The 1,153,433-nt window shown below is 36.8% G+C and overlaps 76 protein-coding genes, 11 long non-coding RNA genes, 5 other non-coding genes and 1 pseudogene across 146 annotated transcripts in view; 38 read left to right on the plus strand and 55 right to left on the minus strand.

Moving 5' to 3' along the window:
• The first annotated feature begins 304 nt into the window (after positions 1 to 304).
• LOC149618702 (dynein axonemal heavy chain 3-like) lies at positions 305 to 75,411 on the plus strand. Its single transcript, XM_089855181.1, has 65 exons — positions 305 to 452; positions 1,273 to 1,462; positions 1,720 to 1,795; positions 36,285 to 36,404; positions 36,482 to 36,607; positions 37,685 to 37,889; positions 38,436 to 38,618; positions 42,336 to 42,475; positions 42,534 to 42,639; positions 43,278 to 43,456; positions 43,525 to 43,618; positions 44,099 to 44,189; positions 44,256 to 44,446; positions 44,509 to 44,740; positions 45,296 to 45,507; positions 45,568 to 45,659; positions 47,044 to 47,329; positions 48,005 to 48,130; positions 48,207 to 48,545; positions 48,612 to 48,815; positions 48,895 to 49,009; positions 49,532 to 50,130; positions 50,654 to 50,745; positions 50,810 to 51,011; positions 51,083 to 51,235; positions 51,984 to 52,215; positions 52,959 to 53,089; positions 53,148 to 53,279; positions 53,347 to 53,604; positions 53,659 to 53,922; positions 54,250 to 54,407; positions 54,478 to 54,558; positions 55,016 to 55,199; positions 55,262 to 55,447; positions 56,366 to 56,592; positions 56,661 to 56,774; positions 57,124 to 57,219; positions 57,290 to 57,417; positions 57,478 to 57,602; positions 57,978 to 58,163; positions 58,679 to 58,846; positions 59,573 to 59,706; positions 60,018 to 60,303; positions 60,811 to 60,978; positions 61,250 to 61,681; positions 62,039 to 62,299; positions 62,374 to 62,575; positions 62,697 to 63,190; positions 64,391 to 64,633; positions 65,018 to 65,178; positions 65,273 to 65,430; positions 65,874 to 66,028; positions 66,095 to 66,301; positions 66,642 to 66,758; positions 67,948 to 68,038; positions 68,687 to 68,793; positions 68,855 to 68,998; positions 69,055 to 69,218; positions 69,842 to 69,995; positions 70,236 to 70,364; positions 71,032 to 71,297; positions 71,402 to 71,490; positions 71,855 to 72,066; positions 72,142 to 72,362; positions 75,146 to 75,411. Exons 1-64 carry the CDS (start codon positions 351 to 353, stop codon positions 72,346 to 72,348), a joined length of 11,706 nt encoding a protein of 3,901 aa, XP_089711307.1. The 5' UTR covers positions 305 to 350; the 3' UTR covers positions 72,349 to 72,362; positions 75,146 to 75,411.
• Positions 3,037 to 5,305, plus strand: LOC149618703 (uncharacterized). Its single transcript, XM_089854876.1, has one exon. The coding sequence runs from the start codon at positions 3,079 to 3,081 to the stop codon at positions 4,849 to 4,851; it is 1,773 nt and encodes a 590-aa protein (XP_089711002.1). The 5' UTR covers positions 3,037 to 3,078; the 3' UTR covers positions 4,852 to 5,305.
• Positions 16,825 to 18,923, plus strand: LOC149618704 (uncharacterized). The gene is made up of 2 exons (XM_089854133.1): positions 16,825 to 16,883; positions 16,950 to 18,923. Exon 2 carries the CDS (start codon positions 17,028 to 17,030, stop codon positions 18,828 to 18,830), a length of 1,803 nt encoding a protein of 600 aa, XP_089710259.1. The 5' UTR covers positions 16,825 to 16,883; positions 16,950 to 17,027; the 3' UTR covers positions 18,831 to 18,923.
• On the minus strand, positions 73,192 to 79,044 carry LOC149618705 (uncharacterized). Its single transcript, XM_089854521.1, has 8 exons — positions 78,993 to 79,044; positions 78,628 to 78,860; positions 77,377 to 77,519; positions 76,366 to 76,541; positions 75,402 to 75,492; positions 75,140 to 75,317; positions 74,232 to 74,460; positions 73,192 to 73,913 (listed from the first exon to the last, which is right to left on the minus strand). The coding sequence occupies exons 1-8, from the start codon at positions 79,042 to 79,044 to the stop codon at positions 73,591 to 73,593; spliced, it is 1,425 nt and encodes a 474-aa protein (XP_089710647.1). The 3' UTR covers positions 73,192 to 73,590.
• A 5,350-nt stretch (positions 79,045 to 84,394) lies between these two features.
• Positions 84,395 to 87,317, minus strand: LOC149618706 (uncharacterized). The gene is made up of 8 exons (XM_089854522.1): positions 87,288 to 87,317; positions 87,126 to 87,202; positions 86,989 to 87,055; positions 86,261 to 86,425; positions 85,972 to 86,113; positions 85,690 to 85,910; positions 85,250 to 85,560; positions 84,395 to 85,128 (listed from the first exon to the last, which is right to left on the minus strand). The coding sequence occupies exons 1-8, from the start codon at positions 87,315 to 87,317 to the stop codon at positions 84,837 to 84,839; spliced, it is 1,305 nt and encodes a 434-aa protein (XP_089710648.1). The 3' UTR covers positions 84,395 to 84,836.
• A 6,598-nt stretch (positions 87,318 to 93,915) lies between these two features.
• On the plus strand, positions 93,916 to 96,476 carry LOC149618707 (uncharacterized). Its single transcript, XM_089855570.1, has 6 exons — positions 93,916 to 94,052; positions 94,140 to 94,216; positions 94,287 to 94,353; positions 95,470 to 95,634; positions 95,781 to 95,922; positions 95,984 to 96,476. Exons 1-6 carry the CDS (start codon positions 94,023 to 94,025, stop codon positions 96,346 to 96,348), a joined length of 846 nt encoding a protein of 281 aa, XP_089711696.1. The 5' UTR covers positions 93,916 to 94,022; the 3' UTR covers positions 96,349 to 96,476.
• A 950-nt stretch (positions 96,477 to 97,426) lies between these two features.
• LOC149618708 (uncharacterized) lies at positions 97,427 to 101,099 on the plus strand. Its single transcript, XM_089854790.1, has 2 exons — positions 97,427 to 97,767; positions 99,796 to 101,099. Exons 1-2 carry the CDS (start codon positions 97,460 to 97,462, stop codon positions 100,070 to 100,072), a joined length of 585 nt encoding a protein of 194 aa, XP_089710916.1. The 5' UTR covers positions 97,427 to 97,459; the 3' UTR covers positions 100,073 to 101,099.
• Positions 101,100 to 104,440: 3,341 nt separating this feature from the next.
• On the plus strand, positions 104,441 to 107,783 carry LOC149618709 (uncharacterized). The gene is made up of 7 exons (XM_089854918.1): positions 104,441 to 104,922; positions 104,986 to 105,221; positions 105,595 to 105,731; positions 105,797 to 105,969; positions 106,036 to 106,460; positions 106,518 to 106,698; positions 107,519 to 107,783. Exons 3-7 carry the CDS (start codon positions 105,607 to 105,609, stop codon positions 107,686 to 107,688), a joined length of 1,074 nt encoding a protein of 357 aa, XP_089711044.1. The 5' UTR covers positions 104,441 to 104,922; positions 104,986 to 105,221; positions 105,595 to 105,606; the 3' UTR covers positions 107,689 to 107,783.
• Positions 107,784 to 109,393: 1,610 nt separating this feature from the next.
• Positions 109,394 to 129,790, plus strand: LOC149618710 (chymotrypsinogen 2-like). 3 transcript variants are annotated; one of them, XM_089855592.1, is made up of 6 exons: positions 109,394 to 109,857; positions 127,973 to 128,354; positions 128,430 to 128,527; positions 128,992 to 129,275; positions 129,336 to 129,490; positions 129,545 to 129,790. In XM_089855592.1, the coding sequence occupies exons 2-6, from the start codon at positions 127,998 to 128,000 to the stop codon at positions 129,707 to 129,709; spliced, it is 1,059 nt and encodes a 352-aa protein (XP_089711718.1). In that variant the 5' UTR covers positions 109,394 to 109,857; positions 127,973 to 127,997; the 3' UTR covers positions 129,710 to 129,790. The 3 variants fall into 3 exon arrangements, with proteins under 3 accessions (XP_089711718.1, XP_089711720.1, XP_089711719.1); XM_089855594.1 differs by having other exon boundaries at positions 129,339 to 129,490; XM_089855593.1 differs by lacking the exon at positions 109,394 to 109,857 and adding an exon at positions 124,486 to 124,600.
• A 52-nt stretch (positions 129,791 to 129,842) lies between these two features.
• LOC149618711 (transmembrane protease serine 9-like) lies at positions 129,843 to 136,278 on the minus strand. Its single transcript, XM_089854523.1, has 11 exons — positions 136,116 to 136,278; positions 135,953 to 136,044; positions 135,237 to 135,454; positions 134,214 to 134,500; positions 133,510 to 133,784; positions 133,282 to 133,442; positions 132,449 to 132,636; positions 132,328 to 132,341; positions 130,326 to 131,006; positions 130,108 to 130,268; positions 129,843 to 130,046 (listed from the first exon to the last, which is right to left on the minus strand). The coding sequence occupies exons 1-11, from the start codon at positions 136,145 to 136,147 to the stop codon at positions 129,858 to 129,860; spliced, it is 2,298 nt and encodes a 765-aa protein (XP_089710649.1). The 5' UTR covers positions 136,148 to 136,278; the 3' UTR covers positions 129,843 to 129,857.
• LOC149618712 (uncharacterized) lies at positions 135,459 to 135,947 on the minus strand (the record flags this gene model as incomplete). The annotated part of the gene is made up of 1 exon (XM_089855757.1): positions 135,459 to 135,947. A coding segment is annotated over one exon (489 nt), but the record flags the coding sequence as incomplete, so codon positions are not given.
• Positions 136,279 to 146,796: 10,518 nt separating the features above from the next.
• LOC149618713 (uncharacterized) lies at positions 146,797 to 149,177 on the plus strand. 3 transcript variants are annotated; one of them, XR_016375325.1, is made up of 3 exons: positions 146,797 to 147,355; positions 147,445 to 147,550; positions 148,865 to 148,981. XR_016375325.1 is itself a non-coding variant. In XM_089854847.1 (2 exons), exons 1-2 carry the CDS (start codon positions 148,054 to 148,056, stop codon positions 149,119 to 149,121), a joined length of 1,002 nt encoding a protein of 333 aa, XP_089710973.1. In that variant the 3' UTR covers positions 149,122 to 149,177. The 3 variants fall into 3 exon arrangements, 1 of the variants encoding a protein (XP_089710973.1); XR_016375324.1 differs by lacking the exon at positions 148,865 to 148,981 and adding an exon at positions 148,717 to 148,836 and having other exon boundaries at positions 146,797 to 147,550; XM_089854847.1 differs by lacking the exons at positions 146,797 to 147,355; positions 147,445 to 147,550 and adding an exon at positions 148,054 to 148,650 and having other exon boundaries at positions 148,717 to 149,177.
• An 8,945-nt stretch (positions 149,178 to 158,122) lies between these two features.
• LOC149618714 (uncharacterized) lies at positions 158,123 to 158,818 on the plus strand. The gene is made up of 2 exons (XR_016375271.1): positions 158,123 to 158,542; positions 158,613 to 158,818. It is a non-coding gene; the product is annotated as an uncharacterized LOC149618714 (long non-coding RNA).
• Positions 158,819 to 159,184: 366 nt separating this feature from the next.
• Positions 159,185 to 162,672, plus strand: LOC149618715 (uncharacterized). The gene is made up of 5 exons (XR_016375187.1): positions 159,185 to 159,302; positions 159,366 to 159,624; positions 159,729 to 160,839; positions 161,745 to 161,907; positions 162,481 to 162,672. It is a non-coding gene; the product is annotated as an uncharacterized LOC149618715 (long non-coding RNA).
• A 5,111-nt stretch (positions 162,673 to 167,783) lies between these two features.
• Positions 167,784 to 170,922, plus strand: LOC149618716 (uncharacterized). 3 transcript variants are annotated; one of them, XM_089854100.1, is made up of 2 exons: positions 167,784 to 167,914; positions 169,114 to 170,922. In XM_089854100.1, exons 1-2 carry the CDS (start codon positions 167,902 to 167,904, stop codon positions 170,055 to 170,057), a joined length of 957 nt encoding a protein of 318 aa, XP_089710226.1. In that variant the 5' UTR covers positions 167,784 to 167,901; the 3' UTR covers positions 170,058 to 170,922. The 3 variants fall into 3 exon arrangements, with proteins under 3 accessions (XP_089710226.1, XP_089710227.1, XP_089710228.1); XM_089854101.1 differs by lacking the exon at positions 167,784 to 167,914 and adding an exon at positions 168,039 to 168,420; XM_089854102.1 differs by lacking the exon at positions 167,784 to 167,914 and adding an exon at positions 168,474 to 168,985.
• A 1,002-nt stretch (positions 170,923 to 171,924) lies between these two features.
• LOC149618717 (uncharacterized) lies at positions 171,925 to 175,977 on the plus strand. The gene is made up of 2 exons (XM_089853938.1): positions 171,925 to 172,000; positions 172,450 to 175,977. The coding sequence occupies exon 2, from the start codon at positions 173,094 to 173,096 to the stop codon at positions 174,126 to 174,128; it is 1,035 nt and encodes a 344-aa protein (XP_089710064.1). The 5' UTR covers positions 171,925 to 172,000; positions 172,450 to 173,093; the 3' UTR covers positions 174,129 to 175,977.
• Positions 175,978 to 177,522: 1,545 nt separating this feature from the next.
• Positions 177,523 to 181,442, plus strand: LOC149618718 (uncharacterized). Of its 2 annotated transcripts, XR_016375135.1 has the most exons (8): positions 177,523 to 177,751; positions 177,825 to 177,912; positions 177,991 to 178,143; positions 178,613 to 178,736; positions 178,798 to 179,015; positions 179,636 to 179,713; positions 179,791 to 179,934; positions 179,996 to 180,078. XR_016375135.1 is itself a non-coding variant. In XM_089853937.1 (7 exons), the coding sequence occupies exons 1-7, from the start codon at positions 177,708 to 177,710 to the stop codon at positions 180,222 to 180,224; spliced, it is 1,155 nt and encodes a 384-aa protein (XP_089710063.1). In that variant the 5' UTR covers positions 177,524 to 177,707; the 3' UTR covers positions 180,225 to 181,442. The 2 variants fall into 2 exon arrangements, 1 of the variants encoding a protein (XP_089710063.1); XM_089853937.1 differs by having other exon boundaries at positions 177,524 to 177,751; positions 179,636 to 179,934; positions 179,996 to 181,442.
• Positions 180,226 to 185,428, plus strand: LOC149618719 (uncharacterized). The gene is made up of 4 exons (XM_089853936.1): positions 180,226 to 180,260; positions 181,719 to 181,811; positions 181,875 to 182,823; positions 182,901 to 185,428. Exon 4 carries the CDS (start codon positions 182,975 to 182,977, stop codon positions 184,943 to 184,945), a length of 1,971 nt encoding a protein of 656 aa, XP_089710062.1. The 5' UTR covers positions 180,226 to 180,260; positions 181,719 to 181,811; positions 181,875 to 182,823; positions 182,901 to 182,974; the 3' UTR covers positions 184,946 to 185,428.
• Positions 185,429 to 190,768: 5,340 nt separating this feature from the next.
• On the plus strand, positions 190,769 to 196,063 carry LOC149618720 (uncharacterized). Of its 5 annotated transcripts, none has more exons than XR_016375195.1 (5): positions 190,769 to 191,370; positions 191,903 to 192,016; positions 192,291 to 192,481; positions 192,559 to 195,639; positions 195,711 to 196,063. XR_016375195.1 is itself a non-coding variant. In XM_089854179.1 (5 exons), the coding sequence occupies exon 5, from the start codon at positions 192,648 to 192,650 to the stop codon at positions 194,616 to 194,618; it is 1,971 nt and encodes a 656-aa protein (XP_089710305.1). In that variant the 5' UTR covers positions 190,769 to 191,050; positions 191,116 to 191,370; positions 191,903 to 192,016; positions 192,291 to 192,481; positions 192,559 to 192,647; the 3' UTR covers positions 194,619 to 196,063. The 5 variants fall into 5 exon arrangements, 4 of the variants coding, with proteins under 4 accessions (XP_089710305.1, XP_089710304.1, XP_089710303.1 ...); XM_089854179.1 differs by having other exon boundaries at positions 190,769 to 191,050; positions 191,116 to 191,370; positions 192,559 to 196,063; XM_089854178.1 differs by having other exon boundaries at positions 190,769 to 191,355; positions 192,559 to 196,063.
• A 16,630-nt stretch (positions 196,064 to 212,693) lies between these two features.
• Positions 212,694 to 219,406, plus strand: LOC149618721 (uncharacterized). The gene is made up of 6 exons (XM_089854025.1): positions 212,694 to 212,712; positions 215,729 to 215,825; positions 216,004 to 217,214; positions 217,303 to 218,285; positions 218,344 to 218,779; positions 218,909 to 219,406. Exons 2-6 carry the CDS (start codon positions 215,750 to 215,752, stop codon positions 219,071 to 219,073), a joined length of 2,871 nt encoding a protein of 956 aa, XP_089710151.1. The 5' UTR covers positions 212,694 to 212,712; positions 215,729 to 215,749; the 3' UTR covers positions 219,074 to 219,406.
• Positions 219,407 to 224,237: 4,831 nt separating this feature from the next.
• Positions 224,238 to 227,357, minus strand: LOC149618722 (uncharacterized). The gene is made up of 3 exons (XR_016375185.1): positions 227,011 to 227,357; positions 226,793 to 226,930; positions 224,238 to 224,685 (listed from the first exon to the last, which is right to left on the minus strand). It is a non-coding gene; the product is annotated as an uncharacterized LOC149618722 (long non-coding RNA).
• A 1,790-nt stretch (positions 227,358 to 229,147) lies between these two features.
• Positions 229,148 to 243,040, minus strand: LOC149618723 (DNA excision repair protein ERCC-6-like). The gene is made up of 12 exons (XM_089855606.1): positions 241,242 to 243,040; positions 239,739 to 240,023; positions 238,496 to 238,631; positions 238,248 to 238,418; positions 236,969 to 237,145; positions 235,966 to 236,178; positions 234,692 to 234,910; positions 234,507 to 234,617; positions 232,782 to 233,496; positions 231,644 to 231,769; positions 231,367 to 231,568; positions 229,148 to 229,715 (listed from the first exon to the last, which is right to left on the minus strand). Exons 1-12 carry the CDS (start codon positions 242,930 to 242,932, stop codon positions 229,187 to 229,189), a joined length of 4,575 nt encoding a protein of 1,524 aa, XP_089711732.1. The 5' UTR covers positions 242,933 to 243,040; the 3' UTR covers positions 229,148 to 229,186.
• A 3,875-nt stretch (positions 243,041 to 246,915) lies between these two features.
• On the minus strand, positions 246,916 to 248,919 carry LOC149618724 (uncharacterized). Its single transcript, XM_089855623.1, has 2 exons — positions 248,595 to 248,919; positions 246,916 to 247,454 (listed from the first exon to the last, which is right to left on the minus strand). Exons 1-2 carry the CDS (start codon positions 248,605 to 248,607, stop codon positions 246,952 to 246,954), a joined length of 516 nt encoding a protein of 171 aa, XP_089711749.1. The 5' UTR covers positions 248,608 to 248,919; the 3' UTR covers positions 246,916 to 246,951.
• Positions 248,920 to 248,966: 47 nt separating this feature from the next.
• Positions 248,967 to 253,455, plus strand: LOC149618725 (uncharacterized). Of its 2 annotated transcripts, none has more exons than XM_089855621.1 (3): positions 248,967 to 249,131; positions 251,402 to 251,970; positions 252,798 to 253,455. In XM_089855621.1, exons 2-3 carry the CDS (start codon positions 251,419 to 251,421, stop codon positions 253,371 to 253,373), a joined length of 1,128 nt encoding a protein of 375 aa, XP_089711747.1. In that variant the 5' UTR covers positions 248,967 to 249,131; positions 251,402 to 251,418; the 3' UTR covers positions 253,374 to 253,455. The 2 variants fall into 2 exon arrangements, with proteins under 2 accessions (XP_089711747.1, XP_089711746.1); XM_089855620.1 differs by having other exon boundaries at positions 248,968 to 249,131; positions 251,325 to 251,970.
• A 2,385-nt stretch (positions 253,456 to 255,840) lies between these two features.
• On the plus strand, positions 255,841 to 257,513 carry LOC149618726 (lactosylceramide 4-alpha-galactosyltransferase-like). Its single transcript, XM_089855758.1, has 3 exons — positions 255,841 to 255,934; positions 256,018 to 256,432; positions 256,961 to 257,513. The coding sequence occupies exons 1-3, from the start codon at positions 255,841 to 255,843 to the stop codon at positions 257,511 to 257,513; spliced, it is 1,062 nt and encodes a 353-aa protein (XP_089711884.1).
• A 9,957-nt stretch (positions 257,514 to 267,470) lies between these two features.
• On the plus strand, positions 267,471 to 411,545 carry LOC149618727 (multiple inositol polyphosphate phosphatase 1-like). Of its 3 annotated transcripts, none has more exons than XR_016375515.1 (9): positions 267,471 to 267,652; positions 267,783 to 268,063; positions 268,770 to 269,091; positions 269,162 to 269,272; positions 270,096 to 270,224; positions 270,299 to 270,396; positions 271,630 to 271,952; positions 273,346 to 274,369; positions 411,451 to 411,545. XR_016375515.1 is itself a non-coding variant. In XM_089855615.1 (8 exons), exons 2-8 carry the CDS (start codon positions 267,806 to 267,808, stop codon positions 273,707 to 273,709), a joined length of 1,605 nt encoding a protein of 534 aa, XP_089711741.1. In that variant the 5' UTR covers positions 267,471 to 267,652; positions 267,783 to 267,805; the 3' UTR covers positions 273,710 to 275,416. The 3 variants fall into 3 exon arrangements, 1 of the variants encoding a protein (XP_089711741.1); XR_016375516.1 differs by lacking the exon at positions 411,451 to 411,545 and adding an exon at positions 306,492 to 306,573 and having other exon boundaries at positions 273,346 to 274,362; XM_089855615.1 differs by lacking the exon at positions 411,451 to 411,545 and having other exon boundaries at positions 273,346 to 275,416.
• On the minus strand, positions 276,746 to 279,709 carry LOC149618728 (uncharacterized). 2 transcript variants are annotated; one of them, XM_089854077.1, is made up of 2 exons: positions 279,646 to 279,709; positions 276,746 to 279,545 (listed from the first exon to the last, which is right to left on the minus strand). In XM_089854077.1, exon 2 carries the CDS (start codon positions 279,358 to 279,360, stop codon positions 277,168 to 277,170), a length of 2,193 nt encoding a protein of 730 aa, XP_089710203.1. In that variant the 5' UTR covers positions 279,361 to 279,545; positions 279,646 to 279,709; the 3' UTR covers positions 276,746 to 277,167. The 2 variants fall into 2 exon arrangements, with proteins under 2 accessions (XP_089710203.1, XP_089710202.1); XM_089854076.1 differs by having other exon boundaries at positions 276,746 to 279,549; positions 279,646 to 279,705.
• On the minus strand, positions 284,992 to 288,992 carry LOC149618729 (uncharacterized). Of its 3 annotated transcripts, XM_089853995.1 has the most exons (3): positions 288,438 to 288,992; positions 288,078 to 288,331; positions 284,992 to 288,020 (listed from the first exon to the last, which is right to left on the minus strand). In XM_089853995.1, the coding sequence occupies exon 3, from the start codon at positions 286,656 to 286,658 to the stop codon at positions 285,135 to 285,137; it is 1,524 nt and encodes a 507-aa protein (XP_089710121.1). In that variant the 5' UTR covers positions 286,659 to 288,020; positions 288,078 to 288,331; positions 288,438 to 288,992; the 3' UTR covers positions 284,992 to 285,134. The 3 variants fall into 3 exon arrangements, with proteins under 3 accessions (XP_089710121.1, XP_089710120.1, XP_089710119.1); XM_089853994.1 differs by having other exon boundaries at positions 284,992 to 288,327; XM_089853993.1 differs by having other exon boundaries at positions 284,992 to 288,331.
• Positions 291,331 to 298,764, minus strand: LOC149618730 (uncharacterized). Its single transcript, XM_089854524.1, has 4 exons — positions 298,592 to 298,764; positions 293,519 to 293,627; positions 293,283 to 293,449; positions 291,331 to 293,197 (listed from the first exon to the last, which is right to left on the minus strand). The coding sequence occupies exon 4, from the start codon at positions 293,189 to 293,191 to the stop codon at positions 291,503 to 291,505; it is 1,689 nt and encodes a 562-aa protein (XP_089710650.1). The 5' UTR covers positions 293,192 to 293,197; positions 293,283 to 293,449; positions 293,519 to 293,627; positions 298,592 to 298,764; the 3' UTR covers positions 291,331 to 291,502.
• On the plus strand, positions 295,655 to 298,884 carry LOC149618731 (multiple inositol polyphosphate phosphatase 1-like). Its single transcript, XM_089854525.1, has 9 exons — positions 295,655 to 295,958; positions 296,029 to 296,057; positions 296,114 to 296,312; positions 296,406 to 296,516; positions 296,579 to 296,713; positions 296,774 to 296,844; positions 296,918 to 297,023; positions 297,344 to 297,548; positions 298,575 to 298,884. The coding sequence occupies exons 1-9, from the start codon at positions 295,655 to 295,657 to the stop codon at positions 298,882 to 298,884; spliced, it is 1,470 nt and encodes a 489-aa protein (XP_089710651.1).
• On the minus strand, positions 301,186 to 304,886 carry LOC149618732 (uncharacterized). Its single transcript, XM_089854308.1, has 2 exons — positions 304,289 to 304,886; positions 301,186 to 303,016 (listed from the first exon to the last, which is right to left on the minus strand). Exon 2 carries the CDS (start codon positions 302,816 to 302,818, stop codon positions 301,298 to 301,300), a length of 1,521 nt encoding a protein of 506 aa, XP_089710434.1. The 5' UTR covers positions 302,819 to 303,016; positions 304,289 to 304,886; the 3' UTR covers positions 301,186 to 301,297.
• Positions 305,808 to 310,098, minus strand: LOC149618733 (uncharacterized). 2 transcript variants are annotated; one of them, XM_089855614.1, is made up of 3 exons: positions 306,550 to 310,098; positions 306,006 to 306,463; positions 305,808 to 305,928 (listed from the first exon to the last, which is right to left on the minus strand). In XM_089855614.1, exon 1 carries the CDS (start codon positions 310,082 to 310,084, stop codon positions 308,324 to 308,326), a length of 1,761 nt encoding a protein of 586 aa, XP_089711740.1. In that variant the 5' UTR covers positions 310,085 to 310,098; the 3' UTR covers positions 305,808 to 305,928; positions 306,006 to 306,463; positions 306,550 to 308,323. The 2 variants fall into 2 exon arrangements, with proteins under 2 accessions (XP_089711740.1, XP_089711739.1); XM_089855613.1 differs by having other exon boundaries at positions 306,006 to 310,098.
• On the minus strand, positions 330,412 to 334,120 carry LOC149618734 (uncharacterized; annotated as a pseudogene).
• LOC149618735 (uncharacterized) lies at positions 335,923 to 342,495 on the minus strand. 5 transcript variants are annotated; one of them, XM_089855416.1, is made up of 3 exons: positions 342,444 to 342,495; positions 338,645 to 338,699; positions 335,923 to 338,566 (listed from the first exon to the last, which is right to left on the minus strand). In XM_089855416.1, the coding sequence occupies exon 3, from the start codon at positions 337,839 to 337,841 to the stop codon at positions 336,066 to 336,068; it is 1,776 nt and encodes a 591-aa protein (XP_089711542.1). In that variant the 5' UTR covers positions 337,842 to 338,566; positions 338,645 to 338,699; positions 342,444 to 342,495; the 3' UTR covers positions 335,923 to 336,065. The 5 variants fall into 5 exon arrangements, with proteins under 5 accessions (XP_089711542.1, XP_089711544.1, XP_089711541.1 ...); XM_089855418.1 differs by lacking the exon at positions 342,444 to 342,495 and having other exon boundaries at positions 335,923 to 338,420; positions 338,486 to 338,566; positions 338,633 to 338,699; XM_089855415.1 differs by lacking the exon at positions 342,444 to 342,495 and having other exon boundaries at positions 335,923 to 338,420; positions 338,486 to 338,699.
• On the minus strand, positions 340,385 to 342,937 carry LOC149618736 (uncharacterized). 6 transcript variants are annotated; one of them, XM_089855423.1, is made up of 2 exons: positions 342,570 to 342,937; positions 340,385 to 342,418 (listed from the first exon to the last, which is right to left on the minus strand). In XM_089855423.1, exon 2 carries the CDS (start codon positions 342,213 to 342,215, stop codon positions 340,527 to 340,529), a length of 1,689 nt encoding a protein of 562 aa, XP_089711549.1. In that variant the 5' UTR covers positions 342,216 to 342,418; positions 342,570 to 342,937; the 3' UTR covers positions 340,385 to 340,526. The 6 variants fall into 6 exon arrangements, with proteins under 6 accessions (XP_089711549.1, XP_089711547.1, XP_089711546.1 ...); XM_089855421.1 differs by having other exon boundaries at positions 340,385 to 342,495; XM_089855420.1 differs by having other exon boundaries at positions 340,385 to 342,414; positions 342,523 to 342,937.
• On the minus strand, positions 345,437 to 347,607 carry LOC149618737 (uncharacterized). 2 transcript variants are annotated; one of them, XM_089855616.1, is made up of 3 exons: positions 347,435 to 347,607; positions 347,201 to 347,357; positions 345,437 to 347,115 (listed from the first exon to the last, which is right to left on the minus strand). In XM_089855616.1, the coding sequence occupies exon 3, from the start codon at positions 347,107 to 347,109 to the stop codon at positions 345,580 to 345,582; it is 1,530 nt and encodes a 509-aa protein (XP_089711742.1). In that variant the 5' UTR covers positions 347,110 to 347,115; positions 347,201 to 347,357; positions 347,435 to 347,607; the 3' UTR covers positions 345,437 to 345,579. The 2 variants fall into 2 exon arrangements, with proteins under 2 accessions (XP_089711742.1, XP_089711743.1); XM_089855617.1 differs by having other exon boundaries at positions 345,437 to 347,112; positions 347,201 to 347,607.
• LOC149618738 (multiple inositol polyphosphate phosphatase 1-like) lies at positions 350,893 to 362,932 on the plus strand. Its single transcript, XM_089854196.1, has 6 exons — positions 350,893 to 351,208; positions 351,271 to 351,405; positions 351,466 to 351,536; positions 351,610 to 351,715; positions 359,353 to 359,557; positions 362,506 to 362,932. Exons 1-6 carry the CDS (start codon positions 351,124 to 351,126, stop codon positions 362,888 to 362,890), a joined length of 987 nt encoding a protein of 328 aa, XP_089710322.1. The 5' UTR covers positions 350,893 to 351,123; the 3' UTR covers positions 362,891 to 362,932.
• Positions 363,676 to 365,710, minus strand: LOC149618739 (uncharacterized). Its single transcript, XM_089854195.1, has 2 exons — positions 365,488 to 365,710; positions 363,676 to 365,402 (listed from the first exon to the last, which is right to left on the minus strand). Exon 2 carries the CDS (start codon positions 365,260 to 365,262, stop codon positions 363,826 to 363,828), a length of 1,437 nt encoding a protein of 478 aa, XP_089710321.1. The 5' UTR covers positions 365,263 to 365,402; positions 365,488 to 365,710; the 3' UTR covers positions 363,676 to 363,825.
• On the minus strand, positions 369,693 to 373,280 carry LOC149618740 (uncharacterized). 3 transcript variants are annotated; one of them, XM_089855611.1, is made up of 3 exons: positions 372,235 to 373,280; positions 372,034 to 372,123; positions 369,693 to 371,976 (listed from the first exon to the last, which is right to left on the minus strand). In XM_089855611.1, the coding sequence occupies exon 3, from the start codon at positions 371,903 to 371,905 to the stop codon at positions 369,797 to 369,799; it is 2,109 nt and encodes a 702-aa protein (XP_089711737.1). In that variant the 5' UTR covers positions 371,906 to 371,976; positions 372,034 to 372,123; positions 372,235 to 373,280; the 3' UTR covers positions 369,693 to 369,796. The 3 variants fall into 3 exon arrangements, with proteins under 3 accessions (XP_089711737.1, XP_089711736.1, XP_089711738.1); XM_089855610.1 differs by having other exon boundaries at positions 369,693 to 372,127; XM_089855612.1 differs by having other exon boundaries at positions 369,693 to 372,062; positions 372,153 to 373,280.
• Positions 375,560 to 378,231, plus strand: LOC149618741 (uncharacterized). 6 transcript variants are annotated; one of them, XR_016375398.1, is made up of 4 exons: positions 375,560 to 376,067; positions 376,141 to 376,461; positions 377,405 to 377,582; positions 377,657 to 378,231. It is a non-coding gene; the product is annotated as an uncharacterized LOC149618741 (long non-coding RNA). The 6 variants fall into 6 exon arrangements; XR_016375397.1 differs by having other exon boundaries at positions 375,563 to 376,296; positions 376,363 to 376,461; XR_016375395.1 differs by having other exon boundaries at positions 375,566 to 376,461.
• On the plus strand, positions 378,855 to 378,927 carry TRNAV-UAC (transfer RNA valine (anticodon UAC)). The gene has a single exon. It is a non-coding gene; the product is annotated as a tRNA-Val (tRNA).
• On the minus strand, positions 385,868 to 393,273 carry LOC149618743 (uncharacterized). The gene is made up of 4 exons (XM_089855618.1): positions 393,138 to 393,273; positions 388,189 to 388,297; positions 387,953 to 388,109; positions 385,868 to 387,867 (listed from the first exon to the last, which is right to left on the minus strand). Exon 4 carries the CDS (start codon positions 387,859 to 387,861, stop codon positions 386,341 to 386,343), a length of 1,521 nt encoding a protein of 506 aa, XP_089711744.1. The 5' UTR covers positions 387,862 to 387,867; positions 387,953 to 388,109; positions 388,189 to 388,297; positions 393,138 to 393,273; the 3' UTR covers positions 385,868 to 386,340.
• LOC149618744 (multiple inositol polyphosphate phosphatase 1-like) lies at positions 390,374 to 394,081 on the plus strand. The gene is made up of 8 exons (XM_089854526.1): positions 390,374 to 390,650; positions 390,714 to 390,848; positions 390,909 to 390,979; positions 391,053 to 391,158; positions 391,779 to 391,983; positions 393,121 to 393,388; positions 393,788 to 393,856; positions 393,929 to 394,081. Exons 1-8 carry the CDS (start codon positions 390,566 to 390,568, stop codon positions 394,079 to 394,081), a joined length of 1,092 nt encoding a protein of 363 aa, XP_089710652.1. The 5' UTR covers positions 390,374 to 390,565.
• On the minus strand, positions 394,485 to 397,401 carry LOC149618745 (uncharacterized). Its single transcript, XM_089855619.1, has 2 exons — positions 396,347 to 397,401; positions 394,485 to 396,261 (listed from the first exon to the last, which is right to left on the minus strand). The coding sequence occupies exon 2, from the start codon at positions 396,119 to 396,121 to the stop codon at positions 394,631 to 394,633; it is 1,491 nt and encodes a 496-aa protein (XP_089711745.1). The 5' UTR covers positions 396,122 to 396,261; positions 396,347 to 397,401; the 3' UTR covers positions 394,485 to 394,630.
• Positions 400,245 to 403,869, minus strand: LOC149618746 (uncharacterized). The gene is made up of 2 exons (XM_089855622.1): positions 400,440 to 403,869; positions 400,245 to 400,364 (listed from the first exon to the last, which is right to left on the minus strand). Exon 1 carries the CDS (start codon positions 403,749 to 403,751, stop codon positions 402,768 to 402,770), a length of 984 nt encoding a protein of 327 aa, XP_089711748.1. The 5' UTR covers positions 403,752 to 403,869; the 3' UTR covers positions 400,245 to 400,364; positions 400,440 to 402,767.
• On the minus strand, positions 404,085 to 410,804 carry LOC149618747 (uncharacterized). The gene is made up of 2 exons (XM_089854527.1): positions 409,884 to 410,804; positions 404,085 to 404,882 (listed from the first exon to the last, which is right to left on the minus strand). The coding sequence occupies exon 2, from the start codon at positions 404,646 to 404,648 to the stop codon at positions 404,085 to 404,087; it is 564 nt and encodes a 187-aa protein (XP_089710653.1). The 5' UTR covers positions 404,649 to 404,882; positions 409,884 to 410,804.
• On the minus strand, positions 404,878 to 409,885 carry LOC149618748 (uncharacterized). 2 transcript variants are annotated; one of them, XM_089855624.1, is made up of 2 exons: positions 405,329 to 409,885; positions 404,878 to 405,251 (listed from the first exon to the last, which is right to left on the minus strand). In XM_089855624.1, exons 1-2 carry the CDS (start codon positions 405,681 to 405,683, stop codon positions 405,187 to 405,189), a joined length of 420 nt encoding a protein of 139 aa, XP_089711750.1. In that variant the 5' UTR covers positions 405,684 to 409,885; the 3' UTR covers positions 404,878 to 405,186. The 2 variants fall into 2 exon arrangements, with proteins under 2 accessions (XP_089711750.1, XP_089711751.1); XM_089855625.1 differs by having other exon boundaries at positions 404,878 to 405,212; positions 405,299 to 409,885.
• A 1,842-nt stretch (positions 411,546 to 413,387) lies between the features above and the next one.
• Positions 413,388 to 416,734, minus strand: LOC149618749 (uncharacterized). 3 transcript variants are annotated; one of them, XM_089855607.1, is made up of 3 exons: positions 416,018 to 416,734; positions 415,816 to 415,906; positions 413,388 to 415,758 (listed from the first exon to the last, which is right to left on the minus strand). In XM_089855607.1, the coding sequence occupies exon 3, from the start codon at positions 415,685 to 415,687 to the stop codon at positions 413,492 to 413,494; it is 2,196 nt and encodes a 731-aa protein (XP_089711733.1). In that variant the 5' UTR covers positions 415,688 to 415,758; positions 415,816 to 415,906; positions 416,018 to 416,734; the 3' UTR covers positions 413,388 to 413,491. The 3 variants fall into 3 exon arrangements, with proteins under 3 accessions (XP_089711733.1, XP_089711735.1, XP_089711734.1); XM_089855609.1 differs by having other exon boundaries at positions 415,816 to 415,910; XM_089855608.1 differs by having other exon boundaries at positions 413,388 to 415,844; positions 415,936 to 416,734.
• A 2,190-nt stretch (positions 416,735 to 418,924) lies between these two features.
• On the minus strand, positions 418,925 to 420,895 carry LOC149618750 (uncharacterized). Its single transcript, XM_089854147.1, has 2 exons — positions 420,700 to 420,895; positions 418,925 to 420,635 (listed from the first exon to the last, which is right to left on the minus strand). Exon 2 carries the CDS (start codon positions 420,465 to 420,467, stop codon positions 419,076 to 419,078), a length of 1,392 nt encoding a protein of 463 aa, XP_089710273.1. The 5' UTR covers positions 420,468 to 420,635; positions 420,700 to 420,895; the 3' UTR covers positions 418,925 to 419,075.
• A 2,321-nt stretch (positions 420,896 to 423,216) lies between these two features.
• On the plus strand, positions 423,217 to 423,289 carry TRNAM-CAU (transfer RNA methionine (anticodon CAU)). Its single transcript has one exon. It is a non-coding gene; the product is annotated as a tRNA-Met (tRNA).
• A 213-nt stretch (positions 423,290 to 423,502) lies between these two features.
• On the minus strand, positions 423,503 to 426,961 carry Ttc26 (tetratricopeptide repeat domain 26). 2 transcript variants are annotated; one of them, XM_089854088.1, is made up of 14 exons: positions 426,843 to 426,961; positions 426,647 to 426,781; positions 426,502 to 426,594; positions 425,307 to 425,620; positions 425,183 to 425,252; positions 425,027 to 425,128; positions 424,652 to 424,939; positions 424,525 to 424,588; positions 424,366 to 424,454; positions 424,219 to 424,302; positions 424,090 to 424,159; positions 423,917 to 424,023; positions 423,724 to 423,857; positions 423,503 to 423,666 (listed from the first exon to the last, which is right to left on the minus strand). In XM_089854088.1, the coding sequence occupies exons 1-14, from the start codon at positions 426,843 to 426,845 to the stop codon at positions 423,567 to 423,569; spliced, it is 1,653 nt and encodes a 550-aa protein (XP_089710214.1). In that variant the 5' UTR covers positions 426,846 to 426,961; the 3' UTR covers positions 423,503 to 423,566. The 2 variants fall into 2 exon arrangements, with proteins under 2 accessions (XP_089710214.1, XP_089710213.1); XM_089854087.1 differs by having other exon boundaries at positions 424,219 to 424,320.
• Positions 426,962 to 427,428: 467 nt separating this feature from the next.
• Cox11 (Cytochrome c oxidase copper chaperone COX11) lies at positions 427,429 to 429,415 on the plus strand. Its single transcript, XM_089855780.1, has 4 exons — positions 427,429 to 427,692; positions 427,753 to 427,908; positions 427,970 to 428,095; positions 429,126 to 429,415. Exons 1-4 carry the CDS (start codon positions 427,483 to 427,485, stop codon positions 429,306 to 429,308), a joined length of 675 nt encoding a protein of 224 aa, XP_089711906.1. The 5' UTR covers positions 427,429 to 427,482; the 3' UTR covers positions 429,309 to 429,415.
• Positions 429,416 to 429,428: 13 nt separating this feature from the next.
• LOC149618754 (coiled-coil domain-containing protein 137) lies at positions 429,429 to 432,538 on the minus strand. The gene is made up of 5 exons (XM_089855779.1): positions 432,162 to 432,538; positions 431,263 to 431,652; positions 431,112 to 431,197; positions 429,887 to 429,972; positions 429,429 to 429,651 (listed from the first exon to the last, which is right to left on the minus strand). The coding sequence occupies exons 1-5, from the start codon at positions 432,245 to 432,247 to the stop codon at positions 429,430 to 429,432; spliced, it is 870 nt and encodes a 289-aa protein (XP_089711905.1). The 5' UTR covers positions 432,248 to 432,538; the 3' UTR covers position 429,429.
• A 38-nt stretch (positions 432,539 to 432,576) lies between these two features.
• On the plus strand, positions 432,577 to 437,376 carry LOC149618755 (U3 small nucleolar RNA-associated protein 6 homolog). Its single transcript, XM_089855778.1, has 15 exons — positions 432,577 to 432,777; positions 432,879 to 433,146; positions 433,717 to 433,780; positions 433,852 to 433,970; positions 434,060 to 434,210; positions 434,272 to 434,353; positions 434,434 to 434,510; positions 434,609 to 434,680; positions 435,589 to 435,665; positions 435,760 to 435,837; positions 435,944 to 436,129; positions 436,193 to 436,270; positions 436,343 to 436,449; positions 436,583 to 436,722; positions 437,157 to 437,376. The coding sequence occupies exons 1-15, from the start codon at positions 432,686 to 432,688 to the stop codon at positions 437,303 to 437,305; spliced, it is 1,740 nt and encodes a 579-aa protein (XP_089711904.1). The 5' UTR covers positions 432,577 to 432,685; the 3' UTR covers positions 437,306 to 437,376.
• Positions 437,377 to 439,018: 1,642 nt separating this feature from the next.
• Positions 439,019 to 439,107, plus strand: TRNAY-GUA (transfer RNA tyrosine (anticodon GUA)). Its single transcript is given in 2 exon segments — positions 439,019 to 439,055; positions 439,072 to 439,107. It is a non-coding gene; the product is annotated as a tRNA-Tyr (tRNA).
• Positions 439,108 to 439,307: 200 nt separating this feature from the next.
• On the plus strand, positions 439,308 to 961,899 carry LOC149618757 (glutamate receptor ionotropic, NMDA 2B-like). Its single transcript, XM_089853883.1, has 18 exons — positions 439,308 to 439,459; positions 514,950 to 515,125; positions 568,230 to 568,418; positions 593,281 to 593,803; positions 777,068 to 777,249; positions 854,797 to 855,050; positions 855,957 to 856,146; positions 857,211 to 857,361; positions 858,554 to 858,777; positions 858,873 to 859,020; positions 859,598 to 859,784; positions 940,200 to 940,325; positions 940,573 to 940,793; positions 944,957 to 945,117; positions 957,188 to 957,369; positions 958,098 to 958,333; positions 959,003 to 959,223; positions 960,343 to 961,899. The coding sequence occupies exons 4-18, from the start codon at positions 593,348 to 593,350 to the stop codon at positions 960,476 to 960,478; spliced, it is 3,075 nt and encodes a 1,024-aa protein (XP_089710009.1). The 5' UTR covers positions 439,308 to 439,459; positions 514,950 to 515,125; positions 568,230 to 568,418; positions 593,281 to 593,347; the 3' UTR covers positions 960,479 to 961,899.
• Positions 509,003 to 511,162, plus strand: LOC149618758 (uncharacterized). 2 transcript variants are annotated; one of them, XR_016375408.1, is made up of 3 exons: positions 509,003 to 509,102; positions 509,169 to 509,520; positions 509,592 to 511,162. It is a non-coding gene; the product is annotated as an uncharacterized LOC149618758 (long non-coding RNA). The 2 variants fall into 2 exon arrangements; XR_016375407.1 differs by having other exon boundaries at positions 509,049 to 509,520; positions 509,592 to 510,313; positions 510,388 to 511,162.
• LOC149618759 (speckle-type POZ protein B-like) lies at positions 534,186 to 535,888 on the minus strand. Its single transcript, XM_089855324.1, has 2 exons — positions 534,979 to 535,888; positions 534,186 to 534,392 (listed from the first exon to the last, which is right to left on the minus strand). Exons 1-2 carry the CDS (start codon positions 535,856 to 535,858, stop codon positions 534,379 to 534,381), a joined length of 894 nt encoding a protein of 297 aa, XP_089711450.1. The 5' UTR covers positions 535,859 to 535,888; the 3' UTR covers positions 534,186 to 534,378.
• Positions 539,990 to 542,944, minus strand: LOC149618760 (uncharacterized). The gene is made up of 2 exons (XR_016375539.1): positions 540,323 to 542,944; positions 539,990 to 540,232 (listed from the first exon to the last, which is right to left on the minus strand). It is a non-coding gene; the product is annotated as an uncharacterized LOC149618760 (long non-coding RNA).
• Positions 648,734 to 649,208, minus strand: LOC149618761 (uncharacterized). Its single transcript, XM_089853902.1, has 2 exons — positions 649,028 to 649,208; positions 648,734 to 648,964 (listed from the first exon to the last, which is right to left on the minus strand). The coding sequence occupies exons 1-2, from the start codon at positions 649,171 to 649,173 to the stop codon at positions 648,742 to 648,744; spliced, it is 369 nt and encodes a 122-aa protein (XP_089710028.1). The 5' UTR covers positions 649,174 to 649,208; the 3' UTR covers positions 648,734 to 648,741.
• Positions 656,113 to 657,367, minus strand: LOC149618762 (uncharacterized). Its single transcript, XM_089855777.1, has 6 exons — positions 657,238 to 657,367; positions 657,099 to 657,175; positions 656,954 to 657,020; positions 656,741 to 656,902; positions 656,487 to 656,658; positions 656,113 to 656,393 (listed from the first exon to the last, which is right to left on the minus strand). The coding sequence occupies exons 2-6, from the start codon at positions 657,131 to 657,133 to the stop codon at positions 656,113 to 656,115; spliced, it is 717 nt and encodes a 238-aa protein (XP_089711903.1). The 5' UTR covers positions 657,134 to 657,175; positions 657,238 to 657,367.
• LOC149618763 (uncharacterized) lies at positions 665,661 to 669,818 on the minus strand. The gene is made up of 9 exons (XM_089855781.1): positions 669,387 to 669,818; positions 668,901 to 669,307; positions 668,762 to 668,838; positions 668,599 to 668,665; positions 667,027 to 667,188; positions 666,753 to 666,924; positions 666,447 to 666,667; positions 666,086 to 666,384; positions 665,661 to 666,009 (listed from the first exon to the last, which is right to left on the minus strand). The coding sequence occupies exons 3-9, from the start codon at positions 668,794 to 668,796 to the stop codon at positions 665,778 to 665,780; spliced, it is 1,188 nt and encodes a 395-aa protein (XP_089711907.1). The 5' UTR covers positions 668,797 to 668,838; positions 668,901 to 669,307; positions 669,387 to 669,818; the 3' UTR covers positions 665,661 to 665,777.
• On the minus strand, positions 713,344 to 717,310 carry LOC149618764 (uncharacterized). Of its 2 annotated transcripts, XM_089853892.1 has the most exons (11): positions 717,177 to 717,310; positions 716,146 to 717,065; positions 715,789 to 716,078; positions 715,283 to 715,322; positions 715,141 to 715,217; positions 714,992 to 715,049; positions 714,762 to 714,923; positions 714,509 to 714,680; positions 714,195 to 714,415; positions 713,835 to 714,133; positions 713,344 to 713,759 (listed from the first exon to the last, which is right to left on the minus strand). In XM_089853892.1, exons 3-11 carry the CDS (start codon positions 715,860 to 715,862, stop codon positions 713,528 to 713,530), a joined length of 1,335 nt encoding a protein of 444 aa, XP_089710018.1. In that variant the 5' UTR covers positions 715,863 to 716,078; positions 716,146 to 717,065; positions 717,177 to 717,310; the 3' UTR covers positions 713,344 to 713,527. The 2 variants fall into 2 exon arrangements, with proteins under 2 accessions (XP_089710018.1, XP_089710019.1); XM_089853893.1 differs by having other exon boundaries at positions 715,520 to 717,065.
• LOC149618765 (speckle-type POZ protein-like) lies at positions 734,748 to 738,315 on the minus strand. Of its 2 annotated transcripts, none has more exons than XM_089853895.1 (2): positions 737,521 to 738,315; positions 734,748 to 734,887 (listed from the first exon to the last, which is right to left on the minus strand). In XM_089853895.1, exons 1-2 carry the CDS (start codon positions 738,245 to 738,247, stop codon positions 734,880 to 734,882), a joined length of 735 nt encoding a protein of 244 aa, XP_089710021.1. In that variant the 5' UTR covers positions 738,248 to 738,315; the 3' UTR covers positions 734,748 to 734,879. The 2 variants fall into 2 exon arrangements, with proteins under 2 accessions (XP_089710021.1, XP_089710020.1); XM_089853894.1 differs by lacking the exon at positions 734,748 to 734,887 and adding an exon at positions 736,526 to 737,436.
• Positions 784,497 to 786,977, minus strand: LOC149618766 (speckle-type POZ protein-like). Its single transcript, XM_089853900.1, has 5 exons — positions 786,756 to 786,977; positions 786,418 to 786,675; positions 786,280 to 786,336; positions 785,692 to 785,977; positions 784,497 to 784,917 (listed from the first exon to the last, which is right to left on the minus strand). Exons 4-5 carry the CDS (start codon positions 785,958 to 785,960, stop codon positions 784,716 to 784,718), a joined length of 471 nt encoding a protein of 156 aa, XP_089710026.1. The 5' UTR covers positions 785,961 to 785,977; positions 786,280 to 786,336; positions 786,418 to 786,675; positions 786,756 to 786,977; the 3' UTR covers positions 784,497 to 784,715.
• LOC149618767 (uncharacterized) lies at positions 787,023 to 792,079 on the plus strand. Of its 3 annotated transcripts, none has more exons than XM_089853885.1 (4): positions 787,023 to 787,261; positions 787,344 to 789,486; positions 789,551 to 789,686; positions 789,747 to 792,079. In XM_089853885.1, the coding sequence occupies exons 2-4, from the start codon at positions 787,363 to 787,365 to the stop codon at positions 789,974 to 789,976; spliced, it is 2,490 nt and encodes an 829-aa protein (XP_089710011.1). In that variant the 5' UTR covers positions 787,023 to 787,261; positions 787,344 to 787,362; the 3' UTR covers positions 789,977 to 792,079. The 3 variants fall into 3 exon arrangements, with proteins under 3 accessions (XP_089710011.1, XP_089710012.1, XP_089710010.1); XM_089853886.1 differs by having other exon boundaries at positions 787,361 to 789,486; XM_089853884.1 differs by having other exon boundaries at positions 787,023 to 789,486.
• LOC149618768 (uncharacterized) lies at positions 790,002 to 792,133 on the minus strand. Of its 5 annotated transcripts, none has more exons than XM_089853887.1 (3): positions 791,923 to 792,133; positions 791,775 to 791,851; positions 790,002 to 791,685 (listed from the first exon to the last, which is right to left on the minus strand). In XM_089853887.1, the coding sequence occupies exons 2-3, from the start codon at positions 791,818 to 791,820 to the stop codon at positions 790,040 to 790,042; spliced, it is 1,692 nt and encodes a 563-aa protein (XP_089710013.1). In that variant the 5' UTR covers positions 791,821 to 791,851; positions 791,923 to 792,133; the 3' UTR covers positions 790,002 to 790,039. The 5 variants fall into 5 exon arrangements, with proteins under 5 accessions (XP_089710013.1, XP_089710014.1, XP_089710017.1 ...); XM_089853888.1 differs by having other exon boundaries at positions 791,775 to 791,877; XM_089853891.1 differs by lacking the exon at positions 791,923 to 792,133 and having other exon boundaries at positions 790,002 to 790,961; positions 791,024 to 791,685; positions 791,775 to 791,912.
• LOC149618769 (speckle-type POZ protein-like) lies at positions 793,269 to 805,935 on the minus strand. Its single transcript, XM_089853899.1, has 2 exons — positions 805,663 to 805,935; positions 793,269 to 794,055 (listed from the first exon to the last, which is right to left on the minus strand). Exon 2 carries the CDS (start codon positions 793,909 to 793,911, stop codon positions 793,393 to 793,395), a length of 519 nt encoding a protein of 172 aa, XP_089710025.1. The 5' UTR covers positions 793,912 to 794,055; positions 805,663 to 805,935; the 3' UTR covers positions 793,269 to 793,392.
• Positions 800,005 to 802,565, minus strand: LOC149618770 (uncharacterized). The gene is made up of 3 exons (XM_089855782.1): positions 802,168 to 802,565; positions 801,874 to 802,107; positions 800,005 to 801,730 (listed from the first exon to the last, which is right to left on the minus strand). The coding sequence occupies exons 1-3, from the start codon at positions 802,563 to 802,565 to the stop codon at positions 800,005 to 800,007; spliced, it is 2,358 nt and encodes a 785-aa protein (XP_089711908.1).
• LOC149618771 (TD and POZ domain-containing protein 4-like) lies at positions 820,120 to 821,784 on the minus strand. Its single transcript, XM_089853897.1, has 2 exons — positions 821,558 to 821,784; positions 820,120 to 821,411 (listed from the first exon to the last, which is right to left on the minus strand). Exon 2 carries the CDS (start codon positions 821,393 to 821,395, stop codon positions 820,457 to 820,459), a length of 939 nt encoding a protein of 312 aa, XP_089710023.1. The 5' UTR covers positions 821,396 to 821,411; positions 821,558 to 821,784; the 3' UTR covers positions 820,120 to 820,456.
• LOC149618772 (kelch-like protein 7) lies at positions 832,725 to 837,225 on the minus strand. The gene is made up of 2 exons (XM_089853896.1): positions 837,046 to 837,225; positions 832,725 to 833,866 (listed from the first exon to the last, which is right to left on the minus strand). Exon 2 carries the CDS (start codon positions 833,846 to 833,848, stop codon positions 832,907 to 832,909), a length of 942 nt encoding a protein of 313 aa, XP_089710022.1. The 5' UTR covers positions 833,849 to 833,866; positions 837,046 to 837,225; the 3' UTR covers positions 832,725 to 832,906.
• LOC149618773 (putative glutamate receptor) lies at positions 843,731 to 848,944 on the minus strand. Its single transcript, XM_089855783.1, has 8 exons — positions 847,725 to 848,944; positions 847,537 to 847,640; positions 847,063 to 847,153; positions 846,442 to 846,603; positions 845,922 to 846,054; positions 845,614 to 845,843; positions 844,503 to 844,768; positions 843,731 to 843,947 (listed from the first exon to the last, which is right to left on the minus strand). Exons 1-8 carry the CDS (start codon positions 847,767 to 847,769, stop codon positions 843,731 to 843,733), a joined length of 1,248 nt encoding a protein of 415 aa, XP_089711909.1. The 5' UTR covers positions 847,770 to 848,944.
• On the minus strand, positions 849,168 to 850,426 carry LOC149618774 (uncharacterized). Its single transcript, XR_016375110.1, has 3 exons — positions 850,082 to 850,426; positions 849,802 to 849,943; positions 849,168 to 849,737 (listed from the first exon to the last, which is right to left on the minus strand). It is a non-coding gene; the product is annotated as an uncharacterized LOC149618774 (long non-coding RNA).
• Positions 861,739 to 864,590, minus strand: LOC149618775 (uncharacterized). Its single transcript, XM_089854062.1, has 3 exons — positions 864,258 to 864,590; positions 862,377 to 863,068; positions 861,739 to 862,238 (listed from the first exon to the last, which is right to left on the minus strand). The coding sequence occupies exons 1-3, from the start codon at positions 864,500 to 864,502 to the stop codon at positions 862,132 to 862,134; spliced, it is 1,044 nt and encodes a 347-aa protein (XP_089710188.1). The 5' UTR covers positions 864,503 to 864,590; the 3' UTR covers positions 861,739 to 862,131.
• Positions 865,687 to 867,787, minus strand: LOC149618776 (uncharacterized). The gene is made up of 2 exons (XM_089854262.1): positions 867,504 to 867,787; positions 865,687 to 866,968 (listed from the first exon to the last, which is right to left on the minus strand). Exons 1-2 carry the CDS (start codon positions 867,731 to 867,733, stop codon positions 866,239 to 866,241), a joined length of 960 nt encoding a protein of 319 aa, XP_089710388.1. The 5' UTR covers positions 867,734 to 867,787; the 3' UTR covers positions 865,687 to 866,238.
• LOC149618777 (uncharacterized) lies at positions 875,134 to 877,396 on the minus strand. Its single transcript, XM_089855933.1, has 2 exons — positions 876,461 to 877,396; positions 875,134 to 875,527 (listed from the first exon to the last, which is right to left on the minus strand). The coding sequence occupies exons 1-2, from the start codon at positions 877,185 to 877,187 to the stop codon at positions 875,451 to 875,453; spliced, it is 804 nt and encodes a 267-aa protein (XP_089712059.1). The 5' UTR covers positions 877,188 to 877,396; the 3' UTR covers positions 875,134 to 875,450.
• On the minus strand, positions 894,583 to 896,027 carry LOC149618778 (kelch repeat and BTB domain-containing protein 2-like). The gene has a single exon (XM_089854080.1). It carries the CDS (start codon positions 895,919 to 895,921, stop codon positions 894,959 to 894,961), a length of 963 nt encoding a protein of 320 aa, XP_089710206.1. The 5' UTR covers positions 895,922 to 896,027; the 3' UTR covers positions 894,583 to 894,958.
• On the minus strand, positions 902,634 to 902,706 carry TRNAV-CAC (transfer RNA valine (anticodon CAC)). Its single transcript has one exon. It is a non-coding gene; the product is annotated as a tRNA-Val (tRNA).
• Positions 902,772 to 902,844, minus strand: TRNAV-CAC (transfer RNA valine (anticodon CAC)). The gene has a single exon. It is a non-coding gene; the product is annotated as a tRNA-Val (tRNA).
• LOC149618781 (speckle-type POZ protein-like) lies at positions 905,827 to 908,576 on the plus strand. Its single transcript, XM_089853901.1, has 2 exons — positions 905,827 to 907,121; positions 907,829 to 908,576. The coding sequence occupies exon 2, from the start codon at positions 908,038 to 908,040 to the stop codon at positions 908,458 to 908,460; it is 423 nt and encodes a 140-aa protein (XP_089710027.1). The 5' UTR covers positions 905,827 to 907,121; positions 907,829 to 908,037; the 3' UTR covers positions 908,461 to 908,576.
• On the minus strand, positions 909,895 to 911,112 carry LOC149618782 (uncharacterized). The gene is made up of 2 exons (XM_089853898.1): positions 910,247 to 911,112; positions 909,895 to 910,153 (listed from the first exon to the last, which is right to left on the minus strand). The coding sequence occupies exons 1-2, from the start codon at positions 911,039 to 911,041 to the stop codon at positions 910,073 to 910,075; spliced, it is 876 nt and encodes a 291-aa protein (XP_089710024.1). The 5' UTR covers positions 911,042 to 911,112; the 3' UTR covers positions 909,895 to 910,072.
• Positions 918,784 to 920,301, minus strand: LOC149618783 (kelch-like protein 40). Its single transcript, XM_089855022.1, has 2 exons — positions 919,611 to 920,301; positions 918,784 to 919,538 (listed from the first exon to the last, which is right to left on the minus strand). Exons 1-2 carry the CDS (start codon positions 920,110 to 920,112, stop codon positions 919,252 to 919,254), a joined length of 789 nt encoding a protein of 262 aa, XP_089711148.1. The 5' UTR covers positions 920,113 to 920,301; the 3' UTR covers positions 918,784 to 919,251.
• Positions 928,841 to 929,792, plus strand: LOC149618784 (uncharacterized). Its single transcript, XM_089853986.1, has 3 exons — positions 928,841 to 928,982; positions 929,096 to 929,215; positions 929,278 to 929,792. Exons 1-3 carry the CDS (start codon positions 928,940 to 928,942, stop codon positions 929,463 to 929,465), a joined length of 351 nt encoding a protein of 116 aa, XP_089710112.1. The 5' UTR covers positions 928,841 to 928,939; the 3' UTR covers positions 929,466 to 929,792.
• Positions 961,900 to 1,000,069: 38,170 nt separating the features above from the next.
• LOC149618785 (glutamate receptor ionotropic, NMDA 2B-like) overlaps positions 1,000,070 to 1,153,433 on the minus strand; it is a 274,821-nt gene continuing 121,457 nt past the window's right edge. The window contains exons 4-15 of the mRNA XM_089853956.1: positions 1,097,156 to 1,097,406; positions 1,092,995 to 1,093,314; positions 1,091,839 to 1,092,059; positions 1,090,889 to 1,091,039; positions 1,090,636 to 1,090,819; positions 1,058,986 to 1,059,111; positions 1,058,684 to 1,058,904; positions 1,057,941 to 1,058,101; positions 1,041,109 to 1,041,290; positions 1,002,051 to 1,002,286; positions 1,001,798 to 1,001,979; positions 1,000,070 to 1,001,166 (exon numbers count right to left, since the gene is read on the minus strand). Of these exons, the coding sequence (XP_089710082.1) occupies positions 1,000,998 to 1,001,166; positions 1,001,798 to 1,001,979; positions 1,002,051 to 1,002,286; positions 1,041,109 to 1,041,290; positions 1,057,941 to 1,058,101; positions 1,058,684 to 1,058,904; positions 1,058,986 to 1,059,111; positions 1,090,636 to 1,090,819; positions 1,090,889 to 1,091,039; positions 1,091,839 to 1,092,059; positions 1,092,995 to 1,093,314; positions 1,097,156 to 1,097,406 (2,404 nt within the window). The 3' untranslated portion in view covers positions 1,000,070 to 1,000,997. The remainder of the gene's footprint in view (positions 1,001,167 to 1,001,797; positions 1,001,980 to 1,002,050; positions 1,002,287 to 1,041,108; positions 1,041,291 to 1,057,940; positions 1,058,102 to 1,058,683; positions 1,058,905 to 1,058,985; positions 1,059,112 to 1,090,635; positions 1,090,820 to 1,090,888; positions 1,091,040 to 1,091,838; positions 1,092,060 to 1,092,994; positions 1,093,315 to 1,097,155; positions 1,097,407 to 1,153,433) is intronic.
• On the minus strand, positions 1,007,574 to 1,011,418 carry LOC149618786 (uncharacterized). The gene is made up of 3 exons (XR_016375581.1): positions 1,010,545 to 1,011,418; positions 1,009,799 to 1,010,480; positions 1,007,574 to 1,008,783 (listed from the first exon to the last, which is right to left on the minus strand). It is a non-coding gene; the product is annotated as an uncharacterized LOC149618786 (long non-coding RNA).
• LOC149618787 (uncharacterized) lies at positions 1,023,612 to 1,026,236 on the minus strand. The gene is made up of 2 exons (XR_016375511.1): positions 1,025,481 to 1,026,236; positions 1,023,612 to 1,025,166 (listed from the first exon to the last, which is right to left on the minus strand). It is a non-coding gene; the product is annotated as an uncharacterized LOC149618787 (long non-coding RNA).
• Positions 1,071,299 to 1,074,312, plus strand: LOC149618788 (uncharacterized). 4 transcript variants are annotated; one of them, XM_089854487.1, is made up of 2 exons: positions 1,071,299 to 1,071,678; positions 1,072,415 to 1,074,312. In XM_089854487.1, exon 2 carries the CDS (start codon positions 1,072,485 to 1,072,487, stop codon positions 1,073,895 to 1,073,897), a length of 1,413 nt encoding a protein of 470 aa, XP_089710613.1. In that variant the 5' UTR covers positions 1,071,299 to 1,071,678; positions 1,072,415 to 1,072,484; the 3' UTR covers positions 1,073,898 to 1,074,312. The 4 variants fall into 4 exon arrangements, with proteins under 4 accessions (XP_089710613.1, XP_089710612.1, XP_089710610.1 ...); XM_089854486.1 differs by having other exon boundaries at positions 1,071,300 to 1,071,678; positions 1,072,305 to 1,074,312; XM_089854484.1 differs by having other exon boundaries at positions 1,071,300 to 1,071,678; positions 1,072,320 to 1,074,312.
• Positions 1,076,224 to 1,153,433, plus strand: part of LOC149618789 (ATP-binding cassette sub-family C member 1-like) — a 245,074-nt gene continuing 167,864 nt past the window's right edge. The window contains exons 1-2 of the mRNA XM_089853941.1: positions 1,076,224 to 1,076,609; positions 1,091,728 to 1,091,799. Of these exons, the coding sequence (XP_089710067.1) occupies positions 1,076,487 to 1,076,609; positions 1,091,728 to 1,091,799 (195 nt within the window). The 5' untranslated portion in view covers positions 1,076,224 to 1,076,486. The remainder of the gene's footprint in view (positions 1,076,610 to 1,091,727; positions 1,091,800 to 1,153,433) is intronic.
• Positions 1,113,839 to 1,114,824, minus strand: LOC149618790 (uncharacterized). Its single transcript, XR_016375140.1, has 2 exons — positions 1,114,407 to 1,114,824; positions 1,113,839 to 1,114,334 (listed from the first exon to the last, which is right to left on the minus strand). It is a non-coding gene; the product is annotated as an uncharacterized LOC149618790 (long non-coding RNA).
• On the plus strand, positions 1,115,970 to 1,117,196 carry LOC149618791 (uncharacterized). Of its 2 annotated transcripts, none has more exons than XR_016375137.1 (2): positions 1,115,970 to 1,116,718; positions 1,116,823 to 1,117,196. It is a non-coding gene; the product is annotated as an uncharacterized LOC149618791 (long non-coding RNA). The 2 variants fall into 2 exon arrangements; XR_016375136.1 differs by having other exon boundaries at positions 1,116,827 to 1,117,196.
• On the plus strand, positions 1,119,036 to 1,121,168 carry LOC149618792 (speckle-type POZ protein homolog). The gene is made up of 2 exons (XM_089853949.1): positions 1,119,036 to 1,119,655; positions 1,120,625 to 1,121,168. Exons 1-2 carry the CDS (start codon positions 1,119,045 to 1,119,047, stop codon positions 1,121,058 to 1,121,060), a joined length of 1,047 nt encoding a protein of 348 aa, XP_089710075.1. The 5' UTR covers positions 1,119,036 to 1,119,044; the 3' UTR covers positions 1,121,061 to 1,121,168.
• Positions 1,137,940 to 1,141,420, minus strand: LOC149618793 (uncharacterized). 2 transcript variants are annotated; one of them, XM_089853947.1, is made up of 7 exons: positions 1,141,052 to 1,141,420; positions 1,140,093 to 1,140,193; positions 1,139,820 to 1,139,885; positions 1,139,090 to 1,139,288; positions 1,138,923 to 1,139,017; positions 1,138,612 to 1,138,831; positions 1,137,940 to 1,138,195 (listed from the first exon to the last, which is right to left on the minus strand). In XM_089853947.1, exons 1-7 carry the CDS (start codon positions 1,141,263 to 1,141,265, stop codon positions 1,138,017 to 1,138,019), a joined length of 1,074 nt encoding a protein of 357 aa, XP_089710073.1. In that variant the 5' UTR covers positions 1,141,266 to 1,141,420; the 3' UTR covers positions 1,137,940 to 1,138,016. The 2 variants fall into 2 exon arrangements, with proteins under 2 accessions (XP_089710073.1, XP_089710074.1); XM_089853948.1 differs by lacking the exon at positions 1,141,052 to 1,141,420 and adding an exon at positions 1,140,344 to 1,140,987.
• Positions 1,141,556 to 1,145,528, plus strand: LOC149618794 (uncharacterized). Of its 2 annotated transcripts, XM_089853943.1 has the most exons (4): positions 1,141,556 to 1,142,180; positions 1,142,700 to 1,142,838; positions 1,143,137 to 1,144,712; positions 1,144,919 to 1,144,987. In XM_089853943.1, exons 1-4 carry the CDS (start codon positions 1,141,939 to 1,141,941, stop codon positions 1,144,927 to 1,144,929), a joined length of 1,968 nt encoding a protein of 655 aa, XP_089710069.1. In that variant the 5' UTR covers positions 1,141,556 to 1,141,938; the 3' UTR covers positions 1,144,930 to 1,144,987. The 2 variants fall into 2 exon arrangements, with proteins under 2 accessions (XP_089710069.1, XP_089710068.1); XM_089853942.1 differs by having other exon boundaries at positions 1,143,137 to 1,145,528.

Raw genomic sequence — 1,153,433 nt, forward strand, 5'->3', positions numbered from 1 at the left:
TCCCCTTCATCTTCCTTTTTAAAATTTAGAAATAATCACAAAGTTGTCTAATAGTACAAAATTCTTCTCTTAAAGTCTTAAAGCTAACTATTAAACTAAGCACTAGTTTTCGTCATGAAGCTGTTAAATAATTTGAACACTTAATTACTCCATAAAATTGATTAAATCTTGTCACCCAGAAAAATCTGTGACTCAAACGAAAGGCTTAAAGCGCACCAAAAATGACCTTTCATAAACCAGGTACACAACCTAATTTTGCAAAAAAAAAAAAAAAAATAACTAAGTACATACAACAAATAATTTCACATAATAAATAAATTTAAAGGAAAAAACTGGCAATAGATGCCAAAATGAGCCCACCATTGAGTCCAGTAACTCAAAAGAAAATTTCTTCCAACAAAAAACTACAAAAATCAATAAAGACATCGGCTGAAAATGACGAAATCCATGATGTATGTAGAATTATACAAGGAATTAATTTAGTTAAAATAAGCAGGAATGAATAAACGGTTTCACTGGGCTCGCGTCATAAGCCTCGTCGATGTAAGAAAGGTGGTAAGCAACCCTCAGTATCGGTACAAACAAGAACAAGGGGGTTGATCCATTGTCATCACTGCGGAATCTCACTATAAAAAGAGACTACAGCACAGGCGCCAAATAGCGAGGTGGAAGGCAAAGTTTCCCCCCCCCCCGTGTCTTAGTTACTTTGAAGAGGCTTACTGACCACCAGCCACTGAGTAGTAAAGAAGAATCATGTCTTATTTTGCAACTCGTTCTTTACAAATGAAGAGTATATAGGGGCGTCCCTTGGTGACGGATTTTTCCTGGTGGCGAGCAAATGTTTGAGGGTTCTAGCTAATTGAGAGCCGTGAAAAAGCGGGTTCTAGACGAACAATAGAGAATATTTCCTTCAGTATTTTTTAACCCCTCTGACAGAAATCCAATACTGTTTATCGTCAGTTCGCTAGACCCACATTGCACCCGCTTTCAGTTAGCTAGAACCCCTCATACTTTTGCCCCATTGTTCGTCTCGATTCTCGGTTTTCAGTTAGCCTTTAGCCATGTATGCAAACCACCACTATGGACTTATAAAGTATCTCTAGAATCTTAGCTCCTCCCCCAATCGAAAGCTCTTAATGGGCCATTACGGTAGCCCCTTACTTATCCATTATAGAATTATGGTCGCATTGAAATAAATTTAAACTATTATTCATTCTTGCTTGTTTTCACTCGTTTAAACTCACGCGTCTGATGATGATATTTTACATTCAGATTTATTGGCATTACGTTAAAAATGAAATTGATGAAACATTACTTCCACCTTTACCCGAAACATTTTACACCTCGGTTCTTTCACTTATAAGTGATAAACTGAAATCGGTCCCAGATTATTCCAAAATTCTCTCAATTGCCAATCGAGAAATTGATGAAGATTATTTGCTTAACCTTCGAAGATGTATTAGTATGTTTTTTTTAAAGAGATACTCGAACGTTTCAACAAGTATTTTTTATTATGATACTCAGAAGCACGAGTAACGTAACACCAAGAATTAGATATTCTCTACTCAGGTTTTTGGAAATTATAAGATTTGCTGATTTGTTAAAACATTTAATGAATTTGGTAGTTTTTAGTATAATGCGCAAAAATGAGAAATACTTGTTTAAACGGTTTGATTAAGCCTTTTTGACTATTAATATTGGATTAATTATACAATTTAGTTGAATACATAATTTTAAACAAGAATGAAAAGGAAAGATTAGGAGTTCAATGGCAACCTGAAATATTTGATATACAGTGAGTTTGTAGCATTTTTAATTTTCAACACCGATTCGGTCGATTTCATCGATTTTCATCGATATTTGGGTGATCGAACGCAGTCCGAATCGATCGAAATTTTCATTTATCGAACGAGTGTTGATCCAACATACGCTTTATCATTTTGTTTAAATGGGAGGAAATCGTTCACACGCATTTGAATTTTAAAAATCTCAAGATATACTTCACTTCTTTGCAAAATTATTCATGGGACGTTTTTAATTTTTACCATATAGTGACGTCACTATTACTAACCTTAATTTGACACTAGGGGTCGTACAAGTTGCTAGGCCCATTTTTTCCCTGTCTAGGTTACGTCCCCTTAAATAAAACATGCACTACCGCGCCATCCGCCATTGGTTTAGTGGTGTCTGCTAATTCGAATCTCTTACCACGCCAATCCCGTAGGGGTAAGGGGTTCTGGCTAGCAGACGCCACTAAACCAATGGCGGATGGCGCAGTGGTCCTCGTTTTTAAGACTAATTAAATGCTAATTATTTTGTAATTAGAAGTCGTTTATTTCTTTTTTAATATTTTTCCTTTAATATTTAGAAAAAGGCCCTTGTTTTAAGGTATGTGATTTTTTCCATTAACGAATCGTTTTTATAACTTCATACTGACTTTAACGTGCAAAGTTTACGGTTTTCATGACTTACTTTTGTTTGACGTTCAGATAAGAAACTAAAATTAAATATGTTTCGCGCATGTACTTTGTAGGAGAAACAATGCAACACAACGTGACTGATATGATAAGATGAATTGATCGGCATATTTCCCAGAAATTGATACGCTTGAAGCATTTCTATTTGCTTATTTAGTTCGGTCTACATTTTCAGTTTGAAAAAAAAACCTTCTTTGCCTCGGTTACATTTAAATTTACCACAGCTAGTAATAATAGATCTTTCAATAAATTTCTCTCTTCTGGTCTGTCTGTCGGTTCATAGCGCACCCGATCACGCGCTTCACTAAGAAAGCTGCTCGCACCACGGCCGGTTAAAAAATTAAGTCGCGCCAAGCCAAAAAACCAGTTTTTAACGGGTTCTTCGTTGGGAAACCGATGAAAACTTACATTTTTATTTGAAAATGTGTAACTATTGCATTCCGGAATGCAACAGATATTTCGCCTAACACGGTTGCTCGACTTAAGTCTTTGTGGTATGTAAAAATATACATTACTGTCTCTTTTTGGTTTTAATCGAACACTAATTTTAATAAATAAAGGTTGGTACTTCCGTGAATTCGTGCAACCTAGAATCGTTAAGATGGCTCAAGCGAAAGATAGACGACTGTATGACGCCGTTACTTATTATAACCTCGGTGAAGTTTTAAAGTTGCTCAACGAAGGAGTGGATTTAGAGGACACATTTGACTATGATGAAAGTACACCTTTAATCCAAGCTTGCTATATTAATGCAACGAAAATTGCTCTAGCTCTAATTGAAAAAGGCGCTAATGTAAATGCACGTGATAATAGAGATACTACCGCCTTAATGTACGCATCTGAATGTGGAAATACCTCACTGGCCACTTCGTTAATACGTAACAGAGCTGACATAAACGCGGTCAACGAAGATGGAGACACTGCTTTAACCATAGCGTGCGGAAACCGGGCTGCAAGAACGGCCCTTATTCTCATAGAAAATGGTGCCAATGTAAACGTAAGAAATAACCAGAATGAGTCACCATTACTTTTGGCGTGCGAGAACAATCTCACGGATGTTGTTGTATCTTTACTGCATAATGGAGCTGACATTAACGGAGTTGATAAGAATGGAAACACTGTTTTACACCTGGCCTGTCAAAATGAAAGAATAGTCGTGTCTCTCATTCTTATAGAAAATGGTGCCAATGTAAACATAAGAACTATCGAGAATTTCTCTCCCTTACGTTTGGCTTGCGTAAACAATCTCACAGATGTTATCGTATCTTTGATTCATAATGGAGCTGACGTTAACGAAGTTGATCTGGATGGAAACACTGCTTTACACCGGGCTTGTCAAGATAGAGAAGCAAATCTGGCGCTTATTCTCATACAAAATGGTGCCAATGTGACCCTTCGTAATAAGGCCGGCCGCTCTCCGTTAAGTTTTGCTTGCCAGAATGATCTCAGCGACGTCAGTGTGTCTTTAATACGTAACGGAGCCAAAGTTAACGAAATGTGCGGTTTAAATAACGAAACGGCGTTACATTATGCTGCGGTAAAAAATCGTAGTGACATCATCGGCATGCTGTTAAATAATGGCGCTGATATGAATGCTTTAAACAAAAATGGCAAGACACCATTACACTTGGCTTTCGAAAACAATAGTACTGACTCCGTTGAAGTAATACGAAGATACGCCGAGCGATCCGCTATCACACCAAAAATAAACCCAGGTCAGAGTTCAGCTTCGTATAATTCTGAAGACGTAGTCAAAACAATCAAAAATGTCGAAGAAGGATTAGAAAAGGTGAACCAGAAATTAGTTGAATTTGATAAAACTTTGCAAACAATGTTAACACGATTGGAACATTTGGAAACGAAAGCGAAATCGAATGATCAACAAAATTTTAAAAATGTTTTGGAAATAGCCGGAATTGAATCGAAAGAAAACGAGGATTTAGAATTCATTTTGTTAAGATTAGCTACAATTTTGGGTTTATCCCTGCAAGATAAAGACAACATCATCAGCGTACATCGACCAATTACAATTTCACCTGCCACTGACAGTGCCTGCGCTTCTACTAATTGTTCAAACGTGATTGAAGTAAAGTTTCGTACTTTGGAAACGACTCAGAATTGGTTGAAAGCATTCAAAGAAAAAGGATCTTTGGGAATTACAGCGTCGGCTTTGGATCCTTCCTTGAAATCGGAGAAGATTTTCGTCAATCACAAGTTAAGGCTTTACAACAAGAAACTTCTGCATCGCGCCAAAGAATTCGCTAAAGATAAGGGATATAAATTCGTTTGGGTTCAAGATGGGAAGATACTTCTGCGTAAAGACGAAAACAGTCGCGTCATTAGAATTAGACGTGACGCGGATTGCCCAACCTAACTATAGCATCAAGTACCTTTCATTATTTTTCAGATCAAATGGTTCAATAAAAATTGTAACGTAATGAAAATAATTAAAATCTGTATAAAATTATTTCTAAAATGCATATGAATTGATTTAGGGTGATTGAAAGTGACACAAAATAATCAAAAAGTCGCCTTATATTGATTAAATGACATTAAAATCATTGGAATTGAAAATTTAATAAAATTAATAAAACCTTTTAAAATTATTTCTTCTATGCGTATGAATATAATTTGTTTGAGAGAGAATTGAAATCAGAGACAATAATCTTAAAGTCGCTTTAGATTGATAAATGAGCATTAAAATCATTAGAATTGAAACGTTAATAAAATTAATAAAACCTTATAAAATTATTTCTTCTAGGCGTATGAATATAATTTGTTTGAGAGAGAATTGAAATCAGAGACAATAATCTTAAAGTCGCTTTAGATTGATAAATGGACATTAAATTCACCATAAATTACCATAAAACTTATGAAAAAAAGTTTAATTGTTAATAAAATAAATAAAATCTAAAAAAAATGTTTTTGTAACGTAGGTATTATTGAAGGGAAAATTAAAAAGCCAAACATTAATTTTGTTTTAATAGTTGTCGTAATTAGCCAAACTCTACTGTGATCTCGATTGACTGACCCACTAGTTCTATCAGGTTGAGCCTTTTACTGTAGAAGCACATCATTCGATAAATTCAAACAAAAATGTAAAAATTAATCGACCAAATGAATCGTTTTCGATCACTCTATTGTCTATCATTAAGTTCTGAAGGAGAGAGTACGGCGGAGTAGAAATGTTGATGCGACATGTGCTGCGGCATTGATCGTCTCCCAGAATGCCTCACGCTTTGGTAGGGGCGTGACATGTGCCGCCCCGTAGCGTCATTTTTGGAAACAAGGCACACTTTTACCTTTAAACGTACTCTTCTGCTGGATAAAGGCGATTGGAAGCTATTGAAATTGTCTGAACAAGATGGGCAGGCTAACTCGACATTTGTGCCAATTTCCGTGTTTTAATTAGGGGCCAATGTTTGGGGACCCGTACCTCCGAAACTAAATGTTTCTGACCCAATGTTCTTTGACAATCTTCACACAGTCTGACCCAAAAAACACACCATTTATTTTATGACATTCTTATCTGAAACATTAATAATATAACACCAAGAATTGGATATTCTCAAATCTCAACGTATGATTTTGGAAATTAAAAGATTTCCTATTTTTTTTTTTTTAAATTTTAGTATATTGTGCAAAAATTAGAAATACTTGTTAATAAAATTTGTTTGAGGCTTGAATTAATTAGTCAATTATGTAATTTAAGGCTCTTTCAGACAATCCAACTTTTTGATTCAGCTCGATGGGTCAAAAAGTTGTACCAACTTACCCAACTTTTGAAGGGAAAAGTATGGTAAATTCTTCCTTTTCACACGACTAAACTTTTACCGCCAAATGGAACTTTTTAAGCGCCACCTACCTTGGCACTTACGAAATAACCCGCGAGAAAGGCTATTTTTGTAATTCATTTTGATTGGGTGAAGAAATGAAATTAAAAAGTTGAGTCAGCAAAAATTGGATCACCTTTTCCAAAATATTCTCCTATTAATTGGTTGACACCTTTTCCTAAATATTCTCCTATTAATTAGCTGCCACGTTTTCCAAAACATTCTCCTATTAATTAGCTGCCACGTTTTCCAAAACATTCTCCTATTAATTAGCTGCCACGTTTTCCAAAACATTCTACTACTAATTAGCTGCCACCTATTCCAAAATATTTTCCTAATAGTTAGCTGCCACCTTTTCCTAAACATTCTCCTACTAATTAGCTGCCACCTTTTCCAAAATATTCTCCTAATAGTTAGCTGCCACCTTTTCCAAAACAATGCAATTCTCTCCATTATCAATCACTCTTAAAATTGAATTTTGCATTTCAAACATCAATATATATATACAACGAAAACTCTAGGGTAAAAAAAAAATTCCTTAAAAAAAGTGAAAACGTTTGCTTTTTAAATTTTGATATATATTTTCCCAAAACCGCACATTTGGGCTGTTTTCGGTTGAATGGGAAACGCGTTCGGTCGAATGGGATTCTGTCGAATGGGACACAAGGCTCTCAGCCTGTGATAACTCAACAATCTTGTAGCGGTAAGAGGTTCGGGCTAGCAGACGCCACTAAACTAATGGTGGATTGCACAATAATTCTCGATTTTAAGACTAATTAAATGGTAATTATTTTGAAATAAGAGATAATTTATTTTTAATATTTTTCATTTTATATTTATTAAAAGGCCGTTCTTTTAAGGTATAATGCTATGTTACCTGAACTTTTCCATTAAAGGGAGGGTGAAGTGGAAATTCAAGTGATTTTTTTAACTATTCTTCTTCTAATTATAATTCGAGTCTGCATAGTGAAACATTCAGGAAATACCTCCAAATGATTTTAAAAATCAAATTAGGTTCAGATTTAAAGGATAATTTGAAATAAGGTCATCCGACCAATCGAGTAACGCCCTGCCTTTTTATTAACAAAATTCTCGTGGCACGCTCCGTGTCGAATGAAATTTATCGCAAGATTTGATAAAAATTGCGCGCGATGTGACAAACCTTTCGCGAAACACGGAGCGTGCCACGAGAATTTTGTTAACATAAACGCTGGGCGTTATGCGATTGGTCGGAGGGGCTTATTTCATATTATCCTTAAAATCTGAACCTAATTTGAGTTTTAAAATTATTCGGAGGTATTTCCTGAATGTTTCACTATGCAGACTAGTCTTGTAATTAGAAGAAGAATCGATAAAAAAATCATTTGATTTTCCTCTTCACCCTCCCTTTAATAAAATCATTATTATGACTTCATTGTGACTTTAACGTATAAAGTTTACGTTTTATCTAGGGGTGTGCGAATACCACTTTTTGGGTATCGAACCGCTTACCGAATACCAAAACATTTTCCTTATCAAATACCGAATCAAATAGTTTATTCCAAATCGAATACCGAATAGTTGGGCCTTGGTGAATTTTTTACTAACCGATTAATCGCGAATAGCTAAGCCTAGTATTCGCGAATAGTTAACCCAAATACTCGCGAATACTAGGCTTAACTATTCGCGATTAATCGGGTAGAAACCCTAATATTCGCGAATAGTTAATACAAAGCAAGGGGAAAAACATTTAGTAGCTCCCAAATTTCAAAATACCTCTCCTCATAGGTGTTCTTAATATTTTTCTAGGCGCTGGTAGTTTTTGATGGGAGACAAATAAAATCGGGATGATATTTTTTAAAAGAAGGTGGGTCTCTCTAGTGCTAAGAACCTAAATTCATGGTAGTCGAACTTTAACCGAATAGTCACTTCGGTATTCGATATTCGTATCGAGTAGTGAAAATGGGCTTATTGAATACCGAATCGAATTATTCGGTTCGGTATTCGATTGAAACGGTTAACCGCACACCTCTAGCTTTATCTAACTTACTTTTGTTTGACGTTCAGATAAGAAACTAAAATAAAATATCTTTCGCGCATGTACTTTGGTGGGGAAAACAATGAAACACAATGTAACTGATATGATAACATAAATTGATCGGCATATTTCTCATAAATTGATATGCTTGAAGGATTTCTATTTGCTTATTTAGTTCGGTCTACATTTTTAGTTTGAAAAAAAAAGAAACCTTCATGGCCTCGGTTACATTTAAATTTAGGTTGGTGAATTCGTGCAACCTAGTCTACCTAGAATCGTTAAGCATATCTACTAAAGAAGATGGCTCAAGCGAAAGATAGACGACTGTATGACGCCGTTTGTAATGGTAACCTCGATGAAGTTTTAAAGTTGATCAATGAAGGAGTGGATTTAGAAGACGATTTTGGAGGAACGCCTTTAATCCAAGCTTGCGATATTAATGCAACGGATATTGCTCTAGCTCTAATTGAAAAAGGCGCTAATGTAAATGCACGTGATAAAAGAGGCAATACTGGTTTAATGTGCTCTTATTTCTGGAGAAATACCTCAGTGGCCAATTCGTTAATACGTAACGGAGCTGACATAAACGCAGTCAACGAAGATGGAAACACTGCTTTACACCTGGCCTGTCAGAATAGAAAAGCAGAATTGGCGCTTATTCTCATACAAAATGGTGCCAATGTGAACCTTCGTAATAAGAATGACCGCTCTCCTTTAAGTTTTGCTTGCGAGAATGATCTCAGTGACGTCATTGTGTCTTTAATACGTAACGGAGCTGAAGTTAACGAAACGTGCGGTTTCTATAAGGAAACGGCGTTACATTATGCTGCAACAAAAAATCATAAGGATATCATCAGCATGCTGTTACATAATGGCGCTGATATAATTGCTTTAAACAAAAATGACAAGACACCATTACAATTGGCCGTGGATAACCAAAGAACCAACGCCGTTGAAGCTATACGAAGTTACGCCAAGCGATCCGTTATCACACCAAAAATAAACCCAGGTCAGAGTTCGGCTTCGAATAAATCAGGTGATTTAGTCAAAACAAACAAAAATGTCGAAGAAGGATTAGAAAAGGTGAACACGAAATTAGTTCTTTTTGATAAAACTTTGCAAACAATATTAATGAGATTGGAACATTTGGAAATGAAAGTGAAATCAAATGATCAAGAAAATTTCAAAAATGTTTTGGAAATAGCCGGGATTGAATCGAAAGAAAACGAAGATTTAGAATTCATTTTGCTAAGATTAGCTTCAATTTTGGGTTTATCTCTGCACGATAAAGACAACATCATTAGCGTACATCGACCAATTACAATTTCACCTGCCACTGACAGTGCCAGCGCTTCTACCAATTGCTCAAACGTAATTGAAGTAAAGTTTCGTACTTTGGAAACGACTCAGAATTGGTTGAAAGCATTTCAAGAAAAAAGGTCTTTAGGAATTACGGCGTCGGCTTTGGATCCCTCCTTGAAATCGGAGAAGATTTTCGTCAATCAGAAGTTAACGCCTTACAACAAGAAACTTCTGCATCGCGCCAAAGAATTCGCTAAAGATAAGGGATATAAATTCGTTTGGGTTCAAGATGGAAAGATACTTTTGCGCAAAGACGAAAACAGTCGCGTCATTAGAATCAAACGTGACGCGGATTTCCCAACCTAACTATAGCATCAAGTACATTTCATTATTTCTCACATCAAAAGGTTCAATAAAAATTGTAACGCAATGAAAATAATTAAAATCTATATAAAATTATTTGTACAATGCATATGAATTGATTAGGGTGAATGAAAGTGACACAAAATAATCTAAAGGTCTCTTTATATCGATAAGAATTGTAACGTTAATAAAATTAATAAAACCTTATAAAATTAATACGATACAAAAAAAGTTATAACCAATCAAAAAACCATCCTTATACATTAAAGTCGGTATGAAGTCTTATCTAAGAGAGCTATCACTCTCATAGAATTATTTCTTCTATGCGTATGAATATAGTTTGTTTGAGAGAGAATTGAAATGACTGACAATAATCTTGAAATCGCTTTAGATTGATAAATGGGCATTAAATTCACCATGAAAACTTTCCTAAAAACTTATGAAAATATTTAATTGTTAATAAATTAAATATAATCTACTTAATAAAATTGAAAAGCCAAACAGTAATTTTCTTTTAATAGTTGTGGTAATAAGCCTTACGCAACGGTGATCTCCATTGACCCTCTAGTTCTATCAGGTTGAGCCTTTTTCTGGAGAAGCTGGATAAATTCAAGCAAAAATGTAAAAATTAATCGACCAAATGAAACGTCCTCGATCACTTTATTGTCGATCATTAAGTTCTGAAGGAGAGAGTACAGCGGAGTAGAAATGTTGATGCTGCGCCATTGATCGTCTCCCAGAATGCGTTTCGCTTTGGTAGGGGCGTGACAAATGCCGCCCCGTAGCGTCATTTTTGGAAACTGTTTTCCCTATTTTTTGAGTGTATATTTTTATGACACAGGGGGCGACTGACTCGTATGATCCAACCGAACCGTGGAGGATGCTGCTAGTAGTTGAAGGGGTACAGGGGCAGCGTTATATAGGGTGTATCTGTTACGTCTACTATAAATTAAAGAGTTTGGTATTTAGATCAGAATTTTATTCATACCAAGTTAACATCGCTATTTAAAGGTTTGTTCAAAATGTCCTCTCTTGTGCTATTACACTTTGAAGTACTTTTCATTACCATTTAAGGAACACTTCTGATAGATAAAGGCTCGTTAACGTTCTTAGATTGGATGATATTGAAATTGTCTAAGCAAGATGGGTAGGCTGATATGTGTTACTCGACATGTGTACCAATTTCCTTGTTTTAATTAGGGGCCAATGTTTGGGGACCCGTACCTCCGAAACTAAATGTTTCAGACCCCATGTTCTCTGACACTCTTCACACAGTCTGACCCAAAAGACACACCATTTATTTTATGACATACTTATCAGAAACACGAGTAATATAACATTAGGTAGATGAATTAGATATTCTCAACGTATGTTTTTGGAAATTAAAAGATTTCCTAATGTTTTTTTAAACATTTTAGTATAATGTGCAAAAATTAGAAATACTTGTTAAAACAATTGTTTAATTAATACAATTTAGTTGAATACATAATTTTAAACAAGAATAAAAAAGGAAAGATTGGGAATTCAATGGCAACCTGAAATATTTGATATACAGTTTGTAGCATATTTCATTTTTAACATCGATTCGGTCGATTTGATATTCGATATTTGGGTGATCGAACGTAATCCGAATCGATCGACTTTTCATTAATCGAACGCTTTCTGATCCAACAAGTGTTCTTCATTTTGATTAAACGGGTGGAAGTCGTACACACTTATTTGAATTTCAAGAATCCCATGATATACTTTACTTCTTCGCAAAGTTAATCATTGGTCATTTTCCATGTTTATCATGGTGACGTCACTATTACTAAACTTAATTTGACACGTGGGATCGTAGACCGGATGATTTGTTAGGCCCATTTTTATCGCTGTACCCTTAACGAATTCATTATAAGATACGACTTCAATTAGAAATACATAGATTTCTTCTACTTGGAACCCTTAACAGGACATTTTCTGGGCCTTTCTGCTTGAATTAAAGGGGAGGAAGTGTAGAAACTGTCACCCTTGACGTCATACGTAATGCACTTTAAATTTGAAACCACGTGATATTGACGTTGCTAGCGACCTGTGCCGAGACTCCCGCGACCATACGAGCATGTCAGATTAGCCGACGCGCTTAGCTGGGGGGGGGGGAATTGTCGCCCATCATATTCCCAATTCGTCGAACCCGAATGTAAGCAAGTTCTCTTTGCGTCGTGTGAGCAAGTAGATTTAGGGTCGTCGGTTGTCCACATAGATATATATACGGGTCTAGATACCCTACTGAATCGGGGAAAATACGGAGATGACAGCTAGCAGTCGACGCGATTTTCCCGGGGGAAGATACCTAGTGCGCCATCTATCGCTGAATTTTGAAAGCTAAAAAATTCGATAAATAACTTTTGCCAGCGGGCGTGCTGATGCTTTGCAATAACAGCTGATATTTAAAGAGATTAAAGCGAATGTTTGTTCAAAGTAAAACTATTTCCTAATCTGAAGGGGAGGTCCTCTTATTCTGTTCGTAAGCAAATCATTTTGTAAATAAGAACAACTGTTAACCATCTTTAATGCCTTATTTCACTAACATTTCATTAAAAACACTACTTCTTTTACATAAAAACTATTTATTTCACTTAAGAACATAATTACACGTATAAAGGAGATCAGAAATACGTAAAGCTATTTGAAAAGTTAAGCCTAATTTGAATTTCCCGCGCTTTCCATATTCGAATTTTTCGTTTTTTTGTTTCTTGAAACTCTCAATAGATGGCGTTTGGATCTAATTCCCCCGCCGTAAAGCGTCGACTGCTAGTTCTCACCTCCGCATTTTTTAAAGGGCCTAACAGAGGGGAAGTGTATCTAGACCCGTATATATATCTATGGTTGTCCCTCGTTTGCCCCAAATGTGTGAATAGCCAACGAAACGCTAGGAAGGAGGGGCGGGCGGTTTATTGTAGTTTTAAGCCCTTCCCCTTACGGCCTTACGTTCATTAAGATATAAGTATGGAGTCTATGGTCTTTTAAAGATTCCAAGTGGAAGAAATCTATATATTTCCTGCTTTAAAGTATAAAGTGTAAGTTTTGAGTTCCCCTTTATCTAACTTCCTTTTCGCGCATGTACTTTCTGGGGGAAGCAGTGAAACATAACGTGACTGAAAATATAAATAGATCGGCATACTTCCCAGCAATTCATATGCTTCAAGGATTTCTATTTGCTTTAGATTTAGTTCGGTCTAGATTTTCAGTTTGAAAAAAAACCTTCATGGCCTCGGTTACATTTAAATTTTCCTCAGCTAATAATTGAGGTATGTAAAAATATACATAAATGTCCCTTTTTAGGTTTTAATCGAACACTAATTTTAATCAATACAGGTTGGTTCTTGCGTGAAGGTATATTATTATTCTAACTGAATTCGTGCAACCTAAAAGCGTTAATCATATATACTAAAGATGGCTCAAGCGAAAGATAGACGACTGTATGACGCCGTTTGTAATGAAAACCTCGATGAAGTTTTAAAGTTGATCAACGAAGGAGTGAATTTAGAAGAAACATTTGACGATTATGGAAGAACGCCTTTAATCCAAGCTTGCTTTTGTAATTTTACGAATATTGCTCTAGCTCTAATTGAAAAAGGAGCTAATGTAAATGCACGTGATGCAGATGGATATACTGGATTAATATACGCATCTATTTTGGGAAATACCTCAGTGGCCGTTTCGTTAATACGTAACGGAGCTGAAATAAACGCAGTCGACATATATGGAGACACCGCTTTAAATAAAGCTGTTGAATACTGCGATGCAAAAACTGCCCTTTTTTTATAGAAAATGGTGCCGATGTAAACATAAGAAATTATGAAAATAGATCACCATTATTTTATGCGTGCGAAAACAATCTCGCAGATGTTGTCATATCTTTACTACACAATGGAGCTGACGTGAACGAAGTTGATAAGGATGGAAACCGTGCTTTACACCTGGCCTGTCAAAAGAGAAAAATAGAACTGCCGCTTATTCTCATACAAAATGGTGCCAATGTGACCCTTCGTAATAAGATCGGCCGCTCTCCGTTAAGTTATGCTAGCGAGAATGATCTCAGTGACGTTATTGTGTCTTTAGTACATAATGGAGCCGAAGTTAACGAAACGTTCGGTTTAAATAACGAAACGGCGTTACATTATGCTGCGGAAAAAAATCATAAGGATACCATCAGCATGCTGTTACATAATGGCGCTGATATAAATGCTTTAAACAAAAATGGCAAGACACCATTACAGTTGGCTTTGGGAAATCAAAGTACCGAGGCCGTTGAAGTTATACGAAGATACGCCGAGCGATGCGCTATCGCAGGAAAGTTAAACCCAGAACAGACTTTGGCTTGAAATAAATTAGATGATGTAGTCGAAACAATCAAAAATGTCGAAAAAGGATTAGAAAAGGTGAACCAGAAATTTGTTCAAATTGATGAAACTTTGCACACAATATTAACGCGATTGGAACATTTGGAATCGAAAGCGAAATCGAATGATCAAGAAAATTTTGAAAATGTTTTGGAAATTGCGGGAATTGAATCGAAAGAAAACGAAGATTTAGATTTAATTTTGTTAAGATTAGCTACAATTTTGGGTTTATCTCTGCACGACAAAGACAACATAATCAGCGTACATCGACCAATTACAATTTCACCTGCCACTGACAGTGCCAGCGCTGCTAATAATTGCTCAAACGTGATTGAAGTAAAGTTTCGTACTTTGGAAACGACTCAGAATTGGTTGAAAGCATTCCAAGAAAAAAGGTCTTTAGGAATCACGTCGTCGGCTTTGGATCCTTCCTTGAAATCGGAGAAAATTTTCGTCAATCAGAAGTTAACGCTTTACAACATGAAACTTCTGCATCGCGCCAAAGAATTCGCTAAAGATAAGGGATACAATTTCATTTGGTTTCAAGATGGCAAGATACTTTTGCGTAAAGACGAAAGCAGTCGCGTCATTAGAATTGAACGTGACGCGGATTTACCGACCTAAGTATAGCATCAAGTACATTTCATTATTTTTCAAATGAAATGGTTCAATAAAAATTGTAACGTAATGAAAATAATTAAAATCTATATGATTTTATTTGTATAGTTCATTTGAATTGATTTAGGGTGATTGAAAGTGACACAAAATAATCAAGATATACTTTACTTCTTTGCAAAATTAATCATTGGACATTTTCCATGTTTACCATGGTGACCTCACTATTACTAACCTTAATTATACACTTGGGATCGTAGACCGTATGACTTGTTAGGCCCATTTTTATCGCTGTACCCTTAACGAATTCATTGTTAGATTACGACTTTGATCAGAAATAAATAGATTTCTTCTACTTGGAGCCTTCAACAGGCCATTTTCTGGGCCTTCCTGGTTGAATTAAAGGGGAGGAAGTGTAGAAACTGTCACCCTTGACGTCATACGTAATGCACTTTAAATTTGAAACCTCGTGATATTGACGTTGCTACCGACCTGTGCCGAGACTCCCGCGACCATACGAGCATGTCAGATTAGGCGATGGGCTAAGCTGGGGGGGGGGGGAATTGTCGCCCATAATATTCCCAATTCGTCGAACCCGAATGTAAGCAAGTTCTCTTTGCGTCGTGTGAGCAAGTAGATTTACGGTCGTCGGTTGTCCCTCGTTTGTCCCAAATGTGTGAATAGCCAATGAAACGCTAGGAAGGAGGGGCGGGCGGTTTATTGAAGTTTTAAGCCCTTCCCCTTACGTTCATTCAGATATTAGTAGGGGGTCTATGGTCTTTTAAAGATTCCAAGTGAAAGAAATCTATATATTTCCTGCTTTAAAGGGATACTTTCTTTTAATTTCATTGCAATAAATCCCCATAAGGTTAATTTATTTCGATAAATAGACAAATAAGGATTCTGAAAATATATATGTTTTTATATTTTAGTTTAATTAATGATTTTTAAATTACGATTAAAAGATCCAAAATGCTATTGTTTTGCGATCATAAGGACACCTGGTGATACAGAGTCGAACCACCGAAAAACGTTACTAGTTTGTCTCTACCAATTTCGACTTCATAAGTCTCTTAGGTTCCGTAGTGTTTTTCCTACTGGTAGGGGGATTCATTCTGTGAGCGCAGTATGATACAGATTGACGGGAATTGGTATGGCTGCACACCAAATTCTTCAGAAGAACTACCCTCAGATTCGTTTATTATAAATTGTTCCGAATTTTCTGAATCCAAAGAATCAGAGTTCGAACTTTCATCCTCAGATTCAGGACCGGAATGATCAGAAATACTTTCTCGTCTGACATTCCTAAGCATATAAGCAGACGACGATTCACCAGGCAAGCTGACCTAGATTCTCGTTCCTACTACTTTTTACTCCTTAAACGACAGTTTTCATTCCAACTACTACCAACCAATCAGAGGCCGAATTTTACCTACGTAGGTAATGGGTTGAAAATGGTGGCCGATTTTAAATCTGGCGTTCAAAATTTTAATTTTTATTCACGTTTATTTTAATTAATAAATGTTTCTCGCGATTTCTACTGACTCCCATGTTTTTAGGGGTGGTTAATTTATAGAAAACCAATGTTAGTTTGACCAACTCAAATAAATCCGATTCTATCCCTTTAATGTATAAAGTGTAAGTTTTCAGTTCCCTTTATCTAACTTCCTTCTGTTTGACGTCAGATAAGAAAATCTTTCGCGCACGTACTTTGTGGGGGAAACTGTGAAACACAACGTATCTTATAAGATAAATTGATCGGCATATTTCCCAGAAATTGATAGGCTTGAAGGATTTCTATTTGCTTATTTAGTTCGGTCTACATTTTCAGTTTAAAAAAAAACCTTCATGGCCTCGGTTACATTTAAATTTACCACAGCTAATAATTGAGGTATGTAAAATATACATAAATGTCCCTTTTTAGGTTTCAATCGAACACTAATTTTAATCAATACAGGTTGGTACTTCCGTGAAGGTATATTATTATTCTAAGTGAATTCGTGCAACCTAAAAGCGTTAAGCGTATCTACTAAAGATGGCTCAAGCGAAAGATAGACGACTGTATGACGCCGTTTGTAATAAAAACCTCGATGAAGTTTTGAAGTTGATTAACGAAGGAGTGAATTTAGAAGACACATTTAGCGATTATGAAAGAACGCCTTTAATCCAAGCTTGCGATATAAATGCAACGAATATTGCTCTGGCTCTAATTGAAAAAGGCGCTAATGTAAATGCACGTGATATAAGTGACACTACCGTCTTAATGTACGCATCTGCATGGGGAAATAACTCAGTGGCCGATTCGTTAATACGTAAAAGAGCTGAAATAAACGCAGTCAACTTAAATGGAGAAACTGCTTTATACATAGCGTGCAGAAGCTGGGCTGAAGAAACGGCGCTTATTCTTATAGAAAATGGTGCCAATGTAAACATAAGAACTAACGAGAATTTGTCACCATTACGTTTGGCGTGCGAGTATAGTCTCACAGATGTTGTCGTATCTTTACTAAATAACGGAGCTGAGTCAGCTGACGTTAACAATCTTGATAAGGATGGAAACAATGCTTTACACCTGGCCTGTCAAGATAGAAACGCAGAACTGGCCCTTATTCTCATACAAAATGGTGCCAATGTGAACCTTCGTAATAAGACTGACCGCTCTCCTTTAAGTTTTGCTTGCGAGAAGGGTCTCAATGAAGTCATTGTGTCTTTAATACATAATGGAGCTGACGTTAACGAAGTTTATGAGGATGGAAACACTGCTTTACACCTGGCCTGTCAAAATGGAAAAGCAGGTCTGGCGCTTATTCTCATACAAAATGGTGCCAATGTGGCAGTTCGTAATAACACCGACCGCTCTCCTTTAAGTTTTGCTTGTGAGAATAATCTCAGTGACGTCATTGTGTCTTTAATACGTAACGGAGCCGAAGTAAACGAAACGTGCGGTTTAAATAACAAAACGGCGTTACATTATGCTGCGGTAAAAAATCATAAGGATATAATCGGCATGCTGTTAAATAATGGCGCTGATATAATTCCTTTAACCAAAAATGGCAAGACACCATTACACTTGGCCATGGAAAACCAAAGTACCGAAGCCGTTGAAGTAATACGAAGATACGCCGAGCGATCCGCTATCACACCAAAAATAAACCCAGGTCAGAGTTCAGCTTCGAATAATTCTGATGATGTAGTCAAAACAATCAAAAATGTCGAAGAAGGATTAGAAAAGGTGAACCAGAAATTAGTTGAATTAAAATTATTAACGGGTAGCTTCGATAAAACTTTGCAAACAGTATTAACGCGATTGGAACATTTGGAAACGAAAGTGAAATCAAATGATCAAGAAAATTTAAAAAATATTTTGGAGATTGCCGGGATTGAATCGAAAGAAAACGAAGATTTAGATTTCATTTTGTTAAGATTAGCCACAATTTTGGGTTTATCTCTGCACGATAAAGACAACATCATTAGCATACATCGACCAATTAAAATTGCACCTGCCACTGACAGTGTCAGCGCTGCTACCAGTTTCTCAAACGTAATTGAAGTAAAGTTTCGTACTTTGGAAACGACTCAGAATTGGTTGAAAGCATTCAAAGATAAAAGGTCTTCAGGAATCACAGCGTCGGCTTTGGATCCTTCCTTGAAATCGGAGAAGATTTTCGTCAATCAGAAGTTAACGCTTTACAACAAGAAACTTCTGCATCGCGCCAAAGAATTCGCAAAAGATAAGGAGTATAAGTTCGTTTGGGTTCAAGATGGAAAGATACTTTTGCGTAAAGACGAAAACAGTCGCGTCATTAGAATCAAACATGACGCGGATTTCCCAACCTAACTATAGCATCAATTACATTTCATTATTTTTCACATCAAAAGGTTCAATAAAAATTGTAACGTTATGAAAATAATTAAAATCTTTATACAATTATTTGTATTTGATTTAGGGTGAATGGAAGTGACACAAAATAATCTAAAATTCGCTCTAAAATGACATTAAAACCATTAGAATCGTAACGTTAAGAAAATTAATAAAATTATTTCTTCTATGCGTATGAACATAATTTGTTTGAGAGAGAATTGAAATGACTGACAATAATCTTGAAGTCGCTTTAGATTGATAAATGGGCATTAAATTCACTATGAAAACTTTCCAAAAAAACTTTGTTTTTGCAATGTAGGTATTATTTAGATCAGAATTTTATTCTTACCAAGTTAACATCGCTATTTAAAGGTTTGTTTAAAATGTCCACTCTTGTGCTATTACACTTTGATGTACTTTTCATTACCAGTTAAGGCACACTTTTACCTTTAAACGTACACTTCTGAAAGATAAAGGCTCATTAACGTTATAGATTGGATGATATTGAAATTGTCTAAACAAGATGGGCAGGCTGATATGTCTGGTTCACGGGTAGTTGATCGGTTTTCAAAAGAGCGTTTTGGAATAAAGCGGTTCCCAAAACCACGTACAAGCAAAACTGCGGTTGCTGTTTCCGCGTTTCTCAATACAGCGCTATTTCCCAAAACAGCGGTTGCTGTTTCCGCCCAAACTGTGATTGATAGGGAGGGAAATCTCTATTATATTAAGTATATTGGACAAAGAACAATATTATGCAAAAAGGAGTAATGTTATATCGGAAGTAAATATAAAATATAATTTTTTGGAAAAGGCATATTATTTTGGGAAGTTAATGAAGATAAACAACAATATTTTGGAAAAGGCGTACGAAACAACGCTCAAGATATAAACGCTGTAATCAAAATGCGCTAAAACGAGAAATGGCTATAATGGCAAACGCGTTTATGAAAAAGCCGTTTTGGACAATGCTGTTTTGATAACACGCCCAATCGATAGCATACCGTTATGGTCTTATTCGACATGTGTGCCAATTTCCTTGTTTTAATTAGGGGTCAAGGTTTGGGGACCCGTACCTCCTAAACTAAATGTTTCAGACCCCATGTTCTTTGACACTTTTCACACAGTCTGACCCATAAAACACAATATTTATTTTATGACATACTTATCAGAAACACGAGTAATATAACATTAGGTAGAAGAATTAGATATTCTCAACGTATGTTTTTGGAATTTAAAAGATTTCCTAATATTTTTTTTAAATATTTTAGTATAATGTGCAAAAATTAGAAATGCTTGTTAAAACAATTTGTTTAAGGCTTTAATTAATTGGTTAATTATGCAATTTAGTTGAATTCATAATTTTACACAAGAATGAAAAGGAAAGATTGGGAATTCAATGGCAACCTGAAATATTTGATATACAGTTTGTAGCATTTTTCGTTTTTAACATCGATTCGGTCGATTTGATCGATTTTCATCGTTATTTTGGGTGATCGAACGCAGTTCGAATCGATCGAATTTTTCATTTATCGAACTCTGATCCAACAATTGTTTTTCATTTTTTTTAAACGAGAGGAAATTGTACACACGTATTTGAATTTTAAATATCCCAAGGTATACTTTGCTTCTTCGCAAAATTAATCATTGGACATTTTCTATGTTTATCTTGTTTACCATGGTGACGCCACTTTTATTAACCTTAATTTGACACTATGTATTGTACATAGTATGATTTGCTAGGCCCATTTTTATCGCTGTCTAGATTGGGTACCCATAAAGGAAAAGTTCAGGTAATATAACATCATGCCTTAAAAGAAGGGCATTTTTCTGAATATAAAAGGAAAAATATTAAACAGAAAAAATAAGTGATATCTTATTACAAAATAATTAGGAGTTAATTAATGTTAAAATCGATGACAACTGCTCCACCATTGGTTTCTGCTAAATCGAACCTTTTACCCCTACCTTACCTTTACCTCTCTCAGCCTGTAATAACTCACCAATCACGTAGCGGTAAGAGGTTCGGGCTAGCAGACGCCACTAAACCAATGGCGGATGGTACAGTAGTTCTCGATTTTAAGACTAATTAAATGGTAATTATTTTGTAATAAGAGATAACTTATTTTTAATATTTTCTATTTTATATATTTATTAAAAGGTCGTTCTTTTAAGGTATAATGTTATGCTACCTGAACGTTTCCATTAAAGGGAGGGTGAGGTGAAGTGGAAATTCAAGTGATTTTTTTTATCGATTCTCCTTTTCGTTATAAGACCATTCTGCATAGTGAAAAATTCAGGAAATACCTCCAAATGATTTTAAAATTCAAATTATAGGTTCAGATTTTAAGGATAATTTTGAATAGGGACCTCCGACCAATCGCGTAACGCCCTGCCTTTTTATAAATAAAATTCTCTTGGCAGGCAGACTCCGTGTCGAATGAAATGTATAGCGAGATTTGATAAAAATTTGCGCGCGATGTGACAATCTTTTCGCGAGAATCATTATTATAACTTCATGCTGACTTTAACGTATAAAGTGTACGTTTCTTCTAACTTATTTTTGTTTGACGTTCAGATAAGAAACTTAAATATCTTTCGAGCATGTACTTTCTGAGGGAAACAATGCAACACAACGTGACTGATATGATAAGATTAATTGATCGCCACACTTCCCAGATATTGATATGCTTGAAGGATTTCTAGCTGCTTATTTAGTTCGGACTATATTATTCAGTTAGAAAAAAAACCTTCATAACCTCGGTTACATTTAAATTCACCATACACTGTTAAAAATAAAGGTATTTTGAAGGTACTATAAAATACCTCCACGACTTTTTTAGTACCCATGAACGTATTCTATTAGTTGCTTCACAGTGCGGGTATTAAATGATTGCGAAGGAGGTACTTTGGAAATATAAGGTATATAATGAAACCTTTTAGAGTTTCAGCGCTTCTGATGGTATGTTATCGTACCCTGGAAGTAGAAAAGGACTTAACAGACTCCTTTAGAGGGAGTTTTTAGTTCCGGCGTGCTGATTATAACTAACACTACTAAAGTAAAATACATGATATAATACTTCTAGCCCAAACTCTCTAACACTAACTGTTTACTTTACCAGTAGCACTAGTAATGGCAGCGTAGAAGAAATCTCTATTGGATTAATAACAATAAAGAATAGGTTCGGTAGGGTAGAATAGGGTAGTGGTTTTCAACCAGAGATTTAAATTTCAATCTCTAGTTTTCTAGCTAGTGGTTTTTCTTAAATATTTAATTACATATAATTATTATTAATTATTTTCTTTGACAGCTATGTGCACTAGCATACGTTACATCATTTAAAGGCAATACAATTATGATATAAGGCATACATATTTAATATGAAGGTTTGAATCCGAGCTTACGCCTTCAGTCGCCATTCAAAAAATATCCATGTATATGTGATTCTGAATTACCTTTACACTATAACAGTATCACACCTTCCTTAACAAGGGGGAGCTAAATTTAGGATCGGGAAGTCTTGGGTGGTTGATCCCTTGCTTACTATGCGAACTCTCACGACCCCGCAAGCCTACGGCGCAGACACTTAAAGGCGAGATGCAAGGCAAAATTTTACCCTCATCCCGAAAGCCCACAACACAGACACTAAAGGTTGAGATGGAAGGAAAATATTACTCTCGTGTCTTTCCGTCTCTTATACTTCGAAGTGGTGTATTGCTTACCTTGTCTGAAATATGATTCAAGCTCGGGGTAATTAAGGAAAAGTTTACCAGTTTCAAATGTGCCGCAAATATTTTAGACGGCGCGAAAGTAAAAATTTAGACCTTTTTGTGGGTTTTATTTGACACCTAATTCGGTAGCACAAAATACCTTTAAAAGTATATTTTCGAACCATTTTGGGTGTTAACAGGTACCCCTTTCGGTACTAAGGAGTACCTTTCACAATTTTAAAGTTTTATTCCGACCTTTGTTGAGGTTTAAATGATACCCATTACGGGTTCACAAAATACCTTGTAGTCCTCAAAAGTACCTTCTTCAAGAGGTATTTCAGAGTACCTTTACACAACGGTATTTTGTAGTACCTTTATAGGTACGTCTGGGGATGCATCGAAAAATACCTTTAAAGGTACTAGACAGTACGGTTATTTTTTACAGTGTAGCTAATAATTGAGGTATGTAAAAATATAAATAACTGTCTCTTTTTTGGTTTTAATCGAACACTAATTTTAATCAATACAGGTTGGTGCTTCCGTGAAGCTATATTATTATTTTAACTGAATTCGTGCAAGCTACATTTTTGTTCTTAGTGAATTCGTGCAACTTAAAAACGTTAAGCATATCTACTAAAGATGGATCAAGAGAACGATAGTCGACTGTTTGACGCCGTTCGTAATGAAAACCTCGATGAAGTTTTAAAGTTGATTAACGAAAGAGTGAATTTAGAATACAAATTTAATATAGGTGAAAAAACGCCTTTAATCCTAGCCTGCAATCTTAATGCAACGAATATCGCTCTAGCTCTAATTGAAAAAGGCGCTTATGTAAATGCACGTGATATGAGAGGCAATACCGCCTTAATGTACGCATCTGCATGGGGAAATATCTCAGTGGCCACTTCTTTAATACGTAAAGGAGCTGAAATAAACGCAGTCAACCACATCAGGCAGAGACCGAGCCTCAAAAAAAATGATAATCCCAAATATGATGTCATAACTTTACTACATAATGGAGCTGACGTTATCGAAGTTGTTCATGTTAGAAACACTGCTTTACACCTGGCATGTCAAAATAGAAAAGCAGAACTGGCGCTTATTCTCATACAAAATGGTGCCAATGTGACCCTTCGTAATAAGATCGGCCGCTCTCCGTTAAGTTTTGCTTGCGAGAATGATCTCAGTGACGTTATTGTGTCTTTAATACACAATGGAGCTGAAGTTAACGAAACGTTCGGTTTAAATAACGAAACGGCGTTACATTATGCTGCGGTAAAAAATCATAAGGATACCATCAGGATGCTGTTACATAATGGCGCTGATATAAATGCTTTAAACAAAAATGGCAAGACACCATTACAATTGGCTTTGGAAAATCAAAGTACCGAGGCCGTTGAAGTTATACGAAGATACGCAGAGCGATGCGCTATCACAGCAAAGTTAAACCCAGGTCAGACTTTGACTTCAAATAAATTAGATGATGTAGTCAAAACAATCAAAAATGTCGAAAAAGGATTAGAAAAGGTGAACCAGAAATTTGTTCAAATTGTTGAAACTTTGCAAACAATATTAACGCGATTGGAACATTTGGAATCGAAAGCTAAATCGAATGATCAAGAAAATTTTGAAAATGTTTTGGAAATTGCCGGGATTGAATCGAAAGAAAACGAAGATTTAGATTTAATTTTGTTAAGATTAGCTACAATTTTGGGTTTATCTCTGCACGATATTGCCAACATCATCAGCGTACATCGACAAATTAAAATTTCATCTGCCACCGACAGTGCTTGCGCTGCTACCTATTGTTCAAGCCTAATCGAAGTAAAGTTTCGCACGTTCGAAACGACTCAGAATTGGTTGAAAGCATTCAAAGAAAAAATGTCTTCGGGAATCACGTCGTCGGCTTTGGATCCTTCCTTGAAATCGGATAAGATTTTCGTCAATCAGAAGTTAACGCTTTACAACAAGAAACTTCTGCATCGCGCCAAAGAATTCGCTAAAGATAAGGGATATAATTTCATTTGGTTTCAAGATGGCAAGATACTTTTGCGTAAAGACGAAAGCAGTCGCGTCATTAGAATTGAACGTGACGCGGATTTACCGGCCTAACTATAGCATCAAGTACATTTCATTATTTTACAGTCCAAATGGTTCAATAAAAATTGTAACGTAATGAAAATAATTAAAATCTATATAAAATTATTTGTATAATGCATTTGAATTGATATAGGGTGAATCAAAGTGACACAAAATAATCAAAAAGTCGAGTTATATTGATTAAATGACATTAAAATCATTGGAATTGAAACTTTAAGAAAATTAATAAAACCTTTTAAAATTATTTCTTCTACGCTTATGAATATAATTTGTTTGAGAGAGAATTGAAATGACAGTCAATAATCTTAAAGTCGCTTTAGATTGATAAATGAGCATAAAATTCACCATGAAAAATTACCATAAAACATATGAAAAAAAATTTAATTGTTAATAAAATAAATAAAATCTACTTAAAAACGTTTTTGTAATGTAGGTATTATTGAAGGGAAAATTAAAAAGCCAAACAGTAATTTTGTTTTACTATAGTTGACGTAATTAGCCTTACGCAACGGTGATCTCCATTGATCCGCTAGTTATATCAAATTGAGCCTTTTACTGTAGAAGCACGTCTTTCGATAAATGCAAACAAAAAAGAAAAAATTAATCGACCAAATGAAACGTTTTCGATCACTCTATTGTCTATCATTAAGTTCTGCAGGAGAGAGTACGGTGGTGGAGTAGAATGTTGCTGCCACGTAGCGTCATTTTTGGAAACTGTTTTCTCTATTTTTTTAGTGTATTTTTATGACACAGGGGGGGGGGCGACTGACTCGTATGATCCAAACAAACCGCGGAGGATGCTGCTAGTAGTTGATGGGTTGCAGAGGCAGCGTTATACAGGGTGTATCTGATAGGTCTGCCATAAAATAACATCGCTATTTAAAGGTTTGTTCAAAATGTCCACTCTTGTGATATTACACTTTGAAGTACTTTTCATTACCAGTTAAGGCACACTTTTACCTTTAAACGTACACTTTTGCTGGATAAAGGCGATTGGAAGCTATTGAAATTGTCTAAACAAAGATGGGCAGGCTGATATGTCTTACTCGACATCTGTGCCAATTTCCTTGTTTTAATTTGGGGCCAATGTTTGGGGACCCGTACCACCGAAACTAAATGTTTCAGATCCCATGTTCTTGACACTTTTCACTCAGTCACCATTTATTTTATGACATACTTATCAGAAACACTAGTAATATAACACCAAGAATTAGATATTCTCAAATCTCAACGTATGTTTTTTGGAAATAAAAAGATTTCCTATTTTTTTTTAAACATTTAGTATATTGTGCAAAAATTAGAATTACTTGTTAAAACAATTTGTTTAAGGCTTGGTTAATTATGCAATTTAGTTGAATACATAATTTTAAACAAGAATGAAAAGAAAGATTGGGAATTCAATGGCAACCTTAAATATTTGAAATACAGTTTGTAGCGTTTTTCATTTTTAACACCGATTCGGTCGATTTGATCGATTTTCATCGATATTTGGGTGATCGAACGCAGTCGGAATCGATCGAATTTTTCATTTATCGAACGAGTGCTGATCCAACATATGTTTTTCATTTTTTTTAAACGGGAGGAAATTGTACACACGTATTTGAATTTTAAAAATTCCAAGGTATACTTTACTTCTTCGCAAAATTAATCATTCCACATTTTCCATGTTTACCATTTTGACGTCACTATTACTAACCTTAATTTGACACTATGGATCGTAAATAGTGTAATTTGCTAGGCCCATTTTTATCGCTGTCTAGATTGGGTACCCATAAAGGAAAAGTTCAGGTAATATAACATTATACCTTAAAAGAAGGGCATTTTTCTGAATATAAAAGGAAAAATATTAAACAGAAAAAATAAGTGATATCTTATTACAAAATAATTAGGAGGTAATTAATGTTAAAATCGAGGACAACTGCTCCACCATTGGTTTAGTGGTTTCTGCTAAATCGAACCTCTTACCTTACCTTTACCTCTCTTAGCCTGTGATAACTCCCCAATCACGTAGCGGTAAGAGGTTCGGGCTAGCAGACGCCACTAAACTAATAGCGGATTGCACAGTAGTTCTCGGTTTTAAGAATAATTAAATGGTGATTATTTTGAACTAAGATAATTTATTTTTATTAGTTTTCATTTTATATTATTAAAAGGCAGTTCTTTTAAGGTATAATGCTATGCTACCTGAACTTTTCCATTAAAGGGAGGGTGAAGTGGAAAATCAAGTGTTTTTTTTTATTGATTCTTCTTCTAATTATAATCCCAGTCTGCATAGTGAAACATTCAGGAAATACCTCCAAATGATTTTAAAATTCAAATTAGGTTCCGATTTTAAGGATAATTTGAAATAAGCCCCTCCGACCAATTGCGTATCGCCCAGCCTTTTAATTATCAAAATTCTCGTGACGAATGAATTTTGTCGCAAGATTTGATGAAATTTGCGCGCGATGTGACAATCGTTTCGCGAAACATGGAGCGTGCCACGAGAATTTTGTTAACATAAAGGCAGGACGTTACGCTATTGGTTGGAGGGGCTTATTTCTTATTATCCTTAAAATCTGAACCTAATTTGGATTTTAAAATCATTCGGAGGTATTTCCTGGGTGTTTCACTATGCAGACTGGTCTTATAATTAGAAGAAGAATCCTCCCTTTAATAAAATCATTATTATGACTTCATTGTGACTTTAACGTATAAAGTTTACGTTTTATCTAACTTACTTTTGTTTGACGTTCAAATAAGAAACTAAAATAAAATATCTTTCGCGCATGTACTTTCTACCAGAAACAATGCAACACAATTAACGTGACTGATATGATAAGATAATTTGATCGGCATATTTCCCAGAAATTGATACGCTTGAAGCATTTCTACTTGCTTATTAAGTTTACGTTTTTAGTTTGAAAAATACTTCTTTGCCTCGGTTACATTTAAATTTACCACAGCTAATAATTGAGGTATATAAATATATACATAAATGTCTCTTTTTGGTTTTAAACGAACACTAATTTTAATCAATAAAGGTTGGTACTTGGCTGCGTGAAGCTATATTATTACTCTAAGTGAATTCGCGCAAGCTAAAAGCGTTAAGCATATATACTAAAGATGGCTCAAGCGAAAGATAGACGACTGTATGACGCCGTTAGGAATAAAAACCTACGTGAAGTTTTAAAGTTGATCAGCGAAGGAGTGAATTTAGAAGACACATTTGACGATTATGAAAGAACGCCTTTAATCCAAGCTTGCGATATTAATGCAACGGATATTGCTCTAGCTCTAATTGAAAAAGGCGCTAATGTAAATGCACGTGATAAAAGAGGCAATACCGGATTAATGTACGCATCTGAATGGGAAAATATCTCAGTGGCCGATTCGTTAATACGTAACAGAGCTGAGATAAACGCTGTCAACATGTATGGAGACACTGCAATAACCATAGCGTGCAGAAACCGGGCTGTAAGAACGGTCCTTATTCTAATAACATGTGGTGCCAATGTAAACATAAGAAATATTGAAAATAGATCACCATTATTTTATGCGTGCGAAAAAGGTCTCACAGATGTTGTCGTATATTTTTTTCATAATGGAGCTGACGTTAACGAAGTTGATCTGGATGGAAACACTGCTTTACACCTGGCCTGTCAAAAGAGAAAAATAGAACTGCCGCATATTCTCATACAAAATCGTGCCAATGTGACCCTTCGTAATAAGGCCGGCCGCTCTCCGTTAAGTATTGCTTGCTACTGACGTTATTGTGTCTTTAGTACGTAACGGAGCTGAAGTTAACGAAAAGTGCGGTTTAAATAATGAAACGGCGTTACATTATGCTGCGTTAAAAAATCGCAGGAATATCATCAGCATGCTGTTACACAAAGGCGCTGATATGAATGTTTTAACCAAAAATGGCAAAACACCATTACAATTGGCTTTCGAAAATCAATGTAACGACGCCGTTGAAGTATTACGAAGATACGCCGAGCTATGCGCTATCACACCAAAAATAAACCCAGGTCAGAGTTCAGCTTCGAATAAATCAGATGATGTGGTCGAGTCAAACAAATGTGTCGAAAAAGAATTAGAAAAGGTGAACCAGAAATTTGTTCAAATTGATAAAACTTTGCGAACAATATTAACACGATTGGAACATTTGGAATCGAAAGCTAAATCGAATGATCAAGAAAATTTCAAAAATGTTTTGGAAATTGCCGGGATTGAATCGAAAGAAAACGAAGATTTAGATTTAATTTTGTTAAGATTAGCTACAATTTTGGGTTTATCTCTGCACGACAAAGACAACATAATCAGCGTACATCGACCAATTAGAACTTCACCTGCCACTGACAGTGCCTGCGTTGCTTGCTCAAACGTTATTGAAATAAAGTTTCGTACTTTCGAAACGACTCAGAATTGGTTGAAAGCATTCAAAGAAAAAAGGTCTTTAGGAATCACGGCGTCGGCTTTGGATCCTTCCTTGAAATCGGAAAAGATTTTCATCAATCAGAAGTTAACGCTTTACAACAAGAAACTTCGGCATCGCGCCAAATAATTCGCTAAAGATAAGAGATATAAATTCGTTTGGGTTCAAGATGGCAAGATATTTTTGAGTAAAAGACGAAAACAGTCGCGTTATCAGAATCAAACGTAACGCGGATTTACCAACCAAACTATAACATCAAGTACATTTCTTTATTTTTCAGATCATATGGTTCAATAAAAATTGTAAAGTAATGAAAATAATTGAAAGCTATATAAAATTATTTGAATAGTTCATTTGAATTGATTTAGGGTGAATGGAAGTGACACAAAATAATCTAAAAGTCGCTTTATTTTGATAAAATGACTTTAAAATCATTAGAATTGTAACTTTAAGAAAATTAATAAAACCTTATAAAATTATATAAAAAGGACTTGGTTTGTCCAAGCCTAAAAAACAAAACGATAAGAGTTTTTTCCAGTTGACTGAAGCGCGGATATTTTATTTTTCTATATAATTTTAAAGACAATCTGTATTTTACTACTCTTTAATTCAATCTCCAGATTTTACTGGTAATGGATTTATTTCCTATAAATTAATTGAAATAAAATATCTTATCTCAGATTTTTCAACAACAATTCCATTTCCAATTTTATCATGAAAAATCTGAGTTAAGTAATTTTTTATTTCAATTAATTTATAGGAAATAAATCCATTACCAGTAAAATCTGGAGATTGAATTAAAGAGTAGTAAAATACAGATTGTCTTTAAAATTATATAGAAAAATAAAATATCCGCGCTTCAGTCAACTGGAAAAAACTCTTATCGTTTTGTTTTTTAGGCTTGGACAAACCAAGTCCTTTTTATATAATATCTGTTCCTTCAGTCTTTATTTGTATTAATCTATTATAAAATAATATTTGCCTGAAATGCGAAATTTTTCACTTCTAGGACGAGGTTAAAAATGGTTCTACACTTCTACTAATTCTTATATGATACGGCTCACAATTCGTTTTAGAACCCGAGCTTTATAGTCAACTTCAAAACAAACCTGCCACGATTTTAAACTATCAAAGCCGTATCTTTTACAGTCCACTTTACGATTGCAATTATCCATGACATTGCGTGCACTGCCCTTGTACGTTTACAGTGATTGGCACCGTGGACAGTTATTTTAATTAAAATACCTAGGCCACAGGTCCAGTTTTAAAAATATCCTTATTTCCAACACTGATCCATCTATCCTTCCAGCTTTTACAATCACCCATTGCATAGACTCACTCAATAGTCTGCCTAAGCATGGATTTATAATAGAAGCTTACGCTTCCTGGATATTTCACTCACCTTAAAACGCGCACAACATTTATTCCTCGTCTGAAATAGTACCTGCCTGGCACGCGCGTTTGTGACGTAGAATTGAGGCAAATTCAGAGTTCTAATTTTGAATAGCGCGCGCGCACGCACGCCTAAAGAAAAACGTTTGCCTCAATTTCTACGTCATCAGCCCCCCAGTCCCCACCCGCGCGAATTTTTGTGACATAAATGTGTTTAAAATCAAAATGCCTTACTGAAGGCTACAGGGAAATATCCATGAAGCGTAAGCTTCTATTATAAATCCATGGCCTAAGTAAGGCAACTTAAGCCTTGGTCGAAACTAACATCTAAAATATAAATTAAAAAGGTATCTTAAGTATAGAATTTCAACCGAGACACATAATTAAACGAAAATTAGACCCGCCAGAGAAGTTTTTAATAAATATAGTGTTATATTTATTGAAAAATATCAAGTTAAAGTTTCAAGGCGGCGAAATGGCAAATTAGCGTCGTCTACTGTAGGGTAACGAACAATTAGCGTCGTCTGCTGTAGAATAATCTTTTGAGGTACTTACGTTTTTAATTAAATTAACATACTTAGACTTAATTAAATTTGATGAAACTTGAAAAAGGCACACCTTGAATAGTTACTTGTTAATTTAAATGTATTCCGAAAGCTAACTTGCATGTAGTTTTTAAATGATTCGATGTACAGGAGCACCAAAAACCCCATGTTATTCCTATGGGAAAATCGGCTAAAATCTGTGAATTTTCATTTAACATTACGGGAGGGTGTGGGATCTTATCTAGAAGGGCCTACCGGCCCTCTAGAATTATTTCTTCTATGCGTATGAATATAATTTGTTTGAGGGAGAATTGAAATGAGAGACAATAATCTGAAAGTCAATTTAGACTGATAAATGGGCATTAAATTCTTAAATTCACTATGAAAACTTTCCAAAAAACTTATGAAAATATTTAATTGTTAATAAATTAAGTATAATCTACTTAAAAATGTTTTTGCAATGTAGGTATTATTGAAGGGAAAATTAAAAAGCCAAACTGTAATTTTGTTTTAATTATAGTTGACGTGATAAGCCTAACTCTACTTTGATCTCCATTGATTGACCCACTAGTTCTATCAGATTGAGCCTTTTACTGTAGAAGCACGTCTTTCGATAAATTCATACAAAAATGTAAATTTTAATCGACCAAATGAAACGTTTTCGATCACTCTATATTCGATCATAAAGTTCTACAGGAGAGAGTACGGTGGAGTAGAAATGTTGATGCGCCATGTGCTGTGGCATTGAACGCCTCCCAGAATTCCTGGCGATTCGGTAGGGGCGTGGCAAGTGCTGCCCCGTAGCGTCATTTTTGAGTGTATATTTTTATTACACAGGGGGTGGGGCGACTCGTATGATCCAACCAAACCGTGGAGCATGCTGATAGTAGTTGATGGGTTACAGAGGCAGCGTTATACTGGGTGTATCTGATAAGTCTGCCACAAAGTAAAGAAATGAAATACTTTCACTTTACAAGCTTAGGAACACCTCAACCTTTAAACGTACACTTCTGCTAGATAAAGGCTCGTTAACGTTCTTAGATTCGAGTTTGTTGAAATTGTCTAACAAGATGGGCAGGCTTATATGTCTTCCTTGACTTGTGTACCAATTTCCTTGGTTTAATTAGGGGCCAATGTTTGGGGACCCGTACCTCTGAAACTAAATAATTCAGACCCCATGTTCTCTGACAATCTTCAAACAGTCTGACCCAAAAAACACGTAACCATTTGTTTTATGACATACTTATCAGAAACACTAGTAATATAACACCAAGAATATCTCAACGTATGTTTTTGGAAATTAAAATATTTTCAGATCTTTATTTAAACATTTTAGTATAATGTGCAAAAATTAGAAATTCTTGTTAAAACATTTGCTTAAGGCTTGAATTAATTAGTCAATTATGCAATTTAGTTGAATACATAATTTTAAACAAGAATGAAAAGGAAAGATTGGGAATTCAATGGCAACCTGAAATATTTGATATACAGTTTGTAGCATTTTTCATTTTCAACATCGATTAGGTCAATTTGATCGATTTTCATCGATATTTGGGTGATCGAACGCAGTTCGAATCGATCGTATTTTTCATTTATCGAACGCGTGCTGATCCAACATATGTTTTTCATTTTGATTAAACGGGAGGAAATCGTACACACTTATTTGAATTTTAAAAATCCCATGATATACTTCATTTCTTGGCAAAGTTAATCATTGGACATTTTCCATGTTTACCATGGTGACGTTACTATTACTAACCTTAATTTGACACTAGGGATAGTAGACCGTATGTTTTGTTATTCCCATTTTTATCACTGTACCCTTAAAGGGAGGGTGAAGTGGAAAATCGACTGATTTTTATCGACCAGTCGGCGTAGTGAAACATCCAGGAAATATCCCCGAATGATTTTAAAATTAAAATTAGGCTGAGATTTTATGGATAATTTGAAATAAGGACCTCTTATCGTGTAACGTTCTGCCTTCTTGCTAATAAAATTCTCTTGGCACGCTCCATGTCAAATGACACTTATCGCGAGATTTGATAAAATTTGCGCGCGATGTGATAAGCGTGGCACGAGATGTAGATCGTGCATCTGGAATTTTGAATTTTAAAATCATTCGGCGGTATTTTCTGGATGTTTCACTATGCAGACTGGTCTTTTAATTAGTAGAAAAATCGATAAAAAATCACTCGATTTTCCACTTCACCCTCCCTTTAACGAAATCATTATTAGATTCGACTATAATCAGAAATACATAGATTTCTTCTACTTGGAACCCTTAACAGGACATTTTCTGGGCCTTCCTGGTTGAATTAAAGGGGAGGAAGTGTAGCAACTGACACCCTTGACGTCATACGTAATGCACTTTAAATTTGAAACCACGTGATTTTGACGTTGCTAGCGACCTGTGCCGAGACTCCCGCGACCTATGAGCGTAGAAACAAGCAAGTTCTCTTAGCGTTATGTGAAAAAGTAGATTTAGGGTCGTTGGTTGTCCTAGCCAGTGAAACACTAGGAAGGAGGGGCGGGCGGTTTATCGAAGTTTTAAGCCCTTCCCCTTACCTTCAATCAGATATTAGTATGTGATCTATGACCTTTTAAAGATTCCAAGTAGAAGAATATATGTATTGCTGCTTTAATGTACAAAGTGTAAGTTTTAGTTCCCCTTAATCTAACTTCCTTTTGTTTGAAGTCAGATAAGAAAATCTTTCGCGCATGTACTTTCTGGCGGAAACAGTGAAACACAACGTAACTTAGAAGATAAATTAATCGGCATATTTCGCAGAGATTGATATGCTTGAAGGATTTCTATTTGCTTAATTAGTTCGGTCTACATTTCAGTTTGAAACAAAAAACAAACCTTCTTTGCCTCGGTTACATTTAAATTTACCACAGCTAATAATTGAGGTATGTTTTAATGGAACATTGCTTTTAATCAGTACAGGTGTCAGGTTGGTACTTGCGTGAAGCTATACTATTATTCTAAGTGAATTCGTGCAACCTAAAAGCTTTAAGCGTATCTACTAAAGATGGCTCAAGAGAAAGATAGACGACTGTTTGACGCCGTTAGGAATAAAAACATCAAAGAAGTTTTAAAGTTGATCAATGAAGGAGTGAATTTAGAAGACACATTTGATTATGATGAAAGTACGCCTTTAATCCAAGCTTGCTATAATAACGTTACGAATATTGCTCTGGCTCTAATTGAAAAAGGAGCTAATGTAAATGCGCGTGATGCAGATGGATATACTGGATTAATGTACGCATCTTTAAGGGGATATACCTCAGTGGCCTCTTTGTTAATACGTAACAGAGCTGACATAAACGCAGTCAACATATATGGAGACACTGCTTTAACCATAACGTGTGGAAAACGGGCTGCAAAAACGGCCCTTATTCTTATAGAAAATGGTGCCAATGTAAACGCAAGAAATAACCAGAATGAGTCACCATTAAGTTTGGCGTGCGAAAAAAATCTCACGGATGTTGTCGTATCTTTACTACATAATGGAACTGACGTTAACGAAGTTAACAAGGATGGAAACAGTGCTTTACACCTGGCTTGTCAAAATGGAAACGCGGAACTGGCGCTTATTCTCATACAAAATGGTGCCAATGTGGCAGTTCGTAATAAGACCAAGCGCTCTCCGCTAAGTTTTGCTTGCGAGAAGGGTCTCAGTGACGTCATTGTGTCTTTAATACGTAACGGAGTCGAAGTAAACGAAATGTGCGGTTTAAATAACGAAACAGCGTTACATTATGCTGCGGTAAATAATCATAAGGATATCATCGGCATGCTGTTAAATAATGGCGCTGATATAATTGCTTTAAACAAAAATGGCAAGACACCTTTAAAATTGGCTTGGGAAAACCAAAGTACCGAGGCCGTTGAAGCTATACGAAGTTACGCCGAACGTTCCGCTATCACACCAAAAATAAACCCAGGTACGAGTTCAGCTTCGAATAATTCTGATGATGTAGTCAAAACAATCAAAAATGTCGAAGAAGGATTAGAAAAGGTGAACCAGAAATTAGTTCTATTTGATAATACTTTGCAAACAATATTAACACGATTGGAACAATTGGAAACTAAAGCTAAATCAAATGATCAAGAAAATTTTAAAAGTGTTTTGGAAATTGCAGGAATTGAATCAAAAGAAAATGAAGATTTAATTTCTTTTTTTTAAGATTAGCTTCATTTTTGGGTTTATCTCTGCAAGATAAAGACAACATCATCAGCGTACATCGACCAATAAAATTTCACTTGACAGTGGCAGTGCCAGCGCTGCTACCAATTGCTCAAACGTAATTGAAGTAAAGTTTCGTACTTTGGAAACGACTCAGAATTGGTTGAAAGCTTTCAAAGAAAAAGGATCTTTGGGAATTACGGCGTCGGCTTTGGATCCTTCCTTGAAATCGGAGAAGATTTTCGTCAATCAGAAGTTAACGCATTACAACAAGAAACTTCTGCATTGCGCCAAAGAATTCGCTAAAGATAAGGGATATAAATTCGTTTGGATTCAAGATGGCAAGATACTTCTGCGTAAAGACGAAAACAGTCGCGTCATTAGAATCAAACGTGACGCGGATTTACCAAGTACATTTCATTATTTTTCATACAAAATGGTTCAATAAAAATTGTAACGTAAAGAAAATAATTAAAATCTGTGTAAAATGTTTTTGCAATGTAGGTATTATTGAAGGGAAAATTAAAAAGCCAAACAGTAATTTGGTTTTAATAGTTGACATGATAAGTCTAACGCTATTGTGATCTCCATTGATTGACCCACTAGTTCTATCAGATTGAGCCTTGAGAAGCACGTCTTTCGATAAATTCACACAAAAATGTAAAAATTAATAGACCAAATGAATCGTTTTCGATCACTCTATTGTCTATCATTAAGTTCTGAAGGAGAGAGTGCGGTGGAGTAGAAATGTTGATGCGCCATGTGCTGCGGCATTGAACGTCTCCCAGAGCACCTCGCGCTTTGGTAGGGGCGTGATAAGTGCTGCCACGTAGCGCCATTTTAGGAAACTGTTATTCCAGTTTATTTTTCTTTCTTAACGGGAAAATAGTGGCCTAGACGGCAAAATGTCATAGAACATTTTCCACTCAAAATTACCCTTAATTTATGGCAGACTTATCAGAAATACCCTGTATCAGAGATAGATTTCATCTCCATCTATTGCTCTCTCCGTCAATATTAAGTTATATCCCTCTACACCAAACCAATTTTGAAAATCGCAATTCTTCATTACTTCTAGCATAATTCGGGCGCCAGTTCCATGGCATTGTGAAGTATCACAAAGCAGGTTTGACTTGAAAAATAACTTATTTGTGTGTAGTCCAACGATTCCAGCTTTGCAAAGAGTATTTGATGAAGTGTACGTAATTACATGACTATTTTGATGATTTAGTAATGTGTTAATGATGCTTTACTGGCAATTATTGACGTTTTTAGATTTGTTGGCTTTACATTCCCAAATATCGAACAACTACAAAACTTAAATTTGCCAATAAGCTCTGAAGAATTTTTGGCCTTCATAAAGGAACAATGCAAAAAAGCCAGGGATGAAGTTGAAAAAAAGTAAATAATGTTAGCACGAGTTGTCGTTTAGAACTGTTAAATTGATAGTGAGCTACTGGGCGATGCGATTTTTAATTCATCGAAGGAGTAATTAAGTGGCAAGAATAGATGTGTCTGATGCGAATAATAGCCCCTTCCAAAACGTTTTGAAAAAATGTTCTTAGTCTGAGTCAGTTCAGTTCTTCCTACAAACAGGAAGTAGTTTCCCTGCATAGCCTTGTTCACAACCTAGATATGACGTTTTTTAGCTCCAAGTTAGCATGCGCGAAGAACTTAAACAACAAGATGCACAAGGCAGTCAAACTTTTTGGAAGGGGCTATTAGACGATATTAGTATTAAGTATTTTCCACCAGGGGCGCGCATGTAGTAATGGGAGGGACAAATGTCTTCTATCTCTGTTTTACCCTGCTCCCGCTTTAACAAATTGAGCAAGAAAACGGACTTTTTAATGTCGCATTTTTATACATTTCTTCAGCGACTGAATTCCGTTGCTAGTCCTGGAGTACTTCTTTTAGATTATAAAGAATTTTTCAATGTAAATTGAGATATTAGTAATTTTTTGGAAATACTATTTAATAAAATATCAGGGAAATTGGTACAAATCTCTTAGATGCAAAAAAGGGTGTAGGCAAGCCTCGGTATTGGGACTTACAAGGGGTTTGATCCATAGGCGTCTCTGCGCACTTTATGGACCCTAGAGCGCAGGCCCTGAAAATCGAGATGGAAGGCAATGTTTTACCCCAGTGTCTTTTCCTCTTAGTTACGTCGAAGAGGCTAATTGGAAATTTCGATTTAGTTGTGCGAAATTAACAAAATTAATTGTTATTATCCCGAGTGATAGAATTACACAATGCTATAATTTGGTATTAAATTTCCATCAGTATTTGGTTAATTATCGTTAATTTATGAACTGTATATTTATTATCCATGCGCATCTCTTGCCATATTACCTAAGAATCATTTATTTATTCTTATTTATTAATTTAACAGTTCTAATTGATTTAAATAACTTTTGATTGGAATTCACTATATGCATAAATAAACATCAATATTAATTTACCCATTTAAATTATTAGGTGGGTACCAAAATGTGCTCAGTTACTTATAGACCGCAAGGAAGATTGGGAAAAATTGGTTCCGATGATGGACCCAGCTCCTGAAGAATCACTCTATCGTGTAGAGAGGTATTATTCAACTGTTTCATGCGTCATGAGTCAACAATTACGATTTTTGGTGTTAAGGAGTTTAAAATCGTGGCTTTGTTTAATGGAGTCATTTTCTGTGAGTTCTGTATTTTAGTAACAAACATAACCCTGTAATACTCTCCATAAGTATGAGTCTAAAGGATATCATTATGCCCACGTATGCTGCGTCTCCTGGTGGCTGATTTTTCTGTAACATAAACCATCGCCTACTGTGATGTGATCTTATCTCTACCCCTAACCAGACTCAACCAAAGAAGTAAAATGACTTCTCTCCGGTTTGGAGGAAAACCTTTGATCGTAGATGGCGCTTTAATGTCATTAATTTTTTTCTGCTGAACAATTCCGATACTATGGAGAGCTACTAGGAAGGCTGTCGTTACGTCACACCCTCTTATCTCTTACCTCGGGACTGACTATTATATAGGAAGTCGGCAGTTTAGGCAATTCTATCTAGATGTCAAAGATTGACGTCACGTAAAGTGGTTTTTCTCCCTCACCGTAGCTTAATTTACTGTAGGCGTGTAAGAAGGATCCATACTAATAAAGAATGTTATAGGGTTATGTAACGATACATTTCTGCTAAGATTTCAACCCAAATTTTGTTATATTCACTTTTCTAAAGGGCGGAAATGATTTTGGTCAAAGTTACGCTGATTACCAGTTTTTGCAAAGACCAATTCTCCGCGTGAAAGCGGTTCAAAATGAGGATTGCACTTTATCCTTTGATCCCAATGCCTTAGAATTGAGTCAGATCGTACAAACGTGCCTGGAAAGTATTGTGGAAGTTGGACATTCTGTGCCAAGGGTAAGTTCACAAAATTATCACACCAACTGTCACACTTTTATACTTTTATGTAAAAGGGTGGTTGTTTGATTGTATAAGAAGTATAAAACACTTCTCTTCGAGAGAAGTGCACCATAAAGTGGGTGGGGTAATTGTAACTTGATTCTTGCCAACATCCCTAAACATTTGGAGCAGGATTACTAAACTGAATCACATACGTGATAAATAGTTCCCTCATCATTACTCTATTTGCGCTTAACTATTTGCCAAGGCGCAAGCACTTGTGTTTTTCGTCCCACGTCAAGATAATCAAGGTTTGTGGGTTGATTGCTGAGGATTTAGTACCAAACAATTATAGAGTTCACCCTAGCATGGTGCGATGCCCATATAAAAGTGAGATGAGTAGGAGAACCAACAGAAAGGGTACGTGAGCCCGGGAAGAATCATGTTACATAACTAAAGTACTAAGAGGATGCAGAGTGTCATCCTTCTTCAATTATTCCCTTCTGACTTTTGTAACTCTTTCAGTTTTATGTTTATATTATGAAACAAGTTGGGAAAACCAAAATATTACCTCTCCGAGTCTAGAAGAGGACTACTTACAAACTTATTTACCCAGATATGGAAATGTTTCTTTTTTTTATGAGCAAATAGTGCAGTTAAAATTTATGAAATATTAAAGCAGTATACAAAGCATAGCAAATATACTGTAAATCAGACGATATTTTACATCCAATAAGGATATACTTGTACACATTAAAATCATCCGATGGGGGAAAAACGGGAAATGAAGAGATAAAACTTTGGAGGGATATTACCTTTACGTGTTTGTAAAGGCCCAATTTTCTACTCCTCAACTGTATACCCTCTATGTTCAAAGCCATATTCACAACAGGGTTGCCATGTAAACACTATCCTCTCGTTTCACCTCAACGATTTTCTTAGTTTGTCAACATGACTGTTAACGTTACATAACACCAAAGCTAATTTGTGGCCACACACACTGAAGGTAAATGGGCACCATAAAAAGCATGAAAACACGAAGCTATAATCCGATTGCGATCAGACCTTTCTCTGATCTGGGCTGCGTTCAGCAGAGCTCACCAAAAAAGACAGCGGATTTGGAAAACGTTTACCTGTGAGCTCTGTCGTCATAGCTTTTCTCCGGTCATCGGTGTTTTAAAAATGACGCTAGCGCAATAAAGCGTGCAAGGTACCAAGGCTTAACAAAAATTGTATGATAACATATTTTAAGAGATAGATAACAACAACTTTTATAATTAAAATTAGAAACTAACATGTCTCTTAAACTTCTCGCGTGTTCAACTTGTTTCACGCTAATTAAATAGCTCTAGTCCCATCATAATCAGCAAGAGCTATTTGTATTAATTCCTCCATGCTTTTTTCGCCAAGCTGAGAACTACGCGTTTTACGTCACGTTATCCAAAAACCTGACTATTTTCCTTGAAGACCGTGCTGGCTCAGCGCTGAGCACCGTGACGTCAAAATTCAATAACAAAATCCCGTTCTGTAGGACACTGCTAACAGCGCTGAGCTCTTCTGAACGCGGCCCAGATTTCCACCATGATTATAAAGTCTAAGCCTAATTATTTAAAAGTGTATTTAACTTTCGGCTCACTCTGAACCGTTAATGTCTCTGTATTACAGAAACGAAAACCAAACCCAAGCGTTTACTTTTTGGTTCGATAGGCCTATTGACAAATAAAAGTTCATTTGACCAATATAGATGCGTTCGTCTTGAAACCCCTTTAGAAAAAATTATGCTATAAACAGATGTAGTATAGCTTAAGTAATATATAAACATCGATTTCAAATAATAATAATAAAAAATATTCTTGGGATATCAAAATGAAACAGAGCTTTATAGCTACAAAACCACTAAAGGCATCGAAATTACGAAAAATATTTCCATATATTAATTATGCATTATGAGAAAACCAAATATTAAGGTTCTGTAGGATTTTTTTCCACAAAACAAAGCGAACTGCTAACGCGGTGCACTAACGGACGGACACACACAGACTAAAACATAGGCTGCTTTTTAACTCTTTCCGTTTTAATTTTGAGTTGAGAAACTAGATTATCTTAAATATTAAAATAAATATAATTAATATTAAATATTTTCTTCGTTAGTTGTTCGCCTTATTGAGCGTTACATCGCGTTGATAAAGAACAATTAGACATTCTTGAGAGACTTGACTAATATTGGCGTTTGAAATGAAGCATACTCCGGTTGCTTTGCCTTACTCAAATAGGTAGTATATAAGGGTGTCGATCTACAGCTAAAAGCAAGAACAACCGCAATTGCGAAAACCTTTGGTGGTGATCCCACCCTAGGGAGGCTAGACGTTTCTCGTAACCCTAGCTGATCGCCGCGAATGTCTTAAACCCAACGATGACGATGGAGTAGAAGCCAGGTGTACAGACTGGTGTCCAAGTGGAATGGACGAAGACCAGAAGATGTTGGTGATTAGAAGCCAGGTGTACAGACTGGTGTCCAAGTGGAATGGACGAAGACCAGAAGATGGTGGTGATTAGAAGCCAGGTGTACAGACTGGTGTCCAAGTGGAATGGACAAAGAGAAGAAGATGGTGGTGATTAGAAGCCAGGTGTACAGACTGGTGTCCAAGTGGAATGGACGAAGACCAGAAGATGGTGGTGATTAGAAGCCAGTATGTACAGACTGGTGTCCAAGTGGAATGGACGAAGACCAGAAGATGGTGGTGATTAGAAGCCAGGTGTACAGACTGGTGTCCAAGTGGAATGGACGAAGAGAAGAAGATGGTGGTGATTAGAAGCCAGGTGTACAGACTGGTGTCCAAGTGGAATGGACGAAGACCAGAAGATGGTGGTGATTAGAAGCCAGTATGTACAGACTGTTGTCCATGTGGTATGGACGAAGACCAAAAGATGGTGGTGATTAGAAGCCAGTATGTACAGACTGGTGTCCATGTGGGATGGACGAAGATGAAAAGTTGGTGGTGAATAGAAGCCAGTATGTACAGACTGGTGTCCAAGTGGAATGGACGAAGACCAGAAGATGGTGGTGATTAGAAGCCAGTATGTACAGACTGGTGTCCATGTGGGATGGACGAAGACCAAAAGATCGTGGTGGTTAGAAGCCAGTAAGTACAGACTGGTGTCCGTGTGGGATGGACAAAGACCAGAAGATGCTGGTGTGAGAACTCAAGTAGAGGAGCCATTTCCGTGACTGTGAAAGCAGTTCGGAAATGGCGAACACGTTTGCTCCGATTTGGAAACTGCGAACGCGGTCACGTGGGTGTAACAACAGACACACACACACACACGTCGAAATTAGAACCTCTCCGTGACATACGTCACTCGGAGAGGTAAAAATTCCACTGAACTTAAATCCGGGACCATAATATTTTGGTGAAAATTTCAACGACATCGTTCCAATAGTTTATTTTAGGAAAAATAAAGTTGCTAATTAAGCGTGGTTTTCATTTCCATAAAGTTAATCGCAGAATTTGACGAAAAACTGAAAAATTTCCATAGAAATAACATGGGAATGTTTCCCAACTAACCCAGTTTGTAACTACGCCCTTAAAAAATAACTCTGCGTTTAAAGCCTTATATTTAGAGTTGACGCCTATTTTTTATATTTTATGAAGATGCCCAATTTAACAAAATATTGAAGTGTGACTTTTGTTCACAAAACATTATTTTTAACTGAACACGTAACGTGCATTTAAGGTTGAAAAATGCCTGTTTCCTGAAATGGCTGATGACCCAGCTATGTATTTACATACAACATCAATTGATGATTGGGAAGTGAAATATTTCACCAAAAGGGCAGCGGAAATTGTGGAAGTTAATGTTATCGGTCCACAAAAGTAATTTGTTTAAACATGTACATGGCCTTTTTGCATTTTCTAATTCAGAATTACGTAGGTATCTGATATCTTACGATCGCTACATTAATCTTCTCAACGGTACTGTGTGCAAAGAAATAGAACAACTACTTAAAGATAACCATGACGTCTCTGTGTTTAGCGAAGTATGTTTAAATTGCTTCAATATTTAATTTTTATTCAAAAACGCATATAAAATAATGAACAATTCGAATTTGAACAATGCGTTTGGTATAACTACAACCTTGAAACCATATCAAACGTCTTTGGACCTTCAATTTAGATATTAGTAAGAAAGGATGTCTAGTTTACTAGGGAGAAGGTATAAGATGCCTAAGTATTCGCGCGCCATAGTCCCAGTCCCCCTTTCAAAATTCAAGGGGGGGGGGCGTAAAAGGAGGCCGGGCTATTTCGCCTCTCCTCAGTCGGAAAATACGTAACTTTCGTCATTCGCGTCGCGCTGACGTGAGTTTTCAAGAACGAATGAGATGCTGGTTGTAATTTTGAGGCGGGGATTAACTCCGGACCCTATACCTTTGGACTGGAGATAAAACTAGAAATGTGGCGAATTTATATGTTCTCCCTAGTAAACTAGATATCCCTTCTTGATATTAGTATGGGGTCTATGGCCTCTTTGAGATTTCAATTCGAAGAAATCTACGTATTCCTATTATCAATAGACATTTATCTAAAACTTTCGTATTTTATATGCTCTTTTGAATATAAAGTAAAATTCTTGCAAGAACCATTAATTTAAATTACAAAACATATTGGCTACCTTAAGAAACTAGAGCATTTAATTGAGTTGAAAAAAGAAGTGACACTTCGAAAGACGACAATACCGTTAAGTCTGGTCAGTTTAGATTGCGAAAATTTAAAAGATTCATTGTGTACCATTATTGACGAACTTTATGAGCGTATTGTGGTTTGTAAAATGGAAGAAAACAGAACGCGTAACCGAGAGTAAGTACTTTCCTTATTTCATGTTGTCGCAGTTTGAATTTGTTTGCTTATTTCAAATATTATTCTAGAATATGCCAAGAATTTGAAGATATGTCCGAAAATTTAAGCAAAGTACCAGCTACGACTGAAGACTTAGTTGAACTTTCGGATTATTTGAAACACGTTAGTTCCAACACCCACAGTTTCTGTATTTGTACTTAATCGCAACGATAAAAACCCATTTAAAACCTGGGAACGTATGAAGTGCCATCTATGGTTTAAATGAACTCGCAGTTGCTCATTGGGTTAATGCTATAGGCCCTTTTCAAAGTCAGGAGGTAGAATAGAATATTGTGTTTGACCTCCTTGACCTTAAGACGGAAAATCCGATATGTTTACAAAACAAAGACGTTAGATATGGCTTCAAACAATAGACCATTTCAATGTAACTAAAACTAATCCGCCTTGCCTTCCACCTCGCTTTTTGGCGCATGCGCTTTACCATTCTCAGGTTTTTTATGGTTAAGTACTTTATAGACTCGTCCTGATTATTGTACTAGTAATTGAAAGTACTTATGAAGCGTTTAAGTCCAATAGGCCATCTGTGGCTTAGATTAAGTATTTGGAATAATCAGTAATCTTTTGTACAAAATTACACCTTAGTGTACTGACATTAAGATATTTGACCTCAAAGATGAAATTAAGCAAGCTGGTCGTAGGGTGTTATTTCTTGCTCAGTATGCAACCATCACAGGTATGAAGAAAAAGAAATATAATTTTTAGCCTACTTTCATCGAATCATAATTTTTGAATTTATTAGTCGAGGATGTGGCTTTGAATAAACGGGTTTTCAACTGGCCACAAGATATCAAAACTGTCTTCGAACTAGCTCGAATTCGAACGACAGCTAAACGCGATCAAGTCGAAGATGAACTTCAAGCCCGTATTGTTGTTTTTGAGAAACGGTTGCAGGATTTGAAAATTATTATCAATCTATTCAGAAAGAAAGAAGTAGGCCTATGATTGTACATGCTCGATTTGCGAAGTTCTGTTAAATTCGTGTTACAATTAAGGGAACGCTAAATGAAGAAATAAAGGCCAATGTGCATCAATTAGACTCGTTAACGGATGATTTAGTGTTGGCTAAGAAGGAGCTGGATGAGATAAACCATGAACAGAATTTGTTGGGTTGGGAACAGTCGCCGTTTCCGCTTCTGGCCGCATTGATACAACAGAAAGAACCTTACGATATTTTGTGGCACATGCAAAAGGATTTTAATGAGAAATATAATCGATGGTTTAAAGGTAGGTTGTTGAACTAATAATAAATTTTGATCATAGGTCAAGGCGAAAAACTTCGTAAACGATATTGATCGATCGTTCGTTTTGAAAATGCGAATGATCGATAGCTCTATAAGTGGATCGAAGCTTTTGACTTGCGAATGGTCGATTGCCATCTAAGAGGATCGAAGCGTTCGCCTTCCGAATGATCGATAGCTCTTTAAGATAATGGAAGCTTTCGACTCGCAATTGATCGATAGCTCTATAAGATAATCGAAGCGTTTGTCTTGCGAATGATCGATGCCTATAGCGTAAATGATTGGTTCATCTTAAAATTGCCATTTTATGGTGCATATGATAATTTTGGTGCATATAATCGATGTTTGTGGGCCATATGATCGTCACGCGTTTCAAAATAATCGAGTCGTTAAATTCTCGTTTTGCACCATCATTTAATGACATGCTGTTGATTGATTTGCAGGTTGAAATAATCATTTATTGGTTTATAAGGACTGAATTTCAACATTAATTCTCACACAGTAATTGTACTTTTTGCTAATATTTTGTTTTTCAATTCAGGTCCAATACAAGGCCTAAATGCCGATGAAATTCGGGAAGACATAGAATCAATGGGGCGTACGGCCTTTCGATTAACAAAATCATTTTCCGATCAACCTTCTCCACGAAAGGTTGCCGAAGCTCTGAAAGCATCCATAGATGAATTCAAGCAATATATTCCCGTGTTAACTATCGTTTGCAATCCCGGGTTGAGGGGCAGACATTGGGAAAATGTTAGTTGGCCTACTATTAATACCGTAGAAGATTAGGCTAACTATTAAATCCATGCGTAGATGAGTAATATCATGGGTTTGGAATCACCACCAAGCCTGGACTGTTCTCTAAGCGAAATGATTGGCTTAGGCGTAGCTGAATATTTGCCAAAGTCAGTAGTATAAAGGGCGTTTCTGATAAGTCTTCCATAAATGAAAGGGTGTGTTTTTTGGGTCAGCATTTAGTTACGAAGATATGGGTTCCCAAACAAGGAAATAGTCATACATGTGGAGTATTTGGCTTTGCTTTACCAGCGTAGACGAACTTCTACCTATTTAATAGCACACTTCTACCCATTCAAGAGTACACCTTTACCCATTCAAGAGTACACCTTTACCCTTTTAAGAGTACACTTTTACCCATTTAATAGTGCACTTCCACCCATTTAATAGTACACTTCTACCCATTTCATAGACCACTTCTACCCATTTAATAGACCACTTCTACCCATTTAATGGTACACTTCTACCCATTTAATAGACCACTTCTACCCATTTAATAGACCACTTCTACCCATTTAATAGACCACTTCTACCCATTTAATAGACCACTTCCATCCATTTAATAGACCACTTCTACCCATTTAATGGTACACTTCTACCCATTTAATAGACCACTTCTAGCCATTTAATGGTACACTTCTACCCATTTAATAGACCACTTCTACCCATTTAATAGACCACTTCTACCCATTTAATAGACCACTTCCATCCATTTAATAGACCACTTCTACCCATTTAATGGTACACTTCTACCCATTTAATAGACCACTTCTACCCATTTAATGGTACACTTCTACCCATTTAATAGACCACTTCTACCCATTTAATAGACCACTTCTACCCATTTAATAGACCACTTCCATCCGTTTAATAGACCACTTCTACCCATTTAATGGTACACTTCTACCCATTTAATAGACCACTTCTACCCATTTAATAGACCACTTCTACCCATTTAATAGACCACTTCCATCCATTTAATAGACCACTTCTACCCATTTAATGGTACACTTCTACCCATTTAATAGACCACTTCTACCCATTTAATAGACCACTTCTACCCATTTAATAGACCACTTCTACCCATTTAATAGACCACTTCTACCCATTTAAAGGTACACTTTTACCATTTAAAGGTACACTTTTACCATTTAAAGGTACACTTCTACCATTTAAAGGTACACTTCTACCATTTAATAGTACACTTCTACCATTTAATAGTACAGTCCTGCGAGATAAAGGTTCAATACCGTTCTTAGATTGAATACTGATCTGTCTTACCCCACATATGCGACTATTTCCTTGTTTAATGGGCCAATGTTTGGGAGCCCATATCTTTGTAACTAAATATTGTAGACCCCATGTTCTTTGACACTTTCCACCATCTCAGTCTGACCCAATGAACACACACTTTTATTCATGGTAGACTTATCAAAAACATCCTGTATATCCCTGTTTTAACCTTAACTGAATTTTACAACTTTGATATATCAGACTCGAGGACGTTGGTGCGACAGCTAGCAAAGAATATTCGCTTGAAAAATCACTGGAAAAGATGAAGAATGAGTGGAATGATGTTACTTTTGAGTTTATCAAATATCGGGAAACGGGGGTGTCGATCCTTTCGGCCGTTGAGGACGTTCAGGCCTTGCTTGACGAGCATACTTTGAAAGTTCAAACCATGAGGGCCTCGCCTTATATCAAACCGTTTGAAGACGAAGTTAGAGAGTGGGAAGAAAAGTTGATGGCGGTTCAGGATATTCTCGATGCTTGGTTGAAGGTGAATTGTCGTTTTTATGTCATCCCTGAGCACCGTGTAGGATCATTGCCACTTGCTTTTTCAGCTCTATTACTTATATTATGTTCATATAAAACTATTTTGCGCTACTTGATTGGAACGCCTCAAAATTTTGATAGAACGTGAAGTTCAACTTCGATATTGTTGCACATTTTTTTGTTCGATGCCCGGTTGTTGGTTCTCCTACAAGTATAGTGAAATCACTTGAACAATGCAACTAAAACCATGCAAATAGGGCTTTATTTTTGTTACCTCTTCAAGTGAACTAAGTCGGAGATTTTTGCACTAACTGTAACTATTAAGCAATGCGAATTAATGACGAAAATAATAATAATTTATTGTAATTATATTTCATTCAATATTTATAAAAACATTTGCTCTTCAAAGTTAATGTAGAACGATTAATAAATGCATTTTTACTAGTTCATTTAGTTGAACTCCGACAGATACAACAGTTTTCCTGCTCACATATTATGTTGCTCTTATTCGTGTATCTCGCTCACATGTGGTTTCACATTCAAAGAAAACTGAGAAACTCATTTCTTTCGTGCACATTTAATTGTATTGTCGCAATTCTTATTTTTCTGAGCACCCATGAAAGCTTTGAATTACGAATCACTTCGCAATAAAACACTTCGAAATATTCGCAACATTTAGTGCCAAGCGACATGGTTGTATTTGGAACCCATATTCAGTTCCGAAGATATCATGAAACAAATGCCGGAAGAAGGAACTAAATTTTTGAATGTTGATAATACATGGCGTCAAATTACGTCAACCGCTGTATGAAAATTAAATTTTTTATAATATATTAAATTAATTCATGATTTAAAAAGAAATCCACTTCCACTTTTAAAAGGTAAATGACCCACGGATACTCGTGGCAACAAGCCAACCAAATCTCTTAAAACTCCTGGAAGATTCGAACACATTATTGGAAGAAATTCAAAAAGGTCTCAATGAATACCTTGAAAAGAAACGTGTATTTTTCCCAAGATTTTTCTTTCTATCAAATGACGAATTACTTGAAATCTTATCCGAGACAAAAGACCCATTACGAGTACAACCGCATTTAAAAAAATGTTTCGAAGGTATTGCTCGTCTTAAATTCACTGACGATTTAAGAATAGTGGCAATGATTAGCGCCGAAGGTGAAGAAGTTCAGTTTAACGATGATATTCGACCTACAGAAGCTTCGGTGAGTTTGTTGAGCACTGATTTCAAAGTTATCTTGCAATCTAAGTTTGCGTATTTCGTGTCGTAGGGAATGGTTGAGAAATGGCTCTCTGATGTTGAGATGGAAATGGTTTCGTGTTTAAAATCAATCATTAAGGAATCTCTCATAGATTACAATGAAATTTCACGTGAAAAATGGGTTCAAAAATGGCCCGGTCAGATTGTTTTGTGTGTGAGTGCGATACAGTGGACTGCGCAAGTTATCGAAGCAATTGAGACGCAACAATTGCAGGTACCATTGTATCTTAACTAGCTTTGGTTATTGCATATGATATATAAATATAATTCATTATGAGCAATTTAATTAACAGAAATATATCGAAAAAAGCAACAAGCAAATTGACGACATTGTAAGACTGGTTAGAGGTCAACTGGACCAGGGTAGACGAATTACCCTTGAGGCTCTGATAGTTATGGACGTTCATGGTAAGATACGTAAAATACTTCTTCATGAACCTTCTAAGAAATAATTCGTGTACCGGGTTTTACATTGGTTACTGAGATCTAGTCGTGTAATGACGCGGTTGGAACGTCAAAGATTCTCGTAAAGCGACACCTAGTGAGATGATATAAAAGTCTTAGTAATTAAGGGTTAAATGGACAGCTGGACTTCAAAACCGAGCTTGGTCAATTTTCGCGTCGTTCTCGAATTAGCTTTCAGTAAAGTTGTACAATTAGAAACCATTGAAAGTGTCATATTTATGCAACATATTATAAACTTATGATAATAGACTATTCCATTAATAACTCTTAGAGTAACCAACATATAATAGGTGTGGACGCCATCTTAGGGTATTTCCCTCGCGCCCAAAGGCAACGCGGAAGGATATCCAACTCGCACTGCCTGCTTCTTTGAGCGCGGAAATCAACCTAAGATGGCGGCCTCCCTTCCTGTGTGTTTGCTTCTCTGCAGGAATTAATTTAATGGTCTTTACCTTATTTTAACAGCTAGGGACGTCGTTGTCGAACTAGCCAATCACAAAGTATCCAACATTGGTGATTTTCATTGGATAAGCCAAATGCGATACTATTGGGAAATGGAAAAAGTAATTGTCCGCATGATAACCACTGATGTCGACTACGGATTCGAGTATTTGGGAAACTCTAACCGTTTGGTCATAACGCCCTTAACTGACCGATGTTTTCGTACCCTAATGGGTGCTTTGAAACTAACGCTTGGTGGTGCGCCGGAAGGACCAGCTGGTACAGGAAAAACCGAAACCTGCAAAGATCTAGCCAAAGCCGTAGCGAAACAATGCGTCGTCTTTAATTGCTCCGAGGGTTTGGATTATAAATCCATGGGAAAATTCTTCAAAGGCTTAGCTCAAGCCGGTGCCTGGGCTTGTTTTGATGAGTTTAACCGTATTGAATTGGAAGTTTTGTCGGTTTTGGCGCAACAGATACATTGCATACAACAAGCGGTAGCGTCTTGCGTCAAGAGTTTCATGTTTGAAGGAACAGATATTAAACTAAATCCGACATGCGCAATTTTTATCACCATGAATCCTGGTTATGCTGGAAGACAGGAGTTACCTGACAATTTAAAGGTGAGCTTATTATTATTTATAATATAGTAGCATTTAGGAATGACCATCATGACTAAAATGTTTCATACGAAGAAACGCGAAACGGGCTGAGCCTATTCTCCATGTATTTGCCCCTCCCTTTATATTGTAAGCCAATCAGAAGCTTTTAGGTTATTGCGTGGGCCAATCAGGAGCTTTTAGATTATTGCGTGAGCCAATCAGGAGCTTTTAGATTATTGCGTGAGCCAATCAGGAGCTTTTAGGTTATTGCGTGAGCCAATCAGGAGCTTTTAGATTATTGCGTGAGCCAATCAGGAGCTTTTAGAATATTGCGTGAGCCAATCAGGAGCTTTTATATTATTGCGTGAGCCAATCAGGAGCTTTTAGATTTTTGCATGTGGCAAACTGACATGCCTGAATACCCTCCCAAAATGCGTCGCATCATATGCCTCCTAGAATCTATGACAAGACAGCCATTCATAAGTGCTGCATATAAAAATTCCGGCAATCACTGTACATCGTAATTATTTTCAAAATTACGCAGATATTGTTTCGAACTGTCGCAATGATGGTACCCGATTATGCATTGATTACCGAAATTTCTTTATATTCCATGGGTTTTGTCGATGCTAGAAGGTAGGACTTTTTATATTCTTTACAAATTTATCGTTTCTAACAATCCAACTAACTATTTATGAAGCTTGGCCGGCAAAATTGTAGCGACATACCGATTATGTTCGGAACAACTTAGCTCCCAACAACATTACGATTACGGCATGAGAGCCGTTAAATCTGTCTTAACAGCAGCCGGAAATCTCAAGTTGAAATTTCCCAACGAAAATGAGGAAGTATTAATACTCTGGGCCATAGAAGATGTTAATTTGCCCAAATTCTTAGCTCAGGTAATGATTCAAAACTATAAAGCGTGAATTTATCGTGTACTTTAAACTTAACTTTAATTTAAACGCGTTAGGATGTGCCGCTATTTGAAGGCATTGTCTCAGACCTTTTCCCGACAGTTTTAACTCGTAAACCAGAGTACACCAGCATTCAAACGCGTTTAATTGAAATAATGAACAAGAGAAATTTGCAGTGCATTGATTGGATGATTGACAAAATAATTCAGGTGCACGCCTTATTTTTGTATCATTATGTTCGGCAGAAATTAACCTTTGCCAAAAACGGTGTTTACCATCAACATAACCCTGTAATATTCTGCATAAGTATGGGTCGAAAGTATAAGCGACGAGAGAAAAGGAATTTGTCGGTTTGCCTGCACAATAGGTGCTGACTACCCTGTGTCCACAGGTGGTGACTTACTCCAACTCCACCTTGCGTCATCAGCTGTACAAACCTTAAATTCTACCCTAATACACACTTTTACAATTATGAACCATATCCTGGTCGCCGACTACGAACGAAATTTATCTTCAAACCGAAACAGAAATTATGTTCATCTTAACCCTAAACCCCATTCAACCTAGGAATGGAAATTACAGTGGGTCATGGTTCTACTGTTTTTTAAAACCAAGTTGACGTAACGGTCTCTTTAAAGCAAGTCCCGGCTGTTATTTGGTTCAAACAAACGCTACTAGATGCTCCCAGAGTCGAGGGGTGGAGTTAACTGAACCGTTAAGCCTAGCAAAGGCTAAATTTTAGCTCAGCTCTCGTTGGCGAACCCTGATTGGGTTCTGCCTTTGCCAAGGTAAAATTGGTGTGTAGAAGGTTAGCCAGCATGTTAAGGGAGCCACAGGAGCCGACATTTTCATTAATGGACAATCACGCTACTATAAGCCCATATTGTACACTCATACTTATGGAGCAAATTATAGGGCTATACTTTCAATCTACAACGGTGGTATGCCATATTTTAGATATATGAGACCATTCTGGTTCGTCACGGTCTAATGATTGTTGGTGAGCCAATGGGTGGTAAAACAACTGCTTACCAAGTACTTGCCGAAACGTTAACAACTTTAAGTGAAGCAACAGAAGATCATGATGCTGAAGAGTTTAAAGTGTTGTACCGGATTATGAATCCTAAGGCATTGACGATGGGTCAACTTTATGGTTGTTTTGACGCTGTTTCACACGAGTGGTCTGATGGTTCGAGTATTTCTTAATTATTTAGACAGGGTGTTTCTGATAAGTTTGTCATAAATTGAAGGAAGTTAGACTGAGTAAAAAGTGTCAAAGAACATGGGGTCTAAAACATTTAGTTACGAAGGTAGGGGCTTCCAAACATTGGCCCCTAAAACAAGGAATCTGGCACACATGTGGAGTGAGACATATCAGAGTGACCATCTTGTTTAGATAATTTCATTAGCCTCCACTCTAAGAACGTTAATAAGACTTTATCTAGCAGAAGTGTTAGTTTTAAGGCAGAAGTGTCAATAAGGTGGTTTTGTAAAGTAGCTCAAAGTGAAACAGCACTAGAGTGGACATTTTGAACAATACTTTTAAATAACGATGTTAACTTGATACGAATAAAATAAAAATTAACTTCAAACTGTTGTGATGAAACACTTTGAACTACTTTAAATTACCAGTTTAGGCAGCACTTACCTTTAAACGTACACTTCTGCTAGATAAAGTCTTCTTAACGTTCTTAGATCGGAGGGTATTGAAATTGTCTAAACAAGATGGGCACTCTGATATGTCTTACTCCACATGTGTGCCAATTTCCTCGTTTTAGGGACCAATGTTTGGGGGCCCCGTACCTCCGCACCTAAATGTATTAACCCCAAATTTTTAGACCTCTTCACTCAGTCTGACCCAATGAACATACCTTTTAATTTTAATTTATGACATACTTATCAGTTTTAAGTAAATATTTTTTGGCGTCGTAGGGGTTTTGGCAACCACATTCAGAGAATTTGCAAATAGTACAACCACTGATCGAAAATGGATAGTTTTTGATGGTCCCGTTGACGCTATTTGGGTTGAAAATTTGAATACTGTTTTAGATGATAACAGAAAGGTTATTTTGAATGAACATTTTGCTGTGAAAAATACTAAACAAATAGTAAAAATTCCAGCTTTGCCTTATGAGTGGAGAGATCATAAAAATGAACTCCAAAATGAACATAATATTTGAACCCGCTGATTTAGAACAAGTGTCACCGGCAACCGTTTCGCGTTGTGGCATGATTTACATGGAACCACATCAAGTAAATAAAATGGAATAAAGAAAATTTTTCTATCAATAACTATGACACTCAACATGACAACTTTTAGCTGGGATGGAACTCGTTAAAATTATCGTATTTGAACACACTACCAAAAGCCATCAAACCAGAACAATGCAAAATGATAGGAGATTTATTTGATTGGTTAATACCACCTTGCTTGGAGTTTCTCACGAATGGCTGCACTACTTTCATAAAGTTATCTGATTTGCATTTAACCAAATCACTCATGAAGTTATATTCGTGTTTGGTTGAAGATACAGTTGAAGAAAAAGGCACAGCGCTTGAAAAAATTCCACCATCCCAGGTTAACTTCTCATGGTACCATAAATGTACAGTTTTTAAGAGTACCTTATTACAGATTGCCGAAATGTTACAAGGTTTATTTCTATTCGGCATTGTGTGGTCATTCGGTGCAGTTATGGATTGGGAAAATCGTAAAAAGTTCGATAGTTTCTTTCGTAAACTAACACTTGGTTCATTTCCCGAATATACAAGGCCTAAGGTCTTTCGTTTGGGAAGGAATCAACTTTTCCCAGAATCGGGTTTGGTATTCGATTTTATGTACGGTCGGAACGGTGATTGGAAAAAATGGATGGAATTAATGTTGTATCCTGACTCAAGGGTAAGTAAGCTACGACCATAAGTTCATAAGATATGTTCCTTCCATAAGTATGACACTACATATACTTCGTAATGCTACTGAGAGACTTACTGAGAGCTAGTTCGAGAACGACGCGAAATTTGAGTAGACTCGGTTTTGCAGTTCATCTACCTATTTAGTCTGTACTAAGTCTTTAACAGCGCCTCACCTCACTCGCTTTATGAGAATCTATGACGTTTCACTTACGTCACTTACATGACAAGCTCTCAGTAGCCAGTGAACATATCTTATGATCCTACGCTACGTCGTATTGTAGGTTTTATGTTGCGTGGATATGTTTTATACCAGGTAAATGAACTTATAATACCAACCGATGAAACCGTGAGACAACGATACTTTTTGGACACTTTTGTTCGTCATGAATATCCGGTGTTGTTTGTGGGACCAACTGGAACTGGAAAATCCATAATTACCAATAACTTTATTAACAATTTGCCTAAAGAAAGGTAGGCCTATAAACATCCCGTTTTGTTAAACTATCCATTAATAGGCCTAATTTGTTTAAAACTATAACAGATATATATCAAATTGCGTCAACTTCTCAGCACGTACTACCGCGTCGCAAACTCAAGACATAATCATGTCCAAACTAGACCGGTAACTTGACTATAGTTTTGTAAATTATGCATTAAGGAAACTATGGCGTATGATTAAGCAATTTTTAATCTCATTTGCAAAAAAGGTTGTGTTTATCAATTGCACTTGAACTTTAGTATAACCAAAAGTTTATAAGATATGTTCCATAAGTATGACACTACCTATACTTCGCAATGCTAGAGACTTACAGCTCGAGCTAGTTCGAGGGGGAACGACAAGCGAAAATTGAAGTCCTACACTCGGTGTTAATTTTGCAGTCCATCTTCCAATTTAGTCTGTACTAAGCCTTTGACAGCGCCTCACTACGATCTATCTATGACCTACGTCACTTCATAACAAGCTCCGGTTTGTAACCAGTGAAACTTATGGAACATATCTTATGATAAAATGAAGAGATTACTGGCTTGTTTTATTTTTTAAAAAAAATATGAATGTCAAAGTGTTCGAAATTTGACAGGCGACGTAAGGGGGTATTTGGTCCCAGTATGGGTCGTAAAGGTGTGATATTTATCGACGATGTTAGTATGCCATCAAGAGAAATCTATGGTGCCCAACCTCCCATTGAACTCTTACGACAATGGCTAGATCATAGCCACTGGTATGATAAGAAAGACAATACCAGAATTGATATTGTCGATGTGGTGCGTTCATATTTTGAAAGTGTTGGGTCGCGTTAGCGGTATTATTAATTGATGGTGTTCAGATTTTGGTGGCGGCTATGGGACCACCAGGTGGAGGTCGAAATGATGTTACTGCTCGATTCACACGACATACAAATGTTTTGGCAATTGACGCGTTTGATGATCATACACTAACGAAAATATTTTCCTCAATTGTTGATTGGCATTTTGGACAAGGATTTGCTTCCAATATAGTACCACTTGGAAAGGTAGTCAACGCTATTTTGAAAAGATGACTTGCTAAGAGGACACAAACGATTGAAAGTTAGGCTTACGTTGGTTTTTTGGAAGGTACATGTTACTATTGTGTCGTACTATAGAGGCCTAGCAGGTTGTGATTTCCATAGTTAATTGAGGTGATTCATGATGAGTGATAGAGATCACAATAGACGATGGGTTCTGTTTACAGCAAATATCCTTTCAACACATGCTTTGAAAAAAATGGAATAAAAAGTTTATCGCGAAATTAGAAAATATTAATTTAAAACTACTTTTACGTGCACGCGAAAACAGCCACCAGCCAGCCATTCAGCCACAATACATTTGCGTATGAAAGTTGCGCAAAAAGTAAAAACAATTCTTTCGAGTTTTGAATTAAGCCATACTTGTTTATTCTCATGATGTTTACATGGATTTTGCCCCTTGTTTTTTTCCCTCTTAGCAAGACCACGAATGCATAGATTTCTTCTACTTGGAATCTTTAAGAGGCCAAAGACTCCAAACTAATATCTGATTGAAGGCAAGGGGAAGGGCTTAAAGCTTTGTTAAACCGCCCGCTTCTCTTACCTTACGTTTCATTTTCTATTCGCATATATAGAACAACAATCGACCTAAGTTTACCCGTTCAGAATATGTAAAGATAACTTGTTTACATTTGGGTTCGGCCCTCATAGGTCATGGGAGACTCGGCGCAGGTCACTAGCTACGTCAATATCACGTGCTTTCTAAGTTCAAATACATTGTGCATGACGTCAGGAGTGACGGTTTCTACGGCTCCTCCCCTTTAGTTCAAGCAGAATGACCCAGAAAATGACCTGTTAAAGGTTCCAAGTAGAAGAAATCTGAAAAGACTGTTTTCTGTATAATTACTGAACAGTAGTTACTAAAAAAATTTATGTTATATGTAGTCACTAATTGAAGCTACGAAAGACGTCTATAAAGGCGCGATTACAAATTTTCTACCGACGCCTGCCAAAAGCCACTATGTTTTTAACTTACGTGATTTTGCCAGAGTTATAAGTGGCTTACTTATGGTACCCAGCACTCATTTGAACACACCTGACAAACTTCTCAGGTTATGGGTGCATGAAATTTACCGCGTTTTTGGTGATCGTCTAGTTGATGACGAAGATAGGTCTGTGCAATCATCAAACATAGTGATGGTTTTGATTGGGAATAAATTAAGCATCATTTTTGATTCAGGGATATTTTTCACTCTATTGTTACAAAAACCGTCGAAACTAATTTTGAAGAGACAATGGAAGGTGTTTTAGGACATTTGTCTGAAGGTCAAAAATTTAGCTGTGAACATGTCAGGTAAGCCTCAGCCGGTTTGAAGAAAAGGTCATATTAGTTAACATTAAACTAATTAAATTTAAGGCCTGGTAGTTAAAACAGCTCCTTTTAAAAATATATTTATGATTATTAGTTGTGACAAGTAACGATCTGGTTAACAAAAATTGGTTGTTTTGAAGAAAAGGTCATGTTAGTTAAAATTAATTCAAATTTAAGGCCAAGTAATTAAAACAGCTCCTTTTAAAAAAATTTATTATCATTACTTGTGACAAGTAGAAAAATATTGTATTTTATTTAAATTGTAATCTTAATTAACTTGATCTTCAATTATGATTACCGTATTTCAAAACTGAGTTTGTTTCGGTTTTAGGAACCTATTTTTTGGTGATTACATGATCATGGACTCTGAGAAGAAAATTTATGATGAAATTAATGATTTGGATCAACTAAACATGGTCATGGAAAGGTGTTAAGAACATTTTCAACAATTATTAATGTTTAAACTCAACGCATTTTTTCCTGCTCCATCCATTTAGATACCTCAATGATTATAACCAAATAAGCAAAACACAAATGAATTTGGTCATGTTTCGATTTGCGATTGAGCATATTTCACGTATTTGCCGCGTGTTGAAACAAGATAGCGGACATTTATTGCTGATTGGTATGAAAATTTGAATTTCTTGAAGTCCCGAAGGTTTAATTTTATGAACTTTAAATAAAGGAATTGGAGGGAGTGGTCGACAAAGTGCAGCGAAACTTGCAACTTACATGAATAATTATGAATTGTTTCAAATTGAAATAACTAAAAGTTATACAGTCAATGAGTGGCGTGATGATTTGAAGAGGGTTCGAAAATTTCCTCACTTGTACTTTGTCCATAAAAATATTTGCATTTGTATATCACCCAAAAACATGTTCGTAATTGCACATCATTTCAAACCATGTTCGCAATCGTACATAACCCGAAAACATGTTCCCTATTGTACATCACCCAAAAACATGTTCCCAATTGTAAATCACTCCAAAGCATGTTCGCAACTGTACATCACCCAAACATCACCCCAAACACGTTCGCAATTGTACATAACCCAAAACATGTTCTCAATTACATTACCCCAAAAAAATATTCCCAATTGTATATCCCCAAAAACATGCTTCCAATAGTATAACGCTCAAAAACATTTTCGCAATTGAACAAAAAACGGTAAATTTTCGCACCAGGTGTTAATGAAAGCTGGTGCAGAAGGTCGCCAAACTGTGTTCCTCTTCACGGATAATCAAATTAAAGACGAATCATTTATCGAAAACATAAATATGATTCTCAACACCGGTGATGTCCCCAATCTGTACGCTGCAGAGGAAAGAGCGGATATTTTAGAGAAAATGCAAGTTGCTGCCAAAGATTCGGTTAGTTACTTTATTTTATTTTTATATTGTAACGTCATGCGCATTAATGTGAGGTCTAGTGTTTTCATTGGTTTTAGTTTTAATTGTTAGACCTATCTGCATAAAGGCCATTTCTCAGAATGGTTTTAAAAATCAGAAGAGATTCAGATTTCATCGACAAATGGAATTGTTAGATAAAGGCTCATTAACGTTCCTAGATTGGAGGCTATTGAAATTGTATCAACAAGATGATCAGGCTGATATGTCTTACTCCCAATGTTTGCGAATTTCCTTGTTTGGGGGCCCGTACCTCCGTAACTAAATGTTTTAGATACCATGTTCTTTGACACTTTTCACTGAGTCTGACCCAAAGAACTACCCTTTAATTTGTGATATACTTATCAGAAACACCCTGTATTTATATTTTCAAACTCATTCATTTCAGCGTGCAATAGGTCTTATAATTAGTAAAACAATTAAAAAGACCACTTCACTTTCCTTTTCACCCTAAGTTTAATAATTAATTGTTGAAATAGGGTCGAAAAATTGATACAACACCCGTTGCTTTATACAATTTCTTCATTGAACGTATCAAACAAAATCTACATTTAGTTTTAACCATGAGTCCAATTGGAGCCGCGTTTCGTAATAGACTTCGAATGTTTCCGTCCCTTATAAATTGCTGCACTATTGATTGGTTTCAGGTACCAGTGCATTTTTTATTCATGATTCCAAAAAGTTTTTAATAAACCTAAGAACATTCAAAGAGACTAGCAAAAATTTATTATGACTGATGTGGCAGACAGCACTCTTAGAGATGTGAGTCGGCAATTTACCAAATACCGCCGTAACTTACCGATTTGTATCATACCGTAATTTCACAATGGGTAGTTACCGGTAAATTACCGTTGTACATTACCAGACAGTTACTTTTTTAAGTAAAACTAAGTGCATTAGATTGCCAGAAACAATTCAAGTTAGCCCATTTTGCCTCAGTGTCCAGTTTTCCCTCAATTTTCTTTTAGTTCGCTCTGTTTAAAGCAGTAAAAATAGGTGTAAGTGCTCATAGTTCAACGTGGTTTAACATGAGAATATAAATTTTCCCAAAATTTGCCTCACTAATTTAAAATACACTGATTGGCTGGAAGACAGGGCTAAATTAGTTCACTCAATTTAAAAGCACCGACAGGTGACGAGCAGAACGATAGTAGGGACATTCAATTCGTGACTTACAAGGTTACCTGCACCTCTTTCTCGAGAATGGGTTGGGGTTACAATTTGCCTCTTACACCAAGGTTTTCCCTTTAAATTCTCCCTGAGAATTCTGAATAAGAAATACAGTATAATATTATTCTCTTAGTGTTCTTAGGTACATTAATAAGTTCTTGAATTTTAATTTTAAACTTATTTAAATGAACATGAATTTTAAGGCGTGGCCTGATGACGCATTAGAAATGGTTGCCAAAAAACTACTCTCAGACGTTGAATTAGAATATGAAAACAGATCGAAGTGTGTCATGGCTTGCAAATACTTTCACAAAAGCGTTTGTGAAATGTCCCTAAAGTATGATTTACACTCATAAAGAGAGAATGAAGTGTTCAAACAAGCTTATATAGTCTGCTACCAAGAACTTCCTCATGACGTCACACCCTCCTTTCTCTTACCTCGGTTTTGGCGACCGTGGTAACACAGTTTAGACTACCAGTAATGACGTCACGTCCCCGTATCTCCTCCCCTCTCAGTACCACTCTATTATTCATTTTAGATTGGTAATAAAACTTGCTATTGACTGATATTAGGCCTACTTGTTTGAACTCTTCACGCTCCCTTTAAAGCCTTCAACACTGAATTTTATTAAGTTAAACGTAACTAAGGTACTTCAACGAACTACGGCGACACAATTATGTCACTCCAACTTCATACTTGGAGTTAATATTAACATTCAAGGACATATTAGTTAAAAAACAACAAGAACTGTTAACCCTTCGAAGCAGATACGTTGTCGGTTTGGAGAAATTGGAATTCGCGTCGTCACAAGTTGTTGTCATGCAGGACGAGTTGACCGCGCTGCAACCCGAGTTGATTCGAACTTCGGCAGAAACTGAAAGACTCATGATAAAAATTGAACAAGAAACAGTGGAAGTTGAAGCCAGGAAAGAGGTATTCTGCGAAGTTTAATTTTTTTTTTGGAAGTTTAATTGGCTTGGAAGTGTTTAATTTGTTTGGAAAAGTTTAATTGGTTTGGAAGCGTTTAATAGGTTTGGAAGTGTTTAATAGGTTTGAAAGTGTTTAATTGGTTTGGAAGTTTGATTGGTTTGAAAGTTCAATTGGTTTCGAAGTTTGATTGGTTTAAAAGTTCAATTGGTTTCGAAGTTTATTTGGTGTGGATGTTTGATAGGTTGGGATGTGTTTAATAGGTTTGAAAGTGTTTAATTGGTTTGGAAGTTTGATTGGTTTGAAAGTTCAATTGGTTTCGAAGTTTATTTGGTGTGGAGGTTTGATTGGTTTAGTGGTTTAACTTGTTTGGAAGTTTAATGGGTTAGGGAATTAAATTTTTTGAAGTGTAATTTCTTCGGTAGTTTAATTTGTTTTGACGTTTAATTGGTTTGAAAGTTTAAGTTGTTTCGAACTTTGTGTTTTGAAATATTCCGTTAATTGTTTTAAAAGGTGGTTGCGGCAGATGAAGCTGTGGCTAATCGTGCTGCCGCAGCAGCTCAAGCCATAAAGGATGATTGTGCTAAAGATTTAGCCGAAGCAATACCAGCATTAGAGAGTGCCATTTCGGCACTTAATACCTTGAAGCAACAGGATATTACTGTTATAAAGTCCATGAAGGTAACCGTGCCAAATGTCATGTATCTTAGAAACATTACATAGGAAAATGGCGCTTTTTTACTAGAAAAACCGCGGTTAGAACAAAAAGAGATTAGAATCTAGTATATCAAGGTCACAGCACGGTTTAAGGCTAGTTGCGGAGGGGGAGGGGGATCAATAGAGAATCAATATTTTTCCTTGTGCTTAAACTTTAACTCCAAATTCATAGCAGTAAATCTAAACGCCTTGAAAAATTTATACCATTAAAAGATACGTTTAATCCAACCCACAGAATCCCCCTGGCGGTGTAAAATTGGTGTTGGAAGCCATATGCATCATGAAAGGCGTAAAACCAGACCGCAAATCAGAACCCGGCGTTGGAATCATGGGTAAAGTAACTGAAGACTATTGGGCACCTGCTCAAAAGATGCTGGGTGACATGAAGTTCTTGGACAGTCTTCGAACTTACGATAAAGATAACATTCAACAAGGCATCATGAAGAAAGTACGAGAGAAATACATCCAAAATCCGGAATTTGATCCGAATGTCATCAAGAACGTCTCGTTAGCGTGTGAAGGATTATGTCGATGGGTTAGAGCTATTGACGTTTATGACAGAGTGGCCAAAGTTGTCGCCCCAAAGAAAGCCAAATTGGCTGGAGCCGAACAAGAATTGGGAACTCAAATGAAGAGACTCGTGGAGAAAAAGAAGCAACTGCAAGAGGCGAGTTGATTTGTTTTACCTTTTAAACTTGAAACACTTAGCCCTAAAATGGAACAACCCCCTTCCTAACTTGAAAGGCGCAGCCCTAAAATAGAACACCTCTTCCTAACTTGGAACACTCAGCCCTAAAATGGAACAACCCCTTCCTAATTTGAAACACTTAGCCCTAAAATGGAACACCTCTTCCTAACTTGGAAGGCTCAACCCTAAAATGGAACACCGCATTCCTAATTTGGAACACCCAAATAGTAATGCGATAAATCCAACTTAGAGTATGCCCCTTGTAGTCAGAAAGTTTTCTTGAAAACACGGCACATTTTTAACGAAAACCTAAGTTGACCTGTTATAACTATTTAGGTCACTGACAAATTGCAAGCTCTGAACGATGAATTTGCCGCGATGACTCGCAAGAAGAAAGAACTTGAAGATAGTATAGACTTGTGTTCAAAAAAACTCGAAAGAGCCGAAAGATTAATTGGAGGGTTAGGAGGGGAAAAAGACCGATGGAGTGAAGCTGCTGCAACGTTGCAAGAACAATTCAATAACACCATGGGCGATGTTTTACTCTCTGCTGGTCACGCCGCTTACTTGGGACCCTTCACTATCGACTATAGACAAGTAATTTACATAATTCTCGAGTCATTACTTAGTGATTGAAAAATAGACTAAATAAATTTGTTTTGAATATGTAGGAGTGTCTAAATTTATGGATGACATATTGCAAAGAATACAAGGTGCCTTGCACTCATACGTTCACCCTAATATCAACTTTGGGTGAACCCGTCAAAATACGTGACTGGCAGATTTGTGGTTTACCGGTGGACTCATTCTCAGTTGATAATGCCATAATTGTTAATTTTGCCCGTAGATGGCCACTCATGATTGACCCTCAAGGTAGGATAGTGTCACACTCGCAATTAATTGTTGACCTTATGTCCGTTTATCAATTGTCGTGGTAATCCTGGTAACTAAGGCCGTAGTTACCATGTTACTTAAGCACTTCTAATTTACACAGGTCAAGCTAACAAATGGATTAAGAACGTTGAAAAGCCCAACAATTTGATTGTAATGAAATTAACGGATCATACATTTCTTCGTACACTGGAGAACGCATTGCAATTCGGTTTGCCTGTGCTTATTGAGAATGTCGGTGAAGAAGTTGATCCAGTATTGGAACCTTTACTCTTACGACAAACGTTCAAGAAAGGTGGTACCGATTATATACGATTGGGTGAAAATTCCGTGGAAATATCGGATAAATTCAGACTATACATGACAACCAGGCTACGAAATCCACATTACTTGCCAGAATTCTCAGTTAAAGTGACGTTGCTGAATTTTATGATCACCCCATTGGGTTTGGAAGATCAGTTACTCGGCATGGTTGCCGCTAAAGAAAAACCTGAATTGGAACAAAAGAAAAATGAACTCATTTTGGAAGGAGCTGATAACAAGAAACAGTTGAAGGAGTTGGAGGATAAAATACTTTACGTTCTATCGGCTTCGAGGGTAAGTTAATGCGAAATAGACCATTCCATTTATTAGGTGGTGCATTTGTTGACAAGTACTTGTTGCTTATGCATTTGTGGATAAGTACTTGTTGCTTATGCATTTGTGGACAATTACTTGTTGCTTATGCATTTGTGGACAAGTACTTGTTGCTTATGCATTTGTGGACAATTACTTGTTGCTTATGCATTTGTGGACAATTACTTGTTGCTTATGCATTTGTGGACAATTACTTGTTCTTTATGCATTTCTAGACAAGTACTTGTTCTTTATGCATTTCTAGACAAGTACTTGTTCTTTATGCATTTCTAGACAAGTACTTGTTCTTTATGCATTTCTAGACAAGTACTTGTTCTTTATGCATTTCTAGACAAGTACTTGTTCTTTATGCATTTCTAGACAAGTACTTGTTCTTTATGCATTTATAGACAAGTACTTGTTCTTTATGCATTTATAGACAAGTACTTGTTCTTTATGCATTTCTAGACAAGTACTTGTTCTTTATGGATTTCTAGACAAGTACTTGTTCTTTATGCATTTCTAGACAAGTACTTGTTCTTTATGCATTTCTAGACAAGTACTTGTTCTTTATGCATTTCTAGACAAGTACTTGTTCTTTATGCATTTCTAGACAAGTACTTGTTCTTTATGCATTTCTAGACAAGTACTTGTTCTTTATGCATTTCTAGACAAGTACTTGTTCTTTATGCATTTCTAGACAAGTACTTGTTCTTAATGCGTTTGCAGACAAATACTTATTGTAGGCAAGTACTTGTTGCTTATGCATTTGTAGACGAGTACTTGTTGCTTATGCATTTGTAGACAAGTTTTGATGCTTATGCATTTGTAGACGAGTACTTGATGCTTTTGCAATTGTAGACGAGTACTTGATGCTTATTCATTTGTAGACAAGTACTTGTTGCTTATTCATTTGTAGACAAGTACTTGTTTCTTATGCATTTGTAGACAAATGCCTGTTCTTTATGCAGACAAATACTTATTCGTTATGCATTTGTGGACAAATACTTATTCGTTATGCATTTGTGGACAAATACATGTTCTTTATGCATTTGTACACAAGTATTTCCTTCTTATGCATTTGTAGACAAGTACTTGTTGCTCAGGAATTTGTAGACAAGTACTTGTTGCGTTTAAGTATCCCTTTAATTTTTTCCATGTAACTAACCAATCATGTTACAGGGCAACATATTAGAGGACGAAACTGCGATCAAAGTTCTGTCGTCGTCTAAAGTTCTTTCTCAAGAAATTACGGCTAAACAGGAAATAGCCGCAGCCACCGAATTAGAAATTGACCAAACGCGTAATGGTTATCGTCCAGTGGCTTTTCACTCCTCAGTTTTATTTTTCTGCATATCTGATTTGGCTAATATTGACCCAATGTACCAATATTCTTTAAGTTGGTTTTTGAATCTTTATATTCAGGTTAGTGGACTCACTAATATCAGAGACAAATAGAACTAACAGAAAGTAAGGCAGTAAGGAGGGGAATCGGCGCTGCAATCTTTTGAAAAATAATTGCTAGGTGTTCAGTCCCACTGCATGTGGAGTCTTTGTATCTTGGCGTAACATGGTAACAGTGACGTTTTTCAAATATTTTCACCCACCCGCCAATTTACACTCCCTTTAAAGTAGAACGCTGTTTGGTCGATGAGAGGACTTGGTGTAAGTCGTCAATATCATGCTTGGCACAATGGAAGACTTCTGGTCTAAACATCGCCTTACTTTCATTCTATTTGCCTTTGAAAAAAACCATCTCGTGAAAATATGCCTTTACGGCAGCTGCGAATTTTCTATTCCTTTTAATAGGCCATTGACAAAAGCAAAAAATCCGACATTTTGGAACAACGAATCGAATTTCTTAACTTGCACTTTACCGAACTTATTTACCGAAACATTTGCCGATCTTTGTTTGAGAAGGATAAGCTTCTATTTTCGTTTTTGTTAAGCATCGGTATTTTACGTGGAAGGTACTATCTATCAAAGAAATAGATTATTTAAATTCGTTATATCGTGGTCTTTTCGTTTAACATTGAATTGACCTCGCTGAAACTATCATTTAAGATCTGAAATCAATGAAGATCTTTGGAAATTTTTTCTAACTGGTGGTATTGCCTTGGAAAATAAGTTACCCAACCCGGCGCCTGATTGGTTGCCGCAAAAGTCATGGGATGAAATTGTTAGAGCGTCTAACATCACAGAGATGAACGGCTTGAAAGAAGGTATCTTATCATTTTTTTCGAATTGTTCCTATACTAACCTATATTTTTGTCTTAGTCGAAGTTTTTGTAATAGTTTAGCATCAAATTTATCAAAATGTAACTCTTTAACTACTCAGGAATTCTTATATATATTATATTTTAATTAAGTTCCTCTTTTCAAAGTAAAATCAGGCATAGATATAATTTTAGAAGTAAAATTTAGTCTATCCCTGGTAAAATGCAATTTGTTACTTCTTTTTTGAGATTTCTCAACATAATTTTAAGCCAAAATTGTTTTTATATTTGAGAATTTTTGTCCTATAAAACCCTATAATTAAGGAAAAATTCCCATTTTTCCTGTAAAGAATTTTAAATTTTGGCTGGGCTCCCTGATCTAGTTTTTCCGTGTGGCTATGTAATAACCAATACGATGATACCCAGTTATTTTAAAACAAATATTACAGAGTTTGTAACCAACTCTAACGCATGGCGAAACATCTATGACGTACTTAATCCTCACGAAATCGAATACCCAGGAAAATGGAATAAATTAAAATTACTTTCCAAAATGGTTATATTAAGGTGTTTGAGACCTGATAAACTGATACCAGCCGTTCAGGTTTGTAAAGATTCACAAGCAGTTAGTACACAACGAAACAGTTCTTAAAAACATGAAACATTTCAGAACTTTGTGGTTAAAAATCTTGGCCCCATTTTCATCGAACCGCCAACCTTTGACCTTTCGGGTGCTTACTCCGATTCGAACTGTAACACTCCGTTAATTTTCATTCTATCACCTGGAGCCGATCCAATGGCGCAACTTATCAAATTTGGGAAAGATTTAGGATATTTTGGACATAGATTAGTGACTACTTCACTCGGACAAGGACAGGTATTAATTGCATAATAATATAAGTTCATAAGATATGTTCCATAAGTTTTTCACTGGTTACAAACTGGAGCTTGTCATGAAGTGATTGAAGTCGGTCATAGATTCTCGTAAAGCAACGCCTGGTGAGGTGCTGTCAAAGTCTAAATGGGAAGATGGATTGCAAAACCGAGTGTAGTCAATTCTCATTCTCGAACTAGCTCGAGCTGTAAGTCTGTATCATTACGAAGTGTCATACTTATGGAACGTATATTATATACTTATGATGCAGAGTGTAATAGCTTACTATGATATTGTAAAAAGTTATGTCCTAAATGACCATTTTATTGAATTTTCACAAAAGGGTCCAATAGCGGCAAAAATGATCGAAGAGGGGATGAAAACTGGTTCTTGGGTTGTTTTACAAAATTGTCATCTTGCTACCAGTTGGTTATCAACTTTGGAGAAAATTTGCGAAGAGGTTTGAAATTTTTATATTTTTATTCAATGGTTAACTGGCCCCACTCATTTCATTAATTTGAAGAGATAATGAAGTTATAAACGGCATAAATCAGTTTCATCATAAAACCAGAACACAAAGAGGGTTAATTTTAACATGATTCTTCCCAACATCAGAATTAACATTTATTATAGCAAGGTTACTAAACCGAATCACATACGCCATGTAAATAGTTCCCTCATCATTACTCTATTAGCGCTGCTTAACTATTTGCCAAGGCGCATGCATGCGCTTGTGCGTTTTTGTCCCACGTCAAGACAATCAAGGTTTGTTGGTTAATTGATTGCTGGGGACTTAGTAAATACCAAACAGTTATAGTTAATTCACCCTAGCACGGTGCGATAGTTATATACCCATCTGGAGTTTGATGAGCTGGAGAGCAAACAAAAAGGGGGTCCCTCGCCTGGGAAGAATCATGTTACATAACTAAAGTATTAAGAGCAGTAGCGTCGCTAGGGTTTGAAATTTGGGGGGGGGGGGCTAAATCTGGGCAAACTAGTTATTATAAGAATTTAATAAAAAAAATTGCATAATGGGTTCATTGGATAATGTGTAGACCTTTAAAACTACGTAATTTTGTGTCAACGTGAAATTATTCGTATTTTAAAGATATACAACCTTTTATTGATAAATATGGAACCGATTATGAAGGATTTTCACTCGTCTTAAGTTTATTTTTAGTTTTGGTTAGCTTTTAGACCACACTATTGGGACTCCTTTCGAAAGAACATGAAACATTTTACTTGTCTCCATCTGTTCTTTTCTTCAAAATTGTACTGTTTGATATTGAAATTCATCTCTGCAGACATGAAACTTAACGAATCTATCATAATTTTTTATATATTGCTACAGAATTTTAGGATGCTAACAGCAATTTTTGGTAGGGTTTACGGATATTTTTGGGGGGGGCTAAGTTTGGAATTTGGGGGGGCTATAGCCCCCCAAAAAAGGCCTAGCGACGCCACTGATTAAGAGGATACAGAGGGTCATCCTTCTTCTATTATCCCCTTCTGGTCGTACGAAAGTTATCCCGAGAAAATGTTTTGAAACCAGTGGTGGTTATTGCCTTCTGATAAAGCTCGAGCAAATAATGATAATGATAATTTGGATACAAAGTTAATTTTTCTAATTTAACTAACACTTTTCTAAGGTTATAATGGAGGGTACACCAGATGAAGATTTCAGACTGTGGCTTACCAGTTATCCTTGCGATGCTTTCCCCGTTTCTATACTCGAAAATGGTTTGCAAATTACTTAAATTACCATATACCTTTCATACTCTCCATAAGTTTGGGTCTACCTCCATTCCGGAATTGTATAATTTTATTTCCTAAGTCAGGTCGGGTTACAGGTAGATCTAGGTATCACAGTAGGCGATGGTTTCTGGAGAGTATTAAAGGCCTTATCTGGGAGGACATATTGTGAAGGAGATCATGACACATGTTTAGAAATGGGCGGCGCGTTTTCTGTTCGTTCAGGACTGCCTCACCACTCCCAAAACCACGGAAAACCGTCAGAGCTTTAAAATTTTATTGCGTTCTAAAGATAATATTTTTGTCCATTGTTAAAATGCGTAAAGTTTTTACTGTTATGCAGTTCTAGCTACCCTAATTTCCAAGAATTTATCAGCTAACAGGTGTACGGGTGCAAGTTCAATGGCGACTTCTAACCCCTGCCAAGGCTATGATCCCTGCGGCAGCTCGGTGTGCGGTCGAGCTGCGCAGTAGAGATCTTACTAGTACACCTCATACTTTTTCCAACCCCCCTAGGACTTGAAATTGTAAACCACCTCAGCATACTGATTTCAACTCCTTCTATACGTGCTCCCAGATCTTATCTAATAAAAATTATAACTTTGATGTTAATTAGCGTTTAAATGAAATGTGTAGGTGTGAAAATGACAAACGAACCCCCGAAAGGTTTGAGGGCGAACTTACTGCGTTCATATTTGAATGACCCTATATCGGACATGAACTTTTTCAATTCATGCTCTAAAGTTCGTACATATGTAAATTAAGCTGATCTAAATGGATTCTTAATAATTTATCATAATTTAGAAAGAAATATGGCAAAAGCTACTATTTAGTTTATGCTTCTTTCACGCTATGGTTCAAGAGCGTAAGAAATTTGGACCACTTGGTTGGAATATCCCTTACGAATTTACTGATTCTGACTTGAGAATTAGTATGACCCAATTACAGGTAAGCATTTGGTGTATTAGATTACATTAATGTATTTTAAATGATTTTATTGTTAGATGTTTCTGAATGAATATGAAACTGTTCCATTTGATGCCTTAATTTACTTAACGGGAGAGTGCAACTATGGTGGAAGGGTTACGGATGACAAGGACAGAATACTCTTAATGTCAATGCTGAAGATTTTCTACAATAACAATATCATAGAAGATAAATATTACAAGTAGGTGACAAATCGCTAGTTTTCAGGGTTATTTCACCTGGGATGAGACTAGTTTCAGTGTTATTTCACCTAAGATGAGACTAGTTTTCATGGTTATTTCACCTAGGATGAGACTAGTTTTTAGGGTTATTTCACCTGGGATGAGACTAGTTTCAGGGTTATTTCACCTGGAATTAGACTAGATTTCAGTGTTATTTCACCTAAGATGAGACTAGTTTTCATGGTTATTTCACTTTAGATGAGACTATTTTTCAGGGTTATTTCATCTAGGATGAGACTAGTTTTCAGGGTTTTTTCACGTTGAATGAGAGGGTTGAGACTAGTTTTCAGGGCTATTTCACCTAGGATGAGACTAGTTTTCAGGGTTATTTCACCTAGGATGAGACTAGTTTTCAGGGTTATTTCATCTAGGATGAGACTAGTTTTCAGGGCTATTTCAATTTGAATGATACGTTTGAGACTAGATTTCAGGGTTATTTCACTTTGAATGAGACAGTTGAGGCTAGTTTTCAGGGTTATATCACTTTGAATGAGACGGTTGAGACTAGTTTTCAGGGTTATTTTACTTGGGGTATGTTATTTCGTCGACGTTTGAATTGCATGGTATTTTCTTACTTCTTCAGATTCTCTAAAGATGAACTGTACACCCTACCAAAAGCAATTGATCACCAGGGTTACGTTGACTATATCCGAAAGCTACCGTTAAATCCAAGCCCCGAAGTATATGGATTTAATGAAAATGCCAATGTTACGAAGGATAACCAAGAAACGCAACAAGTATATATGCTTCTAAAAACATAACCAAATAAATATAGAAGCAACACCGACAATTACCAAAATTACTTACTATAAGTGAGGATACTAGTGACATTACCAATAAAGGGATATTATTCATGCTTCTCAAACATGTATAAGTATCATCGTGGCTCCATAACAATGCCCCTGTGTTGCTTTTGTTTCCTGATAATATTTCTGATTTTTGAGACTTACTTGGCTTACTAAACTAATTTCTCACAGTTATTAGAAGGAATTCTATTAACACAACCTCGGGCAGCCAGTGTTGGTTCCCAAACATCTTCGGAGGTTGTTGATTCTCTAGCGCAAGATCTACTAAATAAATTACCAACAGATTTTGACGAGAATAAGGTGATTCTAATTGCAATTTTATTTCTAAAACGATGGAGACAAAATACGGTTTTTGTTAAAAATAAAAGAAAAGAAAAATATTTCAATATTGAATATTTCAAATTTGAATTTTGTGCCTATCTTCAATTTTTACGAATCAGGCGCTGTAGCGTAAATTTGCGCTTGTGCAGAACTGTAGGATTAAGCCATTGCTCGGTACTGGTTTTGAAAGTAGGGGGGGAGAGACAGACGGTGAATTTTGGTCTCTCCGAGCCTCCTATTCGTGCTCACTGCTTTAACCTTGAAGGAGAAAGGGATGGAGTGGTCGTAAAGGAAGCCCCTTGTGTCTTAAAAATAGAAGCTACTTCTCAAGCTAAAACAATGACGTTACGCGGCAGCACTTAACAATCGACAACCGAAGGGTAGGGGCGTGCGCAATGCACACTGGGAGACTTTCATAACCTGAGGTGGCATATCATAATTACCACTCCATTTTACATCTTTTCTCCCTGCTTTAACGAAGGTCTAACACGTAGACTCTAGCGAGTTAACCTCATTGCCCTTATCCCCATTAATATTGCAGATAGACACTTAGTTCTAAATTGAAATATGCATTTTTCGATTTGATTAAAAAACTCTTAAGATGAAATAATTATTTTTTTATTTTGTTTGGTTGGATGTACTTAAGGTTGCAAAACTGTTTCCGATGTGCTATGAGGAATCAATGAACACTGTTATAAGACAAGAAATAGTGCGGTATAATAGTTTATTGAGGGTGATTAGGTCATCGTTGATAATATTACGTCGCGCGGTCAAAGGACTGGTTGTTATGTCGCCCGATTTGGAAGACTTGTTCGACAGTGCCCTAGTTGGAAGGATTCCATCAATATGGCAGGCTAAATCTTATCCGTCTTTGAAGCCACTCGGTTCCTATTTTGCTGATTTTCTAGCAAGGTATGTTTATTATGACAATCTGCATAATAGCCTATTGAGGCTAGTACAACGGGCTGAACATAAGCGTTTATTTGTTTTTCCTTACATGTAATTCTTCATATCAGACTACAGTTCTTTCAAAATTGGATTGACCATGGCATACCAAACGTCTTCTGGATATCTGGATTCTATTTTACTCAATCGTTTCTAACTGGTATGTTTTTATCCCTTTTACTTTTCAACATATTTTAACCATTTAAGCCTCGGTATTTTCTAAACTGAGATATCAAATTCACAATAACGTTACACGTTACATATATGCGCGCACAAGCACACCTTCCATAGAAATGCGACCCAGTTTCCCAAATTCAGATAGGTATCAGGCCCGATATAGAGTTGCCACTTGCTTTTAATGGCAAGAGTGTCCATGTGCACGTGTTTCTCTACTAAGCCTAACGTAAGCCTTGGCCAATATTAGTGCACTTCCAACGTTGTTCCAACTAACCTATTTTTCTGAACTTCACCGTTTCTACTCTTGCAATGTAGGGTCATTAAATTTTAGTTCAATTTATCCGTAGGCACACTTCAAAACTACGCGCGAAAGCACAAAGTCCCAATTGACGAATTAGAGTTCTCCTTTGAGTTAATGCCGGATGACTTCGAAATAACTGATAAACCCGATGATGGAGCTTACATTCAAGGGTTATATCTAGAAGGTGCACGTTGGGACCGACTAGAACGAAAACTATCCGAATCCCGCCCAAAGGTCCTGGTTGACCTGCTTCCCACTGTATCCTTATAATAAATTTAAAAGGTTGCTGAATTTTTTTTTGCAAATGTGACACTTGACAGAAGGTCTCCATAGATATGGCTGAAACCTAGGCTTAAAGGTCACCATGAAAATGTCATGTCGTATACCTGTCCGGTGTACAAGACTCGTGCCAGAAGAGGAACGCTGAGCACAACAGGACATTCAACTAATTTCATACTTTCTGTTGATTTACCCACGGACCTGCCATCAGATCATTGGATTCAGCGTGGAGTTGCCATAGTGTCTCAACTGGATAATTGAATATGAGGATTGAGGTAGGCCTTTTATTTTCGTTTTTGGACTCAGTGTTGCATGCGGTTTAAATATCATCAACGATTTGAATTCTTAGTACTTACATTTCTTTGCACACCGTTTTAATTTACGTCACGCATTTTGCTTCTTAAGTCAAATCACGTTCACGTTAAAAAATAAGCATAAGTATACATGTGTAATATTGCAATGTTTTGTGTTGCATTGCATTCGTTAGCCTAAATTGCTCCACCTCGGAAAGGCTATTGCTGCATGGTTTTCAAACGTTCTTGCTTTTACCCGAGTTATATTATGAAAGGGCATGTTCTTGTAAACGCTCTCATAGCTGTTAGCTTTGCAATTTACCTGGCCAGACTTCGAACCCGGAACTCATACTTGAGGATCGCCATTTATAAATCCCAGACCTTAAAACGCGCCACCACCCTATTAATCTCCCATACCACCCAACCCCGCTAATCGTACCACTTTCGTGGAACCGACCCTTTCATCGAACATCAACGTTACCGAGGTTGGGCCTCAAGCCCATAGTCATGGATGATTAAGCATTGAGAGGAAATAGAGCGTCATAAAATTGTAAAGCAAAGATAATTAAGAATAGTGTGGAAATGTAAGGTTGAAAACGAAGATATTTCTAATGACGGGCTAAGTTAAGGGTGAAGTCCAGTGTTTTGAAGTAATAAAGGCAAACCCCCTTCTCAAGAGACGATTTTCAGAGCCATGTATATTTTCGATTTGGCAAAACAAAAATGTTCAGTGCTGCCTCTAGTGGCTTATCTGCGTGCTTCAAATCGCTAGACTTCCCCCTTAATAGTATCAAAGTATTACAATGTAATGCTTGACAAACTCCACTTTTTATTCTTTCCAAAAATTCTGAAATTCACAATACGAAAAATGAGGTGGCACTTAAGGGTAAAATAAACAAAAATAATTAAATAGTAAAGTTACAATAATCGTTAAAGCTAGATACACACAATCTAGCTTGTACATTTACGTTAATATATTAATGAAGTTTAAGCTTTAACAATTGACCTTATGCGGAAAAAAACCTCAACACAAATAGGTGTTTAAATTGTAAATTATCGTAATTGGCTTAACAATTGAGCCTTCGAAATATTTATTCGAATTTAATCTTGGTATACATTTAGTATACTTTTTTTTCATTGTTCAAATATGAGTATTTACATAATGGAATATAGCTGCCCATTGGAATTACGTTAAACGAAACTTGATAACTTAAGACTTGGCGTTATTCTTATGTTTGAATGAGTTTTGATGAGTTAAAATTTCGCTACCACCATTGCTGCGTCGGTTGTAACTCGGTGGGCCAGTGTAAACCGAATTAACTACGGGTGGTGATGATCTATAGTTCGAGTACGTCGAAGACCCCGAATAAATACTTTCCACAGACGAGAACTTTGACCCTAAGATTCGGTTTATTCGCCTGGCTAACACTACAACAACCCCGGTTGAAAACAGCAACAATATTGCTAAAATGGCCGCTAGAGCCAAAAAACTAGTACAACCGTTGCGTAAAGCGTTGTTGTTTAAGGCTTCAACTGAAATTAAAATAAGTCAATGGTTAAGCCTTAGCAAACATTGCTAGTTGAAATTAAAATAATTCATATTTCAAATTGGAATCATGGATGTATGTAAAAGATACTAGCATTATGATTAATTAAAGAACCCTGTGCGATGAAGCCTTGTCACTTGCATCGCGAATACACTTTATTCCTGATGTAAGTGACAAGGCTTAACGCGGGATGTTTAACTGACAAATATGGGTCAAAATGATGCGTCGTCTGCTTCAGAGTCGAATGTTTCAAACTTTCAATATTTACAAAGTCTGAGATTATGGTTTTCAAAATTTGACTTACGTCCTGGGACGACAACGGTGATTCCAATGTTTTCACCAATATTGGCAGCATCCGCCCATGAGTCATGATCTGGTACTACTTCACGACTTTCAGAACTGATGGCTCTCAAATGGTGATTGTCGCGGTTGCCGGCAGGGTAACTATTGTAGCGGTAGGTAGTGTGGTTACCAGCCGCACGACGTTTTCGTTTACCGTAGCCTGATGGTTGAAATAGGTCCATACAGAATTCCTACGTAAGGTTTTTATTGTAAAAATATTTAGTTGGCATTGTCGCCAATAGCAAACGCTTGATTTGGTAACGGGAAGCATGGTTAATAGAACCAGAAGTTCACTGATATAAACAAAAGAATACTTCATTCACAGTTCCCAGCCTTTAGCTGTAGACTCCATGTAAATTTAGAAGCAAACGACCCTACTCTCAAAATGTACACTTACTAACCAATCAGAAAAGAGATTTATGGAGGTCAAAGCGTTATAGAAAGTAGTACCAAGTGCCAAGCCAAACGTTAATTCTTGGTACTAGAGTTAGCATCTACTACTACTATGCGAGCCTATTGACGCATGTGCTACGGTCGTGAAGATAATCACACGCAGAGGGGGTCGACACTATTCTGAGAGGTAAAGGGGCGTTTCTCATATTACACATCACTAGCAAGCTTCGATGGAGTACACTGTTTGTGTTTATCCATGAACTTTGGATAGAACGAAGTATTTTTTGCTGTTTGGTTATATTTATTCTGTTTTTTTGCACACGTTCACTGCACCACGAAGATTCTCTGTGTGTTCCTTATGTTCATTTGCTTAATTTTAACCAGCATGCACTATGGCTTTTTCGCTCAACACTTCTTTCACACTTGTCAGATATTTCATACCAAATTCTTAATAATAAAAAATAGGTGTGTTCTTACCGGCAGACAATCAACAGCTTCGATGCAAGCCTTGATTTGAGAGTGTAACCACATTTGTGAGGAACTGATCATGTTTTCCAACATAAATGCCTCGAAATTGAGCGTAACTTCGCCTGGTTTGTTTTCAACTCTCGTTGGTTGCTCGGGGACGATGCTTTCGTATTCTTTTAATCGGCATCTATTACGAGTATTCCAAAGAAAAATTCGAAGTTTTGTAGGCCACTGTTTTGTATTTTGTCTATAACTAAAATAAAACACTTACCCATCTTTCACCAAGGTTATGTGATCAGAAGAGTAGGGATCGCCTCTTTCAGTTGAAACGGTCACTTCCATCAATTTCAGGTATCTCCATGCTTGAAAGATACCAAAATAATGGTCAAGACGCGACAAGTAATATAATAAGTATGAAGTTTCCAATTGGTGTTTGTTGCCCCAGGTTATAGATAGCCGGGTTTTACGTGAAAATGGGATGGGTAAGACGACTTCCGGGGTGTTTCTGCCTAACCAGGTGTATTGTTAAGATACGTTTGAACAAATATCTAACTGGTTGGCGGAAATTATGTTTTGTTATGCTTTTTGTAGTAAACGGTTTACAGCTTTGTACAAATTTAAAATATTCCCCTAACATCTCGTTTATTTAATTTTGACCGTTTTCAAAGACTTTGTAATCGAAGTGGTTTGCTACAACGCCATTTCTGCGCAGTCTCATGACACAAAACGCCGACAGCGCAGGCCCCAAAACACCAAATGAAAGGCAGTTTTATACCCTCTTAGTTCCATCAAAATTATATATTGAGTCAGGAATGCATACAGCTACTAGTAACCATTATGCCCCATATCTTCCACGTTTATTTCTATGCGTGTTTTGTGGGCCTGGCTTAAGAACATACTATACGTCACGTCTCATAATTCTGACGTATTTCTAACTGTAATTTCATTGGTTGATAGCAACTCGATATCAAAGTGCAACTTGCAGCGATATAAATTATTCAGGGGGTTTAATGATTAGTCTAGTTTTCGCCCCAAAATCCGCCTAGATACGTTGAGAAAATGGCCACACAATGATTCCAATTATCTGTATATATTCTTAAGTTGTCTAGATTCAGATTAAGGATTCGATATTCGCGTGTTAGGTGCCAAGCTCAATTGAGGCATTTCAACTATCAATATAACCATTTTTACCCGCCGCCAGTTCCCATACCACACCCACTATTAAGTTCCATTACCTGAATGTGTATTAATGGCGGCTCTAAGTTGTAACAGAGTTCCAATAGCAACGGCTCCGTCCACTGGAAAATCAAAATTTCCACTTCTGGGTGTCGATTCCTGAAACAGGGCCAATTCGTATTCCAATTTTCCTGGCGTTTCTTCTACAATTCCTGAAACTCTCGTGCTAGATGACCTTAATTTTAATCAAAATTCATTATCATCGGTCTTATCAGGAATTTATGCATTTAAAACAAGCAGGAATGAATAAACAGTTAAACTTTACTTCAGTCCCATTCCTAGCTCAATGGAGAGTCCCACCTCTCAATAGGTAACGAAATTTAAAAAAAAAAAAATCTTTCAAATTATATTAAATCAAGAACCCATATAAAAATCCGAGAAAGTTCAAAGATACAAATAAGTGCATAAGCTTATAAGACATGTTCCATAAGTGTGCCACTCGTTAATGAGAGCTTGTCATGAAGTGACGTAGGTGAAACGTCATAGACTCTCGTAAAGCGACGCCTAGTGAGGCCCTGTCAAAGACTAAAGAGGTGGATGGACTGCAAAACCGAGTGTAGTCAATTCTCACATCGTTCTTGAACTAGCTCTCATTAAGCCTCTAATATTACGAAGTATGGGTAGTGACATACTTATGGAACATATCTTATAAACTTATGATAAGTGTAATGACGCCATTCTCATCGTACCAATTTCCTTAAATTAACCACTACATTAACTTCAAATGATTTGTGAAATTACCACCATATTAGTTTTAAACAGTGATTTCTGAAAATTGGGTAACACCCAATAAAATCCATGGTTTTTTTGATTAGAACCTTGCAAGGTATGCTATCATACTATCATCCTTATCTCTCCATGCTAGTGCCATTGTCTTTCTGGCGCCAAATTACTCTCCCATTTATCTACCACCCCTTATTCATTCCTGCTAGTTTTAAATAAATAAATTCCTGATCTTATATTGCTGAAAAAATATAAAATATATATATATATAAAAAAATCTTATGTACTCGTACAAACTTCCGGTAAAACCAGTGCTCTTATTCTTATGTACAATCGCTTCCGGTGGCTTGCATTTGATGACGACATCTTGATCGTTGAACATAACAACGCCGTCCAATCGTGGGAACCAAATTTTGACATGAACGAAACCCTTAAAAGAAAAAAAAATTAAGACCCAAATACCGTAAATCATATTTTAAACCAAATTAAAGCGATATTTCCGAATTCCAACTTCAGGTCAAAGTTCAGGAAGACATAGGTCAAATTTGGGAAAGATTTGGTCTTTTCAAGGATTAGCCTTAGAACTATAAACTCCTTCGTATCTTAAACTGTCATCTAGACATCTTTAAAACCACGTTTTGAAAACCTTTTAATCTGGCATGTAACAAAGTAACAGACAAGTTGAAATATTTTTTCCTTAGGGCTTATTTTTATTACATTCATTATTCAATGAATGATGTTAAAGAAATGCTTCTAAACAGACGCATTTAAGTTTAAAGTTGTAGTATTTAAAGGGATAATAGCATATTAATAAATCATTATATTTTGGTAATAAATATTTTCATCTGGAATATATGTTAAAGGGATGCCTTTTGTATAGGGGTGTGTCAAGAACTACATTTTGAAGTAGTAGTGTTACTATTTTCAGGAGTAGATTAGTGATTGGGCAAAGCCACGTGACTGTAAGCGTGGAGCTAAACTACTCGGCGGATAGATTCAACGGAAATGCCGAAGTCCATTCCCAATGCACTGACATAGATAAAACAATTCGCGCATGCTCAGTAGAGTTTGATTTAAGATAAGCTTGATATAGGCCCCGCCTCTACATAGCGCAATATACATAGATTTTATACAATAGCGTTTATAATTGGGTAGTTTAAGTACTCTTGCTAATTTGTTTCTCTAAACGTTGCTATTTGAATTACTATTCATTTTTAAAAGCTTTTTAAAGGGACTGTAAAGCGGGTATCGTCAGGTGGGTAAATTCTGTTTGAAATACGCCACAGACACCACGTGACTCCAATATACAAAGCCTCAGCAGGGATCGAGTGGGACTGAACGCCTAGTCCTTATTTTTCGCGAGATTGCAGTGCTAATTTCCTGACGTGGTAGTTTTCGAAAAAAAACGAGATAAGCTTCTTTGTTCAACGCCTTTCTTCAGTCACGTGATTAATACGTATTTCAAATAATTTTCACCCACAGATCGTTGCGACTTTACAGACCCTTTAAATTAAAACAAACTAAATGAAATTTCTTACGTTTGCTTTGAAAACGGGACATCTGGTAAAATCAGTTAGTTTGAGTCTGAAGACCGTTTTGGTATTGTCTTCCGGATCCAACCATATCCGGCAATGCTCGTCAGTACTGGGTTTAATCTTTCGGTTGTCAGCGAAGGCGGGGTGTCCTCGGAATCCCGGTGGTTTCTTCAGTCTGGCTGTTAAGATCTCGGCTCCTCCTTGCGACGAAGTTTCGTGGCAAACAATGTCCGATACTAATCGCGTTTTTACAATGGTAAACCGGGTATTAATATTATGTTTTCTAGGTTTTTGTTTGTGGATTTTCTTAATTCTATCATTTTTCAAGAAGTGGGTTGGTTAGTTTTTGCTTTGCGTGTTTAACATACCTTGGTAATCCTGGGAATTTATCCTTTGTACGAAGCTCTGTAAAAGTTTCATTGCTTGTTTTAATGTTTGTAGTTTTGTTAATAGGAAATGAATTTAGTAGTGATTGGCACAGAACGATATGATATCGGTATTGGTGAAACATATGGCACTTCAACCGATGTATCGGTTGGAGGATAATTTACGAATTTTCACCGATTAATCGATTAATAAATTAAAAATTGGTTAATCATCGGTAAACATTGGTTAATATTCGGGAAAAACTGGTTAAAAGTCGGTAAAAGTTTATTAATAATCGGTAAAAAATCGGTTATTATTGGTTTCTTAGCGTTAAATAATCGGTTATTTCACCGACTTTAAATAATCGATTAAATCGGTATCGGTTTCCGTAAAACTGCAATATCAGCCATCACTAGCAATTATTGAAGGTGATCATGAAAAATTCACATGGATGGCTATGGGAAATGTTCATAGGTGACGGTTGTTAGGAGGAAATAGTTTTATTTTGAAAATTATCATGGGTGTTAAGGGATCTTAGAATGATCACTGGTTCACTGGTAATAAGAGGGAATTATCCGGTTCTTAAATTGGCCACAGGTGTTAGGGGAAAGTAGTTGGGTTGGGAAAATGACCATAAGTGATAGTGGGGAATATTTTTGGTTGGGGAAATGATCATAAGTGTTAAGGGGAAAAAATCGTTCGGGAAAATGATCACGGGTCTTAAGGGGAAGAGGTTGGCAGGAAATAGCATCAAAGGTTTTAAGGGAAAATGCACGCTTGTTAATAGACTGTGAAAATGTTAAAAAAAACCAAGCTGTTTATTGAAAATTTTCACATATGTTCATTATAATTATCTGAGTTGTTAGGAAAAGCAATGACAGAAATTAAAGAAAAATTATGACAGAAACTTCTAAATAAGAGCCCATATGTGATTAAATAAAATGTACGCTAATGATCACAATAATTTGTAATTAAGTTTAAACAGTTCAAAACTAATTGAACTTGGCCAATTGTAAACTAGTATAGAGAATCTACAAGCGTCCAATTCAAAGCAGTACTTACCAATAAAGCAACGACGAAAACTAGCCTAATTTCCATAATTCCTTCTTTGAAAACAATCGAAAAGGCACAACAAAATCACCGTGATAAACTTAAAACTTCAAAACTAAATTACGTTTATAACTATTCTAGCAAAATTCACTTAGTCATTTTTTCATACAGAAAATCGGTATGCTAAACTAGATCCTCGTTGGGGAAAACTGACCATCAAAATGAGACCTAACAAGGTCTGACCCTGCCTTAAATACGTGAGACAGTAATGGGTGGGAGATACGTATCTCTAATATAAAAAGTTGCCCATTGTCCAAGATCCACCTAGCTTTCGTTTTGATACTTTCGCCAAGGCTTCGCCCTTTCTAAAAGCGATGTTCCGCTAAGTTTAACACCCTTTCAGTTGACTGTTGTCTCTTTTTTTCTAAGCGGGTCTCTTAGTGTCACCGGCCCCTGGGTTCCCCTAGGTCAGTTCTGGTGTAATTATCATAGCGGTTAAGTACGCTAGAGCGATCACGGAGTTTTTCTTCCGATATATGCTAAAATATTTCAGAATAACGGATTTCGAATAATACTGTATAATATATGGTAATGTAAAATTCTTGGATTGAATAGAGGCTGTTATTGTTGGATTTTGGTACAGTTTGCTTGGATAGTTTGAAGAAAAATACGTTGGGTGGTCTATTTTGAACGGTTTTTTAATGGCATATATATTTAGATTTTGTTGAGTTTTTAATTTGTGAAAGTTTTTGGGTTCTTTTGTGTTGATTTCAAAGTATATTTAAATTAATGAAAATGAAACTTGAATTTATACTGCATTGAATTTTTTAGATTGATTGTCTGTTGTGTTTTTTAATAATAAGCCACCTAAATACTTGAATGAAAGCGTTTTAGGAAACAATTCACTGTTTAAATCGCCTATGATGCACTTCAGGAAATAACCACTTTCATATGAAGCAAATAAGTAAATAGCCACATTTGTATGAAGTAAATAAGGAAATAGACACATTCGTTTGAAGCAAATAAGGAAATAGACTCATTCGTGTGGAAAAATAGCCACATTCGTGTGAAGCAAATAAGAAAAAAAAAACACATTCGTGTGAAGCAAATAAGGAAATAGCCACATTCGTGTGAAGCAAATAAGGAAATAGCCACATTCGTGTGAAGAAAATGAGGAAATAGCCACATTCGTGTGAAGAAAATGAGGAAATAGCCACATTCGTGTGAAGAAAATGAGGAAATAGCCACATTCGTGTGAAGAAAATGAGGAAATAGCCACATTCGTGTGAAGAAAATGAGGAAATAGCCACATTCGTGTGAAGAAAATGAGGAAATAGCCACATTCGTGTGAAGAAAATGAGGAAATAGCCACATTCGTGTGAAGAAAATGAGGAAATAGCCACATTCGTGTGAAGAAAATGAGGAAATAGCCACATTCGTGTGAAGAAAATGAGGAAATAGCCACATTCGTGTGAAGAAAATGAGGAAATAGCCACATTCGTGTGAAGAAAATGAGGAAATAGCCACATTCGTGTGAAGAAAATGAGGAAATAGCCACATTCGTGTGAAGAAAATGAGGAAATAGCCACATTCGTGTGAAGAAAATGAGGAAATAGCCACATTCGTGTGAAGAAAATGAGGAAATAGCCACATTCGTGTGAAGCAAATGAGGAAATAGCCACATTCGTGTGAAGCAAATAAGGAAATAGCCACATTCGTGTGAAGAAAATGAGGAAATAGCCACATTCGTGTGAAGAAAATGAGGAAATAGCCACATTCGTGTGAAGAAAATGAGGAAATAGCCACATTCGTGTGAAGAAAATGAGGAAATAGCCACATTCGTGTGAAGAAAATGAGGAAATAGCCACATTCGTGTGAAGAAAATGAGGAAATAGCCACATTCGTGTGAAGAAAATGAGGAAATAGCCACATTCGTGTGAAGAAAATGAGGAAATAGCCACATTCGTGTGAAGAAAATGAGGAAATAGCCACATTCGTGTGAAGAAAATGAGGAAATAGCCACATTCGTGTGAAGAAAATGAGGAAATAGCCACATTCGTGTGAAGAAAATGAGGAAATAGCCACATTCGTGTGAAGAAAATGAGGAAATAGCCACATTCGTGTGAAGAAAATGAGGAAATAGCCACATTCGTGTGAAGAAAATGAGGAAATAGCCACATTCGTGTGAAGCAAATAAGGAAATAGCCACATTCGTGTGAAGAAAATGAGGAAATAGCCACATTCGTGTGAAGAAAATGAGGAAATAGCCACATTCGTGTGAAGAAAATGAGGAAATAGCCACATTCGTGTGAAGAAAATGAGGAAATAGCCACATTCGTGTGAAGAAAATGAGGAAATAGCCACATTCGTGTGAAGAAAATGAGGAAATAGCCACATTCGTGTGAAGAAAATGAGGAAATAGCCACATTCGTGTGAAGAAAATGAGGAAATAGCCACATTCGTGTGAAGAAAATGAGGAAATAGCCACATTCGTGTGAAGAAAATGAGGAAATAGCCACATTCCTTTGAAGCAAATAAGGAAATAACCACCTGGGTATGTCATATTGAAGTTCCTCATGGGCAAACCATCAATCCTCCTAAACAAAACCATTACGCTAATTAATTTCATTAATCATTAATTAAATAACCACTCTATTTAAGGGGTCATTACACCATTTCAGTTATTAAAACAATCTACCCATTTTAAAATTTACAATCATTTAAAAGTCGGTACCCCTTGATGAAGATATAACTGAAAATTCCATTGTATTCGCCCAACAACAACAACTTAAAAAATCACCTCAACTTTTACTTCAATACAACTCTCTTGTGACAATCAAGATCTTAAAAATCACTTCCCCAAGATGCGGAAGCAAAACGCTGGGCCCCTTGGCGGACACCATAAGGTAGCACGCGCGTCGCTAACAATTAATGCAGGAAGATTTTGATATAAACTTGAACTAGCTTTCCCTTCAAAGCATTTCTATTTTATTTTTTAGTATAATGGGAGATTGTAAAATTTTGTTCGTTTTTAATTCGGTTGATGATTAGCCTTGATCCGAAACGAGATTACAAGGACAACGAGTATAAAATATTAGACGAAATATGAATCTTGTATCAAGTGTAATTTGTAGTAAGTCCAATCTGAATCAGTCTCTACCTTTTGAGGTTCTTTCTAATGTGAACGTAGATTGAAAGAAGGGCTACGATTTCGTGTTCAAACTGGGTAAAGGTACGAAATATGTATATTTTCTTTGACTGGTAATGGGAGCTCAACCGTTTTCAGCTCTTTAGAAATTGTTTTTGAACTTATTGGACCAATTGAAGTAAATAGTTTAACCAGAAGTAAATCAATCTAAGTTGGGTTTATTGTTTTAATTCTGAACAACCCTATCTAATTTTAACTTTAAACTTTTTTTTATTCTAAACAAACATTTCTAATTTTAACCTTAAACATTTTTTATTTTAATTCTAAACAAACCTTTCAAATTTTAATTCTAAACAAACCTTTGTAATTTTAATTCTAAACAAACCTTTGTAATTTTAATTCTAAACAAACCTTTGTAATTTTAATTCTAAACAAACCTTTGTAATTTTAATTCTAAACAAACCTTTGTAATTTTAATTCTAAACAAACCTTTGTAATTTTAATTCTAAAAAAACCTTTTCTAATTTTAATTCTAAAAAAACCTTTTCTAATTTTAATTCTAAACAAACCTTTCTAATTTTAACCTTAAACATTTTTTATTTTAATTCTAAACAAACCTTTCTAATTTTAACCTTAAACATTTTTTATTTTAATTCTAAACAAACCTTCTAATTTTAACCTTAAACATTTTTATTTCAATTCTAAACAAACCTTTCTAATTTTAACCTTAAACATTTTTTATTTTAATTCTAAACAAACCTTTCTAAATTTAACTTCAAAACATTTTTTATTTTAATTCTAAACAAACCTTTCTAAATTTAATTTCAAGACATTTTTTATTTCAATTCTAAACAAACCTTTCTAATTTTAACCTTAAACATTTTTATTTCAATTCTAAACAAACCTTTCTAATTTTAACCTTAAACATTTTTTATTTTAATTCTAAACAAACCTTTCTAAATTTAACTTCAAAACATTTTTTATTTTAATTCTAAACAAACCTTTCGAAATTTAACTTCAAAACATTTTTTATTTTAATTCTAAACAAACCTTTCGAAATTTAACTTCAAAACATTTTTTTATTTTAATTCTAAACAAAACTTTCGAAATTTAACTTCAAAACATTTTTTTTTATTTTAATTCTAAACAAACCTTTCGAAATTTAACTTTTAAACATTTTTATTTATTATACAGTGCAATTTCATGTTACATGTCCTTCCATATTGAGGAAGGATAGACAGTTTATTTGTCATTTTCGGGACTGAGAAAGCGGTGTTGATGTTACCATTAAATAATTGCCGAGAAGCCAACGCACTGGGGAAGGGCCGCCATATTAGGAGAGTTACCAAGCGCCAAGAGGCATCGCCAGATGGAGCTCGCGTTCGCTACACGTTGTAGGCTAGTCAACTTGGTCAACTCGCACTGCAGCTTGCTGTACTTCTTGGCGCGAGGGAACTACCCTAATATGGTGGTCCAACCCCTGTGCTGTTTGCTTTTAATATGGCATTACAGGAATGTTCTATAAGCGCTCGTGACGCAACATGTCACGGGGGAAAACAAGTTATAGGCTGACTTGCAGGGACAAAATCTGATTTTAGAACCGACGGTCTACCTGAGGTTCGGTCTCTAACGTAAAATTTACACGCAACTATTGTGTAATAAGAGTGTGAAGATTATTTTCACGTTTGTGTCTTCGTATAATTTTACTTTTCGTTTTTGACTTCTTCGAGGACATTAGAAACGATAGCACTTGTTCCAAAATCATAGTCAATAACGGGATTGCGATTCCCATGAAGTAGAGTGAAATCAGGCTCTCCATTTCCTTGACAGATATTGACGAGAAATTGTCCTGTGGCTTCTTCCATTCAATGACATCGAGGGAATAGCGAGGTTTGTTTGTTAAACAGAAAGCAAGGTCGTTTTCGGCAAACAACTGCACCCTAAAGCGAACAAATTAAAAGTTATATTCTTAGAACGGTCTTAACTTTTATCAAGCAAAGTGAAGTAAATTCTATTTTTGATCTAAGCCTCCTAGGTATTTTAAAAGTGTTAGTTTCTTACATTCTGTTAACGTTGTCCATGTTCTTAGATATCGAGAAATTGTAGGAAACCGCGAAAACCACTAAGTTGTTCTCTATGGATGGCGACAAGTAGTATTTGTCGGCGTATTCCATTTTGTCGCTCATTTTCGTGTTTTCGAAGAGCATAAATTGAAGGAGAAGTGTCGACAGGACCATAAACTTTCTATCACGTCCTTTGGCTTTCGCGATGTACGCAAACTCGTCTCCAAAAATCCCGCTTTCTACAGAAAGCATTGATGTCGAAGGAATTCCTTCCAGTAGTTTTCCGTATTGTATTACGTTCGACTTTGCCTGAGGATGAAAGCTATCATTGTTGATTTGCTCAATAATGTTCCTGTCAAACTTATATTTTAGATAGAAACTTGGAGCGAAACCTTGTCTAATAACATTATTATTAACATATTGTTCATCTTCACTTACCTTTCTGCGCAAAGAAGTGAATTCGTCCGAACCATCAAAGAACCAGACGTTGTGAAAATCCTGTTGGAGGAGTTGTTCGATGGTGTCCACAGTATCGTATTCCATCTCGGTGAAATCCGACTTCAATTTGCTTGATATTTCGAAGTAAATAAAAGTGGTCCCGATGAACCACGACATAGCAGCCACTCGCCACGACATCGCTTTCATAACGGACTCGAAAGCTGTAAAACCACTCGTGTATCGACAGGCAAATCTCGTTCCTTTCAAATGGAAATATCTCACGTTCGAAGAAAAATACAAGAAAGTTTCTCCATAACATATCAACGACAGTAGAGACGAACGTGCGTCTATTTTGTTTTCGAAGAGTGGCCAAAGCCATGATGATTGAGACTGCCAATAGACTCGTCATCCAAAGTATGACGAACTGTATTTTTGGATGAGGGCCGCGAGACAATATTAAACACAATCAAAACAATTTCTTATTGCGCATGGTTTATTTTCGCTTAAATTTGAACTCACAAAAACGTGGTGCTAAACGAAAAATATTCCAACTAATAAATTTCATAATTACCTGTCCTTCCATGCTGAGGAAAGCCAGTGATGGTTTCTTTGTCATTTCTGGGACTGAAGAGACGATGACGGTAGTCACCGAGTCATAGGCACCCGTCATTCTCGAATTCATTTGAGGAGAAATGAAATTCTCTGCTTGTATTGGAAACAAGAACACGTCCATTGGCTATAGCAAATAAAAAAAAAATAAATAGTTATTCATAAACGAGCTTTCTGTTCTTAACACGCTTATTTTTATGTCGAGACTAAGACGAATTTATAATTTTAATAGTAACTCAATGAGGTAAAAACGTTATTCAAAACATTGACTATTTGTCAATCCACATTTAGTCAAACTTTGAGTTCAACTCCACAATACCTCCAGTTAAATTGCGTTAAAAACCAGATATAAATTCGTGACATTGGAGGGACTCGCTTGCCTAATACTCTATTTTACAGAGCGAACAAGTTGGGTAAACCAAATTATTACCTCTCCGAGTCAAGGGCTCAAGTGAAATAGCTAACGTAGTGAAATTAAACTTTTGCAAATTTCTGTGACTGTGAATGCGGTCCGGAAATTGCGAACACGTTCGCTCAGATAGGTAAACTGTGAGCGCTGTTGTTACTCTGGATTAAACAACAGACGTACTCAGTATGCGTCACTCGAAGAGGTAAAAATCTGGTTTTCGTCTTCAGTTGCGTTAACAGAAAAACAGAGAGACATCTATTGTTATGAAGGCGTCTTTTTACCTCTGGTAAATCACCATCATCCCGAATCTGGCCAACATCGTCTTGCGGTAAAGGAATGTATTCAAGACTTCAAATGAAAAATGTTAGCCATTTTTAGTAAATAGTGGGGAAACTAATTAAGAGTTAAGACGGTTCACCTTAAATTGAACCTTTTCTTATAGCACTCTTTCTGCATATCGTAAAATTTATTGGCTGAGTCGATATACGTGGATTCCTGTCGAGGGAAATATATTCCATTTGTGTTTTATAAGTGTCTATTATTTCTTTATTATTAAAGATGAAAAATTTTTTATACATACTTCGATGATTCCGAACCTTAAATCGTACATGTCTGTGAAACCTTGTGTTCGTAGTTTTCCCAAAATGGATAAGTGTGTTTTCAGTGATGATAAAAATTACTAATCAAAATACTAGAAGCAAAGGGTTCGGTTTAGCCCATCAGTACATTTCGGCTACTTTTCTGACCAATATCTAAATGTTAGGCAAATCGATTGAATTGTACCTGAAGTAAGATAAGGGACTAGAAGTAAAGAGTTCTAGCATTGGTAGTAGATCCTGGCACTAGTGAACAAATTTGAGGATTTTATGCCGCACCTACACTAGAGAGAAAAAAATTGGTCAAGTTCCAAAATATTTCATACCCCCTTCCCCTCAACCTAAAGCCGCGGAATATGAACGCGGGTGCTTGAATCTAGTTCGGCCGTCTACCACGGCGAGCGTCTCACGTTTTGGAGGGAAAATTCAGAAACCGCTACCAGAGGGCCAACTGATGGTGTGTTATCAAGAATATTCACTTTCGCCAAGTGAAGAATTTGGTTACCTCGATACTTCTATATAGTCCCCTTTCTTACTTCTGATTGTGCGAATGTTATTCAGGTTTTTACACCTTTAGCCACAATTTTCCGTTTTAATTGCTGTGAAATTAATTTTACCTGAATTATTTCCATACAGTTATTGATCGAGTTGACTTTTTGTAAATTCGACTACCTCTTTTTTACTCGTTTCAAAATAATATTCAGTAAAACGGAAAAACGTGAGGTGATAGTTCGGACTTAGTTTCTATTTGGAAAGGACGAAAAAGCATTTTTCCCTAACTAAATATTTCTATAATGCCAAAGTCAATACGATTAAAGTATAGAATACACGCCATGTAATTCAATTAACGTTATAATTCAATTAAGAACGTTCTATAAACGAGCCCTAAAAACAGTCAATATATAATATCGTAAGTCCATAAGATATATGTTCTTTCCATAAGTTTGTCACTGGTTACTGTGAGCTTGTCATGAACTGACGTAGTTGAAACGTCATAGATTATCCTAAAGCGACGCCTGGTGAGGCACTGTAAAAGGCTTAGTCCAGACTAAATAGGAACTAGATGGACTGCAAAATTAAGCGAGTGTAGTTTACAATTCTCTCTTGTCGTTCTCGAACTAGCTCGAGCAAGGAAGATGGAGATAGGGAAGTTTCGTGTAACGCTATAACTCCGGTCGCCCAAAAATCCCGTTTTCGGCGTGGATGTGCATGTACGCACGCGCCGCACTTTTCTCGCGCATCGTGCTGAGGATAGGTGGCACTACCGGTTTCCTGCGCAGTTCAAAATAACGCCGAATACAAGTCATGTGACCTGCTACACTTCGTGAAGAGAGATTCCTATACTGACCAAACTTCCCTATCTCCATCTTCCTTGGCTCGAGCTGTAAGTCTCTAGCATAACGGAGTATAGGTAGTGTCATACTTATGGAAGGAACATATCTTATAAACTTACGATAAAATTTATCCACATAAAGCATTTATTCTTAGTTTAATATATGCTCTTGTTTAATTGTTCTTTAGGCAATAATGACTAGAGTTTTATGGTTTATAAGTATGAACAGAAGTAAGCTGAGACTAGAAGTAAAGATCTCTAGCATTGCTAGTAGATCCTGGCACTAGTGAACAAATTTGAGGAATTTATGCCGCCTACACTAGAGAGAAAAAAATTGGTCGAGTTCCAAAAACATTTCCTACCCCCTTCCCCTCAACCTAAAGCCGCGGAACACGGACGCGAGTGCTTGAATCTAGTTCGGCCGTCTACCGCCGCGAGCGTCTCAGGAGGGAAAATTCAGAAACTGTTACCAGAGGGCCAACCGTTGGTGTCTTATCAAGAATCTGGGAGCACGGCAGTGCTCCCAGCCAAGTCGAGCACTGACATCCTTTTCTCGAAGCAACTCGTGGCACTTTTAAGCCCACTGTAACTTCGTGATGGGTACATGTAATCTGGGAGCACGGCAGTGCTCCCAGCCAAGTCGAGCACTGACATCCTTTTCTCGAAGCAACTCGTGGCACTTTTAAGCCCACTGTAACTTCGTGATGGGTACATGTAAAAGCCTGAAATTTTGCTTGCCGCGAGGACCGTCAATCGTAGCTATAGTTTCCAAATTTCAAGTTCCTACAGTATATACTTTTCGAAATATCGCAGGTGAAATATACCTTATTTTGTCACTCACTCACTCACTCACCGATCATCAAAATTCTAAGGTACTTCTAGGGGAGATAGAAACTTAAAATTCAGGATTTAGTTTTCATTTATTTTATAAAGCACAGAAAAATTAAAACATCCCTAAATTTTTATAAAATTGTTCTTTAGTTCTTTATTTTCATACTAGATGGCGCTGCCGTCTTTTCAACTGAAATAGTGTGTGTTCTTGATGAAAGGACGTAATGGTCCAAAGTTAACCGAAAGTTAAATATATATTAAAGCTAATAGGAGTAGTAGTTTGAAAGAAATGTGTCGTAACTGATGCTACATTCTTTTATTAGGATATCGCGTACAATCTTTATTGCATATTCTCTGCGGGTCGAAGGGGTAATTCAACGTAAATATGGACAAACGTTAGCGATTATATTGGCAAACGAAGTACCACGAGAGGGTCCTGTTATAATATAACTACCGAAGTATAACGAGAGGGTCTACAAAAAGAAGTGAGATCCTATGAAAAACATTAACATGTACAAAAATGGGCCAAGCCTCGCCTCGTGCCCTTTCCGCCGTAAAACGTTCTGAGATCCCATGTAGAGCCAAGTCTGCCTTTTGTTCTCATTCAATCGCCAATTGAACAATTATGTTATAAATTAAGTCCTTTTCCTAATTAATAACCAATATTCTTTGACTCTATCATTATTATACATCTTTGTTCGTATCAAAAATATCGTGACTTGGCAAGCGCAGGTGTACATAAGGTTATGCATAACTCGCCTTATAAACTTGTAAATAGGGTTATGCATAACTCACCATATAATTTGTGCATAGGGTTGTGCATGACTCATCTTATAAACTTGTACATATCCCCTCGACCATAAACGATTTAGTGAATATCCCTTCGATTATTTTAAAATCGGCAACGATTTAGTGAATATCCCTTCGATTATTTTAAAATCGGCAACGATTTAGTGAATATCCCCTCGACTTCCTTTTAATATTACTTATCTGCGATTGCCAAGTCACGATATTTTTGATACGAACAAAGATGTATAATAATGATAGAGTCAAAGAATATTGGTTATTAATTAGGAAAAGGACTTAATTTATAACATAATTGTTCAATTGGCGATTGAATGAGAACAAAAGGCAGACTTGGCTCTACATGGGATCTCAGAACGTTTTACGGCGGAAAGGGCACGAGGCGAGGCTTGGCCCATTTTTGTACATGTTAATGTTTTTCATAGGATATTCACTTTCGCCAAGTGAAGAATTTGGTTAGCTCTATACTTCTAGTCTCATCTTAGGATTATGGACTGGGAGAAGAATTTAGCCGCTACTTGTGTGTATTATAATTAAGCTGAATGCTTTTTGCGTGCTGGTTAGTCCGCATTTCTTTGTTGATATCAATCTTATACGTAATGTAATTCCCTAAATTAACATATTCCTTTAGTACCATTTATACGGAATAAAGTAATTAAGGCATTTTTTGTGGTTTCACGTATTACCAAAGTACCGAGGCTCCTATAGCAATGACTCTCTACTGAATATAGATAAAACCCAATTATTGAGTGAGTGGTTGTCCTGATATCCCTGGGAAAATATGCATTGTGAACTGCGCTTAAGGCCGGCTTCCAGCGAAATGGGTTTTATCGAACTGAAAACCGAGCATCGAGACTAAAAATGGATCGACCGTGCCGATTTTTGAAGCCCCGCTGGGTCAGAAGTTGAAAGGGTTCTCGCTAACTGAAAGCCGTACAATGTGGTTCTAGCGAACTGAAGATGAACTGTAGAAATCCTTTTAAATTTATTTCCTCTCGAATTTTTGCTTTCCCCTGAAGGAAATTCTCTATTGTGTATCTTCAGTTCGCTAGAACCACATTGCACGGCTTTCAGTTAGCTAGAACCCTTCCATCTTTCACCCCAGCGGGGCTTCGAAAATCGGCACGGTCGCTCCATTGTTAGTCTCGATGCTCGGTTTTCAGTTCGCCAGAACTCTTTTCGATGGAAGTCGGCCTTTAAACCTTGGGTATGGGTCATTTGCTACGTGTATCAACGGACAAACAGAAAGACATATACGTCCAGTGTAGTACCACTCCGTGGCATACGTCACTCGAAGATGTTAAATCGATTTCGTATTTCTGGCTTTCATGACCACTGAAAAAAATTAATATCGACCCATACCCAACGCTTAAGCACAGCTGATAATCCATTTTTTCCAGGAGAAATTCCTCATCAAGTTATTGCTATCGATCATTGTACTTTTGTACTACGTGAAACCAAAAGAGGATAATAGAGGAAGGATGACACTCTGTATCCTCTAAATACTATAGTTATGCAAAATTATTCTACCCAGGCTCATGGTCTCTTTTTGTTCGCTCTCCCGCTCATCAAACTTCAAATGGGCATTGCACCGTGCTAGGATAAATTCTATAACTATTTGGTACTAAATCCTCAGCAATCAACCACAAACCTTGATTGTCTTGACGTGGGACAAAAATCCACAAGCGCATGCGCGTTAACAAATAGTAAGCAGCGCTAATAGAGTACTGATGAGGGAATTATTTACCGCGTATGTAATTCGGTTACTCGAAATGTTCGGATGTTGGGAAGAATCATGTTATAATTACTCCGCTTTGTGGTACACTTCTCTCGTTAGAGAAATATTTATACTTCTGGTGAATCATACTTTCCACAACAACAATGCCTTAATTACTTTTTCCGTTTCCACGATTCTAAAAGAAAATATTAATTTCGAGAGTTGCATTACTTATGCGATTGGTATCAACAAAGCAATACAAACATGCAATGATTGTACGAAAGAAGTAGTGGCTAAATTGGCCTCACAGTCAATATTACCAGAAGTATACAAAAGGTCTCTTCGAGAGAAGTATACCACAAAAAGGGGTAATTGTAACATGATTCAGAATTAACATTTGGAGCAAGGTTACTAAACCGAATCACATACGCGATAAATATAGTTCACTCATCATTATTCTATTAGCGCTAAAATATTTGGCAACGCGCATGCGCTTGTGGATTTTTGTCCCACGTCAAGACAATCAATGTTTGTGGGTTGATTCTATAAACAGTTATAGAATTCATCCTGCACGGTGCGATGCCCATCTGAAGTTTGATAAGCAGGAGAGCAAAAGAAAAGGGTGAGCCTTTTAAGAATCATGTTATATAACTGAACGATTAGAAGGATACAGAGTGTTATCCTTCTTCTATTATCAACTTCTAAAATTACCTTCATGAAACTTGAAACTCAAGTCATTATTGCATAAAAGAATAATTAAACGCGAGCCAATATTTAACTAAGAATGCAAGAAATATATCCCGCTCTAAATTACGTTGGATAATTATGAACTTTGACTCTGAGATACTTTTTGTCCCTCAAATAGAAATAAAGTCCCAACTATCACCCAACGGTTTTTTTCTGTTCTACTGAATAATGTTTTGAAATTTCGTAAAATTTGGTATTTGAATTTACAAAAAGTCAAATCGAACGATAACTGTATTCGGGTAAGAATATTTTGAACAGCAATTAATACAGTTTGAAAAAAAAAATAAATAAATAAAACCTCGCAACTGGATTATTGTTTGACTAAGGTACATCAAATTCACCAACGAATTTAGCGTATGTACATGTCTTAGTAACTTTATTTTATTTCTTCATTAAACTAAAAGTCTCTTTTAACTCGTAAAATTTTAAACACGCATTAAATATGTCTATTACTAGGTATAAATTCAGAAATAATTTCTTTTTGAAGAAAGTTTAAAATATTTATTGTTTGAACTTCAAAAATATTATTTATAAAATAGCATTTATTACTTTTTATGAAACATTTTTTTATTTTATTTAGCTGCGACTGTTAAATGACAATTAATAAAACCACTAAGTATAAAAACCCAATAAAACCTGGGTTTTTTCGAACCCTGAGTCGTTACCGGAAGTTTATATTACTTCCCTGTGACGTAGAAGGTGAAAAATATACAAGAAATAAGGCTTAATCTTATACACAATGTTATTGTTAAGCCTAGTTTGAAATTTTAATTTGAAGCGCGTGCATTCGTACATTTCAATTGATTTGCCAAACATTTAGAAATTGGTTGACGTTTAGATTGGCTTTATGATTTTAGGGTTTAAAATTTGGCGCTGTCAGAAAAGTAGTCGAATCGTACTAACGGGCTAAGCCGGACTCTTTGATTCTACCAGAAGTAAGATAAGGGACTAGAAGTATCGAGGTAACCAAATTCTTCACTTGGCGAAAGTGAATATTCTTGATAAAACATCAACGGTTGGCCCTCTGGTAGCGGTTTCTGAATTTTCCCTCCAACACGTGAGACGCTCGCCGTGGTAGACGGCCGAACTAGATTCAAGCACCCGCGTCTGTGTTCCGCCGCTGCATAAAATCCTCAAATTTGTTCACTAGTGCCAGGATCTATTACCCCATGCTAGAGCACTTTACTTCTAGTCCCTTATTTTACTTCTGGTTCTAGTATTTTGTGTTTTAATTTCTATTAGCACTTATCCATTTTGTGAAAGCTACGAACATAAGATTTCACAGACATGTACGATTTAATGTTTGGAATCATCGAAGTATGTATAAAGTTTGTTTTCATCTTTAATAATAAAGAAATAATAGACACTTTTAAAAGCACAAATTTAATATTTTTCCCTCGACAGGAATCCACGTATATAGACTCAGCCAATAAACTTTACGATATAATGAAAGAGTCCTACAGGAAAAGGTTTAATTTAAGGTGAACCGACTTAACTATAAATTAGTTTCCCCAGTATTTACTAAAAATGGCTGAAATTTTTCATCTGAAGTCTTGGATTCATTCTTTGGCCGCAAGAGGATATTGACAAAATTCGGGATGATATTGATTTACCAGAGGTAAATATACGCCTACATATCAGTAGATATCTTTCTCCGGAGTAACAACAGCGCTCGCACTTTGCCTACCGGAGCAAACGTGTTTGCAATTTCCGGACCGCATTCACAGATCATAGAAATTTGCAAAATTCTATTTCACTTCGTTAGCTTTCCCAATCCACACTTTTACAGGCCTAATCTGTCTTTTATTCCACATAGACACCAAACTGTACACATTGGCTTCTAACACCACCATCTTCCTAACTTTGTATATCCCACATAGACACAAATCTGTGCTTATAGACCCTTGGATGGAAATTAATGGAGTAGGCAACCTTCAGTATCGGGACACACATGGGGGTCCTGGTCTGTGGTTGATCCCCTAGGCGCAGGCGCTAAAAAATGGGATGGAAGGTAAAGTTTTACCCCCGTGTCTTTCACTCTTAGTTACATCGAAGTGGTCTATTGGCTTCTAACGCCACCCTCTTCTAGTCTTTGTCTGTCCCACATAGACACACGTCTGTTCATATTGGCTTCTAGCACCACCATCTTCTGGTTTTTGTCTTTGTATATCCCAAATTGACACCCCTCGGCAAATAAGCAATCTTACTGGGAAAATCGAAGCATTGTCTACATTGTGTAAATGTCAACCTAATTGTGAATAGACTTTTTACAACGCGTAAATAATTCGCAATTACAATTTCAACGGCAGTAGCTTATCATAAAATCGCGATAAAAGATATGTGTTCAGGGAAAATGAGTGGGGAGATGATATTCCAATTGACTCAGTGATAATTTGGTTTTCCCAACTTGTTCGCTCTATAGAATTTTCGTGTGTTTGTGCATTAGGCAAGCGAGTCCCTTCAGTGTCACAAATTGATATATGGTTAATAACGCAATTAATGTTTTACCCAATTTAACTGGAGGTATCGTGGAGTTGAACTCATAGTTCGATTAAATATGGACTGACGAAAAGTCCTTGTAGAAGGCTTATGTATAGCTCTTTTCCCCTCATTGAGTTTCCATTAAAATAGAAAATTCGCCTTAGTCTTGACATTAAAAAAGCGTATAAAGAACAGTGAAAGATAATACGACTGACAATTTACAAAATATTTATAAAATTTTTTTCTGGTGTAGCCAATGGACTTGTTCGCGTTTCCTATACAAGCAGAGACTTTATTTTCTCCTCAAAAGAAATCGAGAATTACGGGCGCCTATGACTCGATAGCTACCGTCATCGTCTCTTCAGTCCCAGAAATGACAAAGAAACCATCACTGTCTTTCCTCAGCATGGACGGACAGGTAATTATCAAATTTATTAGTTGGTACATTTTGCGTTTTTCACCACGTTTTTGTGAGTTAAATTTAAGCGAAAATAAATCTTGCGCAATAAAAAATTGTTTTGATAATGATTGATATTATGTCGTGGATCTTATCCTAAAATACAGTTTGCCATACTTTGGATGACGAGTCTATTGGCAGTCTCAATCATCATGGCTTTGGCCACTCTTCGAAAACAAAATGGTCGCACGTTCGTCTCTGCTGTCGTTGATATGCTATGGAGAAACTTTCTGCTATTTTTCTTCGAACGTGAGACATTTCCATTTGAAAGGAACCAGATTTGCCTGTTGATACACGAGTGGTTTTACAGCTTTCGAGTCCGTTATGAAAGCGATGTCGTGGCGAGTGGCTGCTATGTCGTGGTTCATCGGGATCACTTTCATTTACTTCGAAATATCAGGCAAATTGAAGTCGGATTTCACTGAGAAGGAATACGATACTGTGGACACCATCGAACAACTCCTCCAACAGGATTTTCACAACGTCTGGTTCTTTGAGGGTTCGGACGAATTCATATCTCTGCGCAGAAAGGTAAATGAAGCTGAACAATATGATAATAATAATGTTAGACAAGGTTTTGCAACGAGGTGCTATCCAAAATATCAGTTTGAACAGACGTATATAATAATTCTCTTCGAGAGAATTGTACTACAAAGCGGGATAATTGTATCATGATTCTTCCCAACATTTGGAGCAAGGTTACTAAACCAAATCTCATGCGCGATAAATAGTTCCCTCATCATTACTCGATTAGAGCTTAACTATTTGCCAAGGTGCATGCGCTTGTGGATTTTTGTCCCACGTCAAGGCAATCAAGGTTTGTGGTTTGATGGCTGAGGATTTAATGCCAGACAGTTATAGAATTCACCAAACGGTGCAATGCCCATCTGAAGTTTGATGAGCAGGAGAGCAATCAAAAAGGGTGCATGAACCTGGGAAGAATCATGTTACATAACTAAAGTATTAGAAGGATACAGAGTGTTATCCTTCTTCTATTATCCCCTTCTGATTTTACCTTCATGAAACATGAAACTCAGGTCATTATTGCATAAAAGAATAATTAAACGAGAGCCAATATTAAACTAAGAATGCAAGAAATATATCCAGCTCTAAATTACGTTGGATAAATATTTGGAGGATACAGATAGTGTCCTTTTTCTATTATCCCTTTTGGTTTGACGAGAAAATTATATAGCAAACTAGCTGTTACCCGCGGCGTCGCTCGCGTGTAATAAGAACTTCCATCAAAATGATATACGGAATGGGTAGATTTTACTGACGACTAATAATTTTGTAGCACCCTAGGAGCGAAGGCACTCGGCGTTTCCCGTCAGCCCGTCGGGACATATTTTTCTTACTTTTCACGCTGACATTATTCCATAAAGAAGGGTTTTTGAATTTCTGGCCGCCATTTAAAAAGATGGCAACAAATCGAACCCAAAAGACCATTCAGCCCGTCTATAGGTTAAAGGAAACCAGTGTACTAAATATTTGTGAAATCGGTTGAAACGCGCGGACTTTGTTGCATAGAGAAGATTTTTTACATTTCTGGGCGCCATTTTTTAAGATGGCGGCGGATTGGAAAAATCATTCTTAGTACGCGCCTACTACTCATGAGTAACGTTCCTGCAAATTTTCAGCCTTCTAGAGCAAGCGGTTTGGGCTGGGCGTTGATTATCAGTCAGTCTGTCAGTCAGTCAGTCAGTCAGGACTTTGATTTATATAGATATAGATTAACAATACATCAATACATTGTGTGTTTTATAAGAGCTTTCATACCTAGGCAATGTCGAACGTAAAAAAATACGGAAAACTACTGGAAGGAATTCCTTCCACTTCAATGCTTTCAGTAGGAAGCGGAGTTATGGGGACCGAGTTCGCGTACGTTGCGAAAGCCAAAGGACGTGATAGAAAGTTTATGGTCTTGTCGACAATCCTCCTTCAATTTATGCTCTCGGAAAATATGGAAATAAGCAACAAAATGGAATTCGCCGACAAATACTACGTGTCGCCGCCCGTTGAGAACAACTATGTGGTTTTCGCTGTTTCCTACAATTTCTCTCGATCTAAGTACATGGACAACGTTAACTTAATGTAAGAAACCAATACTTTGAATATACCTAGGCTACGTTCAATAAGATTCACGAAGTGAAAAAAATGTTTTGGAAAATTTTAACCAGTAATATAATAGGTTTTCACTGGGCGTTTTTCGGAAAATTTTGCGGAAAAGGAAAATGTTTTCCTCTTTTTTTGGCGAATTTCTCGATTTTGCGTTGCGGGTCCTTTTTCTATTTTGGCGAATTTTCCGGAGCCGCGTTTTTCCCGTAGGCACAAACCAATCATTGAGGGTATGCTAGTCACGTGCTTAACACTGAGCGCGTGTTTACTAGGGAGCCGCCATTTTGAAATTTGCGGTGTTTAACCAAGGCTTAACCCGTTTACGATCATTTGATTAGAGAACTGTGATGTTATTTAAATATTAAAATGAATAGATTCGAATATTTTGATGGAAGAGAAAGGAAGTATCCTTTATCTTTGAGATAAAAGAAATTTAAGTTACAAAGATGTTAATATGAAGGAGATCGAATGAGCTCAATCGCTCAGTTCGGACACGGGGATTATCAGATATTTATTTCCGCCACGGTTTCGTCCAGTGGAAACCGACCACGCAGGATGAAAATTTCCATGGCGGTTTTACCTTTTTTCAGTCATCGGTGTATTTTAAAAATGGCTGCAGTACAATAAAGCGTTCAAAGTTCCAAAGCTTAACAAAGATTGGATAAATATATATTCGTAGAGACTAATAAGAACCACTTTGATAATTAAAATTAAACAGACAAACATATATCTTTATTCTTTTAAAATTCTCGCATGATCAGCTGGCTTAATGGAAATTAAATAGAAATAGTCCCTTCAGAATCGGCAAGGTTCTATACATTGGTGACTTAGCGGACTCAGTGTTGAGCTCTGCTGAACGCAGCCCTAGTAAGCCCTGCCATAAGTGAATCATATTACAGCTCCCTATAAGTACTGGACGTAGGTTAAGCTTTTGTAAACAGCGTTTTCTTCCAAGACATCCAAGCCCGCCATCTATAGCTCAGTTTTACAAGTATAGTTTTCCCATTAACCCGGATCTTGAGTTAGGTTAACCTACGGAAGTTCCGGTTGATGGTATTGGCTGTCAGACCGCCGTCAGTGTCGTGATTAGTGTGAAGCTTGTTATCGCGTTATAATTTTAAATTAGAAGGACTTATGTTTCTTTGTTAATTAGGAAAAACGCCTAGGATCAATGTAACTAATTACAATCGTCGCGTGCCCAAATGAAAGATACATCTGAACACAATCTATGTGATATTAAAAGCACTTAACCGTAAGCAACTAAAACGTTTTGTAAAACTGATAAATATTGACCAGCATCTTTCGCAAACGGAAAACGTTAAAGCATTGAAAAAATACCTATAGACTGCCAATTATTTTTTAAAATCGGAAAAATAAAGTGGACTTCTACTATTATACTCACAAGCCAACACTATGTATGGAACAACTTCTTTCCTTCCACGCTCTTCTCTCTCAAACCTTTCCTCATTGGCTACCACTTCCGTTTGCTTGCCCCGCTTATCAAAAATTTCTTTCGCGCCGAAATCATTCCTCTGGTTTAGTTCACAAATTCGCCGCTACGTTTCGCATATACCCTTTTCCCTTCAGTGCTGGGAGACAATGCTGATGCACAGCGATGTTATATCGTCCAGTACTTCTAGGGAGCTGTAATATGATCTACTTCTGGCCCTGCTTAGATCAAAAACAGAATTCACTTAGTCAGGTGTGTGTGTGTAGCCAAGCTTCTGGGCGACAAAGTTTGAGGTGCCGACTGCCCCGTTTCAGCCTGAGGGAACTTAACCCGTTTCGTCATCTCCCAAGTAAACCTCATTCCTCCCCTGATTAATCAAGGCCATGAAACCTGACTAATCGCATCCTTGACGCGGACCCTGAAAGGACCCAACTCGCATAGAAACCCATGATACTAAAATGAAGAATAAGAGAATTCACTTACATTTAAATGAACTCTGCTAGGTAAAAATTAAGACCGATTTAAGGATATAACTTTTCAATTGTTTGCTTCAGGTTGCAGTTGTTAGTCGAAAACGACCTCGCATTCATTTTTCAATACAAACCCCGTTATTCCCTCGATGTCGTTCAATGGAAGAACTCGCAGGAAGATTTCTCATTGATATCTGTCAAGGAAATTGAAAGCCTGATTTTGGTCTACTTCGTGGGAATCGCGATCGCCATATTGGCTATGATATTGGAACTAGCCCTGTCATTTTTAATGTCCTTGAAGAAGTCAAGAACCCAAAGGAAACTTGGACGTGAAATTAATCTTCACGCCCTTTTTTATTAATAGTTAGGTCTACGTTTAATTTCTACGTTAGAGACTGACTGAACCTCGATTGCGTTTTACACAAAAAAGTTTTTTTGGAATGCGTAGATACAAACTTCAGGTAGACCATCGGTTTTAAGAATTGATTTTTGAAAGTTATGCAAGTCCCGTGCGAGCCCGTAATTTGTATTCTCCCGAGACTACAGCGCTTATGATTCGATCTCTTTAGTCCGGAAAATAACCAAGAAACCGTTTCTGTCTTTCCTCAATATGGAAGGACTAGTAACATGAAATTGCACTGTATATTTCTTAAAAATAACAATTAATTTCAATATAGGCTGTAGTTCACGGTATCTTGGACGGTGATTTTAGTGGCAGTGTCGATCTTCTTGGCTTTGGCCACGCCTAAAAATTAAAATTACCGTCCGTTCGTCCTAACTTTCGTCGAAATTATCCGAAATTATTTCCAATTTTTTTTTTGTACGATGATCGTGAAAGCTTTCCGTTCCAAGTGACGCAAATAGCCATACTCTATACTTGATGTTTTGGTCACAGCAAACAACCGTATTGAGAAAGCATTCTCTTTTATCGTGCCGGCGATGTCCTGGGTGATCACGATCACTTTCATTAGTTCGAAATATTATGAAGTATAAGGAATTCGGATTTCACCGACCAACTCGTGAAACTGGATTGTTTCAAGTAGTTAGACCAAATAAACAGATCGATCAGTAACTACATTCCTTCTGTTTATTTATAATAAATTGGGCGACTTGCTTAGATACAAATATTAAATAATGTATGAAAAGGAGTTTCTTTTATTAGAACGTCAAATGTGCATTACGTATAATAAGCTACTGTGAATAGTTATTCTTCTTCTCCCTTTCTATGATTATTCCTTCAGTCTCATTGGAATGTATATAATCTACATGTGCGGTTTTTCTACCTTCTGTCCCACTTAACTCAATCACATTGAACAGAATGTAACCCAACCTAACACTAACACTAACCCAACCCAACCTCGCCTAATCGGAAGCCTGAATTGGACCCACCATGCAACAAATATAAAGTGTTTTTGGAAATTGTGCTCCCGTCCCATTGGATCGAATATAACCAAAATGTGCGGTTTTTCTACCTTCTGTCCCACTGAACCGAATCTCGTTGGACAGAATTCCATTGGACCGAATCCCACTGAAACAAGTCCCATTGGACCGAAATCCTCTTTCTAGCCATTGGGCTGTAAATCTGAAATATTCTGTCGAATGGGATTTCGGTTCAATGGAACGATAACATGATGCTTAGATGTATATAATAACTATTTATCATTATTTATTGGCACTTATTAGCCAGGCAAGTGTCTCGAGTTCACGTAAACGTGTCATTTACCAATATCTATTTAATCGATTATGTACTTCAATTGATTGTAAAATATGAAAGTAATTTTTAATATATCTTTAAATATTTATGATAAAATTTTTAGTAAAGAAAATGGGAAAGCCATTTGTAAAAAAAAAGCATAATACATTGCAAAAGCATCAATCCACAGAACGGTCCACCATCGTATAATCCCAAGTGGGGTGGCGTAGCGGTTAGCGCTTTCGCCTCGCAGCAAGAGGATCCCGGGTTCGATCCCGGACTGTGGCACCGGGTGAAAATCTGGGAACAAGTCCTTCTGCTTAGAGTTTGCAAGTTCTCTCCCCGCTTGTTAAAGGAGTTTTCCTCCGCGGTCTAACCCGGTTTCTCCTTTCCATCTAAACTTGCAGAGGTTAACGGTAATAGTTAGTATAGGGCGCTGTCGGTTATCTGTGGCATAGGGGCTAGCCACCACCCCTCTATGCATTGTAAAGGGACCCACATGTAAGCAAGCCACAGGCTTAGTGTGGAAATCCCTTCATAGACCAAGCTTAGATTATTATTATTATAGTATATGTTTATTTACCCAGATTAAACACGAAAATGTACTCCGTTCTTTCTCAAAATTCTCTTGATGTACCGTGTGGGTGCTTGTAAGTTTTTCAAATAAAACTTTATAGCTTGAACGTTGGTATTCTAAATACTTTAAAGCATTAAGATACTTGGTTTTGGTTATAAGGAGCTCTTTTGTTAATCAAAAGGATTATAATCGCACGCGATGCTTGTTACGCTCTGGTGGTAAGAGCGTGCCAACTCTGTCAAAATCAAAGCTTGAAAAGGCGAAAGCTTGGCGAAAGTTTTGAATGGGAATATGTACTGTGGCCCCTGACTTAAGTAGTATAGCGTAGTCAAGTAGAATATTGTTTCTGGTGACAAAAAGTGTTTTCGTTTTTCGGAAGCGGTATTGTTATGAAGTTACTTTTTATGATGGATTGGGACGGTTATTGTTTTGTTAAGTTTTTGCGGAAGTACTGTAGCGATGGCGTTTCTTGATATTTTCGAAATTGTTGAGGATTTTTGTTGGAATTATTGAATATGACCAACAACTGTTTACTTCGAGGGCTAGGTATTTTGCGCTATAGCTCAAGGGGAAGTCAAGATTTGATAAGGAACCACTGATTAGTTCAACGGAAATGACTTACCAATAATTAATATTTGCTTCCGAAAAATTAATTAATATTTACTTCAGAAAAATTAATTAATATTTACTTCAGATAAATTAATTAATATTTGCTTCCGAAATATATTAATATTTACTTCCGAATAATTAATTCGGACTAATGACTTCAACACAAAACAAAATGATTTGAAACTGAATCCAAGATGTTATAGTTTGGTATTGGATCAAAAATACAGTGTGGAAAAGAACAGATCTCCACTTATTTAAACTGGAAATCGCCATACTGCCGAGTGCCGACGTAAGAAATTGGTATACTAAACTGCATTCCTATGAAACTGGGTGTTAAAATATTCAAGACCATTTTTGTTTCACTTTTAGTTATCAACTGTTATTTTATTGAATTATGAATAATTACAGAAAATACAAAAACAACATTTATGTGATAATGCTAAACTATGCATTCATAAAAACCAAGATCCGTCATCTGGTCATATGATATGACCACGAGCTAACTTAATTTAACGATTTTCGACAATCAAAAACTACTCTTAAATATTTTAAAAACCAATCCCTAAAATAAAATTACTTCGTACCCGTAACCCAAATACTAAAATGCTTAAAAAAACTTAACCCTGAGCTACATCTACACATATTATAAGCCAAAGATTCCTAAATTTTTGTTAAACAAAAACAATACCCTACCCATCCCAAGAAATAATCTTGATCCATATCTAAGACATCCATATATCTTCAATCATAGCCCTGTAATATTCCCCGTAAGTAAAGGATGAGTCTAATGGATATTTGCAAAAGGATAGATAGGTGCCTCCTGGCGGTGCATTTTAAAGCATGCTGGTATTTTTGAACAGCTAAAGCTAATCCAGAAACGGACTTTCCAGCTCCAAGCATGAAGCCATGAACCATGCCATTAATGTAGGCCATACGGCGGATACTTATAGAGAGTAATATAGTGTTATGCTTCCACAAAAATACATTTTTTCCCAGAAAAAAATTGTGGGGTATCCTATCGTCTCTCCCACAAAAAAAAAGTTAAATCGGATTAGTGTGGCATTATGGGTCGGAGATTTTGGTATAGGAAACAATGTCGTTTATGATTCTGACCCCCCAGAAAATCGAACTCCTGACCCAGAAGAACTCGAAAAAGCAAAGTTCGGACGGGGTGCTATCAATCATTACATACCCGATCTTATATAAAGACAATTTGAAAAAGATTCGTTCTTGTTATATCGGTAATATTTCTCTAAGATGAGTCCAAACGGTCGGACGTTTGGTACAAGTAGTTCTTTCGTAAAGTGAACTTAACATGTTTGAGAAACGGATATTAACCGTCGCGTTCGTTGTGACGGTTTGTTTAATTGGTGCCAGCTTGGCTGTTAACACCACAGAAAGAACAGAAGAAAAAATTCAACAAATTGCGGTGAGTTGTACAATTCTACTTTATTTGATATAAATGAAATACTTATTTATTAATTGTTGAAATCCACATGCAAGCTTTATTAAGTTTTTCATCATTTATAATATTAGTATATAAAGTAATACATATATCAAATTTGAACCTTATGCATCAATCTACATTAATTTAAATTTAATTTTGTCCATGGCACTGTTTAAATATTAGATTTAACAATCATGTAATAAATTTTCTGTAGTTTATATTGATGGTACCGCCATCTATCAGTAAGTTATTTGGTCCAGAAGTAAATAACCCCTTAACCCTCATGTGCGTAATGCACTCGTGATTCTTCACATCATTCCTAATATTGTACAATATATACATGTATCAAAATTGATTAATTAAATTACAACATAAGTCAATTTAATATTCCTACTATTTTAGTAGGATTTAAAAATCAGTTAATTTTTATTAATTTTAAGAGAAGCTTATGGACATTATGTCTCGTGCTATTCCCCAAAATTCTATTCAGAATGTGGATCATTTCAACTATGAATACTTTGGTTATTGGAATTATATAATCTAACCAGGCTCTTTTACAGGAAGCCAGAACAGATTATGACGACTGGCCATCTGAGGAAAGCTACTGGGTTAGTGGAGGTACTGGTCGTAGAGATAGCCTACGTTTAAAACCACCACCAGGTGGCATACGACCCTCGGGTGATCGCCCATTTCCTCCGAGAGGTGCTCGCCCACCAGCTCCACCTCCTTCTGGTTCAGCTCCCAGACCTCCCGCTCCCCCTCCATCTTTCCCTCAACCTCCGTCACCTCCCCCTGGTCCTCCGTCGCCTCCTCAACCACCTGGCCCTCCATCACCACCTCCACCACCCGACGTAACCCAAGGAACTGGTGCGCCGTACGCGAAAGGTATTGTCCTGAACCTCGTGTCTGGGTGGCTCACAGATTTTCTAAAAAAATCCCGTGTCTTAGAGATTCGATGTTTACAAACGGGCGATTCGCAGTTTTTTGTGGCTGAAGTTACGGTACCCAATGGGTTTTCAACTGCACCAATTTTTCACGATGCAATAGATGAATTTAAATATGGCCAAGGCCCTGAAGATACTTGTACAATTAGGAAGAAAGTCGCTGGTGTCAATACTTATTTGATAAGGGTGATTGATTTTGATCGGTGTGGAGTATTGGGACAGACCTCCCCAGATGGCCAGGTTTGTGAATTATTCATGGTGTTTCAAAATTGGTGGTAGGACTAAAATGCATTGAGTTCTATGGGCGATTTTGAGTCGAAAATGTTTTATGACTTTTTGCCACAAGGGACACAGGTTAGGATTGAATCATTTTACACATGAGCCCTAATTCAGTTAGCAGTTTCTTTCAGTTTGTTTCTTTGGTCATTTCTAAAACACTGTAATCCTAACTTGTTTAGGGTGTCAAATAGGGCATAGAACATTTTCGACCCAAAATAGCTTATAGAACCAATCCACTGTACTTCGGTCCTACCATCCTTTTGGAAAACACCCTGCATTTGCTCCTGTTAGCCTGGGATTCGAACCAGGCTCTAAAAATATAAAATCACTTCAGAATTGGTTGTCAATGACAATACGTTTTCCATTTATTGGTGGTTTGAGAATGGCGGAGGATGAGTACATAATGATCATGTGCAAACCACAGGATCGAAAAGTGGCCAAAAATCACATTGTTGATCTGCGTGGAAATACGTGAGACGCCATTTTTAAATTAAATAAAATCGTAAAATGGTGTTGTAAACAATTGTTAACTTTAGGCTTAGACAAACAAAGCTAATATTTCGAAGTGGCCCGCAAGATTTTGACTGCAAAATTAGTTTGTACACTCGACCACCAGGTGGTAATCAATTCTCTGCGGAATTATCTAGCGGTCAATCTGTTCAAGTTGGTCAGGAGCTTGAACTACAGGGTCTGGTGAAACCAGGCGATGGTAAATCAAAATATTTTAAACCAAGAGCTAATTTTAATAACAATAATTATAATTATGAAAAAACAGGGTGGAATTACGCATTTCTGAGTGACGTCACCATTCAAAAAATATCACGTGATGGCTCAACCGCCTTTTTATCCCCGCCAAATTATATTGATGGACCAGGTCACAAACACTATACAGGCTCGACCTACTTGTCCCCACGTGACTCTGATGATATTGACCGTCAGACCGCGGGTTACAGTGGTAATTCAGATGGCGCTGGTGTCAACAACCTAAGCCCTAGTACCGCCTTTTTGGTAATGGGTAATGGCTGCAGGAATCCAGTATACAGAGCCATTGCACCCAGTCAACCTTTCCGTGACCCGGGGTCAAATTTAAGGGTCATTTTCCATTTTCGTGCCTTTATGTTTCAAGAAATGAAAGATGGGGATTCGTTGAGACTGAGTGCCCGTGTTGTGGCCTGCGTTGAGGAATCTGATTGCAGGCCGGTAAGGTTATATATAAAATGAAAACTGAATTGAACTGATGGGAAATTATTTATTCAGAGTTCGTGCTTGGACGATGATCAAGCTGGTTTTGGAAAGCGCAAAAAGCGACATTCAAATAATTTTACTTCCGCTACGGATCAGGAAACTGATTATGAGAGTGAAAAATCAATTCACAATAAAACCAGTGATTTTGAACGCGATTTTAGAATTGTAGTTGTCAATTCTGGCTACTCGAAAAGTAAGTAGATTTGTTTTACAATTTTGCCTCCGAGGAAAATTTTACAGGTTTTCTTAGAAACCCTTTTTCATTGATCATTTTCCAATAATTCTTTAAACGCAAAAGTACCTTTGGTTTTCCTCATCTTGTTTTTAAAGGTAGAATGAAATACCCAGTCAACTATTTTTAATAGCTTCAAATTATTAGAATAACATCAAAATAATAAAAAACTTACCAAAACTATTCGTTAATTTCATGTACATTTTCAAATTTACTAAGTTTAGTAATGCTAATTTTTGATTAAAAAACCTTTAATTTTTGTGCTATGAACCTCGAACCAATTACAACACAAGGCTGTGGTCGCGGGCTCTAATTGGCTAAAGGTCCCTATGGTGATTAGAAAAAATATAGTGTTAGGCTTGTATTATTGTAAAACATTTAAAATTGACGGATATTTTTTTAAAAATTTAAAGATAATGGATAATTTTATGAAACATATAAAACTAAGAAATAATTTTTGAAACATTTAAAACTAAGAAATAATTTTTGAAACATTTAAAATTAACGGACATTTTTTGAAACATGAAAATTAACTAATACGTTTTGAAACATTAAAATTAACTAATAAGTTTTGAATTATTTTAAATTTATTATTAAGTTTTCAAACATTCAAAAATTAACGAACATTTTTAGTTAAGTTTTCTCAATAATTTAGATGCTCTTTCATTATTCTAAATCATTAAAAAAAATGGTTGTCAGATCATTTCATTCTCCCTTTAAGAAATTAATTAAATGTTAAATTAGAAGAATGTTTACAAACTGGCTCCTTTATCGTTTGCAGTTCGCATTGGCGATTCTTTTGACCATTCACGTCGCATTGACGTAACTCACTCATGCGTTACATACGTCATTGCTTCTGTGGCGACGTCTAGTTTTATTTGTTTCATCTCCGTCATCTCGGGAACTCTCATTTTCTTCTTCAGAAAGAAATCCACAGAAAATGAGAAATGAATTACGTTAACTCTTCTTCTTTTAAGCTTAATTTATGTATTTTCTTTACGTTTTTCCCATTTTATGTAAATAGCTTCGAATAAAGAATGTTTTTTAAACGAGCTCTCCGTGAAAGAGATGGGTTTTCCTTAAATTAGGGGTTTCCCTTCATTGCGTCAGCTAAGTATGTAATTTAATTTATGATTCGCTAGCAAAATACTCGTCTAGTAACAGTATTTGTTTGGCTCGGATCTTAGATCTTTAACCGATGTCTATTTATTATTAATTTTAAATTATCTGTATTTTTACTTTTGCACGACATCTATTTATGTTGCAAAAGTCCTATTAATCACTAAATGCTAATTGGTTACAAATGGTTAAATCAAATCACGTGCTTTTCACGCATTGAAGTTTTATAGGTCTGTTGTTTTGCATACCTATTTATTCCGTCGGCGGTACTGCAATTTGAGGACAAAATTAGAGATGGCGTTAACTTTAGGCTTTCCCGTGAACCACTAGGAAGTTACCCTATTGGACGAATCCGCCAGGTGATACTAGGCGTCCAATAGAGGTAATCCCCAGTGTTTAGCGGGAAAGCGTAACGCGTAGTGTCCATTACGGAAATAAACTTTATTTCATGTATCATCATTAATATTGTAGATAGAAACATGGTTCGTTCTTTCATTTAAAAATACAAAAAAATTGTAGCGCGACGTATCTCTTTAAGTGTGAAAATGTGTATGTACAGGGTTTGAAAGAACATATGAACGCTTTTTGAGTAAAATGTCGAAGTTCAACTCGTAAAATCAGGCCCGTTATACTTATTTCTAATTTTAAACGTTGTGTCTCTCATAAGCCTGACATTTGTCATACCAGGGATAGATTTAATTTTCGAACCAGGAATGGAGAACGGTTAGTATTTACTTCAGTCCGACTCATAGACCACCCAGTATAGAGCCCCTCCCTCCAACACATAACGAAAATTGTAAATTGTTATTATTGGCTCACTTAAAGGCCGGGAAACGGCGAAAAGGGTTCTTGTCAAACTGAAAACCGTGCATCGAACTAACAATGGGCGACCGTGCTTCAAACTTTTTAGGGGTTCTTGTCAAACTGAAAGCCGTGCAAAGCAGTTCTTGTCAAACTGAAGATAAACAATGGACAGTCTCTTAAATTTTGTTTCCCCGACTTTTTGCATCCCCCATTTAAGAGACTGTCCATTGTTTATCTTCAGTTTGACAAGAACCGCTTTGCACGGCTTTCAGTTTGACAAGAACCCCTAAAAAGTTTGAAGCACGGTCGCCCATTGTTAGTTCGATGCACGGTTTTCAGTTTGACAAGAACCCTTTTCGCCGTTTCCCGGCCTTTAAACTACGTTTTGACGACGTTGCTGACGGGTACGGCGAAAAGTACGTAATTCCTTTTTACTTTGTCGCTATGACCCGCCTCTTCTTTCATACCCCCCCCCGTCCCGTGGAAGGGGGTCCGGGACTATGACGCGTCCACATTACTCTGTTCTCCATTCCTACTTATAAAATTAAATCTATCCCTGGTCATACCCTTTATTTTTCCTTCGGTATTTCAGAAATACTGTACTCAAAATAAGTGTTCGTCTAATTTTTTCCAGCCTGTATATTGGTTTCAAATATAATGTTTCTAATTAATTATTCTGTCGTCTATTAGCTAGTCATAACAAATCAAAGGTGGGCCTAAAAAACTGCGATCACATCACTACAGCCTAATTTTCTATTTGAACGTTTTTGGATACCGAAGTATAAATTTGTAACATAAAATAGTAACGATTTTAACTGAGAAGGAGGGGGGGGAAGCGAAGATTCTTATCTTACCTGTGGCTATGGTGGTCGGTGTGTTTCTAAGTTCTGTGGGTGTTGTTTAAGTGTGCCGTTGACCTAGAAACGAACAGTTTCATCTCTGGCTTCCCATTTCCATCTTCTTACTCGGTGTTGGAAAACCGTTTTTGATAAAGCGGTATTTTTCGTTTCCCTCTCAGTCTGGATGGATATAGGTTTCACTCGGTTTAGTCTTGTTAATCTCAAATACAATTAAGTCCGTCGCTATGATAAAATCCCGTTCGCCTTAATTTCCTCCTAGTTTTTAGATCCAATTCAGTTTGGGTGGTTTTCGCGCGTGGTGGATATTGTTCTTCGTTGCTGTTGTTCATTTCTGAAGGTAGGATGAATGTTTATATATTTATTTTTGCTTTTATATTTATATATTTACTTATTTATTTATATATTTATTTTTGCTTTATATTTATATATTTACTTATTTATTTATATATTTATTTTTGCTTTATATTTATATATTTACTTATTTATTTATATATTTACTTATATATATTTATATATTTATTTATATATTTATATATTTATTTATATATTTATATATTTATTTATATATTTATATATTTATTTATAATTTATATATTTATATATATATTTATTTATTTATATATTTATATATATATTTATTTATTTATATATTTATATATATATTTATTTATTTATATATTTATAAATTTATTTATGTATTTATATATTTATATATCTATTTATGTATTTATATATTTATATATCTATTTATATATTTATATATCTATTTATATATTTATATATTTATATATCTATTTATATATTTATATATCTATTTATATATTTATATATTTATATATCTATATATCTATTTATATATTTATATATTTATATATCTATATATCTATTTATATATTTATATATCTATATATCTATTTATATATTTATATATCTAAACCAATCTAAATCAATGTTGCCCCAAAACAATTAGAGTTTGTTCTTCTAAATTCATTGCACAATTTTCTGAGAAATAATTTGCATTTCTTGCGAGTTTTGAAATTTAATCCCAATATTATATCAAAACTGATATTTTCAATTTTACTGGTTTTTTTTTGCATTTAATAACTAGAATTAATTAATAAATTTAGTAATTCGGCAGAATTAACTAAACGTGGAGAATCACAGGGTAATTTTGAAATTTATTTTGAACTTCTGAATTTTGAAATAAGTCATTGTTTGGAATTTAGAAACTTTCTCAAAATTTATAATTTAAATTAATTTGTCCATATTTGCAATATTAAATAAATTTAAAATAATTTATTTCTAAATTTGACCACAAGTTTCGAAATATCGCTATAAAAGCATTAATTTGAGATCAAGAAAACTAAAATAAAATAAAACAATGATGCTATGTTTATAATGAGTATTTTAAAAGACATCGCGACCATTCTAAATGTTCTATCTTAAATACGTTAGCATTTAGAAAACGAAATGAAATTTGGGAACCCAAGCGTAAAATTCAGATTTTTATTCCAAAGTTAGCAGTTTCAAAACGAGAATGTTTTCACTATATATTTATCTTAAAATTGAGGAAATATTTTGGAAGAAAAAGTTGAATATCTAATGAATTGGAAACCAAAATATTGGTTTGTAATTTATTATCACGTGGAAGTAATTTTATTTGGAGCATAAACACAGACTCGATTTTTAAAAGGCAAGTTTGCAGTCTGGCGTTTAGCCATGTTTGATCATATTTATAAACTTTTTTTTCGTGTAATTTTTTAAAAGTCTGTCTGAAAAACTGGTTTATAATAACCCAAGTTAGAAATCATTTATTACATCTGATTACGACATCTGCTTCTAAAGCTCTTAATAACTGAAGTTGAATTTAAATATATACACCTGATTAATGTTTTTCGAGCTGATATCGGTAGCTGGAGATGTTAGTCGGTAAATTCCTGACTTATACTACCCTGTTTTTCTTGAATATCTCTTCAAATGTTAAGTTCCTCGTCAATTTTCGTGGAAATCTCTTCAAGTGTTAAGTTCCTTGTCAATTTTCTTGAAAATCTCTTCAAATGTTAAGTTCCTTGTCGATTTTCTTGAAAATCTCTTCAAATGTTAAGTTCCTTGTCAATTTTCGTGGAAATCTCTTCAAATGTTAAGTTCTTTGTCAATTTTCTTGAAAATCTCTGCAAATCTTATGAAATATCTTGAAAATTTCTTCAAATCTTATGAAATTCCTTGAAAATTTCTTCAAATCTAATGAAATTCCTTGAAAATTTCTTCAAATCTTATGAAATTCCTTGAAAATGTCTTCAAATCTTATGAAAATTTTCGAAAATGTCTTCAAATCCTATGAAATTCCTCGAAAATCTCTTCAAATCCTATGAAATTCCTCGAAAATCTCTTCAAATCTTTTGAAATTCCTCTAAATTCTCTTGAAATCTTATCAAATTCCTTGACAATCTCTTCAAGCATACTTCAAGTCCTATAAAATCCCTTGAAACTCTTATGTACTGTGATATTAGTTAAATTACCAGTAATTTACCGACTCGCATCTCTAATAGTAATTAAACGTAATTAATAAAGTTCTATTTAAAGCGCAATAGATCTTAAGTATTTTTGAACTTAATTAATGTGCAATTCTGATCTGAATTGAACCAAATTAATCAAATATATTTGAATTATAAAATCATACTAATTTCAACAGCCCATAAACCTATATTTCCCTTTATTCATTCATCAATCATTGATTTACTTCACTCTTTTTGAAAAACGTAAAATTTTTTAAACTAAGCATTTTTGAAAGAAAAATCTTTCTGTTCTTAAACAAAAACCCATGCATTTTCTCACACAATTCTTGGTGAAAGTGTCCCACAGTTTCATAATGGTTAAACTGGGTTAAACCATTGTGAGAAATTCAACACATTAAACTTCCTAGAAGACCTTTAGCTGGAGTTTATAGGAATTCCTGACAATTAGGTGTGAAATTTTCTATACATCGAAATTCTAACAAATCTTCGTTATTTTTGCAATTTCACGATTGACCTGTTTTCAGGTGGTTCGTAGGTCATTTGATACTTTATTTGTCAACGTAAATGGGGTCAAAGTGTTGAATTGATACCAAGCCTTTGAAGGGTTGATTTGGATTTATGTGGTGTTTGTCTTTGAATACATTTTTATTATCATGAGAACATAATTGTTGTTTGTCTTTTGTAAGTATAAATAATGGTTGGTTTAGATGAAACCATAAGTGAATCATATTACAGCTCCCTATAAGTACTGGACGTAGGTTAAGCTTTTGTAAACAGCGTTTTCTTCCAAGACATCCAAGCCCGCCATCTATAGCTCAGTTTTACAAGTATAGTTTTCCCATTAACCCGGATCTTGAGTTAGGTTAACCTACGGAAGTTCCGGTTGATGGTATTGGCTGTCAGACCGCCGTCAGTGTCGTGATTAGTGTGAAGCTTGTTATCGCGTTATAATTTTAAATTAGAAGGACTTATGTTTCTTTGTTAATTAGGAAAAACGCCTAGGATCAATGTAACTAATTACAATCGTCGCGTGCCCAAATGAAAGATACATCTGAACACAATCTATGTGATATTAAAAGCACTTAACCGTAAGCAACTAAAACGTTTTGTAAAACTGATAAATATTGACCAGCATCTTTCGCAAACGGAAAACGTTAAAGCATTGAAAAAATACCTATAGACTGCCAATTATTTTTTAAAATCGGAAAAATAAAGTGGACTTCTACTATTATACTCACAAGCCAACACTATGTATGGAACAACTTCTTTCCTTCCACGCTCTTCTCTCTCAAACCTTTCCTCATTGGCTACCACTTCCGTTTGCTTGCCCCGCTTATCAAAAATTTCTTTCGCGCCGAAATCATTCCTCTGGTTTAGTTCACAAATTCGCCGCTACGTTTCGCATATACCCTTTTCCCTTCAGTGCTGGGAGACAATGCTGATGCACAGCGATGTTATATCGTCCAGTACTTCTAGGGAGCTGTAATATGATCTACTTCTGATGAAACTTCAATCTTTTGATTTAATGCCAGTCCTATATTGTATAATACTGTATGACAGAGATTTGTATGTTTTAGCAAAAGTTCATAGTTAAAAAACTAAAAGTATACTTCATTGAAGCTTGCTCGCGCCGCGCAATATGAGACACCCCCCGTTACCCTCAGAATAGTGTCGACCCCCCTCTTCACGACAGTAGCTCAGGGAACATACTTCAGTAGGCTCCTAAAGTTGCCGATGCTAGGGGAAAATTCAAGTATGATACTAGCGCTAGTACAAGGATGAGCTGAATGCATTTCCCATCAGGTTTAAAGTACTAAATCTAACATAATCTCCAAGAACCCAACCCAAAATATAGTTTCTAACGCTCTGAATGCCTAAAAAGCCGAAGTAGTTTTGCCACGAGTTTTGTTTTAACAAAATGATTACGAAATACTAAAGTAGAGAGCTGAATGGTCGACCAATGAAGCTAAGGAGAAAGCTAGACTTGACCTTTTAAAAATCATACTGAACTCTACCCACTCCAAGGCGTTCACTTTCAGTTTTTTTTACATTTGCCTTTGGTCATTGTAGGGATAAGTTCAGAATTATCAGTAGAATAAAAAGACCAAAGAAGCTAAGGAGAAAGCTAGACTTGATGTTGTAAAAATCACGCTCAACACAACGCACCGTAAAACGTGTACCTTTTTGTTATTTTCATTTGCCTTTGATAATATTCCTATTAGAGATAAGTACAGAATTATCAGAGAAATGAAAAGGCCAAATTAGCTAAGGAGAAAGCTGGACTTGATGTTGTAGAATCACAGTGAACAAAACCCTCCAAAAATCGTGCACTTTCTGTTATTAAGCATTTGCCTTTGGTGATAATAGGGATACGTTCGAAATGAAAAATTACCTTGCTAAGTGAACCTAAATTGATTTAGGTGCATCTTCTTAAATTAATACGCAATAGATTTTTAATTAATATGCAAATTAGTTCCAATGATTGAGCGCGGTTGAAAGCGAGTTTTAATTTTTTCCATACATGGCAGTAATTTTTGGCCATTGTAGATTTATTTTGATTGCCTTGCACCGAGGAGGTAATTAAGATTTGAACGAAAATGAGTAAACCGGTCAGTATTAATTGGTGCGGAAAGTAAGTTAACTTCTGACAAGGGAATTTTTCCACACAATTGACAATATTCTGGTATTTCACGTCTTCATTTTCCCAGCTTATTGTCGACTTTTGGTTCGTAATTGCATCACTTAGCCTTACCAAAAAAAAATAATAAATTTTGTTTCAAATTTAGTTTAATAAATTAAATTCGTTTAAACCGTCATTAAATCACCTTTTTATTCGTGAGAAAAAATTGAGATTAATCTTTATGATTACTCAGATAGTTTTAATGAAATAATTGAAAAGTGGACTTAACTATAGGTCTAACGCTTATTTTTGATACAAATATTCACGTCGTGTTACGGTCGCTTATGATTTTAAATTAAATACACACCTTTTTTATCAAAAGGAGCGTTAAACTTAGAACTTCTACTTCTAATAAAACTTTAAATAAAATCATAAGTTTATAAAGAAATGTTTCACAAGGATGATAATATTTATACATCGCAATGCTAGAGACTTACCTAGAGCTATTTCAAGAACGACAAGAGAGAATTGAGTCAATTGACTACAGTAGATTTTGCAGTCCATATTTCTATTTAGTCTGTACTAAGGCTTTGACAGCGCCTCACCAGGCGTCGCTTTACAAGAATCTATGACCTACGTCACTTCATGACAAGCTCCAGTTTTTAACCAGTGACAAACTTATGAAATATGTCTTATGAACATGTTATAATATTTATAAACGAACGAATTTGCTATCTTCTCATGCAATAATTATCTTGAAACTTCATTCTCCCTTTAAAATAATTAAAATTTCGACGAAATTCCTTAGTTTCAAGGTGTATAACTTAAAAATACACGAAAATTACTGATTTCAAATCACTTCACGTTAATAGACAAACATTAAACCAATCTTTTATTTAACTTACAAGCATTGCATAACGCAATATATCCTGCATTCCTTACTGAATAATTAAGAACCCCCATGAAGTTAAAAATAATATTAGGTTTGCAAATATTTCAACATTTAATAACGTTTAAAATTTAAAAAGGATATGTACCTCTTATGATAAAAAACCAGACGCTTTTAGTGTTTTTATAAAGATTATATTTAAAATTCCAGTTTCTTTAGGGAGAAGTATTTTTAAACCGAAAGCTGCGTGTCTTCTTTATTTTTTTAAATATATATTTAGACTATGGCAAGTGTTTGCGATGTAATAATTAATGAACGGGGCAACATGTAGATTTAATTCTGAAACACTTTAAAAGTAAAGGACGAACGATTCAGCCAGCCTTTGGTATTGTTAACTGGCTCAGCGCGGATATGATAAACATCTTTATAATTGTTTTCTTTAAATTCTTAGTCATTCAAGCAGTTCCTGTATTCTTCCTTGTTGGGTGCATGGTAAATGAATGGTCAAGATATTTTAACACAAATTAAATTTAGCTGTTGTGAAATTGTAATCATTTAATGCAGGGAATCTCAAGTGCCTATGAAGTTATAAAAAGAATTATTCCGATTATTGTGTCTTTCTGTCTGTAAGTAACGCTTCCTTGTCATATTAGAATCATTTAATGTGGGGAGTGACAAAAGCCTATAAAATTATAATAAGAAATATTCTGAATATTGTGCTTTTATGTCTGTAAATAACGCTTTCTTGTGATATTAGAATCACTAATGTGGGGAATCTCAAGTGCCTATAAATGTATATTAAAAATATATTCTGAATATTGTGCCTTTCTGTCTGTAAATAACGTTTTCTTGTGAAATTAGAATCACTAATAAGGGGAGTCTCAAGTGCCTATAAATTTATAGTAAAAATATTCTGAATATTGTGTCTTTCTGTCTGTAAATAACGTTTTCTTGTGATATAAGAATCACAAATGTAGGGAATCTCAAGTGCCTATAAAATTTATAGTAATAATATTCAGAATATTGTGTGTTTCTGTCTGTAAATAACCTTATTCTTTGGAAATTAGAACCACTAATGTTGGGGTTGGGATAGTCTCAAGTGCCTTTAAAATGATTATAAGAAATATTCATGTTTTGTCTCTGTCTGTCCCTCTGTTGGTAACGCTCTGATACTGTTTAGTTTGCAAAACGTTATTAGTATTTAGTTATGCAGTAACAAATGCAATAACAGAAAGTAAGACAGACGCATTGTGACAGTAGATAGAAACCTTCCATAGTTCCCGATTAGATGATTTGGTCGACCATTCAAGTTTGTACTTTTTAGTTCTTGATTGTCTAATGAAACAGTGAACACTTATTTTGAGTAAAATGTTGCTATAGTCTGTATGTACTTCCCACGGAGAAAAATTCGGTATGATAAACGTCAGACCTATGATATGCACCGAATATGACACTGCTTTTAAACCTAGAAATAAGAATGTCGCATCTGATTTCACGAATATTACGACACTTTACTCAAAATAAATGTTAGTTTAATCTGTTCCACCCTGTCTAGTTGCGAAATTTGACTTGATTGGTTTCCAAATATTTATCAAAATTGCATCGCAATTAAATAGCGCTTATAAAAAATAATTACGAAAAAGTCCAATTAACCAAAATACGAGAAACGCTAAAGTATCGCTTGCAATTTCATTCGAAAAAACATCTCCCATTTCTTAACAATTAAAAAAGAAAAAAAAATTAATAAGATACCATATACCTAGTTGGAATATAATTGTTCCAATTTGAAACAATTATCCCATACAATTATTAAGAATGAAAATATATTATAAGTGAAATAAAATACAGAAAAATAAAAAATTGGTTCATCTTCCTTTAAAAATTGAGGTCTCCTCAAAAGGGGACAGTCATTTTATCTTTGATATTGTGAAGATTCGATGTCGGCGTTTTGTCTAGTTATCGCAAAGTATAAGTAATATAACAATAATAAGTATGACAAACTTGATAAAATTGTGATTTTGAGTTCCAACATGAAGCAATTTGCTATTTGTTGAAAGTAAGCGTAGCTTTCGTTGAATCGACTCCTGGAGGGTTCAATAAGCAGAGCCAATTAATATAAACACCTTGGATCATAAGTTCATAATTTTCCATAATTTTGTCACTGGTTTCTGAGAGATTGTCATGAAGTGACGTAGGTCATAGAATCAGGGTAAATCGACGCCTGGTGAGGCGCTGTCAAAGGCTTAGTACAGACTTAATAGGAAGATGAAAGTCCTGCATGAGTTCATAAGATATGTTCCATAAGTTTGTCACTGGTTAGTGAGAGCTTGTCATGAAATGACATCTATGAAACGTCATAGATTCGAGGTAAAGCGACGCCTGGTGAGGCGCTGTCAAAGGCTTAATACAGACTAAATAGGAAGATGGAAGTACTGCAAAATTAACTACCGAGTGTAGGACTTCAATTCTCGCTTCTGTCGTTCTCCCTCGAACTAGTTATCTCGAGCTGTAAGTCTCTAGCATTATGAAGTATAGGTAGTATGATACTTATGGAACATATCTTATGAACTTGTGCTAGGAGTAATTTAAAGGGTTTTAGAGTTGCTACGGGCTTGCTATTGTTTCCTGGCTGTTAACAAGCAAACATTGGAACAAAGACAAACCTTAATTAAAAAATTTAGTGTTACTGCAAAGTCATACTTGTTGTTACTGTGTTTCTTGTGATAAAAGACATGAAGTTAGCTTCGCCCTTCGGGCGATTATAAAATGCTTGCTGAATATAGAATTGAAGATGAATATATTTAAACATACCCAAGAAAAATGCCAATTTGAGCGATTTTTTTGGTTTGTTTTTAAACAATTTCTTGGCATTCTGATCAGCGCGAGAAAATTGTCTCAGTTGCAATTTAGCTTGGAAATTATGTTGACCTTTAACCTTGAATATCTCAAGGCACATTTTTTTTAAATCGGACTTCGGCACAATCGAGTCAGATCTATAAAGTGTCTTTAATTAAAAAATCACAATCTAAATAAATTAATTCATAGGTGAGAAAAACATAAGCGACATTTATCATGTTGCATCCAGTGCCAAAAGTTCTTCGAGCTGAATAATTTTCCACCTGTTGTGTTATCACTTCAATATTCACGAGGGAAATTAATAAATGAATTCATGAAACATGAGGCCTTCATGAGTAAAAAATGCTTTTTCGTGAAATTTTGTCTAGAAGGCATGTATTTTCTTCATTTTTAAAAGGCAGTTCACTTGCGTCGACTGTGTGTCTGATTCAAACTTAAAGTGATTTGCCATGTGAAGTGGTGTTATTTAGGTCAGTTTATTTTTATTTTCATTGAAATTTATCTGCCGAGAGAGTATTTAGTGGGTGTGTTATTTTTCTGGATTAATTATTATTGTCATGTCCGAAAGCTAGCTACAAAACCCGAATTTTGTTTTTGTTGTCAGGTATGTCTTGAGGAATTGGAAAATACGATGTTTTGATTTTGGTGCTTAATTTGAGGGGAGGTTTCATTTTTAAATTATATGTACAATTATTTAAATATGTATTTCGTTTAGAATTTAAATTTTGATACATCCGCAATGTAAATACTTTAATGTAAATTAGATTTTTTTTAAATGTCTCGCTGCGCAGTTGGTATGGCAATAAGTTTATAAGATATGCTCCTTCCATAAGTATGACAATACCTATACTTCATAATGCTGGCTCTAGACTTACAGCTCGAGCTAGTTTGAGAAAGACAAGCGAGAATTGAAGTCAAACACTCGGTTAATTTTGCAGTCCATCTTATTATTTAGTCTGTACCAGGGATAGATTTAATTTTAGGAGTAGGAATGGAGAACAGAGTAATAGGTGGGTGCGCGTCATAGTCCCGGACCCCCTTCCACGGGACGGGGGGGGGGGTATGAAAGAAGAGGCGGGTCATAGCGACAGAGGTAAAAAGGAATTCCGTATTTTTCGCCGTCCCCGTCAGCAACGTCATCAAAACGTAATTTAAGTCAGCCAATAAGATAATTTAAACTTTTCGTTGCGTGTTGGAGGGAGGGGCTCTATACTGGGCTATGAGTCTGACTGAAGTAAATACTAACCGTTCTCCATTCCTACTTCTAAAGTTAAATCTATCCCTGCTATGACGTTTCACCTACAAGCTCTAAATAACCATTGACAAACTTATGGAACATACCTTATGAACTTATGGTATGACTAACAAAAAATTACGAGTAAGATGAATGAGCTGAGAAAAATAAGTAATTTATTAGGACATCTGACATGAAAAAGACGAAAAAAATAAATAACACCTTTAAAGAACTTAAAATAACTCCTACTAAGAATCATGGATGCTGGTACCAAACCTTTAAAAGATATTCCGCGTCCCACGCAACGTCTAGAAAATTTTTAAAATTACAATAAACTTAAATAAGAGGGTTCAAGGACAATGACGGATATACCAATATTTAAGTGATACTTAAACGAACCAGTTACACAGGTATATTTAATTCAGGTCCGAGAAATAATAACAAATTCGATATTCGTAAGTTTTTTGAAAAATCGAAAATTGAGCATACTGTGTGCCTTTTTAATGTTAGATTTCCAAATAACAAAACTGACAAATAACTTAGTTATAGTTAGTTTTGTTATTTGAAATTCTAACGTAAAATAGGCACCCAGCACGCTGTTCAATCATGGATATGTATAAATACTAAGGTATTATGGATTTCCAACTAGGCCCATAAGCCGGCCACCAAATAAGCGTTACACAAGTGGGTGTGAGACGGCTGAAAATAGAGGAGGAAATAGCTAGGTCTCGTGACGTGGTGAAAAGGAACTCTGTCTCTCCGGAGAATTCTGAGTGGTGGGTTTGAAATTTCGCTCATGCGCAGAGAGAAAATATACGAATTTCCCTCTCAAGGTTAGGAGGGGGGCTTGCAAGTCGTATTTAACGGGCGTCTAAGCAAAATGTCTTGTGAAAGGTTAAAGATGGGACTCCATAATACGTTAGTATTTATACATATCCATGGTTTAATAGGATGATGATTTTATTAATTTCCACTAACTCTTTTCGATACAGCGTTTAATCCTGAAATTCTGAAGAGGGCCAGCATCGCCTACGTTCAAACAGTACTCTGAAATTCTAAATGACCTTGATATTCTAGAATCCTTATGTCCCTTGCTCGTGCGCACCGTGTTTTTGTATCAACTAACGTATCATTCCCATTTTCATGTATAGATTTTAAGGATCTACGATTTAAGTGTACCTTTACACACCATAGTAAACATTCTTCGAAAATAGAGCAAGAAATGATGCCTATTCTTAAAGCATACCCTAAATTGAATGCGACGCAAATATCGTCAAAGAATAGCTATAACGTTCGTAGTTTTAGAATTTCGCAGCAGCCGACACCCGCTTTTTACTCTAAATTTAGATCAGAACTCGATTTTTCCAAACTTAAATATAATAACCCCAATTCCGACGGATAAACTTTACTACCCACATGTTCAAAGAAACACCGTGTATTGTTCAAAAAGGACGAGCTATATTTAATATATCGACATCCTGGTAACGATTTTAAACCACCGTTTAAAAAAGAATTTAAAATTTAAATAAATAAAACCTTTCAAACTTAAGGTATTTAAAAGCCAGACAGCCAGCATTTGTCTTTCGAGTTTTTAAAGTACTTTTTTAAATTTTAATTATAGATTTTAATAATAATTATTTTTCAATTCTCTTTTGATGCTAGTGTTTAAAAATTTGGATTTAATTTTAGATTGCGATTAAGACCTTAAGGGTGTTATTTAATTGCTATCATTTAAACGTTATTTAATATTTAAGGGTGATGATTAAAATATTTTTTATCCAAATTCATTAAATGGAAGTTCCGGGCTAAAATTTTTCTTAATTTATATGAAAGAGCATATTAAATAATTAATATTTCAATTTAAAACCGTGTTTCCATTTATAATATTAAAGTAGATCAGTTTTTGATTGAATCACGGCCTTTCTAATTAAATATTAGCTGTTACCCCCGGCGTCGCTAGTGTATAATTACAACCTCTATCAAAATGGGTAGATTTTACTGATGACTAACATTTTTGTACTTGCTACATTATTTTAGGAAGTAGTGCTAAAAATGGTTGTCGAGGTTATCATGAACAGTTGGTGAAATTGGTTGTTGAGGTTATTGCAGTTGGTGAAATTGATTGTTGAGGTTATTGGCAGTAGGTGAAAATAGTTGTTGAGGGTATGGTAGTTAAGAAAATAGTTGTTGAGGGTATGACTGTTGGTGAAATTGGTTTACGAGGTTATGGCAGTTGGTGAAATCGGTTGTTTAGGTAATGGTAGTTGGTGAAATCGGTTGTTGAAGGTATGTCAGTTGGTGAAATTGGTTTACGAGGTTATGGCAGTTGGTGAAATCGGTTGTTGTGGTTATGGCAGTTGGTGAAATCGGTTGTTGAAGGTATGTCAGTTGGTGAAAATAGTTGTTGAGGATATGGCAGTAGGTGAAAATAGTTGTTGAGGGTATGGTAGTTAAGAAAATAGTTGTTGAGGGTATGACGGTTGGTGAAATTGGTTTACGAGGTTATGGAAGTTGGTGAAAATAATCGATGAGGGTATGGCATCGAGGTTATGAGTGACCGCTGATGAAATTCCATGTCGAGCTTCAAAACGTTCTCTTTGCGTATTCTGAATGTGTAAACCCTGAGTCGACTGTTGACCTATACACGTGAATAGCCAATGAAACGCTAGGAAGGAGAAGCGTGCGGTTGAACTAAGTTTTAAGCCCTTCCCCTTGCCTTCAATCAGATATTAGTATGAGGTCTATGGGTTCTTAAAGATTCGAAGTAGATGATATCTATGTGTCTTTGGTTATGGTGAACAAAATTCTAACTGGAAATGAAAAATTTTAAAATATTTTGTAAAACAAACCTGAAGGAAAGGAAACTTTAAATACTATAATTTGATGACCATAAAAACTAAACATAATTTTAAATTTAAAAATACGGGGAAAACTGTCAAAAATAAATGATATATCCTAAAAATAAAGCATTACTCGTACAGTAAATCTCTATATATACATGTATTATGCCATTCTTAAATCAATTACAAACTTAAATTTCTCTTAAAACTTTCTAAAACCCTTTAAAGCACGTGGCCTTGCACGCGACGTGAAATTGGCGGGAAAAGAAAGGTTACCTTGACACTCGCGCGCCAAAAATCGTGAGGTCACGAAATATTTATTACATGAAGACGCAAATAAACTTTAATCGGCAAGAAAAACTTATGACATAAGTTTCTTTCAAGTTTTTTGTTAATAATGTTTCGCTTAAATGTGATGTAATAGTTGAACTTGAAAATATTATGCCTGTAATTTATGACAACTTTTCTTTTCAAACGAATATGTAAATACCTTTATAGTTATGACGTCACTAATTACTGTGAAGAAGCCGGCAAGGTCGTCTTGTTTTCTTACAATCGTGTGATCACGTTTCCGAGTTTTTCCCGCCCATAATTTGGCGCCAAATTTTGTGCGGTTTCTTAGTAAGCCGTAGATGCTTATTTCGTTAATTATTTCAATTTAATGGCAGCCCAACATGATAATATTAAAACTGGTTTAATTTAATTAATTTATAATAATTAAAACTATTTATATAAGCGACCGGTATTTAATTTTTAGAAAGGTATTTATTAATTTGTGTTGACGAAATTTCCCATGTATCATAAGTTTATAAGAAATGTTTCATAAGCATGACTCTATACTTCGTAATGGCAGAGACTTACAGCACGAGCTAGTTCGAGAACGTCGACAAGCTAGAATTGACTACATGCGGTTAATTTTGCAGTCCATCTTTCAATTTAGTCTGTACTAAGCCTTTGACAGTGCCTCACCAGGCGTCGCTTTACAAGAATGTATGATGTTTCACCTACGTCAGTCACTTCATGACAAGGTCTCATTAACCCGTGACTAACTTATGGATAACATCTTATGAACTTATGGTGTATTTGAGAAAGTGGTTTGTTTGTTGTACTTTGTGAACAGTCACCATTAGTTTATTTCCGAATTTAATTGACCAAACTTAATTGTTGATATTAATTTATAACGCTAGTGAAATTGAGGTTCATTAGAAGTTAATTTAGTAGTTGAGTTCTTCTCACGGTTGGGACGGAATCGAACCACTATTCATTAAGCCAGAAAAGAACGTCCTATTCTTGGTCAGTAACATTTATAATTAACCCCTAATTTTGCACCATTTATTGAATTTGAATGTTTTGAAAAATAATAGCTTCTTCAAATATTATTATGGCGCTATAGGCCCAAGACTTAGTGTTTAGTGTCTAGATAGACAGGAAACCTTTCCCGGCTTTCACACTCTTAAAACACCCGGACAACATCGGGTAGCTTAGCTAGTCTATACCAGGAATACATAAATTTCTTCTACTTGGAATCTTTAAGAGGCCATAGACCATATAGTAATATCTGATTGAAGGTAAGGGGAAGGGCTTAAAACTTTGTTCAACTACATGCTCCTCCTTCCTCGCGTTTCATTGGCTATTCACATACATAGAACAACCGTCATTCACACGACGCAAAGACAACTCATGGGTCGCGGCAGTCTCGACACAGTTCTCTATAGCTAAGTCAGTATCACATGGATTTCATGAGTTAAAACTCATTATGCATGACGTCAGGGGTGACGTTTTCTACACGTCCTCCCCTTTAATTCAAGCAGAAAGGCCCAGAAAATGGCCTGTCAAATATTCCAAGAAAAAGAAATCTGTGTATTCTAGTCTGAATAAAAACTTCTTCAAAAATGGATATCCATATCAAAGCCAAGCGACTTTTTAAAGATTAAAAAATATATTGAAACCGGAATAACAAAAGAGAATGAAATAAAAAAGAAATTAAACTTTTGAAAAGACTGGTTTATGTTTTTTCTTAGTGGTCGAAATGAGCCAGTTTGACTTCCCCCTCCCCTTCGCTTTAACGTTTGGAATAAATAACAGATCTTCCTTAATAGATAATAAATTGGTTTTGGATTCTATGGTAAGTGATCTTCTTAGAAACAGATATTCTCCAGTGTTCATTCTGTCCCTGTTAATACAGATGGAACGAATTTAATACTAAGTTTAGTTCGTGCTGTACGGTTTTCTCTATATTAATTTGGTCTTTGTGAACTGTTAGTTATAATGAAGTAGTGATGCAAGATAATTTGGTTTTCGCTAAAATATGCATAAAACGAATTAACAAGTTGTTTTTAATTGCTTTTGGGCTTCCGTTTAATTAAGAAGGCCCTAAATAGTAAATACATTTCTTCGAAGAAATTTCAGTAGAGATTTATAACATAGCGTAATTTAACCGGTATCATATTAAAAGTATAGTTTATTATTAATGTTTTGTTTATGATTTTAATATTTTTGAATAACAAAACCCCTTTATGAAATGTTAAATTATGGTAAATTTTCAAAAAATTTGCGTTTTAAAAAATTATGGTGACTTCACATTTCAAAATCTAAGCCTTTTTGATACTCAAAACATACTTTTGGAACGTGAAATTAGCGTAATATAGTTTTCTCCAAAACATTCAATCGATAATTAACAGGGAAAATTACACGAATTTTAAGAATTTCGGTGACTTCAAATGTCTCAATTTCAGGCTAAAAGAATCCTAAATTACAAATTGTAGTATTTTTAAAGAAAGCTTTGGGCCGATTTTCATAAAGATATTACGCGTAATTAAACAATTTTAATGTATTAAAAATAATTCTCATAGACCTTTTCGTTATAAAGAAAAGGAGGTAATCAACCCTCCTTCAGCGCAGGCGCCAAAAAGCGAAATGGACCGTGTCTTTCCCTCTTAGTTACATCAGAAGTAAGATAAGGGACTAGAAGTATCGAGGTAACCAAATTCTTCACTTGGCAAAAGTGAATATTCATGATAAGACACCAACGGTTGGCCCTCTGGTAGCGGTTTCTGAATTTTCCCTCCAAAACGTGAGACGCTCGTGGTGGTAGACGCCCGAACTAGATTCAAGCACCCGCGTCCGTGTTCCGCGGCTTTTGGTTGACGGGAAGGGGGTAGGAAATATTTTTGGAACTCGACCAATTTTTTTCTCTCTGGTGTAGGCGCGATGGAAGCGGCATAAAATCCTCAAATTTGTTCACTAGTGCCAGGATCTACTACCAATGCTAGAGCTCTTTACTTCTAGTCTCATCTTACTTCTGGTTACATCGAAATGGTCTATTACGTATCTACTTTAAATTTGTTGCACCCATCAGCGATCTCGAGAGGGAAATAAGCTGACCCCAAAAAGAAAAGATGAAGGAAGAAGAAAGCTTGAGGGCGATTTTATCTACTCGAATTCAAAGTATAACGAGCTCCCGATTCTCTGGGAATTGCCTCCGGGAAGGTCGACACCTTTATAAGCTTCAAACAAGATTGTAAAACCCGCCTCTTCCATTCTTTTAATTAATTCAAGGGATGATATCGCGGTGCGGTTTAATCACTTTTAAGACTATAACTCACGCTACCCACTCAAAAACACGCTCTACAAAATATATTTCAAACTGATTTATTTTTCCAAGTTGGCATTAATTTTGTAACTGATATAAAGATTATTCCACTGATATAAGATAAGCATTTTGTTTTCGTTAATACAGTTTATGGTAAAATAATTTTCATAAGGGTAATATCATAAGTTCATAAGTTATGTTCCATAAGTTGGTCACTGGTTACTGAGAGCTTATCATGAAATGACGTAAGCCATAGATCCTGGTAAAGCGAAGCCCGGTAAGGCGCTGTCAAAGGCTTAGTAATTCAGACTAAATAGGAAGATAGACTGCAAATCCTAGTGTAATCAATTCTCGCGTCGTTCTCAAACACTAGCTCGAGCTGTAAGTCTCTAGCATTACGAAGTATAAGTAGTGTCATACTTACGGAACTATCTTATAAACTTATAGTGATATTTATAAAATTTTGCGCTTAAATTCCCATTGACTGTGTTTTAGAAGAACTGGGAGGAGTGTGGGAGGTATTGCCTGAATAAACAGGAAGTATTGTTTATTGCTTGCCTTGGGGTAATAAACGTGATTTTTAAAATCCAAAAGTGGTCCCTTTGTAAGGATCTACTTTTTAAATTTGATTTACTGGGCATGATAGGAGAACAGTCACGACTCAATCTAAAGTCTAAACGTCACTTGGAAAATGCTCAATTATAAAAAGAATGTGGAATCACTCCGTTCAGACACATATCCACACTAATAGGTTGTTTAGACCGGTTAGTATGGCCAAGCCCTCTGAACCTAACACTGAAGATCCCTTTCTCTTTCATTTGACCCGACGTTCAGGGCGAGTCTAGTGCTATTCTTACTATACGATTCCATAGACCAGTTAGTATGGTCAATCTCTCTGCTTCCAACATTGATGTCCCCCTCTTTCCCTACTTAAGCCGACTTATCCTTGTTGACAGACAGGTCAATTACTCTTCAAGGTGTAGATAACGTCATTTTCTTTGCTGTTTGTTTAAAATGATCCACGGCATTGACATCACAATAACAAGAGCAATTCATAGTGTAACTTACAGGGATTCCCTGTCCCCTTTCCTTTCCTACTTAATCCGACTTCTCCTTGGGTTGACAGGTCAATTACAACGTCACTAATTACAGTTCAAGGTGTAGATAACGTCATTTTCTTTATTGTTTGTTTAAAATGATCCACGGCATTGACATCACAATAACAGATACGATTCATAGTGTAACTTTCAGGATCCCTTCACGAAGGATTGAAATCAAAACAAAGGTGTCACGGTCTGACCTCGCTGGCTTGAAAAGAAGCGAGTAAAACCTGTAACGCTATTAACCCGTGCCCGGTACTGCATTAAGAAGGGTTAACATAAACCGACGATAATTAGAGAGAGAGAGTCAGTGTCATTAGCGTTCCACTTTTCTTTTTCAAAATTAATGGACAAGTGGTGAAACGCTAGGGCCGAATTGGCAACCCATCCCGGATTGTGTTAAAATCCATAGAACAATGGATGGTTTATTTGTAATGGCTTATACGCCCATACCCATTGCGTGTCATTCTTTTTGAAATGAATATTGTTTCTGTATGTGTAGTTGAAGGACTTTCACTATTTAATTGTTTTTATTTAAATTTTTTGGTAATTGGTGTTAGTTGTTGTCGAAGAGCGTGTTGTTTTCGAGCTTTTAAGATGTTGTTGCGTTAGGATTATTTGTAGATATAATTTTTTGATTGGCTCAGAGGCAACGTGAATAACACGCCATCTGTGCTCTCCTTTCTACCTTACATTATCTTATTAATATTTTTCTTTGCCAACACTAAGAACAATTTTGAATTTGCAGAATTAAAATACCTTTGTAGTTTGAAATGTTTAATTATTCTTATATTTTTAATTCTAGGTGTCACTGTTGGACGTGGACTGCTATGGGGCAGCCCTCCCCTTACGCTCTCTACTACGCCCCCATCCTGATCATACTCATCTCGGGTAGGGCACTGGCCCAATCGCCACAGAGTATCTCCGTGTCCTCATCCAATAGCACGACGCAACACGAAGATCATCATACTAGTCATCAATGTAATTGCATGGAGTACTGGGATTGCATCAGTGCAGGCGGAAAACCATACACTTACTGCAACGTCAACAAAGTATGTTGCTTTATCGAAAAAGGAGCCAAAACCGTGGGAATTTTACCTCGGCAAGCCAAATCATCCAAATGTGGCGAAAAGGGATCCAATAATGGGAAAGACGGTGTCGCCGAACCAGGGGAGTGGTCTTGGCAGGTTAGGCACCAGATTAACTTTCAACTGAAATTATTCTTAATAAATGATACATGTATTTTGGTATGTGCATCTCAGGCCGCCATTTTAGAGAAAGCGAAGGAGATATACGTTTGTGGTGCGTCATTATTGGACGAGTATTGGGTCATGACAGCTGCGCATTGCGTAGATGACTAGTAAGTCTGGTTTTTGGCTTGGCTGCAATTTAAGTGATTGTAGGAAAATAAAAGTTGTTGTTTGCTTGGTATTTGGAAACAATTGACTAATTGAATGGAAATATTTAGTATAACGGGTAAGTACTGGTTGCTATAGCTATGTAGCTCATTTATTGAACATGCATAAGGGTAGCAATAAGGTTTAGAAGCGTGTCATAAACAAGGTACCACCTGTAACTTGTGGTCGAAAGAAAACTCCTTAATTTACTTGTTCACAATGTTATCAGTACGCTATGAAACAAATAAGAAAAGCTTCTTGCTAATAAAAGAATACCTTCTTGGTTCGATTCAATCATCAATATGTCTAGTTGAACACAAACGTTTTCTTATCTCTCACTCAATAACTGCTTCTTGCTAAGACATTGCAAAACCCATTTCCTTAATTCAAACAAGCATCCTAGTGTTAAGCAAACACACTTTTCCAGCGAATCAAATCCATCTGAACTGAAAGTCCGTTTGGGCGAGTATGACGTGTCATCCACCTCGGAATCATTGCACCATGAAGAGTTTGACGCATCTAAAATAGTCCTGCATCCGAATTTCAACAACGCCACTTTGCTGCACGATATCGCGTTGGTAAAATTGGCCAAACCAGCTCGGAAAAGACAAAATATCAACATAGTATGCATGCCGGATAAAGCCATTCCTGAAAAAGAACTGGTAGTTTCTAGGAAGTGCTACGTCACTGGATGGGGTAAAACTAATGAAAGTTAGTAGACTTGAGCTAAATTAGGCTTTAAGGCTAGGCCTAATTTTGATTCATTTTAAGCAGACAGTGGCCCATCCGTGGTGTTGAAAGAAATAAATGTGCCAATGTGGAAAAGTGCCGATTGCGAAATTGCTTTGAAGACATTATTTGGACCGGGTTTTAAACTACCAGCGACAACTCTCTGCGCAGGCGCCGAGGGAAGAGACGCTTGTGATGTAAGTGTCTGTAACTAGTCAGGCCATTCGTTGTTACATAGCAATTCATAACAGGGAGACGGTGGTGGACCTCTCGTTTGTGAGAAACATGGACACTGGTACCAAGTTGGCATTGTTTCATTTGGTGTTGGATGCGGACGTCCCAATGCCCCGGGCGTTTACACTAAAGTTGACAGCTACAAAACATGGATTCATAACATAGTATTGCATAGTACGTGATAATTTAGCAGTAGAAAGTATTTGTGTACAATGTAAATTAGTACGAATGTGTTTGAAGGGTAAAATACATTTTTATTTATATTTATATGAAACTTTTAAGTGATTGAACATTCATGAACTAATTTAAAAACATCTAAAAAAAACGTATTTAAGCCGATGGCCAGTAGCGATTTATAGGATATTTCGTCACGGATGTAATCCAATCAAGGAACTGCGTGACGCTGATGTAGACGCCAGGAATGCCTGGTTGTCCACAATCAATACCCCAAGAGACAAGGCCCATCAATCCGTAAGTACCATCTTTACGCATGCACACCAATGGTCCACCACCATCACCCTGAAAAGCAAGTCGTTAGTCATATGTCAAGTAGGTAAGTTGAAAGTCTACGCAAACATACCACGCAGGCGTCAAATCCTTGTTCACCACCGGCACACATGAAACTACTGTCCAACTCGAAATGTTGTCCAAGTCTAGTCTTTCTCAACGCATTTTGGCAATCAGAGAATGCAACAACTGGAAGGGGTACTTGTTTAAGTACTTCCGAGTGACGTCCAGCTTCTACAATCAAATTACATATTAGTTTCTTTAGTCACTACGACTTTCAATTTAAATTACCGAAAGCGTCCTTGCCCCAACCAGTGGTAATACATTGTTTTCCATCGTGCTTCTCATCTTGTACTGGTAGACAAATGGTGCCAATGTTGTGACCGAATTGCATCTTGGAGGTGAAAGTGACAACAGCGAGATCGTTTTTCAAAGTGACGTTGTTGTACTTCGGGTGCACGATAACGGCAGCCACTTTCAAATCTTGGAACTTGTCGGGTTGATCCTCCATGGTTAGATTCCAGGCTCCCAATCGTACAGTTAGTATTTCCAATGGGTATCCAACGATCTTATGGGCTACTGTGAGGATGTGAAGGTCGTCAATAAGGACTCCAGCTCCAGCGAAATATTTCTTGTTATCCTTGGTGCGAAGGATAGCAGCTTGCCACGGGTGTTCTCCAATCTTGCTTGCTCCTGTACGACCAGAATTCATGATACGAGCGTCAACAGGTTTAACTTCGACATGTTGATGACCGCATTGATGCGATAATTCAGGCATGCCGGATGGAGACGGTGGTAAAGTCTTGTCTTCGCCTGGAGGTAAACAGCAAACTTCGTTGTTGTTCTTGCAATTTTTGGGATCTCTAGCCTCCGCCTCGGGTTTGTTCGCCTTCCTGGGGTCAATTAATCCAGCGCCATCGGTAATGATGTGTCCCGATTCGTCGCATTGGTACCATGGCACACATTGGCAGACTGTAAACAACGGTTAACATCATAATTAAAAATTTTACCTAAAATAATAATTACCCTTTGGTGAATCTCCAACGCCGATTGAATTGCAATAGACTTGACTCACTGAGAGCAAGATTAAAAATTGAATAGTGAACGCCATCATGGTTCAACTTCTAAATTAATTTAAAACAATAGTGGAAAGTTGAAGAGTCGATGAATGATAATTTCACCAAAGATATTTTAACTATTTATACCATAGCACAGTTATATTTTAAGACGGCACACTCGTAAATTAATTTAATTGTTGTAGGCTTTTACTTTTTTATCACTCGTACATGTCTAATTTTTAATAGTCCATTTCCAATTTTCAAAAAAATAAATGTCTTGTAATACAGATTTTTCTTATTTTTTACGAAAATGCTAGCAATCAGATCTGCACAATGGAGCCATATATAAGTAAACTAAGCTACACTTTAATGGACTTTTAAACAAACTTTAATTCCCACTCCAATATGATTACTCCATTAAAACGGCATAAATGTATTGGCTGTGTGACGCAAAAGTTTTTTGAACTATCGGCGATGAAGATTCATAAATTTTGTTGAAATCCCACATGAAATATTTGTCTTCAAACCTGGGTTAAAAGACCTTGCCTAAACATAGGTTCGGAAGGTTTAACACCATAGGTTTGATAGGGTCTAAGCTGACGTTAGGGGCTTATAATAGGGAGCGTAGTGCACTCTTGTAAGCCAAGCTTCTGGGTGACAAAGTTGGAGATACGACATGTTGGCGATCCTACCCTGACTGCCCCCTGCCCACCGGAGGTGACTTGACCCCACCACTACTTTGGTCTCCTCCCAAGTAAACCTCATTCCGTTCCTGATTAATGACGTCATGAAACTTGATTAAACACATCCTTGCCAGGGACCCAACCTTAAAAAAAAATATTTCCGTCTCGGTTTGTATCAACTCTGATAGAAATTTCCGCGGCGCTGAAAATCGACACGTGGCAAGTTCGTTAGTAGTATTATGTCCCTCGTGACCGCAGGATTTTACCAAGTTTTCCATTAAAGTAATTAAGCTCAAATTACCGGTTAAATTAATGGACGCGTTGAAGATTGAGGACGTAATACCTACCAAAAACAGATGAATGAGCAGTTACCAGTAATCAAACAACCATCAAGTCAGTAACTAAAAATCGCTTTTATTGACCGTGAAGCGCTTAGCCCTTGGCTACTTATATTTCGCGTTTTACATGATATTTCGAATGTTCAAAATGGCGTTACATTGCTACCACTTTTGACTTTAAAACTAAAAGGTAGATAAGCTTCAAGTTAAGTACAATTTAATCCGAAGCTAACATTAAGATAAATAGTTCAGAAATGATTTCCGGTTTTTCAAAAATTCGTTGCGAGAGTGGGTAAAATAAATGATATGAGAGTTTATGGCACGACATTGATTACTAAGCCTTGGGCCAGAAATTTTCCAATGGTAGACCAGTGGCTTCCTTTATCCAATCCAAGTATTTAGTTATGTCGATGTAGACTCCTGGTACGTAAGGTTGTCCGCAATCGATTCCCCAACTGACAATTCCGGCTAAGGAATATGTTCCATCGGCACGGTAACATGTTAAGGGTCCACCTCCGTCACCCTGTTAGAGATTTAAATTAGTAAATATTCTCGTAAAGTAGTGAGAGCTTCGAAACGAGAATTGTAACGTGAAAATGGACCAAGAAATACCAAGGGAACTGACTTAAGTAACCCTTGGACAGCAACCTTTTCCAAAAGATTGACACTAAGTTGTTCAATTTATATGCTACACAAATTGGGTGGGGTCTGGTTGCCGGTTTCTAGCCTTCTAACTTCGGAATCATTAGTACTGCAGCCTCTTAATTAAACCCAACTAAAATCAATTATATCAAGCGTGGTACTTGTGTCCACTGTCAGTCCATATCAGCTTTGTTTCAGAGTGACTATTTTTTTAACTCAAAATATTTCAAAACTACATAAGCCGAAAGACAGTAGAAACAGATTGAAAGTATCGTCTGCTACTTGAAGCGTGTGTTCATGTGACATTTTATTTTTGAAGGTAACAAATTTAGCACTTGTAAGGGTATCGTGGTGGCAACTAGGGGCAATTTAGTGATCCACCAAAAATTAGGGTCTTAATTCAAGATCCAAAAGTTTGAGAGGACAAACAATTGCCAAAGGCTATGGCATTTTTTCTGAAATTTTCTTGGGCCGATTTCGGGTCGTTTGTCTCGATTTAAAGCTGACCAAATTTGTGGTAACCTACCTTGCAAGAGTCTTCATCAGCACTACCACCAGCACACATGAAACCATCGTGCAATCTGAAGTACTTTCCTAATCTAGTTTTTCGCAACAATTCCTGGCATTGTTGATTGGTTATCACAGGGACATGAACTTCTCTGAGGACATTGGAGTATGAACCTCCACCTTAATTTGATCATACATTAATTAGTAAGAATTTCCAGTTGATCCTTAAGTTAGCTTCAAAGCTTACGGTAAGCGTTTTTGCCCCAGCCTGTTACGACACATTCCTCTCCGACGTGAGATTCACCGTAATTAGGCAAACAGATAGTATCAATATGGGGGGCGAATTTGACTGGGTTGGTTAGTTTGAGAACTGCAACGTCATTCCATAAACTGTTGTTACGGAATGCAGGGTGAATTTTAATCGCATCAACAGCGTAGTCTTCGTGAGGCAAGAACTCTGATTTCTTTTGGGTATCCCATTCACCAAGACGAACTATTAGTTGAACTGGAGCTCCGTAGGCTCTGTAATAATTGTTAAAGCATATCCATAAAGGTCCTGACTTTATAACTGATCTACGTTTAGCCCATAATCTTTATCTAGGAAGCTGAAGGGACATTGCTCTTACCATAAGTTTATAAGACACTACATGTACTTCGTAATGCTTGAGACTTACTGAGAGCTAGTTCGAGAACGACGCGAGGATTTGACTACACTCGGCTCTGCAGTCCATGTTCCTATTTAGTCAGTACTAAGGCTTTGACAGCGCCTCACCAGGCGTCGCTTTACGAGAATCTACGAAGTTTCACCTACGTCACTCCATGACAAGCTCTCAGTAACCATTGACAAAGTTATGGAAGGTATCTTATGAACTTTTGCTATGTCCCATAGATGAGCTGTTTGGGTTTTGGTTTCAATATAGCCCCATGTTTAAAAGATGACTGGTAACTTACACAAATTTCTCTACGCAATGAGCAACGGTTATGACGTGGTAGTTGTCAATTAGTACAGCACCGCACTGAAAGTGATTAGCTTCTCCTTCCACTTTAAGTACAGCTCCTTGCCAAGGCCACTCTCCGAATTCGGATTCTCCCTTTTTCCCGTGGTTGAGGATTCTTGTGTTGACTCCACCAGGTTTGCGGATACCACAGTAATGCTCGTAAGGTTTCTCGGTTACTTTGCTGGAGCTTGAACAGCAAACGTGGAATTTTCCGCATTGGGGTGGAATAAATTTTTCTTCCTGTTATAGTGAGTTTCAAGTAAGTTACAAAATTCTTTTGGGACATACGAAAGCGATCCTTCAAAGAGAAGAAGAATTGGCTGGACAAGAATTTTTAATCGCTTTAACGTAACGTCATTAAAAAGACGATAAATATTTCGTATATTTTATATAAATTTCCAAAGTTTCAAAAGTTGATGTCTTAAAGCAAGTCTCCGCTGGGGTTAAGTTTAAAAAAATGCCACTAGATGCTCCCATAATCGAGGGTAGAAGTTGACTGGCTCTCTAAGCTTAGCAAAGACTAGATTTAACTCTGCCCTCATGGACGAGTTCTTATTGGCTCCGTAAAATTAATGTGTAGAAGATCAGCCAGAATGTAAGGGGTGCCACTGGAGCCGACAGTTGCTTTAAACCTAATGCTCTATCAACCGACATAACCAAGTAGCGACCGCAACGCCATCTGACGTTTCAAACGTCAGGGATATAATAGTCTGGTGTTCGACCACATTCTTTTCTTAAGACGGAACAAATGGTGGAATGTGGTCAACAAAGACGTTAGATGTGGCTTTAAAAGAAAGGACGTTCAAGCCCTAGCTGACGTCTCTGGATACACAAACCGGATGCTTATCAAGCAGACCATACTTTCCCCCCTCCCCCTTGAAAAGGGTCTATTGGTTTCAATGAAGATAAATCCTTCGTTAGGCTTAGCATTTACCTTTTGAAACTTTGAAATTTTACCGAAACAAAATGAACTTACCAATGGCATCTCTTTCTTCGGAGTGACCTTTTTGCGTGGATCAATAATACCGCTACCATCTGTAATAATGTCTCCATCTTTGCACTGATAATATGGTACGCAATCGCAATCGGAGGGGGGAGTGTACTCCCCACCACCGGCACCCGTATCGCTGTAGTCCTCTCCGGCACTAGGGTCATACTTGTCTGCCTCTTTGTCAATGGGTTTACCATCTATAACTGTATCGTCGTTAGGGTAATCTGGTCGAATCGGGTCTGGTTTACCAAAATCAGATGAACCACCGTCTGGTCTATAAGGGTCGGGTTTACCGAAGTCTGACGATCCACCGTCTGGTCTATAAGGGTCAGGTTTACCGAAGTCTGACGAACCACCGTCTGGTCTATAAGGGTCAGGTTTACCGAAGTCTGACGAACCACCGTCTGGTCTATAAGGGTCAGGTTTACCGAAATCCGATGACCCACCGTTATCAGGTCTTACTGGATCAGGGTTACCGAAGTCTGACGAACCACCGTCCGGTCTGTAAGGGTCAGGTTTACCGAAATCGGATGACCCACCGTTATCGGGTCTTACTGGGTCAGGGTTACCGAAATCGTACGAACCAGGATTCGCACCATCGTCTGGACAATTGCACGGCTTACCGTTGTTTGGGGGGTATAAATTAGCCGGGGGTCTGAAACTACCACCGTAACGACCGGCTATGCCTGCAGGGGGCTTACCTTGGTTGGAACTTGGGGTATTCTGACTGGATACACCCGCTGTTACTAGCAGGACACCTAAGGTTAAGGGCAGCAACATATTGGTGGAAAACCTGTAAAGAAAATTTTCAAGGATTCGTTAAACATTGAATAAAAATTCATTTAGGCCCGAATTAGGCTTAACCTTTCATATATATACGCTTGAGTTGTATGCATATATGTGTTGACTCCTAGAACGTTTGACGAAATAGATACAAGTTGGTAAATGACTTAAAACCAACTGATTTGAATGTTTGGTGATATTAGCGACTCTATTGTTTTTCTCAGATATGGATAGGGCTAAGTTTGGTTTCAGATAAAATTTTGTTTGGCATTATTTTGGCTCGTGTTTGAAGTTTCAAGTATGTCTAGTGATTTCATGTACTAAGACGTCAATTGGGACTTAAAACTGTTGGGTTTAACGCTTTTCAGTGAATGTTGTAATATAATATACGCTTTATAACGTGCATATGATTTATTTAATTGGTCTCTGGCATTCATCTACTGTGAGTTTTTCAATATAATGACTATAGACCTTTTCAACGTTAAAAAAGGGGCTAGGTAACCCTCGGCCGTCTCTGACACAAAAATACTACAGCGCAGGCGCCAAAAAATGAGATGGATGGCAAAGTCTTTCCCTGTGTCTTTCCCCCCCTTAGTTTCATCGAAATGGTCTATTCTGATAATTCCAGTAGGGAAACAAACACTACAGGGGCGTGGTCACCTTCTTAGGTTATTTCGATAACGCCAAGAAGCACCGCTAGAGGGATTGGGACTCGGCTACCCTGCCGCGTATAGTGAAATGGGGCTCCATCTAGCGTTGCCTCTTAGTGGCTAGAGAAACCTTTTTACCTCAATCAGTTTTAACTTCAGTGCAATGGTGACAAGCCCTCTATGGGCCATATTATGTCAAGGAATGATTTAAGCTGAACTGAAACCCTATCTCTACTGTTTTCACGCCCTTACAACAACCTTCTAGTGTACCTTGTGATATTTTCTAAATAATGAATTGTGGCACGGGTTAACTGATAGAACAATTGTAGATTAACAACTTGGTAATTTTTGAACGTTGAAGATAAAAGCGGAAATCTCGGTTATCTCTCCTTATCTTTTCAAACTTGAAATGGTTTAGCAGATTTTGAAATAGCGTTTTAAATAAATTTCTCTGAAATTGTTTTATTTTAATAAACATCCGTTTGCCGCGGGAAGTTTGAAACTTTGAATACAAAGTGTAGTACAGGTATTTTAAATTATTTATTATCTTTTTTAATGAGGAAAAAATGCTAATTTTGAGCAGTTATACACGTTTAGAAACCGATTTTTTTTTCATTGTTGGTAAGTTCTGTCAAACTTCGTTATAAAATTATTGGAAATTTAAATAATATTACTATAGCTCATTTGGCCCGCGGTTCTCTATTGCGGAAACGTTACAAGGTTGTTAAAAGGATGTACTAAGGGCAGGAAAATGTAATGGCACTTCAATACCATTGACTGCATTAAGATCTATGGGTAGTTAAGATGGAGTGCCATTACTCAATTACACCATGTTTTTGAGTACGTCTAGAGAGCTTGCAGTACACGTTTGTGTTTTATAAGTGATTTCTTAACCTTTCTAACCTTTAAATCAAGTTGCACCGGACTTAATTAACACTACTTTCTTTCTTATGATAGTTAACATTGCGTATTCATACGCATCAGCTTAGAAATTACTGTCTTTTATTGGTAATGTATGGTAAATATCTAGAGTAAATTTCCATGGAAAATTACGCTAAGGCCAAGGCCTAAATCTGTAATATTAAGCCCAGTTTTCGGCGGTATTTGGTTACTTAGAATTACCGACTCATATGATATATATATGAGTCATATCTCTAGCCAAACCCAGGAATATATACAGCCACTAGGAATAATTTTGCCCTCGTATATCACATGTTACTATCTATGCGGGGTTTATGGGCTGGGCTTGCGCACCTTACGTCACACGTCGTAATTCTGATGGCGTCTTTCTAACTCTGAGATTTCATCGGTTAGTATCAACGCGAGTTCCTAGGCTCGATAGGTTCAACGCGCAGAGAGATAGATTTTTTGCAAGGTAAAATTTGTCATGCATAGTGATTTGTCTAGCTCCTCCCACAAAATCCGCAGTCCTAGATACGTTGAGGAAATGGCTACAAAATTATTCTTATTAGCTGCATGTATTCCTGCCACAACCAATACATTTTATATTAAATATAATTTCCAAAAATAAAATCGGATTTTCTACACAATCCTTAAAAATATGCACAGAAATTAATAATAATAAAAAATACAGTCTCATCATCTCATAGAGATACAGAATTGAGAATTCATTGAAATATGCTGAACGCATTTAATTGTAAATTAAACCAATCAACTAATATTTCAGGTGAAGTTAGATCATTTCCAAATAATGCTATTTAAATTTTTTTTTAAATTAGAATCTAAATTTAATATTACAATTAATAAATCTGATGTATTACAAATCAAATTAACCGACTAATACCTTAAAATAATATTCGTCTAAAATTCGCCTATCTTAAAATTCCCTATTATCAAATGTTATGAAGACAGAAAAGCATGTGCACTCACCGATTGCGGGTATCCAATTGCATTTTCTACCAGACAACGTAACTTTTATATAAATTTTCAATAAGTTTCTTGATGGTTAAAAGGGGGGCTGGTATTAGCTAGCGCATATCCGGAACGTTGTCTCTGCATCTTCTTTTCCCCCTTAAATTTTTTAAACTTTTGGAGGATGCTTTAATTTCGTAACCAGAAAATCTCTATACGCAATGTTTCCTCGAAGCATACCGACGTCCGTAACCTTGGCACAACACCTTTTACATTAAGTAATAATACGCTATAAAATATTATTGAAAACAAGATGGAAGGAAGGTCTAATATTGCTTCGACCCTGTTTAAAGATTGAAGTTATTCATATTTTTAAAAGAGTTTCATCTTCAAATAAATTTATTTTAATTTTAAAGGGATAGTACCGAATTAAAAATAAATTTAAAGATAGGTTTAGACATGGTGTTTCTGAAAGATCTGTAAGAAATTAAGGGATATTTTGTTCTTTGGTCGATTTCCAGTCGAAAATGTAACTTTTATGACATTTTGCTCTAAGATAAGATTTGCTTCAAGATAAGATTGTAGCATTTTACGGATTCATAATTAATCAAGAATCTGAAAGACCATGCTAGTTTAAATAAGGGGTCTTTCCTAAAACATAACTTGAAAACGGTGTCCCTTAGGGCGAAATGTCATAGAACGTTTACGACTCAAAGAACATCGTCCTTAATTTATGGTAGACTTATCAGAAACACCCTGTATAGGGTACGTCATTTATGCTTTGAGAAATACAGATATTTTGAGTTGAAAAGGGCCACCCAAAAACAAATTATGATTAAAGTGTTTTACGGATGACCCCTTAATTCAAATAGCTTTATCTTTCAGTTTCTTCTAATCATAACATGCTTAGGCCAAAATGTCAAAGAACCCACTACACATCGGGTCCTACCATTATTTTTGGAACACATTGTATGAATAAAACCTTTGACAGATACTTATCATATGTGTTTTGATATATCTATCTTTAATTTACACTAAAGAAGGCTCTTCTTTAAATCTATTTTTTCAAATTTCAGGTATGTGAAAAATACAGATCTTCATCCATGTGTCTAGCTAGCTTTAAATATCTAATGACCGCGATATACTAAAATCTTGTTTGTGATTTGTTTTTATATTGACAAAATGCACAGTTTTTTCATCATCTATACGATTTATAAAACCCAAAATGTTTTTCAAAATACTTCAAAGTCACTACCACTACACCCACGTCTTAATCGCAGTAATTTCACACGAAATTACGGGTGGGACTAAATAATAAAAACAAGCACTAAGAAAACGACTTGTCAGTCATGAACTACGAAAAACTCTTTGACGGTATATCCTAACCCGTTTCTTATGTTAGTTCTGGGTATTTCTTGGCAGCGTTGCCAAGACACGATTCTAGTTAACATTTAGACTGGTTCTAGAGACTAGCGAAGGTCGCAGGGTTCATTACGTCTTCGTGGAAAACGGGTTTTACTCTCGAGATAATGATGGTTCGTTGCATGGTTGTGCTTCGTTAGTCCCATAATTTCTCTCGAATTCTGGACACGTGTGTTGATTCTCACTTGCGTCATTGTTCGGGGACTGCCTCAGCCTCTTGCCAGTGTTCAATCATGAATGGTTTGCTTCGAGAACGTATCTATATCTAAAAAAGTCAAAGTCCTGACTGACTGAGTGACTGATATTCAACGCTCAGCCCAAACCGCTTCACCAGGAAAGATGATATTTAGTTCACTTTATGTCATTGTTATTGGCTTTTGTTATTACCTACCAATAAATACTTCAGTATTTATTGTATTTAATCAAGGATAGATTTAATTTTAGAAGTAGGAATGGGGAACAGATTAATCTGGGCGCGTTCAAAGTCCCGGACCCCTTTCCACGGGACGGTATGAAAGAAGAGGCGGGTCATAGCGACAGAGGTAAAAAGGAATTACGTATTTTTCACCGTCCCCGTCAGCAATGTCATCAAAACGTAGATTAAGTGAGCCAATAATATAATTTAAACTTTTCGTTACGTGTTGGAGGGAGGGGCTCTATACTGGGCTATGAGTTGGACTGAAGTAAATACTAACCGTTCTCCATTCCTACTTCTAAAATTAAATCTATCCCTGATTTAATCAATCTAATCGTGCTAAAATCGGATTCAATCAGCTGAAACAAGAAAGTGATCAGTCCCTTTTTTTCCGTTTAGGACGCTTGATACTATAGAGTGGTACTGAGAGGGGAGGAGCTACGGGGACGTGACGTCAATATTGGTGGTCTGAATTGTATGGTCTGAGCTGACGACTTCCAATATGGTCGCCAATAAACCGAGGTAAGAGATAGGACGGTGTGACATCACTTGAAACTTCGTAACAGCAGACTCTTTACTGCACTTTGTCCGCCAAGTAGCCTGGCCTCCTGGTGTAAATGGTATCAATCCTCCTAGTCTGAAAACTATGTATTGGATCTTATTCAGAACTTAGACAAATAAGGAAAATAGAGGCAAATGTTTCAAACATTATTGTCATCGTCAATTTTCAAGTAAAATATTATAAAATAGCAAAACTAGATGGATTTAAGTTTAAAACGTCATGAAATCAAGAATATGTTTAATGATTAATTACTATTTTTAATTGTCATCGGCAATTATTCAGGTAAAATTTTACACAATTTCCAAAACTAGATGGATTTAAGTAAAAAGAAATTTAAGAAAATGTTTAATTTTTTGAATCAGTTGTTTACAGGGTTGTCTGATTTAAATCAGTTTGATTTAAATCACTGATTTAAATCATGATTTAAATCAAGCGATTTTTTTAAAAAAATCATTTGATTAAAATCAAGAATATATTTTTATTTTTAAAAAATGTTTTCTAAGATTCCAAGGAGTATTTTAAGTAACTCGAGAAGAAACTTAATTAGAAAAGACCTAAAATTAAAAATAATCGTGGTTTTGGTATATTTCAATCTATGTTTTTCCCAGAACTCCAGTTTGTCTTGCTGGAAAGGCTAGGAAATGAAATAGAGGTCAAGCTATCTTTTTATACAAGCATTTGAATAGTAATAATATCAAATAGCTGCTTAAATGTCATGATTATTTTGCTTTTGCTTAATTTTGACTCAAAAGTTTTCATGTTGGTAATTTACTATCTATTAGTTCAATAAAAATCAAAAAAATCAAATAAATCAATTAAAATCAAAAAAATCCGATTTAAATCAAAAAAAATCGATTTTTTGATTTTTTTGAAAAAATCAAAAAAATCGCCAACCCTGGTTGTTTATGTTTTAAAGGCATTCCTGGCTGTAGGATTCTCTAACCATCATTCAAGTAACAATGCTGAAAACAAATTATAAATTTACCTTTCTCTCCCCCCCCCCAAATTATTTTTATTTAATTTCCGTTGCGAGCTATGATTTGTTGGGAAGTTTTTTCAATAGAGCCTCTTTTGGAAATTACCCTTGATTGTTCAGATTTTATAAGTTTGGGAGTCCATTGGGTTGGGTTTTTTCCTATTGGTTGAATTAAGGTCATGGGGCGCTTTCTTGGAATTGTTTATTTGTGATTTTATCCTAAATTTAGTCAATTTATTTCATTGTGTGTGCCATTAGTCTTGCTCTAGTGCGCAAAATCCAACTTTTACTTCATTCTTTGACGTCAGCAGGAAAGACCTTGCGAGGTAGCGCGACATCATCCTAACTTGTTGTAGGAGCGTGTATGATGGAGTAGAACCATGAAAGGCAATGAATATCTCCCAGAGTACCTTGTGATTTGGTAGGGACATGGAAAGTGCCGCTATCTAGCGACGCAATTTATGGAAACTGTTTTACTATTTTATTTAAGTTAAAACTAGCTAACACGAAGCCGCTACTCTACGAAACGCCATGGATAAAAAGGGTCTCTATAACCGTGAGCAATAATCCTTCCAATGGGTCCCTTATGCGGCATTTATTCATCGGTTAGTATGGTCAATTTCACAGGACGAAGCTTCAGTTCTCGCTAAAATTGAGCTCTGTTAGCATTAGCATGGCGTTAGAACACTTCTCTGTCTCATCCCTGTTAACATATCTATGCAATATTTGTCAACAATTAAAGAACTTTTTATTTCTGAAATATTATGTACAACACCAGAAGTATATAATACCTCTCTTCGAGAGAAAAGTACCACAAAGCAGTGTAATTTTAACATGATTCTTCCCAACTTCATTAGAACATTTTGAGCAAAGTTATCAAACCGAGTCACAGACGCGATAAATAGTTTTAACTTTATTAGCGCTTAACTATTTGTGTCATCCTTCTTCTATTATCTCCTTCTGATAATATTTAATTTTACAAGTTGAGGCGAGTTTCGATCGTGTTTAAATTTGCATAGAAAACGAAATAAAATGATTTCTCAAGTAGTAGAACAATGGATGCAAAGCAGTAGGCTATTAGAAGCAAATGGAAAACTAAATCCAAATCGGACATGTCTATGAAAACAATGGAACCGCCGGTTACGTCTTCGCCCATATCTTTCTCTGCAACAAAATTATCGCGTGCATTCCATTTCGTAATGAAGCCGTGTGTCAAGACACGGTAAACCCTGGAACCGAAAGAAAAACAATTACCTTCAACATAAGTTCATAAGATATGTTCCATAAGTTTGACTTTGGTTCCTGAGATCTTGTCATGAAGTGACGTAGGTAATAGATTCTCGGAAAGCGACGCCTGGTGAGGCGCTGTCAAAGGCTTAATACAGACTAAATAGGAGGATGAACTGAAAAACAGAGTGTACAATTCTCGCTCGTCGTTCTCAAACTAACTCGAGCTGTAAGTCTCTAGCATTACAAAGTATAGGTAGTGTCATGCTTAGGGAACATATCTTATAAACTTATGCTTCAATTATTTATTTATGAAATGACATTGAGCAATGTTTTAAAAAACACGTGTGAAGTGTCAAGGACAGGATCGAATAATTGAGAAGAAAAAATTAAGAAGAAGAAATAACTAAATTTTGTTTTGCAAATAGTGTAGGCCTAATTGTCAGATATAACGAGAAGATTCCTAAAAGATCAGGGAAATTCGGCAAATTATTGAGAGAGTTCCCAAAGAATAGGGAAAATTCGGGAACTTGCTTTAAAGATTTCCCAAAGAAAAGGGAAAATTCGGGAACTTGCTTTAAAGATTTCCCAAAGAATAGGGAAAATTCGGGAACTTGCTTTAAAGATTTCCCAAAGAATAGGGAAAATTCGGGAACTTGCTTCAAAGATTTCCCAAAGAATAGGGAAAATTCGGGAACTTGCTTTAAAGATTTCCCAAAGAATAGGGAAAATTCGGGAACTTGCTTTAAAGATTTCCCAAAGAATAGGGAAAATTCGGGAACTTGCTCAAAAGGCTCTAAAAATGAGTGGAAAATCAGGAAATGGTTTGAAAAAGTTCAAAGTAATAAAGATCTGGCATAAGTCGGGTGACCGTTTAAATTGATGGTTAAAATAGACAAAATAATGAAAAGAAAGTAATTTTGTCTGCAGGGAAAATTATCAGGGAACTCATGGCTTGAAATGGTCTTTAAAATTTACATCATCAAGATTTTGAAATAATTGGAGTACAGGTATATAACCACGTAAATTAATTTAAGCTAATTACAAGATAGGTTCAGATAGTACTTGTACCAAAAGCTACTTACGTTTTATCAAATAAATGCTTATAAGGAAATGACCTTCTGAATGCAATGGCTCGATCGAAGCCCATTAGATGTTCGTTGGGGAGGTTTATGTCTTTAAGAGAATGTCCCCTCTCGTAGGTTATCAATTTATAATTGCCGAAACTCGTGATGAAGGCAAAGTTTGAATTCATTATTTCTTTATAAGCTTCGTTGTATTTCAATCTGCTTTTGCTTTTGGCGACTGTGTCTCCCAATAATCTCAGATCAGCGTGTATCGAAGTCTGTCAAAGAGCGGTGTTTAACAATATTGTCAGGTATTTTATCTGTGCATTTGCAATTCGCTGCAAAACTACGGGCAGAAATATAAACCCTGCATACTGAATAACGTTAAACATGTCTTCAATAGAATCTGTATTTAACGCTAGACATTTCTTCAATATGCTCTGTATGTAAAAGGTATATATATTTCTTCAATCTATTCTGTGTGTAAAAGGATTTCTTCAATCTATTCTGTGTGTAAAAGGATTTCTTCAATCTATTCTGTGTGTAAAAGGATTTCTTCAATCTATTCTGTGTGTAAAAGGATTTCTTCAATCTATTCTGTGTGTAAAAGGATTTCTTCAATCTATTCTGTGTGTAAAAGGATTTCTTCAATCTATTCTGTGTGTAAAAGGATTTCTTCAATCTATTCTGTGTGTAAAAGGATTGCTTCAATCTATTCTGTGTGTAAAAGGATTTCTTTAATCTATTCTGTGTGTAAAAGGATTTCTTCAATCTATTCTGTGTGTAAAAGGATTTCTTCAATCTATTCTGTGTGTAAAAGGATTTCTTCAATCTATTCTGTGTGTAAAAGGATTTCTTCAATCTATTCTGTGTGTAAAAGGATTTCTTCAATCTATTCTGTGTGTAAAAGGATTTCTTCAATCTATTCTGTGTGTAAAAGGATTTCTTCAATCTATTCTGTGTGTAAAAGGATTTCTTCAATCTATTCTGTGTGTAAAAGGATTTCTTCAATCTATTCTGTGTGTAAAAGGTAGATAGTTCTTCAATCTATTCTGTGTGTAAAAGGTAGATAGTTCTTCAATCTATTCTGTGTGTAAAAGGTAGATAGTTCTTCAATCTATTCTGTGTGTAAAAGGTAGATAGTTCTTCAATCTATTCTGTGTGTAAAAGTTAGATAGTTCTTCAATATACTCAGTGTGTAAAAGGTAGATATTTCTTCAATATACCCTGCATTTAACGGTAGTTATTTCTTCAACACACCCTTTTAAAAAATAGGGCACTAATGTGAAAATTGAAATTTGACGGCTCTCACCTGTAATAGGTGTTCCACAAGGTCTATTCCATGAGATAATCCCACCGTTAAATTTTTGTGTCTGAACGCTTTCATTAGATCCTTTATTGTATCGATTTGCGAAGTGCCCTGTTTAGTATTGACATCGGACGATATTATTGAACCGTAAATTTTCAGCGTACATCCGAGGAAAATTAATATCGACGCTATGAACAACGTGCTTAGTGCCAATTTAGTCTCCGTTTTTGACATATCTATGAAATTTGAACAACTTTTTTGGTTAACGTTAATTGTCAACAATAAATTAGGTATTATTATACCTAAATGTTTATTCCCCATAATTAGTGGAATTATTTTCCAAAATGAGAACCTTTTGATTGGTCGTTGACTCGTTTTAATTTTGATTTGCAATTACATATTTTCAAAAGTGGCGATAATGCGAGTGATATCGCAAATAATGTTCCAAAGATTAGCCAAACCTGAAATTTGACAGCTTTTCAAAACTAGAAAGGTATTTCTTTTGTGGTGATACCAGAAGTATATAATACTTGTCTTCGAGAGAAGTGTACCATAAATCGGGGTAATTGTAACATGATTCTTCTCAACATCATAATTAACGTTTGGAGCAAAGTTACTGAACCTAATCACATACGAGATAAATAGTTTCCTCATTAATACTACATTAACGCTTAACTATTTTGCGCTTGTGGATTTTTGTCCCACGTCAAGACAATCAAGGTTTGTGGGTTAATCGATTGCTGAAGATTTAGTACCTAACAGTTAGAGAATTCACCCCACTATGAGCAGGAGAGCAAACAAAAAGGGCTCCCTCGCTTGGGAAGAATCATGTTACACAACTAAAGTGTTAAGAGGACACAGAGTGTCATCCTTCTTCTATTATCCACTTCTGGTGATACACTCACCTTTCTCTGAAAAGGTGCGACGAAAAAATAACTCCGGACAAAATCAACCCTTTTCTTGGTAATGAAAGTAATGTAATCGACGTCGCAAATGGGTGAATAGTCAACGTACTCCTGTCGCTGAACTGTCACTGTTAACGTCGTACCCGAGAAGTCCGCTTCCTGTAACAGACGTAAGCTAATCGTATTGTTTACAAATATTGAACTTATTTTTACGAAACTTACACCCAAGTTTAACATTTTCATGACTCCGCTCCAAGATTTGTTTGATTTAACACCAAATTGATTGTCAATTGGTCTTACAAGGTGATATCTGCGAATGCGTTAAATATTGAAAATTAATTATCTATATCTATACAGGGTGTTTCTGAAAAGTCCATCACAAATTAAGGGGCGTATTTATGGGACCAAACTGAGCGGAAAGTACCAAAGAACATGGGGTGTACAACATTTTGTTACGGAGATATGGCCTTCCAAACATTCGCCCCTAAAACAAGGAAATATCCAAAAATGAGGAGTAACACTTAAGACCGACTAACCAGCTTGTTTAAAATTACTAGACAATTTCAATAGCCTTTAATCGAACAATTGATTTCTACCTTTACTAATCAGAAGCGTATAAATGAGTAGAAGTATGCCTACGGTGGTAATGTAAAATTAATCCCAAGTGACATGATGTTTCAAGATCTTCCCAGCACCAAGTAAAATGGTTCTGATTGAAGGGACTTTTATTAGCACAGCGTAAACAACGTTATTTTCAGGAATTAGTCCAAATGTCCACGGGCGGCATTACAAAAACGAGGCAGTCTTTCGAATGATACTTGGACATGTTGGAAGATCCCTGGCTTGTTCCTGTTATCTCAAACCGTAAAAAGCTACGCAAATCTTCATCATCACGGACAACACTCTTGTACGTTAGGTATGACCTTGAGAAAACCTAAAAGGACATCTCGAATGTATTTGAAAAACCCATCTCCAATTAAGGGGCGTGTTGTTTGTTTCCAACAGAGTAAACTCGCCCAGAGAACAATTACAATGCAGAGCCACGTTTCGGCGTTAATGGCCCACAAAGGTGGTCCCAAACAAAAGAACAAACTTTAATTTGTTTCGTTCAGTAAGTGTTTCATGTGTCATAGATAAAACGCCATGATTAATGCACAAAGAAAATGTTATTGACAAGTTTTCGGACCGCGATGCTGAAATGTGGTGGTGCACCATCGTGCATGAACCACACATTCTGTTTATTAAACCTAAGGGTACGTCTTCGAGTAGTTCTGGTAAATCGTCCCGTAAGAACTACAAGTAAGCCACACCGTTTAACCTGGGCTCTAGGAAATATGGCCCAATTAAATTGTCACCCACAATACTACACCACACGTTTAAGCTGAATTGTACTTTGTGAATTCTAACGCAAGTTGCGTGTGGTTTTTTCTTAATCAGCAAACCAATTGGCGGCTGCTTGTTTTTGGATCGTCCTCGAAAGTAGTGAGAACTTCGCCTATTCTTAAAAAACAGAGCACTAAAACAGAGCACTATGTTTTTTAAGAAAGGAATAAAAGAGGTTTCACGTACATGTGTTTGTTTTATTAAACTCATAATTCAACGAAGTCTGTTACAATGCCTTTCTTCACAAATGCCGAATATGCGGATATGCACCTAATGTATGGACTAGCCGAGGGGAATGCCGCTGCAGCTGTACGCTTGTATCAGGAAAGATTTCCGCAGAGGCGACTACCAAATCGACTGACGTTCGAGGCTGTGGACAGACGTTTGAGGCAAGATGGACGAATCCAACCGGCTGGACCTCAACCTAGAGCGAGAGCCATCCCAGAGGCCGTAGAAGACGAAGTTCTCACCATTTTCGAGGACGAGCCTGAATCAAGTACCCGCCAAGTTGGTCGCCGATTAGGCGTAAACCACACGCTCGTGTGGAAAATCCTCAGAAGCCACCGGTTTCATCCTTTCCATGTTCAAAAAGTTCAAGGTTTGAATCCAGCGGACTACCCACGACGCACGGCGTTTTGTCAGTGGTTTCTGGCTAAAGTAAACGATATCGATTTCCCACGGGATTTGTTGGTTACTGACGAAGCTAACTTTTCACGGGATGGTATTATTAACTTACATAATAAACATCAATGGTCCCAGCTAAACCCCCACGCAACTTGCGTTAGAAGTCACCAAGTACAATTCAGTTTAAACGTGTGGTGTGGTATTGTGGGTGACAATTTAATTGGGCCATATTTCCTAGAGCCCAGGTTAAACGGTGTGGCTTACTTGCAGTTCTTACGGGACGATTTACCGGAACTACTCGAAGACGTACCCTTAGGTTTGGTAAACAGAATGTGGTTCATGCACGATGGTGCACCACCACATTTCAGCATCGCGGTCCGAAATTATCTTAACGCGACCTTCCCTTTGCGGTGGTTAGGTCGAGGTGGACCTGTGGAGTGGCCTGCTCGATCACCCGATCTGAACCCTTGTGATTTCTTTCTTTGGGGCCACCTGAAAGACTTAGTTTATCAGACTGAAGTGCCCGATGTTGAAGAGCTACGTCGACGAATAATTCACGGCTGTCAAACAATTCGCGAAACTCCAGGCATTTTTCAACGTGTAAGGGAATCATTTGTAAGACGTGCTAATGTGTGCCTTAACGCGGGTGGTGAACACTTTGAACAATTTTTGTAACTAGTTGCAATTAAATGTTAAAACTTGTCAATAAATTCATTTTCTTCGTGCATTAATCATGGCGTTTTATCTATGACACATGAAACACTTACTGAACGAAACAAATTAAAGTTTGTTCTTGTTTTTGGGACCACCTTTGTGGGCCATTAACGCCGAAACGTGGCTCTGCATTGTAATTGTTCTCTGGGCGAGTTTACTCTGTTGGAAACAAACAACACGCCCCTTAATTGGAGATGGGTTTTTCAAATACATTCGAGATGTCCTTTTAGGTTTTCTCAAGGTCATACCTAACGTACAAGAGTGTTGTCCGTGATGATGAAGATTTGCGTAGCTTTTTACGGTTTGAGATAACAGGAACAAGCCAGGGATCTTCCAACATGTCCAAGTATCATTCGAAAGACTGCCTCGTTTTTGTAATGCCGCCCGTGGACATTTGGACTAATTCCTGAAAATAACGTTGTTTACGCTGTGCTAATAAAAGTCCCTTCAATCAGAACCATTTTACTTGGTGCTGGGAAGATCTTGAAACATCATGTCACTTGGGATTAATTTTACATTACCACCGTAGGCATACTTCTACTCATTTATACGCTTCTGATTAGTAAAGGTAGAAATCAATTGTTCGATTAAAGGCTATTGAAATTGTCTAGTAATTTTAAACAAGCTGGTTAGTCGGTCTTAAGTGTTACTCCTCATTTTTGGATATTTCCTTGTTTTAGGGGCGAATGTTTGGAAGGCCATATCTCCGTAACAAAATGTTGTACACCCCATGTTCTTTGGTACTTTCCGCTCAGTTTGGTCCCATAAACACGCCCCTTAATTTGTGATGGACTTTTCAGAAACACCCTGTATAAATCAAAGTCCTGACTGACTGACAGACTGATTGATAATCAACGCCCAGCCCAAACCGCTTGCCCATAGAAGGCTGAAAATTTGCAGGAACGTTTATCATAAGTAGTAGCCGCGTGCTAAGAAAGATTTTTCCAATCCGCCGCCATCTTTATAAATGGCGCACAGAAATGTAAAAAATCTTCTCTATGCAACAAAGTCCGCGCGTTTCAACCAATTTCACAAATAATTAGTACACTGGTTTCCTTTAACCTATAAACGGGTTGAATGGTCTTTTGGGTTCGATTTGTTGCCATCTTTTTAAATGGCGGCCAGAAATTTAAAAATCCTTCTTTATGGAATAATATCCGAATGAAAAGTAATAAAAAATGTCCCGAAGGGCTGACGGGTAACGCCGAGTGCCTTCGCTCCTAGGGTGCTACAAAAATATTAGTCATCAGTAAAATCTACCCATTCTTTATATAATTTTGATGGAAGTTCTTATTACACGCGAGCGACGCCGCGGGTAACAGCTAGCTAGAAATATACTAGCTAAGGTAGCCCTCGTTGCTTGAGTTTTTTTAAGACACTAAACATAAAATGGTTCTGAAATATCCGCATGACGATGTTTTTAAAAAAACCTGTGTTTTTTACAACTTGTAATTCAAAAAAGATTCATAATTGTGGGTTAATCGTAAAGCTAAACGTTATGGGTTTAGAAAAGGACGTTTTTAACCGGGTTCGCCTCTGTTCGTTGCAACCTTCACGAGAACTCAACCAAAGCACCACAGGGACGGGGGAGATCATCTTCTTGGGTTATAACAGAAGAAGAATGAGACTAGAAGTAAAGAGCTCTAGCATTGGTAATAGATCCTGGTACTAGTGAACAAATTTGAGGATTTTATGCCTCTTCCATCGCGCCTACACTAGAGAGAAAAAGGTCGAGTTTCCTGTCCCCTTCCCATCATCCTAAAGCCGCGGAACACGGACGCGGGTGCTTGAATCTAGTTCGGCCGTCTACCAGCGCGAGCGTCTCACGTTTTGAAGTGAAAACTCAGAAGTCAGAAACCGCTACCAGAGGGCCAACCGTTGGTGCATTATCAAGAATATTCACTTTCCCCAAGCGAAGAATTTGGTTACCTCAATACTTCTAGTCCAATATCCTACTTCTGGTTATAATAATCTACGATAGCGACCCCGTCCCAATGGTTTTTAGCCATATCGTAGTATACGATAGGCTCTTAGTTTGACCCGAGCCGTAGTAGTAACAGTAGTGGCCGGAGTTTTCGCTATCGTTATCGTTATATTTTAGCTTAAAAGGAACTTTATATTACCACAACCCACCCATAGGGGTAACTGGGCTCGGTTAGAGATTTAATTTTAATTAAAATTTTTTCAGGTCAGACCCGGGAATCGAACCCGGGTCGCCGGCGCAGCAGACAGAGATTCTACCACTGAACTATAGAGACTTGATAGAAACCCCGAGTTTTTTATTATTTATTTTTATCTCTAAAATGTCGGGGTGATGTGGGGTGGGGTCCAACAACCTTGGGGTGGGGTACCTCTTAATCTGTGGGGTCGGATACTTTTGAATTTTTATCTGTGGGGTCGGATACTTTTGAATTTTTATCTGTGGGTCGGATACTTTTGAATTTTTATCTGTGGGGTCGGATACTTTTGAATTTGTATGTTTGGGGTCGGATACTTATGAATTTGTATGTTTGGGGTTTTTATATATATTTTCTTTTTATGTATCTCTAATCTAATCTAAGCTTGGTCTAGGAAGGGATGTCCACACTAAGTCAACTCGCGACTTATTTACAGGTGGGTCCCTTTACATTGCATAGAGGGGTGGTGGCTATGTGTTAATTAAATAGATAACGATTTTCCCCGTTTCCTACCGCGCTTCTCATGTGTTTCGTTGTGGTTCGGTAGCTATCGTCATCTATGTTATGTTTGACTGGAACGTTTTGGCGGTTAATTCAAATGTGGGTTTAGATAGAGCTAACATAGTGTTAAATGAGCGTTATGCGTTTGATCATTTTAGCATTGCTAAAGGTAATTCGAGGGGACAATCACTAAAATGCGTAATCACTATAACTAAACTTTCTCTTTCAAAGGTTTCTGGGCATAAGTCCTTGTTAGAAATTTATAATATGCGATAAGTGTGAATCGGCATAAGTCTATGTTGTAAACTCATCGAGGGGATTATCACTAAAACTATCTGTTCTTCGATTCGCCGGAATATTAGAATTACAGCATAAGTAAATTTATACGGTTATAATTTTATCACTGTTTAGAGTAGGGAATCGAGGGGCTATTAACTCTAATTTTATGCACGGTACATCATTTAAGCATTGAAAAAGATAGCGCTATACACTCATTAGGGTAAGGTGGGTTATCCACTCATTAGGGTAGGGTATAGAGGGGCTATTCACTCGTACGATATGGCTACTATTACGAGCCCTTGGGCCGTCTTGTTTTAATGGTATTTAATAGAATGGTCAATATTGGCACACCCCTTGGTTACGAATTTTATAATATCCTCAAGTACTAACTTGAATCCTAATAAAAGTGCTAAAGTTTCGATCAAATGAAAATGAATTCCAGATTGTCCATATAATGTCCCATCTTCTCGTTGACCCATATAGAAATAACTGCCTGTGGTCTAAAACACAAAAAGGAAAAAAGGGAATATTGAAAATTGCCATTGCCCTTATTAAAAAATATAGTTTACTAACGTTAGGCACAGCCACGGTAAAGGTGTGGTTAACGAGAGCCATTTTGAAAATTTAGCTAAAAATTCAAATGCTGTAAACAACGAACTGCGTCGACGTTTCTGAAAGAATTTTGTGTGAATTTCGACACAAGTCGACGACGGAGGCGTTCTTGGGAATATCGGATTCAAATCAGAATAATTTTCGTGTTCATGCTTGAAGAAATACAATATTTAGAGATCTCTTTGCGTTTTGTTTTTCGCTGTGCATTTGGAAAAGAAAAACACCTTCTGAAACGCAATACTTATATTGATTTTTTGGTCCAGAACTTAATTTAGTTTCGTTTCGCATATTTGGTCAGTAATTAAATGAAAGCAACTAAAGTTCTTAGCAAGAAGTGATATCTAGTTTATTGGGGAAAAGGTATAAAATGCCTAAGTATTAGTGCGGCATAGTCCCAGTCCCTCTTTCAAAATACAAGGGGGGGATGTAAATGAAGGCCGGGCTATTTCGCCTCTCCTCAGTCGAAAAATACGAAACTTTCGTCACTCGCGTTGCACTGGCGTACGTTTTCAAGAACCAATGAGATGCTGGTTGAAATTTAGAGTCGGGGATTAACTCCGGACCTACGTTTGGACTGGAGATAAGCTGGAAATGTGGCGAATTAATACCTTCTCCCTAATAAACTAGATATCACTTCTTGTTCTTAGTCAAATTATACGCAGACTAAATGGTCAACGAAGAAATGTTTTTATGTGTGGACTGAGGTAGAGCCAGGGCAAAGGTTAAGGTCAGAGGGAGAGTGAACCATTACTAAGTACTGTAAGCAAAAGTATATTACTTTATCCCCCTATATTTGGAATAAAGTAACTTTGAAACGCTTAAGTATGGAGCATTGTTCATACGCTATAAAATTAACGAGCCTGCTGTGGGGCCATCTTCTTTTAAAGCTTTCTCTTCTGAAACAGGAGCAGAATAGAGGCATGTCTTGCTGTAAGATAGAGGTCACAGTAGGCTGCCATGGTTTGATTTTAAGGCAAAACAGTTGCAAGAAGACACCCTTCTACTATTTTCTAAGGTTCACGTCCTAGTTGTATTGTTCCTTCTACCCATACTTACGGAGAATACGATAGGCTTATGATGTTAATGATTGTTTTCGCATCTGCAGTGAAAGTAATCATACACAGACGAGGGTCGATACTGTTCGGAGAGGTAAAGGGGGTTTCTAATATTACCCGGTGCGAAAAACCATCAATGAAGTGTACGTTTTGTTTTCATATATGAAATTTTGATTTTACCAAATCGTTCCGCATTATAAAAACATAATATTGCATTTTGATGCATTTTTAATAGGTGGATAATTAAATAAATAGTTTAATTTTTACGATTAAATTCAATTTTATTCAATATTGGAGAAAAAGAATAACAGAGGTTCACACATTTTATACTAGCGTGTTTCTAATTTTAATTGTGTTTATTGTATCTTCAAAACATTGTAATATTGATTAATATTGCACTGTGTTTAGGTGCATAGATTATGGTGCCTATGTTTTAATAAAATAGTAAATTTTTAACCATATCACCATTAATTTCTGGCTCCTGTCAAAACTGCCATTACTTTTGGGTTAAATTGAATAAACACCACAGTGTACGTTAATGCTAAACCCATGAAAGACAGCAAAAAGTTCTTCGTTATAAGGAAACATGAACCAGCCTTAAAACCAATCTTTCTCGCGTTGTATTGACAGTAAAACAGCATAAGATCGCTCGTACAAAGAGGCGTCAAAGGTTCCTTGTTCAACCGAGGCAGAACATCCAAAATTCGATCAGCTTCTTCGGGCAACTTGGACGCCACAAAGGTCAGGGCCATCAACAAGAAAAAATCCTTTATGTAGAAAGGATGGAAAATTTTCAGACTGTCACTGTTCTCCAATGTTAAGTTTTCTATGATGACAGTGAAGTTATGACACGTCGTGAACACGGTACTTCCGAACCAAATCAGAACCACGTTCTTGAAGACATTGTTTGCATCGGCGACCAAGGTACAAACTTTAGAAAATTGTTCCAGGAATGGTTTAAAATTGGTCGAACGGCAATCTACTTCAAACGCAGAAATGGACGAGTTTAGTACGTTGGCAAGTGTCCAGGATAATGAACAGTACAGGGTAACTTGTAAGCAGCTCAGACAAACGATGGACGATGTGGTTAAGCTAAGGTATATCATTAAAAACGCCTTGAAATTATCCTTATCCCAAGATGAGATATTGCAGCCAAAACATATATGGGAGTATGATTCCGTCTTGTTTCTTGTTTCATGAAAGGTATCGGAAGTAAAGCGACACGTGACATAAACCAAGTACAGAATGTATCCGATGGTTAACAGAAACGCGAGTGAGGTTCCAATTCGAACTCGAATCAAGATTTTTGGGTCAGTGTCTTTCGCAAGTTGGACAAGTTCGGTTATAACGCGACGTAATTCTTTTCGACGAAGTACAAGGAAGTAATAGGTCAAGACAACGAAAGATTTTGCGACAAATATCCCCAAATATGAAGTATGACTTCGGTCAGAGAAGCCACTCTGAATGTAGAATAAAAGCGACGCAAAGACTGTGTAAGTTGAAAAAACGCAAGACACTAGGCTCCAGGCCATCGTGATTTTCAAAATGAAATTCCAGCATTGCTTGCCGTGGTATATCATATCGTACGATTCTGTTTAAAATACTTATTCGGTATTCTTCTTGAAAAACGATGATAGCACTGAATAAGGTCAAGCACTGAAGTTTTACATTTGTGTCAAATGGTTCAAACCGATTGTAATTTATTATTAATATAAATAATATTTATATTCGATTCAAATGTTTTCGTTTGTTTATCAGGGCGTGGTGGGAAGTTTTATTAATTCGATTTTATGTTTACTTTAACGTGTTTGGATTATTGATTTTAAACTGTTTCGTTAGGAGTCGAAAAACAATGTAACACCATGGATATGTATAAATACTAAGGTATTATGGATTCACAACAAGGCCCTAAAGCCGGCCACCAACTATGCGTTAAACCTGCGGATGAGAGACGGCTGTAATTTGAGGCGGAAATAGCTTTATGACGTGGTGAAAGAGAACTTCATATCTCCCGGAGAATTCCGAGTGATGGGTTTGAAATTTCGCCCATGCGCAGAGAGAGAACAAATAAGAATTTTTCTCTCACTCACAAGGTTAGGGGGGTTACAAGTCGTGCTGAACGGGCACCTAAGTGGAATACCCTGTGGAACGTAGAGATGGTAATCCATAATACGTTAATACAAATTACTAGACATAGAAATCTTCTGAACCATTTCAACTTTGACTGCTGCACTCTCTTCGTTTAATTGTATCTTCTGCAAGCCTGAACGTAATCTACTGTGGATTTCTTCTTTGGTCTAGTCAGATTGGTAGAGGTTGATAACAATGTAAGTGACGGATTGTGTTACCGGTTTTTTGTCACCAGGTGTCGTTCCTCTTCCGTTAAACTAGTTTGCACTTCTATTATGGCACATTTAAAGAAATTCGATATACTTCGGAACCATCTCAACTTTGACTATTGCCTTAGGTCAAAACTGACATTAATTTTGGATTAAATTGAATAAAGACCACAGTGTAAGTTAATGCTAAACCCAAGAAAGACAGCAAAAAGTTCTTCGTTATGATGAAACATGAACCAGCTTTGAACCCCATTTTTCTCGCATTATATTCACCGTAAAAGAGCATAAGCTCACTCGTACAATGAGGCGTTAAAGAGTCCTTGTTAATCCGTGACAGAACATCCAAAATTCGATCAGTTTCTTCAGGCAACTTGGACGCCACAAAAGTTAGGGCCATCAATAGGAAAAATTCCTTCATAAAATAAGCTTTGAAAGACATCAAAACAGCTCTGTTTGTGAAAGATGATTCTAATAAAACAGTAAAGTTTTGACACGTCATGAACGCGGTACTTCCAAACCAGATCAGAACCACGTTCTTGAAAACATTGTTCGCATCGGCGACCAAGGTACGAATACTCGAATATCGTTCGAGGAATGGTTTGAGATTCGTCGAACGGCAGTTCATTTCAAACTCGGAGATGCACGAGTTCAATACTTTAGCTAATGTCCAGGATACGGCACAGTACAGGGTAACTTGCATGCAACTCAGGCAAACGGAGGACGATGTGCCGAAACTCAGGTATGTCATTAAAAGCAGCTTGATGTTACTCATATCCCAAGACGAGGTATCGCAATCAAAACAAATATAGGCTATGGATATTGTCTGGTTTCCTATTAGATGAAAGGTATCGGAGGTAAAGCGACACGTGTCATAAACCAAGTACAGACTGCATCCAATGGTTAACAGAAACGCGAGTGAGGTTCCGAGTCGAAGATGAATCAAGATTTTTTTTTCAGTGTCTTTCGTAAGTTTGACAAGTTCGGTTATAACGTGACGTAATTCTTTTCGACGAAGTAGAAGAAAGTAATAGGTCAAGACAATTAAGGATTGTGCCACAAATATCGCCAAGGGAAATCTCTTTCGGTCAGAAGACCCACTCTTAATATAGGAGAAAGTAAACACTAACATTGCGTAAGTTGAAATAGCGCAAGACACTAGGCTCCAGGTTATCATGATTTTTAAAAGGATATTCCAGCATCGGTTGCCTATGAATTTCATTTTCCACTATTTTGTTATTCGGCCTTATTCTTAAACGACGATGATATTACTGAGTGGGATAAAGTTTTATATACGTTTGCGATCGACTGTAATTAGTTTCTAATAAACTATATGACATTTAAGATTGATTAAAATATTTTTGTTTGATTAACAGGGTGTGGAAATTTCTCTTCATTCGGTTTATCACAAGATCATAAGATATGTTATAGAAGTTTGTCAATGGTTACTGAGAGCTTGTCATGAAGTGACGTAGATGAAACGTCTTGGATTCTCGTAAAGTGTCGCCTTGTAATGCGTCGTCAAACGCTTAGTACAGAATAAATAGGAAGATGGACTGCAAAATTAACTGAGTGTAGTCAATTCTCGCTTGTCGTTCTCGAACTAGCTCTCAGGAAGTCTCTAGCATTCGAAGTGTAATGTCACACTTATGGAACATATCTTATAAACCTATGGTTTTATGTATATTTTAACTTTTTTGTGTTATTGGTTTTCGAAAATGTTTTGTTACTTAAAGTGAACAACGCCATAGTTACAATTAAAGGCTGAAGGGAGGAGCTATTAAGAGGTGAATGTAGAAGGTTTGGAAACATTTATTCTGAATTTATCGATACATAAACATAGATATAACAAACTCAATCGTTATTATTCTTTTTTTCTTCAAGGCGAGTAGGGCTCTTGCGTCAATGACAGGTTTGTGCTTAGATTATGACACATTTTTAGACATTTTTCTATCAATATTAATTTTGCGTACTGTCTCCTGTCATAACTAACATTAGTTTTGGACTGAATTGAATGAAAACCACAGTGTAAGTTATGACTAATCCCAAAAAAGACAGTAACAAGTTTTTCGTTATGAGGAAACACGAACCAGCTTTAAAACCCATCTTTCTCGCATTGTATTCGCCGTAGAACAGTAAAAGCTTGCTCGTGCATTGTGGCGTCAACGAATCATTGTTAATCCGTGTCATAACATCCAAAATTCGATCAGATTCTTCGGAAAATTTAGATGCCACAAGAGTTAGGGCCATCAACAAGAAAAAATCCTTCATAATATAAGCTTTGACAGACATCAATATAGCACCTTTTCTCAAAAATAAATCTTCTAATATGACAGTAAAGTTATGACACGTCATGAACGCGGTACTTCCGAACCAGATCAGAACCACGTTCTTGAAAACATTGTTCGCATCGGCGACCAAGGTACGAATACGCGAAAATCGTTCGAGGAATGGTTTGAGATTCGTCGAACGGCAGTTCATTTCAAACTCAGATATGCACGAGTTCAATATTTTGGCTAATGTCCAGGATACGGAACAGTACAGTGTAACTTGCAAGGAACTAAGGCAAACGGAGGACGATGTGCCTAAGCTCAGTAATGTCATGAAAAGCAGCTTGACGATATTCATATCCCAAGACGAGGTATCGCAACCAAAACATATGTCGGAAATGGATTCCGTCTGGTTTCCTATTAGATGAAAAGTATCGGAGGTATAGCGACACGTGTCATAAACCAAGTACAGACTGTATCCGATAGTCAACAGAAACGCTAGTGAAGTTCCAAGTCGAAGATGAATGAAGATTTTTTGGTCAGTGTCTTTCGCAAGTTGGACAAGTTCGGTTATAACGCGACGTAATTCTTTTCGACGAAGTAGAAGGTAGTAATAAGTCAAGATAATTAAAGATTGTGCCATAAATATCGCCAAGGGAAATCTCTCCTTTCGGCCAAAAGTGGCATTCTTAATGTAAGAGAAAATCTTCAATATCATTGTATAAGTTGAAACAACGCAAGACACAAGGCTCCAGGCCACCATGGTTTTCAAAATGAAGTTGCGGAATTGGTTGCTTATGGGTTTCATTTCGCACTATTTCGTTTGAAGGACTAACTGGGATAATATTCGACTTTCTTCTTAAATGAGGATGACAGCTCCTTTGCATTTGTGTGGGATGACTTAAACCGATTGTAGTTTATTATTAATATAAATAACATTTACGTTTTACTAAAATATTTTTGTTTGTTTATCAGGGCGTGTAAATTTTTCTTAATTCGAGTTTTGTGTATACTTTAACGTGTTTGAATTATTGGTTTTCAACTGTTTGGTTATTTAAGAGTCGAAAGAACTGCAACAACACTGTAAAGACAATTTAAGGCTGGAGGGAAACGCTATTGAAGCTTAAAGGAGGTTTGAAATCTATCGCGCCCTTTGTACATAAACAGAGATATACCAAAACCCAATCAATACTGCTTTTTTTCAAAGCGAATAGGGGTATTGCGTCAGCGACAGGTTTGTGTATATTTTTATTCATTCTTTTTAACGGTATTAATATTGACTATTGCGTCCTGTCAAAACTGCCACTAATTTTGGATTAAATTGAATGAACACAACAGTGTAAGTTATTGCTAAGCCCAAGAAAGACAATAACAAGTTCTTCGTTATGACAAAACATGAACCAGCTTTAAAACCCATCTTCCTCGCATTGTATTCGCCGTAGAACAGTAAAAGCTTGCTCGTACAATAAGGCGTCAACGAATCATTGTTAAGTCGTGGCAGAACGTCCAAAATCCGATCAGCTTCTTCTGGCAATTTGGATGCCACAAGAGTCAGAGCCATCAACAAGATAAAATCCTTCATATAAAGAGCTTTAGAAGACATCAAAATGCCACTGTTTCCCAAAGACAAATCTTCTAATATGACAGTAAAGTTTTGACAAGTCGTGAACGCTGTACTTCCAAACCATATCAAAACCATGTTCTTGAAGACATTGTTTGCACCGGCGACCAAGGTACGAATACGCGAAAATCGTTCGAGGAATGGTTTGAGATCCGTTGAACTGCAATCTATTTCAAACGCAGCGACGCTAGCGTTAAGTATCTTAGCTAATGTCCATGTTACGGAACAGTACAGTGTAACTTGCAAGCAACTCAGACAAACGGAGGACGATACCCTCGAGCTAAGATACAACATTAAAAACGCCTTGAAATTATTCATATTCCAAGACGAGAGCTCGCACCCAAAACATATATGAGTGAAGGTTTCTATCTCGTTTCTTATTTGATGAAAAGTATCGGAGGTATAGCGACACGTTACATAAACCAAGTACAAACTGTATCCGATGGTTAACAGAAATGCGAGTAAGGTTCCAATTCGAGCTCGAATCAAGATTTTTGGGTCAGTGTCTTTCGTAAGTTTGACAAGTTCGGTTATAATGCGACGTATTTCTTTCCGGCGAAGTAGAAGGAAGTAATAAGTCAAGACATTGAAAGATTGTGCCACAAATATTCCCAAGAACGATCTTCGTTTACGGTCAGTAAAGCTATCCTCATAGAAGAATACTAGCGATACCATGATGGCGTATGTTGAAATAGCGCAAGACACTAGACTCCAGGCTATCATTATTTTTAAAATGATATTCCAGCACCCGTTGCCTATGGACTTCATTTTGCTTAAAAGACTTATTCGACTATGATAACACTGAAAAGGGTCAAGTTTTACAATCGGGTAAGATGGTAGATATCGATTTTAATTTATTTATAATATAAATAACATTGATGATTGATTATTACATTTTCCTTTGTTTATAAGGGCGTGGGCTCTTTCTTATTCTTTCAGTTTTTTTAAATGCTTAACGGTCAATAAAAGGAACGAGTTTGTTTGGTTGATTTTCCTCTGTTTTGTTATTACGTGGTCGAAAGGATCTGCAATATTGTAGTTCTGTAGTTACATTTCATGGGTGAATGGATGGGCCATCGCAATATGGAAATAATGTATCCACAATCTATCACTCCCAGCATTGTACATACATAAACAGAGATATAGACCGGCTCGATGTAAAAAAGGGGCGAGCAAGCCTCAGTATCGGAACATAAAAGGGTGTTGTTGGTTGTTGCATAAGCCTCTAAAGCAAGTAGTCCACTAAGCCTTGCGAAACCGTATCGTTAACGTAACGTCACGTATCCAAATACGAACAGAACGCCATCTGATAACGTTTCTTAAACTATGCTTTCGGACTTATGTAATGGGCGCCCTCTTTCGGATTATTTACGAACTTAAAACGGTAACGAAACGGTTTCGCATGGCAAAGTGGACTACTTGCTTTAGGTGTAACTAAGTGGGAAAGACACGGGGGTAAAACTTTTCCTTCCATCTCTCTTTTCGTTGCCAGCACTGTAGTCTTTTGTAGCATGAGAGTGCGTAGAGACTGCAATGGGTAAACCCCCTTGTACGTCCCGATACTGAGGGTTGCCTACCCCCTTTCCTACATCGAAAAAAGGCTTATTGTCAAGTGCCTGCTCACTCTCATTAATTTTCGAGGCGAATTGAGCTCTGGCCAACATTTGATTAATTAGGGTTGATTAAGCAGTTGATGTTTGATTGGGTGGTAATGGACAGTGAATTTGGTTTAGGTCACCACTGGTGAACACAAAGTAGTCAGTATCAAAGGGGAAGGCCCACAGGTCAAGTATCTTATTTAAACCAATCTCAATAAGGAGACCGTTTTCTACATGGCCTCTGGTCTACTTTCTTCCTTGGTCTAATCAAATTATGGTTGGAGACAGATTACAGTAGGTAAGCGATGGTCGTGTTTCCGGCGAAACCGCCGCCTGGAGACGTTCATCTACCCTGTTATAAGAGATGTGAGCCCGTTCTTATGTCCTTTCTACTGGTACTTAGGCTGATATTGATTAGGGCTGTTAAAATACACAGACACAATCAACACTCCCCGAATATTTTGCGCAATTAATTACGAAAACCAAATATTGCAATTTTATACATATATTTGAAAGGGTGGATAAATTATTAAATGTTTACAAAAAATAATATTATACACTAGTGAAAACAGGGGAAGAGATTTACACAAGTAAGCACTTTCTAGGCAAATAGGTCAAGATTTATTAACAGACAAACAGTGATGTGCGTTTCTAATTGTAATGATGTTCATGTTAAACCAATGACATTTTTATTCACATTTTGTTATGTTTGGGTGCGATCATAACTATATAATGCATTTATTTGGATTATAAGTATGGGCTTGCAGTAACGGTATTGTTTATGCCAGACAAAATTAGATAGACTTCCGCGCCATCTCTCCTACAAACCGGAAAAACAATAAAAGTGTGCCCTACTATCATTTCCTTCCAGGGTCGACTTTGCTTACGAGTAGAAATTGCAATAGTGAATACAGTTGGCAACGGTTTATGTTTGAGTCATATCCGCCATCACTAGACGCGCGTCTAACAGAGGTTCCTCTATTCTTTCGTAAAGCAAACGTTCTCGTGGCAAATATCCTTTCAACTCATACTGAAGGCGAACATCTGAGGCTTATTATGGTGCTATGAGGTACTGGAATTTACTTAATTTTAGGTTATTTTAACAAAACGAAATCTTGTAAACCACATTAACATTGACTATTAATTCCAGTCAAAACTGCCATTGCTTTTGGATTGAATTGAATGAACACCACAGTGTACGTTAATGCTAATCCCAAAAAAGATAGTAACAAATTCTTCGTTATGAGGAAACATGAACCAGCTTTGAAACCCATCTTTTTCGCATTGTATTCGCTGTAAAAGAGCAAAAGCTCGCTCGTGTAATGTGGCGTCAAAGAATCCATCTTAATCCGTGGCAGAACATCCAAAATTCGATCAGCTTCTTCTGATAATTTAGATGCCACAAGAGTCAGAGCCATCAACAAGAAAAAATCCTTCATGTAGAAAGGATCCATATACTGCAAACTATTACTGTTTGTCAAAGTAAAATTTCCTATTATGACAGTAAAGTTATGACATGTTGTCACCAGTGTACTTCCGAGCCAAATAAATACCATTTTCTTGAAAACATTATTTGCATCTGCAACCAAGGTGCGAATACGCGAAAATCGTTCCAGGAATGGTTTGAGATTCGTCAAACGGCAATCGACTTCAAACGCAGAAATGCACGAGTTTAGTACGTTGGCTAGAGTCCAGGATAAGGAACAGTACAGGGTTACTTGCAAGCAACTAAGACAAACGGAGGACGAAGTGGTTAAGCTAAGGTAAATCTGGAAAAACACCATAATGTAACGCTTATCCCAAGACGAGGTGTCGCATCCAAAACACACGTGGGAGTAGGAATCGGACCGGTTGCTATTTCTTTGAAAATCATCGTAGGTGTAGCGACACACGATACAAACCAGGTACAGACTGTATCCGATGGTTAATAAAAACGCGAGTGAAGTTCCAAGTCGAAAACGTACCAAGATCTTTTGGTCAGTGTCTTCCGCGAGTTTGATAAGTTCGGTAATGATGCGACGTAGTTCTTTACGACGAAGTAGAAGCAAGCAGTAAGTGAAGACAAAGAAAGACTGTGCCACTATTATCCCCAAGTACGATCCGTGATTTCGTTCAGAAAAGCCACCATTAATGAAGTAAATAAGCAATATTATAATAGTGTATGTTGAAACGGCGCAAGACACTAGGCTCCAACTCATCATAATTTTTAAAATGATGTTCCAGCATCGATTGGCGACGGACTTCATTTCCAACGGTTTTGTTCAAAAGAAATCTTCGGATTTTATTCGACCTTATTCTTAAATGACAATGAAAGCACTGAATCAGGTCAAATTTTTCATTTTTGTAAGACGGTCGAAATCCATAATAATTGATTTTTGCTACAAATAATAGCATAAGTAGATTAACCTCCTAAGTACCCATCTTAGGCGTTTTGTAATATTCTAAGTAATATTTGACTTCCAAGAGATTGCACGCCAAAAATCCAGGAGATATTTTAATTTCTCAAGTGGTGCCGCTCATGGCTAAGAGAGAAGTTGACCTGGGCGTGTTCTGACTCTTTTGGGTGGAATATTAGTTGAGGCGTTGCCTACGTTATATCACGTGATATAACGTAGGCAACGATTGAAGGCCTCTCTTTTTATCGCGTTGGGGGCGAAAGGAAAACTGGTTTTTCACTATGGTTTTTTGGCGACGCGAAACGCGCTCGAGTACAACCAATTATTGGAGCGAAAATTACAGAATGAGCCCCTAGATGGCCCTAGGAGAGGGCTTTATACTCAATTCGTGCGCATCATACTAGTAGAGTACACTAAAAGGATGCGTATCATGGCGGTAGTGTCACATATAATTTAATACAAAGTTGGGATGAAACGGTTTTGAGAGGGAGTAGGCTGCAGGCTAACAGACTAGTCCTCTATAAGTAACATTCAGACATAGAGACTTAAGAGGTTAATGCGCTTATGATAATATTTATGATTGATTCGAATATTTCCGTTTGTAGGAGTTGACTTAATTCAATTTTATGTATACTTTAATGTTTTTGCATTATTGATTTTCAAATATTATGTTATTTAAAGTCGAAAAGAAGTGCAACAACACCATAGGTTGACAACTCAAGGCTGAAGGGAGGAACTATTGAAATGAAAAGGACTATAGGAGACTTTTATCCAGAATCTATCGCGCCCGTTATACAGAAGTCTATTAAATTAGCCAAGGAAGTAAACCAAGGACTCCCCTCTCTTGTGTAGCACTACCAAAGAAGTGCGACACATTCGCCACCTTGCGATAACTATTCTCAGACCTTCGGTTTAATTGCGACTAGTACGCCAAAATTTACCCTATAGCTGGTTAAATAAAAATCTCTTCATACTCTCGACTAGGAGTAAGAATCTAGCTTTGCATATTGGATAAACTACTGGCTATCTAATTTAGTCCTTGCTTTTTTAAATAACGTAGTCTGCTCTGCTTTCTGTGTGTTGCTGTCTTCTTGCAAATTGCAATCATGGTGACTAATAAAGTGAATAAAAAAGCTAAATGGATTAGGGGAAAACGTGTTGTCTATTATAAATATAGTAAATACACAATAATTACAATAAAACTACAAAAACATAGGTTACTATGGTGCCATTTGAACTGTGGCACCATAGGCAGGCCTTCTATCCCAGCAGCACTGCTAGCAGACGCTACCCCGCTTTGTCGCCAACTTAATGATAACGCGCATGCGCGACCGTTAAGCCGATCAAAAAAAAAGTATTCATACTTTCCTCTCATTCAGAAGACGGGGGGCAAAGCAAGGAGAGAGATATATATTTAACCAGCTATTGGGAGAGAACCAGATATTGGCTGAAGAAGTCACGCCCCGGTCACGTGAAGAAAGATTTCCAAGAGAGGAGTTCGAGGTTTAAAACAGTCTTAGGATAGGGGGAAAAACGAACCCCTCATCCATGGAGTTAAAAGGAGTTCTTACCTCAGCAGAGACGTGCGCTATACCTGCAGTTATTGTAATTGTTTACTTCCTAGGCTAGTTTAATGGACTTCTAACAGAGTTTATGTCTATCTCATTGGGAAGCCAATGTGACAATCTTGTTCAAACGAACCTCAACCAGCAATTTTACCCTTCAACACAAATTTCTTGGAGTTGGTCGTGGACTGACTCTAAGAGACTTCTGATTTCACCAGCACTTGAAGAAAATTTACTAAACAAGATGATGCTTCTGGGCTTTCGCTATTTCGTCAAATTAGGGCACTTTTACGAATGTTTTGCAGCAAATGACATGTTAATGGGTGGTAGTTATGTTTTACTCGAAAACCCACCACCATTAAAGTGCTAAATCTTAGTCACTAATTTATAAATATGGAATTTTCGAGAATAGATAGGAAAGGCTTCATCTTTTGACAACTTTCTAAGTGCCCAATAATTTTTCTTCCATTTGCATATGCCTATGTCAAGTGGTTGCTTAGCATAATTCAAATAACTTAATAATATATAGTTTTTAAAAGCAATTTAACAAACCATTTTTTCTTCAGTTCTAAAATAAAACTTATCTACAGTCCATCTCACAAAAGACTAAATAATTCTTGAGGAGTTATTTTTTATTAATATTTGGAAATTCTCTAAACAAAAAATATAGTTTTGAACTTTGAAATTTAAAATACACGAAGATATTTGTTTTAACAAAGCTAATATAGATCAAGTTGAGAAAAAAATTCAACCCTTGTCAAAGACGAAGAGTTAAATATTTGAATTTAAAAGTTCAAAGATGTGGTCTTCAGCAAATTATTTAACTCTCTCATAATTGTCCAAAATTCTAAAAAGTAAGGTAAATACAATTTGACACTTCACTAGTGAACTACAATTTGATGATTTACTAGTTAAATAGCCTATAACATGACACATTACGATTACTAGGTAAATACTATTTGATACATTACTTGGTAAATACAATTTGACACTTTACTAGGTAAATACAATTTGACACTTTACTAGGTAAATACAATTTGAAACTTTACTAGGTAAATTCAATTTGAAACTTTACTAGGTAAATGCAATTGGACACTTTACTGCGTAAATACAAATTGGACACTTTACTGGGTAAATACAAATTGGACACTTTACTGGGTAAATACAAATTGGACACTTTACTGGGTAATACAAATTGGACACTTTACTGGGTAAATACAAATTGGACACTTTACTGGGTAAATTCAAATTGGACACTTTACTGGGTAAATACAAATTGGACACTTTACTGGGTAAATACAAATTGGACACTTTACTGGGTAAATACAAATTGGACACTTTACTGGGTAAATACAAATTGGACACTTTACTGGGTAAACACAAATTAGACACTTTACTGGGTAAATACAAATTGGACACTTTACTGGGCAAATACAAATTAGACACTTTACTGGGTAAATACAAATTGGACACTTTACTGGGTAAATACAAATTGGACACTTTACTGGGTAAATACAAATTGGACACTTTACTGGGTAAATACAAATTGGACACTTTACTGGGTAAATACAAATTGGACACTTTACTAGGTAAATACAAATTGGACACTTTACTAGGTAAATACAATTTGACACTTTACTAGGTAAATACAATTTGACACTTTACTAGGTAAATGCTGACTTAACATTGATATTGCTGCTTGTTTGTGTCCAATCATGTGTTCACCTTTTTCTATGCATCTCTGTTATTTAAAGAAATTAAGAAGCATAACATAATTTATGTTATGCGAATTCTAGTAAAAAATTTGCCACATCGGGCATTTTGTTCCTATATAGAACCAAGAAGTGATATCTAGTTTATTAGGGAGAAGTTATAAATTCGCCATATTTCCAGCTTTATCTCCAGTCCAAACGTAGGGCCGGAGTTAATCCCCGCCTCTAAATTACAACCAGCATCTTTTTGGTTCTTGAAAACTCACGTCAGCACGACGCGAATGACGAAAATTACGTATTTTCTGACTGAGGAGAGGCGAAATAGCCGGCCTCCTTTTACGCCCCCCCCCCTTGTATTTTCAAAGGGGGACTGGGACTATGGAGCGCGAATACTTATCTTATACCTTCTCCCTAATAAACTAGATATCACTTCTTGATAGCACCCTGTTGATTTTATGACGTAGTGAAAGAGTTTCTTCAGTGTTCTTATCTTATTGATTCTAACCCTTAAGTATGATAGTTTTTTTTAAGAAAAAAACTTTAAAATTATTTCAGTTGAAAGCTTGACTCCTTCGCGTTCAGATTCTCTCCGCTGCGTGTTAATTTTAATTAATTCACAATGACGATTAAAGGTAAGAATTAATTACGCTACGCTTTAATGAACTGTTTTGTTAAACTTGGTTTTTAATGCGTCTTAGTCTACTTAAAGACAACATAGACCGTTATCCTTATCTTAAATGTCAAAAGTTTAAAACCATTTGTGTTATTGCTACGTTGTACAAGAAAAACAAGGGGATCCGTTTAGCGCTTCAGCTGATATGAGCAACGAATTAGTATTCTAGAACTTTCAGTTTCGCAAGTTGTAAACGTAGTTCACGTCATTTTAAATTATCAGTGTCCACTAAGTAATGTTTTTGGAGGGAAAATGAAGCTTTCCCTGAAAGTGCTAGTGCAGTACGGCAGTTAGATCTTCTCAGATATTGTACGTGTGCTAGCAGCCAATGAAAAACGGTTAGAGATTAAGATGGTGGTAGAGTAACCTATCTCCATTAAGCACTCGTGAGACCTTTCAACGTAGCTGGTCACTCGCAGATTTCATGTACAGCAATTACGGGTTACGTGTAATCACTGCCTAAGGGTAGGGCTTTTAAATATAGCATGTAAACTCATATAACACGGTTTATGTGCACTGACTCCTCGAAAGTACCTCTTACCTCAATCATAAGTTTATAAGATATCTTCCATAAGTTTGTCACTGGTTACTGAGATCTTCTAATGAAGTGACGTAGGTGAAACGTCAAAGATTCGAGGTAAAGGGACGCCTGGTGAGCCGCTGTTAAAGGCTTAGTACAGACTAAATAGGAAGATGGACTGCAAAACCGAGTGTAGTCAATTCACGCTCTCAGTAAGTCTTTGGCATTACGAAGTATAGGTAGTATCATACTTTTGGAACATATCTTATAAACTCGGTGTTTCCAAACTATGTCTGCCGACATTGGAATTATTAGAAAACTATTAAAAGAACCAATCGGCTGCCCTTCGAGTCAAATTAATACAAAATAAGAATGCGATGTTATGAAGAACTAAAATTCATTTCACCCTTCCTTGGGTTGTGGGTCGGACTGAAGTTACCATCTGCTTTCGAATATTTATTTGCAATGTCTTATTAGTTTGCTTTGCTCTATGGGTCATTGCTTTTACAGGTGAGGTTACTGATAAAAAATAAACATTCTGTGGCTTCCGCTTGAGTACAATTGCATGTAAAAATCGGCAACCCGCGCAACACATTTAACTATGGCCACCGTTACTTTTGACACATATAATTCAACAGAAAAACTCCTTAATATTCCGGAAGAATTCCGTTATGAACACATTTTGATGGACGCCCGTTCATTAAGGACTGAAGTGGCTACTCACATTTTGTCGCAACACATGGACATCCACGATAGAGACGAAGACCATATGACTCCTTTATTATGGGCCTGCAAGGTAAACCTACGGGAAATAGCTCTTGCTCTTATCGACAAAGGCTCTGATGTCAAAGCGTTCGACCTCACGCGTACCACCTCCCTTCACTGGGCTGCCCGTTACAACGAACTGAAACTAGCCGAGACCCTGATAGAAAGAGGGGCTGAAATCAACGCCATTAGCAAGGGCGGATGTACGCCGCTGATGACTGCGTCCGTAAACGGACACGAAGACATGGTAATCCTACTTTTGAAACACGGAGCCAACGTTCACAATATCGAAAGCTCGGGAAAAACCGCCTTGCAATGCGCCTGCGAAATGGGGCACTATTCCATTATAAAACTTTTGTTGATGCATGGTGCCAATGTTAATGTCAAGTGTTTCGAACTCAGGAGGACCCCCTTACATCGCGCGTGTATTTTAGGGGATATTGACGTTGTTCGGTTGTTACTCGATGCCGGAGCGGTTCCAAACGCACAAGATGAGTGCGATTGGACGCCGTTACATTATGCTTCCATTAAATTGGATGGCAAGGATTTTGTTCGACTTCTTTTGAAAAGAGGAGCCGATCACAGCATCAGAGATGATTCTAATAGGACCCCTTTGATGTTAGCGTCTGAATACAGAAATACAGCTATCATAAGCACGTTCTTTCAGCATAATATTTCGTATAGCACACCAGCACCTACGGATGGTGAGAGATACGATTTGACAGTGTCCGTGGTGCATACAAGGCATAAGGGTCTCTTTGACTATCTTAGACGTAAACTATTGACGTGTATCGCTGGAAGTCCCGTTTCGCCCTAATTTTTTAATTACTAAAATCATAATTATCGTGCAATATCATTAGGAGTTAAATTGACTTTATTGGGAATAGACCGAAACCACAAAATATGAACATATATTTTTTAATCGATTAGAACTCTTCAAAGTTATAATTAAGTTAGCAAACTTAACTAGATTTTATTAGAATTCCTCAATTTAGGAGTTACGGAATTACTGTAGTCAATCAGAACCTCTTAAAGGGATACTAAAAGTCACTAGAATATTTTTAGAATGAAAATTACAACCGAATCTACAGTCTTTACATTTTCATCTAATTGACCTTCGTTTGAACGTGGTCAATTTCAGTATCATCTGTAAAGAAATCTAAGTTAAATTTTGATGACCACGTCTATCATTTTAATAAATTAGTGAAGTATTGAACATAATAATAGTGACATATTGAACATAACAATCTAATTTCTGAGATGAAGATGCAACTTGAATAATTAGTGTTTTCTAATATATTGCGCATTTGGTGATCCTTTTAAAACATATCTGTGCTTGTATATTTGACTATAAGTTAGCTTTGACTGTTTGAAATTAAACTTAACAGATGTCGCAAGTGTCGCTATTCAATAGTGGTAATGTGGTATCGGTCTATTGCTAATAATAAGGGAGGATTTAGTCTCAAAGAAAATATTGAATTCAAGGACCGCCTGATTCCAAGGCTTTGAATATGTGTATTTTTATTAATTTTAATTCTTAAGTGACGAGTGACCTTCACAATCTTTTGCTTTAATATGTAACGAAATGTTTTATGACTTGATTTATTTTAAATGGTAATTGCGTACTAGATAGTTTTATTGCCTAATCATTAGTAATAAACATAAATGATTTATATAAATAATTATGTTTGTAGATTCATTACATGACAGGTTTTTTTCACTTTAGTTTCCGTTTCAAAACACTACAAATTATTATAGAATCTATATATATAAATACATATAAAACGATTTTAGTAACACTAGAGGAGTTACTCAAAGTTGGGTTCGGTTATAAATGAAAAAATATTTCTACCCGATATTTTTAAAAAAAATATCGGTTCATTTTTAACCGATACCGATATATCGGTTAAAGCCAAATATCGGTACCAATACCGATATGGGATCGGTATCGGCCCATCTCTACAACTTATATTATAGCATCTATTTTCTTATTTATTTTATTATTGATATCGGTTAATATATCGGTATCGGTTTAATATCGGTTTATTCGAAGGATGGGGTAAAATATCGGTATCGGTACGTATCGGTTTCCCAAGTATCGAATGATATCGGTATCGGTTAAAACTGGTATCGGCCCATCTCTAGACATCACAAAACCGCTCTGAAAAAGTACTTTTGTTTTTCATGGGGAGCAACAGGTCTTCCGAGCTAGAGTAGAGAGATGACTTGGATGACGTATCAACAAAATAAGGAGTGATCTAGGAGCGCTCCCAGGCGACCCCAATGGAAAATGCAATTAGAGAGTCAGTCAACTCCACCTCTCGATCAAGGGAGTATCTAGTGGCCTTCGTTTAAACTAAACCACAGACAAGACTTGCTTTAGTTAAAGCTATACACGTACGTTGGAACTTTGGTCATCGGGATAGAAACTCACACAAAAGTCGAATTTTAAATCTCCCAGAATACTGAAAATACACTTAATATTTGCACTAAATGAACCCTTGGTCATTTTTATCTAGCTTCCTTTTGATTGAAGTTCAGATAAGAAACTAAAAAATATATCTTTCGCACATGTACTTTCTTGGGGAAACAGTGAAACACAACGTGACTGATAAGATAAGTTGTTCGGCGTACTTCCCAGAAATTGATTTCTTTAAAGGATTTCTGCTATTAGGTTATTTAGTTCGGTCTACATTTTCAGTTTCAGAACACGCTCTTTGCCTCGGTTTAAGGCTTAATTTACCACAGCTAATAATTGAGGTATGTAAAAATATCAGAAGTACGTAGATTTCTTCTTCTTGGAATTTGTAGCAGGTTATTTTCTGGGCCTTTATGCTTGAATTAAAGGGAAGGTGGTTTTGAAACCGTCACCCTTGACCTAATGATTAATGTATTTCAACTTGGAAAGCAAGTGATATTGACGTATTAAGCGACCTGCGCCGCGACACCCTTGACCTATGAACTCTAGTAGACCAAACTAGGGTCTGCTGTTGTCCTATATATGTGAATAGCCAATAAAGGAAGGCGTAGCTGGGGGTTTTACAAAGTTTTAAGCCCTTTGCTTTACCTTCAAACAAATATTATTATGGGGTCTACGGTCTCGTAAAGATTCCAAGTAGAAGAAATTAAAGTACTCCTGAAGAATTATGCGTAACTGTCTGTTATGGTTTAAAATATTTAAAATCCAACATTAATTTTAATTAATGCAGGCTGGTACTAGAAGGTCCCATGCAATCTAAAGGTGTTAACCATACTAATAAAAATGGCGGAAACGAACGAGTCACGACTGTATAAGGCCGTCAGTAAGGGAAACATCAATGAGGTTTTAAAGTTACTCAACGAAAGAGTGAATATAGAAGATACAGTTGAGTATGATGAATGTACGCCTTTAATCCAAGCTTGCTATGTTAATGAAACGAATATTGCACTTGCCCTAATTGAAAAGGGCGCTAATGTAAACGCGCGTAATAAAAATGGCTACACCGCAATAATGCACGCGTCTAGACATGGAAACACCATATTAGCCACTTCACTAATACGTAAAAAAGCTGATTTAAACGCAGTCAAAATAGATAGAGACACTGCTTTGAATCTAGCGTGCAAAAATCGGAGGGCAGAAATGGCCTCTATTCTTATAGAAAATGGTGCCAATGTGACCCTTCGTAATAAGGACCACCGCTCTCCGTTAAGTTTGGCTTGAGAGAATGAACTCTTCCCGGTTGTCGTATCTTTATTGCACAATCGAGCTGAAGTTAACGAAATCAATGGTTTAAATAACGAAACGGCGTTACATTATGCTGCGGTAAAAAATCATAAGGATATCATCAGCGTGCTGTTACATAATGGCGCTGATATGAATGCTTTAACCAAAAATGGCAAGACACCATTACATTTGGCTTTCGAAAACCATAGAACCGACGCCGTTGAAGTAATACGAAGATACGCCGAGCTATGCGCTAACACACCAAAATTAAACCCAAGTCAGAGTTCGACTTCAAAGAAAGTGGAAGATGCAGTCAAATCAAACAAATATGTCGAAAAAGAATTCGAAAAGGTGAATCAGAAATTAGGCGAATTAAAATTATTAACGGGCAGCTTCGATAAAAACTTGCAAACAATATTAACGCGGTTGGAAACGAAAACGAAATCGAATGATCAAGAAGAAGACGCCGTTGAAGTAATACAAAGTTACGCCGAAAGATCCGCTAACACAATAAAATTAAACCCAGGTCAGAGTTCGGCTTCGAATAAATCAGATGATGTCGTCAAAACAAACAAAAGTGTCGAAGAAGGATTAGAAAAGGTGAACCAGAAATTATTACAATTTGATAAAACTTTGCAAACAATGTTAACACGATTGGAACATTTGGAAACGAAAGCTAAATCAAATGATCAAGAAAATTTTAAAAATGTTTTGGAAATTGCAGGAATTGAATCGAAAGAAAACGAGGATTTAAATCTAATTTTGACAAAATTAGCTGACATTTTGGGTTTATCTCTGCAAGATAAAGACAACATCATCAGCGTACATCGACCAATTAAAATTTCACCTGCCACTGGCAGTGCCTGCGCTGCTACTAATTGCTCAAACGTGATTGAAGTAAAGTTTCGTACTTTGGAAACAACTCAAAATTGGTTGAAAGCATTCCAAGAAAAAAGGTCTTCAGGAATCACGTCTTCGGCTTTGGATCCTTCCTTGAAATCGGTGAAGATTTTCGTCAATCAGAAGTTAACGCTTTACAACAAGAAACTTTTGCATCGCGCCAAAGAATTCGCTAAAGATAAGGGATATAAATTCGTTTGGGTTCAAGATGGCAAGATACTTTTGCGTAAAGACGAAAACAGTCGCGTCATTAGAATCAAACGTGACTCGGATTTACCGGCCTAACTATAGCATCAAGTACATAATTATTTTTCAGATCAAATGGTTCAATAAAAATTGTAACGTAATGAAAATAATTATAATCTATTTGATTTTATTTGTATAATGCATTTGAATTAATTTAGGGTGAATGAAAGTGACACAAAAAAATCTAAAAGTCGCTTTATATTGATTAAATGGCATTAAAATCATTAGAATTGCAACGTAAAGGAAAAAATTTAAAAATCTATATAAAATTATTTATATAATATACATGAATTGATTTTGTTAAAGGGAGAATGAAATTGACTCAAGATAATCTTAAAGCAGAAGTCCATAACCCCCCTCGAAGTACTGAGATGTAACGGTTTATACCCTGGCCGTCTTCAGTGTGGATATTTTGTTCCAACCCCCCCGTTTTCCGACTAGTTTTGGGGAAATATTTTCCCCCCCTTTCAAGCCGGGCTTGGCGCCAAAAATATTTCTGAGAGGGTGGTTTTTTCACGAACGGGGTGACGTTGGGTAGTATTGTCCAATCGAAACGTTCCCTTCTCTATCGTTTCCTCTTGCCACTAGTCCCTACCACAAAAAATGGTATACGGGGGGGGGGGGAAGGAGTAGAATAAGGCTTGGCGGGAGAGTTCCACAAGTGCTGTTTTTTTCATGTACGTAAAATCTTAAATTTTGGATTTTTTATCAGCTTTCGGCTATTTTACCTCTATATTTTTTAATATATTGCTCATATTCAGAAGACTAAATTAACTAAGTTATATAATATTCTTCATAAAATGTTTTGATCTTAACTTAAACGATAAAAAAAGGTTTTTTCGTATTTAAAAAAAAACTACCGGGTCCCTAACCCTAATATCCACGCGTTCTGGGGAATTTCCGTTGTCATTTTTTACATCCTCTCAGACACGCCCTCTGTTCTTATAGGCTCCCTTATGTTCGGGAAATTCAAAAGCCAAAAAGAAACACCCCTTTAGAGACACTTTTTCTCTCTTGGAACCGCCACTATCGCACGGCTCTCTCAGACACGAGAATTTGTGTGGTGGCGCTAGCGTCGCGTTGTTTGACTGAATTGAGCCCTGAAGAGGGTATGGGGGAAAGCTTGATTTTTGTACTCCAAGTGTGATGGACTCCTGCTTAAAGTCACTTTTTTGGGAATAGACCGAAACTACATATTATGAACAATTTTCAATCGATTAGAACTCTTAATAATAATTTATAATTAAGTTACAGAAAATCAAGTGATTTTTTTATCGATTCTTCTACTAATTATAAGACCAATGTGCATAGTGAAGCATTCAGGAAATACTTCCGAGTGATTTTAAAATTTATTTATTTACAAAATTATCGTTAACATAATTTTCTTTTCTAAACTGGCTTTTTAAGAACGCTGAGATTGGCCGCATGGTAGCAATTATTTTATCAACCATGCGGCGCAACTTACACAAAAATATGAAATTAGTTTAAATTTTTTTTAATTGACTGCTAATCGCAATCCTATGCATCCCTGGATAGATGTAATTTTAAAAGTAGGAATGGAGTACTGTTAGTGATTACTTCAGTCCGACTCATAGCCCATTATAGAGCCCCTCCCTCCAACACGTAACGAAAATTGAATTAAATTAAATTAAATTAAATTATTGGCTCACTTAAATTACGCTTCGATGACGTTGCCGACGGGGACGGCGAAAAATAAGCACGTTCTTTGTCTGGAAGGGGGTCCGGGACTATGAGGCGCGCCCACATTACTCTGTTCTCCATTCCTACTTCTAAAATTACGTCTATCCCTGGTAGAACTAATTAATGCTGTCAATCTACTGTAATTGTAGATTATTTAATAATAAAAGCCAGATACGACTTAATCTGATTTTTCAGGAAAATATCTCTCAAATTCTTATTAAAATCTTCAACGGAAGTTTTATAGGTACGGTATTGATTGGCCTCCATAGAGCGTCCGGTTGTAAGTTTAGATGAGAATGGTGTTTCCAAGGTTGTAACATTTCGATGCAATTTGATATACTTATTATTACTTTATACCTCTCCGAAGACGATGACGTCACGGTGAGGTATTACACTGGACTTGTCTGTGTGTGCGTCTGTCACCGCTTTCGAGTGTAAACATGTTCGCAGAAAGCAATTTTTGGCTTTATGATTAAGAAGTACGTGGCGATCGGGCTAGCGTTACGAAAAACGTCTAACCTCCCAATGGCAGGGCTTCCACGCCACGCAATTTCGGGGTTTCTTATCATTTAACGTGAATGAATCGCCTTAACTACCCTAAATTTCAAAAATATTGTTAAAGAGGCATACGCTTGAATTCAAACGTCAACAGTAGCTATGTTTAAAATGATTTTAGGAGTAAAGTTTCTAAAAACGATTTAACTAGAATTAAGGTAAATTAATGACGATTATATCAATTATATTTATTTAATTATTTAAGAAAAACCTCTTAATTGCGTCTCGACTCGGAGAGGTTTATTTTGGTTTTCCAACTTTCGTTCTTTCTGTCGTGGTACTCTCCTTTAAAGTACACCTACTTATATCAGAAAAACTATGCGTACATGTTAAAGCTCTTAAGAGAATGGTTGGAAACGTTAAAAGCAATAAACGATATAGAACTTAATGTATTGGACGCACGATTTCTTAAAAGGTCACACTCAGATATGAACCCAAAACAGAAAAATCGAACGTAAGGTGAAATAAAACCTAAATAAAGTTCCTTTCGCAATGCAATTGCAGCCGTCGCACCTAGAAAAGTAAAGTAGGTGTACATGAGTATACTAAATTAATCTAAAGAAGGCATGAAGACATGATGAACGGCGAAATTGCAAAATACTACACCACAGTCTTCCGTGAAGTGAGTTGCAAAACTTTAATTTCAAAATTCTTCCCACTCTCCAAACAGTGTTAATTTTTGAGTATGCCAATCCCATGATCTTTGAAATTATTAAAGGGTATGAGAAGCTTCGTTTGAAAAACCTCTGATTTATATAACAAAAGATAGAATTAATTTCTGTGAATTCAAAAATATCAAGCTTTTAATTCTTCGATTTCTGGTTATTTGGCAATATGCATTTGAAAATGCTTCATATGAAATTATTTGAAATCCACTTTTTATGAAAGGCTAAAGCGTTTCCCGTATAAATATATTTTTTCACGTGAGATGGTGCCACTCTCTCCGCTACCAGACCAAGAGTTTAGACTGCGAGAAGCTCGAGACGCGTATAGGATTCCCGCGCTTTTTTTTTCCTCACGTCATAGTGATGTCATCAAACGGGCGAACAAGCTCGACAAGACAAAATTATTGATATATAGAAACTGAGTTTCCGTGATTTTTTCAATGGATTTTAAAAATAGAAACGTTGGTTCAATTATATTTAAAACTTGATATTTTGAAAGTGGAGACTTGAAAGTGCACCATTATACCACTTTCGTGGTAAAATATGATATGAAATTCTAAATTCGCATACCCTTTAAGGTTATTTTTATGATCTGTTTTGACCATGCCCTGGTAGAAATTCACTCGCAGTACATTATATTTGTTACCAGAATTCACCATATGTTATTGTGAAAGATCAAGGAGAGATAGCTGGCTATATGATAAAATTCCTCCGTGTCCTAAAACGTTTTGACAATATCAAGTAATAAAATTTTGAGTCAGTTTTCACGTTCTTTTGCAATCCAATAACCACAATCCTGAAAATATTTTGACAGCGTTACTACCATCCCCAGTACAGAACCAATTTGGGGTATGAAAGTTGGTAATTCGTGGAACGGGGTTCTCGGTATGCTCCAGAGAAATGTGAGTCGTATAATAATTCTAAACACGCGACCAGCAAGTTCTTCCTATTGTAATACAATGAAAACTTTCCTAACACAGGAACAAGATTTTGCTTTAAACCCGCTGACCCTGTTAAAAGATCGGTTCAATACCTTTCCAACTTCACACCCGTTTTTGATTATGAAGACGCAAATATTATTCGGGACGAATCAATCGAACGAAAATGATATTTATTCTGTTATTGACAAATGGGTAAGTTAACAAAACTAATTTCTAAATAAAATTGTAAAAGAAGTTGTAAGAGCTGATAACCGCACGAACTGCTGCAGATAAGTTTAATATTTTGACTTCAAATTTGCGACCATACCAGGGATAGATTCAATTTTAGAAGTAGGAATGGAGAACAGAGTAGTCTGGGCGCACGTCAAAGTCCCGGACACCCTTCTCCGGGACGGGGGGTGTGAAAGAAGAGGCGGGTCATAGCGACAGAGGTAAAAAATGAACTACGTATTTTTCGCCGTCCCCGTCAGCAACGTCATCAAAACGTTTCTTAATTGTGCCAATAAGATAATTTACGTGTTGGAGGGAGGGGCTCTATACTGGGCTATGAGTAGAACTGAAGTAAATACAAAACTTTCTCCATTCCTACTTCTAAAGTTAAATCTATCCATGACCATATTAAAAAGTGTCGAAAATTATAGTTGATCTTTGGTTAATGTAGATAGTTTTGGTTCTTTGTGGTCTGGCTCTGCTGATTTACATGGTGGGGAAACTGAGCTCCAAATACTTAAAAGTGAAGTCGGATCTTCCTTCCTTGTTTTTGTTGCAATGCCTTCTGGGAACGAGTAAAACCGTTAAAAGAAACTCTCCGTCCGTTTTAAAATGATAACTGTGTCTTCTATTAAGGTCCCCAAAATTTGAAGTGCGAGGGAGTCACTCGGTTTCTTTCTATCGTGTGGAGTCTGGCTTCATTCGTAGTACTGGTGTTCGTATCTTCGGAAATGACATCGCAGTTTTCGAACAAATCGAAAGCCCTACCTTTCGATAAGATAGACGATATATTTAACTTTCCGCATGCAGATCCTTTTTTGATGAAAAGCGGTGCAGTTTATAGTTATATTCAGGTAATGTTAGAAAGCAATGCGGTTTATGAACATACACGGTTAGTGTCTTACAGGATGGAACCTTTTACTGAGGTGGCCTAGTTATATAGACGCTTCATTAAAGCATAGCGAGGGTCTAGTGAATCCCCTACAAGGGGACTTTCCTCCTGAACTCCGGGTTTGGCTTGGCAAAGGCTAGTGGGCGGGATTTATACATGCGCTTATAAATCCCGCCCACAAATGTCTCTAGCGTCGCCAAGCCAAAACTGGAGTTCGTAAGGAAAGTTAACATGTAGGGGATCCACTGCAGCCGTGCTATGCTTTAAATGAAAAATTAATGAACAACAACGCTTTTCCACAATCCTTTCTCTTGGGAAATTAATGGATTTTTGGATACACGGCAAAAGATACTTACTAAATTATCGATTTTGAAAGAAAATTTGGCGACGAGGTTAGCCACTAAGCGTGTACGATATTTACCATTAGGCTTAGAAATTAACAGCTTAGAGCTTACTTGTTCTTCAATTTGTTAGTGCTAAAATTGGAAAAATTGCTTTTGTGACGGCATGTCTCCTTCAACGCCCTTCAATTATTATGAGAAAGATAAAACAATATTGACTTTTTTTTAATTTTTTGTTTAGAAAAATGCATGGACTAGTCCCGCATTTGCGGAAGTGACAAAACGAGCTGACGCAAACCCACATACGTGTTACCAGAAAGTAAGCAACTTATTTAAAAATGCGAATATTCATGCGGGAATCGAAAATCGAGAGAAGTTCATCATCTCGTCTGACAGTATTCTGTGGAATGTAATCACGACGAGATACGCTAAATCAGGAATTTGTAAAATGAAATTAAGCAAACCTTTAATGACAGCCTATAAGGCGTTGTATTTCAGAAGAAACATTTCGCAAACCTTGATTGAGACAGTCAACAAAAGGTTAGTTTCTAATTTAAAGTTCCGAGTTAATTATGGTGGTGTTAAATTTTTCATTTGTTAGATTACGCCAGCTGACTGAGGGTGATTGCTACGAGGACCTGAACCCATCTCTCAAAAAGGAATTGCATCCTTGTCAGACAGTCGAAACACTGGATGCTTTCGTCGTAATTAACGTGGAAGCTTTTAAGGCCATTTTCCGTGTCTGTATTCTGGGCTTTTCCGCCTCCTTCATCATTCTCTTTTTCGAAATATACATCAATACGTTGAAAGTTAACATGTGTTCATCTTAATATATCTACTGCGTCTTTGAAAGAAAATCTGACAACGTGAGCATTTCACAAGTTAATTTATTTCAAAATTCTCCAGGAGAGTACTCGCTACATTTTTTATAATACTAATTTCACTCGGTTGAAATTTGCGCAAAAGTATAACTTCGCCGGGCTCATCTTGTTCTAAAAGTACAACATAGTATACATAGGATAGCATTAAAAATAGATATTGTAAGATAAAATTGAAATCACTTTTCCGAGGGGGAGTCACTTGAATAATCAGGTGTACAAAACCGCAGAAATCGATTACTTGATTTTTAGAATTCTTAGAAAATCATCGGTAATGATAATTATTTTTGTGGGTATAAACAACGGTAATCAAAAATTTCCTATAATTACTGGAAATCACGTGAAATCTTGAAAAAATCCGTAATAATCACATGGTTTATTAGTAATCTTTGGTAATCACCTCGGTAATCACACATTTCATGAAATAATCGCACATAATCAATCGAGGAATTCGAAAATACAAAATTAAAATCGTTATCAGTTGAAATGGAAATAGTCACTCTATAATCACTGCATTCATCGTAATTCAGGAAGAATACAGCGGTAATCAAGCAATTCACTAAAAAAAAAACACCGAAATTCATTGGAATACAAACAGAAATCACAAGTAATCTGCGGCAATAACGGGAAATCAGTCTAAAAATTCTGGAAATGTTGAAATCTCGTGGAGAAATTTCAACATTTGTCATTTCAAATCACAACTAAAATTTTAAATTCTGCACATACTTGAATGGACACTCGCGGTTGACGTAACAATTGGTTCATTTTGAAACGCGCTTGGATTTACAGTTTTACTGTTATTTTTGAATTGGAAAGCGATCATTTCCTGGAAAAAATGTTTTAAGAAAATATAGTAATTGGTTCGTATTTTTGGAAAAACAGTTTGTGACACGCCGCCATATTCACTAATGCCACAAATTAAATAAAAGTAAAACTCTTATGAGAAAACTCGTGAATTAGGTCCAAAAACGCATATAGTTTTCATCCCAATGGTTCTGTTTGCGTTCGTATGCGAGTATAAACAGGTCCCTTCAAAATAAATTCAACCCATATCAAATAAACATTAATTTTGTCTCGCAATATTTAGGAAGAGAATTAGAGGGTTACGTTTTCATATATTTTAACTGTAATTTACTAATGGTAAATATTATAATTTTCAAGTATTGTTATTCGAACATATCATATATATATATGTATAGTATAATTGATAAAGTCTTTTTTTAAATACTTGTATGTTTGTTCTTCATGCATAGTTGAAATTCATTAATTTTCCAATTTGATTAACCAAATTGCGTGCTTGTTATCAGGAACCTTAGCGGAATAAGGTTCATTAGATGTGTTTTAAGTTGAAATATCCTCAAGGTTGGGTCCGAGAACCCCCCGCCAGAGTCTTATATATATTTGAGAAAGTGTTTTGTTTGTGTGAATGTTTGGTTTTATTTACAGAAGCAACCCCATAGCAAATCTGACCAAACTACATGGCTAATACCAGTAGCACTAAGGCAAGGTTTCAACAGTCGTTTCATTGAGTTTTTCAAGGTTGGTACCGACAACTCCAACCGTTAAGCCCCGTTGCATTTTAGCATCATGATTTACTTTTAGCATCGTTATATTAAAATTAAAGTTGTAAATCAGGATCTAAAATCAAGGGGTCGGTCATTCATGAAATCCCGTATGCTACCCAGCGAAATCCAACTTAAGAAATCCAAAATCAATGCCGATTTCGAAATCCCATAAAAGATACGAAATCAGCAACGAAATCACAAAATCAGTAAAGAAATCACAAAATAAGTAAAAAAATCACAAGATCAGTAAAGAAATCACAAAATCAGTAAAGAAATCACAAAATAAGTGAAAAAATCACAAGATCAGTAAAGAAATCACAAAATAAACAAAGAAATCACAAAATCAGAAGCGAATCACAAATTGGTAAAGAAATCGCGAAATCCATTACAAAAGAAATCACAAAATCCGACGAAATCACGGGAAAAAATCGAAAAATCCGGCGAAATCACGGGAAAAAAATCGAAAAATCCGACGAAATCACGGGAAAAAAATCGAAAAATCCGACGAAATCACGGGGAAAAAATCGAAAAATCCGACAAAATCACGGGAAAAAAATCGAAAAATCCGACGAAATCACGGGGAAAAAATCGAAAAATCCGACGAAATCACGGGGAAAAAATCGAAAAATCCGACGAAATCACGGGAAAAAATCAAAAAATCCAACAAAATCACGGGAAAAAGTCGAAAAATCCGATGGATTTCATCAAATCCGACGAAATAAAATGAAATCCTGTACACTTTTTCAAAAACGTCCGACCCCTCGTCTAAAACAGAACATCATGCAGATATACAAACGGGTTTGAAGTCATATCTACAAAGACCTACGTTCTGATAAAAAAAAACTCAAAAGATGAGCTAATCGGTAAACGCCCCATAATTTGATAAGCTTAAAATAACCATATTTTTGTCTACATTAACATTTTGGAGAAACCGCGGTGCATTGGCTGCAACTTCATTTATCGCAGCATCGAAGCAAATAATTGAGGTATGTAAACATTTTCATAGTTGTCTGTTTTTGGTTCAATATTTTAAAAATCGAAGTCCAATTTTTAATCAATGCAGGGTGGTACTTGTATGAAGGTTTCAATACAGAATATAACGCCTGAAACCTAAAACGTTAAGCGTATCTACTAAAGATGGATCAAAAGAAAGATAGACGACTGTATAACGCGGTTTGTAGAAAAAACCTCGATGAAGTTTTAAAGTTGATCAACGAAGGAGTGAATTTAGAAGACAAATTCGACGATCATGAAAGAACGCCTTTAATCCTAGCTTGCTATATTGATGTTACGACTATTGCTCTAGCTCTAATTGAAAAAGGCGCTAATGTAAATGCGCGTAATAAATATGACAATACCGGATTAATGTTCGCGTCTTTCAGGGGAAATACCTTAGTGGCCACATCGTTAATACGTAACAGAGCTGACATAAACGCAGTTAACATATATGAAGACACTGCATTAACCATAGCGTGCGGAAACCAGGCTGCAAAAACGGCCCTTAATCTTATAGAAAATGGTGCCAATGTGAACGTAAGAAATAACAAGTATATGTCACCATTACGTTTGGCGTGCAAGAACAATCTCACGGACGTTGTTGTATCTTTACTACATAATGGAGCTGACGTTAACGAAGTTGATAAGGATGAAAACACTGCTTTACACCTGGCATGCAAAAATGGAAAAAGTGGCATGGCTCTCATTCTTATAGAAAATGATGCCAATGTTTATGCGCGTAATAAGGAGAATCGGTCGCCATTAAGCTTTGCTTGCGAAAATAATCTCATCAACGTTGTTGTTTCCTTAATACGTAATGGAGCTGACATTAACGAAGTTGATAAGGATGGAAACACTGCTTTACACCTTGCCTGCAGAAATGGAAAAAATGACATGCCACTCGTTCTTATAGAGAATCGTGCCAATGTGAATGTGCGTAATAACGAGAAACGGTCGCCATTAAGCTTTGCTTGCGAGAATGGTCTTACCAGTGTTGTTGTATCTTTACTACATAATAGAGCTGATGTTAACGAACTTGATGAAGAGGGAAACACTGTTTTAAACCTGGCCTGTCAAAAAGGGGAAAGAAGCATGGCACTTACACTTATACAAAATGGTGCCAATGTGTCGCTTCCTAATAAGGCCGACCGCTCCCCGTTAAGTTTTGCTTGCGAGAAGAATCTCGATGACGTTGTTGTGTCTTTAATACATAATGGAGCCGAAGTTAACCAAACCAATGGTTTAAGTAACGATACGGCGTTACATTATTCTGCGGCAAAAAATCATAAGAATGTCATCAGAAAGTTGTTACAAAATGGGGCTGATATAAATGTTTTAAACAAAAATGGCAAGACACCATTACACTTGGCTTTGGAAAATCAAAGTACCGACGCCGTTGAAGTAATACAAAGTTACGCCGAGCGATGCGCTAACACAATAAAATTAAACCCAGGTCAGAGTTCGGCTTCGAATAAATCAGATTATGTTGTCAAAACAAACAAAAATGTCGAAAAAGGATTAGAAAAGGTGAACCAGAAATTATTTCAATTTGATAAAACTTTGCAAACAATTTTAACACGATTGGAAAGTTTGGAAACGAAAGCTAAATCGTATGATCAAGAAAACTGTAAAAATATTTTGGAGATTACAGGAATTGAATCGACAGAAAACGAGGATTTAGATTTTATTTTGTTAAGATTAGCTACAATTTTGGGTTTATCCCTGCAAGATAAAGACAACATCATCAGCGTACATCGACCAATTAAAATTTCACCTGCCACTGACAGTGCTTGCGCTGCTACCAATTGCTCAAACGTAGTTGAAGTAAAGTTCCGTACTTTCGAAACGACTCAGAACTGGTTGAAAGCATTTCAAGAAAAAAGGTCTTCGGGAATCACGTCTTCGGCTTTGGATCCTTCCTTGAAATTGGAGAAGATTTTCGTCAATCAGAAGTTAACGGTTTACAACAAGAAGCTTCTGCATCGCGCCAAAGAATTGGCTAAAGATAAGGGATATAAATTCGTTTGGGTTAAAGATGGCAAGATACTTTTGCGTAAAGACGAAAACAGTCGCGTCATTAGAATCAAACGTGACGCGGATTTACCAACCTAACTATGGCATCAAGTACATATTATTATTTTTCAGTCCAAATGGTTCATTACAATTGTAATTTAAAGAAAATAATTAAAATCTATATAAAAATATTTATATAATGCATATGAATTGATTTTTGTTCAAAGGATAACGAAATTGACTAAAAATAATCCTAAGATAGATTAGATAGATTAAATACATTAAAATCATTCGAATTGTAACGTAAAGAAAATAAATAAAACATTTATTATATTATTTCTTCAATGCGTATGAATCGATTTTGTTTCAGTGAGAATTAAACTTACAGACAATTAACTTAAAGTCGCTATAGATTTAAAAAATAACATTAAAATCATTAAGAAAACTAACCAAAAAACATACAGTTTATTTTAATTACTGTAGATATGCTAAGCTTAAGGACATAGAGTATTTAAAAAAAATGGCCCAAGGAAACTCTAGCCATGGTTACCTCAAAAATAAAAGAGCGCGCTCTCAGCTGAAAGCGTCAGCGTCACGTGGTGTTAAGGTAGCTTATAAACCAGAAATTATCGTAATCTTCTTAGAAAACAAATGTTTTTTCGAACTGAAATTCGAATTAAACGATTCAAAATTCTTTAGAAAGTGGTATCAATTTATTCTAAAAGACTCTGTTATTAAATTAAGCCTTAATTTGAATTAACGCGAATGAAGCTAAATTGACCATTCAATTAATTACTTACAGAGAAATTAACACACAGGCTGAATGGCGGCCTGTTAGGTCATTTCCCTTGTGCCAAGAGGACACGCCAGACGGGGCCCGAGTTCACTACACGACTCGCGCTGCCTCTAGCGGTGCTTCATTCGCCTCTGGAATAAATGGAATGGTCTATTTATACCATTGTATTATCTCAGATAAGATATTATAGAAAAACGTCTCGATTTGGACTAAGTTCGAAAAACCGAACGATAAGACTGAGGATTATTAATTCATTGAAGTTCAGGTATTGTAAAATTTATTTTATGATGCAATATCAGCCCAAGACGAGAAAAATAAATAAAAAATAGATACACGTTGTCTTAAATAGTCCAAGCAAAGATGCTAGTGAATTACTCCCGAATAGTCTTCGAAATTATGAATATTTTAATCTAAAGAATTTTTAGAGACTTTACTCAGTCTTTATAGAGGTTCTCGAATTTATCTACCTGGTAAATCGGTTCTTATGGCAGAAACCGGCGGAAGGAGCCGCGTTACCGAATTTGTTTCCTCCGCGTATGATGAGGTTCTTTCCTAGGAGCTTAGAATATATCGTTTACCTCGCCCGGGCTCATGTTACGCAATTCATGTATGAAGCTTTGGGAGCTATTGATAACAGTGAAATATTGTACACATAAATCTGATGGGTCAAGAACTAAATTTCTGAAATCAAGATGCAACTTGGATAATTCGTATTTTTCAAAAGAAAGAAAGTTTGTTGTTACGAAAGTTTTTGGAATTTATTGATAAACCAAAATACATACTTGATATCAGAAACACAAGGTTCATAAGAAGTGTGGTTTAAGTTGAGTTCTTCTCAAGGTTGGGTCCGAGAATCTCCAGCCATTAAGTCTGTAAAGAACTTCATATTACAAAACTTGAATATTATAGTTTAATGACCTAATTGAGCGCTGTTTCATTGAATTTGTTCCTAAAATATCTATGCAGATGTCATACGCGTGGGATTTAGTGTCTACATAAACTGTTAACTCCTCCCTGTTTCCCCTCTCTTGAAATACCCGGGCATATCCGGGTAATATAACTAGTGTTATATATATTTGAGAAAGTGTTTTGTTTCTTGGTATGTTTTTTTTTATGTAGAGGCGCGAGTCGATAGCAAATTTGACCAAACTGCATGGCTAATACCAGAAGTAAGATAAGAGACTTCACTTGGCGAAAGTGAATATTCTTGATAACACACCAACGGTTGGCCCTCTGGTAGCGATTTCTGAATTTTCCCTCCAAAACGTGAGACGCTCGTGGCTGTAGACCGCCAAACTAGATTCAAACACCCGCGTCCGTGTTCCGCGGCTTTAGGTTGGGGGAAGGGGGTAGGAAATGTTTTTGGAACTCGACCAATTTTTTTCTCTCTAGTGTAGGCGCGATTGAAGCGGCATAAAATTCTCAAATTTGTTCACTAGTGCCAGAATCTACTACCAATACTAGAGCTCTTTACTTCTCGTCTTATCTTACTTCTGCTAATACCAGTATCACTAAGGCAAGGTTTCAGTAGTCGTTTGGTTGAGTTCCTCAAGGTTGTGTCCGAGTCAAGCCGCGTAACATTTTTGAACCATGTTTTATTTTTAGCATCGTTTATTGAAATTAAAGTTGTAAAAAAATTTGGATCTAAAACAGAACATCATACAGATATTTCATAGGGGTGTTGGGTAAATAATAACCGTTGTTAACTAAGTTTAACACGTGCGTCCGTCTTATGTGTTCAATTTTGTTTTGAGTACCCCTTTATCTAATTCCTTTTGTTTGACGTTCTGATAAAAAACTAAAAAGATAACTGATCGGTAAACACCCCATAATTTGATACATCCAAACAAAAAACCCTCCTTATACATTAAAAGCAGTATGAAGTCTTATCTAAGAGAGCTACCGCTCTCTCAGAATAAGCTTAAAATAATTATATTTTGGTCTACATTAACATTGGCTGCAACTTCATTTATCGCAGCATCGAAGCAAATAATTGAGGTATGTAAACATTTACATAGTTGTCTGTTTTTGGTTCAATATTTTTCAAATCGAAGTCTAATATTTAATCAATGCAGGGTGGTACTAGTTTTCAATAGAGAATACAAAACCGTAAACTGAGTTCGTGAAAGCTAATAGCGTTAAGCGTATCTAATAAAGATGGCTCAAGAGAAAGAAAGACGACTGTATGACGCCGTTTATAATGAAAACCTCGATGAAGTTTTAAAGTTGATCAACGTAGGAGTGAATTTAGAAGACACGTTTGATTCTTTTGAAAGAACGCCTTTAATCCACGCTTGCTATATCAATGTTACGAATATTGCTCTAGCTCTAATTGAAAAAGGGGCTAATGTAAGTGCGCGTAATAAAAATGGCAATACCGGATTAATGTTCGCATCTTTCAGGGGAAATACCTCAGTGGCCACATCGTTAATACGTAACGGAGCTGACATAAACGCGGTAAACAAAGATAGAAACACTGCTTTAATTTTGGCGTGCAAAAATGAAAGAGCAAAAACGGCGCTTACTCTTATAGAAAATGGTGCATATGTAAACACAAGAAATAACAATAATGAGTCACCATTACGTTTGGCGTGCAATAAAAATCTCACGGATGTTGTTGTATCTTTACTGCATAACGGAGCAGACAAAATCGAAGTTGATAACGATGGAAACACTGCTTTACACCTGGCCTGCAAAAATGAAAAAGGAAACCTGGCTCTCATTCTTATAGAAAATGATACCAATATCAACGTGCGTAATAAGGAGAACCGGACGCCATTAAGCTTTGCTTGCGAGAGTGGTCTTACCAAGGTTGTTGAATCTATAATGCATAATGGAGCTGACATTAACGAAGTTGATGAGGATGGAAACACAGCTTTACACCTGGCCTGCAGAAATGGAAAAAATGGCCTAGCACTCGTTCTTATAGAGAATCATGCCAATGTCAATGTGCGTAATAAGGCGAACCAGTCGCCATTAAGATTTGCTTGCGAGAATGGTCTTACGAAGCTTGTTGTATCTTTAATACTTAATGGAGCTGATGTTAACGAACTTGATTATTATGGAAACACTTTTCTAAACCTGGCCTGTCAAAATGGGGAAAGAAGCATGGCGCTTACTCTCATACAAAATGGTGCCAATGCGTCCCTCCCTAATAAAGCCGACTGCTTTCCGTTGAGTTTTGCTTGCGAGAATGATCTCAGCGACGTTATATTATCTTTAATACATAATGGAGCCGAAGTTAACGAAACCAATGGTTTAAATGACGATACGGCGTTACATTATGCTGCGGCAAAAAATCATAAGAATGTCATCAGAAAGTTGTTACAAAATGGGGCTGATATAAATGTTTTAAACAAAAATGGCAAGACACCATTACACTTGGCTTTGGAAAATCAAAGTACCGACGCCGTTGAAGTAATACAAAGTTACGCCGAGCGATCCGCTAACACACCAAAACTAAACCCAGGTCAGAGTTCGGCTTCGAATAAATCAGGTGATGTGGTCAAAACAGATAAAAATGTCGAAAAAGAAAAGGTGAATCAGAAATTATTACAATTTGATAAAACTTTGCGAACGATATTAACGCGATTGGAAAGTTTGGAAACGAAAGCTAAATCAAATGATCAAGTAAATTTTAAAAATGTTTTGGAAATTGCAGGAATTGAATCGAAAGAAAACCAGGATTTAGATTTAATTTTGTTAAGATTAGGTACAATTTTGGGTTTATCCCTGCAAGATAAAGACAACATCATCAGCGTACATCGACCAATTAAAATTTCACCTGCCACCGACAGTGCTTGTGCTGCTAACAATTGTTCAAACGTAATTGAAGTAAAGTTTCGCACGTTCGAAACGACTCAGAATTGGTTGAAAGCTTTCCAAGAAAGAAGGTCTTCGGGAATCGTGTCGTCGGCTTTGGATCCTTCCTTGAAATCGGAGAAGATTTTCGTCAATCAGAAGTTAACGCTTTACAACAAGAAACTTCTGCATCGCGCCAAAGAATTCGCGAAAGATAAGGGCTATAAATTCGTTTGGGTCCAAGATGGCAAGATACTTTTGCGTAAAGACGAAAACAGTCGCGTCATTAGAATTGAACGTGACGCGGATTTACCGGTCTAACTATAGCATCAAGTATATATTATTATTATTCAGATCAAATGGTTCATTAAAATTGTAACTTAATGAAAATAATCAAAATCTATATAAAATTATTCGTATAATTCTTATGAATTGATTTTATTCAAAGGATAATGAAATTGACTCAAAATAATTTGAAAGTCCCTTATGATTGATAAAATGGCATAAAAATCATTACAATTGTAACGTAAAGAAAATTAATAAAACATTTATAAAATTATTTGTACAATGCGTATGAATATATGTTGTTTGAGGGAGAATGACACACAATAATCTTAAAGGCGCTTTAGATTGATAAGTGGGCACTGAATTCATTATGAAAACTTACCAAAAACATTATGTTTATTTTATTTTAATTTATTAGTTGATATGCTAAGCTTAGCGATAGTTTTAAATAAAATAATAGTGTATTTAAATGAAACTAACCATGGCTACCTCAAAAATAAAGGAGCGCGGACACTCTCAGCTGAAAACGTCAGCGTCACGTGGTGTTAAGGTAGTTTATAAATCAGAAATTATCGTAATCTTCTTTGAAAACAAAATGTTTTTTTTTTCGAACTTAAATTCGAATTAAACGGCTCGAAATTCTTTAGAAAGTGGTATCAATTGATTCTAAAAGACCCTGTTATTAAATTAAGCCTTTATTTGAATTAACGCGAATGAAGCTAAATTGACCATTCAATTAATTACTTGCAGAGAAATTAACACACAGGCTGAATGGGGCCCTCTTAGGTTATTTCTCCTGGTGCCAAGAGGCAACGCCAGACGGGGCCCGAGTTCACTGCAGGCGGAGGGAGTCTAGCCGACTCGCGCTGCCTCTAGCGGTGCGTCCTTCCTCTCTGGAATTAATAGAATGTTCTAGTATTAATACCTCTCTATTATTTCACGTAAGATATTATAGAAAAACGTCTTGGTTTGAACAAAGGTGGAAAAAACGAACGATAAGACTGTGATGTTCATAACCTAGGATAGAGGGCGATAGCCTCTCCATATTTGGGAGAACTAGTTTTCCCTCTATCTTATCTATTTGTCGTAAACACAAGTCAGTAGCGCGCCCACCTCTATGCTAATAAGAACAATCACTGCTCCTAATCTCTAGTCTCCGGTAAATAAAAGATTATCATATAATAAATGGACTCTTTAATCAGTATTAGTCCCTCTTACGTTTAGACTATATGAGTTAGTTAGATTAGTGATATAGTAAGGAAATTAGAAATATATATATGAATATAACAAAGACTGCGGTTTATCAATTCATTGAAGTTCAGGTATAGTGTGTTACCACGAACTTTGTAGTGACGTCACATGCTCTTATCTCTTACCTTATTTTCAGGCGACCATATTGGCAGTCGCGAGACGTCGTCAGCTTGGGCAATACAAATTCGGGGCCCAATATTGACGTCACAATTTCCTCCCCCCCAGCTTCGCGGTAGCACACTATTGAAAAATTTATTTTATATTGTAATATCAGTCGAAGCCGTCGCATCCGCCGGACGAGAAAAATAAATTGTAAACAAGATGGCCCAAGGGTTGGGCTCATAACAGTAGGCACCTCGTACCGTACTTAACAGGCGTACAGAACATTTGCGTGAATAACCCCTCGATGCGTTATCTTTAAAGGGAGGGTGAAGGGGAAAATCAAGTGATTTTAATGGTTCTTCTACTAATTATAAGACCATTCTGCATAGTTAAAACATCCAGGAAATATCTCCGAATGATTTTAAAATTCGAATAAGGTTCAGGTTTTATTGATAATTTGAAATAAGGACCTCCGAGCAATCGCGTAACGCTCTGCCTTCTTGTTAACAAAATTCTCGTGGCACGCTCCATGTCAAATGAAATTTATCACGAGATTTGATATAATTTGCGCGCGATGTGTAGAGCGTGCAACTGAATTTTGTTATTAGGAAGGCAGGGCGTTACGCGATTGGTCGGAGGTCCTTATTTCAAATTGTCCATAAAATCTTAACCTAATTTGAATTTTAAAATTATTCAGAGGTATTACCTGGATGTTTCACAGAATGATCTTATAATTTGAAGAATAATCGATAAAAATCACTTGATTTTCCTCTTCACCCTCCCTTTAACTGTTATAAAATGATTACCCCTAATTACAATAGTGTGATTCGAGTGGAAAACGTGAGTGAGTAGCCACTCGATGCGAAGCCTTAACAGCGCTAAAATTATTACCCGTAACATATGCCTTGCCCTTAAAAGACATACAGAAAACTTGAGTGAGTAGCCCACGATGTGCATCCTTTCACACTGGTAAAACGAAATGTCTGTAAGAAGTATAGAAAATGAGAGTGTCTAGCCCCTCGATGCCCTGGTTCCTAAAGGATGGGGCATTTAAGCCTGTAAAGATCGTCCCCGAAACATTTTAGCATCATGATTAGTTTTTAGCATCGTTTTATTGAAATTAAAGTTGTAAACAACACAACTTACAGATATTTCATAGGGGTGTTGGGTGAATGCGTTTCATTTTGTTTTGAATACTCCTTTATCTAGTTCCTTTTGTTTGACGTTCTGATAAAAGTAACTTACAAAAAAAAGAAATAAAAAGATAAGCTGTTCGGTAAACGCCCACCTAATTTGACGAGCTTAAAAGAATTTTATTTTCGTCTACATTAACATTTTGGAAAAACCGCGCTGCATCGGCTGCATTTTCGTTTATCGCAGCATCGCAGTAAATAATTGAGGTATGTACACATTTTCATAGTTGTCTGATTTTGGTTCAATATTTTTCAAATCGAAGACTAATTTTTAATCAATGCAGGGTGGTACTTGCGTGAAGGTTTCAATACAGAATACAACACCGTAAACCGAATTCGTGCAGCCTAAAAGCGTTAAGAATATCTACTAAAGATGGCTCAAGGGAAAGATAGACGACTGTATGACGCCGTTACTAATAGAAACCTCGATGAAGTTTTAAAGTTGATCAACGAAGGAGTGAATTTAGAAGGCACATTTGATTATGGTGAAAGAACGCCTTTAATCCTAGCTTGCAATCTTAATGCAACGAATATTGCTCTAGCTCTAATTGAAAAAGGCGCTAATGTTAATGCGCGTAGTAAAGATGACAATACCGGATTAATGTACGCATCTTTTAGGGGAAATACCTCAGTGGCAACATCGTTAATAGGTAACAGGGCTGACATAAACGCAGTTAACATATTTGGAGACACTGCTTTAATTTTTGCGTGCAAAAATGGGAGAGCAAAAACGGCGCTTATTCTTATAGAAAATGGTGCCAATGTCAACATAAGAAATAACAATAATGTGTCACCATTTCGTTTGGCATGCAATAAAAATCTCACGGATGTTGTTGTATCTTTACTGCATAATGGAGCAGACATAAACGAAGTTGATAACGATGGAAACACAGCTTTACACCTGACCTGTCAAAATGGAAAAAGAAGCATGGCTCTCATTCTTATAGAAAATGGTGCCAATGTAAACATAAGAAATAACAATAATGTGTCACCGTTACGTTTGGCGTGCAATAAAAATCTCACGGATGTTGTTGTATCTTTACTGCATAATGGAGCTGACGTTAACGAAGTTGATAACGATGGAAACACTGCTTTACACCTGGCCTGCGAGAATGGAAAGGGAAACCTGGCTCTCATTCTTATAGAAAATGATGCCAATGTCAACGTGCGTAATAAGGAGAACCGGACGCCATTAAGTTTTGCTTGCGACAATGGTCTTACTAAGGTTGTTGTATCTTTAATGCATAATGGAGCTGACATTAACGAAGTTGATGAGGATGGAAACACAGCTTTACACCTGGCGTGCAAAAAAGGAAAAAATGGCATGGCACTCGTTCTTATAGAGAATCGTGCCAATGTGAATGTGCGTAATAAAGCCGACCGCTTTCCGTTGAGTTTTGCTTGTGAGAATGATCTCAGCGACGTTGTAGTTTCTTTAATACATAATGGAGCGGAAGTTAACGAAACCAATGGTTTAAATAACGATACGGCGTTACATTATGCTGCGGCAAAAAATCATAAGAATATTATCAGAAAGCTGTTACAAAATGGGGCTGATATAAATGTTTTAAACAAAAATGGCAAGACACCATTACACTTGGCTTTGGAAAATCGAAGTACCGACGCCGTTGAAGTAATACGAAGTTACGCCGAGAGATGTGCTATCACACCAAAATTAAACCCAGGTCAGAGTTCGGCTTCGAATAAGCCAGGTGATGTTGTCAAAACAAACAAAAATGTCGAAAAAGGATTTGAAAAGATGAACCAGAAATTATTACAATTTGATACAACTTTGCAAACAATGTTAAGACGATTGGAAAGTTTGGAAACGAAAGCTAAATCAAATGATCAAGAAAATTTTAAAAATGTTTTGGAAATTGCAGGAATTGAATCGAAAGAAAACGAGGATTTAGATTTAATTTTGTTAAGATTAGGTACAATTTTGGGTTTATCTTTGCAAGATAAAGACAACATCATCAGCGTACATCGACCAATTTCAATTTCACCTGCCACTGACAGTACCTGCGCTGCTACCAATTGTTCAAACGTAATTGAAGTAAAGTTTCGCACTTTGGAAACGGCTCACAATTGGTTGAAAGCATTTCAAGAAAAAAGGTCTTCAGGAATCACGTCTTCAGCTTTGGATCCTTCCTTGAAATCGGAGAAGATTTTCGTCAATCAGAAGTTAACGCTTTACAACAAGAAACTTCTGCATCGCGCCAAAGAATTCGCTAAAGATAAGGGATATAAGTTCGTTTGGGTTCAAGATGGCAAGATACTTTTGCGTAAAGACGAAAACAGTCCCGTTATTAGAATTAGACGTGACGCGGATTTACCGGCGTAACTGTAGCATCTAGAAGGATATAGGGGTGAAGGAGTCTTCGACTGCCCGTTCTTAGAGCTCAGGTTTCGGCCTCTCCGATGGGAGATTCGTTCAGGCGCACCTAGTTAAATTGGTTACGCGCATCACGTGACCACGCAAATCCAATTAAAAAAATAGCGGGTTTTTCATGCTAGCTTAGGCCTTTGAAGCAACGCCGCCTATATTACGTGTTCACTGCACATGTAGAGATATTTTTTAATTTTATCGGGCGTTAACTCGACCCTCCCACAGGCTTTAATCCACCTTAAACACTTATCTAGAGTTTTTGGTGTTGGGAAAGAGTAAAAGACCGTTACCTTTACTTCAGTTTTATCTAAGAACCATAATTTACTATTAATAAAAAATAAAATAATGATAAATGTTCCATTAAAGCACTAAAAATGCAGCGCCTTTAACAAAAATTAAAACAAACGAACAGACGACGCCCGATGACGATGAGCGCGGAACAAGGTGCGCGGCTAAGAATCTCCCAGAACGGACGATAATCTGTAAGCGCGTTTCAATGGGAAAACGGGCAGTCGAAGACTCCTTCACCCCTATATCCTCCTAGGTAGCATCAAGTACATTTCATTATTTTTCAAACAAAATGGTTCAATAAAAATTGTAACGTAAAGAAAATAATTAATTAATAGCGATTTCCACTGACTGCACTAGAGCACTCTAAGTGCACTCTCGGCGCGTTTTCGTCCGCCACTGGGAACACGAGTGCAACACGCGCCCAGAATCGCGTTTTCCACTGACCCCAAAAACTGCCCGAGAATTGCTCTTTCGTGCTCTGAAAAATTCGACGGAGCGACGGTGCTCGAGTATGACGTAATAAAATCAAAATGGCGGACCACGCGGTATCTCATAGAAGACAGGCTCTCGCTTATGCTTATTTCTGGAATCATCTTCTGAAAGTTCTGAAGATGAAGAATACGAGGTTTTATGATTACTTTAAAGATATTACGCCTCGTCCTAAAACAATAATTATGTCAGAGAGGTTGTCGATCATTACTCAAAATAGATTTTTTGTAAATTAATTGAAATGTTAATTCTATTAATTGGTTTCAGCCCATTTGCGTCAAGATATACACACTTAATTACAATTTCGTCTCAGGCGCCAATTTTGATTATTCAGAGCGCACTCGAACCTCTCGATCGTGTTCCACTGACGAAACTATTCTCTCCAAAACTCGCTGAGGGCAGTTACGTCATCCTAACCCTGAGAGCACTCTTTGGAGCAGTCAGTGGAAATCGCTATATAATTAGTTGTATAATTCTTATGAATTGATTTTATTCAAAGGAGAATGAAATTGACACAAGATAATCTTAAAGTCGCTTTAGACTGAAAACGACATTAAAATAATTAGAATTGTAACGTAAAGAAAATGAATAAAATCTCATAAAATTATTTGTACAATGAATTATGAATATATTTTGTTTGAGGGAGAACACACAATAATCTTGAAGTCGCTTTAGATTGATAAGTGGGCGTTGAATTCATTATGAAAACCTACAAAAAAATACTGTTTATTTTATTTTAATTTATTAGTTAATATGCTAAGCTTAACGATAGTTTTAAATAAAATAATAGTTTATTTTAAAGAAAAAACCACAAAAAATCTAACCATGGCTACCTCAAAATTAAAAGAGGGCGCTCTCAGCTGAAAGCGTCAGCGTCACGTGGTGTTAAGGTAGTTTATAAATCAAAAATTATCGTATTCTTCTTAGAATAAAATGTTTTTTTCGAACTGAAATTCGAATTAAACGTTACGAAATTCTTTTGAAAATGGTATCAATTTATTCTTAAAGACTCTGATATTAAATTAAGCCTTCATTTGAGTTAACGCGAATGAAGCTAAATTGACCATTCAATTAATTACTTACAGAGAAATTAACACACAGGCTGGATGGCGCCCTCTTAGGTTATTTCTCCTGGTGCCAAGAGGCAACGCCAGACGGGGCCCGAGTTCACTACATGACTCGCGCTGCCTCTAACTGTGCTTCCTTCCCCTCTGGAATTAATGGAATGGTCTATTTATACCTTTGTATTATCTCATATAAGATATTATAGAAACACTTCATGATTTGGTCTAAGGTCGAGAAAACGAACGATTAGACTGAGGTTTATCAATTCATTGAAGTTCAGGTATTGTAAAATTTATTTTATATTGCAATATCAGCCCAAAACGAGAAAAATAAATTGTAAAAAAATAGATACACGTCTTAAATAGTCCAAGCAAAGATATTAGTGAATTACTCCCGAATTGTCTTTGAAATTGTGAATATTTTCATCTAAAGAATTTTTAGAGATCCTACTCCGTCTTTATAGAGGTTCTCGAATTTATGTACCTGGTAAATCGGTTCTTATGGTAGAGACGGCGGAAGGAGCCGCGTTACCTAATTATTTTCCTCCGCGTATGGTGAGGTTCTTTCCTAGGAGCTTAGAATATATCGTGTACCTCGCCCGGGCTCATGTTACGCAATTCATGTATGAAGCCTTGGAAGCTATTGATAACAGTGACATATTAAACACATTAATCTGATTGGTCAAGAACTAAATTTCTGAGATCAAGATGCAACTTGGATAATTCGTATTTTTCTAAGGAAAGAAAAGTTTGTTGTTAGGAAAGATTTTGCCTATTTGGTGATGAACGAAACTGCATGCTTGATATCAGAAACACAAGGTTCATAAGAAAGGTGGTTTAAGTTGAGTTCTTCTAAAGGTTGGGTCCGAGAATCCCCAGCCATTAAGTCTGTAAATAACTTCATATTACAAAACTTGAATATTATAGTTTAATTACTAACTCCTAATCTTATATATATATTCACTTTACAGGCCTAGGCCTTCTGTGGTTGCCTGTAACGTCTGTTACTAAATAAAGTATTATTATATTTGAGAAAGTGTTTTGTTTCTTGGTATGGTTTTTTATGTACAGACGTAACTCGATAGCAAATTTGACCAAACTGCGTGGCGAATAACAGTACTACTAAGGCAAGGTTTCAGCAGTCGTTTGGTTGAGTTCCTCAAGGTTGGGTCCGAGTCAGTCAAGCCCTATAACATTTTAGAATCATGATTTATTTTTAGCATTGTTTTATCGAAATTAATGTTGTAAAAAAATTAGGATCTGAAACAGAACATCATGCAAATATTTCATAGGGGTATTGGGTAAAGAGTAACCGTTGTTAACGCAAGTTTAACACGTGCGTCCGTCATACGTGTTTAGTTTTGTTTTGAGTACCCCTTTATCTAGTTCCTTTTGCTTGACGTTCTGATAAAAAAATAAAAAGATAAGTTCATCGGTATACGCCACGTAAATTGATAAGCTTAAAAGAATTATATTTTCGTCTACATTAACATTTTGGAAAAATCGCGCTGCATCGGCTACAACTTCATTTATCGCATCATCGCGGAAAATAATTGAGGTATGTAAACATTTACATAGTTGTCTGTTTTTGGTTCAAAAGTTTTCAAATCGAAGACTAATTTTAAATTAATGCAGCGTGGTACTAGTGTGAAGATTTCAATACAGAATACAACGCCGTAAACTCAATTCGTGAAAGCTAATAGCGTTAAGCGTATCTACTAAAGATGGCTGAATGGAAAGATAGACAAATGTATGACGCCGTTTGTAATAAAAACCTCGATGAAGTTTTATATTTGATCAAAGAATGGGTGGATTTAGAAGGCACATTTGACGATTATGGAAGAACGCCTTTAATCCAGGCTTGCGAGATTAATGTTACGGATATTGCTATAGCTCTAATTGAAAACGGCGCTAATAAAAATGCACGTGATAAAAGAGGCAATACCGCATTAATGTGGGCGTCTGCACGAGGAAATAACTCCGTGACCAGTTCGTTAATACGTTACAAAGCTGACATAAACGCAGTCAACAAAGATGGAGACACTGCTTTGAATCTAGCATGCAAAAGTAGGCAAACAAAAACGGCACTTATTCTTATAGAAAATGGTGCCAATGTAAACGTAAAAAATAATCAGAATGAGTCACCATTACGTTTGGCGTTCAATAATAATCTCACGGATGTTGTTGTTTCTTTAATGCGTAATGGAGTTTATGAGGATGGAAACACTGCTTTACACCTGGCGTGCAAAAATGAAAAAGGAAACCTGGCCCTTATTCTCATACAAAATGATGCCAAAGTGAATGTGCGTAATAACGAGAACCGGTCGCCATTAAGCTTTGCTTGCGAAAATAATCTCATCAACGTTGTTGTATCTTTGATACATAATGGAGCTGACGTTAACGAAGTTGATGAGAATGGAAACACTGCTTTACACCTGGCCTGCAAAAATGGAAAAAATGGCATGGCACTCGTTCTTATAGAGAATCATGCCAATGTGAATGTGCGTAATAAGGCAAACCGGTCGCCATTAAGCTTTGCTTGCGAAAATGATCTTACCAAGATTGTTGTATCTTTACTACATAATGGAGCTGATGTTAACGAACTTGATAAGGAAGGAAACACTGTTTTACACCTGGCTTCTCAAAATGGTAAAAGAAGCATGGCCCTTACTCTCATACAAAATGGTGCCAATGTGACCATTCGAAATAAGGCCGACCGCTCTCCGTTAAGTTTTGCTTGCGAGAATGATCTCAGTGACGTCATTGTGTCTTTAATACATAATGGAGCCGACGTTGACGAAACGTTCGGTTTAAATAACGAAACGGCGTTACATTATGCTGCGGCTAAAAATCATAAGAATGTCATAAGAAAGCTTTTACAAAATGGTGCTGATATAAATGTTTTAAACAAAAATAGCAAGACACCATTACAATTGGCTTTGGAAAACCAGAGTACCGGGGCCGTTGAAGTAATACAAAGTTACGCCGAGCAATGCCCTAACACACCAAAATTAAGCCTAGGTCAGAGTTTGGCTTCGAATAAACCAGATGATGTTGTCAAAACAAATAAAAATGTCCAAACAGAATTAGAAAAGGTGAACCAGAAATTAGTTAAATTTGATAAAGCTTTGCGAACAATGTTAACGCGATTGGAAAGTTTGGAAACGAAAGCTAAATCGAATGATCAAGAAAATTTCAAAAATGTTTTGGAAATTGCCGGGATTGAATCGAAACAAAACGAGGATTTAGATTTAATTTTGATAAGATTAGGTACAATTTTGGGTTTATCTCTGCAAGATAAAGACAACATCATCAGCGTTCATCGACCAATTAAAACTTCACCTGCCACTGACAGTGCCTGCGCTGCTACCAATTGCACAAACACAATTGAAGTAAAGTTTGGTACTTTGGAAACGACTCAAAATTGGTTGAAAGCTTTCCAAGAAAAAAGGTCTTTAGGAATCACGTCTTCGGCTTTGGATCCTTCCTTGAAATCGGAGAAGATTTTCGTCAATCAGAAGTTAACGCTTTACAACAAGAAACTTCTACATCGCGCCAAAGAATTCGCGAAAGATAAGGGCTATAAATTTGTTTGGGTTCAAGATGGCAAAATACTTTTGCGTAAAGACGAAAACAGTCGCGTTATTAGAATCAAACGTGACGCGGATTTACCAACCTAACTATAGCATCAAGTACATTTCATTATTCTTCAGACCAAATGGTACATTAAAAATTCTAACGTAAAGAAAATAATTAAAATCTTTGTAAAATTATTGTATAATTCTTTCGAATTGATTTCAAAGGAGAATGAAATTGATTCAAGATAATCTTTAAGTTGCTTAAGATTGATAATACACATTAAAATCATTAGAATTGTAACTTAAAGAAAATTAATAAAATCTTATAAACTTATTTGTACTATGTGTATGAATTGATTTTGTATGAGCGAGAATTAAAATGACATACAGTAACCTTAAAGTCGCTTTAGAATGATAAAATGACATTAAAATCATTAAGAAATCTTACCAGAAAAAACATACAGTTTATTTTATTCAAATTTATAAGTTGATATTCTAAGCTTAAAGGTATTTTTTAATAAAATAATAGTGTATTTAAACGAAAAAAACTCATAGGAAAATTCAACTATGACTACCTCAAAAATTGAAAGTGTCAGCGTCACGTGGTTCTAAGGTCAAATTGGTCCACGTTTTTTGTTTCACAATGGTAGTATAGTCTGTCAAACGAAAGAAGAGCCCTGAGAAATTTGTCCAAATTGATGTCGCCACCATCGACCCCATAGTACTTTATCAACTTGTTTTGTTTTGTAATATAGTCTGCTATAAACAGATAGGCTTAATCGCAATAGAACCAATACATTTGCAATATATATTTAATATGTTTATGTTTCATGGTTTTTTACGATCATCGAGTATTAAAGAATATAAAACAAAATTAACGACAAGACACCAGTTTTATCTTTGTTGAACTAGCATTGCAATATATTTTAATGACATAATAGCAGACTACATTACAGAAGACAATTGACAAAACAAAACAAGTTGATAAAGAACTATGGGGTCGATGGTGGCGACACCAATTTGGACAAATTTCTCAGGGCTCTTCTTTCGTTTGACAGACTATAGTCAGAAATTATCGTTGAATATAACTCTCAAGAAGAATTGTTTTTGAAAACTGAAATTCGAATTAAACAGACCCAAATTCTCTTGAAAATGCCATCTACTTATTTTAAAAAAACATGTTATTAAACCTTTAATTGAATTACGCGTATGAAACTTATTCGACCATTCCATAAATCACTCAAGAGAAGTCGACACACAGGGCCGGGAGGCGGCCGTCTTATATTACTTCCCCTGGCGCCGTGAGTGAACACCAGACGGAGCTCGAGTTCACTACACGCGGGAGCCTAGCCGACTCGCACTCCCTCTAGCACGTGCTTCAAGGCGAGAGGGAAATAACCCAAAGAAGGAGGTATGGCCCCTGTGGTGTTTGCTTCTCTCCCTGAATTATTGGAATGGTCTATATATACCTTCGCCCTAACTCAGATAAGATACAACAATATCTTGCAAAACCCTATTTTCATTTTCCAAGAACACTTGAGAGGTTTTACTTACACAACGTGACAGTGTTGATAAGATAGTATAATTTGATAAATTTATATTTCTGCAAAGGATTTTCTTAATTACGGGAGACGCATTATTCCCAATTTCAGCAACACTCAAGTATTATTTCCAAAAGTTAAAGAAGAACGAGGTAAGTTTGTGCCATAATCCTTCTTTTAAACACCACAGTTTAAAGCAAAGGGCGGCTCCGTTGGTGCCCCTCAAAGATGGCTTTCCTACTACACAGTGGCTAAGCCTGCAGTAAAGGCTAGTTAAGCCAAAGGTTGGAACCACTCATGCCAAGAAGTGATATCTAGTTTATTAGGGGGAAGGTATAAATTCGCCACAGTTCCAGCTTTATATCCAGTCCAAACGTAGGTCCGGAGTTAATCCCCGTCTCATTGGTTCTTGAAAGCTCAAGTCAGCGCGACGCGAATGACGAAAATTGCGTATTTTCCAACTGAGGAGAGGCGAAATAGCCCGGTCTCCTTTTACGTCCCCCTTGTATTTTGAAAGGGGGACTGGGACTAAGGCGCGCGAATACTTAGGCATCTTATAACTTCTACCGAATAAACTTGATATCACTTCTTGATCATAACTAATGCATTAGGTCTGATTGGTTCCTGTCTTTGGCAAGATAAAATTCCTGTCCAGAAGACTACCCAGAATGCTACGGGTGGTAATGGAGCCGCCGGTTGCTTAAGCAACAATCAGTTGAAAGAAATTGGAAAATTTTACTATAACTGAAGAACTATATACTTTACAGGATTACCAAATTCTCAAAACTGTTTTTCGATAGTCATGGAAAATTCCAAAGAAAAGTCCTTCCTGGATGCAGTACGTTCTGGCGACGTTACGAAGACTGCAACCTTATTGGCACAAGGATGCAACATTGAAACCAAAATGGGGAACGACAACACCCCTTTAATCTTTGCCTGCACAACGGGACTTTCCCACTTGGCGCTTGCTTTAATTGAAAACGGTGCAAATGTGAACGCCAATAACATCTTCGGAATGACACCCCTAATGTACGCCTCTTCCAAAGGATTAACTGACGTGGTCACTACGCTAATTTACAACGGCGCTAATGTTAACGCTACCAACAGGGACGACTTGGAAAATAGCGTAGGAATCAATGGTGAAACGGCTTTACACATAGCAGCGATTTGGAATTGCCCTGAAGTCGTTAGTATTTTATTGTTAAACGGAGCTGATATGAATATAGCTAATAAACACGGTAAGACACCCTTGTACATGGCTTTCGATCACAAAAAATCTGAAACTGTTGAAGTTATTAGAAGTTACGCCGAGAGACAGCGAGCAAACGCTGTAAAAGCAGCCCCTGGTGCTAGTGCTTTGAGAAAACCCGAAAATTTAGCCACAATTAAATCTAATTTCGAAAAACAGTTGAAGGAAATGAAAGATGAATTCAACCTGAAGATTACCGACTTGCAAGGTCAATTGGAAGAAACTCGTAAATATGAAATCGAGTTGCAAAGAACCAATCTAAAGTTAGAAGAACATCAAATAAAAATTAACCAATTGGAAAATGAGCTAGACCAATACGAGAGAAAAGGAGCTGTAGCTTTAGGTTACCAAAGCTCGTTAAGCGCTCCTTCGCAATCGAATGGTGCCGAAACCCGGGACGATGAATTCGTTGAAGAACAACATGGAGCCAATAAGAAAGTACAGTTATTAGATACAAGAGTAAAACAACTAGAACAGGAACGTTTACTTGATACATTGGAAATTATCGGTTTACCGTATAGAGAAAATGAAGACTTGCATCAAATTGTAGCGTCGGTAGAGTCAGCTCTATCTGGATTAATTATTAGTACTAATCTAGGCTATAGCGTTCATCGACAAACCACTATTGATGGCAGAAAATCCGACGTTATAGAGTTGAAACTTCCTACTGTTGAAAAGGCAAAGCGTTTGCTAAAATGTTTTAGAAAACATCCTATTAAAAATAAACCATGCGAAATAATTGCATCAAGCATTAGACCACCGCTACGCTTATTGGACCCAGAAGCGCAACCGCATATTCCATACGGTGACAACAAAGTTATCATTAGACAAAAATTGACGTCTTACAACAAGAAATTACTACATCGAACGAAGGAATTCGCCAAGGAAAAAGGTTATAAGTTCGTTTGGATTCAAGATGGAAAGATTCTACTGCGCAAGAACGAAAACGGTTCAATTATTAGAACAAAATGTACGGCGGATTTACCAAATGAATAAATAACGTCGAGTAAGACTAATTTGGAATAAATTATGAAATTAACATACTGAGTTTGTATTAGATTTTAATCAAAAAATATTATAAATTTATAAAACAGAAAGGGTGGTAGGAGCGAAGTGCAGCGGCCTCTATGGGTGATTTTGAGTCGAAAATGTTAAATGACAATTATTTCTGCACATGCTCACCTCTCGAGAATTTGACCCCCTTTTTACCCTCGCTCTACCAGTGAAAAGGTCTATAAGGGCCACCATTAGAGTGTTTTAGGGATGACCCTTTAATTAAAGTAGTACTGTCATTCAGCTTTTCAAGGGGTCAACCTTAATGCACTTTAATCATAACTTGTTTACAGTATCCCTTAGTGCAAAATGTCATAGTTACAGATGGGAGCTGGTAATTTGCCGTCCGTAAATTACCGGTAATTCAAGAAATTCCGCGTAAATTACCGATTTATATCTTAGCTTAATTTTAAAATGCTAATTTACCGTTAATTTACGTAAATTACCGTGGTAATAAGCCTGTGAAAATATGAAATACCATAAATTACGGTAATTTTTGTTATTCCAAAATTTTAATCGGTAATTTACCCGGAAAATTACCATTTTTAAAATTACGGTAATTTCACATCTCTAGTCATAGTAGTTACGTTTTCGACTCAAAAATTCAAATAGAGCCCACGTACTTAGGTTCTACGAACCTTTTTGGAAATCGCTAATTTGGATCTTCACGAGAGTTTATTTCATTTATCAAAAATAAAAGTCATGTTTAAATTTTAACTTCGTTCAAATAAAGTTATTTGAGTTATAATAATCCCAAAATAAAACAAATCAAAGAAAGTTCTTATTTTTTTTTTAATTTGAAAACTGAAATGGACATTTTGACATACCCCTCACGGCAAAAGATATTACTAATCTAATGACGTCACTACGGCGGGTCATATTAAACAGCGCGAGCAAGCTTCAATGAAGTATACTTTTTGTATTTAACTATAAACTTTTTCTCCTTGTCTAAAATATATCTTAAACACCGGAATAGGACCTTTCCTTTCAAAATACCACTTCTCTAATTTCCACTGCTTATTTTTAAAGATTTAAAAGCAAAAGTTTTAAAAGAAAATTATCATATGGCGATGAAGAAGCCGCAAACACTTAATTTTTTGCAGTTCTCACCAAAACAGAAGAGCCATTGAATTCAGGTCAAATCCGCTTCTAAATTCTTCTTAATTTAGAATTATCCTCAAATTTCGTTTTATCCGTTGTCTCTGTCTGTCTTTAATTCGTAGGCAGGTTCTAATATTGTAAAAAAAACGTGAAATACGAATGATTTTCTGGGGACATTTTGTTTCTTGTTTAAAAATAGAGGAAAATTTATTAAGAATTACCGTAGTTAGTGTTACGGAGATCCGCCAGGTGGGCCTACGCTTCTTCAAAGTAATACAGTATCTCCGACCCAAATATTGTGGTTATACAGTCATATGTTTCTAATGGCGGTGGGTGTTGACCATATGATTTATATTATTAAGGATTTTAACGACTTAAAATTTGTATTAAAATCATTATAAATTTAGTGATGCTTAATTAGAGGTTAAGTATAAAGTTAAAATGTTAGTTTGTTGACGTTTCAACAGGCTTAATGGGTAGGGGTTCCCAACCTTGAGAAGAACTCAATCAAACTATACTTCTAATGAACCTTAATTTCTCTAGTGTTACTGATATCAAAAGTATATAGATATAAAAACCAAAAGTACACTTCATTAACGATTCCCTGCCTTTGGCTGTAGACAACATGTGAACTGAGAAACAAACTACACTCCTCTCCACCCTCTACATGAACTAACCAATAAGAGAAGAGCTTCATGACGTCATAGGTTTATAGAAATTAATACATGAAGCTGGCGATCCAAGCGTTAATTTTTGGTACAAGAGTTACTAGCATCTGCTACTTTATGAGAGCCTATTCATGGTTTGTTCCCTGTGCCATGGTCGGGAAGGTAATAATACGCAGAGGGGATAAAGTAGGGCTCCTGATATTACACGCCACGAGCAAGTTTCAATGAAGTGTACTTTCTGTTTTATATTTATATACTTTTGCTGATATCAGTCATGCAGTTTGGTCAAACTGAAATTTGACTGTTAATAAATAACAAACATGACACTATCTGAAATATATATATGATAGGGTGTTTGTAATAAGTCTGGCATAAATTAAGGGGGATGTTCTTGAGCGATTTTGAGTCGAAAATGTTGTATGGCATTTTGCCCTAAAGGCCACCGTTTACAACTTATGATTATAGTGTTTTATACATGACCCCTTATTAAATTAAATTAAAAATCATTGTCTTTCAGTTTCTGAATTAGATTTAGGCGGTAATCCCTAAAATACTCCAAACATAACTTGAAAACAGTGGCCCGGACGGCAAAGTGCCATTGAACATTTTCGACTCAAAATCTCCCAGAGAACAGCCCCTAAAAATCTGACAAACCTTTCAGAAGCACCCTGAGTGTATTCTACATCAATGTAAATCTGACTATCTATGTATCTGACTGATAATCAACGCCCAGCCCAAACCGCTTGCAATAGAAGGCTGAAAATTTGCAGGAATGTTACCCATAAGTAGTAGGCGCGTACTAAGAAAGGTTTTTTCAATCCGCCGCCATCTTAAAAAATGGCGCCCAGAAATGTAAAAAATCTTCTCTATGCAACAAAGTCCGCGCGTTTCAACTGATTTCGCAAATATTTAGTACACTGGTTTCCTTTAACCTATAGACGGGATGAATGGTCTTTCGGGCTCGATTTGTTGCCATCTTTTAAAATGGCGGCCAAAAACTTAAAACCCTTCTTTATAGAATAATGTCCGCGTGAAAAATAATAAAAAAATGTCCCGGCGGGCTGACGGGCAACGCCGAGTGCCTTCGCTCCTAGGGTGCTACAAAAATATTAGTCATCAGTAAAATCTACCCATTCTTTATATCATTTTGATGGTAGTTCTTATTACACGCGAGCGACGCCGCGGGTAACAGCTAGTCATGGTATAAGATGCATACTCTTGTGATTAAACTCCAGGCTCCCATTTGTGTAACGAATGGAATGGAGCCCAAAACCTTTTCAAATATTGGGTAGTGTTTATATATCCGTAAGAAAGTGTAATACCAATTTCAAACGAAAACAAATTTCCCTTGTAAAGTATTGACCTGGCCTATTTGAGCAACTTGTCCCTCGTTTTAACTTAAATAGAAAGCTGGGGAATTCCGTAGAAAATGAAAGTGGTTTATCGCATTAATTCAAATCTTCAAGAATACCTTATTATGTTATGATCAGTTAAAAAAAATTCATCGGAAATTTCACTTGTATCCGGCAACTTCTTAGGCATTGCGTAAAGAGGTCAGTGACAGCCCCAATGCGCGCGAAAGTACCGTTAGTCTTATTCCTCGTGAAGGGGAATTTCCCGCGCTTTTTTTTAGTGACGTCGTTGATAACTGACTTAGACATAAGCCTTTTATCAGTAAACTTTATAAGTGATACCACTTATTGAATATCGGTGTTTAAGTCAACCTAACTTTATACTAGCGATGAAGTCTAATTACAACGAAGCTATCTTTTTAAAGGGATTCTAAAAGCTCCAAGATATATTTTATATCGTCATATGTGTATCTGCGAAAAATCTTTGTTTGTATGTTTGTTTGTTAAATCGGTTGATAATAGGTAAAAATCGGTTGACAATAGGTAAAAATCGGTTCATAATGGGTAAAATCAGTTAATAATCGGTATAGATCGGTTAATAATCGGTAAAAATCGGTTGATAATCGGTATAGATCGGTTAATAATCGGTATAGATCGGTTAATAATCGGTAAAAATCTGTTGATAATCGGTTAGTAATCTGTTAATTATCGTCAATAATAGTTAAAAATGGGTTAATAATCTTTAAAAATCGGTCAATAATCTTTAAAAATCGGTTAATAATCTTTAAAAATCGGTTGATAATCGATTTCATTGGAGTAAATAATCCGTCGATATCGGTTTCATTGGAGTAAATAAAAGGTCGATATCGGTTTCATTGGACTAAATAATCGGTCGATATCGATTTCATAGAGTAAATAATCGATCGATATCGGTTTCATTGGAGTAAATAATCGGTCGATATCGGTTTCATTGGAGCAAATAATCGGTTGATATCGGTTTCATTGGACTAAATAATCGATTATAGCAAAACTTCGATATCGATATCGGTTCATTTACGATATCAACCATCAATAATAAAAATTTTGTTTCTCTGTATAGTTTTAAGTATCCATTTAAAACCACAGTATATACAGTTAAACCAACTTGATACCATTTAATGAAAGTACGCCGCTTGTCTTGTCTGTCTGCAACACTGGGTTTTCCACAAAATCAATGAAGGGAGAACAAATTATAATTTTCCTCAAATTATGGGAAACGTTTACTTTTTATTTTTTTCTAAGAGGAAAATTATCTTTGAAATTACAACTGCGTGTATTGTTATGATCCGTTTTGTCTTTTTCGGGGTGTCTAGTTTTATTTTTAGGTTGGGAAAAACCCTCTGTCATTATAAATAAATGAATTACGTCATTGCTTAAGAATTTATGGTTTGGGAACAAGGATTTGATTTAAGAAGCATTGTGTAATTGATTCAAAAAAATCGAAGATGGGTTACATTTCATAGTTATGTCATTGTAGCCTTCTATTTTAAATTTCTAATAATGTATCGATTATTATTCTAGTTTCAAAAGGAAATATATCCTAGGCTTACAACGTGTTTGTTATGTTGAAAATTGAACCTTGAATCTGTGTTTAGTTTATGCAGGGTGTTTTTGATAAGTCTGCCATAAATTAAAGTTTGTGTTCTTTTGGGGTGAAACTGAGTGGATAGTGTCAGGCATACCAAATTATTTTATAGGCCTTAGTTTCAAATACGTGTAAAATTGCCTACAGCCTACTACACGTATTTGAAACTAAGACCTAGAGGTCCGCGCACCCGAGCCAAAAAACTCGCGGATATTTTAAATCCTGAAGATCCTGAAGTTTTTTGTCTCTTGTCAGTACGCACAAAGCTAGGTTACATAGAGACCTAGCTTTCCGCGAGCTGACAACTGATGTTGTAACAGAGTATATACAGAATAAGCTGTCGTTCGAGATAGGGAGTTGCCTATCCTATAGCGTGAAAACAAATTTCCTAACGCGCATTATTTTTCCACGCAGTTTTGTACTACGAAATTTACGATCACCAAGCCCCTAATTGTTCTAAGGCTACGAAATTAATAACTCAAAATTTGAACTGTTTTGGTAGCAGAAAGGGAAAGATAACTTCACAAAATAAAGCGCTGATTGGTCGGCCAAAGAAGTTGGGGAGAAATCGAGACTTCACTTTGTCAATATCACACTCAGAACTACGCAAGGTTTCATCCACTTGAATGCCTCACGTTTTGTTATTTCTATTTGCCTTTGCTACTAGTATTTAAATAAAACTTTACAAACTTTTATCACACCCTTTTTGACGAGCAAACGCCATGACAGATAGTCATTAGAAGGTTCCGACTTCCACATAAATGTCGATAACCGTTAGCTGAAACTCCCTTTTCTCTTTAATAGGACCAAGCTATAGAATTTCCTTAAATGTCCATGATGTTAAAATATAATATGTATTTTGCAAAATTATTCAATACAACTTCAACTCGATATGAGTGACCCGGACAGCAGAATGTCATAGAAAATTTTCTATTCAAAGTAGTCCAAAGAACAACCCCCTTAATTTATGACAGACTTTTCGGAAACACCATGTAGTATTTGGATATCTTATAGACCATTAGATTAATTACGTACAGTGAAACCAACACACAGGCAGGAGTGAGGGAGGCCGCCCCCTTAGGTAAGGGTATATCCCTCACGCCAAGAAGTAACGCCAGATGGAGCCCGAGTTCACTACACGCAGTATAGGCTAGCCGACTCGCGCTGACTCTAGCGGTTCATGCTTCTTGGCACGAGGAAATTAACCCAAGATGGTGATCTCGCCTGCCCCTGTGCTATTTGCTTCTCTGCAATTAATGGTTTTTAGTTTGAACAAGACCCTATGTTTGTTGCCAAGAAGTAAAACCAAAGCTTCACCCAAGCATTCTAAAATTTACTGCGCATTACTAGATCATAAGTTCATAAGATATGTTCCATAAGCATTACCAGGGCCAGAAATAAGCACAGGGCACTGGACATTGTTCAATAAAATTTTAAAATGTCCCATAAGTTTTCTAAAAACTAAGGGGGTCACTGGACATTTTGACCAATAAATAAATCTTTCGTAGTTTTCATGGTTTGACTATGAAGAAGCGACGGTAATTTTGCACAATCCAGTGGACAATGTCCTATAATTTTTCCAGTCTAAGGGTTGGTCACTGGACACATGTCCTATAAGAATTTTTCCTTATTTACGGCCCTGAGCAATGACCCTAATAATGCTATAGACTTACAGACAGAATTGAAGTCCCACACTCGGTGGTTAATTTTGCAGTCCATCTAGATTCCTATTTAGTCTGCATTACTAAGCCTTTGACTGCGCCTCATCAGGTGTATGTCGCTTTACCTCGAATCTATGACCTACGTCACTTCATGACAAGCTACAGTTTGTAACCAGTGACAAACTTATGGAACACATCTTATGAACTTATGCTAGATGCATATCGAATTCCAAATATGATCTTATAAATAAAGTTTAAAATTGAATTTCACAAGAAATAAATAGAAAATTCAAAATAGTGTTAATAACATAACATAAGCGAGAGTCGTCAAAACTGGGAGAAGAAGTTTCAAATCTATTCATTTTCCTTTTTGGGGAGGACAAAGAAAATATATAGAAAAGATGTTTGCAACTTTCTCGTCCGTGACATAGACTAGGGTGAAAATTGTTGGGAGGGGGGATATAACGGGACTTTATTTTTGGCGAATCTGTGTTACCGGAGGTGAATTCTAATGGAGGATGGTTACGTAGGTATCGAAACAAACCGGGGGTTTTCCTAGCCAGATGAAGTTTGACCCGATTTTTGGACCAGGAGTATTTAGAGCGAAGTTTCGGCTTTTCTTCGTTCAAATAAAGATAAGACACCGTCAGTGAGAGACGCTAAAGGGGCTTCAACACTATGCTTTTTTAAACAGCTAGTGTTATAAGAAAATAAATAATAAAATAAGAACATCATAAATTAGACCTGAAAGTGAATTAAGGTCTGATTGGAGGGAGAAAGTCAACAAGCGGAATATAACAAATATTTGCGACAGAGGTACGTACATAATTTTTATTTACTTGAACAGGGAGTTATTTGCAAATACTGTTAATGTGGAATAGCATATTGGTTAGCTTATCCCGGTAGCGATTATGTCCTAAACCGTTGGACTAGGTGTCAACAGTGAACGTGTTGAGTATTTATGTGGTTTGTTATCTTAGAAAGCATTTAGATTCCCAAAGGAACCGGTGAATAAACGGGGTTTTAATAGTTGTAGTCTTCAGAATTACTGATTTTATTCGTCAGTGATACAGTTTCTAGTTTCCAAAACTATAGCACAATCAAACCGAAGGAGCAAATTAAAATTTTAAATAGGAATTAGCTCAGTATTTCAAATTCAATTTTAGTGGAAGGTCCAAAAACCGCTCGCGTTTCAGATAAATATCGTAGATTTCGTCTCAATATTAAAAGCACGGGCAACTAAGCTATCCCTTGTCAGATTCAACAACTCCAAACTCTTTTCAATATGTTGTGAAAATGGTGCATTATGACTTCCTGATCTAAAACAACCTTGATATAAAAGAATGGACTTGACCTTGGTTTAATATTTCCCTAATACGTTAGTAGAAGAGATGTGTTTTAACGAAGTGGCTATTGAAAGGTACAAAACATCAAAAATAACCGAACTAATTCAATTTAAAATCAAGTTAACTTTTTGATACCCAAGATAATATGCAAACCTTTTAATTGAAATTCTTCAAAAATAACAGTGTTAAAATTACAAAAATATAATTTTAATATAATTTAAACGTTGCGGTGATTAAACGGCCTTTCTTATTTAATCAAACATATAAAAAATAATCAACGCACAATGGAAACTAATTTAACTAGATTTAATCAGGGATAGATTTAATTTTAGAAGTAGGAATGGAGAACAGAGTAATCCCGGACCCCCTTCCATGGGACGGAGGGGTATGAAAGAAGAGACGGGTCATATTGACAGAGATAAAAAGGAATTAGTTATTTTTCGCCGTACCCGTCAGCAACGTCATCAAAACGTAGTTTAAGTCAGCCAATAAGATAATTTAAACTTTTAATTACGTGTTGGAGGGAGGGGCTCTTTACTGGGTGGTCTATGAGTAGGAATAACTGAAGTAAATACTAACCGTTCTCCATTCCTACTTCTAAAGTTAAATCCATCCCTGATTTAATAAACCAACATACATTTTTAATAATAGAGTTTGCTAAAATATCCAATATCGATATCTCCTTTTTATTTAAATTCGAGATAAGATAACTAAAATAACATTGAAGATCTAAATAAAGTTGCCACATGTAAAACAATCCACGAAAACCTTGAAACATTGAAGAGACACTCGAGCTAAAATTAGTATTTTTTGCCACTCCCCCGTTAGTAAGAAACAAAATCAGGTCAATTTAGATATTTAGAATTTAGAGTAGGAAGGAAAAATTTAAATTTGTATTGCCGGCGACGCCACCAGTGAGAGCGCAACGATGCGAGTAATAAATATAATAATAATAATAATAACGAGAAAAGTGTATTCCGTTCAAAAATAAAGAAGTCCGTGGCGAAATATAAAAATAACGAACTTAATACCGTAAGATAAAAGAGGGGGATGATGTTGAATTTGTTTAGTAGGTCGATGTCCTTCTGATCGTGAAAAATTAAGTCTTTCGGGGTCAAAACCTTGCCTACACTGAGCTGCCACTATCATGGCAGTCGATGATTTAAAGTACATACGCGAACAATTCTGATATTATCTTTGATGATAATTGAAGGTTTTGCGTTTAGGTTTTGAGATTCAATTACTAAAGTCATTACTAAAAATTATTGGTATCTATCGGTAATCTATTTAATAAAATACCGCTTTAAAATTATGGTACTGTACATTCAAAGAGATATTTGGTAATTAGCAGAAATTTCAAGATGTATTTCATAAATTACTGGTAATTTCAAGATAATTTTTATAAATTACCGGTAATTTCAAGCTGTTTTTGATAGATTACCGGTAATTTCAAGCTGTTTTTGATAAAGTACCGGTAATTTTAAGCTGTATTTCAGAAATTACCTGTAATTTCAAGCTGTATTTGAAAAATTCGTTTAAACCAAAGATGCCTATACCGCTAATTTATCAAGCTGTATTTGAAAAATTCGTTTAAACCAAAGATGCCTTTACCGCTAATTTATCAAGCTGTATTTGAATAATTCGTTTAAACCAAAGATGCCTTTACCGCTAATTTATCAAGCTGTATTTGAAAAATTACCAATAATACCAAGCTGTATTTGTTCAATTAGCGGTAATGTCAATCAGTATTTGTTCAATTAGCGGTAATGTCAATCAGTATTTGTTCAATTAACGGTAATTTCAAACTGTATTTGATAAATTACTTTCAATTTCAAGCTGTTTTTGATAAATTAACGGTAATTTAAAGCTGTATTTGATAAATGCGTGGAAACCAAAGACAATTTCAAGTTATTTATGAAGCCATCTTTGGTTTCCACGCACTGGTACATGCTTTTCAATATGGCACTACGACCCAATATTATCATCCAACATTCTCAGTTCTTATATGGGTTCTTAGTGTAACAACGCTTATCATATTTGGGCCCTTTAACCCTTTGAATTACATGGCGTATGTTCTTTAACTTCCATTCAAAGTTTCCTGGTTGTCAATCAAGGTATTATATTGTTTCGTCATCGCAAAAGTTGAAAGTTCTATATTTAGTTTTTGAACTTTTTTTAGTTCAAAAAGAAAGCTGTACTACTTTTATTTTTTATTTTCCAAAGAAAAGTGAAGATTACCTTTATTTTGAAGACCAGTTTTTAAGATGGGGTGTTTTTTCGTTAAATGAATTTTCTTTCTTTCTTTTAATTCTTTTTCTTTAAGAAGAGAAGTTGTAGGGAATTGATGTCGGTTTCTAAATAAAACTAGGCCGAAAACAGGATTTAGTCGCCCCATACAGCGTTAGATCATTGGGGGTAGGGCGCTAAGTGAGTGGGAATATTCGATCTTTCGCTAGTTTATTTATTACTTTTATGTGTTTAAAATCGCTCTTTGGGAGGAAAGTTTTGAGTTTAAAATTAGGTTTTAGGGTGAAAATTATTATTTATTTTTTCTATTTAAGTTTTGAACTCAAATGAGGTAATTTTAAAGGAAGATTCCATAGTTATACAAGAATATCAAAGGTTAAAAGCCTCGCCATTGATAGTTAGTTGTACAAAGTATAGAATAGATAAAGCTTTTGTTTCGTGAAGGAGATAATTTACACGGCCATATTGGTGGGTCTTATGCAAAAGGAAAGCTGAAATCCACCAATATGTCTGCTAGAACCGTGTGACGTACTACTAAGCCAACCGAAATCTCTCTATACTAGCTAAGCTACCCTGCGGTGTCCGCATGTTTTAACTTATAAGGACTGGAGACCGGGAATAGTTTCCTGTCTATGTAGACACTAAATACAAAATAGTCTATTGACATGACGTTATTTTTATTATTTTTTATTGTGCTTTTATTATTTTTATTATTTTATATAATTTTTTTATTATTTTAAATTATTTTTTATTATTTTATATATTTTTATATATTTTTTTATTATTCTATATAATTTTTTTATTATTTTATATAACTTTTTATTATTTTATATAACTTTTTTATTATTTTATATAATTTTTTTATTATTTTATATAACTTTTTTATTATTTTATATAATTTTTTTATTATTTTATATAACTTTTTTATTATTTTATATAATTTTTTTATTATTTTATATTATTTTTTTGTAATTATTTTATATTAACTTTAACAATTATTTTGTTATTTTCTAATTATTTTTTATTTAGTTATTTATTTATTACTTTCGATTCCAATTAAACAATGGTTAATTAGGGGTCATTAATAAAGCTAAAATATTACCGTTCTAGAATATGACGTTCTTAACAGGCTTAAGGACTCGGGGTTCACCTCCATCCCAACCTCGAGAAGAACTTAACCAAACAATCCCAACTATTTCTAAAACCTCCCCGTAGTGTTACTGATATCATCCATGCAGTTTGGTCCCAAAATTGTGAAATTAACGATTTGTGACTATGCATAAAGAACATACATATTTACAAACAACAAACAACTTTCAGAACCCCCGAAGGGTGGTTTATATTTCAAGATAAAACTCCTGGAAATATTTATAAGACATTAATTCAACTATCATGGTAGCGAAGGACTGAATATAAAACTACTGTATTGAGAGAGCTTGTCACCATCTCACGTACTATTCATTCTTAAAATAATATAATGATCTCACTGACGGAACTAAGTTTCCACCAGAATCCCACCCACGCCAGAGCACCAAAGCGTATCGGCCTAAAAATTGTAAAACAATACCCTCCTTGTCTAATCTTTCCATCTTCAAATATTGAGATAAATTTCAAATTTAAAAAATTCTTGATATGGTAGAATAACTTTCCTAAAATAGTTAAGTCTGAAACCTTAACTAGACCTTCTCCAATTAATTTTAACGATAAGACGGTTTAGATACATATATGGGCCAATGCCAGAATAAATGAACTACAATGGAATATCTTTATATCTTATTTTTGGTTTTTTTTTTTAATTTAGGTTGTCGTGGTCAAAATTATAATGGACCGACGCTACGGAAAGGCTATTCTTGTCACCGTACTTCTTCTGAAGATAATTGCGGCTGAACCGGAACTCGGTATGTCCTGTTTTGGTTTTAAAACTAATCAACAAATAAAGCACTTTGCGGCTAATACAAATCCTTGAAATATTCCTTAAGCCTATTTACGAATTTTGAATTTTCAAAGACGTTGCAAACTTTTATATAAACCATTAAGATGTAGGTCTATTTTAATATGTTCATTTTTAACATGCAGAAAAATCCTCCGGTTGGAAATGGAAAGATGGTGACAAGACTGACACGACTACAGTTACGCCAACGACCACAGAGGATCCAATCTCAACTACCGACATCACAACTCTATCGGATAATGTAACGGCCCTAGTCACAGACATAGTCGAATTATCCGATGTAGACAACAACGATACTGTACCAATTAACGGTACTGACGCCGATGCCTACGACTCAACTTCCGACATCACCGGAAGAAGCGCCGGAAGTTTCGGACTAACTCGTCAAGGTCGAATCGTTAACGACAGTGGGAAGAAACTGAACATCAAGGGTTTCATTCCAATTGTTACTTTGGACGATGATGACGACGATTACAGGGGAAACCGTAAACTAGAAGACCAAAGTCATAGTCAAAGTCACTCCGGACCCTATCCTCCGCAACCAATTCCTCAAAGACCGTCCTATGATTTGGTAGATGAAAGGCAACAATCATCTTCTTACCAACAATCATCGTCTTACCAACCTCAACCTGTTTACAAACCGTCGTCTCATGACACACCTACCGTTTCTTACCCCGCTCCGGCTCCATCCGTTGTTCAAAAACCAGTTGACGGATACCAAACTTTATCATCAGGTTCTTCGTCATTTAAACCAGTCAATAGTGGATCCAACTACCAGTCTGATCAGTCATACGGAACTAGAATTTCTACTTCTCAGGGACACTACAAACCTCAAACTTTGGATTCGAGCAATTACCCTACAAGAACCGTAGTTTCGTCTCAAAGCTCATCGGGATACCAAAGTTCTCAAGGTTCATACATCAAGGACGCAAAACAACCCGATTACCTCAACGGTGCCAGTTATCCGCCACAACGTGACGCCAAGTACGTCGGTGTACAGTCGAATGTACAATCAAATGTACAATCGGTGTCCTCATCAGTGTCCAGACCAGTTTATCAAGACCAGAGAGCTAAGGGTCCAGCACCATCAACCTCATCTGACGGGCGACAATACTTTCAAGGTCAAGATGGAATTTATGAAGTAGCCAATACCGGACACGTGCAACAACAGGAACTCTTCGACTCGAAGGAGCCTTGCATTTGTGTACCATTTTACTTGTGTAAGGATGGATATTTGAGCAATTCCGCCAGGGAAAGTGATGGTCCGGCTGTGGACATTGATGAACGGTCTGCTAGGAAGTCTAATATTACCAGAAGAAGTGTTCCAGCTAATGACGTAAGTTTAACGCCTAAATTTCTTTTTTTATGAAGTTTATTCAATACCTTGTACTTAGAGATGTTTATGATTCTTTGAACATACTTAGACTGAAATACCAGCCTACGCTAGAGATGTCATGTCCCGTTTCGTCGGAGGGTCCAACAGTTGTGGTCTTCTCCGAAGGTGCTGCAAGGTCCCACCGTCTGGTGGGTTTGAGAACCTACCTAATGGCTTCCAAGGAGGCGTTCCACAAGGATTTCCTCAAGGTTTTCAACAAGGCGGTTTCCAACAGCATCAAGGATCTGACATTCAGAGCGATTTCCAACACGAGTACGTCCCCGTTCAAGAGCACAACCAAAACCAACAACATGGCGGTCCCGTTTTCCAACGACCCTTACCCGATCACATTGTCGGCATTCAATCTGGTGGTCACCCACCACATCGACCCGGACAAGGCATCCAGATTAACAACTTCCCTCATCGACAACCTCAACATATCCAACACGTAGATCAATTTCAAGGAAGTTACAACCAACACCACCAACAAAATCAACACCAACAGAGCATCAACAGACCAGTTTACGAACCCGCAACTTCCATTCAGAGACCCATTCCTCAGTTCATTCAAGATGATAAAATTCATCGTCCACCCATATCCACTGCTGCCATTGGACCGGGAGCTCAACAAAGTCACGTTAAGCCTTACCCAGGTCCTAACCATTACCCAACCAGAGCACAATTTGGTGGTAGCATCCATGGAGGATATGGTTCGTCTCAAACAACATACGGCCGACCACAGCAAGTGCCTTACAGACCAGTTCAATCCCAATTTGGTGGTCATGGAGGGCATCATGGGTTATTGCAGAAACCAGTTAGGGCGAACTACGGATCATGCGGTTCCAGAAACAATTATGGCGTACATGGACGAGTAAATAACCTCGCCTACAGAGAAGACTCAACCGATTTTGGTGAATATCCATGGCACGTGGGTATATTGAAGAAGTTGGGACCAGGAGATAGTCTCTACGTTTGCGGAGGAACTTTGATCGCTAGTCAATGGGTACTCACAGCCGCTCATTGTTTAAAGAAGTAAGTCAATATCTATTTTCTTAGGCTTAATAGTTTCTAACGTACAATTTCATTAAAGATACAACATTCAAGACTTGAAAATCCGTCTTGGTGAATGGGATGTCCATCGTGAAGATGAATTCTACCCACACGTCGAAAAGCTTATTGGAGAAGTCTTTGTTCATCCCGATTTCTTCCCTGGAAACTTGAAGGACGACGTTGCTCTTCTGCGATTGGACACTCCCGTTGATCTTAACCAACCCCATATAGCAGCCGCTTGCCTACCAGAACTTCACGAGCACTTCACCGGACAGAAATGTTTCGTCACGGGATGGGGCAAAGACGCTTTTGGCAACAAGGGCGAATACCAGAACGTCTTGAAGGAGGTCGACGTACCAGTTATCGATCATAGGGACTGTGAGTACAGGCTGAAGCAGACAAGATTGGGACCCGGCTACAGGTTGGACAAGGGATTCATGTGTGCCGGTGGTGAACCTGGAAAAGATGCTTGCACGGTAAATATTTTTGTCTTTATTTAACGATTAGATGACCTATAGAGTATCAAAAGATCGACGCCATTTTGTGCAAGCCCACAAAAAAAAGTTTTACGTAAGAAGTAACCATTCATCCCTTTCGTTTAACAGGGAGATGGTGGAAGCCCATTGGTCTGCGAAGACCATGGAGTTTGGAAGCTAGCCGGTATCGTTTCATGGGGTATTGGTTGCGGTCAAGCTGGAGTTCCTGGTGTCTACGTCAACGTGGCCAAATACAGAGAATGGATTGATAGCATTGTCGGACACTATGGTTAAAACTATAATTTTCTCACCGTTAGTTTTTTTCAGTAAGGTTTAGTTGATTTCAATTCTCATGACACATTGCGTTCTAAAATTTACTCAAAGAAAATAACAACATGAACGTTATTTATTTTTATATTTTTTTTACAACGCCAATTTTATTCATGTATTTATTTTTAATTACTTAAATGTTTTCTAAATTTTTTAAAATTTAAGTTAAATGATCGTCTGGATTACGATTATTAAAGTAAGGCTTAGAGCCTATATTTTTACGCAATTTTGTATTTGTTATGTATTTATTTTTGAGTGTAATACCTTTTACTGTAATATAAAATAATTGACAGCTTAAATATGCGTTAACTTCATTTTGTCGAAATGATAGGACAAGCCTATGCCTATAGAAACGAACTCCCTTTACACCCTCCCTAAAACTAGCACCAAGTCACTGGCTCCTATATCAAACAAGGTAAGTTTTCATTGTGTTTTTATGCGGTTTTATGTTGTTTTATATAACTCAGCAGTCGAAGCGGCTAGGAAGAGTGCTCACTTCGCACAGGGATTCTAGATTTTAAGAGGGATGAGAATTTTTGAGAAAGGCGAGGCAAATGTGGAAACGTCAACGGCGTGTCATGCGATCGAACGTTTAAGTTTTTTGGTACTTTTCAAGGTCAAATAATAAAGACCAGATCATGCTGCGGTTCATGGTTCAACAGTTTATGGAAAGCAGAAAAAACTAACTCTCCAAGGGTCACGCTGTGGTTTTACAGCCCCTAGAATCTTCCAGGGTGAGGAAGAAGAAAACATTTATTCTTGAAAGGGGAAAATATGACTGCGCGCGTTTAGTGAAATAACCCACTGCCTCAGGCGCGAAAGAATGTACTTGAAAAGGCTTGCTCTACTCATCCCTCTCATAACATCTAATATCCTTGGTGGGTCTGAATTTTTATTTTAACGTATTTAAACTAATAAACTTTAAACTTAGAAAGTTTTATTAGGTTTATGAAGTAGCTGAATATAATAAGAAGGGGGGGGGAGCTGTACTACGTTCCAAAATGGAAACAAAATGTTATCATTTTTAAAAGAACCTATATTTAATTACAAAATTTATAAGTTTATAAGCTATGTTCCATAAGTATGACACTGGATCGTATGAACGGAAGTTGGACAAGTTGAACCACCAAATTATTTATTGATCACTGACCAATTTTTGCTGACTCAACTTTTTGACCCATCTAATTGAGTCAAACTTTTATCTTCTGAAAAGGCCTTTACACTCCTTTTCCCTAATCTTAATACTAGAAGGGTAAATTCACTTCTGATGTTACAATCTTCGGAACTCGAGTCTATTATCATTGTCTATTATTATCCTATAAACTGTTTCTCATCATTGCTGTTTCCAATACTAGAAGTCTGTAATAGTGATACAACTCCAGTTGGTGATGAATCTATAGCGAAAGCAATGAGCTGGTCCCTTGCAATTGTATTATCTTGTGGCATTATTAAATATCTTAGGCTGGGAACATCGTTTTCCAACGCAGTCCCCTTTAAATGCCAGTTCCAACTTTGGATTTTTATCATCAATTAGATGTGAATATTGAATAATTCTCTGTTTTATTGCAGAGATCGGCATTCAAAATCGGAACTTTGATACTTTGCGAAAGTAGACATAATGATGGATATAAACATAAGTGGATATCCACTTATAAATAAGTGAATATCCACTTATAAATAAGTGAACACCGCTATATATGTTATAAATGTACAATAAAATAAATAAAGTTGAACAATTATTGGTCGATTGAATGAATGAATCTCAATTTTTTATTGCTTTTCATGACAATAAAGGTACAGGCATATGTTTATGAAATAAGCTCTCAAACATAGAGAATAAAGTTAGAAGATTAAAATTCCCACGGTAGTACCCTTTTTCCAGATAATAAAAATATTCATCATGAAAATATCTTTATCACGTATATGAGTATTGAAATAATTGACAAACTATACATTAGTCAGACCTGAATCTACATAAATTCACACATAAATATTGAAAGATACTGTGTTTTTACGCTTTCATGAATACCAAATACCAGCAGTAGTAAGGCTCTCAAACAACCTCTATGCAAGTATATTATTATTTTAGCAGTTATGAACGGCTAATTAAGCAAGATATATTCACACATTTGCCACTAGGGGCGCTGTATACGTAGTTACGTATTTACTGACATCTTAAACCTGGTGAAATTCTGAGCTTTGCCTTAACGTTTCAGCAATGAAACAAGATATAGTTCACACATTTGCCACTAGGGGCGCTGTATACGTAGTTACGTATTTACTGACACCTTAAACCTGATGAAATTATGAGCTTTGCCGTAACGTTTCAGCAATAAAGCAAGATATAGTTCACATTTTGGACGCTAGGGGCGCTGTATACGTAGTTACGTATTTACTGACATCTTAAACCTGATGAAATTATGAGCTTTGCCGTAACGTTTCAGCAATAAAGCAAGATATAGTTCACATTTTGTACGCTAGGGGCGCTGTATACGTAGTTACGTATTTACTGACATCTAAAACCACACAAAATTTGCCGTTAGGGGCGCTGAAGTCATTAACATTGAGCAGTCACATAGGCCTAAGTGTGTTCTATTATTTGAATTAGAGTCCACGTGATAGTCCACGTGTCACTTCGGCATTCGAAGCGCCCCTAACGATGGAATTCGCTCTGGCAGTCGGAGAAAACTTGGCCAGTTCTTTCTCTCCGCACCGCTGACCAGACAACATCTTTCTTTGACCAGCTCGTTGGAATCGTAACTTTCGACGTGAATCTTGGAAGGAAAGCCACGTTTCACACTGATGCTGAGAAGTTTCGCCATTCATTAACTGAAAGCGCACCAAGCCACGATGTCTCCGCCATTTTTAAATCTACGTTTTACGGTAGGTACAAAGCCTTTCAATAATCCAAAGCCATCCAGCTAGCATTTTATTATTTTATTTAATCAGAAAGTTTAAATTATTTAGGAAGTGTTAATTGTTAGTTATTTATGTTTATTTATTGAAAATAAAGTACAATGAGAAGAAATAGCAATATTTTTAAGTTATTACGCGTAAAGACCTTTGAGATTCTAAAACTTTATTCATGGCGGCATATAATTAAATAAAAAAAAGAACCGTGGTTTATTATCTAAAATAAGTCTCATTTACGATTTAACAGGGCGAGATTAAATTGAATTAGGCGTAACCATAAAAAATATTTTATCCTGGCCTGGGACTAATCTCTAAGATTTTACTTAATTCCGTTATTATATTCTAAATTCAATTAAAATGGGTTATTTTAAAATGATTACGCGTAAATTAAAGATCTTGGCGGTATTTGACTATTTTAGATAATGAACCACGTTTTTTAAATAAAGTCTCATTTAACGGGGCGAGATTAGGTTGCACTAGGTTTAACCATTAAAATTATTTTATCAAGACCTGGGTCTAAATTAATTGAAAATAAAATAACGGCATTAATTAAAAACTTAAAGGGGCTATTTTAAAATTGTTACGCTCAAACGGGGCGATTTTAAGTATTTAATGGGACCTGGGTCTAATCTCTAAACTTTTACTTGATGCCGTTATTTAAATTTAAATTAAAGAGGGTATTTTTAAATAATTAAGCTCCTAATTTACGGCTCAATAAACATGGCGAGTTTAAGTTACACGAGGCTACAACGTTAAAAATATTTTATCGGGCGGTGGGTCAAACCTCTAAGCTCTTACTTTATCCCGTTTTTTATTTTAAATTAAATTAAAGAGGGTATTTAAAAATTATTAAGCTCCTTCCAAATTTAGGGCACAATAAACAAGGCAAGATTAAGTTGAAATAGGCTTAACCATTAAATATTTTATCGGGACCTGGGTCTAATCTCTAAGCTTTTACTTTATGCCATTATTTTAAATTAAATTTAAATGAGGGAAATTTAAAATTATTAAGCTAGAAGGTTTTCTGAAATTATTTTAAAGCACAATATTTAAATTAAAGAGGGTATTTTAAAATAATTAAGCTCCTAATTTAAGGGTCAATAAACATGGCGAATTTAGGTTATACGAGGCTACAACGTTAAAAATATTTTATCAGGCGGTGGGTCAAATCTCTAAGCTCTTACTTAATCCAGTTTTTTATTTTAAATTAAATTAAAGAGGGTACTTTAAAATTATTAAGCTCCTTCCAAAACAAGGCGAGATTAAGTTGAAATAGGCTTAACCATTAAATATTTTATCGGGACCTGGGTCTAATCTCTAAGCTTTTACTTTATGCCATTATTTTGAATTTAAATGACGGAAATTTAAAATTAAGTATCCCTTTAATTAGACAATTCTTTAAATCTAGGGGGTTGGCAACCTAACTTATTATTTTGTCTGTATCTTAAGTATCCCAATAATTAGGCAATGGCCCAATATGTGAACTAATATATTTTCGTTTATAGTTGCGGCTGATTTTCTTGATTTTCCTTGGCTGACACAGCTTGCTCAGAGAGGATGCTCGTAACTTGGGATTTCCTTGGCTGACACAGCTTGCTCAGAGATGATGCTCTCGTAACTTGGGATTTCCTCCGCTGTTAGAGACTATCATTCCTGATGACATCTTTCTTGGATTTGCAGTACAATATGCCATGAAGCTGAACCTGCTATGATTCTCTACGACGACTTCCAAAGATGCGGAGAACATTATCGAATCTAGAAAACAGAAGATATATTAAACGCGAAATACTCAATTTTTATTTACGGGAAGTTTTGTTAACTACTACTTATTTTCTATTTCCTTCAAATTTTACTTGTAACTACTTAATACTTTTTTTCACGTTCAAACTTTAATTTGCAACACTCCTCAATTTATTTTTTGTACCAAATTTTTGTAAACACTTAATTTTTTTCTTTTTATTGAATAAATTTTGCCTTAAACCTCGTTCTTTATTTTCTTTGAATTTTTACAATACTAGACTTGGTTTCAGTTTTTTTTATTGGGACTTAGGGGGATATTTTTAGGTCCCTTTTTTAAACTTTTTACTTAAAAAATAGAAAATAAAAACATTAAAAATAATTTTTATATAAAAAATTCATTATTTATTAAAAATTTATAAAAAGAATCAATTTTTTTTTAAAAATTTATAAAAAATATGCAGAAAAAGGTAAAAAAAACAAAAAAAACTACCCTAAGTGTTTTTCGACTGTTTTTGTTCCTTCCCCAATATCGAAACTTTAAATTTAAACTTAAGCTACCACCCCCAAAGTAAGCCTTGCGGGCCCAATTTAAATTTAACAGGCCCCTGTTTAACTCGGGAATTATTAAATTTAAACTAAGGCCCGCTGTGGAGCCCCCAAAACCAGGAAACTTCGTCCTTAGCATGGGATTTCCAATGAATGTCCACTCGAGGAATGTTGTCGCTCCATGTCCACAAGAATGTTGTCGCTCCATGTCCACAAGAATGTTGTCGCTCCATGTCCACAAGAATGTTGTCGCTCCATGTCCACAAGAATGTTGTCGCTCCATGTCCACAAGAATGTTGTCGCTCCATGTCCACAAGAATGTTGTCGCTCCATGTCCACAAGAATGTTGTCGCTCCATGTCCGCAAGAATAATGTTACTGCACAAGATAAATTGTTATTGTTTGGGCAAAATTGAACATGCATAACTTCAAATTATGAAAGTCGACTTCAATGTTCTCGCATGATGTAACAGCTTAACACAAAATCATATTATTTGGCAAAAATAGCACATGCGTAACTTAAATAACTTAATGGGGAAGAGATTTTAATTTGATAAAAGCCAACCCTTGTCTTGAACTCCCTAGAAAATACTGATTACTTTTAAAGGAGATGGCGTACGAGAGACCATCTAGCTATAACATAATTTATTTTGTTCCTGCAAAACTACCTCAATGAGCCACTCGACAAGCGCTGTCTCCTCTAAAAATAAATATAATTAAAACTCATAACTTGATACATTATTACTGGGAAGGAAATCTCATACATTAAAGCTAAGGCTTGGCTTAAAATCCTGATTAATTTCATTATTTTTAAATGAGAAAACGTATAATCAGCCTTCAACCTATTACATAATTAAATAATTTATTGAGATCCTGCAAAACTCCCTCAAAGGACCGATGCTTTCTCGTCTAAAAATAAATAAAGTAATCTAGAAATGCTTGAGGAAATATTTAAATTTCTTTCAACTAACGAAGCTTGAATTATTTCTACGCACTAAGGGAGTGCCTAAAATGTTACACACGTAGCATAAATAGTTTTAATAATGAGATTCCCTTTCAATAACTGGTTCTGAATTAAGGATGAAATTGTATAGGGATTAATGACCTGATTGATACTGCTTGAATTATTATTATTATTAGTTAGCTTAAATAAATAATAATGCCTAAAATATTTCACGTGTTGGGTAAATATATTTCCTGGTGATGTACTGAATTAAGAATGGAATTGCATAGGGGTTAATGATGTGTGCCATTTTGCCAAATGATAGTCGCAAATCTAATATATTTACGGCCAAAAGCTCCTCCAAATGTAAAAATTCTAAAGTAAATAAACAAATTGAATTGAAGTTCTTCCTAAAGCTATCTCTCTTATTTAGAAGCTACATATTCAAATGGCTCGTTTGGAATCAAATAATAGCTAAGCATAAATCTATTCAATTCAAAATTAAGTAGTTTTAGCATTGGCTAACTAGCCAATAGGATTTTCAACTAATCTCTCGTAATTGATCAGTTAGAAAAATAAATGCCTAGTTACTAATTGAATTTAATTAGCTTCTATATCTAATTGCTAATTAGCTAAATATTTATCCATTTGCTAATTCTAATTTAATAATTTACCAGCTAATTAGCACAGCTCTGCTTAAATGACACAAGTATTTAGAATAACGTTAATTTGACTGAAATAAATCATTAAGCATAACTAGAAAAATAAATATTATGTCGCTATTAATACGGCGGAGGATCAATCTTGAAAAATTTAGCAATTAAGGGCATAACTAATCACTTTGAATTACTTTTAAATCGACTAAAAAGATTAAGTAGTAATAATAATAAATTCATGGTAAAATTAACTAGAAAGTTAACTAAGACGATCCAAAAATTTAAGAAGATTAATTTCAAATAAACGTTATTCCCGAATACTGTGGCATTTTACGATAAAAGACTCAAGCTAAAAATTAACCATTCCAATAATTCGATACTTTAAAAGAACTAGTAACTACACAAATAGCGCTGTTACGGTGAAAACAAACTGGCTGACACCAGTACCAATAAATTATTTACAGGCGTCATCAAACCTTGCTAAGCAAATGAAGTCCTAAATTTAGCGTGGAATTATACTGGATGGCTAATAAAAGTCATCCATGGGTTTTCAACTTCTAAAAGTATCTCGATATGACTGTTAACTTTCCTAACTGCCACGAACCCCCAACCATTATCATCCATTAATTTATTAGCTAATAATAATCAATCAAACTTGGTTAAAAATTCCAAGGTAAAGAACTAAGCTATGCTAATTGCGTCAACGGTTCACTTGAAATTATAGTCAAATTTACACTCAAAATACCGCAACATCCAATTCTGCCTGGATAACTTCACGTTCACGGTTCACACCCCAAGGCAGTAATTTGTAGGACTTGACTAATAAACTCGTATCCCTTATACACTTTACATCGACAAATGTTCGAGTTTGAAAGTTAATACTTACTTTATTTAGTTAGCGAGTCTCACTCTTACCATGGTCTTACTTCCACATAAGCCTTGGCCTTCCTCGTAGCTAAGCCTAACCTCGTGGGGGCAATTTACGAACTCGTAGTTTAGCATGATTTTTGCAGATTTTCAATGCCTAATTTACATTAAAATCAATGAACATACATTTTCACTTGAAATACTTTTAAAAATTATAATAAAACATTAATAAATTACCAAATTCGGGGTATTTTAGCCAGCCTCGAGGAGAGTCCTGAAGGTCGGCCTTACCGTCCTTGAGCAGACGAATCATATTCGAACGACCTGTCATAGCCTAATTGATCACGCGCTCAACGAGGTCGATCGAGTATGCTATGATCTTGTCCATTTGGGCACGCAGCATAGAGCAATATTATATAAGGCGGCAATATATTTAAGACAATTTAATTAAACTTATAGTTTTACTCCATTAAAACTACTCCACGGAAATATTTCATGTCACCATGGAGCAGTATTTAATTAGACAAAAATACCTTTAAGGCAATTTTATAGGAACGTTCGTTGTCACTACAATAGATAATTTTCACACATGGAGGATTCATACCATTTACACCTGGAGGCCAGGCTACCTGGAGGACAAAAGCAGACGTGTTTTTGTCCTCCAGGTAGCTCGGTCTCCTGGTGTAAATGGTATGAATTCTTCATGTGTGAAAACTACCTATGTAACTTCGATTGGCCTACTGCGCATGCACTCCTACACTATTTCCCGATAAAAAATCACGCCCTAGTAAATAAAATTACTAAAATTAGATAAAGCAAACCCGTCAAACGTAATGCGAGTTCGTTTCTTGGATCATTATGCTGCCTCTTTACCGTGAACTCTTGTCGGCTTTGGAGTTTGGACTCTTATTCCCTCTCCTTTCTCAAATATTCTCATCCCTCTTAAAATATTTCCCTCTCCCTTCTTAAATATTCTCATCCCTCTTAAAATATTTCCCTCCCCTTTCTCAAATATTCTCATCCCTCTTATATTTCCCTCTCCTTTCTCAAATATTCTCATCCCTCTTAAAATATTCCCCTCTCCTTTCTCAAATATTCTCATCCCTCTTAAAATCGAATCCCTGTGCGAAGCGAACACTCTTCCGCTGAGCTATACTCCCTCGCTAATAGTACGCAGGGATTTATCTGAACATAGCCAACTAGATTAGTTGGCTATGATCTGAATATACAAATAGATCTGGACTAGAACTGCGAAATGCAAATATAACAGTATAAAAACCAAAAAAAAATAAGTCAAACTGCCATCTAGCGTGCAAAATTGCAACCAATATACAAATTTATTAACTAATATCAGAGGTATATAATACTTCTCTTCGAGAGAAGTATACCACAGAGCGGGGTAAGTGTAACGTCACTCTTCCCAACATCGGAACATTTAGAGCAAGGATACTAAAACGAATCACATACGCGATAAATAGTTCCCTCATCATTACTCTATTAGCTCTTAAATATTTGGCAAGACGCGCTTGTGCATTTAGTCCCACGTCCAGACGAGGTTTGTGGTTTCATTACTAAGGATTTAGTGCCAAACAACTATAGAATTCACCTTACGGTGCGATGCCCATTTGTAGTTTGATGAGCGGGAAAGCAAACTAAAAGGGTGAGCCTGGGAAGAATGACGTTACATAACTAAAGCCGGAGCCTCCGGGATGAACTAGGCCCATGCGTGTGGCGAAGCGAGAATATTTTTTTAACTAATTTAGTTCGCCGTGTTTTCCCGTTTGGGGGCGCTTATATTACCGAAAAATAAACAAAGTTCAACCCCGTAACCCTGTCGACTGCTTATGTATTTGGGCCAAGGTCGCGGATTGTAAGTATACGTTTTTATAACTCTTACTGAATTATTTAAATTGAAATAATTTATTTTGTTGTCATCAATACCATCTAACCGAAAGATTCAGTAAAAAGTGAATAGCCCCAAAAACATTTACGTTAATTTTAGGATGAAACTTTTCTCTATCATAAAAATTTTATGACTGACCCCTAAAATATCAACGATAATTTAAGGAAGACCCCTGTCAGAACGGAAAAATAAGCGCCATCTATGGTGAAAATATCTTTCCTAACAAACTAGATATTTCCCCACATAAAATTTGACATGCATGGGCCTAGTTCATCCCGGAGGCTCCGCTAAAGCACAGGGAGGATACAGAGTGTCATCCTTCTATTATCCCCTTCTGCTAATATTTAAAATCTCACCATTCTTTTCAGAAGGAAAATCAGCAACTTGGATAATCGAGGATTCCATTACTTTCACACAACTTTAAGACAACAACAATAAGACCCGTCAAAATTAAAATGGACTTAAATAATAAAAAAAAAACCTTTAATTTATTAAGTATTTTAAGGTACATTATCTAAACTTTGGTTTTAACCTCCAAACTCCATCACCGTTTGAAGAACGAACAAAATCGCATATTTTAGATAACAAGGCTTTAAAAACGGGAGCGTTCTGAGCCGGTATTTTATCTTTAAAAGCTTGTATCACCTCAACCGTGGTCCCTTGACCATTAACGTTTGATTGGAAGGCTAAAAAGTTACGAATATCGCAAAGCAGTTCATCGTATTCGTTAGTTTGTTTGACTCCGGATGTTCTTTCTAACGCTTCAGTCTCCGAATCGCTACTGCTACTATCGTTAGGGTGGTGAGCGTGTGGTTTGGGGTTTCTATCGCGTATTTTAGCCAGTAGTTCAGCTGAACTCATGACCGTACATTTGTCTTTGTTGAATGTTAGGGATTCGGGCTTCTTTTTACCAAATATGCTTGTAGTAGTTGCGGAAACACTTCCACTCGGTTTGCTTGTTGAGGCCTCTGAATTTTTTGATGGTAACGGTTTATTAGGATCCACTAGTTTGCTATTCTTCTTTTGACCAAAACGTTTTCTATTGGAAAGTTACAAAAAAAAAAAAAATTGCCTCCTTTGTTATATCCGTGCATCAAAAATAATGAACATGTTCGCAAAACAATCAAAATGCGTCTAGTGACTTTAAGCCTTAAACTCAATCGCCCTAATTGCGATTTCCAGACCCTCTTCTCAACCCATTTAACTGTCGCGCTCTCACTGCTGAGGTTCCATCTAACACGAAATATTTCTTTCAAATTCAAAGATTATCCCTTAAATATTCATGTGCTTAACAACGTAATCCAAGGTTCATACAACTTTTGGAAAACAAATTTCCCTGAGTTTTCCAGGTTTTTCCCCATATACTTCCTCGAGTTTTCCAGGTTTTTCCCGTATATGGAGTATCCTATGGTGAAAATGTTAACGAAGGAGGGGGGCAAATAGGACTATTACATAATCTAATAAAGGACATCCCCGTATCTCGAATATAACCAGAGTTACGAGCCTCCAAAGTTTAGTGTAATGTTAATCCTATGGAGGGGAGTATGTTTATGAACATTTTCCTCAATTTCTCGGCCCCTGTTTGTCGTAGCCCTACGTTTTTAGGATGGTTGGATGGGGGGAAAATAGGACTATAACATAGTCAAAGGACATCCCCGTATCTCTAATATAACCAGAGTTATGAGCCTCCAAAATTTAGTGTAATGTTAATCCTATGGAGGGTTTGTTTACGGACATTTTGCTCAATTACTCGGCCCCCGTTGGTCGTAGCCCTATGTTTTTAGTATGGTTGGATGGGGGATAAATTGGACTAAAACATACTCAAAGGACATCCCCGTATCTCTAATATAACCAGAGTTAGAAGCCTCCAAAGTTGAGTGTAATGTTAACATTTTGCTCAATTACTCGGCCCCTGTTTGACGCAAATTTCCCTGATTTCCCGGAATTTTACTAAAAATTCGAAATTTCCCTGAAGTTTTTGTCAACTATTTATTTCCCTGATTTTTCCAGGTTTTCCAGGTGTGTATGAACCCTGTAATCAATACACAGAAGAAAATTTCACACAAACCTCTTCTGGCCACATCTGTATTCATAACCATATTTCACAACAGTTAATGAACTACTAGACGAAACGGACTCTAACCATGGTAGATTGGTAAATTTTTATCAAACTAAAAACCCATGAATTTCAACAGGAGTTACTTGTTCGTGAATTCACGAAGTAACATTACATTACCACTAAGACACTTTCCCATCCTAACTTGCTTCATACTAAGCAGGGATATCAGGGTTCGTACGAAATTTTTACTTTCAAAATCCCTGACTTTTCCAGGTTATCCCTGACCAAAATTTGGCAATATCCCTGACCATTTTAAGGTGTTTAACCGAGCCCACTTCATAATTACACCTGACCCATATTTAGCATTGTTCGAAGCATGGTTTGATATACCAAACGAAATCCCTGACATATCCCTGATTTTTTAGGAATTTTTTTTAAATCCCTGACTTATCCCTGACTTTTGCTCCTATTTTGCATATCCCTGACTTATCCAGGTTTTCCAGCTTATCCAGGTTCCGTACGAACCCTGCACATGAACTTGGGGGCCAACATTCAATAGTGCAGATTTCGTTTCTTTTGACACATTCGATACACTAACAGTTATGAATTATGTGCAAACTTTTGCCCTTACCTCACAGCAGTGGGTGCTCCTGAGGACCCATTAACACCAGTCCAAGTGGGAATACCACTCAAGGCTCCTTCGCACTGTCTTCTCGATCTTTTGAGAGCTTGCACAGCTTCTCGAGCGACTCTCTCCGCTTCCCCTTCAACTAGCAGATAATCAGGGTCCGCAGCATCGATAATAGTATCGTGCTTCAGGGCAGTTTGAACGGCTGAAAATATTTCAAAAAGAAGTATAAAAAACTTCACAGTTGAATCCTGATCCTGAGTTATTGTTACTGAAATACCAGATTTTTTAAAGAGCTTGCTAAGCAGATATTCATCTTGTTTCATATCGTGAGTTTCGTCATCCTCGTTACTGCTTCGAAATATCTCTTTTTTCAATAAGTAGTCTATCTTTTGTCCTTCAAATTCTAAAAATATTGTATCGTGTTCTTGGTTTTTATAAAAACTCACACTTCATGCATATAACAGTTTACAAGAGAGGTCACACAGATTTGACACACAAAATTTTTGGAATGAAATTCCTAGCTGACTTTTCCAGGTTTTCCCTGACTAAATTCCACAAATTTCCTTGACCATTTGCAATAACGTACATGGCGAACGTATATATGAAAAACCAATCTATATTCACTCAAATAATTTTTGCACGAGTTATTTTTATAAAAATTAGCCAATTAATTCGTTTAAATTTAATTTAAAGTAAATCATAAATAACCTGAGCGAGCGAAGCGAGCTCCGCGAATTTGGGGCTTTGCTCAAATCTCAGACAAAAATTTTTATGATCACCATTATACTTTAAATTTCCCTCCAATATATTTTTCCCTGACATTTCCCTGACTTTTTAGGTCCATTTTAAATTTCCCTGACTTTTTAGGCCCATTTTCAATTTCCCTGACTTTCTAGGTCCATTTTCAATTTCCCTGACTTTCTAGGTCCATTTTAAATTTACCTGACATTTCCCTGACTTTTTAGGCCCATTTTCAATTTCCCTGACATTTCCCTGACTTTTTAGGCCCATTTTCAATTTCCCTGACATTTCCCTGACTTTTTAGGCCCATTTTCAATTTCCCTGACATTTCCCTGACTTTTTAGGCCCATTTTCAATTTCCCTGACTTTTTAGGCCCATTTTCAATTTCCCTGACTTTTTAGGCCCATTTTCAATTTCCCTGACTTTTTAGGCCCATTTTCAATTTCCCTGACATTTCCCTGACTTTTTAGGCCCATTTTCAATTTCCCTGACATTTCCCTGACTTTTTAGGTCCATTTTAAATTTCCCTGACTTTTTAGGCCCATTTTCAATTTCCCTGACATTTCTCTGACTTTTTAGGCCCATTTTCAATTTCCCTGACTTTTCCAGGTCGTGTACGAACCCTGACACACATCTCTTGTTGCAAAACACAGTGACATTTTATAAAACTCACCAATTCCATCCAAGGCATTCCGTTTCTTTTTCTTCTTCAATTTTTTGTCCTTATCAATTGACTTTTTATCACAATTTTTCTCGATTTTCTTCGCCTCGGAACTTTCACCGTTCACCGGAAGAACATCACTAGCCTGCGTATCTAACCCATCCTTCACAACCTCGACTTTACTATCACCACTTACACCGGAAGCGGAAGCAATCTTCTGACTCAATCTCTTAGCGATTTCCTTCATTCGATCCTGTTTCTCGCTACTAAACGTAAAATTCTCCGATAACTTTTTGGCTTTGTCATCGAGTGATTCCTCTTTTTTGGGTTTTTTAACTTTTTTGCTGAGTTTTACTTCCGATCCGGTACCAGCAAAGATGGCGCTAGTTTCCGTACCTTCCTCGGTGTCTTCGCCAAGAGTGAATAGTTCGTAGAGATCGTTGGTTTTAAAGAAACGTCGTTGACGCGGATCCTTTAATACGCGATTGGTCAAAAATTGCTTGAAGATTTGTCTATGGTAGATTTTTTCTTCAATTGTTCCCGAGGTCAGTAACCGATAAATGGTCACTTGTTTCTGTTGACCGATACGCCACGCTCTTTCGCGGGCTTGGACATCGGTACTGGGATTCCAGTCAGGGTCATAGATTATGATGCGATTGGCTCCCGTTAGGTTAACACCCAAGCCACCTACTTTCGTTGTTAGAAGGAATACGAATACGCTTTCATCCTGAACAAAAAGGATGAAAATGGGGGACAAGTACTGTAAGTTATGCTTATTTCACGGACTCTCCATGTAAAGACACAATTACTACATTGTACAAACATAAAATAGGCTACACATTATGAAATGTGTTCGGAAACAGGGCACAATGTGTGAAATGTATTCGGAAACAGGGTACTATGTGTGAAATGTGTTCGGAAACAGGGTACAATGTGTGAAATGTATTCGGAAACAGGGTACAATGTGTGAAATGTGTTCGGAAACAGAGTGCAATATGTGAAATGTGTTCGGAAACGGGGCACAATGTGTGAAATTTTTTCGGAAATATGGTAGAACGTGTGAAATGTGTTCGGAAATGGGGTAGAACGTGTGAAATGTGTTCGGAAATGGGGTAGAACGTGTGAAATGTGTTCGGAAATGGGGTAGAACGTGTGAAATGTTTTCGGAAATATGGTACAACGTGTGAAATGTGTTCAGAAACGGGGCACAATGTGTGAAATGTGTTCGGAAACGGGGTACAACGTGTGAAATGTTTTCGGAAACGGGACACAATGTGTGAAAAGTGTTCGGAAACGGAACAGAATGTGTGAAATGTGTTCGGAAATGGGACAGAATGTGAAATGTGTTCGGAAACGGGGCAAAATGTGTGAAATTCGTTCGGAAATGGGACAGAATGTGAAATGTGTTCGGAAACGGGGCACAATGTGTGAAATGTTTTCGGAAATGGGGCACAATGTGTGAAATGTTTTCGGAAATGGGGCACAATGTGTGAAATGTTTTCGGAAATGGGGCACAATGTGTGAAATGTTTTCGGAAATGGGGCACAATGTGTGAAATGTTTTCGGAAATGGGGCACAATATGTGAAATTTATGCACTTAAAACCTTTCTCAAACTACCTCAAAAAGTACTAACTACTTTATACAAACATTTTAAAATAAGGTTACACATTAGGAAACTTGTTTAGAAAAAAGCTATACATAAACAAATTAGTTAAAAAGAAAAAGTTATCACTTACGCTATTGAATTTATTAATTGCTGGTTGTCGAGCAGCTATATTAACGGTTCCATCTAACGACATGTACGTATAACCACGTTTCTCCATGAATATTTGAAATATCTTTAACATCTACAAGATTACACCAAATTTTTCAACTTAGCCTAGAACTAAATAACTGGATCAAGTTAAATCAATCAACACACCTGTCTACTTTGTGTAAAAAGCAACACCCGATGTCCCTGTTGCTTCCACAACCTGAGCAAGGAATCGACAACCACCATTTTCCCTGACCTTTTATAATACCCGAATTGTTCCTCCTCTCTTAATAAACTAACGTCAGTATGACGAAATATTTTTGGTCCCCCATCGAAAATATCAGGGTGGTTGCATATTTTACGTAGAGCAATTAAGCCCACAAATATCTGAAACGTGATGATGACCATTGATTGACCAATTTGTTAATTAATCAATACCGATAACGATATACATAAGTTTATAAGATATGTTCCAAAACTATGACACTTCATACACTTTGTAGTGCTAGTGACTTGCAGCTCGATCTAGTTCGAGAACGAATTAAGCGAGAATTGAAATCCTACACTGTGGTTAATTTTGCAGTCCATTAGTCTGAACTTACTAAGCCTTTGACAGCGCCCAGGGTTCATACAAATTTTGGAAAGCAAATTTCCCTGAGATTTCCAGGTTTTTCCCCATATTCTTCCCTGAGTTTTCCAGGTTTTTCCCCTATATGGAGTATCCCATGGAGCAAATGTTAACGAAGAAGAGGAAGGGCAAATAGGACTATTACATAATCAAAGGACATCCCCGTATCTCTTACATAACCAGAGTTATGAGCCTCCAAAGTATAGTGTAATGTTAATCCTATGGAGAGTATGTTGACGAACATTTTGCTTAATTACTCGGCCCCTGTTTGTCGTATCCGTACGTTTTTAGTATGATTGGATGGGGGATAAATTGGACTATAACATCCTCAAAGGACATCCCCGTATCTCTAATAGAACCAGAGTTATGAGCCTCCAAAGTATAGTGCAATGTTAATCCCATGGAGGGAATGTTCACGAACATTTTGCTTAATTACTCGGCCCCTGTTTGACGCAAATGTCCCTGATTTCCCTGAATTTTACTAAAAATTCGAAATTTCCCTGATTTTTCCCTGAGGTTTCTGTCAACTATTTATTTCCCTGATTTTTCCAGGTTTTCCCTGTTTTCCAGGTTTGTAAGAACCCTGAGCGCCTCATCAGGCGTCGTTTTACCCTGAATCTATGACCTACTTCAATCACTTCAAAATTACAAGCTCCAGTTTGCAACCAGTTACAAACTTATATTATGGAACATATCCCATGAACTTATCGATCGACATATCAGTAAAACCGCGATTTCGGTATCGGTAATCGATACCGATCCCGGAATTGGTTGTCACCCAACAATATGTGTCTATAAAACATTTTCAACATACCTGAAACTTTCCATCAACAATCTGTCCAATTTCAGGAGTTGCCAAGTAAGCTTTGTATATATCTCTCTGTTGCTGCGTAAGTTTGCAAAACAAAACCTGTTCATTTTTATCAGGTAACTGAAGTGCCATTTGAACGTCAGATTTCATACGACGTAGTAAGTAAGGTTTTATCGTGTTTCTTAGAACAACAGCGCATTTGTAAGCGGTTTGAACCTGCATTCAAAAGTTAAATTCCAACTTGCTTAAGGTCGAGCTAAAGCCAACTTGGGAAGGGGGGAGGGGTTGTTCATATGCCTTTAGTTTCTGCTCATTTCCAAGCAAGTGTTTCAAAAAAAAAATTTCAAGACTTTACAAACCGAAAGACAACATTTCAAAGATTACAACAAAATTGTGAAAAACTTTAATTTTTGAAATTACATTAAGTTAAATGACATTAAATTTAAAGTTACTAATTCCAATATATCTTAATTGTCTTTCCGTCGTTTAAATTGCATAAAAGTTTGCATACACGCGCATTTACGCCTACGCTAGTGGTTAATCGAGACAGTTTTGGAAAATGTCAATTATTTAACTAATTAAGTCACTAATTAAATTAATTTATTCGCTTAATTAGTTACATAATTGACATTTTGCAAAAGTGTCTCGATTAACCACTAGCGTAGGTGTAAATGCGCGTGTATGCAAAATTTTATGCAATTTAAACGACGGAAAGACAATTAAGATATATTGGAATTAGTAACTTTAAATTTAATGTCATTTAACTTAATGTAATTTCAAAAATTAAAGTTTTTCACAATTTTGTTGTAATCTTTGAAATGTTGTCTTTCGGTTTGTAAAGTCTTGAAATTGTTTATTTGAAACACTTGCTTGGAAATGAGCAGAAACTAAAGGCATATGAACAACCCCTCCCCCCCTTCCCAAGTTGGCTTTAGCTCGACCTTAACAACAACAACAACAATAGTTTGGATAATTTATTTTCTTTCGGCTTATGTTGGGCAAATACCTGAACTTCAGAGGCATTGGAATAACCCCCTTGAGTTATGGGAACGGAGAATTCTTGCATGAAAGTCGGTAATGTTCCCAATTTTCCAGGGAAAACAAAATCAAATAAAGACCACAGTTCTTTTAAGTTGTTTTGCATAGGAGATCCAGAAAGGATTATTCTATGTGGCGTACGAAACTGAAAATTGTGCAAAATTTTCACGGGTTTAAGCATCAATGGGGAAACAACGTACGAAAATTTTAATTGAATAGGTATTTTAACAAGGAGGGTTTCTTCAGGTTTCGGAGGAGATTTTTATATTGAAAATCCCTGACTTTTCAAGCTTGTCCCTGACCATTTTAAGGTATTTACCAGAGCCCACTTCATGGATTAACTAGCGCTAGGTATAGTTCGTTCCCCCAAAATATAAAGCATGCATGTTCCAAACGCCCTCTAGCAGCAGTTACTATCCCTAACAGGAAGTTATAAGAAAACTGGACCAAATATCATGTGTTCTATGACGTCAAAACTAAAATACGGCCTCAATTGGGCACCGCCATCTTTTCTATTTATTTTGTCTAGAGATGGCGCTATATCTGCATCCGTTTTGGTCCAATAAATTGGGGGAATGAAGAGGGGAATCAAGGAATGATTCGGAACATGGTAATTGGCAACAGTCTGGGAAATAAGGATATTTTTTAAACTAGTCCTTGGGACCAGTGACCCCCCTAGTCCCCGAAATAATAAACTGGTCTTTGGAGTGGTCCCAGCCTTTGTTGTCCTATAGATTTGTAATAAATAAACTGGTCCCGAGGACCAGTAACCCCCACTTTTTGAATTAAAAAACTAGTCCAAGCAATTAATAAACTGGTTTTGGACCAGTGGAAGTGTGCTATTTCCCAGTCTGGTTGGCAATAGCGTTCTATGGGAAACCCAGTTAGTGAACAATCCCTAGCGTTAGTTAATCCATGCCCATATTTACATTGCTCGAAGCATGGTTTGATATGCCAAACAAAATCCCTGATATATCTCTGACCTATTAGGGAAAATTTTAAATCCCTGACATATCCCCGACCTATTAGGGAAACTTTTAAATCCCTGACATATCCTGGTTCTATACGAACCCTGTTCTTGAAAAAAACGGTAAGTTTACTCCCATTATTAAAGTAAGTAAAGCGCGTGGAAACAAATTTCCATGGTCAAATCATCTGGAAAAACATTTGCACCCCCATGGTATTGCGTTAAAAATTCACCTTTACCTACATACCTATAACAGTGCTTAATCTTTAAAAATAATTACCTGTTTGCAGGCAAGCGTAACTTGAGCATCAGGGTTACGAATTTTGTGACCTTCATCCAAAACAATATAGTGCCAGTCAAAGGCAAGTACATCGTTTTGAAACCTCGTTAAACCTTGATAGGATGTTATTAACACTCCATTCGTGTTTGTTATGTATCTAATCAACGTGCTCTGACAAAGAAAAAAACACACGTAGACTTGCAACATTAGATCAGAACTTTTGAAAAAAAAAAATACAACAGTTGTACCCTTTTTCCGTTGTAAGAGCCACTTTCATGCAAAACCGCGACTCTAATTGGCGGATACCATTTGTGAAACTCTTTCACCCATTGGTGCATGACTGTGGCAGGGCAAACCAAAACAGTTGGTCCTAAACCCGTGAATCTGAAATTTTAAAATGTTCCTTAAACTAATTGTCAAAAACGTTAATTGGAGAACAAAATATTCGGTTTCAATAATTTATTCTTGGATACTTTTCTGAATATTGCAGAATATGACTTTATAAGGAAAAGTTCATGTAGTATAACATTATACATGTTATGTTACCTTACAGGGTTCATACAACTTTTGGAAAACAAATTTCCCTTAGATTTCCAGGTTTTCTCCCCATATACTTCCCTGAGGTTTCCAGGGTTTTCCCCATATATGGAGTATCCTATGGAGGAAATGTTAACGGAGGGGGGGGGGCAAATAGGACTATAACATACTCAAAGGACATCCCCGTATCTCTAATATAACCAGAGTTACGAGCCTCCAAAATTTAGTGTAATGTTAATCCTATGGAGGGTTTGTTTACGGACATTTTGCTTAATTACTCGGCCCCTGTTTGTCGTAGCCGTATGTTTTTAGTATGGTTGGATGGGGATAAATTGGACTATAACATAATCAAAGGGCATCCCCGTATCTCTAGTGGAACCAGAGTTATGAGCCTCCAAAATATAGTGTAATGTTAATCCTACGGAGGGAATGTTCACGAACATTTTCCTCAATTACTCGGCCCCTGTTTGTCGTAGCCCTAAGATTTTAGTATGGTTGGATGAGGGGCAAATAGGACTATAAGATACTCAAGGGACATCCCCGTATCTCAAATATAACCAGAGTTATAAGCCTCCAAATTTGGGTGTTATGTTAATCCTACGGAGGGGAGTTCACGAACATTTTCCTCAATTACTCGGCCCCTGTTTGTCGTAGCCCTACGTTTTTAGTATGGTTGGATGGGGGGCAAATAGGACTACAACATATTCAAGGGACATCCCCATATCTCTAGTAGAACCAGAGTTATGAGCCTCCAAAGTATAGTGTAATGTTAATCCTACGGAGGGGATGTTCACGAACATTTTGCTTAATTACTCGGCCCCTGTTTGACGCAAATTTCCCTGAATTTTACTAAAAATTCCTAAATTTCCCAGGTTTGTATTAACCCTGCCTGAGCTTTCCTTTGCTTTAATTATACTAAAACATTGCGATCAGGAAAGTAAAATTCGCACTTACTTATCTCCATCTGTACGAAGTTCGCTGGCTTTTAACGCGGCAAAAAACGCAATTATCTGAATGGTCTTTCCTAATCCCATTTCGTCTCCAATAATACCGCCGCAATTCTGTTGATGCAGTTCCCATAACCAACGAACACCTGTTTGTTGGTAACGAAACAGTTTATCCCATATTTCTTGGGGTACTTTTAAGCCACCGTCAAATTCAACGCAAGGTTCTTCGTCAGCTTCCAAACCTTGTTCCATACGTTTGTGTCTTTCGAGCATTTTTTGAGCATTGTAAGATCTATAATGATATCCAATAGGGTCGATGAATTCTGGATCGCAAAGCTACTCAAGACGTTGTAATTAAGATTCCTTTTAATGAAAAGTTCAGGTAACATAACATTATACCAGGGATAGATATCATTTTAGAAGTAGGAATGGAGAACAGAGTAATCTGGGCGCGCGTCAAAGTCCCGGACGGACCCCCTTCTACGGGACGGGGGGTATGAAAGAATAGGCGGGTCATAGCGACAGAGGTAAAAAGGAATAGGCGATTTTAAAAATGACGTTTTACAGGTGCGCGCCCAGAAATTAGGAAGGGAAAAATGCCTTCCATCTCTGGTTTTTCCCCCGGCTACATATTTTGTGTAGGGGACTTTTTGAAAAGGCATATTACGTATTTTTCGCCGTCCCCGTCAGCAACGTCGTCAAAACGTAGTTTAAGTGAGTTAACCAATAAGATAATTTAAACTTTTCGTTACGTGTTGGAGGGAGGGGCTCTATACTGGGTGGTCTATGAGTCGGAATAACTGAAGTAAATACTAACCGTTCTCCATTCCTACTTCTAAAATTAAATCTATCCCTGTTATACCTTAAAAGAACGGCTGCTTTTTCTAAATATAAACGGAAAAAATAAATGATATCCTACTGCAAAATAATTAGCATTTAATTAGTCTTAAAAATAATCAAGGACTACTGCGCCATCCGCCATTGGTTTAGCGACGTCTGCTAAATTGAACCCTTACCCTTACCTCTCTCAGCCAGTGAGAATTCAACCAATCACGTAGGGGTAAGTGGTTCGGGCTAGCAGACGCCACTAAACCAATGGAGATGGGCGACGTAGTAGTCCTTGATAGTCTTTAAGACTAATTAGCATTTAATTAGTCTTAAAAATAATCAAGAACTACTGTGCCGTGCGCCATTGGTTTAGTGGCGTCTGCTAAACCGAGCCTTACCCTTACCTCTCTTAGCCTGTGAGAATTGAACCAATCACGTAGGGGTAAGAGGTTCGGGCTAGCAGACGCCACTAAACCAATAGCGGGCGGCGCAGTAGTCCTTGATTATTTTGAAGACTAATTAAATGTACTAATTATCATATTGTAAAAAGATATCAGTTATTTTTTCTGTTTAATATTTAATTTCTTTTACATTTAGAAAAAGGCGCCGTTCTTTCAAGGTATAATGTTACGTTACCCGAACTTTCCCTTTAAACACAAACGAAACCGAACATTATACGTACTTCATCCTTTTAATAAACGATTTTTCATTTCCATCATCAATAACGCGATGTTGTGCGCTATTTTTTGTTTTGGTGCTACCCGATCCTTTATTCTTCTTAACAGAAACCCAAGCTTCATCATCTTCATCATCATCATCATCAGTCAATTCACATTTCTTGCGTTTCTTTCCAGATGTCGATAAACCATCATTATCACTGTCATCTGATACCATTTCGGGGACGTAATCATCATCATCATCACTAACTTTACCCGTATCCATATCATCATAATTAACGTCACCATTTTCATAGTCACTGAGTTCAGTGTCACTCTTGTAATTAACGTTAAGGCTTTCATCGGGTTTACGTTTTGGTCTGTGTCTCTTTGAAGTTTCAGTGGCGGACTGCGAACCCAATTGTACTTGTACTTGTACTTTCGTTGGTGTTTTATACTTTATAGATGATTTGACGACAGTTAATGGTGGGTAATTTTTGGACGTAGATGGTTGGCTAAAGTATGACGTTGATGTTGTCGGTGCTTCGCTACTTTTACATTTGGTCTTTTTTTTACTGATATCGAGTTTATTAACTTTATTCTTTGAATCATTGGGAGATTTCTTTGGAGATGGACGATGCTTAACGACTTTACTCGGAGTTTTTTGGTTAGTTGTCGATTGGTCAAGAAGAAATTTTTCAAAATCGGTTAATTCATTTGAGTTTGTTTTCAAGGCCGGTGCCTTTCTCGGAACGTTTGACATTACGGTACCGAACGGTGTCATTTCACCCGAACGTATTAAACTCTCCGAACTATCCTGGAAGACTTTTTGTAACTGAAATTTCGTTTCGTTATCTAATTCGTAATCTCGAGGTATATCATCGAGGGGATCATCAGGATCTAATTGTTGTCCAACTGAAGCTAAAAGAGATTTCTTTCTGACCTCTAACCTTTTAAGCTGTTTTAACTTATTTTCTTTCTCGCGTTTTATCGATTCAACTTTGCGTTTCGCTTCCTTGTTCATTTCTTTCGGTGCCATCGATAATGCTTTATCAATTTGGCATAATCTTATTCGAACAGCCTTCATTTCGCTATCTAACTCGGGTAAATCTTTCTCTACTTGCTTCTTTTTACGTTCGAGTTCTTGTTTTTGAAACGAACTTTCAACCTGGGCCATAACTCCTTCCTCCAACTCCGATTGATCGTATACGGTAATTCCCAAATTCCATAGTTCATCATTTTGGTTTTCTTTGGGAACTGTTGGAATGGAGGCCATATTAATAGCGAACGCCGCAGCCGCAGCCTTAGCAGGGTCCTCTTCAGTTTTAACATGGTTACTTTCTTCTTCGTCAGAATCCGATGTTATGTCTATGACTTCGTTTACAGTTTTTTTAACTGGTTGAATATGCTCACGTTTTATAACAAGTTTAGGGATTGGCGGGCGTTCCAGTACCGAAACGGACGTGAGAACAGATGCTGTATTGCTAATATTACCTGAAATATTCTTGTTTTCACTTTTTATCGGAATAGAAGGTACATTTACATTGGCTTCAACTTCATTAGTCTCATTGTTAACGAAGCCAAGGCTTACACTTTGACAGTTCTGTTTTTTATCGGACTCGTTTTTCTCTTTCACATCTTGTTCAGTTAATTTCGCGAAATTCGCGACCAAATTTTCTAAATTTGTTAATGAACTTAGGTCAACTTGATTACTCATGTAAATTTATTGCAAAACACAGAAAGTGTTACAATTATAAACAAACAAGTTTAGAAGAAGTGACATCAGAGCGTTACGCAACACAACACAATTTTTTTTTATCGTCTGATTTCCTTTTCTGGTGGGTGATCACTAGCATGCTGAGAAATAAGTATTTTTTTTAAACTGGACATATGGGAAATAGAGCTGGACTACTTAAAATGGTTAATCCTAGAGCATTTATAATTAATTTAATTTTAATTTTTAAACTGGCTCAGCTAGTTTTTAAAGTGGACATTTGTCCTGGGCCACTGCCACCTTATTTCTCACTCCGACCCATGCTCCGACCACTAGCAATCTGTCAGCATAGAGGAATAATAGAGGAGACTTACCGGAAATGTAATACACTACGTAAAACACAATTTCCACTCTAATAAAAGCACTCCATGGAATATCTCAATCAAAAACGGCATGAAAGCTATCGAGGTCGAGGAGGATGGCATTATCAAGGAAGACGGGAGAGTTGTTTGAATATATATAATTGAGGAAGTAGACCAGGCCTACTTGAAATTGTGGTAAAGGTTGGTGGATACCCACTACCCAGCACGGATGCACAGATTAACCATGAACGTAATCCATGGTTTAACCGCCGGCCAATATTCGGCTCATAAAAAAATATATAATAAATATAGTAATGGCGGCGCTGTCGGATAAAGAAAAGTTAAAGTTAGCACTTCTGATTTTAGAATCATCGTCTTCCGACAGCTCTGATGACGACCAGATATTAGAGTTACTTCAATGTCAACTAGCACAAAGGAATAAGCGGTTCAAAGTTGAACGTTTTATAGAAAATGTGGTTCACAACTATGATGATGATGAAGTATGTATGTGTGACAAAGGCTTAAGAAACCGGCTCTGAAAAAAAAAAAATAGAAGCAACACTGGGAATCTTTATTTTCACTTCTGGGCAAGATAAAAATGCTTCGGCGCACATTTCCCCTATCTGAAATATTTTTAAAAGTTTGACTAGCTGCACCAAATGCACTCTCCTGCACTATAAACCTTTAATAGAGTAATTTCTTTCCCATATATGGCAACGTCATATCATATCCCTTAATGATTGCTCCAATAAAAGCCTTTATTATCTCTTACCTTAGTGATATCCCCCTTCCGGGGGGGGGCAAAGAGTATTCTCTCTTACAAAGTTAACCCCAACTTTGGGGATATACAGTTCCATAGAGCATAGTTCACTCCCCCTCTACCAAAATTACTCTTTATCATGCAAGAAGTCAATAAAATGTATAATATTTAGGCCCTTAGTCTTGAAAGTGATAAGCTCACGAATCTTGGAACATGGTGACATCTATTAATACAAGCTCCTCCTACATTTCGAAGTATCTTGGAACTATTATAAGAAATTCCCATGTCACTTCTATGTAATCCTTTTAGTTTATTCACTTGTTTTTTGTTTGTTTTTTTTTTCTTTTTTTTTCAGTTTAGAAAACACTTTCGGGTAAAACGCGATGTTTGCTATAGATTAATAACAGATTTTGAAGCCTCGGATTATTATAGTAAAAAACGTAGACACTGTGGTAAAGCTCAAATCTCAGCAGAGAATCAAATTTTATCATTTTTGTGGTATGACAGTGTCCCACTGTACCTTTGCATCTGCAAATCTTAAGTGTTATTTATATAAAGGTTTGCCGGTAACAAATGTGGAATGAGAGATGTAGCAAATCGCTTTGGAATAGCGGAATCAACCCTCTTTAGACAAATTACGAGAGTTGTTGATTTCTTATTGTTCCTCGCTCCAAATTTAATTCAATTCCCCAAAACATTAAGAGAGAAAAAAAAATTGGAAACAGAGTTTAGAAAGGTACATTTTAACAGAAGTTTATAGGGGATGGGCGTAAACCTCGAGTAAGCTCATTAGTGGCTAGAAAAATAGAAATCTATGTCCAATCTGTTCTCGACGTATATTTCTCAAATTTTTATTGCCTAGCAAGTGACGGCTGTGGGTTAGTTGAAAAAAATGCCACTATAGTCGAGGGGTGGAGTTGACTGGCCCGCTAAGCTTAGCAAAGGCTAATTTAGCTCCGCCTCATGAACTAGTTCTGAACTTTTGATTGGTTCCGGCCTTTTTCAAGGTAAAGTTGGTGGGTTGATGATGAATTAGCATGCTAGGGGCTTCACAGGAGCCGCCATTTGCTTTATGCCAAAAGCAAGAGCGCTTAGGAGAGGTGGAAGGAGTGGTAACTCCCATGCTTATAACGTTGCCTCTGTACCCCCACCTACGGAACAGCACCAAAGTCCTCCCAGCATCCTCAGCGTTTAGGTAGGGTCGTACAGCACGAAATCGTAAAGAACGCCCCCTCTGTCTTAAAAATAGAAGCTAGTTCTCATAAAAGTGCAATGGCAGTACGCGGCAGCACTTAACAATCGCCTATCGAAGGTTAGGGGTGTGAGCGAGGCACTCTGGGAGAGTTTAGGGTGCCACGGGTTTCCCGTCATCATTTATCCTTGCTTACTCGAGGTTTACTTCCACCTCAAAATTTTCTGGTTTAAAGATAGTGTTATGAGGTTTTAACATAAAATATATGTAGATAGCGGGTTTTCCTGGCGTTATTGGTTGCATAGATGGATCATACATTAACATACGTACACCAGCTCGTCAGATAAAATCAACATACACCGATCGCTATGACAGAACATGCATTACCCTTCAAGGTATTTGTGACGCCAAAGGACGGTATTTAGACGTATTTACTGGCACACCAGGCAACATCCACGATGCGCGCATTTTGCAACTTTCATTCATAAACGAAGAACTGGAAAAAATATGTGGCAAAGATTTCCACATTATAGGAGATAACGCGTATCCATTACGCGAATGGATATTAACTCCGTTTAAAGACGATGAGACGCTTACGGAAGCTCAAAACCTGTACAATAACGCTCTCGCTGCAACCCGGGTAGTAATTGAGAATTCATTTTGCATTTTAAAGCAACGATTTCAGCAATTAACTAGATTGGATTCTCACGGAGTTGATACAATGTCGAAATTTATCGTTGCTTGTTGCGTAATACACAATTTGTGCATTGACATGGACGATGGATGGGATGATATCTTCATTCGTGATAATAATAACGTTGTCGACCCTGAAACCAACAACGATGAACTGATTCTGACAAGCGCCGATGCGTTACTTAAACGACTTGGCGAAGAAAAACGTGAAAGAATTGCGCAAACATTCCTTCAATAAGAAACTGTTCAAATATTACGTTTATTTTAATAAAAAAATATCAATCCGCACAAAAATCATTCGTTCTTTTATTTACAATTTGCAAGTGAAATCAGCGACTAATCCCCCTAATTGAAATATTTATGTTTATTTTAACTTTCATCGATAGAAAATTACATATGTGAATATAACACTCTTACAATTTTCATAACTTTTATGTATGGTAATCATTAAAGTGTTCCTTCAATACGAAAATGTTTAAATACTCAAGTTTTTTTTCATAAAAAATAGCAATCCGCACAAAAATCGTTCGTTCTTTTATTTACAAATTGCAAGTGAAATCAGCGACTAATCCCCCTAATTGAAATATTTATGTTTATTTTAACTTTCATCGATAGAAAATTACATATGTAAATATAACACTCTTACAATCTCATAACTTTCATGTATTGTAATCATTAAAGTGTTATTGAAGAAGTGAAATATTCTTTAACTTCAAATGTGTGTTAAAATCATGGAGACTACATTTTCGGCACAAAAATAGTTCGTTCTTTCATTTACAAATTGCAAGTGAAATCAGCGACTAATCCCCCCTAATTGAAATATTTATGTTTATTTTAACTTTCATCGATAGAAAATTACATATGTAAATATAACACTCTTACAATATCATAACTTTTATGTATTGTAATCATTAAAGCGTAATTGAAGAAGTGAAATATTCTTTAACTTCAAATGTGTGTTAAAATCATGGAGACTAAATTTTCAAGCACCAAACTTTATTGTTTCATCAATGTCTTAATCATTTTTGGAGGAGAAAAGTCTTTCGAGCAACTCCATTTTTTCTCGATGCCTTCTTTCTTTACCGGCTTCTTTAGCTTCGTGAATTTTAATCAGCGTTGCTGATAAAGGGTCACTTCTCTTTTTTCTTGGATTGCATTTCTGATTATTCTTGTTAATAATAGCCTTATTGATTCCCCTTAACACTTCCGCTTCGCAACTATCATCGTTGGAAGGATATATTTCGTTAATTGCTTCTTGAAGGTTTCGGGCTGAACGTGATGACGTTTTATTATTTCCATCAACATAACGTTTTCGTTTCTTAATAGTTTTGTATCTGGTTTCACATTGCGACCAGTTTTTTGTTTGACCCAGAATGGCTTCGATATCTTGGCTTATTTTTAACCACATTGCTTTTTTGTTTTTGAATTCTTTCATGGGGCCTACGTTCTTCATGTACGTTTCGTATTGGTCCATTAATAATCTCGATTCTGGTTCGCTCCATTGAGTCCATTCGTTTCCTATAAGTTATTGCAAAACAAATAGGGGAGAAATACTACTTTACACTAGATTTATATGTAAGGAGCGTAGTATTTATATAAAAAAGTGTATGTCATAGTGTAAAGTTAGGTAGAAATGAAGTTCACACCGATTGCACCTCGGAGGAACTGGCTTGACGACGCGAAAAGAGGGTGTGACATGCTCGGTAGGATAAGTTACCCACTATGTTTTAGTTTACTTGGGCCTAAGATTACAGCGCTATCTATCGCATTCCTCAGTTTTAGCACCATCGTGTGTGTGAACATTCAATAAAACTTCACTATAGAGCTATCTCAGAACCCTTATTGTGACGTCACCCATGTTATTTGCCCATAGAACCAAAGTGGTACCAAACATGGCCGCCCACTGCCAAAGCTAAGTCTATGACGTTTTAAATAGGCACTGCCGTCACAGCTGAGATAGCTCTATTGTGGCCACTAGATTTCACCTGAGGAGTAGGTCCACGCTAACGCGTCGCGAACTTATGCTGGGTGTTTTAAACTGCCAACCATGGGTGCAAGACCTCCGTGTCACATCCTCTTGTTTTGATACCCATATTGGTTTCATCTTTCCAATACATTTAACCTACCAATAGGGAGCTAACAACTGGCTAGGAGGAAGAGATAGTCTGACGTCACGCAGTCCCTCTCTGGTTGGAATTTTTGCGCGTAGAATACTGTTTCCAACAATTAGGGGGATGAAACTACAGTAAGAGATAGAAGGGTGTGACGTTTCAGGGTCAGAACTGTTTGCTCCCTATAGAGCTATCTCAGGTACCGCTCTGTACTGCTTGCCGCCACTTTGGAAGTAAGGGGAGGAGCTACTTTAAGCCACCCCTTGGGCCTCTCCCTATAGGGCAATGCTCCTAAAAATGGGTTGGCATCCCCTATGGCCCTCACCATTGGACATATTGCCTCTTAGTTCTTGGAAAAACTGCTTGAACAAAGAAGCTGGCCTGAGCTGTAGGCTATGCCCTTGCCAACTCTGCAGCATAGAAGAGTGGCGGTAGAGAAAGGATTGTGTCCCACTCTCTGGGTGTGCTTTAATGCAAGGGGTATTGCACTATGCACACCCTGTAGGGGATATTACACTAAAGAGATAAAGGCGGGTTGTTGACTTACGTAGGACTGCCATTACTCTACGTCAGTTGTTTGTTATCTTCTGGTGAATTACAATTATCACTGCTCTATCTTTTGGTGATCCGAAGCAGCACTATTATCTTACTTCATCACATCTGATGATCAACTCATCAGTGATAACACTACTATTTATGAAAACTTTAAATTTTATTACTTAGAATTAAATTGTATTTTTATCTATTAGTGTTATGCACAGGTGCAATCAATTCAAAACTAAATTTTGACACTATTTTCATTTGAAATAAAATTCATTAAAATAAACAACACCACACAAGTCAACCCGGGCGAGTGGCGACTGCTACAACGATTCAGTTCAGTTCAGCTTACATCCAAGATAATATAAGGCAAAGTTCCTGGAGGCTGAAGTCTGCTTACGTTTCTGGTACTATTTAAAGCTGATAAAAATTTACGTATTTATAAACAAAGAAATTTAAAGGAATTAAATGTTATGTTTTATAGTTTAGTACTTTCCCTTCATAAATAACATAAACTATTTAAATTAAAAACCAAAGGAGCCAGGTAACAAACTTTTTGTTAAAAAATTAATTGCATGCTGTATTCTTTATGTTGGGGTGGCTGAAGGCCAGTCTTGGAAATAGCACAGGTCCACAGGTCAAAAACCAGTTTATTAATTGCTCGGACCAGTTTTTTTATTCAAAATCCGGGGGTTACTGGTCCTTGGGACCAGTTTATTAATTGAGAATTTTTATGAAAATTCAGGAGGGACCAGTTTAAAAATTCTAGACATTATAAATTTCTACTCCATGGATATAGTCTCCTAGCCTTGATATTTTCTAATTCTTTCCTTCCTTGCTACAACCACTGCCCACTCGATCACGCTTTGGCTTCACACGCTTTGCTATAGATTATAGAAGCCCCTCCACACAATGTTTTTCCTATGTAAAAGCGCGTGTTGGTAATTTTGAGCTTTTTCGCTCGAAAAATCCAAGGAGCCAGCTTTTAACATGACCGGCTATGGGAGGAACACCGTTATTTTGCCCTAATTTTGAAACTATTGGCGCAAACCTCTTGAAATTTTAAAGAGATGTGAAAAAACAACGTTTGCTATGTTTTGGAAATTTTGAAAAGTTTCCCTTCTTTTTTTTTGTATAAATATTAGAACGAAAATTAGCCCTACTTAAAGGGCTTGGTCTTGGAACGGTTTAATAAGTTTTTCCGTTTCACTTGTTCGAATCTCTTGAAATTTTAGTGAGAGGCACATTGAACGGTTTTAAGTTATGATGCAAAGTTTCGAAGTTTTCAAAGAAACAATTCACTTCCAAAAAATTCATTAAAATTGTGCTTGTGCATAATCCTACAACCTATTTAGTCGCTTAGGGAAATTTTAGGAAAAGGACTATTCGTTTTAAAAGCTCGAAATTTTCCACAATAATTTAAAACCTTTAAATATGCCTTTCACTAAAATTTCAAGAGACTCGAACCAGTGAAGCTGAAAGAAACAAATTTAAACTGTTTGAGACTAAGCCATTAAATTATGGTTCATTTTCGTTTTAATGTTGTTACAAAAAGCTTTGTAAGAGAAAAACTTTGCACAAAAATACCAAACATTATTTTGCAAATCTCATTAAAATTTCAAAAGATTTCAACCAGTATTTTCAAAATTAGGACGGAAATGTTAAGAGTTAACTCTGATTTTTGACATAATTTTGCATCTATAGCCCGATCGAGTGGGCTGTGCGTCAACGAAATACTCCCTTAATTTTTCAATAGGATTAGTAAAAAATAAATTAGGGATAGGGTCACTGGTCCCAAGGACCAGTTTAATATTGTAGACGCTGGGGGTCACTGGTCCCGAGGACTAGTTTCAAAAAAATCCTTATTTCCAAGACTGCTGAAGGCCTTAGCCTATTGAAGAAATGGCGCTAAATTCAAAACTTATTAAAGAATATGGCAGTCTGTTGTTAAGCCTTTTCATTTAGTTATTTTTGATATTATTTTTATGTAGTATAGTGTAGCCTTGTTAATAGGAAAAACTTGTCGCCTGTTGTAGTCCCGTTTGCGAGGAAAATTATAGTGAATAGAGCTATCTCATTTGTGACGTCAGTGCCTAAGTAAAACATCAGGGCTTAGCTATGGCAGTGGGCGGCCATGTTTGGTACCACTTTGGTTCTATGGGCAAATATCATAGGTGAAGTCACACTAAGGCTACTGAGATAGCTCTATTAGTAATCTTAAGGGAAATTCTGGGAGCAGGAGTAACAGAGGGGAAACCAGGGGTTCATGCTGCGCGCTAGAGCTAACCCTAGATGAGAGCGATTCAAATAATTTACCAGCTATATATAGGCTGTATATCCCTTCCTCTGGGGGCGCTTTTCTAAGAGGGGATACTGGTGTACGCGCTCAGTAGGTGGATAACACCGAGGGGGCGGGGGGCAAGCCGGCAATATGTTTGGTTTGGTCAGGGAGCAATATTTTTGTGCTCACTGGTTTGGTTAGGCTTATATTTAGACTTCGTTAATCGGAATGGGGCGGGGTAAATTCCCACTTTCTAACATGGATAATAAACACCAGGATCAGAAGGTCGGGGGAGAGCTGGCCGCGCTTTGGTACTAACTTCGTGCCGCACATAAGCGGAAGTCAACCGCAGAAGTTTGGCATGCGCCCCCCCGCCGCCCACACATGCGCGGCAAAGAGCTATTCACTACGGAAGGCCTACCTTACGATCCTTCTCTTTATTATCTATGTTTCTAGCCACACGAGCTCAGAGATAGAAGGGCATGACGTTAGCATACTTAGAACTGCCATCGCTCTATTGTATAAATTCATAGGGCCCATTCATCAAATTATGGCGCTATGGCTTGAAGAACCACCATCTTTGCGTCAAGCAGCAATACACCAAATAAGCAAATCCTTATGGATATCATACCACCTAAAATACACTCCAAAGGAGTACTCGCGCTTTACTGACACTCGAACCTATTCGCAACTGGTGCACTTTGAAACCCAACTCCAAAATGTGCCCTATAAGATGAAAATGGACATTGTTTCCACGTTCCTATTTCTAAACTGGGAGCTAAAGTTTTGGTTGGATGAACATGACTTTTTGCGGCCAACCGTGTCATTGTTACCCTTACTTCGATGGACTGCCCATGGTCATATCGATGGCGAGAAAACGGCTCTAGCAATCGTTAGAAGCCAAGAGTTCGATAGTGGTCTTAGATTCCGTTTGGCTTGCCTTCATTGCTTAACCGACTACACAAGTCGACATTTTAATCCGTATCGTTCCAACGGATATGACGCGTTAGAATTAAAACGAGGATTTGGAGATCACGTTTTAACTCCGTATTGGAACGCTTTTCATGGAGCAAACAAATCTCAAAGATCCAAATTACGACAAGTAATTTCATAACTTTATAAGATATGTTCCCTAAGTATATATGACACTACCTATACTTCGTAATGTTAGTCATACTGAGAGCTAGTTCGAGAACTACGCGAGAATTGTGCGACTACACGCGGTTTTGCAGTACATCTTCATATTCAGTCTGTACTAAGCCTTTGACAGCACCAAAACCAGGCGTCGCTTACGAGAATCTATGACGTTTCACCATGGATAAAGAATGCGCGTGAGGAAATTTGTTTTCACGCTATAGGATAAGCAACTCCCTATCTCGAATGACAGCTTATTCTGAATATACTCTGTTACAACATCGGTTGTCAGCACGCGCAAAGCTAGGTCTCTATGTAACCTAGCTTTGTGCGTGCTGACAAGAGACGAAAAACTTACGGAATTTCAGGATTTAAAATATCCGCGAGTTTTTTAGCTAGAGTGCACGGGCCTCTAGGCCTTAGTTTTAAATACGTGTAGTAGGCTGTAGGCAATTTCACACGTTTTTGAAACTAAGGCCTAGAGGTCCGTGCACTCGAGCTAAAAAACTAGCGGATATTTTAAATCCTGAAAATCCTGAAGCTTTACGTCTCTTGTAAGCACACACAAAGCTAGGTTACATAGAGACCTAACTTTACGCGTGCTGACAACCGATGTTGTAACATAGTATATACAGAATAAGCTGTTGTTCGAGATAGGGAGTTGCCTATCCTATAGCGTGAAAACAAATTTCTTCACGCGCATTATTTATCCATGGATTCACCTTCACTTATGGAACATATCTTATGAACTTATGTTTTACTTATCCTTCCCCAAAAAAATCACGTACCTTTCAGGATGCGGCAAAATTCGGTGCATACGCCTCATTTTCGGCCCTGAAATATTTTTGGGTCGATTTGACAAAAGAACTAAAAGAAGAAATAGTTGTGCAACTAATTTATGGTCGCCCAGCAGAATACTACAAAGCCCTAATTTTCCTCATGAACAAAATAATCGAAGAACGACTGCAAATTGCTGACGAAAAGATATACGTCCAAATTTTGCTCAAGTTCACCGAATTACCGTATTGCCGATACTTTTGGAAACTTCACCAACAGTTGATGGACACTAATCATATCCTGACCAAACGGGATTACTACAAGATATTCCATAGTATCGGTCGTAATTACTTCCTGGCTTGTGACGTTGTCAACGTTCAAGAAAACGGACATTTGGAAGATTTAGTTAAAAACTATGGGAAAAATTTCCTGCACTATTTCTGGAACCATATTCCTCTGAGTTACAAAGTTGACTTATTGGGGAATGAGCGTTTAGTCGACATGATTGACTTATTGTTTCAAGATGAACATTATTTCCAAGCTTTGTTGGAGTGTAAGAAGAGGTCATTGTGGCAATTACCTATAAATGATTAAATGGTAAATTGTTAATCAGCATAAACTGTAACGACTATGTAAATATTATAATAAAAAGTGTCTTTGTGGACAAAGACTAAAACAGTGCAATAACTGATTCCATGTATCAGATATTGAAATGTTTCAGTTTAAAAATTATTTATCTTCGTTTTTTTTTTATCACAGGGCTCCCACAGAAATTTCTTAAAATAATAGTGAAAAAAGAGACCTTTCAAGGTAAAAATAGGGTAAAATAAGGACCAAATTCTTGGAAATAGGAACCAAATAGAGACCAATTCAAAATCAAAATTAGATCTTTATTTGTACGGAAGTATCACAAAAATAGTTGGGAAACCAAAATAAACCTCTCCGAGCCAAGACGAATTTACTTTCTAAACACAGTTCCACCAGCCAATGAGAAAAACCGGAAACACATAGTTCAAATTGGCGAGATATTGCCAAGGTCATTTGTAAAGGTTAAAGCGTTCAATAATTCCCTGTGGATGGAGTGAGAATAGTTTTACTGTTGCAAAAAATTTTAGATGGAATATTAAAAACCGGGAATTTTTGAAAATAGGGTGGTTTAGAGACCAAATGGCGATTTTAGGGTGGTTTAGAGACCTACCCAAAAAGTAGAGACTTTTAGGTATTTTAGAGACCAGATGGGAGCCCTGTTATCAACAAAATGTCTTTTTCCCAAAATATTTTATCAAAACAGCTTGTCAAAGCATTACTATATAACAAAACACAGCTACGGATGGACCCCTACTACAAAAGTTCATAAGATATATTCCATAAGTTTGTCACTGGTTACTGTACGTGAGCTTGTCATGAAGAGAAGTAGGTGAAACGTCATAGATTCTCGTAAAGCGACGCCTGGTGAGGCGCTGTCAAAGGCTTAGTACAGACAAAATAGGACGATGAACTGCGTAACCGAGTGTAGACAATTCTCGCTTATCGTTCTCGAACTAGTTCTCAGCCAGTCTCTGGCATTACGAAGTATATGTAGTGTCATACTTATGGAACATATCTTATAAACTTATGGTAATAGGTGTACAGGATATTTAGATACGTTTGAACCGAAGTGATGCGTGGCTAACTGTTTGTTACTATGAAAGGTAAATAAAAATAACATAAAAAGAGACAGTAACGTAAAGAACACGTCGCCTGGGCCTCTGAGTCTATATGTTGGGGAAATCTTGCTTATGAATTCAATGCCAACGCGAGTACTCGGAAAAACCGAAATGCATTTACCACCAGCTTTGCACAACGAAATCTATAATCACCAATAACTAAAAAATTTCAAATACGTCGAATGAATCGAAAGACGAGCTACTTTCATTGGATAGATAGGTAAGAGGCAACATTATAAAGTAGAGCGCTGATTGGTCGACTTTGTAAGCGACACTTCACGTTGTAAATATCATACTGTGCACTACGAAAGATTATCCAATCTATAGTGCCACACACACACTGTTGTTTCTATATGCCTTTGATTATTAAGAGTCAAAGCTCGAAATTATTTACATAGTGCAGTAACCTTAAAAAACAAACACCTGTTTTGTTTATCGTAAACACGACAAGTTGAGGATACCAAAATAATACTACTCCGAGTCGAGAGATTTAGTAAGCATGTGCTGAATTAAAACAAATTGGTAGGCTAGAAATTTCTCGTCACCCTATAGCCGATCGCCGCGTATATTCTAAAGCATAGCGCGGGTCCAGTGGATCCCCTACTAGGTGACTTTCCTCCTGAACTCCGGGTTTAGCTTGGCGTAGGCTAGTGAACGGGATTTATAAGTGCACGTATAATATCTCCAAACTGGAGTTTGTATGGAAAGTCACCTTGTAGGGAATCCACTGGGCCCGAGCTTTGCGTTAACCCTAACGATGATGAAGAAGTAGAGACCAATTATGGTGGTATTCAGATTGGCGTCTATGAGGGATAGAAAAAGACCAGAAGATGGTGGTGTTAGAAGCCAATAAGTACAGATTGGCGTCTATGTGGGATAGTCAAAGACCAGAAGATGGTGGTGTTAGAAGCCAATATGTACAGATTGGCGTCTATGTAGGATAGACCAAGACCAGAAGATGCTGGTGTTAGAATACTATGAGTACAGATTGGTGTCCATGTGGAATGGAATGCAAACTAGGCTGATGAAGAAATAATGGTCAATAGAAGTGTGGATTGAACTTAAGTTAGATAGCTGACTTAGATATTGATTTTCCAAATTTCTGTAAGCCGTGAATTCGGTACACTCCTTTGCTCCTATTTGCAAACTGTGAACACGGTCATGGACAGAGTCACGGCTTGATTCACACAGACACACATACATATAACAGACACACATACATACACATACACACACATACACGTCCGGTGTAATACCTCTCCGTGACGTCATCGTCACTCAGAGGGGTAAAAATAATTCGTATTGCCATCCGATAATCCTCAATTGGTTTGTATTAAAAAGATTCAGTTAGAACTATGAAAGTACGCCGATATTTCAAACCCAAAACGATATTTTTGTTAACAATCATTGTTTTTATCGTTATACTATACTTGATGACCGTTAATAATGGTATGTTTTCATGGTTTTTACTTTTCTAAAATCATTCACCACTTCTTAAATTTGAACTTTTATTCTCACGCGTGTATCTGAAGAAACCACCTTAAATCGAATCAAAATTGAGGTATCGTTAACAATACCAGAGAATCGAACGAGGATATACGCTTTAGAAACATCCAGCAAAAATGACCTTAACTACGTACAAGCGTGTTCATTAGAGTGCGCTGCTAAGTTGAATTCCAACATGGATGTTGTACTCCTTATGCGTGGTATGGATGAAACGACATTGCAATCTCGAACCGTTAAAGAATTATTGTCTTATAATAACTTCAAAATCGAGAAAATGAACGTATCTCAAATATTGTCTGACACAAAGTTAGAGAAATGGTACCTTAGCGCTGAACGAAGTAAAAGTCCTTATCAATTGGAACACTTGTCCGACGCATTGCGATACGCGGTCATTTATAAAAATGGTGGAATCTACATGGATCTCGATGTATATTTCTTGAAGTAAGTAATATCACAAGTTCATAAGATATGATCAGGGATCCATGTAATTTTAGAAGCAGGAATAGAGAACGTTTTTATGACGTTGCTGTCGGGAACGGCGAAAAATACTCAATTCCTTTTTAGCTCTGTCGCTATGACCCGCCTCTTCTTTCATACACCCGTCCCGCGGAAGGGGGTCGTGGACTTTGACGAGCGCCCAAATTACCCTGTTCTCTATTCCTGCTTCTCAAATTACATGGATCCCTGATAGTTTGTCACTGGTTGCTGAGAGCTTGTGATGAAAAGACGTCGGTGAAACGTCATTGAATCTCGTAAAGCGACGCCTGATGAGGCGCTGTCAATGGCTTAGTATACTGACTAAATAGGAAGATGGACTGCAAAATTAACCGAGTGTAGTCAATTCTCCCTTGTCGTTCTCGCACTAGCTCTCAGTAAGTGTCAAGCATTACGAAGTAAAGGTAGTATCATACTTATGGTAACATCATTTCCAATATGTGTTGTTGCACAAATAATAAAATTATTTTTTAGAGCACTTCAGTTTTCGAATAACTTTATTGCATTATCACGGACGTCAGATGGAGGTTACTTGCCTGAAAACCATTTTTTCGGATTTAAAAGTCCAGGACATCCTGTTCTCGACTTGATTATTTCGAGATTCGAGTCCGAATACGTACCCACCGATTATTTGAGAAATGGGCCGAAGCTCTTATGGACTGCGGCAGAAATTTATTGTTTGGGCAAAGAAGTAACCATTGAATCCTACGCGTTGACTATTCCTGATGTGCTAAAGAGCGATTGTGACGTCAAAGTGGAAGTTAGTAACAATACAAAAGTTAATTCGTTTCGATTTGTAATCCCGTATTTTGGTGATGTCAACTTTGGACGCCGTTACGGCGAAGGATTAGGAAACCATCATCACGCGAGAATGCACATGGTCGGAATGATGCCCGTAATCAAAGGTGTAAAATCACCTTTTGTTCACTTAATGTCGTTCAGTTGTCCTAAAATATACTCTATCATATCAAATTTTGAATTTATTGTTCCAATTAAAAACTCAACATTAAATTTTACCTTGAATTAAAATGGGTATCTAATGTCTCTCTCATCTACTTATCTAAGCTTTAGATGGGACCAGTGGGACCCATGAAAATGTACTTTGAGGGATAGATTTAATTTTAGAAGTAGGAATGGAGAACAGAGTAATCTGGGCGCGCGTCAAAGTCCCGGACCCCCTTCCCCGGGAAGAGGGGTATGAAAGAAGAGGCGGGTCATAGCGACAGAGGTAAAAAGGAATAACGTATATTTCGCCGTCCCCGTCAGCAACGTCATCAAAACGTAGTTTAAGTGAGCCAATAAGATAATTTGAACTTTTCGTTACGTGTTGGAGGGAGGGGCTCTATAGAGTAATGGCAGTACTACGTATGCAAACGGCATACCCTTCTATCTCTTAGCTCAGTGTCATGCCCCTACTGGGCGCGTACAGTATCCTCTCTTACAAGAGCGCGCCCAGAGGGAGGGATACACAGTTTACACCCCTCTCTACCGCCATTAGTCTATACTGGGCTATGAGTCGGACTGAAGTAAATACTAACCATCCTCCATTCCTACTTATAAATTAAATCTACCCTTGGTACTTCTTTATACATATGTGTGATATTCTGTACGTAAAATTATATTTTGTATACATGTTCAGCATATTCTGTAGGTGTTTTTCAAATCCGTTTACATTTTCGGATTGAGGTTATGTTGTTTTCATGTTTACCTATCTCGGTGAGATATTCTAACGGTACAGTGCACCGATAGTCCGATACGTGACTGACGCTAGAAAAATAGCAGTTCGCGCCACTTAAGCTAATGTTAACTATAAACTAATCAATATTGACCATCATTGATTACCAATAAGGAACTATATAATATTTTTTCTTACGCTATTACAAAAAAGGCCAATACACAACAGAGCTCTGTTACTCGAAGTTACGTATAAAGCTACAATGGAAGAACAAAAGGTAAGAAAAAATCGTTCCTTTACTAATAGATTTAGCTGCCATGTTCTATGGTTACGTAATAAAAAATCACTCATTGTTCGGTCTTAATCAAACGTGCACTCTTCTGTTATAACTTCAATTTCGTTAAGTCTAATTTCACAACACGATGTGCGTGCAAAGCCTTAAAGGGTAGTGGTTATTATGAAACAATCTATTTTTATCTAGATAGTACTTTAGTAGCATTGTGCCATGGATATGTATAGGCCAAAAGGCTGGTCATCTAATATGCGATACACTGGCGGATGTGAGGTGCCTCTAAATTGAGTCAGTAGTAGCTAGGTCCTGTGGAAAAAATAGGAACTAAAGCGCTATGGAGAGTTCCGAGTGGCGAGTTTGACCCAACCAACAAATCTTTTGAATTTTTATAACGGCTCAGATCTCGAGCTCGGGTTTTGAGGTGAGAAAGGGATAACCTGATTGGCTGGATTTCGCCCTACGCAGAACCCGTTTTACCCCAAGTGTCAGACTCTAAACCAATCAGAAAAATAAGAGATTTATTTTCGTCGCTCAACGACAGATGGTACTACAGTCAGCTTTGTTAGTCACGTGATTCTAGCCCTTAGATGGAGACTAGACCAAGCCAACTTGTTTATTTGTTGGTTGGGTCTAGGGCGCAAAGAATTTCCTTCACATAAGCCACAACGTTGGGGGGTGGGGTGTTGGAAGTCATTTTTACTTTTTTCGCTGCTGAACGGGAACCTAAGCGAAATGCCTTGTGGAAGGCAAGAGATGGGAATCCATAATATGAATACATATCCATGATGGTGCTGTATACGAAAAGTTCCATTGTAAGTTTATTTAAAATTTAATTGCAAATTGCGTCACTATTTTTAATAATATCTTCCCGTGTTTACCGAAGTGAAACTATAGTATGACTAATAGTAAAGGTATTTACGGATACACCTATGAAGGCTACAATATCCGTATACATTTTTCCCAACACTTACACTAACCTCCTTTAAAAAAATAGTAGGCAATATACAGTATTTTGTTTGCTTGTTAGCGCACCCACACCAATTAAAGCTAATTGTAAAATTTCAAATAGCCTGTTTGTGTCTGGGCGTATGAAAACTTAAATAGCATAAAAATTTGGAATTACATCTTGTTAAAAACAAACAGGAAAACGCGTAAAATTTTAATTTAACGTTAAATACTTCAATTAGATTTAAGTATGTTGGTTTTATATGTTCTTATTCTGGAATGGAACCTTTTCAAAAGTCGGGGGTTAAAATTGAGTCTGCTATGATCTTTCCGACCACATCAGTTTGGGAAAATACGTTCTTAGGACCAGTTAATCTCCTAGCGTCTAAAAATAATAAACTGGTCTTTAGGACTGCCCCCCCCCCTATAGATTTTCAATTACTAAACTGTCTCAAGGACCATTAACTCCCACTTCTTGAATTTAAAAACGTCCAAACAATTAATAAACTGGTGTTGGACCAGAGGAAGTGTGCTATTTTCCAGAATGGATAACAAGAAGAGGCTTTCTGCACCAACCTTTTTTGAAAAGCGTTTATTTTTACAACCCTGTGAATCATTTGCATTTTCCCTGCATCGGTGTGCAGGACTGTACAAAACGAATTAAAAGTAATATTTAAAATCCCTACCCTTGACAGTGCTGAAGTTGCATGTAAACTGTGTACAAGGACTATAAAAAGTGATTAACCCCTGGCATTTTTAAGATGGCGGCATTGTTCAACCCTAAGACCCATAAATACCCTTTACACCAGAAGACCAGGCTACTTGGTACCGCGCTTTTACCCGCCAAGTAGCCTTACCTCCTGGTGTAAATTGTGTCGATCCTCCTAGTTTTAAAACTATGCATAAGAAAAAAAATGGTTTAATAATTTCCTGTATTGTAAAGTAATAAATGAGGCAATATTTACATAGGCTATGACAAAATCTTGTAAAACCGAAAATGGCGTGACAGCCCGATGTTTTGCGGACAACACAGAGACTGGTCGATGAAACGGCTAGGGATAGCAACAAGAGTTGTTCCAATTTAACCTTATGTACATGTTGATAGTTAACATATTGTCGATCTAGAATTTGTATATATACTTATATCCAGAAGTATATAATACTTCTCTTCGAGAGAAGTGTACAGCACAAAGCAGGGTAATTGTAACATGATTCTTTCCAACATTTGGAGTGTACAAGGTTACTAAACCGAATCACATACGCCATGTAAATAGTTCCCTCATCATTACTCTATTAGCGCTGCTTAACTATTTGCCAAGGCGCATGCATGCGCTTGTGGATTTTTGTCCCAAGTCAAGACAATCAAGGTTTGTGGGTTAATTGATTGCTGAGGATTTAGTAAATACCAAACAGTTATAGAATTCACACCCTAGCACGGTGCGATAGTTACCCATATGAAGTTTGATGAACATGAGAGCAAACAAAAAGGGGACCATGAGGCTGAGAAGAATCATGTTACGTGACTAAAGTATTTAGAGGGTACAGAGTGTCATCCTTCTTCTATTATCCCCTTCTGATATATGGTACGCATATAGCATAGGAGAAACCAATTTAAAAATAACAGAAAACGTTATTGATCGTCGTGAGATTTGAAACACATGTTTTATTATATTTATATGACCCGCTTCTTAAAGGAAAGATCTACGCTATCATTTTTTTAATTCGTAAGAGCATATAAAATAATTAATATTTGAAATATGGGTTTATTAATGTAAAATTAAAAAAAAACATAATTGCAATTAAAGGGACAATAAAGTTAAGAATGCATCGGTGGGTGGATAAAAATTATTTGAAATACGTCAGAGGCACGTGTCGACCGAGGAGAAGCGTGTTTCAAAGAAACTTAGTTCGTTTTAGTTTCGAAAACTACCACTTCGGCTAATTGGCACCGCAAGCTAATCTCGCGAAAAACAAGGACTAGGTGTGCAGTCCCACTCCATGTTGTGTCTTTCTATCTTGGCGTCACGTGGTGCCTGTGACGTATTCCTAATAATTTTTACCCACACGCCGATGCCAAGTTTACAGGCCCTTTAACTAATTGAAGCCTATAGGTAGGCCAACGCGTAAAATAATCTAATCACAACATTGTTTAGAGGGTTTTCCTTGTGGTAAAATTTGTTCGAGTCCAAATTTCCCATAGAAGTTACTACAAGAATTTTTAGAACACCCAGGGTGTTTCTGAAAGGTCTATCAGAAATAAAGGCTGATGTTCTTTGAGCGATTTTCAGTTAAAATGTTCTATGACATTTTGCCGAAAGGGCCACTGTTTTCGAATTATGATTTGAGTGTTTTACGGACAACCCCTTAGGCCCTAAGGCTTAGTGTAAAACGTCATAGAATATTTTCGACTCAAGATCACCCTAAAACCCATTGAACGTCGGTCCTTCCACCCTTTATGGAACACCCTATATAATATAGTATCAGAAGGAGATAACAGAAGAAGGGTGACACTCTGTATCCTCTTAATACTTCAGTTATGTAACATGATTCTTCCCAGCCTCCCCCCTTTTGTTTTCTCTCCCTCTAAACAAACTTCAAATGGGCATCGCACCGTGCTAGGGTGAATTCTATAACTGTTTGGTATTTACTAAATCCTCAGCAATAAATTAACTCACAAACCCTGATTGTCTTGACGTGCTGTAACAAAAATTAATACACAAGCGCATGCACCATTGCACCTTGGCAAATAGTTAAGCAGCGCTAATAGAGTAATGATGAGGGAACTATTTACGGCGTATATGACTCTGTTTAGTAACCTTGCTCCAGATATTAAGGGATATTGGGAAGAATCATGTTACAATTACCCCGTCGCTTTGTAACTTTACTTTTCAATGGTTTTATATATAATCTTTGCGGACAAAAAGGTTTAGCGGAAACCCTTTCCTTTACGATGCAATATTTGAACTTGTACATACACTATGTAATAATCTAGGTCTAACAAATATTTCTTTGGCGTGTGTATTATGTCAGAGAAAGTCTTCTTATAAAGTCGCTCCATTCTTTAATTCGGACAAGCAAATAATTTGGGAATTAAAACCCATTGCGAAACGGCCCACTCGCTTCCTGTTTAGGAGTACGGGTATTTTGCTATCCCTTCAAAAAGTTTTTCTTTTTATATCCATCGCGCCAGTCTGTGCATGAACGCTGGATCTCTAAAAGGACTGGTAAACGGGATAGATTTAACTCTATACCACGTTTGCTTTGTAAAAAAAATAAAAAAACGAATCATAAAAGACCGTATGGCCTTCAGTGTTCCCAAATTCACAGCCCCCATCCCTTCCCCCGATGCTATGCTAGAGAGAACTCGGTTGTAGTCTACAGTGGAACTAAGACCATTAACAACCCCCGGGACTCGCAACCCAATAAGATCCTCGTATTGGAATTTCCGCCTCTAGGAGTTACGGCTGTTTTCGCGACAAGGGTGCCACCAAGCGGCAACGGATAGAAACTTATAGGGTGTACAGAACTTCTGGTTCCGGATATCGCTTAAAAAAAGAAATAAGATCGTCTTCTTCTAAATGAGAAGGCCGAGGACGCAACGGTTTAAAGGGTATGAGAAGCTTCGTTTGAAAAACCTCTGATTTATATAACAAAAGATAGAATTAATATCTGTGAATTCAAAAATATCAAGCTTTTAATTCTCCGATTTCTGGTTATTTGGCAATATGCATTTGAAAATGCTTCATATGAAATTATTTGAAATCCACTTTTTAAGAAAGGCTACAACGTTTTCCTGTTTTTGACGTCACACACGCGAGATGGTGCCTCTCTCTCCGCTATCAGACCCAGAGTTTAGACAGGGGAGAAGCATGGACAAAGCTCGAGACGCGTATACCTCGCGCGTATAGGATTCCCGCGCTTTTTTTTCCTCACGTCATAGTGATGTCATAAAACAGACGAACAAGCTCGACAAGACAACATTGTTGATATATTGAAACCGAGTTTTCGTTATTTTCCAATGGATTTTAAAAATAGAAACTTTGGTTCAATTATTTTAAAAACTTGATATTTTGAAAGTAGAGACTTGAAAGTGTAATATAATACCACTTTCGTGCTAAAATATGATATGAAATTGTAAATTCCCTTACCCTTTAATGTACAATTATGATAAAATAGCTAAATGATATATCGCTAAATTAGATTGATATCGTAGTTAACATTTTCATTCTCGTCTTCTTCGTCGTGATCCGCCATTTTTAAATAGCAAAGAGGAACCTGTAAACCGAAAATTCGGTACCCCCTAAAAGTTTCCTCAATATACCGCAAGGGTCGCTATGATCGCGCGTAACAGAAAACCACGAAAAGCAGAAAGCTTTCGTTGCGAGTCCCGGGGGTTGTTAATGGTCTTAGAGTGAAAGGCGTGTGTTTTCCGGTCCCGTTAGAGATACAGTGTTCATGGTCTGTATAAGTCCACCCCTACTATACTTTTGGTTGGCGAAACAGGTTTAGTTAGATATTATAAGATAGCTCTCCGATGTCATTTTGGGCTAGCCAGAAAGTATTTTTAATGATTTTTTAAATGTTGGGTCTTTAATTAGTACCTTCTCTCCCTTATGAGTCTACTGTTGGTGCCTGGCATTCCATAGCGGCTTAATTATTATATTTTATCCTTTTTTTCTTTCTTTAATACTGTCTGAATTATGTATTAGCGTCTTCTTTAATTCACAGACACTTGTTACGGATGACGGGCGCGTTCCCGCTTTTTTCTTCTGACGTTTCGTTTGTTCAAATTATTTTCGGTCTGATTTTATTTAAAAACATTTATTGAAATTGAGTATCAATCAATCGAAGAATTGCGTTACGTTAAAAGTTTCATTACGGTTTAAGATTTTATTCATAATTCAAAATGGCCCGGTGAGTTTTTTTATTATTATTATTTATTTATTTATTTGTATGTTTGTAATTATTGTTTACGCGTACGTGTAGATACGGTTCATGGTTAATTGATTGATATAATTTAGTAGCTATACGTACACGTACGCGTGAAGTCATGGGGCTTTCAAAATGGGTGTGAATAGTCAGGGATTTTGAAAAAGGGAGCGAAATGTGAGGAAAAAGTCTAAGAATTTTAAAATTGTCATAAAAGTCAGTGAATTGCCTTTAAAACTTTATTGGTACAGCTAATTTAGTTGATGGATTCCTGGAACAAGAAGGGTATAATAGAAGAAGGATGACACTTTGTATCCTGTTAATACTTTAGTTGTGTAACATGATTCTTCCAAAGCTCATGCACGTTTTTGTTTGCTCTAATACTCATCAAACTTCAGATGGGCATCGCACCGTGCTTGGGTGAATCCTATAACTGTTTGGTATTTACTAAATCCTCAGCAATAAACACACAAACCTTGATTGTCTTGACGTGGGACAAAAATCCACAAGGGCATGCATGCGCCTTGGCAAATAGTTAAGCAGTGCTAATAGATATAGTAATGATGAGGGGAACTATTTATTGCGTATGTGATTCTATTTAGTAACCTAACTCCAAATGTTAATTCTGATGTTGGGATTAAGAACCATGTTACAATTACCCCGCCGCTTTGAGGTGGTACACTTCTCTCGAAGAGAAGTAATACATTCTTCTGATCGAATGTATCGCAAACCTAAAATAATTTAACCTACCAAAAAACCCACCATTAATAGACCATTCAATTAATTCCCGAAGAGAATCAAACACCACAGGGGCGGGACCGTATTCTTGGGTTATTTTCCTTGCGCCAAGAAGCACCGCTAGAGAGGGTTTGAGTCGGCTTTACCTTTTGGCGCTATGGAGTTACCTAAGCCTAATAAATAAGCCTAACCCCTGTGTTGGTTTTCTGTGCATGTAATTAATGAAACGTCTATAGAGGGTAAAGTTGCCGTCTGAAATTGACACTCACCAAGCACGACAAAATCTAAATTATTTAACAATTATGTATCGTACGGGAATGCTTTACTTCAAAAAAGGACTTCTGTTTTAAGTAATAATTGTTTGATGTAAAATGCTAGATTTAGTGTATTATACGGATAGTAGTCGGTTAAAACGCTTCAGACGTTTTCGTGCCATTTTTGTAATTAAAATACGTGTAATTATTCTAATATGAGCCACGCCCTTTACAGTGAAGTTTATTTTAGAAATTTCCATAATATTGAAATTTTCAGGGCCTTCCCAGATTTAGGTGGGGCGAATGGAGGACGACCTAAATGAAGTCAAAATTTGATCTCACGTCATTTAGGCTTAAAATTTCGAAACTATGTGCATGACTATAAGACTATACTATTTAAAGGAAAATATCCCGTTTCTACACATCATACCTTAAAAGAACGGACTTTTTCTAAATATAAAACGAAAAATAAATGATCTCTTATTACAAAATAATTAGCATTTAATTAGTCCTAAAAACGAGGACTACTGTGCCGCCATTGCTTTAGTGGCGTCTGCTAGCCAGAACCTCTTACATTTCCTCTCTCAGCCTGTGAGAATTCAACCAATCCCGTGGTGGTAAGAGGTTCAATTTAGCAGACGCCACTAAACCAATGGCGGCACAGTAGTCCTCGTTTTTAGGACTAATTAAATGCTAATTATTTTGTAATAAGATATCATTTATTTAATTCCTTTTATATTTAGAAAATGCCGTTCTTTTAAGGTATAATGTCATGGTTCCTGAACCTTTCCTTTAAGGCCGTACTATACCCGAACCTTTCCTTTAAGGCCGTACTATACCCGAACCTTTCCTTTAAGGCCGTACTATACCCGAACCTTTCCTTTAAGGCCGTACTATAACTGAACCTTTCCTTTAAGGCCGTACTATAACTGAACCTTTCCTTTAAGGCCGTAATATACCTGAACCTTTCCTTTAAGGCCGTAATATACCTGAACCTTTCCTTTAAGGCCGTAATATACCTGAACCTTTCCTTTAAGGCCGTAATATACCCGAACCTTTCCTTTAAGGCCGTAATATACCCGAACCTTTCCTTTAAGGCCGTACTATAACTGAACCTTTCCTTTAAGGCCGTACTATACCTGAACCTTTCCTTTAAGGCCGAACTATACCTGAACCTTTCCTTTAAGGCCGTACTATACCCGAACCTTTCCTTTAAGGCCGTACTATATCCGAACCTTTCCTTTAAGGCCGTACTATACCCGAACCTTTCCTTTAAGGCCGTACTATACCCGAACCTTTCCTTTAAGGCCGTACTATAACTGAACCTTTCCTTTAAAGCCGTACTATACCTGAACCTTTCCTTTAAAGCCGTACTATACCCGAACCTTTCCTTTAAGGCCGTACTTTACCTGAACCTTTCCTTTAAGGCCGTACTATACCTGAACCTTTCCTTTAAGGCCGTACTATACCCGAACCTTTCCTTTAAGGCCGTACTATAACTGAACCTTTCCTTTAAGGCCGTACTATAACTGAACCTTTCCTTTAAGGCCGTACTATAACTGAACCTTTCCTTTAAGGCCGTACTATACCCGAACCTTTCCTTTAAGGCCGTACTATAACTGAACCTTTCCTTTAAGGCCGTACTATACCCGAACCTTTCCTTTAAGGCCGTACTGTACCCGAACCTTTCCATTAAGGCCGTACTATACCCGAACCTTTCCTTTAAGGCCGTACTATACCCGAACCTTTCCTTTAAGGCCGTACTATACCCGAACCTTTCCTTTAAGGCCGTACTATACCCGAACCTTTCCTTTAAGGCCGTACTATACCCGAACCTTTCCTTTAAGGCCGTACTATAACTGAACCTTTCCATTAAGGCCGTACTATACCCGAACCTTTCCTTTAAGGCCGTACTATACCCGAACCTTTCCTTTAAGGCCGTACTATACCCGAACCTTTCCTTTAAGGCCGTACTATTCCCGAAACTTTCCTTTAAGGCCGTTCTATACCCAAAAACGTCACACATTACTCAAGTCAAATCCTTGGAATATATCGCAAAATGCTTATTTCTACTCCTGTTATTTTAAAATCATAAAGCAGACGACTAAAATAAAACCGGCGAATCGATTTTTAGTATAAGCAGTCGACACAACATTGTCGATGAAGCCGTGTCGTTTGTTTTGATGCGATGATAAAAAGGAAGGGATTCATTTAAATTTTGTTTAATAAAAATTATTTATTTCAAATTAATATATTATATTATATATCATACATATTTAAATCATTATTTATATTACCGAATTTATCAGCTATATTTCCAAAGATTAAACCTGGTAAACGTAACTGCTATTCAACCACGTCCACAATCATAACATAAACTTAATTTCTCGCTAATCAGCAACTATTTGCTCCACTATCATCTAATCTTCATTGATAACCGAACAATATTTGCCTTATTTAAAGGTTTTATATAACTCTACGTGCCAATGATAATGGAGAACTCTATATTTCACCCGCTATCAAAACGAACGAAAGGTCATTCTGAATCTCTAAAGCAACGAAATAAAAGACGAAATATAATATTGGATCATAAAACTGACGACTCGTCACCAATAAACCGAAGAAGATCTGACAGAACTAGGTTACAAAAAGATAACAGTTCAATTAAGGATTCAGATTTAATAATGGCAGACTTGGTTCATACCGTTTGCCGAAAGAAAACTTTTTTCATTTGTCTAACTGCTGTAAGATTTAAAATCTCTTAAATAAAGCATAGCCCACTTGATCACGCACGCTGGCTGCACGCGCTCTAGAAGCCCGTCCAAACGATTTTTTTTACATGTTAACTCGCGAATGCGGCGCGTCACATAGGTTCGGTCTAAACTTTCAAACCCGTCTGGTTTTATTTTAACATGGGCGTCTATGGGAGGGGACCAGTTTTATCAACGTTTTTGACAATATTAGTGCATCCACTGGTTCAAATCTCTTGAATTTTTAATGAGACGTGTATTGAAAGGTTTGATATTATCCTGTAAAATTTAAAGTCTCCAGCTATAATAGTTTTTTTTATAAAAAATAAAAATCATCACGTAGTAGAGAAATTGAAGGATGATTTTTATTTTTTATAAAAAAAACTATTATAGCTGAAGACTTTAAATTTTACAGGATGATATCAAACCTTTCAATACACGTCTCATTAATAATTCAAGAGATTTGAACCAGTAGATGCACTAATATTGTCAAAAACGTTGATAAAACTGGTCCCCTCCCATAGACGCCCATGTTAAAATAAAACCAGACTGGTTTGAATTTTAGACCGAACCTATTATATGTTATTCTCATTCTTAGGGTCGATTGAGCGGGCTTCTATAGCGCGTGCAGCCAGCGTGATCAAGTGGGCTATGAATAAAGAAACTAAACCTAATTAATTATATATTAATTATTTAACAGATTTGTTTAGCACTTCTTGTAGCGGCTATCATTGTAGCGTCAATTTTAAACAAACCTTCCAAAGATAATTGTTTAAGCGAAGGCGTTGTTTCATGCAATCAATCAACGTTTTACCGATTTTACGGAACAAAAACGGATTATTTTGAAGGGAGGGGAGAGTTAGAGAGTGAAGGAAAGCCCAAAGAAAGAGATTCTTGTAAACCTACAGAGCTTTATTTAGTTAGTCGACACGCAACGCGTTATCCCGATGACGAGGATATTGTAGAAATGTTAATAGAATTACCAAAATTACGTTCAAATATTTTAAACAATTTTGAAAATTGTAAGAGCAAAATAAATTAATAAAATTCTAGGCCTAGAGCTTTATATTTAATTTATTTAAATATTTGAAGCAAAGCTTTGTAATACGACAAAAGAAGAATTTGAAAAATGGACACTTCAAATGGAAGAAGAAGATGATAATCATATAACAGAATCAGGCAAAAGTCAATCAAAAAAACTCGGTAAGTTTTGCCCCCAACAGTAGCCTTAGTGTGACGTCACCTATGCTATTTGTCCATAGAGTGCTGTCAGTTGTGACGTTAGATCCAAGGTTAAACGTCTCGAGTCTGCCTTTAGCAATGGGCGGCCATGACAGTTACCGTTTTTTCTTTATGGGAAAATAGCATGGGTGACGTCACACCGGCGCTTCTGACAGCACTCTATAGAACCAAAGTGGTACCAAACATGGCCGCCACTGCCATAGCCAGACTTAGAAATAAGGATAATTTTTAAACTAGTCCTTGGGACCAGTCTGGGAAATAGCACACTTCCTCTGGTCCAAAACAAGTTTATTAATTGCTTGGACTAGTTTTTTAATTCAAGAAGTGGGGGTTACTGGTCCTCGGGACCAGTTTATTAAGTGAAAATCTATAGGAGAACAAAGGCTGGGATTACTGCGGAGACCACTTTTTTATTTCGAACACTAGGGGGTCACTGGTCCCAAGGACTAGTTTAAAAAATATCCTTATTTCCCAGACTGCTTGGGACCAGTGACCCCCCTAGTGTCTTAAATAATAAACTGGTCTAAGGACTGGTCCCAGCCTTTGTTCTCCTATAGATTTGCAATTAATAAACTGGTCCTGAGGACCAGTAACCCCCACTTTTTGAATTAAAAAACTAGTCCAAGCAATTAATAAACTGGTTTTGGACCAGTGGACGTGTGCTATTTCTAAGTCTGGGGCCCATAGCTAAGCCCGTGACGTTTTACTTAGGCACTGACGTCACAAATGAGATCGCTCTATATTTAATGGTTTAGGTTTGACTAATAATTATTTCCTATTTTAGGTGAAAACTTTAGAAAAATGTATCCTACACTATTTTCTGCACCATATAATGGTAATTTATATAAATTTCGATATACAAGTCAAGATAGAACCAAAGAAACAGCGGTCGAATTTGCTGAAGGAGTTTTTGGTTAGTAGCAGTAGAAAAAGTAGGCTTAGGCTTAGGAATTAGGGTTAAGAATAATTTGAATTTTTACCTTTCAGGAAAGAGACTCGATGATAAGGAGTTTGATTCAACAAATTCGGCTGCTGATGATGAAATTCTACGGTTTCATAAGGATTGCGACTCAAAATTAAAGAAGGTATGAATAATTAACTAATTTAACAACATTAGACGCGGAATCGGGGCTTCCTTCAGTGTCTTAGCCAGAATGTAACTGTCAAAACTTAAAATTCGTCAACTTTTCGTCGTCTGCTTCTCGACAGAGTAGATATAGACAAAGTGCGGAAATTAGCTCCCGTCTTAGTATGAACAAAATGTACGTAACAAAAATTTGCTTATAAAAACCTCTGAATTATTTTCCTAAAACACGCAATGAGGTAAGTTATACTTTAGTTAATTTCGGTGACGAGTTTTCTTGGGTGAGTTTGGTGCCAATTTAAAAACTTTGACAGTTGTTTCCGTACTCGATTTATATCTACCATGTTTCTGAAATGAATGGTATGCCTGGAAGAGATATCGCGGGGACAATGACGACGAAAATTTTATAGCTTTTAGTAGAACTACCTATATAATAGTTTGATTATAAGTAAGGGAAATTTTGGAGTTTTCTTTTTAATGGTTAAAAATTCGTAGTTTATATTTAGGCCAACTTTTGCAAATTAGTACCTAAAGTAATGGTCACAAATAAAAGAGGGAATTAGCTCCCTTTGACGTATGTATAATGTAGGTAACAGAAACGCCTGAATTATTTTCCTAAAACACTTAACGAGGTAATTTATACTTTAGTTAATTTCGGTGACGCGTTTTCTTGGGTGCGTTTGGTCATATTTTAAAACTTGACCATCGTTTCCACACTGATCATTGGGGGGGGGGAGGATGCGTATTCAGAGAAATCGGCCTGCTAACTGTGGAACGGCTCAGGTCCAGTGGGATGCTAAAAAATCGGGGAGAAATGCGAGGGAAAATGGCGGGCGGTCTTCCTGATTCATCTGACGTAGATAGCCCGCCATTTTTCCGAGTATTCCTCCCCTATTTCTAGCGTCCTGCCAGACCTGAGTCGTTCCACAGTTAGCGCGCGGAATTCCCTCAGATTACGCATGCCCCCCCATCATCCTTGGTTTCCGTACTCGATGTATATTTACTAAACTATGTGTCTGAAATATATGGGATTGCTGGAAGAGATCTCGCGGGGACCATGACGACGAAATTTGGATCGCTTTTAGTAGATTAAACTAATGGTCACAATAAAAGAGTAATAAAAAACTAGGAGAACGCGGGAATTTTAAATAGATGTATAGTTAAATTAACAATATCACATATGACACATGACACATACATACTCGTTTCTTTACTTGCAAACTATATAATCCAGAATAAAAATTACAAGAAAACAAAGCCGGAGGAAGAGCTTAAGTTTTTGACATCAAATGCCATGAACACAACGTTAGATCAAATTACGGAAAGACTTGGTTTCAACGTTACTACTGATCAAGTCAAGATGATGCTCCGAACTTGTCAGTTTGAGTACGCCATTGATGGAAAATCTGTATGGTGCCACATCTTTTCCGAAAGCGACGTTAAAGTATTTGAATATTTGGAGGACCTAAATGATTATTACAGTGATGGCTATGGCGGCCCAGAGCGAAATTACCGACAAGCGTGTCCTCTTGTCAAGGATCTACTGAACCAATTCAGGTCTGGATATTTTTGCTTTGTAAAATTCAGCTATTTCCAATACATAAAAGTCCCAAACAGAAACAGGAATAGGGTAGCTTAGGTTTCATTATTTCATGTTTGATGGTCATCATTGGGGCCCCGGGCTATTCATGGAAATTGCCCAGCATTCAGCAAACCAAATTTATAAACAAACTAGCTATTCTGGCCTTTTCTGGGTGTTTTAAGCAGGGTTGCAATAGGTTAGGGAAAACCAGGAAAAGTCAGGGAATTTTAAGAATTTCCACAAATCAGGGATTTTGATTAAAGTTGCTAAAATATTTGCGGTTCAACCATCCAACTGGTTGGCATTTTAAAGCCGGTTTAGCGAGATTGCGTTTGACCAGACATAGAAATCGCTATGCTCGCTTTGCAGTGTTTTACCATGAAGAAAGAATGCGCGTGAAGAAATTTGTAGACAACTTCCTATCTCCGACGGTAAATTATTGGTATACGGACTAAATACCCCCAAGACAAAGACCCCCGGTCATAATCCCCCCATTTTTAAAAACGTACAAAATCCCCCCTCTCTCAAGACAAAATCCCCCGGTCATTTTCCCCCCATCCAAGTTAAGAGTACAAAATCCCCCCCCTATCAAGACAAAATCCCCCCACTCTGTAGACAAAATCCCCCTATTCTCTAGTCAAAATCCCCCTACGCTCTAGACAAAATTCCCCGGTCATAATCCCCGGTTAGGTTAGGTTAGGTTTAGGTTTAGGTTTAGGTTAGGTTGGGTTGGGTTGGTTCGGTTCGGTTCGGATCGTAATATTTTGGAAATATTGTAACAATGGTACGCCTTTTCCAAAATATTATTTTTTACATTTATTTTCTTCCGAAGAACACAGTTTGGGGGGAATTTGTCCCGGGGCTGGGGGGAATTTGTCCTGGGGCTGGGGAGAATTTGTCCTGGGGCTGGGGGTATTTTGTCTTCGGCGTCCATTCGGGGGGAAATTGTCCGGGGGATTTTGTCTCCTACCTGAGGGGATTATGTCCTTTTCTTCTCAAATGGGGGGATTATGTCCTACATTCGTGGCTTTGCGCGTGCTGACAAGAGACGAAAGAAATTCTGATTTCAGGATTTAAAATCTCGAGATTTTAGACACTGACAATCAGTATTTCTTTTTTCAGACAGAGTATGTATCGAATAATCTGCTGTCACTGTCAGAGATAAGCAGTTGTTTATCCTCTAGCCTGAAAAGAAATTTCCTCACGGGCATTCTACATCCATGGTTTTACGTTAAATATCCATAACGTAAATTGCTTACTGATATCAACGATACAGTTTGGTCAAAATTCAGATTGCGACTTTGTATATAGAACACAGTTCGCAAATATATATAATATTTTAACATATTGATTCGATTTTGTCCATAGACTTGCGAAACAAGGTGAACATCCCAATGCCTACATGATGTTTTCACACGCGGGAGCCATGAAAAAGATTTTAAGCGCCTTTGGACTTTTCAAAGACGACAAACCACTCCTGGCCGACAATTATTGCGCATCCAGCGATCGCAAATGGAAATCTAGTCTCATTTGCCCCTTCATGGCGAACATCGCCTTTACCTTGTATAAATGCGACGGTGATCAGAATTTCAAAATCGAAACCCTCGTCAACGAAAAACCAGTGAAAATTAAGGGATGCTCAAACGAACTATGTTCTTTCAAGGAATTCGAGGAAGCTTACCAAGACGCGGACACTTGCGATTTGAACAAAGTTTGCGTATTGGAGCATTAACTTAAAATAGTTGAGATTTACACGTAATAAGAGATTAGTTTTTATATATATGACTCGTTAAAGATTGAAAAGGTAGTTTTAATTTTATAACCAAACCGCTATCTTGCCGATGAATTTTAGTGCAATGGTGAAACGCCCACAGTTACTTGTAGTTATTATCAAATTTGGTATAATTATTACCAAAATGCCTTAGGGTACTATAATACTTTGTTATTTTTTAAGCAGTTTTAAAATTGTGATACGCTCATGCTTTCATATTTTCATGAACTAAAATTTTTTGTGAGATTAGGGCCTCATTCTACAGTACGGTATACGTGGTTTAGCAATTTTTCATAATAGAGTTCACGAGTATTTTCTCTGAATTTAATTAAAGAGGTACCACGTTTAATGACCACTTTTTAGTGTCCCACCAGTGAGTGCATTGGTGATGTCATAACAGCAACGCAATGATTACATTACAGTGTTGTTGACATTTAGTTTCGGGTTTGTAGAAAACACAATATTTTTAGAAAAATCAAGGGATTAAACTATCAAAACGTTACCTGAACCTTGTGTGGGGAAAGTTTGATTCTTGAGTACCAAACTCAGTAGCGATAACACGTACGAGAGGTCATTCCCGTGTATGGATCGAAAATTTAACCATAGTACCCTCGGTTTTAGGTGCAACAATTAGTAACTTCTATTTACACGTACCTTCGCTACTACAATGGTGGTTGCACTCAATGATGCACAACAATGAAAAGTGTTTTGATATTTTCAAACAGCTACGGATGGACCCCAACTACATAAGTTCAAAAGATATGTTCCATAGGTTTGTCACTGGTTACTGAAAGCAGTGAAACGTCTTGGATTCTCGTAAAGCGACGCCTGGTGAGACGCTGTCAAAGGCTTAGTACAGACTAAATAGGAAGATGGACTGCAGAACTGAGTGTAGTCAATTCTCGCGTCGTTCTCGAACTAGCTCTCAGTAAGTCTCAAGCATTACGAAGCGTCAAACTTATGGAACATATCTTATGAACCTATGCAACTATGGTATTCCAGAATCAAACTTCCCTCTCCCAAGCGTGAAAATTCGAGACATTACAATGCATTGGTGACGTCATAATACTTGTAATGCATTATCAAACGAAGTAGACGACGGGGTTGACGTCATTGAATATTGGTATCGATTTGTTAGAGTAAAAATATAACTGGATATGATCTGGCTTCGTTTTAGCATAAGTACAATAGCAATTATTGTATTTATTATTTTAGCGTAAGTGCAAATTTTTAGTCCAAATGCAGACTTACTAGTTTATGCGAGACAAAGAAGAAGAAAATCAAAATGGTATTGAACTATTTTTCATAACGGGGTCCAAAAATGTTTTGATACGGTGCTTTTGAAAACACTCATATTGTAACTTGAAAATTTGTCGCTAAAAATTAATTATGTTAAGTTTATTTTTGTTGCACATTATTTTGAATTTGTTTTTATATTTTGTTTTAATTCCGGTGATTTTACGGACTTGTATTAAGATAACTGTGCCGCGCACCACTGCGAAACAGTACAATTGTTCAATTGACAGCTGTTTTAGATTAGATTGTCATCGAAATTATTTCGGAACTTGATCCATTTTGGAAAATAAATCTAGATAAGGTTAATTAGTTGCAAGTTATGTTAGTTAATTTATGAACGTTTGGTGTACTATAAATATATTTTAACTTTGATTTGTTTAATTATTATACAGGTTTAATTTTTACTCGGGATCGGTAGATCTTTATTTGTTAGTAACTGTTGGCATATACAACACTATTTGTGGGCTTATGGGTGAGGTATTTTTTTAACATAACGTCATGCCTTAAAAGAACGGCCTTTTCCATAGAGATAGACCCGTCTATCCATTATTACTATACAGTTACGGAATTGGTTGAACTCTCACAGGCTGAGAGAGGCAAGGGTTCAGTTTAGCAGACGCCACTAAACCAATGGTGGCGCAGTGGTCCTCGTTTTTAAGACTAATTAAATGCTAATTATTTTGTAATAAGACATCGTGTATACTTTTGCTTAATATTTTTCCGTTTATATTTAGAAAAAGGACGTTCATTTAAGGGATAACGTTATGTTAGCTAACCCTTTGCTTTAAGTCTCGAATAAGTTCAAGATCACATGAAACGTGGATGACATTGAAAATTACATATTTTCAAAAACTTGTTACCTGGTTATAAGACTTTCCTTTCGTCAACTAACCTGTTCAATGCGGCTCTATAAACTTTGATCTGTTTAGGCAACAGAAACAATTTAGCATCATCCAAGACTACAATTTTTCATGACATGAGAAGTATTTTTATTTGATCATATGCATAGGCCTAGTATACAAAAACATCTATATCTATATAAATCAAAGTCCTGACTGACTGACTGACTGACTGACTGATAATCAACGCCCAGCCCAAACCGCTTGCCCTAGAAGGCTGAAAATTTGCAGGAACGTTACTCATAAGTAGTAGGCGCGTATTAAGAAAGATTTTTCCAATCCGCCGCCATCTTAAAAAATGGCGACCAGAAATGTAAAAAATCTACTCTATGCAACAGAGTCCGCGCGTTTCAAACGATTTCGCAAATATTTAGTACACTGGTTTCCATTGACCTATAGGCGGGTTGAATGGTCTTTCGGGTTCGATTTGTTGCCATCTTTTTTAAATGGCGGCCAAAAACTTAAAACCCTTCTTTATAGAATAATGTCCGCTTGAAAAATAATAAAAAATGTCCCGACGGGCTGACGGGCAACGCCGAGTGCCCTCGCTCCAAGGGTGCTACAAAAATATCAGTCATCAGTAAAATCTATCCATTCTTTATATCATTTTGATGGAAGTTCTTATTACACGCGAGCGACGCCGCGGGTAACAGCTAGTTACTCATAAGTTTTGAGATTTTGTAATAACATAGCTTGTGTTTATTCAGGTTCCTTTTTAATGACGAAGTCCTCGATCTGGATTCTCTATAAACTTTCATCTGTTTAGGTAACAGAAACAATTTGGCATCATCCAAGACTACAATTTTTCATGACATTAGAAGTACTATTTTTATTTGATCCAATGCATAGGCCTAGTATACAAAAACATTACTCATAAGTTTTGAGATTTAGTAATAACATAGCATGGACGAACCATATGAAGGACGGATGGCAGAGGGAGAAAGTTGAAAAATACTTGTTAATTCGCCTTCAAGCGGCAGATAGTAGCAAACCGGATAGTGGGGGAATCGACGTTCTAAAGAGGGAAGCATCTAACGTCCTATTTTGTCCAGATGGCGCTAGCTTTTTCCGGAATTTGACTCGGTATTTTTCATAACCCCCCTCCATTTTGGGGCTGAAAAGGGGGAAATAAGCTTAACATTCGTTGTTTAGTCGCTTATTATGGGGCTCTATGGACTGCCATCGGTCCTTCAGTATTGGTTCGTCCATGAACATAGCTTGTGTTTATTCTGGTTCCTTTTTAATGACGAAGTCCTCGATCTGGATTCTCAATCGTGGATATGAAAAAACACCATATTCGGCGAGTTGCTTCGGAGATAACCTTTCCAATGCAACATGGCAAGCTCGCAATTTGAAGTTCTGGAGGGAACATCTCATTCCTTTATGTTGAAACAAATCGTGTTCATTTGCAAACGCGGTTTTGCAAATGAAGCACTCGTGAATGACAGGTTTCACATCAGTGCTTGAACAGTTTTTATATCTTCGCGAAGTTTCGAAGTATTTGTCATACAAATGATTAGATGTCTCGTGTGCACGACGGGATGTTTCGGAAGGGAAACACAGACTACATTTAGAACACTCCAAAGGTTTAGCACGGCAGTCTAACAATTTATGTGTTTTCAGATGTGGGCCATATTTGAAGGCCGAATCGCATTCCGTGCATTTGAACGGTCTTTCATCAGTATGCACAATTTTGGAGTGTTTCTTTAACGTGTAAGGGGTTTTGAAGGTTTTGCCACACTGTTCACAAGAAAAGGGCCTTTCGTTCTGGTGAACATCAATTATGTGAAGATTTAAACTGGTTTTGTTTTTAAATTTAGCGTCACATAAGTCGCATTGATATGATTTAGTTGTCATATGAACTCCTCTCTTGTGTTTGTTTAACAAATATTTAGTTTGATAAGAACGCTTGCACTGTTGGCAATTGAATGGTTTATCCTCCAAGTGTGTAGCCTCGTGCATATTTAGACTCGATTTCAATTTGAAATATTTATCACACTTATCGCATTTAAATGGTCGCTCCGAAGAATGAAGAACCTTATGATTTTTTAGTTCCCGCAATCTTTTAAAGGTTTTATCGCATTCAGAACATTTGTGAAGTTTCAAGTCAAGGTCATATTGTGATTTGTAACTAGAGTTACACAAATCATACTTGGACATGTGTGTGAGTTGATGTTCCTTCAAATTAACTTTCCTTTTGAAGGCCATATGACACAATTGACATTTAAATGGGCGTTCGGACGAGTGTTTGACTTTATGCGATGTCAATTCAGAATTGCGTTTGAATGCCATATGACACAATTGACATTTAAATGGGCGTTTGGACGAATGTATGAGTTGATGCGCTGACAAACTATTTTTGCATTTGAAGGTCATACGACACACTTGACATTTAAATGGACGCTTGGATGAGTGTATGAGTTTATGTAGTGCTAAGTTCTTTTTCGCTTTGAAGGCCTTCTGACACACTTCACATACAAATGGGCGTTCGAACGAGTGTCTGAGTTGATGAACTGTCAAATTATTTTTCCTTTTGAAGGTCATCTGACACACTTGACATTTAAATGGCCTTTCGGTCGAGTGTGTGAGTTTATGAACGCTCAAATTTTTTTTCCATTTGAAGGTCTTTTGACACACTTGACATTTAAATTTACGTTTGGACGTGTGTAGGAGTTGATGTCGTGACAAGTCCTTTTTGCTTTTGAAGGCCTTCTGACACACTTGACATTTAAATGGCCTTTCGGTCGAGTGTGTGAGTTTATGAACGCTCAAATTTTTTTTCCATTTGAAGGTCATATGACACACTTGACATTTAAATTTACGTTTGGACGAGTGTAGGAGTTGATGACTTGTCAAATAACTTTTTGATTTGAAGGCTTTTTGACACACTTGGCATTTAAATTTACGTTTGGACGAGTGTAGGAGTTGATGTCGTGACAAGTACTTTTTGCCTTTGAAGGCCTTCTGACACACTTGGCATTTAAATGGGCGTTCGGACGAGTGTGTGAGTTGATGTTTTGTCAAATTACTTTTTGATTTGAAGGCCTTTTGACACACTTGGCATTTAAATGGGCGTTCGGATGAGTGTCTGAGTTTATGCTTTGTTAAAAGTTTCTTAATATTAAACGACAAGCCACAGACATCACATTTAAAGGGCTTCTTAACGTTGTGTGTTTGTCTGTCATTCAATGAAGGTGATAACTTCCTTTGTTCCTGATTCTCAGTAACTTCTTCCACATTGTCAGTGTTTTCCGCTGGGGGATGAACCGAATCCGCTTCTTCAGAAGTGCTAGTCTCGTCATCATCGTTCTTAATGATGATTGGCCATTTCACTAAAACTTTTGAAGGCGTTTCCAAATTTTCCACCTCATCCGTGTCGGGCTTCTCAGTTTTTATGAATTTAATTGGACGAAACATTCCAATAAATGATCGTAATTACTTTATGATCTTGTATATTTTTATGAAACTGGCATCCAACAAATTAGTCTCTCCTCGGTTTCAGATAAGATAACAACGTCAAGGTTTGAAGAACGGCCATAGTGATATATTTCACCATTGGTCTTGAGTCTGGATTCTTCTTTAAACACCATAGCACTTTTTGTCTGACTTAATGAAAAAGGCTTTACTTACTGAACTTGTCAAATCACACTAACTTTGATTTCATTCAATGATCTAAAATGTTTTTACAATATATTTACGTACAAATTCTAAGAAATTAGATTTCCAATCTAAGAGCAACGCTAAAGACTCTCCATTCTCCACGACCACCGTAATAAGACTGGGCCGGCTGGTACAGAGAGCCACGAGATAGTTATCTTGAACACTGAGCTTCAGGCAGCATGAGCGGTGCCATCGACCTCTCTTTTCTCAAAAACGCTGGTCTTTCGTGCTTTTAAAGAACAAGATGGTTCAGCCCATAATAACACCACATCGTTTACGTGGGGGGTTCCCATTCAACCGAATCTCAATGGACAGAATCGCATTCGACAGAAAATGTTTGGCTAGAATTTCAAAATCTAGCCCAATGGCAATATTCCCGATGGACCGAAATCCCAATCGTCCAAATATGCCCTAAAAAATACATCAATATAACTTAAAACACGATAGCCGTCAGCGATTCGGTGGTGTAGTTTTTTAATATTAAAATTAAATGTTTCGTGATACTAATTAAAACGCTCACTTTCATTCCTTTCAAGGCAAAAGGTATTTAGAATTAATAAACAAATTGTGCTTAAAATGAAGAATAATCTTAATGGTAGTTCCATCAATTTTTAAGTTTTAAATTAAAATTTTAATATTTTGGTTTCGGGTAGGTTTGGTTCGGTTAGGTTAGGTTAGGTTTGGTTTGGTTTGGTTTCAATTATTCGTTGACACCTTTTCCAAAATATGCTCCTTTTAATTAGCTTCCACCTTTTCCAAAACATTCTCCTACTAATTAGCTACCACCTTTTCCAAAATTTTCTCCTAATAGTTAGCTGCCACCTTTTCCAAAACAATGGTTCCAATTATTCGTTGCCACCTTTTCCAAAATATTCTGCTATTAATTAGCTGCCACCTTTTCCAAAATATTCTGCTATTAATTAGCTGCCACCTTTTCCAAAATACTCTCCTACTAATTAGCTGCCACCTTTTCCAAAATATAGCTGCCAACTTTTCCAAAATATTCTCCTATTAATTAGCTGCCACCTTTTCCAAAATATTATCCTATTAATTAGCTGCCACCTTTACCAAAATATTCTCCTAATAGTTATCTGCCACCTTTTCCAAAACATTCTCCTACTAATTAGCTACCACCTTTTCCAAAACATTCTCCTACTAATTTGCTACCACCTTTTCCAAAATATTCTCCTACGAATTAGCTGCCACCTTTTCCAAAATATTGTCCTACTAATTAGCTGCCACCTTTTCCAAAATATTCTCCTTATAGTTAGCTGTCACATTTTCCAAAATATTCTCCTATTAATTAGCTGCCACCTTTTTCAAAATATTCTCCTAATAGTTAGCTGCCACCTTTTCCAAAAGATTCTCCTATTAATTAGCTGATAACGTGATAAATATGACTCCTTTAAAATGTAAATTTTCGGGGATCTGAAAGTATTTGGTTCTTCTAAACTAAAATAGGTGCTTAATATTTTACAGAATGTTCGCGTATGGTGCTCAATTTCTTTGACCATTATTTTATTATAAAGATGCAATCTTTGCACTCCCGGGAATTAAATTCAATTTTGTTCCATCGGGCGTATATGCGCATGCATTCTTGTCCCAATGGACCGAATCCGAAACCCGGAGAAGTGCGGGTTTTCGCTCCAATGGGACTGTCCCATTGGACCGAATCCGCCAAAAGTGCGGGTTTTTCGGTTGATTGGGACTGGTTTCGGCCGAATGCGATTCGGTCCAATGGGGCAGAGCCCGTTTACGTACTCTCGCTAACCCAATTTCATTAAACTTTATCCTAGCGAAATATTCCCTAATATATGGCTACGTGGCAACGTGAATCACATGTCGCGAACTCCCTACTTACTTCCTCTCTTCAGTCATTAATATTAATACTTCTACTACTATTACTATTCGGGTAAAACTATTAGTCCCAACGATACCATGTAGCTGAGAAGAAACCAATAGACCTATGGGCAAAAAGAAATCATCGTCGCCCGCACCGACTGCTTCTATCTCTTTTTCCTCTCTTTTGAATAGCCAGTTGTAGAGGGTAGCGCGAATCCTCCCCAGTTTTTACAGTGGCGTCGCTAGGCCTTTTGTGAGTGATAGCCCCCCCAAATTTCAAACCTAGCCCCTTCAAAATAATCCGTAAACCATACGGTCTAAAGTGACCATACGTCCCGGTTTAGCCGGGACAGTCCCGGTTTGTTAAACTTTGTCCCGGTGTCCCCGAAAAATGCCTCGGGACACTAAAAAGTCCCGTTTTCTGGAAATTGTCCCAGTTTTGATTATCGCGCGGTATATGTAATTATGTATTCTGCTAAATATTTCTTCAAATCTGTGAACAATGTCAAGGTGACTTGTGTAGTTTTTCTAGTGACGAGTGAGTCTTCTTTTATTCAAAATGCCTAAACGCAAATGCGTATTTAACGACAACCTTCAAAAGAGTTAGTTAGGCGCCAAGTTTATCAAAATTTAGCTCTTTCATCGAGATCAAATTTATAGACAGCGAAATTGCGGAGCTCGCTTCGCTCGCTCTGAATTTTTAAACATAATATTTTCAATAGGCTTTGCTTTTCAAAGTAAAATCCGATTAGTTTTTTTGAGATTTTTCTACATAGTTTAAGCTAAAATAGGTTTACCTATGAGGGTTTTTAGTACTATATTTCCTATAAAAACACACTTTCTTTTCAATAATATCATAATTCATATTTTCTATTAGGAATTAAAATTTTTGGCTGAGCTCCCTGGTGTTGCCTTGGGCCCCAGCCCCCTGAGAAAAACAATGATCGGCGCCCCTGCTTAAAATCATCACCAGACCTCCATAAACAAATCTGTGTTTCAGAAAAATATAAGAAAGACAATATCAACCCTTAGAAAAATCTTAGTTGTGTTTACTTCAATCCGAATTTTAGTTTGTTTCTAGTGTTTACAAGCCGTCCCGGTTTGGGGTAAAAAATAAATGGTCACCCATACCAAAATATTGCTCGTAGCCCCCCAAAATTTTACAGAAATATATAAAAAATTATATTTATAGAATCGTTAAGTTTCATCTTTGTAGAGATGAATTTCAAAATCAAAAAGTATTAGTTTGAAGAAACAAAAAAACAAATAGAGAAGACCATTCAACAGATGGAGACATGTAAAATTTTTCACGTTCTTTCGAAGGGAGTCCCAGTAGTGGCGACTAAAAAGCAAACCAAAACTAAAACAAAACTTAAGACAAGTGAAATTCCTTCATTTACAAATGTTTCATAGTCAATAAATTCGGTTCCCTGAAAGTTTGTATATCTTTAATCGAGGGGGTAGACGCTTTGGATCTCTTGTACACCTGAGTTCAAAAGAGTTCAGCTTTGACAGTGCATTGAGTTCAAAGCCTTCGGAACTCTCAGTTCAGCTTTGACAGTACATTGAGTTCAAGACATATTGTACACCTGAGTTCTGAAGTGTCTACCCCTCGTCTTTAATATACGAATAATTTTACGTAGACACAAATTGTCGGATAGTTATAAAGGTCTACACATATTCCAATGAACTAATTGAGCAAAATTTAATTACTAATTTCTTATAATAACTTTCAAATATTTGGCCCAGATTAGCAACCCGCCCCTGCCCCCAATTTCAAACCCTAGCGACGTTACTGCGTTTTCATCCCCCGCTCGTATCTCGGGCATAATTTCTGGACCCTTCACCTTAGAACCGTTTTTCTAGCCTGCTTAACATCGGACTTTCAAGACAAAGGTCGATTAGATTCCATATGGCGGTGGAAAAGAAAAATAACAATTATAAATTTTAAAAAATCGGATATAAAACTTTGAATTACGCGTAATTTCAAAACTATATTTGACATTTTGACATCGGAAGTAAATTTTTATTCATAAATTACCCACTCTGAAACTTTGAACTATTTCGTTGGTCAGTCTCCTTTCCTGCCCTTGAGCATGGTTTTCACTTGACCGAAAAAAACTACTTTGCAGCTGGACGTCAAACGTCAGATTTGCTTCTTACGTTGTCGCCCAGCGTAATAGCGTTTTCACTTAGCGTAGTTCCCGCAAATATTGGAACCAAGGCTTAACAGATAACCTGAACACGGCACTAATTGCGGCCCATCTATTGTCTTTCTTTTTTTGCAATCTTTGTTTCTATTATCATACAGATTTGTATTGTTCCTAACCTCTTCAATAAACCTTTCAGCATTGAACTTCGGCATTTTCAGGGATTTGTATTAGTAACTGACTCGATTAGGGTCGAAATAAATAAAAAGATGGCGGACCGCGGACGGCCTCTTCCGAACACGCGTGGTCGAAAATGACGTCACGACTCTAGCTTATTGCTGATTGGCTCGCGCAGAGCGTTAATGTTGAACGCGGCCGAAAAAATAGAAAGCTAACATCGCCACACCCAACGTAATTTCTGTCCAGCGTAACTATGTTTTTTTTTCGGTTGTCGCTTGACGTCGGGCGAAAAGTCGTGATTTACGCTAAGTGAAAACCATGCTTTATCTCTAGCGCAATTGTACAATGGTGATTACCCGTGGTCGTATTGTGAATTCACGCTTACGGGTGGTATGATATGCTTATAACTATGATTATAGTCTTCCGACAAATCCGCAATCAGAAGACGCATTTTTAAGAGAAATTCATCGACACAAAATGTCCAACTACCATTTTATGTAGTAAATATCCTTTCGATGTACACCTATAAACAGTATATTAAGCTTTTGGTATTACATAAGTTTACAAGTAATGTTCCATAAGTATGACATTACCTAGACTTCACAATACTAGGGACAGACTGAGCTAGTTCGAGAACGACAAGCGAGAATTGAATACACTCGGTTTTGCAGAAATTGCAGTCGATTTTAAAATTTATAGCGTTTTCCTTTGTGTCCTCGCGGAGCGCTCCCATGGAGGAATAAAACTAGGAGATCCTATTCTTCAAAAACAGTCTTTAACGAAGCTGGAAACTACTACTACCATTTTTATTACTCCTTGGGAGCGCTCCGCGAGGACCCAAAGGAAAACGCTATTAGTCTGTACTAAGCCTTTGACAGCGCCTCACCAGGCGTCGCTTTACCCAGAATCTATGACGTTTCACCTACGTCACTTCATCACTAGCTCTTAGTAACCAGTGACAAACTTATGGAACATATCTTACGAACTTATCAGCTACAATTATTGAAAGCAAACAAAGAATGATATTGTTAATCACATTTTTCCAAATACTTGTTTTTTATCAATACCATTCATGTCATGACGACACTGCATGTTCTAATAATGCCAGCGTATTATAAAAAAAGAGTGGTTTATAACTGAGAAAAAAAACCCTAATAAAACCAGTTTTACATTAGGAATTTTTTTATCTTACAAGCTAATTAAAGACTATCATTCATGACGTGAAAAGAAGTTTTTATTTTGTTCAAATATAATGTTTACAAAAACAAAACCCTTAAATTCTTAAAGTAAACTGAATATCATATTAAGTGAGCTCATAAAATATTATTTTTTCCCGTTTTATAATAACACAGCTTGTGTTTATTCTGGTTCCTTTTTAATGACGAAGTCCTCGATCTGGATTCTCAATCGTGGATATGAAAAAACACCATATTCTGCGAGTTGCTTCGGAGATAACCTTTCCAATGCAACATGGCATGCTCGCAGTTTGAAGTTTTGTAGGGAACATCTCATACCTTTATGTTGAAACAAATCGTGTTCATTTGCAAACGCGGTTTTGCAAATGAAGCACTCGTGAATGACAGGTTTCACATCAGTGCTTGAACAGTTTTCATATCTTCGCGAAGTTTCGAAGTATTTGTCATATAAATGATTAGATGTCTCGTGTGCACGACGGGATGTTTCGGAAGGGAAACACAGACTACATTTAGAACACTTGAAAGGTTTAGCACGGCAGTGTAACAATTTATGTCTTTTCAGATGTGAGCCACATTTGAAGGCCGAACCGCATTCCGTACATTTGAAAGGTCTTTCATCAGTATGCACAATTTTGAAGTGGCGATTTAACTTGTAAGGAGTTTTGAAGGACTTGCCACACTCTTCACAAGAAAAGGGCCTTTCGTTCTGGTTAACATAAATCATATGACGATTTAAACTACTTTTGGTTTTAAATTTAGCGTCATATAAGTCACATTGAAATGGTTTAGTAGCGATAGTTTGGAAAGAATGTTCGCAATTGAATGGTTTATCCTCCAAGTGTCTAATATTGTGCAAATTTAGACTCGATCTCATTTTGAAAGATTTATCACACTTTTCGCGTTCCAACGTGTGTGTGAGTTGATGACTTGTCAAATTACTTTTTGATTTGAAGGCCTTCTGACACACTTGACATTTAAATGGACGTTCGGACGAGTGTGTGAGTTGATGCGCTGTCAATTTATCTTTCCGTTTGAAGGTCATATAACACACTTGACATTTAAATGGGCGTTCGTACGAGTGTGTGAGTTGATGAGCTGTCAAATTAACTTTCCGTTTGAAGGTCATCTGACACACTTGACATTTAAATTTACGTTTGGACGAGTGTAGGAGTTGATGACTTGTCAAACTATTTTTTGATTTGAAGGTCATATGACACACTTGACATTTAAATGGACGTTCGGACGAGTGTGTGAGTTGATGCGCTGACAAACTATTTTTCCACTGGAAGGTCATATGACACACTTGACATTTAAATTTACGTTTGGACGAGTGTAGCAGTTGATGAGTTGTCAAATTACTTTTTGATTTGAAGGTCTTCTGACACACTTCACATTTAAATGGGCGTTCGGACGAGTGTGTGAGTTGATGCGCTGACAAACTATTTTTCCACTGGAAGGTCATATGACACACTTGACATTTAAATTTACGTTTGGACGAGTGTAGCAGTTGATGTCTTGTCAAATGACTTTTTGATTTGAAGGTCTTCTGACACACTTCACAATGAAACGGGCGATGAGAAGAGTGACTAATCTTATGCGTTGTTAAATGTGAATTATGATTAAAAGACATGTCACAGACGTCATATTTAAACGGCTTCTTAGCATTGTGCGATTTCCATCCATTCATTAATGGGGATAACTTCCTTTGTTCCTGATTCTCCGTCAGTCTTGGAAATAGCACAGGTCCACAGGTCAAAAACCAGTTTATTAATTGCTCGGACCAGTTTTTTTATTCAAAATCCGGGGGTTACTGGTCCTTGGGACCAGTTTATTAATTGAGAATTTTTATGAAAATTCAGGAGGGACCAGTTTAAAAATTCTAGACATTATAAATTTCTACTCCATGGATATAGTCTCCTAGCCTTGACATTTTCTAATTCTTTCCTTCCTTGCTACAACCACTGCCCACTCGATCACGCTTTGGCTTCACACAATGTTTTTCCTATGTAAAAGCGCGTGTTGGTAATTTTGAGCTTTTTCGCTCGAAAAATCCAAGGAGCCAGCTTTTAACATGACCGGCTATGGGAGGAACACCGTTATTTTGCCCTAATTTTGAAACTATTGGTGCAAACCTCTTGAAATTTTAAAGAGATGTGAAAAAACAACGTTTGCTATGTTTTGGAAATTTTGAAAAGTTTCCCTTCTTTTTTTGTATAAATATTAGAACGAAAATTAGCCCTATTTAAAGGGCTTGGTCTTGGAACGGTTAAATAAGTTTTTCCGTTTCACTTGTTCGAATCTCTTGAAATTTTAGTGAGAGGCACATTGAACGGTTTTAAGTTATGATGCAAAGTTTCGAAGTTTTCAAAGAAACAATTCACTTCCAAAAAATTCATTAAAATTGTGCTTGTGCATAATCCTACAACCTATTTAGTCGCTTAGGGAAATTTTAGGAAAAGGACTATTCGTTTTAAAAGTTCGAAATTTTCCACAATAATTTAAAAACTTTAAATATGCCTTTCACTAAAATTTCAAGAGACTCGAACCAGTGAAGCTGAAAGAAACAAATTTAAACTGTTTGAGACTAAGCCATTAAATTATGGTTCATTTTCGTTTTAATGTTGTTACAAAAAGCTTTGTAAGAGAAAAACTTTGCACAAAAATACCAAACATTATTTTGCAAATCTCATTAAAATTTCAAAAGATTTCAACCAGTATTTTCAAAATTAGGACGGAAATGTTAAGAGTTAACTCTGATTTTTGACATAATTTTGCATCTATAGCCCGATCGAATGGGCTGTGCGTCAACGAAATACTCCCTTAATTTTTCAATAGGATTAGTAAAAAAAAATTAGGGATAGGGTCACTGGTCCCAAGGACCAGTTTAATATTGTAGACGCTGGGGGTCACTGGTCCCGAGGACTAGTTTCAAAAAAATCCTTATTTCCAAGACTGTAATCTCCGTAACTTCTTCCACATTGTCAGTGTTTTCCTCTGGGGGATGAACCGAATCCGCTTCTTTAGAAGTGGTAGTCTTTTCATCATCGTTCTTAATGATGATTGGCCATTTCAGTAAAAAGTTTGAAGGTGTATCCAAATTTCCCACCTCATCCGTATCCGGCTTCTCAGTTTTTATGAATTTAATTGGACGAAACATTCCAGTAAATGATCGTAATTACTGTATGCCCATATATTTTTATGAAGCTGGCATCTAAGAAATTAGTCTCTACTCGGTTACAGCTTACAACGTCAAGGTTTCAATAGGCTTGAAGAACGGCCATACTGATATATTTCAACGTTGATCTTGAGTCTGGATTCTTCCACGTTTTTACTTTAAACACCATAGCACTTTTTGTCTGTCTTAATGAAAAATGTTTTACTTACTGAACTTGTGGAATCGCATAAACTTTGATTTCATTCACGTTCATTCAATGATCTAAATTGTTTTTACAATATATTTACGTACTAATTCAGAGAAATTTGATTTCCAAGCTAAGAGCAACGCTAAAGACACAACATTCTCCAAGACCACCATATATGAGACTGGCTGGTACATAGCCACGAGATGGTTATCTTGAACACTGGGCTCCACGCAGCACGAGCAGTGCCATCGACCTCTCTTTCTCAAAAGCGCTGGTCTTTCGGGATTTTAAAGAACAAGATGTCCTAGCCCATAATAACACCACACCGTTTACGTACTCTTGCTATCCGTACTTCAATAAACTTTATCCAAGCGAAGTATTTTCTAATATATGGCTACGTGGCAACAACTTTATCCAAGCGAAGTATTTTCTAATATATGGCTACGTGGCAACAACTTTATCCAAGCGAAGTATTTTCTAATATATGGCTACGTGGCAACAACTTTATCCAAGCGAAGTATTTTCTAATATATGGCTACGTGGCAACGTGAATCACATGTTGCCAACTCCTTACTTTTTTCCTCACTCCCGTCATTAATACTTCTACTACTAATACTACTCGGGTAAAACTATTAGTCCCATCGATACCTGCAGGTAGCTAAGAAGAAACCAATAGACCTGGGGGCAAAATCGCCAAAAGCGCGCCTCTGCATGAAGAAATCATCATCGTCGCCCGCACCGACTGCTTCTATCTCCTTTTCCTCTCTTTTGAATAGCCAGAGTGTAGAGGGTAGCGCGAATCCTCCCCGTTTTATCAGTGGCGTCGCTAGGACTTTTTTGAGGGATAGCCCCCCAAATTGTGAACTTAGCCCACTCAAAATAATCCGTAAACCCTACCAAAATATTTCTCGTAGCCCCAGTGGCGTAGGAACGGGGGGGTACAAGGGTACATTGTACCCCACTAAAATTATACTAGGGCGCCTAAATAGGTCAGAAAGGGCGCCAAATTTATATTCTAAGGGCGCCAAAATGATACTGAATATTTTAGAAATTATCCTATTTTATCCCATAATTTCACTAATATTCTTATATTTTTGGGATTTTGGAGTAATTATTTATAATCTCAGCTGTATGACGCTTGAAACGTAGAATTAGGGACATCTCATTTGTTCAGATAAAAAATCGCGGAGCTCGCTTCGCTCGCTCAGGAGATTTTCGTATAATTAAATTTAAAGAATTATTGAAGATTTTATTTGAAATGATAGCAATTACTTTGAATTCTGAGCTGCACATCAATTTAATTTCGCCTGAGATCTGAAATGTCAAAGCTCACAGATTAAGTTCACAGACCTTTAAATATCTTTAATTATAAAAATCGGTTTTCACTGAAAAACCACTCTTCCTACCCGACCCTTTTAAATAACTTGATTTGGTAATTTTCAGTCACTTTTAAGCCTTTTTTGCTTATGGTGTTTTTTAATTTTTAGCCTTTTCGCCTTCTACGTGAGCCCTTCAGTATTTAATTAGATCAAGGTGCGATGTAACGCACTTTCATGAATCTTACATTCACACTAAAATAGAATTATCCACACTTCAGGTCTTATCATTTATGAGTCATATCAGGGGGGTTATTATGAAATCCTGGTCTTACAAAGGGAATCATATTTTTCATATTAAAAATTGTCTCAAGGGTTGGTGCCCTGACTTACGAACAACAATGACTTGAAAACAACTAAATCACATAGAAATTGTCTAAACATATACAGAGAGGATTCATAAGATTGATTAAAATTTCATCTGCAGAAATATTTCCACAACCAACACCTATCGGACACCGAATTTTGGAAAATCATAATAATTCACCATTTCACTGTAATTAAAGTACAATGTTTCAACGTTGTTCAATGTATTTTTCGACATTTTTCTTGTCTTTGGGGAGGGGGCGCCCAAATCCATGTTTAGACTGTACCCCCCTAAATTCGAAACGTTCCTACGCGCCTGCACGGTAGCCCCCAAAATTTTACAGCAATATATAAAAAATTATATTCATAGAATCGTTAAGTTTCATCTTTGTAGAGATGAATTTCAAAATCAAAAAGTATTAGTTTGAAGAAAAAAAGAACAAACAAATAAATAGAGAAGACCATTCAACAGATGGAGACATGTAAAAAATTTTCACATTCTTTCGAAGGGAATCCCAGTAGTGGCGACTAAAAGCAAACCAAAACTTAAGACAATAAGGCAATTGAAATTCCTTCATCCGAAATTGTTTCATCGTCAATAAATTCGGTTCCGTAAAAGTTTCTATAACTTTAAAATACGACTAATTTCACGTAGACACAAATTTTCGGATAGTTAAAAAGGCCTACACACATTCCAAAAAACTAATTAAGCAAAATCTAATTAATAATTTCTTGAAATAACTTTCAATAGTTGAGTCCAGATTAGCCGACACTGTACACAAAACCCCCAACTACCATTTTATGTAGTAATCATCCTTTCGATGCACACCTATAAATAAATAGTATAATAGGCCTTTGGTATTACATAAGTTTAAAAGATATGTCCCATAAGTATGACACAACCTATATATCGTAATGCTAGGGACTTACAGCTCGGGCTAGTTCCAGAACCACGCGAGAAATGACTACACTCGGTTTTGCAGAAATTGAAGTCGAATTTCCTATTTAATCATGACTAACCTTTGACATCACCTCACCAGGCGTCACTTTACGAGAATCTATGACGTTTAATCTACGTCACTTCAAGACAAGCTCTCACTAACCAGTGACAAACTTATGGGATAAATCTTATGAACTTATCAGCTACAATTATTGAATGCAAACCAAAAACGATATTGTTACTCACATTTTTCCAAATACTTGTTTTTTATCAATACCATTTACGTCATGACGACACTGCATGTTCTAATAATGCTGGCCATAACTGAGAAAAAACCCTAATAAAACCAGTTTTACGTAAAGAATTTCGTTATCTTCCAAGCCGCTTAAAGACTATAGTCTCTCATAACGTGAAAAGTATTTTTATTTTGCTGCAATGTAAGGTTTACAAAAACATGACACTTAAATTCTTGAAGTAAACTGAATATCATATTACATGAGCTCAGAAATGGCTATGTTTTCAAGTTTTATAATAACACATCTTGTGTTTATTCAGGTTCCTTTTTAATGACGAAGTCCTCGATCTGGATTCTCAATCGTGGATATGAAAAAACACCATATTCGGCGAGTTGCTTCGGAGATAACCTTTCCAATGCAACATGGGAAGCTCGCAGTTTGAAGTTTTGGAGGAAACATCTCATACCTTTATGTTCAAACAAATCGTATTCATTTGCAAACGCGGTTTTGCAAATGAAGCACTCGTAAATTACAGGTTTCACATCAGTGCTTGAACAGTTTTCATATCTTCGCGAAGTTTCGAAATATTTGTCATACAAATGATTAGATGTCTCGTGTTCACGACGGGATGTTTCGGAAGGGAAACACAGACTACATTTAGAACACTTGAAAGATTTAGCACGGCAGTGTAACAATTTATGTGTTTTCAGATGTGAGCCACATTTGAAGGCCGAACCGCATTCCGTACATTTGAACGGTCTATCATCAGTATGCACAATTTTGGAGTGTTGCTTTAACGTGTAAGGGGTTTTGAAGGATTTGCCACACTGTTCACAAGGAAAGGGCCTTTCGTGCTGGTGAACATCAATCTTGTGACGATTTAAATTGCTTTTGTTTTTAAATTTAGCGTCACATAAGTCGCATTGGAATGATTTAGTTGTCATATGAACTACTCTCTTGTGTTTGTTTAACAAATATTTTGTTTGGTAAGAACGCTCGCAATGTTCGCAATTGAATGGTTTATCCTCCAAGTGTGTGGCCTTGTGCAAATTTAGACTCCATCTCATTTTGAAATATTTATCACACTTATCGCATTTAAATGGTCGCTCCGAAGAATGAAGAACCTTATGAGTTTTTAGTTCCCGCACTCTTTTAAAGGTTTTATCGCATTCAGAACATTTGTGAAGTTTCAAGTCAAGGTCATATTGTGATTTGTAACTGGAGTTACACAAATCATACTTGGACATGTGAGTGAGTTGATGTTCCTTCAAAGTATCTTTCCTTTTGAAGGCCATCTGACACAATTGACATTTAAATGGACGTTCGGACGAGTGTTTGACTTTATGCGATGCCAAATCAGCATTGCGTTTGAATGCCATATGACAGACTTCACATTTAAATGGACGTTCTGACAAGTGTGTGAGTTTATGTTGTGCCAAACCTTTTTTGCCTTTGAATGCCATATGACAGACTTCACATTTAAATGGACGTTCTGACAAGTGTGTGAGTTTATGTTGTGCCAAACCTTTTTTGCCTTTGAATGCCATATGACACACTTCACATTTAAATGGACGTTCGGTAGAGTGTATGAGTTTATACCGTGCCAAGTTCTTTTTCCCTTTGAAGGCCTTCTGACACAGTTCACATTGAAACGGGCGATCAGATGATTGTTTAAGCTTATGCTTTGTTAAAAGTGAATTAATATGAAACGACAAGCCACAGACATCACATTTAAAAGGCTTCTCAGTATTGTGTGTTTGTCTTTCATTCATTAAAGGGGATAACTTCCTTTGTTCCTGACTCTCCGTAACTTCTTCCACATTGTCAGTGTTTTCCGCTGGGGGATGAACTGGAACTGCTTCTGTACAAGTGGTAAGATCGTCATCATCGTTCTTAATGATGATTGGCCATTTCACTAAAACGTTTGAAGGTGTTTCCAAATTTTCCACCTCATCCGAGTCCGGCTTCTCAGTCTTTATGAATTTAATTGGACGAAACATATTCTACTAAATGATAAGAATTACTTTATATTTCTTATTTCTATGAAGATGACACCGAAATAAAATTACGCTCCAGTCGGTTACAACTTACAAATTGTCGGTTTCAAAAGGCGTACACAGAGGCCATAGCGATATATTTAATCATTGGTCTTGAGATATTATTCTTCAATGTAAGCTTTCGCTCTCTTATTAAAATGCGATGTAAATTTTGGTTTGACGTAATTAGAGACGTTTTACTTATGGAACTTCTGAAAATACCTTAATTAAATTAGATTAAATAAGCATTCGTTCAATAATCTGAAAAGGGTCAACATTATAGATACGTACAAACACTGCATAAATCTATTGAAAGTTGTTGCCGCTAAGTAACGCTGACGTTACCCCATATTCTACCCAGAAAATTGTGTACCTCTCACTTGGGAAATGGGCCTTGGCACTAAGGTAAGAAAGAAAAAGGTAAGAGTTAGAATGTTTCATAAATTCCAAAAAAAAAAAAATTTGAATTGAAATTAACAAGGGAATTAACACGGGAGGTATGTGGGCCTCAACCCTCAATGATTCCTGGTTCAGTGCATGGAGTAAATTAACTTTTAAATAAATCATAAATACAGGAAGTAAATTAACTTAAATCATAAAAAAAGGAAGGATATTTTCAATTAAATGCGTGAGCAAGGCATTTATCACGTGTTTCCCTGTATTGCTCTAACCCCTGCGAGGTCAAAAATCGAAAGCTTCACGCATGCAGTTTCAACCAGGAAGAGAAAAGTATCTAGCGAGGGGTTTCCCTACATACGAGTACCTGCATTTACAGTACTATATACGTTTTTGACTTTATAGATGATGTTATAGGCGCGAATTTTTAAAATATAAATTTTATTTGTATAACACGAATTACATAACGTAAACGGAATATTCCAGGAACAGTCGACTATTATCATGAAACAATTCAGAAAATGTTTAATAATAATCCCTATTCTATTGATTATGGTATGTAAATTTACTGTGCTTAATTTTAGAGTACTCAGCTTGGCGGGTGCACTAGATTTAAGATGTTACACACATTTTTGAGTAAAATATCTACAGTCTGAAGTCCGAACCAGCGTGGGAAATAAGACGGTGTGGCACAGGGCAAATGACCAGTTTAAAAATTAAATCGGAGGGGGGTCAGTGGTCCACGAGACTACTAAGAAAATTCAAAGGCAACCAGAGTCCAGACATTAACTCAACTATTATAATTATTGGTCCCGTGGACCACTGACCCCCCTCCGGTTTAATTTTTAAATTGGTCCAGGCAATTTTTAAACTGGTCATTTGCCCTGTGCCACCGCCTCATTTCCCATGCTGATAGGGACTATGGAATTCGGGCTTACCTCCACCCCAGCTATATAGAGTTCGTACAAGGACCCAGGAATCCCGGACCTTTCCCCCGAACTTGGTACCTAAGATCTGAAATGTAGTCTGGTTTTATTCGGCGTTAGATACTAGGGAATAATTTTTTGTCCTCTTCTAAAAAAATCGTCAGATTCGTCTCAAATAAGTTCTCTTTATAACAAGGGCAAAAATCATTTCGCAATACTCCGTGTGGTTCCAAGGCCTGTGCTAAAGATTGTACAGCACCCAACAACGATCTAAGGTTATACAGTATTTCGCATGATACACTATAAAGTTAGGAACAGTGCCACATAAACTTCAGATATGCCTGCCCAATTCAATATTCGTTGGATACAGTGACCACGACACTATAAGGTGCCATTTCTAATATAGCTAAATTGTTTCACTTTCCGTAAATCGTAGAAAATAAAAACAATCATAAATAAACCCATGCAGTAAAAAATTTCGTTTACCACAAAAGCTAAATCCATCAGGTTACTGATCTATTGAAGGTGTTCCCGATGTCCATGGAATTTCGAAAGTAACATCACCGCGACTAACCGCCTCCTAGAGAGGGAAGGCTTTCTATACATGTAAATATTTACCGGTTCTGAAGTCGTAAAACTGAAGGAAGCCAGAGACAATATATACTCATACGTGAAAATCAAAAAGTGCGAAATTCAGCATTTATACCACGAGTTAATATTGATTCCACAATTCTACAAACACTCTTAAGATACGTTGCACAATCCCTTTTCGAACCCTAGCTTTATGCATAACTTGAACTTTGAAAACCGTCCTCTTGCCACGATTTTTGACCGATCAAAGCTGTCGCTTTTACCACTCCCCTTTACGATTGCATTATCCATGGTATCGCGTACACTGCCTATTCGTGTGCATCCCACTAAATAACTAACAAACTGAATAACTAGGTATGGTATTTCATAACCATAGTAAACAGATTAAAAATGTGCAATTTTTCTATGGGAGTCTTAATTACAGTTTAATTTCATCCTGATCGTTGACATAAACCTCTTTTATCTTTTAAGATTACTTCCACCTTGATGCTAATTCTCCAATACGTTTATTCAAATGACGAATTACTTCCTCAAGATTCAAGTATATACTTCGGAACTGTGTATAGATCTCGATATTCAAATTGAATGTGAGAAACGAGGAAAGGCAATTTACAAGAACTTCGCGACTGCTACAAGATACGACTTTTCAAGATCTCATGTACAAGAGCTAAAAGATACCGGAGATTGCGAATTGGTTCAAATTTACGCTTACAATCGCCATGGCGCTAATAATCCACCTCCAAGACTCGTTAAAAGCATGATTCAGACATTACCAGCCATCATTAAAAATATTTTGAACAGTCATGATTCAGGGAAAAGTATATGAAATTTTACAACAAAAAAATCTATTTTGCTTAGAAACAATTTTTATCAAAATCAACTTCCCAGGAATGTATCGATATTTATATAAGCACAAGGTAATAGTAAACTAACATTAATGATGTCATTATTACCTTGTGATTTGTGATATCAGGAATACATAGATTTCTTCCTCCCGCGACCCATGAGCGCCGAACCCAAATGTAAACAAGTTCTCTTTGCCTGTTGTGAACGAGTAAACTTGGGGTCGACGGTGGTCCTGTATATGTCAATAGCCAATGAAACGCGAGGAAGATGGAGCTGGCGGTTTTTCAAAGTTTTAAGCCCTTCCCCTTACCTTCAATCAGATGTTAGTAGGGGGTCTATGGCCTCTTAAAGATTCCAAGTGGAAAATAATCTATGTATTCCGGGTATCACTAATATTTTAACCTGACATTTCTTCACAGTTAAATTATGCGAAAAGGTTAAACTCATGTTGCAAGAATGGAAACCGAGAATAAGTAACGAAAATGCTAACACGCTCTCAGAAGCCGGCGTTCACGACGCCACTAAAATGGGTAAAAAACCTTTAAAAACTTATCTGTAATTAACTTATTTACTATTTTACGACATCGTTAAGGCAAGAGCTTCAAAGAGAGATATTCCACTCTTTTAAATGATATGTCCATTGGTGACTTAAAAATCGGATATACGGACGGAAATTGGACCGAAATAACAGCTCGCCATTTTGTAAAGGGCTTGCTAGGCCTTAGAAGTATGAAGTTTACGTTATCTTTGATGTAATTTTAATAATTTGAAACGCGTCGCATTTTAGGACCTCCAAAGTTAAGCCATCGAATCAATCCAATGTTGCGATTTTATAAACATTGCGACAGCAAACTCATGGTATGAACGTAACGTTATAATATAGTTTTTCATGACTTAGGCAATATTCTAATGTTAATTACTCACTAAATAGCTTAAGGAATACCGCCCAAAAGAGTATTTTCGATTTGCTAATGGACCCATTGTAAACTTGACACTCGAAAGCATTTCAAAACGCCTTGGATTTATCATTTCATTAAGTAATTATAAATCATTGTCAAGAATGTATACATAGTAGCAGTTAAGAATGCACATATTGCCATATAACCTGGCAAATAGTTAAGCGCTAATAGAGTAAAGATGAGGGAACTATTTACAACGTATGTGATACAGTTTAGTAACCTTGAGTACTCCAAATGTTAACTGTGATGTTGGGAAGAATGATGTTACAATTACCTCGCTTTGTGGTACACTTCTCTCGAAGAGAAGTATTAAATATTTCTGGTGCTACTATTTATGCATTCTCGTAATTACGACTTAATGAAAGATCTTAATTTATTTCGAGATGTTTGAATTGCAGCTGATGGCATGGACATGTTTACCATTTGCGCCCACGAGGTTGCTTTTTATGGTAAATCTGTATTTTGCAATTTTTTAAGCGAAAGCGACTTGAAGGTGTTTGAGTATTTGGATGACTTAATTCATTATCACAATGATGGTTACGCGAGGGAGAGAAATTATAAACAAGCTTGTCCCGTTGTACAAGACATCCTGCATACCTTCAGGTTCGTTGAAGTTATTATATATAATATATAATGGACCTTATTCAAAAGAGGGAGGGTGTCGCGGTATCGTCCGCTTGACCTTGGGTTACGACGGAACATCTGGCATGTGGATCCAAAGTTGTTAGATAGGGCTTCGAAGTTAGCTGTCCACCTAAAGTTCTTTGGGTTGAAGCCATATCTGACGTCCTTGGATCCACATATAGTATATTCCAAATTAAGGAAACCAGGTGGTCAAAACACCAGGCTCTTGAAAAGGTTCTATTGGCGCTCTACTATTACAGGCGGGTTGCATTGCCGCCATATTGGCTAAGGTATAACGACCCAAATGGCTTAGGTTTTATACGAGTTCTTGCATAATTCATAATATATGTTCCATAACTTTGGCAATTGTTACTGAGAGCTTGACATGAAGTGACGTAAGTGAAACGTCATAGATTCTCGAAAAAAGTAACGCCTGGTGAGACGCTGTCAAAGGCTTATTATCGCTTATTATAGACTAAATAGGAAGATGGACTGCAAATACGAGTGTACTCAATTCTCGCGTCGTTCTTGAACTATAGCTCTCGAGTCTCAAATCTCAAAAAGTCTCTAGCATTACGAAGTATAGGAATGTCATATTTATGAAACATATCTTATAAACTTATGATTGTTCCAATGACAATCGCTGCTTTTACTGTTCATAATTTTCGCACAAATATGTACTGAGGAATATACAGGATATACTCGAGAAATCAGATCAGTCATTCATATTTCTAGCTTTGTTATATTACTTCTGGCAGCCATATTGAAGGATTTCTGCTCTTCCCCCGCATTCAACCCACCAGTATGGCCGTGTAAATTATCTCAGGAATTTAACCACCTCCCCAACCCAAAACTCTCTGTAGGTCTGACATTTACCATACAAATTATTTTACCGTCAGTGATACAGCGGTATCATTTTGCTCAACACAACTATTAATTTGATCTGTTGTGCAATGTATAGCATCAAGCGTTCAAGTATAAAAGTATTGTAATTAACTCTAATAGAACAAAGATAACCTTACCGGTGAATCCTAAAGCAGTCCTGATGTTTAGTCACGGTCGTTCGTTCAAGAAAGTCTGTTCCATTTTCAACTTAATGAAGGATTCTGTAGCACCATTGGCTTCTAATTATTGCTCCAGTCAACGTGAGACGTACAAGTCCAGCAGCATTAGTCCATTTAACGCCAATTTAGTCCTGGCACTTTACTGCCACTCTTCCATTTGTGACTTCAATACTTTTCAAGAATCGTTTCGCGATGACAAAGTTAATTGTGACATGGATCTTATTTGTAAACGAACCGCGGGCGAACACTAAATGGCTATTTGATAAAACTTCATTTGTGTATACTTTTATAAATTGTCTCAATTTTATTCGTCACTCGCCCATGTGCGGCTCACCCTAAATTACCGCCAGCAAGTAGCAGACAGCTTCGTTAGAATCGTTACTAACAGCCATGGAAATAAGACAAGTTTACACTTTACAGGTCCAAAACCATTTTATTAATTACTCAGACTAGTTTTTTTATTCAAAAACAGAGGGTCACAAGTTCTGGGGACTTGTTTATTAATTGGAAACTTTCATAAATATTGAAAGAGGACCAGTTTATAAATTCATGGATTCCTTCGACTCCTTTCTCATTGCAAGGAGTCTTAATCTTATTTCCTAAATATCTCTACTCCCAGTCGTAGTGTCAGGTAGTACTAATAAGTACAGCTTTGCCAGACGTACGATAATTATGGTACAATGCGATAATTTTAAGAGTTTCTTCGAAGCGTACGATAATTATGACACTGCACTATATAGTACGCTAAATAAAATAATTCGGCTTCGGCGTGCGATATTTTAGCGAGAAATCTGGGCACAAAAAGCTGACTAGCGGAAGAAAAAGGTGAAATAGGATGAAATTATTCATGTTTTAAGTCCAAAGGCAGGATGTGAGAAACGTTTCGAGACGTTATTTGTCTATCTCATTTAGAACCCTTGTAAGTTGTACCGATTTTAGTATAAATACAAGGTGAATTAGAACACTTGCATATGTTTGAACGCTATTTTGGAGGCGCTCGGAGCGTACGATAATTTTGATTGAAAATCGAAAATATTTTGGCTTTAATACGATAGTGTAGTCAAAGATGGCAAAATAAAATTGTTAAAAATGATTTGGGACCATGTAATTTTATATTTATAAATAGTTTTGAAGTGGGACCAGTAGTAAAATAAATTGCACAGGGGTAACTGGTCTTGGGGACCAGTTTGAATATTGTTGATGTCGGGGTCACTGGTCCCGAGGACTAGTTGAAAAAAAAAACCTTATTTCCATGGCTGGTTACTAAGGAGTCACTGTCAGCCAGGGCCGGAAATAAGCACAGGACACTGGACATTGTCCAATAAAATTTTGAAATGTCCCATAATATTTTTAAAAACTAAGGGGGTCACTGGACAGTTTGACCAATAAATTTTCCGAAGTTTTGATAGCTTGACAATGGAGAAGCGACATTATTTTTGCACAATCCAGTGGACAAGGTCCTATAAATTTTCCAATCAAACAGGGGGTCTCTGGACACATGTCCTATAAGAAATTTTTCTTATTTCCGGCCCTGCTGTCAGCCTTCCTTCAGCCTCCTCACCCTTGAATCTACTCACGTACAGGACTAGAAATAAGACATCTCATCCATGAAAAATTTCTCTACAATTCAATTTCGCGCTAAATTTGAAAATTCAAGAGTGTCGCCTCTTTTTAAGGTAGAAAAAAATAAATAAAATATGAAAATCATGGAAATTTTACATTTTTAAACTTTTTCTGAAACGGGGCTCTTGAGGTTAATCACTTTAGAATGGAAACTGTTCGATCAGGGTGGCTGTTTTTAAGAAAATATATCACCTCTTTTAAGAGTGAAAATTATTATAAAATTAACCATAAGTTTATCATGCCTCTAAGTAGAGATATGGCTGCTACTCCTATGGCAATAGTGTTTGTCTGGCTCCCTTTAATGAAACCCTATACTCTCTCCGTATCATTTATCACCTCAACTTCAATAAAAAATTGTACCGCCTAGCCTAGCGTTTCTTTTATCCCTTTTAGAATGTTTCAGGACTGAAACCGCCTCTATCTCACGAGAGAGGGATTTGGGGTTGCTTAAGTAAAATTCGTCCCCCCCCCCAGTGCCTGCCTATACGAAACGTAAAACTCTCCTTTATTCCACTGGATGATTTTTTTTCGTCTCGACCGCTTGGTGGCTGCACCGCGACAGAAATTTCAAAATTTTCTCTCTTCGGATCTTAGCGCTATACGAGTTCTGACGTCACAGTAGCCTGCAGAAGATGCCCAGCTGTAACCCGTATTTGTGTACTTAGAGGCATTATGAACTTATGAATTAACATATTCCTTGGTCTGGGCATAGCCTCCTGGATCATGCTGCTCGCGCTATAGAAGCCCGTCCAAAGAATTATTTTCTTATGTTAAAAGCGCGTATCCGATGGAGGATTTTCACTAGAAAAATCAAAGCCGTCAGCTTTGAACATGGCGCTTGATAACTTAGAAAAAACCCTAATAAAACCAGTTTTAAGTTAATAATTTTGCTATATTTCAAGCCGCTTAAAGACTATAGTCTCTCATAACGTGAAAAGTATTTTTATTTTGTTGCAATATAACTTTTACAAAAACAACCCTTAAATTCTTAAAGCTCATAAATGGTTATGTTTTCAAGTTTTATAATAACAAGGCTTGTGTTTATTCAGGTTCCTTTTTAATGCCGAAGTCTTCGATCTGGATTCTCAATCGTGGATATGAAAAAACACCATATTCGGCGAGTTGCTTCGGAGATAACCTTTCCAATGCAACATGGGAAGCTCGCAGTTTGAAGTTCTGGAGGGAACATCTCGTACCTTTATGTTGAAACAAATCGCATTCATTGGCAAACGCGGTTTTGCAAATGAAGCACTCGTAAATAACAGGTTTCACATCAGTGCTTGAACAGTTTTCATATCTTCGCGAAGTTTCGAAATATTTGTCATACAAATGATTAGATGTCTCGTGTGCACGACGGGATGTTTCGGAAGGGAAACACAGATGACATTTAGAACACTTGAAAGATTTAGCACGGCAGTGTAACAATTTATGTTTCTTCAAATATTTGTCACATTTGAAGGCCGAACCGCATTCCGTACATTTGAACTGTCTTTCATCAGTATGCACAATTTTTAAGTGTTGCTTTAACGAGTAAGGGGTTTTGAAGGTTTTGCCACACTGTTCACAAGAAAAGGGCGTTTCGTTCTGGTGAACACAAATCTTGTGACGATTTAAATTGCTTTTGTATTTAAATTTCGCATCACATAAGTCGCATTGAAATGATTTAGTAGTCATATGAACTTTTCTTTGGTGAATGTTTAACAAACATTTAGTTTGATAAGAACGCTCGCACTGTTGGCAATTGAATGGTTTATCCTCCAAGTGTGTAGCCTCGTGCAAATTTAGTCCCGATCTCATTTTGAAAGATTTATCACACTTTTCGCATTTAAATGGTCGCTCCGAAGAGTGAAGAACCTTATGAGCATTTAGATTCCGCAATCTTTTAAAGGTTTTATCGCATTCAGAACATTTGTGGAGTTTCAAGTGACGGTCATGTTGTGATTTGTAACTAGAGTTACACAAATCATATTTGGACAAGTGAGTAAGTTTATGTTGTGCCAAGCCTTTTTTGCCTTTGAATGCCATATGACACACTTCACATTTAAATGGACGTTCGGACGAGTGTGTGAGTTGATGCGCTGTCAAACTTTCTTTCCATTTGAAGGTCATATGACACACTTGACATTTAAATTTACGCTTGGACGAGTGTATGAGTTTATGTTGTTCCAAGTCACTTTTGCGTTTGAAGGCCTTCTGACACAATTCACATTGAAACGAACGTTCGGATGAGTGTCTAACCTTATGCTTTGTTAAAAGTGAATTTCTATTAAACGATCTGTCACAGATGTCACATTTAAAAGGCTTCTTAGCATTGTGTGATTGTCTGTCACTCATCAAAGGGGATAACTTCCTTTGTTCCTGATTCTTCGTAACTTCTTCCGCATTTTCAGAGTTTTCCGCTGGGGGATGAACCGAATCCGCTTCTTTAGAAGTGCTAGTCTCGTCATCATCGTTCTTAATGATGATTGGCCATTTTAGTGAAAAGTTTGAAGGTGTTTCCAAATTTTCCACCTCATCCGAGTCCGGCTTCTCAGTTTTTATGAATTTGATTGGGCGAAACATTCCAATAAACGATCGTAACTACTTTATGTTCTTCTTGCATCCAAGAAATTAGTCTCTACTCGTTTACAGCTTAAAACATCAAGGTTTGAATTGGCTTGAAGAACGGCCATACTGATATATTTCATCGTTGGTCTTGAGACTGAATTCATCCATGTAGCTTGCTTTTTTAAACACCATAGGACTTTTGTCTCAAGGTTACTATAGAAAAATGCACTATTAGGTTGGAGCATTCCCGCTTCTCTAAAAGCAGCAAAATCTGATTTTACGAAGGGGGGATGGAGAGGCTTTATTTCCCGATTTATGACGTCAAACGTGGGCAAGCAACAAGAGTCGCGTTCTCTTTCCCTCTCTGCTTTCCCAGACTCGGCTCGGGAGTCGGGCTTGGAGCCGAAGCATTTTATTTCCGTTTAGATGGCGATGGCGATTTGAAAAGCGGCCCAAGTCAAACGGTTGCAAAAGGCGGAAGTTTGCGCACGACGCCCTGCCCTTGCCTGTACTAAATTGCGTTGCGTCCGACGTTTATGAATTCCAGCTTTAGTCAATGTTTTCGTACAGTTTAGCCTCAAATTTATAAAATTTTAGCTATTTTTTGGAGATCACATTTGACTAGACTACGAAATTGCGGAGTTTGCTCTGGATGTTTTTATATATTTTATTTTAAATAAGTTCCTCTTTTCAAAGTAAACAATTTATAATTTGTTATAAGATCTTTTACATGGTTTAAGCCAAAATAGTATTATATTTGACCATTTTTATTCCTATACTTTCCTATAAAAACACATTTTTTCTCCTATAAAATCCTTTAATTCCAGAAAAGAATCCTATTTTTCTATAAGGAATTTAAATTTTTGGCTGGGCTCTCCGTAAAAGATAATCTTCTACATTCTCTTGTTAGTTATACCGTAATTTTTAAAAATGGTAATTTACCTTGTAAATTACCGATAAAAATTTTGGAATAACAAAAACTGCCTTCATTTATGGTATTTTCTGTTTTCACAGGCTTATTGCCGCGGTAATTTACGTAATTTACTTGCTGGCAAATTACCATTCTAAAATTACGGTAAGATATAAATCGGTAATTTACGCAGTATTTGGTAAATTACAGACACATCTCTAATTATACAATAAAAATAATAATGTTCCTTAATCCATATATACCCATATATATATTTAAATCCCTATTAAATTTAAATAGTGCCATCATATTCTGAAGAATAGTGTGTATTTTAAACTATTTTTCTCGACTATGAAGAACTGAACCAGCATTTTCTTATTAAGCATCTGACAGACATGTTTTTGTAAAAATAAGCCTACCAAGAAATGCGAGTCCCTACGAATTCTGCCCACGTATGACGTCACTGCCATGGAAAAAATTTATCTCCAGGCGCGATCCGAAAAATCTCAAAAACTCGTTCTTAGCATGCGCCCCCCTTGCTTTTGTCTGTCTTAATGAAAAAAGATTTTACTTACGGAACTATGATTTCATTCACATTCATACGATGATGAAGTTAACTGTGATATGGCTGTTATTTGTAAACGAACCGCGGGCGAAGGCTAAATGGCTGTTTGATTAAAGTTAATTTGTGTACTTTAATAAATTGTCTTAACTGTATTAGTTACGTGCCCATATGGCTCAAAAAGTCTCACGCTAAAATTACCATTTACCAACAAAGGGCGCCAATACGCCGTATTGAATACGGATTCCACATACCGAAAATCCTAGCAGACAGCTTCGTTACTCAGAACATAGCTGACTCGATCACGCTTTTGGCTTCAAGCGCTATAGAAGCAACTTAAGCAAGTCCATCGTCTAATCGGCCTCAAAACGCGTATCACCAGGGGCGGAAATAATTTAAATTTCTTATTGGACATGGGTCTAGTGACACCCCTGTTTGACTGGAAAATTTATAGGACATTTGACTCATGTGTAGCAGTTTTGTAAATGTTAATGTTTTTGTTAGAATTTATTGTCGCCGATGTAAAAAATGCACAATAATGTAAAGCCAAATATTGGTCTCAGAAATAAGAAAAAAAATCCACAAGGAAAGGGTGTGCCATAGATTTATAATTAGCAAACCACCCTCGAAAACTTTGGGAACTACTAGCCTAAAAAAATTCTAAAAATTACTAAAAGATAAATGCAACAAATATAAATCTTTAAAAACTTTTTCTTATTTCACGGAATTAGGCCTAAATGAAAGTGATGCATTCGTTTTTGACCATGCATCTAGAAGCTTTTATTAATTGTGAATCGTATGTTTTTCAATGTCTTGCGAACGTCTCTTAATTTAAATATCAAATTAGTTTTGAATTTAAATTAATTCAAGGCTACATTGCATCTAAGCCTCCGTAATCATTACTCCACGGAAGGAGATTGTTTACATCCAAGGTGGCATGAGTCTGCGACACAGCTATTCGACATCAGCAACGTCATCAAAACGTAGTTTAAGTGAGCCAAAAAGATAATGTAAACTTTTCGTTACGTGTTGGCGGGAGTGGCTCTATACTGGGCTGAGTCAGGCTGAAGACTAATCGTTCTCCATTCCTACTTCTAAAATTAAAACCATCCCTGGTTATATGTAACGATATTAACTTTCTTCGTATTTGCATACCGTCTCATATTTTCATGAGATTCAGACATATCGTTTCGTTTAATTAAAATAACGCATCAGGCATTATCATTAAATGTAAAATAAATTAAAATTTTTTCTAACATACATAAAGTAATGAAATTTTTACATGGTGTAATACCAAAAGCACTATGTGATTTTGGTAATACCATTCTCTCGATTCATTTGAGAAATGACACCGTCGCAAGCACATTTCAATAAAATATCAAAAGTTTCCAGACTATAGAATCTTATCATTAGTTTTTATTAATTTAAATAAGTGTTGGGTAAGCTATTTTTGCATTAGTTGTAAAGATTATGAAACGTGTCGGTTAAAGGTTGTTGATTTTCGTTAAAAAGAAAATTAAGAACGAGATCGATTAACTTGTTAAATATTTTAATATTAATACATTGAATTATTGTCCATCGATAAGAGATGTTCAGCGTCAAGGTCTCGATTTACTACGTTCTTTTGGCGATGACGTTCATCGTCCAGGAGAGCTGTAAGTATAAATTTTAATTGAATTTTTTACTCCCTTACGATTTGACAGACCAATATCAAAAAACATAATTAATACCTTTTTTTCCAGTAAAAGAAATTGACATATTTTATGAATTTAAGAGAAATATTAGTCCATGTTTTTGGTTTTTCAGCTGGTCAATGTCCAGAGCACATTGTACATTGCGGAAACGTTTGTCTCGATTCTCCTTGCGACAATTGTCCCGAAGGTACCACTTGTTGCCAAACGGTGCCAAACAGTTGCAGTTGCGAAACTTTGGAATGTATTTGAAGTAAAGAATGTTCCAAAAGTCGTTAAATTTGTAGAATAACAATGTTAATTTTTCAATAAATTCAAAGTTACAAATATGAATTTTTACTTCCAACTGCAAATGGGAATTGTTTCTTTACTTTAAACTAATTCGGGATAAAAAATACAAGAAAAAAAGCCGGAGGAAGAGCTTAAGTTTTTGACATCAAATGGCATAAACGCAACGCTAGATCAAATTACGGAAAGGCTTGGTTTCAACGTTATTGCTATTGAAAATTTAACCATAGTACCCAGGTTTTAGGTTGGGCATAAGCCTTAGGTGCAACAATTAATAACTTCTATTTACACGTACCTTCGCTACTACAATATAATTAACTCAATGATGCACAACAGTGAAAAACATTCTGATATTTTCAGGTGGCTACGAATGGATGGACCCCAACTATAAAAGTCCATAAGATGTATTCCATAAGTTTGTCGCTTGTTACTGAGAGCTTGTTATGAAGTGACATAAAGCGCCGCCTGGTGAGGCATTGTCTCAAACTAAATAGGAAAATGGACTGCAAAATCGAGCGTAGTCAATTCTCTCTTGTCGTTCTCGAACTAGCTCTCAGTAAGTCTCTAGCATTACGAAGTATATTAAGTGTCATACTTATGGAACATATCTTATAAACTTATGCAACTATGGTACTCCAGAATCAAGCTTCCCTCCTACAAGCGTGAACATTTGAGTCATTAGTGACGTCATAATACTTGCAAATCATTGTAAAACTAAGTAGACGACGGGCTTGACGTCATTGAATATTGGTATCGATTTGTTAGAGTAAAAATATAACTGGATATAATCTGGCTTCGTTTTAGCAAAAGTACAATAGAAATTATTAGCGTAAGTGCAAAGTTTTAGTCCAAATGCAGACTTCCTAGTTTATGCGAGACAAAGAAGAAGAAAATAAAAATGGTATTGAACTATTTTTCATAACGGGGTCCAAAAATGTTTTGATACGGTGCTTTTGAAAACACTCATATTGTAACTTGAAAATTTGTCCTAAAAATTATTTATGTTAAGTTTATTTTTGTTGCACATTATTTTGAATTTATTTCTATATTTTATTTCCGGTGACTTTATTTTTTATTTTACGAACTTGTATTAAGATACCTGTGCTGCGCGCCATTGCGAAATAGTACAATGTTCAATTGACAGCTGTTTTAGATTAGATTGTTATCGAAATTGTTTCGGAACTTGATCCATTTTTGAAAATAAATCTAGATAAAGTTAAATAGCTGCAATTATGTTAGTTAATTTACGAACCTTTGATGTACTATAAATATATTTTAACTTGGATTCGTTTAATTTTTATACAGGTCAGTAGATCTTTATTTGTTAGTAATTGTTGGCATATACAACAGTATTTGTGGGCTTGTGTATGAGGTATTTTTTTTTGACATAACGTCATGCCTTAAAAGAACGGCCTTTTCCTAAATATAAAAGAAAAGATATTAAAAAAATAAATGATCTCTTATTACAGAATAAATAGCATTTAATTAGTCTAAAAAACAAGGGACTACTGCGCCATCCGCCATTGGTTTAGTGGCGTCTGTTAAACTGAACCACTTACCCTTACGGAATTGGTTGAATTCTAACAGGCTGAGAGAGACAAGGGTTCAGTTTAGCAGACGCCACTAAACCAATGGTGGCGCAGTGGTCCTCGTTTTTAAGACTAATTAAATGCTAATTATTTTGTAATAAGACATCGTGTATACTTTTGCTTAATATTTTTCCTTTTATATTTAGAAGAAGGACGTTCATTTAAGGGATAACGTTATGTTAGCTAATCCTTTCATTAAGTCTCGAATAAGTTCAAGATCACATGAAACGTGGATGACATTGAAAATTACACATTTTCAAAAACTTGTTACCTGGATATAAGACTTTCCTTTCGTCAACTAACCTGTTCAATGCGGCTATATAAACTTTTATCTGTTTAGGTAACAGAAACAATTAGGCATCATCCAAGACTACAATTTTTCATGACATGAGAAGTATTTTTATTTGATGCAATGTATAGGCCTAGTATACAAAAACATTACTCGTAAGTTTTGAGATTTTGTAATAACATAGCTTTTGTCTATTCAGGTTCCTTTTTAATGACGAAGTCCTCTATCTGGATTCTCAATCGTGGATATGAAAAAACACCATATTCGGCGAGTTGCTTCGGAGATAACCTTTCCAATGCAACATGGGAAGCTCGCAATTTGAAGTTTTGCAGGCAACATCTCATTCCTTTATGTTGAAACAAATCGTGTTCATTTGCAAACGCGGTTTTGCAAATGAAGCACTCGTAAATGGCAGGTTTCACATCAGTGCTTGAACAGTTTTCATATCTTCGGGAAGTTTCGAAATATTTGTCATACAAATGATTAGATGTCTCGTGTGCACGACGGGAGGTTTCGGAAGGAAAACACAGATGACATTTAGAACACTTGAAAGATTTAGCACGGCAGAATAGCAATTTATGTCTTTTGAGATTTGAGCCACATTTGAAGGCCGAACCGCAATCCGTACATTTGAACGGTCTTTCATCAGTATGCACCATTTTGAAGTGGCGATTTAAATTGTAAAGGGTTTTGAAGGATTTGCCACACTGTTCACAAGGAAAGGGCCTTTCAATCTCGTGAACATCAATTATGTGAAGATTTAAACTACGTTCGGTTTCAAATTTTGCGTCACATAGGTCACATTGAAATGATTTAGTAGTCATATGAGCTCTTCTCTTGTGAGTGTTTAAAAACGTTTTAGTTTTGAAAGATTTGTCACACTTTTCGCGTCTAAATTTTCGATCTGAAGAATGATGAGCCTTATGAGCATTTAGTGTCCGCAATCTTTTAAAAGTTTTATCGCATTCAGAACATTTGTGAAGTTTCAAGTCAAGGTCATATTGTGATTTGTGACTAGAGTTACACAACATGGGAGAGAGTTGATGTTCTGTCAAAACACATTTCCTTTTGAAGGTCATATGACACACTTGACATTTAAATGGGCGTTCCAACGTGTGTGTGAGTTGATGTCTTGTCAAATTACTTTTTGATTTGAAGGCCTTTTGACAAACTTGACATTTAAATGGGCGTTCGGACGAGTGTGTGAGCTGATGCGCTGTCAAACTAACTTTCCATTTGAAGGTCATATGACACACTTGACATTTAAATGGACGTTCGGACGAGTGTGTGAGTTGATGAGCTGTCAAACTAACTTTCCATTTGAAGGTCATATGACACACTTGACACTTAAATGGACGTTCGGACGAGTGTGTGAGTTGATGAGCTGTCAAAGCAGATTTCCATTTGAAGGTCATGTGACACACTCTACATTTAAATGGGCGTTCCAACGTGTGTGTGAGTTGATGACTTGTCAAATTACTTTTTGATTTGAAGGCCTTTTGACACACTTGGCATTTAAATTTACGTTTGGACGAGTGTAGGAGTTGATGTTGTACCAATTCCTTTTGGCGTTTGAAGGCCTTCTGACACAGTTCACAATGAAACGGGCAATCAGATGAGTGTCTAACCTTATGACTTGTTAAAAGTGAATTACTTTTAAACGACAAGCCACAGACATCACATTTAAAAGGCTTCTTAGCATTGTGTGTTTGTCTTCCATTCATTAATTTGGATAACTTCCTTTGTTCCTGATTCTCCGTAACTTCTTCCACATTGTCAGTGTTTTCGGCTGAGGGATGAACCGAACCTGCTTCTTCAGAAGTGCTAGTCTCGTCATCATCGTTCTTAATGATGATTGGCCATTTCACTAAAACGTTTGAAGGTGTTTCCAAATTTCCCACCTCATCCAAGTCCGGCTTCTCAGTTTTTATGAATTTAATTGGACGAAACATTCCAATAAATGATCGTAATTCTACAGGGCCGGTAGGCCCTTGTAGATATGACTTGATACTCTTTTGTAACGTTAAAGCAAAATTCACATGCTTTTACCATTTTTCCTATGGAGATTAACATGGGGTTTTTCGTGATATTTAGCCACCTCTAACTGAAAAACTAGAGCGAAGTTACTTTTCGGAATACTCTTAATTTAACAATTATGTATTCAAGGTGTGCTATCGGCTAGTTTAATTTAAATCAATTAACTCTAAGTATGTTAATTTTAGTTAATTCTGAAAGTACGTCAAAATTACTTTTGAGTCAGACTATCTAGCAGTAGACGCTGACAGATTACTTTACTATTTCATCCGAGCTTGAGCACCTTTATATGTATTTTCTAATTAACTGTAGCACCCTTAATAAGAAATAGGTCGTTATCAGGTCGAATTTTCGTCTAGAAAAGTAATTCAGGTAAATAATTACAGTTAACAGAGGTTTTTATATCATTTAAAGTAAGTTTTTGAACGTTCTTTACGGCCAAGGCTTAAGTTGTATTTTAGTTTGTCTATGAAATATAGTATTTATATAGTCTTTCCCCTTTCAAGATAAAAAAAGCTCATTTCCAGCTCTGTATTCCAAAAATACGCAGTCTGCTTCGTTTCCTGCTACAAACAAATATATGAGGACTGAGGTATACAGGGTTTCATTATTTGTTAATCTCACCAAAATGCTACTAATTGTGAAGGTGTGTGATATATTTCCTTAAACTAAACCAATGTAGAGGAATTTCCATGTTTACATCAGCACAGATTCTCTCAACGTAACCACGTTGGAAACGGAGAGTTACGTATGAGGTATACTGGGTTTCATTATTTGTTAATGGTTTAGAAATCAACGGTAGTGTTTTCACCCTGTGAAGAATTCAACTTCAAAATATTACAGGAAAGATCACAAAATGTTCAATGTGTTTTCCTACGGCAGTTAAAAGAGTGGTGTATAGGTTACTGGTTAGCGCAGTTCACTCAACATTCTCATTTGAGGACAGGTATACGCGGTTTCATTATTTGTTAATCTCACTAAAATGCTACTAATTGTGAAGGTGTGTGATATAATTCCTTAAAACTAAACCAATGTAGAGGACCAGATTATTCGTTAAAACAATTTTGGTCCTATTGAATCAGTTATACTGTGATGTTACGTTATCATTTTATAAACTATTTGTTACCAACAGTGGATTGTTTAATTCATAAGTAACAGTGGTGCTGGTTAATCCAGGAGGACAGTGTCGTTATATAATTTAATTAGTCAAATAATTTTCATGTTTACATCACAGATTCTCTCAACGTAACCACGTTAGAAACGGAGGGTTACGTTGTTTGCTATTTCCACAGTCCACGTTGCCGTTTGTTTATTGGTTTAAATTGCTATGAATTGTATAGGTATTTGATTTAATTACTGGTATTCAAGCTAAACTATAGAATAACATCATTCATTAACATATTGTATAGATAATCTTTACCACAAACCTAGCACAGGATATGATAAAAATTTAACGCAATGTGTTGGAAATAATAAAAAACTCCTCTAAACATTAGAGTTAAGGTGAATTATTTATTAAAAGTCATTTTATAAGCTTAATGAGCACTGACGACAAGTTAATTTCAACGTAATTAAGTGTAATTAACGTGAAATTAAACCCCGAATGTACATTTTTTTTGGATGAAAACTCAGATGTCCTTGATTAAGATTGTATCTAACCAAGCCGTTGGTAAAGCCCCATGTTTTCTCTTTCACACTTAAGCTAATTTAAATTATCTCGAAAGCACCTTAATAGGCGCGAAATTCAAAAGTTTAGGGTAAAATAAGAATCGAAAACTCCACTAAAAATTGCAATTAAGGTGAAGTATACATTTAAACTCATTTTATAGCCTAAATGTACACTGCCAAAACACAATCCTACGTTAATTTTAACTCAATTAAATATAATTAACGTGAAATTAAACCAAAATATACATTTTTGGATAAAAGCTCAAATAACTTTTAAATAAACTGTTTAAACTACCCAAAAGTTTAGGGTACCATAATGATGAATATATGGCAAAAATATTAAACTGCACTAAACATTGCAAATAGGGTAAAAAATTCAAATAAATTTTAAGCTTAATCCACTCTCACGAACCACGCTCAAATTAAGATTAAAACATCACAAGTTTTTCGTACAGCCACAGTAGTTTCCTATTTCACTTTCAAATTAATCTAAATGATCATTAAAATGTATGCGCATACATTAAAATTTTAGGGTAATTGCAATTTAAGTTAATATTTTATTGAAACTTTTATTATAAAATAAATCCACACAAGATAAACAAGATAAGCCGTTAAATTAAACTCAATCAAGTATAATTAACCTAAGAAAAACATTAACATGTACAAAAATGGGCCAAGCCTCGCTTCGTGCCCTCTCCGCCCTAAAAAGTTCTGAGATCCCATGTAGAGCCAAGTCTGCCTTTTGTTCTCATTCAATCGCCAATTGAACAATTATGTTATAAATTAAGTCCTTTTCCTAATTAATAACCAATCTTCTTTGACTCTATCATTATTATACATCTTTGTTCGTATCAAAAATATCGTGACTTGGCAATCGCAATTAAAAGGAAGTCGAAGGGATATTCACTAAATCGTTTATGGTCGAGGGGATATGTACAAGTTTATAAGATGAGTCATGCACAACCCTATGTACAAATTATATGGTGAGTTATGCATAACCCTATTTACAAGTTTATAAGGCGAGTTATGCATAACCTTATGTACACCTGCGCTTGCCAAGTCACGATATTTTTGATACGAACAAAGATGTATAATAATGATAGAGTCAAAGAATATTGGTTATTAATTAGGAAAAGTACTTAATTTATAACATAATTGTTCAATTGGCGATTGAATGAGACCAAAAGGCAGACTTGGCTCTACATGGGATTTCAGAACTTTTACGGCGGAGAGGGCACGAAGCGAGGCTTGGCCCATTTTTGTACATGTTAATGTTTTTCTTAGGATCTCACTTCTTTTTGTAGACCCTCTCGTTATACTTCGGTAGTTATATTAAAACAAGACCCTCTCGTGGTACTTCGTTTGCCAATATAATCGCTAACGTTTGTCCATATTTACGCTGAATTACCCCTTTCGACCCGCAGAGAATATGCAATAAAGATTGTACGCGATATCCTAATAAAAGAATGTAGCATCAGTTACGACACATTTCTATTAAACTACTACTCCTATTAGCTTTAATATATATTTAACTTTCGGTTAACTTTGGACCATTACGTCCTTTCATCAAGAACACACACTATTTCTGTTGAAAAGACGGCAGCGCCATCTAGTTTTAAAATAAAGAACTAAAGAACAATTTTATAAAAAATTCGGGATGTTTTAATTTTTCTGTGCTTTATAAAATAAATGAAAACTAAATCCTGAATTTTAAGTTTCTATCTCCTCTAGAAGTACCTTAGAATTTTGATGATCGGTGAGTGAGTGAGTGAGTGACAAAATAAGGTAAATTTCACCTGCGATATTTCGAAAAGCATATAGGGTAGGAACTTGAAATTTGGAAACAATAGCTAGGATTGACAGTCCTCGCGGCAAGCAAAATTTCAGACTTTCACCTATACCCATCACGAAGTTACAGTGGGCTTAAAAGTGCCACGAGTTGCTTCGAGAAAAGGATGTCAGTGCTCGACTTGGCTGGGAGCACGGCACCAGAATGTGAAAGATTCGTGTTTTGGGTAAATTCATGGATACCTTATAATTAAACTAACAAATCTTTCACCCAGCCTCCATTTTCCTGTTTAATTCTTACGATTAATTAAATTGTCATTTAAAAGCTTTTTTCCCCATTTTGAAAAGAGAGCCATTGAAAAGGCGTGATATTTAAAAGTTTTGGGGCAAAGTAGTGATTGTTCTGCAAGAGTCAAACAGTCACTCCTCTAAAGTTTGCAGAATTTCTTGTTCAAACTCGTATAATAAACTGAAATAACACTAGTAAAAGAAGATAAGCCGTTAATTTCAACTTAATGATCATATTTAATTAAAATTAATCGAAAACAACAGGTTTTTTTTGGGTAACTATAGATAACCCTTAACTGAAATAACAAAATAAGATTAAACTACGCCAGTTGTTCTTTCAGCCTAAATGTTTTCCTATTTAACACTAAAATTAATTACATTATCACTATAATGCATTAATAGGCTCCAAACACAAAATTTTAGGGTAAGGAATGTGTCAAAATGAAACTTTTCCATTTAAATTTTAATATATCATTAGCATAGTTCGCCAAATCACCAGCAACAATTTAATCTGGCAACATTCAATGTAATAATGTTGCCAATAAAACAAGGGCGTCTAGCCCATAACTAAGCCATATCACTAGCCATCTCTCGCTATCCCTAATTCAATAAATTTTCTTCTACTGAAATACCACCTAGCATACCAGTCAAGTGGGGGGAGCAACAGAAAATTTTAAAGCACAGTCTTACGATAAGTCTTGGAATTTGGGCCTCAAATTACAACCTCTAATCGAATCCGTTTGGTACACATCAACGTCAACGTAAATGTTCAATGTGATTACCATTGTGGTGCAGGCACTCTTCATCTGTCCATGTCTTTCAATTACTTTACAAGCAACGAACTCATGACGCAGGAAGTCCAAGTAAATGCCTTCAGAGATTTTCTTATCAAGAAAAAGGGTCCGATAATTTGGTTTCCAAGAATGCCCTCCCAAAAATGCACGTTATGAAGGTTTAAGGTACCATCCTTAAATAGCCTCGTCAGAGAACAGTACCTTTCTAAAAATAATGGATCGGCTTCAATTAGTTCACGCAAAGGTTTTGCCGTTTTAGGTAATCCTCGTAAACATCATGTTCAATTTTCCCTGGTTTGAATACACTGGCATTTTGCTAAAAGACGAGACTAACTAATTAAATTCGGTCCTAACTGCTACGTAACGACGATTAGTTTTCACTACGGCCTTTTTTCTCGGTTCCTCAGACAACTCGGACCTTCTGCTTCAAAGTCATTCCCAAAGAAACCTTTATGTTTTCTTTATTTTGTTCATAGTTTAAGGTTAGGGGGCCGACCTTTATTACAATGGTTTCTTTTTTCGGTATTTGTGCCTTTTTAACAGGCGTATTGTTAAAATTGTAACACTACAGAAATTGTATTTCAAATGGGACCGGCAATACCGCAACGCTGAGCCGAAAAACTGGATGGTAATTGTTTGGACCTATAGGGTCAGGACATTGGAGGACCAAACATACCGTGGTGTCACGTGTCGAATGTTAAAGCGACCTTCACCACTATACATACTATGACCTGCTGCTCAAGCTGACAATCTTTGAAAACTCAACTTTGAGGAACTTCCGGTCTTTTTAGATATAAAGGGGCTTTCAGTGTCGCTAAGTAGTAGAATTACAGTAGTTGGTCTCGTTTCCTAGCAAAATGCCAACTTATTCTAACCAGGAAAAATTGGGCAGCAAGTTTATTTTGGGTGAAGGTCGCGGTAACATTCAACCATAGAGAATTTTACACATGTGTAAAATTCTCTCTGGTTCAACTAAAGGTAGTGCTTTATGCCGAACGGTCTCCACACCGACATTTGGGTGCGAGGACTTTCGTCATTTCGATAGTGCAAGATCGTGAACGTAGAAGAGACTGTATAGTCTGTAATGAGGATACAGACTTTGACATCGTAGAAAGTTTTGAAGCCAATCTCATGCTTGTAGTAGAGCGGTGGAACAAGAAGTTGCACTAAGCCATTCTACTGTTCGTGCCAGTTTACAAGGGCATTACTACAGGCATAATCATATCCCCCTACATCAAGCCTTAACGGACGAGAAGTACCTAAGACGGCAATACCATTAGTCTTGCCATGCGTCATGAGTTTAGTGGTTGCAAATGTAATGCAAGACACGGACAGTCATCTGGAAGAGTGCCTCAACCACAATGGTAGACACTTCGAATATTTACGTTGAGTTGTTTACTAAACAGTTTAGAGGTTGCAATTTGAGGCCCAGGTTCTAAGACTAATCGTAGGACTGTGCTTTAAAATATTTTGTTGCATTCACGCATATTCTCCTGTATTCTTTGTGTATCTTGCCACTCGTTGTCACTTAAATACAATAAAACATGAATTCTAAACATTTATTTACACCCTGTATAATTTAGCACGACATCACCCGTTGGCAGTATTGGGGGTTGTACATAAAGGAAGCTGTTGGTCTGATCTCGACAACACTGTATATGTATACAGTGTACGAAACAAATATTTTTCTTCCATATTTCAAATACCGTCGTTTTTAAACTTTTCATAAATAAAGTACAACACAATATGCTTATATAGACATCGTCTTCAAGCTCTTCTACTCATGATGCATTTCCTCAAAAATTCTCATTGATATATGTTTAGAGTGTACACAACAAATAAAAAAATTTATTCTACATTTCAAATACTGTCATTTTTGAACTAACTTCATATATAAAGTACAACATTATATGCTTTTCGAAAACTATGTTATTGGATATGAGTTCATATAATTAACTATACTTAAGTACTTCTTTAAGCTATTAGAAATAGATCAACCCCAAATGTATGTCGGTACAAAAAACATGAAATTATTCAAATTTTAATTACATTAAGACTGAAGGGACAGATATTATAAAAAAACGTCTTGATTTGGACCAAGGCCGAAAAAACAAACGATATGTCTGAGGTTTATCAGTTGACTGAAGTTTCAGATATTGCAATTTCTTTTTAAATTACTTTTATTCCTTTAATCCTTAATCAATATTTAATTCAATCAACTTATTTTTACTGTTAATCGATCTATTCCCTCTAAATTAATTTCAAAAATTACATATCTACGCTTTTTCAAGAATAATTCCATTTTCCGAAAACATTTTATCATGAAATTAATTATTTTGAAGGGATTTCGTGTCGATGATTACTAAGTTGGAAGCACAGTTTTAATTCTTGTTGCCTTGACAAATTTTCAAGTTTGCACCAAAAAAGTTTAAATCTGTTGTAAGTTGCTGGGAAGACTGATGTCAAGAAATTATGATAAAGAATTTATTTTGCTCAAACTAATTTATAAACTTATGTTGTCTACTTAAGACAAAGCAACAACCTCGGTCCTGTCTTGTTTCTTTTAGTAGGTAGCTCTCCTTTTATGCACTGGAAAAATATGATATCGGTGTAAATATAACCAAAGGAAAGGGTAAAGTTTACATAAAAAGAAATACTTCTCAGTTCCGATGACTTGTTATTTCCTGAGGAAATAAAATGGTTGAACACATCATACCTTACCAGAACTGCCATGGACCGATCGTACACAAATTACATAAGGAGAAACTAAAACACTGGGGCGATGCCGCCATTGGGGTCTTCTCCCTCTCGCCTAGAAGCACCGCTAGAGGCAGTGCGAGTTGACTTTCCTCCCGCCTGTAGTGAACTTTGGCACCGTCTGACGATGGCCCTTGGTGCAAGGAAGAATACCCCAATGGTCTCCTCGCCCCTGTGTGTTTTCCGAAATGGTCTCTACGCCTGATAAAATCATTCCGCGTAATACGTAACCGGTGTACAATACAAGTAACGCCAACAATGTAGTAAGGGGTGATGACGTTCCAAATCTAGATTGAGTTATGGCCAAGAAGCTTTGAAGTTCGGAGAGGGAAACTGCAGTGCAACCTTTCCTTCATAGTCGCGACAAAAAAATGTAACATTTCGATATTCGAAGTTAAATGTATAAATTCGCGTCCCCAATATATGCATCCACTATCAAATATTTACATTTTCCTTTCGAGTTATATCAAAGATCGCTTGCTCTTTTTAGACACTTCGTATAATATTTCAAATATTCAATATTCGTCACCCAACACGTACTCCCTTCAAAATAATTAATTTCATGATAAAATGTTTTCGGAAAATGGAATTATTCTTGAAAAAGCGTAGATATGTAATTTTTGAAATTAATTTAGAGGGAATAGATCGATTAACAGTAAAAATAAGTTGATTGAATTAAATATTGATTAAGGATTAAAGGAATAAAAGTAATTTAAAAAGAAATTGCAATATCTGAAACTTCAGTCAACTGATAAACCTCAGACATATCGTTTGTTTTTTCGGCCTTGGTCCAAATCAAGACGTTTTTTTATAATACAAATAGCTCTTGCTGATTCTGATGGGACTATAGCTATTTAATTGGCGTGAAACAAGTTGATCACGCGAGAGCGGCGAGAAGTTTAAGAGACATGTTAGTTTCTATGTTTAATTATAAAAGTTGTTCTTATCTATCTCCATAAATATGTTATCATACAATTTTTGTTAAGCCTTTGTACCTTGCACGCTTTATTGCGCTAGCTTCATTTTTAAAAGACCGATGACCGGAGAAAAGCTATGACGACAGATCTCACCAGAAAACGTTTTCCAAAATCCGCTGTCTTTTTTGGTGAGCTCTTCTGAACGCAGCCCAGATCAGTGAAAGGTCTGATCGTAATCGGATTATAGCTTCGTGTGTTCATGCTTTTTATGGTGCGCATTTACCTTCAGTGTGTGTAGCCACAAATTAGCTTTGGTGTTATGTAACTTTAATCGTCATGTTGACAAACTAAGAAAATTGTTGAGGTGAAAGGAGAGGATAGTGTTTACATGGCAACCCTGTTGTGAATATGGCTTTGAACATAGAGGGTATACAGTTGAGGAGTAGCAAATTGGGCCTTTACAAATACGTAAAGGTAATATCCCTCCAAAGTTTTATCTCTTCATTTCCCGTTTTTCCCCCATCGGATGATTTTAATGTGTACAAGTATATCCTTATTGGATGTAAAATGTCGTCTGATTTACAGTATATTTGCTATGCTTTGTATACTGCTTTAATATTTCATAAATTTTAACTTCAGTATTTGTTCATAAAAAAAAGAAACATTTCCACAACTGGGTAAATAAGTTTGTAGGTAGTCCTTCTCTTGACTCGGAGAGGTAATATTTTGGTTTTCCCAACTTGTTCCAATTAAATGGTATTGATAAAAAACAAGTATGTTCTGACGACACTCTGCATTTTTTTTTCTTTTTTTAATGTTCCTGTGGGGGGAATGTCGAGCTAGGGTTTTTTTGAAAAGAAGGTAATAGAGGGGAAAACATAGGCTTGAAGCACAATTTTTATGTAGAATTGTAGACGGTTGGGGATCCCATCGGGTCCAGGCACTTTTTATATCTAATTTCCGTAGGATCACACGAATTTCATTAGGATGCGACCTGAATTCAGGCATCGAGGCTGAAAGATTATCTAGGAGGTTATCCAAATACGGGTCAGGGAACTGATTATCTAAGCTTCGAAATGGAAATTTCGATCGAAAACATTTCGATTTCGAAACCAAATTTCGAAAAGTGCCAAAATGGTATTCTATAAGGTCGTTTTCGAAAAATGTCTGTCGATTTGAAATCGAAATCCGAGATGGATATCGAAATCTATTTCGACAGGGTTGTAGCGGACGAAAACCTCTTCGTTATCATTTTCCTCCAATCACGATCGCGCATCGTGACACTGCACGAAAGACAACATTAAGGATAATAGAAATGCCGTGATAAACATTGCTGCTTGGAATTGATTAAGCTCGCGTTAGAAATAGATGGAAGGGGAGATTAGCGTTGACAGCGAGTAATTAGAGATTAATCCAATGCCTTTGAACTTTCGGAAGTAAATCGACGTTTATATCGTGTCGAAAAATTATTAAAAGCAGTTTTGCGAATTAAGTTTGCCTTTCAATTAGCTCTTCCATTAAGTTTACAGTTTAGGAGGATTCATACCTTTTACACAAGGAGGCCTGGCTTTATACTCTTCCAGTGAGTCAGGCCTCCTTGTGTAACACTTGAAGCCTGTCCTCCCTGTGTAAATGGTATGAATCCTCCTAGTCTGTAAACTTTGTATAGCAGCAAGTTTCAACATTTCTATTTTATTGCTTTCTTTTCCATTCCGGATACATTTTTTTTTTGCTGATGAACCATTTCCTTTAAGTGATTGTCTATATTTTTGTGTGGTTTTGACACATCTTCTGTTAGCCTCACAAACTGAGTTTGCGTAGTTTTGCTTGGACCCGTTCCCTCGCAGTTGAGCGTGCCCGCGAATTGTTGCCATAGGTTTTCAAAATCTTCGATTGCGAAGTTACCACTAAATTTTCGCGTCTTAAACCTCTCATGAGTTTTGGTTGCTTAGATCACCCATATGTTTTTTGACACACCCCAAAAATACCGGAAATACGTCATACGATCAAGTTGTGGCCACATATCGAAAATCGAAATCACCCATAGCAATTATCGAAATGTTTTGTTACAGAATTCGTATTTACGGATTCGATTGTAAGGGAATTTTATATATATAAGTTTAAGATGTGAGAGTGAAAGTGGTAGTGGTATGGTTAGGATTGCATTCTACCCATGGGATGAACTCGTTCCCTACAAAGGTTGTTTAATTTGGTCCGGGTAACCGCCAAGCCTTCACTATTGGGACTTGCGTGAGAAATAAAGAATTAGGTTCGTTGTCTAGGGGATTTGTTTTGAAATTTAGATATAAGATGAGAAATAACTAGATTGTTTAGGTTGCCAAATTAACAAAGTTTAATAAACCTACTAATAATTATTAAGAAATATAAACACCTTAAGGGTGTTGACCATGGTCGAAGCTAAATGATTTAACCAAAAACAAAAGATCAAGTTCAATCGAACCGACATGAACAAAATTCACATATTATACTTAAAACTTAATTAACAAAGGAAACCCTTTTAGCGGGCAAATACTCAAGTTCGAGTCCGAGGCGATCCATTGACGAGAGTTGCGTGGTCGACAATTATCCGGCTCTTGGGGCGTAATCCCTTTGTCGCGAGTTATTCCGCGCACAGATTTTTCATGGTTTTCGTGGGACACGTTAGTGATATTTTCGCGCACACGTTCTTATATTTTTCATAGCGGACATCGAAATTCTCGCGAACTCCTTTTCTTTTTAAAAACAGATCGAGCGCGTTCGCGTATATATTTAGCGGGTCTTTTCGTTCCTTTGCCGGTTGTGGCGGACCATCTCCGTGCGAAACCGAACAAAGCCCTAAGTCGTGGGGCCCAAAGGGGTCGAGGACTAGATGGGTTAATTATTTCGACCGCTCTCCTTCAAGTATCCGAAAGGACTCTGTCTTTTTCGAATCAAATCTTAGGGACCTCTCGACCTCTTGATCACGTTCGTCTCTTTTTGGAAAAACCTTTCCTTGCTATCTACGTCATTGGGACGTACCCGACCTTTTTAGTTCAATGGTAGTTTGCAGGTGTCCTTACTTCACGAAAACTTAACAATCACTATACACATATATTTTATTTGGCAAACTTGTTTTTCTAGTTATTTTTAAAAGGGGAAAATCTATTTACATGTGGGGAGAGGTTAGGAATTGACTGAATAAAGGGGTCATCCCTGCAAGTTCAACAGCTGACCTTAGCGGAACGAATGGACTGAATGGGGCGAACAACCTCTGCAGTAGGTGGAACTCCCATTTTGGGTAGCTACTAAAGGGTTTGATTTGTCAAGGTATCTTGAATGCCCGCATTCAAGAGTCCCCAGCTGACCAAACAAAACCCTTAGTTTCTTTGAATAAATATTTTATTTTTATTTGGCTCTTTTAAAATTAGGATCGAAAGGTAAAAATAGGTTTTTAAATTTTGAAATAATTTGGAATTTGGAAATAAATTTAATGTTTATATTTGACCGTTACACTCTCCCCCACCTTAATTCTCATGTCCTCATGAGAACACATGTTAAAATATGTATGTACAGGGCAAAAAAAAAGTTAAAAATTTTGACGTAAACAAAAAAAATTATGGTGGCATGCCACCGAGAGTATCTCATATGTACAGGTATACCATGAATAATAAAAAAAAGAATTACATATAAAGAGGCCTAAATTGAACTGGAGTGTCAAGGATCACGTACCTAGGGTACGCAACCATCCAGTTGGATAAAAAAAAATGTCTTCCCGGTTTTCTAAAACCTAGAAAGGGGTAAATAATGCTAAATAGATATTACTGGTGAATGGGCTCTTTAATGTTGAACTCTACCAGTGTGTGCGGCCCTTGGCCTCAAATTATAACCGCCAAAGGGTTGTTGGGGGTTGGAATTGGGTACATGAATATCAGGGGAACCTGTCCCATCAGCCAAATCAGAATCTTGCAAGACTAAGTCAGTCCTTGAAACATAGGGCTTCAGGTCTCTAATGTGGAAAGTGCCTTTTAAAGGACGTCCTTTCGTGGACTCTAGCCTATATGTTAGGGGAGATAGCTTTTTCGCAATGCGAAATGGACCGTCGTATTTAGGAGCAAGTTTACTTGAAAAATAATCTGACGCTTTCGAAAGATAATGGGTTCTTTTATAGACTAATGAACCTTCGTCGAATTCAACATTCCTATGGTGCTTGTCGTACTGCGCCTTCTGCGAGGCTTGCGCCTTACGAACATTGTCCAGAGCCACCTTAAGTGCATCTTGGACTTTGGTTTGGATTGTTAAACCATAAACTTTTGAAGTTAAGCCATTGTCGTAATAATCTGGGTTTTGAGAAACAAGGGGACTATATGCGGTTCTCATTTCCCTTCCGAACATAAGATATGATGGAGTAAACCCCGTGGAATCTTGTACCGCTGACCGTATGGCCATGGCGAACTGTTGGAGGCCGCGGTCCCATTCTTGTTGACTTCCTTCAATATAGGAAGTAATCATGGTCCCTATCGTTCTGTTATATCTCTCAGTAGGGTTGGATTGAGGGGCATAGACAGATGTGCATCTATGCTTAATTTGCAATTTTTCAAGAACGTTGTCAAATAATTTAGCAACAAATTGACTGCCATTGTCGCTGACAATCGTGTCGGGTAAACCATATCGTGTAAACACGTCGTCTACAAGATGACGTACAATAGGGGGAGTGGTTGCCTTCCGTAGGGGAAATATCTCGACCCATTTGGTGAGGTAATCCGAGACGACTAAAATATATTTGAAGCCACGTTTCGATCGGGGAAATGGCCCTTTAAGGTCAAGAGAAATGACAGACCAAGGCTTAGTTACTTCGCTCGGCTTCATGAGACCAGGCGGTGCTTGGTTGGGAGCTTTAGTGGTTTGGCACACCTTACATGAGCGGCAATAATTGGTGATGTCTAAAGTCATTTTCTCCCACGTGTACTGACTCTGAAGGCGTTTAATTGTCTTTTTGATACCGAAGTGGCCAGCGGAGGGAATATCGTGAGACACGTGTAGTAACCGTGCTCTAAGAGACTGAGGGACTAGAATCTTAAAGTTATCCCACCCATAGAGATCTATCTTTCCGGTGTCTTTGTATAGGATTTGATCTCTTATGTCACAATGGACTGCGATGTCTTCTACCCAGGCCCGTAAGTCTTTATCTTGGGGTAGTTTGTTCTCTTCTAAATAAGAAATTAGGGGGCCTAATTTTTCGTCTGAACGTTGGGATTTAATTAGTTCCTCGTTGTCAAAGCGAACTAATCGTCTTGGGGTTGTGGCCGAAGCCAGGGCTGAAACATGACCAACTTCCAGGGATTCGGGAATCCTTGAAAGAGTGTCGGCAACTACGTTATGAATGCCTGGGACGTGGGAAATGGTAAAGTCGAATGCCTGTAGGCGGGCGTTCCATCTGGCGAATTTGCCGGTTGGATCGGGCGCTTTATGAAGCCATTTAATGGCGCTATTGTCGGTAAATAACTCAAAATGAGTGCCTTCTACGTAAGGGCGGAAGGTTTCTACGGCAAATAAAACACCTAAAGCTTCACGCTCTACGGCCGAATAGTTTCTTTCCGCGGTACTAAGTGAAGTACTAGCGTACTGAACGACGCGTCGCTTCCCGTCTATGGTCTGGGTTAAAACGGCTCCTAGGCCTACGTTCGAGGCGTCACAATGGATTTGAAAAGGGTGGTTATAGTCAGGAGTGCATAATATTGGGGCAGATCCTAGCTTTTCTTTTAAGATCTTAAAAGAGGTTTCCTGCTCGGCGTTCCAGTGCCACCTTACATCTTTCTTCAATAAGTGATTTAGAGGGCTGGCGACCTTTGAAAAGTTTTCTACAAATCGACGGTAGTAGGAGGCCATGCCCAAAAACCTTCTTAGTTGTTTTATGTTTTTGGGTGCGGGGAAATCACGTATAGTGGATGTTTTATCTGGGTCGACTTGGATACCTGATTCTGACACTATGTGCCCTAAAATTTTGCATTCGGTTTGACAAAACTGTGTCTTAGAAGCCTTTATAGTGAGGCCGGCTCGCATGAGTCGGTCAAAGACCTCGGCTAAGGTACGTATATGGGACTCGAAATCCTGTGAGGCTATTATTAAATCGTCCAGGTATGCGCAAACGCCCCGGCCCGAGAGGTCTAAAAACAAGGAATTAACCATCCTCTGGAAGGTTGCCGGTGCGTTTGTCATACCAAACATTAAGACTTTGGGTCTAAAGAGTCCCCGGTGGGTGACAAAGGCACCTAGGTCGCGATGGGATTCATGGAGGGGTACCTGCCAGTATCCCGCCCGCATATCGAGTGTAGTGATAAACTTCGGATTATGTATCGACTCAAGTATATCGTCTATACGGGGGAGGGGGTAGGCATCACGACGGGTCACGGCATTTAATTTTCGGTAGTCGATACAAAGGCGGTTTCCGCCATCCTTTTTGGGGATGATTATGATTGGACTAGCCCAGGGGCCATTACAAGGTTCAATTATATCTTGTTCTAACATTTCATTGATGGTTTCATCAATGAGAACACGTTTGGGGGTAGAAACTCGATATGGAGGAACGGAAATGGGTCTAGGGTCAGTGAGATCGACATAATGTTCTATACAGGTCGTCCTTCCGGGTACGGTAGAGAAAATATTCTTGTATTTATAAACTAAATTCTCTAGTACTTGCGCCTGATCAACTGGTAAGGTAGCCGTGGCTAAGGCCTTAATTATACCCTCTTCATCAATTAAACTATGGGGATTATCTAATACCTTAGCTTCGTTAATAAGCTGATATACTGCGTTTAATCGGCAAACACTACCATGATTGGATGACGCAATACCCTTGAAGTAAAAACTATTGTCTAAGGCGTCTCGGTAACAAAAGCTATTAAGTCCATAGTCGACTAACATGCCGACCTGGCGTAAAATATCCTTACCTAATATACATTGGTAATTAATTCCAGATACATAGACTGCCTGAAAGGGGGTTTCTTTTCTGGGTAAACAAAATGGTACTGTAACAGCACCGTGGGTGGCTAATAGACTTCCATCCGGTTGATCAAGGGCTAATATAGAGGTGTTGGAGGTTGCATAACCCAAGCTTTCTAAAATGGGTTTTAAGTCTTTATGAAGTAGAGTATGGGTTGAACCCCCATCAACAAGAGCGGTGCAAGGTATGGTGCCTAAATAAATATCTAAAAAGTCTTGGGATTCAGTAGAAAAATCAGGTTGACATATAGGGTTTATAGGAAGGGGTTCGGGTTCGTGGGCCGCGGAGTCGTTAGAGCTGATTGCGGTACAGACTGGTTGCTGAACCCGTGGGCACCAGCCGGATTGGCGTTTCCCGAACTTTGGGGGTTTTGATGGTTTAAATTATTAGGGGGATAATTGGGACACGCAGGACTAATGTGACCCTTTTGCGAACATCTGTGACAGGTTGGGACCCATCTTTGTGTATTATTACTCTGAGCTATAACTTTAGGCTGAGTGTTGGGGTTAGGAGGATTTTGGTAATTATTTCCGCGAGGCGGATTAAGATGGTTAAATGAGGGTCTGGGAGGCCCTGAGTTCCAATTCTGACTGATACTATTATTATACCTCGGGTTTTGAGAATGCGGAGGATTTTGAACTGTGGAAGTAGAACTATTGGTTCCCACACCTCGTTTTTGCTTGTTTACAGATCTTTCTACTCCCGAGGCATCATCTAATAATTCTCTGAGAGAAGTGTAAGTTTTGGTAGCTAAATATGGTTTGATATCGTCACGCATATTACGAAAGACGTATTTTATCTGTTTTCTCTCATCTGGAGGGTTAACTAACTGATGACATAGTTTTAAAATTGCTTCCGCGTACTCATGCACGGATTCTTGCGCGCGTTGTATCCTATCGGTAATCTTCCCTTTAATGTTTTCATCGTGCTCTTTTCTTTCGAATCTGGTGCGCAAAGCGTTTTCGAAAGTGACTAAGTCGGAAAAAGGGGTAATTGCGTTTTGCGTATAGAACCATTCCAACGCTGGTCCGGTTAATAAGGTGGGCACCCATTGTTGGGTGAATATGGGTTCTGGGACGTTATAAGTCATACGCATTTGTTTAACCCTACACAAGAATAATTTTGGGCCTGCATCTGTGGGATTGCCGGCGTAGGTGGGTGCAGGTAATGGGTTTGAAAACATGAATGGGGTAGTTGGGGGACAATACATTGGTGGTGGCGCTGTAGCGGCATGGGTGTTTGACGTTAAAGAGTAATTAGCTACGCTGGGCGCTGGTGTATTAAACGGGTTTTGGGGCGCGCTATTTGGCATGGGTAATGGGGGCGTTCCCAAAGTGGGTGTCTGGCTTAATTGACTACCTGGGTTAGGTGGTAAAAACTGATTCGTCGGTTGATTTGCGCTACCAGGGCTATTAGCTGGTAAAAATTGATTAGGGGCTACATTAAGACTGCCTGGATTATTAGCAGGTGTACTAACTATAGTGGGAGGGGGTGGCGCAGGAACTACTGCTGCTTGAAGGTTTGCTATTTGGGTGGCAAATTGTTGATTTTGGACTGATAGAGCTGAGAGTTGGTTAAGAATTTGTGTTAAAACATCCCCGGGAATTGAAACGGGGGCCGAGCTATTGGCTACGGGCGCTGTAGGGGGTTGAATATTGGAGCTAGGTCCAGCTGCATTGGGTACGGTAGAGGTGTTTGTTCCCGTAGTTATAGAAGGGGTTAAAATTTGATTACCCCCAGCGAAAATGTTGTTATTTGGCGGGATAAAGGTGTTGCTCACGCTGTTTACTACAGCGGAGGGGGCGTTAATAGATAAGCCGGTGGCCATGCTTTGGCTTATGCTGGCATTTGGGTTATTGTTACCCGTAGAAAAAGGGGGGATTCCCCACTGGGATAAATTAGCAGAATTTCTATTTGGAGAGGTATTTCTGGAAGAATTATTGCTAGCCATATTGACTGGACTTTGTTTGGATTTTGATTTAGGCTGTTTTGTTTTAACAATTGGGAGAGATTGCCTACGGTCGTTACGACTTGCTAAACGTGCCGCTCTTAGACGGTCACAGTGTTCCTTATGGGCTTTATCTCCCGTTCTATACATAAAAAATAATTTAACACTAATAACTAATCAATAAACAAAGCACTCTAAACTAACCCTGGGAAGGTTCAACAAATAAAACAACATACAATTCACACTATAGCATCTATAGCATGGGGCAAAAAAAATTCTTATCAAAATATATAAAGCACAATCGTGCAAATTCATGGGTTACCAGGGCGATTAGAGATACTCCGAAATTTTGAAATTAATAAATCAGGGTTAATGCATTAAAAAAAATTTGTACGACATATATAACATGATTTCCCGGACGGAGACCCCCAATTTTGTAAGGGAATTTTATATATATAAGTTTAAGATGTGAGAGTGAAAGTGGTAGTGGTATGGTTAGGATTGCATTCTACCCATGGGATGAACTCGTTCCCTACAAAGGTTGTTTAATTTGGTCCGGGTAACCGCCAAGCCTTCACTATTGGGACTTGCGTGAGAAATAAAGAATTAGGTTCGTTGTCTAGGGGATTTGTTTTGAAATTTAGATATAAGATGAGAAATAACTAGATTGTTTAGGTTGCCAAATTAACAAAGTTTAATAAACCTACTAATAATTATTAAGAAATATAAACACCTTAAGGGTGTTGACCATGGTCGAAGCTAAATGATTTAACCAAAACAAAAGATCAAGTTCAATCGAACCGACATGAACAAAATTCACATATTATACTTAAAACTTAATTAACAAAGGAAACCCTTTTAGCGGGCAAATACTCAAGTTCGAGTCCGAGGCGATCCATTGACGAGAGTTGCGTGGTCGACAATTATCCGGCTCTTGGGGCGTAATCCCTTTGTCGCGAGTTATTCCGCGCACAGATTTTTCATGGTTTTCGTGGGACACGTTAGTGATATTTTCGCGCACACGTTCTTATATTTTTCATAGCGGACATCGAAATTCTCGCGAACTCCTTTTCTTTTTAAAAACAGATCGAGCGCGTTCGCGTATATATTTAGCGGGTCTTTTCGTTCCTTTGCCGGTTGTGGCGGACCATCTCCGTGCGAAACCGAACAAAGCCCTAAGTCGTGGGGCCCAAAGGGGTCGAGGACTAGATGGGTTAATTATTTCGACCGCTCTCCTTCAAGTATCCGAAAGGACTCTGTCTTTTTCGAATCAAATCTTAGGGACCTCTCGACCTCTTGATCACGTTCGTCTCTTTTTGGAAAAACCTTTCCTTGCTATCTACGTCATTGGGACGTACCCGACTTTTTTAGTTCAATGGTAGTTTGCAGGTGTCCTTACTTCACGAAAACTTAACAATCACTATACACATATATTTTATTTGGCAACCTTGTTTTTCTAGTTATTTTTAAAAGGGGAAAATCTATTTACATGTGGGGAGAGGTTAGGAATTGACTGAATAAAGGGGTCATCCCTGCAAGTTCAACAGCTGACCTTAGCGGAACGAATGGACTGAATGGGGCGAACAACCTCTGCAGTAGGTGGAACTCCCATTTTGGGTAGCTACTAAAGGGTTTGATTTGTCAAGGTATCTTGAATGCCCGCATTCAAGAGTCCCCAGCTGACCAAACAAAACCCTTAGTTTCTTTGAATAAATATTTTATTTTTATTTGGCTCTTTTAAAATTAGGATCGAAAGGTAAAAATAGGTTTTTAAATTTTGAAATAATTTGGAATTTGGAAATAAATTTAATGTTTATATTTGACCGTTACACGATTGTTACCAGCCAAGTGTTTGATTTAGGCAGTTTGCCATGGCTAAGAGTCTGTTTTTTGACCGTTTGCAAGTTTAATCAGAAGTTAATGACTTCTTATCCTGGGAAGTATTGGACACTAAGGCTTTATATAGTATCCATCCCTGCTAGTCAAAATTGCCTATGGCAATCGTAAAAGAGGGTCGAAAGTTTCCTCCCCACTAGGAAAACTATCTAATCTACTGAAAAAAATCCCACGCCGAGAGGCTGTGGCACTCAAACTGTGGGGCGTGTTCAAAACGTCTTCAGCGCCAATCGTTGAAAAGCCGTCTGGCTAGAACTCTATGAAAATCCATTAGTATCCGTGGGCCTAGGACCCCACACTAGTTTGACCGGAATTTCTAGCAAACTCTATTAACAGCTGTTCTTGTCACCGTTTCTGATCGTTAGCTCAAACCACAAGACACACCTTAAAGTTTCGTTACCTGCCCGCTGCTGGCGCGCAAATCAGCCTGCCAGCTCAAAATGAGGGAAACGCCGTAGGTGGCGCGGTGATCGGACCTAATAAGAAGTTGGCTAACAGAGATGGTTCCGGATATGGTTAGAGTCCAATACTTCCCAGGATAAGAAGTCATAAACTTCTGGTTTAATGTTTTGGCGAGATGGTAGAGCACGAAAGTTTTTCCGGACAAAACGATAAAAGGCGCGTGGGAACTTAGTTTTTAAATGGTTTAGTTTACGCTTGTAAGAGGCTGTTTTAGCTTTAAAAAGTAGTAATTTAACTTGTTTGACTTGGGTCTTGTAAAGAGGTTGAAGGTGGTTATGGCCTAACTGATTACCAGTTTTGTTAGCATGTTGAAGTTTTTTCCATAGTTTTTGTATGGCTCGTTTAGTCGAGGAAGTGGTCCATGGACGTTTGTTTTGGTCAGCGGAGTGGTCATATAGAGGAATAGCTTCTGATACATATTTGAATAGAGTGGATTTAAATTTTAAAATAATGCCAGGCTTGTTCAGTTGGAAGGTTTGCCACGGGTGACCAATCGACCTCAGAGAGGATTAGGTTTAATTTGGTATAATCACCGCGGGAATAGTTAAAGTCATATATAAACTTCGGTTTGGGTGGTGGTATTCCAGGCAGAGGAAACTCAACTTGAATTGTTAAAACTTAACTTAAATGATCACTGCCCCCTACACGTTCCAATAATGCTAGCGTATTTTAAACTGAGAAAAACCCTAATAAACCAGTTTTAGGTTGGGAATTTTGTTATCTTTAATGCCAATCAAAAACTCTTACATGACGTGAAAAGTATTTTTTATTTTGTTGCAATATAATGTTTACAAAATCATTACCCTAAAATTCTAAAAGTAAACTGAATATCATATTATATGAGCTCAGAAATGGTTAGGTTTTCAAGTTTTATAATAACAAGGCTTGTGTTTATTCAGGTTCCTTTTTAATGACGAAGTTCTCGATTTGTATCCTCAATCGTGGATAAGAAAAAACACCATATTCGGCGAGTTGCTTCGGAGATAACCTTTCCAATGCAACATGGGAAGCTCGCAGTTTGAAGTTTTGGAGGGAACATCTCATTCCTTTATGTTGAAACAAATCGTATTCATTCGCAAAAGCTGTTTTGCAAATGAAGCACTCGTAAATTACAGGTTTCACATCAGTGCTGGAACAGTTTTCATATCTTCGGGAAGTTTCGAAATATTTGTCATACAAATGATTAGATGTCTCGTGTGCACGACAGGATGTTTCGGAAGGGAAACACAGATGACATTTAGAACACTTGAAAGATTTAGCACGTAAGTGTAACAATTTATGTCTTTTCAGATTTGAGCCACATTTGAAGACCGAACCGCATTCCGTACATTTGAACGGTCTTTCATCAGTATGCACCATTTTGAAGTGGCGATTTAACTTGTAGGGGGTTTTAAAGGATTTGCCACACTGTTCACAAGGAAAGGGCCTTTCGTTCTCATGAACATCAATTATGTGAAGATTTAAACTATGTTCGGTTTCAAATTTTGCGTCACATAGGTCACATTGAAATGATTTAGTAGTCATATGAGCTCTTCTCTTGTGAATGTTTAAATCTTTTTTAGATTTGTAAGAACGCTCGCAATGTTCACAATTGAATGGTTTATCCGCCAAGTGTGTAGCCTTGTGCGAATTTAGACCCGATCTCAATTTGAAAGATTTATCACAATTTACGCATTTAAATGGTCGCTCCGAAGAATGAAGAACCTTATGATTTTTTAGATTCTGCAATCTTTTAAAGGTTTTATCGCATTCAGAACATTTGTGGAGTTTCAACCGAAGGCCATATTGTGATTTATAACTAGAGTTACACAAATCATATTTGGACATGTGAGTAAGTTGATGTTTTGTCAAAACAGATTTCCATTTGAAGGCCATATGACACATTTGACATTTAAATGGGCGTTCGGACGTGTGTGTGAGTTGATGACTTGTCAAATTATTTTTTGATTTGAAGGTCATCTGACACACTTGACAACTAAATGGGCGTTCGGACGAGTGTGTGAGTTGATGAGCTGTCAAACTAACTTTACATTTGAAGGCCTTCTGACACACTTGACATTTAAATGGGCGTTCGGACGAGTGTGTGAGTTGATGAGCTGTCAAACTAACTTTCCATTTGAAGGTCATCTGACACTCTTGACATTTAAATGGACGTTTGAACGAGTGCGTGATTTCATGAACTGTCAAACATTTTTTCAATTTGAAGGTCATGTGACACACTTCACATTTAAATGGACGTTTGGACGAGTGTATGAGTTTATGATGTGCCAAGTCACTTTTGCATTTGAAGGCCTTCTGACACTGTTCACATTCAAACGGACGATCAGATGAGTGTCTCACCTTATGCTTTGTTAAAAGTGAATTACTATTAAACGACAAGCCACAAACGTCACATTTAAAGGGCTTCTTAGCATTGTGTGATTGTCTGTCATTCATTAAAGGTAATAACATTCTTTGTTCCTGATTCTCCGTAATTTCTTCCGCATTGTCAGTGTTTTCCGTTCTTAATGATGATTGGCCATTTTAATAAAAAGTTTGAAGGCGTTTCCAAATTTCCCACCTCATCCGAGTCCGGCTTCTCAGTTTTTATGAATTTAATTGGACGAAACATTGCAATAAATGATCGTAACTACTTTATGTTCTTATATTTTTATGAAACTGGCATACAAGAACTTAGTCTCCCCTCGGTAACAGATAAGATAACAACGTCAAGGTTTCAATAGGTTTGAAGAACGGCCATAGTGATATATTTCATCATTGGTCTTGAGTCTGGATTCTTCTTTAAACACCATAGCACTTTTTGTCTGACTTAATGAAAAAGGCTTTACTTACTGAACTTGTCAAATCACACTAACTTTGATTTCATTCAATGATCTAAAATGTTTTTACAATATATTTACGTACAAATTCTAAGAAATTAGATATCCAATCTAAGAGCAACGCTAAATACACTCCATTCTCCAAGGCCACCGTAATAAGACTGGGCCGGCTGGTACAGAGAGCCACGAGATTGTTATCTTGAACACTGAGCTTCACGCAGCATGAGCAGTGCCATCGACCTCTCTTTCTCAAAAGCGCTGGTCTTTCGTGCTTTTAAAGAACAAGATGGTTTAGCCCATAATAACACCACATAGTTTACGTACTCTCGTTATCCCAATTTCATTAAACTTTATCCTAGCGAAATATTCCCTAATATATGGCTACGTGGGAACGTGAATCACATGTCGCGAACTCCCTACTTACTTCCTCTCTTCAGTCATTAATATTAATACTTCTACTACTATTACTATTACTATTCGGGTAAATCTATTAGTCCCAACGATACCATGTAGCTGAGAAGAAATCAATAGACCTATGGGCAAAAAGAAATCATCGTCGCCCGCACCGACTGCTTCTATCTCCTTTTCCTCTCTTTTGAATAGCCAGTGTGTAGAGGGTAGAGCGAATCCTCCCCCGTTTTCACAGTGGCGTCGCTATTCCTTTTGTGAGTGATAGCCCCCCAAATTTCAAAATTAACCCCTTCAAAATAATCCGTAAACCGTAGCAAAATATTGCTCGTAGCCCTACCAAAGTTTAACAGCAATATATAAAAAATTATATTCATAGAATCGTTAAGTTTCATCTTTGTAGAGATGAATTTCAAAATCAAAAAGTATTAGTTTGAAGAAACAAAAAGAAACAAATAAGTAGAGAAGACCATTCAACAGATGGAGACATGTAAAATTTTCCCGTTCTTTCGAAGGGAGTCACAGTAGGGGCGACTAAAAGCAAACCAAAACTAAAACAAAACTTAAGACAAGTGAAATTCCTTCATCCGCAATTGATTCATAGTCAATAAATTCGGTTCCCTGAAAGTTTGTATATCTTTAATATACGAATAATTTCACGAGAGGCAAAAAATTTTCGGATAGTTATAAACGTCTACACATATCCCAATGAGCTAATTGAGCAAAATTTAATTACTAATTTCTTATAATAACTTTCAAATAGTTGAGCCAGATTAGCCCCACGTCCCTCTCCCAAATTTCAAACCCTAGCGATGTTACAGCATTTTCAACCCCCGCTCGTATCTCAAGTATCATTTCTGGATCCTCACCTTACAACCCTTTGTATTCTAGCCAGCTTAACATCGGACTGTCAAACAATTCCCGATGGTGGTGCTGAAGAAAAATAACATTTATAAATTTAAAAAATCTGACATAAAATTTTGAACTACACACAAAACGCTTAATTTCGGTACTAAATTAGGCATTTTGAAGTCGGAAGTACATTTTTATTTTAAAAAAATTACCCACTCTGAAACTTTTGAACTTTTTCGTTGGTCAGTCTCACATCTTGTCCTTGTTAATTTTGAGTGAGTTAATTGGATACAGAATATGCTCTATCTGACACTACACCAACGATTTAGATTGTTTACCGTTTATTCACTTTCATTCTAAGACCTACAATACTAGGGGGGGGGGTGCTACTAGCGAAGTATCTTCTCTAGGCCTTTTGTGGGGGATAACCCCCCAAATTTATAACAACCCCGTCAAAATAATCCGTAAACCCTACCAAAATATTGCTCGTTACCACCCAAATTTTAAAGCAATATATAAAAAATTATGTACATTAATAGATTCCTTAATTTTTATCTTTGTAAAGATGAATTTCAAATCAAAGTTTATTAGTTTGAAGAAAAAAATGTAGTGAAAACCATTCAACAGATGGAGACATGTAAAATTTTTCACGTTCTATTGAAGGGAGTCCCAGTAGTGGCGTTTAAAAGCAAACCAAAACTTAAGACGAGTGAAATTCCTACATCCACAATTGTTTAATAGTCAATAAATTCGGTTCCGTAATAGTTTGTATATCCATGGTATATCGTTAGAATACGAATACTTTCACGAGAGACACAAATTTTCGGATAATTATAATATTCCAATTAACTAATTAAGCAAACTTTAATTGCTAATTTCTTATAATAACTTTCAAATAGTTGAGCCAGATTATCCCCACGTCCCTCTCCCAAATTTCAAACCCTAGCGATGTTAATGCATTTTCAACCCCCGCTCGTATCTCAAGTATCATTTCTGGATCCTCACCTTACAACCCTTTGTAGGCTAGCCAGCTTAACATCGGACTGTCAAACAATTCCCGATGGTGGTGCTGAAGAAAAATAACATTTATAAATTTAAAAAATCTGACATAAAATTTTGAATTATACACAAAACGCGTAATTTCGGTACTAAATTAGGCATTTTGAAGTCGGAAGTCCATTTTTATTTTAAAAAAATTACCCACTCTGAAACTTTTGAACTTTTTCGTTGGTCAGTCTCACATCTTGTCCTTGTTAATTTTGAGTGAGTTAATTGGATACAGAATCTGCTCTATCTGACACTACACCAACGATTAAGATTGTTTACCGTTAATTCACTTTCGTTCTAAGACCTACATTGTTTCTACAGTAAATCATAACCCTATAACGAAAACGTATGGGTGAAAAAATGAAAGAGAGTATAGCACCATCTTCCTCTAAAAGTTTCTCCTCCAAACAGGAACAGAATAGAGTCATGTCTTATTTTGATTTCATTCCTGTTCGAGTCGGGTTGCGGGAAGAGACAGAAATCGCAATAGAATATGATTTAAGTCTTCCGACAAATCCGCCATTAGAAGACGCTTTCTTGTGCGTAATTCATCGACACAAGATGCCGACACAAGACCCCAAACTACCATTTTATGTAGTAATCATCCTTTCGATGCACACCTATAAATAGTATAATCGGCCTTTGGTATTACATAAGTTTAAAAGGTATGTCCCATAAGTACGACACAACCTATTCTTCGTAATGCTAGAGACTTACAGCTCGAGCTAATTCGAGAACCACGCGAGAAATGACTACAATCGGTTTTGCAGAAATTGCAGTCGATTTTCCTATTTAATCACGACTAAGCCTTTGACAGCGCCTCACCAGGCGTCGCTTTACGAGAATCTATGACGCTAAACCTACGTCTCTTCATGATAAGCTCTCACTAACCAGTGACAAGCTTATGGAATAAATCTTACGAACTTATCAGCTACAATTATTGAATGCAAACCAAAAATTATCATGTTACTCACATTTTTCCAAATACTTGTTACTTATCAATACCATTTACGTCATGACGACACTGCATGTTCTAATAATGCTGGCCATAACTGAGAAAAAACCCTAATAAAACCAGTTTTACGTAAAGAATTTCGTTATCTTCCAAGCCGCTTAAAGATTATAGTCTCTCATAACGCGAAAAGTATTTTTTATTTTGTTGCAATATAAGGTTTACAAAAACATGACACTTAAATTCTTAAAGTAAACTGAATATCATATTACATGATCTCAGAAATGATTATGTTTTCAAGTTTTAAAATAACATAGCTCGTGTTTATTCAGGTTCCTTTTTAATGACGAAGTCTTCGATCTGGATTCTCAATCGTGGATAAGAAAAAACACCATATTCGGCGAGTTGCTTCGGAGATAACCTTTCCAATACAACATGGGAAGCTCGCAATTTGAAGTTTTGCAGGGAACATCTCATACCTTTATGTTCAAACAAATCGTATTCATTTGCAAAAGCGGTTTTGCAAATGTAGCACTCGTAAATGACAGGTTTCACATCAGTGCTTGAACGGTTTCCATATCTTCGGGAAGTTTCGAAATATTTGTCATACAAATGATTAGATGTCTCGTGTTCACGACGGGATGTTTCGGAAGGGAAACACAGACTACATTTAGAACACTTGAAAGGTTTAGCACGGCAGTGTACCATTTTATGTTTCTTCAAATATTTGTCACATTTGAAGGCCGAACCGCATTCCGTACATTTGAACGGTCTATCATCAGTATGCACAATTTTGAAGTGTTGCTTTAACGTGTAAGGGGTTTGGAAGGATTTGTCACACTGTTCACAAGAAAAGGGCCTTTCGTTCTGGTGAACATAAATCTTGTGACGATTTAAACTACTTTTGGTTTTAAATTTAGCGTCACATAAGTCGCATTGAAATGGTTTAGTAGCGAAATGAACTCTTCTCTTGTGAGTGTTTAAAAACGTTTTAGTTTGGAAAGAACGCTCGCAATGTTCGCAATTGAATGGTTTATCCTCCAAGTGTCTACTCTTGTGCATATTTAGTCCCGATCTCAATTTGAAAGATTTATCACACTTTTCGCATTTAAATGGTCGCTCCGAAGAATGTAAATGCGCCTTATGAACATTTAGTGTCCGCAATCTATTAAAAGTTTTATCGCATTCAGAACATTTGTGAAGTTTCAAGTCAAGGTCATATTGTGATTTGTAACTAGAGTTACACAAGTCATATTTGGACATGTGAGTAACTTGATGTCCTTTCAAAGCAGATTTCCATTTGAAGGCCATATGACACAATTGACATTTAAATGGGCGTTCCAACGTGTGTGTGAGTTGATGACTTGTCAAATTTCTTTTTGATTTGAAGGCCCATTGACACACTTGGCATTTAAATGGGCGTTCGGACGAGTGTGTGAGTTGATGCGCTGTCAAACTGTCTTTCCATTTGAAGGTCATATGACACACCTGACATTGAAATTTACGTTTGGACGAGTGTAGGAGTTGATGACTTGTCAAATTATTTTTTGATTTGAAGGCCTTTTGACACACTTGGCATTTAAATTTACGTTTGGACGAGTGTAGGAGTTGATGTTGTGACAAGCCCTTTTTGCCTTTGAAGGCCTTCTGACACACTTGGCATTTAAATGGACTTTCGGTCGAGTGTGTGAGTTTATGAGAGCTCAAATTTTTTTTCCATTTGAAGGTCTTCTGACACAGTTCACATTGAAACGGACGATCAGATGAGTGTCTATCCTTATGCTTTGTTAAAAGTTTCTTAATATTAAACGACAAGCCACAGACATCACATTTAAAAGGCTTCTTAGCATTGTGTGATTGTCTTCCATTCATTAACGGTGATAACATTCTTTGTTCCTGATTCTCAGTAACTTCATCCACGTTGTCAGCGTTTTCCGCTGGGGGATGAACCGAATCCGCTTCTTTAGAAGTGCTAGTCTCGTCATCATCGTCCTTAATGATGATTGGCCATTTTAATAAAAAGTTTGAAGGTGATTCCAAATTTTCCACCTCATCCGAATCCGGCTTCTCAGTTTTTATGAATTTAATTGGACGAAACATTCCAATAAATGATCGTAATTACTTTATGTTCATGTATATTTTTATGAAACTGGCATCCAAGAAATTAGTCTCTACTCGGTTACAGATAACAACGTCAAGGTTTCAATAAGCTTGAAGAACGGCCATAGTGATATATTTCATCGTTGGTCTTGAGTTTGGATTCTTCCGTGTTTTAATCTTAAACACCATAGGAGTTGTCTGTCTTAATGAAAAAATATTTTACTTACTGAACTTGTGGAATCGCACAAACTTTGATTTCATTCACGTTCATTCAATGATCTAAAATGTTTTTACAATATATTTACGTACTAATTCAGAGAAATTTGATTTCCGAGCTAAGAGCAACGCTAATGACACTCCGTTCTCCAAGGTAACCTATATAAGACTGGCTTGCACATAGCCACAAGCCACTAGATGGTTACCTTGAACGCTGGGCTTCATGGAGCACGAGCAGTGCCATCGACCTCTCTTTCTCAAGAGCACTGGTCTTTCGGGATTTTAAAGAACAAGATGACCTAGCCCATAATTACACCACATCGTTTACGCACTCTCGCTGTCCCAACTTCAATATACTTTATCCTAGCGAAGTATTTTCTTATATATGGCTACGTGGCAACGGGAATCACATGTCGCCAACTCCCTACCTACATCCTCTCTTCAGTTATTAATACTCCTACTACTTTTGCAATTCGGGTAAAACTATTAGTCCCATCGATACCAGGTAGCTAAGAAGAAACCAATAGACCTAAGGGCAAAATCGCCAAAAACGCTTGTCTGTATAAAGAAATCACCGTCGCCCGCACCGACTGCTTCTATCTCCTTTTCCTCCCTCCTTAGCCAGTGTGTAGCGAATCCTCTCTAAAGCAATATAGAAAAATTTATATATATTAATAGTTTCGTTAATTTTTATCTTTGTAGAGATGAATTTCAAAATCAAAATGTATTAGTTTGAAGAAAAAAATAGTGAAAACCATTCAACAGATAGAGACATGTAAAAGTTCTTTGGAAGGGAGTCCCAGTAGTGGCGATTAAAAGCAAAACAAAACTTAAGACAATAAGACAAGTGAAATTCCTTCATCCACAATTGTTTAATAGTCAATAAATTCGGTTCCGTAAAAGATTTTATATCTTTAGAATACGAATAATTTCACGAGAGACACAAATTTTCGGATAGTTATAAAGGTCTAAACATATTCCAATGAACTAATTAAGCAATTTACTAATTTCTTATAATAACTTTCAAATACTTGGCCCAGATTAGTCCCCCCCACGCCCCTCCCCCAAATTTCAAACCCTAGCGACGTTCGTGCGTTTTCATGACCCGCTCGTATCGCAGGTTTATCATTTCTGGAACCATCATCTTACAACCTTTTGTAGCCTAGCCAGCTTAACATCGGACTGTCAAGCCAAAGGTACCGGACTCGATTTCATATGACGGTGGAAAAAAAAATAAGAATTATAAATTTTAAAAAACCTGAATTTGAATTACAAACTAAACGCGTAGTTTCAGAACATAATTTGGCATTATGATTTTGACATTTTAATTTAAAAAATTACCCACTCTGAAACTTTGAACTTTTTCGTTGGTCAGTCTCCAATCCTGTCCTTGTTAATTTTGAGTGAGTTAATTGGATACAGAATCTGCTATATCTGACACTACACCAACGATTTAGATTGTTTACCGTTAATTCATTTTCATTCTAAGACCTACATTGTTTCTACAGTAAATCATAATTCTATAACGAAAACGTATGGGTGAAAAAATGAAAGAGAGTATAGCATCATCTTCCTCTAAAAGTTTCTCCTCCAAACAGGAACAGAATAGACAGAGTCATGTCTTATTTTGAATTCATTTCTGGTTCGAGTCGGGTTGCGGTTGCGGGAAGAGACAGAAATCGCAATAGAATATGATTTAAGTCTTCCGACAAATCCGCCATTAGAAGACGCTTTCTTACGCGAAATTCATCGGCACAAGATGCCGACACAAGACCCAAACTACCATTTTACGTAGTAATCATCCTTTCGATGCACACCTATAAATAGTACAATAGGCCTTTGGTATTACATAAGTTTAAAAGATATGTCCCATAAGTACGACACAACCTATTCTTCGTAATGCTAGAGACTTATAGCTCGAGCTAGTTACAGAACCACGCGAGAAATGACTACAATCGGTTTTGCAGAAATTGCAGTCGATCTTCCTATTTAATCATTACTAAGCCTTTGACAGCGCCTCACCAGGCGTCGCTTTACGAGAATCTATGACGCTAAACCTACGTCTCTTCATGACAAGCTCTCACTAACCAGTGACAAGCTGATGGAATAAATCTTATGAACCTATCAGCTACAATTATTGAAATCAAACCAAAAATGATATTGTTACTCACACAATGACAATATGTCATGACGACACTGCAGGTTCTAATAATGCTGGCCTATTATAAATATAGAGTGGTTTATAACTGAGAAAAAACCCTAATAAAACCAGTTTTACGTAAAGAATTTCGTTATCTTCCAAGCCGCTTAAAGACTATAGTCTCTCATAACGTGAAAAGTATTTTTATTTTGCTGCAATGTAAGGTTTACAAAAACATGACACTTAAATTCTTGAAGTAAACTGAATATCATATTACATGAGCTCAGAAATGGCTATGTTTTCAAGTTTTATAATAACAAGGCTTGTGTTTATAATGGTTCCTTTTTAATGACGAAGTCCTCGATCTGGATTCTCAATCGTGGATATGAAAAAACACCATATTCGGCGAGTTGCTTCGGAGATAACCTTTCCAATGCAACATGGGAAGCTCGCAGTTTGAAGTTTTGGAGGGAACATCTCATACCTTTATGTTGAAACAAATCGTATTCATTGGCAAAAGCGGTTTTGCAAATGTAGCACTCGTAAATGACAGGTTTCACATCAGTGCTTGAACAGTTTTCATATCTTCGCGAACTTTCGAAATATTTGTCATACAAATGATTAGATGTCTCGTGTGCACGACGGGATGTTTCGGAAGGGAAACACAGATGACACTTAGAACACTTGAAAGGTTTAGCACGGCAGTGAAACAATTTATGTGTTTTCAGATGTGAGCCACATTTGAAGGCCGAATCGCATTCCGTGCATTTGAACTGTCTTTCATCAGTATGCACAATTTTGAAGTGTTGCTTTAACGTGTAAGTGGTTTTGAAGGTTTTGCCACACTGTTCACAAGAAAAGGGCCTTTTGTTCTCGTGAACATAAATCTTGTGAAGATTTAAATGACTTTTGGTTTTAAATTTCGCATCACATAAGTCGCATTGAACTGATTTAGTAGTAGTATGTGCTTTTCTCTTGTGAGCGTTTAAAAACAATTTAGTTTGATAAGAACGCTCGCAATGTTCGCAATTGAATGGTTTATCCTCCAAGTGTGTAGCCTCGTGCATATTTAGACTCGATCTTAATTTGAAATATTTATCACACTTTTCGCATCTAAATGGTCGCTCCGAAGAATGAAGAACCTTATGATTTTTTAGTTCCCGCAATCTTTTAAAGGTTTTATGGCATTCAGAACATTTGTGGAGTTTCAACTGAAGGCCATATTGTGATTTGTAACTAGAGTTACTCAAATCATATTTGGACATGTGAGTGAGTTGATGTTCCTTCAAATTATCTTTCCTTTTGAAGGCCATATGACACAAATGACATTTAAATGGGCGTTCGGACGAGTGATTGACTTTATGCGATGCCAATTCGGAATTGCGTTTGAATGCCATATGACAGACTTGACATTTAAATGGACGTTCGGACAAGTGTATGAGTTTATGTTGTGCCAAGGTCTTTTTCTCTTTGAAGGTCTTCTGACACACTTGACATTTAAATGGGCGTTCGGACGAGTGTCTGAGTTTATGTTGTGCCAAGATCCTTTTCAATTTGAAGGTCTTCTGACACACTTGACATTTAAATGGGCGTTCGGTAGAGTGTATGATTTTATGTCGTGCCAAGTTATTTTTCAATTTGAAGCCCTTCTGACACAGTTCACATTGAAACGGGCGATCAGATGAGTGTCTAACCTTATGGCTTGTTAAAAGTGAATTAAAATTAAACGATCTGTCACAGATGTCACATTTAAAAGGCTTCTTAGCATTGTGTGATTGTCTGTCACTCATCAAAGGGGATAACTTCCTTTGTTCCTGATTCTCCGTAACTTCTTCCGCATTGTCAGTGTTTTCCTCTGGGGGATGAACCGAATCTGCTTCTTTAGAAAAGCTAGTCTCATCATCATCATTCTTAATGATGATTGGCCATTTCAGTAAAAAGTTTGAAGGTGTATCCAAATTTTCCACCTCATCCGTATCCGGCTTCTCAGTTTTTATGAATTTAATTGGACGAAACATTCCAATAAATGATCGTAATTACTGTATGCTCATATATTTTTATGAAGCTGGCATCTAAGAAATTAGTCTCTACTCGGTTACAGCTTACAACGTCAAGGTTTCAATAGGCTTGAAGAACGGCCATACTGATATATTTCAACGTTGGTCTTGAGTCTGGATTCTTCCATGTTTTTACTTTAAACACCATAGCACTTTTTGTCTGTCTTAATGAAAAAAGATTTTACTTACTTAACTAGTCAAATCACACTAACTTTGATTTCTTTCACGTTCATTCAATGATCTAAAAGGTTTTTACAAAGGTATTTACGTGCAAATTCAATTATTTCCAAGCTAAGAGCAAAGCTAAAGACACACCATTCTCCAAGGCCACCGTATATAAGACTGGCTGGTACATAGTTACGACATGGTTATCTTGAACAGTGAACACTGGGCTCCACGCAGCACGAGCAGTGGGGTACCCCGAGCAGTGCCATCGACCTCTCTTTCTCAAGAGCACTGGTCTTTCGGGATTTTAAAGAACAAGATGGCCTAGCCCATTATTACACCACATCGTTTACGTACTCTCGCTATCCCAACTTCAATAAACTTTATCCTAGAGAAGTATCTTCTAATATATCGCTACGTGGCAACGTGAATCACATGTCGCCATCTCCCTACTTACTTCCTCTCTTCAGTTATTAATACTTCTACTACTATTACAATTCGGGTGAAACTATTAGTCCCATCAATCCCAGGTAGCTAAGAAGAAACCAATAGACCTAAGGGCAAAATCGCCAAAAGCGCGGGTCTGTACAGAGAGAATTTAGAAGGGGAGTGGAAAGCCCCCCCTTTGACTCTATTAAACGTGATGACGCCCAAACAAGATGTCGCGTTGAGCTTTTTGGGGTAGGCGAGTTTCCGGTCACGTGTTCTAAAATCTCTCTGTTACAAACGCATCATACCGGAAATCGACCTGCCTAGATAACGTTTAGCAGACGACGTTGCGCTACATTCCCAACCACCCCTTCCACTCCCCTTCTAAATTCTCTCTGGTCTGTATAGAAATCACCGTCGCCCGCACCGACCGCTTCTATCTCCTTTTCCTCTCTCCTTAAAATAGCCAGAGGGTAGCACGAATCCTCCCCGTTTTCATGGTGGCGTCGCTAAGCTTTTTGTGGGGGATCCCCCCAAATTTCAAACAACCCCCTCAAAATAATCCGTAAACCCTAGTAAAATATTGCTCGTAGCCCTACCAAAGTTTAACAGCAATATATAAAAAATATGTTCATAGATTCGTTTAGTTTCATCTTTGTAGAGATAAATTTCAAAATAAAAAAATATTAGTTCGAAGAAAAACAAGCAAACAAATAAATAGAGAAGACCATTCAACAGATGGAGTCATGTAAAATTTTTCACGTTCTTTCGAAGGGAGTCGCAGTAGTGTCGAATAAAAGCAAACCAAAACTAAAACAAAACTTAAGACAAGTGAAATTCCTTCATCCACAATTGTTTAATAGTCAATAAATTCGGTTCCCTGAACAGTGGCGCCGCCAGGATTTTTTACAGGTAGGCTAAGGAAGATTTGGGGGCCCCTTATAAAATTTCAAGAGAAAAATTTACAACTATTTTTATCATATTATTCATATAGAGAAGTTTAATAGATTAAAGTTCAGTATTATCAGACAATAGACATATTATTATATGAACTATAGTTTGCGAAAATAATAAAGCACGAAGTTGGAGAGAGAGGGGGATTTTCAGTTAAGCCCCCAATGAGGTCACTGTGCACTGTCGATGTGGACCCTGAAAGTTTGTATATCTTTAGAATACGAATAATTTCACGTTGACACAACTTGTCGGATAATTAAAAAGGTCTACACATATTCCAATGAACTAATTAAGCAAACTTTAATTGCTAATTTCTTATAATAACTTTCAAATAGTTGAGCCAGATTCGCCCCACGTCCCTCTCCCAAATTTCAAACCCTAGTGATGTTACTGCATTTTCAACCCCCGCTAGTATCTCAAGTATCATTTCTGAATCTTTCTCATTACAACCCTTTGTAGACTAGCCAGCTTAACATCGGACTGTCAAACCAAAGGTCCCGGATTCAAATCCCGATGGTGGTTTTGAAGAAAAATAACATTCATAAATTTAAAAAATCTGACATAAAATTTGTAATTACACACAAAACGCGTAATTTGGGTAATAAATTAGGCATTTTGACATCGGAATTACATTTTTATTTAAAAAATTACCCATTCTGAAACTTTGAACTTTTTCGTTGGTCATTCTCACATCTTGTCCTTGTTAATTTTGAGTGAGTTAATTCGATACAGAATCTGCTCTATCTGACACTACACCAACGATTTAGATTGTCTACCGTTAATTCACTTTCATTCTAGGACCTACATTGTTTTTACAGTAAATCATAATTCTATAACGAAAACGTATGGGTGAAAAAATGAAAGAGAGTATAGCATCATCTTCCTCTAAAAGTTTCGCCTCCAAACAGGAACAGAATAGACAGAGTCATGTCTTATTTGGATTTTATTCCTGGTTCGAGTCGGGTTGCTTGAAGAGACAGAAATCGCAATAGAATATGATTTAAGTCTTCCGAAAAATCCGCCATTAGAAGACGCTTTCTCGGGCATAATTCATCGACACAAGACCCAAACTATCATTTTATGTAGTAATCATCCTTTCGATGCACACCTATAAATAATATAATAGGCCTTGGGTATTACATAAGTTTAAAAGATATGTCCCATAAGTACGACCTACCTATTCTTCGAAATGCTAGAGACTTACAGCTCGAGCTAGTTCCAGAACCACGCGAGAAATGACTACACTCGGTTTTGCAGAAATTGAAGTCGATCTTCCTATTTAATCATAACTAAGCCATTGACAGCGACTCACCAGGCGTCGCTTTACGAGAATCTATGACGTTAAACCTACGTCACTTCATGACAAGCTCTCACTAACCAGTGACAAGCTTATGGAATAAATCTTACGAACTTATCAGCTACAATTATTGAAATAAAACCAAAAATGATATTGTTACTCATATTTTCCAAATACTTTTTTTATCAATACCATTTATGTCATGACGACACTGCATGTTCTAATAATGCTGGCCTATTATAAATATAGAGTGGTTTATAACTGAGAAAAAAACCCTAATAAACCAGTTTTAGGTTGGGAGTTTTGTTATCTTTAAAGCCAATCAAAAACTCTTACATGACGTGAAAAGTATTTTTTATTTTGTTGCAATATAAGGTTTACAAAAACATGACACTTAAATTCTTGAAGTAAACTGAATATCATATTACATGAGCTCAGAAATGGCTATTTTTTCAAGTTTTATAATAACAAGGCTTGTGTTTATAATGGTTCCTTTTTAATGACGAAGTCCTCGATCTGGATTCTCAATCGAGGATATGAAAAAACACCATATTCGGCGAGTTGCTTCGGAGATAACCTTTCCAATGCAACATGGCAAGCTCGCAGTTTGAAGTTTTGTAGGGAACATCTCAAACCTTCATGTTGAAACAAATCGTGTTCATTTGCAAACGCGGTTTTGCAAATGTAGCACTCGTAAATGGCAGGTTTCACATCAGTGCTTGAACAGTTTTCATATCTTCGCGAAGTTTCGAAATATTTGTCATACAAATGATTAGATGCCTCGTGTGCACGACGGGATGTTTCGGAAGGGAAACACAGACTACATTTAGAACACTTGAAAGATTTAGCACGACAGTGTAACAATTTATGTCTTTTTAAATATGAGCCAGATTTGAAGGACGAATCGCATTCCGTACATTTGAACTGTCTTTCATCAGTATGCACAATTTTGGAGTGTTGCTTTAACGTGTAAGGGGTTTTGAAGGTTTTGCCACACTGTTCACAAGAAAAGGGCCTTTCGTTCTCGTGAACATAAATCTTGTGAAGATTTAAAAATGTTTTGTTTTTAAATTTAGCGTCACATAAGTCACATTGAAATGGTGTAGTTGTCATATGAACTCTTCTCTTGTGAGTGTTTAAAAACGCTTTAGTTTGGTAAGAACGCTTGCACTGTTGGCAATTGAATGGTTTATCCTCCAAGTGTCTAATCTTGTGCAAATTTAGACTCGATCTCATTTTGAAAGATTTATCACACTTTTCGCATTTAAATGGTCGCTCCGAAGAATGAAGAACCTTATGAGCATTTAGATTCCGCAATCTTTTAAAGGTTTTATCGCATTCAGAACATTTGTGGAGTTTCAAGTGACGGTCATGTTGTGATTTGTAACTAGAGTTACACAAATCATATTTGGACATGTGAGTAAGTTGATGTTCAGTCAAAATAAATTTCCTTTTGAAGGCCATATGACACACTTGACATTTAAATGGACGATCGGACAAGTGTGTGAGTTTATGTTGTGCCAAGCCTTTTTTGCCTTTGAATGCCATATGACACACTTCACATTTAAATGGACGTTCGGGACGTTCGGACAAGTGTATGAGTTTATGATGTGCCAAGCCTTTTTTGCCTTTGAAGGCCTTATGACACAGTTCACATTGAAACGGATGATCAGACGAGTGTCTCACCTTATGCTTTGTTAAAAGTTTATTAACATTAAATGACAAGCCACAGACGTCATATTTAAAAGGCTTCTTAGCATTGTGTGATTGTCTGTCATTCAATGAAGGTGATAACTTCCTTTGACCCTGATTCTCAGTAACTTCTTCCACATTGTCAGTGTTTTCCGCTGGGGGATGAACCGAATCTGCTTCTTTAGAAGTGCTAGTCTCGTCATCATCGTTCTTAATGATGATTGGCCATTTCACTAAAACGTTTGAAGGCGTTTCCGAATTTTCCAACTCATCCGAGTCCGGCTTCTCAGTCTTTATGAATTTAATTGGACGAAACATATTCTACTAAATGATATTAATTACTTTATATTTCTTATCTCTATGAAGCTGACACCGAAATAAAATTAAGCTCCAGTCGGTTACAACTTACAAATTGTCGGTTTCAAAAGGCGTACACAGATGCCATAGCGATATATATCATCATTGGTCTTGAGATATTATTCTTCAATGTAAGCTTTCGCTCGCTTATTAAAATGCGATGTAAATTTTTGTTTGACTTAATAAGAGACGATTTACTTATGGAACTTCTGAAAATATATTAATTAAATTAGATTAAATAAGCATTCATTCAATAATCTGAAGTGTCAACATTATAGGTACGTACAAACACTGCGTAAATCTTTTAAAAGTTGTTGCCGCAAAGTAACGGTGACGTTACCCATATTCTACCCAGAAAACTGTGTACCTCTCGCTTGGGAAATGGGCATTGGCACAAAGGTAAGAGTTAAAATGTTTCACAAATTCCGAAAAAAAAAGTTGAATTGAAATTAACACGGGAATTATCAAGGTATGTGTGCCTCAACCGTCAATGATTCCTGGTTCAGTGCATGGAGTAAATTAACTTTTAAATAAATCATAAATACAGGAAGAAGATGTAAATAAATCATAAACACAGGAAGGATATTTTCAAATAAATGCGTGAGCAAGGCATTTATCACGTGTTTCCCTGTATTGCTCTAACCCCTGCGAGGTCAAAAATCGAAAGCTTCACTCAGTTTCAACCAGGAAGAGAAAAGTATCTAGCGAGGGGTTTCGCTACATACGAGTACCTGCATTTACAGTACTATATACGCTTTTGACTTTATAGATGATGTTATAGGCGCGAATTTTTAAAATATAAATTTTATTTGTATAACACGAATTACATATAACGTAAACGGAATATTCTAGTAACAGTCGACAATTATCATGAAACAATTCAGAAAATGTTTAATAATAATCCCTATTCTATTGATTATGGTATGTAAATTTACTGTGCTTAAATGATAATAAATAAATGATGAGTACTCAGCTTGGCGGGTGCACTAGATTTAAGATGTTACCGACTTTTTCAACATAAACATGAAAAATGCCAGCCCAATTCAATGCAATGACCACGACACTATAAGGTTCCATTTCTAATATGGCTTAAATGGTTTCACTTTCCATAAATCGTAGAAAATCAATACAATCTTAAATAAACTCATGCAGTAACAATTTCGTTAGCCAAAAAAAAAAACTAAACCATCAAGTTACTGGTCAAGTGAAGGTGTCCCCGATGTCTATAGAATTTCGAAAGTAACATCACCGCGACTAATCGCCTCCTAGAGAGGGAAGGCTTTCTGTACAAGTAAATATTTACGAAAACTGGTTCTGAAGTCGTAAAACCTTGGATGAGACTGTAATGGATTGGAAAAGTTCGGTACCTAAGCTCGGGACACGTGATTGCGCAATATCGTTTTTATTTCGGTCGTCGTTTAGTGCTGCCATCATGGAGAAGAATTTTAAATTTGAGAAATTATTTCACCTTGTAAATGACGTAGGTTCGGCTAGTTTGAGCAGACTGCGTTCTTATCCCTCCGTAAATGGGATATTTCGTGAATGAAACTGTATAGTTTAATTTTGAAATGGATGAGGAAGCTTGTTCACAAATTTATGAAGAACATGGTTACAGTTGTGTTTCGAACAAAAGATGCCCAGGTAAATAGTTATTTCTTTTGCACATAATTTGGTCAAGATCAAATTTGTCTCTAAGCCTTGAACTAAAAATCCTAACTCAGACTTAAATGTTCATCTACATCAAATTCAATAATTTCTTAGTACATACTGAAATGAATTAATATTATATACCGTTATTAAGTTAATATCTCTTCAAACCTGACACTGAGACAGTCTCATCCAAGTTAAAACCGTTAACACTTCACTTTTAAAAAGGATATTGTGAAAAAAGCAGACGAGTTTTGAAAAAATTCTACAGTAGGTGTCTCTCAAGTCGTACGACCGAACTAAAAACCCCCAAAAAGCCCCCCCTTCTGTCCCGAGGTGAGGTACCCGCCGCCCGTGTTAGATGTATGCTATATTCCAATCCATTACAGTCTCATCCAAGGTAAAACTGAAGGAAGTCAGGGACAATATATACTCATACGCGAAATTCTCCACGAGTTTAATATTGATTCCACACTTCTACAAACACTTGTAAGATACGTTGCACAATTCCTTTTCGAACCCGAGATTTATGCTGAACTTGAAAACCGTCCTCTGCCACGATTTTTGACCGATCAAACCTGTCGCTTTTACCAGTCCACTTTACGATTGCAATATCCATGGAATCGCGTGCACTGCCTATTCGTGTGCATCCCACTAAATAACCTTGGATGAGACTGTAATGGATTGGAAAAGTTCGGTACCTAAGCTCGGGACACGTGATTGCGCAATATCGTTTTTATTTCGGTCGTCGTTTAGTGCTGCCATCATGGAGAAGAATTTTAAATTTGAGAAATTATTTCACCTTGTAAATGACGTAGGTTCGGCTAGTTTGAGCAGACTGCGTTCTTATCCCTCCGTAAATGGGATATTTCGTGAATGAAACTGTATAGTTTAATTTTGAAATGGATGAGGAAGCTTGTTCACAAATTTATGAAGAACATGGTTACAGTTGTGTTTCGAACAAAAGATGCCCAGGTAAATAGTTATTTCTTTTGCACATAATTTGGTCAAGATCAAATTTGTCTCTAAGCCTTGAACTAAAAATCCTAACTCAGACTTAAATGTTCATCTACATCAAATTCAATAATTTCTTAGTACATACTGAAATGAATTAATATTATATACCGTTATTAAGTTAATATCTCTTCAAACCTGACACTGAGACAGTCTCATCCAAGTTAAAACCGTTAACACTTCACTTTTAAAAAGGATATTGTGAAAAAAGCAGACGAGTTTTGAAAAAATTCTACAGTAGGTGTCTCTCAAGTCGTACGACCGAACTAAAAACCCCCAAAAAGCCCCCCCTTCTGTCCCGAGGTGAGGTACCCGCCGCCCGTGTTAGATGTATGCTATATTCCAATCCATTACAGTCTCATCCAAGAAATAACTAACAAACTAAATAACTAGGTATGATATTTCATAATCATGCGGAGTAAAAATGTGCAAATTTTTCTCTGGGGGTTTTAAATACAGTTTAATTTCATTCTAATCGTTGACATAAACCTCTTTTATCTTTAAAGATTACTTCCACCTTGATGCTAATTCTCCAATACGTTTATTCAAATGACGAATTACTTCCTCAAGATTCAAGTAATACTTCGGAACTGTGTATAGATCTCGATATTCAAATTGAATGTGAGAAACGAGGAAAGGCAATTTACAAGAACTTCGCGACTGCTACAAGATACGACTTTTAAGATCTCATGTACAAGAGCTAAAAGATACCGGAGATTGCGAATTGGTTCAAATTTACGCTTACAATTGCCATGGCGCTAATAATCCACCTCCAAGACTCGTTAAAAGCATGATTCAGACATTACCAGCCATCATTAAAAATATTTTGAACAGTCATGATTCAGGCAAAAGTATATGAAATTTACAACAAAAAAATATAATTTTGTCTTGAAACAATTTTTATCGAAATCAACTTAACAGGAATGTATCGATATTTATATAAGCACAAGGTAATAGTGCACTAACATTAATGATGTCATTATTACCTTGTGATTTGTGATATCAGGAATACATAGATTTCTTCCTCCCGCGACCCATGAGCACCGAACCCAAATGTAAACAAGTTATTTTTACGTGTTGTGAACGAGTAAACTTGGGGTCCTGCATATGTGAATAGCCAATGAAACGCGAGGAAGATCGAGCTGGCGGTTTTTCAAAGTTTTAAGCCCTTCCCCTTACCTTCAATCAGATATTAGTAGGGGGTATATGGCCTCTTAAAGATTCCTAGTGGAAAATAATCTATGCATTCCTGGTATCACTAATATTTAAACCTGACATTTCTTCACAGTTAAATTATGCGAAAAGGTTAAACTCATGTTGCAAGAATGGAAACCGAGAATAAGTAACGAAAATGCTAACACGCTCTCAGAAGCCGGCGTTCACGACGCCAATAAAATGGGTAAAAAACCTTTAAAAACTTATCTGTAATTAACTTATTTACTATTTTACGACATCGTTAAGGCAAGAGCTTCAAAGAGAGATATTCCGCTCTTGTAAATGATATGTCCATTGGTGACTTAAAAATCGGATATACGGACGGAAATTGGACCGAAATAACAGCTCGCCATTTTGTAAAGGGCTTGCTAGGCCTTAGAAGTATGAAGTTTACGTTATCTTTGATGTCATTTTAATAATTTGAAACGCGTCGCATTTTAGGACCTCCAAAGTTAAGCCATCGAATCAATCCAATGTTGCGATTTTATAAACATTGCGACAGCAGACTCATGGTATGAACGTAACGTTATAATATAGTTTTTCATAACTGTGGCAATATTTTAACGTTAATTACTCACTAAATAGCTTAAGGAATACCGCCCAAAAGAGTATTTTCGATTTGCTAATGGACCCGTTGTAAACTTGACTCTCGAAAGCATTTCAAAACGCCTTGGATTTATCATTTCATTAAGTAACTATAAATCATTGTCAAGAATGTATACATAGTAGCAGTTAAGAATGCGCATCTTGCCATAAAACCTAGATCAATGATGAAACGTTTTTTGGGTGTGGTATAACACGTACGACATTTTGCTTATGTGAAAACATGAAAGGTTCCTGATTGGCTATCACTTCTCGAAGAGAAGTATTATTCTAAGGGAGCGGTAGCTCCCTTAGATAAGGCCTGATGACGGCTTTAATGTATAAGGAAGGTTTTTGGATTGGTTTTAACTTTTTTCGTATTAAGTTTATTGTTTCGAAATTTTTCTACTGAACTAAAATCCAGGCCCTTAATATGTGGTAAAAATTTCAAGATGATCCACCTAATAGTTTATTTTATAAAGCATAAAGTTGCTAAGGGTGGTTTTCATTTCCATAAAATTAATCACAGATTTTGGCGAAAAACTAGAGAATCTCCATAGAAATAACATGGGAAATTTTCCAAACTTACCCATTTTGTAACTACCCTTACAAAAATAACTATACGTTTAATAGATTTGAAAACGGTCTTAAATGAAAGCCCCATTTTTAAAGTGGGCGCCAATTTTTGTTTCATTAAGAAAAGCAAAGTTTAAGTATTGTTTTTAATAGTTTTAAGTACCTGCTCCGAATTACGTGGTTTACCTTTAAACTGTGGAACTTAAGACTTTTTTGCTTGGGTTAAGTAATAAAGAAAGTCATTCTAGGACTTACGTCGTTTTACTGCGGATAATCAAATTGGTAGGGCAATTAGCTAGCTTAATTGTCATTATAACTATTGCGCATCCAACTAATTTAGTTGCGAAGTACAGATTAAACTTAATTAAACAAAATAAGCAATTAAAGATAATTAAACAAAATAAGCAATTAAAAATAATTAAACAAAATAAGCAATTAAAGATAATTACCAAATATAGGTAATTAAATTTTTACACGAGTCTGCTTGTGTACAAGTCTACGGAATCTGTTTAAGCGCAGACCTACAGAATATTTTTGTGCAAAGGAGTATAAAATCTCTTTGTGCAGAGGCCTATGCAATCATTTCGTGCACAGGCCTATGGAATATTGTTTTACACAGGCCTCTGGAATATTGTTTTACACAGGCCTATGGAATATTGTTTTACACAGGTCTACGGAATGTTTTTGTGCAAATCTGCATGGAATCCTTTTGAGTATAGGAGTATGTAATCTTCTGCGCACAGGTCTATGGTATTTTTGATCATGGGTCTATGGTATATTTATGTGCACAAGTTTAAAGAATCTTTATTTGCACAAGTTTGAAGAATCTTTATGTGCACACAAGTCCGAAGAATCTTTATGTGCACACAAGTCTGAAGAATCATTATGTGCACACAAGTCTGAAGAGTCTTTATGTGCACACAAGTCTGAAGAATCATTATGTGCACTCAAGTCTGAAAAATCTTTATGTGCACACAAGTGTGAAGAATCTATGTGCACACAAGTCTGAAGAATCTATGTGCACACAAGTCTGAAGAATCTATGTGCACACAAGTCTGAAGAATCTTTATGTGCACACAAGTCTGAAGAATCTTTATGTGCACACAAGTCTGAAGAATCTTTATGTGCACACAAGTCTGAAGAATCATTATGTGCACACACAAGTCTGAAGAATCTTTATGTGTCCAAGTGAAAAATCTTTATTTGCACAAACTTCTGTTTGTGCACAGGTCTACGACTTCTGTTTGTGCACAGGTCTACGACTTCTGTTTGTTCACAGGTCTACGACCTCTGTTTGTGCACAGGACTATGGAATCTGATTTGCTCAAGTCAATAACATTTGTTTATGCTCAAGTCTAAAACATCTGTTTGTACACAAGCCTAAAACATCTGTTTGTACACAAGCCTAAAACATCTGTTTGTACACAAGCCTAAAACATCTGTTTGTACACAAGCCTAAAACATCTGTTTGTACACAAGCCTAAAACATCTGTTTGTACACAAGACTAAAACATCTGTTTGTGCAGAAGTCTATTCCATCTGTTTGTGCACAAGTCTATTCCATCTGTTTGTGCACAAGTCTATTCCATCTGTTTGTGCACAAGTCTATTCCATCTGTTTGTGCACAAGTCTAAATCATCTGTTTGTGAACAAGTCTATAACACCTGTTTGTGATCAATTCTATAACACCTGCTTGTGAACAAGTCTATAACACCTGTGTGTGAACAAGTCTATAACATCTCTTTGTGCACAAGTCTATAACATCTGTTTATTCACAAGTCTATGACATCTGTTTGTGCACACGCGAGTGACTTCTGTCTGAGCAAAGGTCTACGGAATATTTTTGAGCACGGGATTACGTATTATTTTTGTGCAAATGGGTATGGAATCTTTTTGAGCATAAGGGTTTGAAATCTGTTTGAGCATAGGGGCATTGAAAATGTTTGTGCATAACTCTATGGAATCTGATGTGCACATGTCTATAACATCTCTTTTTGCGCGAGTCTGCGACATTTCTTTGTGCACAAGCCTGTGATTCTATTTGTGCACAAGTGTACGAAATATTTTTATGCATTGGTGTACGGAATATTTTTATGCACAATTGTACGGAATATTTTTGTGCACAGGTGTACGAACTGTTTTTGTTCACACGTGTACGGAATATTTTTGTGCATAGGTGTATGGAATATTATGGTGAAAATGGATTTGGAATATTTTTGTGCACAGGTGTACGGAATATTTTTGTGAAAATGGATACCGAATATTTTTGTGCACAGGTGTACGGAATATTTTTGTGAAAATGGATACCGAATATTTTTGTGAAAATGGATACCGAATATTTTTGTGCACAGGTGTACGTGAAAGTTTTGTGCACAGGTGAACGTGATATTTTTGTGCAAATGTGTAAGGAACATTTTTGAGCATAGGGATATGGAATGTTTTTGTGCAGAGGTCCATGGATTATTTTTGTGTACAGGTATATGGAATGTTTTTGTGCAGAAGTCCGTGGAATATTTCTGTGTACAGGTATATGACTCATGTTTGTGCACAAATCTATAGAATGTTTTGTACACCGGTCTAGGACATATGATTGTGCACAAATCTATAGAATGTTTTGTACACCGGTCTAGGACATATGATTGTGCAAAAGTCTAAGGTATGTGTTTTTGCACAAATATTTGACATCTATTTATGCACAAGTCTATGGTATCTGTGTGTACAGGTCTACAAAATATGTTTGTACACAAGTCTGAAGAATCTTTATGTGCACAAGTCTACGGAATCTCTTTTTGAGGAAGTCTATGAAATCAGTTTTTTACACAAGCATATGACATCTGTTTGTGCACAAGTCTATAACATCGGATTGTGCAAAACCGTGTGACTTCTGTTTGTGATAAAGTCTGTGGAATCTATTTGTGCACGAGTCTACGTAATATATTTGTGCGCAAATCTATGGAATCTGTTTATGCGCTAGTCTACGGCATCTGTGCACGGGTCTACGGAAAATGTTTGTGCAAATGGGTGTGGAATATTTTTGAGCATATAGGGGTATGGAATGTTTCTGAACAGGTCCAAGGCATGTTTTTGTGCACAGGTCCATGGAATATTTTTGTACACAGGTCTAAGTCACATGTTTATACAAAAGCCAATAGAATATTTTGTGCATAGGTCAATGGAATCTTTTTGTGCACAGCACAGTTTTATGAAATATTTTGTGCGCAGGTCTAGGGAATATTTCTGTGCAAATGGTTATGGAATAGTTTTGTGCTATGGGTATGAAATCTTTATGTACACAGGTCTATGGAATCTTTAGCTCGCAGGTCTAATGAATCTTTATGTGCACAAGCATATATAATGTTTTGTGCACAGTTCCATGAAATATTTTGTGCACATCTCCATGAAATCTTTTGTTCACAGGTCCATGGAAACTTGATGTGCACAAGTCTATAGAATGTTTTTTGTGCACATGTCTATGACTTCTGTTTGTGCACAAAACTATGGAATCTGGTTTGAAGATGTCTATGACATCTGTTGTGCACAAGCCTGTGACTTCCACTTGTGTACAAGTCTACGCAATTTTTTTGTGCACATGGTTACGGAATCTGTGCACAGATCTCCGGAATCTGTTTGTACACAGGCCTACGCAATTTTTTTGTGCACATGGTTACGGAATCTGTGCACAGATCTCCGGAATCTGTTTGTGCACAGGCCTACGGCATATTTTTTGAGCACAGGTCTAGGGAATCTTTTGTGCACAGTTTTATGGAATCTCTTTGGGCACAGGTCTATGGAATATTTTTGTGCACAGGTCTATGGAATCGTTTTGTGCAAATGGGTATGGAATCGTTTCGTGCAAATGGGTATGAAATTGTTTTGTGCAAATGGTTATGGAATCTTTATGGAAACAGGTCTATGACTTCTGTTTGTAAACAAGTCTAAGACTTCTGTTTGTGCACTAGTCCGTGGAATCTGATGTGCACATATCCTTGACACATTGCGCAAGTCTATGATGTATTTTTTGTGCAAGTCTATGACATCTGTTTGTGCACAACCCTGTGACTTCCGTTTGTCCAAGTATCCGGAATCTGTTTGTGCACAACCCTGTGACTTCCGTTTGTGTCCAAGTATCCGGAATCTGTTTGTGCACAACCCTGTGACTTCCGTTTGTGTCCAAGTATCCGGAATCTGTTTGTGCACACGTCTACGGTATCAGTTTGTGCACATGTCTACGGTATCTGTTTGTGCACAGGTCTACGGAATATTTTTGTGCACAGGTCTACGGAATATTTTTGTGCACAAGCCTACTGAATCGGTTTGTGCAGAGGTCTAAGGAATCTGTATTTGCAAAGGCCACTGCATCTGTTTGTGCACAGGTCTAAAGAACATTTTTCTGCAAATGGATACGGGATATTTTAGTGCAAATGGATATGCAGTATTTTTGTGCACTGGTGTACGAGATATTCTTGAGCATATTTTTGAGCATAGGGGTATGGAATATTTTTGTGCAGAGGTCCATGGAATCTTTTTGTGTACAGGTATATAACATCTCTTTTTGCACAAGTTTATGACATCTGTTTGTGCGTAAGTCTATGACATCATTTTTTGCGCAAATCTATGACATCAGTTTGTGCTCAATTCTAAGGGATCTGTTTGTGCACAATTCTAAGGGATCTGTTTGTGCACAATTCTAAGGGATCTGTTTGTGCACAAGTCTACGGGATCTGTTTGTACACAATTATATGACATGTGTTTTCACAAGTCTATGTTATCTACGAAATATGTTTGTGCACTCAGGGTGACCACGAATAACCTTGTAATAGTTATAGGAAAATAGGAAATTTACAATTGATTTACAGGAAATTATAGGAGACTAGCTGTTACCCGCGGCATCGCTTGAGTGTAGTAAGAACTTCCATCAAGTATGGGTACATTTTACTGATTCGACTAATATTTTTGTAGCATCCTAGGAGCGAAGGCACTCGGCGTCGCCCATCAGCTCGTCGAGACATTTTTTATTACTTTACACGCAGACCTTCTATAAAGAAAGGTTTTTAAATATCTGGCCGCCATTTAAAATATGGCAAAAAATCGATCCCGAAAGACCATATAGCCCGTCTATAGGTTAAAGGAATCCAGTGTACTAAATATTTGTGAATTCGGTTGAAACTCACGGACTTTCTTACAAAGAGAAGATTTGTTACATTTCTGGGCGCCATTTATGAAGATGGGGGCGGATTGGAAAAATCTTTCTTAGTACGCGCCTACTACTTACGAGTAACGTTCCTCCAAATTTTCAGCCTTCTGGGGCTAGCGGTTTGGGCTGGGCGATGATTATCAGTCAGGACTTTGATTTATATAGATATAGATGTATAATTAAAAAAACAGGAAAAGACAAGAGAACTACTCTTGAAAAAATAGCAAAATATAGGTTGCAAATGCTTTGAAAGTAATAAGACAAGATTTACAAAGGAGCTTTGGTTTAATTATAACCATAAGTTCGTAAGATATGTTACATAAATTTGTCACTGGAAACTGAGAGCTTGTCTCGAAGTGACGTAAATGAAACGTCATAGATTCTCGTAAAGCGACGCCTGATGAGGCCCTGTCAAAGGCTTAGTACAGACTAAATAGGAAGATGGAGTAGAAAATCGAGTGTAGTCAATTCTCGCGTCGTTCTCGAACTAGCTCTCATTAAGTCTCTAGCATTTCGAAATATAGGAAGTGTCATACTTATGGAACGTAATCTTAGAAACATATGCTATAACTTTAAAACCACAGACTTCCGTGACAAATATTTTTAGAGGCTTCCATAGCTTTGGTGATATATAACAAAACCAAAAGTGAGAGCCCACAAAATATCTACAATTTTAAAAAATAGGAAAATATAGGAAAATTATCGAAATTATAGGAACTAATAGGAAGACATCCGAAAATAGGAAAAATTATAAAATTTAGGAAATGTGGTCACCCAGCGCAGGTCTATGGAATATGTTTGTGCACAGGTGTATAGATTGTTTTTGTACACAGGTCTACGCAATAATTTTTTAGCCTAAGTCTTCGGAATCTATTTGTATTATTGCATCCTCTGTGCTTTGCACGTGAAAACGACGAGAAGGCAATTTGAGTTGGACTGGGCGTTGAAGCAATCAAGATTAATACTTCTATAATAGATGGTTAGGGCCTTGTTAGTTCAAACGTGGTAACTAATATACGCGCAACACCACAAGACTTAATGGAGCGCCTGCTTTTCAGTATACGTTTTAAAATACTAGTTTCTAAACAGTTTTAATTCATATTAAGTCTGAAGTGACAGATATTAATCAAAACTGTCTTTGTACACAAAGACGCGAAAAAGTAAGAGATAAGTGTAGAAAATTAATTGTTTGAAGTAACAGATATTCAAATTTTCATTTTTGAAGACGTGATTATAAAACATCAATTATTTGAAAAAATTTCTTATCTTAGTTTTTTCACAAAAATTTCAGAGAAACTACCTTGATACTACTGTTTATTTTCGAGAAACATTTGCTTCGAGGAAGTTCAAATACTCGGATATCTGAAAAATAGAGCTAGAAGTATTTATTTTTATATTTCAAAATTGAAAATATTGCGAACCGAAAATTGCATTCGCCCTTTGACTGTGATGTAGTTATTAGAGTCAAAAGGATCTGTAGCTTTGAGAGATATACAAAACGTCAATTTTTGAAACCTCGAAAACTTTAAAATAAACGAACACGTTTTGTTAAGTTTTCATGCTTCTTTTATTTTGTCTGCTATCAACAATTTTCTGCCCATTTTATTCTCCTTATAGGCCCGAATATTCAAACTAACTCTAAATTTTAAAAAGAAAATAAAATGCATACGTTTTCTATTTTTAAAATGATGCACATGTTTAAGGATAAAATATTTTACTTAAGGAATTTTGGTGAAAAAAACTAAGATAAGAAATTTTTTCAAATAATTGATGTTTTATAATCACGTCTTCAAAAATGAAAATTTGAATATCTGTTACTTCAAACAATTAATTTTCTACACTTATCTCTTACTTTTTCGCGTCTTTGTGTACAAAGACAGTTTTGATTAATATACTTCTGGTGCTACTATTTTTACATTCTCGTAATTACGACTTAATGAAAGGTCTTAATTTATTTGGAGATGTTTGAATTGCAGCTGATGGCATGGACATGTTTACCATTTGCGCCCACGAGGTTGCTTTTTATGGTAAATCTGTATTTTGCAATTTTTTAAACGAAAGCGACTTGAAAGTGTTTGAGTATTTGGACGACTTAATTCATTATCACAATGATGGTTCCGCGAGGGAGAGAAATTACAAACAAGCTTGTCCTGTTGTACAAGACATCCTGCATACCTTCAGGTTCGTTGAAGTTTTCATGTTATATATAATGGACCCTATTCAAAAGAGGGAGGGGGTCGCGGTATCGTCCGCTTGACTTTGGGTTGCGATGGAACATCTGGCATGTGGATCCAAAGTTGCTAGATAGGGTTTCGAAGTTAACTGTCCACCTAAAGTTCTTTGGTTTGAAGCCATATCTGACGTCATTGGATCCACATAAAGTATATTCCAAATTAAGGAAACCAGGTGGTCAAAACACCAGGCTCTTGAAAAGGTTCTATTGGTGCTCTACTATTACAGGTGGGTTGCATTGCCGCCATATTGGCTAAGGTATAACGACACAGATGGCTTAGGTTTTATACGAGTTCTTGCATAAGTTCATAAGATATGTTCCATAACTTTGTCAATTGTTACTGAGAGCTTGACATGAAGTGACGTAAGTGAAACGTCATAGATTCTCGAAAAAAGCGACGCATGGTGAGACGCTGTCAAAGCCTTAGAACAATCGCTGCTTTACTGTTCATAATTTTTCACAAATATTTACTGAGGAATATGCAGGATATACTCGAGAAAATAGATCAGTCATTCATATTTATAGCTTTGTTATATTACTTCTGGCAGCTATATTGAAGGATTTCTGTTCTTCCCCCGCATTCAATCCACCATTATGGCCGTGTACGTTCCATTAATGGGGGTAGGAAAACCGTAATAGTCGACAAAGACCAAATAAAAATATCTAAATAGACTAGTCAAGATTTCGCTATTTTGTGGATTTTACATTTTGTTAGTACGGCAGCCCTGTAACGTGCACCGCGTTTCGGGCCCAGGGCCGGAAATAAGCACAGGACACTGGACATTGTCCAATAAAATTTTAAAATGTCCCATAATTTTTTTAAAAACTAAGGGGGTCACTGGACATTTTGACCTACAAATTTTCCGAAGTTTTGATACCTTGACTATGGAGAAGCGACATCATTTTTGTACACTCCAGTGGACAATGTCCTATAAATTTTCCAGTCAAACAGGGGGTCACTGGACACATGTCCTATAACAAATTTTTCTTATTTCCGGCTATCGGCAGTAGCAGACGGTTTTGTTTGGAAAAATTTAGCCAAGGGTTAACCGCTTAAGTGAAGTTTCAGCTTGCCGTTTCGCAACTTTAAAAGCCAAGACTAAATAGAGCTCGGCATTTTCTATCCATTATCCACAAATTGGTGGATAACCGATTATTTATAAACAAAGTTGTGGATTATAATACGATTTAACATGTAAGATCTGTGGATAATTTTCGAGTATGGCTAAAGATAAAATAACGTGGAACATGGATAGATAATGGTATGGTCCCATTTCTCCCAATTCTGTGTTTCCCAAAATACATTTTTATCCCAAACTTTCCGATTCCCAGTTCTCCCAATCTTATATTTCCCAATCGGAATTTTTATCCCAAACTATTCAATTCTCATTTCTCCCAATCGAATGGTTTCGTCTAATATTTTATGCTGCAAAGGGTTGCTTTCAAAATGACTTTGATTATTTTTAATGCGAATAGGTTAGGTTAGGTTAGGTTAGGTTAAGTTTGGTTAGGTTAGGTTAGGTTAAATAATTTTCCTTCCAATTAATGTGAAGTTTTATTCTAAATGTATTATATTTTTCTGCTAGATCCACGAGAAAGTTCGTGTTTTATAAATCATTTAACTATGGTACGCCTTTTCCAAAATATTAATGTTTAACTTCATTGACTTCTCAAATAATATGCCTTTTCCAAAACATTACTGTTATGTTATGTAAGGTTAGGTTTGGTTAAAAATATTTTATAAATCATTTAGCTTTGGTACGCCTTTTCTAAAATATTGATGTTTAGCTTCATTGACTTCTCAAATAATATGCCTTTTCCAAAATATTACTGTTATGATAGGTGTTAGGTTTGGTTTGGTTAAGTTAGGTTAGTAATATTTTATAAATCGTTTAACAATGTTACGCTTTTTCCAAAATATTGACGTTTAGCTTCATTGACTTCTCAAATAATATGCCTTTTCCAAAACATTACTGTTATGTTATGTTAGGTTAGGTTTGGTTTGGTTAGGAGGACGTCTCTTCCTCTTTGGAGCGGTTATACATTTTAAGTAAGTGTACCCCTTATTAAATGAAAAAATAAATAAATAAAACCATCAAATTCTACTCTATTTGAGTCTTTTTGGGTATGCAATATTGGGTTAATTGGAATAGGAGAACTGGGAATTGGGTTGAATTATGTTTGGGTAAATGGGAATTGGGTGTTTTAAATTGGGTGAAATGGGGGGTAACCTGTTCGACCACCAATCAGAAAATACAAGATTCAGGAGGAAAGAATAAAACAACTAAAAAGGGAACTGGATGCGGGGAGAAAAACTCCATTTGAATATCTAGAAATCATAAAATGGAAATTCAAACTAAACTGAATATGTATAACATACCATTGTTAATAAAACAAAAAAATTCTCTTTTAATTTATTAACATATGTTTTATGCTGAATTGGGAGAAAAGAAATTGGGGGAAAAGGCATAGTGTTGGGTCAAATGGGATTGGGAGATATGGGAATTGGGAGAAACGGTTTGGGTTAAATGGGAGTAAATCTAGATAATGCCGAGCTCTAAGACTAAATGCGCTCAGTTCTTATAATCATAATAATCATATAGATCGGTTTCCTATCAGAAACCGCACTAAAGGCCTGGCAGCCTGGTTGTATGAAGGCCCTACTTTCCCGAATAGAGTGGGGGAAAGCAATTTACGGAATAAATGGAACGGAGGAATTTAACCACCTCCCCAACAAAAAGCTCTCTGTAGGTCTGACATTTACCATACAACAAATTATTTTACCGTCAGTGATACAGCGGTATCATTTTGCTCAACACAACTATTAATTTGATCTGTTGTGCAATGTATAGCATCAAGCGTTCAAGTATAAAAGTATTGTAATTAACTCTAATAGGACAAAAATAACCTTACCGGAGAATCCTAAAGCAATCCTGATGTTTAGTCACGGTCGTTCCTTCAAGAAAGTCTGTTCCATTTTCAACTTAATGAAGGATTCTGTAGCACCATTGGCTTCTATTTATTGCTCCAGTCAACGTGAGACGTACAAATCCAGCAGCATTAGTCCATTTAACGCCAATTTAGTCCTGGCACTTTACAAGTGTCGCGTAAACGATTCAGCTTCTTATAAAGTGGAAACCAAGTTGAATGGGCAACCTATTAGGGTTAAAGGCTGCCACTCCTCCATTTGTGACTTCAATACTTTTCAAGAATCGTTTCGCGATGACGAAGTTAATTGTGATATGGATGTTATTTGTAAACGAACCGCGGGCGAACACTAAATGGCTATTTGATTAAAATTCATTTGTGTATACTTATATAAATTGTCTCAACTTTATTCGTCACTCGCCCATGTGCGGCTCACCCTAAATTACCGCCAGAAAGTAGCAGACAGCTTCGTTAGAATCGTTACTCTGGAGCATAGCCCACTCGATCACGCGTGTCACTAGTTCATGACGCAAGCTGCTCGCGAGCAGCGCAGCGTCCGGGATCGCGGATCGAGTGGGCTATGTCAGGAGTCACTGTCAGCCTCATCCTCCTCCCCCTTCAATCTACTCACGTGCAGGACTAGAAATAAGACAACTCATCCATGAAAAGTTTCTCTACAATTCAATCTCGCGCCAAATTTGAAAATTCAAGAGTGGCGCCTCTTTTTAAGGCAGAAAAAAATAAATAAAATATGAAAAAAAATTGGAAATTTTACATTTTTAACTTTTTCTGAAACGGGGCTCTTGAAGTTAATCACTTTAGAATGGAAACTGTTCGATCAGGGTATATTGTTAATGGCTGTTTAAAGAAAATATATCATCTCTTTTAAAAGTGAAAACTATTATAAAATTAACATATTCCTTGGTCTGGGCATAGCCTCCTAGATCACGCTGCTCGCGCTATAGAAGCCCGTCCAAAGAATTATTTTCCTATGTTAAAAGCGCGTATCCGATCGTGGATTTTCACTAGAAAAATCAAAGCCGTCAGCTTTTAACATGGCGCTTGATAACTTAGAAAAAACCCTAATAAAACCAGTTTTAAGTTTATAATTTTGCTATATTCCGAGTCGCTTAAAGAATATATTGTCTTTCATAACGTGAAAAGTATTTTTATTTTGTTGAAATGAAAGGTTTACAAAAACATTACCCTTAAATTCTCAAAGTAATATCATATTATATGAGCTCATAAATTGTTATATTTTCATGTTTTATAATAACACAGATTGTGTTTATAATGGTTCCTTTTTAAAGACGAAGTCCTCGATCTGGATTCTCAATCGTGGATATGAAAAAACACCATATTCGGCGAGTTGCTTCGGAGATAACCTTTCCAATGCAACATGGCAAGCTCGCAGTTTGAAATTTTGGAGGGAACATCTCGTACCTTTATGTTGAAACAAATCGTATTCATTTGCAAACGCGGTTTTGCAAATGAAGCACTCGTAAATTACAGGTTTCACATCAGTGCTTGAACAGTTTTCATATCTTCGTGAAGTTTCGAAATATTTGTCATACAAATGATTAGATGTCTCGTGTGCACGACGGGATGTTTCGGAAGGGAAACACAGACTACATTTAGAACACTTGAAAGATTTATCACGGCAGTGAAACAATTTATGTGTTTTCAGATGTGAGCCACATTTGAAGGCGAAACCGCATTCCGTACATTTGAACGGTCTTTCATCAGTATGCACAATTTTGGAGTGTTGATTTAACGTGTAAGGTTTTTTGAAGGTTTTTCCACACTGTTCACAAGAAAAGGGCCTTTTGTTCTGGTGAACACAAATCTTGTGACGATTTAAATGGGTTTTGTTCTTAAATTTAGCGTCACATAAGTCGCATTGAAATGATTTAGTTGTCATATGAACTCTTCTCTTGTGGTTGTTTAACAAACATTTAGTTTGATAAGAACGCTCGCAATGTTCGCAATTGAATGGTTTATCCGCCAAGTGCGTAGTCTTGTGCAAATTTAGACTCGATCTGATTTTGAAAGCTTTATCACACTTTTCGCATTTAAATGGTCGCTCCGAAGAATGAAGAACCTTATGAGCATTAAGATTCCACAATCTTTTAAAGGTTTTATCGCATTCAGAACATTTGTGGAGTTTCAAGTCAAGGTCATGTTGTGATTTGTAACTAGAGTTACACAAATCATATTTGGACATGTGAGTGAGTTGATGTGTTGTCAAAGTATCTTTCCTTTTGAAGGCCATATGACACAATTGACATTTAAATCGACGTTCGGACGAGTGCGTGAGTTGATGAACTGTCAAATTTTTTTTCCATTTGAAGGTCATCTGGCACACATGGCATTTAAATGGACGATCAGATGAGTGTCTAACCTTATGCTTTGTTAGAAGTTTCTTAATATGAAACGACAAGCCACAGACATCACATTTAAAAGGCTTCTTAGCATCGTGTGTTTGTCTTTCATGCATTAATGGGGATAACTTCCTTTGTTCCTGATTCTCCGTAACTTCTTCTGCATTGTCAGTGTTTTCCTCTGAGGGATGAACCGAATCTGCTTCTTTAGAAAAGCTAGTCTCGTCATCATCGTTCATAATGATGATTGGCCATTTTAGTGAAAAGTTTGAAGTTGTTTCCAAATTTTCCACCTCATCCGAGTCCGGCTTCTCAGTTTTTATGAATTTAATTGGGCGAAACATTCCAATAAATGATCGTAACTACGTAATTTTTATGAAACTGGCATCCAAGTGTCTCTCCTCGGTAACAGCTTACAACGGCAAGGTTTCAATAGGCTTGAAGAACAGCCACACTGATATATTTTTCATCGTTGGTCTTGAGACTGAATTCAACCATGTAAGAAGTAGCTTTCTTTTTAAACACCGTAGGACTTTTTGTCTGTCTTAATGAAAAAAGATTTTACTTACTGAACTTGTGAAATTGCACTAACTTTGATTTCATTCACGTTCATTCGATGATGAAGTTAACTGTGATATGGCTGTTATTTTTAAACGAACCGCGGGCGAAGACTAAATGGCTGTTTGATTAAAGTTAATTTGTGTACTTTAATAAATTGTCTTAACTTTATTAGTTACGTGCCCATATGGCTCAAAAGTATCACACTAAAATTACCATTTACAAACAAAGGGCGCCAATACGCCGTATTGAATACGAATTTCTCTTACCGAAAATCCTAGCAGACAGCTTCATTACTCAGAACACAGCTGACTCGATCACGCTTTTGGCTTCAAGTGCTATAGAAGCAAGCAGTCTGGGAAATAAGGATATTTTTTAAACTAGTCCTTGGGACCAGTGACCCCCCTAGTCCCCGAAATAATTAACTGGTCTCCGTACTGGTCCCAGGCTTTGTTCTCCTATAGATTTGCAATTAATAAACTGGTCCTGAGCACCAGTAACCCCCATTTCTTGAATTAAAAAACTAGTCCAAGCAATTAATAAAATGGTTTTGGACCAGAGGAAGTGTGCTATTTCCCAGACTGGAAGCAAGTCCATCGTCTAATCGGCCTCAAAACGCGTATCACCAGGGGCGGAAATAATTTAAATTTCTTATTGGACATGGGTCTAGTGACACCCCTGTTTGACTGCAAAATTTATAGGACATTTGACTCATGTGTAGCAGTTTTTTAAATGTTAATGTTTTTGTTAGAATTTATTGTCGCCGATGTAAAAAATGCACAACTAATGTAAAGCCAAATATTGATCTCAGAAATAAGAAAAAAAAATCCACAAGAAAAGGTGTATAATAGATTTATAATTAGCAAACCATCCTCGAAAACTTTGGGAACCACTGGCCTAAAGAAATTCTAAAAATTACTAAAAGATAAACGCAACAAATATAAATCTTTAAAAACCTTTTCTTATTTCACGGAATTAGGCCTAAATGAAAGTGATGCATTCGTTTTTGACCATGCATCTAGAAGCTTTTATTAATTGTGAATCGTATGTTTTTCAATGTCTTGCGCACGTCTCTTAATTTAAAATATCAAATTGGTTTTGAATTTAAATTAATTGAAGGCTACATTGCATCTAAACCTCCGTAATCATTACTCCACGGAAGGAGATTGTTTACATCCAAGATGGCATGAGTCTGCGACACAGCTATTCGACGTCAGCAACGTCATCAAAACGTAGTTTAAGTGAGCCAATAAGATAATTTAAACTTTTCGTTACGTGTTGGCGGGAGGGGCTCTATACTGGGCTGAGTCAGACTGAAGACTAATCGTTCTCCATTCCTACTTCTAAAATTAAAACCATCCCTGGTTATATGTAACGATATTAACTTTCTTCGTATTTGCATACCGTCTCATATTCTCATGAGATTCAGACATATCGTTTCGTTTAATTAAAATAACGCATCAGGCATTATCATTAAATGTAAAATAAATTCAAATTTTTTCTAACATACATAAAGTAATGGAATTTTTACATGGTGTAATACCAAAAGCACTATGTGATTTTGGTAATACCATTCTCTCGATTCATTTGAGAAATGACACCGTCGCAAGCCGAGTCGCAAGCACATTTCAATAAAATATCAAAAGTTTCCAGACTATAGAATCTTATCATTAGTTTTAATTAATTTAAATAAGTATTGGGTAAGCTATTTTTGCATTAGTTGTAAAGATTATGAAACGTGTCGGTTAAAGGTTGTTGATTTTCGTAAACAAGAACATTAAGAACGAGATCGATTAACTTGTTAAATATTTTAATATTAATACATTGAATTATTGTCCATCGATAAGAGATGTTCAGCGTCAAGGTCTCGATTTTCTATGTTCTTTTGGCGATGACTTTCATCGTCCAGGAGAGCTGTAAGTATAAATTTTAATTGAATTTTTACTCCCTTACGATTTGACAGACCAATATAAAAAAAAAACATAATTAATACCTTTTTTCCAGTAAAAGAAATTGACATATTTTTTGAATTTAAGAGAAATATTAGTCCATGTTTTTGGTTTTTCAGCTGGTCAATGTCCAGACCATATTGTACATTGCGGAAACGTTTGTCTCGATTCTCCTTGCGACAATTGTCCCGAAGGTACCACTTGTTGCCAAACGGTGCCAAACAGTTGCAGTTGCGAAACTTTGGAATGTATTTGAAGTAAAGAATGTTCCAAAAGTCGTTAAATTTGTAGAATAACAATGTCAATTTTTCATTAAATTCAAAGTTACAAATATGAATTTTTACTTCCAACTGCAAATGGGAATTGTTTCTTTACTTTAAACTAATTCGGGATAAAAAATACAAGAAAAAAAGCCGGAGGAAGAGCTTAAGTTTTTGACATCAAATGCCATAAACGCAACGTTAGATCAAATTACGGAAAGGCTTGGTTTCAACGTTATTGCTATTGAAAATTTAACCATAGTACCCCGGTTTTAGGTTGGTCATAAGCCTTAGGTGCAACAATTAATAACTTCTATTTACACGTACCTTCGCTACTTCAATATAAATAACTCAATGATGCACAACAATGAAAAGCATTCTGATATTTTCAGGCGGCTACGAATGGACCCCAACTATAAAAGTCCATAAGATGTATTCCATAAGTTTGTCGCTGGTTACTGAGAGCTTGTTATGAAGTGACATAAAGCGCCGCCTGGTGAGGCATTGTCTCAAACTAAATAGGAAAATGGACTGCAAAATCGAGCGTAGTCAAATCTCTCCTGTCGTTCTCCAACTAGCTCTCAGTAAGTCTCTAGCATTACGAAGTATATTAAGTGTCATACTTATGGAACATATCTTATAGACTTATGCAACTATGGTACTACAGAATCAAACTTCCCTCCTACAAGCGTGAACATTTGAGACATTAGTGACGTCATAATACTTGCAAATCATAGTCAAACTAAGTAGACGACGGGCTTAACGTCATTGAATATTGGTACCGATTTTTAGAGTAAAAAATATAACTGGATATGATCTGGCTTCGTTTTAGCATAAGTACAATAGCAATTATTGTATTTATTATTTTAGCGTAAGTGCAAAGTTTTGGTCCAAATGCAGACTTACTAGTTTATGCGAGACAAAGAAGAAAAAAATCAAAATGGTATTGAACTATTTTTCATAACGGGGTCCAAAAATGTTTTGATACGGTGCTTTTGAAAACACTCATATTGTAACTTGAAAATTTGTCGCTAAAAATTAATTATGTTAAGTTTATTTTTGTTGCACAATACTTTGACTTTGTTTTTATATTTTGTTTTAATTCTGGAATTCCGGTGATTTTACGGACTTGTATTAAGATAACTGTGCTGCGCGCCATTGCGAAACAGTACAATTGTTCAATTGACAGCTGTTTTAGATTAGATTGTTATCGAAATTATTTCGGAACTTGATCCATTTTGGAAAATAAATCTAGATAAGGTTAAATAGCTGCAAATTATGTCAGTTAATTTATGATCGTTTGATGTACTATAAATATATTTTAACTTTGATTTGTTTAATTTTTATACAGGTCAGTAGATCTTTATTTGTTAGTAATTGTTGGCATATACAACAGTATTTGTCGGCTTGTGGCTGAGGTATTTTTTTAACATAACGTCATGCCTTAAAAGAACGGCCTTTTCCTAAATATAAAAGAAAAGATATTAAAAAATAAATGATCTCTTATTGCAGAATAAATAGCATTTAGTTAGTCTTAAAAACAAGGGACTACTGCGCCATCCGCCATTGGTTTAGTGGCGTCTGCTAAACCGAACCACTTACCCTTACGGAACTGGTTGAATTCTCACAGGCTGAGAGAGGCAAGGGTTCAGTTTAGCAGACGCCACTAAACCAATGGTGGCGCAGTGGTCCTCATTTTTAAGACTAATTAAATGCTAATTATTTTGTAATAAGACATCGTGTATACTTTTGCTTAATATTTTTCCTTTTATATTTAGAAAAGGACGTTCATTTAAGGGATAACGTTATGTTAGCTAACCCTTTCATTAAGTCTCGAATAAGTTCAAGATCACATGAAACGTGGATGACATTGAAAATTACATATTTTCAAAAACTTGTTACCTGGAAATAAAACTCTCCTTTCGTCAACTAACCTGTTCAATGCGGCTCTATAAACTTTGATCTGTTTAGGTAACAGAAACAATTTGGCATCATCCAAGACTACAATTTTTCATGACATGAGAAGTATTTTTATTTTATCCAATGTATAGGCCTAGTATACAAAAACATTACTCATAAGTTTTAAGATTTTGTAATAACATAGCTTGAGTTTATAATGGTTCCTTTTTAATGACGAAGTCCTCGATCTGGATTCTCAATCGTGGATATGAAAAAACACCATATTCGGCGAGTTGCTTCGGAGATAACCTTTCCAATGCAACATGGGAAGCTCGCAATTTGAAGTTTTGGAGGGAACATCTCATACCTTTATGTTGAAACAAATCGTATTCATTTGCAAAAGCTGTTTTGCAAATGAAGCACTCGTAAATGACAGGTTTCACATCAGTGCTTGAACAGTTTTCATATCTTCGGGAAGTTTCGAAATATTTGTCATACAAATGATTAGATGTCTCGTGTGCACGACGGGATGTTTCGGAAGGGAAACACATACTACATTTAGAACACTTGAAAGATTTAGCACGTAAGTGTAACAATTTATGTTTCTTCAAATATGAGTCACATTTGAAGGCCGAACCGCATTCCGTACATTTGAACGGTCTTTCATCAGTATGCACCATTTTGAAGTGGCGATTTAACTCGTAAGGGGTTTTGAAGGATTTGCCACACTGTTCACAAGGAAAGGGCCTTTCGTTCTCGTGAACATCAATTATGTGAAGATTTAAACTGCTTTTGTTTTTAAATTTAGCGTCACATAAGTCGCATTGAAATGGTTTAGTAGCGATATGGACTGTTCTCTTGTGAGTGTTTAACAAACATTTAGTTTGGTAAGAACGCTCGCAATGTTCGCAATTGAATGGTTTATCCTCCAAGTGTGTAGCCTCGTGCAAATTTAGACTCGACTTCTTTTTGAAAGATTTATCACACTTTTCGCATTTAAATGGTCGCTCCGAAGAATGAAGAACATTATGAGCATTTAGATTCCGCAATCTTTTAAAGGTTTTATCGCATTCAGAACATTTGTGGAGTTTCAAGTGACGGTCATGTTGTGATTTGTAACTAGAGTTACACAAATCATATTTGGACATGTGAGTGAGTTGATGTTCCTTCAAACCAACGTTCCATTTGAAGGCCATATGACACAATTGACATTTAAATGGGCGTTCGGACGAGTGTTTGACTTTATGCGATGCCAATTCAGAATTGCGTTTGAATGCCATATGACAGACTTCACATTTAAAGCGACGTTCGGACGAGTGTGTGAGTTTATGTTGTGCCAAGTCCATTTTGCCTTTGAAGGCCTTATGACACACTTCACATTTAAATGGACGTTCGGACGAGTGTGTGAGTTTATGTTGTGCCAAGTCCATTTTGCCTTTGAAGGCCTTATGACACACTTCACATTTAAATGGACGTTCGGATGAGTGTGTGAGTTTATGAACGCTCAAACTTTGTTTCCGTTTGAAGGCCATCTGACACACTTGACAGTTAAATGGACGTTCGGTAGAGTGTATGAGTTTATGTTGGTCCAAGTCTCTTTTGCCTTTGAAGGTCTTCTGACACCGTTCACATTGAAACGGACGATCAGACGAGTGTCTAACCTTATGCTTTGCTAAAAGTTTCTTAATATTAAACGACAAGCCACAGACATCACATTTAAAAGGCTTCTTAGCATCGTGTGTGAGTTTATGTTGTGCCAAGTTCCTTTTGCCTTTGAAGGCCTTATGACACACTTCACATTTAAATGGACGTTCGGACGAGTGTGTGAGTTTATGAACGCTCAAACTTTGTTTCCGTTTGAAGGCCATCTGACACACTTGACATTTAAATGGACGTTCGGTAGAGTGTATGAGTTTATGTTGGTCCAAGTCTCTTTTGCCTTTGAAGGTCTTCTGACACCGTTCACATTGAAACGGACGATCAGATGAGTGTCTCACCTTATGCCTTGTTAAAAGTGAATTTCTATTAAACGACAAGCCACAGACGTCACATTTAAAAGGCTTCTTAGCATTGTGTGATTGTCTTCTATTCATTAATGGGGATAACTTCCTTTGACCCTGATTCTCCGTAATTTCTTCCGCATCTTCGGTATTTTCCGCTGGGGGATGAACCGAATCCGCTTCTTTAGAAGTGCTAGTCTCGTCATCATCGTTCTTAATGATGATTGGCCATTTTAATAAAAAGTTTGAAGGTGATACCAAATTTTCCACCTCATCCGAGTCCGGCTTCTCAGTTTTTATGAATTTAATTGGACGAAACATTCCAATAAATTATCGTAACTACTTTATGTTCTTATATATTTTTATGAAGCTGGTATCCAAGAAATTAGTCTCTACTCCGTTACAGATAAAAACGTCAAGGCTTCAATAGGCTTGAAGAACGGCAATACTGATATATATTTCATCGTTGGTCTTGAGACTGAATTCATCCACGTAAGAAAGAAGTAGCTTGCATTTTTAAACACCGTAGGACTTTTTGTCTGTCTTAATGAAAAAAGATTTTACTTACTGAACTTGTGAAATCGCATAAAATTTGATTTCATTCACGTTCATTCTATGATCTTAAATGTTTTTACAATGTATTTACGCACCAATTCTGAGAAATTTGATTTCTAAGTGAAGAGCAACGCTAAAGACACTCCATTCTCCAAGGCCACCGTATATAAGACTGGCTGGTACATAGCCAGGAGATGGTTATCTTGACTACTGGGCTTAACGCAGCACGAGCAGTGCCATCGACCTCTCTTTCTCAAAAGCGCTGGTCTTTCGGGATTTTAAAGAACAAGATGGTCTAGCCCATAATTACACCACATCGTTTACGTTCTCTCGCTGTCCCAACTTCAATAGCTCTTTAAATAAATTTCTCTCTTCGTGGTTCCCCCCCCCCCGACACGAGAGATGAGGGGAAACTTTGATAGAAAATATCTGATCTGTCGGTTCATAGCGCACCCGATCACGCGCTTCACGACGCAAGCTGCTCGCGCCACGGTCGGTTTAAAAATCGGTCGCGCCAAGCCAAAAATTCAGTTTTTCTAACGGGTTTTTCTTTGGGAAACCGATGAAAACTTATATTTTCATTTCAAAATGTGTAACTATTGCATTCTGGAATGAAACAAGTATTTCCCTTAACACGGTTGCACGACTTGGTTCTTTGCTTGAAGTTTACATATTTCAAGTTTTTCGTCAATATCTCACTCCAGAGTGAGTAGCAGACGACGCGTTCTTCAAAACTACAAAGATAAATTAGTTGTCTATTCTGCCGCGAAGCTGCATCTCCTGCCCTCGCGTTAGATTTTTACTCCTACTCCAAACTTTGATAGAAAATTTATTGAAGCACCTATAAACTTTATCCTGGCGAAGTATCTTCTAATATATGGCTACGTGGCAACGTGAATCACATGTCGCCAACTCCCTACTTACTTCCTCTATTCAGTTTTTAATACTTCTACGACTATTACAATTCGGGCAAAACTATTAGTCCCATCGATACCATGTAGCTAAGAAGAAACCAATAGACCTAAGGGCAAAATCGCCAAAAGCGCGCGTCTGTATAAAGAACTCACCGTCGCCCGCACCGACTGCTTCTATCTCCTTTTCCTCTCTTTTGAATAGCCAGTGTGTAGCCAGAGGGTAGCGCGAATCCAACCCCCGTTTTCGCAGTGGTGTCGCTAGGCTTTTTGTGGGGGATAACCCCTAAATTTCAAACAACCCCTTCAAAATAATCCGTAAACCCTACCAAAATATTCTAAGGGAGCGGTAGCTCCCTTAGATAAGGCCTGATGACGGCTTTAATGTATAAGGAAGGTTTTAGGATTGGTTTTAACTTTTTTCGTATTAAGTTTATTGTTTCGAAATTTTTCTACTGAACTAAAATCCGGGCCCTTAATATGTGGTAAAAATTTCAAGATGATCCACCTAATAGTTTATTTTATAAAGCATAAAGTTGCTAAGGGTGGTTTTCATTTCCATAAAATTAATCACAGATTTTGGCGAAAAACTAGAGAATCTCCATAGAAATAACATGGGAAATTTTCCAAACTTACCCATTTTGTAACTACCCTTACAAAAATAACTATACGTTTGATAGATTTGAAAACGGTCTTAAATGAAAGCCCCATTTTTAAAGTGGGCGCCAATTTTTGTTTCATTAAGAAAAACAAAGTTTAAGTATTGTTTTTAATAGTTTTAAGTACCTGCTCCGAATTACGTGGTTTACCTTTAAACTGTGGAACTTAAGACTTTTTTGCTTGGGTTAAGTAATAAGGAAAGTCATTCTAGGACTTACGTCGTTTTACTGCGGATAATCAAATTTGTAGGGCAATTAGCTAGCTTAATTGTCATTATAACTATTGCGCGTCCAACTAATTTAGTTGCGAAGTACAGATTAAACTTAATTAAACAAAATAAGCAATTAAAGATAATTACCAATTATAGGTAATTAAATTTTTACACGAGTCTAAACTATAACATCTGTTTGTGTACAAGTCTACGGAATCTGTTTAAGCGCAGACTTACAGAATATTTTTGTGCAAAGGAGTATAAATTCTCTTTGTGCAGAGGCCTTTGCAATCATTTCGTGCACAGGCCTATGGAATATTGTTTTACACAGCCTCTGGAATATTGTTTTACACAGGTCTACGGAATATTTTTGTGCAAATCTGCATGGAATCCTTTTGAGTATAGGAGTATGGAATCTTCTGTGCACAGGTCTATGGAATTTTTTGTTCATGGGTCTATGGTATATTTATGTGTACAAGTTTGAAGAATCTTTATGTGCACACAAGTCTGAAGAATCTTTATGTGCACACAAGTCTGAAGAATCATTATGTGCACACAAGTCTGAAGAATCTATATGTGCACACAAGTCTGAAGAATCTTTATGTGCACACAAGTCTGAAGAATCTTTATGTGCACACAAGTCTGAAGAATCTTTATGTGCACACAAGTCTGAAGAATCTTTATGTGCACACAAGTCTGAAGAATCTTTATATGCACACAAGTCTGAAGAATCATTAAGTGCACACAAGTCTGAAGAATCTATATGTGCACACAAGTCTGAAGAATCTTTATGTGCACACAAGTCTGAAGAATCTTTATGTGCACACAAGTCTGAAGAATCTTTATGTGCACACAAGTCTGAAGAATCTTTATGTGCACACAAGTCTGAAGAATCTTTATGTGCACACAAGTCTGAAGAATCTTTATATGCACACAAGTCTGAAGAATCTTTATGTGCACACAAGTCTGAAGAATCTTTATGTGCACACAAGTCTGAAGAATCTTTATGTGCACACACAAGTCTGAAGAATCTTTGTGTCCAAGTGAAAAATCTTTATTTGCACAGGTCTACGACTTCTGTTTGTGCACAAGTCTACGACATCTGTTTGTTCACAGGTCTACGACCTCTGTTTGTGCACAGGTCTATGGAATCTGATTTGCTCATTTCTATGACATCTCTTTTTGCGCAAGTCAATAACATTTGTTTATGCTCAAGTCTAAAACATCTCTTTTTGCGCAAGTCAATAACATTTGTTTATGCTCAAGTCTAAAACATCTGTTTGTACACAAGCCTAAAACATCTGTTTGTGCACAAGTCTAAAACATCTGTTTGTACACAAGACTAAAACAATCTGTTTGTGCACAAGTCTATTCCATCTGTTTGTGCACAAGTCTAAAGCATCTGTTTGTGCACAAGTCTAAAGCATCTGTTTGTGCACAAGTCTAAATCATCTGTTTGTGAACAAGTCTATAACACATGTTTGTGATCAATTCTATAACACCTGCTTGTGAACAAGTCTATAACACCTGTGTGTGAACAAGTCTATAACATCTCTTTGTGCACAAGTCTATAACATCTGTTTATTCACAAGTCTATGACATCTGTTTGTGCACACGCGAGTGACTTCTGTTTGAGCAAAGGTCTACGGAATATTTTTGAGCACGGGTCTACGTATTATTTTTGTGCAAATGGGTATGGAATCTTTTTGAGCATAAGGGTTTGAAATCTGTTTGAGCATAGGGGCATTGAAAATGTTTGTGCATAACTCTATGGAATCTGATGTGCACATGTCTATAACATCTCTTTTTGCGCAAGTCTGCGACATTTCTTTGTACACAAGTCTGTGATTCTATTTGTGCACAAGTGTACGAATACGAAATATTTTTATGCATTGGTGTACGGAATATTTTTATGCACAATTGTACGGAAATTTTTGTGCACAGGTGTACGAACTGTTTTTGTTCACAGGTGTACGGAATATTTTTGTGCATAGGTGTATGGAATATTATGGTGAAAATGGATTTGGAGTATTTTTGTGCACAGGTGTACGGAATATTTTTGTGAAAATGGATACCGACTAATTTTGTGCACAGGTGTACGTGATAGTTTTGTGCACAGGTGAACGTGATATTTTTGTGCAAATGGGTAAGGAACATTTTTGAGCATAGGGATATGGAATGTTTTTGTGCAGAGGTCCATGGATTATTTTTGTGTACAGGTATATGGAATGTTTTTGTGCAGAAGTCCGTGGAATATTTTTGTGTACAGGTATATGACTCATGTTTGTGCACAAATCTATAGAATGTTTTGTACACCGGTCTAGGACATATGATTGTGCACAAGTCTATGGCATCAGTTTGTGCAAAAGTCTAAGGTATGTGTTTTTGCACAAATATTTGACATCTATTTTTGCACAAGTCTATGGTATCTGTGTGTACAGGTCTACAAAATATGTTTGTGCACAAGTCTGAAGAATCTTTATGTGCACAAGTCTACGGAATCTCTTGTGCAAATGTCGATGACATCTCTTTTTGAGGAAGTATGAAATCAGTTTTTTACACAAGCATATGACATCTGTTTGTGCACAAGTCTATAACATCGGATTGTGCAAAACCGTGTGACTACTGTTTGTGTACAAGTCTGTGGAATCTATTTGTGCACGAGTCTACGTAATATATTTGTGCGCAAATCTATGGAATCTGTTTATGCGCTAGTCTACGGCATCTGTTTATGCACGGGTCTACGGAAAATGTTTGTGCAAATGGGTGTGGAATATTTTTGAGCATATATGGGTATGGAATGTTTCTGAACAGGTCCAAGGCATGTTTTTGTGCACAGGTCCATGGAATATTTTTGTACACAGGTCTATGTCACATGTTTATACAAAAGCCAATAGAATATTTTGTGCATAGGTCAATGGAATCGTTTTGTGCACAGCACAGTTTTATGACATATTTTGTGCGCAGGTCTAGGGAATATTTCTGTGCAAATGGTTATTGAATAGTTTTGTGCTATGGGTATGAAATCTTTATGTACACAGGTCTATGGAATCTTTATGTACACAAGCATATATAGTGTTTTGTGCACAGTTCCATGAAATATTTTGTGCACATCTCCATGAAATCTTTTGTGCACAGGTCTATGGAAACTTGATGTGCACAAGTCTATAGAATGTTTTTTGTGCACAGTTCCATGAAATATTTTGTGCACATCTCCATGAAATCTTTTGTGCACAGGTCTATGGAAACTTGATGTGCACAAGTCTATAGAATGTTTTTTGTGCACATGTCTATGACTTCTGTTTGTGCACAAAACTATGGAATCTGGTTTGAACAAGCCTGTGACTTCCACTTGTGTACAAGTCTACGCAATTTGTTTGTGCACATGGCTACGGAATCTGTGCACCGATCTCCGGAATCTGTTTGTACACAGGCCTACGGCATCTGTTTGTGCACAGATTTACGGAATCTGTTTCTTTACAGGTGTACGGCATCTGTTTGTGCACAGGCCTACGGCATATTTTTTTGAGCACAGGTCTAGGGAATCTTTTGTGCACTGTTTTATGGAATCTCTTTGGGCACAGGTCTATGGAATCGTTTTGTTCAAATGGGTATGGAATCGTTTCGTGCAAATGGGTATGAAATTGTTTTGAGCAAATGGGTATGGAATCTTTATGGAAACAGGTCTATGACTTCTGTTTGTAAACAAGTCTAAGACTTCTGTTTTTGCACTAGTCCGTGGATTCTGATGTGCACATATCCTTGACATCTCTTACTGCGCAAGTCTATGATGTATTTTTTTGTGCAAGTCTATGACATCTGTTTGTGCACAACCCTGTGACTTCCGTTTGTGTCCAAGTATCCGGAATCTGTTTGTGCACATGTCTACGGTATCTGTTTGTGCGCATGTCTACGGTATCTGTTTGTGTACAGGTCTACGGAATATTTTTGTGCACAAGCCTACTGAATCGGTTTGTGCAGAGGGCCAAGGAATCTGTCTTTGCAAGGGCCACTGCATCTGTTTGTGCACAGGTCTAAAGAACATTTTTCTGCAAATGGATACGGGATATTTTTGTGCAAATGGATATGCAGTACTTTTGTGCACTGGTGTACGAGATATTCTTGAGCATATTTTTGAGCATAGGGGTATGGAATGTTTTTGTGCAGAGGTCCATGGAATCGTTTTGTGTACAGGTATATAACATCTCTTTTTGCACAAGTTTATGACATCTGTTTGTGCGTAAGTCTATGACATAATTTTGTGCGCAAGTCTATGACATCAGTTTGTGCTCAATTCTAAGGGATCTGTTTTTGCACAATTATATGACATGTGTTTTCACAAGTCTATTAGAGCTCGGCATTTTCGATCAATTATCCACTTTGTTTTATCTTTATCCATACCCGAAAATTATCCACAGAACTTACATGTTAAATCGTATTATAATCCACAAATTTGTTTATAAATAATCGGTTATCCACCAATTTGTGGATAATTGATCGAAAATGCCGAGCTCTAAAGTCTATGTTATCTACGAAATATGTTTGTGCACTCAGGGTGACCACAAATAACCTTGTAATAGTTATAGGAAAATAGGAAATTCTACAGGGCCGGTAGGCCCTTGTAGATATGACTTGATACTCTTTTGTAACGTTAAAGCAAAATTCACATGCTTTTACCAATTTTCCTATGGAGATTAACATGTGGTTTTTCGTGATATTTAACCACCTCTAACTGAAAAACTAGAGCGAAGTTACTTTTCGGAATACTCTTAATTTAACAATTAAGTATTCAGGGTGTGCGATCGGCTAGTCTAATCAGAAACAATTAAGTCTAAGTATGTTAATTTTAGTTAATTACAGAAGTACTTGTTTCGACCATCGTGATTGGACATAATAATAATGCTAGAACTCTTCGAAAACTCAAAATAACCAAGTATCTATGGTGTAGTGGTTATCACGTCCGCTTTACACTCGGAAGGTCCCAGGTTCGAGCCCTGGTAGATACATGACTTGACTATCGTTATTGGACACAATAATAAGCTAAATCTCCTCGAAAACTCAGAATAACCAAGTATTCGTTGTGTAGTGGTTATCACGTCCGCTTTACATGCGGAAGGTCCCGGGTTCGAGCCCTGGTAGATACATGTTTTGACCATCGTGATTGGACATAATAATAAGCTAGATCTCTTAGGAATCTCAGTATTACCAGGTATGTGTAGTGCAGTGGTTATCTCGTCCGCCTAACACGCGGAAGGTGCAACGTTCGGGCCCTGCTAGATGCATGTTTTGACCATCGTAATTGGGCATAATAATAAGCGGTAAAGAAAACATAATTACTCAAAATTTAATTACATTAAGACTGAAGCGACAGATATTATATAAAAACGTCTTGGTTTGGACCAAGGCCGAAAAAACAAACGATATGTGTGAGGTTTATCAATTGACTGAAGTATCAGATATTGAATTTTTTTCTAGTTGTTTTTATACACTCAATCCTTAATCAATATTTAATTCAATCAACTGATTTTACTGTTAATCGACCTAGTCCCTCTAAATTAATTGAAAAAATTACATATCTACGCTTTTTCAAGAACAATTACATTTTCCGAAAACATTTTATAATGAAATTAATTATTTTGAAGGGATTTCGGGTCAATGCTCACTAACTTGTGAGCATCTTGACCGACATAGTTTTAATTGTTGCTGGCTTGACAAATTTTCAAGTTTGCACCAAAAGAAGTTTAAATCTGTTTTAAGTTGTTGATAAGACTGTCGTTTAGAGTGAATGTCGTCTACTTAAGACAAAGCAACAAAGTTTATCCTGTGTGGTAAAGGGTAAAGATCACATAAACAGAAATACTTCTCAGACTTGTTATATTCATTTCCCGCGGAAATAATATGGTTAAACACATCATTCATTACTAGTTATGCCAAGAAGGTCACATTTAACTCCGACACCCCCTCCCTTCCTCTATTTTCAAAATATATGGCATTTTATAATCACCAGTGGTTTCAGTGTATGGGTCATCTGAGCCGTCGCAACACACTCAGCCAATATTACCATAGACTGAGTTATGACCAAGAAATTCTTAAGTACGGAAAAGGAAGTTCCAGTGCAACTTTACCATCAAAGAGGCGACAATAGAAATGTAGCATTTCGATATACGAAATTAAATGTATAAATTCGCGCAACACCCTTGTTTGGCATCCACGATCAAATATTTACATTTTCCATTCGAGTTATGCCAAAGTTCGCTTGCTTTTTTTAGACATCCAGTAGAACATTTCAAATATTCAATACTGTATCCTCAACATGATAAATAAATTTCACGATAAAATGTTTTCGGAAAATGTAATTGTTCTTGAAAAAGCGTAGATATGTAATTTTTTCAATTAATTTAGAGGGACTAGGTCGATTAACAGTAAAATCAGTTGATTGAATTAAATATTGATTAAGGATTGAGTGTATAAAAACAACTAGAAAAAAATTCAATATCTGATACTTCAGTCAATTGATAAACCTCACACATATCGTTTGTTTTTTCGGCCTTGGTCCAAACCAAGACGTTTTTATATAATTTACAATTGATTTACAGGAAATTATAGGAGACTAGCTGTTACCCGCGGCATCGCTTGAGTGTAGTAAGAACTTCCATCAAGTATGGGTACATTTTACTGATTCGACTAATATTTTTGTAGCATCCTAGGAGCGAAGGCACGCCGCACTCGGCGTCGCCCATCAGCTCGTCGGGACATTTTTTATTACTTTACACGCAGACATTCTATAAAGAAAGGTTTTTAAATATCTGGCCGCCATTTAAAATGATGGCAACAAATCGATCCCGAAAGACCAAGACCCGTCTATAGGTTAAAGGAATCCAGTGTACTAAATATTTGTGAAATCAGTTGAAACTCACGGACTTTCTTACAAAGAGAAGATTTGTTTCATTTCTGGACGCCATTTATGAAGATGGCGGCGGATTGGAAAAATCTTTCTTAGTACGCGCCTACTACTTACTAGTAACGTTCCTCCAAATTTTCAGCCTTCTGGGGCCAGCGGTTTGGGCTGGGCGATGATTATCAGTCACTCTGTCAGTCAGTCAGGACTTTGATTTATATAGATATAGGTGTATAATTAAAAAAACAGGAAAAGACAAGAGAACTACTCTTGAAAAAAATAGCAAAATATATGTTGCAAATGCTTTGATAGTAATAAGACAAGATTTACAAAGGAGCTTTGGTTTAATTATAACCATAATTTCGTAAGATATGTTACATAAATTTGTCACTGGAAACTGAGAGCTTGTCTCGAAGTGACGTAAATGAAACGTCATAGGTTCTCGTAAAGCGACGCCTGATGAGGCCCTGTCAAAGGCTTAGTACAGACTAAATAGGAAGATGGAGTAGAGAATCGTGTGTAGTCAATTCTCGCGTCGTTCTCGAACTAGCTCTCATTAAGTCTCTAGCATTTCGAAATATAGGAAGTGTCATACTTATGGAACGTAATCTTAGAAACATATGCTATAACTTTAAAACATCACAGACTTCCCTGACAAATATTTTTAGAGGCTTCCATAGCTTTGGTGATATATAACAAAACCAAAAGTGAGAGCGCACAAAATATCTACAATTTCAAAAAATAGGAAAATATAGGAAAATTATCGAAATTATAGGAACTAATAGGAAGACATCCGAAAATAGGAAAAATTATAAAATTTAGGAAATGTGGTCACCCAGCGCAGGTCTATGGAATATGTTTGTGCACAGGTGTATAGATTGTTTTTGTACACAGGTCTACGTAATAATTTTTTAGCCTGAGTCTTCGGAATCTATTTGTATTATTGCATCCACTGTGCTTTGCACGTGAAAACGACGGGAAGGCAATTTGAGTTGGACTAGGCGTTGAAGCAATCAAGATAAATACTTCTATAATAGATGGTTAGGGCCTTGTTAGTTCAAACGTGGTAACTAATATACGCGCAACACCACAAGACTTAAATGGAGCGCCTGCTTTTCAGTATACGTTTTAAAATACTAGTTTCTAAACAGTTTTAATTCATATTAAGACTGAAGTGACAGATATTAATAAAAACTGTCTTTGTACACAAAGACGCGAAAAAGTAAGAGATAAGTGTAGAAAATTAATTGTTTTAAGTAACAGATATTCAAATTTTCATTTTTGAAGACGTGATTATAAAACATCAATTATTTGAAAAAATTTCTTATCTTAGTTTTTTTCACAAAAATTTCAGAGAAACTACCTTGATACTACTGTTTATTTTCGAGAAACATTTGCTTCGAGGAAGTTCAAATACTCGGATATCTGAAAAATAGAGCTAGAAGTATTTATTTTTATATTTCAAAATTGAAAATATTGCGAACCGAAAATTACATTCGCCCTTTGACTGTGATGTAGTTATTAGAGTCAAAATATCTGTATAGCTTTGAGCGATATACAACACGTCAATTTTTGAAACCTCGAAAACTTTAAAATAAACGAACACGTTTTGTTAAGTTTTCATGCTTGTTTTATTTTGTCTGCTATCAACAATTTTCTGCCCATTTTATTCTCCTTATAGGCCCGAATACTCAAACTAGCTCTAAATTTTAAAAAGAAAATAAAATGCATACGTTTTCTATTTTTAAAATGATGCACATGTTTAAGGATAAAATATTTTACTTAAGGAATTTTGGTGAAAAAAACTAAGATAAGAAATTTTTTCAAATAATTGATGTTTTATAATCACGTCTTCAAAAATGAAAATTTGAATATCTGTTACTTAAAACAATTAATTTTCTACACTTATCTCTTACTTTTTCGCGTCTTTGTGTACAAAGACAGTTTTTATTAATTGCTCGTAGCCCCCAATTTCAAAGCAATATACAGGTATAAAAAATTATATATATTAATAGATTCGTTAATTTTTATCTTTGTATTGATGAATTTCAAAATCGAAGTGTATTAGTTTAATGAAAAAAAATATAGTAAAAACCATTCAACAGATAGAGACATGTAAAATTTTTCACGTTCTTTGGAAGGGAGTCCCAGTAGTGGCGATTAAAAGAAAACCAAAACTAAAACAAAACGACAAGTGAAATTCCTTCATCCACAATAGTCAATAAATTCGGTTCCGTAAAAGTTTGTATATCTTTAGAATACGAATACTTTCACGAGAGACACAAATTTTCGGAAAATTAAAAAGGTGTACACATATTCCAATGAACTAATTAAGCAAACTTTAATTGCTAATTTCTTATAATAACTTTCAAATAGTTGAGCCAGATTAGCCCCACGTCCCTCTCCCAAAATTTCAAACCCTAGCGTTGTTAATGCATTTTCAACCCCCGTTCGTATCTCAAGTATCATTTCTGGATCCTCACCTTACAACCCTTTGTAGGCTAGCCAGCTTAACATCGGACTATCAAACAATTCCCGATGGTGGTGCTGAAGAAAAATAACATTCATAAATTTTAAAAATCCGACATAAAATTTTTAATTACACACAAAACGCGTAATTTCGGTTCTAAATTAGGCATTTTGACATCGGAAGTACATTTTTATTTAAAAAATTATCCACTCTGAAACTTTGAACTTTTTCGTTGGTCAGTCTCACATCTTGTCCTTGTTAATTTTGAGTGAGTTAATTGGATACAGAATATGCTCTATCTGGCACTACACCAACGATTTAGATTGTTTATCGTTAATTCACTTTCATTCTAAGACCTACATTGTTTCTACAGTAAATCATAACCCTATAACGAAAACGTATGGGTGAAAAAATGAAAGAGAGTGTAGCATCATCTTCCTCTAAAAGTTTCTCCTCCAAACAGTAACAGAATAGAGTCATGTCTTATTTTGATTGTATTCATGGTTCGAGTCGGGTTGCGGGAAGAGACAGAAATCGCGATAGAATATGATTTAAGTCGAACGACAAATCCGCCATCAGAAGACGGTTTCTTACGCGAAATCCATCGACACAAGATGCCGACACAAGACCCCCAACTACCATTTTATGTAGTAATCATCCTTTCGATGCACACCTATAAATAGTATAATAGACCTTTGGTATTACATAAGTTTAAAAGATATGTCCCATAAGTACGACACAACCTATTCTTCGTAATGCTAGAGACTTACAGCTCGAGCTAATTCGAGAACCACGCGAGAAATGACAACACTCGGTTTTGCAGAAATTGCAGTCGATCTTCCTATTTAATCACAACTAAGCCTTTGACAGCGCCTCACCAGGCATCGCTTTACGAGAATCTATGACGCTAAATCTACGTCACTTTATGACAAGCTCTGACTAACCAGTGACAAGCTTATGGAATAAATCTTATGAACTTATCAGCTACAGTTATTGAATGCAAACCAAAAATGATACTGTTACTCACATCTTTCCAAATACTTGTTATTTATCAATACCATTTATGTCATGACGACACTGCATGTTCTAATAATGCAAGCCTATCATAAACATCGAGGGGTTTATAACTTAGAACAAGATGGTCAAAGCCCATATTCAAGCCACATCGTTTGTATACTCTCGCTTTTAAGAGGTATTTATTTAAATGTGAATATACAAAAAATGGGGAAGTTTAATTTAAAATTAACATTAAAAGTTTTGGATATTCGAAAATAGGAAGCCAGCTGTAATACAGCCGATATTACTAGTATAAACAATAATATATTTTTCACTGTATAATCATAGCTATCTAATGGACCGCATATGAATTTTTGACCAGGGATTAGGTTAGGGAAATCAAGGAGCGGGTAAAGACAGGTTTAGGAATTTTGTTTTCTCTCTTCTTGGCATTTATGCCTAGAATTTCTCAGCCAGCAGTAGCCGCCGCCGATGAGACTGGTCAAATTTCATTCAGGGTGTAACTGGTGTACATTCATGTATAATGGTGTACATTCATGTATAATGGTGTACATTCATGTATAATGGTGTACATTCATGTATAATGGTGTACATTCATGTATAATGGTGTACATTCATGTATAATGGTGTACATTCATGTATAATGGTGTACATTCATGTATAATGGTGTACATTCATGTATAATGGTGTACATTCATGTATAATGGTGTACATTCATGTATAATGGTGTACATTCATGTATAATGGTGTACATTCATGTATAATGGTGTACATTCATGTATAATGGTGTACATTCATGTATAATGGTGTACATTCATGTATAATGGTGTACATTCATGTATTCAGGATTCGTGTATTCAGGGTGTGATTGGTGTACATTCATGTATTCATAGTGTCAGGGCAACTGTACATTCATGTATTCAGGATTCGTGTATTCAGGGTCCATTTATGACATTCATGTATTCAGGATTCGTGTATTCAGGGTCCATTTATGACATTCATGTATTCAGGATTCGTGTATTCAGGGTCCATTTATGACATTCATGTATTCAGGATTCGTGTATTCAGGGTCCATTTATGACATTCATGTATTCAGGGTGTAATTGGTCGTAATTGGTGTACATTCATGTATAATGGTGTACATTCATGTATTCAGGATTCGTGTATTCAGGGTGTAATTGGTGTACATTCATGTATTCTATTCAGGATTCGTGTATTCAGGGTGTAATTGGTGTACATTCATCTATTCAGGGTGTAATAATGCTGTACATTCATGTATTCAGGATTCGTGTATTCAGGGTGTAATTGGTGTACATTCATGTATTCAGGATGTAATGTATTCATAGTGTCAGGGCAACTGTACATTCATGTATTCAGGATTCGTGTATTCAGGGTCCATTTATGACATTCATGTATTCAGGGTGTAATTGGTGTACATTCATGTATAATGGTGTACATTCATGTATAATGGTGTACATTCATGTATTCAGGATTCGTGTATTCAGGGTGTAATTGGTGTACATTCATGTATTCAGGGTGTAATGTATTCATAGTGTCAGGGCAACTTACACAGCGACATCTATTTAAACCAAGTTGAACTACAATATTAAAAATAAAACTACAGTGTTTAAATTTTTCTATTACATAATTAATTTTATGTTGTTCAATTAAATGCAAATCTAATATTTTTATTTGTTTTTTTTTTTATTAATTAACTATAATGTATTACGAGGGAGGACGAACACACCCACGGCCACCACAACAGACACGGCAACTCCCACTTCCATCCCCAGTGAAACTAATAGCTCACATCTTACGATGTGGCTAAAAAAACCCTAATAAAACCAGTTTTACGTTGGGAATTTTGCTATATTCGCTTAAAGACTATAGTCTCTCATAACGTGAAAAGTATTTTTATTTTGTTGCAATGTAAGGTTTACAAAAACATGACACTTAAATTCTTAAACTGAATATCATATTACATGAGCCCAGAAATGGCTATGTTTTCAAGTTTTTTAATAACAAGGCTTGTGTTTATTCAGGTTCCTTTTTAATGACGAAGTCCTCGATCTGGATTCTTAATCGTGGATATGAAAAAACACCATATTCGGCGAGTTGCTTCGGAGATAACCTTTCCAATACAACATGAGAAGCTCGCAGTTTGAAGTTTTGAAGGGAACATCTCGTACCTTTATGTTGAAACAAATCGTATTCATTTGCAAACGCGGTTTTGCAAATGTAGCACTCGTAAATGGCAGGTTTCACATCAGTGCTTGAACGGTTTTCATATCTTCGCGAAGTTTCGAAATATTTGTCATACAAATGATTAGATGTCTCGTGTGCACGACGGGATGTTTCGGAAGGGAAACACAGACTACATTTAGAACACTTGAAAGATTTAGCACGGCTGTGTAACAATTTATGTGTTTTCAGATGTGAGCCACATTTGAAGGCCGAACCGCATTCCGTGCATTTGAACGGTCTTTCACCAGTATGCACGATTTTGAAGTGTTGCTTTAACGTGTAAGGGGTTTGGAAGGATTTGCCACACTGTTCACAAGGAAAGGGCCTTTTGTTCTCGTGAACATAAATCTTGTGAAGATTTAAACGGGTTTTGTTTATAAATTTAGCGTCACATAAGTCGCATTGGAATGATTTAGTAGTAATATGTGCTCTTCTCTTGTGTTTGTTTAACAAATATTTAGTTTGGTAAGAACGCTCGCAATGTTCGCAATTGAATGGTTTATCCTCCAAGTGCTTAGTCTTGTGCGAATTTAGACTCGATCTCAATTTGAAAGATTTATCACACTTTTCGCATTTAAATGGTCGCTCCGAAGAATGAAGAACCTTATGATTTTTTAGTTCCCGCAATCTTTTAAAGGTTTTATCGCAATCAGAACATTTGTGAAGTCTCAAGTCAAGGTCATATTGTGATTTGTAACTAGAGTTACACAAATCATACTTGGACATGTGAGTGACTTGATGTTCCTTCAAATTAACTTTCCTTTTGAAGGCCATCTGACACAATTGACATTTAAATGGGCGTTCGGACGAGTGTTTGACTTTATGCGATGCCAATTCAGCATTGCGTTTGAATGCCATATGACAGACTTCACATTTAAATGGACGTTCGGACGAGTGTATGCGTTTATGTTGTGCCAAGTCCATTTTGCCTTTGAAGGTCTTCTGACACAGTTCACATTGAAACGGGCGATCAGATGAGTGTCTCACCTTATGCTTTGTTAAAAGTGAATTACTATTAAACGACAAGCCACAGACGTCACATTTAAAAGGCTTCTTAGCATTGTGTGATTGTCTGTCATTCAATAAAGGTGATAACTTCCTTTGACCCTGATTCTCCGTAACTTCTTCCACATTGTCAGTGTTTTCCGCTGGGGGATGAACTGGAACTGCTTCTGTACAAGTGGTAAGATCTTCATCATCGTTCTTAATTATGATTGGCCATTTCACCAAATCGTTTGAAGGCGTTTCCGAATTTTCCACCTCATCCAAGTCCGTCTTCTCAGTCTTTATGAATTTAATTGGACGAAACATATTCTACTAAATGATATTAATTACTTTATATTTCATATCTCTATGAAGATGACACCGAAATAAATTTAAGCTCCAGTCCGTTACAACTTACAAATTGTCGGTTTCAAAAGGCGTACACAGAGGCCATGGCGATGTATTCCATCATTGGTCTTGAGATATTATTCTTCAATGTAAGCTTTCGCTCTCTTATTAAAATGCGATGTAAATTTTGGTTTGACGTAATTAGAGACGTTTTACTTATGGAACTTCTGAAAATACCTTAATTAAATTAGATTAAATAAGCATTCGTTCAATAATCTGAAAAGGGTCAACATTATAGATACGTACAAACACTGCGTAAATCTTTTAAAAGTTGTTGCCGCAAAGTAACGCTGACGTTACCCCATATTCTACCCAGAAAATTGTGTACCTCTCACTTGGGAAATGGGCCTTGGCACTAAGGTAAGAAAGAAAAAGGTAAGAGTTAAAATGTTTCACAAATTCCGAAAAAAAAGTTGAATTGAAATTAACACGGGAGGTATGTGGGCCTCAACCCTCAATGATTCCTGGTTCAGTGCATGGAGTAAATTAACTTTTAAATAAATCATAAAAACCGTTAGATGTAAATAAATCATAAACACAGGAAGGATATTTTCAAATAAATGCGTGAGCAAGGCATTTATCACGTGTTTCCCTGTATTGCTCTAACCCCTGCGAGGTCAAAAATCGAAAGCTTCACACATGCAGTTTCAAACAGGAAGAGAAAAGTATCTAGCGAGGGGTTTCGCTACATACGAGTACCTGCATTTACAGTACTATTGTATACGTTTTTGACTTTATAGATGATGTTATAGACGCGAATTTTTAAAATATAAATTTTATTTGTATAACACGAATTACATAACGTAAACGGAATATTCCAGGAACAGTCGACAATTATAATGAAACAATTCAGAAAATGTTTAATAATAATCCCTATTCTATTGATTATGGTATGTAAATTTACTGTGCTTAAATGATAATAAATAAATGATGAGTACTCAGCTTGGCGGGTGCACTAGATTTAAGATGTTACGGACTTTTTAACATAAACTTGAAAAATGCCAGGCTAATTCAATGCAATGACCATGGCACTAATTTCTAATATAGCTTAAATGGTTTCACTTTCCATAAATCAATACAATCATAAACAAACTCATGCAGTAACAATTTCGTTTGCCAAAAAAAAAGCTAAATCCATCAGGTTATTGATCTATTGGAGGTGTTCCCGATGTCCATGGAATTTCGAAAGTAACATCACCGCGACAAACCGCCTCCTAGTGAGGGAAGGCTTTCTGTACATATAAATATTTACGAAAACCGGTTCTGAAGTCTTAAAACTGAAGGAAGTCAAGGACAATATATACTCATACGCGAAAATCAAACAATGCGAAATTCTGCATTTATACCACGAGTTTAATATTGATTCCACACTTCTACAAACACTACGTTGCACAATTCCTTTTCGAACCCTAGCTTTATGCTGAACATGAAAACCGTCCTCGTGCCACGAATTTTGACCGATCAAAGCTGTGGCTTTTACCAGTCCCCTTTACGATTGCATTATCCATGGAATCGCGTGCACTGCCTATTCGTGTGCTTCCCACTAAATAACTAAAAAACTAAATAACTAGGTATGGTATTTCATAATCATGCGGAGTAAAAATGTGCAAATTTTTCTATGGGAGTCTTAAATACAGTTTCATTCTATTCTAATCGTTGACATAAACCTCTTTTATCTTTTAAGATTACTTCCACCTTGATGCTAATTCTCCAATACGTTTATTCAAATGACGAATTGCTTTCTGAAGATTCAAGTAATACTTCGGAACTGTGTATAGATCTCGATATTCAAATTGAATGTGAGAAACGAGGAAAGGCAATTTACAAGAACTTCGCGACTGCTACAAGATACGACTTTTCAAGATCTCATGTACAAGAGCTAACAGATACCGCAGATTGCGAATTGGTTCAAATTTACGCATACAATCGCCATGGCGCTAATAATCCACCTCCAAGACTCGTTAAAAGCATGATTCAGACATTACCAGCCATCATTAAAAATATTTTGAACAGTCATGATTCAGGGAAAAGTATATAAATTTTACAAAAAATAAATTTTCAATTTTGCTTAGAAACAATTTTTATCAAAATCAACTTCCCAGGAATGTATCGATATTTATACAAGCACAAGGTAATAGTCAACTAACATTAATGATGTCATTATTACCTTGTGATTTTTGATATCAGGAATACATATAAGATTTCTTCTACTTGGTCATTTTCTACTCCTTTCTGCTTGAATTAAAGGGGAGGAGGTGTAGTAATCGTCACCCCTGATGTCATACGTATTATAATTGAACTTGGAAACCACGTGAAATTGACCCCTGCCATGACTCCCGCGACCCATGAGCGCCGAACCCAAATGTAAACAAGTTCTCTTTGCCTGTTGTGAACGAGTCAACTTGGGGTCCTGTCTATGTGAATAGCCAATGAAACGCGAGGAAGATCGAGCTGGCGGTTTTTCAAAGTTTTAAGCCCTTCCCCTTACCTTCAATCAGATATTAGTAGGGGGTCTATGGCCTCTTAAAGATTCCAAGTGGAAAATAATCTATGCATTCCTGGTATCACTAATATTTAAACCTGACATTTCTTCACAGTTAAATTATGCGAAAAGGTTAAACTCATGTTGCAAGAATGGAAACCGAGAATAAGTAACGAAAATGCTAACACGCTCTCAGAAGCCGGCGTTCACGACGCCAATAAAATGGGTAAAAAAACCCTTAAAAACTTATCTGTAATTAACTTGTTTACTATTTTACGACATCGTTAAGGCAAGAGCTTCAAAGAAAGATATTCCGCTCTTTTAAATGATACGTCCATTGGTGACTTAAAAATCGGATATACGGACGGAAATTGGACCGAAATAACAGCTCGCCATTTTGTAAAGGGCTTGCTAGGCCTTAGAAGTATGAAGTTTACGTTATCTTTGATGTCATTTTAATAATTTGAAACGCGTCGCATTTTAGGACCTCCAAAGTTAAGCCATCGAATCAATCCAATGTTGCGATTTTATAAACATTGCGACAGCAGACTCATGGTATGAACGTAACGTTATAATATAGTTTTTCATAACTGTGGCAATATTTTAATGTTAATTACTCACTAAATAGCTTAAGGAATACCGCCCAAAAGAGTATTTTCGATTTGCTAATGGACCCATTGTAAACTTGACACTCGAAAGCATTTCAAAACGACTTGGATTTATCATTTCATTAAGTAATTATAAATCATTGTCAAGAATGTATACATAGTAGCAGTTAAGAATGCGCATCTTGCCATAAAACCTAGCTCAATATGATGAAACGTTTTTTGGGTGGGGTATAACACGTACGACATTTTGCTTACGTCATAATATGAAAGGTTCCTGATTGGCTATCTCTTTAAATTGAAAGGTAGAAGCAAATACAAAGGAGATCCTCTTAATACTTTAGTTACGTAACATGATTCTTCCCAGGCTCACACCCCCATTTTGTTTGCTCTGCCGCTCATCAAACTTCAGATGGGTATTTAACTATCGCACCGTGCTAGGGTGAATACTATAACTGTTTGGTATTTACTAAATCCTCAGCAATCAACCCTCAAACCTTGATTGTCTTGACGTGGGACAAAAATCCACAAGCGCATGCATGCGACTTGGCAAATAGTTAAGCGCTAATAGAGTAAAGATGAGGGAACCTTGATTACTCCAAATGTTAATTCTGATGTTGGGAAGTATCGTGTTACAATTACCCCGCTTTGTGAGAAGTATTATATATTTCTGGTGCTACTATTTATACTTTCTCGTAATTACGACTTAATGAAAGATCTTAATTTATTTGGAGATGTTTGAATTGCAGCTGATGGCATTGACATGTTTACCATTTGCGCCCACGAGGTTGCTTTTTATGGTAAATCTGTATTTTGCAATTTTTTAAGCGAAAGCGACTTGAAGGTGTTTGAGTATTTGGATGACTTAAATCATTATCACAATGATGGTTACGCGAGGGAGAGAAATTACAAACAAGCTTGTCCTGTTGTACAAGACATCCTGCATACCTTCAGGTTCGTTGAAGTTTTCATATTATATATAATGGACCCTATTCAAAAGAGGGAGGGGGTCGCGGTATCGTCCGCTTGACTTTGGGTTACGATGGAACATCTGGCGTGTGGATCCAAAGTTGTTAGATAGGGCTTCGATGTTAGCTGTCCACCTAAAGTTCTTTGGTTTGAAGCCATATCTGACGTCTTTGGATCCACATATAGTACGTTCCGATTTAAGGAAACCAGGTGGTCAAAACACCAGGCTCTTGAAAAGGTTCTATTGGTGCTCTACTATTACAGGTGGGTTGCATTGCCGCCATATTGGCTAAGGTATAACGACACAGATGGCTTAGGTTTTATACGAGTTCTTGCATAAGTTCATAATATATGTTCCATAACTTTGTCAATGGTTACTGAGAGCTTGTCATGAAGTGACGTAAGTGAAACGTCATAGATTCTCGAAAAAAGCAACGCCTGGTGAGACGCTGTCAAAGCCTTAGAACAGCCTAGTTAGGAAGATGGAATGCAAAATTAACCGAGTGTAGTCAATAGAGTGCTGTCAGAAGCGCCGGTGTGACGTCACCCATGCTGTTTTCCCATAAAGAAAAAACGGTAACTGTCATGGCCGCCCATTGCTAAAGGCAGACTCGTGACGCTTAACCTTGGATCTGACGTCACAACTGACAGCACTCTATTCTCGCTTAAGTCGTTCTCAAACTAGCTGTCAGTAAGTCTCTAGCATTACAAAGTATAGGAATGTCATACTTATGAAACATATCTTATAAACTTATGATTGTTCCAATCACAATCGCTGCTTTTACTGTTCATAATTTTTGCACAAATATGTACTGAGGAATATGCAGGATATACTCGAGAAATCAGATCAGTCCATCATATTTCTAGTTCTGGCAGCCATATTGAAGGATTTCTGTCTTCCCCCGCATTCAACCCACCAGTATGGCCGTGTAAATTATCTCAGGAACTTAAACACCTTCCCAACCCAAAGCTCTCTGTAGGTCTGACATTTACCATACAAATTATTTTACCGTCAATGATAAAGCGGCAACATTTTGCTCAACACAACTATTAATTTGATCTGTTGTACATTGTAAAGCATCAAGCGTTCAAGTATAAAAGTATTGTAATTAACTCTAATAGGACAAAAATAACCTTACCGGAGAATCCTAAAGCAGTCCTGATGTTTAGTCACGGTCGTTCGTTCAAGAAAGTCTGTTCCATTTTCAACTTAATGAAGGATTCTGTTGCACCATTGGCTTCTAATTATTGCTCCAGTCAACGTGAGACGTACAAGTCCAGCAGCATTAGTCCATTTAACGCCAATTTAGTCCTGGCACTTTACAAGTGTCGCGTAAACGATTCAGCTTCTTATAAAGTGGAAACCAAGTTGAATGGGCAACCTATCAGGGTTTTTTTTTTTTTTTTCTTTTTTTTTTTTGCTCCATTTATTTGACGAGCTAGAGTGATTAGCGCGAGGATTAGCGTCGTTTTCAAAATCACTAATCTGCCGTGTTTTACAAGACCAAGGCTTAGCTCGCCTTAAATGTTTTTATTACTAATAAATGTATAAAAAAAGACTCTTACCTTCAGAAAACGGTGGTATTTCCTCGAAAGTAAGTAGAAATACAAGTTCCAAGTGTTTTTTAAAAGATTTTACAGGTGTAAAATTTATAAAATACGTTTTTCCGCTCTTAGCTCGTATAAAATGGAGTAATGGCATCTCCGAGGGTTTGACTTATTATGCCCTATAGGGAGTTAACATAGAGTGCCACTACTCCTTATTAATAACTCCTTCGCTCGTCGATAGGGGGCGCCACCAGTCATTCACCCTATCACACATGCGAAGGAGGAGAAGCGAAAAATCCCTCACAAAAACGTTCAAGGACCGCTTTCCCCCAATAGTTTGTCTAGGCTTTAATAGTGAACATTATAATGTCTATGTCACTAGTTCATGACGCAAGCTGCTCGCGAGCAGCGCAGCCGCCGCAGCGTCCGGGATCGCGGATCGAGTGGGCTATGTCAGGAGTCACTGTCAGCCTCATCCTCCTCCCCCTTCAATCTACTCACGTGCAGGACTAGAAATAAGACAACTCATCCATGAAAAATTTCTCTACAATTCAATCTCGCGCCAAATTTAATAATTCAACAGTGGCGCCTCTTTTTAAGGTAGAAAAAAAAAAAAATAAAATATGAAAATCATGGAAATTTTACATTTTCAACTTTTTCTGAAACGGGGCTCTTGAGGTTAATCAATTTAGAATGGAAACTGTTAGATCAGGGTATAGTTAATGGCTGTTTTAAGAAAATATATCATCTCTTTTAAAAGTGAAAATTATTATAAAATTAACATATTCCTTGGTCTGGGCATAGCCTCCTGGATCACGCAGTTTCACGCTGCTAGCGCTATAGAAGCCCGTCCAAAGAATTATTTTCTTATGTTAGAAGCGCGTATCCGATCGTGGATTTTCACTAGAAAAATCAAAGCCGTCAGCTTTTAACATGTCTTTCATAACGTGAAAAGTATTTTTATTTTGTTGTTTTATAATGTTTGGTTTACAAAAACATTACCCTTAAATCCTCCAAGTAATATCATACTATATGAGCTCATAAATTGTTATATTTTCATGTTTTATAATAACACAGCTTGTGTTTATTCAGGTTCCTTTTTAATGACCATAAAAAAAACACCATATTCGGCGAGTTGCTTCGGAGATAACCTTTCCAATGCAACATGGCAAGCTCGCAGTTTGAAGTTTTGGAGGGAACATCTCGTACCTTTATGTTGAAACAAATCGTGTTCATTTGCAAACGCGGTTTTGCAAATGTAGCACTCGTAAATGGCAGGTTTCACATCAGTGCTTGAACAGTTTTCATATCTTCGGGAAGTTTCGAAATATTTGTCATACAAATGATTAGATGTCTCGTGTTCACGACGGGATGTTTCGGAAGGGAAACACAGATGACATTTAGAACACTTGAAAGATTTAGCACGGCAGTGAAACAATTTATGTGTTTTCAGATGTGAGCCACATTTGAAGGCGAAACCGCATTCCGTGCATTTGAACGGTCTTTCATCAGTATGCACAATTTTGGAGTGTTGATTTAACGTGTAAGGTTTTTTGAAGGTTTTTCCACACTGTTCACAAGAAAAGGGCCTTTCGTTCTGGTGAACACAAATCTTGTGACGATTTAAATGGGTTTTGTTCTTAAATTTAGCGTCACATAAGTCGCATTGAAATGATTTAGTTGTCATATGAACTCTTCTCTGGTGAATGTTTAACAAACATTTGGTTTGATAAGAACGCTTGCACTGTTGGCAATTGAATGGTTTATCCTCCAAGTGTGTAGCCTCGTGCAAATTTAGACTCGATCTGATTTTGAAAGCTTTATCACACATTTCGCATTTAAATGGTCGCTCCGAAGAATGAAGAACCTTATGAGCATTAAGATTCCACAATCTTTTAAAGGATTTATCGCATTCAGAACATTTGTGAAGTTTCAAGTCAAGGTCATATTGTGATTTGTAACTAGAGTTACACAAATCATATTTGGACATGTGAGTGAGTTGATGTGTTGTCAAAGTATCTTTCCTTTTGAAGGCCATATGACACAATTGACATTTAAATGGGCGTTCGAACGAGTGTGTGAGTTTATGTTGTGCCAAGTCCCTTTTGCCTTTGAAGGCCTTTTGACACACTTGGCATTTAAATCGACGTTCGGACGAGTGCGTGAGTTGATGAACTGTCAAATTTTTTTTCCATTTGAAGGTCATCTGGCACACATGGCATTTAAATGGACGATCAGATGAGTGTCTAACCTTATGCTTTGTTAGAAGTTTCTTAATATGAAACGACAAGCCACAGACATCGCATTTAAAAGGCTTTTTAGCATTTTGTGTTTCTCTTTCATTCATTAAAGGGGATAACTTCCTTTGACCCTGATTCTCCGTAACTTCTTCTGCATTGTCAGTGTTTTCCTCTGAGGGATGAACCGAATCTGCTTCTTTAGAAAAGCTAGTCTCGTCATCATCGTTCTTAATGATGATTGGCCATTTTAGTGAAAAGTTTGAAGTTGTTTCCAAATTTTCCACCTCATCCGAGTCCGGCTTCTCAGTTTTTATGAATTTAATTGGGCGAAACATTCCAATAAATGATCGTAACTACTTAATTTTTATGAAGCTGGCATCCAAGTGTCTCTCCTCGGTAACAGCTTACAACGGCAAGGTTTCAATAGGCTTGAAGAACAGCCACACTGATATATTTTTCATCGTTGGTCTTGAGACTGAATTCAACCATGTAAGAAGTAGCTTGCTTTTTAAACACCGTATGACTTTTTGTCTGTCTTAATGAAAAAAGATTTTACTTACTGAACTTGTGAAATTGCACTAACTTTGATTTCATTCACGTTCATTCGATGATGAAGTTAACTGTGATATGGCTGTTATTTTTAAACGAACCGCGGGCGAAGACTAAATGGCTGTTTGATTAAAGTTAATTTGTGTACTTTAATAAATTGTCTTAACTTTATTAGTTACGTGCCCATATGGCTCAAAAGTCTCACACTAAAATTACCATTTACAAACAAAGGGCGCCAATACGCCGTATTGAATACGAATTTCTCATACCGAAAATCCTAGCAGACAGCTTCATTACTCAGAACACAGCTGACTCGATCAAGCTTTTGGCTTCAAGCGCTATAGAAGCAAGCAGTCTGGGAAATAAGGATATTTTTTAAACTAGTCCGTGGGACCAGTGACCCCCCTAGTCCCCGAAATAATTAACTGGTCTCCGTTCTGGTCCCAGGCTTTGTTCTCCTATAGATTTGCAATTAATAAACTGGACCAGTAACCCCCACTTCTTGAATTAAAAAACTAGTCCAAGCAATTAATAAACTGGTTTTGGACCAGAGGAAGTGTGCTATCTGGGTGCACGGCAGTGCACCCGCCAAGTTGTCGTGCACTACCAGCAATCCTTTACCCGAAACATTTCAGCCTCATTTTGACCCCCTCTTAACTCGGTACTGGGGAATAGTACACCACTCATATTTGCACCTCAAGGGCACAATGTTAATCCTAGGAAGTCCTCCAACTTCCAGCTTTCTAACTCATTTGGTTTCTGTGATAATCCTATGTGAAAATGACACATTATGAGACTGACTGACTGACACATCATCGAAACCTCTAGGGCATTTCCGGTGGTGCTAGAATGATGAAATTTGGCATACTTGTACCACTAAGCATACAAGCAAAGGGAAAAGTCCCAAAAGCGGGAGTTTCCCCCTTTTATCCCCTGAAATGGGGGTTTAAAATTAGAGTCATCATCTAAACCTCTAGGGTATTTCCGGTGGTGCTAGAATGATGAAATTTGGCATACTTGTACCACTAAGCATACAAGCAAAGGGAAAAGTCCCAAAAGCGGGAGTTTCCCCCTTTTAGCCCCTGAAATGCGGGTTTAAAATTAGAGTCATCATCTAAACCTCTAGGGTATTTCCGGTGGTGCTAGAATGATGAAATTTGGCATACTTGTACCACTAAGCATACAAGCAAAGGGAAAAGTCCCAAAAGCGGGAGTTTCCCCCTTTTAGCCCCTGAAATGGGGGTTTAAAATTAGAGTCATCATCTAAACCTCTAGGGCATTTCCGGTGGTGCTAGAATGATGAAATTTGGCATACTTGTACCACTAAGCATACAAGCAAAGGGAAAAGTCCCAAAAGCGGGAGTTTCCCCCTTTTAGCCCCTGAAATGGGGGTTTAAAATTAGAGTCATCATCTAGGGCACTTCCGGTGTTGCGGGAATGATAAAATTTGGCATACAAGTAGGACTTAGCATACAAGCAAAGGGAAAAGTCCCAAAAGCGGGAGTTTCCCCCTTTTAGCCCCTGAAATGGGGTTTAAAATTAGAGTCATCATCTAGGGCACTTCCGGTGTTGCGGGAATGATAAAATTTGGCATACAAGTAGGACTTAGCATACAAGCAAAGGGAAAAGTCCCAAAAGCGGGAGTTTCCCCCTTTTAGCCCCTGAAATGGGGGTTTAAAATTAGAGTCATCATCTAGGGCACTTCCGGTGTTGCGGGAATGATAAAATTTGGCATACAAGTAGGACTTAGCATACAAAGAAAGGAAAAAGTCCCAAAAGAGGGAATTTTCCCCTGTTAGCCCCTGAAATGGGGTTTTATAATTTATATCCCCTCGTAATAGGACATTATAATTTAATTTTTTCGTCTTTTAATATTAATATTTTTTACTAATATGATTCTTTCGTATTATTGCAAAATTTATGTTTTTTACATAATGTTTTAGTAATTAAATTTTTTACTCATTTCCTTTTCATTTCGTCTGAAATGGTTCTAAGCGTGTTTTGATTCATTTAGTTTTTCTTAAATCTATTCTGTTGATTGAAAGTGTTACTTGCCACAATATTGTGTTCTTCGAATAGAAATACGGTTAACAATTATCACAGCCTGAGAAAAAAAAAGAAAGTTGAATGCAAAAAAGTTGAAAAAGGCAAACCCAAGTAAAACTCTTGGAAAGAACAAATAAAAATCTAAAAGTACAAATGTTTATTTCACTTCATAATCCTACTTCTATAAATCTACAAGAACATGCACGTACAAAAAGGAGTGAAATCTCACCAAAAACATCTCTGTAAAAATATGCCAAGTTGTTTGGCCGTAAAAAGAAGTGAGATCTAAAATACGGCCAAGTTATTATTTCCAGGTGAACCAACATTTTATTCGACTTAAAACTTCTCAAGAATGTTTTTCTGACTTGGCCATTAGCATTCCAAACTTGCATCCTTCTTCTTTGCACCCGTGAAGGTTAATAACGGAAATTACAAGTTTAACCACAAAGGCTTATCAAGAATATTTAACCAATTTGATTTAATATTTTAATTTCGATCCATATCTGGAATTAAACGAATCCTTGATATGCAAATGGCCAAGTCAGAAAAACATTCTTGAGAAGTTTTAAGTCGAATAAAATGTTGGTTCACCTGGAGATAATAACTTGGCCGTATTTTAGATCTCACTTCTTTTTACGGCCAAACAACTTGGCATATTTTTACAGAGATGTTTTTGGTGAGATTTCCCAGACTGGAAGCAAGTCCATCGTCTAATCGGCCTCAAAACGCGTATCACCAGGGGCGGAAATAATTTAAATTTCTTATTGGACATGGGTCTAGTGACACCCCTGTTTGACTGGAAAATTTATAGGACATTTGACTCATGTGTAGCAGTTTTTTAAATGTTAATGTTTTTGTTAGGATTTCTTGTCGCCGATGTAAAAAATGCACACTAATGTAAAGCCAAATATTGATCTCAGAAATCCACAAGAAAAGGTGTGCCCATAGATTTATAATTAGCAAACCATCCTCAAAAACTTTGGGAACTACTGGCCTAAAGAAATTCTAAAAATTACTAAAAGATAAACGCAACAAATATAAATCTTTAAGAACTTTTTCTTATTTCACGGAATTAGGCCTAAATGAAAGTGATGCATTCGTTTTTGACCATGCATCTAGAAGCTTTTATTAATTGTGAATCGTATGTTTTTCAATGTCTTGCGCACGTCTCTTAATTTAAAATATCAAATTGGTTTTGAATTTAAATTAATTCAAGGCTACATTGCATCTAAGCCTCCGTAATCATTACTCCACGGAAGGAGATTGTTTACATCCAAGATGACATGAGTCTGCGACACAGCTATTCGACGTCAGCACAGTCATCAAAACGTAGTTTAAGAGAGCCTTTTGGCGGGAGGGGCTCTATACTGGGCTGAGTCGGACTGAAGACTAATCGTTCTCCATTCCTACTTCTAAAATTAAATCCATCCCTGGTTATATGTAACGATATTAACTTTTTTCGTATTTGCATACCGTCTCACATTTTCATGAGATCCAGACACATCGTTTCGTTTAATTAAAATAACGCATCAGGCATTGTCATTAAATGTAAAATAAATTCAAATTTTTGCTAACATACATAAAGTAATGAAATTTTTACATGGTGTAATACCCAAAGCACATAGATTACAACACTATGTGATTTTGGTAATACCATTCTCTCGATTCATTTGAGAAATGATACCGTCGCAAGCCGAGTCGCGAGTGCATTTCAATAAAAAGATCAAAAGTTTCCAGTTATTATTTTTGCAATTTAAATAAAACTTGGGTAAGCTATTTATGCATTAGTTGTAAAGATGATAAAATAGTGTTGGTTAAAGGTTGTTGATTTTCGTAAACAAGAACATTAAGAACGAGATCGATTAACTTGTTAAATATTTTAATATTAATACATTGAGTTATTGTCCATCAATAAGAAATGTTCAGCGTCAAGGTCTCGATTTTCTACGTTCTTTTGGCGATGACATTCATCCTCCAGGAAAGCTGTAAGTAGAAATTTTAAATGAATGTTTACTCCTTACGATATGACAGAGCAATTTCAAAAAACATAATTAATACCTTTTTTCCAGTAAAAGAAATTGACATATTTTATGAATTTAAGAGAAATATTAGTCCATGTTTTTTTTCAGCTGGTCAATGTCCAGAGCACATTGTACATTGCGGAAACGTTTGTCCCGATTCTCCTTGCAACAATTGTCCCGAAGGTACCACTTGTTGCCAAACGGTGCCAAACAGTTGCAGTTGCGAAACTTTTAATGTATTTGAAGTAAAGAATGTTCCAAAAGTCGTTAAATTTGTAGAATAACAATGTTAATTTTTCAATAAATTCAAAGTTACAAATATGAATTTTTACTTCCAACTGCAAATGGGAATTGTTTCTTTACTTTAAACTAATTCGGGATAAAAAATACAAGAAAAAAAGCCGGAGGAAGAGCTTAAGTTTTTGACATCAAATGGCATAAACGCAACGCTACGGAAAGGCTTGGTTTCAACGTTATTGCTATTGAAAATTTAACCATAGTACCCCGGTTTTAGGTTGGGCATAAGCCTTAGATGCAACAATTAATAACTTCTACTTACACGTACCTTCGCTACTACAATATAATTAACTCAATGATGCACAACAATGAAAAGCATTCTGATATTTTCAGGCGGCTACGAATGGACCCCAACTATAAAAGTCCATAAGATGTATTCCATAAGTTTGTCGCTGGTTACTGAGAGCTTGTTATGAAGTGACGTCTTATATTCTCGTAAAGCGCCACCTGGTGAGGCATTGTCTCAAACTAAATAGGAAAATGGACAGCAAAATCGAGCGTAGTCAATTCTCTCTTGTCGTTCTCGAACTAGCTCTCAGTAAGTCTTTAGCATTACGAAGTATATTAAGTGTCATACTTATGGAACATATCTTATAAACTTATGCAACTATGGTACACTAGAATGAAACTTCCCTCCTACAAGCGTGAACATTTGAGACATTAGTGACGTCATAATACTTGCAAATCATTGTCAAACTAAGTAGACGACGGGGTTGACGTCATTGAATATTGTTACCGATTTGTTAGAGTAAACATATAACTGGATATAATCTGGCTTCGTTTTAGCATAAGTACAATAGCAATTATTGTATTTATTATTTTAGCGTAAGTGCAAAGTTTTAGTCCAAATGCAGACTTACTAGTTTATGCGAGACAAAGAAGAAAATCAAAATGGTATTGAACTATTTTTCATAACGGGTCCAAAAATGTTTTGATACGGTGCTTTTGAAAACACTCATATTGTAACTTTAAAATTTGTCGCTAAAAATTAATTATGTTAACTTTATTTTTGTTGCACATTATTTTGACTTTGTTTTTATATTTTGTTTTAATTCTGGAATTCCGGTGATTTTACGGACTTGTATTAAGATACCTGTGCTGCGCACCACTGCGAAACAGTACAATTGTTCAATTGACAGCTGTTTTAGATTAGATTGTCATCGAAATTGTTTCGGAACTTGATCCATTTTGGAAAAAAAAAATGTAGCTAAGGATAATTAGCTGCAAATTATGTTAGTTAATTTATGAACGTTTGGTGTACTATAAATATATTTTAACTTGGATTCGTTTAATTTTTATACAGGTCAGTAGATCTTTATTTGTTAGTAATTGTTGGCATATACAACAGTATTTGTGGGCATGTGGCTGAGGTATTTTTTTAACATAACGTCATGCCTTAAAAGAACGGCCTTTTCCTAAATATAAAAGAAAAGATATTAAAAAAAGTAAATGATCTCTTATTACAGAATAAACAGCATTTAATTAGTCTTAAAAACAAGGGACTACTGCGACATCCGCCATTGGTTAAGTGGCGTCTGCTAAACCGAAACCAAATACCCTTACGGAATTGGTTGAATTCTCACAGGCTGAGAGAGGCAAGGGTTCAGTTTAGTAGACGCCACTAAACCAATGGTGGTTCAGTGGTCCTCGTTTTTAAGACAAATTAAATGCTAAATATTTTGCAATAAGACATCGTGAATACTTTTGCTTAATATTTTTCCTTTTATATTTAGAAAAAGGACGTTAATTTAAGGGATAACGTTATGTTAGCTAATCCTTTGCTTTAAGTCTCGAATAAGTTCAAGATCACAAGAAAGGTGGATGACATTGAAAATTACATATTTTCAAAAACTTGTTAACTGGATATAAGACTTTCCTTTCGTCAACTAACCTGTTCAATGCGGCTCTATAAACTTTGATCTGTTTAGGTAACAGAAACCATTTGGTATCATCCAAGACTACATTTTTTCATGACATGAGAAGTATTTTTATTTGATCCAATGAATAGGCCTAGTATGCAAAAACATTACTCATAAGTTTTGAGATTTTGCAATAACATATCTTGTGTTTATAATGGTTCCTTTTTAATGACGAAGTCCGCGATCTGGATTCTCAATCGTGGATATGAAAAAACACCATATTCGGCGAGTTGCTTCGGAGATAACCTTTCCAATGCAACATGAGAAGCTCGCAATTTGAAGTTTTGTAGGGAACATCTCATACCTTTATGTTGAAACAAATCGTATTCATTTGCAAAAGCTGTTTTGCAAATGTAGCACTCGTAAATGACAGGTTTCACATCAGTGCTTGAACAGTTTTCATATCTTCGCGAAGTTTCGAAATATTTGTCATACAAATGATTAGATGTCTCGTGTGCACGACGGGATGTTTCGCAAGGGAAACACAGACTACATTTAGAACACTTGAAAGGTTTAGCACGGCAGTGTAACAATTTATGTTTCTTCAAATGTGAGCCACATTTGAAGGCCGAACCGCATTCCGTATATTTGAAAGGTCTTTCATCAGTATGCACGCTTTTGATGTGTCGCTTTGACATGTAAGGGGTTTGGAAGGATTTGCCACACTGTTCACAAGAATAGGGCCTTTCGTTCTGGTGAACATAAATCTTATGACGATTTAAACTACTTTTGGTATTAAATTTAGCGTCACATAAGTCGCATTGAAATGGTTTAGTAGCGAAAAGAACTGTTCTCTTGTGAGTGTTTAAAAACGTTTTAGTTTGGTAAGAACGCTCGCAATGTTCGCAATTGAATGGTTTATCCTCCAAGTGTCTACTCTTGTGCAAATTTAGTCCCGATCTCAATTTGAAAGATTTATCACACTTTTCGCATTTAAATGGTCGCTCGGAAGAATGATGAGCCTTATGAACATTTAGTGTCCGCAATCTTTTAAAAGTTTTATCGCATTCAGAACATTTGTGAAGTTTCAAGTCAAGGCCATATTGTGATTTGTAACTAGAGTTACACAAGTCATATTTGGACATGTGAGTAAGTTGTTGTCCTGTCAAAGCAGATTTCCATTTGAAGGCCATATGACACAATTGACATTTAAATGGGCGTTCCAACGTGTGTGTGAGTTGATGACTTGTCAAATTACTTTTTGATTTGAAGGCCTTTTGACACACTTGGCATTTAAATTTACGTTTGGAAGAGTGTTTGGAGTTGATGACTTGTCAAATTACTTTTTGATTTGAAGGCCTTTTGACACACTTGGCATTTAAATTTACGTTTGGAAGAGTGTAGGAGTTGATGACTTGTCAAATTACTTTTTGATTTGAAGGCCTTTTGACACACTTGGCATTTAAATGGGCGTTCGGACGAGTGTGTGAGTTGATGCGCTGTCAAACTATCTTTCCATTTGAAGGTCATATGACACACTCTAGTTTAAATGGGCGTTCCAACGTGTGTGTGAGTTGATGACTTGTCAAATAACTTTTTGATTTGAAGGCCTTTTGACACACTTGGCATTTAAATGGGCGTTCGGACGAGTGTGTGAGTTGATGCGCTGACAAACTATCTTTCCATTTGAAGTTCATATGACACACTCTACATTTAAATTTACGTTTGGACGAGTGTAGGAGTTGATGACTTGTCAAATTACTTTTTGATTTGAAGGCCTTCTGAAACACTTCACATTTAAATGGGCGTTCAAACGAGTGTCTGAGTTGATGAACTGTCAAATTATTTTTCCATTTAAAGGTCATATGACATACTTGACATTTAAGTGGACGCTTGGATGAGTGTATGAGTTTATGACGTGCCAAGTTCTTTTTCGCTTTGAAGGTCTTCTGACACACTTGACATTCAAACGGACGATCAGATGAGTGTCTAACCTGATGCTTTGTTAAAAGTTTCTTAATATTAAACGACAAGCCACATACATCACATTTAAAAGGCTTCTTAGCATTGTGCGATTGTCTTCCATTCATTAATTTGGATAACTTCCTTTGTTCCTGATTCTCCGTAGCTTCATCCACGTTGTCAGTGTTTTCGGCTGAGGGATGAACCGAACCTGCTTCTTCAGAAGTGCTAGTCTCGTCATCATCGTTCTTAATGATGATTGGCCATTTCACTAAAACTTTTGAAGGCGTTTCCAAATTTTCCACCTCATCCGTGTCCGGCTTCTCGGTGTTAGATTAGATATAGATAAGCGTAAAACATATCTAATAAAAAGCAATATATGTTAGATTAAAAAACATTATGTAAAGTATATAACCGCGACGACAACAAAACTCTTATCACTTCTTGTTGGGATATTCTTATGACGAGTCAATAAACTATGATTTAAACGACCGGCTAGTTACTTATTACATGGTGTCAGAACATCGGAACCTGCGGACCTCCATCACGTACCCAACGGCGTCCTAGCCCCATCCACGATGACGTCAACCTCCTTCAAGAGTCCGGACCCATTCCATCCAGGGAGCAACAACCCTGCGGCCTTGTGGGCGGAATACCGGGACAGCTTTAAGATTTACGCACTGGCAGCCAAACTATCGGACGAAACACCAGCCGTTCAAATCGCCACATTTCTACATATCATTAGACCCGCCGCTAGAAGAATATACAACACATTCACCATCAACGTCCCTGCCGAAGATACGCTTACGCTTGATATGGTCTACAACGCTTTCGACCAATACTATGAGCCGCACAAAAACCTCGTTGCATTCCGTTACACCTTCTTCACAACGCACCAAGGCGCACACCAACCGTTCGACGAATTCATCACAGACTTGAAGACGAAAGCCCGTAATTGCGAATTTGGTCAACTCAACTCTTCGCTCATCTGCACACAAATAGTTTGCGGAACCCGGAAAGACTCGCTGCGAAAAGAACTTCTGTCCATCCGCAACCTCACCCTGGACAACGCCATTGCCAAATGTCAAGCCGATGAATCTTCCAGCAATCACGCAAACACTATTGCCACGCCAACGGATAAACAGGACGCAAACACAGTCCATTTAGACGCGATACGGAAGAGAGACCGCCGCTCGTCATATGAACACACGAGACAGCCGAGACAGAGACAACCGGTGCGGGCACCAGTTAGGTTCCCCAATCACCGGTATCAGAACGATGGCAGGGCACGAGATCCAGGTCAGCAGCCAAGATGCAGTAATTGCGGTACCCATCATAAAATCCAAGGCCAATGCCCCGCCAGAAATGATACATGCCATGGATGCCAGAGGTCCGGCCACTGGATAGCGTGTTGCCGATCAAGGCAAACGCACGCACTGACGTGGGAGCAGAGAAGCGACCAATGGCCTTCCCCACACCTCTCGGAGCAAAGAGGCCGGGATCCAAGTTATACGTACGAAGATAATGGACAAGCACACGATTACGGTTATCTTTACTGCAATCAAATAACCCTGCACTGCCACGATATGCGAGCGCCACTGACCAGGGAAGATGACGAATGGCTGGAAACAATTTACTTTGCCAACTTCCCGATTACAATGAAACTGGACACGGGATCACAAGTAAATATCATCTCGCAGGACATATTTGACATGCTACCAGCGAAGCCAATAATACACCGACCACCATTCACGGTCCGAGCATACTCCGGTCACCCCATTGACATTATTGGCACGGCTGAGAACGTCTGCGCTTCATTCGCCGCATCAACAGTGCAAAATTTCTACATCACACCACGGAACACAATGCCGATACTGGGAGCAAGGGCATCCGTCGAATTAGGCCTCATAACACGACACCTTCCAAGACAACTGATGAATAGACGACGAAATCGGGACATACACATGCTAAGCAGGGGCGGCCAGGAAGACACCGTAAGCCACACACAGCAAAGAGCGACAGATGCGAGACAACAGCCAGTTGCCCAGCAAGACCGACACCGGCCGACACTAGACGAGATCGATAGGATGACACCGGCAGACATCATCCACCGATATAATGATGTCTTCAACCGAATCGGCAAATTACCGGGAAAATACTCGATCAAACTCAAGCCAAACGCGACACCAACAATCTCAGCACCACGGCAAATACCTCAAGCTCTACAAGCAGGCGTCATCAAAGAATTGAAAAGGCTACAAGACCTGGGAATAATCACACCAGTAACAGAACCAACCGACTGGGTCCACCCAATGGTGGCCGTAGCGAAAGAAGACAACTCAGCAGAGGGCGGCACCAGAATATGCTTGGACCCAAGAAACCTAAACAAAGCGATTAAAAGGGAACCTTATCCGACACCGACGGCTCAGGAGATCTTTTCAAGCCTGCATGGAGCCGAAGTATTTACGGTACTCGACGCGCAGAGCGCATTTTGGCAGGTAGAGTTGGACGAACCAAGCTCATACCTCTGTACCTTTGCTGCCGTACGGGCGATTCAGATTCCTACGTCTGGCACTAGGAATCTGTACATCATCAGCGGTCTTCCAACGAGCGATGCATCAAATATACCCACCAGAGGAATTCCCGTATACGAAGATATCTACGGACGATTTTCTCATCTCGACCACCAAACAATCCCACAACAGGAGGCTTGTAGCAGTACTCGAGCGGGCACGACAAACGGGGCTCACATTCAGCACGAAAAAAATGCAACTTGCAGTCGAGAGAATCACGTACCTGGGAACAATCATTACACCAAGGGGAATAGAGATTGACCCAGCACGAGCAACGGCAATTCAAGCAATTTCAGCACCAAGGGATCGGGCAGCATTACAACGCTTCCTGGGTATGGTTAATTTTGTGGCGAAATTCCTCCCAAAACACTCCACAGAAGCCGCACCCATCCGAGCACTATTAAAAAAAGACGCCACATTCAGCTGGGACGCCAACACCGAGCGCACATTCCTCGACCTGAAACGATTGATAACGACAGCTCCAGTTCTCACATTCTTTGACCCGCAACGTGCCTCCACAATCTCAGTAGACAGCAGCGCCAATGGAGTGGGCGCAGTACTCATGCAAGAAGGTCACCCCGTCGAATATGCATCCACTTCATTTACACCAACCCAAAGGAACTACGCTCCAATAGAAAGAGAGCTACTGGGAATCGTATACGCCTGCGACCATTTCCAGTACTACGTGACAGGGACAACATTCACGGTAGAAACCGACCATCGACCACTAATCAGCATAGTCCGCAAACCACTCCACATGCTCTCACCCAGGCTCCAACGTTTGGTACTGAAACTGACCAGATATGACCTGAAGGTGGTCTACGTGCCAGGAGCGAAACTATACGTAGCCGATACCCTGTCAAGGGCACCGCAACAAGCACAGGACATCGACACAAGGGAACTGGAAGGCAAGTTCATGGTGATACATGCAACGACAGCACTACCAGCAGAAAAATACGATACCTTCAAGACTCATACACGGCAGGACGAAACAAGTCAAATGCTCCGACGCTATATAACAGAAGGATGGCCAACAGTTATCAACAAAGTACACGCGGCATTGAAACCCTTCTGGCCGATTCAAGAGGAACTCCATATGAAGGAAGACCTAATATACCGTGGAGAACGCCTTTACGTCCCGCCAACATTACGAAGAGAAATCCTTCAACAAATACACGTAGCGCATCAAGGGATCTCTGCATGCATTGCAAGGGCTAAAATTCACGTATATTGGCCACAAATGACCGGTGACATCACGGAGTACGTGAGGAAGTGCGATACATGCCAACAAAAGGCAAGAGCAAACACATCCCTGCCGCTGCATCCGCATCAGATACCACAACGGCCATGGGAAGTCGTTGGAACGGACATCTTCCACGTCGGCAATAAAACCATGATCATCCTTGTCGACTACTTTTCAAAATTCGTGGAAGTCGCGGAATTGCAGACAACCAATGCGGAAGCCGTTACAAGGTTCATGCACCCACACTTTGCCCGACATGGAGCCCCAACAAAGCTGGTATCGGACAACGGTCCACCTTACAATTCAACAGAGTTCAGGAAATTCTTGACTCAGTGGAGAACTAATCACGTAACGTCGAGCCCGTACCACCCCCAGTCGAATGGAATGGCTGAGCGCACGATTCAAACGATCAAAAACATGCTCATCAAGGCGCAGGCAGAAGGAGTGGACTTACAACGCGTATTGATGGAATACCGGACAACGCCGATCGGTGAACTACCCTCACCCACGGAGATGCTGATGGGTCGGCGGATACGAACACCACTAACAACATCCACAAAGACCCTGAACCCAACTTTCCCGACGCAAGAGATAAAAACATCGCTACAGAGAAGACAGGAAACGATGACACAAAGTCAGAGGCTTACCAGGATAATGAAGCAACCGATACTCGAGACCGGTACAGAAGTCTGGCATGAAAGGGGCCCTCGACAATGGGAGAGAGCCACGATAATAGCACTCGACCAAACACCACACTCTTACCACATAAGGACGGAACAAGGACAAGTACTACGACGGAACAGGCGACACCTCAGGATAAACTTCAATAAACAATCACGCGCCAAAACTCCGCCGGAACAAATCCACATGGAAAACCTCCCTAGCAACCGACACAAAGAAACCTCGCCGGCAGCGATAACACATCGGCATAAAACCAGAATCTTCAGAGGCAGGCAAGGCAGAGAAGCTAGCGGGAGTCGAAGAGCAGCAGATCGACAAGCAACAGAGGAGGTACAAGGCGGAAGGGAGGAAAACACGGCCGACGCAAACCCACCAAATGTACGTCCAACCAGCACATATTCAAACAGAGAAGACAGCGGAAGTCTAAGAGCAACCGAGGAGTCCCCAGACGGAATGGAACAAAGGACCCCCAGCGCAAACCCTCCCAAGTCACGTCCAGCCAATACCCATCCGAACGTGACAGTATACGGAATACCAACCCAAACGACACGCTCAAGAAGGAACATAAAACCACCGGCAAGATATCCGAACGAATGGTGAACAGTTCCAAAGGCCGGAAAAAGGAAGGTGTTAGATTAGATATAGATAAGCGTAAAACATATCTAATAAAAAGCAATATATGTTAGATTAAAAAACATTATGTAAAGTATATAACCGCGACGACAACAAAACTCTTATCACTTCTTGTTGGGATATTCTTATGACGAGTCAATAAACTATGATTTAAACGACCGGCTAGTTACTTATTACACTCAGATTTTATGAATTTAATTGGACGAAACATTCCAATAAATGATCGTAATTACTTTATGTTCTTGTATATTTTTATGAAACTGGCATCCAACAAATTAGTCTCTACTCGGTTACAGATAAGATAACAACGTCAAGGTTTCAATAGGTTTGAAGAACGGCCATAGTGATATATTTCATCATTGGTCTTGAGTGTGGATTCTTCTTTGAACACCATAGCACTTTTTGTCTGACTTAATGAAAAAGGCTTTACTTCCTGAACTTGTCAAATCACACTAACTTTGATTTCATTCAATGATCTAAAATGTTTTTACAATATATTTACGTACAAATTCTAAGAAATTAGATATCCAATCTAAGAGCAACGCTAAATACACTCCATTCTCCAAGGCCACCGTAATAAGACTGGGCCGGCTGGTACAGAGAGCCACGAGATTGTTATCTTGAACACTGAGCTTCACGCAGCATGAGCAGTGCCATCGACCTCTCTTTCTCAAAAGCGCTGGTCTTTCGTGCTTTTAAAGAACAAGATGGTTTAGCCCATAATAACACCACATAGTTTACGTACTCTCGTTATCCCAATTTCATTAAACTTTATCCTAGCGAAATATTCCCTAATATATGGCTACGTGGGAACGTGAATCACATGTCGCGAACTCCCTACTTACTTCCTCTCTTCAGTCATTAATATTAATACTTCTACTACTATTACTATTCGGGTAAAACTATTAGTCCCAACGATACCATGTAGCTGAGAAGAAATCAATAGACCTATGGGCAAAAAGAAATCATCGTCGCCCGCACCGACTGCTTCTATCTCCTTTTCCTCTCTTTTGAATAGCCAGTGTGTAGTAGAGGGTAGAGCGAATCCTCCCCCGTTTTCACAGTGGCGTCGCTATTCCTTTTGTGAGTGATAGCCCCCCAAATTTCAAAATTAGCCCCTTCAAAATAATCCGTAAACCGTTGCAAAATATTGCTCGTAGCCCTACCAAAGTTTAACAGCAATATATAAAAAATTATATTCATAATCTTTGTAGAGATGAATTTCAAAATCAAAAAGTATTAGTTTGAAGAAACAAAAACAAACAAATAAGTAGAGAAGACCATTCAACAGATGGAGACATGTAAAATTTTCCCGTTCTTTCGAGGGGAGTATTGGTATAATTATTACCAAAATGCCTTAGGGTACTATAATACTTTGTTATTTTTTAAGCAGTTTTAAAATTGTGATACGATCATGCTTTCATATTTTCATGAACTTAAAATTTTGTGAGATTAGGGCCTCATTCTACAGTATACGTGGTTTAGGAATTTTTCATGCTAGAGTTCACGAGTATTTTCTCTGAATTTAATTAAAGAGGTACCACGTTTAAAGACGACTTTTTTGTTGCCCACCAGTGAGTGCATTGGTGATTTCATAACAGCAACGCAATGATTACATTACAGAGTTGTTGACATTTAGTTTCGGGTTTGGTGAAAACACGTATATTTTTAGAAAAATCAAGGGAAACTATCAAAACGTTACCTGAACCTTGTGTGAGGAAAGTTTGATTCTTGAGTGCCAAACTCAGTAGCGACAACACTTATGGATCGAAAATTTAACCATAGTAGCCTCGGTTTTAGGTTGGGCATAAGCTTAAGGTGCAACAATTAATAACTTCTATTTACACGTACCTTCGCTACTACAATATAATTAACCCTCAGAGGTGGTTGCACTCAATGATGTACACCAATGAAACGTTTTCTGATATTTTCAAACAGCTACGGATGGACCCCAACTACATAAGTTCAAAAGATATGTTCCATAAGTTTGTCACTGGTTACTGAAAGCAGTGAAACGTCTTGAATTCTCGTAAAGCGACGTCTGGTAAGACGCTGTCAAAGGCTTAGTACAGACTAAATAGGAAGATCGACTGCAGAACTGAGTGTAGTCAATTCTCGCGTCGTTCTCGAACTAGCTCTCAGTAAGTCTCAAGCATTACGAAGCGACGAACTTATGGAACATATCTTATAAACCTATGCAACTATGGTATTCCAGAATCAAACTTCCCTCTCCCAAGCGTGAAAATTCCAGACATTACAATGCATTGGTGACGTCATAATACTTGTAATGCATTATCAAACGAAGTAGACGACGGGGTTGACGTCCTTGAACATTGGTACCGATTTGTTAGAGTAAAAATATAACTGGATATGATCTGGCTTCGTTTTAGCGTAAGTACAATAGCAATTATTGTATTTATTATTTTAGCGTAAGTGCAAAGTTTTAGTCCAAATGCAGACTTACTAGTTTACGTGAAACAAAGAAGAAGAAAATCAAAATGGTATTGAACTATTTTTCATAACGGGGTCCAAAGATGTTTTGATACGGTGCTTTTGAAAACACTCATATTGTAACTTTAAAATTTGTCGCTAAAAATTAATTATGTTAAGTTTATTTTTGTTGCACATTATTTTGACTTTGTTTTTGTATTTTGTTTTAATTCCGGTGATTTTACGAACTTGTATTAAGATACCTGTGCTGCGCGCCACTGCGAAATAGTACAGTTGTTCAATTGACAGCTGTTTTAGATTAGAATGTCATCGAAATTGTTTTGGAACTTGATCCATTTTGGAAAAAAAATGTAGATAAGGTTAATTAGCTGCAAATTATGTTAGTTAATTTATGAACGTTTGGTGTACTATAAATATATTTTAACTTTGATTCGTTTAATTTTCATACAGGTCAGTAGATCTTTATTTGTTAGTAATTGTTGGCATATACAAAAGTATTTGTGGGCTTGTGGCTGAGGTATTTTTTTTAACATAACGTCATGCCTTAAAAGAACGGCCTTTTCCTAAATATAAAAGAAAAGATATTAAAAAATTACATGATCTCTTATTACAGAATAAATAGCATTTAATTAGTCTTAAAAACAAGGGACTACTGCGCCATCCGCCATTGGTTTAGTGGCGTCTGTTAAACCTAACCACTTACCCTTACGGAATTGGTTGAATTCTAACAGGCTGAGAGAGGCAAGGGTTCAGTTTAGCAGACGCCACTAAACCAATGGTGGCGCAGTGGTCCTCGTTTTTAAGACTAATTAACAGGGCTCTACATAAGGCACTAGTCAAGGCATTAGACTACTAAAAAAATGCCTTGACCACCAAAATAAATCGAAAACTTGACTAGTAAAAAAAATGTCCCAAATATTCGTAAACCATGCGTCTCACTAGTCAGTGACTACTAAAAAAAATATCCTTATAAAGAGCCCTGCTAATTAAATGCTAATTATTTTGTAATAAGACATCGTGTATACTTTTGCTTAATATTTTTCCTTTTATATTTAGAAAAAGGACGTTCATTTAAGGGATAACGTTATGTTAGCTAACCCTTTCATTAAGTCTCGAATAAGTTCAAGATCACATGAAACGTGGATGACATTGAAAATTACATATTTTCAAAAACTTGTTACCTGGATGTAAGATTTTCCTTTCGTCAACTAACCTGTTCAATGCGGCTCTATAAACTTTGATCTGTTTGCGTAACAGAAACAATTTGGTATCATCCAAGACTACAATTTTTCATGACATGAGAAGTATTTTTATTTGATCCAATGTATAGGCCTAGCATACAAAAACATTACTCATAAGTTTTGAGATTTTGTAATAACATAGCTTGTGTTTATAATGGTTCCTTTTTAATGACGAAGTCCTCGATCTGGATTCTCAATCGTGGATATGATAAAACACCATATTCTGCGAGTTGCTTCGGAGATAACCTTTCCAATGCAACATGGCAAGCTCGCAATTTGAAGTTTTGGAGGGAACATCTCATACCTTTATGTTGAAACAAATCGTATTCATTTGCAAAAGCTGTTTTGCAAATGAAGCACTCGTAAATGACAGGTTTCACATCAGTGCTTGAACAGTTTTCATATCTTCGGGAAGTTTCGAAATATTTGTCATACAAATGATTAGATGTCTCGTGTGCACGACGGGATTTTTCGGAAGGGAAACACATACTACATTTAGAACACTTGAAAGATTTAGCACGTAAGTGTAACAATTTATGTTTCTTCAAATATGAGTCACATTTGAAGGCCGAACCGCATTCCGTACATTTGAACGGTCTTTCATCAGTATGCAACCTTTTGAAGTGGCGATTTAAGATGTAAGGGGTTTTAAAGGCCGAACCGCATTCCGTACATTTGAACGGTCTTTCATCAGTATGCACCATTTTGAAGTGGCGATTTAACTCGTAAGGGGTTTTGAAGGATTTGCCACACTGTTCACAAGGAAAGGGCCTTTCGTTCTCGTGAACATCAATTATGTGAAGATTTAAACTGCTTTTGTTTTTAAATTTAGCGTCACATAAGTCGCATTGAAATGGTTTAGTAGCGAAATGAACTGTTCTCTTGTGAGTGTTTAACAAACATTTAGTTTGGTAAGAACGCTCGCAATGTTCGCAATTGAATGGTTTATCCTCCAAGTGTGTAGCCTCGTGCAAATTTAGACTCGACTTCTTTTTGAAAGATTTATCACACTTTTCGCATTTAAATGGTCGCTCCGAAGAATGAAGAACCTTATGAGCATTTAGATTCCGCAATCTTTTAAAGGTTTTATCGCATTCAGAACATTTGTGGAGTTTCAAGTGACGGTCATGTTGTGATTTGTAACTAGAGTTACACAAATCATATTTGGACATGTGAGTGAGTTGATGTTCCTTCAAACCAACGTTCCATTTGAAGGCCATATGACACAATTGACATTTAAATGGGCGTTCGGACGAGTGTTTGACTTTATGCGATGCCAATTCAGAATTGCGTTTGAATGCCGTATGACAGACTTCACATTTAAAGCGACGTTCGGACGAGTGTGTGAGTTTATGTTGTGCCAAGTCCATTTTGCCTTTGAAGGCCTTATGACACACTTCACATTTAAATGGACGTTCGGACGAGTGTGTGAGTTTATGTTGTGCCAAGTCCATTTTGCCTTTGAAGGCCTTATGACACACTTCACATTTAAATGGACGTTCGGATGAGTGTGTGAGTTTATGAACGCTCAAACTTTGTTTCCGTTTGAAGGCCATCTGACACACTTGACATTTAAATGGACGTTCGGTAGAGTGTATGAGTTTATGTTGGTCCAAGTCTCTTTTGCCTTTGAAGGTCTTCTGACACCGTTCACATTGAAACGGACGATCAGACGAGTGTCTAACCTTATGCTTTGCTAAAAGTTTCTTAATATTAAACGACAAGCCACAGACATCACATTTAAAAGGCTTCTTAGCATCGTGTGTGAGTTTATGTTGTGCCAAGTTCCTTTTGCCTTTGAAGGCCTTATGACACACTTCACATTTAAATGGACGTTCGGACGAGTGTGTGAGTTTATGAACGCTCAAACTTTGTTTCCGTTTGAAGGCCATCTGACACACTTGACATTTAAATGGACGTTCGGTAGAGTGTATGAGTTTATGTTGGTCCAAGTCTCTTTTGCCTTTGAAGGTCTTCTGACACCGTTCACATTGAAACGGACGATCAGATGAGTGTCTCACCTTATGCCTTGTTAAAAGTGAATTTCTATTAAACGACAAGCCACAGACATCACATTTAAAAGGCCCTTTAGCATTGTGTGATTGCCTTCCATTCATTAATGGGGATAACTTCCTTTGACCCTGATTCTCCGTAATTTCTTCCGCATCTTCGGTATTTTCCGCTGGGGGATGAACCGAATCCGCTTCTTTAGAAGTGCTAGTCTCGTCATCATCGTTCTTAATGATGACTGGCCATTTTAATAAAAAGTTTGAAGGTGATTCCAAATTTTCCACCTCATCCGAGTCCGGCTTCTCAGTTTTTATGAATTTAATTGGACGAAACATTCCAATAAATGATCGTAACTACTTTATGTTCTTATATATTTTTATGAAGCTGGTATCCAAGAAATTAGTCTCTACTCCGTTACAGATAAAAACGTCAAGGCTTCAATAGGCTTGAAGAACGGCCATACTGATATATATTTCATCGTTGGTCTTGAGACTGAATTCATCCACGTAAGAAAGAAGTAGCTTGCATTTTAAAAACACCGTAGGACTTTTTGTCTGTCTTAATGAAAAAAGATTTTACTTACTGAACTTGTGAAATCGCATAAAATTTGATTTCATTCACGTTCATTCTATGATCTAAAATGTTTTTACAATGTATTTACGCACCAATTCTGAGAATTTTGATTTCCAAGTGAAGAGCAACGCTAAAGACACTCCATTCTCCAAGGCCACCGTATATAAGACTGGCTGGTACATAGCCAGGAGATGGTTATCTTGACTACTGGGCTTAACGCAATACGAGCAGTGCCATCGACCTCTCTTTCTCAAAAGCGCTGGTCTTTCGGGATTTTAAAGAACAAGATGGTCTAGCCCATAATTACACCACATCGTTTACGTTCTCTCGCTGTCCCAACTTCAATAGCTCTTTAAATAAATTTCTCTCTTCGTGGTTTCCCCTCCCCCCCCCGACACGAGAGATGAAGGGAAACTTTGATAGAAAATTTCTGATCTGTCGGTTCTTAGCGCACCCGATCACGCGCTTCACGAGGCAAGCTGCTCGCGCCACGGTCGGTTTAAAAATCGGTCGCGCCAAGCCAAAAATTCAGTTTTTCTAACGGGTTTTTCTTTGGGAAACCGATGAAAACTTATATTTTCATTTCAAAATGTGTAACTATTGCATTCTGGAATGAAACAAGTATTTCCCCTAACACGGTTGCACGACTTGGTTCTTTGCTTGAAGTTTACATATTTCAAGTTTTTCGTCAATATCTCACTCCAGAATGAGTAGCAGACGACGCGTTCTTCAAAACTACAAAGATAAATTAGTTGTCTATTCTGCCGCGAAGCTGCATCTCCTGCCCTCGCGTTAGATTTTTACTCCTATAGAAAATTTATTGAAGCACCTATAAACTTTATCCTGGCGAAGTATCTTCTAATATATGGCTACGTGGCAACGTGAATCACATGTCGCCAACTCCCTACTTACTTCCTCTATTCAGTTTTTAATACTTCTACGACTATTACAATTCGGGTAAAACTATAAGTCCCATCGATACCATGTAGCTAAGAAGAAACCAATAGACCTAAGGGCAAAATCGCCAAAAGCGCGCGTCTGTATAAAGAACTCACCGTCGCCCGCACCGACTGCTTCTATCTCCTTTTCCTCTCTTTTGAATAGCCAGTGTGTAGCCAGAGGGTAGCGCGAATCCAACCCCCGTTTTCGCAGTGGTGTCGCTAGGCTTTTTGTGGGGGATAACCCCTAAATTTCTAACAACCCCTTCAAAATAATCCGTAAACCCTACCAAAATATTGCTCGTAGCCCCCAATTTCAAAGCAATATACAGGTATAAAAAATTATATATATTAATAGATTCGTTAATTTTTATCTTTGTATAGATGAATTTCAAAATCGAAGTGTATTAGTTTAATGAAAAAAATATAGTAAAAACCATTCAACAGATAGAGACATGAAAAATTTTTCACGTTCTTTGGAAGGGAGTCCCAGTAGTGGCGATTAAAAGAAAACCAAAACTAAAACAAAACGACAAGTGAAATTCCTTCATCCACAATTGTTTCATAGTCAATAAATTCGGTTCCGTAAAAGTTTGTATATCTTTAGAATACGAATACTTTCACGAGAGACACAAATTTTCGGAAAATTAAAAAGGTGTACACATATTCCAATGAACTAATTAAGCAAACTTTAATTGCTAATTTCTTATAATAACTTTCAAATAGTTGAGCCAGATTAGCCCCACGTCCCTCTCCCAAATTTCAAACCCTAGCGATGTTAATGCATTTTCAACCCCCGCTCGTATCTCAAGTATCATTTCTGGATCCTCACCTTACAACCCTTTGTAGGCTAGCCAGCTTAACATCGGACTATCAAACAATTCCCGATGGTGGTGCTGAAGAAAAATAACATTCATAAATTTAAAAAATCTGACAAAATTTTGAATTACACACAAAACGCGTAATTTCGGTACTAAATTAGGCATTTTGACATCGGAAGTACATTTTTATTTAAAAAATTACCCATTCTGAAACTTTGAACTTTTTCGTTGGTCAGTCTCACGTCATCTTGTAATTGTTAATTTTGAGTGAGTTAATTGGATACAGAATCTGCTCTATCTGACACTACACCAACTATTTAGATTGTTTACCGTTAATTCACTTTCGTTCTAGGACCTACATTGTTTCTACAGTAAATCATAATTCTATAACGAGAACGTATGGGTGAAAAAATGGAAGAGAGTATAGCATCATCTTCCTCTAAACGTTTCTCCTCCAAACAGGAACAGAATAGAGTCATGTCTTATTTTGATTTTATTCATGATTTGAGTCGGGTTGCGGGAAGAGACAGAAGTCGCAATAGAATATGGTTTAAGTCTAACGACAAATCCGCCATTAGAAGACGTTTTTTACGTGAAATTCATCGACACAAGATGCCGACACAAGACCCCCAACTACCATTTTATGTAGTAATCATCCTTTCGATGCACACCTATAAATAGTATAATAGGCCTTCGGTATTGCATAAGTTTAAAAGATATGTCCCATAAGTACGACACTACCTATATTTCGTAATGGTAGAGACTTACAGCTCGAGCTAGTTCCAGAACCACGCGAAAAATGACTACACATCGGTTTTGCAGAAATTGAAGTCGATTTTCCTATTTAATCATGACTAAGCCTTTGACAGCGCCTCACCAGGCGTCGCTTTACGAGAATCTATGACGCTAAACCTACGTCTCTTCATGATAAGCTCTCACTAACCAGTGACAAGCTTATGGAATAAATCTTATGAACCTATCATCTACAATTATTGAAAGCAAACCAAAAATGATATTGTTACTCACATCTTTCCAAATACTTGTTTTTTATCAATACCATTTATGTCATGACGACACTGCATGTTCTAATAATGCTGGCCTATTATAAATATAGAGTGGTTTATAACTGAGAAAAAAAAACCCTAATAAAACCAGTTTTACGTAAAGAATTTCGTTATCTTCCAAGCCGCTTAAAGACTATAGTCTCTCATAACGTGAAAAGTATTTTAATTTTGTTGCAATGAAAGGTTTACAAAAGCATGACCCTTAAATTCTTAAACTGAATATCATATTATATGAGCTCAGAAATTGTATTGTTTTTAAGTTTTATAATAACACAGCTTGTGTTTATTCAGGTTCCTTTTTAATGACGAAGTCTTCGATCTGGATTCTCAATCGTGGATATGAAAAAACACCATATTCGGCGAGTTGCTTTGGAGATAACCTTTCCAATGCAACATGGCAAGCTCGCAGTTTGAAGTTTGGAGGGAACATCTCATTCCTTTATGTTGAAACAAATCGTATTCATTTGCAAACGCGGTTTTGCAAATGAAGCACTCGTAAATGACAGGTTTCACATCAGTGCTTGAACAGTTTTCATATCTTCGCGAAGTTTCGAAATATTTGTCATATAAATGATTAGATGCCTCGTGTTCACGACGGGATGTTTCGGAAGGGAAACAAAGTTGACATTTAGAACACTTGAAAGATTTAGCACGGCAGTGTAACCATTTATGTTTCTTCAAATATTTGTCACATTTGAAGGCCGAACCGCATTCCGTACATTTGAACGGTCTTTCATCAGTATGCACCCTTTTGATGTGTCGCTTTAACGTGTAAGGGGTTTGGAAGGATTTGCCACACTGTTCACAAGAAAAAGGCCTTTCGTTCTGGTGAACATAAATCCTGTGACGATTTAAACGGGTTTTGTTTTTAAATTTAGCGTCACATAACTCGCATTGAAATGGTGTAGTTGTCATATGAACTCCTCTCTTGTGTATGTTTAACAAATATTTAGTTTGGAAGGAACACTCGCAATGTTCGCAATTGAATGGTTTATCCTCCAAGTGTCTAATCTTGTGCAAATTTAGACTCGATCTCATTTTGAAAGCTTTATCACACTTTTCGCATTTAAATGGTCGCTCCGAAGAATGAAGAACCTTATGAGCATTTAGTTCCCGCAATCTTTTAAAGGTTTTATCGCATTCAGAACATTTGTGGAGTTTCAAGTCAAGGTCATATTGTGATTTGTAAATAGAGTTACACAAATCATATTTGGACATGTGAGTGAGTTGATGTTCAGTCAAAATACATTTCCTTTTGAAGGACTTCTGACACATTTGACATTTAAATGGACGTTCGGACGAGTGTGTGAGTTTATGTTGTGCCAAGCCTTTTTTGCCTTTGAATGCCATATGACACAGTTCACATTGAAACGGACGATCAGACGAGTGTCTAGCCTTATGCTTTGTTAAAAGTTTCTTAATATTAAACGACAAGCCACAGACATCACATTTAAAAGGCTTCTTAGCATTGTGTGATTGTCTTCCATTTATTAACGGTGATAACATTCTTTGTTTTTGATTCTCAGTAACTACCTCCACGTTGTCAGTGTTTTCCGCTGGGGGATGAAGCGAATCCGCTTCTTTAGAAGTGCTAGTCTCGTCATCATCGTTCTTAATGATGATTGGCCATTTCACTAAAACGTTTGAAGGTGTTTCCAAATTTTCCACCTCATCCGAGTCCGGCTTCTCAGTTTTTATGAATTTAATTGGACGAAACATTGCAATAAATGATTGTAACTACTTTATGTTCTTCTTGCATCCAAGAAATTAGTCTCTACTCGGTAACAGCTTACAACGTCAAGGTTTCAATAGGCTTGAAGAACGGCCATACCGATATATTTCATCGTTGGTCTTGAGACTGAATTCATCCATATAAGAAGTAGCCAGCTTTTTTAAACACCATTTTTTAAACACACCTTTTGTCTGTATTAATGAAAAATATTTTACTTACTGAACTTGTGTGGAATCCCACAAACTTTGATTTCATTCACATTCATTCAATGATCCAAAATGTTTTTACCATATATTTACGTACAAATTCTGAGAAATTTTATTTCTAAGCTAAGAGCAACCGCCGTCAACTTGCCAGAAAGTAGCAGACAGCTTCGTTACTCAGGAGTCAGAACCAGGGCCGGAAATAAGAAAAATGTCTTATAGCACATGTGTCCAGTGACCCCCCCCCCTATTTGTCTGGAACATTTATTGGACACATAGATATAGTAAAACTATAAAGGGTCTAGATCCACTTCGCTGGCTTAGGCTTAACGAAAAAACGCGGAAGGGGCAACGAGCAGACAGCCGCTATTTTCTGGGGGTAGCCGTATAAAACGCCATCTATCGGGGACAAATTAGCGGCCAAAATTTGAACTATCATAAGGATGAGTGGCACTCTATGTTAACTCCATATAGGGCATAATAAGTCAAACCCTCGGAGATGCCATTACTCCATTTTATACGAGCTAAGAGCGGAAAAACGTATTTTATAAATTTTACACCTGTAAAATCTTTTAAAAAACACTTGGAACTTGTATTTCTACTTACTTTCGAGGAAATACCACCGTTTTCTGAAGGTAAGAGTCTTTTTTTATACATTTATTAGTAATAAAAACATTTAAGGCGAGCTAAGCCTTGGTCATGGCCATAATGTAGAAGTAGATTTGGAAATGGAGTAATGACATCTCCGAGGGTTTGACTTATTATGCCCTATAGGGAGTTAACATAGAGTGCCACTCATTCTTATGATAGTTCCAATTTTGGCCGCTAATTTGTCCCCGATAGATGGCGTTTTATACGGCTACCCCCAGAAAATAGCGGCTGTCTGCTCGTTGCCCCTTCATTGCAACGTGTATCTACCCTTTTAATATATCTATGATTGGACATTGTCCACTGGCGTGTGCATAAATAGTGTCGCATCTTCATAGTCAAGCTATCAAAACTTCGGAAAATTTATTGGTCAAAATGTCCAGTGACCCCCTTAGTTTTTAAAAAGATTATGGGACATTTTAAAATTTTATTGGACAATGTCTAGTGTCCTGTGCTTATTTCCGGTCCTGGTCAGAACTTGTCAGAACTCGAGTCTCAGAAAGAACTTCTTTCATCTTGAAGGAGAGAGTAATGGAGTGGAAACCCCCATACCTTAAGCGTTGCCTTTGTACCCCCACCTACGGCACCATAGTCCTCCCATCATCCCCAGCGGTTAGGTAGGGTCGTGCCGGTCGAAATTGTAAAGGACGCTCCCTCTATCTCAAAAATAGAAGCTAGTTCTCATTCAAATAAAATGGCGCTACGCGGCAGCACTTAGCAATCGCCTACGGAAAGGTAGGGGCGTGCGCGAGGTACACTGGGAGAGATATGGTGCCGCAGGTCGCCCATCACCATTTCCAATCCATCTGACTCCCTTATCCCTGCTTTCATCCTTCTCCCCCTTCAATCGACTCACGTACAGGACTAGAAATAAGAAAACTCATCCATGAAAATTTGCTCTTCAATTCAATCTCGCGCCAAATTTGAAAATTCAAGAGTGGTGCCTCTTTTCAAGTAGAAAAAATTTTAATAAAATATGAAAATTATGGAAATTTTACATTTTTAACTTTTTCTGAAACGGGGCTCTTGAAGTTAATCACTTTAGAATGGAAAATGTTCGATCAGGGTATTGTTAATGGTTGTTTTAAGAACATATATCTATCCTAATTATTATCTAACATTACATTATTGTGCAGTGAATTCTAAATTATCTGAACTGTTTTTAATTGTTATAATTATTAGTATTTACTTGTTTAATTATTATTACTTATTGTTAAAATTATTATTTTTTTTTTCTAATATACATCATTATCCGTTTTTTTTGTTCTCATACTACTGTACTCTTTTAGTGTCTTTCCGTAACATGCCTATTGTATCGATTTACTATGTTCACACATACGTCACACTGTTGACTTTGTGAACAACACACATTCAATAAATAAATAAATAAGAAAATAATTTCTTTCCCATATACGGCAACGTCATAACCCTCTATCTCTTACCTTAGTGATATTCCCCCTCCCCTTCCCTTCCGGGGGCAAATAGTATTCTCTAGTACAAAGTTGCCCCTAACGTAGGGGATACACAGTTCACTCCCCCTCTCAACCGAAATTACTCTATTTCTTTAAAAAGTGAAAATTATTATAAAATTATCATCTTCCTTGGTCGTGAAAAACATATTACTATTTTTTAATGGTTTTTGTGGGTCTCAGAAGGAACCAAAACGTTCAAGCTACAAGGTAAAGCGTATAAAAATTAATCGCACAATTATGAATTAAATGTGTTTCAATTAATATAAAATAGTGTTTGAATTACAAGCTTTGGTTTTACTTTACTCGTATGCCATATCGAGCAACAAGTTCAGACAACTCAGATTTGAATTTTCCGCCTCTAAATCTATCGAGCGTATTATTTATGTAGCTTCTATTTCTCTCGTGCTGCAACCGCCTCGGTAGCGCAGTAGGCAGCGCGTCAGTCTCATAATCTGAAGGTCGTGAGTTCGAGCCTCACCCGGGGCACGTACATTTTTAACAATTAAATAAAATATTTAGTTTTGATTAAAGTAGGCTAGTCACGTATTTTGATATATTAAAACTTATAGTAGATTTTATTTAACAACTATATCGTATGTAATAAGTTAGAAATTACTTAAAATTACGCAAATTTCAATTTAACTTTAATTAATTTAATTATTGTACATATACAGAATGTTCGGACTTCACTGTTGTTTAAAATAAATTTATTCATTTTATGGTTCTCATAATTATACAGATTACTTTAAATTACATAAATTAATTAAGCTACTTTAGCCCAATTTCTCATGGTTCTTATGATTTGTTCAGCTTGGGGATTCGATGTATTTCGCAAAATTTGCAATACTTCGTGAATAGATTCCCTGTAATTTATTAATAATATAAAAATAGATTTTAATTACCTTAAATTACCAAATTACTTCGGTTCTTGGTTAGCCACTATAAGTTGAAATACTCCAACACAAGCCCCACGTTTGCCTTCCCAGTATTCTGGATTAGGATCCATTTTTTCCAATACATCAAAGGCCTTGGCAGCGTAAAAGAACTGACCCATCTTGAAGCAAATTACCGGCGGTAATTAAGGATATAATTGAAAAATTACGTTATGAATACCTTGTAGCAGTCATTAGCTATGAGTTGTAATAAACTAAACGATTCCGCTGAAGTATCCATTTTTAAATACAGCTCCCATGCCTGACGCGCTTTGCGATTCATGATGTCTAAAATATAAATTACCGCTTATAATTATAATATAGTGGTAACTTAATTTTTATTTGACTACTCACAGCACCGGGCTAGCCAACTTAAGTAAACATAATCATTCTTAATTTTTTCACTTTGAATTAAAAGAAATATCTAAAGAAAAATAAATTTAATTTAATTTAATTAAAATTATTAATAATTACTTAAATTACCTCTTCCGCGTCTTTGTAACTTCCAGTTGCGGCTTTGGCTTGTCCGTAATTAAAGTTAAAAGTATCGTCAGTGTAAAAATAACTCTGTAAATAATTAGCGCTCTAATTACGCTTTTTTTAATCGTGTTAATTAACTTAATTATTCACTTTAATCGAGTTTAAGTAGAGTAAGACGTCGTCGAATTGTTTAAGTAAAAAGAAGCACGAAGACATACACTGTCTTCCAGGGATGGTATCTGAAAGAAGTTACCGGTAATTAAGCGAAAGGGTTTAATTACCAAGGGTAATTTAGTGTTGGATACTAACCACATTCGCTCGCGGAACCCCCAACTAATTGAAAGAATTGCTGAGCAATTTTTAAATGATCTCTCTGTGGAATTTCATTGGTAATCTAATTAATCTTAGCCTTTTTCAGTAATTATTGTTTAATTACCGAGCCTTGTTCTTGACCAATGGCGGCGTTGACCACGCCTTTAAGTATATACTCGTGGGGAACAGCTGGTTCGAGATCCTTTATTAAGTTATAGGCTTCTCGAACGTCATCTTGTTTTAGATAATAGATTACTAAATTAAGTCTAGCTTCCGGAATAATGTCAACTAATGGCGGGAGAACTTGTAAAGCACCCTCTCCCCCGCGGAATACCACTAAGTTATGACGTATTAAATCACGTGCATAAGTGAAAGATGGTGAAGCCATTTCTTGAAGATTTTTGAGTTCGGCCTTTAGCGGTAATTAAGGTAATTAACATTTAAAAAGTTATAATTGTGGTGCTATTGTTATAATTGTGTTCCGCGGTAATCAATTCACCTCTGCAGCTTTACCATTGTACAGTTTGAAGTGATTACAGGCTTTGAGATTTATTGCAGTTGCACTATCGGGAAATGATTGCTGATAAACTGCTAAAACTTCCTAAAAGTATTTTTTAAATTACATCCAGTAATTCACCTTAATTACTATAATTACTTGTGACACGTCGTAATAGTCAAGTTTATAGTAACAAAGAGCGACGTAGACATTTAGCGCCAGAAAATCCCTGTAAATTTCATGATAGTAATGAAGTAATTAACATAATTACCGCTTAAATTACCGATTATCCAGCAATATTCTTTTGTAAATATCAATTGCTTCTTGGTAATGCGATCTCAAGTAATGAATCGAAGCTAGTGATAGCTGGTCTTCGATTACGTCTTGTAATTTCTGGTGAAAGGCCATTAGTTGCTTCTCGTCACCAAATTTATGGGCCAAGTGAAAAAGTAATCTATTTCGTAATTGGTGCTCTGAGGGTCCCTTGTGTACCGCGGCCTCTGCTTCTTTGTACATGCCCAAGTAGAAAAGGCAGCAAGCAAGAAATATGTGCGTTTCTTGCGGGGCATTGCTTGAATTTAAAATTCTTTCGTACTCCTGTAATTACCGTGTAAAATTTCAAAGTAACCATGGATAAAGGATGCGCTTGAGGAAATAGGTTTTCACGTTATAGGATAGGCAACTCCCTATCACCGACGGAAGATTATTCTGTATATACTCTGTTACAGCTTCGTTTGTCAGCACTCGCAAAACTAGGTCTCTATGTAAGGTAGCTTTGCACGTGCTGACAAGAGACGAACGAAATACTCATTTTCAGGATTTAAATCTCGTGATTTTAGATCCTGAAAATGGATATTTCTTTCGGGTCTTGTCAACGCGCACAAAGCTACATTACATGGAGACCTAGCTTTGCGCGTGCTGACAACCGAAGCTGGAACAGAGTATATATCGAATAATAAGGATAAGCTGCCGTCGGAGATAGGGAGTTGCCTATCCTGCAGCGTGAAAACAAATTTCCTCAAGCGCATTCTTTATCCATGCTAGTAACCATGGATAAAGAATGCGCGTGCGGAAATTTGTTTTCACGCTATAGAATCGGCAACTCCCTATCTCGAACGACAAGCTTATTCTGTATATACTCTGTTACAACATAGGTTGGCAGCACGCGCAAAGCTAGGTCTCTATGTAATCTAGCCTTGCGCGTGCTAACAAGAGACAAAAAACTTCAGGATCTTCAGGATTTAAAATCGTTTAAAATATCCTGAAGTTTTTTTTGTCTCTTGTCAGCACGCGCAAGGCTAGATTACATAGAGACCCAGCTTTGCACGTGCTGACAACCGATGTTGTAACAGAGTATATACAGAATAAGCTGTCGCTCGAGATAGGGAGTTGCCTATCCTGTAGAGTGAAAACAAATTTCCTCAAGCGCATTCTTTATCCATGCTAGTAACTATAGAAGTGGTAATTTAGGTATTTACCTCCATTGCTTTGCGATATTCTGACAAATGAAAGAGGCAATAAGCAATCCATAAATCAGTTTCCAAAGTTCCTTTTCCACTATTTCTTGTGAACTATTTTGTGGAAATTAGCATTTTTTAAAATATATTACCAAAATTAAATTACCTCCAAAACAGTTAGTGCTCCCGTGAAATCTCTGTCCTTGAGAAATTCTTGGTAACTTGGTACTTTAGATTTTGATTTTACATTTCCGGCACCAGAAATTACCGGTCCTGCTGCAGGTTTGGTTCTTGAAAGCAGCTACAAAAATAAGTTAGTTAAGTTATTCTGATTATGAGGTAATTTAAATTAAATTACTTACCATTTTAACTCAAAATATCATTTACCGAAGAAATGTACAGGCACGTGGAGTGTTTGTAAACAAACGGTATCCATGGTAACGTTTGAATTTAGCGCCCTCTATAACTTTCTTAAGCCTTGGCTAATCAATTGAGAAAGCAGACAGGGTTGCCATATTGCGCTGTAAAGCCGCCAATTGGGCTTCTTCTCCAAAATATTGGCTGGAAATTAAAGGGTTGGCTGGAAATTGGGCTTGTCGGGATTTTTCTTCGGCTTTCTGTAGTTAAAATACCTCGAAGATCATTAAAATGCCCAAAAAACTGAAAAATGGTACTGTCAAACCATTTGTGTAGCCTATAATTCGTCAATTTATGGTTAAAAGAAGTGGTTTCATTTTGTTTTGCGTTTTAAAAACGGTGTCAGTATGTTGGTAATATGCATTGAAATTTCTAAAAGAAAAACTAAATCCAAATTTTAACGATAAATTTTTGGCTTGTTTTTGGGCTGGACTGTTTAGATCTTGGGCAGTTTTTGAGCTTCTTTTCGAAATATATATTGGCGGTTTTTTGGGCTTGTTTACAATTTGATTTTGGCGGGTTGAAGCCAGGTTTTCAATCTGGCATCCCTGAAAGCAGACGACGTTTAAAACGAATAAAAACATTATGAAACAGTGGAAATTTATACCGCGATTATATAACAAATTTAGTTATAAATATTTAAATTTAAATAAAATTAATCAGACTAAAAGGTTTTACGTAAATGAAACCCAAAAATTTAAAAATAGAACTTTACTTTATTATGTTTCTGGTGTGACTTGTCTAGCTGCAGGAGCTAGTTATGCAGCAGTTCCATTATACAGAATGTTTTGTCAAGTAATTTGAATTAAGATCAGTTTAATTACGGTCTTAATCAATGTGTAATTAAAATAATAGGCCACAGGCAGGGGAGGGAGAGCCGAGATGGAAGATAATAGTGATAAAATTGAAAATATGAAGAAAGTTACGCATAGGGTCATAAAAGTCCATTTTAACGCTGATACTTCTTCAAGCATGCAATGGAATTTTAAACCTCAACAGAGCGATATTAAAGTACGATTTAATTGCAATTAAATAGGTTAATAATCACGTTAATAACCTGTCGTGGTATTAGGTCATGCCAGGGGAAACTGCATTAGCATTTTATACAGCAACAAACACATCCGACAAGCCAGTTATCGGAATTGCAACTTATAATGTGGTTCCTTTTGAAGCTGGCCAATATTTTAATAAAATACAGGTGTGCCGCTTTGATTTATGTGTTAGACAATGCAATGGAAACAGAAAATACTGCAAATGCTAATGCCAAGCCTTATCTTAAGGCTTGGCAATTGTTTAAGCCAAGGCCTAGCTTTAAGACTTGGCAAATATTTAAGCCAAGGCCTAGCTTAAGACTTGGCAAATATTTAAGCCAAGGCCTAGCTTAAGACTTGGCTGGCAAATATTTAAGCCAAGGCCTAGCTTAAGACTTGGCTGGCAAATATTTAAACCAAGGCCTAGCTTAAGACTTGGCTGGCAAATATTTAAACCAAGGCCTACCTTAAGACTTGGCAAATATTTAAATCAAGGCCTAGCAGTAGCTTAAGACTTGGCAAATATTTAAGCCAAGGCCTAGCAGTAGCTTAAGACTTGGCAAATATTTAAACCAAGGCCTAGCAGTAGCTTAAGACTTGGCAAATATTTAAGCCAAGGCCTAGCAGTAGCTTAAGACTTGGCAAATATTTAAGCCAAGGCCTAGCAGTAGCTTAAGACTTGGCAAATATTTAAACCAAGGCCAAGCTTAAGACTTGGCTGGCAAATATTTAAGCCAAGGCCTAGCTTAAGACTTGGCAAATATTTAAGCCAAGGCCTAGCTTAAGACTTGGTTGGCAAATATTTAAGCCAAGGCCTAGCTTAAGACTTGGCAAATATTTAAGCCAAGGCCTAGCTTAAGACTTGGCAAATATTTAAACCAAGGCCAAGCTTAAGACTTGGCAAATATTTAAACCAAGGCCTAGCTTCAGACTTGGCTGGCAAATATTTAAGCCAAGGCCTAGCTTAAGATTTGGCAAATATTTAAGCCAAGGCCTAGCTTAAGATTTGGCAAATATTTAAGCCAAGGCCTAGCTTAAGACTTGGCTGGCAAATATTTAATCCAAGACCTAAGCTTAAAACTTGGCAAATATATAAGCCAAGGCCTAGAATAATGCAATTTGGCAGTTTCTCTTATATTTCTAGTGAACGTTCATTGAAATTTACTTGTTTTGTAATGAAATTAATTCAATTTTCAGTGTTTTTGCTTCGAGGAGCAACTTTTAAACCCTCACGAACAAGTTGACATGCCTGTATTTTTCTACATTGACCCCGAATATAGCGAAGACCCTTTATTAGAGAATTTAGATGAAATAACATTATCATACACGTTCTTTCAAGCCAAAGAGGGCTTCAAACTACCAGTCACTGGTCTAAGATAATGAGCTTTTAGGAGACGAGTTTTAATCATCATGTACAAAATTGTAGCTTACACAAATGTTAATTAAGTTTACAGATAATTAAATAAATAAATGCTTCAATTAGTTAATTAACTTAATTCATTCATTTTGAAACTTTCTTTTTATTTCGTTTTGATTTCATCTGTCGATACATTTGTACAGCAGCCAATCTTTCATTTTCCAAGCGTGATCTTTGCGACAACGACAAGTCTTTACGTTTTTTAGTTAAATCTACGGTTCTATTATGTCCAGATAGATTTAGACTTTGCTTGACTTCAGTCGGAAGGTTTAAGTTTTGTTTCAGTAATAGTTTACGTTCACCAGGCTGAAAATTAATTAAATTTTAAATTTTTTATTTTTTAATATAGAAATACTACAATAGGGACTTGGCAGTACTACGTCATGCAACGTCAGGCTACCTTCCACTAGTTCTAAAAGACATACCAGGAGGAGGGGCTTATATAGCTTTCATTCTGTTAAAAAAACATACCATAATGGCGCTGGGGGCGGAGTTAAGCCCGAATTGCCAAGTCCCTATATCACAGTTTAAAATTGATTACCTTATTTTTGGGTTTAACTTTAACTATTTTCTTAACAGATTTCAAAGAAGGGGGTTCCATGGCCACTTCTCCAAATTTAACTTCATCTACAATGACATTCTATTCTTAAATATTGATTGCTAAATGTTCTGATGATTATTTGATGATTATGGCATTGTAGTTTATTAGCCACCAATTAGCATAACCCCAATGATTTTATACCATTTTTATTGATTTATTTATTATAAATCTACGGTTCTACCAAAAGGTCGGCTGGGTGTGGCTTAAGATGGTACCTCCCCTTTTTGTCAAAATGGTGGCAAACTTTAATTTAGTAGCCAAGGGTCATAACCCAATTGTTTTAGATTTACTATAAATCTAGCAATAGGGTCAGGAAACAGGGGCGTGGCTTAAGAAATGGCTCCTCCCCCTTTTGGTCAAAATGGTGGCAAACTTTAAATAATTTAGTAATCAAGGGTCATAACCCAATTGTTTTAGATTTACTATAAATCTAGCAATAGGGTCAGGAAAGAGGGGCGTGGCTTAAGAAATGGCTCCTCCCCTTTCCCTCATTAATTTTTTTATTATAATTATAAATCTATAGGTCAGCGGGCTGTGGCTTAAGATGGTACCTCCCCCTTTTTGTCAAAATGGTGGCAAACTTTAATTTAGTAGCCAAGGGTCATAACCCAATTGTTTTAGATTTACTATAAACCTAGCAATAGGGTCAGGAAAGAGAGGCGTGGCTTAAGAAATGGCTCCTCCCCTTTCCCTCATTAATTTTTTATCATAAATCTATAGGTTGGCGGGGCGTAGCTTAAGAAATGGCTCCTCCCCTTTCCCTCATTGATTTATTTTTATTATAAATCTATAGGTCGGCGGGGTGTGGCTTAAGATGGTTCCTCCCCTTTTTGTCAAAATGGTGGCAAACTTTAATTTAATAGCCAAGGGTCATAACCCAATTGTTTTAGATTTACTATAAACCTAGCAATAGGGTCAGGAAATAGGGGCGTGGCTTAAGAAATGGCTCCTCCCCTTTCTCTCAAAATGGCGAAGAACTTTGTACAGTGGAAAGTGGGGTAATGCACCTGATTGGCAGATGTAGTGAGATTGTTTCTAACCAAAAGGCCCACTCCCATTTGAGGGAGGATTGAGAAATGCAGCTTAAGACTGGCTCCTCCCCTTTCCCTCAAAATGGCGGAAACTTCATAATCAGATTTGGCATACTACTCTAGCTAATAGTTACCTTTTAACTGACTAAATTCATCAGTTTTCTTTTCTAAAAGCGCTTTTCTTTTATCCTTTTTCTTCTTAGCAAATAATTTGCCTTTTCTGAAATTAACGAAATTGCAAATTATTGCAAACCCTAAATGTGGGTTACTTCATAAGATAAGTACAATTTTCTTTTAGTTATCGTGTTAACTTCTTTGCCATCAGCTTCAGCCAATAACTGCTCGTCATTCATTTCTCCGATGCCAAATTTTTCCTCCATTTTTGATTCCGATAAGGCTTTCATGGCCACGTCTTGGATACGATGAATAAATCTGAAATCGCTTTCGTATTCTCCTTGTTTCATAACTTTCGGAATATCGGGCAAATCTTTCTTCATTCCAGGTTGCGTGTCTTCTAATTTGTCTTGTTTAACAGTGATCATTTGATGATCATTTTTACGTTTCTTTTTGGACCTAATACGGGTTTTATTTTTAACCAAGTCGCATTGTTTGAATAATTCAACCATTTTACGAGGAACCTCTTGGTCGTTTAGGTCTAAAGGTTGTCTATTGACGCTGCGAAAGTAATTCAAGAGTTGTAAGTACTTGCGGGTAGTACCAGAAGGGGATAAGAGAAGAAGGATGCCACTCTGTATCCTCTTAATGCTTTAGTTATGTAACGTCATTCTTCCCAGGCTCACCCTTTTAGTTTGCTTTCCCGCTAATCAAACTACAAATGGGCATCGCACCGTAAGGCGAATTCTATAACTGTTTGGCACTAAATCCCCAGCAATCATCCCTCAAACCTCGTCTTGACGTGGGACAAAAATGCACAAGCGCGTCTCGCCAAATACTTAAACGCTAATAGAGTAATGATGAGGGAACTATTTATCGCGTATGTGATTCGGTTTAGTAACCTTGCTCTAAATGTTCCGATGTTGGGAAGAGTGACGTTACACTTACCCCCCCCCCCCGCTTTGTGGTACACTTCTCTCGAAGAGAAGTATTATATACTTCTGGTACTACTTATTTTTACAGCAAGCTTAGGAGAAACTATGAACAAGTTAGGCTAAGGCTTAACTTACCCTGTATCTTTTTTAATTATTCCTGTATAATTTGGATCAACTGATTTCAATTTCTTATGTTTGTTAGTTCTAAATTTACGACCCATTATACTTTTTTAAATAAATCACAGTCAAAAACGTAAAATTTCTACTTAACCCTAAACACGTGCAGGCTGGGAAATAGCACACTTCCTCTGGTCCAAAACCAGTTTATTAATTGCTTGGACTAGTTTTTTAATTCAAGAAGTGGGGGTTACTGGTCCTCGGGACCAGTTTATTAATTGCAAATCTATTGGAGAGCAAAGGCTGGGACCAGTCCGGAGACCAGTAAATAATTTCAGACACTAGGGGGTCACTGGTCCAAAGGACTAGTTTAAAAAATATCCTTATTTCCCAGCCTGAACACGTGTACGACTTGAATCTGACAAATTATGTCGTGTCGTCTGCTATTGCTACAGCGAGAAACGTGGTGGTGCACGATAATGTTTATGTAGTTGACTTTAGAGTTAATTTCCAAGTTAAGTAATTAACATAAATTACTAAAAATGGCAGAATTAGTTCAGTTACACGCTGAAAGATCTCTTTCCGAGCTCGAACACTTAAAACAAGTGAAATTATTCTCCGATTCGGAAATAAAGTGAGTTTACGCTAAGCCTTTGATTTGATCTCTTCAAAATTTTTTAGATTAATCAAGGATTAAATTAATGTTAATTTTATTAAATGTGTTAATGTTAATAGAGCTGTGCGACGAATGAGAACGAAATTTGAATATAAAGTAGCAGGGGCAAATAAAACAAAGGAAAACTATTTAAAATACATCCAATACGAAATTTCTCTGTTAAATTTAGTTAAAGTTCGTAGACAAAAACAGGGACTTCCGTTCAAAAAGAAAGAAATTGATTCCCAAATTGGGAAAAAGATTAATAATCTCTTTAAATTGGTAATTAAAAGATTCCCAGAAGATACGCAATTATGGCTTTCGCATCGTGAATTTCTTAAAAAAATGGTAGTAATTATAGTTACTCGTTTATATTAGATTTAAAGGGAGGGTGAAGTAGAAAATCAAGAGATTTTTTTTTATCGATTCTTCTACTAATTATAAGACCAGTCTGCATAGTGAAACATTCGGAAAATACTTCCGAATGATTTTAAAATTCAAATTAGGTTCAGATTTAAGGATAATTTTAAAGAAGCCCCTCCGACCAATCGCGTAACGCCCTGCTCTCGTGGCATGTTCCGTGTTGAATGAAATTTATCACGAGATTTGATAAAATTAGGCGCGCGACGTGACAATCGTGGCGCGAGACACGGAGCGTGCCACGAGAATTTTGTTAACAAAAAGGCAGGGCGTTACGCGATTGGTCGGAGGGGCTTATTTAAAATTATCCTTAAAATCTGAACCTAATTTGAAATAATTTTAAAATCATTCGGAATTGGTATTTCCCGAATGTTTCGCTATGCAGACTGGTCTTATAATTAGTAGAAGAATCGATAAAAAAAATCACTTTATTTTCTACTTCACCCTCCCTTTAAGATTAAGAAATTTAATTTATCTATTAATTACCGCTAAATTTAGAATTGGCATGAAAATATGAGTGGTATGCTAATTAGAATGCTTCAAATTCATAACAAGAATCCAGGTATAATTATGAATTACTAATTAATAATTATATTAGCGGTTTTTGTAGTAACGCTAATTTTGCTGTCATAGATATGTGGGTAACTGTAGCTAAATGGGAATTAGAGGACAATAAAGCTTGCGATACCGCTCGTCAAGTTTTGCAAAGAGCGTTAAGGTTTCATCCTGAATCTCAACATATTTGGCGAGAAGTAATTAACGCTAATTTAATAATATTGCTTTTAATTGATGTTAATTAATGAAGTAATCGCTAATTGCATTGCGTTTAAAATCTCTGCAGTATTTTAGAATGGAATTGATCTACGCAGATCAAGTTCGTAAACGCAGGGAAATTTTAGGAATGGCTAAAATGGAAGACGACACTAATGATGAAATTCTGGAGGGGAAAATAGCTCTGGTAGCGATTAAAGAAGCGCTTAAAACAATTCAAGGTTGAATTAGCGGTAATTTTAATTTAATTTTTATTTATTCGCTAATTATTTCTTTCCTTAGATGTGAATTTTGCATTATCTTTGTTACCAATTTGTGAAGAATTTGATTTTGCACAAATGCATAAAGAATGGGTTTTGGCTTTGTGAGTATCGCTAAATTCAAAAAAAATAATTTATAAAAAAAAAATTGTTTGTGTTAATTTGATTTTTTTTTTTTTTTTAGCGTTAAGGAAAATTTTCAACATAAAGAAGAGACTTGGAATGCTTTAGCACGTTGTTGCGTTAATCAATCGCGAAATGGTTTGTTTAAAGTTTTAAATTAAAGAAACATTTTAGCGGTTGTAAAAAAGTTAAAAACAAATTTACAAACCAAAAGAATGTTTTTATTATATTTGCAGAAAAGGGATTCAAAGAGGCGATTTATCAAGCTTTTAGCGTTTTTGAGGAAGGAATAACGCTAATTAAAAGTGGTAATATAACTGAAATTAATTTACAAATGCTTAAAATTAATAAATAACTCATATTTTTAATGAAACCGCTATTTTTCTAATGAAACCGCTATTTTTTTTCTATTGAAACCGCTATTTTTTCTATTGAAACCGCTATTTTTTCTATTGAAACCGCTATTTTTTCCTATTGAAACCGCTATTTTTCTCTATTGAAACCGCTATTTTTTTCCTATTGAAACCGCTATTTTTTTCCTATTGAAACCGCTATTTTTTCTATTGAAACCGCTATTTTTTCTATTGAAACCGCTATTTTTCTCCTATTGAAACCGCTATTTTTCTCCTATTGAAACCGCTATTTTTCTCCTATTGAAACCGCTATTTTTCTCCTATTGAAACCGCTATTTTTCTCTATTGAAACCGCTATTTTTTTCCTATTGAAACCGCTATTTTTCTCCTATTGAAACCGCTATTTTTCTCCTATTGAAACCGCTATTTTTCTCCTATTGAAACCGCTATTTTTCTCCTATTGAAACCGCTATTTTTCTCCTATTGAAACCGCTATTTTTCTCCTATTGAAACCGCTATTTTTCTCTATTGAAACCGCTATTTTTTTCCTATTGAAACCGCTATTTTTTTCCTATTGAAACCGCTATTTTTCTCTATTGAAACCGCTATTTTTCTCTATTGAAACCGCTATTTTTTTCCATTGAAACCGCTATTTTTTTCTATTGAAACCGCTATTTTTTGCTATTGAAAACGCTATTTTTTGCTATTGAAACCGCTATTTTTTGCTATTGAAAACGCTATTTTTTGCTATTGAAACCGCTATTTTTCTCTATTGAAACCGCTTTTTTTTCTATTGAAACCGCTATTTTTTAATGAAACGCTATTTTTTTATTAAAACCGCTATTTTTTTATCAAAACCGCAGAAAAAAGTTGGACGTATTACCTTCAGTTTATTCTTGATGAAATTAAAGCAGCAAGATCAGTTAAAACCGCTGCTAAAGTTAGTAATTACTAATTAGTATAATTAAAGTTTTTCTTTTAATAACGCTTTTAATCGTTATTAAAACAAAGAATTTAATTTCATTTCATTATAGTTAACGAGAAAGATATTGGAGCTGTTTCAAAAAGCGTTTGATAACAAACTATTATCTCAAGATATGATTTTAGAATGGGTTAGAAATTAATTAAATTACCAATACCGCTTATTAATTTAAAACAAATAAAACAGCGCGTTAAATTAAAATTAAAATTAAATTAATATAATATATTAATCATTAGATTCGTCTGCTACATTCCTTGGGTGATAAAACAGCAGCTAGAAATTTAGCAGTTAAAGCAAAATTGCTTTTCCCAAATAACGCTAAAATATTGGAATGTTGCTTAACAATTCACGCTAATTCTGAAACAGATAAATCGTTTTTCTTAATGATGCTACGTAATGCGGTATCTAACGTTACTGATGAGGTAATTAAATACCAGTTTAATTAATTACTTATTAATTAAAAGTAATTAATTTAAATTAATTAGGAAGCGTTACCTCTATGGAAATTAGCGATTGATTTCATTTTAAGTGGTCGTAATAATATAATAACTGAATTATTTGAGGTAATTCAACTTTCAACTTAAATAATTAAGATTAATTATCGTTAATTACGCATTTAACTTAATTATTTTTAGTTTGGTTTAACGCAAGGCCCAATTGTTTGTAATTTCATTAAAGTTGAGTATTTAAAATATTCCGTTATGACAAAAAGCGAGGAAGATACTCAGTTATTATATCAGCGGTAATTTATTTCTTTAATTACCATAATTAGATTACTATTATTTAAATACCATAATTAGATTACTATTATTTAAATACCATAATTAGATTACCATTAATTATTTAATTCTTTATTTATTTTTAAAATAATTTAGTCTCTCTTTATCACAACCGCTAACCGAGAAACTCTTTTTAACAATGGCCGAACACGAAACTTTTCAAATGAACGTTGATTCTAATAAAGTTAGACGATGTTTCGAGAATTCTTTGATTCATTTTGGTTTGACGGGAATTGGTAATTATTTTTTAATTATTATTTTAATTTAATTATTATTTTAATTTTTTAATTATTATTTTAATTTTTTAATTATTATTTTAATTTTTTAATTATTATTTTAATTTTTTAATTATTATTTTAATTTTTTAATTATTATTTTAATTTTTTAATTATTATTTTGATTTTTTAATTATTATTTTGATTTTTTAATTATTATTTTAATTTTTTAATTATTTTAATTTTTTAATTATTTTAATTTTTTAATTATTTTAATTTTTTAATTATTTTAATTATTTTAATTTTTTAATTATTTTAATTTTTTAATTATTTTAATTTTTTAATTATTTTAATTTTTTAATTATTATTTTAATTTTTTAATTATTATTTTAATTTTTTAATTATTATTTTAATTTTTTAATTATTTTAATTTTTTAATTGTCTTTTAATTTAAGATACTTGGATTAATTATGCCAAGTTTGAGTTGGAAAATCCCAATGGTCAACCATCAAAAGTGGGAAATATTTACTCTCGAGCGATTAAAACGCTAAATTCCGAGCTTTGCGACAAATTTATTGAAAAATATACTTTGTTAAATAAATAACTAAAGATAATTGTTATTAATTAAGCTTTTTTTATGTAATGAAAATGAAAATAAAAGAAATTTCAATAATTTTTTCTTTTATCATGTTTTTAATGCACGTTAAACCAAATGTGGATGAGAGGGAAAGTATGACAATGGCCATAGAGCCCGTGTTAAAAAACGCGGACATCAAAGTTTCGCCAATAACTATTTAGTTTACTAGTGACTGATGGACTTGCAAACTCGCGATTGAAAATAGTTCAGACATTTATGCTCCTTGGTTTAACCATAGCCCACTCGATCACGCGCATCACGACGCAAGCTGCTCGCGCTATAGCTAAATTACCGAGATTTATCTAGCATACAAAATAGCACACGACGGTAACCATGTAACCGTGAATTAACACAAGACCTATTTTAAGGGAGTGAACAGGCCCAGTATAGCTACGCCAATAAAACGGTCAACTACGGCGAAACTCTGATGACTCGCGACCTCTGGCCATGGTTAAACCAAACTTCCCACGTTATTTGTCCATAGACTATATCCCACGTTATTTGTCCATAGACTAGTGAAATCCCACGTTATTTGTACATAGACTAGTTACATCCCACGTTATTTGTACATAGACTAGTTACATCCCGCGTTATTTGTACATAGACTAGTGTCATCAAACGATATTTGTCCATAGACTAGTGACATCCCGCGTTATTTGTCCATAGACTAGTGACATCCCGCGTTATTTGTCCATAGACTAGTGACAACCCACGTTATTTGTACATAGACTAGTGTCATCAAACGATATTTGTCCATAGACTAGTGACATCCCGCGTTATTTGTCCATAGACTAGTGACATCCCGCGTTATTTTTCCATAGACTAGTCAAGTGACATCCCACCTTATTTGTCCATAGACTAGTGACATCCCACGTTATTTGTCCATAAACTAGTGACATCCCACGTTATTTGTCAATAGATTAGTGATATCTCATGTTATTTGTTAATAGACTAGTGACATCAAACGGTATTTGTTAATAGACTAGTGACATCAAACGATATTTGTCCATAGACTAGTGAAATCCTACGTTATTGTCCATAGACTAGTCAAGTGACATCGCACGTTATTGTCCATAGACTAGTCAAGTGACATCCCACCTTATTTGTCCATAGACTAGTCAAGTGCCATCCCACCTTATTTGTCCATAGACTAGTGACATCCCGCGTTATTTGTCCATAGACTAGTGACATCCCGCGTTATTTGTCCATAGACTAGTGACATCCCACGTTATTTGTACATAGACTAGTGACATCAAACGATATTTGTCCATCGACTAGTGACATTCCACGTTATTTGCACATAGACTAGTGATATCCCATGTTATTTGTCAATAGACTAGTGATATCCGAAGTTATGTGTCCATAGACTAGTGGCATCCTATGCTAATCCCTCGTAGAGCTTAATACTGTGAAACGAGAGGGGCTGTCATTTCTCTTTGACGCTGTTGTCTCTATAAAGAAACTTATGTTTTACAGTTTAAGCATCCCTATAATTAAAACTGAGTGATTTTATAATAATTTCTGTTTTAAAATTGATCCAATTAGGTTTGAATACCTGTGTTTTTTATTTGATTCAAGTAGTGTTACAATTTAAATTTCCCGCTACGTTTTTAGAGATATTTTTCTACACCAGATGTCTTGTGCTATGTTTATATAAAATTTTAAGAGCAGTTTCCTCAACCGTCGATAGCTCAGTTGGTAGAGCGGAGGACTGTAGAGGCATAACTGTTGAGATCCTTAGGTCGCTGGTTCAAATCCGGCTCGACGGAAAATCTTTTTTTTTTAAATTTATTTTTCAAAATTTGGTTTTAGAAACAAATTAGGAAACGTCATAAAATTAATTGCGTTTTTCAAACAATTTTAAATCTATTTAATTGGCAACTATAAATGGTCCAGAAGCCAGGGAAATCGCAGTCTCCCATGATTTTAATAATTTCATTCCTCCCCCCCCGGCTTTGTATAATGGTATCGTCCATGTTCTCAAATGCTCAATTATCATTGTCCGTGGTTTTCTTGTTTATAGGCCTAATTAGAGTGAATTAAAACTTGAAATCCATTTACAAAACGTAGACCAAAACATTCCTCTTCAAGTTTCTTAGCTGGACCAATATCCAACAACAGGTAATTTGTTTTCAATTGATTTCTGACATCAAATTATAGAATTGACGCCTCTACAATATCAAGACAAGCTTGGCAGTACATTTACACTGCACTTATTGAATATTTTCTTGACAATGGGGCAAGAAAATGGTTGGTCAATTATTGAAGGTCACTTAGGTTTAAGTGCTGCCTCATTTATCCAAAAATGAAGCAACACTCTTTTCTGACAAATTAGTCCATGGGGAGTTAAAAATAGAAAAAAAAATGGTCAAAAATTAGAGGTCAGCCCCAAGTAAAATTCTTGTATATATTATTACGACAAAGCGTCAATCTTGAAGAAAGTATAGGCATGGATGAAGAATGCGCGTGAGGAAATTTGTTTTCACTCTACAGGATAGGCAACTCCCTATCTCGGACGACAGCTTATTCTGTATATACTCTGTTACAACAGCGTTAAAACAAATTTTCGCACGCGCATTCTTTATCCATGGTATAGGGAAGACTTTTATATCGTGACAGAGTCACGCAAGCCGCAATTATCGTGGCGCGAACTTTAAGTCAACAGGATGAAGTTTTAAAGTACTATTCTTATAGTAATTACTGTTCACCCTATTGAAAAAAGCGTGCAGAAGACGCGTTCAAATAATGATAAATGCATGATGAATTTCAAGTTTCGAATTTATTGTTGTGAAAGAAATGGATTCATTTGAGTTAAGTAAAACCGACGGATTTACTTAAGTAAATCAAGTAATAAACCCCCAAAAGACAGTGAATAAATGCCGTCACACATCGTTTTCTAATTACACAAACATCACCTGAATTTTCGAAGTGTTTTAACAATGGTAAAGTTATGGTTTTTCCCAAAGATTTTTTTTAAAAATTGTTTGTCATTTCTACCAGTCGTCACTCCTTTATGCGTACTTTTACCTACTTCAAGAAGTGATATCTAGTTTATTAGGGAGAAGGTATAATATGCCTAAGTATTCACGCGCCATAGTCCCAGTCCCCCCTTTCAAAATACAAGGGGGGACGTAAAAGGAGGCCGGGCTATTTCGCCTCTCTTCAGTCGGAAAATACGTAATTTTCGTCATTCGCGTCGCGCTGACGGGAGTTTTCAAGAACCAATGAGATGCCCGCTGTAATTTAGAGGCGGGGATTAACTCCGGACCTACGTTTGGACTGGAGATAAAGCTGGAAATCTGGCGAATTTATACCTTCTCTCTGAGATACTAGATATAACTTCTTGGTTAAACCTTTCCTTTAAAAAGCTAATAACGGAGGCTACTTGCGGCTGACTGAGTGAATATCATGGGAACTGATAATGAAGTCATTCTAAAAAATAATAGAATTTTCTATTGTACGGGCTTGCGGCTCAAATTCTACTCGTTTGTGGCGCGTAAAAGTTGATTCATTTAGTTTCGGTGGAGTAATTATTTAAGAACAGCGCCGGATTAAGGGGGGGGCAGGGGGGCACTGGCCCCCGGGCGCAGGGCTTGTTGGGGGCGCATTGAGTTTAACTATTCCCCCTTAGGGACATTTGCTGTTCCGTTTTTTCCGACTTTAGGGGGCGCACACTATCTCGGCCCCCGGGTGCAAAATTGCTTTAAAGGCCGACTTCCACCGAAAAGGGTTCTTACGAACTGAAGACCGTGCATCGATTCTTAACAATAGAGCGACCGTGACAATTTTCGAGTCCCCACTGGGGCAAAATTTGGAGGGATTCTTACGAACTGAAAACCTTGCTATGCGGGTTCTTACGAACTGAAGATAAACAATAGAAAGTCTCTTAAATATTTTATTCCCGATTTTTACGACCCTCTGAAGGAAAATATCTATTGTTTATCTTCAGTTCGTAAGAACCCTCGTATCAAGGTTTTCAGTTCGTAAGAACCCCTCAAAATTTTGTCCAGCGGGGATTCGAAAATCGGCACGGTCGCTCCATTGTTACTCTCGATGCACGGTTTTCAGTTCGTAAGAACCCTTTTCGATGGAAGTCGGCCTTTAATCCGGCCCTGTTTAAGAATGATTTCAATTCAACCTTCAGCCCCGTTTATTCTTGACTTCTTAAACAAGATCCAAGTTTCTTCTGAAGAATGCGTGGACAATTTTAATCGCTGTTTGTGGGAATTTGGAAAACAATTAACGTTCTACCATGGGTTATTTGTTTCCATAACCTACAAACCTATGACGTCACTTGTGCTGATTCCGGTACGTCACTAGTGCCGATTTCGGTACTATAGGGACTTGGTAGAACTACGTCATGCGCTAATTAAAAAACATACCTGGAGGAGAGGCTTAATAAATAGCTTTCATTCTGTAGAAAAAACATACCATAATGGCGCTAGTGGGGGGAGCTAAACCCGAATTGCCAAGCCCCTATTTTGTTACCAAGAAGGTTGGGCATTACGCGATTGGTCCGAGGTGCAAATTTCAAATTATCTATGAAATCTCAAACAAATCTGAATTTTAAAATCATTAGGAGATATTTCCCGAATTTTTCACTATGTAGATTGATCTTATAATTAGTAGAAAATCGATAAAAAAATCACTTTATTTCCTTTTCACCCTCTCTTTAACGTATTTGAGTTAGTGTCATACTTATTGTTGCTATGTTTTTTAGGCTGTTAACTCATTATGTCAGTAATGAATTTCGCAACTGAGACTGTGTTCCTTAATACTGAAATAATAGGTACTTTTTTTCTGTCACTAATTGTATCTCGGTATTGGATGGGTTTTTCTAATTAGTTTTTTATTTGTGGTTCAGACTAGTAATTGGATATCTATTTGCGAGGTTCTAGAGTGATTGTTATTGTTATTGTTGTTGATAATCTAATAGCGCCTGTTTCTGGAACTTTCTGCATGGATGCCTTAGTAAAATGCTTTTTCCTCTTCTCTGTCCAGTCTTCCATGGTCCAGCGTTTCTAGTTGAATGCAACACTTGTTTTCCAATAAGTTCTGAAACTTATTTACGTCTCAGCCTTTTTAGGATCCTTTTTTGTCTAAGTTGAAGATTTAACTTCATATTTCTATAGGGCCAGTCATAAGTTTATAATATATGTCCTAATGCCAGAGATTTATGAGAGTTAGTTCGAGAACGACGCGAGAATTGACTACACTCGGTGTTAATTTTGTAGTCCATCTTCCTATTTAGTCTATACTAAGCCTTTGACAGCGCCTCACCAGGCGTCGCTTTATGAGAAACTATAACCTACGTCACTTCATGAAAAGCTTAAGTTTGCAACCAGTGACAAACTTATGGAACATATCTTATGAACTTATGGACGGTCCAATGTTTTTTAGAAGTTAGACTCTGTCTTCAATTTTTCTAGCAGCGTGCAGAAGTTATGATGGGCGATGAAAGTTTCCCAGTGTACCTTGCGGCGCCCCTACGCTTTGGTAGGCGATTGTTAAGTGCTGCCGCGTATCGCCATTGTATTTGTATCAGAACTAGCTTCTATTTTTAAGACACAGGGGGCGTCCTCGACGTTTCCCTATCGTACAACCCTACCGAAACGCCGAGAATGCTGGTAGGACTTCGCTGCCATAGATGGAGTTACAGACTGTAACGTTATACCTTGAAGGAGAGAGGGATGGAGTGGTAACCCCCATACCTATAACGTTGCCTATGTACTGTACCCCAACCTACGACAATGAAGTCCTCCCAGCATCCTCGGCGTTTAGGTAAGGTCATGCACTGACAGTCCGGGAAATAGCACACTTCCTCTGGTCCAAAACCAGTTTATTAATTGCTTGGACTAGTTTTTTAATTCAAAAAGTGGGGGTTTATTAATTGCAAATCTATAGGAAAACAAAGGTGGGGACCAGTCCAGAGACCAGTTTATTATTTAGGGCACTAGGGAGTCACTGGTCCCAAGGACTAGATTAAAAAATATCCTTATTTCCCAGACTGTCGTGCAGTACAGAATAGTACAGGACGCCCCCTCTCTTTGAAAATTAGAAGCTAGTTCTGATAAAAATACAATGACACTACGCGGCTGCACTTAACAATCGCCTACCAAAGGGTAGGGGCGTGGCGAAGGTACACTGGAAGAGTTTCAGTGCCGCATGTCACCCATCAGCATTGCCACTCCATTTAACTTCATTTCTCCCTGTCTTAATTAATCTTGAAACTTTAAGTGTTTGGCTGCAAGACGCGAAAAAATATGAGCTCATTACTTTACATTTAAGAAAATTAAAGGAACGTTTTTTCTCACTTCTAGAAAATAAAATTAGCGGAATGGTTTTGAGTTTTTTGACACGAGGCATACGCAAGGTAATTTGGTATTCCAAGGACCAACCCTTTTAAGTTTTTGTCATATGCTAAAGTTAAAAGGATAAAAAAGAAATAAAATTTAACCCTCAAGAGGAATCTGAAATTGAAAATTCAAAAATGTTAATTTTTAAAGATTCTCAGAGCTTTTTTTTTAAACCCATCGGAAGTCCTTTTGGCCCTTAGCAACTTGACGTTGATGCATGATATTCTTTTCTTCATCAGAAACTCATAATGGTGTTCTTTAAAAAACCATCAATAATTTTTTCCCCCATATCATTCCATCGAAAATTTGCTTAACGGTAATCGAATTTTTAATAACGCTATTTTAAAAAATTTTGCTTTGGGACTTTTAGAAGCCTCTCAGCTGTTGCACACTAGTGTTGTAAGGGAAGCCATCCTTCAAGGAGCGATATCTAGTTTACTAGGGAGAAGGTATAAGATACCTAAGTATTCGCGCGCCATAGTCCCAGTCCCACTTTCAAAATACAAGGGGGATGTATAAGGAGGCCGGGCTATTTCGCCTCTACAGTCGGAAAATACGTAATTTTCGTCAATCGCGTCGCGCTGACAGGAGTTTTCAAGAACCAATGAGATGCTGGCTGGTTGTAATTTAGAGGCGGGGATTAACTCAGGACCTATACGTTTGGACTGGAGATAAAGCAGGATATGTGGCGAATCTATACCTTCTCCCTGACATCGCTTCTTGCTAATATATCGTTTCTCTTTTATAGAGAAGGGTACCGTAAAATCAGAAATACACAGATTTCTTCTATTTGTAATCTTGAACAGGTCATTTTCCGAGCAATGCTAATTAAGGACCAGGTGTAATTATGAAGTGAGCTTAAAATGGTAAGGGATATTGGCAAAATTTGATCAGGGATTTTGGTTAGGGATAATCAGGAAAACTGAAGGATTTTTTTAAATGAAAATTCGCCCGAACTCTGGCATTTGACCTAAGAAACCAGGTGATATTTACGTAGGTAGTTACCCTCCGGTGTCCTAAACATTAAACTGGTCCTTGAACTTGTCCCGGGTACCCCTTTAGATTCGTTATAGATTTGCAATTAATAAAATGGCCCCAAGGACCAGTAACCCTCGCTTCTAGAATTTAAGAACTGGTCCACTTAAGCAATTAATAAACTCGTTTTGAATTATGCTATTCCCCAGGCTAGAAGTAAGATAAGGGACTAGAAGTAAAGTGCTCTAGCATTGGTAATAGATCCTGGCACTAGTGAACAAATTTGAGGATTTTATGCCGCTTCCATCGCGCCTACACTAGACTGAGAAAAAATTGGTCGAGTTCCAAAAAAAAATTCCAACCCCCTTCCCCTTAACCTAAAGCCACGGAACACGGACGCGGGTGCTTGAATCTAGTTCGGCCGTCTACCACCGTGAGCGTCTCACGTTTTGGAGGGAAAATTAAGAAACCGCTACCAGAGGGCCAGCAGTTAGTGTGTTATCAAGAATATTCACTTTCGCCAAGTGAAGAATTTGGTTAACTTGATACTTCTAGTCCCTTATCTTACTTCTGCCCAGACTGCTATGAAATACCCTTCAAAGACATCGCCGCAGTCTCTTAAATTTTATCTGACCCTTAAGGTAGACTCATCCTTAGGTGGAGTATTATAGGGTTGCGATTTTAGATAAACGGTAAATCATGTATTAACCCAGTTTATCGGAAAAATCCGTCTTTGTTACACGGGCAGCTTAGACCCTATTCCAATCTCATAAAATTTCGCGAACGAAATGAGCCTTGTGATCATCAATGACGTCACAAAGTAATATAATTTTATTGGATAGGAGAGCGTGTGGGAGGGGGGTTCCCTAGATTGGCCCCATTTAGTAACGGGTCTTATAACTGGAAATATAAATCCTATATATACGACCGTATACAAAGTGTTATTTATGGTGGAGCGGTAATAGCAGACTTAACAACAACATTTTCACCAGCCTGTAATTTTTACACCCTTTTCTCAAAGAGATACTGAAACGAACCCCAAAACACTGAGAGTTATACAAGGTCTTCCGAATTATAGTGTGCTATGAGCGATTTTGAGTCTAAACTGCTCTGAGAGATTTTGAGTCTCAAATGTTCTATGAACGATTTTGAGTCTCAAATGTTCTTAGAGAGATTTTGAGTCTAAAATGTTCTTCGAGAGATTTTGAGTCTAAAATGTTCTTCGAGAGATTTTGAGTCTAAAATGTTCTTCGAGAGATCTTGAGTCTAAAATGTTCTTCGAGAGATCTTGAGTCTAAAATGTTCTTCGAGAGATTTTGAGTCTAAAATGTTCTATGAACGATTTTCAGGCTAAAATGTTCTATGACATATTTTCAGGCTAAAATGTTCTATGACATATTTTCAGGCTAAAATGTTCTATGACATATTTTCAGGCTAAAATGTTCTATGACATATTTTCAGGCTAAAATGTTCTATGACATATTTTCAGGCTAAAATGTTCTATGACATTTTGCCACAAGTTATGATTTGAGTGTTTTAGGGATGACCCCCTAAATTTAATTAAGAAACTGAAATACAATGCTAATTTAATTAAGGGGTCATCCCTAAAACTTTCAAATCATAACTGGAAAACAGTGGCCCTTGTGGCAAAATGTCATAGAAAATTTTCGACTCAAAATTGCCCAAAGAACATCCACCTGGGCCTTAATTTCTGGCAGACCCCTTAAATTCAAATAAGAAACAAATTCAATGCAAATATAATGAAGGGGTCATCCGTAAAATACTCAAATCATAACTGGAAAACAGTGGCCCTTATGGCAATATGTCAAAGAATATTTTCGACTCAAAATCTCCCAAAGAACATCCCCCTTAATTTATGGCAGACTTATCAGAAACACCCTGTATCTTTTCCTATAGAAAGGTTTTCTTTTGTGAAATTTAGTAGCGTTTGAGTAAAAGTTGGTAGTTCATGTCCACAGAGAAGCTGTATTGCGATGGAAGGCAAGGCTATGTATTTTTCTACCCATTTTTTTTTCGTTGCGCGTACTTCCTCTTAATTCGTTGGGTTAAGACGCACGGTCTGAAGGTATTTCTTGACTCAAAGGATGGCGATACTATCCGCGTCTTTTGGAATTTGAAACAGAATGTTCGGTCGTTTACCTTGTCATTCTTTTAGCACCGTTTAGTTGCTTTTATCGTTAGATTTAGTGACATAAAGTTGGTGTTTACGGTATCTTATTACGTCTATTTTGTACATAATGGTGACAGCCAGGGTTCTTATAATACTGGAAAGATGTGACAGAAAGATTTATTTTGTTGATAGTTTTTCTAAAAAATTGTTTAAAATTTTAAAACTTAAAGGCCGACTTCCAACGAAAAGGGTTCTAGCGAACTGAAAACCGAGCATCGAGACTAACAATGGGTCAAAAGTTGGAAGGGTTCTCGCTAACTGAAAGCCGTGCAATGTGGTTCTAGCAAACTGAAGATGAACAAATGAAATCGTTTTAAATTTATTTCCTCTCGAATTTTTGATTTCCCCTGAAGGAAATTCTCTATTGCGTATCTTCAGTTCGCTAGAACCACTGATTGCACGGCTTTCAGTTAGCTAGAACCCTTCCATCTATTACCCCAGCGGGGATTCGAAAATCGGCACGGTCGCTCCGTTGTTAGTCTCGATGCTCGGTTTTCAGTTCGCTAGAACTCTTTTCGGTGGAAGTCGGCCTTTAACCAAATAAACACTTGAGCGGATTGAATCTGAAAGACGCGAAAATTACCATAAAAACTGACACTTTTGGTCTCTCAAAGTGGTATAAAGGGTTATAATTTCGTCATAACAGGGTTGCTTATATTTAACAGGCCATTTTCTTGGCCTTTCTGCTGTAATTAAAGGGGAGGAGGTGTAGAAATCGTTACCCCTGACGTCACGCATAATGTATTTCAGCTTAGAAACCACGTGACATTGACATAACTAGCGAACTGTGCCGTGACTCCCGCAACCTATGACCGAGCACCGAACGAGTGTAAAAACGTTCTCATACTAGATTGAATAAAATAAACCATATGGTCTTGGCCATCTTGTTGGAATGCTGCTTCGTCTCTAAGTCACGTGACCTAGATGTATACATAGTTTTCAGACTAGGAGGACTGATACCATTTACACCAGGAGGCAAGGCTAGTTGGTGCTGCACTCTGTACGCCAAGTAGCCTGGAGATCACGTATAAAATGACGTCGTGGGCAATATTTCCTCTCTAAGCTCCTCCTCTTTTTATAAAATCAACTATTGTGTGTTCTTAACGAGTAAACTAGGGTTGATGCTTGTCCTAATTGTGTGAATAGCCAATGAAATGCAAGGAAGGAGGAACGGGCGGTAAAACAAAGTTTTAAACCCTTCCCCTTACCTTCAACCAGATATTACTATGGACAGAAATAAGATGAGACTATAGAAGCATGGATGAAGGATGCGCGTGAAAAACATTCGACGCTCAAGAGGATGTGCAACTCCCTATACTAAAAAGTAGACAAGTCGATACTAGCGCCGCCTGGCTACCAGCGCTGGAAACCCTCGCGGGAAAAATAAAAAATACTGTTTGGCTTCTAGCAGACGACGCTAAGGAAAAAAATTGGGAAAAACTTTACCTTAGCTCGCGCATTCAAAATACAGTTTTTCCAATAAATATCATTTCTTGGAGGTTAATTATATGATAATTAATTACATTTAAGTCGCGGAAACTATTTTAATAAATATTTTCACGAACCTAATCTAACCTAACCTAACCTAACCTAACCTAACCTGACCTAACCTGACCTAACCTAACCTAACCTGACCTGACCTAACCTGACCTAACCTAACCTAACCTAATATTGATTATAATAGTTTCCGCAAACCTAACATTTCTTGGAGTTGACAATATTTAGTAATATTTTGGAAAAGGTGATATTTATGCAGTTGATAAGCCTTGGCAATAACAAAAACAGGCGCACATTAGCCGCTCATTAGCCGCTCATGGAAGGGAATAAGAGGGAATAAATTACAAAAAACATGGAAAATATTGATGTAAGTTAGTTTCCGCACCTTAAATTTAACTAATTATCGTATAATTAACCTCCCAGAAAAGATATTTATTGAAAAAACTGTAATTTGAATGCGCGAGCTAAAGTAAAGTTTAGCCAAAATGGACGGTAGCGCGTGTTTTTTTCTTATGTCCAGTATTTTTTATTTTTCCCGCGAGGGTTTCCAGCGCTGGTAGCCAGGCGGCGCTAGTATCGACTTGTCTACTTTTTAGTATAGGGAGTTGCACATCCTGTAGAGCGTCGAATGTTTTTCACGCGCATCTTTCATCCATGATAGAAGTACTGAGCTAACCAAATTCTTCACGTGGCGAAAGAGAATATTCTTGATAACACACCAACCGTTGGCCCTCTGGTAGCGGTTTCTCAATTTTCCCTCCAAAACGTGAGACGCTCGCGGAGGTGGTAGACGGCCGAACTAGATTCAAGCACCAGCGTCCGTGTTCCGCGGCTTTAGGTTGAGGGGAACGGGGGTAAGAAATGTTTTTGGGACTCGACCAAATTTTTTCTCTCTAGTGTAGGCGCGATGAAAGCGGCATAAAATCCTCAAATTTGTTCACTAGTGCCAGGATCCCTTACCAATGCTAGAGCTCTTTACTTCTACTCTCATCTTACTTCATGTCTGGGGTATATCGCCTCTTAAAGATTCCAAGTTGAAGAAATCTATATATCCTGCTTCTGTCTTGCAAATTCCTGAACCTTCTGATTACTTGAAAGTTCAAAACAATCCTTTGCAATTTTAAATAACAGTAAACTTTTTCACTTTCCGGGAAAACAATTTATAGTCGTTTTAAACTTTGAGGCGCCCTTGCTAATGTTTAAATGACTCTTTAAAGAAGGTCACTCGGTAAATTTAAAATTATCTTTCCAAGCCTTTTACCCGAAATAGAATGCTTTAGTAACTCTTAATGGAAAATGTCGATCTAATGATCCCCAAGGCTTACTATAGTACTCCCGTTATCTTTGACCCCCGTGCACTGACGTATCTGGCAAGTCTGATGTGTCTCTGACCCGTTTTAACGTTTGGATCCCTTTTCAAGTCCAGAGAATTCGGACGACCCAACATCAAATGGAAATAGACTATGTGAAAAGAAATGAGAACGTATTTCAATCTTCGTTTTCTATTATACTTGCTAAACTACCCGGTCTTGCTTGGGGGCTGGACACCTAGTCCTTGTTTTTCCCCCCGAGACTGCAGCGCCAATTACCTGATGCGTTAATTTTTGAAATAAAACGAACTAAGTCTCTTTTAACCACGCCTCTCCGTAGTCACGTGCCTCTGACATATTTCCAATACTTTTTATCCACCCGCCCTTTAAAGAGACTGTGAATTTTTTGTCCTTAATAATTCTCTAGTTGTAAAAATTTCAGTTTTAGCCTAACCGCGTTTAATCGAGTACTCACACAGGCCTAAGAAATCTATGTATTCCTGCCTCCATATTTATAATAACAATAACTTCCATCAAATTGATATAAAGAATGGGTAGATTTTACTGATGACTAATACTTTTGTAGAACCCCAGGAGCGAAGGCACTCGGCGTTGCCCGTCAGCCCGTCGGAACCTTTTTTATTACTTTTCATAAAGAAGGGTTTTTAAATTTCTGGCCGCCATTTAAAAAGATGTCAACAAATCGAACCCAAAAGACCATTCAGCCGTCCGTCACTTAATATTTGTGAAATCGATTCTGGGTGCCATTTATTAAGATGGCGGTGGATTGGAAAAATCTTTCTTAGTACGCGTCTGAGTAACGTTCCTGCAAATTTTCAGCCATCTAGAGCAAGCGGTTTGGGCTGGGCGTTGATTATCAGTCAGTCAGTCGGGATTTCGATTTATATAGATATAGATTTCGTTTGATTTCATACTGAAAACCCAACATGAATACATTGAAACCTATTCCATAAAATCTTACTATCATATTCATTATAATTTTATTTAAACTTTAAGTTGGTTTTGCTGTCAAACTTTAAACGGAACAATATAACTTTCGAAATTCTTAAATCGCAGTTCAATGAACGACAAAAGAAACCGCACATTACTACTGATCGACGAATTCTTAGCTCCAAAAGACCAAATGAACCAGAAAAAGGAATCTCCCCCATCAATTTCATCGAAGGACGTATTCGCAAGACGAAAATCCGTTTTTAAACGATTTTCTCCGAAATATTTATTTCTTGTTTCCATTCTTCTCTATTTTCTATTCTTTCTTAACTTAATTTCATATAATTTTTTATTTCTTTTACAATTCTTTTTAATTTAATATATGAAATTCTTCAACGGCAAAGATTCCAGCAAAGAAGAATAAAGACTTAAAACCTTATGAGAATGGATAAGCGTTTTTTCCAAAGCGTCTCAAAACTTCTTATTCAATTTTTTTCCATCCCTGAGGAGTTTCTTGTTTCTTTTCTTTATCTTAAAATAGAGGGCATTTCTCTCTCAATGGCCGGCTTTGTTTAAACGCGAGGGGTCGCGCAATGCGTGTTGAAAACATGGACGACGATTTTGTTTGGAGTTATTGGATTTAGGCGAGACATTTACCTGTGCTTTGCCATTTGGTTATTGTTAGTGTCTGACGACATTCAATACCGTTACGTTGTTGATCCGTATCCGTTGCTTTTAGTTTTCGAAACAATTCTTTACAAAGGGGATGGGAACCTCGTAAGACCCGTGTAAAGTGCAATGATATGGACCATTTCGACAACAACAAGAGCATAAGTTTATGTAAGAAATTTTCCATAAGTATGACCAGCGATACATATAATTTTAAAAGTAGGAATGGAGATCAGTGTAATCTGGGCGCGCGTCTAAGTCAATGACCCCCTTCCCAGGGACGGGGGGCATGAAAGAAGCGACAAAGGTGAAATGAAACTACGTATTTTTCGCCGTCCCCGCCAGAAACGTCATAACAACGTAGTTTAAGTGAGCCAATAAGATAATTTAAACTTTTCGTTGCGTGTTGGAGGGAGGGGCTGGGCTATGAGTCGGACTGAAGTAAATACTAACCGTTCTCCATTCCTACTTCTAAAATTAAATCGATCCCTGCTATTTTTTAAATTCATTTTACCAGAAGTGAGATGAGACTAGAAGTGAAGGGCTCTAGCATTGATAGTAGATCCTGGCACTAGTGAACAAATTTGAGGATTTTATGCCGCTTCCATCGCGCCTACACTGCAGAAAAAAAAATTGGTGGAGTTCCAAAAACATTTCCTACCCCCTTCCCCTCAACCTAAAGCGGCCGAACACGGACGCGGTTGCTTGAATCTAGTTCGGCCGTCTACCACCGCGAGCGTCTCACGTTTTGGAGGGAAAATTCAGAAACCGCTACTAGAGGGCCAACCGTTCTTGTGTTATCAAGAATATTCACTTTCGCCGAGTGAAGAATTTGGTTAGCTCAGTACTTCTAGTCTCATCTCACTTCTGATTTTACTAGTCCACAATTAACATTCTGACTTCAATACAAATAACAGTGGGGAAAAATTTGGTAGATTTTATGAAGTTTGGGGCCCCTCGTCGCTGTTCCATGTGCGCGCTTTATAGTTGTTCTGTACGCTTGCATCTGAATTGTTCTTTCGCATTTGCGAGTCGAATGCCACGAAACTAAGAGAGTGGAATTGTACGCGAAAAACACGCTATAGCGACTATTTCTGGACACTTTCTTTTTGTTAGCATTCGAGAAATGGTTGCGATTCCAGCTGGGTTTGCTAATAGCGTGTCTTTGGATGTCTGCGATTATCCCATTGAAACCAATAAGTTGAAATCCATTTTTACAGTTAAAACATAACCTTATATTAATCTACATAAGTATTGGTCGATATGATATTTGGAGAGGCGCCTTCGAAGGAAAGAGGAACCATCGTCTATTGTGATCACCAGCTCTACCACGAACGAAGACATCGATTCTTCTACTTGTAATCTTTAACAGGTCATTTTCTGGGCGTTTCTGCTTGAGTTAAAGGGGAGGATGTGTAGAAAAATCACCCCTGACGTCATGCATGATGTGTTTGAACTTAGAAACCACCTAACATTGACGTGCGCCTCCACTCCAGCGATCTATGAGCGTCGAACCCTAACGTAAATAAGTTCTCTTCGCCTGTTCTGAACAAGTAGGCCCAGGGTCTATATAGCCAATGAAACGCGATTAAATTTTTAAGCCCTTCCCCTTACTTTCAATCAGACATTAGTATGGGGTCTATGGCCTCTTGATGATTCCAAGTAGAGGGGATCTATGTATTCCTGGCTCTACCCATAACTCATCTCGGCAAGGAAATTAAATCACTGTAGGTAAACCTTCAAATGAAGATGGCACTGCTTCAATTTTTAGAGAGGGGAAAAAACAAGTCAAGTATTTTCAAGTATCTATTGTAAAAAGCTTGATGATGAAGTTTGTATTTGTAGCTCTTGAACGTAGACATACACTAATCGCGCGACGTTGGTGTTTTAATGCTCGAAATAAGTTATTCTTCTCACGCAAAGCATTGTTCATGAAGTGTACGTTGCATTCTGTTGACCATCCCATTAATTACATGCGGAGAAACCAACACACAGCCGAAAGGCCGTCCTCTTTAAGTTCTCCCCGCGCCAAGTAGTAACTCCAGACGGAGGCCGTGTTCACTACACGTGGGAAGGAGGCTATTCGAATCGTACTGCCTCTATTGGTGCTTCTTGGCAAAATTTCACTATAAAGTGCAATTTTTTAAAATTATTGTTATTTTATAATCATGTCTTTACACTGAAAATTTTTAATATCTGGTACTTCAGTCATTCCATTTGTATTTGGACACATTTAATTCTTGTGACGCAATGTGAGAGTAGTTTTTACCATATTCAATAATAAACGTCACCATGACCCTAAGCGTCATAAGCTACCGTAGCCCCAGAGCTTTGCGCCATAAGGCCACCGTCTCATTGTGATTGCCATGGCGTTGGAGACAATAGAGAAGATGTTATATTTTATCCTGTTTTAACATATAAGAAAGAGCAGGATTTTCTGCTTCTCAAATTTGAAAGACACTCAAATCACGAAGCACTTATTAGTGGCAGAAGGGGATAATAGAAGAAGGATGACACTCTGGATCCTCGTAATACTTTGGTTCTTCTCGGGCTCACCCTTTTTGTTTGCTGTCCTCGTCATCAAACTTCAGATGGATGTGTAACTATCGCACCGTGTTAGGGTGAATTCTATAACTGTTTGGTATTTACTAAATCCTCAGTAATCAATTAACCCACAAACCTTGATTGTCCTGACGTGGGAAAAAAACGCACAAGCGCATGGATGCGCCTTGGCAAATATTTAAGCAGCGATAATAGAGTAATGATGAGGGAACTATTTACATGGCGTATCTGATTCGGTTTAGTAACCTTGCTATAATAAGTGTTAATTCTCATGTTGGTTGGGAAGAATCGTGTTACAATTACCCCTCTTTGTGGTAGGCTACACTTCTCTCGTAGAGAAGTATTATTTACGGTTGTTAGTGATTATTTAGGCTACGACTTGTTTTTATATCTTTATAGTCTTCCATAGGACACGCCTTGAGTCAAGCGCGGGCGTAGCTCTGAGTCGCGAACAAAAAAGAAGCTACTCCAAACCATTTCTTACATTAGAACAGTTCCGTTTCCCAACGTTTTTTTTTTCCCACCCAAAATGTTGGCGCAGGCAGAGCGCGTGTCGCTTCGTTTTCCCGCCAAACTGAGATCCTTCAGGCTTGTACCACCGAAACTTTTTTTTATTTTATCCTTCTTCTCTTTTCGACCGGGATACGCTCTCTAGCTCTCCTCTTCCACGCTCTCTAGCTCTCTTCTATGCCATATAATCCCACCATATACATCCCTACTTCTCCAAGAGGAGGATGACTGAACGGAGACTCGGAGTTAGTGTATGGTTTGCCATTGGCCACGAGGCCTTCGTATGAGTAAGACGCCGGTTTTCGTTAGCTCCTGGAGAAAAAATGTTATATTTCTAAGTCTTTTTTTTCTGATTAAATCTTATATTAAGAAATATTTCTAGCTTGTAACGCGGCGGCGGTCAAGGTTTTATTGTTTAGAGTTTTAGGGGTTAGTGGTCAAGATCTCGTATATTGAACACGATAAGAAAGATATGTTATCGGACCTCGGTTAGTGTGCGAAATTGGAATTGAGAGTTATTGAACTTTGCGCGAACGTTTTTCGTCACCGGTGAGTTTGAAAAAGTTTTAGTTTTATTGCGTGTTATTTGGGGGAGTGTAAAATAATCGAGGTGTTTGTTTTGTTAACTTTGTTTTCTATTGGTGTTTGAGAAATTTGATGGCGATGTTTTCAAAATTGTCAATAGTTTTAATTCAGACGAAAATTATTATGTCAAAAAGTGGTTAGTTATACTTAATTTGACTCGTCAAGCGATTGGAGTTTTAGTGTACTTATTTTATCAGAAGTATATTACTATTTCTCTTCGAGAGAAGTGTACACTGTACCACAAAGCGGGGTTATTGTAACATGATTCTTCCCAACATCATTTTACATTTGGAGCATGGTTACTAAACCGAATCACATACGCGATTAAAAGTTCCCTCATCATTACTCTATTAACGCTGCTTAACTATTTTCCAAGGCGTATGCATGCGCTTGTGGATTTTTGTCCCACGTCAAGACAATCAAGGTTTGTGGGTTAACTGATTGCTGGGGATTTAGTAGCAAATAGTTATAGAATTCACCCCTTGGTGCGATCGTTACCCATGATGAACATAAGAGCAAATAAAAAGGGCGCATGAGCCTGGGAAGAATCATGTTACATAACTAAAGTATTAAGAGGATGCAGAGTGTCATCCTTCTTCTATTATCCCCTTATGATTATATACAATTTTACTCATGAAGCGATCGGCGTTTGTTTTATCTAAATTAAATTTGAAATACTTGGTCCAGGGCGTTATCCTAATTATCTTCAAGAATTTCAATAGTTTTAATTCAACTTATTCAAATTATTTTTGGTAAATATTGGTTATTTACACCCGCCTTGAATCTTTTTTTAAAATTTCATAAATCGATATTAAAATTTTTTACTCATGTTGTTTACTATTGATTAAAGAGCTAGTAAAATCCTCGTTGATAGTTGTACAGGTTGCTGCAGTTCAGGAAAAGTGAGACAATTTTAAAATGTGTAGCAAAGAAGTAAGGAAACGTCAGGGGATTTTATAATGTGTAGCAAAGAAATGCCGGAAAGTAAAGCAATTTTAAAATGTGTGGCAAAAAAGTTCTGGAAATTCAGGGGATTTAAAATGTGTAGCAATAAAGCGCGGGAAAGTCAAGGAATTTTAAAATATGTGGAAAAGAAATGCTGCAAAGTCGGTAAATTTACCTTACGAAGATAATATTGAAAGTTAGAACGTACCATCGTTTCAATAAATGTGTTTTAATATTCTTGAAAATATTCTGTTAACATTGAAAACGTTTGGCCTAAAAAAGGTCAGGGCAAAATAACAGAGAAGACCAGGAAATGTCACGAAGTTTGAAATGTTCCACAAAGGTCCGCGAACGTCTGGAAATTTTAAGAATTTGTCACGAAGTCTGGTGAATTTGTTATAAGTGGGGAACATTTCTAGGGTTTATGAAAATGCCAACGAACTTTGAACGTTACATCGTAGTACGTTACAATAAATACGCTTTATAACGTTTCTTGAATAGCGGATTTATAAGTACAATATTCTTAAAAATACACGGTTTTTCTGATAAGTCTACCTTAAAATAATGGGGATGTTCTTTGGGAAATCAATGTAACTTCTATGACATTTTACCATCCCATTTACTATTTTCGAGTTATGATTTAAGTGTTTTAGGGATGACCCCTTAATTAATTAAATTAGCAATCATTGTCTTTCAGTTTCTTAATTAAATGTAAGGGGTCATCCGTAAAATACTATGCACAATCTTAACTCGAAAACAGTGTCCCTTAGGACAAAATGTCGTAGTCAACATTTCCGACTCAAAATCGCACAATGAACATTCCCCTTAATTTTTGGCAGACTTATACCAGAAACATCCTGTATTCTTATAAATTTATTACTATAGATTGACAACCCTGGGCCTAAAAAGATTAGGGATAAGTCAGGGATAATGTCAAGAAATTTGAATCTGAAAATGTTTATCTCCTACGGCGACTTCCTGCGCAGTTAAAACTATACGCGTTATATTCGATTTTTGTAAGTTCACGCATTCTGTGTGTGAGTTGGAAGAACCCGGCCTTTGACTCCTAGCTGTTTTGAGAGTCCATTAACGATCTGATCTAATTTAGACTGTTTTTGATAACAACTTTCACCTCACCCCCCCCCCAAATATCACGCCTCTCCCCTATTTGTTATAGGAAATAGATTAAATTTAAAGTTATCAAGGTCTGAAAGAACAAGAATGTGCGCCGGAAATTTCAAAGACAATAAAATTGTTGTTGAATAAAAAAAAAGTAAAAGACTTTTCAGTGATAGCAAGATGTGATATCTAGTTTATTAGGGAGAAGTTATATAGTCCCAGTCCCCGTTCAAAATGCAATAAGGGGGGGGACGTAAAAGGAGGCCGGGCTATTTCGCCTCTCCTCAGTCGGAAAATACACTGTAATTTTCGTCATTCGCGTCGCGCTGACGTGAGTTTTCAAGAACAAATGAGATGCTGGTTGGAATTTAGAGGCGGGGATTAACTCCGGACCCTATACGTTTGGAGATAAAGCTAGCAATGTGGCGAATTTATAACTTCTCCCTAGTAAACTAGATATCGCTTCTTGGTTTGACACGAAGAAAAAACCCTTTAATCTATGTCAGACTTATCATAAACACACTGTTAGTTGTCAGCAACTAACTGACAGCGCCCTCTATTAACTATTACCAGCATTAATTTCAGCAAGTTTCGATGAAATGAAAACTGCTTTTGATAGCTTTGTTTTTATTTTATTTTAGTCAACTTCGGAATCAAATTGGACGTCTGTTGTTAATATTCTCTTAGTTTTTATTCCATTTTCATTATATTAGACAAGCTGCCTCATTGTGTTTCGGCAATCCAATTTATTAATATTAAAAACCAAATTTTTATGGGAGTCGCGACCTAAGAGATGGACAAAATTTGAATTTTATGAAGCCAGATAGACATTTAATACATAAAAATATTCTTATTTTGACTACCTTCTAAGTTCATAAGATATGTTTCATAAGTTTGTCACTGGTTACAAACTGGAGCTTGTCATGAAGTGATTGAAGTAGGTCATAGATTCGAGGTAAAGCGACGCCTGGTGAGGCACTGTCAAAGGCTTAGAACAGACTAAATAGGAAGATGGACTGAAAAATTAACCACCGAGTGTAGGACTTCAATTCTCGCTTGTCGTTCTCGAACTAGCTCGAGCTTAAGTTTAGAGCCAGCATACTTATGGAACATATCTTATAAACTTGTGCTACTTGTATAGAATTTAAATTTGAATAATCTTTAACATAAATAATTCATGATTTAAGTATACATTCACGTGTTTGTAAATAAATAGATAACTTTGAAGGATATTACTGTATAATGTGATAGAAAAATGTACAGTACCAGTTCAGAGAGAATATCGCAGAAGGAGTAAGAGACTGTATTCTTCATGAGATAACACGTTTAAATCAATAGATAGGTCTTAAAATTCTTCAATGTGAATTTTGTATTTCTTGTACGTCTTGTACTAGACGGCGTTCAGCGAGGAAACCGATCACAACTATAGATTTACATTGTACAACGAACTGAAAATGCGGTTGAACAAGTTATGACGTAGCTATTTGCCAAAATAAACGTTGAGGGTTGTTGAACGGTGACGTTTAGGTCTGTAAAGAACATCCCATTCCAGATCCGCAATATAAGGAGCTGCCAGAGAGGTGTGGCTTAAAATGGCTATGGCTCCTCCCCTTTACACCAAAATGGCGGCAAACTTCACTGAGTGAAAGGCTAGTGTAGGAATGCTCCTGTTTGGCTGAGGGTCTGACGCTTAGTAGGGGAGATTTTCACCCATTTGCCCACTCCATATTGAATTGGAAAGTTGAGAAAACTGTTAGTTACTACAACCAAAACCCTGTGAAAAAAGTACACTTTTTATTTAAATCTATGTACTTTTGATGGCATCGGTGCAATTCGTGGTATCATAGATATTTGTAGGTGTTTAATTGAACCTTGTATAAGCTGCATCTAAAATCCGACTAAATCCTCTATAAGCATTTCCTAATGAGAAGTCGCTAATGATAGGCAATCTCTCTATGGAGCCATACTTGTTACAACTTGGTCACTGTATATAGGAATTGTCACAGCCTGTATTTCCTAGATTTCCTATAAATCCCCATAGGTTTGGAAAAGTCCGTCAAAGATATGATTCATTAGAGGTTACACACTTTCGGAAAAAATGGTCAAAACAACTTTGGCCCAGGGCTGCATTTTCCAATATTATTAACTTCCATTAGTTAACGGTAGAGGGAGCCTGTAGCAATTAATCAAGTTTTCATTGCTTTTGCTTCTATACGCTCGCTCCTACAACCAACATCCACTGCTCGTTTACTCAATTCCACTATAACTCCCCCACGCAGTCTTTCCCGCCTTTCTCAGCTTTCCCTCTTCGGTTTTAACGCAAATTTTCCCGCAAAATTCCTTGCCCTCGCAAGTTAGCGAAAACTAAAACGTATAAATGTATGAAAGGGTATTGTTTAGGCCCTGAGTATTTCAACGGCGATGGTGGGTACTTATTATCAGCGCTCCAAGTGAATAAGTGTCAATTGATGATCTTCTTGGCCTTGTATGGGGTGAACTTTGACCCCAATAATTGTAAAATTACTATAAACGTGCTGCAGGTTTCTCCATGGTTAAGAATAGTGTGGGGATACCATTTGTTGGGAAAGTATGGTTAAAATATTCATTCTTAAAAACAAAAATGAATATTATCTTCGATGAACTTCTCCGGGCTTATAACACCATATATTTCGTTCTATTTTCGGTAACGAGGTGGTCGGATATTTGCCAGTTTTTGCTTTTAAGACTATTGTATTTTCTTATTTTTCTCATATTCGCTGCTGTTAAAACTTTGAATATATAACTTATACCAGAAGTATATAATACTTCTCTTCGAGAGAAGTGTACCACCACAAAACGGGGTAATAGAGAGCTTTCAGTTGGAGGAGGAGCTGAGTCTTGTGACATAATTTACGCTGCCATTATGGTGGGTTTAAAGTAGGAGTGAAGCTGAGACCAATATGGCTACCAAAACAACGGTAAGACTTGGGAGGGTGTGACGTACTACTATCCCATCAGAAAGCTCTCTATTGTAACATGGTTCTTCCCAACATTCAGACTCAACATTTATTATAGCAAGGTTACTAAACCAAATCACATGCGCGATAAATAGTTCCCTCATCATTACTCTATTAGCGCTGCTTAACTATTTGCCAAGGCGCATGCATGCGCTTGTGTGTTTTGCCCCACGTCAAGACAATCAAGGTTTGTTGGTTAATTGATTGCTGAGGATTTAGTAAAAACCAAACTGTTATAGAATTCACTCTAGCACGGTGCAATACCCATCTGAAGTTTGATGAGCAGTATAGGAAACAAAAGGGGACCATGGGACTGGGAAGAATCATGTTACATAACTAAATACAGAGTGTCATCCTTCTTCTATTATCCCCTTCTACTTATACTTAAAAATGCCTTCATCGTGAACCCAGAGGCTAATAATTGGTAAAGTGTAAGACCCCTTGGATACCATAAATGTTTGCCACCCCCTTATCGTATTAACGTTGTTGATTTATTAAGCCTATTACATATCGTCTCACTCGGAATTTACACCAAAGTAGAAACTATAATAACGTAACCTTAATCGTGTTAGAGATTAATGAGATTGGCTTTGGGCTTAAGGCTCAACTTGGATGAATACGTTTTAGTGTACTCAGTACTTCGTTTTTTACTATTTCGTTATTAGGGTTGTAAGCCTAAGGATCTGGCATAGTTTGTTAAGAGCGGTCGAGACTTGAATTAATTGGTTTAATTGCACGGAGAATGTAATTTAGATGTAGATTAGACCCTTTCGTTTATTGGATAAGAAAACACACTGCAGACTTGGGGTGAAATTAATTTCGCAGGGAAAACACTTACTTTTATTTTCTTTTACTTTTGGTCTATTTTTAGTATTTTATATATAATAAGAAGTCGTTTGTCAAGGCAACATTCATTTCCTTATTGGTTAAGATGGCTATTCAATCATGTTCATTCTTTTTTATCTGCGGTTGTTGTTATACAGGATGGAAAAACACAATCTATACTCAGCGTTGCCCGGGTAGTTTTATATATAAAGTCAGTAAGTTACGGCGGTTTTTTGTAAATGACCGGTTTGTTACGGCGGTATTTGGGAAATTAGTGGTAATTTAAGTCGGTATTCGGTAAATTTTTGGTAATTTAGGCCGTATTCGGTAAAGTTTTGGTAATTTAGGCCGTATTCGGTAAAGTTTTGGTAATTTCCGGCAGTATTTGGCGAATTACCGGTTTGTTACGACGGTATTTGGTAAATTACCGGTATGTTTCAGCGGTATATGTTAAATTACCGGTTTGTTACGGCGGTGTTTGGTAAATTACCGGTACGTTACGACGGTATTTTGTAAATTACCGGTTTGTTACGGCGGTATTTTGTAAATTAACGGTAAATTACGGCGGTATTTTGTAAATTACCGGTAAGTTACGGCGATATTTCGAAAATACCGGTAAGTTACGGCGGTATTTGGAAATTACCGGTAATTTACTGCGGTATTGGGTAAATTACTGGCATGTTACGGTGGTATTTGTTAAATTACCGGCATGTTAGGGTGGTATTTGGTAAATTATCGGTACGTTTCCAACGGTAAAATCCCAACACACATTTCGAATTGTACGTAATCGTAATCACACGGTTGTTGAAAATTAAGCATAATTTCTCATCTCAATATTTTCATATTGTTGTAAAATTGACAATCAAAGCCAAAGCATCTAAAAATAGTTTTTGAATCCAATTAGTCTATTGTAAAATGGCATAAAGCCGATGATGGGGAATGGCAAGTTAATAAGCTTAGCTCATCAGTTTCGGTGAATATTTAACGTCTGGAAAACTCGAAATCTATCCTAAATATACAAGAATGAAAATTTTCCATACATTAAAGGTTTATCTTGAGAAACTAAATTGCTACTTTGCATTTTTGTCCTGTACCGACTTGAAAATGGATATACAAAGCTAGATTTACGGAGAAACGCGCGACACAAACCTTAAGAGACTTAAGTTTGTGTTTAAGATAGAGAGGTTAAGTCATCTCCAAGAAAATAGTTTTTGTAATTGTTTTGGCAATGTCACAAAATTCGAAAATGCATCTTTGACACATTTCTTTTTAAAGATTATTTAGCCAATAAATTAAAATATTGTGAGTGCAAAACTGCCAGATTTATTAATGGGGTTGTGGTGTATAAAACCTTAAGGACCATTCAGACGTCCCAGTCGGTCGCCCTGTTCAAAAAGCTGCTGATTGGCCAGTGTTCGAATTAAAAAACCCAGCCCAAGAAAACCCACTTAATAAAACCCATCACTAAATTCTTTAATTTTGATGAATGTGAATGCTAGAATAATTTCATTTTAAAGATAGTTTAAAATATTTGTTGTTTCAAAAGTACCTTCAGGGATCGATTTAATTTTAGGAATGGAGAACAGAGTAATACTGGGCGCGCGCCAAAGTCCCGGACCCCCTTCCACGGGACGGGGGTATGAAAGAAGAGGCGGGTCATAGCGACAGAGGTAAAAAGAAATTACGTATTTTTCGCTGCCCCGTCAGCAACGTCATCAAAACGTACTTTAAGTGAGCCAATAAGATAATTGAAACTTCTCGTTATGTGTTGGAGGGATGGGCTCTATACTGGGCTATGAGTCGGACTGAGTAAATACTAGCCGTTCTCCATTCCTATTTCTAAAATTAAATCTATCCTTGGTGCTATTTAATAATGAAACATTTTAAGACTTTTTTGTTAAGCAGTTACTTTTGAAAGACAATTTATACCATGCAAGTAACTGCTAAATTTAAAAAGACCCAAAAACCCTAAATACCCAATAAAATCGGTTGGGCTGGGTTTAAAATAAAACCGGATTTTTTTTAACCCTGTGATTGGCTGACACATAAACAAAGGAGGATCAAAACTAATGGGACTAGGCTTGTTTCGTTGTTCATTTCTTCGTATGGAGCCATAGACTACTTCATTAATTACTTACATAAAAACCAACATACCAGATGGAGCCAGAGTTCACTACACGCGAAGGGAGACTAGCCTACTCGCACTGCCTCTAGCGGGTTTTCTTGGCACCAGGGAAATAACCCAAGATGGTGATCTCTCCCGCCCCCGTGATGTTTCATTCTCTTGTGTGATTAATGCAATAGTCTATTTGCACAATCTATTTCTTAACATATCTATTAAATGGGTCCTTTTTCTTAATTTTTTATTTCTATGTAAAATATTGTGGGAACGAAGGCAACTTGAAACGTTTTTGAAATTTCCGAGAAGACGTTGAAAATTATTTTTTTTTTCCTTAATATTTTTAACCTTTCATTTTTCTTTCCATAAGATATTGCGAGCGTCCATCTTTAAAACGCTTAAAAGATTCTGGTGTATTTTGCATTTCTATACCGAGAAAACGGGAAGATTTTAAACCAAATCCTTTGGGTTTAGTTAGAATTTTTGGAAAAAGCCCGAAAAAGGCTTAAATATTATTTCCTTTTTAAAGTAATACAAGATTCTTTTATAGGCGATAGCTATTTTCACAGTTTGGGAACTTGGGTATTCCATATTTGTTTTTCATTAAATATAAAAAAGCTTTCACATTTAAATATGTATTAGTGCTTCAAAAGATTGGTAGATCTAAAGTAAAGTGTGTTATATGGGCATTTTTTAGTAGAAAAAGTTCCATGACTTTGTGCCCTAAAGGTCAGTGTTTTCAAGTTATGATTTGAGTGTTTTACGGACGGCTCCTTAATTAAATTATTATAGTTTTCTAGTTTCTCATTCAAATTTAAGGGGTCTTCCAATATGAAGAAACGTCCTCATTTAAATCTGCAATTATACCGAAGTACAGTGAGTTAGTTCTATGGTCAGTTTTGAGTTACTTGAGTAGAAAATGTTCCATGACATTTTGTTCTAAGAGATTAAAGGCCGACTTCCATCGAAAAGAGTTCTAACGAACTGAAAACTGAGCATCGAGACTAACAATGGAGTATAACCGTGCCGATTTTCGAATCCCCACTGGGTCAAAAGTTGGAAGGGTTCTGGCTAACTGAAAGCCGTGCAATGTGGTTCTAGCGAACTGAAGATACACAATAGACAATTTCCTTCAGGGGAAAGCAAAAATTCGAGAGGAAATAAATTTAAAAGGATTTCTATTGTTCATATTCAGTTCGCTTGAAGCACATTGCACAGCTTTCAGTTAGCGAGAACCCTTCCAACTTTTGACCCAGCGGGGATTCGAAAATCGGCACGGTCGCATCATTATTAGTCTCGATGCTCGGTTTTCAGTTCGCTAGAACCCTTTTCGCTTGAAGTCGGCCTTTAATCCCTTCTTTATACTCAAACTCATTATTTTTAAAAGCAAAATTATGAAGTTATTTGATGTCTGTGTAATTTTTCATAGTTTTGATAAAGAGGTTTGGCTCTTTGCCTGCATGTAGATAAGATTCAGTTGTCAGTAACGTCAGAGGCAAATTGAAATAACAGAATGAAAGCCTTAATTTCTTAGTGCCAAGTTTCTCTCAAGCTTCTTTAGTGGAGCAATCACCGCTCTACTTTCCGGCGAAAATAGTTAAGCCTTTGAATAATTCGGGGCGTTAGAAACTATATTTTTTGTTCTTGGAGATTATCATAGGTTTCTTCGTAGTGCAAACCTGGTGGTAAATGTAATTCGGTTTGCCCACGTACTCGCGCTAGTATTTATACGCGAGTTTTCCCTAGTATAACGTGGAGGCAGCAAATGTTTTGTTATGGAGCGTAGACTTTCTTCAAAAGTACATAGAAAACCAAAAGTTTACTTTTTTAATCTACCTCGCATCGTGTAATAAACCCCCCTTTACGCTCAGAATATTGTCAACCCCCTCTACCTTCACGACGTAGCACAGGGAACATGCGTAAATAGCCTCATATAGTAGCACATGCTAGCTCCAGTACCAAGAATTAACGTTTGGATCACCACCATAGGGTATTATTTTCAATAAATCTTTGGCTTTTAAAAAAGCTCTTCTCTAATTGGTTGATTCGTGTAAGGGTTGAGAGGAGGGTCGTTCGCTTCTCAGGCTGGAAATTGTGAACGAAGTGTACTTTAATTTTATCCATGAACCTCTGCTATTTTTTGGTTTTTGGGAATGATATATTAATTAGATTTATTAGTGAAGACCTGTTAAATGTAATTCGGTTTGCCTGTGTACAGTATTCATACGCCAATTTTCCCTTAATGTACCACGGAGGAGGGGGGGGGGCATCGGGGAAATGAATATTTTTTCAGTTGGCAACGCGAATCAACTCTTATGTGCTGTCTCACTTTGTTTTTCTTATTATCCTTTGTTATTGATAGTCTATGTTGTATTTGCCAAATCTGACAACTATCCATATGGTTGTCTGAAGCAAGGTTAAGAGATAGAATTGTTTCACGTTGCGACAAAGTGGCTCTTTACTTATCATCATAAGTCCCTACGATATGTTCCATAAGTTTGTCACTATTACTGAGAGCTTGTCGTGAAGGTAATAGATTCTCGTAAAGCAACGCCTGGTGAGGCGCTGTCAAAGGCTTAGTACAAACGAGTGTAGGACTTCAATTCTCGCTTGTCGTTCTCGAACAAGCTCGAGCTGTAAGTCTCTAACATTACGAAGTATAGGTAGTGTCATATTTATGGAGCATATCTTATAAACTTATGTTATCATTATAACAATGGGAACATTCATACTTGTCGTTGTTACCTTACTTATGACTTAATGTATAAAATGATATACGACTTCAAATGTAAACGTTTTTCAAATACTCGCAAGAACGAATTTCAAGACTAAAAGTTTCATGATATAAGTGAAGGAACGATTTGTGTTAAGCTATAACTGAAATTGTAACTTCGTACATTGGTAACGTACTACTACAATGTAGATGCGCCAACAAACTCGTAGAGCTTACCATAGCGTTACAAATAAGAAGTAGAATTTCGCAGCGGGAGAGTAATGATCTGAAACGAGAGTTTGAGAACCTTTTCAACTCGAGTGACTTCGCGCTCAGAAAATGTTTGGAATGGAAAAGCTGTTTGGTTCGGAGTAAAAGCTGTAAAATCGGCAGTCTCGGATGCGCGCGGGCGGCATGGCGCAGTCATTTAGCCAACCAGCCACCTTTTAACTAGGCTCTAAAAACGGCTTGACGCATTAAGAGATCACTTTACGCCGCGAAGTAGATAAACACGAAGATAAGACGCAGATAGGTTCCAGCAGGGATGCGTAAAACAGCTGATGGTGGCCCCTATTCCATGTTAATTTCCATGTGTTTTGGAACATACCTTGGAAGTAGTTACCACTCGATGGCAAGACTATTTTGTGGGAGCGATAGTTGGATGAATGCCACCATTCGGTATGACAGGCAGTTGGGCGAACCCGACCATTCGTTGTTTATCGACATGATCACCTGCTGTGAGCGACAGTTGAGTGAGTATCACTACTTGGTTCAGCTACAGTTCACTTAATGTCGCTACTCGGTATGAACAACGTTTGAGTGAATGTCGCTACTCGGTATGAACAACGTTTGAGTGAATGTCGCTACTCGGTATGAACAACGTTTGAGTGAATGTCGCTACTCGGTATGAACAACGTTTGAGTGAATGTCGCTACTCGGTATGAACAACGTTTGAGTGAATGTCGCTACTCGGTATGAACAACGTTTGAGTGAATGTCGCTACTCGGTATGAACAACGTTTGAGTGAATGTCGCTACTCGGTATGAACAACGTTTGAGTGAATGTCGCTACTCGGTATGAACAACGTTTGAGTGAATGTCGCTACTCGATTTGAACAACGTTTGAGTGAATGTCGCTACTCGATTTGAACAACCTTTGAGTGAATGTCGCTACTCGATTTGAACAACCTTTGAGTGAATGCCTGTACTCGATTTGAACAACCTTTGAGTGAATGCCTGTACTCGATTTGAACAACCTTTGAAAGAATGTCACTACTCGGTTTGAACAATGTTTGAGTGAATGTCGCTATCTTTTTGAGCAACCTTCGAGTAAATGTCGCTACTCTGTTTGAACAACCTTTGAGTGAATGTCACTACTCGGTTTGAACAACCTTCGAGTGAATGCCACTACTTGGTTTGAACAACCTTTCAGTGAATGTCACTATTGGGTTTGAACAACCTTCGAGTGAATGTCACTACTCGGTTTGAACAACCTTTGAGTGAATGTCACTACTTGGTTTGAACAACATTTGAGTGAATGTCACTACTCGGTTTGAACGCCATTTGAGTAAACGCGACCAATCTGGGAGCACGGCAGTGCTCCCAGCCAAGTCGAGCACTGACATCCTTTTCTCGAAGCAACTCGTGGCACTTTTAAGCCCACTGTAACTTCGTGATGGGTACAGATAAAAGTCTGAAATTTTGCTTGCCGCGAGGACTGTCAATCCTAGCTATAGTTTCCAAATTTCAAGTTCCTACCCTATATACTTTTCGAAATATAGAAGGTGAAATTTACCTTATTTTGTCACTCACTCACTCACTCACCGATCATCAAAATTCTAAGGTACTTCTAGGGTAGATAGAAACTTAAAATTCAGGATTTAGTTTTCATTTATTTTATAAAGCACAGAAAAATTAAAACATCCTGAAATTTTTATAAAATTGTTCTTTAGTTCTTTATTTTAAAACTAGATGGCGTTGCCGTCTTTTCAACAGAAATAGTGTGTGTTCTTGATGAAAGGACGTAATGGTCCAAAGTTAACCGAAAGTTAAATATATATTAAAGCTAATAAGAGTAGTAGTTTAAAAGAAATGTGTCGTAACTGATGCTACATTCTTATATTAGGATATCGCGTACAATCTTTATTACATATTCTCTGCGGGTCGAAAGGGGTAATTCAGCGTAAATAAGGACAAACGTTAGCGATTATATTGGCAAACGAAGTACCACGAGAGGGTCTTGTTTTAATATAACTACCGAAGTATAACGAGAGGGTCTACAAAAAGAAGTGAGATCCTATGAAAAACATTAACATGTACAAAAATGGGCCAAGCCTCGCCTCGTACCCTTTCCGCCGTAAAACGTTCTGAGATCCCATGTAGAGCCAAGTCTGCCTTTTGTTCTCATTCAATCGCCAATTGAACAATTATGTTATAAATTATGTCCTTTTCCTAATTAATAACCAATATTCTTTGACTCTATCATTATTTTACATCTTTGTTCGTATCAAAAATATCGTGACTTGGCAAGCGCAGGTCACCCCCTTCGATTATTTTAAAATCGGCAACGATTTAGTGAATATCCCTTCGATTATTTTAAAATCGGCAACGATTTAGTGAATATCCCATCGATTATTATAAAATCAGCAACGATTTAGTGAATATCCCCTCGACTTCCTTTTAATATTACTTACCTGCGATTGCCAAGTCACGATATTTTTGATACGAACAAAGATGTAAAATAATGATAGAGACAAAAATATTGGTTATTAATTAGGAAAAGGACATAATTTATAACATAATTGTTCAATTGGCGATTGAATGAGAACAAAAGGCAGACTTGGCTCTACATGGGATCTCAGAACGTTTTACGGCGGAAAGGGTACGAGGCGAGGCTTGGCCCATTTTTGTACATGTTAATGTTTTTCATAGGATTTCTTTGAGAAACAGTCAGTTTGCGATTGGGCAATCAGTTACTGCACAAAAAAATGAAAAAGATAAAAAGCAAATACAGTGTTGTTATTATTAGTTTTAATGTAGCACTCCTTTAAAAACAAACCAAGGACTCTGTACTTTATATCACAAAATATCATATCAGAGAACTCAAAAAAATAAAATTTCATCCTAAAGGCTATGATTCGGCTTGCCGGATTCAGTTTGTGTAAATCCATTTCCGTTGCGAAAGGCATATTTTAGGGACTGAAAAAAAAGATATTTTGTAGCATAATTCACTTCCTTGAAAACCGTGTTTTCGAAATCTGTAAAGCAGTCAATTTATTCGCATAAATATCCAGGCCCTCGATAAAAACAAAAAGTAAAGGCATGACTCCGTGAAAGTCCTTAACTCAATGATCATCCGCGTCATTAAAGAGAGAGGCTCCGCGTATATCCCGTGGCTCTTCAACCCTTCCGTTTTCTCTTCCCTCCCCCCAGTTTATTCAGTACAGCCAGAAGGAGATAATTGAAGAAGGATGACACTCTGTATCCTCTTAATTATTTAGTTATGTAACATTGTTCTTCCCAGGCTCACTCCCTGCGTTTGCTCTCCTGTTCATCAAACTTCAGATGGTGTTAGGGTGAGTTCTATAACTGTTTGTTATTTACTAAATCCTCATCAATCAATTAACCCACGAACCTTGATTGTCTTTAGAGATGTGAAATTACCATAATTTTTTAAAATGGTAATTTACCGGGTAAATTACCGAAAAATTACAGGTAAATTACCGATTAAAATTTTGGAATTACAAAAATTACCGTAATTTATTGTATTATATGCTTTCACAGGCTTATTACCGCGGTAATTTACGTAATTACGGTAAGATATAAATCGGTAATTTACGGACGGTAAATTACCGACTCAAATCTCTAGTCTTGACGTTGGACAAAAATCCGCAAACACATGCACCTTGGCAAATAGTTAAGCGTTATCTAATAGAGTAATGATGAGGGAACTATGTGATTCGGTTTAGTAAGTAACCTTGCTATAATAAATGTTAATTCTGATAATGGGAAGAATCACGTTTCAATTACCATTGCTTTGTGGTATGCACACTTCTCTCGAAGATAAAATATTATATACTTCTGGTACAGCCCATTGACAAATTTGTTAGCTCTTGTTTTTCACGCCTGTTCTTTCAGTTAAGAAAAGAGCTACTTCTTTTTTATTTCGCGAGGATTTTAGAAAATGCCCTTCTCCCCAGAGAAATTACTGTAAGGCAACTTTTTACCGCCAGTTTTTGCCTTACCACGCTCCTATTTTCTCTCTCTCTCGCTCTCACTCTCTGACTTTTAAGGTTTCGGCTTACAAGGACCACCTCGCTCTTATTTCGAGGAAACTAGGTTTTTCTCTTATATGAAGTAGAAATTCAACCCTAAAAATATTTTATTGGCAACAAATATATCTCCTTTTTTAATTGATAAACAGTTTTCCGAGTTTGTATATAGTTTAACTAGCCGTTACCCGCGGCGTCGCTCGCGTGTAATAAGAACTTCCATCTAAAATGATATAAGTAATGTGTAGATTTTACTGATGACTTATATTTTTGTAGCACCCTATAGGCACTCGGCACAGTCCGTCAGCCCGTCGGGATACTTTTTTTTACTTTTCACGCGGACATTATTCCATAAAGAAGGGTTTTTAAGTTTTTGGCCGCCATTTAAAAAGATGGCAACAAATTGAACCCAAAATACCATTCAGCCCGTCTATAGGTTAAAGGAAACCATTGTACTAAATATTTGTGAAATCGGTTGAAACGCGCGGACTTTATTGCATAGAGAATATTTTCTTACATTTCTGAGCGCCATTTTAAAAGATGGCGAAAAATCGAACCCGAAAGACCATTCAGCCCGTCTTAAGGTTAAAGCAAACCAATGTACTAAATATTTGTGAAATCGGTTGAAACGCGCGTACTTAATTGCATAGAGAATATTTTTTACATTTGTGGGCGCCATTTTTTAAGATGGCGGCGGATTGGAAAAATCTTTCTTAGTACACGCCTACTACTTATGAGTAACGTTCCTGCAAATTTTCAGCCTTCTAGGGCAAGCGGTTTGGGCTGGGCGTTGATTATCAGTCAGTCAGTCTGTCAGTCAGTCAGTCAGTCAGGACTTTGATTTATATAGATATAGATTAAAGATTAATGATGAGTATATAAATACTAGCATAAGTTCATAAGATATGTTCCATAAGTATGATACTTCCTATACTTCGTAATGCTAGAGACTTACAGCTCGAGCTAGTTCGAGAACGACGGGTCCTACACACTCGGTTTTGCAGGCCATCTTCCTATTTAGTCTGTTCTAAGCCTTTTATAGCGCCTCACCAGACGTCGCTTTACCCTGAATCTATGACCTACTTCAATCACTTCATGACAAGCTCCAGTTTGTAACCAGTGACACACTTATGAATTTATTCAAATAGATATAATAGAATGTTAGATATAATATAATGTTATTCCAATAGATATAATAGAATGTTATTCAAATAGATATAATAGAATGTTACTCAAATAGATATAATAGAATGTTACTCAAATAGATATAATAGAATGTTACTCAAATAGATATAATAGAATGTTATTCAAATAGATATAATAGAATGCTATTATAATAGATATAATAGAATGTTATTCAAATAGATATAATAGAATGTTACTCAAATAGATATAATAGAATGCTATTATAATAGATATAATAGAATGTTATTCAAATAGATATAATAGAATGTTACTCAAATAGATATAATAGAATGTTATTCAAATAGATATAATAGAATGCTATTATAATAGATATAATAGAATGTTATTCAAATAGATATAATAGAATGTTATTCAAATAGATGTAATAGAATGTTATTCAAATAGATATAATAGAATGTTATTCAAATAGATATAATAGAATGTTATTCAAATAGATGTAATAGAATGTTATTCAAATAGATGTAATAGAATGTTATTCAAATAGATATAATAGAATGTGGTTCACAGAGGTGGATGGAAGCCTTTCGGTAGTACCCGGTATGATGTTTACGACATGACGTCTCGCTATCTCTTTAACTTCTTCGGTCGACCAATCAGCGTTCTTCTTAATGATGTTTTGATGGAAATAATTCGGTTTCTAAGACATTCGAGTCGTTACAACATTTGTGGTTCTGGGTGATAATAAATCTTATAGTGCAAACCACGGTAATGTAATTCGGTTTTGCAACTTTGCCGTAGTTCTGACACTAGTAGGCCTAGTAGTACTAATGGAGTTTAGTCAAAAATAGAAAAATTACACATTGGTTAAAACTTTATTATAATAGTTAAAAATGATACACACAAGCTTTCCAGCTCGTGGCTCTTTTTCGTTAAAGTATCTTAATTTTTTAAACTTCGACAGGGCTCACTCCTAACGATATTTAGTAGTACACCGCGGGGCTCGGAGACAATGTTAATCTCTCCCTTCTGGTTCACTCTCTCTTTATTCTATTTGTCTTTGCTAGCTCTTGAAAACGTTAATATATATATGTTCTTTATAAAAGCCAAATAATATTCTAAAACGAATCGAACGCTGGAAAAGCGACAATTCATTAATTTGTTTATTATCGATCTGCTCTTTTACGGTGGATTAGAATTGTTTGAATTTATTCATTACGATAATGGCTATGCCGTTGTGACCTCAATATTGAAAGCGTTTGTATGTATGTATGTAGTGAGTTTTCAGATTCCTTTCCAAAATTATTTATAGTTCGTATCAAAGGCAAATGGAAATAACAGAACGTGAGACAGTAAAGGAGAGAGAGCGATTGGTCGACCAAAGAAGTTCTACTTTAAGCGAATCTCGCCGTCGTAAATGTGATTTATAACAAACAGGCTTTAGACTGCACTAATGACCAAAGAAGGTGTAATGAAAGCGATACTCGGTGTCGCAAACATAAATACAAACGAATATAAACAAATTGAATTTACTTAACTTAAAGTTAAGCCCTAGGGAGAGCGATTGGTCGACCAATGAAGTTAGAGAGAGAGCTAGACTCGGCGTCGTAAACATAAATACAAACAAATAGAAATAACAGACAGTGAGGCAGTAAGGAGAGTGATTGGTCGACCAAAGAAGCTATAGAGAAAGCAGACTCGGCGTCGTAAACATAGAAACAAATATATTCAATAGAAATAATAGAAACTGAGGCACTAAGGAGATTGATTGGTCGACCAAAGAGCTATAATGAATTCTGGACTCGGCATCGTAAACATAGAAATGAACAAATATAAACAAATACAATTAACATTAAGTGAGGAACTAAGGAGTGTGATTGGTAGACCAATGAAGCTGTAATGAAAGCGAGACTCGGCGTAACAAAGATAGAAACAAACAAATAGAAAGAACATAAAGTTAGGCACTAAGGAGAACGATTGGGCGACCAATGAAGCTATAATGAAAGCGGGACTCAAGATCGTAAACGTAGAAACAATGAAATATTAACAAATACAATTAACAGTAAGCGAGGACCTAAGAAGAGTGATTGGTCGACCAAAGAAGCTATTGAAAGCGAGATTCGTCGTTAACATCATACTGGAGACTACGGAAAGCTTTCATTCACCCCATTGCCTCACTTTCTATTCTTTTTATATTCTTTTGCTATTTCTAAAAATATATTTTTTGCTTCTTTTCCATTAAGCGTATTTAGTAAGTGTACATCGCATATTTGAATATTACTCGTAGTGGCTGTGGCAGTGTCAAGTTTTGCTAGTTTGCTCATTAACATATCTGCATAAATTAATGAATTTTTGGTATCGTTGACAGAATTAGGGCATCGTGAAATTATAATATCCCCAGTCTAGACTGGAACGCTAGCTGTTATTACCAGCAGTCCCCGTCTAGGGCTAACCGATATAATGTTTCAGGCTGTTGACTTTGGGTTCAGTTTGGTTATAATATTCCACCAGGGTAGCGTTAAATTTTTGTAAGAGTAAATAGACTTGGGAAGTTCCGAATTAGAATAAGACTGTATGATATCATAAGTATATAATACTGTTTATAAGTATGGTTCGAAAACATATTTGAGTCTATCATCCTTTTTGAAAGGGTAGAGGGATCATTGTCTCCTGGTGATGTATTTCTTGTAAAGAGACGTCTGCTGGTGGTGCATTAGTTTAAAAATTTCTCCACCAAACCCGGTAGAGGCATACGTTTTTCAAAATTATGTACAGTTCATTAGATATCTCTTTAAAATCTCTCCTCAGAATATAAAGATCCTAAAGTCTTTCCTCGAAATTTAAAGTTCCTAAAATATCTCCTCGAAATTTAAAGATCCTAAAATCTCTCCTCGAAATTTAAAGATCCTAAAATCTCTTTTAGAAATTTAAAGATCCTAAAATATCTCCTCGAAATCTAAAGATCCTAAAATCTCTCCTCGAACTCTAAAGATCCTAAAATCTCTCCTCGAACTCTAAAGATCCTAAAATCTCTCCTCGAACTCTAAAGATCCTAAAATCTCTCCTCGAACTCTAAAGATCCTAAAATCTCTCCTCGAACTCTAAAGATCCTAAAATCTCTCCTCGAACTCTAAAGATCCTAAAACCTCTCCTCGAACTCTAAAGATCCTAAAATCTCTCCTCGAACTCTAAAGATCCTAAAATCTCTCCTCGAACTCTAAAGATCCTAAAATCTCTCCTCGAACTCTAAAGATCCTAAAATCTCTCCTCGAACTCTAAAGATCCTAAAATCTCTCCTCGAACTCTAAAGATCCTAAAATCTCTCCTCGAACTCTAAAGATCCTAAAACCTCTCCTCGAACTCTAAAGATCCTAAAATCTCTCCTCGAACTCTAAAGATCCTAAAATCTCTCCTCGAACTCTAAAGATCCTAAAATCTCTCCTCGAACTCTAAAGATCCTAAAATCTCTCCTCGAACTCTAAAGATCCTAAAACCTCTCCTCGAACTCTAAAGATCCTAAAATCTCTCCTCGAACTCTAAAGATCCTAAAATCTCTCCTCGAATTCTAAAGATCCTAAAATCTCTCCTCGAATTCTAAAGATCCTAAAATCTCTCCTCGAACTATAAGATCCTAAAATCTCTCCTCGAAATCTAAAGACCCTAAAATCTCTCTTCAAAATCTAAAGATCTTAAAATCTCGCCTCAAAATCTAAAATTCCCAAAATCCCTCCTAAAAGTCTAAAGATCCTAAAATCTCGCCTCAAAATCTAAAGATCCTAAAATTTCGCCTCAAAATCTAAAGATCCTAAAATTTCGCCTCAAAATCTAAAGATCCTAAAATCTCGCCTCAAAATCTAAAGATCCTAAAATCTCGCCTCAAATTCTAAAGATCCTAAAATCTCTCCTCAAAATACTAAAATCACAGCTCGACCATGAAAACTAGCGTTTGCTAAGTTCAACTCCACCCCTCGGTTATGGGAGCATCTAGTGGCATTTGTTTAAACTAAACTTGTTCAACAATGCTAAAATTACAACGCGTTATCAGTAATCGATGTACAGGAAATTCGATGATGGTTTGTACGTGTACCTCAGTTTAACTTATTATAGTTAACTTATAACTGAATGAAAATACAATATCATTATTTTATTATCCTTTTAAAGTAATATTTTATTAAAAACTCGATATTTTTTTTGGGATCCACTGTAACAAAAATAAGGTTATGTTGATATATAAGATTAGATCCAGTGTTCCTGCTGTTGCCGAGGCTGACCTTTTTCAATTCCCATCATGCATAGCGCTTCAGTAACCCTATACTCCCTCCCCCGCTTTTTTGACGTTACCCGGAAGTTTCGTATTTTCTTTCTTTTTTAAATCCAATCTATCTTTTTTTTTCATCATTTTGTTATTAATTAAATATGAAAACTAGTGGCAAAGAAGATAAATCTAATACTGAAGAAAAATGAAAAGTATGGGCAGTTCCGGTTGCCTGGCGGACCAAGGCTTATTTTTTTTGCAGATAAAAGAGTTAGGCCTAGTTACGAATTTATGATCATAGATTTTAATCACTAAGCTGCTGAGATTTTCTTGGAACTGTTCATTTCTGGACGGTTGACTTAATAAATAATATCAGGGATGTTGCGTAAAGGGGTAATGAAATGGTCAGACAACCATTTTTAGAGATGCTGCAGCAAAACGTGGCAGAAAAAGGGAGGGGGGCTCCGTAATGTGACGTACTAGTAATTCAAAAACCAAGGGTATTGTCAGCACTCTATTCTTTATCTCTGAGATACAGGGTGTTTCTGATAAATCTGTAATAAGTTAAGGGGGATGTTCTTTGGGAAATCGATTTTGAGTCGAAAATGTTTTGTGACATTTTGCCACAAGGGACACTGTTTTCGAGTTATGATTTGAGTGATGAGTCCAGTGACCTATGAGAGCCAAACTCAAATGTAAACAAGTTGTCATTGCGTCTTGTCGCATATATATGTGAATAGCCAATGAAACGCTAGGAGGATGAACCAGGTGGTTTAACAAAGTTTTAAGCTCCTCCCCTTACCAGGGTCTAAGGCCTCTTATAGATTCCAAGCAGAAGAAATCTATGTATTTCTAGCTTAGTACATTCTGACTATCACCACTTTAGATGTTCTGAAATTTAATTTCGTTAAGTTAAAATTTCACAAGAGCTTGAAGGGCTTAAATCTATTTTGAAAATAAAAATCGAATAAATCTCGTGTGATTTATCTCGCGCCAAACTTGAAAGACTTGCGCTAAAGCGATGGACGTTTTCGGTCAATTTCTTGAAATCGTTATTGATCCACTATCAGTTTTTACGCGACTATGGACAACAAAGAAGAATGGAATTGAATTGATTTGGATAGAAATACACTTTAGTGGAACCCATAACCGAATTTGTGCTCTAAGAAAACAATTGTTTGTTCACCAGACAAACTGGGTAAATTCAGTTACAAGTCCCCTCAGCCCCAGTATTGCGGATTACAAAGACACTCGAAACTCGTGGAAATCGAAAATACTCTGAAACTCCAGGAAATTCATCAAAAAGACTATGAAACTCCTGAAAATTGATGAAAAATTATCTAAAACTCTTGGAAATTGATGTGAAACACTCTAAAACTTCTGGAAATTCATCAGAATTACTATGAAGCTCCTGGAAATTCATCAGTATTACTATGAAACTCCTGGAAATTCATCAGTATTACTATGAAACTCCTGGAAATTCATCAGTATTACTTTGAGACTCCTGGAAATTCAGAATTACTATGAAACTCCTGGAAATTGATAAAAAAATAATCTAAAACTCTTGGAAAATGATGAGAAACACTCTAAAACTTCTGGAAATTCATCATTAATACTCTGAAACTACTGGAAATTCCTTATAATTACTCTGAAACATTTGGAAATTCATCATAATTATTCTGAAACTCCTAGAAATTCATCAAAAGCACTGAAACTCCAGTAAATTCCTTAGAATTACACTAAAACTCCTGGAAATTCCTTAGAATTATACTGAAATTCCTGACAATATCAGGGAAATTGCTTTCGAAAATTTCTAAGGAACCTTGTCTATATTTCGTTGGCGTCACACAGCAACATGTAAACCAATCATAAATAGGTAACAACAACGAAAATATGATTTAGTGTGGTTCTCTGCTGATATTATTATTGTTATTTATTTTGCAAGCTCATCGCTGCTGAAATATATCCTTTTTATTTTATGCCAAAAAAACATCCAGACACGCTTGTTTTTGACATTTATAGACGGGATACTCTACTCCACGTAAACCATTTGGTTTTTTTTGTGTGTATCATGTCAGTTTGATTTAGTGTAAGGCTAAACGGAGGAGTCTTCCGGTCCGGGGCTCAGGGGTCCCTTGCTACGATGCTTGGAGCAATCAAATAGGGAGGATTGCTATAGTTTCTTTTGTAATCAAATACGTGGTCTTTCTCTACCTCTGGAGGTCACAAGATGATTGGGGTCAGTTTCAATCCATTGTTCTGAACAGGCTTAGATTACCGGTGGTGGCCCCGGACAAGTGTAAACTTTGAAAATTAGAAGGACCAGTATAAAATATAAGTGCTTGGGCCACTTAATTAATTAATTAGAAATGTTCCAAGATTAACAATTTTAAGTGGCTAGTGTGCAGTTTCATTTTTTAAAGTGCTTGGGCTGTACTGTTCACACGTCCAGTTTATTTATTTAAAGTACTTGGAATCCAAGGGTCACGTGTTCAGTTTATTTCATTTAAAGTACTTGGGCTCTACTGGCCACATGACCAGTTTATTTATTTATTTAAAGTACTTTGAATCTACTGGCTATATGTCCGTTTATTTATTTAAAGTACTTGTGCTCTACAGACCACATGTTCAGTTTGTTTATTTAAAGTACTGTGGATCTACTGGCCACGTGTCCAGTGTATTTATTTAAAGTACTTGGAATCCACGGGTCACATGTTCAGTTTATTTCATTTAAAGTGCTTGGGCTCTACTGGCCACATGTTCAGTTTATTTATTTATTTAAAGTACTTTGAATCTACTGGCTATATGTCCGTTTATTTATTTAAAGTGCTTGGGCTCTACTGGCCACATGTTCAGTTTATTTATTTATTTAAAGTACTTTGAATCTACTGGCTATATGTCCGTTTATTTATTTAAAGTACTTGGAATCCACGGGTCACATGTTCAGTTTATTTCATTTAAAGTGCTTGGAATCTACTGGCCACATGTCCAGTTTATTTATTTTAAAGTACTTGTGCTCTACTGGCCACATGTCTAGGTTATTTATATAAATGACTTGGGCTGTATTGGCCACACGTCCAGTTTGTTGGTTTAAAGTACTTGGGATCTACTGGCCACATGCCCAGTTTATTTATTTAAAGTACTTGTGCTTTACAGGCCACATGCCCAGTTTATTTATTTAAAGTACTTGAAAAAGTCAATGAAATTTCAGGGTATTTAAATTCCAGGAAAATTACTTAATTTAATTGGGAAAATTTCTTGAGTTTACGAAAATGTCAACGATAAAACATAATTATTTTTTTTTTCAAATTTTAATATGAAGAATTGGAAGCCACTTTAATACCGGTATATGTCCTAAAATAATACTTATTTTAATGTTAATTGACAGTTTTGTTTAGTAAAAATTCTAAAAATGTGTAAGCTTTTGCTAATTGACAGTTTTGTTTTAAAATCTAAAACCACGCTTTTTTCCATGTTTTACAACTTAATAGACCATTCCTGTAAATACTTGTAGAGAAACCAACGTGCAGGGGCGGAGAGGTGTCTTCCGACTCGCCAAGAGGCAACGCCAGATGGAGCCAGAGTTCATTAAACGCGGGAGGCTAGGCAACTCGCTCTGCCTCTAGCGGTGCTTCTCAACGCACCTCTAGCCCCTGTTAAGTTCTCTTCAGCCATGTCAATAATGGAATGGTCTATTAAGGAAAGCACCTTTCAGCAATTATAAAACATGAAAGGTATTAGCAGAGGTGAATAGAAATAATGTAAAGTGTGGCTGTAAGGGCATGGTAGACCACTTTAGATTTACTTTGACTCTCTACCAGAAATACACCGCCACAAGATGTCCCTCCATCCATTTTTAAAAGGATGGGTTCTCGGTTGCATCCCTCTGGAAATATTGAACATTTACATCTTTACTTATGAAGGACATAATAGACTTATGCTTTATGTAAGTGCATGGTAATAGAGATGGAATAATTAAGCCTACGAAGTGGAAATTATGCAAATATAATTAAGTTTACTGTGAGAATTAAGATAAGGTTAAAATATACGTCTAGAAATAACCCAAGAGCAGAAGTTCATGAGATATGTTCCATAAGTTTGTCACTGGTTACAAACTGGAGCATGTCATGAAGTAATTGAAGTAGGTCATAGATTCAGGGTAAAGCGACGCCTGGTGAGGCGCTGTCAAAGGCTTAGTAAGTTCAACACTAAATAGGACCTAGATGGAAATCCTGCAAAATTAACCACCGAGTGTAGTCAATCCACTTTATTCCCTATCGTTGGAAGTAAGGCTTAACTCCGTATTCGTGGAGGGGAATAATGGGAAGAAATTCGTCTGTCGTCTGCTACAATGGCCAAAAAATATATACTGTAGCAGACGACAGACGAATTTCTTCCCGTTACTGCCCTCCACGAATTCCGAGATAAGCCTAACTTCCGACGATAGGGAATAAGGAGGGTTCTCGAACTAGCTCGAACTGTAAGTCTCTAGCGTTACGAAGTATAGGTAGTGGAATATTCGTCTGTCGTCTGCTACAATGGCCAAAAATATGTACTGTAGCAGACGACCTGCGAATTTCTTCCCGTTATTCCCCTCCACGAATTCCGAGATAAGCCTAACTTCCGGCGATAGAGAACAAGGAGGGGTCTTACGTCGGTCTCGAACTAGTTATCTCGAACTGTAAGTCTCTAGCCTTACGAAGTATAGGTAGTGGACTCATACTTATGGAACATATCTTATAAACTTATGCCTTTCTGTAATTAACTAATGGAATTATATATTATTGTTTGTCTGTGTTTATTCAACCCTTTTGCTCAAAGACGACCTCCGTGTTTATTTTGTCCAATGGTCGGATCTCCGGAAATATATCGAGTTTGCGCCAAAATATTTTTATTCTTCTTGCGTGTTAGTTGGTTTGGGGATTTTGGGGCAATCCAATAGAGCCCCTCTACTTCTTTTTCGACAGTCAAAGTAATAGACCATTTCAAATGCCTTAGATAAGAACTTTATCTCCGGTATTTACATTAATCCCAAGTTAATTATAAACTCTAATTAAAAATAAGCTCTAAGAACTATTATCTTACTGGCTTGTTTGTTGTAACGAAATGAAAATGAAATCGATGACCTCACGTATGAAATTGCACCCGAGAATTGCCAGAAACGTCTGTTGGTTTACGTTGTAATCTCGTACATATTACAGAAACTTAACTGTTTCTATTGTTTTTTATGATATTCACAATCACAATTGGTTAATTTTCGAATTTGATTTACCAAACTGCGTGGTAACATTATGGGAGAGGCATATAATACTTCTCTTCGAGAGAAGTGTACCACACTAGCACAAAGCGTGGTAATTGTAACATGATTCTTCCTAACCAACACCAGAATTAACATTTATTATAGCAAGGTTACTAAACCGAATACGCCATGTAAATAGTTCCCTCATCATTACTCTATTAGCGCTGCTTAACTGTTTGCCAAGGCGCATGCATGTGCTTGTGGATTATTTTTTGTCCCACGTCAAGACAATCAAGGTTTTTTGGGCAAATTGATTGCTGAGGATTTAGTAAATAGAATTCACCCTTGCACAGTGCGATGCCCATCTGAAGTTTGATGAGCGGGACAGCAAACAAATAGGGTGCATGACTCCTGGGTAAAATCATGTTACACAACTAAAGCGTTAAGAGGATACAGAGTGTCATCCTTCTTCTATTATCCCCTTCTGGTAATATGGACAGGTCGATCGTATATTGCGCAAATCGAATTGCCGACACTTCATTCTCTGGATCGTTTCTCTATCTTAGTTGGTTACTAAATCTTTCACGCGCCGCTCAATCCCCATAACTCCCCCTATTTGCTGCTCTGCTTCATTAAGTGTCTTTGACTCAACAGAGAGTGAACTAGAACGGCGGGTTTAACCCCGGCGGACTATTAACAAACTTGACCGGGAAGACCTGGAAATTACAGGGAAATTGGTTTAGGGGAAAAATAATTGTAATATCTATCAGGAAAAGCTTAATTGTCGCAATTATCTTGAAGTATGGGGGATATCACAATTATCTTGAAATATCATTGAAAAATCGCAATTATCTTGAAATATCATTGAAAAATCGCAATCATCTTGAAATATCATTGAAAAATCACAATTATCTTTAAATATCATTGAAAAATCGCAATTATCTTGAAATATCATTGAAAAATCGCAATTATCTTGAAATATCATTGAAAAATCGCAATTATCTTGATATATCATTGAAAAATCACAATTAACTTGAAGTATCAGAGAAAATCTCGATTAACTTAAGGTGGAAAATCATATTTAACTTGCAGGATTAGAAAAAAATTGCAATTATTTTGCAAAATCTGGGAAATTTATTATTATCAGTAAAAGTACTAAAGAGACTCAAATATGCATTTGTGGTAAATTATTTTAAAATAGATGTTCGTTGTGCATACAAATGCATACATTTCTTTAGCCGTATAGATTTCAAGCAAGAATTAGCGTCCTAAATACCTACTGGGCACTGTACGTAAGGCTTTCATCTACCCAGTGCCCCACTCTCTGTTTTTACTCTCTGCCTTTGCTATGAATATTGCATTTGGCTAATATTTAGCGATATGAAATCACTTCGCGTAGGCGATAGAGGTCAGATTTATTTAACACACGAGTTCATACTGCCCTTGTAGCTGATATGCTAGAAACCGAGTCAGAAAGCATCGGGGACTGTGATCTCTATCTCTCTCTCCGTACCCGACTTCACCAAAGAAGGCAATCGCAGTAGGCCATGCCTCTATCCTCTGTTCATATTGCTCCAGCTATAATCTTCCATTGCTTTTGTCGTCTCTTAGTTCAGCGTAACACTCTGGGTGTGAACCGCAAGTTGGAACATATCATTTAGACTTCAAAATTATTGTTTCGTGGTTGAGTCCGTGAAGCTACTGGTCAAACGATTGAGCCATGTGGTTGAATGTATGTTATGGACACTTTAACCTGTTTTTTTCAAAAGGGTGCGAAGATCTATACGTGCCCATTTCCGACTGTCCGTGTAATTACCCTGTCTAGGCCATCTGACCATACGGTGGTCATTTTCCATCCCTTCTGCTTGAAAGGTCTCTCTTTTTAGCCACATCGTAGTATACGATAGGCTCTTAGTTTGACCCGAGCCGTAGTAGTAGTAGTTGTAGTGGCCGGGGTTGCCGCTTTCGTTATCGTTAGATTTTAGCTTGAAATTAATTTGATAGTACCTCAACCCACCATAGAGGTAACTGTGTTCGGTTAGCTATTATATTTTAATTAAAATTTTTCTTGGTTGCAGCCGAGATTCGAACCCGGGTCGCTCGCGCAGCAGTCAGACACTCTACCACTGTACCATCAGACCTTGACATGAATAGCGAGTTTTGTTCCCTTAATTTACCTCTGAAGGGTCGAGAATGAGGGAGTGCCCTATTTATTTGTGGGGTTGGATGCTTCTGAATTTGTGTCTTTTGGTCTTTATATTTCTTTTCTTTTTATGTGTTAACGGAGCCTCCGAAATGAACTAGGCCCATGCGTGTCGCGAAGTGGGAATATTTTTTAACCAATTTAGTTCGCCGTGGTTTTACGCTTGGGGGCGCTTATATTACCGTAAAATAAACAAAGTTCAACCCCGTGACCCTGTCGACTGCTTAAGTATTTGGGCCAAGGTCGCGGATTGTAAGTATACGTTTTTATTACTCTTACTGAAGTATTTTAATTGAAATAATTTATTTTGTTGTCATCAATACAATCTAACCGAAAGATTCAATAAAAAGTGAATAGCCCCAAAAACATTTACGTTAATTTTAGGATGAAACTTTTCTCTATCATAAAAATTTTATGACTGACCCCTAAAATATCAACGATAATTTAAGGAAGACCCCTTTCACAACGGTAATATAAGCGCCATCTCGTACACATATGTGGTGAAAATATTTTCCTTAACAAACTGGATATTTCCCCACATAAAATTTGACATGCATGGGCCTAGTTCATTTCGGAGGCTCCGGTGTTAATTAAATAGACAACGATGTGGCTACTATTAAGGCCCAGCCCTTGGGCCATCTTGTTCTTCTTCTTTTTGCCAGTTTGTTTTCTCTATGGGAATCCCCCTTTTGGACTGTGCTATAGCATCGACTGCGGTAGAAAGACTATTGGAGTGTTTGATGACTCAGCTTCCAGTTTTTTTTCACCCATTGTCCAGCCAGACCTGTCTCTAATGACCCAAGGAGAACTACATCCTATTGATTTATCGGTTACTGTCTGTCATCAAAAACCATTTGGGAGTTTAGTTTGAAACGTATTGTAGTAGTAAACAGCGTGATTTGATTGGCTGGGTATGGCTGTTATTGTGTTTATTTGCAGAGCTGTTTAACTAAAGTGGTTTTTGTACTGTCGAACATTTGTTTGGCTCCCCAATGCAGTGTTGTTCATTAAAGGAGGTGGGAAACCATAACATAATACCAAGCAGTGATATTTAGTTTACTAGGGAGAAGGTATAAATTCGTCACATTTTTTTGCTTTATCTCCAGTCCAAGGGTCAGGAGTTAACCCCGCCTTTAAATTACAACCAGCATCTCATTGGTTCGGGAAAACTCACGTCAGCGCGACGCGAATGACGAAAATTACGCATTTTCTGACTGAGGAGAGGCGAAATAGCCCGGCCTCCTTTTACGTCCCCCCTTTTATTTTGAAAGGGGGCTGAGACTATGGCCCGCGAATACTTAGGCATCTTATACCTTCTGCCTAGTAAACTAAATATCGCTTCTTAATTATACCTTAAAAGAACGGCTTTTTCTAAATATAAAAGGAAAAATATTAAAAATTATAAATGATCTCTTATTAAAAAATAATTAACATTTAATTAGTCTTAAAACGAGGACTTGGTCATCGAACCGAGAAGAATAATCCTTATAAATTAATTATAATACTAAATTGAACACTGATTTATATTCATTAATCTATCTTACTTAAATTTTAAAAATAATGCTAATAAACTTATCTAGCCCAGGCTTAACATTTTCGAACGATATTAATTTTACTAGCATCAGTTCTGAACCGGAAATAAGAAAAATAAAAACCAACTATTAGATATTCTAATGTATTGTTTGATCGCGGTTCCCGTTCCAAGAAACGTTGACATTAATACACCATAAAAATTTAACTTCCGATTAGATTCCGGGGCTTTCTAAAATAATATTTCCCATAGTCATTTACCCAGATTCGGAAGTAAACCTCAGCACTTCCTTTTTCATGATAGATTACTTCGGTTTTTATTCAAATAATACAGAAGATACCCCCAAATTCTTGGAATCGTTTAACGGTTTAAGAAACCCGTACGCAAAGTATTGAAGATAACACAGAATTTGAGTGCAATTTTGACTCTATCCGCAATTATGGCAATGTTCCGCAAGCCCATTATCTTACTTGGCCTCTATCTCCAAAGTTCCGAGAACATTACAAAAGACGTTGGTGGTATAAATCCTGATCCTCAGTCCCTATCGCGACGTCTTATTGTCCCTTTTCTTAAATCTCTTCTCTCTGTACACTCTCGCGCTCTCATTCCATCTCGGCTGAGCTCACTTCCTGAGGGTCCTCCTTCCCGTATTTGGCTCCCGTAACATAGCTCCATGGCTTTCCATCTTCCATGAAATCTTCGCCTACCCGAGCGTCTTTCCTATAAGGGTTGTTGTGGCTATCACGCTAAGACCCGCAATTTTCCTCCCAGACGAGCGTTACACTCAGAAGAGGTTTATGTTTTGAAGTAAAATAAGGTTGATATTGTACACACGTGTTCATATTTCGTATGGAATTGTGTAAGTTTTACTATTAAGTGCTGGAAACATTTCAGGGAATTTTGTTAGCGCTGGAAACATTTCAGGGAATATTGTTAGTGCTGGAAAAATGTTTGGGGAATTTTATTAGTGCTGGAAACATTTCAGGGAATATTGTTAGTGCTGGAAAAATGTTGGGGAATTTTATTAGTGCTGGAAAAATATCAGGGAATTTTGAAAGTACTGGAAAAAATGTTGGGAAATTTTGAAGTGCTGGAAAAATTTCAGGGAATTTGTAATGTTACTATTAAGTGGTGGAAAAATGTCTGGAATTAAAAGTTAAAAATATCGTAGAAGTTGAAGTGTTATAGTACAAAGAGTAGAATAAAGGTCCGTGAGTTTGTACGAAAAGATAGAAAAATATCCAGGAGTTTGTACAAGAGGTAGAAAAACGTCCGTGAGTTTGTACAAGCGGTAGAAAAACGTCCGTGAATTTGTACAAGAGGTATAGAAATATGTCCTTGAGTTTGTACAAGCGGTAGAAAACGTCCGTGAATTTGTACAAGAGGTATAGAAATATGTCCTTGAGTTTGTACAAGAGGTAGAAAAACGTCCGTGAGTTTGTAGAAGATGTAGAAAAATGTCCGTGAGTTTGTACAAGAGGTAGAAAAACGTCCGTGAGTTTGTACAAGATGTAGAAAAATGTCCGTGAGTTTGTACAAGAGGTAGAAAAATATCTGATAATTTATAGTTCTACTACAAACAGATTGAAAAATGTCAGATATTTTATAGTTAAAGAGGTAAAGCCAGAAATTGAAAAATGTCAGATATTTTATAGTTAAAGAGGTAAAGCCAGAAATTGAAAAATGTCATTGAATTTGAAGAGTTTATTCAAAAAGTCACATCTTAAAAGATGTGTGGGAATTTATGGAAAGAGACTTAAAAAAATTACCACTAGTACAACCTTTATAGTGTCTTGCAATTTACTTCATCTAACGAACACTTGACACAACTTTCCTTTATAACAAAGCTCCCTGCAGAACGGGCCTCCTGACCCTTATACGGGGCCTTTGAATCTTTTAAAAGGTGTTGAGACGTGAATGCGAGGCGTAATTGACCCAACTTCGCACCATAACTCCGTGTACCCCTTACTAGGAATGCATAGCCAGATATAGAAGCACTTAGGAATGCTCGTGCCAACCAAAGATCTTAGCTCCAAATGATGCAACGCATTTAGGATGTGTATAAACTTGGAAAGCACGTCATGATCATGTTAAAACTCCTGATTGGTCACACGCTAATGGCAGGGGCAAGTAGGATAGGGACTAGGCTTCATTCGATTTGTGGGGACCGTCCATAAATTGTCTCGCAAAAAGCGCAATTTTTTGACGAGTACCTTGATCACATTGTCTCAGATCTCGCACCCAAAAACTACGGCCCATTGTCTCAGATGTATTACCCAAAAGCTAGGTCACATTGTCTCAGATGTATTACCCAAAAGCTAGGTCACATAGTCTCAGATGTATCTTCCAAAAAATAGGTCACCTTTTCTCAGATTCCTTCGCCAAAAATTACTTCCCATAGTCTCTCACAAAAAACTACGTCACATTATTATTTCAGATCAGTCACCCAAAAACTGGTCACATCGTCTCACATCCCTACTCAAACCAACGTCACATTATCTCAAATCCCTCACCCAAAACGACGTCACATTGTCTCAGACCCCTCCCCCAAAACGACGTCGCATTGTCTTAGATCCCTCACCCAAAACTACGTCACATTGTCTCAGACCCCTCCCCCAAAACTACGTCACATTGACTCAGATCCCAGCCCCCAAAACCACGTCACATTGCCGACCTCTCACCCAAAAATTAGTTCACACTATCATATCAGATCTATACCTTAAAAAGTAGGTCCCATTGTCTCAGATCCGTGCCCCAAAGACTACGTCCCATTACTTTAACCGGGCCTTGGAAACAGTTGTAAATAAAATGTAAATGTGACGTCACGCATTGTAGAACCCTCCCTAATTTCAAACCCTTGCCAGACCGTCCTTGAATCTTTTGAGCGATGTTGGCCATTCCTAAGTGCTTCTATACATTCTAGGGTTTTTATCTTCTCAAATTGGCTTCGACTTCTTTTGAACAGCTCATAACGTGGAGCTAATGAGGTTAAAGTTATAGCATCGTTTCGTATTTAATAGTTTAGTGGGTCTCTCTCTTTCTCTCCCTCTAATATTGATCCGTCGTTGGTCATATTGGATACGTTTCTTTAGATGAAGTTGTAAACTTCAAGAAGCAATTCAAGGGAATTTCTTCGGGAGGAAAAAGTTCCAATATAATCTTATTTACGTTACGTGACAAGTACAAAGTTCAAACATCGATTTTTTTTCTGTATTTTGGTAGGATATACGGTACACCTTGGAGCAATAATAAATGGAGAGGCGTATAGAATTGAAGAGTGGGTTATCATCATGTCATTGGATTTAGTGCACTTTTTTAACTGCTATAAGAAGCATATAATACTTCTCTTCGAGAGGAGTGTACCACAAAGCTTGGTAATTGTAACATAATTCTTACCAACATCAGAATTAACATTTATTATAGCAAGGTTACTAAACCAAATCACATACGCCATGTAAATAGTTCCCTGATCATTACTCTATTAGCACTGCTTAACTATTTGCCAATGCGCTGCATGCGCTTGTGGATTTTTGTCCCACGTCAAGACAATCGAGGTTTGTGGGTTAATTGATTGCTGAGGATTTAGTAAATACCGAACAGTTATAGAATTCACCCTTGCACAGTGCGATGCCCATCTGAAAGTTGATGAATAGGAGAGCTAACAAAAAGGTGCATGAGCCTGGGAAGAATCATGTTACATAAACCAAAGAAACTTTCGGGGTTGACGGAGTTGAAGTACAGATTTTTGCGTTACTTTCTTAACTTTTCTATAGGGCTGTTCGAGCCTTGAATTTTTGATTTCGAGTCGAGCCTCGAGTATTGAAATTTTCCCTTATCGAGTATCGAGCCGAGTCTCGAGTACTCGAATCGAGTATCGAGTATTTGGAAAATTTGTTTCGAGTATTTAACGAGTAATTGGGAATTGATTTTCTAGTGTTTTCACATTTTCTGTTAATTTATCGCTCTCATAATAGACATTTGGTGTAATTTTGAGCATCGACAACTACTTCCATCAATTCCCAGACGGTATTAGTCTTCTTCCCTTTAAATTTAACTAACTTAATTCCTCATTAATATCTTCCTCGGAATCTCATTCCTCACCGAAGTCACTTGTAGCCATTTTTATACTTCGCGCAAAGTTCCAAACGAAAATTACTAACCTAAACTTATAAATAAATAAATTAATTAATTAATTAATTAATTAATAAAATAATAATAGTAAACGCGCCTTTAACTGTATTTCATTACTTTTACTTCCACTATTTTACCAGCTAGGAGCTACTACCCTACTACATTGCACTGGCATTATGATCTAAACTACCCAATGAGCACTAATGTGCGTCTGTTAACCAATAAGCGTTACTTTCCTGTAGATTTTCATAGCTACTACATCCTGTTTTCAGAGTTGAAGGCTTTCCAAAAGCAGATTCGAGTATTTATCGAGCCTTGGTTTAATACTCGAAACTTTTTCGAGTCTCAGAATCTCTCTTATCGAGTATCGAGCCGAGTACTCGAGTCTTATCGAGTACTCGCACAGCACTACTTTTCTACAGCGATAGAAATATATATTGCTCAAGCATATTGCACGTACTATTGTATAAAATCGCTACTCCTGATATTATTGCTCCATGGTTAGAGCGGATTTTTTTTCCTTCCCAAAATGTTGACGCAAACATTGGTTCAAGAAAAGAGTGATGGCGTGCAGGATCGTAAACCTTGATATGTGGACCCAAAGACGGTAGATGGGGCTTCAAAGTTACCAGTCCAATTGTTTAAAGCCATATTTTAAAGCATAAGCAAACACACTTAGACGTTTTGGCTGATTACAATTAAGATAATTTTAATCGTCGCCAGAGGATTAAAATTATCTTAGTTTTAATCAAAATGACCCAAAGAACATCCCCCTTTATTTATGGAAGACTTACCATAACCACTCTGTATTGTCTAGTGTGTGGAACTATTTTCTGAACATATCTAATAAATTTAAACAGTATCGGGCTCCTCATAACTTCGGGTTCATAACTCAAGCCTAATCAGATCTTTCAGAACCGAGTCCCTAAACTAAAGTTCCCTTCAGATGAAACAAATGAAGCTTGAAATTGGTGGCATTTTCCCTTTTGAATCCCCTAGACAATGAAATCCCTTTTCTGCTGTAGCTTTGTTGTCTGATCCTACAGAATAGGATATTTTTCAAAAATGACTAGAATAAAAAAATATACGTGTAACGCTATCCCGTTCTTCTAAAGACCCAAATCGGGTTATAAAAGTGCCTTGGACCGTTCCTATCTATTTTACACCCTTTCATGGGATCTTTTTGACATCTACGAGCATTAAAACCAACTCGAATCTTTTCCCAAGGATTGTAAGTATAATCAGAAGGGGATAATGGAAGAAGGAAGACACTATTACCGACGGAGAATTCCAAAGAACTAAAAAATATAGCCCCATAATATAACCATATAAGTCGGGGGTCTGTAGTCTATGCTAGACAAAGTGAAATAGACAGTGGCGCCATCTTTGTTTATAAGCTTTTCCTTCAATTCGGAACAGAACATTTGGGAAGTCGTGGCCTACTGTTCAGAACCTATCCAAATGTTCTCTGAATGTCCCTGGAACGTGTAGAAACGTTGATCACAGTAGGCTACCGTTTCCAAAAGTTTCCAAGTTGCTACGCGCCATCTTTTGGCCGTTTATGACAAATATTTCCATGATAGTTTTTCTTTTGAACTATAGATTTTGAACAAATTTCTTTGTTTGTCTATTGAGTCTTTAACCGGCCTTTCTTTTTGAATTAAAGGGGAGTTGGATTGGAAACCGTTACACCTTTCGTCACGCATAATATATTTGAAGTAGGAAAACTCGTGGCATTGACGTAGCTAGCGACCTGTGCCGTGACTCCCGTGACCTATGAGTGCTGCCGAAACCTAATGAAAACTAGTTCTGTTTACTATTCTGAGCGAGTAGACCTAGTGTCTGCGGTAGTCCTATATATGTTAATAGCCAATGAAACGCAAGTAAGGAGATGTGGGCGGTTTAACCAAATATTAAGCCCTTGCCTTCAATCAAATATTAGTATAGGGTCTATGGCCTCTTAAAGATTCAAAGTCGAAGAAATCTATGTAATCATGGTGTTACTTACAGACTGACTACATCGATTTCTAGTCTTTCAAATGTTTAGCTTAGCTAAACTGGTAAATTGATTTTTACTCCTTGCAAAATAAGGTTAGGTACAGTTGTGTTGCTCGTAGATAAAACGAAAGCCGCTATAGCGTGTACCGGACGTCGATATCTGTAGATGGGGATTCAGGAATATAATGGAAATTGAACCAACCCAAGCTTATAACAGTATAACTATGGGCTAAGTCCATTTTCTCTGGTCAAAACCGAGGGGCCTATCACTCGACGTAATCCTTAAAATGTTCTTCCCTTGACAGAACCCGTAATCGATCAGTTATTATAGTAACCCTTAATCGATATACTGGGAATCTGAGAGCTAGTAATTACCCCCTCGGTGAAATCTGATATTTTTCTTGAGGATTTATGAGTTTGGATGGTCAAAGGATGGTCATATCTGACCAAGTTTACAACTGTTATTATACAGAAGCTGGCAGTTTATTAAAGAATAATACAAAGTTTGTTTAGTGGAAGAAAGACAACGTTTTAAGTTTGTTTGGATAACTATTTTATTCTTGTTCTAAGCCCTGCCATTATATACGATATTTGAGACGAAGATTTCTTCTACTAGGAATATTTAACAGACCCTAGACCCCATACTGATACCTGATTGAAGGTAAGGGGAAGGACTTCCCGCTCCTCTTTCCTCGCTTTTCATTGGCTATTCACAAATATAGGACAACAGTCGATCCTGAGTTTAATCGTTCAGAAAACGCAAAGAGAACTTGTTTACAATCGGGTTTGGCGTTCAAAGGTGGCGGAAGTCGCGGCGCAGGTCACTTGCTACGTCAATGCCACGTGGTTTCTAAATTCAAATAAATTATCCATGACGTCAGGGGTGTCTGTTTCTACACCCCCTCCCCTTTAATTCAAGCAGAAAGGCCCAGAAAATGGTTGTGAAAGGAATCCATATTTTCTTAGTACAAGTAGTACGGTTTTTCAAACCCCTGCCCTATGCGTGATTTTTGAATAGCGACTATCTTAGTTTTCCATGAGAAGCGATGGCCTCTTCAAGATTCGGACGTCTTTCACACTGTAATATCATTGGTTGTTGCGTATTACGCAACGTTAGACGCGGCACACGGCTCAACGCATGGCGAGATACGTTTTACGTGACATCTATGGTGACATGAAGTTAGTCTTGCATAATGGTTAGGATACAGCTTCTGCTTTAAAATTCGAAGGATACAATGATTCCTGAATAAAGTTATATACCTAGCTTCAAGTATACGTCTTAAGTATTCGTCAATATGCAAGACAACCCTTAATTTAAAGTATACACTAAATTCTGCCAAAGTATATGTAATGTTGATAGAAGTTGTACAATATACAATCTCGGAAGTATAGCATATTTATGAAACCTACTGAAACAATCTATATCTATATAAATCAAAGTCCTGACTGACTGACTGACTGACTGACTGACAGACTGACTGATAATCAACACCCAGCCCAAACCGCTTGCCCTAGAAGGCTGAAAATTTGCAGGAACGTTACTCATAAGTAGTAGGCGCGTACTAAGAAAGATTTTTCCAATCCGCCGCCATCTTAAAAAATGGCGCCCAGAAATGTAAAAAACATTCTCTATGCAATTAAGTACGCGCGTTTCAACCGATTTCACAAATATTTAGTACACTGGTTTGCTTTAACCTTAAGACGGGCTGAATGGTATTTCGGGTTCGATTTTTCACCATCTTTTAAAATGGCGCCCAGAAATGTAAGAAAATATTCTCTATGCAACAAAGTCCGCGCGTTTCAACCGATTTCACAAATATTTAGTACAATGGTTTCCTTTAACCTATAGACGGGCTTAAAGGTCTTTTGGGTTCGATTTGTTGCCATCTTTTTAAATGGCGGCCAAAAACTTAAAAACCCTTCTTTATGGAATAATGTCCGCGTGAAAAGTAATAAAAAATATCCCGGCGGGCTGACGGACTGTGCCGAGTGCCTTCGCTCCTAGGGTGCTACAAAAATATTAGTCATCAGTAAAATCTACACATTCTTTATATCATTTTAGGTGGAAGTTCTTATAACACGCGTGCGACGCCGCGGGTAACGGCTAGTTTTAAAATAAATCCTATACTCATATTCTCCTTGTAAATCTAGCTCTTAAAACTTGTTTTTATTTCTCTAATTAGACCTTTCTAAAAAGTTGGGGACAATATAGAGTCTGATATTTGACCACCTTGTTGTCCAAAGGCGTTAGATGTGGCTTGAAACAATACGAACCAAATTAGGTGGACTGGTAACTTTAAAGTCCTTCCTAACGTCTTCGGATTCACACACCGGATGTTCCATCTTAACCCTCTATATAAGGCAGACCTTATAATAGTCTTTAGTTATAACTTCGCATCCAATGCTCTTAAACGACCTCCCGGGTTTCGGCATCATATAATAATCTGAATTTCAATGTTTAAGTTAAATGAGTTTTGCTTTATTAATGTTAGATATTCGAGATTATTGCTAGAGTGGGGGGCCAAGCATACGTATTAAACAATTAGGGTCAAACATAAATATTTTACACAATAAAAATTCAGGTTAATTTTTTGGTCGACTAGAATTATTGTTTGTACAAAAAATTATTCTACGCAGCTTTTGAGGTGGCTTGTTTTGAAAAGGGTGTACGGTTTAATGCCATTATCCATTGGAATTTGCTATGGATTAATATTTATGGGTTGAGATCGAAAGTCTCTTTAAAATTGCATTAAATGCATCTAAATCTAATTTAATATTAATCCATGGTGGCAGATTGCTAGCAGAAAATGGAAAACGGCTATGCCATTCCTGGGGCCATAATACAGTGATATAATTCAAAACTTTATTTAAACATTGTATAACCGTAATCTTTTCTTGTACTCGTTAACTCTTTGTAATAACGGGAAGTGCTTCATTTTAAACTGGTTGTTAAATGATAGAAGGCAGCTTTCTTGACAATGATACTGAGACAGATATCTTAAAACTTAATTTGGAAATTCTCGAGTCCACGCGTGCACCTTCTCATTTTTAAAAACTGTTCTGGAAGCAACTTAAGACTTTAAAAGGGGGTTGACATCAAAATATTTTAATTAAAATTTTCCGCGAGATATTTGGTGTAAAGTTCATACCAAGAAGCCTCGAGTTTTCCTTCGCCCGCCTTGACCTTTCAACGGGCAGTAAACATCACAGTGTACTTATTAAAATCCGTTTATAATATGGGGTATGAATTGAATGAAGTATATAATAACTATTTCACAAAAATGTAGTCCTCAACAAAGGAATAAGATTTTACTAAAATGGTACTATAGGCTTCCCCGCGAAGCACTGGGGTGTATTCCTATTGGACGAATCTGTCAGGTGGTACTTGTTGTCCAATAGGGGAAGACTGCAGTGCTTCACGGAGATTGGTGATTGGAGAAGCTTAACGCGTGGAGTCCACACGGCATTATGGAAACTTAAGTTCTTTGGATCTTCTTTAATATTGTAGATAATGATACACGGTTAAAATTGATTTATTCATTATTTTATGCGCGTGGTTCCAATTGATATATTCATTATTTTATGCATATGGTTCCAATTGATATATTCATTATTTTATGCGTATGGTTCCAATTTACATATTCATTATTTTATAGGCATTGTTCCAATTGATATATTCGTTATTTTATGCGTATGGTTCCAATTGATATATTCATCATTTTATACGCACCGTTCCAATTGATATATTCATTATTTTATACGCATCGTTCCAATTGATATATTCATTATTTTATACGCATGGTTTCAATTGATTTATTAATTATATTATGCCCATGGTTCCAAACTTCCAATTGATATATTCACTATTTTATACGCATGGTTCCAATTGATTTATTCATTATTTTATACCCATGGTTCCAATTTATATATTCATTATTTTATACCCATGGTTCCAATTGATATATTCATTATTATACGCATCGTTCCAATTGATATATTCATTATTTTATACGCATGGTTCCAGCTGATATATATTCATTATTTTATACGCTAAATTATAGAATTAGCAATTCCATTTGGAAATTTCTTTTCCAGAAAGTCACTTCTTCGTAAGAAATATTATATACGTCTGAGATAAGTCCTGGAATGTTTCGCCATGTTATCCGCCAAGTTTAATTGACAGTGAGTGAATTGGTAAACTAGGTTACTCCCTGGCCCCTCCTACTGCCACGTAATGTTGCCCTCCTCAGTTGCTTTTAAAAGTTAAAGTCAAAATTAGTGGTCCGTGAAACTGCGATATGCCTGCCGTGTCCGGGGAAATGAGCCAAGATTTTTACATTTTTCCTTTCTTAATTTTTGAAGGATGATTTTAGGAATATTTTAAGATTTATGGTTTACGGTTTCAACGCTTCGTTTTAACTATACAGTTCGTGAAGCGAACATTTTCACGCCACCGTATTATTTGCAAAATGTTTATTTTCATCTAAACTTGTTCTTTGCGTTCTTGGATGAATGGATTTTTTGCTTCAAATTATATTAAAGGCCGAGGTCCAACAAAAGGGGTTCAAGGTGAACTTAAAGGCCGGGAAACGGCGAAAAGGGTTCTTGTCAAACTGAAAACCGTGCATCGAACTAACAATGGGCGACCGTGCTTCAAACTTTTTAGGGGTTCTTGTCAAACTGAAAGCCGTGCAAAGCGGTTCTTGTCAAACTGAAGATAAACAATGGACAGTCTCTTAAATGGGGGATGCACAAAGTCGGGGAAACAAAATTTAAGAGACTGTCCATTGTTTATCTTCAGTTTGACAAGAACCGCTTTGCACGGCTTTCAGTTTGACAAGAACCCCTAAAAAGTTTGAAGCACGGTCGCCCATTGTTAGTTCGATGCACGGTTTTCAGTTTGACAAGAACCCTTTTCGCCGTTTCCCGGCCTTTAAAGGCCGAGTACCGGCGAAAAAGATTCTAGCGAACTGAAAACCGAGTATCAAGACTAACAATGGAGCTACCGCTCAGATTTTCGAATCCCCGCTAGGGCAAAAGTTGGAAGGGTTCTATAGCTAACAGAACGCCGTGCAGTGCGGTTTAAGTAAACTGAAGATAAACAATGGAAAATTTGCATCAGAGGAAAGTGAAACCTTGGGAGGATAAGTGTAAGTCTCCCTGATGTAATGGAAGCTCCGCTAAACTTTACTTCTTAAAACGGATTAATTCCACCCCTACCATAAACCTATAATATTCTCCATAAGTATCTCTCCAAAGGATTTTTTCTGCAAAGTTATTTCCCTACAGAGTCGCCTCCTGGTGGTTGATTTGCCAGATAAATAATTCATACCCTACTGTGTGAACTTCGTCTTTACCAATTCGACCAGGGAAAGAAAATCATAGTTGATCATTCAGGATTCTATTCTGTTTCGGTTTAGGGCTGAACCCTTCTAAGTTAGATGGCACTGCAATCTCTTTTCTTTTGTCTCGTATGGACAATGTCAATAGCATGGCAAGGAAGGGTGCAAAGGAAAATCAAGTGATTTTTTATCGTTCTTCTACTAATTATAGGACCAATCCGCGTAGTGAAACATCCAGGAAATACCTCCGTGCGATTTTAAAATTCAAATAAATTTGAGATTTCATAGATAATTTGGAATTTGCACCTCCAGCCAATCACGTAACGCCCTGGCTTCTTGTTAACGAAATTCCCTTGGCAAGCTCCATGTCGAATGAAATTTAGCACGAGATTTGATTAAAATTGCGCTCGATGTGACAATTATGGCGCGAGATATAGAACTTGCTAGAAAATGTTGTTAACAAGATGGTAGGGTGTTACGCTATTGGTCGAAGGTGCTTATTTTAAATTGTCAATGAAATCTAATAAAACTAATTTGAATTTTAATTTTACTCGGAGGTATTTCCTAGACATTTCACTACGCAGATTGGCTTTATATTTAGTAAAAGAATAGATAAAAAAATCAGGTGACTTAAATTTTCACCATCCTATGAAATCAAACCCATACTTACGAATTATAGGGTTATGCCCTTACTTTAATATATTAGCAAACTAAGACAAGAAAAATTCTATAATCTTATTAAATCCTTTAAGAATCTCAAAAATCTGATAAAATCTATTTACGTTATCGGGTTTTTTAAAATTTCATCAACAGCCTCTTGTAATCTCGTTTAGGGGGATCTTTTAAGTACAAAGAAAAACATGAATTTTTAGGACGAAAGGAGAACATTACAGTTTCATTATCGATTTTGGTTTCTAGCCAAGCTGGGAAGCTACTTATTTGCATAATTTAAGTCACCGCCTCTCAAGAGCTCGCTATGCTCAGGAATGTGTGGAACAGATTGGTGTTGAACCAAATATTTTATGACAATTTCAGACTATGCAAAACTTGAAAAGATACAGGGATATAAATGAAATGAATTTTCAGATTTTGAATTGATACCTTTTATCTTTCGAATTCAGAGTGTTTCCCAAAAGTATGCCAGCCATATATTAAAGGTAGTTTTGTCTGTGTCAAACTGTGTGGAAAATGTCAAAGATCATGGGGTCTACGGAGATATTGGCTCCCAAAGCATTCATTGGCCCCTAAAACAAGGAAATAGTCAGACATGAGGAGTAAGACTTATCAGCAAGCCCATCTTGTTTAGAGATTTAAGTCAATTTCAATAGCTTTCATTGTAAGAACGTTATTGAACCTTTATCTAGCAGAAGTGTACTGTTAAATGGTTAGAAGTGCTTGAGTTCGCTGATAAAATAAAGCTAATTATTTCGATGCGGAGTTTTCGTATTCCGGTATCAAAATAACTTCCTTTTGGTTGTCAAGTGCTCAACGCAATACGGTGAAGATCTTATTCACTTTTCTAGAGAGGGAATTTGCATAAATTCTTAATATCAACTCAACTATATGAGTTTATCGATTGGCCTTTGCCATAAGCGTATAAAGAAAGGGCCCTACAAGTCAGGTTTGCTCTTTCACCAGCATTATCTCCGTGGGTTTCACAGTCGAAACATTTCCAAGAGAGTAGAGAGGGATTGAGAGACAAAATAACTCTTTGTTTTTAACTTTTCACGAAGCTCTAAATGTTGGCACGCACCACATTTAATTTTAATGTGTTACACTTGTTTCATTTGTAATGGGTGTGATTAATTATGAAAACGTGGGGCTTTTTCAGTGTAACTTCAAATACCAAAACACTTAAGAAAGAGATTGCAAGAACTTACAATTCTTAATTCTTCTATGTTCTCAAAGGTCACGTTAAAAATAGTTTGGGCAACAATATTAATTTACAACGAATTTAGCTTATTATTTATAATATACTGTGTCTTTATAAAAGCAGGGATAGATTTAATTTTAGAAGTAGGAATGGAGAATGGGTTAGTATTTACTTCAGCAGTCCGACTCATAGACCACCCAGTATAGAGCCCCTCCCTTCAACACGTAACGAAAAGGTTAAATTATCTTATTGGCTGACGTAAAGTACGTTTTGATGACGTTGCTGACGGGGACGGCGAAAAATACGTTATTTCTTTTTACCTCTGTCGCTATGACCCGCCTCTTCTTTCATACCCCTCCGTCCCGTGGAAGGGGGTCCGGGACTTTGACGCGCGCCAAGATTACTCTGTTCTCCATTCCTACTTCTAAAATTAAATCTATCCCCGATAATATACAGTGTCTTTATGAAAGGTTTTGTCAGAATTTAAGAGAGGTGGGTGTTCTTTGGACGATTTTGAATGGAAAATTTAACTTCTTTACATCATGCCCTAAGGGACACCGTTTTCAAGTTATAATTGGAATATTTTTACCGATACACCCTTAATTAAATTAGAAATGTCTTTCAGTTTCTTAATCAAATTTAAGGGATCTTCCGCAAAACACTCCTCCAAACTTAACTTTAAAATGGTGTCATAGGAATCACATTTTCGACTCAACATCGCCTATAAAAGAACTTCCCCTTAATTTCTAATAGAGCTTTCAGGAACACCCTGTATAACCCTTGTTTGTGAACATGGCATTAAATTAATATTAAAAGAGGTTGGTTTACATAATTAATGCGAAGAAAAGCCGTTAAAATATTAGTCCGAAAACTTTCCCGCAATCCTCTTATGTTTTAGTTTTAATCCTAAAGTTTTGTTGTAGCGCGGACCAGAAAAGAATTAAGTAATTCTTGAAATTCGAGAACAGTGCATGAGCTTATGGGGAACATTATTCCTTCAAGAAGGCTCTTTACATTTCCGGTCGCCATTTTTCAAGATGGCCGCTTATTGGATAAAATTTTTCTTGAAGAATAATGAGTCTGGGAAGCCTTTAGCAAAACAATAGAATAGAGGGGCTAATTTAAATGGTTTCTAGATCCTATTGTCGGTGATTGGTTGAATCACGAAGCCAATAGCATTGAGTTAGAAATGTCGTCAGCTTTATCGTTAGGGCACGGAGCTTCTGCTTGTTTTAAAAATATTCAACTCGCGTAGGATTTACAAGTACTAACAATAAGGGACTAGAAGTATCGAGGTAACCAAATTCTTCACTTAGCGAATCCAACGGTTGGCCCTCTGGTAGCGGTTTCTGAACTTTCCCTCCAAACGTGAGACACTCGCGGCGGTAGACGGCGGAACTAGATTCGAGCACTCGCGTCCGTGTTCCGCCGCTTTAGGTTGAGGGGAAGGGGTAGGAAATTTTTTTTGGAACTCGATCAAATTTTTCCCTCTAGTGTATGATCCTCAAATTTGTTCACTAGTGCCAGCATCTTACCAATGCTTGAGCTCTTTACGCTTTACTTCTAGTCCCTTATCCTACTTCTAGTACTATTAACTTGTATTAAATGATTAGTCAATCTCAGAGCAGATAGCAATGATGATGTAAAACCGCAGGAAGTAGAAATGTAAAGATTATGGGCCCACTTTGAAACCTATACACTTCGACTTCTTGTAAAATTCTCTCTGATACGAAGCTACCGTTTTACGGTTTGATAGTTTTGAAGCTTTCAGTTTTCCTGTCCGCGATAGGGTTTACAAGATCCATGATTGAACTCGTAAGCCACCGCGTCATCAGGCTATATTCGTTATCGAATCTAATTAAACATTTAAATCAGTTAATTTAAATTCACCGATGGTTTCACGTTCGCCATCAATAAGTAACAAGTCGACAAGGTTTCGAGATAAATGAAATTGTATAAATTAATGTTTCTGACTTGGAAATTAATTTGACAATTCAATAATAATATTCTTAAATTAAATCCTATGGTTTCTGGTTAAATGGAAAAAACAAAACATCTTTTTGTTTATGCAAGAAGCGATATCTCTAGTTTATTGGGGAGAAGGTATAAATTTGCCACATTAATAATCTAGCTTTATCTCCAGTCCAAACGTATAGGTCCTGAGTTAATTCCCGTCTCTAATTTCAACCAGCATCTCATTGGTTTTTGAAAACTTAAGTCAGCGCGACGCGAATGACGAAAATTACGTATTTTCCGACTGAGGAGAGGCGAAATAGCCCGGCCTACTTTTACGTCCCCCCTTGTATTTTGAAAGGGGACTGGGACTATTACGCGCCAATACTTAGGCATCTTTAAGCGTCTCCCTAGTAAACTAGATATCGCTTCTTGGTTTATCCTTTAGACAAACTTCAGGGACTTAACTTTATTACACGTTTTGAACAATAATATATGATTACTTTAGAACCGTAATTCATCCCAACTTCAGTTGCCATCATCACTTAATCTTGAAAATTATTTAGATATACTAGAAGGCGATAATAGAAGAAGGGTGACACTCTGTATCCTCTTAATGGTTTAGTTATGTAACATGATTCTTCCCAGGCTCATGCACATTTTTGTTCACTCTCCCTCTCATCAAACTTCAGGTGGGTAACTATCGCACCGTGCTAGGGTGAATTCTATAACTGTTTGGTATTTACTAAATCCTCAGCAATGAACCCACAAACCTTGATTGTCTTGACGTGGAACAAAAGTCCCCAAGCGCATGCGCCTCGGCAAATAGTTAAGCTCAAATAAATTAATGACGAGGGAATTATTTATCGCGTATGTGAGTCGGTTTAGTAACCTTGTACACTCCAAATGCTAATTCTGATGTTGGGAAGAATCATGTTACAATTAATTACCCCGCTTTGGGGAACATACACTTCTCTCGAAGAGAAGTATTATATACTTCTGGTTATACGTAAAAGATATGTAGTTTTAGTTTCCATGCATTTTCAGTGAAATGAACTTGTACTAGTCAGAAAATCAATAGCTTGGAGGCGAAAATGCACTTTAATATTACGCCGCCGAACAGAAAGCTGCACTTCTGCAAAATGTATCATTCTAGGGTTTATAAATGTAGACAACTTAGAAGTAAATTGGTTCTTTGCAGAAGCGCTTAAAACTAAATGAATTCAACATTATTGTAATTTGTGTAAAATTTAATTGATAATATCTGAAAACAACATAGCGCATGCCTTAGAATCTTCGCCTCCCTTAACTTGACGCGTTTAGCGATTCAAAGTTTAAAACCAATTTTTAGTGACATCAGGGATAGACGTAATTTTAGAAGCAGGAATGCAGAACGGTTAGTATTTACTTCAGTCCGACTCATAGCTCAGTACGGAGCCCCTCCCTTCAATACATAACGAAAATTTTTAATTACCTTATTGGCTGGCTCACTTAAACTACGTTGTGATGACGTTGCTGACGGGAACGGCGAAAAATACGTAATTCTTTTTTATCTCTGTCGCTATGACCCGCCTCTTCTTTCATACAAGGCGAAGGGGGTCCGGGACTTTGACGCGCGCCCATTTTACTCTGTTCTCCATTCCTACTTCTAAAATTACATCTATCCCTGGTGACATTAATTGTTGGCTGCGTTCAGCGCGAAAAACCGGTCACACCTAGTTATATCTATCCTGATTTTTCTGTACATACGACTGAACGCACCTTCTTGACATCGATAAAACCAATTATTAGCCCTTTTCAGATAGCAAAAACACAATGTACATACCACGCAGGCTTGAGAATTTTAAACTGGACATGTGGCCAGTAGAGTGGGGTGGCGTAGCGATATGTGGGGTGGCGTAGCGGTTAGCGCTTTCGCCTCGCAGCAAGAGGATCCCGGGTTCGATCCCGGACTGTGGCACCGGGTGAAAATCTGGGAACAAATCCTTCTGCGTAGAGTTTGCAAGTTCTCTCCCCACTTGTTAAAAGGAGTTTTCCTCCGCGGTCTAACCCGGTTTCTCCTTTCCATCAAAACTTGCAGAGGTTAACGGTAATAGTTAGTATAGGGCGCTGTAGGTTAGCTGTGGCATAGGGGCTAGCCACCACCCCTCTATGCATTGTAAAGGGGCCCACCTGTAAATAAGTCGCGAGTTGACTTAGTGTGGACATCCCTTCCTAGACCAAGAAAAAAAAAAAAGAAAAAAGTTCACCTACTTTAATTTAAATACTGGACACTGGCCACTTAAAATGGGTAACATTAGAACGCGTTTAATTAATTAAATGGACACAAGAAATAAATTTTTAAACTGGTCCAGATAATTTTTAAAGTGAACATTTATTTCTCATACTGGTATTTACAGATGTCAGTACATAGTAAATTGTGAAGAAAACTGAACTGAACCAGCGACATTAACTATTTGATCGATAAAGGTATATTTAATCTGGCATCATTGGCTGAATCATAGTTTAGCGTTGAGCTGATAGGATAGTGTTTCAGTTTAACTATTTAGCTCTAAACACACTAAGGCTGTTGATTTAATGGACAGAAGGGGATAAATAGTTCAGAGTGTATTGTATGTATTAATTATTATAGTACCATTATGTAGCTTAGAGTTTATCGTTTAAAACGCTTCCGGAGATAGCGCGGGGCTTACATTAAATATTCAACAATTATTATCTGTTGCTAAAATAGCAATGTCAATTATCGGGCAAAGTTTAAACGAGTATAAACGTGGAAAATTATTTGTGTTTATTTTTAAAAGGTAGTTATTTTGAAAGGGGGGAAAGTTAGGAAATTAAGCAGAAAGGTATACGTTTGATTTAATACCTAACAATGCAGCATTGAATTGTATTCAGGTGAAAATTTGGATTTTAATTTTCCATTTTAAAGGGAAACAAAAGTTCATATTTAATCTGTTAATTGTTTCTAGCATAAATTGATAATCTACCATTAAGTTTATGTGTCTAAAGGGGAACTATAGAGGGCACGTCTGTCCCAGCGCTGCCTATAATCCGTATCATCTCAACCTGATATTAAATTACATGAGATACTAAACTTTCCCTCTAGTGTGCTCTTAGTATGATACGCGATAGGTGATAAAAATCCTTGTCGTTTGCATTTTTTTTTCCCACTACTGCGTGATTCTTGAAATAACATAGGTTGGAGCTAGTGGGAAAAATTGAGGAAAACCCACGGTAAAAAAGAGAGACCCTAGACTTAAAATTCCACCCAAGAGATGCGGCGCCACGAGCAGCGCTATCAGTGTAGAGAGAAAATAAGCTCTTGTATTTTTGGCGAACGATTTCTCTTAGACGCTGACGCAAAGAGGGCAGACCAAATAATAGACACTTAAAATTAATTATTCACTTATGCCACTTGTAAGCCCATCAAAGAAGGATCGTTGTTTTTACATTTTTCGATTATGTCTAAATTATTGGTTGTGTGTTGAGTTAAGTATGTCTAAAATTAACGGAGTATGTCTAAAATTAATGGAATATGTCTAAAATTAATGGAGTATGTCTAAAATTAATGGAGTATGTTTAAAATTAATGGAGTATGTCTAAATTTAATGGAGTATGTCTAAATTTAATGGAGTATGTCTAAAATTAATGGTGTATGTCTAAAATTAATGGAGTATGTCTAAAATTAATGGAGTATGTCTAACATCAATGGAGTATGTCTAAAATCAATGGAGTATGTCTAAAATCAATGGAGTATGTCTAAAATTAACGGACTATGTCTAAAATTAACGGAGTATGTCTAAAATTAATGGAATATGTCTAAAATTAATGGAGTATGTCTAAAATTAATGGAGTATGTCTAAAATTAATGGAGTATGTCTAAAATTAATGGAGTATGTCTAAAATTAATGGATTATGTCTAAAATTAATGGATTATGTCTAAAATTAATTCAGTGTGTCTAAAATTCATTATGTCTAGAATTAATTGCGTATGTCTAAAATTTATTGAGCATGTCTAAAATTTATGGGGCATGTCTAAAATTTATTGGGCATGTTTAGCATTTACGAGAGCATTTATTACACTCTTTTTTAATATTTTAAAACTTAGTGATAAATTCCAAAAAAGCCATTGAATAATCAACATTAATGACAGTTAAAACTGGGAAACTTGTAACAAAACTCATTTGGAAATGAAGAAGAAAAACCGGCAAAAATAAAATAAAAAAAAAATGCCAAGAAAAACCTCAGCCCCAGACACCAACTAGAAATCAAATGAGACGTGCAATATTATTTTTTTATTTTTCCCTTCATCATTTATTTCGTCTAAATTGCTCTTTTGACCTATTTCTTTGGCTTGATGTTACGCAAAAAACAAAATTAGATATTCTTTTCCCGACTTCTAAGTTCTTTTATCGTAAGCACGAAAACGCTTTATTCCATGGTTTGTCTTGTTAGCTAGAAGGACCAATAAGGTTTATTTTGGATTTTGCGTTATCTAGCTGCCACAAGCATATTTATAGATGCGTTAGTGTCAAGCAACAATAAGTATGGCACTCAATGTAGATGTGTTTCCGAGTAGATCGTGATTTCTCTCGAACAGCTTGTTATATTTTGTCGACTACTTGTTATTAGCTATTGTTCACTTAGAAAGTTCGATTTATAATTTAATTATAACGAGGCATAAAAGTCGACATGCGACTTAGCCTCTCTAATAAATTGTAACCACTAACAAAGGAGAACCGAATAAACAATTACTATTATTACTAAGCAAAGTTCATAGATAAAAGCAAAAAGTATACTTTGTTCTCAGTTTCCAGCATTTGGATGTAGACGCCATCTTGTAAAATGAGAAGTAAATGACCCTATTCTCAGCCCCTTCACGAACTAACCAATCAGAGAAGAGTGTTTTTTTTATTAGGTCAAATGGAAAATGGAGATACAAACGTTAATTCTTGGTACTAGAGGCTAGAGCTAGCGTTTTGCTACTACTACTCGAGCCTATTCTCGAATTTTCTCTGTGCTACGGTCGTGAAGGTAATCATACGCCTCAGAGGGGGTCGACACTATTCTGAAGGAAAAGAGGGGTTACTCATATTACACGGCACGAGCAAGCTTCAATGAAGGGTACTTTTGGTTTTTATCTAGAAGCAATCAACCAGTGGTGAATAAACACTAAGGAGTAATAGGAAAGTTGTTAATGTACCCGTTTTTATGCAAAATCTCAACCTATATTACAAGGGAATTTACATTTCTTAAGAAATTATACTTTCGACAAGGGAACTGTCATACTTTTTGATATAATGCTATTTATGACTTGAGTACGGCTATATAAATTACGATGGTTCCATATTTTCGGTAAAAAAATTAATTAATCATTTGATTAAGTCATAGCTGAAAGAAAAGAAGGAGATTCTTTTAAATTTTGGTTAGGGCAAGAATATATCTGTAAGAATATTTCTTCTACTTGGAATCTTCAACATGCCATTTTCTGGCCCATCTGCTTGAGGTGTAGAAACTGTCACTCCTGACGTCATGCATAATGTATTTGAACTTAGAAACCACGTGATATTGACGTAGCTACCCTTGTACAGCGTTCAGTGTTGGTGAATGTAACACCCCTTCCGCTATACAAGCGAGCTAAGTTTAGCATTGGCAGACCAAGGAAAATCAAACAAGGGAAATTTTATCTGTATAGAAGTCTCTCTTTTGCAAAATGTAGCAGGTCACGTGTTTAAGTTTCGGCGTTAGTTTTAACTGCGCATGATCGGAGAGCAACACGTCAGACGCCCGAGGCCGAATAGACCTTTTTGACGTAAAAGGTGGAAGGCAACCCTCAGTATCGGGACATATAAAATGGGGTTGGTACATTGCCATCCGTCTCTGGGCACGCTCATGATATAAAAAGACTATACAACGCAGGCGCCAAAAGCGAGATGGAAGGCAAAGTTTTACCCCAGTGTCTTTCCCTCTTAGTTACAACGAAATGGTTTATTGTCGTCTGCCTCAGTACGATGCGCAAGAAAATTGCGCAGCAGCACATAGGCACCGAATACGGGATAATTTAAGGCGACTTAAGGCTTAGTTATAACGTTACGCCAAACTTCCCTTGCTTGAACTTCCTAGAGCCGACTTCTCTACTGCTGAACGTTGGTTATTAACTTAATATTCCTAGACTGGTAGATCCTCGGGGAAAAGGCTAGCCATGATTATTTTTGTTTTATTTATTTTTTGTCGGAAATAGGTTTGCTTTTTTCTCTTACACGACCGGAAGGACTAAAATTTAATAATACCAGAAGCCAATTTAAGAAACTCCTTTGGGGGAAGTAACTAACCAATACGCCGTTCTCGAAACACCAGAGTTTTCAAAGAAATTGTTTAGTTTTATTTACGGTGAAAATAGAGCTACCGTGTATTCCCAAACGGTCGTGTTGTTTTCTGTCACATTTTAAATCGTCTGCTTCAGAGTTAGAGAGTGGAGTATTCCAACGCAATTATACATTTTTATTTATGGTAAAAAGTAGTCCATAAGGTGACTTGTTTATTCTTTGGCAGTTATATTTTTACATCGTCTGCTTCATCAACTGCTATCTTAAAAGCCAAACAGCGAAATTCGAGTTGAAAAGACAAAAGGCTTACCTTACCATGTTTGCGCTTGTTGTTATTTACGGTAGACAATTCTAAGGGAGCGGTAGCTCCCTTAGATAAGGCCTGATGACGGCTTTAATGTATAAGGAAGGATTTTGGATTGGTTTTAACTTTTTTCGTATTAAGTTTATTGTTTCGAAATTTTTCTACTGAACTAAAATCCGGGCCCTTAATATGTGATAAAAATTTCAAGATGATCCACCTAATAGTTTATTTTATAAAGCATAAAGTTGCTAAGGGTGGTTTTCATTTCCATAAAATTAATCACAGATTTTGGCGAAAAACTAGAGAATCTCCATAGAAATAACATGGGAAATTTTCCAAACTTACCCATTTTGTAACTACCCTTACAAAAATAACTATACGTTTGATAGATTTGAAAACGGTCTTAAATGAAAGCCCCATTTTTAAAGTGGGCGCCAATTTTTGTTTCATTAAGAAAAACAAAGTTAAAGTATTGTTTTTAATAGTTTTAAGTACCTGCTCCGAATTACGTGGTTTACCTTTAAACTGTGGAACTTAAGACTTTTTTGCTTGTGTTAAGTAATAAGGAAAGTCATTCTAGGACTTACGTCGTTTTACTGCGGATAATCAAATTTGTAGGGCAATTAGCTAGCTTAATTGTCATTATAACTATTGCGCGTCCAACTAATTTAGTTGCGAAGTACAGATTAAACTTAATTAAACAAAATAAGCAATTAAAGATAATTACCAATTATAGGTAATTAAATTTTTACACGAGTCTAAACTATAACATCTGTTTGTGTACAAGTCTACGGAATCTGTTTAAGCGCAGACCTACAGAATATTTTTGTGCAAAGGAGTATAAATTCTCTTTGTGCAGAGGCCTATGCAATCATTTCGTGCACAGGCCTATGGAATATTGTTTTACACAGCCTCTGGAATATTGTTTTACACAGGTCTACGGAATGTTTTTGTGCAAATCTGCATGGAATCCTTTTGAGTATAGGAGTATGGAATCTTCTGTGCACAGGTCTATGGAATTTTTTGTTCATGGGTCTATGGTATATTTATGTGTACAAGTTTGAAGAATCTTTATGTGCACACAAGTCTGAAGAATCTTTATGTGCACACAAGTCTGAAGAATCATTATGTGCACACAAGTCTGAAGAATCTATATGTGCACACAAGTCTGAAGAATCTTTATGTGCACACAAGTCTGAAGAATCTTTATGTGCACACAAGTCTGAAGAATCTTTATGTGCACACAAGTCCGAAGAATCTTTATGTGCACACAAGTCTGAAGAATCTTTATGTGCACACAATTCTGAAGAATCTTTATATGCACACAAGTCTGAAGAATCTTTATGTGCACACAAGTCTGAAGAATCTTTATGTGCACACAAGTCTGAAGAATCTTTATGTGCACACAATTCTGAAGAATCTTTATATGCACACAAGTCTGAAGAATCTTTATGTGCACACGAGTCTGAAGAATCTTTATGTGCACACAAGTCTGAAGAATCATTATGTGCACACACAAGTCTGAAGAATCTTTATGTGTCCAAGTGAAAAATCTTTATTTGCACAGGTCTACGACTTCTGTTTGTGCACAGGTCTACGACATCTGTTTGTTCACAGGTCTACGACCTCTGTTTGTGCACAGGTCTATGGAATCTGATTTGCTCATTTCTATGACATCTCTTTTTGCGCAAGTCAATAACATTTGTTTATGCTCAAGTCTAAAACATCTCTTTTTGCGCAAGTCAATAACATTTGTTTATGCTCAAGTCTAAAACATCTGTTTGTACACAAGCCTAAAACATCTGTTTGTGCACAAGTCTAAAACATCTGTTTGTACACAAGACTAAAACATCTGTTTGTGCACAAGTCTATTCCATCTGTTTGTGCACAAGTCTAAAGCATCTGTTTGTGCACAAGTCTAAATCATCTGTTTGTGAACAAGTATAACACCTGTTTGTGATCAATTCTATAACACCTGCTTGTGAACAAGTCTATAACACCTGTGTGTGAACAAGTCTATAACATCTCTTTGTGCACAAGTCTATAACATCTGTTTATTCACAAGTCTATGACATCTGTTTGTGCACACGCGAGTGACTTCTGTCTGAGCAAAGGTCTACGGAATATTTTTGAGCACGGGTCTACGTATTATTTTTGTGCAAATGGGTATGGAATCTTTTTGAGCATAAGGGTTTGAAATCTGTTTGAGCATAGGGGCATTGAAAATGTTTGTGCATAACTCTATGGAATCTGATGTGCACATGTCTATAACATCTCTTTTTGCGCAAGTCTGCGACATTTCTTTGTACACAAGTCTGTGATTCTATTTGTGCACAAGTGTACGAATACGAAATATTTTTATGCATTGGTGTACGGAATATTTTTATGCATTGGTGTACGGAATATTTTTATGCACAATTGTACGGAAATTTTTTGCACAGGTGTACGAACTGTTTTTGTTCACAGGTGTACGGAATATTTTTGTGCATAGGTGTATGGAATATTATGGTGAAAATGGATTTTGGAGTATTTTTGTGCACAGGTGTACGGAATATTTTTGTGAAAATGGATACCGACTAATTTTGTGCACAGGTGTACGTGATAGTTTTGTGCACAGGTGAACGTGATATTTTTGTGCAAATGGGTAAGGAACATTTTTGAGCATAGGGATATGGAATGTTTTTGTGCAGAGGTCCATGGATTATTTTTGTGTACAGGTATATGGAATGTTTTTGTGCAGAAGTCCGTGGAATATTTTTGTGTACAGGTATATGACTCATGTTTGTGCACAAATCTATAGAATATTTTGTACACCGGTCTAGGACATATGATTGTGCACAAGTCTATGGCATCAGTTTGTGCAAAAGTCTAAGGTATGTGTTTTTGCACAAATATTTGACATCTATTTTTGCACAAGTCTATGGTATCTGTGTGTACAGGTCTACAAAATATGTTTGTGCACAAGTCTGAAGAATCTTTATGTGCACAAGTCTACGGAATCTCTTGTGCAAATGTCGATGACATCTCTTTTTGAGGAAGTATGAAATCAGTTTTTTACACAAGCATATGACATCTGTTTGTGCACAAGTCTATAACATCGGATTGTGCAAAACCGTGTGACTTCTGTTTGTGTACAAGTCTGTGGAATCTATTTGTGCACGAGTCTACGTAATATATTTGTGCGCAAATCTATGGAATCTGTTTATGCGCTAGTCTACGGCATCTGTTTGTGCACGGGTCTACGGAAAATGTTTGTGCAAATGGGTGTGGAATATTTTTGAGCATATATGGGTATGGAATGTTTCTGAACAGGTCCAAGGCATGTTTTTGTGCACAGGTACATGGAATATTTTTGTACACAGGTCTATGTCACATGTTTATACAAAAGCCAATAGAATATTTTGTGCATAGGTCAATGGAATCGTTTTGTGCACAGCACAGTTTTATGAAATATTTTGTGCGCAGGTCTAGGGAATATTTCTGTGCAAATGGTTATGGAATAGTTTTGTGCTATGGGTATGAAATCTTTATGTACACAGGTCTATGGAATCTTTATGTACACAAGCATATATAATGTTTTGTGCACAGTTCCATGAAATATTTTGTGCACATCTCCATGAAATCTTTTGTGCACAGGTCTATGGAAACTTGATGTGCACAAGTCTATAGAATGTTTTTTGTGCACATGTCTATGACTTCTGTTTGTGCACAAAACTATGGAATCTGGTTTGAACATGTCTATGACATCTGTTGTGCACAAGCCTGTGACTTCCACTTGTGTACAAGTCTACGCAATTTGTTTGTGCACATGGCTACGGAATCTGTGCACAGATCTCCGGAATCTGTTTGTACACAGGCCTACGGCATCTGTTTGTGCACAGGTTTACGGAATCTGTTTCTTTACAGGTGTACGGCATCTGTTTGTGCACAGGCCTACGGCATATTTTTTTGAGCACAGGTCTAGGGAATCTTTTGTGCACTGTTTTATGGAATCACTTTGGGCACAGGTCTATGGAATCGTTTTGTTCAAATGGGTATGGAATCGTTTCGTGCAAATGGGTATGAAATTGTTTTGAGCAAATGGGTATGGAATCTTTATGGAAACAGGTCTATGACTTCTGTTTGTAAACAAGTCTAAGACTTCTGTTTTTGCACTAGTCCGTGGATTCTGATGTGCACATATCCTTGACATCTCTTATTGCGCAAGTCTATGATGTATTTTTTTGTGCAAGTCTATGACATCTGTTTGTGCACAACCCTGTGACTTCCGTTTGTGTCCAAGTATCCGGAATCTGTTTGTGCACATGTCTACGGTATCTGTTTGTGCACATGTCTACGGTATCTGTTTGTGCACATGTCTACGGTATCTGTTTGTGCACAGGTCTACGGAATATTTTTGTGCACAGGTCTACGGAATATTTTTGTGCACAAGCCTACTGAATCGGTTTGTGCAGAGGGCCAAGGAATCTGTCTTTGCAAGGGCCACTGCATCTGTTTGTGCACAGGTCTAAAGAACATTTTTCTGCAAATGGATACGGTTTATTTTTGTGCAAATGGATATGCAGTACTTTTGTGCACTGGTGTACGAGATATTCTTGAGCATATTTTTGAGCATAGGGGTATGGAATGTTTTTGTGCAGAGGTCCATGGAATCGTTTTGTGTACAGGTATATAACATCTCTTTTTGCACAAGTTTATGACATCTGTTTGTGCGTAAGTCTATGACATAATTTTGTGCGCAAGTCTATGACATCAGTTTGTGCTCAATTCTAAGGGATCTGTTTTTGCACAATTCTAAGGGATCTGTTTGTGCACAAGTCTACGGGATCTGTTTGTACACAATTATATGACATGTGTTTTCACAAGTCTATGTTATCTACGAAATATGTTTGTGCACTCAGGGTGACCACAAATAACCTTGTAATAGTTATAGGAAAATAGGAAATTTACAATTGATTTACAAGAAATTATAGGAGACTAGCTGTTACCCGCGGCATCGCTTGAGTGTAGTAGGAACTTCCATCAAGTATGGGTACATTTTACTGATTCGACTAATATTTTTGTAGCATCCTAGGAGCGAAGGCACTCGGCGTCGCCCATCAGCTCGTCGGGACATTTTTTATTACTTTACACGCAGACATTCTATAAAGAAAGGTTTTTAAATATCTGGCCGCCATTTAAAATGATGGCAACAAATCGATCCCGAAAGACCAAGACCCGTCTATAGGTTAAAGGAATCCAGTGTACTAAATATTTGTGAAATCGGTTGAAACTCACGGACTTTCTTGCAAAGAGAAGATTTGTTTCATTTCTGGGCGCCATTTATGAAGATGGCGGCGGATTGGAAAAATCTTTCTTAGTACGCGCCTACTACTTACGAGTAACGTTCCTCCAAATTTTCAGCCTTCTGGGGCCAGCGGTTTGGGCTGGGCGATGATTATCAGTCAGTCTGTCAGTCAGTCAGGACTTTGATTTATATAGATATAGGTGTATAATTAAAAAAACAGGAAAAGACAAGAGAACTACTCTTGAAAAAATAGCAAAATATATGTTGCAAATGCTTTGAAAGTAATAAGACAAGATTTACAAAGGAGCTTTGGTTTAATTATAACCATAATTTCGTAAGATATGTTACATAAATTTGTCACTGGAAACTGAGAGCTTGTCTCGAAGTGACGTAAATGAAACGTCATAGATTCTCGTAAAGCGACGCCTGATGAGGCCCTGTCAAAGGCTTAGTACAGACTAAATAGGAAGATGGAGTAGAGAATCGTGTGTAGTCAATTCTCGCGTCGTTCTCGAACTAGCTCTCATTAAGTCTCTAGCATTTCGAAATATAGGAAGTGTCATACTTATGGAACGTAATCTTAGAAACATATGCTATAACTTTAAAACATCACAGACTTCCCTGACAAATATTTTTAGAGGCTTCCATAGCTTTGGTGATATATAACAAAACCAAAAGTGAGAGCGCACAAAATATCTACAATTTCAAAAAATAGGAAAATATAGGAAAATTATCGAAATTATAGGAACTAATAGGAAGACATCCGAAAATAGGAAAAATTATAAAATTTAGGAAATGTGGTCACCCAGCGCAGGTCTATGGAATATGTTTGTGCACAGGTGTATAGATTGTTTTTGTACACAGGTCTACGTAATAATTTTTTAGCCTGAGTCTTCGGAATCTATTTGTATTATTGCATCCACTGTGCTTTGCACGTGAAAACGACGGGAAGGCAATTTGAGTTGGACTGGGCGTTGAAGCAATCAAGATAAATACTTCTATAATAGATGGTTAGGGCCTTGTTAGTTCAAACGTGGTAACTAATATACGCGCAACACCACAAGACTTAAATGGAGCGCCTGCTTTTCAGTATACGTTTTAAAATACTAGTTTCTAAACAGTTTTAATTCATATTAAGACTGAAGTGACAGATATTAATAAAAACTGTCTTTGTACACAAAGACGCGAAAAAGTAAGAGATAAGTGTAGAAAATTAATTGTTTGAAGTAACAGATATTCAAATTTTCATTTTTGAAGACGTGATTATAAAACATCAATTATTTGAAAAAATTTCTTATCTTAGTTTTTTTCACAAAAATTTCAGAGAAACTACCTTGATACTACTGTTTATTTTCGAGAAACATTTGCTTCGAGGAAGTTCAAATACTCGGATATCTGAAAAATAGAGCTAGAAGTATTTATTTTTATATTTCAAAATTGAAAATATTGCGAACCGAAAATTACATTCGCCCTTTGACTGTGATGTAGTTATTAGAGTCAAAATATCTGTATAGCTTTGAGCGATATACAACACGTCAATTTTTGAAACCTCGAAAACACGTTTTGTTAAGTTTTCATGCTTGTTTTATTTTGTCTGCTATCAACAATTTTCTGCCCATTTTATTCTCCTTATAGGCCCGAATACTCAAACTAGCTCTAAATTTTAAAAAGAAAATAAAATGCATACGTTTTCTATTTTTAAAATGATGCACATGTTTAAGGATAAAATATTTTACTTAAGGAATTTTGGTGAAAAAAACTAAGATAAGAAATTTTTTCAAATAATTGATGTTTTATAATCACGTCTTCAAAAATGAAAATTTGAATATCTGTTACTTCAAACAATTAATTTTCTACACTTATCTCTTACTTTTTCGCGTCTTTGTGTACAAAGACAGTTTTTATTAATAGTTCATGACGTGCTCTGTCTAAATTATTGGTGGTTCAGGTTGGCAGTCCGGAAATAAAAATATTTTTTAAACTAGTCCTTGGGACCAATGACCCCCAACCCCTAGTGTCCAAAATAATAAACTGGTCTCAGGACTGGTCCCCCTTAGTATTCTTATATATTTGCAATTAACTAGTCACTTATTATTATTGAATTAAAAAACTGGTCCAAGCAATTAATAAACGGATTTTGGACCAAAGGAAGTGTGATATTTCCCAGACTGGTGGCACTGGCCGGTCGCGTACGGTTACTTAATCCTGTTACATTTCTACCATCGTCTGATTCATCAACTGCTATCTTTCAATGCCGAAGAGTGAAACACCAGCTGATAAGATAAAAGACTTACGTTTTAGTTATCGGCCTTCAGTCTTGACCTTCTTTATCCATTGATATATGGAACAGAGAGGAAAGTGACGTTAAGCTTTTGAACTTCCGGAATTTAATGAGATAAAATTGATTGGCTGCCCAAATAATTTTAGCGTTCGTGACTTTGAAAATTAAACTTATTGCTGAAGGCAGCGTGAAGGGTTCAATCAATTAACTTCGAAACTGTAACCGTTATGGTAAAATCTCTTAGAATTAAGTTACATATTCAACTAGAAATCGTCCATAGACCTGTACTCTGGTCGTTCCTAAAGCCATTGTTGGAAAACTCTGTATTTACAATCTCTTGGGAGATAAACAACATCTATAATCATAAATTAACATTCTAATGAACAAATTTATTTTTACCGTCTCTACGTTTTAAATTTTTCTTTCCATAGAATCATAAGTTTATAAGATACTTTCCATAAGTATGACAATACCTATTCTTCGTAATACTGGAGACTTACAGTATCGAGCTAGTTCGAGAACGACCAGCGATAATTGAAGCCCTACACTCGGTGGTTAATTTTGCAGGACTTCCATCTTCCTATTAGTCTGTACAAGAAGTGATATCTAGTTTATTAGGGAGGAGGTATAAATTCGCCACATTTCCAAGCTTTATTTCTAGTCCAACCGTAGGTCCGGAGTTAAGCCCCACCTCTAAATTACACCCAGCATCTCATTGGTTCTTGAAAACTCACGTCAGCGCGACGCGAATGACGAAAATTACGTATTTTCCGACTGAGGAGAGTGTAGCGAAATAGCCCGGGGCCTCCTTTTACGTCCCCCCTTGTATTTTGAAAGGGGGGCTGGGACTATGGTGCGCGAATACTTAGGCATCTTATACCTTCTCCCTAATAAACTAGATATCACTTCTTGGTCTGTACTAAGCCTTTGACAGCACTTCACCAGGCGTACCTCGCTTTACCCTGAATCTATGACCTACTTCAATCACTTCATGACAAGCTCCAGTTTGTAACCAGTGATAAACTTATGGAAAATATATCTTACGAACTTATGATATAATTTACAATTCTTAATCAAGTTAAAATAATTACAACGGAAGCCATTATAATTAAAGCTAATTAACATTCAGTGTTTTTTTTATTTTATTTTCAGACTCATTCTCTCTACTGCTTGCAATTGGTATTGGATTCATTCCATAGTAGTGGAGGAATTAAGAGGAAACACCCAAAGGAATCGCTAACAGAGAAGACTGATAATCATGGTGGCTCAAGAAAACGTATCAGCAGCTTTGGGACTCGTGTATCCGAATAGGGGCTGCCTATAAGCCGGTGAGTACTCTATCTCCACCACCTTTTCTTTAATTTTGTTATTTCATTTCGAGGGCTTAATCTCATTAACGTTCAAGAAGAAAGAATTACCAAATGAGGATCAGGAAGGGAGGGGAGACGGATATCAATTTAACCTATCTTTTTATTTCCTTTATTCCTAATTTAAAAAACAGGGGCCGGTAGTTTGGTGAAATTACACTGGGTTTATTTAAGTCCGTATATTCTAGGTTCTCATTCGTTATACGTGGAAAATAGATGTGCCGTTTGAAGGGTTTCGGACTTCTTTGGTTTTTGTTGGAACAGACAATTGATTTTAATCGAAATTGTTGATTCATTTTGATTGGGACGGTAGCATTTCATTTGGAATTTATCGGAATTAGAAATTTTTTTGTTTTGTTTTGTTTTTGGCATTAAATGTAGAATAATCTCGAATGTTTTAAATTGAGGTGTAGTAGTATTTCGGCGGTACTGAAGAGTTTTGATCAAATATGTAGGAGGATTTTGATCGAATCTGTAGGAGGGTTTTGATCGAATCTGTAGGAAGGTTCTGGTCGACACCACGTGGTTTTGGTGGATATTGTTAGAGGATACTGTTCTGTTTGTAAATTTCTTAGGATTTTGTTTGAAATTAATTTAGGGAGATTTTGATCGAATCTGTAGGAAGAATTTATTCAAATATGTAGGAGGATTTTGGTCGAATATGTAGGAGGATTTTGATCGAATAGGGAATTTTGATCGAATCTGTAGGAGGGTTCTGGTTTGGAAATTTAAGAAGATTTTGATCGAAACTGTAGAAGGATTTTGATCGAAATTGTAGGAAAATTTTGATCGAATCTATAGGAGGGTTTTGATCGATAATGTAGGAGGATTTTGATCGAATCTATAGGAGGGTTTTGATCGATAATGTAGGAGGATTTTGATCGAAACTGTAGGAGAATTTTGTTCGAATATGTAGGAAGATTTTGACCAAATATGTAGGAGGATTTTGACCAAATATGTAGGAGGATTTTGATCGAATCTGTTGGAGGATTTTGATCGAAACTGTAGGAGGATTTTGATCGAATCTGTTGGAGGATTTTGATCGAATCTGTTGGAGGATTTTGATCGAAACTGTAGGAGGATTTTGATCGAAACTGTAGGAGAATTATGATCGAAATTGTAGGAGGATTTTCATCGATAATGTAGGAGGATTTTCATCGAAATAGTAGGAAGAGTTTGATCGAGTCTGTAGGAAGATTTTGATCGAAACGGCAGAAGGATTTGGGCTGTGACTCTGGGATGTTCTGATTGAAAATTTAGAAAGATTTTGGTTCAAACTGTATGAAGATTTTGGTTTAAAATTTAGGAGGATTTAAATGTCAGTACAATTTGGCATTTTAAGGAAATTTCAATTGAAACTTCAGAAGAAAATTCTACCAATAGAAACAGTAGGGAAATTTTCAATTTGATTAATTCACAAAACAAATGCACTCTTTTTTTTTCTGAAAAGAGTTTCTTTTTTTTCAAAGCATTAAAAATATACAAATATTTATGGGCCGAAAACAATCTCAATTTTATAGCGTAACGTCGTATCTCGCATCATTCCCCGTGCGTTTTGTTTCTAATGATTCGGCTTAGAATTTCCTTTTTTTGAACGAGATGAAATTCTCTCTCTTTTATTTTATTACACCTGCCAGAATATTTTATTTTTATTTACCCGGAAGAAGTTTTATAAAGGCTTTTTATTTGTTAAAAGATTTTTCAATTTACGGAATGGAGTTTTAAAGTTTATCTTGTTTATTTTTTTGGGGCCATTTTAGGTCACAAAATTTGAATCAAAAATCTCAAAGCTTTAACCTTTTCTGGGGTTTCTTTATAAAGTGAACAGTCAAAAGAAGGACCTTAACAAAGACAGACACGTGGGTTGGTTTGAATGGAGAATTAAATGTGTGGGCCTCTTCTGTAAGACAAGCTTCTGCGGGCGACAAAGTTTTAGGGAATATGTTTGGAGTGTTTTAGGGATGAACCCTTGAAATCAACACGAGAAAATTGAAGGCAATGCTAATTTAATTAAGGGGTCATTCCTAAAACACTCAAATCATAACTCGAAAAACAGTGGCTCGGACTGCAAAATGGAGATAGGACCTTTTCGCCTCAAAATCGTCTAAAGAACATCCCCTTAATTTATGGCAGACTTATCAGAAACACCCTGTATTTAAGATGATAATTGATAACTACTGTTGAGATCGTAGACTCGCTTCACACCCTGTTTCAAAGCTTTCCATTTGATTATACTGATTTATTACGTTAGGTTTGCAGATCTGGAATTTTGGGGCAAATTAATTGTTGATCTCTTCCGAGCGGCTAAAACATAATAATATTGGTAAATGAAAATATTTAGGACATTTTAGAAAGTTTTAATTATTTATAATATCTCTTTTTAATCTTTAAAAATTAATGACATTTTTTGATGATTTGTAGCCCGATTTTTCTTTTTCTACGTAATTTTTGAAAGATTGTTACGGGGCAAACACTGTTTCATTTTACAGCCATTAATTAACTAAGTCCACTCACTTCATTTTTCATTGCGATTTTGCTTCAAAGAAAGCCTAACTGAAACTTAATAGTCTTTCAACTTAATGACCTCGCAATCTGTTAGGCCATGAAACTGTATTTAAAACTAGAAACACACAGCTTTCCGTAAACGTTAATTAGAAATTTTAAACGTCATATCTAATGCAACTTCAAATACCATTCTAAGCCTAGTTTTTAACTTAAGTCTCTCGCACCTTGAGAAGCCACGAGCTACTTTGTTCTTTACAAGATGAAGAAGCAATATCTAGTTTACTAGGGAGAAGGTATAGATGCCTAAGTATTCGCGCGCCATAGTCCCTGCAGTCCCCCTTTCAAAATACAAGGGAGGACGTAAAGGGAGGTCGGGCTTTTTCGCCACTCCTCAGTCGGAAAATGCGTAATTTTTGTCATTCATGTCGCGCTGACGTGAGTTTTCAAGAACCAATGAGATGCTGGTTGTAATTTAGAGGCGGGCCTACGTTTGGACTGGAAATAAAGCTGGAAATGCATCGGGTTTATACCTTCTCCCTAGTAAACTAGATATCGCTTCTTGACAAGATTTTACAATATGGGATCTCCACTGTACCTTCGCGCCTGGAGATATTTGTCCCACGTCAAGACAATCAAGGTTTGTGGGTTGATTGCTGAGGATTTAGTACCACAATTCACCCTATCACGGTGCGATGCCCATTTAAAGTTTGATGAGCAATAGAGCAAAACAAAAAGGGTGCATGAGCCTGGGAAGAATCATGTTTCATGAATCATAACTAAAGTATTGAGAGGATACAGAGTGACATCCTTCTTCTATTATCCCTTTCTGATAACCCTTAGGCCAATTAAACTTCTTGTTATCGCATATTTTTACGTAGTACTTAGAAAACACTTAAAACAAGCCAAACAAATTTTATATTACTCCGAAATTAAGATAGTTTTAAAACCCTTCCTGGTGTATTTAAAAATATTTTTGTAGTAAAACTGCATTCGCCATGTTAGAACTCCCACGTCATATGAGTTGTGTGGGTGAATACACTCTTATTTGCGCTGACAAGAGACATTTGTCGTGGTTTATAGCTTCGCTAAAGCAATTTGTCCAGGACGTTGACGAGCAGACCTGACTTGGAAATTTTATACCCTCATTTAATTGCCCTCAGAACTTTGAGGTAAAAATAACTTTGCGGTCGCAACCTGATAGAACTTTATGCTACTGAGTTTAAAGGGTTTCGTTTTTCAGGTTCGCGTAATGAAGCCGCCAGATGGAGAACCTGTGTGCGGTTTGCACAAATTGGCTGTTTTGAACAGATACTTTGAGACGTATTTTGAAAGTATGTACGGAATGAATTAAGTTTAAAAGCTATACATACGAGACACTTTTAAGTATAAAAGTTATACTGCACTAAACGCTTCAAGTATAAAAGATCTACTGCACGAAACGCTTCAAGTATAAAAGATCTACTGCACGAAACGCTTCAAGTATAAAAGATCTACTGCACGAAACGCTTCAAGTATAAAAGATCTACTGCACGAAACGCTTCAAGTATAAAAGATCTACTGCACGAAACGCTTCAAGTATAAAAGATCTACTGCACGAAACGCTTCAAGTATAAAAGATCTACTGCACGAAACGCTTCAAGTATAAAAGATCTACTGCACGAAACGCTTCAAGTATAAAAGATCTACTGCACGAAACGCTTCAAGTATAAAAGATCTACTGCACGAAACGCTTCAAGTATAAAAGATCTACTGCACGAAACGCTTCAAGTATAAAAGATCTACTGCACGAAACGCTTCAAGTATAAAAGATCTACTGCACGAAACGCTTCAAGTATAAAAGATCTACTGCACGAAACGCTTCAAGTATAAAAGATCTACTGCACGAAACGCTTCAAGTATAAAAGATCTACTGCACGAAACGCTTCAAGTATAAAAGATCTACTGCACGAAACGCTTCAAGTATAAAAGATCTACTGCACGAAACGCTTCAAGTATAAAAGATCTACTGCACGAAACGCTTCAAGTATAAAAGATCTACTGCACGAAACGCTTCAAGTATAAAAGATCTACTGCACGAAACGCTTCAAGTATAAAAGATCTACTGTACGAAACGCTTCAAATATAAAAGATCTACTGTACGAAACGCTTCAAGTATAAAAGATCTACTGCACGAAATGCTTCAAGTATGAAAGCAATGAGCGTCTCCCACAATACCTTGCGATTCAGTAGGAACCTGGCAAGTGCTGCCATGTTGTAGAATTTTGGGAAACTGTGTCTGTTTTCTCAATTTATATATGTCTGCACTTGCTTCTATGACACATTTCGGCTGTATCGTACGATCCTACTGAAACTCTGAGGATGCTGGGAGAACTTCGTTACCGTTGATAAAGCATGGTTAATTATAGGTACAGAGATAGCCTCTCCATCCAACTCTTTCCTCCTAGATAAAACCATAAATTTATTATTAACGTACATAAATAGGGATTTATTATACTACATCCCTGATAACCTCAACTTTTATTTAGTTTTCCAAAAATTAATATTTCTCCCCGAGTTTTGAGTTTTTGTTACAACTTAAAAGATATAATTTGAGCTCTGTATCTTTTCATTACCGTGATCCCCTATAATTAATCATATTTAATGAAAAAAGGATGGGGGAGCCTTTGAAATAAGTGTATAGATGCGTTCACTATATTTGCGAAATTCATCGCGGTGGTTTGTATTTAGGGGCTTTTTAACACTAGATCCATTATTACAAAGATTAATGGAAAGAGCCCGAAAGACCTCGTTTTTAATTTTGGATTTTTTGACGCGGAAAGTTTAATAAATGGTTTTTTAAAATGCGCAGTGTCAAGATACATCATATTCACAAAATGAATTTGGGGTTTTTGTGGGTTACCTTATATTGCCAAATCGACCGTTGGTGAGCCAAGAGATTGCAGAGAGAAATTATAGGGCAGTAGTTCAGTTTGTGTCAGTACTTGATTTACACAGAGGGACTGACAACACTGCACTAAAGTAGACCCTTAAAGGGGTAGTAACACATGGTAAACTGCTTTTTCGTGAAACCTCTATTATGGGGTCCGCGACTTCGCTCATATGATAGCTTATAAACCAAGTTAAATGACTCAATGATTTAGGAATGCCATGAATCCTGGCTAATTTAGGATCTATGGCAAGACTGACATTCCTAAGTGCTACTATGTATATAATTTCTTATGTCTCGTGTCAGGTTCTAGACATGTCTAGTCTAGAAATTGACAAGATATATCATCACTTGAAAATCTATAAGTCAGCAGACATCAAATTTTCAAAGTAACCCAATATAGTACAAAGAAAACGTTAAAAATAAAGAAATTTCATTTTGCCAAAGAATTCTTTCTTTGTCGTTGAGGAAGACAAAGTCAACCGTTTTAAACTTTAGCAAGCTCCGCTCTCAAACCGAGGTCTCAAACTCAACTGAAAAATACGATACAGCTCCTGACAAGACTGCGAAATTGTTCCGCCTAAAAGTTAAGTTTTCTTAAAGGGGGAATGAAATGGATAGGCAACCATTTTCTAGAGACCTGTGAGTTGTCTTTGCGTCGTGTAAACGAGTAGCCCTACAGGTCGATGATTGTTCTTTATTAGAGAATAGCCAATGAAAATCGAGAAAAGAACAGCAGGTGGTTTAACAAAGTTTTAAGCCCTTCTCCTTACCTCGAGGTCTTACCTTCATTCAGTTATTAGTATATAGTTATGGCCTCTTTAAAATATCAAGTAGAAGAAATTCAAGTATTCTTGTTTTAATGTTATATTAACAATCTGGTCGGAAGTCCCGATCTAACGCGAAAATCATTTTTTTCCTGGCCATTTCAGTCTCTCTTTAAATAAAGTTAAGAGAAAACTACACCCTTCTATCATCTTTCCTTTATTAAGTTTTCTTTAGTGACATGGTTCCCAGATTAAAGCCTTGTACTTACTACCAAAGAATGAAGAAGTTTAGCTTGTACAAGTTCGCACTGTAAAGTTATTGCCTATTTCACTCTCAAAATGCAATGAAGAGCTAGGATTGAGAATTTTAAAGAACCGGTGAAATGATTATTTGCGTTTTTGGAGTGTTTCGTATATATTGAACAATTGAATTAAGTGGAGACAGGGATAGATTTAATTTTAGAAGTGGGAATGGAGAACGGTTAGAATTTACCTCAGTCCGACTCATAGCCCAGTATAAAGCCTCTCCCTCCAACACGTAACGAAAACTTTAAATTATCTTATTGGCTCACTTAAACGACGTTTCGATGACGTTGCTGACAGGGACGGCGAAAAATACGTAATTCCATTTTACCTCTGTCGCTATGACCTCTTCTTTCATACCCCCCCCCGTCCCTTGGAAGGAGGTTCGGAACTTTGACGCTCGTCCGCATTACTCTTTTCTCCATTCCTACTTCTAAAATTAAATCTATCCCTGGTGAAGTGTATGGTAGCTTTTTCCGTAGTCATTTTAATTCTGACTTCGAACGCCGAAGTAAACTTGTTTACATGTATTTCAAGTTCAAATACATTGTGGTGAAGGTTTCTACACCTGCTCAATCAGAAAGGCCCTGAAAATTACCTGTTAAAGCAAATGTCGACTCCTGTGGGACCCCTAACATCTACACACAAATCTTACCTTGCCAAAGGCTAAGCCAATTAGAACTAGTTAACGTCGAGGGCGGAGCTAAAACTAGCCTTTGCTAAGCTTTATAGAGAGGCTGTCAACTCCACCCCTCGATTATGGTAGCATCTAGCGGCATTTGTTTAAACTAAACCACAGCTGAGATTTGATTTAAAGATTACAAGTAGAAAAGGGCTATCACGTTTTGTTTCAATTTAAAGATCCCAGAGCAAAGTTCGAACCTCCCTTTAAAGTCGTATATAGATTACAATCTCTAAATTGCCTTGCTTAGTCTAAAACTCTTACGCTCTAGTTTAGAGAAGTTTTCAGTTGGAAAAGACTTGGAACGTTCGTAGACGTTAGTGGTGGGAAGAGTAAATGCCGTTAAGATTGGAGTTTCTCCAAGAAAGCAAACAGGCAAGACGTGTCAATGGAATAGGGAGCTTGAGGAGAGCTCAGCTGAGTTTCTGTAGGCCTATAAGAAGAGAAAATTTTCTAGCTCCTCTTCCATGCCATTTCGGAGGACTTTTCGACATTGTCGAGTTTCTAGTTCCGCTATTTCACTCGGCCGACGATAGGGGGCGATGAAGGGTTACGCTTGTCATCCTTTAATCTATTGGTAAAAGTCACTGGAATTCTTTCCTATACCTGTAAAGTTTTAGAACATAGAAGGTTAGAAACGGACGGCGGAATTGGCTAATAGGAGGGCTGGTTTGGAATTAACCTGGACAAGTCAGAGATTTGGAAATTTAGGGGAAAGTTTCAGGGTTAGGTCGGGGATTTGCTTATTGGGGAAAGAGGTGATTTGGGAAAAAATGGTTGAAAATGTTCAGGGTTAAGTGAGGGTCTTGGAAAGTGAGGGGAAAGCTTCAGGGTAAAATGTTCAAGGATTTGAAAGTGAGGGAAAAGTTCTAAGGTAAATTGTTCAGGGATTTGGAAAAGGAGGGGAAAGTTTCATGGTAAAATGTTCAGTGATTTGGAAAAGGAGGGGAAGTTTCATGGTAAAATTTTCAGGGATTTGGAAAATGAGGGGAAAGTTTCATGGTAAAATGTTCAGGGATTTTGAAAATGAGGGAAATGTTCAGGGGTTTGAAAAATTAGGGAAATGGTCAGGTATTTGGAAAAAGAGGGGAAAGGTTTGGAATATGTCAGTGATTTGTGAAATGTTGAAAAGATCAGACATAAATCAGGTATTTGGGAAAGTTGAAAAGAATAGAAATAAGTCTGGACTTGGAAAATGTTCAGGCATTTGGAAAATGAGGAATACGTTAGGCTTTAGGAGCTGCATGCTTTAAAATGTTTCGGAGGTATTTCCTGAATGTAGCACTATGCAGATTTGTCTTATAATTAGCAGAAGTATCGATAAATAATCACTTGATTTATCTTTCCACCCTCCCTTTAACCAAAACGATCTTTTTTCAGGTTGTATTTACGCACTTTGCCCCGAATCCGAAATTAAGCTAATCAACTTATTGTACAATTGGCTAATAACTCAAAAGATTACCAGCTCAGAAAAACAGTTATCCAATTTTGTGAAACCGCAATCTGAAGAAATATTAATACAGTGTAACCAACCATCTGCAAATTTTCTAATTATGGAGGATTTTTTTCATTCTATGGATTTCTTAATTCTCTTCGGAACCGAGGCTTAAGGTTTATGGGTCTTACGAGCCATTTCTTTCCATTTTCCTTTTTTAACATCTGGATTTCTTAGGATTGGTTCGTTTAGCAAATAATACTCTAATTAGAAAACGAGAATGGCAATAAATGCAAACCCACTTATTCCAGGATGCACTTTTAACAAATTATGTCATTTATTTTTTTCTCATTATTACATAAGTTGATAAGTATAAGTAAGTTTGTGATAGCAGAAGTATATAACACTTCTTCGAGAGAAGTGTACCTATCACAAAGCGGGGTAATTATAACATCATTCTTTCCAACATAAAACATTTGGAGCAAAGATAGCAAACCGAATCACATACGCCATAAACAGTTCCTTCATCATTACTCCATTAGCGTTTAACTATTTGCCAAACCGCCTGCGCTTGTGGATTTTTTCCCACGTCAAGACAATCAAGGTTTGTGGGTTAATTGCTGAGGATTTAGTATTAAACAGTTATAGAATTCATCCTAGCACGGTGCGATGCCCATCTGAAGTTTGATGAGCAGGAGACCAACCAAAAAGGGTGCATGAGCCTGGGAAGAATCATGTCACATAACTAAAGCATTAAGAGGATTACTAGTGTCATCCTTCTTCTATTATCCCCTTCTGCTACTAGATGAGAGTAACGTTCCTGCAAACCTTCTAAGTAAAGCGGTTTGGTCTGGACGGTCAGCCAGAACTTTGACTTATGCAGATATTTGCGTTTTATATGGAATGTATACTTATTGTGATAAGCTTATGATAATCTCATTGGAACAACTCGTAGAATCAAGAAGTGGGGATCGAGAACAAACTTTGTTTTAAATGTTTTCACTTCATTTGTTTATGCTGAACCCTTTTCCTTCCAATTTCTTGGGATAGAGCTAATGGGATTGGATTAAGTAGGTCCAACCTTTGGTAGCATTGACAAGTGACATTGGGAAATGGTATATTGAATGTATTGCTCTTTCAGGTTCACCCTTTTACGCGCGCTTTTTGGCAGATGTTCGCGGATTTTTTATTTTTACCAGAAATAATATTTTACTCATGACTACTACGCAAAAAGAAGCTAGTTGATTTATTTATTGCCTAGGCGAGTGAAACGAGCTAAGTTTACTAAACTAGGCTCTAAATATTTTTATGCTCGTCTTTAGTCTGATCAGAAGTGAGATGAGACCAGAAGTACTGAGCTAACCAAATTCTTCACTCGGCGAAAGTGAATATTCTTGATAACACAAGAACGGTAGGCCCTCTATTAGCGGTTTCTGAATTTTCCCTCCAAAACGTGAGACGCTCGCGGTGGTAGACGGCCGAACTAGATTCAAGGAGCCGCGTCCGTGTTCGGCCGCTTTAGGTTGAGGGGAAGGGGGTTGGAAATGTTTTTGGAACTCGACCAATTTTTTCTCTCTAGTGTAGGCGCGTGGGAAGCGGCATAAAATCCTCAAATTTGTTCACTAGTGCCAGAATCTACTATCAATGCTAGAGCCCTTCACTTATAGTCTCATCTCACTTCTGGTCTGATCAATCTTTACAGACGGAATGATTCGTGTATTTTTTGTTAAAAGTGATTTGGTTTAAATTCTTGGTGTTAACATTTATGGTATCCAAAGGGGTCTTACACTTTACCAAGGTTCACGATGAATTAATTTTTAGTATAAGCAGAAGGGGATAATAGAAGAAGGATGACACTCTGTACCCTCTTAATACTTTAGTTATGTAGCTTGATTCTTCCCTGGCTCATGCACCTTTTTGTTTGCTCTCCCGCTCATCAAACTTCAGATTGGTAACTATCGCACCTTGCTTGGGTGAATTCTATAACTGTTTGGTATTTACTAAATCCTCAGCAATCAATCAACCCACAAACCTTGATTGTCTTGACGTGGGACAAAAACACACAAGCGCACGCATGCGCCTTGGCAAATAGTTAAGCAGCGCTAATAGATATAGTAATGATGAGGGAAATATTTACATGGCGTATGTGATTCGGTTTAGTAACCGTTCTCCAAATGTAAGAGTAAAATGATGTTGGGAAGAATCATGATACAATAACCATGCGCACTCCAATCATAACTTGAACACCCCCAGTTTCAGAAACACTCATTCAATCTCAATGTGCATTCTTCTAAATCAAAGGACCATATTTGTATTTTATTATTAATTGTTCAAAAGAGCATAAAAACAAGTTGGAAAATGAAAATATTACCTCTCTGATGCGAGGGGAATACCATTCACACACTTATTTACCTAAAAGTGGAATTATTGCTCTTTATTGATAAGCAACTGCAGATGTAAAACATAAAGTAATGAATTATTCAAGCGTTATGACGAGATCCATATACACTTCGATTGGCGTGTATACACGAGTTTTTCTCTAGTATGATACCAGAAGTGAGATGAGACTAGAAGTGAAGGGCTCTAGCATTGGTAATAGATCCTGGCACTAGTGAACAAATTTGAGGATTTTATGCCGCTTCCCATGCACGCGCCTACTATACTGAGAATAAAATTGGTTGAGTTCCAAAAAAAAATGTTCCTACCCCCTTCCCCTCAACCTAAAGCCGCGGAACACGGACGCGGGTGCTTGAATCTAGTTCGGCCGTCTACCACCGCGAGCGTCTCACGTTTAGGAGGGAAAATTCAGAAACCACTACTAGAGGGTCAGCCGTTCTTGTGTTATCAAGAATATTCACTTTCGTGGAGTGAAGAATTTGGTTAGCTCAGTACTTCTGGTCTCATCTCACTTCTGATGATACCAATTGAAGGCGAAAACCCCATACCTTTAACGTTGCCTCTTTACCCCCACCTACGGAACGGCACCGAAGTCCTCCCAGCATCCTCAGCGTTTAGATAGGGTCGTACAGTAGGGAAACGTAAAGGACGCCCCCTGTGTTTTAAAAAGAGAAGGTAGTTGTAATACAAATATAATGGTGCTACGCGGCAGCACTTACCAATCGACTACAGAAAAGCGGTGCGTGCACAAGGTACACTGGGGGAGTTTCAGTGCCGCAAGTGGTAAAAAATCATCATTACCACACCATTTTACCCGAGTGGTCGGTCATTAATGAAACCCATACGCTACCGGTGAAATCCAACTTAAGAAATCCGAAATCAATGCTGATTTCGAAATCAAATAAAAAATCCGAAATCAGCAACAAAATCACAAAATCAGTAAAGAAATTATAAAATCAGTAAAAAAATCACAAAATCAACAAGGAAATCACGAAATCAACATAGAAATCACGAAATCAACATAGAAATCACGAAATCAGAAGCGAAATCACAAAATCAGTAAAGAATCGTGAAGTCCATTACAAAATTCACGAAATCCAAAATCCAAAGAAATCACAGAATCCGACGAAATCATGGTGAAAATCTCAAAATCACGCGAAAAACCTCAAAACCCAACGAAATCAAGGGAAATATAGCAAAATCCGACGGAATCACGGCGAAAATCTCAAAATTCGATGAAATCCATTGGATTTTATCGAATTCTGAAATCAAAAAAAATCCGACGAAATCAAACGAAATCAGATGAAATCAAATGAAATCCGACGAAATCCAATTGGATTTCGAAATCCCGTACACTTTTTCCAAACGGTGCGACCCCTCGATTTTATCTCATTTGTCCCTGCTCTGTAAATATGTTTTTTAGTAGCATTCCTTTCAGCCCCACTTTCTGTCATTTTTATTTACCTTTGTTACAACCAACTATTTATCATAGTAAACAGTTTTATTCATAGTTGGATGTTCAGATAAAGTCCATAGAAAGATTCCCGACTGAAGTCTTAAAATCAAAACGATGTTTATTTTCGTTTTAAAAGAGAAGGTGACAAGAAAAATTTAAATAACTTTATAGAAAATTAAAGTCAATTCATCAAACAGTTCTTTTTCTAATTTTAAGACCTGTCTGCGTAGTGAAGCAGAAATACCATAGAATGATTTTAAAAATCAATATAGTTTCAGATTTAAATGATAAATTATAGCGCGAGTTGTTTATCAATGATCGCGTCGACAGTTCGAGTACCAAGATAAATTTATCAACTGGAAGGCGCTACTTTGTGCGAGTGCTAAGTAGGTGCATATTTTAAATTATCTCTGAAATCTCTATTTTGAATTTTAAAATTATTCGAAGATCTTTCCTGTATGTTTCAATATGCAGTAGAATCGTTAAAAGTAAATATAATTTTGCTGTTCATCTTCACTTTGAAGAAACCAAAGTCAACACCTGCCGTCGATTTCGCAAAATCTTGTACCAAAGAAAATTCAGAGCAGGAGTGGAAAGATGATCAAAATTTGTTGCCTTTTTTAAACGCACATCTTCAACGCGCAGCTAGTACAGAGGAGTTTCCGTTTATGACGTGAAACAAGTTGATGGTGTACCGTAGGTGGCGCGACGGTAAACCAATAAAAATCGAGCAAGCCTGAAACTCTCTCTTACTTCTAGTTATACCGGGGAGCTTCCACTCCTCCACTTTATTCTCTTTGCTTCTACAAGCTTTTCAACTTTCGGAAGCTGAAGATGTAAAATGTTTTCACTAAATCTTTTCAATACTCTTTGCTTGCTTTAACGCGATAAAATCGTAACGATTAAATTACGCTATTCCGAAAATACATTTTACCCGTTTTGAGTTTAATTTAATCATTGACCCAGATAAATATGCAGCATCATAAATTGATAATGTACCATTAAGTTTACATGTCTAAATAGGACCTATAGTTAGTTAGGACCTATAGTTTGCCCGCTGCTGCCTATAATCCGTCTGACATCAACCAGGTTTTAAATTATACGAGACTCTACCGCCGTGAAAGCCTTCCCTTTAGTGCACTGTTAGTATGACACGCAAGAGGTGATAAGAAAACCTCTACTCGATTGCCAACAAGGTTTTCGTTACGGAATTTTTTCCCCCAAATGGTCTACACAAGAGAGTGATCGCTTAAAAAATTATGGTAAAAACTTGTTCGACTTTTGCCCTTTTTGTTAGAAATGTAAAAACATAGATAGTTTACACACATGGAGTATTCATACCATTTACACCAGCAGACGTGTTTTTGTCCTCCATGTAGCCCGGCCTCCTGGTATGAATCCTCCATGTGTGTAAACTATCTATTCAGTAGCGTAAGGGGCGGAAACGTAGTGCGTGATTCGGATAAAAAACATAGGTTGGACATAGAGGGCGAGAAAAAGTCCACGATAAAAAGAGACACCCGAAACTAAAAATTCCATCCAAGAGAGTGAGGCCACGCTCATATATACTTCTCTTAGCCACGAGTGGCGCTATAACAGAGAAAGAAAAATCTTTCTGTATATTTGGCGCGCCCGATTACTCAGGAGACGTTCCACTAAAATAGCTAATTATGGACACTTAATGAGGATTATTCGCTTATGTTAGCATTCAACATCTCTTCATCCTTCAATGCCTCACTTTTCGTTTTATTATACAGGGTGTTTCTGATAAGTCTGCCATAAATCAAGGGGCGTGTTCTTTGGGTCAAACTGAGTGGAAAGTGTTAAAGAACATGGGGTGTACAAGAATTTGCAACGAAGATATGGCCCCCCAAACATTGGCCCCTAAAACAAGAAAATATTCGAAAATGTAGACTAAAACAAATTCAGCCTTATCAACTTGTTTAGAAATAATGAGACAATTTCAATAGTTTCCCTCTAACATCGTTATTGAACTTTCACCTGGCAGAAGTGTATTAAATGAGTAGAAGTATGCCTACTCTAGTAAAGTAAATTCAAAGTATCATGGTACCTTTCGGTTGGTATTACTTTTATTCTTAACAAGTTAACATGGACGTTACAGGTATTGTTCAAAATGTCCACCAGCGGCGTTAAGACAAACATGAACCCGTCTTTCGAAAGATTCTTGGACATGTTGGAAGATTCCTGGCATGTTCCTGATTGTTTGACAACCTTCAATAATTCGTCTTCGCAAGTCTTCCTCATCACGGACTTCATTCTTGTACACGATGTCAAAAAAATCTTTGAGATGACCCCAAAGACTTTTTAGCAAACCACCGTTTATTGTTTCGTTTGTGAATAAAAAACAATGCTGACAGTCATGACGCAAACGTAAAAACTAAACGGTGGTTTGCTATAAAGTAACGCGATGTTGTTGATAACGTCACAGTATCACTTCGAACGAACGTGTGGTAGTACAGTATGGCGTATACCAATGCAGAATATGCAGACATGCATCTCATGTATGGACTGGCGCAGGGCAATTCAGTGGAAGCACAGCGGCGATACCAGGAACAATTTCCGCAACGACGCATACCAAATCGTCGTACGTTCGAGGCTGTTGACAGGCGCTTGAGGGACATCGGACAAGTACAACCCAACAACGTTCGAGAGCGAGACATTCCAGAAGACATGGAGGAAATCGAGGAAGACGTCCTTGCCATGTTCGATGAGGACCCCTCGACAAGTACCAGACAAGTTGGACGACAATTACATGTTAATCACGTTTTGGTCTGGCGAATTCTCCGCGGACATCAGTTTCACCCGTATCATATTCAAAAGGTGCAAGCTCTTAACCCGGCAGATTATCCAAGACGCATCGACTTTTGCGAGTGGGTTTTGGCCAGAGTAGAGGACAATCAATTTCCACGGGTCCTTTTAGTAACCGACGAGGCACATTTTTCCCGGGATGGAATTCTGAACTATCACAACCACCACGAATGGCGCCAATTAAACCCACACGCAACTAGTGTTAGAAGTCACCAACAGCAATTTTCTTTAAACGTATGGTGCGGCATTGTCGGTAATCATTTACTAGGTCCGCATTTTCTTCCACCCAGACTAAATGGTGAAGCATATCTCACGTTCTTAAGAGACACTTTACCTGAACTACTCGAGGACATACCGTTAGCATTACTTCGTGACATGTGGTTTATGCACGACGGGGCACCCCCACATTTCAGCCGTGCAGTTAGAGAACATCTTAATGCTACGTTTAATTTGAGGTGGATTGGGCGTGGAGGACCAGTTGCGTGGCCAGCCAGATCTCCGGATTTAAATCCGTGCGATTTCTATCTTTGGGGTCATCTCAAAGACATCGTGTACAAGAATGAAGTCCGTGATGAGGAAGACTTGCGAAGACGAATTATTGAAGGTTGTCAAACAATCAGGAACATGCCAGGAATCTTCCAACATGTCCAAGAATCTTTCGAAAGACGGGTTCATGTTTGTCTTAACGCCGCTGGTGGACATTTTGAACAATACCTGTAACGTCCATGTTAACTTGTTAAGAATAAAAGTAATACCAACCGAAAGGTACCATGATACTTTGAATTTACTTTACTAGAGTAGGCATACTTCTACTCATTTAATACACTTCTGCCAGGTGAAAGTTCAATAACGATGTTAGAGGGAAACTATTGAAATTGTCTCATATTTCTAAACAAGTTGATAAGGCTGAATTTGTTTTAGTCTACATTTTCGAATATTTTCTTGTTTGAGGGGCCAATGTTTGGGGGGCCATATCTTCGTTGCAAATTCTTGTACACCCCATGTTCTTTGACACTTTCCACTCAGTTTGACCCAAAGAACACGCCCCTTGATTTATGGCAGACTTATCAGAAACACCCTGTATTTACATTTGATAATACATAATTATTGAAATGAAAAATTATAAAATATAAGAAATGTGGTCACCCTGAAAGACGTCAGAATTATGAGGCGTGAAGGATAGTACCCAAGCCCGGCCCACAAAACCCGAATAGAAATTAACATGAGACGTATGGGGCGCGATGAGCCCTATTAGCTGCATGTATTCCTGGTAGAAAATTTGGGTAATTTAAATAGAAACAAATCATAGATATAACTTCTAAAGTGGGCTTCCAAAATTAATTATCTGGCCAGTATTTCTTGCAAAAGAATTATTGTATTGAAACCCGCCGCGTTGCTATTCTCTTTTTGACAAAATTACCTCAAAAGAGTGGAGAAACAACTGTTCGAAAGAAAATCTAATACCTAGTCTCGCCAGCAATTATAGAGAGAGCAGAGATTTACTTGTCAATAGGTGCTTATGTTCCTTCTAACCACAAAATACGATGTTCCACTATCCAAATTAGCACTTGTAAGTTGCAAAAAAATAAAAAATAATTTTCACCAGGTGGTAATTGTAATTAAAGAGAATCTGAAGGTTTCCAACAAGTTCAATCTCAGACCAATTACTAACCATGGACAGGGAACTAACTGACTAGGTAGCTAAGTTTGTTTGGAGAATTGCATGTCATTTGTTAATGCGGATTTAACACGGCTTTGCCTCTCTATGAGCTTCAGGGTTACCACTTCATAAAAGTCCTTCCTTGTGTTGAAGCCCTCTCTAGCGTCTTACCTTTGACCTAAAAAAAACAACTCTTCTCTGATTGGTTGGTTCGTGAAGGGGTCGTTTTCTTCTCATTTTACATGGCGTCTACAGCCCTTAAAGGTTGGGAACTGTAAACGAAGTACACTTTTTGTTTTGAACTATTAAACTTGGTTCCATAGACTCATCTTCCAATAAATAGTTATAAAATACTTGTTGAACATCGAAGTACCACTTTAAACTTATATAAAAAGCACCTAGCTCATCTTAAAGCAAGTGGTCTTAGTCAGAAATCCTGCATAAACACAAAAGGAAATTGAAAACGAGACGGACATCTGGTCCACCTGAATCTCATACCGTACACTAAGATCATTCAGCAGTACGCTTTTGGGAAAAACAGTTATTTACATAAAAATAGAATTATTCAACGCTCGAGCTTTTCGAGATACGAAAATAAACTCTAGACGTTCAGATAACGGGTTCCATCAGGGAGACTCTCATTTGGGGAAACGCCAAGCACAAAGCTCGTTCTATTACACGCAGTCTGTTGGAAGAAATAAAGTGTCACGTGACAAGGGAGACTCTTTGAAGCTTAGTGTGAAGCGTGAAATAGACCGAGAAAGAGCTACCGGTATAGTCTAAATTGTATGGTCTGAGCTGCCGACTTCCAATATGGTCGCCAAAACCGAGGTAAGAGATAAGACTAGGGTGTGACGTCAAGAGTCAATTCAAAGTAACAGACTATACCCCATTATTGGAACATGCAAGGCGGTTCATACATCGCCGTTCATAGAACGCCGTCTCTACGCACTCTCATGACGCATGTCTGCAGCTCATGCGCCAAAGCAAACTTTATCTAGGTTCCTTACGACGTAAAGAAGTAGGTAGGCAATAATCGGTATTTGAACATAGAAGACATGGCCGTTCTTATCCTTAATACGTGCTCTCATGATAAACAAAGACTACATCGCAGTCGCCGAAAAGCTAAATTTACCTCTGTGTCTTTCCTCCTAGCTACGTCGAAATGGTAAATGATATGGCCTTCCGGTAGCCATGGTAACCTTGGAATGAGAGAATACCGTTTTTTAAAAGGGGATTACATAACTTCGTCTCTCACCGAAATATCATCAGTGAGCATATATTGAAGGGGGTAGAAGAGAACAAATTCTCCGTTAGCGTCAACACCGCCCCTTTCAAAACCGTTACCGAGAATTGGTTCGGTCCTACAGTTCGACACATGAGCAAAAAGCGCAACAGAGAGAAATTTGTTTACAACTTAAGGCTGAGACTTAGCCCCGCTGCAGACTGCGATGGTTTATGCATAACGAAGGCAACTACAATTGAGATGAGCTAACCACGCTGATCTACGGTGTGAGCCTCTAATCAGCGTTTCTCATTTACCCTTTTGAATTTCCTACCCCTTCTTAACGGATCACATGACCAAGGAGGATGAGACTGTTTCTGGAAAGTGGAGAGGTAAAAACGAGGCAGACACGACGCGCATCACGTGATCGTTGTTGGAAACGAGGGATATTCAAAATCATAAACAAGTAAATGAGGCTAAAGTAAGGAGGCGTGAACGCATGCGCGAGTGCGTACGATCCCTTGTCGTGAGGGGGTAGCGGTAATCATGGTAACGGGGGACTACATGCAATTTGCCTGACTTCGAACCTCCCTTCTTACACATCTTTCTTAGGTACAGAAATGACTGTGGCGTTTTGATTCTCCTTTCTCTACTTCCTCCATGATATACCCTATAGAATCTCCATTGTGGTTCGTCTTTATATCTCAATCCCATTGAAAACGAATGCAAATTCCACAGAAAATAACACGTAACATCTAAAGAATACCGTTTATTTATTTTCCCGTAAAATAAACGCTTAAGACAAAATGAAATTTGGTTATTAAAAGAATTATTAATAAAGTAAGGCTTATTTAAGCCTCTTTCCAAATTATTTAATAAAACGATGGAGTAATATTGATTGTTGTATGAGAAAATACGAATTTTTTCATCCGCAATTTTGTTGAGTAGACAGTAATGGATATTTGAGTGATGAGAATTAATTGAAAGGGAAAAATATATTGGAAATGAATGATTCTCCCTCGGTTTGATTTAAATACGTTTACCTATATCAGGAAAAACAAAGCAATTTATAAAGGTATATATTTTCCATTACGCACTATGCGTATAATTCTCTGTTCTGAAACAGTTTTGCAAAAACACTTGTCCTTAAATTCGATATCCAGTTTTGAAGAATACGTAATATACCACCAGGGATGGATTTAATTTTAGAAGTAGGAATGCAGAATGGTTAGTATTCACTTCAGTTCGTTCGACTCATAACCCAGTATAGAGCCCCTCCCTCCAACACGTAACGAAAAGTTCAAACTATCTTATTATCTCACTTAAACTACGTTTTGATGACGTTGCTGACGGTGACGGCGAAAAATACGTAATTTCTTTTTACCTCTGTCGTTATGACCCGCCTCTTCTTTCATACCCCTCCGTCCCGGGGAAGGGGGTTCGGGACTTTGACGCGCGCCCACAATACTCTGTTATCCATTCGTGCTTCTAAAATTAAATATATCCCTGATACCACGAAATCTTGCAACTCACAAAGTAAAATTCTACCAAAACTATTACCAGTTATCCATACTTGATACCCATGTTTGGTGACGTAAAGTCACGTAAGAGTACTTCCTGTGTACTTACTAAATCTCCTACGGAGTTCCAGGTCCAACTTTATCCAGTCATCAGTAAAAACCACGTCGTGGTAATTGTCTCTAATGAAAATGGCCAACCAACTTTTCAAATCTCCCAAATCATATTTGTGGGCCTTGGTCATAAATTTAGTGACGTTATCGACGCTAACATTCTGGTCTATGGCGAAGACGCACATTGATTGTAAGTCATCTAACAAACACAAATGTGCCGCGTCCAACAGCGTGGAGCATGTCTTGTCAATATTAGATGGTATTGCGCCCGAATAGATGTGTTCCAACAAGTCCTTCACCGTATCGGAGTCGAAGACGTTGGTCCAGTTAATGACTCTGGTTTTACTTTCAATCATATCGACTTCGAACATGGTCCGGAAGTACTCGGAGGACGCGGCCAGTGGGAATTGATGACAGGGGAAGTCTTTGTCCTTTGTTTTGATGGTCATATCGGTTAATATCGCGTCGTCCAACATGGTCTCGTAGAGTTTATTCCGGTTTATTGTCACATCGTTCAAAGTTCCCATTGTGATCTTCAAAGTCAGCTCGTTGATACCTTGTTCCGAGGTTAGACGTTGGAAGACTTCGAAGCGGTTAAAGTTTTCACCAATTTTTGGAGTCAATAAGATTCTTTTAAATGGTTGCGTACGTTCTATTGACATTTTGCAGTAAATCTTTTCGTAAATGTTTGATGATTCTCTGTCTTCACCTTCGACAATGAATCTCCATCTTTCACGGTATTTAAAAAATTCAACAGAGAGCCTCCATACCTTGGGATTATTGTTTCTTACTGGAATTGTAATAGTCCTTCTTTCGCGTTTGTCTAGCGGACATATGTATTGAAATTCGCATCTCCGCATTAATAACTTTGGTGGCATTTCCGGTACTTCTTGTTTTTACCGCGGCAAAGCTTCTGTTATGAATTTTGCGATTAAAACTGAGAAATGGATAATTCTCGCTTCGTAAATTAAAACTTAAACTAAGGTGTTTGTCAGCGGAAAAGAACAATTTTTTGTCCCTAAACGATCACGTGTACAGATAAGCCAACAGTGCGCAAAAAAAATATAATTTTTATGGTAAATACTCGAGTCTATCTATAGACAAGTAGCGTTAATAGGCCAAAAATGACGTCAAGGTCCTATTTTTGGGGGAAAGAAATGTTTCCACTTACTGCCTATAGGTATTAGCATAAGTTTATAAGATATGTTCCATAAGTATGACACTACCTATACTATGTAATGCTAGAGACTAACTGAGATCTAGTTCAGAAGAACCTGAAACATTCTTCTTTAAGTTATTTTTAATGTAATTGAAAGTTTCAGTTCACAAGATCTATAAATACATAGAAATCTTCTACTTGGAATGTTTAACAAGCCATTTCCTGAGACTTTCTGCTTGAATTAAAGTCTCTGCTTGGGTAAACTTAGAAATCCACGTGATATTGACGTAGCTACCTGTGCCGCGGCTCCCACGACTTATGAGCTTGTAACCCGAATGTAAACAATTTCTCTTTGCGTCGTTTGAACAAGTAGACCTAGGGTTGACACTTCTCCTATATATGTGAACATCCAATGAAACGCTAGGAAGGGGAAGCGGGCGGTTTAACGAAGTTTTAAGCCCTTCCCCTTGTCTTCAATCAGATATTAGTATATGGTCTATGGCGTCTTAAAGATTCTAAGAAGAAGAAGAAATCTACTTATTCCTGGTTCTAGATATAAGATACTTCGATTCACATTTAAATGCTAGTCGTTTTCTGAAAATATATATTACAATATATGTAGCCAGTCTATAGGACATTCAACCGCAAAAATCAGTCAAAAATAGCGAGTTTAGGGTCTTGTCCTTCGGAATCGGCTCAATCTGTTTCCATTTGTGGAAAATATAGCAGACCATCGATTTTGATAGCCACAGCCAAGAGTAGAAAAGAAAGCAAAGGCGGAATGCGTTTTTGACACTCTAGCTCCGAAACACTATCCATAATCAATATTCTCAACAGGTTTTTCTTGCAAGGCCTATACCCTCCTACATCTTATATACCCTACCATCTAAGAGTAATATCGACATTTCTTCTATTCCAAGGAGTATAGACCTTGTTTTACTTGTCGAGAGATGGAACCCCTTTTTCAAAATGGGGGTCGCAATTTTGTCTGCTTGATTTAGGGTTAAAACGGACACACCGGATGGTTTGTGGATCTGAAGACGTTAGAAAAGGCATCAAAGTTACCAGTCTACCATAGTTCTTTTATTTGAAGCCATGTCTAATGTCTTTGGATCAACAAAACAAGGTATAAACACCAGACGCTAACCCTCACTTTGAAAAGGCTTTATCAGTGAGTATGTATAGAATGAGGCTCGAAGAGACCAAATTCTCCGTCAGCCCCACCCCTTTCACTGGCTATGTCCTACACTTCCACACATGCGCAATCAGGGTAAAAGAGAGAAAAAATCTGTTTACTTCCATAGAGGATTTGTTGACTACTTTAACAGTCTTTTCTTAGTTACCCTTTTGAACTTCCTTCACGTGACGACTGGCTACTCCGCTTTGCGCTGAAGTAGGTGCGCGTGAGATACTGACACGACGGTGCCGTTCAAGTTACCTTCCTCCTTCCGTCTTCGACTCTCCTTTCTCTTCTTCCACCGTGGGTCTATGGCCCTTTTGGATATAAATGGAATTTGTCTATGAACCATTTCGATAGAAAGGGGGTAGGCAACCCTCAGTATCGGTACATACATGGCGGTTGGTACATAGTCATCTCTGCGCACTTTCATGTTACAAAAAAAAAAGACTACAGCGCTTGCGTCAAAAGGCGAGATGGAAGGTTACGTTTTACCCCCGTGTCTTTCCCTTTTAGTTACATCGAAATGGTCTACAAACGGTATCTCAGATCTCTCTGACAGGTATATTGTAGATATGAATTTTCACTCCTTGCAATAGGCCTAGAACTTCACTTCTCGCAGTTATATCACAGTTTGTATAGATCTTTTTGCTCATAGAACTGCCGCTTTCAATTCCGCCTTTAGCATAAGCAATGACCACTGGGCTGAGACCACCATGGCTCGGTCGGCTCAAAAACGCATCCATCAACAACGGCGTTTTCTCTATTGAATACTAAAACCTAAATTCTATACATCATAAAAGATGAAACAAGGGAACGTTTTTTATAGCTTATACGTACAGTTACCATTCTGTCCATGGATGCACCCGAGGGGCCAGACACTTGATTTCCCAGTCACAGGTGTACATACATCTGATCCAATCAGACTTTTGGGATCTGATATATTTAACGGTGTATTCCATTTATTTAGCTGCTCTGAGATAGCTCACCATTTGCTATATTAAATTACAAAATTCAGTATACGTGGGCGTTTCTGTAAGTCTGTTATAAATTTAAGGATGTTAGACTAAGGGTCAAATTGAGTGGAAAGTATCAAAGAATTTGGGGTCTACACCATGCTTTTGTTAAGAAGATATGGGCTCCCAAACATTGATTAATCAAAAATGTCTTGATTAGAATCAAGTCCTAAAAAGTATCGATAAGACTGAGGTTATCACTTGACTGAAGGATCAGATATTAACTTTTCTTTTTAATTGAAACTTAAAGGCATGCTTAAGAAAAAACAACGTTCCATTACCGTTTTCCGTTGAAATAACTTATTTTACAGGTAATCAATTTCAAAAATTTACTTATCTCGGGTTTTCGGGCACAATTCCATTCCCCCAAAACATTTTATCATTACATTAATCACTTTTGAGAGAGTACGTGTATGACATTCCCTCATTTGTGCCCGGCATGCTTCGCAGTGGATACGTTTTAAAACAATGGCGGAAAATTAAGTAGGGACAGTTAGATTTTTACTCGTGGTTATGAAAAATGAAGTAATGTCTAGTGTACTTCAGTCAACAGTCATACTGTTCATTCTCATAGCTCAGGACATGATTAATGCTGCTCACTATTTCTCTCTCTAGTTTCAAACAATGGTTAGAGACCATTCAGTGCCGCGGGTCGCACATGAATATATTTCAACTACAGTTTACATCAATTCTCCGTGGTCGTACTATTAGCGGGTTAAGCACTAATTTGTTCAGAACATGTCTCGAAAGTGTGCTTGTTGTAAGTTTTTAAAGCAGTGTTGCAAATGTGTGGGTAATTTCCCACATCGTGGGAGATTTAGGTTTGGTTTTAGGCTCTGTGGGGAAAAAGTAATATTTTTCCGAAATCAATGAAATGTCGGAATTTTCCTGTTCAAGGGTTAATAGTGCGAAATTTTCAAAATTTTATCCGGTTTAATAATTTCAAGCGACATTTTGAAATAAATTCGGTGATTTTAAGTTTGGCACTGAAAAAAAAGAAAGCATATTTTGAGAATTTTAAAGCTTTATAGCATTTGTACATATTGTCAAAGCCATGCGGAGTGATATTCCATATTAAACTTAGTATGATAAAATAGTCCAGATAAATATGACTGTAAAAAAGGGGGTGTGGGAAATGCGGCAAATTTTTAAAATGGAAGTGGGAAAATCCACTTTCTAACATTAGCAACACTGATTTGAAGGTTTTGGTCATGGCTAAACAGACCGCTCATTCAGTTTTCTATTGTTTTAAAGCTTATTTTGACACGTTATCTCTCAAAAGTGATTAATGTAATGATAAAATGTTTTGGGGGAATGGAATTGTGCCCGAAAACCCGAGATAAGTAAATTTTTGAAATTGATTACCTGTAAAATAAGTTATTTCAACGGAAAACGGTAATGGAACGTTGTTTTTTCTTAAGCATGCCTTTAAGTTTCAATTAAAAAGAAAAGTTAATATCTGATCCTTCAGTCAAGTGATAACCTCAGTCTTATCGATACTTTTTAGGACTTGATTCTAATCAAGACATTTTTGATTAATATCTGCTCCTTCAGTCTTCATTTTAATTAAGATTGTTAAGAAACTGTTTTACATTTTCAAAATCTACACTAAGCAGAAACATATAAAAATGGGACCGTAACTTTTGCTCAATCAGTCATTTATTTATAATGATACTCCAAAAAATAAAAACGTAACTCATTGAAAGTTTGTATTCTTATTGTAATTAACATAATACAATTTTTTACAACCCTTTATTGAAACGCGAGGCGCTCCCCTAAAAATTCCACAAATAGGACCAAATTGACAGTTTTACACAATTTTTTAAAACGCTGATTTAGCCTATGTCTGTTTAACCTTTAGCTCAAACTTTTCATAAGCCCAATATGAAATTCGGATGTCCTTAAAACTTCTCAACGACGATCCGAGATTTTCAATTTCGAACTTTTTTGTAGCATTAACTAACGTCTGTTTGATATTAAGCTTATAAACCTTAAACACAATATAGTCAGGGCAATGCCGACTCAATTTTTAAGGGCTACCCTAAAAGTCCACAAAGGTGATCCAAGATTGTTAATAAATACGCCTAAAAAGTGCCCTCTTCAAAATATGTAGCCGGGGAAAAGAGAGCGTGATCGAGTGGGCTATGCTAGTGGGTATTTTGGTAGTAAGTAACGGGGGTTGGGACTCCAGGCATAGCCCGCTCCATCACGCACTCGACAACGCAAAGCAGCTCGTGCCAGCGTGGGAAATAAGGCGGTAACACAGGGCAAATGACGAGTTTAAAAATCGCCTGGTACAGTTCAAAAATTAAATCGGAGGGGGGGGGGGTCAGTGGTCCACGAGACTACTAAAAAATTCAAGGGTAACCAGAGTCCACACATTAAAATTCTAATATTTTAATTATCCACTTCCTTAGCTTAGCAGACGACGTGCTCTGGCCAATGGTCACGGACCAGTTTATTTATTCCAAGTCAGGAGGGTCTCTGGTCTAATGTCCAGTTTAAAAAAATCCTTATTTCCCACCCTGACTCGCGCTATAGGGCAAGCAGCTTGCGACGTGTTGCGCGTGATCGAGTAGGCTATGGTCCGGTCAAAAGAAATCTTCAGTTCAGCCAAGAAGTTATATCAGTATCTCAGAGAGAAGATATAAGATGCCTTTGTATTCGCGCGCCATAGTCCCAGTCCCCCTTTCAAAATACAAGGGGGGACGTAAAAGGAGGCGCCGGGCTATTTCGCTCTAGTCAGTCGGAAATTTTCCTCACTCGCGTCGTCGCGCTGACGTGAGTTTTCAAGAACCAATGAGATGCTGGTTGTAATTTAGAGACGGGCATTGACTGCGGACCTACGTTAGGACTGGAAATAAAGCTGGAAATCTGGCGAATTTATATCTTCTCTCTGAGATACTGATATAACTTCTTGGTTCAGCGTTGTAAATAAGGCGGTGGCACAGGGAAAATGACCAGTTTAAAAATTAAATCGGAGGGGGAGCAGTGGACCACAGGACCACTAAGGAAATTCTAGGGTAACCAGGGTCCAGACATTATCTCAACTATTTTAATTACCCACTTCTTTAGTTTAGCAGACGCCGCGCCCTGGTCAATGGTCATGGACCAGTTCATTTATTCCTGGGCAGGGGGTCGCTGGCCCAATGTCTAGTTTTAAAAAAATCCCTATTTCCCACCCTGCTTCAGTTGGGAGTCTGACTCCTGGAGCTCCTAAAGTCCAGAGATGCATATGACAAGGATTCATTTCTCATAAGCGAGAATGGCCAACTCTGTTGTGTTAGAGACAGCCTGGCAGCCTGGTATTTTTTTACTTCTAAACAGGCTGGGAAATAAGGATATTTTTTAAACTAGTCCTTTGGACCAGTGACCCCCTAGTGTCTGAAATTATTTACTGGTCTCCGGACTGGTCCCAGCCTTTGCTCTCCAATAGATTTGCAATTAATAAACTGGTCCCGAGGACCAGTAACCCCCACTTCTTGAATTAAAAAACTAGTCCAAGCAATTAATAAACTGGTTTTGGACCAGAGGAAGTGTGCTATTTCCCAGCCTGCTTCTAAAGTTCTAAGTCAGCTGGGTTTTCACCTTTAAAAGTTAATACATCCCTTTAAAAATGTTATTAAATGAATGAATCTATACGGTTGCAGTTATGTCGAAATGAGAGCAATTAAATATGTGTCTTTGATATTTAGCTCTGATAATTTCAGAAACTTAGTAAAAAGTAGTGTTATGTATTTAACCAGAATTTATTTTATTGAAATTTATTAATAATTATTTAATTAAAAAAATTGTAATACTATTTTATGTTTTAAATTTCACAAATAAAATTCAAAACAGTAAACATAGGGCAAAGGTTATATTGTATTATAAATAGCCAGTGGGATTGATTTTAGCTATATCGCAATTAGAGCTCGACATTTTCTATCCATTATCCACAAATTAGTAATTAATTTGAATGAAAATAAGTGGATATCTTTTATTAATTGGGAAATAATGCACACACTTTACATTTAAATTTTAGAAGTTGAATTTATTATTTACTTTTTGTATGTAATATTCAGCATTAATTTGACTAAGACAATTAACTAATTACCTACGAGGAATTAACTAGTATATATGTTTAAAATTATAATTTAATCGTTTCAAAACTAATATGGTTTTGAACCGGTTTTAATAATTTAGTTATTAAAATTTGTGATTATCGATTGGTCAATATTGAAAATCAACCAATGGTGGAACTAATTTTTTTTAAACTCAATGAAACTGAAATATCAATGAATCATCTACTGAAAGAGGTATCAACCTATTATTTTTTTTCAAAAGAAGGTAAATAAGGATTAGATGGCTTGCTGCTTCAAACAAGATTTTTAACCATGAATAGAATATTTTGTTAATTTTAGTCAAATTTAGATATTCGGTAATAGAGTTGATATGAATAAAGCCGTTTTTGCTCATGTCCATTTTAAACTTTAATCACAGATTTCGCTATCCATTTCACAAGCATAATAAACACTACTGAAGGGCGCAAATCTATCTGTGATCGGTAATGGTGACCAAAATAGCAATTTGCCCAATTAATCAGTTTGAACTTCATTTGCACATTTCTACTCGTTAAGCCCTGTTTTCATCAAAGCTAGAAGCGAGAAAAATTCGCGCTAGAGCGAGAAGAGTTTGCTAGAACTTTGTCTGGCTTCTAGCAAAGGTGTTTTCATTGCCGCGGGAGATGCGAGAAAACGCAAAACTAGAGCGAGAAAATGACGCTAGCTCCGATCTGTCAGAGACAGATATTTTCTAGCGTCCCGCTTAGCGAGAAGCGAGATGTAGCGGTCACGTGATATGGAACCACGAATCAGAAAGCAGTGGGGTTAAATTCCTTTTGAGAGAAAGGCGGCAGTTTCAACGGGTCAACATTTCGGTTTTTAAAAATGGATGGCAAAACCTCGAAGAAAGAACTTAAAGAAAAGTTAAAAACAAGAAAGGGAAAGAAATAAAAAGAATGAATTTGCTAAAAGGGAGCAAATTATTAACAGTATTAGAATTAGGGATGGGCTGTGGAACCGCGAATTAAAAGAATATAGAAATAGGGAAATTAATGAAACATTATGGGAAGAAGTAGCCACAGAAAACAACATGACAAGTAAGTTGAACAGTTTCGTAGTATCCTTCTAGCTTCCTGCGTTGCCATATGGGATCAGGGTGGGAAATAAGGATTTTTTTAAACTGGATATTAGGCCAGCCACCCCCCTGGTCTGGAATAAATAAACTGGTCCATGACCATTGACCAGGGCGTGTCGTCTGCTAAACTAAAGAAGTGGATAATTAAAATAGTTAAGATATTGTCTGGACTCTGGCTAGTGGCTACCCTTGAATTTTATTAATGGTCAAGTGGACCACTGACCCCCCTCCGATTTAATTTTTAAACTGGTCCAGGCAATTTTTAAACTGGTCATTTGCCCTGTGCCACCGCCTTATTTCCCACGCTGTATGGGATGAACCCACCACCGTTTCTTCGAATATTGAGTTGATTTAATAGCCGAGGTTTTTAAATAGAGCCAATTTAAAATGAATTTTTTCCTTAAAAGCAGCTTTCTTCTACTGACCGCCATTTTAATGCAATTATTATTTGGACATTTTTAGACAAAGCTTAGATTATTATTATTATTATTCGCGGAATCGCGGCAGATGACGCCACTTTCTCGCTTCGATGAAAACACCCCAGGGGGATACCACGCGCGAGAAAGCTTCTAGCATTTCTGGCGCGGGATTTGAAACTCGCGGAAACAACCCGCTCCAAGCTTCTCGCTTAGCGAGAAGTGATTTTCTAGCTTTGATGAAAACGGGGCTTTAATTAGAAATGTTGCGAGAAATTTGAATGGAATATAAGTAGATATCTCTTTTAGTAGATAATTTTTGATGATTCATTGAGTTAAAAAATTGGTATCAGTATTTCAATTAAGCTTTGATATCAACAGCGGTTAATTTACGATATGGGCTTATGATAATAGTCTGTTTATAAGATAAAATCGTTACATCAAGTGTCACAAGACAGTATCTACCTCCAAAATCGAGTGTTAGTAACTTTAAAACCATCTCCTCGTCACAGGATATCCGAGGGTGAATTTATTATATCATTGATAGATAGACAAGATAATCTGACAAGGCGCAATAGCTCAGTCAAGTTTTGGCAAGGCCTAATACCGTTTTGCTTGACTGCATGGCGCGGTCAAATTCCTTTTAAAGCATAGATCATGTAGTATCCACCCTTGATTTTCATTTCGCAACACACGTTGGATTCGTAAACCTCGACGCGCACCACGATTTTCTAGAAGCATTAAAATGCAAACACAACAACACACTGAGCGCATACATTTTTAATAAATAACATTTCTAAATTCTCACTACAGCTGTTTTCGGGCTGAAGCGACCGAAAGACGGCGATAAATAAAAATTCTTCGGGGGGCTAGTTTCGAGGGAACGAAATTCAAATGCAAGGCGCGTCCCATCAACAAACAAAATTGAATTCGTTTTATGCAATTATAATATTGAAATTTTATACAATTAAGTAATATTTAAGAAAACAAAGCACTACTTTCAAAGTCTAAACTTTAATTAAAAGTACGACGATACGAGAAGGCGAAGTAGTAAAGGGCAAAGAGAGGTAAACATTTTTTTAAACGGCAAAAATGAACGTTAAGCCAAGGCTTAGCGCAATTTCACCGCCTTAAAAAAAGTGCCTAGTTTAGAAATAGATTGTGGGACAATCAAAAGGTGGAAAATTATGAAATTAGGCTTATATTAAAGCTTGAAACCTACTTTAAATTATATTTAAAATCCATCCATGAGCAAATCCTCAAAAAATATGAAAATGGCAACGAAAAAGGACCCACTCTCAAATTTTTTTCCCCTTAAAAAAATGGCGGCCACAAACGGGGTAATTTGTCACGGCGGCAATATTAAAGCAGTCTTATCTCACTATCGATAGGCCATTTCAACCAAAAGGCATTAAGAAAAAACAATCGGATTATTAAGACGCAACTATACGTAAAAAAAGGCCAATATTGGTCTCGCTGATATTTACCAATAAAACAGCGTATCCATGCTAAAATATCGCAGATTGGGGTAGTTTTTAAAATTTAAAATTAAACATACTTAAAATTAATTTTTCTCAAAAACCTTAAAAATGGTCCTAGAAAAAGGTTTAAATTTTGATATAAAACCGTTCCCAAACGTAACAAACGAATATTTCATTTCAAAAGGGTTGCGACAAAATGGCTAAATTTGAAAAAACTCCATGTTATTTCTATGGGAAAATTTAACTTTTTCACCAAAAGGGCTGAATCATTTTATGCAAATGAAAACCACCCTTAGCAACTTTATTTTTTATAAAATAAACTAATGAGTGGATCTTTTTGAAATTTTAACCACATATTGAGGGCCCGAATTGTAGTTCTGTGGAATTTTTTCAAAGCAGTTAATACGATACAAAAAAAGTTATAACCAATCAAAGAACCATCCTTATACATTAAAGTCGGTATGAGGTCTTATCTAAGAGAGCTATCGCTCTCCTAGAATTGGCTTCTTAAACAAGGAAAGAGTCACACATGTGGAGTAAGGCATATCAGCCTTTAATCTAAGAATGTTTTTGAACCTTTACCTAGCAGTTAAGTGTACTATTAAATGGGTGTAACTGTGCGTACGCTGATAAATTAAATTGAATTACCCCAGATGTGTGAACGGGGCCAATCAATGTTTTGGATACTTTCAACCCATTTCGACCCCACGATGTTCTTTGACACTTTCAACACAGTTTGACCCCAAGATCTTTGACCATTTCAACTCAGTTTGACCCTAAGAACTTTGACACTTTCAACCCAGTTTGACCCCAAGATCTTTAACACTTTCAACCAGTTTGACCCCAAGATCTTTGACACTCTCAACCCAGTTTGACCCCAAGAACTTTGACACTTTCGTCTCAGTTTGACCAAAGAACACACCCTTTAAATTTTGGTAGACTTATCAGACACACCTTGCAGAGTGACAGACAGAAAGCTCCAGTGCTAACGTTACTTCTTCTTTCAATCTGAAACGACTCTGCGGGCGAGCGATCCATACATTTTATACAGATAGTTGCGACACACGACCGACCAATCGTACTCTATGATCACCTGGCATTATTCTATTTAAAGCACGGAATTCTCAAAATTCAGAAACAAAGGCTTGAGGATTGTTTCACATTTACTGGTCTATAAGTTAGTGTCTGCTCCCTCGAGAGGAAGTGAAAAATGGAAGAAAAAAGGAAATTTTTAGGCGTTTAGTATAGACGCGAAAAACTTCTTTGTCATTGATAAACGGCCTATTCCTTCTAAATCAGTAGATTCTTATCACGGGTGCTGTCAAGGGTGTCAACGCCTGTGTACCAGTGTCGGATCGGACGTACGCTTAGAGATTTGGGGTTTAAATACGGATGTATCATTGCTTTGCTTCATGGCTCATGACAATATGACTTGCAAATATTTTATAAAGCGGCATTGATTTTTTGGTAAAAATTTATAACATTTTGTATACATAATAGAATAGCCTTACTTTTGTTAGATAAATCCTTCCTATGCTTTAAGAATTGGAGCGTGTTACTACTAAAGAATTTAAAAAGTGCTCATGCCACAATTTTTATAGACTAAGACCCAACTATAGACAAGACTTTACCAGTTTCATAACTTGTTTGAAGTATTAATGAAATCCATGTATACGAACAAACAAACCCGCTACACACAGAGATCATCAGCCCATCAGCTAGGTTTCGTTTATTACCTAGTTAACAAGTATTAATACTGCTATGCAATGTTAATATCTACGTGAGTTAGCGTACGTAATTCTAGTAAATTCCTCATAGATATTTCTGATGAAATTTTGGATTGGATGTAAGAAGTAAGAACCGGTAGTCACAATAGCAAAAGGGACTTAGTCAGACTCAGATTTTCTCCCCATGGAGAACAAAATGGCACGCATTTTACTAGGGTTTAGTGTAAAACTTCCAACATCCGCCGCCACAGCGCTAGTGTCGGGCATTGCTCTAAGCAAACCTAGCTCCCTATTCAGTTGCCTGTCCATGGGTTAGGTGGTCTGAGCTATAATTGTCTTCCTTGGTCGAGTCGGATAAGGGTTACAGATGGAGATCACAGAAGGAAATGGTATCTATTACTGAAATCTTCCGACAGGTGACGCTCCTCTATGAGAAATAAACCGCAATACTCCATTGAGAGTACCAATGAAAAACGACATTAGGACTTCAAACATCGAATATTCAGTGTGTCTCGTCCTCAGTTACAACAAGACAGACAACAGAATGAAGTCACCGTGAAATTAATGCGCTTTGTACCGAAAAAACAGGCAGACTAATGATGGTTGTGTTTTTTTGTCAATTGACATGGAAAAGGCGTAATTCCAACAAAGGAACGAGCACCAAATATTAGTTTAATCCGGCTTGTATACACACGTAAAAGGTCAAAACCAACTGACCCATCCCGGCCCAGGGGTTGGAATAAAGGGTTAAAGACCTTAGACAGACTTCTTTCGGCTCAAGCTACGTATTTTACCGTCTGGGGAATGGCCTATAGGTCTAAACAAGAACATGTATAAGAAATAAGAACGTTCAAAGATCGAATACACCATTTCGATGAATCTAAGAGAGAAAGGCCCCGGAGTAAAACTCTGCATTCCATCTTGCTTTGGAGCATGCGCTGTGGGGGTTTTGGGTCCTGGGAGCGTGCATCGAGGGGTTAGTCACTTGATAATCAGGTTATCTAGAATTCTAAGAAAATCATCAACCTCCTTTTATGTCCTGATACTGAGGTTGGTCTACCACGTTTGTTTCGTCACGTCTATTGGATTGACTTTCATGAGGTCCGGTATTTTCCTCCACTATAGTCTGCTACCACGAACTTTCTCGATACGTCACATCCTCCTATCTCTTACCTCATTTTTGGCGACCATATTGGAAGTCGTCAGTTAAGGTCATGCAATTTAGACTACCAACATTGACCTCACGTCCCCGTAGCTCCTCCCTTCTCACAACCACTCTATTAACGGTGGATGGAAAAGTTTAAACTCACTGAAACCTAAAATGATTATATTCTCTCGTCTTATTTGGGTTCTTGGACTAAATGAAGTCAACTCTTATGGATGTACAAAGGAATAACATAAAATATATGAAGTACGGTAGGCTTTCAGTGTCACTTGTCACTGAGTAGAAAGACTAAAGTAAATTTCCACGTGAGCAGCTTTTCTGATGTCCCAAAAGACCTAAATAAAAACATTTATACTAAAAGTAGTCTAAAAGGTTTTTATAATAAAGAAAAACCTAAGTTATCTAATGAAACTTCATAAAATGAAAACATGTTTGAGCGTTCCTTGAATGCTATATCAAGTATATTTTATTTAGGTTGTACTCCAATCTTAACATGAAAACATTGGCCCGGTCTGCAAAATGTCATAAAACATTTTAGACTCAAAATTGACTAAAGAACATCCCCTTAATTTCTGACAGACCTTTCACAATCACCCGGTTTAATCAACTCGTGGTTTTATCGAGAAATTATGGTTTAGTATAAAGAATCTCTTTGAAATATGCAGGAATAAATAACACTTCTATTTAAAATTATATTTAAATGTTTGATTGATATTTTAAGTAACATATTGACGTTAAATATGACACTTCCCATTGTTGTGATGTTACATTTCTAAAAAATATGTTTCCCATGAAATGCAAAACATTAGCAAGTTGCGGCCTCTCTATTGGTGTTTAAACTCATTGGCACTGCCTCAACATTGGTCTATTATGAGTACGTTTTTCAAATAACAAATTGGTTGAAGAAAAATATATATTTTTCTTGGAAAAACACCGTGAAAAATAACTTAACTTATTCAACCTCATACTTATTGCTGCTACATTACTTTTGTTAATACTTTTACCTCTTGCGGATTTTCTTTCAATCTCATTCCCATTAACTTCATTCAAGTCTCTTTTTTTCGTTGCCTAAATGACATTGACATTGTTAGTATGTTAGTAACACCGTAGCAACGTTGCCTATACCAACGCAATGTCTCTAAAAGAAACGAATCTAATTTGCCTCAACTGTTTTACGCATATTGGTTCTGCCAACTTCTATCCCTCCAAACATTTTAAACTAATACAATTTGTCGTATCGCAACCATAGTTCTGTTGCCTTCCACCTCGATGAACTAACAGAAGTTTATAATACTTCTCTTCGAGAGAAGTGTACCACAAATCGGGGTAATTGTAATATGATTCTTCCTAACATCAAAATTAACATTTGGAGCAAGGTTTCTAAACCGAATCATGTACGTGAAAAAATAGTTCCCTCATCATTACTCTATTAGCGCTGAACTATTTGCCAAGGATTTTTTCCCACGTTACGACAATGAAGGTTTGTGGGTTGATTGCTGGTGATATACCACCAATCAGTTATAGAATTCACCCATGCACAGTGCGTTAGTTATCCATCTGAAGTTTGATGAGCAGGGGTGCAAACAAAAAGAACATAACTAATGTTACTGCCATCGCTTGACTTTGCTTCTGTTATTTGGAGTCCTCCCCAGATGGGCCATAAAAATTTGCTCGTCAAAGCCCATAACCGATTTACAAAGTTAACCCAAGGATGCGATCACTTGCCACCGATTCAACGAGACGCTAAACTTCGCGTCATTTCGCCCTTGCTGCGTCACCGCGTTAATGATCTTCTGTACCTTTATGACCTTCTCAAAGGCGCCATCGATATTCCGGTCACCGATTTCTTCGAGTCTAATCCTGAGACACGTACTCGCGGCCATCGCCAAAAACTTCGAAAGCCACGTGCGCGTACCCGGTATTCTTTGCAACACTTTACATACAGGGTATTGAATGACTGGAATGGGCTTCCTATCGCTACCCTTGCCCTTCCGGGGCGAAACTCATTTCGCACTGCCGTAACGGCGCTATTTGACTCTAATTCAGGCTATACCGAATTTGATCTGCCGTATTAACAATATTTTTCTTTATTTTTCTCTATATATAATTTCATATTTGTAGTTTTTTCATTTAATTTTTTTTTTTCTTGTTGTAATCCTTCACACTTTACCGACGAGGGAGGTTGTACATAAGCCCATGGCTTCACGACCCTTTACCTCATGTCTCTCTCAAATAAATAAATAAATAAATAATGTATTTGGAAGATAAAGAGTGTCATCCTTCCTCTATTATCCCCTTCTGTCACGACTAAGTCCATTAAAACTTCGGGCATCCAATACAATTTTCATTTAAAGTGATAGTCACACTTTACAAATGATGGATGCAAAGACGTTATATGATTTCAAGCAACAATGACTTTGGTTTAGGTCTGTTAACATTGCAGCCCTATCTAACGTCTGTAGATCCATAGATCTTAACCCTTTATCAAGCTAACGATATTTTAAAAAGAGTCTAGTGGGTTCCATTTCTTCAGTTAACCTTAACACATTCCAGTTGTCTAAAATACCGAAGAACTTCATTTTCATAGCGATCAAACTATTACCTCCATCGAGATAAAATTTGGCTAAAAGAGCGATTTTTTACGTCAAGAATTTTGGCTTCTAAAATTTAGTACAGTAGAAGTAAGATTTATAAATGTATAGTCTTGAAACATTGAAAATTAAATTGCCACCATAAACGTTTTATAAAACAAAAAACATTCATTTTTCCCCGTTTGGAGTTTTCAGTATACGTATCGGCATAACCCTGTAATTATCTTTGTAAGAATGTGTCGAAAGGCCATTTGTTAAACGGTAGTGGCGCGTCTCATGGTGGCATATTTTCCAGAAACAGGAATGTAAGGGAAGGGCTTAAGGTCGAGCTAAAGCCAACTTGGGAAGGGGGGAGGGGTTGTTCATATGCCTTTAGTTTCTGCTCATTTCCAAGCAAGTGTTTCAATTAAAAAATTTCAAGACTTTACAAACCGAAAGACAACATTTCAAAGATTACAACAAAATTGTGAAAAATTTTATTTTTGAAATTACATTAAGTTAAATGACATTAAATTTAAAGTTACTAATTCCAATATATCTTGTCTTTCCGTCGTTTAAATTGCATAAAATTTTGCATACACGCGCATTTACACCTACGCTAGTGGTTAATTGAGACAGTTTTGGAAAATGTCAATTATTTAACTTATTAAGTCACTAATTAAATTAATTTATTCGCTTAATTAGTTACATAATTGACATTTTGCAAAAGTGTCTCGATTAACCACTAGCGTAGGTGTAAATGCGCGTGTATGCAAAATTGTATGCAATTTAAACGACGGAAAGACAAGATATATTGGAATTAGTAACTTTAAATTCAATGTCATTTAACTTAATGTAATTTCAAAAATAAAAGTTTTTCACAATTTTGTTGTAATCTTTGAAATGTTGTCTTTCGGTTTGTAAAGTCTTGTAATTTTTTATTTGAAACACTTGCTTGGAAATGAGCAGAAACTAAAGGCATATGAAAAACCCCTCCCCCCCTTCCCAAGTTGGCTTTAGCTCGACCTTAAGACTTGGTTAACCGCAAGCTCCTCCTTCCTAGTGTTTCATTGGCTATTCATTTATATAGGACAACAGTCGATCCATTTACTCGTTCAGAACACGCAAAGAGAACTTGTTTACGTTCGGGTTCTTCGCTCATAGGTCGCGGGAGTCGCGGAACAGGTCAATCAATGTCAAGTGTTTTCTAAGTTTAAATTCATGATACATGACGTAAGGGGTAACGGTTTCCTACCCACCTCCTCTTTAACTCAAACAGCAAGGCCCCTTAAAGATTGCAACTGTAAGAAATCTATTTATTCCTGCATAGACTAAATAGAAATTTATTCATAATGTAGTAAAGAGGAACTATTCTCATGGAAAGATTTGTCATAAACGGTCTAAAGATGGCGCGTCACAATTTTGGAAACTTTTGGAACCCATAGCCTACTGTGATCAACGTCTCTACATGTTCCAGTGAAGCAAAATAACATTATAACAGTAGCCTCGACTTCCAAATAGTTCTGTTCCCATTTGAAGGTAAAGTTTTTAAACAAAGATGGCGTTGCAGTTAATTTCACTTTGTCTCGCATAGACAATGCTTATACTACAGGCCCTTACTTATATGGCTCTATTATGGGGCTATATTTTTAGTTCTTAGAAATTCTTTGTCGGTAATAGTCTACACTGCGCGTAATAAAATTGCCAAGGATCGTACAGCCGCTGCTGAGACTAGCGAATTCCAAAAGTTTAATGAAAATTTCTCATGGGGTCAGGAAATGTTTGAAATTCTTTACAGTGATATTCTTCAGGCATTTACGCTACGAAAAACTATATTGGTTAATTTTTAAGTTAGGTAGTACAAGCCCTGAAGTACTGGGATGTTTCAACTTTAAAAACCACGAGAGTTTGTTTAGATATAGACCTACTTCTTAATTAATTTTATTAAGAAATTAAAGTGATAATAATTATCTGTGTTTGATTCCCACTTAACGAATTTTGCGAAAACCCTTGGTAAAACGAAACCTAGCAATTCTAACCTAAAACAAGTTGGAAAACCAAAATAAAAAACCTCTTTGAGTCAAGGCAAGATCTATCTATCCAATTAAGAGGTTTTTCTTAAATAATTTAAAACATAATGGCTATTAATTATTCTAATCTTCATTAATTTACCTTAATTCTAGTTAAATCGTTTTAAGAAACTTTAGTCCTAAATTAATTTTAAACATAGCTATTTTTGTCGTTTGAATTCTAGCGTCTACCTCTTTAGTACGTTATTGAAATTTAGGGTATATAAGGCGATTGATTCATAATAAGTGATAAGAAAACGCGCCATTGCGTGTAGCTTTAGATGAAGCCCTGCCATTGGGAGGCTATACGTTTCTCATAACCCTAACCGATCGCCGCGTACCTCCTAATTTAAACGATGGGGCATGGGAGTAAAAGCCAAAAATTGCTTTGTGAGAACACGTTTGTTCCGATTTGCCAACGCGAACGCGGTGACAGACACACAGAATCGTCCAGTGTAATACCTCTCCGTGTTCATGGTACAACAGAACGTTCTTGCTATGAAACTTTTAAAAGCTTATAAATTCCCACTTTCGAAAGATTACTTGAAGATTTTAATGACGGAATTTTCTGATAATTTTAATTTCTAATTTGAAGATTATTATACTTCCGCGTCGACTAAGTCCTTTTATTGGTGTTAACGGCTCTAAGTGGTATGTAAATTTAACCAAGTTTGGAACCATAAGTTATAATTCAGGTGGAAAGCGAGAGAGATATCAATCAGGTAGCAGCTAGCTAGTAGGAAATGTAGAACTAGTATAGTCTACGATAGCTTTTAAATAATGAAGGGACTTTTAGAAGTTTCAGGCAATCAGAAAATGCAACCTCGTGGGAAATAAACATATTGCGATCGCCTAGCTTGCTTACAGAGTAGACTTCCGCTATTTACAACCTACCTACTTAAACTATAGCATTAGAGAACCTGTTTTCTCCATAATTAGTCATTTTATGTTCATGTAAATTCTAGATACCTGCAATTTAAGAGACTACGTTTTCCCAACTAATTAGCATATTGTATCCCTCCGCAGTAATTTTCTACCTGCTCAAGTGATATTTTAAATTAGTTCTAATATCTACCTATATCTATATAAGTCAGTCTTGACTGACTGACTGCCTGACTGATAACAGGGATAGATTTAATTTTAGAAGTAGGAATGGAGAACGGTTAGTATTTACTTCAGTCCGACTCATAGCCCTGTAAAGAGCCCCTCCCTCCAACACGTAACCAAAATTTTAAATTATCTTATTGGCTCACTGAAATTACGTTTTGATGACGTTGCTGACGGGGACGGCAAAAATACGTAATTCCTTTTTACCTCTGTCGCTATGAATCGCCTCTTCTTTCATTCCCCTTCGCCCTGTGGAAGGGGGTCCGGGACTTTGACGCGCGCCCAGATTACTCGATGTTCTCCATTTCTACTTCTAAAATTAAATTGCACTTACAAATAAGGTAAGTGTAATACCTCTCCGTGACGTCACCGTCACTCGAAGAGGTAAAAACAATTAAAGCCTTATGATTTATTACCTCTGCGAGTGACGATGACGTCATGGAGAGGTATTACACTGGAGTGTCTGTCACCGCGTTCGCAGTTGGCAAATCGGATCAAAGGTTATAAATACTGACGATAAAAATAATTAATATCAATTATATTTATCAATTATTTAAGAAAAACGTCTTAATTAAGTAGGTAGATAGCTCTCGTCTCGACTCGGAGAGGTTTATTATGGTTTCCCAACTTGTTTAAAATTATATCGTTTGAGTTTGCTTGGCAATAATCAATAAAAAATTCTCGCTGACAGACATATCGCTGCAACAGACTGATCTAAAAACTATGCCAATAATCTAATATAATCATATCGGATACTGAAGGATTCTGTATAGTTCATCCAAAGAATGATGAAATTTTCTTAGGCGAGATACCAGCATCGTACATAAAAACATCTGATATTGAAACTGTTCTTTTCTTGGACAGAGTTTAATAATGCTAGTGGGAAGGTATACCACCGTAAAGTTGATCGTAAGGGAAGGTTTTCCATCATAAAAGAACAAGGGAACGTACGCTATATGCTAAGGCGTCTGATGATAAAAAAAATTATATGGACATTCCCAATATTGATAAGGGAGGGACGGCAACTTCGACGGCTCAGAAACACTTGACGATTGTAGACAGGTTAAGCGATCTTTTTTTAGCCACATCGTTTATACGATGGGCTATTAGTTTGACCTGGTGTGTAGAAGAAGAAGTTGATGATGATGTAGAAGATGTTTGGTTTCTTTATTTTTAAAATAGTACTTCGTAAAACCACTTCTAGGTGGCGCTGACTGCATAATTTTTTATCAACGTTCTTTAAAGATGGCGGAAAATTTAACCTCTAAAGCCATAAGGCCCGTCTGTTGGATATAGGAAACCAGTGTACTTAATATTAGTGAAATCGGTTGATATGCGTGGACGTAATTTCATAAAGAAGGTTATTTACATATTTGGCCACCATTTTTCAAGATGGCGGTGGATTGGGAAACTCTTCCTTAGTGTTTCGCTACCATATATTTAAGAGTAACGTATCTACAAATTTTCAGACTTGATGTGGGCGTTGATTATCAATCAGTCAGGCAGTCTAGACTCAGGCAGGGATAGATTTAATTTTAGAAGTAGGAATGGAGAACAGAGTAATGTGGGCGCGCGTCAAAGTTCCGGACCCCCTTCCACGGGACGGAGGGATATGAAAGAAAAGGCGGGTCATAGCGACAGAGGTAAAAGTAATTACGTATTTTTCGCCGTCCCCGTCAACAACGTCATCAAAACGTAGTTTAGGTGAGCCAATAAGATAATTTAAACTTTTCGTTACGTGTTGGAGGGAGGGGCTCTATACTGGGCTATGAGTCGGACTGAAGTAAATACTAACTTTTCTCTATTTCTACTTTTAAAATTAAGGACTTTCTTAACCTGGCTATATCGAAGAGTCTGTTTAAAAAATGAACGATATTAAAATTTATGTTGGCATCTCCTTTCTTCTACTTTTTCTTCTTCTCGAGGCATATGATCCTTTTAAGGGTACTATGATGATGTAGTTTGTAAAGTACTATGGAAAATAAGTTTCTTTTATGTCAAGTCGCTCAGGTATCCAAACTTCCAAGGGGATTTTTTTTATAGTGTACCATTTTTTTAATAAAGAAAGTGAAGGATTATATTACTATCAAGTTCAGAGGATTTTCACAATTATATTGACGTTTTGGAGAAACAACGAAGTCCCCGCAGTTTTATCAAAATTGGATTGTGATAAAATTATAAGAATTTGACTTTTTAAAGCCAAAATATTCAAAGTGTATTTGTGCATGTAATATAATAAGTTTGAGTTCCAAATGTGTATTGAGTTATGAAATTTATGAAAAATAGTCCAGTATAGAGTGCATTTTAACAAAAACTGGGTCTACTGTCGTCCTAACCACCCTTTTAAAAATAAAAATACATATTAACATAACTTCATAAGATATGTTTGTCACTGGCTGCTATGTATCATAGAAACATGTATCTATATAACATAGAAACATGTATCTTTATATCATATGTAACTATATATTATAGAAACATGTAACTATATATCATAGAAACATGTAACTATATATCATATAAACATGTCTCTATATATCATATAAACATGTAACTATATATCATATAAACATGTATCTATATATCATATAAACATGTATCTATATATCATATAAACATGTATCTATATATCATATAAACATGTATCTATATATCATATAAACATGTATCTATATATCATATAAACATGTATCTATATATCATATAAACATGTTACTATATATCATACAAACAAGTATCTATCTACAATATCATAGAAACATGTATCTATCTACAATATCATAGAACCATGTATCTATGTACAATATCATAGAAACACGTATCCATCTACAATATCATCGAAACACGTATCCATCTACAATATCATCGAAACACGTATCCATCTACAATATCATCGAAACACGTATCCATCTACAAAATCATCGAAACATGTCTCTATTTACATAATAGAGAGGGGAATGATCTGTGTATCCCCCATAGTGGGGGGCAACTTTATAATAGGGAAAATTATTAATCCATTGGAAGGGGGCTATCACTAAGATAAGAGATAGAGGGTTATGCCGTTGACATATATCGGAAATAAATTACTCTATAACATTGTGTATAAACCTATGCCTTAACTCTTGTATACTATTCACCTTCTAAAGGTCACATGGAACTAACTACAGCTTCCGGTAGCACGAAATAGACTTAATTTCTTTAATTTCTCGGTTAACTTTGTATATTTTCTTTGGTTAGTATTAGCCAACTGAGTTGTCTCTCGACAAACTCCCTGTCCATATCCACGCAATAGCTCTTAAACCCTAAAGTCTACAAGTTTCGTAACTTGGATTTGTTTTTATAACCCAAACCTCGCAACTAGATCAACATTAACGTATCATCTCATGATATCATTCCAACCCCTAAAAGAGTAAAAAGAAATAAAAAAATTTGGCCAAATATAAATCCAATAAAAACTTTATTTCCCCAACTACCGACCTAAGTACTCAATAATTTAAAAAAAGAAAATCCGTCGCGAAAACACACATCGACAAGTTCCAGTACATCATGGTTAGGGTTCTAAATCGGTAAATTACCATGGTAATTTACACGGTAATTTACCAGGGTAACTGTAATTTACGATTTTCTCGGGTAAATTACGAAAACGGTAATTACCCTGGTAATTACCGTGGTAATTTACGCTGGTAAATTACCACGATGGTAATTTACCACCGAATTTTCATTTCTAACACTTGGAAAATGGTCTAAAAGCTCCATATTTTGCTCTACCCGTGCATACACACTTATTTCTTCCCATGATATATGAGTAAGGCATAAAAGGTTGAACGGCAAGCGTGGGAAAAATTTGATTAAGGAAATGAAATTTGATTTTCTCGTCTATTCTTGTTGTCGAGTTCGTTCGCTTTAGCTGGAAAACTGTAGTTGTTAGAATTTTCTAGAGATGGGCCCATACCGATACCAATATCGGCACCGAAATTTGACTAAACCGATATATCGGCACCGAAATTTGACTAAACCGATATATCGGCACCGAAATTTGACTAAACTGTTATCGGCCCTTCTCTATAATTTTGTTTTAAAAACGTGAAATAGCAAAAATTCGCAAAATTGGCAAGAAGAAGAAAGTGGATGTTGCTGTTCAAAAGTATTTTGAGCTGCAAACATCAAAACTCGGTGTTTAAATATTGTAAAACACTATGCTATAAAAAGAATAGCTGTGTTCAAGTGATATTTTCATTATTTAGCTTAAAACGATCAATATAATTTAATTTTTTAATTTTCGTAAATTACCATGAACGGTAATTTACGCGGTAAATTACGGCGTAATTTACCATTTTCCAAAATTACGGTAATTTTCGAACCCTAATCATGGTCAACCAGAGTTGTCCCTTCAATCGGTTGTACCAACGACACGTAACCCTTTCCCTAATTGTATTAATAATGCACCGTAGTCCGAAGTGTAAGTTTCAGTTCAATGCAAACTCAGATTGACTTGAGTCGTTTTTACGGTTAAGTTTTGTAGCAAGAAAACGAAGAAGCTAGCCAAAAGTTATTGCTATACTCGAAATAAGTTTTGCCGTTTGCATCTATGTGTCGTACTGCTTACTATCTGACAGACGTTACAGGGATGAAAACGTTCTCTAAAGGAAGTTACAGATAGGTCAGAAGTAACTTACTAACAAAACGTGCAACGCCAAAAATAGTAGTGGTTAGTCACAAAAAGATATTTTTTCAATCCGCCGCCATCTTAGAAATAAGGCAGCCAAAACTGTAGAAACACAAGACTGACTATCAACGCCCAGTTTCCTCGGAAGCCTAAACTGATTTTGCTGCTACGTTACTTTGAAGTAGTGGGTAGGCACATTTATTTTATCAATCCGCCGCCATCTTGTAAAATGTCAGCCAAAATTTTAAAAACACACACCATGTCCTGATCATCAACGCCCAGACCAAGCCCCTTTTCCTCGGAAGCCGGAACTGATTTTGCTGCGACGTTACTCTTAAGTAGTGGTTAGTCACACATATATTTTATCAATCCGCCACCATTTTATAAAATGGCAGCCAAATTTGTAAAAACACACACCATGTTCTGATCATCAACGCCCCGACCAAGCCACTTTTCTTCGGAAGCCTTAACTGATTTTGCTGCGACGTTACTCTTATGTAGTGGGTAGTCACACATCTATTTTATAAATCCGCCGCCATCTTGTAAAATGGCAGCCAAATTGTAAAAACACACACCATCATCAACGCCCAGACCCAGCCACTTTTCCTCGGAAGCCTAAACTGATTATGCTGCGACGTTACTCTTAAGCAGTGGTTAGCCATGCACTTAAACATAATTTTTTCAATCCTGAGCCATGTTGGAAAATGACAGCCAAAACTCCAGACCTGAATTCCCCTTTTCCTATATAGATGGGCCTTACGGGTTTGGGGTTTGATTTGCAACCATCTGTAAAAATGTCCCGACGAGCTGGACAAGATGGACCTTTAGTGGATTAGTTCAAGCACAGTTCGGTTTGCACCAGTGCCCAAGTTTTACAACAAAGTAACAAACCATACGTCTGAAAGTCAAACTTAAACATATCACTATATTTATATGCAGACATGTATTGGCTAAGTCCAGTCGAAAATACGTATAAACGTCGACTCGCTTTCAAATAATGCAATCTCACGTTGACACGAACTACATTATAAAGTTATATCTCTTCGGCCAGAAATTATTGAGAACCTTCTTTTCCCCATACACTCACTTTAAGAAAGCACAGACTATTTTTACTCTACGACCGATTTACATTAAGTATAAATGCACCTAACCTTTGCTTTAGGTACGTTTTACGGCTCTGATTTTCTATATAGTGAGTGTGTGGATATTCGAGAAGCTTAGTGTCCCCCTAGCGACCAGAGCAATGCGTACAGAGCAAATATTGGAACAGGCTTTCGATTGAAAAAAAAGAAGAGACTTTTTGAAACATTGAACAACTTTCGGTCACTTTTCTTTAGCTATAAGGAAAAAGTTTTTCTGGGTCGTAAAATTGCCTTACTACTAGATATAATATTCTATGACTGTTTTATGGCCAATGTTATTGTTTCCTTGGGAAATATGATAGTGCCCGATACGGCTCATCGTTTTTCGTTTGATTTGTGCGTCGAGCTAAGTTTAGTATGCGGCTCAAAATATCGCTTCTATTCGAGTCTGACGTGTGAGAAAACGTTATCAAAAAACAGAAGTACAAATTCTTCGTTGTAGTTTTGCAACATAAATAACAAGATGCGTATTCGAAGATTGGATTTTGGTGATAATCCGTGGTGCATTCGTGAAAGAATTGCACGATAAAGTTTTGCCTCGTAAATTCGAAGGGTCTGTAGGTAACGTCATAGGTTTATAAGGTATGTTCTCTAAGTTTGTCACTGGTTATTGAGAGCTTGTCTGAAAGGATGTAACTGAAACGTCACAGATTCTCGTAAAGCGATGCCTGGGAGCGCTGACAAAGGCTTAGTACAGACTAAATAGGAAGGTGGACTGCAAAACCGAGTGTAGTCAATTCTGGCGTTGCTCTCGAACTAGCTCGAGCTGTTAGTCTCTAGCATTAAGAACCTACTTATGGAACATATCTTATGAACTTATGGTAACGTCTAGTGGGACAAATGCGAAGTTTTTAGCTTTTCGTTTGGAGATTTCTTCAACTCTGTATATCTCTGTTTTTCCAATATGGCTATGCTTAATTCTTAGTTTAGTTGCCGATATTAGTATTCTAAATACAAGAGTGTCGTAACAGTCTTGCCTGCGGAAGTGACAAACCAATGGTGCACAAATGATTTTATTCTTTCAGGACTGCTCTTACTAAGGTTTCCCAAGTCTTTAGTATGGTTGGATGGAGAGGGGTGGGGGCAAATAGGACTATAACATACTCTAATAGAATCAGAGTTTGTATCTTGTGATGACACAAGATACAAAGACAATTTTGAAACTGAATTGAACTTATAACATTTCATGTCGTGATGAAGCCGAATTTTTAATTTTCTTTTTCTTATAAAAATATTATTAAATTAAGGACAGTCAGTCAAGTAGTCAGTCAAGTAGTCAAGGAATATAAATTTACCTATTTTCTGAAAAGGACTGGAAAATACCTTAATAATATTTAGCTTCCTTTATTATCCGTCTTTGCTGTTTTAAGAAACTATAAACATTTTGTGTTGAATTTATAGAAACCCCGAGCAGTATGAGATGGTCCTCCATCAAGATTGTTTTAATCCCGATTAAATAGGCTTGAATAATAAGCCCCCCAAACCTTTGTTTACCTATATTGTTTATCTAACACCCTTAGGTATACAAAAGGACATAAATCGCCGTATTATCAAGAACCCACACAAGGCCTGAGAACCAATTTATATCAATTTATTTTACCACTAGCTAGTACCATGCAGAAGCTAATAATCCCCTGCACGGAAGTTAACGGTAAAAACTTCTCTCCAGCTTGGCATTTGCGATGAATTTTTCTATGGCTACTACAGCAGCGCTTGTAGCGGAATTTTCGAGTATGGTCCACCGAGAAAACGAAATAAGTAAAAATGTACAGTAGGCCCAGTGGATTAAACCTTTATTGCTAAAGCTAATTTTCATTGTATATAGTTATATCAGATATAGATTAATTTTTAGAAGTAGGAATGGAGAACAGAGTAATATGGGCGCGCGTCAAAGTCCCGGTCCCCTTTCCACGTGACGAAGGGGTATGAAAGAAGAGGCGGGTCATTGCGACAGAAGTAAAAAGGAATCACGTATTTTTCGCCGTCCCCGTCAGCAACGTCATCAAAACGTAGTTTAAGTAAGCCAATAGGATAATATTAACTTTTCGTTACGTGTTGGAGGGAGGGGCTCTAAACTGGGCTATGAGTCGGACTGAAGTAATTACTAACCGATCTCCATTCCTACTTCTAAAATTAAATCTATCTCTGGTTATATATACTTAATACACTGCAGATCATAGTGCTCTAATTTATTTCACTCTCAGCGTGTACCTTTGAACAGTGATAGCTTTCAAAATTATTCCAGAAAAATGCAGATACCTAGCACCTATCTTTAAATAGTAATGAGAATAAATTTACAATGACCTTGAAACACTTGAATGTGCATATACCAGAGAATATTTATGTACCGAAAATGAAATCATTTGACAAGTTTCATGTTTAGATCCATGCTACAACCCAATTAAATTTTTGAATATTCTCAGCTCTAACATGGGTTCCACGTAATATGTGTTTAGTAAAAGCCTTTGCTTGTATGGCCTTTGCTCGCTCGCTATTTGGCTATTTCCAAAGTTTAAAACGTAAGTAACTGTATACTCGCCTCATTTCACGTGAGATTTGCTCTACGGATCGTTGAGCTAATTATAGCAGCATGGGTATATAAGAGTGTATATATATTAGGGAAACAAGGTACCTTGCATGCTAATTAATCAGGACCGTAATCAATCAGATGCCGTTCACCCCTTTCCCCTTCCCGCCCACCTAAATCCTTTCTCGAATTTATCTTCTTTGTAAATCCATTATTATTACGCCCGGAATAACTTTGGTCGTAGATCTTTTAAGCTCAATACAGGCTGTGTCTAATAAGTCTGACAGTCATAAATTAAGGGTGTGTTATTAGGACGAAACTGAGAGGAAAGTGACTAAAAAAACATGTTATTTACTGAGATATGGGTTCCCAAACATTGATTGGGCCCTAAAACATTGGTAATAGTCACAAATGTAGAGTAAGACATATCAGCCTGGCCATGGATCCTTTAAGATCTATAAAGGGTGTTTCTGATAAGTCTGACATAAATTTCAGGGTGTGTTACTAGGGTACAAAATGAGTGGAAAGTGACTCAAAGAACATGGTATTTACAGAGATATTCAAAGATTCAATAAAAAATAAATAGCCCCTAAAACAATGACGTTAATTTAAGGGTGAAACCTTTGTCTTTCATAAAATTTTTATAATTGGCCCCTAAAATATCAATGACAATTTATGGAAGACCCCCTTCGCAACTGTAATAAGAGCGCCATCTAGTACACATATTGGGTGAAAATATTTCCTCTATGAAACTGGATATTTCCCCCACATAGAAATCGACCCGCACGGGCCTAGATATCTCGGAGGCTCCGTTCCAACCGTAAAACGGGGATAAATCAGTCTGGGAAATAGCACACTTCCTCTGGTCCAAAACCAGTTTATTAATTGCTTGGACTAGTTTTTTAATTCAAGAAGTGGGGTTACTGGTCCTCAGGACCAGTTTATTAATTGCTTGGACTAGTTTTTTAATTCAAGAAGTGGGGTTACTGGTCCTCAGGACCAGTTTATTAATTGCAAATCTATAGGAGAACAAAGGCTGGGACCAGTCCGGAGACCAGTTAATTATTTCGGGGACTAGGGGGGGGGGGTCACTGGTCCCAAGGACTAGTTTAAAAAATATCCTTATTTCCCAGACTGGGATAAATCACGGAGGTAAAGTGTTTGTTCGAAACGCACCCTCGCGGCCGAAATTATTAGAACTGGAAATATTCAATTTACCGATTCACGAGGTCAAGTTGGTTGGGGTTTCGTCTGCTTTTTGTACCCACGTAATCGTAACCGCTTCGTAGCTTTGAAATGTTGAATGAAAATCACCATAAAAGTAAATAAAATGTTTTCCGAACATACCTTTGAAGCGTTGGGTATCCCGCGCCCCATCCCGCTAATGGAAAATTTGGAAAACCATATTTTAACAGGTATTACAAGAATATTAACTTTATAAATTCTTAAATTTGTAATTCGTGTGCCAAGGCTTAACTGATTTCATCTATTTACTTGAATTTGATAAAACTGTTGAAAACGTACTTTTGAATACTAAATGCCTGAGATTTAAATATCAATTAAGGAGGAACATATTAACTATCTTATAAACAATGTATGCAAGTTACCAACCCTACAAATCATACGAAAATTCTCTAACTATTAAAGTTAGTTAACGGAATCGACATTTTTATATTAAAGTTCCCGAGGTTACCACGAGATGGCAAAATTTCAATAAATCGGTAAATGAGCTTAAAAAATAAATTCGAAATCAAATCTGGAAACCTTGTTGGTAACAAACGTGTTTCCCTCTTAGTAACAGGGTCGGACATGTGTCCAGTGACCCCCTGTTTGACTGAAAATTTATAGGACATTGTTCACTGGAGTGTGCAAAAATAGTGTCCCATCTCCACAGTCAAGCTATCAAAACTTGGGAAAATTTATTGGTCAAACTGTCCAGTGACCCCCTTAGTGTTTAACAAAATTATGGGACATTTTAAAGTTTTATTGGCGAATGTCCAGCGTCCTTATCTTATTGGCTCACTTAAACTACGTTTTGATTACGTTGCTGACGGGGACGGCGAAAAATACTTAATTCCTTTTTACCTCTCTCGCTATGACCCGCCTCTTCTTTCAGAACCCCCTTCCCGTGGAAGGCGGTCTGGGACTTTGATGCGCGCCCACATTACTCTGTTCTCCATTCCTACTTCTAAAATTTAATCTATCCCTGGTATAATATTATGTTATCTAAACTTTTCCTTAATGAGGGAAAACACTAGATTCTGTATGCTATAGGCTGTATGAGTTACTTAATTTACTTCTGGATCTACGCTAAAATAAGGTTTGTATATACCGAGCTTAGTGTACCGGTTTAACGGCATTATAATATTTGCCTATAAGGCTAAATTAGCCATTAAGCTCTAGACTGATTATGTGTTAGTCTATGGGACTAATTATACGCCTTGGGGAATTAAGGACTATAGCTTTATTCTTTATATTTTGAATTTAGAGAGGGGCGGCTATCTCTGGCTCATTTCAGATTCGTAAATTTCGATCATTTATTCAACCTCATGATTGAACCAATCTCGATTGAATATTTAATGTATAGCGTGAATTCAAAGAAAAAAACTTTATTCATTATATTTTAAAGTGAATTTTTGAAAGTAAAAAATTTAATATGTACATTTTTCGACTGAATTAGTTATGTGTTCGTAAGTTTTGAATTGAATTTACGTAGATTTTACGTGAAATTTGTCAGTTTAAGTGAATTTAACGAATTAATCTTTGAATTTCTTGAAAATCAACTGGTTTAAATTAATTATATTTTTAGTTTCTATATAATTGAAACCACCTAATTAGCTACGAGCAAATATTTGGGAGCTTAGTTGAACTTTTGGGAATCTTTGTGAGTTCTTCGGGACTTCTTGTGTATAAAAGCAAATTTTTTTGGTAGTTCAGTTGAATTTATTCGAGTTTTTGGGAGTTCAGTTGAATTTATTCGAGTTTTTGGGAGTTCAGTTGAATTTATTCGAGTTTTTGGGAGTTCAGTTGAATTTATTCGAGTTTTTGGGAGTTCAGTTGAATTTATTCGAATTTTTGGGAGTTTAATTGAATTTATTCGAATTTTTGGGAGTTCAGGTGAATTTATTCGAATTTTTGGAAGTTCAGGTGAATTTATTCGAATTTTTGGAAGTTCAGGTGAATTCATTCGAATTTTTGAGAGTTCAGTTGACACCTTATTCGAGTTTTTGAGAGTTCAGTTGACACCTTATTCGAGTTTTTGAGAGTTCAGTTGACACCTTATTCGAGTTTTTAAGAGTTCAGTTGACATTACTCTGTTCTCCATTCCTACTTCTAAAATTTAATCTATCCCTGGTATAATATTATGTTATCTAAACTTTTCCTTAATGAGGGAAAACACTAGATTCTGTATGCTATAGGCTGTATGAGTTACTTAATTTACTTCTGGATCTACGCTAAAATAAGGTTTGTATATACCGAGCTTAGTGTACCGGTTTAACGGCATTATAATATTTGCCTATAAGGCTAAATTAGCCATTAAGCTCTAGACTGATTATGTGTTAGTCTATGGGACTAATTATACGCCTTGGGGAATTAAGGACTATAGCTTTATTCTTTATATTTTGAATTTAGAGAGGGGCGGCTATCTCTGGCTCATTTCAGATTCGTAAATTTCGATCATTTATTCAACCTCATGATTGAACCAATCTCGATTGAATATTTAATGTATAGCGTGAATTCAAAGAAAAAAACTTTATTCATTATATTTTAAAGTGAATTTTTGAAAGTAAAAAATTTAATATGTACATTTTTCGACTGAATTAGTTATGTGTTCGTAAGTTTTGAATTGAATTTACGTAGATTTTACGTGAAATTTGTCAGTTTAAGTGAATTTAACGAATTAATCTTTGAATTTCTTGAAAATCAACTGGTTTAAATTAATTATATTTTTAGTTTCTATATAATTGAAACCACCTAATTAGCTACGAGCAAATATTTGGGAGCTTAGTTGAACTTTTGGGAATCTTTGTGAGTTCTTCGGGACTTCTTGTGTATAAAAGCAAATTTTTTTGGTAGTTCAGTTGAATTTATTCGAGTTTTTGGGAGTTCAGTTGAATTTATTCGAGTTTTTGGGAGTTCAGTTGAATTTATTCGAGTTTTTGGGAGTTCAGTTGAATTTATTCGAGTTTTTGGGAGTTCAGTTGAATTTATTCGAATTTTTGGGAGTTTAATTGAATTTATTCGAATTTTTGGGAGTTCAGGTGAATTTATTCGAATTTTTGGAAGTTCAGGTGAATTTATTCGAATTTTTGGAAGTTCAGGTGAATTCATTCGAATTTTTGAGAGTTCAGTTGACACCTTATTCGAGTTTTTGAGAGTTCAGTTGACACCTTATTCGAGTTTTTGAGAGTTCAGTTGACACCTTATTCGAGTTTTTAAGAGTTCAGTTGACTCCTTATTCAAGTTTTTGGGAGATCAGTTGAATAAATAAAATTTTCGGGAATCCACTACAATTAGACCTATACGAATCCATGGAATTTGTGAAATAAATTTGCCGAATTCACTAAATTATCATAAGATTTATAGGATTCGTGAAATTTATAAGAAATTCAATTAAATATTTATGGCATTCATAAAAAGAAAACTTGTGAAATTTTAGGGATTTTTTTCCGGAGAAATTCACGTTGAATTCATTTAGGGACATAGATATAATTATCGAGTTAGCAACCCCTCGTAATTTGGCCTAATTTGGAGTAGCCTTCATTTGGAGCAGACCTTCCATTTATAATACTTAACGAAACCCCTAGGAATTTTTTAATCACCGGACTACCAGACTAACTGAAAGCTTATGGTAATTTTAAAGTTTCAGGCACTATTTTTTTCGTGCAAGCTTAATTATTTTAAATAAAACCGCATCGTTTCTGACTTTGCTCTGTTATGAAAGTTTTGGATAATATTTTAGTTTGTAAATCTAAAATTTAGAAAAAAAATTTGAAATTGTTCAAATTGCACTGAAATCTGAAAAACAGGAATGCATACAGCTAATTGGAATCATTCCGTAGCTATTTTCTCAACGTATCGAGGTTGCTTTTATGTATGACGAATTTTGGTCCCTCAGAAGTTCTATAATTCCTATAAAGTCCTATATTTTTAAAAATGTCCTATGAGTTCCTATGTTATTAAAAATGCCCTATAAATTCCTATGTTATTAAAAATATCCTATAAAATCCTATATTTTAATAAATGTCCTATAAAATCATATATTTTTCGAAAATGTCCAATAAAATCCTATTTACCTAAAAATGTCCTATAAAATCCTATATTTTTAAAAAGATCCTTTAAAATCCTTTATTTTTGAAAAGATCCTTTAAAATCCTATATTTTTAAAAATATCCCCTAAAGTCCTGTATTTTTAAGAATGTTCCATAAATTCCTATATTTTAAAAATGTTCTATATAAACCTATATTTTTAAAAATGTCCTATAAAATCCTATATTTTTAAAAACGTCCTCTAAAGTCCTATATTTTTAAGAATGTTCTATAAATTCCCATATTTTAAAAATGTTCTAATAAAACCATATTTTTAAAAATGTCCTATAAAATCCTATATTTTTAAAAACGTCCTATGAAATCGTATATTTTTAAAATTCTCCTATAAAATCCTATATTTTTAAAAATGTCCTATAAAATTTTATATTTTTAAAAACGTCCCATAAAATCCTATATTATTAAAAATGTCCTATAAAATCCTATCGGGATCTTGTACCCTTTGCAATATTGTGTCTTTGACTTGCTTTTTATAACTACCATAATTCATTAAATTCCAATATTCTTCTTTTGTTTTTCAGAACGTTCAAATCCGTCAGACAATCGCCAGTCGGGTGTGAAAATTCCTGAGTAAATATAAACTTTACCAAGTTTTGCTAACAACTTCTACCTATACTCTTGGCAACCTCGCACGTTCAAAGTTCAAAGATTCGAGAATAAATTCTGAAATAATGGACTCGACAAAGCCAATCACAAACTCCGCCATACGTGTAAGTAGGTCCAATCTTTCGTTTAAAACCATTAATTCAGACAAGCGGGAACTGTAAGTAAACACCCACATAAGCGAGCATTGAAGGAAACGCGCCAAAAGCAAATGCTTGCCAAAAGAGTCTCGTAACCTCTTCAAAGTGTTGATTTTTCAAAGCAACAAAAATAAGAGTACAATTAGAAGTTTATCAGGCTCTCAAAGTATGCATCGGAATTTGACAATTAGACGGGAAAGTATTAGATTACAAAAACAAATTACTTCTATATCTATATAAATCAAAGTCCTGACTAACTGACAGACTGATAATCAATGCCCAGCTCAAAACCGCTTGCCATAGAACTAGAAGGCTGAAAATTTGCAGGAACGTTACTCATAAGTAGTAGGCGCGTACTAAGAAAGATTTTTCCAATCCGCCGCCATCTTATTAAATGGCGCCCAGAAATATAAAAAATCTGTACCATGCAACAAAGTCCGCGCGTTTCCACCGATTTCACAAATATTTAGTACAATGGTTTCCTTTAACCTATGGACGGGATGAATGGTCTTTAGGGTTCGATTTGTTGCCATCTTTTTAAATGGCGGCCAAAAAATTAAAGACGCTTCTTTATGGAATGATGTCCGCATGAAAAGTAATAAAAAATGTCCCGACGGGCTGACTGGCAACGCCGATACCGAGTGCCTTCGCTACTAGGGTGCAACAAAAATATTAGTGATCAGTAAAATTTACCCATCTTTATAACATTTTGATTGGAGTTCTAACGGGTAACAGCTAGTTTGTTATTAATCCATGATGAATGTTTTATGGGTGGCTAGCCTACATACTTCGAGTGTCGCATAAATTTCTGCTTCTGTATTTTATGTCTCATCCCATTTGGCACGTTTTTTCCACCGAGAAGCCTGAAAAAGAGTAGGAGAGATTTTTCTTGAAATTCTTCATTTCTTGTTGTTTATTTATTTATTTTGTTTCGCGCGTGATTGGGCGTTTAGACGCTGGGTTTTGACAAGTTGGGTTCACTAATATGTCACCCAAAGTTTTAGAGGTTTTAACGAAAAAATACCAAAACTTTATAAGAAATAAGCCTTTAAGAAATTTTTATTTTGCGATGTCAACGTCCGATGGTTAAATTGCTTAGAAATAACTGATGAGCCCAAAAATAGCGTATAAAGGTCACGAAGTTTTAATAGCGTGTAGGTGCAGCCTAATTTACATATTCAAAGTAAAAGCAGAAGTGGGATGAGACTAGAAGTACTGAGCTAACCAAATTCTTCACTTGGCGTAAGTGAATATTCTTGATAACACACCAACGGTTGGCCCTCTGGTGGCGGTTTCAGAACTTTCCCTCCAAAACGTGAGACGCTCGTGGCGGTAGACGGCCGAACTTGATTCAAGCACCCGCGTCCGTGTTCCGCCGCTTTTGGTTGAGGAGAACGGGGGTAGGAAATGTTTTAGGAACTCGACCATTTTTTTCTCTCTAGTGTAGGCGCGGTGGAAGTGGCATAAAATCCTCAAATTTGTTCACTAGTACCAGGATCTATTACCAGTGCTAGAGCCCTTCACTTCTAGTCTCATCTCACTACTGGTAAAAGTAATGTCATATTTGAAGCATGCGTATAAGCAGAAATCGATGAAAAGAACTTTTCGTGGGAAGTTGATGACGCAATATGTTAAACATTGAAGGAAGCCCTGTCGTTAAATAAGGAATTTGTGTTTTCGAATTAATTAAGGAAATTTCGGTAGTAGATAAACAATATACGACACGAGAAGCCTTTGTTTTTGTAAGGAACCTCGGAAAGGATGAGATTAGTCTGGTTTCAGTTTGCGATGTATCAGGGTAGGTAATTAGGGTTACTTGAAAGGTGGGGTCAAGTCACCTATAGGGTTGGATCGCCCCCATGCGTCGTTCCTTCGAACTTTGTCACCCATTAGCTTGGCTTACAGGAGTGCGCCACACTCTTATTGTTTTCATTGTTGTCGTTCGAAGATAGCAGTTGATAGAGCAGACGACGTATAATGGTTGTATCTAGATTAGCCTTATCAACTAGACGCTGAAATATAGGCCTAAGTTCCCCAACATAAGGACAATTATGTAAAGAAGCTCGAATTATAGGTCAGGTGTTGATGGCATCTTGGAGAAGGGAAGTTTTATTCTACAGTTAGGCTGCCCTAAGTAGCTGTTTAAAGATCCCATCATGTTTTCATGGTAGGGCATCATTGACTGCTGCTATCTATCGTTGGAAATATTCACTTCAGACATAGCCCACTCGATCCGCGCTATAGCGCGAGCAGCTTGCGTCGTGATGCGCGTGATCTAGTGGGCTATGCTGCAGGGAACCCAGGGGTCCTATAATTCCTATAAAATCCAATATTTTTGAACCTGTCCTATTATATCCTATGTTTTTGTCATAAAATTGCATTGTAATATCGTTTCTCAAATTTATAAGAAATGCATTTAAAAGGGCCATTGTTTTCAAAAGATTCGAGGAGCTGAATAGTAAATTACAATTCTTTGACTTAAAACGTTTTTCAATTCAGCCCTTAACGCTAACTAAAAAGCCCACCAAATTAGCCCTATCTTCATCGCGACTTACGTCGCCTTCGCTCTAATTAATGCAACTTCGTATTTCTTCTCTCCCCCTTCTCTATCGCCCCCTACTTCCCGAAGCTTCAGACAGACAGCCCTTTGTCAGTTTGATTGACGCGAGCTAGTCGGTAATTTAGAGGAATTATTTTTAATTTTTTTAAGTCGAATTTTAATGTTTAAAATCAGGCCAAAAATAATTAATTTTGTGATCAAAACTGTGCCAAGATCGAGGAAAAGGATTCAAATCATTTAGGGATGAAACATTTAATGTAAGTTTTTATTTCTTAAGTGCATTTAGGGTTAGTGTAATGAGGGGAGGATTAGGTTTAACGCGAGATTGACTCGGGAATTCGTGGCAAAATGGTGGGTGTACGGTGAATCAAAATTATCGCTGCCGAAGATGTTGTATTCTTTCTGGGGTGAAATTAGATCGCGCCCCGTAAGTGACGGTAATGGTGGATCCGAATAAAATTCAAAATGGCGGTTATTTTTTAAAAGAAAATTCAATAATTTTTTTCTCCAATTTTTTTAAATACAGTTTCTTATCGAATTTTTTTAAATACATTTTTTTATCGAATTTTTTTAAAGCAACTTTTTTAAAACCTACCAACTTGTTAAAGCAATTTTTTTTAAACTAAACTTATTTAATTTAAATCTAATTTTTGCAAATCTTATTCATTTTTAAATCTAATTTTTGCAAATCTTATTTATTTTTAAATCTTAAGTTTTTAAATCTTAAGTTTTTAAATCTTAAGTTTTTAAATCTTAAGTTTTTAAATCTTAAGTTTTTAAATCTTAAGTTTTTAAATCTTAAGTTTTTAAATCTTAAGTTTTTAAATCTTAAGTTTTTAAATCTTAAGTTTTTAAATCTTAAGTTTTTAAATCTTAAGTTTTTAAATCTTAAGTTTTTAAATCTTAAGTTTTTAAATCTTAAGTTTTTAAATCTTAAGTTTTTAAATCTTAAGTTTTTAAATCTTAAGTTTTTAAATCTTAAGTTTTTAAATCTTAAGTTTTTAAATCTTAAATTTTTAAATCTTAAGTTTTTAAATCTTAAGTTTTTAAATCTTAAGTTTTTAAATCTTAAGTTTTTAAATCTTAAGTTTTTAAATCTTAAGTTTTTAAATCTTAAGTTTTTAAATCTTAAGTTTTTAAATCTTATTTATTTTTAAATCTTATTTATTTTTAAATCTTATTTATTTTTAAATGTTATTTATTTTTAAATCTTAAATTTTTAAATCTTATTTATTTTTAAATCTTAACTTTTTAAATCTTATTTATTTTTAAATCTTAACTTTTTAAAGCAAATTATTATAAAAAGCCTAATATTTTTTTAAATCCGAATATTCTTTTCAAAATCCCATTAATTTATTTTTTACTCCAAAATTTTTAAATCGAAATTGGAATTGTTTTTAAATGGAAACTGGGAACTAGTTTTTAAGATTTGGTAGATACTAGTATTTCAAGTATTTGGATAAACTTGTCTTATTTTTAAATAAGTCCAAAGTCCTATCTTAGAATACAATAATACAATCGTATAAACGTTTCACACAGACGGCAAACAAATTTTTAAAAAAGTGGCTTTTAAGTTTAACCTGTATTTTTCTACATAGTTTAATGGAACTATATATAAGCATTTTTAGTCCTATATTTTCCTATAAAGAAATTTTTCTCCTATAAAATCCTATAATTCCGAAAAAAAAAATTCCAATTTTTCCTATAAGGAATTTACATTTTTGGCTTGACCAAAAGCTTATTCCCAACCTAAAACTGGGGTACAATGGGTAAATTTTTTATCCAAATTTCGAATCAAGACTAAAGCTCTTTCAACTGTCTACCCTAATGTAAAATATCTGAACCATATCACAATTTTAACAATGCAGCTAGATTTGGTATAGCCGCTCCTTCCCTAGTATATATGTACAGTACCATCCCATGCAAATATCAGGAAATATCTTAAATCTAGAAACAAAAATCGTTTTGGAAGAAAGAAATGACCCTGCTGCATAAGTAGTATGGTTTAGCTATTTGAGTACTGGCAATAGCTTCAATAATTTAACATCGGTCGATATCGTTTTAATTTGGTTAAATAATAGGTAATTATTGGTCGATATCGGTTTAATTGGGTTAAATAATCGGTAATTATCGGTCGATATCGGTTTAATTGGGTTAAATAATTGGTAAACGCTGGGTCGATATCGGTTTAATTGGGTTAAATAATTGGTAAACGCTGGGTCGATATCGGTTTAATTGGGTTAAATAATTGGTTAGCATCGGTCGATATCGGTTAATTGGGTTAAATAATTGGTTAACATCGATCGATATAGGTTAATTGGGTTAAATAATCGGTTAGCGTCGGTCGATATCAGTTTAATTGGGTTAATTAATCGCTTAACGTCGGTCGATGCCATTTTAATTGGGTTAAATAATCGGTGAACATCGGTCGATATCGGTTTAATTGGGTTAAATAATAGGTAATTATTGGTCGGATATCGGTTTAATTGTGTTAAATTATAGGTAATTATTGGTCGATATCGGTTTAATTGGGCTAAATAATCGGTTAACATCGGTCGATATCAGTTTTATTGTGTTAAATAATCGGTTAACATCGGTCGATATCAGTTTTATTGTGTTAAATAATCGGTTAACATCGGTCGATATCAGTTTTATTGTGTTAAATAATCGGTTAACATCGGTCGATATCAGTTTTATTGGGTTAAATAATCGGTACACATCGTTTGATATCAGTTTTATTGGGTTAAATAATCGGTACACATCGGTCGATATCGGTTTAATTGGATTAAATAATCGGTACACATCGGTCGATATCGGTTTAATTGGGTTAAATAAACGATTATGTTGCCGAGTTTAATTAATTAAAATCGGTGTTGGTTCCAGTAAAACTTTAATATCGATCATACTAACCACTGTGGAAGGCTTTCATCCCCACCATTGTTTCCATATCCCTTTTGGTAGATTTACGAGTGATAATTCTTAGATAACTCAACCACCCTGTCTGTATAAGGTCATAAGAAGCTAATAACCTCTTGATGCATCCATCATTGATGATTGCCCTTTCCCATTTTGGGGCCCTCTTTCTCCGCCCCATTCCCCCTCCCCTCTCTTGGCCACAACGGACCAATGTAGAATATTGCGTGATTAATGAGGTGAAAAACAAGAAACGGGAACGGTTTTGGGCAGAAAGGAAAGGACCCATATAAGAAACTTGGGGAAAAAGTTTGCTTTATTTTTAGGGTGTCCCTTGTGCCTTTTGATTTATAGCGAGTTATGACTTAGATTTGACTAATTATTTATGAATGGAGATGAAAGTTCATGCCATGATGGAGTACAATAGTTCTAAGTTGACAAAAAACCCTAATTTCAAGTTACACAGGGAGCCCAGCGGTCCTACATAATTCCCATAAAATCCTATATTTTTGAACCTGTCCTATATTATCCTATAATTTCATGGAAACGATGTGGTTAAAAACTTACTTCAGTACAATCCCAGGTTCGGCTCCGTGGCGTCACTATTTCTGCCTTAGAGCTTACGGAATTAGAATAAATTACAAACACAATCCTTTTTGTGAAACTGACTTTTTAATTTCTCAACAATTAAGAAATTAAATGACTTCCTTCTTGGGGCAGACATAAGAAAGATAACAATAATAAAAAACGAGCAGACTTTTGATAAATATACCAAAGTCTGTTACGATATCTTAGGCAACTATCCTGTCTTTTCTTCGGTCGAGTTGTTTCAACAAAAAACTTAGGGAGGAAGTTTAAAGCAGAAGAAAGAAGTAGTCTTGGGTATTACAAAGAAGGTGAAAGGATGGGAAGCACGTTACGTTGGAGGAACCATAGCTTGATAGTTTCCATTAGCGTTGTATTATCGTGAATCTTCTCTATTGCATCCGCACCCCAGGAAAAGACAACGGCTATGGCGACTTTTAGTCGCGCAAGCCTTATTTGGCGCCCCGTGGCCTTTGAGGGCGATTTCGGGCCACCTCAGGCCGGACGTTTGTCAAATTCGTACTTCCGCGGGCACGAGTTGATTCGATGCAGTCCCATGACGTCGCAGAATGAGCAACGGTAAAGAGGGTGCAGTTTCGTCAACTTGAACGTCTGGTTCTCATTCGGGGTGGAGGGGATTTCCGGGTACTTGGATTCTGAAGAGGATGGTTGATAAAGAAGGATGTTCTCCTGGTCTTCCTTTGTTGAGGAGTGAACTTCTCGGCGTTTGGATTCCGAAGCGGATGGTTCATCAAAAAGGATGTCCTCCTTTATGGAGGAGGAAACTTTCAAGTGTTTTGAATCCGAAGTGGATGGTTGATCAAGTGTTATGCCATTCCCAATTACTTCTGGGGAGGAATTTACTTCCGGGTGAGCCTTGGTCGAAGAAGTGGAGGCTGGGGATTGATGTCGAACGTCTCGTGCACCATTGGTAACGAGAATATCATCATCGGGCAGCATCTGTGGCTCTAGTCGTGGGTCAGTAAATGCGGTGGCCAGAGGAAGATGGATGACTTTCTTTGTATATGGTGGACATAGCAAATACGTCTCAGGGACTGGCGGAGGTTGAGGACCCCTTCTCCTGGAGAATCTTTTCGGTGGACCTGGCCAAAAAACAAGTCCTCGTCCACTATTGGGGTCGATAGTATCGTCGCTTGGCTGTATCTCAGGCTTTGGTCGTGGGTCCGGAAAGTCGCTTGCCACAGGAAGGTGAACGACTTCCTCTGTCCATGGTGGGCAAAGCAAGAACGTCTCCGGGGCTGGCGGAAAAGGAGGGCCCTCTCCCATACAGAATCGCTTCGAACACCTCGGCCAATAGTTTTGACTCATGTTGGTTTGGAACTGAGGAAAATATCTACCTGTAATTGAGACACGTTCGTTTTGTTCACGCACCTTCTTACACCATGGTGTCCCTTTTGAACTCACGGGAAGACAGAGATAATCTCTGTTTCTTGCCTCTTTAACGCAGTACATTTGTACTTTTTAGTAGGCCTATATTTGCCAATTATTTTTTATATTAAAGTAAGTGTAGATAAAAAATATATCACTTCAATAACAAAATTCTAAAAAAAACGCAGAGCGAAACTCACTAAAACATTTTTTAATCACGTCTCGGTCACGTGTCATTAAAATCTTGTAACAGATCCAGTTTGTTACCTTTACATAACCCGAGAGATAATTATTCAATTAGAGGGTATGAACTCTCGTGAAAATTTAGCAAGTGCAATCTTTACTATATTTAAATATTACTGCAGATTACGTAGCCACTTTGCATATTTAATTAAAAATAAAATTTCAGCTTTACTTTAATATACAAGGATATTTTACGTGCATGCGAAATTAATTACAAACGCCACTTACCATTACATCTTCAACCAGGAATACATATCTCTAATAGGAATAATATTTCAGAAACGTATCTAGGGGGATATTATGGGAAGAGCTAGACTATCATTACGTGCCTCGTGAATAATTTATCTCGCTGCACCTTGCACCTTGCGATGCTAGCAACCAATTAAATCGCAGTTAGAAAGACTTCAGAATTATGTGGCGTAACGGATAGTAAGTTCTCAAGCCTGGCCCACAAAACCGGCGTAAAAATTAGCATGGGAGATATGGGGGAGCAATGATTCTTTTAAGCTGTATGTATTCCTGCTTCAACTATTTAACGCTTTCGCCTATTTAGGATACTCCTTGACTTGAACGGTTCCTAATTACTCAAGGGTCGAAATTCAAACCCTTTAGAAACTAGACCCTTGGATCAATTAAACGAGGAGTTTTGGTAATTCAAAACCATCGCTAAAATGGCAGAAAACCACTTCGTAAAATTGATAAAAATCGGAAAAACTGATAACCCTGCAAAAGTTTATAGCGTCACAGTCAGCGTATGACTAACGCTTGAAACGTACATGCGTTCTTTGGGTGTGGGACTGTGATAACTTTACTCTTAAGAGTCCAAGGCTTAGCCATTCAATATTTGAAAGTGTTTTTATTTTTTAGCGACGTTGTTGGCTGTAATCTGGTAGAAAAACCGATAATCATATTTAATTTGTCTGAACGCGTATTTATGACGTCGTCAAGTTGATTGGTGTCCGAATTATTTTATGAATCGCCTCTAAAGGTCCATTAAGAGTAGACTAATATCTTTCGTTAACGTCTTTGAGGTCGCTTTGCTAGCTTAATTAGACACGTGTCAAATTGTCAAAGACTCCGTAAAAGATTAGTTTGAAAATTTTCAGTTTCGTTGGTCAGTGTCGAGATGGCACCACCTCAATGGCGCCTTTTCTTTAACAATAGCTCACTAGATCATGCCTCAATGACGCAGGATCGAGTGAGCTATACTTTAGCAGACGATATATTAAAAGTTTTAGGATTCTTGGCGGCGTTTTCGATTCGGCTATTTTAGTATTACAAATTCTTGGTTCAAAAATGTCCATATTCGCTGCGACAAGTTTTAAGTTTTCTGCTCGTATGAACAGAGAAATGAACGTGCCGACGAGCCCTTAAGACCATGGTGGGAAATAAGGATTTTTTTACACTGGACATTAGGCCAGCCTGAAATAGATAAACTCGTCCATGGCCACTGACCAGGGCACGTCGTCTGCTAAACTAAAGAAGTGGATAATTGATATATTTGAGTTAATGTCTCGACACTGGTTACCTTTGAGTTTTCTTAGTGGTTCTGTGGACCACTGACCACCCCTTCTCCAATTAATTTTTTAAACTGGTCAATTTGCTTTGTGCCACCGCCATATTTCCCACGCTGCTTAAGACGCTTAAAAAATATACTGCTAGGCTTTTGTAGATTGGTTCTGAGTAATAGAAATTGGCCTCTTTACCGAAATTTCCATTTTATAATGGGTTTCTAGAACTGATATCGATAATTACACGGATTCTCCTTAATATAATTAGTTCCAAGCTCAACCCTAATTGAGGTATCTCTTACCAGTTGGCTCTAATATGGAATCGAAAGTCACTCAGATAGATGAGCAATTCGAAACCGGACTAAAAGATCGACTTCCGATATTATCGGAAATGAGGGGTGGAAGTGGTACGTAGACTTTAGAAGAAATCTCTCATTCGGGTAATGCAGTTCTTCTTAGCTACCTCTTCTTCCGTTTACATATGACCGCAAACTGTGTAAAAAAAAGTCAGAAAAGCTTCGTGTATTTAGGTCTCTTCATAAGCCTTTAATGGTCTCCATAAGTATGGGTCTTACATAGTTCATATTAGTAACACTTGAAGTATATAATACTATTCTTCGAGAGAAGTGTATGTACCACAAAGAGGAGTAATTGTAACATGATTCTTTCCAACATCAGAATTAATATTTGGAGCAAGTTTACTAAAACTAATCGCATATGCGATAAATAGTTCCCTCATCATTACTCTATTACCGCTTAACTATTAGTCAAGGTGCATGCGCTTGTGGATTTTTGTTCTACGTCAAGACAATCAAGGTTTATGGGTCAATATGGATTTAGTAAATACCAAACAGTTTTAGGATTCACCCTGCACGGTGCGATGCCCATCTGAAGTTTGATGAGCAGGTGAGCAAACTAAAAGGGCTCCCTCGCATACAGAGTGTCATCCTTCTTCTATTATCCCCTTGATTGCTTGAGTTTCCTCAAGGTTGGCTTCGCGAACCCATAACCTCTTCTAGACCCTTAACATTTTAGCTTTATTATTAACCTTTAATTAATCATCCTTTTAATTAGTTTCAAAGCTTTAAAATACTACTATATTTAAAAGGAACATCATGCAGACTATATTTCATAATAGAAGAGAGAGTATAATACTTCTGCTTACGCGATCTGAGCCTCGTTTGAGGAGTTGGATTTCTACCGTTCTAGCTTCGTCCCCCCCACACTCCCTCTCCCAGGATAGCCTCCTCACAGCTTTTAGAGAGAGAGAGAGAAAAATAGTTCCCACAAAACAGACTACGGGCTTGCTTAGAGGCGGCGGGCCCGGAGCGGCTCCCTTTCCCAGAATTCCATGAGTAGCGGTAGCTCTACTTTCCAAGGACACAATATCTAACCTCTAGCTTCCTGATTGGCTACTTGAAGTTTTCGGGGGGGGGGTGAAAATTGGCTTCCCTCAAACGTGGTAGGAAGCATGGCTAAAGTTAAATTTTAACCAATTATTTTCTCTCGGTACTAGTCGTCCGAACCGGGAAGCCTAAGGCGTAGTGTCCATATCGGGAACTTATTTTCTTTGTAAATTCTTTAATATTGCAGATAGAAACACGATCCCAATTGATTTACTCATTATTTTATACACTCTATTGAATTTGGTTTAAAAAAGAAAACATTCTAGTAAGAAGGGATATCTAGTTTATTAGGGAGAATGTATAAGATGCCTTAGTATTCACGCGCCACAGTCCCAGTCCCCCTTTCAAAATACAAGGGGGGACGTAAAAGGAGGCCGGGCTATTTCGCCTCTCCTCAGTCGGAAAATACGCAATTTTCGTCATTCGCGTCGCTCTGACGTGAGTTTTCAAGAACCAATGAGATGCTGGTTGTAATTTAGAGGCGGGGATTAACTCCGGACCCTATACGTTTGGACTGGAGATAAAGCTGTATGGAAATGTGCCGAATTAATACCTTCTCCCTAATAAACTAGATATCACTTCTTGATTCTAGCTCCCTCGGAGTTTCTCTTTCAGAATTTCAAAATTTCTTTAAAACTCTATTGAACATCTTTCATCATTGTTTTTAAAATTCTCACTGTTGAACGCTTCGAAACCTTAGAAAACCTTTCGAGAAATTTATTGAAAGCCCATCTTTTAGGAGATATTGAAATAGGCTATTCAAAAGAGTTTCTAGGTTGAAAAACCAAACTTTTCCATAAAAGTCTTTTAAAGTGATATTGCTCGTAGCGTTTTTGCATCGTTTATGGAATATAGGACAAAGCTTTATTTTTGCGGGTTTTTGGAACGTCTATAAATAGCGCGCGGTCTATCGGGCGTTGCCTTCTTAACATTAAGGAATCTCAATGGATCATTTATTAAAGACAAAACCATCTTCCAAACTTTCACCTCGAAAGAATATTATTTTCTTTTTCTTTCATAATGCATTACGCCATGGAGAACTGATTCAATTTAGTATACTGGAGGGGAAATACGTGTCATTCTTTGTTGGAAAAACTAGTATGATGTTGTACGATTAAGCCTAAATCTTCCAAGGTTAATTTTTTATTTTATTTCAAATGTTATTGGTTATTTAAATTTTGGAATTTAAACACTCAACGCTGTTTGTTTATTTCCCCTAATTAATTATAATTAAGTTAAATTGAGTTTTAACTACGGGAGCTATTATATACCATTGGGGCCCCAAAAATAAAAACCATCCTTGAATAAGGGGCCCCTAAAACGACGGGGGCCTTGGGTTAATACATTTGATTGGGGCTTCAAAATAAAATCATTCTTGAATATGTGGCCCCTAAAATATCTTGGGCCTCGGGCTAATTTATACCATTGGGGTCCCTAAAATATCTGGGGCCCTGAGTTAATACATATCATTGGGGCTCCTAAATGGGGCCTCTAAAAAAACTGAGGACTTGGGCTAATACATATCATTTGGACCCCCAAAATAAAAACATTCCTGAATATGGGGCCCTAAAATATCCGGAGCCTTAAAATGGGGCCCTGGACTAATACATGCTATTTTAACCCTAAAATAAATGTCATTCTTTAACATGGGGCCCCTAAAATAGGACGCTGGGCTAATACATGATTTGGGCCCCAAATAAAACCATTCTTGAATATGGGACCTCTAAAATATCTAGGGCCCCATGATTCCATTTTTGCATATAACAATTAAAATCTTCCTTTCTGTTTAGTTATTTCTCCTCCAGTTGGCCAAGTTTCAGCCCTTCTAGTTAGAGACTGAAGCGATCCTAACTTCTTACTCCAAGTCATTCAGTTGCTGGCTGCTCCCAACAGAATATCGAATTATAATATATCTTTTAGAGCGCACTAGCGATGGTAACACACTCGCTTATTCAAACCGCGGGAGTTCTTGGGCGGGAGTTGCGTGTAGCTCCTTACGGCCTTTCTCGGGGTTTTCTTATGGCGTTGAAAGGAAACCTCCTCTTAGCGCCACTCTATTGACGAATGGTTTCGGTAATACGCTGTAACAACCTTAGAAAGTATTGAACTACGCTATTTTCTGGTATATTTTAATATCTCTTTCGAAGGGTGTAATTGTATATATATATATATATGGTATTGTAGCCAGCTCGTCCGAGAAACTTTTTCTTTTGTAAGAGAATTATGAAGATCTTTTCTCTCTAGTTGCGAGTTAAGAGAGTAATGTGAGTTTCATCAGGGAGGTTCTATGGGAGAGTTTATTTAGGAAGAAACGCTAAGTATATAACAGGGAGCCCCAGAGGTCCTATAATTCCTATGAAATCCTACATTTTTAAACGTGTTCTATAATATCCTATAATTTCATGAAATGTCCCATAATATCCTATAATTTCATGAAATGTCCTATAATATCCTATAATTTTACGAAAGGTCCTATAATATCCTATAATTTTACGAAAGGTCCTATAATATCCTAAAATTTTACGAAAGGTCCTATAATATCCTAAAATTTTACGAAAGGTCCTGTAATATCCTAAAATTTTACGAAAGGTCCTGTAATATCCTAAAATTTTACGAAAGGTCCTGTAATATCCTAAAATTTCATGAAAGGTCCTACAATATCCTAAAATTTCACGAAAGGTCCTATATTATCCTATAATTTTACGAAAGGTCCTATATTATCCTATAATTTTACGAAAGGTCCTATATTATCCTATAATTTTACGAAAAGTCCTATATTATCCTATAATTTTACGAAAGGTCCTATATTATCCTATAATTTTACGAAAGGTCCTATATTATCCTATAATTTTACGAAAGGTCCTATATTATCCTATAATTTTACGAAAGGTCCTATATTATCCTATAATTTTACGAAAGGTCCTATATTATCCTATAATTTTACGAAAGGTCCTATATTATCCTATAATTTTACGAAAGGTCCTATAATATCCTATTGTTTCATGAAAAGTCCCATAATATCCAAGGAATAAACCCAAGGAATTAACAGAGTGTATTTTGAAACTCATTGAAACTCCCCAGCAGAGTCTCCCTGGTTCACTGATTTAAACCAATGCTGGTTTTAAGGCGGGAATTAGTTCTTAAAAGAAAAGTAAAATTCAATCGAAAAAATTTATTGGCTTAAAGCAAATTAGATCAATTGTTAACAACGTTACTTTTACGAATTTTATAAATTCGTAATTTTCTTTTCTTTTCGGATAAGCATGTGTTATTTCATTCTGTAGAAACCTTATGAGCGTTTCCATAGATATTTTTAGGCTCCAAAGATAATAATTAAACCATGAATCTCGCCTAAAACATTGTCAAACGTGAGCTAATAGTTCAGTGTAGACATGAGAAATGATGGGGTAGTAATTAAAAAAATAAACGTAAATACCCGAAATTTATTTCTAATGGACTTTCAATAACTTCGTATTATTATACTTCTTATTTAACCTCTACTTATAGCGATTTCCACTGACTGCTCCAAAGAGTGCTCTCAGTGTCAGGATGACGTAACTGCCCTCAGCGAGTTTTGGAGAGAATAGTTTCGTCAGTGGAACACGATCGAGAGGTCAGAGCGCGCTCTGAATAATCAAAATTGGCGCCGGAGACGAAATTGCAATAAAGTGTGTATATCTTGACGCAAATGGGCCGAAACCAATTAATAGAATTAACATTTCAATTAATTTTCAAAAAATCTATTTTGAATAATGATCGACAACGTCTCTGATATAATTATTGGTTTTAGGAAGAGGCGTAATATCTTTAAAGTAATGATAAAACCTCGTATTCTTCATCTTCAGAACAAGATGATTCCAGAAATAAATAAGCATAAGCGAGAGCCTGTCTTCTATGAGATACCCCATGGTCCGCCATTTTAATTTTATTACGTCATACTCGAGCACCGTCGCTCCGTCGAATTTTTCAGAGCACGAAAGAGCAATTCTCGGGCAGTTTTTGGGGTCAGTGGAAAACGCGATTCTGGGCGAGTGTTGCACTCGTGTTCCCAGTGGCGGACGAAAACGCGCCGAGAGTGCACTTAGAGTGCTCTAGTGCAGTCAGTGGAAATCGCTATTATACCGTTTTGAAACCTACATTTTGCTTCAAAACTTTATGAATTTATAAAAAAATAAAATTTGCGCCTGTAAGGTGTGTTCTCTGCGAGAACTTGTGTATTGCACGTATCAACACTTTTACAGGCGCTCGTTGAAAATACATTACTTTTAAATCCCCTAAGAAGTTACTTTCCCTCATAACAAATACTATATAAATCAAAGTCCTGACTGACTGACTGACAGACTGACTGATAATCAACGCCTAGCCCAAACCGCTTGCCCTAGAAGGCTGAAAATTTGCAGGAACGTTACTCATAAGTAGTAGGCGCGTACTAAGAAAGATTTTTCCAATCCGCCGCCATCTTAAAAAATGGCGCCCAGAAATGTAAAACATATTCTCTATGCAATTAAGTACGCGCGTTTCAACCGATTTCACAAATATTTAGTACACTGGTTTGCTTTAGCCTTAAGACGGGCTGAATGGTCTTTCGGGTTTGATTTTCCGCCATCTTTTAAAATGGCGCCCAGAAATGTAAAAAAATATTCTCTATGCAATAAAGTACGCGCGTTTCAACCGATTTCACAAATATTTAGTACAATGGTTTCCTTTAACCTATAGACGGGCTGAATGGTATTTTGGGTTCGATTTGTTGCCATCTTTTTAAATGGCGGCCAAAAACTTAAAAACCCTTCTTTAAGGAATAATGTCCGCATGAAAAGTAATAAAAAATATCCCGACGGGCTGACGGACTGTGCCGAGTGCCTTCGCTCCTAGGGTGCTACAAAAATATTAGTCATCAGTAAAATCTACACATTCTTTATATCATTTTAGATGGAAGTTCTTATTACACGCGAGCGACGCCGCGGGTAACGGCTAGTAACAAATATTGTTAAAATTTTTTTATTTGCAATATGTTTTCGTAGCCCATATCTCCGTAACTAAATGTTGTTGACCCCATGACCTTTGACACTTTCCACTCACTTTGACCCAATTAAGAACACACCCTTTAATTTATGAGAGTGTAGGAAAAATAAAAATTAAAAAAGATATCTTATTACAAAATAATTAGCATTTAATTAGTCTTAAAAACGTGGACTACTGCACCATCCGCCATTGGTTTAGTGGCGTCTGCTAAAACGAACCTCTTACCCCCTACCTTCTTACCTTTACCTCTCTCAGCCTGTGAGAATTCAGCTAATCTCTTAAAGGGTATGAGGTTCGGTTTAGCCAGGGATATATTTAATTTTAGAAGTAGGAATGGAGAACGGTTAGAAATTACTTCAGTCCGACTCATAGTCCAGTATAGAGCCCCTCCCTCCAAGACGTAACGAAAAGTTTAAATTATCTTATTGGCTCACTAAATCTACGTTTTGATGACGTTGCTGACGGGGACGGAGAAAAATACGTAGTTCCATTTTACCTCTGTCACTATGACCCGCCTCTTCTTTCATACCCCCCTCCCGTCCCGTGTAAGGGGGTCCGGGACTTTGACGCGCGCCCAGATTATTCTGTTCTCCATTCCTTCTTCTAAAATTAAATCTATCCCTGGTTTAGCAGACGCCACTTAACCAATAGTGGTGCAGTAGTCCTTGAATATTTTTAAGACTAATTAAATGATAATTATTTTGTAATAAGATATCATTAATTTTTTATATATTTTTAGTTTTATATTTAGAAAATGGCCGTTCTTTTAAGGTATAATATTTCGTTAGGTGACCCTTTCCTTTAAGCGTCTATAGGGTTCCCATTAAGTCATATTAACCGAATGACTTTACCGGGGCCCGCCAAAACTAGGAAAGAAAAAGGCCTCGTAAGCAGTCAATTTTGTTGGCATACACTGGCGCAGACATCGATTAATTGGATGAACGACCTGCGGGGTGTCATTCGCTTTATTAAGCCATCCTAAGCACCAAATAATGTCGAAGCCAGAGACCCCCGCTCTCGTGTCATTTATATTTGTCGCTTGCTCCAGATTCCCAGATTCCATAGAGGTGGGAAAAACTCTGGTGGCTTCCATAAATCCAAAAAAGAAGTAGATTATCACGAAGATTTACTTATTCTACAAAAAGTATTTTTTCAAGTTTTCATATTCTTATGGGAATTATATCGTATTTTAAAAATTTGTCTTGAAAATGATAATGTCTGTTTTATTCAACATCATCATCATTAAATTTTGGTTTAAAACGGTTTTTTACCATAAATATATATAAAATACATTAGATATATCATAAATTCATAAGATATGTTCCATAAGTTTGTCACTGGTTACTGAGAGCTTGTCATGAAGTGGTTTAAAGTAGGTGAAACGTCATAGATTCTCGTAAAGCGATGTCTGTTGAGGCGCTTTCAAAAGCTTAGTACAGACTAAATAGGAACATGGACTGCAAAATTAACCGAGTGTAGGACTTCAATTCTCGCTTGTCGTTCTCGAACTAGCTCGAGCTGTAAGTCTCTAGCATTACGAAGTATAGGAAGTGTTATACTTATGGAACATATCTTATAAACTTATAATATATGCTTACACATGGTCTGTGTTTTGTCGTTTGAATTGATAGTTTTCAGACTAGGACGATACGTACCATTTACACAAGGAGACCATGCTACTTGGAGGACAACGAGCATGTACTTTGTCCTCATAGTAGCATGCCCCCTTTTTTACATCAAAACCTGGGGAAAATCCCTAGCAAAGTTTTTTCCTCACTTGTTAAAGCTGTTTTGATTCGGGGTCTTACCCAGTTTCGCCTTTCTCTCAGAACTTGCCGAGGTCAACTATAATGCGCTTTCGGTTAGCTGTGGCATAAGGGCTAGCCATCACTCCTCTATGCTTTGTAAAGGGAACCAGCTGTAAGTAAGCCTCGGGCTTAGTGTGGACATCCCTTTGTCGATAAAGCCTAGATTATTATTATTAAATGGTCTTTAGGGGAAGTAATATGACATCAGAAGTAAATCGTAGGCTATGGCAACTGAATTTTGCGACAGCCTTCTGACAGTCGAAAGTATGATAGTTTTCAATCACGTTTTTGTTAATGTGTTATCAGGGATCCATGTAATTTTAGAAGCAGGATTGGAGAACGGTTAGCCTTTACTTCAGTCCGACTCATAGCCCAGTAAAGAGCCCATCCCTACAACACGTAATGATAAGTTTAAACTATCTTATTGGTTCACTTAAACTACGTTGTGATGACGTTTATGACGGGGACGGCGAAATATACATAATTCCTTTTCACCTTTGTCGCTATGACCCGCCTCTTCTTTCATATACCCCCCACCGTCACGTGGAAGGGGGTCCGGGACTTTGACGTGCGTCCAGATTACTCTGTTCTCCATTCCAACTACTAAAATTACATCTATCCCTGGTGTTATCTATTGAAATAAAACCACACAAAGAAGCGAACACTTGTGAAAGTGTCCAGCGTACGATAATCAGTACCCCAACTAAAAATCTCAAACATAGTTTTAACCATTTTTCGCCACTACCACTTTAAATGAATTGCCTTCCATTGAATCTGCTTTTGTCAGACGCTATCTACAGTTAGGAAAATGGTAGTTGGTACAGGAATCTAGCAGACGTCTATGACGCTTAACGGAAACGGACAGAATTGTCACTTCCGGTTGAGTAAAGGCCTTGAACTCTGAATGATTTTGCCGAGATTCCCCCCCCCCCTTGCTGAATGCACGATGAAGAGCGTCTGTTTATGTCAGTGCATGGCTAGGGCCGTCTGTTAAAATATTTTTTGCTTGATTGAGTGAATGATTGTGGATGGGAAGCGCGGTATTCGTTGGTTGGGTTTGGCTTAGGGTGTTTCTAGTTCATATTGACCAGAACAGAAGTTTCTTACATGTTGTAAGCATACTTCGGGGATATCTGTAGCGGTTTAATAATCCCAGAATGCTTTTTGTGGTTGTGCCTCGGTGAGTACAGCTATCTTTGGGTGTAAATATTTTAATTTTTACCTTGCGAAGTTAACTGTAAATGGAAGTTCTTGTTATAACCACCAGATGGCACCTGAGGCTTATGCCCAATCAAAAGCTTGGGTACTATGATAAATTTTATGTCAGTACATGGCAAGGTAACACGATAACTCGTTTTACCGGGGTAACGTACAGTTTTATATGATATTAGTGTTTGGAAAACGCCATCTGTTAAGCGACTTCTCAATGTATTTAAAAAATGGTTCGTTTCTAAGTACAAAATGTCAAGGTTTTGTCAGTTCAAAAATCTACTGTCTGCTTTTTCTTAAATCATTATCACTACTTTTTATCCCAAGAATGTAACATGAAATAAGTTGATTCTACACCCTTAATAATAATGAAATAGTTAAAGAAACTCAGCAAAACATTTGCGACTTTTTTTATCGATTTTAAAAAGTTGACCATATTAGATCTAATAGACCTTTTTCGACCTTTTTTTCTTTGTATCTTTGAAACATTGAAAAATAGAAACTAGATTTTGGTAAGGGCCTTGGTAAAAGTATATTTGAAGTTTACGCTTCGATTGGCTCCAACTTTGGCCAATGAGATCGATGGTCGGATTTTTAGGGAAATAGACATAAATGAAAATGTAAACTTCATCTTCTACCTTTAAGGAAACGCAAGATGTTTGCTTGAGGATTTAATGCGAACTAATGCCGTATACACATCTTTATGTACAAACTTAAGTCCATACAAATTTAAGTAACCACTTCCAACTATTTGCTAAGCTTTTAGTAGTGTTTAAGAATTCATCTATGGAAAGTCGAAATATGTAAGAACAAACTTTTATATATAAGATACAATCCCCAGTACAACCCTGCATATACCAAAGACATTGGTTATGTTTCTGCAAGAGTACGTGTGATGGGTTTTCCTCGCTAAACACCGTCAACAAGACGTCCTTCTATTTCCTAATACTATACTTAGTTGACTGTACAATTATAAATTTCCCGCGGTTTTCCCTGAATTTTACTAAAAATTATAAATTTCCCTGGATTTTCCCTGAATTTTACTAAAAATTATAAATTTCCCTGGATTTTCACTGAATTTTACTAAAAATTATAAATTTCCCTGGATTTTCCCTGAATTTTACTAAAAATTATAAATTTCCCTGGATTTTCACTGAATTTTATAAAAAATATAAATTTCTCAGAGTTTTCCCTGAATTTTACTAAAAAATATAAATTTCTCAGAGTTTTCCCTGAATTTTACTAAAAAATATAAATTTCTCAGAGTTTTCCCTGAATTTTACTAAAAAATATAAATTTCTCAGAGTTTTCCCTGAATTTTACAAAACTTTCCCCAATTTTTAGTCAATAATTAATTTCCCTGAGCTGTCCCTGGGTATTTTAGTCAATAATTAATTTCCCTCAGTTTTCCTTGCGTTTTTAGTCATAACTAATTTCCCTGAGTTCTCCCTGAATCTTTTGCCAAAAATTGGTTTCTTTGACATTTCCAGGTTTTGCAGGTTTGCATAAACCCTGTCAAAACAACACCTAGTAGTTTATATCCCATCTGGTCCATGTCTGTGTTGACCTCAGTGGTTTAGGCTAGGTATAACAGTCGCGCAAACCATTCCTCAAGAAACACTGACTGACACTACGTTTTATTTCTTCCTTCTATGCATATAAAATCAAAGAACAATTTTTACATTTCACACGTCTTTTACTTTGCTTTTGGATGTTTTCTCCTCTTGAATCCCATATTACACCACACTATACCAAAGTTTCAGTTGAAGAATTTCCATTTTATCATTGCGGGCGTCAAAATATTGCAGTTTTGAAAGGCAATTTGTCGGAAGTCTTGACTCTTCAAAGTATTTCAGATACCAAGTTTCCGCTTTTAAAGCGAAATTCCCGTTACTTTCTGTATTATTCCATTCATTGAATTCTTTTTTGGATTGGCCGCGTAAACTCGCCAAAGGGTACATCATTTTTTATGAAAATATTTTAGCGGAAGACACGAAAATATATGGGGTTTGAAGTGAATTTCTTTACCTCTCCGAGTGACGATGACGTCACGGAGAGGTATTACACTGGACGTGTCTGTGTCTGTGTCTGTGTGTGTGTGTGAACGTCTTTCACCGCGTTCTCAGTTGGAAAATTGGAGCAAACGCGTTCACAGAAAGCAATTTATGGCTTCAACTCCCATCGTTAGGATTAAGAAGTAGGTGGCGATCGGCTAGGGTTACGAGAAACGTCTAGCCTTCCAATGCCAGGGCTTCCACCAAAGGTTCACGCAATGTCGGGTTTTCTTATGATTTATTGTGAATCAATCGCCTTATAATATCCCCTTAATTTCCAAAAATTGTTAAAGAGGCATACGCTTGAATTCAAACTTCAACAATAGGTATGTTTAAAATTATTTTAGGAATAAAGTTTCTTAAAACGATTTAACTAGAAGTAAGGTAAATTAACGAAGATTAAAATTAATTAATATCAATTATATTTATTTAATTATTTAAGAAAAATTTCTTAATTGCGTCTCGACTTGGAGAGGTTTATTTTTGTTTCCCAACTTGTTACTACTTTTTGCTATAAGGAATAGTGGGCCACTGGTATTCCAAAGTTTTTAGAAAATGTCAAATATTTTTGAAGACGTTGTGGCTGTTTTTTCGCTTTAGGTTATGCGAGGAATTTCTTTTTAGATGGTATTATTTTATATTTTACATTTTTTCCAAGTCGGTCTTTTTCAGGTTTTATTTTTATTGTCAAGTTTCCGTTGCATTTCGGAGCAGTAATCGAGTTATTGAATGTATTTGATGATTAGTTGATCTAATTCATCGTTTAATCTAGGCACTGTTTAGCAGTTAGCTAAAAAGCTGCAGTGAGCTGAATATTTAATCGATATTAGATAAAACTAGGCTTTTTATGCTTCAAAAGTCGATGTTCGTTAATTTACAAGTTGGGAAACCAAAATAAACCTCTCCGAGTAGAGACCCAATTGAGAGGATTTTTTAAATAACTAAGTAAATATAATTGATATTAATTATTTTAAACGTCATTAATTTACCTTAATTCTAGTTAAATCGTTTTAAGAAACTTTATTCCTAAAGTCGTTTTAAACATAGCTATTGTTGACGTTTGAATTCAAGCGCATGCCTCTTTAACAATTTTTGGAAATTAATTTTATATAAAGCGATTGATTCACAATTAATGATAAGAAAACCCGTAATTGCGTGAACCTTGGGTGGAAGCCCTGCCATTGGGTGTTAAGACGTTTCTCGTAACCTTAGCCGATCGCCGCGTACTTCTTAATCCTAACGATGATAATGGCTTTCTGCGAACACGGCTGCTCCGATTTGCCAACTGCAAACGCGGTGACAGACACACAGAGATACATCCAGTGTAATACCTCTCCGCGACGTAATTGTCACTCGGAGAGTTAAAAATGTAGTTTCGGAATAACGTTCATACGTTTTATCAGGGATAGATTTAATTTTAAAAGTGGCAATGGAGAACGGATAGTATTTACTTCAGTCCAACTCATAGCCCAGTAAAGAGCCCCTCCCTCCAACAAGTAACGAAAATTTTAGATTATCTTATTGGCTAATTTAAACTCCGTTTTGATGACTTTGTTGACGGGGACGGCGAAAATGCGTAATTCCTTTTTATCTCTGTCGCTATGACCCGCTTCTTCTTTCAAACACCTCCGTCCCGGAGAAGGGGGTCCGGGACTTTGACGCGCGCCCAAATTATTCTTTTCTCCATTCCTACTTCTAAAATTAAATCTATCCCTGGTTTTATCCGCTTCTTGTTAGTTACGAACGGTAAATTACCACCGACTCGCAACTCTAGATAGACTATGCATGATTATGATATTATATGAATATGCCTTTCATCTTGGTTAGACTTCTTTTGAAAACAAACCAAACTGGGAAATAAAATACATGTTTGGGAATTTAATCATCGCTAGGCCTAGAAGTAAAGTTTAAACTATATTACCTTGGGAATATGCCCGAAATACTTTCATCTTTAGGATCGATCTAAGTAGATCTGGTCTTGCGTTTCACTCTGGCCAAATATTTGCTTCGGGTGCATTCAATTGTCAATTTACACAGATACTTGTTTTAACTCGTAGTAAAACACAATTTCATTCTCTCAGTCTAAAAGCAATCATCTCGTATACACAGAAAAAAATTATACGTTAAGGCATAACCCTATAACGCATAAATATTGGTCCACCGTAATAGCTTAGCATCGGCGTTATCCATGCAGTACAAAATTAAAGAGACTGGGGCGCCATAGAGGAGAAATTTTGATATGCCATGGGCGGCAATGAACGTACCCCTTAGTGCCTTTCGATTCGGTAGGCCATCTAGCGGCATTTTTGAATACTGCTTTCCCTATTTTATTTTTGTCAGTACTAGATTCCATTTTTAAGACAGAGTTGGCGGTTGAATTGTACGTCACTACCGAAAGGTCAAAAATATATCAGAAGTTCATATGTTCCATACGTTTGTCACTGGTTACTGAGAGCTTGTCATGAAGTGACGTAGGTCCTATATTCCCGTAAAGTGACGCCTGGGGAGGCGCTGTCAAAAGCTTAGCACAGACTAAATAGGAAGGTGGACTGTAAAACCGCGTGTAGTCAATTCTCGCTCGTTGTTCTAGAACTAGCACGAGCTGTAAGTCTCTAGCATTACGAACTTGTATAGGTAGTGACATACTTATGGAAAATATCTTATAAAAGTATTTTAGAACTAGAAATATAGATCAAAGTAGGCAATTGTTTCTTTTTCCGACCACCAGAAGAGGCCCATCTACGAGAAATTCATAGATAGCCACAATATGCTCCTCGAGTCGACCCATACTTATTGAGAGGTTGGTTAGGGTTTAGATATTTCAGACTTGTTTTGATATCTTTTTCCCAAAAAAAAAAAAAGATTTAGGTAGGCTTTGCTTTTGCTTAAGTGGAAGGACTTTAGAAAAGTGCCTCTCTTAAGCCTTTGTCGTTTTGCTTTTAAAGTCTGCCTTGAAGTGTTTTTTCCTATTTTTTTGTAGAAGAACGTCGATAGAAATGGTAGTAAAGGTGTAAGGAATTCAATGGTTTGAATTTGGGATAAGCTTGGATGAAACGTTTCTATTTTTGAGCCGTTTCACTACAGAATTGCTTCAAAAATAGATAGCTGATCCATACTCAAGATATATATAGAATTTTGAATTTTTTAGAATCGTAGTAAGGTTTGACTATAACAATGTCGAGGTTAAGATTGTTGTAACTTTCGCAGTTTGTTGTTTTGTGGCACGAAATAGACCCTTTTAAGACGGGACGTCCATTGTGAGATCCAAAGACGTTAGATAAGAGCTTGAAAGTTACTAGTCCACCAAGGTCCTTTTGCCTTACTTGAAGGTATATCTAACGTCTTTGTTGTTGAGAAGGAACCATTTTAATATTCACATATAAAAACGAAGACAGGTCATATGTTATAGCAGACGGGGATAATAGAAGAAGGATGACACTCTGTATCCTTTTAATACTTTAGTTATGTAACCAGGCTCACCCTTTTTGTTTGCTTTCCCGCTCATCAAACTTCAGATGGGCACCGCACCGTAAGGTGAATTCTATAATTATTTGGCACTAAATCCTCAGCAATCAACCCACAAACCTCGTCTTGGGGTGGGACAAAAATCCACAAGCGAGTCTTGCCAAATAGTTTAACGCTAATAGACTAATAATGAGGGAACTATTTATCGCGTATGTGATTCGGTTTAGTAACCTTGCTCCAAATGTTCCGATGTTGGGAAGAATGACGTTACAGTTATCCCGCTTTGTGGAACACTTCTCTCGAAGATAAGAATTATATACTTCTGGTTATAGTTACTCTACTAATATCTATTAGACCCAACCAACAATTAAACAAGTTGGCTGGGTCCGGTCTCCATCTAAGTGATAGGATCACGTGACTAACAAAGTTGACTGTAGTACCATCTGTCGTTGAGCGACGAAAATAAACCTCTTATTTTTCTGATTGGATTTTAGAGTCGGACTCTTGGGGTAAAACAGGTTCTGCGCATGGCAAAATCAAGCCAATCAGGCTATCCCTTTCTCGCCTCAAAACCCGAGAACAATTTAAGATCGGAGCCGTTATAAAAATTCAAAAGATTTGTTGGTTGGGTCTACATTATGTTTCTTTCTTCTTCTATTTTCAGATGCTTAACAATACTATCAGAAAAATTACGTAAAAACATAGAATTCTATTGTCAACAAGACATCACCATGAGAACCGTCACACCATGGTTTCTACTTGTCTTTCTGTCAGCCTTCATGACATCACTTCAGGTGGACGCCGACCGCCACGATCTTATAGACATCAACATCGGTGCCATTTTACCAGAAACATCTATGACAACAGTCAAACGCATTTACCAAAAGATCATAATAAACACCGTTAAAGAAATCTACAATAGGCGACGCTATCCGTTCAACTTCACATCGCATTACAATGTGAACAAGGCCAGTTTGGTCTATATGGATTTGGCCCCTTCTCCAAGCCATATATTGGATATTTTGTGCTCCAAGTTACTACCAAGGAATGTGGTGACCGTCTTGTATTTTACAAATTCTCCAGTCTATGGGAATAACGCCGCTTCGGCCCAATACGTCATGCAGTTGATTGGCTATTTGGGAATACCCATTATAGCGTGGAATGCAGATAATATTGGATTGGAACAGGTAAGGGAACCTCTCTATGTCCTTTTTCGTCTTGATTATTGGGTGATTTGTTGGGTTATATTGCCGCGTTACCAGGGGTGATGGAATGCTAGAGATGCTTCCGATACGGTTCAATTTGCAGCCGCACTATAAGTACTTGGGTGTTGATAATATTGTGTTTTGTGTAATGTAACTTGTAGAAATGGTTTAGGCAATGTCAGATTATTCAACAGGCACTGTAGGCAAGTGCCTAGTGCGAAAAAACCACATGGCTGTTTTATTTTTGGAAAATGGGGAGTTTTTGCAAACCATACCGCGTTTTTACTAGCGAAAACAATCTGTTAGGTAGTATTCTATGGATGAAATTTATGGTTTCTGGTTTTAAATATACGCCTATAGATGGCCTGAAAGGGGTTTGGGTTTCAATATACAACCGTTTTGGGTCAGTAATTAAACATCCTGACGTAATAACGTCAGTGAAACTTTCTCTGCCCCCTTTGCTAGTTTGGTATCTATTTACAGGGTGTTACTGATAAGTCTGCCATAAATTAAGGGGGATGTTCTATGGACGATTTTGAGTCGAAAATGTTCTATGACATTTTGCTGTCAGGGACACTGTTTTCAAGTTAAGATTGTCCAGAGTATTTTACGGATGACCATTTAAATTTAATTAAGAAACTGATTTGGACAATGATTTCTAATTTAATAAAAAGGGAGGGTGAAGTTGAAAATCAAGTTATTTTTTTATCGATTCTTCTACTAATTTTAAGACCAGTCTGCATAGTGAAACATTCAGGAAATACTTCCGAATGATTTTAAAATTCAAATTAGGTTCAGATTTTATGGATAATTTGAAATAATGACCTCCGACCAATCGCGTAACGCCTTGCCTTTTTATTAACAAAGTTCTCGTGGCACGCTTCATGTCTCCCGCCACGATTGTCACGTTTCGCGCAAATTTTATCAATTTTCATTCGATACGGAACGTGCCAGGAGAATTTTGTTAATAAAAAGGCAAGGCGTTACGCGATTGGTCAGAGGTCCTTATTTAAAATTATAATAAAAATCTGAACCCAATTTGAATTTTAAAATCATTCGAAAGTATTTCCTGAATGTTTCACTATGCACACTGGTCTTGTAATTAGTAGAAGAATCGATAAAAAATCATTTGATTTTCTAGTTCACCCTCCCTTTTAATTAATTTAGAAATCATTGTCTAAATCAGTTTCTTAATTAAATTTAAGGGGTCATCCGTAAAATACTCTGGACAATCTTAACTTGAAAACAGTGTCCCTGACGGTAAAATGTCATAGAACATTTTCGACTCAAAATCGCCCATAGAACATCCCCCTTAATTTATGCATGTAGACTTATCAGTAACACCCTGTAGGCCTATATACTTATCGGAGTCATCAAAATAGGGAAAAATTCATTTCTAAGAATCATTCAAGCAAATAAACGAAAAATACCAAAAACCGAAAAGTTAACATTCACCTAGAAATCCGATACTGGTCTAGAAAATATGAGACGCCTCTATACCGTGCACTTTCAATTTTGATATCTGAAAGTTGCGAGAAAACATTACATATCCCAAGTAAGCTATGGTTCTGGATCAATTTGAGGTCTTCCACTACGTCGGCTTCCAATTCGGAATCAGAAAGGAATGTTTTTGTCCAGAAATTGTTCTGGTTATCGGAAAGACGGGGAATAGCGGCAAAAATTGCTTATTTGCTGCATGGACTAATAAACTACGGGACATTTTAGACTCGTGGCATTTGCATCACACAGGCCTAAAATAAAAGCAATTCTGTTTAAGAGGTAGTTAAAATAGAATCGGAACTAGTTTTCAGTTCTTTGCCCATAAATACCTTATTTTTGAAATCCGCCATGCAATCAAAAAGTTTTTCTTACCAATTCCGCATTAGTTATTTTATACCAGTCACTGTATCTAAAGTCCCTGCAAAACAAGTCTAAAATCTTAAGTTCACGTCAGTGAAGACGTCGCTTTTGTAGCTTAATTAGACTGTTCTCACTTGTCAACCACTACGTAAAAGATTCGCTAGTTTATGTTTGAAAATTTTCAGTTTCGTCGTGCAGTGTTGAGATGGCACTATTCTTGAGCCATAGCTCACTCGATCGAGTGTGCTATGCTTTAGCAGACGATGTAAAAAAGGTTTAAGGATATATAAAGCTTTAGGACGGTATTTGTCATTCCGAATTTGACCAAACTGCGTGGTTGATATCAGTAGCACTATAATAGAAGGTTTTATAAGTGGTTTTGTGTTGACTTAAGCATAATTTTATTGAATTTTAAATCTATTATAAAACCTACATCGTGCGGATACTTCAAATAGGTGGCGCCAAAGTGTATCTAGTGTTCAGTATCTACATAGACAGGAAACTCATCCCTTAAAATACCACAGGCAATGCCGGGTATCTTAGCTAGTAGTACATATTTAAGTCACCAAAGTGTGAATATGCATTAAAATATGCCTACTGAAACATTAAATTCCACCGCGCCATCTAGAGTAGTCCTCACATACACTACATGCATAGGGTTAACACCAGTTAGTGCACATGAAATATTTACATAATTTAAATTGTATCAATCTTACTAAGAGATATTTCAATCAACATTTTATGCTGGTTTGCCGAACAAGATGGCACCGCATTCCGGAGAAACGTCAGGTGTTATTTAAAAAATTCTCGTGAACGATATGACCTAGCTTTGCATTTTAATTTCTTGCCGGTAGTGGCCTCTGCTAGTTGCGCGTTTCTGATAGTGTAGCTATAGTCATGTCCTGCTTTTATTTGTCCATGTTTAATGGTCGGCAAGACGGTGGAAGGCTATCCCCTAGTCTGGCTGGGCGAGAAGTTATTGGTCATAGCGGTTCATTGGGCTGAACAAAATGTGACATTCATTGATGGAGAAAAATAAATCTGTACCTTTTTTTTGTTGACGGACAAAGAATGGCTTTGAGAAAGAGTATTTGTTGTTAGGATATTTTTGGGAGGTATCTATATAAGGTTCAGAGGTCACATTGTTGCACGGGGTCCTGAGTTTCAATTTGTTGGATTAGCCTTAGCTCTTCATCCTCTCTTTGACGGAAAATGAAGTTTCGGACGGTCATTCAGGGTGTTAAAGGTTATGACACTCTGGAGTATTATAGATTTGGCCAAGGCTTGTCATAGTAATGTGAGGTTTTTTTTCTATTGAAGTGGACTTAGGGTCAAGATGTTAGAACTGAAGATTAGTTCAAGACATTGATTGCTGAAGAATACTATTTTACGTGATACGTTTCCAGACTTAAGAAGGTGACACTGGGTTTGATTCGTCATGGGTTAGTGGTCAAACTTCAGCTTGTCTATTCTGTTTTATGAAAGATATGTTTATATTTATACTTGCGTGTTTTTACTTTATATAAAGGTGTCTCATCCCCACATTATTCTTAATTATCCTTGCATTTAAATTATATGTCAGTCCGTCTATTTTTCCTTTCAAGGATTTTTATCCTACTTCCGGGTGAAGTCGAAGGTTTTCATTAGGCAAGGGGGTTTCCCCTAGGCCCCGACAGTGATCTGCAATATCTTAAGCCCTGATTTCTACTTTGGAAGAGTTTTGAATAGCTTCGAACCGGTTTCCGAAGTATCTGTGAATATGACCAGGAATAGATTTAATTTTAGAAGTAGGAATAGAGAACAGAGTAGTCTGGGCGCGCGTCAAACTCCCGGACCCCCTTCCACGGGACGGAGGGGGTGAAATAAAAGGCGGGTCGTAGCGACAGAGATAAAAAGGAATTACGTATTTTTTGCCGTCCCCGTCAGCAACGTCATCAAAACGTAGTTTAAGTGAGCCACTAAGATAATTTAAACTTTTCGTTACGTGTTAGAGGGATAGGCTCTATACCGGGCTATGAGTCGGACTGAAGTAAATACTATCCGTTCTCCCATCCTACTTCTAAAATTAAATATATCTTTGATATGACTTTGGTTTCATGTTTGTAAAATGTGTCTTGAAAGCAATTGCTTTAATTTCTAGAAGCAAAACTAATTCATGGTTTTTTATCATTGCAATTTATTTCAATTTAATGTGATTTAGTATTTTTATTCGGTACAACATTTAATACATACACCAGTTCTTAACCTCCGTGAAGTAAATTGTTAAACTCAACTAAATGTTGAAAACTTCACGGTAACCAATAAGCCCACTCATATCACAATCAGTTTCTTCGTGCATTGATAAAACCATCGCAAATACATTGAAAGAAAAATGTGCAAATGATATGCCAGCACAACAGTTTTAGGTAATCATATATGATTAGTATTTCTTTGTGAATATTGAATGCCCTTTTAAAAACGTGTTCCGTTGAAGTCAGACGTAAATTTGAAAATAAATTCAGCAATAAAGGTGGCTGTGGCAATTCCCAATCCGTAGAAAAATAAAACGAATGCTCCGTATGTTTCGTTGATTGTCAGTGCTGAAAGGCTTTTTGTTGGCTTTTTCCATGTAACTCTCGAAATGTAGAAATTGTTTTTGAAAACCAAGTAATCCGTGAATTTTGTCTCGGTGACTACCATCATTCTAAAAACAGAATTAACAGGACCAATTGTAATTGCTCATCGAATGAAAAAAAAAAACTGTTCCTTACCCAAGGTTCAATTGCTCAATAAACTCTGGACATCTTTTCAATTCGCTACTGACGGGAAAGACGAACAGCAGATTTTTGATTCGATCTGCGTTGAAGTAGAAAACTGATTTTCTAAAATCAGCGTCGCCTTCAAGAAGAATTGACATAAGATTGTCTAAGAAAAGTCGAGGTATAATAATTCCAGCTTTTCCAAAATGCATGTCCCAATACTTTTCAACGTCTAATGCATCTTCTATATACACATATTCTACTCGGGTAGCCAGGGACAATTCGGGTTGACTCTTCATTATGGACTTTTCCTAATATAACACCGCCATTAACATATATGGCTATTTTTAACAATGAAAACTTTGCTTAGGCCTACCCATTCCTCGAAGAAACCGGCGGCGATATCCTTAGGGTTAAATTGAATTTTTGCGTTGGTGTATTTGCTGAAACTTTCTAGACTGTCGATCAAGACGTGTTCGGTTGAGTACAATTCCGTTTTCAAGGCGGATCCCATGAATATTGATATGATTAAAATAGCAATCAGCCAAGAACCGATTGTGATCCTCCATGAAATGCACTTCGGAACCCGAATAAAAGCTGGAACATAATTTGAATTTATCTTTACAATTTTGAAAACATCCATAGGAGAAAGTCAATCGTTAAGTGCTTACGCTCGAAGAAAAATATGCAGACAAAATCCCATAAGAAATTTAAATAATTTTGAGCTTTCTGACGAATAGATGTTTGCACTTGACGTCTTCCCTGACCCCTGTTTGTTACAAATTCGGAAAGCTTCGCCAGCAGCGGTAGAACGACGAAGCACGAAACAAGCAGACATGAAACCTGAAAAATCCATTTTACTTTTAAAAGCTTAGAGTATTCGCCACAATTTTGGTGAAAAATACTTAGGTAAGTTATATCGTACCGTACTGTCGATGGTCAAGAAGGACATGGAATATTTTTCAACTTCAACCGGTGGCCCAGTCATTAAAACAATCTCTGACGTCAAGTACACCGGTGAATAGTACCAGAAATCTTCCTTCGCAATGTCCGAAAGCTCCACGGGTAATAGTACACCCAGCGTATTCTTAAGAAACCAAATAAATTCGCTTACTTGTAATCGCAACGGTAGCCAATTTGAGTAATTCCAGATTGATCTAGAAAAATCATCGAATTAAGCGTTCTTTTACCTGTATTTTTACGATGGATGTTCCATTTATACTCATTTCAACATAAGGACGACTGAGGTATTCTAGCCTACGTTTATTAGTGATAAAATCTTATTCTTTTTGTATTATCAGAAGCTCGTAAACCAAACATTAACACTTAACCTTACTTTACGTTAAAAAGTTTGAGGTAAAACTCATCCATTAACTTGAATAATTTCAAAAATGAATCCTGGGTTAGAAGTTCCTAATAAATATTTATTTTCAACCATTGATATTTCAATAGTTCAGATTGTGTTATTTTTATTACCTCGCATACTACAAAGGGAACACTGACGCATTCCGTCGCTCTGAAAAATAAAGCATTAATTTTGAAACAGCAATAATTGAACCGAGTAAGATTATTTACTTGTATTTGAAGAAGAGATTTTCGCTGTTATAAACTTTGGTCAAATTCATACCGAATAAATTCTCACAATTCATGGCTTCTCCGTTGTCAAGGGAAGATTTTTTGGAGGAATTCTTTCAAGGGATGTAAATTTCGTGTTTTGTTGGAGTTAAGCCTAACTTACTGATAATGAAAAGATTGTCGCTGTTATAAACTTTAGTCAAATTGATCCGAAATAAATTCTCGCAATTCGTGGCTTCCTAGTTATTCGTAAAGAATGGATTGTGTTTTGGAAATTCCACATTTGTGTTTCGTTGGGCTTATTTGTTGATAAGTTGTTCATGGTGATCAATACACGCGAATGAGTGAGAATATACGCAGATGTTTTTTCACAGGCCAGTAAATATTTGGTATAATTGTTTTGTGTAGTTAACTGCCTTAGTTCCATTATAAGGCTGGTTTTCACGAGGCAAAATTGAAATAAAACGAGCCTCCAGCGAACAAGGGAAATCTCTAGTTACCTCCTGCAGCCAATCATAGGCCTGGATTGATAACGTCATGAATGATGTTACTTCTAGACATAAGTAGAATAATGAATTGTTACTCCTCCTATTTTCTAGAGCAGACGATATTCATTTATACGTTGGATATTTCTTGAGTAAACAAAGCTGACAATAAAGCAGACACCAATTAGGGTCGTGTTAATGGTAAACAGGACATAACGTTTCTGCTTTGGTGTGCTGATTTCCAGTAGCGTGACAGTCACTTCACTCGCCGTAGCGAAAGGCATATTTTAATTGCGTGAAGGCGATATTTTGCTCCATAATTCTTTAACATGAAAACCATTCTTTAACGTTTAGTTTTCGATACGGTCGTTTCATGTTCTAATTCGCATTATCCACTTCACTGCGTTCCCCTATATTGATTATAAACGAGTGGGAAAGTATCATTTGCCCTTTTCCCAAGTAACTAAAAAAAGCCTAACTATAATATTCCGTTTTTAAAAGCTTTATTTGTACGAAACATGAGTTAAAATCGCTCGATTGCCGTCAAGGGTTTTGTTCAGTAATTTTCTCCCCCAAATCGTTTATATAAGAGCATGGAAACTTCAAAAACCATGGTAAGAAAAGCTGTTAGTCTTTTGTCCTGTTATTCTTCGAATAAGAAGGGGGGAACAGGCGTTCCACCAAGCAGACACAGTTGAATACTTAAAGAGGATGATTGGCTTATGATAAAAGTCCAAAATAACTGATTATCAACACCAGTTTAAACCGTTTAACCTAGGAAACTGAAATTTTGTGGGGACGTTTCTCTTAAGACGAAAGGTACATATTATGAAAGATTTTTCTAATCAGTTTCCATCATGAATAATATTTTGGTTTCTCAACGGTTTTTATTTCTCAAATGATTCATGGACGTAATTCCGACACAAAGAATCTCGAAATTTAGATTTAATCTTTTATAATATATTCTTAAAAAGTAAATGGTTTTTCGGTGACGGAATGTTTGGTGTCGAGATTCTTTGCGTCAGGATTCTGTCCAGACACCTCTCAAGTAACTTATAATTCAATATTAATCTTTATTGTGTTTCATCATAATGAGTACAAAGCTACATGGTGTTGTTTTTGCTATTACTGTTAAACATGTTGATAAATATTTTCATCGCGAAGTTGTTTCCGGAAATGAAGAAATATTAAACAATGCCGAAAGTTATTAAAAAGTGCTTCATTAAAAACATGTTCCGTCCAAGCTGGACGTAAATTTGAAAATAACTTCAGCAATAAAGGTGGCTGTGGCAATTCCCAAACCGTAGACGAATAAAATGAATGTCCCCCGTGTTTCGTTGATTGACATTGCTGAAAGGCCTTTCGTCGGTTTTTTCCAAACAATTCTCGAAATGTAGAAATTGTTTTTGAAAAACAAGTATTCCGAGAATTTTGTCTCGGTGGCTACCATCGTTCTAAAGTGAAAGATAAATTGAATAAAAGATAATTTGCAAATGCTCATCAATGAATGCCGTGCAATAGAAACAAAACCATTTATTCCTTACGCAAGAGTCATTTGCTCAATGTACTCAGGACACCTTCTCGTTTCGCTACTGACAGGAAAGACAAACAGCAGATTTTTGATTCGCTTTGCGTTGAAGTAGAAAACCAATTTTCTCAAATCAGCGTCGTTTTCAAGAAGAAGTGCCATAAGAATTTCGATGTAAAACTGTGGTACAAGGAATCCAGTTCTTCCCAAAAATACACTCTAAGAAATGGAAGTGTTAAAAAGGTGTAAAAACGGTGTAAACACCGTAAAAACACCCAAAAGAGTGTTTTATTACCTTGAGTTTTTAGAGGCCAATTTAAAGTGTAAATTCGGTGTAAAATAACACTATTAAAACACCGTTCGAAATTAAACATGAAAAATTATAATACTGCTGGTTTCTTAAATAAGGTCTTTCATTTATTTTTCATTAATGTTTTAGTATTAAAGTCAATACAAACAGTAAAAAATTATTGAAAAACGTACTTGTTAAACCTTTTTTTAAAGATGATATTCATGAAAGAAAACAGTTTTATCCTTTAAATATAATTAACAAAGAAATTGGTAATCTGGCGGTGTTGTACCTTCATAAAACTATGCTAAACGTGTTAGGCCGCTTAGGCGACACTCTTACAGGTGTTAAGCGATACTCTTAAAAAACGAGACTAGGTTAGATACTGGCCTCACAGTAATGCCAGTTTGAGAAGCCAAAGTGGGGCACTTGCTTTTGTGACATGTTTTATCATTATTTTGCGAAAAATTAGAGTACTAAATGGATTCAATACAAACAGTAGAAAATTATTGAAAAACGTACTTGTTAAACCTTTTTTTAAAGATGATATTCATGAAAGAAAACAGTTTTATCCTTTAAATATAATTAACAAAGAAATTGGTAATCTGGCGGTGTTGTACCTTCATAAAACTATGCTAAACGTGTTAGGCGACACTCTTACAGGTGTTAAGCGATACTCTTAAAAAACGAGACTAGGTTAGATACTGGCCTCACAGGGCCAGCTTGAGAAGCCAAAGTAGGGCACTTGCTTTTGTGACATGTTTTATCATTATTTTGAGAAAAATTAGAGTACTAAATGGATTTTTTTTTGTAAAATCTGTAGTGCAAATTAGATTAAACGCGTTTCTGGTGCTCGAAAAACTCTTAGTGAAAAGAGATTATTAAATTTAACAAGAACGTCTATATCTACTGCTTGAATATTATAGCCTCCAAAACTAATTTAATACCCTATGCATTTGTACGAATTGAAGACTTTCTGCCTTTTTCAGAAGTTTATAAACCCGTAAAATTGACTTTATACGCAACAACCCTCGCTTAAAGAGGTGTAGTTCTGCATGTGAGAACTTTCCTCCCTATAGGTGTGTAGAACGTCTATATCTACTGCTTGAATATTATAGCCTCCAAAACTAATTTAATACCCTATGCATTTGTACGAATTGAAAACTTTCTGCCTTTTTCAGAGGTTTATAAACCCGTAAAAATGACTTTATACGCAACAACCCTCGCTTAAAGAGGTATAGTTCTGCATGTGAGAACTTTCCTCCCTATAGGTGTGAAGCGACACTCTGAAAGGTGCTATGCCGCACCCTTTAAGGAGTTGCACAACACTAATATGAGAGTAAAAATTCACTTTCAGTGCGATTTAAGAGTTAAAAAGGTGTTAAACTGCACCTCTGTTGCACAATTTTATGCTTATCTTTGCCACCAATTGCTCAAATAAGTGTTATTAAACCCTTTCAGGGGTGTAAATGAACACCTGTAACGGTGTCAAATTTGGACCCATATAAACTACTTTTAAAGGTGTTAAAGCACACCCCATTTTTTTGAGTGTAAGTGTGATTAAATCCCTTCAGGGGTGTAAATGTACACCTGTAACGGTGTCAAATTTGGACCCATATAAAGTACTTATAAAGGTGTTAAATCACACTCCAATTTCTTAGAGTGTACGTCCTCGAATTTTTTAATGTCTAAGAGATCTTCTATTGCCGCGTATTCAACTCTCGAAGCCAGGGACAATTGGGGTTCATTTTCCGCGATGGACTTTTCCTGATAAAACACCGCAATTAACACACAAAATAAAGATTGCTTTAACCACAAAAAAAAACATAACTTACCCATTCCCTAAAAACGGCGGCGGCGCTGTCGGTAGGGCTATATCGAATTTTGGCTTTGGTGTATTTGCTGAAACTTTCTAGACTGTCGATCAAGATGTGTTCGGTTGAGTACAGTTGCGTTTTCAAGGCGGATCCCATGAATATTGAAATGATTAAAATTGCAATCAGCCACGAACCGATTGTGATCCTCCATGAAATGCATTTAGGAACTCGATTAAAGGCTGGAATATAATTTGAAATTATGCAATTGGGGAAATGCCCACAGGAGAAAGTCAAATGTCACTTTAGTTAAGTACTTACGCTCGAAGAAAAATATGCAAGCGAAATCCCATGAGAAATTGAAATGGTTTTGAACGCTTCGACGAATAGATGTTTGCTCTTGACGTCTTCCCTGACCCCTTTTTGTAACAAATTCGGAGAGCTTCGCTAGCAGTGGTAGAACGACGACGCAAGAAACAAGCAGATATGAAACCTGAAAAATTAATTTAAACTTACCAAGCTTTGGTGAAAAATGGATAGAAAAATCATTTCGTACCGTACTGTCGATGGTCAAGAAGGACATGGAATATTTTTCAACTTCAGCCGGTGGCCCAGTCATTAAATGGAGCTCTGACGTCAAGTACACCGGTGAATAGTACCAAAAATCGTCGTTTGCAATGTCCGAAAGCTCCACGGTAAATATTAAGGCCAAAATATCCTGAAATAGCCAATTAAAATCGTCTTACCAATGACCTTGCGGTAATTATGAAATTCGTCGTATCAATTGATCGGTATTTACCTTAATTCGTATTATCGAGCTTCCATTTGCCATTAAGTCTCCATAAGGAATAACAGTGTATTCAAATCTGTACAATTGAAACGTAAACAATATGTTATCTTCGCAATTAAGCTCAGCTTTTCTGGCATTTTCAGTTATTAGAAGTCCTTACTTTACGTTAAAGAGTTTGATGTACATCTCCTCCATTAAATTGAACAATTGCATAAATGCTTCTTGAGCTTGAATCTCCTAAAAGGCAGATTTTATATTTCAATATCTCGATCAGTAAATTTGAGTGTATTACATTACCTCGCATACTACAATGGGAACACTGACGCATTCCGCTGCTCTGAGAAATGAAATAACGAATTATGTAACAGGAATAATTGAAACGAGTTAGATTACTTACTTGTATTTGTAGAAAAGATTTTCGCTGTTATAAACTTTGGTGAGATTCATCCCAAATAAATTCTCGCAATTCATGGCTTTCAGATTTTGTTGAAGAATGGATTTTTTAATTGACGTTTCGTTTTGCTAATTTGTTAATAAGGTGTATGTAGCAATCATCAAAGCGCTAAACCTTCGGAAAGACTCGCCTAATTTTTATGCGGCGGCAACGCACTTGCTGAGTTTAAAAGAGTTAACGTTGGCTTAGTTTTTGCAATTGAGTAAAGTGGTTAATATTACGCAAAGCACGCGAGAAAATGAGACTAAGTGCGTTGTCTGTGAAAATATTAGCAGTCGTCTGTATATTGATCACGCCCTGTCATTAGATATTTGTCATAATTGTCTCCTGACCTACTTTCTGCTGCACGTTAGCCAACTGTTTATGATAATTTCGGAAGTGCCATTTCACGTTCTAATTCGTATCTCCTCACTGCGTTCCTTTCCATCAGGTGGAAAAGTTTCGTTTACGTCTTAAATTTACGTTGGTTAGGAATTTCACGCTTGCAAAGTTAATTAAATGTGAAATTATTAATGACCAGTCAACCACTTTTCAATAAAACTAGACCAACATAACAAACTTAACTGAAAAGAAAATTGAGTTAGTAATTCTATATCCGTATCTAGTTGTGTTGCCACCATTCTTAAGCAACCTAAATGCGAGACACTTTGGAAACCGTTTCCAACCAATTTGGAAAGGTCTAATCCTTTTTGAAAAATAATGATAGTATTTTCTCATAATATCTCTTTAATATTATTTTTACACCTATCAAAAACTATTGAAAACGATCTGGAAACGTGCTTTAGTGGGATGGGGTAGCGGTTAGAGCTTTCGCCTCGCTGCAAGAGGATCCCTGGTTCGATCCCGGACTGTGGCACCGGGTGAAAATCTGGTAACAAATCCTTCTGCGTAGAGTTTGCAAGTTCTCTCCCCGCTTGTTAAAAGGAGTTTTCCTCCGCGGTCTAACCCGGTTTCTCCTTTCCATCAAAACTTGTAGAGGTTAACGGTAATAGTTAGTATCGGGCGCTATAGGTTAGCTGTGGCATGGGGGCTAGCCACCACCCCTCTAAAGGGACCCACCTGTAAACAAGCCACAGGCTTAGTGTGGAAATCCCTTCATATACAAAGCATTGATTATTATTATTATTATTATATAAATAATGAACATATTTCTCCTGTCCAAAGAACAGTATAAGATGAAACTCTAAGCTAAAATCTTGAGTAAATTTTTATCAAATAACAAAAGAAAACGTAACTTATTAGGATTTGCACAGTTTTCTATCTCCAATAACCAAATAGTGACGAAAATACCAATTCTTAATACTGGACTGCATTCGCACATACGAAACTAACACGCTCTTCCCACCTCAACCACACCTAGCTAATACGTAAAATTTTTTATGTGACTTGTTATTGTATACAAACATTTTCATATCGAGCGTTCGTTCTTAAGAGCGTCCACCTATAACGCGAGTGTTATTTAAGGAGCTATCATTTTCCATTGCCATTTTGCACGGAATAGTTTTATCTGGGTGATAATCAATGTTTTATTTCAAGTGCTTTTGCACTGTAACAAGACCTCGTTAAATATATCTCCATGGTGGCAAACAAAGGGAAACGGCTTTGGTCGATACGAAATGTGAACAAAATAAAGGTTTTCTACGAATCGCGTGATATAAAATAATGACGCCGCTGTGCCTTAAACGTTTCCATGTTATATTATTAAAGGCCCATTTACACTAGACTAAAATATTACGTTCACGTCGGCGAAGTCGCTTTGTTCGCTTCATTAGACTGTTCACACTTGTCAACGACTACGTAAAATATTCGCGGGTTTAAGGTTGAAAAAATTAAATTTCGTCGGTCAGTGTCGAGATGGCAGCACCTCTTTTTAGCGCCTTTTCTTTAGCAGACGGCAGACGTGCTCTAGGGCTCTACTCAGTTTGGACCTTGTCCTTATTGGAATGCGATTCGGCTATCTTTTAGGATTTTAAATTGAATTTTTTCAACCTTAAACCCGCGAATATTTTACGTAGTCGTTGACAAGTGTGAACAGTCTAATGAAGCGAACAAAGCGACTCCGCCGACGTGAACGTAAGATTTTAGTCTAGTGTAAATGGGCCTTAAGGTTGAAAAAATTCAATTTAAAATCCTAAAAAATAGCCGAATCGCATTCCAATAAGGACAAGGTCCAAACTGAGTAGAGCCCTAGAGCACGTCTGCCGTCTGCTAAAGAAAAGGCGCTAAAAATAGGTGCTGCCATCTCGACACTGACCGACGAAATTGAATTTTTTCAACCTTAAACCCGCGAATATTTTAAGTAGTCGTTGACAAGTGTGAACAGTCTAATGAAGCGAACAAAGCGACTTCGCCGACGAGAACGTAGGATTTTAGTCTAGTGTAAATGGGCCTTTATAATTTAAGGCGATCGAGTTTCATACGACCAGAGCTGTGCTAATTAATTAGTTAGCTAATTGAATTTCTAATTAATTAGCAAAATTTACTAATTGAAAATGGTAATTGTATTTTAATTACCTTAGTGCTAATTGAGAAGTAATTCTAATTAATTAGTACGAATCGGAAAGGTAATTATCTTATTAAAATTTAATTAGATTTAGGATTAACTAATTAGCTAATTGAATTTTCAATTAATCTTTTACGCCAATTTGTTGTAAAAAATCGAGGAATTAACTCTTGATTCATCTATTTGAAAATGAAAAAGCCTTATTATATCGATGAGGAAACCTTAGTGCTACTCTAAATTTTTCAGCTCCTCAAACATGAGAGAATACTAGTACTAGTAGAAAATTTCGTAGTTCGCAACTGCCCCATTTCGAAATTTCGACTGTTTTACCTACTCGAATTAATAGCAGTGCGCATGTATTTACTACTCAGGGGTCCATTATAGGAACTGTGGCAAGAAAATGAAGAAATGAGACAAATTTTAACATGACGGAAGGCTCGAGGCTTGTCTCATTTTTCGAGAATAATTCATGGCTTCCGTACCCGTTTTTCAATGACATTAAAACATTAAACTTTGCATTACCAAAGTACTAAATCCATGGGCACTTTTAAACTTTTATGTTTACTTATGGTCTCTTTTTTACCTTAATTAGACAAGTAATTAATTAGAAATTGGTAATTCTAATTAATTAGTTTGATAAATAAATGCCTAATTTCTAATTGAATTGAATTAGTTTCTATGTCTAATTGCTAATTGGCTAATTAATTAGTTCATAAATATTTCCCTAATTGCTAATTTTAATTCAATTAGTTGTCAGCTAATTAGCACAGCTCTGCATACGACTATCGAATGAGAAAATTGAGCGTTTCACCTAGCTGGACTAAAATGGACAGTTGATAAGGACGGTGGATATACTGGGTGTTTCTGATAAGCTAAATTGATAGAAGTAGTTCAAAGAATTAATGTCTTAATCCCTTTTGTGTCTTCGTTTCGCAAAAAAAAACTCAAAATCGAATGTTAATTTTTATTGTGTTTAATCATAAAAAGTACAAAGCTATGGTGTTGTTTTTGCTATTTTTATTAAACATGTCGGAGTATTTTTTCATTTCGAAGTTATTTCCGGAAATCAAGAAATATTAAACGATACCGAAAGTTTATAAACAGAACTTCATTAAAAACTAGGGATGTACCGATACCATATCGGTATCGGCAACGATAGTATCGGATCAATTGGTTTAATATGATACTAAACAGATACTCGTTTAAAATGCGCGTTAGATGGCGCTACATGACATTTTCCTGTCTTTCAGTAATGTACTGATGGTGATAACTTATTTCTATGAATGTCAATCGTGATGATTTCTCATTGACATAAAAAGTACCTGAATTTAGGTTATCTAATAACTAAGTTTAATAGATCAAGTTTAAGGACAAAAGGGCCTCTCAGCATATACTAGTTAAAAAAGACAAGCCGTGATATTATTTTGAAAATACCTCTAAACATTGTACATAGTATATAATCCACGAAATTGCTCTTTAAATTTAAATTAATTCCTTGTATTTTTAATACATATGCAAATGGCACTGTCATACTAAAAATGTCGGTATCGGTTGAAGTATCGGGTTATCGGATCATAGTGAGTAAATATCAGCATTGATCGGTATCACTTCATGTTTGCATCAGCATCGATCGGTATTGCTTCATGTTTGCATCAGCATCGATCGGTATTGCTTCATGTTTGCATCGGTATCGGGTTAAGCCGGGTATCGGCCATCTCTAATAAAAACCCGTTCGGTTGAAGCTGGGCACTAATTTGATAATAATTTCAGCGATGAAGGTGGTTATGGCAATTCCCAAGCCGTAGACGAACAACACAAATGCCCCGCTGGTTTCGTTCATTGTCAATGCTGAAAGGCTTTTAGTCGGCTTTTTCCAAGAAACTCTTGAAAGATAGAATTTGTTTTTGAAAAACAAGTAATCCGTGAATTTGGTCTCTGTAACCACCATGGCTCTAAGAAAAGTGAAATGAACTGTACAAGTTCTAATTTCTCATCAAATCAAGGCTATTTATTCCTTACGCAAGAGTCAATTGCTCAATAAATTCAGGACACCTTTTCAATTCGCTACTGACAGGATAGACGAAGAGCACATTTTTGATTCGCTCTGTGTTGAAGTAGAAAACCAATTTTCTGAAATCAGCGTCGCCTTCAAGAAGAACTGATATAAGAATTTCGATATAAAACTGTGGTACAAGGAATCCAGTTCTTCCCAAGAAGATGTCCCTGTACATATCAATGTATAACGCGTCATCTATGTCCACATATTCGACTCTCGAAGCCAGAGACAATTGGGGTTCATTTTCGACAATGGTCTTTTCCTATAATATAACACCGAGATTACCAAGAGGACAATTTTGAACACAAAACACATAACGTACCCATTCCTTAAAAAAGCCGGCGGCGATACCGGTAGTACCAAATCGAATTTTTGCGATGGTGTATTTGCTGAAACTTTCCAGACTGTCGATGAGAACGTGTTCGGTTGAGTACAGTTCCGTTTTCAAAGCGGATCCCATGAATATTGATATGATTAAAATCGCAATCAGCCACGAACCGATTATGATCCTCCATGAAATGCATTTTGAAAACTGAATAAAGGCTGGAACATAATTTGAAATATATCTTTTGGAAATTATGTTATTTAGAAAAGGCAATCGTCACTAAGTACTTACGCTCGAAGAAAAATAAGCAAACGAAATCCCATGTGAAATTGAAGTGGTTTTTGACACTCCTAAGAATAGATGTTAGTTCTTGACGTCTTCCTTGACCCCTTTTTGTAACAAATTCGGAAAGCTTCGCCAGCAGTGGTAGAACGACGACGCAAGAAACAAGCAGATAAGAAACCTGAAAATATTATTTTACCTTTCAAAGCTTGGAGTATTCGTCACACCTTTGGTGAAAATTTGTTTGAAAAATTATTTCGTACCGTACTGTTGATTGTCAAAAAGGACATGGAATATTTCTCAACTTCAGCCGGTGGCCCAGTCATTAAGACAAGCTCTGATGACAAGAAAACTGGTGTATAGTACCAAAAATCGTTCTTCGCAATATCCGAAAGCTCCACGCCAAGTAATACGGTAAAAATGTCCTAAAAAAAGCAATTAAAATCCTCTTACCCATGATCTTCCTGTAATTGCGAAATTCGTCGTGTCAATTTATTGGTATTTACCTTAATTTGTACGATGGAGGTTCCATTTGCTGTTAATTCAGCATAAGGAATTATGTTGTACTCAAGTCTGAACATTTGAAACGTAAACAGTTATGTTATCTTCACATTGAAGCGCATCATTTGTGGTATTTTTAGCTATTAAAAGTCAGTATCAACTCCTTACTTTACGTTAAACATTTTGAGGTACATCTCATCCATTAACTTGAACAATTGAACAAGTGACTCTTGAGCTAGAATCTCCTAAAAGGCAGATTTTGAATTTCATTAACTTGATCGCTAAACTTCAGCGTCTTTTACATTACCTCGCATACTGCAATGGGAACACTTACGCATTCCGCTGCTCTAAAAAAGAATTCATTTTGAAACTGGAATAATTTAACAGAGTAAGTCAAATGACTTACTTGTATTTGAAGAAGAGATTTTCGCTGTTATAAACTTTGGTGAAATTCATCCCAAATAAATTCTCGCAATTCATGGCCTTTCGGTTGGGTGTCAAAGATTGGATTTTTTAGGTATACTTTATTAGTGTTTCGTTTTGCTAATTTGTTGATAAGGTGTATGTAGTAATCCTTAAAGCTGAAAATCCCAAGAAGAAACTCAACTATATTTTTAGCGGCGGCAACGTTACTTACTTAATTGAAAAAAAGTGGTTAACTAAGTGCATTGCAAAAGAGGAAAGCGGTTAATATTGGCAATACACGCGAGTGAATGAGAACACGTGCAGTGCCTGTGTATTGATTTCACCATAAGTCTATTATGTAAGGTCCCCCATAAGTCAGAAACAAAGTCAATTTAAGTCAAGAGCAAATGCCCCTAATGAAGGAAGCAGGTAAGGAAATTTCATCGCCCCCTGTCGGACTCTGGAGGTACCACAAAGCGGAGCTGACGTCATCGAATTTCGTATTGCGCATGTCTTAGTCTTAAAGATTGAATCGTAGGCAGGTTTAAAAATGGCGGCGGCCAGGAATGGAGCTGGGAGGTATTAGCCTAAACTTAAGTAGTATTTAAATGAAGAAGTGCATTTAATTAACACATAAAGAGGTAGAATGTATTCAAGGTTAGTAGAAAACATTTTGCACGAAAAGTATCTAGTGTAACTATTAGATTATCTTCTTAACACCGTTAAAGATGTTCAATCTGAAGTTAAGCCTTGCCATTTAAAGTCTTATCAAGAAAAACTGCCAGATCCATTACTTCGGTCTGCAGTTAACTGAAAGTGTAGCTTGTTTTTATCTTGTAACTTGACTTAATCCTCCACGTAAAGATGAAAATGACAGCTTTTATTTGTCTCCGCCATTATATTTAAAGTATGTGAAATGATTTTTCCAAATAAACAGCACTGCAAACGGTACCCGCCGCCGTGAAAAAGTTGAAAGTCCCATCCTAACTTCCGGAATAACCAAACAGCTTAGGAATTATAGATGGCGCTTTTATCGTACCCGCCAAATTTTCAAAATGTTAATACGAGTACAATGCCGGTAGTATAGGACCTAATTGGAGACTCATACTTATGGGGACCTTACATAATAGACTTATGATTTCACCATGCCAGTTAATATTTTTATGATTGTCTCCTAAACTACTTTCTGTTGCACGTTAGCCTACAGTTTTTGATAGTTTCAGTAAAGCCATTTTACGTTCTTATTCGCATTATCCCTTCTAACCTATGGAAATGTTTCGTTTACGTCTAAATTTTACTTCGTAAACAATTTCACGCTCGCAAAGTTTATCGAGTGTGGAATTATATGAACAGTCAACAACATTTTAATATAACTTGATCGACTTATTAAACTTACCGAAAAGAAAATTGAATTGCTAATCCTATATCTCGTATTTACTTGTATTGCCAACATTCTTAGGCCGCTTTGACACTACACACGTTGGAACCGATTTGAAAAGGTCCAATTCTTCTTGAAAAATTCTAATTGCAAGTCATTATCAGCCCCTTACTTTGCGTTAAATAGTTTGAGATGAAACCCTTCAATAATGGTGATCAATTCCAATAATGACTCTAGAAATTGAATTTCTTAATGGACAATTTTCCACACCTTATTTCTCGATTGTCGATTTTAAATAATTTTACATTACATCGCATACTACGATGGGAACATTCACGCACTGTGGAGCCCTCAATAAATAAAGATCTAATTTTCCGAAAGCTTTTGAAATTATTTTGTATTTATAGAAACGTTTTTCGCTGTTATTGTGTTTTCGTCAAATTCATCCCAAAAACATTTTCGCAATTCATGGCTTCTTCATGGTTGTCCAAGCTCGATTTTTTTGGAGGAATTCTTACAAGGGATATAAATTTCGTGTTTTGTTGGAGTTAAGACTAACTTAATGATAATTTCAAAAACTTAAGTCCTTCGAAAGAATTTCGAATATTACTTCAAAATGCCGGCAACCGTATACTTGAAACATTTTTTCCGTTTGTGAAATTCCTTTGAGTAGAGCTAACGATTGTGTAACGCGGGGAGTAACTAGTGAGAATATCTGCACATGTTTCTATATAGATCGGACCACAGTCGTAAATATTTAGTTTAACGGTCCTCGGACATGTTTTCTGTAGAACCTTAATTTGTATTTCTCGTCAACTAAAGCTATGTTCGGGAATCGGTAGAAACTATAAAATCAATGTTTTTTGTTTAGATTTTTCTTGAATAATTTGCACCATTAGTGTTAATTTAATTGTGTTTATTTTTAAATAGTACAAGCAATGAAATTTTTTACTGTGACTTTTATTATTAGACATGTTAAACCATTATTTTCGCAGTTCTTACGGATAAACGGTGGATGAAAGATAACCTTAATAGATTTAGCAACGTTAAGGAGGAATTTACTAAAAACGTGTACACTCGTAATTATAGGCCAATTTGATGATAATTTCAGCGACGAAGATTGCCGTGGAAATTCCCAAACCGTAGAGGAACAAAACGAATGCTCCGTATGTTTCGTTGATTGACATTGCTGAAAGGCTTTTTGTCGGTTTTTTCCAAACAACCCTCGAAATGTAGAAATTGTTTTTAATATACAAGTAGTCCGCTAATTTTGTCTCGGTGAACACCATTGTTCTAAAAAAAAAGAGAATTAATTGGAAAAATTAATCTAGAAACGAGTATATCCATGAATCTTGTTTCTAAGGAAACGACGGTTCTAAAACAGAGAAATTTACTGCATTGTTGTAATTGCTTAACGAACAGGTAACTAAAAGAGATCAATAAAAAAACAATTAATTCCTTACGCAAGACTCAATTGCTCAATAAACTCCGGACATCTTTTCAATTCGCTATTGAGTGGAAAGACTAAAAATAGATTTTTGATTCGCTCTGTGTTGAAATAGAAAACCAATTTTCTGATTTCAGACTCGCTTTCCAGAATAATTGACATAAGATTGTCCAAATAAAACTGTGGTGTAAAGAATCCAGCTCTTCCTAAAAATACGTCGTGGTAATTTTCAATGTCCAAGAGGTTCTCTATATCCCCGTATTCAACTCTTGAAGCGAGGGACAATTCGGGTTCATTTTCCACGATGGACTTTTCCTGATAATAAACCGAAATTAACAAATAAGGCAATTTTAAGCACAAAACACATAACTTACCCATTCCTTAAAAAAACCGGCGGCTTCTTCGTTAGGGCCAAATCGAATTTTTGCGTTGGTGTATTTGCTGAAACTTTCTAGACTGTCGATCAAAATGTGTTCGGTTGAGTAGAGTTCCGTTTTCAAGGCGGATCCCATGAATATTGAAATGATTAAAATAGCAATCAGCCACGAACCGATTGTGATTCTCCATGAAAGACATTTTGGAACCCGAATAAAGGCTGGAACAGAATTTGGAAATAAGACTTTGCAATTTATGCATTGTGGATCTGAAATATTTTGTACATACGTTCGAAGAAAAATATGCAGACGAAATCCCACAAGAAATTACAATAATTTCGAACTTTCCGACGAATAGATGTTTGCTCTTGCAGTCTTCCTTGACCCCTGTTTGTAACAAATTCTGAAAGCTTCGCCAGGAACGGTAGAACGATGACACACAAAACAAGCACGCACGAAACCTGGAAAACTCATCATATCTTTTGAAACTTGAAATATTCACGAATATAAACCAGGACCTTTGGCCCTTTGCAACCCTTCTTTTTTAAAAAACAACTTGTGAAAATAATATCGTACCGTACTGTCGATAGTCAAGAAGGACATGGAATATTTTTCAACTTCAACCGGTGGCCCAGTCATTAAGACAAGCTCTGACGTCAAGTACACCGGTGTATGATACCAAAAATCGTTCTTCGCAATGTCCGAAAGCTCCACGGGAAAAAGTACTCCGAATGTATTCTTAGGTAACCAATAAAATTATCTTACTCATGACAGAAGCCGATTAGGCTTTACACATGAAGTACGTAACATGCGACTGGGGGAGCTACACGATATTCTCTAAGCTCCTAGGAAAGAACCTCCCCTTACGCGGAGGGAAATAGTTCAGTAACGCGGCTCTTTCGGATCCATCCGATCCTTCCGCCTTAAGAACCGATTTACCAGGTACATAAATTGGGGAACTACTATAAAGACTGAGTAGGGTGTCTAAAATATTCTTTAGATAAAACTATTCACAATACCAAAGATTATTTGGGAGTAAGGCGTTAAAATGTTATCAATCTGGGTAGCTTTTGCTTGGACTATTTAAGACGCCATGCATCTGTTTTTTACGATGAATGTTTTCTGTTCTCGCGGTTACGGCGAGCTCAGCCGCCGGCGGCTCGGGAATCGGGATACCGGCACCATACCGCTGTTACCTAGACAAGGCCTAGTGTAGTTTTAGAGTCTATTATTATTCGCATAGCTATTTTTCTGTTGAAATTAGGGAACTAGTATAAATATTGAGTAGAGTGTCTGAAATATTCTTTAGTTAAAACTATTCCCAATACGATAGATTATTTGGGAGTAAAGCACGAAAATCTTTTAATCTGGGTAGCTTTTGCTTGGACTATTTAAGACGCCGTGTATCTGTTTTTTAACGAGGTATTTTTCTGTTCTCGCCGTTACGGCAAGTCCGGCCGCCGGCGGCTCGAGATGCGCCGCTCGGCCTCAGCCGCTGATATCTAGCCAAGGCTTAGTGTAGTTTTCGTGTTTAATTTTATTTGCAGAGCTATTTTTCAGTTGAAATTTAAAGAAAATCTTATAAATCTGGGTAGCTTTTGCTTGGACTATTTAAGACGCCGTGTATCTGTTTTTTAACGAGGTATTTTTCTGTTCTCGCCGTTACGGCAAGCCCGGCCGCCGCCGGCGGCTCGAGATGCGCCGCTCGGTCTCAGCCGCTGATATCTAGCCAAGGCTTAGTGTAGTTTTCGTGTCTAATTTTATTCGCAGATCTATTTTTCTGTTGAAATTTAATGAAAATCTTATAATATTTAGTTGAAGACTTATTAAATGTCTCGAAAAATTTCGAAACTTTAGCTTTAAAACGTTAAATATTTTATAACGACTACCGAAATTCGCCTTCCGGGCTTCCCGGTTATGTCGACGGCGAGGTCGAGTCGAGTTCCCATTCAAGAAAATAGTAATAGCCGTCGCCGATTGGTCTGGCATTAAAGAGGTTATCTATGATTAGGGGGCTCATGATTGGCTAAAAGCTTTTTTGTTCGTCTGCTTAGTTTTTACTTCGGGAATATCATGAAATCCATGGCCAAAGCTATGGAAAAATGGAACTTACGTACTTTATGTGTGAAGCATAATCCGCTTTTGCTCATGATTAACGAAATTCAACGTATAAACTGAATGTTTTTATTTGAATCTTTACCTGAATTTGTACAATGGTGGTTCCATTTGTATTCAGTTCAGCATAAGGAATAGCTAAATGTTTAATTCTGGCATTTTGAAACACAAAACGTGTTTTCAAATTTACACTGCTCATAAGTGGTTATTTCATTTATTCAAAGTAAGTATCAACCGCTTACTTTACGTTAAAAACTTTGAGATAAAACTCTTCCGTGACTTTGATTAGTTGCATTATTGAATCCAGAGCTACAAGTTCCTAAAAGACAAATTTTCCACACCTTATACCCTCGATTTTTTTTAAACTATCTTACATTACCTCGCATATTACTACGGGAACATCCACACACTTTGACGCCCTGAAAAAAAAAAGAGTTAATTCTCTAACAGCTGCACGCTTGGTTATATTATTTAATAATAATAATATATATATTTAATAATATAACCAAGAAACTTTTATTACTGGTATTTGAAGAAGCGATTTTTGCTGTTATTAACTTTGGTAAAATTCACACCGAACAAATTCTCGCAATTCATGACTTCTCAGTTATTAGATGTTTTGGAGGAATTCTTTCAAGCGATATAAATTTCGTGCTTGATTTTGGAGTTAAGACTATCTTACTTCTAATTTCCAAACTTAGTCATGCGTAAGAACCTCGACTTAAATTTCAAAATGCCGGAGACGTTATTCAAACATTTTCCGCTTGTGAATTTACATAAAGATATGAGCTAATGATTGAGTAACGCGGTTAAATAACTAGTGAGAATATCTCCAGATGTTTCAGTATCGATTGGAGCACAGCAGTAAATATTTGGTTTAATTGTTCGCTGACATGTTTTCTGTGTAATTAAAAATTAAGTTAATTACTTTTCTTGGATGTTTGTGATCATTTTCATGTTCAAAGTCGTATTATCCCCTATATTCCGTTAACATACAACAACTGAAATAAAAATCGTTGGCACAATACATATATAATTTGTATTTCACGTCTACTAAAGTCATGTTCACACGGTTCACACCTACACGGGAGGAATCGGTAGTAACAAAGTCATCCACATTTGGTAGTAATTATAAAATGAACGTTTTCAGTCAATGGTTTTGGTCTAGCAATTTCTTGAAGAACTTACGCCATTAGTTTTAATTTATTTGTGTTTAATTTTAAAGAGTACAAGCAACAATATTTTTACAGTGAATATGGTATTAGACATGTCAAACAATTATTAGTGCAGTTGTGATGGGAATGATCGTGGATTAAAGATAGTCTTAAGAGATTTAATAACATTAAGGAGTTTAACTAGAAATTTGTAAACTCGTAACTCGAGGCTAATTTGAAGATAATTTCAGCGATGAAGGTGGCTGTTGCAATTCCCAAACCGTAGCCGAATAAAATGAATGTCCCCCGTGTTTCGTTGATTGACATTGCTGAAAGGCCTTTCGTCGGTTTCTTCCACACAACTCTCGAAATGTAGAATTTGTTTTTGAAAAACAAATAATCCGTGAATTTTGTCTCGTCGGTTACCATCGCTCTAAAATGAAGGATATAAAGATAAATTGTAATTGCTTATCAATGAATGTCGTGCAATAGTCCTTTATTTCTTACCCAAGAGTCATTTGCTCGATAAACTCAGGGCACCTTTTCGCTTTGCTACTTATAGGAAAGACGAACAGCAGATTTTTGATTCGCTTTGCGTTGAAGTAGAAAAGCAATTTTCTGAAATCAGAGTCGCCTTCAAGAAGAATTGGCATAAGCATTTCGATGTAATACTGTGAAACAAAGAATGCAGATCTTCCCAAAAATACGTCTTTGTAATTCTCAATGTCTAAGAGGCCTTGTATATCCCCGTATTCAACTCTTGAAGCCAGGGACAATTGGGGTTCGTTTTCTACGATGGATTTTTCCTGATAAAACACCGCAATTAACATAAAAAATAAAGATTGATTTAAGCACAAACAAGATGGCCTCAGCGAGCCTATATTAAAATTTTACTCAGCTACACGGCTGGCAACTATTTTTCTGGCGAACCTTGAATGTTAATTCCATATGGTTTAATAATTGTTTGTCAAATTCCCATCAACTTTAGTTCAAAAAACCAAAAAAAAAACCCAAATATCAATTCTTTAATTTACCGCAGTTTAAAGAATGATTAAGGTTATAGTTGCAAAATTTTAAAGCGCGCACCCTGATTTCTATGCCAGTGTTCGCCAAGCAGAGTTACGGAGGTCTAGTGTGACGTCACACAAGGTAGTTTGTGGGAGTGAGATAAAATCCCGAATCGAGCACAAGCCCCCTTGCCTGTCTCGCAAGGTCGCACGCGTAAACACTAAACAATAAACACCAAACACTAAACACGAAAGATCCCGTATATATCTATCAATTTTGAGCGCCATCTATGATGGACGCTAAAATTAAAAACGTAACTTACCCATTCCCTAAAAACGCCGGCGGCGCTGTCGGTAGGGTTAAATATAATTTTAGCTTTGGTGTATTTGCTGAAACTTTCCAGACTGTCGATCAAGATGTGTTCGGTTGAGTACAGTTCCGTTTTCAAGGCGGATCCCATGAATATTGATATGATTAAAATAGCAAGCAGCCACGAACCGATTGTGATCCTCCATGAAATGCATTTCGGAACCTGATTAAAGGCTGGAAAGGAATTTGAAATTATCTTTTGGAAATTATGCAATTTTGAAAATGATTACAGGAGAAATTCAATCTTCACTAAATACTTACGCTCGAAGAAAAATATGCAAACGAAATCCCATGTGGAATTGAAGTGGTTTTTGACACTACTAAGAATTGATGTTTGCTCTTGACGTCTTCCCTGACCCCTTTTTGTAACGAATTCGGAAAGCTTCGCCAGCAGCGGTAGAACGACGATGCACGAAACAAGCAGATATGAAACCTGAAAAATTCATTTAACCTTTCAAAACTTAAGAGTATTCACCACACTTTTGTTGAAAATTTCTTTGAAAAATCACATCGTACCGTACTGTCGATGGTCAAGAAGGACATTGAATATTCATCAACTTCAGACGGTGGCCCAGTCATTAAGAAGAGCTCCGATGTCGAGAAAATTGGTGAATAGTACCAAAAATTGTCCTTTGCAATGTCTAAGAGCTCCACGGTAAATATTACGTCAATCGTATCCTGAAATAACCAAGTAAAATCCTATTACCCATGATCTGCGGTAATAGCGAAATTCTTCGTTTCAATTGAATATTATTTACCGGAATTTGTAATATAGAGGTTCCATTTCCTATTAATTCCCCATAAGGAATATGAATGTATTTAAATCTGTACAATTGAAACGTAAACAATATGTTATTTTCACAGTTAAGCACATCTCTTGTGGTATTTTCAGTAGTGTTCGTACGGGGTAAAAATTTAATCGGGGTCGGGGTCGGGGGCAGGTTATCCCCGAAAAAAACAAGTCGGGGTAAGACATCGCATGCTGAAAAATTTTGGAAAAATGATAAAAAAAATCGTTAAATTTCTGGGTCTTTGGAAAGAAGCTTTATTAATATACAAATTCGAACTCAGTCTCAGAGAGACTCATCACTCATATTATCAGTCTCCGCCGATCCACGAGAGGGAGGATGGTGAACTTTGGAATTTTGGTGACTGTTTTTACTCTATTTTGTTTGTTGTTAGTTACCCCCTTGCCCTTTTTTTCATAAAGGAGAAGTGGAGCACTTATTTGAGACGAATGAGATGATTGTTTTTGGCGCAGGACAAAAAATAATTTGCTAAAAATAACCTAAACAAAATCTAACCCCGAAAAAAACCCCGACTACATTTTACATGTTAGGTACCGGGGTCGGGGTCGGGGGAAAAAGTCGGTGATCCCCGGTTTTCGGGGTCGGGGTCGGGGTCCCCGTACGAACACTAATTTTCAGTTATTAAAAATCAACTCCTTACTTCAAGTTGAAGAGTTTGAGGTACATCTCCTCCATTACCTTGAACAATTGCACAATTGACTCTTGAGCTAGAACCTCCTAAAGACAGATTTTATCTTTCAATATCTCGATCGGTAAATTTGATTGTTTTTACATTACCTCGCATACTGCAATTTGAACAGTTACGCATTCCGCTGCTCTGATGAAAAAGAAAAAACATATTTTGAAACAAGAATAACTGAACAGAGTAAGATTAATTACTTATATTTGAAGAAGAGATTTTCGCTGTTATGAACTTTGGTCAAATTCATCCCAAATAAATTTTCGCAATTCATGACTTCTCAGGATGGATGTTTTTCTATTTTGAAATTCTCAATTAGCGTTTTTTTGCAAATTTAGTGATAGGGAGTTTGTAACAATCATCAATGCATAGAACTATCGGAAGAAACTCGCCTATTTTCCTAAGCGGTGGCAACGTTACTTCCGGAGTTGAAAATAATTGCTTCCTTGGTATTTTGCATTGGACGAAAGAGGTTAGCATTGAGCAATGCACGCGAGTAAGTGAAAATATGAGCAGTTGTCTATATTTTTGGTCACGTCGCAATTCATGGCTTCTCAGTTTGTTGTCGAAGAATGGATTTGTTCTTTTTCAGGAATTTTTAATTGACGTTTCGTTTTGCTAATTTGTTGATAAGGTGTTGATAGCAATTCTCAAAGCACAAAACCATCGGAAAAGACTCAACTTATTCTTACGCGGCGGCAACGCCCTTGCTGAGTATAAAAGAGTTAACGTTGGCTTAGTTTTTTGCAATTGACTAAAGTGGTTAATATTGAGCAATGCACGCTAGAAATTGAGACTACGTGCTTTGTCTGTGAAAATATTAGCAGCCTATATATTGATCACGCCCTGCCATTAAATACATTTGATTATTGCCCCCTGACCTACTTTCTTCTGCACGTTCGCCAACTGTTTATTATCATTTCAGAAGTGCAATTTCAAGTTCTAATTCGCATTATCTCCTCACTGCATTCCATTCTAGCAGGCGGAAAAGTTTAGTTTACTTTGGTAAGGAATATCACGTTTGCAAAGTTAATTAAATGTGGAATTATATGACCATGCAGTCAACCACTTTACAATGAGACTAGATCAACATAGCAAACTTAATTGAAAAGAAAATTGAGTGGGTAATCCTATATCCGTATCTACTTTTGTTGCCACCATTCTTAAGCAACCTAAATGCGAGACACTTTGGAAACCGTTTCCAACCAATTTGGAAAGGTCTAATCCTTTTTCAAAAATAATAGCTGCATTTTCTCGCGATAGATCTCTTTGTTTTAGACTAAAATATTCTATCGACAAGTTGGGAAAACCAAAATATTACCTCTCCGTGTCGAGAAGATTATATAACCTTAAGTATCCAATAAAAACGTCGACCTTTTTGCGCCTTGATAGATATAGGAGGTAATGAATGAAATATATCACAATGCACGGGCCTTGATAGATATAGGAGGCAATGAAGGAAATATATCGCATGCACGGGCCTTGGTAGATATAGGAGGCAATGATAATCTCTCGCTTTGCACGAGAGGTTTATCTTTAATATTTAAATAAATATAATTATTTTTAATTATTTTAATCCTCAATAATTAACATTAATAATAGTTAAATCGTTTAAAATAAAGTTATACCTATTATCATCTCAAACTTTGCTAATATTGACGTTTAAAGTGAAGGTTACCCCTCTTGCCGCTTTCTTCAAATTTTGGGCTATATATACGATTCGTTTCCTTTATAATAGTAAGGAAAAAGCGCAATTGCGAAACCTCTGGTGGTCGATCCCACCTTAGGAGGCTAGACGTTTCTCGTAACCCTAGCTGATCGCCGCGTATATCTAAAGTGACCATTTATTTTTTACCCCAAAACGGGACGGCTTGGAAACACTAGAAACAAACTAAAATTCGGATTGAAGTAAACACAACTAAGATTTTTCTAAGGGTTGATATTGTCTCTCTTATATTTTTCTGAAGCACAGATTTGTTTATGGAGGTCTGGTGATGATTTTAAGCAGGGGCGCCGATCATTGTTTTTCTCAGGGGGGCTGGGGCACAAGGCAACACCAGGGAGCTCAGCCAAAAATTTTAATTCCTAATAGAAAATATAAATTATGATATTATTGAAAAGAAGTGTGTTTTTATAGGAAATATAGTACTAAAAATCCTCATAGGTAAACCTATTTTAGCTTAAACTATGTAGAAAAATCTCAAAAAAACTAATCGGATTTTACTTTGAAAAGCAAAGCCTATTGAAAATATTATGTTTAAAAATTCAGAGCGAGCGAAGCGAGCTTCGCAATTTCGCTGCCTATAAATTTCATCTCGATGAAAGAGCTAAATTTTGATAAACTTGGCGCTTAACTAACTCTTTTGAAGGTTATCGTTAAATACGCATTTGCGTTTAGGCATTTTGAATAAAAGAAGACTCACTTGTCACTATAAAAACTACACAAGTCACCTTGACATTGTTCACAGATTTGAAGAAATATTTAGCAGACTACATAATTACATATACCGCGCGATACTCAAAACTGGGACAATTTCCAGAAAACGGGACTTTTTAGTGTCCCGAGGCATTCTTCGGGGACACCGGGACAAAGTTTAACAAAACGGGACTGTCCCGGCTAAACCGGGACGTATGGTCACTTTACGTATATCCTAAAACCAAACGATGATAATGGAGTAGAAGCCAATGATACAGATTGGTGTCTATCTGGAATAGACGGAAGACCAGTGGATGGTGGTGTTGGAAGCCAGAAGTGCAGACTGGTGTCAATGTGGGATTGACAAAGAAGAAAAGATGGTGGTGGTGGAAGCCAGAAAAGTACCAGACTGGTGTTCATATGGGATGGACGAAGACCAAACATGGTGGTGTGAGAACTCAAGTATAGAGTTGCCAACGGAGAGAAATACAATTTTCCAAATTTCTGTGAACTGTCAATGCAGTCCGGAAATTGGGAACACGTTTGCTCCGATACGCAAACTGCGAACGCGGTCACGTGGGTGTAACAACGGACAGACAGACAGACACACACACACACACACAGACACGGCCGTTACAGAACCTCTCCTGGACTACGTCACACGGAGAGGTAAAAACTCTTGATGTCCAAAGATCAGTGTTCGATGAAACCCCAAGCTGAACTGTCAACTCGTATTTAATCAAATAACAAAAGAAAACGTAACGTACAGCTTAATTCTCAATTAGCGTTTTTTGCAAATTTCGTGATAGGGAGTTTGTAGCAATCATCAATGCATAAAACTATCGGAAGAAACTCGCCTATTTTTCCAAGCTGTGGCAGCGTTCCTTCCGGAGTTGAAAATAATTGTTTCCTTAGTATTTTGCAATGCACGAAAGAGGTTAGCATTGAGCAATGCACGCGAGCTGACCTACTTTTATGCTGCACGTTAGCCAACTGTTTATAATAATTTCTTTAGTGCCCTTTCGCGTTCTAATTCGCAAAATCTCCCCACTGCGTTCCGTTCTAACAAGTGGAAAAGTTTCGTTTCTATCTAAAATTTACTTTCGTAAAGAAAATTACGCTTGCAAACTTAATTAAATGTGGAATTATATGACCAGTCAACCACTTTTTTATAAAACTAGATATACTTAACAAACTTAACTGAAAAGAAAATTGAATTGGTAATCCTATTTATCCGTATCTAGTTGTGTTGCCACCATTCTTGAGCAATAACAAAAGAAAACTTAACGTACAGCTTAATTCCTATCTGCAATAAAAAAGTAGTGACGAAAACCCCAATTCGTATTTTGAAGCTGCCATGCACTATATCATTTTCAATTTAACGTTGCGAATTTCAATCACCGTGTATTATCGATAGTTTTACTTCAAAATTAAGCCCACATCTAAGATGATAATTTATTAAAATAAGCTTAAACGTGCGGTTATTGAAATATTATCTTCCTTTTAAATGAATGTAGTTTCGTGTTGACTTTCAACGCGTTGTTTTGCGTGTGGGTAAGAAACATATTTAACGCGCTTTGCTTTTGAGCCTTAATTCCTGGCCAGACTTTGTGGGTTTTAAATGCCGAAATATAGAATTTTTATTATAAACAATCATTTTCATATCGAGCGTTCGTTGTTAAGGGCGACCTCATATAGCATGAGTGTTGTTTAAAGTTAATTTTCTCTCGTGAAGGGCTAACCGTTTCAGAGTGATAATCAATGCTTTATTTCAAGTGCTATTGCACTGTAACAAGACCTCGTCAAATATTAATCCATTATGGCACAGATCTGGCGGGCAAAGCGAAACGGCATTAGTCGATACAAAATGTGAAAAGTAAAAAAGGTACTCTATACTTCCGTGAATCGCGTGATATAATATATTAACGACGCCATGCCTTAAACGTTTCCATGTTATATTATTTATAATTTAAGGCGAGTTATATACGACTATCGAACGATAAAATTAAGCGTTTCACCTTGGTGGACTAAAATGAACTGTTGATAAGGACGATGTGTATACCGAGTATTTCTAATAAGTCTGCCATGAATTAAACGATTAAAAATTTGGTTTCGGAGTTACGGGCCCTTAAACATCGACCCCTCAAACAAGAAACTTTACACACTTACACACTTACACAGTAAGACAAACCGGGAGTGCCCATCTTGTTTAGACAATTTCAATATCCTCCAATCTAAGAGCGTGAACGAACCTTTATCTAGCAAAAGTGTACGTTTAAAGGTAAAAGTGTGCCTAAGCTCGTAATGTAATGTAATTCAAAGTGTAATAGCACAAGAGTGGACATTTTGAACAGCAAAATTAAATAACGTTGCTAACTTAGTACGAATAAAAGAAGCACTAACTTCAAATTCTTCAACAGTTATTTTACATTACCAGCTGATACACACTCCTATCTTTAAACGTACACTTCTGCTAAATAAAGGCTCAATAACGTTCTAAGAATGGGGGCTACTGAAATGGTCTAAACAAGATTGAAACTCTGATATGTCTTACTCCACATGCGTGCCAGTATGATGAATAATGGTCATTCATTCGGTGCAACCAATCAGGGCTGTATTTTATGACCTCATCTTTCTCCTCCTGACGAAGTTCATTCGTTTGTGGTGTCAGAATTTTTTTTGCGTCTTGTTTATTATAGATTTCGTAGTGCAAACCTAGTAAATATAATTCAATTGGCCCGCGTTGTCCATAACGCATGTTTTCGTTGGTGACTGCTTGACTTTCCTTTCTTTTTATTGGCATTGGAATAGAAAATTTATAGAAGCAGAAGTGAGATGAGACCAGAAGTAGTGAGCTAACCAAATTCTTCACTCGGCGAAAGTGAATATTCTTGATAACACACCAACGGTTGGCCCTCTGGTGGCGGTTTCAGAATTTTCCCTCCGATACGTGAAACGCTCGCGGTGGTAGACGGCCGAACTAGATTCAAGTACCCGCGTCCGTGTTGCGCGGCTTTAGGTTGAGGGGAAGGGGGTAGGAAATGTTTTTGGAACTCGACCAATTTTTTTCTCTCTAGTTCTAGCGCGTGGGAAGCGGCATAAAATCCTCAAATTTGTTCACTAGTGCCAGGATCTACTATCAATGCTAGAGCCCTTCACTTCTGGTTTCATCTCACTTCTGATAGAAGTAATTAAAAGAATCAAGGACTTTTGTGTTTTTGTTTCTCAAATAACTTATAATGTTAATTTTTATTGTATTTAATCATAAAGAGAATACAAAGCTATGGTGTTGCTGTTGCTATTACTATTAAACAATACCGAAAGTTATTAAAAAGGACTTCATTAAAATCTTGTTCCGTTGAAGCTGGACGCTAATTTGATAATAACTTCAGCGATGAAGGTGGCTGTGGCAATTCCCAAACCATAGACGAACAACACGAATATTCCCTTTGTTTCATTGATTGTCAGTGCTGAAAGGCTTTTCGTCGGCTTTTGCCAAACAACTCTCGAAATGTAGAAATTGTTTTTGAAATACAAGTAATCCGGGAATTTCGTCTCGGTAACCACCATGGTTCTAAAAAAAGTTGAAATGAACTGTACAAGTTCTAATTTCTCATCAAAACAAGTCCTTACCCAAGAGTCAATTGCTCAATAAATTCAGGGCACCTTTTCAATTCGCTACTGACGGGAAAAACGAACAGCAGGTTTTTGATTCGCTTTGCGTTGAAGTAGAAAACTAATTTTCTGAAATCAGCGTCGCTTTCAAGAAGAACTGACATAAGAATTTCGATGTAAAACTGTGGTACGAGGAATCCAGTTCTTCCCAAAAATAGGTCTCTGTACATTTTAATGTCTAACGAGTCATCTATATCCACATATTCGACTCTCGAAGCCAGAGACAATTGAGGTTCATTTTCCACCATGGTCTTTTCCTAGTATAACACCGAGATTACCAATTATGCAATTTTAACCACAAAACACATCACGTACCCATTCCTTAATAAAGCCGGCGGCGATACCGGTAGGACTAAATCGTATTTTTGCGTTGGTGTATTTGCTGAAACTTTCTAGACTGTCGATGAAGACGTGTTCGGTTGAGTACAGTTCTGTTTTCAAAGCGGATCCCATGAATATCGATATGATTAAAATAGCAATCAGCCATGAACCGATTGTGATCCTCCATGAAATGCATTTTGAAACCTGATTAAAGGCTGGAAACGAATTTGAAATTATCTTTTAGAAATTTTGCATTATGGAAAATATCCAGAGTAGAAAGTCAATTGTCACTAAAGTAAAGTACTTACGCTCGAAGAAAAATATGCAAACGAAATCCCATGTGAAATTGAAGTGGTTTTTAACACTCCCAAGAATAGATGTTTGCTCTTGCCTTCTTCCCTGACACCTGTTTGTAAAAAATTCGGAAAGCTTCGCTAGCAGCGGTAGAACGACGACGCATGAAAAAAGAAGAAATGAAACCTGAAAAATTAATTTAATTTTTCAAAATATGTTTTGTGAAATGTTTTTTGAAAAATCATTTCTTACTGTACTGTCGATGGTCAAGAAGGACATGGAATATTTCTCAACTTCAGCCGGTGGCCCAGTCATTAAGAGAAGCTCTGATGACAAGAAAACGGGTGTATAGTACCAAAATTCGTCCTTTGCAATGTCCGAAAGCTCCACAGCAAATAATACCATAAACATGTCCTGAAATATGCAATTAAAATACTCTTATGAAATTCCGAAATTTGGCAATTGATTGGTATTTACATGAATTTGTATAATCGATGTTCCATTTGCTGTTAGTTCCTCATAAGGTATAACTTTGTATTCAAATCTGTAGAGTTGAAACGTAAACAATATGGTATCTTCACATTTAAATGCATAATTTCTAGTATTTTCATTTATTAAAAGTCAGTATCAACTCCTTACTTTACGTTAAGGAGTTTGTGGAACATCTCCTCCATAACCTTGAACATTTGCTTAAGTGACTCTTGAGCCAGAACCTCCTAAAAGGCAGATTTTAAATTTCAATATCTTGATCGGTACATTTTTGAGTGTTTTTTACATTACCTCGCATACTAGAATTGGAACACTAACGCATTCAGCTGCTCTAAACGATAAAGAATTCATTTTGAAACAGGAATAATTTAACCGAGTAAGATTACTAAGTCCTTTCCGATGATACAACTTATGATTCAACTACAGGTGCGTCAAAATTGGTCAGTGATCAGTTTTTAACATGGTGATTCAACTGATCCAATTTCTGTCCACACGTCCCAACTAGTTTACTTAATTCAAATTCAACGCTCTTACTTGTATTTGAAGAAGAGATTTTTGCTGTTATAAACTTTGGTGAGATTCATCCCAAATAAATTCTCGCAATTCATGGCTTCGCAGTTTGTTGTCGATGAATGTATTTTTTAAGGAATTCTTAATTGGCGTTTCGTTTTGCTAATTTTTTTGGTAAGATGTTTGTAACAATCCTTAAAGCAGAAATTTATCGAAAGAAACTCGCCAAATTTTTTCTAAGCGGTGACAACGTTACTTCCATAGTGAAAAGAACTTTTTCCTTGGTATTTCGCATTAAGCAATGCACGCGACTAAGTGAAAATACAAGCATCTAATTATCTTTATATTGATTACTGCATGCCATTAAATGCTTTTAATAGTTGTCTCCTGACCTACTTTCTGTTGCACGTTAGCCAAACAGTTTATGATAGTTTCAGTAGAGCCATTTCACGTTCTAATTCTCACTATTTCTTCTAACATATGGAAATGTTTCTTTTACGTCTAAATTTTACTCTCGTAAACAAATTCAAGCGTGCAAATTTAATTAAACGTGGAATTATGTGATTAGTGAAGAACATTTTTAATACAAGTTGGGAAAACCAAAATATTACCTCTCCGTGTCGAGAAGATTATATAAACTTAAGTATCCAATGAAAACGTCGACCTTTTTGCCCTCATCCTTTCCCGCGCTTTGCGCTTCCTCATTTCATCCTTACTCTCAACATTATCTTCCTCCATTTTACATACAAAAATCAAATACTCACAAAAAGAAGCGGCAAAAACCTGCTGGCCCTATACAACCACTAAATTTGACTTAATGTCCAATTTCCAACAACAATAATATACCGGTAGTTTAATTGACAACCTACTAGCATCGAAATTCTCATTAAGAATGGCTCCCGCGGATAAAAAAGGGCAATTTTCAACTAGGTGGGTGTTATCTCATTAGATTTGAAAAATATCATTTGTCTTTTTTACCAATGCCTAACCGTTTGGATTTTTTAAAGCAATCTTAGCACCAAAAAATATTTTTTGATACAAAATAAATGTTTTATATTCTTATTAAGAATAAAACAAGAGGATAAAAAGGTCTGTCCTCTCGTAATTTTTTAAGCTTTTATCATGATTACTTTATACAACAGTAACAAGGAGTATAAACCCATTAGTGGAAGCAGTATTTTTTTTCCGAAACAATATCGCTTATGTTTATCTTCTCTAGACTTCGCTAAAAACGTATTACTCCTACGTAAAATATTAATAGACAGGCAAGGATTCATACCATTAAAGAAGGAGCGCAATATTATCCATATTTTCATTTCATATACAGAGAAAAGAAATTATTATGTTTCTGAGAGGAGCTTCCCATTTTTGTTGTTGTTTTGAAAAATATATCGCAATGCACGGGCCTTGATAGATATAGGAGGCAATGAATGAAATATATCACAATGCACGCGCCTTGATAGATATAGGAGGCAATGAATGAAATATATCACAATGCACGGGCCTTCATAGATATAGGAGGCAATGAAGGAAATATATCGCATGCACGGGCCTTGGTAGATATAGGAGGCAATGATAATCTCTCTCTTTGCACGAGAGGTTTATCTTTAATATTTAAATAAATATAATTATTTTTAATTATTTTAATCTTCAATAATTAACATTAATAATAGTTAAATCGTTTAAAATAAAGTTATACCTATTATCATCTCAAACTTTGCTAATATTGACGTTTAAAGTGAAGGGTACCCCTCTTGCCCGCTTTATTCAAATTTTGGGGTATATATACGATTCGTTTCCATTATAATAGTAAGGAAAAAGCGCAATTGCGAAAACCTTTGGTGGCGATCCCACCTTAGGGAGGCTAGACGTTTCTCGTAACCCTAGCTGATCGCCGCGTATATCCTAAAACCAAACGATGATAATGGAGTAGAAGCCAATGATACAGATTGGTGTCAATGTGGAATAGACGGAAGACCAGTGGATGGTGGTGTTAGAAGCCAGTGTAAGTGCAGACTGGTGTCAATGTGGGATTGACAAAGAACAGAAGATGGTGGTGATTGGAAGCCAGTATGTACAGACTGCTGTCCAAGTCGAATGGACGAAGACCAGAAGATGGTGGTGATTAGAAGCCAGTATGTACAGACTGGTGTCCGTGTGGGATGGACATAGACCAGAAGATGGTGGTGATTAGAAGCCAGTATGTACAGACTGGTGGCCGTGTGGGATGGACAAAGACCAGAAGATGGTGGTGTGAGAACTCAAGTAGAGGAGCCATTTCCGTGACTGTGAAAGCAGTTCGGAAATGGCGAACACGTTTGCTCCGATACGCAAACTGCGAACGCGGTCACGTGGGTGTAACAACGGACAGACAGACAGACAGACACACAGACAGACAGACAGACACACAGACACGGCCGTTACAGAACCTCTCCTGGACTACGTCACACGGAGAGGTAAAAAGTAGATCGACTTATTGAATTTGCCGAAAAAACAAAATGATTTTGTTAATCCTCTGTTTAATTTTTAGTTGAATATTGCCACTAATCTTAAGCCACGTCCACCACTGTATTTTCCCACGAAAGATGTCTATGTTTATGGTTGAAAAAGATTTAAAAACGTTGCTTCAGTCAATATAAATAATGAATATGTTGTACTGTACAGAGAGCAGTATACGATGAACCCAAAGCTAAACTGTTGAGTTCATTTTAATCAATTAACAATGAAAACGTAACGAATTGGGATTCGTACAGTATTCATTATGCAAAACACAAGTAGTGACGAAAGCTCCAATTCGTTTCAGAGTTGCCGTCAGCAAATTTTAATCACCGTGTATTATCGATAGTTTTATTTCTAAATTAAGTCCACGTCTAAGGTGATAATGATACAACGTAAAATAAGCTTAAACCTGCTGCTATTATTAAAATATGATCTTGCATTTAATTGATTATAGTTTGCATGTGGATAGAAAACTTATTTTACGCTCTATGCTTATAAGCCTTAATTCCAGCTCAGACCACCTAACCCATGGACAGGCAAAGCCAAGTTAAACCAACGGTTAAACCCGCGTCAACAAATGGCAATGCGTAGCACTCGCCCTCACGCGTCTGCCCACCGCAATTTATCGCCAAATGTCCCGTAAAGAAAAATTCGTCTCTAATGGTTTGGGATATTTTTTAACCAAGGCTTATTGTTAAACTGACTTTATATACGATACCAGAGTGATATTTACAAAAAACTAACTTGATAGATCGTTTATGAACCTTTAGAGAGAGGCTGAAATAAATAATAAACTTCAGTGACTGGAGACCTCTACTCTTCAAAAAACAAAATGGCGCGAATTTTTCTAGGGTTTGGTGAAAAACTTCCAGCATCCGCCGCCACAGCGCTAGTATCAGGCGTTGCTCTAAGCAAACCTAGCTCCCTATTCAGTTGACTGTCCATGAGTTGGGTGGTTTGAGAAAACAGGCTGGATTTCGGGGGTTTTAAATGCAAAAATAGAGCATTTTTATTTAAAAAAAAAAACATTTTCATATCGAGCGTTCGTTCATAAGAGAGACCACAAACAACGCTAGTGTTGTTTAAAGTTGCTTTTCTGTCATGGTAACCTTTTTCATTACAATTTTCCACGGAGTATTTTTATCTGAGTTACAATCAATGTTTTATTTCAAGTGCTTTTGCACTGTAACAAGACCTCATTAGATATTACTCCATGTTGGCAGACAAAGCGAATTGGCGTTGTCTATACGAAATGTGAACAGAAAAACAGTTCACTTAAAGCATGGTTTTCACTTGGCGTAAATCACGACTTTTCGCCCGACGTCAAGCGACAACCGAAAAAAAACCTAGTTACGCTGGACAGAAATTACGTTGAGTGTGGCGATATTAGCTTTCTATTTTTTCGGCCGCGTTCAACGTTAACGCTCTGCGCGAGCCAATCAGCAATAAGCTAGAGTCGTGACGTCATTTTCGACCACGCGTGTTCGGAAGAGGCCGTCCGCGGTCCGCCATCTTTTTATTTATTTCGTTCCTGATCGAGTCAATAACTACTCAAATCCCTGAGAATGCCGAAGTTAAACGCTGTAAGGTTTATTGAAGAGGTTAGGAACGATACAAATATGTATGATATTAGAAACAAAGATTGCAACGAAGAAAGACAATAGATGGGCCGCAATTATTGCAGTGTTCAGTTTATCTGTTAAGCCTTGGTTCCATTATTTGCATGAACTACGCTAAGTGAAAACGCTATAACGCTGGGCGACAACGTAAAAAACAAATCTGACGTTTGACGTCCAGCTGCAAAGTAGTGTTTTTCGGTCAAGTGAAAACCATACTTAACGAGATTAAACTAAACAGTTGATAAGGTCGATGGACATACAGGGTGTTTCTGATAAGTCTGCCATAAATTAACTGGAGTGCTCTTTGGATCAAATTGAGTGGAAAGTATCAAAGATCATGTGGTCTAAAACATTTAATTTCGAAGGTACGGGGCTCCAAATACTGGCCCCTAAAACAAGAAAATAGCCACACATGTGGAGAGTGGAGTAAGACATATGAATCGTCACCAACGCTCTCCTTATTGCCTCACTTTCCTTTCTTTTTACTTGAATTGGAACAGGAGAAGCTAAATTGATAGCAGTAGTTAAAAGAATCAAGGTCTTAAATCAATGACTTTTGTGTGTTTCGCAAAAAAACTTAAAATTGAATGTTAATTTTTATTGTATTTAATAATAAAGAGTACAAAGCTATGGTGTTTTTGTCTTAAGTCAAGGACTTTTGTGATATTGTTTCTCAAATAACGTGTAATTTAATGCTAATTTTTATTGTATTTAATCATTCAAAGCTATGGTGTTGTTTTTGCTATTACTATTAAACAATACCGAATGTTATTAAAAAGGACTTCATTAAAAACTTGTTCCGTTGAAGCTATAGGCTAATTTGATAACAACTTCAGCAATGAAGGTGGCTGTGGCAATTCCCAAACCGTAGACGAACAACACGAATATTCCTTTTGTTTCATTGATTGTCAGTGCTGAAAGGCTTTTCGTCGGTTTGTTCCATGTAACTCTCGAAATGTAGAATTTGTTCTTGAAATACAAGTAATCCGTGAATTTTGTCTCTGTGGCTACCATCGTTCTAAAATGAAAGATAAATAGAATAAAAGATAATTTGCAAATGCGCATCAATGAATTAATGCCGTGCAATAGAAACAAAGCCATTTATTCCTTACCCAAGAGTAATTTGCTCAATAAACTCAGGGCACCTTTTCAATTCGCTACTGACAGGAAAGACGAACAGCTGATTTTGGATTCGCTTTGCGTTGAAATAGAAAAACATTTTTCGGAAATCAGGGTCGTCTTCAAGAAGAACAAACATAATCATTTCGATGTAAAACTGCGGTGCAAGGATTCCAGTTCTTCCCAAAAATGCGTCCTCGTAACTTTTAATGTCTAAGAGGTCTTCTATTTCCCCGTATTCAACTCTCGAAGCCAGGGACAATTGGGGTTCGTTTTCCACGATGGACTTTTCCTGATAAAACAACTTAATTAACCAATAAGGTAACTTTATCCACAAAAGCATATCTTACCCATGCCCAAAAAATGCCGGCGGCGCTGTCGGTACGGCTAAATCGAATTTTGGCTTTGGTGTATTTGCTGAAGCTTTCTAGACTGTCGATCAAGACGTGTTCGGTTGAGTACAGTTCCGTTTTCAAGAAGGATCCCATGAATATTGAAATGATTAAAATAGCAATCAGCCACGAACCGATTGTGATCCTCCATGAAATGCATTTTGAAACCCGAATAAAGGCTGGAACAGAATTTGAAATTATCTTTTCGAAATTGTGGAATTTGGAAAATATCCGTAGGACAAAGTCAATCTTCACTATAGTTAACTACTTACGCTCGAAGAAAAATATGCAAACGAAATCCCATGAGAAATTGAAATGGTTTTGAATTTTCCGACGAATAGATGTTTGTTCTTGACGTCTTCCCTGACCCTTGTTCGTAACATACTCGGAGATCTTCGCCAAGAGCGGTAGAACGACGATGCACGAAACAAGCAGGCATGAAACCTGAGAAATAAATTTTTCTGTCGAAGCTTAGAGAGTAGAAGCCACCCATTTGGTGAAAAATATTTAAAAATGTCATCGTACCGTATTGTCGATGGTCAGGAATGACATGGAATATTTTTCAACTTTAGCCGGTGGCCCAGTCATTAAGAAGAGCTCTGATGTCAAGTACATCGGTGAATAATACCAAAAATCGTTCTTCGCAATGTCCGAAAGCTCCACGGCAAATATTACGGCAAAGATATTCTGAAATAACCAATTTAAGTCCTCTTTCCCTTGATCTCCGGTAATTATAAAACTCATCGCGTCAATTGTTTGGTATTTACCTCAATTTAAACGATGGAGGTTCCATTTGCTGTTAATTCCCTATAAGGAATGTGATTGTATTCAAAGCTGTAGAATTTAAACGTAAGCAATATGTTATCTCCACAATTAAACACATCTCTTTAGGTATTTTCAGTTATTAAAAGTCACTGAGCACTTACTTTACGTTAAAGAGTTTGAGGAACATCTCATCCATTACTTTAAAAATTTGCACAAGTGACTCTTGAGCTAGAACCTCCTAAAAGGCAGATTTAATATTTCAATATCTCGATCAGTACAGGGTGTTTCTGGAAAGTCTGGCACAAATCAACAGGCATGTTCCTTGGGTCAAAAGGAGTCCGAAAGGTCCTATGACGTTTTGGGGTAAAAGGCTCCGTTGCGACGTTATGGGCTCTCAAAAGTAGGCCGAAAAACAAGGAGATTTTGCAGAATTATAGCACTAATATTGTGGTTTTGACCCAATTGTTTTCGATTATTGAGCATAAGGCAATGATCGAAATAAGTTCAAACCAAGTGGAAGACCGTGAACGTGTTAAACGGCCAAAAGCGTTAATCCCTTTGTTTTAATTAATGATTGTAATTAAAGGTAAGGAAAGTAGCTCAGATATCGGTTACTTGTTTGTTCAGATGTACTGGTAACTAACCAATCTTTTATTCTTTATTTCGATTAGACAAATTACTTTTACAATAATTCGAATGAACCCCTTAAGTTTTACAATAATTCGAATGAACCCCTTAAGTTGTACAATAATTCGAATGAATCCGTTAAATTTTACAATAAATCGAATCGAACCCATTAATTTTACAATAATTTGAATCGAGCCCATTAATTTTACAATAATTCGAATCGAACCCATTACATTTACAATAAATCGAAAGAACCCCTTAAATTTTACAATAAATCGAATGAACCCCTTAAATTTTACAATAAATCGAATGAACCCCTTAAATTTTACAATAAATCGAATGAACCCCTTAAATTTTACAATAAATCGAATGAACCCCTTAAATTTTACAATAAATCGAATCGAACCCCATTACTTTTACAATAATTCGAATCGAACCCCATTACTTTTACAATAATTCGAATGAAACCCAATTACATTGTTCTACAAAAATTGTTCAAAATGGGCACCATCAACGTTTAAGCAAACTTGCGCGCGTCGTTTGAAAGATTCACGAACACGTTCGAAGATTCCTGGCGTTTTACGGATGCTATCACATCCATCAATTATCCTTTGTCGTAAGTCTTCGACATCGCGAACTTCACTTCGGTATACCAAGTCCTTGAGATGACCCCAAAGAAAAAAATCGCATGGGTTGAGATCGGGAGATTTTGCTGGCCTCGAAACAGTTCCGCCTCGACCTGTCCACCTCCGGGGAAACGCGACATCAAGATATGCTCTAACTTGAAGACTAAAATGGGGTGGTGCGCCATCGTGCATGAACCACATTATTTGTCTCAGTCGTAAGGGTACGTCTTCTAAAAGCTCCGGTAAATTGTCACGCAGAAAGGTCAAGTACGCCTCCCCATTTAGCCTCGGTTGCAAAAAGTAAGGTCCAATTAAATGATCTCCTACAATTCCGCACCAGACGTTCAAACTAAACTGAACTTGATGTTTCATGACAGTGGTCGCGTGCGGGTTTTGTTGCTTCCACTCGTGATAGTTATGTAAATTAAGTATTCCGTCACGCGAGAAATTGGCCTCGTCGGAAACTAGCAAAGTACGCGGAAAGTCTAAGTCATTTACCCGTGCCACAAACCCCTGGCAGAAATCGACCCGTCTCGGATAATCAGCTTCGTTTAAAGCTTGTACCTTTTGCAAATGGTATGGGTGGAACTGATGTCCTCGAAGGATTTTCCAGACGAGTACATGGTTAACGCCCAACGTTCCTGGTACTGGTTGTTGGATCATCTTCGAAAATTGTCAAAACGGTGTCCTCTACATCCTCGGGAACAATCGCCGCACGAGATTCAGGTGCCGACGGTTGAAGTTTCCCGGTTTCTCTCAAGCGTCTTTCGACTGCCGTAAATGTTTGTCGATTGGGAACTTGTCGTTGCGATTTTTTTCTTTGGGGCCATCTCAAGGACTTGGTATACCGAAGTGAAGTTCGCGATGTCGAAGACTTACGACAAAGGATAATTGATGGATGTGATAGCATCCATAACAGGCCAAGAATCTTCGAACGTGGTCGTGAATCTTTCAAACGACGCGCGCAAGTTTGCTTAAACGTTGATGGTGCCCATTTTGAACAAATTTTGTAAAACAATGTAATTGGGTTTCATTCGAAATATTGTAAAAGTAATGGGGTTCATTAGAATTATTGTAAAAGTAATGGGGTTGATTAGAATTATTGTAAAAGTAATGGAGTTCGCTTCGAATTATTGTAAATGTAATGGGTTCGATTCAAATTATTGTAAAATTAATGGAATCGATTCGATTTATTGTAAAATTTAAGGGGTTCATTCGATTTATTTTAAAATTTAAGGGGTTCTTTCGATTTATTGTAAATGTAATGGGTTCGATAAAAATTATTGTAAAATTAATGGGTTCGATTCGATTTATTGTAAAATTTAACGGATTCACTCGAATTATTGTAAAATTTAAGGGGTTCATTCGAATGATTGTAAAGGTTAAGGGGTTCATTCGAATTATTGTAAAACTTAAGGGGTTCATTCGAATTATTGTAAAACTCAAGGGGTTCATTCGAATTATTGTAAAGGTTAAGGGGTTCATTCGATTTATTGTAAAGGTTAAGGGGTTCATTCGAATTATTGTAAAACTTAAGGGGTTCATTCTGATTATTGTAAAGGTTAAGGGGTTCATTCGATTTATTGTAAAGGTTAAGGGGTTCATTCGAATTATTGTAAAAGTAATGGGGTTCATTCGAATTATTGTAAAAGTAATGTGTCTAATTGAAATAAAGAATAAAAGACTGGTCAGTTACCAGTACATCTGAACAAACAAGTAACCGATATCTGAGCTACTTTCCTTACCTTTAATTACAATCATTAATTAAAACAAAGGGATTAACGTTTTGGCCGTTTAACACGTTCACGGTCTTCCACTTGGTTTGAACTTATTTCGATCATTGCCTTATGCTCAATAATCGAAAACAATTGGGTCAAAACCACAATACTAGTGCTATAATTCTGCAAAATCTCCTTGTTTTTCGGCCTACTTTTGAGAGCCCATAACGTCGCAACGGAGCGTTTTACCCCAAAACGTCATAGGACCTTTCGGACTCCTTTTGACCAAAGGAACATGCCTGTTAATTTGTGCCAGACTTTCCAGAAACACCCTGTATATTTGAGTGTGTTTAACATTACCTCGCATACTACAATTGGAACACTTACGCATTCAGCTGCTCTGAAAAAAGAAATAAAGAATACATTTTGAAACCGGAATAATTGTACCGGCTACGGAGTAAGATTACTAACTTGTATTTGTAGAAGAGATTTTCGCTGTTATAAACTTTGGTGAAATTCATCCCAAATAAATTCTCGCAATTCATGGCCTCTCAGTTGTTTTTTAGGTATGCTTAATTAGCGTTTCGTTTTGCTAATTTGTTGATAAGGTGTATGTAGCAATCCTTACAGCTAAAAATCCTATATTTTTAAGCGGTGGCAACGTTACTTGCTTGATTGAAAAGAGTTGTTGACTAAGTGCATTGCAAAAGGGGAATGCGGTGAATATTGATCAATGCACGCGAGTAAGTGAAAATACGTGCAGTGCCTTGGTATTGATTACGCCATGCCACTTAATATTTTTAAAATTGTCTCCTATAGCCTACTTTCTGTAGCACGTTAGCCTACAGTTTATGATAGTTTCAGTTGAGCCATTTTACGTTCTTTTTCGCCTTATCCCTTCTAACCCAGGGAAATGTTTCGTTTACGCCTAAATTTTACTTCGTAAACAATATCACGCTTGCAAAGTTAATCAAATGTGGAATTATATGACCAATAAACAACATTTTAATAAAACTAGATCGACTTATTAAAATTACCGAAAGGAAAATTGAGTTGAGTCGTATTTACTTGTATTGCCAATATTCCTAAGCCGCCTTAACACGAGACACTTTGGAACTGCTTTAAACCGATTTGAAAAGGTCTAATTCTTCTTGAAACATTCTAATTGCAAGTTATTATCAGCTCGTTACTTTACGTTGAACAGTTTGATATGAAACTCTTCAATAAAGGTGATCAATTGCAATAATGACTCAAGAGATGGAAGTTTCTAATAGACAATTTTCCACACCTTATTTCTCGATTGTCGATTTTAAGCGCTTTTACATTACCTCGCATACTACGATGGGAATACTCACGCACTTTGGAGCTCTCAATATATAAAGATCTAATTTTCCAAAAGCTTTTGAATTTTTTTAGTATTTGAAGATTTTCGCCGTTGTTAAGTTTGGTCTAATTCGTCCCAAAAATATTCTCGCAATTTATGGCTTCTGAGTTGTTAAAGGAAGATTTCTTTGGAGGAATTCGTTCGAGGGGGATATAAATTTCGTGTTTTGTTGGAGTTAAGACTAACTTAATGATAATTTCAAGAAGTTAAGTCTATCGAAATAATTTCGCCTGTTACTTGAAAATACCGGCAACCTACTTGAAACAAATTTTTCCGTTTATGAATATTCTTTGAAATATGAGCTTAGCTTACGATTTTGTAAAGCGGGGAAAAGCTAGTGAGAATATTCGCACGTGTTTCTGTTATGATTGGGCCAGACGCGTAAATATTTGGCCTAATGGTTCTCTGACATATTTATGTGAAACCTTAACTTGTATTTCACGTCTACTAAAGCTATGTTCACACTTACACGGGAAGCGGTAGTAATTATAAAATAATCTTCAATCACGGATTTTTATTATGTTTCTTGAATTTACTTCACCATTCCTGTTAATTTATTTGTGCTAAATTTTAATGAGTACAAGCAATGATTTTTTCTGAAAGTCTCATTATTACACATGTTAAACCATTAACGCAGTTTTTAAGGTAATCGTCGTGGATTAAAGATAACCTTAAAAGATTTAGTAATATTAACGAGGGTTTTACTAAAAACGTGTACACTCGTAACTAAAGGCTAATTTGATAACAACTTCAGCAATAAGAGCTGCTGTGGCAATTCCCAAACCATAGAGGAACAACACGAATATTCCGTTTGTTTCATTGATTGTCAGTGCTGAAAGGCTTTTCGTCGGCTTTTGCCAAGCAACTCTTGAGAGATAGAAATTGTTTTTCATGTACAAGTACTCCATGAATTTGGTCTCGGTGACCACCATCGTTCTAAAAACAGAGAAATGAATTGTACAAGTACTAATGTCTCATCAAACCAAGGCTATTTAGTCCTTACCCAAGAGTCATTTGCTCAATATATTCAGGACACCGTTTCGCTTCGCTACCGACAGGAATGACGAACAGCAGATTTTTGATTCGCTTTGCGTTGAAGTAGAAAAGCAATTTTCTGAAATCAGCGTCGCCTTGAAGAAGAATTGACATTACATTGTCCAAGTAATACTGTGGCACAAATAATCCAGCTCTTCCCAAAAATACGTCCCAGTACGTTTTAATGTCTAAGAAGTCATCTATTACCGCATATTCGACTCTTGAAGCCAGAGACAATTGGGGTTCATTTTCCACGGTGGTCTTTTCCTAATACAACACCGAGATTAAAAATAAGGCAATATTAACCATTAAACACATAACCTACCCATTCCTTAAAATAGCCGGCCGCGTTGTCTGTGGAGCTAAATTGAATTTTAGCTTTGCTGTATTTGCTGAAACTTTCTAGACTGTCGATCAACACATGTTCGGTTGAGTACAGTTCTGTTTTCAAGGCGGATGCCATAAATATTGAAATGATTAAAATAGCAATCAGCCACGAACCGATTGTGATCCTCCATGAAATGCATTTAGAAACCCTAACAAAGGCTGGAACAGAATTTGAAATTATCTTTTGGAAATTGTGCAAATTGGAAAATATCCACAGGAGAAAGTCAATTGTCACTAAAGTTAAGTACTTACGCTCGAAGAAAAATATGGAAACGAAATCCCACGTGAAATTGAAATGGCTTTGAACACTCTGACGAATAGATTTTTCTTCTCGGCGTCTTCCATGACCTCTGTTTTCAACAAATTCAGAAAGCTTGGCCAGCAGCGGTAGAACGACGACGCACGAAAGAAGGAGATATGAAACCTGAACGATTCACTATCTTCAGAAGACACACTTTTGGTTAAATATATATAGAAAGTTCATATTGTACCGTGTAGTCGATGGTTAAGAAGGACATGGAATATTTATCAACTTCAGCCGGTGGCCCAGTCACTAAGACAAGCTCTGATGTCAAGTACACTGGTGAATAGTACCAAAAATCGTCTTTTGCAATGTCCGAAAGCTCCACGGGAAATACTACACCCGTTATATTCTGAAGTATCCGATTAAAATGATGTTACCAAAAGATTTGAACTAACATTATCTTTAGCAAAACCAATGTTCTAAGACGAAGCATTTTAAATTTCGCGCCAAAGGATAGATTTTTCCGCCATCTACGTGTTGCTGTTGGAAGTAAAACATCCAGTGGTAACCGCGCATGTCAATGGGCGTGGCTTTACCTTTCCCTACTCGGTAGATAACCCACTCTAATAGTCATGTGTACCAGGAACTATAACTTCAAGAGGTAGGGATAGAAAGGTACAAGTGATTCGCCGCCGCATTACTGTGGTTTTCCGCTAAAGCGGGGACGTTTAAGAGAGCGAGAGAAATAACACATTTCATAACAACGCGGAATTTCTACACTTTCTGTACGTACTAACCTATTCACTTTTGATGTTACTTATGTTTGGTAGATAATGAAATTCATCGTATCATTTTTACCTGAATTTGTACAATGGTGGTTCCGTTTGTCGTCAGTTCAGCATAAGGAATAGCTAAATAATTAAATCTGGTATTTTGAAAAACAAAACGTGGTTTCAAAATTACACGCATCATAAGTTTTTTCAATTTAATATTCGAAGTCAGTATCAACCCTTTACTTTACGTTAAACAGTTTGAGATAAAACTCTTCCACGACCTTGACCGATTCCAATATTGACTCTAGAGCTAGAAATTCCTAATAGACAATTTTCCACACCTTATAATCTCGATTATTAATGTTAAATTATTTTACATTACCTCGCATACTAGGACGGGTACTTTTACGCACTTTGCAGCCCTGAAAAAAATAAAGAACCAGCTTTCTAATAAATAGATTTAGAAATGATTTAATATTTGAACCAAATATTTTTTATTACTTGTATTTGAAGAAGAGATTTTCGCTGTTATAAACTCTGGTGAAATTCATCCCAAATAAATTCTCGCAATTCATGGCCTCTCAGTTGGTTGTCAAAGATTGGATTTTTTTAGGTATACTTAATAAGCGTTTCGTTTTGCTAATTTGTTGATAAGGTGTATGTAGCAATCCTTAAAGCTAAAAATCCTCAGAAGAAACTCACCTATATTTTTAAGCGGCGGCAACGTTACTTACTTAATTGGAAAAAAAGTTGTAAACTAAGTGCGTTGCAAAAGAGGAAAGCGGTTAGTATTGATCAACGCTGGCGAGTAAGTGAAAATACGTGCAGTGCCTGTTTATTGATTACCCCATGCCAGTTAATATTTTTAAAATTGTCTCCTAGCCTACTTTCTCTTGCACGTTAGCCTACAGTTTATGAAAGTTTCAGTAGAGCCATTTTACATTCTTATTCGCATTAACCTTCTAAACTATGGAAATGTTTCGTTTACGTCTAAATTTTACTCTCGTAAACAATTTCACGCTCCGAAAGTTAATCAAACGCGGAATTACATGATCAGTCAACAACATTTTTATAAAACTAGATCGACTTTTTAAACTTACCGAAATGAAAATTGAGTTGCTAAACCTATATCTCGTATTTAATTGTATTGCCAATATTCCACTTTGGAACTGCTTTAAACCGATTTGAAAAGGTCTAATTCTTCTTGAAAAATTCTAATTGCAAGTCATTTTCAACCCCTTACTTTACGTTAAACAGTTTGAGATGAAACTCTTCAATAACGGTGATCAATTGCAATAATGACTCTAGAGATTGAAGTTCCTAATGGACAATTTTCCACACCTTATTTCTCGATTGTCGATTTCAAGCGCTTTTACATTACCTCGCATACTACGATGGGAACACTCACGCACTTTGGAGCTCTCAGTAAATAAAGATACAATTTTCCGAAAGCTTTTGAAATTATTTAGTAATTGAAGAAAAGATTTTCGCTGTTATTATGTTTCGTTAAATTCATCCAAATATTTTCATAATTCAAAGGTCGTTTTTTTGGAGGAATTCTTTCAAGGGATATAAATTTCTTGTTTTGCAGGAGTTACGACTAGCTTAATGATAATTTCAAGTCCTTCGAAAGAATTTGGAATATTACTTCAAAATGCCGGCAACCGTACTTTTTAAACCAATTTTTCCGTTTGAGAAATTTGTTTGAGTAGAGCTAACGATTGAGTAACGCGGGGAATAACTAGTGTGAATATCTGCACATGTTTCTATATAGATCAGACCACAATAGTAAATATTTAGTCTAACAGTCCTCGGACATGTTTTCTGTGGAAACTTATTTTATATTTCTCGTCTACTAAAGCTATGTTCACATTTATTCGGGAATCGGTAGAAACTATAAATTGAGGATCTTTAATAAATTCTCGCAATTCATGGATTCTTGATGGTTGCCAAAAACAGTCAAATGTCGATTTCTTTGGAGGAATTCTTTCGATGGATATAAATTTCGTGTGTTGTTGGAGTTGTAAAGACTAACTAAATGATAATTTAAAACACTTAGGTTTTTCGAAAGAATTACGCCTGTTACTTGAAAATACCGGCAACCTACTTGAAACAAATTTTTCCGTTTATGAATTTTCTTTGAAATATGAGCTTATGTTACGATTTTGAAAAGCGGGGAATAGCTATTGAGAAAATCAACACGTGTTTCTGTGGAACCTCAACTTGTATTTCACATCTACTAAAGCTATGTTCACACTTACACGATAATCGGTAGTAATTGTAAAATAGTCTTCAATGAAGGTTTTTCTTTTATATGTTTCTGGAATAATTTTCATCATTAGTGTTAATTTATTGGTGTTAAATTTTAATGAGTATAACCAACGAAATGTTTTCTGAGAGTTTTATTATTACAAATGTTAAACCATTAACGCATTTGTTACGGTAATCGTCGTGGATTAAAGATAACCCTAAGTGATTAAGTAACATTAACGAGGGTTTTAATATAAACGTGTACACTCGTAACTAGAGGCTAATTTTATAATAACTTCAGCAATAAGAGCTACTGTGGCAATTCCCAGACCGTAGAAGAACAACAAGAATGCTCCGTATGTTTCATTGATTGACATTGCTGCAAGGCTTTTCGTCGGTTTTTTCCAAACAACTCTCGAAATGTAGAACTTGCTTTTGAAAAACAAGTAGTCCGCGAATTTTGTCTCGGTGAACACCATCGTTCTAAAAATGAGAATTAATTCGACAAATTAATTGAGAAACTATTAATCCACGAATCTCCTTTCAAAGGAAAAGCAGATTCTAAAAACAGAATTTTAGCGAATTTAATGCAACTGCTTATCGAACAGGTAACTAAAAGAGATCGATAAAAACATTTAATTACTTACGCAAGACTCAATTGCTCAATCAACTCTGGACATCTTTTCAATTCGCTACTAAGAGGAAAGACGAAAAATATATTATTGATTCGCTCTGCGTTGAAGTAAACAACTAATTTTCTGAATTCAGCGTCGCTTCCCAGAAGAATTGACAGAAGATTGTCCAAATAAAACTTTGGTACAAAGAATGCTTCTCTTCCCAAAAATGCGTGCCTGTAATTTCCAATGTCTAAAAGGTCTTCTATATCCCCGTATTCAACTCTTGAAGCGAGGGACAATTCGGGTTCATTTTCCACGATGGCCTTTTCCTGATAATAAACCGAAATTAACAAATAAGGCAATTTTAACCACAAAACACATAACTTACCCATTCCTTAAAAAAACCGGCAGCTTTTCCGTTAGGGCCAAATCGAATTTTTGCGTTGGTGTATTTGCTGAAACTTTCCAGACTGTCGATCAAGACGTGTTCGGTTGAGTAGAGTTCCGTTTTCAAGGCGGATCCCATGAATATTGAAATGATTGAAATAGCAATCAGCCACGAACCGATTGTGATCCTCCATGATATGCATTTCGGAACTCGAATAAAGGCTGGAACAGAATTATAAATATGTCAGTTGGAAATTATGCTTTTTAGAATAAATCTGCAGGAGAAAGTCAATGGATATTAAAGTTAAGTACTTACGCTCGAAGAAAAATATGCAAACAAAATCCCATGAGAAATTTAAATAATTTTGAACTTTCCCAAGAATAGATGTTTGCATTTGACGTCTTTCCTGACCCTTGTTTGTAACAAATTCAGAGAGCTTCGTCAGCAGCGGTAGAACAACGACGCACGAAAGCAGGAGATAACAAACCTGAAAAATTAATTTAACTTTTCGAAGCTTAGAGTATTCGCCGCACTTTTTAGTGAAAATTTGTAATAAATCATTTCGTACCCTATTATCAATAACCAAGAAGGACATTGAATATTTCTCAACTTCTTTCGGTGGCCCAGTCATTAAGACAAGCTCTGACGTCGAGTGCACTGGCGTATAGTACCAAAAATCATCCTTTGCAATGTCCGAAAGCTCCACGGCAAATAGAACGGCAAACGTATCCTAAAGTAATCATTACCAATTTACTTTTATTGGTAATGAAAATCGTCGTGTCAATTTATTGTTTTTTACCTTTAAATACCAATATAAATACGATCGTGCGGTAAATATGAAATTCATCGTGTCAATTGGGTGGGTTTAAATGAATTTTTTACCTGAATTTGTACAATGGAGGTTCCATTTCTTGTTAATTTACCATAAGGAAAAGGATTGTATTCTAATCTGGACATTTGCATTGTAAACAATTATTTTATCTTCACAACTTGTTGTGTTTTCAGTTATTAAATGTCAGTATCAACTCCTTACTTAACGTTAAAGAATTTGAGGTACATCTCATCCATTACCTTGAACATTTGCGTAAGAGACGCTTGAGCTACAAGCTCCTAAAAGGCAGATTTTAAAATTCAATAACTTGATCCGTAAATTCGAGTTTTTTTACAATACCTCACATACTACAATGGGAACACTGACGCATTTCGCCGCTCTGAAATAAAAATTTTGAAACAGTAATAACTGAACTAAATAACATTGATTACTTGTATTTGAAGAAGAGATTTTCGTTGTTATAAACTTTAGTAAAATTCATCCCAAATAGATTCTCGCAATTCATAGCTTCTCTGTTATTGTTGAATAATGGATTTTTTTAGGTATTAGCGTTTCGTTTTGCTAATTTTTGATAAGGCGTTTGTAGCAATCCTCAAAGCTCAAAATCCTTGGAAAAAACTGACATTTTATTTTTAAGCGGGGGTTACGTTACTTGCGGAGTTGAAAACAATTGCTTCCTTTTCATACTGCAATAGACGTTAGAGGTTAACATTGACCAATGCAAGCGAGTAAGTGAGAAAACGAGCAGTTGGCTGGGTATTGATTACACAGACAATTTTTGATAATTGTCTTGACCTACTTTCTGTTGCACGTTAGCCTCTAGTTTATGATAGTTTCAGTAGAGACGTATATTTTCTAAATCGCATTATCCCTTCACTGCGTTTGCCTTCTAAGTGAAAAAATTATTACGTCCAAATTTTACTTTCATAAACAATATCACGCGTGAAAAGTTAATGAAATGTGGAATTATATTGTCAGTCAACAACTTTTTTTAATAAAGGTTAAAATAATTTTGCAATACGCCTTATGGTTTTCAATGTGGTAAGGTTGTACAGCACCCAACATCGATCTAAGGCTATACAGTGTCTCGCACAAGAGTGCCACATGAAATTGAGAAATGCTTGCTAAATTCGATACTCGCGTGATACAGTGGCCACGACACTATAAGGTGCCATTTCCAGTTTAGCATATCTTTTCTTTTTCTCTTTCCATAACTCGTAGAAAATCAACACAATCATAAACAAAGCCTTGCAGTAACAAATTTCACAGTTTAGCTTTTACCAAAAAAAAACCTAAATCCATCAACATACTGGTTAATGAAAGTGTTACAGATGTCTATGGAAGTTCGAAAGCAGCCTCACCACGTCTAATCGCCTCGCAGTGAGGGAAGGCTTTCTATACATTTATAAATTTATACATATGTACAGGGCCGGATTAAGAAGATTTTCGCCCGGGGGCAGTGGCTCGATGGGTGCCCCCTCCCTTGGCCCCATAATTTATAAAAACCAGCTAGAAATTTTAACAATTTTGTTTTTATTAGAAATATAGGGAGCTAACAGTTCTTACCCTGAAACGTCACACCCTTCTATCTTTTACTGGAGTTTCATCCCCCCTAACGGTTGGAAACAGTATTCTACGCGCAAAAATGCCAACCAGAGGGCGGCTGCGTGACGTCAGACTATCTCTTCCCCCTAGCCAGCTGTTAGCTCTCTACTGTAATTTTGTTAAGTGAAAAGTATCCCTATGCATGGCTGATACTCACTCATACGCTCAATTTTAGTTGAATAAGTGACTAATAAATTTAAAAATAGTAAGCAAAAAGTGACTAAATAAGGGCAAATTAAGCTATAAAATAAGGGCACTTTAAATGAAATGTTTTCAGACATGATCGATTTTCATAATTATTTTCAGTAGTTAAAGATATTTTAAAGGTCGGTGCCGTAATTAAGCCCAATCTATGGGCTTAGATATTTCCAGTCAAAGGAAAGGTCCAATCATAAAATTTCTACGGCGAAATTGAATTAAACCATTTTGGAGCACAGCTCAGAATGCAAAGTAATTGATGTCGTTTTAAATCAAAACTAAAACATTCATTTGAATTGGATTGATTATAAATATTAAGTTAAATATTTGATGAGCGAGCACCACAATTTTTTGGGTTTGATCAACTGTAGTCTCGCGGTTTTTGCGTTTAAACCGTCATACAGTCAAATATATTACGTTTAACCTTGTGGTCGAGAAGATAAATAACACCGAAAGACTCAAAAATCCAAAAAAAGTGACAAATAGTAACTAATTTTTGGAAAAGTGACTTTTAGTAACCGAATTTGAAAAAAGTGACTTAGTATCAGCCCTGCCTATGTCTTTGAATAGGCCTTTCTAGACTTAGACTCGGAAAATCTATTTATCGTCCCCTCCCAACTAATTTGGTGTAATAAATTGGTCTCGATAGCTAATATACCTATTTAAAAACGAAAAACAGTCCCGTAATCATTCAAAACTAACGTCATGTTTTTGAGTTTTTCGAAAATTTAATAAAACAATCGCTCAGATTTGGGTATCACCAGACATCTTGGGCGCCCCTATTTTGCTGGCGCCCGGGGGCAGGTGCCCCCCCCCCTTAATCCGGCCCTGCATATGTATACGAAAACTGTTGGGTAAGAGACAATATATACTCATACGGGACTATCAAACAATGCGAAATTCTTTATTTCCAGGACGAGTTTAAAAATTATTCTATTATTCTACAAACTATTATAAGATATGTTACACAACATATTCTAGTACCTTTGGGTTATACTGAACTTGAAAACCGTCCTAGTGCCACGAACCAAAGTTGTCACTTCTACCAGTGACGACTTAAATATCTATGTAAACGCGTGCACTGCCTTTTTGCATCACAGGTTCACTAAATAACTAAATAAATAACCAACTGGGTATTAGTATTAAACATGTTGGTAAATGTTTTTCATTACGAAGTTGATTCCGGCAATGACGAAATATTAAACGTTGAAGCTGGACGCTAATTTGATAACAACTTCAGCCATGAAGGTGGCTGTGGCAATTCCCAACCCGTAGACGAACAACACGAATATTCCGTTTGTTTCATTGATTGTCAGTGCTGAAAGGCTTTTGGTCGGCTTTTGCCAAGCAACTCTCGAAAGATAGAAATTGTTTTTGAAATACAAGTAATCCGTGAATTTCGCCTCGGTAGCCACCATTGTTCTAAAAACAGAGAAAGGAATTGTACAATAATTTCTCATCAAAACAAGGCTATTTAGTCTTTACCCAAGAGTCACTTGCTCAATAAACTCAGGGCACATTTTCAATTCGCTACTGAGAGGAAAGACGAAGAGCAAATTTTTGATTCGCCTTGCGTTAAAGTAGAAAACCAATTTTCTGAAATCAGCGTCGCCTTCAAGAAGAATTGACATAAGATTGTCCAAGTAATATTGTGGTGCAAAGAGTCCAGTTCTTCCCAAAAATACGTCCCTGTACATATTAGTGTCTAAAGAGTCTTCTAATTCGGCATATTCGACTCTCGAAGCCAGAGATATTTGGGGTTCATTTTCCACTGTGGACTTCTCCTAACATAACACCAAGATTTCCAAATAAGGCTATATTAACCACTAAACACATAACCTACCCATTCCTTAAAATATCCGGCGGCGTTGTCTGTGGAGCTAAATTGAATTTTTGCGTTGGTGTATTTGCTGAAACTTTCTAGACTGTCGATGAGAACGTGTTCGGTTGAGTACAGTTCCGTTTTCAAGGCGGATCCCATGAATATTGAAATGATTAAAATCGCAATCAGCCACGAACCGATTGTGATCCTCCATGAAATGCATTTTGGAACCCGAATAAAGGCTGAAATAATTTGAAATTATCTTTTGGAAACTATGCAATTGGGGAAACATCGACAGGAAAAAGTCAATCATCACTATATATATAGCTAAGTACTTACGTTCGAAGAAAAATATGCAAACGAAATCCCACGAGAAATTGCAATAGTTTTGAACTTTCCGAAGAATAGATGTTTGTGGCTGACCTTTTGCCAGACCTCTGTTTGTAACAAATTCGGAAAGTTTCGCCAGCAGCGGTAGAACGACGATGCACGAAAGGAGGAGATAAGAAACCTGAAAAATTCATTTTACTTTTAGAAGCTTAGAGTATTCGCCACACGTTTGGTGAAAAATAGTTAATTCATGTCCTACCGTATTGTCGATGCTCAAGAAGGACATTGAATATTTTTCAACTTCATCCGGTGGCCCAGTCATTAAGACAAGCTCTGACGTCATGTACACTGGTGTATAATACCAAAAATTGTCCTTCGCAAGGTCCGAAAGCTCCACGGGAAACAGTACACCTGTCATATTCTGAAGCATCCGATTAAAATTATCTCTCGTATGTTCGGTATCAGCTGAATGGTTTTTCTTCTAATTTTTACCTGCATTTGAACAATGGTTGATTCGTTTGTAGTCAGTTCAGCATAAGGAATAGCTAAATAATTAAATCTGGTATTTTGAAGAACAAAACGTGGTTTCAAAATTACAAGCATCATAAATTTTTTCAATTATTCAAAGTCAGTATCAACTCCTTACTTCACGTTAAACAGTTTGAGATAAAACTCTTCCATGACCCTGAACAATTTCACTAATGAATCTAGAGATTGAAGTTCCTGAAAGAGAATTTTACACATCTTATAATCTCGTTTGTTTATTATAAAGTAAATTTGCATTACCTCGCATAGTACGACGGGTATACTTACGCACTTTGCAGCCCTGAAAAAAATGAAGAACCAGCTTTCCAATAGCTTTTAAATTTGAACCAAGATTTTTTATTACTTGTATTTGAAGAACAGATTTTCGCTGTTATAAACTTTGGTCAAATTCATCCCGAATAAATTCTCGCAATTCATGGCTTCTCAGTTTCCAAAGAACGGTTTTTAAAGCGATTTACTAAAGGAATGATAATTTCATAACTTCAATTTCAAAGTCCTTCTCCAGAACCTCAACTGTTACTTCAAAATGTTGACAACGTACTTGAAAGGAGTTTTTCTATTTGTGTATTTCAATCCAAAAAGGTACCTCTCGATTGGGTAACGCAGGGGAAAAACTAGTGAGAATATCTCCACATGTTTCTGTATTGATTGCACCTTGGTTTTAAGGTCCGTCCACACTAGAGGTAGTTTTTAGCTTCGCACGCCAGTTACGCGCCTCGTACACACACAAAATATTTGCTTCGCACTCGAGAAAGCTCTGTACGCAGCACCAAGAAAATTTGTTTGTAATTTCGAACATTTTCGCGTCGTACGCGCCCATGCAGCCAATCAGGAGAGGCAATGAATCACGTGATCTTTATAAGATGGCGCCTATCTGTGAAACACACCGCATGCAGTTTATATAAACAAATAATCTCGTGATATTTTCTCTTCTTTTAATAAATCGTAGAAATAGAATTAAAAATGAAAATAAAAGAAGAATATGGGTTTTGGGAAGTATTCGCTGACCGTGAGAAAGACGGAGATTTTCATAATTTAGTCCCAAAATTAAGAATAAAAGCTGAGAAAGGCAAAGTAGCAAACTAGACTTCGAAGTTCCGGCATTTCCTATTGGTTGAAACAGACAAGCGTGGCGCTTGCGCTCGTTACAATGAAAAATAAACTTCGTGTGTGTGGATGAGATGCGAGCGAAGCGCGCCAAGCTAGCGATCGGGCAACGCGTGCGAGGCGTGCGAAATATCTGTAGTGTGGATGGACCTTAATTCTAGTCTGACATGCTTTTTGTGGAATTACCAGTGAAGTTAATTACTTTTCTTCATTGTTTGCCTTCTGTTAATGATCATTTCAGGAAAATATCATGTTCTAAGTCGCATTATCCCCCTCACTGTGATCCCTTTCTTTGACAAAAACAACTGCAAAAACATCATGCGCACCTCCCCCTTATATATTTTTTTTTGTATTTAACGTCTACTAAAGCTATGTTCACACTTACACGATAGAAGTTATGAAATGAACGGTTTCAATCAAGGATTTTTGTTTAGCTGTTTCATTAAAAATGTACAATATTGGTGTTAATTTATTTGTGTTTAATTTTAAAAGAGTTTTTTACAGTGAGTTTTATTATTAGTAGAGGTGGCCGATACCCGGCTTAACCTGATACCGATCGATACCGGTGCTAACAAGAACCGATACCGATATTTTTAGGCGGACAGTGCCATTTACATGTGTGTTAGAAATGCTACGAAATAAATTAATTTAAAGAATAATTTCATTAAGTTCAATTTTTAGAGGTGTTTCCAAAATAATATCACTTTTATTTTGAACTAGTATATGCTGAGAGGAGCTTTAATCCTTATACTCGTAGTAACTGAAGCCAACAATTAAATTAATTAAAAAGTGAAAAATTATCTATGAACGCTTTTTAACAAACATTTTCGAAATTCACTTTTAGTTTTCAAGGAATTTTCAAATTATGGTGATATAAAATATTCCTGTTTAATTCTTCGTTTTAAAGCTATTATTGCTTATTAATTATTAAATAAACTAAATTCAGGTAATTTTTATATAAATGAGAAATTAACACGAGGTATACATTTATAATAATGATAAATTATTACCTTCATTACATTATTGAAAGAGCTATAAATGTCATGTAGTGCCATCTTACCTATTTGAAACTATTATCGGTTTAGTATCATAATAAACCAACCGATGCGATGGTGTTAGAGAAGGCAATGGTATCGGTTAACCCCGAGTATCAGTGCCAATACCGATATGGTATCAGTATCGGTTCATCCCTAATTATTAATCATATTAAATCATTATTTGGGTAGTTGTTATGGTAAAACTCGTGGATTAAAAATAACCTTAATACAATTAGTAGCTTAAACGAGGATTTTACTAAAAACGTGTACACTCGTAACTAGAGGCTAATTTGATAATAACTTCAGCAATGAAGGTTGCTGTGGCAATTCCCAAACCGTAGAGAAACAACACGAATGCTCCGTATGTTTCGCTGATTGACATTGCTGCAAGGCTTTTCAACGGTTTTTTCCAAACAACTCTCGAAGTGTAGAAATTGCTTTTGGAAAACAAGTAATCCGTAAATTTGGTCTCAGTGGCTACCATCGTTCTAAAATGAAAGAAAAAGTAAAATTTAAATTGCAATTGCTAATCAATGAATGCCGTGCAATGAAAACTAAGCCCTTTATTCCTTACCCAAGAGTAATTTGCTCAATATATTCAGGGCAGCTTTTCGCTTCCTTACTGACAGGAAAGACGAATAGTAGATTTTTGATTCGCTCTGCGTTAAAGTAGAAAACCAATTTTCTGAAATCAGCGTCGCCTTCAAGAAGAACTGACATAAGATTTTCGATGTAAAGCCTTGAAACAAAAATTCCAGTTTTTCCCAAAATCGTATCCAAATAAATTTCAACATCTAAGGCGTCTTCTACATCAATATATTCAACTCTCGAAGCCATAGACAATTCGGGCTCATTTTCCACAATTGACTTTTCCTGATAAAACACCTTAATTAAAAAATTAAGCAGTTTTAACCTTAGCTTACCCATTCTCTAAAAAAGCCGGCGGCGCTGTCAGTAGGGCTAAATCGAATTTTTGCGTCGGTGTATTTGCTGAAACTTTCTAGACTGTCGATCAAGACATGTTCGGTTGAGTACAGTTCCGTTTTCAAGGCGGATCCCATGAATATTGAAATGATTAAAATAGAAATCAGCCACGAACCGATTGTGACCCTCCATGAAATGAATTTTGGAACCCGATTAAAGGCTGGAACGTAATTTTAAATTATTTTCGAAAATTGTGCAATTATGAAAATATCTACCGGAGAAAGTCAATCGTCACTTGAGTTAAGTACTTACGCTCGAAGAAAAATATGCAAACGAAATCCCATGAGAAATTGAAATGGTTTAGAACTTTCCGACGAATAGATGTTTGCTCTTGCCTTCTTCCTTGGCCCCTGTTTGTTACAAATTCGGAAAGCTTCGCCAGCAACGGTAAAACGACGATGCACGAAACAAGCAGACATGAAACCTGAAAAATACATTTTATCATTCGTAGCTTAGAGTTTTCTCCACACTTTCGGTGCAAAATAGTTAGGAAAATCACATCTTACCGTACTGTCGATGTTCAAGAAGGACATGGAATATTTTTCAACTTCAGTCGGTGGTCCTGTGATTAAAAGGAGCTCCGACGTCAAGTACACCGGTGAATAGTACCAAAAATTGTCGTTTGCAATGTCCGAAAGTTCCACGGGAAATAATACACCCAACACATTCTGATGTAACCATTTAAACTGATCTTACTCATGATCGGTGGGAATCAAGAAATTAATCTTATAAACTGAATGATTTTTACCTGAATTTGTATAATGGCGGTTCCATTTGTAGTCAGATCAGCATAAGGAATAGGTAAAAGTTCAATTCTGGTAATTTAAAATGTAAAATTTGTTTTCAAAATTACATTACTCTTAAGTGGTATATTTTTAAAAGTTATTATCAACCCCTTACTTTATGTTAAACACTTTGACATAAAACTCTTTCATGACGTTGGTCAATTGCAATAATGACTCTATAGATAGAAGTTCCTAATAGACAAATATTCCATACCTTATAATCTCCATTGTCGATTTAAAGCGATTTTAAATTACCTCGCATACTATGACGGGAACACTCACCATCTCTGCCGCCCTGAAAAAATAAAGAACTAGTGTTCAAATAGCCGTTGAAATTTTTGAAGTATTTTTTATTACTTGTATTTGAAGAAGAGATTTTCGCTGGTATAAACTTTGGTTAAATTCATCCCAAAAAAATTCTCGCAATTCATGGCTTCTGAGTTGCAATAGAACGGTTTTTAGTCTTAGAGTTCTTTCAAGGGAATTAAATTTTATGTATTAATGATAATTTCAAACCGTAAGTCTTTCGTAAGAACCTCAACTGTTATCTCAAAATGCTGAACACACGTACATAAAGAAATTTTTCTGTATGGTAATTTCCTTAGAAATATGATCTTACGATTGAGTAACGCAAGGCAATAACTAGTGAGAATATGCCCAGATGTTTCTGCATTGATTGAACCTTGGCTATAAAAAATTGGTCTAATTACCTCTGACATGTTTTCTGTGCAATTACAATGGAGTTAATTACGTTTCCTACATATGGTAGCCTTCTCTTAATGATCATTTCAGGAAAGTTCCATGTTCAAAGTCGCATTATCCTCCTTATTGGGTTTTCTATGTATATATAAGTTGTATTTCGTTTCATACTTAAGCTATATTCACACTTAAACGGGAATCAGTCTTGTATATAAGTAATGAATGTCTTCAATCAATGATTTTATGTCTAGCTTTTTCTTAAATAATTTACACGATTATAGTGTTGATTTTTTGTGTTTAATTTTAAAGAGTACAAGAAATGAATAATTTTTACAGCGAGTATTATTATTAGACATGTTTAAACGTTATTTGCGATAACTGCATCGCTAGACTGATATGGACAAAGCTTAAGACATTTAGAAACATTAACGAGAATTTACTAAAAACATGCACAACCGTATTTAGAGGCTAGCTTTTCTTGAATAATTTACAACATTAGTTTCAATTTATTTGTGTTTATTTTTAAAGAGTACAAGCATTGACATTTTTTACAATATAGTAATAGGCATGTTAAACAATTAATAATTGCAGTTGTTATGGTAATAGTCGGGGATTAAAGACAACCTTAAGATATTTTGTGGAATTAACTAGTATTTTACTAAAACCGTGTACGCCCGTAACTAGACGCTAATTTGATAATAACTTCTGCAATGAAGGTGGCTGTGGATATTCCCAAACCATAGAGGAACAACACGAATGCTCCGTATGTTTCGTTGATTGACATTGCTGCAAGGCTTTTCATCGGTTTTTTCCAAGCAACTTTTAAAATGTAGAAATTGTTTTTGGAATACAAGTAATCCGTGAATTTGGTTTCAGTGACCACCATCGTTCTAAAAACAGAGAAATGAACTATACAACTTCCAATTACTCAACATAACAAGGCTATATATTAATTCCTTACCCAAGAGTCATTTGCTCAATGAACTCGGGGCACCTTTTCGCTTCGCTACTTATAGGAAAGACGAACAACAGATTTTTGATTCGCTTTGCGTTGAAGTAGAAAAGCAATTTCCTGAAATCAGCGTCGCCTTCAAGAAGAATTGACATTAGATTGTCCAAGTAATACTGTGGTGCAAAGAGTCCAGCTCTTCCCGAAAATACGTCCTGGTACATATTAGTGTCTAAGAGGTCTTCTACATTGAAATGTTCAACTCTCGAAGCCAGCGACAATTGGGGTTCATTTTCCACGATGGACTTTTCCTAATATAACACCGGGTTACCAAATAAGGTAGCTTTAACTATACGAAACACATAGCGTACCCATTCCTTAAAAAAGACGCCGGCGTTATCTCTGGGGCTAAATCGAAATTTTGCTTTGGTGTATTTGCTGAAACTTTCCAGACTGTCGATCAAAACGTGTTCGGTTGAGTACAGTTCCGTTTTCAAGGCGGATCCCATGAATATTGAAATGATTAAAATAGCAATCAGCCACGAACCGATTGTGATCCTCCACGAAATGCATTTTGGAACCCGAATGAAGGCTGAAACGAAGTTTGAAATTATCTTTTGGAAACTACGCAGTTTGGAAAATAAGTAAAGGAGAAACTCTATTGTCATTTTAGCTAAGTACTTACGTTCGAAGAAAAATATGCAAACTAAATCCCATGTGAAATTGAGATGGCTTTGAACACTCCGACAAACAGATGTTTGTTGCTGACCTTTTGCCTGGCCCCTGTTTGTAACAAATTTGGAAAGCTTCGCCATCAACGGTAAAAAGACGATGCACGAAACAAGTAAAAATGAAACCTGAAAAATTAATTGTATATCTCGAAGCTGAGAGTATTCGCCACATTTTTGTTGGAAAATAGCTAGATAATTCAAATCTTACCGTATTGTCGATGGTCAAGAAGGACATGGAATATTTTTCAACTGCAGCCGGTGGCCCTGTCATTAAGGCAAGCTCTGACGTCAAGTACACTGGTGTATAATACCAAAAATTGTCCTTCGCAAGGTCCGAAAGCTCCACGGGGAATAGTACACCCGCCACATCCTGAAGTATACGATTAAGATTATCTAACATATGATTTTTCCCAAATTTTACCTGAATTTGAACAATGGCGGTTCCATTTGTAGTAAGTTCAGTATAAGGAATAGGTAAATAATTTAATCTGATAATTTGAAAAACAAATCATGGTTTCAAAATAACACTCATCATATATATATATATTGTTCATAGCCACACTTACTTTACGTTAAACAGTTTGATGTAAAACTCATCCATGAGTTTGAACAATTCCACTAATGACTCTAGATTTAGAAGTTCCTAATAGACAATTTTCCACACGTTATAGTCTCAATTGTTCCTTAAAAGCGATTTTGCATTACCTCGCATACTACGATGGGAATACTCACTCTTTCTGCCGCCCTGGAAAAATGGAGAACTAGTTTTCTAATAGCCTTTGATATTTTTTATTACTTGTATTTGAAGTAGAGATTTTCGCTGTTATCAACTTGAGTCAAATTCACCCCGAATAAATTCTCACAATTCATGACCTCTCAGATGGCAAAGAACGGTTTTAGAGGAATTCATTAAAGGGATGTAAATTTTGCGTTTTAATGTTAATTTCAAAACGTAAATCTTTTGAGAAAAGCCCACCTGTTATTTCAAAATGCCAGCATCTTACTTGATAGGAATTTTTCCGTTAGTGAATTTCCTTTAAAATGTGAGCTTATGATCGAGTAATAGCTACTGGGAATTTCTCCAGATGTTTCTGTATCGATAGGACCACAACAGTAAATATTTGGTCTAATTGTCCTTTGGCATGTTTTCTGCGCAATTAACAATGAAGTTAATTACTTTTCTTTCTCGTTAGCCTTCCATTTATGATTATTTCGCGAAAGTTTCATGTTCTAAGTTGCATTAGCTCCCTTATTGCGTTCCATTTATTGGGAAGAGGAAATGTTTTGCTGGCAACTTTCCTCAAATAAAACTTTTACTTCACGTCGACAAAAACTGTTTCGAGACAGGATTAATTTTCTGGTGAGTCCTTTATTGAACGCCGAAGATTAATAAAATTTCGCAAACATTATAAGCCGTGTACTTACCTTAATATAATAACCCTTTATTTTTATATTTTATATTTTATTTTTATTTTGAAGGCTCAAAATTTGAAGTGCAAAAAAAATTATTAAAAAAAAAAGTAATTCATGAAACTAGTTTCGAATGAAACGAAAATTCTAAAAACAGAGAATATATTACACGCAGCATGCAAAGTCAATTCTTGGTCAATTATTCAAAATTAGTATTTACCCTACTTTATGTTACATACTTTAAGGTAAACCGCCTTCATTAGTGAATCTTGAGATAGAAGTTCCTATTTGATATTTTTTCATACTTTAATATTTCGAGTGCTGAATTCTAGTGATTTTAAATTACCTCGCAGTTTGCAATCCAGGGAAATGAGAACTTTTAAACCAACTTCAGGAATAAACAACTCTGTCGGATTTATTGCATTATGGAATTACTTGTATTTGCAGAAGTGACTTTTAATGTTGTGAAGAGAATTGTTGCCTTGTTTTATTTGCAATAGACGAAATAGGTTATTATTGAGTAATGAACGCGAATAAGTGAGAGTATGTCCAAATGTTTCTCTATTGATTGAGCCACGCCTATAAATATTTGGTACAATTGCCGTTTAAAGTGTTTTCTGCGGAATTAAGTTACTTTACTCTGTTATATGTTGTCCTATTTTTATGAGACTACGTTCCCTTTTATTGACTTAATACAAACGCTTAAGTTATATTCACTGCCCCTGCCACGTATAAAATAAAAGTTAAGTTAGTTTACTTTGCTATATTTATTTTTCCTATTATTATGATAGTTCGTGCAGTTTCTGTGGTCTATGTCGCTCTATCCCCTTACCGCGTTTCCTTTTATTGACTTAATACTAGCGGTAAAGATATGTTCAATGCCCCTCCTGTGTAACTTATAATATTCAAAATGATTTCACGTTAAAATGTTTTCTTAATCATGATTAATTTTCTAATCCACAATTTATTGATCGAAATATTAATAAATGCACTGTACGTAAAAATAATAAGTACATTACTTACCTAGAATAATCCGTTAATTTTATAATATTCAACAGTTGAGTTACGTTACTCGCATTTAGTTGTATAGCCACAATTCAATAGACATTGAAATTTGACTTCGAGTCTTATACTAACGCGTTTTTTTTTTAGTTTGACCTGCCCTGTTGTTGTTGTTGTTGTTGTTGGCGTAGTGAAAGAGAACCGCCTTTGGCAGAGGCCTGACTCACTGGTGGAGTCTAAAGCCAGGCCTCCTTGGGTAAATGGTATGCATCCTCCCAGTCTGTATAAAATGATTTTACGTCTAGCTGTTTCTTGAATAATCTACAACATTAGTGTTGATTTATTTGTGTTTAATTTTAAAGAGTAGAAGCAATGAATTTTGATTTTTTACTGTATGGTATTAGACATGTTAAACAATTATTAACGCAGTTGTTATGGTAATAGTCGTGGATTAAAGATAACCTTAAGAGATTTAGCAACATTAACGAGGGTATTAACTAAAATCGTGTACACCCGTAACTTGTGGCAAATTTGATAATAACTTCAGCGATGAAGGTTGCTGTGGCAATTCCCAAACCGTAGACGAGCAACACGAATGTTCCGTACGTTTCGTTGATTGACATTGCTGAAAGACTTTTCAGTGATTTTTTCCAAACAATTCTCGAAATGTAGAAATGGTTTTTCATAAACAAGTAGTCCGTGAATTTGGTCTCGGTGGCCACCATCGTTCTAAAATTAAAGATTTAAAGGACAAGTTGTAATTGCTCATCAATGAATGCCGTGCAATCAAGACAAAGTCTTTCTTTTATTCCTTACCCAAGTGTAAGTTGCTCAATATATTCAGGGCACCTTTTCGCTTCGCTACTGATGGGAAATACGAACAGAAGATTTTTGATTCGCTTTGCGTTGAAGTAAAAGACTAATTTTCTGAAATCAGCGTCGCCTTCATGAAGAACTGACATTAGATTTTCGATGTAAAACTGGGGGATAAAAACTCCAGTTCTTCCCAAATACGCATCCAAATAATTTTTAGGGTCAAAGGTGTCTTCTAAATCGGCATATTCAACTCTCGAAGCCAGGGACAATTGGGGTTCATTTTCCACAATGGACTTTTCCTGATGAAACACCATAATTATACCACAAGAGGCCATTTTACTCACAAAAAACTCACACATAACTTACCCATTCCCTAAAAAAGCTACCGGCGTTGTTGGTATGGCTAAATCGTATTTTTGCGTTGGTGTATTTGCTGAAACTCTCTAGACTGTCGATAAAGACGTGATCGGTTGAGTACATTTCCATTTTCAAGACGGATCCCATGAAAATTGAAATGATTAGAATAGCAATCAGCCACGAACCGATTGTGATCCTCCATGATATGGATTTCGGAACCCGAATAAAGGCTGAAAAATAATTTGAAATTATCTTTTGGAAATTTTGCAATTAGGAAAAAATAATATGAATACAGTCAATCGTCACTTACGCTCGAAGAAAAATATGGAAACGAAATCCCATGTGATATTGAAATGGTTTTGAATTTTCCGACGAATAGGTGTTGGTTCTTGACACCTTTCCTGACCCCTATTTGTAACAAATTCGGAAAGTTTCGCCAGCAGCGGTAGAACGACGACGCACGAAAGAAGGAGATATGAAACCTGAAATATTTATTTTATCTTTTGAAAGTATTCGTGAACTTCAAGGAGGATTTTTGCCACTCTAAAATAAAATATAAAACAAAAGTGTAACTATTTTTGTACCGTATTGTCGATGTTCAAGAATGACATGGAATATTTTTCAACTTCAGCCGGTGGCCCAGTCATCAACAAGAGCTCTGATGTCAAGAACACTGGTGTATAGTACCAAAAATTGTCCTTCGCAATGTCTGAAATCTCCACGGGTAATAGTACAAACAGCGTGTTCTGAAGTAACGAATTAAAATCCTCTTACCGATCCTTAGAGATTCCCCCCCCCACACACACATACAATACAACAGCGCAAGAACTAGGTCTGGTTATATAACTACACCTAGCTAAAAACGGTAATTACCCAGTCAATTATCATTGTAAATCGGTAATTTAAGCGTTAGTTTAGGTGGTATTTTGGTAAATAGCAATCTTCAGCTCTACCCATGATCAGGCTATAATTATGAAATTTATCGTGCCAATGAGTGGTTTTAATTGAAGTTTTTACCTGAATTTTTGCGATGGAGTTTCCATTTGTTGTTAATTCCTCATAAGGAATAGGATTGTATTCCAATCTGAACATATGAAACGTAAACCATTATTTGAACTTCACAATTAAGCACATTATTTGTGGTATTTTCAGCTATTAAAAGTTAGTATCATTTACTTACTTTACGTTAAATAATTTGAGGTAAAACTCATCCATTAACTTGAACAATTGCTCAAGTGACTCTAGAGATAGAAGCTCCTAAAAGACAGATATTATATTTCAATAACTTGATCAGCAAATTTAATTAATTTTTGCATTACCTGGCATACAGCAACGGGAACACTTACGCATTCCGCTGCTCTGAAGAAAAAAAATACTTTGAAACAAGAATAACTGTACCGAGTAAGATTAGTTACTTATATTTGAAGAAGAGATTGTCGCCGTTATGAACTTTGGTCAAATTCATCCTAAAAACATTCTCACAATTCATGGCTTCTAAGTTGTGGAAAAAAAAACTATTCTTCTAAAGAAATATTTCAGGGGAATTATTTTCGCGTTAAAAATTAGTTTTTTGAAAATCTGTAAGCGTTAAGTCCGATTGCAAAGTGCCGGCAGTGTCGAAGGAATGAGTTGACGGCTGAGTATTGCGCACGAACTTTTTCAAACATGGCGGTACAGTTTCAATTCGGTCGTTACGTGTTGCTAGTAGCATTATCCCCCTCACTGCGTTCCTTTTTAATTGATTTAATACAGGTGGCAAAGTGTCGCTTGCATGCTGTTTCACGTATTTGGTTTGCACGCTTTTATTTACTTCGACTTCTCTGTCTTGGTCAAAACATGTAACCTATTTTTCACCGACGTCTACCGAAACGATTTCTCTAAATTTTAGTGTGCACGGTTTCAATTGTTATTCGGGTAAAAATGAAAGTAAATTTAAACCAACTTCAGGAATTAACAACTTTGTCTAAATTTTCAATTATTGAAAACTTGTATTAGTAGAGGCGACTTTCGATGTTGTAAGGAGAATTGTTGCCTTGTTTTATTTGCAATAGACGAAATAGGTTATTATTGAGCAATGCACGCGAATAAATAAGAGTATGTCCAAATGTTTCTCTATTGATTGAGCCACGCCTGTTAATGTTTGGTACAATTGCCGTTTGACGTGTTTTAAGTGGAATTAATAATGAAGTTACTTTACTCTGTTATATGTTGGCCTATTTTTATGATAGTTCGTGCAGTTTCTGTGGTCTATGTCGCTCTATCCCCTTACCACGTTTCCTTTTATTGACTTAAAACTAGCTGTAAAGATATGTTCAATGCCTCTCCCATGTGTAACTTATAATATTCAAAATGATTTCACGATAAAATGTTTTCTTAATTATGATTAATTTTCCAATCCACAATTTATTGATTGTAATATTAATAAGTTTGCGTAAAAATAACAAGTCGGGAAAACCAAAATATTACCTCTCCGTGTCGAGAAGATTATATAACCTTAAGTATCCAATGAAAACGTCGACCTTTTGCCCTCATCCTTTCCCGCGCTTTGCGCTTCCGCATTTCATCCTTACTCTCAACATTATCTTCCTCCATTTTACATATAAAAATCAAATACTCGCAAAAAGAAGTGGCAAAAACCTGCTGGCTCTTTACAACCACTTAATTTGACTTAATATCCAATTTCCAACAACAATAATATACCGGTAGTTTAATTGACAACCTACTAGCATCGAAATTCTCATAAGGAATGGCTCCCGCGGATAAAAAACGGCAGTTTTCAACTAGGTGGGCGTTATCTCATAAGATTTGAAAAATATCATTTGTCTTTTTTACCAATGCCTAACCGTTTGGATTTTTTAAAGCAGTCTTAGCACCAAAAAATATTTTTGAATGAGGATAAAAAAGGTCTGTCCTCTCGTAATTTTTTAAGCTTTTATCATGATTACTCTATACAACAGTAACAAGGAGTATAAACCCATTAGTGGAAGCAGTATTTTTTTCCCAAAACAATCTCGCTTATGTTTATGCAATGAATGAAATATATCACAATGCACGGGCCTTGATAGATATAGGAGGCAATGAAGGAAATATATCGCATGCACGGGCCTTGGTAGATATAGGAGGCAATGATAATCTCTCTCTTTGCACGAGAGGTTTATCTTTAATATTTAAATAAATATAATTATTTTTAATTATTTTAATCTTCAATAATTAACATTAATAATAGTTAAATCGTTTAAAATAAAGTTATACTTATTATCTTCTCAAACTTTGCTAATATTGACGTTTAAAGTGAAGGGTACCCCTCTTCCCGCTTTCTACAAATTTTGGGGTATATATACGATTCGTTTCCATTATAATAGTAAGGAAAAACCGCAAATGCGAAAACCTTTGGTAGCGATCCTACCTTAGGGAGGCTAGACGTTTCTCGTAACCCTAGCTGATCGCCGCGTATATCCTAAAACCAAACGATGATAATGGAGTAGAAGCCAATGATACAGATTGGTGTCTATGTGGAATAGACGGAAGACCAGTGGATGGTGGTGTTAGAAGGCAGTGTAAGTGCAGACGGGTGTCAATGTGGTCTTGACAAAGAACAGAAGATGGTGGTGATTAGAAGCCAGTATGTACAGACTGGTGTCCACGTGGAATGGACGAAGACTAGAAGATGGTGGTGATTAGCAGCCAGTAAGAACAGACTAGTGTCCGTGTGGTATGGACAAAGACCAGAAGATTGGTGGTGTGAGAACTCAAGTAGAGGAGCCATTTCCGTGACTGTGAAAGCAGTTCGGAAATGGCGAACACGTTTGCTCCGATACGCAAACTGCGAACGCGGTCACGTGGGTGTAACAACGGACAGACAGACACACACACAGACAGACAGACACACACACAGACAGACAGACAGACACGGCCGTTACAGAACCTCTCCTGGACTACGTCACACGGAGAGGTAATTAGTACATTACTTACCTAGAATAGTCCGTTAATTTTACAATTTTCAGCAGATGAGTTACTTATCGTGGAACTCACATTTAGTTGTATAGCCACAATTCAATAGACATTGAAATTTGACTTCGAGTCTTATACTAACGCGTTTTTTTTTTAGTTTGACCTGCCCTGTTGTTGTTGTTGGCATTGGCGTAGTGAAAGAGAACCGCCTTTGGCAGTATAAAATTTTTCGTTCGTCATTGAAGGGTCGAAAGTGAAAGGGGGAGAATTGTGGTGAGGTGATATTCTTCGTTCGTCTGCTTAAAAGGAAGGGAATTATGATAGCAAGGTTAAGATATATACTTTCCCTTTAAAATTCCTCTCACCCGTCGTCAAATACGATTTCACGCTTTCAATACCGCTCCCCTATTTCAATATTCAAAGAAATCGAGGGAAATTTTGAAAGCAAAAGCAAGTATTTACTGACGTTATTTTTAGAATGGTCTTAAGGCACCTTTTTCAGCTGCCTCTCTTTCTATCCGTAGCATTTGTTTTACTCTTTTTGTTGCCATTTTCAATAATAGCATAATTGTTGCTAGTTATTCAGTCTAAAATATAACACTAAAAATCTTCGAGTCGAATGGTCGACACACACTCAGAGGCATGAAAAATGGAAAATTTCTATTGGACACTAAACTTTGACGTCAAGAGATTATATACCTCCATCACGCTTGAAATCAAAAAGTTAACGCAAATATCTATGGAGGATAGATATCTGCAAAGGCTTAAAGCTTAAAGCTTCAGCCTAATCGCGATTGAAAACTGCTAATTATTTTGCTTTTGCGTTTTGCTGTGAGTTTTCAAGTAAAAGCTTGCGTTTTTCATCAAAAAAGCTTGATTGAAAACGGGGCTTTAATGATAAGAAAATCCGCAACTGCGTGAACCTTTGGCGGAAGCCTTGCCATTGGGAGGCTAGACGTTTCTCGTAACCATAGCCTATCGCCGCTATTTCTTAATACTAATAATGCTGGGAGTAGAAGCCAAAAATTGCTTCCTGCGAACATGTTTGGGACACACAGACACACCCACATATAGGTCCAGTGTAATTCTTCTCCGTGAAGTCATCTTTACTCGGAGAGGTAAAAAGCTATACAGAAACATTCCCTACTACATAGGGGTAAAATTACTGTGCACACATGTATTTTTAAATACACTTATATACGTGATAGTGATTGGTACAAAAATTAGGGTTCTATAAGTCGTATTCTCCACCTTGTTGCGGTTTCTTCAATCGACTTATAACAACTGGAAAATAAAGATTTCACCCCTCCCCTATATAAATGTCTACACATTTACACCGGAATCAGTAGAAAATATACATAGTTTACTGACTAGGAGGATTCATACCATTTACGCATGGAGGTCAGGCTTCGGGTGTTACGCGAGGAGGCCTGACTCACCGGTGGAGTCTAAAGCCAGGCCTCCTTTGGTAAATGGTATGCATCCTCCCAGTCTGTATAAAATGATTTTACGTCTAGCTGTTTCTTGAATAATCTACAACATTAGTGTTGATTTATTTGTGTTTAATTTTAAAGAGTAGAAGCAATGAATTTTGATTTTTTACTGTATGGTATTAGACATGTTAAACAATTATTAACGCAGTTGTTATGGTAATAGTCGTGGAGTAAAGATAACCTTAAGAGATTTAGCAACATTAACGAGGGTATTAACTAAAAACGTGTACACCCGTAACTTGAGGCAAATTTGATAATAACTTCAGTGATGAAGGTTACTGTGGCAATTCCCAAACCGTAGACGAGCAACACGAATGTTCCGTACGTTTCGTTGATTGACATTGCTGAAAGACTTTTCAGTGGTTTTTTCCAAACAATTCTCGAAATGTAGAAATGGTTTTTCATAAACAAGTAATCCGTGAATTTAGTCTCGGTGGCCACCAGCGTTCTAAAATGAAAGATTAAAGGACAAGTTGTAAATGCTCATCAATGAATGTCGTGCAAGACTTTCTTGTATTCCTTACCCAAGTGTAAGTTGCTCAATATATTCAGGGCAACTTTTCGCTTCGCTACTGATTGGAAAGACGAATAACAGATTTTTGATTGGCTTTGCGTTGAAGTAAAAGACTAATTTTCTGAGATCAGCGTCGTTTTCAAGAAGAACTGACATAAGATTTTCGATGTAAAACTGTGGAATAAAAACTCCAGTTCTTCCCAAATACGCATCCAAATAATTTTTAGCGTCAAAGGTGTCTTCTAAATAGGAATATTCAACTCTTGAAGCCAGGGACAATTGGGGCTCATTTTCCACGACGGACTTTTCCTGATAAAACACCATAATTATACGAAAAGAGACCGTTTTAACCACAAAAAAACATAACTTACCCATTCTCTAAAAAAGCTACCGGCGTTGTTGGTATGGCTAAATCGAATTTTTGCTTTGGTGTATTTGCTGAAACTTTCTAGACTGTCGATCAAGACGTGATCGGTTGAGTACATTTCCGTTTTCAATTCGGATCCCATGAATATTGATATGATTAAAATAGCAATTAGCCACGAGCCGATTGTGATCCTCCATGATATGGATTTCGGAACCCTAATAAAGGCTGGAATATAATTTGAGATTATCTTTTGGAAATTTTGCAATTAGGAAAAGATAATGTGGAGAAAGTCATAAGGTTAAGTACTTACGCTCGAAGAAAAATATGGAAACAAAATCCCATGTTATATTGAAATGGCTTAGAACACTCCGACGAATCGATGTTTGCACTTGACGGCTTTCCTGACCCCTGTTTGTAACAAATTCGGAAAGCTTCGCCAGCATCGGTAGAACGACGACGCACGAAAGAAGGAGATATGAAACCTGAAATATTTATTTTATCTTTTGAAAGTATTCGCGAACTTCAAGGAGGATTTTTGCTACCCTGAAATAAAATATAAAACAAAAGTGTAAATAATGTTGTACCGTATTGTCGATGTTCAAGAATGACATGGAATATTTTTCAACTTCAGCCGGTGGCCCAGTCATTAACAAGAGCTCTGATGTCAAGAACACTGGCGTATAGTACCAAAAATTGTCCTTCGCAATGTCCGAAAGCTCCACGGGTAATAGTACAAACAGCGTGTTCTGAAGTAACCAATTAAAATCCTCTTACCGATCCTTAGAGATGGGAAATTTCCGTGGCTTTTAACAAGTCACGTAAAAATAATTTACATATCAGCTAGGTGTGGTTGGGGTGGGGAGGGCGTATTAGTTTCGTATGTGCTAATTTAGTACAGTATTCATGTTTTCTAACTCGCAAAGGTTATGTTCGAGATCATAATCGTAAAAGCCAGTTTGTCTTTCACACTAGTAGATAAAAACCTATAAATCTAGATATATCAAGAAGAAATATACCATAAGAAGGCATAAAAAAGAGTTTGGTGCTCGCGTGTTAGTTTTTGGAACTCAATAAATCATAAATATAGTACAATTGATTCAATTTGGCAATAATTATAGAACGATTTTTACGTAGAGACATATTCAAAATCTGTAACTAACTTGTTAATGGCAATTGAAAACAAAGCGTTCCGTTTCAGCACCGCGGGCAGCCTCCATTTTCTGTTTATTTTCCTCGAGGTTTTTTATCTCTAGTCGGATTACGTCATTCGCGTCTGTATGACCTATCCCCACGGGATCTAATGGGAAATCGCAAAGCAATATGGACACAAAAGGGGTGGGGCTTTCTTGTCCACTAACACCGGCGCAAGAGCGGAAGCCTAAAATCTCGTGGTTTTATGCCTTCTTGTGGTATATTTATTCTTGATATTCAATTACACATTGAAGGGCAGGAGATGTTTTCAAGACAACTAACTATAAAAAAATAACAGCAACCCAGACTTTACACATAGTGCCCTTTCCGCCTGCAAATGAATATCTCATTCTAGATACCGTGCCCGCATTCCCCATTCCGCCCGCATACCCACCGAACAAACCGATCTATAAAGAAAATATTTCGAATATTCGATACAGCTGTCCATCAAATTAAAAATAAACTTGAGGGTTGTCGCAATCTAACCGGGTGAATTCTTTGACAATGCCAATATGGTTTCTTTCCTAATGCTTCGTTGAGACCGAAGAGGATCTTTTCTTAAGAAGTGTTCCGACAAAGTTGTTTTACGTCCATCCGAAGTCGGAAAACTGCTGTTAACACTTACCATATAGCGCTGATGTACTTCGTTTCGCAGTTCCTTCACATTACGAGCTCCAAGGTGGTAGTGGATATTTTCTTAATCGGTTTTTAACCACTCTTGTTTTTTGCGTACCCGGGGTAAACTCACAAAAACCCCCCACACACACGTACAATACATCAGCGCAAGAACTAGGTCTGGTTATATAACTACACCTAGCTAAAAACGGTAATTATCCGGTCAATTACCAATTTAAGCGTTAGTTTAGGTGGTATTTCGGTAAATAACAATCTACATCTCTACCCATGATCAAGCTATAATTATGAAATTTATCGTGCTAATGAGTGGTTTTAATTGAAGTTTTTACCTGAATTTTTGCGATGGAGGTTCCATTTGTTGTTAAATCCTCATAAGGAATAGGATTGTATTCCAATCTGAACATTTGAAACGTAAAACATTATTTTAACTGCACAATTTAACACATCATTTGTGGTATTTTCAGCTATTAAAAGTTAGTATCAACTCCTTACTTAACGTTAAAGATTTTGAGATAAAACTCATCCATTAACTTGAACAATTGCTCAAGGGACTCTAGAGACAGAAGCTCCTAAAAGACAGGCATTATATTTCAATATGTTGATCAGTAAATTTGAGTGATTTTTGCATTACCTGGCATACAGCAACGGGAACACTTAAGCATTCCGCTGCTCTGAAAAAAAAATTTTGAAACAAGAATAACTGTACCGAGTAAGATTAATTACTTATATTTGAAGAAGAGATTGTCGCTGTTGTGAACTTTGGTCAAATTCATCCTAAAAACATTCTCACAATTCATGGCTTCTCAGTTGTGAAAAAAATACTATTCTTCTTAAGAATTATTTCAGGGCAATTTTTTTTAGCGTTAAAAATTAGTGTTTTGAAAATTTGTAAGTGTAAGTCCGATCGGAAAGTGCCAGCAGTGTCAGAGGAATGAGTTGACGACTGCGTATCGCGCACGAACTTTTTCAAACATTGTGGTACAGTTTCAATTCGGTCGTTACGTGTTGCTAGTAGCGTTATCCCCCTCACTGCGTTCCCTTTTAATTGATTTAATACAGGTGGCAAAGTGTCGTTTGCACGCTCTCTCGCGTATTTGGTGTGCACGCTTTTATTTACCTTTGCTTCTCTGTCTTGGTCAAAACGTGTAACCTATTTTTCACCGACGTCTACCGAAACGATTTCTCTAAATTTTAGTGTGCGAGGTTTCAAATGTGATTGGGCTAAAAATGAAAGTAAATTTAAACCAACTTCAGGAATTAACAACTTTGTCTTAATTATTCAATTATTGAAAACTTGTATTAGTGGAGGCGACTTTCGATGTTGTAAGGAGAATTTGTGCCTTGTTTTATTTGCAACAGACGAAAGAGGTTATTATTGAGCAATGCACGCGAATAAATGAGAGTTTGTCCAAATGTTTCTCTATTGATTGAGCCACGCCTGTAACTATTTGGTACAATTGCCGTTTGACGTGTTTTCTATGGAATTAATAATAAAGTTACTTTGCTCTGTTATATGTTGGCCTATTTTTATGATAGTTCGTGCAGTTTCTGTGGTCTATGTCGCTCTATCACCCGTACTACGTTCCCTTTTATTGACTTCATAGAACCGCTAAAGTTATATTCACTGCCCCTCCCACGGATAAAATAAAAATTAAGTTATTTTACTTTGCTATATATTGATTAACCTTTTAACTCGTGCGGGGGAGAATCCCCCCCTCGCACGAGGTATTGGTCCCGGTTTTTCAAGGTCTCTCTAGCATAGCTTTGGCAATGCATGGCGACAGGAAAACCGTGTGTTTGGGGCTTTTCATCCCTATCATTCCGATTTCGAGTTTTTTAAGTAAACACTTATTTGGTGACTCCACCAGAACGAACTCTAGTTGAAGAGACAAAAAAGGATAAATAGACTCCGCCTCCTCCCAAGCCAGCGATGGTGCAAGAGGATAAAGACTCCGGCTCCGAGGCGCGCGGTTGTTTGGGCATGGTGCTAGTAGCTAGAGAATAACTTTCCTTCTAAAGAGTTACGCTGTCTGCTGCGAGTTCTACTGTTAAGATAATATTTATTTCGCTCAGAACTGAAGGTATGGCGTCTAGTAAAGAAATTGTCACCTCATGCTCGCTTTTTTAGCCCCTATTTTTTCACTTTTTAATTATCTTACATATCCCGCACGAGTGTCCTTTCTGCTGGGGCAGCTTGTTTATGTTAGTTCGTGCAGTTTCTATTTTCAATGTCACTCTATCCCCCTTGCTGCGTTTCCTTTTATTGACTTAATACTAGCGGTAAAGTTATGTTCAATGCCCCTCCCACCGTCCCACGTATAACTTATAATATTCAAAATAATTTCACGTTAAAATGTTTTCTTGATCATGATTAATTTATCAGTCAACAATTTTTTGATCGTAATATTAAGAAAAAGTGCATAAAATAATAAGTACATTACTTACCTAAAATAATAGGTTAATTTTATAATTTTCAACATCAAGCTACTTATCGTGGAAGTGGAACTCACATTTAGTTGTATAGCCACAATCAGAAGTGAGATGAGACCAGAAGTACTGAGCTAACCAAATTCTTCACTCGGCGAAAGTGAATATTCTTGATAACACACCAACGGTTGGCCCTCTGGTGGCGGTTTCTGAATTTTTCCTCCAAAACGTGAGATGCTCGTAGCTGTAGACGGCCGAACTAGATTCAAGGAGCCGGGTCCATGTTCCGCCGCTTTAGGTTGAGGGGAAGGGGGTAGGAAATGTTTTTGGAACTCGACCAATTTTTTTCTCTCTAGTTTTAGCGCGTGGGAAGCGGCATAAAATCCTCAAATTTGTTCACTAGTGCCAGGATCTACTATCAATGCTAGAGCCCTTCACTTCTAGTCTCATCTCACTTCTGCCACAATGCAATAGACATTGAAATTTGACTTCGCGTTTTTTTTTTAGCCACATCGTATGATGACATCTACGATGAGGCTCTTAGTTTGACCTGCCCTGTTGTTGTTGTTGTTGGCATTGGCGTAGTGAAAGAGAACCGCCTTTGGCAGTATAAAATTTTTCGTTCGTTATTGAAGGGAAAGTGAAAGGGAGAGAATTGTGGTGAGGTGATATTTTTCGTTCGTTAAAAGAAAGGGAATTATGATAGAAAGGTTAAGATATATGTATACTCTCCCTTTAAAATTCCTCTCACCCGTCGTCAATACGATTTAATGCTTTCAATACCGCTCCCCTTTATCAACATTCAAAGAAATCGAGGTGAATTTTGAAAGCAAATGCAAGTATTTACTGACGTTATTTTTAGAATGGTCTTAAGGCACTGGGATATTACAATTATTGGGTGTTTTACCGAATTCTTTCTGTTTCTAACGCTTCTGGCCATAAATTCATGTTAGAAATTTATGAGATACGAAAATTATGCGTCGGCATAAGTCTGTATCATAAACTAAAACTTTCTGTACGTGTACACTTCTCTCGAAGACAAGTACTATATGATTCTGATATTAGTAGCTGAATAAGTTGCATCGGTGCAGGAGATTTTAATGTGATCGAAGTAAAAAGATGGATTTTTGTGTGACTGTTTCATCATTGGTGTTAATTTTATTGTGTATAGTCATAAAGAGTACAAAACTTTGGTGTTGATTTTGCTATTAGTATTAGAAATGTTAAACCATATTTTTCATTGCCCAGTTGTTTCCGGACATAAACCAAAAATTAAACAATAACGAAAGAGACTTAGAAGTAATAACACGGACTTCAAAAACGTGTTCCGTTGAAGTTATAGGCTAGTTTGATTATAACTTCAGAAATTAAGGTTACTGTGGCAATTCCCAAACCGTAGAGGAACAGCAAGAATGTTCCGTATGTTTCGTTGACTGACATTGCTGAAAGGCTTTACAGTGGTTTTTTCCAAGCAACTCTCGAAATGTAGAACTTGTTCTTGAAAAACAAGTAGTCCGAGAATTTGGTCTCAGTGGTCACCATCCCCCTTAGACGAAAGATTAACAGGAAAAGTTGTACTTGCTCATCAAGGAATGCCAGGCAATCAAAACCAAGTTCTTTAATTCTTACCCAAGAGTCATTTGCTCAATATATTCAGGGCACTTTTTCGCTTCGCTACTGACAGGAAAGGCGAGGAGCAGATTTTTGATTCGCTTTGCGTTGAAGTAGAAAACCAATTTTCTGACATCAGCGTCGGCTTCAAGAAGAATTGGCATAACATTTTCGATGTAAAACTGAGGGATAAAAACTCCTGTTCTTCCCAAATACGCATCCAAATAGTTTTCAAATTGTAAGGCGTCTTCTACAGGAAAATATTCAACTCTCGAAGCCAGGGACAATTGGGGTTCCTTTTCCACGATGGACTTTTCCTAATAACACAACATAATTACCAAATAAGGAAATTTTGACCCTAAAAAACATAACTTACCCATTCCCTAAAAAAGCCGGCGGCGTTGTCGGTAGGGCTAAATCGTATTTTAGCTTTGGTGTATTTACTGAAACATTCTAGACTGTCGATCAAGACGTGTTCGGTTGAGTACAGTTCCGTTTTCAAGGCGGATCCCATGAATATTGAAATTATTAAAATTGCAATCAGCCACGAACCGATTGTGATCCTCCATGAAATGCATTTCGGAACCCGAATCAGGGCTGGAATATAATTTGAAATTATGCAATTTGGGAAATACCCACAGGAGAAAGTCCAATTGGATTATATCCCTGGGAGAAAGTCAAAGTTAAGTACTTACGCTCGAAGAAAAATATGCAAGTGAAATCCCATGAGAAATTGAAATGGTTTTGAACGCTTCGACTAATAGATGTTTGTTCTTGACGTCTTCCCTGACCCTTGTTTGTAACAAATTCGGAAAGCTTCGCCAGCAGCGGTAGAACGACGATGCACGAAACAAGCAGATAAGAAACCTGGAAAATTCATTTTTATCTTTTCAAAGTATTCTCGAACTTATACGAGGATACTTTCCACCCTTTCATTACAAAGAAACAAATGTGAAAACAATATCGTACCGCACTGTCGATGGTTAAGAATGACATGGAATATTTTTCAACTTCTGCCGGTGGCCCAGTCTTTAACACAAGCTCTGACGTCAAGTACACCGGTGAATAGTACCAAAAATCTTCCTTCCCAATTTCCGAAAACTCCACGGGAAATAGTACAAATAACACGTTCTGTCATAAAATTTGAGTGATTTTTACATTACCTCGCATACTGCAATGGGAACACTTACGCAGTTTGCCGCCCTGTAAAGTATAAATAGTTAAAATTGTAACAGCTTCAGGGATTTCTAACACGAGAAGCTGAAAACTATACATGTCTTTATTTATTATTTGAATCAATAGGTGATTATATAAAGTATTTGGTCTTGCTGAACTGTTGAAAAATAAGAAATCGTCATCAAAGTTGCGCGCGATTATGCATGTGACGTGAGTCTGGATATAGAATGCGCGTGAGAAAAAATGCTTTTCACTCTATCTTATAGCTTGAAAACAAATTTCCTCACGCGCATTCTTTCCTTGATCTTACGAATTTGAGCGCGAGCGTCATTTCTCAAGATTAGAAACGTCACTCGTGACGATTTGTTATATTTTTCAATGAGCTCCTCCTACTTCATATATTTACCTATTAACTTCTATTACTTGTATTTGAAGAAGAGATTTTCGCTGTTATAAACTTTGGTCAAATTCATCCTAAAAAGATTTTCACAATTCATGGCTTCTCAGTTGTGAAAAAAACTATTCTTTTAAAGAAGTATTTCCGGTGAATTTGTTTTACGCGTTAAAGGTTAGTTTTTTTATAATATGTAAGCGTAAGTCCGATCGGAAAGTGCCGGCAGTGTCTAAGGAATGATTTGACGACTAAGTATTGGGCTCGAAGCAGTGAGAATCGGTCCGGATGTTTGTTTATTGTTAATATTATGTAGCATTATCCCCGGCCTTACAGCGTCCCCTTCTAATGGATTTAATACATGTACAGGTGGAGAAGTGTCTTTTGCATGCTTTCTCATGGTAATACCTTGTCACGCTTTTATTTACCCTGACTTCTCTGTCTTAGTCAAAACATATAACCTATGTTTGACCCACGACTACCGAAACGATTTCTCTAAATTTAAGTGTGCGCGTTTTCAAATGTGATTAGGGTAAAAAAAAAGTAATTTTAAACCAATTTCAGGAATAAAAAACTCTGATTAAATTATTGAATTATTGAAAACTTGTATTATTGAATAAGCGACTTTCGATGTTAAAAATGAGTATTATTGCCTTCTTTTATTTGAAATAGACGAAAGAGGTTGTTATTGAGCAATGCACGCGACTAGATGTTGAGAATATATTCAAATGTTTCTCTATTGATTGAGCTACGCCTGTAAATGTTTGGTATAATTGCCGTCTGACATGTTTTCTGTGAAATTAACAAGTTACCTAAAAAATGTACGTATTAGCTAGGTGTGGTTTGGTGGGGAGGGCGTATTGATTTTCGTGTGTGCTAATGCAGTACAGTATTCGTGTTTTCTAACTCGCTAAGGACTGTTCTATGCTTTCTAAAAGTTCGGCTCGGCTCGAGTCTTAAAAACGGTGGCTCGACTCGAGCTGAGCTGGGTCTTGGCTCGGCTCGGCTCGAAAATGATCGAGACGAGCCGAGCTGGCTCGGTTAACATATATATGTTTAACAAAAATTGCTACTACCAACTTAAGAATTGATAACGACTCGAAATGCTATCCCATGTTTTGGAATGTAGTGGTTCAGTAAAACCCGCTCGGTAAAAAGTGAAGAAATCGTTATATGCTCACGGTTAGAGGCGAGAGAAAGCAAATTTTGCCACGCTTTATTTCTTGTAAAAATAAAACGGAACGCTATTGGTGGAAAGAAGGACTAAAAGGAAAGCACTATTTCAGTGACTAAGCTCGCTAGCCGGCTCGCGAGTCGTAGTGGCTCGATGCCTGTCGGCTCGGCTCGACCTTAAAAAAGCTCTGTCGTTAATTAATCGAGCCGCCAAAGTGTCGGCTCGGCTCGGCTTGCCCGTCACGAGCCCGAGCTGGCTCGAGCTCGTGAACAGTCCTAGGTAATATTCGAGGTGGCCCAACGGTTGGGGTACACACTCACAGATCATAATCGTAAAAGCCGGTATGTCTTTCACACTCGTAGATAAAAACCTGTAACAACTGGATAGGACCACAGCCGTAAATTTGGTCTAATTGTCCTCTGGCATGTTTTCTGCGCAATTAACAATGAAGTTTATTACTTTTCTTTCTTGTTAGCCTTCTATTTATGATTATTTCGCGAAAGTTTCATGTTCTAAGTTGCATTAGCTCCCTTATTGCGTTCCCTTTTATTGGGAAGAGGAAATGTTTTGCTGCAACTTTTCTCATATAAAACTTTTACTTCACGTCGGCAAAAACTGTTTTGAGACAAGATTAATTTTCTAGTAAATCATTTATTGAATGCCGAAGATTAATAAAATTTAGCAAACATTATAAGCCGTGTACTTAAAAATTAACTCAAAAACAAGAAATTCATGTAACTAGTTTCGAATGAAACGAACATTCTAAAAACAGAGAATATACTACACGCTGCATGCAAAGTCAATTATTCAAAATCAGTATTTACATTACTTTATGTTAAATACTTTAAGGTAAACCGCCTTCGTTGGTGAATCTTGAGATTGAAGTTCTTGTTTGATATTTTTTTTCACACTTTAATATTTTGATTTCTGAATTCTAGTGATTTTAAATTACCTCGCAGTTTCCAGTCCAGAGAAAAGAGCAAATTTAAAGCAACTTTAGGAATAAACAACTCTGTCGAATTTATTCAATTATTAAATTACTTATATTTGTAGAAGCGACTTTCAATGTTGTAAAGAGAGATGTTCCCTGGGTTTTTTGCTTTAGACGAAAGAGGTTATTTTTGAGTAATGAACGCGAGTAAGTGAGAATATGTCGACATGTTTCTCTATTGATTGAGCCACGCCTGTAAATATTTGCTATAATTGCCGCCGGACATGTCTTCTGTGGAATTGAAAATGAAGTTATTATACTTGGCTACACGTTGGCCTGTTTTCATGATACTTTGTGTAGTTTCGTGGTGTTAATGTTATTGTGAAAAGAGTACAAAGCTATGGTGTTGTTTTTTGCTATTAGTATTAGATATGTTAAACCATATTTTTCATTTCCCAGTTGCTTCCGGTAATAAAGCAAAATTAAACAATAACGATAAGTGATTTAGTAGTAATAACACGGACTTCAAAATCGTGTTCCGTTGAAGCTATAGGCTAGCTTGATTACAAATTCGGAAATTAAGGTTGCTGTGGCAATTCCCAAACCGTAGAGGAACAGCAAGAATGTTCCGTATGTTTCGTTGATTGACATTGCTGAAAGACTTTTCAGTGGTTTTTTCCAAACAATTCTCGAAATGTAGAAATGGTTTTTCATAAACAAGTAGTCCGTGAATTTGGTCTCGGTGGCCACCATCGTTCTAAAATGAAAGATTTAAAGGACAAGTTGTAATTGCTCATCAATGAATGCCGTGCAATCAAGACAAAATCTTTCTTTTATTCCTTACCCAAGTGTAAGTTGCTCAATATATTCAGGGCACCTTTTGGCTTCGCTACTGACGGGAATGACGAACAGCAGATTTTTGATTCGCTTCGCGTTGAAGTAGAAAACCAATTTTCTGAGATCAGGGTCACCTTCAAGAAGAATTGACATAACATTTTCGATGTAAAACTGTGGGATAAAAACTCCAGTTCTTCCCAAATACGCATCCAAATAGTTTTCAACTTGTAAGGCTTCATCTACATCAAGATATTCAACTCTCGAAGCCAGGGACAATTGGGGTTCGTTTTCCACGATGGACTTTTCCTAATAGAACAACATAATTACCAAATAAGGAAATTTTGACCCTATAATAAACATAACTTACCCATTCCGTAAAAAAGCCGGCGGCGTTGTCGGTAGGGCTAAATCGTATTTTTGCTTTGGTGTATTTGCTGAAACTTTCCAGACTGTCGATCAAGACGTGTTCGGTTGAGGACAGTTCCGTTTTCAAGGCGGATCCCATGAATATTGAAATGATTAAAATAGCAATCAGCCACGAACCGATTGTGATCCTCCATGAAATGCATTTCGGAACCCGAATAAAGGCTGGAATATAATTTGAAATTATACAATTGGGGAAATACCCACAAGAGAAAGTCCAATTGGATTATATCCCAGGGAGAAAGTCAAATGTCACTTTAGTTAAGTACTTACGCTCGAAGAAAAATATGCAAACGAAATCCCATGTGAAATTGAAGTGGTTTTTGACACTCCGAAGAATGGATGTTTGCTCTTGACGTCTTCCTTGACCCCTGTTTGTAACAAATTCGGAAAGCTTCGAAAGCAGCGGTAGAACGACGATGCACGAAACAAGCAGATAAGAAACCTGGAAAATTCATTTTATCTCTTCAAGGTATTTGCGAACTTCTACGAGGATACTTTCCACCCTTTCATTACAAAGAAATAAATGTGAAAACAATATCGTACCGTACTGTCGATGGTCAAAAAAGACATGGAATATTTTTCAACTTCAGCCGGTGGCCCAGTCATTAACACGAGCTCTGAAGTCCACAGCACTGGTGTGTAGTACCAGAAATTGCCCTTTGCAATGTCTGAAAGCTCCACGGGAAATAGTACAAACAACATGTTCTGAAGTAAGCAAATAAAATCCTCTTACCAATGCCTAGAGATATGATATGACCGGCATTTTTAAAAACAATAATTTACCCACTAAATTATCATTGTAAAATTACGGTAAGATACAAATAGGTAAATTACGGGACATTTGGTAAAATATCGATAGTTTTGTCGGTATTGTGTAAATTACCGATAATTTACGGACTTTAAATCACCGAGTTACATCTCTACACATGATCGTGCTGTAATTATGAAATTCATCGTGTGTTTTTACCTGAATTTGTACGATGGACGTTCCATTTGTTGTTAATTCTCCATACGGAATAGGATTGTATTCCAATCTGAACATTTGAAACGTAAACAATTATGTTATCAGCACAATTAAGCACATCCCTTGTGTTATTTTCCGCTATCAAAAGTTACTATCAACTCCTTACTTAACGTTAAAGAATTTGAGGTAAAACTCATCCATTAACTTGAACAATTGCGCAAGTGAGTCTAGAAATAGAAGCTCCTAAAAGACAGATATTATATTTCAATATTTCGATCATAAAATTAGAGTGATTTCTACATTACCTCACATACTAAAATGGGAACACTTACGCAGTTTGCCGCCCTGAAAAGAATAAATAGTTAATTTTGTAAACAGCTTCAGGGCTATCTAATACGAGAAGATGAAAACTATACATGGATTTATTTATTATATGAATAAATTAACTTTTATTACTTGTATTTGAAGAAGAGATTGTCGCTGTTATTAACTTTGGTCAAATTCATCCTAAAAACATTCTCACAACTCATGGCTTCTCAGTTGTGAAAAAACTATTCTTCTAAAGAATTATTTCAGGGGAATTTTTTATCGTGCTAAAAGTTAGTTTTTTCGATAATCTGTAACTGTAAGTCCGATTGGAAAGTGCCAGCAATGTCGAAGGATTGAGTTGACGACTGAGTATTGGGCTCGTAGCAGTGAGTCTGTGAGAATCGGTCCAGATGTTTCTTTATTGTTAATAATGGGTCTCTCTCGGGGTTACATGTTTGGCAAACTTTATGTTTACTTGCGGTACAGTTTCAATTCGCCATTCGGTCGTTACATGTTGCTAGTAGCATTATCCCCGGCCTCACAGCGTCCCCTTCTAATTGATTTAATACAGGTGGCAATGTGTCGTTTGCACGCTCTCTCGCGTATTTGGTTTGCACGCTTTTATTTACTTTGACTTCTCTGTCTTGGTCAAGACGTGTAACCTATTATTGATCAACGTCTACCGAAACGATTTCCCTAAATTTTAGTGTGCGCGGTTTCAATTGTGATTGGGGTAAAAAAAGTAATTTTAAACCAACTCTGGTTAAATTATTCAATTATTGAAAACTTGTATTAGTGGAGGCTGCTTTCGATGTTATAAAGAGTAGTATTGCCTTGTTTTATTTGAAATAGACGAAAGTGGTCGTTCTTGAGCAATGCACACTACTAGGTGTTGAGAATATGTCCAAATGTTTCTCTATTGATTGAGCCACTCCTGTAAATATTTGGTATAATTTTCGTCTGACATGTTTTCTGTAGAACTAACAAGTCACGTAAAAAATTGACGTATTAGCTTGGTGTGGTTTGGTGGGGAGGGCGTCTTAATTTCGTATGTGCTAATGTAGTTCAGTATTCGTGTTTTCTAATTCACTAAGGTAATATTCGAGATGACCCAACGGCTGGGGTACATTATAGTCTTACCACACCTAGTTAAAAAGGTACTTTCGTCTATCCAGCCTCCACAGACAAACCACAAACATACACACTCACAGATCATAATCGTAAAAGCCAGTATGTTTTTCACACTCGTGGATGAAAACATACTACAACTAGATACACATTGAAGGATTTGAAGAGTCTGGAGATGTTTTCAACAAAAACTAAAAATAAATAACAGCAACCCAGCCTTTACACATAGTGCGTTTTCTGTCTGAAAATAAATCTTACATTCTAGCCACCGTAACCGCGTTCCCATCCCAACAAACCGTTCTATAAAGAAAATATTTGTCCTATACGCTTTCCTACAAATCGGCTTCGATACAGCTGTACATCAAATTAAACGAAATTTTGAGGGTCACCGCAATATAACCGGGTGAATTCTTTGACCAATTCAATTTCTTCGCTAATACTTACGAGAGCTGGAACTTGTTTAAGGTCTATCCGAAGTCAGTATAACTTCTATAAACTCTTACAATAGCACTAACGTACATTCTTTTGCAACTTCAAAATTTTTACAATGGTAGCTTTCCAAAAACTTACTGCGGTACATTAAATAATAAAATCCAAATTTTGGCGCTCTGAGTCACAACCTTTTTGAGTAAAACCAAGAAGCGATATCTAGTTTACTAAGGAGAAAAGGTAAGATGCCTAAGTATTCACGTGCCATAGTCCTAGTCCTCCTTTCAAAATTTCAGGTGGGACGTAAAAGGAGGCCGGACTATTTCGCCTCTCCATAATCGGAAAATACGTAATTTTCGTCATTCGCTTGGTGCTGACGTGAGTTTTCAAGAACCAATGAGATGCTGGTTGTAATTTAGAGGCAGGAATTAACTCCGGACCTACGTTTTGACTGGAGGTAAAGCTAGAAGTGTGGTGTATTTATACCTTCTCCCTAGTAAACTAGATATCGCTTCTTGTTAATATCAAACCATAATTTTACAATGGTAACTTTCCGATAAGCTTCTGCGGTACATTACCCAACAAATTCCGAATTTTGGCGCTCTGAGTCAAAACCTTTTTGAGTAAAACTAAGTGTACTAAGACTGCCAGAGACTATAATAATTTTCCTATTTTAACTTGGAATACAGTTTCTCATCATTTTCTATTAGTTTGAGCTGTTCGAAGCACCTAAATTAGGGGCGAGTGGGTTAATAGACTATATACAGTTGAAAAGAAATTACCATACATTACCGACGGAACAATATTTTTATTTTTCCCAAAATTCTTATGAGTAATATAACAGTCATTTACCCGGTAAATTGCCGTTTTAAAAATGATGGTACTTTTACGTCTCTATAACTTAAATGAAGTGAAAAAATATCGAACAATCTTTTAATTAAATTGCCACGATTTTTACCTCTCCGAGTGACGATGACGCCACGGAGAGGTATTACACTGGACGTGTCTGTCTCAGCGTTCGCAGTTGCCAAATTGGAGCAAATGTGTTCACATTAAGTAATTTTGGCATCTACTCCATTATCATCGTTTGGGCTAAGATGTACACGGCTATCGGCTGTTTAACGAGAAACGTCCATCCTCCCAATGGGAGGGCTTCCACCAAAGATTCACGCAATTACGTATTTTCTTATCATTCACTATGAAACAATCACGTTGCACACTCTAAATTTCCAAAAAATCTTAAAGAGGCATACGCTGGAATTCATGCGTTAAGAATAGCTATGTTTAAAATTATTTTTGGAATAAAGTTTTCCAAAACGATTAAACTAGAATTAAGGTAAATTATTGACGATTGAAATAATGTATATCAATTATTTTTATTAAATTATTTGAGAAAAACCGCTCGATTCGGAGAGGTTGTATTTGGTTTCCCAACTTGTTTTTATTTAATTTATTTTTTCAAGTTGAAATTGTGCGAATATTGAATTTTTTTTATTGTGAATGTTAGTTAAACAATTATTTGCGCATTTGTTTTGGTAACGTGAGGAAAGATAACCTTAACAGATTTAGCAACATTAACGTGGATTTTACTAAAAACGTGTACACCCGTAACTAGAGGCTAATTTCATAATAACTTCAGCGATGAAGGTTGCTGTGGCAATTCCCAAACCGTAGGCAAACAATACGAATGCTCCGTATGTTTCGTTGATTGACATTGCTGCAAGGCTTTTCGTCGGTTTCTTCCAAACAATTCTCGATACGTAGAAATTGCTTTTCATATTCAAGTAATGCGTATATTTGGTTTCGGAAAACACCATCGATCTAAAAAGCAAGGAAATGAGCTGTACAAGTAATTGTTCAAAAAAACGAGGCTATTCAGTGCTTACCCTAGAGTCATTTGCTCAATATATTCAGGGCACGTTTTCGCTTCGCTACTTATAGGAAAGACGAGGAGCAGATTTTTGATTCGCTTTGCATTGAAGTAGAAAACTAATTTTCTGACATCAGCGTCTCCTTCAAGAAGAATTGGCATAACATTTTCGATGTAAAACTGTGGTGCAAAGAGTCCAGCTCTTCCCAAAAATACGTCCTGGTACATTGTAACGTCTAGAACGTCATCTAAATCCGCATATTCGACTCTCGAAGCCAGGGACAATTGGGGTTCATTTTCCACGATGGACTTTTCCTAATATAACACCGGGTTACCAAATAAGGTAGCTTTAACTACAGAAAACATAACTTACCCACTCCCTAAAAAAGCCGGCGGCGTTGTCGGTAGGGCTAAATCGTATTTTTGCTTTGGTGTATTTGCTGAAACTTTCTAGACTGTCGATCACGACGTGTTCGGTTGAGTACAGTTCCGTTTTCAAGGCGGATCCCATGAATATTGAAATGATTAAAATTCCAATTAGCCACGAACCGATTGTGATCCTCCATGAAATGCATTTCGGAACCCTAATAAGGGCTGGAATATAATTTGAAATTATGCAATTGGGGAAATACGAACAGGAGAAAGTCCAATTGGATTATATCCCAGGGAGAAAGTCAAATGTCACTTTAGTTAAGTACTTACGCTCGAAGAAAAATATGCAAGCGAAATCCCATGTGAAATTGAAATGGTTTTGAACGCTTCGACGAATAGATGTTAGCTCTTGACGTCTTCCCTGAGCCCTGTTTGTAACAAATTCGGAAAGCTTCGCCAGCAGAGGTAGAACGACGATGCACGAAACAAGCAGATAAGAAACCTGGAAAATACATTTTATATCTTCAAGGTATTCGCGAACTTCTACGAGGATACTTTCCACCCTTTCATTACAAAGAAACAAATGTGAAAACAATATCGTACCGTACTGTCGATGTTCAAGAATGACATGGAATATTTTTCAACTTCAGCCGGTGGCCCAGTCATTAACAAGAGCTCTGATGTCCAAGCCACTGGTGTGTAGTACCAGAAATTGCCCTTTGCAATGTCTGAAAGCTCCACGGGAAATAGTACAAACAACATGTTCTGAAGTAAAATAAAATCCTCTTACCAATGCTTAGAGATATGATATATAACCGGCATTTTTAAAAACAATAATTTACCCACTAAATAACCATTGTAAAATTACGGTAAGATACAAATCGGTAATCACCGAGTTACATCTCTACGCATGATCGTGCTGTAATTATGACATTCATCGTGTGTTTTTTACCTGAATTTGTAGGATGGAGGTTCCATTTGTTGTTAATTCTCCATACGGAATAGGATTGTATTCTAATCTTAACATTTGAAACGTAAACAATTATGTTATCTTCACAATTAAGCACATCTCTTGTGTTATTTTCAGCTATTAAAAGTTAGTATTCACTCCTTACTTAACGTTAAATAATTTGAGATAAAACTCATCCATTAACTTGAACAATTGCTCAAGTGACTCTAGAGATAGAAGCTCCTAAAAGACATATTATATTTCAATATTTCGGTGAGTAAATTTGAGTGATTTTTACATTACCTCGCATACTGCAATGGGAACACTTACGCAGTTTACCGCCCTGAAAATAAAGAATAGTTAAAATTGTAACAGCTTCAGGGATTTCTAACACGAGAAGCTGAAAACTATACATGGATTTAATTATTATTTGAATCATATTACTTGTATTTAAAGAAGAGATTATTGCTGTTATGAACTTTGGTCAAATTCATCCTAAAAACATTCTCACAACTCATGGCTTCTTAGTTGTGAAAAAAAACTATTCTTTTCAAGTATTAATTCAGGCCAATTTTTTTTTCGCGTTAAAGGTTAGTTTTTTATAATCTGTCCGATTGGAAAGTGCCAGCATTGTCGAAGGAATGAGTTGACGACTGAGTATTGGGCTCGAAACAGTGCGAATAGGTCCAGATGTTTGTTTATTGTTTATATAGGGTATCTCTCGGGATTACATGTTTGGCAAACTTTTAGGATAATTGCGGTACAGTTTCAATTCGGTCGTTACTTATTGCTAGTAGCATTATCCCAGGCCTCACTGCGTCCCCTTCTAATTGATTTAATGCTGGTGGAAAATTTTTGTTTGCACGCTCTTTCACGTAATACCTTGTCACGCTTTTATTTACCTTGACTTCTCTGTCTTAGTCAAAACGTGTAACCAATTTTTGGCCCACGTCTACCGAAAAGATTTATCAAAATTTTAGAGTGCGCTGTTTCAAATGTAATTTTAAACCAACTTCAGGAATAAACAACTCTCGTTAAAATATTCAATTATTGAAAACTTTTATTAGTGGAGGCAACTTTCGATGTTATAAAGAGCAGTATTGCCTTGTTTTATTTGAAATAGATGAAAGAGGTCGTTCTTGAGCAATGCATGCGACTAGGTGTTGAGAACATGTCCAAATGTTTCTCTATTGATTGAGCCACGCCTGTAAATATTTGGTATAATCAGAGAGAATTTATAATAGGGAGTTGAAGCTCTTGCCCTTGACAGTGCTAAATACAGTGTAGCTCAAACAAGTAGGTTGGAACGCTAAAACTGGCCAGGTAAATTTCCGGTCACATGACACTCCTTTAATTTTAAAGTTTGCCCTAAATCACTATTGGTTGTACAATTACCCAATAAGGGTTCGCGATTTCGAGTGCGACTGGCGCCATTTGGAGTTGTTTTAAGTCGGACATTTCCCTTTCCCTTAAAAGGTAGTGTCCCCCTCCCCTAGGGACCCTCCCGCAACATTCTAGAACCACCCTAGAGGAAGGGGCCACAAAAAATTATACCGGAAATAGACCTGGCTAATTTTTTTGACCAGTGATTTAATATTCCTTAGTTTCCACTCCCTATTTAAAATTCTCTCTGGTATAATAATTGCCGTCTGACATGTTTTATGTGGAATTAACAAGTCACGTAAAAAATTTACGTATTAGCTAGGTGTGGTTTGGTGGGGAGGGCGTGTTAATTTCGTATGTGCTAATGTAGTACAGTATTCGTGTTTTCTAATTCATTTTGGGTTCCAAATACCTGGTTGATGTCATACCATAATTTTACAAGTGTATCTTTCCAATGACTTACTGCGGTACATTAAATAACAAAATACAAATTTTGGCGCTCAGGGTCAAAACCTTTTTTTAGTAAAACTAATTGTACTAAGACTACCAGTGACTGTAAAAATTAGCTTATTTTACCTCAGAGTCCTGTTTTTCCACAATTTCCTATTAGTTCTATCTGTTCGAAGCACCTAAATTAGATACAAGCCGCGAGAGGGTTAATAGACTATATACAGGTGAAAAACATTTACCATAAATTACCGGCGGAATTTTATTTTTCCTAAAATTCTTTTGGATAATTTACCATTAATTATATTTTTCCTAAAATTCCTATGGGTACTTTACCATTACGGTAATTTCACGTCTCTAACTTAAAAAAACTTAAAAAGCGGAAAAATATCGAACAGTGGTTGAATAACAATTTTTTACTCTTCAAGTGACAATGACGTCACGGAAAGGTATTACACTGGGCATGTCTCTATGTGTGTCTGTCAAAGAGTTCGCAGTTGGCAAATTGGAGCAAACGTGTTCGCAGAAAGCAATTTTTGGCTTCTACTACCGTCGTTAGGATTAAGAAACACTTGGCAATCGGCTAGGGTTACGAGAAACGTCCATCCTCCCAATAAGGCTTCCACCAAAGATTCACGCAATTTTTTCTTTTCTTATCATTCACTGTGAAGCAATCCCGTTGCATACTCTAAACTTCCAAAAAATCTTACAGAGGCATACGCTGGAATTCATACGTTAAGAATAGCTATGTTTATTATTACTTTTGGAAAAAAGTTTCCCAAAACGATTTAATTAAGGTAAATTATTGACGATAAAAATAATGTATCGTCAATTATATTTATTAAATTATTTGAGGAAACCGCTTGATTCGGAGAGGCTGATTTTGGTTTCGCAACTTGTTTTTATTTTAATTAATTTATTTATTTTTCATTTTGACATAGTGCGAGTATTGAATTTTTTAATAGAGAGTGTTAGTTAAACAATCATTTGCGCAATTATTTTGGTAATGGGAGGAAAGATATCAGGTTTAGAGACAGTAACGTGGATTTTACTAAAAACGTGAACACTCGTAACTAGAGGCTAATTTGATAATAACTTCAGCGATGAAGGTTGCTGTGGCAATTCCCAAACCGTAGGCGAACAATACGAATGCTCCGTATGTTTCGTTGATTGACATTTCTGAAAGGCTTTTCGTCGGTTTCTTCCAAACAACTTTCGATACGTAGAAATTGCTTTTCATATTCAAGTAATGCGTACATTTTGTCTCTGTGGCTGCCATTGTTCTAAAATGAAAGATAAAAAGATAATATTGTTATTGCTCATCAATTAATGCCGTGTAAAAGAAAAGAAACCATTTATTCCTCACGCAAGAGTCATTTGCTCAATATATTCAGGACACCTTTTCAATTCGCTACTGAGAGGAAAGACGAACAGCAGATTTTTGATTCGCTTTGCGTTGAAGTAGAAAAGCAATTTTCTGAAATCAGAGTCGCCTTCAAGAAGAATTGACATAAGATTTTCCAAGTAATACTGTGGTGCAAAGACTCCAGCTCTTCCCAAAAATACGTCCCTATACGTATTAGAGTCTAAGAGGTCTACCACATTGAAATATTCAACTCTCGAAGCCAGGGATAATTGAGGTTCATTTTCCACAATGGACTTTTCCTAATATAACACCGAGATTACCAAATAAGGTAACTTTAACTACAAAACACATAACGTACCCATTCCTTAAAAAATCCGGCGGCGCTGTCGGTAGGGCTAAATATAATTTTAGCGTTGGTGTATTTGCTGAAACTTTCCAGATTGTCGATGAAGACGTGTTCGGTTGAGTACAGTTCCGTTTTCAATTCGGATCCCATGAATATTGAAATAATTAAAATAGCAATCAGCCACGAACCGATTATGATTCTCCATGAAATGCATTTCGGAACACGAATAAAGGCTGAAACAGAATTTAAAATTATCTTTGGGAAATTGTGCAAATTGGAAAATATCCAGAGGAGAAAGTCAATCTCACTAAAGTTAAGTACTTACGTTCAAAGAAAAATATGCAAACGAAATCCCAAGAGAAATTCAAATAATTTTGAACTTTTTGAGGAATTGATGCTTGCATTTGACGTCTTCCCTGCCCCCTTTTTGTAACATATTCAGAGAGCTTCGCCAGCAGCGGTAGAACGACGACGCACGAAACAAGCAGATAAGAAACCTAAAAATACATTTTCTCTATCGAAGCATAGAGTATTTGCCATGCTTAGAAAAGTCATATCCCTACTGTTATGTCGATGGTCAAGAAAGACATGGAATATTTTTCAACTGCAGCCGGTTCCCCAGTCATTAAGAACAGCTCTGACGTCAAGTACACTGGTGTATAATACCAAAAATTGTCCTTCGCAAGATCCGAAAGCTCCACGGGAAATAGTACACCCGAAATATTCTGAAGTATACGATTAAAATTATTTTACTTATGATTGGTAGCTGGTGAAATTCATCGTATCAATTGAATATGTTTCTTGTTTTTACCTGAATTGGAACAATTCCCTTTCCATTTGTAGTAAGTTCAGCATAAGGAATAGTTAAATAGTTTAATCTGGCATTTTGAAACACATGACGAATCTTAGTTATGATATGTGGTATTTTCATTTATTCAAAGTCAGTATCAACCCCTTACTTTACGTTAAACAGTTTGAGATAAAACTCTTCCATGGCCTTGACAAATTGCAATAATGACTCTAGAGTTAGAAGTTCCTAATAGACAATTTTCCACACCTTATAATCTCGATTATTAATGTTAAATTATTTTACATTACCTCGCATACTACGATGGGAACACTCACGCACTTTGCAGCCCTGAAATAATAAAGCACTAATTTTCCAATAGCTTTTCAAATCATTTAGTATTTGAACGAAGTATTTTTATTACTTGTATTTAAAGAAAAGGTTTTCGCTGTTATAAACTTTGGTAAAATTCATCCCGAAAACATTTTCGCAATTCATGGCTTCTCAGTTTTGAAAGGACGATTTTATGGAGGATATTCTTTTAAGTGATATAAATTTCGTGGTTTTTTTTTTGTCTTAAGACTAACTTAATGATAATTTGAAAACCTTAAGGCTTTCGACGGAATTTAGCTTATTACTTCAAAATTCTGGCAACCTACTTGAAATAAATTTTTCCGTTTGGGAATTTCCTTTGAAATATAAGCTTACAATTAAGTAACGCGTAAGTAACTATAGTGAGAGTAACTGCACTTTTTTCCGTATTGATTGGACAAGGTCTGGTAAACATTGGACTAATGGTCGTCTAAAACGTTTTCAGTTTAACCATAACTTTTATTTCACGTCTACCAAAGCTATGTTCACACTTATTCAGTATTTGGTAATAATTATAAAATGAAAGTCTTCAATCAAGTATTTTTATGTATCTGTTTCTTGGATAGTTTTCACCATTTGTTACTTTATTTGTGTTTAATTAAAAAGCACAAGCAATTTAGATTTTTTTACCGTCTGTTTTATTATTATCAGAAGTCCATTAAATTAGCCTAGGAAGTAACCAATAGCGGGGTTTGGGACTCCCCTCTCTTGTGTAGCAATACTGAAGAAGGGCGACACATTCGCCACCAAGCGGTAATTTTTCTCAGATCTCCGGTTTAGGTGCGACTCGCACGCCAAAATTTGCCCTATCGAGAGAGAAAAAACTATTGGCCGAAAACGCCCCCTTCCACTGTAAAACCGAGCTCTCTTTAGCATAGTAGAAGGGATGGGGGTGTGAATTTTGGAACACTCAAGGTCATTCAGTTTTTTATGACTCTTCATAAACCTATTGAATAAAAAATATTTAAAGGGATGGTGAAGTAGAAAATCAAGTGATTTTTTATCGATTCTCCTACTAATTACAAGACCAGTCTGCATAATGAAACATTCAGGAAATACTTCCGAATGATTTTAAAATTCAAATTAGGTTCAGATTTAAAGGATAATTTTAAATAAGGACGTCCGACCAATCGCGTAACCCCCTGCCTTTTTATAATTAGTAGAAGAATCGATATAAAAACCACTTGATTTTCTACTTCACCCTCCCTTTAACAACCGTGGCCGTTCCTTTTTTTAATTTTTTATAAAGCAAACAATCTACCCTTTAGAGAGCCAACGTTCATGGGCTGAAGAAGTCACGCCCCGCTCACGTCAAGAAAGACTTCCTAGAGAGGAGGTCGAGATTTCTAACAGTGTTAGGAAAGGGGGAAATATTTAACCCCCTATCCATGGAGTTAGAAGGAGTTTTTATCCCAGCAGAGACGTACGCTATACCAGCCATTGTAATTTAATGGACTTCGGACTTTACCAATAACAATTTCGACAAATCGCTATCATCCCTAACTCTCCAACGTAACCAAGAGTTAATAGAAGAATGGATAATAATTAAAAAAGATGAAAAGTTCTATTTCTACGAAAGTTCTCCTGAAATATGCGCTGCTAATTTTATAACTGACTCTTTTGCTTGTAGTTAAAAACCTTTTAGTTTCCTACATTTTCCTATTTCCATACGACCAATGAAACAAGATCCCCTTTCTGATGGCAATACGGGGAAATCAATCTAGTCGGTATATCGCGATTGGGTTGAATTTCAAAATATCTAACGTTTTTTTCTGAATTTTAAACTTTTCAAGTCGAGCATTTTTCTTTTTCACATAATTTTAGGCTCATTTTTCTAACTAAAACTGGCGCCATCTAATAATAGTCGTAATAGATTGAGAGTATCCCTTTAAGCAAAAACTTTGTAGTATTTTCAGTATCAACTCCTTACTTTACGTTAAAGAATTTGAGATAAAACTCATTCATTAACTTGTACAATTTGACAGCTGACTCTAGGGATAGAAGCTCCTAAAAGACAGATTTTATATTTCAATATCTCGATCAGTAAATTTGAGTGCTTTTTGTATTACCTGGCATACTGCAACGGGAACACTTACGCAGTTTGCCGCCCTGAAAAGAATAAAGAGTTTATGTTGTAAAAGCTACAGGAATTATTTATACTTGAAGCTGATTAGCTGAAAACTCTATAAAATAACTTCTTTTACTTGTATTTGAAGAAGCGATTTTCGCTGTTATAAACTTTGGTCAAATTCATCCTAAAAATATTCTCACAATTCATGGCTACTCAGTTGTGAAAAAAACTATTCTTTTAAAGATTTATTTCAGGAGATGCCTTAATTTCGTGTTTCGGTTGCGTTAAAGGCTAGTTTGTTGATAAGTCGCATCGGCAAGTAACAGTAATTGTGTACGGATGACCATACAATTGAGTATTGCGGACGAACGAACGAGAATATGTCCAGATCTTTGTGTAATGATTGAATGCCTGTAAATATTGGGTTTCTTTCGTTAAATGTTATGCAAACCCTTTTATGATCATTGCAGTACAGTTTCGAATCGGCCGTTTTATGTTGCGTCCCTTTGTAATTGATTTAAAACAGGTGGAAAAGTGTCTCTTTCACCCTCTCTCACGTATTACGATTACACTCTATTATTTACCTTCTGAGTCAAAACTTGTAACCAATTTTTCATCTTTTTCCACCGAAATAATATCTCTAATTTTTAGTGCTCGCGGTTTCAAATGTGATGACAATATTACAATGGGAATATCCACGCAGTTTGCCGCCCTGTGAAAATAAGTACTTTCTAAGCAACTCTTTCTAAATTATTCAATTATTGAAGACTTGTATTAGTGGAGGCGACTTTCGATGTTGCAAGGAGAATTGTTGCCTTCTTTTATTTGCAATAGACGAAAGAAGTTATTATTGAGCAATGCACGCGAATAAGTTAGTTTATGTCCAAATGTTTCTCTATTGTTTTAGTCACGCCTGTAAATATTTGGTACAGTTTCCGGTTGACATGTTTTCTTTGGAATTAATAATGAAGTTCGTGCAGTTTCTGTGGTCTAAGTCGCTCTGTCTCCCTAACTACGTTCCCTTTTATTGACTTAATACAAACGCTAAAGTTATGTTCACTGCCCCTCCTACGCATAAAATAAAAATGAAGTTATTTTACTTAGCTATATATTGATTGGCCTATTTTTAAGGGTATGTTATCGATTGGGCGTGTTATCAAAACAGCATTGTCCAAAACGGCTTTTTCATAAACGCGTTTGCCATTATAGCCATTTCTCGTTTCAGCGTATTTTGATTACAGCGTTTACATCTTGAGCGTTGTTTCGTATTGTTGAAGGTAAAAGTATTAGAGCTCGGCATTATCTATCCATCATCCACGTTATTTTATCCATAATCCATAATTATCAGCAGAAGTTGTATATTAAATCGAATTATGTCTACAACATTTATCTATAAATAATCGATTATTCACTAATTTACGGATAACGGATGGATAATGCCGAGCTCTAATTAGTATTGATTTCAGCTTTAGGTTTGAATTCTAATGGTTGTCAAACAAACAATTTCGTGGTCTAGTGTGTTAATGCGTTTTAATGTTTGGTTGGGATGGATTACTTGAACTCCTATAAATTACCTTCCACCTTATCCAAAATATCCTCCTATTAATTAGCTGCCACCTTTTCCAAAATATTCTCCTATTAGCTGCCACCTTTTCCAAAATATTCTCCTATTAATTAGCTGCCATTTTTTCCAAAATATTCTCCCATAAATTAGCTGCCACCTTTTCCAAAATATTCTCCTATTAATTACCTACCACCTTTTCCAAAATATCCTCCTAATAGTTAGCTGCCACCTTTTCCAAAATATTTTCCTATTAATTAGCTGCCACCTTTTCGAAAATATACTCATATTAATTTGCTGCCACCTTTTCCAGAATATATTCCGCGAACCAGTCCATAACCTGAGGATCACAAACGGTTATGAAACGCTGTAGCGCTAAACCGCTGGTTGGGAAAATAGCGCTATATTGAGAAACGCGGAAATAGCAGCCACTGTTTTGGGAAATATCGCTGTATTGAGAAACGCGGAAACAGCAACTGCGGTTTTGCTTCAACGCGGTTTTGCAAACCGCTGTTTTGGGCATTGCTTTATTCCAAAACGCTCTTTTGAAAACCGCTCAACTACCCGTGAACCATTTTTAAGATAGTTCGTGCAGTTTCTGTGTCTTATGTCGCTCTATCCCCCTTGTTGCGGTCCCTTTTATTAACTTAATACTAGCGGTAAAGATATGTTCAATGCCTCTCCCATGTGGAACTTAAAATATTCGAAATGATTTCACGTTAAAATGTTTTCTTAATCATGGTTAATTTTCCAATCCACAAGTTATTGATCGTAATATTAATAAATGTGCGTAAAAAAATAAGTACATTACTTATATAAAATTAGGACTGTTCACGAGCCGAGCTGAGCGAGCTTTTTAAAAGCTCGGCTCGGCTCGTGTCAAAAAAACGGCGGCTCGGCTCGACTCGAGCCGAGCTGGGTCTTTGCTCGGCTCTAGCTCGGCTCGGCTTGAAAATGATCGAGCCGAGCTGGCTCGATTAATATATACATATTTAAAAACAATTGCTACTACCAACGTCAAACTTGAGAACGACTATAAATGCCATCCCATGTTTAGGAGTGTAGTGGTTCAGTAAAACCCGCTCGGTAAAATATGCTCAAGGTTAGAGAGGAGAGATTTTGCCCCACGGGTTACTTTCAATCAAAATACTTGAAAAACGCGCAATATTCCGTGGTAATTCTATCTCTTAACCCAAATTGTTACAAAAAAACGCAATTGAACCACACTCGGTAATATCTGGACTAATGGTCCTCTCACATGTTTCCTGTGGAAACATAACTTGTATTTTAAGTTTTGGGGAAATGGTAGTAATTATAATTGAAAGAAATATTAAAACATAAACGATTTTTGTGTGGTGTTAATTTTATTGTGAAAAGAGTACAAAGCTATGGCGTTAATTTTGCTATTAGTATTAGACATGTTAAATCATGGTTTCAGTGCGCAGTTGTTTCCGGTAATATACCAACATTGAACAATAACGAAAGTGCTATAGAAGTAATAACACGAACTTCAAAAGCGTGTTCCGTTGAAGTTATAGGCTAGTTTGATTATAACTTCAAAAATTAAGGTTGCTGTGGCAATTCCCACACCGTAGAGGAACAGCAAGAATGTTCCGTATGTCTCGTTGATTGACATTGCTGCAAGGCTTTTCAGTGGTTTTTTCCAAGCAACTCTCGAAATGTAGAAATTGTTTCTCATAAACAGGTTGTTCGTGAATTTTGTCTCGGTGGCCATCAGCATTCTAAAATGAATGATCACAAGGACAATTTGTAAATGATCATCATGGACAATTTGTAAATGATCATCATGGACAATTTGTAAATGATCATCATGGACAATTTGTAAATGATCATCATGGACAATTTGTAAATGATCATTATGGACAATTTGTAAATGATCATCATGGACAGTTTGTAAATTATCATTATGGACAATTTGTAAATGATCATCATGGACAGTTTGTAAATGATCATCAAGAAATACCGTGCAATCAAAACGAAGCCCTTTATTTCTTACCCAAGAGTCATTTGCTCAATATATTCAGGGCATCTTTTCGCTTCGCTACTGATAGGAAAGACGAAGAGCAGATTTTTGATTCGTTTTGCGTTGAAGTAGAAAACCAATTTTCTGAAATCAGCGTCGCCTTCAAGAAGAACTGGCATAAGATTTTCGATGTAAAACTGTGGAACGAAAATTCCAGTTTTTCCCGAAAGCGCATCCAAATAAATTTCAAGTTGTAAGGCGTCTTCAAAATGAAAATATTCAATTCTCGAAGCCAGAGACAATTGGGGTTCATTTTCCATGATGGATGTTTCCTAATTTAACTCCGCAATTTCAATAAAAGACTATTTTTAACAATGACAAATTGGCTTACCCATTCTTTGAAAAACCTAGCGGCGATATCTGTAGGGTTAAATTTAATTTTAGCCTTGGTGTATTTGCGGAAAGTTTCTAGACTGTCGATCAAGATGTGTTCGGTTGAGTACAGTTCCGTTTTCAAGAAGGACCCCATGAATATTGATATCATTAAAATAGCAATCAGCCACGAACCGATTGTGATCCTACATGAAATGCATTTTGGAACACGATTGAAGGCTGGAAGATAATTTTAAGTTATGCAGTTTGGATGATATTCACAGGACAACGTCAATCGCTACAAATGTTAAGTACTTACGCTCGAAAAAAAATATGCAGACGAAATCCCACGAGAAATTGAAATGGTTTTGAATTTTCCGACGAATAGATGTTTGTTCTTGAGGTCGTCTTTGACCCCTGTTTGTAACAAATTCGGAAAGCTTCGCCAGCAGCGGTAGAACGACGATGCACGAAACAAGTAGGTATGAAACCTGGAAAATTAAGTTTGTCTCTCGAATCTTAGAGTATTCGATACTCTTTTGGTGGAAAACTGTTAGACAAAATCTTATTTAACCGTATTGTCGATGGTCAAGAATGACATGGAATATTTTTCAACTTCAGTCGGTGGCCCAGTAATTAAAAGGAGCTCTGATGTCAAGAACACTGGTGTGTAGTACCAGAAATTGTCCTTCGCAATGTCCGAAAGCTCCACGGGATATAGTACACCCAACATATCCTGAAGTATCCAATTTAAATCCTCTTACCAATGAGCGTTCAGTAATTATGAAATTCCTCGTGCCAATAGAGTGGTTTTCATTGAAGTTTTTACCTTAATTTGTACGATGGAGGTTCCATTTGTTGTTAATTCCCCATAAGGAATAGGATTGTATTCTAATCTAGATATTTGAAACGTAAACTGTTATGTTATCTTCACAATTATAGGGATACAATCAATCGTTATTTTGGACTTTACCAGTAACATTCCTTACTCTCCAAGGTAACCAAACGTTAATAGGACAATGGATAATAATTAATAAACATGAAAAATCATGACTATTTTTACAAATGCTCTCCTGAAATGTGCGCCGCTAATTTTACAAGTGGCTCTTTTCGTACATTTTCCTATTTTCAAACAACCAATGAAACAAGGGCCCCTTTCTGACGGCAGAACAGGGAAAACTATGTAGTCGGTATATCGCGTTTGGTTTGATTTTCAAAATATCAAAAGTTGATGACTGGGAAGTATTGGACACTAAGGCATTATATAGTATCCATCCCTGCAAGTCAAAATTGTCCATGGCAATCGTAAAAGAGGGTCGAAAGTTTCCTCCCCACTAGGAAAACTATCTGATCTACTGAAAAAAATCCCACGCCGAGAGGCTGTGGCACTCAAACTGTGGGGCGTGTTCAAAACTTCTTCAGCGCCAATCGTTGAAAAGCCGTCTGGCTAGAACTCTATGAAAATCCATTACAATCCGTGGGCCTAGGACCCCACACTAGTTTGACCGGAATTTCTAGCAGTCTATTAAAACAGCTGTTCTTGTCACCGTTTCTGATTCGTTACCTCAAACCACAGGACACACCTTAAAGTTTCGTTTCTTGCCCGCTGCTGGCGCTTAAATCAGCCTGCCAATTCAAAATGAGGGAAATGCCGTAGATGCCGCGGTGATCGGACCTAATAAGACGTTGGCTAGGAGAGATGGTTCTGGATATGGTTAGAGTCCAATACTTCCCAGGATAAGAAGTCATAAACTTCTGAAAATATCAAACGTACACTTTCCTATTTTTAAACTTTTTAAGTCGAGATTTGTGGTTTTCCAAATAATTTTAGGCGCATTTTTTTAAACTAAAACTGCCGTCATCTAATAATAGTCGTAAAAGATTGAGAGTATCCCTTTAAGCACATAAACTGTGGTATTTTCAGTGTCAACTCCTTACTTAACGTTAAACAATTTGAGGTAAAACTCATCCATTAACTTGAACAATTGCACAAGTGACTCTAGGGATAAAAGCTCCTAAAAAGACAGATTTTATATTTCAATATCTCGATCAGTAAATTTGAGTGATTTTTGCATTACCTCGCATACTACAACGGGAACACTTACGGAGTGTGCCGCCCTGAAAAGAATAAAGAGTTAATATTGTAATAGTTACAGGGATTCTTTATGCTAGAAGCTGAATACTCTTATCAAATAACTTATATTACTTGTATTTGAAGAAGCGATCCTCGCTGTTATTAACTTTGGTCAAATTCATCCTAAAAATATTCTCACAATTCATGGCTACTCAGTTGTGAAAAAAACTATTCTTTTAAAGATTTATTTCAGGAGATGCCTTAATTTCGTGTTAAGTCGTCTCGGTAAGTGCCAGCAATGTTGTACTGATAGAGTATTGCGTTAATTGCCTGTAAATATTGGGTTTATTTCGTTAAATGTTATGCAAACCTTTCTATGATCATTGCAGTACAGTTTCGAATCGGCCGTTTTATGTTGCAAATCGCATAAACCTCTTACAGCGTCCCTTTGTAATCGATTTAAAACAGGTGGAAAAGTGTCTCTTTCACCCTCTCTCACGTATTACGTTTACACCCTTTTATTTACCTTGACTTCTCTGTCTGAGTCAAAACTTGTAACCAATTTTTCATCTTCTTCCACCGAAACGATTTCTTTAATTTTTAGTGTGCGCGGTTTCAATTGTGATTACAATATTACAATGGGAATGTCCACGCAGTTTGCCGCCCTGTGAAAATAAGTAATTTCTAAGCAACTCTGGCTAAATTATTCAATTATTGAATAACTTTTATTAGGCCTAGTGGAAGCGACTTTCAATGTTGTAAAGAGAACTGTTGCCTTGTTTTATTTGCAATAGACGAAAGAGGTTATTTTTGAGCAATGCACACGAATAAGTTAGATTATGTCCAAATGTTTCTCTATTGATTGAGCCACGCCGGTAAATATTTGTACAGTTTCCGGTTGACATGTTTTCTGTCGAAGTAATAATGAAGTTCGTGCAGTTTCTGTGGTCTAATTCGCTCTGTTTCCCTAACTACGTTCCATTTTATTGACTTAATACAAACGCTAAAGTTAGATTCACTGCCCCTCCCACGTATAAAATAAAAATGAAGTTATTTTACTTAGCTATATATTGATTGGCCTATTTTTATGATAGTTCGTGCAGTTTCTGCTCTATCCCATTAGTGCGTTTCCTTTTATTTTCAAAATGATTTCACATTAAAATGTTTTCTTAATTATGATTAATTTTCCAATCCACAATTTATTGATCGTAATATTAATAAATTTGCGTAAAAATAATAAGTACATTACCTAGAATAATCCGTTAATTTTAGAAATATCAACAGTTGGGTTACTTATCGTGGAACTCACATTTAGTTGTATAGCCACAATTCAATAGACATTGAAATTTGACTTTGAGTCTTATACTAACTAGCCCAAACAGAGCGTTTTTTTTAGTCTCTATGCCGCTTGTGGTTCGAGACTCGCGCAAGTCTATTTCAAATCAATAATGAACGCATTTATTTTGTCGACGTAACAATAAGTAATAAAATTCTGATCCAATCTATCGGGTTACTTTTAATCAAAATATATGAAGAAACGCACAATATTCCAAGGTCATTCTATTAATTTCTATATCTTAACCCAAATTGTTACAAAGAACCACAATTGAACCACACTCGTAAATATTTGGATTAATGGTCCTCTCATATGTTTCCTGTGGAACCATAACTTGTATTTTAAGTCCACTTAAACTTTGTTCACATTTTATTGGGGAAATGGTAGTAATTATAATTGAAAGAAATATTAAAACATTAACGATTTTTGTGTGGTGTTAATTTTATTGTGAAAAGAGTACAAAGCTATGGCGTTATTTTTGCCATTAGTATTAGACATGTTAAATCATGTTTTCAGTGTGCAGTTGTTTCCGGTAATATACCAATATTCAACAATAAAGAAAGTGCTATAGAAGTATTAACACGAACTTCAAAAGCGTGTTCCGTTGAAGTTATAGGCTAGTTTGATTATAACTTCAGAAATGAAGGTTGCTGTGGCAATTCCCACACCGTAGAGGAACAGCAAGAATGTTCCGTATGTCTCGTTGATTGACATTGCTGCAAGGCTTTTCAGTGGTTTTTTCCAAGCTACTCTCGAAATATAGAAATTGTTTTTCATAAACAGGTTGTCCGTGAATTTTGTCTCGGTGAACACCATCGTTCTGAAAATGAACGATCAAAGTACAATTTGTGAATGGTCATCAAGGAATGCCGTGCGATCAAAACGAAGCCCTGTATTTCTTACCCAAGAGTCATTTGCTCAATAAACTCAGGGCACCTTTTCGCCTCGCTACTTATAGGAAAGACGAGCAGCAGATTTTTGATTCGCTTTGCGTTGAAGTAGAAAACCAATTTTCTCAAATCCGCGTCGTCTTCAAGAAGAACTGGCATAAGATTTTCGATGTAAAACTGTGGAGCAAAAATTCCAGTTCTTCCCAAAAACGCATCCAAATACTTTTCAAACTTTAAGACGTCTTCTAAATAAACATATTCAATTCTCGATGCCAGGGACAATTCGGGTTCATTTTCTACGATGGACGTTTCCTAGCAAAATACCGCCATTACAAATATGGCTATTTTTATCAAATACAACTTGTCTTACCCATTCTTTGAAAAATCCAGCGGCGATATCTGTAGGGTTAAATTGAATTTTAGCTTTGGTGAATTTGCTGAAGCTTTCTAGACTGTCGATCAACACATGTTCGGTTGAGTACATTTCCGTTTTCAATTCGGATCCCATGAATATTGAAATTATTAAAATAGCACTCAGCCACGAACCGATTGTGATCCTCCATGAAATGCATTTTGGAACACGAGTAAAGGCTGGAACAGAATTTTAAGTTATGCAGTTTGGATAATATTCACAGGTCAAAGTCAATCGTCACAAATGTTAAGTACTTACGCTCGAAAAAAAATATGCAGACGAAATCCCACGAGAAATTGAAATGGTTTTGAATTTTCCGACGAATAGATGTTTGCACTTGACGTCTTCCCTGGCCCCTGTTTGTAACAAATTCGGAAAGCTTTGCCAGCACCGGTAGAACGACGATGCACGAAACAAGTAGGTATGAAACCTGGAAAATTAAGTTTGTCTCTCGAATCTTAGAGTATTCGATACTCCTTTGGTGGCAAACTGTTAGACAAAATCTTATTTAACCGTATTGTCGATGGTCAAGAATGACATGGAATATTTTTCAACTTCAGTCGGTGGCCCAGTAATTAAAAGGAGCTCTGATGTCAAGAACACTGGTGTATAGTACCAAAAATCGTCCTTTGCAATGTCCGAAAGCTCCACGGGATATAGTACACCCAACATATCCTAATGTAACCAATTTAAATCCTCTTACCCATGAGCCTGCTATAAGTATGAAATTCCTCTTGTCAATTGAGTGATGTTTTTACCTGAATTTGTACGATGGAGGTTCCATTTGTTGTTAATTCCTCATAAGGAATAGGATTGTATACTAATCTGAGCATTTGAATATTATACAAATATGTTATCTTCACAATTAAAGGGATACAATCAATCTTTGTTTTGAACTTTGTCAGTAACAATTTAGTCAAATCGCTATCATTACTCTCCAACGTAACCAAGAGTTAATCATAACTATTTTTGCAAAAGTTCTCCTGAAATATGCGCTGCTAATTTTACAAGTAACTCTTTTGATTGAAGTTAGGAACCTTTTATACACGTCTAGAGTTTCATACATTTTCCTATTTCCAAACATCCAATGAAACAAGATACCCTTTTTGGTAGAGACGAGTCGGGCCCCCAATTTAATCGGGCTTTTTCGACACGACCCGACCCGAAACGGGTTCGGGTCGGGTCGGGCAAAATTAATTTCAAAATTTTCGGGTTCGGGTCGGGTTTTCATGTCCTAAAATTAAAATCGGGCCGGATCGGGTCGGGTTCACTTTCTATTGGGTCGGGCTTTTTATAGATCAGCGGTCCAACCCGACAATTTAAGGTTGGAAAAAATACAACTCAAGTCTCACAAGTTTCGGGCGAGAAAGTGGGAGGAGGCCGCAACGCGCTAGATGCTAAGCTCAAAATACGGGAATACTCCGTTCCATAAAAGAGGGTAGAATAACAGTAACAGTTGACAAAAAAATGTACAGCTTGGCAACGCTGTTAATGCACGGCGTTTCGGTAATCGGTTTCGCGGCTAGGGTTCGGCTACTTTTATGATTCTTTCTCTCGTCTCGGTTGATTCGGCAAGCTTCGTTTTGAATCTTTTTGTAGTGGAAATTCAAATAATTGAACGAAATGCGTTCAGTGCACAAACGACATACATTGGTTTTGTATAGCTATTAGCTTGAACGTGTAATTTGCAGCACAGGGTCAACGCTTGGACCACGTCGAACCAACCTGAATGGCACGACTCTATCCATCCTTACTTTTGGGCCAAAAAATTTAGGAGAAAATGAATCCTTAATTTAATGAATTTTTTATGCGTCAGAGGTTTTTGGTCCGTTTCCGATCCGAGCCCGTTCGTGAATTTCGGGTCGTGACGGGTTTTTTAAATTCCATAAAAAATTTGGGTAGATTTTGGTCGTTCTCGTTTTCAAATTTAAGAAGTTCGGGCCGAGCCGGGTTTGATTTTAGTTATTTTTTTCGGGTCGGGTCGGGCTCATTTTCAATAAGGTTGTGTCGGGTCGAAATCATTTTCAAATTTAATAGGGTCGGGTCGGGTCGGGCTCATTTACAAATTTAATAGGGTCAGGTCGGGTCGGGTTTTTATTTTAATTTTTTTTTTCGGGTCGGGTCGCGTTAAGTTTGTAATTTTAAAGTTGAACTCGGGCCGGGTCGGGTCGAAAAGAAAGTCGACCCGACTCGTCTCTACTTTCTGGCGTCAGAACGGGGCGAACAAGCTTGTCGGTATTTCGCGGTTGGTTTGAATTTAAAAATATCTAACGTACTTTTCTTAATTTTAAACTATTTATTTCGATATTTGTTGTTTTCCACATAATTTTAGGCGCATTTTCTTAAACTAAAACTGCCACCATCTAATAATAGTCGTAATAGATTGAGAGTATCCCTATAAGCAAATACTTCGTAGTATTTTCAGTATCAACTCCTTACTTTACGTTGAACAATTTGAGGTAAAACTCATCCATTAACTTGGACAATTTGACAGTTGCCTCTAGGGATAGAAGCTCCTAAAAGACAGATTTTATATTTCAATATCTCGATCGGTTAATATGAGTTATTTTTATATTACCTCGCATACTACAATGGGAACACTTACGTAGTTTGCCGCCCTGAAAAGAATGAATATTTAATATTGTTATACCTTCAGGGATTATTTATGCTAGAAGCTGAAAACTCTTATCAAATAACTTCTATTACTTGTATTTGAAGAAGAGATCTTCGCTGTTATTAACTTTGATCAAATTCATTCCAAAAACATTCTCACAACTCATGGCTTCTCAGTTGTGAAATCTGTAAGCGTAAGTCCGATGTGGAAGTGCTGGCAATTTCACAGGAATGAGCTGAGGATTTAGCATTGCTCGCGAACGAACTGAGAATACGTCCAGATGTTAGTTTATTGTAAATATTGGATTTCGTTTGTTACGTGTTTGGCAAACTTGTGAAAAAAATGATTCTTTGGAAGAATTATTTCAGGAGATGCCTTAATTTCATGCATATTTGTTGAAAAGTACCATCAAGAAGTGCCAGCAATGTTATACAATCGAATTGATTTTGAACGTGCGAGAATATGTTCAGATGTTTGTGTGATGATTGAATGCCTGTTAATATTGAGTTTCTTTCGTTAAATGTTATGCAAACCTTTTTGTGATCATTGCAGTACAGTTTCGAATCGGCCGTTTCATTTTGCAAGTTGCATTATCCCCCTCACAACGTACCCTTGTAATTGATTTAAACATAAGTTTATAAGATACGTTCGATAAGTATGACACTTTCTATAATTCGAAAGGCTAGAGATTTAATAAGAGGTAATTCGAGAACGACAAGCGAGATTTGACTACACGCGGTATTGTAGTCCATATTCCTATTTAGTCTGAACTCTTTTCTTTACCTTGACTTCTCGGTCTGAATCAAAACTTGTAACCAATTTTTCATCTGCTTCTACCGAAACGATTTCTCTCAATTTTAGTGTACGCGGTTTCAAATGTGATGACAATATGAAGGTGTTTGTGACAAATTTCAAAGAAGAGAAAGTATTTCCGAAAGATACTGACCTCAATGTCAAAATGCCTGCAACGGTACTAGTCGAGTTAAAATTTAAAAATCAGAATATATCCAAATGCTAATTGGGTATTTATTGAATACCTCATTCTGACTTCTTTTTTGTAAAATAGGCGATTTTAAAAATGACGTTATAAGTAATTTCAAAGCAACTCTAAATTGTTCAATTATTGAATAAGTTGTTTTAGTGGAAGCGACTTTCGATGTTATAAAGAGAATTGTTGCCTTATTTTATTTGCAATAGACGAAAACGTTTACTATTGAGCAATGCACGCGACTAGGTGTTGAGAACATGTCCAAATGTTTCTCTATTGATTGAGCCACGCCTGTCAATATTTGGTATAATTGCCGTCTGACGTGTTTTATGCGGAATTAAAAATGAAGTTATTTTAACTTTGTTATATGTTAGCCTATTTTCATGATAGTTTGTGCAGTCTCGTGTTTTAAATCGTTCTATCCCCCCTACTGCGTTCCATTTTATTGACTTAACACAACCGGTAAAGTTATGTTCCCTGCCACTCCCATGTATATATTAAAAATGAAGTTATTTTGCTTTGCTATATATTGGGCTATTTTTATGATTGTTTGTGCAGTTTCGATTCGGCCCTTTCGTGTTCTATGTCGCTCTATTCCCCGTACTGCGTTCTCTGTTATCGACTTAATACAAGCGGTAAAGTTATGTTCACTGCCCCTCCTACGTTAAACATTTAATTTCCAAAATAATTTCACATCACTCAAAGTGTTTTCTTAGCTAAGATTAGTTTTCCAGTCAACAATTTTTTGATCGTAATATTTATAAAAAGTGCATGAAAATAATAAGTACATTACTTACCTAAAATAATTAGTTAATTATATAATTTTCAACAGTTGAGTTGCTTATCGTGGAACTCACATTTAGTTGTATAGCTACAATTCGATAGGCAATGAAATTTGACTTCGAGTCTTATACTAGCCTAAACAGAGCGTTTTAGCCACATCTTATATACGATGGGCTATTATTTAAGTCTCTATGCCACTTGTGGTAAGAAACTCGATACTTCTCGAGTATACTCGCGCAGGCCTACTTTAAATCAATAATGAAAGCATTTCTTTTGTCAACCGAACAGTAAATAAAACAATTCCGATGCAATCTATGACGTTACTTTTAATCAAAAACCTGATGAAACACAAAATATTCCGAGATCATTCTATCACTTAACCCAAATTGTTACGAAACCCACAATTTGATGTCTTTAGCTGACACCAAATTATTTATCTTATTTACAGTAAAAGAGCTTTATAGATTTGGAAATTAATGCTTTATTTCAAGTAGTGGTCGGCGTTTGGAGAAGATAATCCACAGAATTTTGGTTAATCAGTTATCCATGAATAATAATCAGATAATTATTCGTGATTACATTGCATTAATCATAAACTTCCCGTGGATAATTTCAAATTATGAATAAAGATAAAACAAACAGATATTATCCTATCCAAATGCCGACCACTAATTTCAAGTTCGTTAAACTGCAGCACGGTCTAAATAAATATAACTCCTTGGTTGTAGGCATATTGCATATGCTAGAGAAGAAAGTGCGTAGAATATGGCGAAATAACATTCGACAGAAGAAATTGCATCGGGTCTGGAGGGACATTATGAAATAAAACGGTACAAAACGTATCGGATCGAGAAGTATTAATGACTGAAGAAGTTGCATCGGAGCAGGAGAAAATAAATAGATCCAAGTCATCAAAAACAAGTTGGAAAACCAAAATTAACCTCTCCGAGTCGTAATGAGGGATATCTACCTCCAAATACAGAAATAAATATAATTGATATTAATTATTATAATCGTCAGTAATTTACGTTAATTCTAGTTAAGTCGTTTTAAGAAACGTTATTCATAAAATCATTTGCTATTGTTGACGACTGAATTCAAACCTATGCCTCTTAAACAATTTTTGGAAGTTTAGGGCAATAAGTTGGCCGATTTCCAATAACGGATAAGAAAAGCCGCAATTGCGTGAACCTTTGGTGGAAGCTTTGCCCATCGCCGCTTACATCTGATCCCAAACATGATAATAGATTAGTAGCCAATATTGTTTTCTGTAACTCCGGATATTTCAAATATGTTTGCTCTGATTTGCCTACTGAAAACGCGGAAACAGAGACAAACACACACATCCAGTGTATTACCTCTCCGCGACGTCATCGTCACTCGGAGAGATAATGAAGGATTTTTGTATGATGTGGATTTTTGTGTGATGTTAATTTTAATGTGTAAAGAGTACAAAATATGCATTAGACATGCTAAATCATGTTTTCATTGCGCAGTTGTTTCAGATAATATACCAACATTAAACAATAAAGAAAGTGGTTTAGTTGTAATAACACGGACTTCAAAAGCGCTTTTAGTTTAAGCTATAGACTAGTTTGATTATAACTTCGGAAATGAAGGTTGCTGTGGCAATTCCCATACCGTAGACTAACAGCAAGAATGTTCCGTATGTTTCGTTGATTTATATTGATGAAAGTCTTTTCATTGGTTTTTTCCAAATCACTCTCGAAATGTAGAAATTGTTTTTCATAAATAAATATTCCGTAAATTTTGTCTCGGTGGCCACCATCATTCTAAAATGAAAGTTGTAATTACTCATCAAGGAATGCCGTGCAATCAAAATGAAGTAGTTCATTCCTTACCCAAGAGTAATTTGCTCAATATACTCAGGGCACCTTTTCGCTTCGCTACTGACAGGAAAAACGAACAGCAAATTTTTGATTCGCTTTGCGTTGAAGTAGAAAACCAATTTTCTGAAATCTGCGTCGCCTTCAAGAAGAACTGACATAATATTTTCAATGTAAAATTGTGGAACAAAAATTCCAGTTTTTCCCAAATACGCATTATAATAATGATCAACGTTTAAAGTGTCATCTACATAGAAATATTCCACTCTCGAAGCCAGGGACAATTTTGGTTCATTTTGCACTATGGACGTTTCCTAATATAACACCGCCATTACCATATATGGCTAACTTCATCATTGACAACATGGCTTACCCATTCCTTGAAAAAACCCGCGGCGATATCTGTTGGGTTAAATTGAATTTTAGCTTTGGTGTATTTACTGAAACTTTCCAGACTGTCGATCAAGATGTGTTCGGTTGAGTACAGTTCCGTTTTCAAGGCGGATCCCATGAATATTGAAATGATTAAATTAGCAATCAGCCACGAACCGATTGTGATCCTCCATGAAATGCATTTCGGAACCCGATTAAAGGCTGGAACATAACTTGAAATTATCTTTTGGAACTTGTGCAATTTGGAAAATAGTCACAGGAGAAAGTCAATCTTCACTAAACTAAGTACTTACGCTCGAAGAAAAATATGCAAACGAAATCCCATGTGAAATAAAAATGGTTTTGAATTTTCCGACGAATAGATGTTTGCACTTGACGTCGTCTCTGACCCAGGTTCGTAACAAATCCGGAAAGCTTCGCAAGCAGCGGTAGAACGACGACGCACGTAACAAGAAGGTATGAAACCTGAAATATTAAGTTTATCATTCGAAGAATTCGCCATAATTCTGGTGGCAAATTGTTTGAAAAATCATATCTAACTGTAGAGTCGATGGTAAAGAATGACATGGAATATTTTTCAACTTCAGTCGGTGGCCCAGTTATTAAAAGGAGCTGTGATGTCAAGAACACTGGTGAATAGTACCAAAAATTGTCCTTCGCAATGTCCGAAAGCTCCACTGGATATAGTACACCCAACATATCCTGAAGTATCCAATTTAAATCCTCTTACCCATGAGCGTGCGATAATTATGAAATTCCTCGTGTCAATTGAATGAAGTTTTTACCTTAATTTGTACGATGGAGGTTCCATTTGTTGTTAATTCCCCATAAGGAAAAGGATTATATTCCAATCTGGGTATTCGAAACGTTAAAAATTATGTTATCTTCACAATTAAAGGAATACAATCAATCTTTGTTTTGGACTTAATTTGGATAATTCATTACCCTTCTACGTAACCAATAGTTAATAATCAATAAACCTGAAAAATCATAATGTTTACAAAAATCTCCTTAAATATGCGCTGCTGATTTTACAAGTCACTCTTTCGCGTGTAGCTAAAAACTACCACACACGTCTAGAGCAGAGCTCTACATAAGGCTCTAGTCAAGGCATTAGACTACTAAAAAAAAATGCCTTGACTACTAAAATAAATCGAAATCTGGGGGTTCACTAGTCAACTTGACTAGTAAGAAAAATGTCCCAAATATTCGTAAACCATGCGTCTCACTAGTCAGTGACCACTAAAAAAAATTGGGATAGGGGGCTCACTAGTCTAACTAACTAGACTGCTAAAAAATATCCTTATGTAGAGCCCTGGTCCAGAGTTCCCTACATTCTCCTATTTCTAAACGACCCCTTTTGACGTATCAACGCCGATAACAAGCTTGTTGCTATTTCGCGGTTGGTTTGAATTTCAAATTATCTAACAATTTTTGTCGAGCTTTTTTTCATCCACATAATTTTAGGTGCTGCCGTAATCTAATACTTGTCTTAAAAGAGTGAAAGTATCCCATTAAGCACATAATTTCCGGTATTTTCAGTTACCAGAATCAGTATCAACTCCTTACTTGACGTTAAAGAATTTGAGGTAAAACTCATCCATTAACTTGAACATATTTACAGCTGACTCTAGAAGTAGAAGCTCCTAGAAAACAGAATATACAGGGTGTTTCTGAAAAGTCCATCACAAATTAAGGGGCGTGTTTATGGGACCAAACTGAGCGGAAAGTACCAAAGAACATGGGGTGTACAACATTTTGTTACGGAGATATGGCCTTCCAAACATTCGCCCCTAAAACAAGGAAATATCCAAAAATGAGGAGTAACACTTAAGACCGACTAACCAGCTTGTTTAAAATTACTAGACAATTTCAATAGCCTTTAATCGAACAATTGATTTCTACCTTTACTAATCAGAAGCGTATAAATGAGTAGAAGTATGCCTACGGTGGTAATGTAAAATTAATCCCAAGTGACATGATGTTTCAAGATCTTCCCAGCACCAAGTAAAATGGTTCTGATTGAAGGGACTTTTATTAGCACAGCGTAAACAACGTTATTTTCAGGAATTAGTCCAAATGTCCACGGGCGGCATTACAAAAACGAGGCAGTCTTTCGAATGATACTTGGACATGTTGGAAGATCCCTGGCTTGTTCCTGTTATCTCAAACCGTAAAAAGCTACGCAAATCTTCATCATCACGGACAACACTCTTGTACGTTAGGTATGACCTTGAGAAAACCTAAAAGGACATCTCGAATGTATTTGAAAAACCCATCTCCAATTAAGGGGCGTGTTGTTTGTTTCCAACAGAGTAAACTCGCCCAGAGAACAATTACAATGCAGAGCCACGTTTCGGCGTTAATGGCCCACAAAGGTGGTCCCAAACAAAAGAACAAACTTTAATTTGTTTCGTTCAGTAAGTATTTCATGTGTCATAGATAAAACGCCATGATTAATGCACAAAGAAAATGTTATTGACAAGTTTTCGGACCGCGATGCTGAAATGTGGTGGTGCACCATCGTGCATGAACCACATTCTGTTTATTAAACCTAAGGGTACGTCTTCGAGTAGTTCTGGTAAATCGTCCCGTAAGAACTACAAGTAAGCCACACCGTTTAACCTGGGCTCTAGGAAATATGGCCCAATTAAATTGTCACCCACAATACTACACCACACGTTTAAGCTGAATTGTACTTTGTGAATTCTAACGCAAGTTGCGTGTGGTTTTTTCTTAATCAGCAAACCAATTGGCGGCTGCTTGTTTTTGGATCGTCCTCGAAAATAGTGAGAACTTCGCCTATTCTTAAAAAACAGAGCACTAAAACAGAGCACTATGTTTTTTAAGAAAGGAATAAAAGAGGTTTCACGTACATGTGTTTGTTTTATTAAACTCATAATTCAACGAAGTCTGTTACAATGCCTTTCTTCACAAATGCCGAATATGCGGATATGCACCTAATGTATGGACTAGCCGAGGGGAATGCCGCTGCAGCTGTACGCTTGTATCAGGAAAGATTTCCGCAGAGGCGACTACCAAATCGACTGACGTTCGAGGCTGTGGACAGACGTTTGAGGCAAGATGGACGAATCCAACCGGCTGGACCTCAACCTAGAGCGAGAGCCATCCCAGAGGCCGTAGAAGACGAAGTTCTCACCATTTTCGAGGACGAGCCTGAATCAAGTACCCGCCAAGTTGGTCGCCGATTAGGCGTAAACCACACGCTCGTGTGGAAAATCCTCAGAAGCCACCGGTTTCATCCTTTCCATGTTCAAAAAGTTCAAGGTTTGAATCCAGCGGACTACCCACGACGCACGGCGTTTTGTCAGTGGTTTCTGGCTAAAGTAAACGATATCGATTTCCCACGGGATTTGTTGGTTACTGACGAAGCTAACTTTTCACGGGATGGTATTATTAACTTACATAATAAACATCAATGGTCCCAGCTAAACCCCCACGCAACTTGCGTTAGAAGTCACCAAGTACAATTCAGTTTAAACGTGTGGTGTGGTATTGTGGGTGACAATTTAATTGGGCCACATTTCCTAGAGCCCAGGTTAAACGGTGTGGCTTACTTGCAGTTCTTACGGGACGATTTACCGGAACTACTCGAAGACGTACCCTTAGGTTTGGTAAACAGAATGTGGTTCATGCACGATGGTGCACCACCACATTTCAGCATCGCGGTCCGAAATTATCTTAACGCGACCTTCCCTTTGCGGTGGCCTGCTCGATCACCCGATCTGAACCCTTGTGATTTCTTTCTTTGGGGCCACCTGAAAGACTTAGTTTATCAGACTGAAGTGCCCGATGTTGAAGAGCTACGTCGACGAATAATTCACGGCTGTCAAACAATTCGCGAAACTCCAGGCATTTTTCAACGTGTAAGGGAATCATTTGTAAGACGTGCTAATGTGTGCCTTAACGCGGGTGGTGAACACTTTGAACAATTTTTGTAACTAGTTGCAATTAAATGTTAAAACTTGTCAATAAATTCATTTTCTTCGTGCATTAATCATGGCGTTTTATCTATGACACATGAAACACTTACTGAACGAAACAAATTAAAGTTTGTTCTTGTTTTTGGGACCACCTTTGTGGGCCATTAACGCCGAAACGTGGCTCTGCATTGTAATTGTTCTCTGGGCGAGTTTACTCTGTTGGAAACAAACAACACGCCCCTTAATTGGAGATGGGTTTTTCAAATACATTCGAGATGTCCTTTTAGGTTTTCTCAAGGTCATACCTAACGTACAAGAGTGTTGTCCGTGATGATGAAGATTTGCGTAGCTTTTTACGGTTTGAGATAACAGGAACAAGCCAGGGATCTTCCAACATGTCCAAGTATCATTCGAAAGACTGCCTCGTTTTTGTAATGCCGCCCGTGGACATTTGGACTAATTCCTGAAAATAACGTTGTTTACGCTGTGCTAATAAAAGTCCCTTCAATCAGAACCATTTTACTTGGTGCTGGGAAGATCTTGAAACATCATGTCACTTGGGATTAATTTTACATTACCACCGTAGGCATACTTCTACTCATTTATACGCTTCTGATTAGTAAAGGTAGAAATCAATTGTTCGATTAAAGGCTATTGAAATTGTCTAGTAATTTTAAACAAGCTGGTTAGTCGGTCTTAAGTGTTACTCCTCATTTTTGGATATTTCCTTGTTTTAGGGGCGAATGTTTGGAAGGCCATATCTCCGTAACAAAATGTTGTACACCCCATGTTCTTTGGTACTTTCCGCTCAGTTTGGTCCCATAAACACGCCCCTTAATTTGTGATGGACTTTTCAGAAACACCCTGTATATTTCAATATCTTGATCGGTAAATTTGGGTGATTTTTATTTTACCTCGCATACTAGAATGGGAACACTTACGCAGTTTGCCGCCCTGAAAAGAATAACGAGTTAAAATTGTAATAGCTTCAGGGATTTCTAATACCAGAAGCTGAAAACTATGCATGTCTTTATTCATTATTTGAATCAATTAACTTGTATTACTTGTATTTGATGAAGCGATTTTCGCTGTTATTAACTTTGGTCAAATTCATCCTAAAAAAATTGTCGCAACTCATGGCTTCTCAGTTGTGAAAAAACTATTCTTTTAAAGAATTATTTCAGGAGATTTCTTAACTTCTTGTCTCGTTTGCGTTAAAGGTTAATTTGTTGACAAGTCGCATCGGGATGTGCCAGTAATGTCGTACGAATGACCTTACGATTGAGCATTGCGTGCGAACTAGCGAGAATATGTCCAGATGTTTGTGTATTGATTGAACGCCTCTAAAAATTTGGTTTCCTATGTTACATGTTGGGAAAACTTTTATCATCATTGCAGTACAGTTTCGATTCGGTTGTTTCTGGTTCGCAGTCACATTATCCCTCTCACAGCTTCCTCTACTAATTGATTTTAAAACAGGTGGAAAAGTATCGGTTGCATCCGGTCTCACGTATTTGGTTTACACGCTATTATTTACTTCAACTTTTCTGTCTAACTAAAAACTTGTAACGACTTTTTGTCCTACTTCTACTGAAACGATCTCAATTTTAGTTTTTGCGGTTTCAAATGTGATGACAAAATGAAGTTGTTACCTCATTGTCAAATTACCGGTAACACGTTAAAATTTATAAGTGAGAATATATGCGATGGATTGTGTGTTATAATTAATTCAAAAATGACGCCAGGGGTAGGATATCAGAGGGATCAACAATGCGATGTAATTCCTGTTTCAGGTGAATTATTTTTTAAACAGTCAATTCTAGTTCAAAATATTTATGTATCTCACACTGGAACTTACTGGCTGTAATCCCTTTTATCATGAATTCATTTACTAACTAGTAACTAATTTAGTAAATGAATTCATGCTTTTATTTAAATTATCCTTCTTTCAATAGCTTTCACTAGGCATATGTCCATTTTCTTGCCATACACTGAAATATCTACATTGTCTTCTACCGCATCCATTTTAAAAACCGAACTATCAAGGGATAAGGCCGATAAATGACGAGCGTGAATTTTGAAATTATGAGCTGTGGTACAAGGAATCCAGCTCTTCCCAAAAATGCATCCCTGTACTTTATAATGTCTAAGAGGTCTTCTACATTGGCATATTCAACTCTCGAAGCCAGGGACAATTTGGGTTCATTTTGCACGATGGACGTTTCCTAATATAATACCAAGATTAACAATAAGGCACTTTTATCCACAAAACATTAAACGTACCCATTCCTTAAAAAATCCGGCGGCGCTGTCGGTAGGACTAAATATAATTTTAGCGTTGGTGTATTTGCTGAAACTTTCCAGACTGTCGATCAAGACGTGTTCGGTTGAGTACAGTTCCGATTTCAAGGCGGATCCCATGAATATTGATATAATTAAAATAACTATCAACCACGATCCGATTGTGATCCTCCATGAAATGCACTTCGGAACCCGAATAAAAGCTAAATCAGAATATTATGGAAGCCTTAAAGTTTGCAAATTTTGCCAAATAAAGAATTACGATTTTTAGATGTACTTACGCTCGAAGAAGAATATACAAACGAAATCCCATGACAAATTGAAATAATTTCGAACTTTTCGACGAAGAGATGTTTGCTCTTGACATCTTCCCTGACCCCTGTTCGTGACAAATTCAGAAAGCTTCGCCAGCAGCGGTAGAACGACGATGCACAAAACAAGCAGATATGAAACCTGAAAGATACATTTTATCTTTTGAAGGTTAGAGTATCCGTCACACTTTTGATTAAAAATAGTTAGAAAAATCATATGGCACCGTATTGTCGATGGTCAAGAAGGACATGGAATATTTTTCAACTTCAGCCGGTGGTCCAGTCATTAAAACGAGCTCTGATGTCATTATTACTGGTGTATAATACCACAGTTGGTCCTTTGTAATGTCCGAAAGCACCACGGGAAATAGTACACCAACGTATTCTTATGTAGTCAATTAAAATGATATAACTCGTGAATCACGAAATTCGTCGTATCAACTAAACGATTTTTCTTCGAATTATTACCTTACTGTGTACATTGGCTGTTCCATTAGTAGTCAGTTCAGCATAAGGAATAGCTAAATGTTCAATTCTGGCATTTTGAAACACAAAACGTGTTTTGAAGATTACATGCATCGCAAGTGCTAAAGTCAGTCCCAACAGCTTACTTTACATTAAATATTTTGAGATAAAACTCTTCTATTAACTTGACCAATTGCAATAATGACTCTAGAGATAGAAGTTCCTAATAGACAAATATTCCACACCTTATAATCTCCATTGTCGATTTAAAGCGATTTTAAATTACCTCGCATACTACGACCGGAATACTCACCCTCTTTGCCGCCCTGAAAAAAGAATTCATTTTCTAATGGCTTCGAGCAAAAACTGAACTGTTTAAATTATTTGGTAATTTAACCAAGCAACTTTAATTACTTGTATTTGTAGAAGAGATTTTCGCTGTTATAAACTTTGGTGAAATTCATTCCAAAAAAATTCTCGCAATTCATGGCGTCTCAGTTTTCAAAGGTCGATTTTTTTTTTAAAGAATTCTTTCAGAGGACATAAATTTCGTGTTTTGTTAGCATAATGATAATTATAAAACGTAAATCTTTGGAAAGAATCTCACCTGTTTCTTCAAAATGCAGACAAAGTAATATGTGGGAATTTTTCCGTTTGTGAACTTTCTTTGGAATATGAGCTTACGACTGAATATTGAAGGATAATAATTAGTGAGAATGTTTCCAGATGTTTCTGTATTGTTTGGACCACGGCTGTAATTATTTGCTCTAATTGTCCTCTGACATGTTTCTTTGGATTTAACATTGGAGTTAATTATTTCTCTTACATGTTAGTCTTATGTAAATGATTATTGTAGGAAAGTTCCGTGTTCTAAGTCGCATTATCCCCCCTCATTGCATTCCCTTCAACTGACATAGAAACTGGGAGAATATCGTTCGCATCCCCCCCCCCGCTTCTCATATAAATTGTATTTCACGTCTTCTGAAGCTAGGTCCACACGTACACAAGAATCGGTAGTAATTATAAAGAAGGGTTTTCTTGAATATTTACAACATTAGTGTTAATTTATTTGTGTTTAATTTTAAAGAGTACAAGCATTACATTTTTTACTGTATATGGTATTAGACATGTTAAGCAATTATTAACGCAGTTGCTGTGGTAATAATCGTGGATTAAAGATAACCGCAAGAGATTTAGTAACATTAACGAGGATTTTACTAAAAACGTGTACACTCGTACGTAGAGGCTAATTTGATGATAACTTCAGCAATGAAGGTTGCTGTGGCAATTCCCGAACCGTAGAGGAACATTACGAATGATCCGTATGTTTCGTTGATTGACATTGCTGAAAGGCTTTTCGTCGGCTTTTTCCAAACAACTTTCGAAATGTAGAAATTGTTTTTGAAATACAAGAAATCCGCGTATTTAGTCTCGGTGAACAACATCGTTCTAAAAAAGACAAATTAATTGGACATTTCTCATCGTGAAGAGGACCAAACGGGATGAAAAAAAGCTTTTCCTTACCCGAGATTCATCTGCTCAATAAACTCTGGGCATCTTTTCAATTCGCTACTGATAGGAAAGACGAACAGCAGATTTTTGATTCGCTTTGCGTTGAAGTAGAAAACTAATTTTCTTAACTCAGCGTCGCTTTCCAGAAGAATAGGCATAAGACTTTCTAAAAAGAACTTGGGGATAAAAATTCCAGCTCTTCCCAAATAAGCGTCCAAATAATTTTCATCGTTCAATAAGTCTACTACATCCCCGTGTTTGACTCTCGAAGCCAAGGACAATTGGGGTTCAATTTCCACGATGGACTTTTCCTAATAAAACACCTCAATTCAAAATTATCCAATTTTAACCACAAAAATTAACATAGTTTACCCATTCCTTAAAAAAGACTGCGGCGTTGTCAGTAGGGCTAAATATAATTTTTGATTTCGTATATTTGCTGAAACTTTCTAGACTGTCGATGAAGACGTGTTCGGTTGAGTACAGTTCCGTTTTCAAGAAGGAACCCATGAATATTGAAATGATTAAAATAGCAATCAGCCACGAACCGATTGTGATCCTCCACGAAATGCATTTCGAAACCCGAGTAAAGGCTGGAACATAATTTGAAATTATTTTTTGGAAACTGTCCAATTTGGAAAATATCCATAGGAGAAAGTCAATCTTCACTAAAGTTAAGTACTTACGCTCGAAGAAAAATATGCAAACGAAATCCCATGAGAAATTGAAATGGTTTTGAATTTTCCGACAAATGGATGTTTGTTCTTGACGCCTTCCCTGACCCCAGTTTGTAACAAATTCGGAAAGCTTCGCCAAGAACGGTAGAACGACGATGCACGAAACAAGCAGGCATGAAACCTGAAAAATAAATTTTTCTGTCGAAGCTTAGAGTATTCGCCACACATTTGGTGAAAAATATTTATAAATGTCATATCGTACCGTATTGTCGACGGTCAGGAATGACATGGAATATTTTTCAACTTTAGCCGGTGGCCCAGTCAATAAAAGCAGCTCTGACTTCCAGAACACCGGTGAATAGTACCAAAAATAGTCCTTTGCAATGTCTGAAAGCTCCACGGGAAATAGTATAGCCAAGAAATTCTGAAGTTTCCGATTTCAATTATCAGGAAATTAATCGTATCAACTGAATTTGCTTTCTGAATTTTTACCTTACTGGCGGTTTCATTTGTAGTCAGTTCAGCATAAGGAATAGCTATAAGTTCAATTCTGGCATTTTGAAACACAAAACGTTTTTTAAGAGATAATCGCGTCATAATTAGTATTTTCAATTAATCAAAAGTCAACATTAACACCTTACTTTATATTAAACAGTTCGAGGTAGAACTCTTCTATGATCTTCATTAATTGCGTTATTGAATCTAGAATTAGAAGCTCCTAACACATAATTTTCCACAATTTATTATCTCGATTGTTGATTTTAACTTAAAGTCTTGCATTACCTCGCATACTCCGACGGGAACACTTGCGTTCATTGACGCCCTGAAAAAAGAAATAATTTTCTAATAGCTTAAGGCATAAACTATACTATTTTTATTATTTAGTAATTTCAGGGATAGATTTATTTTAGAAGTAGGAATGAAGAACGGTTAGTATTTACTTCAGCCCGACTCATAGCACAGAAAAGCGCCCCTCCCTCCAACACGTAACGAAAAGTTTAAATTATCTTATTGGCTCACTTAAATTACGTTTTGACGACGTTGTTGACGGGGAAGGCGAAAAATACGTAATTCCTTTTTACCTCTGTCGCTTTGACCCGCCTCTTCTTTCATACCCCTCCGTCCCGTGGAAGGGGGTCCGGGATTTTGACGCGCGCCTCTTCTTTCATACCCCTCCGTCCCGTGGAAGGGGGTCCGGGATTTTGACGCGCGCCCAGATTACTCTGTTCTCCATTCCTGCTTCTAAAATAAATCTATCCCTGATAATTTGATCAATCAACTTGTATTACCTGTATTTGGAGAATGGATTTTCGCTGTTATAAACTTTGGTAAAATTTATCCCAAAAAACTTCTCGCAGCTCATGGCTTCTCAGTTGTCAAAAAATAATTCTTTGGAGGAATTCTTTCAAAGTATACCTTCAAATTTATTTTGTCGTTTGCTAACTTTTTGAAAATTTCAAAGTGTTAAGTCCCTATTAAAAACTGTAGTCAACGTTACTTGCACAGTTGAAACTATTGCTTTGATGTTTTGCCTATAAATGAGAATATATCCAGATGTTTCTGTATTTCTGAAATGCGCCTGTAATGTTTGGGTTTAAGTTATCTCTGACATGTTTTCTGTGCAATTAACGATGTAGTTTATATACTTTCAAGCGTGTTAGGCAATGTTTTATGATCAATAATGGAAATTTTCGACATGGCCATATTGCACTCTATTCTACTGAGTTAATTATGTGTTTATATTTTTCAGGGCAGTAAATTGATTGAGTGTTCCAATTCTAGTTTCAAAAAAATCGCTCAAGTTTTTTTGGTAATTGTGATATTTAAATGTAAAAAATTGTGTCCTCATTACAGTTGTTCAAGTTAACTGATAAGTTTTACTGCCTTTCAGTAATACATAATGCGTGTACTTATGAAGATAAAATATTGGTTTTAAATGCTCAGATTATTAACTCAATCGTCTCGATTATTTTCATAACTTTCAAACAATCATGGGTAAAGAATTTTAATTTTTACTTAATAAAATTTTGTCGGCAGTATGACCTACTGTTTATTTCCCTCGGAGCTTTTGAACATTGCGAAGGATGTTTCTTAGTACTTTACACCGGTGTTCTCAACGTCAGATATCCATCGCAGCTGAAATTGCAAAAAATACCATGTCCTTCATCACCATAGTTATAACAGTCCACCATTAATTTAGAAGCAACTGCTCATCAAAAAAACGAGTACTATATGGAAACGAATTTTTATTTTGGATAACGAGTAATATTAGTTTGACTTTGAACGAGTACTCGATTCGAATTTAGTTTTCGATTCATATTCGATTCAGTTTGAAAAATCACTATTCGCAAAGTCCTAATTATACCTTTTGAGTCTGGATCATGATCATCAGGGTAACTTCTATGTAGAGTTTGACTTGTTGGTTAAAATCACGTTTTAATCTTAATCACACCTCCATTAAAGTATTTAGTTTCATACTTACGTTGTTACGGTTACTTATGACCTGATTGATAAGTTTAATAGTCCAAGGTGTTAGAAAATCTCTGACGTATCATAATCGTTCTCCCTTAAAAGAGAAAGTTAAGCCGCTTCCATCAACATTAGACTCGCAATAATCTAGGATATGACGCTAAAAACGTAAAAATCCATAAAACAGATTAACAGGAAAAGCAATTACCATTAGTTACTGCTATCCTTTCTAAACCCACGTCGTTTTACTTTGGAAAAAGAATATCGCCAAAATGCTCCTGGCTCATTTCTTAAGCCTAACTTTGCCACTTCCAATATACCGGCGTGGAATTTAAAGATAGGTCAACGTAATGTGAAAGATAATCGACCAGAAGAATATATGTTTGTGATCCGATCATAAACAGATCTGTGCCAACCATTTCCCATGGTAAAGCGGGGTACCGGGTGTGGTGTCATGCTCATTGGAGGATTAGCCCGTTGCAATATGGCCGCCGATTCAAAGTAAAAAAGAATAATGATAATAACAGCTTTTCTGGTGTAAGGTTATTGGTGTATTCTACAGATCAGATTAAGACGGCTGCAATCTAATGGTGTCGCCTTCTGGTGAAAAATATATGTAGCTTAAGACCGGGGTGAATCCGTTGAACCGATCATTACTGACGTTTTAGTCACGTGGCTAATGTGGTTCCTCCATTTTTTCAGTGTTTCTTTAGAACGTTGATTCCCCCATATGCCCCCACTATCCGCAAGAGGGCGAATTAACAAGTATTTTTCTAGTTACTCCCTCTATATTTCGTCCTTTACTATTGTTCGTCCATGCTCCCAGCATCCTCATCGTTTAGGTAGTCCTATGATTCAGTCGCCCTCTGTGTCTTAAAAACGGAAGCTAACACAAGTAAAATAGGGAAACGCAGCGGCACTTGCCACGCCCCTACCGAACCCAAAAACTTTCTGGGAAACGTTCATTCAGGGGTAAATAACGAAAGGAGTTAGAGACGCTAGCTTCCGAAGTGTAGAATACATTGGGACTTTCAAACGTAGACACAGAAAAGAGAAAACGCCTCGGTCGCGCTGTCTATAATTCAAAATAAGTATAATATTTTCCAACCAATAGCGTGGCAGCAAAGTTTCGAAAGTCATGCTGGGATATCGATTTTCTCCTGTCTGCTAGTTTTCGTCTGCTTACGACTAAGTGACAATTAGGCTTAGAGTAAAGTTTATTCATTAAGGTGCACTTGAATTAGAAACAGACAACTTTAAAGTTGGTAAATTCCTTATTCGATAATGAAATGGAATTAAATTTCGTTTTTGCATCCTTCAATACAGTTTTAGTTGTTTTAATTTCTTTAGTCACAGATACAGTCGATGATCCTGATCCTACAGTTCCCACTGGCACTGACTCGGAAAAATCACTAAGCCTTGGCTCACTGGGCCGACTCTGTAACCACGCACTTACGGCAGAACAAGTTTCAACACATTTTGATGATTTCCCCGGCTTCAAATTGCAAATTGTTGACTTATCTTTCTTCTTTAAATCGCTGTTTACTCGCGATTGAATATAATAATTATATTGGGTTGATTTATTAGACGACTTCACAACAACGACACCCGCCACTTTACTTTACCCAGAGGTGGATTAGGGGAAGTTATGAACGAGCCATAGGGCTCACTGTGGGAGCATTTTATTTACGAGAGAGAGAGGAAGAGGAACGGCTGGGTGGGTTAAAATTTCTCCCCTCTATCAACGGAGTAAGATTAAGGTCTCTACCTGGTGGATGTTAAGAGAAGTAACACGGGAAATTGAGAAAATGGCCTCCGAAGTCGAGCTTGAAAACTCTTCGCGATCTATTATGAGTATTAACAGCTCTAAAAGTTATGAAGAAGTATCAACTCAATGTAATTTTTATTTAATTGGTCAAACAAAATATGAGAAATAAGTCTGTAGGTTGTAACATAGATAAAAAACCGACAAAAAGTAGCGAAAAATCGGAAAAGATAGCTAAGCTTTTGCCGCGCTTTAAATCGGTTTCAACCCAGTGCTTGACTTTAATAAACCCCGTCACAATACCACCAAAGAAATCGGATGTTGAACGGAAAGGTATTTACCCTGCTTTGGAACTTAAAAAATGGGCCACCAACGCTACTCTAGTTTCAGAGGAAGTCACAAAATAGCTGAGATCATTTTTTAATTGTTCTATTAACTTCTTAATAATGGGAAAGTCCGCGCCTCCCGACGATTGTTCCATTTCTAACTATAAACGACTCTTGACTGAGTAAGCCTTGTACATCATACACTAAAGCAGACGCTATTTTCAATCCGTTAGGTGGCGATATCGTTACCCTGCTATCCTCGCGAATTCTCTCTCATTTTTTGGGGGGGCTTAAAAATAAAGAGTAGCTCTATGTTCCCCCATCGCTTTTATAAAGCATTTGCCCATCCAGAAATTCGGTTTCTTTCGTAACTTCCCCTAATCCACCTCTGCTTTACCCAGAATACCTTGCGGCGCGAGATTTTAAGGCAAAACTTTTAAGATTCTGGTCTTATTTACAATACAGTTCCAAAGATGGCACTACGTTAGTTACAAATTCTATGACGTTTCAAGGTCCCACTGTATTCTACACTACGGAAGCTAGCGTCTCTAACTCCTTTCGTTATTTACCCCTGGTTCATTGTTGAGCATATCCCACCAACATCATATTCTCTGTTCCGAGGAATTGTTTTACCATCCCTTCAAGTTAGTTAAACTTACACCAGAAGTACATAATGCTTCTCTTCGAGAGAAGTATACCACAAAGCGTGGCAATTGTAACAAGATGCTTCCCAAGATCAGAACATTTGAGTAATGCTAATAAACCGAATCACGTGCGCGATAAATAGTTCCCTCATCATTACTCTATTAGCGCTTAGCTATTTGCCAAGGTGCGTGCGCTTCTGGGTTTTTGTTCCATGTCAAGACAATCAAGGTCTGTGGGTTGACTGCTGAGGATTTAATACCAAACAGTTAAAGAATTCACCACACGGTACGATGCCTATCAGAAGTTTGATCAGCGGGAGAGAAAACAAAAAGGATGCATGAGCCTGGGAAGAATCATGTTACATAACTAAAGTATTAAGAGGATACAGAGTGTCATCCTTCTTCAGTATTATCCCCTTCTACTTACACGTATACCCTTTAGAGTTAGACAACGTGAATTGGCCTAGATTGTGAGTGGTATACTTATAACGGTGGTTTTCGTACTTGCAAGCCTTGGTGACTGAGTCAAGCCAAGCTTACCTGTCAAATAGAACGGTTCACGGTCATTAATCTTGGCGGCTTTTCTACTTTTTTCTTTATAAACTTGGGATTAATCGCTTTTTCTTATACATTTGAGCTACATTCTCCAAATGGGAGATGTAACAAGTACAAGGGTGACAATGAAAGATTGCCCCGGTATCTCCCTTAGCCTTCTTTTTGCCTTTCTCGAATTGTGTCAGAATGGAGGGTCAGTGGTTGGGTCAATCGGTCGAATGGCCGGGCCTGGTTTGTATTTTAGGTTAATTTCAACAGGGCAGAACATTAGAGTGGATATTCATGGTTCAGTTTTGGAGGTTCCTAATGATTTTCTTTTTAATTGATAAAGGAACTGTAAATCAGGCAGGGACGGGTGGGTAATAATTATTTGAAATACGTCAAAGGCACCAAGTGACGCCTTGATACAAGGACTCCATCCTTAGCGGGACAGGACACCTAGTGCTTGTTTTCGATAGATTGCAGCGCCAATTCCCCGAAGTGCTAGTTTTCAACATAAAACGAACTAAGCTTCAATGAACCACGCCTTTCTTCAGTCACGTGCCTATGACGTATTTCATATAATTTTCATCGAAACGCCGACGCTTCTTTACAAACCCTTCAAGTATTTTTTTGGCGATCCGTGCATAGTTAGTTTATTGGAATAGATCAATTTATTCCTACCCCCGAGTACCGGAATTTAAACAGTACATTGAAATTTACAGTGACCTTGATATCCCAGAAACCTGCAGGTCTTATTTATAATATATAGATTTATAAGCGCTGTTGAAACATGAAATGACCTTGATGCGCTAGAATCTTAATCTCGCCTTTGTGCAGTTTTTGTGTTGACAAATCACCCAGTTATAATAATAAGATTGTCTCAAATCAGAAATGCAGAAAGGAACACGACGTTGTCCGTCACTACATTTTTGTTACTTTTGGGCCGCCATTGTAATAGATGACGGTGTGTTTAACCCCAAAATGTCGTAATACTCGAAACCAGTACACAAAATATCAATGTTTGAAACATAAAATCAGCCTTATTCCGAAGGGAAAGCCTTTATTTTAACATTTGCAGCCGCCATTTTTCAAGATGGCCGTGAACTTGAAAAATGTTTCTTAGTGCGTACTTACCACATAAGAGGAAGATCACTGCAAAATTTCAGCCTTCTAGATAAAGCAGTTTGGGTTGGTCCTCAAGAAGTGATATCTAGTTTATTAGGGGAAAGGTATAAATTCGCCACATTTCCAGCTTTATCTCCAGTCCAAACGACGTAGGTCCGGAGTTAATCCCCGCCTCTAAATTACAATCAGCATCTCACTGGTTCTTGAAAATTGACGTCAGCGCGACACGAATGACGAAAATTGCGTATTTTCCGACTGAGGAGAGGCGAAATAGCCCGGTCTCCTTTTTCGTCCCCCCCCCCTTGTATTTTGAAAGGGGGACTGGGACTATGGCTCGCGAATACTTAGGCATCTCATACCTTCTCCCTAATAAACTAGATATCACTCCTTGGTCATTAAATATTAGTCAGTCAGTCATTCGTGGCTTTTACTTTATTCAAAAAATAATATTAACATTCACCTTCAACCCCAGAACAATGAAACTGAAAAAGAAAAAATAAAACATAACCACAATTTTCCATTTAAAAATTTAAAGAAATCAAAAGCTGAATTCGATACATGTTCGACTCTTATTCATTCATTTTTAGTTTATTTAATCTTTCACCCTCAACTTCTTTAAAAAGAAAAAAAAACTGAGAAAAGAAAGAATAGTTTAATTAAATTACCATACATACAATTTCAATCATTTTTTGGGGTTCGGTTATTCGGGCATTCTTTGCTTTGAAACCTCAACTCCGTATCCGGCATATACCGTAATTTCTTTTCCGCCTTTCAAAACCTAACCCCTGCCCCCCCCCCGGGAACATAAAAACCGAGCTTTCTACAACTCATAGAACTTTCCTTTAGCTCACTGTTCTCTGTCGAGATAAAAAACCTGGAACCCTTTTCCAATTGCGTCCTGTCTAAAGTAGATTAATTCTAAGTTAAAAACTTGTCATTTATTCTTTTGTTTAGGGTTTTACTTTTACACCGCGTTAATGTTTTCTTTTGTACTATAATTCTTTTGTGGAAGTTCACGTCAAAGGGTTGAAAGGTCAAATCAGGAAATTCTTAAATTAGTGCAAAGTGTTTATGGAAAAGTATGGGAAATTTATAAAATAGGAAAAAGTGTTAATGGAAAAGTATGGGAAATTTATATATTATGGGAAAGTGTTTATGGAAAAGTATGGGAAATTTATAAAATAGTGCAAAGTGTTAATGGAAAAGTATGGGAAATTCATAAAATTGTGCAAAGTATTAATGGAAAGCAAGGAAAGGAAGGGAAGTTTCTAAAATAGTGAAAAGTATTAACATGAAAGTAAGGAAATTAATAAAATAGTGCAATGTATTAATAATATAACAGCAATGATATTAATTAAATAAAAATGTCAGTGGAAAATTTGGTAAACTTGTAACATAATTAAAAATCGCAAAAGAAAAGTTGGGAAACTTGTAACATAATGGAAAATCGCAATAGAAAAGTCATGAAATTGATGAAATAAAACGAAACTCAAATAGAAAAGTCATGAAATTGAGAAAATAATTCGGGCAATTATATGACTAGGTTGGGATATTTTTGATAATAGTTCAAAGGTAAATGGAGAAATAGGTAAATAAATAGTAGTTCAAAGATTATTTAAGTCTTCGTGACATTTTTATTATAAATTTGTACACCCCATACAAGTGACAGTAATGAAACAAGCAAAAAGAACAAGGCAAAGTTGTGTACAACAACAAAGTTTAAAAGGTTAACGGAAATATCAATCATCGTTTTGAAGTACTTTTTTGTTAATTTGCTTTTGGTTTCATGAAGCGGCCGTGCTGATGTATTCCAAAATAGAGTGGTGTTATTGCAAGGTTTAGGGAGGGTGGCTGAAGGTTTCGCTCTAACCCTATCCTGTGGGAGAGAAAACGAAATTGATAGAAATATAGGAGACATCAACCAAGAAAGAGAAAATGAAAAATGAATAGCGCAAACCAGAAGTGAGATGAGACTAGAAGTGAAGGGCTCTAGCATTGATAGTAGATCCTGGCACTAGTGAACAAATTTGAGGATTTTATGCCGCTTCCCACGCGCCTACACTACTGAGAAAAAAATTGGTCGAGTTCCAAAAACATTTCCTACCCCCTTCCCCTCAACCTAAAGCGGCCGAACATGGATGCGACTCCTTGAATCTAGTTGGGCCGTCTACCGCCAAGAGCGTCTCACGTTTTGGAGGGAAAATTCAGAAACCGCTACTAGAGGGCCAACCGTTCTTGTGTTATCAAGAATATTCACTTTCGCTGAGTGAAGAATTTGGTTAGCTCAGTACTTCTGGTCTCATCTCACTTCTGTGCAAAACTTATCAGAGAAAACTACTTTTTTCCCCTACTAGGCTTATAATGATTTCGATATTATTGTTTCTTGTTCGTTGAAAATAAGCCAATAGAAGTAAAGGCAAGGTTTCAATGTCGGATTCAGCTTCGAGCATTGAACCTTAAGCAATTTGGAGTCGAAATCGGAATTGTTTTTCCATATGACGTAACATAAACCAGGAATTTTTATATTTATAAAAAGCAGGAATGAATAAACTATAGGGTTCTTTTACAGTTATCGAATGGAGGTAAACATGTTCGGGCAAGGATTTAGCTACCAGTATTCAACGTGGAGAAGCGAATGTATTTTTAATTATTTTGAAATCGAAAATGAAACAGTTTATCTATATCTATATAAATCAAAGTCTTGACTGACTGATAATCAACGTCCAGCCCAAACCGCTTGCACTAGAAGGCTGAAAATTTGCAGGAACGTTACTCATAAGTAGTAGGCGCGTACTAAGAAAGATTTTTTCAATCCGCAGCCATCTTAATAAATGGCGCCCAGAAATGTAAAAAATCTTCTCTATGCAACAAAGTTCGCGCGTTTCAACCGATTTCACAAATATATAGTACACAGGTTTCCTTTAACCTATAGACGGGCTGAATAGTCTTTTGGGTTCGATTTGTTGCCATTTTTTTAAATGGCAGCCACAAATTTAAAAAACCTTTCTTTATGGAGTAATGTCCGCATGAAAAGTAATAAAAAAATGTCCCGACGGGCTGACGGGCAACGCCGAGTGCCTTCGCTCCTAGGGTGCTACATAAATATTAGTCAACAGTAAAATCTAACCATTCTTTATAACATATTGATGGAAGTTCTAATTACACGCGAGCGACGCCGCGGGTAACAGTTAGTCCTGATATAAAATCATTAGCATCAAAGGCCCCAAGCGTTGCCCTTCGAGACATTTTTATTACTATTCCGGTAGCCATTTTTAAATATGGCGGCAAATTGTACCCCAATGTTTGGGAGCTAATATCTCCGTAACTAAATGTTGTAGACCCCAGCATGTTCTTTGACACTTTCCATTCAATTTGACCCAATTAAGAACACGAATTTTATTTTATGGTAGACTTAACAGAAACACCATGTATATCGTGTTCACGAAATGACGCACGTCATGTAATTAGACTGTAACCTCTCGTACGCTTAATGTGATAAGTACTCCAGGGTATTTTAGTATCCTTTAACTTAGCCACGTGTCTATTTTGGTTGCCGCAACCATCGCCTTCATTGCTTCTTGAAACTCTAACTGATATTGCTTCAAATGGGATATGTGAAGAGAAATAATATTCATCTTTTGGAAGGTAATTTCGAGGCAAGCATTAGTATTTCTCTTTTCTTTTATTGTTGAGTTGTTAGTATCAAAGGCCTCGGGTTTTACGTAGATTGGACGTCAGGACTATGCTTTGTATGGTAATACTTACTTCCATCTTTTATTTAAAGAGACTTAGATATGGAGATTGAATACTTTCGGGGCTTTTACAAGAAATTTCGTCTTTTCTATTTGTTTCTTCTGCTTTTACGTTTGCTTTATTCCTTTGTGGAAATTCGTTCTACTTAGATTCATTTTTTTGACTTTAGACATGGTCAAGATTAAAGCCGTGTTTACACTGCACAATTTGTAACCGTTTTCAACCGTTTTGAAAAGTATGTAACATTTTGCTTTCAACTACAGAGCCGCGATTACATTGGACACTTTGTAACCGTTTTTAACCTATTTGAAAAGGTCATAATGTAACATTTTTAAGCAAAAAGAGAGTATAAATAAGTAGAAGCTAACAGCTTTGTCAAAGTGTATTAGGAGTACTCGCTTTTCAATCATATTTGTTTAACTTTGCTAGAAATATCAGGTTGATCATATTTCATGATCAGTAAGATGGCAGAGAAATATGCGCGGGCATACTTGTTGAAGTTGAGACTAAAACTTCTATAGCGACAACTGTCCAGACCAGGTTGTACTTTTTGTGCCCCCTTTGGTCAAATAGAAAAAAAACATGCTTCATAAAGTACGTCCACGAATTTTTTTACAACCCTTTCCTCCTACGCAACACTGCGACGAAAGACTTTGGGTTGTGAGACTTAGTTTTTGAACGATCCTCAACGCTTAAAAGCAATAAGTAACGTGACCACAATCTATACCACCTTCCCCTTGCGTCACACTCCATGATATTGGGACGAAGTTTCCTAACTTGTGTGCGAGTTTATGAACGATACAGTATTGAAATTCTAATTTAGACTCATCATTGCGAACTCTGCAACAGTTTAAAAGATAATTAAGGTTTTTTGCAAGCGTACCTTTTCCCAGATTCAATAGGAAATCCCGTCTTTCCTAGAATCAACGTTGGGATTAGAACGATATATCCGATTTCAATTCTCTTATTTAAACAGGCTTTCCGCCTAAAGTTTGCCGTGTTTGTAGTGAGACTAAAGTTGGATGCCCACGGGAATCACTTGAAAAGTCGCGATTGTTCAAATCGCCTGATTTTGAGGGACGTTGGAGCGTTGCTTGCGTCAAACATTCAATAGCTTTATGTTTGCCGTAGCCTTCGTGTGGAGTTTAAATGATGATGGGTGACATGCGCACTGAATTTCTCCCGGGTACCTTGCGCACTCCCCTACCCTTCTGTAGGCGATTTTTAAGTGCTGGCGCGTAGCGCCATTGTATTTGTTTGAAAACTAGCTTCTATTTTTAAGAAAGAGGGGGAGACTTTGCGACTCTGTAGGCCTAAACGCTGAGGATGCTGGGAAGACTTCGTTCCCGTAGGTAGGGATACAGAGGCAACGGTATAGGTATGGGAGTTACCAGTATATTTTAGATCTTAAATTTATTAACTGGAATACCTTGAAATTCACGGTTGACTTTTCTAGCTCGGTCAGCGAAGTGTGCAAGCGAGAATTTTCGCACGAAACATAGGCAAACGATGTCAGTGGGCATCCGCCTTAAAATCTGTTTTACTAGTATCGCAAACTCGCAGGCCAAACGGATTAAATAACAAAATTTTTCATTTCAACGCTTGAAACCTCGAGGGTGAAAAGCCAAAGAGCCGGCCGGCTTGGGTTTCACCCATAAACTAAAATCGATTATGACCGGCCAGGAGACAGATAGCGCGTCGAGAGCTGGCTTGCTGCATGGGGCAAAGGCCACAGAATAAATAATGGACTTTAAGAAAGAGGTCGGCCATTTGCAACAAAAACAATTTACAAATCCATAAAATATACACAAAAACTTTTAAAAGTTTGGGCACCTCACAGCTTGCATTCCATGGGTTTTCGGTTTTTGTCATCAACGCCTCGCAGGGCGTTCAGTGCACATACCAAAGATATTGGTTAAGTAGTACGTATGACCGGTTTTCCTCGCTGAACGCCGTCAACAACACGTCGTACTCGTTCCTTATTTGGACGATTGCAAGTATCCTATAGAGCGAAATAGTAAAGATGGACCTTGGTGGATTTTGAGTCAAATATTGTTAAAACATCGTTAAGTAAACGATTGGAGTGTTTTAAGTAAATCGATCATTTTCTTCCTATTTATTAAAACACTCAAACCTTAACTTTAAATCTGTGACCAGGACGGTAAAATATCAGAGAACATTTTTGACTCAAAATCGTCCAAAAAACACGCCCCATAATTTGCGATGGATTTTGCGAAAACACCCCGTACAGATAATATTTTTTATTGTCATTATTTTGATTAAATATAAAATTCCTCTATAAATCGTGAACCCCTTTTATAGTCCAAAAAATCCATCAGATTTGAAAAATCAAAAACCATTTTTATATCAGAATGACCAACCCCTCGACGTTAAGCGTAATCCTATATATCCAGGAAAAATTGTATGTAGGTTGTATTTCTTAACGGACGGGGAGATGATAATAGTGAGCCTGAACTAGACCATAGAGGAGGTCAAAGGTTATTTCCAAACGGAGCGCAAAACACCCCCTCATCCCACTCTTGTCCCCGGATATTGGGCGACTCGAGGTCAACTTCCGGTTTCCCATTAACCCACCGGAAGCGCGGTCCGCCGTTCCTTTTCAAAATCACTTTGCTGACATCGGAGAAAGTAGTTTGTCTGAAAATAAGCATCGGAACTCCCAACCAGCGTCCAAGCGTAGTACTTTGTTTCTATTGTAATTATACAAAGTCCCTGGGGATGAAACACTATGAGGTCACTCAATATAAGGTATAAGCGAGGAAATTGGTTGACCTGGAATTAAAGGACATCGTTAATTATTAATCATAATTGGGGTATATTCAAGTTTCACTTCAATTGAAACACTGGTTAATTTTTGATACATATTTACCAAGTGCATTTGCAAGAACTGATAACGTTGAAAGATGATTGGGCTGTATGTAAAATTCAGCGATCGAAGATTTTCCCACATTAGTACGCATATTTGTATCACCGCAATATTGGAAAGTGCAAAATTATGAGATGTAATTATGGGACTTATATGGGTTTGGCTTTTACCATAAGGTCTGTTTTTACTTAGTTTTATTATATTCTTAGTATAGTGTCTTTAATTGCCGGTATTTTACCAAATATCGTCTTAAATTACCGATATTTTACCAAATATTTTCGTAAATTACCCATATTTTACCAAATATTTTCGTAAATTACCCATATTTTACCAAACATAGTCTTAAATTACCGGTAATTTACCGATTAAAGTCTTAATTTACCGAATACCGTGGTATATTGCCGATAATTTACCGAATACCGTGGTATATTATCGATAATTTACCGAATACCGTGGTATATTACCGATAATTTACCAAATACCGTGGTATATTACCGATAATTTACCGAATATCGTGGTATATTACCGATAATTTACCGAATACCGTGGTATATTACCGATAATTTACCGAATAGCGTGGTATATTACCGATAATTTACCGAATAGCGTGGTATATTACCGATAATTTGCCGAATACAGTCTTAATTTACCGAATACCGTGGTATATTACCGATAATTTACCGAATAGCGTGGTATATTACCGATAATTTGCCGAATACAGTCTTAATTTACCGAATACCGTGGTATATTACCGATAATTTACCGAATAGCGTGGTATATTACCGATAATTTGCCGAATACAGTCTTAATTTACCGAATACCGTGGTATATTACCGATAATTTACCAAATACTGTCCAAAATACCAGTAATTTTGGACTGTATTAGTTAAATTACCGGCATTTTACAACTATTTTAAAAATTACCGGTAATTTACCGAAAACCGTTGTAAATTATCCATTTATAACATAACATAATTTTTCCACGATAATTGTCACATTTCATAGTATTTTTGGAGCTCAAAACCTACATTTTAAACCTGTATTTACAAAAACATTGAATCGATTATTTACTAGTAAATAACTTGTAGTAAGTTAGTAACAGAGTAATTTTACCTTGGCGATATCAGAGCTTTTATTATTTTTTACGATGAAAAGCTACATCTACAAAAAGTAATTTTACTTTTCCTCAATTATGAATTGGTAATTTACTACTAAATTACCCTACAATTACCATACAATTACGGTAAATTCACATCTCTACGAGTAAATTAGTAATCCAAAACGTTATCTTGAAGCAATAAACGTTTAACAAAAAATAATGTCATTCGGAAATTATTTTCTGAACGCAACTCTAACCCTATCTAAACCTTAACCCAAGGATAACGTAAACCTTACACGTAGTACAGAGTTACACTGTAACACATAGATCGAGTTCCATTACAATAACAATCTATCTTTATAGCCCCATTTATCCGCACGAGAAATAAGCTGAGAAAAAAAGGTATCCAATAGCTTACTCTTTCTTACAAAGTGCCTTAGATGCTAGAATGGCAGGCAAAAAAACAATAACAGGATTTTGTCCAGAACATAAAAACTGCCTTGTATCACGCATCATACTTAACCGCGATTCTGTGTTAAAAATCATATTCACCCCACCTTTGACTGTACTGTAAAATAACAATGGGATTTGGGGAGATGGAGTTTGAGAAAACTGACTCCGAGAAAAGTACTTTCACTATTTTGTTCGTTAACGAGTTGCGGGCCAAAGTCGTAAAATCGTGAGAGATTTCGACACTATGTTTCGAATCAACCGGGTTTTGCGCGATGAACGCTGTTTTAACAAATTCCTGGATACTCAAACCTCAAAGTCACCAAGATGCAATGCATCTTTTAAAGGAATATGTCTATAAAGTCTGTCATTATACAGAATGTCCAAAAACGATGGTATACCTGAAGTGCAGACTGTGCTGTGCAGTGAACGATTTGGGTCAAAAATGTTCCAGTTTCGTCGGGCAGTGTCGAGATAGTACCACCCTGGGCCGGAAATAAGCACAGGACACTGGACATTATCCAGTAAAGTTTTAAAATGTCGCATAAATAAGCACAGGTCACTGGACGGTTGACCAGTAAATTTTTCCGAAGTTTTGATAGCTTGACTATGAAGACGCGACACAATTTTTACGCACTCCAGTGGACAACGTCCTATAAATTTTCCAGTCAAACGGGGTATCATTGGACACATGTCCTATAAGAAAATTTTCTTATTTCCAGCCCTGAGCACCACCTAGTATGTAAGGCAATAGCACACTTGGTCATGCACAAGAACGTAAGTCTTTACTCTAATCTGAATAGACCATTAGAGGTCATCTGTAGGTCACACCATTAATAAATTGTAAACGGTTACCCTTAAGGCAAAAGGTCACCAGATAGAACACACGGTACTTCGGTTCTACAACCCTTTAGGAACCCCATGTATATAAAGGTGCTTTGGCGATATATTGGTATATGAACTCATGTGAAATTTCACAGCTTTTTTAAGCTAGACAGTATCCACCTTATTCTCTATCGCCGGAAGTTAGGCTTACCTCGGGATTCGTGGAGGTGGGTAACTGGAAGAAATTCGTCTGTCGTCTGCTGCAGTACATATTTTAGGTCTTTGTAGCAGACGACAGACGATTTTCTTCCCGTTACTCCCCTCCGCGAATCCCGAGATAAGCCTAACTTCCGGTGATAGGGAATAAAGTAGATTGGTAATATGACTTCCAAATGGACCATTCCTTTAAATAATTGCAGAGAAACCAAGGCACATACATAGGCGGGGTCACCATCTTAGGTTATTTATTTCCCTCTAGCCAAGAGGTTACGCCAGATGGAGCCCCCTTCACTACACGAGGGAGGCTAGCCAACTTGAACTGCCTCTTGCGGTGCTTTTTGGCGCGAGGGAAATAAACCAAGAAGGCGCTTTAGTTATTCAATTGTTTATAGGGAAATAGAGCTCAAAATAGAAAAATCTACACATTCCACTTGTACTTAAGTATCTCTTTATGCCAAGAATAGCATGGGGTATGTTTTAACTGTTTTATGACATAATGATTGCATTCTGGGCAAGATTTATCTTAGAGCAAATTCCGAGTGAATCAGTTTGATCGTGTCTTTTGCTTTTGTTTCCCAATACGGAAATCTAACAGATTTTACTTGAGGAAGAAGACATTGCCGGGGTCTTGAGTTGAAACTGCGTTGCGTTTTCTCTTAGACTATTGCACTTATTTGGCTTCAGTTCTATTAGGATTTTAGATGAGATGGACTCAAGCAAGATTTTGACTTTTTTGTTAGAGAATGGAGGTTTAGATGCAAGAAATATACATTTTCTTAAATTTATGGGTAATTTCGAGTTAACTGCAAACATTCAGAAATTTTGAAATAACGACGGTTTTTATTTATCTACGTGTGTGATTATATACCCATCACACATGTTAAGGGGTTCTGCCGTAGAACCGATCTCAAGGTTGAAAATCCAACTGCTCCACTTGTTGGGCGGGAGCATTTAATCGCGGAATAAAACACGCGACGTGTCGTCGGTCGCTAAAAGGTCACTCTCATTACCTCTGTTTTTATTGTAATAACAGTCTTAGGCTTAGAAATGAACTTTTGAAAAATTACATAAAAATAACTGAAATCTTTTATCAAGTTTTATTAATGATTTTGATGTTATTTTATAACATAAATCGATAAAAAATGGTTGTCATATCATTTTATTCTGATTTTAATATGGTTGTAGGGTTTACGAGCAAAGATGAAACACGATTATTATCAAAAATGGAATCGTACCATTTATTTTAGCAATCGTAGTCATTACCCCATAATCATAGTGAAGATGTCAGATAAACTCAAGTAAAGGGCTGAGTTAAGTGGTTACGAATCTCTATTATCACGTGGTGCCTTCGAGTGGCGTTTCATACACTCAGAAGCAGACTAGCACCATTTTGACAATAGCGCGATAAGCCTCGGCGCACCCAACAGGAATAAGATATATTGATAAAATGTAGACAACGTTAAATATATTTTTTTTTAAATATATTTAAAAATATTTCATACCTTTTTCATGAATAATAAGACGATACTAAAACCACGAAAATTCATGATTCAAATTTATTTAAACACGAAACCAAATATAATCAAAGCACAACAAAACAATTCATAGGTTTCTTAATGACCAACATATATTTTGAAGACAAAAATATGTTCACGGATTCAAGTTTCTTATAAATTAATTCAGTCAAGGCAGCGTAATGATGCCCTCTTCGCAAGTGTATTTACTTAACATATCGAAAATGCTTTTGAGTAGTCTTTTGCAAATCCCTGGTTCCAGTTGCTGGTAAAAATCTGAAGCTAATACACCATCCCAGTGGGCAACCACGAACTTCACCGCTTCTGTTTTCAGACAGACTGATTCGTATATTTCCGCAGACTGAAGTACGTAAGCCGCATTCTCCACGGTAATATTTGGCACTATACTATCGACACAAATGCCCTTTAAATCGGGTAAAAGACATAGGTGGGCTGCTTCTAATAATCCAAAATGGTTGTCTTTAAGGTTGGGAGGTGTCTGACCGGTGTAGAAAAAATGCAGCAAGCCCTTGACCACTGGGGCGTCAAATACGCCAGTCCAATTGACGGAATTAGTTTGACTTTCCCGCATGTTGGTTTGGAACATTTTCTTGAAATACTCGGACTGCGACGCTAATACGAACTTGTGACAAGGAAATTCCCTATCCTTGGTTTTGATGATCGTGTCTGTTAAGATTCCTTCGTCCAACAATATCTTTTGCTTTGCGAAAACGTTACTCTCGTCGCTCGAAGAAATGGTTAGAAAGATTTCAATGTCGTTGTTGATTTTCTCGTAATTGATAGGATATATGAAGGAATCTAAGTAGAATTCGTTGAACTTCGGGCCCTTCATGTCTCGCTTGCTCGAAATACCTAATTTTTCGTTTCCGTTAATGTAGATTTCCACTTCGCAATAACATCTTTCGTACCTCACCTTTCGATTCTTTTCGAAACCGCTCAAATCAACGATCCAATAGCTATTGACTTTATTATAGTTACTGTTAATTATCCATTGGTGTAATTCATCACTCTGTTCATCATGCGCTTCAATATTTACGATCCATTCGTAAAACCTCATTTTAATTTTTTTCCGAAACGTTTGTTTCCTTATTTTAAAAATTCTCTCGAGTGACGTCGCGTTAGTGGACATAATTTGACCTTGAAATGTAAGTCCAAGCAATAGTTTTCAATCTTTTTCAATAATTATATCACCCGTATTAGTTTTACCAACCATTCAAGTTAAGCATGAATGACAATATGATGCAGCGTAGGCAGGTTGAAAGGCGTGTTATCTAATCGTGGCTTCACTTTTTCGAAAGATTACGTAATACAAGTTACGTAGAAAACATTCCGTACTAGCTATGTGTGGTTGGGGTCTATCATTATACAGAATGTCCAAAAACGATGGTATAACTGAAGTGCAGAATGTGCAGTGAACGATTTGGGTCAAAAAATGTTCAAATTTATCGGGCAGCGTCGAGCTAGCACCACCCAGGGCCGTAAATAAGCACAGGAAAGTTTTAAATTGTCCCATAAATTTAAAAACTAAGGGGGTCAGTGGACGGTTGACCAGTAAATGTTTTTGATAGCTTGACTATGAAGACGCGACACAATTTTTACGTACTCCAGTGGGCAATGTTCTATAAATTTTCCAGACAAACGGGGTATCAATGGACACATGTCCTATAAGAAATTTTTCTTATTTCCAGCCCTGAGCACCACCTAGGGTTCATACAACTTTTGGAAAACAAATTATTGCATAATCAAAGGACATCACCGTATCTCTAATAACCAGAGTTATGAGCCTCCAAAGTAGTGTAATGTTAATCCTTTGGAGGATATGTTTATGAACATTTTGCTTAATTACTCGGCCCCTGTTTAACGCCAATTTCCCTGAATTTTACTAAAAATTCTAAATTTTCCTGAGGTTTTTGTCAACTATTTATTTCCCTGATTTTTCCAGGTTTTCCCTGTTTTCCAGGCTTGCATGAACCCTGAGTAAGTCAATAGCACACTTGGTCATGCATTAGTGACGCGTGATCGAGTGAGCTAAGCTTTAGCAGACGATATATGAAAGATTTTAGGATTCTTGGCGATATTTCTCATTTTGGATTCGGCTATTTTAGTATTCAAAAGTCATGATTCAAAAATTACCTTTTTGCAACTCGTTTTAAATCATCTGCTTTCACATCTCTACATGAAAATGAATGTACTGACGCGACAGAAATGAAACTAACGAGGTGATCGACGTGAACGTAAGTCTTTACTCTAATCTGAATAGGCCATTAGAGGTCATCTGTAAGTCACTCCATTAATAACTTGTAAACGGTTGCCCTTAAGGCAAAAGGTCACCAGATAGAACACACTGTACTTCGGTTCTACCACCCTTTAGGAACCCCATGTGCTTTGGCGATATATTGGTATATGAACTCATGTGAAATTTCACAGCTTTTTTAAGCTAGACGGTAAGGAGTAACGGGAAGAAAATCGTATGTTGTCTGCTACAAAGGCCAAAAATATGTACTGTAGCAGACGACAGACGATTTTCTTCCCGTTACTCCTCTCCACGAATCCCGAGATAAGCCTAACTTCCTGTGATAGGGTTCCAAATGGACCATTCAATTAAATACTTGCAGAGAAACCAAGGCACATACGGGGTCACCATCGTAGGTTATTTATTTCCCTCTAGCCAAGAGGTAACGCCAGATGGAGTCCGCCTTCACTAAACGCGGGAGGATAGCCAACTCGGACTGCCTCTTGCGGTGCTTTATGGCCCTAGGGAAATAAACCAAGAAGGCGCTTTAGTTATTCAATAGTCTATAGTGAATTGAAGCTAAAAATAGAAAAATATACACATTCCACTTATACTTAAGTATCTCTTTATGCCAAGAATAGTATGGGGTATGTTTTAACTGTTTTATGACATAATGATTGCATTCTGGGCAAGATTTATCTTTGAGCAAATTCCGAGTGAATCAGTTTGATCGTGTCTTTTGCTTTTGTTTCACAATACGGAAATCTAACAGATTTTACTTGAGGAAGAAGACATTGCCGGGGTCTTGAGTTGAAACTGCGTTACGTTTTCTCTTAGACCATGGCACTTATTTGGCTTCAGTTCTATTAGGTTTTTAGATGAGATGGACTCAAGCAAGATTTTGACATTTTTTTTTTGTTAGAGAATGGAGGTTCAGATGCAAGAAATATACATTTTCTTAAACTTATGGGTAATTTCGAGTTAACTGCAAACATTCAGAAATTTTAAAATAACGTACCGATATATCGGTATCGGTTAAAAATGAACCGATATTTCTACCCGATATTTTTTAAAGAAAATAAATACTTATGTTGAGAGTAGATGGCGCCATAAGACCTAAACTCTGAGACAGCTCAGTTTTTCATCTATTTTTGGATAACGTAACTAGTGTCTAAAATGGGTTTTTCGTATGATAAGCCAGTTTTATAGTTTCAAGTAGCGAAATTGGATCGAGAATCATCTATAGAGATGGGCCGATACCGATACCATATCGGTATCGGTTTGATATCGGTTTAATCGAAGGATCGGGTAAAATATCGGTATCGGTACGTATCGGTTTCCCAAGTATCGGATCATATCGGTATCGGTTTAAACTGGTATCGGCCCATCTCTAATATTTAGCCACATCGGGTACGAATTTAAATTCCCCTGTTATGAGTCCTGTAACTCCTGTTCGTTTATTAATGCCTACACTAAAATTAAATGCACTCTGAATCACAACAGGTACTTATGGTTTCTACCCCTTAAAGGAATAGCGACGTGATTTAAAAATTATCTCAAATCTGAAGAAAACCTTACTTTTTTGAGAGTTTAAACTCTTCTGATTCCAAAAATATGCTTGAATAATATTTAAATATGAAGGAAAACACAGAAAAATCACTTTGAAAACTTGAAATTTGGGGGGCAAAAGCAAATTTGCGAAGAAGATTTTTGGCGGGTTTTCTCCTTGCTACGTCACTCACGGCATCTCGCGGAAAAGCCAAGCGCGCGCGCCCGAGACTCCCGAGTCTACTAATATAGAACTATCTCTGCGCGCGAGTCTGAATAAATTAGGCTTAACGCGGCGCGGCGACATTAACAGGCGCTTCACGTGAGCGACATCTAGAGTGAAAGTTTCTCCTTACTACGTCATCAAGCAAAACAAAATTTTAACTAGGCCTTTTCCAACACTAAACTTTGATTGCAATTTAATAAATTGCTACGAAACCAAATACAAAAGTAAACATATCATAATAAACTAGATTTTTCAAGGATTTTTTTAGCATTTTAAGTTTGTGGGTGACGAAAATTATGTCACTAACACTTTAAGCACTTATAGTGATAATTGTGGTGCTGATAAGGTCACTTTGTTTACGACCCAAAAGAAAATTGAAACACGATTCTTGGAAAATATATTTTTATCAGTCGTATTCATACTTCCCTAATCAAAATATCATTCAGATAAGCTCAAATTGTATTTTTAAATTAGAAATAGATGGCTACGTGTCTATTATCACCTTGTCTCAGGGAAAATTTACAATATGGCACTACAAATGTTAAATCTCGTTATGAAACCAGGGATAAATTATATTTTAGAAGTAGGAATGGAGAACGGTTAGTATTAACTTCAGTCCGACTCATAGCCCAGCATAGAGCCCCTCCCTTCAACGCGTAACGAAAAGTTTAAATTATCTTATTGGCTCACTTAAACTACGTTTTGATGACGTTGCTGACGGGGACGGCGAAAAATACGTAATTCCTTTCTACCTCTATGACCCGCCTCTTCTTTCATACCCGTGGAAGAGGGTCCGGGACTTTGACGCGCACCCACATTACTCTGTTCTCCATTCCTACCTCTAAAATTAAATCTATCCCTGATGAAACCAAAATGTTGCTCAAGCATGGTAGAACATACTGCCTGGAATAGACAGACCTATTTTATGAATCTTTGACCACCTGACTTAATTGGAAAATTCATATTTTTTTAAACTGATCTCTAAATACAGTCAAACCTTTACATTTAAACATTTGTAAGATTTATTATTTCTTAGTTAGTTAATATGGCAACGTATATAATGAATAAAAAATTAGAATGTCAAAGATATTCTTTAGAAATTGTTAGAACTTAATTAAATCAAAAAGGAAGCTTAAGCATTTTAATTTATTTCGTGAAGAATGTTTTTCCCAAACATTTCGAAAATACTTTTGAGTAATCTCTGGCAAATATCTGTTTCCAATTGATCATAGAAATCAGCTCCTAGGTCATAATGATGGGCAGCTACGAATTTCACTACCGCTCTTTGAAGATAGCCTGATTCGTATATTACCGCTGAATGAATTACATCAGCAGCGTTCCTCACAGAAATATCGGACGCTATGCTTTCGACACACATACCCTTCAAATCTGGTAAAATACAGAGGTGGGCGGCTTCTAGCAGTCCAAAATGGGTGTCATCAATGTTGGGGGGTTTCTGACCAGTGTAGAAGAAATGCAACAGGTCCTCAACCACTGGGGCGTCGAAAACGCCAGTCCAGTCGATGGAATTCGTTCGACTTTCTTTCATTTCCGTTTGGAACATTTTCTTGAAATATTCGGAATGCGACGCCAGCACAAGCTTGTGACAAGGAAATTTCCGATCCTTGGTTTTGATGATCATATCTGTTAGGATGCCTTCGTCCAATAAAGTCTTTGGCTTTTTGAAAGGATTATCCTCTTCGCACGACGCTATGGTGATACAGATATCTATTTCTTTTTTGACAGTATTTCTATTATCATAACCGATGTAGTACATGTAGGGAAAGTTGAATTCGTTGAAAAGTGGGCCTTTCATGTGTCCGTATCGGCTTGTAAACTTGTCTTTTTCATTACTGTATACTTCCACTTTGCAATAACATTTTGCGTACATCAGATCCGAATTCACTGCAGAACCACTAAGATTCAAGAACAATTCGTAATTCGTATTGGTATATGAATATTTTACTTTCCACTTATGTAACTCATCGCCATGTTGATCATACGCTTCAATATTTAGCATCCATTCACCATCCCGATCTATTTTTCGCCGAAACGTTTGTTTCCTTATTTTAAAAATTCTATTGGTGGATTTGCCTTCGGTGGACATTATTTGACCTTAAAAGCAACTTCAAACTATTTTTAGCCTCTTTAAAAAATCAAATAACGCGTATTGATTTTAACAACCGTTCAAGCTGAGCGTGAGTGACTATCTGATCCAATGTAGACTGGTAAGACAAGAGTCTAGACTTTATCTAATCACCGCTTTTTTTAAGAATATAGATTATTGATTATTGAATAGAAACACTGTCTTCCTTTTTATTAATACTCCATTAAATTTCTTCTTTATTAAACTAGTAACAAGTAACAACGGAAGTAAATAAGACATTGAGTATAATATCTTTGAATATTTGCATTTATGTATTTTTTTACTTTTCGCACTTTATGGGTTTGCATAAATATTACATTTACCCTTTCGAGCTGGCTGGCTGTCTGGAAAAGTTCCTTTTTTAGTGTGCGGAATTCGTAAACTTTTCAGAAGTACTCGGAACCATTCCACTATCTGAACAATTTCTTAAACTCTATATTTTTGATTCCAAAAATTACTTTTCCAACACTTTTTTAGAAGCAAACTTACGTTTGTTATTATATTTGAAATATAATATAAACAAAATTAAAATTTCAGCAAATATTCTTTTTTTTAATAACATACATAATAACGGAAAAATCTCACGTCATGCTTTTCGTTCTGTACCCCTTAGAAGTTAAAAAGCATCTCTTAAAAATTTGAAAAAAAAAAGTTCTGATACGAATAAGCAAATCAGAATTTAAGTAAGCATAGGACGCAATACCTACACGGAATAACGTAGGTTATTTCTCTCGCGCCAAGAATCAACACCAGGCGGAGCTCACCCTCACTACACTTGGGAGGATAGCCAACTCGGACTTGCGGTGCTTCTTGGCGCAAGGGAAATAACTTAAAATGTCGGCCCCGCCTTTTTCATGTTTTCTTCTCTTATGGAATGGGCTGAATGAAAGCTGAAAATCTGCGCATTCGACTTCTACTTTAGTATCTCTTTATGCCAAGAATAGTATGGGGTATGTTTTAACTGTTTTATGACATAATGATTGCAATCTGGGCAAGATTTATCTTAGAGCAAATTCGGAGTGAATCAGTTTGATCGTGTCTTTTGCTTTTGAGTCCCAATACGGAAATCTAACAGATTTTACTTGAGGAAGGAGACATTACCAAGATCTTAAGTTGAAACTGCGTTGCGTTTTCTCTTAAGACAATTGCACTTATTTGACTTCAGTTCTATTAGGTTTTTAGATGAGATGGACTAAGTTAGATCTTTAGTCATTGTTAAGAAAAAGACGTTTGACTGTTCTTGAATCTTACCACATATGGTAAAGCGTCTATATTATCAGCTGGTCTCAGGTGAACTTTACACAGGGAAAGGCAAGCGTATGAACACGCAGTGTTACATGTCATAGGGAAAAATTGGGGAACGTGTGTTATTCTAAATATTTTTTCTCTCCATACTAAACTAATGTTATATATTTCATACATTTTTATGAATGTTTGACGTTTCAAGCTGATACTGATTTATGTTTATTAAAACATGAATCCAAATACAATCAAAGCTTTACAACAAAACCTTTCAAAGGGTTAATAAATTTTACTTGAAAAAAAAAAAAATGAAAAATGATGTTTTTCAAATTTTCTCGAAAGAGCACTTTACTGAATCGGCCAATAGAATTTCATTTTCTTCCCAGCAGTGATAAATGTTAATATCTGAAATATTCATAATTATATACTCTTTAGAATATAAAGGGAAAAAACTTAAATCCAAAAAAAAAATGATGATAAAATATGAGTTTTACCAAATGTTTAATTGGAAGCTCTTAAAACTTATTTCAATCAACAAGAATGTTTTTCCTGAACATTTCGAAGATACTTTTGAATAATTCTTCGTAATCGCTTCGTTCTAAATTATCCAAGAAATTTGTAGTTATTACATCATCCCAATGGTCAGCGATGAACCTCAATAATCCTCTTCTCAAATGCTTTGATTCGTACGTTAGCGCTGACTGAAGTACACAATCCATATTATCCACGGAAATATTTGGTATTATGCTGTTCACACACATGACCTTCAAATCGGGTAAAAGACAGAGGTGGGCGGCTTTTAACAGTTCGAAATGGTTTTCCACAATGTTGGGGGGGTTTTCACCGGTGTAGAAGAAATGCAACAAATCCTTGACCACTGGGGCGTCAAAAATCCCAGTCCAGTCGACGGAGTTCGTTTGACTTTCCTTCATATCGGTTTGAAACATTTTCTTGAAATATTCGGAATGCGACGCCAACACGAACTTGTGACAAGGAAATTCCTGATCCTTAGTTTTGATGATTGTGTCTGTTAAGATTCCTTCATCCATCAAAGTCTTATGTCTTTCGATAAACGTTTTCTCGTCGCACGAAGCAATGGTGATAATGATTTCGATTACTTTGTGGGGATTCGAAAAACTATCACAATCATTTAAGTAGTAAATGCATTGAAAGTCGAATTGATTGAACGTTGGGCCTTTGATGTATTCCTTGTGGATCGTGACTTTTTCGCCATTACAGTAGAGTTGCACCTTGCAATAACATCTTTTGTACTTCACATCTTTATCATTTACACATCCGCTCAAACACACGAACCACTTATTACTAACAGAAGTATAGTATCCCCTCATTTTCCACGGGTGTACTTCATCTCCAGCTTGATCATGGGCTTCAATATCTATTGTCCATTGAGTATTCCTTGATATTTTTTGCCGAAACCTTTGCTTTCTTATATTGAAAATTCTTTGGGTTGATGTCGCTTCGGTGGCCATACTTTAGCGTCAAATAATTATTTTCCAACCTTAAGCCTATCAATAATTATACAACGCGTACAGGTTTTATCAACCGTTCAACTGGAGCGCGAATGACAATGTGACCCAGCGTAGGCAGATTAGACTAGACGTCATGTAATCGTGGCTTTAGATTTACAAAAAAATATAGATTACGTAAAATAAACACTACCTTTCCATTAAATTTCGTCTTTGAAAAAATGTTAACTATGTTAAATTACGTATTCATGTGATTCCATAAAAAATAGTTACAACGGAGGTAAAAAAACTGGCACTGAAATGTGTTTGAATACATGAATTTTTGTGAGGTTATTTTTTATTTTTTCGCTCTATAAGATGTTAAAAAGTATAATATGTACCACTTCAAGCAGGCTGTCTGACTGGAGTGTTCCTTTTTTAGCGTGCAAAATTTGTAAACTTTTCAGTTGTACTCCGAACCACTGATCAATTTCTTAAGCTCTGCATTAACAACTTAATAGTTCGGAAAATTACTTTGCCAATAATCTTTTTTTTTGTACAGAAAACCTTTCTTATTCTATTTGTAAATAGTTATTCAACCCTTCTTTCTCCGGGTTGTTTTAAGTGAATTTAAACCAGGTAGAGTTTCGTGTCTAAACACTTAATAGCCTTATGAAGTACATGCATGATGTTGTTTTCTAAGAAAGAAATAGGCTTAATGGCTAGGCGTTCTTGGGCCTAACCTTGAGGAACTCAACCGAACTACTTCTCAAAATTTCCCTACTGTTACTGATATCAGGAATGGATTTAATTTTAGAAGTAGGAATGGAGAACAGAGTAATCAGGACTCTCGTCAAAGTCCCGGAAGAAGAGGAGGGTCATAGCTACAGAGGTATAAAAGGATTACGTATTTTTCGCCGTCCCCGTCAGCAACGCCATCAAAACGTAGATTAAATGAGCCAATAAGATAATTTAAAATTTTCGGTACGTGTTGGAGGGAGGGGCTCTATCCTGGGCTATGAGTCGGACTGATGTAAATACTAACCGTTCTCCATTCCTACTTCTAAAATTAAATCTATCCCTGCTGATATAAAGTTGCATTTTAGTCAAATTTGGTAACGAATTGCGACGAGGATCCGTAAACAAGAAGCAAATAAACAGCTTTCCCAAAAATATACGATATAAGATGCTAAAGTATTAATGTATTAATAAATTAATCAAATTTGAATTTATATTCATTATTTTTGACAGTAACGTTCACCATTTTTCGTATCGTTAAGTACCCCTTGAAATTTAAAAAGCATCTCTTGAAAATTTGATACGAATAAGCAAATCAGAATTTAAGTAAGCTTAGGACACAATAGCTCGGTATACTAGGCTTAAATGACTTGAAGAGTGACATGAAAAGAACGAAGTAACAAGGCTTGAACCAAACCAGCATCGGTACTGTATATATATATTGAAAAAAGGTCCTTTAAAACATACAATATATTCTTTGCCATAGGAATTTGCGGGAAGTTTAGGGTAAAAGAAAAGAGCTTTATTTAAGCACCAGGTTGCGCCGGAGCCAAGACAGGTCAGTTTCGGAGCTGAGAAGCTATTTGCACTCGCTTTGACATCTCTCCCGTTTGAACTCCGAAGCGAGACTAGGCCAGGGACGAGCTTTGCGAACACTAGAAGGATTTCTGATGGTCTTATGAGAGAGTGAGAAGGCTTTTCTCCGTTACCATAGCAACTATAAGTGTGAGATTCGTGGTTAAGGTGAAACAGAGACTAGTGAAGGATGCTCTATAACCGCATCGGGGGCGCATTCTATTCCTCCCAGCAACATTTGCTGTTCCTTTTTTTCCAGGCTTAAAGGAACTGCAAAGAAGACATCGGCGGGTGGGTAAAAATTATTTGAAATACGTCACAGACATCACGTGATACCAAGATACAAAGACTCTTCATAGAGTGGAACTTGACATCTTGTCCTTGTTTTTCGCGAGATTGCAGCGCCAATTCCATGAAGTGGTAGTTTTCGAAATAAAACGAACTAAGCTTATTTGAACCACGCCTCTCCTCAGTCACGTGCCTCTGACGTATTTCAAATAATTTTTACCCACCCGCCGATGCCTTCTTTACAGTCCCAGGGGTGCAAAATTCTTTAATCCGGCCCTGGTCACTTCCTCTCAGTAACCATTGGCAAACTTATGAAATATATCTTAATAAATTACGTTAGCACCAGGGGAAGATTTTAATAGTTAGTTGACTTTTCCTTAAAGTTGGGACGGTGCGAAGCCATTAATCCTATTCTTCTCTAGAGCCATACCATTTTAGCTTTATGAATAACCCCTAATCAAGCATGTCTTTAGTGGATTTGAATGTTTCACACTCATAACATTTTCCTTTGGGAACCAAGATCGTTCCGTATTTGGTTGACACGTCATCGCTCTAGCTCCGAGGATCTGACCTAGTTGCTCCCAATGAAAGACAAAAACTTTTTCAGAGCGGTTTTGTGACGTCATCAGGCGCTCCACTTTGGTCTCTAGAGTCGGATTGGTTGGAATCAATCCGGGAGCAAACCGGGAGGGGCGACTGAGTCTACGGAAGACGCGCCTACGTCTCAGAGTCGCTCGTTTTTTCCCAATTTGAAAAACATTTTTTTCTTCCGAGCACTCCCCGAAGGAAAACGCCATAAAATCCAAACATTGCTCTCAACGTTTTCTCGGCTTTTGTCCATTTTTCACTAGTCTCTGTAGGATGGCGTGGTAAAGCTCCTTGGATTGTCATCTGAAGACTTCTTTTTCTTTTCATAAAAGTTGGGACTTGGGCATTATAGAAGTTATTAGGAGCTCTTTTACGAGATGAAGATGTTGGTATGGGGAAATATATATAGTTAGGACCAAAATCTTTTCGTGTATTGAATGTGGAAATGGGTTATTTGAGTAGATTGCAAACTCACGAACGTACTTTCAAAGGAGGCTTTAAAAGTTAATTTTTTTTTCTTTTCAATCGAAGTTTTTAGGTTTCACTTGTTGAGTGAATTGATAAACATGCGTGGAATATATTTGGATACAATCATAAGTCTATAATATTCTGTACAAGTTTGAGTGTAAATCATATTTGTTACGCGCAAGCTGTGTTAAAACTGATAGGTAATCCGTTTTATGTTCTGATAACTGTTCATTTCCCAAGCTCACTTCAACCTTTTAATTCATTTCTTAAGCTCACTTCGAGCATTTGAAGATCATATCCGAAACCGATTTCGAGAGTTTTAACTCCATTTTAAAAGCGCAATTGGAGCTCTTTAAGCTAAGCGCATTTCACGGACATTTTGTAAGTACCGTTGAAGCGGTTGTTTCACATGTGTAAACCATTTAAATTGCTATCTCGTATAGGTACTTTTTCTGAACCTCTTTGTCCTTACGAATTTTAATATAGTTCACAGCGTTTGTAGGCTGCTTTCACAGTTTTCAATTTGTGTCAGTTAATCTACAATTTTAAGCCACAATTAACGCAATTTCACGATTTTAAACCATAATTAATGCAACTTTACAGTGTTAAGCTATAATTAATGCAACTTCACAATTTTAAGCTAAAATTAGCGCAACTTCACAATTTTAAGCTAAAATTAGCGCAACTTCACAATTTTAAGCTAAAATTAACGCAACTTCACAATTTTAAGCTAAAATTAACGCAACTTCACAACTTTAACTTACAATTAATGCAACTTCACAATTTTAACCTGCAATTAATGCAACTTCACAATATTAATCTATCATTAACCCGAAAAATTTTAACTTAACCTATCAGTAGTTCACAATTTAAATTGTTTATCATTATCATAAACCAACCTCTTGTTTTTGAGCCATGCATAGTAGAAGCTATTTCAAACAATGCCTTTGTAAATTCCTAAACTTGAGCATTACCCCATATCATTAACCAAAAACTCTACATGTCTGGCAACACATCCAAAACTTGTAATTAAATTACTACCTATAACCCAGGACCCTTAGGAGAAAGGGTAAAGAAAAGAAGAAGATAATCTACATCTAAATGCAAAAGGAAAGCGGGAAAAAGATAAAGTTCTTAACATCAAAACCATTAACTTAAGACTTTCCATGCGAGAAATAGCTAGCTCCAAAAGAGAACCCGTCAAAAAAGCTGTTTCAAAAATTAAATTAAGAAAAGACTGCTTCGGGTATCGCTAACCTAAATCGTTGATTTTTCTACATTTTTTTCGTAGACTGGCAAAAGTAGATGACAATGAAGTTTAATGTGCGATGTAAATAAATCAAAAGCAGGGTGTTTCTGTGAAGTCAGCCATAAATTAAAGGGCGTGTTCTTTGGGTCAAACTTAGTGGAAAGTGTCACAGAACATTGGTTCTACCTTCTACAACATTTAGTTACGAAGATATGAATCCCAAAACATTGGTTGTCCTCTAAAACAAGGAAATGGTCATAGGTGTGGAGTAAGACGTATCAGTCTTCAATCTATGAACGTTATTGAACTATTATCTAGAACCAGGGATCGATTTAATTTTAGAAGTAAGAATAAAGAACAGAGTAATTTGGGCGCGCGTCATAGTCCCGGATCCCCTTCCAAGGGACGGGGGTATGATAGAAGAGGCGGGTCATAGCGACAGAGGTAAAATGGCACTACGTATTTTTCGCCGTCCCCGTCAGCAACGTCATCAAAACCTAGTTTAAGTCAGCCAATAAGAAAATTATAACTTTTCGTTACGTGTCGAACGAATCTGAGTAAAAGATTTAGACGCAAGTTGTCCATCATCATTTCCAATCCATCTCACCTCTCTTATCCCTGATTAAGGATTACTTGCAAGTTATGGGTAGTCATTTTAGCACTGTTAGAGGTAGCATTAAATCTCTCTGTACGTCACAAAGTAATAGGTATTATAACTCCAGTCCTTGGGGAATCTTCGTTCTTCTAATTGAAGGTTGAAAATAGTTCGAATTTTCAGGCATTCATGGCTCTTAGACATTATCATAGATTTGGTTGTGCAAAACTGATAAATGCATACCGAATGCCTTTGCTGCAAGAATAGTGTTGATGACTATGAAGATTTTTCTTCTAATAATTTTAAGTTTATGTACTTTTGGTCGCGTTAGACAAAAAACCATGAAAGAACCGAAGGGGGGATGATTTTTATGGTTTCGGTTTTTAATCTCTTTCCATTTGGTAGGGGGGAGGGGGTGAAACTGCCAAGGGCCAAGAGATTCTATTCTATTCTGAACTGGAAAGTTTAATCGGATAAAAGAATAGCTTCGGATCTATGGGTGAAAATGGGGTAAGGGACGTCTTGATTGAAGACTTAGCTTGAGGGATTCTGGGGTCTAAGGTTTGCCTACCCCTTGGGTAGCGCAACTTTTCCATCCCTCGTTAATAGGCGAAGGGGATATTTTTGAAAAAAAAAGTTTCCTTTGTGGTTGGGATGCTTAATGAGATGATGACACTTAAGGCGTTTTTTTATGGAATTTTGGAGAGAATAATTTGAAAGAAGTATAAGGCTTATCTATGGGATGATTTTGATGACTGCATGGACATTTTTTAAAGGGTTTTTTATGACTATGAGCACTTTGCGAGGAGATTTGTTATGGATAAGTTATAATACTATAAATTTATATTTAAAATCTATTGTAGAGTTTTTATATAGTTGTTGCCATACAATGCTTAAAGCAAAATGTCGGCTCCTGTGGCACGCCTAACATTCTGGGCCTTGCTAAAGGCAGGAGTCAATCAGCACTCATCCATGAGGGCGGAGTTAAAACTAGCCTTTGCTAACCTTAGAGGGTCAGTCAACTCCACCCCTCGATTAAGGGAACATCTAGTGGCATTTCTTTAAACTAAACATAGCCAAGACTTGTTTTAAAGTCAAATCGGGTTAAGATGCATTATTGAATTTATCAGGACTTGGAATCTTTAACAATTCATTTCTGTTTGAATTAAAGGGGAGGAGTAGTAAAAGCCTCAACCCCTTACGTCATGCATAACGTTATTGAACTTAGAAACCATGTGATATGGACGTAGCTAGCGACCTGTGAGTGCGAAACTCAAATGTAAACAATTTCTCATAGCGTGTTCTGAACGAGGAATCTTAAAGTAGACGGTTGTCGTACATACTCAAATAGCCAATGAAACGCGAGGAAATAGAAGCAGAATGTTTATCAAAGTTTTAAGCCCTTCCCCTTACCTTCAATCAGATATTAGTATGGGTCATATGGCCTCTTAATGATTTCGAGTAGAAGAATCTATGTATTACTAGTTTTATCAATTAGAGGTATGGCGAGTGATAATTTAATTTCTCTTCTGCATGGTGCCTCTTAAATCCCTCAAGCGTTATCCTTGCATAACGCCAACGCATTAGACGGGTCACTGCAGCAATTCGATCCTCTTTGTGTGATATTAGTCTAGATAGATTTTCTTCTGTCTCCTAAATAGAAATGTTGGTATAGTCTGCATGCACTTCGGAAATGTCATAACTTTTACAATGTAAGCCTTTGAGATACTATCGTTTATCTCCAAATCACAAGCTATGTTGCGTATATTTCAGAAATAGACGAAAGATAAAATATAAAAGAAAAATAGTCAACGGCGCCAAATTTTGTTGGTTTATTTAATTTCCGGACCAATCTTATACCTAGACAGGAAGGATCTATATGTGAACTCATGAATGCATAGAATTCTTCTTGGAATCTTTAAGAGGCCATATACCCCATACCATAATGTCCGATTGTTAACCGCCCTCACCTTCCTCGTGTTTCATTGGCTGTTAACATATACAGGACAACCATTAACCCTAGGTCTACTCGTACAGCACACGCAAAGAGAGTTGAGCAAGTAGTCCACTTAGCCTTGTGAAACCGTACCGTTACCGTTTTTAGTTCGTAAATCATCCGAAAGAGGGCGCCTATTACCTAATTCCGAAAGCATCGTTTAAGAAACGTTATCAGATGGCGTTCTGTTCGTATTTGGATACGTGACGTTACGTTAACGATACGGTTTCACAAGGCTTAGTGGACTACTTGCTTTGGTTTATTTTTTGGGGGATTACTATGTGTAGTGTTAAGACGTTATCATTTGTTAGTAGTAATTTTGAGATTAGAATTTTTAATACTATCTGTTTTTTTGTTGTTGGTATTTTCATTATCCGGTGGGGTAAATAATTGTATTATAATAATGTTATATCTTTTTGTAATGCTTTCTAATTTCAATACATTATGCATGACGTCAGGGGGAGACGGTTCTAACACCTCCCCTTTAATTCAAGTACAAAGGCTTTAGAAAATAACCTGTTAAAGATTCCAAGTAGAAGAAGTCTATATATTCATGGTGAACTTGATCCTACTCTGGAACGTTTACAGAGATACCTTCTTCAATTCGTGGATCTCACCGTCAAGCCTAATTTTATTTCCATTCGACAAAACATCCTTATTTCTATTCCTGCCTCTGAATCGTGTTATTTACTATTTTCGAGTCTTTGTTTATTCTATATATTTTCGATTCTTTCCCAAAGTTTTCGTGTAAAGGGAATAGTAATTCGATCATTCAGTAACACGACTACACACTATTTTGGGATGCCCTATTTTAGTTTTTATCCTTAGTTGATTCAAAGATTCCATGAAAATTTAACTTTGGTAAGAAATACTCGTATTAGGCGATGCATGGATCAATAAATGACAGGACATGACTACATGACTCATGTATTGACGGGGAGTGGGATGGAGTGGTAATCAATCTCCTTACCCATAACCATAAGGGGATAATAGATCCAAGGCTCACCCTTTTTGAACATTTGCTTTTCTGCTCATCAAACTTCAGTTGGGCATCGCACCGTGGGGTACTGTTTTAATTTATTTATAGTTTCAACTTCAAAATAATTATTTACTAATTATGTAAATAAAATCCAGGTGTTTTTAACCCTACAAGGTAGATCATACTCGATAGTAATAAATTCGTAATGACACTTTTGAAATAATAGTTGACAAGTTTTTTTTTAGGTTTTTAATATGTGAACATACTCCCCTTACATAATATTATGTGCATGTTTAGAACCAAATACACTAGAAATTATTATTAGGTGCATTTTTATAATAGAAAGCATTTGAGAAATTATTACAATTCAATTATTAAATTTCGACGCTTTGTTAATTACTTAAATAGATGTGAGATAGTGTATTTGTCGGATTTAGTTTTCGAAGTTTCATCCCACAAGGTCAACCATTCCTCTTAAATTCCCTCGTTTTAGCTTTTTACCGTTAGTTACCTTTTGAATGACAGGTTTTCCATTCTGTTCATCCGATTTCAAACTGACGCTGTTTTCTGTATAAACAAAAAATTAATGTAAGTGGTATGGTGGTGTTTTATGTTATCCATATATTCCCTGCGTATGCCTGCAAATTATAACTAGTAAATTATCTACAAAGTATGTATATGCTTATACAGGTTGCATAAATTAAAGTGTGTCTTCTTTGGGTGAGACTGAGTGGGAAGTATCCAAGAACACAAGTTCTAAAACATTTAGTTTAGGGCCCCAAACATTGTCCCCTAAAACAAGAATATTGACAAGTTAAGAGTAGGACTATCAGCCTGCTCACCTTGTTTAGACAATTTCAATAGCCCCCAATCTAAGAGTGTTAATGAGGGTTTATCTAGAAGAAGTGTACTTTTAAAGGTAGAAGTGTTCTAAGCTGGTGGGTGAGACCGAGTCTGATCATGAGGTCTAAATCATTTAGTTTCGGGCCCCAAACATTGTCCCCTCAAAACAAGGAAATTGGTACGTGAAGAGTAGGACTATCAGCCTGCTCACCTTGTTGAGACAATTTCAATAGCACCCCAATCTAAGAATGTTAATGAGGGTTTATCTAGAAGAAGTGTACTTTAAAAGGTAGAAGTGTGTCAAGCTGACAGTGTGAAAGTTGTTCAAAATGTATTACCACAAGAGCGGACAGTATGTACTACCAGGGATCCATGTAATTTTAGAAGCAGGAATGGAGAACTAAGTAATCTAGGCGCTCGTCCAAGTCCACGTTATCCTTCTACGTGACGGGGGTGGGGTATGAACAGCGACAGAGGTAAAAAGTAACTACGTATTTTACGCCGTCCCTTCAGCAACATCATCATAACGTTGTTTAAGTGAACCAATGAGATAATTTAAAAATTTTCGTTACGTGTTGAAGGGAGGGGCTATGAGTCGGACCATGAGTTAATAATATGTTAGCTCCCTGTAAGTTACTCAGGCAATTCATTTTTATACTCCAGCGTTTTCTCCCGCGCCGCCGGCTTCCCAATTATATGCGACGCTATGCGGCCGACATGTGAACGAAAATCTTATTTACTCTTCTTTCCGGTTTTTCCCCGGAAGCGCGTGTAGTGGAAGCTAGCCAATGATATCGAAGCTATTTAAGCAGCCGAATATTTCGCTCAATAGACTCGGTTAAGAAAACAGTTTAGAAGAGATCAGTGGATTGGATTTAGCTCAGTTGTATAATTTTCTGGTTTCAAGTCACAATAACAACTCTTATCTTTAGCATTCTTCATCAATATCGGCAAATTGCATTGAGTTCCTGCATTTTTTTGTCTCAGTACTGATACAAACGCCATGATTTAATGTTAAATTGTTAAAACATAAAATTCATGACTGAAACACTCCCTTGGTGAAAAATCAGCCGACGACTCGAGGTCGAGGAGCCGTACGAGAGCGGTTTTTTTTTCAACAAGAGAGAGCGCAACATTCGGATTTTTTTCCCGCGCGGGCGAAATGAGAAGAAATCGCTGGATACATTACGCCTATGGAGCCTGAGTAACTTATAGGGAGCTAACATATTATTAACTCATGGTCGGACTGAAGTAAAGGCTAACCATTCTCCATTCCTGCTTCTAAAAATACATGAATCCCTGGTATAATCGTACGTCTAAATAACGATGGTATTCGAATAATAGAAACATTAACTTGAAACTCCCGCGCTATTACACTTTGAACTATTATTTACATTACCGGCACAATTCTACCTTTAAATTTAATATTAAAATTTAATTCTACATTTTAAGGAATTTAAACTTATTGAAGAAATTTTACATGAAAATGTTAATTGTTACTTGAGGAATTAACATTTTCTAATTTAATTAATCTACATACCAGGTTTTAATTCAGCAGCGTTGATATTCATTGCAAGCGACATAACCGTGAGACATAAAAATACTAGCATTTTTATTTGCATGATGAATTACGGAGAAGAGAAAAACTCGTTGTTACAATTCAATTTTCTAGTGAATCTTATAGCGTTAGCTCTGTGGATACACGTTGAAGTACTTTTAGCTTCACGAATAAGCCTTTTTATACAAAATATGAAGAAGGGGATAAAGCAGACATGGAAGGTATTTTTCCCCTCCTTAGTTTTTGTGCCTGGTGGAAAGTAATTTTTAAAATCACCTATTGTCCCAGCAACAATACGCCATTTGAAGTTTTGAATAAAATATTAAAATGTAATTGCAGCTAGTGGGTGCAACTTCTATAGCGATAATGACCCTCTGTTCTTGTAAGGCTCGTTTCATATCAGCACCATCATATTTTTCTCGGTTGCAAATGACAAATTTCGAATCCGTCAGCGGTAAGCCTACATTTTCTCGAGGGGCTAGTCATTCAAAGAAATTTTGTACACCTGATTTCTGATTTCTGAATTTTAATATTAATTCCGTTGATTACTGAATGAATACTTTGATTTCCGTGATTATGATTTTTTTTAGCTTAATTCGATAATCTTTACACTGATTACCCGTTATTGCCGCAGATTATTTGTGATTTCTGTTTGAATCCCAATGAATTCCGTTGACTTTTTATGAATGCCGATGATTACCACTGGATTCTTCGTGAATTACGATGAATGCAGTGATTACCATTGGATTCTTCGTGAATTACGATGCGTGCAATGATTACCACTGGATTCTTCGTGAATTACGATGAATGCAATGATTACCACTGGATTCTTCGTGAATTACGATGAATGCAATGATTACCACTGGATTCTTCGTGAATTACGATGAATGCAATGATTACCACTGGATTCTTCGTGAATTACGATGAATGCAATGATTACCACTGGATTCTTCGTGAATTACGATGAATGCAATGATTACCACTGGATTCTTCGTGAATTACGATGAATGCAATGATTACCACTGGATTCTTCGTGAATTACGATGAATGCAATGATTACCACTGGATTCTTCGTAAATTACCATGAATGCAGTGATTACCACTGGATTCTTCGTGAATTACGATGAATGCAGTGATTACCACTGGATTCTTCGTGAATTACGATGAATGCAGTGATTACCACTGGATTCTTCGTGAATTACGATGAATGCAGTGATTACCACTGGATTCTCCGTGAATTACGATGAATGCAGTGATTACCACTGGATTCTCCGTGAATTACGATGAATGCAGTGATTACCACTGGATTCTCCGTGAATTACGATGAATGCAGTGATTACCACTGGATTCTTCGTGAATTACGATGAATGCAGTGATTACCACTGGATTCTCCGTGAATTACGATGAATGCAGTGATTACCACTGGATTCTTCGTGAATTACGATGAATGCAATGATTACCACTGGATTCTTCGTGAATTACGATGAATGCAGTGATTACCACTGGATTCTTCGTGAATTACGATGAATGCAGTGATTACCACTGGATTCTTCGTGAATTACGATGAATGCAGTGATTACCACTGGATTCTTCGTGAATTACGATGAATGCAGTGATTACCACTGGATTCTTCGTGAATTACGATGAATGCAGTGATTACCACTGGATTCTTCGTGAATTACGATGAATGCAGTGATTACCACTGGATTCTTCGTGAATTACGATGAATGCAGTGATTACCACTGGATTCTTCGTGAATTAGATGAATGCAGTGATTACCATTGGATTATTCGTGAATTACGATGAATGCAGTGATTACCATTGGATTATTCGTGAATTACGATGAATGCAGTGATTACCATTGGATTATTCGTGAACTACGATGAATGCAGTGATTATTTCTATTTCAACTGATTACGATTTTTATTTTGAATTTTCGAATTCCTCGATTGACTACGTGTAATTATTTCACGAAAGGCGTGATTACCGAGGTGATTACAAAATATTACCAGTAAACCATGTGGATTATTTCCGATTTTTCTCAATATTTCACGTGATTTCCAGTGATTATCGGAGATTTCTGATCACCTTTGATAACCCACAAAAATGATTGTGATTACTGATGATTCTCTAACAATTCTAGAAATTAATCAATTAGGTAATCGATTTCTGCAGTTTTATACACCTGATTAATTCAAGTGACTAACCCCTCGCATTAGATTTATTGTTAAATTTATGACATTTACAAAATATGTAGAAGGGAGAGAAGCAGATGTGGCTTTGTTTTTTGCGCCTGGTGAAAAGTAATTTTTAAAATCACCTATTGTCCAAGCAACAATATGCCATTAGAAATTTTGAATAAAATATTAAAATGTAATTGCCGCTAGTGGGTGCAACTTCTATAACGAAAATGACCTTCTGTTCTTGCAAGGGTACGATGGAAGGCTCGTTTAATTGTAGCATCGTCATATTTTTCACGGTTGAAAATGAGAAATTTCGAATGGGTCAAGCGGTACATTTCCTTAGATCTATGATTAAATTTATGATTTTACAGCCAAGTATACCAACTTTTATTTGTTGTACCATGATTATTACCGAATGTTAAGCGATAAAAACAAGGATTTCCGTTTTTATTATTATAAAATAGAAATACATTTGACCTTATATAAAATCCAGTTAATCTTTGCTAATTATACCTAGATACATTTTTTCCAAAAACTGCATAAAAGCCGCGATTGATAGCATGTACAGCATCCATACGAAAATCACATCCAAATCTACTAAATCGATGTAGGTAATTTCCTTTCGTAATTTCTCGGAGCCCATTTCTTTTTCAACCTTGAAATTGTTGTAGGCGCTTAATTTTTCCAACAACCCATTTGTTCGAAACTGACCAATCCTAGGGAAAAAATTTGTAATTATTTAATCATATTTTTTAAGACTTAAGAAATAGACGAATCTAACGCTAAATAATTATTTTGTCATGCCAGGGATAGATGTAAATTTAGAAGCAGGAATGGAGAACGGTTAGTATTTACTTCATTCCGACCGACTCATAGCCCAGTATAGAGCCCCTCCCTTCAACAAGTAACGAAAAGTTTAAATTATCTTATTGGCTCACTTAAACTACGTTTTGATGACGTTGCTGACGCGGGCGGCGAAAAATGCGTCATTCCTTCTTACCTCTGTCGCTATGACCCGCCTCTTCTTTCATACCCCCCCCCGTCCCGTGGAAAGAGATCCGGGACTTTGACGCGAGCCCAATATCCCCGTTTTCTATCTCTGCTTCTATAATTACATCTATCCCTGGTCATACTTTAAAAATCAATTAAACTGATTCAGGAATACATAGATTCCTTCTACTTGAAAGCTTTAAGAAGTCATAGACATCAAGTATCTCATTGAAGGTACGGAAGGCTTAAAACTTTGTTAAACCTTCGTAGACATCTCTGGACGCAAAACGTCTGGAGCGCAGGCTCCGAAGAGCGAGATGGAAGGCAATGTTTTACCCCCTGTCTTAGTTACATCAAATCGGCTTATTGGCATTAAAATATAAACTGTAATGAAACCCCGGATCTAATTTAATACCTAAACTCTTTGACCCTTTCTTTCCCAACTTAAGATTTATTGACAAAAATGTTAGCTTACATTCTATCTATGGGTTCTTTGTGAACGAAGGATTTATTGTATCCAAAATGCAAGTGACACGTGAACAATTCCTCTTTTGGGAAATTTATTTGACTGAAGGGTAATCCATGAGAGACGATAGCGTTGACGAATGTTTTATAACTTTGTATTAGAACGAATTTCCAGTTAAGAATCGAATCCAAGGCTTCATCCCAACTTTTCAAACTGTCATTTCCACCTTTTTCCAATTCATCACCGATAATTCTCAAATCATTTCTAGATGATATCTGAATATAGAAATGAATTATATTGGTTTATAAAATTATTGTATATGCTATTTTAGATACTTTCACCAAGGATTATTTAAAATGTCTAAGGATAAAACGCACACACAGATCTCTATAGTAAGGGAATGTTCTCTAGTTGTTCCGAAATTTTAACCCATCCCCCTCTTCTCCACCTACTGTTTTGGTGCGTCAAATGGAAAAGAAATACAGATATGGCGCCACCTATCTTATTATCGCGAAAGCATAGACGAAAGAGAGATAGTTTTCGAAAGCTGTATAGTTCTATTTCGAATTGTTAATGGTCGTTAAGAACATTTAGCTCCAGATTCAAGAATGAGGTTAGTTCCTAAAATTCGTAATTTAATTTTAATAATAGATTAAAGCAAACATTCAGTTCAAGAATATATGAGGCGAGTTTACACTAATATAGTTTAATAAGAAAGGCCAAGGCCTTGTTTGAATACATCGGCTAGAGCAGACGCGAGAGAGACAAAACTTTCAAGAACCCGGTCACGTGTTGACGCTTCAAAATATTGGCTTTCCGGTTTGCCGATTGTGCCCGCTAGGTACCGTTTGGAACATCTACCTTCGATATTTCTTTCTCTGCGTTTTATCCTTAGACATTTTAAATAATCCTTGCTTTCACACATCTATGTGAAAAACAAAGCGAAGTACCTGCGTTTCGCTAGTGATACTTGTACTAAATAGCGCAGGTAAAAACAGGGTGTTTCTGATAAGTCTGCTATCAATTAAGGGGGATATTCTTTGAGTGTTTTTGAATCGAAAATGTTCTATGACATTTTGCCGTCGGGGCCGCTGTTTTCGAGTTTTGATTTGAGTGGAGCCTCCGAAATGAATTAGGCTCATGCATGTCAAATTTTATGTGGGGAGATATCCAGTTTGTTAAGGAAAATATTTTCACCGTATATGTGTACGAGATGGCGCTTATATTACCGTTGTGACAGGGGTCTTCCTTAAATTATCGTTGATATTTTAGGGGTCAGTCATAAAATTTTTATGATAGAGAAAAGTTTTATCCTAAAATTAACGTAAATGTTTTTGGGGCTATTGAAGTTTTATTGAATCTTTCGGTTAGATTGTATTGATGACAACAAAATAAATTATTTCAATTAAAATAATTCAGTAAGAGTAATAAAAACGTATACTTACAATTCGCGACCTTGGCCCAAATACTTAAGCAGTCGACAGGGTCACGGGGTTGAACTTTGTTTATTTTACGGTAATATAAGCGTCCCCAAGCGTAAAACCACGGCGAACTAAATTGGTTAAAAAAATATTCTCGCTTCGCGACACGCATGGGCCTAGTTCATTTCGGAGGCTCCGATTTGAGTATTTTAGGGATGACCCCTTAAATAAATTAGAAATCAATGTCCAAATTAGTTTCTTCATTAAATTCAAGGGTTCGTCCGTAAAATACTATTGACAATCTTAATTTGAAAACCTAAGCCCGGACGGCAAAATGTCATAAAACATTTTCGACTCAAAATCGTCCACAGAACGTCCCCTATTTTATGGCAATCTTATCAGAAAGACACTGTATACTGTATATGTTAAAGTTAACAGCAACAAATAAAGCGCTTCTAGACTCGGTGACTTTGTAGCGCAGAATATAAATAAGATTGACAATTTACAAGGCTTTTGTTGATATAGTGATACCAAGAAGTGATATCTAGTTTATTAGGGAGAAGGTATAAATTCGCCACATTTATAATCTAGCTTTATCTCCAGTCCAAACTTAGGTCCGGAGTTAATCCCCGCCTCTAAATTACAACCAGCATCTCATTGGTTCTTGAAAACTCACGTCAGCACGACGCGAATGACGAAAATGACGTATTTTCCGACTGAAGAGAGGCGAAATAGCCCGTTCTCCTTTTACGTCCCCCCCCCTTGTATTTTGAAAGGGGGACTGGGACTATGGCGCGCGAATACTAATAAACTAGATATCACTTCTTGGTGATACTACTTCGAAGGTTGTAGGACACTATTCGGGAGTATATTGTAAAACAACGCTTTCAAATACCTTAAGCAACGTGATGAACATGTCGGTGGATTGTATTAGGCCTATGGAGTAGCCTCGGTATTTTAGTGCCAAAATCAAGTCTTTTATGTTGTTGATAGCATCCCCCGGTTCCATTCGAGTTACCGATGATGATAACACAGATCCATAGATCTTGAAGACGCTACTAGCTAGTAGAGCTATTAGAGTTATAAAGATTCCGAAGTAATGCGGCTGTAGTCTTGACCATTTCATTTCTATGGTGAATTAACGTGAAAACTATTTCATGAGCAATGATTTTTTTTTGAATGAAATAGAAGTGAATGACTTGTATTCAGGGAAGTATATGACTCGTAGTATATTTGAAATCATCTCTGACAGCCAGCATGCTTGATAGTACCATAAGTTTATAAAATATGTACCATAAGTATGACTCCACCTATATACTTCGCAATGCTAGAGACTTGCAGCTCGAGATAGTTCGAGAACGACAAGCGAGAATTGCAGACTAATCTCAGTTTTACAGTCTATCTTAATATTTAGCCTGTACTAAGCCTTTGACAGCGCCTCACGAGAATCTGTAACCCACGTCACTTCATGACACGCTCTCAGTAACCAGCCACAAACTGATGGAACATATTTTATGAACCAGATCACCTTGCTCATTACGGACCTGTCTCGTTTTGAGATGGAGACCTGATTTCAACCGGAAAAATAAGGAACTTTTTCAGTGTTTGAAATAGACCACTTCGATGTAACTATAAGAGTTAAGAGAGCAAGACATAGTCCAAGTAAACCTTCCATCTCGCTTTTTGGCGCCTTGCTGTAGGCTTTTTGAACCATTAGAGTAAACAGAGACGGCAATGGATCGAGCCACTTGTACCCTTTCTTGTACGTGCCGATACTGAGTGTTGCCTACCCCCTTTTCACATCAAAATGGTCTATAGAGTGTGTAGATATGCTGTGGCGCAAGAAACATTTCCTCGAAGCTTAGGAACGTTTTGTCAGATGGGAGCACCATTTTCGCCTCCTTTCGAATTTTATGAGGCAAAAGACCATTCCATTAAATAGTTTGAGAGAAATCAACGCTCAAGGGTGGTAGGCCATAGGAGGCAACGCCAGAGGGAGCCCGCGTTCAGTACACGCGGGAGGCTAGCCGACTCACACCGCCTCTTGCGGTGCTTCTTATCGCAAAGGTAATAGCCACCGATGATGGCCCCGCCCCTGTGGTGTTTGCTTCTCTTATGGCAATAATGGAATGCCAATTTCGGTATCATACTTCTGAGGATAGAAGTCATTAACTTCTGAATAGTACGTTTTTACCAATTTTTTTGTTTCCCATAATGACGAAGATAATCTCCCAGGTAGAGAATCGTTTCGACAATAATTTGAATTTTTTCGATAAGCATATATTAACGAAAGGTATCATACACAGAATAATTGATGACAAAATCCCGATGAATAGCCAAACCTGCATGATATTTCATTAGAACAAGTTATGATCGTAATGTGTGACGATCATTAAAGTGTGTTCTTTTTTGATATTAACCAAATAAATGGTTATTTAACCATATAGTGTAATCTACGAAGCAGGCTTTGATTTTATCATAACCCTAGCTATCATACTTAAGTATGGGTGCCCAATTTAAATTCTAAAATAATTTCTTTTTAAAGATAGAGATTCACTTTTTTAACTACAAGAGTATTATTTAAAAATATTTTCTATTTTATTTTATTATTATTTTTTAATGTCAATGGCGGGCATCTAAAACTTTTGAAAAATCCCAGCATTCTCTTCGTTGTTGGGCATAGTTTAATGCAACCCCCTATCGGTGGAATTATTTTATTTTTTACAAGAGTGCATTGAAGTTCATTATCCAAAGTGTGAGGTATTCCCTTGCAACCGAAAACTAAGGTACTATAGGCAAACATTTCACGTCTTTACGTGTAGAGGTCACTCGTGTTAGCGCTATAAAATATTCTACTCCAGAATCAAACTTTTGTACTTTATGATGAAAATGACATAAAAGTTAACGTACATTTGTTTGAAAAGGTGAAGATAAAAAGTCTTTTTTCAAGCTGGTCGCTGATGCTTTTTTGCTTATGAAAGTTAAATGGTTGAGTTCGCATGTTGGTGATAAACTAATGACCTTTATGCGTGTAACGCTTGTCACTAGACAAACTCCAATCATATCCGCCTCCTTAAAAAAAAATCAATTGATTTACGTAAAGTTAACGAAAATATTGTGAATGTAATAGCAAGAAGTGATATCTAGTTTATTCGGGAGAAGGTATAAATTCGCCACACTTCCAGCTTTATCTCCAGTCAAAACGTATACGGTCCGGAGTTAATCCCCGCCTCTAAATTACAACCAGAATCTCATTGTTCTTGAAAACTCACGTCAGCGTGACGCGAATGACGAAAATTATACGTATTTTCCGACCGAGGAGAGGCGAAATAGCCTGGCCTCCTTTTACGTCCCCCATTGTATTTTGAAAGGGGGACTGGGACTATGGCGTGCGAATACTTAGGCATCTTATACCTTCTTCCTAATAAAATAGGTATCACTTCTTGGTAATAGTTTAAACTACTGGTATAAACCTTGACCTAGTACTAGACTTACCTCCGTCACTAGACCATATAAATTCAAAATACCATAGATATTCAATGTGTTTGCAAAAAAACGGTATCCAAACATAGAGGTACTAGGAACGAAGTACAGTAAGTTCTATGGCCAATTTTGAGTCGAAAATGTTCTATGTATTTTTTGTTTTCAAACAATTGTCACAGTTTTGAATTAAGATTAGAGTACAGTGTACACCCTTTATTAAATTAGAATTCTCTTTCAGTTTCTTACTTAAATTTAAGACAGTCGTCCCTAACAACACTCCAATGTCATTCAATATTTTTGACTCAAAATTGATTTCAAATAGAACCCACTGTGCTAAAATTGTAATAACCTTTTTGGAAGACCCTGTATACAGGGTGTTTCTGATAAATCTACCATAAATTGAGGAAAGGGGGATGTTCTTTGGGAGATTTTGAGTCGAATATGTTCTATGACATTTTACCGTTTATTTGTGTTTTAGGGATGACCCCTTAATTAAATTTAAGGGGTCATCCGTAAAATACTATGGATAATCTTAACTCGAAAACAGTGCCCCTTGTGGCAAAATGTTATAGGGTAGTCAACATTTTTGATTCAAAATTGATTTTCCCAAGAACATCCCCCTTAATTTATGGCAGACTTGTCAGAAACACCCTGTATATAATCCGGGAGAGATCATACTGCCTTCATTTTATCCTAATCTATCTATATCTCTACAAATCAAAAGTCCTGACTGACAGACTGACTTATAATCAACGCCCAGCCCAAACCGCTTGCCCTAGAAGGCTGAAAATTTGCAGGAACGTTACTCATAAGTAGTAAGCGCGTACTAAGAAAGATTTTTCCAATCCGCCTTCATCTTAATAAATGGCGCCCAGAAATGTAAAAAATCTTCTCTATGCAACAAAATCCGCGCGTTTCAACCGATTTTGCAAATATTTAGAACACTGGTTTCCTTTAACCTATAGACGGGCTTAATGGTCTTTTGGGTTCGAATTGTTGCCATCTTTTTAAATGGCGGCCAGAAATTTAAAAACCCTTCTTTATGGAATAATGTCCGCATGAAAAGTAATAAAAAAATGTCCCGACGGGCTGACGGGCAACGCCGAGTGCCTTCGCTCCTATAGGGTGCTACAAAAATATCAGTCATCAGTAAAATCTACCCATTCTTTATATCATTTTGATGGAAGTTCTTATTACACGCGAGCGACGCCGCGGGTAACAGCTAGTCTATCTATATTTATATAAATCAAAGTCCTGTCTGACTGATAATCAACGCCCAGCCCAAACCGCTTGCTGAAAATTTGCAGGAACGTTACTCATAAGTAGTAGGCGCGTACTAAGAAAAGATTTTCCAATCCACCGCCATCTTAATAAATGGCGACCAGAAATGTAAAAAATCTTCTCTATGCAACAAAGTCCGCGCGTTTCAACCGATTTCGCAAATATTTAGTGCACTGGTTTCCTTTAACCTATAGACGGGCTGAATGGTCTTATGGGTTCAATTTGTTGCCATATTTTTAAATGGCGGCCAGAAATTTAAAAACCCTTCTTTATGGAATAATGTCCGCATGAAATGTAATAAAAAATGTCCCGACGGGCTGACGGGTAACGCCGAGTGCCTTCGCTCCTAGGTGCTACAAAAAATATTAGTCATCAGTAAAATCTACCCATTCTTTACAACATTTTAATGGAAGTTCTAATTACACGCGAGCGACGCCGCGGGTAGCAGCTAGTATAGTATATGGACATTGTAATTATTCTCACATTTTTCTGCGCACCTGTATATCTCGAAAAAGGCGTTTACATACCCCTTCTAATACCATTCTAATCATTCCATTCCATTGTCCTTGTTCGTCTAAAACGCCGTATTGATTATCTGGTGGCACAGATAGTCGGTACCTGTGTTGAAACAAAAGAATATTTTTTAAATTTGGCTGAAATTAAACGATACATAAAGCATTTATTTATCGTTCGAACTTAAATCCAAGATGAGTCGAGAGAAGATTTATCAGCTCAAAATAACGTCCCTGTCGACCAATCAGAGTTCCATCTGGTAACTTGTCAATGATGAATTTACTAACCTGAAAAGAAAAAAAAACTAATTAAGCTGATTTCTCCTTTTTTGGGTCATAATTATGGCATTTTAAAGGCCGATTTCCAGCGAAGAGGGTTCTAGCGAACTGAAAACCGAGACTAACAAAACTAACTAAAACTAACAACGAAGCGACCGTGCCGATTTTTGAAGCCCCGCTGGGTCAAAAATTGGAAGGGTTCTCGCTAACTGAAAGCCGTGCAATATGGTTCTAACGAACTGAAGATGCAATAGAAATCCTTTTAAATTAATTTTCTCTCTAATTTTTGCTTTCCCCCGAAGGAAATTCTCTATTGTGTATCTTCAGTTCGCTAGAACCACATTGCACGGCTTTTATTTAGCTAGAACCCTTCCATCTTTTACCCCAGCGGGGATTCGAAAATCGGCACGGTCGCTCCATTGTTAGTCTCGATACTCGGTTTTCAGTTCGCTAGAACTCTTTTCGATGGAAGTCGGCCTTTATCATGATTAAAATTGTGGATAAAACGATTTTTATCGTAAATTTAATTGTAATTAAAAATAATTGTAATTGAAAATAATTGTATCTCTATTCTATTATAGATTTGATTTAGATTTACTTGATAGTATTTACTGTAGTAATTATAATACTCACATTAACTACGGCGATTGTGAATGTCGCATTGAATAGCGGCAACACTTTCATTTTAAATCGACGGTTTCGACATCAAAACTCAATCTCAACTGTTTTTCCCAACGCTTAAAAATAATCATTAGTCTAGTCGCATCATAAGACTATCATATTCTGTATAAGTATGGGTCAGAAGAACTTTTGCTACGAGAATTAACGCATCGTTTATAAAATGGTAGAAGGGAGTCTCGTGACGGTGTATTTCTCGTAGAAGGGAGTCACCTGGTGGCGAAGACGCCGAAAACAGAATCAACACACGTCACCCGACTCCAAACGGAACTTACGGAAGGGAATTACAGGAATGCCTCTATTCTTTTCTGGTTTAGTGGAAAAATACATTTAAACTGTCTTTTTGAAGGGCAGGCCTTCTTTAAAATACAATTTAATGAGGTAGAATGTTTGTTTTTCTTCTTTAAAATCAAAATGGTTTCGTTAAAATCGGTTAACATTTCACCAAGATACAAATTTTTCCTTTAATGTAAAAATCCATTTCATCCAAAATTTTTTCCCAAAGCTCTGAATGTAAGGGAGTTGTCGTGGACAATGCCGATACTATTTATAACCCTACGGCACAAACCCATACTTAGACATTATACGTTTATGGTCCAAAATACATAAGCTCTCATTGGTTCCTGCCTTTAGAGAAGGTTAAGTTTGTTGGCAGATGAACAGTCAAATGGCAACGGACGTTTCAATCAGTATGTTTGTTTTGAAAATCAATAAAAACAAAGTTATGAAGCGTGAACTTTTTCATTTTAATATCTTTTTTATTGATTTTTAACTCATAACATTTGCATTGGCACCATTATATTTTAGCAGAGAGAATTTATAATAGGGAGTGGAAGCTCTTGACCTTGACAGTGCTAAATACAATGTAGCTCAAACAAGTAGGCTGCGACGCTAAAACTGGCCAGGTTAATTTCCGGTCACATGACTCTCCTTTAATTTTAAGGTTTGCCCTCAATCACTGTTGGTTGTACAATTACCCAATAAGGGTTCGCGATTTCGAGTGCGACTGGCGCCATTGGAGTTATCTTAAGTCAGATGTTTCCCTTTCCCTAAAAAGTAGGGCTGTGCGAGCCTTGAATTTTTGGTTTCGAGTCGAGTCTCGAGTATTGAAATTTTCCCTTATCGAGTATCGAGCCGAGTCTCGAGTACTCGAATCGAGTATCGAGTAGTTGGAAAATTTGTTTCGAGTATTTATCGAGTAATTGGGAATTGATTTTGCAGTATTTCAGCACTTTCTGTTAATTTATCGCTCTAATAATAGACATTTAGTGTAATTTTGATCATCGACAACTTCTTCAAACATTTCCCAGACAGTATTAGTCTTCTTCCCTTTAGATTTAACAAACTAATTCCTCATCAATATGTTCTTCGGAATCTCATTCCTCACCTTAGCCACTAGCCTTTATTATCCTTCGCGCGAAGTCCTAAACGATAAGCTGAACTTACAAAAAAAGAAGAAATAAATTAATAAAATAAAAATATAATTATAATAGTCAACGCTATTATTAACTGTATTTTATTACTTTTACTTCCACTATTGAACCAGCTAGGAGCTACTACATTACACTGGCATTATGATCTAAACTACCCAATAAGCACTAACATGCGTCTGTTAACCAATAAAAGTGACTTTCTAGTGGATTTTTATAGCTACTACATCCAATTTTCAGAGTTAAAGGCCTTCCAAAAGCAGGTTCGAGTATTTATCGAGCCTTGGTTTGATACTCGAAACGTTTCGAGTCTCAGAAAATCTCTTATTGAGTATCGAGTCGAGTACTCGGCTCGATACTCGATCGAGTACTCGCACAGCACTACTAAAAAGGTCGTGTCCATCTCCCCTAGACCCTCCCGCAACATTCTAGACCCACCCTAGAGGGAAGGGCCACAAAAAATAGTACCGGAAATAGACCTGGCCAGTTTTGTTGATGACGTGATTTTTGAGCTACATAATATTCCTCAGTTTCCACTCCCTATTATAAATTCTCTCTGGTTTTAGGTATACATTCGCGAGTAAAAGCCGCCGAAACGTAGAATGAAACATTGCAGAGAGCTTAATGTGAGTTTCAGTCACCTTGCTTCAATCTTAACATTAATTTTAATTAAGAATGCCAATTTAATTAAGGGGTCTTCCATAAAAGACTCTAGTCATAACGTGTAAACTTTGACCCGGACGACGAATTTCGTAAACATTTTCGACTCAAAATCGTCCATAGAACCAGAAGGGGATAATAGAGGAAGGATGACACTCTGTTTCCTCTTAATGCTATGCTTTAGTTTTGTAACATGATTCTTCCAAGGCTCACCCTTTTTTTTTTTTTTTTTTGCTTTACTGCTCATCAAACTTCAGATATACATCGCACCATGAGGTGAATTCTATAATTGTTCGGTATTTACTAAATCCCCAGCAATCAATTAACCACAAACTTTGATTGTTTTAACGTGGGACAAAAATCCACAAGCGCTTACGCCTTGAAAAATAATTAAGCGCTAATAGAGTAATGATGAGGGAACTATTTATCGTGTATGTGATTCGGTTTAGTAACCTTACTCCAAATGTTGGGAATCATGTTACAATTACCCAGCTTTGTGGTTGGTACACTTCTCTCGAAGTATTATTTACTTCTGATAGAACCCACTTTGCCCCTGTCCTACCCACCCATGTTGGATCACCTGTAAAGAAAACTTTCTTTTATAATTGATCAAATTTGCTAACAAAACTATAATAAAATAGACTAATGCCAAACTCTATATACCCATATTTTAAATTAATAATGACACCAATGACGAAAATTTAAAACACTTTTTATATCATTTCAGTATCCATTTACACGCCGATTTTAAATGGCGACGCATTTAAATAACTTTGAATAAACATCTAGAGATGATGAACCCAATTTAAACTACATTGAAACTGTAAACTTTACTTCGTAATTAAAGTTTAAACACTCCAAAAACAGGAGAGCGTTAGAGAGCCTTTGGAGTAGGTACTTGACTGTACCAGGAAAGCTCTTAAAAGCTGGACGTGTAGCGTATTACTACAACAAGTCGTTTAAAACTTAATACATAATGAACAAGTTGCAGAGAGAGCTCTTTTAACGCAAGCCCTTAGATCGTCGTGTTTCTAAAGGTCTAAACCCATTTATAAACCTGATATAAAGAGCTAAGAGGGGTTGCATTAAGTTCTATAGCATTATGAGGCCTTAAAGGCCGACTTCCAGAGAAAAGGACTGGCTTCTAGTGAACTACAAACACTAGAACATTGAGACTAACAATGGTGCGACCGTGTCAATTTTCGAATCCCCGAACTGAAAGCCGTGCATATGTGGTTCTAGCGAACTGAAGATGAACAATAGAAATCCTTTTAAATCCTTTTACTCTCGAATTTTTGCTTTCCCTTGAAGGAAATATTCTAACCCTTCCAACTTTTGCCCCAACGGAGATTCGAACAAGCTGCCCCAGCAGAAAGGACACTCGTTCGGGATATGTAAGATAATAAAAAAGTGAAACAATAGGGGCTTAAAAAGCGAGTATGAGGTGAAAATTTCTTTACTAGACGCCATATATACCTCCAGTTCTGAGCGAGACTCATAAATATTAAATTAACAGTAGAACTCGCTGCAGACAGCTTAAGTCTTTAGAAGGGAAGTTATCCCCTAGCACCATCCCTAAACCAACGCACCATCGCGCGGCTCGGAGGAGGCGGAGTCTATTTACCCTTTCTTTGGGGCTTTAACTAGAGTACGTTCTGGTGGAGTCACCAATAAGTGTTTACTTTAAAAAAAATCGAAATCGGAATGATGGGGAATTAAAATCCCCGAACACACGGTATTCCTGTCGCCCTACATTGCCAAAGCCAGGGAGAGAGACCTTGAAAAGCCGGCGCAATACTCGTACGAGGGGGGTATTCTCCCCCGCACGAGTAAAAACGGCACGGTCGCGCATTGATAGTCTCGATACTCGGTTTTCAGTTCGCTAGAAGTCGGCCTTTAAGGTCTATAGTGTTACGCCAATTTTCGATTAAATTTCGATACTCTAACTAACCGTATAATTTCCATACTAAAAGGGGAAGGTTTCATTCTTATCCAGAAGCTATAGAATTATATTATAAGTTTGAATGTACGAGCAATAAAATCACGGAGTGAATATATGTTACAAGGAGTTAGGAAATTTAGTTTTGCCGCTTTTGTGGGATTGACTTGTTACTCTTCTCAACCTGATCTAGAAGCTGTAGAACTGTATAATAAGCTTGGACGTAAGAGCAATGAAGCCACGGTGAAGATATTTGACAAGGAGGTAGGAAATATATAGCTTCGCGCATCAAGGAAGTAGAGAAATGATAGTTAAAGAAGTAAGGTAAATTGAAAGGTACCGAGGGACTTTAATCATGTAAACATGCATGAACAACCGCTGCAGAGAGAAAATGAGATTATAATAACAATACAGTGAATTATTTTCGAGGCGTCGGACGATTTGGAACAAGTGTAACGTACGGAATTTCGAAATCCAATTTGATTTCTTCGGATTTCGTCGGATTTCATTTGATTTCGTCGGATTTCGTTTGATTTCGTCGGATTTCGTTTGATTTCGTCGGATTTTGTTTGATTTCAGAATTCGATAAAATCCAATGGATTTCTTCGGATTTTGCTATTTATCCCGTGATTCCGTCGGATTTTGCTAATTTTACCGTGATTCCGTCGGATTTTGCTAATTTTACCGTGATTTCGACGGATTTTGCGATATTTCCCTTGATTTCGTTGGATTTTGAGGTTTTTCGCGTGATTTCCTCGGATTTTGCGATTTCTTTGGATTTTGGATTTCGTGAATTTTGTAATGGATATCACGATTTCTTTACTGATTTTGTGATTTCGCTTCTGATTTCGTTATTTCTATGTTGATTTCGTGATTTATTTGTTGATTTTGTGATTTTTTACTGATTTCATGATTTCTTTACTGATTTTGTGATTTCGTTGCTGATTTCGGATTTTTAATTTGATTTCGAAATCAGCATTGATTTCGGATTTCTTAAGTTCGATTTCACGGGTATCGTACGGGATTTCATGAATGACCGACCCCTCGATTATTTTAGAAACGGGTACTGAGCACTGCCGCGGTCCTTCAGTTCCGCACGTGCACAAATAAGCGGAACAAAGAGAAAATAAATCCGGTATGGTACTCCTTGAAAGAGGTACTTCATCCTTGTTGCTCTTAGATGTAACTGGTTTTAAATAATTCAGTGTATTGTTATTATAATCTCATTTTCTCTGATTGTTAGATAATAATCACGTGTTATTAGCAGTGGATGCGGAACATTTAGAGTCGATAAATACCCTTCAGATATGAATAGATTTGACTAATGACTGCATAGAGGGAGGGTGGAATGATGAAATTTATTACTAGGAAAATTTATATCTCTTTTTGAAAGATAATTGGATTATTAGATTAATAATAACAATGTAATGTAAATGTATCTTGAGGTAAAGATAGTTCATTATCTTCTGATACGATTAAATGCCATATTTCAATTTTATAAATGAGCTTGGGTGTATTTACTTATATTAGGAACATATTTACGATACCGTAGGAACATTGGTACCATGAACCAATAATACGTAGATTTGAATTTCTTCAACATAGCATCTTTAACAGGCTATTTTCTGGGTCTTTCTGCTTAAATTAAAGTGGAGGATGTGTAGAAACCGTCATCCCTGACGTCATGCTTAGTGTGTTTGAACTTAGAAATCCACGTGATAATGACGTAGCTAGCGACCTGCGCCGCGACTCCACGACCGAATGTAAACAAGTTCTTTTTGCGTTGTGCGAATGACGGTTGTCCTATATCTGTGAATCACCAATTAAACGTGGGCTAATTAATGAAGATTTAGTCCTTCAATGGCCTCTTCAAGAGCATGAACTTCTACAAAAACATTTTGGTCTCCCTTCAGGGTAATGCCTTGAAATCAGTTTCCAGCACCATCGAGGGGTTACAAGTCGAAAGATTATTTAAAAAAAAAATGAAAGATGGAGTTAGCCAAAGAAGAGAGGGCGACAGTAAATTGCCAAAATAGGCTCCTCCCTCATATTATGAAAAGTGTAATCTTGGTTACGTTCTTTGTTATAAGAAAAGTCCTTATTTACTAACTTATAATCAACGCCCAGCCCAAACCACTTTACATCGAAGGCTGAAATTTTGGAGGGACATTACTTTTACGTATTCAATACACATATAAAAATATATTTCGAAACCGCAGCCATCTTGAAAAATGGTGTACAGAAATGTAAAAAATGGCTCTAACTTTCAAAAGATTTAATTAATATTTAGTTTACAGCAGGTTGAAATCTAAATCAAATAATGATGTAATCCATTAAAAACGTGTTGGGATTTCTCAGAACTGTTTAACATTATTCCTATTTCTTTATAAAAATCATTAACTGTATACAGCCGAATTTGGTCAAACTTAAATTTAGGTAAAACTTCTAGAGTCCTACCCCAAAAACCAGTCTTTTCAAGGTTAAACAGTTAAATCTTTGTCGCGTTGTGGGGTCAGGCCCTTCTTAAAGAAACAAAATAAAGAAGGAGTAAAAAAATTGGGCAGCGAGGCTAGCGTCGCGAGAGAGAGAGAGGACGCGAAGGTGATTGCAGGCCAGAATCGGTGAATTTCTTTCATACCCATTGAATAAAACCAGAAGTAGGGTAAGAGACTAGAAGTAAAGAGCTCTAGCATTGATAATAGATTCTTTCACTAGTGAACAAATTTGAGGATTGTATGCCTCTTCCATCGCGCCTACACTAGAGAGAAAAAATTGGTCGCGTTCCAAAAATATTAACTATACCAAAAGTAAATAGATATCAAAAAGTTAATAGCTTTAAGTCAATCATACCTTCCCGCCTGCATGCTATGTAAAATGAGTATCGAGTATCACGTGGCTTGCTTGTAACCAATAGGATGTTCGCATGGCGTCATAGAAGCGACAAGAGATATTGGAAAGCAGTACAAATTACTGAGCATCATGGGAGTAAATTTAGGGCAATATCATTGGTAGCCGCGCTTACGTGATGGAAAATGGCGCCGTATTAGTGCGGGTAATTGCTGAATTATGGTAAATTATATTAAAATACTAAAGTCTAAAACTATAATTAGTTTCATAATGCCGCGTAAAAAACGATTTTAGTTTCGCCTTCGGTATCGACCTAGTGCAATTTTTATCTGAAACCTACGAATAATACCGCATACTCTTCCATCATGTTGCAAACAAAAGTTTTCAAACGTCCTTGGCTCTTCCAACATTGCAGTATTGTTTTACGTTCATCTTTCTGTTTCACGAATTCGTCATAATCATATCCATTTTCATATTACTATTTTATCAGATTCATAGGCAATCACATGTAGTCTTCACAGATTTTGTACTAGGCCTAGGCTATACTGTCACAGTCTCACAGCAGACAGCTGATTGAAATTACCTCTAGAACGCATGCGCGTCGATTAAACCTTCAACAACCCGCACTACTTTGTCTGAGCGGCGCGACACTAGATACGTTAGGTACATGTCAAGTGGTTCGCTAGGTGCTACGCCATTTGTGCGCTGCCGCGGAATAGGAGCGGGAATCTCAACTTTCATAACGCGCCCATGCCGGGGAGATATTAACTTCTTGTTTATAATCTATTTACTTCTGACTATACCCCTTCCCCTCAACCTAAAGCCGCGGAACACGGACGCGGGTGCTTGAATCTAGTTCGGCCATCTACCACCGCGAGCGTCTCACATTTTGGAGGGAAAATTGAGAAACCGCTACCAGAGGGCCAACCGTTGGTGTGTTATCAAGAGTATTCACTTTCGCCTAGTGAAGAATTTGGTTACCTCGATACTTCTAGTCCCTTATTTTACTTCTGATAAAACTCAAATTTTCTAATTAAGCAGTCTTAAGTTAATAAATTACATGAACCACAGTCACAGAGGCAGAGTAAAATAAGACAAATTATTTTAAAACGACCCAAAACTAACACAAATATTGAAGGGCAACGCCGGGTTCTATTGCTGTTAGTATCTTATGTGATTGTATGAATGTATATGATTCATAAGTTTATAAGATATGTTATATAAGTATGACACTACCTATGCTTCGTAATGCAAGAGACTTACGAAGAGAACGACGGAAGCGAGAATCGACTACATTCGGTTGATTTTGCAGTCCATCTCTTCCTATTTAGTCTGTGCTAAGCCTTTGACAGGGCCTCACCAGGCGTCGCGTTTCACCAACGTCGCTTCATGACAAGCTCTCAGTAACCAGTGACAAACTTAAAGAACGTATGAACTTGCGATGTTTGCTTTACTGTATGTATCTATAGACGAACCTCGTTAAAGAGGAGTAGGTATTTAGGAGGCGAAAGCTATCAGTGAAACTGAAAGAGCTGCACGATCCAGGATGAAAGTGATATGGCTTATAAAGATATAGTCCCACCCCCTCCATCCATAGCAAAAGCCGTTTTTGGTACAGAACCTCAATCTCTGGTTTGATGAAGATGATTCCAGAGTGGTCCTTGTAACGTAAACCACGAGTGATATTTTAAAGAGATGTTTGAACAAGTACTGTTAAGCTTTGATCGAGCGATCTCGCGAGTATCGATACATTTTGAAGGAGGAAGTTTAGATGTCCTTGTCTTTAACGGAACTCTTCCATACCGGGAAGCGGAAGTGAATGGGTGTGTTGCGTCCAGTTGAACTGTCAATACGAATTTAATAATAATAATCTAAGCTTTGTCTATGAAGGGATTTCCACACTAAGCCTGTGGCTTGTTGACAGGTGGGTCCCTTTACAATGCATAGAGAGGTGGTGGCTAGCCCCTATGCCACAGCTAAACTACAGCGCCCTATACTAACTATTACCGTTCTGCAAGTTTTGATGGAAAGGAGAAACCAGGTTAGACCGCTGAGGAAAACTCCTTTTAACAATTGTCTATGAGACATTTGAGTCTTTTTTATCGCGCATCTTCAACGCGCAGTACGGAGGAGTTTTGTTTATGACGTCAAACACGTTGATAGTGTGTCTCAGGTGGCGCGACGGTACACCAATCAAATTCCAGCAAGCCAGAAACTCTCTAGTATCTTCTAGACTTGTTATATTAAGGGGCAACATAGTACTTGTCTAGCGGAAGAGTTTCCACTTCTCCCTTTTTTCTCTTTGACGCAGTAAAATGGTCAAATTTGGAGAATCACTACGCATGGACCAGTGTCGCTCTGCTTCGCCTGTTATTTTAAATTTGAAAGTTTTTCACGCCTATGTCAAAGACTGACGTAAAATTTCAATTATTCTGGTTGAATTGTCGATGGGACCACGCTCGGTCTACTACACACTCCCCCTATAGTCAAACTGGACATACCCTTCACTTATAGACCATTTAGAGTTTCCAACAACAAACAGGGGTAAACAACCCTACATCATCCCCCGGCCCCGGGCTTGCCAATATGGCAGTGATGCATAAGGAAACTGGAAATAGTTGTCATCCCCCGGCCCCGGGCTTGCCAATATGGCAGTGATGCATAAGGAAACTGTAAATAGTTGGACATCATTGGACTGCAGTTAAATAGACCATTTCGATGTATCTATAAGAGGAAACGGAGCGAGGGTAATACTGTGCCTTCCACATCGCATTTTAGCGCTTGCGCAGTTGGCTATTCTACATCTTTTTAAGTCGAAATGCTCTATGGTTCTCGACTCTTATATGGGTTCTTGGGCTGATCGATATAATGAAAAATCTTTTTCCATTGCTAAACGTTTTAGGCATTAGCATTTTCGAGTAACAAAAAAAGGAGGTCAATATCATAAAAAATGTATGGCTGTTTAACTATGGTTCTGCAGTGGATATATTATACATAAGTAACATTATTACGATAAGTGCGACACTTCCCATTGCTAAACGCGTACCCAAAGTTCGTAAGGTCATTACGGACCTAGGTAGATTGGTAACAATGAAGCCCTATCTATGCGTCAACACACCAGATGTGCCGTAGCAGACGATTCTTCGAGTCCACTTTTGAGAAGAGCCTGTAGGGTGTAGACCAGCTTGGGAAATAAGGCGGTGGCACAGGGCAAATGACCAGTTTAAAAATTGCCTGGACCAGTTTAAAAATTAAATCGGAGGGGGGTCAGTGGTCCACGGGGACCACTAAGAAAATTCAAGGGTTTCCAGTGTCCAGACATCAGCTAATATATTTTAATTATCCACTTCTTCAATTTAGCAGACGACGCGCCCTGGTCAGTGGTCATGGACTAGTTTATTTATTCCAGGCCAGAGGGGTCGCTGGCCCAGTGTCCAGTTTAAAAAAAATCCTTATTTCCCACCCTGGTGTAGACGCTTCAAAAAATTTTCTAGTTCAAGTAGGAGTAAGGATCTTACACGAGGGCAGGAGATGCAGCTTCGAGGGTAGAATAGACAACATATTTATCTTTGTCCTTTGAAAAACGCGTCGTCTGCTACTCATTCTGGAGTGAGATATTGACGAGAAACTTGAAATATGTAAACTTCTAGAACCAGACTTAAGTCGTGCAACCGTGTTAGGGAAAATACCTGTTTCATTCCAGAATGCAATAGTTACACATTTTCAAAGTAAAATATGTTTTCATCAGTTTCCCAAAGAAGAACCCGTTAAAAACAGAATTTTTGGCTTGGCGCGACCGATTTTTTAAACGGACCGTGGCAGCTTGACTCGTGAAGCGCGTGATCGGGTGCGCTATGAATGGACAGACCAGAAATTTTCTATCAAAGTTTTCCCTCTTCTCTGGTGTCGGGAGGGGGGGGGGGAACCACCAAGCAAGAAATTTATTTAAAGAGCTATTAAGTAATTCAAGTTTAAAATTATCAAGTTTTGCTGCCTCTAATCCTTTAAGCACCCTTTAAGCTTAAGATACTTTGACCACGCGTTTTATCAAGCCGCGAAACTCTTTCTCGCGGCTTTCAACGTGAGAGTTGTTTACTCTGCTAGTGTAGAGCTCTCTAGACCAAATAAAAGATCAGAGCGTACAAACATAGCTCGGCCATCAGTAGCACTTCCGTTCCTTAGCTCTTCTCATAGCGTCTATCCGTCCCATGGGTCCAACCAGGGTCACTTCGATATAAGAAAGTAAAAAGTTTTTTCACCCTCCAAAAAAATAAACTTATTTTACTTTAAAGACTCCAGGGCAGAAATGTCTTTTTATATTCCCTGCTTTTTATATGAATTTTTCATCTTTGAAAGTTCAGTGAAAGTCTGTCTAGAGCAGTTTTAAAGGGAGCATGAATGTGACAGTGTCGTTATGTATGGTAAAGATGTGATATCATGAGTTCATAAGATATGTTCCATAAGTTTGTCACTCCTTACTGAGTGAGAGTTTGTCATGAAGTGACGTAGGTGAAGCGTCATAGATCCTCGTAAAGCGACGTCTGGTGAGACGCTGTCAAAGTTTTAGTACAGACTTAATAGTTAATTTTACCTTAGCACCAGAATTATCTCTGGTTAAAACGACCCCCAAGGAAATCAATTTTGCTAAACCACTAAACCTTTAGACAGGGTGTTTCTGATAAGTCTGCCATAAATTAATGGGATGTTCTTTGGGTGATTTTGAGTCGAAAAGGTTCATTAACATTTTTGCCCTAATGGCCTCTGTTTTCGAGTTATGATTTGAGTGTTTTAGGGATGACCCCTTAATTAAATTGGAAATCATTGTCTTTAAGTTTCTTAATTAAATTCAATTTAAGGGATCATCCGTAAAATACTCCAATCTTAACTCGAAGACAGTGATTCGGACAGCAAAATGTCATAGTCAACATTTTCGACTCAAAATTGATTTCCCAAAAAACATCCCCGTTATCAGAAACACGCTGTATATACTTGCCCTGGGCCTACATGATTCAACAATGCTTTGAAATTTTATTATATTTAAGTGTTAGCAGCTTACTCTATGCCCGCAAAGGAGTATTTTCTTGATGTCTATCACTGAACCACGTCATATTGTTCCTCGAAGGGTATGATGTCCAGAACATCCGTTTGGAAATAGGTTTTTATGGAACAACTCCAAGATGCAATGTAGTCAAAACTATAAACTTGGAATTTCGGATTTTAGGTTAAAGCTGTTTAGGGTTATGGCTCTGATTTATGGTGATGTTCTAAGACTATTTCTAGTACTTTTCTTTTGTACAATTGAACCTTGATAGATGGTAACGGATTGTTGGGAAATTTCAGGGCTTTTTTCTATAGAAACAGTTTGAGAAAACAGTTTATTCTAAAGTTCTGTAAACTAGAATGTTTTGCAAGAAAGGTTTGATATAAATTGAACGTTGCTTTTAAACAAACTATTCTGGTTTAGATATTTGAGGCTTATATTCAATCCAAATCGAGTGGAATTTAAGGGTATTCTTAAGTGCTATGCTGGCAAAAAAGGTGGTTTCTAGGGACGATTTTCAGTCGAAAATGTTCAATGACATTTGACCCTAAGGGTCACCCTAATCAAATTATGATTAAAATGTTTTACGGATGGTTAATTACTTAATAAAATTAGCCTTGTCCTTAAGTTTCTTAATTAAATGTAAGGGGGTCGTTCCTTAACGGCCTCTAATCATATCTTGTAAACAATGGCTTTTAGGGCCAAATAGGAGACGCAAAAATTTAGTTATGTGACATGAATTTTCCTAGGCTCACCCTTTTTGTTAGCTCTCCTGCTCATGAAACTTAAGATGGGCATCGCACCGTGTGTTAGGGTGAATTCTATAACTGTTTGGTATTTACTAAATCCTCAGCAATCAATCAACCCACAAACCTTGATTGTCTTGACGTGGGACAAAAAGCACAAGCCCATGCGTCTGGGAAAATAGTTAAGCAGCGCTAATAGAGTAATGATTAGGGAACTATTTATCGCGTATGTGATTCGGTTTGGTAAACCTTGCTGCAAATGTTAAGGGATGTTGGGATTAAGAATCATGTTACAATTCAGTGGCGTCGGAACCGGGGGGGGGGGGTGCAGGGAGGGCTCAAGCCCCTGCTATAACGAAATGTGAGGGGGCGCAGCCCCCTCACATTTGGTTTTTCATTTTCTTACTTTGTATTCATTTAGGTATTAAATTTTAGATTAAAAATAAAAAATTTCTATATCTTAAGACCTACTGCATTACAAAAAATTGTAAAGCATATTTTAGATATACTTTCTGAATTTCTTTAATAGTAGTCTCACTCCTTGAGAAATACGGATACCTTATGCATAGTCTCATTTAGTGATGCCGCGAATATTGATTTTGCCGAATACCGAATATTCGGCCATTCTCTCAGCCGAAGAACCGAATATTCGGGCGTGAGATATGTGCAACTCGCGCGAAGCCGGTTATGAGCTGTAACCCTTTCCGCGAAATACGTACATCCCCCGCACGGACCGCAATGGGACAGGTCTCATCATGGAAGAAGAAGGGTATGGAATGGTGAGGTGAATAGGCAGACGGCTACGCGAAATGTAGGGTCACGTGGGAAAACTCTCCTCTCCTCTCGGCACTAGCTGTAACGCGATTACTGCTCTGCGCAATATTGGCGCGCAAGCAGAGAGAGGATCCGCTCTCTACCGCCTCTACTACAGCGCGCCTGCGTGGAAGCTTTCAACGTTGGTGATAAACTCGGGAAGGAGGGAATGAAAAGGGGGAAGTTACGATTTTTCAAAGCGCTCTCTTTAACACTATAGGGAGAGGGCAAACCCATTGTTGCCACGTCATAGGCTTATGTCTCTTACCTCGGTTCCATCCCCCTAACGGGGGAATTTCAGTATCGCGCCTACAAACGCTCCCCTAAGTAGAGGAATAAAATGACGTCGGATGTTCTTTCCCTCCCTGACAAACGCCCTCTCCCTATAGGACCCGTCTATAGCGTCTTTAGGTTTTTGGTTCATTTGCGAGTAGATCGTGTCACTATATGCTTTTTTTTTATTCATCACAACTTACCACTGGTAGATTATAAATATTAAAGTAAAAATTGTTATTGAAATAAATAATTTTTGAGTAATTTTTCCGTTTTTTTCCTTCATGATTGAAGATTCGGTATTCGGCCGAATATTACGAAATATTCGGCCGAATACCGAATACGAAAAAAATGGCCGAATAGGCCGAATACCGAATGGTAACCGAATATTCGTGGCATCACTAGTCTCATTCCAGGTTAACATCGTCTTACAGTCTCATGCCTCATCCCCGGTGAATATCCCCTTACACTCTCATGCCTCATCCCCGGTGTATATCTATAATTATACTATTTAAAATTATACTTGTGTAAATTACGACAACAGCTTTCAAAAGTCGCTCCGGAGCAGGTTTGGGGCGTCATCCCACACATCCTCCTTGGTCTTCATCGGAGCCAGAGCCCCCCCACCCCCCAACTTCAAAAGACTTCCGACGCCCCTGTTACAATTACCTCGCCTTGTGGTGTTACACTTCTCTCGAAGAGAAGTAGTTAATCGCCCAAAAGAGACGCCCTTTACAAAATTATTTTTAAGGATTTCGATCTATTTGCAACTCCAACACACTTATCGCGAGTATTATTATAGTTTTATGGTAAAATAAAAGTATAGTTAGAAGAACCACATAGTTAATCTTTGATTTATCTTTTTTATTTCCAGAGGGTATCTGATTCACGTATTTTGCAACTAGCTCCATCGGTTGAACACCAAGCGGCTGCACTTTTGGCAATACTAAGACGCTACAATTGGACACAATTTTCCGTGGTGACATCGGAATTGGGAGGACACGATGATTTTATCAGAGCAATACGAGACTTGGTTTTGGCTTCGCATCCTAATAGGTGAGCGTCAATTTTATTATTTTCATTCCTTGAACCGTGAAAACTATTCATTTGAAATCTGAAACCTTAAAGGGAGGGTGAAATGGAAAATAAGTGATTTTTATCGATTCTTCTACTCTAATTAGGGACCGTCCATAAACTACGTCACACTCTTATGGGGGGAGGGGGTTTCTAAATTTGTGACGGTCCGTGACAAGGGGGAGGGAGGGGTTATTCGATGCGTGACGTCACACATTTAGCATTGATTTTGTTACGAAGTCAGTAAGAGGCCGATTGGCTCTCTTATGTTATAGAAGAAGAAAGACAACATTCCATAGTCCACGTTACAATAATTTACCAAAATTGTTATTCCATCGTCACCAGAGGTGGATTAGGGGAAGTTATGAACGAGCCATAGGGCTCACTGTGGGGGCATTTTATTTACGAGAGAGAGGAAGAGGAACGGCTGGGTGGGTTAAAATTCCTCCCCTCTATCAACGGAGTAAGATTAAGGTCTCTACCTGGTGGATGTTAAGAGAAGTAACACGGGAAATTGAGAAAATGGCCTCCGAAGTTAAGCTTGAAAACTCTTCGCGACCTATAATGAGTATTAACAGCTCTAAAAGTTATGAAGAAGTATCAACTCAATGTAATTTTTATTTAATGGTCAAACAAAATATGAGAAATAAGTCTGTAGGTTGTAACATAGATAAAAAACCGACAAAAAGTAGCGAAAAATCGGAAAGGATAGCTAAGCCTTTGCCGCGCTTTAAATCAGTTTCAACCCAGTGCTTGACTTTAATAAACCCCGTCACAATACCACCAAAGAAATCGGATGTTAAACCTAAACGGAAAGGTATTTACCCTGCTTTGGAACTTAAAATATGGGCCACCAACGCTACTCTAGTTTCAGAGGAAATCACAAAATAGCTGAGATCATTTTTTAATTGTTCTTTTAACTTCTTAAGGGAAAGTCCGCGCCTCCCGACGATTGTTCCAAAACGACTCTTGACTGAGTAAGCCTTGTACATCATACACTAAACAAAGCAGACGCTATTTTCAATCCGTTAGGTGGCGATATCGTTACCCTGCTATCCTCGCGAATTCTCTCTCATTTTGGGGGGGGGCTAAAAAATAAAGAGTAGCTCTATGTTCCCCCATCGCTTTTACAAAGCATTTGCCCATCCAGAAATTCGGCCTCTTTCGTAACTTCCCCTAATCCACCTCTGTCGTCACTTAAATAGTAGAAAATTTAAGCAATTATCTACTATTTACACCTTTATATAGCCAATTTAAATAGCGCATTTAAAACTAACAGCGTAAACTCTCTTATGTCTCTGTTTATTCGCCCCTATTATTTGTGTGGATGAATCAAATCCCCCTGCCGATTGAAATGGTTTCGATTCTTGGCAAATTTTCTAAATCTCAAGCTCGATTAGTCTGTTTTCGGTGACAGTGTCGAAACCTAAAATTGTGCCCCTTTAACTAATCTTTATGGAACTTTTTTGAAGCTTATAAATTACATCCAGACATTAAAATTCTAAAGGTCAATCAGAAAAAGCTTAAAACGGAAGAGAACATGAATTTTCAGCCGAGCAAAATATTTCTGAGAGGTGGCATATCACTCAAGAAATTAATCAAATTAAACTTGTAAATTAAGACAAATCATAGTGCGGAGGGGGGGGGGTTAAAGAAATGTGACGTGGTTTTTAGGGGAAGGGTCTGAGAAAAGCGTGACGAAGCGTGATCTGGGGGGACGGGGGGTCAGAAAATGCTTTTTTTCGCGTGACGTAGTTTATGGACGGTCCCTTATAAGACCAATCTGCATAGTGAAACATCATCCAAGAAATAACACCGAATGATTTTAAAGTTACAATTAGTTTGAAATTTCATTTATAATTTTAAATAAGTTCCTCCCACCAATCGCGTAACGCCCTGCCTTTTTATTAACCAAAAATTATCGTGGCACGCTCCGTGTTGAATGAAATTTATCGCGAGATTTGAATAAATTTGCACGCGATGTGACAATCGTGGCGCGAGACATGGAACGTGCCACCATGATTTTGTTAACAAAAAATCATGGCGTTATACGCGACTGGTACACTGGTTTGATATATGCTAAAGACTGTTTTAAGGCTTTTGGGTTCGATTTGAAACCATTTTTAAAAATGGTGGCCGGAAAAGTAATAGGTGAAAACAGGGGCTTTGATGCTAGTCTATTATGAACTAATTCATTCATTAGAGAAGAACAATGCCCCTGATAGAAGTGTTTGGGAAGTAGGCAGACAATCCAGACTTGCGTGTGCAAGATGTTATCTTGCTTCGATCGTGTTATGAACTTCTGGCATCTTCCGTAATTTGAGATATTTGTAAACCACGCCAATTCAATATTCACACATGAATTGAAATAATTCATAATACAATTCGAAAAAGTGAAACAGAGATAAATGATTTCCTAACATAATTCAATAAGAATACTTCGTTCATAACTCACTTTCAGGCATTGCAGCCCTAAAAGCATTTGAATCTCGAAGAAATCGCAAAAAACATTATGCAATAAACTTTGACATAGCTTTTCTCATATAGTAACCGGGCTGCTAAAAGAATTTTTTTGGGAAGCGATAAGGGTATTCAAATTTGGTCTTTTAAGGATATAGCTGACGAAAACAATTAAAGATAAAGTGCAATTAGAAAGAATAAATTAATATTAATATAGATACGAAAGATTGGCAACGTCTTAAGCCTATCCAGGGATAGATGTAATTTTAGAAGTAGGAATGGAGAACAGAGTAATCTGGACACGCGTCAAAGTCCCAGACCCCCTTCCACGTAACGGGGGGGGGTATTAAAGAAGAGGCGGGTCATAGCGACAGAGGTAAAAGGAATGTGTTTTTCACCGTCCCCGTCAGCAACGTCATCAAAGCGTAGTTTAAAGCAAAGCTAGGGTCCAGCGGGTGCCCTACAAGGCGACTTTCCCCCCTGTACTCCAGTTTTGGCTTGGCAAAAGCTAGTGGGCGGGATTTATAAGTGCACTTATAAATCCCGCCCACAAATGTATCCTGCCTTCGCCAAGCCAAAACTGGAGTTCGTAAGGAAAGTCAACTTGTAGGGGATCCACTGGACCCGCGTTTTGCTTTAAGTGAGCCAATAAGATAATTTAAAATTTTCATTACGTGTTGAAGGGATATACTGGGCTTATGAGTTGGACTAAAGTAAATACTAACCGTTCTCTATTCCTACTTCTAAAATTAAATCTATCCCTGGTATTACAGTATTTTCAAAATGAAAGGGAAATATTGAAATTTTAATCATCTTATTTTTCCTAGAGATTCGAAATCGCTCTAATCATTCAGTAAGTTTTCGTCCTATCAATATTCCAAATAGTCTTATGCAATTTTGAGAAACAGTTAAATTAAGTTGTAATTTCGGAAATCACAATAGGCGATTTTAAAAATGACGTTTCATAGATGCGCGCGCAGAAATTAGGGAGGGAAAATGCCTTCCATCTCTGCTTTTTCCCCCGGCTACATATTTTGTATAGGGGACTTTTTGAAAAGGCCTATTAACGTTCAGAAAATTTAGCCATGTTATCCAGACCCTTGGGAAATTCCTTATTCGGTTAGAAATATAATGTACACTTTTCACTTATTTATGTTTTTGGAAAAGGCTTTAAGAGTGTGTATGCTTATTGCGATTCAAAGCGTAGCCTTGCCTTGGTCATTTGTTACAGCGGTCTATACTTGCGTAGGTTTTAATGTTATTCATATCTCATAGGACATTATGGCTTAAGATACCGCGCTTTGTTTAAGAAAATTGAACAAACGCTTGCAAACGTGATACGAGGAATTACTTGGCACAAAAATTGATTGTTTCTAGCCTTGATTCCATTGGTTCTGAAGAATTAGACACTCTGACGCGAGCTTCTCGCGTTTCGCATTCCAACGCCGTAAATTTGATCTGAAAATTTATTTCACCCTTGTTTAAAATTCACTGGGTTTATTCGTATCCCGGCATAAGTTTATAAGTTATGTACCATAAGTATGACACTACCTATAATTCGTAATGCTAGACACTTACTGAGAATTAGTTCGAGAACGACAAGCGAGAATTGACTACACGCGGGTTTACACTCCACGCCGCCCACGCGAGACAGGCTCAGTCTATAGGGTGGGAATGCTACCGCTAGCGCCATTTTCGAATGAATTAATGAAAGCCGCGATATACAACGTTTGTGGGTGGAGCAGGGTGGGAAATAAGGATTTTTTAAACTGGACATTAGACCAGCGATCCCCCCTGGCCTGGAATAAATAAACTGGTCCTTGACCATTGAATAGGCCACGTCATTTGCTAACCTAAAGAAGTGGACAATTAAAATATCTGAGTTAATGTCTGGACTCTGGTTACCCTTAAATTTTCTTACTGGTCCTGTTTAATTTTTAAACGGACCAGGTAGGTAATTTAGAAACTGGTCATTTGCCCTGTGCCACCGCCTTATTTCCCACGCTGGGGTGGAGCCATCATATAAGCAGACGACGTTTCTCAATGAATTATGAGAGTATGGTACCAGAGGTCAAACCTGTGCTCTGACTTTCTTACACTAATCAGTTTTTGACGCTATTTCTACATTAGTACAAACTCATTCAATTAATTCTCAACTTCTCCTTTTTATTTTATCAAGAAAGTGTGTACAATGATATAGTCAGTTATGTTTATACTTCACACATCCAAACCCTCAATGTTTGAAGTTTAAAGAACATTTTTTTTGTGAAGATAAGAAAATTAGTATAAATTCGTGGAAAATATGCTAGCATGAACTCCATAATTTTTAAATGTTATTTCAATACTTTAAAAACACTGTTTAGCAATCTTAACTTGATATTGTCATCAATTTCTTGGTAGGCGACCGTCTCGAATACTTTTTCGTGATTAGCAACCATGAACTTAAACGCAATAGTCTTCAAATCATCCAATTCGTAAATCTCTGAGGTTTCAAGTACACGACCAGCGTTATCCACATTAATATCTTGCTTAATTCTATCGACACACAAGTCTTTCAACTTGGATAATTGACAAAGATGGGCGGCATCCAGTAGCTTGAATTTATTTTCCCTAATATCGGGTGGAGTTTGTCCAGTGTAGATAAAGTGCAATAGATCTTTGACCACGCTGGATTCAAACACATCAGTCCACTCGACGACGCTCGTACGTTTTTCTTCCATGTCCGATTGAAACATTGCCTTGAAATATTCGGATTCCGCGGCTAAAATTACTTTGTGGCAAGGGAATTCTTGTTCTTTGGTTTTGATCACCATGTCCGTTAGGATTGCTTGGTCCAGCATGGCCTTTTGTGGTTCAATTGGTTTGTGTTTATTTTCGTCGCACGAAGCAATGGTGAAGGACATTTCGATATTTTGACCTTGGAAACCAACGAAGTATATATTGGTGAAGTTGAAGCTTTGGAAATTTGGTTCTGAAAGGAATCCCTTGTAGATCGTTGAATTCTCTTTGTTGTTGTAGACGTTTACTTTGCAAAAACATCTTTCGTATTTAATATTTCCATATTGATTACGACCACTCAAATTCAAGAAATGAAAACCACCCAACGGACTTGTCGAACAAGTAATTTCCCAGGGGTGATCTTCTTCGCCTTGTTGATCATACGTTTTAATCTTTTCGATCCATTTATTTACCGCACTTGTATAGAATGTCTTTGGAAACGTTTGCTTACGTATCTTGAAAACTCTTTCAGTCGTTTTTAGTTTCACGGACATAATTTTTTCTTAAAATCCAAATAATATCATAATAACAAATAGAAATATTACAAGACATGTAATACAGCGAGCAAATTCGAATAACTACTCTACTTTTTAAAACCCGCTGAATGTTAAATTTTCTCATACGCGACAGTGCGGCTCGTTATCAAAGTCAACTGATTTGACTAAACCAAGAAGAGATATATACCTAATCGTTATCTTATCGTGTTTTTACTTTTTCCAACGTATACTGTATAGCAATGAATGCCTTTAGCTTACGAAACCTTAATAAAATAATTTAGAAAAATAAACGTTGCCAATGATAAATTTCGAGTCCACGACGATGTACTGTACTCCGTAGTGTTTTCAACGAACTATGAACAACAGAAAAGTACTGCTCTAAACTCTGGAATCTAGCTTTGAAAACATTAAAGAGAAAATAGTTCTAGCGAACTGAACAAGATGGCCCAAGGGCTGGGCCCATAATAGTACCCACATCGCACCGTACTTAAGAGTCGTATAGAAAAATTCTGGGAATAGCCCTACCTCAGCGCTCCCTTTAACTGTGCTAATATGATCTTAACTTCTGTTGTAATTGTATTAGAGCGACACAAACTGAAAACGGTGGTGATTGGCCCCACGATGCGCAGACTTTAACTGTGCTAAAACGATTACCCGTAACATAGTCCAACCCTTAAGAGACATTCAGGAAATCTGAGTGATTAGCCTCACTATGCGCTATCCTAAACTGTGCTGAAATGATTACCCGTACAGAAAATCTGAGTGAATAGCCCCTTCACGCCCCTACCCTAAAAAATTATTACCCGTAATCCTTACTTCAATAAATTTATTTATATTTTAATTTTATTATCCGGGGGACACAAGCTAAAATATGTATACTTTCTTTTGGTTTTAAAATTCGTCTAGAGTTCTACAGAAATACACGTAACTTTTTGGATCGTAATTAACACCACCTTAAGACCATTCTAAAATAACATCAGTATATGCTTTTGCTTTTAAAATTCCCCTCGATTTCTTTGAATCTTGAAATAGTGGAGCGGGATTGAAAGCGTGAAATCCTAATTGTCGACTGCTGACAGGAATTTTAAAGGGAGTAGGAAACGTCTCATTTAATTTAAGGCAATAACATAATCCTCTCGCGGCTTAACTGCATCGAGAAAACTTTAAACACAATTCACAATGCTTAACCTTACTAGTACAATTAAATGCAATGCTTAAACTTACTATTTTAATCCAATTCATTTAAAAGTACACGAACGAAAAATATTACCTCGCCACAATCCTCTCCGATTCATTCTCCCTAAAGATTACGGGTAATAATTTTTAGGGTAGGCATGGAGGGGCCGCGATATACGTTTGTGGGTGGAGCCAACATATTAGCAGACGACGTTTCTCAATGAATTATGAAAGTATGGTACCAGAGGTTTAACATGTGCTTTGACTTTCTAACACTAATCAGTTTTTGACGCTATTTCTACATTAGTACAAACTCACTCAATTAATTCTCAACTTCTCCTTTTTATTTTATCAAGAAAGTGTGTACAATGATATAGTCAGTTATGTTTATACTTCACACATTCAAACCCTCAATGTTTGAAGTTTAAAGAACATATTTTTTTGGGAAGATAAGAAAATTAGTATCAATTCGTGAAAAATATGCTACCATGAACTCCATAGTTTTTAAATGTTATTTCAATACTTCAAAAACATTGTTTAGCAATCTCGACTTGATATTGACATCAATTTCTTTGTAGGCGACCGTCTCGAATACTTCTTCGTGATTAACAACGCAATTGTTTTCAAATCTTCCAATTCGTAAATCTCTGAGGTTTCAAGTACACGACCAGCGTTTTCCACATCAATATCTTCTCCAATTCTGTTGGCGCACATGTCTCTCAACTTGTTTAATTGACAAAGATGGGCCAGTAGCGCCGCCAGGATTATTTCTCGCGTAGGCACAGCATGATCTACAGGCCCCCCCCTCCCTTTTGTTTTGAAAATTTGTCATGCATAATTTTTTAATGTATTTCAGGATTTTGAGGAATATAATAGATTTAACGATTAGATTTCAGTATTTCCTTTTTTGTGAGATTATTAAGAGTACGAAGTTTTTGGCAACCGTGTCCTTGCGACCCTTCTTATAAATTTAGTCAATAATTACAGCTGTCTTGAAGTCTCTTATCAGGGATTATCTTTCGTTTCCGTGAAGCACCTAAAAAGTTACTCTAGTGTAATCTTGGTGTGTTTACAGTTGGAAAATTTTATTCCTCTCCGCGATGCATGCCGCCTACCGTTTTTAGGTTGGGAGGGGAATTTCCAACTCGTGTCCTTTCTAGTTTCTATACAAGAGAGGTGTAACCTGGGGGTCAACGGTCAACACTTTAGCGGGGGGGATCTTGTTCTTTAGAATATAACTAAAACGGGTTTTGAAAATGCTCTCTTGTACATTACAAAAACATAGTGTAGCGAATATGTCAAACAGGTGTGAGATGTTGTGTTAGATTTTTACAGATAGAAATATAAACTATGAAAGTACATAAAGAAATTAAACGCTGTTAAACTAAGAAATAAAATTTTATTTGAAGGCCACTATAGGCACGTTTTTTAACATTTGGAGGCCCCTCAAGTAGGCCAAAATTTTCCAGCGTAGGCACGTGCCTACCCGTGCCTACTGCTGGCGGCGCGACTGAGATGGGCGGCTTCCAGTAACTTAAATTTATTTTCCTTAATATCGGGTGGTTTTTGCCCAGTGTAGATAAAATGCAATAGATCTTTGATCACGCTTGCTTCAAACACATCAGTCCACTCGACGACGCTCGTACGTTGTTCTTTCATGTCCGATTGAAACGCTTTAATCTTTTCGATCCATATATTTTCCGTGCTTGTATTGAATGTCTTTCGAAACGCTTGCTTACGTATCTTGAAAACTCTTTCAGTTGTTTTTAGTTCCACGGACATATTTTATTTCTTTAAACCTAAATAATATCATAATAACAAATAAAAATATAATCTGAAGCGCAACACGAGCGTATTTATTTACAGCATGGACAAAGTAATACAGTAGCCTATTGCTTTGTCCATGTTCACAGCGAGCAAATTCAAATAACTGCTCTACTAATTAGATCCTGTTCAAGGTTAAATTCGATCAGACGCCACAGTACGGCTCGGTATCAAAGTAAACAAATTTGACTAAACGTCATCTTATCGTGGTTTTACTTTTATCCAACTTTTATAGCTTAAAAACCTTAATACATTATATTGGAAAAATAAACCTTACCAATGGTTAATTTCGAATCCAAGACGATGTAATGTACTCCGTTGTGTTTCCAACAAACTATTAACACAGAAAAATACTGCTCCAAACTCTGGAATCTAGTTTTGAAAACATTAAAGAGAAAAGGGTTTGAAAAAATACCTTCTAGATTAACATTAGAGCGGCCGTGGCGATTTTCGAGTCAACGCTGGGGCAAGACCTTGAGGGGATATGCCGTGCAATGTGGTTCTAGCCGCGGTAGAGGATTTCCTTCGGAGGAATGGAAAAACTCTGTTTCTTATCTTCAGTTCCGTACAAAACAAGTTCAACCCCCAATACATGGCTTTCAGATAGCTATAAAACCCCTTAAAGAATGTATCGGGAGGCAAACTTTCCCTACTCCGTTGTGTTTCCAACAAACTATTAACACAGAAAAATACTGCTCCAAACTCTGGAATCTAGTTTTGAAAACATTAAAGAGAAAAGGGTTTGAAAAATACCTTCTAGATTAACATTAGAGCGGCCGTGGCGATTTTCGAGTCAACGCTGGGGCAAGACCTTGAGGGGATATGCCGTGCAATGTGGTTCTAGCCGCGGTAGAGGATTTCCTTCGGAGGAATGGAAAAATCCGGGAGGGAAAAATTTAAGAGACTCTGTTTCTTATCTTCAGTTCCGTACAAAACAAGTTCAACCCCCAATACATGGCTTTCAGATAGCTATAAAACCCCTTAAAGAATGTATCGGGAGGCAAACTTTCCCTACCCCTCTTTGCTGAGACCAAAGAGGGTAGACAGTAGAGGAGTAGACACTGTAGCCTTTTCTAACGCATACGGGAATATCTCGCAAAAATTTCTACCCTCATTTCCGGTTTCTTCCCATTGGTCGATTGACTTCTAAGCAAGGCTCTTCCTTATTCGTTTAAAAACGTCGGCTGCTTAATATTAATTGTTAACGGTTTCTATTCCGAATTTTGGATTTTCAAAATTGTTTGGATTAATTTGGAAAGGTAATTATTACACAATAATTATTGTAGATGTATGGTACTTTTCACATTCTATAATGAGTAGTTTTTAATGTTTTATTTCAAGTCTATTTGTTATTTAAGATATGCCTCCCTCTCCAAGATACCAATGTTGTTATGGACTGTGCACCAGAAAAGGTGTTACTAATGCCAAAAATACAACACCATTACGTTCACGTCAGGATGGTTTTACACGTTTTCCATCGCCTAAAACCGAAAGAGAAAAATGTGCAAGATGGGTGTCTGCTTGTGGACGCTCCCACTTTTCAATCACTGATGTAACTAAATCAAGTCAGATATGTAATCGTCACTTTGAAGGGTTTATAGGTCCGACCGCAGAAAACCCAGATCCCATCCCATTGGTTAATGTTATGGATAGACATATTATAAACAATCAAGTTACAAAAATTGGCAACAATTGTAGCATTACCCAGCGACACGAATTTAACTTAAACAAAATATCCCCTCAGATGGGGTGGGCTATGGAGAATTTTCAAAATAGTGTAAAATTTTGTAAATTGGTAAATAAATCAGCAGTTTTGGAGTGCACAATTACGAATAATAAGGAAGTAATAATTGAAGCTATGGGGGAACGTATGAATCAAGAGAGCATCTGCCCCAACTTTCAACTGAACAAAAATGAAGATATCTACTTCCTTTTATCTAAACTTAAAAATATCAATGTTTGCGGAGGAAATTCAGATCCGGATTTTGTTGAATTATTTAATCAACAACCTAGACGAAAACAAATCAAAAAAGGAATATATTGTGAAAATGTCCACGCTATTTTCAGTGAAAGCTGTCATCGCTTAATATCAGCCAACAAAAAAAGATGTTATAATTGTACACGTTATCGAGGATGCCTTAGAAAAATTAGATCAGCTAAGATTTGTTCGTCATCATCATCCAAAAAGGGGAAAAAGAAGAGCAAATCCATACTTGATAAATATAAAATGATGGCTAAGAACCGAGAAAAAACCAAAGCAGCCATTTCTATGTTTAAAAGTGTTTTGGAAGATAAATTAAATGTAGAACCAACAGGATCATTCACGGCTATATTTATCAAGCAACAATTACAGGCCATGCACAGGTCAAAATATGGACTGAGATGGGATAAAACATTCCTTAAATGGTGTTGTTATTTGAAAAACAAATCAAAGTCATCATACGAAACTTTAAGAAAATCCGGGTGCATTAAATTGCCAAGTACTAGAACTTTGTATAGAGAGAGGCATGTTGTGACTACCAAATCAGGGTTTCACCAAGACAAATTTTCTGAAATGGTAAAAACAACAAACATTCAACGTCGTTCAAACTGGGACCGGTATTTTGTAATTTTATTGGATGAAATAAAAATTAAGGAAGAATTAAATTGCCACAAGAACACTGGATTTTTAACAGGATTTAAAGATATTAATGAAGACCTAAATAGCATAGATGACACAAAAAGAGAAGTCATTGGGATAGGAACTCCACCCTTAGCAACACATGTTTTACAACTTATGTTGAGGGGAATTACGAACAATATCAAAATTCCATTTGCGCATTTTTCAACCACAGGCGTGACTAGCACTGAACTATACTTCATTATGCAAGAAGCAATAGAAAGACTGGAATGTCACGGTTTTCGTATACTTGGCATAGTAGGAGATGGTTGTTCATCAAACCGAAAATACTTTAAAATGTGTGCTGAAGCTGCGGGACAGTTGAATGATGGTTTTCAAATTACTTTCAAGATGCCAAATTTGTTTGCACAAGATGAAGAGAGAAACATATTCTTTCTATCTGATGCTCCTCACCTAATAAAAACAACTAGAAATTGCTTTAGTAACAGTTTTAAAGATTCAAAGATTCGTCAGATGTGGAAAAATAATGAAATCATCTCATGGAGTGTTATAATAAAGTTATATCATTATCAACTACGTCGTAAGGGAGAATTTAAACATGTGAAAAACTTAAGCTATGGACATGTCTATTTGAATTCCTATGCAAAGATGAGAGTCAGCTTCGCTGCGCAGGTTCTTAGTGACACTGTTGCCTCTGCCATTGAAAATTGCTTTGGTAGAGAATTATACCCAGAGACTGTAAAATTCATCCGAACTTTCAACAAGTTTTTCGACATTTGTAATGTTAAAAATTGCAGAGAAGGATTCCTGATGAGAAAGAGTGACAAGCTGCCGTTCAAGTCACCCAATGATGAAAGATTAAACGTAAACATTTTGCATTTTCTTTCATATATATTTTTGGTTTAATTTTTTTTTTATTTATTTCTAGTGGCTAGAAAAAGAATTCATTAATTACCTTAATGATTGGGAAACGGAGGTACGTAATCGTCCTGGAAAATACACCTCTTCAGAAAGAACAAAAATGCTTCTAAGTAATGAGACAATAGATGGGCTAAAAATGACAGGTAAAATCCAAGTAGCAAAATTTTCAAATTAGAATTCTAAAAAACGTTTATGTATATTAGCTCATTCTACGGTTGGAATTGTAAAATTCTTATTAAATAAAGGAGCGCCATACGTTTTAACTCAACATTTAAATCAAGACCCATTAGAACAACACTTTGGACGGATGAGATCAGCGGGAGGAAGAAATAATAATCCATCTGTGTGGCTCTATCAATCGAATATTGATAAATTGGAATCCTTAAAAGGATTTGTTTTAGAAGCTATCGGGGGGAATACTAAAATACTTTAATAAAATAAAATAAACATCTGAACTAGTTTTAAAATATCTTTTTATTTCAAAGTTTTAATTGAATTATAAGAATTCAAGAAATAGATCTTTGTCAGGATCATTATCCAAAAAACTAAAATCTTCTCTGGTCTCAATCACATTTGAGGACTTTATATCATTTACCTCAATTACACTTGAGGATTTAATATCATTTACCTCAATTACACTTGAGGATTTAATATCATCTACCTTAATCAAGTTTGAGGTCATGATCATAGATCTATTTCTTGTATTGGCCGTAGTTTGTATTGCACATCTCGAAGGGGTAGGTATATTGGACAATTTAGTCACACAAACAGGATTGCGTGTCACATTAGTAACTTTTGGTTTGCGTATAATATTAGGAACCTTTAGGTTGTTTATCACATTATTAGGAACCTTTGGGTTGTTTATCACATTATTAGGAACCTTTGGTTTGTGTATCACATTATTAGGAACCTGTGGGTTGTGTATCACATTATTAGGAACCTGTGGGTTGTGTATCACATTATTAGGAACCTGTGGGTTGCGTATCACGTTATGTAATTGTACATTTGAAGCATTTGTGAGTGTTGATAGAACCACTGGAATTTGAATCAGCGTTAGGTTTTCTCTTTCATAGGGTTTCCTATTTTTGGGACTGTTTTCTTTATTTTTTGGAGATCTTGGTCCTTTCTTGGCTTTTAAATTTCCAGAGAGTTCTGTAACTCTGGAAGCAGCAGCCTCACTTTTTTCTTTAATCGACTTTCTTAAAGCCTTCTTTGCCTTTATTGACTCCTTAGTATCATGCTGATATTGCTGCATTATATCACCCACAAGTACTTTTCCGCGTGTATTTAAAAAAGCATCAATAGCATGTTTTAACCATTTAATATTTACATCTATTTTAGCTTTTTCGTGCCAGTCTCTTAGAAGAAGTTCGTCTTTTAAAATTGCTTCCTTTGTCTTCTCCTTCAAATTTTGGTTTCTAATTTTTGAAACATCACATGAATAGTACCTATCTGAAACTACTTTCATCCTAATTACCACGTTAAAAAACCAATCTTGAACACGGATTAGTCCTCCTCTGTTTAGTAAAACAATCCATCGTTCAGAGTTATCCTCAGGTTCTCTCAAAAAGTCACCCTTTTTTTCAATATTGTCCATAATTTCATTTGGACAGCCTTTTCTTTTTAAAGATCTCCCTAAAAACCCTGCTACATAACGAAGAACATCTTCAGTTCTTGGAACATTTGGATTTTTAATTTTTGGGTATTTTTCAACCTCATGAGTTGCAAGCTCTTCTTTCGCCTTTTTTTCTTCCGTCTTCTTTTTCAATTCTTTAATTCCAATTTGAGCCATATTCATCAAACAAGAAAAAAACCTTCTGTATAACATTTGAATGAAAGATTTTTGGAAACATAGCGTGAGGGCAGCGAATGTAACACATTTAACAAGTAGCAATCTAAGAGTATCGTTATTTCTTTCATCAAAACTAATTCTTAGGGTAGTTTCTATATAATTTGTTTCTGAGGTACTATGAAGTAAATTGGTCACGTCTATTTTCATAATAATGTGTTCTAGAAGGATGTTATTTAAAATATCATTTTCCTTGAGGTCTTTGAAAAATAATCCAGTATTAATTGCGTTATCCGTAGAATACGCATCTTCAATTTGGGCCAAGGATTCACATAAGATTATTCTTAAATGGGCTAAAAATAAGCAAACTCGATTTTAATTTTTGAATTTTCAGAATTGAATCGTTCCGGAACAAAATAAATAGGATACTAAATTTACTAACCTTTTAGATTAGTAGGATTTTCGCCAAGGCTTAACTTTGAATTCATTGTTTTCACTATTTACGCATCGTAAGATGGACTAAATTATTGTTGTAGATTGTAAAACTTATAAAATTTTATTATTTAATATTATCATTTTAGTAAAAATACCTTTTAAGACTAAAGAACGATATTTCTCAGTACCAGAGTCACAGAGTGGTGAAAAGGCTAAACAGTGGGGGAGCAGCGGAGGAGAAAAGGGATTTAGACACCGGAAATCACGTGACCGACAGGAAACCAAACACCGGAAGTAGCCCCGAAAAATTTAGCGAGAACTAAATATTGCAACTGTCTACTCCTCTACTGTCTACCCTCTTTGCTGAGACCACCCCTCTACCACTGCAAACTACCCTCTAAGCAATGCGACAGTTACCGTGCGTGGAGAGAATTAGAACTAGAGGTAGTGGACTATCCCTATAACCTGTTATTACCACGACAAGGGAGGTTTTGAACGAAAGTCAAAGAACTGGATACAAGTACAGCCTCTACCCCTCGGAATACATAGTTTACAGGCATTGAGGATTCCTACCGTTAACACAAGGAGACCAAGCGACTTAGAGTGTAAAATCGTCGCTCTAAGTTGCCTGGTCTCCTTGTGCAAATGGTATAAATACTCCTTGCGTGTAAACTATGTATTGTTATTTTTGTACCGTGACCGTCCCTTCTCTTCATTTTTAGCCACATCGTTTGATGTACATCTAACGAAAACTTGTTTGACTTGGTCTGAAGATGTAGAAGAAGTAGTATCGTTCGTCTTTTCAAAGGGAGAGTGAAAAGAAGGATTTTTGATTTTCAAAGGGTGGGGATTATGATTTGTCTATTACACTGCATTGCTAATGTACTATGCAAAATTAATGAACGCGCTTAGAGTGAAAAGGGATAAATTGTGTTCAGGTGATATTTTTCATTCATTGATTATTTTAAAGCGGACAGGGCTTATGATTTATCTATAACAGTACAATGCGGATGCGCTGTGAATATATTAATGAACTAAATCAGGCGTATTAGCAATTTGCAATAGCCTTCAATCTAGGAACATTTTTGAACCTTTATCTAGAAGAAATGTACCATTAAATGTGTAGGAGCTGCTAAAGTAAACCTAATTCAACGTGTTACTTCTACGCGTTTAAATAATACACTTCCGCCAAATAGTTCAATAAAGTACTTAGATTAATGGGTAGGTTAAAAGGAAAATCAAGTGATTTTTTATCTATTATTCTACTAATTAAAGGGACCTACAGAAGTTCTTTAACCATTGACGACAGAAATAATAACTTTTAAATTTCTGATAAAAAAATAAAGGAAAGGTACTAATGGAACCTGACGTTTGGGTTTTTCCTATCATTGCTCAAAATTATTTAAAGTTTATGAAAACATTTTGGTGTCCCACTAATACCCTAACCCTAGGCTCGCAAATATATTAGCCTGGCCTAAGACAACACAGTTATGACGTCATATTTCGCTTAATCAACCCTTTATCATTCAAGAATATGTTTATTTTTAGCACAGTCTGTGTACAAGGAATGTCTAAGATAAGAAACTAAACAACAAAGACACTGCAAAGTCTTAGTGAATAGTATACTAGCTTAAAATATTCTTTAAATTTTGTTTAAAAAAACTGCTTAGAATTCTCAACTTGATATTGACATCAATTTCTTGATAAGCGGCCGTCTCTAATACTTGATTATTAGCAGCCACGAACTTCAAAGCAACAGTCCTCAAATCATCCAATTCGTAAATCTCTGCAGTTTCAAGTACACGACCAGCGTTGTCCATATTAATATCTTCCTCAATTCTATCGACACACAAGTCTTTCAACTTGTTTAATTGACAAAGATGGGCGGCTTCCAGTAACTTAAATTTATTTTCCCTAATATCGGGTGGTGTTTTTCCAGTGTAGATAAAGTGCAATAGATCCTTCACCACGCTCGCTTCAAAGACATCAGTCCACTCGACGACACTCGTACGTTGTTCTTTCATGTCTGATTGAAACATTGCCTTGAAATATTCGGATTCCGCGGCTATGATTACTTTGTGACAAGGGAATTCTTGTTCTTTAGTTTTGATCACCATGTCCGTTAGGATTGCTTGGTCCAGCATCGCCTTTTGTGGCTCAGTAGTTTTGCGTTTAGTTTCGTCGCACGAAGCAATGGTGAAGGAGATGTCAATATTTTGATGGTGGTAACCAACGAAGTATGCATTGTTGAAGGTGAAGCTTTCGAAATTTGGTTCTGAAAGGAATCCCTTACTATGGCACGCCAAACAGGACATAATTCGCCTTTATTTTCAAATATAATTCAGGATTTTCAAATATAATTCAGGATTTTTCAAATATAATTCAGGATTTTCAAATATAATTCAGGATTTTCAAATATAATTCAGGATTTTCAAATATAATTAAGGATTTTCAAATATAATTCAGGATTTTCAAATATAATTCAGGATTTTCAAATATAATTCAGGATTTTCAAATATAATTCAGGATTTTCAAATATAATTCAGGATTTTCAAATATAATTCAGGATTTTCAAATATAATTCAGGATTTTCAAATATAATTCAGGATTTTCAAATATATATTTCAGGATTTTCAAATATATTTCAGGATTTTCAAATATAATTCAGGATTTTCAAATATATTTCAGGATTTTCAAATATAATTTAGGATTTTCAAAAATAATTTTGGAATCTCAAATATAGTTTAGGATTTTCAAATATAATTTAGGATTTTCAAATATAATTCAGGATTTTCAAATATATTTCAGGATTTTCAAATATAATTTAGGATTTTCAAATATAATTTAGGATTTTCAAATATAATTTAGGATTTTCAAATATAATTTAGGATTTTCAAATATAATTTAGGATTTTCAAATATAATTTACGATTTTCAAATATAATTCAGAGTTTTCAAATATAATTCAGAGATTTCAAATATAATTCAGAGTTTTCAAATATAATTCAGAGATTTCAAATATAATTCAGGATTTTCAAATATATTTCAGGATTTTCAAATATAATTCAGTTTTCAAATATAATTCAGGGTTTTCAAATATAATTCAGAATTTTCAAATATAATTCAGAATTTTCAAATATAATTCAGGATTTTCAAATATAATTCAGGATTTTCAAATATATTTCAGGATTTTCAAATATAATTCAGTTTTCAAATATAATTCAGGGTTTTCAAATATAATTCAGAATTTTCAAATATAATTCAGAATTTTCAAATATAATTCAGAATTTTCAAATATAATTCAGAATTTTCAAGTATAATTCACAATTTTCAAATATAATTCAGGATTTATAAAAACATTACGAAAATGTTACGACAACGTGACGCTTAATTCAAAGATTACGCCAACGTGACGCTTAATTCAAAGATTACGCCAACGTTACGCTGAATGTAAATGTTACGTGGCGCACCTCGAGATTACGCTGAATGTAAATGTTACGTGGCGCACATCGAGATTACGCTGAATGTAAATATTACGTGGCGCATATCGAGATTACGCTGAATGCAAAGGTTAAATGGTGCACGTCGAGATTACGCTGAATTCGAAGATTACGCCAACATTACGCTGAATTCAAAGATTACGCCAACATTACGCTGAATTCAAAGATTACGCCAACATTACGCTGAATGTAAATGTTACGTGGCTCACATCAAGATTACGCTGAGTGCAAAGGTTAAACGGCGTACGTCGAATTTACGCCAACATTACGCTGAGTGAAAATATTAAACTGATGTGTACGTCGAGATTACGCTAAATGCAGATTTATATGCCGTAATTGGAGATAACTCGAATATTTTGCAACGCGTTGAGAAAACCTAATCATTTTTTGCATAAATTAGGTAGAGAGATCAACAGTCGATTCTATACTAAAGTCGGAACATGTGTCATGCTGTAGTTGTGTCGCTAATTGATCTTCCGTAAATATTTAATTTCATATCAAAGTATGAACTATCTCTTATTGTAGCTGGCAGTCTAGGTAACATGCAGGATGTTAGTCTATGCACGGACTTCATCTCTTTCCCAGGCCTTTTTAATAGTTTAAAGCACTATCGTACTTCGGATACGAACCTCGAACGCTACATAGGATTGAATGTTTTTACTCCCTCAATCGAGACTCAGCATTACGGCGACGGAGGAGCCCAGAGTTAGCCGTTAAACTTTCGTTTGCTTTCTCCTATGGTATGCTAGATTCACACAAAACTTGGACTCACCTGATTATTAAGGTAATTTTTATAGTTATCTGGTACAACACGCTAGGAACTAGATTTTATATAACTGTATAGATTTTTATTAGAGGGTAAAATCTGAGTGTAACGCTTCATAAACTAGTGTTTCTGACATAATTAAAAGTTTTTGGAATCCACATACGTGCTATTTCCCTTATGTTTTTCTGAATGGCACTTAGTAGTATCAGATTACTTCTGGTAGTATGGGAACTTTTGCCAGTTCGAAGCGAGAAATAACTACACATCAGTTTTATTAGGTATGACCATAAAATGTCATTGCTTTACGTTAAGGCGCGAGAATGTTCCAAAGCTAATTCTCTATGTTCTTCAAAGCAAATTGGAAATATACAAAATGAAGTCGCTTTTCATAATAATAACGTTTCTGGTTATTATCGACTTTTGCGTTACTAACGATATTGAAGAATATTTTCAAGAAATAGTTCATGCTTTTGATCAAGGGTTGCGAAATCGTTACACAATGGATAGAAACTTTTTAGAAATTAATCACCGGAGGCTGCAGGGTCACTGTAGGATTCTAGAAGCATTTTTGACAAGTCTGCAACGAAATCTAAACACAAACGTTAATCTCATGATGTTACTTCAGTTAATTTACAATGGATTATCTTATCTGGTTAACGAAATGGAGGAATCTTTATGTAACCAAGACGAAACTAACGAGCCTTACGTTTGCCCTGTTTTACGTGATGGTACAGTGGGGCGTCCCCGATTTGAACTAACTAGAGAACAGATTGAGTTTTGTCGGAATACGCTTGGAATGTCTTGGGTGCGAGCAGCTTCGTTTCTAGGAGTTACCGTACGAACGTTATCACGTCATCGGTCGAACCTAGGATTAGTATATTCTGCAAGGGCGTGCCAACTACGGGGGCAGCGGGGGCGAAGGCCCCCGCTCAAATTTTCAACTCTATGGGACTTTAACATTAGGCAGCCATTTTGCCCCCGCTCCAGTTGGAAATTTTGGCTCATGTTGGCACGCCCCTGATATTCTGACGAAGAACGTTTATCAGATGCGCAACTCGATACATATATATTAAACATACTAAACACAAATCCAAACATTGGGGAAACGTATGTTATTGGTGCTTTGCGAAGCGAAGGAATTAGAGTTCAAAGATGGAGAGTACGCGAGCGTCTCGATTTTCTTGAGAGAAATCCTATAAGGCGGCGAAGGTACAATGTAAGAGGCGCTAATGCACTTTGGTAAGTTATGGAAGACGTAGTGTACACATAAAATTAGTTTATTAAACAACGGTACCACCTAGCCGAGGTGAAAACCATGCTTATTTGCAATGGGCAGAAATCCCCCAGCATAATTCTAGGAACTGTACACATTTCTTTGCCATCTCATGAGAATTTTAGTAATCAATCAGGTGGCAGCTTTGATTAGAGAAAAAATAATGCCTTATAACAAACCTATTAGAAAAGCAAGGCTCAATTTCGCACTGCAATGCCTTTGGCTACACATACTGCGTATAGAGGCATAATTTCTTTGCATTACCAAATTACTTTATTTATCGTATCGCAGTATGGCAAACTACCCAATGCAATTCGTTCAATCGCAATTTTTGGGATGTTCTGAGCATAAATATGACCTTGTCAATTAAAGACACAGATCATTAGCGCTGCTTTGGTTCCAGTAGCGTCGCTAGGGTTTGAAATTTGGGGGGGCTAAATCTGGGCAAACTAGTTATTATAATAACTTAATAAAAAATTGCATAATGGGTTCACTGGAAAATATGTAGACCTTTAAAAACTATCCGTAAATTTGTGTCAACGTGAATTATTTAAAGATATACAATTTTTATTGATAAAGACTACGGAACCCATTATGAAGGCTTTTCACTCGTATTAAAGTTTATTTTTAGTTTTGCTTAGCTTTTAGTCAACACTATTGGGACTCCCTTCGAAAGAACACGAAATATTTTACTGGTCTCCCTCTGTTCTTTTCTTCAAAATTGTACTCTTAGGGGCTTAGTTTGGGATTTGGGGGGCTATAGGCTATGCCTCCCCCCAAAAGGCCTAGCGACGCCACTGTTTGTAATAAGCAAATCCTATGATCCACCAGGTTGTTTAAGAGAAAATTATATTTATTTCTTATGGACAAATGTTTACGTCTTTGAAACATACAGGCATATGGACGGAAATCATAAATTGATTTCTTGGAGAATGGTTTTCCACGGATGCATCGATGGCTTCAGCAGATACATTATTTATCTACAGTGCTTAACCAATAATAGGGCCACTAGTGTGTTAAGTCTTTTTAATGAAGGAGTGCAATTATACGGGCTTCCTCAAAGAGTAAGAGGAGACAAGGGATCAGAAAACGTTGACGTTGCTAGGTTTATGCTGCTAAATCGTGGTACAGGCAGAGGTAGCTTTATTACTGGGCTTTCGGTGCATAATCAACGAATTGAGCGGCTGTGGCGAGAGGTTAATCGGCTTGTGTCGTCCTACTACAAAGTAATTTTCCTCTTTATGCAAGATCAAGGATTGCTAAATCCCGACAGCGAAATCCACATTTACGCATTACACTTGGTATTTCTTCCAAGAATTAGGGAATGTTGTAGAAACCTGAGAGAAGCCTGGAATCATCACTCGCTCCGCACGGAAAATTATTATTCGCCTATACAACTTTGGTCAATGTCAACTATGAACGAAATAGACGAGCAGAATGAAAATCACTTGTACTTAAACGACCCAATATTATACGGTGTGGATGATATTACAAGTATTCCAATTGAAACGGACAACAATGTTATCGTGGATGAATGCGAGTTCTTTCCTGGCAACATGATTCACGAAGAATTGTTAAATCAAATCGATTTGCAGGCGGAAGATGGCAATCATGGAATAAATACATATATCCTGGTTTTGGGTTTTTTAGCACATCAAGGATATTCAAATAACTAAATAATAAGCGTATTTTATGCTTTCAATCTTGGTTCACGTGAACGTAAGTTGAGTTCAAAAATATTATGTGGTTTAAAGGCCATGATTGATAACCATAGATTTTATAATGGAAAAACGAAGGTTTAAATAGAAAAATAATCTCAAGTTAAAGTTGTTCGTAGAACATGATGTGTATATCAATATCGACGCCATCCAGTACACATGTTGCTTCACCACAAAAAACGTGACCGCTCTGCCCCTAAAACGTATTAGCTAACAACTATCTAATAAAACAATTTTCATAAATTACACAAATTTCCAATTAACCAATAATTTCATTTCACAATAAACAAGAAATTTTGCGTTTCATTCTTATTTTTTTATTTTATCTACTTTTGATATTACCCTTTCTGTACTGTAAATATGTGTATATAAAGTCTTTGGTACTCTTCATTTGAAAATCGGAGTGATATCTCAAAATTGCTGTTTTATTAGCATTAGTTCTGGAAAAAATACATAATACAAATAATACATGTAACTATAAGTTGGGAAATCTAGCCATTTTTGAGTTTCAAAGAAATTGTTGTTCAATGGTGTGATTTTTATTTAAAGTATTGTTGATCTGAAGTTCCTTGACGAAATTCTTAAGGAAAGAGCCGTGCTAAGTGGCGCAAATTAACTAATCTTACAATTATTATTCACCAGATCTAAAATTTATGCACAGATTAAAAAATTTAAGAAAGCGAGTTTACAATCAAATATCTTGACAACAATTATTGAAATGAGCGTTGTGATAATTCAAACCGACCAGACGATTGCGAAGTTGTTCAATACAGAACGTTCTAAAAATGATGGAAGAAAGTACTGTGGGTTCTATGGGCCCAATAGAAAATGTTCTAATATGTACATTTTCGAGTGAAAATGGCGCATGTAACTCTTAGTACTTCGGTTCTTCCACCATTTAAGGAACACCCTCTATAGTAACGTTTCCTGAAATTCTTCTTGTCCAGGAGCATTTTGTTCAAATAATTTAAAAAAACGGACTTATGGCAATCCAAATCCGGCACAATCATGCAGAGCGCGATCCATGGCAGCGCAGAACGATTCATAAGTTTCATGTATCACTGGCAAATACAATTTAATGGCGCATGAACTGGCATGTGGGAGAACACTTACTTGTTTCCTTTCCTCTGGAGTATTGTTTAGAGGGTGTACGAATGCGATGGATGGAGTGTTATCAAAGCCAAGGGGAGGAAGCCCTTCGCTACCAGTCACAAACATTAAAATTTCTTTCACAGTCGAAGCCGTAAGACCCTCTTCACAGTCAAGGGTGTAATCCATGAAATACTGTAGTGCTTTGACCTCCGCATCAAATTTTAAAGTATTTCTCTCCGAGTAGTCGATGTCAGAGAAGAGCTGGATTAACTCTGTGGCGGTGATTTCCGTGCCGTCATAACAAAATTGATTTTCAAATGCTTCTGGGTTTTCAACAATTTTTTGATAAACTCCTAGTGTTTTTAAGCCTTCAGTGAATCTGCGAAGTGGTTCAGCTGTACTGGTAATGACGCAGTAGTATAGCAAATCTTTTAGAAGACTATTCTTGTCACTGATTTGCAATATCGGTTTTGTAGATCCAGCTAAAACTCTCAAATGGTAGAGTTTTTCGGCGAAATCTTGTAATTGTTGTAGATCCTCGGTTTTTGAAATCTCTTGCAAGCTTGCTTTCAAATCGTAATCGAGGATGTCTTCCAATGAGAGTTCCAAAAGAGATGGGTCTTTGAACAAAGAGTTGAAAGTCTTTTTGCTCAGGCAACGCGGGCCAAGCCCTCCATGCACTAGTGAAATTGAGAAAGCCATACCAGCGTAATAATAAAGATCTTGCTGCCTAGCTTGACTATTGGGATTTAGCATTCGAGCATTTTCTGGTCCAGTAAAGACGTGGCTATTGACAAACTCTTTCACCAAAAGTCTCAAAAACTCACGAGTGGGTCCTCCAGCATCAAATGTCTCCTGTTTGGTACTGCCATCGTATGATTTTCTCAAATTTTCCGTAAAACAGACATTTAATTTGTACTCTGGTTTGTAGGACGGCCTTCTGAACGCTCTTAAGGTGCATTCCAAAAATGCCTTGCGGTTTACTGACATAAAAACCATTTTCTCCTGGTTAATTTGAGACGCCAAATCTTGCAATATTGATTTAAGATCAGCGTTGACTTTGTTTACATCCTGATTAACTTCATGAACTTCGTCATCTTCAGCTAAAGTGTCTTCTTCACCGATATTGTTTAGTGCTTCGTCATCGAAAAGGTTTATAAACTGCTCATACAAACTTTGTTGATTTTGCTCCTTTTCATGCTTAACATTGGAATTTTCAGTTGAACAATGTCGTATGGTTGGGTTTGAAGATATTTCAGTCAAATTTTCTTTGATTTGTTCAAAATTGTCATTAGCATGACTCTGATCACAAGGTTGTGTATCTTGCACCAAATTAACAATCGGATACATCTCATCATTCACAACGGAGGGCTTGTCATTTGGTTTCTCCTTGCTCTTGGCAAATTCAATTAGGGGAATAGAACTATCATCAGAAGAGATATCTGCTTTATCTAAGACATTGTCAACACCATCGTCTATTAATTCTTCACTTGGCCTGACGTACAATGGTTTTTGTTTCCATATTCGATGAACGAATTCCCCATCCAATAGTGTGTCCTTATTTTCCATTTTTGGTGGTAGTAGGGAACAACCAACAGAGTAAAGTAGTTCCATTCTGAAATAAGAGTATCCAAAATTTTTTCAAAAACCTGCACACTTTCGGTTGAAATTATTTACAATTAAACAGAATTGGTTGCAGTTGGGTTTTAGTTTAAGTGTCGAATTAGGTTCAATTAAAGATTATAATTTTGTACTTACTGAACACTTTCTGGTAAAACATCACGGAAACAGTTCCTAATTTTTCCTAATACTTCGTTGGCTGACCAGGACTTGTCAAAACTAACTTCCTCAATTGCAAATCCATTCCTGAACAGAAATTTTCGAGCTTCACCTTTTGGTATTTCTTTTGAAGTTGGTCCTTGCAACAGAATGACTGTCTTTCTAAATGTCTGGCATCTGTTGGTAATTGTAGCAGTAGCTCCTTGTTTCATCCTAAAACATAAATATTTAACCTTCTGGTGATAATAATATTATGAATGAATAACTGATTACTTTTTCCTTGATCTCGTTGTCATTAAAGAACCAGTAGGATTATACTTAGCAGCCACAGTACGTTTCGGTTGCTTTGGCCGAAAAAGTTCTCTCATGTGGTTTTGAATTTCCCCTGTTTGATTGCCCATTGAATGACGATCGGGTGAAAACATCATTGTATCGATAGCTATTGCTTGAGTATTCGACGGTTGGCTTTGTGTTGCTAAAGTTTGTGCCAGGGACATCATTATACTTTCATTGTTCGAAACAGTTGAACTAGGCGTGGACGCCATAGGTGGCTGGTTTTGTGACACCAAGGTTTCAGCCAAAACTTTCATAAAACTTTCATTACTAACCACCTGTTGAAGGGCTTGAAACACTTGATTTGGTTTAGGGTTGTCATTCGTATTAGTGTCCATGACGTTGCTTGCATTCAAATTCTCTTACAGAGCCGATAGGTCATTTACCGCGGGAAAGCAAAAACTCGTTACTTCTCCGCCCTAGAAAAATAGCAATGGTAGTCAATTGCCAGAACGTTATGCTGGAAGAGAGAGGAGATATCAGCCATTACGACGGACTCGAACTGCAAAGAAATTGCTATAACCGTTTTCAGATCTAGCTCTTCATCTGAACTTCGTGAAGTCCTATAAAACCGTGTAATGGAGAGTAAGCCATTTTCGATAAAATAGTCATGTATTAAAAAATATTTTCAAGTCTGTAATGCAGATGGCGTAAAAGCAAATACAACTTTTCTACTAGTGTATTCTGAATCTGAAACGGATGAAAAACCCATGTAACTTCCCTACTAAACTGAAACTAATTACAGCCTAACATTGCTACACATAATATAATAATACAAATTAGCAGTGATCCCATATCTATATGACTGTGTTAAAAAAGGGACTTCATTGCGGCAATTAACCATATGTTGAATTTTTTTTAAATAATCACTAATTATCTGCTTGCACATTTCGAATTAACAGAGTTTTGTTAATGAATACTCATTGCTACATCCACTATTTTGAATAATATAATTTAAGTGTGATTAATGAGATTTATTAACGTAAGCCTAGTTTAATCAGAATATTTATGAAGATAATTCATGTGACTTTTAAAACGTTTCATCGTGTGGGGGCTGAAGTATAGTCACTTTTTACATACATTGGTGTGAATTCTAATATTATATTTCTTTTCATACAAATGTATTTTTGAAAATCATGTAGGCCTATTTCAACTAAAATAGTTTTACTCACCCTTAAGTTACACGGTTTCATAGGCCAATATCGTTCACGAATTTTAATGGAAGAGTTGGGTCTGAAATATGGTTGTAGCTTTTTTTTACTGTTCGTGTCATATTTTCTGTTCCGATGGACGGGGCCACAACGGAGATGGAAGCCTTTTATTCTCTCCTAGGCAACTCGATCATGCGCTTGAACGAGTGTGCTATGATTTCTCCTAAGAGCATGTGGAGTTGTGAACTGAGCTGACATCAGATTCATAGACTAATATACTAAACATTGCCTAGACTGCAAGCTAAGATGGATTGACACTTTTGTAAGCAGACCGTAAAAAGTGCAACAGCGGTCGCGGTGACAAATATTTATCAATAAGCGAGTCAATAAGCTTTTCTTAGTATGGATCAAGTTAGCTTAGTAACGCTGCGCATGCTTAAATTCGAATTGTTTTAACGTGTTCGCCCTACTCTATCTACTACCCAATGAGTTCTAGAGATGTGAAATTACTAGAGATGGGCCGATACCGATCCCATATCGGCATCGGTACCGATATTTGACTTTAACCGATATATCGGTATCGGTTGAAAATGAACCGATATTTCTACCCGATATTTTTTAAGGAAAAATATCGGTTCATTTTCGACCAATACCGATATATCGTTTAAAGTCAAATATCGGTACCGATACCGATATGGGATCGGTATCGGCCCATTTCTTCAACCTATATTATAGCATCTATTTTCTTATTGATACCGGTAATAAATATAGCGGTATCGCTTTAATATCTGTTTATTCGAAGGATCGGGTAAAATATCGATATCGGTACGTATAGGTTTCCCAAGTATCGAATGATATCGGTATCGGTTAAAACTGGTATCGGTCCATCTCTAGAAATTACTATAAATTTAAAACTGTTTGTTTACTCAAATTTTCAGAACAATTTGTTTACCGACAGGCAAATTGAACCAGAAGGTCCGACTCTAAAATCAGAACCGAAAAAAGAGAACAGCAAAAGTCTCAGTAATCTCAAGCCTTAATACAGTGACAGGTTTACTCAAAAAGGCTTTATGCGCTCCAAAGATATTAAAACGATTGACCCTAATAAGTAAATTATCTTATGGTTTGTATAAATATTACTTTACTACAATATCAAATTAAATATTTACGAAAGATCAATTACCGACACAAATACAGCATCAACTTTAGTATAGAATCGACTGCTGATGAAATACCTAATTTTTGTACACGCAGGACAAAATGATTAGGTTTTCTCAACGTGCTGAAAATTATTGGAGTAATCTCCAATTACGCCATATAAATCTGTATTTGGCGTAATCTCGACGTACACATCAGTTTAATATTTTCACTCAGCGTAATGTTGGCGTAAATTCGACGTACGCCGTTTAACCTTTGCACTCAGCGTAATCTCGATGTGCGCCACGTAACATTTACATTCAGCGTAATGTTGGCGTAATCTTTGAATTCAGCGTAATCTCGACGTGCACCATTTAACCTTTGCATTCAGCGTAATCTCGACGTGCGGCATTTAATCTTTGTATTCAGCGTAATCTCGATGTATGCCACGTAACAATATTTTGGTCATTTTTTTTATAAATTCTATATTATATTTGAAAAATCCTGAATTATATTTGAAAAATCCTGAATTATATTTGAAAAATCCTGAATTATATTTGAAGAATCCTGAATTATATTTGAATAATCCTGAATTATATTTGAAAATCCTGAATTATATTTGAAAAATCCTCAATCGTTTTTGAAAAATCCTGAATTATATTTGAAAAATCCTCAATTGTTTTTGAAAAATCCTGAATTATATTTGAAAATCCTGAATTATATTTGAAAATCCTGAAATATATTTGAAAAATCCTGAATTATATTTGAAAATCCTGAATTATATTTGAAAATCCTGAATTATATTTGAAAATCCTGAATTATATTTGAAAATCCTGAATTATATTTGAAAATCCTGAAATATATTTGAAAATCCTGAAATATATTTGAAAATCCTGAATTATATTTGAAAATCCTGAAATATATTTGAAAATCCTGAAATATATTTGAAAATCCTGAAATATATTTGAAAATCCTGAATTATATTTGAAAATCCTGAATTATATTTGAAAATCCTGAATTATATTTGAAAATCCTGAATTATATTTGAAAATCCTGAATTATATTTGAAAAATCCTGAATTATATTTGAAAATCCTGAATTATATTTGAAAATAAAGGCGAATTATGTCCTGTTTGGCGTGCCATACCTTGCAGAATGTTAATTTTTTATGGACGTTAAAGTAGACGTTGAATTTGCAAAATCCTCTTTCGTATTTAGTATTTCCATATTGATTACGACCACTCAAATTCAACAAATGATAACCACCATACGCACTTGTCGAACAAGTAATTTCCCAGGGGTGATCTTCTTCGCCTTGTTGATAATACACTTTAATCTTTTCGATCCATTTATTTTCCGAGCTTGTATGGAATGTCTTTCGAAACGTTTGCTTACGTATCTTGAAAACTCTTTCAGTTGTTTTTAGCGATGTTAAATTGTTAAATATTTAAATGGATTGTGATTCCAGTCAGTTAGTAAAAAGGCACGATTCACGGTATAAATCGTCCTTTAATGGCAAGGATTTAAAGTTTATACCGTTTACAAAACCAAGCCATAAATTGGAAAAAAATGCAATAATGTCAAATTTGGATTGAATGATGTCGCAGATTAGACCACTTCGATATTTTAAGCATAAAACCAGACTCATTTGCAGAGCTGTGCTAATTAGCTGGAAACCAATTGAATTAGAATTAAAAATTAGATGAATATTTATGATCCAATTAATTAATTCAATTAGAAATTACGCATAGAAACTAATTAATTCAATTTGAAATTAGGCATAGAAACTAATTAATTCAACTTGAAATTAGGCACAGAAACTAATTAATTCAATTAGAAATTAGGCATAGAAACTTATTAATTCAATTAGAAATTAGGCATAGAAACTAATTAATTCAATTAGAAATTAGGCATAGAAACTAATTAATTCAATTAGAAATTAGGCATTTATTTTTCTAACTAACTAATTACAATTATAAATTTCTAATCAATTGCCTATCTAATTAAGGTAAAAAAGAAACCATAAGTAAGAAATAACAATATAAAAGTACCCATGGATTTCCTACTCCGCCTTTGACAATGTCTAAGATAAGAAACTAAATAACAAAGACACTGCATAGTCTTAGTGAATAGTATACTAGCTTAATATATTCGTTAAATGTTGTTGAAATACTTTAAAAAAACTGCTTAGAATTCTCAACTTGATATTGACATCAATTTCTTGGTAAGCGGCCGTCTCTAATACTTGATTATTAGCAGCCACGAACTTCAAAGCAACAGTCTTCAAATCATCCAATTCGTAAATCTCCGAGGTTTCAAGTACACGACCAGCGTTGGCCACATCAATATCTTCCTCAATTCTGTTGACGCACATGTCTTTTAACATTGGTAATTGACAAAGATGGGCGGTTTCCAGTAATTTGAATTTATTTTCCCTAATATCGGGTGGTGTTTGTCCAGTGTAGATAAAGTGCAATAAATCCATGACCACGCTTGCTTCAAATACATCAGTCCACTCGACGACGCTCGTCCGTTTTTCTTTCATGTCGGATTGAAACATCGCCCGGAAATATTCGGATTCTGCTGCCAAGATTACTTTGTGGCAAGGGAATTTTTGTTCTTTAGTTTTTATCACCATGTCTGTTAGGATAGCATGGTCCAGCATCTCCTTGTGTGGTTTATTTTCTCCGCTCGAAGCAATGGTGACCGAGATATCGATATATTTCTGGTAATAATATTCAGAACCAAGACAGTATACGTCGGTAAAGTCGAAATCTCCGAAATTTGGTTTTCTTGTTGTTTCCTTGCGGATCGTTAACTTCCGGTTGTCGTTAGTGTAAACGTTAAATTTGCAAAAACATATTTCGTACTTAATATTTGTATTTTTATTACCGCCTCTCAAACGCAAATGACATTTGTTAATATTCTTTTCTGCCGAACAAGTAATTTCCCAGATGTGATCTTCTTCTCCTTGTTCATCATACGCTTTAATCTTCACGACCCATGTACTATCCACACGTCTTTTCTTATCCCGAAACGTTCGTTTTCGTATCTTGAAAACTCTTTCAGCTGCATTTACTTCCACAGACATAACTTAGTCTTAAAACTTAAGACAAGCAGATTTACAATAAAATTTTCTGAACAATAGAATGCGAGCGTAATTATTTACAGCAAACTACTGCACTTTTTACAAACCGTTGAAGTTCAATGTGAAATTGCATCTGACGCGACTATACAGTATCAACGTCGACAAATATGAATAAACGTTATCTTATCGTGTTTTTACCTTTATTTTTCCACTAGTAATAGTATATGGAATAGAAAAACAGCTTTTCCGCTTAATTAAACCCAAATAAAATATCTTGGCTAATTAAACGTAACCATGAAATTCTAAATATTTAGTAAATGGCAATGTTTATTAAATTACAGTGATTCTAATTAACTATAAACACAGAAAGTAATGCCACGAGTTTACTAAGAGACAAGTTGGGAAAACCAAAATATTACCTCTCCGAGTAGGGGAAAAGACTAGTATACGACTCAATATCGAAATACTAGAGCAACATTTTTTCGCTTTGTTTTGTCTAACGAGGCTTAAATCATTGAATAGTTTTCTCTACATTGTCAAAATATATAATCATCAGCTAATACTAGGTTTCAAATCATTATTTACAAATAATATAAGTACTATGTTAAATTTTATTCTCTGATGCATACCACTAACCCGATAACGATTAGCCCTTTCACTGATCTAATTGCTACCATGATGCTTTCTTCTATTATAAAATCTAAATCTGATTATTTAAACGTGTATTTAACTTTCAGCTCACTCTGAACCGTTAATGTCCCTTCATTACAGACACGATAATCAAAACCCAAAGTTTACTCCACCTCAGGTCTCAATTATTTACTCTTTGGTTCACTAAGCTTATTGCGGATCAAACTTGATTTACCCGATAGAATCCAGGCCTTGGCATTCTTCTTGAAATAACTAAACCAAGGATTATTCTATATACAGATTAGTATAGCTTAAGTAATATATAAACAGCCATTTCAAATAATAATATTAAAAAACATCCTTGGAATATCAAAATGAAACAGAGCTTTAAAGCTACAAAAGTACTAAATGCATCGTAATTACGAAAAAGATTTCCACATATTCACTTTATATTATGGATAAAGTGAATATAAAGGTTCTGTAGGATTTCTTAACACATCAAAACAACGCGAACTGTTAACTCGGCGCACTAGTGTGACAACGGACAGACACACACAGACAAAAAAATAGACTACTTTTTAACTCTTTCCGTATTAATTTTGAATTGAGAAAAGAGATTATCTTAAATATTAAAATAAATATAATTAATATTTAATATTTTCTTCGTTAGTTGTTGGCCTTATTGAGCGTTACATCGTTTTGATAAAGAACAATTAAACATTCTTCAGAGACTTGACTAATATTGGCGTTTGAAATGAAGCATACGCCGGTTGCTTCGCCTTACTAAATTAGGTAGTATATAAGGGTGTCGAACTACAGTTAAAAGCAAGAACAACCGCAATTGCGTGAACCTTGGAGGAAGACCCCTCCAATGGAAGGCTAGACGTTTCTCGTAACCCTAGCCGATCGCCGCGTATGTCTTAACCTTAAGGATGATGGTGGTGTTAGAAGCCAGGTGTACAGACTGGTGTCCATGTGGGATGGACAAAAACAAAGACCAGAAGATGGTGGTGTTAGAAGCCAGGTGTACAGACTGGTGTCCATGTGGGATGGACAAAAACAAAGACCAGAAGATGGTGGTGTTAGAAGCCAGGTGTACAGACTGGTGGTGTCCATGTGGAATGGACAAAGACGAGAAGGTGGTGGTGTTTAGAAGCCAGTAAGTACAGACTGGTGTCCATGTGGAATGGGCGAAAGACTAGAAGTTGGTGGTGTTTAGAAGCCAGTAAGTTGAGACTGGTGTCCATGTGGGGTGGACAAATGAACAGAGTTGTTAGACAGGCAATGGAGTAATAGCCTGTAAGTGGAATACAATTTCCGGGACTGTATATGCGGTCTGGAAATTGAATACACGTTTGCTCCGATTTGCAAACTGCGAACGCGGTCACGTGGGTGTAACAACGGACAGACAGACAGACAGACAGACACACAGACACACAGACACGTCGAAATTAGAACCTCTCCGTGACATACGTCACTCGGAGAGGTAAAAACCTTTATACTATGACTGTACACAAGGGGGTGAAAATTGTTTGCCCTTCTTAGGTCGGAACTCGGAAGCGATAAGATTAGAGAGGATAACATGTTCAAAAGTGTATTGAATATATATATAACACTAGCCGTTACCCGCGGAGTCGCCCGCGTGTAATAAGAACTTCCATTTAAAATGATATAAAGAATGTGTAGATTTTACTGATGACTAATATTTTTGTAGCACCCTAGGAGCGAAGGCACTCGGCACAGTCCGTCAGCCCGTCGGGATATTTTTTATAACTTTTCACGCGGACATTATTCCATAAAGAAGGGTTTTTAAGTTTTTGGCCGCCATTTAAAAAGATGGCAACAAATCGAACCCAAAATACCATTCAGCCCGTCTATAGGTTAAAGGAAACCATTGTACTAAATATTTGCGAAATCGGTTGAATCGCGCGGAATTTATTGTACAGAGAATATTTTCTTACATTTCTGGGCGCCATTTTAAAAGATGGCGAAAAATCGAACCCGAAAGACCATTCAGCCCGTCTTAAGGTTAAAGCAAACCAGTGCACTAAATATTTGTGAAATCGATTGAAACGCGTGTACTTAATTGCATAGGGAATATTTTTTACATTTCTGGCCGCCATTTTTTAAGATGGCGGCGGATTGGAAAAATCTTTTTTAGTACGCGCCTACTACTTATGAGTAACATTCCTGCAAATTTTCAGCCTTCTAGGGCAAGCGGTTTGGGCTGGGCGTTGATTATCAGTCAGTCAGTCAGTCAGTCAGAACTTTTATTTATATAGATATAGATTGAAATTCGAATTAAAAGCATTACTTGCCTATGCTTGTGTAAATCTTTTACCAGAATGATGTTTTCGCCATCCCCTTTGTCTATCTCCAAGCTTCCACCTGGGTAAGAAAATCATAATATTGTTGAAAGCAGACAGCACTAAAGTAGTGTCTTAAAGTGTTTAACCGACACTATTGAAATCGCATTAAACTCGTAGAAAACGACTTGGGAAACCAGTTCTGAACCGTTTCCTGCGTAAGCGCGAACATAAATTTCGTTAACCTCGTATGTTTTGAGAGGTGACATTGCTGTTAACATAAGTTCATAAGGTATGTTCCCTAAGTTACTGAGTGCTTGTCGTAAAGTGACGCCTGGTGAGGCGCTGTCAATGGCCGCTTAGTACAGACTACTTAGGGTGATGGACAGCAAAACCGCGTGTAGTCAATTCTCGCGTCGTTCTCGAACTACCTCTCAGTAAGTATTTAGCATTACGAAGCATAGGATGTGTCATACTTATGGAACATATCTCATAAACTTATGGCAATACTTATTTAGGGAAATTCTGATCTGGGAGGAGAGAGGTGAGATGTCCTCGTAAACCAAAGATAAACACTTATTTCTCAGCAGTCAGCTTATTGTGTTTCGAAGCAGAAAAATAGTAAAAGGCATTTTTAATTAATAATGCATAATTTTAATACTGCATACAAAGAAATGTTTGGAATTCCACGTTTTAGAATTTTTTTACAGACATGAAACCGCGATATATAGTATATATTATGGCACTGTTATTGTTTATTGTCGTCCAAATACTTTAAAAACACTCGTAAGCAATTGCGACTTTATCTTGTCGTCAATTCTTTGGTAGGTGGCCGTCTCCAATACCTGTTGGTAATTGGCAGCCACAAACGTAATTGCATCTGATTTCAATTCAACCAATTCGAAAATCTCCGAGATTTCAAGTATATGACCAGCGTTGTACACATCAATATCTTGCTTAATTCTGTTGACACACATGTCTTTCAACATTGATAATTGACAAAGATAGGCGGCTTCCAGTAATCTGAATTTATTTTCCTTAATATCGGGTGGTGTTTGTCCGGTGTAGATAAAGTGCAATAGATTGTTGACCACGCTGGCTTCAAACACATTAGTCCACTCGACGACGCTCGTACGTTGTTCTTTCATGTCCGATTGAAACATTGCCCGGAAATATTCGGATTCCGCGGCTAGGATTACTTTGTGGCAAGGGAATTCTTGTTCTTTGGTTTTGATCACCATGTCCGTTAGGATTGCTTGGTCCAGCATCGCCTTTTGTGGCTCAGTTGTTTTGCGTTTAGTTTCGTCGCACGAAGCAATGGTGAAGGAGATGTCAATATTTTGATGGTGGTAACCAACGAAGTATACATTGAAGAAGTTGAATCTTTCGAAATTTGGTTCTGAAAGGAATCCCTTGTAGGTCGTTAATTTCTCTTTGTTGTTGTAGACGTTTAATTTGCAAAAAAATCTTTCGTATTTAATATTTAAATATTGATTACGACCACTCAAATTCAAGAAATAATGACCATCAAACCCTCTTGTCGAACAAGTAAATTCCCAGGGGTGATCTTCTTTGCCTTGTTGATCATACACTTTAATCTTTTCGATCCATTTTTTTCCGAGGCTGTGTGGAATGTCTTTCGAAACGTTTGCTTAGGTATTTTGAAAACTCTTTCAGCTGTTTTTAGTTCCACCAAGGAGGATAATATGGAGGGCCGACTTAGCCTTTGGGGGGTGTTAAGTGATTTTTGGAGTTCGATCCTGCTGACACCTGGTTCATTTACGGAAAACTATTGGTTTGGCGGGGGGGGTGAGGTAGGGGGATATTTCTTTTGGCGAATCGCGATGGCGGACCGAATATGTTGCAGACGACAAAACGTTAGTTTTCCGCAGATGAACCAGGGGCCACTAGCGTAAGCAGGGCTACCAGTCACTTTCCTAAAATTATACTAAGTCGGCCCTCCATATTATCCTCCTTGGTTCCACGGACATATTTTTTTCTTAAAACCTAAATAATAATATAATAACAAATAAAAATATTTTCTGAAACATACACGACGAGCGTATTTATTTACGGCGAGCAATTTCAATTAAGTGCTCTACTTTTTAGAACCCGTTCATGGTTAAATTCGCTCATTACCAAAGTCAACCGACTAAGCCTTATCATCTCGTGTTTTTTACTTTTTCCAAACGTATATAGCAAGAAATAGAAACCCTACCTTTAGCTTTAAAAAGCCTTAATAAAATATATTGGAAAAGTAAACGTTGTCAATGATAAATTTCGAGTCCACGACGATGTACTGTACTCCGTAGTGTTTACAACGAACTATTAACACAGAAAAATACTGCTCTAAACTCTGGAATCAGCGTTGAAAACAATAAAGAGAAAAGTGTTCTAGCGAACTGAAAAACGGTTAATAATGGAGTGGCCGTGGCGCTTTTCGAATCCACGCTGGGGCAAGTCTGGTCTTGAGGAGGGGTTCTCTACTTCTCTGTTTCTGCCACTGCTGAGCTTCTATCCGTGAGCTCACCTCTTCCATTTACAGGGAGAGGTATCTTCCTTCCCCTCTAATACTGTAAAGGCGCTTAGGAAACGAAGACACTATTTTTTTCATAAAAAGGAGCACATTTTTAACCCCTCCTCGCCGCCTCGGTTTTCACTGGCAAAAAAAGGAGCATATCCCTATGTAAACAACAAAGATGGCCGCCTTCACTCGTTCGTAGGAAGATATAAGCCTTGGACTTTTAAATGTTAAATTGTTAAAAATTTAAATGGATTGTGATTCCAGTCAGTTAGTAAAAAGGCACGATTCACGGTATAAATCGTCCTTTAATGGCAAGGAATTAAATTTATACCGTTTACAAAACCAAGCCATAAATTGGAAAAAAATGCAAAAATGTCAAATTTGGATTGAATGATGTCGCAGATTAGGCCACTTCGATAATTTAAGCATAAAACCAGTCTCATTTGCAGAGCTGTGCTAATTAGCTGGAAACCAATTGAATTAGAATTAAAAATTAGATAAATATTTATGATCCAATTAATTAATTCAATTAAAAATTAGGCATAGAAACTAATTAATTCAATAAAAAATTAGGCATAGAAACTAATTAATTCAATTAGAAATTAGGCATAGAAACTAATTAATTCAATGAGAAATTAGGCATAGAAACTAATTAATTCAATTAGAAATTAGGCATAGAAACTAATTAATTCAATTAGAAATTAGGCATAGAAACTAATTAATTCAATTAGAAATTAGGCATAGAAACTAATTAATTCAATTAGAAATTAGGCATAGAAACTAATTAATTCAATTAGAAATTAGGCATAGAAACTATTTAATTCAATTAGAAATAAGGCATAGAAAATAATTAATTCAATTAGAAATTAGGCATTTATTTTTCTAACTAACTAATTACAATTATACATTTCTAATTAATTGTCTGTCTAAAAGAAACCATAAGTAAGAAATAACAATATAAAAGTACCCATGGATTTCCTACTCCGCCTTTGACAATGTCTAAGATAAGAAACTAAATAACAAAGACACTGCAAAGTCTTAGTGAATAGTATACTAGCTTAATATATTCGTTAAATGTTGTTGAAATACTTTAAAAAAAACTGCTTAGAATTCTCAACTTGATATTGACATCAATTTCTTGGTAAGCGGCCGTCTCTAATACTTGATTATTAGCAGCCACGAACTTCAAAGCAACAGTCCTCAAATCATCCAATTCGTAAATCTCCGAGATTTCAAGTACACGACCAGCGTTGTCCACATCAATATCTTCCTCAATTCTGTTGGCGCACATGTCTTTCAACGTGGATAATTGGCAAAGATGAGCGGCTTCCAGTAACTTAAATTTATTTTGCCTAATGTTGGGTGGTTTTTTCCCGGTGTAGAAAAAGTGTAATAAATCCTTGATCACGTTGGCTTCAAATACATCAGTCCACTCGACGACGCTAGTTCGACGCTCTTTCATGTCCGATTGAAACATGGGCCGGAAATATTCGGATTCCGCAGCCAATATTACTTTGTGGCATGGGAATTCATGTTCTTCAGTCTTGATTACCATATCTGTTAGGATTGCTTGGTCCAGCATGGTCTTTTCGTTACTCAAACTAATAAAAACTGTTTTTGTGGACAAAGACTAGAAAAAGTAAAAGATAAGTGAACCAATTGGAATGACTGAAGTACAGTAATTAAACATTTTAAGTACAGAGATATGATTATAAAATATCAATTATTTGAAAACATTCCTATCTTCGATTTTATTTTTCATCAAAATTCCATTTTCCCTAATTATTCAGGGTAAAACAACGTAAAACTATGAAGAAATATACTTAAACTTAATTGTTAATGAATGTCGCTATCTCTACACAAGGAAAAATTCACTCAAAAAACACTACATTATTTACTCCTAAATATCAAGGATTGTTAGTTGTTCAACGTTACTTGAATACTTCAAAAAACTGTTTAGCAATCTCGACTTGATATTGATATCAATTCCTTGGTAGGCGGCCGTCTCGGATACTTGTTGGTAATTAGAAACCACGAACTTAAACGCAACTACTTTCAAATCATCCAATTCATAAATCTCTGAGACTTCAAGTACATAACCAGCGTTGGAAACTTCAATATCTTCCCCAATTCTGTTGGCACACATATCTTTCAACGTGGACAACTGGCAAAGATGGGCGGCTTCCAGTAATTTGAATTTATTTTGCTCAATATTGGGCGGTGTTTGACCGGTGTAGATAAAGTGCAATAAATCCTTGACCACGCTGGCTTCAAATACATCAGTCCACTCAACGACGCTCGTCCGTTTTTCTTTCATGTCGGATTGAAACATGGTCCGGAAATATTCGGATTCCGCTGCCAAGATTACTTTGTGGCAAGGGAATTTTTGTTCTTTAGTTTTGATCACCATGTCTGTTAGGATAGCATGGTCCAGCATCTTCTTGTGTGGTTTGAGTTTATTTTCTCCGCTCGAAGCAATGGTGACCGAGATATCGATCTGGTAATAATATTCAGGACCAAGACAGTATACATCGGTAAAGTTGAAATCTCCGAAATTTGGTTTTCTTGTGGTTTCCTTGCGGATCGTTAACTTCCGGTTGTCGTTAGTGTAAACGTTAAATTTGCAAAAACATCGTTCGTATTTAATATTTTTATTTTTATTACCACCTCTCAAACTCAAAAAATATTTGTCATAACACATCTGTACCGAACAAGTAATTTCCCAGATGTGATCTTCTTCTCCTTGTTCATCATACGCTTTAATCTTCACGGCCCATGTACTATTCATGTATTTACTCTTATCCCGAAACGTTTGTTTTGGTATCTTGAAAACTCTTTCAGCTGGTTTTACTTCCACAGACATAACTTACTCTTAAAACTTAAGACAAACAGACTTAAAATAAAATTTTCTGAACCATAGAATGCGAGCGTTATTATTTACAGCAAACTACTGCGCTTTTTACAAACCGTTGAAGTTCAATGTGAAATTGCATCTGACGCGACTATACAGTATCAACGTCGACAAATATGAATAAACGTTATCTTATCGTGGTTTTACCTTTATTTTTCCACTTGTAATAGTATATGGAATAGAAATACAGCTTTTCCGCTTAATTAAACCCAAATGAAATACCTTGGTTAATTTAACGAAAACATGCAATCCTAAATATTTAGTAAATGGCAATGTTTATTAAATTACAGTGATTCTAATTAACTACAAACACAGAAAGTAACGCCAGGAGTTTACTAAAAGAAAACCTTTATACTATGACTGTACTCAAGGGGGTGAAAATTGTTTCCCCTTATTCGGTCGGAAGCGATAAGATTAGAGAGGAGAACATGTTCAAAAGAGTATTGAATATATATATAACATTGAAATTCGAATTTAAAGCATTACTTGCCTATGCTTCTGTAAATCCTTTACCAGAATGATGTTTTCGCCGTCCCCTTTGTCTATAACTATTTTTTTCAGCGGACAAAAATGGAAAATTCCATATGAGAAAAATTCATCGCCAACGCCCTTCTGGGATGGGAGAGACTTCTGATGTCAGTGAAGTGGCCTTCGGTGGGGGTTAAAAACTTCTGGTAATGGGCAGACAATGGTATAGCTTGGACACCTCTAGGTTCTGTATTATTATTTGTAACTTGTAAGGGTATTTTATTTTCTATTCCTGGCACTTTATTTATGATTGCACTTCACGTAGTTCGAACTTCAACCACTACCAACGAGATGTACATGTTTCATATAAAGGACAATTCGAATAGGGTAGTAGTACCGAAGTATAGGGTGTTCTATGGGTGATTTTGAGTCAAAAATGTTCTGTGAAAATTTTCCCTCAGAGAAATTTATCACCCAAAACGGCGTGTTGGAAGGCTTGTGGAGAAGAGTCAAAAAATATCCTATTGGCTTAATGGGTAGGAGATCTTTCATGGAGATTTTTGCGTCAGTTGCAATAAGGCAAACTCATATTCTGTAAATAAATACATTTTACTTCTATGGTAATACCAGAAGTAATAAAATACTTATTTAGGGAAATGAAGAAGGGATATTTACTATAAGAAAGCGTAAAATAGCGTCCTTCGCTCGCGTGATAGTCTACCATACCCCCTTCATCAGTGTGGAAACGGAGGAGGGACTTTTAGGTTCAAAACCTTTAAATAATTTGTTAATGGCAATTAAAAACAACTGTCATACCGTTTCAGCACCGCGGGCAGCCTCAATTTTCTGTTTACTTTGCTCGAGTTAGTTTTTCTCTAGTCGGAATACGTCATTCGCGTCTATATGACCAATCCCCACGGGATCCAATGGGAAAGCGCAGAGCAATGACGGATATGAAGGGGGTGGGGCTTACTTTTCCACTGACACCGGCGTTAGAGTAGAAGCGTAAAATCTCGCGACTAATGCCTTGTTATAGTAAATCTCTTCTTGGGGAAATTCTGATCTGGGAGGAGAGAGGTGAGGTCCTCGTAAACCAAAGATAAACACTTATTTTTCAGCAGTCAGCTTATTGTGTTTCGAAGCAGAAAAATAGTAAAAGGCATTTTTAATTAATAATGCAAAATTTTAATACTGCGTACAAGGAAGTGTTAGGAAAAATTAGTGTCCACGTTTTAGAAATTTTTTACAGACATGAAACCGAGATATATATATACTAAGGCACTATTATTGTTTATTTTGGTCCAAATACTTTAAAAACACTTTTTAGCAATTGCAACTTTATCCTGTCGTCAATTCTTTGGTAGGCGGCCGTCTCCAATACCTCTTGGTGAGCAGCCACAAACGTAATTGCAACTGATTTCAAATCATCCAATTCGTAAATCTCGGAGGTCTCAAGTACACGACCAGCGTTTTCCACATCAATATCTTGCTCAATTCTGTTGACGCACATGTCTTTCAACTTGGATAATTGACAAAGATGGGCGGCTTTCAGTAATTTAAATTTATTTTCCCAAATATCGGGTGGTGTTTGTCCGGTGTAGATAAAGTGCAATAGATCGTTGACCACGCTGGCTTCAAACACATCAGTCCACTCGACGACGCTCGTACGTTGTTCTTTCATGTCCGATTGAAACATCGCCAGAAAATATTCAGATTCCGCGGCTAAGATTACTTTGTGGCAAGGGAATTCTTGTTCCCTTGTTTTGATCATCATGTCTGTTAGGATTGCTTTGTCCAGCATCGCCTTTAGTGGTTCAATTGGTTTGCTTTTATTTTCGTCGCACGAAGCAATGGTGAAGGAGACGTCGATATTTCGATGGCGGTCACCTAGGAAGTATACATTGATGAAGTCAAATCTTTCGAAATTTGGTCGTGAAAGGAATCCATCGTGGATCGTTGATTTCTCTTTGTTGTTGATGACGTTTAATGTGCAAAAACCTCTTTCGTATTTAATATTTCCATATTGATTACGACCACTCAAATTTAACAAATGATGGAGACCATACTCTCTTGTCGAACAAGTAATTTCCCAGGGGTGGTCTTCTTCGCCATGTTGATCATACACTTTAATCTTTTCGATCCATTTTCTTTCCATGTTTGTACAGAATGTCTTTCGAAACGTTTGATTACGTATCTTGAAAACTCTTTCAACTGTTTTTAGTTCCACGGACATATTTTTTTCTTAAAACTCAAATAATATCATAATAACAAATATTAATATTACAAGACTAGCGTATGTAATTACAGCGAGCAAATTCGAATGACTGCTCTACTTTTTAAAACCCGTTATCAAAGTCAACTTATTTGACTAAACCAAGAAGAGATATACCTAATCGTTATCTTATCGTGTTTTTACTTTTTTGAATCGTATATAGCAAGGAATAGAAACCAGCAGCAGGCCAGCAGCTGAACCTTTAGCTTAAAAAACCTTAATAAAGCATTTTAGAAAAATAAACGTTGCCAATGATAAATTTCGAGTCCACGACGATGTACCGTACTCCGTAGTGATTTCAACGAACTATTAACACAGAAAAGTACTGCTCTAAACTCTGAAATCTAGCTTTGAAAACAATGAAGAGAAAAGGGTTCTGGCGAACTGAACAAGGTGGCCCAAGGGCTGGGCTCATCATAGTACCCATATCGCATGCACCGTACTTAATGGGTATGAGAAGCTTCGTTTGAAAAACCTCTGATTTATATAATAAAAGATAGAATTAATTTCTGTGAATTCAAAAATATCAAGCTTTTAATTCTCCGATTTCTGGTTATTTGGCAATATGCATTTGAAAATGCTTCATATGAAACTATTTGAAAACCGCTTTTAAGGAAAGGATAAAACGTTTCCCTGTAGTCTGACGTCACAGATATATTTTTTCACGTGAGATGGTGCCACTCTCTCTGCTATCAGACCCAGACTTTAGACTGGCGAGAAGCTCGAGACGCGCGTATAGGATTAATTCCCGCGCTTTTTTCCCCTCCCGTCATAGTGATGTCATGAAACAGGCAAACAAGCTCGACAAGACAAGATTGTTTATATATATCGAAAGTTCGAAACTGAGTTTTCATGATTTTTCGAAGGATTTTTAAAATAGAAACTTTGGTTCAATTATATTAAAAACTTGATATTTTGAAAGTAGAGACTTGAAAGTGTAACATAATACCACTTTCGTGGTAAAATATGATATGAAATTGTAAATTCGCATTCCCTTTAACAGTCGTACAGAAAATTTCTGGGAATAGCCCCTCGATGCGCTACCTTTACCTGTGCTAATATGATTACCCGCAATCCTAACTTCTGTTGTAATTGTATTAGAGCGACACAAAACTGAAAACGGTGGTGATTAGCCCCACGATGCGCAGACTTCAACTGTGCTAAAACGATTACCCGTAACATACAGGAAATCTGAGTGATTAGCCCCACTATGCGCTATCTTTAACTGTGCTGAAATGATTACCCATACAGAAAATCTGAGTGAATAGCCCCTCGATGCCCTACCCTAAAAAATTATTGCCCGTAATCCTTACTTCAATAAATTTACTTATATTTTAACTGTAATTTCCCGGGACACAAGGTAGTATATACCTTCTTTTGCTTTTTAAATTCGTCTCGAGTTCTAGAGAAATACATGTACCTTTTGGCTTCGTAATAAACACCGCCTTAAGACCATTCTAAAAATACCGTCAGACGACGTTACTCGATGAGGCATGAGAGGATGATACCAGAGGTTTAAGCTACTTTCTTACACCAATGCTTACACTAATCAGTTTTTGACGCTATTTCTACATTAGTACAAATTCACTCAATTATTTATCAACTTCTTTTTATTTCATCAAGAAAGTTTGTACAAAGATATAGATAGAACATTTTTTTTGTGAAGATAAGAAAATTAGTATCAATTCGTTTCTGCGATAGTTTTAGTACAAAATATACTAGCACTCCATAATTTTTAAATGTTATTTTAATACTTCAAAAACACTGTTTAGCAATCTCGACTTGATATTGACATCAATTTCTTGGTAGGCGACTGTCTTGAATACTTTTTGGTGATTAACAACCATGAACTTAAAGGCAACTGTTTTCAAATCATCCAATTCGTAAATCTCTGAGGTTTCAAGTACACGACCAGCATTATCCACATCAATATCTTGCCCAATTCTGTTGACACACATGTCTTTCAACTTGGGCAACTGGCAAAGATGGGCGGCTTCCAGTAGCTGAAATTTATTTTGCTTAATATGGGGTGGTGTTTGTCCAGTGTAGATAAAGTGCAATAGATCTTTGACCACGCTGGCTTCGAACACATCAGTCCACTCGACGACGCTCGTACGTTGTTCTTTCATGTCCGATTGAAACATCGCCCGGAAATATTCGGACTCCGCGGCTAAAATTACTTTGTGGCAAGGGAATTCTTGTTCCCTTGTTTTGATCACCATGTCTGTTAGGATTGCATTGTCCAGCATCACCTTTTGTGGTTCAATTGGTTTGCGTTTATTTTCGTCGCACGAAGCAATGGTGAAGGAGATGTCGATAATTTGATGGCTGGAACCAATATAGTATACATAGTAGAAGTTGAAGCTTTGGAAATTTGGTTCTGAAAGGAATCCCTTGCGGATCGTTAATTTCTCTTTGTTGTTGTAGACGTTTAATTTGCAAAAACATCTTTCGTATTTAATATTTAAATATTGATTACGACCACTCAAATTCAACAAATGATGACCACCAATCACACTTGTCGAACAAGTAAATTCCCAGGGGTGATCTTCTTCGCCTTGTTGATCATACACTTTAATCTTTTCGATCCATTTATTTGCCGTGCTTGTGCAGAATGTCTTTCGAAACGTTTGCTTAGGTATCTTGAAAACTCTTTCAGCTGTTTTTAGTTCCACGGACATATTTTTTTCTTAAAACCTAAATAATATTATAAAAACAAATAAAAATATTTTCTGAAGCATACACGAGGGGCAAATTCAAATAAGTGCTCTACTTTTTAGAACCCGTTGATGGTTAAATTCGGTCGTTATCAAAGTCAACAGACTAAGAAATAGAAACCCTACCTTTAGCTTTAAAAAGTCCACGATGATGTACTGTACTCCGCGGTGTTTTCAACTATTAACACAGAAAAATACTGCTCTAAACTCTGGAATCTAGCTTCGAAAACAATAAAGAGAAAAGTGTTCTAGCGAACTGAAAAACGGTTTAATAATGGAGCGGCCGTGGCGCTTTTCGAATCCACGCTGGGGTAAGTGGTCTTTGTTTCTGCCACGGAGTGACGGAGCTTCTATCCGTGAGCTCACCGCTTCTATTTACAGGGAGAGGTATTTTCCTTCCCCTCTAATACTGTAAAGGCGCTTAGGAAACGAAGACACTATTTTTTTCATAAAAGGGGCACATTTTTAACCCCTCCTCGGTTTTCACTGGCAAAAAAGGAGCCTATCCCTATGTAAACAACAAAGATGGCCGCCTTCACTCGTTCGTAGGAAGACATAAGCCTTGGACTTTTAAATGTTAAATTGTTAAAAATTTAAATGGATTGTGATTCCAGTCAGTTAGTTAGTAAAAAGGCACGATTCACGGCATAAATCGTCTTTTAATGGCAAGGAATTAAAGTTTATACCGTTTACAAAACCAAGCCATAAATTGGATAAAAATACAAAAATGTCAAATTTGGATTGAATGATGTCGCAGATTTGACCACTTCGATATTTTAAGCATAAAACCAGTCTCATTTGCAGAGCTGTGCTAATTAGCTGGAAACCAATTGAATTAGAATTAAAAATTAGATAAATATTTATGATCCAATTAATTAATTCAATTAGAAATTAGGCATAGAAACTAATTAATTCAATTAGAAATTAGGTATAGAAACTAATTAATTCAATTAGAAATAAGGTATAGAAAATAATTAATTCAATTAGAAATTAGGCATAGAAACTAATTAATTCAATTAGAAATTAGGCATAGAAACTAATTAATTCAATTAGAAACTAGGCATAGAAACTAATTAATTCAATTAGAAATTAGGTATAGAAACTAAATAATTCAATTAGAAATTAGGCATAGAAACTAATTCATTCAATTAGAAATAAGGCATAGAAAATAATTCATTCAATTAGAAATAAGGCATAGAAAATAATTCATTCAATTAGAAATTAGGTATAGAAACTAATTAATTCAATTAGAAATAAGGTATAGAAAATAATTAATTCAATTAGAAATTAGGCATAGAAACTAATTAATTCAATTAGAAATTAGGCATAGAAACTAATTAATTCAATTAGAAACTAGGCATAGAAACTAATTAATTCAATTAGAAATTAGGTATAGAAACTAAATAATTCAATTAGAAATTAGGCATAGAAACTAATTCATTCAATTAGAAATAAGGCATAGAAAATAATTCATTCAATTAGAAATAAGGCATAGAAAATAATTCATTCAATTAGAAATAAGGCATAGAAAATAATTCATTCAATTAGAAATAAGGCATAGAAAATAATTAATTCAATTAGAAACTAGGCATAGAAACTAATTAATTCAATTAGAAATTAGGTATAGAAACTAAATAATTCAATTAGAAATTAGGCATAGAAACTAATTCATTCAATTAGAAATAAGGCATAGAAAATAATTCATTCAATTAGAAATAAGGCATAGAAAATAATTCATTCAATTAGAAATTAGGTATAGAAACTAATTAATTCAATTAGAAATAAGGTATAGAAAATAATTAATTCAATTAGAAATTAGGCATAGAAACTAATTAATTCAATTAGAAATTAGGCATAGAAACTAATTAATTCAATTAGAAACTAGGCATAGAAACTAATTAATTCAATTAGAAATTAGGTATAGAAACTAAATAATTCAATTAGAAATTAGGCATAGAAACTAATTCATTCAATTAGAAATAAGGCATAGAAAATAATTCATTCAATTAGAAATAAGGCATAGAAAATAATTCATTCAATTAGAAATAAGGCATAGAAAATAATTCATTCAATTAGAAATAAGGCATAGAAAATAATTAATTCAATTAGAAACTAGGCATAGAAACTAATTAATTCAATTAGAAATTAGGTATAGAAACTAAATAATTCAATTAGAAATTAGGCATAGAAACTAATTCATTCAATTAGAAATAAGGCATAGAAAATAATTCATTCAATTAGAAATAAGGCATAGAAAATAATTCATTCAATTAGAAATTAGGTATAGAAACTAATTAATTCAATTAGAAATAAGGTATAGAAAATAATTAATTCAATTAGAAATTAGGCATAGAAACTAATTAATTCAATTAGAAATTAGGCATAGAAACTAATTAATTCAATTAGAAACTAGGCATAGAAACTAATTAATTCAATTAGAAATTAGGTATAGAAACTAAATAATTCAATTAGAAATTAGGCATAGAAACTAATTCATTCAATTAGAAATAAGGCATAGAAAATAATTCATTCAATTAGAAATAAGGCATAGAAAATAATTCATTCAATTAGAAATAAGGCATAGAAAATAATTCATTCAATTAGAAATAAGGCATAGAAAATAATTAATTCAATTAGAAATTAGGCATTTATTTTTCAAACTAACTAATTACAATTATACATTTCTAATTAATTGCCTGTCTAAAAGAAATCATAAGTAAGAAATAACAATATAAAAGTACCCATGGATTTCCTACTCCGCCTTTGACAATGTCAAAGATAAGAAACTAAATAACAAAGACACTGCAAAGTCTTAGTGAATAGTATACTAGCTTAATATATTCGTTAAATGTTGTTGAAATACTTTGAAAAAACTGCTTAGAATTCTCAACTTGATATTAACATCAATTTCTTGGTAAGCGGCCGTCTCTAATACTTGATTATTAGCAGCCACGAACTTCAAAGCAACTACTTTCAAATCATCCAATTCGTAAATCTCTGAGACTTCAAGTACATAACCAGCGTTGGAAACATCAATATCTTCCTCAATTCTGTTGGCGCACATGTCTTTCAACGTGGATAATTGGCAAAGATGAGCGGCTTCCAGTAACTTGAATTTATTTGGGATAATGTTGGATGGTTTTTGCCCGGTGTAGAAAAAGTGCAGTAAATCCTTGACCACGCTTGCATCATAATTCCACTCGACGACGCTCGTCCGACGCTCTCGCATGTCCGTTTGAAACATGACCCGGAAATATTCGGATTCTGCTGCCAAGATTACTTTGTGGCAAGGGAATTCTTGTTCTTTAGTCTTGATTACCATATCTGTTAGGATTGCTTAGTCCAACATGGTCTTTTGTGGTTCGACTGGTTTGCGTTTGTTTTCGTCGCAGGAAGCAATGGTGAAGGAGATGTCCATCCAACTCTGGAAATTATCTTCATCACCAAGATAGGATACATCGGTGAAATCGAAATTTCCGAAATTTGGTTTTCTTGGAAGTTGCGGTTTCCTTGCGGATCGTTAATTTCCGGTTGTCGTTAGTGTAAAGGTTCAATTTGCAAAAACATCTTTCGTACTTAATATTTCATTTTGATTACCACCTCCCAAACTGAAAAAATACATGGCATCATAATACTTCTGTACTACACAAGTAATTTCCCAGATGTGATCTTCTTCTCCTTGTTGATCGTAAGCTTTAATCTTCACGACCCATTTGCTATTCAAATATCTTCTCTTATCCCGAAACGTTTGTTTTCGTATCTTGAAAACTCTTTCAGCTGGATTTACTTCCATGGACATAACTAAAACTTACTCTTAAAACTCAAGACAAGAAGATTTAAAATTCAATTTTCTGAACTGTAGAATGCGAGCGTAATTATTTACAGCAAACTACTGCACTTTTTACAAACCGCTGAAGTTGAATGTGAAATTCCAACTGACGTGACCGTACAGTCACTGAAGCACTGCAGTTCCAAGTCCAAATAAAAAGATACGACTCTGTTCGATCTTTGGATGGCTTGCACAAACATTTCGTTACTCTAACTAATAAAAACTTTTTTTGTGGATAAAGACTAGAAAAAGTAAAAGATAAGTGAGCAAATTGGAATGACTGAAGTACAGCCGCCCATTAATAATTTTAAGTTCAGAGATATGATTACAAAATAACAATTATTCGAAAAAATTCCTATCTTCGATTTTATTTTTCATCAAAATTCCATTTTCCCTAATTATTCCGGGTAAAACAACGTAAAACTATGAAGAAATATACTTAAACTTAATTGTTGTTAATTAATAACGCTATCTTTACACAAGGACAAATTCACTCAAAAAACACTACATTATTTACTTCTAAACATCAAGGAAGGATGGTTGTTCAACGTTACTTGAATACTTCAAAAAACTGTTTAGCAAGCTCGACTTGATATTGACATCAATTCCTTGGTAGGCGGCCGTCTCGGATACTTGTTGGTAATTAGCAACCACGAACTTAAACGCAACTACTTTCAAATCATCCAATTCGTAAATCTCTGAGACTTCAAGTACATAACCAGCGTTGGAAACATCAATATCTTCCTCAATTCTGTTGGCACACCTATCTTTCAACGTGTACAACTGGCAAAGATGGGCGGCTTCCAGTAATTTGAATTTATTTTGCTCAATATTGGGCGGTGTTTGACCGGTGTAGATAAAGTGCAATAAATCCTTGACCACGCTGGCTTCAAGTACATCAGTCCACTCTACGACGCTCGTCCGTTTTTCTTTCATGTCGGATTGAAATATGACCCGGAAATATTCGGATTCCGCTGCCAAGATTACTTTGTGGCAAGGGAATTTTTGTTCTTTAGTTTTTATCACCATGTCTGTTAGGATAGCATGGTCCAGCATCTCCTTGTGTGGTTTGAGTTTATTTTCTCCGCTCAAAGCAATGGTGACCGAGATATCGATCTGGTAATAATATTGAGGACCAAGACAGTATACATCGGTAAGGTTGAAATCGACGAAATTTGGTTTTCTTGTGGTTTCCTTGCGGATCGTTAACTTCCGGTTGTCGTTAGTGTAAACGTTAAATTTGCAAAAACATCGTTCGTATTTAATGTTTTTATTTTTATTACCACCTCTCAAACTCAAAAAATATTTGTCATAACACCTCTGTACCGAACAAGTAATTTCCCAGATGTGATCTTCTTCTCCTTGTTCATCATACGCTTTAATTTTCACGACCCATCTACTATCCACAGGTCTTTTCTTATCCCGAAACGTTTGTTTTCGTATCTTGAAAACTCTTTCAGCTGGTTTTACTTCCACAGACATAACTTAGTCTTAAAACTTAAGACAAGCAAACTTACAATAAAATTTTCTGAACTATAGAATGCGAGCGTAATTATTTACAGCAAACTACTGCACTTTTCACAAAGCGTTGAAGTTCAAGTTCAATGTGAAATTACACCTGACGCGACTATACAGGTATTCACGTCGACAGATTTGATAAAACCTTATCTTATCGTGGTTTAACTTTTTTTTTCCGGAAATATAATTTATGGAATAGACAAGCGCCTTATTTTTTTATTGCTTAATTAAACCCATATTAGAGTTTTTGGTTAATAAGGGTCACCATAACCAAGAATTAATTTACTATAAGAATGCCTAAGTCACTAGATTTTACGCTTCTACTCTTACGCCGGTGTTAGTGGACAAGTAAGCCCCACCCTTTTCATGTCCGTCATTGCTCTGCGCTTTTCTATTGGATCCCGTGGGGATAGGTTATACAGACACGATTGACGTATTCCGAAATCCGAATAGAGAAAAAAAAACCTCGAGCAAAGTAAACAGAAAATGGAGGCTGCCAGCGGTGCTGAAACGGTTAGGGAATGGTTTTTAATTGTAATTAACAAGTTAGTTAAAGGTTTTGAACCTAACTTAATAGAATTTGAATACGTGTCTCTACGTGAAAATCGTTCTTTAATTGTTTCTAAATCGAATCAAGTGTAATTATATAAAAATGTCTTGGTTTGGACCAAGGCCGAAAAAACAAACGATATGTGTGAGGTTTATCAATTGACTGAAGTTTCAGATATTGAAATTTTTTCTAGTTATTTTTATACACTCAATCCTTAATCAATATTTAATTCAATCAACTGATTTTACTGTTAATCGACCTAGTCCCTCTAAATTAATTGAAAAAATTACATATCAACGCTTTTTCAAACAAGCAAGCGAACTTTGGCATAACTCGAATGGAAAATGTAAATATTTGATCGTGGATGCCAAACAAGGGTGTTGCGCGAATTTATACATTTAATTTCGTATATCGAAATGCTACATTTCTATTGTCGCCTCTTTGATGGTAAAGTTGCACTGGAACTTCCTTTTCCGTACTTAAGAATTCTTGGTCATAACTCAGTCTATGGTAATATTGGCTGAGTGTGTTGCGACGGCTCAGATGACCCATACACTGAAACCACTGGTGATTATAAAATGCCATATATTGGGAAAATAGAGGGAGGGAGGGGGTGTCGGAGTTAAATGTGACCTTCTTGGCATAACTAGTAATGAATGATGTGTTTAACCATATTATTTCCGCGGGAAATGAATATAACAAGTCTGAGAAGTATTTCTGTTTATGTGATCTTTACCCTTTACCACACAGGATAAACTTTGTTGCTTTGTCTTAAGTAGACGACATTCACTCTAAACGACAGTCTTATCAACAACTTAAAACAGATTTAAACTTCTTTTGGTGCAAACTTGAAAATTTGTCAAGCCAGCAACAATTAAAACTATGTCGGTCAAGATGCTCACAAGTTAGTGAGCATCGACACGAAATCCCTTCAAAATAATTAATTTCATGATAAAATGTTTTCGGAAAATGTAATTGTTCTTGAAAAAGCGTTGATATGTAATTTTTTCAATTAATTTAGAGGGACTAGGTCGATTAACAGTAAAATCAGTTGATTGAATTAAATATTGATTAAGGATTGAGTGTATAAAAATAACTAGAAAAAATTTCAATATCTGAAACTTCAGTCAATTGATAAACCTCACACATATCGTTTGTTTTTTCGGCCTTGGTCCAAACCAAGACATTTTTATATAATATCTGTCACTTCAGTCTTAATGTAATTAAATTTTGAGTAATTATGTTTTCTTTACCGATTATTATTATGTCCAATTACGATGGTCAAAACATGTATCTAGCAGGGCCCGAACGTTGCACCTTCCGCGTGTTAGGCGGACGAGATAACCACTACACTACACATACCTGGTAATACTGAGATTCCTAAGAGATGATATTATTATTATGTCCAATCACGATGGTCAAAACATGTATCTACCAGGGCTCGAACCCGGGACCTTCCGCGTGTAAAGCGGACGTGATAACCACTACACAATGAATACTTGGTAATTCTGAGTTTTCGAAGAGATCTAGCTTATTATTGTGTCCAATAACGATATTCAAGTCATGTATCTACCAGGGCTCGAACCTGGGACCTTCCGAGTGTAAAGCGGACGTGATAACCACAATACCATAGATACTTGGTTATTTTGAGTTTTCGAAGAGCTCTAGCATTATTATTATGTCCAATCACGATGGTCGAAACAAGTACTTCTGTAATTAACTAAAATTAACATACTTAGACTTAATTATTTCTGATTAGACTAGCCGATCGCACACCCTGAATACTTAATTGTTAAATTAAGAGTATTCCGAAAAGTAACTTCGCTCTAGTTTTTCAGTTAGAGGTGGTTAAATATCACGAAAAACCCCATGTTAATCTCCATAGGAAAATTGGTAAAAGCATGTGAATTTTGCTTTAACGTTACAAAAGAGTATCAAGTCATATCTACAAGGGCCTACCGGCCCTGTAGAATATACTTATGATGTCGTGAGTTCCAAAAACCAAACCAAGGCTTAACGAAAAGGTAAAAGAGATAGATGGTGGAAAATAAGAGAGTAAGATAAAATATTAAGTCCCGCCTTGGTTTCCAGCCTCCCCCACCCATGAGGGGGGATTGTCGACAATCACGCGCCTACCGGACGCCTTTTTAGGCCTTCTTATAGTAAATTCCTTCTTACCATAACTATATAACATTTAAATTCTAATTTAAAGCATTACTAGATTGAGCCTGTGTAAATCTTTTACCAGAATGATGTCTTCGCCGTCCCCTTTCTCTCTGACTGTCTCTCACAAAAATTACGGCAACCTTTTAGATAATAATTTTTTTCCACTGACAAAAAAAGGAAAATTCCATATGAGTGCGCTGCTATCGTTGCCATAGAAAAATTCATCGCTAACACCGATCTGGGATGGGAGAGACTTCTGATGTCAGTGAAGTGGCCTTCGGTGGGGGTTAAAAACTTCTGGTAATGGGCAGACAATGGAATAGAGAGCTTTCAGATGGGATTGTAGTACTTCACTCCCTCCCAAGTCTTACCGCTGTTCTGGTAGCCATATTGGGTGGTCTCAGCTTCATTCCTGCTTTAAACCCACCAATATGGCAGCGTAAATGATGTCACGAGGCTCAGCTCCTCCTCCAACTGAAAGCTCTCTAGAGCTTAGACACCTCTAGGTTCTGTATTATTATTTGTAAGGGTATTTTATTTTCTATTCCTGGCACTTTTTTTATGATTGCACTTCACGTAGTTCGAAGTCCAAGTGAACAGATAAGATCTCTGGTTGACTTCAACAAATACTTCTATACCTAAAATTCAGGCGTGCTTCTTTCTTTCTTATGAAATTTGATTCGCCTCATATTTTGATAGCAATTATAGGTTTCACGTCACAGCCCGGTTTCATATAAAGGGCAATTCGAATTGTAGTACCGAAGTATAGGGTGTTCTATGGATGATTTTGAGTCGAAAATGCTCTAAAATAATTTTCCCTCAGAGAAATTTATCACACAAAACAGCATATGGGAAGGCTTGTGGAGAAAAGTCAAAAAAGATCCGATTGGCTTAATGGGTAGGAGATCTTTCACGGAGAGTTTTGCGTCAGTTGCAAGGTGAGGTCCTCGTAAACCAAAGATAAACACTTATTTCTCAGCAGTCAGCTTATTGTGTTTCGAAGCAGAAAAATAGTAAAAGGCATTTTTAATTAATAATGCATAATTTTAATACTACATACAAGCAGAAGTATATAATACTTCTCTTCTATTATCCCCTTCTGATACAAGGAAATATTTGGAATTCGACGTTTTAGAATTTAGGCACTGTTATTGTTAATTTTTGTCCAAATACTTTAAAAACACTCTTAAGCAATTGCGACTTTGTCTTGTCGTCAATTCTTTGGTAGGTGTTCGTCTCCAATACCTGTTCGGAATTGGCAGCCACAAACGTAATTGCATCTGATTTCAATTCAACCAATTCGAAAATCTCCGAGATTTCAAGTATGTGACCAGCGTTGTACACATCAATATCTTGCTTAATTCTGTTGACGCACATGTCTTTCAACATTGGTAATTGACAAAGATGGGCGGCTTCCAGTAACTTGAATTAATTTTCCCTAATATCGGGTGGTGTTTGTCCGGTGTAGATAAAGTGCAATAGATTGTTGACCACGCTGGCTTCAAATACATCAGTCCACTCGACGACGCTCGTCCGTTTTTCTCTCATGTCCGATTGAAACATTGCCCGGAAATATTCGGATTCCACGGCTAAAATTACTTTGTGGCAAGGGAATTCTTGTTCCCTTGTTTTGATCACCATGTCTGTTAGGATTGCATTGTCCAGCATCGCCTTTAGTGGTTCCACTGGTTTGCGTTTATTTTCGTCGCACGGACCAATGGTGAAGGAGATGTCGATATTTTGATGTTGGAGACCAACGTGGGAGACATTGGTGAAATTGAAGTTTTCGAAATTTGGTTCTGAAAGGAATCCCTTGTAGATCGTTAACCTTTCTTTGCAGTTGCAGACTTTTACTTTGCAAAAACATCTTTCGTATGTAATATTTCCATATTGATTACGACCACTCAAATTCAAGAAATAATGACCATCAAACCCTCTTGTCCAACTAGTAATTTCCCAGAGGTGATCTTCTTCGCCTTGCTGATCATACACTTTAATCTTTTCGATCCATTTATTTACCGTACTTGTATAGAATGTCTTTTGAAACGTTTGCTTAGGTATCTTGAAAACTCTTTCAGCTGTTTTTAGTTCCACGGACATATTTTTTTCTTAAAACCTAAATAATATCATAATAACAAATAAAAATATTTTATGAACCATACAAGACTAGCGTATGTAATTACAGCGAGCAAATTCGAATGACTGCTCTACTTTTTAAAACCCGTTGAATGTTAAATTTTCTCATACGCACAGTACGGCTCGTTATCAAAGTCAACTAATTTGACTAAACAAAGAAGAGATATACCTAATCGTTATCTTATCGTGTTTTTACTTTTTCCAACGTAAATAGCAATGAATAGAAACCCTACCTTTAGCTTACGAAAAAACATTTTAGAAAAATAAACGTTGCCAATGATAAATTTCGAGTCCAAGACGATGTAATGTACTCCGTTGTGTTTTCAACGAACTATGAACATAGAAAAGTACTGCTCTCAACACTGGAATCTAGCTTTGAAAACATTAAAGAGATAAGGGTTCTGGCGAACTGAACAAGATGGCCCAAGGGCTGGGCTCATAATAGTACCCAAATCGTACCGTACTTAACAGTCGTATAGAAAAATTCTGGGAATAGCCCTACCTCAGCGCTACCTTTAACTGTGCTAATCCCAACTTCTGTTGTAATTGTATTAGAGCGACACAAACTGAGAACGGTGGTGATTAGCCCCACGATGCGTAGACTTTCATTTCAGCACAGTTAAAGATAGCGCATAATGAGGCTAATCACTCAGATTTCCTGTATGTTTCTTAAGGGTTAGTCGTATCTTACGTGTAATCGTTTTAGCACAGTTAAAGTCTGCGCATCGTGGGGCTACTCACCCATGTTTGTGTCGCTCTATTACAATTACAACAGAAGTTAGGATTGCGGGTAATCACATTAGCACAGTTAAATTTAGCGCGTCGAGGGGCTATTCACACAAATTTTCAGTACGCCTGTTAAGTATGGTACGATGCAGGTACTATTATGATCCCAACCCTTAGTCGCCATTTTCGAATGAATTAATGAAAGCCGCGATATAAGTTTGTGGGTGAAGCCAACGTATAAGTAAACGTCGTTACTCAATGAAGCATATATGAGAGGATGATACCAGAGGTTTAAGCTACTTTCTTACACCTATGCTTACACTAATCAGTTTTTGAAGCTTTTTCTACATTAGTACAAACTCACTCAATTATTTATCAACTTCTTTTTATTTTACCAAGAAAGTATGTACAAAGGTATAGTCAGTTATGTTTATACCCTCAATGTTTGAAGTTTAAAGAACAATTTTTTTGTGAAGATAAGAAAATTAGTATTAACGTTTCTACGATAGTTTTAGTGCAAAATATACTAGCACTACATAATTTTTAAATGTTATTTCAATACTTCAAAAACACTGTTTAGCAATCTCAACTTGATATTGACATCAATTTCTTGGTACGCGACCGTCTCGAATACTTTTTCGTGATTAACAACCATGAACTTAAACGCAACTCTTTTCAAATCATGCAATTCGTAAATCTCTGAGGTACTAAGTACACGACCAGCGTTATCCACATCAATATCTTGCCCAATTCTGTTGACACACATGTCTTTCAACTTGGGCAACTGGCAAAGATGGGCGGCTTCCAGTAGCTGAAATTTATTTTTCTTAATATGGGGTGGTGTTTGCCCAGTGTAGATAAAGTGCAATAGATCTTTGACCACGCTGGCTTCAAATACATCAGTCCACTCGACGACGCTCGTACGTTTTTCTTTCATGTCCGATTGAAACATTGCCAGAAAATATTCGGAATCCGCGGCTAAGATTACTTTGTGACAAGGGAATTGTTGTTCCTTTGTTTTGATCACCATGTCTGTTAGGATTGCTTGGTCCAGCATCACCTTTTGTGGTTCAATTGGTTTGCGTTTATTTTCGTCGCACGAAGCAATGGTGAAGGAGATGTCGATAATTTGACGCTCGTGACCAAGGAAGTATACATTGGAAAAGTCGAATCTTTGGAAATTTGGTTCTGAAAGGAATCCCTTGCGGATCGTTAATTTCTCTTTGTTGTTGTAGACGTTTAATTTGAAAAAACATCTTTCGTATTTAATATTTCCATGTTGATTACAACCACTCATATTCAACGTATAAGAACCATGATACTCTCTTGTACAACAAGTAAATTCCCAGTGGTGATCTCCTTCGCCTTGTTGATCATACACTTTAATCTTTTCAATCCATTTTTTATTTTCCGAGGCTGTGTGGAATGTCTTTCGAAACTTTTGCTTACGTATCTTGAAAACTCTTTCAGCTTTTTTTAGTTCCACGGACATATTTTTTTTTCTTAAAACCTAAATAATATCATAATAACAATTAAAATATTTTCTGAACCATACAAGTTAGTTTCATCTTTGTAGAGATGAAATTCAATATCAAACAGTACAATTTTGAAGGAAAAAACAAACAAACAAATAAATAAATAGAGAGGACCATTCAACATATGGAGACATATGTTTCACGTTCTTTCGAAGGGAGTTCCAGTAGTGTCGGCTAAAACCAAACCAAAACTAAAACTAAACTTAAAACGAGTGAAATGAATTCATCAACGATTGTCTCATAGTCAATAATTCGGTTCCGTACTCGTTATATATACGTTGTTTACACACTCGCAGGATCCATACCATTTACACAGGGAGGCCAGGCTTCAGGTGTTACACAGGGAGGCCTGGCTTCAGGTGTTACACAGGGAGGCCAGGCTTCAGGTGTTACACAGGGAGGCCAGGATTCAGGTGTTACACAGGGAGGCCAGGATTCAGGTGTTACACAGGGAGGCCAGGCTTTAGGTGTTACACAACAAGGCCAGGATTCAGGTGTTACACAGGGAGGCCAGGCTTCAGGTGTTACACAAGAGGGCAAGGCTTCAGGTGTTACACAAGAAGGCCAGGCTTCAGGTGTTACACAAGAAGGCCAGGTTTCAGGTGTTACACAAGAAGGCCAGGCTTCAGGTGTTACACAAGAAGGCCAGGCTTCAGGTGTTACACAAGAAGGCCAGGCTTCAGGTGTTACACAGGGAGGCCAGGCTTCAGGTGTTACACAGGGAGGCCAGGCTTCAGGTGTTAAACAGTAGGCCAGGCTTCAGGTGTTACACAGTAGGCCAGGCTTCAGGTGTTACACAGGGAGGCCAGGCTTCAGGTGTTACACAAGGAGGCCAGGCTTCAGGTGTTACACAGGGAGGCCAGGCTTCAGGTGTTACACAAGGAGGCCAGACTTCAGGTGTTGCACAGGGAGGCCAGACTTCAGGTGTTACACAAGAAGGCCAGGATTCAGGTGTTACACAGGGAGGCCAGGCTTCAGGTGTTACACAGGGAGGCCAGGCTTCAGGTGTTGCACAGGGAGGCCAGGCTTCAGGTGTTACACAAGAAGGCCAGGATTCAGGTGTTACACAGGTAGGCCAGGATTCAGGTTTTACACAGGGAGGCCAGGCTTCAGGTGTTACACAGGTAGGCCAGGATTCAGGTGTTACACAGGGAGGCCAGGCTTCAGGTGTTACACAGGGAGGCCAGGCTTCAGGTGTTACACAGGGAGGCCAGGCTTCAGGTGTTACACAGGGAGGCCAGGCTTCAGGTGTTACACAGGGAGGCCAGGCTTCAGGTGTTACACAGGGAGGCCAGGCTTAAGGTGTTACACAGGGAGGCCAGGCTTCAGGTGTTACACAAGAAGACCAGGCTTCAGGTGTTACACAATAAGACCAGGCTTCAGGTGTTACACAAGAAGACCAGGCTTCAGGTGTTACACAAGAAGACCAGGCTTCAGGTGTTACACAAGAAGACCAGGCTTCAGGTGTTACACAAGAAGACCAGGCTTCAGGTGTTACACAAGAAGACCAGGCTTCAGGTGTTACACAAGGAGGCCTGACTCACTACCTGAGTCTGTGAGTCTAAAGCCAGGCTTCCTTCTGTAAATGGTATGAATCCTCATAGCCTGTAAACTATCTATATAAGTTTCTATATCTTTAAACTACGAATAATTTCACGTTGACAGAAATTTTCCGATAGTTATACATTATATAAGATCTACGCATATCAAATCAAATTTAAAATTAATCATTAATTAATAACAAAATACCTTAATTTACTATTATAAACATGATAGTAACCCTTTAAACTTAAACCTATCCCTTTAAAGTCCCTTAAAATAAACTGAAAAGAAATTCACGGTTTCTTAAAATAACTACAATAAAAGAGGAAATGGCCCATGAAATTCAAAATTGACAGCGAACTTTCTAGAACTATCCTATACCCCAATATCCACAGTGCAAATTGAAATAACCTGGCCACTAATGTATTTTCCAAGAACCCAGAGAAATGCCACGCTTATTTAGACCCCAAGCAACAAGACCTATCCTGGTACCTGACCCGAGAAACTTCTAGAACACTTTTTTTAACCTTTAAACTGACCAATCCGTATTTGGTCCCGGATTTAAATATTTTGCCTATTCGCTGATGAACATGAATCCGCCCGGCTACGTCATGAATATAGTCTACCATTCGCCAAACCACAGTCAATCATTAAACGTCATTATCCCAGTGGTCATTGCGAGAAACCCTGTCCCACCCTCAGTCGATACCTGAACTACTTAACAAAACCCTGTCGGCTCATCCTTAAGAAATCCTTAGAAGTACGGAGTAATTTTTCAATCGAAACCTTTATTTTTATTCGTATTGAATCCTTATTTAGATTATGGTTGACGGATTGATACAATTTTAAAATCTTAATTTTTCTATTTTTGAACATTATTGTTTTAGTGTATAAGTATAAAATTTTAACCTAACTATAAATACCCTTAAATTTAAATCTAAACCTTAAAGGCTGTAGGAAGTACTCCAATTGAGGAGACATTCCATAGAGGTTAAAAATTACAAACCACCCTTAGATGTAAGTTTAATTTTTTGTTTAATTACCTATTTTTAACCCCTATAAAGTTTGTGAAAACTTATGAATAAGATTGAATATTATAAATTGGATTAGAATCTATTTTTTGACTCTCAATTGACACATACCCTCAAACGCGGTCACTTTTGATTCGGAAATTTTATAAGCCCCTCTTTCCCGTTAAAAGGCCTTAACTCTCCACAACTGACTGCATTCTAACATCTAGTCTAGCGTTTGCGAGGATGAATCATAAGTGAAAACAGAGAGAATTTAGAAGAGGAGTGGAAGGCCCCCCCCCTTTGACTCTATTAAACGTGATGACGCCCAAACAAGATGTCTCGTTGAGCTTTTTGGGGTAGGCGAGTTTCCGGTCACATGTTCTAAAATCTCTCTGTTACAAACGCATCATACTGGAAGTCGACCTGACTAGATAACGTTTAGCAGACGACGTTGCGCTACATTCCAAACCACCCCTTCTAAATTCTCTCTGGTGAAAAGAGATAGGTGTTTGTCTTGTATCCTAACCCCTCTAGTAAGACGTCGAACACCCAACCCCACCCCCATAAACAAAAAAACAAAAAATTATAAAAGCTTATACCTCTTTGATGACAGATGTGATATTTCGACAAGTAATATCTAACTGTTTCTGGTGGATTATATTTAACACAGAAAAAGAAACAAGAACAAGGATTTATTATGTGGACATATTTACAAAACGAGAGTTCTATTTGGTGTTTCTCTCTAGACCGCTAAAATTCGACTGACTAACCTACTAGAGGTCCTCTTTTCGCGAAAGTTTTCTTTTGAGGTCTCCTTTTACCCTCCAACTACATCTCGGACCCCCTAAGGGCTTATTTACTGGTCAATCGCATCTTGCCCGGCTGTGCTGAGAGTCTTTTCGTTTTACTAAGAAGGCAAGGTGAATGTACTTTATAAATTCAAGGACACCTAAGAACTTTGATAGAATCACCAAATATCTTAAAATAACAAGTAAAATGAATATAACAATAATAACTGTCACAACAGGAATTGCATCTCTTCAAAATTATAGAACCAGGAATTAATAGAGCAAATAACCTTAACATTTTTCTGAGAACGAAAAGACCGGGTTTATTTAAAAACGCCCGCCCATCGGGTTTTATTGGGTTTTTCTGGTCTTTATTGGGTTTTATTGGCTTTTTTACATTTAGCAATTGCTTGAATTGTAGTAATTGTCAATAGACCAATACGAATATTACATGCAGGGAAACAAACTTCCAGGGGCACGCCTCTATAGTGGATAATTTCAATCATGTGAGGAGACACCGCTAGAGGCATGACCGAGTTGGCTAGTCTCTCAGATGCAGTGAGCTTGGGCTGCCTCTAGTGTTGTCTTGTGGCGACAGGGAAATTATCCAGTATCTAGGCGTGCCCCTGGAAGTTTGTTTCTCTGTAGGTAATATTCGTATTGGTCTATACAAAATAGGGATGTCAACTTCCGAAAAAAAACCCTGTTTTCAGACAACCGATTATTTCAAATGGCCGGTTTAACCGATCCAAAAAACTGGACAAGGCAGTTTTTGCTAAATGTCGAAAAATGCTGTACTCTAACGGGAACTCGAAGATTGTCTACCGATAGGCCATGAATCGGACTGAAGTAAAAACTAACCGTTCTCCATTCCTGCTTCTAAAATTACATCAGTCCCTGTCTATACTTACCGAGGTTAAGGTAATAGTTAGTGTAGGGTGCTGTCTGTTAGCTGTAGCATATGGGCTAGCCATCACACCTTATGCAGTGTAAAGGCTTAGTGTGGACATAAAGCAAAGATTATAAATATTTATTGTTGAATATACACTTAAAGACTTTCAATAATATCTCTAAAATATTGGGAGCACTTATCATACTGTGTATCAATCGGACCAGCTCCCTAGCGTGATCTTAGAGAAGTTGGTAAACATTTTAAGGCAGATAAAATAACTCTTAATTTAATGTTAACCTGACGTTTGGGTTTTTCCAATCAGTGATGAAATTAATGAAAATCATTTTCGAGTCCCACTATTACACTAACCCAAGGACAAAAAAGAGACCGACCTTGGACAACACAATTCTTTATCATTCATGAATATGTTTATTTTTAGCACTGTCTGTGTACAAGGAATGTCTAAAGATAAGAAACTAAATAACAAAGACACTGCAGTCTTAGTGAATAATATACTAGCTTAAAATATTCTTTAAATTTTGTTTAAAAAAACTGCTTAGAATTCTCAACTTGATATTGACATCAATTTCTTGGTAAGCAGCCGTCTCTAATACTTGATTATTAGCAGCCACGAACTTCAAAGCAACAGACTTCAAATCATCCAATTCGTAAATCTCCGAGGTTTCAAGTACACGACCAGCGTTGGTCACATCTATATCTTGCCCAATTTTTCTGGCGCACATCTCTTTCAGCTTGGATAATTGACAAAGATGGGCGGCTTCCAGTAATTTGAATTTATTTTGCTCAATATTGGGTGGTGTTTGACCGGTGTAGATAAAGTGCAATAAATCCTTGACCACGCTGGCTTCAAATACATCAGTCCACTCGACCACGCTTGTCCGTTTATCTTCCATGTCGGATTGAAACATCGCCCGGAAATATTCGGATTCCACTGCCAAGATTACTTTGTGGCAAGGGAATTCTTGTTCTTTAGTTTTGATCACCATGTCTGTTAGGATAGCATGGTCGAGCATATCCTTAGGTTCGAATGGTTTGCTTTTATTTTCGTCGCACGAAGCAATGGTGAAGGAGATGTCGATAGATCTCGGGTAACTATAATAATCAATACCAAGACAGTATACATCGGTAAAGTCGAAATCTCCGAAATTTGGTTTTCTTGTGGTTTCTTTGCGGATCGTTAACTTCCGGTTGTCGTTAGTGTAAACGTTAAATTTGCAATAACATCTTTCGTATTTTATATTTTTATTTTGATTGCCACCTCTCAAATTCAAAAAATATTTGTCACCATCCCTTTCTACATAACAAGTAATTTCCCAGATGTGATCTTCTTCTCCTTGTTCATCAAACGCTTTAATTTTCAAGACCCATCTACTATCCACACCTCTTTCCTTATCCCGAAACGTTTGTTTTCGTATCTTGAAAACTCTTTCAGCTGCATTTACTTCCTCAGACATAACTTAGTCTTAAAACTTAAGACAAACAGACTTAAAATAAAATTTTCTGAACTATAGATTGCGAGCGTAATTATTTACAGCAAACTACTGCAGTTTTTACAAACCGTTGAAGTTCAATGTGAAATTGCATCTGGCGCGACTATACAGTATCAACGTCGACAAATATGAATAAACGTTATCTTATCGTGGTTTTACCTTTATTTCTCTCAAAAATAATAGTATATGGAATAGAAAAACACCTTTTCCGCTTAATTAAACCCAAATGAAATATCTTGGTTAATTGTACGTAACCATGCAATCCTAAATATTTCGTAAATGGCAATGTTTGTTAAATTACAGTGATTCTAATTAACTACAAACACAGAAAGTAATGCCAGGAGTTTACTAAGAGCAATGCTTTATACTGTGACTGGCGTTGGCGCTGAAAAATTTCCGAAAGCTCCCTTTTTCAGTACACATGGGGGTGAAATGTTTTTCCCCTTCTCAGGTCGGGAGCGATAAGATTAGAGAGGAGAACATGTTCAAATGGGTATTGACGTCACCATAACTATATAACATTGAAATTCGAATTGAAAGCATTACTTGCCTATGCTTGTGTAAATCTTTTACCAGAATGATGTTTTCGCCGTCCCCTTTGTCAATAACTATTTTTTCCTCGGACAAAAATTGAAAATTCCATATGAGCGCGCTGCTATCGCGGTCCTAGAAAAATTCATCGCCAACACTGATCTGGGATGGGAGAGACTTCTGATGTCAGTGAAGTGGCCTTCGGTGGGGGTTAAAAACTTCTGGTAATGGGCAGACAATGGTATAGCTTGGACACCTCTAGGTTCTGTATTATTATTTGTAAGGGTGTTTTATTTTCTATTCATGGCACTTTTTCTTATGATTGCGCTTCTGCTCTCACGTAGTTCGAAGTCCAAGTAAACGGATAAGAACTTCAACAAAATACTTCTATACTTAAATTCATGCGTACTGCTTTCTTTCTTATGAGATTTAATCTTGCGGTCTGATTTGACTCGTATTTTTCTAGCTATTATAGGTTTCACGAAATTAACGTCGTAGCCCGCTTCCATATAATTAAGGTACGTCCGCACTAGGCGTAAATTTTCGCTCGCCACGCTACGTACGCTACGCTCGCCACGCACGCCGAGAAAAACCACTGTCCGCACTTGGCAAATTTTCGCGCCAACCGCGCTGGGCGAAGGAGGCGAAGAGAGAAAAAATGTTCGCCAAGTTGAACTTTTTACGTCGGTCTCGCCGGCGTTGGTGGCGTACATCCAATCGGCGAGAGTCTCTGGCTCACGTGAGAATGTTGTCTGCCTTCTATATTAAAATAGCGCCTGTTTGTAGCAAAGTAGAACGATTAGCTCACGCAGTTAATTAAATAGTTTCACTGCTTTTAATTCAGAAACGTAAACAAAACGTAAATAAACGAAGAATACGGATTAGAGAAGTTTTTAAGGATAGGGAATAGATGGCGATTTTAAAAACCTTATTTCCAAAGATACAGGGATTATCTTTTTGTGGAATACTGTCGATATACACCAACCCAATTTGACTATTTGTCATTAATATCGAGGGTAATTAAGGACATGGCCATATTTAAGTCATTCACGACGATAGACTATTCAAATAAGCACCGTATATATTTTTTCAAGCAGACGACATTCGCACGTGAGCCAGAGACGCTCGCTGATTGGATGTACGCCACCAACGCCGGCGAGACCGACGTAAAAAGTAGTTCTCTCTACACTTCCTTCGCCCAGCGCGGTTGGCGCGAAAATTTGCCAAGTGCGGACAGTGCACATGGTTTTTCTCGGCGTGCGTGGCGTACGTCGCGTGGCGACCGAAAATTTACGCCTAGTGCGGACGTACCTTTAAAAGGACAATTCTATCAAAGGGTTAAATAGTAAACCGAAAATTAGTTTTCCGAATAGGATGGTAGTACCGAAGTATAGAGTGTTCTATGGATAATTTTGAGTCGAAAATGCTCTATAATAATTTTCCCTCAGAGAAATTCATCACACAAAACAGCCTATTGGAAGGCTTGTGGAGAAAAGTCAAAAAAGATCAGAATGGCTTAGTGGGTAGAAGATCTTACATGGAGATTTTTGCCTCAGTTGCAATAAGGCAAATTCATATTCTATAAATAAAGACATTTTACTTCTACGTTAATGTACTTTTACCATAAAAGAGTTTCTTAAACGCAATTACAAACGTTGGTATACATTTTTTCTCTTTTTATTATAACCGTATTACGTATTTTTTTTAAAACCATCCAGCATTCCAACACAACAATCTTGCGGTCATAATTGAAGTTCAGAGACGTAGAATTAAATATGCGGGCTAGATTCTTGGTAGAAATGGTTTTAATAATTTTCATAGTTGCTTGAATTAAATTGTTCATAAATTACATGTTTAAAATATTCTTAAAAGCTGGCAACGAACTCTGTCGCAATTCCTTTTTTATCTTCAAAGCTTTATTGATAATCCCTAATTTAGCATCGTCTCATTGAAGTTGAACTTGTTAAAATTATTTTTGCTTATCAGGCAGACACGAGTTAGCTCAAAGACAATTTATTCTTCAGTGTCTCTCTACATAGACAAGAAACTATTACCGCTTTCCAGACCTTTAAAACATAATGGCAACGCGCGCTAGCAACAGACATGACCCTCTTTATGCCGGTTCCTGTATCAGGCTTCGAAGTAAGGTTTTTTCCCAATCTAGTCCTCTGGATTTGTGACCCCTAGTGTCTTGAATAATTAAGCTAGTCTCAAGGACCAGTTGCCCTTACCCTATGTGTTGAAGTTGGAATTTTTAAAGTAGTCCAAGGCTCTCTATTTAATTTAAAAAAGTAATCCAACGAATGAATAAACTTGTTTTGGACTTGTAGACTTGTCTTATTTCGAAACCTGTGACCTGTACCCAGAAGTGGTTCGTTCATAACTCTCATTCGTGACTTTGAACCATTCCACGGAGAGCCATGATAACGCCGTTAAAGGTACAGGAAGCTTAAAGCGCTTTAATATTCTTGTTTAAAGCTAACTAAGCGGAAATAAGTTAGATAGCAGAAAATAAATGAATTTTTTACTGTGGTGTTTTTTTTTTTACCAACCTCAGGAATTTTTCTAAGGGGGCGTTATTACTTTCCGGTGGGCTTAAAGAGAACCAGCTAAGCATAACGTTTAATCTTTATTATAAGACAAATAAGGTCCGGTATAGCTTTAAAGGCCGACTTCCAGCAAAATTGGTTGATAGCAAGCATCGAGACTAGCAAAAGAGCGACCATGCCGACTTTCGAATCCCCACTACGGGTAAAAGTTGGAAAGTTTTTCCCAAAATAAAAGCAGTGCAATGTGGTTCTATTGAACTGAAGATACACAATTGAAAATTTTCTTCAGAGGAATGCAAAAATTCGGGAGGAAAGAAATTTAAAAGGATTACTATTGTTCATCTTCAGTTCGCTAGAACCACATAGCACGCTTTTTAGTTAGCTAGAACCCTTCCATTTTTTGACCCAGAGGGGTTTCGAAAATCGGCACTAGAACCCTTTTGGTTGGAAGTCGGCCTTTAAGTAATATTTTTTTGCAGTCTTCATAAAGCGGTGCTATGCATCTCAATTTAAAATTCTAATTTAGTTAAGCCTCAGTAAATCTGAGTTTTTCGTACGTAATTTTCATACGCTGCATTGTTTCATACCTAAGGGCTCTTGCGAGCGTCTTTAGGGCAAAAATTATGTACTGTACCAGGAATTTATTGACAGAAGTGCTTAAGAATGTCTATCTGCTGCCAACAGACCCTTTTCAAAATGGAGGGCGCTTGAAGCAGGGTTAAGAGGGAACATCCTGTACGTGGATCGAAAGACGTTAGATAAGGCTTTAACGTTACCAGTCCAACAAAGTCCTTGTTGTTTGAAGCCAAATCTAGAGTCTTTGGGTGATCCACATACCAATCAATGTTTCGTCTTAAGAAAACAAGGGGGTGAAAATTTTTAACCCCAACTTTTCGAAAGGGTCTATTGCCAGACATGTTTCAAGGTTTGTTGATAAATAAGTATTTCACTATTTTTTTCTCTATTCAACTTAAGTTTGTACAAGTACTTCATGCTTCTTTTAATTATGTATCTCATTTGTTTTGAAATCGATAAAATATGATTTCAATTACTAAGCAGATTACGGAGCACGATATAAGGAATAGTGACGCAATTATGACTGTTCTGACGTCACTGTAATTAATAAAAGCTGTGCCGGGAGAAGAGGCTGATTTGCGTTTTAGCTCTGTTGAAAATTTTTCAAACATTTGCCATTTGTTCATGAGACCAGTTGCGAGAACCCAAAGAAGTCTGTAAATAAAAAGGAATAACGTTAGAGCTTTCCATTTAAACAAAGAATATTAGCGTATAAATCGGTCACTAAATTTTTCATCAGAACAATTTTTCAAAGAGAACATAAAAATTAGACCTCTTTGAGATATTAATTTCTTATCCAAGGTAATAGTTAGTTTAGGGTGCTGTTGGTTTGTTGTGTCATAGGGGCTAGCCACCACTACCTATGCATTGTAAACAAGCCCAAGGCTTATCGTGAATGATTATGCTTATGGTTAGGTTTTGATTAAGCTTGGGGTTAGGTAAATGATTAAGGATTAAGTTTAGGCTCAAGTACATGATTAAGGATTGAGCACAGGCTTTGGTAAATGATTAAGGATTAAGCTCAAGCTTAGGTAAATGACTAAGGATTAAGATCAGGCTTAGGTAAATGATTAAGGATTAAGATCAGGCTTAGGTAAACGATTAAGGATTAAGCTCAGGCTTAGGCTGTGATCAAGCTTTGGCTTAGGTTTAGGTTCATTGGGGTGGGGTAAGGTATGGTTGCCGTCTTCCATATGCTTTGTAACTTACATATTAGACAATCTGTCTTTGTGTTTATAATCATGTCTAAAACATAGAGATGCATCGTCAGAGGCGATTGGTTCATTCGCGATATGAAAGGATGTTATTGGTAAATGCTCGTCTTCAATGCTAGCAGTTAGGAAGGCTTTACCACCCAATAGTGCCACGTTACCAGCAAGTACATTGATTAGTCCTTCTCTGTAGGTAGAAACTCGACTCGAACTGTCTTTTCTCATGGTATCGGCAATGTACAGCAATCTATCGTTTGTTGAATCCTACTTGTAATGAAAAATTAATTGTCAATAAGTCGTCGAATATTTGGTTCGTGATTTGCGTGCAGTGCTTAAAGAAATTGACCGAAAATGCGTGTGAAACTTTTTATTGCTTTTGACGTTCAAGTTTGGGTAGCGCCCGAAAAATAACAGCTGGTGATTTTCAATTTTAATTTTTCTGTTAGACTTACACGTACTAGTTCTTGTGAATGAGACAACTGGAATACTATTTTAATCGATTAGCACTAGGAATACATAGATTTTTCTTCTTCTGGGCCTTTCTGCTTGAATTGAAGCTCAATTACACGTAAACTTTTGAAAGTTGATTTTTAAAATTTACGGATAATGTTTGTTACGTTATATTATAGAATTTCATGTTTCGTTTGAAAGTTTAAACAGGAATCTATGTAATTTGAGAAGCAGGAATGGAGAACGGTTAGTATATATTTACTTCAGTCCGACTCATATCCCAGTATAGAGCCCCTCCCTTCAATACGTAATTTTAAATTATCTTATTGGCTCACTTAAACTACGTATCGATTACGTTGCTAACGGGGACGGCGAAAAATACGTAATTCCTTTTTACCTCTGTCGCTATGACCCACCTCTTCTTTGATACCCTCCGTCCCGGGGAAGGGGGTCCGGAACTTTGACGGGCGCCCAGATCACTCTGTTCTCCATTCCTGCTTCTAAAATTACATCTATCCCTGGTTTAAACCAAATCTATTAAAATCATTTCTGGCCAGTTTCACTGTACCTTAAACTAACAAACCTTGACTTAACGAAATTAGAGGTCAGAATATCTATAGAGTGATATAGAAGTGCATATTGGTAAGAAGTTGGTTTACCTCAATGTAGCCTAAATAATAAGAGCCTCTCAAAGTTTGAACTGAATATTGGAAAGTTTGAATGGCGTGGACCAGTTCCTCCAATGAATCTATGGACGAGTTTTTGCTTTGAATTGTCGTAGCTGACGTGATATGACTTCCATATATTTTGGCAATTAGCGTTTCCGTTGATAAAATGCAGCCAATTATAAGGGCATTTAGGCTTCCCATTTTAGCGAGCTTCGGCAAGCCTGTGTTAGAAACGAGATCGATTAATGCTTATGGTTTAATGCAGGTCTGACTCTAAGTTTAATTAAAAATAAGCATACCTTGAGTTAAAGTCATGGTAATAAGACTCCACGCTCCGAACAACGTCCTTTCTTTTATTTTGGTTCGTCCCCGAGCCAGTAATGAGTAAAATAACGAAATTGTTACAAATACCAACATTAACAAAAGCCACATCTGAAATATGTTTTACAATAGCAATTATAAAGGAGTTTTTACATTGAGTTAGATCATAACGTAATAATAATCTCTCTAAGTATGTGTCGAAAAGGTATTTGCTGCGAGTACGCACGCATCTTTTATAACAGAGTAGAGGGCCGTCTTCTGGTGGAGGATTTTGCGGAAACAGAAGCCATAATAGCCTTCTGTGATATCCCGTAATTCCGACTCGACCAAGGAAGGGATATCACAGTAGGCCATGTCTCCTAAAATAGGAGAAACTTTGAAATGAAGGTGGCGCAGCAGTCTCCTTTAATATATTTGTGCGTGGACAATGCCGATACTATAATAGATACCCATTCTTATGGAGAGTATTATACGGTTATGGTTATGGGATTTACGCACTGCTCCGCTAAATGGAACAAGAAAAAATATGCTTTCAAACATTGAATTAACTCTTGAAGCTCTTGTTATGAAGGTGCTTTCGTCGAAATAATATGGTTGGGAAAAGTTGACGTATCGAGATCTTGACGGCGTCATAGTCAGAGTCAGTCCTATATCCGCTTCCTTGAAATAAAACACAGTTGTCAAGTTTATTGACAATAGCGTCCTCATCTGGTTTTTAGATATTTCCAATTGATGGCCAAGGTTATATCTCAGTCCACCTAACCATGGACTGGCAAAGTCATGTTGAATCCGCGTTAACAAATGGCAATGCGTAGCCCTCACGCGTCCTCAAGCGTCTACCGACCCTAATTTATCGCCAAATTTTACTATTTTGCTAGGGTTTGGTGAAAAAGTTGCGACACCCACCGCTACAGTTAATTAGTTGCTCTAAACAAACTTAGCTCCCTATTCAGTTGCCTGTCCATGGTTAGGTGGTTTGAGGTTATACACATATTAGGAAACTTTAAACGACAGAAGTTCCAGTTTTAAAAGGTGGTACCGGCGTTGCAATTGTAAATTTAAAGTAGATTTCACATTTAAACATAGTTCATCAGACAGCACGAAAATGCAATGACTTACCTTTCTCTGTATCATTCCTACAAGGCCGGAACAATACCCTGCATCTGTGCATAATCCATATTCACCATCGCTAGCGGTTACCACTTTTAACCTGAAAAATAACATTATTTCAATAATGAAAATAGACCCTTTTTTCAAAGTAGTTGGTAAAATGGAAAGACATTAGATATATCTTCAAACTAAAGGACTCTGGTGGACTGGTAACTTTCAAGCTTCGACGAAGTATGATTTTGGTTTTTTTCTAATAAGTTTTTCTTTTATTAAAGGCGCGATAATGTAGCCCCGTTTTTACGCTTAATTGTAAGGTGTTATGTAATTTTATATCATTCCAAAGTTCTGAGTTCATAATAACCTGAGATGTTGCAAGGGAGCCGGAATTTAGACCTACTTATTGCTTTCTAATTGATTAATTATTTAGGAACTGATTGGTATCATTTATAAAAGTAGTATAACATGAACTGAAGAAATTCTTACTTCATTTTGAGAGCTTTTGAAATTGTATGTAAAAAGTTATAATCAACACCATCATGAAATACCAGAGTCCCATTCTTCAGAATTTCCAATGAAGTTGAGGTTTCCTGCGATACGTGATTATTGTAATTCTCCAGTATCTGAGATTCTCAAAACTGCATTACTTTTTAACAACGAGGTTTTATACTCACATGCACAGCGGCGATTAAAGTAGAGTTGCTGCGATCCGTTGCCATGTTAAGTCTTGCGACGCGACACAATGTCGCAAGTCGAAATAAAATACACCTGCGAGGTTCTAGAACAGCATTTCGCCCTTACCAAATTTAGCTAACACGTTAAATTCACGTGTTCAAATGGTAAAATATTAATTATAACACCGTCTTTTAAAAGTTGTAAAATGTTTAGTCAATCCTGGCAAGTTTAACCACTTAGCGCCTGCCAATGGTTTTGAACGTCCGAACGGCAAATAATTAATATTAACATTAACTGATTCGAAACGATATGCACTTGAAACTCGGAAAAGGAGAAATGAAATGAGAATTGATGTACTGAAACTATATACACAAGTGGCAAGATAGTTACAAAAACATTGATCGAGAAATCGATGTGTTTCCGTGGTATTACCAAGAAGGATGCATTAGAGAGGAGGTTCGAAGTCAGACAAAATGCACGTAGTCCCACGTTCATAAAACGGTACTATGCCGTTCCCCGCGGTTACCATGGTTACCGCTACCCCCTCACGGCAAGAGAGCGTAAGATCTTGCACACGCGTTCAAGTCTCATGAGCTTGTTTACAATAGACCTGTTCACATTAAGGGCCGCGCATGAGAAGTTGCAATGTTTGGGGGCATGCGTTATAGCGCTTCTATGGAGTTAAACGTGTAAACTAAACTACGATGGACGTATGGGAGACCTTTTGAAATTTAATATTAAAATAAAATGCCTAGTATTTAAAACCGAGATAGTACAATTAAAATCATGTTAAGAAATAAAGTGTTTAAGTTCTAATGGAAACGGTGCATTGATATTAGTAGGCCGCTATAACTCACTAAGCCTTGGCGACGGTACGGGATCGCCGCTTCATCGGCGATGTCCGCCGATGCCGTGCCGAAAGCACTGTGTATAAATGCCCGTAAGCCCGGGCGCCCAATTTAGTGAGTAAAATTTCATTAAATGCCCTAATTTTACGTCTATCAATTGAATTTGATAAATTTCACCTCGGAAGTTCAATTAATACTTTTACAACAAGTAATACAACACTGTTTTATAAAAATAAACTCGAATGCGTAGCAAATAAGGCAAAAGGAATGGTTAAAAGTACTGCACTGCCCCCAAACATTCTTTCTACGCATGCTCACCTCTCGAAATTTTTTCCCCCTTTTCACCCCCGCTCTACCGGTGAAAAGGTCTATTTTGAATATCCCTCCCCTCGTTTCCAACCGCGATCACGTGACGCGCGCCTCTACCAACGGCTTGCGCGTCGAAGTTGCGCGCCACTGCATGCGGTTTATGTCTCGTTTTTTTTTCCAGAAGGAGTTTGCTCTCTTCTAAATCCTCCTTGGCATTACGAAAACGTCTGTGAGAATTTTCAACCATGCGTTTCTCATATTAAAGTACCTTTCACAATGCACAATTTGTTTGCAAGAAGTTGCCCTTGATTTGGCTTGCCGATCATTTGCATATAATAAATCATTATTGTTGTTATTGACGTGCTTTTCAAAAATGAAAGATATTTTGGTAAATCCATGATTGAATCGCGTTTTCTATTGTGAAGGAGCCATGACATATTGTTGCGTGACGTTAAAGGGATAGAATCAAGGATTTCCGACTAGTACAAGATGAGGGCAGTTTTAGGTAAAAAAATGTGCCTAAAATTATGTGTGCCAAAAAAAAAATCGAATTAAAACGTTTAAAATTAAGAAAAGTACGTTAGATATTTTGAAATTCAAACTAGCCGCGAATACCGCCCAACTTGTTTTGATACCCTAGTGACGTTGCTAACGTCCACTGATTCATTGGTTGTTTGGAAATAGGAGTATATAGGTAGCTCTAGACCAAGGGGGGACTATCTCTCTCAAACTTTGAGCTTTCTTCCGAAATTCGTCGCACTCGAGCCTGCATGGGGTGAGTGACGTAGCTGAATGTCTAGGATTAGCTCCAAAACGTGTAAGGCGGGCTCATAGTATGTATGACTTTGTCTGTCTCTATTGAACTTAGGACTTCAAAAGGGTGTTTGCTTCAACTGAGATATTAAAAGTGAATTGATACCTTACTATATTAAATAAAACACAACCATGGATATTTTAAAAATTTATTTGCTTCAACTGAGGTTTGCTAAACAGCGCAGTGTAAACCCGGCATTATTTGCCTTAGGAAATTCCCAATCAAATACAAAATATCAACCTGTTACCTGTAAGAATTAAGCCTTGGTTAACTACACTTTAGAAATTAGATTACATTGGTTGTCAGTCTAAAATTAACGTGACATGGACAGTGTGAAAACTAAATATTTAAATACTAAATAATAGCCTAATTGGCATTTATTTACCTTGGTTGAACTCTGTGAATCATTATATTTTAATATATATGAAATGCAACGGACATGAACCCGACTCCCGAGCGACGGCCGAGCCGAAGGCCCGAAGCTGACGGGTACTCTACTCGAGACTCTCGGGTAGAGGATGGGAGAGGCGAGGAGAGGGGAATGGAAAAAATCGAGGGCAAAAACGCTACGTCTTGTTTTATTTTTTAAGACATTCAGTGACGTCTCTCCTAGGGAAAACATAGGTGTCGTGCCCCCCCACCATCCGTTCCAAAACTCCGAAAAATTACCCCCCATTATAAGCCAACCTATATAAGCGGATGCGAGTTTAAGAACCTTGGCTCTAGACCACTGTATAGTAGCTTTTCTCCTTCACTGGGGAAAGCCGCGCATATTCGAGAAGACATTTGTAAACATAATTCTGATTTATCATGTTTATTATCCTTTGTTTCCTTAACTCTTGGTTACGTTGTAGAGTTGGGATAGTAGAGATTTGTCAAAATAGTTACGGGTAATGGCCAAAACACCTCATTTTTACGCTATTTTGGCAAAGGCTTAGCTTCCATGAAAAATACTAATTTGGCGAAAATGCAAAATGCAAAATAGTATGAAAACTACTTTTAGGTGTAAATCTACTATATTTCCGTGTGAGAGGAGGCTAGCGGGGTAATGTAGGTGGTTCGCTCCTGTTTTTGCCGAACGACTGTAGAGGGAGCAGTGATGGGAGCGGCGCCGAAAAGTAATACTTTTAAAAACTAATTAAATATAGTTAAGTTATTAAAACTATCAATATATATATATTTTTGAAAACGTAATTTTAGGTTCTATCTGATTTAAAAAAATGAAAGCTTTTCGTTAGTAGTCAAAAGATCGATTCTATACTAAGCCAATTTAATTTGATACTCATATTTATTTAATCTATTCCGTACAGCTTTATATATTTATGATTATTTCACTCTACGCAGATATTCGCGTGTCTTATTTCATTAACATAACCCTATCACACTCAACATAAGTATGGGTCGAAAAGATATTTTCTACCAGCGCACACCCTTTTGTGAAAGCTAAGACCATTTAATGGTCTTAGGTGAATGCTGTCCTGTGTCGGATATTGCCGGAAACAGTAAGATCTAAGACCATTAAACATAGACCGCAGTGGTCTGTGTTTAATGGTCTTAGGTAAGATGGCCTACCGGTTATTTATAACCCTACTTTTCGAAGGAAAAACCTCAGCAGTTTTATCTGGGCGCTTATGGCAATCCATACTTATGGATATAGACGTGAAGTTACCGTATTTTTAAAAAAGTTAATTTAAGTTACCGGGTTGATTACCGATTCAAATTTTTGAAAAATTTAATTATCGTTCTGTTGGTAATTTAATTTTTTAACGCGTATATAGTCTATTAAATTTCGTTGATTTGTGAGCACTTTTTAGTTTATACTATAATTTCATATGTTATATCCATACATTCCTGGATACATAAGTATGACATTACCTATACTTCGTAATGCTAGAGACTCAGGGCTCGAGCTAGTTCGAGAGAGACGCGAGAATTGACTACACTCGGTTTTAAAGTCCATCTTCCAGTTTAGTCGGTACTAAGCCTTTGACAGCACCTCATCAGGCGTTTGACCTACGTAACTTCACGAGAAGCTCCCATTGACCCGTGGGAAACTTATGGAAGATATCTTATATCTATACCTAGTTTAAGTGCTTTAAACAGCACGAACTAGTGGGTAATTGAGGAGAAACTGGACTCCGAAGTAGGGGGGAGGGCGTTGAGTTTTATAGTCTCTGACACTCTAGTACGCTTAGTTATACTCAAAAAGTCTTGACTTGAGCACCAAAATTTGGAAACTGTTTGGTAATTTACCATTGTAAAATTAGGGTATGATATAAAACGGTAGTTATAATGCGGTATTTGGTAAATTACCGGTAAGTTACGGATGGTAAACCACCCACCTATACTTATGGAGATTGTTATGAGGTTATGGTAAAGGTTTTGGAGAAGTTTCTATGACGCAAGGTGTATTGGTAAACTTGAAGTATAATTGAAAGTTCTCTGTTTATTCACTAATGTATATTTTGGGTCACATACATATTTTAGTCTGGATAGGTAAAACAAATGAATGTTAATAAATATAGCAAGAGCGCGTATATGGTTATAACCGAGCGCATTAGTTGAAAAATACATGAGTTTTCAATTACAATTATATTCGTTTCATTTACAGCCTTAATTCATAGTTAGGCGTTGGAAAAACATTGAACCAAACTCCCAAAGGTCCACACTAAAGGTTTCTCTATTTATTGCATAAGAGTGGAACAGATCAGACGAACACTGATTTTGAGTAAAATGTTGCCGTACCAGTCTGAGAATTAAGGATGGACATTGACCGCTTAAAATGGTTAACCTTTGAACGTTTTTAATTAATTGACTGGGTACAAGGCCAGTAGACCCCCCAAGCATTTAATTTTTAAACTGACCCAGCGGACCCAGCTATTTTCATAGTGGTCACTTGTCCAGGAACACTGCCGAGTAATGAAGCGACTCAAAATAAGTGTTTCTTTGAACTGTTCCTCAGTGAATATTTTAATTTGTTTTTTCATATATCTACAAAATACACAGATTTTTTCTACTTGAATTTTTAAGAGGCCATAGACTCCATACTAAATATCTGATTGGAGGTGAGGGGGAAGGGCTTTAAACATTGTTAAACACCCCCCCCCCCGGCTTTTCACATTATATAAATGCCCGCCGTCGACCCCAATTTTACTAGTTCAGAACACGTAAGAGAACTTGTTTACATTTGAGTTCGGCGCTAATACGTCTGGCCGCCATTTTCAAGATGGCGGTGATTGAAAAGTCTTTCTTTGCGCGTGGCTACTACTTAAGAGTAACGTCCCTTCAAAATTTCAGCGGTTTGGCCTGGGAATCAATTATCTGTCATTCAGTGCTATATAGATTATATAAAAAAGGACTTGGTTTGCCCAAGCCTAAAAAACAAAACGATAAGAGTTTTTTCCAGTTGACTGAAGCGCGGATATTTTATTTTTCTATATAATTTTAAAGACAATCTGTATTTTACTACTCTTTAATTCAATCTCCTGATTTTACTGGTAATGGATTTATTTCCTATAAATTAATTGAAATAAAATATCTTATCTCAGATTTTTCAACAACAATTCCATTTTCGTAAAAATTTTATCATGAAAAATCTGAGATAAGTAATATTTCAATTAATTTATAGGAAATAAATCCATTACCAGTAAAATCAGGAGATTGAATTAAAGAGTAGTAAAATACGAATTGTCTTTAAAATTATATAGAAAAATAAAATATCCGCGCTTCAGTCAACTGGAAAAAACTCTTATCGTTTTGTTTTTTAGGCTTGGGCAAACCAAGTCCTTTTTTATATAATATCTGTTCCTTCAGTCTTTATTTGTATTAATCTATTATAAAATAATATTTGCCTGAAATGCGAAATTTTTCACTACTAGGACGAGGTTAAAAATGGCTCTACACTTCTACTAATTCTTATATGATACGGCTCACAATTCGTTTTAGAACCCGAGCTTTATAGTCAACTTCAAAACACACCTGCCACGATTTTAAACTATCAAAGCCGTATCTTTTACAGTCCACTTTACGATTGCAATTATCCATGACATTGCGTGCACTGCCCTTGTACGTTTACAGTGATTGGCACCGTGGACAGTTATTTTAATTAAAATACTTAGGCCTCAGGTCCAGTTTTAAAAATATCCTTATTTCCAACACTGATCCATCTATCCTTCCAGCTTTTACAATCACCCATTGCATAGACTCACTCAATAGTCTGCCTAAGCATGGATTTATAATAGAAGCTTACGCTTCCTGGATATTTCACTCACCTTAAAACGCGCACAACATTTATTCCTCGTCTGAAATAGTACCAGCCTGGCACACGCGTTTGTGACGTAGAATTTGAGGCAAATTCAGAGGGGGGTTGAAGTTTTTCACGTGATCGAGTTCTAATTTTGAATAGCGCGCGCGCACGCGCGCCAAAAGAAAAAAGTTTGCCTATCAAAATGCCTTACTGAAGGCTACAGGGAAATATCCATGAAGCGTAAGCTTCTATTATAAATCCATGGCCTAAGTAAGGCAACTTAAGCCTTGGTCGAAACTAACATCTAAAATATAAATTAAAAAGGTATCTTAAGTATAGAATTTCAACCGTGACACATAATTAAACAAAAATTAGACCCGCCAGAGAAGTTTTTAATAAATATAGTGTTATATTTATTGAAAAATATCAAGTTAAAGTTTCAAGGCGGTGAAATGGCAAATTAGCGTCGTCTACTGTAGAGTAACGAACAATTAGCGTCGTCTGCTGTAGAATAATCTTTTGAGGTACTTACATTTTTAATTAAATTAACATACTTAGACTTAATTAAATTTGATGAAACTTGAAAAAGGCACACCTTGAATAGTTACTTGTTAATTTAAAAGTATTCCGAAAGCTAACTTCCATGTAGTTTTTAAATGATTCGATGTACAGGAGCACCAAAAACCCCATGTTATTCCTATGGGAAAATCGGCGAAAATCTGTGAATTTTCATTTAACATTACGGGAGGGTGTGGGATCTTATCTAGAAGGGCCTACCGGCCCTCTAGAATAACATCATCGGGTGCTAATTATGTTTTTAAAAGTTGTTCATTGTTATACTAATTTTTTGACAGGTACTTTATTCTGGACATCTTTACGTTGAAAGCCTCGGAAATAAACCAAACTGATGGTGGTCTTGAAGAACTGGCCGCTAGTGAGGCGCGAATCATTTTATTGTACTGCAGCAAAGAGGACGCGACAAAAATCTTACGAGCTGCCCGAAGATTGGGTATCACGAACAAAAACTACGTTTGGGTTGTCACGCAATCTGTTTTAGGCGCCGACGTCACGGAAGCCGCCCCTGAAGAATTTCCACTTGGCATGCTTGGTAAGGCCTAATGAAGAATTTCGCAGCAGTAGGATGGGAAATAAGGTTTTTTTTTTAAAGTGGATCTATGACCAGTGACCCTTATTTCCTGACCTGGGCACGGTCGTCTGTTACAGTTAAATGTAAACAGGGATCCATGTAATTTTAGAAGTAGGAATAGAGAACGGTTAGTATTTACTTCAGTCCGACTCATAGCACAGTATAGAGCTCCTCCCTCCAACCCGCAACGAAAAGTTTAAATTATCTTATTGGCTGGCTCACTTAAACTACGTTTTGATGACGTTGCTGACGAGACGGCGAAATGTACGTTATTTCTATTTCCTCTGTCGCTATGACCCGCCTCTTCTTTCATACCCCTTCCCCGGGACGGGGGGTCCGGGACTTTGACGCGCGCCCAGATTACTAGGTTCTCCATTCATACTTCTTAAATTAAATCTATCCCTGATGGAAGTAATCAACTATTTTCATTTGTTGGAGAGGTTTTTCAATCTCAAACGCCCAAAGAACACAGATTTTCCCATCCTAAAGACTAATTACTCTACACTCAGATATTCAAAACACAAAATATTCAAGAATGAAGAAAGGTTTTAAAAAACCCGTGAATTGATTTAGTATCCTGGTCTCCTCTAGTTAGCCACTGACTCAGTCATATTCATATTTCAAAGTGGTTCAGGAAATTTTTGAACTGGTCATTTTCCCACTGTTACAACCTTATTTCCGCAGTTTAGCTTTTCTTGCTTTATTAGTGACATCTATTTTCAAAAGAAACTCAAACTAGCAGTTTCGCCTGCTATTTCGCATATACTTGCCCCTAATTTGTGGATGTCACTAAACTGTGGGGAAAACTGAAGTCTGAACTTGTGCCATTACCAGTTTGATTATATGCGTTAACTAAAATACTTTTAGGTATACGGTATAACGCTACAAAAGAAAAACTGTTCGAAGCTCTTGAAAACGCCATCTTTTTATTTGCTCATGGATTGGATTATTATTTTAATGACGTCGTGAACGGTTTGATCAATGATACTTTGACGCCCAAAGTAAACTGCGATATGACCAATGGTGGCACATGGAGAGAAGGAGAGATATTGTCCAAGTAAGTATACTTGAATTAATTAACAATTTGATAAACCCCCCCCCCCATTATTAGAAACGTCATCATTACGAAACTAATTGCTTCATGCTATCAGAAGTTACCAACGACCACAAAAAATGCAATTTAAAAAAAATTACATTCTCGATGCTTCAATATTACTCCATGCAAAAAGTCGATGGAAAGCAACATTATTATGTCCACTCCTAATTTTTTCCTCTAACGTTTTCTTCGTTTATCGGCAATCAGAGTATCTATAGACAATGCTTAGTTTTCATTCGGATAGGCCCGAAGCTGACGGGTACTCTACTCGAGACTCTCGGGTAGAGGATGGGAGAGGCGAGGAGAGGGGAATGGAAAAAATCGAGGGCAAAAACGCTACGTCTTGTTTTATTTTTTAAGACATTCAGTGACGTCTCTCCTAGGGAAAACATAGGTGTCGTGCCCCCCCACCATCCGTTCCAAAACTCCGAAAAATTACCCCCCATTATAAGCCAACCTATATAAGCGGATGCGAGTTTAAGAACCTTGGGTGGATTGATACCATTTACACCAGGATGCGAGATTACTTTATACTGCACTTTGTCCACGAAATTAGCCTGGCCTCCTGGTGTCAATGGTATCAATCCTCCTTGTGTGAAAACCATTAATAGGCCAAACATGACGTCAAAGTCTTATTTTTTTGGGAGAAGAAATGGGGAACACATCATGCTTTCGTTTATTGGCTATAATATGTGGCACTACTAGACTATTGTCTCCATAAATAAAATGGACCATGTGGACATAAACCGATTGCTTAAAATATTGCCAATTAACCGGAAACCTGTTGTGTTCCTATTCCTTATCCCATAAATAATAGAGCCTAGACGTAATTTTGGCCTATTGACGCTAAATAGTTCATAGATACTCTAGCGAAAATCATGAATGACGTCATATGATCTACAACAAGCTCTCTTTAAACTATGCCCTTAATAATTTTAAGTTGGACTTTGCTCGATCTTTAATTTTTTTGTACCCCGTTTCACCTTGGTATTTTTTTGGTCTAATTATATTTTTTGTGTGCTCAGATATCTTCGCAACGTCAGTATGAAATCAAAGGTTGGCAAAGATATAGAGTTTCATTCAGATGGCACGTTGAAGCACGTGGAACTGGAAGTTGTTAATCTGAGGGAAAATTTCAGAGAAACACATGGTCAAAGGAAGAAGATTTGGGATAAGGTGAGTATTGCTAATTTTTTCACATTAAAAAATCCAGCCCATAAAACCCAGAGTAGGGTTTTATTCGGTTTTATCCACTAAAAAATCCCCTTAGTAAAGCCCATCACTAAGAGCTTCAATTTTGATGGATTTTAATGCTAGGAAAGTTAATTTGAAACATATTTTAAGATTTTTACTGTTTCAACTTCTAAAGTATATTGTTTGATAATATTTATTACTTTTATGAAACGTTTAAAGACGTTTTCTAATAAGCAGCGAGGTTTGTGCATAGTAACATGTGTATATTTTGAAATGTTAATCCCGACACATAAGATGTAAAATGTAGTCGGGTGTTTTTTCGGGGTTAGATATTGGTCCTTGGGAATTATTTTTTATCCCTTCCAAAAACAATCGTCTGATTCGTCTCGAAAAACGAATGAAAGTTCACCTTTTTAAATAGCAAAGGGGTTAACAAATAAACATGCTACAGTAACAGAGACCAAAGTTCAATTTCCTCCTTGTCACGGAATGGCGGCCCTCCCCTGTCTTTTATAATGGAAACGGCCCTTCGTGGGAATTGCCGCTGCGTAAAATTCGGAATTTAGTCTGCTTTTTATAGGGAGCTAACAACTGGCTAGGGGGAAGAGATAGTCTGACGTCACGCAGCCCCTCTCTGGTTGGAATTTTTGCGCGTAGAATACTGTTTCCAACCGTTAGGGGGGATGAAACTCCAGTAAGAGATAGAAGGGTGTGACGTTTCAGGGTCAGAACTGTTAGCTCCCTATAGTTACTAGCTGATACTAGTAGAGGTAGATAATAATCCTCCATATTAATAATTATTCCCAAATATCAAGAAATTTTACATTTTTTGAAAAATTTCTACAGTTTTTATATCTCAATCTCATGTTGTTTTACCCCGATGTGTGCAACCCCCTCGACAATGATTTGTTTTTTACCCAGTACGAATTCTAGAATAGACCCTTTTAAAGGGGGCCCATTATAGGGTCAAGACGGAACATCCGGTATGTGAATCCAATTCCAAAGACGATAGATAGGGCTTCATTGTCACCAGTCCACCAGAGTCAAACGTTAGACTCTAATTTGCCCCCAACTTAAGGAAAGGGTCTAATAACCATTCAAATCCCGCCTACTTTTGGTTCTAATTTTCATTCAGTTGGCAGAACTTAGTGAAACGTTTTTTACTCATTTCTAGATTGGATCTTGGAATCCCAAAGATGGAATAGACATAAAAGATATCGTATGGCCTGGAGATTCTCCGGTACCACCACGTGGTGTGCCGGAAAAGTTCAACTTGAAGGTGACCTTTATGGAAGAACCGCCTTACATGAATACAATGCTACCTGATAATGTTACTGGCGAGTGTCAGGCCTCAAGAGCCGTCCGGTGTCGAATTATACCAGAAGCCCAACTTGTAGGGTACGCATGCGTTGTTTTAACAACTAAATAACCAAGGGCCAAAAGATTTTTGTCGGAATATAATTTAATCGTGGTTTCTCTTTATGACTCCACAGATTGAATATGACCGAGGCTTACAAGAACCCAAAGTATTTTCGATGCTGTACGGGTTTCTGCATCGATTTACTGCAACAATTTGCTAAGGACCTCGGATTCACCTACGATCTTCATAGGGTCGAAGATGGCACATGGGGTGTACAAAGTGTAAGCTCAACAACTTTACTTTTTTCTTATAGTGTATTCCATTTACTGCTCTGGGAAGCTCCCGCGGCACTCTGAAAATTTTCCGCGTTCCATTTAAAGATCTAGATCAGCTCTTGCGTGTATTTCCGTTTCCGTTTTATGTTTACCGATTGTTCGGCCCTAAATCCACTCGAAGCTGATCTGTAAGAAGGGGCATTTTTCAGCCCGTCTATAGGACATAGGAAACCAGTGTACTAAATAGTAGGGAAATTGGTTTAAAAGCGCGAACCGTTGTTACATAAAAATGTCAGGCTTTTTACATTTCTGGCCGCCATTTTTTAAGATGGCCGATGATTGGAAAAAATCCTTAGTGTTACTTGAAAGTAACGTCCGTGCAAATTTTCAGCCTTCTAGGTCAAGTAGTTTCGGCTGGGCGTTGATTATCAGTTAATCAATCAATGAATTTGGCAGTCAGTTAGGACTTTGTCTTATAAAGATTGATACAGAGCCTATCGCGAGCGATCTCAGAGCAATAAGATGTTATACGCTATTACCTTCATGGTGATTGGTCACTAATTTAAACATGTTACTGATGCAGGCCAATGGAACTTGGAATGGGTTGATCGCGGCACTGTTGAACCACAAGGCTGATTTAGTCGTCACTTCCATAAAAATTAATTCCGGTCGACAACAAGCTGTGGATTTCACTGTGCCCTTTTTGGAAACGGGTATTGCTATTGTGGTAGCCAAGAGAACTGGTATTATCTCGCCCAAAGCTTTCTTGGGTAAGTCCACAGTTTCTTTAATATTTTGAGGATGTTTATTGGCAACGACTATGATGCCAATTGAGACAGTACCAAATTGGGGTTAGATCTAACACCAGCTGTCGTTGCTATTAGGGGGACAGAGCCGAAACTATGGCTTGAGTCGAAAATTTTTCTTTGTTGCTCGCGGCGTGACCCTGGAGAGGCGCTGCTCCAAGAGAACCACGCGCCGTATCTCCATTCCAGTTCATCTGTGTTTAATGGTCTTAGGTTAAATATAATATTTCTGCCACCATAAGCTGTATTCACATCCAAAATGGGATGTTGATAAGCTGGTGGTCCCGTATGAACATAAGTTTGATTTACAACGAAGCCAAATTGGTGTTACTTTAAGCCTCTTGAAACGGTTATGCATTTGACCCTTTTAATTAAGTCAATTCTAAGTATTTCCATAAATATTTATGTCCTTCGAAATTGCGGAACGGTATGAATATTTTAACGTTTAAAAAACCTACGGCTAGGACAACAAAGTTACTTTGATACCAGCATAAGTTCATAAGGTAAGTTTGTCACTGGTTAATGAGAGCTTGTTATGAAGTGATGTAGGTCATAGATTCTAGTAAAGCGACGCCTGGTGATACGATGTCATAGGCTTAGCGCAAACTGAAATGGAAGATGTAGTGCAAAACTGAGTGTGGTCAATACTGGCGTCGTTCTCAAACTAGCTCTCTAGCATTACGAAGTATAGGTAGTGTCATACTTAAAGAATATATCTTATAAACTTATGATAACAGTACTGAAAATTCTCCGTCCATGCCAAGAGAATTAATAAAGGGAGTGTAAACTTTCGCGTGAAAGACGTTGCTCTAGCAGTGCGTACTTCAATCACAAGTAACAGGCCAGGTCTTGCCCTGGTATGTCTACTCTTTCCCTTCGCTTGAAGGTGTTAGATTTGTCATGTGACCAAAAATTACCCTGCTAGTTATTAGAGACGCTACCACTCCTTTGAGCTACATCGTCTTTTCTATTTCCACTCCCTTTCTTTATTCTCTCTGGCCCACGCCGACAGTTTCGAATGACAATAATTATTTTCTCGACTGACTCTATAAAAATAAACTCGAGGTTCCATTGTCGCAAATTTATGCCCTCGAAAAGGAACGGGATATGTCGTGGTACAAATTTGCATTCTTCAAATTTCGCTCTAGAATGTTTTATCAGAAATATGAGGTAGTTAAGAGTTAACCCTCGCTGGGTTATCTTTTGTACTGGGAGCCATTAGGAATTTCTGCTACTTTACATAGCGGAAAAAGTAAAATTATCTTCGTACTTGAAGTTAATAAACGTGAAGTTTTTAAATTTGAGAATGACACAATTTAAAGGGAGGGTAAAGTGGAAAATCAAGTGATTTTTTTTTTTATCGATTCTTCTACTAATTATAAGACCATTCTGCATAGTGAAACATCCAGGAAATATTTCCGAAATATATTAAAATTCAAATTAGGTTCAGATTTTATGGATAATTTGAAATTAAGGACCTCCGACCAATCACGTAACGCCCTGCCTTCCTGTTAACAAAATTTCCGTTGCACGTTCTACATCTCGCGCCACGAGTGTCACATCGCGAGCAACGTTTATCAAATCTCGCGCTAAATTTCATTCGGCATGGTGCGTGCCACGAGAATTTGTTAACAAGAAGGCAGGGCGTTACGCGATTGGTCGGAGGTCCTTATTTCAAATATCCTTAAAATCTGAACCTAATTTGAATTTTAAAATCATTCGGAGATATTTCCTGGATGTTTCACTATGCAGACTGGTCTTGTAATTTGTAGAAGAATCGATAAAAAATCACTTTATTTTCTACTTCACCCTCCCTTTAACAAGGTAATTTTTGTCCACTAAATCGAGTCTGTTTCAGATCGTACTGCATAATTAATTAATGAAAGATTTAAGTGTCTTAATTAAAGTGAAAATGAAATGGCCGGACAACATTTCTTTATTGATTTAGATTAACTACAAAATCATTAACAATACTTAATTACCGCTCATTTTTAAATATACTTTTGAAGATTCGAAAGATGTGGTGCTAAGCGTAACGTCAATTTTTCATGAACAATAACTAGAATTTTTTTTTGTTAAACAAAAACCGCCAATTTGCGACCACGTGTGTAGAAGAGCGTGGTGTTCTTGTATCTAATTGGTTAGTTTCTTATGGCGTATGAAATATTATAAATGAACGTTATTCTTTTTACTACAAATATGAGACTTTGAAGATTTGCATAATATAAGCAGACTATTTTCAGTTAGTTTTGGGAATGCGTTTGATTTTATTTTATCAATCTAAAGTTATTGTAAAAAGTTGCCAGTCCGTTTAATTAAACTTTGGAATGAATGAGGTACAACGATTGAGAACACAAGATTTAGGCGTGTAATTTGAAGAAGGGTTTTGGATCAATTGATGTTCCGCACGACTCTGTGCTATAAAATTATTTTATCTCAATTATCTTCTACAACCAAGTTTTAACTTTAATCATATTATAATCTAATACATTTAGGAATTTTTAACGACAAACATTTTACTAACAACGCTAAGCACGGTCGTTAACATCGACTTACAAATTCCACCATCCATATCATTGTACGACTTTGTCTTCAAAACTTCCTCGCAGTTTTTCACCAAGAATTTTACCGCCATTTCTTTCAAATCCTTAACGTCGTACTTGTTGGAAATTTGAAGTACTTCAGGGGCGTTTTCCACGTCTATGTTCTTGGTAATACAGTCTAAACACAATGACTTCAATTTAGGCAAAAGGCATAGATTGGCTGCTTCTAACAAGGCAAAGCGGTTTTGAATTATATTTGGCGACTTTTGTCCAGTGTAGATGAAATGCAGCAAGTCCTCGACGACCGAAGCGTCAAGTACTCCCTTCCAATCGATTCTGTTACTATGATTTTCCTTCATGTCGGTTAAGAACATTGCTCGAAAATAATTAGATTCCGATGCCAATATTACTTTATGGCATGGAAAATCACCGTTTGACGTTTCGATAACAACATCGGTTAGTAAGTTATTGTCTAACATTGATTTCTGGGATACGAATGATTTTGGCAACATCTCGTCGTTAGTGACCAAAACATAGGTGAATGGCAAACCCTGATGGTATTTTATATCAGGTTGCGTGATATCATACAATAAATCAAAACAGAACGAATTGTTGTTGACTCCAGTCGTTGCTCTTCTTTGGCTCATTATAAAGTCGTTGGTTTTTACATCATATATTATTACTTTGCAGTAGCCTTTTTCATACCTGAATAGAGAAATGTTAAGGGATTCGTAACTATCATCATTATAATTTAAAGGACCAGGGTTTTTAGTAAAATGATTCTCCTTAGTCGTAATAATTTTACTTGTTATACAGGGTGTTTCTGACAAGTCTGCAATAAATTTAAGGGGGGGGGGTGTTCTTAGGGTCAAACTGAGTGGAAAGTGGCCACACTTAAAGGCCGACTTCCAGCGAAAAGGGTTCTAGCGAACTGAAAACCGAGCATCGAGACTAACAATGAGGCGACCGTGCCGATTTTCGAAGCCCCGCTGGGTCAAAAGTAGGAAGGGTTCTCGCTAACTGAAAGCCGTTCAATGTGGTTCTAGCGAACTGAAGATGAACAGTAGAAATCCTTTAAAATTTATTTCCTCTCGAGTTTTTGCTTTCCCCTGAAGGAAATTTTCTATTGTTCATCTTCAGTTCGCTAGAACCACATTGTACGGCTTTTCAGTTAGTTGGAACCCTTCGAACTTTTGACCCAGCGGGGCTTCGAAAATCGGCATGGTCGCTCCATTGTTAGAATCGATGCTCGGTTTTCAGTTCGCTAGAACTCTTTTCCATGGAATTTGGCCTTTAATAGTAAGCCCATTTAGTTGTACACTTCTGATAGATAAGGATATATTATGTTCTTAGATTGAAGGCTATTGAAATTGTCTGGTACTTTTAAATCATCTTGTCAGACGGACTTGACTATTCCCTTCTTTTAGGCTTCAATGTTAAGGAGCCCATATCTATGTAACTAAATGTTGTAGACCCCATGTTCTTCGACACTTTAAACTAGTTTGCCCATATTAGATATGTTCCATAACTCTGACACTACTCTATACTTCGCAATGCTAGAGACTTACTGAGAGCTAGTTCGAGAACAACGCAAGGATTTACTACCCTAGGTTTTGCAATCCCTCTATTAGCCTTGACAGCGCCTCCCCAGGCATCGCTTTACCTCGAATCTATGACCTACGTCACTTCATGACAAGCTCTCGGTTACCAGTTACTAACTTATTGGACGTGTCTTATGAACTCATGGTTTGACTCAAAAGAACACACCCTTAAATTTATGGCAGACTTATTTGTCTATTGTGACGTCGAGATCACTTGATCCATCTTGAATTGATTCATTCATACCTGATGTATAGTTGTTGATTTTACCTTTGGTCAATGGAAAAACAAATACCTGAGGCTTGCGTCTTTGGACGTTCCACAAAAGTTGAAGAACCTCGTGTAACCTCTAAAACTGGTCCAGACACGCATTTGCCATTCGTGAACCTCTTCGCCATGTTGATCCTTTGCTATAACTCTTTGCAACCAACTGAAGCTCATTAGTTGTCTTTGTTCCCTGAATGATTGTTTAGGGATAATGAATAGCCTTCCTGCGTTTTGGGGAGGCGCTTGGGTTTTGACGTTCGTGGACATGGACATAGCATATGGTAACTATCCTGTAAAAGTTTTAAAATTAGTATAAATATTTTTTATTTTGACTTTTGAGTGGTTTTTATTTTAAATATTGATCTTTGTCCCAAGTTTTTCTTTAAATAGATCCACTTTAGTGTCCCTGTTGTGTATGTGGAAAAGTGAGATCTTATCAGAATAAATGATAGAACTGAATGGTGTTGCAATATTCCATTCTTGAAGATTAAAAATATTTTTAAGACTTATTTTTTATCAAGGGCAGTAGGACCAGGGAGAAATAAGGTAGATGGAGTTGAAATGACGATGGGCTACCTGGGCATTGAAACTCTCGCGGTGTATCTTGCCAACGCCCCTAACCTTCGGTTGGCAATTGTTTAAGTGCGGCCGCGTAGCGCCATTGTATTTGTTTGAGAACTAGCTTCTATTTTCGAATCAAAATCGCACCTAACCTTTTTGGAAAATGTTGTATACAGTTGGAAGTAGATTAGGTTCCCCCTACTGACCAGTAGAGCGTATAGCTGTGAGGCTTTGTGACCCAACTCGGATCGTACGAGTCAGCGAGCGAAGCGCTAGGTCGTATGTGATGAATCTGGCAAGGAGTTGAGTTGTTCAGGTGGTGACGTAAGGTGGATTTTGCGGTAAGCCACCCGTGCACCTGTAGAGATTGATCGCCGACAAGTCCCTTATTCTTTCAAACTTTGCCGCCCATTAGCTTGGCCCGAAAGAGAGTGCGCCACACTCCTAAGACTAGGTTTCACGAGAATGCCTTTTCATCTTACAATGAAAAATTCTCTAGAAAATCTATTATCAACATTTATGTTTTTGGTTTAGAAATACACCCGTTTTTGGTTAGCCATAAGCTGCACATACCACCTGGTTATAGCAACAAGAACCAATGTTTTTATTTATTCACTCAAAGGTCTATGCCCAACCTAGAAAAGTACTCTCACATTTTTAAAAAGCCATGGAAGTCCCCTAACTATGCCACTCCAAAATATAGCTTCCCTCCTCCAATAACTGTAATTGTTCGAGTTAAACAAACTTAATTTAATTAATTTTAAATTTACATTGTCTTAACGGTATAAAGGATAGTGTTTGATTTTTGCCTACTTCTAGTTTATAAATTAGTTTCATTATTCAAAAATGAAATAAGCACATAGCCCACCGATTGACTCAGTTATGATGCCATGACGTATACGTTGTCTTTTATTAAAAAACGTTACACAGAAATGATTAGTACATAAAATATGGAGGCTTAACGTTTCCTTCGTAAAAATATTTCTTAATCAATAGGGTATACTTATGCTTACATTTTTACTAATATTTATTTATATTACTATTTTGATTACTATCAGTATGTATCTTTCTCTGTCCTTGCATGAAGCAAATTTTTTAAATAGAACATTGGGAAATTTCTTTAAAAACGACTCAAGAGTTACCATCATTCAGGACTTTGGTATCATCAAAGGTATAGGCCTAATTAGTGAATACTTTTTTTTTGCTAATATCTCGCTGGTTTGATACTTAAATACCCGAAAATAAATGCAGTCCGCCACCAATATCAAATTGAAATTAATTATACATAGTTTTATTCGAAAATAATAACAACAAATGGACCGGAAATACGGACTGTTCATTATAATGAATTCACTTAAGTGGCGCACTAACCTTTAGTACATTACTAAAATCACTATCCTCAAAGAAGTTAACGTTTCTTGATCATTTTTCCTTCCACGAATTTCGAGTTAATTTTTAGCAAAAACGTTAAGAAATCTCTTTAAAAGTGACTGATCGTTATCGTCAATAGGGATTTTAGTATCGCGTTTATCCAAAGGTTTTGGTTTTACCAAGAATTTCTGGGCAATTTCTTTTATATCCTTAACGTCGTACTTTTCGGCGACTTCGAAAACTTGAGTCGCGTTGTCCACGTCGATATTCCTTCTGATACTGTCCAAACACATTGATTTCAATTTGGGCAATAGGCAGAGATTGGCGGCTTCTAACAGAGCAAAATGGTTCTGGATTATATTAGGTGGTTTTAAACCCATGTAAATGAAATGAAGCAAATCTTGTACGACGGACGCTTCGAAAACACCAGTCCAATCGACGGTGTTTGTTGTCTTCTCTTTCATGTCGATTAGGAACATGGTCCGAAAATATCTTGATTCCGCTGCCAAAATTACTTTGTGACACGGAAAGGGACCTTCTGATGTCTCGATAACAACATCGGTTAGTAAGTTCTTGTCTAGCATTGATTTCAGAGGTGATAATGATTTGATCAAGAATTCATCCTTTGTGGCAATAGTGTACGTTAGGGTAGAACCCTTGATGAGTTCTGGCGTTGAATTACTGTTGTTCATCAATAAATCGAATCTGAATCTATTTGAATTTGAACCAGTCATAGGTAGGCGTTGGGCCGTTACAAACTCGTGATTTTTGTCCGATATTGCTATTTGACATGAGGCTTGGTCGTACCTATTCAAAGATGTAGATACCAATGTATTATTAAAGGCCGACTTCCATCGAAAAGAGTTCTGGCGAACTGAAAAACCGAGCATCGAGACTAACAATGGAGCGACCGTGCTGATTTTCGAATCCATGGGGTAAAAGATGGAAGGGTTCTAGCTAACTGTAAGTCGTGCAATGTGGTTCTAGCGAAGATACACAATAGAGAATCAGAATTTCCATCATGGTAAAGCAAAAATTCAAGAGGAAATAAATTTAAAAGGATTTCTATTGTTCATCTTCAGTTCGCTAGAACCACATTGCGCGGCTTTCAGTTAGCGAGAACTCTTCCAACTTTTGACCCAGCGGGTATTCGAAAATCGGCACGGTCGCTTCATTGTTAGTCTCGATGCTCGGTTTTCAGTTCGCTAGAACCCTTTTCGCTGGAACTTGCCTAAGGAAACTAATTAGGGCCAAAAGTACTCATTAACAACGCGTATGAAAACCTTCCATTTATTGTTAATTATTTGCTGCATAGAAATAAGGCAGGGGTTCTAACACGTACCTAATTGTCTTGTCTTTGCTGTACCCGTCAAAGGTGTAAAACGTCATACACCCTTTACGTGTGAAGCCGTTCTTCAATACCCAGTAGTGGATTTCTTCGCCATATCTGTCTTTTGCTTTCACAAGTTGAGTCCACGTAGGACTATTTGGACTGCTGAATGATTGTTTTGAGATTGTAAAAAGTCTTCCTTCGTTTTTCGGAGGGATTTGAGTTCTTACTCCGTTAGACATTTTCTTTCGAAAACTAAGCTGCGTTTCTAAAACTGTAAAAGGCTTCTAGTGCATGTCTTTTGAAATTTGAGCTCTTGAATACGTTTTTCAAGTGCTGTTGTTTATCACTATTTACCTCGTGCTACTTAACAAAACACAAGTTGGGAAACCAAAATAATTAAACCTCTCCGAGTCGAGACGCAATTAAGAGGTTTATCTTAAATAATTATAATTGATGCTAATAATTTTAATCGTCATTAATGTACCTTAATTCTAGTTAAATCGTTTTAAAAAACTTTATTCCTAAAATAATTTTAAACATAGCTATTGTCGACGTTTGAATAAAAGCCTATGCCTCTTTAACAATATTTTGGAAATTTGGGGTATGTAAGGCGATTGATTCATAATAAATGATAAGAAAACCCGCAATTGCGTGAACCTTTGGTGGAAGCCCTGCCATTGGGAGGCTAAACATTTCTCGTAACCCTAGCCGATCGCCGCGTACTTCTTAATCCTAACGATGTGAGTAGTAGCCAAAAATTGCTTTCTGGGAACGCGTTTGCTCCAATTTGCCAACTGCGAACGCGGTGACAGACACAAACACACGCACACAGACACGTTCAGTGTAATACCTCTCCGTCACCTCATCGTCCCTGGGAGAGGTAATAACGTTTTTTGAAATCATAGCGACTCTATAAATGTCTGACATCTAGAAGTCCTATTTAATAAGACAATTCGACAATAAACCATTCCATTCGTTGCTTGCAGAGAAAATAGCAAACAGGCGGGAGGTCGCCTTCTAAGGTTTATTTTCTCACGCCAGATGGAGCTAGAATTCACTACATGTGGGAGGCTGGCAAACTCGTGCTGCCTCTAGCGGTTCTTCTTGACGCGAGGGAAATAACCCGATAAAGTAATCTCCCTTACCCCTGTGGTGTTTGGTTCTCTTTTAGTATGAATGGAATGGTCCATAAAACATTATTATTACTCCGACAGAACAACTTCATGCAAAACACAAATGTTCAATGTGTTCAATTGTATAATCCCAATAGACCTCTTCGAGGTAAAAAAAGGTATGCAACCCTCAGTAACGGGACATAGAAGGGTATTGATACCAGTGAGCACAAAAATAGTTGGATTTGTGCTCCCTGTTGATACATAGCCGTCTTTGGGCACTCTCATGATATTAAAAGATTACAGCGCAGGGGCCAATAACGTGGCAGAAGGCAAAGTTTTACCCCGTGCTTTCCCCTTTTAGTTACATCGAAGTGATTTATTGCAAAGAAACATGAAGTTAGAATCTACTAAATTATTTTGTGTGGTTTCTATTCCTTAACAAGGTTTATTTTTATTAGTTCCACCATAAGTTTAAAATATATATTCAATAAGTATGACACCAATAATGCTACGGTCTGAGGTCGAGAACGACGCGAGAATTTGATACTTTTTTGCAGTAGACCACAATATTTATTGACAGTATTTCCTCTGTGTCCAGAACTGCAGGGGTCAGTTTAGGTGAATAACTTTTCAATTACGTCAGTGATCGAATAGCTCTCGGTGATCTGTGTCGTGCTTATAAAACATATCTTATGATTCCACATTGTATTTATTTCGAGTTTCACCACGATAAGTTATCTTATCATTCTGGTGTATATGTAGTTGGTAAAATTTACATTTTAATGCCTTTATCAAAGCAAAGAAAATTTATTGTGTAGAAATTCTTCTCCCCGTAATTCTGTTAAAGGAAAGGACAACCATTTTTGAATATTAATTTTAAATCAAAGGTAATAATATGGGTGTGTAAAATTGGTAGTAGTTTGTGTTACCAAAAGTTTACAAGATATGTTCCATAACCTATACTTCGTAATGCTAGAAACTTAATGAGAGATAGTTCGAGAACGACACGAGAATTGACTACACGCGGTTTAACAGTCCATCTTCCTATTTAGTCGGTACTAAGCCTTTGACAGCGCCTCACCAGGCGTCGCTTTACGAGAATCTATGACGTTTCACCTACGTCACTTCAAGAAAATCTCTCATTAACCAGTGACACACTTAACAATAAATTTTAGTTGTAAATAAACGTATAATTTTAAGAATTCCATGAAATTAACAAAGTTAGAAGTATTTCAACAATAAATCTTAATTTTTTTATTTTTCTGAAACAGTATACATATTTCAAAGTGCAATTTAAGTAATTAACATGAACTATTAAGACAAAAAACAGTATCAAAGTTTCCGCTAATGCCTTACTACTTAACGGTAACAATCCTACCTAATCATAAAAGATTGATTTACTTTACTTCTGTGGTTGTTTCCTTATGATTGAATACTTTTAAAACACTGTCTAGCAATCTTGCTTTGACATCGCCATCAATTTCTTGGTAAGCGCCTGAATCAAGTACTTGTTCGCTATTAGTAGCCACGAACTTCAAAGCGACTGTCTTCAAATCATCCAGTTCGTAAATCTCCGCGGTTTCAAGTACACGTCCAGCGTTGGCCACATCAATACCTTCCCCAATTGTGTGGGCACAGATGACTTTCAACCTGGTCAATTGGCAAAGATGAGCGGCTTCCAGTAACTCAAATTTATTTTTCTCAATATTGGGTGGCGTTTGACCGGTGTAGATGAAGTGCAATAAATCCTTGACCACGCTGGCTTCAAATACATCAGTCCACTCGACCATGCTCGTCCGTTTTTCTTTCATGTCCGATTGAAACATGGTCCGGAAATATTCGGATTCCGCTGCCAAGATTACTTTGTGGCAAGGGAATTCTTGTTCTTTAGTTTTTATCACAATGTCTGTTAGAATCGCTTGGTCCAGCATTTCTTTTTGCGGTTCAATATCTTGTGATTTGCGTTCATTGCTCGATGCAATGGTGATAAATAAATCCATTTCCGTCGTGTTAGGGTTAGTGCCGAAGAAGTACGCGTAGGGTAGATCGAACCCGGTGAACATTGGGTCAATCACGTTTTCCTTGCGGATCGTTATTTTGTCTTTACCTTTCACGTAGATGTCAAGTTCACAATAGAATCTTTCGTATACCACATCTGAATTAATTGCAAAACCGCTGAAACTTTCGAAATAGTAGCCACTAAAATTGGTAAACCCAATTTTCATTCTCCACTGGTGTAATTCAACGCCGTGTTGATCATGACCTTCAACATTTACAATCCATTCCCTATTCCCCTTTATCTGTTGCCGAAACGTTTGCTTTCTTATTTTATAAATCCTCTTGATGGTTTTGGCTTCAGTGGACATAATTCAGCCTTTAAACGAAACGAAGATAATTATTTATCTTCCCCCTTTTTCAATGCAGAAACAGCGCGCGTATTTTTCCAACCGTTCAAGTTCGGTGTTAACGACAATCTGATCGTTACCGAGACGGGATTAAACGATATCTAATCGAGGCGATTACGTTTATTTCGTCGAAGAATATGGATTACGGAATAGAAACTGCACTCTCTGCTTAATAAGCTCTCAGTAAATACCTTAATAAATTTACCTTAGCAATGCAATATTGCTGTGCACATGCAATTTGCGCCTATTATGTTTTTGTAGTTCAGACTTTGACATAAACCCATCATGTTAGTAGGCCAATAATAGGCCTAACAGATAACATCTAATCTACTCTTATCTAGTCACATGACACTCGCTATAGGTGGGATCTTGATAGTGATTCTATCTTTATGATATAGCGATTTCCACTGACTGCACTAGAGCACTCTAAGTGCACTCTCGGCGCGTTTTCGTCCGCCACTGGGAACACGAGTGCAACACTCGCCCAGAATCGCGTTTTCCACTGACCCCAAAAACTGCCCGAGAATTGCTCTTTCGTGCTCTGAAAAATTCGACGGAGCGACGGTGCTCGAGTATGACGTAATAAAATTAAAATAGCGGACCATGGGGTATCTCATAGAAGACAGGCTCTCGCTTATGCTTATTTATTTCTGGAATCATCTTAAAGTTCTGAAGATGAAGAATACGAGGTTTTATCATTACTTTAAAGATATTACGCCTCTTCCTAAAACCAATAATTATATCAGAGACGTTGTTGATCATTATTCAAAATAGATTTTTTGAAAATTAATTGAAATGTTAATTCTATTAATTGGTTTCGGCCCATTTGCGTCAAGATATACACACTTTATTGCAATTTCGTCTCCGGCGCCAATTTTGATTATTCAGAGCGCGCTCTGACCTCTCGATCGTGTTCCACTGACGAAACTATTCTCTCCAAAACTCGCTGAGGGCAGTTACGTCATCCTGACACTGAGAGCACTCTTTGGAGCAGTCAGTGGAAATCGCTAATAGTCTAGTCTGATCTCGCTCTCCGTCGAAGAAAGAACACTAGTTTCTGTTTGCCTTTTAAGTTAACGAACCAAGTCGTTTTTATTGCTATCAACAAGATAACCTAACAGTTTTCATTACCTCAAAACCATTTCCTCCAACTTCAGTATTTTGTAAGGAATTTTGTATTTTTCAAACTGGTTTCGAACAACAGTATGAAATCATTTTTCAAAGTTTACTGATGTTATTCGCTCATTTTATATAAATGATAAAATCATAAGGCAGGCCTGTATTCCATAAGTTTGTCACTGGTTATAGCTTGTCATGAAGTGAAGTAGGTCATAGATTCTCGTATAGCGACGCCTGGTGAGGCGCTGTCAAAGGCTTAGTAGAAACTAAACAAGAGGATGGACTGCAAAACCAAGGGTAGTTAATTCTCGCGTCGTTCTCGAACTAGCTCTCCGTACTCTCAAACATTACGAAGTATATGAACTCATGATAAATGCAAACGTAATGATGATTAAATAATATACCTTTATTTTATTCTGAAACTGTATACATATTCAATGTGCAAATTACTTTTTTAACGAAAAACTATTTTAACAACACGGTATTAATTATTAGTTATCAAACTTTATGCAAATTACTTTTTTAACGAAAAACTATTTTAACAACACGGTATTAATTATTAGTTATCAAACTTTATGCAAATTACTTTTTTAACGAAAAACTATTTTAACAACACGGTGTTAATTATTAGTTATCAAACTTTATGCTAAAGTATAACAAATACTATACTTGACAGTGAAAATCTTACTTGATCATAAGAATTTCTCTTTAATTTTTCACTTGTGATTGAACACCTTCAAAACACTGTCCAACAATCCCGCTTTGACATCGCTATCAATACCTTGGTAGGAGTCTGACTCAAGTACTTGTTCCCTATTAGCAGCCACGAACTTCAAAGCGACTGTCTTCAAATCATCCAATTCGTAAACCTCCGAGGTTTCAAGTACACGACCAGCGTTGGCCACATTAATACCTTCCCCAATTGTGTAGGCACAGATTACTTTCAACCTGGGCAATTGGCAAAGATGAGCAGCCTCCAGTAACTCAAATTTATTTTTCTCAATATTGGGTGGTGTTTGACCAGTGTAGATGAAGTGCAATAAATCCTTGACCACGCTTGCTTCAAATACATCATTCCATTCGATTACGCTGGTTCGTTGTTCTTTCATGTCCGATTGAAACATCGCCCGGAAATATTCGGATTCCGCTGCCAAGATTACTTTGTGGCATGGGAATTTTTGTTCTTTAGTTTTGATCACAATGTCTGTTAGAATCGCTTGGTCCAGCATCTCATTGTATGGTTCAATATCATGTGATTTACGTTCATTGCACGATGCAATGGTGATTAAGATATCCATTTCTATAATGGGCCTATCATAACCAAAGTAATATACGAAGGGAAGATCGAATCCATTGAACAGTGGGCCATTCAAGTTGTCCTTGCGTATCGTTAATTTGTCTTTACCTTTAACATAGATGTCCAGTTCGCAATAGAATCTTTCGTACAGCACATTTACATCAATTACGGACCCGCTCAAACTCACGAACACGTTGCCGTTTAAAGTAGTATACAGATTCTTTATTTTCCATGGGTGTAATTCAACACCTAGCTCATCATGCGCTTCGATGTTTACAGTCCATTCACCATTCAGTGATATTTTTTGCCGAAACGTTTGTTTTCTTATTTTAAAAACTCTTTTGATGGCTTTGGCTTCGGTGGACATAATTCATACAGTCTTTAAGCGAAACTTAAAACAATTATTTCTCGAATTTTTCTTTGAAGAAATAACGCGTGTATTTTTAACAACCGTTCAAGTTAAGTGTTAACGACAAACTGACACAAATCTAGACGGATACGGGTTTTACTTCTCCGAGATTATAGATTATGGAATAGAGTCCCTATACTTTTCTCTTAATTAATCTTCCATTTCACGTTTGCAATTTTAACGGAATGCTGCTTTAATTTTTTTTAGTTCCAAGGCCAAAATTTAAAAACGCATCTCCGTTCGATTGTAATATGCTAAAACATAAGCATATCATACCACCCGTAAGCGAGAATCGGAGGGAATTTAGCCACAGGCATTGTCTGGGTAAAACTCGCAACTCTGGTCTTCCTGGTGGCACAAAAGGGGAAACGTTTTTCAAATCGCGCAAGGGATGCTACCGGAAGCTTGGACACAAATACAAGGATTAATATATATCTTATTCTTACCTATTATATGCTCTACCTACATTAATACTTGTAATCTTAACAAATGTTTTGAACCGTGGATTTTGATGTTCGCGTCTTCGTTAATGATCGGGGACGGGGGAGGCGTGCAAAGTTAATGTTTATTCAAATTGTATTTATTCATCTATTTATGGTTTCTATTACCTAAGAATTATTGTTGTTTATCTTATAAGCGTTTGTGGAAGTTCAGAATTATTTCCAAAGTTGTACTGGAAATGAAGAATTTCGCATTGTTTGATAGTCCCTTTTAAGTATATGTCCATGACTTCCACAAGTTTACATCAGGAATTGATTTAATTTTAGAAGTAGGAATGGAGAACAGAGTAATCTGGGCGCGCCTCAAAGTCCCGAACCCCCTTCCACGGGACAGAGGGGGGAGGTATGAAAAAAGAGGCGGGTCATAGCGACAGAGGTAAAAAGGAATTACGTATTTTTCGCCGTCCCCGTCAGCAACGTCTTCAAAACGTAGTTTAAGTGGGCCAATAAGATAATTTAACCTTTTCGTTACGTGTTGGAGGGAAGGGCTCTCTACTGGGCTATGAGTCGGACTGAAGTAAATACTAACCGTTCTACATTCCTACTTCTAAAATTAAATCTATCCCTGTTCAGACTAAATAGGAAGATGGACTGCAAAACCGCGTGTAGTCGATTCTAGCTTCCGTCGTTCTCGAACAAGCTCGAGCTGTAAGTCTCTAGCATTACGAATTATAGGAAGTGTCAGACTTATGGAACATATTTTATAAACTTATGATAAAACCTAGCTTACCCGATTTTATCAAGAGGGCTTTCAAACTGTATAGAAAATTAAAAGCTCACAGTGAAAACCTTAATTCAATTAAATATCTTTAATGCTTCACTATAACCATGTACATATTCAAATACAAAAATAACGATTTTAGCACTGAATTCAAGTAATTATTTTCAAAAAAAAAAAGAACATAAACGTGAAGTCATGAAAATAACAATGAATGATACTCCTAATCTTTTACGAAAATTTAAAAGCAAGGCTTAATGTATTATTTTAATTAGGTCGTCTAAATTTATTACAACGTTACATCAAAGTTTTTCAAAAAAATGACATAAAGTGTTTAACATTGATAATTAGTAATTGAAGAATTAGTTCAATGAAATACTTAGTTGGAATGATTTAAGACGTCGAAACTGTTATGATTAAAAATCCAAGATCCAGTTTCCACACATTAACCTTAAAATAACGGCCTTTTTCTAAATATAAAAGAAAAATATAATAAAAAAATTATCTCTTTTTACAAAATTAGCATTTCCATTTAATTAGTCCTAAAATTGCCGCCATTGGTTTAGTAGCGTCTATTAAACTCAACCTCCTAGGCTCTTACCCTTACCTCTCTCAGAATGTGAGAATTCAACAAATCGCGTAGGGATAAGAGGTTCGGTTTAGCAGACGCCACTGACTAATAGCGTTTGCTAACCAGAACCCCTTACACCTACCTTACCCTTACCTCTCTCAGCCTGTGAGAATTAAACCAATCGCGTAGGGATAAGAGGTTCGGTTTAGCAGACGCCAGTAACTAATAGCCTCTGCTAATCATAACCCTTACCCCTACCTCTCTAAGCGTGTTAGAATTCAGTCAATCGCATAGGGATAAGAGGTTCGGTTTAGCAGACGCCACTAACCAATAGCGTCTGCTAACCAGAACCCCTTACCCCCACCTTACCCTTACCTCTCTAAGCGTGTTAGAATTCAGTCAATCGCATAGGGGTAAGAGGTTCGGTTTAGCATTAGCAGACGCCACTAACCAATGGCGTCACAGAAGTCCTCGTTTTGAAGACTAAATTAAAAGCTAATTATTTTGTAATAGGATAATAATTTATTTTTTTATTTTATATTCAGAAAAAGGCCGTTCTTTTATGGTATTATGTTAATAATACGGTGGTTGTTTATCCGTCATTAAGAAGGTTTCGACTAAACATTAGGTAAATACTTTTTAATAATATCTTGAAAATGTATCGCTGAAATTGCTGGTAGGAATCTGAAGGGTAATATAGCTTCCCGATGGTCAACCACATACGCCAAGGCTGCACTTTTCAGGCAGTTTGACTCGTACATAACCGCTAACTGAAGTACGTAAGCAGCGTTCTCCGTGGAAATTTCTGAAACTATGCTTTCGACACACATACCCTTTAAAATGGGTAAATGACAGCATTGGGCGACTTCTAGCAATCCAAAATGGTTGTCTTTAATGTTGGGTGGTGTCTGACCAGTGTAGAGGAAATGTAACAAGTCCTTGACCACTGGTGCGTCGTAAACCCCAGTCCAGTTGACGGTGTTCGTTCGACTTTCCATCATATCAGTTTGGAACATTTTCTTGAAATACTCGGATTGCGACGCCAACACGAACTTGTGACAAGGAAATTCCTTTTCCTTGGTTTTGATGATCGTGTCTGTTAAAGTGCCTTCGTCCAACAATGTCTTTTGACCTTCGAAAAACTTACTGTCCTCGGACGTTGTAACAGTGATATAAATCTGGAATTCTGGGTACCTGTACAAATGACGTTCAGATTCATTTTGAACTGGTTTCAATTCTTGAGAGTGTAAGAAGCTAATGCTGAATGCATTGAACTTTGGTTCATTGTTGAATTCCTTGCGAATTGTTAATAAAGATTGTCCGTAATCAAATATTACCAATTCACAATAAGGTCTATCGTACCGCGCATTTTCATCCATTGATGAACCGTCCACGTAAAAAAGGCCGCTCGGTGTATTATAGTCACACTTAATTTTCCACACGTGATAATCATCGCTATGTTCATCGTGCGCTGCAATATTTACGGTCCATTCATCACCGTAGCGCGATATGTTTCTGTGAAACGTTTGCTTTCTGATTTTAAAAATTTTGTTGGACATAATGCATGCGGCCTTTAGACGTATCTTGAAATAACTTCAGTCCTCTTTCAGTCTTAAACAGACCTACAATTTTCACCAACCGTTCAACTTCAATGCAAATACCCGTCTGAGATTCATGAGTACCAGATATTGTAGAATTTCTCTCACATGACCGTTTTCAGGATAAATTTTAGCCCCATCCCCCAAAGTTGTGGGGTATTAGTTTGAAGAGAGCAGTAAGTTTTTGTAGTAATAGCTTGGAGAAGGGAAGTTTTGATTCCGGAGTTGATTAATTTTTAGCGCTAACACGATAGGTGCTTTCTCACTTGAACGTGAAATTTACAAAAAGTACCCAAGTAAATTGGTTTTCGCTTAAGTAAATGAAGTTAAATCAGGGATAGATTTAGTTTTAGAAGTAGGAATGGAGAACGGTTAGTCTTAACTTCAGTCCGACTCATAGCCCAGTATAGAGCCCCTCCCTCCAACACGTAACGAAAAGTTTAAATTATGTTATTGGCTCACTTAAACTACGTTTTGATGACGTTGCTGACGGGGACGGCGAAAAATACGTAATTCCTTTTTACCTCTGTCGCTATGACCCGCCTCTTCTTTCATACCCCTCCGTCCCGTGGAAGGGGGTCCGGGACTTTGACGCGCGCCCACATTACTCTGTTCTCCATTCCTACTTTTAAAATTAAATCTATCCCTGGTTAAAGTTTTTCATGAAGTTGAAGTAAATTAATTTTCACTTAACTAAATGAACAGTCTTTATGGAATGATGTGGCTTTATTTTAAACTGAATGTCCCATCTTGTTCTTACTGCTTTTATCAGGCTCTCCAACTTATGAAAACCATGTGACTTCAATTTCGAATGAGAAGAAGCTTTTCACCGTCCCTCCCCCTTTAACAAAACTTCAAGCGTTTAGATATAAATATTTGGTGAGGATATTTTCAATTGAACCTTGACTATTTTACTTCAAAATATCAACATTGATACTCGTTTTTTATCCATCAGTTTTAAACAAAATAATACAGACAGAAGTTATATTTATTTCAATTATGATAAATTTTCAACAACACCAACGTAGTAAGTGAAGTATCTACACTGGTCGTTGGAAAAAGTTTCCACACTATATATATTCTTTTTTATTTGATCTACTGGGAGTGGTTTCTATTTTTAAATTTCACATTTTACTGCTTCGTCTCAGCACGATACCAAACTCAGTCCTGTACGTTTCGTCCAAGAGCAGTTTAAAACTTTTGTATCCAACCTCTAAGGTAAGATTCCATCCAACTGCGATAAGCCTCGTCCTCACTGTTCAGTAATTTTCAAACTGCTCTTGAAGAAGTTTAAGTGAAGGGGAAATAAGCATTCTTTCCTTTGCATTTCCCTGGTGTCCTTGAAAACCAAAGATAGCGAATGCTTTACGCATTGTATGGAGTTGTCACTTGTCAGCCGATTTGATCAGCACTACATTCTTTTTTGTGATATTTAACATTGGCCTGGTCATAGCAACAAAGGTAAAAAGAAATTACGTATTTTTCACCGTCCCCGTCAGCAACGTCATCAAAACGTAGTTTAAGTGAGCCAATAAGATAATTTAAAATTTTCTTTACGTGTTGGAGGGAGGGGCTCTATACTGGGCTATGAGTCGGACTAACAGTTCTACATTCTCACTTCTAAAATTAAATCTATCCCTGACTTCCAAAATACGCCTTTAATGTTTTCTAAAACAGCATACATGTTCAAAGACAAAAGTAACATTTTCAGCACCGACAAGCTAGGTTATTTCTTTTCTGAGTACCGAATCATCGGAATCAATGTATTTTAATCGTTCATTTATCTTTACTTTCATTTATCGAAGCCTTCTTCTTGAGATATTATTTCAAATATTTAACAATGTTAATTAGAAATTGCGAAAGAAACAAAACTAAAAACTAGACCCAATGCTTTTTGGGTGTCGAAGCTGTTAAGACTTAAAACCGAATCATCTTACATATTTTATTTTTCGTCCACAAGGTTTTTACTGAACATCTTGAAAATACTGTCGAGTAATCTCTTGCAAATGTGTGGTTCCATTTGCTGGTATGAATCTGTAGCTAAAACAGCATTCTCATTGGAGGCAACAAATTTCACAGCTGCACTTTTCAGACAGTTGGATTCATATAAACCGCGGACTGAAGTACATATGCGGCGTTCTCCACGGAAATAGCTGGCACTATGCTTTCGATACACATGCCCTTCAAATTTGGTAAAAGACAGAGGTGGGCGGCTTCCAGCAATCCGAAATGGTTCTCTTTAATGTTGGAGGGCTCCTGACCAGTGTAGAAGTAATGCAGCAAGTCCTTGACCACTGGGGCGTCAAATACGCCAGACCAGTCGACGCAGTTCGTTTGACTTTCCTTCATATCAGTTTGAAACATTTTCTTGAAATACTCGGAATGAGTAGGGGGAGAATCTATGTTCTCGGACAACCTGCTGCTATACTTTTAACATTAGCAGCACCTGCTGCTATACCTTAACATTAGCTGCATCAACTGCTGCTATACTTTAACATTAGCTGCAGCAGCACCTATACTTCAACAATCAATCGATGGTATCGCAAACATATTTTCCATAAAATTGTTATCTTTCCTACATTCAAATTTCTTATCTTATCTATCAAACCTTCATCCCCTTCACAAAGACGTAGAATTGTTATAACCATAACGAAATCATTCACCTTATATTCTATGTTATTCGGGGTCAGTGAAAAGCAGTTACATCACGACCTTCAAACTAGAATAATAGTTAATGCTTAGTTTAATGTATAACGGTATGGTTTATAGCAGTGCAACGTATATTATTGTATACATCTATCGAGGAAAATAATTAGTTTTAATCATATTTATTTAATTATTCGAAAAGTGCTGAATATTAAGATCATTCTAGACTATTTGTTTACACCCTTATCAGTATGATTTTTGACGAGAAATTCAAAATCATGCTAAATCTAATCGGTTCAGTTCCGAGTTTCACCTTTATCAGTAGTTGAATATCGATTGGGAAATTTTAAAATGCTTAACATAGACGAATCATATTCAGATAGATGTAACATCCGGAATAAAAAACAATATACAAATATCAGAAATCATAATATATGTAAATCAAACACCCTAGTATAGATCCACATCAGAAGTGTCCGACGGACCATATCTATTCTATTATTCCAATATTTACCATTCACACGCTATTTTCTTTACCCATTTTTGGGGGGTTGGGGGGGGGGGTTTATGATGAGTCATCCTTATACCCCTTATCTTTTAAGATTAAGAGCTATTAACCAATGAGAAGCCTGCTCCAGTTCTAGTTCTAGTTATAGTTTATCATTATCAGTATCAAATGTTTGAGGTGTATGTAAAGCGATTGATTAGGGTGTTAGAGATCATTTTCGTAAGACACGAGCTATCGACAAGTCATACATACATTAAGGAGATTAGAGTTTCGTTAAATCAGAAACTTTTACCCAATTTAAAATGTTTCATTGCGATAAATGTGACGCAAAGTTTCCCGCTAAAAGAAGTCTACTGCAGCACATACGTTCGCTCCATGAGAATATAAGGTTCGCGTGTGTTCAATGTTCGGCATCATTTACACGGAAAACCAACTTAAATAAGCACATCGAGAAAGTGCACGGTCTACCTCCTGGAACCTCTGATACCCCGCAAGGTATCTCTCTACCTAATCCGCTCACACCCGCCGAATCGGATCCCAACACCCTCACCCATTCTCCACCGACCTCTAACCAATCTAGGAAACGTCGCCATTCGGGTGGCGATTCTGCTACACCTGTTAAACGTCCATCACCGTTTCCAGAACCTCGAGATGAGTGGGAGGAGGTTGAAGCACTGGACGATGCCGTTTTCGCTGCCCGTGCGACCCCGAGTGGGGTGGAAACAGACGCATCAAGATTAATTAACAGTCACACCGAAGCTATTTACGGGTATATCGAGAAAAAACGTGAATCAAAGAAAGGAGTGAAATGGTACCTTGTTATTCGTGCTCGCTATACACGCTCCCTGGCCAATATCGACACCGTCGTCGAAGCTCTACCATATTTTCGCGGATTCACCTACGCTACACTAAGTTCTGATGTTATTCGGGATCAGATCTCAACCTGCATTCAAAAAATTGAGCAATCCATGTCCGAATATGAAGATAAGGGATCTGGATGGGTGTTAGATCGAATCGAATTTCTACAATTAAACATTATCGCGTACTCTCCACTGCAAGGAGGATCATACATTGAATTACCTCAATGGATTGCAGACAAGAAAGCCGTCATTAATATTAAAAACGACGACGACCGATGCTTTCTGTACTGTATTTTAGCTCAATTACATCCAACTAACATTCACCCTGAACGTGTTAATAAATATACGGAATTCGCCGAGGAACTGAATTTAGAAGGGATATCCTTCCCCTTTAAATATGATTCTAACAAACTGAAAAAATTTGAGAATGCGAATAACCTCTCGATTAACATCTTCGCCGTGGAAAAAATAATTTTCCCTATCCACGTTAGTGAAAACAAAGTAAAGGCGGAAAGACAAATCGATCTCCTATTACTAACCTGTGGTAAGAAACAACATTACTGTCTGATTCGAAGTTTAAGCCGGCTCTTAAGCGATTTGACTAAAGATTGTCGTTCAACATTCTACTGTCGCTATTGTCTACACCGTTTTTCCGGTGCCAACGCTAAAAACAACCACAGCAAACATGTGAAAGATTGCAACGTCCACGGACCTCAACGTATTGAAATGCCCACTGAAAACCCCATTTGTAGATTCACAAAGTTCGGATGGTGTATGAGGGTTCCATACGTTATTTACGCCGACTTTGAATCTATTATGCCTAAAGTCGATACCTGCCTGCCCGATTCGACACTGTCATCAACTACAACATTAGCCCATCACATCTCTTGCGGTTTTTCATATGTGGTGGTCGGCCCCGGCGGCAAGGCCAGTAAACCGGTTACGTATCGAGGAAAAGATGCCACGAAAGTCTTTTTCGATAAATTAGATGTCGAGGCGAAAACTATTCAGGGTAAAATAGCCGAAAAACTTCCGCTGAATCTATCAAGTGAGGAGGAAAAGACCCACCGAGAAGCGTCGACCTGCTATCTATGTGATAAACCCTTCACATCGAAGGACTGGAAAGTTAGGGACCATGATCACTACTTGGGGATGTATCGTGGAGCGGCACATAATACCTGCAACCTGAAACTGAAACCGCCGAATCATATTCCCGTCTTTCTCCATAACCTCAGCCGCTACGATGGGCATCTTCTAATGCAGCAGATCGGACTAATCAAAAATAAAAGAATCGATTGCATTCCGAGCAATAGTGAGACGTACATCTCCTTTTCGCTGGGACATCTACGTTTCGTCGACTCGTTTCGGTTTTTAGCTGCACCCCTGGAAACCCTCGTGGGGAACCTGGCTAAAGGAGGCTCCGATAAGTTTCCCATTTTAAATTCCGTGTACAACCCTGATGAGGTCGCCCTACTGTTGAGAAAAGGAGTCTACCCCTACGATCTCATGGACAGTACAGAACAATTCAACCGAGAGCAACTACCCTCGAAGGACAGCTTTTTCAACATTTTAACTGATACACCCATCAATGACAATGACTACGAACATGCCCAGAAGGTCTGGGAAACTTTCCGGATACGAAATATGGGAGAGTATCACGATCTCTACGTCACCGCCGATACTCTTCAGCTGGCTGATGTCTTCGAATCATTCCGGAACATTTGTATGAACTACTATAAATTAGATAGTGCTCATTCATATACGAGCCCGGGTTTCGCTTGGGAAAGCGCCCTCTATATGACGGGGGTGGAGTTAGATCTGCTGCTAGATCCGGATATGCATCTGATGATCGAGAGAGGGATTCGCGGCGGCGTTTCCATGATTACCCACCGTTTAGCGACAGCCAACAATAATCTCTTTCCCGATACATATGACCCAGAAAAACCCACGACCTTCCTGACATATTTAGATTGTAACAATCTATACGGTACAGTCATGATGGATCCCATGCCGATGAGGGAATTTCAATGGAGCAATTCCATCCCAATCGAGGATATACTCAAACACCCAGATGACGATAAAATCGGATACATTCTCGAGGTCGACTTGACATACCCTGCATCATTACATCACGATCATAATGATTTACCTCTGGCACCACAAAAGCGGTCTGTTGTAACCTCAGAGTTGTCGAATTATACGAAGAAGCAGCTAGAGCATTTGAATATCCCGCTGAGAGACTCCTTACCGAAATTGATCCCGGATCTTCACCCTAAAACCAATTACGTCGTTCATTACCGTAATCTGCGGTATTACGTCGAGAAAGGGATGAAAATCAGTCGAGTTCACCGAATTCTATCCTTCGAGCAGGGAACTTGGCTCTCCGAGTATATCGCCTTCAATACAGAAAAAAGAAAGATGGCCGCCAACGATTTCGAGAAGGATTTCTTTAAATTAATGAATAACGCCGTCTTCGGTAAAACGATGGAGAATTTGAGGAATCGAATCAAGTTCGACCTAGTTCAACACCCCAAATTAGCTATTAAGAAAGCTAGCTCACCAACATTCGAAAAATTCACCATTTTTCATAATGATTTGGTGGGAATTCACTCAATAAGAAAATCAATCACCTTGAATCGACCTATATATACCGGCTTCACCATCCTGGATCTCTCGAAGCTACTGATGTACCGGTTCCATTATGACACCATCCGAGCACAGTACAACGATAAAGCCAAACTTCTTTTCACCGATACGGACAGTCTCACGTATTACATCGAGACGAATGATTTATACAAGGACTTGGCTCAAAAAGCACACCATTACGATTTCTCGGGGTACCCCACCGACCATCCGCTTTTTAGTAATGAGAATAAAAAGAGTCTGGGGAAATTCAAAGATGAGTTAAACGGTCTACCTATCCAAGAGTTCTGCGGCTTACGGCCAAAGATGTACTCCATTCTGTCTGCGAATGGTGAGAAGAAGACGGCCAAGGGCATCTGCAAAAGAGTTGTGAGGAAAAGCGTTTTTCACGCTGATTACCGAGATTGTCTCCTGAATCGGAAAATTACCACTGCAGAGATGAATCGCATCGTCAGTGCAAAGCATAATCTCTACACAATACGGCAAAACAAGCTATGCTTGAACCCATGCGATGATAAGCGCTACATACTTGAAGATGGAATCACGACCCTTGCTCATGGACACGTTGATATACCAACATAGACCCTCATCGAACATAACTCTTGCTATTAATTTATATACATTTTTGAATATATTCTGTATAATTTTAGTATAATTCATAAATATTTGGTTCATATTTATATTGTTTTAAGTGTTATTAAAAGTGAAAATTAAAGTTAAATACATTATTTTAATGAAAACCTGACTGAAAATTTCTTTCCTTTAAAATGCGTCTTTATCGTAAAATTCTTATCTCCAGAATCCTCTATCTTATCTACTAAGCCTACACTTTTTTCAGTGAAAGCGAGCGCCAAAACCCTCTAATGTTCAGGAAGATACGATATAATGTATGTTTTGATATTATCGCAGTTTGGTTTCTAATATGTTTATAGGTATTTACATAACAGAAAACTCTTCAAATTACTGAATTCCGATTAATTTTTGCTCGTAGGAAACTAAAAAAAGCGGTTGAAAGTGACATGAAATGTCTATAGTTCAATTAAAAGTATCAGCAAAACACTAAAAATTGGTTAATGTTTCGCTAATTGTATAGTAAAAGTAACGTTATTCGACTTAAATACATCTGATATTATTAATAAATGACAATTATAAAACAGATAATGAAGTTGAATGACGAAAAACTGGTCGAAAGTGTTGCTAATATACTAAAATGCGGATCGAACTGATGTAAAATGAAAGCGCTCGATTGAAAGCGAACTAATATGACTATAAGAGGATCAAAGTGTTGTCAAACTACTTAAAGGTGGTTCCAATCGCATTCAATGGAACTAAAAAAGCAGTTGAACGTTCATGAAATGACTGAAGTACAATTGTAAGTATTGAAAAAAACACCAAAAAATAGGTTTAAGTTTCGTTAAATGTCTAATAAAGACCACACTATTCCACTTACATTATTTGTTTACATTCTTATCAGCATGATAAGGAGTGCAAACCTAGTTTGATTTCTAATATATTATAATCATTTAAGTAACAGAAAGCCCCTTCAAATGACTGAAATGCGGTTGATTTAGTTCGTATGAATCTAAAAAGTGGTTGAAAGTGTCATGAAATAACATGAAATCCTTCGGTTGAAAGCGAACTATTATGACTAAGAAAGTGTATCAAGATGCAGTTAAACTAGTAAAATGTTGCTGAAAACGTCGTCAAACGAATAAATTTCAATGAAAAGTAACGTGCGCCGCCACCCACCTTTTTTTTCAAAAACGCGCCCCCTATGGTCTTAGAATTCGGAGATCCGTCCCTTCACCGCTCAGGTTGTGACTTAACAGTTATAAATTGTTTTATATTCCAAGTGTAGTTTAGGCGAATGACGTAACTCTTATCTACATTATGATTCATTGCACGTTACTTTTCATTGAAATTTATTCGTTTGACGACGTTTTCAGCAACATTTTACTAGTTTAACTGCATCTTGATACACTTTCTTAGTCATAATAGTTCGCTTTCAACCGAAGGATTTCATGTTATTTCATGACACTTTCAACCACTTTTTAGATTCATACGAACTAAATCAACCGCATTTCAGTCATTTGAAGGGGCTTTCTGTTACTTAAATGATTATAATATATTAGAAATCAAACTAGGTTTGCACTCCTTATCATGCTGATAAGAATGTAAACAAATAATGTAAGTGGAATAGTGTGGTCTTTATTAGACATTTAACGAAACTTAAACCTATTTTTTGGTGTTTTTTTCAATACTTACAATTGTACTTCAGTCATTTCATGAACGTTCAACTGCTTTTTTAGTTCCATTGAATGCGATTGGAACCACCTTTAAGTAGTTTGACAACACTTTGATCCTCTTATAGTCATATTAGTTCGCTTTCAATCGAGCGCTTTCATTTTACATCAGTTCGATCCGCATTTTAGTATATTAGCAACACTTTCGACCAGTTTTTCGTCATTCAACTTCATTATCTGTTTTATAATTGTCATTTATTAATAATATCAGATGTATTTAAGTCGAATAACGTTACTTTTACTATACAATTAGCGAAACATTAACCAATTTTTAGTGTTTTGCTGATACTTTTAATTGAACTATAGACATTTCATGTCACTTTCAACCGCTTTTTTTAGTTTCCTACGAGCAAAAATTAATCGGAATTCAGTAATTTGAAGAGTTTTCTGTTATGTAAATACCTATAAACATATTAGAAACCAAACTGCGATAATATCAAAACATACATTATATCGTATCTTCCTGAACATTAGAGGGTTTTGGCGCTCGCTTTCACTGAAAAAAGTGTAGGCTTAGTAGATAAGATAGAGGATTCTGGAGATAAGAATTTTACGATAAAGACGCATTTTAAAGGAAAGAAATTTTCAGTCAGGTTTTCATTAAAATAATGTATTTAACTTTAATTTTCACTTTTAATAACACTTAAAACAATATAAATATGAACCAAATATTTATGAATTATACTAAAATTATACAGAATATATTCAAAAATGTATATAAATTAATAGCAAGAGTTATGTTCGATGAGGGTCTATGTTGGTATATCAACGTGTCCATGAGCAAGGGTCGTGATTCCATCTTCAAGTATGTAGCGCTTATCATCGCATGGGTTCAAGCATAGCTTGTTTTGCCGTATTGTGTAGAGATTATGCTTTGCACTGACGATGCGATTCATCTCTGCAGTGGTAATTTTCCGATTCAGGAGACAATCTCGGTAATCAGCGTGAAAAACGCTTTTCCTCACAACTCTTTTGCAGATGCCCTTGGCCGTCTTCTTCTCACCATTCGCAGACAGAATGGAGTACATCTTTGGCCGTAAGCCGCAGAACTCTTGGATAGGTAGACCGTTTAACTCATCTTTGAATTTCCCCAGACTCTTTTTATTCTCATTACTAAAAAGCGGATGGTCGGTGGGGTACCCCGAGAAATCGTAATGGTGTGCTTTTTGAGCCAAGTCCTTGTATAAATCATTCGTCTCGATGTAATACGTGAGACTGTCCGTATCGGTGAAAAGAAGTTTGGCTTTATCGTTGTACTGTGCTCGGATGGTGTCATAATGGAACCGGTACATCAGTAGCTTCGAGAGATCCAGGATGGTGAAGCCGGTATATATAGGTCGATTCAAGGTGATTGATTTTCTTATTGAGTGAATTCCCACCAAATCATTATGAAAAATGGTGAATTTTTCGAATGTTGGTGAGCTAGCTTTCTTAATAGCTAATTTGGGGTGTTGAACTAGGTCGAACTTGATTCGATTCCTCAAATTCTCCATCGTTTTACCGAAGACGGCGTTATTCATTAATTTAAAGAAATCCTTCTCGAAATCGTTGGCGGCCATCTTTCTTTTTTCTGTATTGAAGGCGATATACTCGGAGAGCCAAGTTCCCTGCTCGAAGGATAGAATTCGGTGAACTCGACTGATTTTCATCCCTTTCTCGACGTAATACCGCAGATTACGGTAATGAACGACGTAATTGGTTTTAGGGTGAAGATCCGGGATCAATTTCGGTAAGGAGTCTCTCAGCGGGATATTCAAATGCTCTAGCTGCTTCTTCGTATAATTCGACAACTCTGAGGTTACAACAGACCGCTTTTGTGGTGCCAGAGGTAAATCATTATGATCGTGATGTAATGATGCAGGGTATGTCAAGTCGACCTCGAGAATGTATCCGATTTTATCGTCATCTGGGTGTTTGAGTATATCCTCGATTGGGATGGAATTGCTCCATTGAAATTCCCTCATCGGCATGGGATCCATCATGACTGTACCGTATAGATTGTTACAATCTAAATATGTCAGGAAGGTCGTGGGTTTTTCTGGGTCATATGTATCGGGAAAGAGATTATTGTTGGCTGTCGCTAAACGGTGGGTAATCATGGAAACGCCGCCGCGAATCCCTCTCTCGATCATCAGATGCATATCCGGATCTAGCAGCAGATCTAACTCCACCCCCGTCATATAGAGGGCGCTTTCCCAAGCGAAACCCGGGCTCGTATATGAATGAGCACTATCTAATTTATAGTAGTTCATACAAATGTTCCGGAATGATTCGAAGACATCAGCCAGCTGAAGAGTATCGGCGGTGACGTAGAGATCGTGATACTCTCCCATATTTCGTATCCGGAAAGTTTCCCAGACCTTCTGGGCATGTTCGTAGTCATTGTCATTGATGGGTGTATCAGTTAAAATGTTGAAAAAGCTGTCCTTCGAGGGTAGTTGCTCTCGGTTGAATTGTTCTGTACTGTCCATGAGATCGTAGGGGTAGACTCCTTTTCTCAACAGTAGGGCGACCTCATCAGGGTTGTACACGGAATTTAAAATGGGAAACTTATCGGAGCCTCCTTTAGCCAGGTTCCCCACGAGGGTTTCCAGGGGTGCAGCTAAAAACCGAAACGAGTCGACGAAACGTAGATGTCCCAGCGAAAAGGAGATGTACGTCTCACTATTGCTCGGAATGCAATCGATTCTTTTATTTTTGATTAGTCCGATCTGCTGCATTAGAAGATGCCCATCGTAGCGGCTGAGGTTATGGAGAAAGACGGGAATATGATTCGGCGGTTTCAGTTTCAGGTTGCAGGTATTATGTGCCGCTCCACGATACATCCCCAAGTAGTGATCATGGTCCCTAACTTTCCAGTCCTTCGATGTGAAGGGTTTATCACATAGATAGCAGGTCGACGCTTCTCGGTGGGTCTTTTCCTCCTCACTTGATAGATTCAGCGGAAGTTTTTCGGCTATTTTACCCTGAATAGTTTTCGCCTCGACATCTAATTTATCGAAAAAGACTTTCGTGGCATCTTTTCCTCGATACGTAACCGGTTTACTGGCCTTGCCGCCGGGGCCGACCACCACATATGAAAAACCGCAAGAGATGTGATGGGCTAATGTTGTAGTTGATGACAGTGTCGAATCGGGCAGGCAGGTATCGACTTTAGGCATAATAGATTCAAAGTCGGCGTAAATAACGTATGGAACCCTCATACACCATCCGAACTTTGTGAATCTACAAATGGGGTTTTCAGTGGGCATTTCAATACGTTGAGGTCCGTGGACGTTGCAATCTTTCACATGTTTGCTGTGGTTGTTTTTAGCGTTGGCACCGGAAAAACGGTGTAGACAATAGCGACAGTAGAATGTTGAACGACAATCTTTAGTCAAATCGCTTAAGAGCCGGCTTAAACTTCGAATCAGACAGTAATGTTGTTTCTTACCACAGGTTAGTAATAGGAGATCGATTTGTCTTTCCGCCTTTACTTTGTTTTCACTAACGTGGATAGGGAAAATTATTTTTTCCACGGCGAAGATGTTAATCGAGAGGTTATTCGCATTCTCAAATTTTTTCAGTTTGTTAGAATCATATTTAAAGGGGAAGGATATCCCTTCTAAATTCAGTTCCTCGGCGAATTCCGTATATTTATTAACACGTTCAGGGTGAATGTTAGTTGGATGTAATTGAGCTAAAATACAGTACAGAAAGCATCGGTCGTCGTCGTTTTTAATATTAATGACGGCTTTCTTGTCTGCAATCCATTGAGGTAATTCAATGTATGATCCTCCTTGCAGTGGAGAGTACGCGATAATGTTTAATTGTAGAAATTCGATTCGATCTAACACCCATCCAGATCCCTTATCTTCATATTCGGACATGGATTGCTCAATTTTTTGAATGCAGGTTGAGATCTGATCCCGAATAACATCAGAACTTAGTGTAGCGTAGGTGAATCCGCGAAAATATGGTAGAGCTTCGACGACGGTGTCGATATTGGCCAGGGAGCGTGTATAGCGAGCACGAATAACAAGGTACCATTTCACTCCTTTCTTTGATTCACGTTTTTTCTCGATATACCCGTAAATAGCTTCGGTGTGACTGTTAATTAATCTTGATGCGTCTGTTTCCACCCCACTCGGGGTCGCACGGGCAGCGAAAACGGCATCGTCCAGTGCTTCAACCTCCTCCCACTCATCTCGAGGTTCTGGAAACGGTGATGGACGTTTAACAGGTGTAGCAGAATCGCCACCCGAATGGCGACGTTTCCTAGATTGGTTAGAGGTCGGTGGAGAATGGGTGAGGGTGTTGGGATCCGATTCGGCGGGTGTGAGCGGATTAGGTAGAGAGATACCTTGCGGGGTATCAGAGGTTCCAGGAGGTAGACCGTGCACTTTCTCGATGTGCTTATTTAAGTTGGTTTTCCGTGTAAATGATGCCGAACATTGAACACACGCGAACCTTATATTCTCATGGAGCGAACGTATGTGCTGCAGTAGACTTCTTTTAGCGGGAAACTTTGCGTCACATTTATCGCAATGAAACATTTTAAATTGGGTAAAAGTTTCTGATTTAACGAAACTCTAATCTCCTTAATGTATGTATGACTTGTCGATAGCTCGTGTCTTACGAAAATGATCTCTAACACCCTAATCAATCGCTTTACATACACCTCAAACATTTGATACTGATAATGATAAACTATAACTAGAACTAGAACTGGAGCAGGCTTCTCATTGGTTAATAGCTCTTAATCTTAAAAGATAAGGGGTATAAGGATGACTCATCATAAACCCCCCCCCCCAACCCCCCAAAAATGGGTAAAGAAAATAGCGTGTGAATGGTAAATATTGGAATAATAGAATAGATATGGTCCGTCGGACACTTCTGATGTGGATCTATACTAGGGTGTTTGATTTACATATATTATGATTTCTGATATTTGTATATTGTTTTTTATTCCGGATGTTACATCTATCTGAATATGATTCGTCTATGTTAAGCATTTTAAAATTTCCCAATCGATATTCAACTACTGATAAAGGTGAAACTCGGAACTGAACCGATTAGATTTAGCATGATTTTGAATTTCTCGTCAAAAATCATACTGATAAGGGTGTAAACAAATAGTCTAGAATGATCTTAATATTCAGCACTTTTCGAATAATTAAATAAATATGATTAAAACTAATTATTTTCCTCGATAGATGTATACAATAATATACGTTGCACTGCTATAAACCATACCGTTATACATTAAACTAAGCATTAACTATTATTCTAGTTTGAAGGTCGTGATGTAACTGCTTTTCACTGACCCCGAATAACATAGAATATAAGGTGAATGATTTCGTTATGGTTATAACAATTCTACGTCTTTGTGAAGGGGATGAAGGTTTGATAGATAAGATAAGAAATTTGAATGTAGGAAAGATAACAATTTTATGGAAAATATGTTTGCGATACCATCGATTGATTGTTGAAGTATAGGTGCTGCTGCAGCTAATGTTAAAGTATAGCAGCAGTTGATGCAGCTAATGTTAAGGTATAGCAGCAGGTGCTGCTAATGTTAAAAGTATAGCAGCAGGTTGTCCGAGAACATAGATTCTCCCCCTACTGGAATGCGACGCCAAGACGAACTTGTGACAAGGAAATTCCAGATCCTTGGTTTTGATAATCGTGTCTGTTAAGGTTCCTTCATCAAACAATGTCTTTTGACCTTCGAGAAACTTGTTCTCGTCGCATGAAGCAATGGTGACACATATCATTATGATTTGATTAGGTAATATTGTTTGGACACCGAGGTTTATGTTAGGAAAGTGGAAGCGATTGTATTTTAGGGGATACTGGTATCTTTCCATTTTAAATGTAAACCCGCCGTATATTTCCACTTCACAATAGCATCTTTCGTAGCGCATATTTATATCCGTTGAGGTAACTGTTAAATCCAGGAAACAAATGCCATTTTTTCATAGTTGTACGTACACTTCATTTTCCACTTGTGATAATCATCTCCTTGTTGATCGTGCGCAGCGATATTTACAGTCCATTTCTCGTTGGTCAGTGATAGGAATCGATCAAACGTTTGCTTTCTAATCTTAAAAATTCTTGCGGCCATAATTCCTCCTCAAAACGTAACTTGAAACAATTTTTCAGTGCACAAATAACGCGTCCGAAGTTTATCAGCAGTTCAGGACAACTAACTAGTCCGACCTCACTCCCAAATATTCTAAAATCCCTCTTTCGTTTGTCGAATACGTGACTAGCATGATTGGTTTTTGAATTACTTTTAGCTTCGTCCTATATTAAGTTGGGGGTATTAGTTTCAACCGAGCCGTCCGTCGTTTTCGTCATGTCGCTTTCACTGAGGGCGGAAACTAGAATAATTTCGAGGCTTTAATAGATACACCTTTTCAATAGGGGGGGCGAAGTATCGTCTGCTTGACCCTAATTTTTGAGTTCGTGGGAAAAAATCAGAAAACTATTGAATCAATTTGGTTTAGTTTTGACCATATGTAATACAGTTGACGTAGAAATAGTTGTTTTAAAAAATGTAAATCCCTTTTAAGTGAGGTTGGTTTTCATTAAAATTGAATTGGGTTTGTTTAGAAGTTACTTATTAAAACATATTGTCGTCGAAAATTAATTCGAAAGTTTAGTGTGATTAGAAGTTGCTAATTTAAAACATTATGTCATCAAAAAGAACTTGAAAATTTACTGTGAAGTATTTGAAAATAACGTTATTTAAAATAACATTAGTTTCAAGTATGATCTATCTTCCACAAGAAGGAAATTAACAGTGCATTCACTCGATATGTGTAGCCGTATTATGGGCCAATGTGAACATCTTGTTTGACAGATTTCAACATAGCAATTTCAGTAGCGTTACTATGATAACAATATAAAGTAGGGACCGTTCATAAAACTACATCAAACGGTTTCTGGGAGATATGAATCGTAAAGCGGTGGAGTGCACGGCTTTTTGTGGCGTCACTTATTCAACATCTTGTATATATATTTCAGAAAGTGCTTTCTTTGTTTGTCCTTTATGGTCTTAATTATTTACCGAATTTGACCAAACTGAATGGTTGATATTAGTAACACCAGTTGAAGGTTCATTTTAAGTTCACTAACCGCATTTTCCATGTATTGGTACCATTCCTTGATCTCATTCTTTATTCCCCAAATTTATTGGACCTAAACATCTCTAGGCAAAATAAATCGTTTATTTTTTAAAGATGGCAGCGCTCAATTTAGGCGGAATTTAAATTTGGAGACTTTTTATAATTACGAACTTAATACAGGCTTAATAAGTAATTGGAAATTTTTGATTGGTGGCAATATATTAACGCTATTTCAGCTGTTATGAACATGTTCTAAAGTTTGAATATATATATATATATTGATTTTGACGTCGTAGGACACGTGATATTTGGTCCAATTTTCTTATGACTGTGCCGACGCATACTTATCGCATCTTATAAATTTCTATCATGAACTTATGCTCAGAAGTGTTTGAAAGAGAAAGAATTCGGTAAAACACCCAATTCTTACCCTGCATAAATTCCGAAATTTTTATTCTATAAAAAGTTGTTCGGGCCTAAAATGTGAGAAATTTCCCATTTTATGTAACACATAATGAGAGATTTGTGTGTTTGTTCATTAATATCTTCAAAGTGGATCCGCATTCTACTGTTATAGCAGAGATAGATTTAATTTTAGAAGTAGGAATGGAGAACGGTTAGTATTTACTTCAATCCGACTTATAAGTAAGTAAAGAGCCCCTCCCGCCAACACGTAACGAAAGTTTAAATTATGTTATTGGCTCACTTAAACTACGTTGTGATGACGTTGCTGACGGGGACGGCGAAAAATACGTAATTCTTTTTTATCTCTGTCGCTACGACCCGCCTCTTCTTTCATACCCCCCCCCCGGTCCTGGGAAAGGGGGTCCGGGACTTTGACGCGCGCCCAGATCACTCTGTTTTCTATTCCTGCTTCTAAAATTAAATCTATCCCTGGTTAAAGATAAATCACAATTCTATCCCCTTCAAAATAACCAATGAATGAAAAATTTTACTTTACCACAACTTCTCCACTTTTACTCTAAACGCGTACATTAATATGTGCATAGTGCATTCGCAATGCACCGTTATAGACAAATCATAATCCTCTTCCTTTCAAAATTACCAGTCCCTCTTTTCATTCTCCCTTTAAAAAGACGAACGAATACTGCGACATCTTCAGACCAAGTGAAACTAATAACCCCATCGTTTAGATGTAAATCAAACGATGTGGCTAAAAAGCTCCTACCTTAGCAAATTCTATTTCAAAATTGCATTTTAAATTATATTTGCCATATAATGTATATCAGTTCTGCACAAACTCATAACTCGCAATTACCCAAATTCAGATTGAAGAACATATGTTTATTACTATTATAGAAACTGTATACAAATGTTTTAAGGGAATTTTTAGATAACAAAACTATGGTTATTAAATCTTTTCAAACCAACACCGCAGATCATTTATATTTAAACACAAATCAAAATTTATAAAATACATTGAAAACTTCGACAGAAAAAAATCTTTTCAAATATTATTTCTAAACTGTAATTACAAATGAAATGTATTTTTATAGCATTACCAAAACTACTAAATTAAAACATTCATTAAGCATTAATAGAATTACGCTTTCTATACGAAAAACACGTTTCAAATCCATAACCTTGTTAATCATATTTAAAAGTAGATATATCCTGTTATTACATGCATGCAGTAATTTCATTTTTCATCGTTAAGCATCTTTTCCCTGAACATTTCGAAAACCCTTTTGAGCAATGTCATGTAGATTTCTGGTTTCAATTTCTGGAAGAAATCTGTAGCCAAAACATTATCCCAATTTGTAGCCACGCATTCCACGACTGCTCTTTGCAGACTTTTTGATTCGTACATTACCGCCGACTGAAGTACATCAGCGGCGTTATTCACGCAAACAGCTTGCAGTATGGTTCTGACACACATCTCTTTCAAATCCGGTAAAAGACAAAGTTGGGCGGCTTCGAGCAATCCGAAATGGTTGTCGGTAATGTTGGGAGGCATTTCACTTGTGTAGAGGAAATGCAACAAGTCCTTGACCACTGAGGCGTCAAATACCTCAGTCCAGTCGACGCACTTAGTTTGACTTTCCTTCATTTCCGTTTGGAACATTTTCTTGAAATACTCGGAATGCGACGCCAAGACGAACTTGTGACAAGGAAATTCCTGATCCTTGGTTTTGATGATAGTGTCTGTTAAGATTCCTTCATCAAATAATATCTTTTGACCTTCGAAAAACTTTCTGTTGCACGACGCAAACGTGATAAAGATTTCAAGTCGTTCTTTGCCACTATCAGAATGTAGTTTTGTAGGGGAAAAGTCGAATTTATTGAACATTGGACTATTGAAGGTTTTCCTGAGTGTCGGAAAGTTCTCTAATCCGTTAATGTGGACTTCCACTTCGCATTTTTCGTACGCCTTATTCTCATCCAATGCACAACCAGTAAAAGTGAAGGATTGCACACGGAAATTCCGAAAATTCCTGGTGATATCAATTTTAAACACCCAAGTGTGTGATTCATCTCCGTGTTGACCATGTGCTTTAATGTTTTCTGTCCATTGATCAGATAGTGTCCCAGTTATATTTTTTCGAAACATTTGCTTTCGTATCTTGAAAACTCTTTTTCTTATTGAAGCTTGGGAGAACATAATTCGACTTTAAAACGTAACATAGAAAAAGTAACGCCAATAGATCTTAACAACCGTCGACGTTCAACGAGAGTCGAGAGTCGACAAAATGCGAAAAGACTCCTTTTAGTTTTGTAGTTTTATCAGTTTCCAAAACGCTCTAAAATATCTCATATTCTTCAGAAAGTCACATGGGCATTTTTAGTCACTTCTTATGTACGATCAAGAGGTTAGTTTGTTGCTAGTCGTCTGCTGCGTGTAGTAGTAGTGGTAAACGTATCCTTAGCAGACTTGTATTTGAATGGCATAAAAATGCGTTTATTATAAACTGATTATAATTTTAATAAGATGAGAAGACCACATTATCTTTACACTAATTCTTATAATATATCGAGGTAGACCAGGGATCCATGTAATTTAAGAAGCAGGAATAGAGAACGGTTAGCCTTTAGTCCGACTCACGTAACGAAAATTTTAAATTATCTTGTTGGCTCACTAAAACTACGGTTTGATGACGTTGCTGACGAGGACGGTGAAAAATACCTAGATCTTTTTTACCTCTGTCGCTATGACCCGCCTCTTATTTCATACCCCTCCCCGTCCCTGGGAAGGAGGTCGTGGACTTTGACGCGCGCCCAAATTAAACTGTTCTCTATTCCAGCGTCTAAAATTACATGGATCCCTGGGTAGGCAAACAGCAAATGATAGTGGGATTCGAGAGTAATGGACCATTGATTCAAGGAAAGTACGTCTGAGTTTCAAGATTGCTGATAATGGCTATGACAAGAGGGGGGCACACTAGTGCGAAGGTAGGAAATATTTTTTACATCAGATAGACCATTTCTGTAATAAAACTTGTAGAGTAACCAACGTGCATGGACGGAGGGATCTCTTCTGACTCGCCAAACGGCAACGCGAGATGGAGCCAGAGTTCACTACACGCGTGAGGCTAGTCAAGTTGATCTGCCTCTAGCGGTGTTTTTTGACGCACACCCTACGCCCTGTATAGTTCTCTTCACCTATGTCAATAATAGAATGTTCTGTTGAGGGCGCCAAACAATTCCAATCAAAATTGACTATATCAGGAGGAGTTTTTTCAAACTTTCACAAAAAGACGACAAGAAACGTTTTTTCATTTGTTTGCTATTTTCGGCGGACATACCTCGAAAATTCCGCTTAACGCGCTACTGTCGTAGACTCGTAACCATTGGAAAATTTATCGTAAGAACGGAGAAGATGCTTCTGATGTAAACTTCCGTGACATTGTAGACTTCTGATTCGAATGATGTGGATTTACTATCAGCTGAGTCGACCATCTTGTTCAAATTTCTTTGTCATCCCTCCCTAATAGAATCCAAGGGGTTGCAATTTTGAATTTGCGAAATCTTCTCTCCCCTTCTTGAACTCTTTAGCAAGGTGTTAGCGTCCGAAGAGAGCTTACCACTATAAACCATATCAGAAAATACATACAGAGAAAAAAACCACACGGGGGCGAGGCCGCCATTGGGGTATTCTCCCTCCCGCCAAGAAGCACGGCTAGATGCAGTGTGAGTTGGTTAGTCTCAAACGTATACTAAATTCGGGCTCCGTCTGGCGTCGCTCCTTGGCGCCAGGGAGACTACATCAAATGGTGGCCTCGCCCTCTGCGTGTAGGTTTCTCTGTATGTAATTTCAGTAGGAAAATACGTAATTTTCTTCATTCGCCTCGCGCTGACGTGAGTTTTCAAGAACCAATGAGATGCTGGTTGTAATTTAGAGGCTGGAATTAACTCCGGACCTACGGTTGAACTGGAGATAAAGCTAGAAATGTGGCGAATTTATAACCTTCTCCCTAGTAAATTAGTCTTTAGATATCGCTTCTTGAACCAACTAATTATTTGTTCTCTATTGATAACATCGGAAGAAGCCTTATTTAAGACATTAAGCAGCGCCATACTTACCGTTATAATGTTACTTAAACCTAGCCAAGGTCGCAAAATTCTAAGAAAAATAGGGCGAAACCATTGACAGGTTCAACCCACTGAGGACTCTATTGAAGAGTTTGACCATTACAGTCAGAAACGAACGCTTACAATACTGTGTTGCAACTATCAGTAGGAAAACCAAGGGAATTTTGCTAATACTTGTATTAAGAGGGCGCTCAGAAATGAAGTATGAACGAGAAGGTCAAGTCCATAGAAAGTTACATTGTCCCTACTGAATGAACGCACTAACTGTGTTTACGCTTGAGGTAAAAGTTATTTTACTTCAAATAGACCATTAAATTAGTTACTTACAGAAAAACAAACACATATTCGAATCTTGGGTTATTTCCCTCATACCAGAAGCCAAGCGAACGCCAGAAGAAGCCCGAGTTCACTGTACGCGGGAGGCTAGCCGACTCACACTGCCTCTAGCGGCGCTTCTTTGCGCGAGGGAAATAACCAAAGATTCGAATATGTTTGTTTCTCTGCACGTAACAAATTGAATGGTCTACTAAGCCACTTTCGGAGAAAAATTACCTTTACTTCAATATATTAATGTCTAGTGAAATGTATACACACTTCGAATGATACAGTATAGGCTTATTAAACCTAGAAAACTCGCCAGGGGATTTACTATTCAGTTGTAAAGAATTATATAAAAACGTCTTGGTTTGGACCAAGGCCGAAAAAACAAACGATATGTGTGAGGTTTATCAATTGACTGAAGTTTCAGATATTGAATTTTTTTTCTAGTTATTTTTATCCACTCAATCCTTAATCAATATTTAATTCAATCAACTGATTTTACTGTTAATCGATCTAGTCCCTCTAAATTAATTGAAAAAATTACATATCTACGCTTTTTCAAGAACAATTACATTTTCCGAAAACATTTTATCATGAAATTAATTGTTCTTGAAAAAGCGTAGATATGTAATTTTTTCAATTAATTTAGAGGGACTAGATCGATTAACAGTAAAATCAGTTGATTGAATTAAATATTGATTAAGGATTGAGTGGATAAAAATAACTAGAAAAAAAATTCAATATCTGAACTTCAGTCAATTGATAAACCTCACACATATCGTTTGTTTTTTCGGCCTTGGTCCAAACCAAGACGTTTTTTACCTCTCCGAGTGACGTATGTCACGGAGAGGTATTACACCGGCCGTGTCTGTCTGTCTGTGTGTGTGTCTGTCTGTCTGTCAGACCCCACGTGACCGCGTTCGCAGTTTACAAATCGGAGCAAACAAATACCCGATTTCCGGAACGCGTTCGCGGTTCACGGAAATTTGGTCATTCATCTACCAACACCAGTCTTTACTAACTGGCTTCTAAGGACCACAATCTGCTAGTCTTTGTCCATCCCACATGGACACTAGTCTGTACGTGCTTGCTTCCAAGCACCACCAACTTCTGTTCTTCGTCAATTTCACTTTGACTCCAGCTTCTATGCACCACCATCTTCTGTTCTTCGTCAATTCAACATTGACACCAGCTTCTATACACTACCATCTTCTGTTCTTCGTCAATTCCACATTGACACCAGCTTCTATGCACCACCATCTTCTGTTCTTCGTCAATTCCACATTGACACCAGCTTCTATGCACCACCATCTTCAGGTCTTTTGTCCATTCCACATGGACGCCGGTCAGTACATTCTGGCTTCTTTTCCACCGTCATCGTTTGGTTTCAAGATATACGCGGCGAGCGGCTAGGGTTACGAGAAACGTCTAGCCTCCCAATGGCAGGGCTTCCACCATCGGTTCACGCGAATATTTTTTTATCTATTATTTGGTTTTAAGATATACGCGGCGATCAGCTAGGGTTACGAGAAACGTCTAGCCTCCCAATGGCAGGGCTTCCACCAAAGGTTCACGCGAATGCGTTTTTATCTATTATTATAATGGAAACGGATCGTATATATACCCCAAAATTTGAAGAAAGCGGGCAAGAAGGGTACCCTTCACTTTAAACGTCAATATTAGCAAAGTTTCGAAAGATATTATGAACAACTTTATTTTAAACGATTTAACTATTTTTAAAGTTATTTACTGGCGATTAAAATAATTAAAAATAATTATATTTATTTAAATATTAAAGATAAACCCAAGTACCGAAGTCGTTAAATCATTGCCTCCTATATCTATCAAGGCCCGTGCATTGCGTTATATTTCGTACATTGTCTCTTATATCTTTTTAGGCCCGTGCATTGCGTTATATTTCCTACATTGCCTCCTGTATCTATCTAGGCCCGTGCATTGCGATATATTTTTGAGAACAACAACCAAAATGGGAAGCTCCTCTCAGAACCATAATAATTTGTTTTCTCTGTTATATGAAATGAAAATATGGATAATATTTTCGGCAATTCGATTTGAATGGCTCTTTCTGATGTATCTTTCTCTCAGTACTGTTCATAATGGACAGGAACGTAGAGATTCGAGACACTTGGAATTACGATAGTGTTTCAAATCCTCTGTAATGAGGGCTTAACGACTTGGAGTGACTGGAAAGATAGATACACGTCCTATTTTTTAGTTGTACCATGCGTACCACAATGTTGCCAGGCGTTTATTGAAGGATGCTTGGGTACTTGGTACAGACTGTTACGTCTACCAAGTTTCCTAGCATCCAAGAATAAATAGGATTCATAGAAGCCAGTGTTATGGGCATGTCATGGGTCAAGTCGTTAAATATATCGACGCAGTTAAATAGCTGATGGCATTATTTTATCCACTTTCTCATTGCGTTTCGAGTGGAAGTTCAACTTTGGCACGGACGACAGATGGCGCTCTTAACCTTCTACCCCCAAAAATCGCTGTTGTCTGCTCGTTTTCCCCTTCCGCGTTTTTTCGTTATAAACTTATGATTTAACGAACTGTTAAGATAAAATTTCATATTTCCTTAGACAGATAAGCTTCTACTCCTTTCATCTTACTCCCAGTTAGATTTAACCTTGTTAAAACATAATCAGATGAATTTGAGTTATAATGTCTAGGAGTGATAGAGACATTTTTACCGATGTCTAGAGATGTTAAGCTTAAGCGAAATTGTTTTACGTTTGAATAAAAATACCGCTTCCAGTAGTGGGTTTATAGTACTCCTTGTTTGTGTAAGATTAGTGTAGCTGTAGAGCGTTGTTGCTGTTTATTTTATACGCCCCCTAGGCCTATTTGTGAAAGACCTTTTTTACGCACTTTTATCATTCTTTATTTGAAAAAAGTGTTGGCAATGTATATTTTTTAAATATGACGGAATTGCTGTTGGTATGATAGCGCCCTATTCGCGAAAAAAACCTTTTTTTAAACAGTTGATTCATTCTTTGATAGAATTTCGAAGGAAGAAGTTAAGTGTTAAATTTGCTCGATTAATTTTGTTCGGCAAATAATATAATTAAGCCTTACGTATTACTGAAGGAGATTGATTTTGCCAACCTGTGTGAGTATTTAAGGAGATTGATTTTGCCAACCTTTGTGAGTATTTAACTGATTAAGAAGTAAATGGAGGAAGATAATAATTTAAGTAAAGAGGAAATCAGAAAACGAAAGGCAAGGGAAAGAATGAGGGCAAAAAGGTCAGATCCTGAATTTAGGAAACGAGAAAATGAAAGGAGAAGGCTGTTTCTGGAACAGGTTCTAGCACGCAAAATGTTGGTCCTACCACGAGGCCAGTTGGCCATGATCGTACGAAAGATAATGCATTAAATAAATGTTCTATTGAAAGTACTGTAGGCGTAGGCATATCTATTAATAAGGAACCCAATAATGTACAAAATGTTAATGCTAATATTAGTGAAATCATCGAAAGCGATGAACAAGTACGAGCCTAGCTTATGTGTGATTGGGTTGTGGCTTCCATGTTTTGGGGACATTTGCTTTTTGTGTGGCGATGTATGTATCAGCTTTGATATGGACAAATGTTACAAGTCATACTGGTAGACTAAGAATACGGTTGAGGTATAGCAAGAGAGTAGAGTTTCCCCAGCAATTGAGAGATATTGAAAAGGCTTGAACAATTGACTATTTTAAAATTGAATTCCTGCACTTGCAAAGAATTAAAAAAAGCGATAGATGCATATATTTAGGTTGTTTAAGGGGTAGTGATAGTCATCTCCACTCGGAGAGGTAATATTTTGGCTTTCCCAACTTGTATATAATATCTGTCACTTCAGTCTTAATGTAATTAAATTTTGAATAATTATGTTTGCTTTACCGTCATACATTTGCACTCTAAAATATAATGGTGCATTCAAACACCAAATATACTGTTTTTTCCAGTGCCAAAAAAAGACATCATTTAGGGTGTATTTTAACCCCATTTCTATGATCAATTCACGCCATTTACTAATATTATTTGGAAGTATTAAGGAAATATTAGGCATTTAAGCACCATTTACAGTGGCTTTTAACATCTTTTTTTTTGACAATCTGTTGAACTTCTAATATTACTTAGTTTAATGGTTTTAAAAGTAGGGAAAAAGTATGCTACCTATGTCACATTATTAAACCAAGTGAAGTGAAATAATTGTTAAATATTTATTATAACCACTACACCACAGACACGTGGTAAGTCTAAGTTTTCCAAGAGATCTAACTAATTATTTTGTCCAATCACGATGGTTAAAACATGTATCTAACTGGGCTCGAACCTGGGACTTTCCGTGTGTGAAGCGGACGTGATAACCACTACACCATAGATACGTGGTAATACTGAGTATTCCAAGAGATCTAGCTAATTCAAGCGCCCAATCACGATGGTCAAAACATATATCTACGAGGGCTTGAACCTGGGACCTTCCGCGTGTGAAGCGGACGTGATAACCACTGCACCATAGATACGTGGTAGCACTGAGTTTTCCAAGAGATCTAGCTAATTCTTATGTCCAATCACGATGGTCAATACATGTATCTACCAGAGCTCGAACCTGGGACCTTCCGCGTGTGAAGCGGATGTGATAACCACCACACTACAGATACGTAATAACCCTGAGTTTTCCAAGAGATCTAGCTAATTATTAAGTCCAATCACGATGGTCAAAGCCGTACTTCTGTAATTAACTACAAGTTGGGAAACCAAAATAAACCTCTCCGAGCCGAGACGAATTTACTTTCTAAACACAGGTCCACCAGCCAATGAGAAAACCGGAAATACATAGTTCAAATTGGCGAAATATTGCCAAGGTCTTTAGCAAAGGCTTAAGCGTTTAACAATTTCCTTTGCATCCTCAATAATTCTAACGAGGACCTAAAATGTATCACTGAAGGGTGTATTTAACTTTCGACTCACTCTGAACCGTTAACACCTCCCATAAGAGGAGGCGAAACCAGGTCATTTCTAGTTTAAATCCAGGGTATCTTATTTCTAGAGGTGTGCGGTTAACCGTTTCAATCGAATAACTCGATCGAATACCGAACCGAATAATTCGATTCGGTATTCGATAAGCCCATTTTCACTATTCGATTCGGTATTCGATAAGCCCATTTTCACTATTCGATTCGAATACCGAATACCGAACTGACTATTCGGTTAAAGTTCGACTACCATAAATTTAGGTCCTTGGCACTAGAGCGACCAACATTATTTAAAAAATATCATCCCAATTTTATTTGTCTCCCATCAAAAACTACCAGCAAGTGCATAGGAAAATTTTAAAAAATACTTGACCACCAATGAGGAGAGGTATTTTGAAATTTAGGAGCTTCAAAATGTTCTTCTCCTTGCTTTGTATTGACTATTGGCGAATATTAGGGTTACTACCCGATTAACCGCGAATAGTTGGCCTAGTATTCGCGAATGTTAGGGTTAAATATTCGCGGTTACTAGGCTTAACTATTCGCGAATAATCGGGAAGGAAAAAAATTACCAAGGCCCAACTATTCGGTATTCGATTCGGAATAAACTATTCGATTCGGTATTTGATAAGGAAAATTTTTGGGTATTCGATAACCGGTTCGATACCCAAAAAGTGGTATTCGCACACCCCTACTTATTTCACAGACCCAAACGTTTCAATACTTGTGGATAGATGAAGAATTAACATCCATATTATCTAATGAATATAAAAAATGCGTTTACACAATATATATAAATGTAGTAAAGCTGAATTAAAAAGTAAACACCAAATTTGAAATGTTAATATCAAAAGATGTTCTTGGAATATTAAGATGAAACAGAGCTTTATAGCTACACAACTACTTAAAGAATCGTAATGCCGAAAAATATTTCCATTTAATATTCTGCAAAAAGGAAATGTTATCGTTTTGTAAGAGATCTTATCATCCTACTCGCTTTATATTAACTTTGATGTGCGTGTAGTGTTTCGATTCGGATGCAATCTTCATTACTCGTTCTATATAAACTCTCACTTGTGTCATTACATAGAAATAAGTTTATCTTAAATAATTAATTAAATATAAATGATATTAATTATTTTAATCGCCAGTAAATAACTTTAAAAATAGTTAAATCGTTTAAAATAAAGTTATTCCTATTATCTTTTGAAACTTTTCTAATATTGACGTTTAAAGTGTAGGGTACCCCTCTTGCCCGCTTTCTTCAAATTTTGGGGTATATGTACGATTCGTTTCCATTATAATAATAGATAAAAACGCATTCGCGTGAACCGATGGTGGAAGCCCTGCCATTGGGAGGCTAGACGTTTCTCGTAACCCAAGCCGATCGCCGCGTATATCTTAAAACCAAACGATAACGATGGAGAAGAAGCCGGAATGGACAAAGACCTGAAGATGGTGGTGCATAGAAGCTGGTGTCAATGTGGGATTGACGAAGAACAGAAGATGGTGGTGCATAGAAGCTGGTGTCAATGTGGGATTGACGAAGAACAGAAGATGGTGGTGCATAGAAGCTGGCGTCAATGTGGGATTGACGAAGAACAGAAGATGGTGGTGCATAGAAGCTGGTGTCAATGTGGAATTGACGAAGAACAGATGATGGTGGTGCATAGAAGCTGGTGTCAATGTGGGATTGACGAAGAACAGAAGATGGTGGTGCATAGAAGCTGGTGTCAATGTGGGATTGACGAAGAACAGAAGATGGTGGTGCATAGAAGCTGGTGACAATGTGGGATTGACGAAGAACAGAAGATGGTGGTGCATAGAAGCTGGTGTCAATGTGGGATTGACGAAGAACAGAAGATGGTGGTGCATAGAAGCTGGTGTCAATGTGGGATTGACGAAGAACAGAAGATGGTGGTGCTTACGAGCCAGCAAGTACAGGCTAGTGTCCATGTGGGATGGACAAAGACTAGCAGATTGTGGTCCTTAGTAGCCAGTTAGTAAAGACTGGTGTTGGCAGATGAATGGCCAAATTTCCGTGAACCGCGAACGCGTTCCGGGAATTGGGTATTTGTTTGCTCCGATTTGTAAACTGCGAACGCGGTCACGTGGGGTCTGACACACAGACAGACAGACAGACACGGCCGGTGTAATACCTCTCCGGGACTACGTCACTCGGAGAGGTAAAAATTAACATACTTAGACTTAATTGTTTTGATCAAACTGGCTGATAGCACACCCTGAATACTTAATTGTTAATTTAAGATAATTCCGAAAAGTATCTTCGCTGTAGTTTTTAAGTTATCGGTGGGGAAAAATCACGAAAAACCCATGTTAATCTCCATAGGAAATTAGCAAAAGCGGGTGAATATTACTTTAACGTTACAAAACGGTATCAAGTCATATCTACAATTAGTAAATTCTTGCATTTTTTTATTATTTTTATTATTATTATAAACGATCAAAATATGTTTGTGCAAAACCGTGTAAAAAAACCCCAAAACTGTGGAAAAACAACTTGTTTACATGCAACATTCCTTCAGAAGAGGGGAAAGAACCATGAATTCCTTCAACCCTTCAGGAGGTTTACTAAAGGTTTTCGTGCCCACAATACACGGAAACATAAATAAAACAAGCTGTTGGAGGTGCTTAGGATAAGGGGGAGGAAATAGGGGATGAATTTTGTGCGAACGATGGGGCGACATCTATGAGGTACATTCTATCCGTTAAGGCTTCTCGCTTCTTATTGGTTAATAATTTTGTCTGCTCCAGAGCTCCTAAAATTACTGTTAGGGTTAAGAATTCGTGTTATTTCTAATAACAACCAACGCGTTTGACAAAAAATCACGTTTTAACTTAAAAATGAGTGAATGTTAGAAAGAGGTGTCGTGTAAATGACTGCCAAATCTTCAATTATTATTTAAATAATGTCTACGAATGTATGATCACCAAAAGAAAAAACTGAAAATGCTTCAAAACATTCAAATTAAAAATCAGAGCTATACTGGTCAACAAAATCAGTCTGCTGTACCAGGTGCGGACAGCGAAAGTAACCGAGCTTTTGAATTTACTTGACCGGTAAAACTGCTTAGTCCTATTGAACACAGCTTAACCAACCAATAGGAGAGAGCACCTTTTACCCAGGCCCACAAGTAACCGTTAAAAATTCAAACCATTTTTTTAGCGTGTATTGGGCAGAATTAGTATGAAATTAACTTAAATCTTTTTTAACCTATAAACCTTCAAGAAAAAATAGTAACCAAACCACAGAAACCAGCAAATAGACATCAGATATTAAAGAATAGTAGTAAAAACTAAATTAGTAGAGATTAATTACGGATTTTTTAGTCGGTCGGTAGTTAAGCCGAAATAGCTCTCCCAAAATTAAAATAATTACGAACTTATAGTTGTATTGAAAAAAAAACTACATCGCAATTGCAATATGGCTAAAACGTTTCTAAGAAATCAGTAACGTGAGTCATGCCAAGTGAAAGACAGACATTTCAAAATATTTGGGACTCAGATTGTTATTCACACTGAAGTTGAACGGTCGCGCGATTTGCTCACCGAATAAAGCGTGAATTAAAGTTAAGTTTTAAAGACAAATTATGTTGAAGATAAGAAAGCAAACATTTCACCGAGCAATATCAGGAGATTGTGAATGGACCGAAATTATTACCGGGCATGATGAACTTGGCGATGAAATACACCAGTGGAAAATGAATATTACATATATTAAGATCAATCATGAATGTTTTATGAATGCCAGCGGTTCAGTAATGGATACGAATGTGTGGTACGGAAGATGTTACTGCGAAGTGAACATCGAGGTCAAAGGTGAATTATTTATGATCCACAAAGGATACATGAACGGCCCAAGGTTCAATAGTTTCAGCTTTCGCTTCATATCCCCTACGGTCATGTTCCTTCAGCGGTTGTAAACCGTGGAGGCATTGGTGGTAAGTAACAGTAAAATGGTAAATAAAACTTGAATAGAGTTGAAATCAAAACTTTCAAATATGATATTGAAATAACTTATTTAATATAACCCAAACGTGACGATTAAAAGAGTTGAAATCTGACTTAGAACGATTTTCGGTTGCAATAAAGCTCGCGCAGAAAGAGACAGAGAGATAGCCCCTCGACTCTACACAGTGATAAAATTATTTTCCTTATAAAATTACTTATGCTATAATTGTAATATCCCGGCGAATAGAAGAACAGATGGTTTTAGTGATTATCCCCTCGATGAGTTTACAACATAGACTTATGCCGACGCATACTTATAGCATCTTATAAATTTTTGACATTGACTTATGCCCAGAACCTTTTGAAAAAGAAAGTTTAGTTGTAGTGATTATCAATTTTAGTGATTATCCCCTCGATGAGTTACCTTTAGCAATGCTAAAATGATCACATACATAACTCTCAATTAACTTTACAACATAAAATTATGTCGACGCATACTTATCACATGTTATAAATTTGATAGTTTTATTGATTATCCCCTCGATGAGTCTACATCATAGACTTATGCCGACGCATACATATCGCATCTTATAAATGTACATTATTATTATTTTTTATTATTTACCATACATAATTTTGTACCATGATGATTTTAGCACTGTTTAATACGCTCTTTACCGAAATTCATTATTTTAAGGTGTTGCTGGTAGTGTACCTATTAATGATGCAAACCTTTTTAAACACTTATATCTCACCATCGCGTCGTGTGACGAGAGCAACTTTTTCAAAGGTCAAAAGACATTGCTGAACGAATGCAATTTAACAGACACGATCATCAAAACCAAGGATCAGGAATTTCCTTGCCACAAATTCGTCTTGGCCTCGCGTTCCGAGTATTTCAAGAAAATGTTTCAAACCATTAAGAAGGAAAGTCAAACTAACTGCGTCGAATGGACTGAAGTATTTGACGCCTCAGTGGTCAAGGAGTTGTTGCATTTCCTTTACACTGGGCAGAAACCACCCAACATTGCTGACAACCATTTTGGATTGCTTGAAGCCGCCCACCTCTGTCTTTTGCCAGATTTGATGGCCATGTGTGTCGAAAGCATAATTCCAGTTATTTCAGTGGAGAACGCGTTTTATCTGCTTGAAAAATCGGTAATATGCGAATTGAACTCTCTTAAAAGAGCAACCGTGATGTTCGTGGCTGACCACTGGGATGATCTAGCTATTGATTTTTACGAGAAATTAAAGCCAGTCATTTGCAAGAGATTAATGAAAAGCGTTTTTGAAATGTTAAGGAAAAAAGTCCTGCACAGTGGAAAATGAAAACAACCGCGTGTTTATAAAATAATTGAGCTGTTCATTCGTTACATCGAATTTCTATTTTTCTACTAAATGTTTTCATCAAATATTTTTCAATTCATAATAAACAGTATTAACTCTTTGATATGTGTTCTTATTAAGCTTTGAATATATTATCATAACTTTGTGTCTCCTATCTATTCATTTAGCACTATTGTAGTTGAAATTGTACAATATTGTATTGGTAGGGAATTTCGCAACAATAGGAAATTCTTAAGAATCTTATCATTGCCGCGCAAGAGCAGTTTGCAACTACTATATTCTTATTTCATCGAAGTAGCATAAGCCTTTTCTTTCGTTTCCAAACTGCTCTTGAAGTTTAATGAGAAATAAGAGTTCATTCCGTAGAATGATATTAATTCAGAAGTACGATGTACAAAGCACTTGATCGGCAATACTTTTATTTAAAATGAGATTTTATTTTTGATATTACAAATATAAAAATGCCTTCAAAACTTATGAATAAAGCATATCAAAATATTACCATTATTAATTGCATATTTTGGATATTAAAAAAAATAATTGGATACTTAAAATTAATTGGATATTAAAAAAATTAATTGGATACTTGAAAACTATTTGGATACTTGAAAATTATTTGCATACTTGAAAATTATTTGCATACTTGAAAATTATTTGCATACTTGAAAATTATTTGGATATTAAAAAAATTAATTGGATAATTCAAAAATTGATTGGATACTTCAAAAATTGATTGTATATTTAAAAAATTAATTGCATACTTTAAAAATTAATTGTATATTTAAAAAATTAATTGGATATTAAAAAAATAAATTGGATATTAAAAAATTAATTTTATATTAAAAAATTAATTTTATATTAAAAAATTAATTGGATATTAAAAAAATTAATTGGATATTAAAAAAATTAATTGGATATTAAAAAAATTAATTGGATATTAAAAAAATTAATTGGATATTAAAAAAATTAATTGGATATTAAAAAATTAATTGGATATTAAAAAATTAATTGGATATTAAAAAAATTAATTTGATATTAAAAAAATTAATCGGATATTAAAAAAATTAATCGGATATTAAAAAAATTAATCGGATATTAAAAAAATTAATCGGATATTAAAAAAATTAATCGGATATTAAAAAAATTAATCGGATATTAAAAAAATTAATCGGATATTAAAAAAATTAATCGGATATTAAAAAAATTAATCGGATATTAAAAAAATTAATCGGATATTAAAAAAATTAATCGGATATTAAAAAAATTAATCGGATATTAAAAAAATTAATCGGATATTAAAAAAATTAATCGGATATTAAAAAAATTAATCGGATATTAAAAAAATTAATCGGATATTAAAAAAATTAATCGGATATTAAAAAAATTAATCGGATATTAAAAAAATTAATCGGATATTAAAAAAATTAATCGGATATTAAAAAAATTAATCGGATATTAAAAAAATTAATCGGATATTAAAAAAATTAATCGGATATTAAAAAAATTAATCGGATATTAAAAAAATTAATCGGATAATTAAAAAAATTAATTGGATATTTAAAAATTAATATAAATGAAAATCCGTATGGCAGATTCATTTTCCATCTTTGGCAAGTTTTTCCCTGAACATTTCAAAAATGTTCTTGAGTAACCTTTTGCAAATGTCTGGTTCCAACTGCTGGTAAAAATCAGTAGTTAATACCTCACTCCAATTGGCACCTACGAACTTCACGGCTTGTCTTTGAAGAGCGTTTGATTCGTGTATTACCGCTGACTGAAGCACATATGCGGCGTTCTTTGCGTAAATAGTTGGCACGATACTATCCACACACATGCCCCTCAAATCGGGTAGAAGACATAGATGGGCGGCTTCTAATAATCCAAAATGGTTGTCGTCAATGTTGGGGGGCTTCTGCCCCGTGTACAGGAAATGCAACAAGTCCTCGACCACTGGAGCGTCAAATACATCAGTCCAATCGACGCAGTTAGTTTGACTTTCCTTCATATCAGTTTGAAACATTTTCATGAAATACTCGGAATGCGACGCCAAGACGAACTTGTGACAAGGAAATTCCTGATCCTTGGTTTTGATGATCGTGTCTGCTACGGTTCCATCGTCCAACAAACTCTTTTGCTTTTCGGTAAACCTATTTTCGTCGCACGAAGCAATGGTGATAAACAATAGAATTTCTTGGTTTGAAGTCGATCTAGGATCATAACCGAGGTTATATATGTCGGGAAAGTTAAATCCATTGAACATTGGGCCCTTCATGTGTCCATTACGGATGGTTAACTTGTCTTTTTCGTTAATGTAAACATCAACTTTACAATAACATTTATCGTACATTGCATTTGTATCCATTGCGGAACCGCTCAAATTAACGAACCAATAGTGATTTATATTATTATATGAACTTTTCAATTTCCAATAGTGTAATTCATCGCCGTTTTCATCACGCGCTTCAATATCAACTATCCATTCATCAGTCCCTTTTATTTTTTTCTGAAACGTTTGCTTTCTTATTTTAAAAATTCTTGTGGTTTGTGCGGCTTCGGACGACATAATTCAATCTTTAAATATAACTTAGCTTATTTTCAGGGTGAATCGTTATAACCGTTCAACTTCAGCGTGAGCACTGAGCAACCTGACTCACCTGAGACTGCAACCCTCTTTTTCCAAATTTTATAAAAGCTTTATTGGTTCAGCCAATCACGTGACTCGCGACGCGGTATCTAGGCGGATTTTTGGCCACATCATATTTACGATGGAACCTATAAAGTTGTGAATGTTTGTGTTTTTAATAGTAAATGTTTTGAATTTTTGATAGTAAGACTATGTAATTATTTTAACAGCAGTAAATCTGTTTGATAGAGTTTCTCTAGTAGTAGTTAATTTCAAGCAAAATTGTTTTCACTCGAAATTATATATATGAAATGTGCCATCATAAGTTTATTACGTTGGAAGTTGCTATGATCAGGGATAGATTTAATTTTAGATATAGGAATGGAGAACAGAGTAATGTGGGCGAGCGTCAAAGTCCCGGGCCCCCTTCCCAGGGAAGGAGGTGTATGAAAGAAGAGGCGAGTCATAGCGACAGAGGTAATAAGGAGTTACGTATTTTTCGCCGTCCCCGTCAGCAACGTCATCAAAACGTAGTTTTAAGTGAGCCAATAAGATAATTTAAACTTTTCTTTACGTGTTGGAGGGAGGTGCTCTATACTGGGCTAAGAGTCGGACTGAAGTAAATACGAACCGTTCTCCATTCCTACTTCTAAAATTACATTGATCAATGCTTCACACTGACTTGCGATAAAAAAGTACACATGGCGGTGTCATGACGTGACGAGGGCATTGATGCCACCATAACTATACTAATCAAAATTTACTTTAGCATAAGGAATTTTTTCCCCACTCTCACGAAAAAGACAACACCCCTTTAAGCTTGTAGACGTTTTTTCACTTATTTTTATTTTTTTTATTTCGGCAGACATGAAAATTCGCATTTACGTAACCGTAGAATAATTCAACACAATCTCCGAGCTAGGGGAAGTCCTTGGAGTTATAAGCTTCTGTTATGAGTGATAAGCATTTATTATCAGCTGAACCGACCATCTTGTTCATACTTCTTAGAATCGGCGAAATTCTTCTCTTCCCCTTGTTGAACTCTTTAGCATGGTGTTAGTGTCCAGAGAAAGCTAGCCACTTTTTGCTGAAGAAAAAGAGGCATGTAAAAGACAAACATTGCGACAATAACCTGTTGGCCCAACAGTGATAAAGTCTGTATAGTTTGGACTTGGAGAAGGAAAGTTCGATTCTGGAGTAGAAGTATAGTTGGCCCCCTCCGCAATTGTTCAAAGCCTATATAAACAACGAAGATGGCTGCGATCACCAGTTGGCCCAACAATGAAAAAGCCAGTCTACTTTCGTCTTCGAGGAGGGATGTTTGATTCTGGAGAGGTTTTTTTTCGCAAATATACAGAACTTGACTTTGGAGTAGCACCGTTCATAGTTGTTTAAAAATCCCAACAGGCTCACGGTTGGACGTCATTGAGGGCCAACACCTCTGGTGAAACGTTTTTAGTTGGGAAGTCACGTGAAAATAGAAGTTCTTGTTCCTATAATCACTTGACCTCTAAAACTTATGCCCAGCCAAAAACCGGGTTACTGTCGGTAAAGTAATTTTACGTCGATGCACGGGAAGGGCCTCTCGTGTTAGTCCCAAAGAGCACTACTCCAGAATCAAACTTTCCTCCTCTAAGGTTTTGAGAACTATTTTATGATTCTGTGGAAATTTATTTTCGATTTTCGAACGAGTTTGATGGCATATATTGGGGGTCTATAATAAGCAGTGTGACAAAGATTCATCGGAATTTGTTTTCACTACTCTTTGTAAAATGGCTACGTAGCCTTGTGCCACAGGCACAGCAGGGTAAAAATTTAACAACCGTAACAAAGGGAGGAATCTAACAGCTCGTTCGAACTTTGCAGCACTCCCTACCCCATTTATTTCGCTATTCAAACTACTTTCAAAATAGCCTGAATACCAAAATCCACCTTAAGAAAGTACGAAAGCACCTGGATACACAGTGGAGCTATCTCAGTTGTGAAGTCAGTTTCTAGGTAAAGCGTCACGGGCTTAGCTTTGGCAGTGGGTGGCCATGTTTGGTACCGCTTTAGTTCAATGGGCAAATAGCATGGGTGACGTCACACTAAGGCTTCTAAGATAGCTCTATAGAGGATATAGATATTTTACACACATGGAGGATTCATACCATTTACACCAAGAGGCCCGGCAACATGGAGTACAAAAACCCGTCTACTTTTTGTCCTCCAGTAGCCTGGCTTTCTGGTGTAAATGGTATGAACTCTATGTGTGTTAACTATCTATACAGTAGGTCAGTAGACTGTTGTTGTACTCAATTTTAGTTTAAATTTTCAAGCTATTTCCGGCATGCAGTTTTCTAATTCACACGTGATTCGCAGTGTCTAAATTACTCTTCGCCTCTATACCAGGGATAGATGTAATTTTAGAAGCAGGAATGGAAAACGGTTGGTATTTACTCAGTCCGACTCATAGCCCAGTATAGAACCCCCCCCCTTCAATACGTAACGAAAATTTTAAATTTCATGAAATCCGAATTTCACATGAATTTGCAACTCAAAAAGGTTAAGCTTTAGAGTTCAAGAGCGGTTTACAACCATTAAATTTTCATCAAATGCGAATACCATACAAGCCACCATAAGCAACACTCGCGGTATTTTAAGTTTAGCGAACTGCTCTTGAAGGTCTATTGAAAATACTCTTTATATCTCCCACTTGCATTGTTGGAGTTATGCTTAACTAGATTAGGTCTAAAGTACTGTATAGTTTTGCAAACTACTCTTGAGGGTCTATCAAAAAATAGACTTTCGATCTCCCACTTTCATGGTTGGAGTTTAAACCCATTATGCTCAAGTGAACTAATCTGAAGTGCCGTATATTAATACCAGGGATAGATTTAATTTTAGAGTAGGAATGGAGAACAGAGTAATCTGGGCGTGCGTCAAAGTCCCGGACCCCCTTCCACGGGACGGGAGGGGCGTATGAAAGAAGAGGCGGGTCATAGCGAGAGAGGTAAAAAGGAATTACGTATTTTTCGCCGTCCCCATCAGCAACGTTATCGAAACGTTGTTTAAGTGAGCCAATAAGATAATTTAAAATTTTCTTTACGTGTTGGAGGGAGGGGCTCTATACTAGGTGGTCTATGAGTCGGACTGAAGTAAATGCTATCTGTTCTCCATTCTTTCTTCTAAAATTAAATCTATCCCTGTTAATACCTACTAATTCACGCATTGAAACCCTTGATAATTCAAGAAAATGGCATTTACGTTTATTTGCATTCCAAAACCGTATACATATCTTTTAACATCAATTGTTTTGATAAGAATATAAAAAGTATCAAAGTTTTAAGTAAGACAGTTAACAGCGATAGACTGAAATATAAATTTTTCGACCCAATATATGAAGAGCCACCATCAAATCAGGTTATTTAAACATGAATTAAAAGTTCCATGGATTCAAACAAGCTTTCAATAATAATATTTATAATTTAACACCATTAATTAGATATTTTTCAAATTTAAATTACGAGAAACATTCAGTAAAGATTCTCAAACAAAGTAATTACTTCTTGATTAATTCAAATTCTTATTACTTGTGCATACTACAGTTTAATTTTTAAATGCATATTTCGGTTTAATTTTTAAATGCATATTTCGGTTTAATTTTTAAATGCATATTTCGGTTTAATTTTTAAATGCATATTTCGGTTTAATTTTTAAATGCATATTTCGGTTTAATTTTTAAATGCATATTTCGGTTTAATTTTTAAATGCATATTTCGGTTTAATTTTTAAATGCATATTTCGGTTTAATTTTTAAATGCATATTTCGGTTTAATTTTTAAATGCATATTTCGGTTTAATTTTTAAATGCATATTTCGGTTTAATTTTTAAATGCATATTTCGGTTTAATTTTTAAATGCATATTCGGTTTAATTTTTAAATGCATATTTCGGTTTAATTTTTAAATGCATATTTCGGTTTAATTTTTATATGCATATTTCGGTTTAATTTTTATATGCATATTTCGGTTTAATTTTTATATGCATATTTCGGTTTAATTTTTAAATGCATATTTCGGTTTAATTTTTAAATGCATATTTCGGTTTAATTTTTAAATGCATACTTCGGTTTAATTTTTAAATGCATACATCAGTTTAATTTTTAAATGCATACATCAGTTTAATTTTTAAATGCATACATCAGTTTAATTTTTAAATGCATACATCAGTTTAATTTTTAAATGCATAATTCAGTTTAATTTTTAAATGCATACATCAGTTTAATTTTTAAATGCATACATCAGTATAATTTTTAAATGCATACATCAGTTTAATTTTTAAATGCATACATCAGTTTAATTTTTAAATGCATACATCAGTTTAACTTTTAAATGCAAACATCAGTTTAACTTTTAAATGCAAACATCAGAGTAACTTTTAAATGCATACATCAGAGTAATTTTTAAATGCATACATCAGTTTAATTTTTAAATGCATACATCAGTTTAATTTTTAAATGCATACATCAGTTTAATTTTTAAATGCATACATCAGTTTAATTTTTAAATGCATACATCAGCTTAATTTTTAAATGCATACATCAGCTTAATTTTTAAATGCATACTTCAGTTTAATTTTTAAATGCATACTTCAGATTAATTTTCCTTCATCAAGGATGTTTTTCCTTCATCAAGGATGTTTTTCCTGAACATTTCGAAAATAATTTTGAACAATGTACTATAAATCTCTGGATCCAATTTCTGGAAGAAATCTTTAGCTACTATTTCATCCCAATGTTCAGCCACAAACTTCAAGGCTGCTTTTTGCAGATGGTACGATTCGTATATTACTGCTGATTGAAGTACCAAAGCTGCATTCTCCACGGTAATAATTGGCACTATACTTTCGACACACATGGACTTCAAATCGGGTAAAAGACAGAGATGGGCGGCTTGTAGCAATCCAAAATGATTGTCGCCAATATTGGGTGGTTTCTGACCAGTGTAGAAGAAATGCAACAAATCCTTGACCACTGAGGCGTCAAATACTTCAGTCCATTCGACGCAGTTTGTTTGACTTTCTTTCATATCAGTTTGGAACATTTTCTTGAAATACTCGGAATGCGACGCCAAAACGAACTTGTGACAAGGAAATGGCCGATCTTTGGTTTTGATAACAGTGTCTGTTAGAAGTCCTTGGTCCATCGAAATCTTCAATTTTTCAAAGAAATTCTCCTCGCACGAAGCGATATTGATCAAGATATCCATTTGGTCCTCGGTGAGTTGATAAATTCTTGGGTCGTAGATGACAGAGTATGTAGAGGGATCGTTGAAATAACCAAACATTGGGCCAATCGTATATTGTTTTCGAGTCTTTAATCCATGTATGGACTTTATGAAGATTTCCACAGCGCATCGTTCGAACCTTAAATTTTTATCCATTACAGAACCGCTAAAACCCAAATTCCAATTATACGAGTTATAAGAAATCTTCATTGTCCATGGATGTATTTCCTCTCCGTAATGATCATGCGCTTCAATATATACTATCCATTGGCAATCTCTAGTAATTTTTCTCTGAAACGTTTGTCTTCTAATCTTAAAAACTCGTTGGTTTGGTGTCGCCTTGGTTGCCATTATACGGTTGTTGAAATAAAGTTGGTGATTTTCAAACTCTCTCTGCATGTTAACAAACCGTTCAAGTTCAGTTCTAAATCTAATCTGAGACTGAGAGAGACTGACTGAGAGCTTTAGTACCAAAATAATACAAATTCCGATACAAAGCCTATCACGTGAGTGGCATGAATGGCTCCAAAGAGGGGAGACTAGTTCTGGAAAGGGGGGACTTTAAGAGGCAGATACCACATACAGTGGTGGTGCGCAAGCCGTTGGAAAATGCTCGCGTTGTTGGAAACTAGGGATATTCAAAATTGTAAAGCCTGGTTTTCACTGGCGCAAAACGCAGGAAAAACTGAGTGGCGCGCCGTTTTTAAAGAGGTAACTTGCCGCAAGCACGGAATTGGTTTTCTATTTTTCCGCATATTTTTACAAAATGGAAAGCGGTGGCCAATAGGAATCGACGAATGCGTGACGTCATAGGTTGGTTTTGGTCAGCTCGCGAGAGGTTTATATTCGACGCCATTTTTTTTTATTGAAGGCGTTTGTGTTGTCGAGTTAAATTTCTAAAAATGTATAGTTAACGATTTATTAAGGAAGTTAGGCTAAATCGTTATTTATATGATAAAAATTAACGATTTTAAAAATACAATAAAGTCTAAGAAAATCGTTAAGTTGCTTATGGTGCATTTTCAACATAACTGGTAAGCCTTGGTCTCTACGAGCTGGCACTCTTTCTTATTACAAGTTTTAGGGAAAACGTTATACCGCCTTTTTTTGGAATTTTCCGCAAAATTTTGCGAATTTTTTTTTACTGTTCCGTGAAAATTTCCAGCAGTGAAAACCAGTGTAGAATAATTCATTGCAACCGCCGAGGTGGTGTTAACTTTAGGCAGCTTTCGGTTGGGGAAGGAGCTAAGAAGATTCGTGAGATAATTTTCACAGCCTTACTGGAGGGAAAGCTGATACCCACCAATATGGCTGCCAGAACCTTGGCCTAGTCTGTATTAAGCCTTTGACATCGCCATACCAGGCTTCGCTTTACGAGAATCTATGACCTACTTCAATCACTTCATGACAAGCTCTCATTAACCAGTGACAAACTTATGGAATAGCTTATGAACTTATGATGTTACGCATTGGTAAAGGCTAACTGCTTACTTCCCTACTGTATATACTCTATGGTTCCACGCAGTCCAGCATCGACTTGTAATCTGATCGTTATGGGTTACTCTGGTTGTTTAGATTTTTACATCGCAGAGAGTGTATTGTATTATATAAACTCCATGACTTCATACGTTAATTTGGTTCACTTTAAAAAAAGTGGTTTCTATTCCATTATCACTTTTTCCTTTAAAATTTCATGAGGTACTATACTTGTCCGAAATTTCACAAGAATTTGCAATTCAGAAAGCCTAATCTTTCAAGAGCGGTTTTCTACCATTATATTTTCATCAAATGCAAATACCTACAAGCTACCATAATCAAAAATCACGGTATTCTAAGTTTTGGAAACTGCTCTTGAAGGTCTATGGAAATTAATATCTCCCACTTTCATTGTTGGAGTTTCAACCCATTATGCGCAACTGGTTTAGATCTAAAGTACTGTATGTTTCACGGTAATCCAAGATTTGCAAACTACTCTTGAAGGTCTACTGAAAATAGACTTTCGATCTCCCACTTGCGTTGTTGGAGTTCAAACCCATTATGCTCAAGTGAACTAATCTGAAGTACCATATATTAATACCTGGGATAGATTTAATTTTAGAAGTAGGAATGGAGAACAGAGTAATCAGGGCGTGCGTCAAAGTCCCGGATCCCCTTCCCCGGAACGGGAGGGTGTGGAAGTAGAGGCGGGTCATTGCGACAGAGGTGAAAAGGAATTACGTATTTTTCGCCGTCTCTGTCAGCAACGCCATCAAAACGAAGTTTAAGTGAGCAAATAAGATAATTTAAAATTTTCGTTACGTGTTGGAGGGAGGGGCTCTATACTGAAGTAAATACTAACTGTTCTTAATTCTTTCTTCTAAAATTAAATCTATCCCTGTTAATACCTACTAATTCACGCATTGAAACCCTTGATAATTCAAGAAAAAACCTTTTAGTTTATTTGCTTTTAAAAACCGAATACGTATCTTTTAACATCCATTGTTTTGACAAAATGATAATAAGTATCAAAATTCTTGCTAATATTTCACGGATATTTAACAGCGACAAACTGAAACAAATTTTCCCATCCAATATACTATAAACAGCCAACACCAAATTAGGTTATTTAAACAGGAATTCAAACTTGCATGCTTTCATAGCTTTCCAATAACAATGTAAAATGTTTAAAACTATTAATTAGATATTTTTTCAAATTTAAATTTCGAGAAAAATTCAGTAAAAAATTCCCAAACAAAGTAATTATTTCTTGATTAATTCAAATTCTTATTACTTAAGAGAAAAAACTATTAATTGGATATTTTTTAAATTTAAATTTCGAGAAAAATTCAGTAGAAATTCCCAAACAAAATAATTATTTCTTGATTAATTCAAATACTTATTAATTTAGAAAAAAAAATATTTTAAATGCATACTGCATTTTTGTTTTCCCTCATCAAGGATGTTTTTCCTGAACATTTCGAAAATGCTTTTGAGCAATGTAATATAAATGTCTGGTTCCAATTTCTGGAACAAGCCTGAAGCTAATACTTCATTCCAATGGGCAGCAGCGAACTTCACGACTGCTTTTTGCAGACTGTTCGATTCGTATATTACGGCTGATTGAAGTACATCAGCGGCATTCTCCACGGAAATAATTGGCACTATGCTTTCGACACATGTGATTTTCAAATCTGGTATAAGACAAAAGTGGGCGGCTTCAAGTAATTTAAAATGGTTTTCAACGATGTTTGGTGGATTCTGACCAGTGTAGAGGAAATGCAACAAGTCCTTGACCACTGAGGCGTCAAATACCCCAGTCCAGTCGATGGAATTCATTTGACTTTCATTCATATCCGTTTGGAACATTTTCTTGAAATAGTCGGAATGCGATGCCAAGACGAACTTGTGACAAGGAAATTGCCGATCTTTGGTTTTGATAACAGTGTCTGTTAGAATTCCTTCGTCCAGCGAAATCTTGAGCTTTTCAAAGAAATTCTCCTCGCACGAAGCAATTGTGAGAAAGATAACCATTTCTTCCATGGCGATAAACCCAAGATAATGCATGACAGAGTATATACAGGGATCGTTGAATTTATTGAACATAGGGCCAATCATATATTGCCTTCGGGTCGATAATCCTTGTTTCGACTTAATGAAGAGGTCCACTGCGCATCGTTCGTAACTTACATTTACATCCATTCCAGAACCGCTAAAATTCCACAAGCAATTGTTATTCGTAGTTTGGCGGCGATGCGAAAGCTTCATTCTCCATGGGTGTATTTCCTCTCCGTATTGATCATGCGCTTCGATTTTTACTGTCCATTCACAATCTCTAGTTATTTTTTGCTCAAACGTTCGCCTTCTAATTTTAAAAACTCTATTCTTTGGTAAATTTGGTGAGTTTCAAACTCTCTCTCTCTGTGAACAAACCGTTCAAGTTCAGTTCTAAATCTAATCTGAAAGACTGAGACCTTTAGTACCAAAATAATAAATAAATAAATACCGATTTTTTTAGCTTGTCACGTGAGTGGCCTGACTGGCTCCAAAGAGGATGTATAAGAGAGGAGACTACTTCTGGCTAGGAGGATATAGGGGTGAAGAAGTCTTCGACTACCCGTTTTCCTATTGAAACACGCTTACAGGTTTCCCCCGTTTTCACTCGTTCTGGGAGGTTCTTAGCCGCGCAACAAGTTCCGCGCACATCGTCATCGGGGGTCGTCTGTTCGTTTGTTTTAATTTTTGGTAAAGGCTTAATGCGTCGCGCCTCATTTTTTAGTGCTTTAACATTATTTTTTATTAATAGTAAATTATGGTTCTTAGATAAAACTGGAGTAAAGGTAACGGTTTTTTACTATTTCCTTACACCGGAAACTCTACTAGATAAGTGTTTAAAATGGATTAAAGCCTGTGGGAGAGTCGAGTTAACTCCCAATAAAATGAAACAAGTTGGGAAAGCCAAAATATTACCTCTCCGAGTGGAGATGACTATCACTACCCCTTAAACAACCTAAATATATGCATCTATCGCTTTTTTTTAATTCTTTGCAAGTGCAGGAATTGAATTTTAAAATAGTCTATTGTTCAAGCCTTTTCAATATCTCTCAATTGCTGTGGAAACTCTACTCTCTCGCTATACCTCAACCGCATTCTTAGTCTACCAGTATGATTTGTAACATTTGTCCATATCAAAGCTGAATCATACCTCGCCACACAAAAAGCAAATGTGCCCAAATCATGGAAGCCACAACCCAATCACACATAAGCTAGGCTCCCACTTAACCAAAATAATTATTAAACAGTTAAATACTCACAAAGGTTGGCAAAATCAATCTCCTTCAGTAATACGTAAGGCTTAATTATATTATTTGCCGAACAAAATTAATCGAGCAAATCTAACACTTAACTTCTTCCTTCGAAATTCTATCAAAGAATGATTCAACTGTTTAAAAAAAGGTTTTTTTCGCAAATAGGGCGCTATCATATCAACCGCAATTCCGTCATATTTAAAAAATATACATGGCCAACACTTTTTTAGACACAATAGTGGAAGTTTTAGTCTCATTTAAAACATGTAAAACAATTATCTCATCTACAAATAGCTTACACATGTCTTTTTTTACCAATATCTAGCCGTTTGGATTTTTCTAAAGCAATCTTACCACCAAAATATTTTTTGATATAGAATAAATGTTCTATGTTCTTCATTTTTGAAAATATATTTTTTAGCGTTTGTAATGATTACTCTCTACACCTACACTAATCTAACAAGGAGTATAAATCCACTAGTGGAAGCGGTGTTTTTATTGAAAATATATTTTTTAAGCATTAAATCTAACTGGGAGTAATATGAAAGGAGTAGAAGCTTATCTGTCTTAGGAAATATGAAATTTTATCTTAACAGTTCGTTAAATCATAAGTTTATAACGAAAAAACGCGGAAGGGGAAAACGAGCAGACAACAACGATTTTTGGGGGTAGAAGTTTAAGAGCGCCATCTGTCGTCCGTGCCAAAGTTGAACTTCCACTCGAAGGCAATGGGAAAGTGGATAAAATAATGCCATCAGCTATTTAACTGCGTCGATATATTTAACGACTTGACCCATGACATGCCCTTAACACTGGCTTCTATGAATCCTATTTATTCTTGGATGCTAGGAAACTTGGTAGACGTAACAGTCTGTACCAAGTACCCAAGCATCCTTCAATAAACGCCTGGCAACATTGTGGTACGCATGGTACAACTAAAAAATAGGATGTGTATTTATCTTTCGACTCACTCCAAGCCTTTAAGCCCTCAATACAGAGGATTTGAAACACTATCGTAATTCCTAGTGTCTCGAATCTCTACGTTCCTGTCCATTATGAACAGTGCTGAGAGAATGATACATCAGAAAGAGCAATTCAAATCGAATTGCCGAAAATATTATCCATATTTTCATTTCATATAACTGAGAAAACAAATTATTATGGTTCTGAGAGGAGCTTCCCATTTTGGTTGTTGTTCTCAAAAATATATCGCAATGCACGGGCCTCGATAGATATTGGAGGCAATGAAGGAAATATATCACAATGCATGGGCCTTGATAGATACAGGAGGCAATGTAGGAAATATAACGCAATGCACGGGACTTGATAGATATAGGAGGCAATGATTTAACGACTTCGGTACTTGGGTTTATCTTTAATATTTAAATAAATATAATTATTTTTAATTATTTTAATCGCCAGTAAATAACTTTAAAAATAGTTAAATCGTTTAAAATAAAGTTGTTCCTATTATCTTTCGAAACTTTGCTAATATTGACGTTTAAAGTGAAGGGTACCCCTCTTGCCCGCTTTTTTCAAATTTTGGGGTATATATACGTTTTGTTTCCATTATAATAATAGATAAAAACGCATTCGCGTGAACCTTTGGTGGAAGCCCTGCCATTGGGAGGCTAGACGTTTCTCGTAACCCTAGCCGCTCGCCGCGTAAATCTTAAAACCAAATAAAAACGCATTCGCGTGAACCGATGGTGGAAGCCCTGCCATTGGGAGGCTAGACGTTTCTCGTAACCCTAGCCGATCGCCGCGTATATCTTGAAACCAAACGATGACGGAGGAAAAGAAGTCAGAATGTACTGACTGGCGTCCATGTGGAATGGACAAAAGACCTGAAGATGGTGGTGCATTGAAGCTGGTGTCAATGTGGAATTGACGAAGAACAGAAGATGGTGGTGCATAGAAGCTGGTGTCAATGTGGAATTGACGAAGAACAGAAGATGGTGGTGCATAGAAGATGATGTCAATGTGGAATTGACGAAGAACAGAAGATGGTGGTGCATAGAAGCTGGAGTCAAGGTGAAATTGACGAAGAACAGAAGTTGGTGGTGCTTGGAAGCAAGCACGTACAGACTAGTGTCCATGTGGGATGGACAAAGACTAGCAGATTGTGGTCCTTAGAAGCCAGTTAGTAAAGACTGGTGTTGGTAGATGAATGACCAAATTTCCGTGAACCGCGAACGCGTTCCAGAAATCGGGTATTTGTTTGCTCCGATTTGTAAACTGCGAACGCGGTCACGTGGGGTCTGACAGACAGACACACAGACACACAGACAGACAGACAGACACGGCCGGTGTAATACCTCTCCGTGACATACGTCACTCGGAGAGGTAAAAATATCTTTACATGTGCAGTGAACACGTAATATAGGCGGCGTTGCTTCAAAGGCCTAAGCTAGCATGAAAAACCCGTTATTTTTTGAATTGGGATTTGCGTGGTCACGTGATGCGCGTAACCAAGCTAACTAGTGCGTGTGCACGAATCTCCCATCGGAGAGGCCGAAACCTGAGCTTCTAAGAATGGGCAGTCGAAGACTCCCTCACCCCTATATCCTCCTTGGTTCTGGAATGGGGGGGGACGTTAAGAGGCAGATACCACATACAGTGGTGGTGCGCAAGCCGTTGGAAAATGCGCGCGTTGTTAGAAACGAGGGATATTCAAAATTTTAAAGCCTGGTTTTCACTGGCCCAAAACGCAGGAAAAATCGCGTACCGCCCCGTTTTTAATTTTACACGGAATTTTAATTAAGCGCCTGTCCCTGTCCCTGTCCCTGTGCCGGACGCGTACACGATACGGAGAGAGCGTACACCGTACAAGATTTGGAGAGAGAGAAGAAATTTAAGAAAGGTAATTTAAATTTCGCGGGCTTTTGAGTGAAGGAAACAAGATGATAATTTTCGTGCACTTTGTACGCGTGATACATCAAAATATGCTGGATGGTTAGGTTCGGTTTTGTAAAATAGAGGGGACGGTTTGCGGTCATAGTGCTTTCTGGTTTAGGGGATCCAGGATTTGGTTTTAGATACACATTATTTGATTCGTATGGTTTTTAAAAATTATACTTTAGTGTGGTGCGCAATATAGTTTCATTCAAATTATTTGAAATGTGACGTTATTAGAAATTAAGGGAATACACGATTGTGTATATCTCCCACTTACATTGGAGTTTCAACCCATTATGCTCAACTGATTTAGGTCTAAATTACTGTATGTTTAACGGTAATCCAAGATTTGCAAACTATCTCCCACTTGCATAGTTGGAGTTCAAACCCATTATGCTCAAGTGAACTAATCTGAAGTCACGTATATTAATACCTACTAATTCAAGCATTGAAACCCTTGATAATTCAAGAAAAAGGCCTTTAAGTTTATTTGCTTTTAAAAACCGTATGCATATCTTTTAATATGAATTGTTTTGACAAGAATATAATAAGTGTCAAAGTTCTTGCTAGTATTTCACGGATATTTAACAGAGACAAACTGAAACAAATTTTTCCATCCAATATACAAACAGCCACCACCAAATTAGGTTATTTAAACATGAATTAAAACTTGCATGCTTTCATAGCTTTCCAATAGTAATATAAAATGTTTAAAACTATTAATTTGATATTTTTAAAATTTAAATTACGAGAAAAAATCAGTAAAAATTCCCAAACAAAATAATTATTTCTTGATTAGTTCAAATACTTATTACTTAAGACAAAAAAAATATTTTAAATGGATACTTCAGTTTCATTTTTGTTTTCCCTCATCAAGGATGTTTTTCCTGAACATTTCGAAAGTGCTTTTGAACAATGTAATATAAATGTCTGGTTCCAATTTTTGGAAGAAATCTGAAGCTAATACTTCATTCCAATGGGCAGCAACGAACTTCATGACTGCTTTTTGCAGACGGTTTGATTCGTATATTACGGCTGATTGAATTGTGTTAGCGGCATTTTGCACGGAAATAATTGGCACTATGCTTTCGACACACATGATTTTCAAATCGGGTAAAAGACATAAGTGGGCGGCTTCAAGTAATTTAAAATGGTTGTTGGCAATGTTGGGTGGTTTCTGACCAGTGTAGACGAAATGCAACAAGTCCTTGACAACTGAGGCGTCAAATACGTCAGTCCAGTTGACGCAGTTAGTTCGACTTTCCTTCATATCCGTTTGGAACATTTTCTTGAAATACTCTGAATGGGAGGCCAATATTACCTTGTGACAAGGAAAATCCCTATCTTTGGTTTTGATAATCGTGTCTGTAAGAATTCCTTCGTCCAATGAAATCTTCAGCTTTTCAGAGAAATTCTCCTCGCACGAACCAATGGTGAAAAAGATAACCATTTCTTCCATGGCGCGGTTATAACTTCGATAATTATTGCCAGAGCATATAGAGGGATCGTTGAAATAACCGAACATTGGGCCAATCGTATATTGTTTTCGAGTCTTTAATCCAAGCATGGACTTAATGAAGATGTCCACAGCGCTTCGTTCGTACCTTACATTTACATCCATTACAGAACCGCTAAAACTCAACGTCCAACTCCAATTCACATGTGAGTTATAGGAAATCTTCATTTTCCATGAGTGTATTTCCTCTCCGTATTGATCATGCGCTTCGATATCTACTGTCCATTCACATAAACTAGTTATTTTTTGCTCAAACGTTTGTCTTCTAATTTTAAAAACTCTTTTCTTTGGTGTCGCCTTGGTTGCCATTATACGGTCCAATAAACTTTGTGATTTTCAAACTCGGTGAAAAAAATAAAGTGTACACTATTCACGAACCGTCCAAGGTCGGTGCTGAATCTAATCTGACTCCTTCCTTTAGTACCAACTACCAAAATAATACAAATACAATACAGCCTGTCACGTGAGTGGCCTGACTGGCTCCTAGGTGATTTTTCGGCCTATCCTAAATGATGGAGCTGTTAGTTTATACTACGCCGTTGGTCAAATTCTATAGGTATTTGAAGGTCAAGGGAAATTTTCTCCTCTTGTCAGACCACCTGTGAGTATACTGCTTCAAACTGAACTGCAAAACTTTCATTCTGCAATCATTCTCTTGGCTCACAAACGGTCTGGTAACATAGTTAACTTTGAAACTATGTGTTTAATTCTAATAAGATGAGAGAGGTCATATGGAGCGGTTGCCAGCCTTTCAGGAGCCGGATTAAAACCCTCGGGGACTCCTGTTGTCCCATGCGATAAGCAATATAGCTGTAGTTTATTTTTTTTTTTTTCTCTTAACTTTTGATGTAACGGTAACGCGTTCCTATTCTAAGCCTCTGTGGTAATTAAACAAAGTTTTAGTTAAGTGTGGTTATGTACTGAATACGTACAGCTTTTGGATACTGTTTTTTCTGTCTACATGTGGACTCCGGGTAAACAAAAAACAAGTATGGCGAGAAACTGGTTAGTAAAATATCCAGAACCAGCTTCCAACTTAATAGAAAAAAAGAGCAAGAAATTGGTATTAGCTAGTAGTTTTTTTTACTGTAAAACTTTTGCTTAACTCGCTGTAGAAAAATTCATTGCAACCGCCGAGCTGGTGTTAACTATGCCTTGGTGGTTATAAAGTTCTGGTTTGAATGATGTTTATTTATTATCTCTCTTTCAACCATCTTGTTTAGCCCTCCCTTAGACATCCAAGGGGGTTACAATTTCGAATTTGCGAAATCTTCTCTCCCCTTCTTGAACTCTTTAGCAAGGTGTTAGCGTCCGAAGAAAGCTAACCACTTTTTGTCCAAGAAAAGAGGGCGTAATATTTTAACCCCACTTTTCCTAAGAAAAAGCCAAGCCCATGTGCAAAGATGGCAGCGATCAGCTGCTGTCTTAACAATGAAACACCCTGTAAAGTTTTGACTTGGAGAAGCAAAGTTCGTTTCTGGAGTGGTAGGTGTAGTTTTTCGATCATTCACCGAATTTCCCCCGCTTGGTAGTACAACGTAATTCGCGATTTGCCCGCCTCAACTACTAGTTGGGGCCATCAGTGGTTGTTCAAAACTTTCAACAGAAGTAAACAACAAAGATAACCTGTTGACCTAAGAATGAATAAGCCTGTCAAGTTTGGACTTCAAGGATGAAAGTATGACTGTGGAGTTTTCAAATATACACGCCTTGATTTGATTCTGGAGTAGCATGAACGCTGTATCTCTAAAGGGACTGGTGAACGGGATAGATTTCTCTCTCTATAGCACGTTTGCTTTGTAAAAAAATAAATAAAACAAGATGGCCCCGGCCATATTAACGTTTTGCCTTGGCTAGCTAAATTTATTGTAAGGTGACCCCGGCATATATACTTTACGGTTATTTTTTTTCTTTTAAATATCAAATATCATTCCAATTATGAATAAAAATAATCTAGCTTGATTTTGGGTTATAGATTATGAAACAAGTAAATAATCAACTTCTGTCCTATGAACTGGAACAATTTTCTTGATATTTTTGTTGCAAACCTAATATTTGTGGGATAATTGATGCGTTTGGGTACTAAAATTATTCATTGATTGCACGCTATTAGCAATATGCAACAAGCGCTTAGAATTAGCCCCGAGTCATGTTCTCTTGAAACTTGACGCAATAGAAATGAAGTAATTTGCATAAGCCCTAAAGAACAACGCTAGACGGGACACGGAAACGGATGGTGGAGATAAAGAACAGAGAAAATCGTACTGAATAGAAGGCAGGTCCGATATATATTACCGCCAAAAACAACCTCATTCCTTTTTGTTTATGACGTACTAAGCGTTAATTAAACAGAGAAGCTGGAACCGAAAAAACTTACAAAAATCTCATAATATTTGTGCCAAAAAAGTTAATTTAAAAACAATTTTATATATTTTAATTTAGTATAAAACCATTTTAGAACTAAAAATGGGGTTGAAGGGAGGCCCAGCTTGCCAGCTAGGGTCGGACCAATACTTTTCCGAACCTCTAAAACGCGCGAAAGTAAAAACTTAGTAAGGAAATAATTTATAAATAAAAATGTGGTTGAAGGGACGCCCAGCCTGCCAGGCAGGGTCGGACCAATACTTTTCCGAACCTCTAAAACTCGCGAAAGTAAAAACTTAGTGAGGAAATTTTTCTCAGGCTTACAGGATTGGCAACTCCCTATGTTCGACGGCAGCTTATTCAATATAAAATTTGTTCTAGCTTTGGTTCTCAGCACGACCCTGGTTCCTATACTGGAGTGATTTTGCGGTAATCTATAACCTAGTTTTAAGCGTGCTGACAACACACGAAAGAAATATTTCGAGACAAAAGACGAAAAAATACTGATATTTAGGATTTAAAATCTCGACGTTTTAAATCGGAATGAAAGAACTTTGACTGGTAGATGGGCCCTGATTAGTAGGAGATTCGAACACCAACTGCCTCTCTAGTAGAGGACTGCAAAGGCTTTGGGAAAACTCCAACTCCATAGAAAGCCAAGGGACTCCCTCATTTTTGGTCGGAGTTGGAGTTGGGTAAAATAAACCATTTGGCTTTGGGTGGCTTTGGGAATATTATCTCTGAAAGGGAACGGAGTCGGAAGGGAGTGGAAATATTTCGAAAACTTCTACGGGAGTCGGTCGGGACTGGATTATTGTTGAATTCAGATTCCGCGCCAAGAACGAAAAAAAAAGATTCACTAGTGCCACCGTCCGGAGAAAACGCGAAGCTTGATCTAGGGGGAAAAAATGGCAGGCCTGAGGCCTGTAGTAGCATCAGCGGGAGTGTATGTGACGTTTAAACTTATAATTCAGTGCCAAATGAAAATTAGTACTCGAAATTTCTTGCAATGAATGAACCACAATTTTCAGAAGAGAATATTTTCAAAAATGGTAAGTGTTGAAAACCTAATCACCCTAATATTAACCAGATTAGTTATGTAAACTCTTAAGCCTTGGTCATAACATGAGTATAAAAATTGGTAATACTGTTTTGTTTTGTTTAGTACCTGTTGCTCTCTCTCTTGTCAAAATTGCTACGAGTATTACACATATTTTCCAAAAGATCCTACTGAAAAAATTCAAAAAGCTCTTCAGTCAAACTTTAATTGAAATGAATTCACACAGTATGGAATTACAAACGAAAAAAAAGAACACTTGTTGCTTTAAAAAAAGTCTAATTTAAAAGTACCGAAGATTGGCTTTGAAGTCAACCCTTCTTATCCATTCTTGGGGTGTTCCCCTGACGGTCTAGTCAACGATAATTTGGTCGAAATGAAGTGTCCAGTCATTGGTGAAAAAGGAAACTTAGAAACAGTCCTCAAGAAAACTCCTTACGTAATCAAGAAGGACGGAACATTTTCTTTGAAACCCTAACAAATGTATTATGGGCAAGTGCAACTTAGTTTGGCCCCTTTAGGACTTCAAAGTTGTCATTTTGGAATTTATTCCAAACTGGAAGATGACTGTTTTGTTATTGATGTGCCTAAAGACCAAAAATTTACTAACAATCTTTTACCAAGATTATAAATTACTTATTTTAAAAGGTTTTTTTGCTTATTTTAATTACTACATTCCAAATTATTCGAAATGGAATAAAAAGGACGGAATGTAATGGCGCAAATAAGGCTGAAGAGATATTTTTAAGTTCCTTAAAATGTGATAGAATCTTACAAATTTATTAAATAAAATTGTTTTACAAAATGTCAGGAGTCTTGGTTCATTATTTATTTGCATTTTTTTTCACGGGTTTTAACAAGCTTGGGAACTGCGTAAGAGTTAATTTAAAATGATTTGAGGTCTGAACTTTACTTATTCCAAACAAAGCTGATAGAGCGGTGAATGAAATCAAATGCCAAGTTTTAGTTTCATGAGTGTCAAAAATACCCTATCTCGAGACTCGTACTTTCCCCCATTCTAGGCCCTCTCTACCTTATTTGTCCATGAAAAAGGGGTATGAACTTACTGTTAATATTTTTAATGATCGCATCAAATAGACCAGTACTTTGTAATCCTGTTAATGAAATTATAGAGGTGGCATTCAATATTCCATTAGAAGCATTAACATAACATGTATGATTTTCCAAGGTGTTGACCATAATGCATTTACAGGGTTGCCACGGAATATTCAAAACCAAATTCCCTGACCTTTTTCTGAGATTTTCCCTGACCTTTTAGGCCGAAAGTGTAAATGTTTACAGCACGTTTTAAGTGCTTATAATTAAATAAAGTCTCTACATTTAAGTTTTCCAATGTATTTTTCACACCAAAACGATTAAGAAACATTTTAACTATAAATAACAGTCTGGTAGATTTCTTTAGAGAGCATTAACTTTAGAAAAACAATTCTAGACAGCATTTTTAAGGATTGCTCTAGAGTTTTCTGTGTTAAGAGAGGATGAGAAACTTTCATTACTCTTTCAATAAAGACTTATCCCCAGAAATTTTACCTACTAAAATACAATTCCCTGACTTTTCCCTGACCTTTTTGGCCCATTTTCAAATTCCCTGACTTTTCCAGGTTTTCTAGGTTCTCCCTGACCCGTGGCAACCCTGATTTATCATTGGGGTTTGGACTGGTGCATTTGTCGGTCGTAGTTTCCTCGGTAGTTTGTTGAACCGCATCAATCCCCAATCTTTCAGCTAGAATTTCTGGGTCTGCTGGTCCATTTATTTCAGCTGTTTCACTTGCATGCAAAGTTGGAGATTGTGAGAGCTGATTCCTTTTTTTTCAGTCTTTCCAATCTACCATTAGCCTTGAACTTTTGTTGATCATGTTTCCTTAACGGGAGTTTTTTGGAAGGAACAGCCAAGGGTCTAAGCCTGGGAGGGTAACTTAACTTATCTACAATAATAACTCTTATTATAATTGGTTTTAAATTAATATTATACGCTTAAAACATACCTGAATGTTCATATTTCGGTTGAAGGCGGTATATCCTCTAATTTAAAATGAAGGGAGCAGACAACCATGGACTTGGTGTGTGGCTTACCCATTTTTAAAGCTATATCCCATTGTTTCGACAATTTAACGTCGCGTGGAAATTTACACCCATACACGCTGCAGTATTTAACCATTGTTTAATTACGTTTAAATAAACAGCATAACTGACAAAAACTAGCCAAATTATCGTTGAGCAGATAGTTGAGTTGTTGATTTAATTTTATAATTATCTTTGAGCAATTCAATTTAATTAACTTTAATTAAACCATGAGTATGTTGATTGCGTTTGTCATTAATCATGGTATCGCCGGGATTAAGTTACATTTAAACACCTGATTAAACTATCTATTCTAATCATCGATCATCCGTTAAGCCTTGGACCTTGCAATAGGAGCCTGGAGGAGGCAGAGAGACAACAAACTAATATTTATGACATCTCATGTTGCCCTCTATTTGGATCTTTCAGCAACTATCGTTAAATTTATTACTTAAAAAATATAATTTTTTTTAAATATAATAATCATATTAGCTAATTATAATTATCTAACTTTAAATGAGTATGTTTCATTGATATAAATTACATTGCAAAAAATAATTTGGCGGGCGCTACGCAAGCCTCCGGAAAATTCTCTCTACTCTCTCTCCTCTCCCACTTACAAAATCCAGTTGCAGCTGGTTGGCGCGCGCCGGGAAGGGGAGGGTGGGTGGGTAGGGGATCCACATCCTTCTACCCGCTCGCTTCTACCTCTCTCTACTCTACAGTCTAACTTAACTCGGGTTTTGTACTAAGCGAGCGTGGGTCAGTTGGTTGAGTCACGGATTCAGGCGCCTTCACTGGCGTCTAGTATGGATCGGCACATCGCAGGTTCGAGGCCCCGCACCGACGGAAAAATAATTTCAATTGAAATAAAATACGTTACGCCACCTATGAGGCGTAACGTGAACTTCGGGTGAATTTTCAGTTAAAAATCGCGGGAATTTCAAAATATTTATGACGAAACTCCTCAGGTCACAGCAAAAAAAAGCCAGCCAGCCAGCCAGCAGCGGTCAGAACAATAGTTTTCCAGCTCTAAAGAGCGGCAAAACTAAAAACCGGTACAGCCAAGGTCGTTTAATTTTTTTTTTCAAGACGTTTATGAAGAATCAGAAAAACCCGAATGGCCTTGAGTGTTCCCTAATTCTCATCCCCCATCCCTTCCCCCGATGCTACGCTAGAGAGGACACGGTTTTTACAGTGGAAGGTGGGCCATTTTCCGGTCCCTTTAGAGATCCATCGTTCATACTTCACACATGCTTCATAGTAGCAGGGAGGAGGAATGTTGTAAAGGAGTGGTCTACGCACGTTGTAAAAAGAGAGAGAATTCTCGCAGATTCCGGGTTAGAGCTCTGCCAGGCTAAAATTTACTCTCGCATAGAATAGGCATAGAAATTTGAAACTTGGTTTTTTCTCTCTCTAACGTCAGTGATGACGTACTTGCGCACCGCTGATGCGTAGTAGCTACTAGTCGGCCTCGGGTAGATCTCTCTCTCCAGACCGCTAAATGGAGACCTCTCCGTAATACCTTTGGCCACTCCACTACATTCCTCCTCCCTGATAGTAGAAGTTTAAAAATTCCAACATGCTTTTCGCGGTCCGACATCATTGAGTGCTGACACCTCTCCGTGGAAATAGTTGCGAATTCACGTGTAAAATAAGTTCTTTTTGCTATAACGAGGTGGCACATAAAAATTAGGCCAAGCCAATGACCAGTGTACTCTGGGAAATTAAACGTCGATGCATGGGAAGGGCTTCTCGTGTTAACACTATAGAATATGCAACTCCAGAATCAAATTTCCTCTAAGATTTTGAAAAATACTATTCTTTCTTAAGACTTTGAATATTTTCCACTTTCGAACGAGTTTAATGGTATATATTGGGGTCTATAATAAGCAGTGTGACAAAGATTCATCGGAATTTGTTTTTATTTCACTTTGTCAAATGGCTACGAAGCCCTGTGCCACAACCGGGTAAAAATTTAACAACCGTAACAAAGGGAGGAAGCTAGCAGCTAATTCGGACTTTGTATCACCAAGGATAGATTTAATTTTAGAAGTAGGAATGGAGAACAGTGATGTGATGTGGGCGCGCGTCAAAGTCCCGGACCCCTTTCCACGGGACGGAGGGGTATGATAGAAGAGGCGGGTCATTAGTGACAGAGGTAAAGAGGAATTACACATTTTTCACCGTCCCCGTTAGCAACGTCATCAAAACGTAGTTTAAGTGAGCCGATAAGGTAATTTAAACTTTCCGTTACGTGTTGGAACTTGGAGGGATGGGCTCTATACTTGGCTATGAGTCGGACTGAAGTAAATACTAACCGTTCTCATTACTGCTTCTAAAATTAAATCTATTCCTGGTAGCACTCCCTACCCCACTCTTTTCGCTCTTCACTCCACTTTCAACATAGTCTGGATAGCAAAACCCCCTTAAGAGCGAACGAAACAATTGGACACACCATAGACATACCATTCCAATATTTACTTGCATAGAAAGAAAACACAGGCGGGAGGTCGCACTCATGGGTTATTTCCCTCACGCCAAGGGGTACCGCCAGACGGAGCCCGAGTACACTCACTACACGTGGGAGGATAGCTAACTGGCTCTGCCTCTGAACGAGTTTTTGTCATATTTTTGGGTCATAAATAATTATCATTTTTACTAGAAAAATATGACTAAAGCCGCGTTCACACTAGCTACTTTCAAACCGGTTTGAACCTTAAACCTGAATAGCTAATCCATTTTCAAGAAAATATTTAAAATTAACGATCTCTAAGGTTAAAAGCAAAATTTTACATTTCAACCATTCAAAACTTTGATAACGGTTTTCAAATGTCTTGTGTAAATCCGGCTTATTAAGTGCATTAAGAAATAATTTTTCCATCAAATTTTTTGTTTACCCTATTCTGTGATGTCGGGGGAGGGGGCATACCAAGGAGAGCAATATTAAAAGTTAATTTTAATTCATGTTTATTTAAACACGAAATTCAATTACATTTTAATTTTAATTCATGTTTATTTAAACACTAAATTCAATTACATTCAAAGCTTTTGAACAAAATATTTCGAATAATAAAAATTGTTAATTACATATCTTAAGAGGATGAATATTACGAAACAAATATTAAGAAGAAATAATCAATGACATTTAGGGTATTATTGAAAATAATTTGAAACGTTTTAACTTCAAAAATAAAAAAATCAGCTTAAACATTTTCGTTGCGTTCGTCAAGAATGTTTTTCCTGAACATATCGAAAATGCTTTTGAATAATCTCTTGGCAATGTCTGGTTGCAACTCCTTATAGAAATCTGAAGCTAATACTTCATCCCAATGGGCAGCCACAAACTTCATGGCTGCTTTTTGCAAAGTGTTTGATTCGTATATTACCGCCGATTGAAGTACGTAAGCGGCGTTCTCCACGGAAATAATTGGCACTATGCTTTCAACACACATAGACTTCAAATCGGGTAAAAGACAGAGGTGGGCGGCTTGTAGCAATCCAAAATGACTTTTGTGAATATTGGGTGGATTTTGACCCGTGTAGAGGAAATGCAACAAGTCCTTGACCACTGAGGCGTCAAATACTTCAGTCCAGTCGACGCAGTTAGTTTGACTTTCCTTCATATCCGTTTGAAACATTTTCTTGAAATACTCGGAATGCGACGCCAAGACGAACTTGTGACAAGGAAATTCCGCATCGTTAGTTTTGATGATCGTGTCTGTTAAAATTCCTTCGTCCAACCAGGCCAGTTGCTTTTCGAAAAACGTATTTTCGTCGCACGAAGCAATGGTGATAAAGATTTCAATTTCTTTGTCATAGGTTCCATAATAACTTTCATAACCGAGGTGGAAAATTAAGGGAAAGTCAAATCCATTGAACATTGGGCCTTTCGTGTACCCCTTGCGAATCGTTGATTTTTCTTCGTTCATGAATATGTCTACTTGGCAATAACATCTTTCGTAACACAGGTTTCCATTAAGTGCGGAACCTCTCAAATTCAGGAACCAATCATAACCCTTGGGAGTGTACGAACTGTTCATTTTCCACTTGTGTAATTGATCGCCATGTTGATGATGTCCTTCAACATTTACCGTCCATTCATCAGTCCCTTTTATTTTTTTGCGAAACGTTTGCTTTCTAATATGAAAGATTCGTTTTGTTGATGTGGCTTCAACGGTGGACATAATTCCGTCTTAACCTTAACTTCAAACAACCTCTTTCAATGAATTAATAGCGCCAATTCGTTTTACCAACCGTACCAGTTCAGTAGTAAACTTATTCTGAGCAAGCTAAGCAGGTTTTGACGAGATCTTTCGAAACTTTATTTTTTCTCCCAAAGAGTAAAGATTACGGACTAGAAACACTGCCCTCCGTGTAATTTCATGGTATATTTAAGGTTAACAATGTTTATATCAAGTATCTATTTTAAAATCACTGCACCAAGCTAGTAACATCGGATGTAATAAGACATTAATTTAATAGCTTTTTATATTAGGCTTTTTGTGAGAGTACTTTTTATTCCTTAAACTCTTTTCTTTGATGAAAATTTTCCACTGCCCGACTGTTGGCCTCATGGCCAGTCTACATTCCCACGGTGGCAGAAAGGGCGTCGATTGGTTCCTTCTTGCCACGTGGGTTACTGCAAAGAGGGTATAGAGAAGTGGAGTTGAAGCTCGCAGGGTACCGTTTATCAAAGCATTTTAAGAGTTCTCGATTTTCTTTTTAATTTATTTTTTTATATTTTCCTTCTAATATCCGGTTCACCGCATTTCAACCAATAAGAGGTCAGAGAGAGATGCGTGCGCACACCGGAAGCTTAGAGGTAAACTTTCAAAGCGAGAACACTCCATCCAAGCCTTCTACTCCGCCTCTGTATACCCTCTTTGGTTACTGTCTGTTACCATGCAGAGCTACTATTTTTGCGCCCTCTCTCCAACACAAGCTGTACTATTCTAAAAACGTCTCGTACTGAAGATTCTCACTAGAGTGCAGTTTATCTCTGATCCCGTGGGGGTTTTCCAACATCCTCGTTTGTTCCGCTGTGTGAGCTAGAATTTTCGGTTGTCACTTGTCAGTCTGAAAAGCGTGTTTAAACCTCTCCTTTTATACTCCTTCTGACTGATGCGTTAGTTTATGGTTTATAGCGTTTTCCATTCTCCTTTTATACTCCTTGTGACTGTATGCGTTAGTTTATGGTTTATAGCGTTTTCCATTGGTATTTTACGTGGAGTAAGTTTATTAGAGTGGAAATTAACTTTTCCTTGCATTGCAGCTAGCTCTACTTAAAATTTCTCCATGATGGGCAAATACAAGCAGTAAATTAAGAACGGCATTACTAAGCAAGTTTCGGCTCATTTTTATTTAGATTTAACAATTACATTCTTACTAAACTATACTAAACTATTACTATGATACGGAAAAAACTTAATAATATTATTTTAAATTTATTTTAAACATGAATTCAAAGTTATGAAATACATTCAAAGCTTCCGAACAAAACATTTCATTATTATTTCACTTTTTGTTTTGACATTTTAAAAATTTCAGTCATTTGAAATTAGTAAAAACTGAGCAGTAGTAGTAATTATCTCAAGATAATGTCCGAGTACTAGAAAAACATCGCTTAGCAGTCTCGACTTCACACTGGCATCAATTTCTTGGTAAGCATCCGTCGCCGATACTAGTTGGTAGTTAGCAGCCACAAACTTAATTGCAATTGCTTTCAAATCTTCCAATTCGTAAATCTTTGACATTTCAAGCACTCGACCAACGTTGTTCACATCTATATCTTCCCGAATTTTGTTGGCGCAGATGTCTTTTAACTTTGGTAACTGACAAAGATGCGCGGCTTCAAGTAATTGATACGTATTTTCCCCAATATCGGGTGGTGTTTGTCCGGTGTAGATAAAGTGCAATAGATCCTTGACCACGCTGGCTTCAAAGACATCAGTCCACTCGACGACACTCGTCCATTTTTCTTTCATGTCGGATTGAAACATCGCCCGGAAATATTCGGATTCCGCGGCTATGATTGCTTTGTGGCAAGGGAATTCTTGTTCCTTGGTTTTGATCACTATGTCCGTTAGGATAGCTTGGTCCATCATGGCCTTTAGTGGTTCCATTGATTTCGGCTTATTACTGGTGCACGAAGCGATGGTAATACAGATCTCTATTTCTTTGCACATTCTACTGTAACGTCCATAACCGAGGTTAACATGCGTAAAGTCAAATTCATTGAACATCGGGCCGTTCAAAACTCCTTTACGAACAGTGACTTTGTCTTTTCCAATTCTGCATATTTCCACTTTGCAGTAGCACCTTTCGTACTTTACATTTTCATCGACTGCGAAACCGCTAAAATCTACGAACCAATTTTTAGCCGATTCGTCGTCGTACTTTACGAAACCGACTTTTACGCAATTATAATGAGAACTCTTCAATCTCCACGTGAACAGTTCCTCTCCATGTTGATCATGCGCTTCGATATTAAGATCCAGTTCATCTAATTCAAATAATTTTTGACGAAACGTTTGTTTCCTAATTTTGAAAATTCTTTGGTCTTGCATAATTTGACCTTAAATCTTAACTTCAAAGAATTACTTCTAGCCTCTTAGTGAAGAAATAACTTCGATACTTTCTCCTACCGTTCCCTTCTCGAGTCGAATTCAATCTCAATTCCAAGGTTGCCAGATAAATAAAATTTATGATTTTGAGCTAAAACCTATTTCAAAAGAAGTCGAAATTTCCAATCATTCATTAATTAAAATATATATATATATATATGAAAAAAGCGACATGTTTGGTTTAACTAAAGTAGCGTCAGTAGTCCAAAAATGATGTCGAAGTCCCATTATATGGGCAAGAAATTTGAAACGCAGCATGTTTCCGCTCAGTGGCGAAAAATGGCGTTTCACATTTCTTTCCCAGAAAATAAGACTTTGATGACGTCATTTTTGGCCTACTGACGCTACTCTAGTTAAACCAAATATGTCGCTTTTTTCATATATATTTTTTTTAATCAATGAATGGAAATTTCGGCTTCTTTTAAAACCTATTACATATTATTTTGAAGCCTTAGAATTCAGATTCAATTCGATTCGAGACGGGAACGGTGGGAGAAAGTATACCGCAGTTATTTCTTCACTAAGAGGCTAGAAGTAATTCTTAGAAGTTAAGATTTAAGGTCAAATTATGCAAGACCAAAGAATTTTCAAGATTGGAAAACAAACGTTTCGTCAAAAACTATTGGAGTTAGATGATCTGAATCTCAATATTCAAGCGCATGATCAATATGGAGAGGAATTGCTCACGTGGAGATTGAAGGGTTCTCATTATAGTTGCGTAAAAGCGGCTTTCGTAGATCAGTACGATGAAGGATTGCCTTTATATTGGTTCGTAGATTTAAGCGGTTCCGCAGTCGATAAAAATGTAAAGTACGAAAGGTGCTACTGCAAAGTTGAACTATGCAGAATTGGAAAAGACAAAGTCACTGTCACTGTCCGTAAAGAAGATTTGAAAGGCCCGATGTTCAATGAATTTGACTTTACGTATGTTAACCTCGGTTGTGGACGTTACAGTAGAATGTGCAAAGAAATGGAGATCTGTATCACCATCGCTTCGTGCACCAGTAATAAGCATAAATCAATTGAACCGCAAAAGACCATGCTGGACCGAGCTATCCTAACGGACATGGTGATCAAAACCAAGGAACAAGACTTCCCTTGCCACAAAGTAATCTTGGCAGCGGAATCCGAATATTTCCGGGCCATGTTTCAATCGGACATGAAAGAAAAACGTACGAGCGTCGTCGAGTGGACTGATGTATTTGAAGCCAGTGTGGTCAAGGATTTATTACACTTCATCTACACCGAACAAACACCATCCAACATTGGAGTTAATATATATCAATTACTTGAAGCCGCGGATCTTTGTCAGTTACCAAAGTTGAAAGACATCTGTGCCAACAAAATTCGGGAAGATATAGGTGTGAACAACGTTGGTCTAGTGCTTGAAATGTCAGAGATTTACGAATTGAAAGATTTGAAAGCAATAGCAATTAAGTTTGTGGCTGCTAATTACCGACTAGTATTGGAGACGGATGCTTACCAAGAAATTGATGCCGAGGTGAAGTCGAGACTGCTAAGCGATGTCTTTAAAGTACTCGGACGCTAGTCATTTATAAATTCTTAAAATTTAGCATAAGCATTGGTAATTTCATTTCTAGATAATTAATTAAATATTTAGCGTTCATACTAATTAAAATGTTTTAAGGCTTTTATCGTAATTCATAACCTTACATGTATTCAAGTGAATTATTGAAATCTTTCATTCGGAAGCTTTGTATGTTTTATAAATTTTTCGGATTCATGTTTAAAATAAATTTAAATTATCTTATTACGTCCTTTCGGTATCATTCATTCACATAGTTTAATATGAATGTAGGTGTTAAATATAAATAAAAATGAGCAGAAACTTGTTACGTAATTTACTGCTTGCAGTTACCCATCAAGAAAACGTTACGTTTTACCTGTTTTACTCTAAGAAAATTAGGTATGTAAAATACCATTGGAAAATGCCAAAACCTTCTACATCCTATCAGGAGGAGTAGACTGCCAACCGAAAATTTTAACTCCAACAACGTGACAAGCGTGGACAAAGCAATACTGAAGGACCGATGGCAGAGGGAAAAAGTTGAAAAATACTTGTTAATTCGCCTTCTAGCGACAGATAGTAGCAAAAAGGATAGTGGGGTCATATGGGGGAATCAACGTTCTAGAGAGGGAAGCAACTAACGTCTTACTTTGTCTTGATGGCGCTAGCTTTTTACGGGACTTGACTCAGTATTTTTCATAACCCCCTTTCATTTTGGTGCTGGAAATTGTAAAATCGAGTGATGTTCTGAGTAGTACAATTGTACTTCTTCAGTATGAAAAGTACATTTTGATGTTAATGTGTTAATTCAGAGCCAATATAAACCAAGTCATGAGGTTTTTCATGTTTTAGCGCTACGTTAAACACTTAATAAATGAATACCATTGAGCTGTCAAAAATTTGTATTAAAAATTTATTTTAATTACTTTATGTAAAATTAGTAATATAAGAGATATTTTTCTTTTTTACTTTGCAGAACCTTTCGATACGTTATCATGGCTGATGATTTTATTGGTCAGCATTCACGCCGCTGCTTTCATTATTTTCTTCTTCGAGTGGTTGAGTCCAGCTGGGCTGGACATGAGATCTAAAGCACCTAAAGGTCAGTTTTACGTAAGAATCGTGTCGTTCTGGAACTAGATTTCATAATTATAGAAAGTGTCGTACTTATAGAACACATATTATAAACTTATGGTAAATAATTTTTTTATTGTAAAGCACACATCTACTCTAATGTTATCACAAGGTCAAACTTTTAAATCAAATAGGTCTATCCTAAAAAAAGTTGTTGCTAGACGCTAGTACTTCTTTAGCATTAACATTTGCGAGTGTGTCTTTTATGGTAACAGACCATCGTTTCTCGTTGTGTCGCGCTAACTGGTTGGTTTGGACTCTGCTCTTTGGCGCCGCGGTCAACGTCGACTGTCCGAGGGGTTTCACAGCCCGGTTCATGTCCAATGTCTGGGGATTCTTTTCCGTCATATTCTTGGCCATCTACACTGCCAATTTGGCCACTTTCATGATCACGAGGGAAGAGTTCTATGAGCTAACTGGCATTGAAGACAAACTGGTACGTTACTTAATTATAAATACAGTGCTTTTGTCCATGTCACGCCATGTTTTTCATACTAGGTTAATATCATATACCTTATAGACGTATATTTTAGAATGGGTTTGTTTGATTGTTCGCTGGTTTTTTATGCACAGTGACAATTCATTAGCGATTTGATCAAACTGCGTGGTTGGTATGAGCAGGACTCCATGTAATTTTAGAAGCAGGAATAGCCTCAGTCCGACTCATAGCCCAGTATAGAGCCCCTCCCCCCAACCAACACGTAACGATAATTTTAAATTACCTTATTGGCTCACTTAAACTGTGTTTTGATGACGTTGCTGACGGGGACGGCGAAAAATACGTAATTCCTCTTTACCTCTGTAGCTATGATCCGCCTCTCATTTCATACCCCCTCGTCCATGGGAACAAGGTCCCAAGTTCCTCTGTTCTCTATTCCTGCTTCTAAAATTACGTGGATTCCTAGTATGAGTAACTTTAGTAAAAGCCTTTTAGAATTGGTCTGGTCATGGATATGTGTAAATACTAATTTATAATACGTTATTTTGATTAACCCCTAAGTGTTATTAAGTTTCATTGAAATGAAAGGTTAATTTCTGAGAAACCTACATCATAACAATTTATGACAGACCTATCAGAAACGTCCTGTAGAACGTGCTACAAGAATTTCGCTAATAAAAAGACACTGCGTTTCGCGATTGGTCCGAGGTGCTAATTTCAAATTATCTATGAAATTTCAAACTAATTTTAATTTGAAAATCTTTCGGAGGTGATTTCCTATGCAGATTGTAATTAGTACAAGAACCGATTAAAAATCACTTGATTTTCCGTTTCATCCTCCCTTTGACAAACTTGACTCAGTGACGTACTGTTATTTTATTTAGTATAATAACTAGTATGCTAGATGAAAATTAATCTAGATGCAATTACTTACATCTATTTTCTCTTACTCGGTAAAAGTACGCAAACTGCATCAGCCAAGAGCAATTAGCTCGCTCGTAAAACAGTAAAACTATCTCTTGCTCTCCTTCAAGCTCATAAAGCCAAATTTGTCTGACCCCTTTTCCTCCTACAGGCAGTTTGAAGACTATTATCTCCCATCTCTTGGACGGACGGTAGCAAACTGTTTCCAACTCCACGTTAATTCTATTTATAATAATAATAATAACAACCCCTCCATCACTTGCCATTCATCTGACTCTTTCCATCTCTTTTAAATTTCAAGAAAAGTAAATTCACTCAAAGCTATCTCTGATCGCAAGCTTGACAGATATTCTCTCTAACAAGCTTTATCTACTTTTGACTTTATGATATGGACTAGGAATACACAGATTTTTGTCCAATGGAATATTTAAAGGCCGACTTCCAGCGAACTGAAAAGTGAAAACCGAGCATCGAGACTAACAATGGCGCAACCGTGCCGATTTTCAAATCCCCGCTGGGGTAAAAGATGGAAGAGTTCTAGCAAACTGAAAGCCGGTGCCATATGTGGTTCTAGCGAACAGAAGATAAACAATATAGAAATCATTTTTTCTCCCAAATTTTTGCTTTCCTCTGAAGGAAATTCTCTTTTGATCATCTTCAGTTCAATAGAACCACACAGCACGGTTTTCAGTTATCTATAAGCCTTCCAACTTTTTCCCCAGCGTGGATTTGAAAATTGGCACGGTCGCTCCATTGTTAGTCTCGATGCTCAGTTTTCAGTTCACTAGAACCCTTCTCGTTGGAAGTCGGCCTTTAAATTGCCATTTTCTCGGCAAACCAAAAGCATTGCCTTCTATAATTGTGATAGTACCCGTAACTAAAGGAGGACGTGACTCTATTCCGTTTTGGTTTTGAAGAGAAATGTTTACTACACGAAGATGACGCTGTACTTTCTTAAATTTAGACCCTCATGGACAATGCCACCAGACATACACATACTTATGCATTATAGGGTTATGGCAATACTGAATTTGCTACTTTTCCGCTGTTAAGCGTTGTAAACGTAACAAACTAACGTAAATAGGAAACTGGGTCAATTTTCATTTAAAACAGACTCAGTTTATGCAGTAGATAAACGGGTTATCGGCGTGAAGTACTTAATGCGAATTTAGTTACAAACGTTTGTTCCTTCCGTATTTCAGTGATTTTATCATTTATCCAGCACTTTCCTCGTATTTGAAATTATACAATTTTAGAAGTATGTCATTTAGACATTATCAAAACCACGAGAATTAAAAGCATTCTAAAAGGTTACTGGTATTAGTTAGTAGAGGGCGCTGTGTTTAGCTGTGGCATAGTCCAGCCACCACTCCTTTATGCATTGTAAAGGGGACCACATGTAAATATGAGTCCAAGGCTTAGTGTTGAAGATACGAACAATTAAGGTTTTCGTAATGGACAATACGCGTTATACTTACCCGCCAAGCTCTGGAGAAGACCCCTATTGGGCGAATAGTACCATCTGACGGATTCGTGAAATAGGAGTAGTCCCCAGTGCTTCGCTTTTTCCATTAAAATAGAAGAGTTCTAGCCCAGAGTATCACTTTAAGGATCATATTTGAAAATGGTTGGATACGTTTAGTTGCTATCTTCGGATTCATTTACTTTTAGTTACAAGTAGATTAGAGCTAAAGGCGGGGTACGCTACTGTTTAGTTTCACTGACGGACCTTCCGTTCATTAATCACTAATTGGTTCCCCTTAATTATCGTTTTAACTAGTTGCTATTGAATATAGATTCGCAATTCCATTCTATTGTATTGTTACAATAGGCGATTGGAATTAATTACCTTTGATCAATTCCAATACTGATTAATTAGCGGACTAATGGAGTAATTAGATTGTGGTTAGATTCTGAAGTACGCCTTAAATAGCTTTCATGCTTTTTAATGGATATCATCAATATTATATTCTACTACTTGTGCCCTTCATAGATATCTTATATATTTCAGAAAGCTCTTTGTTTATATGTTTATTCTTTGTACACAGTCGTAATTAGTTATCTAATTTGACAAAACTTCACGGTTAATATTGGCAGAAGTCTATAATACTTCTCTTTGAGAGAAGTGTACCACAAAGCGGGGCAATTGCAACATGATTCTTTCCCAACATCCCTTAACATTTGGAGCAAGGTTACTAAACCGAATCACGTACGCGATAAATAGTTCCTTCATCATTACTCTATTTGCGCTTAACTATTTGCCAAGGCGCATGCGCTTGTGGAAATTTGTCCCAAGTCAAGACAATCAAGGTTTGTGGGCTCAAAGCTGAGGACTACACAGTTATAGAATTCACCCTTGCACGGTGCGATAGTTACCCATCTGAAGTTTGATGAGCGAACAAAAAGGGTGACCCTGGGATGAATCATGTTACACAACTAAAGTATTAAGAGGATACAGTGTGTCATCCTTCTTCTATTATAACCTTCTGGTCTGAGGAAAGTTTCCTCAACGTTGGACCCGCGAACCCCTTGCAATTAAGCTTGTTAAAAATGTCCCATTTTAGACCCTTAATATTTTAGTTTTTTTGAATAACCCGCAATTAAGCATTGTTTTAATGAATTTAAAGTTGTAAAAAAGATGAGTTACTTAATAAGACTTTAATGAGACACTTCATAAAGGTGGGCCCAAACCTCAAAGACTCTTTACAGTGTCTGCATGGAGAGAAACTCTTAAAACCACCTGACAACCTGATCGTGAATGATCGGATAACGAATACATTAAAATATATTATTTTTTATACACATTTTATTAAGTTTTATTTTTGTTATAAGTAACTTCAATATTAGATCAGGGATAGATTTAATTTTAGAAGCAGGAATGGAGAACGGTTATTATTTACTTCAGTCCGAATCATAACCCAGAGCCCCTCCCTCCAACACGTAACGGAAAGTTTAAATTATCTTATTGGCTCACTTAAACTACGTTTTGATGACGTTGCTGACGGGGACGGCGAAAAATACGTAATTCCTATTTATCTCTGTCGCTATAACCACCTCTTCTTTCATACCCCTCCTTCCCGTGGAAGGGGGTCTGGGACTTGGACGCTCGCCCGCATACTCTGTTCTCCATTCCTACTTCAAAAATTAAATCTATCCCTGGTTTATTTTTGTTATAAGTATATAATTTCAATATTGGATCAATAAATATTGAATTTTAATCATTTTTGCTTTGACAGCTTCAAAATCCGTATCTGGTGGATCCAGCCTTTCGCTTCGGCACCATTCCATTTGGAAACACGGAGGCAGTTTTGCGAGACAATAAACCGGAAATGTACGCTTACATGAAAAGATTCAACCGTTCGACCGTCAACGAGGGCATCGCGGCTGTCAAAGAAAGGTTAGAAACATTCTTCAAATTTCAAGGGATTGCATATTTTCATCCAAACGTTGAGCTGAGTTTAAAAATATTCGCATCTCAAGCCATTTAATAGGTGTGTGACATTTTGACGTCTTTAGACTGTCACACTCCAAAAATTAGATCCAAGTATGTTTTAATTTTAATTTAATTTTCTAATAAATCATAGTTCTTTAGCCATCGTGTGATATTAAAAATTGTTAGTATTTTAGTTTTGTCTGACAATATCGTGTAGTCATAAAGCTGTCCTGAAGTCCGTTTAAAAAAGTATATTTAGGTTAAAACTCAACTAAGCAACCATTTCTTCAAATAACCCTATTATCAGAAGTCCATTAAATTTACCTTAGGCTAGGCTAATTTAATGGACTTCTGCTATTATTCACATAAACGACCCAAATTTTGAGGTGCTTGAAGACCAGGGCTCTACATAAGGCACTAGTCAAGGCATTTGACTACTAAAAAAAATGCCTTGACTACTAAAATAAATCGAAATCTGGGGGCTCACTAGTCAGGCTGACTACTAAAAAAAAATATCCTTATGTAGAGCCCTGTTGAAGACACCATTTCCAAAATGGAGGTCGCAGTATCGTCTGCTTGATAAAGGGTTAAGACGAAAAAGCTGGACGGTAAATGGGTCCAAAGACGTTAGATAGCACTTCAAAGTTACCAGTCCTTTGTTTTGAAGCCATATGTAACGTCTTTCTTGTATACATACCATCTTATTAAATATTCAAGGTGGTCAAATATGAGACCGAAGACTTTTGAAAAGGGTCTATGGAATTCGAAAATTTTGCGATATAACGATTAAATCCTATTTAACCCATTTTACTTGGTTTACAACGCACCTTAACTAGAATTGATCCGTTGATCGTACATTGTAACCATTACTTCACTCAGCAATTGGGATACTTAAGATCATTATCTTATGCCAATAGGCATAACTTCATAAGATATGTTCCATAAGTTTGTCACTGGTTACAAACTGGAGCTTGTCATGAAGTGACGTAGGTCATAGATTCAGGGTAAAGCGACGTCTGGTGAGACGCTGTCAAAGGCTTAGTACAGACTAAATAGGAAGATGAATTGAAAACCGCGTGTACTCAATTCTCGCTTGTCGTTCTCAAACTATCTCTCAATTGGTATCTAGCATTTCGAAGTATATGTAGTGTCATACTTACGGAACTTATAAACTTAAGCTATAAATAATATCAAATCAATCGCGAAATTAAATCGGAAAAGCTATGACCAATGACCCCATTATCTAATATTCGACCTTTAACCCTTCCATCCCTGAAATTATGGAAATTTCTGTTAATATTCAAATATCTGTGGGATTTGTGGCTAGAGGTAAAGGGAATTCTCATTCGGAAAAGTTAAAGATTGGGATTGGAATCGGAATCAACTTTCAAGAGTCAAGTTTTTGAATAATAAAGCAATAAATTGAACCTCACTTGCCAAGGATAATTTTCCAAATCGATGCCGGGCGCGTGCCCGGGGAGGGGGGGGCTTTCTCCCAAAATCTCCAATAATTAGAGGACCTTTAAAGCCTTATTCACACTCAACAAAATATAGTAGTGTCAGTACTACCAGAAGTAAGATAAGGGACTAGAAGTATCGAGGTAACGAAATTCTTCACTTGGCGAAAGTGAATATTCTTGATAACACACCAACGGTTGGCCCTCTGGTAGCGGTTTCTGAATTTTCCCTTCAAAACGTGAGATGCTCGCGGCTGTAGAACTAGATTCAAGCACCCGCGTCCGTGTTCCGCCGCTTTAGGTTGAGGGGAAGGGAGTAGGAAATGTTTTTGGAACTCGTACCAATTTTTTTCTCTCTAGTGTTCAAATTTTTGTTACTAGTGCCAGGATATATTACCAATGCTAGAGTTCTTTACTTTTAGTCCCTTATCCTACTTCTGGTACTACGTATGCAAACGTCACACCCTTCTATCTCTTGGAGTTGGGACTATGACGCGCGAATACTTAGGTATCTTATACCTTCTCCATAGTATACTAGATATCGCTTCTTGCTAGACATAAAGAAGGTTTCAAAACTAATTGGGAAAACCAGTTCTGAACCGTTACGGTGATTCCAGTATACGTGTGAACATGACTTAAGGTTAGGGTCGAAAGACTCCGCTCGATTAGAAGCGGCAAACTCGTCACTGCTCATTGGACAAGGAGTAATCATGCACGGAAGTGAATAAGAGCGTAAACGGGGCATTTCAATCGTTTAATTTTAAGCCGAGTGTCAAAATTAACTTTTTTTACTGAAAGGTAGTAGAAAAACCACGAAAATCTTGGAGACAAATGTTGTGACTTTTTATTATTACGAAAAACCCATCGCTCTCATTGGGTATGACTGAAAAATTCCCTTACTGTAATTGAAATTATTTTAAGACCACGATTTTAAAAACCAAATTTAACTGATTTAATTGTAAATTAGATGTTTTAAGGCAAATTAAATTACATCGGCTAATTTGTAGGCTATACTGGGCTCTTTTGGAACTATCGAGGCTGCATGTACTCTAATTTTTAGTGAGCTAAAAACTTGATCATACAAATCGATTCTCAATATTATCTTTTACTAAAGCTTCCGATTTCATGTAGGAGTTTAAACTAGGAGCTTTTACCTTTGGTGTTTAAAATTACAGATTAGTTTTTCGTAATTAAGAAATATCATAAGTTTATAAGATATGTTCCATAAATATGACACTGCATAAACTTCGTAATGCTGGAGAGTTACATCTCGAGCGAGAATTGTTTACACTTGGTTTTGCAGTCCATCTTCCTATTTAGTCTGTACCAGTGATAGATTTAATTTTCGAAGTAGGAATGGAGAACAGAGAAATCTGGGCGCGCGTCAAAGTCCCGGACCCCCTTCCCCGGGACGGAGGGGTATGAAAGAAGAGGCGGGTCATAGCCACAGAGGTGAAAAGGAATTACGTATTTTTCGCCGTCCCCGTCAGCAACGTCATGAAAACGTAGTTTACGTGAGCCAATAAGATAATTTAACCTTTTCGTTACGTGTTGGGGGAAGGGGCTTTATACTGGGCTATGAGTCGGACAAGTAAATACTAACCGTTCTCCATTCCTACTTCTAAAGTTAAATCTATCCCTGTCTGTACTAAGCCTTTGACAGCGCCTCACCAGAAGTCGCTTTACGAGAATCTAAGACGTTTTACCTACGTTGTCACTTCATGACAGCTCTCACTAACCAGTGACAAACTTCTGGAACTCATCTCGACTTGGAGAGGTTACTTTGGTTTCCCAACTTGTTTTTAATTTAAATATCGGGGCGGTACTATTTACCTATGGTAAATTACCTCCTCGCCTACCTAGGAAATTCACTTCGAAAATCAAAGTTAATCAAAATTTGTTTATAACACGGTTAAATCAGGGTGAAGGGTGGGTTTTTAATTATCCACCAAACCTGCCCTGAAGGCCATAAAGTTAGTGTAATTATACATTAACGATGGATTGATTCATTGATGGAGCAAGGTAAACGCCTGTCGCTAGCTATTAGCTGTTCGACCTCTAATGGGCTGTTCACAAATTACTTATTGCGGAGAGCGGGGGTTGGGTTGTCTTTGCGTAAGTGTTACTAATTATAAAGAGGGGTAGTGAAATTTCCACGTGAATGCAAATCATATTTTACTACATTAACTTCAAGATATAGCATAATTTAATATAATTGAAGATTTTTACCGGAATCTCCGTCCTCTTTACTATGAGTAAAAGCATAAGTTTATGAGATATGTTCTATAAGTATGTCACTACCTATGCTTCGTAATGCTAGAAGAGACTTACAGCTCGAGCTAGTTCGAGAACGATGCAAGCGGGAATTGACTACACTCTGTTTTGTAGGAATTCCATCTTTCTATTTAATTTGAGCTAAATTAAGCTTTTGACAGCGCCTCACCAGGCGTCGCTTTACGAGAATCTATGACCTACGTCACTTCATGACAAGCTCCAGTTTGTAACCAGTGACAAACATATGGAACATATCTTATGAACTTATGGTAAAAAGGATATTGTGTATTTTCGCCTATTTATCTGTTTAAAGAAAAATAGACTGTATTATAATTGCAATGATAGATTTAATTTTAGAAGTAGGAATGGAGAACAGAGTAATCTGGGCGCGCGTCAAAGTTAAGGACCCCCTTCCTCGGGACGGGGGGGGGGTATGAAAGAAGAGGCGGGTCATAGCGACAGAGGTAAAAAGGAATTACGTATTTTAGCCGTCACCGTCAGCAACGTTGTCAAAACGTAGTTTAAGTGAGCCAATAAGATAATTTAAACTTTTCGTTACGTGTTGGAGGGAGGGGCTCTATACTGGGCTATGAGTCGGACTGAAGCAAATACTAACCGTTCTCCATTCCTACTTCTAAAATTAAATCTATCCTTGATCATTTTTAAGGAGAAACTCTATTATGTGTTCAAAAATGTAAAATTAGCATAAGACCAATTTTCAAAAGTCGGAGGTTAGATAAGATGTTCCACCAAGCCAAGCTAAGCTGCGCTTCCTTTTTGAAAAGTTTTTATTTCAATTGTATTCACCATTATTTTTGTGACTCACAAATGTTCTTCTTTTCAACTGTATTGTTGAAGAATAGCAGTTTTTTTTGGGTCACATAATTTTTGAATGGCGTCTTATTTGTTCTCAGAATGCACTCCAATGTTATTATCTCTTGGTTAATTAATTAATAAAACTTATTTAATTCAAAGCGATACTCCTCCTTTGAAAATCCTCCTTGCCTCAAAAAATGTCCACGAGCGCTTTAGAAAACTATAAACTTCGGAATAAGGTACGCAAAATACACAAATTCCCGGTAACCCTTCCTTCCTTCCTCAAACACGAAATTTTCCAAACGGTTTTAATTGAATTTCATATCGGGTTTTCCCGACCCCCCATTGTTGTGTTCCTCTTCCACTTTCAGTAAGCCTAATTGTCCCCAAGGGACCGTCCTATAGATGGCGCTGACCAAACTCCCTTAAATCTAAAGTTTGTCGTTTTAAACATAGATGGCGCAGTTAAGCTTAACTGGTATTGATCAGAGTATGGTTCTGAAGTCGATACCAATCTAAAATGCACCGAATCCAAACCTAAGCGTTGTTATAAAGCATTATAAGTTACGGCATGGATGGAAGTAGGCTGAGAATTCTTAAGGTGGGATTAAATATTAAATTCGTTTCGTTATCTATAATAACACGCGCGGCTTTTCTGAAGTAGATTACGACGAAGTTATTGCTTCAATTTCTCAGTTGGAATCGGTTTTTTGGGTATTCATAATCCTATACTTCTATTCTGTTACTATGAATGTTCTCTTTTGGATTATAGTATTACAGTTGTCATGATAAAACCATGGATAAAGAATGCCCGTGCGGAAATTTGTTTTCACGCTATGGGATAGGCAACTCCCTATCTCGAACGACATCTTATTCTGTATATACTCTGTTACAACATCGGTTGTCAGCACGCCTAAACCTAGGTCTCTATGTAAAGTAGCTTTGTCCGTGCTGACAAGAGATCAAAAAACTTCGGGATCTTTAGGATTTAAAATATCCGCGAGTTTTTTAGCTTGAGTGCACGGACCTCTAGGCCTTAGTTTAAAATATGTGTGAAATAGTATAGCCTACTACACGTATTTGAAACTAAAGCCTAGAGGTCCGTGCACTCGAGCTAAAAAACTCGCAAATATTTTAAATCCTGAAGATCCTGAAGTTTTTTGTTTCTTGACAGCACGTACAAAGCTACGTTACATAGAGACTTGGCTTTACGCGTGCTGACAACCGCCGATGTTGTTACAGAGTATATACAGAATAAGCTGTCGTGCGAGATAGAGAGTTGCCTATCCTGTAGAAACCATCACTATTAGTAGTTTCGATTGGGCATCTTAATGGAACTCCAAAGTAGGCAGCGGCGTGTCGTTAGAAATTATTTAGATTCGCACTAAAAATTCTTGCACAATTATTTATTGAGAGTTGAACGACTTAATTTATCTATAAAACCTGATTAGGCAACCTTTCGTACAGTAGAAACTTATGTTGCGCTTGCTGATGCAGTAGGTTATCGGTAAAGCGCGCTATTAGCATAAGTTCATAAGATATGGTACATAAGTTTGTCACAGGTTACAAAAAAGATCTTGTCATGAACTGATTGAAGTAGGTAAAGCGACGCCTGGTGAGGCGCTGTCAAAGGCTTAGTACAGACTAAATAGGAAGATGGACTGCAAAACTAACCGAGTGTAGGACTTCAATTCTCGCTTGTCGTTCTCCCTTGAACTAGCTCGAGCTGTAAGTCTCTAGCATTACGAAGTATATTCAAAAGCGGATTATGCTTCACAGATAAAGTACGAAAGTCCCACTTTTCCATAGCTTTGGCCATGGATTTCATGATATTCCCAAAGTAAAAACTAAGCAGTCGAACAAAAAAGCTTTTAACCAATCATGAGCCCCCTAACCATAGATAACCTCTTAAATGCCAGACCAATCGGCGACCGCTATTACTATTTTCTTGCATGGGACCTCGAGTCCTCGACTCGACCTCGCCGTCGACATAACCGGGAAGGCGAATTTGCGGTATCGTTCGGTAGGCGTTATAAAATATTCAACGTTTTAAAGCTCAAGTTTCGAAATTTTTTGAGACATTTACCAAGTCTTCAACTAAATATTATAAGATTTTCTTTAAATTTCAACAGAAAAATATTTATTTAGTGTCATACTTAAGGAACATATCTTATTATATTAAGAAGGTAATCGTATTTGCTCCGGTTCTGCATCGACAAAGTGCACAGTTTTCCTAAGCCTTATAGGGTTTATAAAATCCATGATTTAAGTATCCCTTTAAGATTCTTCAAGTGGACCCTATAGTCGCAAATCCAACAGGGAGGCAGGAAGAGAGCGAGATACCGGAGATTTTCTAGCGCGGAAAATGTTTGGTAAGGGAATTTAGGGAAATAAACTCGGAAGAATTTGTATAGAAGACCGTGTGAAATATAGCAAAGGCTTAACGTTTTGCATATCGCTCGACTGCTGCTATCTGGTGGTAAACTTGGGATTTATAGAAGGGTTTTTTATGTGTGGCTTTTGCTTTTCGGTTGGAGACTTGGAAGTTTGAAGTTTTCTGATAAGGTTAGTTCAGCATTGTTTGGGGTTTGTTCTATAGGCTTGCAAGGGACAGAATCTCAAGGGCCTACTATGAGGTTCTTAAGTGGGTTGCTATCTTTAAAAAGCTTACGAAGTGTCTATTATATGATTACGCATCATTAAGTAGTAGTGCCATCTTACTGCTTGGGGTATGAGAGGTCAAAAGTTCTTCATATTTATTGTAAACAAATGTTAAAAAACACTATGTTACGAGGGCTTTAGGGTTAACACTTCACCCAAGTCCTTTTGTTTTAACCATATCTAACGTCTTTGTTGGGCGTTGCACGGCAACTTCAGAGATCCAGTGTTCGTGGTAATATTTTGTGACCCCCAATGAAGTTAAAGAAGTATACATTTACACCTGCCCCATGTGCTACCTATAAACAGTGACTTTCTCTTTTAACCACTCATTTTCTTGACCCACATGGTTCGCAATATCATAAGTTTATAAGATATGTTCCATAAGTATGAAAATACTTTATATCGTAATGCTAGAGACTTACTGAGAGTTAGAGTTGACTACACTCGGTTTTGCGGTCCATCTTCCTATTTAGTCTGTACTAAGCCTTTGACAGTGCCTCACCAGGCGTCGCTTTACGATAATCTATGACGTTTTACCTACGTCACTTCATGACAAGTTCTCAGGAACCAGTGACAAACTTATGTAACATATCTTATGAACTTATGGTAATATCAAAAACGTATTTATGTACTAAGAACGTCGGGCTCGGATCATAGCTTTATACTTTATTGAGAAACTTCGTCTGCTTATATTTTGACTCCACCCACAAATTTTGTAAATAGCGACTTCTATTGATCGAAAATGTCATTCTTATCTCTATTTTCGTGGTTAAATATTTTTTTCGAAATTGCGCCCGTGGCAAAAAAGCAAATTGGACAACAATGCGATAACTCCCGATTTAGTGGAATTAAGTTTTAAAGTTAAGAATGTATCTGGTTTTTCTTTCCTTGTACTAAAATTATTATTGTAGTTATTATATTATAAGTTATTATTATTATTTACTTGCCTTATGCAGTATCTATATTTAAAGCCCAAAATATAAGATAATAAGGCCGACAGATGGCGAGCGCGAGTTTTGAAATTATAAGCCACTCCCATCAAAAAGTACAAAGTAGTCGAGGATGGGTAGGGAATTTGCTAGGTTCAACGTTCTTCTTACATAAATCCGTTCTTGGTAATATCAAGCTTATTTGACATTCTCTAGTAATTCTGATCTAATGAATACACAACCTACTGCAACGCCCTGTAAGAGATTTGGTCCACGAATTCGAAGCACGTGATTAAAATGTCTCCTTAGATGACAGTATTACCCTTTTCTCGAAACACTGAAATTTCTCTCGAGTTTTAATTTAGAATAGATTGTCTTAGATGAGCGCAGGGGCGTCAGGCTGTTTCCTAGCCACATTGGGGAAGGCAAAGTAACTTTGACATTTATATGAGTCTACGAATGTGAGAAACAAGCTCCCTGGAATCCCTAATTGCACCGATCACTCGTTTGTTTGAGCTGGCGACGACATCGGAGAAGCGGATTTTGGGCTCCTATAAACCGTCATAATCCTATAAAACTCTACATAAGTATGGGTCTGTCGTTTAGGCCTATAGCAAGGTTTTGTTTAGACTGTGTTGCCAGATTTTCAGAGCAGCATTAGACTTTGGGTCGAAAAGATCGTATAAACAAAATTTACCTAAAATAAATGACCGAAAATCGTTTATGACACGTGGGTGATAGCATAAGTTTATAAGATTTGTTTCATAAGTATGACGCTACCAATACAAGTATTGGTATGCTAGAGAACGAGAAGCGAGAATTGACTACACTCGGTTTTGCAATCCATCTTCCAATTTAGTCTGTACTAATCCTTTGACTGCGCCTCACCAGGCGTCGCTTTACGATAATCTATGACGCTTCACCCACGTCACTTCAAGACAAGCTCTCAGTAACCAGTTACAAAGTTATGGAACATTTCTTATGAACTTATTTTGATAGTTATAAGTCATTATTGGAACACAGTGTTCTTGTTTATAAAATGATATTTTCACTGATAATTTTTGTCGTATATTCCTCGAGGTAATTTTAAGTCAGTTTTGGTATGACGTTTCAAATATTTGTACTTCAAACCGGAACAGATTAGAAGCATAGCCTACTGTGATTTCCTTTCCTTGGTTCAGTGGGGTTGGCGTAGATATAGAGTTACAATAGGCTATCATGGTTTCTGTTTCTGGTAAATCCGCCACCAGGTGACACGCCCCTCTACCCTTTTATGAAAGATACGTGGGCCTAGGAAAGATACTTATGAAGAGATTATGGGCTTATGATACAGTATAGAGTCCCTATTGTTGATCGACGGTCCTCAAATATTTGCATTGCCAACCAACGCCATAAGGAGCTAACCCTAACTGCTGCAATGATGCGGGATGGGTGGATAATACACGCTCCTAAAGGTTAAAGCTAATCTGTCAGACGCTACGCTGATATTAAATGAACGTTTATTTTCCGATCAAAGCCAAAGACTTGTTGGCTAAAATGTGTTGGAACTAAGTGGTTAGTTAGGTTTAAGGCTGACCAGGGTTGGCAAAAATCCGGATAATTTGAATAAAATCCAGACCAGTGGTTTTTATTGGATTAAACCGGATTTTATTGGATTTATCCGGATTTTTTAAAAAACGAGTCATTTTAGGTTTTTTTGAAGGCAAAGTACTTCTGTTTAGCTCTTATTTGGGTTTTGGGGCACTCCCCGACCCCTAGCCCAGGTTCCAATACAAAATCGTCTTCTTGTTTAACTGCTAAAATGTTTTCATGAAATCTATTTCTTTCCTGAGTGCACGAGCCTAACACTAGCGCGGCTCCAGTGGATCCCTTACAGGGGGACTTTCCTTCTAAACTCCGGGTTTGGCTTGGCCAGGGTTGGCAACTACCTATCCAGTCCGGTTTAAACCACCTGGTTTAATCCGGATTAATCCACTTAAAAAAATCCACCTAAAATATCCGGCTTAATTATGAATGGGGAAAAATCAATTTTGTGCCATAAAAATAATTAAAATACAACCAGAAACAAGGCAAAAATATATGAAGCGATAACTAAATATTACATATTATAAATGATAAAACTAATAGTTATGTTAGCAGTTACTGTCCAGTTTCAGCTTACAATATTTTACCAGTATCACTCGAACTTAAAGCATAGCGTGGTTCCAGTGGATCCCCTACAAGTTGACTTTCCTTACGAACTCCAGTTTTGGCTTGGGAAAGCCAAACCCGGAGTTTAGAAGGAAAGTCCCCCTGTAAGGGATCCACTGGAGCCGCGCTAGTGTTAGGCTCGTGCACTCAGGAAAGAAATAGATTTCATGAAAACATTTTAGCAGTTAAACAAGAAGACGATTTTGTATTGGAACCTGGGCTAGGGGTCGGGGAGTGCCCCAAAACCCAAATAAGAGCTAAACAGAAGTACTTTGCCTTCAAAAAAACCTAAAATGACTCGTTTTTTAAAAAATCCGGATAAATCCAATAAAATCCGGTTTAATCCAATAAAAACCACTGGTCTGGATTTTATTCAAATTATCCGGATTTTTGCCAACCCTGGGCTTGGCAAAGGCTAGTGGGCGGGATTTATACATGGACGTATAAATCCCGCCCACAAATGCCTCTAGCTTTCCCAAGCCAAAACTGGAGTTCGTAAGGAAAGTCAACTTGTAGGGGATCCACTGGAACCACGCTATGCTTTAAGTTCGAGTGATACTGGTAAAATATTGTAAGCTGAAACTGGACAGTAACTGCTAACATAACTATTAGTTTTATCATTTATAATATGTAATATTTAGTTATCGCTTCATATATTTTTGCCTTGTTTCTGGTTGTATTTTAATTATTTTTATGGCACAAAATTGATTTTTCCCCATTCATAATTAAGCCGGATATTTTAGGTGGATTTTTTTAAGTGGATTAATCCGGATTAAACCAGGTGGTTTAAACCGGACTGGATAGGTAGTTGCCAACCCTGAGGCTGACCCCGTTTTATATTAGGTATTCGGAAATATTTTTCGATTTTCAAACAACAAAATTGTAACTTATAAGCTGTATCAGAAATAAAATGAACCAAATTCTTCACATGGCGAAAGTGAATGTTCTTGATAACACAACGACGGTTGGCCCTCAGTTAGCGGTTTCTGAATTTTCCCTCCAGAACGTGAGACGCTCGCGGTGGTAGACTGCCGAACTAGATTCAAGCACCCGCGTCCGTGTTCCGCGGCTTTGGGTTGAAGGGAAAGGGTAGGAAATGTTTTTGGAACTCGACCAATTATTTTTCTCTCTAGTGTAGACGCGATGGAAGTGGCATAAATCCTCAAATTTGTTCACTAGTGCTAGGATATATTACCAATGCTATAGAGCACTTTACTTCGGGTCCCTTATCATACTTCTGGTATGACTTATAGGTAATAGTACCAGACGTATATAATACTTCTCTTCGAGTGAAGTGTACAACAAAGTGGAATAATTCTAACATGATTCTTCCCAACATCAGAACATTTAGCGCAAGGGTACTAAACCGAATCACATACGCGATAAATAATTCCCTCATCAATACTCTATTAGCGCTTAACTATTAGCCAAGGCGCATGCGCTTATGGATTTTTGTCCCGCGTCAAGACAGTCAAGGTTTCTGGGTTGATTTCTGAGTATTTAGTACCAAACATTTGTATAATTGACCCCATGGTGCGATAGTTACCCATCTAAAGTTTGATGAGCGGAAGAGCAAACAAAAAGGTGCATGAGCCTGGGAAGAATCATGTTACGTAACTAAAGCTTTAAGAGGATACAGTGTGTCACCCTTCTATTATCCCCTTCTGATATAGTACATATATACATATATTTTTTTATATATTTCAGATCATTGGATGCCTTTATTTACGACGCAACCGTACTAGAATATCGCGTGGGTCAAGACCACGACTGTCGTCTGCTGACAGTGGGTTCATGGTACGCCATGACTGGTTATGGCTTTGCCCTGCGAAAAAACTCTAAACACCTCGGAAAGTTCAACAAAATGATGATTGAATACAGAGAAAATGGTATTAATAATGAAGGACGTTCATGTTGGAAGGAATAGAATCAAGAAAAGGTCCATCTTCCCAAAAACATTTGTCAAGCGTGATGGCGTTGGACATGTTTACGTATCGTGTTGTTAAACCCCAAAAACCAGAAAGGCTGTTTATAGATATGCAGGGAACAAGTTTGTTATTAGTAAAAACGTTTGAACAGTTCTGATAATATTTCTTAAAGAAGGCTTTAACATGCCTGGCCTCCATTTTTCAAGATGGCCACGATTGGAAAAATCTTTCTTAGAGCGTGCCATAAATTAAGGTGGATGTTCTTTGGGCAATTTTGACTCGAAAATGTAACTTATATGTCTGGGCCACTGTTTTCAAGTTAAGAATGGAGTATTTTACGGATGACCCCTTAAAAGTAATTAAGAAACTGATTTAGACAATGATTTCTAATTTAATTAAGGGGGCATCCCCAAAACTTTCAAATCATAACTCGAAAACAGTGATCCGGACGGCAAAATGTCATAGAACATTTTCCACTCAAATTCGTCCATAGAACATCCCCCTTAACTTATACCAGACTTATCAGAAACACTATGTTAGTAGTATTGATATCAATCATTATATGAGGTAGAATTAATTCTGTAACACGGTTTTTGAACCGAAGACTTCTCATCCTTCCAATAGATCGTCCTTGTTATAACTTACTGAGATTGCGATAACCTTTGACCTTTAATATAACCTTTTTCAAGGTGACCTGGAACGCTTGCGTAGTTTCTGGCTTCAGGGTGCTTGTAAACCGAAGCAGGACAAACGCAATGCCAGTCACCCCTTGGACGTTAATCAATTCATGAGCGCCTTTCTACTGTTGGGTTGCGGCATTTTATTAACCGGTGTCCTACTGGGATTGGAACACTTTTACTTTCAGTACATTGGTCGGCTACTTGCCAAAACGGACAAAGTTGGTTGCTGTTCCTTAGTCAGTCGAGTAAGTATCTTATAGGGCCACTATACTATTCAAATGGAGGTTGGTGTACATACAGTGCATTCGTTAAAAGCCAACATTGCCACCCACAACCAATGGCAAATGCAAATAATAGAATGTGAGGCAGTAAGTAGGGCGTAAATTTCACTTCGCGTTTTTTGCCCCTTTCCGTGGTATATCACGAAAAACTCACCTATGAATACTAATGCGTGTACTTAGGCATCCAAAACTGTCTTTTTACCTCTCCGAGTGACGATGACGTCACGGTGAGGTATTACACAGGACGTGTCTATGTGCATGTGTGTGTCTGACACCGCGTTCGCAGTTGGTAAATCGGAGTAAACGTGTTCGCAGAAAGCAATTATTTGCTTGTACTCCCATCGTTAGGATTAAGAAGTACGCGGCGATCGGCTAGGGTTACGAGAAACGTCTAGCAGGGCTTCCACCAAAGGTTCACGCAATTGCTTTCTACGCAATCAAAGTTAGCGTAGTATTAAGCTGCGCTGATTGGTCGACCAATGAGGTTAGAGGAAAATCTCGAATTCCGATCGTAAACGTCATACTGGGTACTACGAAAGGCTCTTATCCACACCAGAACCTCACTCTTTACTATTTATATTTGCCTATCTAAGAAGGTTCTTTTTACGAGCATCTTTTTGCGCATGTTTTCAGAATATGGCTGCTCACAAAGCGTCTCTAGAGATGCTCGATACCAAAGCAAACGATGAAGAAGAGGGTATCAATAAACCCATATCCACTATCTCCAAAAGCATTTCTAGCGGCAAGAGAGGATGTACTTGTGAAACGTGCGATTTGGCGCTCAAAATTATCACCAAAGAGTTGGAATTGGCCCGGAAACAGACTGTAGAACTCGAAAAGGAGCTAGAAAGCAGGTCAGTTTGCTTGTTTAGATTCCCCTTTAACAAGAAGCGATATCTAGTTTACTAGGGAGAAGGTATAAGATGCCTAAGTATTCGCGCACCATAGTCCCATGTTCCCCCCCTTTCAAAATACAAGGGGGGACGTAAAAGGAGGCCGGGCTGTTTTGCCTCTCCTCAGTCGGAAAATACGTAATTTTCGTCGTTCGCGTCGCGCTGACGTGAGTTTTCAAAAACAAATGAGATGCTGATTGTAATTTGGAGGCGGGGATTAACTCCGGACCTACGTTTGGACTGGAGATAAAGCTAGAAATGTATAGCTTTACCTAGTAAACTAGATATCACTTCTTGCCTTTAATTTTAAGTGCTATAAGATCATGATTGAATAGATTGTAATATAATTGCACTTTGTTAGCATGTATTTACAATGTTTTGGCATCCTGGTTAATTTACAAACTTTTTACTGTTTTATTGCTTCGTAATCATTACATATTTGATTGTTGCATGGTTGGTTAAAGCAGAAGTGTATAATACTTCTCTTTGAGAGAAGTGTGTTCCGAAAGGATATTTGCTGTTCGAATCCTTTAAAAACGTTCAGGGAGCGAATTTACCAAAAACGAAAACCATTGCCTACTGTGAAATCCATCTCTACACTTGACCAAAGATGGAAATTACAGTAGGCCATGACTCTATTCCTTTTCGGTTTGAAAATTAAAGCTTCAAAAGTTTAAACCACGATGGTGTAGCAGTCTCTTTAATTCCGTCTCGCATGTAGAATGCTTATAATAAAAGCCCTACGGCAGACCCATACTTACTAAGAGCATTACATGGCTATGACTATATATTTCTAAATGCACGTATTTAATCAACTTAATACACTTTTATGTCATTTTTCAATGACCTAGTTTGCAATTGAAAAAAACGCAAGAAGGGAAGTTTTTTATTTATCCCTGGTGTCCTAGACCTCTCTCTTTAAAAAGTATTGATTTTTGCATTAGCCATTTTAGTAATTAACATAATTATGAAAACTGCCTAACAAACCTCTTGGGGAAACGTGCACGAAGACCATCTTTTGAAATTACTCTCATACCCTTCTTACACCCTTCCCTTAATTCTTAATTGCCGTTTTCACAGAATTCCCATTACGGGAATTAGTCTTTTGAAGGAAAAGAAACGCAAGAAATGCGCCGGCAAGAAAACTCCGCCTCAGTTGCCAAGCCCGGCTACAGATGGCAGCACCTTCATCGCCGAGATTGAAACGGCCCTATAATAGACTCAATATTGTTAACACAATGCACGTGTATCTCAAAATAAGCCTAAAATTATAACTATAGGGGTAGTTAACTTAAATCTTTTAATTGTTAGTACGAAGGAAAGTAGAGTGATGTCCCATGAGTGTCTCATTTCAGTTCATCTTAATTTTTTCGGAAGTCGACACAGAAAGGCAGTAGACCATTATTACTGGACTTCACTTAAAGCGTCTGCTTTATTATCACTTGGCGTTGTTGAACTTGAGCGTGAAAGCGTTTTAGTGACGTAATAGCTACGTCATTAGTTTTGTAGTAGAATCAAACCTTTATAACAGTGAAAGCTCCCCTACTATGATGTCATGATGTCACAACCCCATCTAGCCAACTATCCTTAAACTCCATAAAATTCTCCGCCATTTTAAGGAAAAGGGGAGGGGCTATCATTGGGGGAAATCACCCTTCCCTCTCCCTATAGCTGAGAAGAGAATTATTTAAATGAATGATTTCCGTTAGTTTAAACAATAGCAGACGACTGTTAGGTATCATTAGGAAATGTAAGAGCCCCCATAGGATTAAAACGTTGCAGTGTCTTTCATTTAAACGACTATTACTAAATTTAGATCTGAACTCTGGATGAATTTAGACACTAATAGATTAAACATTATGAGCAGTGCAGTGAAATAGTGGAAGCAGACGACAGTTGTATGGCTCTCCTTATTTCCAATGCGCAGTTTGACCTTATTTTCTAAGAACGACTTTTGAGGTTGAGCTTAAATTCTTTTACTCAACAGACTTGCCACGTTGGCTTTGAAAGAACATAAGTTATTGCGGAAATGTCATACTTTTGGAACGTCACTCTACTTTTGATATAATAAATCTTAAGAAATGGGACAAATTTTTGCTGTTGACATATAAAATATTGCTTCAAATTTAAAAACGCAAGAATGAAAATAAAGATGTTTTTTGTATAAATATGAAATTCAAAAAAGAAAACATAAAATTGAAATATTTAGAGAAAAACCATTTCTTGGTAATTAAGCATTAAAAATTAATATTAAAGAATTTACTGTTAAACGGCTGAGCTTAATAATAGGAATATTTTAAAAGAAAAAAAAAACTGTTTAAACAGTTTTATTAACTATTCAAATCGCTGCCTTTATGGATTTTATTTCGCTATAAAATTAAAAATTCAAACGCGAAAACTCAAAAGAAACATTGCCCAAATAGTTAAAAGTCTAATTCACGCGTTTTCGTGAAACATGATGTTTGTAATAATTTTGTTTTCAAGTATAGAATTACGAAAATATTTCAGGAAAATGTTGTAGAATGTTTTTGAAATATTTTATGTAGGGTTTTAATTTTTTTTATATACATATAATAAGAAAAACATCAAGGTGCCAAAACATTGTAAAAACTAATTAAAAAATAACAAATTGTTGAATTTTTATATGAAAAATAATTTATTATAGTTTGAATTCAATTTAGTTCAGTTCAGTACAGTTTTCTAATGTGTCATTTCTTTCCCTGTTAGCTCGTCGCCGCGTCGTCATTGCAATGAATGTGAATTTGCTGCGTACGTGTTTTTGGAATCACTTGCGTGACTTGCGTCCTAAGCCTTTGCAGTTTTGTACTGATCAAAAATTCAAAACCAAGAATTGTTCAAAGATTCTCGATTAATGTTTTTGGGTGTTACCGCTTTGGAAGGATTCTAAATCAACGGAGGAAATCAAGTAATGTACTTTTTCATATTTTTTATACGTATTTGTAGTGTTAGTGATATTTTGGCTATTGTGCTAAGCCTTATCAAAATCATAATCAACACAAATTCACACTAGTAATAGAAAAGTGTGTTGGCTAACGATGTATAATAGTACTTCACAATGGTTTTTAATTTTTATCGTAAGCGCTCTTAAATTTTATTGCACATGTTACTTCAGCGAATTTTGTTTAATAGTAGAGGTTGTAAAACTGTGTGGGGCCGTTATAATGTAAGCCTTGGCAATATTGCAAAATTTAGTATTGTTTGGGGGAATAATTTTTTTTACGGTTTTCTTTTTAGGGAAATATGCTTATCTAAGACATGTTTTAAATATCATTACTAATTGGTGTTTACACCTACTCAGTTTTAAAATTTTCGTCGTAATTCTGTTGAAATTAGTTGATATATTTTTGATTATTTAACTATATTAACCACGTGTAAACAAATTTGGTGCTTACACCTAATCAGTTTCAAGATTATTATTTACTTTTTGAAGTGAAGATTGTGGGTTTTACAGTTTAAAAAATGCTACGGCCATCTATAGGCATTGTTACGTACCAATTACACAGACTTATTTACAGAAATTTAGATCTTCAGCCTATTACCAAGAAGCGATATCTAGTTTACTTAGGGAGAAGGTATAAATTTGCCATATTTCTAGCTTTATCTCCAGTCCAAACGTATAGGGTCCGGAGTTAATCTTTGCCTCTAAATTACAACCAGCATCTCATTGGTTTTTGAAAACTCACGTCAGCGCGACGTGAATGACGAAAATTACGTATTTTCCGACTGAGGAGAGGCTGCGAAATAGCCCGGCCTCCTTTTACATCCCCCCCTTGTATTTTGAAAGGGGACTGGGACTATGGCGGGCGAATACTTAGGCATCTTATACGTTCTCCCTAGTAAACTAGATATCACTATTCGATTATACCTAAATATTTTTCTCACTTCATGAAAACCAATTTAGTGTTTACACCTAATTACGTTTGGAAATTATGATCATAATTCTAGTGAAATGCAGTTCGTTATTTTTCATTTAACAAAATTGTATGGCCTGCTACAAACACACGTACAACTTACACAACCCCTTATTTACATATCTGATAATTTTTCATTTCCATAACTATATTCATTTCCATTTTTAACTGTGAAAGAAAAACACTGTGGAATTTTAATTCAGTCTTGCAATGAAACATTCTCTCATAAAACGCTTTAAGCATTACAAAGCCATTTCAAAGCCCCATCTTTTAGTCGACACTGTATTTCTTTCGAAGGCATTCATCCTTTATTTCGCGCCAGAAACGGTTTCAACTAACTGGTGCGTGAAACTGGTCGCCCCTCGTCTCTGAAAGAACTATTGCAGAATTCCTCTTCTGATGGTACAATTCTTTTTTTCGGAGTATCGCGCCTTTTCTAAGAAACTATTCTTCACGGTGAGCATTCCAAAGAATCGCTATTCAATGTAAACCTTTTTCAATGCACCAATAGTGTTGCTAACTTAGCTAAGCCTCGGTACTTGACAATAGTTGTTGTGTTGCTATAGTGGAGTATCTCTTGTGACTTAGAAGCGTGGTTTACTTTGCTTCTTGTCCTTTCTTTTCTCTAGTCCCTTGAGACGGGTTTTTTTCTTGGACTAGGGACAAGTCAAAGAAGTTCTGGAATAGATTATTGAAGGACAGCTAGATAGAAAGGTTTCGCTATTGGTTATTTTTTGCTCATGATCTCTCTGCCATTTATGACGAACATACTGGGTGTTTCTGATAAGTCTGTGATAAATTGAAGGGCGTGTTCTTTGGGACAGTGGCTCAAAGTCAGTGGAATGGGTCGAAGAACATGGGTTGCATATTTTATATTTTTGGAGATATGGGCTATCATTGAGTTGAGAAAATTACCACTAGAGTGGCCTTTTATCCGCAAGGATGTAGACCGAAATGAACTCTATCACACGCTTGTAGCGCCATCGTGGTGCAAAGAAAGGAAATAAAAGAAAAGGCGGGAAATTTGATTAATTTCAAGAATACATGTAAAAGGCGGGAATTCAAAGTTCGTCTTCGAGATGGCGACACCATCGTTTGATAAACTTGGTGCCTGTCCGTCCGTCCCATTGCTTTAAAAGTTGTCCCCCGTTTCCCCAATAGGCAGGTTAACGCAAAGGCCACTCTAGTGGTAATTTTCTCAACTCAATGTGGGCTATAGCTACCAAACATGACGTCATAACTGTATTCCTGCAAATGGAAAGTGGTGTTAGTTTAGTATACCATATGTTTACGATGGTTTTAATTACGAGAAATTATGCCTAGTATTGAATTTAGTTTTGTTATTTGTTATATAAAAGATTCAACACGCCATCTAACAGGCCGTAGACCTCGTAATTGTGTCGCCTTCTGGTGCGAAAAATTTGCACCTCACCGTAAAGATTAAAAAATCGAATCAAGCGTACTATAGAGTAAGGGCAGTACTACGTATGCAAACGTCATGCCCGTTTATTTCATCCCTCTACTGGTCGCGTACAGTATTCCCTCTTGCAAGAGCGCCTCCAGAGGGAGGGATACACAGTGTACACTCCTGTCTACCGCCACTAGTCTACACATATGATTTCGTAAGTTCCAAAAACCAAACCAAGGCTTAACGATAAGGCAAAAGAGATAGATAGTGGAAAGCATTGAGTAAGATAAAATATTAAGTCCCACCCCCGTTTTAACCCCCACCCCCACCGGACGCTTTTTATGCCTTCTTATGGTATATTTCTTCTTGGTATACTTAAAAACTCTTTTTTATATAGATGCGTAATCGATATAGATTTTATAGTGATCGATTTTAACGGTGCTATATCCTTAAAATTAGCGTCATTGTGTAGATCGTAAAACATTGTATCTATCGGAGGGAAAGGTTGTATTAACACTCGCTAGATCAAACATTATCTTTATAATGGAGAGGCCGGCCGGCGTGGTTTTCTCTCCCAGCAAAGAGTCCCAAGAGTAAATCAAGCTCCCCAATAGCTTTTAAAACTAGACATGAATTGAGTAACATGGGGAGGAGAGGAGAGACAGAGAGAAATTGGATATATTTATATAAGGATGTGTCGTTAATAATTAAAGACCCGAGTTACATTGCCACTCCATTTTAAGGAATTTGCTAATTCGAAGTTGTTTCAATCTTTTAACGTTTTCTAGAAGGCTTACGCTGTTTGTAACAAGTGGTACTTAACCTTTTTTAATACGAAAATTACAATCCAGTAGTGGTTAGCACATTTTCTGAACACTTCTAACCCAGTCACTTGTTTACTGACATCACATTTTGGTCAAATTACGCTGTATAAAAGACAGTTAAACCTTTATAAAACGAAAGTGCAACCCAGTCACGTGATATAGTGATGTTTAGTGCATTTACTGCAAGATTCTTGGCCAAGGCTTATTTTGTTTAAAAAGAACAGGCGCTTAACCTTTTTTTGTAGCGAAAGCGCAGCCCAGTCATGTGATTATTTAGTGATAATTAGCACGTTCCCTTATTAATGCCTACCACCAAAAACGGATTTATGTGAGAAGAACGTTGAAGGTAGCAAATTCACTACCCATCCTCGCATACTTTATTGAGAAACGTCGTCTGCTTATATTTTGACTCCACCCACAAATTCTGTATATCTCTATTTTCGTGGTTAAATATATAAAGAAAGAAAAACTAGATGCTTAAAAAAGAAACATCAATTATTTATATTTTTAACTTTAAAACTTAATTCCACTAAATCGGGAGTTATATCGCATTGTTGTCCACTTTGCTTTTTTACCACTGGCGCAATTTCGGAAAAAATATTTAACCACGAAAATAGAGAAGTCTCTATACACAGGATTTGTGGGTGGAGTCAAAATATAAGCAGACGAAGTTTCTCAATAAAGTATGCGAGGATGGTACCAGAGGCTAAATCTATGATCCCACGTTCTTAGTGCATAAATCCGTTTTTGCTACCACAAATGCCTTTTAGATAAAACCCAACTATTATTGTTGTCATAAGATATGTTCCATAAGTTTGCCACTGGTTACAAACTGGAGCTTTTCATGAAGTGAGAGGGGTAGGTCATAGATTCAGGGTAAAGCGACGCCTGGTGAGGTGCTGCATCAAAGGCTTAGTACAGACTAAATAGGAAAAGATGAACTGCAACGTTAACCGAGTGTAGGACTTCAATTCTCGCTTAAAAAGGCCGACTTCCATCAAAAAGAGTTTTAGCGAACTGAAAACCGAGCATTGAGATTAACAATGGAGCGACCGTGCCGATTTTCAAATCCCCGCTGGGGAAAAGATGGAAGGGTTCTCGCTAAGTGAAAGCCGTGCAATGTGGTTCTAGCGAACTGAAGATACACAATAGAGAATTTCCTACAGGGGAAAGCAAAAATTCGAGAGGAAATAAATTTAAAAGGATTTCTATTGTTCATCTTCAGTTCGCTAGAAACACATTGCACGGGTTTCAGTTAGCGAGAACCCTTCCAACTTTTGACCCAGCTGGGCTTCGAAAATCGGCACGGTCGCTTCATTGTTAATCTCAATGCTCGGTTTTCAGTTCGCTAGAACCATTTTCGCTGGAAGTCGGCCTTTAAGTCGTTCTCGAACTAGTTATGTCGAGCTGTAAGTCTCTCGCATTACGAACTTGTATAGGTAGAGTCATACTTAAATATAACATATCTTATGAACTTACGTTGTTGGCCAATGGAGCCAACAGGGACTCCTTTATTAGATACATCTTTCACGGAAGCCTTGGCTGGTTACCTCTCCTTTCAAATTAGCTACTCAATCCTTCAGTCGATGAACGGAATTGCCAATGCGATTATTCAGCTAGGTCTCCCCACTTAAAAGGCTATCAGCCCGAATCGCTGGCCTTTTCATATACCCACTGCCCTCTTCACTTAACACTAAAGCCAAAGATGAACGTTATACCTTGCAGGCCTCGTTGAATGTACCCTTGTAACGTCAGGACGGGAGAGTGCAACCCGTAGCTTTCTACCGGAAGATGTTGATGTAATTAAGGGCTCTTTTCCTTATTCTAGTAGAAGCGTCTCCCATGTGTTTTAGGTGTATTTACGGAGAGAGGTAGTAGACGCTATGAAACTCTTTACCTATTTCCGGACGGGTGAAGGAATAACATTTATTTTGTTATAGGCCTAGAGAAAAGGCCTTTTACCTTTAGGGAAAACTCTAGTATATTGTTTTAACCTTACAGAGGTTAAGAAAGAAGATATATATATATATACTGTTTCCGAGCCAGTTTGGGTCAAGTAAATACAGGGATAGATGTAATTTTAGAAATTTAGAAGCAGGAATGGAGAACAGTGTAATCCGGGCGCGTGTCAAAGTCCCGGACCCTACTTCCCCGGGACGGGGGGTATGAAAGAAGAGGCGGGTCATAATGACAGAGGTAAAAAGGTATTACGTATTTTTCGCCGTCCCCGTCTGTAACGTCATCAAAACGTAGTTCAAGTGAGGCAATAAGATAATTTAAACTTTTCGTTACGTGTTGAAGGGAAGGGCTCTATGCTGGGCTATGAGTCGGACTGAAGTAAATACTAACCGTTCTCTATTCCTGCTTCTAAAATTACACGGATCCCTGGTAAACATAAAGGATATTCCTAAAAGGGAGGTAGAACCCAATTGCAGTGGGTTTTATTTATGATTTCAGTAAAAAATATTCTACGACATTTTTCCCTAACCTTTAACAAGTTATGATTACAGGGTTTTACGGATGACCCCCTTCAATTTAAGCAAAAAAACTGAAAGACAATTCTAGTTTAATTAAGGGGTCATCCATATAACACTCTGGATATTCCCAATTGAATGTACCAGCTTACAGTGGGTTATATTTATGATTTCCGTCGAAAATATTCTGTGACATTTTGGCCTAAGGGCCACCGACTCAAAATCATTGACTTTTTTTTTTGGGTTAACTTGGGGAGATACCATCTTCTAAAATGGCGACCAGATAAATTACTGAAACGATAACATCGTTAATATTTTTAATATATGATTAGCAATATTCGAAGTCTTAATAATAATAATAATAATAATAATAATAATCATTTACTAGGATAATTTAAGGCCTTTTCCAACGATACAACTTTTTGACTCATTTAGATGAGTCAACTTGAGTTAAGTAAACTATTTGGGACGTGTGAACGCGAGTTAAATCACCCAATTAAAAATAAATCACTGACCAATTTTTGCTCACTCAAGTTTTTGACTTATCTATAGTTAAAAGTTGTATCGTATGAAGTTCTGAGCAGGCCTTAAGAAGAATGCCACTTTGTATGGTATGGTTTTTAAAGAGATTTTGGGAAAGCTAAAGCGTAGTAGGTAGAAAGTACTGTTACGCGTAAACACGCGCAAAGCATTTATTGTTTTAACTTATATATTATTACGCAAAGCATTATTGGCTTTAAACTGTTTTCATTGCAACATTAAATAAGACAAATTCATATATGTTTTAATTCATTATTTTATTGATAATTGAACTCGTGGCAACTCCAATAAATGTAAGCTTCTATCAGTCAATGGTTCAAATTACGACACTATATTGAAGAAAAAAGGCAATCATCAATTTATAACAAATATAAGCCTTTTTCTTTTCTTTTAATATAATTACTTTGTAATCTTTATTTTTCAGTATAAAATAGATTTTACTCGTCTTCTCTGACGTTGCTCTAACTATGCAGCACAGGGTTGGCATTCTCTAAAGAAACGTCAGAGTGAGAACCGAAAATTACTACGCGAACTTCATATCTTAAAATCATAATTTCTCATATGTTCAAAAGTTCATTACATTTTTCTAATGAAGGCGCGGTACTATTAGTTTGGATAATTTAGCTCAGAAAAACAAGTCACACAAATAAAAAAACATGCTTTTTCTATGGGACGCTAACCCTAAAAACTGTGAATTTTCCTTTAACATTACGGAAGGGTGTCAAGTCATATCTACAAGGGCCTACCGGCCCTGTAGAATAAAAAATATCAACCCAACTTTTGTAAATAATTCCTTTTTCGCCCAAAAATTAATCTCTCATTCTAGCTAGAGTGCCTGCGTTCCCTATTCTCCCAGCGTTAAAAATCGGAGTTTAGAGAAAACATTTCGATTTTTTTAAGGGAGGGTGAAGTGGAAAATCAAGTGATTTTTATCGATTCTTCTACTAATTATAAGACCTTTCCGCCCAGTGAAACATCCAGGAAATATCTCTGAATGATGTTAAAATAGGTGATTATATGAATTATTTGGTCTTGCTGAACTTGTTGAAAAATTAGAAATCGTCATCACAGTTGCGCGCGACTTTGTAAGTGACGTGAGTCAGGTGATTTATTGTTAAGCCATGGATAAGGAATTCTCGTGAGGAAATTTGTTTTCACACTATCTTATAGCATGAAAACAAATTTCCTCACGCGCATTCTTTATCCATGATCTTATGAATTTGAACGCGAACGTCATTCCTCCAGACTAGAAGCGTCACTCGTGACGATTTGTTATATTTTTCAATTAGCTCCTCCTACTTTATATATTTACCTATTCAAATTAGGTTCAGATTTAATGGATAATTTGAAATAAGGACCTCCGACCAATCGCGTAACGCCCTGCCTTTTTATTAACAAAAAATTATCGTGACACGCTCCATGCCGAATGAAATTTACCGCGAGATTTGATAAATGTTGCTCGCGATGTGACAATCGTGGCGCAAGAGAGCGTGCAACGGAAATTTTGTTAACAGGAAGTCAGGGCGTTACGCGATAGGTCAGAGGTCCTTATTTCAAATTATCCATAAAATCTGAACCTAATTTGAATTTTAAAATCATTCGGAGATTTTTCCTGGATGTTTCACTATGCAGAATGGTCTTATAATTAGTAGAAGAATCGATAAAAAATCCCTTGATTTTCCTCTTCACCCTCCCTTTAAACACTTTGAACAAATCGGCTTCGATACATCTGTCCATCAAATTAAGCCAAAATTAGAGGGTTGCCGCAATATAACCGGGTGAATTCTTTAATGACGTCAATGTTGTTTCTTTCCCAATACTTCCAAGAGCCGAAAGTGGATCTTTTCTTTACAATGTACCCGACAAACTTGTTTTACGTCTATCCGAAGTCAAGAAAACGGCTGTAAACTCATACGATAGTGCCATGTACTTACTTTTGCTCTACGAGCTCCAAGGGTATAGCGGATCTTGCCTTAAAGGCCGGGAAACGGCGAAAAGGGTTCTTGTCAAACTGAAAACCGTGCATCGAACTAACAATGGGCGACCGTGCTTCAAACTTTTTAGGGGTTCTTGTCAAACTGAAAGCCGTGCAAAGCAGTTCTTGTCAAACTGAAGATAAACAATGGACAGTCTCTTAAATTTTGTTTCCCCGACTTTTTGCATCCCCCATTTAAGAGACTGTCCATTGTTTATCTTCAGTTTGACAAGAACCGCTTTGCACGGCTTTCAGTTTGACAAGAACCCCTAAAAAGTTTGAAGCACGGTAGCCCATTGTTAGTTCGATGCACGGTTTTCAGTTTGACAAGAACCCTTTTCGCCGTTTCCCGGCCTTTAATCTGTTTCTATCAACGCTTGTTTTTCATGTACCGTGGCCACGAACACACACACGCACAAGTCACCCACACAAAACATAACGCAAGTCTGGTTACATAACCACACCTAGCATTAAGTCTATAACACGTGGGTACCTTGGAGTTTTGCTTATTATCTTGTGGGTACCTTGGAGTTTTCTTATTATCTTGTGGGTACCTTGGAGTTTTTTCTTATTATCTTGTGGGTACCTTGGAGTTTTTTCTTATTATCTTGTGGGTACCTTGGAGTTTTTTCTTATTATCTTGTGGGTACCTTGGAGTTTTTTCTTATTATCTTGTGGGTACCTTGGAGTTTTTTCTTATTATCTTGTGGGTACCTTGGAGTTTTTTCTTATTATCTTGTGGGTACCTTGGAGTTTTTTTTATTATCTTGTGTATCCCTTACATTTACCCAAGTAAAGACCATTGTTATACAACCCTAATAGCTTTTTTATGCATAGTTTTTCTCGAATTAGCTGTGTCACAAACATTAAAATAATATAGGAACTGTCATATTTAAGGAACATAGGAGATATATAATAATAATTGCATGTATAATTAAAACTGTCAAACCTTTATCGGGTTTTTTAGATGTTGACATAACGAATCGAATTTCACGCAGGTATCGTTTTTCGGTAACGTCTTTTGAAAGAAGTCCTAAGATAACATCAATGATATATCTTTGAAAACAATTACTTAAAGACCATTAAATGATCTGAGGATACTTACTAAATATATTTCCAAACGGCAAATTTCTTGCTGACTTAAAGCTGCAATGAGAATTTCGTGGGATTTTTATCGGGAATTATTAGTCACGGCAGAAGGAGATAATAGAAGAAGGATGACACTCTGTATCCTCTTAATGCTCAAGTTATGTAACCTGATTCTTCCCAGGCGAGGGAGCCCTATTTGTTTGCTCTCCTGCTCATCAAACTTCAGATGGGCACCGCACCGTGGTTCGGTTGTATAACCTTGCTCCATTTGTAAAATGATGTTTGGAAGAATCATGCTACTATTACCCCGCTTTTGGTACACTTCTGGCCACGCTTTTTTAAAGTTTAGGTGAGGGTCAGTCGGAGTCTTATCTCTCCCAAATTTGTGACATTCTTTAAAGGGAGGGTGAGGAGGAAAATTGTGATTTTTTTTTTTTTATCGATTCTTCTACTAATTGTAAGACCAGTCTGTATAGTGAAACATTCAAGAATAACCTCCGAATGATTTTAAAATTACTTAATTTTCCACTTCACCCTCCCTTTAAGCTTTGCTAACTTAGTTTCGTTACACATGGGTTTAGATTTTAAAATGGGTAATAATTTTAAAATTACAATTAGGTTGAGATTTTATGGATAATTTCAAATAAGGACCTCCGACCAATCGGGTAACGCCCTGGCTTCTTGTTAACAAAATTTTCGAGGCACGCTCCATGCCGAATGAAATTTAGCGCGAGATTTGATAAAAGTTGCTCGCGATGTGATAATCGTGACACGAGATGTAGAGCGTGCAACGGAAATTTTGTTAACAGGAAGGCAGGGCGTTACGCGATAGGTCAGAGGTCCTTATTTCAAATTATCCATAAAATCTGAACCTAATTTGAATTTTAAAATCATTCGGAAATTTTTCCTGGATGTTTCACTATGCAGAATGGTCTTATAATAAGTAGAAGAATCGATAAATAAATCACTTTATCTTCCACTTCACCCTCCCTTTAAGATATAGCTACATTTAAAATTCCCTAATAAAGGCGTTTTGACCAAATTTAATTCAAAATATAGTCTTTAATTTTTATATAATGATACCACTTTCTCTGTTTTTAAAATAAAGGAAAGTGTTTCATGTTAAAAGAAAAACTGCTTTTACTTACGAGGAGCACCGGGTTCAACGTTGTTTTTCTTTTCTAAAATATTGCAGAATTTAGAAAAATGACCAGACCATAACCCGACGAAATTATTAAGATATCCGGGGCATTTTTGGGATTTCACGTTTGAAATTGAAATCAAAATTATCATCGTGAAAAAAATCTTAGTTACGATGAAGTGAGACATTTTCACTACGACAACGCTGGTGAATTCTCTTTTGTGGATTTACCTTCAAACTCACGTCAAGGAATGAGTAATATTCACTATGTACGCGTTAACATACGGATTCAACCTTCTAGTCGTGTTCATTGTGAGTTTCAGAAACTGTCTTTTTAATTTTCTGTCTGTCTGTTTCTAACGATATTCACAGTGAAATTTTCGTATTTGATAAGGAGATGTTTTATAGTGAGCTTCATCTGGCTTCATCAACTTAGTTTTTTGTGTAGTTGCTGCAAGCTACATTTTTTAATTGATTGAGCGCCCTTTCACGTCACGATGTTCTGTTTTTCAAGGCCTGAATAATTATCTATTGTTCTGTTATGTCAGAAACTAGGAAGTTAGTATGAAATTTTTTCCAGAACAAAGGTTGATATTTGTCGAAAAAGAGGTTGATATTTGTCGAAACATAGGTTGATATTTGTCGAAAAATAGGTTGATATTTGTCGAAACATAGGTTGATATTTGTCGAAACATAGGTTGATATTTGTCGAAACATAGGTTGATATTTGTCGAAACATAGGTTGATATTTGTCGAAACATAGGTTGATATTTGTCGAAACATAGGTTGATATTTGTCGAAACATAGGTTGATATTTGTCGAAAAATAGGTTGATATTTGTCGAAACATAGGTTGATATTTGTCGAAACATAGGTTGATATTTGTCGAAACATAGGTTGATATTTGTCGAAACATAGGTTGATATTTGTCGAAACATAGGTTGATATTTGTCGAAACATAGGTTGATATTTGTCGAAACATAGGTTGATATTTGTCGAAACAGAGGTTGATATTTGTCGAAACAGAGGTGGATATTTGTCGAAACAGAGGTTGATATTTGTCGAAACAGAGGTTGATATTTGTCGAAACCTGGGTGGATATTTGTCGAAACCTGGGTGGATATTTGTCGAAACCTGGGTGGATATTTGTCGAAACCTGGGTGGATATTTGTCGAAACCTGGGTGGATATTTGTCGAAACCTGGGTGGATATTTGTCGAAACCTGGGTGGATATTTGTCGAAACCTGGGTGGATATTTGTCGAAACCTGGGTGGATATTTGTCGAAACCTGGGTGGATATTTGTCGAAACCTGGGTGGATATTTGTCGAAACCTGGGTGGATATTTGTCGAAACCTGGGTGGATATTTGTCGAAACCTGGGTGGATATTTGTCGAAACCTGGGTGGATATTTGTCGAAACCTGGGTGGATATTTGTCGAAACCTGGGTGGATATTTGTCGAAACCTGGGTGGATATTTGTCGAAACCTGGGTGGATATTTGTCGAAACCTGGGTGGATATTTGTCGAAACCTGGGTGGATATTTGTCGAAACCTGGGTGGATATTTGTCGAAACCTGGGTGGATATTTGTCGAAACATGCACGTTTAAAGTATATTACACTATTCCACCATGTAAGCCATCTTCTCCTTCTATAAAACAGGTAGAGACCAAACCTCCAAATTATCTTCTTTACAAGGTTTTAAAATTATGCAAAACGTTGCGAAATCCTTGTAAGGTAATGGCCACCATTAAAACTAGACGCCGATTTAGAAGCAGAACTATCTCGAACATTTCCTTGGGTATACTGTAAAAACCTATATAAAATTCTTGTAAGGGATGATGTTATACAAGTTTTCCGTCCGTGCAACCGAAAGATTTTCGAGTTACGGGCTATTACACTTTGAACCGACTTGATGTGGGTCAGAATTGAGAGTCATCTAGTTTAAGCCGAAAACATTAAACGGAAGATATCAGTCCCAAATTGATATATTGTGAACTACGTCCTAAGCTACCCGGAGTTGCCCGGGTTTTGTAAAGGAGTGGAAAGCGGAAAGACTTGTAGACACCAAACACTGCACACGCCGCATGATAATTTAATTTTTACTTGTAACTTTCAAAGTCAAGGAAACTATGCTTAGTCTAAAATGTTACGGCAGTGAGCACATATGAGAAGGACACTCAGAGAGACCAAATAGAGCAATCTCAGTTATGACGTCAGTGTTTTGGTAAAACGTCACGGGATTGAGTTTTGCATTGGGCGACCATGTTTGGTACCTCTTTGGTTCTATGGGCAAATAGGATGGATGACGTCACACGAAGGCTTCTGAGATAACTCTATTCTCCGTCAGCCCCCCTCCCCTCTTTCAAAACAGGTCCCAAGCTGTGTCTCAGTATCAGAGTTTCGCAACAAAGAGGAATATAGTCAGAAGTATGTGTTTATGGCCTGTACGACGCTTCAGTTAACTACTCTGATCTCTAACCGTCTTTTTGTATTTACCCTTTTTGAATCTCGTTCTTAATGGATAACGTAACGTCTGGCTCCTCGGGTGTGCGCCGAGGTAGGTGCGCGTGAGAGAGATATCCGGCTGTGCCGTCACAGTTACCTTCCTTCTTAGACTTTCCTTCTTATACGTACTCACTGCTTATGAGTCTAGAAACGGAGTCATGATCTTAGCAGGCTAGGGGTTCGCCTTCGTCCCAATCTTGAGAAGAACTTAGCCACCAAACTACTTATAATGATATCTAACTGATATCTAACATACAGTTAGATCAAATTCGGTATTAAATTGCGACTGTGCATAAAGAGCAAACACTCGAACAATTTTCTTAAGATTTTCTGAAAGTTTCTTGATGGAGATACCAAAGAGGAGAGAAAGACGGAGAGAGAATCAAATCAGTATAGGTAGCCGTTATGATCCATGCGTGGTGAGAACGGGGGTAAATCTACGGTACGCCGCGGCGCCTGAGCGCAGCTTCCTCGCACATAGTTGACGCAGAAAATGACAGAACAAGTCGAGTAGGTCCCCGCCTCCATGCGCAAAGGATATGCGCCCTGAAACTAAACGTACCGAAAATTGCTTTTTGAAAACTTGATGTTAGTATACTTCTTCGGTATAAGAAAGTCCACTCGAGGGAATTGCAAATTTTTGATTCTGAGACTATAAAGGTTGTAGCAAGCAAGACCCCCTCGTAGCTGTTCGGAATGATAAAGGAGGAAGGCCTTGGTCTCCAAAGTACTTTTATAGCAATGGACCGACAATGGAGGCCCCTTCTCTGTTGGTAGTCAGATAAAACGAGGTGTAAAAGGGAAGACCATTTTTCGCCAGAGGCGTTTGTAAGGGGGTTTCAATACATCATAGAAGTTCTTGGCCCGAAAGGACGGACGGAAGGTCGTTTGTATTCTTCCAACGAAACGACGCCTAGAACAATAATAGGTATTAATGTTGAACACTCGTTTCGTGCTTGGCTGCTTTGGCTGCTTGCCTCGATACTTCGTAGATGGAGTTGATGTATTATATTTGGCGAGGTTGTGTCGAGATTGGTTTGGGTTTTGAAAGTGTTACTGAATTGTGAAAAGGAATATTGATATCGATTTAAAATTCCGCGTGAAAATAAAAATAAAGACATAACCCTATAATGCGTAAGGTTGGGTAACCCGCAAGGCTTATGTGAGGTGAAAGCTTTCCCGGAAAACCACACATATTTACACCATATTAAACTGATACAAATTCGAATTGTTTTCTATGCAAATTTGTTAAAGGGAGGATGAAGTGAAGTGGAAAATCAAGTGATTTTTTTATCGATTCCTCTACATATTGTAAGACCAGTCTGCATAGTGATACATTCAGGAAATATCTCCGAATCATTTTAAAATTAAAATTAGGTTGAGATTTTATGGATAATTTGAAATAAGGACCTCTAACCAACTGCGCAACAACCTGCCTTCTTGTTAACAAAATTCTCGTGGCAGAAGCGAGAATTGACTACACTCGGTTTTAGTCTGTAGTCTGTACTAAGACTTTGTCAACGCCTCACCAGGTGTCGCTTTACGAGAATCTTTGACGTTTCACCTACGTTAATTCACGACAATCTATCATGCTATTCGCAAGGAGCAAGATTTTTTTCTATAGAACTCGCTAGGAATAATTAAAGATATAGTATAGTACCGATTAAATTCGACCAATATAAGGATTTAACAGTTTCAAGTATTTAAAAATGCAAAAATTAGTGTAATAAGTTAGTTCTATTATTTAAAAACTCGAAAATATGTATAAAATGGAAAATTAAATTGGCGTATAGCCCAATGATCAACCGGGTTATGATAGAGCTTTGTCGCCTTCTATTTTGTAAATGTCTGTATATAGTAGTGTTACTATAGTTTGCTGTTGCAACGTTTGTCCCGTATGACGTCAGAGCGACATTATAACTGATTATACGTATTTTTAATCCCGGAGAACATATTAGTTTCGAGACCCTTGCAAAGTATTTTCCCCGTTCGTTTTTCGTGAAAACTTGAACGTTTTTATAGAAGAACAAGAAAAGGTTTTGCTTTGGATGTTTAATTGGTTAACTTTCGTCTGATTTCACGCGTTCTGCTTTCGAGTTAAAAACTGTTACGCGTGCTGAGTTTAAATTAAAACCCGCTGGGTTACTTTCATCTGGCTTTACGCGTCTTGATTGCATAAAAAGTAACATCATTAAGATGGTTCCACTTGCTGAGTTTAAATTAAAACCTTGGTCACTTTTTCCAATAGAGCTATTTCAGTGGGGGGAAAATTTCGTCTGCTACGAAAATTGGGCCTGCCTTTGGCGGACCGGGTCGGCCATTTTGTGCAGATTTTCTCTATGGGCAAATAGCATTGGTGACGTAGCCATTACCCCCTCTGAAATAGCTCTATAGTCAAGTTTTCCTCGCATTGTATTGCAGTGTATATAACTAACTTTCGTCTGGCTTTGCGCGTCTTGATTGCGAAAAGAGTAACATCATTAAAACTGTTCCACTTACTGAGTTTAAATTAAAACCTTGGTCACTTTTCCCAATATTTAATTTTTCTTCGGGCCTCCATTACTAATTTTCGTCTGGCTTCACGCGTTTTGGTTTCGAATTAACCATAACCAAGAAGTGATATCTAGTTTATTAGGGAGAAGGTATAAATTTGTCACATTTCAAACTTTATCTCCAGTCCAAACGTAGGTCCGGAGTTAATCCCCGCCCTTAAATTACAACCAGCATCTCATTGGTTCTTGAAAACTCACGTCAGCGTGACGCGAATGACGAAAATTACGTATTTTCCGACTGAGGAGAGGCGAAATAGCCCGGCCTCCTTTTACGCCCCCCTTGTATTCTGAAAGGGGAACTGGGACTATGGCGCGTGAAAACTTAGGCATCTTAGACCTTCTCCCTAATAAACTAGATATCACTTCTTGCTATAACATAGCTGGGTATATTTTTAATTTTAACTGAAACCTTGGCTACATTTTCCTACGGGTAAGATTTCCTCAAACCGCATTGCGGCGTATGTGACTGACTACTGAGCAACGTCGAAAATTTTACGAAAAACCGTATCTTTAGAATAATATGACTAAGCCAGAGAAATACGATTTTAAAGTTGCAGTGAGTTTATATTTATTAAAACGTTTAGATCTTGAATAGCGATTATTATACATATTTTTTGTAATAGTCACGTGCTCCGTGGCAAGAGGAGGAGCTTCAGGATTTCTTAGGAGGAGTTTTTACAGATAGCCTTACGATTTTTGCACTGCAGTATATTTTGCTAAATTTAGTAAACGTAAGGTAATGTGAAAATAAGAAAACTGGGTTTCGAATAAAAAATGTCACAAAGTTTTCAATTAAACTTAATATTTCAAAATTTGTATAATTACATGGTGGGAAATTTTCCAAGTCTTAACGTATTGACATTTGATTCTGTAACGGTCTCGTTGAAACGGTATCATCGACAAAAGAAGCTGAAAACGAAAAATATTCCGAGATACTTTAGTGTCGCTTACGGGGTAAGTTTAGTATACTTGTTATACTTGAGATTACTAGTTGGAACAAAACAGAAAGTGAATCAGTTAGGAGAGTGTCGGTGACACGTGATTCACATTGCTTCTGAACCATCCGAAAAGAGATATAAATTGCTCCCTCTCAGTATGATAGGAGTAAAGGTATTCTTGAGTATATGATTGCTAGCGCTAGTATGGAAGCAAAGTTAATCACGTTTACCAGGTTTCCACTTGGAATTGTTGGATCATCAAGAATTCCTTCGAATTCCTCAAAAGTGCAACTATTTAGTCGAAGAGAGGAAAAAAATCCTTCACTTAACGCGCTGACTTGTCTACCTAAAAAGCTAAAGAAAAAGAAACCATCATACTGGCACAGACCTCCATACAACTAGCTCCACACTGGTTATTTCTCTATTCCTTGGGAAGTTGGGATAGAATTTCATCATTGGAACAAACTTCTCATTTTTCAGCTTGCGGACGTGCATACTGGAAGCTTTAATCCAACTTATCCAGACGAGTATCATTATTCAGCCTCATTTCGTTGGATAGAAAACCAAATAATATCTTTCGTTACTCCAGCCAGTGAGTTGAACGTCGAGGGCAAAAGATTATCTTTGGGTGGCTTTGGCGGATCTATTTGGTTAACGATAATAGCGTGTCTCGTATCGCTGTCAATATTATCGGTGATCTTCAAGAAATTCGTTCGCAACGCTTGGCGAAAAGAGTTCTTGTGTTTGGAATACGTCTGGTTTTTCACATCAAACATATTACAGAACCGTTGAGTATAAAGCTTGATATGGCGCAGACAAAGGGAGTGATATGCCAGATACAATTTTTTACCCAGAATTGTTCCCTATAACTAAGAATCTACGTATTTTAAAAAGGAGTGAATAACTCTAGATAAAAGTTAATCTTTACGTACTCATAACCCTATGAACTGCTCTAAGAGTAACGAAATTTGTTGAAGTATCTTTTGGACAGATAGATAGAAAACTAACTCAGCCACGTTAATCTTTTGGACCTCTTAAATCTATGTTTTGATGACTGGGTTGAGGGGATGGCAAAAACCTTTCTGTTAATTTTGGTCGTCCTCAAAGATTGGACTCGTCCCGTGGCTGAGTCATTGACCTCTGTTATTTCTGTCTGTTTTTTTAAATAAATTCCTACTGTATGAGCAAAGAGACTGTGGCACCGGGTGAAAATCTGGGAACAAATCCTTCTGCGTAGAGTTTGCAAGTTCTCTCCCCGCTCGTTAAAAGGAGTTTTCCTCCGCGGTCTAACCAGGTTTCTCCTTTCCATCAAAAACTTGCAGAGGTTAACGGTAATAGTTAGTATATGGCGCTGAGGTTAGCTGTGGCATAGGGGCTAGCCACCACCCCTCTATGCATTGTAAAGGGACCCACCTGTAAACAAGCCACAGGCTTAGTGTGGAATACCCTTCATAGACAAAGCTCAGATTATTATTAAGGTACTAACACTCTCTTGGCTGCGCCCCTGATAACCGAACTTGACGCGAGTCGGAAAATGTACAAATAATTAAGGCTCCACAAAGCTTCTTCGTGAAACTTTCTTTTGAAATGTTTAGCCCGTTATTGTGAGTAGCAGCATTACATAAGACTCGCTCAAGAAACTGTTAAGTAGCGACAGTTCAATTATTACGTTTACTACTTCTTTCAGCTCCGGATATATTTCCCCGAAGAACTTCAACAAAGTTGTTGTTGGCGGGATGGTTACTGGGCACGTCAGTTTTGATAAAAGCATACTCGGGAAATTTGAAGAGCGAAATGATGGTCTCCAGATCAATTCGAATTAATACGCTAGATGACCTGATGAAATGTCCTGGTACTAAACCAGCGTTAAGAAGGGGTTCGCCTATTTATGGGAAAGTTAAAAAACGCGATGGTTTTACTCCAGATATGGCTCTATTAGCTAATGAAGCTAGATACTACAGCTCTTTTGACAGTGCTGTGTTCTCCTCTTTTCCCAACGGTACCCCTAAATACGCCGTGTTAACTGGTGTCGAAGAATTACGATGGCAATTGTCTGACAATGATCAGTTTCGCAAGTACTTGGAAAACAACGGCATTAAAGGGATACTATTAGCTGAAAATTTTAGTGCCGTGTTTTATTTTTTCCTGGTTTGTTTTAATTAAATATGTAGTCTCTAATTTTTTCTGATTTTTCAAACATTTTTTTCAATGAAAATTAAATTTTTTAAAATTTGTTAGGATTAGCAATGGGTTTCGATTTTAGCACACTTACCTACCGGCCAATAAAAACCTCTTTAGGGATAGAGACAAATCAACCAATCCCGTGAAGTTTAGAGAATATTTAGTCGTATGCTGTCTGCTTCAAATAGGAAAAGCTGAGTTTCCAAGGGCGGGAAATAAGTCTTTTTTTAAAGTGGCCTCGTCACCATTGACTCCCCGGGACCCGTCGTCTGCTAAAGTTTGAGGACGATAGTAATTTTGTTGAAGATTGACTTTGCTGAGGTTTAAAAGATGGGTTTTTTAATTTTTTCAATCCCGAACGTCACAAAGAACACTGATCTTCCCATTCCTAAGACTAATAACTAGACACTCAGATTATCAAATATACAACAAAATTACGACACGCCGCATTTTAATATAGTAAGTTTAAGAGAATAATTTCAGTGTAAGTGAAACGTAAAAGCATAAACCTGCTGATTATTAATGTTCCTTATCCGCTATTCGTTAAATGATCAAACCCGCGCCTTTCTTTTGAATTCTAAAAAGTAGAATATAGATTTCCGAACCTAGTGCAGACGACGTAAATGAGACTCGACTGAAAAAATCTTTGAGGATTGCCTCTCATAAATCGCGGGCGCTGATTGGCCGGTAGGTCGCTTTACCAAAATTCAAATGCATGTTTTGGATACAAAACTTCAATTATTGTTTAATACTATAAATACCTCTTCAAAAAATCTGAAAAAATTCAGGGCGGCATATTTCAACATAAGGAATCAGAATAAAAATACTTAATTTCTGCCAATAATATCCCTTTAAGGTGTACATTGGAAAAAAAAATTATCATTCGGAACTCGGGTCGTTTGTTTTTAATAAAAAGCTACCGCCAAGGATTCTGGAAAATGTTGATTATTTGTGAGTTCATTAACGCGGTTGCGTTTAATAACCGTAAGCGCGAGCTTCGTTGAGCAAAATTAGTTCTCGCTGAACGTTTTATTTTTGCATTTTGGTGGTTTATACCGTGGTATTGTTCATCATACGGGCAACGAAACACCAAATGCAAGTGCAGGGCTGCTTTGTTGAGCAGTAGAGAGGGTTATACCAAAAGCGGATGAGAGGAAAAGTATGAAAATGGCCGAAAGTCGCTAGTCATCAGAGTTTCGCCGTCGTTGACCGTTTTACTGGCGTAGCTATACTGGGTCTGTTCACTCCCTTAAAATAGGTCTCGTGTTAATTCGCGGTTACGAGGTTACCGTCGTCTGCTATTGTGTATGCTAGAACTTCCTCTATTTGTGTTTGTTGTCAGGACAGAGTAGCTGGAAATGTTGTAAAAGGTATTTGAAGGTATAATATGGATTTAAGTAAGGTTATTGAAGCAATAGAAGAGCACATAAAACTAGATACGTTTAAAACAAATCTCGGTAATTTAGCTATAGCGCTAGCAGCTTGCGTCGTGATGTGCGTGATCGAGTGGGCTATGGTAAATTTATTTATTTATTTATTTGCTACTAATAGTACATATAAGCCACTAGGGCTCGGTTAGTACCTCAGAAAAAAAAAAGAAAAAAAATAGTTAAATTTAAATATCAGTATTTAGGTAAATTACAATAGGTGGACAAGTTAAATTTTAAAGTTGCAAGGGCGAGTTGAATTTGAATTAGAAGGGGCAAGTTAAATTTAAATTAAAGAGGACAAGTTAAATTTAAGATTATTGAAGTATAAGTAGTTATACATTAAAGAGAGAGGAAAAAAAAAGAAAAATGGGGAACAACAATCAAATAAAAGAAAAAAAGAAAACATTAATGTTAATTTTATGAGCTTCTTTATAAAAATGAGATCTTAAATCAGGAATGAGTGACCATAAGGTGGAGTTATTGACTATTGCGAAATTTATCGAAGTGGGAAGAAAGGGCAGCACGGAATTTAGGTTTATCAGTTAGGGCTATGATGGACTCGGGGAGTGCGTTCCAATCAGTTATTACGGAGTGAGTAAAGTGTTGTAAACGAACAGTGGTGTTGGCCCTAGGTTTGAGTAATTTGAGGGAGTGCCCGCGTGTAGAGTGGATAGGTGCGGGACTAAAGAAGTTATTGATATCTAGGGCAAGTTTATTATTGAAAAAGTCATGTAATAAGCATAGGTTGTTGATACGATGACGGGTTAGGACTGGGTCAATGGAAAGTTTTGACAGTCTAACAGGGGCGGGCAGGTGATCTAGCTTGTGAGCCAATTTAGTGATCCTGTTTTGAGCTTTTTGGAGGGTTGTAATACCATTACAGGAGGAAGGGGTCCAAATTGGGGATGCATAGTCTATTAGGGGTAAGGCTAGGGAATTATAAATTGTCTTAATTAGTTTTGGGGACCGAGTGGAAAAGTTACGCCGAACTAACCCAGAGATACTACTTAGGCGTTTGCTGACTTTATTTGTGTGTTGAGAGAATTTCAAGTCAGGTTCTACAATAACACCTAAATCTGGCTCTGACAAGGAGGCTTTAATAGGGCTATCATAGAGTAAGTATGTGTGACGTGGGTTTGATGAGCCTAGGTGAAGGACTGCACATTTATTGACCTTGAAATTGAACTACTATGTCTGAACTACTTTCAGTCGCGAGTTTGCAAGTCCATCAGTCACTAGTAAACTAAATAGTTATTGGCGAAACTTTGATGTCCGCGTTTTTTAAGACAGGCTCTATGGCCATTGTCATACTTTCCCTCTCATCCACATTTGGTTATACCAAGAGGTTGACTATTTGCAATTGGAAATGAATACGAGATAAAAGTCCCATGTTATAACCTTTTCATTTTATCCAATGGTCATTATTTCGTTCTTGTAACTCGTTTTCATTTTCGCCAGAAATTTTATTGAGTAGAAAAAACCAAAGTCGACTGTTCATTGTTGAAAAACGATTTGGGCCAAAAAAGAACGACTGCAGGTAACTGATGTCTTAACAAAGCATTTCTTCCTGCTGGATCGGTTTCTCGCCCGTTGAGTTTTGCTGAACGCAGCCCAAGCCTTTCTCATCATAACTACACGTTCTTAAAACGTCTATGTTTCTAAAATAGATCAAGTCGGTTTGTGGAAACTGCTCAGGACCAACGATGCATGTTTTCCATCAATTTAAAGACTAATCGTTTTGTAGCGTCGGATGAAGGAACCACCGTTAATGAAATCACCGTGACGACCATTCAGGAATTATCGATTATATTTAACTTGTGGTCTTGGGGAATTGGAATCTCTTGCCTAAACTTATGCCTGGAAATGATTTTTCATAAAAGACTACAAAAAGAACCGAAATCGAAACAACGCGACATTCGTTGGGAAATGGAATAAAATCCTACCTTTTCGCAATAAATACAGATTACTCTTTCTGTATATCATTATAATGATCTTCTACAAAAAGCACAGCTAATTTAACCTTAAACGAAAATTGATTGCATTATCACTTTAAGGATCTAACGTTAAACAAACCCAACTGTGATACAAACTCGATGGAGCACTAACCTTTCTGCTAAGACAAACAGTTCACGGCATCACATACCTTGGATTGTAAATAGACGAATACCTTAGTTCATGTGCAATCTTAATCCAACACGTTACTCTACTGTAAAACATGTGTGCTCTTTACAAATATCCTTTTGACCCATACTTATGGAGACCATTATAGGCTTATAAAAATAAAGATCCCTATATATTTCAGATGGTTTTAAATCTCTATGATACAACCACCACCACAAAATGTATCTGTTGAATGCATTTTCAAATTCCCTATCCCTACCAATACCATTTACTATTTCATTGAAGTGCAGAGGCGCTATATATATATGTGAAGGAAATGGAAAATCCCCGTCCCTCGAAAGTTATCGTACTATTGGGTCCATATAAAGTTAGGAAACCTCCACCGTCTCAAAAGGAACGAGAAATGGGGTTATTTCTCCCTATGAGCCACTATCCCGATACCCTCTTCCAAGGAGTAAAGATATTTTCTGATTCCCATTGTTCAGTGTTCCAATAATAAGTGTTTCCCCAATTTTTCCTAGTTTCGACGTCATACATAACACACCTTTAGATGTGAAGTGTATAATGAACACTTGCACCAATTTGTTCTGCCCTAGAAGATCAAAATGTTCAATAAAAATATTATTTAATTGATATTAGCTCTTAAAAATATGGTAAAATCCGCCAAATCAGGTGCAATAAGTTCAAAAAATCCCACTTGCACGAACCTTGATAGAACAAGGACCCGGTGTCTAAAGCTAGAAATTTTAACCTCTAGACGTTTCGTTAAAGGCGATGATCCTTGGTTTAAACAAGTAATATTTTTATTATGGAATATTAATATCTACGTGTGGTAGCGTAATTATATTTTTTAATTTTGTTCAAAATATAGCCTGTACTTCTATTCCGAGTCTAACAATAGCTAAAAGCCCCAAGTTAGCGTCACGAAAGTCCTGATGCACTTCGTGAACAGTATTTTTGGGCTGTTAGTAGAGGAGTTACGAAATTACCTTAGAGCTGAGCTACGCAGATAAGCCAAATTAAATCCTATGGTTATACCAACACTCGCTTTCCCAACGGGGCTCGAAACTCGTAGAGGATTTTCTCTTATCATGTTTTTAAAGAAATGAAAGGGTATGGGCTATATCAAGCTTTTCTTCCATCAAACAGAGCTCTTCTGTACATACGTGAATATCGTTGCGTTATCAGTACATTACGACACTTGCATAGCTGTTTCACGCTTACAATCACGTGACAGTACAAAATCACTACTCCAGAATATGGTAACACTATGCATCAAAATATTGTTCTTGACACGCCTCTGTATAACGCTTACTACATCCCATTAACCGAACTTGTTTTTCGTGTATCCGATCTCCACACTCTTATTTATAAAATCTACGTATTGTATAATCACAGGTAGATAAAAATTCTACATCCCATTAACCCAACTTGTTTTTCGTGTATCCGATGTGCGTTTGCACATACAGACACATTGTCAAGGCCACCCAAAACTTCATTTCTAAAATCTACGTGTTGCATAATCACAGGTAGATAAAAAATAAAAATTGGATGGATACCTGCTCCTTCGACAAAGATAAGGGTTTACTGCTCGTAGAACATTCTCCCAAGCTGCCCATATTGGGAAAGAATCTCCTCGTTGTGAATTGGACTTTCGTGCAGAAGGGGAAAGGCTTTCCTCACAACCTACTACTATCAGACTATCTTTAATTCTCTCTTCTATAGCGAGGCGCGTGCTTCGAATATCGTAAACATCGCGAAGAAAACTGCGAGAAATGAACCTTGAATGCATAAATACCGCAACTCCCAAATTTATGTCTCTCGACTTTGTGTAAGATTCTCTAGAGAGATCTGTACACATTGCGGATTGGAAAGCTGAACGCGTAAGCCATGGAGTGTCATATTTTGTACAAGACTTTGCTAATAGAGCTAATGGCTTCAATTTTGATTGAATTTAAAATATTAACCTTCTTCGAGCTGGTAGCACTGTTTGTTTTCGGTGGCAATTATTCTAAGACCCAACTCCAATTTTTGAACTATATGTATTACATCATAAGTTCATAAGATATTTTTCATAAGTTTGTCACTGGTTATTGAGAGCTTGTCATGAAGTAACGTAGGTGAAACGTCATAGGTTTTCGTATAGCGACCCCTCGTGAGGCGCTGTCAAAGGCTTAGTGCGGGATAAATACGAAGATGGACTGCGAAACCGAGTGTAGTCAATTCTCGCTTCTAAGTTTGTCACTGGTTACTGAGAGCTTATCATGAAGTGACGTAGGTTTAACGTCATAGATTCTCGTATAGCTCTGTCAAAGGCTTCGTACAGACTAAATAGAAAGATGAAAGTCCTTTAAAATCGAGTGTAGGGCTTCAATTCTCGCTTGTCGTTCTTGAACTAACTCTAGCTGTAAGGATAACATTACGAACTTGTATAGGTAGTGTCATACTTATTGAACATATCTCATAAACTTATGATGCTTCACCTCTAATTTTTGCACTTTTCGTTAAATGCAGCTTTAATCCTGAAAGCCGACACCAACCGAAACACAAATGCAAAGGGGGTGAAACATTTCTACAGGGGCTCGTACGAAATGCATAGCCATTCGAAAGCCTAAATGGTAGCTTCCACAATAAGCCTTAGTTGCAACAGTTTTAATACTAAACAGATTTTTATTTGATAATGTATGTTTTCAATAAGAATTTCCTGTATATACAGAGTGTTTCAAAAACGATGGTAGTATTCAAGTATAGTTGGTTCTATGGGGTGATTTTGAGTCGAAAATGTTATATGATTCTTTGCATTGAGGGCCTTTTTACAAGTTATGATTGGAGTGTTTTACGGTTGGCCCCTTAATTAAATTAAAAATCATCGTCTTTAACTTTGTTAATTAAATTCAAGGGGTCATTCCTAAGACACTTAATTAATAACCTGTAAACTGTGGCCCTTAGAACAAAATGTGATAGAACATTTTCGACTCTATATCATAAATATTAAAATTTTGATCCATGGTTCATACAACTACATTATGAAATTAAAACGAGATCCGCTACTTCTGTACTTAATGGATTATTTTAAAAACTTTAATTAAAAGTGTTAGTACGTGAGCTTTCAGACCGAGGTCCCTCTTCAGCCGTTGTTACATTTTAACATAAACACTTTAAAAAAAAAAACAATGTTAAAAGTTTAATATTGGGGAATTTTCATCTTTCAACCATAAGGGTTCAACTTTTCTTTTAACCACTCTCAAAATTTAAATTTTCAATCGAAAGAAAATATTTTTTCCACAATTAAGCACCATAAAATAAGGATATGTTATGATAATCATTAACCAAACATTAAGCTTCAATAAATACTTGACGAGCTTAGAACCGATATCGTTTAAACTAAAGAAATGGAAAAAAATTAAAAACTTACCTTAGGTTCAAGATTTTTTTAAAAAAAACTCGAAATTGGGAAACGGTTTTAAATATTTAAATTAGCTTCCATATTTTTTTGTGCAGAATCATAGAAATGAAATTATGAGAACCACTGAGCCAGTTCTAACTTAATTTAAAACACTAATTTAAAATGCAGATCAGAATTAATTTATTCGTAACCGCTTCCTTTTATGTATGAAAGGAGTGTAATTATTTTAGAACCTCTTTAATATTTTTTTTATCTACGTGTGATTATGTAAAACGTAGGTTATGAAGTGGCTGGGTTTTTGTGTATGTTTTTCGAGACGCGAAACACGAAATAGAAAATCCTCTTCTAGCTTCGCTCTCTTATTAAAGGGATAGAATCAATGTTTTCCGACTAGTACAAGATGAGGGCAGTTTTAGGTAAAAAAATGTGCCTAAAATTATGTGTGCTAAAAAAATCGAATTAAAACGTTCAAAATTAAGAAAAGTACGTTAGATATTTTGAAATTCAAACTAGCCGCGAAATACCGCCCAACTTGTTTTTCTCACAATGACGTGGCTAATGTCTCTTGATTCATTGGTTGTTTGGAAATAGGAGAATGTAGGGAGCTCTAGACCACTGTATAGTAGCTTTTCACTTTCACTGGGGAAGCGGCGCATTATTGAGAAGACCCTTGTAAACATAATTCTGATTTTTCATGTTTATTATCCTTTGTTCTCTTAACTCTCGGTTACCTTGTAGAGTAAGGATGATAGAGATTTATCAAAATTGTTACAGGTAATGTCCTAAACACCACATTTTTGCGGTATTTTGGCAAAGGCTTAGCTTCCATGTATAATAATGGTATGACTTTATTTTAGCCTAATGGCCCTAATCTAGGCTTTAACATATTTTTAATTGTAATTAAACATAGTAAAACTATTACTTTGAACACCAAAATTACAGTGAAACTATTTACCTTTCTTTATAACTTTCAAAGCATCCGTATCGAAATGAGTTATATTAATTTGGCGAAAATGCGGAATAGTATGAATACTACTTTTAGGAGTAAATCTACTGTACCTCCGAGGGAGAGGAGGGTCGCGGAAGTAATTTAGTTTTTTCGCTCGTGTTTTTGAAAACGACTGTAGAGGGGGCAGTGATCGGAGCGGCGCCGAGAACTAATACTTTTAAAAATTAATTAAAAATAGAAGTTATTAAAACTATCAATATCTATATATTTTTGAAAACGTAATTTTAGGTTCCATCTGATTTAAAAAAAAATGAAAGCTTTTCATTAGTAGTCAAAAGATTGATTCTATCCCTTTAAGAAGATAAAGAGTTGGGAGAATTGAAGCGTTCGGTTTTGCTTTTGTGGTTTCAAGAAGTAAATCCTTATAAGTTTCCCTGGCATTAACCTAAGGCTTCTAAGTTATTGTTAACTTTGATTTAATAAACAGGTTAATATATGAGCCGAATTGGATGTGTCTCCAATTTCTCGAGAACGACGCCTGTTTCTATTGACAAAATTCTGCAGATTGTTCGAGCACGTATAGTGGCAATTTCTGTTTGAATTCAATGCAGAATTTAATCAAAATCTTTACAAGTTTTAACGTTCACTATACTCATAACTTGCTTTACTATCAGCATAAGGTTATAAGATATGTTCCACAAGTATGATACTTCATTTACTTCGTAATGCTAGAGACTTACAGCTCGAGCTAGTTCGAGAACGACAAGCGAGAATTGCAGACTACACTCGGTGCTTAATTTTGCAGTCCATCTTCTCCTATTTAGTCTGTACTAAGCCTTTGACAGCGCCTCACCAGGCATCTCTTTACGAGAATCTATGACCTACGTCACTTCATGACAAGCTCCATCCAGTTTGTAACTAGTAACAAACTTATAGAACATATCTTATGAACTTATGCTATCATTCTAGAATATCCATAATAAATTACAAATCTTGTTTGTTTTGTACTTTACAACGTTTTTGAACTCAGACTGCCTTCCTGCCAGTCTCGCAAAAGTTTTGCGGATATTTAGTCGAGAAAGTAGGATGTTGGTGATGCCTATGGTCAGAAAGTTTCTCTTCTTGTTGGACTGTTTAGTGGGCAAGGGTTGATGCCTCAGTTTCATATAGGGATTGGTTACGGTACAGACTTAGATTGACACGAAACGTTTTGTTTCAACGTGATTTATCAGTGCGAGACTAACGTGGTCCATAAACGTTAAGCCTGGCTACTTTATTGGCGGGATTACGGGTTTGGATGGGACAGGGCTCTGGAGAAATAGATGGACTTTAGGAGCTCCGCTTTTTTCGGCTCCCGTTAGCCTGTCTTCCAATGTTGATCCAAAACCCTATTGGGATGCTTATGGTGTTGGGTCTTTATGGATATCAATTTTGATTCAGTTATAAGTCGATCAAAGTTTTAACTGAATTTACACGAAACTTAAATAGAAGTATCCTACAAAACGTACTCTAGATTTCTAACTACATAGAGAAGGATTTAATTAGGGATGAACCGGCACCGATACTCGGGGTTTCCCGAAAGTATCGGATCGGTTGGTTTAATATGATACTAAACCGATACTCCTTTAAAATGGGCGTTATATGGCGCTACATGACATTTTTTAGGTCTTTCAGTAATGTATTGAGGGTGATAATACCTCATCTCTATGAATGTCAATAAGCCGTGATATTATTTTGGAAGTACCTCTAAACATTGTACTTGGTAGTATAATTCATGAAATTATTCTGTAATTATTTCCACGTATTATTAATACATATGTAAATGGCACCGTACTACTAAAAATATCTGTATCGGTTGAAGTATCGGGATTTGGATCATAGTGAATAAATATCGGTATCGGTTCATGTTTGCACCGGTATCGATCGGTATCGGCCATCTTTAGATTTAATACAAAACTTAAGTTCCAAGATATATCTGTTCCCCTGTTATTAATGGGGGGATGTAAAAGGAGGTGAGGACTATCCTTCCTTGTGCGCCATTGTGTCCCGTTGACTCAGGGTTAAGAGGACCAATGAGTTGCGGTTGATTTTAAAGGGTTACTGTCAGACCAAATTACTTTCCTTGTTTTATGTTTGAAAGTAGCTCATTTTACACATTTAGAGATGCGAAGAATTTGAATATTCAATCTTTGTTACTCCCAAAAATGTTTCAACTTTAAAATTATAGTTCAAAAACAGCGACTAGATCGCTCTTGGCCCCACCTACCGGCCTGCTTGTTTAAATACCCGAATACGTCACTAAAAGTAATGCTTTGGCAAACAGCATGCTGCCATCTATCAAATTAATACGGCAAATCCCGCGAACAACCAATGAACAATGCTGTTTGTTGCGCTAAGGTTTACGGCTAAACCGACGCTGTCATCTCTCGAACTAAATTGATACCCCACTACGTCATAAAATAAACCCCGCCCTCTCACAAAATTTAATTGTTCAGTTTTAATTTGAGATTTTGCTTAATTAATTAATGGATCAATCTATTAAAAACAATTTCAATTTTTAGGAACCCCATTTATTTCTATTAAATAAAAATAAGGTTTTAAATTTTCGTGTCTGTATACCTTTAAGTGGTTGGTTTATCTTCGCAACCCAAGGATGGATTAGAGATAAAGTTTAAAATCCCTTCAAATTGATTCCTACCTATTTTAAGTCAGATATGGCTCCCAAGTTCGGCACTCTTATCGGTATCCATACGTTTTATTCCCACTGGCTCACAGTGTATTTGGGACGACTTGTTGATCTTACATTGAATGAAAGTTGGCCCATATATATAAAATAGCGATTCGCGCGGGATTTTGCACGTAAAACGAAAATGCGGGTCTACGTTCCCGCCGCGAATAAAAAATATCCCGACGTTTCTTCACCGTGTCTTATGGATATGGTTTTGGCTGGAGTAAAAAACAAGATGGCCCAAGGGCTGGGCCTTAATAGTAATTTTACACGGCTCACGTGACCCCCCGTATAGTTGATCTCCAATAAATCGTACAACTAAAAACATTTCTGAAACACAATCGTGTATCCCTTTAATTTCTAATAACGTCACATTTCAAATAATATTAATGAAACTAAATTGTGCACCCCACTAAAGTATAATTTTTAAAAACCATACGAATCAAATAATGTATTTAAACAAAATCCTGGATCCCCTAAACCAGAAATCACTATGACCGTAAAGCGTCCCCTCTATTTTACGAAACCTAACCTAACCATCCAGCATAATCTCTGATGTATCACGCGCACAAAGTGCAGTAGTGCACGAAAATTATCATCTTGTTTCCCTTCACTCAAAAAAGCCCACGAGATTTAAACTACCTTTCTTTCCTCTCTCTCCGAGCGGGATGCCCCCTCTCCCTCTTCCCCCTCTCACTAATATACCAGGCAGGTAGTTCTCTCTCTACGCGGAGCTTCGTATCGCCACCGCGTACGCTAGCGATCTCTCTCTCTCATCGTAAGCGTACGTTTCGCGGACGCGACCGGTTTCCCTCTCTTATCGTAAGCGTTCGTTTCGCGGACGCGTCCGGGACAGGGACAGGGGTTTTGGTGCCGTTTCTTAAATTTTACCGGAATTAAAATTCCGTGTAAAATTAAAAAACCCTGGGTTTTTTGGCGCCTTTTTTCGCGCCATCATTTCATTCCACGTGATTCTTTTTTTTTTTTTTTTGCGCGCGCGCGAAAAGATACTTTTTTTGTTTGTACATACAACCTAATGGGATTTTCTGTGCCTTCTATTCGTACACTACTTAGTTAGAGCCGTCTCCAAAACTAGTTTTTTTTACGTGCATTACTTGTAGGATGGGTAAACTTATTTTAGTAAGTATGATATGGGATTAAAAAAGAGAGATATAATATTTGAATCTCATTACCAAATTATGATTCTAGAAGGGCTAGAGATGTGAGTTGGTAATTTACCGTCCGTAAATTAATTCCATAAGATAATTCCAATGAGAGGACATTTCGCGATCTATGAACGATAATCCCAATCGACCGACACATTGTGATCTTCAAACGATAATCCCAATCGAACATTCATTCAGAGAACATTTGATTAGGCGCTGCACCTAGCCCGGGGGCGACATTTCGCGATATTCAAACGATAATTCCCAATTGACCGACACTTCGCGATATTCAAACGATAATCCCAATCGACCGACACTTCGCGATCTTCAAACGATAATCCCAATCGACCGACACTTCGCGATCTTCAAACGATAATCCCAATCGACCGACACTTTGCCATCATCAAACGATAATCCCGATCGACCGACACTTTGCCATCATCAAACGATAATCCCGATCGACCGACACTTTGCCATCATCAAATGATAATCCCGATCGACCGACACTTCGCCATCATCAAACGATAATCCCGATCGACCGACACTTCGCCATCATCAAACGATAATCCCGATCGACCGACACTTCGCCATCATCAAACGATAATCCCGATCGACCGAAATTTCGCCATCATCAAACGATAATCCCGATCGACCGAAATTTCGCGATCTTCAAACGATAAATCCCGATCGACCGAAATTTCGCGATCTTCAAACGATAAATCCCGATCGACCGAAATTTCGCGATCTTCAAACGGTAATCCCGATCGACCGACACTTCGCCATCATCAAACGATAAATTCCAATCGACCGACACTTCGCCATCATCAAACGATAAATTCCAATCGACCGACACTTCGCCATCATCAAACGATAAATTCCAATCGACCGACACTTCGCCATCATCAAACGATAAATTCCAATCGACCGACACTTCGCCATCATCAAACGATAAATTCCGATCGACCGACACTTCGCCATCATCGAACGATAATTCCGATCGACCGAAATTTCGCGATCTTCAAACGATAAATTCCGATCGACCGAAATTTCGCGATCTTCAAACGATAAATTCCGATCGACCGAAATTTCGCGATCTTCAAACGATAAATTCCGATCGACCGAAATTTCGCGATCTTCAAACGATAAATTCCGATCGACCGAAATTTCGCGATCTTCAAACGATAAATTCCGATCGACCGAAATTTCGCGATCTTCAAACGATAAATTCCGATCGACCGAAATTTCGCGATCTTCAAACGATAAATTCCGATCGACCGAAATTTCGCGATCTTCAAACGATAAATTCCGATCGACCGACACTTCGCGATCCTCAAACGATAAATTCCGATCGACTGACACTTCGCGATCTTCAAACGATAAATCCGAATCGACTGACACTTCGCGATCTTCAAACGATACATCCGAATCGACTGACACTTCGCGATCTTCAAACGATAAATCCGAATCGACTGACACTTCGCGATCTTCAAACGATAAATCCGAATCGACTGACACTCAAACAAAAATCCAATCACGATCTCAAAAACGATAAGTTCAAATCTCCCAACACGATCTCTTTTTCGGGAAGACCGGTTTTTTGATCGAAAACTAAAAACATACTATTGTTTTCACAACAAAGCGAATTGCCACACTTATACTTAAAACTACATTTTTCGCCTTTTCATTTTGTTCACGAATTTGTTATAGTCGTATATTTATAGCTCGGCGTGAATCAATTTGATGAAATATTGCAAACTCTATAAATTGAAAGATGTCTATCTAGCAATTTCGGGGCCCAATAAGTTGATAACCATTTTTAGCTGTTTTATGGGCTCCGTCCTTAAATATGAATTTTTTTTCCTTACATTTCGAAGTTTTCATTTTATCTTTGTGCTAGCTAGGTTTTCGTGATTTAGAAAAGGTTGAAAGATTTTAACGGTTATGGCTGCAAAGCTTACCAAAAAGCGATATCTATTTTACTAGGGAGAAGGTATAAGATTCCGAAGTATTCGCGCGCCATAGTCCCAGTCACCCTTTAAAAATACAAGGGGGGACGTAAAAGGAGGCCGGGCTATTTCGCCTCTCCTCAGTCGGAAAATGCGTAATTTTCGTCATTCGCGTCGCGCTGACGTGAGTTTTCAAGAATCAATGAAATGCTGTTTGTAATTTAGAGGCGGGGATTCACTCCGGACCTACGTTTGGACTGGAGATAAAGCTAGACATGTGGTGAATTTATACCTTCTCCCTAGTAAACTAGATATCGCTTCTTGGCTTACAATTTTACTTTTGAGTTTTATGGCAAGGTTACGCATCAACATTTTAAATTAATGCCTAATTTATTTTATGATTATGGTTCCGGTATTAAATTGAGTGTCAGATTTTACTGCGCAATTAGACATTCGCTTCGCTTACACATTGTTTTCGAATTTAGAAAGCAAAGCAGTGTAGTTTTTGACATACATTTGAGATTTAGCCTGCTAACAGACTTTCTTGTCAAGATTCGCGCTAGAGGGCAGTTTGTAGTGTGAATTTACTGGAAATGTGTGACGCTTGCCACGTGATGATTTCTAACGAGTTTTTTTCCATATTTTGGGATTGTATGGTGAATTTTGTCAGTTTCAAAAGTGCTTACAATTCCTCTTCTGTCCCGAGGGGTGTAACATTTACACGAAATCTTGTACACTTCTCGCGAAATCATTTTCACAAAATCATGAAATATTTGAAAAAAAAATAATAAATTACGAAATAAAAGAAGAAATTGCGAAATCAGAGGAAAAAATCCAGAAATCCTTGGAAAAATCGCGAAATGAAAGAAAAAATCCCGAAATCTTTGGAAAAATCGCGAAATGAGAAATCTTTGGAAAAATCGCGAAAAGAAAGAAAAAATCCCGAAATCTTTAGCAAAATCGCGAAATCAAAGAAAAAATCCCGAAATCTTTGGCAAAATCGCGAAATCAAAGAAAAAATCCCGAAATCTTTGGCAAAATCGCGAAATCAAAGAAAAAAATCCCGAAATCTTTGGCAAAATCGCTAATTCAAAGAAAAAATCCCGAAATCTTTGGCAAAATCGCGAAATCAAAGAAAAAATCCCGAAATCTTTGGCAAAATCGCGAAATCAAAGAAAAAATCCCGAAATCTTTGGCAAAATCGCGAAATCAAAGAAAAAATCCCGAAATCTTTGGCAAAATCGCGAAATCAAAGAAAAAATTCCGAAATCTTTGGCAAAATCGCGAAATCAAAGAAAAAATCCCGAAATCTTTGGCAAAATCGCGAAATCAAAGAAAAAATCCCGAAATCTTTGGCAAAATCGCGAAATCAAAGAAAAAATTCCGAAATCTTTGCGAAATCGCGAAATCAAAGAAAAAATGCCAAATTTGCGCGAAACGTGCGCCTTTTTCTGAATGTCGAAACCCTTGCCTTTTCCTCTCCTCCGTGTTCGTAAATGCAAACTTAAATCACAGACAAATGTAGCAATTTCATGAGCTCTTCCTAATTACCTTCGGTCTCAGAAACTTTGTTTTAACATATTTGGACACCTTTTACTTTTAATTAACTCTAAGCTAAGTTTAGGACCTTAGTAGATTCGCGACGTTTCCAACGAGGCTTGAAATGAAAATGTACTTTACATGTATTTGGCCCAAGATCTCTTGAACCGAGTGATGGCTCAACTCCCATCAGTTAATGGTGGAATCTTGCAATATCTTACATTTAGAACGCTTTCTAAGCTTCGTCTTGTGAACCATTTTTATACACTAACTCATAGAAGTTGAATGAATTTTTGTAACCGTAGTAGCTGCTTTTGCCTATAAACTTTGGGACCAAGTGTTAGAAGTAGGTTATTGCAACGATGTGGCAAAGAAGTAATGGTTGCTGTATCGTAAACAGTATGGGTAGTTTATGTGAATATCTATCAAGCAATTGTAAAGCAAGGATAGATGTAATTTTAGAAGTAGGAATGGAGAACGGTTAGTATTTACTTCAGTGAGTCCGACTGATTGCCCAGTATAGAGCCCCCTCCCTCCAACACGTAACGAAAATTTTAAATTATCTTATTGGCTCACTTAAACTACGTTTTGATGACGTTGCTGACGGGGACGGCGAAAAATACGCAATTCCTTTTTACCTCTGTCGCTATGACCCGCCTCTTCTTACATTCCTCTCCGTCCCGTGGAAGGGGATCCGGGACTTTGACCCGCGCCCAGATTACTCTGTTCTCCATTCCTACTTCTAAAATTTAATCTATCCCTGGTCGTACATATTTTAAAGATAATTTAAATCAACTTTATTGAATCTTCAAACCATTGTAAATGTACCTGCAGATTAATTGTTTTCTAATTAGTTACAGGTGTTGGTAATTTTGATTTTATAAACTATTCCTAAATTTAATTTAGCGTGAATAATTCAAAAGTAAACTGTTTTCGACGAGGAGTGAAGCGAATGTCAGAGTTTTTCATTTACTTTTCTTTTAAAGAGAAACCTTACTTTTGCATACTTGGGTTTAATTTACTTTTGGAAGATCTAGTTTAGTCCCCATGTCGTTCGGAGAGATGACGTATATCTCTTCGGGTCGAGACTCTAACTCGAATGAGGGCACGTATTGCCTTGACGGATTATATAGCTAGAAAATAAAGAGGAAAGATTATCAAGGCGACAATTCATCTTGAGAGTTGTCATCAGTGTTAGGAATGACCTCCGGATACTCCGGCCACCCCCTAATCCACCCGTAGGTCCTTATAGGGATGGTGGTGCCAGGTTAGCTTGGTTTCGAGAAGATAAAAATCTTGTCTTAGTCTACTTTATTAGATTTTTTTAGGTAGGCTATATTAAGGTAAAGCTGTAAGCTCGAGTTATTAAGAATATTATGGTAAATACTAGCTTAATTTTGGTTTAAGATTTTCTCTTAAAGTCTAAAAAACAATAAGGGAGCTGTCTCAGAAGCCTTCGGGTGACGTCACCCATCCTATTGCCAATAGGACTAAAGCGGTACCAAACATGGCCGCCCACAGCCAAAGCAAAACTCTTGACGTTTTACCAAGGAACTGACGTCACAACTAAGATAGCTCCATACTAGTTTAATTAGAATGGTAACTTACGTTGGTAATTTGTTGCCAAATTGGTATTAAAAAATGGTCCAATTTTGAAAAGGTGCGTTTTAAATAAGGTTTGCTCATTAATATTATCAGGTATAAATGTAATTTTAGAACCAGGAATAGAGAACTGTTGGCCTTTACTTCAGTCCTACTCATAGCACAGTATAGAGCCCCTCCCTCCAACACGTAACAAAAAGTTTAAATTATCTTATTCGCTCACTTAAACCACGTTTTGATGACGTTGCTGACGGGGACGGCGAAAAATATGTAGTTTCTTTTTTACCTCTGTCGCTATAACACGCCCCTTCTTTCATACCCCCGTCCCGTGGAAGGTGGTCCGGGACTATGACGCGCAACCAGATTACTCTGTTCTCCATTCCTACTACTAAAATTAAATCTATCCCTGTTCTCACTTAAAAACAGAAATTTTTGTACACGTATTTGGTCAGTTTCTTAAAATTTTTAAAAACCGTTTAAGCTTGATATTTTAGTGAACAATAGCCCACATTCAGGGAATCAAATTCTTATGTATTTTCTAGCCGCGCCTGTAAAACTGTTTCACTTTCACACACTAATGTTCAGGGAAAAGCTAACACTAGGGAGTTACAAAATTTATAAAAAAATTCAAGACACTTTTTTTAAAATATATGATTTTTAATATTTTTCTGAAAACGTTTTTACATTATGATATAGTAAAAAATTGTCTTTCGGATTATTATTTTTTTGTTCTTTTTTTTTCATTTATTATTTCTGAGAGTTAGTTTTCGATTTTGTATTCTTTTTCTGAGACAACGAGTAAGAAATCATAGAAATCATTTGAAATGAAAAATTTCAAATTCTAACAATTTTTTCATATTTTTTTTTTTTTTTTTGGTTTCAAAACATTTAAGCACTTTTATATAATTTTTTTTTTTGAGAATTTCAACAATTTTTTATACAATAATCAATTTTAATGTTTTTTGGGTTTATCTTTGATATATTTATAAATTTTATATTAATTTTTTGGATCGTTAATGCAAAGTAAATATTGGACAAGTCAAGAAGCGAGCCCTCAATGATCAAATACCCATGAAAGGGAGTGCACAATTGCTAATTTAACGGTACATACCTGAAGCAATATTATTTAATCAGATAGTGCGGCCATGTGGTTGGAATAAAGGGGCGGGTCTTATTTTTCCTGGCGACCGAGATAAACTGATACGTCATGTAAAGGGAGGATGAAAAGGAATATTAAGTGAATTTTTTTAATCGATTCTTCTACTGATTATAAAACCAGGTATAGATTTATTTTTAGAAGTAAGAATGGAGAACAGAGTTATCTGGGCCCGCGTCAAAGTCCCGGACCCGCTTCCCCGGGAAGGGGGCGGGTATGAAATAAGAGGCGGGTCATAGCGACAGAGGTAAAAAAGGATTACGTAGTTTTCGCCATCCCCGTCAGCAACGTCATCAAAACTTAGATTAAGTGAGCCAATAAGATAATTTAAACTTTTTGTTGCGTGTTGGAGGGAGGGGCTCTATACTGGGCTATGAGTTCGACTGAAGTAAATACTAACCGTTCTCCATTCCTACTTCTAAAATTAAATCTATCCCTGATAAGACTGATGTGCATAGTGAAACACCCAGGAAACACCTACAAATGATTTTAAAATTAAAGTAGTTTGATATTTCATAAATAATTTCAAATTTGCACCTCCAACCAATCGCGTAACGATCTGCCGTTTTGTTAATAAAATTACCGTGGTAGGTTCAATGTAAAATGCAGTTAAGATCGAGATTTATAAAAAAAATCCGCATGATGTGATAATTGTTGTGTCAAAATGGTGCCTAGGGAATTTTTTTAACAAGAAGTCAGGGCGTTACGCGATTGGTCGGAGGTGCAAATTCCAAATTATCTATGAAATCTCAAACTAATTTGATTTTTAAAATCTTTCGGAGATATTTCTTGTAGTGTTTCACTATCCAGATTGGTCTTATAATTACTAAAAAAGTCTATAAAAGAAATTCCCTTTTCATTCTTCCTTTAAAAGCCAATAAGATCTTTTAAAAATTTCGTCTACGCCATAAGGGCTTGAGCTCTTCATTGGATAATGAACTAGCCTATGGGAAGGGTCAAGGTAAACAAGGGGCAGACCGTAACTCGTTCGTTTGCGCATGTCATTCTTAGGCGGCGCAAACCGTTGGAAGAAGCAACGCGTCACGTGATCGGGGAATTACAAATTAATAAACAAAATCAGGGAGACTCTATTCTTAGATAAGACTGTGATGCGCAGAACGATGCACAAGAGGTAGTCATGGCAACTGGGAACTACAGAGGCAACCGAATATCAAATGAGGGCTACATATTAAATTCATATTTCCTGATAATGTCTTCGTACAATTCAATTGGTGTTCTAGATTTGTGACACCATTGGGATAATTTTTTCATCGTCTTTTTGACTTGGCCTATATTGACTTAACACTAATTAAACTTGTCTGAGAGGTAAGGTCAATTTTAGATCTTTATAAATATTTGTTAGTTCACCAAATTTTTACTTAATTTACAACCCTTATCTCTTTGACTGAAAACTGTACTTTGAGTTCAGTTCAGTTCATTAACACCCATTTATCTCTCAGACAACGTTCAAAATTTTGAGCTGTAACTCTTTCGAATGAAAAATTTCAAATTAATTAACCCTTTTTTAATTAACTATAGATCGCGCTATATTCGCGTGTCTAAATTTTAACGATTCCAATTAATTTTTTATTTTCTTTTTTTAACAATATTTAAATACATATTTTTTTCCCATAACACTTTTGTACACCATACATTTTTCGTTATTTTATTTAATGTTGAAAAAATTTGAGTCATTTATAGAAAATCACTTTTTATTATAATCCCCCACATTAGAATGCTTTATTTCTTCAGTTTCATTCTTAAATTGAACGCGTTTTCCAAGATAAGAAGCTTTTTACATAGGAAATGTATTCCTTTTTAAGTCTGTAACTGAATTGTAGGCCTCTTTGCTGAAAATTGGTTAAGAGTTAATTTTTTAATCAAAATTTTGTCGAAATTGTAGCCTTTGGAACACATTGGGTTTATAAGGGTTATTAGTGTGATACCTTATGGCTGGGTAATTGAAATATTTTCTTCTTTCAAATGATTTTCGAATAAATTCTTTTTAACTGGGGATTTAAATTTTCAGCAAGTGGACTTATTTAGAAGACAAGCATTCTTTTTAATTTTAATTTTTTTTATTTTAGTAAATTTAAATGAATCATTAAATTATTATTTAAATTTCAAAGTTAATTATAGCACCGTTTCAATTTCCGCGATTTCGTCTCTGTAAACACGATGAGCGGGAAGTCTGTGATGGTGGGGGCAGCAAGGGGAAGTGACGTAGAAGCGACCAGCTTCGTTGGTTGTGACGTAGTTCCGGGTTAGGTCTCGAGGTCTGAGAAGGTTTTCGGGAATGACGCTGTTTATGGACGAAAATATACTTTTATTATTAATTTATTCAAATGAATAAGGTGACCCTGTAAATTCATAAGTATGGGTCTATCGTAGGGCCTTATAATACCGGCATTCCCAATAGTCTATAGAGCTATCTTAGAAGCCTTAGTCACCCAAGCTATTTTTCCATAAAACCAGGAAGGAAAGACTTGAGAGGGAGTGTTAGTCTAATGTTAAAGAAGCAGTAATATAAATGGAAGGGGAAAAGGGAAGGTAGGAATTTTTATGTCTCTCTCCCTCAATTTTAGCTAACGCGCACGCGCGAGTGGCGTCGGTTACTAAAGTACCGCCAGCTCCCACTTCCAGTTCAGAGCCGGTTTTTAATTTTGACGCATGCGCACGGACACCGCGGCGAGAGAGACGAGTTTATCCACGAAGCGAACCAATCCGCCTATTCACATTATTACTCTCCTCCCTGATAGAACCAAAGCGGTACCAAACATGGCCGCTCGCTGCCAAAGCATAAGCTCGTGACGTCACAACTGAGATAGCTCTATTGTGATTTTCTTGCTGGATTACCGGTGCAGTACAAATACGCTCGTCTTTATGCTCCACTGTCTGTTGCGTCAATTAGCCCAAGTGAAAACGAAACTTACTTGGGATAAATGGGCCTTTGTAACTCTTTCTCCAATTCTCGTATTTTTCTCCTCGCCATGTCCAACTCCTGCTTAGTCCTCCAGAGCTGGTTGTCACAAACCGGGTCCTTGCAGCGGTGAAATTTGATCATGTCCGTTGCCTCGAACACTGCTCCTCGGAATGACAGGGATTTGCCCATACTCTGTGAAAAACGAGATACAAATTTAACACGCGGATTGTTAGGTTATGGGCGTTGTAGGTTCATGCACTTACCAAACTCATCAGAGTGCAACAACCACCTTTGTCCTGCTTGGCGAGGTGCTTCCGGAAGTAGCGAAAGTAGATGTGTTCCAGGACCAATAAGAAGACAGTGAACAGGACACCGGACGCGAGCAGCAAGAACGCGGACATGAATTGACTAATCCCCAGATGGTTGCTAGCATTTCGCTTGTGCTTGCTAGGTTTACAAGCACCTTGCAACCAAAATCGTTGGAGACGCTCCAAATCACCTGTTCATATGAAAGAAACAAAAAGAGATCCTTCAATACTAATAATACTAAAATCGTGTTATCCCAAGCATTTTAGAGTACTTGTATGAGTACAAGTAGCATGTTCATTGTTTTCCCTTCAAGCATTAACGTCTATTAAGCCTTTTACACGTGTATTGGACTAGCTGTTACCCGCGGCGTCGCTCGAGTGTAGTGAGATCTTCCATCAAAATGATATAAAGAATGGGTAGATTTTACTGATGACTAATATTTTTGTAGCACCTAGGAGCGAAGGCACTTGGCGTTGCCCGTCAGCCCGTCGGCACATTTTTTATTACCTTTCATGGGGACATTATTCCATAAAGAACGGCTTTTAAGTTTATGGCCGCCATTTATAAAGATGGCAACAAATCGAACCCAAAAGACCAATCTAGGTTAAAGGAAACCAGTGTACTAAATATTTGTGAAATCGGTTGAAACGCGCGGACTTTGTTGCATAGAGAAGATTTTTTACATTTCTGCGCGCTATTTTTTAAGATGGCGGCGGATTGGAAAAATCTTTCTCGGTACGCGTCTACTACTTATGAATAACGTTCCTGCAAATTTTCTGCCGCCTAGGGCAAGCGGTTTGGGCTGGGCGTTGATTATCAGTCAGTCAGTCAGGTTTATATAGATACAGATTGAAGTGCGTATTGTAGTTATCGCAAGTCATAACATGAAAAGGTTGGATAATAGACCTCACCAGGCGTCGATTTACCTCGAATCTATGACCTACTTCAATCACTTCACGACAAGCTCCCAGTAACCAGTGACAAACTTATGGAACATATCTTATGAACTGAAAAATTTAGCACTGTGCATGCATCACCCAGTTACTTATCTTCTTTGTTCTCTTATCTCGTGAATTTGTTAAGTTTGTATTTATATTTTTAAAATAATTAATGCGGTGCAAATATGTCCAAATATTCTGTGGTCTCCACTTTGTTTCGAGTATTTCGATAACAATCTGTCGATATATTGACATTTTGAGAGGATTAAATCTCTTAGGAATTTTTGAAGGATGAAAAATTTCCAAGGACTATAAATTAACGCCATCAGATTCAGAAACTTCTTTCGCTAGATAAATTTTTCCGGCCTCGTAACTTTACATTGTCCTGGAATTTCCAGTCGGGAAAATTCTCTTTATATTTTTAAAAGATTTTCGAATCCCTTTCCATCTTTTCTTTACTTAATTTACTTTGCAGTGTTGATAAGGCTTACGATGTTAACCAAATGCTTTATTAATGTCGTAAAGACGTATTAAGGCAAGCTATAGCTTTCACAATATTGCAAACTTACTTTGTTTAAAGGGTACGATTTTCTTTAGGAGAAATGTTTGGAAAATTTATCCTTAAACCAGAAGTAACATAAAGGACTAGAAGTAAAGTGCTCTAGCATTGGTAGTAGATCCTGGCATTCGTGAACAAATTTGAGGATTTTATGCCGCTTCCATCGCCCCTACACTAGAGAGAAAAAATTGGTCGCGTTGCAAAAACATTTCCTACCCCATTCCCCTCAACTTAAAGCCGCGGAACACAGACGCGGGTGCTTAAATCTATTTCAGCCGTCTACCACCGCGAGGGTCTCACGTTTTGGAGGGGAAATTCAGAAACCGCTACCAGAGGGCCAACCGTTGGTGTCTTATCAAGAATATTCACTTTCACAAAGTGAAGAATTTGGTTACCTCGATACTTCTAGTCCCTTATCTTACTTCTGCTTAAACTAGACAAAAGTAGGGAGTTTGTTTCCGTATTCAGTCTGGGTAAATGTGTGCTTGCTAAAATACAGATTTACTAATTACCAAATATATGAATCGAGGACTCGGTGGTACGAGTGAGGAATATGTCTATTTTCTAATAGGGAAGTAGCAAAGGGGCGGAGCTTCAGAAGGCTCCTCCCATTTACATCTACACGGTGGAGGGTTTATATAAAGTAGAAGGCTCTTGGGGGAGTAAAGATGGTTGGATAAGCGGAGGTCTGACGCTTGGTAGGAGGAGTTTTTTCATTATTGCCGCTACCCTATACTGATAAATAAAAATAAGAAGGAAGAGTTGGTTAATTTTCATGCCCGCCATTTTTAAAGACTCATCATCAATTAAAACCATACTGCATTCAACCCGGATTTAACGCTTGCTTAGCGTTGAAACAGATCTCCGCTAGTATCTTTTAGTTATAGTTTCGAATTTCAACACTCGACAATGCATCATAGGAAGAACATATATAAATTTAAGAACGTCTTTACCTAGATTGAGTACGACAGGGAGCTCCCTTCACTAAAGAATATAGTTTGTTTTTTCAAAAAACCGAAATTTTTGACTAATGAGTTTCTCCCTTGGGGGTCTACAGCCGTTAATGAATGAAAATTCTTTTTAAAAATTAAATTTTAACTTTTTTCCGCCGACTTAATTTTCAAAGGGTAATTTGCTTACATAAAAATAAGATGTTTATCCAAATTTTTTTTTTCCACCTTGTTAAATATCTTTTAAAATATTTTATAAAGTCTGTATATTTAGTTATTTGCGCAAATACAGACAATGATTACTAAGTAAGCTACCCAGTGTATACCCGGGTCTTGCGATGGACTGAAAACATGGAAGAGTTTCCTGTCTACATAGACAATTCGACACCCGAATGAATTATTTTCATGCTTACTTTTTATTACATTCAAAAAAGGTATGTTTATTTAAAGTGTTACCTGTCTAGACAAGCACGTTATTTAAAGACTTGATGGCTGGGGGTTCGCGAACCCAGACTTGAGGACTTCATCAACTAAACTACTTCTGAAACTTATCCCTGGTGTTTCTGATATAAATTCGATAGCTATATTACTATATTAACACGGTATTTAAAGGCTTTAAGGGTCTGCAAAGAAGGCATCGGTGGGTGGGTAAAAATTATTTGAAATACGTCACAGACATCACGTGATACCAAGATACAAAGACTCCTCGTGGAGTCCTTTTTTTTGCGAGATTGCAGCGCCAATTCCATGAAGTGGTTGTTTTCGAAATAACTCAACCACATTACTTCTAAAACCTTCCTCTTGTGATACTGTAATCAACCATTGAACTACACGTATCTATTCAACTCTTGTTATAGTTTCGATACATTTCGATTATTCAAAATTCATATTTTTTGACTGTGCTGAAGTCTATAATTTTTTCACCTTAAAACTTCATTCCTGTATAATACAATTCTTCATTTGAACAGAGTTCGGCCTTCAAGAAGAACTTGTTTTAAAACCTCAGATTAATCTACTTCTAATGGTACACACCTAATGCGTTTTTTCAAGCTTGGTTTTCCCTGGTACTGTTTCTTTTTTTTTCCTTTCCAATTTCACGATTCCCATTGGTCTAATACATTAATATCAATCAAATAAAATGCCACCGTAACCACTCTAAAGATCAACGCTCAAATTAAGTCTGAGAGACTTAAAATAACTCCCATCAGACGCAATGAACGAAAGCCTAACCCCTCCACTCCATCATATACAGGGAGCAGAAAATATTTTAAGCTCTTTTCAGAATGGCTATACATAGTTTACAGACTAGGAGGATTCATACCATTTACACAAGGAGACCGGACTCACTAGTTGAGTCTAAATCATTCTTAACCTTGAAGGAGAGAGGGATGGAGTAGAAACCGCCAAAAACTATGTTTCCTCTGTACCCCACCTAACGCACCGAAGTCCACCCAGTATCCTTAGCGTTTAAGCAGGGTCGTATGGTACGGAAACGTAAAGGACGCCCCTATGTATTAAAGAGAGAAGCTTGTTTTCATACAAATACAAAGGCGCTACGCGGCAACACTTAACATTCGCCTACCGAGGAATAGAGTTCACACGAAATTTTCAGATTCAAATTCAATGAATTTTGCAGGTTTCCGTTGAACATTTTCTACATTTTCCTGGACGCTTTTTAGGCCCAATAAGAAGGGGTGATATAAATAAACATATTATGAAACGTGATATCGCTAAAACGGAGATAAAAACAGGATGTGTGAACCGCAGATATTTTAGCAAATTTAGTCAAAATCCCTGACTTTGTTGAAATTCTTAAAATTCCCTGACTTTTCCATGACTTTTTGGACCCATTTTGAAACTCCCTGACATGTGGAGTCCCTGAAGGGAGCAAGGTACACTGAAATGCGTCGTTGTCAGTATTAAGATTCTAAAACACCCAACAATAAACATTGTATATCCTCTTCTACGTCTCCCTGAACGTATACAGGGTAGAAAACTTCGCAGGCGCCCAGATTTTTTTCCTTAGTGTTATGATTATAACTGATTTCTCAGGATGCATAGAATTTTGCCTGACTTTAATTGCACTTGCATCCAATTTCCCTGCTTTCTACGTTCGTATAAACACTGCAATGTTGAGCGTTTACGCTAAACTAAATCATAATTAACGTTAATATAAAAACCTACACAAGAAAACCATTATGATTCAAAAATATGCCGTTAATATTCTTATGAAACCGTATACATTATATTTTGCGCGAATTCGAACAAGATGTGTCTACAAGTTTAATGTTTGGACGAGTATTTAACAGCCACACTCCTACAGAATTGTTAGAATTAACGTTTTTAAACCCGACACCAAAATTGACGTTATTCATATTTACTTTAATATGAATACAATGTTATGCTACTTATTCGAAGCTTTTGAAAAAAACTTTCAAATGTTTAATGTTGTTAATAAGAGAAAAATAAGTGGCAATGCTATATAGCTCAAAAACTTTGATATTAGGAACAATGCATAAACTAGAAGACTTAAAGAAAAAAAAACACTTAAACATTTAAATGAACACAAGATGTTACTGCAAGTTTAATGAGTGGACGAATATTAACAGCCACAGTCTTACAAAATCATCAGAACGAATGTTTTTGAACCCAACACGAAAATGACATAATTCATATTTACTTTAATATGAATTGATAGTTATGGAATTTATTGAAAGCTTTTGAATGAAAAAAAAATTAGAAAAAATTAATTTGGAATGCTATATAGCTCAAAAACTATTATTACTAAGCAAAGAAAACAAGATGGCCCCGGCCAGATTACACTTTTGCGCGCCCTCTAGTGACTAGAATTAGTATTACTATATTCATTGACCCCGACAAATTTATAATTTTCAGGTTTTTTTTCCATTGTTTATAAAATAGCATTCCGATTATGAATAAAACCAATCTAGTAAGAATTTGGTTTACAGTTTAATTAAATAAGTAATTAACTGTAGTGTTCAAGTCTTGGTGGATTAATTAGGCTAGATATACTAATCAATATCCAAGATTTATTCTACCATATGATTATGGTCATTCGTTACATTGGGTGGCAAGGATGCCGCTTGAGTGCGGATAAAGAAGCGAGGAGTGTTCTCTCCTATACGCGATGTACGAGGTTACCTCCCATTTTTAAATTGTGAGTAGTTTTTGGTAATCGCCATCTAATGAGCGAATTCTGTACTTTGATTTTATTCCGTATTTTAAAAATGGCCGCGGACAACAACAATCTTTATGACACAGAGTTAACCCTTTGTCAGGTCCCGAATGAAGTTTGCAAACCCATGATCTCCACTCCCTTAAATCCCTATCACTACTTTTACAGCCAAGAACGGAACATGTTCTACCCCAGCTTGCCATTTTTACTTTTCAAAACTTACTAATTACCAATGAGAATTAAAAAATATGTTCAAATCATCGGATTCACCGAGCCAAAGGATTTCAGACGAAGGTTTTGAACTTCCTGCTTTTGAACGCTAGATGGCTTTAAACACCGACGTTTAAAGAGACAAAAATACCGAATTTTACGCTTTACTTCGACGCTAGATGGCGGTATCAAAAACTACTAAGACGCAATGGCAGCCCCCCTTGAATTTGCCTGGTAAACGACAATTAGAAAATGGGGGTTACAATCAATCGATATCTGAGGATGGGGCGCCATCTAGGTTGTGTTTGGAATAGGCGGGAATTACGAATATAGCAATACTCTCCCGTGAGATTAAAACCCAGTGACTGTATGAGTCTTAAGATAATGTGAGGGTTTAACAATAAAATTCGAAGATCATTGGCAACTTGTAATATTGCGCTATGCATTTGTAACAGTTTGGTTGAGCTTAATGAGGTAGATTGTAATTCAGATTTAACTTTGTTTAAGTCACTATTTTATACTGTCCTTTATGAGGTTATTGTTATTGTGGTGAAAAGTTTGTTTAAAGTCATTATTTATACTGTCCTTTATGAGGTTATTGTTATTATGGTGAAAAGTTTGTTTAAACTCATTATTTATACTGTCCTTCATGAGGTTATTGTTATTATGGTGAAAACTTGGTTTAGCTGCTGTCTCATAGGTTGAGCCTTTCAGGCGCTCGTCTGTTTCGGAGTGGGTTGCGGCGAATTGGTGTTGCGGATGTGGTGGTGGTCCTTGGGACCAGTGACCCTCGCATTAATTATTATTTTACCGGTCCCACTATAAATTAAATTTCTAAAATGGTGAGAATAAAAAGCACGTAAAGACACAAAAGTAAAGAAGCTGGAAATTCTAATTGAATTTGAATTTTTTACTGTAGGAAAAAGTAGCATATAACAATCCATAACAGTTAACTTTTATTTCTTATCACAATTTTTCAACTAGTTGCCACTAAATATCAATCAACATGTCTAATGATATTTGAAGTTCTTAATCCTTTTCTGAACTAGCCTTATTCCTTATTGCATTTTCCATAAATTCAGCGGCAATATCTTCTCTCGCTATCAGTAAGCCAGATCAAAATCTTGTAATGTGACCATGCACTACTGAGAAATACGATTACTGACAACTAGTACTGGCTATGGTCTAGACTGTCGACTACAAGAGACTCATTCTAGAGTATAGACGCTAGACAAGATCAATAGTCAATAGAATACAAAACTTTTGTAGGGAAGTTGTAGCCAAGGAGTACTAACTACCTAGGAGTAGAATTGGTAGAAAATGAGTTGAGATAGAAAAATTCTAAAAAGGAACCCCGAATTTATAAACTGGTCCCACCGTCTATTTTTTCCAAAAACCCTAATTAATAAAGTGCTCCCTGATACCACTGACCCCAACTTTTGGAATAAATAAACTGGTCCGAGCAATTAATAAACTGGTTTGGGACTTGTAAACCTGTCTTATTTCCTACCCTGTAGTGACGAGCCCATGATGTAAACAATAAAGATGGCCGCGAGCTACGAGGTTTAAGCCTCGGTCTTTAGTGTATCGGGACGGGGGGACGGGGAGACGGGGAGTCGGGGACATGGGGTCCGAGTAAAATTGTCCATGCCCATGCCTTTTAATAATTATCTTAATGTTCTTTTTATTGATGATTGTTTATGCCTATTAATATTTATCTTAATGTTCTTTTTATTGATGATTGTTTATGCCTATTAATAATTATCTTAATGTTCTTTTTATTGATGAGCTTAAGTTGTAAATTTTTAATTTGATACTTTCAAAGTAACGTTAATTAAACCTTAAATACCTTGATTTAAATTTTCATTTATAATCCTTATTTAATTTAAGGATGATGTCAGTTTGTAAGTCTCGTTAATTTAATTCCCCCTTTCCCACAGAGAGGGTCTGAAAATTTAAATCACTTGGCAGAGACTGGAGATCTTCAACATTCAGTGACAGACTCTGAATCTCAATGGGCATTTAAAAAACTGTATAAATTTAAATTGAAATTCCAAATTATAATTAAATACTTTTTGTTTGATATGTTGATATTAACGTAATCAATCCTTGAATACTCTATTGGTACTATCAACACCATCGTTAAATTTATTACTTAAATAATATAATTTTTTTTAAATATAATAATCAAATTAGCGACTTAAAATTAGTTAACTTTAAATGAGTATGTTTCACTGATTAAAATTACATTTCTAAAAATTGTTAGGTTGATAGCACTTTCATGTTTCATGTAGAAATTTCATATTTCCGTGGATGGAGAGATGAACACGTTGATTCCGTTTGTCGTTGATTGAAATTAGATTCATTTTGATCATAAATTTCATTTTATATTTTGAGTTGTTGATTTTATGAGATTGTTGATTTTATTTTTATAATTATCACTTACGTAACTGTTATTAGTAGATGAACCCAGCGAGAGCGGAAACTGCCAAAATGATTAGTTAATTTTGCAAAGAATCTGCAATTTAATTCTGCAAAAATCTACCTATTATTTTATGTCAGTTCCGTTAAGTGATCATTTAATTTTAAACTTGCCAAACAAATAGTGAGCAATGGTACCTCCGTCCCAAACTAGTTATAGTTTTAAAACGCTGACTCGAGTTTCATTTTGTTAATACATTTAATTTTATTAGTAAATCAACCTGCCTAACTTTTAAGCAGACGAGTCTTAAAAAACGATATCATTGGTGAAATTAGAAAACTCTCTCTGCTTAGCGCGCCTTCTGTCGGGGAGAACCTTAATTTCTTTTTTGATTAATATGATAATATTAATTGTAATGTTTAAGTTCCCAAGTAGAAATCTAATCTTGCCTAGGATTAAAAAGATATATAATAATTATAAATTGCAAAAAAAAATTGCAAGCAACTGTCTCTCCTCCTCTAGCGCGATACAATATATATTCGACAGCATCCAGTGGCGGGCGTCGGGGAGGTGGGGGGTCCATATCTAAAGCCAGACAGTTGCACAGTTCTCTCTCTCTCTCGTCTCCCGCTAAACCCACGCAGTAAGTGCGGGCGTCGGGGAGGTGGGGGGGGGGGGTCCATATCCTAACTCTCTCTTTCTTCTCTTCAGTATAATTTATCTCGCTTTATATTACAAGCAAGCGTGGCTTCGTGGTAGAGCGCGCGGCCGGGCGTCTTCACTGACGTCTCGTATGGATTGGGATATCGCGGGTTCGAGGCCCGGCGCCGACGGGAAAATAATTTCAATTGAAATTAAATACGTTACGCCACCTATGAGGTGTGAGGTGAACTACGGGTGAATTTCGAGTCGAAAATTCGCGGGAAATTTGAAATTCAAAATATTTATTTAGTTGCAAATATCCGAACGAGTACGCGAAAAAAAGGGGGAAATGGGGGATAGAAAAGGCGCCCAGCCTGCCAGCAAGGGTCAGAACAATACTTTCGCAGCTCTAAAGAGCGCAAAAGTAAAAACCCAATGAAACACTTAACATTTAAATGCACACCGTGATTTCATTAGTTATCATTAAGATCTTTTTTCGCCAACATTTCGAAAATGCTAGTCAGCAATCTCTTGCAAAGACCCGGTTCCAATTGCTGGTAGAAATTTGTAACGAATACGTCATTCCAATGCGCAACCACGAACTGGACGGCTTCTCTTTTCAGCCAGTTTGATTCGTATATTTCCGCTGACTGCAGTACGTAAGCAGCATTCTGCACGGAAATATTTCGCCGTATGCTATCTGCGCACATGCGCTTCAAATCGGGTAAAAGACAAAGGTGAGCGGCTTCCAATAATGCAAAATGGTTTTCAACGATGTTGGGGGGTTGCTGACCAGTGTAGAGGAAATGCAACAGATCCTTGACCACCGAGGCGTCAAAAACCGCAGTCCAGTTGACGGTATTCGTTCGACTTTCCATCATATCAGTTTGGAACATTTTCATGAAATACTCGGAACGTGATGCCAAGACGAACTTGTGACAAGGAAATTCCTGATCCATGGTTTTGATGATCGTGTCTGTTAGAATTCCGTTGTCCAACAATGCCTTTTCACCTTCGATCAACGTTTTTTCGTCGCAGGTGGTAAAGGTGATCAGGATTTCAATCTCTTTATTCAAACTAACGCATTGTTCATAGCCGAGGAAGAACATGTAGGTAAAGTCGAATGCGTTGAACTTTGGCCCTTTCATGTATTCCTTGCGAATCGTTACTTTATTTTGGTTATTGAAGACCTCCACTTGGCAAGAGCATTTTTCGTACTTTAGATTTTTATTCACTACATGCCCATTCAAGCTCAGGAACCAATAGTAATTAAAGTGAGTGTAGGTACTCTTCATTCTCCAGAGATGTAATTGATCGCCATCTTGATCATGCGCTTTAATATTAACAGTCCATTCATAGTTAATATTATCTTTTGCCGAAATGATTGTTTACTAATCTTAAAAGTTCCGTTGACTGATTTTGCTTTATCAGACATAATTCGGCCTTAAATGTAGCAAAAACCAAATACTTTTAGCCTCTTTCAGCGAATAAACACCGCGCAAAAGTTTCACCAACAGTTCAAGTTGAATGTTATTTTCAATCTGAGCGACGCGACACCTACAGAGCTACTCTGAACAAGCTTGGACTGGTTTGTCTATACTTTTAATGGCTCTATTTTTCCCCAAAGAACATAGACTACGGAATAGAAACTCAGTCTTCCGCTAAATGAAGTTCAGTCAAATTAATCTGTAAACTAATCGCGATCAAGTTTTAATTCACTATTCATTTAAAAGGAATATTCTTGTAAGCAATTATTGCAACAAAATTTAGCTCTTATGCACAAACACTAGAATAATATCTTTGAAATCGAGTATTTTTAGTTTTTATTCCTTAGGCTTAGTTTTCTTTGAAAATATGCAGCTGCATGACTCTTTGCTTTCTAGCGTGAGAACCATGTAGATGGAAGGCGAGAAAAATACGGATTCTTCGTTCTATCTCGTGATTGGTGGAATCAGTGTTCCTATGCTGAATACAGACAAAGCAAAAGCTCATACGTAAAAATAAAAAGTTTACTTCATTGGAGCTTGCTTGCGCCTTGAAATATGAGGAATCCCCTTAAACCCTATAATGGAGCCCAGTGGTCCTATAATTCCTATTAAATCCTATATTTTTAACCTATTGTATATTATCCTATAATTTCATGAAAGGTACAATAATATCCCACATTTTTGACATAGTTTGGGAAGTTTTCGTATAGTTTAGCATCAAATTTAGCTCAATTATCGAGTTCATATTTGATTGGACACCGAAATTGCGGAGCTCTCTCAAGGATTTTCTTTATTATATTTTAGTTAAGTTAAGTTCCTCTTTTCAAAGTAAAATCTAATTTGTTATATTTTGAGATTTTTCTACAAAGTTTAAGAAAAAAATTGTATTACATATATGAGCACTTTTATTCCTATATTTTCCTATATTAACACATTTTTTTCTCCTATAAAATCCTATAATACATTAAAGTATTTAATATTTTTTTACTATAAAGAATATAAATTTTTGGCTTGGCTCACGACCATAGCACGTGGAACATGCGTGCATGGGCTCATATAATATCAGAAGACGATAAGACTTTACCAAAGTGTGCAACATGTGCCTGGGCGAGCTTACACGATATATTCTAAGCTCCTAGTAAAGAACCTCCCCACACGCGGAGAAAAATAACTCGGTAACGCGGCTCCTTACGCCGTCTCTACCTTAAGAAGTTAAGAACCGATTTACCAGGTACATAAATTCGGGAACTACTATAAAGACCGAGTAGGGTCTCAAAAACATTCTTTAGATGAAACCATTCACCATACCAAAAATAATTTGGGAGTAAGGCACGAAGATCTTATCAATCTAGGTAGCTTTTGTTTGGATTATTTAAGATGCCGTGTAACTTGTCTTATTTTAAAGAGAAAAATAAACTCTACCTCATTAAAATTAAATTGGATTTAAAAAGGTGCGTTTTAAATAAGGCTTGCTTATGGTATAAATGTAATTTTAGAAGCAGGAATAGAGAACGGTTAGTATTTACTTCAGTCCGACTCATATAGAGCCCCTCCCTCCAACACGTAACGAACATTAAAATTATCTTATTGACTCACTTAAAGTACGTTTTGATGACGTTGCTGACGGGGACGGCAAAAATTACGTAGTTTCTTTTTTACCTCTGTAGCTATGACCCGCCTCCAATTTCATACCATTCCCCCTCCCGTTCTGGGAAGAGGGTTCGGGACTTTGACGCGAGCCCAGATTACTCTGTTCTCAATTCCTGCTTCTTAAAATTACATCTATTCCTGATCGTTCATAGATCCTGAGAGATTAATTCGGTTTCGGGTTGACGTTCCCATTAAAATAATGCACCTCTTGATATAGATGTTAGGCCCAATTTATTTTTCTTTTTTTCGTTTGTGTAATTCGCTTGCTTATTGTCGTTACTAAAAGTTCATAAGATATGTTGCATAATTTTGTCATTGGTTACTAAGAGCTTGACGTAAGTGAAACGTCATAGTTTCTCTGGTGAGGCGTTGTCAAAGGCTTAGTAATCCAGACTAAATATAGGAAGATGGACAGGGCCGGATTAACCATATAGCAGAAGTAGTAAATGCTAAGGGCCCCGCGCTTATGGGGGCCCTGCGGAGCCTAAAATGTTTTAGTCTACTCTGCCGGGTGCCGGCATAAAATAGAATGAGATAAAAATCACAACGAGTTAAAAAAAATAGAGAGTGGATCCAGTAATGGTTATATCGTCAGACTGTCAGTGCATTTTTGGTGTGTGTCAATGACCCATTAGTTTTCTTCCCATTTTGAAGTTTATTGCCTAAAAGCGCCTGTTTATGATTCAGATTTCACACCTACTGGCCAACTCAAGTTCTACCATTAATTTTATAGTTTAAAGCCCGTGTTTTTCTATTTTGTTTCCCTGACCTTTAACTCATTGTATCCACTATGATTTATGCCTCAATAAAAATAAGACAAATTTAAGTTTTGCTTCTGTTAAATTACAAGCTAGAGTTTACTTTTGGGCCGGCAAATCTAAAAGAAAATTTATAATGATTAGTGGGTTGGAAATAAAAACCATAATTTAAAATTTAATTTACCCTGTATTTAGTTTTGCCATTATCAGATTTAATTTTTTTCCTTCTTAATTTGCATTTGTTCTGGTTCATCTACACTAGAGGTGTCATTATTATCATCAACAACTAAGATAAGACTCGAAAACTACACTAAGCCTTGGCTTGGTATCACCAGCTGAGCGTTAGAAAAAAATTCCTCGCACAAAAACAGATACACGGCATCTTAAATAATCCAAGCAAAGGCTACCCATGTTGATGATAAGATCTTCATGCCTTACTTCTAAATAATCTTTGGTATTGCGAATAGTTTTAACTAAAGTTTTAACTCAGTCTTTACATGTTGCACACTTCATGTGTGTAAAGCCTAATTGGCTTCTGGTACTGTAATACTTATGGAACATATCTTATAAACTTATTGTACAAGAAATAACGCTAAATCAGAACTACTATCTTTCTTAACCTAACTTATCAAGGACACTTTCACAGTGTCTTTTCATAACCTTGTCCACTTTGAACTACTGTAGATTTTAATCATTGAAACCTCTGATTACTCAAGTTTCAAAAGCACATGCCTTTAATGCTTATCTGAGAACTGAATGCACATGTTTATACAGGGTGTTTGTGAAAAGTCCATCAATAATGAAAGGGCGTATTTATTGGGCCATTTTGAGTCGAAAATGTTCTATGACATTTTGCCGTCCGAGCCACGGTTTTCGAGTTATGATTTGAATATTTTAGGGATGACCCCTTCATTAAATTAGCGCTGTCTTTCAATTTCTTAATTAAATTTAAGGGGTCATCCGTAAATTACTCCAATCATAACTTGAAAACAGTGGCCCGAACGGAAAAATGTCATAGAACATTTTCGACTCAAAATGGCCCAATAAATACGCCCTTTCATTATTGATGGACCTTTCACAAACACCCTGTATAACACAAGTAGTTTTGACAAAAAAAACTTAGTAAGAAAATGTTCAAGAATTTTTGAAAGTTACAGCCAGAAAAAATGTTTTCAACTTTGTTAAACAGAATTTATGAAATGCATTCAAAACTTTTGAAAATAAGGTATTTAAAAAGTGAATATGTTTTTAACTTTAAAAATTAGGAATAAAAATCATATTTATTTTAATATGAATTCGAAGTTTTGAAATGTATTGAAGGCTTTTGAAAATACCATTTAAATTAATTTACATAAGTAATTATTTAAAAAATGAACATTAAGAACAAAAAAATAATTGGAATGCTGAGATATGTTTATTATGGCGAATAATATGACCTGTATCAATGTTTTCAGTATCCTTATTCTTTAAGAATGTTTAGCCTAAACATTTCGAAGACGCTTTTGAGTAGACTCTTTCAAATGTCTGGATTCAGTTCTTGGTAAAAATCAGTAGCCATTACTTCATCCCAATGGGCAGCCACAAATTTTCTAAAAGCTTATTTGCACTATTTCCGCTGACTGAATTATGTTAGCCACATTATCCACAGTAATAGTACGCGCTATGCTTTCAAGGCACATAACTTTCAAATCGGGTAGAAGACAGAGCTTGGAGGCTTCCAATAATCCAAAGTGATTGTCGTCAATGTTGGGTGGCGTTTTTCCAGTGTAGAGGAAATGCAACAAGTCCTTCACAACTGGGGCTTCGAATACATCGGTCCAGTCGATGCAGTTATTGTGGTTATCCCGCATATTGTGTAAGAGCATATTCTTGAAAAATTCTGAATGCGATGCCAAGACAAACTTGTGGCAAGGAAATTCCTGGCCTCGGGTTTTTATGACGACGTCTGTTAGGATACCTTCATCCAACAAGGTCTTCTGCCTTTCAAGAAACTGATTCTGGTCGCACGGCGCAAAACGGACAACGATATCCATTTGGTTACAAGTAATCGGATTACCGATTATAAGGGTGAAATGAAAGTTATTGAAAAATGGTTCTTTCATGTATTCCTTGCGAATGCATAATCTCTCGTGTCCGTTAATCGAAACATCCATGTCGCAATAGCATTTTTCGTAAGCCACATTTTCATCGCCTACGGAACCGCTAATATGGAGGAAATAAAATCCACGGTCTCTATTACAGGAACTACTCATACTCCACACGTGATTTGCCTCATTTCCATATTGATCATGCGCTTCAACATCCAGGAACCATTGGTCATTCACTAGTTGTTTGCCACTATACCTTTCCTCTTTTATCTTGAAAATTCTTCTGTTTGCCATTGCTGCATTAATTGCCATAAAACGGGACTTCGTACGAATATTTTAGTGGAAAAAACAAGAGTATGGTTCACGCCAACCGTTCAAGCTCAATGTAAAAGTCCAACTGAGGAGTCGACTATAAAAATATTCGTCTGTATGAGTGTTTTTCTCTTGGCGTGGGAAAGTTGCCGTTTGGAAGGTCGAAAGAGAAGGTGGCGTACCCGAGGGGTCGGACGTTCGTCATTTTAGTGTACGAGATTTCAAGATTTTGAGATTTTGACCCAGGTTTTGAGATTCTGACTGAGATTTTAGAAATCTTGAAATCCAGGCCATGATTTTAAGATTTCGGGATTTTCAGATTTTGAACGCGATTTTCAGATTTCGAATGAGATTTCGGGGTTTTGTTCAGGATTTTCAGATTTTGAAGGAGATTTCAGGATTTGGAACAAGATTTATATATTTTGAAGGAGATTTACATATTTTAAAGATTTTCAGATTTTGAAGTAGATTTCGGGATTTGGAACAAGATTTACATATTTTGAAGATTTACATATTTTGAAGGAGATTTACATATTTTGAAGGAGATTTACATATTTTGAAGGAGATTTACATATTTTGAAGGAGATTTACATATTTTGAAGGAGATTTACATATTTTGAAGGAGATTTACATATTTTGAAGGAGATTTACATATTTTGAAGATTTTCAGATTTTGAAGGAGATTTCGGGATTTGAAGGAGATTTTGAGATTTTGAGATTTTGAGATTTTGAAGGAGATTTTCGAATTTTGATGAAATTTTGGGAATTTGCAGGGGATATCAAGATTTACTATTAACTTTCGGTGTTCAAAGGATATTTCGATATTTTAAAATAAAGGTTTAGGTTTTCGACTTTAAATTTGTTTTAATTTACCGTAATGAATACTGGAGAAAAATCGATAAAAATAGTCTAACTTGTAAATTGTAATACAGAACTCTTACATAGCGCAGGCGCCAAAGAGCGAGATGGAAGGCAGAGTTTTACCCCCGTGTCTTCCCCTCTTAAATAGATGCAAAACTGTGTATTGCAAGTGTGGGGATTTTCAGATTTTGATAATTTAGGGTGAGATTTCGGGATTTTACGTTAAGATTTCGGCATTTCTAGATTTTAATGTGAGATTTCGGGATTTTAGGTGAAGATTTCGGGATTTCGAGATTTTTGAGAGAGATTTTAAATAGATTTCAAACGAACTGTACGGGATTTTGACAAACGTCCGACCCCTCGGGCATACCCGTCCGTTCACCCAAAGCAATACCCAAAGTTTAAAGGCTGACATTCGGTAAGAAATAAATATTTTTAAATTATATGATGAATTTAAATATTTTTGAATTATATGATCAATTTAAATATTTTTAAATTATATAATCAATTTAAATATTTTTAAATTATATGATCAATTCAAATATTTTTAAATTATATGATCAATTTAAATATTTTTAAATTATATGATCAATTTAAATATTTTTAAATTATATGATCAATTTAATTATTTTTAAATAATATTACCAATATAAATATTATTATTGGATTATCAAAGTGTCAATTTCAATTAATATCGTAAAATTTTAAACACTTCATTAAACATTTCTCTTTCTTAGTACGTATAATAAGAGAAATAATTTTTAAAAAATTAAACATTTTATCTTCTAGAAAGTTACATATATCAAATATTTGAAATTTGGAGGGGGGGGCTTAATCTAGGCAAACTATTTGAAGGTTATCATAGGAAATAGGTGTAGACCTTCATAACTATCCGAAAATTTGTGTCAACGTGAAATTATTCGTATTTTAAAGAAATAGAAACTTTTATTGATAAAGAGTACGGAACCTAGTTATTGACTATGAGACAATTGTCGACGAAAGAATTTCACTCGTCTTAAGTTTAGTTTTCGTTTGATTTTAGTCCCCACTACTGTTTGATATTGAAATTCATCTCTTCAAAGATGAAATTTAGCGAACTTATCATTATAATTTTTATACACTATATTGCTACAGAATTTTAGCACTTTTTTGGTAGGGTTTACGAATTATTTTGAGCGGGCTAACTTTGAAATTTGGGGGGGGGGGGGCTATACCCCCAAAAAAGGCCTAGCGACGCCACTGCCTAAATTCTAAACGTTCCTACGCGCCTGCCTAAAAGCAATGAAACTATGATAGATCAAAGCCGCTCAATAGGGAGCTAACAGTTCTGACCCTGAAACGTCACACCCTTCTATCTCTTACTGGAGTTTCATCCCCCCTAACGGTTGGCAACAGTATTCTAGGCGCAAAAATGCCAACCTGAGTGACGTCAGACTATCTCTTCCCCCTAGCCAGTTGTTAGCTCCCTATGGGTATAGTTATCGCCTAGCTCTCTGTGTTTTGCTTCTGAAAACAACGAAAGTCCCTAATCCGCTTACAATTATGTCTGTACATAAAGACCAAATATATTAATCAAAAATGTCTTGATTAGAATCAAGTCCTAAAAAGTATCGATAAGACTGAGGTTATCACTTGTCTGAAGGATCAGATATTAATTTTTCTTTTTAATTGAAACTTAAAGGCATGCTTAAGAAAAAAACAACGTTCCATTACCGTTTTCCGTTGAAATAACTTATTTTACAGGTAATCAATTTCAAAAATTTACTTATCTCGGGTTTTCGGGCACAATTCCATTCCCCCAAAACATTTTATCATTACATTAATTACTTTTGAGAGAGTACGTGTATGACATTGAGTTTTAAAAGGTTCCCTCATTTGTGCCCGGTATGCTTCGCAGTGGATACGTTTTAAAACAATGGCGGAAAATTAAGTAGGGACAGTTAGATTTTTACTCGTGGTTATGCAAAATGATGTAATGTCTAGTGTACTTCAGTCAACAGTCATACTGTTCATTCTCATAGCTCAGGACATGATTAATGCTGCTCACTATTTCTCTCTCTAGTTTCAAACAATGGTTAGAGACCATTCAGTGCCACAGGTCGCACATGAATATATTTCAACTACAGTTTACATCAATTCTCCGTGGTCGTACTATTAGAGGGTTAAGCACTAATTTGTTCAGAACATGTCTCGAAAGTGTGCTTGTTGTAAGTTTTTAAAGCAGTGTTGCCAATGTGTGGGTAATTTCCCACATCGTGGGAGATTTAGGTTTGGTTTTAGGCTCTGTGGGGAAAAAGTAATATTTTTCCGAAATCAATCAAATGTCGGAATTTTCCTGTTCAAGGGTTAATAGTGCAAAATTTTCAAAAATGCACTAATTTTAACTGCACAGTTAAAATTAGTGCATTTTCGAAAATTTTATCCGGTTTAATAATTTCAAGCGACATTTTGAAATAAATTCGGTGATTTTAAGTTTGGCACTGAAAAAAAAGAAAGCATATTTTGAGAATTTTAAAGCTTTATAGCATTTGTACATATTGTCAAAGCCATGCGGAGTGATATTCCATATTAAACTTAGTATGATAAAATAGTCCAGATAAATATGACTGTAAAAAAGGGGGTGTGGGAAATGCGGCAAATTTTTAAAATGGAAGTGGGAACATCCACTTTCTAACATTAGCAACACTGATTTGAAGGTTTTGGTCATGGCTAAACAGACCGCTCATTCAGTTTTTTATTGTTTTAAAGCTTATTTTGACACGTTATCTCTCAAAAGTAATTAATGTAATGATAAAATGTTTTGGGGGAATGGAATTGTGCCCGAAAACCCGAGATAAGTAAATTTTTGAAATTGATTACCTGTAAAATAAGTTATTTCAACGGAAAACGGTAATGGAACGTTGTTTTTTTCTTAAGCATGCCTTTAAGTTTCAATTAAAAAGAAAAATTAATATCTGATCCTTCAGACAAGTGATAACCTCAGTCTTATCGATACTTTTTAGGACTTGATTCTAATCAAGACATTTTTGATTAATATCTGCTCCTTCAGTCTTCATTTTAATTAAGATTGTTAAGAAACTGTTTTACATTTTCAAAATCTACACTAAGCAGAAACATATAAAAAGGGGACCGTAACTTTAGCTCAATCAGTCATTTATTTATAATGATACTCCAAAAAATAAAAACGTAACTCATTGAAAGTTTGTATTCTTATTGTAATTAACATAATACAATTTTTTACAACCCTTTATTGAAACGCGAGGCGCTCCCCTAAAAATTCCACAAATAGGACCAAATTGACAGTTTTACACAATTTTTTAAAACGCTGATTTATGTCTGTTTAACCTTTAGCTCAAACTTTTCATAAGCCCAATATGAAATTCGGATATCCTTAAAACTTCTCAAAGACGATCCGAGATTATCAATTTCGAACTTTTTTTGTAGCATTAACTAACGTCTGTTTGATATTAAGCTTATAAACCTTAAACACAAAATAGTCAGGGCAATGCCGACTCAGTTTATAAGGGCTACCCTAAAAGTCCACAAAGGTGATCCAAGATTGTTAATAAATACGCCTAAAAAGTGCCCTCTTCAAAATATGTAGCCGGGGAAAAGAGAGCGTGATCGAGTGGGCTATGCTAGTGGGTATTTTGGTAGTAAGTAACGGGGGTTGGGACTCCAGGCATAGCCCGCTCCATCACGCACTCGACAACGCAAAGCAACTCGCGCCAGCGTGGGAAATAAGGCGGTAACACAGGGCAAATGACGAGTTTAAAAATTGCCTGGTACAGTTCAAAAATTAAATCGGAGGGGGGTCAGTGGTCCACGAGACTACTAAAAAATTCAAGGGTAACCAGAGTCCACACATTAAAATTCTAATATTTTAATTATCCACTTCCTTAGCTTAGCAGACGACGTGCTCTGGCCAATTAGCCTATTCACTTTAAGGGCCGCGCATGAGAAGTTGCAATGTTTGGGGGCATGAGTTATAGCGCTTCTATGGAGTTAAACGTGTAAACTAAACTACGATGGACGTATGGGAGACCTTTTGAAATTCAATATTAAAATAAAATGCCTAGTATTTAAAACTGAGATAGTACAATTAAAACCATGTTAAGAAATAAAGTGTTTAAGTTCTAATGGAAACGGTGCATTGATACTAGTAGGTTAAACTCACTAAGCCTCGGCGACGGTATGGGATCATCGGCGATGACCGCCGATGCCGTGCCGAAAGTGCTGCGTATAACACGCTCGTAAGCCTTGGCGCCCAATTTAGTGAGTAGAATTTCATTAAATTCCCTAATTTTACGTCTATCAATTGAATTCGATAAAATTTCACCTCGGAAGTTCAATTAATACTTTTACAACAAGTAATAAAACACTGTTTTATAAAAATAAACTCGAATGCGTAGCAAATAATATACATATGCACTGTTCATTTAATTTCTAATATTTGTCTACTATTCTCAATTTCTCATGTCAAAATTCAAATCATTCCGTCCGTACCACAAAAGCCTAAGGCTTGCATGTACGTTGCTAGTCCAAATAAATAAATAAATAAAAGGAATGGTTAAAAGTACTGCACTGCACCCAAACATTCTTTCTACGCATGCTCACCTCTCGAAATTTCCCCCCCTGTTCACCCCCGCTCTACCGGTGAAAAGGTCTATTGTCACGGACTAGTTTATTTATTCCAAGTCAGGAGGGCTCTGGCCTAATGTCCAGTTTAAAAAAATCCTTATTTCCCACCCTGACTCGCGCTATAGCGCAAGCAGCTTGCGACATGGATATATGTTCTGAACTCAATGCTTGCGACGTGTTGCGCGTGATCGAGTAGGCTATGGTCCGGTCAAAAGAAATCTTCAGTTCAGCGTTGCAAATAAGGCGGTGGCACAGGGAAAATGACCAGTTTAAAAATTAAATCGAAGGGTGAGCAGTGGTCCACAGGACCACTAAGGAAATTCTAGGGTAACCAGGGTCCAGACATTATCTCAACTATTTTAATTACCCACTTCTTTAGTTTAGCAGACGCCGCGCCCTGGTCAATGGTCATGGACCAGTTCATTTATTCCTGGGCAGGGGGTCGCTGGCCCAATGTCTAGTTTTAAAAAAATCCCTATTTCCCACCCTGATTCAGTTGGGAGTCCTGGAGCTCCTAAAGTCCAGAGATGCATATGACAAGGATTCATTTCTCATAAGCGAGAATGGCCAACTCTGTTGTGTAAAGAGACAGCCTGGCAGCCTGGTATTTTTTTACTTCTAAGTCAGCTGGGTTTTCACCTTTAAAAGTTAATACAGCCCTTTGAATTTAAATAATTAGAAATGAGAAATGTTATTAAATGAATAAATCTATACGGTTGCAGTTGTGTCGAAATGAGAGCAATTAAATATGTGTCTTTCATATTTAGCTCTGATAATTTCAGAAAATTAATAAAAAGTAGTGTTATGTATTTAACCAGAATTTATTTTATTGAAATTTATTAATAATTATTTAATTAAAAAAAATTGTAATACTATTTTATGTTTTAAATTTTACAAATAAAATTCAAAACAGTAAACATAGGGCAAAGGTTATATTGTAATATAATTAGCCCGTGGGATTGATTTTAGCTATATCGCAATTAGAGCTCGACATTTTCTATCCATTATCCACAAATTAGTAATTAATTTGAATGAAAATAGGTGGATATCTTTTATTAATCGGGAAATAATGCACACACTTTACATTTAAATTTTAGAAGTTAATTTATTATTTACTTTGTGTATATAATATTCAGCATTAATTTCACTAAGGAAATAAACTAATTACCTACGAGGAATTAACTAGTATATATGTTTAAAATTATAATTTAATCGTTTCAAAACTAATATGGTTTTGAACCGGTCTTTGTAATTTAGTTATTAAAATTTTTGATTGTCGATTGGTCAATATTGAAAATTAACCAATGGTGGAACTAATTTTTTTTAAACTCAATGAAACTGAAATATGAATGAATAATCTACTGAAAGAGGTATCAACCTATTATTTTTTTTCAAAAGAAGGTCAATAAGGATTAGATGGCTTGCTGCTTCAAACAAGATTTTTAACCATGAAGGGAATATTTTGTTAATTTTAGTCAAATTTAGATATTCGGTAATCGAGTTGATATGAATAAAGCCCTTTTTGCTCATGTCTATTTTAAACTTTAATCACAGATTTCGCTTACCATTTCACAAGCATAATAAACACTACTGAAGGGCGCAAATCTATCTGCGATCGGTAATGGTGACCAATATAGCAATTTGCCCAATTAATCAGTTAGAACTTCATTTGCACATTTCTATTCGTTAATTTGAAATGTTGCGAGAAATTTGAATGGAATATAAGTAGATATCTCTTTCAGAAGATAATTTTTGATGTTGATATTTAAGATTCATTGAGTTAAAAAAATTGGTATTGGTATTTCAAGTAAGCTTAGATATCAACATCGGTGAATTTACGATATGGGCTTATGATGTTAGTCTGTTTATAAGATTAAGTCGTTACTTTAAGTGTCACTAGACAGTATCTACCTCCAAAATCGAGAGTTAGTAACTTTATAACCATCTCCTAGTCAGAGGATATCCGAGGGTCAATTTCTTATATCATTGACTGACAAGGCTCACTATAGCTTGGTCAACTTTTGGCAAGGCCTAATACCGTTTTTGCATGACTGTCGCCGTCAAATTCCTTTTAAAGCATAGATCATTAGATCATATAGTATCCACCCTTGATTTTCATTACGCAACACACGTTGGATTCGTAAACCTCGACGTGCACCACGATTAGAAGCATTAAAATGCAAAAACAACACACTGACCGCATACATTTTTGGTAAATAACAGAGTCACTACAGCTGTTTTCGGGGGAATCGGGGCTGAACGAGCGACCGAGAGGGCGTAGAAGAAAAAGCCTCCGGCGGCCGGTCTCTTAAAGGGGGTAGTTTCGAGGGAACGAAATTCAAATGCAAGGCGCGTCCCTTCAACAAAAAACATTGAATTCGTTAATACGGACGTTTTAGGCAATTATAATATTGAAATTTTATACAATTAAGTAATATTTAAGAAAACTAAGCACTACTTTCAAAGTCTAAACTTTAAAAACACGACGATACGAGAAGGCGAAGTAACAACAAGAGGTAAACATTTTTATAAATGGCAAAAATTAAAGGTAAGCCAAGGCTTAGCGCAATTTCACCGCCTTAAAGAAAGTGCCAAGTTTAGAAATAGATTGTGGGACAATAAAAAGGTGGAAAACTATGAAATTAGGCTTATATTAAAGCTTGAAACCTACTTTATATTATATTTAAAATCCATCCATGAGCAAATCCTCAAAAAATATGAAAATGGCAACGAAAAAGGACCCACTCTCAAATTTTTTTCCCCTTAAAAAAATGGCGGCCACAAACGGGGTAATTTGTCACGGCGGCAATATTAAAGCAGTCTTATCTCACTATCGATAGGCCATTTCAACCAAAAGGCATTAAGAAAAAACAATCGGATTATTATGACGCAACTATACGTAAAAAAAGGCCAATATTGGTCGCGCTGATATTTACCAATGAAACAGCGTATCCATGCTAAAATATCGCAGATTGGGGTAGTTTTTAAAATTTAAAATTAAACATACTTAAAATTAATTTTTCTCAAAAACCTTAAAAATGGTCCTAGAAAAAGGTTTAAATTTTGATATAAAACCGTTCCCAAACGTAACAAACGAATATTTCATTTCAAAAGGGTGGCCACAAAATGGCTAAATTTGAAAAAAACTCCATGTTATTTCTATGGGAAAATTTAACTTTTTCACCAAAAGGGCTGATTAATTTTATGGAAATGAAAACCACCCTTAGCAACTTTATTTTTTATACAATAAACTAATGGGTGGATCTTCTTGAAATTTTAACCACATATTGAGGGCCCGAATTGTAGTTCTGTGGAATTTTTTCAAAGCAGTTAATACGATACAAAAAAAGTTATAACCAATCAAAAAACCATCCTTATACATTAAAGTCGGTATGAGGTCTTATCTAAGAGAGCTATCGCTCTCCTAGAATACAGGGTGTTTCTGATAAGTCTGGCATATATTAAATGGGAAGTGGGGCAAATTTGCGGTATCGTTCGGCAGTCATTATAAAATATTCAACGTTTTAAAGCTCAAGTTTCGAAAACTTCAGAGTCATTTAATAAGTCTTCAACTAAATATTATAAGATTTATTTTAATTTCAACAGAAAAATAGCTCTGCAAATAATATTTGACTCGAAAACTACACTAAGCCTTGGCTTGGTATAAGAAGCTGAGCGTGCTGCCGTAGCCGCCGGGGGCCGGGCCTGCTGTAGCCGCGAGAACAGAAACAATTCCTCGTAAAAAAGAGATACACGGGATTTTAAATAATCCAAGCAAAAGCTACCCAGATTGATGATAAGATCTTCGTGCCTTACTCCCAAATAATCACACTTTCACAGTGTCTTTCCATAACCTATGACCACTTTGAATTACTGTATATTTTATTCATTCAAACAACTGATTATTAGAGTTTTTAATGCTTATCTGAAAACTGAATACACATTTTATAAGACGAATAGTTTTGACAAAAAAAACTAAGAATGTTTCTGCATTTTAAAAATATTCAAGAATATTTGAAAAATATTTGAAAGTTACAGTCAGAATAAATGTTTTTAAATGCAATCAAAACTTTTGAAAATAAGATATTTAAAAAAGTGAACTATGTTTTTAACTTTAAACATAAGAAAAAATATATTTATTTTAATATGATTTTTGAACGTATTGAAAGGTTTTGATAATACCATTTAAAATAATTAACATTAGTAATTATTTAAAAAAATTAACATTAAGATAAAGAAAAATAGTAAGAAGGCAATGCTGGAATATGTTTGTTATGGCGAATAATATGATCTGTTTTCAGTGTCCTTATTCGTTAAGAATGTTGAGCCTAAACATTTCCAAGACGCTTTTGAGTAGTCTCTTGCACATGTTTGGATCCAGTTGTTGGTAGAAGTCAGAAGCCATTACATCATCCCAATGAGCAGCCATAAATTTCAGGGCTTCCCTTTTCAAATAGCTTATGTCCAACATTTCCGCTGACTGAAGTATGTAAAGCACATTTTGCACAGTAATATTACGCGCTAAGTTCTCCACACACATGGCTTTCAAATCGGGTAGAAGACAGATCTGCGAGGCTCTCAATAATCCAAAGCGATTGTCGTCAATGTTGGGCGGAGTTTGTCCAGTGTAGAGGAAATGCAACAAGTCCTTGACAACTGGGGCTTCAAGTACTTCGGTCCAGTCGACTAAATTGCTTCGTCTTCCCCTGATGTTATTGACGAACATGTTCTTGAAGTACAATGAATGTGACGCCAAGACGAACTTGTGACAAGGAAATTCCTGGCCTCGCGTTTTTATGACGACGTCTGTTAGGATTCCCTCGTCCAGCAAGGTCTTCTGCCTTTCGAGAAACTTATTCGCGTCGCACGGCGCAAAACGGACAACGATATCCATTTGGTTACAAGTAATCGAATTACCGATTATGAGGGTGAAGTGAAAGTTATTGAAAAATGGTTCCTCCATGTATCCCTTGCGGATGAACACTCTCTCGTTTCCATTAACCAAAACATCCATGTCGCAATAGCATTTTTCGTAACCCACGTTGTCATCGCCTACGGTACCGCTGACATTCAGGAAATAAAATCCAGCTACTCCAATACAGGAACTACTTATACTCCAGGCGTGAATTGTCTCATTTCCATATTGATCATGCGCTGCAACATCTAGGAACCATTGGCCATTTACTAGTTGTCTCCCATGATACCTTTGCTCTTTCATCTTGAAAATTATTCGGTTTGCCATTGCTGCATTAATTGCCATAATTCAATCTTAATACGCGACTTCGATCGAATATTTCTAACCGCTTTTAGTGGAATGGAAAACACGCGTATGGTTCACGCCAACCATTCAAGTTCAATGTGAAAGTCAAACTGACGAGCCAGCTACAAAAATATTCCCCTGTACGATTGTTTTTCTCTTGGCGTGGGAACATGGCCGTTTTGAAATTCTCTTTACAGCTACCAAGGCAAGAGCTAGGAGAGGTTAGGGTCAAGAAGGTATATCTAGTTTACTAGGGAGAAGGTCTAAGATGCCTAAGTATTCGCGCACCATAGTCCCAGTCACCCTTTAAAAATACAAGGGGGGACGTAAAAGGAGGCCGGGCTATTTCGCCTCTCCTCAGTCGGAAAATACGTAATTTTCGTCATCCGCGTTGCGCTGACATGAGTTTTCAAGAGCCAATGAGATGCTGGTTGTAATTTAGAGGCGGGGATTAACTCCGGACCTACGTTTGGACTGGAAATAAAGCTAGAAATGTGGCGAATTTATAACTTCTCCCTAGTAAACTAGATATCACTTCTTTTTAGGGTCTAGTATATGCGGTTTCAACCGGCTTTCATTGGATCGTAAAAGTTAGATTGTATTTTCTTAAATTTCTGGTCTGTCTACGTCACCCAAAACAGTGCCCAAAGTATAATGGCTGACACTCGATAACAAATAAATATTATTAAATTATATATATTTAAATAATTTTAAATTGTATTATCAATATAAATATTATTACTCAATTATTCTAACCGTTCTCCATTTCTACTAGCCCAGTATAGAGCCCCTCCCTTCAACACTTAACGGAAAGTTTAAATTATCATATTGGCTCACTTAAACTACGTTTTGATCGGGTTGCTGACGGGGACGGCGAGAAATACCTAATTCCTTTTTATCTCTGTCGCTATGACCCGCCTCTTCTTTCATACCCCCCCCTTCCCGAGGCAGGGGTCCAGGACTTTGACGCGCGCCCAGATTACTCTGTTCTCTATTTCTGCTTCTAAAATTACATCTATCCCTGATCGTTCATAAATCCTAAGAGTTTAATTTGGTTTCGGGTTGACGTAACCATTAAAATAATGCAACTCTTGATGCCTAATTTATTTTTCTCTTTTTCGTTTGTATAATTTGCCTGCTTATTGTCGTTACCATAAGTTCATAAGATATGTTGCATAATTTTGTCACTGGTTACTAAGAAGAGCTTGACGTAGGTCAAACGTCATAGTTTCTCTTATAACGATGCCAGGTGAGGCGCTGTCAAAGGCTTAGTAATCCAGACTTAATAGGAAGGTGGAAGTACTGCAATATTAACCACCGAGTGTAGGACTTCAATTCTCGCTTGTCGTTCTCGAACTAGCCCTCAGGAAGTCTCTACTGTCTCTAGCATTGCGAAGTATATAGGTAGTGTCCTACTTATGGAACAAATCTTATAAGCTTACGTTGCTGCTCAATATAGCTTAGTGGAGGGCGATGTAACGGTTATATCGTGTCACAGTCCCTTTTCGTGTGTGTCAATGCCCTTTATCGTTTTTCTTCACGTTTACTAGTGAATTGCCTTCAATGTCTTGTTAAATGCGACTGTGGTCTAGTCTGTGGATGATTCGGATTCCACCCCAACTGAAATTCAACCTTTTATTACATGGTTTAAAGCCTTAGTTCTTATATTTTGTTTCCTTGACCTTTACTCATTGTATCCTTTATGTTAAAATTAGTTAAGAGTGTAAGTTTTAGTTTTGGTTTCCCAAGATGGAGAGTTCGCTCTTGGTTGCCGATTCATGGAGGATGTATAAGAGAGGAGACTGGTTCTGGAAAGGGATGCAGTGGCGTGCGCCAGGCCCGGAAGTAAGAAAAATTTCCTATAGGACATGTGTCCTATGACCCCTCCTTTGACTAGAAAATTTATTGGACATAGTCCACTAGAGTGTGCAAAAATCCGCGTATCTCTAGTAGAACCAGAGTTATGAGCCTCGAAAGTTGGGTGTAATGCTATTCCTATGGAGTGGGGTATGTTTATGAACATTTTGCTTAATTACTCGGCCCCTGTTTGTCTTAATCTCAAGTCTTTAGTATGGTTGCATGGGGGGCAAATAGGACTATAAGTTATTCCGAAGGTATCCCCGTATCTCTAGTAGAACCACAGTTGTGAGCCTCCAAAGTATAGTGTAATGTTAATCCTATGGAGGGGTTGTTTGTTTACGTTTTGCTTAGTTACTCGGCCCCTGTTTGTCTTAATAGCAAGTCTTTAGTATGGTTCGATGGGGTCCAAATAAGACTATAACATACTCAAAGGACATCCCCGTATCTCCTTTGTTAAAATTTATTGGTCAAACTGCATGGCCAGTGACCCCCTTAGTTTTTAAAAATATTATGGGACATTTTAAAATGTTATTGGACAGTGTCCAGTTTCCTGTGTTTATTTTTGGACTGGGCGTGCCTGATTAGAGATGCCAGGCGGTAATTTACGATCTGTAAATTACCAGTAATTTCACAAATACCGAGTAAATTACTGATTTATACCTTACCGTAATTTTACAATGGCAATTTACCGGTGAATTACCGCGGTAATAGGCCTGTGAAAATATAAATTACCTATTGAACCGTAATTTTTGTTTTTCCAAAATTTTAAATGGCAATTTATCGGTAATTTACTCGGTAAATTACCGCTAATTTAACAAATACCGTGTAAATTACTGATTTATATCTTACCGTAATTTTACAATGGCAATTTACCGGTGAATTACCGCGGTAATAGGCCTGTGAAAATATAAATTACCTATTGAACCGTAATTTTTGTTTTTCCAAAATTTTAAATGGTAATTTATGGGTAATTTTCTTGGTAATGTACCATTTTTAAAAAGTACGATAATTTCACATCTCTAAGCCTGATAACAGGGTTCATACGAAATTTCCAAACCCAATTTCCCTGATATTTCCAGGTTTTCCAGAGTACTTCTTATAAATTTCCAGGTGCATTTTTTACATTCGAGGAGTGTTATAATTTCAAATAGGGTAATCAGACTATACCTAAAACCACATTTTATTTGGGCCCATGCCTTTGTGGTTGCCAGTAGCTTTGGTTACGAAATAAATATTATTTGTTTACCATTCTTTGTTAGGTAGGTAGGACCAAAATACAGAATTCCATACAATAGGGCTGATACTCACTCATACGCTCAATTTTTGTTGAATAAGTGACTAATTAATTTAGAAATAGTAAGCAAAAGTGACTAAATAGGGGCAAATTAAGTCGAATTAAGCTATAAAAAAGGGCCACTTGAAATGAAATGTTTTCAGAAATGACCGATTTAAAAGATATTTTGAAGGTCAGTGTCGTAATTTAACCCAATCTATGGTCTTAGATATTTCCAGTCAAAGGAAAGGTCACCTCATAAAAGGTCTACGGCGAAATTTAATTACAGAATTCAAAGCAACTGATGCCGTTTTAAATCAAAAACAAAACATTCATTTGAACTGGATTAATTTTAAATAATAAGTTAAACATTTGCTGAGCGAGCGAAGCGAGCTCAGAAGAAATATATTTCTCTCCACTGAGAGAACTAACATCGATTTTTTTCGTGCACGAAATTAGATTATAGGTCCCACTGAAGTGTATTTGTTTCAATTTATTTAATTTCCCTGATTTTTTGGAAAAAAAATTAATTTTCCCTGATTTTTCGAAGAAATTTTCATTTTCCCTGATATTTCCCTGATTTTTTTCCTCTACACGAATTTCCCTGATATTTCCAGGTTTTCCCTGTTTTCCATGTTCGTATGAACCCTGGATAAAGGCGCGCGTCCCGTGATCGTTGTTCGAAACGAGGAAAATTCAAAATATTTCCGCTTTGTTTTGCATGTGAAAACTATGAACGTCCAAAGCTACTCAAAGGGTATAAATAAAGTTTAATCTGCGTTTTGTTTGTAAAACAAAAGCCATAATGCTATGATAGTTCAAAGCCTCTCAAGGGGTATAGTTATCGCCTAGCTCTAGTCTCCAATCCGCTTAGAATTATGTCTGTACATAAAGACCAAATATATACAGGGTGTTTCTGATAAGTCTGGCATATATTAAATGGGGGGGGGGGCAAAATTGCGGTATCGTTCGGCAGTCGTTATTAAATATTCAACGTTTTAAAGCTCAAGTTTCGAAAATTTTCAAGTCGTTTAATAAGTCTTCAACTAAATTTTATAAGATTTATTTTATTTTCAATAGAAAAATAGCTCTATAAATAATATTAGACTCGTAAACTACACTAAGCCTTGGCTTGGTATCAGAAGCTGAGCGTGAACGGCCCATGCCGAGCCGTGAGATTAGAAAAACTTTCTCGTAAATGAAAACAGATACAAGCATTTTAAATAATCCTAGCAATAGCTCCCCAGATTGATGATAAGATCTTCGTGCCTTACTCCCAAATGATCACACTTTCACAGTGTCTTTTCATAATTTATGACCACTTTGGATAACTGTATATTTTATTCATTCAAACCACTGATTATTAGAGTTTCAAGAGCACATGCCTTTAATACTTCTCTGAGAACTGAATACATATATTTTTATAAGACGAATAGTTTTGACAAAAACTAAGTAAGAATGTTTTTGCATTTTAAAGATGTTCAAGAATTTTTGAAAGTTACAGTCAGAATAAATGAAATGCATTCAAAACTTTTGAAAATAAGGTATTTGAAAAGTGAATATGTTTTAAGCTTAAAACATAATAAGAAAATCATATTTATTTTAATATGAATTCCAAGTTTTGAAATGCATTGAAAGGTATTGAAAATAATTAACATAAGTAATTAATTAAAAAATGAGCATTAAGAAAAAAACAAAAAATAGTTAGAATCGGTTAGAATGCTGGAATGTGTTTATTATGGCGAATAATATGACTTGTATCAGTATTTTCACCATCCTTATTCGTTAAGAATGTTGAGCCTAAACATTTCCAAGACGCTTTTGAGTAGTCTCTTGCACATGTCTGGATTCAGTTGTTGGTAGATATCAGTAGCCATTACATCATCAAAATGAGCAGCCACAAATTTGAGGGCTTCTCTTTTCAAATAGCTTATGTTGAACATTTCCGCTGACTGAAGTATGTAAAGCACATTTTCCACAGTAATATTACGCGCTAAGTTCTCCACACACATGGCTTTCAAATCGGGTAGATGACAAATCTCCGAGGCTCTCAATAATTGCAACCGATGGTCGTCAATGTTGGGTGGCGTTTGTCCAGTGTACAGGAAATGTAACAAGTCCTTAACAACTGGGGCTTCGAATGTCCCGGTCCAGTCGACTAAATTACTTCTTCTCCCGCTGACGTTACTGACGAACATGTTCTTGAAGTACAATGAATGCGAGGCCAAGACGAACTTGTGGCAAGGAAATTCCTGGCCTCTGGTTTTTATGACGACGTCTGTTAGGATACCTTCGTCCAGCAACGTCTTCTGCCTTTCAAGAAACTTATTCGCGTCGCACGGCGCAAAATGGAAAACGATATCCATTTGGTTACAAATAATCGAATTACGGATTATGAGGGTGAAATGAAAGTTATTGAAAAATGGTTCTTTCATGTATCCCTTGCGGATGAACACTCTCTCGTTTCCATTAACCAAAACATCCATGTCGCAATAGCATTTTTCGTAACCCACGTTTTCATCACCTACGGTACCGCTGACATTCAGGAAATAAAATCCAGCTACTCCAATACAGGAACTACTTATACTCCAGGCGTGAATTGTCTCATTTCCAAATTGATCATGCGCTGCAACATCTAGGAACCATTGGCCATTTACTAGTTGTCTCCCATGATACCTTTGCTCTTTCATCTTGAAAATTATTCGGTTTGCCATTGCTGCATTAAATGCCTTAATTCAATCTTAATACGCGACTTCGATCGAATATTTCTAACCGCTTTTAGTGGAATGGAAAACACGCGTATGGTTCACGCCAAACGTTCAAGCTCAATGTGAAAGTAGAACCTCTTTGGTAGCACCAAGCACTGACTATAAAAATATTCGCCTGTATGAGTGTTTTTCTCTTGGCGTGGGAACGTGGCCGTTTTGAAGGTTGAAAGTGAATATGGCGTCACTGTTCTATCTCCTGATTGGTTGAATCTTGGGGATAAGGGGCGCTGTCGAATGCAAGACCTAGGAGAGGTTAGGGTCTAGTATATCCGGTTCACACGAGCTTTCATTGGATCGTCTACAGCTGCGAGCGGAAAGGGAAAAGTAAGATAGTATTTTCTGATTTTTTATGAATGTCTACGTCACCCAAAGTTTAAAGGCGGGAAAGCAGTAAGAAATAAATATTATTAAATTGTACTATCAATTTAAATATTATTAAATTGTACTATCAATTTAAATATTATTAAATTGTACTATCAATTTAAATATTATTAAATTGTACTATCAATTTAAATATTATTAAATCGTATTATCAATTTAAATATTATTAAATCGTATTATCAATTTAAATGTTTTTGAAATCGTATTATCAATTTAAATGTTTTTGAAATCGTATTATCAATTTAAATGTTTTTGAAATTGTATTATCAATTTAAATGTTTTTGAAATTGTATTATCAATTTAAATGTTTTTGAAATTGTATTATCAATTTAAATGTTTTTGAAATTGTATTATCAATTTAAATGTTTTTGAAATTGTATTATCAATTTAAATGTTTTTGAAATTGTATTATCAATTTAAATGTTTTTGAAATTGTATTATCAATTTAAATGTTTTTGAAATTGTATTATCAATTTAAATGTTTTTGAAATTGTATTATCAATTTAAATGTTTTTGAAATTGTATTATCAATTTAAATGTTTTTGAAATTGTATTATCAATTTAAATGTTTTTGAAATTGTATTATCAATTTAAATGTTTTTGAAATTGTATTATCAATTTAAATGTTTTTGAAATTGTATTATCAATTTAAATGTTTTTGAAATTGTATTATCAATTTAAATGTTTTTGAAATTGTATTATCAATTTAAATGTTTTTGAAATTGTATTATCAATTTAAATGTTTTTGAAATTGTATTATCAATTTAATTGTTTTTGAAATTGTATTATCAATTTAAATGTTTTTGAAATTGTATTATCAATTTAAATGTTTTTGAAATTGTATTATCAATTTAAATGTTTTTGAAATTGTATTATCAATTTAAATGTTTTTGAAATTGTATTATCAATTTAAATGTTTTTGAAATTGTATTATCAGTTTAAATGTTTTTGAAATTGTATTATCAATTTAAATGTTTTTGAAATTGTATTATCAATTTAAATGTTTTTGAAATTGTATTATCAATTTAAATGTTTTTGAAATTGTATTATCAGTTTAAATGTTTTTGAAATTGTATTATCAATTTAAATGTTTTTGAAATTGTATTATCAATTTAAATGTTTTTGAAATTGAATTATCAATTTAAATGTTTTTAAATTGTATTATCAATTCAAATGTTTTTAAATTGTATTATCAATTCAAATGTTTTTAAATTGTATTATCAATTTCGTAGCATTGACAAAACAACTTTAAGAAAAGGGATGAACCTCGTAAGTCCCGTATAGAGTAGTACTGAAAGGGGAGGAGCTACTAATATTTTTAGTCTAAATTGTATGGCCTGAGCTGACGACTTCCAATATGGTCGCCGAAACCGGGGTAAACGATAGGAGGATGTGACGTCACGAGAAAGTTCGTAGTAGCAGACTATAGCATCTACAATTTGAAATTTTATAGTCACGTGGACTACTCTCAGCCAGCCGCTCGAGCTGATCGAGACGCATGGGCCGGGGAGAGGCAAAGTGTACATCGAAGGCTAGCACGAAAAAAAACCAGACTCCATGCGCTCGTCCTACATACACATAAGTTAGCAAATATCCTTTCGACCGATAGTCCCATACTTATGGAAATTGTTATGGGTTTATGAAATTAGTCAACTTCTTATTATAGACTCTATACTATCAGGGATAGATTTAATTTTAGAAGTAGGAATGGAACACAGAGTTATGTGGGCGCGCGTCAAAGTCCATAACCCCCTTCCACGCGACGGAGGGGTATGAAAGAAGAGGCGGGTCATAGCGACAGAGGTAAAAAGGAATTACGTATTTTCCGCCCCCCAATAAGATAATTTAAAATTTTTGTTACGTGTTGGAGGGAGGGGCTCTGGGTGGTCTATGAGTCTGACTGAACTAAATACTAACCGTTCTCCATTCCTACTTCTAAAATTAAATCTATCCCTGATACTTTAGAGCGTGTCCATATTCGCAGTCCAAAGATACTTTATTATATTGACATAAAAACCGTAAGAAATATATATAAAATGCCACTTCAAAGATATTTTTCGTTTCGAAGACACGACTGGGGATGCTATAAGCATGGACAAAGCAATACTGAAGGACCGATGGCAGCCCTTAGAGCCCAATACTAAGCGACTAAACAACCAATGTTAAGCTTACTTCCCCCTTTTCAGCCCCAAAATGGAGGGGGGCTATGAAAAGTGCGGAGTCAAATCCCGTAAAAAGCTAGCGCCATCTAGACAAAATAAGACGTTAGCTGCTTCCCTCTTTAGAACGTTGATTCCCCCATATTCCCTCCCCCACTATCCCGTTTGCTACTATCTGCCGCTAGAAGGCGAATTAACAAGTATTTTTCAACTTTCATCCTCTGCCATCCGTCCTTCAGTATTGCTTTGTCCATGCTATAAGTAATGAAATTCTATGGTATAAAGAACTATCACAAAAAAGACAAATCTCTTGGGAGGCGGAAATAAAAATTATTTCCTTTAATCTTTTAGAAGGCGTGTTCGTGGTGGTATGGGTAATACGCTGGAAGCGGACTTAAATTGATGGATAAAGGTATTTATTTTTTAAGGGATACTTAACTGTTCATTATATCAGGAATAGATGTAGTTACTAGTTTTAGAAGCAGGAATGGAGAACAGATTAATGTGGGCGCGCGTCAAAGTCCCAGACCCTCTTCCACGGGACGGGACGGGGGGGTATGAAAGAAGAGGCGGGTCATAGCGACAGAGGTAAAAAGGAATTACGTATTTGTCGCCGTCCCCGTCAGCTAGTCATCAAAACGTAGTTTAAGCAGTGAGCCAATAAGATAATTTAAACTTTTCGTTACGTCTTGCAGGGAGGGGCTCTATACTGGGCTATTAGTCGGACTGAAGTAAATACTAACCGTTCTACATTCCTGCTTCTAAAATTACATCTATCCCTGATTATATACACCAATCTTAACTTGAAAACAGTGTCTCTTGTGGCAAAATGGTGATAGAATTTACATTTTCGACTCAAAATTGATTTCCCAAAGAACATCCCACTTAATTTATGGGAGACTTAACTGAAACACCCTGTATATTTGAGAGTCTATATAAAGGAGTTTGTTAGTTTGTATGTTCGTTCTTTATGTTCAGTCGCAATTCGTTACCGAATTTGACCAAACTACATGATTTATATCAGTAACACTAGGAAAAGGTTTTAGAAGTGATTTGGTTAGGCCTAAGTTCCTCAAAGTTGGGCTCGCCAACCCCAAGCCATTAAGGCTGTTGAGAACGTCCTGGTCTAGACCTGTAACATTATAGCTTTATAACAAAAACACCTAATTAAGCATCATATATTTTTAAATTGAAAGAGATAAGTTTTGTAAAAAAATATGATGATGGGACCAAAGATTATTTAGTGTCTATATTGACTGGAAACGTACGCTATACCTTGTTTCCAGATTGTTATCAATCGGTAGCTTAGCTCTATAGTTTTTTGTATTGTGATGGGAAATTCATAATAAGCAGACGGGGATAATAGAAGAAGGATGACACTCTGTATCCTCTTAATACTTTAGTTCTGTAACATGATTCTTCACAGGCTCATGCACCCTTTTCGTTTGCTCTAGTGCTTCAGATGGGTATTAAACTATCGCACAATGCTAGGGTGAATTCTATAACTGTTTGGTATTTACTAAATCCTCAGCAATCAATTAACCCACAAACCTTGATTGTCTTGACGCGAGACAAAAACACACAAGCGCATGCATGCGCCTTGGAAAATAGTTAAGCAGCGCTAATCGAGTAATGATGAGGGAACTATTTACATGGCGTATGTGATTCAGTTTAGAAACCTTGCTCCAAATGTTAATTCTGATGTTGCTAAGAATCGTGTTACAATTACCACACTTTGTGGTACACTTCCCTGGAAGAGAAGAATTATACACTACTGATAACACTTTATCCCATAGTGTTCAAAACATCACAGTTTTACTCGCAGTTTAATTACCCCACTTTGTGGTACACTTCCGTCGAAGAGAAGAATCATACACTACTGATAACACTTTATCCCATAGTGTTCAAAACATCACAGTTTTACTCGCAGTTTAATTACCCCACTTTGTGGTACACTTCCCTCGATGAGAAGAATTATACACTACTGATAACACTTTATCCCATAGTGTTCAAAACATCACAGTTTTATGCAATGTTGTCAGAGTTAAAATGGTTTAAGGCTATATAAGTATCCCTTTAGAGAAGCCAATCCCCAGTAATGCTGGGAAAACCACCTCTTTTGAAGTCTAGACATAATCGTTAAGTCTAAAAGTATGTCAGTAAATATAGTATCTCAATCAGACGGCCGATTTTCTTTTTTTTTTGTTCCAAAAAGGAAAAATAAAGTTTGGTTCAATTTCGTTCTCGTGCCCCGAAATAATTTCTTCTTCCTAGATGTCTCTTAAGACTGTGGGAGATTCTAAGTACTTGCTTGCGTGTCTTGTGTTATAATCCATGCTGTGTATCAATTTGAAGAGCCATTTACCAAAGACTTATGTATGTAGTTTAACAATCTGCATGAAATTTCCTATTCTTGTATTTATAACAGGGATAGATGTAATTTTAGAAGTTGGAATGGAGAACGGTTAGTATTTACTTCAGTCCGACTCATAGCCCCTCCCTCCAACACGTAACGAAAAGTATAAATTATCTTATTGGCTCACTTAAACTACGTTTTGACGACGTTTCTGACGGGGATGGCGAAAAATACGTAATTACTTTTTACCTCTGTCGCTATGACCCGCCTCTTCTTTCATACCCCTCCCCCCCGTCCCGGGGAAGGGGCTCCGGGACTTTGACGCGCGTCCACATTACTCTGTTCTCCATTCCTACTTCTATAATTAAATCTATCCCTGTTATAACTACCTAAACTATACCCGCCGTTACTCGCGTTTTAGTAAGGGAAAATATTCCGGTTTTACATACACCAGGGATAGATGTAATTTTAGAAGCAGGAATGGAGTACGGTTAGTATTTTCTTCAGTCCGACTCATAGCCCAGTATAGAGCCCCACCCTCCAACACGTAACGAAAATTTTAAATTATCTTATTGACTCACTTAAACGCTAGTAATGAGGAGCGTGCGGTTGAACAAAGTCTTAGCCCCTCCCCTTACCTTCAATCATACATTAGTATGAGGTCCATGGCCTCTTAAAGATTCCAAGTAGAAGAAATCTATTTATTGCTGTAAATACTTACGGATAATATTATAGGCTTATAATACTTATGAATAATATTATAGGCTTACAAAACTTATGAATAATATTATAGGCTTACAAAACTTATGAATAATATTATAGGCTTACAACTTTATCTCAGGAACGATTAGCTATACTTTAAAAGGCTTTTGATCCAACCGCTTCAAAAATAGACAAGAGGTCTTGAACGGGACACAGAATAGGCGGACGGATCGTGTCCGAAATTAATTGAATCGGGGGCTTAACTCGCTGTAAAACCCTTGGAAAATGTGATACTTGATTAAGTATCATTTTCTATTCTCCGATAGTGCCCCGGGGTTTGACTTCATTCTATAAGTACCAAATTGTGCCAGTTTTTCCAAGGGTTTCGAGTGTGTCACTTGAAAGTCGTAGTAAATTCAGGAAACAATGTTTTTAACTCATCCTTATAATTTAAAATCAATTGAAAGCTTAAGTGTAAAAGGGATGGTATTTTATGAATCTATAATAAGTCGCCATTTGTTAATTGATATAGTTTCAATGTCACACGTGGTACGCTTCTACCACAGCCATGGAAGCCCATATACAGGGTGTTCTATAAAGGGTGGTTGGACCAAAGTACAACGAGTTCTATGGGCGGTTTTGAGTCGAAATTGATCTTTGACAGTTTGCCCCAAGGGTTACCGTTTACAAGTTTTGATTGGAGGGTTATAGCTCAGACCATCTAACCCTTGGACAGGCAATTGAATAGGGAGCTAGGTTTGCTTAGAGCAACGCCTGACACTAGCGCTGTGGCGACGGATGTTGGAAGTTTTTCACCAAACCTCAGTAAAAAAGCACCATTTTGTTTAATCTGACTAAATTATTAAAGAGATTTGAATTACATTATATATTTATTTTTGCCTCTCTCTCATAGATTCATAATCGCGATCTATCAAGTTAGTTCTTGTAAATATCACTCTGGTATTGTTTATAAAGTCAGTTTAACATTAAGCCTTGGCTAAAAAATATCCCGAAGTATTACAGACGAAATTTTCTATACGGGACATTTGGTGATAAATTGCGGTCGGTAGACGCGTGAGGGCGCGTGCTACGCATTGCCATTTGTTAACGCTGGTTTAACGTGGCATTGCCTGTCCATGGGTTAGGTGGTCTGAGGTTATAGTGATAATCCCTTAATAAAAATAACATTGTGTTTCAGTTTCCTAATTAAATTTAAGGGGTCATCCCCAAACACTACTTTCATAACTTGTAAACGGTGCCCCTTGGGACAAACCCTCATGGAACATTTTTGACTCAAAATCGCCCTTAAATACACCCTTAATACTATTTGAACCACCTGTATAGATTATTTGATTGAAAAATGGAAACCATGGTAACCATATGAAGTATTCATTTATTTATTTTGTTGTTTATTTATTTAATTTGTATCCTAATATCCGGTTGAATAATTAGAGGGCAGAGAAAGATGCGCGCGCATACCTAATGTATTTGAGAAGAAAAGTTCAAAGAAACAAGTTAAATATTGAACTGGTTCACGTACCGTTTTCCTTGTACTTGATCATCCACTCGTTGAACTGGTTCAAGTATTTGGACTTTTTGGGCATGGCAAAACCGTACCCCGTCATGGCGTACCAAGAGCCAACTGTTAAAAGTCGGCATTCGTTGTCTTGACCCACTAAGTAGTCTAACACTGTGGCATCGTAAATGAAGGCATCCAGTTCACTGTCAAATATGATAAAAAAAAGTTAAATGTAAGGCTATCATACTCTTCGTAAGTATTGATCCGAAGGGCATTTGATGCAAGCACACGCACGTCATTAATAAAACGGTAGAGTCAAGGAGGGATATCTAGTTTACTAGGGAGAAGGTTAAGATGCCTAAGTATGGTCCCAGTCCCCCTTTCAAAATACAAGGGAGGGGGACGTAAAAAGAGACCGAGCTATTTCGCCTCTCCTCAGTCGGAAAATACGTAATTTTCGTCATTCGCGTCGCGTTGACGTGAGTTTTCAAAAACCAATGAGATGTTGGTTGTAATTTAGAGGCGGCGGGGATTAACTCCGGACCTACGTTTGGACTGGAGATAAAAGTGGAAATGTGGCGAATTTATATCTTCTCCCTAGTAAACTAGATATCGCTTCTTGGTAGAGTAGAGTCTCGTAGCTAATTTTTCGGAAATAGGAACGATCGCATACTACAGTATCTGTCTCTATATCTACTAGACAAAGAATAGAAACCGCAGTAGTCCATGACAATTCTCTTATCTTTTGGAAACCAGCCTTAAATTAAAGATGGCGCGGTAGTCTGTTTAGTTTTGTTTCCTGAGGACAATTCCCACCTCTCTAATCCAGAACGTCCGACTCGTACTTTCGATTTAATTATTGGCTTATGATATGTATACAGGGTGTTTCTAAAAGGTGTGTCAAAAATTATGGGGGTTGTTCTTTGGGTCATTTCTATTTAATCAAAAATGTTCTATGACATTTTGCCTTAAGGGCCACTGTTTTCGAGTTATGACTTTTAAGTGTTTTATGGATGAACCCTTAATTAAATTATAAATCATTGTCTTTCAGATTCATAACTAAATTTATTGGGGTCATCCGTAAAATACTCTGGACAATCTTAACTTGAAAACGGTAGCCAAGACGGCAATATGTCTTAGAAGATTATCGATTTGAAATCGCCCAAAGAATTAGCGAAGTCCTTAATTTCTGATAGACCTTTCAGAAACACCCTATTTATATGATGTTAAGATTGTGTTTTACGCGTGACCCCTTAAATTTAACTAAGAAACTGAAAGACAGTTTTGATTTAGTTAAGGGGTCATTCCTAAAACACTGCAATCATAACTAGTAAACGATAGCCCTTAGAACAAAGTATCATAGAATACATTTTAGACTCAAAATTGTCCTTAGAATCCAATGTACTTCCCGCCCTCCCACCATTTTTGAAACACCCTGTATATATGCCTAGTGGAATGTCGCTTTAAATTTGCACTCTCCTAATTGTCCACCATTGCGGTGATAACCACAGCTAGGCCTAATCAAAAGGAATACGTGTACCTAAATACTTCCTTCCAAACATTGTCCTTTCAAGTACAATTTAATGTGATGATTTCTAATGAAAATATCCGAAATATTTCTATCCTTCTAATGGAGAACGAAACGTTATACGTTTACGTTTGTTGTTGTCGCCTAATATCAGAAAATCTCATATAGAGATCCATAAGCCAAGGCCTAATTCTCTGATACGTATTGTCCCAAATACTTAGAAAACCAATGACTCCCGTATAATCCGAAAGACAATCTTTTGATACCCCCTTCCTTTTCTTCCGCCCCCACGACGCATTAAATCGGGAATTTCTCAGGAACCAGGAAATAGAAAACTTCATCCTCCTCATCCAGTATACTCTGTCAGAGTTCTTCGAAAAAATGGTTATTGAGCTATTTTCTATAGTATAATAAGGATCTGCGTTGTTCGGGTGGTTTAGTGGGATCCTCAGGGCTAGAGTTTTTCGTATTTAAGACAAAGAGGTTTTAAAATACTGAGTATGTCAATTGGAACCATGTTTCTATCTACATTATTAAAGAAGATACGAGCAATTGAGTTCCGAAGAACTGGGGACAACTCCTATTGGATGAATCAGTGCTACACCAACTCAATTGCTTGTATATTACTTAATACTGTAGGTAGAAACGTGGTTCCAATTGATATATTTACTATTTTGTACTCTATTTCGATTAAAGGACCCAGGGAGGAGAGACTTGAGAAGTTAAGAGGGAATAATAATGAGAATAGGCGGATTGGTTCGCTTCGTGGTTAAACCTGTCTCTCTGGCGCTGGCTCAGTCACTCACCGCGGTGTCCGCGCGCATGCGTCAAATTTTAAAAACCGGCTTTGAACTGGAAGTGGGAGCATGCGGTAGTGTAGTCACCGACGCCACACGCGCGTGCGCGTTAGCTAGAATCGAGGGAGAGAGAGATCAAAATTCCTACCCTCCCTTTTTTCCCCTTCCATTTATATTACTGATTCTTTAACATTAGAGTAACACTCCCTCTCAAGTCTCTCCTCCCTGAAGGAACTGGCAGCCGGGAGAGTTTTCTGTCTATGTTGACACAGCGATAAATGTAAATTTGGAAGCAGGAATGGAGAACGGTTAGTATTTACTTCAGTCCGACTTAAAGCCTAGTATAGAGCCCCTCCCTCCAACACGTAACGAAAATTATAAATTATATTATTGGCTCACTTAAACTACGTTTTGATGACGGTGCTGACGGGGACGGCGAAAAATACGTAATTCCTTTTTACCTCTGTCACTATGACCCGCCTCTTCTTTCATACCCCTCCGTCCCGTGGAAGGGGGTTCGGGACTATGACGCGCGCCCAGATTACTCTGTTCTCCATTCCTACTTCTAAAATTACATCTATCCCTGGTTGACACTAATCATAAATAGTTTTTGAAATATCTGCATGGTTTATAAAGAACTAACTTTTTTTTTTTAACTTTAAAGTTTCAAATTCAATGAAACGATTTTAAATTAGAGGTTTCACATCTAGGCCTAGAGATTCAACCAAACCACTTCTAATGAACCTTAATTTTCGTAGCGTTACTGGATACTGTGCATAAAGATAAAACATACAAACAAACAAACACTATTTAGACCATTACGAGTCTTTGAAATCATAATGCGTTAACTAGTTTTCAAATATAAGTGATCCCCATCTATTTACGTCAAATATCTTTGACTGGTTTATTCTCCTCCTGACCTGCACCAACGCCTGCCGTCACCTTTGAGTATCGCATAACACAGCCTTTTCGACGACTACAAAAAAGAAGATCCCAAATCGGGCCCATAACTATGGGATCATTTACAGCGAAATCTTTGTATCTCTAAGCGTAATTGGATATTTTTGGGGAACTGTTTGGTTCTGAAGTTGGTTTAAGGTTGCCTAGGGTTACGAACTTACGGCCAAGGTCTACCCTATTCACTGAATGCTAGCAGGAGTTTATTATATTAGGAGTATCGAAGAGCAGTGCTTTTTTACTGTGATGAAAATTTTCTGAAAAAAGCTCCATATATTTTAGCACACTTGGGGCTGAATAGTTTTTCATTTTTTAATGTCGAAATATGATGAGATTAGAGATGGGATTTTTTTCGAAAGAAACGATTAACCATAGATGGGCTGGAATGGAGATACGCCACGTGGTTTTTATAGGGCAGCGCCTCTCTGCGCCACGCCGCGACCAACATTGAATCTTTTTCGACTCGAACCATAACCATAACCAGTCTGGTTAGTAGGAATAATTTATAAACTAGTCCTTAGGACCAGTGACCCCCTGGCCTCCGAACTGGTCCCAGCCTTTGTTCTCCTATAGATTTGCAATTAATAAACTGGTCCCGAGGGCCAGTAACCCCCACTTCTTGAATTTATAAACTAGTGGTTCAGAACCAGAGGAACTGTGCTATTTCCCACATCTAGGGGTCGAAAAGTTTTGGGAATCTCCCGCTAGGGATGACACATCCGATGACATTAGAAGAACAGGGTGGTTAACTTATCATTACAGTCTATCTGAGTTTAATGGTCTTAGAGGAAACTAACGCACCATACCTATATCGTATCAAAAATTGTATTTAATAAAATTCACTACTCTGCATGCCTATATCTATTTTTTATCAGATAGAATTTTTTCCCCGTTCTCCTTGCTCTCTCATTGGCTCTCACAAAAATGACGACGCCCCTTTTAGATAGTGCAACTTTATTTCTTTTTTGGGCAGACAGGAATAGAAAATTCCGCATAAAGCGCTGCTGTCGCATCCATAGCAAGATTCATTGCTAACGCCGAGGTGATCTTCCTAGGGCGTTATAAGCTTCTGCTACTTTATACTGGATGAAAATTCCTGAACCCCAAGGAAGGATTGGTATGGGAATAACAGAAGGGATGCTGTTGAGGAAATAAAACGAGATGAGAAGGAAAGATTGGAAGATGAGAGGTAAAATGTTTTAAGTCTAATTGAAATGAGTTTTTTACTTCATTAGTATATTATGCCCTATATTGTTAAAACCAGGGAGATTTTAGATAACGTAACAAAACATCAGGGAATGTTACTAATTTGGAGCAATTAAAAGGGGTTCTTCGTATACATTCCTTTTTGCGGAAAACTACGGGGAGAGAAAAGGGAAAATTAATTCATTGGGAAACAACTTTAATTGCGTATATTTTTCTAGGATTTTGCCATTACAAGTAGCATATATATTTTGAACGAAAACAATTTTTTTTATTGAACCAGGGATAGATGTAATTTTAGAAGCAGGAATGGAGAACAGAGTAATGTGGGCGCGCGTCAAAGTCACTGACCCCCTTCTCCGGGACGGGGGGAGGGTATGAAAGAAGAGGCTGGTCATAGCGCCAGAGGTAAAAAGGAATAAGGTATTCCTCGCCGCCCCCGTCCGCAACGTCATCAAAATGTAGTTTAAATGACCCAGCCAATAAGATAATTTAAACTTTTCGTTACGTGTTGGAGGGAGGGACTCTATACTGGGCTATGAGTCGGACTGAAGTAAATGCTAACCGTTCTCCATTCCTGCTTCTAAAATTATACCTATCCCCATAAGTTTATAAGATATGTTCCATAAGTATGTCACTACCTATACTTCGTAATGCTAGAGGCTTAATGAGAGCTAGTTCAAGAACGACGCGAGAATTGACTACATTCGGTTTTGCAGTCCATCCTCCTATTTAGTCTGTACTAAGCCTTTGACAGCGCCTCACCAGGCGTCGCTTTACGAGAATCTATGACGTTTCACCTACGTCACTTCATGACAAGCTCTCATTAACGAGTGACACACTTATGGAACATATCTTATAAACTTTTGCTATCCCTGATAGAACAGAATGTAACGAATGAAGCCTGATTAATGTATACGTGTGTTATGTTATGAGAAATATCAATTTCAAAATTATAGACACTTTTCAAAAGGGGACCGTAGTTAGTAGTAGAAACTTCCAAGATATGCAAGAATCCAAGATGGCCGTCGCCACGAAGATGATGACCTGAACGTCATCCCAAACTCAAACCAAAACTTTAAAACTCAAAAATTCCCATTCGACCGCCCACCTGTAGTAGTGATAACCACACAGATAGACATGAATCCAAGATGGCCCCCGCCACCAAGATGGCGACTATGATGTCATCCCAAAACTTAAACCAAAACTAAAAACAAAAATTTAAAATTCAAAAATTCCCTCTCGCGCGCCTACCTGACCTTGAATCCTGCCTTCAAGCGTGCTATTTCTCCCCCATTTTTAGTACAGTCAAAGGGGGAAATAGCACGGTGAATGACAAGGTTCAAGGTCAGGTAGGCACTCCAGCGGTAATTTCTGAGTTTTAAATTTTTGTTTAAGTTTTGGTTTGGGTTTGACATCATGGTCGCCATCTTGGTGGCGACGGCCATCTTTAATTCTGCATATCTTGGTAGTTTCTACCGTCTGCTTAATTTGGATTAAGACAAGCGGATCCAAAGATGTTAGATAGGGCTTCAACGTTACCAATCCACCTAAGTCCTTTGATTGAAGCCATATCTAACGCCTTTGATTGAAGCCATATCTAACGCCTTTGATTGAAGCCATATCTAACGCCTTTGTTGTCGTAATACCAAACGTTCCGTCATATGAAAACGCGGTGCTCAAACACGAGGCTCTATTTTACCCTCGACTTTTGCAAAGGAACTATCGCGTGGTAAATAATCATTGGCGGCATCCTCAAGGAAGCCATAATTATGCTTTCCTTGTTGTTTTTAGTTATGGTTTAGAACGCGGCACGCTCTGTTAAGCCTTGGACTAATAATAGAAGGTAACTCTTCTATTAATATCAGAGATGCTGGAAACGCCGGGAGAGGTAATGAGTGGTGGGGAGTGACGTAAAAGAAATGTCATAGATTCTCGCAAAGTGACGCCTGGTGACGTGCTGTCAAAGGCTTATAAAACCGACTTAATAGAGAGGTTATTTACAAAACCAAGTGTATTCAATCCTCGCACGGTTTTCTAAATAGTTCTCAGTAAGTTTGTAGCATTAAAAAGCGTTCGAATTTATGACGTAACTAGCTCTCCCCGAGTTAAAAGCAATGCCCAAATCCCAATATAAGTTTCGGCACTTCGCTGTTCCTTGAATGCCTTGGCACTTCGCAACAAGGGAAATTTACTGGTTTTTAGTTATCGATCCCTTTGTTCTTTATTAGTCTAGCTCTTACCAGAAAATCCTCTTAGATATGTTGCGAAACAGGCTTCAAAATGATTCCTATTAGTTGAATGTATTCTTTTACTGTACTAATTTTCATCTTCGACCCGAGCCAAAATTCGCTCCTATTTCTTTGGCAATAAGAATAACTGGTCTGTATTTATACTCAGGAATGCATAGATTTCTTTTACTTGGAATCATTAAGCGCTTAATCAAAAAGGCTTAAAACTTCGTCAAACCAAAGAGGGTAGAAAGAGGGGGAGTTGAAGCTACCGGCTTTAGCAAGGCATTTTGGGTGTTCTCGCTTTTCTATTTTATTTATTTGTTATATTTCCCTCCTAATATCCGGTTCAAGGTAATTCAACCAGTAAGAGTTCAGAGATAGATGCGCGCGCACACCGGAAGCTTAGAGGTAAACCTTCAAAACGAGAACTTTCCTAGCCAAGCCTTCTACTCCCCCTCTTTCTACCCTCTTTGGTCAAACCTGCAGCTACTCCATCCTTGCGTCTTATTGGTTATTCGAATGCATAGAATGCTTCAATGGATAACTTGTTGCGGCGCATAGTTTGCAAGCTACGTCAATATTACGTGATTTTTAAGTTCAAATAAATTATGCGTGACGTCAGCCCTACACCCCTCCTCTTTAATTCAAGCAGAAAGGCTCAGAAAATGGCAGGTTATTAAAGATTGCAAGTTGAAGATGTCTATGCATTCATGTCTTACAACATAAACCAAACATATCGTTTTTAAAATTCAAGCAAACGATATTGCAACCCTCTTTTGAAAAGTGTGTGTTTGGCTTAGATTAAGATATGTTCACACTTGCACGGGAGTCGGTTGACAATTCGTTTGACCGTGTAGGTTTGGAACCTTATTTAATACCAGTTCACAGCGATTTTAACAGTGTTGGTTTACACCTTAAGACGCTCCTGTTAATGCTGTCTGCTTAACCTTTCGTTGGTGCTGTCTGCTATCTGGTGATAATACAATGAACACTAGTCACATCCCAGGTGAAATACCCCGAGAAAATAGAAACTAACCACCAAAGGAGTCTGGGAAATAAGGATATTTTTTAAAATAGTCCTAGGGACCACTGACCCCCCTAGTGTCTTAAATAATAAACTGGTCTCCGAACTGGTCCCAGCCTTTGTTCTCCTATAGATTTGCAATTAATAAACAGGTCCCAAGGACCAGTAACCCCCACTTCATGAATTAAAAAACTAGTCCAAGCAATTAATAAACTAGTTTTGGACCAGAGGAAGTGTGCTATTTCCCAGACTGCGAGTCCAAAGCCGCTTTAAATTGGTTCGCGAAGCAACTTTAAGAAACCGCGTTTGTAATCACTGCAGTTTCTAGACTAACTGTTACGTTCACACTTAACTTTGGAAGCGTTTTGAACGGCTTCGAATCGGTTTCTCGTGTAAGTGTGAACATGGCTTTATTTAACTAGATAACTAGCCAACTAGTTAGTTAGGTAAACCATAAATTAATTAATTAATCTTGTACTGACATCCATCTCAAAACTTAGTTTGGAGTTATGTTGTTTTTGCAAAGAGAGTATTTTTTTTTATCATTTCGCTGGAGATGAGGAAGTTAGATCGGGGACGAAGAGGTGATAAAGTCAAAAGAAGAAGATGCTTGGAACCTGAGGAGAGCGAGCGAGAGAGAGCGAGCTAGGGATGAGGGAGTCTGAAGGATGATTAGAAGCTGGGAAACAACAATAAATCAAAAGAGTCTCTCCGCGTGGGAGTGGAGAGAAAATTCGGGTCAGCTTTTGGATGATGGATTCACGCCCTACTCGCCTTTCGAAGCCCCTTTCATTGCAAATTTTCTCTGTTGTTGTATACACTAACCCTGTTTTCTCAAATTATATTCCATAGAAATAAGCCTATTTGTATGCTGAACCTCTTTGGCTTTGCTTTGCTCGCACGACTTCCCTAAAGTTTTCCAAGATTATTTGTTATAATGGTTTCGAGTTTCCGAATTGATTATTTGATTTGACGAATTTTCGAACAAACTGCACGTGTGCGGATGCGAGTCATTTTATCAGAAATTCAGTTAGTTCGGATTAAAGGGTTAATAGACTATAAATTGATCTTTCAATTTCGATATTGAATGACGTTTTTTTTTCACATCGATTAATAGATGTAGGACCATGTTTTGATTCTTGATCCTGACTAACTGACTCACTGATAATCGACAGTCAACAGTCTAAACAGTTTTATCTAGGACGTTTACAGGGACGTTACTGTTTAGTAGTAGCAGAAGTATATAATACTTCTATTCGAGAGAAGTGTTCCAACCACAAAGCGGAGTAATTGTAACATGATTCTTCCCAACATCAGAATTAAGATTTATTATAACAAGGTTACTAAACCGAATCACATTCGCCATCTAAATAGTTCTATCATCATTACATTACTCTATACTGCACGTAGTACGCTCTATAAAGCCTTGGACTAATAGTAGTGTCTCACTTTTAATTATATGATAAGTTTATAAGATATGTTCCTCCATAAGTATGACACTCGAGCTAGTTCAAGAACGACAAGCGAGAATTGACTTCACTCGGTTAATTTTGCGGTCCATCTTCCTATTTAGTCTGTACTATGCCCTTGACAGCGCCTCACCAGGCGTTGCTTTACTAGAATTTATAACGTTTCACCTACGTCACTTCATGTCAAGCTCTGAGTAACCACTGACAAATCTTCTGAACTTACGATTACATCTTTTTGCTTTTGCTGATAGTAAACTATAATTTACGCAATTATATGTAAATCTAGTTGAGATTTGATTTCAGTAACTCTTGAGCGTGGATGCATCAGGGATAGATTTAATTTTGGAAGTAGGAATGGAGAACAGAGTAATCTGGGCGCGCGTCAAAGTCCCGGACCCCCTTCCCCGGGACGGAGGGGAGGTATGAAAGAAGAGGCGGTTCATAGCGACAGAGGTAAAAAAGAATAACGTATTTTTCGCCGTCCACGCCAGCAAAGTCATCAAAACGTAGTTTAAGCGAGCCAATAAAATCATTTAAAATTTTCGTTACGAGTTGGAAGGAGGGGCTCTATACTGGGCTATGAGTCGGACTGAATTAAATAGTAACCGTTCTCCATTCCTACTTCTAAAATTAAATCTATCCCTGCTGGACGTTATTTGAAAAGAAAGTTTTAAATTATGCCATTACCAACTATAAAAATAAAAAACTGCGTACTTAAAAGTCCTAAACTATTCAAGAAATTTCAAAATATTTTTATTATTTATGCGGTAACGGGTTTAAGTAAAAATTCATAAAGATATTCAGTACGTCATAAAATCGTACGTCTTATTCATATTTAAAACGTCCACTACCCCCGCTATAAAAGAGAAGCCCTGCAACCAAAATTTATTTTTCATGCAAGATTTGTCAGCTGCATCTCACTTTTTCTTTACGTTAAAAAAGGTGCGGTCTCATCTACTTACGACACTGATCAAATAATACAATCCAGCAGAAGTGTATATAATACTTTTCTTCGAGAGAAGTGTACCACCACAAAGCGGTGGGGTGGCGTAGCGGTTAGGGCTTTCGCCTCGCAGCAAGAGGATCCCGGGTTCGATCCCGGACTGTGGCACCGGGTGAAAAATCTGGGAAGAAATCCTTCTGCGTAGAGTTTGCAAGTTCTCTCCCCGCTTGTTAAAGGAGTTTTCCTCCGCGGTCTAACCCGGTTTCTCCTTTCCATCAAAACTTGCAGAGGTTAACGGTAATAGTTAGTATAGGGCGCTGTCGGTTAGCTGTGGCATAGGGGCTAGCCACCACCCCTCTATGCATTGTAAAGGCGTTAGGTAAGTGGCAATAAGTCGCAAGATGACTTGGTCCAATTAGCTAGCTGAACTTTTGTAAAAAAATTGTAACATGATTCTTCCCAACATCATTTTACATTTGGAGCAAGGATACTAAACCGAATCACATACGCCAAGTAAATAGTTCCCTCTTAATTACTCTATTAGCGCTGCTTTACATTTGCCACGTCAAGGATTTGCCAAGGCGCATGAATGCGCTTGTAGATTTTTGTCCCACGTCAAGACAATCAAGGTTTGTTGGTTGATTGATTGCTGAGGATTTAGTAAATACCAAACAGTTATAGAATTCACCCTAACACGGTAAGATAGTTACACATCTTAATTAAGTTTGATGAGCGGGAGAGCAAACAAAAAGATTGCATGAGCCTGGAAGAATCATGTTACATAACTAAATTTTAAGAGGATACAGAGTATCATCCTTCTTCTATTATCCACTTCTGAATCTAGTGACAAACTCGAGAGTTATTCCGAGGGATTTCAATAAAACAAGATGGGCCAGAATATTTAGAGTTTTGGCTACTGGTCAATTACATAAATGTCTGACCCCTCGAACATAAACTGGAACATTATCCCTATTGTCTATCGTTCTCATACTATCTACAGTGAAGAATGTAAACTCTCGTAATTCAACCATGATTAATAGTTACGCATTTATGCTAGAACTAGCTGTTACCGGCGGCGTCGCTCACGTGTAATAAGAACTTCCATCAAAATGATATAAAGAATGGGTACTGATGACTAATATTTTTGGAGCGCCCTAGGAGCGAAGGCACTCGGCGTTGCCCGTCAGCCCGTCGGGACATTTTTTATTATTTTCCATGCGGACATTATTCCATAAAGATGGGTTTTTAAGTTTTTGGCCGCCATTTAAAAAGATGGAAACAAATCGAACCCAAAAGACCATTCAACCCGTCTATAGGTTAAAGGAAACCAGCGTACTAAATTTTTGCGAAATCCGTTGAAACGCGCGGACTTTGTTGCATAGAGAAGATTTTTTACATTTCTGGGCGCCATTTATTAAGATGGCGGCGGATTGGAAAAATCTTTCTTAGTACGCGCCTACTACTTATGATTAACGTTCCTGCAAATTTTCAGCCTTCTAGGGCAAGCGGTTTGGGCTGGACGTTGATTATTAGTCAGTCAGTCAGACAGGATTTTGATTTATATAGATATAGATGACAGGTTCTAACAAATTCTACACTCCATGATCTTTCTACGCCATCTATGAGCATTAAATGCAACTAAACACTAAAACACGAGCAAGAAAACACGCCTCAAAACTCTAAATTTAATTCTTTCTCGGGTAACACGAAACCAGCCCGTTGTCTTGAATAAGTTCTCGACCTCAAGCGCGAAAAGCTAAAAAACCTTTTAGAATTTTTGGCCTTTCATTTATGGACGAGGCAATGTTTGAGACGATCAAAGGCCCAGTCCGTTTTCTAACCCACATTCATATTTAGAATATCCCATCTACTTCAATAAAAGCAAATCTTATTTATTCGTGACTCGTGAGCTCAAAGTTTGTGAAGGAAAGGCTAGATTTTGCTTTAGGAGAGAAAGAGAAAAAAGGAAACTTCGTATTAGCTTTGTGAATAATATATAAACCTTCAGAACTAAGCTCCCTCATCTCGTATGACGTAAATAGATAAGATGCCGAAGTGGGGTAGCAAATTAAATGAAAAGAATCAAGTCCTTTTGGAACGGCCGCATGGATCAATAGCCGCCATTAATAAATGAATGAGACGCATCTATTTTTGGGGAATAACTTCTGCTTAACTAATTTATGCCCAATAGTATTTATATCTTGTTCTTGGTATTTATTAGGGTTTCTTGAGGGCGCCGACTATTTGAGCTAACTTCAAGTATAATTTCATAAGCTATGTTATATAAGTTTGCCACTGGTCAATGAGAGCTTGTCATGAAGTGACGTAAGTCATAGATTCGAGGTAAAGCGACGCCTGTTGAGGCGCTGTCAAAGGCTTAGTAGAGGCTAAATGGTAAGATGGACTGCAAAACCGAGTGTTGTCAATTAATTCTCGCTTCCGTCGTTCTCGAACTAGCTCGAGCTGTAAGCCTGTAGCATTATCAAGTATAGGTAGTGTCATACTTCCCATCAACATTTCTACTCCTCCGAGGTATATGGACTAGAATCTTGATGGCGGATCTCATGTTTAGGTTTTCTTGCTAAAGTGTCCCATAATAATAAAGAAAGAATAAAAGCTAGCAGACGACAAGGTCTTGGAGAAAGACGGTACAATGTAAACAAGTAAAATGGCCGCTTGGTCTCATTTCACTAAGCCATGGGACTAATGTTAATTACTTGCAATTATTTAAAAGAAAAGTTTAATAAAGTAATATAAGATAGGAAAAATAAAGATTTACGCGTTTGGCAATTGTGAAAGTGATTAAAGGAAATTGTATCCTTCCCAAAACCGTCACGTTGGTTTACGTTGTGCCGCAGTGCGCGTACCCTACGAAATTGGGGAGCAACTGCGCACAGACGTTGCAAAGAGGAGAGAGAGAGGGAGATAGAAACAGGCTTTATAAAATCCGCCGAAAAATGGGAAAATAGGGGGGTAGTAAAAACAATTTTCGATACGTTTAGTTTTAGGACGCACATCCTTTGCGCATGGGGGGATTGACCTCCTCGCCTTATCTCTGTCATCCCCTACGTAAACTATGCGCGAGAAAGCTGCGCTCAGGCGCGCGGTGTACCGTAGATTTGCCCCCGTTTTCACCACGCATGGATCACGCCTGCCTATACTGATTCTCTTCCAGTTTCTGGTCCCTCTAGATTGATAGTTCATGCTCTCCTTCATAGAGAAACTTGTGGGCATCAAAAATCGTACACTTATAAACGATTTGTTACTTATGATTGTACGTATAGTTCGTATCCCTAATCCGGACCCTCGAAATAACATTTAACGAGATAATAACTGTCAAAGGCCTAAAGCTTCAATTTCCTGTAGTTTTTCCTTCGACGGGGATATCGTCCTCAATGGAGATTAAAGCTTTTATTTGGGTTCAGCTCAATATCTCTAGAACAAAAGTTTTCTTAAGCTCTTAAATACACCCACCGAAGCTCGTACCCCAACACCCCTTTTTTTATTGAATTTTATTTCCCCCTTTTTTAAATTGGAGAAGACTAAATATGGTAAGCCTATATTTTGAAGGGTTTTACCACTGCGAGATTTATGATGGGTTTCGAGGTTTGTTGGTTTAAACTCTATTAATTTAGAGTGGTCAACACCTTCGAAATTTTTATTTAAGCAGGGATAGATTTAATTTTAGAAGTAGGAATGGAGAACAGAGTAGTCTGGGCGCACGTCAAAGTCCCGGACCCCCTTCCACGGGACGGAGGGGTATGCAAGAAGAGGCGGGTCATAGCGACAGAGGTAGAAGGGAATTACGTATTTTTCGCCATCCCCATTAGCAACGTCATCACAACGTAGTGTTAGTGAGATAATAAGATCATTTAAACTTTTCGTTACGTGTTGGAGGGAGGCGCTCTGTACTGGGCTATGAGTCAGACTGAAGTAAATACTAACTGTTTTCCATTGCTACTTCTAAAATTAGATCTATCCCTGATTTAAGTTACGATTTTATTTGGTTGTAGTACATTTTAGCTTTTTAAGGAGGGTCAATACCTTCAATAACTTCATGGTTTTGTCAACTTTCACAACTGAATTGAGGATGAAGAATCCCCATTAAAACCAGAGTTAATCGTGACTCTTTATTGTTGAAGATCATAAGTTTATAAGATATTTTCCATACTTCGTGAAGCTAGAGACGTACAGCTCGATCTACACTCAGATAATTTTGCAGGACTTCCATATTCCTATTTAGTCTGTACTAAACCTTTGACAGCACCTCACCAGGCGCCGCTTTACCTCGAATCTATGACGTGCGCCTACGTCACTTCATGACTAGCTCTCAGTAACCATTGACAAGCTTATGGAACATATCTTATGAACGTATGATACAATGCATAAAATATAAACATCTAATGTTTGATTTACCATAAGTGAATGATGACAGACAGACATATTATTGTCTAAGGAAGCATACCAATATATGAACAGTACTAAGCGCTGGCTATAATTACTTATGAATTTACCCATTATTCTTTGTAAATCCTTCATAAAGTAACTTTTTATAGCTTAAATGGATAAGGGAATTGAACTGACTTGACCCCACTTGTTTCACCATCGAGTTTTTACTTGCGGGTTATCGATCTTGTCATGTTATGTATATTGGGGCAACGTGGGGTTTTACGGGGAAACAATAACCAAGAGAGGGTGAAAAAGAATCCAAACTTCTTCTGTAATTAAAAGCTTTCCCTCGTAATCCCCCTTGTAAGAAGAGACGTGGTTTTACGATGGCTCCTTTGTTCTTGTTACCCATTACACGACTATCTATCCTGCCTGGTTTTAGCGTAGATCCATCTACTCTGCTTAGCGCAAGGGAGATATATTGAAAGGGGAGGAATTCTGAATAGGTCCGCAGATATTCCCTAAAAATACCAGCCTATAGCTAGAGATGTAAGATTACCCTAATTTTTTAAACGGTAGCTTATATAAGGTAGGGATCTATTTAATTTTCGAAAGAGGAATGGAGAACAGAGTAATCTGGGCGCGCGTCTAAGTCCCGGAGCCCCTTCCTCGGAACGGGTGGAAGGGGGGGTATGAAAGAAGAGGCGGGTCATAGCTACAGAGGTAGAAAAGGAACTACGTATTTTTCACCGTCCCCGTCAGCAACGTCATCAAAACGTAGTTTAAGTGAGCCAGCCAATAAGATAATTTAAAATTTTTCGTTACGTGTTGAAGGGAGGGCTCTATACTCGGCTACGAGTTGGACTAAGTAAAAGCTAACCGTTCTCTATCTCTGCTTCTAAAATTATATGGATTCCTGCTTATGGTAATTTATTTTTTCACGTATATATAGTCTATTAAACCACGTTGATTTGTGAGCACTTTATACTTAGTTTAGGTGCTTTAAACAGTGTGAACTAATCTAAATCTGAGGGGCAACTGGAATCCCAAGTAAAATAGGATAATTTTTATTGTCTCTGGAAGTCCTAGCCATAGCCCACTCGATCCGCGATCACGGACGCTGTGCCGCTCGCGTCGTGTTGCGCGTTCTCGAGTGGGCTATGTCCCAGTACACTAAGCCCTATTCAAACATGCTTCCCAATTTCCTTTCTTATCCTGCCTTACTAATTTGAGGTTAGAGCCAATCAAAGTTTCACCCAGCGGTGATTCGAAAATCTTCACGGTATCTCCATTGTTAGTCTCGATGGTTGGTTTTCATTTTGCTGGATATCGGCCTTTGACACAAGACATCTCCTCCTACAAATGAATCTTCCTTGGTTTGCGATAGTACATAGTAAAATGAACGATGTTTTTTTACTCTTGATTTCCCAGTGGATTTACGGTTTGAGCGAATAGAAGCTATTTAGTGCTGGATATACGAGTACTATCTAATCCCAACTAAGTCAACAATAAACATGCGATAGGGCCTGACGTAACCCCTAGAAATCAGAAACAAGTACCAATCCTAGGTTTACGAGGTTACAATACGAAGACAAAATAGTGTAGCTCTCGGCTTAAAGTAAGGCCAGGCAGTGGCGTCTTAACAGCATTACAGGCCCCTGGGTGGGCAATGCAGTGCACGTGGGTGCCACGTTCAAATAAATATATGAATCAAGGGGGCCACCTCAATAGGTCATAAGTTTGTGGGGCCGCTGGGCAAATGCCCATTTGGTCGAACCAAGAAGTGATATCTAGTTCATCACGCAGAAGGTATAAATTCACCACATTTCCAGCTTTATCTCCAGTCCAAACGTAGATCTGGAGTTAATCCCCGCCTCTAAATTACAACCAGCATCTCATTGGTTCTTGAAAACTCACGTCAGCGCGACGCGAATGACGAAAATTACGTATTTTCCGACTGCAGAGAGGCCAAATAGCCCGCCCTCCTTTTACATCCCCCCTTGTATTTTGAAAGGGGGACTGGGACTATGGCGCGCTAATACTAAGGCATCTTATACCTTCTCCCCAATAAACTAGATATCACTTCTTGGTTGAACTAAGTACCTAAATAACTAAATAACAATTTTATGTTACACTTAAATACAACCTTCAAATGGCCACACCCCTTGGCAAAATTTCAGGACTATATGCTACGTAGAGTCTTAAAGGTGTTAAAATATTGTTGTATGATCTTAACAAGGCGCGTTGATGGTGTTTACAATGCACTACTCTTGCTGCAATTCATCTTAAAAAGAGATAATTGAACTCACCCTCGCTTCACAGCTTTGATCCCTTCTTGGACGGTTGATCTGTTGAACTGTTTCATGTAATCGTGCATGTCCTTTTTATTTTGCTTCAAAACGGCCCAAGTATTGCCATGGGGAATGGTGCCGAAACGAAACGGGGGTCGTATGGAATGTGGACTCGTCAACTAAACGAGAAAAAACTTAACTCAATTATCTCAAATATAACCTTGAACAAATTAGCCAACAGATGATTCCTTAAATTCTCAGGGTTCCAAGTACTTTGTTTAACTATGGGTTCACTGTTAATGTAGGCTTCACAATTACAGAGACGACTTCAGTATTTTTCATTCAGTAGGCGACTTCAAAGACGTTAGAAATGGCTTCAAACAAAAGGACTTTGCTGGACTGGTAACACTGAAGCCCTATCTAACGTCTTTGGTTCCATATACCGGATGTTCCCTCTCAAGCATACTGTGGCACCCCTATTTGCAAAACTATCTATTGTTTTAAATTTTGAATAGCCAAGGCTTAGGGTTCCAGGCATCAAGTTACCATATTCCCACATTCTACAGCATTTGCTGATTTTGTGGTTCTTAAATATAGGGTTAGTACGAAGTTCGATATTTCCAAACAGAGAATATTACAAACACACAACAATTAATATTTAGTTTCGAAAACAGGATTGCCAGTTTGCAAAGGGAGAAATAGTTAAAAGTGACCTAGTAGGATTTTAGGAATCATCTGTTGGTTTCAGTCGTTAAACTTACCAACTTATCATCAATTCCGGACAACTCGTGGTGCTCTTCTCTCGTGATCATGAAGGCTGCCAAGTTGGCTGTGTAAATAGCCAAGAAGACGACAGCGAACATAGCCCAAACATTGGCCACAAACCGGGCCGTGTAACTACGAGGACAATCTACGTTCACTGCGGCCCCAAAAAGGATGGCCCAGACTAGCCAGTAGGTTCTGAAGAGCGAGAACTTGTGGGCTGTTCGAGAAATAATTCAATTGCATCAAAACATTTATGAACACATTTAGAGGTTAAAGGTTGGTTAAGTGAATATCTTACATCGAGGAGGTTTGAGCTTCATGTCGTAGCCAACTGGGCTGACCCATTCGAAGAGGAATATTGTGAAGGCCGCCACTTGTATGCAAATAAGGAGGATCATCAACCATGATGTCGTATCGAATGGTTCTGAAATGATTTCAAAGATTGCATGTTTTGATATACTTCTTTAAAAGAATAGTATCTGAAATGATTTCAAAGATTGCATTGTAGCAAAATATTTTACTACATTTATTATTAAGCCTAAATTATATTGATTTTTACCTCAAGTTATTTACTTCACCCTAGTTTAAATATAGTTCGTTACTATGAGTTTTCAATAGGCCTCGTGATAAACATGTTTTTCACTCCACACTCAATATAATAGAATAGAAAGTTGACTATAGCCTTCCCTTTTCGTATTTATTTTCAAAACCACAAAAACTGCCATACCTAGGGTCATAGGAATTATTTACGGGTATTGTTATTTTGCATGCTATAAAAATATACCTCTAGAAAGTACGCTTTGCCAGTACGATGCCAGTAGAGATAAAAATTAGACACGGTAACAAGTGCACGTGCAAAACCCTTTACAATATTATCGAAAGGTCACAAGTGCACGTGCATCGCAAGAGAGAGAGAAACAAACCCTTTACAATATCATAGAAAGGTCACGAGTGCGGGTCGTGACCTAGCAAACACTCAGAGAGAGGATGTCAACCCGAAAATGATAGAAAGAGGAAAGGGATAAACAAGCGCCTCTTGTGGACTGGTTGATGATTGGCCAATAAGATCATCCGGAGATCCTAGAAGCCCAAGTACCGACCAGATACCATATTATAAAAAAAAGCGAGATGAAGCGGCTAACAACAGTCACTCTTAAAATTGGACTTGAACTCTTAAGTTCTTAATCGCTCGCTCCGGCCGGACACGACTACCTGACAATGCCGAGTTCCTGAACTTAACCCTAAAAGCCGAGCGCTGGTCGCCAACCTTAATCCGGGTTCCCGAAGGTTCCTTGCCGTCTGACCATGGTCCAACTGCCGTCACCAACTGCGAGCCGAATACCACAGTTTCTAAACATCGAGAACTAGCCGAGATGCCGCAACTACTCGCCACTCAACACCAGCAGATCGCCTCTCTCTCTAACACGAAACAGTGATGAGTACTCATTAATTTAATTACCGTTAAAGACAATAACAGAACAATGATAGTAGTTAATAATAGTATAAATAATAGTAGATAAAACTGGCATCGTTAGCTTAGGGTTGCATGATATTTTGGGGGGTTGTGTCGCGCCAAGTTTATCATTTTTGTCGCGTATACACGTAATCATTATGTCGCGTATATTATATATTGTTAATTTTAAGTTAAGGTATTAGTCCACTAGTTAGGGACTAATTAAAACCAAAACCTATGCGCATAGAAACCCCGGCCAATAGAACGCCGAAATAGTAAATAGTAGCACAATAATAGTTAATTCCTTGTTTTAAATAAATATGACTCACTAAGGTATGGCAAATTACGTTTCCGACTTAATTATTACAACCTAGGGTTAAATTTAAAACCCAACTTAATAATAGTAGTAGAATGTTAACGGGGAATAAGCGTATAGTAGAAAATTACCGTTACATTTGGGGGTCCGTCCGGGATAGCCTTCCTATTCCAGTTTAAACTAGTACGGAGGCTAACCTGAACTCAATAGTAGATGAGATGGTAGTAATAGCAATATCAAAAGTAATAGTACAAGGAAAAGTATGAGTGTGGACTGATTCATGAACACGCAGGTTGACCATTCTAGTTGTAAACCAGTTTTAGGGCTTTATTCTAGCTGCGCTGATTGTTTAAATTCTTATAAAGCTTCCCAAGCTATTGATAGAGCAAAACGGGTAGAGAAACGCAATAGAAAAATGAATAGCAAGAATAGTCCGGCGTTAGGGGATCCTAGTGGTAATCACGCTGTAGGGGGAATTATGGGTGCGATAGGAAACACCCAAAATAATCAAACCACCTCCACTAGCACAGCTAATAGTAGTAGTAATGTACCAAACTCCCTTAACCCAATCATAGTGCAAACTAGCACTGGTCCAACCTCAACCATGACCACACCCACAAATAGTACCATAAGTAACACCATACCTTCAGGTATGCAATTAATTCCCACTAATTTATTGCAACAAATGCAGAAACAAATAGCGGATTTACAAACACAATTGCTGCAGTTAGCTCAGGTTAATGCCAATGTGGGTTCTGGCCCTAGTAGTCCCCAGACCCATGGGGTAATTAATAGTACACCCCAAATGAACAATCATAGTAGTCAAAATGTTCCGTTGGTAAATAATAGCTCTCAGTTTAATAGCAATCCATTGAACATCCCTTATTGTCCTAGTGTGCCCTTAGCAAATAATAGCACCCATTTTAGTAGCAACACTAGCATAGCCAGTTTGAATTACGCCAATGCAGGTTATATGCCCCCCGCGGCGCCAACTCCGCCACCGTCAGGTTCAGGTTATAGATTACCAAAAATTACCATGCCGGTTTTTACGGGAAAACCTTCCGATTTGAGCACGAAAGATTTCTTAGTCAAAGTTCGCCAAATTAGAGAGACTGTAGGAATGCTAGATTCATTGTTTATCCAAACCTGGATCCCGCAAATGTTTGCAGGACCCGCGTTAGAATGGTGGCAGGCATTGCAAATAAAACCACAAACAATTGGAGAATTCCAGCAGTTGATTAGGAAAGAGTACGATTTTCAAGTAAATGATTCGGTTTTAAATGAGCGGCTCATTAATAGAAAACAGAGAAATGGAGAGGGTGTACGCGATTACGTTAATGCTATGCGCGAAATATTATTACAATTAGAAACCCCTCTATCTGACGAGCGCCAAGTTGAAAGTGTTTATAGGAACCTTCACCGAAAATTAAAACCCTCATTAGCACTCTTTACCTATAACACTGTTAGCGACCTATTAGCCCATGCTACACGCTTAGAAGCGGCCCATGGTTTTGGTTGTTATGATGAACCAGATAGTCGAAGTAATCACAATAGGGCAAACAACAACAATGGGAATAAACCCCAGAATAAGTCTAATCAAGGGGGAAAACCGACTAGTAATTTCAGAGTCGTGACATGTTTTAATTGTCACAAAGAGGGTCATAAAACCCCTCAGTGCCCCGATGCCCAATGTACTATCTGTAATGAGATGGGACACATCCAAAGATATTGCCCCACCAAATTGGGAAACGGGAAAAGGGGAGGACCCAAAGGGGAAGGTCCTGCCCCAAAACAAAAGTAGTCACCCTAAGAAATAGCCCATACGCCGCCGATTGTTTCGAAGTGTCAACGTCTAGTAGTAAAGATAAATGTTTAATAGAAGTTACCATAGCCGGTATACCTACAATCGCTTTAGTCGATTCAGGTAGCACCGTTACCTTAATAGATAAGAATTTTAGTAGTAATTTAGAAAAATTTAATCTTAAAACTTCGCCGACTAATGTTAAACTTAAAGTTGTAAACAGAAAATCTGTAATAGCAGATCAGGCTATTATTATCCCATTAAAATTACCGGGAAAAGAGTTGACACAGGAAGCAATCGTTTTGGCAAATCTAGCATACCCCTGTATTATTGGGTTAGATTGTTTAAAAAAGGCAGGAATGATTGTTAGCTTTGGCAATTTAAGTTGGTGTTGGGAAACAAATCCTTCAGTATGGCACGATTTCCATAACAGTGGGATAAATTTTAATCTCACGGAATGTAATCTGTTTGAAGACGAGGATTTTGATTTAGAGGGTATAGAAAAGGTTTTAGAGGAAGCTCCCATAGACCCCGAAAAGAGGGACAAATTAAGAAAGTTAATTTTCAAATATAAGTGTGTGTTTTCCACCACAGCTGGTTTAACTAAATCGGTGGAACACTATGTCGACACGGGAAATAGTATGCCCATCGCGTGTTCCCCTTACCGAAACTCTCCTCATAAAAAAGATATCATAGATAGTATCATTAAAGAGATGTTGGAGTTAGATATCATTGAACCCTGTAATAGCCCGTGGGGAGCCCCCACATTGTTAGTACCCAAGAGTGATGGAACCCATCGACTCGTAATAGATTATAGAAAGTTGAATCAAGTAACTCGTAAGGATGCGTACCCCATACCGCGAATTGAAGATATTCTTGAATCGGTCAAAACCCCAGAGTATATAACTGTGTTGGATATGCGGTCCGGTTATTGGCAGGTGCCTTTAAATAAAGGAAGCCGTGACACCTGCGCATTTGTGACTCATAACGGTGTTTATCGCCCTAAAGTTATGATGTTCGGTCTTACAAATGCTCCGGCCACTTTTGTTCGATTAGTTAATAATTTATTTGGTAAATTAGCTAAAGAGGGGGTCTTTGACTACTTTGATGATTTATACGTAGTGTCTGACACTTTTGAAGATCATTTAGAAAGTTTAGAGAAAGTTTTATCCATCCTTAAAAACGATGGTTTAACTATTAAATCATCAAAAATTCAATTTTGCCGGAAAAAGGCTCACATCCTGGGACATCTTGTCTCTAATCGAGGTATAGAGGTCGATCCAGCCAAGGTTAGCTCAATTACAGATTGTCCCATACCGCGAACAGTACGCCAACTTAGGCGATTCTTGGGAATGGCGGGATTTTATAGGAGGTTTATCCCAAAATTTGCAGATATAGCTGCCCCGTTGCATCATCTGACGCACGATAATGTTGATTGGGTTTGGGGGGCAGAACAACAACAAGCCTTCGACACGCTTAAGAATAGACTTTCTACAGCACCAATAATAGTCGCCCCAGACTTTAAAAACCCTTTCACCGTTTATTGCGACGCTTCCAACGTAGGCTTGGGCGCAGTCCTCACCCAAATAGTAGATGGGAAAACGCGAGTTGTGCAATACGCTAGCAAGACGCTAGATCCTGCACAAAGAAAACTTTCAGTTACTGAAAGAGAATGTCTCGCAATAGTATGGGCGGTAACCGAAAAATTTAGAGTATATCTAGAGGGTGCCCCTTTTGAGGTAATAACCGACCATAAGTCCCTTGAATGGTTAAAGAACGCAAAAGACCCGACAGGAAAGTTTACAAGATGGAGTACTAAGCTTCAATGTTTTGACATGAAAATAGTCTATATTCCTGGGAAAAAGAACATAATCGCAGACTTTTTATCACGATTACCCGAGTCAGCCGAAACTGACGACAACATTTTAGTAGCCGTAGCAGACCAAGAGACCAGTGTAGTAGACGCAATAGATTTAGACGGCAATCGTATCATAGACGAGCAACGTTCAGACTCAAAAATTTGTCGTTTGTTGACCTTTCTTGAAGAAGGAGCCACAGGCGCTAATGATAATATAGGTCAATGGATTAAGCGAGTAGGGCCCTCCTGTAGAAAAATTGACGGCATTGTATATAGACGCATGCCAATAGGTCAATCAGGAGACGGTTGCAAGGATAGCGATCACACGGGCAATAGTAGAATCCCTAGTGATAATAGTAGTAGCGCACCTTGTAAAGACGACGGTGAAATTAGTAGTAATCACTTTAGTCCCCAATTAGACTCCTTTCACATTTTAGTACCTAAAAGTTTAGTTAAAGTAGTTATAAAAGCGTGCCATGATATACCCACTTCCGGTCACCAAGGCATCGCTAAAACTCTAGAACGCGTCCGTAAATACTACACCTGGGAGGGAATGACAAAAGACGTCCATCATTACGTCAAAACTTGTAAAATTTGCCAAGAGCATAAGTCACCCCCTATCAAACAAGCGGGACTCATGAAGGCAACAGAACCCTCTCAACCCTGGGAAGTTATTGGCATCGATCTTAAGGGTGAATTCCCCCGTAGCAAAAATGGTAACACCTATATACTTGTAGTGGTGGACTTCTGTACAAAATGGGTAGAAGCCCATCCCTTAAAGAAAGCCACAACCAAAAACATTGCTAACATTTTAATTGACCAAGTTTTTGCACGGTTCGGCGTACCAAAACGCATAGTTAGCGATTCAGGACCACAGTTCGTGTCCAACGTTATGAAAGAGGTTTGCACACTTTTTCAAATTAAGCAAAGATTCACCTCCTTTTACTCACCCCAGAGCAATCAAACCGAAAGAGTCAATAAAAACATCGGAATGATGCTCAAGTGTTATGTAACCGAAAGCCACCAATTTTGGGATGTTGGGTTACAACAGTTTGTAATGGCATTACGTTCCTCTAAGAATGAGTCGACAGGCTATTCACCTTCATTCTTAAATTTTGGCCGAGAAATTCGCGAGCCACCCATAATGAACGTGGATCAAACCCAACTTTCCAAAGCCTGCGAGGCCATTGATCCCCTTAGCAGAGCTGAAATAATAGGTGAAGCGATTAAGGCGTCCCATGGCAACTTAGAAGTGTCCCAAATGAGGAACGCGGCCCTTTATAATAGCAAAAAGAGGGAATTTGAATTCAAAGAAGGAGATCTGGTAATGAGAAAAACCCATCACCAATCAAACGCTGGCGATAGATTTAGCGCCAAGTTGGCTAACGCTTGGGAAGGTCCGTTTGTAGTGGATCAAAAGTTATCCTCACATACCTACAAACTTAAATCTCGAGATAGTAGCCAGGAGTTAAAAGGGACTTTTCACTTAAGGCAGCTTAAGCTCTTTAACGAGCGCGACTTAGAAAAGACTGAAAGCCCCATAATAGGCAAACACAAAGCGAAGCCAAATATCATCCGCCCCCCAGCCGACGATAGCTTCCATATGGTGTTGCGAAACCGCAAGTAGTTTGGCCCAGTAGGACCCAAAGCATTGGGATAAGAAATTAATTTTTCGCGCTGAGTTTCTGGGGTTTGGTACCTTCCCAGTTACTACAAGAATGTGCACCCATACGCTTGCCCTCCGCCGACTGTGTATATAGTGTACAGCTTCTTACTTTAATTTTTATTTAGTTTTCATTTAGTGTTAATTTTTTTTTATTTTTTTACTTTATTCCCTGGCCTAGTCCATTTACCTCCGAGGTTCGTTCGGTTCTAAGAGGTGGGGTGTGTAGCAAAATATTTTACTACATTTATTATTAAGCCTAAATTATATTGATTTTTACCTCAAGTTATTTACTTCACCCTAGTTTAAATATAGTTCGTTACTATGAGTTTTCAATAGGCCTCGTGATAAACATGTTTTTCACTCCACACTCAATATAATAGAATAGAAAGTTGACTATAGCCTTCCCTTTTCGTATTTATTTTCAAAACCACAAAAACTGCCATACCTAGGGTCATAGGAATTATTTACGGGTATTGTTATTTTGCATGCTATAAAAATATACCTCTAGAAAGTACGCTTTGCCAGTACGATGCCAGTAGAGATAAAAATTAGACACGGTAACAAGTGCACGTGCAAAACCCTTTACAATATTATCGAAAGGTCACAAGTGCACGTGCATCGCAAGAGAGAGAGAAACAAACCCTTTACAATATCATAGAAAGGTCACGAGTGCGGGTCGTGACCTAGCAAACACTCAGAGAGAGGATGTCAACCCGAAAATGATAGAAAGAGGAAAGGGATAAACAAGCGCCTCTTGTGGACTGGTTGATGATTGGCCAATAAGATCATCCGGAGATCCTAGAAGCCCAAGTACCGACCAGATACCATATTATAAAAAAAAGCGAGATGAAGCGGCTAACAACAGTCACTCTTAAAATTGGACTTGAACTCTTAAGTTCTTAATCGCTCGCTCCGGCCGGACACGACTACCTGACAATGCCGAGTTCCTGAACTTAACCCTAAAAGCCGAGCGCTGGTCGCCAACCTTAATCCGGGTTCCCGAAGGTTCCTTGCCGTCTGACCATGGTCCAACTGCCGTCACCAACTGCGAGCCGAATACCACAGTTTCTAAACATCGAGAACTAGCCGAGATGCCGCAACTACTCGCCACTCAACACCAGCAGATCGCCTCTCTCTCTAACACGAAACAGTGATGAGTACTCATTAATTTAATTACCGTTAAAGACAATAACAGAACAATGATAGTAGTTAATAATAGTATAAATAATAGTAGATAAAACTGGCATCGTTAGCTTAGGGTTGCATGATATTTTGGGGGGTTGTGTCGCGCCAAGTTTATCATTTTTGTCGCGTATACACGTAATCATTATGTCGCGTATATTATATATTGTTAATTTTAAGTTAAGGTATTAGTCCACTAGTTAGGGACTAATTAAAACCAAAACCTATGCGCATAGAAACCCCGGCCAATAGAACGCCGAAATAGTAAATAGTAGCACAATAATAGTTAATTCCTTGTTTTAAATAAATATGACTCACTAAGGTATGGCAAATTACGTTTCCGACTTAATTATTACAACCTAGGGTTAAATTTAAAGCCCAACTTAATAATAGTAGTAGAATGTTAACGGGGAATAAGCGTATAGTAGAAAATTACCGTTACAGCATGTTTTGATATACTTCTTTAAAAGAATAGTACCCTATAAATCTATCATTATATTTCGGATTGAATACTCTTTCCAATGAAATACAAATAAGAAAACCTTTGAAATATACATAGGCCTATTCTATATAAAACGACACAGTTCAAGGCAGTGCACAGTTATGACGTTGCGTTGTTTTTACGAATACGCACGGGGCTCCCTCTATTTAGCCAACACCAGCCGCGAGCTAAAATATAACTAAGAAAACCTTTAAAATATATATCCTATATTTTGAGAAATATCTACTAACAAACAGGTAGTTTAAATGTCTATGAAAAAACGACACAGTTATGACGTCGCGTTGTTGTTACGAATACGCACGATGCTCCCTCTATTTAGCCAAAACAAGCCGCGAGTTAAATCTTTTCCATCAAAACACGGTACGGTTATGACGTCATAACATAGTCAACCATCCTATCAAGAAGCGATATCTAGTTTATTAGGGAGAAGGTATTAATTCGCCACATTTCTAGCTTTATCTCCAGTCCAAACGTAGGTACGGAGTTAATCCCCGCCTCTAAATTACAACCAGCCAACATCTCATTGGTTCTTCAAAACGCACGTCAACGCGACGCGAATAACGAAAATTAGGTATTTTCCGACTGAGGAGAGGCGATATAGCCCGACCTCCTTTTACGTCCCCCTTGTATTTTGAAAGGAGGGACTGGGACCTTCTCCCTAGTAAACTAGATATCGCTTCTTGATCCTATTTAATTCCGAAATATTTTGAAATTCATAATATCCAACTGAGTTCAATTTCCACTTTTTCAAGTATTTTAAACTATCAAAACCTTATAGTAGTCTAAATTGAACTCTTACATCCATTAAAATTTTATTGCATAAACATTTTATTCCTTCTAATCGGTAATAGAAATTGTGAACCAAACAAATTATGTTTTAATGAACCAGTTAAGATTTTTCACCATTAATAACTCAGGCCAATAGACAAGATCAAAGAAAGTTCACTAGTAGCATAATTTTATAAGCTATGTTCCATAAGTATGTCACTACCTATACAAGTTCATAATGCTAGAGACTTAGAGCTCGAGCTAGTTCGAGAACGACAAGCGAGACTTGACTACATTCGGTTTGGCAGTCCATCTTCCTATTTTGTCTATGCTAAGCCTTTGACAGCGCCTCACCAGTCGTCGCTTTAGTAGAATCTATGACCTACTTCACTTCATGACAAGCTCTCAATAACCAGTGACAAACTTATGGAACATATCTTATGAACTTATGCTGGGAGCCGATGACCAAATGAGATAGAAGTTCTTATATCTCTATATTCTTGGTTATTATAAATGATGAAAAGTTAAACAATATTCCCTTGGACCAGATATATCTCCATTAAATTTCAACTGATCATAAAGAGAGCGGGAATTAAATCCATTTACGCTGATAATTAAAAGCGTCTCATAAGACTGAGCAAAAAACCTATAAGGCGAGGTTCCTTCCAAATTGAAAACATCAAAACGGCTTTATGACCTTATCATTTCTCCCCAGATGAAACCAATTTTCCTTTTTCCAGAGCAGTTAACTAATATTAGAGGCAAGAAAAATCCCCCATTTTTATATCGGCTCGTGGCGGCACCTACATAGCCACAGATGGCACCTAATAAAAATTGATGATATGGTCGTCCAGTCTTTTCATACCACGCGCGTTACAGCAGCCAGCCAAGGCCTAAACTAGTCTAGAGCAAGTCAGAGCCCCGGGGGTTTTATTAAAACTAGCGTTGTTTCTCGGCCAAAACCTCCGGGTTATCAGTGAAAGTCCCTGAGCGGATTTAGCTCCGCAGTGAGTTATTACCTGCCAAATGCTAATTAACTAAAACGGCTTCCGACCTCCAATTCCATCCCTTGGTTGGTTCAGTTCGGTAGATCTCGTTTCCTTTTCCCCATGCATATCTTCGGGCACTACCGAACCTAGTTCCCGCGCTTCGTGTTAATTTCCTTTGGGATTATGTTTATGCCTCGTTTGCTCCTAATTAAATTTTTTAATATGGAAAATAATTACGCTTTCCGGGTGTTTTCCACGCTTTTTCTAGTTTCTCGCAATTTAATACTACTTTTAAGTCTCATTACTGGGTATAAAAAGATAATTAAGCATTTTAAAACGGAGTTTCACTGTCTTTATAGATTGCTTATGTCCAGTACCAAATGTGGATGAGAGGGAAAGTGACAATGGCCATAGAGCCTGTGTTAAAAAACGCGGACATCAAAGTTTCGCCAATAACTATTTAGTCTACTAGTGACTGATGGACTTGCAAACTTGCGACTGAAAGTAGTTCAGACATTTATGCTCCTTGGTTTAACCATATCCCACTCGATCACGTGCATCACGACGCAAGCTGCTCGCGCTATAGCTAAATTACAGAGATTTGTTTTAAACGTATCTAGTTTTATGTGCTCTTCTATTGCATCGATAACCTTACTTAAATCCTTATTATACCTTCAAATACCTTTTAAAACATTACCAGCTACTCTGTCCTGACTACAAACACAAATCGAGGAAGTTCTAGCATACACAATAGCAGACGACGGTAACCGTGTAAGCGCGAATTAACACAAGACCTATTTTCAGGCTGGGAAATAAGGATATTTTTTAAACTAGTCCTTTGGACCAGTGACCCCCTAGTGTCTGAAATCATTTACTGGTCTCCGGACTGGTCCCAGCCTTTGCTCTCCAATAGATTTGCAATTAATAAACTGGTCCCGAGGACCAGTAACCCCCACTTCTTGAATTAAAAAACTAGTCCAAGCAATTAATAAACTGGTTTTGGACCAGAGGAAGTGTGCTATTTCCCAGCCTGCCTATTTTAGGGGAATGAACAGGCCCAGTTCCTGTAGTAGTCGTTGTGTCACATTATCGCCTTTGGTAGTATAAAATTTTTCGTTCGACATTGAAGGGAGAGGATTGTGGTAAGGTGATGATATTTTATTGTAAGGTTGAGCGTTGCATTTAATTGTGCTAGTAAGGTTAAAAATTGCATTTAATTGTGCTAGTAAGGAATAAGAATTGCATTTTATAGACCATTCCATTAAATATTTGACGAGAAACCAATGCGCAGGGGAAGGGCCGCCATATTAGGAGAGTTCCCTCGCGCCAGATGGAGCTCGCGTTCGTTAAACGTGGGAGGCTAGTCCACCCACACTGCCGCTTGTGGTGCTTCTTGGCGTGATGGAATCATGGAACTAGCCTAATATAGCGGCACGGCCCCTGTGCTGTTTTGCTTTTCCTATGCTAATAAGGTTACGAATTGTGAATATTGAGAGAGGATTGCTTTATTGCCTTAATTTAAATAGGAGGTGTCCTACTACCTTTAAAATTACTGACACCCGTCGACAAAAGGATGGCCAGAAATCAAGACTATTTTTATATGCAAAAACAGTACATACTTGCCCTATATTCGGAGTAGTAGAAGTTTTTTTAAATAAAACTAAAGGGGTCACTGGACTGGACATAATAATAATAAATTTTTCCGAAGTTTTGATAGCTAGACTATGAAGATGCGACTTATTTTTGTACACTCCAAAGGACATTGCCCTATAAATTTTCCAGTCAAAGCCTGGGGAAGGGTCACTGGACACATATCCTATAAGACATTTTTCTTATTTCCGGCTCTGAGCGCGATCAGCCTGCAATCGTGAATCGTGACTCGCGTGATCCAGGAGGCTATGGTTCCACCAAATGCACCAAAGCTGGCTAGGAAATAAGATAGGTTTACAGGTCAAAAACCAGTTTATTAATAGCTTGGACCACTTTTTTTTATTCAAAACGTGAGGGTCACTGGTCAAAATGACTATTTTATTAATTCCTACTTTTATTAAAAATTGATATGGGGACCTCTTTAATTATTTTCATTTTAACATAAATTTCGACTCCAGGAGTCCAGTTGTGTATACCACTCTAAGCCGAGAGAGATTTTTTTTAGAAGAGAGAACGACCACAAGTCCTGGGACCAGTAGAAAAATAAATAGGGGAAGGGTCACTGGTCCCGGGACCAGTTTCATATTTAAGACATCAGGGGTCACTGATCCGGAGGACTAGTTCAGAAATAAACCTTATTTCCAAGCCTGCGTGACCAAAGTGACCAAACAAAGCCGTCTTCAGTCGTCTGCTTCAAAAAAGCGGTAAAACGTGTCATGTCGCTGAATATTGTCTTTTAAAAATCACGTCGTTTAATGTAATTAGTAAAGTATTCATCGAGTGTTCGAAATTGGCTACTTGCAAAGGTTTTTATAATTTCTTTTTTCCTTAATTTACTTTTCTGCCGAAACGACATTATAGATGTTTATTTTGTGCTAGAAAACGACGTTTGGGTGGAAATAGAGTTATTTCTCAAATTCTCATCGGTTTGTAGAAGGAACCTAGAGGGCTTGTTTTGGGAGACATGTGGGGTGGCATTTCCTTTAATTTGGCATTAACTTAAATATTTTAGTTGGTGAAATCGTTTAATTAGTGTTACTTCATCCACTAACGTTTTACTCTGACTGTTTTTTCCAAATATTTTAAATCATTGCTTGAAGCTCTGAAGCTAGGCAAATTAAAGATAATTGTCAGTAATCACAATTAACTATGGGTACCATCATGATGCCTTTTAGCAATATATCTATCTATCTTCTTGCAAAATGCGTGGAGTTGTATTTCATTTTCGAAATCCCCCCTTTTTTTTTAATGTTTTATTTTGCTCAGGCTGCATGCATTCGTGTGTTTAATTTTGCTCAGGCTGCATGCATTCGTGTGTTTAATTTTGCTCAGGCTGCATGCATTCGTGTGTTTAATTTTGCAATGACTGCATTAATGCACCTTTTTTGGTTTGGCATGGAAGAAATTCCCAATAACATTATTTCTTATTTAGGTTTTATGCTTTTAGGTAAGTCGCATTTAAACAAAAGCGAGAATTCCTGATTGCGGATTCTTATCGAAAAAATTTGTCTACATTATTACTCGCTATTGGAAATTTTGAAGATTCGATACATCAAGTATTTACACATAGGGAATACGCCCATTTATTAAAAGCCGTATTGAACAATTCAAAATGGAGCTTGCCAAGCTGCCTATGATTTCGCTACAACGCCAAGCCCTGACTAAATTCGCCTCGTTAGTATGGGTTAGAGCGAATAAAAACTCCATTAGAAATAATTGCTTCAATCGCGAGTCAATGAATGACAGTGCAATTGCCGAATTGGAGCGTTCCAACATACCAACACTTTTTAAAGAAATGACCATGATGATATTGACTGATGTAGGACATGAAATAATTAATTGGCTTTCTGAAATCAAAAACCACGTCACTACAACTATCATGGAACACCAAGTCTCCAATTTGAGTTGGACAGTTGAAGGCTCATTAAATCGACCCAAGATGGCCAGGCTACTACTAGAGAATCAAACTGACCTCGATTGGTCATTCAGTTTTAAAATGGCGTCCGAATACTGTTTGGAGGATAAAGTTAGAGAACTGTGGCCACGCATCAGAGAAGAAATGAAGTTAAACGATATCGAGGAAGATGAAAATATGATGGCACAGAAGTTAAACGATATCGATGCGGATGAAAATTTGATGGTACAATACTGGATTTATAAACTAGAAGGGCTTTGGCTGGACCCACCGGATAGTTCCTTTTTAGACCCTTTGTTAGATGGAACTTCAATTGATGTCGAATTTTTCATCAGGGTTGCTTATTGTTATGATTTTAGAAAATCAACAGTAAAATTTCTGTTTAATAATTTAACTGAAGTTGAAAAAATTGAGGCCTTGGATATTCTTTTTAAACCATTGAATCATGACAGACACGACTTTCTCCAATTTTCAGAAGTATTAGGTCCGGGATATTTATTGAGTCAATTAAATTACACGCAAATGTGTGGATTAGTATCCAAATATGAACTACCTGAACAGTTATTGATGAACATATCATACTTGGCGTGGCCAAATACACATATTCTAGAGGCACTGGACCATTGCATTGACAAAATGGAAGGCGCCATTGAAGCTACAAACGGCAATGATTTGGTAGAGCTTGCTGATGGAGAGTTCGAGTTTGTCACACGCTACAACTATAGTATTTTGTTCAGATATTGTTGGACCAGATTCCCAAGAGAAAAATTAAATAAAGCTATCGATTCAATGTTCTTTGATGAAATCATTTGTGAATTGGCTGACAATAAAGACGCTGTGTCCATTAAGATGGTAATTGATAGTATTGACCCCGAGAGTTATGCCAAGAATTTGTTATCTCATGATCATCTTCCCATTATCGAAACGTTGGCTGCATACGATACAGATCTGTTGAAATATTACCTCGCTCGTACCGTTGTCAGTGAGAACTTGGCCAAAAACCTCCTTAAGAAATTGAAGGACTCTCAATACTTACAACCTATTAAGGAAACCACTACTGGTATTTTAATTCAGTTTTTTCCTGAGTTGGATCCCAATTGCTCAGATTAACACATGTTTACTTGTTGATTTTTCTTTCGTTCAAATTAGTGCATTTGTTTTCAAGTTGTCGTTGAATTTTATGCCGGGAAATGTTTTTCTTAAAAAAACTGCGCATTTTTAAATAAGTAATTTAGAATTGCGCGCAGTTGTAGTTACATCCTTACATACATATTGTTTATTGTTTAGTAATTACACTGTGTCAAGGGAAAATTACTCTCAATTTTCAAGGGGTGTTTAAACGAACACATGTTTGTAGTTTTGATTGGACAAACAAAATTTTCAACTAATTTCATGTTCAACAATGTTTTTCTAAATTTACGCAATTTTAAATAAGTCCCTTAAAATTGCTATTGTACTTGTTACATTTTTTCAATAAATTTCTTTTGTACTTTTTAATGGAGACATAAATAAAATATGGTAATCTTTGAAAGTTTTTGCGTTTTGAATTTTAATTTCGTGAAATCGAAACGCTGACACTGATAATGCAACTATCTTTATACAAGTCGCTACATCGTATGATGTATATCTATGATGTGGTTATTAGTCCAACCTTGTAGTAATACAAGTGCCACAGTGTCACCTTTGACAGTATAAAATTTTTCGTTCGCCATTGATGAGAGAGGATTGTGATAAGGTGGTGATGCGTTTTCGTTTGTTTGCGTTTTAAAAGGAAGAAAATTTTAATTGTAAGGTTGAGCATTGCGTTTAAATTTGCAAGTAAGGCTAAAAATTGCATTTAATTGTGCTAGTAAGGTTGATAATAGGGACTTGGCAGTACTACGTCATGCAACGTCAGGCTACCTTCCACTAGTGCTAAAATACATACCAGGAGGAGGGGCTTATATAGCTTTCATTCTGTTAAAAAAACATACCATAATGGCGATGGGGGCGGAGTTAAGCCCAAATTGCCAAGTCCCTATTGCATTTAATTGTGATAGAAAGTTTAAGAATTACATTTAATTGTGCTAGTAAGGTAGAAAATTCCATTAAATATTTGACGAGAAAAAAACGCGCAGGGGAAGGGCCGCCATATTAGGAGAGTTCCCTCGCTCCAGATGGAGCTCGCGTTCGTTAAACGCAGGAGGCTAGTCCACCCACACTGCCGCTTGTGGTGCTTCTTGGCGTGATGGAATCATGGAACTAGCCTAATATAGCGGCAAGGCCCTTGTGCTGTTTTGCTTTTCCTATGGCATTTCTGGAATGGTCTATTGTGCTAATAAGGTAACGAATTTTGAATATTGAGAGAGGATTGCTTTATTGACTTAATTTAAATAGGAGGTGTCCTACTACCCTTAAAATTACTGACACCCGTCGACAAAAGGATGGCCAGAAATCAAGACTATTTTTATATGCAAAAACAAGTACATACTTGCCCGACACTCCGAGTAGTAGAAGTTTTTTTAAAAAAAACTTCTAAAGGGGTCACTGGACTGGACATAATAATAATAAATTTTTCCGAAGTTTTGATAGCTAGACTATGAAGATGCGACTTATTTTTGTACACTCCAAAGGACATTGTCCTATAAATTTTCCAGTCAAAGCCTGGGGAAAGGGTCACTGGACACATATCCTATAAGACATTTTTCTTATTTCCGGCTCTGAGCGCGATCCGCCTGCAATCGTGAATCGTGACTCGCGTGATCCAGGAGGCTATGGTTCCACCAAATGCACCAAACTCAGCTACGCCAATAAAATGGTCAACTACGGCGAAACTCTGATGACTCGCGACTTTTGGCTATTTTCATACTTTTCCTCTCATCCACTTTTGCCAGTACTAATTGTACCAGAGCCCCATGACGTTGCTTTTTTGTCGAAGCATAGCCTCCTGGATCGCGCGAATCGCGTGATGGTTAAAGTCAATAAGCCAAGTAGAAATATTATTTTCAGTCTTGTAGGCTGTAGCAACAATTTACAGAATACGCTGTGGATCTACATCACGGATTTTACGTTTTAACCATATCAGGCAGATGACAATATGGCCCCGCCTTTTGAAAAAGACCGACCAGAAAACGGAGAGCTTATCATTACAAAATCAGCTATTTGAATAATTAAAAACTTAATTATTCTACAAAAGAAGGAAATGAATCTCATTGAATAACCGCCCCATTCCTAAAAAAAACGTTAATTAGCGCTGTTTGAGTGAAATTAAAAAAATATCTATTCAAAGATGCAAAGGCTGGGGGTAAATGCAAATTATTCATTTCGAATCTCGAAAAGATTCGCTGCAAATTCCATTTAATTTTTCATAATGTTGGCCGTGGTCAATGTCCTCAAGCGCGTGATCGAGTGGGCTTTCTTTTTGTTGTCTGCTATTTCAAATACATCGTTCATTGAGTTGAGAAAATACCACTAGAGTGGCCTTTGCGTTAACCTGCCTATTGGGGGGGGGGAGCGCGGGACACTTTTAAAACAACGGGACGGACGGACAGCCACCAAGTTTATCAAACGATGGTGTCGCCATCTAGAAAACGAACTTGAATTTCGCCCATTTACATGTATTCTTGAAATTCGTCAAATTTCCCGCCTTTTGTTTTAGTTCCCTTTTTTGCACCGGGATGGCGCTACAAGCGCGTGATAGAGTTCATTTGGTCTATATCCATGCGGATGAAAGGCCACTCTAGTGGTAATTTTCTCAACTCAATGACATCGTTAGTCTTAATTGTATTGCTGGTTGTTTTGATGTTGATCCTTTACGAGCGACGCCGATTGATTTCATTGCAGGTAAAATAAACAAAAATATCTATTCAAAAATTTAAAGGCTGGGGGTAACTGCAAATTATTTCTACTCGCGAAAAGATTCTCTGAAAATGACATTTAATGTTTCATAAAGTTGGCCGTAGTCTATGTCCAGCACTGTATCTCAAGCGCGTGATCGAGTGGGCCTTCTTTTTGTTGTCTGCTATTTCAGATACATCGTTTCGTTTGTCTTAATTGCATTGCATTCACCTTTTTGATGTTGATCCTTTCCGAGCGACGCCGATTGATTTCATTGCAGGTAAACTAAAATTTCCAATTAAATCCTTAAATTTAGCATGCTAATTTCTGACAAAGGGCGTTTAGGAACGTCAATAATGAGATATTGTTAACATCTTAGACTATTCAAACTTTAATAAGTCGAAAGTTTCCTCCAATAAACAATAGCGTTAAAATTCCTAGTCTAGACAATCGACAAAATTTTACGAAGCCAAGGCTAAAGTTTAAGGCAAATGAATTCTTGTTCAAGGCAAATATTTCCCAAATTCGAAAGCGTATTGATTGTGATTCAAACGTTTACGTACGACGCTAGAGCTTATCTCTTTAAATGCTTTATTGATAGCGAATACCTCAATATAGGGTGGGAAGTAAGGGGTCAAAGGGTTTACGTATAATCGCTTTTATTGGACCGGGCTCTTCATTGGAACTCGTATGAGACCCGTCGTAATGGATTTGTTTTGAATCCATAGTAGCTAAGCCTTAGCAAGGTATTGTCATTGTTTGAGATAATCGGGGCTACGATTCTGATGTATACTACCTGTATTAGCATAAACGGATTGCATAAATAGTGTTGATAAACGCTTTGAAGCTGTTTTGATAGGGGATTGTTAGGGTTAAAACGTTATTGTAATGGTTTTAGGCCAAGGCCTATGTTGGTAGCCAGACTTGTTACTCGACAGTACTTCTTGAATTAACACCCTGATAATTTAGCAAAGGCTTAAATTTGTCCATGCGTTATTGTAACAATTTAGCATGCCGGGATGGGAATATTGTATGTAAATGTAGGGATTTCACAGAGACTGCGGTGTTGTATGTATCAGGGAGTAAGGAAGTCTCTCCTCCCTGTATGTATCTAGTTAGTGTATAGTGTATTGCTAAACTCATAACCTACAAGTCACGTGGGAAGCAGAGTTAAATTAGAATTAAATTTGTATTAAACTCTATATAAAATTACATTATATTTCCAATTTTCAAAAGGTAACTTTCATAGGGAACCATAAGCAATTAACCATGATTAGGGCTGTGCGAATAGTGGTTTTTCAAACCGAATCGAATACGAATCGAATAGTAAATCTCCTATTCGAAATCCGAATCGAGTACTCGTTCAAACGAATATTACTCGTTTTTCAAAAATTCTGGTTCGAGTACTCGTTTTTTTTTCGATAAATCGGTTTTACCAGACGAATATTCGTTTCAAAGCGATTAATCGTTTCTTAAATACACGTAGCAGTCTAAAAATATTGTAGTTCCACATAGAATGGAATTTTTCCTAAGACCGAGTAATTGGTGAGAGAAAAACAAAACATCGCGAATTGCGTAATCGCAATGAAATTACATAAACGAAACAGCTTCATATATGTCATGTGACCACAGTCCCTCCCATTTCCAATCGAATTCTCGTTTTCTATTCGAATTTAGCCCATTGGAAGCGATTACTCGGTTTAACGAGCTGTATTCGTATGTAAATCGGTTATTCGAATTTCTTTTCGAATAATCGTTTCTAAATTCGAATACTCGTTTTTCTCCAAATGGCAAATTCGATTCGTCGAATCGAATAATCGATTCGAATTAAACGAATACTATTCGAAAATTCGAGTATTCGCACAGCCCTAAATCATGGTCCATGATAAAAGCCATGGCCGACTTAGATTACCGGTGGTAGAAGGCCTGCCAGCTTTACCCGAGCCCCATGTTATAAAACGACTAGCAAAATCACCCCTAGTTCCTATAGTCGTTTTATAACATGGGGCTCGGGTAAAGCTGGCAGGCCTTCTACCACCGGTAATCTAAGTTGGCCATGTAAAAGCACACGCTGTCATCGGAAAGCGTCACGTGGTGTTCGTTGATCAAAAATGAGAGTTAGGCTTAGTGCGTCAGCTTTGAGAATTTGAAAATTAACGGGCTTTTTTTGCTAAGTTTTATTAATGATTTTGGTGTCATTTAAGGTAGGGTAAATCAATTAAAAATGCTTGGTTGCCCACGGCTTTCTCTCTCTCTCTCTTAACAGTTTATCTGCTATTATCAAGTTAAGTTGGTTGTAGCTTAAAGTATCTAACAGTCAATATTTTAGTAATTTGGGTCGTAGAGCCCGTCCTCGATGTCAAAAAGGGTTTGCTCAAACTATCTGAACCTCTGTTGGCAACATAATGAAGAAAATATTCACCACTTAACAGATTTCTCGAGTACTTAATAATATTTTTAAGAGACCTTTAATCAGGGTTCCTGTGAACTTGTAAATGAGGAGAACTCAAAATATTTTGAGAAATAGGGTGAAATCTAAATTATGTTGAGAAAGTGGGTAAAATCTCAAATTATATTGAGAAATTGGGTAAAATCTCAAATTATATTGAGAAATTGGGTAAAATCTCAAATTATATTGAGAAAGTGGGTGAAATCTCAAATTATATTGAGAAAGTGGGTGAAATCTCAAATTATATTGAGAAAGTGGGTGAAATCTCAAATTATATTGAGAAAGTGGGTGAAATCTCAAATTATATTGAGAAAGTGGGTGAAATCTCAAATTATATTGAGAAATTGGCTGAAATCTCAAATTATATTGAGAAATTGGCTGAAATCACAAATTATATTGAGAAATTGGGTAAAATCACAAATTATATTGAGAAATTGGGTAAAATCTCAAATTATATTGAGAAATTGGGTAAAATCTCAAATTATATTGAGAAATTGGGTAAAATCTCAAATTATATTGACAAATTGGGTAAAATCTTTAATTATGTTGAGAAATTGGGTAAAATCTTTAATTATATTGAGAAATTGGGTAAAATCTACAATTATTTTTAGAAATTGGGTAAAATCTACAATTATTTTTAGAAATTGGGTAAAATCTCAAATTTCTTGAAAAATTGGGTAAAATCTCAAATTTCTTGAAAAATTGGGTAAAATCTCAAATTTCTTGAAAAATTGGGTAAAATCTCTAATTATATTGAGAAATTGGGTAAAACCTCTAATTATATTGACAAATTGGGTAAAATCTTTAATTATGTTGAGAAATTGGGTAAAATCTCTAATTATATTGAGAAATTGGGTAAAATCTCAAATTTCTTGAGAAATTGGGTAAAATCTCAAATTTCTTGAAAAATTGGGTAAAATCTCTAATTATATTGAGAAATTGGGTAAAATCTCTAATTATATTGAGAAATTGGGTAAAACCTCTAATTATATTGAGAAATTGGGTAAAATCTTTAATTATGTTGAGAAATTGGGTAAAATCTTTAATTATATTGAGAAATTGGGTAAAATCTCAAATTTCTTGAAAAATTGGGTAAAATCTCTAATTATATTGAGAAATTGGGTAAAACCTCTAATTATATTGAGAAATTGGGTAAAACCTCTAATTATATTGAGAAATTGGGTAAAACCTCTAATTATATTGAGAAATTGGGTAAAATCTTTAATTATGTTGAGAAATTGGGTAAAATCTTTAATTATATTGAGAAATTGGGTAAAATCTATAATTATTTTTAGAAATTGGGTAAAATCTCAAATTTCTTGAAAAATTGGGTAAAATCTCTAATTATATTGAGAAATTGGGTAAAACCTCTAATTATATTGAGAAATTGGGTAAAACCTCTAATTATATTGAGAAATTGGGTAAAACCTCTAATTATATTGAGAAATTGGGTAAAATCTATAATTAATAATTATATTGAGAAATTGAGCGAAATCTTTAATTATCTTGAGAAATTGAGCGAAATCTTTAATTATCTTGAGAAATTGGCTAAAATCTCAATTATTTTTAGAAATTGGGTAAAATCTCTAATTATATTGAGAAATTGGGTAAAATCTCTAATTATATTGAGAAATTGGGTAAAATCTCAAATTTCTTGAGAAATTGGGTAAAATCTCAAATTTCTTGAGAAATTGGGTAAAATTTCAAATTTCTTGAAAAATTGGGTAAAATCTCTAATTATATTGAGAAATTGGGTAAAATCTCTAATTATATTGAGAAATTGGGTAAAATCTCTAATTATATTGAGAAATTGGGTAAAATCTCTAATTATATTGAGAAATTGGGTAAAATCTCTAATTATATTGAGAAATTGGGTAAAATCTCTAATTATATTGAGAAATTGGGTAAAATCTCTAATTATATTGAGAAATTGGGTAAAACCTCTAATTATATTGAGAAATTGGGTAAAACCTCTAATTATATTGAGAAATTGGGTAAAATCTCTAATTATATTGAGAAATTGGGTAAAATCTCTAATTATATTGAGAAATTGGGTAAAACCTCTAATTATATTGAGAAATTGGGTAAAATCTCTAATTAATAATTATATTGAGAAATTGAGCGAAATCTTTAATTAATAATTATATTGAGAAATTGAGCGAAATCTTTAATTAATAATTATATTGAGAAATTGAGCGAAATCTCAAAATATCTCGAGAAATTGGGTAAAATCTCTAATTAATAATTATATTGAGAAATTGAGCGAAATCTTTAATTATCTTGAGAAATTTGCTAAAATCTCAAATTATCTCGAGAAATTGGGCGAAATCTTTAATTATCTTGAGAAATTTGCTAAAATCTCAAATTATCTCGAGAAATTGAGCGAAATCTTTAATTATATTGAGAAATTGAGCGAAATCTTTAATAATTATATTGAGAAATTGAGCGAAATCTTTAATTATCTTGAGAAATTGAGCGAAATCTTTAATAATTATATTGAGAAATTGAGCGAAATCTTTAATTATCTTGAGAAATTGAGCGAAATCTTTAATTATCTTGAGAAATTGAGCGAAATCTTTAATTATCTTGAGAAATTGAGCGAAATCTTTAATTATCTTGAGAAATTGAGCGAAATCTTTAATTATCTTGAGAAATTGAGCGAAATCTTTAATTATCTTGAGAAATTGAGCGAAATCTTTAATTATCTTGAGAAATTGAGCGAAATCTTTAATTATCTTGAGAAATTTGCTAAAATCTCAAATTATCTCGAGAAATTGAGCGAAATCTTTAATTATCTTGAGAAATTTGCTAAAATCTCAAATTATCTCGAGAAATTGAGCGAAATCTTTAATTATCTTGAGAAATTGAGCGAAATCTTTAATTATCTTGAGAAATTGAGCGAAATCTTTAATTATCTTGAGAAATTGAGCGAAATCTTGAATTATCTTGAGAAATTTGCTAAAATCTCAAATTATCTCGAGAAATTGGGTAAAATCTTTAATTATCTTGAAAAATAGGCTAAACTCTCTCATTTTATTGAGAAAGTGGCTAAAATTTAATATTATATCTGAATGTTTAATTAATACAGGGAAATAGGAGTCTTTCTGTCTATTAATATATTAAGTTTTTTGGAAGTCCAGATTATGTTTTTAGATTCAGTGCAAAATTATGCACCTCAAAATCTTTCACACCTTAAAATATCAGATAAATAAAATTGGTTTCAAAATTTGGTATAAACAAACCCTTTTTTATGGAAAGCCGGACCAGCATTTAAAAATTCCCAATTCGGGTATCTACCAGTGAAAACATATCCCTTCCAGAATTTTCTCAATTACCAAAGCCGCTATAATGCATTCGCAGGTTCCTTATTTAAGCAAACTTAAATAAAGTCCTCCTTTCGCATAAAAAAGAACATTTTATTTGAAACTACTGGCAATTATAATTAATCAACGGTTCGGCTTAACTGAGTCTAGCTGGGACTTTTTCTTTGAAACCAATTGGGCGAATAGAGATTCGTTACGTAGCATTGCTTGGTATCTTCTTGCGTTGGGAAGTACGCCTAATTGACCCTTAGTGACCATTCTAAAGGATATGTTGCCATGGTAACCAAAATGAGACTCTAATTGGCTCCCCTGTGAAACCGCACATTTTAATGGACCCCTAGCGGTGGAGCGAGAGATAGACTATTATAATTGCTTCTCATTTCAACTATTATACTGCATTTCTTAGAATTGAGGTGACAATAAGAATTGTTTTGAATGGGGTTGGTTTTATTATGGGTTTATGTAGCATAATGCCTGAATAGAGTTGGAATATTTATTGTATTTTTTCTAATGGAACCCGTTAGTGAGGGTTAAGTTAAAAAAAATATTTGAATAATTGGAGCATGATCGGCTGAAAACCGTGTGCTTGAAAGTAAACAGATTCGGATTGTTTCTCGTGTTCAAATACGAACATATTATAGTTTCTCATGTTAAAGTGTTAACATATATTAGTTGTCCCTTGTATTCAAGTGCGACCAGTTATTGATCGCAGAATCGTGTTCAAATGTGTGAAGATATATTTTTGCCTCGTGATCACATTTGAACAGATGTTTGTTGCCGCCTTGTGTTAAAAATCCAACAGGTAATTAATGACCCACGTGTTCAAAAGTGATTAGGTAATTAGTTATTGGCCCACGTGTTCAAAAGCGATTAGGTAATTAGTTATTGACGCACGTGTTCAAAAGCGATTAGGTAATTAGTTATTGACGCACGTGTTCAAAAGCGATTAGGTAATTAGTTATTGACGCACGTGTTCAAAAGCGATTAGGTAATTAGTTATTGACGCACGTGTTCAAAAGCGATTAGGTAATTAGTTATTGACGCACGTGTTCAAAAGCGATTAGGTAATTAGTTATTGACGCACGTGTTCAAAAGCGATTAGGTAATTAGTTATTGACCCACGTGTTCAAAAGCGATTAGGTAATTAGTTATTGACCCACGTGTTCAAAAGCGATTAGGTAATTAGTTATTGACCCACGTGTTCAAAAGCGATTAGGTAATTAGTTATTGACCCACGTGTTCAAAAGCGATTAGGTAATTAGTTATTGACCCACGTATTCAAAGGCGATTAGGTAATTAGTTATTGACCCACGTGTTCAAAAGCGATTAGGTAATTAGTTATTGACCCACGTGTTCAAAGGCGATTAGATAATTAGTTACAGACTCACGTGTTCAAAATCAAAAGCGATTAGATAATTAGTTACAGACCCACGTGTTCAAAATCAAAAGCGATTAGATAATTAGTTACAGACCCACGTGTTCAAAGGCGATCAGAAAACTACTAATGCAGGGGTTCGTCAGAGATTAGGTAATTTATGTCTCGTGTGTTCAAAAGCGATTATATAATTAATTCGCCATTCCGTTTAAAAGCGAACAGGTCGTCCGAATTTTTGTCCTCCTCATGTTCCAAACGTGAACAGGAAGGTTTTACCTCAGATGAGGACTTTCTAGATCGTTTTTTACTTCGAAGTGTTTTTCTTCGTAGAAATCAAAGTTGTCCCATTTATCCTAAACAAATTCTTTTTAAATTGCAAAAGCCCATTCGCAAATCCCCAATTTATCCTTGGAGCCTGAGTCGTATTTTGTACCACTGTTCTGTTTTGGGAACCGATCCTGGGAATTTAAATTTAAGATTATCCTCCAGTTCGATTTAGTCCAAGGCTCTCTATACTGTCCCTAGAGTACATTTAAACTTTTTATCGAAAAATTCTGCGCATCTAAAGGTGCATTTTCATGCTCGCTAGTAGCGGGCAAAACACACTAAAAATCCGCTGTCGCTACACGCTTGAGTCGTTTTCATGCTCGCGAAAGCGGAAATATTCCGCTGAAAGTTTAAAGCTTAAGCGGATTTTCTCTCTCCGCGCCGATCAAATCGAAACAGATATTTCCCGCTTTAGCTTTTCAAATCCGCTAAAGCTGAACACCACGTGACTTATTTCAGCCATTCAGAGCGATTCTAAAATATAGTTTTTGGCCTCCCCTCACAGACATGGCGCCATCTGGTAACAAATGAGCAAGCGTGAAAATAAAAAACGCGTATAGCGGAAGCGGAAATCCAAATAATCTAGCTGTCAAAAATGCCCGCGAAATTTGAAAGCTTACGCCGGATTTGCCCGCTACTAGCGAGCATGAAAATGCACCTTAAAGCGCCCTTAGTTGGCGTCCGCGAAAAGGCAAAGTTTTGAATTAAATCTTGGTGTACTATATAACATACAGGTATAGACCTAGAAGCAAGAAATCGTACTTATTTTACAAAGGAGGATTTTTTTCTCGAAAAATATGTTTTACACTGACTCAGATAGACTTAAGGCGAGGATTTGTTAGTTCGTTATAAGAATTTTGTAAGTCTGAAAAGTGCTTTATTTCTGCGGTTCCACGAATTCAGTATTTGGACATAATTTGTATCATAATTGCCGGTTTAAGAACCTGTTTTTGAATTTTTACCTCTCCTGGTGACGATGACATCAAGGAGAGGTATTACACTGGACGTGTCTCTGTGTGTGTGTCTGGCACTTCGTTCGCAGTTGGCAAATCGGAGCAAACTTGTTCGCAGAAAGTAAAATTTGGCTTCTACTCCCATCGTTAGGATTAAGAAGTACGCGGCGATCGGATAGGGTTACAAGAAACGTCTAACCTCCCAATGGTAGGGCTTCCACCAAAGGTTCGTGCAATTGCGGGTTTTCTTATTGGTTATTGCAAATCAATCGCTTTATATACCCTAAATTTCCTCAAATTGTTAAAGAGGCATACGGCCGCTTGAATTCAAACGTCAACACTAGCTAGGTTTAAAATGATTTTAGGAATAAAGTTTCTTAAAACGATTTAACTAGAATTGCTAAGACATGCTGCATATCGTGATCGGAATTAAGTTTTCTCAGGGAGATTCTACGAAGGGTAGTTCGTATTTTTCTCTCTGCGCATGGGCGAAATTTCAAACCCACCACTCAGCATTCTCCGGACTTAAATGGGCTATTTCTGCCTCGAATTAGCAGATACATGTTGTCTAGTTGGGAATAAGTTAGTATTCATACACATCCGTGATCTGAGAAACCCTTTGCTCACAGTTCGATACCAACTTTCGTTACTCTTTGTAAAAGGCGCTGTTTCATTGCTCTTATAGTTAAAACGAAGATTTTTAGGGAGTTCGAGTCTTTATACCTATATGCCGAATCTCTTCGGAATTTAGAGTCTAGTGGAGCCCGAATGCATTGCATTGCTCGCTTGTCTTTATTGTTATTACCAACCATTATCTGGGATGAGTAGAGAAAGAGGCCTACCCCCACGCTAAAGTTTTGGTCCCCCCTATAACGGCTTTATTTTTGGGGGTAGCCCCAACCCATTCCCATTCGTTAATCGTGGTGCTGCTGGTGGTAGTGGTAGTGGTGGTTTGAAATCGAACGGAATCTTAGCTCCTTATTTTGAAGGCGCCAATGGTAATTTGTTCTCAGGGTAATTTTGAGTCATTTTATTATTTTGGTTGGGCAAAGACCAAGAAGGAGAGGAGATACGAGCTGAATGCATTTCAAACCGAGAGAGAACTGATTTGAATGTGATTTTCTTTAAATGTAATTTCGTGCATGCATAAAGCACTTATGATTTTAGCGAGGTTTTTACGTATGAAGATTTGGGTTTGGTGTTTTTTTTTTGTTTTTAGAATTATAGGGGGCCATGCATGAATTTGTAGAAGAGTTATTTTATTGTTTTCCCATTTATATTTAACTAGCCAAGGGATTGGAAACCGGGATAGGTTTTCTGTCTATGTAGACACTGAATACTAAATGTATACTTTGGGTTCAACCAAATGGAATATTTATTTTTGTGATGTTGTTTTTCGATTTTTTTTTTTGTTTTTTTTTTGATTTTTTTCGAATTCAATAAAATTATATTTTATTAGGGGTTATTCATAGAAGGGCCTAAAATTTTACGTGGTAGAGCTCTTTACTTCTAGTCTCATCTTACTTTCTTATCTAAGAGAGCTACAGTTTTGGAGTGCGCAAGGATACTAAACCGAATCACATACGCCATAAATAGTTCCCTCATCATTACTCTATTAGCGCTGCTTATTTATTTGCCAAGGCTTTTGGATTTTTGTCACATGTCAAGACAATCAAGGTTTGTGGGTAAATTGCTGAGGATTTAGTAAATACCAAACAGTTATAGAATTCACCCTAGCACGGTGCGATAGTTATATACCCATCTGAAGTTTGATGAGCACTAGAGCAAACAAAAAGGCTTGGCCTGGGAAAAATCATGTTACATAGCAGAGTAAAAAGAGGATACATAGTGTCATCCTTCTACTATTATCCCCTTCTGCTAACACGAATATTTTTCTAGTTATTTTGTAAATCAAAATTAAATTCAAATAATTTTCGTGCCACTTCATTTTTAATTTAAAACTAATTTCTCTCGTCGTCGGTTGTTACTTAACGTGTAATTTGTGTTTTAATCTATTCTTGGTGCGAATGCAGATTTAATACGTCAGTTCTAATTAGCTATTAAATTAGTTATTTCCTATATAAAATTCCATAAACCTTCCAGGACTGAAAAATTTATTTTCAAAAGATTCTTATTCTGAAATTCTTTTATACCTCTGCTACTTACTCCATTTGCCATGCAACCATTTCGTAAAATATTTGCAGAATTCATTATTTTCTCTCGATTCTTTATTAGTACTTTGAATTTGCATTTTAAACAAGGGGTTAGTCTAGTCGATAATTTGAAACGACTTTAATTATATATCAAGACCCCCTTGTCGAATGGAAGCCTAGACCGTAAGTGCAAGTAAAGTATTCGCTTCGAAATTCTGTTCATTCTTCAGTCGAACGTACCATAAGTAACATATCAATAAAAAGAATGACAGTTAGTGAATTATTTTGATGGAGGAATTAAATCTTTCCGAGTAAAATTTAAATTCTGACAAGCGAACGAAATTGCCAAATATTGTTTTATCAGGGTTTAAGGGTTCATACAAGTTTTGGAAAACAAATTTCCCCGAGATTTCCAGGTTTTTCCCCCATATACCTCCCTGAGTTTTCCATGTTTTTCCCGTATATGGAGTATCCTATGGAGCCAATGTTAACGAAGGAGGGGGGAGGTAAATAGGACTATAACATACTAAAAGGACATCCTCGTATCTCTATTAGAACCAGAGTTATGAGCCTCCAAATTGGGTGCATGGAGGGAATGTTTATGAAGATTTTTCTAAATTACTCGGCCCCTGATTGACGCAATTTTCCCTGATTTCCCCGAATTTTGCTAAAAAAATCTAAATTTCCCTGAGTTTTCCCTGAGGTTTTTGTCAACTATTTATTTTACTGATTTTTCCAGGTTTTCCCTGTTTGTATGAACCCTGATAACAACAAAATCGCTGATAAAACTTATTAAAATATTTCCCGTTAGTTTTACATCATTTTTTCAAAGTTTCAAAAGTTGACATGCTAAGCCTAACTGTCATTTTTGAAGAAAACATAGTTATTAGAAGAAAAACAGTAAAGCTTGGTTTTCACCGACCAAATAAATAAAACTCCGCGTAATTTTTCGGAATATTTCGCAAAAGCTCCATTATAGAGACCAAGGCTTACCTTTTATGTTGAAAATGCACTAATAGTAAGTAACCCATCGATTGTGCTTAACTTCATTTTCTTTTTAAAAAGTTCAGTTTTACAATATAAATAACGATTAAGCCAAACTAATTCAACAAATTCTTCGGAACTATATATTTCTTTTAGAAATTTAACTCAACAACACAAACCCAATTTCAATTAAAAAATAGCGCCGGAAAAACCTTTCGCGAGCTGACTAAAACCACGCCTAAAAATAGAATTTAGCGGCAATTTACCCCCTTTAAAAACGGCGCGGCACCTGGATTTTCTCTCTTTTTTGGACCCGTGAAAACCAGCCTTAACCAGTTAGCAGGCTTCACCTCACGTGATGTATAGCACGCGAAGTTTGCCTCTGGAAGAGAAACTGGCAGCACGGGCTTTTATTGGCGGAATAATTCACGTGTGGTGATGTTTGTAGAAAATACAGCCTTTAAAAAAAAAGAGAATTAGGCTTAGCGATAGCGAACCAACTTTTGGTACTTCGAAAATTTATAAAAAAAAAATGAAGAAGGTGACCGGAAGATTTTGAAGGTAAGATTTTACTACCAACCTTCGTTAAGAAATTTTTGTATAAATAATTGAAAGTGTCATACTTATTGCTTTCATGTTACTTATAGTCAAACCAATTATCTTTTCGCAAATTTGCACTCTATAGCCTTAACATTCCCTCTCAACCGACCATTGCTTAAGTTTCCAAAATTAGAACGAAAATGGATTGCATCTAAATGTATGGGTTGCATTTTTAATGGATTTTAAATGTATCCTTTTTTAAAGAACGCTGAGGCCGAGGGGCCAGACACTTATCTTAATCGGCAAACGCACTTTACTTTTGACTGCGTTAAATGGATGTTTAATGCGTTTTGTAGTTGTGGGGGCGTTATCAATCTTGTCTTTTATCAAAGAGGTCTACGGGGCATGCGTGAATTTTGTAGGGTTTTCAATGAATTGATAATGGCGCTGGCATTTTCGTTGTATATATCCGCCATGTCGTGCTACGCTTACTGCCTTTAAGCAGACGACAGACAATCATGTAACATTACCCAATCACTATTGATGCCGTAAGTTCATGAGATATGTTCCATAAGTTTGTCACTGGTTACTGAGAGTTTGTCATGAAATATAGTTTTGACCAGCCCTTACATAACACATTTATATCACTTTAAGATCCTCACAAATTGACAGTGATTTCACATTTAATCCGTAATTGGTGTACATGGAATTTACAGAGTGCTTAGCCCCTCGGCTGCAGCCGATTTATGGTAATTTTGGTTCTTAGCTAATCCTTTCTGCCTTATAAATAGTTTTATTTTATTGAGAAATTTTAGATTTTGAGCAATGGATTTTTAATTTTTTTTTTCTGTTCAAAACGAGATATTTGTTGTAAGCTTTAATTAATTAAGAGATTTTTATTGGGTTTGGTTTGGTTTGGTTTAGTTTAATTTGCATAATTTGTGTTTAGATTAATATAATAGAGAAAACCGTATTTTTCCCGCTTGGGAACTTGTGAGATGGTTAAGGCAGCCCTTGTTTTGAAATGGGTTAAAAACAAAAAATTTCAAAAATCTAATAGTAATTTCACATAGGCATTAGCTAAATTGCCACGATATTACTCTTTTCGCGTTAATTTCTTTAGTTGACTGAAAATTTGCCAAATGAGCCCGATTTTGAGCTAAAATGGTCGCATTCGTTTCTAAAATTTTCACAATATATTTGTTACTTTAAAAATCGGTCACAATTAAGGTTTCGGAGTACATTTTATTATTCTTAAATAAAACGAAGTATTCGTGCTAATTTTAGTTTGATCTCAATAATCAAGTAGAAATGGCAGGTTCTACATTAAACCATAAGTATGTTTCATAACTTTGTCACTAGTTACTGCGAAGTAACGTAGGTAAAACGTCATAGATTCTCGTTAAGCTAAGCCTGGTGGGGCGCTGTCAAAGGCTTAATAATGCAGACTAAATAGAATGATGGACTCTAAAACCGAGTCATGGATTAACTAACTGTGTTTCCCATGTTATGTTATCGCAAACTTCATTCTCCGAATTATTCCTTGATTCCCCTTTTCATTCCACAATTTATTAGACCAAAACGGATGTAGATATAGCGCCATCTCTAGGCAAAATAAATAATTTTTGCAGATTTTAAAGATGGTGGCGCCCAATTTAGGCGGGATTTAAATTTTGACGTCATGTGACACGTGATATTGGGTCCAATTTTCTTATACTTTTCTGTTAGGGATAGCAGCTGCTGCTAGGGGGCGTTTGGAACATGCATACTTTATCTTTTAGGGGAGCGAACAATCCCTATCCATGACCGAGTGTAGTTGAACTAGCTCTCAGTAAATCTCTAGCATTTCGAACTATAGGTAGTATCATACTTATGTAAAATATATTATAAACTTATGATCAAGCCAGGTATAGAAATTGTGGACTTACCCAAGAAGGCTTTGGGCGAAATGATTCCTGTTCTCTTTGCTACTGCTATTGCTATTCCAGTTTCTAGAAAGGGTACGGTGAAATCTACAGCTTTTTGTCGTTCGGAGTTAATTTTGATACTGGTCACTACAATGTCCGCCTTATGGTCCAGGAGTTCGGATATCAGACCGTTCCATGAACCATTCTGTTTTTGAATAGAAATATTATACTCAAGTTCTAACCGTAGTAATTCTTTTGGTCATCATTCACTTACGGCGCTTAGTACACCCCATGTTCCATCTTCTACTCTAGAAAGGTCGTAGCTGAATCGCATATCAGTTGAAAATTTTTGTAGCAAGTCAATACAAAATCCTGAGCAGCATTGAAAGTATTTTGGGTCCCGTGATGCCTCTGTCATATTAACACTGGACAGAAATAATACCATCTTTTTAAGTTTTGGGCATTTTTATCTACGTGTAACTGCAAACGTAGATTTTATTAGAGATCGGCCGATACCGATCCCATATCTGTATCGGTACCGATATTTGACTTTAACCGATATATCGGTATCGGTACCGATATTTGACTTTAACCGATATATCGGTATCGGTACCGATATTTGACTTTAACCGATATATCGGTATCGGTTAAAAATGAACCGATATTTCTACCCGATATTTTTTAAGGAAAAATATCGGTTCATTTTCAACTAATACCGATATATCGTTTATATGGGATCGGTATCGGCCCATCTCTAGAACCTATATTATAGCATCTATTTTCTTATTGATGTCGGTTAATATATCGGTATCGGTTTAATATCGGTTTATTCGAAGGATCGGGTAAAATATTGGTATCGGTACGTATCGGTTTCCCAAGTATCGAATGATATCGGTATCGGTTAAAACTGGTATCGGCCCATCTCTAGATTTTATTAAGGAAGTTTTGTGTTATTTTGTGGCCTGTGGGTTGTGGGGGTTGTTTGTGCGCTTTAAATTAAGTTTTCTTTAACACTATGAGGCAGTGTATTGTGTTATGTTTTTCTAGTTATCCCATAACACAAATAAATATTAATATTTCGAAATTATAATATTTGTTGTTATTATTTTGCAGGTAAAATTTGGACTTCAACATATTGTGAACTTTGCTAGCGTTTCTAATTCAATAGACGTATCACTTAGAAAAGTAAGTGAAAAAAACATTATTTTTCTCTTTGATGCTTACCCTTCAAAATCGGATTCGGGGGCGTATCTACACAAAACTGCCCTCGTTGATTTGCATTCTCCAGTCTCGTTATCTGGTGGAGCCATATTAACGTAAGGTGGCTCCTCCATAAAGGTGACTTTCAAGTTGAACTTTTCAGGGACACCTGGGGGTGGTTTTGGGGAATTTCCGGGCCAAACTATATCCTTGATTTCTAATCCATCCCTGGTCCACGTACCAATCTGTGCAACAAAAACATAACTATGTTAAGTTGTACCAGACATGATCGCCAAAAACATAACGATGGTAACTTGTACATGATCGCCCAAAAACATAACGATGGTAACTTGTACATGATCGCCCAAAAACATAACGATGGTAACTTGTACATGATCGCCCAAAAACATAACGATGGTAACTTGTACATGATCGCCCAAAAACATAACGATGGTAACTTGTACATGATCGCCCAAAAACATAACGATGGTAACTTGTACATGATCGCCCAAAAACATAACGGTGGTAACTTGTACATGATCGCCCAAAAACATAACGATGGTAACTTGTACATGATCGCCCAAAAACATAACGATGGTAACTTGTACATGATCGCCCAAAAACATAACGATTGGAACTTGTACATGATCGCCCAAAAACATAACGATGGTAACTTGTACATGATCGCCCAAAAACATAACGATGGTAACTTGTACATGATCGCCCAAAAACATAACGGTGGTAACTTGTACGTGATCGCCCAAAAACATAACGGTGGTAACTTGTACGTGATCGCCCAAAAACATAACGATGGTAACTTGTACGTGATCGCCCAAAAACATAACGATGTTAAGTTGTACACGATCGCCAAAAACATAAGGATGTTAAGTTGTACACGATCGCCAAAAACATAACGATGTTAAGTTGTACAAGATCGCCAAAAACATAACGATGTTAAGTTGTACAAGATCGCCAAAAACATAACGATGTTAAGTTGTACAAGATCGCCAAAAACATAACGATGTTAAGTTGTACACGATCGAAAAAAACATAACGATGTTAAGTTGTACACGATCGAAAAAAACATAACGATGTTAAGTTGTACAAGATCGCCAAAAACATAACGATGTTAAGTTGTACACGATCGCCAAAAACATAACGATGATAACTTGTATCTTACCTTTTCCCAAACACCATTTTTATTCAAATTCACGACATCCAATTCGACGTATTTCATGGTTCCATCTAAGTTGAATTCGAGGTCGGGCTTTTCTTGCTTGTTATTACGACTAGATACACTGACGTTCTTCATGTATTTGAAAAATTGACCACCTTTTGTCCATATGGCGTCACCGGGTGTGTTACAGTTTAGGTTCGGTGATAAGTTAGCGTTTTTATTCTTCGGGTCACCGACGAATAGGTCCAAGGCGTGTCCAAATACGTAAACGGCTTTCTCGATTTGGTCAAGTAAACGATGGAGGGTACTGTTGAAGTGAATACCTGAGTAATGAAAGTGAAAACATGTTGTTGAACATACGTGTTAAAACAAGTTGGGAAACCAAAATGAACCTGTCCGAGTCGAGACGCAATTAAGAGGTTTTCCTTAAATAATTATTAATGATTTTAATCGTCATTAATTTACCTTAATTCTAGTTAATTGATTTAAGAAACTTCATTCTTAAAATCATTTTAATACTAGTTTAGTATTGGTATTTATTCCATTGACAGTACTAATTGGGATTTCAAGACATTCTAATTGTTCGTCTGAGTTTGTTTTTCGAACCTAATTTGATTAAACATTCTATTTATTATTATTATCTTACTTATAAGCCTATCTTTAAGTAATCTGAAGTCCAAGCAGAGTTTCGTTGATATAAATAAGAAACCGTAAATTGCTTTTCTACCCACGCAATGAAGCGAATAAGATTTCGAAAAAGGCCCGCGTCAGGAACGTCGTCTTAAGCCTTTGCCTCCCTTAATGGCGTAAGGTACGACCAGAAGGCGGACGGGGGAGGGGGTGACTTCTCGCCATTACCACTGACACTTAGGAGTCTCTGTCAGTTAAAAACGACCCGAGTTTGGCGACCGAATTCCTACTTCCCATCAATTCTAATCACTCCGCCGTGCTAGCTTCCCTGTTTTCAGAAGCAAGCTCGCGTCGCGTATTTTATTTCCAAGCAAAATCCTTCCACGAACTCGCATATTACGAAATAGAGAAGTACCTAGGAAGTATTCGGTCTAGAACAGAAGGAAGTGTACTAAGTAGGCCTGTTAAATGCAATTGTAAAGTTTGATCGAAGTACAACATGGGTTTTCTATTCGGACGTGGTTTGGGTGTCAATGATAGATAAGAGCTTTTAGTGCAAAGTCTGCAATACCCTCGTGTCATGATTTCGTAGGGCTCAATTGTATTTGATCATGTATGTTCATGTTAAGTTTTGATGGCTCGTTATGTTTTGAGTTTATGGTCAAGTATCTGAGGTTTTATGAAAAATAGTTTTGATAATAGATCTGAAATCAGTTTGGTTGAACTGTGATGGGAATCTAGGTTCTTGTTACCGTAAAATTTTTCCCTAAATTTGATCATTTCTTCGGTGTAATGGTGTTTCTCATTGTGTTTACAATTCGAATGTCTGTTTTCGAATTTTCATCAATGTTCCCAAATGAACATTTTTATAATTTCACTTGAATATTTTGATTTTAAATATTGTTAAAAATTTGACTATCAAGAATATTGTGTCTTTTGTGTTCACAATACGTGTTTCAACATATATTTATAACATCACTCATTGTCATATAGTTAACATGTGTCTACATACTTGTTTGAGCACATACTTTTAGTAAAACTCCTTGTCATATAGTCAGCATGTACTCACAATACTTGGCGAACAAACGTAGCTGATCTCTACCAGAACTCAAAGCCATGTAGCGGACATATGTCCAAAATACTTATTTGAACACATACTTTCAGTAACACTCCTTGTCATAACGTTAGCATGTGGTCGCAATGCTTGTCTAACAAACCATGCCGATTTTACCTCAACATATATAGGATACGTTTTTAACCAGGTAGTTCCTGTACTACTTTCCGAACTGATAGTGTCTCTTTGACTAGCATACCTATAGTTTTTACTTTTCTTCGTTATTCTGACTGTGATGTTTACTTTCAGATCAGGTAAATTCTTAATTAATATATCTCTTTATTTATTCTTTACGTTTCCGTTTTATTAGCAGTTTCTTTGAATGCTATTCTACTTGTTTTGGAATGCTTTTGCGATTCAGGTTTTGTTTTTGCTTTACAGCAATTAAATAAATGAAATTACTAATTCCACGCGAACTAAGTCGCTAGTAACAGCATCTAGTTTGAACATAAAATCTTCCCTAGTATTAGAAGTAGGATAAGGGACTAGAAGTAAAGTGCTCTAGCATTGGTAATAGATCCTGGCACTAGTGAACAAATTTGAGAATTTTAGGCCGCTTCCGTCGCGCCTACACTAGAGAGAAAAAAATTGGTCGAGTTCCAAAAAATATTTCCTACACCCTTATCCTCAACCTAAAGCCGTGGAACACGGACGCGGGTGCTTGAATCTAGTTCAACTGTCTACCGCCGTGAGCGTCTCACGTTTTGGAGAGGAAATTCAGATACCGCTACCAGAGGGCCAAGTGAAGAATTTGGTTACCTCGATACTTATTTATCCTACTTCTTGTAATATTTAAAGTGATCACTGGCTCGCCATGTATTCCCATATATAGTCCTTAAAGGAATCTTTTACATTTCGAAAGAATTTGCTAAACTCTTATTTTCCAGGGTGAGTTTCTCGACCGTATTTGGAAGAAGTAAGGCCTGCTAAATTTACCTCTTTCGTAACGTTCCTCTCTCGTCTCTTCTTGCATGCTTCTGTTTATCTTCTCAATACAACACCGAACCCTCTAGAGTTTTCTAAGAATTTCTCCAAGCAAATTCCTTTTTACAGTTCGAATATCGCTAGGGTATGCTTAATGTCAATTTTTCTTTTGCCAATACCCAGCTAGGGTTCCAAAAGGTTTTTACTATGGTATCTCTCGAAGGATCCCTTTTATAGTGCTCAGAAATTGGACCGCTTTTGGTACGTGCCCAGATTTTACATTAGGGACTTGCTGCGCGCCATCTTTTTTTTCCCAAGGTGGTGTATTTTCTATCAAGCCAAGGCTTAAGTATATAACATTGAATTAAAGGTGGACTATGTTGTGTAGTACTCTTTTCGTTGAAGAAGATCGCTTTTGAGTTTTGTGGTTACGAACGTGTGGAATTCAAATTGGTTTTTTTTTTTGCGAAGGATTTTGATTTACCACTTAGCATTTTCATACAAGCTAGTGTATGACAGCAGTTTATGTGAAGAACTTATGTTAAATCTATTTCTATAGCCCTGTCGATTTTGTACTCGTTGGAAAGCTATGATATATTGCAGTGTAATTTGTTGGGTGTGGAAAACACAATGCACGTGTTCGGTTTGTTCTGATTCTCTTCAATGTTTTGCATCGCATGTAAAGTGCGATTGTTACCTTGTGTGATTATACTTGATAAAATTATCTGGGTTTAATTGAATGAACTATACTATTGTTTCCAATATAGTTTTCAATGATACTTCTCCTTCACATTGTGAATAATTATCAAGATGTTGAAGTAGAATATGAAAGAACACCTATCATGTGAAAGCTCACAAAGAGCGGAATTAACTAAACTGTACGATTTGAATTAGTGCTAGTTACTTTATGCCATGAGCAAATTAACATGTCAAACAAATTTATTATACATTATGTTTCTTTTATGTCTGCCATAAATTGAAGGAAATGCTGTCAAAGGCTTAGCACAGACTAAATCGAAGATGGACTTCAAAACCGCGTGTAGTCAATAGCCCCTTCCAAAAAGTTTTGAAAAAATGTTCTTAGTCTGAGTCAGTTCAGTTTTTCCTACAAACAGGAAGTAGTTTCCCCGCATAGCCTAGTTCGCAACCTAGATATGACGTTTTTTAGCTCCAAGTGCGCATGCGCGAAGAACTTAAACAACAAGATGCACAAGGCGGTCAAACTTTTTGGAAGGGGCTATTCTCGCTTGTCGTTCTCGTACTAGCTCGAGCTGTAAGTCTCTAGCATTACGCACTAGTATAGGGTGTGTCATACTTATGAAACATATCTTATAAACTTATGGTACACGTATTGAACATATGTTCAAAATATTTCACTATTTAGAAACTATCTTGTTTTTATTCATTAGAAAACTTCCAACGCGCGCAATTTCATTGAAGATACCTTTTTTGAACTATTTTAAATAGTTTAGATAAGCTAAAAAAATGGTACTAACCCAGCATTCCTGTTGGGAATTCGGGTTGGGTGTAAGGTAACTTGGTTCCCACGACGGATTGAGTCACTATCCAAACGTAGTTTTTGCTCGTAAGGCCAAGCTTCTTAGACGCCGCGAAGATTTCTTTGGCTTCGTGTTGGTTGCAGTAAAGAAACATGACTCTTGCTTCGCTATTGGCTAAATCTTCCAGTTCGGGGATTATCAGTGAGCGGTTCTTGTGTTTTAGGATTATTATGTCGAGGATTTGGAATCTGCCAAGAGAAAGAAGGGTACACTCGCTGTTAGATTATGTTACATTTACCTTACATTTCATCTTACACGTAGGCCTAGCTATAAGTATATGTAGGACAGGAACGCATAGATTTCTTACTTATATCTCCAAAGTCCATTAAATTATCCTAGTTTGGCGAAGATTTTTAATGGACGAGAGCTACAATGCGCGCAACTGCTAAACATAAAATCCCAATAATACCCAGAAAAACCCCGACAATACCCGGAAAAACCCCGACAATATCCGGAAAAACCCCGACAATATCCGGAAAAACCCCGACAATATCCGGAAAAACCCCGACAATATCCGGAAAAACCCCGACAATATCCGGAAAAACCCCGACAATATCCGGAAAAACCCCGACAATATCCGGAAAAACCCCGACAATAATTATCCGGAAAAACCCCGACAATGCCCGGAAAAACCCCGACAATGCCCGGAAAAACCCCGACAATGCCCGGAAAAACCCCGACAATGCCCGGAAAAACCCAAACAATACCCAGAAAAACCCCCGGTAAAAACCGGTGGGCTGGTGTTTTTTTACAATAAAATCCGGTTTTTTTTTAACCCTGGTAAACGGCCAACCTCAAAATTTCCTACTCAACACTCTAAGAAATGGAAGTGTTAAAAAGGTGTTAAAACGGTGTAAACACCGTAAAAACACCCAAAAGAGTGTTTTATTACCTTGAGTTTTTAGAGGCCAATTTAAAGTGTAAATTCGGTGTAAAATAACACTATTAAAACACCGTTCGAAATTAAACATGAAAAATTATATTACTGCTGGTTTCTTAAATAAGGTCTTTCATTTATTTTTCATTAATGTCAATACAAACAGTAAAAAATTATTGAAAAACGTACTTGTTAAAGATGATATTCATGAAAGAAAACAGTTTTATCCTTTAAATAAAATTAACAAAGAAATTGGTAATCTGGCGGTGTTGTACCTTCATAAAACTATGCTAAACGTGTTAGGCGACACTCTTACAGGTGTTAAGCGATACTCTTAAAAAACGGGACTAGGTTAGATACTGGCCTCACAGTAGGGCCAGCTTGAGAAGCCAAAGTGGGGCACTTGCTTTTGTGACATGTTTTATCATTATTTTTAGAAAAATTAGAGTACTAAATGGATTTTTTTTTGTACAATCTGTAGTGCAAATTAGATTAAACGCGTTTCTGGTGCTCGAAAAACTCTTAGTGAAAAGAGATTATTAAATTTAACAAGAACGTCTATATCTACTGCTTGAATATTATAGCCTCCAAAACTAATTTAATACCCTATGCATTTGAACGAAGTGAAAACTTTCTGCCTTTTTCAGAAGTTTATAAACCCGTAAAAATGACTTTATACGCAACAACCCTCGCTTAAAGAGGTATAGTTCTGCATGTGAGAACTTTCCTCCCTATAGGTGATGAAGTTCTCTCAAGGAAGAACCCTGCTATGAATATAGCATTGATTGCTAATAATACTGCGGAAAGTACTAGAATTTCTACTACTATCCTACCAAATAATCTACCACTCTTAAAGGTGTTACGCGACACTCTGAAAGGTGCTATGCCGCACCCTTTAAGAGGTTGCACAACACTAATATGAAAGTAAAAATTCACTTTCAGTGCGATATCAGAGTTAAAAAGGTGTTAAACTGCACCTCTGTTGCACAATTTTATACTTATCTTTGCCACCAATTGCTCAAATAAGTGTTATTAAACCCTTTCAGGGGTGTAAATGAACACCTGTAACGGTGTCAAATTTGGACCCATATAAACTACTTTAAAGGTGTTAAAGCACACCCCATTTTTTTGAGTGTAAGTGTGATTAATTCCCTTCAGGGGAGTAAATGTACACCTGTAACGGTGTCAAATTTGGACCCATATAAAGTACTTATAAAGGTGTTAAATCACACTCCAATTTCTTAGAGTGAACGGCAAAATGCAAGAAAACGAAACAAAAACGGTTTATAGTCTCGTGGGGAGTCTATTGAGTATCTTTGAAAACTTTGGGTTGATATGCGACACTCTTAAAAGAGTTTCTAGCTCGTCAGAAAAGTTGGTGTTGAAAGACATTTTCGTGATAGTGGTGGGACGAAAGCACGCGGCTCTGTTGGGAAATCATCAGCAAAAATGAAAAGATTCAGCAGGACGAGGTCCCTGAAGTGAAAAGGTGAACGCGTTACCACTAACAAGTGACAACCTTTTTAGGTCTTTATTAGGTCAGCTTTTGGACATAGCTTCGTATATTGAGATATATTTGACAACGTATTAAGATCTAATATTTGAATTAACGATGTTTGATTATGGTTTTCCATAAGGAATAAGTATCCAATAAGCTAGACCATAATTAGGTGTTGTGATAGCCAGACTTGATTTATGGGTTTCGAGCAGAGTCCTAGCCTTGAAAAACTCCCGATTCGAGTTTCGGCCAGAGACTTGAATGTAATGTCAAGCACTCGAGCCTTTCTCACGAGGGGTTAGTCACTTGAATAATCAGGTGTACAAAACCGCAGAAATCGATTACTTCATTTCTAGAATTCTTAGAAAATCATCAGCAATCATATTCATTTTTGTGGGTAATCAACAGTAAACAGCCGATAATCACTGGAAATCACGTAAAATCTTGAGATAAATCTAAAATAATCACATGGTTTACTGGTAATCTTTTGTAATCCGCTTGGAAATCGCACATTTCGTGAAATAATCACACGTCGAAGTATTCGAAAATCATTCACCAAAATTTTGTACACCTGATTTCTAAATTTTTATGTGAATTTCGTTGATTACTGAATGAATTCCTGGATTTCCGTGATTATGATTATTTTAGTTGATTTTTATAATCTTTACACTGATTTCCCGTTATGGCTCAGATTACTTGTAATTTCCAATGAATTCCAATGATTTTTGTTGGTGATTCTGTAAATGCAGTGATTACCACTGGATTCTTCGTGAATTACGATGAATGCAGTTATTATTTCTATTTCAACTGATTACAATTTTTATTTTGGATTTTCGAATTCCACCATTGATTATGTGTGATTATTTCACGAAATGTGTGGTTACCTAGGTGATTACAAAAGATTACAAGTAAAGCATGTGATTATTAAGATTTTTCTCATGATTTCACGTGATTTTCAGTGATTATCGGAGATTTCTGATTACCTTTGATTACCCACAAAAATGAGTGTGATTACTGATAATTTTCTGAAAATTGAACACCTGATTATTCAAGTGACTAACCCCTCTGACAGACCCAAAAAATTACCTGTTTAATATTCCATGTATAAGAAATATATTCTGTATATATATATATATATATATATATATATATATATATATGTTATTAATTCAAACATTCAGGTTATGAATTGAATATTTTTCTTCACAAAAATATATTGGTATATAACTTCAATATTAAGGCACTTTCATCTTATTGGTCTTCTGACTCTTGATTTGGGGAAAATGATTAATTTGGGTATATTTATATAGCATTTTATCCGAAAGTTACTGGCAATATGTAGCTTTTCCGCGTCTGACTTTTCGACCCCTTAAACTTGTAAATAAAAACCAAGGCAACTTGAGTCAAAACTTGTTGACAGTTAAGTAACACCTAGGGGGTTTCCTGTCAATTAGAGATGACGTTTTGGACTTTAGTCCAAAAATATTTTGACGCTAAGCCTTTTCCGTAATTTTATTTTTCAACTCCAATATTTAGAAGTTTCAGAAAGCTTCCCTCGCTATGGGTTTAAATATTTTGAAAGTATTATTTTGAAATTAACTGGTCTTGGAATGGAAGTAGACGGTGCTATTGCAAGGTTATCATTAATTAACGATTTACATTACAACAGAATTGTGTAATCTTACTTAAAAACGAATGGTGTTCTAGACGATTTCGTTTAAATTTCTCAAATGCTTGTTCCAGCGATAGATGCAATTTTAGAAGCAGGAATGGAGAACGGTTAGTATTTACTTCAGTCCGACTCATAGCCCAATATTGAGCCCCTCCCTCCAACAGGTAACGAAAAGTTTAAATTATCTTATTGGCTGGCTCACTTAAACTGCGTTTTGATGACGTTGCTGACGAGAACGGCGAAAAATACGTATTTCCTTTTTACCTCTGTCGCTATGACCCCGCCTCTTCTTTCATACCCCCCCGTCCCGTGGAAGGGGGTCCGGGACTTTGACGCGCGCCCAGATTACTCTGTTCTCCATTCCTTCTTCTAAAATTACATCTATCTCTGCACTAACTAACACCCTTATAAAATATCTGCGCTATATTTTTCTTAAGAAAGTAAAATGTCTTACAATTTTCAATTTCAATGAAACTACGCTTAATTAGGGGTTATTCATGTTATGGGTATAGAACTAGACGATCTTAACAGGCTGAATGGCGAAAGGGGTTAGCCTTCGTCCAAACCTTAAAAAAAAACTCAGACAAACAACTTCTAATGAACCTTAATTTCCCCTAATGTTACTGATATTAATCATGATTACAGTTTGGTGAATCAAATTCATAAACTAACGAATTTTGACCGTACATAAAGTGCAAGCAAACAAAGATCTTTATGAAATATGTTTAATATACATGATAAGTCTGCCATTTATGTTCCTTGGGTGATTTTGAGTCTAAACTGTTCCATGAAATTTTGCAGTCTGGGCCACTGTTTTCAAGTTAAAGGCCGACTTCCATCGAAAAGGGTTCTAGCGAACTGAAAACCGAGCATCGAGACTAACAATGAAGCGACCGTGCCGATTTTCGAAGCGCCGCTGGGTCAAAAGCTGGTAGGGTTCTAGCTAACTGAAAGCCGTGCAATGTGGTTCTAGCGAACTGAAGATACACAATAGAAATCCTTTTAAATTTATTTCCTCTCGAATTTTTGCTTTTCCCTGAAGGAAATTCTCTATTGTGTATCTTCAGTTCGCTAGAACCACATTGCACGGCTTTCAGTTAGCTAGAACCCTTCCATCTTTTACCCCAGCGGGGGATTCGAAAATCGGCACGGTTGCTCCATTGTTAGTCTCGATGCTCGGTTTTTAGTTCGCTAGAACTCTTTTTGTGTCGGCCTTTAAAATTGAAGTATTTTACGTATGACGTCTTAAATTTAATTTAATTGAGAAACTAAAAAGTAATGCTAATTTTATAAAGAGATCTTCCCTTAAACACTCTAATCATAACTCGAAAGCCGAGCGGACGGCAAAATGGAGATAGAAGTTACATTTTTTCAACTCAAAATTGATTTCCCAAAGAACATCCCCCTTAATTTCTGGTAGACGTATCAGAAACACCCTGTTAAATATAATTATAGTTTTGGTAGTGTTCTATATTCACGTGATAATTAAATAAGATTCATTGGTATTGTCTAACTTATTCAGTATGCCAAGAAAATTCGGTGGAAAAAGATTTGCCTTGATTTAGTTTTAAAAGTTTTTGGTGTTTTCCATAGGCTTAGGCGAGTGTTGGAATTAAGATTAGCTACCCTAATCCTCCTTTTGGTCGGAAAACACGACAAAACGCTTTAATTGCGCCATTAAGGTCCCTTCTTTTCTCAACGGCCAACCGCCCACCATACTTGTTTCATCTTGCACACTGCCCTTTTAGACCCAAATCCAAATTGGCCAGACTAAACTTTCTTTTCGGTTTTATCCACAAATTTCCTTTTTGAAGCAAGGAATATCATAGTTAAATAAGGAAGTGAAAATGTTTATGGAGTCGTTGTGTTTGTCTGTCTGCTTGTAGTGTATTGAAGAACTTCGCAGATGAATGTATTGTACCAGGAATGCATGGACTTCCTCAACTTGGTATCTTTAACAGATCATTTTCTGAGCCTTTCTGCTTGGACTAAAGGGGAAGGGTGTATAAATCGTCACTCCTGACGTCATGCGTAAAGCAGAATAATAGATCCAACCAGGGATAGATTTAATTTTAGAAGTAGGAATGGAGAACAGAGTAATGTGAGCGCACGTCAAAGTCCCGGACCCCCTTCCACGGGACGGAGGGGTATGAAAGAAGAAGCGGGTTATAGCGACAGAGGTAAAGAGAAATTACGTATTTTTCGCCGTCCCCGTCAGCAACGTCATCAAAACGTAGTTTAAGTGAGTCAACCAATCAGATAATTTAAACTTTTCGTTACAGGGTTGGAGGGAGAGGCCCTTTACTGGGCTATGAGTCGGACTGAAGTAAATACTAACCGTTCTCCATTCCTACTTCTAAAATCAAATCTATCCCTGGTTTAGTAATATCATTGAATCGTTTTAGAAAATTATTTCTTTAAAGTTGGTCCGATTTCAAAATTTAGTATAGATAGGTAATGTTTGTTTTAAATTATTTAAAATTATGTAGAAGTGCTTAAAGATCCCTTTGATCCTGAGAAACTTAACTTGAGATTGTGCAAAGATATCTTTAGTTTTTCGTAACTCAGCCTTAAAAGGGTTTCGAAAACCCATAAAAAAAACCATTCACTTCTATTATTGGGTATCTACCTTTGAAGGATCAAACGTTCTAATACTACAAAACCTAAAACAAACGGATACGTGGGCAGGAGACACGAAGAGAGAGACTAAGCGACAACTTGTTCTTGGTTTCTATCCATTGGTATTTGAAATTTCACCAGTCTCTCTTTTTGGCGGTAGCAAGGGAACCGAAAATTGTGTAACAAATTTGGGCAGCGGAAGCTGATAGATAAAGAGCCATGCAGGGCAGAGAGCACTGGCCTAAATGTAGAAAGCTTTCAGGCTGGTAGCCCTAATTTTGCGTTAGCTCGGCTTCTGCTACTCTTTGAAGTAAGTTGGCCTAAGAAAAATATTTAAACAGGCGATGTTCTGGCTTGTGCTGTCCGCTCTGCGAAGCAGCGCTTGCTAAGTTCTTATTGATCCCAGTTCCCAAGACCAGAGCGTGGAGCTGAACAACGTTACTTGTCACTGAGGTTAATCAGGGGGAATGACAATGGTACTTGACAGTGGGAATGAAAGAAGAATATTTAAAGTTTACATGGGTTCCTTACAGCGATGTATAGACATATTTACTTGGCACTGATGTTAATCAGAGGAAAGACATAATTAGTTGGCAGTGATGTTAATCAGGGGAAAGACATAATTAGTTGGCAGTGATGTTAATCAGAGGAAAGGCATGGTTACGTGACAGTGATGTTAATCAGAGGAAAGGCATGGTTACGTGACAGTGATGCTAATTAGAGGAAAGACATAGTTACTTGGCACTGATGTTAATCAAGGGAAAGATATAGTTACTTGGCAGTGATGTTAATCAGAGGAAAGACATAGTTACTTGGCAGTGATGTTAATCAGAGGAAAGACATAGTTAGTTGGCAGTGATGTTAATCAGAGGAAAGACATAGTTAGTTGGCAGTTATGTTAATCAGAGGAAAGACATAGTTAGTTGGCAGTTATGTTAATCAGAGGAAAGACATAGTTAGTTGGCAGTTATGTTAATCAGAGGAAAGACATAGTTAGTTGGCAGTTATGTTAATCAGAGGAAAGACATAGTTAGTTGGCAGTTATGTTAATCAGAGGAAAGACATAGTTAGTTGGCAGTTATGTTAATCAGAGGAAAGACATAGTTAGTTGGCAGTTATGTTAATCAGAGGAAAGACATAGTTAGTTGGCAGTTATGTTAATCAGAGGAAAGACATAGTTAGTTGGCAGTTATGTTAATCAGAGGAAAGACATAGTTAGTTGGAAGTGATGTTAATCAGAGGAAAGACATAGTTAGTTGGCAGTGATGTTTTTCAGAGGAAAGACATAGTTAACAGTGATGTTTTTCAGAGGAAAGACATAGTTAGTTGGCAGTGATGTTTTTCAGAGGAAAGACATAGTTAGTTGGCAGTGATGTTAATCAGAGGAAAGACATAGTTAGTTGGCAGTGATGTTAATCAGAGGAAAGACATAGTTAGTTGGCAGTTATGTTAATCAGAGGAAAGACATAGTTAGTTGGCAGTTATGTTAATCAGAGGAAAGACATAGTTAGTTGGAAGTGATGTTAATCAGAGGAAAGACATAGTTAGTTGGCAGTGATGTTTTTCAGAGGAAAGACATAGTTAACAGTGATGTTTTTCAGAGGAAAGACATAGTTAGTTGGCAGTGATGTTTTTCAGAGGAAAGACATAGTTAGTTGGCAGTGATGTTAATCAGAGGAAAGACATAGTTAGTTGGCAGTGATGTTAATCAGAGGAAAGACATAGTTAGTTGGCAGTGATGTTAATCAGAGGAAAGACATAGTTAGTTGGCAGTGATGTTAATCAGAGGAAAGACATAGTTAGTTGGCAGTGATGTTAATCAGAGGAAAGACATAGTTAGTTGGCAGTGATGTTAATCAGAGGAAAGACATAGTTAGTTGGCAGTGATGTTAATCAGAGGAAAGACATAGTTAGTTGGCAGTGATGTTAATCAGAGGAAAGACATAGTTAGTTGGCAGTGATGTTAATCAGAGGAAAGACATAGTTAGTTGGCAGTGATGTTAATCAGATTAAAGACATAGTTACTTGGCAGTGATGTTAATCAGGGGAGAGACAATGATAATTGGCAGTTGGATTGGAAGGTAATATCTAAAGTCGACATTGTTGCCTTAAAGCGAGGTAAAGACAAGGTTACTTGACACTGATGTTAATCATAGGAATGACAATCGTAATTGGCAGTGGGATCGTAACGAGAACATCTAAAGTTTACATGGGTGCCTTACAGCAAGGTAAAGACACAGTTACTTGGCACTGATCTTAATAATGGTAATGACAATCGTAATTGGCAGTGGGATCGTAACGGGAAGATGTAAAGTTGACACGGGCTCCTTATAGCTAGGAAGGCATAGTTATTTGACGGATTGTTTGAGAACTCTACTCTAAAATATGTTGACAGTTCCAGAACAAATGGCTGACAGCTAAGGCCGTATGATGCACGATTCTTGGAATTTAAAATAGACACTTAAAATATAGTGGCGAGAAAACCGTGAAGAATTGTTAAATTTAGAGATAAATTCATAGAAATTATTATTATTGTTATTGTGGACAAGTTTAAATCTCACCAAAAACATCTCTGTAAAAATATGCCAAGTTGTTTGGCCGTAAAAAGAAGTGAGATCTAAAATACGGCCAAGTTATTATCTCCAGGTGAACCAACATTTTATTCGACTTGAAACTTCTCAAGAATGTTTTTCTGACTTGGCCATTTGCATATCAAGGATTCGTTTAATTCCAGATATGGATCGAAATTAAAATATTAAATCAAATTGGTTAAATATTCTTGATAAGCCATTGTGGTTAAACTTGTAATTTCCGTTATTAACCTTCACGGGTGCAAAGAAGGATGCAAGTTTGGAATGCTAATGGCCAAGTCAGAAAAACATTCTTGAGAAGTTTTAAGTCGAATAAAATGTTGGTTCACCTGGAGATAATAACTTGGCCGTATTTTAGATCTCACTTCTTTTTACGGCCAAACAACTTGGCATATTTTTACAGAGATGTTTTTGGTGAGATTTCACTCCTTTTTGTACGTGCATGTTCTTGTAGATTTATAGAAGTAGGATTATGAAGTGAAATAAACATTTGTACTTTTAGATTTTTATTTGTTCTTTCCAAGAGTTTTACTTGGGTTTGCCTTTTTCAACTTTTTTGCATTCAACTTTCTTTTTTTTTCAGGCTGTGATAATTGTTAACCGTATTTCTATTCGAAGAACACAATATTGTGGCAAGTAACACTTTTAATCAACAGAATAGATTTAAGAAAAACTAAATGAATCAAAACACGCTTAGAACCATTTCAGTCGAAATGAAAAGGAAATGAGTAAAAAATTTAATTACTAAAACATTATGTAAAAAACATAAATTTTGCAATAATACGAAAGAATCATATTAGTTAAAAATATTAATATTAAAAGACGAAAAAATTAAATTATAATGTCCTATTACGAGGGGATATAAATTATAAAACCCCCATTTCAGGGGCTAACAGGGGAAAATTCCCGCTTTTGGGACTTTTTCCTTTCTTTGTATGCTAAGTCCTACTTGTATGCCAAATTTTATCATTCCCGCAACACCGGAAGTGCCCTAGAGGTTTAGATGATGACTCTAATTTTAAACCCCCATTTCAGGGGCTAAAAGGGGGAAACTCCCGCTTTTGGGACTTTTTCCTTTGTTTGTATGCTTAGCGGTACAAGTATGCCAAATTTCATCATTCTAGCACCACCGGAAATGCCCTAGAGGTTTAGATGATGACTCTAATTTTAAACCCCTATTTCAGGGGCTAAAAGGGGGAAACTCTCGCTTTTGGGACTTTTCCCTTTGCTTGTATGCTTAGTGGTACAAGTATGCCAAATTTCCTCATTCTAGCACCACCGGAAATGCCCTAGAGGTTTAGATGATGACTCTAATTTTAAACCGCCATTTCAGGGGCTAAAAGGGGGAAACCCCCGCTTTTGGGACTTTTTCCTTTGCTTGTATGCGTAGTGGTACAAGTATGCCAAATTTCATCATTCTAGCACCACCGGAAATGCCCTAGAGGTTTAGATGATGACTCTAATTTTAAACCCCCATTTCAGGGGCTAAAAGGGGGAAACTCCCGCTTTTGGGACTTTTCCCTTTGCTTGTATGCTTAGTGGTACAAGTATGCCAAATTTCATCATTCTAGCACCACCGGAAATGCCCTAGAGGTTTTGATGATGTGTCAGTCAGTCAGTCAGTCAGTCAGTCTCATAATGTGTCATTTTCACATAGGATTATCACAGAAACCAAATGAGTTAGAAAGCTGGAAGTTGGAGGACTTCCTAGGATTAACACTGTGCCCTTGAGGTGCAAATATGAGTGGTGTACTATTCCCCAGTACCGAGTTAAGAGGGGGTCAAAATGAGGCTGAAATGTTTCGGGTAAAGGATTGCTGGTAGTGCACGACAACTTGGCGGGTGCACTGCCGTGCACCCAGATACCTGAGCTCTGTATCTGTAAAATTCCTTTAAAAATAGCTCAATATATTTATTGAATATTGAGGAATTCGAGGAATATTGTCTGGATATCGAATAAATAATAAATGGCTGAACTAGCTTAGAATCACAAACCTATACTCATCAATAAAACACTCAATCAAAACTAGCAGAAGTAAGATAAGGGACTAGAAGTATCGAGGTAACCAAATTCTTCACTTGGCGAAAGTGAATATTCTTTATAACACACCAACGGTTGGCCCGCTATTAGCAGTTTCAGAATTTCCCCTCTAAAACGTGAGACGCTCGCGGTGGTAGACGGCCGAACTAGATTCAAGCACAAGCGTCCGTGTTCAGCGGCTTTAGGTTGAGGGAAAGGGGGTAGGAAATGTTTTTGGAACTCGACCAATTTTTTTTCTCTCTAGTGTAGGCGCAATAGAAGCGGCATAAAATCCTTTCAAATTTGTTCACTAGTGTCAGGATCTATTACCAATGCTAGAGCACTTCACTTCTTGTCTCTTATCTTACTTCTGCGTTAACTAGTAAACAGTGACCCGAACGGCAAAATATCATAGAACATTTTCGACTCAAAATCGTGCACCCAAAGAACATCCCCCTTAATTTATGGCAGACTTATCAGAAACACCCTGTACAGTATTTTAGTTCAACTGCAAATCCGATTAAAAGAAAACATAACATGAACGTTATATCTTATTTGACTTTTTAATCATTTTAATACTAAATTAAATATCTAACTAGGTTAGATAAATACCGCGAAACTCTGGGATACTTAATAAAATAAATACGCTTTGGGATTTCGAATGAAAAGCGATTGAAAAACTTACTCCTTGAGTGCCTTGCAAGAAGCGATATCTAGTTTACTAGGAAGAAGGTATAAGATGCCTAAGTATTCGCGCGTCATAGTCCCAGTCCCCCCTTTCAAGATACAAGGGGGGACGTTAAAGGAGGGCGGGCTATTTCGCCTCTCCTCAGTCGGAAAATACGTAATTTTCGTCATTCGCCTCGCGCTGACGTGAGTTTTCAAGAACCAATGAGATGTTGGCTGGTTGTAATTTAGAGGCACGGGGATTAACTCCGAACCTACGTTTGGACTGTAGATAAACTGGGCTAGAAATGTGGCGAATTTATTTACCTTTTCCATAGTAAACTAGATATCGCTTCTTGGTGCCTTGTTTATAGAAATTTGGAAGAGGGGAAGGAGGGAAACCATAGGTTTCTATGACTATACAGTATCGAAATTATCTTAGCCCCTTGATAATCCATTGCATAGAAAACTGCAAAAAAAATAAAAGGAAACTAAACCCAATTCTGTTTACACATCTCAGTTAAAACGAAAGACAACTCATAAAAGAAATAGAAAAGGGACATTTTCTAGGAGTGCATCTATTTTATCTAACTTTTATATACATCGGTACTGGTATGGTATAGAGCATAATTCCCAGTGGTATCTACTGCACTCAAACTTGCCCCAGGGGTTGGATTCGAAGATGTAATACCAGAAAACAAATACAGGGAGTTCCATTTAGTCTATATATGCAAGAGGAGTTTGAAAAGTCGCAACACAAGTGTTCGTACACTCCCTGGAAAATAAACCAATGAGCTCGTATAAGAAGGAGAGTCAAAGATCACAGCCCGGTCTCTCTTTCACGCGCAACCACCTTGGCGTACAGCCGAGAAGCCAGACGTCACGTGATCATAAGTAGAGTCGAAATGGGAAGGTAACCATAACGGCACGACCGTAAAGAAACCTCACGTATTTTTTCCCTCTCGGTTGTGCCGATTGCATATGTGCGGAACTCTGATACCGAGCCACTACTGAAGGAGAATTTGGTCTCTCCGAGTCGCCTTCTTATAGCGTTTTTCTTTGAGGTGATCCGAGCGCTCCCGGAGCGCTCCGAAAAAAAATCGTCTTTCATTGGGAAAAAAACGAGCTGCTCCCCTTACCGAAAAAACCACCTCTAAAACACGTCTTAGGTTGGGCTGAAGACGTTTTTTAGAGGTTTTTTTTCGGTAAGGGTCCGAGACGGAGGCGCGTCTTACATTGGCCCAGTCGCCCCCCCCCCCGGTTTGCTCCCGGATTGATCCCAACCGCTCCGACTCTAGAGACGGAGCGACCAAAATGGAGCGCCTGATGACTTCACAAAACCGCTCTGAAAAAACTTTTGTCATTCATTGGGAGCAACTACATTCGGTCCTCCGAACTAGAGCGGTGACGTAACACGAAAATATGGAGCGATCTCGGAGCGCTCTCAGGAGACCACAAAGGAAAACGCTATAATAGTGACACGGCACCCCTCCTACAAATCGTCAGACCTTCGCTTATCCAGTCATCTCTACTCTCCCACTAGCCTTCTACTTCATAAAATCCTACACTATGTAGATGTATATGGGAGTAGCCGTCTTAATCCCGCCTCTTTTGCTGTTTCCGTATAATATTGCCCCAGGTATCCTCTTTTAGCGTTTTCCAAAGTAGTGATCTGATTCCGAGCGCTCCCGGAGTGCTCCGAAAAAAAATTCGCCTTTCATTGGCAAAAAACGAGCGGCTCTGAGACGGAGGCGCGTCTTCCATAGGACCAGTAGCTCCCTTCCGGTTTGCTCCCGGATTTATCCCAAATGGAGTATGGAGAGCCTGATAACGTCACAAAACCGCTCTGAAAAAACTTTTGTCTTTCATTGAGAGCAACTAGATTCGGTCCTCTGACGTATCAACAAAATTCGGAGCGATCTTGGAGCGCTCTCAGGCGACCCCTATGGAAAATGCTATTACTCGTTTATAACATGGTGATAGGATGAGCCTATTTAGTGCTGATTAGGCTTTTATGTATGGTTTTAAAGATAGACCAAGGCGTAATTTTTCTAACTCGGCTTTCGAATCGTCAAATACATCACAAAACTGATGACATTGAAGAGTTCCTAAAGTAGAAATAATCATATTTCATGTAATTTGACTTAATTAGTTACTAACTGGTTGTAAATTTACGCGGTACACCCTGTATATGACAATATGTTCAAGGTGCATGTAGATATACATACAAGCCTTGGCAAAGATGGAATTTACAATATAAACATCTCGAATGCACTTTTTCTAGGTATCTTTTGGTACAGCTAAAGGAGCTTCACCCAAAGTCCCAAGCTTCATATGCTATATTACTAGTCTATACTATCTCATATAGTAAAAGCATAAAAGGTAACGCTATCTTTATCAATATTTCCAACGCGATAACCTACCAAAGACAAATAGAAGTTACATAAAGTGAGGCAGTAAGAAACGAAATGTTGCAACTGAGCAATGTGTTTTTTCTCCTATTGTCTATTTAAGCGATGTTAAACGAGGAGTACAGGAGAAGACGAAATGATTTACCAATAGGATGCTAGAAACCGTATTTGATAAATGTTCGATTATAATATGCCCCATAGATGTCGCTCCAATGCTTTCTCCCAACAAGAGGGGTGGCGTAGCGGTTAGCGCTTTCGCCTGCCTCGCAGCAAGAGGATCCCGGGTTCGATCCCGGACTGTGGCACCGGGTGAAAATCTGGGTGCAAATCCTTCTGCGTAGAGTTTGCAGGTTCTCTCCCCGCATGTTAAAAGGACTTAAAGGAGTCTTCCTCCGCGGTTTAACCCGGTTTCTCCTTTCCATCAACACTTGCAGCTCGCTTAACGGCAATAGTTAGTATAGGGCGCTGTAGGTTAGCTGTGGGGCAAAGGGGTTAGCCACCACCCCTCCATGCATGGTAAAGGGACCCACTTGTAAACAAGCCAGAAGGTGGAAATCCCTTCAAAGACAAAGCTTAGATTATTATTAATAAAATCTGTCATTGTAGACAAAGACTGGAAAGTGTAAAAGATAAGGTTTGAAAATGAACTGCCTGAAGTAACAGATATTAAAATTTTCACTTTTGAAGACATCATTATAAAACATCAATTATTTTAAAAAATTCTTATCTTACTTTTTTTCACCAAAATTACTTCGGGAAAGTATTTTAAAAAGGAACTTGCGCGTTATTTTAAAAATACTACGGCTTTACATTTTATTTTTTATCAAAAATTTAAAATTAGGTAGAAAATTGACCCTATAACGTGAGAAAATCGTTGAGAGCTTACAAAATATAAACCGTATTAAAACTTTACAAAACATATTCTTAAATTGTAAAGCTTTCAAAGTATTAAATATTAACGTGCTGTGTTGCTCTCAAAGATCACGATCAATCTACAGATCTTTTCGACACTAATAGCTAAATCACAAAGAAAAGGCCTATATTATTTTCCCCTACGCAATATTTTCAATTTCAAAATATAAAAATTTAAACTCTTCAAGAGAAATCTTTTCAGATATCCAAGCATTTGAATCTCCTAGAATCAAATGTTAGTTGAAAGTAAAACCAGCACCAAGCTAGTATCCCTTAAACCCTTCTAGGTGACAACTACTATTGAGGACAAAATACTTGGTAAATATTGCTGAAAAATATTTTGGGAAAATGAAATTTTGGTGAAAAAAGTAAGATAAGAATTTTTTAAAATAATTGATGTTTTATAATGATGTCTTCAAAAGTGAAAATTTTAATATCTGTTACTTCAGGCAGTTCATTTTCAAACCTTATCTTTTACACTTTCCAGTCTTTGTCTACAATGACAGATTTTATTAATATCTGTCACTTCAGTCTTCATATTAATTAAAATTCTTTAGAAAATATGGGAGAAAAAGTCCTAGGCCGTTGCGCGTCCATCGGTAATCTAGCTTAAATACCAGCCGTCGGTAATACGGCTAAATTACCAGTCGTCGGTAATCTAGCTTAATTACCAGTCGTCGGTAATCTAGCTTAATTACCAGTCGTCGGTAATCTAGCTTAATTACCGGTCGTCGGTAATCTAGCTTAATTACCGGTCGTCGGTAATCTAACTTAATTACCGGTCGTCGGTAATCTAGCTTAATTACCGGTCGTCGGTAATCTAGCTTAATTACCGGTCGTCGGTCATCTAGCTTAATTACCGGTCGTCGGTCATCTAGCTTAATTACCGGTCGTCGGTAATCTAGCTTAATTACCGGTCGTCGGTAATCTAGCTTAATTACCGGTCGTCGGTAATCTAGCTTAATTACCGGTCGTCGGTAATCTGAATTAATTACCATTCGTCGGTAATCTGAATTAATTACCAGTCGTCGGTAATCTGGTTTAATTACCAGTCGTCGGTAATCTAGTTTAATTACCCTTAATTGGTAATCAAGATTAATTACCCTTAATTGGTAATCTAGATTAATTACCCTTAATTGGTAATCTAGATTAATTACCCTTAATTGATAATCTAGATTAATTACCCTTAATTGATAATCTAGATTAATTGCCCTTAATTGATAATTTAATTAGTAACCCTTAATTGGTAATTTAATTAGTAACCCTTAATTGGTAATTTAATTAGTAACCCTTAATTGGTAATTTAATTAGTAACCCTTAATTGGTAATTTAATTAGTAACCATTAATTCGTAATTTAATTAGTAACCATTAATTCGTAATTTAATTAGTAACCATTAATTCGTAATTTAATTAGTAACCATTAATTCGTAATCTAGTTTAATAACCTCTAATTGGTAGTCTAGTTTAATTAACTCTAATTGATAATTTATTTTAAGAACGTTTAATTGGTAAACTACTTTAATTATTTAAATTCGTAATCTAGTTTTTTTATCTTTAATTGGGAGTCTAGTTTAATTATCTTTTATTGGTAATCCAGAATAATTAGCAGGGAAAAGTTAAAATGTCCATTAAGCTAGTTTGAATTTGACTATATCCGCGACAATTTAGACCCGTGTGATTTGATGGCGTCGCTGTAGCGGCCGCGTCAACGTCACTGCAGCAATATTAAAGCAGTCTTATCTCACTATCGATAGGCCATTTCAACCAAAAGGCATTAAGAAGAAACAATCGGATTATTATGAGGCAACTATACGTTAAAAAATGCCAACATTGGTCTCGCTGATATTTCCTAATAAAACAGTGTATAAATGCTAAAATATCGCAGATTGGGGTAGTTTTTAAAATTTAAAATTAAACATACTTAAAATTAATTTTTCTCAAAAACCTTAAAAATGGTCCTAGAAAAAGGTTTAAATTTTGATATAAAACCATTCCCAAACGTAACAAACGAATATTTCATTTCAAAAGGGTGGCGACAAAATGGCTAAATTTGAAAAAAACTCCATGTTATTTCTATGGGAAAATTTAACTTTTTCACCAAAAGGGCTGATTAATTTTATGGAAATGAAAACCACCCTTAGCAACTTTATTTTTTATACAATAAACTAATGGGTGGATCTTCTTGAAATTTTAACCACATATTGGGGGCCCGAATTGTAGTTCTGTGGAATTTTTTCAAAGCAGTTAATACGATACAAAAAAAGTTATAACCAATCAAAAAACCATCCTTATACATTAAAGTCGGTATGAGGTCTTATCTAAGAGAGCTATCGCTCTCCTAGAATTATTTACCAATAGAAAGCTAGAAAGCGTACCTGATACATGTTCGATATAATGAGCCCCATAGATGTCGCTCCAATGCTTCAACCCAATTCATTCCCAATTTCCTTCCCCTTTTGCCAAGCACCTCGATTTCGCCGATTCCTGGGCTTCTTATTTTATTTATATTTACTTGAGTGCCACCATTAATTCCATCAGAGAAGCAAACACTATTGGAGAGGGGAGGGGCGACTTCTTTCATTCGATGCATAAATCCTAACACTTTGGGTTACTTCTATTTGCTTTTGCTTGTACTTAGATTCGCACGCGTTGAACACTGTTATTGGGATGAATACCATATATAAAAAATACCCACTGCTTTATGGATATCTAACAAATTAAGTTTGCAACGAGAACTATATAGGCCTAGTACATCTCTTGGGACGTTGAGCAAAGATTTGGAAGTCTGATAAGCAACATATCTGCTTTATTTTTTCCCTGATGTCAGTGTTGTTTCTCTACACATTATTTGGGAAAATGCCTTGTGGAGTTTGTAGTTCTAAGCGAGGTTCTAAGTGTATTCTTTATTTACATTACGTTAGGTTATCTTTGAGATAAAAACCCTGTTTAATATAAAGTAATTGATTCGATTTTTTAAACCAGGGATTGATTTAATTTTAGAAGTAGGAATGGAGAAAAGCGTCAAAGTCCCGGACCACCTTCTTCGGGACGGAGGGGTATGAAAGAAGAGGCGGGTCATAGCGTCAGAGGTAAAAAGGGATTACGTATTTTTCACCGTCCCTGTCAGCAACGTCGTCAAAACGTAGTTTAAGTGAGCCAATAAGATAATTTAAACTTTTCGTTACGTGTTGGAGGGAGGGGCTCTTTACTGAGCTATGAGTCGGACTAAAGTAAATACTAACCGTTCTCCATTCCTGCTTGTAAAATTACATCTATCCCTGGTTTAACAATGTTTTCATTAGACTTTCTTTACATAAACTTAAAAGTCGCTATCACCGAAAACTCTGATAAAAAATTAATTTGTTTTGCGGTTTAGTATTGTATTACAAGAGTAAATATAAACCAACAGTATGGTATATAGTTTTCGGGAATAGTTTTAATCATTGGGCAAAGCAAAACTTACAGTCTGCATAGGACTTTGGTATTTACTATATTCGGTTTGTTCGCGAACTTTTACATCACTTCCACCAAAACTCGAACATCCAGTAAGATTGGGGGTTTGATTGAATACTTAATGATGCGTGGTTTTTTCACGCATGCCCAGTAGAGCTCTATGTGATGAAAGATATGCTGTGTATAGGCCCCACCCCTACATGTCACATCGTACATCCCTTAATGTTTAATTGAAGTTTTAAAAAATGTAAACACCTAGGATCGAGTTTGAGTTACAATTATAAAACATACAATACAATAAAACATATCACACCCTAATATATGCAGAATGGAGAAAACCGTATTCTGTTTATATTTATATGCTTTTTATCACTCCTTGAGAGTCCATCTTCTGCCTAATGGCTACTCAAAGTGCGATGTCTCTCATATGTATGCCATTTTGCTTAGAGTAATTTTATTGGGTTGAGACTCAGTTTTTTAATAATGCATGCATTGATTACACGTAGTTATCCTTGAATATTGCTCCATGCACGGCCAACTTAGATACTCGACAAGCTCGCCAATGAGGCCAGCCAAGTTTGATCCCCCTCTTTGTTAACGAGCGTATGAGAAAAAACCTGAAAAAAATATGAAGCCGGGACAAAAAGAGACGAGCTAAAATTTTTTTATAATGTTAATCCTATGGGGCATGGTCCCGAGAGTGGATTCTATCAGCAATTAAGAGTCCTTTTTAAAATGTTTCCAATTTTTGTCAACTCTGGGTATTTTATGAGGCGTGAAGTAAGTTTAGAGCTTCATTTTGAACCTAATTTCATAATTTTACATAAATAATTTCACTTTCAATAAATTATTGTTCCTAAGCCTTGGCCATGTTTTTGTTTAAGCAAGCCGGGACAACTCGGGACGAGCTAAAATACGTTTCTAAGGCTATTCCTATGGAAAATGGTTTCGGAACTGGATTCTACCTTTAATTAGGAGTCATTTTCAAAATGTTTCCGATTTTTATCAACTCTGGGTATTTTATAAGGCGTGAATCATATTTTGGGCTTCATTTTGAACCTAATTTAATAATTTTATATCCATTGTTTCACTCCCAATAATTTTCTAAACTTGGACCTTGGCTGTCTCTGTGTTATTTTAAAATATTACACTACGGAATTGTTTGTTTTATGAAATAAGATTTAATAATATATTAAATGTATGTATTGTGGAATGTTAAATAGTGCATTGCATTTAAATAAACAATGTTTAAACTGAATGTTTGTCATATGACTCGTAGTTACAATTTCAAAACTTTACGACTAATGTGTTTATTCGTGAGGTCTTTAACATTTTAATTTTTTGGGAAATGTTATGCCATTTTCTGCATCTGTTGCTGGTTGCCGCAGTCTTCAAGCTTGAGAAGTAACAGAGACTTTCCATTTTGCAGGATTCTTATTTTGGCAAGTCTGGTATCGTAGCTTCAACATAATTTTGAAGGTTCGCTACAAAAATTCTGCTTGGGTACCGAAGATTTCCTTTAGAAACTTGACCAGTATTTATATTATTAAATTACACATAAGATGACTTTTTGTGATAAAATAAAACGCCAAAACAATTATTTTTCAAATTTATTGAGTTTTGACATGGCAATATTTACAAATTCAAATTTCGCGGGAAATGAAACCTGCTTCATAATTACTCGCCTTCAAATTGGCCATATGTCTAATCAGCGCCACTAGCGGATGGTCTGAGAACTACTCCCATAGAGACTAGGTATATTTAAGAGGGTTTGCAAAATTTCCGCCAGGTGGCTCGAACGCCGCGCCATCTGACGGAAATTCTGCAAACCCGCTTAAATATACCTAGACTCTATGGGAGTAGTTTTCAGACCATCCGCTAGTGGCGCTGATTAGACATATGGCCAATTGAAGTTCAAGTTTAGAAAATTATTGGGAGTGAAACAATGGATATAAAATTATTAAATTAGGTTCAAAATGAAGCCCAAAATATGATTCACGCCTTATAAAATACCCAGAGTTGATAAAAATCGGAAACATTTTGAAAATGACTCCTAATTAAAGGTAGAATCCAGTTCCGAAACCATTTTCCATAGGAATAGCCTTAGAAACGTATTTTAGCTCGTCCCGAGTTGTCCCGGCTTGCTTAAACAAAAACATGGCCAAGGCTTAGGAACAATAATTTATTGAAAGTGAAATTATTTATGTAAAATTATGAAATTAGGTTCAAAATGAAGCTCTAAACTTACTTCACGCCTCATAAAATACCCAGAGTTGACAAAAATTGGAAACATTTTAAAAAGGACTCTTAATTGCTGATAGAATCCACTCTCGGGACCATGCCCCATAGGATTAACATTATAAAAAAATTTTAGCTCGTCTCTTTTTGTCCCGGCTTCATATTTTTTTCAGGTTTTTTCTCATACGCTCGTTAACATAGAGGGGGGATCAAACTTGGCTGGCCTCATTGGCGAGCTTGTCGAGTATCTAAGTTGGCCGTGCTCCATGATAGCAAACAATAGAAAATCGCGTAATAATCACTGACCTAAATAGCTACTTCTACATCTCGCGATAAGTTATCGCGCGCCGAATTTACATTTGCATGTACAGTACCTTGCTCCATAGAGATTAGTTAACGCAGAAGTAAGATAAGGGAATAGAAGTAAAGTTCTCTAGCATTGTTAATAGATCCTGGCACTAGTGAACAAATTTGAGATGATTTTATGCCGCTTTCATCGCGCCTACACTAGAGAGAGAAAAAAATTGGTCGAGTTCCAAAAAACATTTCCTACCCCCTTCCCCTCAACCTAAAGCCGCGGAACACGGTCGCGGGCGCTTGAATCTAGTTCGGCCGTCTACCGCCACGAGTGTCTCACGTTTTGGAGGGAAAATTCAGAAACCGCTACAAGAAACCGCAAGCCGTTGCTATGTTATCAAGAATATTCACTTTCACCAAGTGAAGAATTTAGGTTGCCTCGATACTTCTAGTCCCTTATCTTACTTCTGGTTAACGGCTTGTTATTTCCTTTATACACAAAGCATTGTTTGTTCCTTTACATTGTACTATCTACAGACAAAATTGTCTTATTTAAAATTAGAATCCCACAATGTCAGCTGATGAAGTCATGGGTGCCGGAGCTTCTACGGAACCTATTCCAAATCAACGAGTATTTAAAATACCCGAACAGTTGTTTAACTTAGAAGAACCCTTGTGCACCAATTCCGCCACTAATTGGCGTTTCGACGTCAAAGCTCGAGACCAACATGGCGATGAATTGCACCCCTTCACGTTACAAGTATCTCTGACTGATCTCCTGGATTGCGTTTATTTGACTATTTCCGGTTCGTCAAACGACCTGAAGATTAAGTACGAGAGATGTTTCTGTCAAGTGCACATCAGGGACAATAACGAAGAAGAGATTATGTCCTATAAGGGATACATGGATGAACCGCTCTTTAACAGTTTCTGGTTCTTCAATATTTGCAACATGACGCATTTGGAACAGAAAAATAAGAATGTCGCTATTAAAAACGATAGTGTCGAAGGTCTTTCTCTATCAGTTACTATTGCCTCTTGCGATGAAGTATGGGGGAAGACCTTTCTGGCTCAGAAGACCATGTTGGATCAATCAATTCTGACTGACATGGTCATCAAGACCAAAAATCGGGATTTTCCTTGTCATAAAGTGATCTTAGCAGCCGAATCCGAATATTTTAAGTAAGATAAATGTTTGTTCTTCAATATGAGGAATATGATATTTAGGGAACCTGCCACTTAGGAATGTTATGTTTAGTGAAACTGCTTAAATTGTACGGCTTGTTCTAGCTAGGGACTGCTTTATTTTCACGGCTCGTCTTAGTTAGGGAACTGCTTTATTTTCACGGCTCGTCTTAGTTAGGGAACTGCTTTGTTTTCACGGCTCGTCTTAGTTAGAGAACTGCTTTGTTTTCACGGCTCGTCTTAGTTAGGGAACTGCTTTGTTTTCACGGCTCGTCTTAGTTAGGAAACTGCTTTAATTTCACGGCTTGTCCTAGTTTAGGAAACTGCTTTAATTTCACGGCTCGTCCTAGTTTAGGAAACTGCTTTAATTTCACGGCTCGTCCTAGTTTAGGAAACTGCTTTATTTTCTCTGCTCGTCCTAGTTGGGGAACCGCTTTATTTTCTCTGCTCGTCCTAGTTGGGGAACCGGTTTATTTTCTCTGCTCGTCCTAGTTGGGGAACTGGTTTATTTTCTCTGCTCGTCCTAGTTAGGGAACTGGTTTATTTTCTCTGCTCGTCCTAGTTAGGGAACTGGTTTATTTTCTCTGCACGTCCTAGTTAGGGAACTGCTTTATTTTCTCTGCACGTCCTAGTTAGGGAACTGCTTTATTTTCTCTGCACGTCCTAGTTAGGGAACTGCTTTATTTTCTCTGCACGTCCTAGTTAGGGAACTGCTTTATTTTCTCTGCACGTCCTAGTTAGGGAACTGCTTTATTTTCTCTGCACGTCCTAGTCAGGGAACTGCTTTATTTTCTCTGCACGTCCTAGTCAGGGAACTGCTTTATTTTCTCTGCACGTCCTAGTCAGGGAACTGCTTTATTTTCTCTGCACGTCCTAGTTAGGGAACTGCTTTTTTTTCTCTGCACGTCCTAGTTAGGGAACTGCTTCATAATTAATTTCATAACGTTGATTGAACAAATCCTTCAGAGCGATGTTCCAAACTAATTTTAAAGAAAACGAGACGAACGAATTGGACTGGACCCATGTCTTCGGTGATTCGACTGTCGAAGCCTTGTTACATTTCATCTACACTGGTTCAAAACCATTCAATATTGAAGACGCGCAATACAGCCTTCTTGAAGCGGCTCGCCTGTGTCTACTACCTCGTTTAGCGAACATGTGCGTGCAATGCATGTCCTCCGGAATTACTGCGAACAATGTGGTTCATATTCTGCTAATGGGCGAGCGTTTTCAAGAACAGGATTTGATAATAAAATCTGTTAATTTCATGGTACGGCATTGCAATGAAGTCAGAGAGAGTTCTAGTTTCAAGGAGTTGGATATTGAAACAAAGGCTAAGCTCTTGGAGATCGTTTGGAGCGTTGCTAGTAATAATTTGGTTCCTACAGTCATCAGTGCATAAATTTCACAATATTTGAAATGATGTATGGAATATTCAATTTCGTTTTTTTTTTAATGTTAAAAATTCAAAAGTTTTGAATTAAATTTCCATTTTAATAAACCTTCAAAAGATTTTATTTAAGATAAAGTATGTTAAAATTTTAAATATTTCAAAGGATAGTTCTTTGTGATTGAAAACAGTTTGTCTTCCAGTCTGGCCATAAGTAGAAGTTTAGAATTTCAATATGCATTGTGGAAATTGCAATACTGCTAATTTTCATCCGATATTTTATAATAATATATCAAAAGTGCATGGCTAAAAGCTGAAAGTATACTTCGTTCACATTTCCTAGCCTTTGGTTGGAGACAACATGTAAATTGAGAAATAAAACTTGAAATAGAGAGGGATGAAATGGAAACCCTCAAACAGTAACCTATAACGTTACCTCTGTACCCCACTTACGGCTCCGAATTTCTCAGCGTTTAGGTAAGGTCGTACAGTAATAAATCGTGAAAGACGCCCCCTCTGTCTTGAAAATAGAAGCTAGATGTCATACAAATACAAAGGCGCTACGCGGCAGCACTCAACAATCGCCTACCGAAGGGTATGGGCGTGCGAAAGGTACACTGGGAGAGTTACGGTGCCGCAGGTCGCCCGTCATAATACATCCTTTCGACGGGAAAAGGGGGGTAGGCAACCCTTAGTATCGGGAGATACAAGTGGGTTACTCCAGTGCCGTGTTTGCGCACTCTCAGATCCAAAACGCCTACAGCGCAGGCGCTAAAAAGCGAGATGGAAGGCAGAGTTTTACCCCCGCGCCTTTCCCTCTTAGACTCGTCCAAAGGGTGTAATTCCACTCCATCTTACCTCATTTCTCCCCGAGTAAAGAGCCTCCTATAGCGTCTACTACTTTATGAGCCTGTTTATCCGTGTTCAATGTGCTACGTGAAAGCTTCAACAATGTACACTTTTTGTTTTTATGTATGTACCTTTGCTACTGCCATTTAAACTATTTTTGAAAAACTACTGATGCGATAAGGAGATAGTCGATAAAAAAAGTTATAATACTTCATGCTCTCTTGAATCAAAAAGTTAATGTTATCCAAACCAAACTTCCAAGTCTTTTTGAAGCCTCAAAGTCTATAAAAATATTTTAGTAACGTTATTTTAAACATAGGTCGTTTTTCAGACTATAAAATAAGTTTGATCATAAGCTTATCATGCCTCTAAGTACACAAATACGGGTTACAACTGGGGCTACGTTCAGTAACTGGAAAGCGTAAAAAGCCGTCACCGCTACCGATGTGTTTTTTTCCGAACGCTACTTCAGAGGGACGTCAGACGTCACTGAACTTTTTTTTTCTCTCTCTGTTGCGTTTGATGATACTTTCCATGATGGCGTCTGCTAGAGATTTTGGATTGAGGAGAAAACTGTTATTTTTGTTATTAAATGAACTATCTAACGATGATAAATCGGAAATAACCTTAATTCCAGTTCATTTGAAAAGATCTATAAAAGAAAAATGTGTTATCGTTTCGCTAGTGGCTTTGGACTGGATTTCTCGCCGTGTTGAACTTCAATTAATGACGTCATAAATCCGATTCGCATCGAAAAAACCTGCTCTTCCAGCCGCTGCGATCGGTGTCACATCCATGCGTAGCGTGACGTAGAAACCGGAAGTGCGAAAAACCGTACAGTAAAAAATCGGTCTCCGATGCGCGTAGCGCTGCGTACGCTAGCAGTTACTGAATGTAGCCTGGGCATCTTCCGCAGGCTACTGTGACGTCAGAACTCGTATAGCGCTAAGATCCGAAGAGAGAAAATTTTGAAATTCCTGTCGCGGTGCAGCCACCAAGTGGTCGAGACGATTACTAAATTGGTCACATGAAAAAAATCATCCAATGGAATAAAGGAGATTTTTACGTTGGGGGAACGAATTTTACTTAAGCAACCCCCAAAATCCCTCTCTCTCTCTCGTGAGATAGAGGCGGTTTCAGTCCTGAAACATTCTAAAAGGGATAAAAGAAACGCTAGGCTAGGCAGTACAATTTTCTATTGAAGTTGAGGTGATAAATGATACGGAGAGAGTATAGGGTTTCATTAAAGGGAGCCAGACAAACACTATTGCCATAGGAGTAGCAGCCATTTCTCTACTTATAGAGGCATTATAAACTTATGGTTTGATATATAGATAAAAGACGGCGCTGGTTTTAAAATGTTATAGCTTGCTATATAGTAAAAAAAGTACCAGGTATATATTATGTAAATATCGATCCAAATATAGACAACTCTCCTCCGAAAGACAAGTAAAAACTTTTGGAAGATATATTTTAGATTACAGATTCAGAAATATTTGAAGCGACATATCTTGCGGTGCTCCTTTTCTATAAAACAAAAGTGTACAGGGTGTTTTTGAAAGGTATGTGCGATAATAAACGGAGTGTTCTGTGGAAAGTTTCGAGTCGAAAATAACCAGGGTTGCCACGGGTCAGGGAAAACATGGAAAATCAGGGAATTTTAAAAATTTCAGCAAAATCAGGGAATTTGATTTTAGTGGGTAAAATTTCTGGGGAAAGTCTTTATTGAAAGAGTAATGAAAGTTTTCCTCATCCTTTTTTAACACAGAAAACTCTAGAGCAATCCTTACAAATGTCTATAAAGTAAATGCTTTCTAAAAAATTCTCTTAAACTGTTATTTTTAGTTAAAATGTTTCTTATTCATTTTGGTGCAACAAATAACGTTGGAAAGCTTAATGTAGAGAGTTTTTACCTCTCCGTGTGACGTAGTCCAGGAGAGGTTCTGTAACGGCCGTGTCTGTCTGTGTGTCTGTCTGTCTGTGTGTGTGTCTGTCTGTCCGTTGTTACACCCACGTGACCGCGTTCGCAGTTTGCGTATCGGAGCAAACGTGTTGGCCATTTCCGAACTGCTTTCACAGTCACGGAAATGGCTCCTCTACTTGAGTTCTCACACCACCATCTTCTGGTCTTTGTCAATCCCACACGGACACCAGTCTGTTCTTACTGGCTTCTAATCACCACCATCTTCTGGTCTTTGTCCATCCCACACGGACACCAGTCTGTTCTTACTGGCTTCTAATCACCACCATCTTCTGTTCTTTGTCAATCCCACATTTACACCAGTCTGCACTTACACTGGCTTCTAACACCACCATCCACTGGTCTTCCGTCTATTCCACATAGACACCAATCTGTATCATTGGCTTCTACTCCATTATCATCGTTTGGTTTTAGGATATACGCGGCGATCAGCTAGGGTTACGAGAAACGTCTAGCCTCCCTAAGGTGGGATCGCCACCAAAGGTTTTCGCAATTGCGCTTTTTCCTTACTATTATAATGGAAACGAATCGTATATATACCCCAAATTTGAAAAAAGCGGGCAAGAGGGGTACCCTTCACTTTAAACGTCAATATTAGCAAAGTTTGAGAAGATAATAGGTATAACTTTATTTTAAACGATTTAACTATTATTAATGTTAATTATTGAAGATTAAAATAATTAAAAATAATTATATTTATTTAAATATTAAAGATAAACCTCTCGTGCAAAGAGAGAGATTATCATTGCCTCCTATATCTACCAAGGCCCGTGCATGCGATATATTTCCTTCATTGCCTCCTATATCTATCAAGGCCCGTGCATTGTGATATATTTCATTCATTGCCTCCTATATCTATCAAGGCCCGTGCATTGTGATATATTTCATTCATTGCCTCCTATATCTATCAAGGCCCGTGCATTGCGATATATTTTTCAAAACAACAACAAAAATGGGAAACCCCAACTCAGAAACATAACGTTTTCATTGGATACTTAAGTTTATATAATCTTCTTGACACGGAGAGGTAATATTTTGGTTTTCCCAACTTGTTTTTTTAATTATAAGTACTTAAAACGTGCTGTAAACATTTACACTTTCGGCCTAAAAGGTCAGGTAAACCTCAGAATAGGTCAGAGAAAACCTCGGAAAAGTCAGGGAATTTGGGTGTCTCCTATTGGTGAAAATAACAGAAGCTCACGATTGATGTTTGCTAGAGTACCGACAAACATTATTTACCTGAACCGAAAAACATAAGATTGGTTTATGTAAAGCCAGAAGGGGATAATAGAAGAAGGATGAAACTCTTAATACTTTAGTTATGTAACATGATTTTTCCCAGGCTCATGCACCTTTTTGTTTGCTCTTCTGCTCATCAAACTTCAGATGGGCATCGCACCGTGCTAGGGTGAATTCTATAACTGTTTGGTATTTACTAAATCCTCAGCAATCAATTAACCCACAAACCTTGATTGTCTTGACGTGAGACGAAAAATAATCCACAAGCGCATGCGCCTTCGAAAATAATTAAGTGCTAATAGAGTAATGATGAGAGAACTATTTACATGGCGTATGTGATTCGGTTTAGTAACCTTACTCCAAGTGTTAATTTTGATGTTGGGAAGATTCGTGTTACAATTACCCCGCTTTGTGGTCGTACACTTCACTCGAAGAGAAGAATTATATACTTCTGGTAACGCTTATATTTTATTTTATTCGGAAAAAAAATTTCAATGATCAAATTTCTATTCCTTTAAACGCAAGGCACGCTCAATATTTATGATAGAATTTCACTTATTCACGTCGAGCTCATTTTACTTCACTAGTAAACCAGCAGGTTTTTTTTCTTTTTTGTCGCAAATTGAAAAAGAAGTTTAGTTTCTTTGGAAATACAAACACTCCAGGTTCTTGGTGAAGTACGCCGGTGAAAGTAGAAAAACATCGTATAACACAATATAAAATTCTAAAGGGTTACATAAAACAATATTGTTTTTACATTTTACGTTTTGAAAATGTGTGTGTGTGTGGTTTTTTTTTTATTAAAAATGAACAGAGTGAAAGTGTAGGAACTACATCAGAGTTCTATATTCCAAAAAAAATATTAAGCAGGGAAATATGCGATTTTAGAAGTAGGAATGGAGAACAGAGTAATCTGGGCGCGCGTCGAAGTCCCGGACCCCCTTCCACGGGACGGGGGGTATGAAAGAAGAGGCGGGTCATAGCGAGAGAGGTAAAAAGGAATTACGTATTTTTCGCCGACCGCGTCAGCAACGTCATCAAACAGTAGTTTAAGTGAGCCAATAAGATAATTTTGACTTTTCGTTACGTGTTGGAGGGAGGGGCTCCATGCTGGGCTATGAGTCGGACTGAAGTAAATACTAACTGTTCTGTTCTTGCTTCTAAAATTTCATGGATCCCTGCTTTTACTTACACATATAGATGGCGTGCTGCTTTAGCTAGTTTCTCCATATGTAACAGATGAATTTGTCTATGATTAAAGTTATTTCAAACACACTGTGAAAATATTTTAGTCCGCTTTTCCTGGATGGTAAAGCTGTTATTTCTTTTATTTTTTTATAAGCAGAAGGAACCTGGCGTCTCGGGTGATTTTGGAAAATATCTTTTGACGTTTCGAAGGGGTTTTATGTTATTTGGAAGACGACGCGGTCTTAAGATGGGATGGGCGGCCAAAGCTTTTGAATATAAAACTTCCAGAAGATTTTTTATACACCCACAGTGACGTCTATTATATTTCTCTCTACCACATACCATATATTTTTTTTCAACAATATTTGAGAGGTTTAGAATTTTACCTAACCTCAACAGTAAAAATGATCAGCATATAAAGAAATAGATAAAAGAGAAGTTAACGTTCAAATTTCAAAGCACGTTAGAAATACATAAGTAGTGTAAACTATATAGATATGCAGAATCCAATATGGCCGTCGCCATGACGTCATTAATATGGCGGCCATGACGTCACCAAAAATTTAAAATGGAAGGCAGGGCTCAAGGTCAGGGAAATTTTTGAGTCGCCATTGTCGCCTTATTGATGACGTCATGGTGGCGACCATCTTGGATTCTGCATATCTGTATAGTTTACACTTCTAGCATACATTTTTATGGCCACCTTATTGATGACGTCATGGCGGCAGCCATCTTGGATTCTGCATATCTGTATAGTTTACACTACTAGCATACATTTTTAGAAACGTTTCGATTAAGTTGCCTGTTAAAATTTGGGAAAAACCAATTTACTGTTTTGCCGTAGTTGAAAGACGGTGAAAGTAATAGTCACCAAAAATACTACAATGATTGGTGAAATCATAAGTTAATGATCTATCATGATAAGTGGAATCTACAGAGAACTAGGCTGCTCCCACCCTGTACAACCTAGAATCAGTCTCACCCCAACCTGATTTTAAAATATGTGACAATAATAACAGAAAGTATCGCGTATGTGACAGTAGTTACAAATAGTATCGCGTGATGCGTGTAAAAAACACGGGTCGAAGCTAGCAGAGAGAAAACCTAACTATGAAAATTAATAATGCCACCCAAGAGTGTCAGGCCACACCCATATATACTTCTCTTAGCGACGATGGTATGAAAGATCTCTCTTGTATTTTTGGCCGCCGATCTCTTGGAAAGCCCTGACACGAAGAAAGGGGCAGTAGACGAGATGGCTACTTAAACAGGATGGTTCACTTGTGGTAATATATAAGAATAACAGCTATTTTTTTTTTAATTATCGTCTATTATGAATTTTTATACATAATTAATTCACTACCTTATGCAGAACATTTAGTCTTTAAAAATAATTATCCAATGAAATGAAAACTTTCAGACTAAATAGGAAGATGGACTGCAAAACCGCGTGTAGTCAATTCTCGCTTGTCGTACACAGTGCAAAGTATATGTAGTGTCATACTTATGGAACATATCTTATGAAGTTATGATACCTGTAATCATTTTAGCTTTGTCAAACATTATATTAAATCCTTTTAGTTCTGTCAAAGATATACTGATTACTCAGAGTGGCGGGATCTTCGAATTTTGATATTAAAAATACCTTTATCTAGATTTCTTGAAAGTTTTAGTTTAACATATTTTTTTCGGGGTCTTATGTTCAACTTTCTTAGACGTGTTTGTGGTCAGAACGTAAGATAAGATTTCTCGTAAGGTGAAATATCTTCGCTTTCTGATCGATTTTTAGATATTTGACCTTTGACATATTTGGGTCAATACGGTAACCCCAGTATAGGCATTTGACGCGAAATATTTTATGCATTTCTTTTTGGAGTTTTGCAAAAGTGTGATTTCCATATTTACGGAGGAACACTTTGGCTGACCTTTTAAAGGTCGTGAGGTCATATCGTTTTATACATGGCCATATAGTCATTCTGAAAAATTATATTGAATTATACGTGAATATGAATTGAATATATTAAGGTATTAAATGAGGACTTATTTTGAAATAAAATTATGCTGTTCTGTCAATGCAGAAATAATCGGTATGATAATTGTGACACCTTTGACTCCGAGTAAGGTACCGCGTTCAAGTTAGACATAAGAATGACATATCTGATTTCACTATTAGTTCAGCGAAACTGTATTCAAAATAAGCGTTCTTCTGATCTGTATCAACCTGCATATTAGTGAAATTCAATCACTGATGGTTCACTATATCTCAAGAATCCAATAAGATAGGATACTGAAAAATACTAAATTTATACCGAACTTGAATTTAAATTCTAGCAAAAATCTCTGATCTACCATTAAGTTTCGATGTCTGAATGGGATCTGTAGAGAAACCCTTGCAACCTAGAATCCCTCCAACCCGGTATTAAATTATGAGACAATCCCGCCGAGAAAGGCTTCCCTTTAGTACAAGAATTGGATTAAAAAAACCTATCCTCGAGCTTTTCGTACTGTAATATTCTCCCCCCAAAATCATCTATGTAAGTGCATGGTAAGAACATGTTCGTCTTTTACGCTGTTTTTCCTTCGAGATGTAAAAACATTAGTAGCGTAAGGGGTGGAAAGTACCGCGTAATCCGTGTAAAAAACACGGGAAGGAAAACCAAACGATAAAAAAGAGGGACCCTAAAGTAAAAATTAGGCCACCCCATGTATACTTCTCTTAGCATGAAAAGGAAATGGCTTTGTGATTTTTCAATTCCGATCTCTTGGAAGCGCTGACGTGAAGGAAATTGTCAGGAGAAGTTCCTCCAAACAGTTTCAGATAGATACTTAAAGAGGCGTATTTCCTTATGAAATAATTTAAAAATGTCCAATTTAATATTAATTGAATTGCATCGTTAATAAAAATTCCTTCTGTAAATATTGCTGCCTTGAGTTCAAAAACTATTCCATGTTAACCGAAGTGGGAAATAAACCTTTTTAAGGAGTTTCCGAAAACAGCGTTGAAGAGATGAATCAGCGCAACAATCATTTGTCTTAAAATTGCAATAATGGAGGCGGGAAAATATGTATACTAAAATCATTAATGCACATGGGTATGCAATTAGTAGTATGTAATCAGTTGTTATCTACTTAGATCATGAGTAACAACAGATAATAAAAACGGAAGTAACTACAAAAGTGTACTCTTAAAATGATACGATGTCTCCTAAATTTAGCCTTATTTAAATTATTTAATAATAATTAAATTGATGACACAAATTTAATAATATTTATTTCTTACCGAGTGTCAGCCTTTAAACTTTGGGCACTGCTTGGGGTGAAGTAGACATACTAGAAATTTCAGAAAATACAATCTCACTTTTACGATCCAATGAAAGCCGGTGTGAACCGGATCTACTAGACCCTAACCTCTCGTAGCTCTTGCCTCGGTAAGTGTATTTCGAAAGCGCGCCATATTCCTAAGATTCAACCAATCAGGAGCTCGAACGGGTACGCCACATTCGCTTTCGACCCTCAAAACGGCCACGTTCCCACGCCAAGAGAAAAACAGTCATACAGGGGAAATTTTTTTTAGCTGGCTCCTCAGTTTGACTTTCACATTGAACTTGAACGGTTGACGAGAACCATACGCGTGTTTTAAACTAAAAGCGGTTAGAAATATTCGTACGAAGTTGCGTTGTACTATTGAAATATGCTAATTAATGCAGCAATGCCAAACAGAAGAATTTTCAAGATAAAAGAGAAAAGGTATCATGGGAGACAACTAGTGAATGACCAATGGTTCCTAGATGTTGCAGCGCATGATCAGTATGGAAATGAGACTATTCACGAGTGGAGTATGAGTAGTTCCTGTATTGGAGTCCCTGGATTTTACTTTCTCAATGTCAACGGTTCCGTAGGCGATGAAAATGTGGCTTACGAAAAATGCTATTGCGACATGGATGTTTTGCTTAATGGAAACGAGAGATTGTTCATCCGCAAGGGATACATGAAAGAACCATTGTTCAATAACTTTCATTTCACCCTCATAATCCGTAATTCGATTACTTGTTCCCAAATGGATATTGTTTTCCATTTTGCGCCGTGCGACGCGAATAAGTTTCTTGAAAGGCAGAAGACGTTGCTGGATGAAGGAATCCTAACAGACGTCTTCATAAAAACCAGAGGAGAGGAATTTCCTTGCCACAAGTTCGTCTTGGCGTCGCATTCATTGTACTTCAAGAACATGTTCGTCAATAACGTCAGCGGAAGAAGAAGTAATTTAGTCGACTGGACCGAGGAATTCGAAGCCCCAGTTGTCAAGGACTTGTTGCATTTCCTCTACACTGGACAAATTCCACCCAACACTGACGACAATCACTTTGGATTATTGGAAGCCGCCCGACTTTGTCTTCTACCCGATTTGAAAGTTATGTGTCTTGAAAGCATAGCGCGTAATATTAATGTGGAAAATGTGCTTTACATACTTCAGTCAGCAGAAATATTGGACATAAGCTATTTGAAAAGAAAAGCCGTTAAATTTGCGGCTGCCCATTGGGACGAAGTAATGGCTACAGAATTCTACCAACATCTGAATTCAGACATGTGCAAGAGACTACTCAAAAGCGTCTTCGATATGTATAGGCAAAACATGCTTAACGAATAAGGACACTGAAAACACTGAATCAATAATTACTTTTGTTAATGGTATTTTCAAAACCTTTCAATACTTTTCAAAAATCATATTAAAATAAATATGATGATTATTTTTATTATGTTTAAAGTTAAAAACATTCACTTTTTAAATACCTTATTTTCAAAAGTGTTGATTGCATTTCATAAATTCGGTTTAGCAAAGTTAAAAACATTTATTCTGGCTGTAACTTTGAAAAATTCTTGAACATCTTTAAAATGCAGAAACATTCTTACTTAGTTTTTTTGTCAAAACTATTTGTGTTATAAAAACATGTGTATTCAGTTTTCAGAAAATCATTAAAGGCATGTGCTCTTGAAACTTGAATAATCTGTTGTTTGAATGTTGCAAAATATAGGATTTTATAGGACCACTGGGCTCCCTTTTAGGGTAAAAAGGGGATTTCTTATATTTCAAGGCACGATCGAGCAAGCTTCAATGAAGTATACTTTTCGTTTTATGTATGAGCTTTTGCTAAGCCTGTATTCAGCATTGGAACACCGGTTCCACCAATCACGAGATAGAACGAAGAATCCGTATTTTTCTCGCCTTCCATCTACATGGTTCTCACGCTAGAAAGCAAAGAGTCATGCAGAAAACTAAGCGTAAGGAATAAAAACTAAAAATACTCGATTTCAAAGATACTATTCTAGTGTTTGTGGATAAGTGCTAAATTTTGTTGCAATAATTGCTAACAAGAATATTACTTTTAAATGAATAGTGAATTAAAACTTGATCGCGATTAGTTTACAGATTAATTTGACTGAAATTAATGTAGCGGAAGAATGAGTTTCTATTCCGTAGTCTATATTCTTCGGGGAAAATAAACCCATTAAAAGTATTGTCAAACAAGTCTAAGCTGGTTCAGTAGCTCTGCATGATTCAACGTGAACAGTGGGTGAAACTTTTGCGCGGTATTTATTCGCTGAAACAGGTTGAAAGTATTTAGTTTTTGCTACAATTTAAGGCCGAATTATGTCTGATATAGCAAAATCAGCCAACGGAACATTTAAAATAAGTAAACAAACGTTTCGGCGAAAGATAAATATTAATGACGAATGGACTGTTAATGTTAAAGCGCATGATCAAGATGGCGATCAATCACACCTGTGGAAAATGAAGAGTTTCTACACCCACTTTAATTACTATTGGTTCCTGAGCTTGAATGGTCATGTAGTGAATCAAAACCGGAAGTACGAAAAATGTTCTTGCCAAGTCGAGATCTTCACTAACCAAAAGAAAGTAACGATCCGCAAGGAGAACATGTTAGCGCCAAAGTTCCATGTATTCGCCTTTACCTATGTGTACTCCCTCGGCTATGAACAATGCGCTAGTTTGAATAAAGAGATTGAAATCCTGATCACCTTTACCACTTGCGACGAAAATCCGTTGATCGAAGGTCCAAAGACCATGTTGGACGATGGAATTCTAACAGACACGATCATCAAAAGCATGGATCAGGAATTTCCTTGTCACAAGTTCGTCTTGGCATCACGTTCCGAGTATTTCAAAACAATGTTCCAAACGGATATGAAGGAAAGTCGAACGAATACCGTCGACTGGACTGGGGTTTTTGACGCCTCAGTGGTCAAGGATCTGTTGCATTTCTTGTACACTGGTCAGGAGCCCCCCAACATCGTTGAAAACCACTTTGGATTATTGGAAGCCGCTCAACTTCTACCCGATTTGAAGAACATGTGCGCAGACAGCATACTGCGAAATATTTCCGTGGAGAATGCTGCTTACGTACTTCAGTCAGCGGAAATATACGAATCAAACTGGCTGAAAATAGAAGCCGTGAAGTTCGTGGTTGCGCATTGGAATGATGTTTTCGTTACAAATTTCTACCAGCAATTGGAACCGGGTCTTTGCAAGAGATTGCTGACTAGCATTTTCGAAATGTTAGTGAAAAACAATCTCAATGATAACTAATCAAATCACGGTGTGTATTTAAATTTAAAAGTGTTTCTTTGGGTTTTTTTTTTTGCTTAAGTCTAATAGTTTTTGAGCTATATAGCATTCCTACTTATTTTATCTCTAATTAACGATGATACAAATTTAAAATGTTTTATTCAAAAGCTTTGAATAAATTCAATAACTTTGGATTCATATTAAAGTAAATATGAATCGCGTCATTTCTGGTGTCGGGTTTCAAAAAAATTCGTTCTAATGATACTGTAAGACTGTGGTTGTTAAATACTCGTCCACACATTAAACCTACAGAAACATCTTGTGTGCATTTAAATGTTAAAGTGTTTTTTATCTCATTAAGTCTTCTAGTTTTTGCATTTTTCTTAATATCAATGTTTTGACCCATTTTTTTCTCTTATTAAAATTACGACGTTGAACATTTGAAAGTTTTTTTCAAAAGCTTTAATAAATTCCATAACTTTGGATTCATATTTAAGTAAATATGAATTACGTCATTTTCGTGTCGGGTTTCAAAACATTCGTTCTAATGATACTGTAAGACTGTGGTTGTTAAATATTCGCCTACACATTAAACTTGTAGAAATATTTTGTTCGAATTCGCGCAAAATATAATGTTTTATAAAAATTATTAAAGGCATATTTTTGAATCATAATGGTTTTCTTGTGTAGGTTTTTATAGATGAAGATTTAGTTTAGCGTAAACGCTCAACATTGCAGGGTTTATACGAGCGTAGAAAGCACGGAAATTGGATACAAGTGCAATTAATGTCAGGAAATATCTGACAAAAATGTATGCATCTTAATGGGTCTAAAAGTTCATAGAAAAGTCAAGGAATTTAAAGCAGGAACAATAAAGCAGGGAAAAGTCAGAGAATTTTTTGAATTTAAACAAAAAAGCGGGGAAAAGTCAGAGAATTTTTAGAATTTAACCAAATAAAGCAGGGAAAAGTCAGAGAATTTTTAGAATTTAACCAAATAAAGCAGGGAAAAGTCAGAGAATTTTTAGAATTTAAGCAAATAAAGCAGGGAAAAGTCAGAGAATTTTTAGAATTTAAGCAAATAAAGCAGGGAAAAGTCAGAGAATTTTTAGAATTTAAGCAAATAAAGCAGGGAAAAGTCAGAGAATTTTTAGAATTTAAGCAAATAAAGCAGGGAAAAGTCAGAGAATTTTTAGAATTTAAGCAAATAAAGCAGGGAAAAGTCAGAGAATTTTTAGAATTTAAGCAAATAAAGCAGGGAAAAGTCAGAGAATTTTTAGAATTTAAGCAAATAAAGCAGGGAAAAGTCAGAGAATTTTTAGATTTTAAGCAAATAAAGCAGGGAAAAGTCAGAGAATTTTTAGAATTTAAACAAAAAAGCTGGGAAAAGTCAGAGAATTTTTAAAATTTAATCACGAAAGCAGGGAAAAGTCAGGGAACTCTTAGAATTTCGACAAAGTCAGGGATTTTGATTAAAGTTGCTAAAATATCTGCGGTTCACACATCCAGTTGTAAACTCCGTTTTAGGGATATCATGTTTCATAATTTATTTACTTATATCACCCCTTCTTATTGGGCCTAAAAAACGTCCGGGAAAATATAGAAAAAGGTGAGAGAAAACCTGGAAGAGTCAGGGAATTTGAATGTGAAAATTTCGTGTAAACCCTATTCCACGGTAGGCGATTGTTAAGTGTCGCCGCGTAGCGCCATTGTACTTGTATGAGAACTAGCTTCTCTTTGTAAGACACAGGAGGCGCCCTTTACGTTTCCGTACCGTACTACCCTACCTAACCGCTGAGGATGCTGGGAGCGTGAACCTTCTATATAATGAACCAGAATCTTAATGGCGGGTCCCATGTTAAAATGATGTCCTCAAGTCTGGGTTCGCGAACCACCGGCCATCAAGTCTGTAAATAACGTGCTAGTCTAGACACTTTGATTAAACATAGCTTTTTTAAATTTAATAAAAAGTAAGCGTGAAAATAATTCATAAGGGCGGGGGAAGTGTCTATGTAGACAGGAAACTCTTCCAGGTTTTCAGTCCATCGCAAGACCCGGGTATACACTGGGTAGCTTACTTAGTAATCATTGTCAGTATTTGCGCAAATAACTAAATACACAGACTTTATAAAATATTTTAAAAGATATTTAACAATGTGGAAAAAAATTGAATAAGCATCGTATTTTTATGTAAGCAAATTACCCTTTGAAAATTAAGTCGGCGGAAAAAAGTTAAAATTTAATTTTTAAAAAGAATTTTCATTCATTAACGGCTGTGGACCCCCAAGGGAGAAACTCATTAGTCAAAAATTTCGGTTTTTATAAAAACAAACTATATTCTTCAGTGAAGGGAGCTCCCTGTCGTACTCAATCAAGGTAAAGACATTCTTAAACTTATATGTGTTCTTCCTATGGTGCATTGTCGAGCGTTTAAATTTGAAACTATAACTGAAAAATACTAGCGGAGATCTGTTTCAACGCTAAGCAAGCGTTAAATCCGGGTTGAATGTAATATGATTTTAATTGATGATGAGTCTTTAAAAATGGTGGACAAGAAAAGTAACCAACCCTTCCTGACTAGTACCATGATTCTAGTCTGTACTAAGCCTTTGACAACGACTCGACACCGGGCGTCGCTTTACGAGAATCTAGGGCTGCGTTCAGTAACCGGCATCAAAAACATCGATGACTAAAAGATGACATCGATGTCTTACTGAACGGTTTTTCGCGTCTTTGGGCGTGATGTCATGATGCTCATCGGATGCCCATCAGAAAAATCAGCTGTGAGAAGAGGTTTTTTTGATGAGCATCGGATTCATGACGTAAATTTCGTCATTTTGTGCCGCGACCAATCTCCACCAATTTTAAATAATGAAGAATTCACAAATATTATCCTTATGGATAATAACACTAAAAAGCAATATATTATTTTGGTAAAAAAATGGATTCTGACAGAATTTTGATATAATTTATAAATTGAAGTACAATATCTTTGTAAATAGTTCGGATTTATTATTTAAGCCTCTGCCGTAACGTTATCATAATATCGTCGCCATTAAGAAAAGCATCGATTACACAAAATTGTGCCGTTCAACAACTGCAACGTCATCATGACGTCAAAAGAACACCGATTTCATTTTCCCAAACATCGATGTTTTTCCTGATGAGTGTTACTGAACGCAGCCACTGCTTTTTATTTGGAACATCTATTAAGACTACTGTCTTGTTTACAATAGAGTTCGATAATTTAATTAAATTAATTAAAAGATTAAGGCGGTGTTTACGTTGTCGTTAACTGTTGATAGATAAAAGGTGTAACCTCTTTTTTAAAATTTTTTAGTGATTCAATAGTTTTAATTTGCCCTGGCAGAGAATTCCAGAGCTTAACACCCTGGTGTTTAATACTCTTAGATCTGTACTTCGTTAAACATGTTTCTGTTAGAAAATTTTTATCACAGCTACAAGTTTGGACTTTGCGATTAGAATTAGAAAACGTCACTTCATGACAGGCTCTAATTTGTAACCAGTGACAAACTTATGGAATATAGCTTATGAACTTATGGTATAACCTCTTGAAAATATTTATATTGTTAAATACGATGTTAGTCACGTGGTGATAGTTTAGTTTCCAAGTTTTAACAAGAACAAGAAGTCTGACTGACGTTCTTGACTTTTAGAAACCAAGGTTTACATTTTCGCTAACCGTTTTAATTTGTACGAGGGGCTAAAACCTGATATCTGATTTCTCAATTTTTATGTGAATTCCCTTGATTACCGAATGAATTTCTTGATTTCTAAGATTATGATTTTCTTGGGTGATTTCCTTAATCTTTACAATGATTTCCCATTATTGTCGCAGATTACTTGTGATTTCTGTTTGAATTCCAATGATTTTTTTGGTGAATGCCGTGATTACCATTGGATTATTCGTGAACTACGATGAATGCAGTGATTATTTCTATTTCAACTGATTACGATTTTTATTTTGTATTTTCGAATTCCTCCATTGATTATGTGTGATTATTTCACGATAGGTGTGATCACCGAGGTGATTACAAAAGATTACTAGTAAATCATGTGATTATTTCTGGTTTTCTCCAGATTTCACTTGATTTCCAGTGATTTTATCGAAGATTTCTGATTACCTTTGATTACCAACAAAAATGAATTTGATTACTGATAAATTTCTATGAATTCCTATGAATTCTAGAAATCAAGTAATAGATTTCTGCGGTTTTGTACACCTGATTATTCAAGTGACTAAACCCTCGCCTTCCACCCTTACAAAAATTATCTTAAGAAACCTTGAGACTCTTTTTTGGGAAAATCTTTTAGAAATTCTCAAGAGATTTCAATGGGAAATAATGGGAAGTTTGGCACCTTTTTCCATAGGATGTTCTATAGATTTTCTTAAGAGTTTTTGTACTTGAAATTCTGAAGAAAATCCCTAAATATTTTCCAAAGCATTCCAAAAACATTTCCCAACAACCTTCGCAAAGATTTCCCTAAGAATTCCCAAAGATTTTCGTGAGATATTCCCAAAGATTTCCCTAAGAATTCCCAAAGATTTTCGTGAGATATTCCCAAAGATTTCCCTAAGAATTCCCAAAGATTTTCGTAAGATATTCCCAAAGATTTCCCTAAGAATTCCCAAAGATTTTCGTAAGATATTCTCAAAGATTTCCCTAAGAATTCCCAAAGATTTTCCTAAGATATTCCCAAAGATTTTCCTAAGATATTCCCAAAGATTTTCGTAAGATATTCCCAAAGAATTTCGTAAGATATTCCCAAAGATTTTCGTAAGATATTCCCAAAGATTTTCGTAAGATATTCCCAAAGATTTTCGTAAGATATTCCCAAAGATTTTCGTAAGATATTCCCAAAGATTTTCGTAAGATATTCCCAAAGATTTTCGTAAGATATTCCCAAAGATTTTCGTAAGATATTCCCAAAGATTTTCGTAAGATATTCCCAAAGAGTTTCGTAAGATATTCCCAAAGATTTTTCCCTGTAATGTTCTAATTATTAGGGACTTCGTAATTAAACAAATAATTTATATTTATATATTTTTTATTCCGTTTATCTTTCACCCATTTCCAAATCTGAGCAAAACAACTATGAAAAGTTCTTTAAATAAATGGCTGGTTGGCATTTTCAAGAGTTACATCACCAAAAATGGTTTCTTCTTGTCTAGTGGTTTCATTCATTCCAGACTTCTTTTTGTTTGTATTTGTAACTTCTTTAATTTTGTCTTGGATGGTCCTTTTAATTTTATCCAATGAAATATCATATTTGCTCTTCACGTAATCTATAAAAATTCATATTAACAGCAACGCTTAATTATGAATACAGATTAATACTAGGATTTATTTAATTTTATTTTAATTATTTTATATTAAAGTGAAATTTTGAATATCACCAAGAGAAAATAGTAGAGATTATAATACTTGTAGGAGAATTTCAACTCAGTTGTGCAATCCGTCCCATTTAGGGTCGCCCAATTTTTTATACCCCCAATAATTGAATGAGCCAAGACAGAAGTAAAATGCAGCTAGCTGCCTTAAAAATATTGTGAGACTGCTGTTCTGACATGGAGAGGGGGGGGGTAGGCTTTTAGATTTCTAACCAGGCAAACAAGGTGTCAGGCTCATGGCTATTTTCTCTTTATATTACTCATGCATTGAAGCATTTGCATAACACTGTATGGATCAAAAATGAACTTACTAAGAATGGCATTGATTTTCACTGGGTCTAGTTGGGGTTTAGCTGGAATATCCTTGAAGGCATTGGATTGTTTCCCGCTAATTGAAGTGTTCACTAATTCATGTTCTGTAAAAAGACATAAAAGGAGGTTCCTGGCAAAAAACCTTGGATTTCCACTAGATGAGAATTCTGCTCTGGTCAAATCTGACTTCTTGATCCATATGTTGTTTCCAATGTCAACCTAGTTAAATGTTTTTTCGTATACATTCAATGAAGGGATAATGGAGTATAAGTTATTTTTAGTCATAAAAGCTGTTGTACAATTGCCCTACCATTTCTTCTTGTTCCGATTCATTTCCAGAGTGAATGCGACTCTCTTTGCAAGTTTGAATCACCTTTCTCAACTTACTGATCAAATGATCCAGTTCTGTAGAAAAATTAAATTCGAAATTGATAAAAAACGTAATAACAACTTTTATAATTATTAAACATTTCATACCAGCCCCTTTTTGCAATTTTTCATTTTCTTCTAGCAAAATTTCATTTTTCCTCTTCAGTTTTTGAATTTTTTTCAAAAGCTTCTCTTCTCTCGCATTTGAAGAATCATTCATAGTTTCTTTTTCTATGACCGCCAAATTACTAACACCAGCAGCTTCCTGAATTTCAGTGTTTATTTCATTCAATAATAATTGGTTTTGCTATATAAATACGAAAATAATTAGAACTTTATAGTTAGTACATTTGGCATATCTCTGCCATCATTGCCATTGTTTCCACACAGTGCTATCCATTTGAAATATTTTTTTTCTTTCTACAAAGCTTCTGGCCAGCAGCAGAGATATACCTCCTTGTAACCACGTAGGAGAGGCAAGCCCCCACCCCAATTATTTTCCAATTTCAAGGTATTTTACCTCTCCTTGTTGGTTTGACCCTCAGCGGCCTTGCTATTATACAGGTTATAATTTTTTTTACACTACATTGGGTTAAAACTGATACAATTCATCAGTAGAATTTTAGAATGTGTTTTTATTTTCAAAACCTTGAAATATTAATTTAGAGAGAGAGAGAAGCTGTTAAGTGTAAAACAGTCGTTTATAAAGACAGATCATTAACTAGATAAGAAAAGAAATTATTTCTTCTACTATTATTCTTCTATTATTTTTTCTACTTTTAAAGAACATTGGCAAAGGCAGCTGTGGGCTAGATAAAATGTTTTTAAAACAAATCACCCAATAAACAGAACGATTTGATGAATGTGTCATCCTTCGTTGCATTTCGCAGATCAGAAAAATAACCTTTCACACAAAACCCACATTACCCTGATTTGCATAAAATGTTGCTACTTCCATAAAATATGACATAATTCGTTAGTAAGTGGTAATTAAAAATACATGTATGGTTATGAGATTGCATAAATGTGAACATTTTTAATTTTAGGCCCCCAAATACTGCTCAATCAGTCATATTTTATTGGACTTCAAGATTTTGTATTCTTATCTTACTTTGTTAACAGCTGGATCACGACTTTTCTTAGTAACTGTCTGATCCACAATTATTTGGGAAGCCATGTGTTTTCGTTTCTTCTCTAATTCCTCATTAGTTCCTGAAACATTAAATTTATTAAATACAACCAACCCGTTTCCCTACTAAATAAAAGCACAAGGTGAACCACTGTATAACATTTATTATTATTATTACTCTTATTGTCATTTATTATGAAAAAACTTCAGATAATTAATATTGTTATACATACTTGATGTACGCATCACAATTAGCAATTGAAAATTTAACTATATTTTTGGCGATTAAAGAGAGAATGAAGCGGCCATACAGAGATTTCAGAATAATTGAGGACACTTAACTAAAATCTCCAATAGATAGTTGACACAGACACACATGGAGGATTCATACCATTTACACCAGACCGCCAGGCTACATGGAGGACAAAAGCAGACGGGTTGCTGTCCTCCTGGTATAAATGGTCTGAATCCTCCATGTGTGTAAACTATCTATTAGTTTTACGTAAGTTTAAAAAGTTGAGCTATTAAGCCTACGCTAATTTTTTGATGATGAAGCTTATATTTTTATAAAACCGCCATGAGGTCTTTCTTTCCTCGTTTCCTCCCCCACCCCTCCTTGCTATCTCACATTTTTAAGACTAGCAAGGAGGATGACACTAGCCTAAACCGCGGCGTTCCACCTCTACTTCTATCGCCACTTTTCCTCCCGCAAAATCTACGGGGAATCCCGCATTAGGTTTTAAACATTGGAAATTTAAGTAAAAGTAACGGGCATTTGTTACGAAAAATTATTTTAATTTACATGATTTTTATGAATATATCGATTAAATTTCATTCTCCATTTAAAAATGTTAAATCGCGATTAAAAAAATTCAAAACTGAGATTTAATTTTCACATTACACAGTGGTTAAACTTCTACATATAAAAAAAGGTTACTTACCAAAAGCCATCAGCTTAGCTGGATAGGGTTTCCTTTTATAGTAAACCTCGCTTTCCATTCCAATAAATTTTGAAAAATCCCGGGCTCCCGAAATTTCGTTAGCCAGTTCTTTGTTTACAATGGTCTTAATGGGATACACGTCTAACGTAGGCTTTTCTAGCTGGAGCCATTTAACCAGAACAAAAAGTCCCAACTCTGAACTTGATTTTGACATAATTATTAATTAATACTTTCTTCTAAATCAAGTTTAAACGACAAATTCCGAACTTTAACAACGAAATTAAAAACGACTTCCTAGCGTAACCCCTTCAGTACACAGTGCGTTACTGCGTTGGAATTTGAAAACTTTCCTATTTTGGTCCGGGCGGGGTTTGGGGCGATTTTTTTTCCCAAAAAAACCTCCTTATTCACTAGCGTAAATAAGCCTTCCGCGAACGGGACACTTTAACCTGATAGTACCACAATAAGTGATAACAATCGGCCCCACCGAGTGGGAGAGTTTTTCGCCGTGAAAATAGGCCGGCATAGCCCTCCTTTCCACCTCGTCTCTTAGGTTAAAGAGGTGGTATGATAAAGGAGCTGTAAAGGTTAACCTAGGTTATATATTAGAAGGATTTCAACCCCTCTCCAAGGTCGCTCCATTATACTATGGTCGCATTCAGTAACAGGCATAATTCAAAAACCAGTGTCGCAAAGCAAAGAGATAGGGGGATGCTTTTGGTCACTAGTGTGTTAAGTTAAAACTTACAATTCATGAGCTAGTCTTGCAAATTCTAGAGATATTTTTTATTTTATAAGTTACAGAAAATGCTGGCGGTTATTTTTATATTTTTTAACTTGACATTGAAGGCATAATTAACTATTATATATAAATACCTATTATTACTATGAATAAGCGATATCGTGAATATTTGTGGACGGACAAAAAAACAATACCGAAAAGATCTCGAGCACGGTATACCAAAAAAAATAAACAAAATGTTTCCAAAGATGTTATCTTAAGTTCGGACTCTGAATCGGAATTTGTTACGCAAATGCCTATCGAAGAAAACGCTAACAAATCTAACAACCACCAAATTCACCATCCAGAACGTCTTGAAGACTCGGATATGGAAGCAAGCCAAGATTTGTAAGAAATTATTCTTAACACTGATAATTATATTTTCAAAGCTTAGTTTCTATAGGGTAGTGTCAGTAAAAAGGGGAAACGACAATTTAACCCTCCCTCGATCTAGCCGCGCTTTGAAATAGGGAATATTGAGCGCGCCTGTTTTTAGGAAATGTGACGTTGCTACACGGTACCACTGACAGTACTCTATCTATACTACCATAAGTTTATAAGCTATGTTCCATAAGTGTGTCCCTCGTTAATGAGAGCTTGTCATGAAGTGACGTAGGCGACGCCTGGTAAGGCGCTATCAAAGGCTTAGTGTAGACTAAATAGGAGGATGGACTGCAAAACCGAGTGTAGCCAATTCTCGCGTCGTTCTTGGACTAGCTCTCATTAAACCTCTAGCATTACGAAGTAGAGGTAGTGACATACTTATGGAACATATCTTATAAACTTATGATACTACTTTACTCTTGAAATTATTTGAAATGGTAGGCCTCTATTATAGCCGAGTCAAATTCTTAGTATTAATTTAAGGGACATTGACGAGCCAGGTGCAGAAAATAGCAGCACTTCTAGTTCGATTGATGAAAATGATGACAGTCATGATAACAACGATGATAGTGATGATAACAACGAGGACGAAACAAATGAAAATAACGCAAAAACTGATATGGTATATTATGTTTTATAAGAATAGTTACTCTATTATGGTACATAGTTTTCGCAAAAGGTTGTTTTTCGGTGCCTCCATTGTTGCCAGACCCAAGAGACCATTGGTGAGCTATGCAAGCAATTAAGACCAGAGAAATGCCTGTAATTCAGAACGAGTGGCAGTGGCTTGGCAACACTGCGCTGAGTGAAGGCAGAAGAGAGAGGGGGGCATTTTATTTCTAGCTCCTTTAGTTAAAACTATAGGCCTAGCTACATTTAATTAACACTTAAATTTTTGATACAACATATCATTATTCCAGGATGAACCTATTTATGAAGGATCTCACTTAACAAAAAAAGAGAGTATGCTCCTTATAATGGCGCATATATTAAGACACCACACATCTGAAGAAGCTACTTCTAGCTTATTGCAATTAATTAGATGGCATCTACCGCAAAGTGTGTCCACATCGTTTCCCATAACAAAGTATCTTTTCCACAAATATTTTGAAAGCCCAAAAGGTTTGGTTAAACCGTACTTCTATTGTCCAAATGATGCTTGTAAATCGAATTATTTGGGACCAGAGAGAGAGGGTCAAGATGAACTAATGTGCGATATTTGCAACTCGGATTTTAATGTAGATTTCCTATTAAAGGGTGGAAATTATTTTTTAGTATTTGATGTTGAATCTCAAATCAAAAACTTATTAGAATTGATATGCCCCGAGTTAAAAAAAAGTATAAGCTACTTCGATATTTCCGATATTACGAAATCTTCAAAATATCGTAGAAGTAACATGAATGACGATGACGTTTCAATAACATGGAACACTGACGGCGTTCCTATTTTTGAATCGTCAAAATTTGATATTTGGCCCCTACAGTTCACCATCAATGAGTTGCCAATAGGAGCTAGACAGAGAAATACTCTTTGCGCAGGCCTTTGGTTTGGACAAAAAAAACCCAATATGAACTGTTTTTTGAAACCTTTCGTTGAAATTATAAATTCACTTTCTTCAAATGGGATTGTTTGGACAAACAAAGAACAGAAGAAAATAAGATCCCGAGTATTCCCCGGACCATGTACTGTAGACACAATAGCTCGGTGTACAATACAAAATATGACTCAATTCAATGGAATGTTTGGTTGCCCATGGTGTTATCACCCGGGAGTAATGGTGGAAAAAGGGAAAGGCAATATAAGGGTCTACCCTTACAAAAATTTTGAAAATGTAGACGCGCGGACAAAGCTGGGATTTATTGACGATGCCACAAATGCAGTAAACAAAGAAGAAATTATCAATGGTGTTAAAGGGCCATCAGTTTTGTTAAAAATGAACCACTTTGACTTAATAGAAGATGTACTCGTGGACTATATGCATTGTTTGTGTTTAGGTGTTATAAGAACAACCACAAATTTATGGTTGGATTCTAAGTCACACGAAGAACCTTATTACTTAGGCCGGAAAGTGAAAGAACTGGACGCAAAGCTAAATAAAATAAAAGTGCCAAAGGAATTTACCAGAAAGCCTAGGTCATTTGAAGAGCGAGCATATTGGAAAGCGTCTGAATGGAGAGCGTGGGCATTGTTTTACTCTCCATCCGTTTTGAAAGGACTTTTGCCCGGTCAGTTTTACAGTAATTGGATGAAGTTAATTATGGTATTTCACTTGTTATTAGCAAGATCAGTACCTGTTAACTTGCTCTTTCAAGCGAGAAAAACTGTCTGCGAATTTCTCAGTGGCTATGAAAATCTTTATGGAGTAAAAAACATGCTTTTCAACATCCATCAAGTTTATCATTTAGTTGATTGTGTTGCGAATTGGGGCCCACTCTGGTCATTTTCAGCTTTCCCATTTGAATCAAATAATGGTCGGCTACTGAAACTTTTCCATGGTACGCAATATGTACAAACTCAGATCTCCCAGAGATTTTTGTTTTTGCAATTTATCCCCACTTTAGTCTTAAAAAATGAAGTTTTTAAACTAAATCCTATGCTTGCAAAGTTTTTTGCTTCATTAACTAACAATTATTCCCAATTCCCATCGCAAAAAATCAAAACTGAAAAAACTATTATTTTGGGTAAAACATTGCCTTCAAAGCTATCTGTTGATGAAAGCGCGATATTAGAAGAGCATGGCATCGAGCGCTCGATTACGCTTTTGCATAAAAAAGTGACAATAAATGGGTTGGTTTTTAGTGCAAAATGTAGAAGTAAAAGAATAGAAAACTGCTATATTTACACCGAGATTGGCGAGAATATTAACTTTTTCAAGATTAGTCAAATTTATTCCACATCTAATAAAAAAGTGTATGTCTCTGCCCAAAAGCTAAAAATTCTCCAGTTTAATGAATTCAAAATATTTGAAAATGGCCTTCCGCAAATTCTTTACCCATTTGAAGTGACAGAAAGAAAAACACTTCTTTCTCTTGAAAAAACAAAATTAAACAAATGTTTGAAAATTGTTAAAGAACCTAAACAATACCTCATTAAGCTAAACGTAGTTTTGGATGGAACTTAATTTTTTAAAAGTGACTAAAATATTAATTTTGAATATTTCCCAATTAATGGCCATTGTTTTGGTTATATCGTATGTATGTAACTATTAATTGAAACTCGTTTTTATATTTCAAACTTACCTATCATACTTGAGATTTTTGTCGTTTAAATTATTAATATTAAAAAACTGTTTCATTGATTCTCCTTCAAACTTAATTTAAAGACCAAATTATTCTCTCGATTACTTTTTGTTAAAATTCCTGAGATATTTGTAATTAGCACTTAAAATATCTCTCTCAAATATTCCCTTCTATTTTTAAAGGATTTTGAGAGAAAATTTCAAGTTAAGCTCAAAAACAGTTTATCACAAACATTCCCTTTAATTGTCCATATCGTTCTTCAGAAATATCTTTCTTCTAAAATTAAAATATTTTCCTCCTAAAGTTTCCCTTTAATTTTCCAATGCGTTCTTAAGAAATATTTTCCCCGTTAAAAACCAAACATCATGCTCCCAAAGTTTCCTTTAATTTTCCATAGCGTTCTTGAGAAATATTTTCCCTCTAAATACAAAACATTTCCCTCCCAAAGATTCCCTTTAATTTTCCATAGCGTTCTTGAGAAATATTTTCCCTCTAAATACAAAACATTTCCCTCCCAAAGATTCCCTTTAATTTTCCATAGCGTTCTTGAGAAATATTTTCCCTCTAAATACAAAAAATTTCTCTCCCAAAGATTCCCTTTAATTTTCCAATGCGTTCTCAAGAAAAAATTTCTTTCTAAATACCAAACATTCTCCTCCCAAAGTTTCCCATTAATTTTCCTAAGGGTTCTTAAGAACTAATTTCCAATGAAAAACCCAAATTATTACTCCCAAAGTTTCCCTTAAAATTCCCAAAGAACTCTTCGGAAATATTTTACCAATGTTCGAACTCCCAAGGACCCTTTCAAACTCCAAAGTTTTTTCTCAAGGTTTCTTAAGATTTTTTTTGTAAGGGCAGCATACTATTTGCCACTTCAACTCATTGGTCCTCCCGGCTCTGATTTCTTACACACTGTATATACACTGTACATACAGTATATAGTAGATAAACCATCAATGAAGAAATGAAAATTGGAGAAAAAAATGTTGTTTGCCTTTTATTTTAGAGAAAAGAAGATTTTGCTATGGCAATAGATATCTCCTAAGGAGCTTTACTAGTGAATGTGATCCTTCTGGGGCCAAGGGATAAGGAATTGAGAGAAGGGGGATGGGGAAGTCAAGGAAGTAAACAGGATATTGGGGCCGAGTCCGCAGAATTAAAAACTTCGATATACAATATATATGAAAGAAGTGATATCTAGTTTACTAGGGAGAAGGTGTAAGATGCCTAAGTATTCGCGGGCCACATTTCTAGTCCCCCTTTCAAAATACAAGGGGGGACGTGAAAGGAGGCCGGGCTATTTCGCCTCTCCTCAGTCGGAAAATATGACTGTAATTTTCGTCATTCGCGTCGTGCTGACGTGAGTTTTCAAGAACCAATATGAGATGCTGGTTGTAATTTAGGGGTGGCGGGGATTAACTCCGGACCTACGTTTGGACTGGAGATAAAGCTGGAAATGTGGCGAATTTATTTAACTTCTCCCTAGTAAACTAGATATCATTTCTTGGTATAAGGAGACGGGCTTCCGGGGTTAGAGCTCTAAACTATATAAAAATAATGTTTTGATAAAAATATTGCCAAAGATACATTTAGTTCTGTTTGATGTTGTTTAAGAAGAGGTTATGTGTTTCCGTATTTGGAAGTTGTGGTTTTAAATGTGAAAAGTTAATTTTTGTGCACGGGGTGTTTCTAGAAGGTCTGTCAAAAAAGGGGAATGTTCTTTGGGCGATTTTGAGTAGAAAATGTTGTATGACATTTTGCCCCAATGATCACACTTTTCAAGTAAGATGGTCCAAAGCATTTTACGGATGACCCCTTAAATTTAATTAACAAACTGAAAGCCAATGCTAAGTTAATTAAGGGGTCATCCCTAAAACACGCAAATCAGAACTCGAAAACAGTGGCCCGGATGGCAAAATGTCATAATAACTTTTCGACTCAAAATTGATTTCCCAAAGAACATTCCCCTTAATTTATGGCAGACTTATCATAAACACCCTGTTTATTTGAGAAAGGTTTTTTTTTGTTATTTATGCAAATTATAATTCGTTAATTTGCGAATTTAGCCAAATTGCATGGTTGATCATATCCGTAACACCAGAAGTAATATAAGGGACTAGAAGTATCGAGGCAACCAAATTCTTGATAACACACCAACGGTTGGCCCTCTGGTAGCGGTTTCTGAATTTTCCCTCCAAAACGTGAGACGCTCTCGGCAGTAGACGGCCGAACTAGATTCAAGCGCCCGCGTCCGTGTTAAAGAGGGATAAAATTAAAGTGGATCAAAAACGGCAATTTTTTAAGGTACTGATAATTGTACCTTCGAAGGTCGTTGGTCTTTTGGTTATTAAAAGGGTGACTTAATTACGAACAGTATATATCGACTCGCAGCCCTATTTTGATTGATTGATTGATTGATTGATTGTTAATTGGGGACACCACAAATTTATAAGATATGTTCCATAAGTATGTCCCTACCTATACAAGTTCTTAATGCTAGACACTTACAGCTCGAGCTAGTTCGAGCCTTGGTTCGAGAACGACAAGCGAGAATTGACTACACGCGGTTTGGCGGTCTATCTTCCTATTTAGTCTGTACTAAGCCTTTGACAGCGTCTCACCAGGCGTCGCTTTACGAGAATCTCTGACGTTTCACCTACGTCACTTCATGAGAAGCTCCAGTTTGTAACCAGTGACAAACTTATGAAAAATATCTTATGATTGGGATAGTGTACTTTAATTTTATACCTTAATTAAGGAAAAATTGGGGCCATTTTCTCTTAATGCACCTGTGGTTAATTTAGGTCATTTTATCGATCAATCGAAGATTCATTCCTTCGAAGCATTCTTCTGGTAAATCGGGGGTTAATTGGGGTCAATTGTCTAATCGATCAAGGGCTGATTATGAAGAATCTTCATCAATAAAGCTAAGAATAGACCATTTCGATGCAACTAAAAGGGAAAGACAAGGGGATAAAACTCTGCCTTCCATCTCGCTTTTTGGCGCCTGCGCTGTAGTAATTTGAATCGTGAGAGTGCGCAGAGACTGCAATGTATCAAGCACCTTATATCCGCCTTCTTTACGTCGAAAAGGTCTATTGGAACATTCAATGTAAACATAGAATCATATTTTTGTTTTTAGAAATTTCATTTTCTTTTGTACACTTTTTATGACTATTTGTAAAATCAGTATCTATTTAAGAAAACGTTATATAACTCACTGATAAATAACGCCTAGTCCAAACTCTCAGCTTTATCTACAAAGCTTAGATTTTAAAGCAGATTTTTTAATGTTGACGATATCCAACACTTTTCTAAAGGTTAAAACAACTTTTATGGCGTTTTTAGAGCTTCTGAAGTTCTGCTACTCGCTAAGCCTTGGTGTGCTCAAAGGGCCAAGACTTAGCGAGTAACAGTGCTTTAGAAACTTACAAACTTAATATTCAATAATAGTGGATTTTACATGAGAAAGGTGTAGTACAATGTAGTTTAACTTCATAAATTAATTAAAATAATAACGCCGAAATTAAGAGAGCGAGCATTTAAGCGGGCTAATCCATGTAGGGAGAAGCGAATAATTTCCATTTTCAAAATTTGTTGCAAAATAGAGTTAGGCTTAGCGAGCTGAAATTCCAACTTTGAAAATTGACTGTAAATTAACACGAAAGTATTTTTGGGAAGTTGCACTACTGTTTTAATGCACATTTTAACACCCTTAATCAATTAAAAATAACCCTTTTCTACTTCATTTTCCCCACAAACTTAGCACACTGATTCATTGTAACCTACAGACGGGCTTTACGACTTTTGTGGCAGAACATGCCATTCGCCATCTTTTTTAAATGGCAAAACGAAAATTAATGAACACATTCTGATGTGCAACGCCCGGTTCCTGCTCTGCTGTTGATTTCGCTATTATTTTACAAAATGGTTCATTATAAAGATTTACTGTTGGGGTTTAACATACTCTTGCTATCCGCCATCTTTTAAAAATGGCGGCACGAAAATTATCAAACAAAAATATCCTGACGTCCAACGCCGGGTTCTTTGCTGCTAATCACAAATACCTGCATTCGACCACCTTATTTGTCAGTATTTTTTTTCGACGCTAAAGTAAATCCTTTCTTGGGATAAAAAGTAAACAGAGTGAAAAGAGAAGCTAGCGAAGAAATTTCATTGGATTTGTTTTTGATCGTTTGGTAGACTCGATCCCTTTTAACCCCTCCCCTTTAACCCTCCAGACTTCAGTCCCGAAATTCCCGATATGACGCCAGATTGAAATTGAAACCCCGGAATATTTTTCTCATTACAAGCTGATGTTTGCTCCTTCGCATTACATCAAATACCACCATCAGTTGTCTGTTACGCCAATGCAACGATATCCTCAATGTAGGCTTGGCTTCACTGAAAACACACATCGGTCTTTAATATATGTTTATATATGTTCAAGTTCTGTTGGTTCAATGTATCCCATTTAACGTGACTATTGATTGAGATGGGTATAATTTTGCTAAAGAAGAAAGCTCCTTTAGCCTTCTACTGTATTACACCACTGTTACAATGAATAGAGAAATTCATCCACTTGGAAGCTGTTTTATTTTGAAAATACTATAGGCATATTTTTATATTTTATATTTTTTTCTCAAAAAAAGTATAAAAATTTGAAATTTAAATTTTATGTACAGGCTTGGGTTTATATTTTTATTTTTTATTTGCAAACCCGCTTGCTATAATAGGGAAATAAAGGCGTATGAATATGTAGTATAAAATGACGTAAGGAATAAAGTAGTTTTGATGAACTGTGCTTGTAACCGTGTGTGTATTGTGCAATTTGTTCGGATGGAGTTTATATTGAACTGTTCTAACTTCTTACTAATGAGCTTGCTTTTTAATGACTGTACTTCAGACAATTCTTTTGATAAATATAGAGTAATGGCAGTTTCCCAGGTTTGACTGTATTAAGGTCTATGGACAAATAACATGGGGTGCTACTAGTCTATACCGAAGTTTTCAAAGTTGCTACACACATTTTCGTTATCATTCGATGTGAATTTCTTTTTGTATTTCAGATAACATAATACCAGGGATAGATTTAATTTTAGAAGTAGGAATGGAGAACGGTTAGTATTTACTTCAGTCCGACTCATGTATAGAGCCCCTCCCTCCAACACGTAACGAAAAGTTTAAATTATTTTATTGGCTGGCTCACTTAAACTACGTTTTGATGACGTTGCTGACGGGGACGGGGAAAAACAAGTAATTTTCTTCTTTCATACCCCCCCTTTCCCGTGGAAGGGGATCTGGGACTTTGACGTGCGCCCAGATTACTCTGTTCTCCATTCCTACTTCTAAAATTAAATCTATCCCTGATTAAACTAAAGCCGCGTTTACCCGAGACAATTTGAAACCGTGTAGGCCTTTCCTAAACGGTTAAAAACGGCTTCAAAGTGTCTCGTGTAAACGGGGCTTAAAGGCCGGGAAACGGCGAGAAGGGTTCTTGTCAAACTGAAAACCGTGCATCGAACTAACAATGGGCGACCGTGCTTCAAAATTTTTAGGGGTTCTTGTCAAACTGAAAGCCGTGCAAAGCGGTTCTTGTCAAACTGAAGATAAACAATGGACAGTCTCTTAAATGGGGGATGCAAAAAGTCGGGGAAACAAAATTTAAGAGACTGTCCATTGTTTATCTTCAGTTTGACAAGAACCGCTTTGCACGGTTTTCAGTTTGACAAGAACCCTTCTCGCCGTTTCCCGGCCTTTAAGAAACTGAAATCCAAGTCAACAAAATTTAAGGGGTCATCCCTAAAATACTCCCAATTATAACTTGAAAACAGTGTCCTTAGGATAAAATGCCATGGAAGTTACATTTTCGACTCAAAATTCATTTCCCAAAGAACACCTCCCGTAATACCCTGTATACAAAGCAGTTTCATTTCAAGAAATGTTTTCGGTTATTTGTTACAATAGCAACCATTTACTTTGCTCAAGCAATCGGAACCATTCAAGCACTTATTTCAAACGATCATACTATCTATTGTATGTGGAAAAAGCGAAAAAACCCGAACAAACCTCAAACAATTCGAACCGTAACCCTTCCAAGAGGTGCTTTAAAGAATCGTTCAAACCATAAACCTATTATAGTACTCAACAAGTATGGGTCTAAACGATATTTGCTAGCAATATCATGCATCGCAAGTATAACAAGCAAAATCAGCAGTCGTTTGAAAATATGTATAATTTTTAGAAGCCATAAGTATGTCAATCGTACAGCTTAAAAATATCGTAAGTTATATATATAAGTTGCCTCTAAAAGCAACTTGCTTTTCATCAAATACTCAAAACTCGATCAAATACGGTTATCAAATACCTATAGCTATATTCACACTTGCACGGGAGTCGGTTGACAACTTGTTTGACCGTGCAGGTTTGGAACCCTATTTCATACTAGTTCAAAGCGATTTCAACAGTGTTGGTTCACACCTTAAGACGCTCCTGTTAATGCTGTCTGCTTAAGCTTTCGTTGGTGCTGTCTGCTGTCCGGTGATAATACAATGAACAATAGTCTCACCCCAGGTGAAATACCCTCAGAAAATAGAAACTAACCTCCAAAGCCGGTTTAAATTGGTTCGCGAAGCAACTGCAAGAAACCGCGTTTGTAATCAGACTAACTGTTACGTTCACACTTAACTTTGGAAGCGTTTTGAATCGCTTCAAATCGGTTTCTCGTGTAAGTGTGAACATGGCTTATGGGTATACTAACCCGCATCCTTCATCAAAATGGCCTATAGTCAAAAGTAACGTATTAACAATAAATATAATTTTTCCCATAGACCGATTCGGAAACCAACAAACAGAGGCGAGGACGCCTTTTGGGGTATTCTACCTGCCACAAGATGGAGCCCAAGTTTACTACACGCGGGAGGCTAGCCAATTTGCACTGCCTCTAGCGGTACTTCTTGGCTGGAGGGATAATACCCTAATGGCGGCCTCGACCCTGTGAGTTGGTTTCCCTGTATGTGATTACCGAAATAGTCTATTTCAGCAAAGGTAAAAATATTAAAGAAGGTTTATTCCGATGTTATAAAGAGGTTTGATGTGAAAACAACATGGAGAAATTCCGAGTAATTCTAAAACCATATCAGTCCTTAATTGGTGTTTTATTTACTGGCTTTTCCTTAAAAGCATAAGTTCATAATATATGTTCATAAGTTTGTCACTGGTTACTGAGAGTTTGTCATGAAGTGATTGAAGTAGGTCATAGGTTCGAGGTAAAGCGATGCCTGGCGAGGCGCTGTCAAAGGCTTAGTACAGACTAAATAGGAAGATGGAGGTCCTGTGAAATTAACCGAGTGTACGACTTCAATTGTCGCTTGTCGTTCTCGAACTAGCTCGACTTGTAAGTCTAGAGCCAGCATTACGAAGTATAGGTATTGTCATACTTATGGAACATATCACTTATAAACGTAGGTGAACAGTGATCGCTTTAACCAACGATTTAACAAACACAAAATCTTTTGGCGGAAATATTGTTTTCCTCTGTCATACTTCTTATTGTTACGGTACTTGCTATGTTATTTCTCCTCTTTTTTCCCCTTCGTATTCGGGACCCGTTTCGGCAATGATGAAACTGACCATGCGGAAATAGAAATCTTTGAAGAAATAGAAGGGTACTGCTGGACTCTATATACACATACAACTCTGAACGGGAATGACCGCACCGTTTTCCTCTATTAGGGTCGCAATATTTTTTTTTCACCCATTCCTCAAGTTAACTTCGCAGGCTGCGCTGCTACTGCCGATTTCTTATGCTCGTTCCGCGTTCTTTACGATCTTGGACAGGGGGTCAGACGAAGGGCTAGGAGAGAGGGGTCAGCTAGTACGCGCCATTTTAAATATTTAGACCAAGGGGTGGTCTAGCTTTTCGTCAAAGGCGACACTTTCATAAATTTGAACTATGACGCGCGCCAGAAGTTTCAA

Source organism: Phalangium opilio, unplaced genomic scaffold (genome assembly GCF_054372755.1).
Source record: "Phalangium opilio isolate 3A_F unplaced genomic scaffold, DU_Popi_V2 ptg000209l_1, whole genome shotgun sequence".
NCBI classification, from domain to species: domain Eukaryota; kingdom Metazoa; phylum Arthropoda; class Arachnida; order Opiliones; family Phalangiidae; genus Phalangium; species Phalangium opilio.

Bases quoted from the DNA above. Each gene is read 5' to 3' on its own strand.
- LOC149618702 (XM_089855181.1), top strand. From the start codon at position 351: ATGAGCCCACCATTGAGTCCAGTAACTCAAAAGAAAATTTCTTCCAAC. The intron at 38,619-42,335 runs GTAAGTTCACAA...CGTGCATTTAAG, and splicing joins TTGGACATTCTGTGCCAAGG to GTTGAAAAATGCCTGTTTCC. The intron at 63,191-64,390 runs GTAAGTTAATGC...ATCATGTTACAG, and splicing joins ACGTTCTATCGGCTTCGAGG to GGCAACATATTAGAGGACGA.
- LOC149618703 (XM_089854876.1), top strand. From the start codon at position 3,079: ATGGCTCAAGCGAAAGATAGACGACTGTATGACGCCGTTACTTATTAT.
- LOC149618704 (XM_089854133.1), top strand. From the start codon at position 17,028: ATGGCTCAAGCGAAAGATAGACGACTGTATGACGCCGTTTGTAATAAA.
- LOC149618705 (XM_089854521.1), bottom strand. From the start codon at position 79,044: ATGAAACTTTTACAGAGCTTCGTACAAAGGATAAATTCCCAGGATTAC. The intron at 77,520-78,627 runs GTAAGAAATTTC...TTTTCTTTTAAG, and splicing joins GTCCCGTTTTCAAAGCAAAC to GGTTTCGTTCATGTCAAAAT. The intron at 73,914-74,231 runs GTAAGTCAAATT...TTTTAATTTCAG, and splicing joins CACCGTTGTCGTCCCAGGAC to TTGAAGCCTTAAACAACAAC.
- LOC149618706 (XM_089854522.1), bottom strand. From the start codon at position 87,317: ATGTACGATTTAAGGTTCGGAATCATCGAA. The intron at 86,426-86,988 runs GTAAAAAGACGC...TATTTGCTATAG, and splicing joins ATGATGGTGATTTACCAGAG to CCAATGGACGTGTTCTTGTT. The intron at 85,561-85,689 runs GTAAGTGAAGAT...TTTCATCCTCAG, and splicing joins TCACTTCTTTGCGCAGAAAG to GCAAAGTCGAACGTAATACA.
- LOC149618707 (XM_089855570.1), top strand. From the start codon at position 94,023: ATGTACGATTTAATGTTTGGAATCATCGAA. The intron at 95,635-95,780 runs GTAATTATCAAA...CCTAAAATACAG, and splicing joins TCCTCAGCATGGACGGACAG to TTTGCCATACTTTGGATGAC. The intron at 95,923-95,983 runs GTGAGACATTTC...GTGGTTTTACAG, and splicing joins TCTGCTATTTTTCTTCGAAC to CTTTCGAGTCCGTTATGAAA.
- LOC149618708 (XM_089854790.1), top strand. From the start codon at position 97,460: ATGTCGAACGTAAAAAAATACGGAAAACTACTGGAAGGAATTCCTTCC. The intron at 97,768-99,795 runs GTAAGAAACCAA...TGTTTGCTTCAG, and splicing joins ATGGACAACGTTAACTTAAT to GTTGCAGTTGTTAGTCGAAA.
- LOC149618709 (XM_089854918.1), top strand. From the start codon at position 105,607: ATGACAATACGTTTTCCATTTATTGGTGGTTTGAGAATGGCGGAGGAT. The intron at 105,970-106,035 runs GTAAATCAAAAT...ATGAAAAAACAG, and splicing joins TCTGGTGAAACCAGGCGATG to GGTGGAATTACGCATTTCTG. The intron at 106,461-106,517 runs GTAAGGTTATAT...TTATTTATTCAG, and splicing joins AGGAATCTGATTGCAGGCCG to AGTTCGTGCTTGGACGATGA.
- LOC149618710 (XM_089855592.1), top strand. From the start codon at position 127,998: ATGGGGCAGCCCTCCCCTTACGCTCTCTACTACGCCCCCATCCTGATC. The intron at 128,355-128,429 runs GTTAGGCACCAG...TGTGCATCTCAG, and splicing joins CAGGGGAGTGGTCTTGGCAG to GCCGCCATTTTAGAGAAAGC. The intron at 128,528-128,991 runs GTAAGTCTGGTT...ACACTTTTCCAG, and splicing joins GCGCATTGCGTAGATGACTA to CGAATCAAATCCATCTGAAC.
- LOC149618711 (XM_089854523.1), bottom strand. From the start codon at position 136,147: ATGCATACAACTCAAGCGTATATATATGAAAG. The intron at 136,045-136,115 runs GTTAAGCCTAAT...TTTTCTTTACAG, and splicing joins CAAGCGTATATATATGAAAG to GTTTTCCACCAATATGTTGC. The intron at 134,501-135,236 runs GTAAGTTCATTT...TCACTATAACAG, and splicing joins CGAAGAAAGAGATGCCATTG to GAAGAAAAATTTATTCCACC.
- LOC149618713 (XM_089854847.1), top strand. From the start codon at position 148,054: ATGCCTTTCTTCACAAATGCCGAATATGCGGATATGCACCTAATGTAT. The intron at 148,651-148,716 runs GTGGGTGACAAT...GCTTACTTGCAG, and splicing joins TAAACGTGTGGTGTGGTATT to TTCTTACGGGACGATTTACC.
- LOC149618717 (XM_089853938.1), top strand. From the start codon at position 173,094: ATGAATGCTTTAACCAAAAATGGCAAGACACCATTACATTTGGCTTTC.
- LOC149618718 (XM_089853937.1), top strand. From the start codon at position 177,708: ATGATAAAATTCCTCCGTGTCCTAAAACGTTTTGACAATATCAA. The intron at 177,913-177,990 runs GTGAGTCGTATA...TTCCTAACACAG, and splicing joins TCGGTATGCTCCAGAGAAAT to GAACAAGATTTTGCTTTAAA. The intron at 179,016-179,635 runs GTAATGTTAGAA...TTTTTTGTTTAG, and splicing joins CAGTTTATAGTTATATTCAG to AAAAATGCATGGACTAGTCC.
- LOC149618719 (XM_089853936.1), top strand. From the start codon at position 182,975: ATGGATCAAAAGAAAGATAGACGACTGTATAACGCGGTTTGTAGAAAA.
- LOC149618720 (XM_089854178.1), top strand. From the start codon at position 192,648: ATGGCTCAAGGGAAAGATAGACGACTGTATGACGCCGTTACTAATAGA.
- LOC149618721 (XM_089854025.1), top strand. From the start codon at position 215,750: ATGGACCGACGCTACGGAAAGGCTATTCTTGTCACCGTACTTCTTCTG. The intron at 215,826-216,003 runs GTATGTCCTGTT...TTTAACATGCAG, and splicing joins TGCGGCTGAACCGGAACTCG to AAAAATCCTCCGGTTGGAAA. The intron at 218,286-218,343 runs GTAAGTCAATAT...ATTTCATTAAAG, and splicing joins GCCGCTCATTGTTTAAAGAA to ATACAACATTCAAGACTTGA.
- LOC149618723 (XM_089855606.1), bottom strand. From the start codon at position 242,932: ATGAGTAATCAAGTTGACCTAAGTTCATTAACAAATTTAGAAAATTTG. The intron at 237,146-238,247 runs GTAATTATTTTT...CACAATTTTCAG, and splicing joins TTACGCTTGCCTGCAAACAG to TTTCGTACGCCACATAGAAT. The intron at 234,618-234,691 runs GTGTGTTGATTG...GTAATCTTGTAG, and splicing joins TTTTTACACAAAGTAGACAG to ATGTTAAAGATATTTCAAAT.
- LOC149618725 (XM_089855621.1), top strand. From the start codon at position 251,419: ATGGCGCTATGGCTTGAAGAACCACCATCTTTGCGTCAAGCAGCAATA. The intron at 251,971-252,797 runs GTAATTTCATAA...CGTACCTTTCAG, and splicing joins AAAGATCCAAATTACGACAA to GATGCGGCAAAATTCGGTGC.
- LOC149618726 (XM_089855758.1), top strand. From the start codon at position 255,841: ATGAAAGTACGCCGATATTTCAAACCCAAAACGATATTTTTGTTAACA. The intron at 255,935-256,017 runs GTATGTTTTCAT...GTGTATCTGAAG, and splicing joins CTTGATGACCGTTAATAATG to AAACCACCTTAAATCGAATC. The intron at 256,433-256,960 runs GTAAGTAATATC...ATTATTTTTTAG, and splicing joins CTCGATGTATATTTCTTGAA to AGCACTTCAGTTTTCGAATA.
- LOC149618727 (XM_089855615.1), top strand. From the start codon at position 267,806: ATGATAATGGAGAACTCTATATTTCACCCGCTATCAAAACGAACGAAA. The intron at 269,092-269,161 runs GTAAGAGCAAAA...AAATATTTGAAG, and splicing joins TTTAAACAATTTTGAAAATT to CAAAGCTTTGTAATACGACA. The intron at 270,225-270,298 runs GTTAGTAGCAGT...TTTACCTTTCAG, and splicing joins ATTTGCTGAAGGAGTTTTTG to GAAAGAGACTCGATGATAAG.
- LOC149618728 (XM_089854077.1), bottom strand. From the start codon at position 279,360: ATGTTTCGTCCAATTAAATTCATAAAAACTGAGAAGCCCGACACGGAT.
- LOC149618729 (XM_089853994.1), bottom strand. From the start codon at position 286,658: ATGAATGGATGGAAATCGCACAATGCTAAGAAGCCGTTTAAATATGAC.
- LOC149618730 (XM_089854524.1), bottom strand. From the start codon at position 293,191: ATGTTTCGTCCAATTAAATTCATAAAGACTGAGAAGCCGGACTCGGAT.
- LOC149618731 (XM_089854525.1), top strand. From the start codon at position 295,655: ATGACGAATTACTTCCTCAAGATTCAAGTATATACTTCGGAACTGTGT. The intron at 296,517-296,578 runs GTAAAAAACCTT...GACATCGTTAAG, and splicing joins TCACGACGCCACTAAAATGG to GCAAGAGCTTCAAAGAGAGA. The intron at 297,549-298,574 runs GTTCGTTGAAGT...TAACTCTAATAG, and splicing joins GACATCCTGCATACCTTCAG to AACAAAGATAACCTTACCGG.
- LOC149618732 (XM_089854308.1), bottom strand. From the start codon at position 302,818: ATGTTTCGCCCAATCAAATTCATAAAAACTGAGAAGCCGGACTCGGAT.
- LOC149618733 (XM_089855614.1), bottom strand. From the start codon at position 310,084: ATGTTTCGTCCAATTAAATTCATAAAAACTGAGAAGCCGGACTTGGAT.
- LOC149618735 (XM_089855416.1), bottom strand. From the start codon at position 337,841: ATGTTTCGTCCAATTAAATTCATAAAAACTGAGAAGCCGGATTCGGAT.
- LOC149618736 (XM_089855423.1), bottom strand. From the start codon at position 342,215: ATGTTTCGTCCAATTAAATTCATAAAAACTGAGAAGCCGGATACGGAT.
- LOC149618737 (XM_089855616.1), bottom strand. From the start codon at position 347,109: ATGTTTCGTCCAATTAAATTCATAAAGACTGAGAAGCCGGACTCGGAT.
- LOC149618738 (XM_089854196.1), top strand. From the start codon at position 351,124: ATGTTGCAAGAATGGAAACCGAGAATAAGTAACGAAAATGCTAACACG. The intron at 351,209-351,270 runs GTAAAAAACCTT...GACATCGTTAAG, and splicing joins TCACGACGCCAATAAAATGG to GCAAGAGCTTCAAAGAGAGA. The intron at 351,537-351,609 runs GTATGAACGTAA...CTCACTAAATAG, and splicing joins ATTGCGACAGCAGACTCATG to CTTAAGGAATACCGCCCAAA.
- LOC149618739 (XM_089854195.1), bottom strand. From the start codon at position 365,262: ATGTTTCGCCCAATTAAATTCATAAAAACTGAGAAGCCGGACTCGGAT.
- LOC149618740 (XM_089855611.1), bottom strand. From the start codon at position 371,905: ATGTTTCGTCCAATTAAATTCATAAAAACTGAGAAGCCGGACTCGGAT.
- LOC149618743 (XM_089855618.1), bottom strand. From the start codon at position 387,861: ATGTTTCGTCCAATTAAATTCATAAAGACTGAGAAGACGGACTTGGAT.
- LOC149618744 (XM_089854526.1), top strand. From the start codon at position 390,566: ATGTTGCAAGAATGGAAACCGAGAATAAGTAACGAAAATGCTAACACG. The intron at 390,980-391,052 runs GTATGAACGTAA...CTCACTAAATAG, and splicing joins ATTGCGACAGCAGACTCATG to CTTAAGGAATACCGCCCAAA. The intron at 391,159-391,778 runs GTAATTATAAAT...TTTGAATTGCAG, and splicing joins TGGATTTATCATTTCATTAA to CTGATGGCATTGACATGTTT.
- LOC149618745 (XM_089855619.1), bottom strand. From the start codon at position 396,121: ATGTTTCGCCCAATTAAATTCATAAAAACTGAGAAGCCGGACTCGGAT.
- LOC149618746 (XM_089855622.1), bottom strand. From the start codon at position 403,751: ATGGCCTTCAAATGGAAATCTGCTTTGACAGGACAACAACTTACTCAC.
- LOC149618747 (XM_089854527.1), bottom strand. From the start codon at position 404,648: ATGAATGGAAGACAATCGCACAATGCTAAGAAGCCTTTTAAATGTGAT.
- LOC149618748 (XM_089855624.1), bottom strand. From the start codon at position 405,683: ATGGACTGTGTTTGCGTCCTGTTTATCCGTTGGCGTGGCAATAGTGTT. The intron at 405,252-405,328 runs GTAAGCGTATCT...AATGATATGTAG, and splicing joins CGTTGTAGACCATATCAAGC to AAATGTGGCGATTTGAACGG.
- LOC149618749 (XM_089855607.1), bottom strand. From the start codon at position 415,687: ATGTTTCGTCCAATTAAATTCATAAAAACTGAGAAGCCGGACTCGGAT.
- LOC149618750 (XM_089854147.1), bottom strand. From the start codon at position 420,467: ATGTTTCGTCCAATTAAATTCATAAAAACTGAGAAGCCGGACTCGGAT.
- Ttc26 (XM_089854087.1), bottom strand. The intron at 426,595-426,646 runs GTAATTTAATTT...TCCACAAAATAG, and splicing joins GAGCACTAACTGTTTTGGAG to TTCACAAGAAATAGTGGAAA. The intron at 424,455-424,524 runs GTTAGTATCCAA...AACTTCTTTCAG, and splicing joins GGGTTCCGCGAGCGAATGTG to ATACCATCCCTGGAAGACAG.
- Cox11 (XM_089855780.1), top strand. From the start codon at position 427,483: ATGAAACAGTGGAAATTTATACCGCGATTATATAACAAATTTAGTTAT. The intron at 427,693-427,752 runs GTAATTTGAATT...TTAAAATAATAG, and splicing joins TATACAGAATGTTTTGTCAA to GCCACAGGCAGGGGAGGGAG. The intron at 427,909-427,969 runs GTACGATTTAAT...TCGTGGTATTAG, and splicing joins CTCAACAGAGCGATATTAAA to GTCATGCCAGGGGAAACTGC.
- LOC149618754 (XM_089855779.1), bottom strand. From the start codon at position 432,247: ATGGGTCGTAAATTTAGAACTAACAAACATAAGAAATTGAAATCAGTT. The intron at 431,198-431,262 runs GTACTTATCTTA...CGTTAATTTCAG, and splicing joins ACGATAACTAAAAGAAAATT to AAAAGGCAAATTATTTGCTA. The intron at 429,652-429,886 runs GTAATCAATTTT...ATTAATTTTCAG, and splicing joins AAGTTAAACCCAAAAATAAG to CCTGGTGAACGTAAACTATT.
- LOC149618755 (XM_089855778.1), top strand. From the start codon at position 432,686: ATGGCAGAATTAGTTCAGTTACACGCTGAAAGATCTCTTTCCGAGCTC. The intron at 433,971-434,059 runs GTAATTAACGCT...AAATCTCTGCAG, and splicing joins CTCAACATATTTGGCGAGAA to TATTTTAGAATGGAATTGAT. The intron at 436,271-436,342 runs GTAATTCAACTT...AATTATTTTTAG, and splicing joins TAATAACTGAATTATTTGAG to TTTGGTTTAACGCAAGGCCC.
- LOC149618759 (XM_089855324.1), bottom strand. From the start codon at position 535,858: ATGCCACCAAAGTTATTAATGCGGAGATGCGAATTTCAATACATATGT.
- LOC149618757 (XM_089853883.1), top strand. From the start codon at position 593,348: ATGAGAACCGTCACACCATGGTTTCTACTTGTCTTTCTGTCAGCCTTC. The intron at 855,051-855,956 runs GTAAGGCCTAAT...AAATACTTTTAG, and splicing joins ATTTCCACTTGGCATGCTTG to GTATACGGTATAACGCTACA. The intron at 940,794-944,956 runs GTACGTTACTTA...TTGCTTTGACAG, and splicing joins CTGGCATTGAAGACAAACTG to CTTCAAAATCCGTATCTGGT.
- LOC149618761 (XM_089853902.1), bottom strand. From the start codon at position 649,173: ATGTCAATTCTTCTTGAAGGCGACGCTGATTTCAGAAAATTGGTTTTC. The intron at 648,965-649,027 runs GTAAAGACTAAA...CTCTGTTTTTAG, and splicing joins ATTGAGCAAGTGACTCTTGG to AACAATGGTGGCTACCGAGG.
- LOC149618762 (XM_089855777.1), bottom strand. From the start codon at position 657,133: ATGGATGAGTTTTACATCAAACTGTTTAACGTAAA. The intron at 657,021-657,098 runs GTAAGTGTGGCT...TCAAATTATCAG, and splicing joins ATCAAACTGTTTAACGTAAA to ATTAAATTATTTACCTATTC. The intron at 656,659-656,740 runs GTAAGATTTGAA...TTAATTTTTCAG, and splicing joins TCTTGACCATCGACAATACG to GTTTCATTTTTACTTGTTTC.
- LOC149618763 (XM_089855781.1), bottom strand. From the start codon at position 668,796: ATGGATGAGTTTTATCTCAAAATCTTTAACGTTAA. The intron at 668,666-668,761 runs GTAAGGAGTTGA...TCAAATGTTCAG, and splicing joins CTCAAAATCTTTAACGTTAA to ATTGGAATACAATCCTATTC. The intron at 666,385-666,446 runs GTAAGTTATGTT...GTGTTTTATCAG, and splicing joins GTAGCTTTTTTAGAGAATGG to GAAAAGTCCGTCGTGGAAAA.
- LOC149618764 (XM_089853892.1), bottom strand. From the start codon at position 715,862: ATGAGCTGCGAGAAGTTTTTTGGGATAAATTTTACCAAAGTTTATAAC. The intron at 715,323-715,788 runs GTAATACAAGTT...TTCTTTTTTCAG, and splicing joins AATCCATTCTCCAAATACAG to GGCGTCAATGAACGCAAGTG. The intron at 714,416-714,508 runs GTAAGTACTTAA...ATTATGTTCCAG, and splicing joins TTGCATATTTTTCTTCGAGC to CCTTTACTCGGGTTTCGAAA.
- LOC149618765 (XM_089853894.1), bottom strand. From the start codon at position 738,247: ATGTCCACCGAAGGCAAATCCACCAATAGAATTTTTAAAATAAGGAAA. The intron at 737,437-737,520 runs GTATGTGTGTCG...TATACGAATCAG, and splicing joins TATTTTACCAGATTTGAAGG to GCTATCTTCAAAGAGCGGTA.
- LOC149618766 (XM_089853900.1), bottom strand. From the start codon at position 785,960: ATGTCCGTGGAACTAAAAACAACTGAAAGAGTTTTCAAGATACGTAAG. The intron at 784,918-785,691 runs CAGTCGCGCCGC...ACTGGCCCATCT, and splicing joins TTACTGGAAGCCGCCCATCT to TTGTCAATTAAACAAGTTGA.
- LOC149618767 (XM_089853884.1), top strand. From the start codon at position 787,363: ATGCCTCCCTCTCCAAGATACCAATGTTGTTATGGACTGTGCACCAGA. The intron at 789,487-789,550 runs GTAAACATTTTG...ATTTATTTCTAG, and splicing joins CCAATGATGAAAGATTAAAC to TGGCTAGAAAAAGAATTCAT. The intron at 789,687-789,746 runs GTAAAATCCAAG...TATGTATATTAG, and splicing joins AGATGGGCTAAAAATGACAG to CTCATTCTACGGTTGGAATT.
- LOC149618768 (XM_089853887.1), bottom strand. From the start codon at position 791,820: ATGAATTCAAAGTTAAGCCTTGGCGAAAATCCTACTAATCTAAAAG. The intron at 791,686-791,774 runs GTTAGTAAATTT...GCTTATTTTTAG, and splicing joins AAATCCTACTAATCTAAAAG to CCCATTTAAGAATAATCTTA.
- LOC149618769 (XM_089853899.1), bottom strand. From the start codon at position 793,911: ATGCTGGACCAAGCAATCCTAACGGACATGGTGATCAAAACTAAAGAA.
- LOC149618770 (XM_089855782.1), bottom strand. From the start codon at position 802,565: ATGGACACTAATACGAATGACAACCCTAAACCAAATCAAGTGTTTCAA. The intron at 802,108-802,167 runs GTAATCAGTTAT...TTTATGTTTTAG, and splicing joins ACAACGAGATCAAGGAAAAA to GATGAAACAAGGAGCTACTG. The intron at 801,731-801,873 runs GTAAGTACAAAA...CTCTTATTTCAG, and splicing joins GTTTTACCAGAAAGTGTTCA to AATGGAACTACTTTACTCTG.
- LOC149618771 (XM_089853897.1), bottom strand. From the start codon at position 821,395: ATGTCCGTGGAACTAAAAACAGCTGAAAGAGTTTTCAAGATACCTAAG.
- LOC149618772 (XM_089853896.1), bottom strand. From the start codon at position 833,848: ATGTCCGTGGAACTAAAAAAAGCTGAAAGAGTTTTCAAGATACGTAAG.
- LOC149618773 (XM_089855783.1), bottom strand. From the start codon at position 847,769: ATGGCAACGGATCGCAGCAACTCTACTTTAATCGCCGCTGTGCAT. The intron at 847,154-847,536 runs GTAAGAATTTCT...GTTATTTTTCAG, and splicing joins TCAAAAGCTCTCAAAATGAA to GTTAAAAGTGGTAACCGCTA. The intron at 845,844-845,921 runs GTATGCTTATTT...TTTCTAACACAG, and splicing joins TACCATGACTTTAACTCAAG to GCTTGCCGAAGCTCGCTAAA.
- LOC149618775 (XM_089854062.1), bottom strand. From the start codon at position 864,502: ATGTCCATGTCCACGAACGTCAAAACCCAAGCGCCTCCCCAAAACGCA. The intron at 863,069-864,257 runs GTATTTGTTTTT...TTCTCTATTCAG, and splicing joins TCCAAAGACGCAAGCCTCAG to GTATGAAAAAGGCTACTGCA. The intron at 862,239-862,376 runs GTAAGTCGATGT...ATAATTTTATAG, and splicing joins TGATATGGATGGTGGAATTT to CACAGAGTCGTGCGGAACAT.
- LOC149618776 (XM_089854262.1), bottom strand. From the start codon at position 867,733: ATGTCTAACGGAGTAAGAACTCAAATCCCTCCGAAAAACGAAGGAAGA. The intron at 866,969-867,503 runs GTACGTGTTAGA...ATCTTTGAATAG, and splicing joins AGCAAAGACAAGACAATTAG to GTACGACCAAGCCTCATGTC.
- LOC149618777 (XM_089855933.1), bottom strand. From the start codon at position 877,187: ATGTCCAACAAAATTTTTAAAATCAGAAAGCAAACGTTTCACAGAAAC. The intron at 875,528-876,460 runs GTATGTGTGTCG...TTTTATATTTAG, and splicing joins TCATTTACCCATTTTAAAGG to AAAAAGGCCGTTATTTTAAG.
- LOC149618778 (XM_089854080.1), bottom strand. From the start codon at position 895,921: ATGTTCTCCCAAGCTTCAATAAGAAAAAGAGTTTTCAAGATACGAAAG.
- LOC149618781 (XM_089853901.1), top strand. From the start codon at position 908,038: ATGTTTCAAACCATTAAGAAGGAAAGTCAAACTAACTGCGTCGAATGG.
- LOC149618782 (XM_089853898.1), bottom strand. From the start codon at position 911,041: ATGTCGTCCGAAGCCGCACAAACCACAAGAATTTTTAAAATAAGAAAG. The intron at 910,154-910,246 runs GTAATACACGAA...TTTTACCAGCAG, and splicing joins CATATGTGCTTCAGTCAGCG to TTGGAACCAGACATTTGCAA.
- LOC149618783 (XM_089855022.1), bottom strand. From the start codon at position 920,112: ATGAAGCTTTCGCATCGCCGCCAAACTACGAATAACAATTGCTTGTGG. The intron at 919,539-919,610 runs GTCAGAATCCAC...GTCTTATACCAG, and splicing joins GTTGCATTTCCTCTACACTG to ATTTGAAAATCACATGTGTC.
- LOC149618784 (XM_089853986.1), top strand. From the start codon at position 928,940: ATGAATGAACCACAATTTTCAGAAGAGAATATTTTCAAAAATG. The intron at 928,983-929,095 runs GTAAGTGTTGAA...TGTTTTGTTTAG, and splicing joins AGAGAATATTTTCAAAAATG to TACCTGTTGCTCTCTCTCTT. The intron at 929,216-929,277 runs GTATGGAATTAC...CTAATTTAAAAG, and splicing joins AATTGAAATGAATTCACACA to TACCGAAGATTGGCTTTGAA.
- LOC149618788 (XM_089854487.1), top strand. From the start codon at position 1,072,485: ATGGAGCTTGCCAAGCTGCCTATGATTTCGCTACAACGCCAAGCCCTG.
- LOC149618792 (XM_089853949.1), top strand. From the start codon at position 1,119,045: ATGTCAGCTGATGAAGTCATGGGTGCCGGAGCTTCTACGGAACCTATT. The intron at 1,119,656-1,120,624 runs GTAAGATAAATG...CAAATCCTTCAG, and splicing joins GCCGAATCCGAATATTTTAA to AGCGATGTTCCAAACTAATT.
- LOC149618793 (XM_089853947.1), bottom strand. From the start codon at position 1,141,265: ATGTCAAAATCAAGTTCAGAGTTGGGACTTTTTGTTCTGGTTAAATGG. The intron at 1,139,886-1,140,092 runs GTAAGATAAGAA...TTTGTGTGAAAG, and splicing joins GTGATCCAGCTGTTAACAAA to GTTATTTTTCTGATCTGCGA. The intron at 1,138,196-1,138,611 runs GTAAGTTCATTT...GAATTTTTATAG, and splicing joins GAAAATCAATGCCATTCTTA to ATTACGTGAAGAGCAAATAT.
- LOC149618794 (XM_089853942.1), top strand. From the start codon at position 1,141,939: ATGAATAAGCGATATCGTGAATATTTGTGGACGGACAAAAAAACAATA. The intron at 1,142,181-1,142,699 runs GTAAGAAATTAT...TATTAATTTAAG, and splicing joins ATGGAAGCAAGCCAAGATTT to GGACATTGACGAGCCAGGTG. The intron at 1,142,839-1,143,136 runs GTATATTATGTT...TCATTATTCCAG, and splicing joins ATAACGCAAAAACTGATATG to GATGAACCTATTTATGAAGG.